Here is a 1,153,433-nt window from a genome sequence, read left to right as displayed (position 1 = left end):
GGTGTACAAATATCTCTTCAGGACACAGCTTTCAATTCTTTTGGGTATATACCCAGAAGTAGAATTTATGCATCATATAGTAATTCAATTTTTAATTTTTTGAGGAATTACCATATTGTTTCCCATAACAACTATACCATTTTATATTCCCACCAATAGTGCACAAGAACATACTATCTCCAGATCCTTGCCAATACTTGCTATTTTCTGTTTTGTTTTTTGATAATAGTCATCCTAATGGGTATAAGGTATTTGACTTCCCTTTATTTGAAGGTTCTAGTTTTTCTAAAATTGAACTTATGAGTGACATTTTGTAGCATTTTGTTACAATAGCTTGCCTATGAATGGTGAAGCAAAAAGATTTCATTTATGCTGCCTCAGTAAACTTATTCCAAAAACCTTTTAAAACATTTCATCGAAGTAGTTGCTCCATCATTGATACACTTACACAATTTTCTCTTAAAATATTGTTTTTGCAAGATTGAGTATTGCTACTGTAATTAAAACTGCATCAGGATAAGGAGCAGGTGCTCTATAAATATTAGTTGAGTTATTTTTGAGAAGATACATTCCTTAGTACATATCTTTTTGTGGTATATGCACAGGTATATGCGTGCACACACACATGCACACAAATAGTTATATATTTAACTATTGAAACAGGATCTAGAAAATACCATAAGCTGAGATACATTAGAAACCTGTACTTTCATTCTTCTGTAAATCAACCTCCCAACACTTCAAAACATATTTTAATTATTTCTTAAAACTTCAGCTATTTTTTTTTTTTTTTTTGAGACGGAGTCTCACTCTGTTACCCAGGCTGGAGTACAGTGGCGCCATCTTGGCTCACTGCAAGTTCTGCCTCCCAGGTTCACGCCATTCTCCTGCCTCAGCCTCCTGAGTAGCTGTGATTACAGGCGCCTGCCACCACGCCTGGCTAATTTTTTGTATTTTTAGTAGAGACGGAGTTTCACTGTGTTAGCCAGGATGGTCTCAATCTCCTGACCTCGTGATCCACCCGCCTCGGCCTCCCAAAGTGCTGGGATTACAGGCGTGAGCCACCGCACCCGGCCAGCTTTTTTTTTTATATTAACAAAGGAATACAATTTTGTTGCCAGATTTTTTTTTTTTTTCTGTGACAGAGTCTCGCTCCATTGCCCAGGCTGGAGTGCAGTGGTGCAATCTCAGCTCACTGCAACCTCTGCCTCCCAGGTTCAAGTGATTCTTGTGCCTCAGCCACCTGAGTAGCTGGGATTATAGGTGTGTGCCACCATGTCCAGCTAATTTTTAGTAGAGGCGGGGTTTGCTACGTTTCACAGGCTGGTCTCAAACTCCTGGCATCAAGTGATCTGCTCGCCTTGGCCTCCCAAAGTGCTGGGATTACAGGCGTGAGCCACCGTGCCCAGCCTATTGCCAGATTGTTTTACATATGTTATTTTGCCATTTTAAATTATGGAGTGAAGAAAAAATGAGTACCCAATGGTATGTGGCTTTTTGTACTTTATTATTTAATGAGAAATCTCAAAGGAGACCTCTAAACATCTCTCATCAAGTTTAGTAAAATTTTTCAGAATAGATTAAGTATAACACGACTTTAAACTGCACATAAAATTACAGAAGCTTTTCTCCATGTTTATTTTATGGCTACTTAAATTTTTTGCTAATTTTGGTATGTTCACATTCTTATTAGCCATGTTTCAGGTATATAAGGTTCATTATTATAAAAGTGGATATAAATCTGTATTTCAAATAAACTTAAAATTTTTAAAAATATTTGGTTTGACTTCTTTCCAGAAGTAATTTAATAGTCTTTTTTTAAAAAAAACCTCACATTATTGTTGACAAAGAGTTTAAAATATGAGGCTTTAGCTCTGCTCTTTTCTTGTGGTTGGCTTGTGTTCCTATTATTAATATTATCTTCAATTTTTAACTTTGTAGTAGGAATATTTTTCAGCTACCTGTTCATTTTATGAGGTTAAATTTTATTAAAATGGTTAAATCCGTGTAAGGGGAACATGTCGATTGCAATACATTGCAATCCACTGAATGGATGAGCACACCTATGGTAGAAACTGCTGACTGTTTGCCATAATTTGTTTCTTCTTCTTGAGCACATAATCAGGCTACATTTCCTGGCTTCCCTTGTGGTTAGTTGTGGCTCTGAGACTAAGTCATGGCCAATGGAGGATGAGCTTCGATAATATGTACCACTTTCAGTCTGGTCCCATAAAAAGCCTCCTAGAAGTGATTCTCCAAGGTTCTTCCTTCTTCCTGCAGGAAGCGATGCAGATGGCTATGCTAACCATAAGCCGAAGTTGGCAGAGCCTCATCTAAGTGATGGCATGGCTTGAGCTGTCCTGCTGATCTCATCACCAGAATGGCACCCTAAGCAAGAACTAACTTCCTATTGTGTTGAGCCATTACCTGCTTGGTCTATGTGTTACTGCAGCCCAGCCTACCTGAACTGATGCTACCCCTATCATACCCTCAGCACTGTTGAGCCCTCAACCTTCTTTCAGGAAGACTCACAGTCCACAGGTGGTGGGTGAGAGGTGACTGTCTGTATCTGCACCAAATGAGGACAACTGGTGTCATCCAGATTTTAACTCTTAGTGAGGCTTTCTTTCCTTCTTAGTGTTTAGCTTAAAAGTCAATAGAAATAGAAGTTCTAGTAATTTTTTCCTAGACCCTGTATTTATTACACTTCCCTTAGCAAACTATTGCTTTAAGAAACTTGATTCTATGCGTTTTACATTTCTTCACTGGGCCAACTTTGTAACTGCTATAAAATGACAGTGTAAGTAGGAGTTTGGCATTGGTAAGGTTGCATTTTTCTGTAAGAAGGAAAAAAAGAGATCTGATTCTTGTTCCATTGTCCTGGCAACAGAAATAAAAACTGCATGAAATATGTAACTTTAATGTATTTTTCATTGCTCATGTGCCCTTCTATGGGATTTCCTGACTGGCTTTCTTTATTCCATAGGGTCCTCCGCTGTTAATTTGACATATGCAAAGTGTTTCTCTGTTGCTACCATTTTATTTCTTTTCTAAAGAATGAGTGATGGGAAATAGAGCTCCACCTGAGCTCCAGTTCCATTTGGTGTGAGACTGGACAACGTGATTCAGCCCAGATCTGACTCTTTCTCATTGGGGTTAGTTTTTGCTTGTGAAAGAATGTTGCTTAAGTTAGCCCTATTCCTGCCTTCCCACCCATGGAATAAATCACCAGTGCAGAAGAGAGTGGCAGTCCAGTTGGTACACTGCCACTAAATAGCTTCATCCTATTTTCCTGGCCCCTTCCCCACCTGCCCATCTTCATCTTATACAAATGGATATTAAGCAAATCTATGAGCATCCAAAGCAGATGGCACTTTTAAAATGAGCAGGCCCGGCTGAATCTCTACCCTCTCGCTGACAGAATTCAAACTGATAAGAAAGTGAAACATTACTTCAAATGTTTGCTTAAGGATGGGGAAGTTGGGCCCAACCCCTCCGTATTGGCAAATGTTACATGGAACATCGTAAAATCAAATTCTCACATCTTGTTGTCCTCGCATTAGATCACATTAAATTCTGGCAATGAGGCCAGCCCGCCTTGGTGGTTTTCTGATTTGTGGTTTGCTCTTGGCTTTCCTTGTAGGCTTTAAAAATGATTTTATTTTGCGAACAAGTCACTGATAGTCAGACTCTAGAGTAAACGTGCTTGAGCCAACATTTGCAGTAATAACATTTCACATTATCAAGAGTTTCCTGAAGGACTGCGAAGAATGAAAACAAAGAAGAGCTTTTCTGGTAGTGGTTGTTTTTCTTCAGATGCTGGTAACCTCCCGCGTAGAGAGGCTATGAATTTAGGCTTTGAAGAGCTCCTCACAAGCATCTACAGTTCTTTGCCTTTAAGGTGAAACTAGAGAACTGGAACAGATTTGGGTTTTCTTGTTTTCTGGCTTGCTGGATATGTAACTGATTCTCCCTTTTCCTTTTCTTGGGTGGTTTTTCTGATTATCTTCTTCGATCTTTCATGGCGTAGGAGCTGGAGGGTGGTGGGCTTGGCAGAGGTTGCCCTGGGTCAAGGAAGGGAAAGTTCAGTTTAGGTAAGTCCAGCTAAGTATTCCAAATGAGGACTTTCTCAATGCTCCTCATAGTGTTTTTCTCCAAAAAGTATTTATGCTGCCTGTATAAAGAAAATGAAAAGTGATCTTTAGAATAAAGCATACAACTGTTTTTGCAGTACTTTGATGCTGATGGGGATGATGAAAATGGTGATTATGTTATAATGATTCATTAATGAAAAATAATAAGTAAATGAGCTTATGATATTAAAAATGAACGTCAGATAGGTACACATTACCTTGAAGTGTTTTAAGATCAAAGTCTCTTTTTTATTTTTATTTTTTTAATTGTGGTAAACTATGCACAAAAGTCATCATTTTAACTTTTTTTTTGAGATGGAGTTTCGCTCTTGTCACGCAGGCTGGAGTGCAATGGCATGGTCTCTGCTCACTGCAACCTCGGCTCACTGCAACCTCTGCCTCCTGGGTTGCAGTGATTCTCCCGCCTCAGCCTCCCAAGTAGCTGGGATTACAAGTGTGCACCACCAAGTTCAGTTAAGTTTTTTGTTATTATTAGTAGAGACGGGGTTTCACCATGTTGGCCAGGCTGGTCTCGAACTCCAGACCTCAGGTGATCCACTCACCTCAGCCTCCAGGCGTGAGCCACCTCAGCCAGCCCATTTTAACCATTTTTAAGTGTACAGTTCAATGGTATTCAGCACACTCACATTGTTGTGCAACCATCACCACCACCCATCTCCAGAACTTTTTTTTTTCTCGCAAAACTGAAACTCCATACTCATTCAATAAGTCCTCATTTCCACCTGCCGCCAGTCCCTAGTAACTACCATTTTACTTTTGGTGTCTATGAATTTGAGCACTCTAAATACCTCATGTAAGTGGAATCGTATGGCATTTGTCCTTTTGTGACTGGCTTATTTCACTTAACATAATGTCTTCAAGGTTCACCCATGTTGTACTATGTGTCAGAATTTTTTTAAAGGCTGAATAATATTGCATTGTGTGTTTGTACTACATTTTATTTGTTCACCCGTGAATAGACTTGGGTTTGCAGACTCACTTTTATCAGAGAGCATCAGTAGGATTTGAATGGCAAAGACTGATGTTCTGAAGAGTAGAACTTGAATAATTATGCAAATTCCCTCAGTTTGAAATTCTTATAAGCCAAGCCAGACTAATAAAATTATATTGATCAATTTGCCAACATGTATTTACTGAATATCATGTCCTTTTCTATTTTTATTTTTAGTTTTGTAGAGATGGGGTTTTGCCATGTTGCCTGGGCTGATTGTGAACTTCTAGGCTCAAGCCATCTGCCTGCCTTGGCCTCCTAGGATTACAGGTACGAGCCATTGCACCTGGCCACCTTTTTATCTCTTTAATAATATAGTCTTTTTTAATTACAAGATATATCATTGCAAAAAACTAGACAATATAGAAAAGCATGAAGATGAATATAAAGGGAACTTGAAAAATTGTAGCTGTGTTAATACTGTGAATATTTTGGGGATATGTTGTACCAAAAATGGTGTTGATCTAAATATAAGCACTGTAGATATAGATGGTGACTTTTTAAAACTTATATAGAACTGGGAACATATTCACATGCTTGCAAACTGCTTTTGTTAATTAGCAATATATTTGGCACATATATAAATATAGTTTTATATTGGTTGCTTTTAAACATTTTAAATTGTGGAAGCTTTTCTTCAGATGAACTTTCAGAATGTTAATTTATAAAAATTGGAACTTTTCTAGTTAAAGTGGACAAGGGAAATCTAGAGCTCACCAGCTCAGGACCAACAGTTAATTGCAATAGTTTTTGAGGCACCCCTCAGAGACCCCACAATTCTGTTATGGGTTCTGTAAAAAGATTTTGAAGTCCTACTGCCCCAGTTCCTTTGAAAGTGACCAAATGCTTATGGGGTATTTATAAAGTTAAGATGAGGTTACCAGGGTGGACCCTAATCCAACATGATTGGTGTCCCTACAAAAAAGAGAAATCTGGACACAGACACAGGTACATGCATAGGAAGTCTGCCATGTGAAGATAAAGGCAGATATCAGAGTGGTGCATCCACAAGCCAAGGAACCCCAGAGATTGCCAGCAAACACAAGAAGGAGGAGAGAAGCATGAAAGAAATTCTCCCCCACAGCCCTCAGATGGAACCAACCCTGCTGACACCTTGATCTAAGAGTTCTAGCCAACAACTGTAAGACAATAGATTTCTGTTTTTCTAAGCCACCTAGATTTTGGTACTTTGTTATGGCAGCCCTAGAGAAATGAATATAGACTTCCAAAAACATGATTTGAAACCACTACTTTATGTCAATATTGTAAAAGTCTGCAGGTATTCCCCTGTATGGAAGTATATAATGTACTTAATCAGTCCTTATTAATGTACATGAATAGTCAGAATGTTCCAGTATTTTAAAGTATGATGCTGTGAACACCCTTTTAGGTAAATTTTTACATCTGTCCTGTTGTTTTCTTAAAATAACTTGCCAGAGGAGGAATCATTGGATTAGATAATAAGGATATTTGAAATTTTGATATTACTGCCAACATGCTCTCCAAAAAGCCTGTACTAAGTTATTCTCTTAGCTATCAGGTCTAAGACTACACATGTTTCTCTGCATCCTTACTGGATACTGTCAGTGTTTTTTAAAATCTGAATTTAGTTTTAATTTTTACTAAAGGAATATATGAAGGTATTTTAAGTTAGTAAATTAGTTTTACATGACATAGAAACTGGCAGTCCTCGCTGCATCCTTCTCCACCTCTGTCATTCCTCAGTGGCAACCACTTTCAATTCTCATAGCTATTTCTTCTGTTTTTTATACTTATATTTCTAAATATCATGCTTATACTACTACTTTTAAATTTTTTCAATTTTAAGCATTATTCATTGACTTACTATTATGGAAGATTAGAAAGTAGCTCTCTAATATATGCCCTCCCCCATATTCCCAAATGATTTTTATCACAATTTTGGTTAAATCAGTATTCAGTTTACACATTATATGTTATTATGGCTATATTTTTTATTTTATTTTTTATTTTAGATGGAGTCTCACTCTTGTCACCCATACTGGAGTGCAGTGGCGTGATCTCAGCTAGCTGTAACCTCTGCCTTCCGGGTTCAAGTGATTCTCCTGCCCCAGCCTCCTGAGTAGCTGGGATTACAGGCACCCACCACCATGTGGGGGTAATTTTTATATTTTTAGTAGAGATGGGGTTTCACCATGCTGGCCAGTCTGGTCTCGAACTCCTGACTTTAAGTGATCCACCTGCCTCGGCCTCCCAAAGTGCTGGGATTACAGTCATGAGCCATTGTGCCCAGCCCAATGATTATAAATAGTATTTTCAACTGAGTCATATCGAATACTGTATTTATTTTTCTTAAGTCTCCCTGTGAAGGGTTAATCATTAATTCATTTTTTCTTTGCTTAGTTTTTGTCAATGTATTACTAATTTGTATGCAAACTCTCTGCCTGAAGTCTACGTATTGTCGCAATGAATTTTAACACTGTCCTATCAGTTTAGTTTTTTTTGAATTATCCTTCCAGTAATCATTCAACCTCCTGTACCTTACTTTGTAGATCTGCTGCACATTTATCACTCTGGATTTTCCTTCACAGTAATCCTGGGGATTTCCTTTGCCTCTCTTCTGTGTAGTATCTCCTGCTTCCTGGATCCCATATCTTTCTGTTTCTTGATTTACTACCTTGCTTTGTTGGAGTTTGTTCCCACTGAGGGAGTAACAGAACCTTCCTCTTGTTTTAAACTTCAATGGGAGTAGTCTTTGTGATTCATCAGAAGTATCATATAGGTTTCTGGTGGTAGCTTCTGTCAGTTTGCTGAATAAAAGCTTTTCTTATCAAGAGTGATCATTAAGTTTTAGCAAGTACTTTTTCATGTGTATTTAGATAATAATGTCATTTTTCTTTTTTAAGCTCTTGGTGTAGTGAATTACACTAAACGACAGACTAATGTTAACCTGTCCTAGCATTTCTGTGAAAAAGACTGCCAGTTCATGCTATAATTCTCTTAATGCACTACTGAATTAAAATGTCCAATATTTGGCTCTCTGTTTGTCTGTTATTGGTGTATTGGAATGCTTGTGAGTTTTGTACATTGATTTTGTATCCTGAGACTTTGCTGAAGTTGCTTTTCAGCTTAAGGAGGTTTTGGGCTGAGATGATGGGATTTTCTAAATATACAATCATGTCATCTGCAAACAGAGACAATTTGACTTCCTCTCTTCGTATTTGAATACGCTTTATTTCTTTCGCTTGCCTGATTGCCCTGGCCAGAATGTCCAATACTATGTTGAATAGGAGTGGTGAGAGAGGGCATCCTTGTCTTGTGCCGATTTTCAAAGGAAATGCTTCCAGTTTTTGCCCATTCAGTATGATATTGGCTATGGGTTTGTCATAAATAGCTCTTATTATTTTGAGATACGTTCCATCAATACCAAGTTTATTGAGAGTTTTTAGCATGAAGGGGTGTTGAATTTTATTGAAGGCCTTTTCTGCATCTGTTGAGATAATCATGTGGTTTTTGTCATTGGTTCTGTTTATGTGATAGTTTATGTTCTAGAAAGAGAATAAAATACCTAGGGATACAACTGACAAGGGATGTGTAGGACCTCTTCAAGGAGAGCTACAAACCACTTCTCAAGGAAATAAGAGAGGACACAAACAAATGGAAAAACATTTCATGCTCATGGATAGGAAGAATCAATATCATGAAAATGGCTATACTGCCAAAAGTAATTTATATATTCAATGCCATCCCCATCAAGCTACCATTGACTTTCTTCTCTACTGGGGGAAATTCACCCCCAATATTTCATGTAAGTTCTTTTCAATTTTCCCTAAGTGTCGACCAGTCTGAGAAATAAAGGGACAGAGTACAAAAGAGAGAAATTTTAAAGCTGGGTGTCCGGGGGAGATATCACATGTCGGCAGGTTCCGTGATGTCCCCTGAGCTGTAAAACCAGCAAGTTTTTATTAGTGATTTTCAAAAGGAGAGGGAGTGTACGAATAGGGTGTGGGTCACAGAGATCACATGCTTCACAAGGTAATAAAATATCACAAGGCAAATGGAGGCAGGGTGATATCACAGGACCGGGGCAAAATTAAAATTGCTAATGAAGTTTCGGGCATGCATTGTCATTGATGACATCTTATCAGGAGACAGGGTTTGAGAGCAGATAACCGGTCTGACCAAAATTTATTAGGCAGGAATTTCCTCGTCCTAGTAAGCCTGGGAGTGCTACGGGAGACCGGGGCTTATTTCATCCCTTATCTATGACCGTAAAAGATGGCCGTCCCCAAAGCAGCCATTTCAGAGGCCTCCCCTTAGGGACGCATTCTCTTTCTCAGGGATGTTCCTTGCTGAGAAAAAGAATTCAGCGATATTTCTCCTATTTGCTTTTGAAAGAAGAGAAATATGGCTCTGTTCTGCCCAGCTTACAGACAGCCAGAGTTTAAGGTTATCTCCCTTGTTCCCTGAACATTGCTGTTATCCTGTTCTTTTTTCAAGGTTCCCAGATTTCATATTGTTCAAACAATTTGTGCAGTTAACGTAATTATCACAGGGTCCTGAGGTGACATTCATCCTCAGCTTACGAAGATGGCAGGATTAAGAGATTAAAGTAAAGACAGGCATAGGAAATCACAAGGGTATTGATTGGGGAAGTGATAAGTGTCCATGAAATCTTCACAATTTATGTTCAGAGACTGCAGTAAAGACAGGTGTAAGAAATTATAAAACTATTAATTTGGGGAACTAATAAATGTCCATGAAATCTTCACAATTTATGTTCTTCTGCCATGGCTTCAGCTGGTCCCTCCGTTTGGGGTACCTGACTTCCCGCAACACTTTTCAGAATTAGAAAAAGCTACTTTAAATTTCATATGGAACCAAAAAAGAGCCCGTATGGTCAAGACAATCCTAAGCAAAAAGAACAGAGCTGGAGGCATCATGCTACCTGACTTCCAACTATACTACAAGGCTACAGTAACAAAAACAGCTTGGTACTGGTACCAAATCAGATACATAGACCAATGGAACAGAACGGAGGCCTCAGAAATAATGCCACACATCTACAACCATCTGATCTTTGACAAACCTGACACAAACAAGCAATGGGGAAAGGATTCCCTATTTAATAAATGGTGTTGGGAAAACTGACTAGCCATATGCAGAAAACTGAAACTGGACCCCTTCAATATGTAAACATTATACAAAAATTAACTCAAGATGGATTAAAGATTTAAACATAAGACCTAAAACCATAAAAACCCCAAAACCATAAAAACCCTAGAAGAAAACCTAGGCAATACCCTTCAGGACATAGGCATGGGCAAAAACTTCTTGACTGAAACACCAAAAGCAATGGCAATAAAAGCCAAAATTGACAAATGGGATCTAATTAAACTGAAGAGCTTCTGCACAGCAAAAGAAACTGTCTCAGATTGAACAGGTACCCTACAGAATGGGAGAAAATTTTTGCAATCTGTCCATCTGACAAAGGTCTAATATCCAGAATCTACAAGGAACTTAAACAAATTTACAAGAAAAGAAAAACAGCACCATCAAAAAGTGGGCAAAGGATATGAACAGACACTTCTCAAAAGAAGACATTTATGCAGCCAACAAATATATGAAAAAAAGCTCATCATCACTGGTCATTAGAGAAATGCAAATCGAAACCACAATGAGATATCATCTCATGCTAATTAGAATGGTGTTCATTAAAAAGTCAGGAAACAACAGATGCTGGAGAGGATGTGGAGAAACAGGAATGCTTTTACACTATTGGTGGAAATGTAAATTAGTTCAACCCATTGTGGAAGACAGTGTGGCGATTCCTCAAGGATCTAGAATCAGAAATATCATTTGACCCAGCAATCCCATTACTGGGTATATACCCAAAGGATTATAAATCATTCTACTATAAAGACACATGCACATGTATGTTTATTGCAGCATTATTCACAATAGCAAAAACTTGGAACCAACCTAAATGCCCATCATGTTAGACTGGATAAAGAAAATGTGGCACATATACACCATGGAATACTATGCAGCCATAAAAAAGGTTGAGTTAATGTCTTTTGCAGGAACATGCATGGAGCTGGAAATCATCATTCTCAGCAAACTAACACAGGAACAGAAAACCAAACACCACATGTTTTCACTCATAAGTGGGAGTTGAACAATGAGAATATATGGAGACAGGGAGGGGAATATCACACACCAGTGCCTGTTGGGGGTTGGGAGGCTAGGGGAGGGATAGCATTAGGAGAAATACCTAACATAGATGATGGGTTGATGGGTGCAGCAAACCACCATGGCACGTGTATACCTAGTAACAAATCTGCACCTTCTGCACATGTATCCCAAAACTTAAAGTATAATATAAAAAATTCCAATATTTTTGGGGAGATTTTTGCCTCCATTTGTCTTTGGATTTTTTGATTTTTTTTGTGGGTTTCTTTCTTTCTATTTTTATCTGGTTATGGTTCAGTGTGATGTTAAATTTGTAGAATGAGCTGAAAACATTCCATTTTTTTCTATGTTCTGTAACAGTGTAAATAATACAGGAATTATCTGTTCTTTGTAGGTTTAATACAATGTGCCCATAAGATTGTCTGGGCATTGTGCCCTTTCTAGAGTTTTGATTTCTTCTAAATTTCTTTTCTAGTTATTGGGTTTTTCAGAGTGTCAGGTCCTTTTTGAGTCAAGTTTGCTTACTCAGTTTTTTCTACTACATTATCTATTTCAACTAATTTTCAGATTTGTTTGGTGTAAACTTGTATTTGAGTTCTTATGATTAAACATTTTTCCCACATCACTTTTCCATTTTATTTATTTATGTATTTATTTATTTATTTTTATCTTTTATTTTAGGTTCAGGGGTATATGTGCAGGTTTGTTATGTTGGTAAATTGGGTGTCATAGGGGTTTGGCATACGGATTATTTTGTCACCTAGGTAAAAAGCATAGTACCAATAGGTAGTTTTTGGATCCTCACCTTCCTCCCTCCCTCCACCCTAAAGAAGGCCCCAGTGTCTGTTATTCCCTTCTTTGTGTCCATGTGTACTCAATGTTTAGCTCCCACTTATAAATGAGAACATGTGGTATTTGCTTTTCTGTTCATACATTAGTTTGCTTAGGATAATACCCTCCAGTTTCATCCATGTTGCTGCATACGAGATGATTTCATTCTTTTTTACGGCTGCATATATTCCACGGTGTGTATGTGCTACATTTTCTTTATCCGATTTATCGCTGATGGGCATTTAGGTTGATCCAATGTCTTTGTTATTGTGAATAATGCTATGATGAACATACATGTGCATGTATCTTTAAGGTAGAATAATTTATATTTCATTTGGTATATACAAAATAATGGGATTGCTTGGCAGAATGGTAACTCTGTTTTAAGTTCTTTGAGAAATTGCCAAACTGCTTTCCACAGTGGCTGAACTAATTCACATTCCCATCAGCAGTGTTTAAGGGTTCCATTTTCTCCATAACCTTACCAACATCTGTTGTTTTTGACTTTTCAGTGATAGCCATTCTGACTGGTGGGAGATGGTATCTCATCGTGGTTTTGATTTGCATTTCTGTAATAATTAGCAATGTTGAGCATTTTTTCACATGCTTGTTGGCTCCATGTGTGTCTTCTTTTGAAAAGCATCTGTTTATGTCCTTTGCTCAATTTTTAATGGTGGTGTTTTTTTGCTTGTTAATTTATTTAAGTTCCTTATAGATTCTGGATATTAGACCTTTGTCAGATGCATAGTTTGCAAATATTTTCTTCAATTCTATAGGTTGTCTGTTTATACTGTTGATAGTTTCTTTTGCTGTGCAACAGTTCTTTAGTTTAATTAGATACCATTTGTCAATTTTTGTTTTTGTTGCAATTGCTTTTGGCATTTCTGTCATGAAATCTCTGACATGTCCTATGTCCAAAATGGTATTTCCTAGGTTATCTTCTAGGATTTTTATAGTTTTGGGTTTTACATTCAAATCTTTAATCCATCTTGAGTTGATTTTTATATATGGTGTAAGGAATAGGTCCAGTTTCAATCTTCTGCATATGGCTAGCCAGTTATCCCAGTAGCATTTACTGAATAGGGTGTCCTTTCCCCATTGCTTGTTTTTGTCAGGTTTGTCAAAGATCAGATAGTTGTAAGTGTACCCCCATTATTTCTGGATTCTCTAACTTGTTCCATTTGTCTATGTGTCTGTTTTTGTACAAGTACCATGCTGTTTTAGCTACTATAGCCTTGTAGTGCAGTTTAAAGTCAGGTGGTGTGATGTCTCCAGCTGTGTTCTTTTTGTTTAGGATTGCTTTGGCTATTTGGGCTCTTTTTTGAATATTAGAACTCTTACATCCATATTTTATGTCTCCAGTTTTCTACTCACATATCTTTGTACTGTGTTACTACTGTGTTTTGGGATAATTTTTTTATCTCAATTTTCAAGCTAAGTTATTTGATATTTATGTTTTTCCGTTCTATTTAATCTATATATTGAATTATTTAAATCGAGTTATATTTTAAACTTCTAATTATTTCTAAAATAATTTTACCTTTTTCAATACCATAACTGTTCTATTTTATGGATACAATATTCTCACATCTCTCTCCCTCTCTCTGTGTGTGTTTGTGTGCATTTATGTGTTTTCTGCTGTTTCCTTGATGTAGCAGATATTCATTAGTATCATTTTCTGCATCTTCCTTGGTGAGAGAAAGTTCATATTGCTGAGTCATGCATCACTTCCATCTCGGCTATCATGCCAGTAAGTTTCTATGCTTATTGACCAAGCCCTAGGGTAGCCAGTGAAAAAGGCTAAATGAAATCCACAGAACAGGTTTTCTTCTTCTCACTAGGTAGGATTCTCCTCAACGGAGAAGCCAGCCCTGTGGTGAGAATTCAGTGGAACACAAATGTTCTCCTACTCTGCCATTCTGAGGAGTCCAGCAATAGGCCTTTTCTCCAGACTTTCTCATAACTAATTCTCTAATCTTTTTTCTTTCCCATCCAAGACTGTCTGGCCAAACCATTAGCTCTTTCCCATGGACTGTAGATTCAAACCCTTCTTTCTCTCCTTTCAGGCAAAGTGTAGAGCCAGATGCAGTATTTAACTTTGCTCATTGGGTGCACTTGGTTTCTCAAGTTGCCTGCTTGGCTCTCTTCCAAGCGGTACTTTCCTTCTCTCTCTTTCCCTTCCTTTCCTTACTCTTCTAAAGCTTTTTAATAAACGTTCACTCCTGCTTTGAAGCTTGCCTCAGTCTCTAATTCTGCCTTATGCCACTCAGTCGAATTCTGTCTTCTGAGGAGGCAAGAATTGAAATTGCTACAGACCGGTAGATAGGCCACTAGTAACTTGGTGTAAGTCGGATCTCTTCCACCACTAACTTATTTGGTGCCATGACTTGGATACTTTCCTATTGGAAAGCCGCTGCTGGACCTTCCACCTTGAGGGCAAGTCTGCTTCCTTGTTTTCACTTTGCATGCCACGTGACTTCTTAAACATACATTTCCTGTTATTCACGCACCGTGGTTCTCTGTGTTTGTGTGGCAGCAAAGGTGTGGGCTTCCGTGCGGATATTCCCTGAGGTTTATATTTGTTTCTACCAGCTCGAGTGACCTTTAATCCTTCCTCTGCTTGTTCTTTCAACTAAAACTGGCTCTTACGAAAAAAAAAGAAAAAAATGCATAAAGTTTTGCTCATTGAACATATTACTTTTTCTGATTGTCCTTGTATTGGGCTACTTACAATTGGGGCTTTAATATGCAGCAGTTCAATTTTGGCTGGTGCCAGCTACAAACCGGGCTGACATTTTTTTCTTCTTCTTCAATTAACTAGTTATAGGGAACTCCTCATAAGGCCATGTGTATTAGTTTGTGGAGAGGTTGCAATGTAACAAGAGTATTTGGTAAATACGTATTTCCTAAGAGGGAAATAGCTTGCTCTGATAATTTCGGGATTTTCCTATCAACATTTGCTGGGGTGCATGTATAGTATCTGCATCTGTAACAATTTTAAAATCATTAGATATACTGGGTCATAAAGCCAGAGTTTCTTGAACTGCAGCCTAGACTGGCTGCAGAGCCTTCTCTTATTCTGGGCCCTACTCAAAACTGGCAGCTTTAACATGTACTCAGTTTGGTAGATGATTGCATTAATGGCCCCACTTAATGGCTGCCATGTATCTATACACTTTGACTTGTAACTTTATAGTCCCTTTCTATCTGTTGTTGGGCTTAGCAATGAGACTTGCATTGGTCAATGGGATAACACATAACTTGACTGAAGGAGAAGCTGCAAAAGGTGCTGGGTGTTTGTTTCTTTTTCCAAATCCTGTGCAGTATTAGGTTGCTGGAAGATATGACACCATGTGTAAAAGAGCTGAGTTTTCCCAGCTGAGACTATCCCAAAATAGTAAGTCCCCAGTTGACTGATATAAAAATAATAAATGACTTTCATTTGAAGCCACTAAATTTTGAAGTGGTTTGTTTTATAGCATTATTAAGGTGATAGATAACTGATATAATTGGTAGATGGATAAGAGGAGCACACTCAGATGCCATATTCATACACATTGCCTTCTGAATGGAAAGAGACTACCAAATACTGCCTTTTTCATAGTTGTAGGGTGTTCAAGGCACAGTGTCTTATCTTTTAACTTTGGAGATTTCCCAGCATAATCTCAGAAAACTGGACTCCTGGAATGCTCTCTGAAATGTCTTCCAAATTTTCAATCTTGTTAGCTGACACTGCTGCACACCACTGGCTCACATCTCCTTTTTGCCTTCCAAACTCTATAGGAATACATCTCATTGTCAGATTCTAAATCATATATAAAACCTAAGCTGCAAAAGAGTCTTGCACATGTAATATTTAGCTTTCTAGAGCTCGACATATGGGACCAGAATATAGAATAGAAAGGGCCATGAATAGATACCAAATACCAAATATGAATGGACAATATTTATCCATTCATAACTTGCAACTTGAGAAAACTCTGCTAGACTGAATCCACCTTTCCAGCCTTAACATTCACTTTTCTTTATGTGTCCTTTTCCTTGGCCAAACAGAATCATTCTTCTCTGTATGCATATCACACTAAGCAGTTTTCTTTTTTCAGCTATGCCTGTTTAAATCCTGTTGATCTGTCAGGGTTATCTCAAAAAATTATTGGCTCTAGTTAGCTTTCATGGATACTGTATTAGTCTGTTCTCACAGTGCTATAAAGACATACTTGAGATTGGGTAATTTGTAAAGAGAAGATGTTTAATCAGCTAAAGATTCTGCAGGGTGTGCAGGCTTCTGCTTCTAGGGAGGCCTCAGAGCTTACAATTACGGCAGAAGGCAAAGGGGAAGCAGGTACATCTTCACATGGCTGGCAGGAGAGAGAACAAAGCAGAAAGTGCTATACACTTTCAAACAATCAGATCTCCTGGGAACTCTATCACAAGACAGCACTAGGAGGATTGTGCTAAACCATTAGAAACCACTCCCATGATTCAATCACCTCCCACCAGGCCCATCCTCCAACACTGGGGATTACAATTCAATATGAGATTTGGGTGGGAACACAGAGCCAAACCATATCAGATACCTCCAGAAAGAGAGGCTTTTTCTCTCCTTTAAAATTCTTTCATGATTTGCACTTCTTTCAAGATACTTCTCTTATTTCACCTGGCATTACTGTAATATTTGTACATCTCTAATCACCTTCTTCTATTTTAGAAAGACCTTGGGAATAGGGATAAATTTCTTAATTACCTTTATATCCCGTGTCATGCTAACAACATGTTTTGCACAATGTGTATTCTCTATAAATATTAGTTGATACCAATTGAAATATAATCACAGACAATGGTAGGTGTTGTGCTAAATATTGAGATGAATATGGATGGTACTCACTCTCAAGGAGCTTACAGACTGCTCAAAGTGTACAATATTTCAGCTTTGTACCTTCAAAGAGGACAAAATTTATAACACTTTAAATGGGACCACAGTTAGTGAGTTGGGTTCTCTCACAACCTACTGGGACAAGATTTGGCAGAAGTGTAGGGAGAAGTAAGGAAACTTATTCTTTTAAAGCTCATTTTTAATTAATAAAAGTTTTGCTACAAGAAGTACTTCACCCATAAGAAAGAACTAATAAAATATTCACAAAGCTGCTTTATTTCCCAGCCAGTCCTAGCTTAAGCACAGTGAAAAAGAAGCTTTTTGGCTACATTACTTATCATAGAATATACCTTGTCTTCTTAGTTCCTGCAGAACATGCAGCTTCCTGGTTCATGTTATTCTCACATTCCATGATATGGTAACTTGTGACATCCCTTCCTGACTTCTCTTTCACCTTCTAAAAGAGGAGGCTACTGATTAATTTTCACTCCAGGTGGGCTATCTTTAATTGAGTTAGCTGTTGACATTCATGGGATTTTTTCCTTTGCCATGTTCTATTAATAGGAGAAAATGGGTGGAGAAGAACCTTATGTGCCATATTCTATTCAGATACTGGTTATGCTTTAGGAAATGGAAGAAGCCAAGAAGGAAAGGAAGAGGTGTAGTCTGTGGTCTCTGAACCCACCAGACTGTGGATATATAAATTTCTCTACTCTGTAGGCCTGAGTGAGACTGATGTTTTGCAGGCCCACAGAGGATGATCTTCTCTATATGAAAACATAGATGTCAAGTGTTGTATTCAGCTGTGAGAGATGACTGCCCTCTGTTGTTTCAGAATTAAGAAAATGGAGACTCAAAATGCTCGGCGCCAATGGAAAAATCAACAAATATAGCTGTCACTGAGGAAAGCAGTGCAGCAAGATTTTGTTTTACCCTTTGCCAACCTCAACTCACCAATGTGCAGGCTACATATGTTTAGAATTAGCAAGTAATGTTTTATCCTTCATTTCCCCATTCCCATCCCCCACTCTTTCAGTTGCTTATCCAAAATGGAACTAAGCTTACAGGCTTCTTGAAGGTCACCCACCTCTCAATACAGGTGCAATTGAAACAGCTCCCTCCTAACTTAGCTCTTCCCTGACCACCTTGCTCTCTGACTCTCATTAGGTCTGGAGTGATTTTATTTTCATAGTTCTCTGGAGGGCTAATGAGCTTTTAAGAAACACCTGCAGCAACTCCAGATTCTACACAGCAACTTAAGTTTTCAGAGAATGTTTTAAAGAGTACTTTGTTGGGGGGCAAATTCCTTGCCCAGATAAATGGAATTGCAGCCATGAGAGCAACTTAATCCAACATCCACATTCACTCTTTTTTTTTTCACTGATATGCCCAAACTCTAATGCCTTCATTTCACCTTCATTTGCAATAGCAAAGCCTCCTTTACCAGAAAAATAAATGTGCAGTTGGCAAGAGCTGAATAGAGGTCTGCTTAAATGATTTTTAATTTATGTTAAAATGCTAAGAGCAGTTTTCCAGGTCTCCACTGAACACCTCACAAAATGAAGTTTTTCAAAGCCTACCTTTAAAAAAGGAACTAAAAGATTTAAAAACATTCCCTTTAATTTTACTGCCCCAATTGTATCTTTTATTCCTGCTCTACTGGGATCAAGCAGCTGGTTATGAGTTTACACTCACTTCATCTTAGTGCTCTGCTCTGAAAGTTAGAGACCTGTCTTCTATTCCTGCCTCCAAACAAAAAGTTGTATAAGTTTGAGCTTATCATTTACTCTCTATACTTCCTTCTCTCATAGAATGGACAGTAACTTGAATGTAAAGTATATAAAAAATCAAAACCACTTATAAGAAAATACTTAGATTTTCTGGATGCTTTTACATTTGTAACATGTATTATTTCTTTTGATTGGCATCTGCTTGGAAAGAAGCCACAAAGCAGTTGACAATTCAGTCTTGTCAACTCTTTTTTTTTTCCATTTTTTATTTTAAATTCAGGGGGTACATGAGCAGGTTTGTTACCTGAGTATATTGCATGATGCTGAGGTGTGGGTACGATTGATCCTGTCATGCAGGTACTGAGCATAGGACCCAATACTTAGTCTTTCAACTCTTTCCCCCTTCCCCCTCCCCATTCTAGTAGTCCCCAGTTTTTATTGTTGCCATCTTTATGTCCATCAGTACCCAATGTTTAGCTCCCACTTGTAAGTGAGAACATGCAGTGTGTGACTTTCTGTTCCTGTGTTAATTCACTTAGGATAATGGACTCCAGCTGCATCCACGTTGCTACAAAGGACATGATTTTTTTCTTTGTTATGGCTGTGTAGTATTCTATTGTGTATACGCACTAGATTTTAAAAATCCAATCCACTGCTGATGGCCACCTAGGTTGATTCCATGTCTTTGCTATTGTGAATAGTGCTGTGATGAACATGCAAGTGTATGTGCTTTTTGGTAGAAAGATTTGTTTTCTTTTGGGTATATATCCAGTAATGGAATTGCTGTGTCAAATGGTCGTTCTGTTTTAAATTTTTTTGAAAAATCTCCAGATTACCTTCCAAAGTGGCTGAACTAATTTACATTCCTACCAATGCCATTAAAAATGGCATTCTGCTCTCAGTTATGAGTCTAGGAAAATGTCTGCAGCTTTTCCTGGTATCTTTCCCTTACAGTGTCTCCTAGACTCTCCCCAAGTTAGCTCCAGGGCCTGGGGGAAACAAAGTGTTCTCACTTGGCCTGGGTTGCTCAGATCCCCAGTGGAAAGGTGAGTCACGGAGGGAGGCTCTCTGCCTCTCTTACATACTGGGGATTCACTCATTTTTATCAGCCTGATACTGTCATGGAGGCTCTTTGCCAGTGTTCTCCTCTCCGGGATCTGGGGTGTCCTTCATAATTCTGGTGGATTCTTGTTTTTCTTCTTGAATTAAAGCTCACAAAGTTGATCTTTATGTACTATCTTGCTGTTTTCAAGTAGCCTAGGTGTGCTAAAAGCCTCTAATCTACCATCTTGGAAAAAACAAACTGTCAACTCTTGAGACTCTTGATTATTGATTATTATGACCTAATTTTTAAACCAGGTTAACTTTTGTCTGCCACTTAGTATGAATCAAGGTTAACATTTCAACAATTGTTTATTGCACAAAGATATAGTCATGGAGATACACACAAGGATAAGCATTTAAAGAATAAGAATTATCTCAATTGTTTGAACTAGGTCGTAAAAGTACTATGAAATAGTTAATTATCAAACGCATTTTTTAGTTAGGTTTCAACATTTTTCTAGTACTGTGCTAAAGTTCTGAAGAAGATACAAAAGTCACATAAGGCCTTGTCATTATGTAACTTACAGTTTACTTTTGGGTACAAAATTGTTATGTGTGCATACGTGTGTGCATGTGTATATATAACACAAATGGCCCATGTTAAATGAAGTATGCTAATTTCAAATGTAAGCACCTCAGAGAAGGAAGACAGCACTGGAAGTTTAAATGATCATGAAAATTTTAGACTTTGGATGGATGACAGAGGAGAGAAAGGGAATTCTAGACTATGAAAACAATATGAAAGGAAGGAGCTCTATGGCCTGATTGTCAACCCACTAGGAGGCATGCTCACCTAGGTGGCTCAGATTAAAAAATCAAGCCAAATTGAACTTATCATCTTTTTTCTGAAACTCTCTTCTTCTATGTCCCATAATTCAGCAGGACCCTAGTATTTACCTAATTTGTTAGCCTGCCCAGCTAGGAGTCATCCTAAACTCTCCCATTCCTACTTCTTCTATTCTGTCATTCTTTCTATGTTCTGGGGCTGCCTTTTGAGAGCTCCCAGGATGCTCATTACCTCAAGGACTGGAATAAGCTCAAGATTGTTATTGACCCCACCTCCTACTACTGATTTAAATTCTACTCTCTCATTATCTCTCTTTGAGAGGCTTTGCTCTTAAATTTCTCATCTTGGGCTAATGTCAAATTAGTTAACTGATTTAGATTGACTACCCAACTCTAATCAGGCACTTCCTTGAGTTAAAACTTTTGGTTTAATTTCCTAGTTTCCTCACAAGACAGTCTATCTCTGTCCAGCCAGAATAGCTAGGATCAGAATCTGGTTAGTCTTGGTTTCTTAATCCCCTCTTGTTTATTCCTACTCGTCTGCCTTAGTTTAGTGGTTCATAATCTTTTGCCTGGTGTGGTAGATTGAGCTAATATGTTCAACAAGTGTTCATTCTCTCTTTCCTCACCCTATGGGTAGAGTATCCTACTGCGTCCTGTAGACATTGAGCTTGGCCATGAGACTCTGGCTGGTGGCAGGTGCATAGAAGAGATGCTGTGCTAGCTCTGAGTAGAGGCTTTAGGAGATATTGCATGTTTCTGCCCACCCCACTACCTCCCTGCACTCCTGCCATCCACCAATAGAAGAACAGAAAAGACATTGCTCCTTCATCATGAATTTTGAAAAGGAAAACCCATGGAGCACACATGAGTCTGCCTATGTAGTCTAGAGCCAAGCCAAGCCTGGTCCAACCCAGCCAAGCTGAAACCGACCATGACTGACCCACAGACCTGTAAGTAAGAAACAAATGTTTGCTGTTATAAGCCACTAAGATTTTGAATTGTTTAATAAAACCTGACATATATTCCTGAATTTTTATAAAACCTCCTACCTCATCTTCCCAGTCTTACCTTCCTCCCATCTACCCTTCACATTAGATTAAACAAAAATTCTTCAATAGCTCTAATAGCTCCAATGTCCCACAGGATAAAAATCCAAAATGGAATAAGAGACCACTACTTGCCTAGCCTCACCTCTATTTCTGTCTTGCATTTTCAGCTCTAGTTATACCTACCTACCTAATGTTCCTATAATTGATAATGCTTTCTCTCAGTGTCCTCTTTTACAAATGCAGTCAACTGTTTCAAATACCTTTGCCCAGACCCCCTCCCTCTCCCACCTGACGGATGGGCTGATGAAGGGCTGTTGAAGCCCTTTGCCCTGCAAAACTTACAAGATTTAAGTGTTGCCACTTCTGGAGGGCCTTCCCTCACTCCTCTAAACTCTCAAAACTACTTGCCTAATTCCAAGAGAGCAGACTTTGTTTTGAAATAGATTATTTTTATACCTCCTTTTCAGCTTGATTGTGAACAATTTGCTAATAGGAAGTTTGTCTTTTCATCTTTTTATTTTCAGGACTTAACATTTGTTTCATGCATATTTTAGATACTCAATAAATGATGCTATGGATATTTAGCTGATTTTGAAATTTAATCTGCTTAATGTTCCTCTACCTGGTTGAACCACTTTCACTTAAGATACACATACCATGAATTTGGGTTACCTTCTCTCTCACCAAGGTGTTACTTCTGGAACTATACTTGAAACATTAAGTGGACACAACCATGTGACCAATGCCCTGATCAACAGATAAAGCATTCCCAGCATCCTTCTTCTCTTACCAATCGCTACAAACACTTCCCAGAGAATAAGTCTTTTTCTGACTTCTGTCATCATAGATCGTTTTGCCTATTTTAGAACAGTATGTAAATGGAAATAGAGGGTATGCCCACTTTTATGCCTGGCTTTTTTCTTGCTCAACATTGTGAGATTTATTCAAATTATTGTGTATAGCAGTAGATCATTTTTATTGCTGTATAGTACTCCCTAGTATAAATATATCACATTTTTTCCATTACACTGTTAATAGTTATTTAGGTTGTTGCCAGTTTTGGGCTCTTATGAATAAAGGTGTCACAAACACGTTTTTGTACATGTCTTTTGGTGCACATATGTGAATTTCTGCTGAGTAAAAACCTAGGAGTTGAATTTCTGGTTCATAGGGCATTTTATGTCTTCACCTATGGTAGCTACTTCTAGACTCTTCTCCAAAGTGACTGTACCAAGAGTTCCTCTTCTTTTATATACTCACCAGCTCCTTGTCTTGTCAGTCTTTTTACTTGCAATCATTTGGGTGACATGTTGTGTCATTAATTTGCATTTCCCTGATGACTAGTGACATTGAGCACTTAATAGTTTTTTAAGGAAAAAAAAGTTTTTTTCCTTTTTTTTTTTTAACCATTTGGATATCTTCTTTTGTGAAATCGCATTTTTCTTTTGGGTTATCTTTTTCTTATTTGTTTGCATGAATTCTCTGAAACCAATTTGTTGGTATTTTGGTATACCATTTTTTTGCTTCTACCTTCCCAAGACAGAGTGGCCTGTAATTTTCCTTTTTTATTATATCCATGTCAGCTTTTAGTGAAGGATATCCAGGTCTCGTAAAATGAGTTGGAAAATGTTCTCTCTTTTTATATTCTTTGGAAAGTTTAATGTAAGGGTGGTGTTATTTCTAATTTCTTCTCTAGGAGTCAGTGAACATAGCACATGAGCAGATGAGCCCTGGAATCAGAGTGCTGGGACTGAATCCTGACTCGGCTACTTTCTTATCATGTCAACCTTGGGAAAGATACACAACCTGTTTCTGCCTCAGCTTTCTCATCTATAAAATGGGGATAATGAAAATACTTTATAAAATCTTTGTCAGGATCTTTGAGTCACATGTAGAATTCTCACTACCATTTCTGGCACACAATAGGAGTTCAAAAATTATTATTTATCCATTTATTCAATGTTTTTGCATACAGTGCAGTCTTATTGAAGCTGAAGCTGTGTCTTTCTTACGGTGTTGGTTCAACAATAAGCATTCCATGGGTTGAGGAAGTAAGTGGAACCTCTCAAAGCAATGCCAAAATCAAATTCTTCTTTACACTTAGCCTTTCCTCAGGGATATTTTTTTCCTTTCCTTTTTCTCTATTTTGTGAAATGTCAGGGAAGAGACATAAGAAGCTTTCTGTGGAAATAGTACCCAGAGAAAGACATGGATCTTAGTCATGGTACTTTTTTGGGGTTTTGGCAATATCCTAGTTGGGTGTGGGTCTACATGGCAAATATTCAGTGGTTAGAGGGGAGTTTGGACTTTTGATTTTTACTGCCTGGTAACTAACCTCAGAGATCTTTGGTTTTTCTTTTTAACAAAAAGAAGCCCAGCCTTCCCAGGGTGCGGTTTGAATTCCTGATTTGGTGGTTGTTCAGGGCTCTGAAAAGTCTATGCAGCTTTAAAGCAATGATAGTTATTGCTATGCAAATCTTTTTTTTTTTTCCCTTTAGCCTTTGTGTCATTAAAAGGCCGCTCAAGTGGAATGTTTGTTTTCAACTGGCTTATATCTCAGATTTAAGATACGTGGATCTCTGATGAACTCTGAAACAATTAATACTACATCTTCATCAGAAAAAACACAGAAATTAGGGTTAAACAGATCTTCTTGTGGTTTTCTCTAATCTTTTTCCAGCTTTATGGTTTCTCTGTCAGTTCTCCCTATGTCTTCTCTCAGTCTGCTTTTTTGAGTTTGAAATGAATTATCCATTCCAGACCTCCCCTATCTATCCCCACCCCAACATATGCACATTCCTCCTCTTGCACAGTTCCTGACCTATAGTCCTTCATATAAGCGAGGAAAAAATAGAAAGATAACAACACTTCCGTGGATTCGCATAGCTCACATGTGTCTGGTCTTCTGAGGAGAAATCGCTCCAGTCAATAAATCCCATGATCCAGCCACAGAAATCTTTGCCATTTCAAAGAATAATTTTCATGATTCCGTGCTTTTGCTTAACCTCAGTTGTTCAAAATTCTACTCATCTTTCATAGGACTTTCATCAAATGTTACCTTATTTGTGATGTCATTCTGATGTCAGAATGGGATTTTTCCTTTGGGTTCCTTTCGCATTTTGTTTATGCCCCTATTGTAATATTCCTTCAAATCCCAATTCGAAATCCTGGGTGTGCAAGCAATGTGATTTTATTTTTCTGTCACTAATTTGTATCTTTTGTGGTTAAATCATAGATATTTCCTTCCTCCACTTCCAGGGATTTCATCTAAGTGTGGATGTGGTAGACACAGAATCAATGGCCCCAATTCTTCACCTTTCTCTTTACTGAATACCTTTGGACAAGGCTATCCTGAGCTCTTCACTCCAGATTCAGCCACGGGACTTAGTGGGATATCAGCAGGCATATATGTCAGTGGGATATTAGCAGGAGTAATGTGATCAGAGGTTTGAAACATATGCAGATTTGGATGTGCCGACCTTTGTACCTTCACTGGCACCATAAGAAAAACAAGCCTCAACTAGTCCACCAGTCCTAGAAAAAGGGTGAGAGACATGTCCAGCAGAATTTACCCCCATCACATCCACCTAGATGAGCTAACTCCCAGCAAACCTGCAGACATGTTTGCTAAATAGTTCTTATTTTAAGACACTGAGTTTGGGATAGTTTGTTATGCAGCATTTTTCTAGCAAGAGCTAACATCTATTATGTAGATTTGGGGCAAGGTAATGGTATTTTAATAAGACTTTTATATTGCTTGATACATCTTTGTTCTCATCTTCTTTTTGGTCATCAATCCATTGAAATGGCTGTTATGTTTTTCTCATATTGACCAATAGGTCTTTAGCGCTCACTTCTCCCTTTCAGCAACTTCTATTTTTTTCCTATGCCTCACTGGAGCATGGAACACTCAGGCTGTCCAGGACAGGTCTGTTATAGCTTAGTTACCCTGCCCTATGTTAAGGTAGCTCTGAAGAACCTGTCAGCTCCCTGGGACTCACAGGAGAACTGAGACATAGTTTCCTCGATATTTAAGCTGATTACGTATCTGAGGTTTCCATTGTTTTCTCTCCCTTTCCTAAGACTCAGCCCAGGGCAGGTCTGGGTAGAGGGTAATAAATAGGGCCCCTAATCAGAGAAACCACCTAAGTGTAGATTTTTGTCACTTCTTCAACTCTTTTCTATCCCAACCCTCAAACCCTTTATCTTTTTTGGGGCAGGAAAACTAATTCTAACTGATTATGTATTATTTTGAATCTATTGTTTATGATGTAAAATTTGGGCCTCAAGTCCTTCAGAGCTTTGACTTACAAGTCTAGAATTTGGCCCTTTTTTTTAATACAATTAATATGGTAAAGTCGTGTTGCCTGAATGGGGGTAGGTTATGGGGTAAAAGAGAATTATCGAACAAAAACAAAGCATATGTTAATATTGAAAAATAATTCTGTCACACATTCTATTGCCAACAAGAAGTAGAATCACTAATGACCTATGCCTTCAATTCAGCCCTCTATCCTGAATTTGCGACTTATGTATCCAAATGCTTACTTGAGACCTCCTCTTGGATGTCCTGCAGAGATCTCAAGGTCAGTATGTCTAAAATGGAACACATCCTTTTGCCTTGATTTAACCATTCTCCAGGATTCCCTATCACAATAGCTGGCATTATCATCCACTCAGTTGTCTGGAAAGACCTCTGGGAAACCTCTCTGACTTGTACCTTTTCTTTATACCTTATATCCCATCATCAATGTACATCCTACATTTCTTTCTCTCTATTCCCTCTGTCCAGGCTAATGAAATCCACCATCATCTACTTGGGGTACTGTGACAGTCTCTTAAACAGTCTCTCCAATTCCAGTCTTTCTTCCCTGTAATCAATTCTCCATGCTGTAGCCGTCTTCTAACAATAAAACCAGGTCATGTCAGGCCTGTACTATAAGTCTATCTATAACTTTCCATTGCATTTAAGATAGAATTTGAAACTCTTGATATGGCATATAAGGCCCTGTCTGACCTAGATCTTGCCTATGTCTTCAGCCTCATTTCTTGCCACTCCTACCCTAGGTCTTTTTGCTTGCATCAGACTTCCTTCTATATCTTGAATGAGCTATGCCCTTTTCATGTGTCTAGGTTTCTGCTCAAATCCTTTCTTTCCTAAAAGAGTCTTCTCCTTCTCCACTCCATCTGTTCCCTGCTGCTGACACCACACCTACTTTTTCCTGGCTAATTCCCATAGTTCAATTTAAATAGTATGTCCTTTAGGATGACTGTCCTGACTTTATCTGTCTTCTGTGATATACTTGCATATCATCCTGCTAATTTCCAGAACGCTCATCAAATTTCTAATTTTCTTTTCATTTAAATAAACTTTTAATTGAAGTATAGCATCACACAAAAATGTGAACAAATCATGAGTGTATATTATATATATATATATATATATATAGAGAGAGAGAGAGAGAGAGAGAGAGAGAGAGAGAGAGAGAGAGAGATGAATTTTCACAGCATGTGCACAATACATGTTATCACCCATTCAGATCAAAAAATATAATATTACCAGCACTCCAAAAACCCCTTTGTTCCCTCTTCCAGTAATAAGCTCCTTCAAGGTAACCAATATGTTGACTTCTAGCGCCACAGATTAGTTTGTATTTTCTTGAACTTCACATAAATGAAACTATACAGTGTATTTCTTGGGGTCTTCTTTGGCTCAATATTATGTTTGTAACATTCATGGTGTGAATGGCAATGGTCTTTCTTTCCTGTTTCTTTGAATGAATATACCACGATTTGTTTAATCCATTCTACTGTTCATTGTCATTTGTGTCATTTATAATTTCTGGCTATCATGACTGCTGCTGCTATAATGAACATTCTTTTGTGCTTGTGTCTGCTTTTTATTTCTGAAAGATTTATGTATTTCTATTAGGTGTATTTCTAGGAGTAAATTTGCAGGGTCATGGGTAGGCATATGTTCAGTGTTAGTAGATACTGTCAAGCAGTTTCCTAAACGGGTTCTAGTAATTTAAACTCCCATCAGCCCCATGAATATATATACCCACTATGTGCCCACAGAAATTAAAAATAAAAAATAAAATAAATAAAAAATAAACTCCCACCATCAATGTATGAAAATTTTAGTGACTTTTCATTCTTGTCAACATTTGGTATTGCCAATATTTTATTTAGTCATTCTGATGTGTGTGTAGTGGTATCTTCATTGTGTTTTTATAAATTGCATCTCCATAATGGTGACTAATGAGAATGAATATCTTTTTATTGGCCATTTATATATCAGCCATTTATATATCTTCTTTTGTGAAATTCCTGTTCAAGTCTTTGCTCACTTTGTTATTGGGATGCCTCTCCCACCACACTCCATTGATATGTTAGAGGTTTGTTTTATATTCTTTTTGTAATATATTTTGTATATTTGTCTGTTGTTGAATATGTGTGTCTTGCAAATATCTTCTTCTAGTCTTTGGCTTACCTTTTACAGACTCTTCTGAGATCAGAAGTCCTTAATTTTAATAAAGTATAATTTGTCAATATTTTTCTTTGTGGATTTTCTGTCTTATTTAAGAAATTGTTATCTACCCCCAAATCATGACTTTATTCTCTTGTTGTTTTTTTTTCCCTAGAAGCTTAATTGTTTTATACTATTCATGTAAAAGTGATTTTTGTGTAAGGTATAAAATAAGTACATCAAGACCATCCTTAGCATGTGTTAATTTTATCATAAATCAAGTATATATTTGTTTTTTTAACTTTAAACAAATTTTTGTTACACAAAGATTGTCACATAATTGGACATTTCTCTACTTTGTACACAATTATTCTCACTCTCCACAGAAAGGCTGTTTAACTTCTCATCTGGTGGTGGCAAGAACTAAAATCCTGATTTCAACAGAATAGTAGTGAAAATGCCTCAATGATTTAAGTTGAAAGCAGTACATTGGTACATGGCTCTTTTATCCAGTATCAGGAATGTACAAATGACTTTTTATTCAAAAATACAAAATAAATTATCTGTATGCATGGACAATGACAGCAGTAAACCATTATATATTTTGTCAACTGAAACCAGTAACTGATGGTTTTAGTGATTTCTTTAACATCAGCCAGCCTTTTCTTCATTTTCTCCAACTGACTTCTCTGAAGTTATTGGTAAGGAACACTGCCTTGGGCTTCCTGTCACAGTTCATTAATAAAGGTAAAGCACTCTTCTAGGAGTTAGAACATACCACCTCCCATACCACCTCCCATTCCATCCATTGCACCCATTCCAGGATCCTTCTCTTCTTTAGGAATTTCTGTGACTAAAACTTCTGCTGTAGTTAAGAGAGAGGCCACACCAGAAGCATCCAATAAAGCAGTTCTCACAAACTTTGTTGTGTCGATAATTCCTTTTTCCACCATATTCACAAAATCTCTGCCCATAGCATCATAACCAACTTCTGAGGAACTTTGCATAATTTTCTCAACTATCAAAGATACTTCAACACCTGCATTCTTAGCAATGGTCATTGCTGGAAATTTGAGTGTTTTTTTAATAATTTCTATACCAATGTTGTGATCTTCATTAACTGGAGTCAGTGAGTCCAAGGCTGGAATGCACCGAAGCAGGGCACGACCCCCTCTCAAAACAATGCCTTCTTCAACAGCAGCTCTTGTAGCATTAAGGGCATCTGTAACTCTGTCTTGCTTTTCATTCACTTCAGCATCACTTGTCCCACCAACCTTCAGCACAGCTACTCCATCTGAAAGTTTTGCCAGTGTTCATTCAGTTTTTCCTTTTCATATTCACTAGTTGTGACATCTAACTGCTCAATGATTTCTTGAACACATTTTTCAATTTGAGCCTTGTCACCTTTTCCTTTTAAAAGCATGGCATCGTCTTTGGTCACAATGACCTCTCCAACTTTTCCTAAGTCATGAGGCTGAACGTCTTCAAGATTTAGGGTCAACCCCTCTTCTGCAAACACTGCACCACCAGTAGCAATAGCCATATCTTTAAGCTGGTTGTTTCTATTGTCACCAAACCCTGGATCCTTGACTGCCACAACCTGAAGACCAACCTTTAGCCTATTCAAGACGAGTGTACTTAGAGCTTCTCCATTAACGTCTTCAGCAATTATGACCAAGGCTTACAGTAAGCATTGGCAATTTCAAGAGCAGGTGCAATGGACTGGACACTAGAAATTTTCTTTTCACTCAGCAGAACATAGGCATCCTGGAATTCACATTTCTGACCTTTTGATGTATTAATTAAGTATGGAGAAATATAGCCTCAATCAAACTTCATGCCTTCGATAATTTCTAATTCATCATTCGGTACTTTTCCCATTATTTACTGTGATGATACCCTTGCTTCCAACCTTTTTCATTGCATCAGAAATGATATTGCCAATTTCTTTGTCTCCATTTGCAGAAATTGTAGCAACCCGTGCAATTTCTTCAGGGGTGGTCACAGGTTTAGACTGCTTTTTTGGTTCAGCGATTATAGCATCAACAGCTAACATCACACCTCTCCTGATTTCCACCGGATTAGCCCCTTTGCTAATCTTCTCGAAGCCTTCCTTGGCAATAGAGCGTGCCAGTGCAGTAACAGTGGTAGTGCCATCCACAGCCTCTTCATTTGTGTTATTGGCAACATCTTGAACAAGTTTTGCTCCAGTATTTTTATATTTATCCTTTAAGTCAATTGACTTTGCAACAGTCACACTATCTTTTGTTACTTTAGGACTTCCCCAGCTCTGTCTGCTCAATAATCACTGTTCTTCCCTTTGGCCCCATTGTAACGGCTACAGCATGGGCTAAAAGGTCTACACCTTGAAGCATTAAGGCTCAGGCATCTGCACCAAAATTATCTTTGGCATAAGCCTAAGTGAGATGAGGAGCCAGTACCCTGGACACTGGTCTTATCTGGCAAAAGACTGTGGGTAAACAAAGCATTTCTGCGGGGCGGCAGCAGGGCGTGCGCTTGGTGAGGCAGGTCGTCGGCGGTCAGTGAGGGCAGTATATATTTGTTTCTGAGCTATGTCTTTTGTTTCATTGTCCTATTTGCCTAATGACTAATTAAAATTCCTTTCTTCTACTTTGAACTACATGTTTTATAAAGGCTGGAGTGGTGTGTATTTCTTATTAAATAATATATTCTTATTTATTATAATAGTGCCTGACACCTTGGTTGGGACTTACTACAGTTTTGATGAACATTGAATTAATAGCCATACTTCATAAGCAGTTTAAATGATCAAATATTGAATAGAAGTGCTGAAAGTGGGCAACTTTGTCTTTTTCTGATCTTACTGGAAAAGCTTTCAGCTTTTCACCATTGAGGGTGATGTTAGCTGTGGGCTTGTCCTATATGTCTTTTATTTTATTGAGGTACCTTCCTTCTACACATAACTTAGTGACAGTTTTTAACATAAAAGGATTATGAATTTTGTCAAATGCTTTTTCTGCATGTACTGAGATGATCATATAATTTTTGTATTTTATTCTGTTAATGTGGTGTATCACATTTATTGACTTGAGTATGTTGAATAATCCTTGCTAGGATAGGGATAAATCCTACTTGATCATGAAATATTATTTTTTAAATGTGCTATTGAACTTGGTTTGTTAGTATTCTTTTGAGGATTTTTGCTTCCGTGTTTATCAGGGATATTGGTCTGTAATTTTCTTTTCTTGCAATGTCCTTTTCTGGCTTTGGTATCAGGGCGAAGCTGGTCTAATAAAATGTGTTTGGAAGTTTTCCTTCCTTTTCAAGTTTTAAAAGGAGTTTAAGAAGAAATTGTGTTAGTTTTTCTTTAAATGTTTGGAAGAATTTTCCATGAGGCTATCCGGTTCTGGGCTTTTCTTTGACGAGAGACCTTTTGTTAGTGATTCAAGCTTTCTACTTGTTATTGGTCTATTCAGATTTTCTATATCTTTATGATTCAGTCTTGGTGGGTTGTATGTTTCTAGGAATTTATCCATTTCTTCTAAGTTAGCTGATTTGTTGACACAGAATTATTCATAATAGTTTCTTATGATCCTTTGTATTTCTGTGGTATGAGTTGTAATGTCACCTCTTTCATTTCTGATTTTATTTATTTGAGTCTTCTTTCTTTCTTAGTATAACTAAGTTTTTAAAAAATCTTGTAGTTTTATTGATTCTTTTTTAGACTTTATTTCATTTATTTCTGTTCTGACTTTTATTATTTCCTTTCTTCTGTTGACTTTGTGCTTAGTTTTTTTTTTTTTCCTAGTTCTATAACATATAACGTGGGTTGTTTATTTGAGATCTTTCTTCTTTTTTGATGTAAGTGCTTTTGCTATAAACTTACCTTTTAAAACTGCTTTGGCTGCATCCCAGAAGTTTTGAGATGTTGTGTTTTTATTTTTGTTTGTGTGAGGATATTCTGAAATTTACCTTTTAATTTCTCATTTGACCCATTGGTTATTCCTGATCATGTTTTTAAATTTCTACATATTTTTACATTTTTGAGATTGTTTATGCTATTGATCTCTAGTTTTATACCATTGTATAAAGAAGATACTTCATATGATTTAAATCTTATTACATTTGTCAAGATTTGTTTTATGACCTAACAAATTATCCTGAAGAATATTTTATGTGCATGTGAGAAGAATGAGTATTATGTTGCTTTTGGATGGAATGTTCTATATATGTCTGTTAGGTTCATTTGGTTTAAAGTGTAGTTCAAGTCCAAAGTTTTCTTATTATCTGTCTGAATGATCTGTCCATAGTGAAAGTAAAGTATTGAGGTACCCTACTATTATTGTATTGTAGTCTCTCTCTCCCCTCAGATCATTTAATATTTGCCTTATATATGTAGGTGCTCTGATATTGGGTGTATATATTTATAATTCTTATGTCGTTTTGATGAACTGACCCCTTTATCATTATATAATAACCTTCTTTGCTTCTTTTTATAGTTTTTGACTTAAGAATATTTTGTCTAAGTATAGCTACTCCTGATCTCTTTTGGTTTCCATTTAGTAGAATATCCTTTTCCATCTCTTCACTTTTAGTCTATTTGTGTCCATAAAGGTGGAGTGAGTTTCTTGTAGGCAGCATATTGTTGGGCCTTGGTCTCTAAAAAATGTATTCAGCCACTCTACAGCTTCTGATTGAAGAATATAATCCATTTACATTTAAAGTAATTATTTATAGGTAAGCATATACTATATACTACTGCCACTTTGTTATTCTTTTTCTGGTTGTTTTATAGATCTTTCTGGTTGTTTTTCTGGTTGTTTTAAGATCTTTTGTTCATTTTTTCCTTTCTTACTGTTTTTCTTCATGGTTTGATGGTGATGATCTTCTATGGTGATGTGTTTTGAATACTTATTTTTATATTTTGTGTATCTACTATAGGTTTTTGCTTTGTGGTTATCACTAGGCTTGCATGAAACATCTTATAGTTATAACAGACTATTTTAAGCTGATAACCACTTACCTTTGCTTACAAAAACTCTACATTTTTGCTTCCCCCACTTATATTAATGTTTTTCATGTCATAATTTACATCTTTTTGTAACCTGTATCTCTCAACAAATGATTGTAGCTATCGTTATTTATTTATTTTTTAATTATACTTTAAGTTCTAGAGTACATATGTACAACTTGCAGGTTTGTTACCTAGGTATACATGTGCCATGTTGGTTTGCTGCACCCATTAACTCATCATTTACATTAGGTATTTATCCTAATGTGCCCCTCCCCCTATCCCCCACCCCACGAGAGGCCCCCATGTGTGATGTTCCCTACCCTGTGTCCAAGTGTTCTCATTGTTCAATTCCCACCTATGAGTGAGAACATGTGGTGTTTTGTTTTCTGTCCTTATGATAGTTTGCTCAGAATGATGGTTTCCAGCTTCATCCATATCCCTGCAAAGGACATGAACTCATCCTTTCTTATGGCTGCATAGTATTCCATGGTGTATATGTGCCACATTTTTTTTTTTTTTATTATACTCTAAGTTTTAGGATACATGTGCACAATATGCAGGTTAGTTACATATGTATACATGTGCCATGTTGGTGTGCTGCACCCATTAACTCATCATTTAATATTAGGTATATCTCCTAATGCCACATTTTCTTATTGCAGTCTATCATTGATGGACATTTGGGTTGGTTCCAAGTTTTTGCTATTGTGAATAGTGCCACAAGAAACATACTTGTGCGTGTGTCTTTATAGTAGAATGATTTATAATCCTTTGAGTATATACCCAGTAATGGGATTGTTGGGTCAAATGGTATTTCTGGTTCCAGATCCTTGAGGAATTGCCACACTGTCTTCCACAATGGTTGAGCTAGTTTACACTTCCACCAACAATGTAAAAGTGTTCCTATTTCTCCATGTCCTCTTCAGCATCTGTTTCCTGACTTTTTTAATGATCGCCATTCTAACTGGTGTGAGATGGTATCTTATTGTGGTTTTGATTTGCATTTCTCTGATGACCAGTGATGATGAGCATTTTTTCATGTGTCTGTTGGCTGCATAAATGTCTTCTTTTGAGAAGTGTCTGTTCATATCATTTGCCCACGTTTTGATGGGGTTTTTTTTTCTTGTAAATTTGCTTAAGTTCTTTGTAGATTCTGGATATTAGCCCTTTGTCAGACGGGTAGATTGCAAAAATTTTCTCCCATTCTGTAGGATGCCTGTTCTACTCTGATGGTAGTTTCTTTTGCTGTGCAGAAGCTCCTCAGTTTAATTAGATCCCATTTGTCTATTTTTGGCTTTTTTTGTCATTGTTTTTGGTGTTTTATTCATAAAGTCTTTGCCCATGCAAAGACTTGTTATTGTCCTGAATGGTATTGCCTAAGTTTTCTTCTAGGGATTTTATGGTTTTAGGTCTAACATTTAAGTCTTTATTCCATTTTGAATTAATTTTTACATAAGGTATAAGGAAGGGATCTAGTTTCAGCTTTCTCCATGTGGCTAGCCAGTTTTCCCAGCACCATTTATTAAATAGGGAATCCTTTCCCCATTCCTTGTTTTTGTCAGGTTTGTCAAAGATCAGATGGCTGTAGATGTGTGGTGTTATTTCTGAGGCCTCTGTTCTGTTACATTGGTCTATATATCTGTTTTTGTATCAGTACCATGCTGTTTTGGCTACTGTCGCCTTGTAGTATAGTTTGAAGTCAGATAGCGTGATGCCTCCAGCTTTGTTCTTTTGGCTTAGGATTGTCTTGGCAACGCAGGCTCTTTTTTTTGGTTCCATATGAACTTCAAAGTAGTTTTTTCCAATTCTTTGTAGACAGGCATTGGTAGCTTGATGGGAATGGCATTGAATCTGTAAATTACGTTGGGCAGTATGGCTATTTTCACGATATTGATTCTTCCTATTCATGAGCATGGAATGTTCTTCCATTTGTTTGTGTCCTCTTTTATTTTGTTGAGCAGTGGTTTGTAGTTCTCCTTGAAGAGGTCCTTCACATCCCTTGTAGGTTGGATTCCTAGGTATTTTATTCTCTTTGTAGCAATTGTGAATGGGAGTTCACTCATGATTTGGCTCTCTGTTTGTCTGTTATTGGTGTATAGGAATGCTTGTGATTTTTACACACTGATTTTGTATCCTGAGACTTTGCTGAAGTTGCTTATCAGCTTAAGGAAATTTTGGGCTGAGACAATGGGGTTTTCTAAATATACAGTCATGTCATCTGCAAACAGGGACAACTTGACTTCCTCTTTTCCTAATCGAATACCCTTTATTTCTTTCTCTTGCCTGATTGCCGTGGCCAGAGCTTTCAACACTATGTTGAATAGGAGTGGTGAGATAATGCATCCTGTCTTGTGCCAGTTGTCAAAGGGAATGTTTCCAGTTTTTGCCCATTCAGTATGATATTGGCTGTGGGTTTGTCATAAACAGCTCTTATTGTTTTGAGATACCTTCCATCAGTACCTAGTTTATTGAGAGTTTTCAGCATGAAGTTCTGTTGAATTTTGTCAAAGGCCTTTTCTGCATCTATTGAGATAATCATGTGGTTTTTGTCTTTGGTTCTGTTTATGTGATCGGTTATGTTTATTGATTTGCATATGTGGATCTGGCCTTGCATCCCAGGGATGAAGCCCACTTGATCATGGTGGATAAGCTTTTTGATGTGCTGCTGGATTTTGTTTGCCAGTATTTTATTGAGGATTTTTGCATTGATGTTCATCAGGGATATTGGTCTAAAATTCTCTTTTCTTGTTGTGTCTCTGCCAGGCTTTGGTATCAGGATGATTCTTGCCTCATAAAATGAGTTAGGGAGGATTCCCTCTTTTTCTATTGATTGGAATAGTTTCAGAAGGAATGGTACCAGCAGCTCCTCTTTGTACCTCTGGTAGAATTCGGCTGTGAATCCGTCTGGTCCTGGACTTTTTTTGGTCGGTAGGCTATTAATTATTGCTTCAATTTCAGAGCCTGTTATTGGTCTATTCAAAGATTCAACTTCTTCTTTGTTTAGTTTTGGGAGGGTGCGTGTGTCCAGGAATTTATCCATTTCTTCTAGATTTTCTAGTTTATTTGCATAGAGGAGTTTATAGTATTCTCTGGTGGTAGTTTGTATTTCTATGGGATCAGTGGTGATATCATCCTCTTTATCACATTTTGTTGCGTCTATTTGATTCTTCTGTCTTTTCTTCTTTATTAGTCTTGCTAGCAGTCTATCAATTTTGTTGATCTTTTCAAAAAACCAGGTCCTGGATTCATTGATTTTTTTGAAGGTTTTTTTGTGTCTCTATCTCCTTCAGTTCTGCTCTGATCTTAGTTATTTCTTGCCTTTTGGTAGCTTTTGAATTTGTTTGCTCTTGCTTCTCTAGTTCTTTTAATTGTGATGTTAGGGTGTTGATTTTAGATCTTTCCTGCTTTCTCTTGTGGGCATTTAGTGCTCTAAATTTCTCTCTGCACATTGCTTTAAATGTGTCCCAGAGATTCTGGTACGTTGTGTCTTTGTTCTCATTGGTTTCAAAGAACATCTTTATTTCTGCCTTCATTTCATTATTTACCCAGTAGTCATTCAGGAGCAGGTTTTTCAGTTTCCATGTAGTTGAGCAGTTTTGAGTGAGTTTCTTAATCCTGAGTTCTAGTTTGTTTGCACTGTGGTCTGAGAGACAGTTTGTTGTGATTTCTGTTCTTTTACATTTGCTGAGGAGTGCTTTACTTCCAACTATGTGGTCAATTTTGGAATAAGTGCATGTGGTGCTGAGAAGAATGTATATTCTGTTGATTTGAGGTGGAGAGTTCTGTAGATGTCTATTAGGTCTGCTTTGTGCAGAGCTGAGTTCAAGTCCTGGATATCCTAGTTAATCTTCTGTCTCGTAGATCTGTCTAATATTTACAGTGTGGTGTTAAAGTCTCCCATTATTATTGTGTGGGAGTCTAAGTCTCTTTGTAGGTCTCTGAGGCTCTTCTTGTTGAATTGATCCCTTTACCATTATGTAATGGCCTTCTTTGTCTCTCTTGATCTTTGTTGGTTTAAAGTCTGCTTTATCTGAGACTAGAATTGCAACCCCTGCTTTTTTTTTGTTTTCCATCTGCTTGGTAGATCTTCCTCCATCCCTTTATTTTGAGCCTATGTGTGTCTCTGCATGTGAGATGGGTCTCCTGAACATAGCACACTGATGGTTCTTGATTCTTTATCCAATTTGCCAGTCTGTGTCTTTTAATTGGAGCATTTAGCCCATTTATATTTAAGGTTAATATTGTTATGTGTGAATTTGATCCTGTCATTATGATGTTAGCTGGTTATTTTGCCCATTAGTTGATGAAGTTTCTTCCTAGCATCGATGGTCTTTACAATTTGGCATGTTTTTGCAGTGGCTGGTACCGGTTGTTCCTTTCCATGTTTAGTGCTTACTTCAGGAGCTCCTGTAAGGCAGGCTTGGTGGTGACAAAGTCTCTCAGCATTTGCTTGTCTGTAAAGGATTTTATTTCTCCTTCACTTATGAAGCTTAGTTTTGCTGGATATGAAATTCTGGGTTGAAAATTCTTTTCTTTAAGAATGTTGAATATTGGCCCCCACTCTCTTCTGGCTTGTAGAGTTTCTGCCGAGAGATCTGCTGTTAGTCTGATGGGCTTCCCTTTGTGGGTAACCCAGCCTTTCTCTCTGGCTGCCATTAACATTTTTTCCTCATTTCAGCCTTGGAGAATCTGACAATTATGTTTCTTGGGGTTGCTCTTCTTGAGGAGTATCTTTGTGGTGTTCTCTGTATCTCCTGAATTTGAAGGTTGGCCTACCTTGCTAGACTGGGGAAGTTCTCCTGGACAATATCCTGAAGCGTGTTTTCCAACTTGGTTCCATTCTCCCCATCACTTTCAGGTACATAAATCAGACGTAGATTTGGCCTTTTCACATAGTCCCATATTTCTTGGAGGCTTTGTTTCTTTCTTTTTACTCTTTTTTCTCTAATCTTGTTTTCTTGCTTTATTTCATTAATTTGATCTTCAATCACTGGTACCCTTTTTTCCCACTTGATCTAATCAGCTATTGAAGGTTGTGCATGTGTCATGAAATTCTCATGTCATGGTTTTCAGCTCCATCAGGTCATTTAAGGTCTTCTCTACACTGGTTATTCTAGTTAACCATTCATCCAAACCTTTTTTCAAGGTTTTTAGCTTCCTTGCAATGGGTTCGAACACCCTCCTTTAGCTCAGAGAAGTTTGTTATTACTGAGCTTCTGAAGTCTACTTCTGTCAGCTTGTCAAAGTCATTTTCCGTCCACCTTTGTTCCATTGCTGGCGAAGAGCTGTGATCCTTTGGAGGAGAAGAAACGCTCTGGTTTTTAGAATTTTCAGCTTTTCTGCTCTGGTTTCTCCCCATCTTTGTGGTTTTATCTACCTTTGGTCTTTGATACTGGTGACCTACAGATGGGGTTTTGGTGTGGATGTCCTTTTTGTTGATGTTGATGCTATCCTTTTCTGTTTGTTAGTTTTCCTTCTAAGAGTCAGGTCCCTTAGCTGCAGGTCTGTTGGAGTTTGCTAGAGGTCCACTCCAGACCCTGTTTGCCTGGGTGTCACCAGCAGAGGCTGCAGAACAACAAATATTGCAGAACAGCAAATATTGCTGCCTGATCCTTCCTATGGAAGCTTCGTCCCAGAGGGGTACCCACCTGTATGAGGTGTCAGTCGGCCTCTACTGGGTGGGGTCTCCCAGTTAGGCTACACGGGAGTCAGTGACCCACATAAGGAGGCAGTCTTTTCGTTCTCAGAGCTCAAACACCATGTTAGGAGACCCACTGCTCTCTTCAGAGCTGTCAGACAGGGATGTTTAAGTCTGCAGAAGTTTCTGCTGCCTTTTGTTCAGCTATGCCCTGCCCCCAGAGGTGGGGTTTACAGAGGCAGCAGGCCTTGCAGAGCTGCAGTGGGCTCCACCCAATTCAAGTTTCCCAGCCGCTTTGTTTACCTACTCAAGCCTCAGCAATGGTGGATGCCTTTCCCCCTGCCAGGCTGCTGTCTTGCAGGTCATTCTCAGACTGCTGCACTAGCAGTGAGCAAGGGTCCATGGGCATGGGACCCACTGAGCCAGGTGTGGCATATAATCTCCTGCTGTGCCATTTGCTAAGACCATTGGAAAAGTGCAGTATTTGGGTGGGAGTGTCCCAATTTTCCAGGTACAGTCTGTCACAACTTCCCTTGGCTAGGAAAGGGAAATCCCCTGACCCCTTGCGCTTTCTGGGTGAGGCGATGCCCTGCCCTGCTTTGGCTCGCCCTCCGTGGGCTGCACCCACTGTCCAACCAGTCATAGTGAGATGAACCAGGTACCTCAGTTGGAAATGCAGAAATCACTGTCTTCTGCATCGATCATGCTGGGAGCTACAGACTGGAGCTGTTCCTATTTGGCCATATTGGAACGGGCCTCTCTAGCTATGGTTACTTTTTAACAGTTTTATGGGAAAAGCTTCTTGAAACTGATCTGAGCAATAGCTTTCTGAATATGACCCCAAAAGCACAGGACACAAAAGCAAAAATAGAAGAATGGAATTCCATCATACTAAAAAAGTTTTGCACAGCAAAACAGACAAATAGACACATGCACATGCACACACACACACACATCAAACAAGAGTGAAGCTACAATCTACAAAATGAAAGAAAATATTTAAAAACCATACATCTGAAAAAGGGTTAATATTCAAAATATGTAAGGATCTTAAAGAATGCAATAGCAAGAAAGCAAATAACCCAATTTAAAATGGGTGTAGAGCCTGAATAGACATTTCTCAGAAGAAGACATACGAATGGACAACAGATATTAAAAAAATGCTCATCAGCAGGGAAATGCAAATTGAAACCACAATGAGATATCACCTCAGACATCTTAGGATGGCTATTGTCAAAAAGGCTAGAGACAACAAGTGTTTGTGGTAATGTAGAGAAAAGGGAATCTGTGTGCACTGAGGGTAGGAATATAAATTATTGGAGCCACAATGGAAAACAGTATGGAGGTTCCTCAAAAAATTTAAAATAGGGCTATCGTAAAATCTAGCAATCTTACTTCTGGGTATGTATCCAAAGGAAATAAAATCAGTATGTTGAAGAGATAACCACAGTCTCATGTTCATTGCAGCATTATTCACAATAGCCATGATATAGAATCAACAGATTAATTGATAAAGAAAATGCAGTATATATACAAAATGAAATACTATTCAGTCTCAAAAAAGAAGGAAATTCTGTTATTTGCTGCAACACAAATGAACCTGAAGGACATTAGGTTAAGTGAAGTAAGCCAGGCATGAAGGTACAAATGATACATTATCTCATTTATAGGTGGAATCTAAAAAGGTCAAACTCATGGAAGCAGAGAGTAGAATGGTGGTTATTGGGCTGGGTGGGAGGGGGGATAGGGAGATATGGTTAAAGGTTAAAAGTTTTAGTTTTATAGAATAAACTCTGGAGATCTATTGTGTAGCATGATAAGTATAGTTAATAATAATGTATAATATACTTGAAAATTGCTAAGAGAGTAGATCTTAAATGTTCTTCACCCACACATGATAACTGTGAGTTGATGAATATATTAGCTTGATTGTGGTAATCATTTCTCAATGCATACATATATCAAAACATCAATTTATAATAGACACAATTTAAATTTGTCAGTTATATCGCAATAAATCTGGAAAAGTGATAGAATATATTCACAAATTGATAGTTATCTCTGAAGTGATATATAGATGCTAGTTACAATAACCTCTTCTGTGTTTTAGGTTTATTCATAAAAATAGTGCTCTCTTTTAAAATGCTCCTCCAAGAAACATGCATAAAACTCTCATATTTGCACATGACTTTGTGTACTTAAAATAGATTAAATGATCCGCTTTTGGGGCTATCAAGCTAAGAGTTTGTTATTGATGCTGCTGACACTGTCATTGATACTGTTGATACTGTCACTAATACTACTGACACTGATTATTATTAATATAATTGATATTACTGGTCCAGTAGACTCGATAACAAACTTTTAGCTTGATAACTGTATTATATGAATATATTCTACTTTTTAAAAATTAAGACATTACAGATAAAACTAAAGTTTTCTTTGATCAACACTCTCAAGTTCAGGTCCTTTTCCTTCTCCTAACTAATGATTATTACTGTATTTGGCATGAATATTTTCATATTTTGAAAAATATTTTTCATAGGTATATATGCCCTTGTGAAATTCACAATGTTATTTTTATGTTTGCCTTTGTTTTTATCATAAATGGTTTCATATATGTATCTTTGTATAACTTGCTAATTTTGCCTAACAATATTTTGAGATCCATCTATTTTAATACATGAAGTTCATACTTATTTAATTGGGTCTATAATATTTTATTTTATAAATATTTGATGTTTTGCCAGTCATGGTGGCTCACACCTATAAGCCCAACACTTTGGGAGGCTGAGATGGGACGATCACTCAGAGTTCAAGACCAGCCTGGGAAACATAGCAAGACCCTGTCTCTACAAAAACTAAAAAAAAAAATTAGCCAGGTATGGTGGTGTGCGCCTTTAGTCCCTGCTACTTGGGAGATTGATGCAAGAGGATTGCTTGAGCACAAGAGTTCAAGGTTGCAGTGAGCTACGATGATACTATGTACTCCAGCCTAGGTGACAGAGAGACCCTGTCTATAGAGAAAAAATAATGTTTTTTTATTGTATAATGTTATAATGTAGGGGCCAAATGTTCAGACCATCTAGGTTCAAATAGAAGCTCTATCACTTTGTGTGGCGTTGGGAAAGCTACTTAACCAAGGTGTGCTTCAGTTTCTCATCTATAAGATGGAGATAATAGTGTCGAGCTCATGTTATTATTTTGCTGTAAGAAGTCAATGGTTTATTTTATTTTTTTTTTGAAACGAAGTTTCACTCTTGTTGCCCAGGCTGGAGTGCAATGGTGTGATCTTAGTTCACTGCAACATCTGCCTCCTGGGTTCAAGTGATTCTCCTGCCTCAGCCTCCCAAGTAGCTAGGATTACAGGAATGCAGCACCACTCCTGGCAAATTTTGTATTTTTAGTGGAGATGGGGTTTTACCATATTGGTCAGGTTGGTCTTGAACTCCTGACCTCAAGCAATCCGCCCACCTCGGCTTTCCAAAGTGCAGGGATTACAGGCGTGAGCCACTGTGCCTGTCCGAAGTCAATGATCTTTTAATTAAAACTCAGTAAAATTTTCTTTCATATTTACCTGCATATTTACCATTTCTGATGCTGATTACTCCATTGGGTAGTTCCAAATTTTTATTAGGTACCACTTTCTTTCTGTTTGAAGAACGTCTTTTCTTCTAGTGCAGTTCTGCTGGTGATATATTTCCTAAGCCATTGCTTGCCTAAAAAGTTTTTATTTTGCCTTCATTTTGTAACATATTTTACTGGGTATAGAGTTTTAGATTGTTTTTTTTTTTCAGTTTTCTAGTTTGTATAGTTTCTGACAAAAAGTGCCTTATCAGAAATGATACAACCTCTATCATTGTACTTTTGTATGTAATATGTCTCTTTTTATGGCTTTAAGATTTTCTTTATCACTGTTTTTGAGCATTGTTATAATGTGCTTTGGTAGGAATAATCTTTGTGTTATTTTGCTTGAGGTTTGTTAAACTTCTTCGACTTTCGTGTTTATAATTTTGATCAAATTTGGAAAGTTTTCATTCAGTAGTTATTCAAATAGTTTTTCTGTATTTCCATGCCCTTACATTCCCTCCTACTGAGAGTATGATTATGTGTATGTTAGTGTGCTTGATAATGTCCCACAGGTCACTAGGGCCTTATTCATTGTTTTAAAAATTATCTCTTTTGTGTATTATTTTGGATAGTTTCTCTTGCTATAGCTTTGTGTTCACTAATCTTTTCTTCGTTAATCCTATCCTGTGTATTTTTTTTTCATATCTGAAAGTTCCACTTGTATTATTTTTATCTCTTATTCTCATTGTGTTGATATTTTTCTTTAAAATTTTCAGTATAATATTAATACACTTTGACAATTTCATCATCTGCATCATTTGTTTTTCTATCTATTGATTTTTCTTTTGCTTATATGTAACATTTTTCTGTTTGTTTTGTAGTCTGCTCAGGTTGCTATAACAAAATACCTCATAGACTGGGTGGCTTAAATAACAAACATTTATTTCTGTAAAGTTCAGGATTAAGGTGCATGGTGTCTTTTTGGTTTGCAGATGGCTACCTTCTTGCTGTATCTTCACATGGTGGAAAGAGTGAGTGAGCACTGGTCTGTTTCTCTTCTTACAAGGACACTAATCTCATCATGAAGACTCTACTCTCACGACATCTTCTAAACCTAATTACCTCCCAAAGGCCCCACCTCCTAATACCATCACATAAGTGGGTTTCAACATGTGAATTTGGGGGAGGCATAAACTTTCAGTTCATAACAGCTTCTTTGCATGCTTGCTCATTTTTAAATTAGATTCCACACAGTAAATTTTATATTGTTGAGTACCTGATTTCATTTGATTCCTTTAAAGAGTGTTGTAGTTTGTTTTGCGAAGCCCTTTTGGTTCTTTCAAATTTTGCTCAGGTGGATTTAGAGCAGTCTTTAGTCCTAGGTTAGCCCCACTACTGACATCTAACCTTTCCGAGGTCTCTTCCAAATGTTCTTCATATTATGAAGTTTCTGTACTCTGATTTGTGAACTATTCCTAGACTCATTCTGGGAATAGTTCAGCCTACTGATTTCCTGCTCTCAGTCTCAAGGAGTTTTATTTCATGGATGTGTAGGTTAGTATACTCTTCCAAACACTCCAGAAGATTCCTTTGCAGAATGTAGAGCTGTTGTTTTACAGTTTCACCATCTCTGGAATTCTGCTGCATAAATTCTAGTCATTTTGACCTCCCTGAATTCCAATCTCTTCTCACCTCAGGAGAAAATAAAGAGAACGTATAATCCCCTTCTTGAGCTGTGTAAAACTACCACCTGGCAGAAAGCCAGGAAAATTATAGGTTTCATCTTGTTTGCTTCCTGCTTCTCAAGTGTCACAAGACTATGTTGCCTATTGTTGAATATCTTAGAAGCGTTGTTTCATATTTTGTTCAGTTTTGTGGTTATTTACAGTGGGAGGGTAATTCTCATAACCTTTTTATGATATTTTTGTTTTCTATTACCATACTTTTTATTCATACATGTTTTATTCTTCCCTTCTTTTCCAGCAATAAAATTTTCTTTGTTCCATACTTTTATTATATTTGTTTGAAATATATCCTATTCTTCTAGTGATTGCCCTTGAATTTAATTCTTTCAAGAAGGATCTATGGATTAGGTTTACTGCACACACTACACAGGCTGTGCACTGCACCACTCCAGGGAAAATCAGGTACATGTACTTGAAGTTGTGCAACATTAGAGCTGGTATACATTAGGATTTTTATATATCTGATTATATTTTTATATTTTTCTTACTGTTGAATGATAGCTTGTCTGGATAGACAACTTTGTGTTTCAAGTTATTTCCATTTAAATCTTTAAAGATATCACTCCATTCATTGTATAGTTACCAATATTACTTTTGGGATATGTAACATAAATTTGATTCTCCTTCCATTCCAGGTCATCTGTCTTTCTGGTAGCTTTTAAGATTTACTATTTATTTTTGATGTTTTAAAATTTTGGTGCCAGGACTCAAAGTATAGCTTTTAAAAGCATTTTTTCCTGTTTAGCAATATGATGGCTTTTTCTATTTGAAGACTCATGCTAACCTTAAGTTCTGGGAATTTTCTTTTTTTTGCTGTTGTTACTTAAGTTCTTGCTTCTCATACAGTTTCTATAGACTTTTGAATGTACTACTAATATTAATACTTCTGCATCTATTCTCCATGTCATTCAAATTCTGTATTAAAAAAATATGTATTTTTCCATTTGCTAGAATTCCTCAGTTATATTTTCTAATTTGATTGTTCTTTAACTTTGTCCTATTGGGAGTTATCCCTTCTATAGATTTTTTAGAAAATATATTTTATTTTGAAATAATTAAAGGTGTATAGTGTTTTGAAAATGGTTCCCACTCACTTTCACCAACTTTTCTTAATGTTAACATCTTACATAATATAATACAATTATAAACTAAGAAATCAGCACTGGTACAAAATATAATACAATTATAAACTAATAAATTAGTGCTGGCACAACTCTATTAAACTAAAATACAGATTTTATTTGGTCCAAGATCTCACATTCCAGTTAGTTGTCATGTCTCCTTATTGTCCTCCAAACTATGACCATTCTTCAATCTTTCCTTGTCTCTTATGGCCTTGATATTTTAAAAATAGCATTGCTGGAGTATAATTAACATACAATAATTTAGTGTTGTACATATTTAAAATGGATAATTTGATACATTTTGGCAAATGTATATGCATCTGTGAAACTATCAACACAGTCAAGATAATGAGCATATCTATTAAGAGAAATCTTGTGCCTTTTGGAATTTCTTCCTATTGTTCTCTCCACCTCATATCCCCTGGCAACCACTGATCTGCTTTTTGTCCATTTAAAAATGATTATGATTTTATTTTTTATTTGTTTTAGAGCTGAAGTCTCACTTTGTTGCTCAGGCTTGTCTTGACATCCTGGCCTCAAGTGATCCTTCTGCCTCAGCCCCCTGAGTAGCTGGGGGCTACTACGTAAGCCACCGTGCTGGTTGTCATTTTATATTTGCTTTACTTTTCTAGAAATTTATGTAAGTGGAATTATACAGCAAGTGCTTCTTTTTGTCTAGTTTCTTTCTCTCAGCATAATTATTTTGAGGTTGATTCATGTTGTAGTTTGTATCAACAGTTCATTCCTTTTTATTGCTGATTATTTTTTGTTGTACAGATACATCATAGTTTGTGTTTATATTCACCTGTTGATGGACATTGGGGTTGGTCCTAGTTTTTGGTCATTAAAAATAAAGTTGAGGCTGAGCCTCAACTCAGCTCACACCTGTAGTCCCAGCACTTTGGGAGGTGGAGGCAGGCAGATTGCTTGAGCCCAAGAGTTTGAGACCAGCCTGGGCATTATGGCAAAACCCCGGCTCTACAAAAAATACAAAAATTAGTCAGGCATGGTGGCTTTCACCTGTAGTCCCAGCTACTTGGGAGGCTGAAGCAAGGTGATCACCTGAGCCCAGGTGGCAGAGATTCCAGTGAGCCAAGATCACCATTGCACTCCAACCTGGGCAACAGAGCGAGACTCTGTCTCAATAAATAAATAAATAAATAAATAAATAAATAAATAAATAAATAAGTTGCCATGGACATTCCTGCACAAGTCTTTCTATGGACATATACTTTCCTTTCTCTTAAATAAATACATAGAAGTGGAATGTCTAGATCATTTGACAGATGTGTATTTAACTGTTTAAGAGAACTGCTAAACTGTTTTGCAAAGTGGTTGTACTATTTTACATTTTCTCCAGTAGTTTATGAGATTTCCCGTTTCTCCACATCCTTGCCAACACTTGGTGAGGTCAATCTTTTAAATTTTAACCCTTTAAATAAGTGTATAGGGGGATGCTATTGTAGTTTAAATTTACATTTCCCTGATGACTAGAGATACTGAGCATTTAAAAATGTACTTATTTGCCACCTGTATTTCTTGGGTTGTTTGTTCAAATATTTTACCCCTTTTTTATTGTTGTGTCATTTGTTTTCCTATAATTGAGTTTTGGGAGTTCTTTATATATTCTGGATTCAAGTACCTTCTTAGTCATATGTTTTGTAAATATTTTCTTCTAGCCTCTGGCTTGTTTTTTTCATACTCTTCACAGTGTTGTTCAGAGGGTAGAAATTTAAAATTGTGATGAAACCCAATTTATCAATTTATTTATTTATGAATTGTGCTTGGACTGTCATATATACAAAATATTTACCTGATCCAAAGTCATGTAGACTGTCTTTCTTTTTAGGTTTTACCTTTAGGTCTGTGATCCATCATGACTGACTTAATTTTTGCATATGGTGAAAGGTATAGATCAAAAATTCATTTTTTGTAAATATGAATGTTGACTTGGCCCACCATCATTTGTCAGAAGTCCTGTCTTTTGTCCACTCAATCACTTTATACCTTTGTTGAAAACCAGTTGTCTATGTGTGGGCATATATAGAGTTTTTTTAAAAAGTCAATAATTATATATCTAATTTCCAAGATCTCTAATTTTTAAATATCTGACTCTTTTTAATTTAATTTTATTTTTTTTTGAGATGGAATTTTGCTCTGTTGCCCAGCCTGGAGTGCAATGGCGCGATCTCAGCTCGCTACAACTTCTGCCTCCCGGTTTCAAGCAATTCTCCTGCCTCAGCCTCCTGAGTAGCTGGGATTACAGGCACTTGCCATCATGCCTGACTAATTTTTGTATTTTTGTAGAGACGGGGTTTGACCATGTTGGCCAGGCTGGTCTTGAACTCCTGACCTCAGGTGATTTGCCTGCCTCGGCCTCCCAAAGTGCTGGGAATACAGGCATGAGCCACTGCACCTGGCCAATATCTGCCTCTTATAGTCTTCATCTGAACATTAGTTTTTCAAACTTTTCTACTTTTTAAAAACCATGTATATCAAAATTATACATTTATGTAGTATAAAGAATCAAATGATTCTCCACAGCTTGTTATAGGAAAATAATAGCTGGATCCTGCCTCTAGTCTCACATTCCTACTATTCACAAAAAACTAATTTTTTTTAGCTATTTCTTTCATTCAATTTTTATATATCTGAATAGCATGCTGTATTGCTACTTCGCGATTCTCAGTTTAGGCATTATCTATTCAACTTCCTTCATGGAGGATGAGGGTTTGATTATCTTTTTTCTCCCTATGCCAAATACATATGCACACACTTTCTATCCTCAATATAATTTCTCAGTAGAGTTTTATAGTTATTTATTGCTTTTGTTATTATAATTTTTAAAAATGCTATGAAGCAACCTATGACAAATATTCATGTTCCCTGAAGTCAATATCTCTCTTTTGGGCGGGGAAGGGGCAGAGGATGTCATTTACTTGACTTTCTAGGAATAACATGACCGGCTTCAAAACTGCTAAGTGAACATCTTCAGATGTTGAGACATATTAGGTACTCTATCAACTTCATCCTTTTGAAGAAATTTCTCTAAGCCTTTTACAGTTTCTAATGTGGGCAGGTTACTCCATATTACTATTAAGAGAGATCATTCTAGGATCACTGCTACCATCGGTTTAGGATTCCCTTTGACTCTGGATTTCCTGTTGCCAGAATCCTCCATCTGAGTTTACTCTTTCAGTTTGGTAGAATATAATCTCTAATAACTTCCAGAGAAAGGATTTGTGAGAGAAAAATTTACGAGTTCTTGCATGTCTAAAATATTCTTTAGTCTATCTTCACACTTGATTGATAACTTCTTTGGATAAATATGTCTAGGTTGTAAATCTTCTTAATAATTTTGAGAAAATATTTTTCTATTGTCTTCCAGATTCCAGTGTTGCTTATGAAAACTCAGAGGGCGTTCTAATTCCTGAATTTTAATATTTGACTTGTTTTTTTTCGCATCTGGAAGCTATCAACCAACCTTCCTTGTTTTAGCACCATTCCTCTGCTTTTGTTTTTAATGATAATTTCTGCATTGATTTCTGAATTTCTTGGAGAATCTGTGGTGTAAACTATGTTGGTATTGGCCTTCTCCACTGGTAGCTTAGCATTTAGTTTTCTCAGACTAGTAATTTTCTCTTGTCCAGTGTTTTTCTAGCTTCAAATATTTTGTAGTCTCCTCTCCTATTTGCCCCATTCTGATGGGTCTTTGCCTTAAAAAAGTTCTGTTCCTTTAATCAGATTTCAAAATGAACCAAAAAAATGTGTGTTTAATTAGCTACATTTACTCAACATTATCCTACTTGAAAATTTAAAAATTCATATATTACATATATACAGTAAAGCATATAAAGCACACTACTTTTATGTTTACAGCTTGATGAATTTTTTTATTTTTTTATCTTATTTTTTACTTTTTCTTTATTTTATTATATTTTATTATTATTATACTTTAAGTTTTAGGGTACATGTGCACAACGTGCAGGTTTGTTACAAATGTGTACGTGTGCCATGTTGGTGTGCTGCACCCATTAACTCGTCATTTAGCATGATGAATTTTTATGTAAATCTATCGAGATATGAGATATATATTGTGTGTAATCACTGAGTAAAGTTAGATATAAAATATTTCCAGTATCCTAGGAAGGTTTTTTGTCCTGCTTTCCTATCAAGACCAATTCTCCATAGTAACCTCTTTTCTGACTTCTTTCATCATCAAATATTTTTTCTTATTCTAATTAATATAAAAGCAATATTTGGACACTCTTTACTTTCTGACTTATTTTGCTCAGCATAGGGTGTGAGAGATTCCTCAATATTGTTGCATGTATTAGTAATGCAGCAGTGTGCTGAAGCTGGCTCACACAGCTTGCAGTTGTGCACATTTTTTTGCAATGCTGCATTCTGTGACTTCATGTGGGTAACTTGAAAATGGCCATGGTGGGAGTATTTATGCCACAAAAATCAGGAAATGCTACCAATCAGGACTTTTTCCCTCGCTGGAGAGGCAGTCGTTAAATGTTTACCACTGCAGTAGTTTATTCTTTTTTATTGCTGTGTGAGTATTCCCCATACAGCAATACACTATAAAGTTTTACACTGTTATTTATTCATGATCTTTTTGATGTACAGTTATTTCTAGTCTTTTGTTATCATGAATAAAATGGGTGTGATCATTCTTGTTCATGTTCTTATGTCTTTTTAAAGTAAATATGTATTTATTTCTCTTAAATATGTACTTAGAAGTGTAATTGCTGGGCAATGAAGTGGGTAGACATTTAGCTTTATGAGGTACTGCCAAATAGTTTTCCAAACAGGTTGTACCAATTTACACTTTCACCAGCAATCCCGTTGCTTCACATTCTTGTTAACACTTGATATTGCCAACCATTTCAATTTTAGCCATTCTGCTGGGTGTGTGATGGTATCTGTGGTTTAAATTTGCTATCCCTGAGGAGTAATGATTTTGCATTCCTTCTCATATATTATTGGCCATTTGTATATCTTCTTTTATAACAATTCTGGGCATGTCTTCTATCCAACTTAAAATTGTTTTTTAAAAATATATTATGTACATATTCCTTTGCTGAATATAGTGTTGTCAGTATCTTCTCTCACTCTGTGGCTTGTTTTTTGACTCTCTTAATATATCTTATGGTGATGAAGAGAAATTCTTAAGATTAATTAATCTAATTTAACATTTTTAAATTTACATTTAGTACTTTTTGCATTAGCAATGAAGATATTCTCCTGTACTTTTTCAAAAGATTTTTTATGGTTTTACCATTTATATTTATGTGTATGATAAATTCAAATTAAATTTTTATGTATGGGATGATGTAGGCATCAAGATTCATTTTTTTCCATATAGAAATCCAATTGTTATGGCATCATTTACTAAAATTATCACCTTTCTCCCCACAGAATTTTAGTAGCAACTTTTCTTTCAATCATTCGACAGTATAAAATGCATCTAAATGTGATACTCATCTGACAAAGGTTTAATATCCAGAATCTATAAAGAACTTTTATAAAGAACAAATTAGCCTACAGAAAACAAACAACCCCATTAAAAAGTGGACAAAGGACATAAACAAACACTTTTCAAAAGAAGACATACATGCAGCCAACAAGCATATGAAGAAATGTTCAACATCACTAATCATTAGAGAAATAAAAATCAAAACCACAATGAGATACCATCTCACACCAATCAGAATGATTATCATTAAAAAGTCAAAAACTCTGTTTTGGTACCAGCACCATGCTGTTTTGGTTACTGTAGCCTTGTAGTATAGTTTGAAGTCAGGTAGCGTGATGCCTCCAGCTTTGTTCTTTTGGCTTAGGATTGACTTGGCAATGCGGGCTCTTTTTTGGTTCCATATGAACTTTAAAGTAGTTTTTTCCAATTCTGTGAAGAAAGTCATTGGTAGCTTGATGGGGATGGCATTGAATCTATAAATTACCTTGGGCAGTATGGCCATTTACACGATATTGATTCTTGGTACCAAAACAGAGATATAGATCAATGGAACAGAACAGAGCCCTCAGAAATAATGCCACGTATCTACAACTATCTGATCTTTGACAAACCTGAGAAAAACAAGCAATGGGGAAAGGATTCCCTATTTAATAAATGGTGCTGGGAAAACTGGCCAGCCGTATGTAGAAAGCTGAAACTGGCTCCCTTCCTTACACCTTATACAAAAATTAATTCAAGATGGATTAAAGACTTAAATGTTAGACCTAAAACCATAAACACCCTAGAAGAAAACCTAGGCATTACCATTCAGGACATAGGCATGGGCAAGGACTTCATGTCTGAAACACCAAAAGCAATGGCAACAAAAGCCAAAATTGACAAATGGGATCTAATTAAACTAAAGAGCTTCTGCACAGCAAAAGAAACTACCATCAGAGTGAACAGGAAACCTACAAAATGGGAGAAAATTTTCGCAACCTACTCATCTGGCAAAGGGCTAATATCCAGAATCTACAATGAACTCAAACAAATTTACAAGAAAAAAGCAAACAACCCCATCAAAAAGTGGGCAAAGGATATGAACAAAAGAAGACATTCAAAAGAAGACATTTATGCAGCCAAAAGACACATGAAGAAATGCTCATCATCGCTGGCCATCAGAGAAATGCAAATCAAAACCACAATGAGATACCATCTCACACCAGTTAGAATGGCAATCATTAAAAAGTCAGGAAACAACAGGTGCTGGAGAGGATGTGGAAAAATAGGAACACTTTTACAATGTTGGTGGGACTGTAAACTAGTCCAACCATTGTGGAAGTCAGTGTGGCGATTCCTCAGGGATCTAGAACTAGAAATACCATTTGACCCAGCCATCCCATTACTGGGTATATACCCAAAGGACTATAAATCATGCTGCTATAAAGACACATGCACACGTATGTTTATTGTGGCACTATTCACAATAGCAAAGACTTGGAACCAACCCAAATGTCCAACAATGATAGACTGGATTAAGAAAATGTGGCACATATACACCATGGAATACTATGCAGCCATAAAAAATGATGAGTTCATGTCGTTTGTAGGGACATGGATGAAACTGGAAATCATCATTCTCAGTAAACTATCTCAAGGACAAAAAACCAAACACCGCATGTTCTCACTCATAGATGGGAATTGAACAATGAGAACACATGGACACAGGAAGGGGAACATCACACTCTGGGGACTGTTGTGGGGTGGGGGGAGGGGGAGGGATAGCATTAGGAGATATACCTAATGCTAAATGACGAGTTAATGGGTGCAGCACACCAGCATGGCACATGTATACATATGTAACTAACCTGCACATTGTCCACATGTACCCTAAAACTTAAAGTATAAAAAAAAAAAGTCAAAAACTCACAAATAGTGGTGAGACTGTGGGAAAAAGGGAATGCTTGCACACTGCTGGTGGGGATGTAAATTAGTTCAGCCACTGTGGAAAGCAGTCTGGTGATTTCTCAAAGAACTTAAAAAAGAACTATTCAATTCAGCAATTTCATTATTGGATATATACTAAAAGGAATATAAATTGTTCTGCCACAAAGACACATATATGTGTACGTTCATTGTAGCACTATTCACAATAGCAAAGACATGAAATCAACCTAAACGCCCATCAATGGTAGACTGGATAAAGAAAATGTGGTACATATACACCATGGAATACTATGCAGCCATAAAAAGAATGAGATTATGTCTTTTGCAGCAGCATGGATGGAGCTGGGAGCCATTATTCTAAGCAAACTAACACAGGAACAGAAAACCAAATACCACATATTCTTACTTATAAGTAGGAGCTAAACATTGAGTACACATGGACACAGAGAAGGAAACAATAGGCATCAGAGCCTACTTGAGGGTGGAGAGCGAGAGGAGGGTGAGGATCTCACAACTACCTGTCAGGTACCATGCTTATCACCTGGGTGATGAAATCATCTGTACACCAAACCCCTGTGACAGGCAATTTACCCATATAACAAACCTGCACATATACTGCTGAATCTAAAAGTTCAAAAAAATAAATATAATACTTTTTTTCTATTCTATTGGTCCAATATGACACTGTCTTAATTACTGTAGCTTTATAATAGGTCTTGCAACCCCACAGTATTATTCCTACAAATTTATTGTACTTCAAGATTTTTTTTTCTTTTTTTTTTTTTGAGATGGAGTCTTACTCCGTCACCCAGGTTGGAGTGCAGTGGCACAATCTTGGCTCACTGCAACCTCCACCTCCTGGGTTTAGGTGATTCTTCTGTCTCAGCCTCCCAAGTAGCTGGAATTACAGACATGCACCACCATGCCCAGCTAATTTTTGCATTTTTAGTAGAGATGTGTTTCACCATGTTGGTCAGGCTGGTCTCAAACTCCTGACCTCAGGTGATCTGCCCGCCTCGGCTTCCCAAAGTGCTGGGATTATAGGCGTGAGCCACCATGCTTGGCCAAGATTGTCTTTCTAAGTCCTTTTAATTTTCATATACATTTAGATTTATGTTTCAATTAAAAAAATCTTTGCTGGGATTTGGTTTTGGATTTCATTGAATCTGCAGATAAATTTTGAGATAATTGAAAAAAATTTTTTTTCTTTCTGCCTCAGCCTCCCAACTAGCTAGGACTACAGACAGGCACTACCACACTCAGTAGAGATGGTGTCTCACTATGTTACCCAGGCTGGTCTCAAACTTCTGGCCTCAAGTAATTCTTCCACTTTGGCCTCCCAAAGTGCTGAGATTATAGGTGTGAACCACCATTGCTGGCAAGAAACCTTAGTAATCTTGAGTACATGTTGTGTCTCTTGATTTATTTAGGTAATTTCTCTTTAATATTTTGTAGTTTTTGCTCATATGCATCTTTCATTAAATTCATTTCTAATTATTTGATTTTCTTAATGAGACTGTATGTAGTATTTTTTAAATTTTATTTTCCAATATTTTTAAAGTCATAGAAACTTATAAAAAATTTATCATTTTTTTAAAGACATAGGGTCTCACTCTGTTGCCCAGGCTGGAGTGCAGTGGTGCGATCTTGGCTCACTGCAACCTCTGCCTCCCAGTTTCAATCAATCCTGCTACCTCAGCCTCCCTAGTAGCTGGGACTACAGGTGTGCACCACCATGCCTGGCTAATTTTTTGTATTTTTAGTAGTGATGGGGTTTCACCCTGTTGGGCAGGCTGGTCTTCAACTCCTGACCTCAGGTGATCTCCCTGCCTCATCCTCCCAAACAGAATTTGTTTTTCTGTGTCAATTTTGTTACTAATTACCCTCTAAATTCACTTTTATTAATTACAACAGTTTGCAGATTATTTTGAATTTTCCATGTATATAGTCATGTTATTTGCAAATAAGGATAATGTGTTTTTTCCTATTTTTCAATCATTATACTTTTCCTTTTCCTTTTTCTTTCTTATTGCACTGACTAGGGCCTAGAGTACAATGTTGAGAACATGTGATGGTATACCTTCTCACCCTTAAAATGTTATTGGTTGTCACCACTGAAGGGATGGTGCTACTGGCACCTAGTAGGTAGAGACCAGGGATGCTGCTAAACATCCTACATTGTACAGGCCATACTCCCACAACAAAGGATTATCTGACCCAAGATATCAATAATGCCAAGGTTGGGAAACCTGGATGTGAGGAAAAGCAGACAAATATAGATCTTATGGCATGGCTGCTTGTATTCTTAACATTGGTTCTGAATCATTAAGAAAACATTAGCTTATGATCAGCACACTCTAAAGTGTAATGCATACTAGAAAGATTTATGTAAAAATGGTTGCAGATTTTCAATTGTTAAAGATGTTTCAGCTGTCTTAAAGATGTTTCAATTGTCTTAAAAATCAATCCTTTGTGGAAGAGCTCATTTCCAAATACTGCCAAAAGCTGAAGTACTAGAGAAAGGCAAGACCTCTTTGCAATTTTTATATTGTACAATAACAATTTAAACAACATTTCTGGCTTACTGGTTTGACATTTGCACAAAGACATTAAAAAAATGATTCTAAAACAAACTGCGGTTTGTACTTCAGGGCCCCAGTGAATGTTTTTTTTTCCCTACAGAGACTTTACACAATAGGCAGCCCAGACCTCAACAGCATCTGGCCATCAGCTGGGAGTTCATTCTGAAAAGGCTCTTCCTGAAGTCCAATCATCTCTTTTGTCTTCAGAGTCAAGACACAGTCAGCTGGGGCATGAAAGAGCCAATTAAATTTGGTGTAATTGCAGCAGAGTTTAGGAATTTGCCTCGTTGGGGTGGGTATGGGAAGGAAGGGTGGCATGGAAGAAGATTATGTGGGAGTTCAGGAAAGGATAAAATGTGCTGAAAATAAAATGAATAAGCAACAACATCTGGAAATTGATTGGAAAAAGACCACAGCTGAAAGTGCATGTGGGGAATAGGAAACAGGCCCCAGATTGCCATGGGTCTGAAAGATCAGGAGCCTAGAGAAAGTTGTATTTAAAAAATTTCTTTAAAAGACCCGATGGCCTGGTGACATGCATCAAGAAGCAAATGAACTTGGCTTGGTTTCCTGAACCAAGAAATCTCTATCTGTATTTTAGCATGCTCTCTGAGTCATGAAATATGTGTAGGAAGGAAGCCCAAAAGAGCCAAAAATTCCAGTGGTAAGGAAAGATGGAACTTTGTGTCAAAATACAAAAAGGTGCAGAGTTGAGTGGAGTTGGTTTCTGTAGCTGACAAGTCATTTGTTAGGCAGAAATAAGCAATTTTCATTGCCTCTTTAATCACTGCATTCATGTCTTCACATTCCACCCATCTCCTCAATGAAATACTTTCTTGATTCTTGGGTCATGACATCACCAAGCTGTTCAGATGATACTGGCTTGTGATGTGGCATAAGAGAACATCTTTCTCAGTTTATTCATAACACTAAATAATAGCCACATTGGGACTGCTGGTCGTAAATCATACTATCATCACACTCTCTAATCATTTGGAGCCAATCATCATTTTCCCTATCCATCTGCAGAATTAAGAGAGCCTAGCATTGTTCACTGGCCCCCCAGTGTCCTTATTTAAGTCATGGAGAAATGAATGCATAATGCAATCTTGACATACAAAGTGAGTCTGCCATATCAAATCTACAGTGGTGATGAGGTGAATTCTACCAGAGCTGAAGGCTGGTGTTTCTTGTGGAGACTCAAAATCAGATCAGAATGCCTTTCCTTGTTCGTGCTGTGGGAGGACTATTTGTCAAGAACCTGGTTATGTTACTCAGGAGGCTCACAGATTTCTTTCTGTTATAGTTCTTCCTTGTTTTCAAAATTTCTTCCCTTTATTTATTTTGGGAGAGGCGTCTCGGCCCACTCAGCAATGCTGAACCTTGAGTTTAAAAAAAGCACACTATTCTGTAATCCATATTGTTCTAATCTGTGGAGAGGAGGATGGCAAATAAATCATCTATTCACAAAGCATTTTGCCTCTAAAGACAAAAATGACACAAAACACAGACATCCACTGTTATGGGTTGAATCGTATCTCACCCAAATTTATATGTTGAAATCTTAACCCTCAGTCCCTCAGAATGTGACTGTATTTGGTTTCAGGGCCTTCAAAGAAGTAATGAAGTCAAAATGAGGTCATTAGAATGGCCTGTAATACAACCAGACTAGCATCCATATAAGAAGAGATTATTACACAGATACAGAGGGAACCATGTGAAGACACAGGAAGAAGACGGCCATCTACATGTCAAGGAGAAAGGTCTCAGAAGAAATCAATGCTGCTTACACCTTGAACTCTGATTTCCAGCCTCCACCATGAGATAACAAATTTCTGTTGTTTCAGTCGCCCAGTCTGTGGTACTTTGTTATGGCAGCCCTAGCATACTAATATATCTACATATGCCTTGCTATATTTTTCTGGATAAATAAATATTTTCTCTGGATTGAAATGAACTAACAGAATACTTTTTTAGTACCCAGTAAGTGTCCAGACAAATATACTGAGTCTTATGAAGAAAACAGAGAGACAATGCCCAAAGCATTTCCTACAAATTTTCTTCACATGAAATGAACAGAAAACAGTATGGATTCACCAACCATGATGTTCATGTTATTTTGAGTTTCCACACAATCAGACCCTCAGACATATATTGCAATGTCCGTACGTTATTTCGGAGGTGATTCCAGGTAACTGAGGTAGCACGGCGGGGGAGTGAAGCAGAAAACTTGAGCTAAAAAGCAGGTTACCATTGTGGAGACCTGGGGCTCAATTGCACTGGTCCCCTCACTGGGATTACCTTCACTGGGAGAGGGTCTATCTAGAACATGCTTCAGAGTTGTTGCTCTTGAGGAGTTGAAGCAGTTGTTGTATTCAACAACTTCATGTCACCGGTTGAAAACTGTACCTGTGGACTCCACCTCCCTGGTAGGCCTGTCTGTCTTGCTCCACAGCCAGAGAGAGTTCTCAAGTAGAAAATATCAACTATTTGCATTAAATACTCATGCTTGCATCAAACAAGGAGGGTTGAGGGAATGTACGCAGGGCAATGAAGTACATTGTACATATTCCACTGTATGCTAGTATCTCTCAGGAGGAAGTTTTCCCTTGTTCTTAGTCCATGCGATTCAGGTGGTACAGATTCACCCTGTGGCTCTAGCAGTAGGTCTGTGACTCAGCTCACTAGTTGACCTGAGCTGGTCAATCAGGTTATTTCATTCCTGCAGCCTGAGTATTTGGTTCACAAATCCCAAGCTTGACCAATAGAGCACACCCTGCAGGACTTTTTGTGGGCCCTGTCTTTATGCTGGGATTTCTACCTGCAAAGCTAATGAAGGTGGAAGCTGGCCGTAGCTTCTCTTAGCCCCAGGTAAAGAGAGCTGACCTGAGTGTGAAGTACCATACAGGAAAGCTGAGCAAGAGATGGCACACTGGACAAGGATAATGCTCTAAAATTTTTTTTTGATAAATAATATTTGTATGCATTTATGGGGTACATGTAATATTTTCACATGCACAGAATGAATGTGTAATGATCAAGTCAGCACATTTAGGGTATCCATCACCTTGAGAATTTATTATTTCTGTGTTGGGAAAATTTCAAGTCCTCTCTTCTAGATCTTTTGTTGTTAGCTATAGTCACCCTACTCTGCCTTCAAACATTAGAACTTATTCCTTCTATCTAACTGTATGTTTGTATCCATTAACTAACCTTTCTTTACTCCCCTGCCCCAACCTTTCCAGCCTCTGGTATCTATCTTTGTACTGCCTACCTCCATAAGATCAACATTTTTAGCTTCCATATATGAGTGAGGATACCCAATATTTATATTTCTGTGCGTAGCTTATTTCACTTAACATAGTGACCTCCAGTTCCATCCATGTTGCCGCAAATGACAGGATCTTATTCCTTTTTATGACCACATGGTATACCATTGTGTATATATACCACATTTCCTTTATCTGTTTATTCATTGTTGGACACCTGGGTTGATTCCATATCTTTGCGATTGTGAATAGTACTGCAATAAACAAAGGAGTGCAGGTATCCCTTTGATATACTGATTTCCATTCCTTGGATAAATATGCAGTAATGGGATTGCTGAATCATATGGTAGTTCTATTTTTAGTTTTTTGAGAAATTTCTATGCTCTCTTCCATAATAGCTATACAAATTTACATTCCCTCCAACAGTGCATAAGAATTCCCTTTACTCAGCATCCTTGCCAGCATTTGTCATTTTTTATCTTTTTGATAATAGCCATTCCAGCTGGGATGAGATATCTCATTGTGGTTTTTTTTTAAATTCCTATAGCTTTAGGGGTATGAGTGGTTTTTGGTTACATGGATGACTTTTATAGTGGTGAAGTCTGAAATTTTAGTGTACCTGTCACTGGAGTGATGCACATTGTACTTAATATGTAGTTTTTGTCCCTCACTCACTGTGGTTTTAACTTGAATTTCTGTGATGATTAGTGATGTTGAGAATTTTTTCATATACCTTTTGGCCATTTGTATGTCTCCTTTTGGGAAATGTCTATTCCTGTCCTTTGCCCACTTTTTAATAGCATTTTATTTCTTTTAAGTTGTTTGAGTTCTTTGTATATTCTGGATATTTGTCCCTTGTCAGATGGATAGTTTGCAAATATTTTCTCCCATTCAACAGGTTGTGTCTTCCATCTGTTGAGTGTTTCCAATGCTGTGAAGAAGCTTTTGAGTTTATTATAGTCTTGTTTGTCTATTTTTGTTGTAATTGCCTGTGCTTTTATGGTCTTATTAATGATGTTGTTACCTACACTGCTGTCTTGAAGTGTTTTGCCTATTTTTTTTTAAGTAGTTTTATAATTTTGGGTCTAATGTTTGTCTTTAACCCATCTTGAATTGATTTTTGTATATGGGGAAGTTTAGGGGTCCAGTTTAATTCTTCTGCATATGGATAGCCAGGTTTACCAGCACTATTTACTGAAGAAGGTGTCCTTTCCCCAATATATGTTCTTGGTACCATTGTCAAAAATTAGTTGGCTGTGAATATCTGGATTTATTTCTGATTTCTGTATTTTGTTCCATTGGTCTTTGTATCCATTTTTATGCCACTACTATGCTGCTTTGGTTACTATAGCCTTGTAATATATTTTGAAATCAGGTAGTGTGATCCTCCTAGATTTGCTCTTTCAGGATTGCTTGGGCTATTTGGGCTCTCTTTTGGTTTCACACAAATTTTAGATTTTTTTTTCTATTTTTGTGAAAAACATCACTAGTATTTTGATAGCGATTGCATTGAATCTGTAGAGTCCTTTGTGTATCATGGTCAATTTAACAATATTAATTCTTCTGATTCATGAACATAGGGTGTCTTTCCATTTGTGTTCTCTTCAATTTCTTTCATCTGTGTTTTGTAGTTTTCCTTGTGGTGGTCTTCTTTCACCTCCTTGGTTATATTTACTTCTAGATATTTTAATTTTTTGTTAGTTATTGTAAATGAGATTGCCTTTTTTATTTCTTTTTCAGCTAGTTCATTATTAGTGCAAAGAAATACTGAATTTTTATATGTTGATTTTGTATTCTTTGAAGTTACTGAATTTATTTATCAGTTCTAAGCATTTTCTGGTGGAGTTTTTCAATGTTTCTAAATGTGAAATATGTCATCTGCAAAAAGGGACAACTTGATTTTTCTTTTCCAATTTAGATGTCTTTTGTTTCTTTCTCTTACCTGATTGCTCTGATTAAGACTTCTAGTACTATTTTCAATAGGAATAGTGAAAGTGGGCATCCTTGTTTTGTTCTAGTTCTTAGAGGAAAGGTTTTCAGCTTTTCTCCATTCAGTATGGCATTAGCTGTGGGTTTGCCATAAATGGCTTTTATTGTATTAGGGTATGTTCTTTTCATGCCTAGTTTCTTGAGATTTTTATCATGAAGAAATGTTAAATTTTTATCAAATGCCTTTTCTGCATCTATTGAGATGATTATATAAATTTTGTCCTTTATTCTGTTGATGTGATGTATCTCATTTACTGATTTACATATGTTAAGCCATCCTTGCATCCCTAGGATAAATCTTACTTGATCGTGGTGTATTATCTTTGATATGCTATTAGATTCAGTTTGCTAGTATTTTGATGAGGATTTTTGTGTCTATGTTCATCAAGAAGTTTTGTGTGTGTGCATGTTTTCTCTGGTTTTGTTATCAGAGTAATGCTGGCCTTGTAGAATGCAGTAGGAAGAATTCTCTGCAATTTTTTGGAATAGTTTGAGGAGAATTGGTATTAGTTCTTCTTTAAAAGTTTGGTAGAATTCAGCAATAAAGCCATTCAGTCCTGGGCTTTTCTTTGTCGGGAGACTTTTTATTATTGATTCAAACTCATTACTCCTTAATTGTGTGTTCAGGATTTTATTTTATTTTTCCTGTTTTAATCTTGGTAGATTGTATGTGTCCACAAATACATCGATTTCTTCTAGGTTTCCAGTTTGTTAGTGTGTAGGAGTTCATAATAATCTGTATTGCTATGGTATCAGTTGTATGTCTCCTTTTTTATTTCTGATTTTGTTCATTTGGGTCTTTTCTCTCTTGGCTAGTTTAGCTAGTAGTTTATCAATTTTGCTTATCTTTTCAAAAAACAAACAATTTCATTGATTCTTTGTATTGAGTTTTTAGTTTCTATTTTGCTTAGTTTTTCTCTGACCTTTATTATTTCTTTCCCTTTATTAATTTTGGGTTTTGTTTGTGCTTGCTTTTCTAATTCTTTGAGGTGATTCATTAGATTGTTTATTTGAAAACTTTTTACTTTTTTGATGTAGGCATGTATTGCTATACACCTTTTTTTTTTTTTTAATATAGATTCTCCCTCTGTCACCAGGCTGGAGTGCAGTGGTGCGATCTCAGCTCACTGCAACCTCCACCTCCCAGGTTCAAGCGATTCTCCTGCCTCAGCCTTCTGAGTAGCTGAGACTACTGGTGTGCACCACCATGCCCAGCTAATTTTTGTATTTTTAGTAGAGATGAGGTTTCACCATATTGGCCAGGATGGTCTCAATCTCTTGACATCGTGATCCACCTGCCTCGGCCTCCCAAACTGCTGGGATTACAGGCGTGAGCCACCGCACCCAGCCACATTTCTCTCTTAGCACTGCTTTTGCAATTGCTCACAGATTTTCGTATGTTGTGTTTTTATTTTCAGTTGTTTCAAGACATTTTTTACTTCTTTTCTAATTTCTTCATTGCCCAATGGTTGTTCAAGAGCATGTTGTTTAATTTCTATGTATTTGTATAGTTTCCAAAGTTCCTCTTGTTATTGACTCTTAGTTTTATTGCACTGTGGTCTGAGAATATGCTTGATATGATTTCAAGTTTTAAAATTTGTTGAGACTTGTTTTGTGGCCTGACATATATGTCCCATGTATGATGAATATAATATATATGATGTAGCTGCTGGATAGAATGTTCTGTAAATGTCTGTTAAGTCCATTTGGTCTAAAGTGCAGTTTAAATGAAATATTTCTTTGTGACATGGAATCAACCAAAAAGCCCATGAATGACAGACTGGATAAAGAAACTGGTACATATACACCATGGAATACTATGCAGCCATAGTATTCCTTTGCAGAAACATGGATGGAGCTGGAGGCCATTATCCTAAGCAGACTAACAGAGAAACAGAAAACCACATGCTACATGATCTCACTTTTAATTGGGAGCTAAATGATGACAACACATGAACACATAGAAGGGAATGACACACACTGGGTTCTATTGGAGGGTGGAAGATAGGACGAGAGAGAGGACCAGGAAAAATAACTAATGGGTACTAGGCTTAATACCTGGATGATAAAATTATCTGTACCACAAGCCCCCATGACACAAGTTTACTTATATAAACAACATGCACATGTACCCCTGAACTTAAAAGTTAAATAAATTAAAAAAAGAAAATAAATGTTCTTTGTTAATTCTCTGTCTAGATAATCTGTATAAAGCTGAGAGTGGGGTGTTGAAGTTTCCAACTATTATAGTTTTGGAGTCTACTCTCCATTTAGATCTAATAATATTTCCTTTATATATCTGGGTGCTTGGGTGTTGGGTGCATATATATTTTAAATTGTTATATACTTTTGCTTAATGGATTCCTTTATCATTATATAATGACTTTGTCTGTTTTTACTGTTTTTGACTTAAAGTCTGTTTTATCTGATATGGGTGTAAATACTCCTGCTCACTTTGGGTTTTTGTTTTGTGGAATATCTTTTTCCATCCCTTTATGTTCAATTTATATGTCTTTACAGGTGAGATGAGATTCTTAGAGGCAGCATATAGTTGGGTCATTAAAAAAAATCTATTCAGCCAGTGTCTATCTTTTTTGTTGTTGTTCATTCCAACTTTTTTTTTTAATTATTATATTCTAAGTTCTGGAATACATGTGCAGAACGTGCAGGTTTGTTACATAGGCATGCACGTGCCATGGTGGCTTGCTGCACCCATCAACGCATCGTCTACATTAGGCATTTTTCCTAATGCTATCCCTCCCCTTTCCCCCTACCCACTGACAGGACCTGGTGTGTGATGTTCCTCTCTCTGTGTCCATATGTTCTCATCGTTCAAATCCCACTTATGAGTGAGAGCATGCAGTGTTTGGTTTTCTGTTCCTGTGTTAGTTTGCTGAGAATGATGGTTTCCAGCTTCATCCATGTCCCTGCAAAGGACAAGAACTCATTCTTTTTTACGGCTGCATAGTATTCCATGGTGTATATGTGCCACATGTTCTTTATCCAGTCTAACATTGATGGGCATTTGGATTGGTTCCAAGTCTTTGCTATTGTGAAGAGTGCTGCAATAAACATACGTGTGCATGTGTCTTTACAGTAGGATGATTTATAATCCTTTGGGTGTATACCCAGTAATGGGATTGCTGGGTCAAATGGTATTTCTGATTCTAGACTCTTGAGGAATCACCACACTGTCTTCCACAATGGTTGAACTAATTTACTCTCCCACCAACAGTGTAAAAGCATTCCTGTTTCTTTACGTCTTCTCCAGCATCTGTTGTTTCCTGACTTTTTAATGATCACCATTCTAACTGGCATGAGATGGTATCTCATTGTGGTTTTGATTTGCATTTCTCTAATGACCGGTGATGATAAGCGTTTTTTCATGTTTGTTGGCCACATAAATGTCTTCTTTTCAGAAGTGGCTGTTCATATCCTTTGTCCACTTTTTGATGGGGTTATTTGTTTTTTCTTGTGAATTTGTTTAAGTTCCTTGTAGATTCTGGATATTAGCCCTTTGTCAGATGGCTAGATTGCAAAAGTTTTCTCCCATTCTGTAGGTTGCGTGTTCACTCTGATGATGTTTCTTTTGCTGTGCAGAAGCTCTTCAGTTTAATTAGATCCCATTTGTCAATTTTGGCTTTTATTGTCATGGCTTTTGGTGTTTTAGTCATGAAGTCTTTGCCCATGCCTATGTCCTGAATGGTGTTGCCTAGGTTTTCTTCTAGGGTTTTTATGGTATTAGGTCTTATGTTTAAGTCTTTAATCCATCTTGAGTTAATTTTTGTATAATTTGTAAGGAAGGGATCCAGTTTCAGTTTTCTGCCTATGGCTAGTGAGTTTTCCCAACACCATTTATTAAATAGGGAATCCTTTCCCCATTGCTTGTTTTTGTCAGGTTTGTCAAAGATCAGATGGTTGTGGATGTGTGGTATTATTTCTGAGGCCTCTGTTCTGTTCCACTGGTCTATATATCTGTTTTGGTACCATAGCCTTGTAGTATAGTTTGAAGTCAGGCAGCGTGATGCCTCCAGCTTTGTTCTTTTTGCTTAGGACTGTCTTGGCTACATGGGCTCTTTTTTAGTTCCATGTGAAATTTTTTTTTTTAATTATACTTTAAGTTTTAGGGTACATGTGCACAATGTGCAGGTTAGTTACATATGTATACATGTGCCATGCTGGTGCGCTGCACCCACTAACTCGTCATCTAGCATTAGGTATATCTTCCAATGCTCTCCCTCCCCCCTCCCCCAACCCCACCACAGTCCCCAGAGTGTGATATTCCCCTTCCTGTGTCCATGTGATCTCATTGTTCAATTCCCACCTATGAGTGAGAATATGCGGTGTTTGGTTTTTTGTTCTTGAGATAGTTTACTGAGAATGATGATTTCCAATTTCATCCATGTCCCTACAAAGGACATGAACTCATCATTTTTTATGGCTGCATAGTATTCCATGGTGTATATGTGCCACATTTTCTTAATCCAGTCTATCATTGTTGGACATTTGGGTTGGTTCCAAGTCTTTGCTATAATGAATAGTGCCGCAATAAACATACGTGTGCATGTATCTTTATAGCAGCATGATTTATAGTCCTTTGGGTATATAACTCAGTATTGGGATGGCTGGGTCAAATGGTATTTCTAGTTCTAGATCCCTGAGGAATCGCCACACTGACTTCTACAATGGTTGAACTAGTTTACAGTCCCACCAACAGTGTAAAAGTGTTCCTATTTCTCCACATCCTCTCCAGCACCTGTTGTTTCCTGACTTTTTAATGATTGCCATTCTAACTGGTGTGAGATGGTATCTCATTGTGGTTTTGATTTGCATTTCTCACTTCATTTCATTCATTTCATCTTCCATCGCTGATACCCTTTCTTCCAGTTGATCGCATCGGCTCCTGAGGCTTCTGCATTCTTCACGTAGTTCTCGAGCCTTGGTTTTCAGCTCCATCAGCTCCTTTAAGCACTTCTCTGTATTGGTTATTCTAGTTATACATTCTTCTAAATTTTTTTCAAAGTTTTCAACTTCTTTGCCTTTGGTTTGAATGTCCTCCCGTAGCTCAGAGTAATTTGATCCTCTGAAGCCTTCTTCTCTCAGCTCGTCAAAGTCATTCTCCATCCAGCTTTGTTCCGTTGCTGGTGAGGAACTGCGTTCCTTTGGAGGAGGAGAGGCGCTCTGCGTTTTAGAGTTTCCAGTTTTTCTGTTCTGTTTTTTCCCCATCTTTGTGGTTTTATCTACTTTTGGTCTTTGATGATGGTGATGTACAGATGGGTTTTTGGTGTGGATGTCCTTTCTGTTTGTTAGTTTTCCTTCTAACAGACAGGACCCTCAGCTGCAGGTCTGTTGGAATACCCTGCCGTGTGAGGTGTCAGTGTGCCCCTGCTGGGGGGTGCCTCCCAGTTAGGCTGCTCGGGGGTCAGGGGTCAGGGACCCACTTGAGGAGGCAGTCTGCCCGTTCTCAGATCTCCAGCTGCGTGCTGGGAGAACCACTGCTCTCTTCAAAGCTGTCAGACAGGGACATTTAAGTCTGCAGAGGTTACTGCTGTCTTTTTGTTTGTCTGTGCCCTGCCCCCAGAGGTGGAGCCTACAGAGGCAGGCAGGCCTCCTTGAGCTGTGGTGGGCTCCACCCAGTTCGAGCTTCCCGGCTGCTTTGTTTACCTAAGCAAGCCTGGGCAATGGTGGGCACCCCTCCCCCAGCCTCGCTGCCTCCTTGCAGTTTGATCTCAGACTGCTGTGCTAGCAATCAGCGAGACTCCATGGGCGTAGGACCCTCCGAGCCAGGTGCGGGATATAATCTGGTGGTGCATTGTTTTTTAAGCCGGTCCAAAAAGCGCAATATTCGGGTGGGAGTGACCCGATTTTCCAGGTGCGTCCGTCACCCCTTTCTTTGACTCGGAAAGGGAACTCCCTGACCCCTTGCGCTTCCCAAGGGAGGCAATGCCTCGCCCTGCTTCGGCTCGCGCACGGTGCGCGCACCCACTGACCTGCGCCCACTGTCTGGCACTCCCTAGTGAGATGAACCCGGTACCTCAGATGGAAATGCAGAAATCACCCGTCTTCTGCATCGCTCACGCTGGGAGCTGTAGACTGGAGCTGTTCCTATTCGGCCATCTTGGCTCCTCCCCCCCAATGTGAAATTTAAAGTAGTTTTTTTCTAATTCTGTGAAGAAAGTAAATGGTAGCTTGATGAGGATAGCATTGAATCTATAAATTACTTTATGCAGTATGGCACAGGGGTCAGGGACCCACTTGAGGAGGCAGTATGTCTCTTAGCAGAGCTCGAGCACTGTGCTGGGAGATCTGCTTTCTTCAGAGCTGGCAGACAGGAACATTTAGGTCTGCTGAAGCAGTGCCCACAGCTGCCCCTTCCCCCAAGTGCTCTGTCCTAGGGAGATGAGAGTTTTATCTACAAGCCCCTGACTGGGGCTGCTTCCTTTCTTTCAGAGATGCCCTGCCCAGAAAGGAGGAATCTAGAGAGGCAGTCTGACTATAGCAGCTTTGTGGTGCTATGGTGGGCTCTGCCCAGTCTGAGTTTACACTGTGAGGGGAAAACTGCCTACTCAAGCCTCAGTAATGGTGGTTGCCCCTCCCCCAACCAAGCTCTAGCATCCCAGTTTGACTTCAGACTGCTGTGCTGGCAGCAAGAATTTCAAGCCAGTGGATCTTAGCTTTCTGAGCTCCATGGGGGTGGGATCCACTGAACTACACCACTTGTCTCCCTGGCTTCTGCCCCCTTTCCAGGGGAAGGAATGGTTCTATCTTGCTGGTGTTCCTGGCACCACTGGGGTATATAAAAAAAATTCCTGCAGCTAGCTCAGTGTCTGCCCAAATGGCCACCCAATTTTGTGCTTGAAACCCAGGGCACTGGTGGTGTAGGCACCCGAGGGAATCTCCTGGTCTCTGTGTTGCAAAGACTGTGGGAAAAGCATAGTATCTGGGCTGGAATGCACCATTCCTCACAGCATAGTCCCTCACGGCTTCCCTTGGCTAGGGGCGGGAGTTCCCTAAACCCTTGCACTTCCCAGGTGAGGTGACACCCACCCTTCTTTGATTCGCACTCTGTGGGCTGCACCCACTGTCTAACCAGTCCCAGTGAGATGAGCTAGGTGCCTCAGTTGGAAATGCAGAAATCACCTGCCTTCTGCATTGATCTCTCTGGGAGCTGCAGACCAGAGTTGTTCCTATTCGGCAATCTTGCCAGCCATCCCATTGTATATATTTTAAGTAGAATATTTAATCTATTTGCATTCAAGTTTATTATTGATATGTGAGGGAACTCTTATTCCTGTCATTTTGTCATTTTGGTAATTGCTTTCTGGTTGTTTTGTATATCCTTTATTCTTTCTTTCTTATTGTCACCATAGTTTTGTATTTTTCTGTAGTATTAACATTTGAGTTTTTTCTCCTCCTCATTTGTGTGTTTGCTCTACCCGTAAGTTTTATACTTCTGTGTGCTTTTGTGATGATAGATACTGTTTTTTCCCTTCCGAGAGTATGATTTTCTTAGGCATTTCTTGTGCAGCTGGTCTAGTGGTGATAAATTCCCTCAGTTTTTGCGTGTCTGGGAAACACTTTATTTATCCTTCATTTATAAAGAATAACTATGCTGGGTGTAACATTTTTGGCTAGCATATTTATTTCTTTTAGCATTTTGAATATTTCATCCCATTCTCTTCTGGCCTGTAAGATTTCTGCTGAGAAATCTGTTATTCTGTTGAGGGGTTCCCTTATATGTGACTAGATCTTAGTCACTTAACTTTAGTGCTGTTAGTTACTGAATGTCTAGTCACATTTATGGGAATCCTCATCTTGCTGTCCTTACAATTCTTTCTTTGTCTTTGACTTTTGATAGTTTTCATATAATATACTATGGAGAGACCTTTTTAGATTGTATCTACCTGGGAATCTGAGTTTTCTGTAGTTAGATGTCTAAATCTCTTGCTAGACTTGTGACATTCTTAGCTATCATTTTGTTATATAGATTTTCTATGCCTTTGGGCTTTTCCTCAACTTCCAGAATACCCATAATTAAAAATTTGGTCTCTTCATGGTGTCTCATTTGTCACATAAGTGTTCTTCATTTTTTTCTTTCTATTTTTCTGAGTTATTTCAAAAGTCTTGTCTTCAAGTTCTGAAAAATTCTTTCTTTCATTTGATCTAGTCTATTATTGAAACTCTTGACTGTATTTTTTTAAACTCATTAAATTCTTCAGTTTCAGGATTTGTTTGGTTCTTTTTAAATGATGTCTTTGGTGAATTTCTCACTCATATCTGAAAGAATTTTTTTTTCTGATTTTGTTGTGCATTGTTGTAATGTTTGTCTGTGTTATCTTGTATCTCATGGAGCTCCTTTGATATTATCACTTCAAATTCTTTTTCAGGTATTTCATGCATTTTGGTTTCTTTAGAATCTGTTGCTGGAGAATTATTGTGTTCTTTTGGAGGTTTTATATTCCCTTTCTTTTTCATATTTCTTGTGTTTTTACATTATTAGCTGTAATGTTCATGTTTCTTGTTTCTGTAATGTTTATGTTTCATGTTTCTTTACATTGATATCTGAATGCTCCTGTCATATAATGGCTGCTTCTTCCATTTTTCTGGATTAACTTTTACAGGGGAAAACTTTTTCCTGAAGATGTGTCTACAGTGTTGGTTGGGTAGGCCACTTTAGCTTTGATTCTTAGTGTGTGCAGTAGTGTCATCTTTGTATAATTTTTTTGGCCCTAAACAGCCTTAGTGGTGTCTGTGATTTCTTCAGTGGCTTAGGCTGCAGTTGTTAGTGGAGGCTGTGGTGAGGCTTTATTGGGATGAGGACAACAAATGGGCCTCTCTCCAGAACCCAGTGGTGGCAGCAGTGGGCTGAGCATGTCTGTCCTTGGGTGCCTGGATGGCATTTGTGGGCATTGGTGTTAGGAAGTCCAGGTGGGCTGATTCCTGGGCCTCCAGGCTCTTTCTCAGGTGCTGGCAGTGCCAGTGATGGACTGGGAAAATGGATGAATCCTTGGGCCTCTGGGTAGCATGTATGGTGTGGGAGATGGCAGCACAGGTGGTAGAACAACCCTTGGGCTCCCAGGCAGCACATGCTGGTTTTAGTGCTGGCTGAAATGGGCTGAGCAGGTCAGTCCAGGCCCCAAGTGGTGTGTGTGGATGACTGCTGGCAGTGGTGGTAGTGGCAGGTGGGTGGGCCCATCCTCAAGCCCCCAGGAGGAATGCATGGATACCAACAATGGTGGATGAGGTGGGATGATCCCAGGCTCTCAAGGGGTGTTTTTGAGTACTTGGGAAACAGTTCCAGCCTGGGTGGGCCTGGGGGAGAACCTGTCCTCAGAATGCATGTCATTGTAGAGCAGCCCTGATGCTGGTGGGGTGAGGTTGCAGTCAATGGACCCAGGCAGGCAGCTTTTAAACTCTAGGGAGTATATGCTGTCCTCCCTTTGTTTTAGGAGCAGCCTCCCAGTGGGCTAAACTGCCTGTTCTCTGGGGTGTAGGGCACTGTGTGGCCTTCAGTCCTGGGGATCCTGCTCCACTGCTGGGTCCAATGTTACCTCCTTTTCCCAGCCTCTAATAACCACTATTCTACTTTCTGTCTGTATTAATTTTACTATTCTATCTACCTCATATAAGAGATATCATACAATATTTATTCTTTTCATATGTGTTATTTCACTTAGCATAATGTTTCCAAAGCTCATCTAATACATGTAGCATGTATTAGAATGCCATTCTTTTCGCTGAATAACATCTCATTAGGCACACACACACACACACAGACACACACACAGATAAAACATTATATAAAACATTTTGTTTATCCATTTATCTGTTGAGGGACAGTTGAGTTGTTTCCACCTTTTGGCTATTGGGAGTAATGCTGCTATGAACATGAGTGGACGATAATATGGTGTACATTGTACATTGATGTACAATAATGTGTACAATACTAATTCTTAATCTAACTAACAGAAATATCCCATCTGAAGAAGCTCAGATCAGTCCTGAGGCTTCACATAACAATAAAGGTCTGTAGGCCTTGTGGATAGGGCTTGGCTTTTACAGCTTTGTCCTTTGCTTGGAATATGCTCTCTCCCTTATTCCTGACCACAGCCTCACCCTTTTCAAAGTGAACTGTAGAATCAATCTTGGAGCTGAATGGTTGTGTGGGATTTCTGCCTCTGACACGTAGTAGTTGTGTGACCTTTCATTAATTATTTAACAAACATAATTATATCTGTTAATAATTATGATGCCAACTAATATGATAAATATCAATGAGTCTACTCTGTGAGAATAGAGCATTTAGAGAAATGTATATGTAGTCAAACTGGGTGTTATTATATTAACGCTATATATAGTGTGTCTATTAGGGTTCTTTCTTTGCAACTGTCAAAATTCACCTTTGACGAATGGAAAGGAAACATTGAGCCCTAACACTGTGGACATTTGAGTGCCTGTTTTTGTGTAAACATTATGTTTTCAATTCTCATAGGTATATACCTCCAGTTGAATTGCTGGATTATATGTCAACTCTGTTTAACGTTTTAAGGAAGTGCCAAACTGTCTTCTACAGAGGATGCATCATTTTACACTTTCATCAGGAATTTATAAAGGTTTTAAAACTCTACATCCTCAACAACACACTTGCTATTATTTGTCTTCTTGGTTATAGCCATCCTAGTGGGTGTAAAGTGGAATCTTATTGTGAGTTTTATTTGCATTTCCCTAATGACCAATGATGTTGGGCATATTTTCATGTGCTTATTGATGATTTATATATTTTCTTTGGGGAAAATTTATTTAAATACTTTGCTGATTTAAAATATGGGGGTGTCCAAAAGCAATGGCAACAAAAGTCAAAATTGACAAATGGGATTTAATTAAACTAAAGAGCTTCTGCACAGCAAAAGAAATTACCATCAGAGTGAACAGGCAACCTACAGAATGGGAGAAAATTTTTGCAACCTACTCATCTGACAAAGGGCTAATATCCAGAATCTACGATGAACTCAAACAAATTTACAAGAAAAAAACAACCCCATCAAAAAGTGAGCGAAGGATATGAACAGATACTTCTCAAAAGAAGACATTTATGCAGCCAAAAAACACATGAAAAAATGCTCATCATCACTGGCCATCAGAGAAATGCAAATCAAAACCACAAGAAGATACCATCTCACACCAGTTAGAATGGCGATCATTAAAAAGTCAGGAAACAACAGGTGCTGGAGAGGATGTGGAGAAATAGGAATACTTTTACACTGTTGGTGGGACTGTAAACTAGTTCAACCATTGTGGAAGTCAGTGTGGCGATTCGTCAGGGATCTAGAACTAGGAATACCATTTGACCCAACCATCCCATTGCTGGGTACATACTCAAAGGATTATAAATCATGCTGCTGTAAAGACACATGCACACGTATGTTTATTGTGGCACTATTCACAATAGCAAAGACTTGGAACCAACCCAAATGTCCAACGATGATAGACTGGATTAAGAAAATGTGGCACATATACACCATGGAATACTATGCAGCCATAAAAAATGATGAGTTCATGTCCTTTGTAGGGACATGGATGAAACTGGAAACCATCATTCTCAGCAAACTATCGCAAGGACAAAAAACCAAACACCGCATATTCTCACTCATAGGTTGGAATTGAACAATGAGAACACATGGGCACAGAAAGGGGAACATCACACATTGGGGCCTGTTGTGGGGTGGGGGGAAGAGGGGAGGGATAGCATTAGGAGATATACCTAATGCTAAATGACAAGTTAATGGGTGCAGCACACCAACATGGCACATGTATACATATGTAACAAACCTGCACATTGTGCACATGTACCCTAAAACTTAAAGTATAATAATAAAAAAGGGGGTGTCTTTTTGATGTTTAGTTAGAAGAATTCTTTAAGTGTATATCAGGCCCATATCAGATACATGATTTGCACATATTTTATTCCTTTCTGTATGTTTTCTTTTTACTTTCTTAATAGTGTTCTTTGGGGAGTCCTAGCCAGAGCATTCAGGCAAGGCCAAGAAATAAAGGACAGCCCAATTGGAAAAGAGGAAGTCAGATTATCTCTGTTTGCTGATTATATGATCTTACATCTAGAAAACCCTAAATACTCCTCAAAAAGACTCCTAGATATGATAAATGAATTAGTAAAGTCTCAGGTTATAAGATTAATATGTGCATGAATTAGTACCACTGCTATACACCAACAATGATCGAGCAGAGAATCAAATCAAGAACTCAATCCTTTACACAATAGCTACAAAAACAAAACACAATAAAATACCCAGGAATATACTTAATCAAGGAGGTGAAAGATCTCTACAAGGAGAGCTACAAAACACTGCTGAAAGAAATAATAGATAACACAAATACATGGATTGGAAAAATCAATATTGTGAAAATGACCACACTTCCCAAAGCATCTATAGATTCAGTGAAATTCCTATCATAATGCCAACATCATTTCTCACAGAATTAGAAAAAGCAATCCTAAGCTTCACATGGAACCAAAAAAGAGCCCAAATAGGGAAAGGAATCCCGTGCAAAAAGAACAAATCTGGAGACATTGCATTACCCAACTTCAAATTATAATACAAGGCTACAGTAACCAAAACAGCATGGTACTGGTATAAAGGCAGGTATATACACCAATGGAAAAGAATAGAGAACCCATAAATAAAGCCAAATACTTACAACTAACTGATCTTGGACAAAGCATACAAAAACATAAATTGGGGAAAAGATTTCCTATTCAACAAATGGTGCTGGAAAAATTGGATAGCCACATTTGAAAAATGAAACTATCCCTATCTCTCACCATATACCAAAATTAACTTAAGATGAATTAAAGACTTTAAGCCTTGAAACCATAAAAATTCTATAAGAAAACCTTGAAAAACCTTTCTGGACATTGGCTTAGGCAAATGATTTATGACCAAGACCCTAAAAGCAAATGCAGCAAAAACAAAAACAAATAAATGGAAACTAATTAAAGTAAAAAGCCTCTGCATAGTGAAAGAAATAATTATCAAATTAGATCAGCAGCTTATGGAATGGGAGAAAATGTTTATAAATTTTGCATCTGACAAAGGATTAATATCCACAGTTTACAAGGAACTCAAACATATCAGCAAGAAAAAAAATCATCAAAAAGTGGCAAATGACATAAATAGACATTTCTCAAAAGAATATATACAAATGGCTAACAAACATATTGGAAAATGTTCAACATCACTAATCATCAGGGAAATGCAAATTAAAACCACTATGAGATACCACCTTACCACAGCCAGAGTGGCTGTTATTAAAAAGTCAAAAAACAGTAGATGTTGGCATGGATGTGCTGAAAAGGGAACATTTATGTACTGTTGGTGAGAATGTAAATTAGTAAAACCTCTATGCAAAACAGTATGAAGATTTCTGAGAAAACTAAAATAGATCTACCATGCAACCCAGCAATCCCACTACTGGGTATCTACCCAAAGGAAAAGAAGTCACTCTATTAAAAAGATACCTGCATGCATATGTTTATCACAACACAATTCCCAGTTGCAAAGATATGAAACCAACATAAGTGCCCAACAACTAATAAGTGGTTAAGGAAAATGTGGTATATATATATATATATACATATACATATATATATATACACATATACATATATATATATATACATATACATATATATATATATATATATATATATACACCATGGAATACTTCTCAGCTATAAATAATTATAAAATAATTTCTTTTGCAGTAACTTGGATGGAACTGGAGTCCATTATCTTAAGTGAGATAACTCAGGAATCAAAAACCACATACCACATGTTCTCACTTAGAAGTGGGAGGTAAGCTATGGGTGCACAAAGGCATACAGAGTGGTGTAATAAATATTGGAGATTCAGAAGAGGGGAGGCTGGAAGGTGAATGGTGAAAAACTACCTATTGAGTACAATGTACACTATTTGGGTGACAGATGCACTAAAATCCCAGACTTCACCACTGTGCAATTCATCCATGTAACCAGAAACCACTTTTACTCCTAAAGCTATTTTAAAAAAAAAAAGTGTCCTTTGGAGCACAAGAGTTTTAATTTTGATGAAGTACAGATTATCTTTTCGTGACGAAGGGGTGCTTATGCTTTTAGTGTCACCTTTAATAAATCATTGCCTTATCCAAGTTCAGGGTTTTCCCCAATGTTTTCTCCTAAAAGGTTTATAATTTTAGCTTTTACATTTAGGTTTTTGATTCATATTGAGTTGCTTTTTGTATATAGTATGAAACAGAGGTTTATTTATGGACTTTCGGATCTATATGTCTACCCTTATCCTATTGCAGCAATGTATATTTGAGAGCATCAAATATTATATATGCTAGTACCACATTGTATGTATGTACCCTTATGCTAGTATCCCACTATATCTATATTTATCTATCTATCTATCTATTATCTATCTATCTATCTATCTATCTATCTATCTACCTATCTATAATAAGGAATTGGCTCCCAAGATTATAGAGGTTGAGAACTCACATGATCTTCTATCTACAACCTGCAGACCCAGGAAAGCCATTGGTGGAATTTAGTCCAAGGCCAAACCTGAAGACCAGAGCTGATGATTTAACTCCTGGTCCAAGGGCAGGAGAAGATGACATGAGATGTCCCAGATGAAGCAGTGAGGCAGGAAAAAAAGGAGGCCAATTCCTCCTTCTGCCTTTTGTTCTATTTAGACCTTCAATGGATTGAATGATACCCAACCACATTTGGGAGAACAATATACTTTGCTGAGCCCTCCAATTCAAATGTGAATTTCATCAGGAAACACTCTCACAGACGTACCAAGAAATAATGCTTAATCTGGGTACCTCATAGTCCATTCCAGTTGACATATGAAATTAACCATATAGTGTCAATTGAAATGATCATGTGGTTTTTGTCTTTTATTCTATTAATATGGTATATTTCACTGATTAATTTTTGTATGTTGAACCAAGTTTGCATTTCTGGAATAAGTCTCACTTTATCTTGGTGAATAATCCTTGTTATATATTGCTAGAGTCAATTTACTAGTATTTTCTAGAGGATTTTTGTCTCTATATCATAAAATATATTAGTCCATAGTTTTCTTGTGATATCTTTGTGTGGTTTTGGTATTAGAGTAATATCAGTTTCATAGAATAAATTAAACAGTGTTCCATCCTCTTCTATTTTTTGAGAGAGTTTATGAGGGAGTAATGCTCTTTAAACATTTTGGTAGAATTTATCGCTGGAGTCATCTCTGTGCATTACTTTGTGCAAAGTTTGTGATCTTATTATAAGTCTATTCAGATTTTATATTCTCTCTTGAGTCACTTTTGTTAATTTATGTTTTTCTAGAAATTTGTCCGTTTTATCTAGGTCATCTAATTTGTTGGCATATAATTATTCATATTGAAAAAATGGTATCTAGGAGACAAGACTAATGTGCAGCTCCCACTTGGACAGACAGAAGAGCATGTGGAGACTCACACTGTAAACTTTTGCCCCAAGAACCACTGCAGGAACATACCAGGAAAACTAAAAGAATTCACAGACCCTTTGAAAGAAGTGGCTTGCCACTACAGACTCCATGAGCCAGCTGAAAAACTGTGAGTTCTTAAAGTGTAAGAGGGGGAACAGCCTGCCTCTAAACACACATCCCCATTGGGGAACCTGAAAAAATCCAGATTATTGGAGAAGGATTTAACCCTACCTAGAGCTGAAATGAATTTAGAGAGCTGAGAGAAATATAAAAGTAGAAGAAGCAGCAGAAAAAGCCCTATAGGCACTCTCAGTTCCCAGCTTGAGTCCAGGGAAGCCTTTCCTGGCTTTATCTCACAGGGGTCCATGGGGAAGGCAGCCAGAAGAATTGGAGAGGGGCCACAGGATTAAGAAAGCTTATAGTTAAACTTTGTAATAATTTTGACTGAGCACAAATTTTCCTGAGCAGAATCTAAGGGGTGGGGTGTGAATGGGAAGTACAGATACCAGCACAGAAGCCACAGCCCACAGCATGGGCAGGTGGATTGCGCTGCTTTCTCAGTGGGGAGGCTTGTAGGCTGGTGCAAGACCTCAGCCTTGCTCACCAGCTGCCTGGATATAAACTCAGTGCTGTTGGTGGGGCATCGCAGGAGTGAGACTGGCCTTGCTGGCTGCATGGGAGCTGGCTGAGGCCTGTCACTGCTGGCTTTCCCCCACTTCCCTGGTGACCTGTATGAAGCAGCAAAGGCAGCCATAATCCACCTGGGGACATAACTCCATTGGCCAGAGAACCATCTCCCATCCCCCACAGTGGCCACAGCAAACCCTGCCCAAGGATGGTCTGAGCTAAGACCTGCCTAACCCTGCCCCTAGTGAATGTTTTTTCTCTATCTGCCTGGTAGCTGAAGACAAATGACAAACTCTTGGGAGCACTATGGGTCTGCCTATTGCCTGAGAAATGTGAGTACTTATCCTGGCCAATGTAGAGCAAGCTTATATCTCCCTCCTACTACCACAGCTGGTGCTGTCTTGAAAACACCACCTCCTGGCTGGAGACCAATCAACTCAAGCCATTACAGCAACTCATAACAGAACAACCATGATCCAAAGGAGAAAACAATAGCTAATTCCACTGCCTGTAACACCCTGGCTAACCAGAGGTCCTGAGTCTGTCCATGTGACAACTTCGCTGATAGCATAACAAACATTCAAGGAAACCAGTATGCTAAACAAAACTGCAATCAAGGATTCCCACAGATCCCACTTTACTCCCATCACCTCCACTTGAGCAGGTGCTGGTCCATGGCTGAGAGACCTTAAGATGGATCACATCATAGGACTCTTTGCAGACACTCCCCAGCACCAGCCCAGAGCCTGGTATCCCTGCTTGGTAGCTAGACCCAGACAAGCAATAACAATCACTGCAGTCTGGCTCTCAGGAAGCCCCATCCCTAGGGGAAGGAGGGGAACCCCACCTCAAGGGATCACCCCATAAGACAAAAGAATCTGAACAGCAGCCCTTGAGTTCCAGATCTTTTCACTGAAAGTCTACCCAAATGAGAAGGAACTGGAAAAGTAATTCTGGTATGCAAAAACAAGATTTATACCACTCCCAAAGATCACACTAGCTCTTCAGGAATAAATCCAAACCAAGGAGAAGTTTCCGAACTGTCAGATAAAGAATTCAGAAGGTTGATTATTAAACCACTCAAGGAGGTACCAGGGAAAGGTAAAAACCAACTTAAAGAGATTAAAAAATGGATGTGGATGAAAACGTATCCAGAGAAACAGGTATCATAGAGAAAAGACAATCACAACTCTGAAAATGAAAGACACACTTGTAGAAATGCAAAATACATGGAAAGTTTTAACAATGGAGTAAAACAAATAGAAGAAAGAACTTCAGAACTCAAAGGCAAGGCTTTCAAATTAACCCAATCTGAAAAAGATAAAGGAAAAAGAGTTTAAAAAATGAATAAAGCCTCCCAGAAATTTGGCTTATGTTAAATGACCAAGCATAAGAACAATTGGTGTTCCTGAGGAAGAAGAGAAATCTAAAAGTTTGGAAAACTTATTTGAGGAAATAATCAAGGAAAACTTCCCTGGTCTTGCTGGAAATCTAGAAATTCAAATACAAGAAGCTCAAAGAACACCCATGAAATTCATCACAAAAAGGTTATCACCTAGGCATATAGTCATCAGGTTATCTAAAGTCAAGATTAAGGAAAGAATTTTAAGAGCTGTGAGGCAAAAGCATCAAGTAACCTATTTAAAAAAAAAACCATCAGATTAACAGCAGATTTTTCAGCAGAAATCCTATAGATTGGGGTTCTATCTTTAGCTTCCTTAAACAAAATATATGTAATTGTATGCATATACAATTATATATATATAATTTATATATATAAAATTTCCTTATAATCCTTTTATTTCTATATGGTAAGTGATAATGTCCACTCCCTCATTTTAGTAATTTGCTTGAGTCCTCTCTTGTTTTTTCTTGGTCAGTGTAGCTAAATCTTCATCAGTTGTTTAAATCACTTAAAAGAACTAACCTTGGTTTAGTCAACTTTTTTTACTGTTTTCATATTTTTTATTTATTTAGACTCTGATCTTTATTACTTCTATCTTTTTGCTTTCTTTGCGTTTAGTTTACTCTTCTTTTTTGAGTTGCTTAAGGTGGAAGGTTAGTGTATTATTTCATTCTTATATTTGTATAAAAATATCTGAGATTGGATAATTCATAACTAAAAGAGGTTTAATTGGCCCACAGTTCTGCAGGCTATACAGGAAGCATAGCAGCATCTTCTGGGGAGGACTCAGGAAGCTTCCACTCATGGTAGAAGGCAAAGCAGGAGCAGGGACCTTACATGGCTGGAGCAGAAGCAAGAAAGAGAGGGGAGAGGTGCTACACACTATTATACAACTGGATCTCCCTAGAACTGTATCACAAGAATATCACCAAGGGGGTGATGCTAAGCCATTCATCAGGGATTTACCCCCATGATTCAGTCACCTCCCACCAGGTTCCATTTCCAACACTGGGGATTACAATTTGACCTCAGATTTCAGTGGACAGATACAAACCATATCATTCCACCTCTGTGCCCTCCCAAATCTCATGTTCTTACCATATTTCAAAATACAATCATGTCTCCAATAATTCCCAAAGTCATCACTCATTTTCACATTAACTCAAAAGTCCAAAGTATCATTTGAGATTAGGCAAGACTCTTCCATCTGTGAGCCTGTAAAATAAGAAACAAGTAACACTTCCAAGATATAATGGGAATATAGGCACTGGATAAATACTCCTGTTTCCAAAGGGAAAAAAATTGGCTGAAAGAAAGGGGCCACAGGTCCCCCATTAAGTTTGCTTAAAAGTTTGCTTTTTTCTTGTAAATTAGTTTATGTTCTTTGTAGATTCTGGATATCAGCCCTTTGTCAGATAGATAGATTGTAAAAATTTTCTCCCATTCTGTAGGTTGCCTGTTCACTCTGATGGTAGTTTCTTTTGCTGTGCAGAAGCTCTTCAGTTTAATTAGATCCCATTTGTCAATTTTGGCTTTTGTTGCCATTGCTTTTGGTGTTTTAGTCATGAAGTCCTTGGCCATGCCTATGTCCTGAATGGTATTGCCTAGGTTTTCTTCTAGGGTTTTTATGGTTTTAGGTCTAACATTTAAGTCTTTAATTCATTTTGAATTAATTTTCGTATAATGTGTAAGGAAGGGATCCAGTTTCAGCCTTCTACATATGGCTAGCCAGTTTTCCCAGCACCATTTATTAAACAGGGAATCCTTTCCCCATTTCTTGTTTTTGTCAGGTTTGTCAAACATCAGACAGTCATAGATGTATGGTATTATTTCTGAGGGCTCTGTTCTGTTCTATTGGTCTATATCTCTGTTTTGGTACCGGTACCATGCTGTTTTGGCTACTGTAGCCTTGTAGTATAGTTTGAAGTCAGATCGCGTGATGCCTCCAGCTTTGTTCTTTTTGCTTAGGATTGGCAATGAGGTCTCTTTTTTGGTTCCATATGAATTTTAAAGTAGTTTTTTCCAATTCTGTGAAGAAAGTCATTGGTAGCTTGATGGGGATGGCATTGAATCTATAAATTACCTTGGGCAGTATGGCCATTTTCATGATATTGATTCTTCCCATCCATGAGCATGGAATGTTCTTCCGTTTGTTTATGTCCTCTTTTATTTCGTTGAGCAGTGGTTTGTAGTTCTCCTTAAAGAGGTCCTTCACATCCCTTGTAAGTTGGATTCCTAGGTATTTTATTGTCTTTGAAGCAATTGTGATGGGAGTTCCCTCATGATTTGGCTCTCTGTTTGTCTGTAATTGGTGTATAAGAATGCTTGTGATTTTTGCACGTGGATTTTGTATCCTGAGGCTTTGCTGAAGTTGCTTATCAGCTTAAGGAGATTTTGAGCTGAGACAATGGGGTTTTCTAAATATACAATCATGTCATCTACAAACAGGGACAATTTGACTTCCTCTTTTCCTGATTGAATACCCTTTATTTCTTTCTCTTGCCTGATTGCCCTGGCCAGAACTTCCAACACTATGTTGAATAGGAGTAGTGAGAGAGGGCATGCCTCTCTTGTGCCACTTTTCAAAGGGAATGCTTCCAGTTTTTGTCCATTCAGTATGATATTGGCTGTGGGTTTGTCATAGATAGCTCTTATTATTTTGAGATACGTCCCATCCATACCTAATTTATTGAGAGTTTTTAGCATGAAGGGTTGTCAAAGGCCTTTTCTGCATCTATTGAGATAATCATGTGGTTTTTGTCTTTGGTTCTGTTTATATGCTGGATTACGTTTATTGATTTTCGTATGTTGAACCAGCCTTGCATCCCAGGGATGAAGCCCACTTGATCATGGTGGATAAGCTTTTTGATGTGCTGCTGGATTTTGTTTGCCAGTATTTTATTGAGGATTTTTGCATCGATGTTCATCAATGATATTGGTCTAAAATTCTCTTTTTTTTGTTGTGTCTCTGCCAGGCTTTGGTATCAGGATGATGCTGGCCTCATAAAATGAGTTAGGGAGGATTTCTTCTTTTTCTATTGATTGGAACAGTTTCAGAAGGAATGGTCCCAGCTCCTCCTTGTACCTCTGGTAGAATTCGGCTGTGAATCCATCTGGTCCTGGACTTTTTTTGGTTGGTAAGCTACTAATTATTGCCTCATTTTCAGAGCCTGTTATTGGTCTATTCAGAGATTCAACTTCTTCCTGGTTTTGTCTTGGGAGGGTGTATGTGTTGAGGAATTTATCCATTTCTTCTAGATTTTCTAGTTTATTTGCATAGACATGTTTATAGTATTCTCTGATGGTAGTTTGTATTTCTGTGGGATCGGTGGTGATATCCCCTTTATCATTTTTTATTGCATCTATTTGATTCTTCTGTCTTTTCTTCTTTATTAGTCTTGCTAGCGGTCTATCAATTTTGTTGATTTTTTCACAAAACCAGCTCCTGTATTCATTGATTTTTTGAAGGGTTTGTTGTGTCTCTATTTCCTTCAGTTCTGCTCTGATCTTAGTTATTTCTTGCCTTCTGCTAGCTTTTGAATGTGTTTGCTCTTGCTTCTCTAGTTCTTTTAATTGTGATGTTAGGGTGTCAATTTTAGATCTTTCCTGCTTTCTCTTGTGGGTATTTAGTGCTATAAATGTCCCTCTATACACTGCTTTGAATGTGTCCCAGAGATTCTGGTATGTTGTGTCTTTGTTCTCATTGGTTTCAAAGAACTTCTTTATTTCTGCCTTCATTTCGTTATGTACCCAGTAGTCATTCAGGAGCAGGTTGTTCAGTTTCCATGTAGTTGAGTGGTTTTGAGTGAGTTTCTTAATCCTGAGTTCTAGTTTGATTGCACTGTGATCTGAGAGACAGTTTGTTATAATTTCTGTTCTTTTACATTTTCTGAGGAGTGCTTTACTTCCAAGTATGTGGTCAATTTTGGAATAGGTGTGGTGTGGTGCTGAAAAGAATGCATATTCTGTTGATTTGGGGTGGAGAGTTCTGTAGATGTCCATTAGGTCCTCTTGGTGCAGAGCTGAGTTCAATTCCTGGATATCCTTGTTAACTTTCTGTCTCATTGATCTGTCTAATGTTGACAGTGGGGTGTTAAAGTCTCTCATTATTATTGTGTGGGAGTCTAAGTCTCTTTGTAGGTTACTAAGGACTTGCTTTATGAATCTGCATGCTCCTGTATTGGGTGCATATATATTTAGGATAGTTAGCTCTTCTTGTTGAATTGATCCCTTTACCATTATGTAATGGCCTTTGTCTCTTTTGCTCTTTGTTGGTTTAAAGTCTGGTTTATCAGAGACTCGGATTGCAATCCCTGCTTTTTTTTTGTTTTCCATTTGCTTGGTAGATCTTCCTCCATCCCTTTATTTTGAGCCTATGTGTGTCTCTGCACGTGTGATGGGTTTCCCGAATACAGCACACTGATGGGTCTTGACTCTTGATCCAATTTGCCAGTATTTGTCTTTTAATTGGAGCATTTAGCCCATTTACATTTAAGGTTAATATTGTTATGTGTGAATTTGATCCTGTCATTATGATGTTAGCTGGTTATTTTGCTCGTTAGTTGATGCAGTTTCTTCCTAGCCTTGATGGTCTTTACAATTTGGCATGTTTTTGCAGTGGCTGGCATCAGTTGTTCCTTTCCATGTTTAGTGCTTCCTTCAGGAGCTCTTTTAGGGCAGGCCTGGTGGTGACAAAATCTCTCAGCATTTTCTTGTCTTTAAAGTATTTTATTTCTCCTTCACTTATGAAGCTCAGTTTGGCTGGATATGAAATTCTGGGTTGAAAATTCTTTTCTTTAAGAATGTTGAATATTGGCCCCCCACTCTCTTCTGGTTTGTAGAGTTTCTGCCGAGAGATCAGCTGTTAGTGTGATGGGCTTCCCTTTGTGGGTAATCCGACCTTTCTCTCTGGCTGCCCTTAACATTTTTTCCTTCATTTCAACTTTGGTGAATCTGACGATTATGTGTCTTGGAGTTGCTCTTCTCTAGGAGTATCTTTGTGGTGTTCTCTGTATTTCCTGAATTTGAATGTTGGCCTGCCTTGCTAGTTTGGGGAAATTCTCCTGGATAATATCCTGCAGAGTGTTTTCCAACTTGGTTCCATTCTCCCCTTCACTTTCAGGTACACGAATCAGACATAGATTTGGTCTTTTCACATAGTCCCATATTTCTTGGAGGTTTTGTTTGTTTCTTTTTATTCTTTTTTCTCTAAACTTCTCTTCTCACTTCATTTCATTCGTTTCATCTTCCATCACTGATAGCCTTTCTTCCAGTTGATCGCATCGGCTACTGAGGCTTGTCCATTCATCACGTAGTTCTCGTGCCATGGTTTTCAGCTCTATCAGGTCCTTTAAGGACTTCTCTGCATTGGTTATTCTAGTTAGCCATTCATCTAATCTTTTTTCAAGGTTTTTAACTTCTTTTCCATGGGTTCAAACTTTCTCCTTTAGCTCGGAGTAGTTTGATCTTCTGAAGCCTTCTTCTCTCAACTCGTCAAAGTCATTCTCTATCCAGCTTTGTTCCGTTGCTGGTGAGGAGCTGCATTCCTTTGGAGGAGGAGAGGCACTCTGATTTTTAGAGTTTCCAGTTTTTCTGCTCGTTTTTCCCCATCTTTGTGGTTTATCTACCTTTGGTCTTTGATGACGGTGACGTACAGATGGGTTTTTGGTGTGGATGTCCTTTCTGTTTGTTAGTTTTCCTTCTAACAGTCAGCACCCTTAGCTGCAGGTCTGTTGGAATTTGCTGGAGGTCCACTCCAGACCCTGTTTGCCTGGATATCAGCAGCAGAGCCTGCAGAACAGCAAATATTGCTCAACAGCAAATGTTGCTGCCTGATCGTTCCTCTGGAATCTTCATCTCAGAGGGGTACCAGGCTGTGTGGGGTGTCAGTCTGCCCCTACTGGAGGGTGCCTCCCAGTTAGGCTACTCAGCGGTCAGGGACCTACTTGAGGAGGCAGTCTGTCCGTTCTCAGATCTCCAGCTGCGTGCTGGGAGAACTGCTACTCTCTTCAAAGCTGTCAGACAGGGACATTTAAGTCTGCAGTGGTTTCTGTTGCCTTTTGTTCAGCTATGCCCTGCCCCCAGATGTGGAGACTACAGAGGCAGGCAGGCCTCCTTGAGCTGCGGTGGGCTCCACCCAGTTTGAGCTTCCTGGCTGCTTTGTTTACCTACTCAAGCCTCAGCAATGGTGGATGCCCCTCCCCTAGCCTCGCTGCCACCTTGCAGTTTGATCTCAGACTGCTGCACTAGCAGTGAGCAACGCTCCATGGGTGTGAGACCCTCGGTGCCAGGCGTGGGATATAATCTCCTTGTGTGCCGTTTGCTAAGACCATTGGAAAAGCACAGTATTAGGGTGGGAGTGTCCTGAGTTTCCAGGTGCCATCTGTCACCCCTTTCTTTGACTAGGAAAGGGAATTTCCTGACCCCTTGCACTTCCCGGGTGAGGTGATGCCTCACCCTGCTTCAGCTCACACTCCGTGGGCTGCACCCACTGTCCGACAAGCCCCAGTGAGATGAACCCAGCATCTCAGTTGGAAATGCAGAAATCACCCGTCTTCTGTGTCACTCATGCTGGGAGCTGTAGACTGGAGCTGTTCCTATTCGGCCATCTTGGAACCAGAAAAGTCTTTTGATAAAATTTAACACCACTTCATGTTAAAAATTCTCAAAAAAGTAGCTATTGAAGGAACATATCTGAAAAGAATAAGAGCCATCTATTCTTAGCCCATGGCTAAGATTATACTGAATGGGCAAAAACTGGCAGCATTGCCTTGAAAACTGACACAAGACAAGGATGCACTCTTTCACCACTGATATTCAACATAGTATTGGAAGTCCTGGCCAGGGCAATCAGGCAAGAGAAAGAAATAAAGGTCATCCAAATAGGAAGAGGGAAAGTCAAACTATTCCTGTTGGCAGACAACATGATTCTATATCTAGAAAACTTCGTAGTTTCAGCTCAAAAGTTTCTTAAACTGATAAACAACTTCAGCAAAGTCTCAGGATATAAAATCAATTTGCAAAAATCACCAATATTCCTATATATCAACAACAGTCAAGCCAAGAGCCAAATCAGGAACACAATCCCGTTCAAAATTGCCACAAAAAGATTAAAATAACTAGGAATACAGCTAACAAGGGAGGTGAAGATCTCTACAAGGAGAACTACAAAACAGTGCTCAAAGAAATCAGAGATTACACAAAGGGAAAAATATTTCATGCTTATGGAAAAGAAGGGTAAATATTGTAAAAATGGCCATACTGCTCAAAGCATTTATAGATTCAGTGGTATTCCTATTAAACTACCATTGAGATTCTTGACAGAATTAGGGAAAAAAAAACTATTTTAAAATTCACATGGAACCAAAAAAACTGCCTAAATAGCCAAGGCAATCCTAAGGAAAACAAAAACAAAAACAACAACAACAACAACAGAAAAACCCAGAAAACAAAAATCAAAGCTGGAGGCATCATGCCACCCGACTTCAAACTATACTACAGGGCTATAGGACCAAAACAACTGGTACTGGTACAAAAACAGTTGCATAGACCAATGGAACAGAATAGAGAACCCAGAAGTAAGGTCACCCAACTACAGCCATCTGATCTTTGGCAAACCAGACAAAAACAAGCAATGGAGAAAGAATTCCCTATTCAATAAATGGTGCTATGATAACTAGCTAGCCATATGCACAAGATTGAAACTAGACCTCTTTCTTACACTATATACTATATATATATATATATATATATATATATATATTATATATATATACATATATATATATATTTATATATTTATATTTATAGAAAAATTAACTCAAGATGGATTAAAGACCGAAATGTAAAACCCAAAACTATCAAAACCCTGGAAGGCAATCTAGGCAATAACATTCAGGACATAGGAACAGGCAAAGATTTCATGATGAAGATGCCAAAAGCAATTGCAACAAAAGCAAAAATTGATAAATGGGATCTAATAAAATTAAAGAGCTTCTGTACAGCGAAGGAAAGTATCAACAGAGTGAACAGATAACCTACATAATTGAAGAAAGTTTTGTAATGCATGGATATGACAAAGGTCCAATATCCAGCATCTATAAGGAACTTAAGCAAATTAACAAGCAAAAAAACAAACAACCCCATTAAAAAGTGGGCAAAGGACATGAAAAGATACTTTTCAAAAGAAGACATACAATCATATGAAAAAAACCTCAACGTCATTGATCATTAGAGAAATGCAAATCAAAACAACAATGAGATATCATCTGACACTAGTCAGAATGTTTATTATTAAAAAGTCAAAAAATAACAGATGCTGGCGAAGTTTTGGAGAAAAAGGAACACTTATACACTGTTGTTGGGAATGTAAATTAGTTCAACCATTGTAGAAAGCAGCGTGATGATGCCTCAAAGTACTAAAGACAGAAATACCATTTGACCAAGAAATTCCATTACTGGGTACATGCCCAAATGAATATAAATTATTCTATTATAAAGACACATGCATGTGTATGTTTATTGCAGTATTATTCACAATAGTGAAGACATGGAATCAACCTAAATGCCCATAAGTGATAGACTGGATAAAGAAAATGTGGTACATATACACGGTGGTACATGGACTACTACACAGTCATAAAAAATAATAAGATTATGTCCTTTGCAGGAGCATGAATGGAGCTGGAGGCCATCATCCTTAGCAAACTAACACAGGAACAGAAAACCAAATACTGCATGTTCTCACTCATAAGTGTGAGCTAAATGATGGGAACACAAGGACACATAGAGGGGAACAATACACACTGGAGCCTTTTGGAGGGTGAGGGTTGGATCAGGATAAATAACTAATGGGTACTAGGCTTAATACCTGCGTGATGAAATAATCTGCACAACAAACCTCCATGACACAAGTTTACCTATATTAACAAACCTGCACATGTACCCCTGAACTGAAAATAAACATTAAAAAAAGGGTGAAGAAAACCAAATTACAAACAAAAATCGATTTATTCTTTTAGTTTTACCTATGTAATTATCCTTACAGGTGCTCATTTTTTTCTGCATGTGGATTTGAGTCACCATCTGGATTCCTTTAATTTCACCCTGAAGAACCCCCTTTAGTATTTTTTGTAGGGTAGGTCTGAGGTTCTTATACTGGTTTCTCATTTACTTCCTTTAGAAAGGAGACCATGTAATCATATAAATAGTTATGAAAATTGTTACGAAAGAATGATAAATTATAAAACAATAATTATATTTCACATTCTTTTGGAAATACAGTAGGTCTTTTATTACAAATATATTTCACATTCTTTGGACATACTGTAGTTCCTTTATTTTGAACCAGTTTTAAAGATTCTCTTGTTTTTAAAACTTTAAAAAACGTGTTTTTCTGTTAGAGTGATGGAAAAACTTCTTGAATGTAGCAATACAAATAATTAAATTATAAAAAGCACTTTAGTCTCAAATTATGAAATAAATTCTTTGTGAAATCAAATCTGGATCTGTAAACAATGGTGTTTGTTTAAAAAAAACTGAACAAGTAATGGAAAGTTTGGATAAAGGCACAGAGCATAATTCTTGAATACTGAGTGGTAAGATGATCTTTCATAACTCCCTTCAAAGTGTTTTATACATATAAACTTAAACCTCACATGTGTTCATCTGTAGATCATTTATCCACAAGTGTCTGTCACTAGATCATTTACCCCAGAGACAGGAGATACAATTGAAGATGTAACTAATGGGATCTGGAATAATAGCTTTCTAACAGAAGCAAATGTTATTTCCCTTTGAATAGCCTTGGGCTTTTAGAAAGAGCTAATAGGTGTTTGCCTAGGACCATATGCACTTACCTATGGACAAAGAAGACTCTAAAATAGCCTTTGGCTAATAGCAAGTGTGTTTAGTGACACTGTATTATAGAAACATCTCCATGTGCAGTGTGTAGTAATTCCACACTTTTTTTGCTTTGGTCGCTCAAAGACATTCATGTTTTCTTAGCCAGGTAGGCAGGGAGGCAAGTCTACTCCTTCAGGTCACTGAGGAATTGATTGCTGTCATAACATATCTGTTGGTATGACTGGGACCAACCATGCAATATTGATCTTACTCAAGAATTGAACTTTGATCAAAGTTGTTCTGAGAAGTTTTCTCTCAGCATGACTCATCAGGAAGTTTTCTTAGAAACTTAGTGGCTATCTGTGAGGTCTGGCCACTGATGATCTATCTTCTTGTTGAGGCAAGATTTTTTATCTTAGCCAACTAAAGAAATCCCTTCTATAAAGAGTTCTTCTGCTGAGCCTTTGGAGGATTAAGTGCCTTCTGCAAGGGGAAGCTGGTATGGATCTGGTTTATTTCTTAACTCTGAGGAGTCCATTTTGAAAACTATCAACTAAAGCAGATTAACAAAAGCTATTTTTGGATTCTACCCGTAGTTCCCAGTGCTTAAACACAAGTCTTTCCTACCCTGAATGTGATACATTTGAACAAGGAAAACTAAAATGACCCATTTGATTAATCTTAAAATTTTATGAAAGTTAGTTTCAAAATATGATTTTTGAAGGGAGAGTGTGTTGATAAGAGGATCTGTTTTTGTAGGGTCTTTCCATTTGGCAGGTTACCTGAGGACTGGTTTATTTACTTCTTCCACTAGGTGGCAGGACTTTTAAGCAATGTTGCAAATGTGTCCCAGAGAGTCCTCTTGAAACAGAGAAGTTAGAATTGTCAACATTTGATACAAGTCAAGAAGTTTAACTTTCTTATGCTCCTGGGCTTCTAAGATTACCTTGTTCCACATTTCTCCCCATAATGCAGTTTATTTTTCCAGGCAAGTAATGCATTAAGAATGTGTTTTCACTTTTGGCATCATGTCACAATTGCAGAAGTGATTTTATTCTCAGATCTTTGACTGAAACATCTGTGATATCTTGTTTTCAGGAGGAAAGAGAGGTGCACTATAGATTTTGAAATATCAAAAGACATTTCCATTTTCATTTTCATCTAAAATGGCCATGGAGGAAGATGAAGTATTGGTGTTGATAGGACAGGGTTGGAGTGTTTAGACCTGAATAGAATGAAAATACATAAAAAGAAATAAAAGGAATGGTATTAAGATGTGTCAAACTACAAATGTAGGAGAAAGTCAGTTGCTTCTGTGAATTAGTATCTTGTGAATTATTGGGTCCAAAGTATGTTTTGCTACATTTTCATTAGTGAATAATGGCCTTTTTGGCTCATGATTCAATGTGAGTGGCATTTGGGGTGATCCTGGCTAATTGAGAAATTAGTCAAGATGCTTTTGAAATCATGTCATCAAATACAAGTGAAAAATATTTTCCTAGCTATCTGAAAATAAACTTGTGAAAAATGAAAAGGTCAAATTGCCATAAACTCTTTTGGTTTTTGTTATGGGCAGTTGTGAATAGCACCACTCACTCTCAGATAACTGGAGCTTGAGTTACATGAAATAAGCCTTTGGAATTAAGTTAATGGGTGGTCTTTACTTTAGTTTGTTACTCTGGCACTTGGGTACCAATACTTAATATTCATGATTAAATCCAAGGAGAAAAATGCTTAAAATTACAACCTCCTTTTGTGTTTGGAGAAGAATCTCATTTCAGCCAAACTTTTTATTTAAGCAACATGTTTTAACTCTCCTTAGTGGAGAAGAGGTAGAGTTCCAAGTACTATTAAATGTTTACCTTTGGTTTACTTGCTGTAGAGTGTGACAACTTTGCAGATGTGTTTCCGACACAAAGAGACAAGGAACCTGCTTTTCTGTCTCTCTCTCAACACAAAATCTCACAAAAGCCTGTATAGTGCAGATAGAGCTGTTGGAAACATTCAGGCACAGAAACTCCCCAAACACGTAATCACTTGTCTCCTAGGTGGCTCCTGTGAATGACTGGCTTTCACAGACAGGTGCTTTTATTTAGAAATACATCCTATGAAGACAGCCAAAGGTGCAAGGTGTTCTTCCTGTCAGGGCGAGTGATGGGTACAGTATGAAGGAGTAAATGCGTGGGATAGTGGAGAGTTGAAAGCTGAGCTGTTCTAATCCCTTGGAGCAGGACACCTGGAAGCTCCTCCTGCTTCTTCCCTTTCACAGCCCCTGGTTTTGCCAGATATAGGAGGGTGGAGGGAAGTACATAAATAGTGTATTTATGTGGATGGGGGATGGAATGAGGGGGATGTTTGGGGAGTTTAATCCCAGCCAGGAACATCAAAAAGGTACTGGGGTGGTTCTTTGATTTTCACTTTAGTGGCCTTTACACTCTATGCCTGCTTTTGACTCACTGCTCTGATGGCCATGCCTCTACTTCCTGCCTCTTTGGTCCTTGAAACTCTCTAGGTTAAAGCCAGAGTGCAGTAGGAAAATATTATTTGAAAAGAATGGCCAGTGCGATGAGGCCATCTCAGTAAGATGTGTAATCCCTTTGGCAACTTTTGAAACATTGGTTGTATCTTCCACAAGAAAGACCATACATTACTCTCTTGCAAAATAAGAATATTCTTTTCTCCCTTATTTTGAATTTATGTTAATACCCATCAAATTTAATAATTTGTGCTTGACAGTTTAATTAAAGTATTATACTTACATGACTCTGTATGTACTTTGTCTAGAGTAAGGAAACCTAACTTAGATACTGGTTAATAAGCTGAATCTTTTCTATGAGGCAAAATACAGTATAAATATACTCATATGTTATAGAGGAAAGACTTTGGAATTACACACATTTGTTTTAAATTTAGATTCCAACGTTTATTACATATGTGACTTTGAGTAAGTTATTAAACTTTATGCCTTGGTTTTCTACCTCTGTTGATGAAAGAGGTTATTAATATCTTTCTTTTAGTGCTGTGATATTAAATGAAGCAATGAATGTTAAACATGAAGCATTCATTCAAATATAGAGATAGGCTCAATGCATGCTAGCTACTTCCTTCCACAGTCTATGGTAGAATCTGTTTCAAAACGAAGATTAACCATGAAGTAATGCTTTCAAAATGTTATATTCTTGGCTAATTTTTAATCATTGTAGAAAAAATTCCTTAGATGCATTTAAGTTTTCTGCTAATGGCACACTCTCCTGAAAGAAATTCCGGGCAGAGAAAACAGCAGCTAAAGACAATGTTTGGTGAATGAGAAAAAATAGAAACATGAGTAGTGTTCTAATTCGAAGTTTTTTTTTTCCAGTCATATGACTTTTTTTCATTAATACTCATCTTTAGACATATGAGCATGTGCCTTTCTCCACATATGACAGCTATTTTTAAGATATTAGTGTACTCCTCTCTGCCTATTTGATAGAAATCTAATTGCAGGAATAATAAAATCAGAATATTAGAGCTGGAGAGACTATTTTTATTTTTGTATTGGTACTTAATAGATGTGCATAGTTTGGGGCATGTGATACTTTAATACATTCATATAATTTGTAAAGTTCAAATCAATGTTACTGGGATATCTTTCACTTTAAATGTTTGTCTTTTCTTTATACTAGAATATTAAAATCATTCTTTTCTAGCTATTTCAAAATATACAATAGATTACTGTAAACTCTAATTACCCTACTGATCTATCAAACACTAGGTCTTATTTCTTCCTCCAAGCTGTATATTTCTACCCATTAATCAAACTCTCTTCATCCCCTTCTCCCTTAACCCTTCCCAGCCTCTGGTAACCACCAATCTACTCTATCTTCATGGGATCCACTTTTTTAGCTTCCACATATGAATGAGAACATGCAATATTTGTCTTCTAGCGCTTGGCTTATTTCACTTGACATAATGACACATTTCCATTCATGTTGCTGCAAATGGCAAGATTTCATTCTTTTTTATGGCTGAATAATTTTCCATTGAGCATGTATACCACATTTTCTTTATCCATTCACCCATTGATGGGCACCTGGTTTGATTCCATATTTTGGCTATTATGATTAGTGCTGCAATAAACATGGGAGTGCAGATATCTTTCTGATGTATTGATTTCTTTTTTGAGGGGATATACACCCAGTAGTGGGATTGCTGAATCATCTATTACTTTTATTTTTAGGGTTTTGATGAACCTCCATACAGTTTTCCATAATGGCTGTACTAATTTACATTCTCATCAACAGTGTACAAGTGTTCTCCTCTCTCCACATCCTCATCAGCATCCATTATTCTCTAAACTATTCTCATTATTAAAAGAGTATGTTGGAGGACCCAGAAGGAGTTTCAGAGGCCAGAAATGATACACAATGAACTTATGGAAAAGCAGGGATTAAAACCCAAGTATTTTTATGGAATCAACTTAAGTGTCCATCCACAGATGAATGAATAAAAATGTGGCACATATACACAATGGAATACTATTCAGCCACTATAAAGAAAAACAATCGTGTCATTTGTGACAACATGGATGGAACTGGAGAACATATGCTAAGTGAAATAAGCCAGGCACAGAAAGATAGATACTTCATGTTCTCACTCATGTGTGGAACCTAGAACAATGGAACTAAATGAAGCAGAAAGAATGCTGGTTATAGAGGCTGGGAAGTGGGAGGAATAGGGAAAAGATGGTTAAAAGGTACAAAGCCTCTTATACAAGAAGAACTAGGTTTTCTTTAACCTTAAAGCATATTGCACAATGTGGTGAATATAGTGAATGATAATGCAGTATACGTTTCAAAATTAGAGTAAATTTCAAAAGTTCTCACCACAAAAAAAAATTGGAGATAGGCATATTAATTAGCTTGATTTAATTATTCTACCCTGTATTTTTACATTATAACATCACTTTGTATCCCCATACAAATATATAACTGTAATTTGTCAATTGACAATTACAAATAAAAATTTAAAAAACTGCACATTGTATACTTTAAAAATTTCAAGTCTCTTGACTTTTAATCCAGAGCTCTATGTTTAAGAAAGACTATTTTATCAAAAGTTATTAATTATGTTTTCTCTTAGTAACTAGAAAGATGGACACCAACATGAGGAAGGTGGGCTTTTAAAACTCATTCTCAAATGATCCTCTACTGATTTTGAAGACAGGAAGCAGGTAGATTCAAGTCAGAATAAAGGAAAGAATCAAGAATAGCTTTTCCAGGCTGGAATTCCCACAGTAGTTTCTTCTTGGGGCAAATATTGGAATACTAAATCTTGAGCTTGTAGTTTATTTTCCTACCAATTAAAGATAAGCTCAGATTGATTAATTTGGGGAGTAATTAATTAAAACAGTTTATGGAAAATCAGAAGATATATTTCTTAGAGCTATATCGGTACATCTCTTATACAAATGTGTTCTTATAGCCATATAGGACAGCTCTTATATGGATTTGTTTTGATTATTGCATGAAATTAAACCATAGTGAAATTTCTCAGGGTTTATAACTACAAATTAAAGTTACCAAACCACCTCTGGCCAAATCCTCTTTCTAACCTGTGTTCTGAGTCTTGTTCCAAGAGCTGTGTTTCCTGCCAAACATACCGGATGGGACATCTGCAGCAAGGATTGGAAATGAGAATTTTGCCCTGAGTTTGAAGGTGTTATTTTTCCCATGGTTTGATTTGCCTGGCATTTTTTTGCTTGGCATCTTTTCCTTTTCCTTTGCAAGGAAAGGGAGAAATGAGGAGCGTTAGTTGCTGACGAAGTCAAGAGGGCGCTGAGGCTGGCTGGGTTTATTACTTTTGGCAGATGAATGGTGTGATGTGGTTTTACTTCCTATTTGCAGAGCCTTTCTAGAAACCTGGGCTCTGTTCTTCAGTGAGCTCCCCTTGTCGGCTTGTATATATATTAAAAAAGACAGAGTGAAAGTCCAAAAGAAGAAAACGCATTTTTAAAAAGAAGATTCTTGAGAATAGGGGACCCCATGAGAATGCAGTGGAATCAGAAGGGATAGAGCAAAAAACAATTGTCAACATGTAAAAATTGTCTTTCTTTCCTGTGTAGACTTTATAGAATTTGCATGCATCTCTCTCATAAGGCAATGTCGATGATAATGATATTCGCAACAACAGCAACAATTACAAATGGCACATGTGTGGTAATTCCCAGTTGTTTGCACACATTATTTCATTTTTAAAAAGAAGGTATGAGACACAAAACAAACTTTTTGAGTAATCACATTAAAACTCAGAGCCTCGGCCGCAAAACGATGAACCGGTTTGGCACAAAGAGGAGACATTTGCCTGGCATCTGGCATCTGGTTTTCAGTTCAGCTCAGTCATTTTAAGCCTCAAATAAGGCACAAGCCCCCAGGCCTCAATGTTTCTCATCTTTAATATGATAAAATTATATTAGAAGATCTCTAAGAATCATCCCAAGTTTAATATTCTAAGTCTATGATCAATTTCCCTGGATGGGCATAAATTTTCAGGTTAACTAAAGCACCATTTGGATGTTGAAAAGCTAACTCTGCTTTTTGAAAACATTTCTTATTGCAGCCAGTTGTCTGTTCAGAGGTTTACACTTGGTTTACAAAACCATTATGTTTTCAAGCATGCAGCTAGCTAAGAAAATAATGCTTTCATCACCATCTTTATTTGAAATGGAAAATGCTCCCTGAAAAAGATTTAAATGGATGTGTGGATTGCATGTATTGTGTAACTACCCCACAGTGTAACAAGGCTAACAAAAACAAGAATCACTTATTAGATGCTGTAAGCCAAGTCTTCTTGAATGCAGTTTTAAGCTAGGAATATCTTTAATCAGCATACATAAATACTTGTTATGTTACTTAAAAAGAAGTTTCTACAACACCAGGAAAATGCAGGAAAATGAAGAGCAAGTATGCAGACAAGGAAGGGCAAGCTAGCTGTGTATCAGCAATGATCTGGGGTGTGTGTATGTGTATGTGTGTGTGTATGAATCAGGGAAGGTGGCAATGATGGGAAGATCAGGTGTATTCAGGGAGTTATAATATGAAATAATAGGAATCTTGCTTCTTTAACTTGGGACTAGGATGCTTCTACACAGTTGTTTCTTTTACACACACCTTCAAAGGAGATCTTAAAACCAACAAGACAGACTTCAAGTGGCATGGGAGAGCGAACAAAATTCAATGAGAACATTATCTTTAGTAGAATATCAGCTTCTAGGCTCTGAGTTCCTGGATATATTTCTCCTTAGTTTCAAGAAAGACTATGCCCATGATACGCTTTTGTTTTATTTTAGTAGCTTTTTTATTATTCATTCTAAGGATCCTGTTTCATAAGCAAACCTTTTTAAAGTAACATTTTTATTTTGGAGTCATTTTAGAATTATGGAAAAGTTGTAAGGATTTTCCTAAGTCACCCTCACCCTGTTTATCCAATATTAATATCTGCATTATCGTGGTATATTTGTCAAAATGAAGATATCAATATTGATATTACTATTAACTAAACTCCAGACTTTGTACAGGTTTTACGTGTTTTTCCATTAAGGTCTTTTTTCTGTTCCCAGACCCAAGCCAGAATCCCACATTGCCTTCACCCACTATTTTATGTAGGCAAAGAGAAAGGTCTACAGAAAGACCTACAAATGCCTTTGAGAGGTATTGCCTTTTATCTGGATTTTCCTCATTTTCCTAGAGGTAGTGTTGCACAGTGATGAGCTGAACTCTGCTTTTCTGACTGAGCACTGACGGCCGCCGAGATGGATTTGGCTGCTTCTCTTTGATAGTGCCATTTGCAAACCTCTATCCATGCACCCACCAAGCTGTACTACAGTCTCTCTCACAAATGGTGGGAATCATTTAGCATCAAAGGTACATCTAGGGTGGAGAAGAAATGCCTCAGATCCAAGCAATGTAGTTCATATCACATAAGTTTGATGGTATTGGGTAAAGGAGTCTTGAGGCTATTGTTCATAGCTAGGCGAGCTATAAGTCCCATGAGGCAAGGGATTGGGTCTGTCTTGGTTACTACTGTCTTTCCAGTCCCACCTGGTGCCTGGCCCATTGTAGACACTCAATAAATATTTGTTGAATGAATGAACGTGTGAAAAGGTGAGAGGTTGCAAAGCTGTAGGAACATCAGCAGAGACAGGGAACACTGTGGTTGGCCAAGGAAAGGTCTTTGGCTCTCTCAGTCCTCACCCAGGTGGCTTTGGCAGTGACGGGGAAGGAATCCTTTCGATGGGGCAGTTTGGAGTCCTTCAGCTGTTCTTAGTTGGAAGCCTCACTTTGCTACATCACACCTGGTCATATTTCAAAGATTAATGAACAGCATCTTGTCAGGTTTAATATATTGCTCTTGGGGAGTTTACTTTGACGATGTAATCATAAATTCCCTGAGCTGCGAATTACACCTTAAGGACTTAAATGAAGTTCTAGTGAAAACTAAAGAAACAGGAATTACTGTAAAATGTAAAAAGTGCCAGTTTTGAGAGAAAACTGTAAATTTTCTAGGACATTAGGTTTCAAAAGAAGGATTACACACAGACTAAACAAAGTAGAAGTCATAAAAATTTAAAGACACCACAAAACATAACAAAAATAAGATCCTTTTTAGTTATGACAGAATTCTAAAAGGAAACTTACACCGAATTGTGCCACCCAAGCAGAGCCATTAATTAACCTAATGAGAAAATATGTTCCATTTCCATGGCCAAAGCATGTCAGGAAGCTTTTGACATTTTAAAATGAGGAAGAAGAAAAGAGGAAAGAGAGAGAGAGGAGGAGGAGAAAAGAAAGAAAGGAAAGAAGGAAGGAAAGGAAGGAAGGGAAAGAGGAAGAAAGGCAATTGCACATTCTAAAAAGTTTTAAATGTTAACTTATCAGTTTAGGAAATCTGGGGCACTTTTGATAATATCCTCAAAGATCTCCTGGGGAAAATTTTGTAATTTTTATATAAATAAAATGTGGACTACAAAAGTGGTATTGGGAAAAAGAAGTTGGAGTCAAGGGAACCATTAGGAAACCAAGGATGAGAATCGTTAAGTGTAATCTCAGCTACTGACCCTTGGGCAGAACTTCACAAGATGAACTTGAGCAATGAGGAGAGATCAAGCAAGGGCCTCCCTTCATCTCATCCCCCCGAAGCTACACTGACCCAAGTAAAGACTGAAGCAAAGCATGGAGATGTAAAAATTTGTATTGTGAAACAAAACTGTAAACCCCCTCCCAATTTTTTTTTACTCAACTCTTGGTACAGCATTTAAAAAATCAATCACTTTCTGTTTCTTAGTAATTCCATTGCTCTATGATTAATGTTGCTTACATTACAACCAAATTTGTTTTCGCTCTAGACTGTCATTCTGCTATCCCCTTTCTTCCTTAGCCCCCTCAATATCCCAAATCTCTCTGCCTGCCCTTAGTAAGACTTGAAGTTAGTTATGAGAGTGAGGTGACACCTGGGCAATTCACAGATGACTTTTTCCTCCTGAGAAATGGAGATAATAATATTTCCCATATATTTCACAGAAGTTGTTTCAAGGATTAGTAAAGTCATATGAGCAGAGCGCTTTGAGGTCCTTAGACGAAAAGGGTTATAGTAGTCTAACATGTTATTAGTCAGCATTATTCAAATTGCTGCACAGTCTTGTACTAGCATAGTTATAATCGTGAAGGTATTAGCCAGGGGTTTATGTATTTCTCCTCAAGATTACTCTTAAAACTGAAATTGCAAAGTAGTCCCAGTTGTGAAAGTTGAAACCAGAGTAGGTATGAAGGCTCTAGGCCTGGTTCACAGGCATCCCAGGTGGTGTTATGTGGCCTGGACAGGCTCCAGATTCTACTTTCCCTGGTGACCTGTGGGGTAACCTGCCCTTTTGCGTTTTCAAAAGTGATAGTTAACAGGGTCCTGGCAGTCCTGGAAATTATGCCTCAAAGTCTGAGGCCTGAGGTATTTTTCCAGTGTACACTGAGAGGGTAATCTAATTCTTACTGACCTTATTGATCCTGCCAATCATTTTCGGAGGCTATCCATTTGACTTACTCCATTTAAGTAAAAGAAATTGAGTCTTGAGTCCACCATTTTCCAGCCTGAGATAATACTGAGATTTCTAAATACCTCCTATCAAGTATAAAACCACAAGGCCACTGAAAATGCCCAAAGATGTGCCTAGACTTCAAGAATTCCAATGCCCCTTGGCCTGACATCTATACCTAGGCATTAAGAGCCCAGATTTCAGGATATTGGACTTGTCCAAAGATCATATTATTGAACCAGATCATTAAATGAGGATTGAAGGGATTAATCTTTTTAAATGTGAAAACATACTGAGGTTTTTATATGGAAGTTGTACCTTAATGATGAGGATAAAACATTTTGAAATGGATTTAAACTCTAAACTCTAGATTGGTATTAGAGGAATCAAAATTTCTGATTCTAGAACTGTTGATTATTAGATCAAAATTTGGAGACTGGCTGAAATCCTTTAGTTCACCAAAGTGAATGAATCTTGATAATGCCATGGTTATTAACCTTCAGCATCCATCTGTCAGAATCTCCTGGAGGGTCTATTACAATGCACATTGCTGGGCTTTACCCCTAGAATTTCTAATCCAGTAGGGCCAGAGATAGGGCCTGAGAATTTGCATCTATTAACCAGTTCCCAGGTGATATGGTTTGGAACTGTGTCCCCACAACATCTTATGTTGAATTGTAATCTCCAATCTTGGAAGTGGGGCATGGGGGGAGGTGACGGGGTCATGGGGGGGTTTCTCATGAAATCCCTCTTGGGAGTGTTCTCATGACAGTGAGTAAGTTCTCACAAGACCTGGTTGTTTAAAAGTGTGTAGCACCTCCCCCTATTTCTCTCCTGCTCCTGCTTCTACCATGTGAGACGTCTCGCTTCCCCTTTGCCTTTAGCCATGATTGTAAGTTTCCTGAGGCCTTACCAGAAGCTGAACAGATGCCAGCATCATGCTTCCTGTATAGCCTATGGAACCATGAGACAGTTAAACCTCTTATTTATAAATTACCCAGTCTCAGGTATTTCTTTATAGCAATGTGAGAACGGACATGATAACCCAGGTAAGGCTAATGCTGCTGGCCTGGGGGCCATGCTTTGAAAACCAAAGTATGCTCTTGGACCAGGTCATTGACATCAGCTGGAAGCTTGTTAGGAAGGCATTCTTTGGCCCCATTCCAGATCTACTGTATCTGCATCTGCATTTCAGAAGGTGGTAACCCAGGTGATTAGTACGCACATTAACATTTGAGAAGTGCCTTTCTAGAGGTCCCTGTATATTTGTTATTATTCCACGATCTTTGAGATATTCTGGATTCTCAGGATAGAGAGCTCGCTGAACCATGTATCTTTCTGTTTGAATACAGCTCTCACTGAATGTGGCCAAGAACCCCCTGAGAATAAACTTGGAGCAATATGGTCTAGGTGTTACTCTTCTCTTACTCATGTATCATCAAAGAGTAAGTTGAGACCTATAAAAATGTCCAGTGAACACAATCAAATGGCTTAAGAACAATGACAAGCTTGCATTTACTATAGGAACTAAAAACACAGGAGAGACTCTAGTAATCTGTAATCATGAGTGGTGTGACTCTTTTTGAGCCAGAATCCCATGAGCCAGATGAGGCCCATGAGTGTCCACATTTTAGTCCCATTGTGCAATTCTATGCAGCAGAAATGTCAATGCTACTCTTGGCAAGGCTGGGTGCAGCTCTGTGTGTCGAGACAGGTGTTCAACATCCAATAACACTGTCCTGGATCTGAGCAACCTAGAGAAACATGTAAATGAAACTTAAACAGTTGTAATAAGAACCAGTCGACCACCCTGTCCACCCTTTCCCATCTCATCCCCATCTCTACCTCCCTTCTTTGCTCACAGAGCCGAAATTCCTGGGAGTGTCTTTAGAATTGCAACTGCTATTTTAAAAAAATAGACTCCACAAACCTCAGCAACCAGGGAAGATTTATTGAAGGCTCAGGACACAAAGACTTTACCTAGAAGGACCCATCATGATATACAGTTAAGGATAGGGTTTGAACATTACAGTTTACTAAACGTGCCGATTTTTCTACTGTATTAAACATTTGTTATATCTCTTTTATTGTTTTTCATTATTCTAGCAAGGCATTAATTCAACAAGTACATACTCAGTGTTGGGGTTTGTGAAGAAGTACAAAAATAAAGCTCTTCGGAGGGGAAATAAGTGTGACCATTAAAATAAATACCAAAACAGAGTGCAAGGTTGAGAGAATTCAGGACCAGATGTCTTGGTAACTAGGAAACCTTGTAAAGAATAGGATGCCAATGACTGAGATATAGGACACATGGGCCACAGCAGTGTGAACAGAAAGTGGTGATTGGGGCTGTGGCTGTACTGTTTCTTGATGTCACCCCATTTTAGTTTCCAGTGAACACATAAGCCCCTTATTTGGATTACTGATCATCCACTGAGGAAGTTCATCCTCGGGGAAGATCATCCCTTGTGGAAAGGAGGGGACAGCCTTGGAATCAATGCAGCTGGCTTAGTGGGTGTGGACTGGTGCATGTTAGTGGTTTCAAATCTCCCAAGCGCTTTCCGATGCACTTAAAATGAAACCCAAACTTCTTATTCACCCTACAAGACCTTGCATAATTGTCTCCTGCCTACATCTCCAACTTGATTCTTTCCTTTGCTTCCAATATTTCAGCCATTCTGGTGGCCAGGACCAGTCTGTTTCTCCCTCCAGGTCTTGATTTTGCTTCTCCCTCAGATGTCCCCCACAAACTGCTCACATCCTTCTCCTGAGGTGGGATTTCTGTGGCCTCCCTGTTTAGAGTAGCTCTCACTCCCAGTTACTGTCTTTGTCATCACCCCATTCATTTCCTTCATAGCTATTCTATTCATCAATTACTATGCAACAAATCACTACAAACCTCAGTGAGTCAAAGCAAAAGCAATAATTTGATCATTTTCATAGTTTTTTCAGGACAGAAATTGGAGAAAGACTTGGTGGGGCAGCCTCCCCTCTAGGTCTTTTGCGACATCGCAGTCAAGGGGTGACTGGAGCTGGGACAGTGCAAGGCTGTTGTGGCTGGGCCAGGCTGAACATGACTTTCATGTAATCTCATGGTCTCCGCGGTGGAGCTAGTTTTAGCTTTTTCACAGCATAGTAGCCTCAGGGTAGTTAAACTGCTTACATGGTGGCCAAAGCCTTCAAGAGCCAACAGTTCTTGTGAGCAAGGTGCAAGTTTCATTGTCTTTTATGACCTAGCCTTGAAAGTCACTTAGCATCATTTCTCCTTTTTATTGGCCCAGATTCAAGAATAGAGGAATGAGACTCCACATCTTCATGGGGAACGATTCCAGGAAACATGTGGGATGGGAGATCTTGTTGCATCCAGCCTTGGAAAATGTGATCTGCCACAGTGCCGTTTATTGCAATATGTAGCTATTGTGTTTATCATTAATTTCTCTAATAGGCCTCCCTCCTTAGAATGTATACTCTCTGAGGCCTGGAGCCTTGCCTATCTTGGTAATTCCTATACCACGAGCCCACAGTGGGTGTGCAATTATGGTTTAGTGGAATATTGAATGAATGCCCAAATGCCAAGATTAATTGATGCTTCAACTCAATTCTTTTTTTTTCTTTTTTATTTATTTATTATTATTATACTTTAAGTTTTAGGGTACATGTGCACAATGTGCAGGTTAGTTACATATGTATACATGTGCCATGCTGGTGTGCTGCACCCATTAACTCGTCATTTAGCCTTCGGTATATCTCCTAATGCTATCCCACCCCCAACCCCCCACCCCACAACAGTCCCCAGAGTGTGATGTTCCCCTTCCTGTGTCCATGTGTTCTCATTGTTCAATTCCCGTCTATGAGTGAGAACATGCGGTGTTTGGTTTTTTGTCCTTGCGGTAGTTTACTGAGAATGATGATTTCCAGTTTCATCCATGTCCCTATAAAGACATGAACTCATCATTTTTTATGGCTGCATAGTATTCCATGGTGTATATGTGCCACATTTTCTTAATCCAGTCTATCATTGTTGGACATTTGGGTTGGTTCCAAGTCTTTGCTATTGTGAATAGTGCTGCAATAAACATACATGTGCATGTGTCTTTATAGCAGCATGATTTATAGTCCTTTGGGTATATACCCAGTAATGGGATGGCTGGGTTAAATGGTATTTCTAGTTCTAGATCCCTGAGGAGTTGCCACACTGACTTCCACAATGGTTGAACTACTTTACAGTCCCACCAACATTGTAAAAGTGTTCCTATTTCTCCACATCCTCTCCAGCACCTGTTGTTTCCTGACTTTTTAATGATTGCCATTCTAACTGGTGTGAGATGGTATCTCATTTTGGTTTTGATTTGCATTTCTCTGATGGCCAGTGATGATGAGCATTTTTTCATGTGTCTTTTGGCTGCATAAATGTCTTCTTTTGAGAAGTGTCTGTTCATATCCTTTGCCCACTTTTTGATGGGGTTGTTTGTTTTTTTCTTGTAAATTTGTTTGAGTTCATTGTAGATTTTGGATATTAGCCCTTTGTCAGATGAGTAGGTTGTGAAAATTTTCTCCCATTTTGTAGGTTGCCTGTTCACTCTGATGGTAGTTTCTTTTGCTGAGCAGAAGCTCTTTAGTTTAATTAGATCCCATTTGTCAATTTTGGCTTTTGTTGCCATTGCTTTTGGTGTTTTAGACATGAAGTCCTTGCCCATGCCTATGTCCTGAATGGTAATGCCTAGGTTTTCTTCTAGGGTTTTTATGGTTTTAGGTCTAACATTTAAGTCTTTAATCCATCTTGAATTAATTTTTGTATAAGGTGTAAGGAAGGGGTCCAGTTTCAGCTTTCCCCATGTGGCTAGCCAGTTTTCCCAGCACCATTTATTAAATAGGGAATCCTTTCCCCATTTCTTGTTTTTGTCAGGTTTGTCAAAGATCAGATAGTTGTAGATATGCGGCGTTATTTCTGAGGGCTCTGTTCTGTTCCATTGATCTATATCTCTGTTTTGGTACCAGTACCATGCTGTTTTGGTTACTGTAGCCTTGTAGTATAGTTTGAAGTGAGGTAGCATGATGCCTCCAGCTTTGTTCTTTTGGCTTAGGATTGACTTGGTGATGCAGGCTCTTTTTTGGTTCCATATGAACTTTAAAGTAGTTTTTTCCAATTCTGTGAAGAAAGTCATTGGTAGCTTGATGGGGATGGCATTGAATCTATAAATTACCTTGGGCAGTATGGCCATTTTCATGATATTGATTCTTCCTGCCCATGAGTATGGAATGTTCTTCCATTTGTTTGTATCCTCTTTTATTTCATTGAGCAGTGGTTTGTAGTTCTCCTTGAAGAGGTCCTTCACGTCCCTTGTAAGTTGGATTCCTAAGTATTTTATTCTCTTTGAAGCAATTGTGAATGGGAGTTCACTCATGATTTGGCTCTCTGTTTGTCTGTTATTGCTGTATAAGAATGCTTGTGATTTTTGTACATTGATTTTGTATCCTGAGACTTTGCTGAAGTTGCTTATCAGCCTAAGGAGATTTTGGGCTGAGACAATGGGGTTTTCTAGATATACAATCATGTCATCTGCAAACAGGGACAATTTGACTTCCTCTTTTCCTAATTGAATACCCTTTATTTCCTTCTCCTGCCTAATTGCCCTGGCCAGAGCTTCCAACACTATGTTGAATAGGAGTAGTGAGAGAGGGCATCCCTGTCTTGTGCCAGTTTTCAAAGGGAACGCTTCCAGTTTTTGCCCATTCAGTATGATATTGGCTGTGGGTTTGTCATAGATAGCTCTTATTATTTTGAGATATGTCCCATCAATACCTAATTTATTGAGAGTTTTTAGCATGAAGAGTTGTTGAATTTTGTCAAAGGCCTTTTCTGCATCTATTGAGATAATCATGTGGTTTTTGTCTTTGGTTCTGTTTATATGCTGGATTACATTTATTGATTTGCGTATATTGAACCAGCCTTGCATCCCAGGGATGAAGCCCACTTGATCATGGTGGATAAGCTTTTTGATGTGCTGCTGGATTCGGTTTGCCAGTATTTTATTGAGGATTTTTGCATCAATGTTCATCAAGGATATTGGTCTAAAATTCTCTTTTTTGGTTGTGTCTCTGCCTGTCTTTGGTATCAAGATGATGCTGGCCTGATAAAATGAGTTAGGGAGGATTCCCTCTTTTTGTATTGATTGGAATAGTTTCAGAAGGAATGGTACCAGCTCCTCCTTGTACCTCTGCTAGAATTCGGCTGTGAATCCATCTGGTCCTGGACTCTTTTTGGTTGGTAAGCTATTGATTATTGCCACAATTTCAGCTCCTGTTATTGGTCTATTCAGAGATTCAACTTCTTCCTGGTTTAGTCTTGGGAGAGTGTATGTGTTGAGGAATTTATCCATTTCTTCTAGATTTTCTAGTTTATTTGCATAGAGGTGTTTGTAGTATTCTCTGATGGTAGTTTGTATTTCTGTGGGATTGGTGGTGATATCCCCTTTATCATTTTTTATTGCATCTATTTGATTCTTGTCTTTTTTTTTCTTTATTAGTCTTGCTAGTGGTCTATCAATTTTGTTGATCCTTTCAAAAACCAGCTCCTGGATTCATTAATTTTTTTGAAGGGTTTTTTTTGTCTTTATTTCCTTCAGTTCTGCTCTGATTTTAGTTATTTCTTGCCTTCTGCTAGCTTTTGAATGTGTTTGCTCTTGCTTTTCTAGTTCTTCTAATTGTGAAGTTAGGGTGTCAATTTTGGATCTTTCGTGCTTTCTCTTGTGGGCATTTAGTGCTATAAATTTCCCTCTACACCCTGCTTTGAATGTGTCCCAGAGATTCTGGTATGTTGTGTCTTTGTTCTCATTGGTTTCAAAGAACATCTTTATTTCTGCCTTCATTTCATTATGTACCCAGTAGTCATTCAGGAGCAGCTTGTTCAGTTTCTATGTAGTTGAGTGGTTTTGAGTGAGTTTCTTCATCCTGAGTTCTAGTTTGATTGCACTGTGGTCTGAGAGACAGTTTGTTGTAATTTCTATTCTTTTACATTTGCTGAGGAGAGCTTTACTTCCAACTATGTGGTCAATTTTGGAATAGGTGTGGTGTGGTGGTGAAAAAAATGTATATTCTGTTGATTTGGGGTGGAGAGTTCTGTAGATGTCTATTAGGTCTGCTTGGTGCAGAGCTGAGTTCAATTCCCGTGTATCCTTGTTAACCTTGTGTCTCGTTGATCTGCCTAATGTTGACAGTGGGGTGTTAAAGTCTCCCATTATTATTGTGTGGGAGTCTAAGTCTCTTTGTAGGTCACTAAGGACTTGCTTTATGAATCTGAGTGCTCCTGTGTTGGGTGCATATATATTTAGGATAGTTAGCTCTTCTTGTTGAATTGATCCCTTTACCATTATGTAATGGCCTTCTTTGTCTCTTTTGCTCTTTGTTGGTTTAAAGTCTGTTTTATCAGAGACTAGGATTGCAACCCCTGCCTTTTTTTGTTTTCCGTTTGCTTGGTAGATCTTCCTCCATCCTTTATTTTGAGCCTATGTGAGTCTCTGCACGTGAGATGGGTTTCCTGAATACAGCACACTGATGAATCTTGACTCTTGATCCAATTTGCCAGTCTGCGTCTTTTAATTGGAGCATTTAGTCCATTTACATTTAAAGTTAATATTGTTATGTGTGAATTTGATCCTGTCATTATGATGTTAGCTGGTTATTTTGCTCGTTAGTTGACGCAGTTTCTTCCTAGTCTCGATGGTCTTTACATTTTGGCATGATTTTGCAGCGGCTGTTACCAGTTGTGACTTTCCACGTTTAGTGCTTCCTTCGGGAGCTCTTTTAGGGCAGGCCTGATGGTGACAAAATCTCTCAGAATTTTCTTGTCTTTAAAGTATTTTATTTCTCCTTCACTTATGAAGCTCAGTTTGGCTGGATATGAAATTCTGGGTTGAAAATTCTTTTCTTTAAGAATGTTGAATATTGGCCCCCACTCTCTTCTGGTTTGTAGAGTTTCTGCTGAGAGATCAGCTGTGAGTGTGATGGGCTTCCCTTTGTGGGTAACCCGACCTTTCTCTCTGGCTGCCCTTAACATTTTTTCCTTCATTTCAACTTTGGTGAATCTGACAAATAGGTGTCTTGGAGTTGCGCCTCTCGAGGAGTATCTTTGTGGCGTTCTCTGTATTTCCTGAATCTGAATGCTGGCCTGCCTTTCTAGATTGGGGAAGTTCTCCTGGATAATATCCTGCAGAGTGTTTTCCAACTTGGTTCCATTCTCCCAGTCACTTTCAGGTACACCAATCAGACGGAGATTTGGTCTTTTCACATAGTCCCATATTTCTTGGAGGCTTTGTTTGTTTCTTTTTATTCTTTTTTCTCTAAACTTCCCTTCTTGCTTCATTTCATTCATTTCATCTTCCATCACTGATACCCTTTCTTCCAGTTGATCACATCAGCTCCTGAGGCTTCTGCATTCTTCACGTAGTTCTCGAGCCTTGGCTTTCAGCTCCATCAGCTCCTTTAAGCACTTCTCTGTATTGGTTATTCTAGTTATACATTCGTCTAATTTTTTTTCAAAGTTTTCAACTTCTTTGCCTTTGGTTGGAATTTCCTCCTGTAGCTCAGAGTAGTTTGATCGTCTGAAGCCTTCTTCTCTCAACTCGTCAAAGTCATTCTCCGTCCAGCTTTGTTCCGTTGCTCGAGAGGAACTGTGTTCCTTTCGAGGAGGAGAGGCACTCTGCCTTTTAGAGTTTCCAGTTTTTCTGCTCTGTTTTTTCCCCATCTTTGTGGTTTTATCTACATTTGGTCTTTGATGATGGTGATGTACAGATGGGTTTTTGGTGTGGATGTCCTTTCTGTTTGTTAGTTTTCCTTCTAACAGATAGGACCCTCAGCTGCAGGTCTGTTGGAGTTTGCTAGAGGTCCACTCCAGACCCTGTTTGCCTGGGTATCAGCAGCATTGTCTGCAGAACCGTGGATTTTCGTGATCCGCGAATGCTGCTGTCTGATCGTTCCTCTGGAAGTTTTGTTTCAGAGGAGTACCTGGTCGTGTGAGGTGTCAGTCTGCTCCTACTGGTGGGTGCCTCCCAGTTAGGCTGCTCGGGGGTCAGGGGGTCAGACCCACATGAGGAGGCAGTCTGCTCGTTCTCAGATCTCCAGCTGCGTGCTGGGAGAACCACTGCTCTCCTCAAAGCTGACAGACAGGGACATTTAAGTCTGCAGAGGTTACTGCTGTCTTTTTGTTTGTCTGTGCCCTGCCCCTAGAGGTGGAGCCTACAGAGGCAGGCAGGCCTCTTTGAGCTATGGTGGGCTCCACCCAGTTCGAGCTTCCGGGCTGCTTTGTTTACCTAAGTGAGCCTGGACAATGGCAGGCACCTCTCCCTCAGCCTCGCTGCCGCCTTGCAGTTTGATCTCAGACTGCTGTGCTAGCAATCAGCGAGACTCCATGGGCATAGGACCCTCCAAGCCATGTGCGGGATATAACCTCCTGGTGTGCTGTTTCCTAAGCCTGTCGGAAAAGCACAGTATTCAGGTGGGAGTGGCCCAATTTTCCAGGTGCCATCTGTCACCCCTTTCCTTGACCAGGAAAGGGAACTCCCTGACTCCTTGCACTTCCCGAGTGAGGCAATGCCTCGCCCTGCTTTGGCTGGCACACGGTGCGGTGCACCCACTGTCCTGCACCCACTCTCTGGCACTCCCTAGTGAGATGAACCCAGTACCTCAGATGGAAATGCAGAAATCACCTGTCTTCTGCGTCACTCATGCTGGGAGCTGTAGACCGGAGCTGTTCCTATTCGGCCATCTTGAAAGCAGATCCCAACTCAATTCTTTTATGGAACTAAAACACATTAATTTTGAAGTAGCCTTTCCTGGCTGGGCACTGTGGCTCATGCCTGTAATCCCAGCACTTTGGGAGGCCAAGGCAGGCAAACTGCCTGAGCTCAGGAGTTTGCAACCAGCCTGGGCAACATGGTGAAACCCTGTTTCTACTAAAATACAAAAAAAATTAGCCAGGTGTGGCAGTGTGCACCTGTAGTCCCAGCTACTCGGGAGGCTGAGGCAGGAGAATTGCTTGAACCCAAGAGGCAGAGGTTGCAGTGAACCGAGATTGTGCCACTGCACTCCAGCCTGGGCAACAGAGTGAGATTCCATCTCAAAAAAAAAAAAAAAGAAGAGAAATAGCCTTTCCCCCTTGGTCCATACACTTTTGGAAGGCTGGAGTCATAACTACATAATAGCAATAAGAAGTTTTCCTTATCTCTTCTTCCTTTTAAGCTGACATTTGTCCAGTCCTTTTAAGTTTTTATTTAAAAGACACAGACATTCTGAGGCTTTTCCTCTGCTCCTTGGCCTTCTTGTTCTAGAAACCCACAACTCACACCCACTTCTTTGTTTTCCAACTTTTATTTTAAGTTCAGGGATACATATTCAGGTTTGTTACAGGTAAACTTGTGTCATGTGTCATGGGGGTTCATTGTATAGTTTATTTCATCACCCAGGTATTAGGCCTAGTACCCATTAGTTATTTTTCCTGATACTCTCCCTCCTCTCACCCTTCACCCTCCAAAAGGCCCCAGTGTGTGTTGTTTCCCTCTATGTGTCCATGTGTTCTCAACATTTAGCTCCCACTTATAAGTGAGAACATGTGGCATTTGTTTTTTTTGTTTCTGTGTTAGTCTGCTAAGGATAATGGCCTCCAGTGGCATCCATGTTCTTACAAAGGACATGATCTTGTTCTTTTTTATGGCTGCATAGTATTCCATTGTGTATATGTACCACATTTTCTTTATCCAGTCTATCATTGATGGGCATTTAGGTAGATTCCATGTCTTTGCTATTGTGAATAGTACTGCAAGGAACATATGTGTGCATGTGTCTTTATAATAGAATGATTTATATTCCTTTGGGTATACACACCGAAATGGGATTGTTGAGTTGAATGATATTTCTATCTTTAGGACTTTGAGGAAGTGCCACACTGTCTTCCACAATGGATGAACTAATTTACACTCCCACCAACAATGTATAAACGTTCCTTTTTCTCCACAATTTCACCAGCATCTGTCATTGTTTGAGTTTTTAATAACAGCCATTCTGATTGGTGTGAGATGGTATCTCATTGTGGTTTTGACTTGCATTTCTCTAATGATGAGTGATATTGAGCTTCTTTTCATATGATTGTTGGCTGCCTGTGTGTCTTCTTTTGAAAAGTATCCATTCATGTCCTTTGTCCACTTTTCAGTGAGGTTGTTTGTATTTTTTTCTTGTAAATTTATTTAAGTTCTTTGTAGATGGTGGTTATTAGACCTTTCTTGGATGCATAGTTTAGAAAAATTTTCTCCCATTCTGTAGGTTTTCTGTTTACTCTGTTGATAGTTTCTTTTGCTGTGCAGAAGTTCTTTGGTTTAATTTGATCCCATATGTCAATTTTTGCTTTGGTTGCAATTGCTTTTGGGATCTTCACTATGAAATCTTTTTTAGTGTTTATGTCCTGAATGATATTGCCCAGATTGTTTTCTAGAGTTTTTATAGTTTTGGGTTTTACATTTAAGTCTTTAATCCATCTTGAGTTAATTTTTGTATATGGTGTAAGGAAGGGGTCCAGTTTCAATTGTCTGCATATGGCTAGCCAGTTATCTCAGCACCATTCATTAAATAGGGAATCCTTTTGCCATTGCTTGTTTTTTGTCAGATTCATTGAAGATCAGATAGTTGTACGTGTGCAGTCTTATTTCTGGGTTCTGTATTCTCTTCCATTGCCAGACCCACTTTCTAGAGATGCAACCTCTGCTAATAAGTACCTTCTTTTCCTCTGCTCTTCTTCTGCCCAGTCTAGTTTTTCCAGTAGCACTCTAAGTTCTCCAATATAGGGCAATGAGTATGTCACAGGAATTCTCTGCTATAGATACATAATTCAATGAACATTGGATCACATTTTACCTAGCCAGAGAGTGAAACATTTGACCACTGATTAGGTGTGCATATAAATGTTCAGGTCTGGGTAAGGAACTATTTTATGGGCATTTTTTGCTCCCTTTTCCCCCCTTCAATTAGCTCAACTGTTTATTCCTTATGACTCACATGTTTTGTTAAATTGCCTGGAAAGGCATTTGGGGACAAGTGGAATTGAGGTGAAAAAGGCCTAGACAAAGTTATCCAGATGAACATTAAAAATTCTGCTTGGGGATCTCATGAACCACACTTAGGGATGCTGTGCAAAATGCATTTGATTGTCTTCCTAAGGAATAATAATGATGTATCTTCACACGGTGGTTTTTAGATTAATATATCTTAAAAATACTAGCATTGCTGGTTTTTTTTTTCCATAATGAGTATAGAAGCAAATTGGATCACGAAGTAACTCCAGTAGTATGAGGTACTGATCTTGAGAAGCTATGTATGTCTGTGGCAATAGTCGCATATTTCTTATTAGAGATTTTAACTTTATGGGAAGTTAAATGAATACATTCTGTTTGGAGCAGTATGGCAATGTCATACTGTTTTTTGCCCAGGCTACCTGCCTAAAAATAAACTTTTTTGAATCTGGGTATAGACATGCCTCATTTTACTGTGCTTTGCTTTATTGATCCTCACAGATATGTTTTTTTACACATTGAGACTTTGTAGCAACACTGTGTCAAGCAAGTTTATTGGGACCAGTTTTCCAACAGCATGTGCCTACCTGGTGTCTATGTCACATTTTGGCCATTCTTGCAATACTTCAAACTTTATTATTATTATTATTGTATTCCTTATGGTGACTTGTGATCAGTGATCTTTGTGGTTACTACTGTAATTGTTTTGGGGCACCATGAACCATGCCTGTGTAGGATAGTGAACTTAATAAATGTTGTATGCATCCTGACTGCTCACCAACTTGCTGTTCCCCTATCTGTCTTCCTTTCCTCAGGCCTCTCTATTCCCTGAGACACAATAATATTGAAATTAGGCCAATTAGCAACCCTACAATTACCTCTAAGTGTTCAAATGAAAAAAAAAAAAGAATCACATGTCTCTTATTTAAATAAAAGCTAAAAGGATTAAGCTTAATGAGGAAGGTATGTTGAAAGGTGAGATTGGCTGAAAGCTAGGCTTCTTGCACCAAACATTTAGCCAAATTGTGGATGCAAAGAAAAAGTTCTTGAAGGAAATGAAAAGTGCTACTCCAGTGAACACACAAATGATAAGAAAGGGAAACAACCTTATTGCTGATAAGGAGAAAGTTTTAGTGGCCTAGATAGAAGATCAAACCAGCCACAGCATTCCCTTCAGCTAAAGCCTAATCTAGAGCAAGGCCCACCTCTCTTCAATGCTATAAGGGCTGAGAAAGGTGAGCAAGCTTCAGAAGAAAAGTTAGAAGCTAGCAGAGGTTGCTTCATGAGGTTTAAGGAAAGAAGTTCTCTGCATAATATAAAAGTACAAGATAAAGTAGCAAGTGCTGATGGAGAAGGTGCAGCAAGTTATCCAGAAAATCTAGCTAAGATAACTGATGAAGGTGGTTACAATTAAAATCAGATTTTTCACTGTGGACAAGACAGCCTTCTATTGGAAGAAGATGTCATCTAGGACTTTCATAGCTAGAGAGGAGAAATTAATGCCTGGCTTCAAAGTTTCAAAGGACAGATTGATTCTCTTATTCGGGGCAAATGAAGCTCCTGACTTAAAGTTGAAGCCAATGCTCATTCACCATTCCCAAAATTTGAGAGCCCTTAAGAATTATGCTAAATCTACTCTGCATGTGCTTTGCCAATGGAAAAAAAACAACTTGGATGACAGCACATCTGTTTACAGCATGGTTTCCTGAATATTTTAAGCCCACTTTTGAGATCTACTGCTTAGCAAAAGGATTTCTTTCAAAATATTACTGCTCATTGACAATTGTACCTGGTCACCCAAGAGCTCTGATGGAAATGTTCAAGGAGGCTAATGGTATTTTCAGGTCTGTTATCACACCATCTATTTCGCAGCCCATGAATCAAAGAGTCATTTAAACTTTCAAGTCTTATTATTTAAAAAATACATTTCATAAGGCTACAGCTACCACAGATAACAATTCCTCTGATGGTTCTGGGCAAGGTAAATGGAAAACCTTCTGGAAAGGACCCACCATTTTAGATGTCATTATGAAGATTCATGATTCATGGGAGGAGGTCAAAATATCAACATTAGCAGGACTGCTGGAAAAATTAATTCCAAACCTCCTGGATGACTTTGAGGGACTCAAGACTTCACTGGGGGAAGTAACTACAGATATGGTGGAAATAGCAAGAGAAATAGAATTAGAAGTGGAGCCTCAAGGTGTGACTGAATTACTGCAATCTCATAGTAAAACTTGATTGTATGAGAAGTTTCTTCTTATGAATGAGCAAAGAAAGTGGTTTCTTGAGATGAAATCTACTCCTGGCAAAGATGCTGTGAATATTGTTGAAATGACAACAAATGATTTAGAATGTTACATCAATGTAGTTGATAAAGCAGCAGCAGGGTTGGAAAGGATTGATTCCAATTATGAAAGAACTTCTCCTGTGGGTAAAATGCTGTCAAACTTCATTACATGCTACAGAGAAACCTTTCATGAAATGAAGTATTAATCAATGCAGCAAAGTTCATTCTTGTCCTATTTTAAGAAATTTCTGTAGGAACTCCAAAATTCAGCAACAACTACCCTGATCAGTCAGCAGCCATCAACACAGAGGCAAAACCCTACATCAGCAGAAAGATTATGACTTGCTGAAGACTCAGTTGATTATTAGCTTTTTTTAACAATAAAGTATTTTTAATGAGGTATATATATTGTGTTTTAGACATAATGCTATTTCATACATAATATACAACATACAACAGTATAGTGTAAACAACCTTTTTAAAAAGTTTAATGTGATTTCATTTTGTTTTATTATTATTACTTTTAGGAAGCTTCTTGTTACTTTTCTTTAACTTTTATTTTAGATTCCCTTAGGTGTACCTGCGCAGTTTTGTTATATAAGTAAATTGTGTGTCACAGAGGTTTGGTGTACAAATTATTTCACCACCCAGGTGATGAGCATAATACTCAATAAGTGGTTTTTTTTTTTTTTTTTGACACCGTCCTCCCTCTCTCTACTCTTAAGTAGGCCCATGTGTCTTTCCTTTCTTTATGTTCATGGATACTCAATGTTTGGTTCCCACTTATAAGTGAGAACATGGGGTATTTGATTTTCTGTTCCTGTGTTAGTTTGCTAGGCATAACAGCCTCCATCTCCATCCATATTGCTGCAAAAGATGTGGTCTCATTCTTTTTTTATGGCAGTGTAATTATTCCATTGTTTATACATACCACATTTTCTTTATCTAGTCTACCATTTATAGGCATTTAGGTTGATTCTATGTCTTTGCTATTGCAAATAATGCTGCAATGAACATATGTGTGCATGAATCTTTTCAATAGAATGATTTATATTCCTTTGGGTATATACCCAATAATGGGATTGCTGGGCTGATAATTCGCTTTGAGTTCTTTGAGAAATCGCCAAACTGCTTTCCACAATAGCTGAACTAATTTATATTCCCACCAGCAGTATATAAGCATTCTCTTTTCTCTGAAAGTTTGACAGCATCTGTTTTTTTTTTTCTTTTTAGTAATAGCCATTCTGACTGGTGTCAGATGGTATCTCATTGTGGTTTTGATTTGGATTTCTCTAATGCTCAGTGATGTTGGGCATTTTTTCATATGCCTGTTGTCCACATGTATGTTTTCTTTTGAAAAGTGTCTGTTCATGTCCTTTGCCTACTTTTTAATGGAGTTATTTGTATTTTTCTTGTTGATTTGTTTAAGTTTCTTATAGTTTCCAGATATTAGACATTTTTCAGATGCACAGTTTGCAAAAATTTTCTCCCATTCTACAGGCTGTCTACTCTGTTGATAGTTTTCTTTGTTGTCCAGAAGCACTTTAGTTAGGTTCCACTTTCTTATTATTTATTTATTTATTTATTTATGTATTTATTTTTGCAATTGCTTTTGGCATCTTCATTGTGAAATCTTTGCCACGCCCTACATCCAGAGTGGTATTTCCTAGGTTACCTTCCAGAATTTTTATAGTTTTAGATTTTATATTTAAGTCTTTAATCCATCTTGAGTTAATTTTTGTATATGGTGTAAGGAAGGGATCCACTTCGATCATCTGCATATTGCTAGCCAGTTATTCCAGCAACATTTGTTGAGTAGGGTGTCCTTTCCTCATTGGTTGTTTTTGTCAGGTTTGTTGAAGATCATTTAGTTGTAGGTGTGTAGCATTATTTCTGGGCTCTCTATCTTGTTCCCATTGTCTATGTGTCTGTTTTTGTACCAATACTATGCTCTTTTGTTTACTGTAGCCCTGTAGTATAGTTTGAAGTCAGGTAGCATGATACTTCCAGCTTTGTTCTTTTTTCTTAGACTTGCCTTGGCTACTAGAGCTCTTTTTTGGTTCCATATGAATTTTAAAATAGTTTTTTCTAATTCTGTAAAGAATGTCATTGGTAGTTTGATATTATTAAAAATAGTGTTGAATCTATAAATTGCTTTGGTTGGTGTGGCCATTTTAACAATGTTGATTCTTCTATCCCTGAGCATGGAGTATTTTCTTTTTGTTTGTGTCATCTCTGATTTCTTTGAGCAGTCTTTTGTAATTCTCATTATAGAGATATTTTACCTGCCTGGTTAGCTGTATTCCTAGGTATTTTATTCTTTTTGTGAATGGGATTTCATTCTTTTATTCTATTGTGAATGGGATTGCATTCTTGATCTGACTCTCAGTTTGGATGTTGTTGGTGTACAGAAATGCTACTGATTCTCGTACATTAATTTTGTAGCCTGAAACCTCACTGAAGTTGTGTATCAGATCAAGTAGCTTTTGGGCAGAGACCAAGGGGTTTTCTAGGTATGGAGTCATATATGCTGCAAACAGGGATATTTTTACTTACTCTCTTCCTATGTAATGATGTCTTTTATTTCTTTCTATCGCCTAATTGCTCTGGTCAGGGCTTCTAGTACTATGTTGAATAGGAGTGGTGAGAGAGGGCAACTTTGTGATACAGGAGTTAAGAGAAACTCACTTAGGCAGATAGTAAGGGTATAGGAGTCCTCAGTATGGCTTTTCTTTTTAATGAAAAGCAGCCCCAAATCATTTTCTAACAAAGAGCAGCCTGGAAAGTTGAGCTGCAGACATAGACAAGCAAGCTGAGAGATCACACAGGTGAATGCTGGCAGGAACTAGGGACTAGACATGTTCAAGATGGAGGCTTCAAATTCCCTTCTCTGCCAGCCATGTGCATGGTTAGAAGCAGACAAGATGGGGCTGATCAACAGGAAAGCCCATTTGTATAAGAAGATTAGGGTGGGGTGACCAGCCTTCCCCACATGCTATGTAAATATTATACCTGACTGAACCAATCTGTGAGCCCTACCTAAATCAGACACTGCCTCCTCAAACTGGACTATAAAACCTGACACATTTGAGGTCTGCTGGTCTTTTCTGCTTGGAGACCCCTTCTTCTATGGAGGAAGCTGTTTCTCTTTCTCTTCTCTTCTACCTATTAAACTTCCACTCCTAAACTCCTCATATGTGTCTATGTCTTAAATTTTCCTGGCATGCAACAATGAACCCCTAGCTTTTGGGGGTACAAGTGGTTTCTGGTTACATGGATGAACTGTATAGTGGTAAAGTCTAAGTAATGCACCCATTACTTGAGTAGTGCACATTGTACCCAATAGGTAGTTTTTCTTTTCTCACCCCACCTTCATCTTCCCTGCTTCTGAGTCTCCATTGTCGTTATACCACTCTGTATGCCTTTGCGTACCCGTAGCTTAGCTCCCACTTATAAGTGAGAACATACAATACTTGGTTTTTTATTCCTGGGTTACTTTACTTAGAACAATGGCCTCCAGCTCCATCTAAATTGCTGCAAAAGACATTATTTCACTCTTTCTTATGGCTAATAGTGTTCCACAGTGTATATATACCACATTTTATTTTCTACTCATCAGTTGATGGGCACTTAGATTGGTACCATATCTTTGCAATTTGTGAATTGTGCTGTGATAAACATACATGTGCAGGTGTCTTTTTACTACAATGACTTATTTTCCTCTGGGTAGATACCCAGTAGTGGGATTGCTGGATCAAATGATAGATCTACTTTTCCTTCTTTGAGAAATCTCCGTACCGTTTTCCATGGAGTTTGTAATAATTTACATTCCCACCAGCAGTACATATGGGTTCCTCTTTCACCACGTCCATACAAACATCTGTTGTTTTTTGACTTTTTAAATAATGGTCATTCTGGCTAGAGTAAGGCAGTATCTCATTGTGGTTTCAATTTGCATTTCTCTGAAGATTAGTGATGTTGAGCATTTTGTCATGTTTATTTGCCATTTATATATCTTGTTTTGAGAACTGTCCATTCTTGTAATTTGCTCACTTTTCATGGGATTATTTGGTTTTTTTTCTTGCTGATTTGCTTGAGTTTTTTGTAGATTCTGGATATTAAGTTATGGATCTTTGTCAGATGCACAATTTGAGAATATTTTCTCCCATTCTTTAGGCTGCTGGTTTACTCTGATGATTATTTCTTTCACTGTGCAGAAGCTTTTTAGTTTAATTAGTTTCCATTTATTTATTTATTTTTATTTTTTTTTATTTTGAGACAGTCTTGCTCTGTCACCCAGGCTGGCTGGAGTGCAGTGGTGTGATCTCGGCTCACTCCAAGCTCAGCCTCCTGGGTTTATGTCATTCTCCTGCCTCAGCCTCCCAAGTAGCTGGGACTACAGGCGCCTGCCACCACGCCCAGCTAATTTTTTTGTAGTTTTTTTAGTAGAGACAGGGTTTCACCATGTTAGCCAGGATGGTCTCGATCTCCTGACCTCGTGATCCACCCGCTTTGGCATCCCAAACTGCTGGGATTACAAGCATGAGCCACTGCACCCAGCCTTATTTTTGTTTTTGTTGCATTTGCTTTTGGGGGTCTTAGTCATAAATTTTTTGCCTAGGCCAATGTCCAGAAAAGTTTTTCTAACTTTTCTTTTAGAGGCCTTTTTTTGGTTTCTGGTCTTAGATTTAAGTTTTTAATCTATATTAAGTTCATTTTTGTATGTGATGAGAGATAGGGATCCAGTTTCATTCTTCTATATGTGGCTATCCAGTTTTCCCAGCACCAATTATTGAATAGGGTGTCCTTTCCTCAATTTATATTGTGGTTTGCTTTGTCAAAGATAAGTTGGTTGTAAGTATTTGGCTTTATTTATGGGCTCTCTATTCTGTTCCATTGGTCTATATATCTGCCTTTATACCAGTAGCATGCTGTTTTGGTTACTGTAGCCTTGTAGTATAATTTGAAGTTGGGTAATGTGATACTCCAGATTTGTTATTTTTGTGTAGGATTGTTTTGCCTCTTTGGGCTCTTTTTAAATTCCATGTGAATTTTAGGATTGTTATTCTAATTCTGTGAAAATGATGTTAGTATTTTGATAGGAATTGCATTGAGTCTATAGATTGCTTTGGGCAGTATGGTCATTTTCATAATATTGTTTTAATCCAGAGCATGAGATGTATTTCCAATTTTTTGTGTCATATATGATTTATTTCAGCAGCGTTTTTAGTTCTTCTTGAAGAGATCTTTCACCTCCTTGGTTAAGTATATTCCTAGGTATTTTATTTTTTTGAGGGTGTTGTACAAGGGATTGAATTCTTGATTTGATTCTCAGCTCGATCATTGTTGGTGTATAGCAGATTCGCGTGCATTGATTTTGTAACCAGAGACTTTACTGAGTTTATTTGTCAGATCTAAGAGTCTTTTGGAGGAGTCTTCAGGGTTTTCTAGGTATATGATCATCTCATCAGCAAACAAAGATAACCTGACTTCCTCTTTCCAGTTGGGATGCCTTTTATTTCTTTCTCTTGCCTGATTGCTCTGGCTAGGACTTCCAGTACTACACTGAATAAAAGTGATGAAAGTAGGCATCCTTTCTTGTTCCAGCTTTTAGGGGAAATGCTTTCAACTTTCCCCACTCGGTATGATGTTGGCTGTGGGTTTGTCATATATGGCTTTTATTATTTTGAGGTATGTTCTTTCTATGCCTAATTTGTTGAAGGGATGCTGGATTTTAACAAATGCTTGCCCTGCATTTATTGAGATGATCATATAGTTCTTGTTTTGTTTTACTTCTGTTAATGTGCTGAGTCACAGTTATTGAATTGCATATGTTGAATCATCCCTGTATCCCTGGGATAAAATCTACTTGATCATGGTGAATTATCTTTTGATGTGCTGTTGGATTCAGTTTACTATATTTTGTTGAGGGTTTTTGCATTTATATTCACCAAGGTTACTGGTCTCTGTTTTCTTTTTTTGTTATGTCCTTTCCTGGCTTCAGTATCAGGGTGATATTGGCTTCATAGAATGAATTAGGGAGGATTCCCTCTTTCTCAATCTTTTGGAATAGTTTCACTAGGATTCACCAATTTTTCTTCGAATGTCTGGTAGAATTCAGCTGTGAATCTGTCTGGCCCAGGGCTTTTTTTGTTGTTGGCAGTTTTTTTTTTTTTTAATTACTGATTTGATTTCACTGCCTGTTATTGGTCTGTTCAGAATTTTTGTTTCTTCCTGATTCAAGCTAGAAGGGTTGTATGTTTCCAATTTCTCAATTTCTGCTAGATTTTGTAGTTTGTGTGCATAGAGGTGTTCATAGTGATCTTTTGTATTTCTGTGGTGTCGGTTGTAATGTCTCCATTTTCATTTCTGATTGAACTTTTTTGAATCTTCTTTCTTCTTTTCTTGGTTAATCAAGCCAATTCACCTGGAATCTTAATTATGACACAGGTAAGATCTCACCCACATCTCTTGATCCAGGATCCAAACATAGGCCTTAGCTAAGTAACCACAGTAGACTACATGTAAGAAAAAAGTTTTGGTTTGCCTAGTAAGTACTTTTAGACACTAATAGCGTTATCTTTTTGTGTTTAGACTGTTGTTGTTTTTTTTTCCCCCAGAGTTTGTTATGAGAATGAAGGACCTTCTTTCTATACCTTTGTCTTTCCAACAGGGCTTAGACCTGTCTTAGAGAATTATATATCAATTAATTGGTGGATTGTTGAAGACTATTCTAGGCCCTGTTGGGTTTTGTTGTGTAAATTTAAAAAGACAGTATAACATAAGGGAAATAAACCTTCAAATTTTTTTCCTGTCTTCCTCCCTCCTTTCATACCTTCTTTTTTTTCTTTCTCTTTCTTTCTACTTTCTTTCCTTCCTTCCTTCTTTGCTTTTTCTCTCTCAATTTCCCCTCCTTTCTTCCTTTTCTCTTTTCTCCCTTGATTTTTTTTCATTATGGAAATATGGGGCTGCATTTATTTGACTTTGCTTTTCTCCAAACTCTGGGAATCAAAGTACACTTTTTCCCTTTACATTGTCAGTAACTATAGCACATTAATATGAATGCTTTTTAAAAATCTAATATTGTAAATGGGTAGTGAATTAGGGGAAACACATTAATATGAGATCCTAAGTCAAAACAGGTGGAATTGAAATACTTTAAAGCAAGCTTCTGAGAAGCCAACAGAAACACATAAAGAAATTTCTTACTATGAAACAAGGAAGTAGGGGCCGGGCGTGGTGGCTCATGCCTGTAATCCGAGCACTTTGGGAGGCCGAGGCGGGCGGATCACGAGGTCAGGAGATTGAGACCATCCTGGGTAACACGGTGAAACCCCGTCTCTACTAAAAATACAAAAAATGAGCCGGGCACGGTGGCGGGCGCCTGTAGTCCCAGCTACTCGGGAGGCTGAGGCAGGAGAATGGCGTGAACCTGGGAGGCGGAGCTTGCAGTGAGCCGAGATGGCGCCACTGCACTCCAGCCTGGGCGACAGAGGGAGACTCCGTTTCAAAAAAAAAAAAAAAAAAAAACAAAAAAACAACAAGGAAGTAGGGAGACCAGTCTCCACGTATATCCATGGAGGGCAGGGGATTGTTGAAAGTAGGTGAAAACGTGAGTTCATGTCTAGTATATGATAATGTTTTGTGAGATAAGTGCAATAGACCTTCTACATGACTGCTGTGTTTGATGTTCAGCACGCATTTGAAAAACTCTGTGGACTTTGTTTTTATCAAAGTCAGTAGCATAGTGAGTTCAGCTAGATAATGGGCAAACTTACCAACAAAGCATGACTGCATTGTTGTATATTAAAGTCATAATCAGAAACAAATGTTTGAAAACAACATAAAAATAAATATTATCATTAATTTGGCAGTCTCATTGTGGGAGGCAACATAAATACCTAGAAATTTGGAGCAATTAAGTCATTGTGGCCTTAATTAGCGTTTTTAAATGGATGAACAAATTTAAATAAACTTCAAATTCCCCTTCCTCTTTTATTCTTACCAGAAACAATCAATATTGTCCATTATGCCAAGAAGATACGAGGCTAGTTTGCTCTGTTAGACTTGTAATGAATTGTATCTGTATCTATGGGACAATAGTTTCAAAGAAATTTCACCACATTATCTCATTTGAAGTTTGCAGAAACGTGTCGATTATCTTTTCATCCATTTTATCAAATATGAAATAAAACACAGATGATGATTTCTTCCAAAGTCTTGACTATGGGACATTAGAACAACTACTAATTAGTAGCTACTGAGGCTCTGACTCAGTTTCCAGTGCTGGTTTAGTACCTTGCCACCATGTTGTTATCTAGTCCAAAGTTCCTCGAACCTCAAACTATGAACACAGATTAACTTATACTCAACATGAATTTCCAGTCTAGCACATGATCCTGAATTACATTCTGAGCTCAAAGGAATGTAAGAATTGCCATACTGACCCATCCACCCCACTATTGTCTTGCTGAGACACTTTCCTGGGAAGAAAGCAATCTGAAGTAATCTTTAAACTTCAGGTATATTTCAGCTTTAGTATAAATTTAGGGCTTTTCCTCTTGCACATGTCTATAGGAGAAAGACGACAACATTTTGCTTAATCCTGCAATTCCTTATTCTAATAGTTTGGTGGTGGTTACTTTCAAAAGAGTTTGAGTAATTAATAGAATTGTCTAAACTTTTGCTACTCAGGGAGGATCTGTGGAGCAGCAGCATTGGAATTACCTGAGACCTTATGAGAAATGCAGACTACCGGGCTCCACTTCATTCTTAGTGAGTCACAAGACTCACTAAGATCTTAACAAGATCCTCAGATAACTGGTAAGAAAGAGCATTAAAACTTGAGAATGGGCCTTAGAAAATGGTGTGCTAATTAACAGCATCTGAGGTTGAATCAATGGACACATCTTTTCAGAGATTTGCTGTTCTGGTGTTTTGGTTGGTGATGCTTGCTGTTCAAGGTTTTTGGCACTAGAGGGTAACACTGGGCTGAGTAGCCAATGAGCAAGCCCTTTCTTTGGAAAACAAATGGGCATCTCAAAATTATCTACTCTTAAATGTGTGTTTGGTCTTTTGTGTTAAATTTACTCTAGCTGCCGAATAACAATTGACATTTATTTAGCACAAATTATATGCCAAACACTATGTCAGGTCCTTTACATGAATCACCTTATTTTATCCTCAGATGTGCTATTTATAGTCCTACTTTAAAGATAAAGAAATTAGAGTTAAGGAAGTTCAGGATATATGTTTGTGGTCACACAGCTGAGAAAAGACAAGACTTGGCAGAGTGTGGATCAGACCAGGTCTGTCTGGCTATGAGCCTGTGCTCTGATAATGGATTTCAACTACAGTACAGCCATTCTGCTCTGGCTTCTCTTGACTTCTGCAATAATCCATCAGGGCAGGCAGATTAAAGTAAACAACTGTGACTTCATTGAACAATCAAAATAGAAGAACAAAAAATTAAATTAAAATTCTGTATGTTTTTAATGCACTTTCTTTGTAAGTGAGAACATAGTGATTATGTGCCCACGTTCTAGAGTTTTCTGTCTAATACAGGAGCCACTAGCCATATATGGCTTTTAAGTAATAGGAATGTGGCTACTATGACTGAAAAACTCAATGTTTAAATGAGTTTTTAAGTAGTTTAATTTTAATTAGTTTAACCTTAAAAAGTGATAATTCAGTCATTAGAAAGCTTTTAAGTGTGTTTGGAACAACTTGGGCATGTTTATCTACTTTTTCAGCTCTAAGTTTTATGCAAACTTTATTAAACAGATCAAATATTTTTGATGAAAATTTTGGGCTGAATTGAGATGTGCTATAAATGTAGAATACACACTGGCTTCCAAAGACACTATAACAACATAACATATTTTATGACTAGTCTTGATATTGATTACATGTTGAAATAATAATATTCTCAGTGCATTGAGTTACACAAAATGTATTGTTGAAATTAGTTTTGTTTATTTTTGCTTTTAAAATGTGGCTACTAGAAAATTTAAAATGATATGTCTAGTTCACATATTTCTGTGGGACAGTGCTGCTCCAGAGCCCTATTGCTGGATTCAAATCCTCACTCTACCATTGAATAGCTGTGGGAACTTTGTGTCCCATTTCTTAATCTATAAAATGACATAAGAGTACCTATCTCATGTGGTTGTTGAGGAGGTCCAGAGAATCAATATATGTAAAGTACTTATTGGGAGACAATTCTCAATGGACCTTTTGTGTTTCTGCTCATCTTGTAAGCAGAAGTTTTGAATGCATTTCTTCTGAACTAACTTTTAAAGGATGCTTGTATAACAGCCAGCCTTGGAAGACAGTGATAGCTTCTCCCTCTAATGCAAAGGTCAGGTAGGTTTGCCTACTCTCTGTTATAAAAGATTTGGGATCCCTAAGCTCAAAGTTTCTTTTCTGTAACTCAACCAACTTCCAGTGCAAATATCACCTGGTTCTTTCTGTTTCAATCTGTGAGAAATGGGGCTCAGGGAACTGGTTACTGCTTCTGACTATTCCTGTGACTAATGAACGGTCCTTTGTCTCTGACCCAGGAGTCTTATGTCTTCTGTCAGCTTCCCTGAAATTATGGCAGGCTAACTTGTTAGTTTCTAAAAGGAGTGAAATCTCAGAACTTTCACAGTTCTTGACATTTCTTTGAAGAGGTGTCTGGCACACGGCACTATATAAGTGTTAGCAATTATTACTAACTCCCACTTGTTTCCATTCAGTTTAGCTGACTTGTTACTGTACTACACCTATTATGTCCACTTCCACTTACGTAGGTATCTTTTCTTCGCTCTTTATTTGGGCCTCTGACATTCCCTCTGGCTCTACTCTATTGCTTATCTCTCACGGTTATTTCAGGTTGTATGTAGTGAAATTTTTAGAGCTATATCTTATAGATCAGTGTAATGGATTTGATTGTCTTTAAATATTGCTCCAAAATTTGTCTCTTCCAGGATAATTTTACAAAACTAAGTATAAAAATATATGGTGGCAGTCTCATGCCCCTAGTTCCTCTGCCTGCATTTTCTCTAATTGAGGAGAGCTTGGCACCTGACAAGTACTAGCCTCCCTTTCTTCTTCCCACCAGCAATTCTTTGTATATAATGCTTTTTCTTCACTTGTACACACTCAGAAATGGGCATATACATGATCACTGTGCATAGTTTCCACTTTCGCATAATGCATTTTGACTACACTATAAAACTACTTAGAATTAAGAATTTTACTGATTTTGGTCAAAAGTGAAGGTAAAAATTTTTAGAGCAAAGAGTATGTACACTATTCTATTTGCAGTAAGCTACAGGAGCAAAAGGGAACAAAGGAAAAGGGAATATGAAACATTTCAGTATGAATTACATATAAGGGATTGTCAAACATATCACCAAAATGTTTTAACCAAATTGTCTGAATTGCTTTTAGCTCTGACTTTTGAAGTAGCCAATATTAAAGAAAAAACACCAAAAAGCTCTTTTTATATGAGCAACTAATATTTAAATTTAATTAAAATAAAATAAAAGTAAGTATTCATTTCCTCAGTTGCACCAGCCACATTTCAAGAGCTTGACAGCCACACGTGACTAGTGGCTACCATATTGGACAGTGCAAGTATACAACATTTCTATCATCACAGAAGGTTATATTGGGCAGCCCTGCTCTCAGCCCTTCTAAGTGTGGTACATAAATGTGTGGGTCAGATATTTTGTGTTGTTCTTTAACAAATAGCACTAAATTTGCTTCCATAGCATTTTTGACATAATTTCAGATATGTTTACAACTCTAAGTAACATGATTATACCTTGGTGTTAGGATAAAGTTATAAAATTTTAGTTCTTTTCCCTTTCCTTTCCTTTTTTTTTTTTTCTGAAGACAGAGTCACACTCTGTACCTACCCTGGAGTGCAGTGGCACAATCAGGGCTCACGGCAGCCTCGACCTCCTGGGTTCAAACAATTTTCCTGCCTCAGCTTCCCATGTAGCTGGGACCACAGGTGCATGCCACCCTAAATTTTTGTATTTTTTTGTGGAGACAGGGTTTTGCTATGTGGTTCAGGCTACTTTCAAACTCCTGAGCTCAAGCGATCCACCTGCCTTGGCCTTTCAAAGTGCTGGGATTATAGGCATGAGCCACAGCACCTGACTGTATTTCTGAAAATTCAGGACACACTGTCAATACCAAATGCTGGTGAGGATGTGGAGATCTCATTAATTGTTTGTGGGAATGCAAAATGATACAGCTACTTTGGAAGACAGTTGGGCAGTTTCTTAAAAAACTAAACATACTCTTACCATACAGTTGAGCTCCTTGGTATTTACCCAAAGGAGTGAAAACTATATCTGCCTAAAAACCTTCACATTGTTGTTTATAGCATGGTTGGCAAGTTTATAATTGCCAGAACTTGGAAGCAGCCAAGATGTTTTTCAGTAGGTGAATGAAAAAGTAAACTGTGTTACAGGCAATGGAATAATATTCAGTGCTAAAAAGAAAAAACCCAACTATCAAAACACGAAAAGACATGGAAGAAATGTCTATTGGATAGACATTTCTAAGCAAATGGATATCACTAAGCAAAATAGCCATTCTGAAAAGGCCACACATTGTATGATTCCAACTATATGACATTCAGGAAAAGACAAACTATAAAGACAGTTAAAGAGATCAGTGGTTGGCTGGGCCTGGGGAGACACAGGGATAAATAGGTGCAGCACAGAAGATTTTTAGGGCAGTGAAACTACTCTGTATGATACCATAGTGGCAGGTACATGTCATTTTCCATTTATCACAACCCATAGAATACAGAGCTAAGAGTGAACCCTAAGGTAAACTATGAACTTTGGATGATTATGATGTGCCAATGTAAGTTCATCAGTTTTAACAAATGTACCTCTTTGGTGGGGGATGTTGATAACAGGAGAGGTAGGTTATGCATATGTGGGGGGAGATGGTATACAAGATATATCTATACTTTCTTCTCAATTTTGCTAGGAACCTAAGATTGCTCTAAAACATAAAGTCTATATAAAATTGGTAGAAAAAATCAATATAACACAGATGCTCATTTTCTTTGTTTTTCAAGGTCTACATCTTCATTAAAGTATATTTATTCATAGTGATATTTTCCTTTCATTTGTTTTTCTTTTAACAGGAGTACTTTCACAGTTTTCTGTTACTGCAATGTACTATCTTGGCACAATTTACACAGTTTAAAACTAATGTATATTTTATTTATAGTACATATCACTTTAGCAACCCAGTTTTTAACAGATAGATGAATTCCAGCATACATTGAAATATTGTACTTGTTTGTGTGATTATAATGTTATTGATGAAAATAAGAACAGCAGCTGTAGGAACCACAGCAAGGATCCCCAGTGTCATGGGGATGACTGACTGCTAAGCACAAATATTGACTCTGTGCTGTTGTGTACATTCTACCCGACGAAGCACAAGCCTGGAATTAAGATGGAGACCACACCATTGTTTCCTTTTTGGAGGCAGAAGGTCATGTTTCCACTAAGTCTTTTCCAGCATTACCATTCTGCCCTCAAAGTTAAAACAGCCTATCCACCATGAATTAGATCCTTGCTCCTAAAAGTAAGGCTGTGTACCACCAGGATTAGTATAACCTCAGGGTTTGTTGGAGATCATCTGAGGCCCCAGCCCAGATGTACTAAATCAGAATTTGTGTTTTAGTGGAGTCCCCATCTGACATGAGGCACCATGGAGTTTGAGAAGCACTGTGTCAGACAATGAAAACGAGGCCTTCATGAAGTCTGATGCCATTTCTGGGGCACAGTGCTGTGGTGAATTGTGTCCCTTCCCCCTCTCCCTTCCCCAAATTCATATGTTGAAGTCCAAACCCCCAGTACCTTAGAATGTGACCCTTTTGGAGAGAGGGTCTTTGCAGAGGTAATCAAGTTAAAATGAGGTCATTAGTTTAGGCCTGAATCCAGTATGATCGGTGTCCTTATAAAAAGGGAAACGTGGGCACAGAGACACATATAGAGGGAAGGTGATGTGAAAAGACACAGGGAGAAGATGGCCTGGCACAGATCCTTTCCTTACATCCCTCAGAAGGAACCAGGCCTGCCAACACTTTGATCTCATACTTCCTGCTTCCAGGACTACAAGGCAATAAATTTCTGTTAAGCCTCCCAGTGTGTGATACTTTGTTATGGTAGCCTGAGAAGACTAATATTTTTGGTTATGCTTTCTTCTGTGTGTTGAATTGACTGCCTTCTCAAGGACATCAACAGAGCATTTCTGCTCTTCTACGTGCCCAGAATATGCTGTCAGGTAGAGTGCCTACAGCAGTTCTCTTGGGGACGTAATTCACGGAAGAGGCAATAATGATATTTGTGACAGTTGCAAAACGAAGCATTAGGGACCCTGAAGAGAGTGGCAGCTTCCCTGTAACATGCACTTCTTCAGCATAAAGGAAATGATGGACATGGATCAGATAATGTCTTAAAAATTTTGAGTGAGAGCTGTGGGAGACATGAATGGATTCAAGAATGAACCTACCAGATGGAAGAAACAGAAAAAGGAGATTGAGAGAACATCTAAGAGGAGGCAACACCAGAACCACAGAAGAGTGGGAGAGCCAAGGCAAACAGGAGGCTGGGAGATTAGAGGAAAATGCGTAAGAGTGTCTTTTATGATTATGTAACCACTACAAATTCGTGAAATGCAGTAGTTAATATATTCCTATCTAAGATTTGCAGTTTCAAATCTTTCATCCACATGGATCATGGAATTAGTACTACCTAATAGTAAACCTGTTTGTTAGAGCTGAGAGAACCTGAGTTCTTTTGTATATAAGGAAGCTGAGTCCCAGTGCGGTGAGAGATATATCCAGTAGCTTCCAGCTAATTAGTTGGAGACTTGGCATCTCCCAGCCCTAGGCCAGAGCTCTTGCCTCTTGCCAGTACACCTGGCATGTGTGGCTTTTGGTAGCTGTAGATCATAGAACAGAGTGTCTACGATAAGTGAAATTGCTTTACATGAAGCACATGGATTTTGCATCAGGGAGTTTTAATTATAAGGCTATAAATATGTCAAAAGGATCTGACAACATCTTATTAAATTACAAGACTGAGCTCAAGTAGTTTCTGATGCTGGCATAGTCCCAAGAAGAATGAGTTTTATAGTTGGGAGCTACCCAGCCTTCTACCTCCTTCTCCTTCCCCTCTCCTTTTCCCTTTTAAAGTGTTTATTTTAATCATAGAAAATACTGCATGGTTCTAGATCCCTGAGGAATCGCCACACTGACTTCCACAATGGTTGAACTAGTTTACAGTCCCACCAACAGTGTAAGAGTTTCCTATTTCTCCACATCCTCTCCAGCACCTGTTGTTTCCTGACTTTTTAATGATTGCCATTCTAACTGGTGTGAGATGATATCTCATAGTGGTTTTGATTTGCATTTCTCTGATGGCCAGTGATGATGAGCATTTTTTCATGTATTTTTTGGCTGCATAAATGTCTTCTTTTGAGAAGTGTCTGTTCATGTCCTTCGCCCACTTTTTGATGGGGTTGTTTGTTTTTTTCTTGTAAATTTGTTTGAGTTCATTGTAGATTCTGGATATTAGCCCTTTGTCAGATGAGTAGGTTGCGAAAATTTTCTCCCATGTTGTAGGTTGCCTGTTCACTCTGATGGTAGTTTCTTTTGCTGTGCAGAAGCTCTTTAGTTTAATTAGATCCCATTTGTCAATTTTGGCTTTTGTTGCCATTGCTTTTGGTGTTTTGGACATGAAGTCCTTGCCCACGCCTATGTCCTGAATGGTAATGCCTAGGTTTTCTTCTAGGGTTTTTATGGTTTTAGGTCTAACGTTTAAATCTTTAATCCATCTTGAATAGAAATACCATTTGACCCAGCCATCCCATTACTGGGTATATACCCAAAGGACTATAAATCATGCTGCTATAAAGACACATGCACACGCATGTTTATTGCGGCATTATTCACAATAGCAAAGACTTGGAACCAACCCAAATGTCCAATAATGATAGACTGGATTAAGAAAATGTGGCACATATACACCATGGAATACTATGCAGCCATAAAAAATGATGAGTTCATGTCCTTTGTAGGGACATGGATGAAATTGGAAACCATCATTCTCAGTAAACTATCGCCAAGAACAAAAAACCAAACACCGCATATTCTCACTCATAGGTGGGAATTGAACAATGAGATCACATGGACACAGGAAGGGGAATATCACACTCTGGGGACTGTGGTGGGGTGGGGGGAGGGGGGAGGGATAGCATTGGGAGATATACCTAATGCTAGATGACGAGTTGGTGGGTGCAGCGCACCGGCATGGCACATGTATACATATGTAACTAACCTGCACAATGTGCACATGTACCCTAAAACTTGAAGTATAATAATAAAAAAAAAAAAAGAAAAAAAGAAAATACTGCATGGAAATTATAAAAATGTAGAAGAAATATTTTATCCAAATTGTTTTCCTTTCTTTTATCCTCTCATTTCTTCGAATGATAATAGGATTTAATCTTCAGAGAGTCCTCTTTAGAACTCCAAATAGAAAAAAACTATTTTTTACTGATGAGATATTATGTGTGGCTGGTATTTTAAATTGTATTTCCATTGGAAATAGAACATTAGTTTCAACTTTTCTATTAAAAAAGTGAGTGTAAAGGAGTGATTTTATAGACATATCTGTCACATTAACTGTCAAAATCCTGGGGAAATTGGCAGCTGAGAATTGTGATAGTACCGGTGTGAGCTATGAAGTCTTTTAGTGACAACTGTGAAGCTTCCACTTCTCCACTGCCTTAGAAATTTAAGGTTTACATTCCACGTTTGGAAGTAGGACCCATCTAACCTCATTTTATTGTGATCACAAGGTATCCAAGATAATAGTTTCTTAATGTGTCCTCTTAAAGATCTCATCATGTCCGTTTTTAGTTCCACCACATCATCTCTCTTCTCACTGGTCTGTCATTCTTATTAATATTTGTATCAGCCAGGCATGGTGGGTCATGCCTATAACCCCAGCACTTTGGGAGTCCGAGGCTGGGGGATCACCTGAGGTCAGGAGTTTGAGAACAGCCTGGCCAACATGGTGAAACCCCGACTGTACTAAAAATACAAAAATTAGCCAGGCGTGGTGGCGGGTGCCTGTAATCTCACCTACTTGGGAAGCTGAGGGAGAACCCAGGAGGTGTAGGTTGCAGTGAGCCTAGATCGCGCCATTGCACTCCAGCCTGGGCAACAAGAGTGAAAACTCTGACTGGGTGCGGTGGTTCATGCCTGTAATCCCAGAACTTTAGGAGGCCAAGGTGGGCAGGTCATGAGGTCAAGAGATTGAGACCATCGTGGCCAACATGGTGAAACCCCATCTCTACTAAAAATACAAAAATTAGCTGGGCATGGTGGTGCCTGTCTGTACTCCCAGCTTCCCAGCTAATTGGGAGGCTGAGGCAGGAGAATCGCTTGAACCGGGAGGCAGAGGTTGCAGTGAGCCGAGATAGTGCCACTGCACTCCCGCTTGGCGACAGAGCAAGACTTGGTAAAAAAAAAAAAAGAAAGAAAGAAAAAGAAAGAAAGAGCAAAACTCTGTCTCAAAAAAACAAAAAACAAAAAACGAAATTGTAGCACTCAGCACCTAAAAATGGGAAATGGAGGCTACTTTAAATGTTTACCACAGCGGGAATTTAAAGCAGGGAATTGCTTACGCTGGTGATGGCAGAGCTGAGAAGCCAAAAAAGAGACAGTGAAGGAATCCAGAGAGATTAGCGAGAAATCACTTCCATCACTAGAGTGGACATATATACTATTATTTTCTTCACGTATGTAGGAAATGATGTACGTCTATCAGGGATTCAAAAATAGTAGACACACAAGAAACAAAAGGGTGATCGTGGTCTGAGCCACAAGGACGCATTCAGGAACCGGAAGGGTAGAAACACAAAGAATTCCGGTGCTTCCTGGGCTGTTGTGAACATGAGCTAGAGGGCTCTTTTCATGGTGACGTTTCGTCTAACTTAAAACTTCTAAGGAGCAATCTGAGCGGAAGAACACTTTCTGAATGAACACTTTGTAACACGTTTTATTCTTTTAGAGATTATAATGTCTTGCAGAGAGATAGCTTTTCCTTTCAACGAGTCAAAGAGATGCATTTATCCAGGAAGAAAGGGGACTTAGATGAACACATTTTGCTTTTCTAAAAAAAAAAAAAATTGGCAGATTTTAAATTTGTGCTCAAATTAACAGATCAAAATACTCCTGGTAGGGTTAACTAGAAGCAAAAAGGCGAGGTCAACAAAGTTTTGGGGTACCTGCAATCACCTTCATTCATGTCCCTCCCGCTCCACATGCTTCTTCCCTTCAATTTGGGCACCCAGTGTTCCTAACTGCTCTTCTACATTCTTTACTTATTCTTACTTACTTGAAAGGATGGGGTTTAAGGGACTTACAACCTAGAACAAATTTATCAATGTAACATCTTCATGGCTGCCTAATGAAACTGACCCTTAACATTGGCATATATTTTGGAAGAAAATTTTAAAATTAGAAAGTAAAAAATGACAAAAGATGAGAATATTTTGAAGTAGTTTGGCTACAGAGTATTTAAAAATTGGTGTTTATATAATCAGTCTGTATATTTAGAAAAAAGTTTTAAATTCTAAAATAAAAAAGAATTTTAAAATAGCACATGTACATCAAGTCATAAGATAAAGTTTAATCATTTGATCATGTTAAAAGACACAAAACACAGCCAATCTAACCAAATTTCAGGCATGCATTTACATAAATATATTAAATTAAGAAAAGAAATTGTACACTTAAACGTCCTTTTCACCTAGAAATCATTAAATCCACAGATCAACAATAAAACCAATTCTCTGCATTTACCACTTCAAGATACAATTGTTCTATTTTAAAGATAACACAAATACACTTGTTAGAATTTATATGCATTATACATATATTATATTTTACATAGATAGTGTGTATACATATGTAGTGTTTGTACAGATAGATAAATATATATACATGGGTGTGTGCACACGTACAGATACACACAGATGTACTTTAGGCCATCTGTACTGTTACTGCTGAATTCTAAAGTTGAGCTGAACTGGTGCCGTTGGATGTGATTATTGTCTTTTGCTTCAGACATGCTTATGATGCCGATTGGGCCCACAATCCCCCCCTAGTAAATGTCCTTGTCTTTTCTACAGCACATAATCATGGTAGGCACTTTAATAAATATTTGTTGAATTAATAAATGGATAGATGATTGAATAATAGAAGATTGATTAAAGAGAACTGCATATTATAATAACTTGGTTAAATAAATCAAATAAGTTCAAATTCAGAGAAATTACCTGAGCCAATGACTATGCATGTAACTTTTCAGACATTTATAGAAATCTCACCTAGTACATATGATAGCCCTGCTCCCTTAAACTTGTACCTGCCTTTACTACCTATTCAAATACCCTTCTCCCTTTTATTAACAGAAATCTAAGCATGGGTTGGGTCTGGTGTCTCCTGCGAGTAAGGCTCTGGACAAACTGCCCTAATTTTCACAAGCTAAAGGAAAATGAACCATTAGAGAAACCAAAACATGTTAGAAGAATGATAAAGATAACCATTCCTTAATACTGGACAAAATAAATCACAGATAAAACCAAAAAAGACACAGAATTCTCATTTAAGTATTGTTTTATGTTTGTTCATTGTGATTCAACAATTTTTTTTCACTTTAATTAGTTGGGTTACTTTTGAATAAATAGTTTAGTTTACTGTAGCATGTCCTGGGGAATCAAGTTCTAAAAATTCCATAGTACCTCAGTTACCATTTATCTTATTACTACATGGTTCTTGGTGAAACGCATGTCCAAACATATGCTGTGAATATAATGAGATAAGGGAAATATCTGATCTCTCATAAGGTAGTCAACTTGGTTTCTTCATAACAGTATTAGGAAAGGGACTCTATTGTACATGAAATCTTAATTTGTTCCAGAAAAATCATGTCTCAGATTTTAAGAATATAAAGTAAAGAAACATAGGTTTTGGGCATACTATCCCAAACCTGATTATAACTTGTTCATGTGAATGGAAACTATCAATTAGTTATTTTTTTAGTGAAAAGGAAAATGTACAAGAATTAGTTTGTAACTGCAAAGACAAAGCTTATTTCATATTTAGCCATTATGAATTTCCCATTACTGTTAATGTTCAGTTCTTTTTATATTATGTACTTAAATGTTTTCTTTTTGACTTAGAAGATTATAGTCAATTGAGATAACTCATCAAACATTTATATTAAGTTACATATATATGTATATATATACACACATGTATTTTGGATTTAAGTAATACATAATCTATATATGCAAAAAGAAAACCCCAAGAAATCCTAAATGAAAGATGATGGCTGACTTTATGATGTATGTGAGAAGTAACCTTAGATTTAATGTTGAGCTGATACCATTTTGTAAATGTTACTGTTTAGTCTGGCTCAAAGAAGAATAACAGGTTTTAAGCACAAGGCTTTCTGTTGATACAAGGAATCCAATTATTTATTTTTTTATTTTGTCAATGGACTTATATATGACTTATACAAATTATATGGGAATCAAGGTAAATGATGGGTATGCCTTAGGTTCATATTTAATGAGGAATTTAAGAAAAGTCCTAATCTCATAAGTGAACAAACCTTTCCATAGCAGCTAGGAAAACCACCACTATGACTGAGAAGAAAACAGCTCTACAATGCTCCCTCACAATCCCATGAATATATATTACTCTCCTAAAAACTTATTTTAAGGTGAAGTCCAGAACTTATTCAGAGAAGATAGTTAAGAGAAAGAAGGATTGAAGTTGGCTAGGATTAGTGTTTGGCAGGTTCCATGGTTATATATATGTATTAAGATATATATATATATAAGATATATATTATATATATATAATATATATATATTATATATATATAATGTATATATATATACATATATCTTATATGTATAAGATATATATATAAGATATATATAAAGATATATATATAAGATATATATAAAAAGATATATATATAAGATATATATAAAAAGATATATATATAAGATATATATATAAAGATATATATATAACCAAATATATATAACCATATATATAAATATATATATGACCAATTTATGTTTGTGTGACAAAAAGAGGATAAGATAGCAAATATATATTTATTTTTAGGTATTTTAAAGATAAACTTTCTGATGGTATTGCCAGCATTCACAGTACTAGTTTACTTCCTGGGAGTAGTTTAAAAATATGTACATTTTCTGCCATGGGACTTTGGTCTGAGTCCTCTGCAACTTCAAATCTCATCCCAGGGGTGAGGAAATTAAGATTTATAAAGTCTCCATTGAGGAACTGCTTCTTATTTTTTCCTCACAGATTTGGAATAATTTTCTTAAAATTATTCCATAGAGAAGGTTGTTCCTTGGCTAGGAAATAGCTACTAACTTTCCCTGCTGTTAGCTAACCCCAGTGTTATTCTCCATGTCTTTCCTGTATCTATGCTAGAGCAGCTGAATTGGAGCCTCTGGACTGTTAGTGATTTCTGCTCTTCCTTATTTCTTTCAATGATTGTAATAGATCAGCCTAGTATGTCATTTGTTTACTATCCACTATTATTTGTTATATAGAATTTGAGAAAATGTGGAATCAAGAGAGGCTATTTTTCAGAAAAACAAAGAAAAGATCATAACCAGCAAAATCAACAGCAATCTAGCCCAGGATACCTTCAACATGGGTGTATTGAGAACATGTCTATTTAGGCAAAACCAATAGAAAATGTAGGAGAGGGAAGTGGTTAAAAGGAAAAAGAATATATGTATGTATGTATGTATGTGTGTGTGTGTGTGTATATATATACATACATATATATATACACATACACATATATATTAGCCGAGAGAGCGAGAGGGGGAGAGAGAGAGAGAAGGAGGGAGGGAGAGGAGGTGAACACTGACAGTATAGGTAACATTTTATAAATTACTTGGTTAATCAGTCAATTACAATTAAAACTACAACTGCCAATAGTATACCTTAGCCTTCCTCTAAAAATTTGGGCTTGATTTCTCTTTTATGTTTCAAAGCTAAGAGACTTAACAGAAAGTTAGACTAATAAAAGTTTAAATTAATGTATATCTTGAATGCTCCTAGATGTAGCATCTAACCTTATACCTGGTAAGCTTGTATAGTTTGTAACTCAGAGATAAAAACAATATCAAAAGCAAATGGAAGCTGGGCATGGTGGCTCACGCCTGTAATCCTAGCACTTTGGGAGGCCTGGGGGGCTGGATCACTTGAAGTCTGGAGTTTGAAATCAGCCTGGCCAACATGGTGAAACCCTGTCTCTACTAAAAACACAAAAAAATTAGCCGGGTGTGGTGGCGGGCACCTGTAATCCCAGCTACTTGGGAGGCTGAGGCAGGAGAATTGCTTGAACCCGGGAGGCGGAGGTTGTAGTGAGCTGAGATTGTGCTGCTCTGCAGCCTGGGCAACATAGCAAGGCTCCGTCTCAAAAAAAAAAAAAAAGAAACCAAAAAAAAAAAAAAAACAGCAAATGGATTAAAATTGTTAGTATACTATTTTGTAATTATTTTCAAAGAAATAAATAGGGAAGAAGTAACTTCTCTGGGGCATGCAAATGACAAAGAAAATAGTTTTCTATTTAGGTTGTGTGTATATATTGTATGTGTTGGTTTCTCTACTCTTTATGAGATACTCATTAATCTGAGAAACCTTCCGAGTATTCTTCATGATAAAATAAAAAAATATATTTTACAATAATTACATTGAAAAAAATCCAAGAAGAAAAGTTATGGATGGAAGCACTTACTTTTAGCCATCACTCAATTTCTTAAATTTTTTCTCTCTTTCACTTAAAGATCTGCCAAATTGTGTTCCTTTTATTACCTTAAATAACTGTCAAGAAAACAAGGTTCTATGAACCAGGACAACAGTGTGGCAGAAACAGTAGTAGAAAGGTTATTTCCAACCATTTAAAACAACTATAACATCATTTCACATTCAACTGACAACCGCAGCTTAAACTTGAGAATGGACAAGGGAATAATAATATACATTTTTCTTTTTCATTATTTCGTCTTTATCTTATGCATCAGTATTCTTACGAAGGACCTTTTTTTCTTCCATTCGAGACTGTGTGCTTTATGAACTGAACAGATGTTGCCTTTCATGTGATTAAACAATAATTTTTTCCTGCTCATACTTCTTAACCAATTCCTACCTGCCTCTCATCATGAATCATTGAAGATAATTCTCCAGTCATGCATTTAAAAAAATCTACTTGAAAGAAAAGGTCAAAGAGAATTTTTGAATTGACCACTTAATTTAAAATATGTTGCCATCAATTAGCCAGTGCTATCTACTTTTCTCCTAAGAACAGAAAGAAATGACTCCAATGATTTTACTTTCTTTGCTTGGCTTAATATCCGTGGATCTTGCTATCTTCTCTTGAGAAGAACTTGGCCTTTCATTCTAATGACTCACAAAAGAAAAGGCAATGACACCTGGGGCACATATGTTTTTCTAAGTCACTTGAAAATCTTTCACTTGGGAAAAAGCTGTATAAAAAATCTGGGCCTGGTCAACTTAATATAGATATTTTAAAACAGTAGAACTAATGGCAATAGAACACCTTTTATTTTGGGGAGGAGATGGAAAGTTTAAAGATGTAAGAAGTAATGCTTGATTTTTTTAGATTTTACTGAATATATAGCAGTATCCTTATTGTTTTCAGGGAAACTAGGAAGAATTGGAGAATGTGTAATAAAACTGCACGATTTGACAGATTTAGACAGCTGGCTCCCTCACAAGAAGTTCACATTTTGTTAATGTCACCCACGTTGAATAAGGGACAATTAGATGGTAAGGTCCATTTACAAAAATGGTTGTCAGGACATTTTTTTTTAATTGTAAAACTTTCTGTGATGGAATTCAGTAAAAGGGCTATGAAGAGAAAGCAATGGAGACAAAAGATTGCTATTAACCTACAGATGCAGGCTACTGCATGGTTCATTGCAAGATTTGTCACACTGTTGGGCCAATGAAGTGTTAGTGTGACTAGAAGGGACCACCCCTTTTCTGGGGTAAGAGGGCAATTTGGTCTCCATGCTCATTTAATCCTGAGACTTCTTTGAATAGACTGTCAATTGAATCTAAATTGTGCAAAATTATGCATGCACTTTTTAATGCAGGCTATTGTTCACTAAGCACTGAACCAAGATTTCTCAACCCATTTCCATTTGGCATGAGGTCACTTGAAACTTAAGTAATCATATATGGAAGACAAGAGCAGTGTACTTAACCAATCTTTCTACATTGTGGCTTCTATATAAATGCTTACTGGGCTTTAATTGCAAATCTCTCACCTTAAAACAATAGAGAAATACTAGCTACAATATATTTTTTAAATTGAGGCTTGTATTCCTAAAGGTAAGGAGAAGGTTTAGAAAGTCAGCTGGCGCTGCATAATCTATACTGCTCTACAATTTAGATTCTAGAGGAATGGATGTTTACAGAAGAAGGACAGCCATAGTGGGTGTGCACTTGTCATGAGTAGACGTGTTTTTTCACTAGTGCAAAGAGGCCTTATATTTTGTTAAAATCCAAACGTGGAGAGCTGGCTTTGAAAACCATGAAGAAAAATATCTACTAGACTTTTTGCAGTTTTAAGTCAGAACATGTCATCTCTGTAAAACCCTGAACAGAACATTTACAGAAAATTTATTGATACATTAGCCAAAGAGTATTTTCATTGAGTTCTGAAGGAACACGTACATTTAAAGTCATATTTGGCAAGAATTATTATGTTAAAAATTTGTACAGGTGACAGCTTACATAGCCAAGATTTTTAAAAACAAGTGAGCTCTTCTCCAGTGAGGTTCGATTCAGTGGAAATCTGCAACATTCTAATAACATAGACTCTGACAGTCTTGCTATGGTGAAAAGCACTTTACAAATGTTTAATGCTGGAATTTTATAAGGATTGGCTGTTTTCTTGCTTTTTCATCCGTCGTTAATGATTACATGTTGGCACAAGGATACCTTGCTAGATTAGATCCACAGCACATTAAAGACTGTTTGCTTTCTCACTCCCCTTCTTTCCAATTAAGTTGGTGAAAAATGTAACTTTAGTGTTTTACAGGACAGGGTAAAGGTGTTTCATCTAGGTGATGTCTATATTATAAAAATAAAATAAAATATATAAATATGTAACACAAACCCAGTGCCTATTGTTAAATAAAATATACAATAAAAGCAGACCTTTTAGGAAGATTGATTTTAAAATATGCTATTATGATTTAATTATAAAACACTTGAAAACAATCTTGAGATTAAGATGAAATAACCAGATTTCTCAGCCAATAAAAAGGTAAGTGTGTAGCATTCTGTAACTGGATACACTGACAAAAATGAAGATTACAATTTTATATCAAGTTGCTCACTTAGAAATTCATCAGGGAGTTCTGAAACATTCTCTCCTAGTATAGTACTTTAATATAAAAATATTGCCTTTTTTTTAATTAGATCCATCGGATTGCACAGTACTGTTTCAAAACTCTATTAAAGTTGACTTTAGTGATTACAGACAGAAAATTCCTGGGAAGTCAAATAATCTCTTCTAGTAACATAAAAAATCCATTATCAATTTACAATGGAATTTCTGTGTAAATTACTTTGCATAAGGAAGTATATATTTTAAAAAATCATCTGTTATGCAACAACGCATATAGGGGTTATGAGTATGTGTATGTGCATATGTGAACAAACATGCTGACATACACACAGAGGATCTGCACATTTCTGGAAATTATTTTTAAATTAATAAAAGAGAATGAAATCACAGGAGTGTGTAGCAGGATAACAGTCTTTTTTTTTTAATGACAGGATAAAAAATAAATGCCCATTGGAATAGAATATTCAAACAGTCCCAGAAACTATACAATGTAACTTGTTAGATCCAGCAAGTAAGATGTCATGTCAATGATCTGATCAAGAATACCTGCCCTGGTCACTCTGCGGATGTTTCTGTCCACTTGTTCACATTGAGGACCAAGATATCCTTTTTTACAGAGGCACTTGTTCGGTCTAACACAGACACCTCCATGACGACATGCTGGCTCACATTTTGCTGGGAGAGAAAAAGAGCAAGAACATCACACTCTCATTCTGTATGTCAGAAACAGGACTGAGCATGAGACCAACAAATATTTGCTGAATAAGGGAAGCGAGGGAAAAAAGGAGGGAGATAGTTACAAAATGATCTGAAAGATAAATATGCAAGTAGGAAACAGGCTTTTACACCCATAGTTATTTGGAGACCTGAACTCAGCAGAGAATGAGAGACATTTCTAGAGAAGCAGAGATCATGAGAAACAATTGCAACCCTTTGCAAAATTAACTCTATTTAAAATGAAGATTTTAGTCCTTTGAAATCTCTGCTTCACAGGAGCATTCTCTACAGAGGGCCTCCCAAGCTCTATGTTCCCATTCCTTCAAGGTAGGATCTCAACATGGGAGTGGCCCAGCCTGAGGGGGAGACACAGAGGCTCAAGCAACTCCAGTGCAACAGAAAGGAACAGTCAGTTTTGGATTTTGGTTGGGTGGAATATCCACCATATAAACTCCCTTGGATTCTTCCTTCCTCTTGCTTCCAGGGGGCAGACAGCATATGCTTTGCTCTCTGATTACACTTAGAAGTCTCTTTCTGGAGTCAGTGCAGTTGGCCAGCAAAGGATGTTCTGAGCAAACCTTTTCAGGGTTACCCTACAGCACAGAATTTATTCATTAAAGAATTTTACCACTACAATATAAATGGGAAATAAGAAGATATACTGCTAAAATGAGACATAAAATTGGGTATATAAATTGCTATTTTCTGATTAAATCTGGGGAGTACAGTCACTGGGGATGGAGTCAAATTCCTTCAATACATTTCCTTATGTTTTGACGAGACAGGGTCATTTTGACCTTTCAAATGCGTTAATCAAATTCCAGGTGTCTGTGGTTGACACATGGGATAGAAAAAGTAAGAAGAAAATAAACAATTTTATGCTTTAAATCTGTGGGAGATGAGTAAACAATGTGAGTACATGAATAAAATTCCTGTTTAGGTCCAAAACATCCCACATAAACAGATTATTTTTATAAAATGGTTTTGGTAAATGTTATATATTCAAACTATTTAAATTGATTCAGTGTAAAAATGAAAGTACCTCATGGAGTAAAACTTTATGTTAACTCAATGTATGTCTATTTTCATTTATATCACAATTTATTATTAATATCTATTAAGGTATATATAGTGCCATCTGTATTTGAGATAATTCATTCACCCTCAGTTTAAATATACTGTCACTAGCAGGCTTCAGATAACATAAGAGATTAGGCAAAATGCAAAGCAGGGAATATAACAGAATGGACACTTTATGTTATATTCTGTTACTAAAAGATGCAGAGAGGCTGGGCATGGTGGCTCACACCTGTTATCCAAGCACTCTGGGAGGCCAAGGTGGCAGATCACATGAGGTTGAGAGTTCAAGACCAGCCTGGCCAACGTGGTGGAAACCCATCTCCACTATAAATACAAAAATTAGGAGGGCATGGTGGTGGGCGCCTATAATCCAAGCTACTCGGGAAGCTGAGGCGGGAGAATCACTTGAACCCAGGAGGTGGAGGTTGTGGTGAGCCGAGATTGCCTCACTGCCCTCCAGCCTGGGCGACAGAGAGAGACTCCACCTCAAAAAAAAAAAAAAAAAGATGCAGAAAAAGTAGATATTGTTAGGCAGCAAAGGAAGCAGAGAGATAATAAATTAGCAGGAATTTGAATATCATTACATTTGAATACTGATTCTCATATTTTTGGTCAACCAACAAAAAGACAGAGAAGATGGGTAAATAACATGTAAGCATTTGTTTTAAATAATGTAATTACTTAATTTCTGTTGAGTTTTAATTTTGATAACTCCTTCCTAGATACATAACCATAGTATTAATCACACACATAATGTTATTAATGCTGAAGCAATGTAAGTTTAAAATATATCCTCTATATGTGGTTTTAAATGTTGGTTTTTTTGTTAGGCAATATAAAAATAGACAAGTTATAGTTATAATTTTTTGAAATACATCTTGAGGACAAACAAAAAGATAGCATTTATGAATAAATAATATTAAATGTTAATTTGAGGTTTTAATTTTCATTGGCAATAAGTATTTTAATATTTGAAATAGCCGAGATCAAAATCATTTCTAAGTGATGGTATATGCTGGTTGTTGATTATGCATTTTCAACATACACATTTTAAACTCTAGGTTTCTAAATTTATCTAATTTTCTGACTTCACACCAAGTAGAACTTAAGCATCATTGCACATAATTGAGGAACTATCAAGTTATAGGCTAGAACAACCCTGGAATAAATCTCCTTTGCTCTCTCTGAGCAGATGCACACCTAGTTGATGGTTCACAGGGGAGTGGCAAAAAGCATGAAAAAAAATCTCATAATATGTCTCTAGATAATTGCATTTTCCCGTTTTATTTAATAACACCCACTGAAAAGCCCTGTTTTTAGTCTGCTGTGGTAGGAAAGCAAGCAGTAAAGCCAGGGAGGGCATTTACAGGGTGTCTGGAAAATGCTAGCGCTTGGAGAGGGGCTTTGCAAACACTAAGTCATTGGCTAGTGTGAAATTTCAGAACCCAGGACCAAGAGGCCTAAAGAGATGATCTAGTTGTGCTATTTGCATTTTTTACTTTTTGAAAGGACTCAGTCATTTAAAGGTTTTGTATATTTATAATTAACTTACATAAGTGAATTGTTTACATTAAGAAAATGAACAAGATTTTACTTACAAGCTCATAAACAGATGAGCATTAATAGTATTGTAAATGGCTAAATACTTTTGAACACTATATTATTGTAGAAGAAACAATCAATGTTGAGTTCTTGAGTACCTAAGGATTGGCTCATCCCCAGTCCTTTTCAGGTGAAAACAGAAATACTAACCAGTTCTGCAGAAGTCCCCCTCCCAGCCTGGACTGCAGCAGCACTTTCCCGTGGGGGTGCAGTAGCCGTTTCGACAGAGCCTGGAGCACTCTGAAGTCAGTGTCTGTGCAGGTTGTACCGTGGCTCTGCATTCCTCAGGCATTAAAGGTCTACATTAAAACACAATAGTTGAAAGTGTATTCCATTTGAAAATCAACAGTGGAATGAAATCTAGTGATTCTGTGGCTTACAAAGCATGCCTCTTACTTTCTAGAGAGACTTTTTTTTTTTTTAAGTGACTCAGTCAGATTTACAACTTTCTAAGGATAGGAAATACATACCAGTGAGGAAACAAACTAACCAGTTTGTAACCCAACTAAACACATTAAACATTCTAAGAAACTTTATCCTGATCAAAGCCCATTGATGAAAATATCTTTAATTAAATTGATATTTCACATTTGGTAAGTAAGAATTTCTAACAATTGCAATATTTAAAGTAAAGTAGTATAAATATCTTAAAACTTTTCACCCTATATCTACAAAAATGTTTAGGAATAGTGTCTGAGATAGTTTCACTTGTTATTGACACAGTTGGCAGTAGTACAGGGCTGAAGGCATTCATCAAAATGACTTGTAGCCTGAAAAGCTTTGGAATCTTTGTTTTTTTTTTTAATTTTATTTTTGTTTTAATTTTATATTTCTTTTGAGATAATATTTTTAGACTGATTTTTCTTGAAAGGTGACCATAATATATGTGTGTATACTATTGAGTTGAAGTTTAAACTCCATGCACAGAAAGATCCATATATATGTGAAGATTATATATATATAAAATCTGATTTTGATCCATATATGTAATGATTATATATGTATATATAAATAATTTGATTTTGTCCTGCTATAAGGAAAAAAGAATGCTAAAAGTAGCAAACAGAAACATCTTATTTGCAGTGTAAAAAGTCATAGATTTTAATTGTTCTACAACTGCCATCATTTATAGTGGAAACCAAGATGCCTTCAGAAGATTTTTATGGTTCTTACTGTTTTTAAAATAAGATGTCATTTGAGCTGGGTCAGGCTGGAGTCATGGTCACAACTGCTCATTACCTAATCTTCAGGGAAAAAAATATCCAGTGGCACTTTCCTATCAGTCGCTGTTACCTGTGCCACAGTGTGGTGAGAAGTTTCTTTTCAGTTAAGGAATGTAAACAAATGTTTTCATTGACAGTCAAATCAACAGCATTAGGACGGCCAAGCAAATGGACACCTTAAGTACCATAAAAAGAAGGTGATCATTACAGGTCAAAACCTCAAGAGGTAAATTACAGAGCTTTTTGAGATAAGCAAATAATTAAGCCCTGTAGACTCAATTTTTTGGAGATAGGTTACCTTGTTATGTCCCTATGGCAATATGAACAGTGATGATAATTTGGGTCCTGATCTCAGGCTGTTTCTACAATGACTCAAAACCATATAAAAACCATATATGTTAAAAACAAAAATATTTAAAATGTACGGTGGCTTCCCTAGCTCTTCTCCAGAAGAAAAGTCCCACTCTATGTCGAAAGTGCTATGTTCTGTAGCTAACATGACAATTCAGAAAACTCCCTTAAATCTATTCAGCTTCTTATTTGAATCTAGGAATGGTCAATTTATGTGAAAGGCCCTTCAGGCATTCTATGCACTAAGCATATTTTTATTCAGAAAACATTAACAGTTTCCATATGTTCCTCAAAAGTGTCTTTCTGGGAGTAAGGGTGGGGTGGGATAAGGTAGAGAAAATGTTAAATGACTATGCCAAGAAAAGTAAGGACACAATCTTCGCCTTCTTCTTGTTCTTGAGTATCCCAAGTATATTCTATTTCTTTCTCATTTAAAATTCTTATTTTGTTTGTGAGACAATGGTGGCATTTCTGACCACAAGAAGAGCAGTTTTTCAGTAGCCATGAAATTCTTCTGAGTCATAGGCCACTGAGTGGCATTCAGTAAACAAATATTCTAGTTGAAATTGCAGAATTCTGTGCATCTAATTTCTATTCCTTACTCACTTGCTCACCCACTTTCTGACTCATTCAAGAAAAGAGACCCAGAAATAGAGTATGTCAAAAATCTATTACATGTTATAGGCAATGCAAAATTTGCAGGTACCTACTCTCACATACTACCCCATGAGATGGTTTATGCCTGAATAGGTGAATCCAAAGAGATGGCATCATTTAGGTCATGAATATAGATGAACTTTGTTAAACAACAACTAGAAGATATTGCCTGTTCGAGGCAAAGTATAGGAACACTGATTCATGGGCACTGGGAAAAGGAATGAGGACATGATAAATAGGAATCTGATACTGAAGGGCTATTCTTTAGGGGAGAGTGTCTGACCCCTGTTTCTCTGCTGATACTCCAATTTGATGCTTTGACTACTTTTCACCAAACATTCAAACATAAGGAAACTCAGATTAGGGAGAAGATTCTAAATTATTTTTTCCCTAAGATTTGGTAAATGCTTGTTTACCCACGGATGTAGTAATTATTTCACACCTGGGCTTGTTTACTTTAATTTATATAAGACTGTGTGGCTGTAATATACAAACATTGTAATTCCCTCAAGTTTTATTTAAATACCGGGAGAAATTATCTTTTTTTGTTCTACACAGTTGATAAATAACATTCTGTACTTATTATATTAAATCAATCCTCTCTCTTTTAAACTGTTACTCTATCAGGGCTCCCTTAATATGAACATTTACCTAAAAGATTGCCTGTCTCTTTTAGGGTTCTCTTCAGGAATAGGCTATTTATCTATTTTTTTCCCTTCTTCACTGAAGTTTTTCTGAGGGCAGAAGCTACATACTCAATCCTCTTCAAGTCCAATCATTTACTTGGGCAAGTACTGCGCTCTTCAGGGAGATAAGACATAAATAGTACAGGGTCCTGAGCCTCACACAGACCACTGAGGATAAGACAAACATGCATACACAAAAGTATAATGCAGTGTGATCTTTGCTATGATACAGGCACACATGAAGTATCATAGAAATACAGATGAGGAGGCAACTACTTTAAGGGATGTTATAGAGAGATGACATTTATACCACCATGTATTTTATCTTCTTCAAGTATTCATATTCATAGGAACTAGGAAAATCCTGTATAGTCAGTCAATAAATGTTTATTAAATTAAATTAGGTCAGGTACGGTGGCTCACACCTGTAATCCCAGCATGTTGGGAGGTTGAGGTGGGTGGATCACCTGAGGTCAGGAGTTTGAGACCAGCCTGGCCAATATGGTGAAATCCTGTCTGTACTAAAAATACAAAAATTAGCTGGGTGTCGTCCTGGGTGTCTGTAATCCCAGCTACTCAGGAGGCTGAGGCAGGAGAATTGCTGGAACCCAGGAGGCGGAGGTTGCAGTGAGCCAAGATCATGCCATTGCACTCCAGCCTGGGCAACAAGAGTGAAACCCCATCTCAAAATAAATAAGTAAAATAAATAAATTAAATTGAATTTATATAGTAGTAACTTTCTCAAATACACTCTCTGAAATATGAACTCCATGAGGACAAACACTTCCTCTCATCTCTTGTGGCTCCCCAGGACCTAGAAGAATGTGTTGCACATGGAAGATGGTTAATAGAAATCTATTGAATGAATGAAATTAATAAGAATATGGAATTTTAAAAGGGTGTTTGTGCCCCTTCTATGTTGTTGTGTAAAGATATTAGGAAAATATGGGCCATTCAGGGGAGGGATATCCTTAAAATCTAATTGCTATACTTTCATATCATAAACACAAAACATTTACTGTATTTCTCTCTATTGCCTAAATAAACTTGTCTTAAAGTTTTTTTCCAAGGTACAGTTATACTCATTCTGAAAGATGCATTTTGATAATAATTATAATCATAGTAAATAAACCGAAGGCTAAGAAGTCAAGGTGAGCATGAGATAAAGAGAGAGGATTGTCTTCTCTTACAGATGGGAATTAAGTCAACACATTAAAATTCATTTTTCTAATATTTGGTAACGTCTGACAAAGATTTTTGGTGATTCCAACCATTCCCCTCCAATAACTCTTTGTAATGGTGACATTCTTCCTTTTACTGAAAAGAACAGGGCCCTTTTACATGAAATAAAGAGAAACAAAAAAGGAATAAACAGTACCTTTAAACTTTATTATTATTGTCATGTTGAAATAGACCATCTTACATATACTTAAGTACTACATATACACACCTAGATAGAATCTAAACAAAACTTTAGGGTATATATCTGTGATGCATTAACCCATTTTCTTACTTAATTTTATTGGACTGGAAAATTGGGTGCTTTAATGTACGATCTAATAAGAATCATTTAAATTGTCTCGTTCTTCTTTTAAACAATAACTCTTTAAATTTTTGGAACCTTCACTTTACTAAATGAAGTCAGAGTAACTTTCAAAACAGAAAACTTACCCAAGAGGTTGTTTAGGCTTGTAAAAAAGAATATATCTAGCCTATTTGTTGACAGCTATCCCCATAGCCTTTGAACTTAATTTAAATCAGAAAAACATATTTCCTAATCCCTTCATGCATGACAAATAATGAAACACTAAAACCCTAGTTCAAAAAACTGTCCAACATTCTTTAATGTATAAAGCACTGTTTTCAGAAATTTAAAAAAATTTTCTTAGAAACCAACTTTGGCTTGCTTTGTGTAGTAGTATAAAGATTTGGATACTTTTTTGAAAGAAGGGAAGTTGAGAAGCATAAGTTATTTATAACATCCATTAGAGGTGATGACTTTCTGTGAATAGCTAAGACCAACAGTGAATGTCTTTGGGTAGTGGTATTCTGAACAGTTTTCATTTCATGATATTTAATTTAGGGGATGAACAAATAAATCAGTACATGAGAAGTCCTTTGATTCTGTGCGGAGGTACGAGGATAAATCCTGTCTGAGGAGGACTACCCTTCCAAATGAGCACTGCAGAAATCTATTTTGTCTAACAAAAATAAAGGAGCTCATTCTGAAATTTTTGTGAGGTGTCCAGATTTTGAATTCATTTCATTGTGAAACAAGATATGCAGATCAAGAATAATACTTATGTAGATATCCTGATGGAAGTATTAGAAGATGTAATAATTCTGTAGCCTGTCTTAGACAGCTTTATGTTTAAGGGTGGAAGGTAACATAAGAGCTGTGTTACTCCTTTATCCACAGACACATTGGGACACATGGAAAAGAGCACCCTTGCAACTCTAACATTTAAAAAACTACTTTTCTTCCATGCTTTCTTTCATTCTCATGAGTTAGGAAAAATTGATAAGTCAAAATCCTCATTCCACAGAATGCAGAATCTCAGGCTCTAACCCCAGACCTACTGATTTTGAATCTTTAACAAAATGGCCAGGTGACTCACATGCATATTCAAGTTTGTGAGGCCTGTTTCTAAATTAGGTCCATTTCCCAGCCAGGAGGAATCAATGTGGCCATTAATTAGTGTATTCAGGCACTTCCAAGTACAGAATGCTCTGAAATCTTCCAACTGGGTGGAGTCCTTGCCCTGAACAAGGAGGCAGTCTTCGAATGCCACAGCAGATTCTATGGTTTAATGAATTTCCTCACGCTGTAAGCAATTTGATACACAGTGATTATCCTTGACCACTCATCATTTTTAAGCCAATACTCATCACTTTTACCTAAAAAAGGGTAAGGAAGTGAAAAATTTCTTATGATGGGATAAATTTTTACTGTCTTCCATCTGTGGAGCTTTACGAATAGGAATAAGTGCTAGTATAGTACTTGCTGTGTCATCTTTTTATTAATCATTTTAGTGCCTTTCTCAAAGGCAGTACACAAACTGATATTTTTCTTCTTCGTAATTGTCTTTAATCTGGCTGCTCACTGAATTTTTCCTGGTCATATCGGTGTTTCTTTCTTCAGTGTCAGTTTACTTATAAGGAGTAGAATGCTGTATTCTGAAGGATTTACCGCATGTTTTGAGACTACACATAGCCATTTTGTAGGCAGCTTTAAAAACAACAATGCATTATACAAACTAAATTTCGCCGAGGAATCATATATTTATAATACAACCATATTCCAGGTAGAAGAACGGAGCCAATGGAATCTCTTCCTGTGTAACCATGTAATATTGATCTCATTGGGACTTCATGGCAGGATTGACAGCAACACACATTTCCTAATGTATTTTTCAAGTACTATCTGAAGTACAGCAAGAAATTAAATGTTTTAAGAGTTACAGCTTTCATTTTATTTTTAAGGAATACCTTCCTTGACATTATAGCATATGTAGGCTGCAGAAATATCTGTATTATGTATTCTTAAATAACTCTGATACTAGAATAAAGAGGAAAAAAAACCTTTGAATTCAAGGATAACTCTGAATTTATATACCTTATAAATCATATTCTAATTTTTAATTTGTACTAAACATTTCTAAAATTTGAGTTTAGGATGGATAAAGCTAATGTTCTATCTTATTTTTACATAGTGTCTAGAAATTTCTGTGTCCTGAAATGTGCTGAAAACAAGTGGGGCTCAGCATTGGCTGTCTTCTTTGCGACTAATATTTTCTTCATTTTGAGGATTTCCAAGATTTAAAAGTCTCATCCTCACAGGTTGAACTCACTTGCTCACTAAGAAACAGTGTTACTTGGCTTTAATACCTAGGCAGTTTGAAACTGAGTTGGCACTAAACCTTTCAAAGGAGGCAAAAGCAGTAGTAACTTAGTGAATCGAGCCACAGGTTTGACTGTCTACTGCTAATAACATTGTCAGAAATTTCACAAATATCCATCTAATTTTCTTCTGTGGTTAAAGATGCAACCATAATAAAAGCAAATAATGAAGCCACTTACATTTTTCAAGTTTAACTTTATTCTCATGAGAGAGGGTCAGCTTTGTAATTCTTAAGTTTAAAAGATCAGAAAGTGTATGAAGAGATTAAGTGGCTTTCACACAGCTAGTTACAGAGAATTCTGGAACTCTTTCCTGGTTCAGTGTTCTTTCCACTGAACTGGCCCTCTTACTTTAGGAAAAAAGGTAGCAATGTACCCACATTTCAGGTCCTATTAATCTCACTATACAATCATCAACACCACAGTACACAAATATCTAAAAGGGTATGTGGATATCCTGTATCAACTTTGGTTTATCAACTTAACTCAATGCATATATTTCCATGGGAAATTCAGGACATGAAAAGTTATGTAATATCTTACAGGGAAAACCTAGGAGAAAAGATTAATGAAACTAAATAATAATGTCATGTGCTTTTAGATAAAAAGACAAGGTCCAGTTTTATCAAACTGCCTTAGGTATTTGTGGTATTATATTTGCAATATCCTAGCTTTAGAAACTGATCAACTATAATATGAGCAGTGAATATAGAAAAATAGGCATTTCTACTGTAATTCAATGTACATGTTCCTGAAAAATATTGTATTCCACAAAATGGCACTTAAAATAAGGGGGCTGTTACGGACTGCTTGTTTCCCTCCAAAATCACATATTGAGGCCCTAACCCCGAAAATAACAGCATTAGGAGACAGGGTCTTTGGGAAGAAGTGAGATTTAAATAAGGTCATGAAGATAGAGCCCCCATGATGCGATTATTGCCGTTATAAGAAGTGTCACCAGAGAGCTTGCTTTCTCTCTCCATCGTGTTAGGATACAGTGAGAAGGTGGCAATATGTAAACCAGAAACGGAGCCTTCACCAAGCATCCAACCATGCTGGTACCCTGCTCTTGGATTTCCTCCAGTACGATCAGAAGTCTGTTGTTTAAGCCACCTAGGTATTTTGTTATAACAACCTCAGCTGACTAAGACAAGGGCTTATGGGAAGAATTGGTTTGGGGCAGACCCCTCAAGATCTGTGCAGCTTTGTAACTAAAGCAGTGGTGAAAACAAAAGCTGGTACCTTGGAAGAAAGTTTGGGCAACCAGCAAGCAGCTCAGAAGTAGCTGGAGGTCGCTTCAGGAGAGATTAGAAACACACAAAACAAAATAATGATGGAAGTGAAACTCTGAAAAGTGGATGTGCACCCTGAAGAGAGCCATGGAAGACTGTGGGATGCATCGAGAGAGAGGGAAACCCAGTACAGGCACTTCCTTTTCATTGACGGCTCAGTTGAGAAGGCTTTTTCTGCTTGTGCAACAGCTAGGCTGAGGGCATGTTCCTTTCCTTATAATTCTCGTTACCTCTTGCTTGAAAAGCTACATAACTACTTTCATGTTGTGCTGATATTCTCTTTTGTATATGAGCTTATTAGTGTTAAAGAAATTTGCACTGTAGCAGAACAGACTTGAATGGGAAACCAAATCATGGTGAATTTTACCTACATCAAGAACTTCTGGATCATTAATTTGGCAATTTATAATGTACAGGGTTATGGTACAGTATTTTTGTTTCAAACTGTTTTACCTCAAATAATATTTTTTACATTTTAATAATATATGCAATCTCCTGATTTAAAGTGAAAATAAACTCCTTAGGGGATGGGACCAACTTCTCATTCATTCTCTCCCTCTGTAGCACATAATGCAAATATAATATACTGAACACAGGAGACATTAAAAAATGCTTCTAATGAAATCAGGACTTAATGAAATCAGAAATCTTGGATTATATCTGTACTTACTCTGATATGACACAAAATAAAAACTAAATAATTAGGTTATAATAAAAAAGCCAATGCCATTGCTTCCTAATATAAAGAAGGAAATATATTCTGTTCAGAATTTCATGTCCAAAATCAAGTTTTTAATTTAAATACTTAATTCATAAACCATAATTGATAAAAATGTTAAACACAAGTATTGCTTTAGTAACTTAATATAACCAGAGAATTTTTTTCTGATTTTATCTATTTTTATTGTGATAAAAATAGCCCAGGGGAATGACAACTAATATTAACAAATAGAGTAAATAGCCTGGACACGGTGGCTCATGTCTGTAATCCCAGCACTTTGGGAGGCCGAGCCAGGCAGATCACCTGAGGCCAGGAGTTCGAGACCAGCCTGGCCAACATGGTGAAACCCCCGTCTCTACAAAAAATACAAAAAATTAGCCGGGTTTGGTAGTGTGCACCTGTAATCCCAGCTACTTGGGAGGCTGAGGCAGGAGAATCGCTTGAACCCGGGAGGCAGAGGTTGCAGTGAGCCGAGATCGTGCCATTGCACTCCATCCTGGGCATCAAGAACAAAACTCTGTCTCAAACACACACACACACACACACGCACGCGCACACACCCACAGAATAAATAAATAACACTGGTATTACAACATAATTCAAAAGACTTAAAGAATGCAGTATTTTTGTTTTAGAAATCATCAAAAAATAAATTCTTAGCTCCATTTCCCCACTTATAAAGCAATAGATCTACCAGTGTTTTAATTTCATATCATACAAAGGTAGAAATTTAAGATTCACTAAATGCTTTAAAGGAGAAAAGAAATTTAAAACAAGTTTCTTTCCTATAAAAGAGCACAGGAATGTCAGTTCAAATTCTCTTTGAAGATGACTAGCCTGATGAATTTCCAAATTTTGATGTTCATATATCATTCATTTGTCACGGTTGACAAAAATAAGTCATTTAAGTAACAAATTTTTTAAATCAAACAAAATGAATTAGTAACAAAATGATGCTAAGATGCAGTTTTTTCTTTATAAGCTACATCTTCCTCTAGAAAACATCTTTTCAAAAAATTTGCATGACTGTTTCAGACATATCTAATGCAACATTAAATCTGTCTTTAAGGTTCTGCAATATCTGATGATATACTAATTTACTATAAAAGTATAAGATATTCAAAAGGACTAATATCAGACTTCTAGCATTGTCCTACAAGAGATAGTGGTGGGCATGGCAGTGGTGGTGGCCATGTTAATTGAAAAGAAAATGCTTTTAAGAATTTTTCACTCAATATATAAGTCTCACTTTGAAGAATATATTCTTCACCATTCACATTCTCCATTTTATGGCTTTTTAGATGAATGCCAGTTTGAAGTGGCAATTCAGTCAAGTTTTCATAGCAATCTATCCAATTACTAAAGAAGATGATATTCTAAGTATCAAAATTGATAGCTTAAAAGAGACTACTTAGTATAAAAGAGAAAATTCCTTTGAATGCTGTGGTCATATGTCACATTTCCAGGAAATGGGATATATATATATATATGCATACATACATATATATATACTTATATATATATATAAATATATATATATACACACACACACACACACACAAAAGAAGACTGATATATGTTCTCACCAGAAATAATGATAAGTAGGTAAGGCGATGGATATGCTAGTTAACTTGACTCAGTCATTTCACAACATTTATCAAAACATCATGTTGTACACTGTAAATATATGCAATTCTTATTTGTCAATTATATCTTAAAGTTGGGGAAAAATTAAAAGTTTAGATTCATCTTTAATAGCTGTGGGTGACCAGTGAAGGATTTCAAGTAGGGGAGAAATAGAAGTAGTTTTGCATTTTATAAATACAAATCTGTCAGCACTTGGAATAAAAGCATATGATGGTTTTTAAAAATAAGACATAAACCCTTTAAAATAACATGGTCACACAAAGTTTTTTGTCATAAATTATTATATAATAGCACCTATTTATTTTGAAATAGGTGACAGCTCTACATAACATTGCATGTGTTACCTGTATGTTTCAGTGTGTCTGTACACATGTACATGTATGCAAATCTTACTAAAGTATGAATACAATTTTAGTGATACTCAGGCTGCTACCATCTATTATGTATGCATGCTCATCCATTCATTAGAAGTTTCAACTTTGATGTTGCCCAAATCTTTTGTGGTATATCTCTAAAATTTCAGATGCTATATGGCAGCTTAGTAGGGATTTGTTAGATGAAAAGGTATTGTGCACCACAACAGGAAATCTAGTATACTGATAATAAAATATAGTCAGGCAGATACATGTATATTCATCTTTGGTTACTGGATACATAGAATAATGATGATAGCAAAAATGTGGAAAATGTTTCCTTGCCTCTTAGACTTCAAATCCACCATGCTGAATGGACTTTTATAGGGCATATACTTGTTCATGACCTCTAGTGTTAAGAAATTCTGTCATGTTTGAAAACTAGTCCCTAGTGGAGCCTGTATCCCTGTTAATAGCTGAAAGGTCAATGGAGCTGCTAAACAGTTTGTATTACTGTCAGGGTGGCCATGAAAACACCACCTGCTGCAAGAGGACTTGGCAGCTGGGTCAACAGGCACTGTGGGAATTTATCAACTTAGGGGGGCCACTTGCATAAAACTTTGGCTGATGAATTGGGACTAGACTGGCTTATTGGGCTAAAGCTGCTCTATTATGTGTAACTTTCTTTAGGATGGCAGAGCTGCCTGCTGGCTCCCTGAGATATATGCAAAGGATAAACAGAACTGGTTTCCTCTTATGAAGTGATTTTTTTGAAAAAAGCACTCTTTAGCATCCAGTCTAATAAGAAGTAGGATGAAGATATTAAGAAAACAATAGACAAAGGGCAGTAAGTGGGCCATGGGGGGAAGAGGAATGAGGGGCAGTTTTTGATATTGGTCACAGAGGAGATTGGGGATACAACATGTATGTAAAATGACCTCTCGAGCCTGGAATTTGCATTATTAATTTATAGACTTATTAAGGGAATGGTCTGTGTGACTTGGTTGGGTAACAGATAAATGATATGTTAAAATATAGCAAGAGTGGGTACATAATAATTAAATCAACATGATGGAGAATAATTTTCCTTTACAAATTCCTAGAAACATAAACTCTGGAAATGTTTCAAAAAAAGTCATTTGGTTTAAGTTCATCTGAAACAAAAATTAAATAATATTTGTCAATACTATAAAAAAATTCGTGTTCTATAAAAATAAATCTTGGAAGTTACATAACTTTGTCAGAATTCTTTAATTTCCACCCCTAGGAACATTTATGTAATTCTGAAAGGATTTAGCAAAGAGCATCCAAGGTATAATTTGAAAACTATGTATTGAGAGTTCTTTTTTTTTTTGAAACAGAGTCTCACCCTGTTGCCCAGGCTGCAGTGTGCAGTGGTGTGATCTCAGCTCACTGCAACCTCCACCTCCTGGATTCAAGTGATTATCCTGCTTCAGCCTCCTGAATAGCTGGGATTACAGGCATGCACTACCATGCCCAGCTAATTTTTTGTATTTTTAGTAGATAGAGGGTTTCACCATGTTGGCCAGGCTGGTCTTGAACTCCTGACCTCAAGTGATCCTCCCATCTCGGCCTCCCAAAGTGCTGGGATTACAGGCGTGGGCCACCACACCTGGCTCTACTGAGCATTCTTAGAAGCTCCATAGATGTCTTTATTCCAATTTTGGAAATAAAGGAACCTTAAAAGTTGAGAGATCACCTGAAAATAATCCTGGAATGCCTGGAATAAACACACAAAAATTACTAAAGAATGTAATATGTTTAAAATAGATTATTTAAACACCTTCACAGCCCTCTGTAGAATGCAGCAGGGACAGAAATATCATCTTCTATATATTTTTGATGGACAAAGGGACACAGTATGGTGAAATAATCTATGCTGAGTGCTACACTAAGGAAGATTTAGAGATCAGACCAGTTGACTCCCTGTCTGACCTAGATAGACTTGCTCCCAATCTTGACTAGTTTCAGATGGCATTACTAAGTGAAAGTAAAGTTATTGCCAAGATTTTGTCCTCAGTTCATCTAAATCTGTTTTTCAGAATTGCTAGCTGAAGGATCCCCCAGGCTATGGCATGCTGAATTCAGTACTAGAGACTTTTTTGGATCCTGTGGGTTGGCTGAGCCAACTGGGTGACTGGTGTTGATTTGACCCTAACTCTGCCCTGCCATAAGATGTGACTGTTCAGTCCCTGAAGGTATTCCAGGAGTGTGTACAATGTTCTAACATGGAGGCAAACTTAATTCCTTTTCTGTTTCCTCGGAAGTTGCTTTTTTTTTTTTTTTGAGACAGAGTCTTGCTCTGTCACCCAGGCTGGAGTGCAATGGCACAATCTCGATTCACTGCAACCTCCTCCTCCTGGGTTCAAGTGATTCTCCTGCCTCAGCCTACTGAGTAGCTGGGATTACAGGCACCCGCTACCATGCCCAGCTAATTTTTTGTAGTTTTACTAGAGACGGAGTTTTTACCAGGTTGGCCAGGCTAGTCTCAAACTCCTGACCTCAGGTGATCCACCCACCTTGGCCTCCCAAAGTGCTGGGATTACAGGCGTGAGCCACCACGCCCGGCCTGGAAGTTTTTTTTTTTTTTTTTTCCTTAAATAACTCCTGAGTTCTAGGCATTTTCTATTTTTTTTCATGCTAAACAATGGCATTTAATTTTTACAAGAGAATATCTCACCATCCTTTTCTGAGATTGCTGCACACTGTAATTGATTTGAACTTATGTAAATGATTATGTAACTTACAGCTTTAGATCAAATTGTCCTTACAGACTGAGGTGGTAATACTAGAACCTTATCTGTTTTTGCCAAAATGATTTAAGAGATACTGCGTATATAGTTTCTATGGTTTCTAAACTCCCTCATTGTGTGTGTGTGTGTTTTTGTGTGTGTCTGTGTGTGTGCACATGTAGGGAAAAATAGGAAAAACATAAATCCTATGGTAAGAATGTAACTTCTATGACATATAATATAGAAAATAAAAATTTCATAGTTTCCTGCTTTTCTCTTCTTGGGCCACAAATCAACTGATGTTTGAAAGTTATTCTGAAAACATTATTCTAGCAAACCTGGGGGTTTTGGTATGAGAATACAATTAACCTAAAAGTTTAATTTGTGTTTGATTTTTGGTATAACAAAACGTGTCTATATATTGTTTTTTTAGCTGACAAGAATCTTTTTTAAAATTCTACCTCAAAAATTTTAGAAAAACAATTCTACCCTAACACAGACCTCCTGAACACTACTGTGCTTGTAATTAGTTTGTTTCCAAAATAATCCTGTTCACATACTTAAGTGTCAACTCATCTAGGAAGAAATATTATGATAATAAACGTTGATGGCCAAATCAAAACAGCATGAGGCTCCCAACAAATGTTTATAAAAACATTTGTTTTCTTATAGTCAGTTTAATTTTGAAATTTATGCTCATGTCTGTGTACAAGGACGGTTTCTTTGGGACTCTGCTACTTCCCCCACCTTCTGAAAAGCAAACACAAATCTTAACCCGGGCCCCCCACATGACATGACTCACCAGAAACAGGCACCATAATGAGAAGTCAGGCCTTCAGGTATGTCACTCTGAGACCACCCTACTAGAGGAGAACTAAGATCACAAAGCCAAGGTCCCTTATGGCAACCTTGGTAATTAGACACTAATAATAGATTGAAGGTGTAAAATGCACCTAAACTCAGCCACAGACTAAACAATCCAGATGAAGAGAGAAAGATTTTTGTGAGAAGGAGAGAGAATCCATTACAATGCTACCAGGTACTTTGCAAAAACACATAGACTGAGACAGTATAACAGAATAACAATGTCTGTTTTGAAACTAATTGTATTATATCTGAGTGAAATCCGTACACCTCATTATGAGTCTTTAGAATGCTGCTATTTTGTGAATTAACATTAGTTTGATTTTTATTCTTAAGGTTGCCAACTTCAATAATCCCCTAAGTGTCTGATTTTATTTTCATTTATCTTTGCTTTTCTTATGGAGGTCATTAATTTCACACTTGTGGAAAAAAAATCACTATAGTATATAGATGGGTATTTATCTTACTGTGAAAGAAAATGTATACAGTTAAATAGAGAAGGGATGTTATCAACCTGTGATATGTGATATGTGATACTGCCCAGAGATTGTTTGAACTGATTCTTTTTTTGTTCTGCAAGAGCCAATGTCGACCTACATTTCCCTCAGAAAAGCGTTTTGTTGCATAGAAAAAGGACAAAATCTCAGAAAAACATATACAATTTGCAATTGAGAAAGAATATTTTAAAGTGCCCTTAGTAAACTTTTCAGATTATTAGAGTTAATTCTTTTGAAAAAGACTTGAATTGTAATTTGAAAATGGAGTCATGAAAATAGTATAGAAGGAATCCGAAATTTGCAGCATGGTGTGGCTAAAGAGTAACAAGTCCTAGTGCTCAACAACAGTCGTGTCTGTGAGAATCCTTAGGTTTTGTTATGATTAGCTGTTTCTAAATTTATGACTAATGTATTTTTGACAACATATAATTTTATCAGCTTCTGATAGCTCAGGTTTGATCCATGAAATTAACAACTGACTATTGATGATTCAAGATGATTGAAGTACATATGTATAAATGTTGTGATGGGTGAGTGGGAAGGACCAGGGGTGAGATAAACATATTCTTTAAAGGAATAAAACATTCAAATCTTTCTTTTGCTGAAGCAAATAACAAAACCCTACTTAAGTTTTTATTTGTCTAGTCACCACAGTCTTCATGAGCACTGCAAGCTTTCAGATAGTTTCCAAATGAGGCTCAGATGTTGAACTGCCAAAGTAACTTACCTGTTTACTTAACAAAAATCATACTAAGCAGCTGTCATGTCTGCCAGTATGTTTCTCGTTTTCTTAACAATAAGGAGGGTTTATGGCTTCCAACACCAGAGCCTAAGCCACTGCCTCACACGTCAGGGCCCCTTTCTGGCTTTTAACTGAGGACTCTGATTCCATGAATATAATGGTGCTCTGTGATGACAGCAAGGACGACATGAATGAGCTTTTAAAGTTCTGCATAGTGGCATCAGTCATCATAGACAGGCGAAGAAAATCCTTTCAGGACAGCTCTAAGCATATGGAAATGGTAAAAGTGTACATCTTGGCTGATTGCTAATTGTGACATTCCTATCATTAATTGAATGAACTAAAATAATTGGAAGAAGAAAATTACTTGACTTAATGGGATAAAAGGAAATCTCACCTTTTGGGATCTACAATTTTGTAGAGTTTTCCATTGTGAGTCTGGGTCATACTTTTACTGCTTGATAAAATGTAAACTTCACCTGTTAAAGAAAGAAATAACAATAAGCAAATTTATAGCAGTAGAGGTCCTTACTTCCTATTGCCTGGCAGTTATTCTATATGTCAATCTATCTCCATCTATCCACAAGAAAATCACTTGCCTAAAGATTATGCAAGAGTCTCACATGTCTGCCTTTACAGTGCATCCAGAATTCCAGATTCCAGTCACTCCTTTCCATATCCCACTACTACTCCAGTGCAAGCAGATATTATTTCTCATCTAGATTATGGCAACAGCTGTCTAACTGAGCTCCCTGTTGCCACTCTTGTTCTTCTGTGTGTATTCTCAACGTACCAGCCACAGTGATTCTTTTCAAAGGAGTTAGATCATGTACGTTGGATCACACTCCTTTGTTTCAATGCCCTGCAATAGCTTCTTATCTCATCCAGAGCAAAAGCAAGTCCTGACAGTAGCACTTACTGCTATAACCTCATCTGCAACATTTTGCCCTCTTGTTCACTCTTCTCTAGCCTCACCGGCTTGTGATTTCACACAGGAGAGGCAAGTTCCCAGCTCAGGCTTCTGTCTCAAGTTCTTGCTGTTCCAGGCCCCTATTACAGGCTCCATCTTCCTGTGAGTCTCCACTAGGTTCATTTTTTCCCCCCTTCTTCAAGGCTGTACTTAAATATCACCTTTCCTGACTGCACTTTAAAATCGCACCTTCCCCAACTCCCAACAAATTCCTCTTCACTACTAGATTTTTCTTCAAAGCATTTATTACCAATTTATGTACCGTATTTTTTAAAAATTTATTTTGATTTTCCTCCTCCTGTACAATATAAATTTCATGACACTAGTTTAGACTTTTGTCTCTTTATCCACTGCTGCATCCCCAGCATCCAGAACAGAGCTTTGCACAGAGAAGGTGCTCAATAAATATTTGTAGAATGGATATTGAATGGACAAATTTTATCTTGATTTATTTCTGTGCAAGATTGATACATGTCAGTTATCAAGTTGTTACCGTTAATTGCTAATTTGAGGCCACATGAAATTGGGTTGTGCCTTCTTTAGCTTTTTAGAAGACATGAAAGTACATCAAAATATGTTAAAATAAACACTGGGGGAGAGGGGAGAGAAGGATTGAGAGAGAGAGAGAGAGAAAGAGAGAGAGAGAGACCTTGATGCTCAGTCTCAACTCTCTAAACTCTAACTCTTGATGCTAGCTGTGTTCATAATGATGAAATACAACAGATGGGGTACTCTTTTAGGAGAAAACCACCCCGTTTATCACCACTACTTCCATATAATTCTATGTGTTGAATTGATCATGTGAATAGAAAATTTGAAGCCATATTTATAATTACACATTTATAAAGTTTTAAAATTTATATTTGGTCCTCCCCCATGAAAAATCCTTTAGTCTATATTTCTCTTATTATTGTGCATTAAACACACCCTGCTACTTTTCTACTTCTGAAAAGGATTTACACAGTTTGTACTAAAAACGTAGGCACAACAGAAAAAATAAAAATGAAAGTACAAAGCAATGTAAGCAAAAGAATTAATATTATTTTGTCAAGTATTTTATAGTTTACTTCATTTAATCCTCACAACAAATCCATCCTGACTTTATAGTTAAAAAAATAATATGCAAAGTCCCAGACTCTCAATACTTTTATTTCAAAAGGTGCAAAAACTTACTCATTTTCTTATATGGTTCTTCAATTAAAGCTAGCGAGTTTCACATTAAAATGTAATCCAGTGAAACTGTATTTATTTTAATTATGAGGTATATACAGGGTTGTAGCTTTTGGAGAGTCAGGATTATATATCTTTATTTTTTAGTTCTGCTTCTAAATAGTATTAGGTGTACACAGACATTTGGGATATTTTACCTAATGGTGGTGACGTTAACATAATGAGTGATGATGAATCATTTGTAGCAAGGTCTGGGAAAATCAGAATTATTCAGTCACAACATTTAAACATTCATCTCTAACTCAGACACAAACCATTCTTTTACTTTTTTTTTTTTTTTTTTTTTTTTTTTTTTTTTTCTTTTGAGACGGAGTTTTGCTCATGTTGCCCAGGCTGGAGTGCAATGGTGCGATCTTGGCTCACTGCAACCTCCGCCTCCAGGGTTCAAGTGATTCTCCTGCCTCAGCCTCCCAAGTAACTGTGATTACAGGGGCCTGCCAGTATACCCGGCTAATTTTTTGTAGTTTTTGTAGAGACAGAGCTTCACCATGTTGGCCAGGCTGGTCTTGAATTCCCAATGTCAGACGATCCACCTGCCTTGGCCTCCCAAATTGCTGGGATTACAGGCGTGAGCCACCATGCCCATCCTCATTCTTTTAAATTTGAAATCATTGTTTGCCAGTGAAATTAAAATTATATTACAGAGGATGTAAGTTAGGGGAAGTATCTTTCTGGTTCCTTTGAGTGCGGTAGGGGAATGTTAAGGAAAAATTTTAAATTGCTTTCAGTGCTGGAACAAGCAAAGAATAGACTGGATTCTCTTCTTTGAATTGTTATATTCCTGTGGCTCTGAAACTTATCTTATGTGTTTCAACAGTCTTGTCTGAGTCCCTTATTATTCTAAGTAAAGGGCATGAAACTATTTCTGATGAAGTCTCCATTTGATGTAAAAAAAACCAAATCTGAAGTTTTAGAGAAAATATTCTGATTAACATGGGAAACATACATTCTTCTTTATGCCTAGAAATTTATCTCTGAGGCTAAAGGAGCATAATAGTTAAGGTTTGTTTGAATATTATTTTTTAAAGGGAGTCACTATGAAACTACATTGATCTCTGTAATTTAAATTAGTAGAGAATAAAATTTTTACTCACTGATCATATTTCAATTTCAACTTCTTTTTTGCTTTTTAAGCTGCATACATTTTGGTAAACATGCCAAGAAGTATATTATATGTTATACCATAGATTGTCCCATGAGAACATAATTTCTATTCTATTGGAAAGAAGATCTGCACTCAGATCATCTTGCTCAAATTTCGTGCCCCAATGGGCAAAAAGAAAAAAGAAAAAAGAAATAGCGGGTAAGGCAAGTTTCAGATTCCAACAAAACTTTTTTATTTATTCCAAGAGACATGGATACATGGAAAGGTTTTTAGATAGAGAATATACACAAACTACTCAGATGTATAATCAAAAATATCATTAAACATTTAAAAAATTATCTCTTCAGGACTAAAAAATTCTTTTCCTGCCTCCCATTTTTCTGCCTTATATTTTGGTATTTCTAGTGTGAAAATAAAATATAAAGGCTCTCAGGGAAAAGTTACTGGTAGAGAATATGTAACTGGACTATCTTAATCTCTGGAGTAGGTCATCTTTGCTGTGGATTACATTTCCAACAAGTAGAGGATAAGATTGCTGTATTTATTCTTCAGGGCAGAACAAAGCCTCTTGAAAAAGGAAGTGAGAATGAAACTTAACAGAACTAGATTGTACAGTACCTAGTTCATCTTCTCCAAATCCCAAGATGTGACCGGAAAAGTAGCCTCTACAGGACCCACTAGTGCCGAGACAGAGTGGTTTTTCTTGCCACTGCTTTGTCACAGGACTTTGCTGGAGAGTTAGGAAATTCCTACAACAGAAACATACCATAAAGCTACAATGAATACACACTTTTGTTTATTGATGACAATAAGATGTTTAAAATAAAATTCATAACAAACAATTGCTTTGCCATAGACCTGGCTTCTAAAGGGAAAAATAACATAGCCCATAACGTGTGTGAGTACTGTGAAATTCCCATATGCGGAGAAAGTACTTAAAGATAGTATTTTGTTTGGAGGGGGCACTAAAAGTACCTGAGTATGAGAAAAGCCCTCCCCTTCATCCAGAGAATGATACTTCCTCGCCAGGACTAGAATCCATGCTGTGCTATTAATCAGAGAGAGGAACAGGGGAAGAGCATGGGGTCAGTACATTTTTCTAGTTCCTTGTAGCGACCAAGAGTATCAGCTCTGCCATATGCCTGAATGCCAGTGACTTGGAAAACAAGATTCTTAATTTGGATTTCGTCACAGAGTTTCTTACAATTATCCACAATGTGACCTTGAAAATTGAGACTAAAATTTAATTTTGTATTATTCCTACTTATAGAGACAAATTATATTATCTCGCTTAAAGTCCTGAAAATTTGGCAAAACCAAAAATCTTGAGCCTTGCAATATAATTTTTAAAATATTTATACAGCAAGTAAAACAATAGTTTTCAAATTATTTATTGTCATGGTAAATTTATGTTGAGGATGAAGGGAAGAGCCTAAATAATATGAAAAGTCCATCTGAAGACTTCTGTGCCCTTAAAAATTATTTTATGAAATTTATCAAGCCTGTTGAGAGAGCATCTTTTTGGAAGTTCTTCAATTAAACCACTATATCTATGGAACTAAAAGTAAATAATATTTATGTGTATTCCCCATCTGATGCACAAAAAGAGACAATCATTTGAATATTTTGTGGCAGTTTGCCAAATGATTAATGGATATGTCATTTGGTATATCATACTGTTGTGGTATCAGGAAACCTACCCATTACGATCTCCAAACACGTAGCTTCCATACAATCTTTCTGACTGGCAGCCCCGGTATACAAATCCACCAACCAAAGGACCATTACTGAATGGCTTGAATTCTAAAAGTGATGGCTCACTTTCTGGAAAGAAACATAGCATTAGATCAAATGAAACATATTTTCATAAAGTAAAAGGAATGTACACCAAACAACAATTACTATAGTAATTTAACTCTGAAATGTGTTCTATGATACACCAAAGGGTTTCTTGCTAGAGCTATTTAATGAAAACAGTCTTTGCTAAATAGTATCAACATTAAAGGACATCCATGTACAGCTTAATGAAATCAGAATGCTCCGCAAACGCTTGCTGTTGTTGAATTTGCAAGACATACCAAGTTTTCAATGAAATTAGAATCTGGATATTTTGGGACTCATGATTATTTACTTTGAACCAAAATACTTAAAAAAAAAACATTTAAGGCTTTACATACTAAGTTTTGTGTAGAAATGCTTCTGCATATATTGAGTAAATTGAGACAGAGCTCTGTCAAAATATGTAAAATGTTTAAAAGCCTACACTTTAATGAAAATAAAAACATAGTACATAAAAGGTCTTTAAACATGCATTTATTCTATATGTGAAAATGTTGTAACTTAGTCAAGTAATATCTTCATTTAAAATATTTTAATGTTCTGTTTATAGAGTTGTGTGGATAACAAAGTCTATTTCAATAACTCCTGATTACATGTGTATAGTCTTGTGTCTCTATCTTTCTGTGCAGGCCATTACATACTTGGATATCTGCATGCTAATTGTAATGGAAAAGCTCTAAAGCTACTTGCAAATTAATCTGAAAATTACCTTTTATGTATTTAAGATCAAATAAGTCATTATCAACAGATTTTATCAAAAGCTTTTGTGAAAAGATAGTAATTTTTAACGACCTCTTACCCTCCCATGTGATTATGGTGTATATGAGACTACAAAAAAGTAGAAAAGATAAGAGAAATTTTAAATAATGAGCACACTGAGAGGTAGCATAATTGAATAATTAAGGTCACAAACTCTGGAGTTAGGCTGGTCAGATTCAAATCCAGACTCTGCCACTTTGTGTTGTGTGACAATTAATCTTTCTGTGCCTCAGTTTCCTCATTTGTACAATGTGGCCAATGATAGTGCCTATCACATAGAGTTGTTCTGTAAAGGAAATGAGTATAAAGTGCTTACTACAGGGTCTGGCATGTAGTAAGCACTGTAGATGTGTTTTAAAATAAATAAATGTAGTGCTGTTAATATTGTAACCAATTTTAGCTTAACCTCAATTAATGTGACTGTAGAATTTTGTTTAATCTACAAATGTAGCCAAAATTCCATCGAGCTAGTGACTCATTAGTTTTTTTTTTTTTTTCCAAATCACATTACTCTTTGGTTTGGCTTTTAAAAGATGCGCGTGCACACACACACACACACACACACCTGAAAAAAAAGTAAAATAACTGAATACCACATGAACTAACACAGCTGCTTCATTCCTGGTGTTAAATAAATATCTGTATTGAATGAGTAAATAGAAAAAGCAATCAATTTAATAATCTTAATCTACTGTGTTTCCTGAATCATAATAATGGTTGATATATTGCTTCCTTCAAAAGGAATAAATACTAAAATATTAAAAAATACTAAGTGTTTTGAACTTTATTATTATCCAACTTTATATTTTTACATGTTCTCTCTAAATATTCAAGTAATCATGTTATTAAAAATACTGCTTAAATGTCCCATTCCCATGACTTGTTTTTCAAGTTGATTACTTTGTTTTCTCTAAGATAAACATTTTTTAAAAAATTACATTCTTATTTGAATCACTTACAATTTTCCTAACTGCTGAGACAGGCATGTTGGATATTGAGAAATGTCTTACTTTTAACACTTGTTTTTTCTCTGTATATAAGATGTTAAGACAAGCTGCTCTCCCCTACTGAATAGAACTTATTCATCTTGATTCTCTGATGAACAAAATATAAGCTGCTAACTTTTGAAGGACGGTTAAATTTTTTGGACCTACTGAGAACCTTTCAATCCATGGTAATTAACCAGATGGAACCCTCAGGGCTTGTAAGAGTCACTGGAGCTTTAAAAAGTGAGCAATTTACTCCTGCATGATTGTTAGGCCAGTGTTTTTATGCTTTCCCAAATGCTCATTTTTCAGAAATCCCTTTCTCTTCAATTACTAAATATACTAAGACAAAACTTGAACTAAAGCAAAATCAGCAAATTATGCTCTACATACCATAATCTTTCCCCTTTATTATCTGTAGAATTCTGGCTGATGATCTGTTTTTTCCATTGGAGTCTGAACACAGTATCGTTAAATTGATGTTTATATCAGTGGGATGTCTATCCACAGCACATCTGCATAACAAGAGGGGATACACATTAATTCCTACCGTGATCTTTTCCAAGCTCAGACTGGAGATTCCTGACATAGGAAGGAGCCCTTTGTGGACTGGCAAGGATCCTATGGCAATTTAGTTTGGATCTTCTAGAAAGCACTGAAGGAAGTAGTCCGATGTGTTTGCTTACTTGGTTGAAGCTTAATCTCTGGAATATATTTCTTAATTTCTCTTATGATTTATAATTTCTTATGTTATAAATATGCACACTGTCTTAAAACAATTGTTAGTCTGTTCTTAAGGAATATCACATGTATAATACACTGGTAAAGTATTGTGAATAAGAATCGGTGTCACCATCCAGGAACAGAAAACCAAACACCGCCTGTTCTTACTCATAAGTGGGAGTTGAACAATGAGAACACATGGACACAGGGAGGGAAACATCACACACTGGGGCCTGTTGGGGGGCGGGGTGCAGGGGGACGAAGAGCCTTAGGACAAATACCTAACGCATACGGGCTTAAAACCTAGATGACGGGTTGATAGGTGCAGCAAACTACCATGGCACATGTAAACCTATGTAAGAAACCTGCAAGTTCAGCACATGTATCCCAGAACTTAAGGTAAAATAACATAAAAAAAACAACAGTGTTACCATCAACTCATCTCTGTGCCACACAAAACAGTACTAGTTATAACATTAATTTTGGGTTTCTTACATGAAATTGCTGCATTCTAAAACTTAGGCTGCTCTAACACAGGAAAACATGTGCTTTAATTCCAGGAATATAGTAAAGCTGGTCCCTACAAATATCGAGGTCTTTTACGTTGACTCTGTTTTCATGTTTTCCATCCCTAATCTGGGGGCCAGAGTATCTCTGTGACTTAAGCCACTGACAGGAAGCTCCATAAGGGGAGGACTTGCAACTTCATCACTATCTTCCTGTTATCTGGTTCAAAGCCAGGAATATAAGAGGGGTTCAAGGTTTGTGGAATGTTTCAATCACTGAGGGACTGGGTATGAGGAGCTTGGGTTGGGGGAAGAATGAAGTTATATAATACAATTTTGGAAGTTATCAAAAGTGTGGAAAACAGGCTTGCATTGTTTTTAGGTTTCTCTATCTTGGCACTGCTGACATTTTGGGCCAGGTAATTTTTTGTCTGGGGAGGCTGTGCTGCCAACTGTAGGGTGTTTAGCAGCATCTCTGGCCTCTACAGGCAAAATGCCAGTAGCATCACTCCCTCACCCCCATCACACTCTAATTGTGAAAACCAAAAATGTTCCCAGACATAGCCAAATGTCCCCTGGGGGTAAAATTATCCCATTGAGAATCACTGTTCTAGGCCAACAAAATATATTAATTACTTAAAAACAAAATGAAACCATTGGAGCTAATAAAGAAATTTAAAAAATAAAATAAAAAATTGAGAGTTGGTGCTGGTTCTTAAGAGACGTAAGAGTCATGTAGAAATTATAAAAGAACAAACAAAAAACAAAACATAAACTCTTGGCTCCCAATGATCTCATTCATGATAGGGAAACCATAAGCGTGACCTGCCAAAGATGGGTTAGTTGTTCTGTGGCAACAGTCCCTTTATTGTCCTCTCTAGTTCAATGATTCACAGAAGACAATGCCTGGCAGGGATCATGATACAGTCATGCTGTGACTTAAGGTGGAACTAAATCCATAGTGGAGAGAACATTTTCCTCTATTACCTTTCTTTGAAGATAGAGAAACTATGAGAAAAAGAGGTTTGACTTGTTTCCAACAAGAAACAGCAAATCTGGAAAGCAGGCCAGGTAGAGTTGCTGGGGGCTTGGAGCTATGGCTCTGGCTGAATACCAGGTCCACTAAGAACTGCTTGACCCTTGTAACCTTCAGTTTCTCATGTGAAAAAGGGCCCTGCCAGTGAAACTCTCTGGGTGATACTATAATGGTGGATACATGTCATTATCCATTTGTCTAAACCTACAGAATTCACAACACCAAGAGTGAACCCTAATGTAAACCATGGGCTCTGGGTGATTATGACGTGTCAATGTCAGTTCATCAACTATAACAAATGTTTCTCTATGGGGGATGATCATAATGCGAGAGACTATGCATGTGTGGAGGTACGGGTAATATAAAAATGTCTATACCTTTTTCTCAATTTTGCTGTGCATCTATCACTGTCCTTTAACTAGTCTATTAATAAAAGGGGAGTGGGAGAAGTGGGGCTGATGGTGAGCCTTGCTGAGAAGCAGAGAGGAGATAAAGTACACAAGATACTTAGTTCAGCACCCCACAGCAAGTGCTTAATAAAAGTTCCCTTTATTTTTAGCCAATAATTAATTTAGTTTTCTTTCTGCTTTATTAAATCGTCTTCTGCTTAGAATACTTTTGGAGGGAGGTGGAATATAAACACCAACTTTTCCTTCAGCCCTCTGCCACCAGAGGTGGGGAGGCTCCGCAGCACAGGCATCTTGCCACACATCTGGTCTGTAAAGCACCTCATCCCATGTTTTTGCATTGAGGTTCAGGACCCCCAGGAAGGTTGTGAGAAAGCTCCAGCGGGATTGTGGTGACTCAGGCTGCCTGACTTCAAAGTGTTGCTTTGTGGTGGTATCTGTGAGTTCTGAGCTCTAGGAATGGAATGTGACAGTTTCCTCCACATCCTGAACCCACCTTAAGTATTCCCTGTCTCACAGATTTTAAGATCTGCTGAGATGCCAAAAAGGAAATGAACTGTAGACTTGGGTTTGATGGAGGAGAGATGAAGGGCATGAGGGATTATAAAAATAAAAAGTTTGAGAAATATTCACCTTGCACATAGTGAACACTCAATAAACATTAAATGGTAATAATAACCTACTTAGTGAATAAATGGATGTGGCCAGATATCCCTGAGTATGAATAATAGACCATAGACTGGATGAAGCTTTCGTTACTGAAATTGCTGTATTATACTTCATAGCATTTTTACAAAATGTACCCCAAATTTCCCACCCTACATACTTTTTAGTTTTCCTTTGTTTTGGTTCATGGTAGTACCAACAGTTAATATGGAGTCCTTTAGTATTTGCAATGTTTTCAAAGTGAAATAAAAGTTAATATTTAGCTCAACTCCTTGCAAATTAACACTGCAGCATCATATTTAAGTGAAGCTATGATAACAAGAATTGCAATTCATTTAAAACCTACCAGGAGTCAGACACACTATTTGGTACTTTACTTACAGATTTTTATTTAATCATAGCAAGGCAGTTATTATCACCGCCATGTAATATATAAAGAACTTAAGACTTAGTGGGATTTAAGGAGACAAATCAAAAAGTTGATCTCTCTAAACTGTTCAGATTAAAGTCTTGGTCATTATACTAGTCCAATAGTGTTTATCTGATAATAACCTCTCCACATTTTAAGGTGAAATTTTCTCCATGAATTTGTCCTTTTCGTTGTCTAATCTGCCTTCTCAATCTGCTTCTCACAGTAATAGAAGACAGTGTGCTAAATACTCACTTGAGTAATGACCTGTTGTGACTTTAGAGGCATGGCCTTAGATACTACCTTTGGCTGCTCTGTGATGGTATATGCTCTATGCTATATTTTCCCAGTTCTCGGATCCCCGCCTGGCTTAAAAGCCAGTGAGAAGACAGACTTGTGTTCTCACCTGCCTGGATCGTGGAGCCCATGAGCAAACACTTCGGGGGGCTGGTTGGTGCTGTTGAAGTGTGGGTTGCTCCTTGGTATGGAATAAGGCACGTTGCACATGTCTGTGTCCACATCCAGCCGTAGCACTGAGCCTGTGAAATCACTGAGAAATTGGGGGACAGAGTATGTGTTTTACATTTTCATTATATATTTCACCTATATTAAATATGGTGAGGTTGCTCTATTGATGAAAAAATCATCCCCTTAGTTGAAATAAAATATTAAAGTGGCTGGATGCAGTGGCTCACGTCTGTAATCCCAGCACTTTGGGAAGCCAAGGTGAGAGGATTGTTTAATGCCAAGAGTTCAAGGCCAGCCTGGCAACATAGCGAGACTCCATCTCTACAAAAAATTTTAAAATGAGCCAGATGTGGTGGCATGCGGCCAGGCGGATCTCTTGAGCCCAGGGGTTTGAAGCCACAGTGAGCCATAATGGTGCTGCTACATGCTGGCCTGAGCAATAGAGTGAGACCTTGTCTGAATAAATAAAGGAATAATTAAATAAAATAAATTCCTTATTGTGGAAAATGAAACTGGGCCGTTCCAGACAAGCAACTGAACCAAGACACTGTGTGATGGTGGCTGAGGACTGTGGCATCAGTAGTACACTGCTTTTTTTTTTTTGCCTCTGTTCTCTTAATTTTTGTCAGCCTAAACCTATGTATTCTATATCTCCCAGGAAGGTTCGCTGGGCGGTGTTAGCCTATTACACAGTGTTGAGAGGCAGTATGGTTGTACAGGGCCACTGCTTCTCAGTGCTTTGTGGAGCAGAGGCAGCCCTGGAACAGAGAACTACACAACAGTAACTCTTTTCATGACAAACAAAAGATCACGTAGCATATTAGTGAATTCCTCTTCATTTCATAAATGCAGACACTGATGACAAAAGTTAAGTATTTAACCAAGGTGACCATTCAAAGATGGTTCTTAATTCACTGGTGCCCACCTTTTCTTCTGGCACTTAAACTATTTTAACCTTGAGAGGAACCCATCTGTGATCAGCCTTTTACCTTAACCCATCCATTTCTTCCATATCATCCAGTGTAATCATCCCATCACCAAGAATGATGTACAAAAAGCCGTCAGGGCCAAAGAGCAGTTGTCCTCCCAGATGCTTTCTGTGGAGTTCTGCAACTTCAAGAAAGACTCTGGCTGTTCTCAAATCAACTTGGTGTGGATTTTTTCTACATTGTGGGAAGAAAACAATACCATGACTGTTAAAAGATTTAAGATGAGTCCATCAGAAAGTGAATAGTATATAAATGAAAAAACAAACTCCTGGCACATAGTAAATAAGGAAACATATATTTGAAATGGAGCTAACAGAAATTGCTGGAAAATCACATTATTTTCCAAGTTTCAGAGGTAGCCTTTAAGTTGAGAGATAATTGAGGAAAAATGTCAAAACCATTGTTGTTCTCCATTTCTCTTAAAGACACATATGGAGTTTTCAGCAAGATGGAGGTAATGATTTAATTATTGCCACCTTATGGTTACTTATTTGCAACTTCTAAATAAAAAAACTTATGAAAAGATGATGAGAAAATAAGATGAGAAATTTCTATGCTTCGATGCCTTTTAGTGATACCTGGATACTGTGTATTCCACAACCCTAAGAATGTGGTCATGAGGCCCGATAGCCCACCGTTCTTGGTTGGTGGTATAGGACACATACAACTTTCCATTTTTCTTGTAATTGGGATGGAATGCGAGGCTTAGCAGTCCTCTTTCATCTCCTCCCTGCAGTCAAATGAAAAACACAAAGAATTGTAAAGTTAATTATGTTCTTTATTGTGTTTCAACTGGAACCCCAAAAGAGTCTCTTTCTTTCTTTTGGATAATCTTTGCCCAACCTCCTTTCTTTTCTTCCTTGCCTACTGCACAAAAAAGGATTATAAAACATTTCACTTTGTGGAACTCTTTAAGGGTTAGAACAAGACAATTGTCTTGTGTGGTTATCTATGTACAAGAGTCTTACACCACTTTTGTCAAGTGATTTGTGTATGTAATCTTGGGCCGCTAGGAGGACAAGTTTAAGTGCTGTGAAGAATTCTTTCCCGGGTTACTAGGTTGCTTGTAGTTCATAGAAGACAAATAAAAAGGTTCATAATCAACAGTCACTTCTAATCCAAGTCTCCAAAACCTAAAACACAGTGTGGGCTGCCAACTCCCACTGTCTTGGCAATATGTTTAGAAAACAGTTAAATTGCTTGTGTAATATGTAAACCTTTGCTTTACCCTGGAGGCATCTACATCAGTTGTCACAACGATGGTGGTCTGTTCATCATAGCTAGGTAATAGGCAGCCTTGCCTATCTATCTAGAAATGAGGCAGTTTTACATGAATCCCTTCGCTGCATAGGGTTTTTCTTTACAGAAGGATGAAGCAGCCAGAGGATGCCTAAAGGCCACGGCTGGGGAAGGAGTGGGAGAAATGCTAGAGGGGAAAGGGGACACTAGGAAATTAAAGCAAAATCCCAAACAACTTTCTTGTGTTATTATATGAATGTCAAGGATTGTATACATTAGGCATGCCAAATGCTATAACAATTAAAACATCTTCATGTTCTTAAATAGAAAGGCATTTTATCTTCATTTTCTGCTAATTCAACTTGTTGAAATTCAATATGGTCTTAGCCTTTGTTTTATCCCACAAATAGTCTAGGAATTTCTATAATGAAATCAAAGTATCTAAAATTATCTAGATCAGAGCCTTAAAGTTCACATACTAGTAAAGCCAGGAAGCACTTTCTCGGAGAAAAACATGGCATAGAAATTGAACGCTGCAACTGCTGATGGCACATCACCTTATTTATTCCATTAAACATCACGACATAGCGTATGGCAAAAAGCTATGAGAAGTTATTCCTTCTCAAGTGTTAGCAGAGAAAAAAAAATCTCTAATACTGCAACCTCTTCACAAGGTCATGTTCAGTCATGGAAGCACTCTCATGTTTTTGTCCCCCACACAATAGTATATGTTACTAGCAAAGCATAGAACTGTTTGTAGTTCTTATTTTACATGGAGTTCAGAATTGAAAGGTTTAGGCAGAAAAGTTTACTTTTAATAAACATCGATTTGTTTCCTGGCTTAGAGAAAACTGTTTTTAGGTATAGATCACCCAAAGTAGAATATCCAAACTTTCAGAACATACAAATATTAAAATGGCTGCAAATACACAGAACGACCAAGTCATTATTTAAATGTCAAAAAGTCAACTTTCCTCCACATCACAATATGCATAATTTTAATTTTAATCATAAAGGTAAAACTCTAATGACCGATATATGAATGACTCTCTGTTTTTCAGATTATCTTGTTCTGGTGATTTTAATATTGACTCGATGGTGCTGTTTTTCTGCTTAAATCTTCATTAAATAAAAATCTTTTGGCTTTCTTCTGAGACACTGGAAGCTAGGATATGTAAGTACAATTTGACTGTAGAGAAGCCACTGCACATTTGAACCTCCTTGACGGATTGTCTAACGAGGCCCGAGGGTGGGATTTCGTTTGTGATTAATTCCTCCCTCAAATATATTTCCCCCTAAAGCTGTGAGTGCAGGTTAAGTACTGCATGCCTGCTTCACAAATGTTTGTGTTCCACCATAAGCAGCTTTTGTTGAAAGTAGTTCTTTGTAGTTTTTAATCAAATCATCAGAAATACAATTTGAATTGGATAGCAACATGCTTCAGAACTGTGCTGGTTGCTTCTCAGGAATTAAGAATGTAGAATTAAGGCACTGTAGAAAGACAGATGGGAAAAGAGATTTAAACAAATCCACAAGTGATAGAAGACAATTGTTCACTTTAGAGATACCATCTATCACATAAATGACTTTGGGGGCATTTTTGACATTTACTAAAGTGCCAAATATGGAAACAGAATGAGACATGTGAATGACAGAGAAATAAATCAAAAAAGCAATTTAAAAAAAGTCAGTAATTCTGACATTTTCAGGTAATAGGATTTACAATTGATTAATCATTACATATGATCTCATTTTTGGGTCAACTTCCAGGTGCAAAGTAGTTTAGAAATTTGACTACTCTTAAGTCATTTCAGAGAAATACTCACTTTCATAACTACACTGATGAAAACAATTTAATGTATTATATAAATATCCTAGATTTTCTTGAATCTAGATTTTAAAATTATATAACAGGATTCCTAAATATTCAGAAATTAGAAAGGACAGATAGATATACTCCTGGTGTGCCACAGTGTGCCAGGAGATTAATGTATTGAGAGCTCACATTTCACTTGAATTAGACTTCAGAATTATGTTGTCTACTTAATTAAAATATATTACTGACAAATTATGATTTAACTCTCAAATGCAAACCTATCTCTAAGGTCTGGGTCATTTTTCAAGGTCTTATGAAGAAATATGTTGATTGGGCACTGAAGGGTTAATTTTAGACCAGGGTCAGTTAGAGGCCACACCATCAGAAACACCACCAGATATTTAAGGTTGCTTCAGCTGTAGTCTTCACCAGGACACCGTCCTAGCCCGAGAGCCTGGACGTTGGTGCCTGGAGCCGGGACTGGCCAGCAGACCAGACCTCCCAGCCTCCTGTACTTCCTTCTATTATCTTAGTCCCCTTTGTCCCAGCTCTGACTGTGTGTGTTCAAAGCCCCATTCTGTTGGTCTGATCCCCTAGCCCAAAGACTCCCTTCTCTTCACTCTATTTCCAAATCCGATAACCCAGCTTTAGAGGCTCAGTAGAAAAAAACAAAGCCCTGGTGCCAATGTTACTAACTGCTCTCCTTCTAACCCCTTCTCATCCTACCCCTTCATTATGTGTGGTTTTATGGCTCAGAGAATATGGAATCAAAATCATACACTCCTTCCAGAAATGTCAATTATTGAACTGAGTCTAGGGAGCATCTGGGGAGTTTTTATTTTATTCTTGAGCTTCTAGTGATTAGTTGAGCCAAGCTGGCTAAAAAGGGAGAAAAACATATTAATAGAATGGCAAATGGAAGAGTCGTGATTCAGGCAGTCTTGCCTTTCAAAAAGACACTGATTTCTAACATTATCCCTTTTTTTTTTTTGAGATGGAGTTTCATTCTTTTTGCCCAGGCTGGAGTGCAGTGGCGCAATCTCGGCTCACTGCAATCTCCGTCTCCTGGGTTCAAGTGATTCTCCTGCCTCAGCCTCCCGGGTACTTGGGATTACAGGCACTTGCACCATGCCCAGCTAATTTTGAATTTTAGCAGAGACAGGGTTTCACCATGTTGGCCAGGCTGGTCTTGAACTCCTGACCTCAGGTGATCCGCCCTCCTCGGCCTCCCAAAGTGCTGGGATTACAGGCGTGAGCCACTGTGCCTAGCCCTAACATTATACTTTTAAAAACTGTTAACCAATGTCCAAAATGTTTATTCTTACCCATGTGAAAAGCAGTGATTTGTCTAAATATTCACATTATAATTGTACTTCATTATTAGCACTGAGCACTTTGTATATTGTGCTTCTGGGAATGCACAGACAGCATTGCTAGAACCAAACTGAAAGCTAAAAGGGCAACAAGTAATTTACAAACAAGAATTTAGGATTTCCTCAGTTTGGTAATGCTTTAAAAAAAAAAAAACAACTTACTGACTTGAACCTCATCCAAGCTTCATAGGCTGCCACAAGACCCCCTCTTCCCCTTTGCTCAGCTCTTCAATGCTACATCAACTTCTGGACAGCCCTACTGGACAGCAAGCACAAATGACTGCTCAAATTTGGAGTGTTGAATGATTTGAAAATAATGTTCCCGCAATTTGGAACCTGTAGACTAAGTTGTTTCAGAGGAAATAATAAAACCCTCTTCAGGCGCTTTTAATAAGTGTTTAACTATCTGCCATTCTAGTTATCAGTCAGCTCTTAAAAGCAATTTCACAGGGTCCACAGAAAATAGACAACCCCAAAATGAAGAGTACTGATACTTTAATGTAAATACAAGATCAGACCTAGTGTTGCAGCTTTGGGATAAATTCTTCCCTGGTGAACAGATCCAAGTTCTAACCAATTAAGAATATTCCTCTTCTTTGAATAATTAAGTATCCATTTGAAAGAAGAGATAATCATAAAATGATTATAACAGAAAGTATTATTTTTTTCTTTTCTTTTTTTATACATGGTTTCACTCTATCACCCTGGCTGGAGTGCAGTGTCACAATCATGGCTCACTGCAGCCTTGAACTTCTGGGCTCAAGTGATCCTCTTGCCTTGGTTTCTGACAGTGTGGGTATTACAGGCATGAGCCACCACACTCAGCCCTATTTTTTCTTTTTTAACAGACATTATAGGACAACATCTTTCATTGTGACATTTAAAAGACAACATTCTCTTCATACTTTAATGTGGTTACAGTTAGTTTTTTTCTGGTTTCTGTTTTTGCTTTAAATTTGCCCTAATGTCCTTCAGGAAATACTGACTTGTACATTTTAGGAAACATAATTTTTCTTAGTGACCTTTTGGTAAGTGGCTGACTTCAAGTTCAGTCATCCACAACATGACCCTATGATATTATGAAAGCCATGAAACATAAACTAAATAATGTGACACTATGTTCAAGACATTAGTTGTTACTGCCAACTATTTCTTTTTTTAATTTTACACTTATTCCACAAATACTTATTGAATACCCATTATGTGTTGGATATAATGTGTTGGTGCTTAGGGATAAACAATCAATAAGAATAAATTCCTCCTCTCAATGAGTTTGTATATGGAAGCACATAACAAAGTATAGTTTTGAATTTTGAGTTGTTTCATTCCCATCATACTTGGAGATTTTTGAGGAGGATGAACAATGCTACACTGTTAGAAATGTGCATGGTCAAAAAACAAGTATTAAAGATAAGAAATAAATACTTTTGGTAACTTCTGACACAAAGATTAATTTATATATTGGCACCTGAGCTTTCTCCACTCTAAAACTTGCTAAAAAAAAAAAAAGAAAAAAACAGCTTAATTACATAAAAACTTACATGAAGAAGTAAGCGGAGTTTCTACAAACAGTAAGACCATCTGGTAATTTATTTTATGTACATGACACAAGCACACAGGTATGAATGAAGCTCTCTGGTAAAATTGTTGCTCTCTTAATGCTCAAGGAATTTTTAAGAATTAATATAAGAATAGAGTGGTGGTATTTTGAATTCCCTATAAGATATATACTTTTGCTATAAGGCAGGCTTTCACATTTCTTTTATTAACTGTCATTTTCTTGCCTATGTTTTGCTGATACACATCATGAAAGGAAAAAGAGGAAAAAGAGGACTTGGGACTAAAATGGGACCCTCTCATGCAAATCTATGCTTTCTCTTAGACTGGAACTATTTGCTGATCAGAAATGGCAAAACAGGTTTGTTTGAGAACTGTTAGTTCAAACACAGTACCAGATTGTATTCATTTTCTATTGCTGCTATGAAAATTTACCACAAACTTTGTGGCTTGAAATAACATAAATTTTTTATCTTAATTTGTAGATTAGAGTTCAACATGGGTCTCACAGGTTATAATAAATGTTGGCAGAGCTAAGTTTCTTTCTAGAGGTGCTAGAAGATAATCCATTTTCTTTCATTTTCCAATTATGGAAGCCATCTGCATTTCTCAGTTTGTGTCTTCTTTCTTCCATCTTCAAAGCCAGCAATGGTGGATTGAATCCTTCTCATATCACATCACTCTGACCTCCTTTGTCTTCCTCTTCCACTTTTAAGAACTTGTGATTACACTGAGCCCACCCAGATGATCCAGGATAATCTCCCTATGTGCTGTTTAGCAATCTTAATTCCATTGCAACCTTAATTCCCCTTTGCCATATAAGGTAACACATTCACAAGTTCTAGGGAAAGGACAAGGACATCATTTGGGGAGGGGCATTATTCTGCCTACCACATGAATATTTTAATCGGTTTCTGAAAAAGGATCCCAAGCATTTCTGACTTGTGTCTTCATGGCCATGCCCTCCTGTGAGCACTGAAAGAGGAGACCAGTGAAGTTCATATATAAGTTCACAAGGAGATACTTAAGGTACACTCTGTTACAACAAGCTCTTTCTCATAGCTGTCAGTATTGGAAGAATAACCAACATTCTTCAAAACGAAGTGAAACTATCCTTCAGAATTGAGCAGAAGGAGAGAGAAGACCATTTGATAAAATGTGGACATGTGAAACTTTCACGTATGAATTAAGTTCAGATCAAAACTCCCAAGTTAGTCAAACGAGATTCCAAGATACAGAGAAGGTAAAATTAAATATATATAAACCATTTCTACTAACTGGAGGACAATCTTTGCATTTTAAGTTGATTAAAACTGTGTTATTTTGCTGTGTGTATAAGCTGTGAAACACATTGCAGAGCACTGATTTCTTCACAACTCTTGGAAAAGATAAGAAGCATCGCTTTTCAATAGTTCCAAAAGTCTAAATTGGTCTCAGAACAGGAGTCAATCCCCTGAGGTCCCTGGGTTAACTTATGGGAAGGACTGCATGATTTGTTTCTGTGATATATTAAAAAAAAAAAAGTTTGTTCTTTGTCTCCAGTTCTTGGCACAAAGCCTCTAAAACTCTTGGAATTTCCTGAGTGATAGGAGTGCATTTTTTTTTCATTTGTAAGGAGCCGCTTTAATCACACCTGATTTTATACTACTAAGCTGACTTTGGTGGGCTTTTAGATAACTTCAAGATGGGGGCTTGCAGCCAGAGGAACCCACCATGTGATTAGAGAATTGGAACTTTCAGCCTACCCCACAACCCCAGGGAGCAAGAGAGGTTGGAGGTTGGGTTCAATCACCAATGGCCAGTAATTCAATCAATCATGTCTGTGTAATGAAACCTCCTTAAGACCCTAAACAATAGGGTTCACAGAGAGTGGCACACCCAGAGAGGGCAGGGGAGCTCTGTACAGCACCCCCTTCCAATATCTTGTTTTATGCCTCTCTTCCATTTGGCTGTTCCTGAGTCGTATCCTTCATAGTAAACCAGTAATAGTAAATAAAAGTGCTTTCCTGTGTTCTATGAGTCATTCTAGTGAATTACCAAGGCTGAAGGCGAATTATGAGAACCCCCAAATTTGTAGCCTGCTCGGCAGAAATGTGGTAGCATGGGCATCCCATTTGTGGTTGGTATTTGAAGTAGGAGCAGTCTTATGGGGCTGAGCCCTTAACCTGTGAGGTCTGAGCTAAGTCCAGATAGTTTCAGAATTGAATTGAACTAAATCAAATTGTTGGACGCACAATTGGTGTGGGAGGACTGGTGGGTGTGAGAGTAAACCTCTCATTTGGTGTCAGAAAATATCCCAGAAAGAACCTGAAAGGTTACTTAGCCCATTCTCTTTTCTAGGGAAATGGAGATCGTGATCAAGTCTATTTGAGAATACTTCTAATAATTTGGTAGTTTTCTTTTCGTTCATAAAATTCTTACTCTTGAACTTGACTTGTTTTTTCTACTAAACTTAAGTTTGGGAAAAGACATAAAATATCTTGTTTCATTTTGTAATCCACTCTTTTGGCTTTTCTGACCTGCACTATTCCCTGAGGATGAAACCAGCCACAATAAACGAAGGACGTATCAATTCTAATAGGAATTCTCCCTTTTCATTAAAATTTCCTCTACTTTTCCAGATTTGGTTTTCCTTTAAACTTAGTCCAATTAACGGAATGCTGATGCTCAACTTTTCTCTTCTCCTTAATCGTGTTTACTCACTGTTTCAGTCCTCCAAGAAGGTACAGTCATGAATAGCTTAACAATGGGGATACCTTCTGAGATGGTAGAGCCTACTACACATCTAGGCTATGTGGTATGGCCCGTTGCTCCTAGGCTGCAAAGCTGTGTAGCATGTTACTTTACTGACTATTGTAGGCAACTTAATACAATGGTCAGCATCTGTGCATGTAAACATAGAAAAGGTACTGTAAAAATATGGTGTTATAATCTTATGGGACCACCATTGTATATGTGGTCCGTTGTTGACTCAAATGTCTTTATGCAGTGCATAACTGCATATACAATTTTCAAATGCTGTTGGGACACAAGCTCATCTTCATCACACTCCATCACACCTGACAAAGAAATCTGTCCTGCTTCAGATAACATTGGAGAGCTGCTAGAAGATAACCAGCAATTCAGAATTTTAGGAAGTGTCTCATGGGGTATATAATCTCTGGTATGTAGCGATTGGTCCGTGTCAAATCTATGTTTAGGATTTTCAAGCATTTTATCTTTTGAAGGTAGCAGATGCAGACAAATTAGAAAAGTGCAAATGGAAGAATAAAAGAGATTCCACACGGAAATCATCTACCTGTAAGTCACAATAATTCTCTTTTCTACTCTCTTCAAAAAACAAAATAAATCAGTAATACTAGGTTTAAGTTACAGCCTACTCAGAGTGAGGATATTGGACGTATTGGAAGTGGCTATTTTCTAGAATTTCTAGTTTCATAGCTCCTTCTTATTCCATATATGAATGATCTTTTGACATTTCCATCTATGAGGAAAAATGTATATATACATACTCAGTTATATACTTATAACTATTAGAGTCACAATGTTATGTATATATGATTTATTTTATATAAAATTTATATTTGTCAAGTGGAATTTAATTTATTATGTTCATATTACTATTTCCTCCCCAGGCTTTTAAAGCATTTGAACTGTGGCATGTGATACATTACGGCATATTAGAGATTGGATTGACTTGTACCTTTTATCTTGCTCAGGCAGCAGTTGACAGCTGTGGAAACTTTAATATATGTGCCCAAGGAATCCAATATAATATCAGAGAATGACTTAAACACAAGGGACTATCTGGCTCAATACGCATCAGATGCTATAATATCTATTCCAAAGTTCCACTTTCTAAAATATCTTCTCAATGAGACAAAATGCTCTAATAAAATTAAACTGTGTGAAATATCTATTTGAAATAATAAAGTAATAAAACAATAAGCCTCCAAAAAGCATAAAAATCCCTTCTCAAAAGGAAAATCCTAGCAATAAACAATTTTTTAGAGAAAAAAATTATAGAAACATTGGTAACACTTGGAGAAAGCAAAGCTTTTATTCTGTGCACTGAGGCTAAATGAAAATAAATTAATGATGGTTTAACAAAACTATAAGAATATTCTTGGGAATAAAAATGAATAAAAATTACAATTAGAAAAAGCTTTGTAACCTCACAAAACTATTATGAACCATAGGCTTAAGACTTGTTGAACAAAAAATTTAAAAAAAATTCTAGACTGAACTGTAAAAGGGTAAAATATTAAGCTAACTACTTTGTTAGACACAACAAAATGTTAGATATGTAAATTAGGAGCAAGTCTCCAATAGACTGTAAGCTTCTTGAAGGCAGAGACCACATCGTGGTATTTCTGATGTCTTACATAGTACCTCATTGACAGTGGAGGTACTGACTCTACCTCCTTGTTATAGTACAAATAGGATGTACTGAGTTCTTACTGCGTGACAGAGACTGTGCTGAGTGATTTTCAAGCAATATTCTGTTTAAACTTTATAGCAACTCTAGAGTTTAATACTGTTTTATTATCTTTACTTTCCATGTAAGGAAACAAGAGGCATAGAGGAATTGAGTAACTTGCCCCAAATGCTTAAATAGAAGTAGCAAAGCAGAGATTGTGATTGGAAGACACACAATGGGAACTATTATGTTACAGTGCCCTACCAAGTACTTCCTAAATGAAGAAATGAACAAAAAAAGAAGAGACTGTATTCTCTTATCAGCACCCATTGTTCATGAACTGAGGCAGTTTTGAAACAGTCTTAAGTAACTTGGGTTTCTGAAGTTCTACAAGGGAATAAAATGAAGCTCATCCCTCAGTTACTTTAACTCATATATATTACTTTAAATTAAATGATTTAGTCATTTTAACTTATGTGGGATATACTGAAGTGTGTACCTCAATTATTTTAACACAAAGGTTAATTTAGGTTTTAAGGTAGTGTTGTGCCAGTAAATGGCCTGTTTGGGAAAAAAAAAAGAGGTGCAGATTTGTGTAAATTTATGTGGTGTAAATACACTCACTGAGGCAAAGGAAAACTTCTTGGTAAATATCTTAAATCTATCACATAAGGTTGCTCAGATAATCCAAGAAGATGATGAATGTAAAATTACTTAATGAGCTCTAAAGTGCTATTCAAATTGAAGATATAACTATTATAGTGCACAGAGAGGGAAGAACTCTTCTCACATTCAGTTGTTCTATAACATAAGAAGCTTCTCAAGTAGGGAATGTAATTTTGAAGTAGAGAATGTGAAGTCCTACATTTTGATCAGATGAGGAATGCGTGCACGTTATGTAGAAGAAGTATTAACTTGCTGCTTGCCATCCAAAGAACTTTTGGACTTCAGAAAATTGCAGGCATGGACATGCACATTTATACTTATATTTAGCACCAGGCTCACCACATACTTTTGATAAAGATTTGTGGATATCTTTTCAGGAGATTTACGTGGCATGTGTTACCAGTGGCTGGTTTATTAATGAATGATTTGTAAGGCTTGATGTAATCTAAATTTTTGTTCTAAAATTGAAACACCCATAACTTTGCTATTGTAGAAATATCGTTTTTTCATTAAAATATATAAAATTTATCCTCTAAAGTTAAACATAAAGAAATTTATTTAGTAGACAAATATAAGGGGTGAAAGAAATAGACCCCGACATTTGTGTGTTCTTCAGTAATACCGATGGCAAATTACAATATTTCCTCCCCTCCAAAAACAAACCCAATGTGAAAATGCACCACCAAGATTTATGATAGAAAAATGTGTATTTTTGATAGTAGCAATTAGCTGTGAAAATTACTTCAGAGCCCTATTGACTAATATGACACATATTTATAAGAACAAAAAAGATACCAAATTTAGATTTAAATTTGGATATTCAATTATAAACTAAGGACGAATATAAGATTATTCAAGGAGTGTATGAGAGCATGCATATCCATTAAAGACATACATATCCCCAAAGACTAGATGATGCCACAGAATAAAGGAAATACTATTTATGTTTGGAGAGGTTCAATTCTTTCTTCTCTCAGTGTCTCATGGATTTCACTCTTAGGGCCATTCTTAAATCATGAATAGTTAAAAAAAAATTAAACTGACAAATATCAAGCAAATCTTGTTAGAAAAGCAAGTATTTCCTTTGGAATAAGGAAGACAATTTAGAAAACCCATTAACTTTTTCAGACCCCCTTATAATTTATTTTACTTAATGGCTAAGAAATGTCTTTTTTAGAATGACTTGGTCTATAATAAAGACAAATGCATTTTCATATTTTATTAGTGATAATCTTACAAACATAAGAACCATTAACTTTTATAAAAACAAAAGTTAATTTTATGGAATTACTGGAATATTAGATTTTTATGTTGAAAACAAATGAAATAAAATGGACTTATTATTTCATTCACCATCTTTAAAGCTAAAATCTCTGAGGCATAAAGTCTTACCATTTGATTTTAAACATTAAACCCAGGAATATAAAGTAAGTTTTCTTGATAGTTTCATGTGATTTATACCTTTTTACTTTAATTTTTTTTTCTCCTGTCAGGAAATGGGAGATTCAGGGCCTTTTCAATAGAAGAAAGAAATCACAATATTAAAGATAAATGCTTAACTGTAGCAAAGGGTACAAAATTGTTTTTAATGAATTTGACCTCTTGCTTTTATGAAGTTTGGTTTTTACGATGTGTGGCTAATATGCTGGTCATGCAGCTAAAAGCATTATCTTCACGTCATTATATAGAAATATAACACTGGTATACTTGAGTTTCCTAGTCATGTTTCACTACTCTTAGCCATTATGTATTTCTATTGTTACTCTAAATAAGAACTCAAATTGACTTATATAAGAGAAAACATTAAGCAATTAAGTAAGATTATTGCTTTGAAAAGAAACCTTGAAAAAAAAAACCCCAATAGTTTAGACCACCAAGGAACACTAATAAATTTAAGGAAATATGAGGTTTCCTCCATGTGACTTCTCTTGAAGAGTTATGCAATAGATTGCTGGAACTTCAAGGTCATATAACAATTACGGTACTTTAAAAATTATTTTCTAAGTAGAGTTTGTATTTTCATGATTTATATGTCAATTAAACTTGCAATTTACCAAGTAGCAGAATCAAATTCTTTGAATCTTTGATATTTTTATTAAGTACTATTTTACAAAATGATCAAATGCAGAATTCTAACAACACAGAAACATTAAAACACTACAATATGAACAATCTAAACATTCATTTTTAATATGAAAAATTATTCTTATTCCAAAATATCATTAGCTACAAATCAACATTTAGCAAATAAACATTTGCTATGGCTCAGATATCTAAATTAAGAAAATCTTTTTGATATTTGATATCTTATATCTTTGTATTAATTCTGAATAAAAACTAATAATATATATTTCTGACCAAATGCATCTTTAGTATTAAATTATGTGACAATTTAAAATGTAAAATTTTGTAATTCCATGTTTTCTATAGGAAAGAAATTATGGTCTACTCCATTCAGATAGAATAAATGTGTGAACTATACATTATACATATCTAAAAAAGTTTAATCTGGATGAAGTTCAGATTAAAGATAGAAAAGTGATTATAAAATTAGAATAGGATTTATAAAGAAAGTCTAAAGGGAGGGCTTGAATTTCTTAAAGTCACAAAAGAAAAAACTCTGAGGAGTACAAATAACCTTATTTAAATACATGAGGATTTATTTTAAGGAGGACAGTGTCCAGCTGTTCACGTTTTCCATGGGAGTTTCTCCAATAGGATAGATTTCAATGAATAAAAGCTCTGTTCCTTATAATTTTTAATATAATGGAAAATTTAAATATCTATGATTAATACAATTTTGGATCAAAGGACAGAATTTGAGGGAACTTCTGATGTTAAAATTGCTTGAGACTGTGTTGTTAGTCAACTAAGGGAAGAGCCAAACAGTGAAAGACTAACCAGTGTTCTAGTATGTTCATAATTTGACCCAGGTAGCAGTTTGAAAAAAAAAACTGATGGAAAATTAAGGAGTCCCATTCCAATTCCCAGAATCACTATGCAGAGATTAGTTCCTGATTCTAAATTGTAGGGCAAATGAAGTGTTTATAGTGGTTCCACTTTCCTCACTGCCAGCACCCACTCTCTTCAACACCTATAACGTTATGAACATTTATCCTCACTCACTCCACAGCTCTTGCTCTCAGATTCCAGCACATCACTCAGTCATTAAGGGGCAGATGTGGTATGCCAGTTGCTTCCATGTCCTCATGTGTCAGATTCCTATTCATTCATAGCATGGTGTTTAAGAGTATGGGCTCAGGGATCCAGACTACCTTGCTTTGCAACTTGGCTCCTCTTGATGGCTTTCTAACTTTGGGAGAGTTACCTTAGCCTCTCTGTGTCTCGGTTTTACCACTTTCAAAATACACGCATTTCCTACCTGGTGAGTTGTTGCATGGAAAGATAGAAGGATGACCCCTGACACACTATTGGTGCTCAAGAAAATTTAGCCATTGTTAAAATATACCACAGCCTGGGCTATTGTATTCTAGCTGGGGAGAGACTTTACACAAGTAACGCTATACATAAATACGTATTTCAACTTTGGAGAGGGCTATAAAAGACAAGAATAGGGTGTTACGGGAAAGAATTCAGGGGGAATCTAATTCAGACTAGGGCGTTAGCAAAGACCTCTCTAAAGAGGGAAGACCTGTCTAAAAATTCAGGTTGAGACTTCAAGGATGAGAAGGAGCCAGAAAGGGAAGAAGGTTCCAGGTAAAGAAAGAACAGCATCTCCCAGAGAGATACTTTATCTGTAATGAGTATGATTCTTCGGGAAAAAGAGAAATGGAAGAGAAGAGTACAGAAATATGTGTACCTCCTATTCTTGCTGGTTGTGGAGAATTTTCGGTATCTGAGGGCACACGTAAATACGGTGGAGAGAATGTGGGCTCTATTACATGACAGTTGGGTTTGAATCTTCGCTTATGTGACTTCCAGGCTGTTTGACTTGGGGGAAATAATTTAACACCCCTGAGCTTCAGCTTTTTTTTTATTGTAAAGGCATGATAACTTCTACTTCACAAGGTATTTTCTTAAAAAATGAAAAATACATTAAATAAAAATTTAAAGTTACTAGTACCCAGATGGCACATATTTATTAGTTGTTCACTAATCAGCTCTTTTCTTCATCATGGTGGGGATGGGTGGGAGGAGCAATGAGCATATTGTTCCTGTACATGATGGTGCCAGCCTTGAAATGCATAAGGTCAACTCTAGCAAAAATGATAATTCAATGATTCTACCTGAGCACTTAGACTTTTTCCATTTTAATAGGAAAATTTTTTTTTTCTATTTTGGTAGTTTCAGGTGGAAAACTATAATTGGATATAGTGTTTGTTTTTTTCTCCCTTATTTGATAGAATGTGTGACAAGTGACTTTAGAGTGAGGGCTTTGGAGGAGGCATTGCTGATGGTACTTAGACTTTTCATTTGCAGCTTTTGAAGTAAAGCTACATGTTTTACTGGGTGGCTGGAGTTATTGAAATCAAATTTAAAAATTAATTTAAAAAGGCATCTCCTTCCTTATGTAAAAAAATCCTATACATAGACATTTAAGTATATAAATGGAGGCACTGTTTGTATTTATATGTACTATATGTGATTATTAAAAAAAGAAAATAGAAATACAAGCACATTAGCAAAAACTACATAGATATTTCAAGAATCATCAAATGGTTAAAAAAGCAAAACTCCTGAAGCAGCAATCCATCAGCCTAATTATGGACACAAATGTCAGCAACATCAACCAATTGCCTTGCTCTTCTCTTTCTTAAATATTGCCAGATGCAAAAATATTGTCTTTATGTCACACATATAAGCCTAGACAGCAGGAATCAGGGACTCAAATGTGAAATTGCCTATCAAAATTAGTATGCATGATATAATAAACCTTGAAGTTTGTTTATACTTATAAGCAAAATATAAGGCCATATTGATGTTTATATTAGAAATCCAGATATCTGGTGGTCTATATTTTATCACTGTGAAAACGATAAAGGAAGTTTTGTTTTTTTTCTATTGGAAAGTTGGCAATCTTTCAATTTTAATAAATGGTAGATATCAGAGATGCATGTAAGATTGTCTGGGAGCCCCTCAATATACCATGAAATATTATTTTGTGTAATATTACACAGCATTTCGAAACAGTCTTGAAGTAGGAATATGGCCTAAGTTAGAACTGCCCTTATTAATGCTGGAGTGACTTTGGCATCCCCTGCTGCTGAGCTGGTTAAAACACAGATAAAGCTGTTTTCTTTGAATTGCCTGATATAAATCTAAATGGAGGTTAAAAAAAAATCATGGACAGCATGAAGGACAGTTCATTTTTCTTCTTTGACTGTAAGAGTTTTTTGTTTCTGTTGGCCATGCTAATGATAAGACACTGGTCCATTCTTCACATAGATTTGTAACAAACAAATCTGGTCATTTTACTTTGCCTCTTCAAAATAACAACAAAGCAAAACTTTTTTACTCTTATCACCTATAAAATAGGCCCAAATAATTTATCAGGGGCCATGAGACACTTTACAATATGGTCTTAACCTCTCTTTCCAGTCTCCGCTCTGTCATTCCATCTCATGTTCGTGTCTTTCCAGCTATGGTCAACTCTGATGCTCTCTTGGCTTTCATATCCTGATGCATTTGCATTTGTTTGTTCCCTCTGCTTTGAAGATCGTTCCCATCTAGTTTCTATGGAATAACTTGTTGATCGTTTAAGACCAGCTCCAGCACTTCTGCAAAGTCCTCCTTGACTCCAGAGTTTAGCAAGCATGTCTTTTTCTTTTCATCCTAGTACTTTCCAGGTATTGCTAGGACACCATACTACCATCATATCACTTTGTGTTGATTATACCTACCAGTCTCCCTACCCCATACAGAAGAAATCTTAGATGGAAATCAAGTTTTATTATTCTTTGATTGCACCTCAGCACTTAGCTCAATGACTGATAACTCTAGGTATTCAAATATTCAGTGTGTGGGTTAATAGTAGACTCTAAGACCTATACCTCAATTTCATGAATTTCATCTATCTTTACACAATTATCTTCTCTTTCAAAACATACCAATATCAAATAAGTCATTTAAAATGGTTTACCCGCCTGTAATCCCAGTACTTTGGGAGGCCAAGGTGGATGGATCAGGTGAGGTCACGAGTTTGAGACCAGCCTGGCCAACATAGTGAAACCCTGTCTCTATAAAAATACAAAAATTAGCTGGGCGTGATGGTGCATGCCTGTAATCCCAGCTACTTGGGAGGCTGAGGCAGGAGAATTGCTTAAAGCCAGGAGGTGGAGGTTGCAGTGAGCTGAGATCACACCATTGCATTCCAGCCTGGGCGACAGGGCGAGACTCCGTCTCAAAAAAATAAAATAAAATAAAATAAAATAATTTACCTAGAAAAGATATTAGAGTAAGGCTTCAGTTAAAAACAGAATGTTAACAATTTCTATTTGATATTAGTAGAAAAAAGAAGCATCTTGCTAAAATGTATAATAAACAGTTATGTTAAACCTTCCTCTGATAGTAACAAATAATGGTCTATAAAATATTGGTCTAAAATTGTTTTTCAAGTTGTAGACTAATCCAAGCAGTGCTCCAGGCAAAAATCAAAAGTAATTATTTCCTGTTTTGAGTTTTTAAAAATGTTGTACTTTACCACCATGTTCTTTTTGATGATAAATATGTAAAAGAGAACTCATGGTAGCATAGAAGTCCTGGAATCACTTCCCAAGATTAATGTCACTAGAAAACATCAGGCAAAGTATTAAGCGGTAACACTAGACAATTTGTTTTTCTTTGTAACTACTTGTCTAGATCTTCAGAGCAAAAACACTAATAAAAGTCAGTCATCATTATGATGTCATTCTCATAATTTCCTTAGAAATAAACTAGCAAGTACAAAAAATATTTATAATGTACGACATCATCTATGTGCCTTTCCATTGCTCAAACTTTGGATTAGAGTTAGTGAGATTTCCTGTTTGTTATAAAGAACACACTCTGAATGAAATAAAATACATTAATAAAAGCTCTCTGAAATCAAACTGTCTTGTAAATCACATGTGTGCAGGTATAGTTTAATTGCTATAGATTGAAAGAATTGTATGACCTAATCCAGCAATTGATAGAAAGATTCTTTTTTTCTTTTTGCAAACCAAACCCTTGGGAAGATATTTATCTGTGACTGAAATGGTTTCAGTGTCTAGAACACGCTGTAAATGATATCTTCCTACTGGTATGGCATCGTCCCTAGATGACATTTATAACACACCAAGCTTGAAGAAATAAGCACTCCAATGACATTTTTGGTGCTCCCACTTTAAATTCATAAAATGTCTATGGCCTTCATCCAGACACAGGAGAATTGAGAAGTTTTGTGTATGAGAATGACTTCTCATCCCTTCCGTTCTTGCATATAACTTCTTAGATGATGGATTTCCTCATTTATCCAATCCTGCAACTGTTTTGTCTGGCAGAGTTAATTAACATCTACCAGTTTACATAGTTTCTTTGACATTTAACATGCTCCCCGTGACTTGTGTCTTTTAAAGGATAAAATAGACTGGGAAAAGGAACAAAAGAACCTCACGTTTATTTAAATACATTAGAAGGCATAACTCTTCCCCATAAGTTCTAATATTTAGGCTTCCAATTTATTTTTGCAGAAAAATTAAACTTCCCACTCATCCAAGATAGGAAAATCTTATCTTGGCACAGGTGTGCCTTTTCCCCAACACTTGCATAAATTATGCATTTTCACTCATTGGCTGCCTGGGACTTCAAAAAAAAAAAGACTCTCCAATTAATTCTATAGAAGCACCAGCACCGCTGGGACTCTTCTAGCAAGCCATGCTTAACTTCCTTTATAATTCACATTGCTACTCAAGGCCAAATCAAGCACAATTTTTTTTTTCCTGCTTCAACAACAAGCTATTCTGAAAGCGACTTGTGCTTGGGAACCAAGGCTGACTTGGGTGGGAACATGGTCTGTGTTTGACTTAGTGTTAGTTTATTATGCAATGTTCACAGAAGACAGCAGAGTTGAAAATCAGTGCTGATTCTAGAGCAAAATTTCTTTAAATGCGTTCACAGGCTGGGTTTTGGATGGTTATTTGATGGATTTTGTTCACAATTATTAGACATAAAATTTGAATCCTGGTTCGACCAGTTGCTAGATATATATCATTGAGAAGATTACTTAAGTTTCTGAACATGAGTTTCCTTATCCATAAAAAGGGATAATCATACCTAGTTTACAAGATTGGAACTTGTAAAGACTCTGTAACACAGTGGAACTTCAAAAAGGTGGATTTCCATTCCTAACAAGTTAAAAGCCGTATGCAAATAGAATGTAAGTTATCAAACTTAGTTTTGATAATGCTGAGATGACCTATAGGCCAATAGCAAAAAAAAAAAAAAAAAAAAAAAAAAAAGTTGCCAAAAGTTATTAGGCACCTGAAACATCTAAAGCACTGACTAGACCAGTGAGTTTTATGGCTCTGTGGTGGAGGAGTGATGCAACTGATTGTGTAAGGGATGAAGACACTGAAGCATCAGCTTAATTTAGGGCAACTCCACACAGAATGAAAGAATTCAAAGGTGTTGGTTTTCCTTTTCCCACATAAGGCTCACTACACTATGAGCACATCTAGTAAACTTTCTTGATTCCTACTTGCAGGAGACAAAAATATCCTCTGTGAAATTGGTAGAAATTAAGCAGGGATGCATCATTAAGCTCTGTACTAGCCTAGAGTTAATGCATTAATGTATACTCTAAACCAAAGCCATGTAGAGGAATGGCTGCATTAAAGATGGATTTGCCAGATACTACATTCAGCCCTTTGATTTGTCTGAGTAGCACCATCTGTGGAATCACACTTTTCCCCGAGTCACTCCTGTACTCCAAAACTCTCTATTTATGTGAAAGCCATACTTATTGCAATGTAGCTTCTGCACAAAACACATGAAGAGAATATTATTAGGTTGTTATAGGATTTATGGCATGGATGGCTGACACCTAGACAGATAAACATAAGCAGGATTATTTGTGACATTATGAAGCTGTAACCAATGATAAGCAGACTGGCTGAATATAATAATTACATAGAATGACAAAGCAGCAGTATATGACCAAAAAATAAATCACACTTGCCCTGAAGACTTGATGATTTATTTTAAGCCACTCTGTCATGGGGCCCAAGAGATAAAGAGCAATGCCTTGAACAGCAATTATTTGGAAATAAATAGAGGCTAAGCGTCTTTCTTTTTAAGGGTTTAAGTTTTCATACATGTTCCTATTTTCATATTTGTCTCTGTGACTGTTGCACCCAGACTAGGGTTCTACCAGAAAGCTCTGACAACTGTACAAGCTGCATTGCTAAGAAAGCTGTGGCCTTAAGCTGAGCCAGCAAATGGCTCTACATTCTCATTCTCTCTTCTCCTTCTTTCCACTTAGAGACGTGTAGGTCTTTAATAATCTTTTAATAGTCTGAATTAAGTCTTTAACTTAAAAGTCTAAGTTGTTTTTAGAAATTTTATGTTTTAATTACAATTTGGATAAGCAGAGAGCAATTGCCTTTCCCATAATTTCTTTTAGTAACATTTCCTATTTTTCCTTTGTTTTACTATTAATATTTCTAATGTATCTTTAATCTTCCCTTTTGTTCTCCATCCCAATTTCAATACCATCTTTAATCCCAAGGCACCCTACTCTTGTGAGAGATACTGATTTAATAGTACTCAGGATCATCGATAACTAACTACTGTATTTTAACCCAGCCTTTTTTCTTGAACAACTTTTAGATATTTCTACGGAGTTTTTAAAATCTTTGCAGCATTTTCCCCAAAGACTGCTTCTCATGAATTTCCTGGCTCTTAAAAAAAAAATCCCTCTTCTTTAAGTTTGGTGTCATAATAATACTTCTTAGAGCCTCTAGGGAGGATACCGAACTTAATTATATTATGGCCACTGTAATTTGGTGGGTGAGCCACACTTACTTCCTTAACCAATTCATATGCTACTCAAGGCTAAACCAAGAGTAACCTCTCTTTATGCTTCAGCAACAAGCTGTTCCAAGAAAGCAGTTGTTTATAGTATTGAGAAACTGTGCCTCCAAGCCACATCCCAGTGTAATGTTCAGTTGGCAAAAAAGAAGGCTGTATGTTGTTCAACAGGGAAATTTGCCTCATTCGACCACCCAAGAGGGCAGCAAAAATAAGTCACCTAGTGAAGGTGGTCTTTATACAAAGGTCAAACAGAACTTTACGGGAAACTTTGGGTGGACTGGAAAGTCCTGGCTTAATATAGTGAACTGCATAATTTAAAATGTGCTTCAGTTTTACTATAAGCAAAGCTTATTGTAAGATCAATGCATGCCTGATTATGCTTTTTAATAAAAAGAGCAATAATTAAATAGGAAAGAAATGGAACAAGATGGCTGGTGCAAGACATTATTTTCTAATCCTGACACAATCCTAGAGGAGCCGCCTTCCTTCTTCTATTTTTTTTTCTTTTATTGGTAGTTGTTTGTTGTCTATAGTGACAGCCACGTGATTTTCTTGATGATGAAAAGGATGAGAAGGTCCTGTGAAAGTACAAGAGCAAGAAAAGGAGGCTTGGCCATCATGTTGCTTCTATCAGGCATAAGATACTAACTCCAAGTTAACTGAAATTCCACAATTTTTCAAATGTTTTTGTTTTTGGTCATTTGTTGCTATTATAAAAGTCATTTTAATGTCTACTTTATGATGTACAACTATTTAATATCACACATAGTATAGTTAAGGAAATTTTGTAATTTAAAAATCTCCAAATATTAAGGTGACTGTATGTCCTGGTTTTCTGAACATAGTTCTGGTCTATGTCCTAGTACAACTATTCAGAGACTCATCTTTAACTCTCAGAATTGTCTCAATTTGGTGACAAATTAAATGGACACCCTTACTTTAATATATACTTCAACTACTGAGCTTGAACAGAGGAGAAAATTCTAAAAGTACACTTCTAGATAAAAATTTCAGTTTTGAATAGCAAACACTGCCCAAGGCTGACACGCAGGAAAATGATATTGGTATGATCCCTCTTCTCCAGGAGCTTATGGCCCACATGGACGGGGAATGTCAGTGTAAGTTGAGCAGTGCTACAGTTATGATGCAATTCATGAAGGCTGTTCTTGGGCTATCTTGTATAGTGCAAAAGGTTGCAGTTGTAAAGTACATGGAAATTGTTCCATTGATAATGGTAGAGAGTATCAGTATATGCAGGGGGCCAAGATAATGAAGTTAGGATTTGAAATATGTGTACAAGACCCAGGCAGACCAATTAGTGGTGGAAATCCTACACAAGTCATTTAGAGTTGAAAGTTACAGAATACAATCAGAAGCAACAATGCCACTTTCTTTTCACTAGTCTGGTATATGGAAATAAAAAATGGCTCCTTATAATGATGTCCTAAAAAATTCAAAGCCCTAGGAAATATAAACCATAATCTCAAATAGGACTATAATGTGTATTTAGATAAATATGCTAAACTTTTTAGAATATCCCTAATTTTGTTAAAATATCCTTGTACAAATGTTATTCTAGTGTCTTCAAAGATTTTCTTTTGGCCGGGCGCGGTGGCTCACGCCTGTAATCTCAGCACTTTGGGAGGCCGAGGCGGGCGGATCACGAGGTCGGGAGATTGAGACCATCTTAGCTAACACGGTGAAACCACGTTTCTACTAAAAATACAAAAAATAAAAAATAAAAATAAAAAAAATAGCCGGGCGTGGTGGCGAGCGCCTGTAGTCCCAGCTACTCTGGAGGCTGAGGCAGGAGAATGGCGTGAACCCGGGAGGCAGAGCTTGCAGTGAGCCGAGATCGCGCCACTGCACTCCAGCCTGGGTGACAAAGCGAGACTCCGTCTCAAAAAAAAAAAAAAAAAAAAAAAAAAAAAAAAAAAAAAAAAAAATTCTTTTTTTTTTTTGTATTTTTCATAGAGACGGGTTTTGTCATGTTGGCCAGGATGGTCTCGAACTCCTGACCTCAGGTGATCCGCCCACCTTGGCCTCACAAAATGCTGAGATTACAGGCGTGAGTCACTGCGACTGGCCTAATTCTTTCTTTCTTTTCTTTTTTTTTTAGACGGAGTCTCACTCTGTCGCTCAGGCTGGAGTGCAGTGGTGCAATCTCAGCTCACTGCAACCTCTGCCTCCTGGGTTCAAGCAATTCTCCTGCCTCAGCCTCCCAAGTAGCTGAGAGACTACAGGAGGTCTTCAAAAATTTAAGGCAACACAACTTCTCAGGGAGGAGTGTGCTCAGAATCACTAATTGACCATCCAAATCGCGGGCCAGCAAACGTTTTTCTTAAAGAGCCAGATATAATATTAAATACGTAAGGCTTTGTGGGCCATGGAATCTCTCTGGCAACTACTCAAACCTCGCTGTTGTAGCACAAAAGTAGCCACAGAGAATACATAAACAAATGATGTGGTTGTGTTCCCATAAAACTTTATTTACAAAAACAGGCTACAGGCGAGATTCAATCCGTAGATTGTCAAGCCTGAATCTAAGTCATTACCATATAGTATGTCTTAAGTACACTTTACTCTGGCCTAAAAGCTAAATAATATCCACATATGTGGAAGCAGTTGGTATACTATAATTTATCGTAAGTTTTAAATGCAATTAAATTTACATTATTTGACTATTATCTTAAATTTAGTTTCCAAGAACCAACCATTTAAACACAGTGGTCTTTTGTTAACTCTTTACCATTCCTAAAACAAAAGGAAATGTTGTAATTAGCCACAATATTTTTAAACTATAGCTCAATTTTATATTCAGAAACTCTTCATAAAATACCGACTTATTATTTATTTCTTATATAAAAATTAAGACTTAAGTGAATAGCTTAGCTCTGTGTTTATCTCAAGTGAGGACTAAGATTAAGAAGATATTTTATTTCTGTTCAATCTGATCCAAGCTTCTTTATTTTAGATAGAAAACAGGAAACATTAATTATTAATTACATATCAACAATCTAAGCAAATTAATAATGTTTCAAAATTACTGGACAAGAACGTAAAATCCTATGACCTGACAATGGAGCTTTATTCTAGAAGTTACTACTTTAATGTGGGCAAGATTATAAAACCAGAGATTTGTTTTCAGTGTCCAAACCCTCTCAGGTTTTGCCTTTCTTTCTCTCTTTGCTTAAATCTATTTCTTCCTCTAAACGCAAATATATCCAAGCTTTGTTTTATCAAAATCTGCATTTGAGACAAGAACTGGAATTTGCTCTCATTAAACTAAAAAGACTGGGAAGGGTAACAGTCAGCTTTCTCAGTAATATTTGCACTTTAACAGAGATTAAGCTAATAAAAATTTGGCCAGTGATCTTTGAAAAATATATTTCACACATCCTTGCCTACGTAAATACAGTTTTAACTTGTTCTTAGAGTCTTAGTGTCAATCTTTTAAAAAATGGTCTCATCTGTATTTTGTTTGACACATAGAGATGGTGTTTTCTTAAAAATAACTAATAGTCAATAGCAGTAATGCTGCTATTTCAGTCTCTCTTCCCAAAGTTGTCTGTTAAGAAATTCCATTGATTGAAATATCAATGAGAAGTGAATGCAATCTCTCTCTCTCTTTCTAACAGCTTTATTTTTTAGAGAAGTTTCAAGTTTACAGGAAAATTGAACAGAGATAGAGATTTCCCATATATTACAGTCCCTGAAATACTCTTTTACTTTGATATTTGGTGGTGTTTTGAAAGAAATAAATCCAACCCAGAGTGAATGGGTTTGTCAAAACGTGGTGCCATGTGGCCCTTCACTTTGTTTTCATGGGAAAACACTGCATTTCCTTTGGTTAAGAGCACCTGAACAACCAGCAGGCATTGTTATCCCTAAAGGAATCTATTACTCGTGCTGTCTAACTTTCAGAGTATGTTGAGAAGTTTTCGCTGTCCTGCAAATCTCCTGCTTCCTCCTCTGCTTCTCAGTTCCACTTCTCAGTAAATTAGTCTCTAGAGTGCTTTCTATGTCCCCCATATTTCTAATCTGCTGTTCTAATCACTATCACTCAGAAACATGAACGTTCTGGGAAAGCTTACAGCAAAACATTAGGCTTGTTAAACAATGAAGATTAATTTTACAAATAATTCAACATGAGTATGGCTCTGTTGGGCTAGCCAACCTCAAACTAACAATTTTGTCTCCCTATGCTTTAGCTTCCACAGCTGTAGAATGAAAGAGCTAGGTGGCATGATTCCAAAGGTTCCTTCCAATTCGAAAAGTTTTATAATTTTATAACTAAAGCACGTGGCCCACAGCTATCTTCTTTGATGCTCAGAAGCCAATGTTGCTTCATTTTGCCTTCCCAATTCTGCCCCCAAAAGGTGATGATGAAATCTGATTGCCAGATAAATGAGATGCTAAAGCATGCTGCTGTGAGATAAGAAGTCTGCAATCTGGGGGCTGGATGCAGTGGCTCACGCCTGTAATCCCAGCACGTTGGGAGGCCGAGGCGGGAAGATCACAAGGTCAGGAGATCAAGACCATCCTGACCAACAGGGTGAAACCCCAGCTCTATTAAAAATACAAAAATTAGCCAGGTGTGGTGTCCTGCACCTGTAGTCCCAGTTACTCGGGAGGCTGAGGCAGGAGAATTGCTTGACCCAGGATGCGGAGGCTGCAGTGAGCCGAGATTACGCCACTGCACTCCAACCTGGGTGATGGAGCGAGACTCTGTCTCAAAAAAAAAAAAAAAAAAAAAAGAACTCTGCAATCCGATAGACTTTTGAAGTCCAAGAAGCTCTGAAGAGCAAAAGCAAAGGCTTTTTTTTTATGTTTAGTGCATATTTATTTGCCAGCAAAACTAGACCTGAACGGTTGTGAAACAATTCATAGTCTTTATATATTCAGATGTTTTCTGCAGTTAGATTAATGTATAATATACAAATCATATTGACTTAATATACACCTGAAAATCCCTGAATTCTAATACTTATCTAGTCTCAATGGGTTTCACATAAAGAAAAGTGAAAGATGGTGAATCTGATATATTTGTAAAGATGACCTGAATACTACAGTATTTCATATTTTACATATAAGAATAAGCTGTTTTCACATTTTTCATGATACTTTTATGTACATTCTTTGAAAATTGGTCATTTTCACCGTGTATCTTTTAAATTATTAGTCAGTCAAAATATATAGTTAATGAGAAGTTCCTATTCCTTGGTAGAGATAAATAGAAATTTTCTGCATTTTAGTATTTTGCAGGTCAATACTGGGAACAATGAGATGGCGTCAATATCCTGACAGTAAACAAGTAAATAGGAAAACATTTGAACCTGCTTAGACAGTAATCCTGGACACAAGTCCAAAAGCCCTCATTCCTTCTATCTTTCTCTCTTTCTAATACCATAAATCTCTACCTGAATGTTTACAATTAGTAATCCATCAACATGTAAAAATAGAGTTCTTCTGTTTCATTTAGAAGAAGTCCAATAATCATTCTCGCAATGAATGAATGAATTCATCAATGAATGGCAAACATATAGTCATAGCTCTGATGTAGAGCTGAACCATATTATTTTTGCAGATCTACAAAGTACAGGGAAGACATTTACTAAGTTCCTACATAGAGATCTTAGAAAATAGATTATTCTTCTGAGCTGATTTCCACAAATCTGTCAGTTTTTTGATCAAACAGAAAGTAGCTTTGTAACTGTCTTCTGGTAACAATCCTCTAGCTAGGTTGCACCATGGGTAAAAAGCTTGTCTTAAAGAAAAATGTCTTCCCATCATTTGAATGAATGGCAGAATGAACAGCATGACAAGGGGTCAAGGTGGTGAAATAAAGCAGAAAGGTTATTTAAACTTTCTACATAAGTAAATTAAACATTGCTTTTAGAATGGCTATGGCAGACAATAGAAAACAAGAAGTTTTTTTTTGGTAAAGCACAGTGAGGACATAAGCATGTTTTTAGTCAGAAAAAACTAAAATCATGTCATATAATTGCACAAAACTACTCCTACCTAAAACTCAGACATGTAAGACATAAACACGTTCTTTTCATTAAAAAGAAATTAACTTTTTATTTTTGAATGCTTATTGTATATAGTTAGCATTAATTTCACGAACATGTTTAAATATAACAAAGACTGTCAATGAGAAAACAAATGACTAATTTAAAATCTTTCCAAATTGCTAGAGATAAAAGCACACACATTCTCCAACAGAGTCAGGATTTGTGCTTTTTAAACTTTCTCTTGTTTTTATATAAGTGAATAAACAAGAACAGATTTTAATATGCATATTAAATAGCAAAGGCACACTAATAGACTCATGAGAATGTTCAGAAATGTCCTGCATATTTCAAAGTATAAAGAAATACTGAAAATATTACATTTTAAGTAGTCTACATCATGTTAGTCGTATTATTATGACTAAAGACAAAATATGTCATACAGAACAGAACAGAGGCCTCAGAAATAATGCCACACATCTACAATTATCTGATCTTTGACAAACCGGATGAAAACAAGCAATGGGGAAAGGATTCCCTAATTAATACATGGTGTTGGGAAAACTGGCTAGCCATATACAGAAAACTGAAACTGGACCCCTTACTTACACTTTATACAAAAATTAACTCAAGATGGATTAAAAACTTAAATGTAAGACCTAAAACTGCCCTAGAAGAAAACTTAGGCAATACCATTCAGGACATAGGCATGGGCAAAGACTTCATGACTGAAACACCAAAAGCAATGGCAAAAAATAGCCAAAATCAACAAATGGGATCTAATTAAACTAAAGAGCTTCTGCACAGCAAAAGAAACTATCATCAGAGAGAACAGGCAACCTACAGAACGGGAGAAAATTTCTGCAATCTATAAATCTGACAAAGGGCTAATATCCAGAATCTACAAAGAACTTAAACAAATTTACAAGAAAAAAACAGCCCCATCAAAAAGTGGGCAAATGATATGAACAGACACTTCTCAAAAGAAGGCATTTATGCGGCCAACAAACATAGAAAAAAAAAACTAATCATCCCTGGTCATTAGAGAAATGCAAATCAAAACTACAATGAGATATCATCTCACGCCAGTTAGAAAAGAGATCATTAAAAAGTCAGGAAACAACAGATGCTGGAGAGGATGTGGAGAAATAGGAATGCTCTTACACTGTTGGTGGGAGTGTAAATTAGTTCAACCATTGTGGAAGACAGTATGGGGATTCCCCAAGGATCTAGAACCGGAAATACCATTTGACCCAGCAATCCCATTATAAACCCCTAAGGATTATAAATCATGCTACTATAAAGACACATGCACACGTATGTTTATTGCAGCACTGTTCACAATAGCAAAGAACCAACCGAAATGCCCACCAATGATAGACTGGATAAAGAAAATGTGACATACATACACCATGGAATACTACGTAGCCATAAAAACGATGATTTCATGTCCTTTGCAGGGACATGGATGAAGCTGGAAACCATCATTCTCAGCAAACTAACACAGGAACAGAAAACCAAACACTGCATGTTCTCACTGATAAGTTGGAGTTGAAGAATGAGAACATGTGGACACAGGGAGGGGAATATCACACACCGAGGCCTGTCAGGGGGATGGGGGGCTAGGGGAGGGATAGCATTAGGAGAAACACCTAATGTAGATGACAGGTTGATAGGTGCAGCAAACCACCATGGAACGTGTATACCTATGTAACAAACCTGCATGTTCTGCACATGCATCCCAGAACTTAAAGTGTAATAATAATAAAAAAAGTCATACTTCTTTACCAAAGTTAATTAAATTGCACATAATGGAGTTCAACATCATTGGAAAGAAAATGTGAACTTTAGAGCCGTAGGGTACAAAATATTTCAAAGTTAAGTTACCAAAGTACAAAACCTCATCATTAGATGTTTCATAATCTCTATATAAGCATTTTGGAGGCAGTTCCTGATATAATTCTGTTATTCTTATAGTTTTAGATGCAAATTACAGTGATTCCCTAATAAATATGATTAATGGACAGAAATAAAATAGAAATTTTACAAAAGCCTTTTAAAGTAAGGATGGGACTATAGGTTGTATAGATGTGTTTCCTACAAGGATTCAGCGACTCCTTTTTTGGGAGATGAGCCATTTTCTGCAACTTAGAAGTTACTAAGTCAGTCTTTTTGACCCCATTGCTTCTGGCGTTCCAGCAAGGCTTCCTGGACATATTTCATTGCTACCTCAAATGTGGGTACCTCTCTGGGTCTACACGTCTTATAAAAGGAAGTAGATATAAGTGAGCAAGAAACAAATATTATATGAACATTAAGAAAATACCATCTAATTAGGCACACTCTACCAAGCAAAAGCCTTAATTTGGGTTGCTTTATAAACCTTAAATGTCTCTAACAGAGGAAAGCCCAGTACTAAGAAGCACAGGGAGAATGTCAGGCAGGATTGAATATTAAGAGCCTGGACTCCGGCTCCGAGTGGTCTTATTTGTTCTGTAAGCCGTGAATGTCTGTTGTTATTGCTGCCCAGGGTCCACTCCTTTCTCTACTAACAACACCTCGATTTCCCCTTGGGGTGGTACCCTTTCCACACTTGTGGCTGAGTGCTTTGGACTCTGTCCTTGGCTCCAGAGAAGTTCTGGGACCCATGAGTGGCCCCAGGATGGGTGTGGGGCCCAATCCAGTGGCATCTGTTATGAGACTGCTGTTGAGACTCACGGAAAAGCAGCCCTCATTCTCCTGGATTTGCTAAGCTGGTAGGATGTAAGCTTAGAGCTGCTACAATCTGTGCTGCAAGGAGAAAGCCTGCGAAAAAATGAAGCCAACACGGGGGAAAGTAAAATTGTTTGGTTTTTGATGAAGCCCATCTGAATTGAGTTTCTGTTTTTCCTAAAGTCTTCTCCCCTTGCATTCATTTTTCATTTCTTTTGAGACTCAGTTTTTAAGCTGTCTTGTCCCCCAAACAGGGAGAAGCTCCCAAATCCTGTACAAGGGGAAGAACGGCAGTCACAGTAGCTAAGGTAACATTTGTCTTAAGCCAACTGGTTGCACAGAGACCTAACATGTCATTGGGAGGCTGGCCATAACTGTCCTTGCTGTTTACCACAGAAGAGACACAGAGTCCCTAGCTGAACATATAAGATGTTTTATAGGTACCCTCTCTGGCCTCAGTTTACATGTTTAGCCTGATCTCAATCTCTTAATCATGTTTCTTGCATGAAAGGCAATGCCCATATCCTTTAAGAATCATTCCTATGTGAGACACAGTCATCCTCAGAAGGATGGAGTTACCGGTTCACCTGTTCTTTCCTCTGGCATCTCCAAGACTTTGGTTATACCTTCCTTACGGCATACATCAGGTCATTTATAGTTTTTCTGCTTCTATTTCCTCTCCCTCATGAAATTTGAGTTCCTCATATCCTTGTTGCTTTTCCTGACCACCACCCATTTACCTTCCTCTGATGAAAGCACACTGATATTCCTGTGGGGAAACTACCTTCCACATTCTAGGTCCTGTGTTTTGGGTTGGGCCCCAGAGATGGCTCCAGAGATGGGCCTTGTTCATTGCATAGAACACATTATGAGTGTGTGTTTTCGTCCAGGTTGAATGGAAACTGAATAGCAAGTCTCCAGAGAATGATAACGTGGGACATGCTGTAATGGTTACAACCATAAATTTACTTTCATGCAAAATTTTTGACCAAACAAAAACAAACATACAAACAATAACTTAAAAAACTCTGCTCCTAGCCATATCTAAGTAGAAATGTACATGATGATGAACAAATGCTTTTGGCAGGATTATAATAACATTTTATTCTAACTTTATTTTCAAATTTGTTTCAAAATTCTGAGTTTGGTTGCCATGTTCTCAAGTAAAATCTTTTGCTTTACTATTATTATCTCTCTGGATCCAAATATAAACAATTTAGAGTGGGGGAAAAGGGGACATTTTGTGCTGAATTTCTTGGAAGCAGATGGCTGTGTATTCCCAACATTAGTGTCATTAATTTAATATTTTCCCCATCATTTAAAGATTGCCCTCAGTCTGTTGACAACTCTTTCACCATTGAATTTCTCTCCTGGGTGGCATTTAAGCTGTATTTAAAACATACATCTTGTTTACGTACACTCTTGAGCCAGAACCTTTGGTTTATAGGAAAGAATTTTGATGATCTCCTTTCCCCACTGAAAAATTACTGAAGTTATACTAATGGCTCCTATGACTGCTTATTGTTGATCTCCTCCAAAGGATTGATATCAAATGCAAAGTTTAGACTGCCTGGCTTTGCTTATGCTATAAACTGAAATATAAACCAAAGAGATTATGGAAATATTCCACATTTAGTCTATGTACTACTCATATACCTAAACATTCTCTGGTTAAAAATTAGGTGTGTAATTTTTTAGAAAAGTTTATATTTTCAGTAATATTTCATTAAACAATACAGTGTTTTATGCATATATATACACACACATATGTATATATACATATGAAATGTTTTTTAATCAAATAGTACAATTATAGTTAACAAAACTGAGCCATGAACTATTTTTGTTTAGGAAAGAATGAAAAATACTGCCCTATCAAATATTAGCCAAAACTAATGAGAAATTAATAATCTCTTTGTATTTTATGTCCTGTAAACAAAAATTATTTCCCAATGGTTTCAGTTTAATATAGCCAAATAAGGGTTTTTAATCCAAAACTGAATCTAAATTCCTGTTTGATAATTTCATTGTATTTATTATTCCTTAAAAGCACCATAAAAACTTTCTCGTAATGAAGACAACAAAGTTAGCAAGATTTGTCTTCAATAACTAAATATTTTGTGAAAAATTAATTGTATTCTGATGTAATATCTTCATTCATCTCTAATTGTTCTTATGCATTTTCAAGTCACATAGTAAGTTCAAATTAGCAAAATTAGAGAGATTAAATGTTCTGCAGTGTTTCCTAAATTTTATCTAAAGCAGTCATAATTTAACTATGAATCCATTTGGAACTCATTTCTATTTCAATTCATTAAATGGTATTTAAAATTAAAGTATAGAAATAAATGCTTATTAGGTTAAGCATTTTATTAGGTTAAACAACAAAATTGTGGTTAACACTGTCTTCTGAGTAAAGGAGAGACTCTTTTAAAATGATATCCAACAATGTGACTAACTGCCTCCCAGAAATTTAGAATTAGAAACACAAAGGTTAGATGAAGTTAAAGGTCATCCCCCTACAGGCAAAGGGGCCCAGTTCCCTACCAAGTTTCTAGCAGACCTACTTCCCTAGGGCACATCATAAAAGTAATTTACTGACAACTCACCTTACCAGGGGTCATTTGGGGCCTCAAGTCTTCTGGAATTCACTTTTAAGAAGCATGATTAAGTGGGGACAACTATTGGCCCTAAAGTATTTATGCTGAGAACAAACGTCTGTCAGAATTAAATTCTTTGTGTGTGGTGGTTTCAGACTTAAAAAGGTGTGTACCTGATGAAAAGCACATATATTCTATTCACCAAATTAAATTTCAGAATGCATATTTTTTAATTGATTTATTCGTTTTTTTTTAACTCCAGCAATCCAAATAGAGAACGCAGTCTAATAAAAAGGATAATACATTTACCAAAAGTTAGTTATATCCTTTTCAACCTTTTCTAGTCCAGTTTATTCTCACAGTGGAGGAAAAATGCATTATACTATTTTAAAAAATGAAGATGCCATTTAAACCCAGCCAAGGAAGTTGACTTAAAAAATAAATGGCAAGAAAAGCTATTTCCTGATTAAAACAAGTCTCCTGCTTTTATTTTTTGACATAAGATATTGAGTTTAACATTAAGCAGAGATGGCCTTCGCACATTTTAAAAAATTGCTAGAAGTTAAAATATGTGTTCATTGGACAAAATTAAAACATTATTTGACACTGTGTGTGGGATACAGCTCTAATCTATACAGTGTATGGAAACGAGGTTGGTACTTTCAATTGCACAGCACACATCTCAGTAATAACAGGGGATGAGGCATACAATTTCAAGGAACACCCACAATGAAAATTATTCTTTCCAAACAGAGAATTGTTTTGGAATAAGTTAGGTTAATTGGCATCATGGGAATTCTCTCAAGGAAACACAGAGCCCTGCAATCCTTACATGTGCAAGTAAGATGATCAAGCATTAACCTCTTTCCTTTTTCAATTTTTCACATCTAATTTACTCTATCCACAACCAAATTAACTTCCATAGATTCAGATGCAGGTACGAAAGGGGACAGTTCTTTGCCAGCTTAACATACAGCCTGAAAGAATGATTTGTTAGATGAGGTTATTTGCTCAAATATCTACAACAAAGAAGAAACCCATTATGGATATTTGGGATTATTCTACTTTTGAGAGTGAATTATAGGTACTTTATTAGTAAGGTCAATTATTTTACAATTTAAAAGGTTAGAAATTCCCTACAATAAGCTTTCCATATCCCCTTATTAGAGGTCTATGTTTTTATATTCCATTATCATTTTAATCCTCTCTGACTTCAGGATACCTGGATTTTGACCTTTTCTATGCTAAACCCAAGTATAGTTATCCTTTAAAAAATAATCATATTTTCCCCCCTTTCTCCCTTTAAATGTGCATTTCCTAGGAGGAACACATATGTGTGTGTGTCTCATTCAAACAGTCTTTAATTGTGGTTACCATTTTCATGAATTAGCAATTACAACTGGCGTAGAGTGAGCCCTCTTCATTACATTACCACAATTGATATTTTCCTGTAATTTACAACCTTTCACCAGAACCCATGAAATATCCTATGTTGCTAATGTACTGAGTTTCAAAATTTGCACTTTGAAACTATGAGAAAGAAGGTATAAATTTTGGAAACACCATGTGTAAAAATGCTTATGTTTAATAGGAAAAAATTTGCAATATTCTTTCAAGTATTGACCCACTGAAAGGTAGAAATGAAAGGAATCTCAGATATTAATGATCCTCTCATTTTACAGGTAAAAATTGAGGCTTTTGTGGTGAAATGACTGGCTCACAGGCACAAAGAACATTCACAGCAGAGCTGGTACTAGAAGTCAGTATTCTACCCTACATCCCTGCTTCCACCCTTGCCTCTCCAAGTCTATTCTCAGCATGGCTGCTATAGATCTTGTTTAAAAAGTTTGGGCCGGAGCCAGGCCCTGTAGCTCATGCCTGCAGTCCCAGCACTTTGGGAGGCTGAGGCGGGCGAATCACCTGAGGTCTGGAGTTCCAGCCTGGCCAATATGGTGAAACCCTGTATCTACTAAAAATACAAAAAATAGCTGGGCATGGTGGCAGGTGCCTGTAATCCCAGCTACTTGGGAGGCTGAGGCAGGAGAATCGCTTGAACCCGGGAGGCAGGGGTTGCAGTAAGCCGAGATTGTGCCACTGCACTCCAGCCTGGGTGACAAAGCAAGACTCCATCTCAAATAAATAAATAAAATAAAAATTAAAAAAATAATACAAAATTAAAAGTTTAAGTCAGATCATATCACTCCAGTTCAAAACTCTCCAGTGATTCCCCATCTCACTCATCTCACTCAGTATAGAAGCCAAAGACCTTAGCAGAGCCTGTATACTTCATGCTCCCACCAACACACAGATGCTCAACTCTGCAATCTCATCTCCTACAACTACTCTCCTCTTCCTTCACTCAGTTCCAGGCTGGGCTTCTCCCCTACCACCCCAAGTACTGTCCACTTCGAAGTCATGGTATATCTTCACCTTGACCGAGGTTTGAAAATTTGCTTCCCTGTTTCCCTGTACATTCAAGACATTATCTTGTCATTAACTGAAACCTGAAATCTCACTACATGTTGAGTTACTGCAGCTTTTTAAAGTTTAACTAGAGCAATGATGATCATACAGAAAGACGATGCACCTATTGGCCTATGAGGCAAGGTACCCACCCAAACTCTGCACTGGGAGATGCTGACTGGGTTTCTGTATTATTACAAAGGGAAAAAAATCAAAATAAAGCAAAGTATGTCCCACAGTTTCTGAACCTGGACAAGCATGGAGTCATCCAGTGCCTGATCACACTGAACCCTTATCTTTTCCATAATTCTCTTGGAGATTTGCACTACTTTCCATTCCTCAGAATTGTAGAACAAGAAAGGACCTAAGGTATTATTATTATTTGTTTTTATTTATTTATTTATTTGTGATGGAGTCTTGAAGTGTTGCCTGGGCTGGAGTGCAATGGCATGATCTCGGCTCACTGCAACCTCTGCCTCCTGGGTTCAAGTGATTCTCCTGCCTCAGCTTCCCAAGTAGCTGAGATTACAGGTGCCCATCACCACACTCAGCTAATTTTTTGTATTTTTAGTAGAGACAGGGTTTCACTATCTTGGCCAGGCTGGTCTCGAACTCCTGATCTTGTAATCCGCCTACCTCAGTCTCCCAAAGTGCTGGGATTACAGGCGTGGCTGACCCAAGGTATTATTTAGCCTAGTCCTTTGACTTCATAGATGAGGCCGTCATGATCCCCGAAGAGATGATGCCATCACTGTGTGGCAAAACTGGTATCATCATATGATCAGTGAGTGAGTGATATGGCTATGCCATGATTAGTTCTCACACATCCAACTGAGGTGGGATATTACAGGAATGCGACCCATTAGAGATCAAAGGCTCTGAAAATTGATGCTGTCACCTAAGTTTTATTTAGTAGTCTCTCCAATAACTAATTCTTCTCAAGGGAAGAAGCTCACCTAGTCATGCCCAGAAGAGTTTTCAGTTTTTGTTTGCCTGTTTGTTTGTTTGCCCAGAAGTCTTATATGTATTAACATTTAATCAAAGCCAAAATCTTAAGAAAAAAAAAAAAAACACCCTCCTTGGACGAGGAGACATTGTTTGTAGGTTGCAATTAAGGAATTTATGCAATTAAAGAGCTATGCCAACTATAGGTTAAAGCATTTTGGTGCAGCAAGCGTGATCAACCCCAGGGTGATATACATAGACACCTCGGGTGTAAATATATTATTAACTTCATGGGGTCATCTGATCTTCCAAATCCCTGGAGATTTAAACAGAAGCTTTAAAGATGATACATAGAAAAATCACAGACAGGGTAAGAGGATGAACTATGTGACTTTTTCAACCTCGGGTCACAGGCTTGAGTCCAGTCTAGGGTAGTAATTGATAACTTATGACAGATGTTTGGTGACCTGTGTGTGGAGGGACGTCGGTTCAGGTTTTGTTTCACTTTTCCTGAACATATGTGTTCACAGCCATCCACAAAGATATTTGCACTTACGGAAGCCTCATCACCACAGCTTTCCTAGAAAGCCTAAGAATTTAATGGGAATTAAATTTCGTTATTTCTATCCTCATAAGACTAGCACTTTCTTTCTTTCTTTTTTTTTTTTTTTTTTTTTTTTCAAATCTTAAGCATCTTTTCACTCACAGGCACAATCTTGTTTGTTTTTTTTTTTTTTCTTAAAGAAATTCTTCTGAACAGTTTGAAACTGTGGACTAAGGTTTCTTATGAAACAGACATGTTTCCCTATCTAGAAAAGCCTGAGGACAGATGCCATTTTATGAAAGTTTGTGGTCTGTTTGGATCAAAGTTGGGTTAGAATAAGAGGGTGGTTTAGAAACAGCTTATTAGAACTAAATAGTATGGCAAAAACCGCAATTACTTTTGCACCAAACTAAAAGTAAATAATTTAGCTTTTTTTTTTTTTTTTGACAGTCTCTTCAGTCACCCAGGCTGGAGTGCAGTGGCATGATCTCGATTCATTGCAACCTCCGTCTCCCAAATTCAAGTGATTCTACTGCCTCAACCTCCCAAGTAGCTGGGATTGCAGGCACGCACCACCATGCCTGGCTAATTTTTGTATTTTTATTAGAGACGGGGTTTCACTATGTGGGCCAGGCTGATTGAGCACTCGTTACTTCAGGTGATCCGCCGGCCTCAGCCTCCCAAAGTGCTGGGATTACAGGCGTGAGCGACTGCGGGGGACCAATTACTGCGGGGGACCAATTCAGCTTTTTTTTTTTGAGATGGAGTCTCACTGTGTCACCAGGCTGGAGTGCTGTGGTGTGATCTCGGCTCACTGAAACCTCTGCCTCCTGGGTTCAAGCGATTCTCCTGCCTCAGCCTCCCAAGTAGCTGGGACTGCAGGTGCACACCACCACACCCAGCTAATTTTTTTTTTTTTTTTAAGTAGAGACGGGGTTTTTCCATGTTTGTCAGGATAGTCTGGATCTCTTGACCTCGTGATCCGCTTGGCTTCCCAAAGTGCTGGGATTACAGATGTGAGCCACTACACCCAGCCAGTTTAGCTACTCTTAAAGAGAAAGTCACATTATTCAATATTTGCATGTTTGAAAAAACTCTTACCACAAGAATTTTTGTGGCTATATATAAAACTGTAAGATATTTTAAAATAATGCTTTATTTTTGTGTTAAGCTTCAGTTTACTGGATTTAGTTCTATAATCAGATTAAATTATTTCAACTGCTAGCAATGATGGAATTAGTTTAGATCATATTCATTGACATTCTCTTTTTTTTGTTACTCTACTACATAGAGGTATGATAGAGTAATTAGCACATATTTTATCTTAAACAAGTTGTTATTTTTAATAGATTTTCTGTAAGTTGAAGCTGAGGACTGAGGAATTGCATAATATTTTAAGTGAGTGAATAGATGAACTTTAAGGTGTATATGACATGTACAGATTGAGTAAAATGGAAATTCTTTAGATAAAGGATTCCAATTTGACCTCCCTTCTGATGATAATTCCTGAGTGCCACTGTGACCATATACATTGTCAGCTGGTATCACAGGTCATGCTGGATAGAAAGTTACGTGATTTAGAAAAAAACTTTTCTCATGATAACACGTTATAAAATGGTCTTGATAAATAGCACCTTATTTTTCAAAACATATTTGACTGAAATGTCCAAAGATAATTTTAATTTCTAGCCAATGATCTAGTTTTGAAAACACTTTTGATTATGTCCTCAGTTCTGGGCACTTTGATTTGTAATAGCTCAACATAATTACAGACTTTAAAATTAAATATCAATTGATGACTACTATCAACAAATACCTTAAAATGTAGTAATTGAAAACATATTTGTTGTACATACTTATTGCATATAAATATTATATATTATATAAAATAAATTTATGTGTATACTTATTATATAAGTGCAAAGATGAAAGAAGTCTGTTAAAAGCCTTACACTACATAGACAAACTTCCAAAGTTGGTCATAGAAAGGTAGACACAAACCAAAGAGCAAATTTGCTTACAGATTTAGACTTTATATAAAAAATTTGTCAGTGTGATAGAAAGAGGGTCTACTGTAGCCTGAGGTTTGAGAGATAGGTAGTTGGGGCTCTTTCATTTATATATTCTTTTGTTTTGTTTTGTTTTTCTTTGAGACGGACTCTTGCTCTGTCACCAGGCTGGAGTGCAGTGGCGTGATCTCGGCTCACTGCACCGTCTGCCTCCCAGGTTCAAGCGATTCTCCTACCTCAGCCTCCTGAGTAGCTGGGACTACAGGTGTGCACCCCCACACCCAGCTAATTTTTGTATTTTTAGTAAAGAAGGGGTTTCACTATATTGGCCATGATCATCTCGATCTCTTGACCTCGTGATCTGCCCGCCTAGGCCTCCCAAAGTGCTGGGATTACAGGCGTGAGCCACTAAGAGCGGCCCCACTTATGTATTCTTGCACCCGATCTTCAGCACATTTCACTGATAATGTCTACTGTCTACTGTTGCTCTTTAAAGATTTAACTTTAAAATCTTTTAAAGTTCTCTCTTCTCTGATTTCATGGCACATTTTACTGATCTGCTTTTTTTTTTTGAGATGGAATCTGACTGTCACCCGGGCTCGAGTGCAGTGGCGTGGCGCGATCTCGGCTCACTGCAACCTCCGCCTCCGGGGTTCAAGTGATTCTCCTGCCTCAGCTTCCCAAGTAGCTGGGATTATAGGCATCTGCCACCATACCCGGCTAGTTTTTATATTTTTAATAGAGACGGGGTTTCACCACGTCGGCCAGGCTGGTCTTGAATTCCTGACGTCAAATGGTCCTCCGGCTCGGCCTCCCAAAGTGCTGGGATTACAGGTGTGAGCCACTGCGCCTGGCCTGATCTGCTTTTCAAAATAATAATAATAATAATAATTTCTTGAGAAATATACTCTCTGTAACATCCATTTCATGTTAATTTTATAGCAGCTTTACCCAATTGCCCCCCTCCCAACTGACATTCTAAATCTGTGCTGTGAGCCATAGTTGCTAGTGGGCAAAAATATGTGCCTTCTTACTTTTCAGTCCCAGTATATTTCCTTTGCAAATCCTACAATTTATTAACTCTGTGGTAGATTGACAGAAACCATGTTCCAAAATAAACACAAAAAAGACCGACATTACTATAATATCCAGGTTGAGAAAAACTACTATGAAAGCAAGGAAATGCTGCTGAAAGGTTGCTGTAGTTCTTATGGGTCAGCTGCTTTGTGCTTAGTCATCGTTAGTCCTGTGCTTTGAGAAACTCCAGAGCTGGGGACTTTGCAGTGAGGTGGGCAGCAATACCCTATAATTAATGTCCAAAGTTGATGCTGTCAAAAGGTGTTGTTTTTCTCTAGTAACACATTTAAATAGAAAACATATCCTAGGTTTATCTTTCTGAGGTAAAGAAAGCCAGTCCACATGCGTCAATAACTTTGTTTCCAAGGGACTGCCGTATTATTTTGGTGCGAATGCTAACACTATCATGAGTTTCCCGTAAGTTATACAGATACATTTTGTTCTATTTATTATTTATTATTTTTTTGAGATGAGGTCTGACTCTGTCACTGAGGCTGGAGTGTGGTGGCAAAATCATAGCTCACTGCAACCTTGAACTCCTGGGCTCAAGGGATCCTCTCGCTGAGCCTCTTGAGTAGCTGAGACTATAGGTGCATGCCATCACACCTGGCTAATGTTTAAATTTTTGGTAGAAGATGGGGTGTCGCTATGTTGATAAAGCTGGTCTTGAACTCCTGGCCTCAAGTGATTTTCCTGCTTCAGCCTCCCAAAATGCTGGGATTGGAAGTGAGCCACCAAAATTCATTTTATGAGGGACTGTTTCAACCCCAGGGTGTATTGCTAGCAGTGGTCACTGGAGCTTGTGAGTCATGCATATTTTCCTTCTTCCCCTCCTTTTTATGTTAGTATGTTAGATGATGGTTAACAGCTTACAAAGCACTTCACATTTATGTGTGATTGTGCATGCAAAATATTAGGTGTGACCTTTTATTGTCTCTATTTAACAGATAAAGAAAGTGAGCCTAGAGAGGTTAAACAACTTGCCCAAGGCCAAACAACCAGTAAGACTTGGTAGGAACAGTGGTCAGAACCCAGGTGTCTATCCATGACTCTAGATGCTGGGCTCTCAGCCTCCTCACTGAGCATGCTGACACCAACCATCACCAGTCTTGTTTTCTTAACATGCTCTGCAGTCTCTCCTCTCATGCAGTGCCACTCATTAGAGGCATATAGCAGCATTTAGCAGCTTAGCACCCTGGTTGAGAGCACAGTGTCAGACAAACTGCATTTGAAATCTGTCTGTGGTACTTGCTAGCTGTGGTATCGGGGCAGTTTCCTTAACATGTGGGCCTCAGTCCCTTCATCTGTGAAAAGGGATATTAACACCTACCTGACAGGGATTCCAGAAGTAATCAATGAAATGACTATGAAAGTAAGGACTTAAAAAGTGGTGGTTATGATTAATAAGAAAGAAGAAGAGAGTGTCTGCTAACAACATGGCTTGCTTGAAGACTGTAGTATTAAACTTTATTGTATACTTGAAATTTGCTAAGAGAATAGATTTCTTAAGTGTTCTCATCACACACACACACACACACACACACACACACACACACACACACACACGACTGTAGTATCAGGAAACAATCTTCAAAAGGGAATTCTGTACCAAAGGGAATTCTCTGCCATTTAGAGATAGTTTTGTGATGTTTGATATTTTCTTTTTATGAGGTAATACAGCCACTGGAAAACAATGATAACTTATATCATCAGTAGATTTTCTTATTTTTTCTAGTCAGAGACAGTCTGTAGAAGATGGTAGATATCTCACTTAAAGAGATGCCCTTTAAAGACGGCAGACGTTTTCTAGGGTCCAGATTTCCCGGTTTTTCACTTGTTTTAAGTGATTACCATGAGATTGCTCAGATTTATAGCTTCTATTTCCTTTGCCCTTCAAATCTTAGGTAAATATAAAGATATTAATGTAAAAACTTTCCTCACCTCTGCTGTGACTGATGGGACCTAAAATTTAGGAGAAGGCAGGGCTTTCTCTACTCAACTGGAGAAACATGGCATCTGTCACTCCAGTTTCTGCTTCAGTAAAAAATAGGGTGGAAAATAAACTACAGATTAAACTGCCTTAAACTGGCATAACCACATAAATGCACACTTATACTTATTGAAAGGTTTTATCAATAGAATAGCAAATTCAAAAATAATGAAAGAATACCAGGAGCAAAAACTAACTCAACCAAATGAAAAATTACACTGAGGTTATTTCACATTATTAAGGGACTTTTGGCTTTATGAAAAATAATTTTTCTTTGTGGGCATTTATACATTTAAAATGAGATTAAACTTACATGAAAATTGAAAATGACATTTTTCACAGAGTACAGAGCATTGTGATATAAAGGATCAGCAACACTCAATAAAATAAAAATAGTTGGATTAAAAGCCATGCCATTACTACATTGATATTAGAAATAACTGCAGTCGAAAACTTTACTTATAAGAGGCCAAGTGTGGTGGAATCCTAGCACTTTGGGAGGCTGAGGCAGGTGCATTGCTTGAGTCCAGGAGTTTGAGAACAGCCTGGGCAACATGAGGAAACCCTGTCTCTACTAAAACTACAAAAATTAGCCAGGCATTGTGGCACATGCCTGTAATCCCAGCTACTCAGAAGGCTGAGGCAGGAGAATCTCTTGAACCCAGGAGGTTACAGTGAGCTGAGATCGCACCACTGCACTCGGCAGCCTGGGCAACAGAGCAAGACTCTGTCTCAAAAAATGAACAAACACACACAAAAAAATAAAAACATCTTTATTTGCAATCTGCATTTTGTTTATATTTTTACATAACATAAACGGTTTGTAACCAGAATTTTAAACTATAAAGAAGTTGCTTAAAAATTTTTATTTTGGGGAAGACAATTTCTACCACTTTTTAATGAGTTTATTTATTGTTTATTTCCACCACTATAACAACTCTCTTTTAGATGAGGCATTATGACTTCTGAGCAGTAATCTGATAAGTCAAAAAGTAAAAATGCCATTCAGTATACAAAAATGTGCCACAATGGTGATTCTTCTATTGTAATATTTAACAAATATAATCTGTTGCTTTCTTTCTATTAACACAGGCTTTATTCTAACCTAATGTGTGCTTAAAAGCAGAGTTCTCAGCAGTTTTTCTGGGGAAGCATTTGTTACATGATCTAGTAATCACCATATGTGTATGTGTGTATAATGTGTATGCATGCTATGTTACCAATACTACTTTTGAAAAATAAATTGCTTCTCAATCTGCTTTGATTCATTTCACTCAAGCAAAAATACACTAACGCTTCATGGGTTGCCTTAAGATTGCAAGTCAAAGAAAAAAATGTAAAAAGGTTTGACAAAGTTCAGAGAAATGGAACATCAGCCTCCATGGTTGATGAGGACTTAGATTTCACAAATTTTTGATACTCATAATTATGTTTGTGATTTACAAGCCTGTGAAACCAGAGGCTTCCCCATCAGGGCTTGCCCTGGTGGACCCTGCATCCTCCTCCACATGCTGCTGTGACTTCCGGCACAGGGACTGCTGTCTCTCAAGAGCTCCACCTCAATTGGCTCAGTCACCCGGACAATTAGCAGCTTTCAGCCTCACGTCCTCTCCTCCCCTGGTTAAAGGACTGCTTCTAAAAGCATCTTTTGAAATGAGGGTCCAAGTAGATAGAGAGGGACAGGAGTCCAGTGACACTTGTTCCAATGATAGACAAGGCTTTCAGCTGTGTCTGCTGTGTGCTGCTAGCCGAGGGCTGCTGAGGGTGTGAACCTCTTCATCCTCTGACCACTCGCAAGAACTAAGTGGCGGAGAATGGTGTTTGCTAGTTTCCTTGAGGGGCCACCCTGCCAAGTGACAGGTGCGGGCATATCCTTCCTTTAACACACATGCAAAGCTAAGGCTGACTTTCACATTCTTGGCAGTCAGGGGCATTTTGGTGAAATTACACTAGAGTATCTTCTGGTGGCCTTGTTGCTTTTAACAAGGTTTTATATATATAATCACAATCCACATATTTTAAGAACAGGAACAATAGCAATTTTGCCAACTAGCTGAGCACCAGATTCCAAAATGGAACAAAAACAGAAAAAGATTAACTGGTAAAGCCATTTCCCAGTTAGAATTAACTTGAGATTTTTAAATACCATTTTTTTCAAATGGTATTTCATATGCTTTATATCAAGCATCTTACATGCTGCCAGAATTAACCCAATTCCTCACTCAAGTTGGATAAGTAATATATATAAACTAAGTAAATTAGAAAAGGTACAGGGCAAATGACAACTGGTATCCAACCACCTGCTCTTAGTTGTTAAGTCAGGAATAGGACTTGGGTGTAGGCTTGGCAGAGAAAATATGTCTCATTCAATGTGTAAGTGATCCAGAAGTTTGGCTCAGGCTACATCAGTGGTTTTCAAATTGGCTACACATTGGAATTACCTGGGAAAGCTTTAAAAACATATTGATGCCTGGGTGCCAACCCCAGATATTCTGACTGACTGTTTTGGGGTATAAGAAGTTTTTTTTTTTGAAATGGAGTCTCGCTCTGTTGCCTAGGCTAGAGTGCAGAGGCATGATCTTGGCTCACTGCAACCTCCGCCTCCCAGGTTCAGTTCAAGTGATTCTCTTGCCTCAGCCTTCTGAGTAGCTGGGACTACAGGTGCATGCCACCATGCCCGGCTAATTTTTTTTGTAATTTTATTAGAGACATGGTTTCAACATATTGGCCAGGTTGGTCTGGAACTTCTGACTTCAAGTAATCCTCCTGACTTGGCCTCCCAAAGTGTTGGAATTACAGGCATGAGACACCACACCCAACTTGGCTATAAGAATTTTTGAAAGCTCCTGGGTGATTATACTGTGAAGCCATTCTTCACAGTATCATTAGAGGCATTAGTCTATCATTGCCAAGGACTTTAGATAGACAAAGCTGGTTCTAGCACTTGCCAGAAGCTCTGATTTCAGAGCTCAGATATAAGCTCAATTTAAAGATTTCAAATCACCCAGTATCTCAAAGAAGTGTTTCTTTCTGGAGATAGTAAAATTTTTGTAATTTTTGCCCTTTGGAATAAAATGATAACAACAGAACAATAACAACGCTGCATGTGCACATGCACACACACAGCCACACACACAATGAAAGTTTTAAAGTTTGCTCATCAGTTTGACATGTGGCCCATTCTTCACAGTGCCAGTAATAGTGATTAGCTTGTAGAGTACACTATCATCAAAGAGCTATCAAATCACTACATATTTTAAAAACATATTCCTGACTTACTCTTTAATCTCAATGCCACAACTTTTTTTTCTATAGCAAAAAGAAGTTAATTCTTTAGCTTGTGCTTTGCATTTTTTGCAGATTAACTTTTTCTCTGGGAACTGCAGACAGTTTAGCCCCCAGGGTACTACAATCTCCTACAATTTAGGCAGCACGATCTTGGTGTGTAAAAATAAGACATCATCTTTTTAGCTTCAGTTAGGACCCATTTAGGAAGAGTTGTCCAAGTTCCCTTATGATTGGCTCTTGGCTGATGGCATCCCTCTCAAGCACTTATAAGAATCAGAGTTGGTAGAGGTTTAAAGAGATAAGCAAGTCCAACTCTTGGCCTTAAAAAAGGTCAGCCTTTACCATGTGACAGAAATCACTCCCAATTAATTTACATTAGCAGACAAGGAATTCCAGATTTTTTAAAAATAGCCAGCAATAGATTTTAGAAACTCTTATAATCAGAAATTCCTCCTTATGTCTGACTTAACATATTCCTCTTAGTCATCAATTAATGTAATTGTGAAGGGGTTCTGCAATGTGGTTTGTATTATTCTCAATTTCAAACGTGTGGAGGTTGGGTTTAGTATGTATTACCAATTCTGTGATTTGAGTATTGCAACTAATACTTTAGTCTGTTAAACAGCTTTATGCCCTCTCTTAGGATTTTAAAACTGAAAAAATAGAATAGTTGATATGTATAATAATTTATGAAAATTCGTATTGGCATTACTTATGCAAAATGATTATTGACAAACACAGAATACTGTCATAAATATATGATAACTTTCATATATTAAAGAAGCCAGAAATAGCTGTGAAAATGCTTTTACATTACAAGTCTCTGAGGGGCAACCACCAAAATCAGTGCTATGATCAACTCATAAATATGGTGGTATCTGCCCCATCATACTGACAGTGGCCTTAACTCTTCCAATCGGGAAGTTCCACAGACACTGAGATAAAGGCCATGTGCAGCATGACCTGCTTGAAGTAAGAAGGATGTGATCTTATTACTCACTATACACTCTGATATCCGTGTGATATATTCCTATCTCGTGGACATAATTAGCGCTAAAACATCAAAGGAATTTAAAATATTGCATCTTAAAATATGTCATATAAGTTCACCAGAATAACAGGTTTTGAAGTATATTTTAGGCCCCAGAAACCTGGGAGCTCTTCTGGAAAAGGAGGTCCAAATTCTGCAAGTTTTCTTGTAAATTTGGCCAAGTACTGCAGAATTCCTGGAAGACTGCAGAATACACATACTCAGAACCAAGGTACTGTTATATCCTTGCTTGTACAATTTTATTACATAATGAAACATCTCCATGTCAGAGCTGAATATGGCAATGAATCATCAGAGAGCCCTACGAAGGGTGTAAATTGAAATAGGGATGCTGAAGGAACCCTGATTTAAAAGGCAGTCAAATTGAGGTAGAAACAAGAACATCAGTTCTTGTTATAAAAAATTTTCCAGTATTCTGAGCCCTCCTTACATCTATATTACATCATACATATCTTTTTAATACCAACATTTTTACTCAAAGCACATTTGAAAACTATTGTTAATATTAATATCAGTTCTCTCAAATAATTAGTATTATTCTCAAATATCTGAAAATATTTTTAAAGCAAATTGGCAATATGTATTATGGTTATAATCTTCAACTCAGTAATGCCCTTTTTGTGAATGAATATTAAGGAAGTCATCCATGACCAGATTAAGTAAAATGTACATGAATAATAAATAACATTATTTACAATGGTAAAAAATAAAGACTGGAGTCATCTTAACTCTCACACGATAAGAAAATGAAATAGATAGCAGGAATATATCTATATTTTTCCTGACTTGTTTCTTCTGATTTGGGTCTTCTTACCACTGGAGTACAGCACAACAAAGCAAGAAAGAGTTCATTTCTATGTGAGTAGAAGACTATAAATCCTCCTTCAGGTTTTTTTTTTTCAGTTAAGAAATGAAAAGGATAACCAGTTCTTCCCAAATCATATTGTTACTTTGTTTCATTCTAAAATAGGCATGAGCTATTAAATGTGTCTTAATTTTAGAACGTCATAATTTGCTTTATGGTTTAGTACTGCTAATGTTATACTGTGTCACTCTTGTGAAACAAACTTGACAATAATTTTGTTTACATACCTAGGTTATTTAAAATGAGAATTCAAATTAGAGAAGTGAAAAAGAGGGCAATATATGTTTTATAGGTGGCTAATTATAGAAATATTTGACTTACCTGTAAAAACATTGTACAAGGAAGTTGTAGTATAAGTAGTATTTTTTATGAGACAGACTCAAAAACAGAGATGGTGAAAGAATGATTTGCAATTGCCAAAATAACCAAAAGACCTCTTTGTTTCTACTAGCAAATGCTGATGTACAGTCCTGTGTTATGCCCATTAAACAATATTTAAACAATACTTTATAAAGCCAAAGATTCCTTTAAATGTGTCAATTACATGGGGAAAGCATGTCAAATATCAATTCGATTGCAGCGCACAATAGTCAACAAATAACAGAAATTTAATGTCACTGTCCTAATTCAGGTGCCATAATTATTGTTTCTTATGTTGCCCCCTTATTTTCTCCTGCAAGATTCTTTCTTTTATTACAAAGAAATACCTTCAGTGAGGAAGGTAACACTAAAATAAAATTAACGTAGCCAGCACAAAAATAAATAAAATTTAAAAAGCCAACCTTTATTCCACTTTGAACAAGTTTGTGAATGTCCAAATAAGGCTCCTTGAAAATTTCTCCTTCAGGGGTAAGTATCTTCACATAACCTTCTTTTTCCAGAATGAAGAGACGTTGCGAGCCATCCCCACTATGCAGGGCACCAACGGGCTGCCGCAGCCCACTCACAACCTCCTGAATACAGAAGCAGTTGTGTTTGTGCTTTCTAAACAAATTAAAGAAAACCGGTAAGCTTTTCTTGAGATGAAGGAGATAAGGGATGCACTTGGCATCCTTTTCAAACTCTATTTCCTCTAGGAATCATGGTTTTGAGAACCATGAAGTGCTTGCTAACCCAAGGGTCACAATATAATTCTTTTAAGTGGTTCTTTTAAATTCTTTCAATGGCAAAAAACAAAACAGCCTTCTTTCAGAAAGTAAAATAAGAGAATCAAAACATGTATATATTTTCAAATGTCATAATCTCATTTTCTCATATTTCAGCGACTATAATTAAAATTAGTTTTACTCACAATAAATAAACCTTATGGAAGGCATGTAGAGAGAAAGTTCTAAGATCTATTTAGAAAAACCTGATTTGCTAATGGTAATTGTGCTGAACATTTTCACAGTGCCATAGACTAACAACAATCATAAAATTCAGGCTTAAAACTATACCCATAAAATTGACATGAGTCATAGAGAAGCCAAGCTCATAATATACGATTAGTAGTCTAAGTATTAAAAGCATTTAAGCTAGAATTTTAGAGAAACAAACTACCACAGAGAAAAAACTAAAGCATCTGGAGGATATAGCTGCTGAACATAAGCACAGACAGTTGATTCACTGTCAAAACCACAAGATTTGTCAGTTGGGTTTTTTTAAAAAGATTAAAGAGCATTTATCTTTATGAACCTGCTGATCTCTTCCACTTTGTCATATTCTTCCATCTGGTCCAAGTAGTTAGATGCTGGTCCTCTGACTTGTTTTCTTGGAAAATCTGGAAAGCACAACCCACCATCTTTTCTTGCATAGTAAAAGCAAAACTCATCCGCAGTTGTTTGAAGGAAACCTTTAAAAAATATAAAAAGACTCATTAGAAGCACCTAATGTCATAGTAAAACCACCTTATTTGAAAGATATAAGATGAGGAAAAGAATTTTGGGAAACTAGGTGGATATTTTAGGAAGAACCTAGACTGAAATAAAAACAGTCCTGTAATCCCACCACTTTGTGAGGCTGAGGTGGGTGGATCACCTGAGGTCAGGAGTTTGAGACCAACCTGGTCAACATGGCGAAACCCCGTCTCTACTAAAAATATAAAAATTAGCAGGGCATGGTGGCATGCGCCTATAATCCTAGCTATTCGGGAGGCTGAGGCAGGAGAATCACTTGAACCGGGAGGTGGAGGTTGGAGCGAACCAAGAACACACCACTGCACTCTAGCCTGAGCCACAGAGCGAGACACCTTCTGAAAAAATAAATAAATAAATAAATAAATAAATAAATACTAAATAAAAAGAATGAAAAATATCGGGGGTTGGGATTCCCATTTGTGTTTTAAACTAAATTTAAAAATTGTGGTAAAAGTGAAATAATATTGTGTTGAGTATTAAAAGGCTCCCATGAAGTACAAATAAGACAAACTCAGCATTTATCTTGCTATTGCATTGATGTCTTTTCAAGATTCTCTAGTTACTGTATGTTGTACCTGTGAGCATATCTCATCAGTATTTAGCATTTTTTCCTACAATACTAAATAACTTCCTCAGATGAACAAACAAGAATCAAGAAGGAGACAGGCCATCAGGTGCCAGTTTTGGTCATTTTACAAGTCTTAGTGTATTGCCACTTACATAAGATTAAATAATAAATCTAATGAATAACACAAGGTCATTATATGCTATAATAAACAACTGACTCACTGTGTAATGATCAAGCAATGAATTGGTGCTTATAACAGAGCCTCCATTTTCAAATATATAAGTGCCTTTTTCCTGCACCTCACTTATAGGAGATAATGATTAATGTGTAATAGAAAAATTATATTTAAAATATTCCTTCAATCGTCTCAAACAGAAAAGCTGACATATCAACAAGCCAAAACAAAAACACAACGGAGTTACTTAATAGGATCTAAAAGTAAGATGTGTTTTCTTTTCTTACACATTAAATATTTTATCATATAAAGACAGCTATCTTTGAATATGAAAGGAAATAACTTTATGGCAAAAAAGTTTTGATATTACTTTTACAATTTGAGTTAATAAGGTATTACCTTTCTGGGACATATTAGCAAGACTCACTTCCACATTCTAATGATTTCTGCTCTCAAAATATGACGGTATTACCAGAGTCAGTCTTATATATGGTCCTAAATTGCTGCTTCTGGTCTTATACTTTATATTATATATCTAAAGTTTTTATTTTTATATAACAAATTATATTTTCACACCTCATCAATTTTGTGATAAACATACTGAGTAGCTCAGTAGAAATTTAGAAGTTGTATAACAAATTCAGATTTAGCAAGGATTTCTAAGAACAAGAATTTGGGATCAGCCAAGTGAGACTCATCAATGGCGCATAAAAGACACTACAAGTTTACTTTCTGTGTGCTTGACCTAGGATCCCTCAAACCTAAAACTTATCTTAGAATGTGAAGGTCCCAAATGGTTGTAAAGCTTGAAGTACATTTTGACCTAACTTTTGAGTGAAATGTCTCACCCTGAACTTTCTGAGAGAGACTCTTCCCTGCCAATTTCTGACTAGGCTATTGGAAAGGATCTTGTCTTGGCAACCAGGCAAGTAAGAGCAGATGTCCTTGGGAGTGTGTGTGTATGTGTGTGTACATGCATGCGGTGGGGGGCACAGAGAAAAAGAGGCAAGCAGCTGGGAAGTGCTCCACGGGAGGGGCAAGGCAATTGGAAAGTTATTTTTCTTTGAAAAAAAATTCAAGGATTAGAAGCACTTTTCCCTCCCTTCTTAAATGGGTAAGCATTCACATGAAAACTGCCTAATAGTGTTAAACAAGTCTCTTAGAGGTAAAAAGAAAAAAAAAACTAAATTGTTAAATCAAACTCTTTGCACAGTTTTGGGCTAGATCTTGTTTTGGAAATATTTACCATCAGGCAACAAAATCTCCATGCCTATATTATGCATGCAGGAAGACTGTCATACTATGGTCATATTTATAACTGGATATGTGAGTGAGAAATATAGTTTTAAGGTGATGTTTGCCAGAAGGGTTACAGAAAAATTTCAAAATGCAATTCAAAAGAAATTTCAAGCTTGCTTAAAAAAAATGTGTGTTTCAGCATTACTGTCTACTAACCAATACCATCTTAAGGTGAAATTAATAAACAATGCTGGTGGTCAATTCCAATTTAAAGGGAATTAGTAACTGGGACAAATACGAGGAAATGAGAAGTCATTTTCAAACGGAATATCTAAAGATTAATGAATATATATTCATAAACTTGGTGGCTCCAGAGGTACAATGCCTGCTTAGCAAATTAAGAAAAAATACAGAATGTTAACAATAAATTTACTCCAAGCTTCTTATGTAATTTAGACAAACTGAATAACCTAAGTGTGAAAACCAACTCAGAAGATTTTTACTTAAATACATGGGCTTTTTTTCTTTACAATCATGTAATTTTATTTGAATTTAAGTATCTAACACTTTTATTAATACTTTACCTTAAATGACCCGATTCTGCAGTGAACAATGATGAATAGGGAGATATATTTTAACATTTATTGCCAGGGCTCCCTTTTGTTTGTCATTTTACTGAAAGTGCATGTTTAGCTCACTCGGGATCATCATAATATGGTCAGGTCTACTAATAATGAACAAACACCAAATATTCTAGCAGCTGTATTTTTTTTAAGTTCTGATCATTTATCAACTATCTTGGATCTGTAAATATTCTGCTGGATCATGAGCCTGGTTCTGCTATACCACAAAGCACCCTATAAATACTGACGTATAAAATAAATGCTTCCTTGGAGTATTCTGAGTTCTCCCTTTTCTCTCAGCATGTATTCCAGGGAAAAGTTATTTTTCCTCATTATAAGTGCTGCTCATCATGATAAGGAAAAAAAAGTTACTGACTCTTCATGAGTAAGACTTACTCATGAACATATTCTGATAGAAGTGGTGGATTTTGATATATCCATCTGTTTATTCCTTCTGGTTTACTCTCCTTGGGACTAAGAAGACACATGTGTAAGCTAACTGGCCGGGGTTAGGAATGGCTATGGACTAGAAAATTCAGTTGAATCAAACCCTTGACCTTGGCCTTCTTAGCAATAGGATTATACCAATTGAACTAATTGTGTGCAGACATTTCACACTACAATAACCTACTGCTGAGAAGATGAGGTCGAAGAGTGATAAACATCATTATGACTACAGGTACAGAGGAAGAAGCAAGGCCAATAGACGTCCATCGATATGCTTCCCATAGAGTGTGTTATGCCTTCTTTTAGTGACTAGCAAAGTAGGTACCCTGCTCAGTTAAGCAGAAGAAAAGTCCTGCAGAAACAAGTGGAGAGTTTTTGGCATTTTTAGAAGTTTTGAGAATTTACTTCCCTAAGTGAATTCACAACTGGAAAATATTATGATTAATAAAACTCTAGTATATACTCACTATATTGCTTTGTAATATCTTTTCCCATTTTTGGGAAAATAAGCAGACTATGACTATTTCTTAATTAAGCTTTCTAGGAAGTAGCTATCTTATAGGTATATGAATATTCTAAAGTGACTGTGCTTTCTTAAAGCCATGAAGTCAAAGCAAATGGTTAAGTCATTTATATGTACATTTCTTCATGCATTGGGCAATAGGGAACAAATGAAGATGTCTCTGGAATCATTTCTCTCTCCCAATTCTTCCAGCATTTGGCTTCTTTTAGCAAAATACATCCCTCGGGGTACCTTCCTCTTCAAGTTTTTGATTTGTAGAAAGATGAAGCTATTAATGAGGATAGTCAAAATATGTTGATTAGTTTCTTCTAAAAAAGAATCACAAAGTAGCTGTTCCAACACTTTGAACTTCAGAGGAAAGTGAACCATATCATTAAATCAACTTAAGGGAAAACTATTAAAATTTGCTTTTATAGTAATTTCCAAAAAATCTGTGTTCCACAATTGTAAAGACACTTCTGTGCTGGGGGCAGGGGCAGGGAAGGGTGGGGATTAGCATCTTATTTATTGTACTTTAGGAAATGGTAACCTACATGCCAAGGATCAATCCAGGCAACAAATCGATTAGCATAAGTAATGCAAAGACTGTGTTATTACAGCTCACTTTTGGGGCAAGTATTGAGAATGATCATTAGCATTTGAGGTACGCAGGGGCAGCCCCCTCTGCTTGTCAGTAAAGCCTTCCAGAGTCTCTGGAAAGCACTGTTGCTGCTCTGTCCACTTCTAGAGTGGAGCTTTCATCTGGTTATCTTTCAAAGCAGCCTGGGTGGCCACCAAAAGCACTTGACATCTTGATGCACTTCAGCAGTTTTACATATATACAAACTTTGTAGAAAAATAAATTTGTCATTCGTCACCACATATGTTGATCTGGGGAGCGAGGTGCTTGCAGTTCTGGCTCTGAGCTGTTTGCTGTGCTCTCTCTTTCAGTGGATATTACTTTTATTTTATTGTTTTTGGAAGCTAAAATTACTTCAAATATATAAAGACCCCCACAGTTAAGTCCCCAAATCTAGCATGTTGTAGTTATCTAAAGTAGATAATGGTAAATAAAAATGCTAAGTGTTGATATCACTTTCAATTTATAGTCCTAAAGGCAAATGTTCAAGACTTGAAGTTTCCAGCAAACATTTATGGTATCTAATCTGTTATCACTTCTTTGTAGGCCATCTAGGCAACCGTGACCTATTCTACTTTGCTTTGGGGAATGTGATAAAGAGGAAGAAACAGCTGCTTGAGAAAAGGCTTAGAAACATGGCTGTGGTTTATGAAGACAATAATAATATTTTCATATTGAATGGGTTTAGATATATGTTATGCTAGATGCAAAGGAGCAAGCAACCCTAGTCAAAATGTTCTATAAGGTTATTAAGAGAGCTATATTAAAAATACAAAAGTCTACACTTTCCTGGGTCAGAGAAAAAAGTAAAATGTACATAGCACTTAAAAAAATTCTCTTGGTGCATTCTACGGTTCTTAAAGCTTGTTTTTTCCTTAAATACTGCTTAATCTTCAGTAGATTTGTGTGCGACTTTGCCCAACTAAACAGAATGTCTTGTTAAATTATTTTCTTCCTCTATGTTGAGTCTTCCAACTAAAGCAACAGCAACCAAAATTTACAAATTTTTGATGATAAAAATTAATCAATGAATATATAAGCTTATTGGAGTCCAAACTACAATAGTGACTAGGCATGTTCATGACACTATATGCATAAGAAATTCCATATCTCTCCTATCACCTTCTCATTGTATAACTTTGATTAAGGTGTTTGACTTCTCCCAAGGCTCAGATTTCCTCATCTGCCAATTGGAGAGGACTCCACTCTTCCTACCTAGCTTACAGGGTTTTTGAGGAGAAAATTAGTCATTTTATGTGAAAGTGCTTTGTAAGATATTACTTTTTGGATTCCTAATCATATTTTGTTTAAGGATCTATCTTACAAGTCAGTGGACTTTCTCCAATATATATATGTATCAGCTATGTAGAAGAAGACACTGCCTTGATATTGAAGCTGATGTTATGGTAAAGAAGGCACCAACGAGGAGTTTGGATTGAGAATCCAACGTGTGTAAAGATTACCACCTGTAATCTGTTAAGCTGTTATTACCAGCTTAACAAGAAATATATAACAAGTCAACAAAACCAATTATAATGTTTGCAGACTGAAATTACAATATTCCCTTTAGAGGCAGTAAAAGTTATAAATTTGGAAATGTTAATTATGAGGTAAAATAGGTATTTTTAAAGGCAAGATAAATTTTACAAGTTTTGTAAATAAGCATTTAAGTACAAGTATCTTACAAGGATATTGTGCAGTGGTTTATTTTACTTATGCATTTTTTTTTCTTACCTGGAATATGGCCTCGGCAAGTGTAAAAGAATTCTTTGCAATAGTCTTTGCAGAGCAGAGGAAGTACTAGGTCTCTTTCCAAGACTTCTCTCTCAGGTGAGTGGAACAGGCTTTGAGAATGTGGAGAGCAAAGTGCACATTTGATTTCCTCCAGTAACTTCCCACATTCTGTGTTGTTGGTAACAGAAAATATCTGAAAGCCATAAATCAGAAGCAAACTTTTTTTAGTAGGTAAATTTAGGTTTAGCTATTATTATTATTTTTTGCAATTGTGTAAGTAGAAAAGTCTAATTTAGCCAATGAAGTTTTTTGAAAAGAATTACTGTGTCACAATACAGAATGCCTTTATAAGGATACAAGTATAGTCTCTGGAGCTGGGCTGGGAGAACAAAGGACAGGGATACATAAAAGTGCTTCTTATTCCTGCAAATCAAAGATTTCATCTGTACTTCAGGTGTGAAAAATTAAAAGGCAATTATATTTAGACTCTTTAAGCCTTTATCACTTCATTCTGCCTCAAGTATATACTGAATGATATTTAACTTTAAAATTCCAACCTTTGTCCAATCGCATGCAAAACAGAATTTTTCAAGACATGGCTTATTTGTGTCTTATGTGAAAATCTATTTCATTCCTGAAATTCTTAATATGATAATGTCAAAAATATACTTGGGTTACATTTTTTTAAAATTTCAATTAGTTTTCAATCTGCAGACTGCATTAGGGAAAATTTTCTAAAGTAGGATTTGCTGTTCATGTTTTATAAAAATAATATCCAAAGTGAAATCAAACAGGTTTAAAACCAATTTTTATTATTCATTATATCTTAGCCAGGAAAAATTTTTTAACTAGGTCCTCAGGTATGTTATATGCATGAATAAACACAAGAGTTTAACGAAGTGCTTTTGAATAATATGTAGTGAATTTTAATGAAAAATGGCTTACCTTCATCACAATTTTTACAATGACATGTCTTTTATTTCAATAAGACCATTTTGAGTTATTGAATCATTGAGTTTAGCAATTAGTGGACAGATAGGTCTTGTTGTTTAGCAGTAACTTTAAAAACCTGACTTCAGAATCTCCTTTAATCTATATAGAAGGCAATATCAACACAATATTTGACATGTGAAATGTAGTGCTGTCAAAATCAAGTATTGATTTTTTATATTAAAAACATCATAATGGAATTGAATTTTATACCTTTTCCCAATTCATCTATATTTATACTTTATTACTTCTTTAGAACTGTCAACCAAAATTAGCATTTTAAATTCTAGAGCACTGTTTTAAACAAATATTCCATTCACAAATTAAGGTTCTAATTTGGGTAAATCTATGGCTTCTGTTTTTTGGGATAATGATATTCTAGGTCATCACAAAAATTTGAATCTGCAAGAGCAAAGTAACGAAAAAAATTGAATACAAGCATACTGAAATTTTAGTATGCAGCAAGTCCAATAGAAGTTATCATATTTTGGAAAAATGTATAATGGGTTGTAGCTACAATATAAAGAAAGGTTATTATTAATTACAATTATATTTACTGTCTTATCAATTTATTTAAATAACAATTGCTTAAATGGATAAAATTTTCTAAAAGGAAACATACACTACACACTTAGAATGTGCATTCCAAGAATGTTTTAAATGCCTTTTATCATCCATACTCTGGCAGACCTCACCAGATCTATTTAAAATTAATAGTGTTCAACTGTGTTCTGTTTGTTTATCATATAGCAATTCTGTTTGTTTATCATATGGCAGTCCACTAAGAACAAAACAACTGCAGGATGCTGAAGGCACCTCTTTTGCTGGCTGAAAAACTGGAATGTAATTACCTTTGGTTTTATGGAGATTATGCATTCTTCCATTTTTTATAGCTGAAAACAAAATGATCCTCATATACTCTCTCAGCTGCTATCCAGGAAGAGCTTGATTTTAGTGCCTAAGGAATTTTGTCTTTTACAATTTTTGGAATGTGTTCTGGTCACAGATCTCTCATCAAACATTTCAGAAGTAGGATTCAATAAATTATCTGAAATCAAGTATAATATTATTCTTTTTAAAGTTTCATGCTGTTCCGGCCCAGCAGGATGGTAACATTTTTGCTCTGTGTGAGGTCTGCAGTGTAAATACCTATTTGAAGATAGATAGAGCCATCATTCTGGCTTTGGTTTCAATGAACCAATAGTCTTACTGAAGTCAATTAAACTGACTCAGCCAAAGCTGCAACAGTGTTTTAGACAGATGAGTCTGGGTGTGTGTAGGGTAATTTCTTCCTCTTTTTTGCCTATGTGTCTGTGTCTTATATAGGTCCTTAACTTTATTTCTGATGATGCCGTCAATCTTAAGAAGAAATTTAAGCTAATTTCCTGTTTCAATTTTTAAAAGCCGTATACAAAACCATCACAGTGGTTTAAACTAAATATACTTCAGAAATCACGTAAAACTTCGAAACATTATTACAGCATGCCTAGTAATCATTGTGGCTGTTGCTAATTTATAACATCTGGCAGGTCATCCTTTAATCTTTAGCCACACGAAAATAAAATCCATAGAAGAAGGGTAAGATAAATAGGGGATACACAGTAAAGTGTGGCCTCCAACTATAGCTTATCAACAAATAGTAAAATGGGTGACAGAGACCTTCTGTATTTCTCTTTATTTACCAAGTAACTAAACAAAGAGGGCAAAAGGCAGCCACATGGGTTCGATGAGGGGACAAAAGGAGAAAATACATGACAGTATATTAAGATGTCGCCTTAAGATCACTTGGTACACAAAAAGTTATTTCTAAAAATCATATGCCTACAAGGTTGTTCAGCTGTTGGATAGAACACATGTGTCTCTGAACTATAGTGCTGGATTATGTCATTAAAGAGTTCAGTTTCAATTTTAGGCTAATATGTAAATAGATCATTGTACTAAGGCAGCTGTTAAAGGGACCCCAGGATGAGTTATTTGTTTAGTTGGATGTGTTCAACAATAGCCTTTGTCCCTGAAAGAGCCAGAGCAAACAAATGATTGTAAAAGGGCACACTTGAAAACAATTACTTTTCACCCATTCCTTGACAGCTTTGGCTGTGAAACCACCCAAGGTAGAGAGAGCTTCTATGCCTCTGTGGCTACAAGTTAAGTTTTAGAAATGAGGGTATTTCAGTTGGTTGCAGATTCAGTTTGGTTAATAAGAATTAGATCCTTTTAGCATGCTGTATTTAGAAAGTGCGAAAATATTGCTAAGATAATATGACTTCCTAAATTTTGACAGTACTTATTTGTCATGGTAGTTAACAATCTTATTACAATATACAACATTATTAAAATATACAAAAAATTAAAATAGAGCATAATTCCATGGCTAAAGAATTGAACTCAATTCTAGTTCATTAAAAAAATTTCTTAGCCTAGAAACAGGACTTAATTGCATAGCTGAGCATGCTAATATTCCTACCTAGTTTGCTACTATCTATTTGTCTAAGAAATTTCTTCCTGTAGGAAAAAGCTACTACTGTAGTTTCTTGAAAAGCTGCAGAAATCTTTCTGGGGAATTTTTTTTTTTCTTCCATAAACAAAAAAGGGCCCTTTCAAATAGCAATCATCTCTCCTGTATACACATTATGAAATAAGATCCTAACATATATTATAATCCAGGAAGGCTTACGGGAAAAAGGGAAACACTGAAGTTTATTATAAAATAACATGTTTTAAAAACTATTAAAACTTGAAAACTAACATAGGTCAAGAATGCATATGCATAGCTATAGCAAATCTCTGTTTTGAACAATTTGGGTATTGTTGATTTATAAACCTCTTGTAATAGAACCAGCAAAAGTCTAGTGTACCAAACTTAATTCAGACACACTTTCCAAATGAGTAGGGGTTTGTTGGAGATTGGAAGCACATAAAACAGAAAGGAATGTATATAGTTAACATGGCAGATTGCTTCCTAAAGAATGATTTCTTTAAAAAAATTTTTATATAACTTCTCTTAAGGGCTATAACTCCCCTTGGTCCCATCCCCCTTCCCCTTCTCCTCACCATTTAGTCAAGAACAAAATTTTCATTCCACATGTCTCTGGAAGAGTTGAGTATTGCAGGGGTCTCTAGATCATCAGTATATTCATAGTACGTATTGCACCAAGGGAGACTTAATGGCAAATATTTCTAAACTTTTCTCTGAATTTCCTGGTTCTTTAGGGCTCCTGATAAAACCTTTAAGGTGACCTGAATATAGCTATTTTGAAACTTAATTCAGTTGCAACACAGGAGCTTAAAGACATTGCTTTGAATAAAATCCTGGAATATCTGTTCCCTGAATCTCAGGCTCCTGCTGCATATGGTAAGAATAAAAAGAGAGTTGCAGCTGAAAACCTGCAGCAAGACAGTTCTCACTCATCTGGGAATAGAAGGAGTTGGACAAATGCTCCCTCAAAAGGCATGAACATTTGGACAGAGCTGGGGACTGAAAGAGAATGATGTTCTCTAGTTTCACCCATTAGTGAACCAACTAACAAATACAATGGTGTTGTTGTTATTCTTTTGCCATAAGCAACAGGACTCTGTGTGTGGGCAGCAGTTTAGTGGGGAGGAGGATAAGTCGACCCCTTTTTGTCCTATTGATTTTTTCCTATTTGCATGACTTGAGCAAATTAAATGATGCAATATGGCTTTTTGTTACAAAACAAAGTGAGAGATACCACCCAGACACATATGTTGATTCGTAGGAGCTGTTTACATGAGAATAGAGTGAAATCTACCGTGAACTGAGCATAAAAATTAGATTCAGCCTGGGTATTTTTTTTTTTTATTATGCCTGGGCCAGCAAGACTGAAGCACAAGTTTTCCAAGAGTCTCTCAGACCTTGACAACTGGCAGTGTTCTAACAGAGGAATTCTTAATTAAACCTAAAATGGGGAAAGGGAGGGGGAGCAAAGACACCTGATTGTTTATTTCACGTGCAGTGATTGTTAATGATGTGAGCCAGCAATGATTCCTTGGAGTACAGTAGATACCACCCATGACTGCATCTCCTGGCAAGAACGATATTGCAAACTCAAAAACAAGCGTGCCTTTACAGTCAACAAACACCATGTTAGTATTTAAACTTATTAACACAAGGATAACGTAAATGCCATTACTCTTAAAACAAATTCTTAGAGTAGATCTTCCAAGACACCAACTGACCCTGAAAGTCTGAATTTATAATGTTACAAAATGACGGAGAATCGTCTCAGTTTTATGTGATAAATAACGCCCCAGCAAAATCTTTCGCCAGTTTTTTTCAGGTCCCTAACCGGAGGACCAGGAGTTCCTTTCTGTTGGTTTAACTAATGTAATGCAAGACACCCCCCTCTGACGGGGCTGGGGATCATAAACCAACCATGCTTCAACATCCTTTACGATTCAATCCTCTCCCTAACCGAGCACGTGGAGAAAACAGCACAAATCTTTTTACCCTAGAAAAATAAGCCGGAAACCACAGCCACCTTAATTTACAGTTTCACCGCAGCCAATGCCCCATTCGATCCAAAACACACTGTTCATCGCGATTCTTTTAAAATATTTACCCAGCCCAGGGTGCGGGTACCGCAGAAACGTCTGTTTTCAGAGATAGGCAAGTTTGCACAGCATCCCGACCGCGGACTCTGGGGGAGGAAATGCTACTTGCTTACCCCAGAGGAACACACAACGGAATCACGTTAGCGCTATAGAAAAGTTATGGAAAGAACTCCCCCAAAGAAGTTTTGACCTTCTTACAACCACCGGCTTTGCCAGAGCCACAGGGAACCCCACCCAGCCAATATGCCAAGTACGCATCCGTGAAGCCGGTGAGTGCCTACCTTATTCTCCAGGCGCCCTAGCCCCGGGCTGTCACTCCGCAGGCAGCAGGACAGCCGAGGGTAGAAGCCACCGCACAGCATCTCTCCCCCACTCAGCAGCTCCAGCTGGGACATCATCCTCCTGTCTCTCCTTTTCAGGCGCTTCGGGGGGTTCCCATTCAGGCACCTTCTCCTCCTTGCTCCGCTCCCTTCGTTTCTTTCCCCAAACTTAGCATCTCCTTCAAAGAAGCCCAGAGCCACGGCCAGCAGCAGCAGCTTAAAGGAGAGCATCTTCAGCATCGTCTGCCCAGAGCAGCAGGGGCTGGGCGCGGGAGGATGGGGGGGAACGCCACTGCCCAGCAGGGGCACTAGGGCGCAGCTCCAGGAGGAGTTTGCGGGGCTGTAGGGCACTCCAGAGACAGAGGGAGGTGGCGGGGACAAAAATATGTACAGCGATGCAACTTTGCAAAAAATAAAAGACGCGGCGATGGGTCCAATGCCTTAGGGGAGCCCGAGGAGCGAGATAAAGTTGTGCGGATGACACCGTTTGCAGTTGTGCCAGTGTCAGTTGGGTTGGGGGCTTTCTGCTGCGGCTGGGAAGTGGGAGGAGGAGAAGGAGTTGGAAGAGGAGGAAGAAAAGGAGAGGACAGCCACAGATGTTCACTTGTCCGTGTAACGGGAGTTGTTTAGGTGGGACAGTAGCAGGAACAGAAACGGCGACGGCGGCGGCGGGGCAGGCGGAGGCAGGGCCAGCGCTGGGCTCTAGATGATGCTGAGGTCTCCTCTGCCGGCGGCTGCAGCTTCTCACACAGCCTCTCATGTTTCGTTCCCTCTTTTCTTCTTCTTTTTAACTAGCGCGCGGGGAGGTGCTGCCACAGCGCGCCCCTTGACGTCACCGCTTCTCGCGCGCCCCCGCCCAGGGTGGAGGGAAGGGGAGGGGGCGGCCCCCGCGCGAGCGCGTCCCCCGGGCCCCGGCGGCCTCCCTGCTGCGGCGGGGAGGGGCGGCTAGCCGCGACGGCGGCGGACGGAGGGGGAGGGCCGCGAGCCTTCGGAACCAGCCTCGAGGGTGCTGAACCCCGCGCGCCCGCCTCGCCGCGGCCCCCGGGTGGGGGCGTCCACGGCCCGGGTTCCCGGCGGGCTTGGGGCAGGGACGCAGTCCGGAGATTCCGGGACTGCCCGGCTGCTGCAGCCCGCAGGCTCCTCTCTCCTCCCCGCTTCCCCTCCGCACTGCCTGGGCTAAAGGCGGCCAAGCTGAGGCTCCGAAAGAAAGTAAGTAAGAGTGGGCCGTAGGAGGTGGGAAGGGAGGGACCCCTTCCAGGGCCATCCCCACCTCAGCCCCCCGGCCCGCCCCTCGCCCCGTGGGAGGGTGAACTAAGTGGGCTGGAGCGGACGGGAGGGAGCTTTTGGGCCCCTTTGTCTCCCCCAGCCGCACTGACACCCCCATTTTCCACACTGATTTTCAACGTGAAGCTCAAGTCCTCAAAGATCTTTCTTGGGGTCTGACTTAGAGGCAGGGGGACATCCCAGATGCCGTTGAGTAGGCTGAGATGGTTTGGAGACTCATCCTCGCCGGAGGTCCTGCAAGCCACTGAAGTGGCACAGACGCGTGTGCGCGGAGTGGGGCGGTGTGTCGGGCCACAGGCCAAGCCCAAGTCGGCCTCCCAGAGTGTTTGCCACGGTTTGGGCGGGTTAGTCCCCGACGCCCCTTTCAGGTCCCCACATGTGTTCGGGAATAAGCCGGGCCCCGCTGGTACCATCTGGGAACACAAGTTCTTGGGCCGCAGGTGGACGGAGAGAGAAGCTGGGCGCGGAATTAGTGTTCGTTTTAACACACACAAACACACACACACACACACACACACACACACCTGCACGCACGCGCGCGCAGTCCCTGGGGAGAGGTTCCCCTGGGTGTAGAAACAGAGGCGTTAGATCTGGAGAAAGAATTAGATGCAAGTCTGAGGGCATCCAGAAGCGCTGTGCTCTACTTATCCCCGTGTATACAAGTAAATTAACCTTTTCCCCAGCTAGACAAAGTCTGTGTAAATAGTGTGTCTAAAAAGATGTCTACGTTATCAGGAGCGGTGACTTGAGGTTTACTGGATCCCTGCAAGTTGGCATCAGGACGAGCTTCTATAGGGTTGCCCACAAAATGCGCTTCTAGCCCACTTGGGTATTTAACAGAGAAGCTGATTTCCCAGAAGATGGGCTTTGATGAGGAGATAAGGCAGTTGTCCCATTTTGGCAATGGAGGAATGTTCACCACATTTGGGTTTGCTTCACTTGTTGGACATTGATTTCGCCAAGTGATTGCAAAAGTTGGTGATGGTTGAGGTGGGCAGTTGATTAAATTAATCACTTCTGGTCACAGTGGCTAGGTAAGGCTTCTGTCTTTTTCACTTCCTGAGCCTGGATATTAGTGAAGTTAGGTTTTTCCCCAAAGAGATGACACATCAGAATAACTGAAAAGAATCTGCTAGGATGTTTGGCCCAGTCCTCAGCTAAATGTAGAGCCCCCATGACATATTTAACATTTTCCCCAGGGGCTGTTGTATACACATGACTTCTTCATGCATGTGATTGTAAGTCCACTTTGGATCTCACATACTTTTTTTTATCTGACATTCTTTCTGCTTTGAGGACTTTTAATATAAAATTAATCAGAAAGCAGTAAGCACTTTAAGACTTTAAACTCATTAATAGATCTCCAGATGAATCTCATCAAATTTAAATCACTTGCACAATTTCATCTCATTAGGTAGTTTGAGAATAAGGACTCGGATCCAATCTGGGGTGCTTTCCACTATCTAACCCTTTCTTCCCAAATTCCAGTTTTATATTCTTTTTCCAAAATAAAAGTCCTTCTAAAATCGTATTTCAGTAGTTTGAGCTCCTACTCTGATAAATTCCTGTTAGTAGTTTTGAAACAGGCCTTTCTTATGGCTTATACTAAGGCCACTTAAAGGTAAATTTATTTTGGTTTTAAAATACTATGCATCTGTTATAACCTACGACCCTAAGATATAGAAAGTTTATAAAAGATTACTGAAATAAGACATGCTTGTTATTTCTTGATATATGGAAATTAGAATTGATTTCATATACTGTTTGTCCTGAAAGTCAATAAATTGGGTCACTTAGGAGATAGCTTGAGCTTATTCTTAGTGTTACTGATATAATTTCTAAACAGTTACTAAGCAGTGTTATACAAATGGACTAACTTCTGATTTGTTTTTTCCAGAGGGAAAATTGCAACCCTTGCCTACAACCAGACTGACAGCATAATTTCTTAGGAATCAAGAATCAATACAGGGTTATTTCTTTAGATTAAACCTTAAAAGCCCCCTTGGAGGCTGAAGAAGCAGAGGATAGCCATGCATACACTTGAACGTGAAAAATGGTCCTCTTTCATTGGAGAGGTCTTCCTCTTCAGCTAAACCGACAGAGTGGTGAAAAGAAGAAGGGACCCCTTGTTGACCAAAATAATCCAGACAAATCAAATCGGCCCTTTCCAGCAAGGAGTGGAACAGCCCAAGGGTGGCTAGATCACATCTTCTGCTCACACCACCACTGAGCAACCCTCTCCAGGACTGCCACCTATGCATAGGTCATGCCCTGTGCAAGAGCACATAAAGTGGGAGCTGAAGTCCTGCCCAGGCTCCATTCACCAAGCAGAGCTTATGTTGTTGTGTGTCTGTGTCTACCCAGAGGATGTGGGTCCTTTTTAAAATGTGCACCAATGCATCTTGTATGAGCTGGCACCAGCTCGGACCATCCCACCCTCATACCCTGGTCCTATCCAGGGTTATATTCCCTACTTTAGAAGAATTAATTATTTTTATGAACGTATTTAGTTTATTGTAAAAAATGAAATATATGACACAAATTGAAATTAATTTCAGAGGTAAAGGTCAGAATATTACCATGTATGTGAATTATGTTTGTATGTATATGTATATATCAAGAGAGTTATATGAATATACATTTTTGTGTATCAGAAGTGAGGACAATTTAACTTTGTTAAGTGTTTGAAATAAAATTATTTTGAGTTTTGGAATCAGTTTTATGTATGGATTTCTGGCCTTCACAGAAATATGTACTATTTAATTCCATTTCAACAAATATATATTAAGTGTCAGGCACCGTGCTAAACAGTATGTATATAGTACTGAAAAATAATGCAAACACCCTGCTTCTAGGTAGTTAATAATCTAGTATAGAAGACAAATGATAAGGTCACAAATAAAATTACAGTTATAAATTGTGGTAAAAGGTATGAAAGAAATGCTAAGGTACAGAATAACAAAGCACACCTATTTCAGATTAAGTGACTGGAAAAAACTTCTCTGGGAAAATGACATTTCAGTTGAGACTTAGGATGACTTGGAAGGAGTACGAAGTGACTCCAACCACTGTTTAAAGTATAGGATCTTTTGAGTTCAGAATATAATTTGATACATTTGAGGAGAAGTGCAGAATAGATAACTCAGAATGGAAAGGCTAGAGGCCAAATTCGTAGATTTTTAGTTTATACACTCCAGGTAACTAATTAAGTTAGTGCCATGTATTTGTCATTTCCTTTTGTTTTTGCAAGTGCTCTTTCTTTCCTACCTTATACTTATCCATCTTTGTCTCTTTCTTTAAATTCTGGCTTAACAGCAACCTCTTCTAAGAATTATTCTAGTTTGAATGGCCTTTCAAGCATTGCACTTCATCTAAAAAGCATATAGATACATTTTATTTATTTTCTTTTGTGCATCATTGGTAAATACCTGAGATGTTTTTATATGTGCAAGTTGAATATTCATGAGATTATAATCTCCAGAAGGGCAGGAATTGCATTTCCTTCTTTGGAGACGCCAACATAGTTTAGTTTAGACTCATAGTAGAGCAACCGGCCTCTCAATAAATGCTGCTGAGTGGCTGATCTTGATTGAGTTGATAATTTTTAAAGGTTTAAAATGGAGCTCATATTTGCATTATAAAAACTTTAAATTGGGCCAGGCACAGTGGCTTGCCCCTGTAATCCCAGCAACTGGGGAGTCCAAGGTAGGAGGATTGATTGAGCCCCAGAGTTCGAGACCAACCTGGGCAACATAGTGAGACTCCATCTCTAAAAAAATTAGAAAAATTATCCGGGCATGGTGGAGCACACCTGTAGTCCCAACCACTTGGGAAGCTGAGGTGGGGGGATCACTTGAGCCCAGGAGATCAAGGCTGCATGCAGTGAGCTATGATTGCACTGCACTCCAGCCTGGGTGACAGAACAAGACCCTGTCTCAAAAAGTAAATTTTGAAATAGAAGAAAGCACACAATTTAAAGTGCACCATCACTAAGGAAGTGCAGCTGACCTTTCTACTAAAGTGTGATTCCACAGAGGAAGGACGGCCAGCAAAGCGAGGCAATAAATACACAGCCTTTAAAAATTAAAGATTGGTTATAATTCAGGTAAATGGACACAATGGTAGGGCTGCTTCTAGGATTTTTTCTACAGTTAGTCTTTCTTTCAAAAGTCAGCACCTACTGTGTGCCAGAGCCTGCTCTGGACCCTAGGAACACAGCAGTGAACAAAACTTTTTTCATGGAACTCATATTGTAATGGGGAAGACGGGTAACGATATAGAGTATACCAGATGGGGAGGAATGCTGCAGAGAAAAGGGAGCATGGGGAAAGATTGCAGGGGTTGGGAGAAATAATAATTTTGTATACATTGTCAGGAAAAGTGTTTACTGGGGCAATATTTGGGCAGATACAAGAAACAAGGGCAGAGAAATAGCCAGGGTCCACATTGCATGGGATCTTATAAGGTATGTTATGGATTTAGACTCTTAATTCGGAATGAGATGGTTTTCAATCAGGGGCCTTTGTCAGAAATAAACCATGCTAGCTATTTTCACAGTGCAAATTACATATGAGGAATTAGTTAAATAGGTGTCAGGGAACTGAAAAGGCAAAAGGGGAACACTACTGCAGGAAGCCACTCCCATCCCTAGGGATTGAGGACGAGGGAAGAGTTGGGGTTAATAGAACCTAGATGCTTGTTGGAGAGCCCTTGTAGAGCTGTGTAGATAGGGTTGCTGCCTAGCGGGTGTTGATAACCTGAGATGATGAAATGAAGCTGATGATGTCAGTGCGGGAAGAAGATTGGAGGCTGAAACCAGTTGCTATTGACAGGATATATTCCTTTCCTAGAACTGCCTTAACAAGGTACCACAAAACTAGGTGGCTTAAAACAACAGAAATTCGGCCGGGCCGGGTGGCTCATGCCTGTAATCCCAGCACTTTGGGAGGCCGAGGTAGGTGGATCACCTGAGGTCGGGAGTTTGAGACCAGCCTGACCAACATGGAAAAACCCCGTCTCTACTAAAAATACAAAATTAGCCGGGAGCGGTGGCGCATGTCTGAATCTCAGCTACTTGGGAGGCTGAGGCAGGAGAACGCTTGAACCTGGGAGGCGGAGGTTGCGGTGAGCAGAGATCGCTCCATCGCACTCCAGCCTGGGCAACAAGAGTGAAACTCCATCTCAAACAACAACAACAAAAACCCAGAAATTTATTATCTCAGTTCTGTAGGCTAGAAGTCTGAAATTAAGATGTTGGCAGGGTTGGCTCCTCCTAGAGATATGAGGCACAATGTGTCTGGGCTTCTCTCCTAGCTTCCGGCAGCCTCCAGTGTTTTTCTCCTTGGTTTGTAGGTAGTGACCTCTCTATATCTGTTCTCTATGCATGACTATCTCTGCATCCAAATTTCTCCTTTTTATAAGGACACCAGTCATATTGGATTAGACTTCACCCTAATGATCTCATGTTACCTTGATCATTAGCAAATACACTATTTCCAAATCAGGTCATATTTACAGGTACCGGGCATTAGGATTTTAACATCCTTTTGCGGGACACAATTTAATCCATAACACAGGATAAGGGCTCATTGCTGGGGTAATGTAGCCAGGAACTGCAAACTAAGAGAAAGGAGCAAGTCTTTTCTCTCTCTCTTTTGCCTTCTAGCCTCCCTCTAGTGCCCTATCTTAGGTAAGATTTTCTATAAACAGAGGCTGAAACAGGGATTCTTGGAAAGTAATTCATTGAGAAGAACTAAGGAAGAGGAGGTTGAGAACAGCAGAATATGGCCAGGGAAGGAAGCTAAATAAGGGTGGAAGCGGGATCTATCTTCAGCCTAATTCCAAGGGGGCTCTGGAGCATGAATTGCACCATAGAATTGGTTCCAACTTGAAACAAGGGTAGAGGGATTAATTTTTTTTAACCCTTATAATAGTGGGTTATTATTTGCAGGTTTTCCCCTTAGGGGTCATGCATCCCCAGGTAGGCAGGTTCCATTCTGCCAAGAACAATTCTCTGGAGATAGGACAGCTGTGAACTGTTAGCAGCATGGTGAGCTGTGGTAGCCTCCACTTTTCAAGGAATCTGTCCATTTCATCTATTGGCACAAAGTCGTTCATAACGATTGCCTTGTTATCCTTTTATTCTATAGAATCTGTAATAAAGTCACTTATCTCATTCCTGATATTGGTGGTAATTTGCATCTTTTTTTTCTTAGTTCTTCGTCAATCTGACTGTAGGTTTATCAATTTCACTGATTTTTTTTCAAAGAACCAGCTCTTGGTTTTATTTATTTTCTTTATTGTTTTTCTTTGTAATTTAATTGATTTCCTCTCTGATCTTTATTGTTTATTCTCTTCTGCTTACTTTGGGTTTAATTTGCTCTGATTTTGATAGTTTCCTAAAATGAAACCTGAGGTCAGTGATTTGAGACCTCTTTCTGTCTTGGTGTCTCTCTCTCTTTCTAATGTAGGTATTTTCCTCTTAATACTGCTTTAGCCACATTCCAGAAATTTTGAAATGTCATGCTTTCATTTTCATTCAGTTCAAAACACTTTCTAATCCCTCCTTTAAGTTCTTCTGTGACCAAAGACTTGGGGATTTATTTTTGAAGACGTTCGGTTGTTGATTCTAACTCAATTCCATTGTTTTTAGTGAATATATTCCATATGCATAGAATTTTTAAATTTTTGGCACTTTCTCTGGGCAGGAAAATGGTCCATTTTGATAAATATTCTGTGTACAGTTGAATGTATGCTCTGCTGTTTTTGCGTGGAGCGTTCTATGAGAGTGTGATTACGTCAATTTAGTAGATAGCATTGTTCAAGTCTTATGTTTTCTTTTCTATTTTTTATCTACTTGTTTGTTAACTATTGAAAGGTTATTTATATCTCTGAATAGGGGTTTATCTGTTTCTTCTTGCAGATCTATTAATTTTTGCTTTGTGTAATTTGAAGCTTTGTTGTTGGGTACATAAACATTTAGGATTGTTATGTCTTCCTAATGAATTGAACCTTCTGTCATCATAAAATGTCTTGCTTTCTTCCTAGTAATATTTTTTGTCCTAAAATATTCTATTATTAATATAACCACTCCTATTTTCTTTTGATTAATGTTAACATGATATATTTTTTCCCATCCTTTTACTTTTAACCTATTTCTGTCTATTTAAAGTACAGCAGCATAGGATTGAGTTTTGCTTATATTTGCCAATATGATAACCTATGGCTTTTAATTAAGATGTTTAAACCCTTTACATTTGATATAATTAGTAGTTCAGTTGGGTTTAAAATCCATTACCTTACTATTTGTTTTCTATTTGTCCTATCTATTGTTTATTTCCTTTTTACTCTTTTCCCTATTTTGGGGTTCATCATTTTTTATTATTGCATTTTATTTCTGTTATTGGCTTATTGCCTCATATTCTTTTTTTAGTGGTTACTTTAGGGTTTAACTTGTCACATTATATGTTCAGTTAATATTACACCACCTCATGTATAAAAACCTTAAAACAATATACTTTCATTTCTCCTTTCCAACCTTTGTACATATGTTACCTGTATGTTATATACTTCAGTATGGTATTAATATTTTTTATTTAGATAGACATTTATCTTTTAGAGAGATTTTAAAATAAGAAAAGTCTTTTAGATTTATCCATATATTTACCGTTTCTACTGCTATTTATTTTTTAGTGTAAATCCAAACTTCTATCTGATAAGATTTTTCTTCTGCTTGAAGAACATGTGTTAACAGTTCTTGTAGTAAGGATCTGGTGGTGATAGTTATATTTTCAGCTTTTGTATATCAGAAAAAGTCTCTACTGCTATTTGTTTTTTAGTGTAAATCCAAACTTCTATCTGATATGATTTTTCTTCTGCCTGAAGAACATGCGTTAACAGTTCTTGTAGTAAGGGTCTGCTGGTGATAGTTTTATTCTCAGCTTTTGTATATCGGAAAAAGTCTTTTTTTTTTTAACCTTTGTTTTTGAGAGACAGTTTTTCCGGGTATAGAATTTTAGGTTGACAGATTGTTTTTTTCCCTTCAGTATTTATAGATGTTGCTCTATTATCTTCTTAATTACATTTTTCCAGTGAGAAATTACCCTCATTCTTATTTTGTTCCTCTGTATATAATGTGTCTTTTTTCTCTGATTGCTTTTCATATTTTTCCTTTATCAATATCTTTAAGCCATTTGATTCTAATATACCTTGGTGTAGTTTTCTTCATATTCTTGTGCTTGAGGTTATTCTTGGATCTGTAGGTTTATAGAGTTCATCTAATTTTTTTGGTTATTATATCTTCAGTGTTTTCCTCCTCCCCATCTTTCAAGGACTCTGTATATATATTAGGCCACTTGAAGTTGTTCAACAGCTCACTGAAGCTCTGTTCATTTATTTTTTTAGCCTTTATTCTTTGTGTCTCATTTTAGATAATTTCTGTATCTTTTAGACATTTAGGTAATTCTAAATGTCTAATCTTCTGTTTACCTCATCAAATGTATTTTTTTTAATTTTAAGCATTGCATTTTTATCTCTAAATTTTGATTTGAGTCTTTTAAAGTCTCTTCAGTCTGTTCTTTGCCTGATTCATCTTTCTCTACATTCTTGCACATTTTTGAGCATAGGGAATAGACAGTTTTAATACCTATCTTAATGTCCTTGTGTATTGATGTTGTTACGTGTGTCAGTTCTGGAACTGATTTTGTTGATTTTTGTCTCTTTTACAGCTCATATTTTCCTGCTTTTTTGCATGCCTGATAATTTTTATTAGATTTTGGTTTTAGACAAAGTGTTTGTGTCCTCACAAACTTCAGATGTTGAAATCCTAATTCCTAATGCGATAGTATTAGGAGGTGAGACCTTTGGTAGGTAGTTTCTGCATGGAAGTGGAGCCTTCATAGATGAGATTGGTGCCCTTACTGAAGAGACTCCAGAGAGCTCTCTCACTTTTTTCTGCCATGTGAAGATACTTGGAGAAGTTGGCCATCTGCAACCTGGAAGACGGCTCTTACCGGAACTTAACCATGTTGGCACCCTAATCTCTGACATCCCACCTTCCAGAGCTGCGAAAAATAAATATTTGTTATTTAACCCACCAGTCTATGGTAATTTATTTTAGCAGCCCAAACTAAGACAGATTATAAATACTGTGACATTTACTTTGTTGGATGCTTGGCATTATAGTTCTATAAATATTCTTGAGTTTTGCTCTGAAGTACAGTTAAATTACTTAGTAATAGTTTGATCTTTTCAAGCCTGCTGTTAAACTTTGTTAGGTGAAACCAGAACCACCTCCATTCTAAATCTTATTTTCTCCACTACTAAGACAATACTATTCTAAGTTTGCCTAGAAAAAAATGGACACTACCTGATTTTCCTTGAATTATGAGGTGTTCTCCTCTGGCTCTTGTAACACCAACTATTCTTAGGCCTATGTGAGCTCTAAGGACCTACTTCTTTCAAGTGGTTCTTCCCTTTTCTCTAGTAATTTCCCAATATGCATTCTGTGCTGAATACACAGCTAAAGAATTGGAGGGTATCCCTCTGTGGATCTCCATAGCTTTCTGTGTGCAGCTGGCTCCTCTCTAGTACTCTGCTTTCTTAACACCAGTTCCCTTGGCCTCTCTAGACCCCATGTCTGTCTCTTCAGTTCAAAGTTAATGCTTAGCTCTCTCTCAATTCCCCCTCCCTGCATTGCTGCCTAGAAAATCTGTCTGGGCAGTAAACTGGGACAGACATAGGGCTTACCTTGTTTGTTTTCCCTCTCTCAGGGGTCAGTGTCCTCTGCTTACTTATTTGATATGCAATGCCTAAAAAATTTGTTCAGTGTTAATTCCCATTGTTAAAATATCATAATATTAACTATTTAGTAGTTTCAGGGGGTTGATTAATCTGATCCCTCTTATTCCATCTTGACTAGAAGCAGGAGTCTTAGATCTTTTTATTCGTGCATATAGGAAGTTTTTCAATAACCAATTCAATTACTTTAATAAATACAGGGTATAGCACGCCCAGTTACCAAGCCAGTGGGTGATTCATTTCAATATTTTATTATCAGCCTCTGTTCATGTCTTCCTGTTTCTGTGGGCCTATCACTTTATGTAATCTACAGTGTCACAAAGTAGTTGGTGGGAGTTTATTTCAGTCTTTTTCCATTTTTGCTCTTTATTATGAATGGTAATCCTAACTACATTTCCCTGTCTCATATCTAAACCTTTTAGTTCTGTCTATCACCTTTTGTTTCCAGACCCGTGACCGTGCCTTCTTCCCTACTCTGCCATTACCCTGGGGAACCATGACTCTCAGAATGTTTTTTTTTTTTTTCTGGTACTTCAACATCCACAGTTACTCATTTTGTACAGCGTGTTAAATTTATTTTGAAAACACACAACCCTTTCTATTTTTTTTTGCCTAGAGGGTAACACCTGGCTGCTGTGTATTCTGAATATAAGGAAGGGAAATCAGTAGCAGACTTTCAGTAACTGTTTCTGTTTTTAGTCTTATGCTGTACTCTGCTGCCCATCACACCTGGTATCCTTGAGTCTATAACCTCCCCCAGGTTCTGAAAGACAGAATGGCTCCCGCCTTGGCTGCAGCTTCTCCATATTTATTCTGGACTGCATCTTTTCCCAGTCTGCTTTATTGAGCTCCACTCTTCCACTAGTTTTCCACTTTCTAGAAATGTGTTGAACTAGTTTATCCACTGATAAACTTCTTATTGTTCTTTTCACAGCTCTGTGTTTGCCTCTGCCCTTTTAAATTGGTATGCAGTAATCCTTCCTTAACCTTGGGGCTATGTTTCAGGACCGCCAGTGGATGATTGCTATCAATTGAAACACATTCCTATTCATGTCTTTTACCCACAAATTTAATGTCCTTTTCATCTTAAATCTAAGATGAAAGCACTATGGCTATAACTTTTGCAGTTTGAGGTGCAACAGTAAAACTAGCACAAATTTGTTTTTCATTCTTCACAATTTCACAAATAGATTTGTTTTTACTATAGAGCTTAGCAACCTCAGCCTAAGACTTTTTCCTTAAGTAGAGGACTTTCACTTTTTGCTTCAAAAAAGCACTTTCAGGCCTCTCTCTGGCATGTCCAAATGGTCAGTACCACTCTTCTTGCACTTTGGGACTACTATTAAGTAAAATAAGCATCATCCCATCTCATCTTATAACTGAGATGCCTACTAAGTGACTAAGGGGTGGGTAGAGTATTTAGTGTGAATATACTGGATAAAGGAATGAATCACATCCCAAGTGGGACAGAATGGACAGCATGAGAATTCATCACACTACTCAGGATGGCATGCCATTTAAAGCTCACAAATTGTTTATTTCTGGAATGTTTGATTTAGTATTTTTGGGCTGAGTTTGACCACAGGTAACTGAAGCCATGGAAAGCAAAATCTTGAATAAGGGAGGACTACTGAATATTATTTTAGTGGAATCCCAGGAAAAAGATGGGATAAATTTATAGGCTCAGTTTGCCGTCTTGAACTGACACCACTTGCTATTTAGTTGCTAAAACTAAAGATATATAGTAACTAACATTTAATTATTTAATTGACACTGTGACAAATTCCTTTCCCTGAAACTATGTCTTCTCCTGTTTCAGTAACTCCAGTCTCAACTGGGTTTCCTATTTATCTGGATACAACTCCTCAGCCTTCACTTCCTCTCTACATCTCTTTTACATGTTTATGTACCCCTAATTTCTATCCTTGGCTCTTCTTGATATTATCTTTGGACATTTTTGCTTGGATATCCAGCTAGTATTTCAAACTCCGCAATCCCAAACTGAACTGGTCATCTTTATTTCTAAATCTGCTCCTCCACATGTACTTTCTGTCTCGATGAACAGTACATTAGTACTTTTTTTTTTTTTTTTTTGAGATAGAGTCTCTTTCTGTCTCCCAGGCTGGAGTGCAGTGGCACGATTTCGGCTCACTGCAACCTCCATCTCCCAGGTTCAAGCGATTCTCCTGCCCAGTCCCCGAGTAGCTGGAACTACAGGCATCCACCACTATGTCCCGCTAATTTTTGTATTTTTAATAGAGATGGGGTTTCGCTATGTTGGCCAGGCTAGTCTCGAACTCCTGACCTCAGGTGATCCACCTGCTTCTGTCTCCCAAAGTGCTAGGATTACAGGCATGAGCCACTGCACCTGGCCAGTACGTTCATACTTCTAATCACAAGTCTAAAAATTTATGAGCCATCCTCACTTCCTCTTTTAGATACAATTGGCCGTTATGTCTTGTGCATAGTACCTCTTAAATATTGCTCAAAATTATATACTTCTTTCCATCCTCTCAGCTATTGCTTCTTTAACAAACATTTTAAATTTTTCACTATAGAAAATTTTAAACACAGTAAAATACAACTGTGGCTCCGCTTCATCAATTACCAACATTTGGCTAATCTAATTTAATGTATATTCCTCTCTATTTCATCCCTCCACTGGATTATATTAAAATAAGTACTGGATGCTATATCATTTCCTCGGTAAAACGTATGCATTTCTAAAAGGAAAAAATTCTTAAAACATAGGAACAAAATTCCTTAATAATTTATTCTCGTGTCCACTATGAAATATATTAATATGTCCACTACATTTTCTTGATTGTCACATATATTTATAATAGGTCCGTTCAAATCTGGAACTAAGCAAGATCCATGCAATGCATTTGGTTGACATAACTTTACTGATTCTTCTTTAGTTTAGAGAGGTTCCTCCTTTTTTAAAATTTTTAATTTTTTAAATTTTTTTATTATTTATTTATTTATTTTTTAGACAGAATCTCAGTCTGTCGCCCAGGCTGGAGTGCAGTGGCATGAGCTTGGCTCGTTGCAACCTCTACCTCCTGGGTTCAAGCAATTCTCGTGCCTCAGCCTCCCGAGCACCTGGGATTACAGATGCGTGCCATGCCACAATGCCTGGCTAAATTTTGTATTTTTAGTAAAGATGGGGTTTCTCCATGTTGGCCAGGCTGGTCTGGAACTCCTGAGCTCAAGTGGTCTGCCCACCTTGTTTTCCCAAAGTGCTGGGATTTACAGGAGTAAGCCACCACACTCAGCCCCTTTTTGTTTTTCTTTCCCATTTATTTACTGAAGAAATCAGGTCGTTTGTTCTGTAGGATCTCTCTAAACATTGCAGATTTATTTGATTGTATTGTCCTAATATCTTTAAGCCAGTTTCTGTATCTCTGTATTTTCTGTAAACTCATATTTAGTTCTAGAGGTTTGAATAGAATTTTTGCAAGAATATTCCATAAGTGGTTTCTATTTCATCATATTTGGGAACATATAATGTATGGCTATTTCTCTCATTGTAAGAATAAGACTTTTCAATGACTTTAAGCATTATTATACTAATCCATTCACTTAAAAAATTTCTATAATCATCTATCTAAAGGGTTCAACAGCTATTCATGATCATTGTCTAGGTCCATTATATGTTAGGGGCCTATCATTTCTTATCAGCGTTACTATAACATCTCCCTAAGCTTTCCAAGCCTATAATTTATTTCCTTCAACTCTACTCCATTATGCCTAGTGCCACTAAATGAATTTTTGTATACCACGACTCATTTCATATGCTTCTCCTGCATAAAATTATTCAACGAATTCATAGTCAATTAAGAAAAAAGTCCAGATTCTATAGGAAAAATATATGAGCTTTTATCATCTGACCCCTGCTGACCTGTCTATTATTCACTTTACATTTATAAGTGCTTAAATTTTTCTGAAATAGAATTCTTCTTAAAGTAGGGAAGTTGCAAAATATTGGTTGAGCCTTTATGGGAATGAGAAGTAAGTTGCTGACATACAGGCAGATGGCAGAATTATTTTTATGGAGATGACATCTAAGCCCTCAAGAATGGAGCACCTGGAGAGGTCTTTGGCCCCATCAACAATAGCAACGTGACATGCTTAAGACCATGCCCCAGAGTATTGACTCCAGAGCAAGGAACTTTGGGGATGGATATTGGAAAAGGGAGGAGTTAATTTTGGCAAAGTTTTATTTAAAATGCATTAATTGTAAATTTGCCAAAAAAGGTGCATTGTTTGCTTAGGTTGTATCATCTTTTCAAGCTTCATTCCCATGACATTTTCTCTTAAAGTTACTATGCAGATATATTAATTACAGTTTAATTCATATTAAATAATCATAATTTCATAATTGTTTTAAATCTATTCAATTTATATTTAAGTTATTCATGAGTCATTGTAACTATTTTACTATATAATTAATTCATTATAAAACAGATATTAAGGACTATGTATTAATTATGTCTTATTGTTTGTACTTTACATATTATATTTACTTTTTAATTCCATTGGATAAAATTTTGTTGCTAGATTTAAAATCTTTAGGAGCAGCAGCACTTAGCAGATGGCATCTACATTTACTAAATGTCTACAATTGGTACTTTATCATGTCTGAATCATGATGGAATAATCTATCTGCAGCATTCACTACATCTGGCTACAGCTGTAGGCTCTGTAATCTACCGCCATCCCCATAGCCTCTTTGGTGCTGCCAGCCCTGTATCCTATATGTGTTTTTGAATCTCCATAACTTTGTTAACACCCCACTGGACATCCTCAATTCACTGATTTGCTCTCTGCACATTGACTGGAGTCAGTGTAATAAGGACAGAATTGAGATGGAGATCCCTGGATGCCTGCAACAGGAGTCTCATGTAGATTTCTTATGATGCCTGAAAGTTATGTCTCTTGGAATTGCATCTTGTCAAACCAAACTCAGTTAAAGCATAGCTTTATTTAGTGGTAATGGCTTAACTGTTATTTTTATAGTATTTCTTTAGTAAGCGTCAATTTTCTGTAATACCTGAATCAGCTGCAAGTGGTGTAATTTATTAATACATTTTCCTTCCATGGAATTTCAACGGTGAGCTAATGGGAGGAGAGGGTGTGCAGAAATGGTACTTAATTATAAAATAATGGAAAACAGTCTCTACATCGTGAAATTACCTCATAAAACAGAACGATCACAACTGAGATGATTCAGTAATTAATGATTACATCAATTAAATTAACTTATTTGTATCTCAACTCTATGTAAATGTTATAAGGAAGTATAATACCTTAACTATGTAAACAATAAAATATGGAAGACATTATAAATTCACAGAATTGAAAGCCTACACAGCTATCGAATTAATTACTTTTGTGTGCATTAGGTGTTTTGGAAAGTAAGAATTAACTTCCTGGCTTTGACTCATATCAAGACCACCCTGTTGGAAAGTTTAACTCTTCAATGAGTGTCTATTTATCATTTAGCTAAATGTTTGGCAACTAAGCCACTAAAACAAAATACGCAAATGAATATTTGCTAATGACTAAATGAAAACCTGCTCTGTTTTTAACTCAAGAGTAGTGTAAAAATACTAAGACATTTATTCAAAACAGGCTACCTTAATCAAGACACAGAACCAATCCTCAACAATACTAAGTTGTGTACAATTTAGTCAGTTAGACAATTTGGTAAAACATTTTTTAAAAAATTTGAAGGATAACTTTATTTCATATTTTCAAAAATATATAGTTAGATCAAACCTAAATATATGATAATTTAAATATTATCAACCATTTAAAGCATTCCTTATCTTATAAATAATTATCTTGGAAAAATGCCGTGTTATAAAAACGTCTAAACCTAGTTTAAAATGTGTATTTGCAACAATTTTTTTGGTCATGCAGTCTAGAAGGGGACAGATACATTTCTGAAAAAATGTTCTGACAGACTGAAACAAAAACTTATGTCAATTTTTGGACCAAAGACATTATTAAAACTAAGGCAACAATATCTGATTTAATAGCATGTGACATAGTTAAAAATTATTTGTGTGGTGTGGAGCATGATTGCAAATTCCGTCTTTTTCTAAAATTTGTGAATTGTATGTTTTGTTTTATTTTCCGAATGTGATTTACTTATGAAGAAATTCTTCAGGTTTTTGTTGAAAGTATTCTAAATTTTATGTCCTGCCCAAAGGCATGAAGTTCTACAAACATTTTCATTTATTAATAGTTGTAAACACCTGGGCATTTGGTACACATTACGGATACTTTTATATGCAAAAAATTAGAATAAATGTTGGATATAAGAGAAAGCTTTTATACTTTAAGAACTATTTGTATTTCATAAGACCAGAGGTTCCATGAAATTTAACCTTTTGGTGCTTTGATTTTTTATCTTACATAAAATGTGATTTTTCTATTTAAAATATCCAAAAAATATATTCGCAAACATAACCAGTTCTTGAAATTTCTTTGGATAGTTCTAAGCATAAATTAATCTAAATATCAGGATTGTGTGCCCTTCAAAACAGGTGATCTTTCTTTCTCCTTGGTAAAGAGATGGAGAATTACATGGTGGGTTTTCCTTGTGAGTGTGAATCCAAAACATATTGAGCCAGACTTTATTTTCTTATGAAAAATAATCCTATGCTAATCACCATGTGTGCATTGTTTATTGCTTTTAAACGATAGCTTATGATGATTAATAAGCACCTGAGGAAGAATGGCTTTACTTTCATCTTGAAAAAGTGACAAGCACTGTATATGAGGCCAGTCGAAAGCTAGCACTGCATCTGGAGGTACAACATAGTTCTGAAATAAAGTCTTTACTCACAGTTAGAAAAAGAAGGGTTTAAAAGTGTGTTGCTTTTGTGAGGTATGGATGCTGATTTAGTATCTCCTCAGGGGAAAATGAGATCATATTTCTGAAAGTTAGTGTTACATTCTGTAAGTCTGTAATCAAGCCTTACCTCATTTCTTTTTAAAAATGGGCTTTTCCTCCTTCTTCCCTTCTGGGACATAATTAATTTATCAATTTTTTTGTGTGGTATTCTACCTATCTGGATGGATTAGGTGTTTGTTTGTTTGTTTTTGTTGTTGTTGTTGTTTTTTGAGTTGGAGTCTCGCTGTGTCTCCTAGGCTGTAGTTCAGTGGCATGATCTTGGCTCACTGCAACCTCTGCCTCCCGGGTTCAAGCAATTCTCCTGCCTCAGCCTCCTGAGTAGCTGAGATTAAAGGCATGTGCCACTACACCTGGCTAATTTTTGTATTTTTAGTAGAGACGGGGTTTCACCATGTTGGTCAGGCTGGTCTTGAACTCCTAACCTCAAGCAATCCACCTGCCTTGGCCTCCCAAAGTGCTGGGATTACAGATGTGAGCCACCGTGCCTGGCCTGGACGACTTTTTAGAAATAGATTCTTCTAAGATCTTTCTTTGACCTCTTATGTGATATTTTCTAGTTTTTGAATTCATTTGATCAATTTATATGTGTGTGTGTGAAGTAGGAGTTTCTTCTGTGAAAAGCTGGTAGAAAGAGTTATATTTAAGCCTTACTTTATGCCATGTGCAGTGACAAGTGTTCTCCATCTATTATCTCATTTAATCATCATAACAACCCTACTTTAATATATACATTTTATACATAAGAAACAAAAACTCAGTGAAGAAAATTTCCCATAGTCACATAGTTGGTAAGTCACAGAGTTATGTACAAACACAGACATGTCAAATGACCAAGCTCAGTAACTGCATTGAGGCTTCCAAAAGACTGGGCTGTGATTATTGTTTTATCCTAGACACAGATATCCTATTATTGTGTTCATTTTTTGATTATCAGTAAAATACCACATCCTTCCGTATGTGTGCTGCCAACAGTTCTCTCAATAATACCTTTTGTTTAATCATATGTCTTCAAAGTCTGAAGTTCATTGCATATATAACTTCTTAGTCATTATGGAACACAAACAAAACATGATTCTCTAAGTCGTTCTCATTCTCACTGTTTCCTTCCTTCACTTCACCTTATCAACCTACTACTGAGATAACCCAGTGCTTGTCATCACTTCTGGTCTGACATTCCTATCTCTGATGACATCCTCTGCATTAGTTATATATGCTTTGTAACCATATTATCACAAAGTCAGCAGCTTAAAACAAAACACATTTATTATCTCATAGTATCTATGGATTAGAAGTACAGGCTTGGCTTCAGGGTCTTTCAGTGCTGCTATCAAGATGCTGGCTGGGGCATCAGTCTCAATGAAGGCTAGACTGAGGAAGGACCCCCTTCCACTGGCTTCTCAACTCACTCCATTCTGGTTTTCAACTCCAGTGTTCCACTGAAATGGTCCCTGCTAAGCTCACCAATGATTACTATATACAGTTACTATATCCAAGTAACACTTTTCAGTCCTTGGCTTGCTTAACCACTTAGCAACTATAACTTTCTCCACTCTTTTAAAATAATATTCTTTTCCCTTTTTTTCATGTCAAGACATGCTTCAGGATTCATGTTGTTAGCAGCATTCAGTCTCTTGCAGGCTGTTGGACTGAAAGCCTCCATTTCTTGTTGGCTGCTGTCCAGAGAGCATCTTCAGTTGCTTGTCACATGGCCCATGACATAGTCAAGTGCGCAATATGGCAGCTTGCTTCTTCAAAGCCAGCAAGGGAGAGAAGACAGCATTTACAGGCTTACATAACGTAATCAGGTGCACATAATCGGGCATATTCCATCTCCTTTGCTGTATTTAGTTGGTTAGAAGCAAGTCATAGGTTCTCTAAGTTGTTCTCCCCATTCCCACTGTCTCCTTCCTTCACTTCACCTTATCCACTTATTACTGAGATAACCTGGTGCTTTATCATCACCTCTGGTCTGGGGAGGGAATAGGATCCCACAAAGACCTGAACACCAGGAGGTTGGCAATGTGGGGCTAGGCTAATATCTGCCACATCCTCCTACACTTCAAGGCTTCCTGCTTTACTATTTCTGCCATGTCTGTCTTTCTAACTCATTTGGTTCTCCAGGCCATTGATCTCTCTTCTCTCTACTGATATACCAGTCTCCTCCTGTCCTTGTCCTTCATATATTTGATTTTTTGCATCCGTATTTCAATTGCAGTCTTGCTAACACTCTAGCACCCTTGACCCTTTGTCAGCTGCATTTACTTGGATAGCCCCCAACTCTAGATGAGCCCAGATACCCTCCTCCTCTGCATCTAAACTCAGATGGCACTACTGTCACCAGTTAAGGGCTCTGTTTCCTATAAGAAGTCATTTCCTCCACCTGAATCTCATCCCTACTTTAACCTCTAGTTTCAACCTCTTTCTCTTCATGGGATCTTTCTCATCAACATTTAAGTATGTAAATATTTAAACCATTTATTGACTCTATGTCCCTCTGTGTAGCTATATTCTTATCTTTCTCCTCCATTTCTCAGCCTGACTTGTTGAAAGAGTTCTGTACACTATCACTTTTAACCTACTTTCTGCTGTCTTCTCAACCCACTGCATTCTGATTTTCATCTCCAGTGCTCCACTGAAATGGTCCCTGCTAATCTCACCAATTATAACTATATCCAGTTACTATAGCCAAATAACACTTTTCAGTCCTTATCTTACTTAACCACTCAGCAGCCTCAACAAAATTTTCCAGTCTTCTTTAAAAGTATTGTTTTCCTTTTTTTTTTTTTTTTCACGTCAGGACATGCTTCAGGATTCCATTTTTCTTTTGTTTGCTCTCAATCTTCTTAGCTAGATTTTCCTTCTCTATTAAACTTTTAAGTGTTGTCATTCCTTTAAATCCTGCCCAGGGTCATTCCTTCTCCTCATTTACACTTTCCCCTGTCTAGACAATCTCACCTACTTCTGTGTGTCTCTATTTTTATTTATTTATTTATTGAGATGGAGTCTTGCTCTGCCACGCAGGCTGGAGTGCAGTGGTGCGATCTCGTCTCATTGCAACCTCCACCTCCCAGGTTCAAGTGATTCTTTTGCCTCAGCTCCCCGAGTAGCTGGGAATACAGGCACGTGCCACCACGCCTGGCTAACTTTTGTATTTTTAATAGAGGCAGAGTTTTGCCATGTGGGCTAGGCTCGTTTTGAACTCCTGACCTCAGGTGATCTGCCTGCCTCAGCCTCCCAAAGTGCTGGGATTACAGGTGTGAGCTACTGTGCCCTGCCAGCTTCTGTGTGTCTTTAATTTCCATTACTATGTCAAGTAATTCTGAATATGTACATAGACCAAGTGTCTCATGGAACTCTAGAATCACATATCTGCCTTTTTATTATCTCCACTTTAATAATTTCATGAACGTTTCAAAGTTAACACCATGAGATCTAAATTGATAATTTTCATTACGTAGACCTCTACTTTCAATGTTTCATACCTCAATAAAGAGCACCATTATTTATTGGCAACTTCTTCAAGCCAGAAAACTGTTGTCCTTGATCATTCTTTTTGCCCACTCCATATTTTTAATTAGTTACCAAATCTTATACTTTCTATCTCTTAACTAATGAATATCTCTACTCGCTATGTAAACGGATAACATCTTATACTAAGTTTCAATCATCCCTCTTTGGGACTATTGCATTGGCCTCTTAACTTGTCTTTCAGTATACACACTTACTCCTTTCCAATCTATCTTCCACATTTTAACGTAACAGCCTTTAAAGTGCAAACCTAATCATTGTCTCTTCCTTTAAAGACTTTTAGTAGTTTGTTACTGTCTTTATGACAAATCAAATTCCTCAGTATGGCTGATAGGCAGGTAGGATCCATGAGGGCAGAGACCTTGTGTCTTGTCTGCATCTCCAGTGCCTATTTTAGCACAGTATCGGGTAAAAAGTTGGTGCTAATAAACATGGGATGAATTAATAATAACTATAGGATCCCATATAGTTTGTGCTCTATTTGTATCAATTAGCTTTTGCTATGTAACAAACCATCCCAAAATTTAACAATTTAAAACAACAATGTATTTGCTTTTAATTCTGTAGGTCAGCTAGGCATTTCTTGTCTGGGCTGTCTTGGCAGATCTCTGAGGTTACCTGGCAGCTTTTCTATGGCTGGATAGTCCAAGAAAACATCACTTCTATGTCTGGCTATTGAAGGCTGGATGGCCTAACAGCACTCAGCTGGAACAGCACATTTCTGTTCCACATGATCTCTCATCCTCCAGTAGGCTAGCCCAGGCGTGTTCATGTGTGGTGGTTTCAGGGTTCAAAAGAGCAGACAAGAGTGACTTGTCAAGGCCTTGCTAAAATTGTGTCTGGTATTTTCCTATTGACCAATGCAAGTCACATGGTCAAACTGTGTATAGCAGAGGTGTGAACCAATCACGGGCCTTTACTGGAACAATCTACTATACTCCCTCTGCAGCTTCATCTTGACAAATCTACCCCTACTTTCAAACTAGTCATATAAAAGTTTTATGTCCTTTAATGGGTTATGCAAATTATCTTTTTGTCTGGAATGCTGTCCTCCTCCTCTTTTGGTTTACTTAGGCTCTCCCCTCAAGACAATGTTAAGATATATGTTGAATTGTGTGTAGCAGAGAACAACAACAACAACAAAACCAGTAGTAAACAAGACTGTATTTTATTTCTCTTTAAGCTGGTATGGCTGCTATGCTCTGAATATCATTAGAGGTCATATTCTTTTTTTTAATACTCTCTATCACCATAGTTTCCTTTACTTGCATTGTCCAGGATGTCCTGTCACCATGATTATATTCCCGACAGCAGAAAGTGAAGAAAGAAAAGGCAAAATCAGGTATGTTTTCTCAAAGGGTACAATTCAGAAGTTCCACACATGTTTCTACTCATATTTCATTTGTCAGAAATTGGTTATTTGACTTTATTTAACTGCAAAGAAAGCAGGGAGTCTTTATTCTGAATCTCTATGTAACCAGGTAAAATTCTATTCTTGGAATATGGAGAAAACCAATATTGGAGGACAACTGATATTAGTTCTCAACACAATTTCCCCCAGAAAGCCTTTCCTAAAATTCCATTAAAGATTAACTCTCCCTCGGGAGATTCCATAGTACTATACATTCTTCATAGGACCCACTATTCCTGGTTGTTATTGGTTCAATAGCAGTTATTCCTGTCAGATCACAGATAGACCAGAGATAATATTCTTGTTCACACCATTATTTCCTCAGTACCCAGCACAGGGCCTGGTCTATTGTAGGCAGTTGGTGCATATTGGTTGTAGAATAACTGTAACCAGGGCCAAGCCAATTATCAATTGGTCCAGGAGAAAGAAAGCCTGGTTGCTTTCATAATTTTTATAACTAATTGTTCACATTAATTTTTTGAAATTTAAATGAAGAGAAAATAACATTAAAATGTGAATGAAAAGCCAAGATCTGGTTGATAGCAAGTGAGAAGCTGTTGCAAATAACTGGTACACCATCCCTATTAAGTGTAATTAAAAGTGCTTCTTGGAGATGTGACTTTAGTGCGACTGAATAGAGTGGTTTCAACAGCCTGTTTAGCAAACTAAAACAAACCAATACATTATCAAACAATTTTTATTAGAATATATGAAGTAGAGATAACCTCTAAATTGCAGAGTAAATTTGTACAATCCAGTCCCCACATCTTTTGGATGCAATTTCTTAACATAATAGGTCTTATCCAGGGAAATCAAAAGCAAATTCTTAACATTTTAGACCTTCTCAATAATGTGATTACTGTAGTACTATTCAATTATAAATTACTTAACCATTTTTAAATACTTTTGGAAATATTCTTTCTATTTTTTTCCCTTATTGTACAATAAGGGAAACTTATCTGAGGAACCAAGAGGCTTATGAATCCATGTACATATTTTTCCTTTTTGTTATGCCCACAAAGTGGTAACATTATAATGATAAACTTTTAAAAAATATATGAACTGAAAGCATTATTTTGAATCTCCTTATAAAGACCCAGAAAAAAGGAACATGAAATTTCTATTTTCAATATATGTTGTGAAACTGCAGCAGCTTCGTATCCCCTGATACCTTGCTATTCGGTTAGCTCCAGTGTGTTTATGTATAACATCATCTGTCTGGAATATGTCCTCTATAACTCCAAAGAAAAGGATTCCTTTAAAGGGGAACAGATAGATGAAGGGAGTTGGGGGTATATTAATAAAATCTTAGATTGTTAACATACTTTTTGACAATCCCTGCGTAATCAAATTGGTTTGAACTTATGTGCTAATGGGAAGTTTCTTCAGTGCCATGTTCGGCAGTTTTACGTTTCTATGTTGGCCTGGAAGCCAACTGATAGATTCCTTCTAATAGACTCCTAGAACAAGGCATTTCTGAGGTTGGTGTTGATGTAGGACTTTTCTTCTCGGTTACTTTGCAAGCTGGGGACCCTGGCTGGCGCCACCCTGCCTGCGCCTCATTTGGCCACACTGGTATGCCCCAGCTTGCCGGTGTTATAGCTTGCAGCCATGTTTGGTGATTTCTGAGATCTTGTACTGTGCCCAAGAAGAATTAGGATATGCTGGATATTCAAGGGTGAGGAGGGCAAAGAAGAATTTTTATTGATCAATGAAAATAGCTTTCAGCAAAGAGGGGACGCGAGTTTGGTCCTCCTACCTGAAGGTGGGAAAGTTTTCCCATGTGGCTCGGCCCGGGGTCTTTTATGGACTCAGAAGGCGGAATGCATGCTGATTGGTTTGTGAGTATGCAAAAAAGGTTAAAGGGAAGACACCACTCAAAGGTGGGCATGACAGTGTAGAAAACAAATTAGGAAAGGGTACTTATATATAAAACAGGGGAAGGGTGGGGACAAATCAGAGGAAAGTGCACCAAACAGGAAGACAAGTTCTCAATCCCGTCTGAGGATTTAACTTGTAGCTTGGCTTTCAGGCTTTAAACTGCCTTTGGCTGGGAGGTAGGGATTCACTTGGGACCTGTCCCTACCTGTCTGGGCATTTGGCTGCCTCCTGTTGCTATCAGTGTGATTATAGTTCACTGAGAGAAGTACAAGGCTCCTAACAGGTAGCTTGGGTACGTCTTTTGGCCCTTTTTCCTTTAGTGACTAGAACATTGTTTCTGAGATTTAAAATGCTGTGAATTTCGAATAATCACCCCATTAGAATCTTGAGCCTTCCTCCTAAGCCAGAGGAATGATTTCTAGGAATTCTGTCTTCTTACCTTTTATTAATATGTTCATAAGGAAATGGTACCACAGTGAACATATCTCTTATATTCTCTTTTTTTTTTGCGTATGGATATTTACACTTAGATAATAATATTTATGAGTAGGAATCTAGAAAAGTGAGGTGAACTGGAAATTTGCACATTAAGAAAGGTGCCCTTGGCTGCCATTACTTTCTTAATGGATACCATTTCAGACTTGCTGTTTGCATGGATGTCAATGTTCATGTACGTAAGAGAAATAAAATGAAGGTGACTTGTCCTTGAAACACATAGCAAAGTGAAGCTTAGCAGCCATTGTCTAACCAAGAACAACATGGGGAAATTTTTGTTTTATTTTTGCTTAATTATTGAATTAATATCCACTGGCATACTCAGATTTTCACGTCTAGTATTATCATGCTGATAATACAACAGATTTTAGAGGGCAAAATATAGCATAACATATTCAGAGAAATAGTGCTCATTAATTTCTTAATAATTGTTCCTCATGGAGTTAGGAGAAAATTATGAAAACCAAAAGAATCTAACTTTTAACTTTCAATCATCATCAGTGTTTTGTATTGTTACCTGAACCAAGAGAGTCAATGTCAAAATAAATAAAGAGGAAAATCCCAAGGGCAATTTAAGAGTTTCATTTTTTTATTACATTGCATGTAGTAATTTTTAATGAATATCCATTTTAAAAGAAACTTTAAAAAGGAGAAGAGGTTTGCCCAGGTCCCAAGTGGGACAAGTTTACTCTGAATGTGAGAAGCAAATATGATGGGTAAAACCTTTCTATTTTTTCAAATGCTTTGTGTTATGAAAACCTGCTGCATGTTTTTTTTCCCTAAATGAAGTCCTCCTTAATTTAAACCCATGAGCATTTCAAGGAAAATTTAATAAGCAAATGCTTTTCTGGCCAAAAAGAATTCTGTGCTATGCAAACAATGAAGAGAACCATGAAAGAAGATGCTGACTGCTTGCTGTGCCAGGTCTTAGTTCCCTTTCCTGGGTAGCTTATCCATGCACGGAACTCCTTGAGAGTCAATGAGAAGAAATTAACATGCTACCCAGAGCAGAGAAAATTGAAATCTGCTGAATTAATATTTTGGATCATAAAAGTCATTCAAAGAGAATTATTTCAATGGGGTTAACCAAAGTTTGGTTATATAATTCTTATATAAACCTTATATTTTCCTTCTGAAAAGAAATTTATTTTTCAGAAAGGAAGAATGGTACTGCTTAATTCCCCCAGAGCACAATGTAAGCTTATTTTAAAAATTATTTTTAATTTTTTTCTGATTATAAAAAATATACTCTCAATGTAGAAAATTTGGAGAAGGCAGAAAACACTAAAGAAAACAAAAATTACAATAATCTCACTCCACTCATGCCCCCTGAGGTAAACACTGGTAACATTTTGGTATATTTTAAAAAATCATAGTGTTTTGAAGCCAATAAAGTTGGTATCTAATATTGCTGAAAATATATTTGAGTGTATTTTGTCTGAATCAATTTTTTTTTTTTTTTTTTGAGACAGAGTCTTGCTCTGTCGCCCAGGCTGAAGTGCAGTGGCGCAATCTCGGCTCACTGCAAGCTCCGCCTCCTGGGTTCACGCCATTATCCTGCCTCAGCCTCCCGAATAGCTGGGACTACAGGCGCCCACCACCACACCCGGCTAATTTTTTTTTTTTTTTTTGTATTTTTAGTACAGACGGGGTTTCGCCGTGTTAGCCGGGATGGTCTCCATCTCCTGACCTTGTGATCTGCCCGCCTCGGCCTCCCAAAGTGCTGGGATTACAGGCATGAGCCACCGTGCCTGGCCAAGATCAATTTTTAAAAAGATACTTTAGCACCTATAAAGAGAAGGTGGCATTGTAATTGTGAAAATCTTGGAAAATTAGACACTCTGTTGATGCTTGCTTCCTTTGCTCACGGTATTTTAGTTTCTTCTTTCTTGTAATTGCTCTCAGAATCATTTCATGAGCCAAAAGAAAAAGTAATCTTGTAATTGTGTAACCTCAATGCTTCTTTAAAACACTTTTTCTTCTATTTTTTTGTTTGTTCGATTGGCTTATTTTTTTTTTTTTTAGATCATCTTTATCTGGAGAAGCAAAACAGAGTTACTTGTAGATCAGTTGGGGGAAACAAATGCTTGAGGAAATTTTATGGTGTCTGCAAGTGTACTTAACGTAGGTTCAGCCTCAAATATTTCTGCTAATGTGAGGTGATGTCTTGCATAAATGTTCCAAAATTTTATGTTATCCATTGGTTTCAAACTGTGTAATATATCTGTTCTTGTCGCATTTGCTGAAGAGCTGCTCAGCAATTATAACACTGACACATTTGAAATTTAGTTTTTAGTGATCTACTAATGGAGACAAACGTTTACCTTCACCCTAAGCCTTTTTTTTTTTCTTTAGAGGTTATTCCTTTTCAGAAACAGACATTGTAAGACTTCTTGAAAAGACTGAGGATGCAGGAGATTAGTAGTATCTCTTTGTTAACAATCATTAAAGGCATACAGATGTGGTTGTGAAATAAAATGTCTTGATGTGTATGGGTGAATTATGGAATGTCTCTGTTTATATTCCCACTGTACAGCAGTGACCAATGGATGTGATGGTGGGGGTGGGATGGAAGTGCATAACTCCAGCATCTGCTAATGGAGGATATAGGACTGACAGATATAAAAGAGACTTAAAAGCAAAAGGTACTTTCTTTTTGGAAAAAAAGAAGTCATGAATACATTCAGCAGTTGACACTTTTGAGACCTGCCACCTTGAAACTCCCCTTCTTGGGTGTCTGTGGAGTCATGGCATTCCAGTTGGTTACATCCAAGTAGATTTTTTTCCATAAATCAACAATTCTTTGGTGCCTCTCTTGAGGGGCGGTAACTAATTAATTATGTCCCTACCTCATGAAAAGTGCTGTTACATGTTGTTCTTCTGTGTGCACTTAAGTATGGCAGTAGCAAGAGCAGTAATTTTAAAGGATAAAGACTGAAGATGGAGACCTCCAATTTGTTATTTGCCAACCTATCAGACAGTAGGGAAACAACTGTTTTAGTTGTCAGATTATCTGTGACAATGGAAAAAAGCAAACTCTAAAAATATTTTAAGGAGGTTTATTCTGAGACAATATGAGTGACTGTGGCCCAGGGGAAACACAAACCCAAGAATCCTTGAGTCAGTGGTCCCCAAGCAGTCAGATTGTAACTGTCGTATACATTTCAGGACAGCAGAGTTGCAGGAAAAATCACCAGCCAATATATGAAGATCATACATTGGTTTGGCCCAGAAAGGCAGGATATCTTGAAGCAGGGGTTTACAGATCATAGGTGGGTTCAGAGTTTCCTCAATTTGTGATTGGTTAAAGGAATAAAGCTTTGTCTAAAAACTTGGAATCAGTAGAAAAGAATGTTTAAGTTTAATTTTAACATACGGTAATTAAGATAAGTTGTCCGCTAATCATCATGCGATGCTATGCCAGAGTCAGGTTGTGAGAGCAAGACAATATACTGGGTCAAAGTGACCTGTGAGGGTGCATAACTCAACTCTTGCCTATCGTGGCCTTAGGACTTATAATTTGGTATCTTACTGCCCCAAAGAGGCTGTTCCATCAGTCTTATGTTCTTAATCGTATTTTAACAGTAATGCTGATCGGTTGCTGTGTCTAAACTGCAAAAGGGAGGTTGTATAACAAGGCACGTCTGACCTTCCATTCCCATCATGGCTGGGAAATTTTTTTAAGGTTTTTTAAGGTTTCTCTGGGATTCCCTTGGCCAAGAGCGGGTCCATTCAGTGGTTGGGGGCTTAGGATTTTTATTTTCAGTTTACACCTGAAACACTCCACAATTATTAACAGAGAGATATTTCCACTTTAGAAATAGTACCTAGACCTGGCTAAGATTCACCTTCACCAAAGATGCTACCACTATGAAGGTTTCAAGTGCACAAATGTGGATACATGACTCCTTTTTGTTCTCCATATCTCCACTAAGAGAGAAACAACACCTTTATTTATTTCTACATATATAAAATACCTGTTTTAAAAGTCAACTTTTATCTTAGATTCAGGGGGTACATGTGCAGGTTTACTGCCTGGGTATATTGCATGATGTTGAGGTTTGGGGTATGATTGATCCTGTCTCCCAGGTACTGAGCATAGGACCCAATAGATAGTTTTTCAGTTCTTAGCCCCCTCTCTCCCTCCCACTTCTGTTAGTCTCCAGTGTCTATTGTTCCCATCTTTATCATCTTTATGTCCGTGAGTACTCAACGTTTAGTCCCCACTTAAAAGTGAGAACATGCAGTATTTGGTTTTCTGTTCCTGTGTTAATTTGCTTAGGATAATGGCCTCCACTTGCATCCATGTTTCTGCAAAGGATGTGATTTCATTCTTTTTTATGGCTGTGTAGTATTCTATGATGTATGTATATCACATTTTCTTTACCCAATCCACCACTGATTGGCACTTAGGTTGATTCCATGTGTTTGCTATTGTGAATAGTGTGGTGACGTACCTATGAGTGCATGTGTCTTTTTGGTAGAACAGTTAATTTTCTTTTGGATATGTACCCACTAATGGTATTGCTGGGTTGAATATCACTTCATTTTAAATTATTTGAGAATTCTCCAAACTACTTCACACAGTGGCTGAACTAATTTACATTCCCACCAACAATGTATAATTGTCCCCCTTTCTCTGCAGCCTCACCAGCAACTGTTTGTTTTTTGACTTTTTAATAAAAACTATTCTCATGGGTGTGAGTTGGTATCTCATTATGTTTTTGATTTACATTTCTTTGATGATTTGTGATGTGGAGCATTTCTTCATGTTTATTGGCCACTTGTATGTCTTTTTTTGAGAAGTGTCTGTTCATGTCTTCTGCCTATTTTTAGTGGGGTTTATTCACTTTTTGCAACACATTTAGATGAGATGTTGAAGTTTTGGGTTAACAGAGGGTGAAAAAGAAAATAAAAACAAAACGACAAAACAATAATCCCAAGAATAACATGAAATTGATATGATAAGCTTACAAAATGTTCTTTGCCCCCTCCGGGGCTGGTTGGCCCTGTCCCATCTGATCTCCTGCCCAGCTACTTTGTTGTGGTCATGTTCTACACCAATGAACAGGAGTCTCCATCATTATTGAAAGAGATGATCTAGACAGTGAGGCCCAGATAAATAAAAAGTTCCTTCTCCTGTATGCCCAAAGCCAAAGTTATTGGCTTTTGTATGGGGATCTGCCTTTTCTGCAGTTGCTTAAATATAGTAATGCCATACACATTAAGGGGGATCACGCCAACCCATGTGTATTAGTCTGTTCTCATGCTGATATAAAGAACTGCCTAAGACTGGAAAATTTATAAAGAAAATAGATTTAGTTGACTCACAGTTCTGCATAACTGGGGAGGCCTCAGGAAACTTAGAATCATGACAGAAGGCACCTTTTCACCGGGTGGCAAGAGAGAGAATGAGTGCAAGTAGGGGAAATGCCAGATTCATATAAAACCATCAGATCTTCAGAGACTCACTCAGTATCATGAGAACAGCATAGCGAAAACTGTCCCCATGTTCTGATTACCTCTACCTGGTCCCACCCTTGACGCTTGGGGATTATTACAATTCAAGGTGAGATCTGGGTGGGGACAGAGAGCCAAGCCATATCACCATGGCCTTACCTGGCATTCAGCATCATAGCTCTAACTAAACATAGTACCATAACTGGACAACCTTGTAAGAGCTAAAATATCAAGGAGGCTGCCTTTTTACTGTGATTGTGAGAAAGTCACATTTGAACGTGCTGAGACATTAAACCCCCATATATATAATAGATTTAACACACCAGTTTCACAGATTGGTTGCCAAGATTAAATGAGACTATGCTAGCAAATAATTCATAACTCACGTATTATCCTAATTTAAATCTCTTTTGCCCTTTTATAAACTCTTTCTTTACTATCAGTTGGTGAACCTAACCAAGGTTTTGCTTCTGAAATGTTTGTGTCTATGGCATCTCTTTGGAACTTGTTTCCTTGAAGATATTTCGTAATCCTCTGCCACCCTCACTCTGTATCACACACAATACACACTTGGTACATTGCTGTCCATTGATTTTTCTCTATTCAACTTTGCCATTGCTGTTAGGAAAGGACCTGCGCTTGTAATTTATAACTACTGCAACTTTAACTCTGCAGTGGCATCTGGAGAAATGATAATCAGCTGAAGCAGCTTTTCTTACCCTCTTGACTGTATGACTCAATTCCACGTTGTCATCATTCCCATTAGTTGTCACTCCACATGACTCAAAAGGAAAGATGGAAATGAGTCTCACCCAAGACAACATAATAGTAAAGATAATATAATAAATCAAGATTTATACTAAAACTACAAAGGAAAAATGGTGATTCCAAGAAACATAGATTAGTTTTTTGGCAATTTATTCCAATTTCTTCCTCAGCCTCATCACTAATTTTTAATTCCTTCCAGAAGCTATATTCTGAATGAAAGGGTGGAGGTACCAGGATGGTCTTGTTGAGTGATGGCTGGAGCCTGTTATGATAATGTCACTACTATGTGTTTGTCTTCTGGAATATCCTTTGGAAATTATGATACCAGTAGCCAAGAATCTGCTGGTAATGCAAGAATGTCATGTGTGGGGTAGGTCATCTTGTTTAAATTAGCAACACCCTGACAAAACTAAATTAATGCATGAACAAAATTATTGCCAAGCACGAATATTTCTGGTTAATTTACACTTAATTCATTTAAAATATGTGTTATTGAATTTCTTTATTAAATGAACTAAAAATCATCAATCAATTTAAACTTGGAAAGAATACTAACACTCATGTGCTGTCTTAATTGTTTTCTTTTCCACAGAATTCTTTAATGTGCAAGGAGAAAATCCAATCTTGCAGTCACAAGTCACATTTTATTTAATTTCTTTTAATTTTGCTTCCTTGAACTTTTTAATATTTTATCCATCCAATACCAATTGCTTCTTTCCCTTTGATGCTTTCTGAGGATAATGGATCTTTTTTCAAAGTATTATCCTGAGTTTGTGATCCCTTGCTTTGTGCTGTCACTTTTCCCACCATAGTTGTGCTTCTCACAGTGTTTTGGAATGTCTTGTTCTTTTTGTATCCCCTTCTACTAATGAAGAGGAGTGACCATGTTTTATTCCTTTCATATACTCAGTGGCTGGCATAATCCCTACCACTTTTCACCTGAAATTTCCTTTACAAGCTGGAAGGAAAGGAAATAATGCCAGTTATCTGCAGTGACTAAATTGAGGCAAGAGGCTTGGGGTATGATTAAGACCCTTCTATGATATGGGTAGACTACAGCTAAGAGTTTGGAAGAAGGAGCTGTGAAAATCCTAACCAGGACTTGAAAAATATCGTCTTTCTGCCTCATGATGTGGCACTTAGAGAGCTTACGGGTAAAAGAGGTGGAAGGAAGTAGAATTCCATGGGTTTGGGGTAAGGATGGGAAAATAGCCTTTGACTAATTGTACAGTTTACAATGACTCTAATCCCTCAGAATTCACCCCCTCTACACATCCACCTCCTCCCCTGGGGTACCCACGTTTGGTTGGGCTACAGTTGATTGGGAGAGGCAGGCAAGGGAAACAAAAGGGATCTAACCCAAATGGACCAATTAAATTCTCTGTTATATGAGTTTGAATTTTGGATTCAGAGGCAGCAGTGTTAGTCTCTGCAGTGGCTGGGGGTGAGATGATATAATCTAGGAAGCTCTGGGCATATTGAGAAGCTTCTGCATTAGGAAGCTTCTGCATATTGAGAAGCAGAGAAAGCAGGTAGTCACGGAGAGAAACATCATAAGTTTTGAATGAGAGAAGGGAGGTAGACTGAGAGAGCAAACACATTTCGGGATTTTGAAAACTTTCCAGTTCCTTATTTCAGCCCTGTAAGAGGCCTACTACCCTTTTGTTCCACAAGGCATTTATATCACTTCAATAAATTGTCTCTTTTGGATTAAGCTAGCTTAAATTGGTGTCTGCACCAAGAAAAATAGGAAGCATTAAGGGTCCCTACAACTACCGCAGCAGAACTGAAACACTGGAGCCTAATCTTTCCTTACAGTTCTTATTTTCTGTTGGCCCTTTATTCTGCATTCATTTAGCATTCATATAATCACATAATCATGTTATGTGTTTCATAGCATGCTATTTTTGCATTTATGGTTTCTATAACTGTTTTCCAACTGTGTTCTATTGTATTGGTGTTTTCTAGAGCATAGAATATCTTGTACACAATTCAAGTTCTTGGAGTTGTTTTTAAGCTCCTTAACTGCTCAAGGGGGCTGAGGTCTGTTGTCATTATGTTGATGTCTCCTGTTATCTGTAAGAAGCTCAGGCTTGTGAGAATGATGGAGCAGAAATGAATTTGGAATCGCCTTCCAAACCTATGCCTTTCCTCAGAAGGACAACAAGGTGGGGACAGTCCTTGGTAGGACTGAATCCCAATTTTTTTTTTTTGTCTATCTATTGAATAAAAAGAAGTGATAAATCATTACTTTTCAGTAAGGATAAGTACTGAAAATCAGATCCTAGGAATTAGCACTGAGACGGTTTAAGATTTTTTGTTTTAATTATCTGGAAGAAAAGTAAAGTGAGTGATGAGATTATCATGTTTGCAGATGACACGAAATTCTCCTAACAAGAAGTGACAAGTTGGAACATTATAGACTTCAGGTCTGTAAGTTTTCACATGGCAATACAGTTGGTAAAATATATCTTTCTCAATTATAAGGCTCTGAGCTCTCACAGCTTAGGAGAGAGATCTAGAAATGTTTTGTGCTGAATGGAATTTGGCACTCTTCTCTATTGGGGTTCAGATTTGCTTGTTTTTATGTTTGTAGCTAATGGTACATTCTCACTCTCTGCCAGGCAGTGTGCTAAGTGCCTTAAATACATAAGCCCGTTTAATTTATGAAACAAGCAGTAAATCAGGTTCAATAATTACTCCCATTTTATCCAGAAAGGTTAATTAATTCATTTGAGTTCCCATGGCCTGTATGTTTCAGGGGATCCAAAGAGGATAATGAATGAAACTGCACTCATCTAGTCATCATTCAATTAATTTGAGTGCCCACTGGATAATAGACATAGTCTAGATAATTGCAATATGTCTACGAACAAAAGAGAACAAAAAGATCCCTGTCCTTATGTGGCTTATATTTTAATGAGAGGAGACAGAAAACAAATAATAGTTATATTAACATTAATAAACTATATGACATATTAGAAGGTGATAATTGCTATGGAAAAAGAAAAAATATACATAGCAAGTAAAGAGGAACAAGAGTTTGGGAGGGAGGGAATGTGAGTAGTTATTCTTAAATAGGAAGATCAGAGTAGGTTTCCATGAGAAAGTGATGCTAAAGCAGAGATTTGAAGAAATGAGGGGTAATCCATGCAGGTATCTGGGTGGAAGAGCATTTTGGGCATAAGTGAAAACAGTGCCAAGGATCTAAGGCAGGAAGGTACCTGGTGTGTTCAAGAAGAAATAAAGATGTGGGAGCTGGGCTGGAAGAAAGTCAGAGAACCAGGGGATGATGGTTACAGATTGTGGAGCCCCCTGCAGGCTAGTGCAAGGCTTTTCAGTCATACTTTGAGTGAGATGGAGAGATCACTACAAAAACTGTCAACTGTGCTTTTCTGCTTCAGCCATGTTTGTCTAATATTCTGGCAAAGTAAACACAGAGAGAGGACTAGGATGGAAGAAGCTTGCAACACAGAGCAATGGAAATCCTCCTTCAAATCTTTACCTACTGTGTAGTGGGTGTTTCTACCTTAGAAACATTTCCCCTCCACAGTTTCAATAACTAGAAGCTTATTTGGATTTATAAAATCCTTTTGATATGCAAATAGTGTCTTGAGACTATCACTTTTTATGTCTTTTTGAGAATCAGTTCACTTACCTAATAAGATTGGTTTCTTTCCAACACCTAGTTGGGGCCTTGTCTCTTTTTTCTTAAATCCCATCCTTCATTGATAGTGACTGTTATGGGAGTCATATTGCAGTTCACTGTCTCTAAAGGACAATATTCTGTTAGTTCCATAGAAATAACAATGTGCATAATCATGTTAGGATTACTGTATTTCTTTATAGAAATATCTGAGACTGGGTAATTTATAAAATAATGAGGTTTAATTGGGTCATGGTTCTGCAGGCTGTACAGGAAGCATGGTGGCTTCTGGTTCTGGGGAGGCCTCAGGAAACTTACAATCATGGCAGAAGGCAAAGGAGAAGCAGGCATGTGTTACATGGCTGGAGCAGGAGGAAGTGGGGGGAGGTGATACACACTTTTAAACAACCAGATCTCACAAGAACTCACTTACTATCATGAGAACAGTACCAAGAGAGGGTGCTAAACCATTCATGAAAGACCACCCCTGTGATCTAATCTCCTCCTACTAGATCCCATCTCCAACATTAGAGATTACAATTTGACATGAGATTTGGGTGGGGACATAGATGCAAACCATGTCAATGTCATACTAAATATTTCTAAATAATCTCTTCCTAAATAATCAATCTTAAAAATGCTATGTCAACAATGATCTGTTTTAAAATAGCTCTAAATATTAAGACTACAAGTTTAAAAAGACATATAAGATTCAATATGGCAGACAATAACAAATAAAAATATAAAAATTAAAAAATAAGTTAACAAACAATAAACAATTCTTTGTAGCTACTCAATAAGCAGTTACTGAAATTGCTTGCGTAATTCTGAATACTTTTTTCTCTATTGATTATTGTGCCACTCTTCTCTATGAGTCTCTTGCATTTTTTTCAGGTCTGGTGAACAGAGGCACTTACTATCTTTATTCCAGGGAATCTTGTAAAGGTTGTTTGTAGAATGAACAGCCTTGGAAAATATAGGGTCTCCCTTGGAGCAAAGAGGGGGTTTGTTTACTCTCTAGTAGAATAAAAATGGTATCTTCTTCTGGGGCAAAAGTCAGGGAGACTTAATGCCTATTATAAAATATTTGGGTTCTCTTTTCTCCTGTAACACAACCCATTCTATGTGCAAGTGCCAAGTGACTTGGTGGGAGCTGGGGTTTAGGGAAGCAGAAAAAATGCTGATATTCCAGCTATCACTATACGTAGGAGTAACAAACTTTCCTTTCTTTTTGATTCAGGAGTGTCAGGCCTCTGCTGGCGACTGTAGCAAGTTAACTTGTAAAATCTCAGTAGGGTAAAATTTTAGGCCCTTCATACTTCTTAACACTAATTTTCTATGAAAACAACAACAGCAATAACAACATAAGCCTTACTTCATTTCAGAAATATGTTGAAATAAAGCACATGTGTTTTATTTATTGTATCCTTAAAAGAAGGTCAAAATTTCTACCAATTAGTGTAGGCAGTTCATTTTCCAGTCAAGTGCTGCCTTATACCATAAGTATTCATTGCCACTCTTGGTTCCAAATGATGAAGCTAAGGTAATTGAAGAAGAATGTATTTATTCATATGTCTAGGAAATATATTCAGGAAGGATATTGGGATAGCTCCTGTAGGAACCAGGGTTAAAGGACTAGAACTGCATGCTCAGCATGCCAGAATCCTCTGCTTCACTCTGGTTCTCCTTCTGTGTTGATAAAATGCTCTCCTCCTTTCCATGGCAGAGGAATATTTTCAGTGGCATCCTTAGCTCAGAGAGATGCAATGTGAAAAAGTCCTCGCCTGCCACTGATGGCAGGAGAGGGGCCTTGCCTTCAGCCAAGGCATGTGGGTGGTCTACTGAAGAGAGAAACGGAAAGGGAATGGATTCTCATCTAGAGAGCCCAGAAGAGAATGCCGCCTTGCTAACACTGTGCTTTTAACTTGGTGATCTCCAGTAACCTACGGAATGGTAAGATAATAAACTTGGTATTGTTTTAAGCTACTAAGTTTATGCTAATTTTTAATTGCAGTAATGAACTAATATATCACCCAACTCTACATTCAGTGATATCATGTTGGTATCTTGAGATTGGCCATGGTGGGAGTTTTTACGTTGTTGAAATTGAAAAATGCTACAAAACAGAGATCTAGTTTTTCAGAGAGCCGGTTCAACATTTTTTAGCATACCACTGGAAATAATTCCTCTCCATTAAGGTTCCCCAAGCAAAGTTGAGTTGAGTTTAATCACATTAGGAAATCGGCCTATAATTTGGGAAGAAAATCACTGTTCATTAATACAGCAATTTATGATAGTGGTGAGGGCAGCATCTTGTAGGTTGGGAGAGGGAAATGAGTAGAAGGAGAGTGGTTAGGGGCCAGAAAAGGGATACTAAAATTTTACTTTGTTTTACCCTCCCCAAATTAGCGCAATTTAATGATCTAAACACAGTCTTATGAACTCTTCAATAGCTTATACTAACTGGGAGCAAAATATTCTTGTTTCCAAGATACTGTGGAACTGACCAGTAAATTTCCCAATAAGATTCTCTGGTCATGTTATGTATTTAATGTTTGGATTTCTTTAAAAATATTCCCACCAAATTGTTTCCTATCCTTAATCACCCTTAGTGAGTGGAAATTAAATTTGTTTTGGAGCCATCCACTTCACATTTGGACAGCTGTCATTACAGGACAGTTTTGTCTTATACTGAGCTTTACTCTGTTTCACTTTAACTTCAGCAATATTCTAAAACTCAGTCCTCTTACCTCTAACCGATCTAAATCCAATCCTTATCCAATCCTTAGTCATGATGTAGTAGAATGGAAACTTCACCTGTTCGATATATCATACTTCAAGTAATAAAGACTCAGTTTCAATGAGCTTTTCTTAGAATGCTCCACCACACTATCAACTTAACAAGGAAGCTCTAAGACAGTGGTGAATTGTGTGGACTCTGGAGCCAGATGACCTGAGTTCAGATTTCAGTTTATCGTTTACTATGTATGTAACGTTGGGCAAGTTACTCACCTTCCCATTCTTCAATTTCCCCTTTGGGGGAATGGTGATAACAATAGTACCTCCCTAATAAGGTTATAGGAGGATTTCACAAGCTAATGTAGGGGAGAAAGAGCAATATCTTTCCCTCACCCATTGCAAGGTCTATGGCTGATATACCTATAAGAAAACACAGAGTAGAAAGAGAAAAGCATAATAAATTTATTCAACAAGAGTTTCACATGACACAGGAGCCTTCAGAAGTGAAAATCCAAAAACCCAAGGAAAACTGCATCTTTATGCTTAGGTGCGATGAAAAATGGACAGTGATGTGGAAGTATGGTTGGACAAAAAGGGTATGATTTAATAGTAATAAACTGGTGGGGGAAACCCAGCAAGCCTTGTCTGTTTAGATTCCTCTTGGCCTCCAGGAGTAGGGAAGGACCCTTCTGGAATGAGGGTCTTATGACTTACTTTTGGGTGAGATAGGTCAGAGAATCCTCACATGGAAACACTGGGGAAGGTCTGAGTGACCTTGTTTCTAAAGCCCTCCCAATCTCCTTTGTGGTAGTGTTTTCTAAGCCCTGACACTAATATCTGAAAAACCTTTAAAGCAGCACCTGTCACATAGTAGTCATTCAATAAATGCTAGTCGTTAAAGAACAGTCAACTACAGTTGCTAAATATTTTCTACACGTGCACTTTGCCACATTTCTATCAACCACAAACTTAGGAGGCTTGGCTCTTGGACCTTACAGTATAACTTCGTATGTATCCCACATAGTTTTTTTGTCTTAATTGACTTAGCCCATGTTTGAACCTATGGAAACCACCTACCCTGTATTTGGACCCTCAGTGTTCTCTTTCCATGTGGTAAATCATCGGTTGACATAGCCATCTCAGTCAAATCAAATTAAATGTGTATAATCTTTTAAAGCATACATTGGAAGTTACTTTTCTTTTTCAAATCACAGTTACAAAGTTTTTGTTTTGTTTTGTTTTGTGAAAAGGTGGCTAAGTCTGAAAGGATGGTGGTGGTGGGAACTGAATTTCTTTGAATAATAGAGTTAAAACAATGGAAGTCAGAACTGCACCATAGGAAGGAAGGACTGAGGGACAAAAATGGGAGGAATGCTAAGAGGCTGGTGCATGGAGTGGTGGAAAGGGTGTAGGGAGGCTGAAGGACCTCGAAGAATAGAATGATTGAGAGGGAAGTCATAAACAAAGATGGTGGCTAGCAGATAGTAACATTAACGTGAATTTATGGGTACCCACAGAATAATGAAGCTTAAAGATGACAGACCAGATGTATATACATACACATAAATACATATACACAATGCATACATACACACATATACAGGTGTGTGTGTATTTAAACTTTTAGGTTTGGGGGTACATAATAATAATAATAAAAATTTTAAAAAATGCACAAACTTGTGCAGGTTTGTTACATGAGTAAATTGTGTGTCATTGGGGTTTGATGTACAAATTATTTTGTCACCCATGTAGTGAGCATAGTACCCGATAGGTAATTTTCCATCCTTGCTCTCTTCTCATCCTCCCTTGGAGTCTATTGTTCCCATCTTTGAGTCCGCACACATATATGTATACATATGTATCCTATGAAGTAGCCAGCTGATGAGTGCATCTTTGTCCAAATTTTGACACTCTACTGAGTGATTGGGATTGGTTCGGGCACTCAAGAGTTTCAGTCATATAACCTACTGGCTTTGCACTCACATGAGAGAAGAAAAAAACCAATTAAATTTTCACCCCGCTCATTTTGTCATATGAGAAAATTCAAAGTGAACTAGAAAAAGGTAGGTATATAAGACAAGAAATCAAGGGACTTTGCCACAATCTTAAGTGACCTATGATACTTTCATGGCCAATATACACTGAATGTCAACTAGGTGCCAGGTGCTATTCTAAGCTCTTTGGATACAATAATGAACAAAGAAAAGTCCCATTTCTTAAAGAGCTTATATTCTAATAGGAGAGAGATAGAAAAAAAATCAATAAGCATAATAAATTATATGCTTAGAGAGATAATAGATCCTTGGAAAAGAAAAAATTGAGAAGAGGGTAAAGAGAAATGAGAGTGCTGATAGTGGAAGTGGTTTGGTGGCAATATGAAATAGGGAGGTTTGTGTAGGCTTCACTGAGAAGAAGACATCTGTGCAGTAACTTGAAGGGGATGAGTGAATCAGTACTTTGGATATCTGTCAGAAGAATGCTCCAGGAGAAGGGATCACCTGATCAAACACCCTAAGGTGTTTATTCCTAAAGGAATAAAAGAAAGATGCCATTTATCCTCTGAATTCTAGCAGTATTTTCAACTGGATTCCAACCTGGGGGTTCCTTGGAGCTACATCAGGGTTGTTGTTGTAGGTGATACTAGGACCAGTGGGATAAGCTCTGGTGTTCTTCGCCTCTGCTAAAACCAAAAAAGCTTAGTTTTTATTTACTTTGTACATTAGGCTTCTGTGTGTGATACAACTTGAAGGGAGAGTTTCAGTTGCCAAAACAAACAACAAACAAAAAAAAACCCAGCAGTTTGCAAACCACCATACTAAATGTTTTGTCCCAGCTGTAATATTCTAGGTTTCTTTAGAGAAAGCATGTCTGAATCTATATATAGTGGGAATTACGATATACTGGAGCAACCATGTAATATTATCTTACTCTGTTATTAGTGATTCAGCATGGTCCTGAAATGTGAAAGACTTGTCAAGAGAAAGTCTATTCTAGAAGCATACAGAGCTTTGCTTAAAATCAGTTATTAGGGCTCCACATAAGTGTAAACTCTGTATAATGTTTTCAAGGGGATCAAAATATTTGGATGAGAAATTCTGGGATATGTTTTATTAAGGTAATACTACTTGAAGAATATTAAAACTATTTAAAATGGTGTTTATGGAAACATTTTAAATATTTTGGGTTAAAAGAGAAATTTCAAAAAACTCAGTTTTATGGAAGTACAACTTACATTTAGTAAAATGCACTCATTTAAAGCATTTGAAGTCCAATAAGTTTTTGCAAATGTATACATCTGTGCAAGTACTATTACAGTAAAGATATAGAATATTTTCATCATCTCAAAAAGTTTCTTTTCCCTCTTTTTCATATTCTAAATTACTGCAAGATTATTAAATATAAAATAATTTAAAAATTTTATTACAGCGTGAAAAAAATAGATTGTTAGGAATTTCTTATTGTGAGAAATTTGAATCATTAGCATGAGTTTTCAAGGTTGCTGTGAAACTTACAGGAAATCTTTCACGAAATAAATTAATGACTTTTTTCCTGAGGCATTTTTATTCTGTTTAATTGTGGAAAAGGAGTTGAGATAAAAATTTTTAGAGGATTTTTTCAGAGAAGTACGTTTTATGGATTGTAAAATTCTTCCCAAAAGTTCTTGTTAAGAACAGTACCTATCAAGTAGTCGATACCTTTTTAATATTTAAAATTCTTTTCATGCCTGTAATCCCAGCACTTTGGGAGGCTGAGGCGGGCAGATCACAAGGTCAGGAGATTGAGACCATCCTGGCTAACACGGTGAAACCCCGTCTCTACTAAAAAAATACAAAAAATTAGCTGGGCATGGTGGCGGGTGCCTGTAGTCCCAGCTACTCGGGAGGCTGAGGCAGGAGAATGGCGTGAACCCGGGAGGCGGAGCTTGCAGTGAGCCGAGATGGCGCCACTGCACTCCAGCCTGGGCGACAGAGCGAAACTCTGTCTCAAGAAAAAAAAAAAAAATAATAATGATAGTAAAAATTAAAATAAATAAATAAATAAATAAAAATTTAAAAATTTAAATTTCAACTTTTATTTCAGATACAGGAAGTACATGTGCAGATTTGTTATATGGGTATATTGCACCCAGGTAGTGAGCATAGGACTCAATGGGTAGTTTTTCATGTCAACTCCCTCCTCCATCTAGTAGTCTCCAGTGTCTACTGTTGCCATTTTATGTTCATGAGTAGCCAATCTTTAGCTCCCACTTATGAGAAAGAACATGTGTTATTTGGTTTTCTGTTCCTATGTTAATTTGCTTAGGAGACTGTTCCTGCATTAATTTGCATAGGATAATTTCCTCCAGCTCCATCCATGTTGCTTCAAAGGACATGACTGCATTCTTTTTATGGCTGTGTAGTATTCCATGGTAGCAGTGGGGTTGATTTGTTCTTATTTGATGGTTTTATTCCCATCAAACTACTATTGACATTCTTCACAGAATTAGAAAAAACTATTTTAAATTTCATATGGAATCAGAGAAGACCCCATATAGCCAAGACAATCCTAAGCAAAGAGAACAAAGCTGGGGGCATCATGCTACCTGACTTCAAGCTATACTACAAGGCTACAGTAACCAAAACAGCATGGTACTGGTACCAAAACAGACAAATAGACCAATGGAGCAGAACAGAGACCTCAGAAATGACACCACATATCTACAACCATCTGATCTTCAACAAACCTGCCAAAAACAAGCAATGGGAAAAGGATGTCCTATTCAGTAAATGGTGCTGGGAAAACTGGCTAGCCATATGCAGAAAATCTTAGTTTTCTACCTTAATAATCAGTCTAATGCTGTCAGTAGGGTGTTGAAGTCTCTCACTATTACTGTGTGGTTGTCTAAGTCTTTTTGTAGGCCACAAATAACATATTTTATGAATCTGTGTGCTCTGATGTTGGGTGTGTATATATTTAAGATAGTTAAGTTTTTTTGTTGGATTGTACCCTGTATCATTATGTAATGTTGCATTAGTCCATTTTAACACTGCTATAAAGAACTACCTAAGACTGGATAATTTATGAAGCAAAGAGGCTTAATGGACTCACAATTCAATTCACCAAGCTTAGCAGGAAGCATGACTGGGTGGCCTCAGGAACCTTACAATCATAGCAGAAGGCAAAGGGGGAGCAAAGACCTTCTTCACATGGTGACAGGAGAGAGAGAGAGAGAAAATAAAGGGGAAAGAGGTGACACACAAGCAGGCACCTCCTCCAATTCAACATGAAATTTGGGCAGAGACACAAATATATACAAGAATAGTGACTCCTTTTCTCCTTTTGTTTCTGTTTGCATGGTAGATTGTTCTTCATTCCTTTACTTTGATTCTGTGAATGCCATTAAACAGGTTGGATCTTGCCTTTTTATTTAGCTTTCCACTCCATGTCTTCCAAGTGGGGGTGCTTAGTCCATTTACATTTAAGGTTAATATTGATATGTGTGATTTTGATCTTGTCATCATATTTTTAGCTGGTTGTTATATAGACTTGATTGTGTGATTGTGTAGTTACTTTATAGTGCCTGTGGGCTATATGCTTACATGTGTTTGTGTGGTAGCAGGTGTTATTCTTTTTTTTTTTTTTTTTTGACGGAGTTTCACTCTTGTTGCCCAGGCAGGAGTGCAATGGTGCAATCTGGGCTCATTGCAACCTCTGCCTCCCAGGTTTAAGCAATTCTCCTGCCTCAGCCTCACAAGTAGCTGGGATTACAGGCATATGCCACCACACCCAGCTAATTTTGTATTTTTAGTAGAGACAGGGTTTCTCCATGTTGGTCAGGCTGGACTTGAACTCCCGACCTCAGGTGATCCGCCTGCCTTGGCCTCTCAAAGTGCTGGGATTACAGGTGTGAGCCACTGCGCCTAGCCAGTAGCAGGTGTTATTCTTTTGATTCCATGTTTAGCACTCCTTCAAGAACCTCATGGAAGGCTGATCTAGTTGAAACAAATTCCTTCAATATTAGCTTGTCTGAGGATTTTATTTCTCCTTCACTTATGAAGCTTATTTTGGCAGGATATGAAATTCTTGGTTGGAATTTCTTTTCTTTAAAGATGCTGAAAATAGGCCCTCAATATCTTCTGGCTTGTAAGATTTCTGCTGAGAGGTCTGCCTGATGAAGCTCGCTCTGTATGTGACTTGATTCCTCTCTAGCTGCCTTTAAGATTTTTTTCTTTTTGTTGGCGTTGGTGAATCTGTTGACTATGTGACTTGGGGATGATTGTTTTATATAGTATCTATCTGAGGTTCTCTGTATTTCTTGGATTTGTATGCCAACCTTTTGAGATTGGCTTTTTTTCTGCTGAGCACAATTCCCACGAAATCTATCCAAGTTGTTGCATGCATCAGTAGTTCATTCTTTATTATTAAAGTCATCCCTCAGAATATATCGAGTGGTTCCAAGAGTTCCCCTCCAGACTCCCCGTACACAATTTGTAAATGCTCGAGTATCTTATATAAAATGGCACAGTATTTGCATATAACCTATGCATATCCTCTCATATACTTTAAATCATCTATAGATTACTTATAATACCTAACACAATGTAAATGCTATGTAAATAGTTGTTATACTATATTTTTATTGGTATTATTTTATTGTTATTTTTCTTTGCTGTTATTTTATTGTTATTGTGGTTTTTTAAATTTTTTTTTCTGAATATTTTCTACTGGAAGTTGGTAGAATCTGAGGATGCAGAACCTGTGGATATGGAGGGCCTAGTCTAGTGAGTCGTATTTCATTGTATGGATGTATCACAAGTCTATGTATACATACATATATTTTTAGAGATGGGGTGTCGCTCTGTTGCCCAGGTTGGAGTGCAGTGGTGTAATCATAGTGCCTTGAATCTTGGGCTTAAAAGAGTCTCCTGCCTCAGCCTCTCCAGTAGCTGAGACTACAGGCGTAGGCCACCATACCTGGCTAATTTATTTTTTATTTTTTGTACGGATGAAGTCTGGCCATCTTGGTCAGGCTGGTCTCAAACTCCTGGGCTCAAGCAATCCTCCTGCCTAGGCCTCCCGAAGTGCTGGCATTACAAGCATGAGCAACTGCACCCAACCTGTGTATTTTTAATTTACATAAATATTTATATATATTTGGCTATATATACAATTATGTTATTTACTGTTTTTCCTTCAACATTATATTTTAAGATCCATCCACGTTGCTGTGTGTACTTTCAATCCTTTCATTTTTAGCCTCCATGTAACATTTTATGGTAGTATCTCTCATTTTTTATTTATGCATTCCCTCAGAAATGGATACTTAGACTGTTTCCAATCCTTTACTATCAAATAACATTGAAGTGAATAATATTGTTCATTCCACTTTTAAGTATAAAAATGTCTGTGGAATATTCTTTTTTTTTTTTTTTTTTTGAGATGGAGTCTCACTCTGTCACCCAGACTGGAGTGCAGTGTCCCCATCTCGGCTCACTGCAATCTGTGCCTCCTGGGTTCAAGAGATTCTCCTGCCTCAGCCTCCCAAGCAGCTGGGACTCCAGGCACGCACCACCACACCTGGCTGATTTTTTTGTACTTTTAGTAGAGATAGGGTTTCACCATGTTGGCCAGGCTGGTCTCGAACTCCTGACCTCAGGTGATCCACCCACTTTGACCTCCCAAAATGTTGGAATCACAGGCGTGAGCCGCCACGCCCGGCCTTGTCTTTGGAATATTGAAACCCAACAATGAGATTGCTGGGTCATAGAGAAGTGTATACCCAATTTGAGTAAACACTGATAGTTTGTACACACTCTTCTACCCTCCTTTCAGCAGCACACAAGTGTTCCCATGTCTCTGACATCATGAGCTATGATGATGTTTTCTGATTTTTCAAATACAATAGGTGTAATGTAATATCTCATCATTTTTGAGTTTCTGTAATTTCTTAATGACTCTATTTCTAATGTGATTGTCTTTTGTTTATCTCTTCTGAGGATCTTATTTTGGCCATTTAAAAAAATTATGGTCTGTTTTTGTTGTTATTGTTTGATTTGTAAGACTTTCTGATATATTTCAGATATTAATCACTTATTAATTTTAGAAATTTTAAATAATTTCTCCAGCCTTCATCAGTTTGTCAACGTTTTCCATGGTGTTCTTCATGTAATGGAAATCCTTAATATTGATATAATCAAAGTAATCAAAGTTTGGCTTTCCGCTTTGCACTTGGAGTTTTATTTAAGAAGTACTTCTCCACCACGAGTTTGAAATCTGTAATACTGTATTTTACTCTATTTCCTTAATCAATGACAATTCTATCCTTCCATTTTCTTAGACCAAAAATCCAGATCATCCTGGACTCACCCCTTTTTCACACCCCTCGCTCAATGTACCAGGAAATCTGATGGCTTTGGTTTCAAAATGTATCTGTAGTCTAACCACCTCGTTCCATCTCCTCTACTGCTACCACCCAACCCACCATCCCATCATCTCTCATTTGGATTATTGCAATTACCTTTTCCCCCTTGCTGTCTTTTGCAACTCAGCAGCCAGGGATTCTTGAAAAGTATAGATAAAATGATGTCATTCCTCTGCTTAAAACTTCCAGTGAATTCCCACGTCAAGCCCTAAACTTGCTCAGCTCTAGCCACACTGGTGTCTTTCCTGTTCCTAGAACATGACAGGTACAGCTTCCCTTAGGGCCTTTGCCCTCTTCCCGTAATACTCTTCCTCCAAATACCTGCATGGCCAACTCCCTCACTGTTTTCAAGCCTCTGTTCTACCATCACTTCCTCATTAAATTGTACTGTGAGTACCCCTTTTAGAATTGTGACTCCATACCTTTGCACTTCCTACCTCACCCTTATTCCCTTTTTCCCCTTACTTGATTATTATTATTTGTTATGTTGATTGTCGTTGTCTGTCTCCTCTGCTAGAATGTAAACTCCTCAAAGGTAGCGAGCTTGGTCTACTTTGCAAACTGAAGTATGCTTGGTACCTAGAGCAGTGCTTAGCACAGAGTATATACTCAATAAATATATGCTGAATTAATGTATAAATAAGTTGATTTTATGATGTAATGTTTTACATTTAGATCTGTAATCCAACGAAGTTCAGCTTGACCTTTCTCCCTATAGTGAGTCAGTTTTCCCAATACCATTTACCAAAGTATACTTTCTCCAGTGGTTTGTGGTACCACTTTCACTTTTACACTCCCATTTATACATGAGTTTACTTCTGACTCCTTAGTTCTACTCCACTGGATTTTGTGCTTATATTATTACATCATTTTAATTATGGCTTTGTGGTATGTTTTTATTTTGGTAAGGCAACTTATCTTTCTTTGTGTGTGTGCTTTTTTTCAAAATTGGTTTAGATATTCATGGACTTTTCCCTCCCATGTAAATTTAAGAATAAATTTATTTAATTCTTTAAAAAAGTGATTTGAGCTATATTTATAGATGAATTTGTAGATGTATCAGTGAGGAGGAGAAACAACATTTCTATAATATTAAATCATTCCATCTAGGAGCACGGAATGCTTTCTCCATTATATCAGATTTTCCTTTATGTCCTTTAATATTGTTTAATATTTTCTTCACACAGATATCATTAATTCTTTGTTGATTCCTAGACACTTTAAAGATTTTAAAATGCTACTGTGCATGGTCTTTTATAAATATTTAAAAGTAATCACTTGCAATGTAGAGAAATTGTGATCATTACTGAGGGTTGTAAGTTGACCTTAGATCCAAAAACATTGTTCAGCTGACGTAGTAGTTCTAATAGTTTACTATGCAAGTATTCTGGATAGATAAACACATCGTTAGAAAATAATGGCAATGCCATCTCTTCCTTCCCAATGCTTACACCTCTTATCTCCTTGATTTTACTTATAGCAATGACAGTGGGCATAGTATTCACAATCTTAAGCATCTAAAGTTTCTTCATTATAATGTTTGCTTTGTGTAATGTTTACCAAGTTAAGGAAGTTCTCCTTTATTGCTAATTTTGTAACATGAAAGAAAAACACGAAACCATAAGGGACGTTGAAATGTATCAGCTTGCCAGCCATCAAAATCCTAACACTTACTACTTTGTTCGGGATAGATGGTGGCAGGTAGGAGGAGGATGCTTGTCAAGGACAGGAGCCCCCAAAACTGTCCTGATTTTTCACCGAATATTATGTCATTAGTTTCCCCCAACTCTTGTAATAGTCTGTAAAAGTATGATTTTTAGCACTTAATTATGCAAAGTATCAAACAAAAGCTAGAATATATACCCATATCCTGTATTTTATAGTTCAAAACATTTTTCTGTATTAAGCATGTTAATGACTTTAATATAATTTAGAGCATTTTTATAAATGTGCCTCAAAATCTTACCTTTGTAATATTGAAAAAGTACAAATAATGGATCACAATTATTATAGTAAAAATGGTGTCTCAAAATTGAGAATTATATGTGTGTTTTAGGACAAAAAACTAGTGTATACCTAATTTTTAAGGTATACTTAGGAGGAGAGTGAGAACTGGACCTTCAGAAAGCTTTACCTTGAAAAATAATTGCTGTCAATTTTTGACAATTCAATTTAGTGAAAAACATTCCTCCATGAAGTTCATTTATCTACACTAAATTTTCAAATTCAATTTAAACATACAGTATTTCAGGAAGCTTCGGTGGCTGTGTCAAGCTAGATCTAGGCAGACAGGTTTCTTTTTAAAGATTTTATGGTCAAAATAATAAATGTCCTGAAAAATAAATTTATTTTTGAAAATTTTAAAGTGGACAAATCCATGAATTTTCTGAATTTTCATAGGCTTCATGTTTCAGCTCTACAGGTAAAAAAGGAAAGCCATAAAACCTATAATGAAGAAAGGTCACAGGCAAGTTCACTTGAAGATTTCAGGCACAATAAAACTACAAATTCTGCCATTTTCCTGCTGTTTTGCAATTTTCTGGTTTGAGTATTGAGTGCCTGTGAACCATCCACAGGATAGCCTTTTGCCTCCACCTGTGCACATGAAATATTTACACAAATGTCGCTTCTCCATAGGATGAGTCTGTGTGTGTCTGTGAAAGATTATCTTCAAAAGTACCTTTAAGAGCATTTCCTTATTTAAGAAAGACAACTTTACAATTGTAAGATGGATCTTCTTATAACCAATGCCCATTCCCTTTTATAGAACAGTAGAAGACTAAAGAGATTGAGAAAGTCACATTGCTCAGACTAATTCTAACTGTGTTCCCCTTAAATTAGTCTGACCATTTTATCTTGTCTTCAAACACTCTTCTGTGGGGCAAGAACATAGTGGTTGGGAGTGAGGAGAGTTTGGAAATTAGAAAAATATTTTAAGATAAAAGGGTGTGAAAAATAGAAAATAAGACCAACTCCCTTTTACCAGTAGGAACCAGAATGAAGCCACGGATAAAGAACAAATGGTTTGGTTCCCTTGCAAGCATTGTTGATCAGGAGATAGAATTTCCCCATACATCTCTAGGAAGCATATTAGGTATGCATACATTTAACACACATTTCAATGTCATTCCTTCCTTCCCCACCCCAAATACTTTCAGCCCAGGCCACTCCCCAGGCCCCCAACTTCCCCTTTCTCCCCCTACCTGTAGAGGGTAGTGAAGAGTATAGTAATGCAGTGTAGACACAACAGAAAGGTCATTGCTCTGTGAGCTCCAACACTTGGACCGTGACACCGGCTCGGCTCTGAGCTCATTCTAGTATAAAGCTGAAGTCCCTTCACTTCTCTGAGTCCCATTTTTATAACTTGTCAAGTAAAAACTAGATAGTGTCCATGGTCCCTTTTAGTTCAGGGGCTTCCCACTCTTCAATTAAATCTGACCACTGGTAGGATTTGGCACTGATTCTTTCACCTGTACAACATCCCTCCACGCATGCTGTCAGGCCTTGCAGTCACCGGCAGCTCCTTCCTGAGCATATCACCCCTGCATCAATTCCAGCTGGCAGCAAAGAAAGATACACCCTGAAGTGAGAATCACAGGGAGGGATTTTTAAAAGTTCCCCAAGAATTCTCAGAGGCAGGGGAAGACACACGACCAGGCTTCAACCCTTCTATTTCTCTACTAACTGGGTGACTTAGGGAACACATTCTATCCCTTTGAGTCTTCGTTTTCCCAACTGTAAAATGGAATAATCACCTTTCTCTTCTTCACAAATACATTATGAGGCATAATTCATGCTTGTAAGCTTTGAGGTTTTGACTGGAGACATTACAGAAGTGTAACCTATTATTATAACTAATTACAGAGCACTTGTGTGTAAAAGACACTCAAATGACAATAACTTTACCTGAAAACAGAGAAAGAGGGGTGTAGAGATGGGTAGAACAAAGATGAATAAGAAAGGAGAAATAAATGGAAAAAGAAAACGCAAGTGTAGCAGAATGGAGTAAGACAAAAGGAATACAATTTTTAAAAGTCAAGTATAAGAAAAGAAAATAGACAGACATATTGGAGAATAACTAAAAAGAAAAGTTATCCAGAATTTATGAGGAATTTATAATAGCTACCATAGCTGTTATATACAAGAATACGAATAATGGTGGAAATGAGCTATTTGCAGCTGTACCACAGCTATTAGCATGTGTGGTAGGTAGAATTCTAAGATGGCCCCATGATGTCTACTTTCTAGTGATGTTCCTATGATTATGTTATTTTACATGGCAAAAGGATTTTGGAGATGTAATTAAGGTTATTGATCAGTTGATGTTAAAATAACGATATTATCTGAGTAGGGCTTACCTAATCACATGAATTCTTTAAAAACAAAGGGTTTTCTTGGCTGGTTTTAAAAACGGGGGTCCTAAAAACGCTCTCTAGCTGGCCTGGAAGCAAGCAAACATCATATTGTGACCTGCCTATGGAGCCACATGGAAAAGGCCTGAGAATGGCCTCTAGGAGGTGGCCAGTGGCTATCAAGGAAAGGGACACTTCAGTCCTAGGACTGCAAGGGACTGAATTCTGCTAACAACAAATAGGAGGTTCGAAGTGGATTTTCCCCAGAACTGCCAAACTCAGCCAGCTGACAACTTAATTTCAGCCTTATGACATCCTAATTAGGAATCCTGTCATGCCACACAGGACTCTGGCTTACAGGACTGCGACCCAATAAATGGGTGTGGTTTTAAGCTACTAAACTTGTGGTAATTCATTACTCAGCAAGGAAAAGCCAATACAGCATGCATGGTAATACAAAATAGAAATCGCTACATTCTAATATAGCTCAATCTGCAAATACTTTTTCATTGATTAGCTTCTGGGCCTAGAGCTACATTAATATTTAGGAACTGCAGTAGTAAAATTGTGGGTTTCTTAACAATGACCATGATAGCCAAGGAGAACAAGGAAAAATGAAATCATAGCAAAAACCCAACTGTGATCTTACTTAGAGCAGCTTTAAATCTATAAACTAGGTGTGTGTTTGCAAATTAAGCCATGTTTGGGGGAAGTATTTTTTTTTCTTTTTTGAGACAGGGTCTCACTCTGTCACCCAGGCTGGAGCAGAGTGGTGCCAACATGGTTCACTGCAGCCTCAGCCTCTCCAGGTTCAACCGATCCTCCCAACACAGCTTCCAGGGAAGCTGGGACTACAGACCTGTGCCACCACACTTGGCTAATTTTTTGTATTTTCAGTACGAACAGGGTTTTGTCATGTTGCACAGGCTGGTCTTGAACTCCTGGCCTCAAGTGACCCACCTACCTTGGCCTCCCAAAGTGCTGGGACTACATGCCTGGGCCATCATGCCTGGCCTTGGGGGAGTATTATAAAGGGCTTTCCAGGCCAACTGTTTTGAAAGGAAGGAGATATGTTTGCATATTATATGAGCTTTACCTACTTATTTTTGTGAATCTCGATTTTCTTAGTTAGGTTTCCCTCCAGCAAACTCCTTTTGTAGTCAAAACTTTTATTGACAAGTAGCAAAATGGATTTATTTAAATTATATTTTCTCTTACATTTTATTATGTTTTCTAACAGAGCAGTGCCAAACAATGATGGGGCCAAGGAAAGGAAATTAAAGACAGATATGGAAAGCCAGAAAAACATAACTAATTTGTGTGTTTCCTTCCCTGAAGCGTCTTTGAGACAGGGAAGTCTCTAGCACTGATCTTTCCTGTTTTGCTGCTCATTTTGTTCTAAATATCAAGGTTCTCATCAAGGACAGTTATAAGAAGTTAGTAATAAAGTCTTGCCTTTCCTTCTACAAACAACTAAGAACTCCCCTTGATGTCCATTCTAATCTGAATAATACCACCATCCATTCAGCATCCAAGACCTCAAAGCTCTGAGTCATCCTCCATCCCTCCTCTCCTTAATCCCTCAGATCCTACAATCAGTTGCCAAATGCCTATAAAATTCATTTATTTTCCCTAGCCCCACTGCTGTTAATTCAAGTCCTTGCTATGATTTGCCAGATTGTTGCCATAGCTTTTCCCATCATTCAGTTGTCTGATTTCCCATCATAATCCATTTTACAAATCAATGACAGAATATTCCTGTTAAAATCCGGTTCTAATATTGACCTCGTTTCCACTCAAAGATTTTCGGATATCTCCTTTGGCCTGTGGAATGAACACTTACTTAAGTTGTTAAGTTCTCCACAATACTGACCCCATTATTTCCTGTTTTCCTGTATTTCCTAGCCTTATTTTTCAGTGCTTTCTGTACATGTATCCTATTCTTCTTCTTCTTCTTCTTCTTCTTTTTTTTTTTTTTTTTTTTTTTTGAGGCAGCACATTGCTCCCTCACCCAGGCAGGAGTGTAGTGGTGCAATCTCGGCTCAGGACAACCTGTGCCTCCCAGGCTCAAGTGATCCTCCCACCTCAGCCTCCCAAGTAGCTGGAACTACAGGTACACGCCACCACACCAGCTAATTTTGTTTATTTATTAATTTTTTGGTAGAGATGGGGTTTTGCCGTGTTTCCCAGGCTTGTCTTAAACTCCTGGGCTCAAACAGTCCTCCCACTTCAGCCTCCCAAAGTGCTGGGATTACAGGCATGAGCCACTATGCCCAGCCATGTATACAATTCTTTAGCTGAGTTAGACTTAGATTCCTGTGTCTCTCAAAATATGAATTCTGGAATCAAATACAATTGCAATTAGATCCTGATTCCATCAGTTACTAGCTATGTGAACTTGGACAATCTCCTAAATCTCTGTCAGCCTCAGTTTTGTCATCTGCAAAATGAGGGTAATAGTATGTCTCACAAAACCATAGTGAGAATTAAGTATGATGGTATACGTTCATTTCTGGGCAGAAGGCCTGGCACATAAATGGTGAATAAATGATACATTTTATTATTATTTTTCCTCTTCTCCCTTTCCCTCCTCTTCTTTCCATGTCTTCTGCTCTTATTTGTGGTCATCTTAGTATCGTGCCTGGCAATTTCTGTCTCCTTGCTTTTGTTTGTGATGTTCTCTCCACTGGAATACCCAAAACTCCATTTCTGCTTATTTAACTGCATACTGTCCATTGTGGTGTCTCCCCTAAATCCCTTCCACTGCAAAGGAGAGGCAGTCTAGTCCAATTTTGGTAACTGCTTTTCCTTTGCAGATTGGTTAAAGAAACTTTATACGGCCCAATCCAGGCCAATAAGATGCAAAGGAAATCTGCTGCTAAGGACTTTATCTTTCCAATGAAAGTGACTCTCCCCTTTCTTTATTTGGACTTGGCTATATCTGGATGTGATACCGGAGCTACTACTACCAAACTAAAGAGGAAAGTGTCACCAAGAATGAGGGAGAAAATGGAGAGCACCTGACTCATGAAGTGAATTCTGCTGAGCAAAGAGTCTTCTCTGTCTCTGGTCTTCTTGCCATGTGAAATAAATTTTTTTCTTTATTGAAGCCTATTTGAGTTGCGACTTCCTTCTTGTAATCCAAAGGATGTGAAAATATTCACTTTCTTTCAAGGTTAAGTTCAGACACCACTTTCTTGATGAAACTGTCCCTAGTTTCTCCCGCAGATGTAAACGTGTTCTTTCTCCTCTGTACTTCATTGCATGTTGTCAGGTCTCTCCCTTGTACCTATCACAGGTTGCCATGGAGGGAGCCATGCCTATTGGTGTCTTTGTCTCACTGGAGAGATGTTTCACTGAAGGCCATGACTGCATCTTAATCTCCCATGCATCTGCGCAGGGCGTGCCATAGTGCCTTGCATATGCTGTAGTGTCTTATTCAATACACCTGCTGATGTAGGTCATTTGTTATTTGTTGGGCTTTTGTATGTTGATTTTTTATAGTTTGGATATAATTCAGTGGTTGTTTAAAAAGGACAATGGTCTTGATATACAGATGTATGAACATCTTGTGTGAGCATATAAAAACAATCAATTCTTTAGAGGGAAGCCCTAAATATACTATAACTAGTGGTTCTCTGGTAGAAGAGAACTTAAGAGGTTAAGAGTATAGGGGAGGGAGAGGGATGAAATCTGGGTGCTCTGCTTAATGCAGTCTATTAGCAACATCAATGGACATCGGTGCACAGACCTATGGAGGAAGCACTAATGTTTTCCGGATGTACTGATGACCTCATTTGTGATAAAGCCTTTGTTTTTCTTAATATATTTGCAGGGCAAAAGGATAGAAATTGCACAGTAGTATCTTTCTAAAACTGAAAGAATCAATAAACTTTATTCTTTCTTCAACATAAGCCATCTCCTTATCATTTTGTTATCAGACCCTAAACACTGATCACTTGAAGACACTCACATTCAGGAGCACAAAATATTTAAATACACTGATTTTATTGCCATTTATCATTAATTCCTTCCTTTAGGACACTGATAATTTTTTAAACCTTTAATGTTATTTCTAGTCAAAAGCTACATTATGGTCTTTACTGGCATGAGAAGTAAATCCCTCACTACTGTCAATAACTTGGGTTCTTATGAAATTTTATAACATTTCTGTCTTCAAGGCTTAAAATAATACAGGTGGTAGATTCTTATCATCTGCAGTTTGTTTAAATGTGTCTGTATCTGAAACAGAGAAGATTTGACTCAGATTGCCTCTCAATGTCTCTTTTAGTCCTCTGATTTTACAATTTTAGGTATCTATCATATTGCAGGGTTTCAAGAAGAGCCTTGAAGGAATTACAGTATTAGGAAACCTCTAAATGGAACACGTAGGAGGAAGTGATGAGAAGATCTGAGGTGCCTCTTGGGAGGCAGGTTTACTCATGTAGACTGTTTCTCTGATGTAAAGTTTGGCACATATAATTATGCTTTGAGGAGCCATGCAATGTCTTCCCATTCAGGACAGGCTGGGTAGTTTACAGTGCCTTGGCCCAAAGGGAGGGCCCATCAGGCTGGGAGAGAGAGAAGGGTGTGGGCCCAAGTTGGGGAGCAGGCACATTTAAAACCGGCATGACTGTTAGTTATGACTGCATGTCAGCAGCTGCTTTGCTTCTTAGCAAACACTTCTTAATGCCCCACTCTGGCAAGAAGCCCAGAGTGAGGGCTTTCTTTCCTCATTGTCTGCTGCTGGAGAGGTACTGCTGGTAATCTGTAATAAGTTAGTGGACAAAGCAAAACGGTGAAGTTGAACACTGCTGAGTGTCAATTTTACTAGCTTCTTCCGTGGTCTTTAGAAGATCTTGATCTTCATGGGTAATACATTAGTCTTCCCTGACTTAACACTTTAAAAATTACCTTGTTTTGGCCAGGCACAGTGGCTCACTCCTGTAATCCCAGCACTTCGGGAGGCTGAGGAGGGTGGATCACAAGGTCAGAAGATTGAGACCATCCTGGCCAACATGGTGAAACCCCGTCTCTATGAAAATACAAAAAATTAGCCAGCGTGGTGGCGCGTGCCTGTAGTCCCAGCTACTCGGGAGGCTGAGACAGGGGAATCACTTGAACCTGAAAGGCAGAGGTTGCAGTGAGCCCCAAGATCGCACCACTGCACTCACTCCAGCCTGGTGAAAGAGCGAGACTCCATCTCAAAACAACAACAACAACAACAACAAAAAACGAACCTTGTTTTATTTTGTTAATCAATTATTTTCATTACCTCAACAAATGTCTTTCTGAGCATCTACTCTGAGCCAGGCACTTTTGTCTGCGCTGTGGACACAATGAAACAGTGGATTAAGAAAACATGATCTCCATAATTTTGAAGTTTATGATCAAAAGTAAGGGGCAGAATATTGGGGAATTAATTATTGCTTAAACAGCTTTTACATGTCAGGCCTCTTTGAACCTTTCATATCTCAGCTCCAATGCTGCCTCTCAGGAGATGCCTTCCTGGTTGATCTAAACTCAGGATTCTTTTTTTCTCACAAACCTGTCTCTATTCCATCATCCTCATCCATAATTCCCAAATCCAAATATCTCTGGAAAACTAAGTTTTTTCCCTCATAATTTTGGTGCAAACCAATGAGCACCAAATGATATGATGCTATCATCTTTATTTATTCAATTTATCATGAATGTTGTATATTGATATTTTACTGAAGACATATTAATGTGTTTGATTATGAGATGCTCCATCAGACTCTGTTGATGTAACAAATAGTGTAAACTGCATTACTTTTATAAAATTAAAAAATTCTGAATTTTGAAACACTTCTTGTCCCAGTGGTTTTGGAGAAAGGATTGTGAACCTGTTCTACTTAAATTTCTCTTGCTTACTCCTTAGCTGACTTACTTGGTTTCTTGCTTCCCAACTGAGAATGATAGCACAGCCCTTGTCTCTCTTGCTCACTCTATCCAAAATCCAGAACAGTAACCTAGTACTTAAGAAACACTTGTTACGTGAATAAACAAATGCTTTCATACAAAAACTACCTTATACTCTAGTGTAGATTTGGCTGGGGGAAGGGAAGAGGCAATGTTAGAGAAAGGCTTCTTAGAAGAATTGATATCAAGTCCAAAACTTAAATAATTACCTAAGCAAAGTGAAAAATGCAGAGGGGGAATAGGAGCAGTATGTGCCAAGGATAGTGGCATGTTTAAGGAAGGAAAAGAAACTCAGTCACTCAAGCAGAGAATTTAAGGGGTGGGTATGGCAAGGGATGAAACTGCAGAGTGAATTAAAAGTTTTAAAATCACATTAAGGGATTTGGATTTTATTCCTTGGGCAAAGGGGAGTGATGATATTTTAATGGTATCAACTCATATAATCCTGCCAATAACCTGTAAAGCAGGTACTATTATTCCATTTTACAGTTGAGAAATTTCAGAGTCATGACAGTTTCAGTGGCTTGCCTACTATAGCACATTTCATTTGTGGTAGAGCTAACCACAGTCTGGTGGTGAGCTGTGGGGGCCTGGCTCTGGCTTCCATGCTTCGTTTTAGATGAATGGTGAAAACTCTTTATGGGAAGCAGAAAAACTTTGATGATGAGAAGTCACCACTGTCACCATGAAGTAACATCTCATAAGTGTCTTGGCTGGTGAAAACACTAAGCTGGTGATTTCAGCATCATTTGTTCGCTGAGTGTGCTAACTAGGTTTGATGCATTCTACCAACAGAGACTGTGCTTCTACCTCTACCAGCAGTCTTACTAATGTCCACAGATGCCTTCGCTGCAGAGGGGATGGCTGGGAGAGACAGTGTAGATGAACAAAGATCAAGTGTCATCGCATTAGAAAAAACAGCTCCAGAGGCCTAGACTGTTTTGCGTGAGCATCACTGTTCACATGTGTGGAGGATACACATCACTAGTGATGGTCCTCAGGCATCATGACAGGTGTGGGAACTTGTTGGTCACTCCTGGAGATGGACAAGGAAGCGGATAAGAAGTGAAGACTGTTAGGAGAGTTTAAAAGTTATATCCATACCGCTACATTTCTTCATTTCTTGATCAGAACACACTGGTTTTTACTCTGCCTTCTAAGATTTAAGGATCTATCCTAAATAAACATATGTTACTCTAAACCTACATTGCATGAGCTTGGAGAGTCCTTATTCCAAAATACAAAATGGCTAAATTGTATATATTTCTCATAGTTTATTATATCTACTATTGCTAGCAACTTAAATTTCTCAAATCAGCTTCTGTGAGTAGCAGCATGTTTCATAGACTACCAGCTTCAGCAAAGGCCTGGACTTGAACTTCATAAATGATTGGGTCAGTGGAATCAACTTCATCTAAAACAAAATAAAACAAGACAAAACCACACACACACACACACACACACACACACACACACACACACACACACACACACGTTGTGGGAAGTCAGGGACCCCAAATGGAGGGACTGGCTGGATCCGCGGCAGAGGAACATAAATTGTGAAGATTTCATGGACATTTATCAGTTCCCAAAATTAATACTTTTATAATTTGTTATGCCCATCTTTACTGCAATCTCTGAACATAAATTGTGAAGATTTCATGGACATTTATGAGGTGGGTGGATACAAGGTCAGGAGATCAAGACCATCCTGGCTAACACGGTGAAATCCCTTCTCTACTAAAAATACTCTTATAATTTCTTATGCCTGTCTTTACTTTAATCTCTTAATCCTGTTATCTTCGTAAGCTGAGGATGTATGTCACGTCAGGACCACTATTGTACAAATTGATTGTAAAACATGGGTGTTTGAACAATATGAAATCAGTGCACCTTGAAAACAAACAGAATAACAGCGATCTTAGGGAACAAGGGAAGACAACCATAAGGTCTGACTGCCTACAGGGTCAGGCAGAATAGAGCCATATTTTTCTCCTTGCAGAGAGCCTATAAATGGATGTGCAAGTAGAAGAGATATCACTGAATTCTTCTCCTAGCAAGGAATATTAAATATTAAGACCCTAGGAAAAGAATTGCATTCCTGGGGGGAGGTCTATAAATGGCCTCTCTGGAGTGTCTGTCTTATGTGGTTGAGATAAGGACTGAAATACGCCCTGGTCCTCTGCAGTACCCTCAGGCTTATTAGGGTGGGGAAAAAAATCCCGCCCTGGTGAATTTGAGGTCAGACCGTTTCTCTGCTCTTGAACCCTGTTTTCTGTTGTTTAAGATGTTTATCAAGATAGTACGTGCACAGCCAAACATAGACCCTCATCAGTAATTCTAATTTTGCCCTTTTTCCTTGTGATCTTGCTTTGCCCTTTGCCTTGTGGTCTTTACTGGCCTCAGAAGCATATGAACTTTGTTCTCCTTTCTTGCCCTTTGAAGCATGTGATCCTTGTGACCTACTCCCTGTTCGTACACCCCCTCCGCTTTTGAAATCCCTAATAAAAACTTGCTGGTTTTACAGCTCAGGGGACATCACAGTCCTACCGATATGTGATGTCACCCCAGGCGGCCCAGCTGTAAAATTCCTCTCTTTGTACTCTTTCTCTTTATGTCTCAGACCAGTCGACACTTAGGGAAAATAGAAAGAACCTACATTGAAATATTGGGGGCTGGTTCCCCCAGTACACACACACACACACACACAGATAATGGCTCATCTCTGTAATGTGCCCTAAGGCACTTTAACACATGGCTGTAAGAGTTGTTCTTTGTCTCTCTTTGCTAACTCTGGAAGTCCTTCCTTGAGGAAAAAAAGAAAGGGGATATATTGACTTCAGATAGAAGTCCTTATAAAGATTTAGAAAGGAGATACTTGCCAATTTGGCACCAACACTGTGGTGTAACAATAGTGGCATTGGTTTTGGAGTCAGAAAACTTAAGCTTGATTGCTAACTCTATCACTTCTTGGCTACTGGAAAGTTATCTAATCTTTCTGAGCCTGAGTTTTCTCACCTGCAAAATAAGATAATAATAACTATCTCATAGGGAAGCTATGAAGATTAAATGAGATTATACATATGATAGGCGATTGAAAGAACTATGCAAATTTCTACTATTAATATTAATAATTGATACTGACAAGAAGAGAAAAACTAAAAATCTTTTAAATATAAATTCAGATTTCTTTGGATGGTTTAAGAGTGGAAATTGATTAAGAAGGCTGTCCAAAATAATTTCTCTCTTATATGTACAGTTTCATGAAAGTTGTGTCATAAGAAGTACAGTTGAATGAATGAGGAATTTGAGCAAATGCTAAAGTGGAAAAAACCCTTAGAGCAATACTATGTTTAACATTTAGCATGCCAGGTAATGTGTTTGAAATATTTAAGTGACTTTTTAAGAAAGTTTGGCAACTGTCATGCTGTTGGTCTGATGTCGTGGGAGAGGCTGTGACACTGATACATGGCAGGCCATGGGAGTCAACATATGACTCACGTGTATTCAGCATGAGGGCTAGAAGCCTGTTGAATTATCCTGAGGCTTTGTTTTACTCTGTGAAAAAATATCAGTCCAGGTTTTTAAAAAATGTAGAGAGAGGTGCTAGCAAGAAAAGATAATGTTGGTAGCTATGTTGCCTTAAATATTGTTAGGCGGCTGGGCGCAGTGGCTTATGCCTGTAATCCCAGCACTTTGGGAGGCCAAGGCGGGTGGATCACTTGAGATCAGGAATTCGAGACCACCCTGGCCAACATGGTGAAACCCAGCTTCTACTAAAAAATACAAAAATTTTGCAGCCGTAAAAAAGAATGAGATCATGTTCTTTGCAGGGACATGAATGAAGCTGGAAGCCATCATCCTCAGCAAACTAACACAGAAACAGAAAACCAAACACCACATGTTCTCATTCATAAGTGGGGGCTGAACAATGAGAACACATGGACACAGGGAGGGAAATAATACACACCGGGGCCCACTGGGGATTGGGGGATAAGGGGAGGGAGAGCATTAGGACAAATACCTAATGCATGCGGGGCTTAAAACCTAGATGATGGGTTGATAGGTGAAGCAAACCATTATGGTACATGTATATCTATGTAACAAACCTGCATGTTCTGCACATGTATCCTGGAATGTAAAATAAAATAAAATAATATAATATAATATAATATAATATAAAATACAAAAATTAGCTGGGCGTGGTGGCGGGCACCTATAATCCCAGCTACTCTGGAACTTGAGGCAGGAGAATCTCTTGAACCTGAGAGGGGAGGCAGAGGTTGCAGTGAGCTGAGATCATGCCACTGCACTCCCGCCTGGGTGAGACAGCAAGACTGCATCTCAAAACAAACAAACAAAAAACTTTAGGAAAGTTTGGACAACTCAGATAATGTAAATTTGTCATTAAAGGTAACCCTTTTGCAGGGAAGCTACCAGCACAGATTTTCGATTATACTCTCATTTCCGCTTTGATATTTTCTTGTCTGAGACATTAGCCAGTTTACTTAGTCTGAGCTTATTTACACATCTGTAAAATGGGGGTAGTATTAATACCTTCAGTTTAATTATTGAATTGATTAATAAAGCAGTACACACATAACCCGATGACTGAAGTAAGCACTCAGTAAATGGTTATTATATCTGTAGATCATTTCAAAACTTTAAAAAACTGTTTTTCAATCTATTTCTGCAACATTCTTTCCCCAAAGAAAAGAATTAACCAGGCAGTAGCAAAATCTAATGTCATTATTTTGACTCCTTGTCCATTTCTTTCTTAATAAAAGAGCAGACCCAAGAAAAGAACTTAGATGTGCAGTCTCTACATAACTAGGATACAACCTTGTGAAAGCCCAGGCATGGACAGGGAACGGGGCTTATGGGCTTCAGGTTTTGCTAGTGTTTGAATTCAAAATAAAATGAAATGGAAAAAAAAATAGCCTGACATTGCATGCCATCCAATAGCACTTGTAGTGTAGTGCTTTTTTGGAAAGAACTCCTAAGTGGAGAAAAGAAATATTCAAACCATGGAGTTTTACCAAACCTATGAGAGTGTGGAGGAAATCCTTTGTTTGTTGAAGAAATGACACTCTTACATTTGCAAAAATGGGCCAGGGGCCAGAGGAAAAGAAGAAGAAGAAGAAAAAACAAATCAACAGGTAAGATCTGCTGTAGTAATACACAGAACCTGATGTGAACCTCACATGAGAACCTCTTTCCCACCTGCAGCAAGAAGCAATTGCAACGACTGAAACCTTTTTGTCACAATCGACCTATTTACTGCTCTTAGAGCCCAGCCAGAGACAACTGCTGTGTTGACTGAGTGGGGAGACATTTCGGTGGGGCCTGCAAAGGGAAGAAATCCAAAAGGACTTTGGAGGGGGGTGGAGAGGTGTTGGCCTTAGGAGGACAGTAAAACACTTATGTTCAGAGGTAGCTCACTATAGTTCTAGGCTCTGTTCCCTGGGGAGGCCCGGTGCCTCCCAAAATCTGGCCTGAAGGAGAGACCACAGGCTTAGCTGCTGTGGAGAGCAGGGCTCTCTGCTCCCTTGCTTGGCTCTGGGCATGGAGCATGGTTTATGGACGGGCAGAGGAAGAACACAGTTTTGTACTTCCTGGCTCAGCTCTACAATGCCCAGTGGTCCAAAAGAGACACATGCTCCCTCTAGAGATGAATAGTGTGAAACTGTGAAGGCAAATACAACTTGCCTTACCCCTCTCGATTTCAAATACTCAACTGAAAACCAATCTTATAAAGAGAGCTTTATTGTATAATAACACTGAGGGAAGGTTGGGAGTCTCTGGGGATCAAGTATACACAGACATTGTTTTGATAGGCCAGTAAGTAATGCTGTTACCAAGCACTGAGAGGGTCAGCAGCTTTGCTCTCCGTGCAGTTCATTAGACGGATCAAAGCTGCAGTGTCAATGAAGGGGTGGATAAAGAAGATACAGCATTTGGATCTTTAGGAGCTCTAGGAAGCCTAAATATCATTTCTGAAATGGGCAAAAGGGCAAAGTGACACTGGGAATCTTGATTTTGAAACTATGGGGGCTACCATCAGAGCTAGTGTTGGAGAAGCCACTGGCTGCAAGCCCACATGGCTGGGACGTCTGGTGAGAAGGATGGAAGAAGGAGCTGGTGGAGAGGTGTGAAGAAGCAGAACTTCTTTCTTTCCTTCCACTACCCTCCACAATTTAGACAGTATCCACTAGATATGCTGTGTGGTGGGGTCTATGGAAGGAGAGACAAGGGAAGAGAAAAATGAAAGTCAGGTGGAGGAATGATAATGAGCAATAAGGAAGGCACTTTGAAATCTTTTCAAATGCAGAGATGTAGTAACATTCAAGGAGTTAGGATGTTATTCTTCCTCTCTTTATTCCACTTCAAGCTTTGATACTGCTGCTCTGTGTTGCAACTTCAAGACTTATGAAAGCTTTGAGAGTGAATAATTGACAATGTTGGATCAAACCCAACTATTGCCCACAGCAGAGAGCAGTGAGCTGCTGGGATGACTGCCCTTGGTGGATTTCCATATCTTCTTCTGAAAGGGACAATTTTTCTATCTTTTCTTTCACCTCCCCTCCCTTTCCCTCCTTTTATTCTTCTCCCCACTTCTCTCTTTCCCACCCTCTCTGTCTCTATCTCTGTCTCTTTCTTTTGTTGGTATTGGTTTTCTATTTAAGTTACTTTAATCTTACCACTCAGGGTGGCAGTCATTAATTTTCAAAATAATTACCTAAGGGAGGAGAAATGGACACTCTAGCTTCTGGAATATGGAGTAGCAACTCGGTGGGAGAGACCTTACCTGAGCTAACCTTCCAGGCCACACTCTATCCTTTGCCGCTTGCTCCTTTTTTTTTTTTTTTTTTTTATACTTTAAGTTTTAGGGTACATGTGCACATTGTGCAGGCTTGCTCCTTTAATCTCACCCCACATTGCCTCACTTAGCTATGAAAGTAAAGTATCATTTAACACATGGTTGTGAGAAACACTAGAGCAAATACTAGACTCTTTGGCATATGCTGGGCTTACGAGCAACACAATTTTTCTTCACTTAATGCTATGACTGCTGAAAAAAGGAATACAGAGCACTTGAATTGCAGGGCAATGAGGAAATGAAGACAGTTAAGCAAATATTAGTTCATACGTGGTGATCCTCTCCTTTGTGTACACTTTGAACTAAAACAACAGCCTCTTAGCAGAGTGGTTGAAGTTAAAGTGCTCTGACACACATTAAAAAAAAGAAAGTTTTAAACAGCAGTCTGCCTCTGTGGTATACAAGGTCTCCCAAAGTTTCAGTCACGATGAAATTAACGTGCTCTTAAGGTGTCTGCTTCTTGCACTGGGACAAAATTAAATAGAAGTTATTCAGTGACACTGAAATTCTAAAGGTGATAAAAGAGAAAGAAATATTCCGGAGGAAGAGTGCATGGTTTGACTACTGCCAGGGAGTTAATACATTAACGAGGAAATACTGGACCTAAACAGACTAAATTCATTATTTTTTCTGCTGCTAAAATTTTGTTTGGATAACTGAAAACGATGAAGTGGAAAAAGGAGACATTCATGTCTCATATGGAAGGAAAAGGCCTGGTTGTGTCTGATATTGGAGAATAAATTTTTCTAGGACTATTCATTCTAGTGAAAATATTACCTTTGTGTCTCTGCCAATGGGAGTGTTCTCATTTGTGATTCAGGATTATTTGTCCTGTTGTGGTTGTTTCATTCTCCTTTAAAATTCTTCGTTTTTCCTTCAGTATTTGTTTGGCTTTAAAACTCTAGCTGATGTACATGGCTGGATAGTTTTCTAGAAGATGAAGCTAAAAGTCGGCCCTCGGCTTTGCTACCGTGAAATTTGCTCTTTGATTCAAAGTTACACAGGTATTCCCATTTGGGAATATATATGTGCATTTCTAACTTGGACTTGGGCAGCAAGTTAATAAGGCCTCTTCCTTGGAATGGAGCCATAACTAAATGCCTTTCATTGTACATTAAGGTGAGGCATGAAAATGGCATCCAGGAATACAGAATGGACATTTTGATTGGGAGGTAATCAGTGGGCCCACCCCAAAGTCTGAGAGTCTGAGGACTGGACCACTGAGTTTTCTTTGTAGTGGGTCCAAATTGCCCAGCTTAACGACACTTATGGAGTCTCCAGATCACAACAGGATCATTCTGAATCCTTGGGAATTCCAGGGGTGCACAGATGCTTTAAGGGCTTTGTTTCAACCTTGACCCTTTTTTTTCCTTTTTAAAGAATATCTATTCCAGGTGTCTTGAAATGCATGGAAGAAAATGCAGGCATCCAGAGGATTGCAGTCTTTCTGAGAGTCCCCCAGAGAACACTGATGAAAATTTAGTTTTACACAATTCTGTAAGGGCTCACCCTGTTCAAGTGGGTCCCCAAGTCCTTAGAAATTCCTCTTTCTGTAATGATTGCAAATCCAAATAAATTTCTGAGAACTTATTTGATCCAAAGTCACATGCTCCAGTGTTCTGCCACATTTCCAGAGTCTCAGCTCACCTAGGTGTAAAGAAGTTGAGTATGTACTGGGTTCACACCCCTCTGTGTCTGGCTTTTGGCCCACATTCAAGGGTTCTAGGTACCTTCCAGCCTCTTCACCCGCTTTTGAATCTTAATTTGGAGGCAATGGTGATTCAGAAAACTGAAGGTGATTTATGCTTGAGAAAAAAAAGAGATGGATCAATGAAGTACCTTTTCCCAAAATTAATAAACTGTTCACTTTTTACTCTCCCAGAAGTAGACTGTTAGTTTTGAAATGGGAAAAGTTCCCTTATCCCCTTCACAGGGCATACAATGGGGTGTAAATCATTTCTTCAGGGTCCCACATCTCAAACCCCTAGGGGGAGCATGCAGACGGGCAGGTCGTGGGGAGCTTGTGCTCTGACAACACGGCAGCATCTAGGGTTGAGTGTTTATAGCTCCTGAAGCCCCAGTGGGCGTGTATTATAGTGTGCTCTTTCAGCTTGGCCATCCTCAGGCGGGTTGTGTTAATCAGCTCAATTAGACCTTCTGTCTTATCACAAGGACAGTGGGGTTTCTGTTTCCCGGGTTCTTGCCTTAGTGTACCGGAAAAATCGGATCACATGTGGGCTTGGAGGATGGGTGCAAGGTTTTTTATTGAGTGGTGGAAGTAGCTCTCAGCAGATGGATGGGGAGCCAAAAGGGGGATGGAGTGGGAAGGTGGTCTTCCGCTGGAGTTGGGCTGCTCAGGGGCAGGGCTCTCCTCCGACTGCCCTCGACAAATTTCCCTGGGCGTCTGTGTTGTTGCGCAGTGGATGGACTGCCGGTGTCTGTGTATTCTTCTGTGGCTGTGTTCCTCTCCACGTCCAGCCGCTTTTGTGTGTGCCTGCTATGGTATCAGTGTTTTTATAGGTCCGGGATGCGGGGGGCATGGTAGGCCAGGGTAATCTTGGAAAATGCAACATTTGGGCACAGAAACAGGAGTGCCTGTCCTCACCTAGGTCTGTGGGCACAAGCCCCAGGGTGGAACCCTCGGCAGGAACCCCGCCTTTCTCTACCCAGCGTTTCCCTGTCTCTCTCCCGTATCAGTTTCAACATATAATTAATAAGGAATTTGTGATCTCAGTCTTGCAGTCCATCAAATCATGTGTGTCTGTTTACATTGCTTACATTTACCTTGTTGATTGTAATCTACAAGTTCTTCAATTCAGAGTCATGACACAGATCTGACATCTGAAGTGAGATCTGATGTCTGAAGGGAGAAACTCTTGATTCTTTCATTCTCATTGACTGCCAAGACTATTACTGCTACTAGTACATTTCTCTAACATTTAGTTTCAAATTTCTGTATTAAGTAGCCTCTTATATTTCCAAGGAATATTTGAATAGTATAGAGGATTTTTTAAACTGCATAAGATTTGGTTGTCAAAAAGGAAATAATTCATAATTAAATTCATGTATCAACTCCTTTGCCACTGAGTTTGAAAACTCAGGGTCAACAGGCAGGCAAGGCTTATCTTTCTGAATTGGGAACAAGTATAATGAAAGCACTTATTATATTCCAAGTAATCTTTTTTCTTTTTTTTAAAGAATTTTATGACAGAAGAGCATATGGAAAATAAGAAAAGTATATATAAAATATATATATAAAAGTATATATAAAATATAATATATATATATATCAGGATCAAATAAGATTATACCCTGTAAATTACTTTGAGTTGATTGGTTGACAAGGGATAGTAGCATTTAGTGATGTTTTGTTTTTCTACACCAATAGCAATTTAAATTTTCTTGGCATCTGAAGCATGAAGATAAAAATTTCACAGAGAGGATCATATTTTGAAGTCAAAAAGCCTTGTTTTGAAATCATCTTTGGACAAAATTCTTCATCTTTCTCAGTCTCTGTTCTTATCACTAAGACACATAAGAATGCCTGACTCACATCCTAGTTATGAGAAATAAATATAGTATCATATATAAAGCAGATGATATATTGTCTGGCACATATTTGAATTCAATAAGAGGTAGTAATTGTTTTGTTTTTACTATTTTTATTGTCATTATTATTTAAACCTAGCTAGATCATCTACCCAAGCATCCCTCCTTAGCTATTAGTATTTTTCTTGATATTTCTTCTCATACATGCTCACTTCCTGCATCCTGAACTCTTCCTTCTATATAACCTAGCCCCTAAAATTTCCCATGAGTAATGCCTCCACACAGGAAATCTTGATCCTTCTTATTGGCTCTGTTTCAGGTACTTGGACCTTTGCTTTTTCTGAAGATTTTCTAGGATTTCTAGAATCTCCTGAGTCTCCAACTGTCCTGATGGAGGGTATCAATGATAATAGCTCTGTGTTTGGCATATATTTAGTGAGAACCAAGGAACTTAAGGTTGTACAATAGAAGGTCAGCATTAGTAAAAGAAAACCTGTACTGGACATTTGTTGGTTTCTTTTTTTTTTTTTCTTGAGATGGAGTCTCACTCTTGTTGCCCAGGCTGGAGTGCAATGGTGCAATCTTGGCTCACCGCAACCTCTGCCTCCCAGGTTCAAGTGATCCTCCTGCCTCAGCCTCCCGAGTAGCTGGGATTACAGGCATGCGCCTCCATGCCCAGCTAATTTTGTATTTTTAGTAGAGATGGGGTTTCTCCATGTTGGTCAGGCTGGTCTTGAACTCCTGACCTCAGCTGATCTGCCCGCCTCAGCCTCCCAAAGTGCTCGGATTACAGGCGTGAGCCACCATGCCTGGCCTGCACCTATGTTTTTCTCCGTTATTCTTTTTGAAAAGTGTAAGAGGAGAAGCCATTTGCAAATATCCGATGATTCCATCTCAGAAATGTTTCTCAAAGTTACCCTCATCTGCTGGTATCTTAGTTTAGTGCTCCTAAGACAACAATAGTTAGCCTCTGAATCACTATTCTCTTCTGTCACCAGTGTATTCTTTACATGGTTTGCATGTGCATTTATCCAATGAACAACACTCAAGTCCTTTGATGTGTCAGGCACTGGATTGAACATAAATGGTAAATCATTATGTGAAAATGTCAGAGACCCCAGCCTGGCAGTGTAAAGGGCCAATCTCCTTCTCCCTTTATCTCTGCTTGTATCTCAATATGGCTTTGTTGCTGGAGCAGAAGGAGCAAATTTTGTGTGTGCATAGACTTTTGAGGAAGATGAGGGAGATGAAGTTACCATGTTTGGATCCTACCATGTCCCTTGAAAAAAAATTGAACATCCATGATTAAACAGACAGAGATTGAAGAAAGCATTTTTATGAGTCTCACTTTGTCCATTTTGGGGCACAAACAATGGTTTTAGAGCCCTGGTGACAAGAATTAAGGCAACAACCCTTCTAAGTCCCTTGCATGGAACCCAGCACCACTCCAGAGCCCTGCAGACCAGCAGTTCCCTTTCTTGATAGGTGAGCTAGCATCATTGATAATGAAGTTTCCTGAAGTGGCTTCTTGGACAGTGAATAAGGACATACAGAAGCAAGAGCTGGGAAGGAGAATATGACCAGTGCTCCTGGTAACTGCAGTTGACAATCTGCAGTGCAACAGGTTCAATGTTGAAACCTCAGAAAAACACTAGAGAGGCTTTGAAGGATGCACATACGTCGGAGACAGAGAGGACTGAGATTCTGCAGTAATGGAGGGCTCAGAGTTACTGTAATTAGGCCACCTATATTAATGTCCATAAGTTATACTTACAGGCTTTTGAAAACCACAACCATGGAGTCCGCTTCTCCAAACAAATCTGAACATATTTATACCTGATTTCCATTGATCAATTTCAAACTCCCCACACTTGTACACAAGGCACTTCACAATCTGACCCCAACCCCTTCCGTACATCGTCTTCTGCCCCCTTTCCCCACTGAGCCTGTTGTCTATCTTCTTTCTCCATGTTTTTCAGGTCACTGACTTATACCTCTCCCCATATTTCATCAACAATATCTTCCCCACACCTATTTGTTTCTGATTTATTTATTTTCATCGAGTCTTTCTGTCTTAATCTAGTTTTGGTTGCTCAAAGCAGAATACCTGAAGCTGGATAATTTATAAAGAAACAAAATTTAATTCCTACCGTTCTGGAGGGTGGGAAGTGCAAGGTTGAGAGGGATAGTCTTGTGAGGTGAGGGCTTTTTTTTTTTCTGAGGTGGTCTCCTTCCATCTCAGCCTCTCAAGTTACTGGGTGGCTGGTGAGGGCCTTGTTATTGGTGAGGACTCTCCACAGAGTCCCAAGGAGCCACAGGGCATCACATGGGGAGGGACTGAGAGTGCCAGCTCAGGCCTCTCTTACTTTTCTTACAGCTACTAGTACCACCTCCAGATAGCCCATTAAGTCATTATGCCGTTGATCTATGGATGGATTAATACATTCATGAGGGCTCTGCCTCTTAAAGGCCCCATCTCTTAAAGGCCCCACCTCTCAATACATCACATTGAGGATTAAGTTTCAAGGTAAGTTTTGGAGGGGACAAACATTCAAATCATAGCACTCTCCTTTTGTTATTGAAATAACCGTTCCTTTAACCAGTCTAAAATCTGCCTGGAGGTGGGGCAGAAACCATGATTTAGATTCTAAGTAAATGCTTGTTGTTTAAATGTAAAAACTTATGGGGTCCATAGAATTTAGAACAGTAGAAAATAAAACTGGGGGAACAAACCCAAAAAAACAAAAACAAAACCTCCCACTTGTTACAAACTAGACATTTGTTGATTGTCTACTTAGAATCAATTTCTTTATATTTCTTGCTAACAAATGGCAGATTTTTAGGGGTAGATGCCTCTCTCACACAGCTGAGATGCTTCTGGGGTAGCAGTCCCTGTCTGTCTAATCAGAGTACACATGCAAGTACTTTGCTTAAAATGTAAGGCAAACACATTATCTCTGAATGTGCATCCTCAGATGTCAGCAGCATCTGGTGACCATGAATGTGGATGGCTGAGGTTGGTGCCAACCTCCAGTGTGGAGAGAAGGAGAGAATCTGGTCTCTAATGGGGTCATCTAGATGGAGGCAGAGGCCACCCCAAAGCCTGCCTTACTTTGGACTCTCACAATCTGCATGTCAGAAAATCCCCGTCCTTTAAATATTTTTTGAGCTTAAGTAGTTTCTGTCCTTGCAACATAAGTAGTTCTAATGAATACAAAACGTTACATGTCTCTCCCCTCCCATAATTATCTGAGAACAGGAACCCAAAGCCCTGGATCAAGAAGCAAATTTGTGACAAAGAGGAAAGTAGAACCCAGGTCTCTGCACTCCTGTTCCAGATCCCTTTGTTAAATCAAGCCTTATCACCAGCATTTTCAGTGTCGCTGTTCTACTTCTAAGCAGAGATGTGATCATTTACAAAAAATGTTTTAAACATCTTAGCATTTCATGGATTTACTACTTGACATTGAATTTGAATGTATGTTGCAATATGGCCCAACAATTATTTAAATTTATGTAGATGAGCCTTGTAAAGATAATATAAAATGTATGTGGCACAGTATTTGAAATGGGCATTTGAGATCTATTTGTTTATTTGCTTGTTTAAGCAGGGCTGTAACTTTAGTATGAACGACACGACCTTATTATTTCTTTTCCCTTGAAAATTGTTGAGAGCAGATTATAGGAAAATGTAGTACGTTCCTAATTCCAGGTACAGAATATCTAGTTCTATAAAGCCTGATGGAAACCATACATTAACTGCCACATCAGTAGCCATATGGTTAAGATGAAACACTATTGAGAGTTCACAAAAAGAGCATTAGATAATTTGCACTGTAGTCAGCTTTAATCAAACATTTGATAGGCATGCAGAGCTGTGTTATCAAAGTAATATAGAAATGTTCAGGCATATATGATACATGTTTGGCTGCAAAATATAGCATAGCATTCTCAAATTCTCTCTAGGGTTGATGTATCCCCGTTACAATAAATTTTTTAGTAAATATAACTGCATGCTGGCCAGTGATCCCCTGATGAAGCGTGTATGGCAAGTCATGCTTACTGTGCTAAGCTCTGTTAAGTGTCTCACAGTCTAAATAAACTCCCTGCAATGATTTGGGAGCCAGTATGAGGCAAAGTTTATCATTTTTGGTTCCTTGTGAAGAATCAGTAAGAACATTCTGTTTGCCTCTGCAAACAAGTGCTTTTGATGGGTCCAGGTCCCTGAAGTCAGTAGAGAGTACCAAATGTTTAATATTTGGAGGTTAAGAATGTCTTTTTTAACTTACGCTTTCTAAGATGCTGTTCTTTCCTGCTCTTCACATCTCCATGAACAACAGCTGCATACACATCACTTACCCTGACACTTGGAAAACAGACAAGCAGCCTTTTCTATTACTGCCATAAATGCCACTCAGTGAACCAGCCACTAGGTCATGCTCATGGGCAATGCAATCTGTTCCTCCCTCCTGGGCTCCAGCCTCACTTTCATAATGACTGGGAGGGAAAGCCGTCCCTTGGGGAATTTGTTGTTGTACACTTAGGCTTTTGGCAGCTGGTAAACCCAAAACCATTATTTTCCAAGTAAGCTAGTTATGATACAGACACAAAATTTCCAAGTTGGAAAATTTTGTTAAGCCAGGATCAAATTTCAATTGATGGAATTAGCTTCTCTATAATTTATAAGGTAATACTTAATCATGAAAAATATCCTGATGCTTTTATTTGTTCACATAGAATATAATGCTTTTATGAACACCTCTACCCTACATAATCCTCTCTCATATGTTCTTAAAGAAAACCCATCCTCCCTTCCTAGGCATTGTAAGGGGCATACAACAAAACTCTCAAAGTTGGTATGAGAGAGCCGATGGAGAAACTTGAAGATAAAGATTGGGAAGCACTGCAAGTGTAAGCCATGGTAGAAGATAAATTAGCTCTAAAATTATTTTGTTAATCATTAGGAATATAGGAATAATTGTACAAAGAATCTCAGCAGATTTCACATTTTAAAAGTAGGCTGCATTGCACCATTTTGAAATTATGACCTAGTGCTATTTTCTTCAAGTGCTCAGAAAGCCATACCTATAGTCCAAGTTTTCCACCTCTCAAACTGTACAGAGATTATATTTAGACAGAAGGATGTGGGTAAGATTTGTGGTTTATCATGCTCACAATGCCAATGCATGAAAAAGCTTCTCTTTTTAAAGCATCCTCGTCCCTCACGAATTCAATCTAAAAAAGTTGAGAACGCATACCCCAAGCATTCCTTTCTGCCCTTAGAAATCCATTCTGAATTTGACATTCAGTGCTATTAGCCCAATGTTTGGCACAGAGAAAGTAGGACCTTCATAAATATTTGTTGGCGAGATGAATAAATAAATGAATGACTCTCTTTTGGAATTTGTCCTGCTTTATCGTGTTCTGCCTCCAAGAAAGGGAATTCCACTGGTGCTGACATGGATTAGACTAGTTGGCCTTGGGTTTTCCTCTGCAATTTCATTTCAAGGAGTGTTCCCTAAGTCTAATATGTGGCAGAAAAGTCCACGTTGTTCAGCCTAATGATCCTGACTACAAAGAGGATGTACTTTGGAGTCAGCCAGTCCTACCTTGGAGTCCCTGCTCTGCTCTCTGTCACCAGCTGTGTGAAATCAAGCACTAAGACCATTTCCTCATTTGTAACAAGTGTGAGAGGGCACCTCTCTGCTAGGCTGGCTGGGAGCACTGAATGAGATAACATATTTAAAGAATTTAACATACAGTCTAGCTCACAGGAAACATATAGTACATTTATTATTATTTTAATTTTGCACCTGTGAGAAAGAATTCTGCTTTCTAAAGTTTATTTTCATAAGCCTCCCAGCCCCGGAGAGTGTCCTATTTTCCTTTCTCTCTGGAGGGGCAGTGACCATGAGTACTGCATATAATATTCCAGGGACTGTCCACTGTTGTTTTGAATGACATATACAGCATTAATATCTGCTATCTTATTGCTCTTTTTGTCTAGGGCAATATATTGGGATCTTTTATTCAGGGAGCAGCAAGCAGCAGTTTCTAGAAGTCTTTCTTAGTTCTAAGTAATGTCTCAAAGACCTTCATATTATAAGTATTATTTGGATATTTCTTCTAAAATGCAATTCTTCCCATATGTCCAAGACATAGCTCACCTGACCACTTGAATGTATTATTATGTAATTAACTGTTTCAGTTTTATATTTCAAATCTTCCTTCTATCTTTCTATCTGGAAAAATTGAATGGTATTTTCAATGCTGAGAATTTTATGAAAATATTAATCATGATCAGCATTGGCAATAGTTTCATGAAGAACTATTGTTAGCAGAGCTCCAATGAGCTCTACTTTTTGGATTTGGCTTTTAAACCTTTTTCCCATAATGGTTGTTGAGGTTGGTTTATGTTTTTGTTTTTATAGTAAATTTGTATATGATAATAACATTGACTGTCATCATATTTCTCACAAAATTTTTTAGTTTGCTTGGTTTTAATTTCGTTAATATATTTTTGACATGTAGAAGTTCTATGTTTTCATCTCATTAAACTTTTTAGTGTTTTTTCCCTCTTTGTGATTTCTTTTGTTGCTGTTGAACTTAGAAGTTCTATTAGTACTGAGTTCGATTAAAAATTCGCAGACATTTTCATCTAGGTATCAATAATTGTCATTTCAAAAAATTCATCGCATTAAATTTATCACTCCATTTACCATTTTTTTGTGTATGTAATACCTAAGAATATGACTTAAAAATAGGTATCCAATGATCTTAGCACCATTTATTGAAGAGTTATTTCTTTCTCCACTGATTTGATTTATAAAGCCAAGCTTATATAGTCAGTTTAAAAAATATATGTCGGCTTAATGTCTCAGAACTTTGGTATCATTGGTCTCAGACACCACTTTGCCATCCACTATCCAGCAGGTGGTGGTCTTTTTGATGGTTTCATGGAGTTGCTGTTGTCCAGGGCATCACCAAGATTGAAGTCCTCGTCATCTTCCAGCAGGCGGCAGTAGGTGGTGATCTCAGCCTCCAGCTTGACCTTGATGTTCAGCAGGGCCTCGTACTCCTGGGCCTGGCACTGTCCCTCTGGGTCTGTGCCAGCTCTGACTCCGGGTGCAGCAGGATGCCGTTGAGCTGCTCCATCTGCAGGGTATAGCGGGCCTCCACCTCACTCAGGCTGTTCTCCAAGCTGGCCTTCAGATTTCTCAAGGAGTCCAGGTCGATCTCCAAAGACTGGACTGTATGTCTCAGCTCTGTGAGCATCATCTCAGCAGCTCCAACCTTGGCAGGCTGCGTGGTGACCACTGTGGCGCTCTCCTCAATCTGCTGAGACCAATACTTGTCCAGCTCCTTTCAGATCTTCTGAGCCATCTCTTTGTATTGGGCCAGGATGCCTGCCATGATCTTGGCTAGGTTCTGAGATTTGGGGGCACCTACCTCCAGGGTCAAACCAGAGCTGGCACTCTGGGCTTGTAGGCCTTTTACTTCCTCTTCGTGGTTCTTCTTCATGAAGAGCAGCTCCTCCTTGAGAGCCTCAATCTCTGCCTCCAGCTACAGCTGAGTGACATTGGTGTCATCAATGACCTTGTAGAGCCCATGGATGAGACATTAAGCCAGCAGAAGCAGGGTACCCTTTGGGGAGCAGGAGGCCAATAAAAAGTTCAGAGATCAAAAATAAAATAAAATAAAATAAAAAATATATGTCAGCATCTGTTAATAGGTAATTTCTTTGTTGACAAAAACAGCCAAACTCTGTAAAATATTTCAAGAGGGTTATTCTGAGCCAAATATGAGTGATCATGGCCTGAGGCATAGTCTCAAGAGGTTCTAAGAATATGTACCTAAGATGGTTAGTTTACAGCTTGATTTATATATTTTTAGGGGGACATAAGACATTAATCAATACACGTGAGGTATACATTGGTTTGGTTCAGAAAGGTGGGACAACTCAAAGTGCGGCCTTATAGGTCACAGGTGGATTCAAAGATTTTTCTGATTGGCAATTGGTTCAAACAGTTAAGTTATTATCCAAAAGAAAGGGGTGCCTGGGTTAAGATAAGGGGTTGTGGAGACCAAGATTCTTATTATGTAGATGAGGTCTCATAGGTGGCCACCCTTAGAGAAAACGGATGGCAAATATTTTCTAGTTAGACCCTTAAAAGGTGCTAGACTCTCAGTTAATCTCCTCAGGATTGGGAGGGTTTGGAAGGGGAAAGATCTAGTTGTGTCAGCAGAGATTCTTTGCAGATGCAGATTTTTCCTTACAAAAATTACAGATGCAAATTTTCCCCCACAAAATGGCTTTGCAGGGCTATGTCAAAACATGCCAAATAAATATATTTTGGGGTAAAATCCTTTGATTTCCTTCAGGACCTGCTACCTGTCATGATACTATACTAGAGCCAAATTGGAATTTGGTATCTTATTGCTACAGTCTGTTTTGTCAGTCTTAAGATCTCTGTTTTAATGTTAGTGCTGGTCAGTTGTGCCTGAACTCCAAAGGGAGGAAAGTATGATAAGGCATGACAACCCTTTCCCATCGTGACCTGAATTAGTTTTCAGGTTTTTTTGAATCTCTTTGGTTGAAGTCAGGGGAGGGGGTGGGTTTGGTTATTCAGTCATTCTGTCTGTTATGGGGCTTAGAATTTTATTTTTGGTTTACATCTTTATATAGGTCTAGTTGCTGATTTCGGAGCTGAACCAAGGCTTTATTGCATTGTTATTATTAGCATATAAGATGTTTTAAGTATCTTAAATTAAATTAAATTATAAGTTCCTCCCATTCACCAGGAAATCCTGTCAGCTCTATCTTCAACATGAATTCAGAATCTGGCCACTAATATATCCAGAGTCCTACTGCTTTGCCTCTTGCACTGTGACTAGCTTTCTTTCAGCCAGCATCATCTCTTGCTAGGATTATAGCAATGGTCTCATTGCTCCTCTAGCTTTTATCTTGTACCCCAAAACCTATTGTTCAGACCACAATCACAGTGTGTACCTCAGTTATCATATCAGATCAATGCAGTGGCTTCCCTTTGTCCCAGAGTGCAGTGCCCCTGAGGCTCCACAAGACCTGGGTCTCACCACTCTTGCCTCCCTCACTCAGCTCCAAGCACTGCTTTTACTCAGGACGCTTTCACATTCTTTTTTTTTTTTTTTTTTTTTCTGTTTGGAATCATCTTTTCTCATTATCTGCATGGTTTGCTCCTTAGCTGCTCAGATATTACCAAAGAGTCTCTCCCCAACCCAGAGGAATAACCATCCATGCACCCCTTCCCCAGGCCCCATTCTCCTCACTCTGTTTTAGTTTTCTTAATTGTACATAGCACCACCTGTTTGGTATTAGCAGAAGAATGAAACTTTAAGAGGACAGGTTTGGGTTGGGGTGGGGGAAGGTTAATGGTTATTCCCAGAGTCTAGTGACAACAAAAATGAATGACTGACATAAAAGTCTCAACTTTTGAGGTGTGTTAAGCCAACTTTGGGGTGCATCTGTAGACAAATCTGTGGCTGTTTCTCCAAAGAGGTTTTCAGGAGGTTTAGGATTTATATATTTCCTTAAAGGGACTATAAGGCAAATGGTTGTATTCCCGTGAGACATTAGATTGTGCCCAGTAAATCTATATTTTACACAAGATAAGGTGAATGTTTGAAGAGAAAAAGAAAGTATTAATAACAGAAGAGCCACTTCTGTAGACCTCTCTGGATAGGCGGAGGAAATGAGTCTTGTCTTCACTCTGCACTTGCAAAGATAAGATTATAATAGATATTATCAGTGTGGAATTGAACAGACTTTAGTTTTAGGAGCTAGACTTAGATTGCAGATCATAGATCTAAAGTTACAAATGTCAAGTCCTTGTTTATGGGAGGCCAGCAAAGAATTTACTTATGAAAGATCTGTGGAAGCAGTTCTTCAGCAGGTGCCTGAGGTCTTTTACCTTTCCATGGGGATCTGGCTGAGGCATCATGCTAGGAACAGATATTCATTTGGAAGAGGGAGTTGCATGACTCAGCCTCCAGGGCTTAAGTTTCCCTTTTGCATAAGAAGCTTGGGGGTCCAGATATTTATTTTTATCATCCTTTACACTAGAATAATGCTTGGCATAATAGAATGTGCTCAATAAATATTTACTGAGTGACAAGGTTTGGGAATTTATTTGAGATAATTTTTGATAATAGAAAGGATTTCCCCCTTCCCAGGGTTGTTGCTCTCTTCAGGCTTTCTAATTCTTGGGACAACAAATATTTTCCTATAAAATCTATGTATTCACCAAATACTTACTGAACACCTCCATGTTCCAGGTAGTGTTCTAGATTCTGTCAAATCAGCACAGATTATTGTGATTTACATTTTCAGTACATAGTACTCTCTGTAATTTAAAATTTTTTAAAATTAAAAAATCTATTCCTATTCCTGTATCTCCTTTCCCATATTAAATTTGCTGTTTGCTTTACTTTTTTTTCCCTTAAGTTTTATAAGTGTTAAAATTTTTTTGGGTAATCTGAAATGGAAAAAAATATAATTTATAGATCTATTAATTGACTCAAAATATCATTGTATTTTTTTCTATTATTTCTATTTTGTGGACAATATTTTCAATTTACTCTTGGTCTTTATTTTTTTAATAAAAGCGTTTATAACAGTGACCTTAACTCTATATTGAGCTTTGATGACAGTTGATAAATTTTGCTCTTGTTTTAATACTATTTTAATTATCTTATAATTTTATTTCCAATGACTCAACACTTATTCACTACTATCCAGCAGTGTGGCTAGAGTTTAGTGAATGAAAGACTGAGAGGTATGCACATTAATTCACATGAATTAATTATATTATTCCAAAATTCCATGAAATATAGTTTTTGAAAACTTAAGATGTCAAAGGCAGAGAGGGGTATGCTAAATTCAGGATAAGGTGGAGGCAGTAAGCTGGGCAGAACATTCAGGGCTTCTTAGGACAAGTGAAGGTGTCTGTGTTCTAAGAGCAATGGGAAGTTATTGGAGAATTTTAAGGACTGTGCCATGTTTTATGCCTGCTGGGGGAAGAGTAGATTAAAGAGGGCTAAGATAGAAGTAAGGAAGATCAATTAGAAAGTTACAGAAGCTGTTACGGTGGGAAGAATATAATTCCTCAAAAAACACCACTGTTATGGAGAAGGAAAATGGTCCCTTTTATTTGTTGGTACAAGGCCCTGGGTCACTGAAATACATTTCAGAACAGTGTTCTTCCTTCAGGGTAAATAGAGCTGCTCTAAACATGGGTAAACTTTGAAAAAAAATTTTTTTTTCAGATTAGCCCCATTTAAGAAAATTTTTTCCTAACTGTATCAGTAGATTATTATTTTTGTTTGGCGTTTCTCTGTAGGTAATGAATGGGTGCCTGGAGCAAATTATGTTTGGAGCTGCTTTCTTGACACACTATTTTAAACTAAAAAATCTCTTAGATTTTAATTCATACTTTAGTGTTTCCATATTGCCGTGTCCTAGCAAAGTTTTTGTCAGAATTTGCATGCCATTTTAGGTCTTCATATTTTTTTAGACTAAACATGTTTTCTGTATTTTTTAGGCCTCAAACTGCAATTTACATTATCTGAATTGTTTGCCTACTTAGATCACATTCTCTAGACAGTGTTCAACTCTTTACTAGGCTGCAGATAAATAGGCTTATATACAAAATCTTCTATTTATAAAATCTCTCTTTTGGATAACAGAGTGCTTTTTGCCATTTGTAGGCCTCTTCTAGTTTTGGATGCCTAATTTTGGAAATTTTTAATTACAAACACGAGTGCTATCCTAAAGGAATACCAAAAATTCAGTGATGTACAATGTATACATATTAAACACAAATTTTCAGTTTCATTTTAGCTGTGTTTAGAAGAAATTTGCTCTCCTATGTCTTTAGAAACTTGATGTCTGAGAAGTCTTCTATGATTTTAGGCTTTCACTGGAATGTCTGTGAGTCCATTAGGGCTGCTACAACAAAATACCTTAGCCTAGGTGCATTAGTCTGTTTTCATGCTGCTAATAGAGAAATACCCAAGACCAGGTAACTTATAAAGGAAAGAGGTTTAGTTGACTCACAGTTCCACATGGCTGAGGAGGCCTCACAATCATGATAGAAGGCAAAGGAGGAGCAAAGTCACGTCTTACATGGTGGCAGGCAAAAGAGAGTGTGCAGGGCAACTGCCCTTTATAAATCATCAGATCTCATGAGACTTATTCACTATCATGAGAACAGCATGGGAAAGACCTGCCCCCATGATTCCAATTACCTCCCACCAGGTCTCTCCCACGACACATGGGAATTATGGGAGCTACAATTCAAGATGAGATTTGGGTGGGGACACAGCCAAACCATATCACTAAGTAATTTATAAACAACAGAAATTTTATTTCTCACAGTTTCAGAGGCTGGGAAGTTCAAGATCAAGATGCCAGCAGACTCAGCATCTGGTGAGGGCTCTCCGCTGTGTATATTGCAACTCCTTGTTAGATCCTCACATGACAGAAGGGGTGAACAAACTCCCCTCAGGCCTCTGTTATAAGGGCACTCATCCCATCTATAAGGCTTCTGCCTTCATGACCTAATCATCTCCTAAAAGGCCCACCTCTTAAGACTAGTGCATTAGTGATTAAGTTTTAACTATGAATTTGGGAGGGGACACAAACATTCAGACCACAGCACTTACCAATTGTGTGGTTTATTTCTGTGCCCAGTCCTCTGAGTTTATGAAAAGGAGGGAAAATTTTCTTTTCTTTCAACAAGTATCACATTCAAACTAGGCAAATTTGGTACACTCAAGTTTTTAGCCCTTTACAAAAACAAAATCAAAGTTTTCCTTTAGCAACAGGTTGATAAATAAAAGGAGAAAACTGCAGCCCAGAGTAGAAGGCCTAAAATGAAGGATGACACACAGAGAAGTTCCTTTCTTATGCCAAGCACAGGCTTTAACTTCACCAGACTCGCCTGTCTTCCCCTAACACTGCCATACTTCAGGTCTTCATGTTAGTAAGATATGGATATTGTTGATGCTCCAAAAAGTTTATTTAGAAACTATACATATAAGGCCAAGAAATTAGTTTTCTCTTCTCGTAATTCTATGCAAAAAGTGCCTTCATTTATTCTTTTGGGTCCTTTCAAGTAGATAGTTTTACATCAGCTCCAACTTCCCATTATTCATTCAATCTTTCCTTCAACAAACATTTATCGCTAAGTTCTGGGTATGTCCTTGGTCTGGAAGTTTTAAGATGATTGAGATACTATTATGGAACTTCAGCACTTTATGTTTTTAAATTCAGGACAAACATGTAACAAATCAGGGCAGTAGTTTATACAATAAAATATTATAGGAAATATAAAATATAATTAAATGATAGAAATAGGTATTGAATACCATGGGACACAAAGGTAAGATGGTCAGTAACACTAGGGTGAAGGCAGAAGATGGTTTTGAAATGTTAGAAGGAAGCCAGAACCCATGAGTAGTCTTTCACTTCGCAGAACTCTTTTGGAAGGCTGTGAGTGTTATATTTTAGTGATCCCCTACTTAGAAAAAATTGTCTGAACACTTTAAATACTGATTACTTTACATACTGATTACTGAAGAAGACAGTATACTAGGTGCAAGATAGTACTCTAGGTGCAAACGTTGGCCAATTCACGCCACCTCCCTTAGCACACTCTAAATAGCCAAGATTCTTAAAAGGCTGGGCTATCAAGTTGTTCCTATTTTTCCATAAATATTACAAAACATAAAACACAGTGGCTATTTTGAAAAAGAAATAGTAAAGAGTGTGGTCATTTGGTACAGCTATGAAGATATGTATACTCTGAGCTACATTATTGTCTTCCACGTAAAGGGAAATTCCAACATTATGAGAGAGCCTGGGAAACAGAAAAATGTTCTTGTGGATTCTTTTTATCATATAAAAAACTCCACTAAAGCCCTTATAACTTGGTTGAAACTTTCTCCTGAAAACATACCTTTGAACACCTATTGCATTTTTGTCACACTGGAAAAAAGCATGAATTCACTTCCTCTACCCTGTGGGTTGTGAAAGTAGAAGCAGAAATTACTCTGTGGCCCACCACCATGAAGAGAAAATGGTTCTTCTTGCACAGTCGAATGCAAGCCTTAATCATTCCAACACTCTCTCCCCACTGGTTTAAGTATAGCTCAGAACTTGTGCTAGGTGGAGTTGTTGCTAAATGAGATGCACTATTTTCCACAGAGAGCTTGTGGGACACCCAAGTAGGCCACCAGGGTGTTGGGAAGAACCAGAAAAACAAAGGTATGAGGCTTCTCCTCCCACTCCACTCTGCAATTGCAGGGTTATCAAACCAGGGCCCTGAACAGGCTAGTGGCTGAAGGATTTGGGGTCTGGATGAGAGAAGAACAGGAGGGTGGGAAGAAACATTACAGAAAACTGATCCTATCAAACACCCAAAGTAAGTTCAAGGCATTTCAACATGTCTTCTGTTAAAAACAAAAAACAAAAAAACTGTTTTACTTTCCATGAAAAATTCTTGAAACAAAATCTAGGAATTTCTCACAGTGCACACAGGAAAATGAGTGTTTGCACTTTGGAACCAACTGAATGATAGACAATCAATGTGGAATATTGTTTCTGTGAACATGAATATAGGATATGCCTAGATACTTAGGAAATCTTTGTAGTCACATCCTTCTTTGAAAAAACTGTACACACACAGCAAGCTGTCCTGCATGTTCAAGGGGAGTTTTCAGCAGCTCAACCTGAAAACTGAGAAGGAGGTATGAAGGGGCAGGTTAAACTTTTTCCTAATTTGTAAGCCTGGCAGATGCCCTCCCTGCTCAGAAAAATCACTTTGGTTTAACAAACATGTGTAGCTACAGAATTTCCCTTGAAGGAGTTCCTTGAGTATTCCAGTGGTTGTTGAGTTAGAGCCCCATGCTTAGGTACATGGTGGCTGCATCCTCTTGTGCCACCACTCTCTCTCTCCCTCAGCATCCCCAAGGGAGATGAGGTTGCCCACGTCAAACACACACCTAAAGGAACTCCCAGTTTTTGCATGGGAGTCGATGGTAAGCACACCAATGGGAAGATAAAAAGTGCAGAGAGGATATTTCTGAAACCTTCTAATGGACTAATGGGCTAAAATTGCCTTCATTCATTGTCAAGCTCCTCTCTAAGTGTGAGCAAGCACAGGCAGCTTGCCAGAGGTTTAAGATAATCAAGACACCATTTGTGGGAACAAGAAGTTATGAAAACAGTTTCGGCTTTTAACTTTATAGTCTGATTCCTCTGATTCTTAAGTTAAGGGTCATTCTACGTTTTTTTTAATTCCTTTTGTACTTCTCTGCCCAACCACTTTTCACCCATTCAACTTCCTGTTCCTCTCTTGCATTCAGTTCTTTGTATGACTTGGCACCTGATACCTTTACATGTCCGGAATACTTTCTGAGCAAATATTTTATTGAACTTCCTAAAAATACACAGGTAGAATAAAAATATGACCATGAAAATAAAGGCAGTGGAGTGCTTATGTTTACTAGAAAATGTCCACAAATATGCTGATATAGGCTTCTCTAATTCTGTCACAAATAATTCTGTGATTCTTTCCAGTGTTAAAAATGCCATTAAACAAGACATACACTCATGGCAATTTCCATTTGACTTTCTGGACATGAATTTCCATAGTAATATATTTTTGAAGTTCAGAACAGTCTGTTCTGCCATAGTGTGATGGCTATGCTCCTCATATATTCCGTTATCAAAAAAAAAATCACATGATGGAATGATTTGCTCCAATGGGAAATATATGAAGCTGAAGAGATAAAGCTAATTTTTCTAGCAGTAATGTAAATATGTGCTTGGGCACATACTTTCTTGAAAAGAAAAAAAAACCTGTAGGTGCTTAGATATAAAAACTAAGTCCAGTATTTGAGTACTTCTAACTTTTCCTATTACTACTGATACTATTATTAACCCAACATCTTTATACATTTTATTAACATTATCACTTTTGTCAATCATCAGTGGGATAAGCCAAACAAAAACCCACTAATGAAAATATCTGTGTCACTAGGTGCTGTGGTCTGAATGTTTGTGCCCTCTACGATTCATATGTTGAAACCTAACCCCTAAGGCCATAGTAGTAAGAGATGGGAGTTTTTGGGAGGTGTCTGGGTCATGAGGGCAGAACCCTCATGAATGGGATTCTTACCCTTATAAAAGAAACTTGAAGGAGCCCTTTTGTCCTTCTGCCATGTGAGGACACAAGTAGTGGGCATCATCATTGAAGCAGAGAGTGAGCCCTCACTAGACACCATATCTGCTGGCACCTTGATCTTGAACCACCCCACCTCCAGAGCGTAAGCAACACATTTCTGTTTTTTCTATATGACCCAGTCTATGGCATTTTGTTATAGCAGCCAAAACAGACTAAGACCTCAGGGTAATAGTTTCCTTCTTACCCAAGTGCTAATTCCTATTCACAATTAGGCTACTACTTAAAGCAATCTGGGAAAATCAAATCATGCTTCTTATTCAATCAATTTCATTACATCAAATTGGCTTTATGGAAAGTTGTACTGCATTTGTAGATGCAAAATGAAAGGTATGAGTGAAAATTGAATATAAGTTGATTTTGGAACAGAATAAGCAGTCTTTTTGAGGTTGAAATACCATCTAACTGTTGACATTCACTGAACATCTTCTATTTCTTTGCATGCTATAAACTACTGAGACAGGAGCCAAAAAGGGTATTTTCTAAGGAATGCTCCATCTTCCTCCTGAGACATTTATTTTTGTTTTATTTTTGTCTAATCTTTCTAATGGGATTGAAACACTAACTTTGCCTATTTGTGATTGTAACTACACATTAAAACATAATGGGATTTAATGACTATTTCTCAAGTTATGATGTTTAGAATATAACTTTTAAGTATATTTTCAAGCAACCATTCAGTAGTGTGGAGAAGCTGCAGACACTTAATGAGGGTGAACCAGGTATTACAAAATAGCTTTTCCAAAGCAGGGAGCACTGAGTTAAGGGAAAGCAAGCAAAATTCCTTTTTTTTCTCTCCTAACTAAAAAGACCAGTTAACTTGCCAAGTGAAAACTCTAAGTCCCAAGAAATACTCTAAACACAGAAAAATAAGCACATCGATGAATGCCTCCCCTTTTCCTTGTTGGTCTGAAGCCGACTGACAGCACCAGGTGGCAGCCCTCGGGAACTGCCTGTTGCAGATGCCCTACCTGACAGCCAAAAGCTGGCAGGAATTAAGCAGAAACATGTGCTTCCTGTGGAGGGCAACGGTCAGCAGGTGGGATCAGCAGACTCTGTTACTGAGCCCGTCCTCCTGTGTGGTCATCTGGACTGCCTTCCTCGTAGGCACTGAGGGCCCGGAACAAGACATTTTCTCAGTGCTGTGCTGGAAGCTGTTCAAATGCAATTATGCTGTATGTCGTTGCGGAATAGATGACTTAGAGGTTCCACACAAATTGAATTTTGAGGCCAGCCTGAAATTACATTAGATTTGGGGGCTTTGACAAAAGCCTGTCTGAATCCCCCTGAAGTCCCTTAGGGTCATCTTTCTTTAATCATTCACTAATGTTTTTCTGGTTAGGTCACTGATTAATGGATGACGTACATCTCCATTCTCTGCCTACCTCCCAGTTTTTTAGTACTGTACATAATGTTTTATTAATTTGTCCTTTTTGGCTGCTGCCAAGACAGCATATATGGAACTGATTTTTGAACCTCAAGAAACTGACATTTTGAATTCTGCTTTGTATCATAAGCCTCAAATGCAAGAAGCTGTGATTAGAATGTGATAATAGCCGAGGTGCCATAATTCTCTGCTGTTGTATGTAAGTACACTCTTCCAATCAGAGAGCTCATGGGAATTAAATAGATTTGATTCATGAGAAAAATAAGAACTGGCCTCTCATGGGAGGAGGAACAAATGTCCATGCTCAGATCAACAGAATTCTGCATCTCAGATAATTACTTCATTTTTCTTGATAGCCTATTAAAGCAATAAATGTGAATCTCAGAAAATTGTTTAAGGCATAACAAAGCCAGAAACCTTTCTCCACCTTTACTTACTCTGTCTCTGCAAATTTAGCAGGCCACATAAGTATATAACCAACATATTTGTCAGGTTGTAGTATTTCTCTGATAAATAATAGAGTCAGCTTAGGCTACATATAAAAGTTTTTTTTACATTTCAGTTACAGAATCTATTAGGAAAACTTAATAAACAAAGTACAAGGCTGGGTGTGGTGGTCACACCTGTAATACCAGCACTTTGGGAGGCTTAAGAAAGAGGATCACTTGAGCCCAGGAGTTTGAGACCGGGTTGGGCAACATGGTAAGATACTATCTCTATAAAAAAATAAAAGTATTAGCAGGGTGCAGTGCCACATGCCTGTAGTCCTAGTTACTTGGGGGCTGAGGTGAGAGAATTGCTTGATCAAAGGAGTTCGAGACTTCAGTGAGCCGTGATTATTCCACTATACTCCCGTCTGTGTGACAGAGTAAGACTGTCTCAAAAACAAAACAAAACCAAAACAAAAAAAGAAAGTACAGTTTATGACATCTTCCACTTCTCTGATTAGCAGAGTTTTGCTAATAATATTTGAAGGCAGAGAAAAATGATGAAATGTTTGAGTGAAATTTGGGGGAAGAATTAAGAAGATAGTTGACATAAACTACTGCATAGTCTACTTGACAAAACTGATCAGCAAACTTGGCATCAAAGTATATTTTTATAAAATACAAAGTAAAATATATCTCAATAATTTTACTTTTTATTAACATTTACTAGAAGCCTACTATGTGCCAGCCTCTGTGTTGAACACTGAAGATATAATGAGACACTGTCCCTAGTCTTGATCAGGTTATGATTGAGTAGGGGAGACAGACATAGAAACAAAGGATTTCAATGCTAAACTAACTAAAAGGATTTCAAAACTAAACTAACTAAATTTAGTTTAGTTTTGCCTTCTTTCAAACTTTATATAAATGAAATCGTAAAGCACAGTTGACCCTTGAACAATATAGGTTTAAACTGCACGGGTCCACTTATATGTGAATTTTTTTTTCCATAAAAGTTATCCAGAGTGTGCCTGCCTCTCTTGCCTCCCCTTTTACCTCCTCTATCTCTTCTGCCTCTACCACCCCTGAGGCAGCAAGAACAACCCCTCCTCCTCCTCCTTCTCAGCCTACTCAATGTGAAGAAGATGAGGATGAAGATCTTTGTGATGATCTGCTTCCACTTAATGAACAGTAAATATATTTTCCCTTCTTTATGATTTTCTTAATATCATTTTATTTTCTGTAGCTTACTTTATTGTAAGACTGCAGTATATAGTATATAACATACAAAATACGTATTATTTGGGTGTTTATGTTATCAGTAAGGTTTCTGGTCAACATTAGGGTATATAGTTAAGTTTTGGGGTAGTCAAAGATTACATGTGGATTCATGTTGTTCAAGGGCCAACAATATGCACTCTTTTATATCTGGCTAATTTTCTTAATATTATGTTGGTGAGATTCATCCATGTTGCTTAACAATGGTTTGTTCATTCTCTATGACATATGACATTCTGTTACATGAAGATATCCCAATTTACCCATTCTCAGTGATAGAATTTGGGTTGTTTTCTGTTTGGGCCATTATAAATGTTGTCTCTATAAACATTCATATATTTGTCTTTTGATGAACATATGCCTTTATTTCTATTGCTTATACACCTAAGAGTGAAATTGATAGATTATAAAGAATGCATATAGACTATGAGGAATGCATATGCTCAGCTCTCTCAGATATGGCCAGCCAGTTTTCTGAAGTGATTTTTAGGAGTTTATGTAACCCCTGTTTGTGTATGTGAGTTCCATTTGCCTCACACTTTCTCCAACGCTTGGCATTGTCTGTCTTTTTTACTTTAGCAATCCTTTTAAATATGTAGTAGTCTGTCCTTGAAGTTTTATTTATGAAACCTGGGAGTTTCTTAATTATAAAGCCTAAGAGGTGTTTCATGTTTCCATGGACAACTCTTGTGAACAGAGAGCTGGGACATTTTGGAAATGAAGAGATCCTGTGATTTAGTCTGTTATTCAATGGGACTTTGAGTACTATAGTGTTGCTACAATATACTCTCAGAACTTTGAAGTATCCCCCAAATTCATGCCTTTTTCATAGTCTCTTCCATTCCATCTTGCTTTTACTTCTCCACTGGATTACCCAAACTCTGGACATAAGAATAAAAATGTAGTAATAGCTATTAGTTATTGTAGGCCAAGGACTATTTGCCAGGGACTGTTCCAAAGCACTTTACAGGTACATAGCTTTAAACCACGTGACAATTTTACGAGTTAAATGGTGTTATTTTTTTCCCCCCATTTTATACATGGGAAGAATGACGCACAGAGAGGGTAAGCAACTCATCCAGGTTACCTAGGAAGTCAAGGAGCCTGGATTTGAACCTAGGTGAACAGACTCCAAACTCAACCTCTCAGTCATTATAGTTCTCTATTCCAGTAGAGCTGGAAGCTTGCCCCCTTTCTCTTTAGTGTGTATTTATATTTTTCAGCAGAAATAAATTAGAAGAATCATAGTTTCTTGATAGATATCCTCATCTAACAAGATAAAAGCTCCAACAGTTATAGGTTTTTTACTGAATATGTATTGTTAGACATTGTGGTGCATGTAAGATGAGGAGTTTAATAAGATTAAATAATAAGTTTAATAAGTTGCCAGGGTCAAATGGTGTGTTAATGGCAGAAGCAGGATCTGAGCCTAAATTCAGACTCGGATTTCCTTATGAAGTTTGGAATCTAATGCACAGAAAAGAATTTAAATACATGGTAAAAAAATTGCAAAGGGTAAAATTCTGTATAATCCAAGCCAAAATTCTTCCAGGTTTTTTTTTGTTTTTTTTCATACGTTGTATGATTTAATCCTTATAACAAACTTACAAAAGCGGTATTGCAATTCGTATAGATAAGGCGAATGAAGCCCAAAACATCACGTAACTTTCTAAGGGACATGACTCTGAACTCTGATTTTGTTACACTTCATTTTGTCATCCCTTATCTCAAGGCATTTGGGGAAAGTCATATTTAATTATCATGTACTTATATATATACATATCTAATACAATCTTTTTTCTTTTTTGGTTTTTCTAATATGATCTTAAAACAGGTCACAAAATGATGTCACAAACCCAATGAAAGATAGTAAGGTGTGAAATCACTAAAGAGATCGCGTATTTTAAATTTTTTCTTTGCTTCCTGAACTATTTTACATAGGAGATATTGCTGATTACTGTGAGCAGTAGGTTGGCTTTTAGACATTTTGTTTAAACATAACAGCTGAGAAATATCAGCATTTGAAATTTACAGCTAAGCTTCATCTATTTTGGATAGAAAGATCTTTTTCTTTCATATTCTTAAATATCAATAAGAAAAAGAGAGAAAGCAATTCAGATTCATAATCTGATGACATCTTCTCTGGCCCAAGGAAGAAAGTACTAAGTTGACTGACATCAACAAACAGGTTCTGGGTACATACCAGCAAGTCAACATGGCCTATTCTTCCTAAACTTGGACCTGTTCCTTTGAGTACCCATGTTATTTTACACACGCATGTACACACACACTCTCCTTATACATGCATGTATAAACACACACACGTCAGAGTTACGGCATACTTCTCCTCCCCAATGTAAACAAATTATCTGTTTAATTGGATGATTGAAAACTTTTCTGTTGACATTTTAAAAAAAATTTTACCTCAGCCTCCAAAAGTGCTGGGATTGCAGGTGTAAACCACCTTGCCCAGTCTTCCAGGTTTTAAATGTAAACGACTCTATTAACTCTGTGAGTCAAACCATCTAAGTTGCTTTTAATTTGCCTTTGCTATAGCATATTTTAACTGGGTTTCTCTCCAAATTTCTGGTCTACTTTTGGGGGGATGTAGAGATTGTGTTTGTAATAGTATTGATATCCAAATCTCTTCATAAAGATCAAATTCAGTATTTGAATTACTAATGAACTTAAAAAAAATATATATATATATATATATATATATGAAAGATTGACTTAATACTAGATATTAGCTAAAAACCAAAAGGAAATAATGCAATCCTATTGTGTTTTTGGGCCATACAAGTCTACTCTTCTAGATTAATTACCCCAGAAATAAAAAGGAGAATCTGTTGTTAGTGACTTTTATGCCATCCGGTGGACAGCACTGTGATTTTCCTAAGACCAACTAAAGAAAACAAACCTAATTTCCATGTGCCACCATGCTGATAAATGTTGACTCTAAAAATGACATTAAGTATTTCAGTGCCACCCAGCATGTAAACATCTATGTCATATGTTACTTGTAAACTGACATCTGTAATGTTGATGAGGAAGGCAGGGTCAAAATTAAAATGTGATCTTGCCAACTTTACCACAATGATATTCTCTGTTTTCTTGCAAAGACTACTCTGAAATTAGAAAAACAAATCTTCCCATACTTTCCCTGAATTTTCCAAGTTGCTCAGACTTTTGTTTGAATTTGATGGACATCCTTCTTCATCTCAACCACATACACTTTGCTCTCATGGAGTCTCAGAGTCATTCACTTCTTTTTTAGATTTGAGACTCCTCTAAGGCACTAGTGGATTATGAAATCACGTAGGAGAGTGTAACCAGCATTTTAATAATTAAAATGACATAGAATAGAATAGAAAATAAGATATAGTGCGTCCCACTGGTTCGTGAAGCTTGTTGCAGTTGGACATGCGTGCAAAAGCTCTGTGCTGAGTCCTGATGTGATCTGTATTTTTGATTGTGGCTGTATCTGTGCCAGTTATCTCCCTATTGTCTCTCAGCTCCAAATCCACCCCCTCTACACTGCTCTGTGATGTTGGCATTGGGACCCTCCTTTGCCAGCTGGTTCCTTCTGCAAGTGGAGGAGAAGGTCAGAGGAAAGAGAAGAGGCTTCCTTTCTGTGTTTCTGTTTCCCTCAGCATGGCTCCAGCAGCTGCACTGGCTGCAGCCTCCGGCTTCTTTCAACTTCTTTCAGCTTCTGTCAGACCTCTAGCAGCAGAGCTACCAGCAGAAGTCAGATGCCACCACCTCTTCAAAGCTACAACATCAGCTCTTTGGAGCCCCTCCTTCAATCTTCTGGTTACAGTAACCCCACCTTCTACTTTCTGTCCCTCTTTCTCAAGGCATGGGCTAATTCCTGCTGTTATTATCTCTAGATATTCTTATAGTGTTCCCCTTCTGTTCTTTCAGCCTTTCCACACTTAAGTAATCAATTCCTCTGTTTGAAGAGCTAATGTGATTTTTATTTTCTTGACTAAATCCTGACTGATACCTGGTCAAAAAAATTTTTTTAAGCCACTGCTTCTGGGCATTGACTCTTCGTCTTACCTCACTCATACAATGTCCGTCAGAGCAGCTTGGACACACTGATACCTCCTAAATCCCACCAATCTTTGATGATAGAATGATGTTTGGCTCATTAGTATATTTTCACCCCAAAGGAAACAAAGAGCATAAAAGGAAATATGTACAACATAGTACATTTAATTTGAGAGTTCAAGGCATTTCAGCATTTATCATGGTATTATAGGCATGGGATAGAAGAGCAAAACTAGGAAGTGGCTAAATAGGAAGTAGAACCAGCTTTCCCGACACTTAGATTATCCTTGCTTCAAGATGCACTGCTGTGTTGGAGAGTTTTGGTGTCTATAACCTTATACCTGCCATGCCACCTACACACACACACACACACACACACACACACACACACGCTCGTGCGCTAAGTGATGAGTCATTGACATTTACCCTGAGCAGTGGTTAATGTTTGGTTATAGAAATGAAGGACACCAAGAGAGGACTAACTTTGCCCACTTAGGAAAAGGAATGGAGAGATCTAGGGATGAGGTTGCAAACTGGTAGCTCATGGGTTTCATCTGGCTGGCAAATACGTTTTCCTTGACCATGTGGTATTTTTTAAAGATATTAAAGATCCTATTTCCAGTGTCTCTTTGACAATCGGGAGCCAGTGAATACGGGATCCTCATCCCTACAGGCACCAAGTGCTTTATGAGGCATTCATTGTCTAGTTTGCCATAGTCCCTGCCAGTCTTTGGTACCTGGAATTTCTGCTCTTTTCTTTATGTTGCCCACCTGGCTCCTGCGGGCATTTGCATTTTGACTCTTAACCTAGAGGAAGTGTCCCAGGGTGGTAGGGACTGAAGCCATGTGGCTGCAGAAGAGATGGAGGAGGTGGAAAAGAAAAAAAAATAGATGCCAACTGAGGTGCTGAGTGAGCTAGGAGGGATGAGACAGCTGCCAAGGGAGAGAGCGTTTTGGGAATGTATGGAGAAGGGTAAATGTGGATGTCTATAAAGCTGTGCTATGTGATAGACCCCCATTCTCCATCTGTCCACAAGAATGCCAATAAAACTATCTTACTAGGGTGAGTGTGTGTTGCTTTCTTTTGTGGGGAGACCATTGGCAATGGGCTAACACTGACATAGAGACAGGTGGGACTAGAGGAGAAATAGCTTGGGAAAGCCCAGGCACAGGCCAGTACATGACATTCTCTGAGTAATTTTTTTTTAAATAAAGTTTTTGAAGTTCCTGAGTATAATTATTTAAACATTTGCTACAAAATATTAAATATAATTAATGATACCTATTAACATTCATCAAAAAATATTGCAAAAATAACATTTCTCAACTATTGCTTGATGAAATCACTCTCTTCACTACCTCTCCCATGGTCTCAAACACTTTTCAGAACCTTTTACCACTTGGTGCCGAACTTTTAAATATATATTATTTTATAAATAAGGTATATCTATCTGTCTACATATAACTATAAAACTATATGTAGAGTTATAAAGCTATATGCATAAAACAATATACAGCTGTATAGAAGTATTTAAAACTATCAACCTATAAATGACCTGGCTTTATTGATAAGCTAAAAATGTGCACCTTTTGTTTTAGGGAGTTTTGTAATTTATTTCTTAGATTATATGTAATTATTGGAATATTCTTAAAAAATAAGCTTGGCCAGGAGTGGTGGCTCACGCCTGTAATCCCAGCACTTTGAGAGGCCGAGGCGGGAGGATCACAAGGTCAGGAGATTGAGACCATGCTGGCTAACATGGTGAAACCCCGTCTCTACTAAAAATACAAAAAATTAGCTGGGCTTGGTGGCGGGCACCTGTAGTCCCAGCTATTCAGGAGGCTGAGGCAGGAGAATGGCGTGAACCTGGGAGGCAGAGCTTGCAGTGAGCCGAGATGGTGCCACCGCACTCCAGCCTGGGCGAGAGTGCGAGACTCCATCACAGAAAAATAAAATAAAATAAAAATAAAATAAGCTTGTGAAGTCATATGAAATCATCTATAATCCATATTAAATATGTATATGTGTGTGTGTCTGTGTATATGTGTATATGTATAATCCATGGCAACCAATGAAAATTGGGGTATCCTTTCTTCCAATTATTCCCTGTGTGAGAGTATGAGTAGCAGACATTTGTTTGTTGCTTCACCACCCACCCTTCCATTCCCCTTTCTTAAAGGTCACCTGAATCTCCTAGCCATGTGATTTGGCTGGAACTTACCTCACCTCTGGTTGGGAAGGATGGTGAGAGGTGTTACACCTTCTTAGCTACAGGGATGGGTTCAGGGTTGGGAACAAGAAATAAGACAAAGAAACCAGGACCCTGTTCAAACCCTCTTTCCCACCTAACTTGAATGAGAGTACCTGCAGCCTCTCTATGCTCTAGGGCAGGACCTACCTGCAAATGAGAGCAATGGCACAAAACTAGAGCGGAAAAATGTAGTGTGAGAAATGGGGTCCTGGCACCATATTTGGACTTGGATCAACCTTTGAAGCCAATTTTATCCTTGAATTGTTCAGTTATATTATCAATACATTCCCTATCATGCTCAAGACAGATTAATGTTTCATTTGTATATTTGTAACACCTTCTGATAAGGTATGCATGTGTGCATGTTGGTGGGCAGGTATATGTATAACAAAACTGCTATTATCCTGAATATGAAATTTATATCTTGCTTTCTCTTTCAAGTAACATTATATCATAAATAATTTCTAGTACCATTAAATAATCCTCAAAAACATGATTTTAATGGTATATAATATTGCACAAAATGGATGTGCTTTCATTGAAGTATTTCCTACCATCAAATGTTTAGGTGATCTCATGGGCTTTCAAAATACTTACATCAATTTCCTCAGTCTCCACTCACAATACTATACAGTTCACTTGCTCAAAATGGTCTCCTTTTGGTTTCTTCTTTTCTGAGCCCTGTGCTTTTTGTAGACCTAAGATAAACCTATCATGCTGTGTCCATCAAGTAATTCTCTCTTGTTTGCTTAAAAGTTTCTTCAAGTGTCACTTTTTGCAAGAAACCTAACCTTAAAAACATGTCCCAAAACCACCCATTACAGCATCACTGACAGATGATTGGTTTTTGTCAAGTTGTCCAAAGAAAACAATTTCTTATTTAAAAGAGAGAAAAGTATACATATATGGTGAAAACATTCTTCTTGTGTTGCCTTACAGTGTTAATATCTAGATATTCCATCAACATAAGACAACAGTAAGCCTGTGATGACTTAACTTCTAGGTTGACGACTTCCTCCTACCAAACGTTCACCATTAGTTCATTTCTCAAGATCCTTTATTAATTCCAGAGTTTATTGAAAGTAACGAAGGACCACGGCATCAATTCATTCTCCTTGCAGAGCCGACATAGACTCCAGAAACCAACTCAGAGCACTGGAATATTGCAAATTGGTGCTGTTTCCTTTGCCACCAGAAGTTTAAACTGAAAGATTTGCAGCGCTGAATGGGGTGGGTTTCTTTTTGGCAGGAATCTCCATAGCTTTTAGTAGAGATGAAAGTGATCACTTGTGCTGCATTTTCTTGCTTTTTACCTTAGGAGTTAGCTCCAGAGGAAGGGAGCTGATATCCTTGGTCACCATGAAGCTCCTTTTCCTGTCTTTACAAAGTTTAAAATTTTGATGTAAACTGTGAAATGTCCGTCAGTATCTGTTTGAATCATTCATCACTGTCTAACTGTGCCTGGTTTCTGATCAGTAAAATGGAGGTAAGATATTTCACAGAATGTTTGTGAAAATGCAAGGACATAACACATATGCAAATGCTTAAACTAGACAAAATATAATTCTGTGAGTTGACTCAGTGAATTGAAATCTATAATGGTTCTGAGGAGTTTTAAAAATGTGTACTTAATTAAAGCAAAATGATCTGGAATGAAAAAATTCATAAAATGAAATGAGAATTATTTACGCTTTATGAAGCAATTAAGTTTAATTAAGCATCCAATAAACTAGAAATACTCTTGGCTCCACCTTACTGTCACTTTTATCCAGGTAAAAGCTTAATGAAATGTCTCCGCATTGACCAGACTACATTCTTCATTTATCAAACTGTGAAATAATCCTCTTCCTATACTTTTTTGTTATAATATTTTCACTTACTTATATTAGTGCCTTTAAAAAACTGAATTTAGAGAATTCTCAACTTCTTTGTCCACAATTGCTCAGCATTCATTACCTTTATTTCTAAAGGTTTACTTTCTTAGATAATACAATTGTTGTTGTGGGAAGTCAGGGACTCTGAATGGAGGGACCGGCTGAAGCCATGGCAGAAGAACATAAATTGTGAAGATTTCATGGACATTTATTAGTTCTCCAAATTAATATTTTTATAATTTCTTATGCCTGTCTTTACTGCAATCTCTGAACATAAATTGTGAAGATTTCATGGACACTTATCACTTCCCCAGTCAATACCCTTGTGATTTCCTATGCCTGTCTTTACCTTAATCTCTTAATCCCGTCATTTTCATAAGATGAGGAGGATGTATGTCACCTCAGGACCCTGTGATAATTGCGTTAACTGCACAAATTGTTTGTAGAGCATGTGTGTTGGAAAATATGAAATCTGGGCACCTTGAAAAAAGAACAGGACAACAGCAATGTTCAGGGAACAAGAGAGATAACCTTAAACTCTGATCACCGGTGAGCTGGGCGGAACAGAGCCATATTTCTCTTCTTTCAAAAGCAAATGGGAGAAATATCGCTGAATTCTTTTTCTCAGCAAGGAACATCCCTGAGAAAGAGAATGCATCCCTGAGGGTAGGCCTCTAAAATGGACCCCTTGGGTGTGGCCATCTTTTATGGTCGAGCTGTAGGGATGAAATAAGCCCCAGTCTCCCATAGCACTCCCAGGCTTATTAGGACGAGGAAATTCCCGCCTAATAAATTTTGGTCAGACTGGTTGTCTGCTCTCAGACCCTGTCTCCTGATAAGATGTTATCAATGACAATGTGTGCCCAAAACTTCATTAGCAACTTTAATTTCACCCCGGTCCTGTGGTCCTGTGATCTCGCCCTGCCTCCATTTGCCTTGTGATATCTTATTACCTTGTGCAGCACGTGATCTCTGTGACCCACACCCTATTTGTACACTCCCTCCCCTTTTGAAAATCCTTAATAAAAACTTGCTGGTTTTATGGCTTAGGGGGCATCAGGAACCTACCGACATGTGATGTCTCCCCCAGACGCCCAGCTTTAAAATTTCTCTCTTTTGTGCTCTGTCCCTTTATTTCTCAAACCGGCTGACACTTAGGGAAAATAGAAAAGAACCTACGTGAAATATCAGGGGTGAATTTCGCCCGATATCTGGCTGAATTTCCCCTGATAAGTTGTCTCTAAGTATCTATGGGAGAATTGGTTTCAAGACCACCCCCCACCCCTGCTGAGATAACAAAACCTGCAGATGCTCAGGTGTCTTATATAAAATGGCATAGTATTTGGATACAACCTATGCACAGCCTCCTGTGTACTTTATCTCTAAATTATTTCTACCTAGTACAGTGTAAATGCTATGTAACTAGGTGTTTATTATAGTATTTAGGGAATAATGACAAAACCAAAATCTGTACATATTCAATACAGATGCAACTATCCATTTATAAAAATATTTTCAATTCGTGGTTGGTTGAATCTATAGATGTGAATCCTGCAGATGTGGTGGCCCAACTGCATACTCAGCAAACTGCCTACAGCTAGTTCCTGTGCTTCCCTGCCCCTTGCTCTAGTTATATGGTTATATTCTACTGAGAGGCAAGTTTTAGAATGGCGAGACTCTCACCAGTTTGTTTCTTGTGGTATCCCAGTACTTAGAATCATGCCTAGCACATAGTAGACTCTCAGTGGATATTTTTAATGATTGAGTAAATGAATAAACAACAACAATAGTAGCAATCACATAAATGAGTATAGTTTTAGCTTCTATTGCTACTGTAAATTGTCACAAACTTGATGGCTTAAAACAATATACATTTAAAGTTCTTTGGATCAGAAGTCCAAAAAAGATCTCACTGGGCTAAAGCCAAGGTGTCAGCAGACTGCATTCCTTTCTGGAGGATCTGGGGAACAATCTCTTTCATTGCTCAGTTAGATTTTTGGCAGAATTCTGCTCCTTGCAATTGTAGGATTAAAGCCCCTGTTTTCTTGCTGGCTTTTTAGCTGAGGAAGATTCTCAGCTTCTAGAGCAAGCTTGTCCAACCCACGGCCTGTGGGCTGCATGTGGCCCAGGACGGCTTTGAATGTAGCCCAACGCAAATTTGTAAACTTTCTTAAAACATTATGAGTTTTTTTTTGCTTTTTTTTTAAATTTAAGCTCATCAGCTATTGTTAGTGTTCATGTAGTTTATGTGTGACCCAAGACAATTCTTCCAATGTGGCCCCGGAAAGCCAAAAGACTGGACACCCTTCTTCTAGAGGCTACCCACATTTTTTGGCTCATGGCCCCTTCTTTTGTCTTCAGCCAGCAATGGTAGGTTGAGTTCTTCTCATGCTTCAAATCTCTCGCCCTCTTTCTCTTGTTGCCTCTCTCTCTGACCCACTCTTCTGCTTTCCTGTTTGCTTTTAAACACCCACATGATTATACTGGGCCCATCCAGATAATCCTGGATAATATTCTTATTTTAAGGCTTGCTGACTAGCTACCTTAATTTCATCTGCAACTTTAATTTCCTTTTGTAATGTAACATATCACAGGTTCTGGGTACTAGGACATGGATATCTTTGGGGGAATTATTATTCTGCCCACTGCACTGGATTAAAAACTTTTTATGGCCTGGTGTGGTGGCTCATGCCTGTAATCCCAGCACTTTGGGAGGTCGAGGTGGGCAGATCACTTGAAGCCAGGAGTTCGAGACCAGCCTGGCCAACATGGTGAAACTCCGTCTCTACTAAAAATATAAAAATTAGCCAGGTGTGGTAGCATACGCCTGTAATCCCAGCTATTCAGGAGGCTGCGGAAGGAGAATCATTGAACCTGGGAGGCAGAGGTTGCAGTGAGCCAAGCTTGTGCCACTGCACTCCAGCCTGGGCGACAGAGCGAGACCTCATCTCAAAAAAAAAAAAATAATAATAATAAATAAAAATAAAAATAAATAGAAATGAAAACTTTTTTTACTATTATCCCACTTAATATTCAGAACTAGCCTATAAGGGAAATTTTTCTTATTATTTGATAGATAATAAAATAGAAGCACAGAGAGGTTAAATAACTCCTCCAAGATTATAGGATTAGTAGAGGGCAGGCCAGGATTCCAAAATATTCTGTTCGAGTCAATAGCACACATACGAACCATAATGTATTCATATGGTATGAATACAATTCTGATGGAAATTAGTCCCCTTAGAGTTGTTCAGTGAATGAGTGCACAGCTGTACATGCCAGCTCTGACTACTAGTACATACTGCCTTTGATTTTCCCAGTGCTGCCATGGTGAAAACAATGATATCTTTCTTTATCTTCTGGAGGAAATGAAGAACTTTCAGGATAAGACTAATCTGAAAAGTCCTTTCCATTTCCTAAAAGGCTTTAAACTCCAAAATATTACCTATTTATTACTGACAAATATTGTTTTTACCTGTGGCAACTTTATAATTTACTCTTTTGCCAAATCATAGCAGCTATTATTTAGGCTTTACTTAATGATCATTTTGCACAGTAGTCTATTCTATGGCTCACACTTTGGGTACATCCTTTCTGTGAGAGCTGCCTGATTGACCTGTAATGCATCTCAGACTATAGCAGGAAGTCTCCAGCTTATTTTAACTATAGCTTTTTCCATTGTAAAATAGGCAATGATAAAATGAGTAGATGTAAAATTCTAAGACAAGTGGTTTCAGACTTACATAGCATGCTTACAGATGTCTCTTCTACAAAATCTGCGGAATTAGCTGGATGTTAAAAGGAATTCTCATTCTCATCTATTGTCCCTCTCACCTGCTTTTTCCTTCTTCCTTCCTTGAATTGTGTTCAGAAATTCCGACTTGAGTTCCATCTTACCAGAAGTGGCTATCAATGAGAAATGGAATAAAATTTCAGAGGCATGGGAGGAGTGGTCAGCATCGGTCAATCAGAAAGCAGGAATATCCCAGGGCACAATACATAAGCCCACCCCAAGGAAGTCAGTTCAGTTCTACATTCCACCAAATGAGGGAATCCAGGCTGCTTTTCTTCCCTTGCATCCAAGACCCTCTTGGCCCAGCTCTTTAGATTGGACTGGGCTACATTTGGGAGAAATCAATAGGCCCCGTACTGCAAGACTGAGAGGAACAGAGGCATGTGGAAAGAGGAAGTAGCCTAGTTCTACCACAGAGAGTAAATCTGACAAACATTTGCTAAAAGTTGGTGGTGATTGTCCTCCAGAGAATGTGGGAAATAATCCAATGAGAGGTGGGAAGACAGAATAAGAACTTCCACTATATTTTTTAAAAATCCTATGTTTAAAAATATTTCTTGTTTTTACATATACATACATAGATGTAAGGAATCAAGAAAAGTTTGGAAATGACTATGCTCAAGCTCAGTTCTCAGTTCCTCTTGACAAGTTTCTAAGGTATATTTCAGTGACGCAGAATGTTTCACACCATGTTCTTTGAGATGTAAGGAGCATTGGGGTCATCACAAGAGTAGAGAGGGTTGGTCTGATCACTCAACTTTGTTCAGTTAGACAGCTTCTCTTTGGTTTCTTTTGTATACTGTGGCTCTACCTAAGATTTATTTTAATAGATAAATGACATTGATTTAAAAATAAGGTTACCTTACTTTTAAGGTACATCAAACAGAGTAGTGTGCTATATGGCAAGCAGTTCTCTGTATCCACGGGTTCTGCCACCACGATTCAACCAAATATGGATAAAAATATTTTAAAATAATATTAGTATAATAAAAATAAAACAGCAATACAAAACAATACAAATAAAAACAACACAATATAACAATTATTTACATAACACTTACATTGCATTAAGTATCATAAGTGAGATGATTTAAAGTATAGGGGAGGATGTGTGTATGTTATTTATATGCAAATAGAGTCATCTGTCAGTGTCCGTGGGTGATAGGTTTCAGAAATGATGTGGATTTCAAAACCTGAGTATGCTCAAATCTGTATATAAAATGATATAATATTTGCATATAACCTACACACATCCTCCCATAATCATCTCTAGAGTACCTATACCTATACAATCCCTAGATATCACTTCATTCTTGTGTATTCAATGTAATACACGTTGTGTGGCAAATTCAAGTTTTGCTTTTAGAAACTTTGTGGAATTTTCTTTTTTCCAAATATTTTCGATCCTCTGTTGGTTGAATCCACAGATGCAGAACCTATGCATATGGAAGGCCAACTGTACTACTGAGGAATTTGGACATTCACAGATTTTGATATCTGCAGAGGTCCTGGAACCAATCCCCCACAGATACCAAGGGACAACTGTATCAGCAAATATAGCCTAAATGTAAATATCTTTGTGTTACTTATGAGGCAATGACAGACTGTATCCATTAAAACAGTGAGGCAGAGGTCTTTTGTTGCCTGGAATGTAGAAAGCTGGAAGGAACACTACCTCTACCCTGACAATGAGAAAAAGCCAGATAAACCACAAAATTGCAACTTCTCTTGAGGCCATCAGAGAATTGAGGTTGTGGAACAATTAGGCGGTCTGAAATCTAAACAGGGGCACCTTTGCAACCACCCACCCCCTGGAAAGAAAGGATGCCATGATTGACTTACCTATGCTTTGCAAAGCACAGAAGGAAAATGCAAGTGAAAAGGAAGAAATCAGCTAAAATATTAATGCATTTCTAAAGGTCGAGTGTGGGGGTTCATATTCATTGACAGGTTATTTTCCTTAGATCTTTTATGGATGGTCATGAGAAGGATTAGGGTCGGGGCAGGGTACCAGAGAGAGCCTCTTTTGTGCGCAGATTTGGTGGAGGGGATCAGTCATGAGTGTGAGAAAAGACATGAAGCCCTCCCCAGTTTGGACCTTTCTCTCAAAGAAAACAAAAGCCCTTAGTCACTGGGTGTCTGTATTTGAACTGCTTCAGCCTGGTCCAAGGAAGAATTATCTTAATGGAATTTCAGCTTAATATTATATTAGTATCTTTAAAAACATAATAAAATGTCTGCAAAAAGTTAATAAAAAATAACCTTCTGTACCTGTAACAAAAATTTTCAGGAAGAACCTTGCTAAGACTTTATGAATTATTTTTTAAAACTAATGGCAACTCCAGCAAGAAACCCAACAGAATAATGAATACATGTGTATTTCAAAGGAAATTTAGAAAAGAATATCACTAAGAGAGAACTTACACTAAGTAATTTTAAAATGTTTTATATAGTTATGGGAATTAGTGCAATTTGGTGTTGACACAACTCAAATAAGGGAGTTTAAGAGTAAACTCAAGTCTATATAGGAATTTACTATTTGATAAAGTTGACATTTGAATCAATCAGAAAGGCTGGAATGGCAAGTTAGAGAAGGGAGATGACAGTTGAAACAGGAGCAAATGACATACACACACATGCACACATATACCCATAGAAAATATATCAAATATATAGAGACTTTTGCTTTGCATGGTGTTGGAATCCATGGCTCAACTAGCATGATTATTTTGGTGACATCCATGGCTCAGTTCTTTTGAGAGTGCAAGAAATTGCTCAAGTGGCCAGAGTAATATAAATGGCAAAATCCTGTTCCAATAGTTTACCTGATTTCCTCTAGATAGTAGACCCTGAAGATTGTAGACTACGAAACCTAATAAGCTCCATGAAGGCAGAGACAAGGTCAGTCTTATTAAAAGTTGTTCTCCTAACCAAGTAGGAACTCGATATGTTGAATAATGAATAAATGCTTGGAAATTGTTTGTCTTTCTTTCCATTAGGTAGCAGGCCTCAATCTGTATTTCTTTGTGTTTTTAAGTTGCCTTATGTTATATCTGGCTACATTATCATTAGCTGAGGTATTATGATGTAATTTTGATTGCATTTTACCCTTTAATAGTTCATGAGGTCAGTTCCCTAAAGCCAGAAAATGAATTAGTGTTGATCTGTGATAAACTTTTCACTGGTCTGTGATAAAGTAAGGAGAGAAATTATTTATTTATTTATACATGTCTGTAAAATGTTGACAAATATCATTTTGGGGCGAAGGATTGCTATATTTTCACCTGAAATTATATCCTTCATATTTTTTATACCAAAATCATGGTGACAACAGATAGTAGTTACTTTTTTAAAGCCCTTATTTAAATAAATCAAATGCTGACCATTCTACATACATTCCCAATTGAAAAGAGAATTGTCTCTGGAATTTGAATGTTGATATAATGATTAAAACTCATCTTAAGTCAGAAAGATCTTACTTCTTATCCTGACTTTGCCAATTGTTAGTCAAGTGACATTATGTCTCAATTAGACTTCTTCAACTTCTGTTTAAAATTAGAATGATGATAGTGTTTAGAACAGTACTTTTATTCAAATGTGATAGGAAATGTTTACCTGTTAATACATTATTACGTTACACAGTAGACTCCTTCAGTGCTAGGCCTTGTTTCCCTGTCCAACATTCTATTCTCAGCACTTCATCAGTTGCTAAATATATATATGTTTGATCCCTCTTTAACACTGTCAACTTTTGCTTTATATATTTTGAAGTTACGTTCTTTTGTATATACAAGTTTAGGGTCACTACAATTTTCTGTTCAGTTGACCATTTAATCAACATGAAATGCTTGACTTTTTGTCATAATACATCTTGCCTTAATGTCTACTATGTCATATAGTAACACAGCTACACTAACTTTCTTTGTGCTAATTTTTTAATAGAATATGTTTTCATTTGGCCAGGCATGGTGGCTCACGCCTGTAATCCCAGCACTTTGGGAGGGAGAGGCAGGCAGATCACCTGAGGTCAGGAGTTCAAGACCAGCCTGGCCAAGATGGCGAAACTCCGTCTCTACTAAAAACACAAAAATTGGCTAGATGTGGTGACAGGTACCTACAGGTATTACATCCCAGCTACTCAGAGGCTGAGGCAGGGGAATTGTTTATACCTGGGAGGTGGAGGTTGCAGTGAGCTGAGATTGCACCACTGCACTCCAGCCTGGGTGACAGAATGAGACTCCATCTCAAAAAAATAAAAGAATATGTTTTCATTCTTTTATCTGCAAACTTTTCTTTTTGTATCCTTAGAGTAAAATCGTCCCTTCTGTTAATAGCATATAATTGAGACTTATTCCTTTTACACAGACTAGTAGTTTTTGTATTCTTCCTAGATTTTTCAGTTTGTTGTTCAGTTAATGTGATTAATAACACAGTAGAATTCAGATATCTATTTAACTATTTTTTTTGTTTGCCCCATCTTTTCTTTATTCCTTTATTCCTCCTTTCTTCTCTACTTTTAGATTAATAAAAATTTTTCCTTACCCCATTTTTATTTCTTTATTGGCCTATTTGTTACAGATTATTTTATTAATTTTTCAGTGGCTATCATAAATATTACACTATGCATTTTTGATTTAATACAGTCTATCTAAAATTAGTAACTTAATCGCATCCTAAATAATGCAAGACTACTACCATACTTGAACTCCATTTATTTCCCTCTTGCCCTTTGTGTAATTATTGTCACATATTTTACTTCTATCATATGTACTGTGTTTTGAATGCATCCCCAAAGTGTGCTGGAAACTTGGTCCCAGTGCATCGGTGTTGAGAGGTGGGATCTTTGGAAGGTGATTGGGTCAAGAGGGCTCTGATTCATGAATGGATGAATCCATTCATGGATTAATGAGTTATTGAAGGAGTGGGCTAATTATTTTGAGCATGAATCTGCATAAAAGCCAGTTTGGCTGTCTCTTATGAGCTGCCTCACCAAATGATGCCCTGCATTGCCTTTTAAATTGTATGTCAATGCCTTGGGATAGCTGAAATTTTTTTTCCAGGAGCTTCAAGATTATTGCAGGATCTGGCCAGCAGCCTGCAATGCAATGGGCCTCTCTCTCTCTTTGTTCCCAGGCAGATCAGTATGTTGAGAAATAATAGACACACACAAGATAGTGAAAGCTGGGACCAGGGGGGTCACCGCCTTCTGGTCCCGTGATGTCAACAATGCACTGGATATACCAGCATTTATTATTAAGTTTAGTGAGGGCAGGGGTAAGTTAGTGAGGGATTTAGGGTCATTTGATTATGAGGTGAGATGGTCATATGGGGATGAAGTAATTCTTTAACATAACATCTGTATGCAGAAGTACAGTATACAGAGGTAAGAATTTACAATATAGTGTGTGCATCAGTAATTTCTAACAGAGCCTTAAAACAGAAACACAGTCTTTCCATAACCTATGATTAGCAAGATATTAATCAGCAGTAACAGTTGCAGCAAAAGCTGGTTACAAACAATCCATAGAAACAGGACGTGAAGCTAGACAACCAGTTAGACCAGAAATTATCAGAAGGGAGTAAGCCTTAACCCTAAAGAGGCCTAGAAGAGCCGTGCTAAGATGAGGGCTTTTATAGCCCTATCTTATGGCCATATGGACAGGTGCCCCCCTCCATGCGTCTGTTTATAGGCTCTCCACAAGGGTCGCATTCCATTCCCAGAGCTACAAAAGTCTGCTTTACTGGGATAGGAATCTTGGTGATGTGAAACCTCCCTGACTGCATGTCCGTTCACAGGCTCTCTGCAGGAGGAAGCACATCATGCGCTGTTGGCTCATTCTGGCAGTCCAACCTGGCATTGTCTTTACACAATCCTGCATGCAATTTTGTATTTACAATAATCAGGAGCATTTCATCTTTTATTCCATAGCAATAGTTTCAGGGGGTCTCCCTACACAAGATGTTACTCTTTTTTCTTCTGGATTCTCTAGTTTGCATTGCAAAGTCAGTTGTCAATGTCGTTGTTGTTCCCTTAAAGGTTGTGTGTGTTGTTGTTGTTTTTCTTCCGGCTGTTTTTTTTTTTTGGGGACGGAGTTTCGCTGTTGTTGCCCAGGCTGGAGTGCAATGGCACAATCTCGGCTCACTGCAACCTCCGCTTCCTGGGTTCAAGCAATTCTCCTGCCTCAGCCTCCCAAGTAGCTGGGATTACAGGTGCCTGCCAGCACACTGGGCTAATTTTGTATTTTTAGTAGAAATGGGGTTTCACCATGTTGATCAGGCTGGTCTCGAACTCCTGACCTCAAGTGATCCACCCACCTCGGCCTCCCAAAGTGTTGGGATTAGAGGCATGAGCCACCATGCTTGGCCCTGGCTGTTTTTTAATATTTTCTTATTGTTGGTTTTCAGCTGTTAGACCATGATGTGCCCAGGTATAGTTTTCTTTGTATTTCTCCTGCTTGGGACTTCTTAGGCCTCTTGAATCTGCAGGTTGATTTTTTTCTTTTTAATCAGCTTTACATCTTGGGTATTATCTTTTCAGGTATTGCTTCTGCCTCATTTTCTCCTTTTCCATTTTTATCTCCTTCTAGGATTCCAATTACATGTAAATTCAACATTTACATTGGATACAACATTTCTTCTTATACTCAGCTCTATTAAAAAAAATTTTTTTCTTTGTGTTTCAATTTGGATATTTTCTATTTATCTGTCTTTTAGTTCAATTATGCTGTCTTTTGTAGGTCAGTCTGCCATTATTCAAGTTCTTATTTTCAGATATTAAATTTGTAGTTATAGATTGTCATTTTTGTTCTTTATAATAAATTCCAATGTCCTGTTGAAATTCTCCATCTTTTCATCTATTTTCCTTTAATTTCTTTGATATATTAGAACTGATTATTTCAAAGCCCTTATATCCTAATTTTAATCTGAATCATCTAAGATCTCCTGCCATTATGTTTTATTTCCTTGATTATCAGCCACATTTTCCAGTCTCTCCACAAATCTAGAAATTTTAAATTGTATGTCAAATATTATACACAAGAATCTTTAGAGGTGACAGATAATATCATCTTCCAGGAGGGTTCCATGTTAGAAAGATAGTGTTAGGGGCTGGTCTTTTCATTTCCAAATTCATTAAGGTGAGTCAGAACTGGATATATATGACTTACTTTGAATCAGTTCACTTCTGTTTCTTAGGCATGTTCTTCCAGGTCTTTTTATTCAAAGTTTCCATCATCTTAGCCTTGAGAGACTGAGATTCAGTCTGCCCTTCAGAGGTTTGGGACTTTGGTCTTCGGCCTCCTGCTTCCACTGCTTCCAACTTTGGCAAATGTCTTGAGGAGGAGTCCAGCCCTGTGTTTGAAGCAAATCCCATCCTCAAATGGGACTTTCTCTTAAGTACGATGGTACTAGAGGATATTTTAGTTTGCATTACAGAAGTTTCCTAGTTTCAAAACTCAGCAAGCATACTGTGGAGAAAATTAACTGTGTAAGTTTACATATGATCAGGAAAAGCTTTGCTGATTTCTTATTTTCCCAGTGAAGCACCTCTGTGAGGGCCAAGCTCAGTCTGATGCCCATGTCTAGAATTGGCAAATCTTTCCAATTCAGAAGAAAATGGTCAAGCACATACTGCTCCTCTCAGAAAGGTTCTTCCCTTTATGGCTTGTTAAATTCTCTTTGATTCATTGATTTTCCAAGGTCTTTTAAAATACATCTTTTCACAGTGTACCTGGTGTTTTAAATTTGCTATAGCAGAAATAGTGATTCTTGTCATCTACTGTCTTCTACTGGAAACCAGAAGATTAAATAAATATGTTTAAATGAATGGATAAATTTCTCAAAAAGTTGTGAGAATGAAATTCTATAATATATTTAAATTATATAGCATAACATTTATTAATATATTTATGTTCTTAAGTTGGTGCAAATGTACTTGCAGTTTTGCCATTAAAAGCAATGGCAAAACCCACAATTACTTTTGAGCCAACCTAATAGTATTACAATTGGCTTATAGTCTTTAATTTTCCAGTCCATTGGTCCTAATTTTTGTTTTAAATGTATCCACATTTTTTGCCTTATAAGAACATCTAATTCTGCTTAAATCTCATGTTTTTATGAGTCAGAGTAATTTTGTATCTTTGCTTAAACTTTGCATAATTTGGAAATGTCTCGCTCTTTTAAAATTTTTTTCTTTTTCTCTTTGCATCTTGCCATAGAATTAAGATCATATCTGTCATTAATATAGTCCTCACACCAGACAGTGGGTCATGCATCAGAGTGGTTATGACAATATTTTCTGGCAATCATCAGCAGAGTTGGTGAATGAATGGATTAGGTATGACTGGCTCTATTCATTTTTCGAGGGTAAACCTCCTTCAAAAATATTGAAGTGACTATAGCACTGGATACTGTTTGAGGGAACAGAAGTGGGGTTAAGCTCTTATTTTTGTTTTTTATTTTTTGACATGGAGTCTTTCTCTGTCTCTGAGGCCAGAGTGTAGTGGTGCTATCTTGGCTCACTGCAACTTCTGCCTCCCAGGTTCAAGCAATTCTCCTGCCTCAGAGATTAGCTGAGATTACAGGCACATGCCACCACTCCCAGCTAATCTTTGTATTTTTTGTAGAGATGGGGGTCTCACCATGTTGGCCAGGCTGGTCTCGAACTCCTGACCTCAAGTCATCTGCCCACTTCGGCCTCCCAAAGTGCTGGGATTACAGGTATGAGCCACCATGCCAAGCCTTAAGCTCTTATTTTATGGGACATGGTGAAACCTACAATTCAATGGAACAGAACTTAATGTCAGTGTTCACGCAGTATTAAAATATTCTTGGTGTACTAAGTATGTGAATTAGCTTCAGGTTTTGTGACAGCTTTGCCACAGCCATAGAAAGTTCTTGATTGGCTTGATATCTTTATTGACTTTTTTTCTTCAACCATAAAACATAAAAATAAAACAGAAGATCAATGATTAATATCACTACTGCTCTCACTTGGTCTTGTTGCTACACTTTAGGCACATTAGGCTTCTTACTCCTTTGGTTGTCAGTGAGGTATGATGATGAAAATGTTAAGGAGGTAAGCAAGAATTTGCTTTCTATCATCTTTAACATTGGATATGATTTGAAAAACCTCACTGCGTTCGTTTTAATTTCTTTATACATAAAAGTGGTTTAATGCAGCCTTCCAATTCTGTAACGTCATTATTATTTATGAGTATTTATCCAGTACACTGTGTTTTCAATGTACTTTATAATCACTAATTAGCTATTCAACAAAATACCGCTATGAAATAGGTCAGGTAAATTACCTTTACTTTATAGGGATGCAAACTGAGACACAGAGATTTAGTGGCATGCCTAAAGGTATACAGCAAGCCAGAATAGAGAAGCAAGTCAGAACTCTTGAGTTCTTGATGCTCAGTCCTATGAATGACACTAAATATTTTATGTGCATTTTAAGATTCTAAAACAAAAAGAATTTCTTACTGATACAATCACAGGGCAATGTGAGTTGAGAGGAGCTGGCAGGTAGGGAAGATAATCAGGAAAGTAAGCTAGATCTGAGTGGAGGCAGGTGATGGTGGTGATGGTGCTGATGGTGATGGTGGTGGAGTATGTGTAAGGGGTAGAGATTAGTAGACCTGAAGTTGAGGTAAAAATTAATCAATTTTTTCTATTCGCTCTACATATGGAGTTAATGAAAGTCAAGTTGCACATTTATAGTTGGAATTTAAATCTGACTGTACTTTATGCAAATGCAATTGGCAAATTTTTCGGTAAAATATCATTTTGACAGGTTTCATTAATTTTTAAAATGCTTATTGAGTTTCTTCTGAATTGTAATATCATCAGTGGGTCACAGTAGCCCAGCCAGGAAGAACAACAGAAAGCCCTACATTTTAAGTACAGCAATGAGTATAGAGCTTCCCCAACCCAAACTTCGGTTTTGATTTGTCCAGGCAAAAGCCTGTTATTACTTTGGTCAGTCTTTCCAGAGAAAACTAGGAATCCATTTACTCATTAAGAAATATGGGAGGCCCAGTGCTGTGTCCTAGAGAAACAATTCTTGAGTAAAGGATGGTTAACAACAAATAAAACAATGTTCAAAGTGTTTTAAACAATTCATGTTGTGTAAGCACATTAGCTCCCTGGCCTGTAATTAGTGGTTTCCTTACTTGTTGCATGTGCCATCCCCATTCTGGCCTCAGTGTGGCAAAGAATCCTGTGATTAACTGGCTACAGGAAAGGTTGCAACAGAAACCAACCTAATTTTAAACCCTTTAAATAGCAGCTTAATGTTGAAGCACAACAAATACAACCAATCCGAGGTTTTTTCATTAACCACTCTTGATGGGAGGAAATGGTAACTCTCAAGAAAGAATAGAAACGCCTTTGGTCCTAAAGCAGTTATTCTGCTGTAGATCCCAGTGCTGCAAAGCAGGGAGGGATGCCCACACAGAAGGAGCACCAGCAATTCAAAAATGGGACTCTGCAATGGAAGTGAATCATGCTCAGAGTAACAAGTATTTTCTCTGCTTTCTTTCGTGAGTGCTCTCGAGCCAAATAGCAGAAGGGAACGAGTGAGCAAAGACATGGTTTGGAAGTCAAGGCAGTTGTCCAAGATGGTGCCAATGAGTGATTTGGGGGAATTTAAGAAAGAGTAATATTATGGCTGGTTTTTCCAACTAAGTGCCTCAACTCAATTTTGCTAAGAGACACCATTGGCAATTTTGTGCTTGCATCCAAAAGGATGTGAAAAACAACTACAAAATAAGCCAGTTGCCCCATTTCCTTTCCTTTTCTGAGTAATAATAGCTTTCTATCTTTTGATGTGCTGATTAAAAAATAAATTCCTTCATATAACTCATGTTTTGCTGCTAGCAGCAATTGGTTGCATAAAAGACCAAATTCATTAAAACTCCCACACACAGACTCAAACACAGCAGTTTTGAAACATCTGATCATTCTAACATTAATTTTCAAATTAGGAAAAATTTTACCTACTTCTTCTCAACCGCATTGAACATTTCAAATTGTTTCTTTTATGTCTTGAAACAAACTGTAAGGAAAAATGGTTTTGAGAATTGGGTGAATAGAGCTGAGCTACATTTCTTGCTGCTTTGTGCTGCTTAGTTTCTGCCCTAAATTAGCACCAGCCCTGAGGCTTACCCTAAAAATGTAATCACCTGCAGATTTCCTCCATCCTTTCAGAAACCTGGAAAAAAAAAAAGATGATGAACAGGCCAAATGGCAACAAAAATAGCCCTTGTGCTGTTAATCTGCTGGAGATGGCCATTACACTTAGGGCAGAGCTATGAAATGTGTTCCTCCCCATTATGGGAGTGCAGGGGGTGGGGAAGGTGGAACCAAATCCCCACATTTGATTCTTTTCTCTAAGAGCCTTTTAAGGAAATTGTGACTCTGTGTTAGAGCCAACGGGCTATATCCTATTAGTTCATCTCACTCCCTTCTGCCCTGTGCCCCTTGCCCCCTGCCTTATTAAGATCTGACAAATATCCAACACTAATCACTTTCCACTTAGCTTTTCAGAAGTGGTAGCACTGTCTGGCCAATGACTTTCTCCATCAGGCACCTGGGGAAGGGATCCCAGACATTTTCCTAAAAGCTGCATGTTTGGACTTTCTCTCTGATGGAGGATGTGACAGCCATAAATCAGAACACATTGTGGATGTTAACATTTTGCTGCACAATTGCATTTGTTGATGAAATGGAAGTTCATGGTATGATGAGTGGAAAAAGTGGGTTACAAAAGAGTATGTATAATATGATTTCATTTTTATAACTATCTGCATTTTTAAAAGCCTGAAGGCATATTCAACACTATTTGGGGAGTAAGCTTTGTCTTGCCTTTTTAAAATCACATTTTGAAAAATGTTTTTAAAAATTCACGTGTATAATTGTGTAATACAATCAAATCAATTTTTGATCATTTCAAAGTATGTTTTAATGATAAAGAAACAGAAAAATTTATCAAGAAAGTGATGATATTCTTCAGTAGTCTGCAAAATGACATAGCTTCTGTGTAACAACATTTTCCAGATGAATAATAATAATGATTATGGTACTGTACCAGCAGCTGTATGACTGTTATCACTAACCTTCCCAATAGTTCTGTGAAATGGACATTACTTTTATTCTTCCAATTTTACAGACAACTGAGGCTCATGGAGTCTATGTAACTAATCTAAGTAATAGCTAGGGAGTTATGAAGCTGAATCAAGTTTGCCAATTGGGGAAAATGTCCAGTCACACTTATAATGAGGAGATTTCAACGGATATCAATTTCCCAAATAGGTCTATCATTGTTAATGAGGAGGGCTTGAATGGGAATGACTAATAAGGTTTATTACTGTGTTTTAGCCAATCCACAAGACAGTCTCTTCCCTCTAAGAATTCCTAGATGACAAAGATGACAAAATGTGGATGCATGTAAAATATAAAGCAGATAAAAGCACATCCTTTCATTTACTTGTAATTCCCAAATAATTTTTAAGTGCTGGTTATATGTATGAAAACCAAAAGGATTTAAAATGTGATTCTATTTTGGGTGTTTAGTTTTACTGTGCCAGTTTTAAGGGAAAGACTCAGGAAGGAGAGGCTGGATGGAGATAGTGTATAAGAACAGGAGGCTAGCTATTATGATAGTTGAGGAAAAATTTCAAATGCAGGAGGAGAAGTAAGAAGAAAGACCAAAGAAGATTTATGGAAAGCAAAAATGATTCAATCTGTTTTATAGACCAATATTTTGAATCAACCATTTAGAAAATAGAAATTGTAAAGTAATTAGGAAAAGGAGACTTGGAAATGTGATTGTGAAAGAAGGAATGTCAGACATAGAGAAATTAAACAACTTGACAGGAGAATCATGAAAGTTGGTGTGCTGGTAAATATTTAACAACTGGCTTTTAGGAGGAAAAATCCCCCTGATTTGTTAACTTGCCAGTTTCTATGGTGTAAATTCTCACACTACCAGTGTTGATGAAAGAGGAATTGGCAAGATAAGCACAAAATTAGCACTTGTGAATCCATGTTAGCAGGCTCAACATGCCACTAAGTTGTGCTATTGAAGAATAAATCAATAGAACGAGACTGGTAGTTTTGTACAAAGGGGTTAGGATTTCTTGTCTCTTGAGATAGGTGTTGGGCTTAAAATTTCCCTTAGCACACCTTTTCTTCATAGAAAGTATAAAACAACAATCCAAACAATATAGTCGGGGGGCAGATATTTTAAAATACCTTAAAAAACATCTGTTTTTAAAGTAACATCAAGAATTGTCAAGGAAATTAGAACTATTTTTTTTCATATCCAACTATAATATGCTAATCTGGCTTAGAACTTTTTCTTAATTCTGACTGGTTTCTTCTGATGATTTGAGCCTGAGGTTTTACTGAAGAGGAATTGCAGGCAGGGAACAGAGACAGCAAATAAATGGGGCTCACTGCTGAAGAGCATGTTCACATTGGCAGGTTCTAGCACATAGTAAGTGCCCGATTAACCATGGTGCCTCCCTTTCCCATTCCCCCAGTACACACACACACACACACACACACACACACACATGCACAGGCACACGTGCACACACACCCACACACACACAGCTTTTCGTCTTCACATTGAAATGACCTCGTTTCCTGGAGTAACACTCGACGTTTGTTGTCTCACAGCTGCGGAGAACAAGGACACAAACACACAAAGAGTGAGGTTGAGAGTGGACACTTAACAGGCGAAAGGGAATAGCTCTCTGCTGCACAGAAGGGTCATGGAAAAATGGGTTGCCGAATCCATGGTGAAATGCAGGGGGTTTTATAGATGAGCTGGTGAGGAGATGGTGTCTGATCTACATAGGGCATGAAAGACTGGTTAGGCCAGGTGTGCTATTTGCATAGGGTGTGATCTGTGGTATCCCCTACCCTAATCTTTTATTATGCAGGCGGGGTCTCTGCCTGAGCTGTGCCATGGTGCCCATTTCTTTCTTATTGTACACCCTTGTGGTAACAAAAAAAAGGGAGGATGGAGCCTCCATGTTGGTCACACCTGGCCCCCAGGTAGCCCTTTCCTGTTGGCTCAGCTGCCAGCATTCCCCCGTGCAAGCTTCTAACTTCCTTATTTACATTTGCAGCTCAAATTTTCAGGCTGGTCTTTGCTAGAAAAGAGATGATTTGGGGGCTGCTTTTTGTTAGAAAAGAAGCTCTGCTGAGGACTCTTTTGCCCTCTATCTGTCTAAATAATGACTTTCTACCTCCTGTATCAAAATGACCTTTCTTCTTAGAACAACTCTATTGGGATTATGACCTAGACTAGGCATGCTCATGTCTGCCTTTGCAGCAGCAGCCCCCATTGTCCTCACTTCTAAGCAGATGTTAATTATGACAGTTTTGCTACCTTTGTACAGAACTGTGCAGTGTTTCAGGTTTTTTTTGTATATCTTTTCCCATCCTCTCTCACAGTGAACTCATAAGGTATGCATTTAATGCAGGAAATAATTATTCCTATTTCACAAATGAGATAAAATAAGACTCACAGAGTTAACATGATTTATCCAACTGTTCATGTGGTGGATAAAACTAGAACGAATATCTGGATCTTCAAATTTCTAGCTCTGGTACTCTTTCCACTATACCTTTATTTATTTGCTTATTTTTTTGGAGACAGAGTCTCGCTCTGTCAGACATGCTGGTGTACAGTGGTGCAATCTCAGCTCACTGCAACTTCTGCCTCTTGGGTTCAGGCAACTCTCATGTCTCAGCCTCTTGAGGAGCTGGGACTACAGCCATGTGCCACCACGCCCCGCTAATTTTTGCATTTGTTTTTTTTTTTTAGTAGAGATGGGGTTTCACCATGTTGGCCAGGCAGGTCTTGAACTCCTGACCTCAAGTAATCTGTCTCCCTTGTCCTCTCGAAGTGCTAAGATTACAGGCATGAGCCACTATGCCTAGCATATACCTTTATTTTTAAGATAAAGTGGAAAAGTAGAGGATTCATGGCTACACAGGTACCTGCCTGCGAGACAATAGGTGAGCACCGGGAACAGCGCTTTCCAGAAATGTGGCAGAGATGAGCTTTCCTTTCTTCATGTTGGCTTACATTTGTCTCAGTCTTTTGTTTTGAAATAAGAAGAGTAGGGAATAGGGGTACACAGAATTTTGAAGGCCTTGCTTTTGGCCTTTCCCCTTGTTGGGAGTGGATGTAGGTTATACATTCATTTCATTCATTTTATTCACTGTAATACTTCACAAAAGCCTGTGTTATGTGCCAAGCTTGGAGCTGGGTTGCAAATAGGACAGCAGGGACATTGCTCCTGTCTTTATAGAACAAATGTGGGGATGAACAAACATATCCACATGAAGCCACTAAACTTTGTAAAGTGAGAATGAACTAAATTCTTATGATGTTAAAACAATAGTTTATGGAAGTGATACATTTTCTATGAAAAGTACCTGAGAAGTTCTTTAGTAAAGTTGTATTATGCTAGGAGGTGATCATTTTTAGATTTCTTTTATTTATTTCTTTTATTTATTTGAATTTGAGACAGGATCTGACTCTGTCACCGAGGCTGCAGCACAGTGGTGCAATCTCAACTCACCGTAGCCTCAACCTCCCTGGCTCAAGCAATCCTGCCTCAGCCACCTGAGTGACTGGGACTACAGGCGTGTGTCACCACACCTGGCTAAGTTGTGTAGTTTTTCTAGAGATGGGGTTTCGCTATGTTGCCCAGGCTGGTCTCGAACTCCTGAGCTCAAGCAATCTGCCCACCTTGGCCTCCCAAAGTTCTGGGATTATAGGCACGAGTCCCTTCACCTGTCCCCATTTTTAGATTTCTTAATAATTTTTGTTTAGTAAATAGGAGAGCAGAGGCAACATCCACTGAATGCCTACTAAGTGCCACTATGCCACTCAGTTCCTACAATGACCCCCATGAAGTAGGCATCATCATCTCTATGGTAGGGAAGAGGAAATAGTGGCTAAATGCCACAAATTCACTTGTGTACATTAATACACCTATTAACTGGTAAAAACTAAAACCTGAGTACTCCTGCCTTCTCCATGAGTACGCCTACCATACCATGGCGTTTCATTTGCCCAACTCTTGGTCTTTAGGATTGATTCCCTGTCTTACTCCATTTGCATTGCTACAAGAGATACTTGAGGCTGGGTAATTTATGAAGAAAAGAGGTTTACTTGGCTCATGGTCCTGCAGGCTGTACAAGAAGTATGGTATCAGCATCTGCTTCTGATGAAGGCTGCAGACTCCTTCTACTCATGGCAGAAGAGGAAAGGGAACCAGAGTGTGGAGATCACATGGCAAGAGAGAAGCAAGAGAATCAGAGGAGGGAGGTGTTAGAGTCTTTTCAACAATCAGTTCTCAAGGGAACTCACAGAGCAAGAACTCACTCATTCCCTCCAGGAGGGCACCAAGCCACTGATGAAGGATCCACCCCATGACCCAAACACCTCCCACCAGGCCCCACCTCCAACACTGGAGATCAAATTTCAATGTGCGATTTGGAAAGGACAAATATCAAAACTAGATCCAAACCATAGCATTCCCCTGGGATTTCATGGAGAAGGAGTGTTTAGCATTCTTCCACCAGACAGCTCAGTGTATGCACTATCGCCACTCTCACACCTCCACACACATACCGGGTTAGTGGGTGGGATATAAGAAAGAAAATAATCCTGCTGCTTGGAGCCTTCACTAGTAGCTTTTCCATTCTTTCTGTTTTAATCAAGACACATGGCAACTAATCAAGACATGTGGCAACCTCTCACACTGCTGTGAACACTGACTTCTCCTTTGTATATACTGTGCTACCTAAGTGCTTCTGCTTAAGTTGGTGTCAGTGGCAAGATGCACTTTATCAGAAACAAGAAAGAAGGATGGATTTCAGAATAAAACAAACATTTACAAGAAATAAAACCTTTTACTCTTCTTAGTGACTTGTAGAATTAGAGCTATCTTTCTCCTCTCTCACCCCCACAGGTTGGAGCCTTAAGGAAATTACAGTTCTGACTTCTTTATGATGCCATCTCACATACTGTCCCTATCTGATTTCTCTTGGATGCGGTCCACCTAAGTAGCATGACCACCCTGTCACAGGGGGAAGCAGTTCCCAGCAGTACTGCCTTGTTTTCCACAAATACTCTGTTGGCCCCACCTGAATGTGTACACCAAGGTTAAGCATGAATGTTAAGTGTAGGGAATGCCTCTGTAATTGGTGATATTTAAGTATAGGTTTTGGACACTTGTGGGTGTTCTCTCTCTCTCACTGTCAAGTATAGACACACACACATAGTCATGTGTGTTTTTAAATTCATAAGCCTTCTTTCAGAAACAAATGACAAATACCTGTTTTCTGAGAAAACCTTTTTTCTTAAAGAGTCTCTTATACATTGTTGATAAGGTTCAGTTTTTAATCAATAAACTCAAATTATTAAGGCAACTCTAAAATTTAAAATGCAATCCAGTTCTAAGCCAAGACTAGAGTTTTTTCCTGTTATTTACAGGTGTAACTAAAATATACTTTGGTTTGAAAAATGTTCCAAACCGAACTTCAAATGTGCCATTTGTCTGAAGAGTTAGATGTTGAATTGTTTTGAAAATTTTATTCTAACAGAGTTTATTTTCCACTTGGAAAAGAGCTATTGAAAATAAATAACTTGATTCATTGTTATTTAGAGTTCTTCAAAAGAAATAGATGAGCCTTATATATCAACTACATTCGATAAAAAGTGCAAGTTTTTGATGTTTTCAGCTAACTAGATTTTAATGGCTCAAAGGTAAATTTTCAATAAAAAATTATCTCCAAAGCAGAGTACAGCAACACAGATGACATGTGCGGCCTAACAAATATACCTGAAACTAATCATTTAGCTATATGATAAGCGTCACCATCTAGACTGAATTAAGGAGGGCCAGGCCTGGATCATCTCAAATTGTACAAAACTGCCAGCACTGCAATTGTTAAGTCCCATGGGAAAAAAGCATGTGTGGGCTCAAACTTCAGACTTACAAAAAGAGCTAAGTGTCTGATAAAAAGGTTTACTAGAATAATTTGTTAATTAAAATTATTGCATTATTTATCTAAAATAGCTGTGGGCAATTGTATGAAGCAGAGTTTATATTCATTCTTCTCTTTTCAAAATAAGGGAATGTTTTGCTTCATGTGCTTGTATTTAAGCATTGGGATATTGGGGTTATATAAATTAATTGTATCTTAGCAGCACTGACACGAATAGACTCTTTAGGAATAACATGTCGAAGGAGGGCTGGCTTTTTTTCTTTTACCACCCACATTATGTTATGAGTAGCACAGGGTATTTAAATGCTTTGGCACAGAGCATGAATAAAGACCTGATCTTGAAAATACCATTATCGTTATTTATTTTGAAATTGACACTCTGCTGTATTTTAAGGCTTACATCCAGTTTTATCTGTGTGTCTCAGATAATCCAACACATGCATAAGAACCGGGCCCAAATGTCGTTCTTTCTTTACCCCTATCCCTGGGTCTTTCCATTTAATTTTTTGAGGAAAAAATAAAAGGCGAAGAAAACATGGGTCCAGAAAAAGACATCAGCTGAGGAATTTTGTTTATTATGATTGGACAGCTGCTTTTGGCCTAGTAAGGATCATTTTATGTTTTATTTTGATTGAGTAGATATCACTTTGCCAACTATAATTTTTACAATTCAGCTTTTCAGTCGAAATGAAATGACCTTTAAATTTTCTTTCTTTCTTCTTCTTCTTCTTTTTTTTTTTAGCCAATGGTTGTTCCCTAAAAGTGTCATTGTTTTGTGGATGATTATTCTATTACCTATAAGTGACTAATTTGATGTTACATTTAATGGACTCGTCTTTTTATGAAACGTTGGCTGAAACCCACATATTGGCTAAATATGTTTCATCTCATCTAATAGTATGAAAAAGATCCCTGGGGATTCTGCGGGAAGGAATCTGGCCCTTGGTCTTGGGTCAGATGCTGTTGATGTCTTTATTTGACAAAGATTTTCCTTCTTTTTTTTAAAAAAAAAATTTTTATCTTATTGATTTTTAAATTTTTTTCTGTAGAGACAGGGTCTCACTAGGTTGTTCAGGCGGGTCTTAAGCGATCCTCCTGCCTCAGCCTCCTGAGACCCTGGGATTACAAGCATGGATTGCCTTAGTTGCTTTTGAATTAAGGAGGTACTTAAAAAAATATGCTAAAAACTGATTAACATAAAGCAGGCCAATTGACCTCCTCCAAACTTTGGTTTTGTGATAAATGTGGGCAGGGCCTATGCCACATTCATCTCTGTGTTCCCAGTACCGGGCCCATAATGAAAACTCATTGTTTTTTTTTTAACTTCAATAGAAATGCTTATTCTTTCACCTGTCTCTGTGACTTGACTTTTTGCAGGGTCATTGTTCTCTAGAGATTTTTGAATGAGTTAATATACTGAGCCTTTAAAAGCTCTGAGTTGTACAACTGAGTTTTATATTGATATATTTAATCAAGCTTCGAACAAAAGCTGACACTGAGAAAGAACTCATAGCCACATTACAATGGACATCTTTCCTGGATAACAGTCTGAAGTCATGGGAATTCCATTTTTATTGAGCATATGCTCTTAATTCCTGAAGTGCTAGAGGACATATGTGGCATCTTATGCCTGACTATTTTGGGACAAGGTTGGATATAAGGCTAATAAATAGAAATAGCACAACAAGTGAATTTTGCCAATGACGCATCAACATCTATGCAAAATGAGTGTGTGTGTTTAGAGTAGAGGAAAGTGAAAATTCCATGTATTGGCAGGATTTCTAAAGAGGGAAGGGCAGAGTTTCAAAGGTCAATGGGTCAATCTTTCAGGCCCTCATATATTAGGGTTAAAGGTAAATATGCTGTTCCAATGTAGAGTTTGATTCCATCAAATTAAATGCCGCAATATTTTTCCCTCAGGATTACAAAGTGATTCTTACAAAAGTAAGAAATTAAGTTGGTACCTTAGTCTCCTAAAATTAGATATTAAGTACTCTATGAAACACCCAGTTTGGGAGATTAGAATTCTTCAGTTTATACATCTGTAATTTAGATTGATGAAGAAGGCATTCCATTTAGTCATATATATCTAATATGGGTTCCAAACAGCAGAGAAATTACTATGCAGCTCTCCCCTGTACACATTCCCATAATATTTATAAACTCAACCCTGACACCTGTGGTTTCTCTCTATTAATTTCTACATTTATGATCCCATAGCCTTACATTGCATTTCAATTATTATTATTAAAATTTATGTTTCTTCCACTAGAATGTGTTATCTTTCTTTTTTTTTTCACATTTCACACTTCATTTTATAGAATCCATAAACGGTACACTGGCATTGGTATAATTTCTCTTTATTACTGATTAGGAAACTGATTAGGAAAGTAATTATTCAGGGACACATAGCTAGCTTAGTTCTGATGTGTGATTATCTGCAAAGCATGGTGCTCCTAAGCTTTGTATTATATTTGCTTCCCCTTTATAATCTCTTCCCTTCTCAGTCTTTTGTTTTTTTCAGTTTTCATAAACTATACTTTTTTTTATTATACTTTAAGTTTTAGGGTACATGTGCACAACGTGCAGGTTAGTTACATATGTATAGATGTGCCATGTTGGTGTGCTGCACCCATTAACTCATTATTTAACATTAGGTATATCTCCTAATGCTATCCCTCCCTGCTCTCCCACCCCCACAACAGGCCCCGGTGTGTGATGTTCCCTTTCCTGTGTCCATGTGTTCTCATTGTTCAATTCCCACCTATGAGTGAGAACATGCGGTGTTTGGTTTTTTGTCCTTGTGGTAGTTTGCTGAGAATGATGGCTTCCAGCTTCATCCATGTCCCTACAAAGGACATGAACTCATCCTTTTTTATGGCTGCATAGTATTCCATGGTGAATATGTGCCACATTTTCTTAATCCAGTCTATCATTTTTGGACATTTGGGTTGGTTCCAAGTCTTTGCTATTGTGAATAGTGACGCAGTAAACATACGTGTGCATGTGTCTTTATAGCAGCATGATTTATAATCCTTTGGGTATATACCCAGTAATGGGATGGCTGGGTCAAATGGCATTTCTAGTTCTAGATCCCTGAGGAAACGCCACACTGACTTCCACAATGGTTGAACTAGTTTACAGTCCCACCAACAGTGTAAAGGTGTTCCTATTTCTCCACATCCTCTTCAGCACCTGTTGTTTCCTGACTTTTTAATGATCACCATTCTAACTGGTGTGAGATAGTATCTCATCGTGGTTTTAATTTGCATTTCTCTGATGACCAGTGATGATGAGCATGTTTTCATGTGTCTGTTGGCTGCATAAATGTCTCTTTTGAGAAGTGCCTGTTCATATTCTTCGCCCACTTGTTGATGGGGTTGTTTGTTTTTTTCTTGTAAATTTGAGTTCGTTGTAGATTCTGGATATTAGCCCTTTTTCAGATGGGTAGATTGCCAAAACTTTTTCCCATTCTGTAGGTCGCCTGTGCACTCTGATGGTAGTTTCTTTTGCTGTGCAGAAGCTCTTTAGTTTAATTAGATCCCATTTGTCAATTTTCGCTTTTGCTGCCATTGCTTTTGGTGTTTTAGACATGAAGTCCTTGCCCATACGTATGTACTGAACAGTATTGCCTAACTCTTCTTCTAGGGTTTTTATGGCTTCAGGTCTAACATTTAAGTCTTTAATCCATCTTGAATTAATTTTTGTATAAAGTGTAAGGAAGGGATCCAGTTTCAGCTACTGGAAACTCTAAAAATCAGAGCACCTCTCCTCCTCCAAAGGAATGCAGCTCCTCACCAGCAACAGAACAAAGATGGATGGAGAATGACTTTGATGAGTTGAGAGAAGAAGGCTTCAGACGATCAAACTACTCTGAGCTAAAGGAGAAAGTTCGAACCCATGGCAAAGAAGTTAAAAACCTTGAAAAAAAATTAGACAAATGGCTAACTAGAATAACAAATGCAGCGAAGTCCTTAAAGGACCTGATGGAGCTGAAAACCACGGCATGAGAGGCTAGGAAGAAACTGCATCAACTAACAAGCAAAATAACCAGCTAACATCATAATGACAAGATCAAATTCACACATAACAATATTAACCTTAAATGTAAATGGGCTAAATGCTCCAATTAAAAGACACAGACTGGCAAATTGGATAAAGAGTCAAGACCCATCAGTGTGCTGTATTCAGGAAACTCATCTGATGTGCAGATACACACATAGGCTCAAAATAGAGGGATAGAGGAAGATCTACCAAGCAAATGGAAAACAAAAAAAAGGCAGGGGTTGCAATCCTAGTCTTGGATAAAACAGACTTTAAACCAACAAAGATCAAAAGAGACAAAGAAGGCCATTACATAATGGTAAAGGGATCAATTCAACAAGAAGAGCTAACTATCCTAAATATATATGCACCCAATACAGGAGCACCCAGATTCATAAAGCAAGTCCTTAGAGACCTACAAAGAGACTTAGACTCCCACACAATAATAATGGGAGACTTTAACACCCGACTGTCGGCATTAGACAGATCAACAAGACAGAAAGTTAACAAGGATATCCAGGAATTGAACTCAGCTCTGCACCAAGCAGACCTAATAGACATCTACAGAACTCTCCACCCCAAATCAACAGAATATACATTCTTCTCAGCACCACACCACACTTATTCCAAAATTGACCACATAGTTGGAAGTAAAGCACTCCTCAGCATATGTAAAAGAACAGAAATTATAATGAACTGTCTCTCAGACCACAGTGCAATCAAACTAGAACTCAGAATTAAGAAACTCACTCAAAACCGCTCAACTACATGGAAACTGAACAACCTGCTCCTGAATGACTACTGGGTACATAACGAAATGAAGGCATAAATAAAGATGTTCTTTGAAACCAACGAGAACAAAGACATAACATATCAGAATCTCTGGCACACATTCGAAGCAGTGTGTAGAGGGAAATTTATAGCACTAAATGCCCTCAAGAGAAAGCAGGAAAGATCTAAAATTGACACCCTAACATCACAATTAAAAGAACTAGAGAACCAAGAACAAACACATTCAAAAGCTATCAGAAGGCAAGAAATAACTAAGATAAGAGCAGAACTGAAGTAAATAGAGACACAAAAAACCCTTCAAAAAATCAATGAATCCAGGAGCTGGTTTTTTGAGAAGATCAACAAAATTGATAGACCGCTAGCAAGACTAATAAAGAAGAAAAGAGAGAAGAATCAAATAGATGCAATAAAAAATGATAAAGGGGATATCACCACCGATCCCACAGAAATACAAACTCCCATCAGAGAATACTATAAACACCTCTACACAAATAAACTAGAAAATCTAGAAGAAATAGATAAATTCCTGGACACATACATCCTCCCAAGACTAAACCAGGAAGAAGTTGACTCTCTGAATAGACCAATAACAGGCTCTGAAATTGAGGCAATAATTAATAGCTTACCAACCAAAAAAAGTCCAGGACCAGATGGATTCACAGCTGAATTTTATAAGAGGTAAAAGGAGGAGCTGGTACTATTCCTTCTGAAACTATGCCAATCAATAGAAAAAGAGGGAATTCTCCCTAACTCATTTGATGAGGCCAGCATCATCCTGATACCAAAGCCTGGCAGAGACACAACAGAAAAAGAGAATTTTAGACCAATATCCCTGATGAACATCGATGCAAAAATCCTAAATAAAATACTGGCAAACCGAATCCAGCAGCACATCAAAAAGCTTATCCACCATGATCTAGTGGGCTTCATTCCTGGGATGCAAGGCTGGTTCAACATACACAAATCAATAAACGTAATCCAGAATATAAACAGAACCAATGACAAAAACCACATGATTATTTCAATAGATGCAGAAAAGGCCTTTGACAAAATTCAACAACGCTTCACGCTAAAAACTCTCAATAAATTAGGTATTGATGGGACGTATCTCAAAATAATAAGAGCTATCTATGACAAACCCACAGCCAATATCATACTGAATGGACAAAAACTGGAAGCATTCCCTTGGAAAACTGGCACAAGACAGGGATGCCCTCTCTCACCACTCCTAATCAACATAGTGTTGGAAGTTCTGGCCAGGGCAATCAGTCAGGAGAAGGAAATAAAGGGTATTCAATTAGGAAAAGAGGAAGTCAAATTGTCCCTGTTTGCAGATGACATGACTGTATATCTAGAAAACGCCATTGTCTCAGCCCAAAATCTCCTTAAGCTGATAGGCAACTTCAGCAAAGTTTCAGGATACAAAATCAATGTGCAAAAATCACAAGCATTCATATACACCAATAACAGACAAACAGCCAAATCATGAGTGAACTCCCATTCACAACTGCTTCAAAGAGAATAAAATACCTAGGAATCCAACCTACAAGGGATGTGAAGGACCTCTTCAAGGAGACCTACAAACCGCTGCTCAATTAAATAAAAGAGGATACAAACAAATGGAAGAACAGTTCATGCTCATGGGTAGGAAGAATCAATATTGTGAAAATGGCCATACTGCCCAAGGTAATTTATAGATTCAATGCCATCCCCATCAAGCTACCAATGACTTTCTTCACAGAATTGGAAAAAACGACTTTAAAGTTCATATGGCACCAAAAAAGAGCCCACATTGCCATGTCAATCCTAAGCCAAAAGAACAAAGCTGGACGCATCACGCTACCTGACTTCAAACTATACTACAAGGCTACCGTAACCAAAACAGCATGGTAATGGTACCAAAACAGAGATAGAGACCAATGGAACAGAACAGAGCCCTCAGAAATAATGCCGCATATCTACAACCATCTGATCTTTGACAAACCTGAGAAAAACAAGAAATGGGGAAACGATTCCCTATTTAATAAATGGTGCTGGGAAAACTGGCTAGCCATATGTAGAAAGCTGAAACTGGATCCCTTCCTTACACTTTATACAAGAATGTGCTATCTTTCTAGCTGAATTTGTAGAGTTAAAAGCAGTGTTCTGAAGCCAGACCACTTGGGTTCAAATCTCAATGACCATGTGTGTGAGCTTGGGTGAGTTGCTCATCTCCTCAGTTCCCTCCTATGTAAAATCTGAAAAACAATATGCCAACTTCTTATGGTTGGTATGAGGATTAAATTAGATAATTTATGAAATAAGAACAGTGCCTTAGACATAGTAAGTGCTAAATAAATGCTAGTTGTTCCTGGTACATAGTATTCATTCAACAAATGTTGGTTGAATAAACAATCATTAGAAATGTTTGAAAAATCCTTTCTGTTGAGGTGATCTAAACTTTTTACATTGACATGTACTTACAGGAATGAGAAGGTTCATTTGAAGGTGGTTCAAAACTATTGCTATTTTCTTATTTGATAGTGTCAGTCATTGTCTTTATATATGAAGCAAAAATACTATCTTGTGTGGTCTTCTTTTTACATTATCTATAAGTACAGTATATGAGACTCAGTTCAGGAACTGTAATATCAACATCGTTCATTAAGCAGTCATACTATAATGCTGTGCCAAGCATTTCCACTGAGCTCATAATTTTATCCTCTGCTATGTCATTGTAACACCTCCGGTCAGGCCAAGTGTGTTCAGTTTGGGTCTGGGTTTCAGAATAATTAGATTCCTTTTATACTGAAATGGTATAATAGCAGCAGATGCTATTCCCAGATTTGACTCAAGACAAAGAAGTTAATTTTGCAGATAATGGAAGATGTGAATTGGAGATTATAGCAAAGAACAATTAGCACATATATTAGCTTGGGTCATATTTATACTTTGTCATTTGTTAGAAATAAGATCTCCTACATTTATTTGAGTCATAGAGCCTGGCAGGGAGTGATAAGGTGTTTAAATTGCTATGATTATGTTTAAATTTTGATCTCTTGTATTTCACAGCAGGAATCTACTTTCCAGTTAGAGTTTTATAAAATAATTCTTATAATCATCGTCAGGTCTTAAGTGATTAATTTTTGAGACTAAACTGTAAACCCAGTAAATGGAAGGTCTTCCTTTTGTGTGTTACCTCCTAATTCTTCAAAAGATTATATGTGCTTTGAAAATAGAAAAGTCCTATCTAGGGTTAATTAACATGTGCTACAGTGTATCTTTTTTTAACCTTTAAAAAAATCTTTAAAGGTAGTTTTAAAGGTGCTTGCTAAATCAAATCAAATCAAATATTTTCAAAGTTGTAAGGTAAAAAAGAAAGAGTTATTCCTCATTCTAATTTCACTTCTCTGAAATTATTACCACTAATATTTGCTGTCTTTTTCTGTGCTCATTCTAACAAATACATACAGAAATAGGGTACTGTTTTTCAAACAAATGAAATCATATCACGTTTATGATCATTCTGCAGTTTGTTCTTTTCACTTCACAATATTCATAGGGTCATTCCAAGTTAGTATAGAAAGATATGCACATTCTTTTTAAGATTTATTGTGACTTATTTAACTATACCCTTTCTAGGTGGACCTGTAAGCTATCTCTAATTTTTCATCATTACAAACAATGCTACAGTAATCATCTCTGTACCTATCTATTCACACATTTACGTGATTATTTCTGCAAAGAGATTTCTAGTAGTGGATGGCTGGGTGATAAGTTTGATATTTGGGAAATATTACCAATGTGTTTTCTCTCTTCCTCCTGCCTCTGCCACATTTTAAGCAGCTAAGGTCTTCTGCATGTATTGTCACTGAGGAGGAATGTTCTAATTCTAAAATCAGAGAGAAAAAAATATAAAGTCTTTAGGGCTTTGGATTTCAAAAGCTAAAACCCTCAGAGGAATGAAGAAAACACCAGGCAAGGACAGGGTATGTGGGAGACATATCATGAAAGACTGCAGAACTTCTGTTTTAGGTTAGAAAAAGTTTCCCTGGTGTGGTGGAAAAGGAGGAGAGGTGGAGGGGAAGTGAGGACAGTGGAGGCATTTGTAAGGTCCTAGTAGCTGGCCATACCCTATGGTTTCCCAGGTTGTAATCTCAGAGAGGAAGCCCTGGGTAGGTGGTAGGGTCCTAGAGAAGAAATGCTGTGTGTCATACAGACACAAATCTACCCAGAGACAATCCGGCTAAGATTCCAAGGTCCCAACTTGGCAGAGAAGCAGTGAAATTATTCCCAGGCCCTCAAGCATGGGATGAAGGGAGCAGAGGATGTTGCAAGGAACCATGCCACCAGAAGCAAGGGGCATCTCATCAGGGACCTGCCTAGGATTACAGCTGAGGCTGACTTGAGCCGATAGCTTTCTTGGAGAATGCCACGTGGACCGATGTCTACTTCCAGGATCATGCCTCTCCCACCATCCCCCACCAACATCTTAACAGGACATCAGCCTTAGAAATATTCCAGAAGAGAAGAACCTTGAATTGACTGAGATTTGAGTTTTTGTGATTCAGCAAAATATCTCAGATAGTTACTGAGATTCTTATCTATTCCTTAGGATTCATGCATTTAAAATTTATAGCATCTATAATTTCATTCTTCTCCTGAAAAAAGGTTATTCCAATTTACACTCCTACCAATAATATATGAAAGTGACAATTTCTTATACCCTGGCCAGCACTAGATGCTATCAATCTTTTGATTTTCTTTTTTTCCCTAGTTTAATAAGAGAGAAATGATGTCTCATTGTTTTAAACTGTGTTTCTCTGGCAACGGGTGAGCACTTTTTCATATGTTTGTTGATTATTTGTATTTCTTGTTCTGTGAAGTGCTAGTATAGTTCATTTTATTCTTGTACATTGTTTGATTATGCATTTTATCTTCCACTTAAAGACTGATTACTGGCTAATGACACGTACTGATGTTTAGTCTTCAGACATTACCCTCAACACAGAGGACATATCATTACTTTTGTTCCTCAAAGGTAATTATTAATCCATTATAGAATCAGTCTTTTTAGCAATTCCTACCTCATTATTATCTTAATTGTTTTAGTGTCTTAATGAAAGACCATAAGATTTTCATATGAAAATTTAGGGGGGGTCAGGGTAGGAGAAATATCAAGAACTGTCTTCAGTTATTTTCCAATTATTTTGTGTTACTAATGAAAAATAATATAAAAACACATCATTGATATCATAAGTCAGAAGAACAAGATTATAAAGATTATGACTGGGTACTTACTAAATTATCTTTTGATGAGCTCTTTTCTTGTGGATTTAAATTAGATTTAAAAGCCTCTGCTCCGTGGAGGCTGCTCCCTGAGGACAGTGTTGAAGCCTCCTGGCTGGCTGTCTTTGCTGCTTTACACTGCCACTACCTGTTCCTGCTTGCTGGGGAACACCACTACCTGTATTGGGCCCATGAATCATTTAAATTTAACCATTTACTTGTGTTATTTTATTTAAATTCTTCTCCAGGGGGTGTTCTTTCTCCCTATTTTTGACAAATCTCTACTTGACACATCGTTCTTTTAAAGCTTAATATACCTCATTGGCCAAATCATGGTTCACTCAAATTGCAGACTGCAACGGTTTAACACTTAGAAATGGTTTACTTTAAAGGTAGGAAAACTGATGTTTGGGTGACACTGGTCAGCGGCAAAAGCACCCACAGTCCAGATCTCCTTTCTCTGCACTTCTTCCCGGAACTTGCCATGTTCTCTATTTCTTAGCTCCCTCTCTGTTTAATAAGCTTGAGAATTAGACAGTTTGAAGAGCTGCTAGCTGTTCAAATAGAGGCCAGGTTGTTCGTCTTTACCATCTGAAAGCTACTTTGATGATCTCTGTAAAATGAACTCATGGACACCTACCGCATGGCTGGCATACTCATAGCAGTCTCAGAAGAGATCAAAGCCGGACCTCTCTGTGGAGGCTGCTCCCTGAGGACAGTGTTGAAGCCTCCTGGCAGGCTCTCTTTGCCGCTTTACAGGGCCACTACCTGTGCCTGCTTGCTGGGGAACACCACTACCTGTCCTGGGCCCAAGAATTAAAGAGGACTTTCAGTGTTCAAACCCATTCTCTGGCAGCTGGAATTCCAAGTGTACTTAGAAACTATAACCAACTCTATTAATTTTAAAGTGAAGCAAGAATACCACTGCTTTACTTTCTCCAACACTGTCCCTTTGTCTCTTCTGGGCTGAAGCTGTTCTTTCGGCCGTCATTTACCATGGTTGAAATGATTTAAAATGTTATGCAATTGGGCACCAGGATGGGCAGCTGGGAACAAAGAGCTCTCTGGTTATCAGAATCAATGTTAGCCAAACTCTTTGCCTAGTGTCATCAGAAGGGCTAAGAACATACATTTATTATCTTTAAACCACTTTTATTCCTCTTGCCGGCAAGATCCCATATTCTTATTTAACCTGGTATATACCTGGCATTTGGCATGGAAAGGAGCCTCTTTTATTGAAGTCACTGTACCCATATGGGAAAAGACTGGGGCCCAGGCACTTTATAAAGGTGCTTTTAGAATATTTTTGAAAATGTAAAGTATTTATTCAAATATAAAGTGAAAAGTCTTAGATGTTGTCCTCGTCATTCTTAATTTAGAAAGCAGGAGGTGTGGAAGGCTCCAGTAAGGCAGATGCCCCCTTGGTAACTTGGCTTTGCATTTACTAATAAGAAGGAACGGTTATTTTCGGGTAATCAGACAAGGGTATTCTCCTCTGGAGCTCCCTAGGAAAACTGGTTTTCCTCGTGGAAGTCCAAGCTCTTTTCACAGGCTTTTCACAAGCTAAGAAACGTGACTCAAAAACTAACAATGTGGGCCCGCACAGCTTGGGCAACTAAATCTTCAGACATAACAAACTCGGTACAAGGCTCCCATTTTTTATCAGTCTGGGGACAGGAGCTAGATAAGCAGAGGAAAATCCAAAGATAAAGAAACTCTCCCAAGTAGAGGCTGTGGGAGGTAATTTTCTAGAGTGACAACTTGGAATACTGTGGATTTGTGAAGTAAGACCTCCCCTTCATGTGGATATTGTGACATTCTTGTGGAAAAATGAAAACATAGCACACTGTGTATACCATGGCATATTTAACATCGACAAGTAAGGGCTTCAAAGTGCAGTGGGATTGCCTGAGGCAAGACACCCTGCAGGTGTGCAGCTAGCAGCAGGCTAACTGGGTTACTGGAAATGAACGTAGGAAAACACAGAGCTGGCGTTTTGGCTCCCTGCACATCTGCTAGTGCTGAATTCATGGATGGAAACAGAGAAGCATGCTGCATCCTCAAACTGACAGGCAAAATTCCTTGTTAGTACAGAAGAGAGCTGAAAGCAGGTAAAGAATGGATAAGGTTAGGATAGGGCTCAGCTAATTGGATTAGCCTGTGACTTGCTGTTTGAGTTGCCTGCTGATTCCTAGGTCTTCTATTGACGAAACGCATTTAACATCTCCAAAGTTTTCCACATATATTATCTTACCTGTACCCCTAATAATCCTTTGGAGTATACAGGGTAACAATGGTGCCCTCACTTAAAGGTGGGGAAACTGAGATCCAAAGTAGTAAAAGGACTTGCTGAACCTTGCAGAGGGAGATTGTGTAGCAGAGCCAAGCCTGGATTTTAGACCTGAAAGCAAGTCTAGAATTCTTTCCATGACTTGTCTCTTCTATATGTGCAGGCTGCTTTTACTCATCTATGGTTTTCTGAGTTTCAAATGACTATTTCATAAACAAAAGAAAATGACTTCTCCCAGAAAGTAAACTTTATTTTTTTTTACTATTAGGCAAGTAAAATATAGTAGAAAATGTTAGAAAATAAGAAAAAAAGGAATGAAATAAATATCACCCATAATTCCACACCTAAAAACTGTCCATATTTTGGAAACTATGCTTCTTTAATTGTGTGAATACCATACATTTATGGAGATTTTAACCGTTTTTATATAAGAAGATGAGATCACGCGGTATAAAACGGGACTACTTTTTAAATTCACCTAATATTGAGAAAAAACTGTCAAAGTCAATATTATAGACCCTTCTACTATATATATATATGTATACACACACACACACACACACACACACATACACACATATACACTTCCACAGCCACTGTCTTTTCTATTCTATAGGCATAAGACCATATTTTGTTTTACCTTTGTGTGTTGTCAAGCTTTCTATACCACAAAAAAAAGGCTGCAATGACTATGCTAGTGATCAAATTTTTGCACACATTCTTATTATTTCTTTAGGATTAACTTATAGAACTGGAATTGCCAAGTTAAAGAGTATGTATATTTTTACAGTTCCCACTAGGAAACAATGTTTGAGAGAGCCCGTTTCCCCATCTCTTCAGCAACACTGGGTTTTATAATTAAAAGGCAGACTCTGGTAACTTTACATAATTGCAGAGAAGAGGTAACCAGAACATAGGAAAGACACCTCTCCCCACCTTGCATATGATGTATAAGCAAAATAAGTACAACACATTATTTCTCCACTTACCTAACCCAAAAGATCAGCTACTGTAACAAAACAAGATCCCTAAGAGGGAACATTAAGGAAGATTGCACTGAATCCACACTTCAAAGGCCCTAGGGAAACCTAACCAAGAAAAAAATCTAATCCGTCAGTGGCCCATGGCCATATACCTTCTCCTATAATCTCTTCGTCTTTTACAAGTTAAGTAGGGTTAAGCCAGGTCAGCACTTGGAAAAAGGTACTTTAAAGAAATCCTAAGTACCACATAAAGTGTTGGTTATGATTGTATAAATGTCAATCCTGTGCAAACAAGTGTATGTAGCACTTTCCAAAATACCTGCTTCGTAGTGGAAAATACTCTGTCTTCTTGACTATTACTGATGGAGAAGGAGTAGTAACTAATTGCAATGAGCTCCATTTGGTTTGTAGGATTTCTTGGAAAGTTTGTGAAATAGTCGGTACAGCTGAACCTAATGGCTCAGGGTGGCAAATTAACCACTGCTGTTACTAATCCAGAGTAAAGACCACCCATTTTTTCTGTTGGAAGATGGTTCAAGAAAGTACCAGGGACTTTCAGCTGGGGTGATCACACTGCACTTTCAGCTTGTCAACACAAGCAAAACAAAGGGCTGATGCAATGATCTAAGTATTTCAGGAAAAAAGAAAAAAAAAAGGAAAACAAGGATATTCTCAGCAGAGGATTGGAATCTTCAGTAGGCTCTCTCTGCTCAAAAACTCTACCAAATAGCACCCACACCTTTTCTTTTACCCTGATAACGCTACAGAAAAGTGCAGAGCAAAAGTGTCATGAAGTGAAAGAAGGGCAAGAAAACACTACAAGGAATAATCTGTTGAATCTCTAACAGGTCAGTCATAACAGAGTCGGGTAGGAGGACGTTTAGAGAATCGAGGCTCTGTCTAGGACTCCTTTGTGTGTGGCATGTGCTGGGGTGTTTTAGAGCACTGTTATGTTGTGCAAATCCAATGTGCAATCCTAATGTTTTTCAGAGGAACTGTGATTCCCCAAAGCACTATGGATTGAACTGAAAACAAACAAACAAAAACAACTTCAACCTCGAGGGTTGAGCTACACTGTAAATTGAGAAGATATTTTTCTAACAGTTTCCATCCTGAAGTAGACAAGTTTCAGGTGCTCTTAACAAAAGTAGATGTAGCATCAACATTTATTGATCACTGATGGTTCAAAAGGAAAATGGAAACAAGTGCAGCAAAATAAGTGGAGAGCCAGTAAATCTGGAAAGAAAATTTTTGGGGGGTTTAAAGGCTGATATTATTCACTTAATTATTATATCGACTTTATACCTACTAAAACCTCTAGGATGAATTAATAGTCAAAACAACTAAAGTTGGCTATAATTTTCCAACCAGGTTTTCAAAATCCATGTATACTAGATATGATAATTTTTAATGTGGGAAAGTATTTTCTAGCACTTATAAACCATGGTGTAGAATATTGTTCAATAAGTTTTCATGAATAAGTTGATCAATGAGTGAATGGCAGGTAGGAAAGGACTTCTAACTTTAGCAACTTGTGGATTAACAATGAAATGCTCACAATGCATACTTATTTTCCAATAGATAAATGTTTTAATCCATGCATCCTTCAAAAAGTGCCAATAATGCGTTCATTTGTTCATATAGCATTTCTAGAACATCTATCATGTGCCGCATACTATGCTAGATGCAGGAAACATGAAGTTGAATAGACAATTGCCTCGGTCCTTGACCAGTTTGCTTACTGTCCTTAAGAAACTGAGTAACTTTGACAAGTATTTTCTCCAACTCAGAATTTCTTCAACTTCTGAGGGATTTTACATTTTCTAGTTTAATCTTCTTACTGTTGTATTAAATAAGTCCCAGAAAATAAGAGTCTGCTTTTAAAGGTTGAAAGCCCCAGATAAATACCTTTAATGGGGTAATGGCACTCTAAATCTCAAATCCTTTTTCAATGGATTTAGGAATAGATAGAAGAGAAATGGATGGTCAACTAGTATTAGATACTTCTCAGAGACAAGTTTTGAAGTGAACAATATAACATCAAGCTTCTGGTATTTGGATCCCATCTAAAATAAGTAGGCAGCACTCTTCTAATCAAACAATCTGGTGATGCCACTTAGCCAGGCACACAGGAATGCTAATCCTTGTTTCTCAGCAAAATTCCAAAATGGCTCTGCTGGCTCCCTAAATTCCTCTTAGGAGGATTAGCAGGAAAAACTTATTTTCTTTACTTCCTGTCCTCAACAGCTGGGGAGAGTTGAATGGGCTTTTAAAGCATATGAGAAATACTAAATATATGACTTATACGAAATTTTAAAGTCTGCAACATTTTATAGGGTAGAAAACTATTAAATAAATGGGATATATTTTATGACACCATTTACTTATCTTCTTTAGCATCATCATTTCTATTCCTCAGAAGGGAAAAAATATTGGGGAGAAATAAACTCCTAACAATAAGGGAAAGACTATTAGCATAATGTAAATTGCTGTTACATTTTTCTACTGCTTAAGAGAGAAGGTGTCTCAAAAAATAAGTAGTTTGATGCCAGCAAGTAGGCCTGGCATGTCCAGAGCAGCGTCACCGTATGTTCGGTTGTGGGTGGCTCTGCAGACTGGCGACTTCAGAGTCAGTACCCTTGTGGAAGGGTCTACTGATGCTCTTACACTTTTGGTGTCTTGCCGGAATGGTAGATTACACATGTGAAACTTTGGCCTGTTTTCTTTTCAAACAATATATTTTTCTAATGCTGAAAATATCAAATTTATTTTCACAAGCAAAATCCTAGGGGAAATGAGGAAATTGGCCATAAATTCCTTTTTAAAGTATCCACTAGTGACTCTATTCTGTTTATTTTAGGTTTTAACTTGCAGTAGGTCCTTCAGCCTCTTGCCCTACCCCAGTTAACTTGTCACTGTGCATGTTACAAAGCAGACATGCCAATTCTTCAGAAATAGGGTTTAACATTCAGCTGTTCAGGCCTGAAAGACAACAAATATAAGATAATAGGAAGAGGCTAGTTTGACAGTGAAATAAGTCAGGTTCATTTCAGTTGACAGAGAAAGAAATTTTATGCATCAGGGAGAGTCTAAATGGCTTTATTAGACACTAATTTCAAAAAATTCTTTTTACTTCTATAATGCCCTTCCCTCCTTGTTCTCTCTGATGGTTTACAATTAGATTTATTTCTCTGTAATACACAATTAACTTATGATAATTAAGCCCTTATTTTCCAAGACATATTGTTTCATCTTGTTTTTCATCTTTAAATCTTTTTGTTTAACACTTAAAAGAGCTTTAACTTTTTTTCAAGCAAATTCTTTTACTTCAAATACTTAATTCTCTTTCTTTAAAGATGTAGTTAATGCATGCCTTCCGTATTTTTCCTCTCTTTTTCCTCTGTACTCAAAAACTTTACCAACTGCCTTAAGAGGAGTGGCTTCAAGGTTGATAGTGGAAACACTAAATCTTGAAATGGCAGCACATTTGTCATTGATGCACAATGGTGCCATCAATGTAGAGCCCATGTTATGTAGAAATCTCATACCATTGGTTTTGGATAACAGTTCTCTAGAAAGAATTGCCTTATGGCTACCTCAGAATACTCAGCAGGCTTTTTGCCCAGAGCTGCTAAAGCATTTAACTTGATACAACTCTCCTCCAAACACTGTCAAAGCTCCCAGATGTTCTTTGCCACTCACTGGTCCTCCTGCATTCCTCACTACTGATGATGAGCACAGGTGGTCTTTCTCCCTCCCTTGAGCAGACTCTGCACTTTTCATGTCCTGCTTGTGTTCTTACTCAGTTTTTCTTTTCATTGTGCCCTACCTTTCAGACAAAAAAAAACACTGTTGTTGTTTTTTTTTAATATTTTATGTTTTTTGAGACAGTCTCACTCTGCTGCCCTGGCTGGAGTGCAGTGACGTGATCTCAACTCGCTGCAACCTCCACCTTCCAGGTTCAAGTTCAAGTGATTCTCTTGTCTCAGCCTCCCGAGTAGTTGGGATTACAGGCATGCACCACGATGCCTGGCTAATTTTTGTATTTTTAGTAGAGATGGGGTTTCACTATGTTGGCCAGACTGATCTTGAACTCCTGACCTCAAGTGATCTGCCTGCCTCAGCCTCCCAAAGTGCTGGGATTATAGGCATGAGCAACCACCCCCTGCCCCTAGAACACTGTTCTTTCCATGCTTTCATACCACTGTTATCTTGAGCCTTTGCCAGGACTCACATTACATTTTAATTATTTACACCCTGTCTTCCCAGTGTATAAATATCAAAGGTCTTCTCCCTCTAAGGAGGGTGATAACAATCACTGTTGACAGGAAACATCAATGACTTTGAAGAGGAGGATTTTTGATGGGCACCCAGCGTTGTCATGAAGGGGATGTTATAAGAATAGTAGAAGCACATGATGGCATTTAGTTTTAACTGAGCCCACAGACTACTTTATGTCACTGTAGGAATCAGAGCAGTTCAATGAAGGACTCTTTACATAAGAGAAATTATGAGGACTGAATAGTGTTAATTTTTTTTATAATCAGGATGCATCTTTTATAGTTGGATGCATCATTCAAGGAAGGATGGAATTCTATAGCAGGAATGGGGAAGTGGTGAAGTGTATGTGGGATCCCAGCAAAGATGGCAGATGTCCCATGGGCATGGCTAATGCCCTAGAGATGAGCCCTGATGGGTGACAGGGTATCCAGAAACTGTGCGTTCTTTTCGCAATACATTTGAGACATCTATGGGACTTCCCAGAAATATCTGACGGTGGGATAAGATTGCAGGAGAATGAAGTATTGAAGGAATAAATGTAGAGGCTATAAAAGTAGTAAGAATCATGTGTTCCCTCCAATACTTTATTTATACTGCTGGGCTGTTGAATTAAAGGATATTTGCATTATACATAGTTTATGTCTGTGGGATAAAACATAGCAGGTGCTCAGAAGACTGACAATTCTTGGTTCTTAGATCACACAAGAGTTTCTGCCACAGGTCTTGAGAAAGAGATATTGTTATAATAGATGTTTGTTGGTGGATGTTTCCGCATCATTTCCTTTACCCTTCTGATTTCGCTTCGGAGATCTGTGTGATTCTGAGAAAAATAATTCTACCTCTATGTCTAAGGTGGAGCACATGACCTAGGCTAACCTAATCAGTGCATTATATGCACAGATTATATTAATTAGTTCAGATTTAGGCATGTAGTTTAAGCCATCTAATTCAAGCCATGCAAGCAGATTAAATCTCATTTCTTTTCCTGGGAATGTTGAAACATTGATATTGTTGCTGAAAAAAATAGTGAGGAAATATGTTATTCTGGGTTTTGTTGCAGCCATTTTGGGACCATGAGTTAAGTCAGTCTTAGGAAGAAAAAAGATGTTGAATATGTAATTGAGTAGCTTGATGAAGGTTCACTTGTAGCCCATCTTCCCTGTGGTATTTTAAATTATGAGTCAGTGAATCCTCCCTTCTAGTTTAAACACATTGGGTGCAATTTTCTGCTACTAATTACTAAAAACAATCTCATTAGGAAAGATGTAAAGTACTGACCTACATCCCCAATAATATTCTCAACACAGTGTGAAAGTGCTCTATTTCCTTAAGCATGCAAGGAAAATTTTCACAATACCATAAAACTGGATAAAGTTGATAAATGCAAGTGGGCCTTCTCTTTGGAAGGCACCATGACTAGAGGGAATTCCACAAACCATATTCATCTGTATTTCAAGCTACCCCATTCCAGAATCTAAGCAACCAGGGAGTAGCAAACATGCTTATTTATTTTGCTTTAAGTAATGCTGCACATCATATTATTTGTAAATAAACATTTAATGGTTTTGCTTACATTTAATTTTATATTTAATTTCTTTTGGTAATAACAAGGTAACTGGCAATTAACAAGATATCATTTTCTAGGAAAATAAAATAAGGCAAAAAATTATTTAGTTTAGGATACTTTTTGAATTAATGGCAAGGTCACACAGTTCAGTACCATTCAAAAAATTTTTACTGAGGCCAGCTATGTGCCAGATACTGAGACAGGTGCCAGAACAAAAAAAGGAATAATTGTGGTCCTTCTCTCATAGTGCTTACAATTTAGGCCAGAGAAGGCAAGTGAGTTTTTTGTCTCATGTGCTATAATAAATTGGTCATGGTTGCCTGCAGACTTTATTGAGGAGTCTAAGCATGTGTCCTGATTTAATCAAACAGAGGTACTGGATCCAGGTTTACCTGAAGCCTGTACTGCCCCTGTAACCCATGGCTAATGTCTGCTGTGAAGACAAGAAATTCAATGATAGAACAAGTTCTCCGATTCTCTATCTCTGTCTAAGGGCATAGGATTTAGGCATAATTCCACTTTCCATATGCTTTCTACTAAGTCACTCCAATAATAAAGGTTCAAATCTCATGTGCTAATTGTACTATGTTCAAAAACATAATACATTGGGTATGAAAATATGTTTGCATTCAAGACCTAATGACCATAAAGGACCTTGTTGAAAATTGTGAAACAAAATAACCAATGTATTATGTTTTTGAATGTAGTACAATTAATATAAAAATACTGTATGTAGTTTCTCTTTTGCTTCACTTATAGGGAAACATTTGGAATTTATGAGTGAGATACTTTTGTTCTCCAATGACAACTGAAAATGATGGGCTTGGGTCTATAGAATAAGTGTGGGCAAAGCAAACACAGATTTTGTTAAACTTGATGATTTTGTACTCTATGGCTTTTGCAGGGCAGTTTGCTGAATCCAGATTTCCTGAAGAAGATGACATTTTCTTTAGTGGGACTTAGCCCAAGAAAGCAGTTCAAAATGATTAGTGCAGATCAAGAAAAGAAAGGGTATTTTAGTATTCTCATGTCTCTAATTTAATTCCAAAATGTGAGTCCTGTACCCCCCCCAGCACGGTTAAATGCTTTCTGTAGCACGATGAAGGGTAGTAGGAGGGAATTCAACCTGCCAGAGCCACACAGATTTATACCTCATAATAGCTACCAATGCGCCGCAGTAAAATTTTACGTTTCAGCTAAATTACTAATGACTTTCAGGCCCGTGCCAGAAATTTTAGAGTAGGCTTATAAAGGGAGATGAGAGAATATACAGTCAAGCATTCTTAAGAGTGGTGTGTGTGTGTGTGCGCGCGCGCATATGCGTGTGTTTTTCATTTGGGATTATGGGACACGTGCTCATCATTTTTTGCCATCTTGATTAAATGTAATTAGGTTCTGGCAAGCCACCCTTCCCCTCTCTTGGATGCTGGGGTGTTTTTGCATTTTCACAGGGGTTATCCACAGGAGGTTACTCTGTTGCCTTTTGCCTTTACTCCAGGGGTGGCCACATTTTTTTTTGACGTATTGGGCTTCACAGTGATTTACAGATTAAGGATCTGGCCTGAACTCGGGCCAGCAGGACTGCTGTTCTCTCTCGCTGACACATCTCACTGCTTGGAGCCAGTGGCTCTTTGCTTACCCTCTCATTATAGTTCTTAGCCCACATTTCCTTTTGGCACAGAACACTTGGTTATTTTGACGATGTGCTGGATTTGCCTCCTGCCTCTACCCCCTGCTGACTTATGAAAATGACCACTATAGGGGGAGGCAGGTGACCCCCACTCCCCACCCCCAATCCCATCCCATCCCTGGGTCCCTGAAAAGTTTTTCCCTCAGTAGGAGAATTGCTTTAGGAGAAGCCCAAAGTGGGATGCTTGCTTTGCTCACATTGATTGCGTCTCCCAGTGCCTCCCCGCGCCTCATCTCTGTCGTCATCCTTTTTCTACTGCAGGCTCATCAGAGAACACAAGTAGCTCACAGCACCCTGGAGAGGGAAGGTAGGGCCTCCCTGGCTTCTCCTTGTTCTTGTGCTAAGGACAATGACTACTTCTTTCAATGATCTCAGGACCTCCTTTGTAAATATGTGGGCCCTACGCTCTGGCACTGTTTCTGTGTGGGCAAGGATTACCCCCGCTGACCATACAACGATAAAAACTAAAATATAGTTAAAATTAACCTAACATAAAAGAAAAAAAAAAGACTTCTGTATAATAGTAAAAAGCCATAAAGCCCAGTGTGTATACATGGATTTATTCCTTGATTTTTATATACTTTATTCTTCACTTGGAATTGTCCATATTTAATGTTATTTTGATTTTATTCTTTCCTATTTCTTTTACAACCTAATATTTTCATATTGGCCTAAGAAGAATTATTGTTGTTAGAGTCTTTCAGATTCTCATTCTCTGTGTTTTGTATTTTTTCGTTGGCTTGTTTTGCTGAGTCAATGTTACCGATTTCCACTGTATCTTTATACTTTAAAATTAAGAAAGTCCTACTTTAAGCTATTACCATGCAAAACTTTTCCATAATAATGGACACATTTCTAGTGTGTATGAGAGCACAGTAATATGTAGTATGTACAAGCTTCCATAGGAATGTGCTTCCAATACAGGGGTTTGCATTGCTGGGTTGAGATGGACTTCAAAGTTGTTAAAACCTGGTAACTTATTAATATATTTCAGTATATTAAATTATTGTTCTTTTGATATTTTGAGATTCCTCTAAATATGGTTTTAAGAATGGTTTCCTTATCCTCTCTAACTAGGCACCTATATTTTACAAGTGAGAAAACAGACTTAGGTAGACACATAGGCTTCTTAACTGGTCCATTCAAGTGACCATGTTGGCTGCTTGAATCCAGACCTGTGTAAGTTCCGTGTTCTGTCCACTTGACTATACTTGGCCATAATTAAGCCATGTAGCTAGCATGATAGCTCACATAAATCATGAATGCAAAACTTTTTTTTCATTTAATTTTGATAGGCAGCAAGGAGAAGAAGGGAAAACTTTTTTTATTTTTAATTTAATTTTGATAGGCAGCAAGGAGAAGGGAAATCAACTCTTCCCTAACAAATTTTCAGGTCAATGTTAAAGCATTTATTTCTAAACTTAGGTCAGTCTTAGCCTATGTTCTCTTTTCTTTTATGTTTTCTTCCTCAGTCTACTTTTCTGTACATTCTGGGTCTGGAGGCAGGATGAGGATTGTAGCATCTTCCACAAAGCCTGGAAGACAAACTCTGTGTTTACCCTGTTTCCATGGCACCAGGGCTCTCTTGTCAAGGCTAATATCTTAGTGGGACACCTTACTGAGTGGTGTGGGTCTGCTTGTGAAGTTTACTCAGCTGGTTTCGCTTTGGCAGTGAGGCTTCTAAGACCTTCCACAAAACCACCACCTTGGCTGCTCTGGGTTTCTTTTGAAACATCCTCAGGCTTGGCCCATAAGGTAGGACTGAATGGTACCAGGATATTCTGGTGTCTTCCAGAGAATCCCAGAAAAACACTAGTGTATGGACCTAATGGCCAAGAATGGTGTTTAATTCTGAGTTTGGCACTATGATGAGGCTATCACTTCTGTGCATATTTGATCCCTCAGAAGGTAGCCAAGCCTGACCTGTACTTTTCATGTCAATTTTCTGTGAGGAAGAAAGAACAGTGGAGGACTTGGACTCTTGGAAGCTCATCAGAGTGAGCTCATCAGAGCCTTGAACGTTGTGGGCTATGTGGACGTCACCCAGTGACATCAGGAGTAAGGAATTCCTGTTCATTATTCAGGTTTAGTGATGTCTATATGGGATGTGACTTCATATTTAACTTCTTTTTATTCCTCTCTTCTATAATAATATGAACATATTTTCATGGAACACTATTACCTGTAGCTTGTTTTCACAGCTGTTATTTTATTATTCTATTTTGATCATATTAAGATCCCTCCACTGTGAAGTACACAAAGGCAAGATAGAAAAATCAAGACTGAGAGTCTATAAACAGGAACAACAGTACCTCAGCTTATGATTCGTAGTCCAGCTTTTCTTCCATTACCCTGTGCTGTGGTTCACAGGATGGGAAATTGCAGGGTCTGGGAACACAGTCTTTGATGGAGCAGTGGTAGAACTGCCAGTGATGCCTTTGTGCAACCTGCAATGTGCTCTTGTTAAGCCATTTCATTCCTGTTGATTGCTTTTTTCACTGAAGAAAAATAAACTGAAATAAAGGCAAGTATAATTTTCCAACCTTCAAAAGCTCAGCTTCAGATGGTGTATTTGTTTCCTTCAGTTGCTACAACAAATTACCACAAATTTGATGGTTTCAAACATGGAAATATTTTCTCCCACAAATCTCAAGGCTAGAAATCTGAATCAAGGTGTTATTAACATGGTGCTCCCTTGAAAGGCTCTAGAGGAGAATCTTTTCTTGCTTCTTCTAACTTCTGGAGGCTCCTGGAGTTCCTTGGCTTGTGGCAGCCTTATTTAATCTCTGCCTGCATCGTCACATGCCTTTCTCCCCTCTGTGACTATAGCTGTGCCTGTTTCCCCTGCTCTTCTCTTAGAAGGACTTGTCATTGGATTTAGGGCCCACCCTAAATCAGTATGCTCTTGTGATCCTTAACTTAGTAACATCTGCAAAGACTCCCTTTCCAAATAACATCACATTTACAGTTTTTGTGGGTGAGGACATGAACATATCATTTTGGGGTTCACCATTCCACCCACTAAGAAAAAATGCTTTGTATTTATGTGGTATGGGGTGAAAGCATTGAATTATTATAACTAATTTCAGATAATAGAATATGGTAAAATTATGCAATTCAGATTGCATTAATATTTTACATGAGAAAATTCTTCTTAAGGAAAACAATCTGACCTTCTACCATGTGAGTATATAGAGATAAGGATGTGGATGAAAGAGGGAAAGGGAGAGGCTAATCAACATTTTCAGGTGGATTTTGCCCCCGGGTGATTTCTGCCTGACATTTCTTAGAGACTTCACTTCTTCCTTGGGTTTTCTTAGACATTCCGTTCCAACAGAAAAGTCACTGGACAAAATCTTAGGTCAGAGGCCAACTCTACCTACCCCAGCTTCCCTGAAAAAAAGGTCTTTCTCCCTTGTGGTTCTGTTCAATTGTTAAGGAAAGCCACCAAGGCAATAAAAACTCTTCCACTTGGAAGCTGCTGGAAAGTTAGAATGCCTCTGCTCTTACAGTACAACAATATGAACTTGAGAAAACCAGAGTCGCTACTGTGACTGATAGTCTTAACTCCAGTGTCCATATGGCTGTCTCTTTCTTGTCCCTTCACAACTCACCTCCTCAAAGAGGCCTTCCCCAGATATCCTCTCCAAGGGAAAAAATGGCCTATTTTTTCTCATGGCTCCTCCTTGGTTTCCTTTATGACACCACGCATTGTCATATTTTTTTTCTTGTTTTGGATCTATCCTCTCTATGAGAATGTGAGCTCCATAGTGACATGGATTGTGTCTGTCTTGTTCATCACTGAATCCCCCAGGGCCTTTGTAAAATTCTGGCTCATAGTGTCTTATGAATACATACATGTGGAATAGTGAACACGGGAGCAAGTGAATAAAGTAACTTGCCTGTGTCTGTGCTGAGATAGAACCAAGGAAAGATCCTGGGCTGACATCAAGACAACAGCATATGACATAAAATAAAGGAAGTTGGTGAACTAAGTGATCTGGGAAGAGAACAGTAACAAGAATTTTTCATCAATTTTTTTTCCTTCTTACTACTACCAGTACCCCGCTACAATTTCCCATAAATAATGGTATAATATTAAAATTAAAAGACTCTTGGAGAGTTTTAAATTTAAGAGAAATACCAGAAGCACAATAAATAAAACCAAAAGTAATTAATGGGTTATGAGTTAAGGCTACTGAAAATATTATATATATGCACTGGAGTCAAATTTCCTGTTAGGAATGATAATAGGAGAAAGAACAGACTTTGATGTCTTGCCAAAAGCCACCAGCGTGGGGATCCAAGTCACTGTGATGTGGGCACCTGGCCTACAGATTTCAGAATTCTGTGTGGTTTCCCTCAACCAAATTTCTTAAGGAGCCAGCAGAAAGGGGGTAGGGGTGGGAAATGTGTTATCTATAAAAGTAAACCACAAAAATAATTTCCAAGTGCCACTAACGGCCTCAGTTTAGGCTGTAAAAGCCGAGACATTTAGAATAAACTATTGTAACTTCTTGCAAGTGTGGTAGCACACATGGCCAACAGCATGCCGGATGAGAGGAGTATGTAATGTGTCTGCATGGGTGGGGAGAGTGTGAGAGGTGGTAGCATGGGGAGGAGATGTGAGCTTCATGGGTTTTAAGAGTTGCTCTGTCCTTTTGCCAATCCTGCTTGACTCTTAAAATTAATTGCACTCAATAATTTGACATTCATTGCAATTTGTCCATTATATTATTCAAAGATATCTGTGAGTGAAAAGATGCATCTATCCAAAATTCATTTTAGAAACTCATGGTGTCCTACTTGATACATTATGTCAATATCTAATTTCTCTTCTGAACACAACTTAAACCATTTATTTACTAATGGTTAGAAAGATTCAGTCCTTTCTTGATGACAGTACTTCTAAGTCAAGAATTATCAGCTGGGCAGGGTGGCTGAAGCCTGTAATCCCAGCACTTTGGGAGGCCAAGGAGGGTGGATCACTTGAGGTCAGGAGTTCAAGACCTGCCTGGCCAACATGGTGAAACCCCGTCTCTACCAAAAATATTAACAATTAGCTGGGCCATGTGGCTCATGCCTGTAATCCCAGCTACTCAGGAGGCTGAGGCAGGAGAATCACTTGAACCCAGGAGGCAGGGGTTGCAGTGAGCCGAGATGGTGCCACTGCACTCCAGCCTGGGTGACAAAGCAAGACTCCATCTCAAAAGAAAAAAAGAAAAAATTATTCATAAAAGTTGCATCCATAAATGTGTTTACCCTAGATTAAAAGGTGGTGTGTCTGAAGGGATGGATTAATAAATTGGTTGTTCCATTGCATTAAGACAAGGCCAGCATTTCATAATTTTTACTTTCTATTGTGAAACAGTAGAAATAGCCAAGAAGATTTTCCTACAAGCTGTTGCCTTTACTAGGTATATCAGAATGCTTTAGGGTTAAAAGAGGAAAGAAACAATTAAAAGTAGGTTTAACAATACAGGCATTTTATGTCTTACAAACTAAATTCCCAAGCACATTGGTTGAAGGTTTATTATTTTTTTCTTTTTTGGGTTGACTTTCTGTTCTGCCATTTCCAGCCTTTGGGTTACAGGATGGCTGTGGCAATCCTAGGCAGTGTGTTTTCACCCAACAAGATTTAAAGGTGCCTTGTTGAAAAAGGGGGAAAAGAAGGCATGTTCTTTCCTTGGCTTCCCTTTTAAAAGAGAGTGAACTATTTTCAGGCATCTCATGGCAGACTTCCTGTTAACATTTTATTGGCCAGATTTGCAACTTGTCCCAAGTCCCAAATCAATCACTGGCAAGGAGATAGAATTGCCTTGACTGGATCTATTCAAACTTACCTTCCTGAAGATGCGGAGGGCCCCAGCCTCCCCTGAAGCATATGGCTCTCTCAACTAGATCAAAACTGAGAGAGAATATCTGTTGAGAAGGCAATGAACAGTGTTTGCCACTCAGGAAAATATTTAGGAAAGGCTTTAATCAAGAGTTCCTTTGGACAAGGAGCAATTTGGTCACATTTTTCTTCTTGAACTTTCCTTATGTCCCTGTCCTAACTGATCTAAAAAGAAATCACATTCTGTGAGTGAGGGCAGCCATCTCTCTAAACCAGGGGTCTGCAAAATCTTTCTGTAAAAATAATTTAGGATTTCCAGGCCACTTACTGTCTCTGCCCTGACACTGTGGCAGCCTCTTCTTCTTCCTCTGCTTCCTCCCCTTTCTCTTCCCCTTCTTATTTTTCTCCTTCTTCCTGTCTTTCTTCCTTTTCTGCCTCCTCTTCCTTTCCAACCCTTTAAAAATATAAAAGAAGTTCTTAGCTTAAGACCTTTACAAAAAAAGTCAGGATCATTTGGCATGAGAACTGTAGATTGAGAACCTCTGCTCTTGACAGAAAATGCAGAACAAGGGAAAATACAACTAACACAGTGAATTCTACCATTTTTAAATACTTGAATACAATCCATGAGAAAGCTAGATTCAGTTATATGAACTTGGAAACAGGGAAAAGTGAAAGAAGGTGCCCAAACATTGGCACTTTGGTGTGTTTCAGAGTAAAGAGTGGGCTTTCCAGCAACAGGCAGAGCAGAAGTGGAAAAAAAGGCAGATGCCATGCTGAAGCCAAGGGGACCTTTGGCTCCCATGACTGTAGGCCTACTGCTTTTCTGAGGTTGGGGAATCTGGGGTATGCATCTGCTTTTGAAATCTCAAGATATATTTTCCTGATTTTCATTTTATTGCTGACAGTAAGTATAATAGAGAAGAATTCATGTTCTCCATTCTTAATTAAGCATGTCAGTTGAGACATCCAATTTCACATTAAGCTTTCAGCTGCATTCCAACAAGGATTAATCACTTAGGTAATATTTTTTCAATTATTTTATTGGAAAAGAAACAAATGCAAAAATCCTGTATGAATAGTGTATGAGACTACAAATACAGAATCTAAATCTAGCATTTAAAAGTAATTAACATATTTCAATAAAACATTTTAAATTATAATTCTCAAAAAACTAATGAATACATCTTACATATAAAAAAATCTTTGAATCTTGAATCCTATTTCTTTGCTTAAGCATAGCCTTCCTTTTATAATTATAAAGAGGCAGTCATACCTTGGAGATACTGCAAGTTCAGTACCAGATCACCACAATAAAGTGAGTATTGCAATAAAGCAAGTCATATGAATTTTTGGTTCCTCAGTACATATCAAAGTTATGTTTATACTATTCTGTAGTCTATTAAGTGTGCAATAGCCTTTTGTCTAAAAAATATATATACATGCCTTACTTTAAAAATACTTTATTGCTAAAAAATGCCGATGATGATCTGAGCCTTCAGAGAGTCATGATCTTTTTGCTGGTGGAAGGTCTTGCCTTGATATTGATGGCTGTTGACTGATTAGGGTGGTAGCTGCTGAAGGCCAGGGTGGCTGTGGCGATTTCTTAAAATAAGACCACACTGAAGTTTGCACATAGATTGACTCTTCCTTTCACAAAAGATTTCTCTGTTTTACTCACAGTCGAACTTTTTTTCCAAATTGGAGTCAATCCTCTCAAACCCTGCTATTGCTTTAGCAACTAAGTTGATGTAATATTTTAAATACTTGTTTGTCATTTCAACAACGTTCACAGCTTCTTCACCAGGAGCATATTCCATCTCAAAAAACCACTTTATTTGCACGTTCATAAGAGCCAGCTCCTTGTCTGTTAAAGTTTTATCATGAGATTGTAACAACTCAGTCATATCTTCAGGCTCCACTTCTAATTGTAGTTCTCTTGCTATTTTTATCACAGCTGTGGTGACTTCCTCCCCTGAAGTCTTAACTCTTCAAAGTCATCCATGGAAGGGCAGAATCAACTTCTTCCAAATTCTTGTTAATGTTGATATTTTGACCTCCTCCCATGAATCACAGATGTTTTTACTGGCATTTGGTGAATCTTTTCTATAAGGTTTCAATTCGCTTTGCTCAGATCCATCAGAGGAATCACTATATGTGGCAGCTAATGCCTTATTAAATGTATTTCTTAAATAATAAGACTTGAAAATCAAAATGACTCAATCCATGGGCTACAATGGATGTTTTGTTAGCAGGCATGAAAACAACATTCATTCACTTATGTATTTCCATCACAGCTCTTGGGTAACTATGTGCATTGTCAATGAGTAATATTGTTTTGAAAAAAAAATTTTTTCTGAGAAGTAGGTTTCAATAGTGGGCTTCAAATATTTTATAAACCATGCTGTAAACAGATAAGTTTTCATCCAGATTTTGTTTTTCCATTTCTAGAGCACAGGGAGAGTAGATTTAGCATAATTATTCATGGCCCTAGGTTTTTTTTTTGTTTGTTTTTTGTTTTTTTGAGACAGTGTTTCACTCTTGTTTCCCAGGCTGGAGTGCAATGGTGGGATCTTGGCTCATGCAACCTCCGCCTCCCGGGTCCAAGGGAATCTCCCGCCTCAGCCTCCTGAGTAGCTGGGATTATAGGCATGCGCCACCACCCCCAGCTAATTTATTTATTTATTTATTTATTCATTTATTTTATTTATTTATTTTGAGATGGAGTCTTGCTCTGTTGCCCAAGCTGGAGTGCAGTGACCTGATCTTGGCTCACTGCAAGCTCCACCTCCCAGGTTCACGCCATTCTCCTGCCTTAGCCTCCCGAGTAGCTGGGACTACAGGCGCCCACAACCACGCCTGGCTAATTTTTTTATTTTTAGTAGAGACAGGATTTCACCATGTTAGCCAGGATGGACTCAATCTCCTGAATTTATGATCCGCCTGCTTCGGCCTCCCAAAGCGCTGGGATTACAGGCGTGAGCCACTGTGCTCGGCCAAGTTTTGTGTTTTTAGTAGAGACGGGATTTCTCCATATTGGTCAGGCTGGCCTCGAACTCCCACCCTCAGGTGATCCGCCCCCTTCTGCCTCTCAAATTCCTGGGATTACAGGCGTGAGCCACTGCACCTGGCCAAGGCCCTAGGATTTAAAGAATAGTCAGTGAGCAGTGGTTTCAACTTAAAGTCGCCAGCTTCATTAGCCCCTAACAAGAGATTCAGCCTGTCTTTGAGCTTTGAAGCCAGATTTTGACTTCTCCTCTCTAGCTATGAAAGTCCCAGATGACATTTTTTTCCAATAAATGGCTGTTTTGTCTGCATTAAAAAGTCTGCTGTTTAGTATAGCCACCTTAATCAGTTATCTTAACTAAATCTTCTGGACAACTTGCTGCAGCTTCTGCATTAGCACTTGGTACTACACCTTGCACTCTTATGTCATGGAGATGGCTTCTTTCCTTAAACGTCATGAACCAACCTCTGCTAGCTTCAAACTTTTCTTCCAAAGCTTCCTCATCTCTCCTAGCCTACACAGAATTGTAGAGAGTTGGGCCTTACTCTGGATAAGGCTTTGACTTAAGGGAATGTTGTGGCTGGTTTTAGTGGCCTTTCTGGGCCACCAAAGCAACAAGGCTGTTTTGCTTTCTTATCAATCATGTGTTCACCAGAATAGCACTTTCAATTTCATTTAAGAACTTTTCTTTTGCATTCACAACTTGGCTAACATTTGGTGCAAAAGGCCTCTTTTTGGGGCTATCTCTGCTTTCTACATGTCTTCCTCACTAAGCTGATTCATTTCTAGCTTTTGATTTAAAGTGAGAGATGTGTAACTCTTCCTTTCACTTAGACACTTAGAGGCCATTGTAGGGTTATTTATTGGCCTAAATTCAATATTGTCATGTCTGAGGGAATAAAGAAGCTGGAGAAGAAGAAGAGAAATGGGGAATGGCTGGCTGGTGGAGCAGTCACAATACACACAACATTTATTGATTAAGTTCTCCTTTTATATGGGTGCGGTTTATGGCACCATAAAGCAATTACAATAGTAACATCAAAGATCACTGATCACAGATCACCATGACAAATATAATAATGATGAAAAGTTTGAAATATTGTGAGAATTACCAAAATGTGGCACACAGACAAAGTTAGGATATTTTTGGAAAAATAGTGCTGATTTTCCCTTGCTCTGTGCAGGTTGCCACAAACCTTCAATCCGTGAGAAATGCGGTATCCATGGTGCACCATAAAGAGGAGCTCAATAAAACAAGGTCTGTCTGTGCTAGAGGGTAAGGATACTAAATCTAACAGTACTCCCAAACCATTGTCAGTTTTAATTTTGACCTAATTTCCTCTTTTCTAGTATTGTAGTAAACAAGCAGGGGAGAAAAATCAGTCTTACATGGAATCTGGGTTTTGTTTAGTAAATTGTGAGTAAAGACCTGAAGCATGCCATGCAATGTAGTAGCTTCAGGTTATACGACAGAGAGACACAGGATGGAAAAAATTGGAGTGAATTCTTATAGGGCACCTTCCATGTCAATGCGAAAAGTGCACAGGAAACTGAACTCTTCAACCAGGGTACTTTTTAAAGTAGTGGTTGGGGAAGAAAATTTAAACATTCCCGTGAACCATCCTTATTTGCATGGCAAAAATAATACCCAATGGCTTGTTTTTCATAAATTCCACATATTGAGAAACGAACTTGAAAATTACAGCCTCTTAAACGAGAAAAACCTGTTTCAGGTCTTCTACTAACAGCTGAAGTTTTTACAAGAAGCTCAGTTGGTATTCCAAGCACATATAAAAGTGAATATTATTATTTTTTGAATGACTTGATTGCCAGCTACTCATAACTTAGCCTCAACCTGGAGACCGAGGAGGAGCTAAGAATTTTTTCTCACTTATTTGGTCAAGGCTTATGGATAATTTAGTTAAAGAAAGAAAAATCATTATAAATTCTACTATTTACAAATTTCACATTTTTCTTGATGTTGAGATCATTATATTTGGGATGATTAATTTCCAGTCAAATTGTATCTGGAGAGTTATTGAGCTTCAAAATCTCAGTATGCATGGAAACATGCTACAAGCACAATTTATTGCATAGAGGAATAAGCACAATATTTTTCCTAAAAAGTTAAAAATAAATGATATTTGGGAATAAAGGAAAATCTATGTGATGTGCTGAATTTTACATTAAACAGATCACATGGCGACAGATGCCCAGTGTTCTGTGTCACCACCCCCTGCCCCTCCGTGGGTGTTGGATGGGTGGAAACAATTGGTAGATGATGTGCTGGGCTTTAGGTCCTGTTTGCATGTGAAGACTCCTTCGTGGTTTTCAGGCTGTAGCCTCAGTTTGTGACACTGCTGTGGCATTGTCTGGGCTTCTGTTTATGTTCCATTCCTCTTCCCTCTCCTGCACCTTCTGAGAGTTGGGCCTTTTGCCTTATTTCTTTGGTACACATTCTCTAACATGCAGGGTTAGTAGAAAGGTTTGGACTCATTGTTTTCTTGCTTGTCCACTTCAGAATGCTCCTCTAGTTTTTGGACTTTCTCCCCACACCTCTTGGCTAGGCAGAGATTACAGTGCACCCCCAAACTTCATAGTATCATGTGCTCAGCATGCAGAGAGTCCCGCAGGAACCAAGTTTTCCGTTGTTCTGTTCATTCAGTCTCCCAAAGACTAGTATAGCAGATTATTTGGGTATATGCAATTTTTTTAATTCTACATTGTCAGGACAAATTCCTAAAGGAATTGTAATAGAAAAGGACAGAGATTAAAGTTCTAGTTAATGTGGACTTCTTCCCGAATTTCAGAAAGGACAAGTTCCTAAAGATTGGGACCCACACAAGGAGGGGGTCCTGTGGACAATATTCTGGCATCTTTCCCCCATCTTCCTCACCTTCTTTGGTTTCTCCATCCCTACACCTACACTCTCTGTTTTGTGAAATGTCACCCCTCCCATGGGAGGAGCTCCTGGGTTGCTGACAGGGGGTCCCAAGTAGCACCTAGGCTTCAGTGGTGGTTGAGGGCAGATAGTGATGCTGACGGTGACCCAGCCTTGCTGGAAACTGTGGCAAAGATTAGTTCTCTTCCCCGACTTGCAAAGGAGAAAGAATTGAGAGTGAGATGTTAGTGAGTAACAAACTAGTGTTATGTTCTACAACAAAAGGTATACTACAATTTTCCAAATAATATTGTCTAAGTCAACAGCAAGAAATAGTATATCTCCTGTGTTTATTTCCTACATTTTTGCCTTTACTATGTTTGGATTTTTTTTTTTTGTCCCTCAAAAAGCAAACTTGCCATATTATCTTGGATTTATCTACCAGCCAAAGATAAACATTTATAACAAACAGTTGTGAATGAATGTTTTCTTCAGTGTCTTTAGGTTATCAATACTCAAATTTCTACAGCAAGCAATTCCCACACACAGAAAATAATGTACGGGAGAAATAGCATCTTTCCAAGAAGGAACAAGGGCCTTTTGACCTCGCCACAATCTACAGAGTTAAATTCTCCCAGCAGTGGGGATTTTCTGTGTGCCAGCTGATCTCTTCATTTGGATATATTAACTTGTCTCCCACTGTTTTTTAGAAACTATGTTCCCTGGACTAAAATCTGTAGTTCTTATTGAAGAGGGTTAAATTAATATTTCCCTGATTGCCACACACCTATAACCCTATAAGAATTTTAATATTTATTCTTTTTGGATGTCTTCTGGTGATTGTGTGTGTGTGTGTGTGTGTGTCTGTGTGTCAACAGAATATAGCCATACGTAGAGCACTTCATCTAAGATGAAGATAGCTGGAAGATGCTGAAATATTGTTCATAAAACTCCAGTTCCTTATTGGTCTCTTTTTATAAGCTGAGAAAATAAAACTCTCTTAGAAAAGCTATTTCATTTCTCCACTGGCTATGAGAATAGAATTGGATAGCTTCCTCCATAAACAACCATCTAGCCCATATTTTTGTATATCAAGAAGCTATGTATTTGATACCTATTTTGTGCCAGGCAGTGGATTTAGCATGATGAATAAGAAATGATTCCTGCCTTAACAGTTCAAGTCTCCTGGAAGCTACAGAGATAAGAACAAATCATTATAATTCAATGTGATAAGTGAAGTGACATTGGCATAATCAAGGGATTGTGAGATTATAGAGAAACTATTCCTAACTTAGCCTGAGAATGAAGGCTATGTTCCTGGAGCTTCCTAAAGAAGCTTCATGCCAGAACTTTGTTTTAATGGAGAAGTGATAAAGTTCTATGGACAAGTAGTGCTTATTAGAGCCTTGCTTTTAATAGCATAATTTGTAAGAATACTCATTACTAAGTTTCTATTTTCAGTTGCAATGTTTTTAAGAGTTTGTTCTATTTTCTTTCCTGCATTCCAATCTTGCTATGTTTGGATGATATGATTACATTGCTAGCTTTTTGATCTATGTGACATGATAGTGCCACTTTAAAAAAAAATCGGCTTAGAAAATGAGAATCCTTAGTAAGTGTGAATGTAAATGAGGTCATCTTCACAGTGCAATTGAAGATTTTACTCTTTGATTAAGATTGAGAAAGTTACTAAATGACTTGTCCAAGGCCCCACAAGCTGATTTGGGTGGCCAAATCAGCTTTAGAAATGAGAAATTCCTAATTCTTGGTGGCGTGCATTACTAGGCCAGAAATGAGTGGAAGAGCAAGTGATATTTATGGCTGGTGATGAGGGAAACCTCAAAAGGGCTGGATGATCATTTGAAAGAGTGGTCATTTTTCTGTGCTTATTTATACCTCCTGGGATTGAACGTTGGATGGCTATTCCACAATAACCATTTGCTGGCTTCACATTTGCATAAAGCATTTTTTCCAGTGTCATCAAACATGGAAACATGGCTTCTGTGGAAACCATATCAGAAAGCACTGGGACATTTTCAAAACTTCAGGAAATGGTTAGGTGTCTCTAGCTTGTAATGATAGCAGAGGAGTCTGTTTGAGGGAATCTGAAATAGCAACTCAAAAAAAAAAAAAAGAGCCCAAGGTTGTGAGAAGAGACCCAGGTTTGTGTTGTGCCCCAGACACTGTGCAGGTCTCACATCTTCCAGGGAATCAATTTATTCTTCTGTGAAATGTGGGGATTAGATGTGTCTAATTTCAGTGTTATACATTGTTTGGTAGCGATGAAACAAAACAAGGAGATCACTATTAAACAAGCTATAGCTCCTTTTAGTCTGACGTGACCAATAAAACTTGCTTGGAGAGACATTCACTGCCATCCTTGATCAAAAAGAACTTATGTCTGCATAAATAATTTTACTACTAGGAAATAATTCCTTAAACCATAGTTGTGTATTTTAGTTGCAAACAGTGTGCTTAATGCTAATTCTTCCTTATATCTCCTTTAGTTCATGTTTTGACCACTTTGCACTGATTCAGGACGTACATTTTTAAGTAGAAATCATGATTGAGTCATTGTGATTTTCCTAGAGGAGGACTTGTTATTGAAATTAACAAAAAAACCACAAGATACTCCCATATATGACAATGATGTAGAAAAAGTGCAAAATACATGATTGAGTTGTCAATATATAACCCAGAAATTATAGAAGATTAATGCTTAGTAAGAGAAAATTGCTTTACAAGAAAAAGTGGTAGAACCATCTGACTTTGCAGTGTTCTTTTGCAAGGGGAATAGGTAAAGAAGGAGTCAGGATGGGTTAGGCACTGCACTGATCTGCCTCTGTGTTATCCCATTTAATCCTTATAACAATGCTGAAAGTTACGTATTACTTCACTTAATCTTTAAAACAATGCTGAGAAGTATTTATTATTATACCCGTCTAACAGAGAAGAGGCTGAGACTCAGAGAGGCTCAGGTCCTACAGTTAGTAGGTAATAAAGAAAGAGTTCAAACGAGGGTCTGTCTGACTTCAAAGCTCTAGCTCATTCTATTCAGTTCCTTGCCTCCTTCAAAGGCCCCTGCCCATTAACTTTAGGAGGCTGTGGCAAATTTGAGCTAAAATCCAGATTTGGTTATTTAAGCCCATTTTCTCCTCTGAATTAGAAGCCCACCTCTTCTGCTGTTGCTTCTTCCAAGGCCCTGTCTCCCTCAGATTATTAGACTAAGGACCACCCCTGACATGTTGACAAGAAATAAGCTTCTAATTTGCAACTCTTCTTTGTACAACTTGTCAGCTCAGAGCTTCTACCAGAGAAGTATTTCACAACAGGCCTGGCCACCTTACCACATTCCAAGCAGAGTTAAGGCCTTCATGGACTATAATACTTGAAACCCTTACGGCGACAAATTACTTGCCCTCAATTTTAATGCCACCAGGGCTTATTCTCCCTTTTCTTCTCTCTGCTTCAAAGAGTCATATTATCTTCTATTATACACCAGAGATCATGTTGCTTTGGGTTACACTATAAAATAAATCATAATATCCAGCAGTTTATTGCTCTAGCTTGCCCTCATGCACACAAAGACAACATGAAAAGCAAGCTTGGTAATTTCAGGTGGCATGTCATTGGGCCAACTATGAAAAGAATTTTTTATTTGGTTCATGTCCAAAGACAGTTTTGTGAAATTGAAGTGAATTTTGTCTCTCAGCCTGAATGAAAGGCCGTTGGTTTTGTTCTTTCCTTCTGTCCCTTGGAGGACTGCTGCTTCTTCTGTAAGGTATCTAGTGTGTGCCTGAAAAAGATTAAGATGGTCCCCAGGGGTGGGGGACTGTTCATCGGAATTTATTACTGTTCAAAGCCTCTATAAAGGCTCTCATTTAACACTGGCCTTTGTATTTCCATCCATGAAAATTGTTCATACCATGACGAATCCCATACATTGTCAGTATTCTTCATGGAATATTCCAAACAAGACCACAGTGAACCAACTCCTCAGCAGGAGAAAAAGGGGAAGATGCTGGGGCAGCCAAAAAACTAAAGTTTGCTTTAATCGTTTGTGGCATTTTCCATCCAGGTCATAGCTCCCTTAGGCAGCAACTGATGGAAACTCTATTTTGACAGTTAAAAGAAGAACTGGGATAGATGCTCTTGCCTACCACGTGAGTTCTTACAATGAACCAAATTTTCAATTAGACCCAAGGAAGAAAAGTAGGCCTAAAATGTACTGTCTTTTTTCTCCATTGAAAACCCAACATCTGCCAATTACAACAGCCTATCTAATTTGTTATATTGGTATTTTTCTTTCATTTAGTAAAAATCTTTTTTAGCATCCATCAGAGCTATGCTCTAAGAAAAGAGTTGTATACACTCACATTCTCTTTATAATTCTTTGATTTACAATTTCTTAATGCGCATTAAACACACACATGCATATATCCCACAATTGCAATCGATAGTATTCAAATCAAATACAAAAAGAAAGAAGGCAGGTATGAAAGAAAAATATTCTAAGAATGGATAATAAATCTAAAAAAGAACTGACTGTACATTAGTCTGAAAACCCAATTTCTGCAAATTAGTGTTAAATGAACAAAAGCTTAAAGCTTAGAACCTGCAGTTGAGTGCTGTGTGGACTGACACTTGGAATATGTGGTTAATTTCTGTAAATATATGGAGGAGCTACAATTCTAATGACTTAAATGCTAACAATAAAAGCTTGAAAAAATCTACATTTTAAAAGCAGCACTGTAAATCACACACTAAGGGGGTAATGTGAACAGGACCTGGAATGTGGGGGCAGGGAGAGCAGAGACATTATTTCTTTCATGTTTTGCAAGTATCAGCCATAACTGGAGGGTCCCGAGAATGTGCCCTTCTAGTTTGCAGCTTGTGCCCTGACCCCATGTTTATAAAATCCTTTGGGGACCACTTTTAGTTTAGCCTTCCAGCATCCTAAAAAATTTGTTTGTATTACCTCAGTTGCACTGGGAGTTGGTTAGTAATTACGTTAGTTCCGTTAAACGGCCTTGGCAGCTTTTAGTGATTAACTTTGTAGAAACCTTCCCTATCCCTCACTACCTCCAATCAACTTGCTAACTCTTACCCATTTAAGAAAAAATGAGTATGATTTACCGTAGCAGCCCCCTTTCCCTTTTGTACTCCTGCCTTTGGTGGAGTCTATGTGCTGAGCTTTTTTCAACATTTTTTGTCCCATGCCTAGCACAGGGTCCACACAGAATAGCTGGAAATGAATAAAAAATATTCCAACTTTTGCTAAAAATTGCCAAATTGCTTTCTGCCAAGGTGATCAAGAGTGGCAATAAAACTTAGCATTATCTTTTTTAAAAGTTGCTTATATTATGGGAATAGGAAAAAATCTTATCTTGTTGTTTCCGTTTACTAGGGTTGCATATTTTAAACATACTTATTGGTGATTTACTCTTCCTTTTTGGTGAATTTCTTGTCCTTTTCTTTAGTCTCTTTTTCTATTGGGTCATTTATCTTTTTCTCTTTTTTATTCATAAGAACTCTTATTAAATGAAAAATTAAGGTCAGGCACCATGGCTCACGCCTATAATCCCACTTTGGGAGGCTGAGGCTTTTGGATCACTTGAGGTCAGGAGCTCAAGTACAGCCTGGCCAACATGGTGAAACCTCATCTCTACTAAAAATACAAAAATTAGCCAGGCGTGGTGGCAGGCACCTGTAATCCCAGTTACTTGGGAGGTTGAGGCAGGAGAATCACTTGAGCCTGAGGTGCAGAGGTTGCAGTGAGCTGAGATCATACCACTGCATTCCAGCCTGGGCGACAGAGCAAGAACTTGTCTCAAAAAAAACAAAAAACAAACAACAACAACAACAATAACAGCAACAAAAAACTGTTTCTATCATGAAATATTGCAACTATATTTTTGAATTTGTATATAGCTTTTTGGCTACTTCATCATCAGATACTTTAAATGGGCTGGGCAATAACGTGTAGCTTGTTTCTTGCTTCATGGAAAATGGTTGCTGTGGCTGCCTCTTGGCTTAAATGAGTTAGGTGTGTCTAATCCTACTGGTGCTTGTAAGTCAGTAATTATGGAACTACATAACTCAGTATCTCAAAGGTGAAAGTGTGCATTGTTTTCCTATCCTTAATATGTTTTGCAATATATCATCCAATCACAAAAATTGCTTTCTTTAAATGTGCCATAATGGAGGAAATACTTTAAACATGTGGTTGATTAGACTTCTTTTCTTGCATTATTATCACTAGTTTATAAAAGCAAACCTATCTTGATTTTAGGAAGCAAATTTCTCCATGTTCAACATTTTAAGAGCATTTTTTATTTAGTTGATAGCAGAAACTATGTACCATCCATAATGAAGATATATTTCTCCTGATCTAGCATCCTGATTCAGCTGCTACATCAAATGCATTTATTTCTCTTCCTACCATTGCAAGTAGAAATGTCTCTGGTATTCAGGACAACCTGACAACTTCTTGAATGTTATTTACTTTGACCAAATTAGTGTTAGGAGTATTGAATGTCATACATTGTTTAGGGTTCTGCCAAAGCCTCATGCAGAGAATACTAGGCAGAAAAATATACTTTCCTCTGGGTTATTTCTCCAACTGAAAAGAAAATGTCTATATCTAATATTTATTACCGTAATCTATAATATTTAGTACCAGTGTATAGGTTAACTCTATGGGCCATTTCTCACTAATGCTAACAATGAAAGCAGCATTATTCTTGTCTAATCAGTTATTTAATCCTCAACTTGGACATAATAATTTCAGACCTATTTAAAAATTTTAATATTGCTGTGCATAAATCTAATACATATACATCTAGAACATCAAAATTGGAGGGACAAAACGGTGTGGTGCTGGCTTCCTCTGAATTTCTGTACTTAGTCTGATAATATACAAAATATTAGCCATGCTCTCCTCAAGTTCTCTTTTATGTTTATAGAAGAAAGAATCCATTTTTAAATTTTTTTAAATAAAATAAAATCTAGAGTGGTATCCATCTACCAAGATCACAAGAAAATTCACTCTCAGGCATTTTGGTGGGTCTCTTTGAAGTACCTTGGAAGGGAGACTGAAATGTCACACCATCTGGGGACATGCCAAGCTTCTTGTTTTGGATGGACTGGAGCCGATGGTCTCATTGCTCCTTGCATGTAGCTGACATGTCCCATCAATGGATCTTCTTGCCTCAAAGTCAAGCTCAAGGCTCTAAGATTCATAAGCTGAGCAATTAAGGATGAGCCATGCTAGGCATAGCAAAGCTTAAGAATGTGACATCCTTTTTGAGAGAGAGCATGTGATGGAAGCACTAAGGGTAGGTGAAGCTATTGTATGTGGGGTGGGCATCTCTGAGGAGATGCATTTTATGATGAGAGCTTACTGCTGAGAGGGAGCTAGCCTTACAGCAGATTCCAGGCAGCAGGAGCAGCAAGTGCAAAGCTCTAAAAAGGGCAAGCTTGTTGTATGCGTGGAAAAGGCCAACAAGGCTGGATCACAGAGAAGAAGAGGGAGAGTGGCCAGAGTAGGCTTGGATGAGCTGGCAAGGGCAGGTGGTGTGGTACCTTGAGGCCATGAAAAGGAGTTTGGATCTTATTCTAAGGGACTGGGAAGACACTTGAAGGTTTGAAGCAAAAAATAATATGATCTAATTTTTATTTTGAAAGACCAATTATAGATCATTATCTTACAGAATTAAAAATATGCATCTATAAATATATTTGTACAAAGATGATCATTACGCAATGTTGCTAATAGATAAAATGGAGATAATCTATATGTTTATTAGCAATGAAGTGATGAATGAACACTCACATATTTATATCATGGAATACCATGTAGTTATTTAAAACAATAAAGTATCCTGATCTGGAAAGGTGTTCATTATGTATTTTAGAAGAAAAAAGTACATTGCAGCTTGATATGAATAGAATAATTTTATTTTGGTAAAAAATGTATTGCATCACTGAGTAAATGTAGAAAAATGCATACTGAGTTATGGATATTTCTAGATGATACATATTTTTAAAAACAAGACATACTTGACTGAGAAGAGAAATTTCACTCAAATTTAAAGATATCTTATGATCTGTCTAAATATTTTAACATTTAAATTCTCTTTATTTTTAATTACCTAAAGTAAACAAGAAAAAAAAAAGAAAATGAAAGGTAAATTAAAAAGAAAATCCCTGTCATTAGAATGATTTAGAGCTTACCCTGAGTTGCAGGTCCTAATTCTTGTCCAATTCCCTAATCACTCAGATAATTCCTTCATAATATATTCAAGAATGAATAGAACACACCTTTCTGAAGCATTAATTAGCACCTATTTTTAACAAGTCAATGTCTCTAAAACTACTTTCTTACCTGAGGAACAATCAGATATCTGGTGGGATTACTGCTTCTTTTTGTTTTATTTCACTTGGAAAATAATTAATAAAAACAAAGATATTCACCAGTGCACATTGATGTGTTATTAGTTTTTGACAGAGATTTGCTGAAAACTAAATGCAATGATTTTCATATAGCTCTCACCATATTAATTGTAATGGGCATGTTTTGGTTTTGGCTGCTCCGTAACTAACCTTCTTCCTGGTTTACGGGACTCCTTCATTTTGTGAATCTTCGTTGGGGTAAAGTCCCTAACCCTCTCTGCTGAGCAACACAGAGAGCTGTTCTGTATGAGTGGGAATGTCAGTACCTACTTATTACCTGGCCGACAACAGGAGGCTACCTAAGTCCATTCTGCCTCAGCTTCCTCATTCATAAACTGGAGATAACAATAGTGCCTACCTCATAGAGTCGGTGTGAGGCTTAACTGAATTACTAATGAAGTGCCTGACACATAGTAAGTGTTGTGTAAGAGCTACACTAATAAATTAGGGAGGCGCCATAAGATGAAGAGTGTAGATGATACACCGAAGTCAGTTGTAACTGAGGGGTCTAGTAGCCCTCAACTCCATGCCCACAGATGCCTCAGGTGGTACACTTCCTTTGAATGACTGTTTTATCAGTTAGATTTCAGACTTTAAAAATTAATTTTTTGTTTCTATTAGATGTATACAAGCACATGGTTTAAATAATCCTGCCGTTCTGTGAAAAAGTGCAATAATCCCTCCATTTTGCCTCATCATTTTCCCCCTCCAATGGCAACCCCTTTCAACCTTTTTATTTTTCATTTTTTTCCAATTTTATTTTATTTTATTTTACTTTTTTTGCTTTATAATTTTATTTATTTATTTTTATTATACTTTAAGTTCTAGGGTACATGTGCACAACGTGCAGATCTGATACATAGGTATACATGTGCCGTGGTGGTTTGCTGCACCCATCAACTCATCATTTACATTAGGTATTTCTCCTAATGCTATCCCACCCCCAGCCCCCCACCCTTCTACAGAGTGTGATGTTCCCTGCTTTGTGTCCAAGTGATCTCATTGTTCAATTCCCACCTATGAGTGAGAACATGTGGTGTTTGCTTTTCTGTCCTTGTGATAGTTTGCTGAGAATGATGGTTTCCAGCTTCATACATGTCCCTGCAAAGGACATGAACTCATCCTTTTTTATGGCCGCATAGTATTCCATGGTGTATATGTGCCACATTTTCTTAATCTAGTCTATCATTGATGGACATTTGGGTTGGTTCCAATCTTTGCTATTGCGAATAGTGCCACAATAAACATACGTGTGCATGTGCCTTTATAGTAGCATGATTTATAATCCTTTGAGTATATACCCAATAATGAGATTGCTGGGTCAAATGGTAATTCTAGTTCTAGATCCTTGAGGAATCGCCACACTGTCTTCCACAATGATTGAACTAATTTACACTCCCACCAACAGTGTAAAAGTGTTCCTATTTCTCTACTTCCTCTTCAGCATCTGTTGTTTCCTGACTTTTTAATGATCACCATTCTAACTGGTGTGAGATGATATCTCATTGTGGTTTTGATTTACATTTCTCTGATGACCAGTGATGATGAGCATTTTTTCATGTGTCTGTTGGCTGCATATATGTCTTCTTTTGAGAAGTGTCTGTTCATATCCTTTGCCCACTTGTTGATGGGGTTGTTTGATTTTTTCTTGTAAATTTGTTTGAGTTCTTTGTAGATTCTGGATATTAGCCCTCTGTCAGATGGGTATTGCAAAAACTTTTTCCCATTCTGTAGGCTGCCTGTTCACTCTGATGGTAGTTTCTTTTGCCATGCAGAAGATCTTTAGTTTCATTAGATCCCAAGTCTATTTTGGCTTTTGTTGCCACTGCTTTTGGTGTTTTAGTCATGAAGTCCTTGCCCATGCCTATTTCCTGAATGGTGTTGCCTAAGTTTTCTTCTAGAGTTTTTATGGTTTTAGGTCTAACATTTAAGTATTTAATCCATCTTGAATTAATTTTTGTTTAAGGTGTAAGGAAGGGATCCAGTTTCAGCTTTCTACATATGGCTAGTCAGTTTTCCCAGCACCATTTATTAAATAGGGAATCCTTTCCCCATTTCTTGTTTTTGTCAGGTTTGTCAAAGGTCAGATGGTTGTCGATGTGTGGTGTTATTTCTGAGGCCTCTGCTCTGTCCCATTGGTCTATATCTCTGTTTTGGTACCAGTACCATGCTGTTTTGGTTACTGTAGCCTTGTAGTATAGTTTGAAGTCAGGTAGCGTGATGCCTCCAGCTTTGTTCTTTTGGCTTAGGATGGCAAATGCAGGCTCTATTGTGGTTCCATATGAACTTGAAAGTAGTTTTTTCCAATTCTGTGAAGAAAGTCATTGGTAGCTTGATGGGGATGGCATTGAATCTATAAATTACTTTGGGCAGTATGGCCATTCTCAAGATACTTCCTATCCATGAGCATGGGAATATTCTTCCATTTGTTTGTGTCCTCTTTTATTTAGTTGCTCGGTAGTTTATAGCTCTCCTTGAGGAGATCATTCACATCCCTTGTAAGTTGGATTCCTAGGTATTTTATTCTCTTTGTAGCAATTGTGAATGGGAGTTCCCTCATGATTTGGCTCTCTGTTTGTCTGTAATTGGTGTATAGGAATGCTTGTGATTTTTGCACATTGATTTTGTATCCTGAGATTTTGCTGAAGTTGCTTATCAGTTTAAGGAAATTTTGGGCTGAGATGATGGGGTTTTCTAAACATACAATCATGTCCTCTGCAAACAGGGACAATTTGACTTCCTCATTTCCTAATTGAATGCCCTTTATTTCTTTCTCTTGCCTGATTGCCCTGGCCAGAACTTCCAACACCATGTTGAATAGGAATGGTGAGAGAGGGCATCTTTGTCTTTTGCCAGTTTTCAAAGGCACGGCTTCCAGTTGTTGCCCATTCAGTATGATATTGGCAGTGGGTTTGTCATAAATAGCTCTACTATTTTGAGATATGTCCCATCAATACCTAGTTTATTGAATTTTTAGCATGAAGGGCTGTTGAATTTTGTCAAAGGCCTTTTCTGCTTCTATTGAGGTAATCATGTGGTTTTTGCCATTGGTTCTGTTTATGTGATGGATTACATTTATTGATTTGCATATGTTGAACCAGCCTTGCATCCCAGGGATGAAGCCGACTTGATCGTGGTGGATAAGCTTTTTGATGTGCTGCTGGATTTGGTTTGCCAGTATTTTATTGAGGATTTTCACATTGATGTTCATCAGGGATATTGGTCTAAAATTCTCTTTTTTTGTTGTGTCCTTGCCAGGCTTTGGTATCCGGATGATGTTGGCCTCATAAAATGAGTTAGGGAGGATTCCATCTTTTTCTAATGATTGGAATAGTTTCAGAAGGAATGGTACCAGCTCCTCTTTGTACCTCTGGTAGAATTCGGCTGTGAATCTGTCTGGTCCTGGACTTCTTTTCGTTGGTAGACAATTAATTATTGCCTCAATTTCAGAGCCTGTTATTGGTCTATTCAGAGATTCAACTTCTTCCTGGTTTAGTCTTGGGAGGGTGTATGTGTCCAGGAATTTAACCATTTCTTCTAGATTTTCTAGTTTATTTGCATAGAGGTGTTTATAGTATTCTCTGATGGTAGTTTGTATTTCTGTGGGATCGGTGGTGATAACTCCTTTATCAATTTTAATGTGTCTATTTCATTCTCCTCTCTTTTCTTATTAGTCTTGCTAGCAGTCTATCAATTTGGTTGATCTTTTCAAGAAACCAGTTCCTAGATTCATTGATTTTTTTGAAGCGTTTGTTGTGTCTCTATCTCTTTCATTTCTGCTCTGATCTTAGTTATTTCTTGCCTTCTGCTAGCTTTTCAATCTGTTTGCTCTTGCTTCTCTAGTTCTTTTAATTGTGATGTTAGGGTGTCAATTTTAGATCTTTCCTGCTTTCTCTTGTGGGCATTTAGTGCTCTAAATTTCCCTCTACACACTGCTTTAAATGTGTCCCAGAGGTTCTGGTACATTGTGTCTTTGTTCTCATTGGTTTCAAAGAACATTTTTATTTCTGCCTTCATTTCGTTATTCACCCAGTAGTCATTCAGGAGCAAGTTGTTCAGTTTCCATGTAGTTGTGCGGTTTTGAGTGAGTTTCTTAATCCTGAGTCCTAATTTGATTGCATTGTGGTATGAGAGACAGTTTGTTATAATTTCTGTTCTTTTACATTTTCTGAGGAGTGCTTTACTTCCAACTATGTGGTCAATTTTGGAATAAGTGCGATGTGGTGCTAAGAAGAATGTATATTCTGCTGATTTGGGGTGGAGAGTTCCGTAGATGTCTATTAGGTCTGCTTCTTGCAGAGCTGAGTTCATGTCCTGGATATCTTTGTTAACCTTCTGTTCCATTGATCTGTCTAATATTGACAGTGTGGTGTTAAAGTCTCCCATTATTATTGTGTGGGAGTCTAAGGACTTTGCTTTATGAATCTGGGTGCTCCTGTATTGGGTGCATATATATTTAGGATAGATAGCTCTTCTTGTTGAATTGATCCCTTTACCATTGTGTAATGGCCTTCATTGTCTCTTTTGATCTTTGTTGCTTTAAAGTCTGTTTTATCAGAAACTAGGATTGCAATCCCTGCTTTTTTTTGCTTTTCATTTGCTTGGTAGATCTTCCTCCATCCCTTTATTTTGAGCCTATGTGAATCTTTGCACGTGAGATGGGTCTCCTGAATACAGCACTCTGATTGGTCTTGACTCTTTATCAAATTTGCCAGTCTGTGTCTTTTAATTGGGGCATTTAGCCCATTTACATTTAAGGTTAATATTGTTATGTGTGAATTTGATCCTGTCATTATGATGTTTGCTGGTTATTTTGCCCATAAATTAATACAGTTTGTTTTTAGCAATGATGGTCTCTAAAATTTGGCATGTTTTTGCATTGGCTGGTACTGGTTATTCCTTTCCATGTTTAGTGCTTCCTTCAGGAGCTCTTGTAAGGCAGGCCTGGTGGTGACAAAATCTCTCAGCATTTGCATGTCTGTAAAGGATTTTATTTCTCCTTCACTTATGAAGCTTACTTAGTTTGGCTGGATATGAAATTCTGGGTTGAAAATTCTTTTCTTTAAGAATGTTGAATATTGGCCTCCACTCTCTTCTGGCTTGTAGGTTTTCCTTGGAGAGATCCGCTGTTAGTCTGAAGGACTTCCCTTTGTGGATAACTGACCTTTCTCTCTGGTTACCCTTAACACTTTTTCCTTCATTTCAATCTTGGTGAATCTGACAATTATGTGTCTCGGGGTTGCTTTTCTCAAGGAGTATCTTTGTGGTGTTCTCTGTATTTCCTGAATTTGAATGTTGGCCTGCCTTGCTAGGTTAGGGAATTTCCCCTGGATAATATCCTGAAGAGTGTTTTCCAACTTGGTTCCATTCTCCCCATCACTTTCAGGTACACCAATCAAACATAGATTTGGTCTTTTCACATAATCCTGTATTTCCTGGGCTTTGTTTGTTTCTTTTTACTCTTTTTTCTCTAATCTTGTCTTCTCACTTTATTTCATTAATTTGATCTTCAATTGCTTATACCCTTTCTTCCAATTGATTGAATCAGCTGTTGAAGCTTGTGCATGCATCACGAAGTTCTTCTGCCATGGTTCTCAGCTCCATCAGGTCATTTAAGGTCTTCTCTACACTGCTTATTCTAGTTAGCCATTCGTCTAATCTTTTTTCAAGTGTTTTAGCTTCCTTGCGATGGGTTCGAACATCCTCCTTTAGCTCGGAGAAGTTTGTGATTACCAACCTTCTGAAGCCTACTCCTATCAACTCATCAAAGTCATTCTCCATCCAGCTTTGTTCCGTTGCTAGTGAGGAGCTGAAATCCTTTGGAGGAGAAGAGGTGCTCTGATTTTTAGAATTTTCAGCTTTTCTGCTCTTGTTTCTCCCCATCTTTGTGGTTTTATCTATGTTTGGTCTTTGATGTTGGTGACCTACAAATGGGGTTTTGTTGTAGATCACCTTCTTGTTGATTTTGATGCTATTCCTTTCTGTTTGTTGGTTTTTCTTCTAACAGTCAGGTCCCTCAGCTGCAGGTGTGTTCGAGTTTGCTGGAGGTCCACTCCAGACCCTGTTTGCCTGGGTATCACCAGTGGAGACTGCAAAACAGCAAATATTGCAGAACAGCAAATATTGCTGCCTGATCCTTCCTCTGGAAGCTTCATCCCAGAGGGGCAGCCACCTATATGAGGTGTCAGTCTGTCCCTACTGGGAGGTGTCTCCCAGTTAAGCTACACAGGGGTCAGGGACCCACTTGAGGAGGCAGTCTGTCCATTCTCAGAGCTCAAATGCTGTGCTGGGAGAACTACTGCTCTCTTCAGAGCTGTCAGACAGGGACGTTTAAGTCTGCAGAAGTTGCGTGCTGCCTTTTGTTCAGCTATGCCCTTACCACAGAGATGGAGTCAGGCCTTGTTGAGCTGCGGTGGGCTCCACCCAGTTTGAGCTTCTCAGCCACTTTTTTTACCTACTCAAGCCTCAGCAATGGTGGACACCCTTCCCCCAGCCAGGCTGCTGCCTCGCAGTTCGATCTCAGACTGCTGTGCTAGCAGTGAGCAAGGCTTCATGGGTGTGGGACCCACCAAGCCAGGCACAGGAGAGAATCTCCTTGTCTGCCGGTTGCTAAGACCTTGGAAAAAGCCCAGTATTTGGGCAGCAGTGTCCCGTTTTTCCAGGTACAGTCTGTCATGGCTTCCCTTGGCTAAGAAAGGGAAATCCCCCAACCCCTTGTGCTTCCCAGAAGAGGCGATGCCCCTCCCTGCTTCGGCTCGCCCTCCATGGGCTGCACCCACTGTCCAACCAATCCCAGTGAGACGAACCAAGTACCTTAGTTGGAAATGCAGAAATCACCCATCTTCTGCCTCGATCATGCTGGGAGCTGCAGACCGGAACTGTTCTTATTCGGCCATCTTCTTGACTTTTTTATTTAAAAGCATGTGTAGACTACTATTTCTTAATTTTCATTTTGAAGCATTCCCACCATGGAAAATGAAGATTTAGCTCTTTTACACTACCTCTGCTTTTCACCACAATTCTTACACATTCCCATCCTTTAAATAGAGTTAGACATTTGAGTTAGGTCAATATTTCAGGTTTACATTTTTAGGACCATGTAAATATTTTCATATGTGAGCAATGTTGTATACTATGACTACTTCCTCTTCTTTTTTTTCCTTGCAAAACGTTTTGAAGCGAAGCTAATAATGATCATGTTTTTTCATCTGCTTGGTTTTCTTTATACTTATCATTGATGCTTCCTCAAATTCTTCCCAATTTTTAACGTTCCTCTCAATATATTCAAACCACTATAATTCTATCAGCTTCCTCTTTTGGCCCACTCTAATCAGAGTTGCTGGCTTACTCCAAAATGGCTCTCATACAGAGTTTCTTCACACCAGTCTGGAAATTTTCCTTCACTTTCTCTTAAGTTCCATGCCCTTCTTCCTGCATTTCATATCTTCTTTCCTTTTCACACTCTCCTTGTGGTGGGACACCTCATTTGATAGATTTCTAATAAAAGGTACACGAGAAGAAGTCTGAAATATTATATGTCTGAAATTTTCTTTCATGTACCTCATAATTAAAGTTGGCAATTAAAATTACAAAATAACATTGCTCCTTTGACTTCTTGCTTCTCATGTTGCCTTGAAAAATGTTGAGATTAGCATCACCTTGATACCTAAGCCAGACAAAGGCATCACAAGAAAAGAAAACTACAGGCCAATTTATCTTATGAACATTGATGCAAAAATTCTCAATAATGTATTAGCAAACTGAATCTAACAATACATGAAAAAAGAGTATACATCATGACCAAGTTAAATTTATCCCTGGCATGCAAGGCTAATTTAACATATATAAATCAGTCAACATAATACATCACATAAACAGAATGAGAGATAAAAAACCCATAATCATCTCAATTGGCATGGGAAAAGCATTCAACCAAGTCCAACATCTTTCCTTACCAAAAACTCTCAATAGTTTAGGTATAGAAAGAACGTTTCTCAACATTGTAAAGGCCAATTATAAAAAATCCTGCACTAACATAATCAAGAGGGAAAAACTGAAAGCTTTCCCGCTAAAATTTGGTATAAGGCAAGAATGTTTACTTTTACTACTTCTATTCTATTCAACTATGTTCTGTTCAACATAGTGCTGAAAACACTAGCAAGAGCTATCAGACAAGAAAAATAAAACACATCCAAATTGGAAAGGAAGAAGTAAAAATTATCACTATTTTCAGATGACAGGATTCTATATGTAAAATACCCAAAACATTTTATTAAAAACTGTTAGAACTAAGAAAATAATTCAGTAAAGCTGCAGAGTACAAAATCAACACAAAAATTGGTAGCATTTCTTTCATTTTTAATGATTATGAATACATAATAGTTGTACATATTCATGGGTTACATGTGATATGTTGATACAAGCATATAATATGTAATGATCAAATCAGGGTAATCGAGATATCCATCACTTCAAGCATTTATCATTTCTTTGTGTTAAGAACATTCTAATTCCACCCTTTTAGTTATTTGATATATATAATAAGGCACTGTTAACTATAGTCACCCTATTGTGCTACTGTACATTAGATACACTAGATCTTATTCCTTCTAACTGCATTTTTGCATGTATTGACCATCCCTTCTTTATTCCTCCCTCCTCACTACCCTTCCCAGCCTCTGGTAACTGTCACTCTACTCTCTATCTCCATGAGTTTTATGTCTTTTAGCCCTCACATCTGAGTGAGAAGATGTGATATTTGTCTTTCTATGCCTGGCTTATTTCACTTAATATAATGTCCTCTAGTTCCATCTATGTTGCTGCAAATGACAGGATGTCATTCTTTTTTATGGCTGAATAATATTCCATTGTATATCTGTACCACTTTTTTTTTTATCCATTCATTCATTGATGGACACTTAGGTTGATTTCATATCTTAGCTATTGTAAATTGTGCTGCAATAAACATGAGAGTACAGATATCTCTTTGATATACTGATTTCTGTTTCTTTGGACAGATACCCAGTAGTGGGTTTGAGAGATTACATAGTAGTTCTATTTTTAGTTTTTTGAGGAACTTCCACACTGTTCTCAATGTGGCTGTATTAACTTACATTCTCACTAACAGTGTATGAGGGTTCCTCTTTTTCCACATCCTTGCCAACATCCATTATTGCCTGCCTTTTTGATAAAAGCCATTTTAATTAGAGTGAGATTATATGTCATTGTAGTTTTGATTTGCATTTCTCTGATAAACAGTGATGTTAAACATTTTTTCATTTACCTATTGGTCATTTGTATGTGTTCTTTTGAGAAATATCTATTCAGATCTTTTGCCCATTTTTAATTGAATTATTTGGGTTTTTTTCCCTATCAAGTTGTTTGAACTCCTTATATGTTCTGGGTATTAATCCCTTGTCAGATGGGTAGTTTGGAAATATTTTTGCCCATTCTGTGGCTTTTCTCTTCACTTTGTTGATTGTTTTCTTTGCTGTACATAAGCTTTTTAGTTCAATATGGTCTCATTTGTCCACTTTTGCTATGGTTGCTTGTGTTTTTGAGGTCTTAATCAAGAAATCTTTACCTGAACCCATAGATTGGAATAATTTATTTCCACTGTATATAAGTCATAATAACTTCCCCAACAATTTATTCTAGTAGTTTCATAGTTTCTGGTCTTAAATGTAAGTGTTTTGTTATTTTAACTTGATTTTTGTATGTGGTGAGAAATAGAGGCCTAGTTTCATTCATCTGCATATGGATAACTTGTTTTCCCAGCACAATTCATTTAAGAGACTGTCCTTTCCGAAGTGTGTGTTTTTGGTGCCTTTGTAGAAAATGAATTGACTGTAAGTGCATGGATTTATTTCTGGATTCTCTATTCTGTTCCATTGGTCTATGTGTCTGTTTCTATGCCAGTACTATGCTGTTTTGGTTACTAGAGATTTGTAGTATAATTTGAAGTCATGTAGTGTGATGCTTTGAGCTTTATTCTTTTTGCTCAAGATTGCTTTAGCTATTCAGAATCTTTTGTGGTTTCATACAAATTTTAGTTCCTTTTTATTTCTGTGAAGAGTGTAATTGGTATTTGGATAGGGATTGCATTGAATATGTAGAATGCTCTGATTAGTATGAACAGTTTAACAATATTGATACTTCCAATCCATGAACATGGAATCCCTTTTAGTTTTTTTGTGTGTCTTATTCAATGTATTTCCTCAATGTCTTATAGTTTTTATTATAGATATCTTTCACTTCTTTAATTATGTTTATACCTAGGCATTTTATGTTATTTGTAGCTATTATTAATGAGATTAGTTTTTTGGGTTTTTGTTTCAGATTATTTGATGTTGGCATATAGAAATGTACCGATTTTTATATATGATTTTGTATCCTGCAACTTTGCCAGATTTATCAGTTCTAATAGACATTAAAATGGATGAAAAGAAATTCAAAGAACCATTAGAGACTATTACGATAAACTATATGCCAGTAAGTTGCGAAGTCTGGAAAACTGGTTAAATTCCTAGACACATAAACCTACCAAAATTAAACTATGAATAAATCCAAAAATTAAATAGAACAATAATAAACAAGAGATAGAAGCAGTAATTAAAAGTCTTCCATCAAAGAAAAGCTCAGGACCTGATGGCTTCACTGCTAAATTTGTCCAAATATTTAAAAAAGAATTAATACCAATCCTCCTCAAACTATTCAAAAAGATTAAGGAGGAGAAAACACTTCCAAGCTCAGTCTGTAAAACCACTGTGACCCTGATACCAAAGCCAGACAAAGACACAAAAAAGAAAACTACAGACCAATATCCCTGATGAACATAGATGCAAAAAATATTAATGAAATACCAGCAAACAAAATTCAAAAACACATTAAAAAGATTATTTAACATGATTAGAGGGATTTATCCTAGGGATGCAAGGATGGCTCAACATATACAGGTCAATAAATGTGACCCATCACATCAATAGAATAGACAAAAATCTTATGGTCATTTATATAGATGCTGAAAAAACATTCAACACCTCTTCATAATAAAGTCACTGAAGAAACTGGGTATAGAAGGAACACACCTCCATAGAATTAAGGCCATATACAACCAAACCACAACTAATGTCATACTGAATGGGTAAAAAACTGAAAGCCCTTCCTCTGAGATCTAGAACAAGACAAGGGTGCCCACTTTCACCACTGTTATTCAACATAGTACTGGAAGTCCTAGCCAGAACAATTAAACAAGAGAAGGAAATAAAGGGCATCCAAATGGGAAAGGAAGAAATAAAATTATTTTTGTTTGCAGATCATGTGATCTCATGTTTAGGAAAAAAAAACAAACCTAAAGACTCCACCAGGAAACTGTCAGGAGCATTTTTATACACAAGTAACAATTTAGCTGAAAAAGAAACCAAGAAAACAATTCCGTTTATAATGGCAACAAAAATAAATTAAAATATCCAGGAGTAAATTTAACCAAGGAGTTGAAAGATCTGTACTCTGAAAACTATAAAACATTGATGAAAGAAATATAAATGAAAAGACATCCTGTGCTCATAGATCAGAAGAATTAATATTTTTAAAATGTCCATGCCACCCAAAGCAATATAATCCCTATCAAAATTCCGATGACATTCTTCACAGGAATAGAATTAACAATCTTAAAATTTGTATGGAACCATAAAACACCCCAAATAGCAAAAATAATTCTGAGAAAGAAAAACAAAGTTGGGGGCATCACACTTCCTTTTTAAAAATTATATTACAAAGCTGTATGGTAATCAAAACAGTATGGTAGTGACATAAAAACAAACACACAGACCAGTGGAGCAGAATAGAGCACCAAGAAGTAAATCCAAACATATATGGTAAGCTAATTTTTGACAAGGGCACCAAGAGGACACAAGGGGAAGAGGATAATCTGTTCAATAAAAGATGCTGGAAAAACTGGATTTCTACATGCAAAAACCCATGAAATTGTACCCTTACACCATACACAAAAATGACCCTAAATGGTTAAAAGACCTCAATGTAAAAGCAGAAACTATAAAACTCCTAGAAGATAACACAGAGGAAAACTCTTGAACATTGGCCTTGGCAATGATGTTTTGGACATCACACCAAAAACTGAGGCCACAAAAGCAAAATAAGTAAATGAGATTACATCAAACTAAAAAGCTTGGCACAACAAAGGAAACAGTCAACAAAGTGAAACAGCAGACTATAAATTGGGAAAAATATCAGCAAATCATATATCTGATAAGTTAATATTCAAAATTAATAAAGAATTTATACAACTCAATAGTGGAAAAACAAATTATTCAATTACAAAATGGGCAAAATACCTAAATAGACCTTTGTCCAAAGAAGATATAAAAATGGCCAATGGGTACATGAAAAGGGGCTCAACATGATTAATCTTCAGGGAAATGCAAATCAAAACCACCATGAAATGCTAACTCACACTTGTTAGAATGACTATTATCAAAAAGTCAAAAGATAACAAATGTTATGAGTGTGAAGAAATGGGAACCCTTGTACACACGGGTGGAAATGTAGATTGGTGCAGCTATTATGAAAAATAGTATGAAAGTTTCTATAGAAACTGAAAATAGAACTACTATATGACCCAATAATTTCTCTGCTGTGTAAATGCCCAAAAGAAATAGAATCACCACCTCATAAAGATATCTTCACTCTCATGTTAATTGCATCATTATTCACAATAGCCAAGATATTAAAACATCTTAAGTGCTCACTGATAGATGGATAAAGGAACTGTGATATATATGTACAATGGAATATTACTTTATCCTAAAAGATAATCTATCAATAGATAACAAAGAAAAATGTTGTATGATATTACATGTATGTGGAACTTGAAAACTTTAAAAATTACATATACAGAGATAGAGAACAAATAGTAGTTACAAAGGGTGATGAAGAATGGGAAGATGTAGGTCAGAGAATATAAAATAGCAGATATGTAGAATAAACAAGTCTAGAGATCTAATGAACAACTTGAGGAGTCTAGGTAATAAAATTATACTGTATATGGGATTTATGGTAAATGAGTATATTTTAGCTGTTCTTGCTACAAAAACAAAAAAATGGGGAATGATGTGAGATGAATGATATGTTAATTTACTATAGTAACCTTTTTACTATCTATATGTGTCTCATACATCACATTGTATACCTTAAATATAAACAATAAAACTTATTTTTTACAAAAAGAGAGAAAAATGTTGGGTCTTCCTAAGTTTTGATCTTTTGTTATGTGACCTGTTCCATCGCCCCTGCCCCAAACTTCAGCACAGAAGTTGATGGGATATTTCCTTTTGTCTTTGGTGTTCTAAAAGTGCTTTGATAGGTCTATTTTTATCCATTTACTAGGCATGCAACGAACTGTTTAAATTGAGAATTTGATGTCTTTCAATTCTGGGAAATTTTCCTGAATTATTTCTTTGATGATTTCTACTTCTTGATTTTCTCTGTTCTCTTTGTAAAAAATATTGTCAAATTATTGGATCTCTGGACCACCTATTCCTTAAATTTGTTACCTCTGTTACCTCTTCTCTCCTCAATTCCACCGACTTATTTTAAGTTAGACATTTTTAAAGGTATAATTTACATACAATAAAAATATACTTTTAAAAAGTATATAGAGTTAGAAGAGTTTTGACAAATGTTTACAGTCAGGTAACCACCACCTAAGATATGTTTGTTTTGTATCTGCCTTTTTTACTTAGCATAATGTAGTTACGTAGTTCATTAATTTTTGTTACTAAATTGTACTATTCAGTTATAGCTATACTATACTTTGCTTAGCTATTTACCAGTAGATAGATATTTCAATTATTTCCATTTGTAGCTAATATGTATAAAGCTGCTATAAACACTGGCAAGTAGGCCTTTGGGTGAACACAGGTTTTTATTTCTTTTGAGTAAATACCAAAGAGTGGAAATGTTAGGTCATATGGTAAAGATACTTTTAACTACTAAACTGTTTTCCAGAGTTGCTGTACCATTTTGCACTACCATTAGCAAAAGGAATCCAGTTTTTCCATAGTGTCATCAACTCTTATATCATCAGTTTTTTTCCTTTTAGCCATTCTCTAGGGTGTATAGTGAAATCTCATTTAAAACACTTTATTTTTCTGATGGCTAATAATATTGATCATCTTTTCCTGGTCATTTGTATGTTTCTTTTTGTGAGCTCTTCATTCAGTTCTTTTGCTCATTTTTAAATCAAGTTTGTGTCTTATTGTTGAATTATAAGAGCTCTTTATAAATTTGGGTATAAGCCCTATGTCAAATATGAGTTTCCCAAATATTTTCTCCCAGATTGTTGCTTATCTTCATTTTCTTTAGAGTGGCTTTTAAAGAGCAGAAGTTTAAAATTTTGATAAAGTCCAATTTATAAGTGTTTTCTTTTGTGATTTGTGCTTTATGTGCCAATCTAGGAAAACTTTACCAAACTCAAGTTGATGTGAATTTTCTCCTAAGTTTTCTCCTATACAATTTTTAATTTTAACCTTTGTGTTTAGGTCTATACTAACTAATAGCTAATTTTTATAAAGAGCATGAGGCAATGAATTGAGGTTTTTTTTGGATATAAATATTTAGGTATTCAACACTATTTTCTAAAAAGACTTTTCTCTCCTCACCAAATTACTTTAATATTATTGTCAAATATCAATTTGTCATTTACAAGTAGGTCTGCTTCTAAGCTCTCTGCTCTGTTATTTTGATCTATAGGTCTATTCTTATGTCAATATCACACCATCTTGATTGGTCCAGCTTTATAGTAAATCTTGAAATCAGGTAGTATGAGTGACTCAACTTTCTTCTACTGTTTCAAAATTGTTCTTTTACTAGAAGAGTGTTTGCATTTTCATATAGATTTTAGATTCAAGTTATTTATTTTTAGAAATAGAACAGGTGGGATTTTAATTGGGGTGGTATAAAATTTATATATTAATATGAGAAAAGATGACATCTCAATATTGAATCTTCTGATCTATTAAAGTGATTTATCTCCTCATTTACTTAGGTATCCTTCTCTGAGCAAAGCTTTATAGTTTTCAGTGTATGGGTCTTGCACATGTTCGTTAAGTTTATCACTAGGTACTTTGTATTTTTTAAATTTTTTAAATTTTAGCTTCCAATTGTGCATTGCTATAAACATTTACATATGGTTTTTATGGTAATGTGTTTTTATCCTCCTCAGATAAATAGCTAACATACTGCTGGGGCAAAATGCAGATATGTATGTTTAACATGTTAAGATTTTTTTACATATTGATCTTTTATCCTGCCATCAGGCTAAACTCTTCTATAAATTCCTGAAGCATTTTTTTCTGAATTTCCTAGGATTTTCTACATAAACAGTTATGTCACTGGCAATTAAAGACAGTTTTCTCTCTTCCTTTCTGATCTGTATATCTTTTATTTCTTTCTTTCGCTTCACTGTACAATGTTGAATATAATTTGTAAAAGTAGAAATCTTTGCCTTGTTCTCAATCTTAGGGGGAAACATCAAATTTCTATTAATATGTAAGATATTAGCTGTAGTGTTTTTTTTGCCGATGCCCTTTATTGGGTTAAGGGAGTTCCTTTATATTCCCTAGTTTGCTGAGCATTTTTATCATGAATGGATGCTGAATTTTGTCAAATAGTTTTCCTGTACCTGTTGAGATGATTATATACTTTCTGTTTGTCTATCTATATAGTAAATATTGATTGATTTTAAAATGTTGAACTATCTTTGAATTTCTGGGTTAAACACCACTTAGTCATGATATATTATTTTTACATACTGGTGGATTTTTTTTTGCCAATATTTTGTTAAACAGTTTTGCATCTATATCTATGAGGATTATTGGCCTTCCGTTTTATTTTTTCATGATATGTTTATCTGGTTTTGGTGTCAAGGTATGCTGGCCTCACACAATGAGTTGGAGAGTGTATCTACTTCTTTTTTTTTTTTTTTGAAAGAGTTTGTGTAGAATTTTCATTATTGTTTTCTTAATTATTTGGCAGAATTGTCCAGTGAAGCCATCTGTGGCTTGAGTTTTCTTTGAGGGTGACTTAAAAAAAAATTCAATTTCTTTTGTTCATGTTTTTACATTGCTAAAATTATTATCAATAAATTATACTATTCTTTTTAACTTCTGTAGAACCTAGAGAGCTGCTCCATCTCTTGATCTTGATCTTGATAATTTTTATCTTCTCTGTGTTTTTCCTGAGCAGTCTGTTTATCAGTTTTATGGATCATCTCAAAAATCCTGGTTTTGGTTCTATTAATTTTTTCTATTGTTTGTCTGTTTTCTAATTCATTGATTTCTGCTATCTTTGTTGTTTTCTTCCTTCCACTCATTTGATTTTTAGTTGGTCCTTCTTTTTCTAGTTTATTAAGATGGCAACTTAGGATTCCTTCTTTTCTAATGTAGGCATTAATTCTGTAGATTTCCCTGTAAATATGGTTTTAATTTCATCCCAATGTGCTTTCATTCACGTTCAATTAAACTTATAGTCTAAATATTTTTGTTATTTTTTCTTTAATCAAGAGTTGTTTCAACATATATTGCTTAAATTCTGAATAAGCGATTCAGAATTTGGAGATTTTCACATTTTTTAATTACTTATTTTTGATTTGGAAATCAGATTTTTAAGTTATTGATTTCTGATTTACTTCTACTGACATCAGAAGACACACTTTATGTAATTTCATTTGGTTTGTTTTGTGGCTGATAATATGTTTTATCTTGGCAAATATTCCATTTGCATTTGAAAAATGTATATTGTACATAGATTTTGGTTGAAGTGTTTTGTAAATATTAACCAGATCAAATTGCTTAAGGGTATTGTTAAGTTCTCTATATCTTAATGGTATTTAACTCTTTGTTTTATTAATTACTGTAAGAAGTATTGAAATCTCTAACTATAATTGTAGATTTATTTAGCCATTCAGTTCTAACATACTTTTTCTTTGTGTATTTTGAAGCTTTGTTATTAGCTGCATACATATTTGATTGTTATGTCTTCTTAATAAATTGACCTCAATATCCTTTTCTCAATTTTAATATACCCCTCTATGAAGTAGATTTATTTAATAGTAAGAGAGCAAATCAGCTTTCTTTTTATTATTCTTTGCATAGTATTTTCTCTATGTTTTACTTTGAACATATCTTTGTCTCATATTTAAAGCAAGTTTTATTAAGCAACATTTAGTTAGTCGAATCTATGTTTCAACTAGATTTCCTCTTAAGAATAGAGACTTTATCTTGGTCAACTTTATGCTGTTCTCAGATAGTGTATCTCATGTAATGGGTACCCAATAAATGTCTGAAATGAAGATATGGAGTAGCAACTACTAGGTAATCAGAATAAATGCACAATGTTGAGCCATGTAACATAGTAGAATATGTGTATAGATTAGTTTCATTTTCCCTTTCCCTGAAAATTTAAATGTAGGGATTTGGTTATGACTAGAGCATATTTAAGAATGACTGGTACATTTAGCTTTACAGGTTGATAAGACTTGGTTCCTGTTCACTTAAAACAGCTTCCATTACTTATTCTATTTTCTCAATTGTGTAAGTCTTTAATAGAAATTCCTCATTTTCAGCCCCCAAAGATTATCACAAATAGGAAATTTAATTCATTTCTGGACCTTGCAAGAGAATGTCTTTTATAGATTTGTAATGATGAATTGGGGGAATTTAGGCTTGACTACCTACCAAAAACAAATAATAGAGAAAACATAAAATGCATGAAAATAAAACATTTGGAATCATATTTTATCTACTCTAGTTTTTTCTTCTAAATTAAATTTGTTGAATAAATTTTAGAGATATTATGACCCTAAGAAATATGTTCTATATAATCTCCTTATCTCTTTTTAATGGGAGAAAGATGACTTAAATCACTAAGAATTACGAAGTATGAAGTTTCTTAAAAGGCAGAAATAATTTTGGAATTCACCTAATAACAATTCTAAATTCAAAGCAATTAATATAATTAATAGCATATCTTATACATAAGGCAATTAAATGTAAAAATAATTTATTAAATTTTCACATGGTTGAAAATTAATTTTTGAAAACATAGGCTGATAATGTACAATGTTAATTAAGTATTGTGAGCCTGGGCATGTACTATGGCCTGTAGATGCTAATCACACATATAGATGCAGCCAACTGAGTTCTGATTACTAGAGAAAATTTCCTATAGTCAGGCTGTGTCTCCAAGCTACATAAGGTAGCATTTATAACATTAGGAAATTTTATCAAAATCCAGCATCTAGCCCCAAGACTGGCAAGCTTTGATGTTATGTGCACTCTCAGAGCTGATCTTCTTCTTTAGAAAAAATTTATGAGACTTGTTTCAAAACCAGAATGCCAAATAATTGATTGGCAATAACAATGATAGTCATAGGAACTGTAATACTCAAGTCCATTTTCTTCCTATGGTCAAATTTTATTTAAAAATTTATAACTTGAAATTACTTTACTTGAGAATTTATTCCTATATGGCTTAGAAATACAAAAAAAATCAGACCAGAATTTCTGATAATATGACAGACTGAGCTGGCATGGACTCTCCCTGTCATTCCAAGAACGCTTTATAAACATTTAATAGAATAAAACAGAACAACAACAACAACAACAACAGACATAGTAGGAAAAACACAAAAGAAAGAAAGAGAAATCTCCAGATACCAGAAATAAATAAGGAATTCAATGCCAGAATAGTAAATACGGGAGCAGATACTATGAACATGCAAGACATCTTGCCCAAATCTTTGTGTAAAAACTGATCTGGGAGCAATGGAGTTCCAGCAGACACAAACACAAAACTACTCTCTAATAATACTTCCACAATCCTGATGCACAGGACTTCCACCTGAAAAAAAAAATCAGCCTCTACTGAAGATTAGCTCACAATAAAAAGATAGATGTTACTTGAGTAAACAAACCTGTATGAAAATGAGTTTATGGGACAATACAAACAAGCCACAAAGTCATTACATTTAAAATAAAGAGGAAAAGAAAGGAATGGAAGAAAGACAAGAACTATTTTATAGACATCTTGATCAGTGAAAATTGAATGGTTGAAAAATACTATGTATTTGTGAGGACATAAAACACTGAGAATGCTCATACTACGCTGTTAAGCATTTGAAACTATACATCTGCTTGAGAAACAATTCAGTATTGCCTAGTCACATTTATAGATACATACCCACAACTTAGCAATCAATGTCTATGAAAATAATCTAGATAAACGCTTCTGTTTTTTACTAAAACACAAATTTTAGAAAATGCTTATAGCAGTGATATGGTTTGGCTGTGTCCCCAACCAAATCTCATCTTGAATTGTACTCCTATAATTCCCATGTATTGTGGGAGGGACCAGGTGGGAGATGATTTAAATCATGAGGGCGGTTTCCCCCATACTGTTCTCATGGTAGTGAATAAGTCTTATGAGATCTGATGGTTTTATCAGGGGTTTCTGGTTTTGCATCTTTCTCATTTTCTCTTGCTGCCACCGTGTAAGAAGTACCTTTCACCTCCTACCATGATTCTGAGGCCTCCCCAGCCATGTGGAACTGTAAGTCCAATTAAACCTCCTTTTTTTTCCCAGTCTCACGCATGTCTTTATCAGCAGCATGAAAACAGACTAATACAAGAAATATTGTTTATAATAACAAATCCTGAGAACAATTCAAATACCCATTAAGAACAGAATGATAAAATAAGTTGTGAAAATAGCAACTAACTCTTCACAGCAATAAAAATGAATGAGCAACATATATGAATTTTAGAAACATTATTAAGGGAGAAATAAGCAAGTCATGGAAGACTACATACAGATTCTGTTTAAGTTTTAAAATAGACAAAACAACATTATATTTCAACCTCATCGTCTCATGTGCAAATTCTTGCTAAAATACTTAGCTGCACTTGACAATGCCCCCCCCCGTACAGACAACAAACTACACCGGATATCTGACAACTCCAGAAGCTCAAGATCAAGGGCAATTAGAGAAGAAAAATTAAAGCAACAGTAGAAGACATAACCATTGCTCAAGACACTTGGAGAATTCCAGAACTGATTTCTGGTAGTAAATGTCCACCGAATGCACACAGCATCAGCAGACATCAGCCAAATTTTGTTTCTTTCTGCTGCTCATTCACTAAAACAAAAACAAAAAGAAATTCAAGTCTCTAAACTGAGCAACTTCACAGTGTTTGGTTAATGAAATGTGCAGTTAAACAGTAAAATTAAGCTGTTAGATGAAAATTCTGACCAGTGTAAGAAACAAAAGTTTGTTTTATAAGTTGACTTGACAGTATTTTAAGATATTATACTCTTTGCCTTAATAATAAACCAACTTTTATTTACTTGATATATTTGTATCTGTTTTGATTTAGAAATTTAGCTTATGAAATGAGTAGGTACTCTAAGAGTCTCTGAATCAGCCAATTATATTGAATTCTTTCTTTTGTCTACCATGCAGTACGACTCACACTTTTGAAACACTCAGAAAGCCATCGTCACATTTCCTCATATCTAAGACACTATTGAAATATAAAGCGAAACATTGATTTAATAATGGCTTTTTAAACTTAACAACTTTTTTTGCATTAAATTATATCTCTATTGTAAACATACACTTTTCAGAAACATTAAATGTGATTAAAAAATGTACATTTTAGAATTGAGCTCTATCAGTTTTTGCTTCATGCATTTGAGGCTTTGATGTGCACATATTTGGGATCCTTATATTTTCCTGGTAGACTGATCCTTTTATAATTATGTAATATCTCTCTTTGTGTCCAGTAATTTCCTTTGCTCTGATGTCTACTTTAAAATATAGCCAAAGCTTTCTTTTTTAAAAAATAATGTTTTCATGGCATATTTTTTTCATTCTTTCACTTCCAACCTATGTTGTTGAATTTGAAGTGAGTTTTTTAGGCAGCAAATAGTTGAATCATTTTATTTAATCCATTATGCCAATATCTGTCCTTTGATTGGCATATTTAGACCATTTACATTTAAGGTGATTATTAATAGGTTAGCACTTAAGTCAGACAATTATTTGTTTGCTTGTTTTTCTTCTGGTGTTTGTTCCTCTGTTTCTTATTTCTTGCCTTTCTGTGAGTTACTTGAACAATTTTCATCTTGATTTATTTATGCTTTATGGCATATGTGTTTTCTTAGTTTCATAGTGATTGGTCTAGGTATTAAAAGATACACATGTAACATGTGACTTTTCAGTCTACTGCTATCAACATTTTACTACTTCCAGCGAAGTGTGGCAACTGAACTTTTATTTAGGTCTCTACTTTCCCAACTTTAAAAATATCATTGTCTTAAGTATGACATGGTATAATAATTTTTCTTGAGACAGGGTCTTTCTCTGTCATCCAGGCTAGAGTTCACTGGCATAATCAAGGCTCACTGTAGCCTTAACCTCTTAGGCTCAAGTGATCCTCCCACTTCAGCCTCCTTCCCTTCAGCACACTTCAGACTACAGATGTGTGCCATCGAACCTGGCTAATGTTTTATTTTTTGTAGAGACAGGGTCTCACCATGTTGTCTAGGCTGGTCTTGAACTCCTGGGCTCAAGTGATCCACCCACCTCAGCATAATTTTTAGTTAAAACATCAACTATGACTTATGAAATTCATGAGGAAAGGGACAGTTTATTGTACATATATACAGACTTCTGCTCTTCCCATTTTTTTTTTCTGATTGTCTGAAGACTTTTTCTTTTATCATTTTCTTTCTCCCTGAAGAAATTCCTGTAGTCAATCTTTAATGGTTGTTTTCCTTTGCCTAAGAAGGTCCCTGTTTCTCTTTTATTCCTAAAAGGTAGTTTCACTGGATATAGTTTTTGAAGTTGACAAATTTTTTCTTTCACTACTTGAAAAATATTGTGCCACTTCTTTCTGGACTACACAGTTTCAGATGAAAAAAATCTGCTATTATTTTAATTGGTGATTCCCTATAGGTAATGTGTTATTTCTCTGGCTGTTTCCAAGATTTTTTCTTTCTCTTTAGTTTTCAGAAATTTGACTATAATGAGTCTTGGCATGGATTTATTTGGATTTATTTTTTGGGGAATTAATTCATTTCTTCATTCTGTAAATTTGTATCTTTTGGTAAATTTGCAAGTTTCTCAATAGTTAATTTTTACTCAATACTTTTTCAGTCCCACTCTTTTCCTCTTTTTTCCATCTGCAGCTCCAACGATAGAAATTTAGGATTCTTGTTATTATTCCTATGTTTTTAAGGCTCTGGAAATTTTTCTTCAGTCTATTTTCTCTCTGCTGTTCAGATTGGGTGAATTATATTGTTTTGTCCTGGAGTTTACAGATTCTATCCTCTGTTATCTTCACCCTACTATTTAATCAATCCAGTGAGTTTTTAGTTTCTATTGTAGTTTTTCCATCCTACAGTTTCTATTTGATTATGTTTTTTTAATAACTTTTCTTTCTCTGCTGAGATTTTTATATTTTTTTGTTTGTTTTAAGAGAATTCATAATTGATTGTTGAAGCATTTTTATGGTGGTTTCTTAAAAATTTTTGTCAAGTAATTCCTATATATGACTCATCTCAATGTTGATGTCAGTTGATTATTTTTCTTATTGAAGTTATGATTTTCTTGGTTACTAATATGAGATTATTTTTCATTCTATCCTGTTCATTTTTATCTATTCTGTTAGGAGTCTCTGGGACCCATTTAAATATTTTATTTTAGCAAGCAGTTACCCTGCTTAGGGTTAGCAGGTGAGTCTTGACATATTTTTGTGGGCTTTGATTCCACTGAAAGTTTACTTTTCAGTCTTTGCAATGTTATTTTGGTCTGATTGGCTTATTTGGTTCCACTGAGGCTGTTACTGTTCCCTGCTTGCTTATTTCTTGAGGAAGAAGAAGACATTTTCAGGCCTAGACTTCAAGTGTCTCTCAGTGAGTGAAGGTGTGGTAGGGTCCTCCTTCTTATGCCTCTGAGTGGGAGAGGAGAGGCTTGGGCCCCAGGGATTAAGACTCTTCCTGGACTAGGCATCTTTCTGTAGCTTGGTCCCTCTGGCAGAATTTTTCTCTTCTGCCTTAGTGTCTCTAGGTGGGAGACAGGAGTCTCAGGCCTGGAGGGGAGTAGAGTGCTTCTCCTGGCTGCTAATTGTTGGTAAAGGGCTTCTAACCAATCCTCTTGCTGTTGGTGTTGAGATCACCTGATATTGTCAAAGGTAGTCTTATTCCATCCAAGAGAGTGGTAAGCCTACTTGAGTCACCTTCTGTTACTGGGACAAGTGTTGGAAATATTTGTCTGGGTGGCCTTCTTTTCCATGGTTTTGGTGGGAGATATAAGATTCCTTTTTGCTGCATTGAGTCTTCAGTCCAGTGGTACTAAACAAGCTCATCTTCTTGCCGTCTTTCAGAATTCTCTTCTGTTTGTCTTTGGTGACATTTTTCAGGGCTTATAATTTGCTTTGCAAGAAGAAATAGAAAAAAAATCGATTTACATTATCTTGAAAAGACCAGAAGTAAGCCATATTATTTGAAACAATAATTTTTAAATTAGCATTTTACTCTTTCTAGAAACTGCTTACATTACAAAAATGCAAATGTAGTTTTTTCTAACCTATTTAGAAATAAAGAATTAGATGTCTCTGGGATGTGGATTTCCACACTTATTAACTGAGAGAATTATTTAAAGCTTTTTGAAGGTTAAGTAAAGGACCTTGGAATTGGCCTGAAACCTGTATCAAAATTTCCTTTCTTTTACTTGTCTTCTTTGTGACATTTCCTTACAGTCTCTTCTCTGTGTATATTTAATATCAACACATTTCATTTTAGTCTATCTTCTTGTTTCGACCTTGCTTCTCATTCTTTGTAATGTGTGCAGTCTCTGTTTTATGATATGATTCCTGATTTGAGCACTATTCCACACGCAGCTTCCCAATTCTGGTAGCATCAAGGTATATTGTTACTAGCAATGAGAGGGACAAAGTGGGCAATAGAAATAGAAGGAACAAAGGCTGCTTGATGAACTCAAATTTAGTGTAGTAACCCTGAAAATATTCTTCCCGCCAGAACATTAGGACATGTTATCAATAATTTATTGTAAAGAGGTCTTCGTATATTTCTTTATCACAAACTTCCGACAGTTTTGACTGGGAAAACAGGAAATCATGACAGAGAGAGGAAAGAATTTGAAAAATCATATAGAAAATGAGGAATGTGGATAGATGAAAACTTACTACATATATTAAGGGGTAAGAAAAATAGGTAGTGTAACCTGGCAAATTGAAAGTATTTGCGGGATGCCACCATCCCCTGGCTATCTTTTACAAATTATAAAGTTCTATTATTAGCCCTTCTGCCTTTTTTCCTTTTTCTGCTTTTCAGGGTTTTTGTCTTTTAATAGGCTTCTTTCTCCAGCTCTGGAAAGACATTATGCCAATTTACATATGCTCTACACTTTTTTGTTGTTCTGAGCTGCATAAGAGTATTTATAATTGCTCTTTTGTGATCTGATCTTTTAGTTTTGTTGCCAAATGTTATTCTCCAGAGTAGATGCTTCTACAGAATATGTATGAAATAACAGGAAGTGTACCAAAAGATTGAATCATGATCTTGCAAATATTAAAAATGCCAAGCACCAACATGCGTTGGGTATGGTATCAAATTGTTATAAAATCCATTTAAATTATTAAATGTTTCCTTCATGAAAAAGATTGGTTGTTGATTTGAAGTCACATTAAATAAGATGGAGTAAAGAGAACCCTTTGTAAGCCAAGTGCATGAATTCAAATCAACAAATGCCACCACCTTCAAATAACACTTTTTAAGTACACAAGTGTTTGAGGTCTGTACTCTATTTATTAATAGAATGAAGACATATGTTCTAAAGAAGATGTGAGGTGTTCGCGTGCTTTTGTCATTTGAGCGATATGCAAGTGAGGTGTAAATGAAATTTTATTGATAAAACACTTCTTCGTTCATTTACTTCATATGAGATTTTATACCCGTCTGATCTTTTTCCTCCACAAGTCAGAACAGAGTGTGGCTGGAATCACCGGCGTGCATAAACCTCCGCCAGCGGGGTCTGTGCTGTGTTCTCAGGCCCACTGAACAGGCTGTTTACAATGAGCAGCCATTTGGAAAGCAGAGCAGGGCTTCTCACTATATCTCACAGAATGGCCCCAAGTGCCCCAAGCCATGCCTGTGTTGCTCACACAGTACACTCTTTATAAGCCTAGAGATGGAATTTCAATGAGGAGCACTGAGGTATGTTTTTCCAAAAGCGGCATCTGGCTTGAGGATTGGTTACGTGAATGGCCCAGCAGCTGGTTATACCTGTGGTTTCTGCTAATTAGCCTGAGGTTGTGCTGGCTGCCTCCTTGGGCTTTCAGAGTACATCCACCCTTTCGTCATCATCACAACTCTAAAGATGGCCTAAATGCGTGTGTGGTAAAGTCCAGTGGCCTTTGAACTTGATGCGGATACCTGTCTTATTGTGGACAGAGTGGATATTTATTCCCTGGCCTACACTTATCCACTAATGATGGGTCAAGTCATTGGGATTTCAAATACAGTAATAATTAATCCTGAGGAAGTTTAGCCTAAGTACAGGTTTCCTTTCCCTTAGAACTGACTGTCTCTCCCTAAAGTGGGCAAATGTTTTCTTTAAAAATTAAAAATATTTCTGTATCCATCTGTCTCTGTCATTCTTCTCTCTGTATTTATCTCTGTGGACACAGAACTGCTCTGGACATTTAAGGGATGTATATGTTTGTGTATGGGTGCATGTATATTTATAAACAGGGCTTTACTATAAGGGGAAAGAAGGATTCCTGGTACAACTGTGGTTGGAAGGGCCCACTTCCTGTAGTAAAGGCCTCTGGACCACACAGGGAACAGCCGCATCCAGTCCTCCTCCCCACTTCTCTCCTCTGGTCAGAAGAGGCCCAGTGCAGAAAGTGCCTCTCAAGTGATGTGCAAAATATAACCATAACCATTTTGCCTGTCTGATGGCCTCTGTGCATTCAAGAGCTTGTTGCAGAGCCAAATAGATACTATCTCAAAGAAAGAGCACAGAATCAGAAGTCTGAAGATGTGGCTCTCTTTCCAGGCCTATGTCTGGACAAAGGAGATACTTCTGGACAAATCCATTCAATTTCTTTGCCTCCATTTTCCCAATTTATATAAAATGGCGATAAGTAAATCATATTTGTGTGTATCTTGTATCGTGGAATGTAATTTGACTCTTCTTTGAAAGTTTCTCAGATAAAAATATGGGGAAAATATGAGAAGATACAAATAATTTATGAAGCTCTATCCAGAAGAGATTCTTAAATACTTAAAAATCAAGGCCCCAATTTTGGTTAGATGGCTGTATTAGACTATATCAAAATTGAATCTGTTTCTGCATCAAAAGCGGATAGAAAACTTGGCTAATTATGGCTTAACAGTGTTGGCTGACCATACAGTCCCCAGACCCAATGGAAACTCATGCATTTTACACTATCCCTTTCTCTGCCTTTTCTTTCCTTTTCTCTAATACCCTCTATGGCTAATTCGAACTTTCTAGCAAGACAAAAACAAAACAAACAAAATTTTCTGCTTCTTCTTTAATAGGAAACATCTATCCACTCTATCTTCCATTTTTTGCTCTCTTAAATTACTTTTGACATGCAAGTTCGCTATCCCACAATCAGCCTCAGTTTTCGTCCTGCACCAATCTTGAAACAGGACTCAGCATTTTGTAATTCACGCTCCCCTCCTTGCCACTCCCCACAATGCATACCAAAGCATTAATGAGCAATGGAAAATTTTCCTAAGATTTCATAGAAAAAATAGATTAGGGTGTTTACATTGCTCCCAATCCCCACTCCCTATAAACAACCTAATAAACCAGAACTTGACAATTTTTTTCTTATAAAATTTGTTTAACCTCTGACTCAATTATCCTTGCCCACTCAATTTCTGCTCTTGCTCCCCTACCATAATTCTCCTTTATGAAGTCTGGGTGCCAGCTCCTTTCCAGGAATTCAATTCAGGAGCCTGCTAGGGAGAACCTGTGTGCATCTCTTTCCAACTCTGTTGGAAAGATACACAACAATTCTTCTCTCACGCTCATTTTTTTTTTTAACCAGAGAGCCAGTTGTTAACATCTACCAACACACAACGGGTGATGTACAAAGCTTTTAATAACAGGTGCAGCACAGGCACTGAGTAATCAGAACCGACACAGTTTTGCCCCCTAAATGCATTCAGCTGAACAGCAGCACAGTTGTTTTCAACAAAGCAGGTGTCTCCTTGCAAAAGAATGTTTCTCCCAACTTCTAAGTACTTAACTGTTTCTCCAGATCTTCCGCATTGCTTTTATAAGAATTCCAGGGAAGAAATTTTGTAGTATACATCATTCGAAAATGAAAGAAATTTCATAATATCTTACTAAGATTTTTTTGAATATTGTTTTCATTTTTTCCATAAGGGAGACATTGGACCTTTGAGAAAATAGTTTTTTTAATTAAATGATGCCTTATATTTTACAATTCCATATAGAATATTTAAGCCATTGTCTTTATTAAGAGAACTGCTTATTTCAATTAAGATGAGTAAAACGTAATAAGGAAACTGGAGAATTCACTTAAAAATCCCATTTTAGAAATATTAAAATGTAAAAAGTAAAGTGTTTCTTAACATTCAGGAAATACAGCATAATTGGGTTGAGGCAGGAAAATGAAAAGAGATGGGCAAATTGAGACACATTTTGAGACTGGAAAAAGCAGCTTTAGAAGTCCATACTGCTGACATGGAGATGTTCCACTTAATCTCTCTACAGATTTCTTTGTACTTCCAGGGAAAGAGTTGGACAAAAGTAATCTTTTACCTAATTAGGTAAGAGAAAGAATACATACAAAATACTTTTTTGATAAAAGAGTTAGCATTTCCAATTAGAGTAGAAAAAACAAAAAGAGGATTTGATGTATGACAAAGCTCTGGTGTTCCTGAGTCAGACAACTCAGAAACCTTGTCTAATTTAAGGGAGAATTGGGTGAAACAAAGTAGCACTATAAGATCCACAAAGAAATTGAAAGCTGCACCAAACGGTTTCAGAATGATAACGAATTTAATTGAGCTGCTTTAAAAATCTTTGCTAAACACAACTCATCTTTAAAATAAGGAAGCATTAGTGTTATTATATTTGGTTACTGTAGAAAGGGTATGTTAAAATTAAAATTAATTACCAATCCAATGCTTCTCTTTGAATGTGTAATTATGGTTGTATGTCAGATCATTTCCTTTGGATTTATCAAATCAGGGCCTGCTTAATATTACAACACAAATGTTTGTTGCAAATATTATTTCCACTTGTTTTCTAATTTGTTAAGCATTAGTATCAGTTTTTAGTTTAATTATTTGCTTAGGTTTCTTCCTCTTTACTCTTTCTAATTTTAAACTTAGAGAAAATTATTTTAAAATTCTGTGTATTTGACTCTGTTCCTGCTCTCTGCATTTCTTCCATTGACTTTATCCCATTGAAAGACCTTCTGCATTCAGAGATAAGATCACTATTAATCTGTTTCCTTATTTCCTTTATTTATGGTTTCATGTATAGTTAATTCTTTAGTACAAATGAAAAATTTTAGTGAAAGATTTTGTGATAAGTCTAATTTTATTATTAACTCTTCAGTTAACTAATCAATCAATGGTACCAAATCTTTGCCATTTCTTTTGCTCCATTGATTTTGTAATGTGACCTTTGCAATATAACATTGCTACATAGAATAAAATCTGTCTCTGACTTTTCTGAGATGTGGTGCACTTTTCACTTTAAGATGACAGGGAATGTGTCTGGTTTACCACTGTATGCTCAGTGTGTGTGGTGGATTCTTAACAAATATTTGTGGAAGAAAGTAATCTTAATCCGCAGACACAGCCCGAAGGAGTTTGTGAGAAGTATCTAATTTTCACCATAGAATAACAGCAAATTAATTGAAGAAATTAATCTTCTGCATCAGCATTGCTTTTCCTTTGTTAATTCTTGTGTCTATTTTTTTTTTTTCTGTATCAGGTTTAAATGCCTCTGCTTAGATTTTAAGACTCTAAATAACCAGTTTATCCCCTGGTTTCAATTTAAACTTCCACTTTAACTAGACTCCTGCCCCTCCCCACGTCTCTGCCTTTGCCCTTTGCTTCCTCACCCTGGCCTGTCCCTGTTGATTCTCCAGTGAATAGACACCAGCCACTGATGCCCACTTCCATCCCCTTGCTATTCGTTGTCTAATAATCACTTTAACAATTTAATGTATTTTACATTGGGGGGGCGGTTTTCTAGTAATTATATATTTTTTAAATGAAATATTCGGCATTGTATTTTCTAACTGGTTATTTATTTACCGATTTTGTATATTTTTCTTAATGTTCACCTCTCCTTGCTATAATTCTTTTATTAGTTATAGTTGCTTACCGTTTGCTTATATTGTCTTCTTTTAGACAATTACATGAGAAATTAAGATGATTTCTACTTCCCTTTTCAGTCATTAATTATCTTAGTTATGTTTAGTATCTTAATCTATTGACTAAAACCTGCAAAGAATCCTAATGGTGGCAGTAATGAATATCTTTACCTTATTTCTGATATTAATGAAAACAAAAATTGGTCTTTGGGTGTCTTGAGATAAATATTACTTATAGAAACAAAGTATTTCTCTTTCTAGTCTGCAGCTGAAATTTTAATGGATAATTGAACTATTAATTGCTGGCCCCTTGTATTTCAAAATTAACAATCTTGTATTTTGCTGCACTTTAACTCTGGAGCCCAGTCTGAGGTGGACTGAAAACATCAGAGTGGGGCCACTCTGGTCTAGCAGTGGTCCTGTGGGGACTCAAATGGCCTTGCTTCTTCATATTACAACAACCTTGGCTGGTAGGTTTTAATCTTCCATTGTCGTGGGTAAAGAAAATGAGAGCCCAAATTGTAAAATGACATTTATAATTAGGGGTCTCATTTAAATTAATGATATTTAAATCACTCTGCCAGAGAGTGCAGGGCTGGAATTATAGGATCTTAGCCTCCTTCTCACTTGTCTCCTGCTTTAGCATCTTGAAAGAGGCCAGATTAGTCCCAGGAGTGCTCAGGGGCTTTTCAAGCCTACGCACATTTCCACATTCTGATACATTATGTCAAAAAGAAGCTGTCACAGGAGTGATCTAGTCACTCTAGAGTTCACTAGAGTAAAAGTGGGCCACACTCTCTCTGGATCCACTGAATTTACTCAGATGGTATGTGTTAAACCCAAATTTATAGGATATGAAGGGGAAAATGACTCTCAGTCAATGCTGAATTGTGACAAAGTTAAGCTTGAGTGAGAAAACATTTTGAGTGGAAAACAAAGAAGACCAGAGTGACAGAATCTCTTCCCCTCCCTCCCCTCCCCCTTCCTCCCTCCTTCCCTTCTTCCCTTCCTCCCTCCCTCCCTTCCTTCCTCTTTTCCGTTCTTCCTTCCTTCCTCCCTCCCTTCCTTCCTCTTTTCCGTTCTTCCTTCCTTCCTCCCTCCCTTCCTCCCCTCCTCCCTCCTTCCCTGCCTTCATTCCTCCCTTTATCCCTTCTTTCCTTCCTTCCTGATAGTCTTACTAGTATCCCTTCATGGAAAATAGAGTTTGAAGAGGTTTAATAGGAACCAAAGGATCAGTCTAATAGGAACCAAAGGATCAGTAGAAGAAGAGCATTCACAGCCTGGCAGGATAGCCTGGGGACCAGTGAGAGTTCACGACACCATGTTTTCCACCAAGGATCAGTAAAATAAAAACAAACAAACAAACAAACAAATAAAAAAGAAAAGAAGAAGGAAGGGCAAGAGGAAAGAAGCAGGAAGGATGAAAAAATAATAACACATAGTTTTAATCTTTATTTTTAGCAAAGTAAGAACATTTAGGAAAACCTGCAATCAATTGCCATCATTTTTTGAGAAAAAAGAACACCAAAAAGTAGAAGGGTAAGAAGTATGTAAGATTAATCTATGAATAGCTTTTATAGAGTTTACATTTAACTTTATGAAAAAAAAATCCATTATCTTGACATTTGTCTCCCTCCTAATTTTTGCTGCAGATGGTTACAAAACCACAACACAGACTGATACTTGTCCCCAGACTGGCTTTTAGGAGTCTCAGGCAACCTGGACTCTTATGACCCAAATCCTTGATTTACGCTGAAAGATAGTGACCCTTAGGGACTACAAAAGCCAAAGTAATGTTCTTAGGGAGCCGAGTCCAAAGGGTCTTCAAATGCAAAGGAGTATGTGGGAAAATTGATCCTGGTATAGGGTAAGGCAATGTGCAGCTCCCATGGGGCAGAGTCCTTGGGATGGTGAAGCCATTGGTAGGATCACTCAACAAGCAGTTAAACCCAGACAGTCACAGAGCCCTGCAGCTGGTAACTGGCTGAGACCCTTGTGGGGATCAGAATGAAGGTAAGTGGTGCTGTGAGGAGGACGTAGTAAGGAATCCAGCTGAAATTCCAGCTATTTAGAGGGAGATAATTATGATCCTTACTGAGAAAAAATTGCCTGCTTAATAAAACCACACACCTATTTGTAACATATAGGTAGCATCTGTGTCAAAATATTTTAAAATGTATTTCCTTATATAATATTTCTACTGACTATGCTGATTTGTCATAGTTCCTCTTTTGTAAAACTCATGGGAATGACTGAACAATGAACAATAACTTTCTACAGAGTTACTTTAATACACTCAGTAGCAAAAAACATTAATTCTGGGAATTAGTTATACAAATTGAGCTAACTCCATTTTTCCATGACATTTAACTTTCTCAACTTATGAGTGGCCATTAACTTAAAATGCTTAATTATGAGTTTCTTCCTCTTTGGACAATGGATGATTTCACCTTAATACCTGGATAGGTCATTCTACCTACTCTTCAGCATCTTTTGTCACAGAGCTGGATGCTGATTGCCCTGTTTGCGTATGAACTGTCTTCTTTGAACTCAGCTCCATTTTGCTGTCAGCAATCATAACTGATTTCTCTGAGTGAACAGAAGTCATCACTATAACATGTGCCTGAGTTAACTATTATAATAAACCATCATATAGTGTATCCATAATGTTATTTTAATTATTCTTAATTAATGTTTTCAAACTGTTTTCTGTTGCCCAGTTTTAAACACTTCTTGACTATCTCAAACCAAAAATACTGGACTAACATGAACCCAGATAACCACTAAGTATTTCAGAGCTTTCCATGTCATTGGTACACTGAAGAGTCATTCTGATTTCCAAGCTAGCATGTTACAAAAGCAAATTTTTGGAAGTGAAACATTTGACAATGATATTTTGCCTTGTAATAGCTGATCAGGTTCCCACAGTCAAGAGACCTGGGTTAGTAGGTGATAACCTTGAGTTTCACTGAAGGCTAGAAGAAGCAGAATCAAGTTGTATGTTCTCTGCTGAAAATTGCTGCCTCATGCTCATTTTCCTCCAAATCTTGTTGTTGTGATGGTAGGACCTGAATGGGGGGACCATCTTGTTACAGAGTCTCTAGCCTCCAGCTGGCAAGCATGTGCATTCCGTGGCAACGTTGTGGAATAATACTTTCCTTACTGCTAGTGTCTGCCTAATTCATTGTGCAAAGCTGAGGGAACTCACCAAAACTTACTTTTACATCTATCCCTTCTCAAGAGTGTTTTCTGCCTTTTACTTATATCTAATCCACCGCCTTGCCTAGAAGTGATTAACTTACATGGAGGTTCAAAAGTTGCAAACTATGAATGGGCTCAATATAACCTCTTGAAAAAGTCAGTGACTCAGGCTGATGAAAGAGCTGGGGACCACCAGCCACATGAGCCCTGGGGATTCAGAGACACTGCAGTCATGTCAGCCTATGACTGTTAATAACTAGACAACTGATACATTCTGTACCAACAGCTGGAGCTTCTGGGAGGTCTTTAACCATATCCCTGAGCAAAGGGCATTGAGGTAATCTGGGATGGAGGTCACCAACGGATGGAAAACTGTGGTGGGGTTCCTACTGGTGAGGAGAGAGAAGAGGTTACAGCTGTTTTGCCAAATCCTCTGTGGCTGGATTCAGTGCCCAAGTGATGATTTCCATTGCGAATGCAGTGTAACATTGGTGGTATCTGTCTTTGGGAGAAAAACAAGTCCTGATACTGAATACCACTCTTTAGTAAAGGGACACTGCCAAAATATGTTCTGTGGGTCTTATTTCAGATAAGAGATTTTCTTATCTAGAGCAATAATTTCAGGAATAAAAATGCCTTTATGAAATTAAATGAATGATGAAACTTAATGCATAGAAATCATCCTGGTGTTAGAAGGTCCTTTATTATTCCTGTCTCCTAAAATTCCCAGGTTGAAAGAGAAGGTGAGCAGTTTCTTAATATAATTAAAGTATGTGATATAAAATACAAGTAACTTTTTTTCCTCTACCCCTCTAACCTGCAAAGTTTTCTTTGAGTTTTTAGCACTACATGACATATTGGTAACTCAACTCATGCAAAGCCTGGTTCAGAATGTTCTTCTGATCTTCACTCTGAACAATAATCTTCAACAAAAACCGATGACCATATATATTTTTGACATTGCCCTGGCACTAACCAAAATGCATGAGGCCATACTCTTCAGGGTCTACTTCTCCAAACAAGCACAGAGGACAGATGTGTGAAAGAACAAACAATGCCTAAGATTGCAGAAATACATAATTAAAGTATTTAACAATTTTATAAGCAATGATACAAATGAGTTTTGTTATGTGGTCTGGAAATTTTGTGACTTCACCTATGATGAAGGGAGACATGTGAATTACATGTTAAGGAATGATGTCTTCTACCTATCTTTGATGTGCATGGAATGCACCCTTTGCCATGGACAACCAAGAAAGCTGAATAGAAGATTAATATTTAAGCAATAGGCCAATGAATACAAGACTCTGGCCATGCAACCAGAGCCATCCTAGGGTCAGGTTCATTAGGGGTTTGCTATGTGAACACCTGGAAAATTAGAATTCATTTTGAGAAGGCTCACCTCCTATTTGGACACAGATTACTTGGAAAAATGTGTACCTACTAACGAAAAAGCTTCCTCCATGTCCTTTTTTCCCCCCTCACCGTTATATCATTATACCAGTGTGATGGGTATATTTTTACCTGTTCAGATTATTACTATTCAAGCCTAATTTAATCCTTGTTTATTTTGCTGGAATCCATATATCAGATAAGAATCTCAAGTTTCCAAACATATATTTGCATGCACATACACATTTTCATTGCACTAGAGTTAATAGTTTAAAGCATACCAAGTAATGAAATTCTTAACATGCCTTTTTATTATAAGAATTGGGATGAATATGTTAAGATCACCATAATATATTCTTTATGGTGGTTGATTATTCAACTAGCTTTTGAGAATAACTGAATTGTGTTTACTGAGCCTTGAATATGGTCTTTCCTCAGCCTTTTACAATGAGTCAATCATCAAAACCTGGAAATTATTCCAAAGTAATATTGTCATAATGGCAGTAGGATACATCTAAAAATAGACCCATTGTTAGTTTGCCTCTTTCAAGTCTCATCTCTTCTTAATCTTTCTTACCAGAAACTGTGGTCCTTGGACACCTGTCCTGATTGTCATTTACCTTCTTAGAACTTAAATTTAATAGGAAAGGAACATTAAAACCATTTTTAACTGTTGATTTTTATAGTTAAAACTTTTTTAATTGTCCTCTCCTCAACTTGTCCCCAAAGTTTATTTTACCGCCTATGCCATTGTTTCTGTCATTGTTTATTAAAAATAAATAATGACTCTCATTTTCTGTATGATTTTGCCAAGGTCTCCTGTCTAGCCTTCTGACAGCTTATAGATCTAATTAAGTTCAATAAACATGTATTAAGTGCCTATTTTCCAGGCTCTGTGCCAGGCTCTATGCCATCATTTAGAACTAAATTATATACTGTTTTTATTTATTTTTTTTTCACATTTTCCCTAGGTATGTCATCTAGCCAGCCAGAAAGCAAGCCTCTCCCTGAGGGCATGGGCCAGTTTTATAACTCCTTCAATAGACCTGTGCTTAACACAGGCATGCACACACACTCCTTGGTAGATTTATTTACATTGTTTTTCCAGATCATTCTCCTGGGTGGTACATTATTCTCCAGTTCTCTAATCATCTATTCTCCAGTTCTCTAATCTCTAATCATCTGTAGCACTAGTTAGAGTCCTTAGTTCCTGGTTGCTCAGGACTTAGAGCCACAGATTCACTGTGTGAATCCTGTTCCTTACAATTATTCTGTCCTAAGCATTGGATTATGATCTCCTTCAAGGCGAAGCTATATTTCTGCCTTCTTCATTAGTCCCCTCAGCTTTTTCTCTGCTGTAGCAAACTTCTTGTAAACTCTGGTTTCCTTAAAGTGAGAGGTTTCTAGGGAATAAAGGGTCATGCACTTTTCTTGGCTCCTTCTTGTCTCTGTGCTCCTGGCTGGGGTGTGAGGGCTTACTGCTCAACTCTTCTTTGCCCATTTGCTGAAAGAGAGACCCAGTGCTTTTGCTCACTCGAGGAAAAAAAACAAGGGGACTTTCAAATAAGATTAAATCTTATTTGGTCAACTGCCTAAAGTTGGCATTTGGAGAAAAAGCATGGAAATACTTTGCATTATATTTGAGTCTCCTTGCAATATACTATACTAATTATGCCGGCAATTCAAAACTCAGTTCAGTGGATATTTTTCAGGTGCCCCAATTAGGCCTAGAAATAGAAGCCTGAGGCACTTCACATGACATTCAATATTCAACATTCAACACCCAGCATAGTAAGACAGGCCGTCACTCACTGAAGGTGTTTGGCTCCAGTTATGACCCTAATAGATACTAAATGGTTGGAAACTTTAGAAAATGGGTTATACCCTTCGTACTTTCCCCCCACCCCATGCCAAATAAAACAGTGTTAAGAGTTTAAACAATGTATCCATAACATTTTTTTTTCTGACAAAAATCTGTGTTATGGCAAAACAGGGCCAACAAATATGTAATTATAAAAATAGGATCGTAGTGTGCATACTGTTTTGTGGCTTTAGGTTTTTATTATGTTGGGTTTTTTGAACTTTTTTTCATACTTTTAAATTTAATTTATGTTACTAAATATTTTTCTATACTGGTAGATTCTGAAGTGAGATTTATGTCCCATGGGTTATTAAATATTACCTATTAAAAAGGAAAAGAATTTAATGATGAGATAAATTATGGAACTGCCAGGTTCAATAGGTTTTTTTCCTACTGTAGGGCAAGTTAGAGCCTTTGATTAACTAACATGCATTGGGATTTTTAAATACAAATCAGGACAGAATTTCTTTAGATTATTTTAAAGATAAATCAGGACAGAATTTCTTTAGATTATTTTAAAGATAAATCAGGACAGAATTTCTTTAGATTATTTTCCCACATACATTCCTCATGTATTATGTCTGTACATGAACATGTATGTATGCATTTGTGTAATTTTGGTGGAACAAGTGTTCTCTTGAATATACTCTGAGAAAAAAAGTAAAAGTAGGACACAAAACTGACTGTGACCAATCCTAGGACATGCCCTGGGACATTTATTAAAACATGTTAGATAAATTCTTGCTTTGAGCTTGTGTTTTGTTTGTGTCTGGATGTACAAGCTTTGTTATTAGCAAAGAGAATGAGAACTTGGACCTCAGAACCACTTATTTGGCATATCACCTGTTCCATAGGCCTATCCTATGGAATTAACATTCTGTCCAACATAACTTGGGAAATGCACCTCTGCTCTGAAGACACAATATAATTCACATCAGTTAATTCATTTTTCTAATTCTATTTTGGATCTTCATTAAAAAAAAAACAAAAAAAATTGGCCAGCAAAGAAGCTGTTAATCAATGTACTATAAAATTTGTTTTAGAATTTTTAACAAAATTTAAGCAGAAATCTTTTTTGAAAGAGAAAAACAGCAACAGTTTGATGTTCCAGCAGGGATTCACCTCCACTCACAGTGGCCAATTTCTGATTTGACTCTGTGCCCTGGCTAGGATTTTGTCCCACCCAGCCAGCAGCTTTGCTTGACCTCCCTTAAGCATATTTGTCTCCTGCTCCCATAGCTGTATATGTCCTGTGGTTTCCATTTGCTCTGTGTTTAAATGAAAAATGTATATAGTTTCTCTCTCAAGTTAAGTTGTGCTTATCAGCATTTTGCATAAAACAGTTGGAAGACAGATCTGTACCAAATGGGTTGCTTGGTGCTGCTGATATGATTTCTTTAAAAAGCAGAGGTTTCAGAAACAGCTTATCCATCAATAGCTCTGATGGCACTTTGTGGTTGCTTTGCACAAACATATCCCCTTTCTCTCCCAACCCTATCACCACAAAAGATAATTTACTTGCCGTGTTGGCTGTGTTCCTTTCAATTTTAAGATTCTTCCTTCTCTTATTCTGTTTATCGTGGGTGGTGCTGAGAAACTTCTATAAATATACAACTCAACGATGTGTGATGTGCTTCTACTAGGACCATAAGAGGAAAACTAATGAAACTATGGCTTGGACTTCGTTCTCAAGCAGAATGTAAGGGTGGCTGATCCTTTAAACTTAAACCTCGGTCTCCTGATGAAAATATATTGTTCCAGTGACTTTTTTTGGTATACTAGTCATAAATGTTTGAAAACTAATATTTATGTGAAATAAATACTGAGGGAGTTGGCTATAGTTTCCATATGGTGACTTTTTTAAAAAATACAATACTTCCTCGTAGTCTTACCTGCCTAATATAGCCATTTGTTGGTATATAACTTTCCCACAGTACCCAATTTCTTTTTATCTTCATCACCCTTCATTAATGAACTCTTATGATATGGTAGATGCTGTGCTATGCAGAGGGTATAGTCCATTATGTAGACTTACACAGAAGTTCATTATACTCTACATAGAAATATACCTTGACAAAAATCATCAGTGATACATAATAGCTAATTACATACATGGTGATAGATAAAAATCACTATCAGCGATATACATTGGCTGATTAGTAACCATGGGCAAAGGATTGTGTTGGGCATTGAAGAAAGATATAAGATCTGAGGCCTTTCCAGCAGCTGGGTTGTGGCTGAAGAAGTTTATAAGGAGGAAACTAGGCAAGTGTCACCAGAGTGGTCCACACAGGTATTTAGGGAACCTGAATTTTAAGGAAGGAAAAGTAATATTTAAATCATCGAAAAAATGCAGTGAGTACATTCCAATCAAGAATGACAGTTTGGAAATGTTTATCTTTGTAACTTGGGAAAGCTCAATTTGTCTGGAAAAACTGTCTTTTACTACAGTGATACTCTCACTGTTTTCAAAATGCTTTTCATTATTCCAAGAGCTTTTAATAATTTGGAGAACTCTTAATAAAATTTATGAACCCCTTTCTCAAAAACTGCTCATGGACCCTAAATCTCCAAGGTTTCAGTGACCCCTGAAAGTCCATTGTTGTTGACATGATTCTTAACATTTCCTTGGCATGACTATGGGCCAGATGCATTGTAGATACCCTATCTCACGTAATGATTATGACATTCCTGTGAAGCAAGCACCATTACCGTCCCTGTGTGGCAGGAAACTAAAAATGAGTTGGAGTAAGTAGATTACCTGAAATCACTCAACTGGTAAGGCTCAGACCTGGGATTCAAATATCTTGGTAAATTTTCCCTTCCTTGTGTCTCCTTTTCTTCTTTCTAAGTTGCCTCACCAACTTACTTTCCTGACCAACATCAGGGTCAACCTGATATGGTCTCTTTATCTGGAGTCTGGCTACTGTTTTCTTTAAGGCATGGCAAACAGACCCTTCCCTGCCTTGGGGTACTTATTGACCAGACAGCTCCATCATCCTGCTTGTTTAGAGAATTCAGATGTGTGTTTGTAGCGGCACATGAGCGACAGCATGCGAGAATTTATGTACCTCTTCCAGGGGCAGCATTAAAATAGAACAAGATTGTTCTTGAAACGTAAGTGATGAAGAACACAAGATATGGTATTGAAAAGAAGCTTTAGTATTTTTGTAAGGGAACTAAGGACTAAGAATCAAAGTTGAGAAGTCAGCTCCAGGCTTAGATCCAATTGTCTGAGGCACCATGAGTTTTATGAGGGTATCAGTTATTAGGATATCCGGAGACATGACCTTGTTGGAGAGGCTGCTGTAGAGAAAAAGGAAGTTATGAAGAGAAAAAAAAAATTCCGAGCTCCCCAGTGTGCCACCCTAGAGTACTAGTGAGAAAACTGAGAGGAGGCTCAACTGCCCTGTCAGCACCTCCGTGGGGCCCCTTCCGCATCATGTTCTTCCATTTCTCCTAGAGGCAGCTGATTTCAGGCTGAAACTTACTGTCATGTAAGTTCAGCCAAGTCGAAGCTGCATCCAAGTTATACCAGCCCCACCCTGACAGGACTGTGGGTGAGTCAGGCTTTCCCTGGGATTCAGGGAAACTTCTGTGAATCCAGAGAAAATCCCTCAGGAAGTCACGCCTAACCATAAAGGCTGCTGGGCCAGCGCAAATCTATCACAGCAGAGGAAAAACACTATCTTCCCCGTGATGAATAAAGGGACTGTTCCCTAACCGCAGTGTCTCTGAAGTGCTACCCAGAGCCACACCTCGGTGGTGAAATGACCCACTTTCTGCGGGGCTGCAGGCTAACTACGACAATTCTGCTTCTCTTCAGAAGACTTGGACAACACTGCCCAGCTTCTCTCTTTCCTTGACTGAAGTCACTCCCATTCACTCCTGCAGCATGAAGGAATGGAAACCTCTTTGATGGGCCTGGCATAACATAAATTCAGTGTCTCTGCCTGACTTTAACCATTTCTATCTTTTGCCAACTAGGGGCACTCCTAGGTAGTAATACTCTGCTTATGTGGGAACCGATCAACATTACAGACAAGAGTGATGAAAAAAGGACATAGCCAAAGGGGAATATCGTGCTTAGAACATATAGAACGTGACAGCCATTTTGGTGGTTTATTAATATCAGCACACCTCATTTTATTGTGCTTCACATTTTTGCACTTCGCAGACACTGCATTTTTCACAAATTGAAGTAATTATGTGGTAATCTTGCATAGGAGCAAGTCTATCAGCACCATTTTTCCAATAGCAAGTGCTCTCTTGGTGTCTCTGTGTCACATTTTGGTAATTCTTGCAATATTTGAACTTTTTCATAGTTACTATATCTGTTACAATGATCTGTGATTGGTGATCTTTGAAGTTACTATTTTAATTCTTTTGGGGTGACATTTACCAAACCCATAGAAGACAGCACACTTAATCAATAAATGTTGTATGTGTTCTGACTGTTCCACTGACCCAATTGCTTGTCCTTTCCTAGGACCTCCCCACTTCCTGAGACACAACAACATTGAATTTAGGTCAATCAATAACCCTATGATGAATTTATTTGTTTAAGTGAAAAAAAGACTCACATGTCTCTCACTTTAAATCAAAAGCTAAAAGTGATTGGCCAGGCCCAGTGGCTCATGCCTGTAATCTCAGAACTTTGGGAGGCCAAAGTGGATGGATCACGAGGTCAGGAGATCGAGACCATCCTGGCCAACATATTGAAACTCCATCTCTACTAAAAATACAAAAATTGGCCAGGCATGGTGGCGCATGCCTGTAATATCAGCTACTCAGAAGGATGAGCCAGGAGAATTGCTTGAACCAGGGAATTGGAGGTTGTAGTGAGCTGAGATCGTGCCACAGCACTCTAGCCTGGTGACAGAGTGAGACTCTGTCTCAAAAAAAAAAAAAAAAAGTTAGAAGTGATTAAGCTTAGTGAGAAAGACGTGTAGAAAGTAGAGACAGGCCAAAAGCTAGGCCTCTTGCACCAAACAATCAAGTTGTGAATGCGAAGAAAAAGTTCATGAAGAAAATTAAAAGTGTTACTCCAGTGAACATGTGAATAATAAGAAAGCAAAACAGCCTTATTGCTGATAGGTAGAAAGTTTGAGTTGTCCAATTAGAAGATCAAACCAACCACAACATTCTTAAGTGAAAGCAAAGTCTAATCCAGAGCAAGGCTCTAACCCTCTTCAATTCTAGAAAGGCTGACAGAAGTATGGAAGCTACACAAGAAAAGCCTAAAGCTAGCAGAGGTTGGTTCATGAAGTTGAAGAAAAGAAGCTGTCTCTGCAACATAGAAGCAAGGTAAAGCACCAAGTGCTGTTATAGAAACTGCAGTGATTTATCAATTTATCTAGCTGAGAAAACTGATGAAAGTGGCTACTCTAAACAACAGATCTTCCAGGTAAACAAAACAGCCTTCTACTAAAAGAAGATACATCTAGGACTTTCATAGCTAGAGAAGAGAAGCTAATGCCTGGCTTCAAAGCTCCGAAGAACAGGCAGTCTCTCCTGTTAAGGGCATCTGGTGACCAAGTTGAAGCCAATGTTCATTGACCATTCTGAAAATTCTAGGGCCCTTAACAATTACACTAACTTTACTCTGCCTGTGATCTGTAAGTAGAACAACAAAGCCTGGATGACAGCACATCTGCTTACATAATGGTTTACTAAAGATTTTAAGCCCATTTTTGAGAACTACTCCCCAGAAAAAAAAGATTTCTTTCAAAATATTACTGCCCTTTGACAATGCACTTAGATACTCAAGAGCTCTGATGAAGATGTGATGTACAAGGAGAATAATGTGGTTTTCACACCTGCTAACACAACACCCATTCTGTATCCCGTGGTTTAAAGAGTCACTTTTGATTTTCAACTTTTATCACTTAAGAAATACATTTCATAGGGATATAACTGTCATAGATAGTGATTCCTCTAATGGATCTTGGCAAAATCTATTGAAAACATTCTGGAAAGGATTTAGCATTCTAGATGTCATGAAAACATTCATGATTCATGGGAGAAGGTTAAAATAGCAACATTAACAGGAGTTTGAAAAATCTGATTCCAACCCTCGTGGATGACTTTGAGGAGTTCAAGATTTAGTTGAGGAAGTCACTGCTGATGTGCTGGAAATAGCAAGAGAACTAGGATTAGAATTGGAGCCTGAAGATGTGATTGAATTGCTGCCATCTCATGATATAACTAGTGGATGAGAATTTGCTTCTTATGGATGAGCAAATAAAGTAGTTTTTTGAGGTGAAATTTTCTTCTGTTGAAGATACTGGGAACACTGCCGAAATGACAACAATGAATTTAGAATATTACATAAACTTAATTGATAAAGCATAGCAGGGTTTGAGATGGTTGACTGGCTCCAATTTTGATAGACGTTCTACTTTGGATAAAAGTCTACCAAACAGCATCACATGCTACAGAGAAATATATATTGTGAAAGAAGCTCAATTGATGTGGCAAACTTCACTGTTGTCTTTTTTAAAGAAACTGTCACAGCTACCTCAGCCTTTAGCAACTATCACCCTGATCAGTCCACAGCCACCACCATCAAGGCAAGACCCTCCACCAGTAAAAAGATTACAACTTGCTAAAGGCTCAAAAGATTGCAAGAATGTTTTAGCAATAAAGCATTTTTAGTTAAGGTATGTACTTCTTAAAATAAAAGTAATGTTATTGCACACTTAATAGACTACAATATGATGTAAACATAACTTTTATATAAACTGGGGAACCAAAAAATTTGTGTGACTCGCGTAATTGTGATATTAACGTTATTGTGGTGTTCTGGAACCAAACCTGCAATATCTCCAAGGTATGCTTGTCATTATAAAGAAAACATATAATAAAATAAAAATTTAGAAAACACCCAGTTAAACAATATTGCATAGATTTCTGTATGTATGATTTCTTTATTTCTCTTTTATATGCTCGTTTTCTTTTTTTTTGAAAATGAAAACTATTTTTATTATCTACTCCTACTATATTCTACTCATACATGATCCTCTCAAGATTCCAAGGACACCCCTACATTTTTCTATTTCCTCATCTTTGCTCTCCTGCTAACATTCCCTTTATTATTATTATTATTATACATTAAGTTCTGGGGTGCATGTGCAGAACATGCAGGTTTGTTACATAGGTATACATGTGCCACGTTGGTTTGGTGCACCCATCAACTCGTCATTTACATTAGGTATTTCTCCTAATGCTACCCCTCCCCCAGCCCACCACCCCCTAACAGGCTTCAATGTGTAATATTCCCCTCCCTGTGTCCATGTGTTCTCATTGTTCAACTCCCACTTATGAGTGAGAACATGCGGTGTTTGGTTTTCTCTTCTTGTACTACTTTGCTGAGAATGATGGTTTCCAGTTTCATCCATGTCCCTGCAAAGGATGTGAACTCATCCTTTTTTATGACTGCATTGTATTCCACAGTATATATAAGCCACATTTTATATGCTCATTTTCATTTTGAATCTCCTAAAGAGGGGTGAAATAGGCAATACTTTCCAAACATTACTAAACATGAAGTATTTTTTAGGTGAAACATACCACAATACTATTTAAGTACAAATGTGCAGAGATTACCACAGTATCACAATGTAATAAAACTTCCGACGTTCACAATGAGAACTCAATATATAGAAAAGATTCTGTTTTGTCTATAAAATATGTATTATGATGATAAACTACACCATTAAAAATAACTCAAAGGAAATATTTTTGAAGAGTGATAACACATGGCATTTGGGTAAATGGTTGGCAAATATGTCTATTGGATATGTAAACATACCACAAAGTACTAATAATTAAATTTGTGTAGAACTGGCTCAAGAGTTGTATAAAATAAATAACAGAGAAAAACCAGGAATAGACCATAAGATATATATAAGTGGTTAATACTTATTTTTTAAAAGAGGCATGTCAAACTCTTTAAGAATGAATAGATTATGCAAAGATATTAATGCTAAGAGAAATTGATATCTATTTTTAAAAAAAGAAATCAATTTAGAATCTTACTGCCTGTGGATATTAAAATCAACTCCAGATCAATAACAGTAGTAATGTAAACAAATTAAGCCATAAAAGGTAGAAGAAATTAGAAACAAATATTTGCTTATTCTCTGAATAGATAGGGAAGGAATTAAAATAATGTTTTAAAATTATAAAATTTAAAATTAATATGTTTAAATATCTAAAAACTAGAAGTCTTCGTGTGTTTAAAAGCTTATAAATTGATGTTCAAACTGGAAAGCTTTAGAAACCAATTATTAAAAGTACCACTATCCAAAATATGTAAAGAGAAGCAACTCGAACTCAAATAGTTATATGAAGAATAAATATAAACAATTATTTCACAATAGAAGAAATACTAATACTATCGAATATTTAAAAATATGTTTAACCTCATTAGATATAATCTTAAAGATTTAAAATTATATTTTCTAATCAAGTTAACAAAAAAGCACACACAATGTGCATGATAGTAAAATATTCAAATACCTGGAAAAGTAATTGTATCATATGAATCCAGAATCTTCGGAATGGTCATATCTTATGGTTTAGTATTCATTGCTTTACTATTTAAATTGCAAAAATATGTTAAAACTGAGGAGCTTGACATTATTTGGAAGCCAATATATCTATTTTCTTTGAGTCTTTATCCTATGGGACAGTTACTTCCTTTATTAATCTATTTTTAACCATAAATTTAGCCAAGGAGAGGAATCTTCTGGAAGAAAGGAAAATGAGATACTGATATTGACTCCCTTTTTGGTTCAAAGATGATCTTACAGTGTTTATAGACTCATAGTATTTTCACTGAGGCTTATTTATTTATTTACTCTTTCATTCATATGTAATATTTTACATATTTATTGGATACATTTGAGTATTTGTTACCTGCATAGAATGTGTAATGATCAAATGAGAATATTTGGAGTATCTATCACCTTGATTGTTTATCATTTTATATGTTAGTATAATTTCAAGACCTCTATACTAGTTACTTTGAAATATACACAGTATTTTTGCTAAGTACAGTCATCCTACTCTGCTGTCAGACATTAGAACTTACTTATTTTCACGTAACTGTGTATTTTTACCCATAGCCAATCTCTTCATCCTCCCTACCCCCACTTCTTTATCTCCGATATCTATCTTTCTATTTTCTATGTTGGTAAGATTAAGTGTTTTTGCTCCCACATATGAATAAAATCATGCAGTATTTGTCTTTCAGTGTCTGGCTTATTTCAATTAACATAGTGACCTTCAGTTACATCTGTGTACCTGAAAATGACATGATTTCATTCTTTTTTATGGCTGAATAGTGTTCCACTGTGTATATATACCACATTTTATGTATTCATGTATGCACTGATGAACACTTAAGTTGATCCCATATCTTTTGTTATTATAAATAGTGCTGTTGATAAACATTCAGGTGCAGATGATACAGTTTGTCTCTGTGTCCCCACCCAAATCTCATGTTGAATTATAATCCGCAATGTTTGGGGAAAGTGATTGGACCATGAAAATAGTTTCTAATGGCTTAGCACCATCCCCCTAGTGTTGTCTGGTGATAGAGTTCTCATGAGATCTGGTTGTTTAAAAGTGTGTAGCACTTCCCCCTTCTCTCTTTCTCTCCTGCTCCACCATGGTAAGACATGCTTGCTTCACCTTTGCCTTCTGCCATAATTGTAAGTTTCCTGAGGCCTCCCAGTCATGCTTGCTATACAGCCTGTGGAGCTGTGAGTCAATTAAATTTCTTTTCTTCATAAATTACCCAGTCTTGGATAGTTCTTTATAGCACTGTGAAAATGGACTAATAAAGAAAATTGATACCAGGAGTGGGGCATTGCTATAAAAATACCTGAAAATGTGGAAGCAGCTTTGGAACTGGGTAACAGTGCCTGTTAGGAGATTGGAACAGTTTGGAGGGCTCAGAAGAAGACAGGAAGATGTGGGGAAGCTTAGAACTTCATAGAGGCTTATTTAATGGTTGTGACCAAAATGCTGTTAGTAATACGGGCAGGGAAGTCTACGCTGAGGTGCTCTCAGATGGAGATGAGGAATTTACTGGAAGCTGGAGCAAAGGTCATTCTTGCTATGCTTTAGCAAACAGACTGACAGCATTGTTCCCCTGCTGTAGGGATCTGTGGAGCTTTGAACTTGAGAGACATGACTTAGGGTGTCTGGTAGAAGAAATTTCTAAGCAGCAAAGTGTTCAAGATGTAGCCTGGCTGCTTCTAAATCCCTGTCTCATTTGCATAGCAAAGATAACATATTTAAAAGGGGAGCAGAGCATAAAAGTTTAGAAAATATGCAGCCTGAATATGTGGTAGAAAAGAAAAAAACAATTTTCTAGTGAAAAATTAAAGACTGCATAAATTTGCATAAGTAAACAAGAGCTGAATGTTAATAGCCAAGTCAATGGGGAAAATGCCTCAAAGGCATTTCAGAGACCACTGTGGCAGTCCCTCCCTTCAAGGCCCGGAGGCCTATGAGGGAAAAATGGCTTCATGGACCAGGCCTAGGCCCCCTGCTCTGTGCAGCCTCGGCATATCCTGCATCCCAGCCACTCTAGCTCCAATCACAGCTAAAAGGGGCAAAGGTACATCTTGAGCCATTGCTTCAGGCGGTGCAAGCCCCAAGCCTTGGTGGCTTCCACATGGTATTGGGCCTGCAGGTGCAGAGAAGACAAGAGTTGAGGTTTGGGAGCCTCCACCTAGACTTCAGAGGATGTAAGGAAATGCCTGGATGTCTATGTGGAAGTCTGCTGCTGGGGCAGAGCCCTCGTGGAGAACCTCTACTAGGGCAGTGCAGAGGGGAAATGTGAAGTTGAAGCCTGCACAGTCCCCACTGGTGCACTGCCTAGTGGAGCTGTGAAAAGACAGCCACCATCCTCCAGACCTCAGAATGGTAGATCCACAGACTGCTTGCTCCGTGTACCTGGAAAAGTCACAGTCACTCAATACCAGCCTGTGAAAGCAGCTTCAGGGGCATACCTTCCAGAGCCCATGGCTGCCCAAAAGCTGCCCATGGCAGTGGGAGGCTACCCCTTGCACCAGTGTGGCCTGGATGTGAGACATGGATTCAAAGGAGATTATTTTAGAGCTTTAAGATATAATGACTGCCTTGTTGGGTTTTGGAACTGCATGGGGCCTGTAGACCCTTTATTTTGGCCAATATCTCTTTTTTGGAATGGGAGCATTTACCCAATGCCTGTACCCCTGTTGTATCTGGGAAGTAACAAACTTGTTTTGGATTTCACAGACTCACAGGTGGAAGCAGCTTGCCTTGTCTCAGGGACTTTTAACTTGGACTTTGGAGTTAATGCTGGAATGAGTTAAGACTTTGGGTGACAATTAGAAAGGCATTAGTGTTTTGAAATGTGAGAAAAACATGAGATTTGGGAGGGGCCAGGGGCAAAATGATATGGTTGGTTCTGTGTCTCCATCTAAATCTCATGTTGAATTATAATCCCCAGTGTTGGGGTAGGAACCTGGTGGGAGCTGAATGAATTATGGGAGTGGTTTCTAATGGTTTAGCATTATCCCCCAGTACTGTCTCATGATAGAGTTCTCATGAGATCTGGTTGTTTAACAGTGTAGAGTACGTCCCCCTTCTCTTTCTCTCTCTTGATCCACCATGGTAAGGTATGCTTGCTTCCCCTTCACTTTCCTCCAGATTATAAGTTTCCTGAGGCCTCTCAGCCATGCTTCCAGTATGTCTTGCAGAACTGTGTGTCAATTAAGCCTCTTTTCTTTATGAATTATCTAATCTCAGGTAGTTCTTTCTTTAAATATATATATATAAATATATATATATATTATATATAAAAAATATAAATATATATTATATATATAAAAATATAAATATATATTATATACATATACATATACATATATATTATATATACTTTAAATATATATATTTATATATTTCTTTAAATATATGCATAAATTATGTATATTTATATATATTATATATATTTATATGTGTATTATATATTTATATTTATATATATCTTTATATATAATATATAATATATATTTATATTTATATATATCTTTATATATAATATATAATATATATTTATATTTATATATATCTTTATATATATATATTTAAAGAAAGAACTACCTGAGATTGGATAATTCATAAAGAAAAGAGGCTTAATTGACACACAGTTCTGCAAGATATACTGGAAGCATGGCTGAGAGGCCTCAGGAAACTTATAATCTGGAGGAAAGTGAAGGGGAAGCAAGCATACCTTGCCATGGTGGATATATATATACTTTAAGTTCTGGGATAGATGTGCAGAACATGCAGGTTTGTTATGCAAGTATACACGTGCCATGATGGTTTGCTGCACCCATCAACCTGTAACGACATTAGGTATTTCTCCTAATGCTATCCCTCCCGTAGCCCCCCACCCCCTGATAGTCCCCAGTGTGTGATATTCCCCTCCCTGTGTCCATGTGTTCTCATTGTTTAACTCCCACTTATGAGAGAGAACATGTGGTGTTCGATTTTCTGTTCCTGTGTTAGTATGCTGAGAATGATGGCTTCCAGCTTCATCCACGTCCCTGCAAAGGACATTAACTCATTCTTTATTATGGCTGCATAGTATTCCATGGTGTATATGTGCCACATTTTATTTATCCAGTCTGTCATTGATGGGCATTTGGGTTGGTTCCAAGTCTTTGCTATTGTGAATAGTGCTGCAATAAACATACATGTGCACGTGTTTTATAGTAGAATGATTTATAATCCTTTGGGTATATACCCAGTAATGGGATTGCTGGGTCAAATGGTATTTCTGGTTCTAGATCCTTGAGGAATCACCATACTGTCTTCCACAATGGCTGAACTAATTTACACTCCCACAAACAGTGTAAAAGCGTTCCTATTTCTCCACATCTACTCCAGCATCTGTTGTTTCCTTTTTGATGATTGTCATTCTAACTGGAGTGAGATGGTATCTCATTGTGGTTTTGATTTGCATTTTTCTAATGATCAGTGATGATGAGCTTTTTTTCATATGTTTGTTGGCCACATAAATGTCTTCTTTTGAGAAGTGTCTGTTCATATCCTTTGCCCAATTTTGGAGGGGGGTGTTTTTCTCCTGTAAATTTGTTTAAGTTTCTTGTAGATTCTGGATATTAGCCCTTTTTCAGATGGATAGATTGCAAAATTTTCTCCCATTCTGTAAGTTATCTGTTCACTCTGATGATAGTTTCTCTTGCTGTGCAGAAGCTCTTTAGTTTACTTAGATTGCATTTGTCAATTTTGGCTTTTGTTGCCATTGCTTTTGGTGTTTTAGTCATGAAGTCTTGCCCATGCCTATGTCCTGAATGGTATTGCCTAGGTTTTCTTCTAGGGTTTTTATGGTTTTAGGTCTTACATTTAGGTGTTTAATCCATCTTGTGCTAATTTTTACATAAGGTGTAAGAAAGGGGTCCAGTTTCAGTTTTCTGCATATGGCTAGCCAGTTTTCCCAGCACCATTTATTAAATAGAGAATCCTTTCCCCATTGATTGTTTTTTTCAGGTTTGATCAGACAAAAGATCAGATGGTTGTAGATGTGTGGCATTATTTCTGAGGCCTCTGTTCTGTTCCATTGGTCTATATATCTGTTTTGGTACCAGTACCATGCTGTTTTGGTTACTATAGCCAAACTTGTTTTGTAGTATAGTTTGACGTCAGGTAGGATGATACCTCCAGCTTTGTTCTTTTTTGCTTAGAATTGTCTTGGATATATGGGCTCTTTTTTGGTTTCATATGAAATTTAAAGTAGTTTTTAATAATTCTGTGAAGAAAATCAATGGTAGCTTGATGGGGATAGCATAGAATCTATAAATTACTTTGGCCAGTATGGCCATTTTCATGATATTGATTCTTCTTATCCATGAGCATGGAATGTCTTTCCATTTGTTTGTGTCCTCTCTTATTTCATTGAGCAGTGGTTTGTAGTTCTCCTTGAAGAGTTCCTTCACATCCCTTGTAAGTTGTATTCCAAGGTATTTTATTCTCTTTGTAGCAATTGTGAATGGAAGTTCACTCGTGATTTGGCTCTCTGCTTGTCTATTATTGGCATATAGGAATGCTTGTGATTTTTGCACATTGATTTTGTATCCTGAGACTTTGCTGAAGTTGCTCATCAGCTTAATGAGATTTTGGGCTGAGACAATGGGGTTGTCTAAATATACAATCATGTCATCTGCAAACAGTGACAATTTGACTTCCTCTCTTCCTATTTGAATACCCTTTATTTCTTTCTCTTGCCTGATTGCCCTGGCCAGAACTTCCAGTACTATGTTGAATAGGAGTGGTGAGAGAGGGCATCCTTGTCTTGTACCAGTTCTCAAAAGGAATACTTTCAGCTTTTGTCCATTCAGTGTGATATTGGCTATGGGTTTGTCATAAATAGCTCTTATTAATTTGAGATATGTTCCATCAATACCTAGGTTATTGGGAGTTTTTAGCATGAAGAGGTGTTGAATTTTATTGAAGGCCTTTTCTGCATCTATTGAGATAATCATGTGGTTTTTGTCATTGATTCTGTTTATGTGATAGATTACGTTTATTGATTTGCATATGTTGAACCAGCCTTGCATCCCAAGGATGAAGCCAACTTGATTGTGGTGGATAAGCTTTTTGATGTGCTGCTGGATTCGGTTTGCCAGTATTTTTTGTTGTTGTTTTTTGAGGATTTTCACATCAACGTTCATCAGGGATATTGGCCTGAAATTTTCTTTTTTTGTTGTGTCTCTGCTGGGTTTTGGTATCAGAATAATGGTGGCCTCATAAAATGAGTTAGGAATGAGTCTTTCTTTTTCCATTGTTTGGAATAGTTTCAGAAGGAATAATTTCAGTTTGGAATACTTTCAGAAGCAACTCTTTTTATATGTGGTAGAATTCGGCTGTGAATCCGTCTGTTCCTTGGCTTTTTTGATTGGTAGGCTATTAATTACTGCCTCAATTTCAGAACTTGTTATTGGTCTATGCAAGGATTTGACTTCTTCCTGCTTTAGTATTGGGAGGTTGTATGTGTCCAGGAATTTATCAATTTCTTATAGATTTTCTAGTTTATTTGCATAGAGGTGTTTATAGTATTCTCTGATGGTAGTTTGTATTTCTGTGAGATCAATTGTGATCTCCCCTTTATCTTTTTTTATTGTGTCTATTTGATTCTTCTCTCTTTTCTTCTTTATTAGTCTGGCTAGTGGTCAATTTTGTTAATCTTTTCAAAAAACCAGCTTCTGGATTCATTGATTTTTTGAAGGGTTTTTCGTGTCTCTATCTCCTTCAGTTCTGCGCTCATCTTAGTTATTTCTTGTCTTCTGCTAGTTTTCGAATTTGTTTGCTCTTGCTTCTCTAGTTCTTTTAATTGTGATGTTAGGGTGTTGATTTTAGATATTTCCCAGTTTCTCCCATGGGCATTTGGTGCTATAAATTTCCCTCTAAACACTGCTTTAACTGAGTCCCAGAGATTCTGGTATGTTGTGTCTTTGTTCTCACTGGTTTCAAAGAACTTCTTTATTTCTGCCTTAATTTTGTTATTTACCCAGTAGTCACTTAGCAGCAGGTTGTTCAGTTTCCATGTAGTTGTGCAGTTTTGAGTGAGTTTCTTAATCCTGAGTTCTAATTTGGTTGCACTGTGGTCTGAGAGACAGTTTGTTATGACTTCCATTCTTTTGAATTTGCTGAGGAGTGTTTTACTTCCAATTATGTGATCAATTTTAGAATAAGTGCAATGTGGTGCTGAGAAAAATGTATATTCTGTTGATTTGGGGTGGAGAGTTCTGTAGGTGTCTATTAGGTCTCCTTGGTCCAGAGCTGAGTTCAAGTCCTGAATATCTTTGTTAATTTTCTGTCTCATTGATCTGTCTAATATTGACAGGGGGTGTTAAAGTCTCCCACAACTATTGTGTGGGAGTCTAAGTTTCTTTGTAGGTCTCTAAGAACTTGCTTTATGAATCTGGGTGCCCCTGTATTGGGTGCATATATATTTAGGATAGTTAGCTCTTCTTGTTGCATTGATTCCTTTAACATTATGTGTGCCGTTCTTTGTCTTTTTTGATCTTTGTTTGTTTAAAGTCCTTTTATCAGAGACTAGGATTGCAACCCCTGCTTTTTTTTTACTTTCCATTTGCTTGGTAAATTTCCCTCCATCCCTTTATTTTGAGCCTATCTGTGTCTTTTCATGTGAGATGGGTCTCCTGAATACAGCACATCGATGGGTCTTGACTCTGTCCAATTTGCCAGCCTGTGTCTTTTAATTGGGGCATTTAGCCCATTTACTTTTAACATTAATATTGTTATGTGTGAATTTGATCCTGTCATTATGATGCTAGCTGGTTATTTTGCTCATTAGTTGATGCAGTTTCTTCATCCTTTCAATGTTTTTTACAATTTGATATGTTTTTGCAGTGGCTGGTACCGGTTTTTCCTTTCCATATTTAGTGCTTCTTTCAGGAGCTCTTGTAAGGCAGGCCAGGTGGTGAAAAAAATCTCTCAGCATTTGCTTGTCTGTAAAGGATTGTATTTCTCCTTTGCTTATGACGCTTAGTTTGGCTGGATATGAAATTCTGGGTTGAAAATTATTTTCTTTAAGAATGTTGAATATTGGCCCCCACTCTCTTCTGGCTTGTAGGGTTTCTGCAGAGAGATCTGCTGTTAGTCTATTGGGCTTCCCTTTGTGTGTAACCTGACCTTTCTCTCTGGCTGCCCTTAACATTTTTTCCTTCATTTCAACCTTGGTGAATTTGATGATTATGTGTCTTTGGGTTGTTTTTCTTGAGGAGTATCTTTGTGGTGTTCTCTGTATTTCCTGAATTTGAATGTTGGCCTGTCTTGCTAGGTAGGGGAAGTTCTTCTGGATAATATCCTGAAGAGTGTTTTCCAACTTGGTTCCATCTTCCCCGTCACTTTCAGGTACACCAATCAAACGTAGGTTTGGTCTTTTCACATAGTCTCATATTTCTTGGAGGCTTTGTTTGTGCCTTTTTATTCTTTTTCCTCTGATCTTGTTTTCACGCTTTCTTTCATTAAGTTGATCTTCAATCTCTGATATCCTTTCTTTTGCTTGACTGATTCAGCTATTGTTTCTTGTGTATGCTTCATGAAGTGCTTGTGCTGTGTTTTTCAGCTCCATCAGGTCATTTATGTTCTTCTCTAAATTGGTTATTCTAGTTAGCAATTCCTCTAACCTTTTTGCAAGGTTCTTAGCTTCCTTGCATTGGGTTAGAATATGCTCCTTTAGCTCAGAGAAGTTTGTTATTACCCACCTTCTGAAGCCTACTATGTCAATTCGTCAAACTTGTTCTCCAGTTTTGTTCCCTTGTTGGTGAGGAGTTGTGATCCTTTGGAGGAGAAGAGGCATTCTGGTTTTTGCAATTTTCATCCTTTTGTGCTGGATTTTCCCTCATCTTCGTGGATTTACCTACCTTTGGTCTTTGATGTTGGTGACCTTCAGATGGGGTTTGGCTGTGGACATCCTTTTTGTTGATGTTGATGTTATTCCTTTCTGTTTGTTAGTTTTTCTTCTAACAGTCAGGCCCCTCAGCTGCAGGTCAGCTGGAGTTTGCTCAAGGTCCACTCCACACCCTGTTTGCCTGGGTATCACCAGCGGAGACTGCAGAACAGCAAAGATTCCTGCTTGTACCTTCCTCTGGAAGCTTTGTCCCAGAGGGGCACCCACCAGATGCCAGTCGGAGCTCTCCTGTATGAGGTGTCTGTTGACCCCTACTGGGAGGTGTCTCCCAGTCAGGAGGCATGGGGATCAGGGACCCACTTGAGGAGGCAGTCTGTCCCTTAGCAGAGCTCAAACTCTGTGCTGGGAGATCCACTGCTCTCTTCAGAGCTGAGAAGCAGGAGTGTTTAAGTCTGCTGAAGCGGCACTCACTGCTGCCCCTTCCCCCAGGTGCTCTGTCTCAGGGAGATGGGAGTTTTATCTATAAGCCCCTGACTGGGGCCGCTGTCTTTCTTTCAGAGATGCCCTGCCCAGAAAGAAGGAATCTAGAGAGGCAGTCTGGCTGCAGCAGCTTTGCCAAGCTGCGGTGGGCTCTGCCCAGTTCAAACTTCCAGGTGGCTTTGTTTACACTGTGAGGGGAAAACCATCTATACCAGCCCCAGTAAAGGCAGACACCCCTCCCCCTACCAAGCTCAAGCATCCCAGGTCAACTTCAGACTGCTCTGCTGGCAGCAAGAATTTCAAGCCAGTAGATTTTAGCTTGCTGGGATCTGTGAGTGTGGGATCTGCTGAGCTAGACCACTTGGCTCCCTGGCTTCAGCCCTCTTTCTAGGGGAGTGAATGGTTCTGTCTAACTGGCATTCCAGGCGCCACTGGGGTATTAAAAAAAACTCCTGTAGCTAGCTCAGTGTCTGCCCAGTCTCCCAGTTTCGTGCTTGAAACCCAGGGCCCTGGTGGTGTAGCCACTCGAGGGAATCTCCTGTTCTGCAGGTTGCAAAGACCATGGGAAAAGCCTAGTATCTGGGCCAGAATGTACCATTCCTCATGGCACAGTCCCTCAGAGCTTCCCTTGGCTAGGGGAAGGAGTTCCCTGACCCCTTGCACTTCCCACGTGAGGCAACGCCCCACCCTGCTTTGGCTTGCCCTCCATGGGCTGCACCCACTGTCTAACCAGTCCCAATATGATGAGCTAGGTACCTCAGTTGGAAATACAGAAATTACCTGACTTCTGCTTTGATCTAGTTGGGAGCTGCAGACTGGAGCTTTTCCTATTTGGTCATCTTGCCAGCCACCTCTCAGGTAGTTCTTTATAGCAGTGTGAGGTCAGACTAATACAGCACATATTCCTTTGATATGCTGATTTCTTTTCCTTTTGATAGATACCCAGTAGTGGGATTGTTGGATCATATGGTAGCTCTATTTTTAGTTTTTTTGAGAAATCTCCATACTGTTTTTCATAGTGGTTGTACTAATTTATATTCTTACCAATAGCGTATGAGAGTGCGCTTTTCTCTGCATCCTCACCAGCATCTTTTATTTTTTGTCTTTTAATAATACTCATTGTAACTGGGGTGAGATGATATCTCATTGTGGTTTTGATTTGCATTTAGCTGCCTTATTTTTAAAATGTCAAAAAGCTACCAATGTTGGGAGCATTAGGAGTTATAAAAGAGTCTGGATTGGTGACTATAAATCCTAAAATCTATGATAGTAACAAAAATCAAAGAAGCAGCATTTTTACTAAAATCATTAAAATTCAGTATATGAAAATTTATCTATAATTTGCAAAATTTATTTAGTGAACAGATAATTCCCCAGCACTGAGAAGAAATGGAAGCTTATATTTCTATTTCTTTCAAAATCCAGTTTGCAAAAGTAAGTTAACTTACTTATTTTCCATCAGAATTTTCTACCTGACTCTAAATACAGAAGTGGCATTTGATTGACAAAATATAAATACACTTATACAATGTTTAATAATTTATAAAAACTATGAAGATCTTATTAAACTAAAAGTTTTTGAAACAGAGAGAAGAGATCCATATATTAAGACTGTGCATATATCGAGGCTACATGGTGTGATGATGAAGAACACCTGCCATTGATTCAGATAAAGTTTTGTTTCCATGCTAATTGTGTTACTTTAAAGCAGTTTCTCAAGCCATCGAATCCCTGTTTTCTTATCTGTAAAATGGGAATGGTAAGTGCCTACTTGGAATGTAATTGAGATAATATACATGAAATGACACAGCTTGATAAATAGTGACTATTACTATAATTGTTTGCATATAAAGGGTCGTTGTGCATATAGGCTCTGTGTGTGCATATGTCTAGTCAATCAGTAGACAGTCATAAAAACATACTTATATTGAGCTATATTTTCTAGGTCAATATGTATCAAAGTAATTTATTTCTCAAAAACAAAGAGAGAATTGAAAACCAAAATGATAAGCAAGATAACTCTTTTAGGGGTTAAGGAGTAATAACATAGGATCATTTTTCATACCAAAATGAAAGAACATAAAAGAACATATCAAACATGTTTGATAAAAATCAAACATAAAAGAACATGACACACCAGGGCCTGGGAATGCAAAAACTTGAAACTCAGGCTTTCCTGTGTAAAATCCGGATACTCAAAGTGAAAAACTTAGCTATAAACTCCTTTCCATTGGCAGAAGAAGATGAGAAACTTGTTTGTTTCTGACTGTATTGTTGCTAGAAAAACGTCTCCTGAAAATTCATTCCCGTGGCTTACATCACAGTGGGCTCCGAGGTTCATATTACATTACCTGCATAATTTGTGCTCCTAAAGCAAAAGAATTAACGTTAAAACTAGTCCCAGGCCGAAGATGTTTCTAAAGTGCCTAGAAGAAGCAAATGCAAAATAACTCTAAAAGGACATACGCTTTACACAAGCGAAAAGAGATTCTGATTCCACTGACAATGAGCTCACAGTCCAAAATTATAAGATATATGAAGGAAATTTCATTACTATAGTCAGGAATTTGAGGATACATCAAACTGTGGAATTAGATCCTCAAAGGCTTCAGAAAATACAGTAAGTTGATAGTGTTTTCTAAAATAAGCATGTTTAAAACAAAATCATACAAGTAGGAAGCAAAAACAAAAAAAGACAAAGCAATATTTTTTAAAAAGAAAAGAAACCTGTAGTAAAGACTAAAAAAAGTCTAGAGATGAAAAAGATAATAATTGTTACAAAAATACAAAATGCATGGGTTAAGAGTATATTAAGAATAACAAGGAGAAAATTTATAAAATGAAAGATGGTTTAAAGAAATTTCTAAGAATCCACTACAGAGAGAAAAAGTAATAAAATAATAAAAAAGAGAGTTATGGACCTGGAAAAATGAATGCATACATATATCCATTAGCAGTATCATAGCAGGCTGGGAAGAAGCCCTCTCACACCAAAGACGCTATGTCATAAGGAGAATACTTGCCAGCCTACACACATCTTTGACTCCTTGCCAATACAGATCTACCTCAAATGGAGATAAGTAACAAAGAAAGGAAGCAGCACATATTCTAAAAAATATATTAAGAAAAATAGAATAAATAACCTGGTTAAAAACAAATGGCATATAAGAACACTTACCAGAAAAATGTTGCCAGTAATGATGGCAAAGTGGAAGCAGAATTAGGAGTAATATTTATTATTTAAACAGATATGAGGAATGGAGGATAGAACTGAGAGGTTCAATTCAAATAAAATGAAAATAAATAAATAGTTTAAAAGAATTAGTAAAGAAACTTTGTAGATATGGTAAAAAAAAGGCAAAGGAGATATAACATGCACACAATTGGTCACCTTGAAGAAAATAATTGCAAAGTTAATAGAAAAAGCTATTTAATGAGGTAGCTTAAGAAAATGATTCCAAAATAATAGGAAAACTTAAAATGCAGATTGAAAAGACACACTATATTTAAGTAACAATTATCACTGAACTTCAAAGATAAATTAGAAATTTGCTGAATATCAAGGCAAAAAGTTATAGCCACCTTTAATGGGAAATTTGTTTCAGATTTCCCCATGGCAAGTTTTATTCCTAGAACCCAGTGTAGAATGCCTATAATGTGTACAAAGAAAGGAAAATGTGACTCAATAATTTCTACTCATTCACTGTTGTTCAAGTAAAAGAAAACATAAACGCAGTTTGAAGGCATTAGAAGCCAGTTAATATAGTTCCTATGAGCCTTCCTTGGAAAAGCTACTAGAGTATAAGTTTAACTCAAGAGATATATATTTATTATAATTAAAGCAAATATGTGGAATGCTTCTGGCCATGATTTAAATGTTATACATCTTGAAAATGTACAAAAGGATAAGTAATAATAGGAGGGGAAGGGAGAAAGAAAGTGAAATGGTATAATTACAATGTTTTATAGTTGTGGATAAAACAGATTGTTTAAAATTGATTATTAAAGCATTAGAACTATAATTACTTTAAAGGTATAGGTAAAGAATAAGAAAAATCTAACGAATATATAAATAAGTACAAATACAAATATACAGACATAATATATTCAAGAGATGAAGGTGAGAGAAGAGAAAAGGGAACAAAGTAGAAATATAGTACTTTTATCATTGCTAAGCATTTGAAGTCACAGGTACTATGGAAATGGAGAATTATAGTTTTAGTTATGAAAGTAACAACTTGAAAGAAAATGCAAGCCTTCTGAATTGTCAAGAAACACATATGTACTACAGAACGAAGTGAAGATATAATAAAATATATTCAAAAGCAATACAGATATAAACATTATCTAACCTATGATGGCAGAACTAAAGATAAAACACATCTGTGATATCAATAATGCTCATCTATCTTTTAAAAAGACTCACAATGGATATCAAAGTAAGCCCAACGATATGCTCTTTATAAGACTAATGTCTAAAAACTGTTAAGATTTAAAGTAAAATGAATGACAAAGAACCAGACAAATATAAATTTTGGAAAAATTTATATATATATATTAAATTTATATATATATATTTCAAATTTATATATATTTTAAATAACAAAATTTAAAAAGTTGATTTCAGTGAAAAATCATTATGATGAAAAAGAACATAAACCACAATGAAGATATAATGGTTGTGACTATACATAACAAATAACATGGCAATATTTTTAAAGCAAAAACTACAGAAAATATAAAAAGTAATAAGCAAAAGTAGCATATATTTGAAGTATTAAATTGATGTCTCACACTCCATTACAAAATAACAAAAAAAGTACATGTAGAGGATAATTAAATAACAAAATCAACAAAGCAGATCTAGTTGATATAGTCTTTTCAGCCTCAATACTGAGTATGACCCTTTTCAAATGCCCACTAAATGATTAAAAGTAACCAAAGAGTAGGTCACAGAGTCAACTTGAATACATGATAAATCAAAAGTAGGTATGGTAGCGACAATATTCTCTTTCAATAGAACAAACTAAAAATATTGACAAAGGAAGAAACGCAAAGGTCTGGAAATTCTTAACTATGTTTTATTATTTTTAAAAATAAATTGTATATATTTAAGCTACACAATATGATGTTATAGGATACATATACAGTGAAATGTTTGCTATAGTGGAACAAATTAACATTCATCATCTCACATTTTCCCCCAGTTGCAAGAGTAGCCATAATCTACTCATTTAGCAAAGATCCTAAATTTAATACACTATTATTAACTATAGTCCCCATATTGTACATTGGATCTTTTCCTTTCTTTGTTTGGTTGATTTCATTTAGCATAATGTCCTCTAGATTCATTCATGTTGTGGCAAATGGCAGGGTCTCCTCCTTTTTTAAGGCTAAATAATATTCCATTTTATATATATCTGTAATAAATTGTGATATTACAATTTCTTTATCCACTTTTCCATTGATGGACACCTAGGTTATTTCACATTTTCACTATAGTGAATAGTACTGCATTGAACATAGAAGTACAGATATCTTTATGAGGTTGTGGTTTAATTTCCTTTGGGTATATAATCAGAAGACAGATTGCTGGATCTTATGGTATAAATATCCCTTAAGAAGAACCTGTCAGGTTAGAGAGGAAATCCAAGGGTAAAGATTGCAGATTATAAAATCTTAGAAAATAAAGATAATAAAAGAAAGCATTGCAAATTAAATCACATTGGATATAAGTAAAAGAGTGTCCAAAGTAAAATTTATAAACTTAAAATTTACATTAGTAAATGATTACTAATAAAAAGCACCCAAATCAATATAGTAGAAAAAGAAATGTAAAATGCAATTAAATAATACATAAAAAGAATGTTAAAGATAAGTAAAGATAAGAATAAATAAAGACACAAATGGAATAAAAATAAAAATAAGAAAGAAATTAATGGAGTAGAAAGCAGAAAAAAATGTAAGCATAAATAAATGAAGTGCTGATTCTTTGGGGGCAAAAAACATAAAGTAGATAAACCATTATTAACAAACTAATCAAGAAAAAGGAAGAGAAAATGCAAGAACACAAAATAAGACAATAATGAGAAAATAATCACACAAATATATGAAGTAAAGAACTTGGCCAGGCGCAGTGGCTCACGCCTGTAACCCCAGCACTTTGGGAGGCCGAGGTGGGCGGATCACGAGGTCAGGAGATCGAGACCATCCTGGCTAACACGGTGAAACTCCGTCTCTACTAAAAAATACATAAAATTAGCCGGGCGTGGTGGCAGGCGACTGTAGTCTCAGCTACTCGGGAGGCTGAGGCAGGAGAATGGAGTGAACCCAGGAGGTGTAGCTTGCAGTGAGCCGAGATCGTGCCACTGCACTCCAGCCTGGGCGACAGAGCGAGACTCCGTCTCAAAAAGAAGAAAACAAAAAACAAACAAAAGAAAACTTGAAGTGACTTTGCTTGGCTCTATGCAAATAAATTTGCAAAACAAAATGAAATAACGTTGATAAGAAAACATGAAAAACTGATAGAAAAATAACCAAACAAAAAAGTCCAGAATAACTTATAATGATTGTTGAAAGAATTCTAAGTAAAATATTAGTAAACAGTAGCCTTCAGAACATCAAAAAGATTAACAAATAAAAATAATTTCTTTTATTTTAAAAATGTAAGGGTAATTCAACATTTAAAATAAGTATTAAGAATCAAAAAGGGAAAAATCATACGATCATTTTCATAGATGGCCAAAATATTGCTGTTAATTCTTGATTAAATAAGAAAAAGCTTCTTCTTGAGTATGAAATATTTTGGAATTTAAAATAATAAGGAATATATAATTGGTCACATTATGGAGATTATTATTATATACAGCTATAGATTAAATGAAAATATTATCTAAAGAAATGCAAACTGTTTCTTGTGGCTTGGAATTAATTGCTCTGTCATCAAACACTGAATTTTTATCGGTCTATATTTCAATCAAGCCAGGTAGAATTGGAAATTATGTATTCTGCACTTCCATGTTGGATGGCTCAAAAATACGGTTTTAGTCATGATGGAATTACTGGTGATGAAAAATTATTTGAAATGTCGATATAACATTATTTCATGAAATGTGATCACAGAGTAAAGCAGAAATCCTAATATATGGCTTCAATTTTATACTTAATAATGGTTTTGTATTGAATTAAATTTATTCAAAATTACATGGTGAGTAAAATGTATAATTTTGTTTCAACATTACTTCTTTTAATTGTTTTGCTTTTAAAATTACCTTTTTAAAGTGGAGTTTTGGGCATTGGCAGAGACTTTCCATGTAGTCTCAAGAAACTACAGGTGTAATTAAATTAATTTATGGTAACTGAACTTTTTCCTCTAAGTAGGAATCTTAGAAAAAAAATGCATTTCTTTTATGCTGTAAGAATCATTTTAATGGACTCATTTTTTATTCTCATTCTTTTCGTTTATTGATAAATTCTCATCTTTAATGTGACTATATACAAAGCAAAAACAATGCAAGGATGGAAAAAATTCTTCCTAGTGGACTTTCAGTTCCATTCAAAAATAAAGTTCAATCGTAAACTTTATAAAATAAATCCATGTCTGAATCTATCCTCTTTTAATTTAGAGCTCAATATAACAAAACAGAAGTTATATGTGTCCTAATTTAGGCTTCTGTGTCTGGTTTACACTGACTGGGCAGTAAAAGGAGCACTAGAATTGATGTAAGAAGCCTTGGAAAAGTAACTGTTAAGAGTCTTATTCTTCTTCCTGAAAATGTTTGGGCAAGTATTTTAATCCTTATAAATCTAAATTCTGTTATCTGAAAAACAAGGATTAGATGAGTATGATGGTTAGTTTTTTACGTCAACTTGGCTAGGCTATAGCACCCAGTTATTCAATCAAACTTTAGTCTAGAGTTTGCTGTGAAGGTGTTTTTTAGACGTGGTTATCATATACAATCAGTTGACTTTAAAGAAGATTATCAGTAATGTGGGTGGGACTTATCTAATCAGTTCAAGGCCTTAGAAGCAAAAATAGAGGTTTCCTAGAGAAGAAGAAATTTTGTTTCAGGACTGCAGCATCAATTCTTGCCTGAGTTACCAGCCTGCCAGCCTGCCAGCTTGCCAGCCTGCCCTATGTATTTTGGAATTCCCAGCCCTCACAATTGCATCATTGTATAAGCTAATTCACATTAAAAGTTTCTTGAGGCCGGGTGCAGTGGCTCATGCCTGTAATCCCAGCACTTTGGGAGGCCAAGGTGGGCGGATCACCTGAGGTCAGTAGTTCGAGACCAGCCTGACCAACATGGAGAAACCCCATTTGTACTAAAAATACAAAATTAGCCGGGCGTGGTGGCACATGCTTGTAATCCCAGCTACTCGGGAGGCTGAGGCAGGAGAATCGCTTGAACCCAGGAGGCGGAGGTTGTGGTGAGCCGAGATTGTGCCATTGCACTCCAGCCTGAGCAACAAGAGCAAAACGCCATCTCAAAAAAAAAAAAAGTCTCATCATACATACGTACACACATCTCTCTCTCTATATATATACCTATCTGCATACAAATGTGTCTTACATATAGTCCAGGATATTCATGAAAGACTGTTCTTGCTGATCCTATTACCTGTAATAGTCTTTCCCAGGTGCCTACATCATAATCTTTTCCTTCAGGTCTTTCTTCTCATTGAGACCTTCCCTGAACACCCTATTTATAATTGTGGCCATTCAGCAGGCTTTTCTCTCTTCCTTTTTTTTTTCTTTTTGTCTAGAACACTTATTACTCTCTGACAAACTATTTATTTCACTTACTATTTAAAAAAATCTGTCTTATTCTAGTAGAATGAAAGCTCTATGACCCATTAAACAGTCCCTCTGAATGAGTTTCTCCAGTCTTTTCCATTTGAGTTTGTCCTTCAGAGTCCTCAGTGTAAATCTAAGACCTAACTCTGACTTACTTACATAAAACACTTAAATGCTCAGGACTGCCCAGTAGAACTTTCTGTGCTGATGGGAATATTCCATAATCTGCACTCTCCATGGTAGCCCTAAACTTCACATGACTTTTTTTTTTTTTTTTTTTGCAACGGCATCTCACTCTGTCCCCCAGGCTGGAGTGCAGTGGCGCCATATCGGCTCACTGCAATCTCTGCCTCCCAGGTTCAACTGATTCTCCTGCCTCAGCCTCCTGAGTAGCTCGGACTACAGGCGCCCGCTGCCACGCCCAGCTAATTGTTTGTATTTTTAGTAGAGATGTGGTTTCACCGTGTCGCCCAGGCTGGTCTCAAACCCCTGAGCTCAGGCAATTGCCTGCCTCAGCCTCCCAAAGTGCTAAGATTACAGGCGTGAGCCACAGCACCCGGCCCACATGACTATTGAGCACATAAGATGTGACTAGTGCACCTCAGGAACTAAAATTTTATCCTTTAAAATACTACTTAATTTAAATTGAACCAGCTATCTGTAGCTAGTGGTAGAGTGTGTTGGACAGCACAGACCTTTGTAATAAACTCCAGTTCCTCTATGTTGATTGCTTCCTGATTTCTTCAACATAATTTCTCTTTGCCTACAATTCACACTTTATAAAACAGAAAAACTGCAATATGTGAAGTGTTCCAAACACATTCTATGAGTTCTCAATTTGATATATTTGGTGATGTGGTCCTCACAATCTTCTGTGCTCCAAGCTCACCTCTCTGTTGCCTGGCTAACTCCTCATTATTAACAATTCAACTCAGGACTCATTCCCCCAGGGTCATCCCAGCTGGATCAGGTGCTCTTCCTGTCTTATAATTGACAGCACATAGATATGCAGTTGTACTTTTAGTATTGGACTGTATTCATCTGTTTATGTCTCTGTCTCCCCTTCCAGATGCTGGCCTCCTTGAAATCAGGCTCTATTCCTGTCTATATTTTGAGTTCCTAGCTCAGTGCCTGGATCATTATTAGTGCTCAATAAATAACTGTTGAATAAATGAAGGAAAGAAGAAAAGCACTGGACCAAGGACAGTGTTAGAATGCCTTGGCCTGAGTCACATGCCAATTTCTATAACCCTTTTTGCTCTTTTTGCTCCTATTAATAACAAGAGCTAGGTAAGTATAAGACTCCCTGTCATAGGGTTGGCTTCAACTCCATTGTAAGTAATCTCCTTATAGAGAAACAAAAAGAGGTGAGACCACAGTATTAAATAATGTCCTGTTGGATGCTGGAGATGCCTGGCCTGTGTTCTGTTTCTCTGTGTTCATATAGGAGCAAAAAAAACAAAAAGGGTTGTAGAAATTGGCATGCGAGTTAGGCCAAGGCATTCTCACATAGCACCTGGTCCAGTGCTTTTCTTCCTTCCTTTATTTATTCAACAAATATTTATTGAGCACTAACATTGAGCCAGGCACTGAGCTAGGAATGCAAAATATAGAGAGGAATAGGGCCTGACTTTAAGAGGCAAGCATCTAGAAGGGGAGACAGAGACATAAACAGATGAATACTGTCCAATAGTAACCACAGCCACAGATCTATATGCTGTCAATTACAAGACAGGAAGAGCACCTGATCCAGCTGGGATGGCCTCAGGGGAATAAGTCTTGAGTTGGATTGTTAATAATGAGGAGTTAGCCAGTCATAATATCATTAGCCACACAAAAGGCAGCTTTTGAAGCGTGTTTATAATCATTTATTAATTTCCTCCCTCACTGTTTCTCACCATCCTTGAAGGTCTTGTCTGGGAAAGAAGAAATCTGAGTACTGACCACAGCAGAATCACTCTGCCAGATTTGCCTTTTCAGAGATTGTAGCTATCACCTATGATCCATCTGTGGCCATGGATAGTTCTGAGGGTGATATGACTCTAGCTGGAAGAAAAATATCTTTCTCCTGAATGAGTTATTTCTGATTCTTCAAATGACACAGAATAGCACAAATTTATAATATAAGAAATTTTGCGGCTAATTCTTGTTTCTTACTAGGTTAGGCCTTTATAGTGGATAGTCCTGATGTACCTAAAAAACACATCTATAGTGTATTCAAAGAGTTAAAAGGGGGCAAGGAAGGATCTAGGGAGAGGTGGGTAAGGGGAAAAGGCAATAAATCTCAGGCCCATGGGATTTGGACAACAAACTGCACTGGCAAATCTAACAACTGCCAGCTCTGGAATGTGTCAGCATAATATCATACTAACTGTTACCTAGTAGGTTGTCAGAATTCTAAGAAATGTGAAGATCAAAAATGTTACAACTGGGAGGTATTCCAAATGGTTTTCAATGTATATCTGCTGAAACAAGGAGGCTATTAAAATGCCCTTTAAAAAGTCCCATTAAAGTAACAATCCAATAAAAGGAGTGTATAATCTGAGAGCTTTGAGGCCAACAGCAAGTGAGTGCCAACATAGCTTACTGACTTTATTGGAGGGTTTTTTTTAATCTTTTGTTTTCCTCTTTGTGTGCTGAGCAGTGACTTTTAGTGTTGCTTCCCCAGTAAGCAATTTTATGTAACCATCTCTACCATCAAAAAAACTGTAACATGTATGTGTATCTGCATACAGAAATACAAAAGTATGACACATGGAAATTTTTGCAGAAAATGGAGGTAATCTGGAGATAAGCAGGTTATAAGGAAAAGTAAAATCTTAATTCACTGACCCATTGGATATCAATATTATGCCCCAGAAAATAATCAATTTCAAGTTCTGGCAGAAACATTGCAGCCTCACTGAAAAGAAAACAAAAAAAAAAACTACACAAGCTTTTGATTATCAAACTATTTAAATTGAACGGTATGATGTATGAATAGCTGAGAAAAAATTGGGGGTCTCTCGATTTTTAGAATATTAAAAAATATCTTATCCAAGTTTTGTCTGATCTCATTAACTAAGTTCTCTTTTGAATTCATTGAGTAGAAATTTGTTGTGTTACTTTAAATCTTTAGTACCTTCTGAAGGAACTAAACTTGTATTTCCTATATACTTTTGCCATCTTGCCATGATGGGAAATACTATCAAGCACTTTTATTTCCACCTTTTTACCACTATGTTATTCAAAAGTTTTATCTCCAATCTGACAGCCTACATGTTTGAAATAGGGAGCTCTTTCCCTGGTTTCTTCACCCATTGTTCTTTCATTATGAAAACATAACTTTGCTATACAATCATTCATTCATTTTCCACTCATTTATGTAATAAATTGATGACTTGCTATGTGCCAGACCCTTTATTCAGCAATGGAGATCCAACAGGGAATAAGACAGAATTGAAAGTTTTCCTAGCTTTAAGCCTAAAATTGGCAATGGCTCCATGTTTTTTAGAAAAAGAATTCAAACTCTTTTGATTAAATAATGAGTATCCCTTATAGTTCTAATTTTACCTCTCACTTTTTTTCCAACATAAATTCCCTACTCTTTTACTTCCAGTCATATTTCATGCTTATTCTCATTTTTACGTGTTTTCTAACTTTGTTTCCTCTGTGGAGATGCAAAAAATTCCTCCCATCTCCATTTGAATTCAATCTACTTTTTAAGGGCAAGCCCTCTCTCTCCCATGGTTTTTGCTGGACTAGGCCAGCCAGATTTAATCTCTCTCTCCTATTTAACATATCCATTTAGCTGAGTAAAATTCCTCTCAAGCTGAATAAATCCTATACCATAACTATTGATCACCTGATTTTCCTTCTCAGTAAATAGCACTGGCATCCATCTAGATGCTTCAGCTAAACCTAGGAAGTATCCTTAATTCTCTTCTTTGCATCAGCACGTCCTATCAACTTTGCTTCCAAAATATATCTCAAACTTAACCTCCATCTCATTCTCCATTCTTACTTGAGACAAGTTACCATTGTCTCCCCTGCTTAGGGTCAAAGTCTCTCCACCACTGCTTCTCCTTTCATTCTTACTTGGGGAATTGTGTACAGACAGTTCTGTGTCTTTGCAGCAGCTAAAATGATTTCTTTAAAAAATATTTCAGACCCTGTAACTTTTCTTGCTTAAAACCTTCCAATGTCTCTCCATGACACTTAGAAGAAAATCCTGGCCTAACTGGCCTTCCCTTTCTCTCTCCTTTGTTGACCCAGTCACTTGATCCTTTCCTCTGCTCCTCAGTCACAGCAAGGTTGTTACTGCCTTTGTCACTTCTGCCTTAGGGTCTTTGAACTAAGTCTACTCTCCATCAGAATGCTGCTTTTCCTCAGTCTTCCTATAGGCTGGCTCCTTGTTGCACAGCTGAAATGTCACCTCCATAGAGACAACTTTGCTTGCCCCAAACCTACCTCCCTTTTTAATAATCATCATAGAAACTGTTACCATGAGACATGTTCTTATTAATTTGTTTACTTTTATCCGTTATCATTTGTTTATTATCCCTTTATCCCCAACTAGAATAGAAACTCTGTAAGAAAAGAGACTGATTTTTCATCAGCACTGAAGCAAGACCTGACTCATGACACTCATGACAAATGAGCAAATGAATGAGTCTGTATAGCACACGTCTGAATGATGAATAAATTGGTTTTCATCATTTTCTAATTGTGTGTCCCATGTATTTTTACTGTTTCCTTAACAACATGAATTTAAGCTTTTCAATCCAAGAGACTGTGCTTTGATTTTGTGTTCAAGATGCCTACAACAAAGTTTGATAATAAGTATTGCGTAAACACATCCTCAATCTCTATTTAAAAATAGCTTGTTTAGATTACCAAATGATCCAGTAATCCAGCTTCTAGGTATGAATCCAAAGGAAATGAAATCAGTGTTGAAGAGATATCTGCATTCCCATGTTCAATGCAGCCCCATTCACAGTAGCCAAGATATGGAAACAAGCTGCATTCATCAATGACTGAATGAATAAAGATAATGTGATGTGTGTATGTATGCTTGTGTTCAGCCTTAAAAATAGTGGAATTCTGCTGATTGCAACAACATGAATGAGCATGGAGGGTAATATGCTAAGTGGAATAAGTCAGACACAGAGAGACAAATACTGTATGATCTCATTTATAGGTGAAATCTTAAAAAGTCTAATTCATAGAAAAAGAGAATAGAATGGTTGTTACCAGGGGCTGGAAGATGGGAGAAAATGGTGGTCAGATGGTCCAAACTTTTAGCTGTAAGATGAATAAGTTCTGGGGCTCTAATGTACAGTATGGTGACTATAGCTAACAATACTGTATTGTTTACTTGACATCTGCTAAGAGAGTATATCTTAAGTGTCTTCACCACACATACACCAAATAAATAAATAAATAAATAAATAAATAAATAAATAAATAAACCAGGGTAACTACGTGTGATGATGGACACGTCGACTAATTTAAAATATATATATATATATGTATAAAACACAATGTTACATATTTCAAATCATCACATCGCACACCTTGAATATATACAATTTTTATTTGTCAATTAAAACCTGATAAAAATTGTTTGATCAAATGTGACTAAAGGTTAGGTATTTGAGGAACCTATCACAGGCCTCTCAACTATTCTGGTTGCCCTTGTTAGGATACATATTACTGGACTCTCACCTTCTCTCCAGGTTAGTGTGCATAGTCCAATAGAGAAACTGATAAGGAAATAACTATTCATCCTGCATTTCTTTTCAGGTAACGTGCACATTAATGACTTTAAGAATAAAATGTGTCATCTAGGAAGTTCAGAGTGATTTCATCTTACTGTTTTTGGAATAGGTTTGCCAAACTAACGCAGGAACAGAAAACCAAACACTGCATGTTCTCACTTATAAGTGGGAGCTGAACACCAAGGACACATGGATACCGGGAGGGGAACAACACACACTGGGGCCTGTCAGGGGAAGGTGGGGGTGAGGAGAGCATTAGAAAAAATAGCTAATGCATGCCGGGCTTAACACCTAGGTGATGGGTTGATAGGTGCAGCAAACCACCATGGCACACGTTTACCTATGTAACAAACCTGCACATCCTGCACATGTACTCTGGAACTTAAAAAATAAAAATAATAAAAATAAAAAAACAGGTTTACCAGATTTTGCAAGTGAAAATTCAGAATACCCAATTAAAACTGAATTTCAGATAAACAATGAATAATTTTTATATAAGCATGCCCATACAATATTTTTATATAAGCATGCCCATACAATATTTTCTTATCCTAAAAAAGTTTGTTATTTATCTAAAATTCAAATGTGGCCAGGCATCTTGTATTTTGCAGTTTTAATAGACTTACCAGATATTTGTTATATGTTAGCTATGTGCTAGTGATAATTTAAACATCTTTGGAACTAGTATTTACTCTTTCAGGTCATTAGCGTGCTCCTGACAAACGATTGCCTTGTAGATCTGCAATATGTGATGTTAAAGAATAATTGTTGCTTCTAGCACTTTTAGACTAAAAACCAGGACTAACAGAAACTAATAAACAGTTTATGTGTGGCTGCTTTGACAGTATAAGCCATTATTGGGTACTCTTTCCCAGAATCACTACCCTTATAGTAACCTTTAGGCCTGGGGGCAAGGGTGACCTATCCACTCCAGTTTGGGACTTCAGCTTGTGGGCTCACTTACACTGAAGTCCGAAATCAGAGTAAATAACACTCCAGGGTAATTTCTTTCAGAGAACATTTGGTCCTTTTCTTTATTTTGTCACTTCAATTATGATACTTATGCTTCAGTGGTGTTCATGTTGGTCATGTTTTTCTGAAACTGAAAATAAATCAAATTCAGTGTCAGCATTTTTCCCTCACATTAAAATGTCTGTGGAGGCCAAAGAAAAATCTGCTCCAGGAAGCACAGATTTTGTAATATCCTTTGTTCAATAGAAAATCAGACTTAAGAAATACACCAACCCTCTAAAATTCCCACTGAGAGATTGTATGATTCGTAATGTTCCACGAGCTTTTCTGTCCTGACCGCTGCTGCCCACTGGCACTCCTGAAACTCACATGAGCTGTTAAAGTCAAATGCGCTCACTTATGAGATTTTGACAACTGGAGAAACATCAGCGGCAAAATACATGCTTTACTTCCATGTCCCATGGAAACATTGGGTTAGACCTTGAGGATTGAGAATTGGAAGACATTTCCTTCAAACAACCTCAAGCTTCCTGTTTATTGTCACAAGGAAATAATGGGAACCTCCAGAAAAGTATGGAGTTCAGTTATGGACATCCCTTGTTAAAGCAAATGCTGAGTATTTCAGGTGCAGTCTGGGATTCTAGTTCTTTCCAATTTGGCTACTGTTGCTCTTCCTTTAGAAAAGATGTTATTGTGACCTGAGGTTGGTGAAAATATCTTTGCACATTGATCTAATTTTTGAGATAGCTGTCACAATGGGAGTGACATGGGAGGCAAGAAGAAATAGATGATGGTATTTCTCCAGTTTCAGGTGAAATCATAGTTCTGTAATTCTATTTCATTAATGCTGTTTTCCATTTCATGAATGATGATTTTATTTTATTTTATTTGTTGATTTGGTTTGAGTATATCACAGTGTTTTAAGTATTTCATTAATATATGTGGCAAATATTTCCTTAGAAACATTTGATTTCCTTCGAAACCTTTAAGCATTTGGTTTTAAAAGCCATTCTGTTTTCTTTATTGTCTGCCTCCATCCTCTACCCCATTATAATTTTGCGGACATATTTGTATTTCTAATCATCTCTCCCATCTACACAGCCAATTAAGCCTCATTAAAGTCAGTCATTAATTCATAAAATATTCATTAAATACTTATCAGGTGCAAGGTACTCTGCCAATATGATACTTCCAGAAACAAGGGTTCCAGCATAGCTGCAAAGAACTGCATTTGGTGTTATAGGAAATACAAAGATCAGCCATATTACCCCAACTCAGAAATGGGAGGGATTAATTCCATTATTGTTAAATCAAAAGTAAATCTTAATCTACTTTCTCTACCATTGTGGAAAAATCTCTGAAACAAATCTAAAATTTTTTTCTACTTACAGTGTATCCTCACACTAGTCAACTATTCTGAACCTTAGTTTCCTCATCTATGAAATGGGAAGGGGACACATCTAGAGTCCAGCTTGATTATTCCAAAAACCAAATAAGTTTTATATTATGAGTAGTACTGAAGAGTGGCAGTTCAGGACAATGAATATAAGTCTGAGGATTGACTGGGAAAGTAATCATCAAACACTTTACAATACCTCTGGTGCATTCATATGCTGTGTGTTTTAGTTTTCCATTGCTGCATAACAAATTACCCCAAACTTAGTGACATAAAACAAATATAAATCCATTATCTCACAGTTTTCGTGGGCCAAGAGTCTATACACAGGTCAACTGGGTCCTCTGCTCATGGCCTCATCAGGCTGAAATCAAGGGGTCAGCCAGGGGTGTGGTCTAATCTCAGGATTTTCTTCCAAGCTCATTCAAGTGATTGGAAGACCTCAGTGCCTTGCAGCTGTAGGACTCATGTCCACGTTTTCTTGCAGGCTGTCAGCCAGAGGTCACTCTCAGTTCTTTGTGGGCACCCATCATTCCTTGCAGATGGCCCTCTCCATAACATAGTAATTTCCTCCTACTATGGCCAGAAATAGAAACCTTTGTACTTTGAATCACTTCTTTCAGGAAGGATGCAGCCTGATATTGTTTGGATCTGTGTCCCCACCAAATCTCAGGTTGAATTATAATCCCCAGTGTTGGAAGTGGGACCTGGAGGAAGATGATTGGATCATGGGGGTGGACTTCTCATTAATAGCTTAACACCATCCCCTTGGTGCTGTTCTCATGATAGTGGGTGAGTTATCGTGAGATCTGGTTGTTTAACAGTGTATAGCACCTCCCACCTCTCTCTCTTCCTCCTGCTCCGGCCATGTGAGGTACTGGCTCCCCCTTTGCCTTCCACCATGACTGTAAGTTTCCCGGGGGCTTCCTAGAATCAGAAGCCATTATGTTTCTTGTACAACCTGCAGAACCATGAGCCAATTAAACCTCTATTCTTCATTAATTACCCATTCTCATAGCAATGCTAGAAGGGACTAATACGCAACCCCTTTTCAGGGCTCACCTGAGTAGGTCACCTAATTAGGTCAATTAACTGAAGTTCAACTGATTTGGGGCCTTAGTTAACTCAGTGTAATCTTTTCACCTTTGCTATAGAAGGTAGCCTATAAATTATAGGAGTGAAATTCATCATATTCAAAGTCTTGTTCTCACTCAAGAAATGGGGTGTACACAGGGTGTATCTACCTGAGGTGGGAATTTCAAAATTAGGCCCATAACACTGCAAAATAATAGATGCTAGGTATGAAGAACCCCACAGAAAATGGAGAATTCTAAGATGAAAGATCGGGCTGCTTTTTAGCACCTGTGAATGAGAAAGCAGCTTCATGTCTTAAATCAGCTGAAATACATAGAGAACAAATTTTCACTTGGATAAAGTGGAATAGATGAGAAAGATAAAGTCAGAGAATGAAATGAGTTCAGGAAGATATTCTAATCTCTTACAGTAATGAGCTTTATTATCAACTAGCCATTTAAAACAAAATCACTCAATCCATTTCACACAAGAATAAAAATGGATCGACAGAGACTCAGACTTCTCCAATACAATCTCTCAAGCCTCTAGTTACTAACACTGTGTCTTTTATTTCTAGTACCATTTTAAATATTTTTCATAAGCAAGAAACTAAATTCACTGCTTCAGACAATAGTGTCTACTTATAAACACTCTGAACAAATTTAAAGAATGTAAAACATACAGGTATTTTTGAGGAAAGGGTTTAGTTTGGGAAAGAAATATGCAAAGACACAGTTGGTTAGTGCCTGAGTCGGCCAACAAATGTTTCCACTTTGGCAAAATTGATTTGATAATTTATTCAGGAATCCTGACTAGTGAAGAAAGTGATGAACACATATTTTCCTTCAGGTAAATCCAAATCTTCTCTCTCTCTTTTTTGCCTACATCTCTCTGTGGCTTCTCTGCCTCTTTCATTTTTCTTTGGAGGTCAAGGTCAGGAAGGGAGAAAGAATGAGGCAGCAGTCTGAGACTTTACAATAAATAAAGAGATAAATGAGGCTACTCTTTTCCCCAGAGCACTGTACAAGAAACTAGTAGCTTCACAGAAAAACAGTAGCTGCCTTGCATCTTGGGTGGCTTTGCCTTGGTGATACATCACATTTATGATGGTACTTGCTGTAGTTCATTAACTTGCCTATCCCATTATATTTGGTCACAATGGGACGGTACTCAAAACAACATGCCTGAAATTGAAGACAGATGGCCAAGTAAGGGACTAAAGAGTTTGTTATAATCATTTACTATTTCCTTCTTTATTCTGTTTTTCTCTCCATTTGTTATGAGTTCCATGTAAGGACATTTACACATTTTTAAAAGTGACATTTCTTTGGTAAGTAAACAACAAAAGTCATGAGGCAGGCAAGGACAAGTTGATAGTCTGCTATACCATCAGTTGGAAGCAATATTTGCCTTTGGCAATGCTATTTATCTCTACATTTGCACAGGTTTATGATTGTAGAAAGCTAAAACAAAAGGAATTTTACTTTTTTTGTTCTGTCTCTGCAGGAGGTTTGTGCAGCTAAAATATCTGACTCCTAAAATGGAGTTTCCTGAAATTATTCCTTACTCATAGTGTAATGAGGTAAGTCCACAAATCATGTCCATTCAAAGTAAAAGTATATGACACAATGTTCTGACTTTTAACAAATGGCATTCATACCAACTTTGATCTGACTGCCTGGGATTTATAAAGTATACCAGATCTATTTCTTTTTAGGCTTTGTATTAATCTCAATTCCTTAGAGTCCATGCAAAGGTAGAAATTAATCCTTGGTGAAGCTTCCTTTTTCTAAATACACATACATATACCTCCATATATTTCTCCCTAATGGGAAGACTTCCCAATATAGGCTTATTGACTATTTTTTAAAACTTATTATTTTTATTGTGGTAAAATACACATAACATAAAATGTACCATCTTAACCATTTTTAAGTTTGCAGTTCAGTGGTATACCTCCATATATTTTAAAGATTATTTTCAAAATTTTTAATCAGCACGAGAACTTCCAATATTAAAACAGTTCTTGGGAAACCATTCTAAGGACTTGCATGCAGATGAGTGTACCCAAGTTTGGCAAAACTATTCATGTGATAATATTAGAGAGACAAACTGATTTAGAAATATGAGTGGAAAGGGCAAAATAATAAATAATATTCAGAAGGCATTTTATATGCCTGGTTCTAAGAACAAAGTCTGCCATTTCCTGCATGGTTTTATACTGGGTTTTGTTGAAGAGATTGTATGTATACAGGGAAGGCAATTTATTTAGGTATGTAGATATAAAATTATATTCATTTTGTTTTCTAAATAAGAAAGTGATTTAAAATTTTAACAAGAACTTTATAATATTGATAGAATGAATGTAGATGTGAAAATGCCAGAGAGGAATAGCCACACAGAGTAAGGGTAAACAGCGAATTTTCTTTCTGTTTACATTTCAATTCCCAAAGATAATTGTTTAGTCAAGATGTTTAGCTTTGATTGTGGGTCATTAGGGGTCACTAATAAAAGACTCTGTTTAGATTTTACAAGTTTGTTTGAATCTGTATGCATTTTTTCCAGGAATCCAAACTACAATAATACTTGTACATTGACTCTAATGATTACGGCATGAAGTGTCATTGAAAATATTGGTCACATTTAGAATCTGTAGATACACAAATACAACTGAAAAATTATTTAACATTGATAGCAGATATTTGCTGTATGCATTTGAAAAAAAAAGAACTGGTGTATTTTTACATTCAGGCATTTCGTAAGTCCCTTCTCATACGGGAATGTACGTGTGGTACATTGACCTACCAGGGTATATGATGTGGTTCAATGAATATAGGGTTTGCTTGTTTTTGTCAGCTTTTATTATTTTTTATTAAGCAAGTAATATATACTTATTTTTTAAAAAGTATGTAATATATATTAAATTTTTTAATCAACCATAATCTCATTACACTAAGATTCAGATTGTTAGTTAAAATTCTCATGTAAAATCTTCAGAGGGTGTTAAAGCTTTTCTTCAGTAAATCACATTTGTGTTCTTTAGCTTGTTTTTAATAAGAAATAAAATTTTTAAAAGCATCTTAATTGTCCAGCCACATGGAATCCAGTAATGGTGTGTTCTGTTATGTGTAAATAATATGTTTTTATATGCATATGATTTATTTAAATGGTATCGGACTTGCATGTATTGTTTTGAGCTTGCCATTTCAATTAATACTATATTATGAATTGCTCTTTATATTGACGTATACAAATACACACTAACATTTAAGATGGACAGCATCTCATTAAATAGATGTATCAAAATATGTTTAACCAATTCTTCATCATTAGATATTGAGGATATTTCCTTTTTATTTTTTCTGTTACAAACAAGTGAAAATGTAAAAATGTGACTCCCTGAAGAAAGCTTTGATAATTGTGATATGAGTGCTAACTTCCATGGACTGTAATCAGAGAATCTCACAAAGAGGCTGGATGAGAGGAAGAAGAGGAAAATAGCACCATTATGTGCCAAGCATTGCATTAGGCACTGTATAAACTATTTTTAATCCTCGGCACTATCATCATTTTATAGATGTATCAACCACAGTTCAATAGAGGTTAAGGAATTTCCCATTGTTGCCAAGATAATCATTGGCAGAACTACCTGAAAATGTTGTACTGAGATTCACAAAGTCATCATTTCTTTTGGTTGATGCATGTACCCATAGCTGACCACCCACTTAACCAAGGTATTACCATATAGCTCACAGTTCATACAATGGCTTTGAAAGTTTTTATATAAATTAAACTTTGAAGATTAGATGCTATTTTACTCTGGGCATGGTGGCTCACACCTGTAATCCCAGGACTTTGGGAGGCCGAGGTGGGCGGATCATCTGAGGTCAAGGGTTGGAGATCAGCCTGGCCAATATGGTGAAACCCCATCTTACTAAAAATACAAAAATTAGCCAGGCGTGGTGGCACACGCCTGTGATCCCAGATCCTCTGGAGTCTGAGGCACAAGAATCACTTGAACTCAGTAGACGGAGGTTGGAGTGAGTTGACATCGGGCCACTTCTCTCCAGCCTGGACAACAGAGCAAGACTCCATCTCAAAGAAAAAAAAAGATTAAAAGCTACTTTAAATAATATAGTATTTATATATGTGTATGTAATTATATAAAACATATAATTATGTAACAGGGTACAGAACACTTTAGGAGTACTTTCAGTGGCTCCTCCTTTGTAAGGTCAGCATTCTTGTGCATGTAAGTAATCAATTCTTTTCTATTTTTCAAATTCATTTCATCCTAGCACCCATAAGTTTGTTTTAAGTTGGTGCACATTTGCCAGTCTTACTCTATTGTTAATAATATCTGTGTTTCACATAATTATTAAATCTGGAAATCTCCTTGGAGTTTCGGAAATAAAATTTCACGATAGAAAGCATAGTTCAGAAGCAGAGAGGTCATAGACGAATGCTGTGTTTGTGCCTGGAGAGGGAGACCTGATTCCTGGTTCTGATGTAGTCACAGATTAGCTGCAACTTCGAGGGAAGTTTAATTGATCTGTCTGTACCCATTTTCCGCCTGTGAAGTAAAAGAATCCACAGTATTGCTGTGGGCAAAGAAAAAGGGTCAAGATAGAGAAGTGATATTGAAAGAACTATTTTGTGATAGGCATTGCCCTAGGTGCTTTATATATTTTATATTTTTTCCAATACTTACAGTGTAGATAATGGATGTTGCTTGAATATAATGGAATCAGAAAGATGCTGTTAAATCGATGACTTAGTAAAGACAGAAAGTGAACAAGCACAATATCTTAACAGAAAAAGGGGTCAGGATCAGCTATCTAATGTTGAAAAGAGTGGGAAGGACCAAAGGTTGAATTCTAGAGAGATTATTAGTTGACCTTGGTAGCTGACTCAAAAACTTACTTGTTATAGTTCTCAGGACTACTTCAATTGTCTCAGATGGAAGGAGATCAAGGAACTACCACATGGGTTTAGATATGATGAACAGTAGGAGAATCTTGAGTGGCAGTTGGATAAGTATGTGGAATCCAATGATAACTTTGTGAAGATATGGCAGACCTGTTCATGTGTAAATGTGGCTTGAAAGAGCCTGGGGAAAAGGACAGGGATAAGAGATTAATAACAAAAGGCCATGTGTGGGATAATGGCTAAAAGAGCAGATAGAATTTAGTGATGACTTTGTGTAAAAAGTAAAAGCCAACATGCTTGAACAAAGCTAAGAAAGATTCTGAGAGGGATAGATAGATTAATCAAGAGTATAAGATGGGGAAGGAGTTTGAGGCAAAGGTTATCAGTAACTGAGAAGAGATGGGGTCAAGACAGGGGAAAAGGTTATGCACTTGGAGGGTAGGAGGAAGGAAAAGAGAATTAGAATTGTCATCAGGTTTGGGAGTGATGGGGAAAGACAGTTGGGCCTTTTTAGGAAATTGAAAGTGATGACAAATCTATATGATTTTTAGGTGAGTGAAAATGTCTGACAGCAGTTGTCAAAAGTAACTAGGGAGGATGGTATTTACTTTCTGAAACACTGATTTGAATGTTCAGAGTTTGGTTAGTAAGAGTATGAAGGGGATAGTCCTTTGAGGGTTTAGCTGTGGTAAGAGAATCAAGAGTGTGAAATACAAGCATGAGAAGTAGTCCCTGTTGGAGACTTCACTGATTATGCAGAAAAAGTTTTAGGGTAGAATAATTAATCTTATATATCTGTACTACATCATTTCATTCATTCATTTATTCATTCACCCACCTATTTAGCAAGTTTTTACTAGACTCCCATTGAGGTTCTGGACACTGTGCTGTATGCTAAAAGTACAAGATCAACAAGAAACAGTTTTTCTCCTTAAGGGACTTATGATTTAGCAGAAATATAAAGACATGTATCAGTCTGTATCTGATATATGTCTGTATCTTTACATGAGAAAACAATTTCACATATAATTATCAAAGTTTATAGAGAGCACAGTGGGGCCAAAGGAGAATGTGGTCCACCCTACTTCACAGGCAAGAGTATCAGCAAGGCTCCCTAGAGAAGCATTGGTAGACAGAGATGATTGTTTACAGAAAAGGGAAGAACTCGTACAAAGTCATATATGGAGGCACAAATAGCCCTGCCTTTTCAGGAACCTCTTAGCAGCTCAAGAGTGAGAAAGACAGCTGCAGCAAAGCAAAACATGCACCCAAGTCCCATTCACCTAAAACCACACACTGTCATTGCCATACTGTTACCACCTAAGACAGCTCCAGCAATACTAACTCATTCCTAATCCATAGTCAGGTCTAACTTATACATGTAGAGAAAATACACACACCTGTGCCCACACCATTTCTAAAAGGAAGAGGGTTACTGCTCAGTGAACAGGCCAGGTGACACGGAACAAGTCTTTCTTGAGTTCAGTCCTTTAACAAAGTACAGGCAATAGATTCAGTTATATTACTTCTGAGTAAAGGCTATCCCAAAAGAGGCAAAAAGTCTAGTTTTGCCACCCGCATTTGAGGTCTTGCAACATGTCTTATTCACTTTTCAATCCCAGTTATCTCAGAACCCTGCAAATAATGGGAGCTTAATAAACATCTGTTGAGTAAATGAATGAAGCAATAATTGTAGTACTGAAGTTTTGGAGGGAAGAGGGGAAAACCAGACTGCCACCTACAGTAATAATAATAATGCTCATAATGACAGTAATAATATCATTAATAATAATGTTAATATCAAATAATGAGAACTGCAATTTAATGAGTGCTTACTCAATATTATCAGACACTGAGCACTGGTCAGTCATATTTTATTTAATCCTCCCAAAGCATAATGCCATAAGAAATATTATCCCCACTTTGCAAATGAAGACACAGGCTTAGACATGTTCAGGAAATTGCTCAGGATCACCTAAGCCATAAGCTATGGAGCCGTGCTTGAATTAAAAGTCCACCTGGCTCCACATGCTATGCTCTTAACTATCATACCATAATAGCTATGGTGGCATTGCAGAGTCAAAAGAGGACTTCACAGTTCAACAGTTCATGATTCTCACCTAGCAGTATTCATGCTACCAGTGAGATGATAATATAGTCTCGTTTGCACTTTTAGTAACAACTATTAAAGAAAACCTCCCCACTCTATGGTGTTATTGCCTGTTTAACCTGCCAAATGCAGCCACCCTGCCTGTCTACAGATTAACCACTAATGCTTATTTGGCTGCAGTGACCTTAGACAGTGAGTGCTTCCTCAATTCCACTTTACTCCTGACCCACCAACAAATGTCTTAAGTACATTCGATGGGTTATTGTGCTAGGGTTTCTGCCCATTTCCTGGCAAAAGGACCATTGCCTATGAACAGATAGGCTGTAACAGACCTCACTAGTGAAAATTAAGCATGATTCAAGAAGAAAGTAACCCCTAGCATTATGTCCAACAAGGAGAGGCTGTCGTAGTTCTCAGAGCCTCTTGTTTTTCCCCCCTCACTTATTATTCCCTTCTTCCCATCATCCCTTCCTATCGCCCTTCTCTTTCCCTTCTTTTTTCCTTCCTTCCTTCCATCCTTCCTTCCTTCCTTCTTCCCTTCTCCTTTCTTCCTTCTTTCTTCCCTTCTCTTTCCTTCCTGCCTTCCTTCCTCCCTTCCTTCCTCCCTTCTTCCTTCCCTTCCCTTCCTTCTCTCTCTTCTTCTTTTCTTCCTTTTACTTAGTTGATGAATAAAAATTAATAAAACTAATATTAGTAAAACTAATATTAATAAAATTAATATTAAAATTAATAAAACTAATAATAAAAATAATAAAATTAATAAAACTTTATTAATAAAAAATAAAGCGTTGCTTCTCTCCTCTGCGCAAATATCTTTGAAAAAGTGATTGTGCAGACAAGAAGTGAAAGGCTGAGTCCCAGTGATCTGTTCCAGCCTCGTTCTTGATTCGGACATGCCATCTATAGCATCTGTTAGTTGGGCTCAGCTTACCCTGTTCTTCAAAATGTCTTGGGATAGGAAGCTCACTACTTTCTGTGACAGTCTAATCCAGCTCTCACTAACCATTAAAGGTAAGATGACTATGCAATTCTTCATCAAAACTGGGATACATTTGAGAGCAAAAGAATGGAAGTACTGAAACTCATTAAATTATATAATTGTTGCAGGGTTTACTGACTGACAAATCAGTCTTAGTAAATTGGTGGACCCAAAAAATAGTTATATTCAAAAACTATTTGGAAAAATATTTTTAAAAAAACATAAACAAGGTCCCTGTAAATTAAAGCAACATTTAAAAAGGCTTCATTATAATAATTATCTGAACATTTAAAAATTACATATCTATATAATTCTTTGTACAGATTCCTGTATTAGTTTCTTAGCTGTATACCTAAAAATGTGTCACTGGCATTTTTCTGAAGAATGTATTATTTTCAATACTGTTTTAATATTTTACATTTTTTCATAAAATGGCCTTCATTGTTCTGCAAAGCTTATTTTATGGTGAATACATTTTAAATTGTTGATATAATAAATTGACCTTTATGTATTAAGATATTTATCATTAAGAAATATACATATGCACACACACACACAGGCATGCGTGCGTGCATGCATGCACACGCACACACACATGCTGAGGTGCTCAGTAAGCTTAAAGCAAATTCCACTAAAGAAAATTCTCAATTCTATATTTTTCTGCATTAAAACTTATAAATATTTTCACAGGTGCCATGTTTTTGCCTCCATTTAGAGTATTTTTCTTTAATATATGCAAGTTCTATTAATAATTATTTTAAATATTCCACCTAATTTCAATGCTGTAAACTTGTAGGCCTTCTCAATTTCATTCCAGTCTAACTTAAAATATAAATTTATCCAACTAAAAGTAGGAACTTGATCAGATCAGTCTTCTCACAATTCAAGATATTTCAAAGTGCAATTGTAAAACTTCAAAATAAAATCCTGCAGAGATTTTGAGCTCTCATGGTTCAATTTGTTCAGTTACCTTCTTAGTTTTGTAGAAATAAATTTCAGTGTCTTTGGTTTGTGAATTTTGTTTTCAACTATTATAATTTTCTTGAATATTTTGAAATTTTTTTAAAAATTTATTTTTTGAATTCTTTGATTAAAGATTTTAATTAAGAAAATTGTGATCAAAATTTAGAAAGCTTACTTACAGAAAAAGTTCCCTGACATTAAGAATATTTAGGTAATTTTATAAGTAGTACTTTAGTGGCTCAACAATTCTAATGGTAGATTGATGATGGACAGCAAGGAAAAAAGTGCATGTTACCATATTAAACTAATTTTTTATTCAACATAGGCTTAATCACAACATGTTTGTAGTATTACTACCCTATGAATATATAAAAGTATTTGTAAATTTTAGCAACTAGAGATGCTCCCTCTATTGTAGAATATCCCAGTTTGTTTGGATGCAATTATGAATTATTCTTATGATATAACCAGTTGCTGCTTCACAGGTTTCTTAATTTGCAAAGAATATTGTTTTTACTACAATAATCTCCTTCTCCAAAATGTATATTCACATTAACATTGCATTTACCATTTGTGAATTGGATACTTCTCATTGTAATTCATTTAACTTATTTTCTAGATGAAGCATCTAATATTTACAAATATAAAATTAACATCATTTTAATGTTTGCAAAGTTCTGTGAATGAAATCAATACTAACTTTTAGTAATGCATAAAAATAATCTTAGAATGAAGAGTAAATTAAATTAGTTTATAAAAACAGTCATTTGATTAAGTGAAAAGTCTGCCTTCAAAGAATGATTTACAAATGCATCTTCTGCCATTGTTGATGTTAAATTATCATCTTTTTTATGAGTTCAGGTTTTTTTTATTATTACACTTTAAGTTCTGAGATACATGTGCAGAACGTGCAGGTTTGTTACGTAGGTATACACGTGTCATGGTGGTTTGCTGCACCCATCAACCTGTTATCTACATTAGATATTTCTCCTAATGTTATCTCTCCCCTAGGCCCCCACCTCCCAACAAGCCCCTGTGTGTGATGTGCCCCTCCCTGTGTCCATGTGTTCTCATTGTTCAAGTCCCACCTATGAATGAGAACATGAGGTGTTTGGTTTTCTGTTCCTGTGTTAGTTTGCTGAGAATGATGGTTTCCAGCTTCATCCATGTCCCTGCAAAGGACATGAACTCATCCTTTTTTATGGCTGCATAGAATCCCATGGTGTATATGTGCCACATTTTGTTTATTCAGTCTATCATTGATGGGCATTTGGGTTGGTTCCAAGTCTTTACTATTGTGAACAGTGCTGCAGTAAACATACATGTGTATGTGTCTTTATAGTAGAATGATTTATAATCCTTTGGGTATATACCCAGTAATGGGATTGCTGGGTCAAATGGCATTTCTGGTTCTAGATCCTTGAGGAATCACCACACTGTCTTCCACAATGGTTGAACTGATTTACATTCCCACCAACAGTGTAAAAGTGTTCCTATTTCTCCACATCCTCTCCAGTATCTATTTTTTCCTGACTTTTTTAATGATTGCCACTCTAACTGGCATGAGATGGCATCTCATTGTGGTTTTGATTTGCATTTCTCTAATGACCAGTGATGATGAGCTTTTTTTTCATATGTTTGTTTGCCATATGTCTTCTTTTGAGCAGGGTCTGTTCATGTCCTTTGCCTGCTTTTTGATGGGGTTTTTTCTTGTAAATTTGTATAAGTTATTTGTAGATTCTAGATATTAGCCCTTTGTCAGATGGATAGATTGCAAAAATTTTCTCCCATTCTGTAGTTTGTCTGTTCAATCTGATGATAGTTTCTTTGTGCAGAAGCTCTTTAGTTTAACTAGGTCCCATTTGTCAACCTAATGCTAGTTATTTTAAGATAGTAATTGCAAAGCAAAAGCAAAAGCAATTATCATCTAAAAATAACTAGCATTAGATTAAATTATATGATAGTACTAAAACTCTTTGCTTTGGACCTACAAAACAGCAATTTGATATAGTTCAACCTAATTAGACATTAAAGCTTTTCAGAAGATTTGTGTATTCTGGTTTTCATATGGCCAGTGATGTCACTATGGCCCCTATGTGAATGATAAATGTCAACAAATATTTTATGAAACAGAAATTCAGAACTTAAATGTTCACTACATACACAGTTTTATTTTTTTCAATATATTGCTGCTATAAGGGCTTATTACAGAACAAAATAGAATTAACAAACAGTAAATAACTAGATAGTTGATTAACATGGTACAAAGTTCTGACAAAACAATTGTAACAAGGACCTTCCAATTACTTGCTCTAGGTTCTTTGGCAGAACTGTTGGCCTTTATTTCCTGTACATACTTATTTACACTTAATTTGTAATTTTACACACTGTCCTCTGGTCTTGCTAACTGGTGGCTTGACAGCTTGGTGTACCTTGTAGGCCATAGCATGGGTCATGGCATGCAGGTTGGTATACCACGCTGCTAACAGGAGTAGCAGCATTCACTGCTGTCTCTACCATTTGAGACTGGATCGAGTTAGCTACTGATATGGTTTGGATGTCTTGTCCCATCCAAATCTCATGTTGAAATGTAACCTCCAATGTTGGAGGTGGGCCTAGTGGGAGGTGTTTGGGTCATAGAGGCAGATCCCTCATGAATGGCTTGGTGCCCTCCCTGTGGTAATGAGTAAGTTCTTGTTCTGTGAGTTCATGTAAGGGCTCATTGTTTAAAAGAGTCCGAGGCCTCGCCACCTCTCTCTTTTTCTCTCTCTTGTTATGTGATCTGCCTGCTCCCACTTTGCCTTCCACCATGAGGGAAAGCTCCCTGAGGCCTCCCCAGAAGCTAAGCAGATGCTGGGGCCATGCCTCCTGTACAGCCTGCCAAACCATGAGCCAATTAATTTCCTTTTCTTTGTAAATTACCCAGTCTCTGGTATTCCTTTATAGCAGTGCAAACAGACTTAAACGCTACCCTTAGCTCTTTGGGTTCCAAGGTACTTATCATATCAGTGAGCTCTCCATATGGTGTTCTATAAAGGGAAGTATTAATTATGTTACAACTAGAATGATAGGAAAAAGAGAGAGAGTCACTGTTGGTCACCTTTCAGATTTAACCACATGTTAAAAGTAGGAACTTTGTTCACTTGCATTCACCTCACAAATAGTAGTAAACCCATGGCGGAAGCTGGAAATACAAAGTAGAAGTAGGTCAAATCTACCCTTTCTTACTTTAATGCCACTATAATGCTTTATGAATACTTACAATAATACTTTATGAAAGCGAGAAAGAGAGAGAGCAAGAGTGAGTGAGAGAAAGAGGGAGAGGAGAGAGAGAGAGAGAGAGAGAGAGAGAGAGAGAAATCCAGGACAAATGCTAAACTAGAAAGGACACTGGCTTAACAGGTGTAAATCAAGAACTGCCCTATCAAACCAGAATATATGGTTCTCTAATTAGAGTTATTCATTCATCCCCTCCACATACATTTCCTTAGCACCCATAAAGTGAAATGTACTTTGCTAAGAAATGACAGTTTAAAGAAGAAAACTGTGTGATGAAAAAGTGCTCATGATTTTAGATTTATTAGATTGAAATCTGTCTCCCTGTAGCTGAATTCCATCCTTGGACCAACGCCTTACCTTACCAATGCCTTGGACCCTATGCCTTATCTTCTCATCTACCTTATAATAGCCCAACCATCCCTGGCAGCTTGCCCTCAGGTTCATCCATTCCAGGGGTTCTCAAACACTTATGTGCATAAACCTCATTTGGAAAACTTCTTTAAGAAGCACATCACCCCAGAACTCTCCCTCAAGTTTCTGATTCTCGAATTCTCAGGTGAAGTCAAAAATCTGCATTTTAAAAAGCACCTCAGCTTATCCTGACTCAGGTGATCAGCCCAGCACACTTTCAGAAATGCAACATAATTTTTCTTTAGTCTGTGTTTTCAGTCTTCCTGAAATATCATGTCCTCTGAGCTAGTGCTACTGGATGGTTGTTTCTAGATGCATTTTAATATGTCACCATCCTCTTTAGATGGTAGTAGCTGGATTAAATGAAATCCTTCAAAGCAGCAGCATCCAGAGAGACTACAGTCTCTGGTTCAGGCACCGTATTTCCATCAGTGTCGCCTAATCTACTCTTCTTTTGATGCAGAAAATCACATTGTGGCCTAATATTATACCCCTCTATTAATAACCATGAAGCTATATCTTTTCAACCTTCTACTAAAATATTTGATTATTATTATCTAGGCAATGGAATGTTTCAGTGAATTTCACAGTGAGTTCTGCTTTCTTTATCAAAATTCCAAAATATAAAGGCAGTCTGATATGCTGTTTCTCCCTTATCCCTCTTTCCCTCCCTCTTTTTTCCTTTCCTTCCAAAAGAGGTTATTCCTGGCAAAGTCTGTGCAAGGGAGTATGATACCACATGAGAAGCAAAACAGACCCAGATACAAATCATTTTACTGAAGTCTTGGAGCAGCCTTCGAAGAAAAACAAATTTCATACCAGCCAGAACCTGAGTGGAGGCCAAGAACTGCCAACATATTTGGAAGGCCAAACTCCTTCAGATATATGGTCCCTAACTACCTTCTAGAGAGACAATCACTTGAGAATGAAAGTGACTTGGAATTTTGTTATTTACAAACCCATCACTAAATTCAGTGTTTTGTGTTTTATTTCCATAGCAGACTTAACTTATCTTCATGAAAATAACCCCAAATAAGGCTAAAAACACCAAACAAGGATAATTCAAAGCTATTCAGATTTTCCTTACACTTAATACTGCCACAAACTCTTCACTTCCCATTCACAAAAATGCATAATGAGAATTTAAAACATGCCGTGTATTTGAGTAAAGTATCAATCAAAACTGAATAGTCTGTGGGCTATCAGAATCAATACAACATTTTTCTTATATAGTCATGAATATGTGACTTTTTAGTTAAACCAAAGTCAGCCCATTTCACTTATGCCTTAAATTTAAATGGAGAATATTGGCAAGTCCTGTGGGGAGAAGAAGCATAACCATAAATGAAGTCCTGGTTTTCTCATATATACAACTGTAAGAACAAGGAAAGGAAAATGATATCCTGATGGTAGTAGAACCAGCGAAGCCAAAAGTATTCCCCTTGAGCATTAACATTTAAAAATAAATCACAGTTACACTACTTTCCCTTTAACCCACATTGCTTCTGTGAAGAAAACTTTAAAAAGTCAAGAACAACATTGTTCAATGTTCAAAATTAACCTCAGGGTTTTTCCCTGGGTTTTTTGATAAGCAAAGTGGTGTTTTTTTGAGTCCTTTGGCAGCCCCCAAATTAGATGTGGGTAAGGAGATGTGTTTTATTTTTATTTTAGGTAAGAAATGAACAGTCAAATAGTACTCTTGGTTATTTGAGTTCTGCTCTCAGTTTATTTTATTGGGAAATTTAAAATTTGTCACTCTGGAGATAATAGTTTCTAAAAACAAAAGATATCTTAGTGTCAAAATGCTTGAAGAATGGACATGATAACTATAAAGAAGAATCTTCCAACTGACAAACCCTCCTATAATATTTTTGAAAAAATAGGTTGCCCATTCTATTCAAATAGTTATACCTATTTGCTGTCTAGGACTTATTCAATAATGAGGTCTCTTTTAGCTGCTCAACACAGAAAATATTTTATTTTTAAAGCAGCAAGACAGGAAATGTAGAAAACATCTAGTTCAGCATTCTCATATAAAGGTGAGTTCCAGAAACTTGCTTAAAAGAACAGGGTAATTAGTCACAGAATAATGAGAATGCAAGAGACCTTTGCAAGTATTTTAGGGACACTCTATGTTCTTTTGATGCATAATGTCAAAAGTTTTTCATCTGAAAGAATCAGAAGATCATTAGTTTATTACCTGAGCTGGATTCTTCAGCATTAACATATGTGTATATGAAACACTTGCCTAGCCAGTGTACAGCACCGGGGAAGCAGGATACCAGTGAAACATTCTCCTTGGATATCCCAGAAAACCTCTTCTACATTGTTTCAATGATAAGCAAATACAGCCGTCAGCTAACTCTTTAGTCCTCTGAATTCACTGGAAACCTGCTGGCCTGTTTCTTATTGTGCTTAATGAGACCACTCTTCACTCAGTGAATGCCCCACATCCAAAAGCTGAGCACCATCTGGGCCTGTTCTTTTTCTGTCACCAGCCACATTCCAATAGGACCAAGTACTAATGAATCTATAGATATTCCCCTCCTTCCCTGCCACTGAGATCACTTTAGGCCCTTGCATTCTTTTACTACACTATTGTAGTAAGAGGGGTTTTTGTTTGTTTGTTTTTTTAACTGGGCTTCCCTTAACTCTAGGATTTCATTTATCCTCCAAAATATCTCCAGATAAATCTTTCTAAAATATAAAGCTAATTCTCACGATTTACCTTCTCAGAATGATTCAATAATTTCTCTGTCATTTACAGAGAATGTTCAGCCAGCATGGCATGGCATAGAAGTTCTCTATGATTTGGCCTCAGCCAATTTTTCTAATCTCTCATCCTATTTTTTGCTGCCACCCCTCATTTCCTCTGCTCCATGTCCCATCTCATGCTAATGTTCATGCCAAGCCCTTTTCCTTCATTATCTTCATTTTATTCCTTAGGTAATAAAATGGTAGGCTCCCTGTGCCTACCATACCCTCTCCTTCCCCAGCATTTTGTCCAAATAGCAAACATCCACTTGCCTCCCATATCAAGAGTGATCTTTTATATAAAGCCTTTTCTATGGTCTTTTCACCTAGATGCTACCGTATATTCTGTTATCCTGTCTACAACACTCTTATTAACTCACTCATTTACGTATTCATCTTTCTTTCCCACAACAATTCTCGATTTTATTTCAGTGGCAAAATACATGATAGATGCATATCACATGTGAGACATTTCATGAGTACATCTAGAATTAGATCCAAGGACTGTAATGTTTGCTCCCTTATTTTTCTACTTAAAACTAGATATAAAAGTACAAGTAAAGAAGAGTAAGTTTCTAATACAGAGATCTTTAAAACAATATAATTTATAAGTTTCAGTGCTTTACTAACAAAGGTGTCACTTACCCCACTAGTAATTTTATTAAAAACAATGTTTTGAGATGCTGCAAATAGGAACACTATCTTCTTCATCTTTGTTTCCTCAGTCTAGTATAGGGCTTACCAAATAGTAGATAATGAATACACATTTGCTGAATGAATAAATGAAGGACCACAGATTAGGTGTTTCAACATGAATATCTGGGATTTTCAACCTCTAGCAGGAGACATGGATTCCAAGTAAGGCCCAGTATAAATTAATCCAGAGTGACACAAACTATTCAAATAAAAATGATTTTTTATTTTACTTTCCTTAGAAATATACATTAAAATGAAAAATATATCAATTATTTAACCATTTATGTCCCTTATTTATGGATTGCCAACCACAAGGCACTGTATCAAAAATAAGTAAAATGTGTAAATCAAGCCGAAGATAAAGCTAAAAAGAACTGTTTCTATTTCCACTTAAGTACTACTTTTTTTTTTTTTTTTTTTTTTTGAGACAGTCTTGCTCTGTAGCCAGGCTAGAGTGCAGTGGTGCAATCTCTGCTCACTGCGACCTTGCTTCCCAGGTTCAAGCGATTCTCCTGCCTCAGACTCCTGAGTAGCTGGGACTACAGGTGTGCACCACCATGCCCAGCTAATTTTTGTATTTTTAGTAGAGACGGGGTTTCACCATGTTGGCCAGGATGGTCTCGATTTCTTGACCTTGAGATCCGACTGCCTCGGATCGTGCCCAGCCAAGTACTACTTCTTTAGGTTCACAGAAGTCTTCCTTTTTTAGTTCAATTCCGTCAGACACACACACACACACACACACACACACACACACACCCCTAATCTAGCAGGGAAAAGTTGCAAGAAAAATTGAAGTTTTGAGAGAATTTTCACCTGCAAACAAGGAGAGGGGGAAGGGGAATTAAAACATATGCAACTTTGGGGAGATGATACTAGAGACCAAAAAATAAAGAAGCAATCCTGTGAGCAAATTCCACTGTGTACTTTTATCAGTACAGCATTTGATGTGTCACAAATAAATGCAAAACTTAGTGCCTTAAAACAACAGCCATTGTTTTAATTTCAGGTCATCAATTTGGGCTGGACTCAGCTGACAATCTTCTCACCTAGACCAAGTTGCTAGAGCTTACTTGAGTGTCTGAGATCAGCTAAGAAATGGCTGTAAGTTAGGGCATCTTGGTTCTCATTTAAATGGTCTCTTACTATCCAGCAGGATAGCTCAGACTTGTTCTCGTGGCATGGCAGGCTTCCAAAAACAATAGTGAAAATAAGGTCTCTTGAGGCGTAGGCTTGAACTGACTCATCACTTCTGCTGCTTTCTATTGTCCAAAGCAAGTAATGATGTCTGATTCAAGGGATGGATATACAGACTACTCCTCTTCAATGATGGACAAGTTGTAAAGTAACCTTGCAAAGGAATATATCTTCAGGAATGGAAATAATGTGTTGTCATTTTGCAATTTACCAGAAGCCTAATGTTGGATTTTGGTAGATTTGAGGAGAGCAGTTCCAACCTGAAGCTAACCAGAAGACATAGATTCCTGGCAGAAAGAGAGTTTGTTCTTTTACAAACCAACAGCTAGAATAATGTTCCTAGCTTAAGAGTTGGAACATGGAAGAAAAAAAATTGAAAAAGACAAGAAAGCAGTTGATGTGAATTATTTCTTTGAAGAAAGGAAACTGGGAGCAAACTTTATTTCTATATGTCTCTTACTGCTTTTTTGTTGCTTTGTTGCACTAGCTTTCACAACCTCCAGTACAACGTTGAATAGAAGTACTGGCAGCGGATATCCTTTCTTATTCTTGATAATAAAAAGAAGCATTTAGTCTTTCACCATTAAGTATATTATTGATTGTAGGTATTTTATAGATGCACTTTATTAGGTTAGAAGTTTCTTTCTATTGCTATTTTTTGAGAATGTTTTTATGAATGGGTATTACGGTTTTTTTTTTTTTAGAGACGGAGTCTTGCTCTGTCGCCCAGGCTGGAGTGCAGTGGTGCCATCTCGGCTCACTGCAAGCTCCGCCTCCTGGGTTCACCCGCCATTCTTCCGCCTCAGCCTCTTGAGTACCTGGGACTACATTTTTTTGTATTTTTAGTAGAGACGTGGTTTCACCGTGTTAGCCAGGACGGTCCCAATCTCCTGACCTCGTGATCCACCCGCCTCGGCCTCCCAAAGTGCTGGGATTACAGGCGTGAGCCACCCCGCCCGGCTGGGTATTATGTTTTTTCAATGTTTGTTCTACATTAAGCATTTCCCCTTCAAACTCCCAATGAGATGAATGGCATTGGTTGATTATACACTCATCCAACCTTGCATTTCTGAAATAAGCCGCTCTCTGATGCAATGTATTGTCTTTTTACTTATTATTGAATTTGATTTGCTGATATTTTCTTCAATGTTTCTGCATCTAATCTCATGAGGGACATTAGTCTGCAGTTTTCTTGTAATGTCTTTGGTTTTGGTGCCAATTTTAATAAAAATGAGTTGAGACATGTACATTCCTCCTCTACTTTAAAGGATAATTTGTAAAATATTGGCATTACTTCTTCATTAAATATTTAATATAGCTCACCAGTGAAGCCACCTGAACTTTTAGTTCTCTTTGAGGGGAGATTTTTAATTATAGTCTAAATAGCTAGAGGCTTTTTATTTCTTCTTAAGTCAGTTCTATAATTAGTCTATTTCAGTAAATATGGTTATTTTTTAATCTAAGCTTAAAAATTATTTGGCATATACTTGTTTTAATAATTCTTTGTTGCAATTTCAATTTCTATGGGTTCTGCAATAATATCCCCTTTTTATTCTTAATATTGGTAATTTGTGTCTTCTCTCTCTCTCACTTTCATTAATATAACTAGAAGCTTATTAATTTTATTAAGCTTTCCAGAGAACCAGATTTTGGTTTCATTAATTTTTTTCTATTTTATTTTATTGTCTATTTTATTGATTTCCAGTATTATTTCCTTCCTCCTCCTGAGTTAATTGTACTACTTTTTCTAATTTCTTAAGGTGGAAGTTATAAGGACCATTAATCTTAAGTATTTATTATTTCCTAATATAAACATTTAAAGTATAAATTTTTTTCTACACATTGTTTTAGCTTGAATCTTCAAATTTTAATGTGCTGTGATTTCATCTTAATTTGGTTCAAAATATTTTCTAATATCTTTTGGGATTTCTTCTTTAACCCATGGGTTATTTGGAATTGTAGTGTTTATCTTCAAATATCTGGGAATTTAAAAATATGTTTTATTATTGATTTCTGCTTTAATTTTATTGTTGTTAATGAACATATTCTATATGCTGAGAATCCTTTTAAATTCATTGAAACTTGTATCACCTAACATGGTTTCTAAGTGTTCTATGGGCCATTGAAAATTGGGTGTGTATTCTGCTGATATTGGAAGGAATGGTCTATAAGTGATAATTAGGTCAAATTGGTTGACAGTGTTATACATGCCTACTAAATTTTTTTCTAATTTTAGGTCTGCTTATACTATGAACTATTCAGAGAGGACTTTTTACTTTTTCATGTATTTTGAACCTACATGCAACGTAGGTTCAAAAATACCCTTATTATATCCCTTGTAATATTTCTTGTTCTAAAATTAATTTTGCAAGATATTAAAATAGACACTACAACTTTCTTTAGATTATTGTTAGCATGGTAAATATTTTTCACTCATTTTACTATGTTTTTTAATAGTGTGCTTTTTCTTTTTTTTTCTTTTTTTATTATTATACTTTAAGTTTTGGGGTACATGTGCACAATGTGCAGGTTAGTTACATATGTATACATGTGCCATACTGGTGTGCTGCACCCATTAACTCATCATTTAGCAATAGGTATATCTCTTAAAGCTATCCCTCCACCCTCCCCCCACCCCACAACAGTCCCCAGAGTGCGATGTTCCCCTTCCTGTGTCCATGTGTTCTCATTGTTCAGTTCCCACCTATGAGTGAGAATATGTGGTGTTTGGTTTTTTGTTCTTGCGATAGTTTACTGAGAATGATGATTTCCAATTTCATCCATGTCCCTACAAAGGACATGAACTCATCATTTTTTATGGCTGCATAGTATTCCATGGTGTATATGTGCCACATTTTCTTAATCCAGTCTATCATTGTTGGACATTTGGGTTGGTTCCAAGTCTTTGCTATTGTGAATAGTACCACAATAAACATACATGTGCATGTGTCTTTATAGCAACATGATTTATAGTCCTTTGGGCACATACCCAGTAATGGGATGGCTGGGTCAAACGGTATTTCTAGTTCTAGATCCCTGAGGAATCGCCACAATGACTTCCACAATGGTTGAACTAGTTTACAGTCCCACCAACAGTGTAAAGGTGTTCCTATTTCTCCACATCCTCTCCAGCACCTGTTGTTTCCTGACTTTTTAATGATTGCCATTCTAACTGGCATGAGATGGTATCTCATTGTGGTTTTGATTTGCATTTCTCTGATGGCCAGTGATGATGAGCATTTTTTCATGTGTTTTTTGGCTGCATAAATGTCTTCTTTTGAGAAGTGTCTGTTCATGTCCTTCGCCCACTCTTTGATGGGGTTGTTTGTTTTTTTATTGTATATTTGTTTGAGTTCATTGTAGATTCTGGATATTAGCCCTTTGTCAGATGAGTAGGTTGTGAAAATGTTCTCCCATTCTGTAGGTTGCCTGTTCACTCTGATGGTAGTTTCTTTTGCTGTGCAGAAGCTCTTTAGTTTATTTAGATCCCATTTGTCAATTTTGGCTTTTGTTGCCATTGCTTTTGGTGTTTTAGACATGAAGTCCTCACCCATGCCTATGTCCTGAATGGTAATGCCTAGGTTTTCTTCTAGGGTTTTTATGGTGTTAGGGCTAACGTTTAAGTCTTTAATCCATCTTGAATTGATTTTTGTATAAGGTGTAAGGAAGGGATCCAGTTTCAGCTTTCTACATATAGCTAGCCAGTTTTCCCAGCACCATTTATGAAATAGGGAATCCTTTCCCCATTGCTTGTTTTTCTCAGGTTTGTCAAAGATCAGATAGTTGTAGATATGCGGCATTATTTCTGAGGGCTCTGTTCTGTTCCATTGATCTATATCTCTGTTTTGGTACCGGTACCATGCTGTTTGGGTTACTGTAGTCTTGTAGTATAGTTTGAAGTCAGGAAGTGTGATGCCTCCAGCTTTGTTCTTTTGGCTTAGGATTGACTTGGTGATGCGGGCTCTTTTTTGTTTCCATACGAACTTTAAAGTAGTTTTTTTCCAATTCTGTGAAGAAAGTCATTGGTAGCTTGGTGGGGATGGCATTGAATCTATAAATTACCTTGGGCAGTATGGCCATTTTCATGATATTGATTTTTCCTACCCATGAGCATGGAATGTTCTTCTATTTCTTTGTATCCTCTTTTATTTCATTGAGCAGTGGTTTGTAGTTCTCCTTGAAGAGGTCGTTCACATCCCTTGTAAGTTGGATTCCTAGGTATTTTATTCTCTTTGAAGCAATTGTGAATGGGAGTTCACTCATGATTTGGCTCTCTGTCTGTTATTGGTGTATAAGAATGCTTGTGATTTTTGCACATTGATTTTGTATCCTGAGACTTTGCTGAAGTTGCTTATCAGCTTAAGGAGATTTTGGGCTGAGACAATGGGGTTTTCTAGATATACAATCATGTCATCTGCAAACAGGGACAATTTGACTTCCTCTTTTCCTAATAGAATACCCTTTATTTCCTTCTCCTTCCTAATTGTCCTGGCCAGAACTTCCAACACTATGTTGAATAGGAGTGGTGAGAGAGGGCATCCCTGTCTTGTGCCAGTTTTCAAAGGGAATGCTTCCAGTTTTTGCCCATTCAGTATGATATTGGCTGTGGGTTTGTCATAGACAGCTCTTATTATTTTGAGATACATCCAATCAATACCTAATTTATTGAGAGTTTTTAGCGTGAAGAGTTTTTGAATTTTGTCAAAGGCCTTTTCTGCATCTATTGAGATAATCATGTGGTTTTTGTCTTTGGTTCTGTTTATATCCTGGATTACATTTATTGATTTGCATATGTTGAACCAGCCTTGCATCCCAGGGATGAAGCCCATTTGATCATGGTGGATAAGCTTTTTGATGTGCTGCTGGATTCGGTTTGCCAGTATTTTATTGAGGATTTTTGCATCAATGTTCATCAAGGATATTGGTCTAAAATTCTCTTTTTTGATTGTGTCTCTGCCCGGCTTTGGTATCAGGATGATGCTGGCCTCATAAAATGAGTTAGGGAGGGTTCCCTCTTTTTCTATTGATTGGAGTAGTTTCAGAAGGAACGGTACCAGTTCCTTCTTGTACCTCTGGTAGAATTCGGCTGTGAATCCATCTGGTCCTGGACTCTTTTTGGTTGGTAAGCTATTGATTATTGCCACAATTTCAGAGCCTGTTATTGGTCTATTCAGAGAGTCAACTTCTTCCTGGTTTAGTCTTGGGAGGGTGTATGTGTTGAGGAATTTATCCATTTCTTCTAGATTTTCTAGTTTATTTGCATAGAGGTGTTTGTAGTATTTTCTGATGGTAGTTTGTATTTCTGTGGGATCGGTGGTGATATCCCCTTTATCATTTTTTATTGCGTCTATTTGATTCTTCTCCCTTTTCTTCTTTATTAGTCTTGCTAGTGGTCTATTAATTTTGTTGATCCTTTCAAAAAACCAGCTCCTGGATTCATTAATTTTTTGAAGGGTTTTTTGTGTCTCTGTTTCTTTCAGTTCTGCTCTGATTTTAGTTATTTCCTGCCTTCTGCTAGCTTTTGAATGTGTTTGCTCTTGCTTTTCTAGTTCTTTTAATTGTGATGTTAGGGTGTCCATTTTGGATCTTTCCTGCTTTCTCTCGTGGGCATTTGGTGCTGTAAATTTCTCTCTACACACTGCTTTGAATGTGTCCCAGATATTCTGGTATGTTGTGTCTTTTTCTTAGTGGTTTCAAAGAACATCTTTATTTCTGCCTTCATTTCATTATGTATCCAGTAGTCATTCAGGAGCAGGTTGTTCAGTTTCCATGTAGTTGAGCGGTTTTGAGGGAGTTTCTTAATCCTGAGTTCTAGTTTGTTTGCACTGAGGTCTGAGAGACAGTTTGTTATAATTTCTGATCTTTTACATTTGCTGAGGAGAGCTTTACTTCCAACGATGTGGTCAATTTTGGAATAGGTGCGTTGTGGTGCTGAAAAAAATGTATATTCTGTTGATTTGGGGTGGAGAGTTCTGTAGATGTCTATTAGGTCCACTTGGTGCAGAGCTGAGTTCAATTCCTGGGTATCCTTGTTAACTTTCTGTCTCGTTGATCTGTCTAATGTTGACAGTGGGGTGTTAAAGTCTCCCATTATTATTGTGTGGGAGTCTAAGTCTCTTTGTAGGTCATTCAGGACTTGCTTTGTGAATCTGGATGCTCCTGTATTGGGTGCATATATATTTAGGATAGTTAGCTCTTCTTGTTGAATTGATCCTTTTACCATTATATAATGGCCTTCTTTGTCTCTTTTGATCTTTGTTGGTTTAAAGTCTGTGTTATCAGAGACCAGGATTGCAACCTCTGCCTTTTTTTGTTTTCCATTTGCTTGGTAGATCTTCCTCCATCCTTTTATTTTGAGCCTATGTGTGTCTCTGCACGTGAGATGGGTTTCCTGAATAAAGCACACTGATGGGTCTTGACTCTTTATCCAATTTGCCAGTCTGTGTGTTTTAATTGGAGCATTTAGTCCATTTACATTTAAAGTTAATATTGTTATGTGTGAATTTGATCCTGTCATTATGATGTTAGCTCGTTATTTTGCTCGTTACTTGATGCAGTTTCTTTACAATTTGGCATGTTTTTCCAGTGGCTGTTACTGGTTATTCCTTTCCATGTTTAGTGCTTCCTTCAGGAGCTCTTTTAGGGCAGGCCTGGTGGTGACAAAATCTCTCAGCATTTGCTTGTCTGTAAAGTATTTTATTTCTCCTTCACTTATGAAGCTTAGTTTGACTGGATATGAAATTCTGGGTTGAAAATTCTTTTCTTTAAGAATGTTGAATATTGGCCCCCACTCTCTTCTGGTTTGTAGAGTTTCTGCTGAGAGATCCACTGTTAGTCTGATGTGCTTCCCTTTTTGGGTAACCCGAGCTTTCTCTCTGGCTGCCCTTAACATTTTTTCCTCCATTTCAACTTCGGTGAATCTGACAATTATGTGTCTTGGAGTTGCTCTTCTCGAGGAGTATCTTTGTGGCGTTCTCTGTATTTCCTGAATTTGAATGTTGGCCTGCCTTGCTAGATTGGGGAAGTTCTCCTGGATAATATCCTGCAGAGTGTTTTCCAACTTGGTTCCATTCTCCCCGTCACTTTCAGGTACACCAATCAGACGTAGATTTGGTCTTTTCACATAGTCCCATATTTCTTGGAGGTTTGTTTGTTTCTTTTTATTCTTTTTTCTCTAAACTTCCCTTCTCACTTCATTTCATTCACTTCATCTTCCATCACTGATACCCTTTCTTCCAGTTGATCGCATCAGCTCCTGAGGCTTCTGCATTCTTCACGTAGTTCTCGAGCCTTGGCTTTCAGCGACATCAGCTCCTTTAAGCACTTCTCTGTATTGGTTATTCTAGTTATACATTCGTCTAAATTTTTTTCAAAGTTTTCAACTTCTTTTCCTTTGGTTTGAATTTCGTCCTTTAGCTCGGAGTAGTTTATCGTCTGAAGCCTTCTTCTCTCAACTCGTCAAAGTTATTCTCCGTCCAGCTTTTTTCCATTGCTGGTGAGGAGCTGCGTTCCTTTGGAGGAGGAGAGGTGCTCTGCTTTTTAGAGTTTCCAGTTTTTCTGCTCTGTTTTTTCCCCATCTTTGTGGTTTTATCTACTTTTGGTCTTTGATGATGGTGATGTACAGATGGGTTTTTGGTGTGGATGTCCTTGCTGTTTGTTAGTTTTCCTTCTAACAGACAGGACCCTCAGCCGCAGGTCTGTTGGAGTTTGCTAGAGGTCCACTCCAGACCCTGTTTGCCTGGGTACCAGCAGCGGTGGCTGCAGAACAGCGGATTTTCGTGAACTGCAAATGCTGCTGTCTGATCGTTCCTCTGGAAGTTTTGTCTCAGAGGAGTACCCAGCCATGTGAGGTGTCAGTCTGCCCCTACTGGGGGGTGCCTCCCAGTTAGGCTGCTTGGGGGTCAGGGGTCAGGGACCCACTTGTGGAGGCAGTCTGCCTGTTCTCAGATCTCCAGCTGCGTACTGGGAGAACCACTGCTCTCTTCAAAGCTGTCAGACAGGGACATTTAAGTCTGCAGAGGTTACTGCTGTCTTTTTGTTTGTCTGTGCCCTGCCCCCAGAGGTGGAGCCTACAGAGGCAGGCAGGCCTCCTTGAGCTGTGGTGGGCTCCACCCCGTTCGAGCTTCCCACCTGCTTTGTTTACCTAAGCAAGCCTGGCCAATGGCGGGCTCCCCTCCCCTAGCCTCGCTGCAGCCTTGCAGTTTGATCTCAGACTGCTGTGCTAGCAATCAGTGGGACTCCGTGGACGTAGGACCCTCCGAGCCAGGTGTGGGATATAATCTCCTGGTGCGCCGTTTTTTAAGCCCCTCGGAAAAGTGCAGTATTGGGGTGGGAGTGACCCGATTTTCCAGGTGCCGTCTGTCACCCCTTTCTTTGACTAGGAAAGGGAACTCCCTAATCCCTTGCGCTTCCCGAGTGAGGCAATGCCTCGCCCTGCTTCAGCTGGTGCACGGTGCACTGCACACACTGTCCTGTGCCCACAGTCTGGCACTCCCTAGTGAGATGAACCCAGTACCTCAGACAGAAATGCAGAAATCACCCATCATCTGTGTCGCTCACGCTGGGAGCTGTAGACTGGAGCTGTTCGTATTCGGCCATCTTGGCTCCAGCCCAGCTTTTTCTAGACAGAATGCAGTTATGCCTTGCTTTAAAAAAATTCAGCCTGATAATCTCTGCCTTTCATTTGGAGTGTTTAGACCATTTGCATTTAATGTTATTATCAATAGGGTTTAATTTAAATCTATAATCTTGCTATTTCTTTTTTATTCATGCAGCTATTCTTTATTTCTTTCTCATTTTCTGCCTTCTATTTGGGAATTACACATTTTTTAGTAATAACATCATTTTTATTCTTGGCTTCTGAGCTGTTTTTTTTTATTTTTGGTTTAATTTTTAAGTACTTGTTTTGGAGTTTAGAATATGCATTTTTAACTTCTCACATTTTACCTTCCAATAATATTATATCACTTAACATATAAGTAAGGTAACCACTTATATGTAAGATAAAATCCTTGAACAGTATACTTCCATTTCCTCTCATGAGCTTTGTTTTATGTTAGTCATACATTTTATTTTCCATGTTATAAACACCATAAATACTGCCATTATTTTTGTATTTGACATCAATTATAAACTAAAGAAATTTAGGAAACATTCAAAATTCTTTAACATTTGATCACACATTTATCATTTCTGTCTGTTTTCATTATTTGGTGTAGACCCAAATTTCCTCCAGTTATCATTTTCCTTTTACCTGAAATACTGCCTTCAACATTACTTATAGAGTAGGTCTGCTGGCAACAAAGTTTTATAGCTTTTGTTTGCCTAATTTTGCTTGCATTTTAGATTACTTGAAGAACGACAGGTTGGTTGGTTTGTTTTGTTCTTAAGCACTTTAAAGATCTTCTGGATTGCATAATTCAGATGTCTGTTGTTCCTTTTTAGATGATGTAGTTGTTTTCTCATTATTGCTTTTCTCTTTATCACTTGCTTCAAGTGATTTGATATGATGTGCATAGATGTAGCTTTATTTTTTATAAGTGCATATCTTCTGTATGGTTTATTGAGCTTTTTAGAACTGTGAGTTTATGGTATTTTAAAATTGTACTTAGAAATTCCTCAGCCACTCTTTATTCAAATAAATTTTCTTTTTTTCTCCTTTGCTCCATTTTCCAAGGTTACCATTACATGGATATTGAACTACCTGACATTGTCTCACAGATTACTGAGGCTCTGTTAATTTTACTTCAGTGTTTTAGTTTTTGCTTTAGTTTAAGTAGCTTCTATTGCTATGTGTTCAAGTTCACTGATTTTCTTCTAAATGTCTAATCTGCTATTAGTTCACTGCATTTACATTTTTATTTCAGATATTCTATTTTAAAGGTCTTTACTAACTCCCTTATCTCTATTATTTCTGAATCTGTTTATTATGACTGATTGTTCTGCTGAATGTGGGTCATATTTTTTGTTTTTTATTTTTATCCCTCACATGTTTAGAAGCTTTTTATTGTATTCTAAACATTTTCAATGTTGTATTGATAAGAATATGGATTTGTTGTCTTCTTTTAAAGAGGTTTGGATTTTGTTTTAGCAGTCATTTTATTTAGTTGCAGGTCATCTTAATCTTTTCAAGTAATGTTTTTAAACTTATTTAGGGATAATCTAAACTAGTTTAGGTTTCTTACCTAAGCATGCTATTTATGGTATGTCTACTGAATTTCTCATCTGTTAAAAAAAAAAAAGACTCTTCACTATTTCTATTTGTACGTGAATGTCTTCTGGTCTGGGAACTATTAACTTTACTTTCATTTGGAGTGTTTAGACCATTTACATTTAATGTAATTACTAAATGTAAGTCTTTGCTCATACTGACTGAGTTGTACACTCTGTATGTATGGCTTACTATTCAGCCAAAGCCTTCAAGGGGCCCCTAAGAAGAGTTCTTGATCCCTTCCATGGATTTCTCCCTCCTTTGCAATATTCTCCATCTCAAATTCCAGTTGCCTCAGGCTCCTTAAACTCCCATCTTTGTCTCTTCAAATCAGTGATACACCCACGCTCTCTTGAGATCTCTCTCTTTACAACATGATAAAAAGTGTCTCTACGAAGGGAGCCAGAAGCATAAGGCATGCCTTATCTGTTTTCTTTGTCTCAGGGTTACAGTACTATATCTCCTATATCTCCTCTTGTCTCAATGTCTGTGAACTATTATTTTTTATATTTATTCCAGTTTTCTAGCTGTATATGGCAGGGAGATAACTCCAGGCCTAATTACACTAACATAATCAGGGATTTATTTTAATAAGATTTTCAGTGAAACTTTTTAGGAATTTGGCAAATTTTTTCTTTGCATGTAGTAAAAACTATACAAAAAATTACAAATTAAAATATATTTCTGACACAATAATGCTCACAGTGAAATGATCCATATGGAGTTGACATATCATTTTAGAAAAGTTGCCAATCTCCGAAATTATGTATAGAATTCTTCTCTTCTGTTTTCGGACTTTCTTTGAATCTGTTACTTTGATGGTTGTGACATAATCCTATTGCTCTTGAGAAGATTATTTATTAGTGTACTAAATTACTCTACTAGATATGATAATCCTTTTGTAATATGGTTTTTTCCCTTCCCCAATTATGTCTATTCTGTCAAATTTAAATGTTCTCCTTTTATCATTTCTTATAACTTTATTTAACATTCTTGCCTCCTCCAATCTTTACACCTCTTCTTTGACTTATATGGCGTGACACTCTCCTGATGTTGTCTTTTGATCATTTCTCAGTATTTTTTGTGACCCTATTATCTTTTCAAACTTCAAATTTTTTACCTAGAGCTCAGTCCTAGGTGTTCTTTTCTCCTGTGTCTATGTTTGTTCCATAGGTGATCTCAGCCATTGCCATGCAAATGAATACCATTTATAAGCCTATGGTTCCCAAAGAAATATCCTAAGACCTCTCTTTTGAGTTTCAAATCCTTATATATAATTATTTTGGAAATCACCATTTGAATTGCTACATTTAAAAATAAATATGCCCCAAATTTCACCACTGTTATTACTCTACACTTCTGCTCTTCATCCAGTTGTTTCAACCCTACTTCCCAAGCCACAAACATAGGAATTATCCTTCACACTGCCTCTTTATTCTCATTGTCCTCAGCCATAAGTGAGTTCTGCTGATTTTACCTCCAAATCCTGTCTAGATTTTGTGTACTCCTCGCCATCCCTACTTCTACCCCTCTTCCTGTCTTATCTCACTTTCAACCCACCCAACACCTTTAACCTGTTCTCCAATCACTAATCATAGTTACCTATTTTTTAAAATATAAATTCAAGTAAAATGTACATATATTTTTAAAATACCAAATATAGACATAAATTATTACCTCACTTAAAAAACTTTAATAATTGCACTGAAGCTATAAAGTAACATTCATAACATGGTTTTTGCACTAAATTTTAACCACTTAGGACTATTTTCAATTCAGAAATTTTGCAAATGCTTTGCACTTTTCTTAATTTTTTTAATTTATATTTATCCTCCATGTTTCAGATTAAGTGAGACTTCCTGAGATACCATTTGTATTAGTTAGGGTTCTCCAGAGAAACAGAACCAAGAGGCTGTGTATGTCTATCTATATCTGCAGCTATATCTATAGCTATAGGCTATGATTTGAATGATGGTGTCCCCTCCAAAATTCATGTTCAAACTTAATCTCCAATGCAACTTAATCTCCAATGTATTAAGTTCAAACTTAATCTCCAATATATTAAAAGGTAGGGCCTTTTGGATGTAGACCATAAGGGCTCTGCCCTCATGGATGGGATTCATGCCTTATAAAAGGGCTAGAGGGGACTAGGTAGGTCATTTTTGGCCTTCTACCTTCCACCATGTGATGTCTCCTTTGAAAAATGCAGCATTTGTCTCCTTTGAAAAATGCAGCATTCAAGGTGCCATTTTGGAAGCAGAGACCAGGCCCTTCCAGCACCTTGACGTTGGACTTCCAGCCTCTAAAACTGTGAGAAGTAAACCTTTATTATTTACAAATTACCCAGTGTCAGGTATTTTGTTATAGCAGCATGAATGTACTAAGCCGTTACACACACACTCACATTTTAGGGAATTGGCTTGTGCAATTATGGAAGCTGACAAGTCTCAAGATCTGCAGTCAGCAAGCTGGAAACCCAGGAGAGTCAATAGTGTCATTCCAGTCAGAATGTTCTTAAGGTTGAGAAGACCTGGGAAAAGATGATATTTTCAGTTTGTGTCCAAAAGTGGGGGGATGGGGAGGTGGGAACACAAGGTCTCAGCTTGAAGGCAGATAAGCAGTAGGAGTTTCCAGTTACTTAGACTTTTGGCCTTCAGTTGATGGGATGATGCCCACCCCCATTAGGGAGGGCAATCAGCTTTATCTATTGAGTTATTCAGATGTTAATCTCATCCACAAGCACCCTCACAGACACACCAATGTTTGACCAAATATAGTCATGTACCACATAACTACATTTTGGTTAATGGTGGACTGCACATATGATGGCAGTGGTCCCGTAAGATTATAATGAAGCTGAAAAATTCCTATTGCCTAGTGACATTGTAGCTGCCATAACATCATAGCCCAACCTATTATTTTTTCTATGTTTAGATGTTTTAGATACAGAAATTATTACCATTATGCTACAAATGCCTACAGTATTCAGTACAGTAACATACTGTACAGGTTTGTAGCCTGGGACCAATAGTCTGTACAATGTAGCCTAGGTGTATAGTAGGTTATACCATATAGATTTGTGTATGTATGCTCTATGATTATTGAACAGGAATGAAATTACCTAATGATGCATTTCTCAGAACATATTCCTGTCATTAAGTGACACACGACAGTATCTGGGCACCCTGTGGCCCAGTCAAGTTGACACATAAAATTAACCACACTATATATGACCAACATATCTAAATAAGTCCTACTGTGTTGATAGGATTTTGCTGTGTCCCCACCCAAATCTCATCTTGAATTGTAGTTCCCATAATCCCCACGTGTCATGGAAGGAATCTGGTGGGAGGTAATTGAATCATGGGGGCAGTTTCCCCCATGCTATTCTCATGATAGTGAGTACGTTCTCATGGGATCTGATGGTTTTATAAGGGATGTTCCCCTTCACTTGGTTGTCATTCTTCTTCCTGCTACCATGGGAAGAAGGAGATGTTTACATCCCCTTCTGCCACAATTGTAAGTTTCCTGAGGCCTCCCAAGCCATGCTGAACTGAGTCAATTAAACCTCTTCCTTTATAAATTACCTAGTTTCAGGTAATTTGTACCACAGAGAAGGGGTGCTGCTGTAAAGATACCCCAATATGTGGAAGTGACTTTGGAATTGGGTAACAGGCAGAGGTTTGAATAGGTAGGGGGGCCCAAAAGACAGAAAGATGTGGGAAAGCTTGGAAATTCCTAGAGACTTGTTGAATGCCTTTGACAAAAATGCTGATAGTTATATGTATAATGAAGTTCAGGCTGAGGTGGTCACAGATGGAGATGAGGAACTTGTTGGGAACTGGAATAAAGGTGATTCTTGCTATGCTTTAGTAAAGAGACTGATGGCATTTTGCCCCTGCCCTAGAGATCTGTGGACTTTTGAGTTTGAGAGACATGATTTAGAGTATCTGACAGAAGAAATTTCTAAGTGGCAAAGTGTTCAAGTGGAAGAGCAGAGGATAAAAGTTTGGAAAGTTTGCAGCCTGATGATGCTATAGAAAAGAAAAACCCATTTTTTAGGAAAGAATTCAAGCCAGCTGCAGAAATTTGCATAAGTAACAAGGTGTCAAATGCTAATTGCCAAGACAATGAGGAAAATGCTTTCAGGGATGTCAGAAACCTTTGCAGCAGCCCCTCCCATCACAGTCCAGAGGCCTAGAGGGGATAAATGGTTTCATGGGCCAGGCCCAGGGTCCCTCTGCTATGTGCAGCCTCAGGACTTGATGCTCTATGTTCTAGTAGTTCCAGCCATGGCCAAAAGGGGCCAACATACAGCTCAGGCTGTTGCTTTAGAGGGTGCAAGCCCTAAACCTTGGCAGCTTCCGTGTGGTGTTGGACTTATGAGTGCGTAGAAGACAAGAATTGAGGTTTGGGAATCTCTGCCTAGATTTCAGAGGATGTATGGAAATGCCTGGATGTCCAGGCAGAAGTCTGCTGATGGGGCAGAGCCCTCATGGAGAACCTCTGCTAGGGAAGTGTGGAAGGGAAATGTGGGATTGGAGCCCCCAAACAGAGTCCCCACTGGGGCACTGCCTAGTGGAGCTGTGAGAAGAGGGCCACCATCCTCCACACCCCAGAATGGTAGATCCACTGACAGCTTGCATCATGAACCTGGAAAAGCTGCAGACACTCAATGCTAGCCCATAAAAGCAGCTGGGTGGGGGCTGTATCCTGGAAAGCCACAGGAGTGGAGCTGCCCAAGGTCATGGAAGCCCACCTCTTGCATCAGCCTGACCTGGATTAAGACATGGAGTCAAAGGAGATCTTTTGGAACTTTAAGGGTTAATGACTGCCCTATTGAATTTCAGACTTGCATGAGGCCTGTGTCCCCTTTGTTTTGTCCAATTTCTCCCATTTGGAATAGGCATATTTCCCAATGCCTGTACACCCCCCCACCACACACCCCCGCTGCCATTGTATCTAGGAAGTAACTAATTTGCTTTTGATTTTGCAGGCACTTAGGTGGAAGTGACTTGTTTTGTCTCAGATGAAACCTTGGACTTTGGCTTTTGGGTTAATGCTGGAGTGAGTTGAGACTTTGGAGGACTGTTGGAAAGGCATGATTGTGTTTTGAAATGTGAGAACATGAGATTTGGGAGGGGCCAGGGGTGGAAGTATATGGTTTGTCTGTGCCCCCACCCAAATCTCATTTTGAATTGTAGTTCCTATAATCCTCACATGGAGGATTTGAATTGTGGGGGTGGTTTCCCCCATGCTATTCTTGTAATAGTGAGGAAGTTCTCATGAGATCTGATGGTTTTATAACGGACTACCCCCTTCACTCAGTTCTCATTCTTCTCCTTTCTGCTGCCATGTGAAGAAGGAAAGATTTGCTTCCCCTTCTGCCATTATTGTAAGTTTCCTGGGGCTTCCCCAGCCATGCTGAACTGTGAATCAATTATACCTCTTTCCTTTATAAATTACCCAGCCTTGAGTATGTCTTCATAGCAGTGTGAGAATGAACTAATACATGTGTCATGTTCATTTTATTTCACATATCATCATTTTGTTTGTTTGTTTATATGTTCATTTACTTATGTGTTTGTTTAATGTATGTCTATAAGCTGTATGTACCATGAGCCTATGTCGTATAAGCTCTATGAGGGCAAAGCTTCTGATTGTTTTGTTAATCACCACACATTTAATGCCTGACATAGCACTTAATTATCTTTAAAATTAAAATTCTAGATATTGTTTCAATCATTTAATGTAGATGCTCACATTTAATGTAAATGTATCATATAATTATGCTATCTGCTTTCATATGTTACACTAGAATATTAACCTCTAGTTGGTATTTTTGATAAACTCTATGCCATATCTGAATTCATGGAGTTGAGTTTTGTTTTTTCAATTTAATTACTTGTTCTTTTAAGTTCTATAGTTGCAGTAAAGTTTAAAAGCCTTAAATCAAGTCTATAAATGCATTATAAACACTATAAAATTTGTATAAGATATTATTGCCATTGGTATGATACTTTAAGAGAATAAAGAAGATTTTTATGTGGAGTGTTCAATATAGCTGGAGAACATGGTACACAGTTAGAATTTTTGGATGCTCAGGAGAAGGGCATCAAAGGAACTCTAGGACATTATTATTCTTGTAAGGTTATAAGGATACAATATGGTTCCATTGCTACCAACACATTGGCCCTAACTGGGGGCTGCAACTTTTGCTCTGCCCCATCCAGTCAGCACTGTGGGAATGGCAATTGGTGCTCTTGACTGCTGACTGCACATCTCCATCATATGGACATGCTGTGGTCAACAGAGCCAACCAGAGTTTAAAGGGCTGATCCATGCAGTGTCAGTAGCTCTTCAAAGGGACTAAATCAGGAAGTTTGTATGATGCACATATATGTAAAACTTCTTGAAAAAGTAATTTTTGCTTAGAAAAATTCAAGAGAAAAATGTGGTCTAAATGATCTTGTTTTATTCATTTCAAAGGTACTTATGGACCTTATCTTATGTCATCCTGGTGAATGTGAGTTGATCATAAGCATAGTCAATTTTTTACAAAAATGTTTTGATCTTTCAAACTTGATATTGATAACTGAAACTGAACAGAGAAACATTAGCATCTGGTTTTGATGAACGTGGTTTGCTTCTACTTTAAAGAAAAAGCATTCAGGAAAGGACTGGAAATTCCTGCTCAAAATATCAAAGTCCAATACAATTTTTCAATACCTGATCTTGTATGTTACAAGTGACTTTATTCTACCAGTTCCATATATTTTTTAGATTATAGCATTATGCTTCATTTTAAAATATATTTAGATTTTTGTTCTAGGGTTTTATAGGGTATTTGGGGTATACTTGTTTATTTTTTTGCCACATATACAAAAATGATTGCTCAGAGAAAAATCCAATACTCTCATTTTTCAACTGAGGTGAATTGCTTTTCTAACCACAGGAAGACACCTGCTACAAAAATCAAAATGATTTCTACTATTTCTTATTAAACTGTCAGAAAGACATCATACTCCAGCACAACTCCAGAAGATTTGTAACATCTTCTGCTGACTATAATTTTCTAATGACATTAACCATGTCTATTCTTTTATTGTATATTCCAGAGTTTACCTAGCCCAGGGCCTTGCAAATTGCGAAGCCTCAAATCAAATCAGAAAAATTAACACGTGATCCTTGAAATACCTGAATTTTAGAAATTTAATTACAAACATATTAAATAATTATTTTAATAAAATAATTGCTTTAATTTCCAAGGGTGTAGATTCAATTCTGTGTTCCTCCAAGTCTTTGATTTTCTTCCTTTCCTCTGTTATCCTGCTTATAATAAACACTATTGGAGAAGAAAAGGGGGAACGAGAATAAAAGTAAATGTTTAATCTTTTATGTATTACTTCTTCTGAAATAGTCTGACAAAAAGCTGTTTTCAGAAAGCAATTAAAGGCAGTGTCTAAAATGAGGCTTGGGGATTATCAATAGACATCATTTATCAGTGTTGTCCCTGTCCTACATCAAAAGAGATAATCAAGAGAGCATTTACCAGTGACTGTGTGTGTTGGCTGTGCTAAGAAAATTACTGTATTCAGCCTGAAGGAAAAGTAAAATCATTTGTACAAGCAAATATCAACCTGCTTTAGGATTGTAGAATTTATCTTTCTATTTTTCTAATGAAAGCCATGGGATAATTTAAATCTATGTACAATATTGTGGTTCCAGTGTTGAGTGCTATAATAAAATGACCTTTTCTCTGTACTTCCACTAATTGGCTTTTAAGAAGCTTTGATGTGGTTGAAAAGGTCAAAGATCAATGAGTGGCTTGTTAGTCCAAATCATTTATTTTATCAGGAAAAAAATACAAGCTATTGAAAAAAATAGAATTTTAAAAGCAATACACAGTATACTTGTCTTTGGCAAGCTCTACAATTTTTCTTTGGCTCCTCCAAGCATGAGATGGTCTAATCAGGGGATTATCAAGCAGACTGAAGAAATATAACAAAGTTTTGTGCTGCAGTAAATATTTGTAAAGCAAATCTTTGGAAAAATCCATGATATATTTTACCATTACTAATTTAAGAGATTCAAGATATTTCTTAAATTTTATGGTATCAAATTGCCCAAAGAAGTATGAGTCACACCATCACTACATAATTACTATTGTATATTTTAAGAAACAGATCAAATTTTGTGCTGAGAGAAAAGGTGACAAGAGAGTAACATAGCAGATTATTACATAAAATTTTAATCTGTTTGTAATTTTTAAAATATTCAATTTAAAATAAAATATTTAAACGTAAAAATATATAGATATAAAATGTTGATCCTTTGAGGAAATAACCAATATGATCTGACCTCTTAGGACACCATGCTTAAATTTTTATAAAAATGAAAGACATAACTTATGTTATTGCCAAGAACCAACTCATATGTAAACAACATATGTAAACAACTGATTAAACTCACTGAAATCTGTGCTCATTATGTTTAAAAAACAGAGATAGGGAGTGTTCTGTGTGCATAGTAGACTGTGCTTAAATTAAGCAATTATTACGGAGTTTCAGGACATGGAGGGGGAGACTAATGACCGATTAGGAATATTTTTTGGCCTAAAGCAAGACATTGGGTCATTAACCCTTAATGATCATTTATCCAAAAGAAATGTTCTAGGCCAAGGCTCTTAATTCTCTAAAAGAACACACAGAGACCAAAAGATACATTTGACCGCAGGTGTTTTAATGGTCACGGCAAACTAAGGGGCTTTTGCCTGGTCATGTTGGGTTTAATATCATAAATTGTTGCACAAAAAGAATAGGCAAAAGTGCCATGCTGTCACTACCATGGCAAAACCCCAGTTAGGTAAAATTTTATTTTGTTTCCTATTTATTTATTCCATTTATTTATTTAGTGTGTTCACTTGTTTATTCAACTCAATAAATATAGTTGAGTACCTATGCAATGACCAAGATGTTGGATGCCGGGAAGAAATGGTGTTCTCAAGGTATTTACAGTGTAGCTTGGGAGAGACATGTAAAATGGAATTATATACAGTGTTTTAATGGAGGATTTAAAATCTGCTTTGGCAGCAAATAGGAGGGCAGGTAACCCAGTGTTGGGAGAAATTAGCAGTTAGGGAGGACATGAAGTCTAACACTAAACTAACGTGATAATTAAGAGTTAACCATGTAAATTTATTTCTAGTTAGGGGAAAAACTACTACAGAGAGAAAAAGAGAGAGAGAGAAAAGGCTAAAAGAGGCCTCAAGTGAGAAATATTTAACCTATTGGAATTTAGCTTTATTATCAAGCTATTTTAATTCTTTAGATTTGTTCTGTAGTGTGATGAACAAATCATTTATATTCCAAAGTTGTAAAATACCCACTTAGCTATGAACTTTAAATAGAGCTAACAATTCTATGCCATTTAATCTAAAATATCTTTGGAGAAAATCCTAGCAGACCTTGACATTTTGCATTGTGGCCAGCCTTCCCCAAACTTGTTGCCTCTGGCCTCCACTTGGGAAATCTTGTCTTTTTAAAGATCATAGACAGACTAGGTAACCTTTGCTTAATAAGTGCAAGAGTCGTTAATTTAGCAAAAGTTGTGGGCATTTTATTTTAGTTTACATTGGGAATTCTGATTTAGGCTTAGCATTTCATTAAGACAGTTCTTTTCCAACTGATTAGCTTTTCTTCCTACAGTAGAATTTGCCTTTTATGTCCTTTATAACTAGTTCCTGTAGGAGACAGTGGGAAAAGAAATCAGAGATGCAAAGGGTAGTACAATGTGGAAAATATCACCAAAGTTTAGAGTAGATTAAATTTTCAGAGGCCTGGGACCACTGAGGCTACACTTCTAGGAAAGTAATTACCACTGTGAGGCAGATAGAGTTGCCACTTGCAATTGCCTGAATGGAGAAATGGAGAACTGTGTAAAGAGCTGAAGTCTCTGCTATACTCTTCTTAAAATTTTAGACCAATGAAAACTTGCTTCAATCTATCTTTTCTATTTCCTCCTTAAGTAAAGATTTTTAAAAAATACGTGAGTAACTGCACAAGAAAATGTTCAATTAATACACAGGCCACAGAAGTGTATTTGATTGTGATATTAATTATGTTCCTACATCCATACATCTAAAGAAAAGCTAACAATGGGTTTACAGGTAATTTGATATCACTTTAGAAATACTTCTCAATATATCCATGTTTTTCCACAATAAAAATGTATTATGTTTATAGGCAAAAGAATAATGAATTAATTAATTAACACACTTCTCTCTTGAGTTGTTTCCTTATAAAATTCTTACTACACTGCTAATCTTTTTCTGTGGGATATTGATTCACATTCTCATAATGAATGCCAAAAAATCTTTTAATAAATTCTGGCAGTCTCATAAGTTTTCATTTGGAAAAAGTAATTCTATTGCTTAAAACAGTTATTCTGAATTTCTGTAATTCCTCTGGTAACAGGTTAGTCTAGAATACATATTTTGTGGCATTTCTTTTCTTCTTTGAATAGAAACCTTTGTCAAATGAAGTCTTATGATGAACCTCAATGTATACAACAGCTAATGGTACAGTTACGTTGTCCCAGGGACAGAATTTTCTCTCCTGGCCTCTCCCTCACCTTCAGTTCAGCCCCACCTCCTACTTAAGCTCTCTGAAACATTGGTTGAAAGCCTCTGATTTTGAATAAGCTATAATTTGTTCATGAATTTTTTGAGTTTAGAAACTTTAATCTGAATGAATTATTCAATCTAAAGAGTTTGTTTTTAATTTCAAAACTTGAATATTCTCAAAATTTTTGTTTTGTTTGCTCTTTCTGGTTCCCTGCAAAAAAATTTTGTTCAACAAATCTTCTGCAATAGGAAAGGATTGCAATGGAAAGTAACAGACTTATTTACCATTAGCTGAGATTCAAAGAATACTTTTCCAAACACTTCCAGAGAGTATTACATGTGTTTAGAGCTCTTGTGTATGCCTCTGGATTCAAATTCCTAAAACATGTGAGCTCCACCAAAGAACCAAGAATAAGAATTTAGTTCAGTCAGTTTCCCTCTTAACTACCTTTGCCTTTGCTTCTATCTTGTCTGCCCTTCCAGAATTGGGTAAGAAGAGATATTAATGAGTCACTTCTGAAAGAGGGTGGGCAATCACACACTTGAAGGATATCATGTGATCTTACCTTTCAGAATCCAAAGGAAGAGAATTTGACTTAAGATGATATTGCTCTCAGGCACACTGGGTAAAGACAGAATGTCTAAGTGTTTGAGTTGTTTTCAGCAAGATGCTGACCAGAGCTCTGGGGCTTTTGAGGGGCAAGAAATGATCTTTATCAACCTCTGTAGCTCTAGGACAGAGAATACTAAAAGTGTTTTTTGAATAAATGAATAGATAAATGTGCACAAAGTAAATAGTATGGTGCATTGATCTTTTAATAAGGTCATATTGGATTTTAAATCTCTGTCTCTATCTCTGTCTATCATATATAACTTGCTTTTTTGACCAAGGTCAAGGAATCCACAGCTCCAGTATGATTTGAAAATAACAATCTCCTGAATTTGAGGTGGCAAGTCATTTTTGCCTATGCCTAAAATGAATATATATATATTATAAATTACCAAAAAATCTAAGACTTTCCGGCACTCTGTTGCAATCACTTAGACTTAATGAATGAAAATAGTTACAGAACTTAAATCATAATGAGACCTTTACACAAAATGATGATTTCTAGAAATAGAAATAGTTAGGATGAAGGTTTATATTACATATTTCTGGAATTTAAAAAGAAACACTGTCTGTGGAGAAAACCAAGAGACTTCTATTGAATTAAAAACAAATTGAACAAAAGTAAAACATTTAGAAACCCGTGCCACAAGTAGATTGAGACCCTGCCTGTAGAAAACAATGCTACATAATTTGCCTGACATCTTTTGCAGTAAATAGTTGTTTAATAGGGAAGTAATTAATATCAATGATTTTTAAAAATATTCTTAGCACTTCAGAAAGAGCTAACTGATTGACTGAATAACCATTAAATTTGTGCCTAAGTCGGAATCAGAACACATTTACACAAATGCAGTGTCATTCATTTTGTTTACTGCTGCATCATGTTACATCAGGTAGCATAAGGATTAATGCTTATCCCAAAGTACCTTTATTCCCATAAAGGAAATAACCAATGGGGGAAAAATCTAGCTGCCAGAATAACAGGAAAAATACAAAGGAGGCTTGAATCTTTAAGATGGAATATTGTAGCATCTGTTAGCCAATACAGAATGCGTGAGAACTTCTGTGAAAGTATGTGTTGAGAATATAAATAGTGGAACACTGTAATTCATTACAATTACATTGTATAGAATAAAAATGAAAAAAATGTTTCATGACTGAAAGCTTGGAATGTTCCTATATCAATTTTAATAAGGAGAAATTCCCTTTCAAGTCCTACCCATAAATCAGAAAAAGGAATTTACACCAGCCTGGCCATGTACAGTCTAAAATATCATACACAGACCTCCTTTCTATGCCTGCCCAAAGAGCAAGCAGGCAGCATGCAAATACCAAAGCAATGCAGTTTGCTAGTGTGCAAATAATCGACAAGCTTAGATTTACACTGAATCATAAACTCCGACACCAGTAGACTGTCACTCCAAACAATATAAATACATTTATAACCCTATTGTCAGAAATTAGAACTTGAGGAACCTTAAGTGCTTTAGTACAGTTGCTGGCCAGATCTGATAAGTTAGCCAGTATAACAAATCAAAGAAAGAAAATCCTTCAGTAGGCTGTAATGACTTTGTGCTCTAATTCTGCAGGCACTGGAAGGTCAAAGGCATACCTCCCTCTACAGCCATATATGGCCTGAGGGCCATTGGGTACTTTTTTTTTTTAAGATGAATGTTCTGGTATGAGCATGCTCCTAGAATCCAGTGACGTTCTTACTCAGGGTGGTCTGTAAATATTCTAAATCTTTGCTTACTATATAAAATTACAAGAAAGTGTTATCTTGCATCACTCACAAGCACTAGATTTCTTAAGCTATGCAAACCCTACTACGCAAATCATTCCTTTTTTTAATAAAAATAGGATGGTTTGCTTTATTTTTCTTTTTAATTTCTCTGCTTTTAGCTGTGAACAGTCTTCTTGCTGTATGTATTCTGGTTTGTATAAAAAGCATAAAATGTTACGCTTGTAAGTCAAGTTTATCACATAGCTTGTGCTTTAAAATATATGGAAAGATCAGTTTTCTACATGCAATTTTGTCTGTCTTTCACTGACTGTTTCTTTGGTTTTCTCTTTGGCTTCATGCTGTGTTTGCCTCACTCTGAAAAGGAGATTTCTCTCACTTTACCTACTTTCTGATCTTTCATCTAAACCACCCTGAGTGCATGAGCAGAATCCCAGATGAAGATGGAAAAGATGAAAAGACATTTAAAATACATCCCAGTTTATCCGTAAAAAAAAGGGACAGTATAACTTGGGGGAGAAGTTGATCCATTTTAAAGTAAAAGTATGTATAAGTAAAAACTGAAATTTTGTCAGAACTATAGTATTGATTATGTTAGGTTTTTTTCCATGTTTGTGGTTTAATTAATTGTGTTATTTTTAACTTGATGATGAGATGCAAACCACAATGTTGAATTAATATTGGCACATGTCCCAGCTGTATCATATTGTAAATGTATGTGGCCATCTACGAGAATTCCCTCTCAAATTAATATTATCTGGGGACAAAATGTTGAGAACCAGACCAATAGTTATAAACTCTTTCAACTTCTAAAGAATTAAAATGATTTTCCTGCTTATGGCTTTAATTTTGGAAAGGCAAAATTGTACGTTTTGCTCTAACACGTCTAATGTTGTTTTGCCAAATCAGACATCTTTCTTCATGGGATAAGATTATAATGTCATTGCAAAGTAGTTCTCTTGAAACCTTCTAAAACAGATTATGTTCTTTAAAAACTTGATTCTTGACTTTGCATGTTTTAGCACTGCATTCCATTAAACCTGTGTTTGAAGTTACTAGGATTTGCTAAAATATTTGATAATGCCTAAGCAGATAAGAGATTATATGCTTTATGTATATAGTGGGAGGATTTGTTCCAGCTTGGATACAGGGTATTAATTGGCCACCTACAGTGAGCAGTGTTTAATATTTTGCCCGTACCCCCCTTGCCTCACTTCTTTCTTACTGCTTTTCAGGCAGAAGATCATGTAAGTATTCACTGAACTAAATTTGCTAACTTTCTGGAACACATTTAAACAATGTGTGCTACTTGTGTCATATTACATTAACATCACTTCTAATGACAAGTTGTATATATCTGTAATAAATAGCCCCTCAGGGATCAGATCAAGATTAAGGGAGGGAAAGTACACTGTTGCAGTTAAGTAATTTACAATATCTCAGTAAATGCTTGCAAAGAAATGTTTGCATCAGTGGAGCTGGTTAACAGCACTTGTGGACACATGATTGCAGAATGTTAAACTTACCAGTGGAAAGTTATAATCATTTGGGTCCAATTTTTAAAAAGTAACCTTTCAACTCTATAGTGTTTGATACTATGTTGTCCACCATATCATATAATGTTTATGACAAAGCATCACCAGTTTTAAACAGACGAGCATGGGCACAGGGAAATGGTGGAGGTTAAGGAGGAGGGAGATGGGCAGGAATCCTTTCAGCAGTGGTCATGAAGTTGAGAATACCCTATTTAAACTGAAAGACCTTCCCTGACATGTTTATTTCAAATCAAAGCATTTTTAACTGATCAGTATAACATACAGAAGAAAATATACAAATAATTTTGGGTAGAACACAGCCAAGTTGAGCAATTGGGTCTGATTATCCAGGACACACAGGGGGCTGTATTCTCACATCATGAAAAACTGCCTGGAAGACTGGTCCTTTCACTAATGTGCTATTAAAATAGCCCACAATGAGCCTTGCCAGACACAGGCTTAGGGACTGCTCAGATTCACCTGCAGACATGGACATTTAGTATCGCAGGATTTAAAATTTTATCCTTTCCCCTTCCAAATTTGCCCAGTGCTATTCCAGATCTGAATTTAAACATTGAGTCACCACTGGATAATTCCTATTAGAATGACATTCAGTGAATTTTGTACTGTGGTTTGAACAGTTTTCATTTACTTCTATGGCAAGTAGGGTAGTGATGTCCTGGGACCCAGAAAGCTTACCTATGTGTAATCTTTCAGGAAAGTTGGGAGGGAAGCGATTGTTGTCAGTCTACTTGGGACATTAGTCAATTTCTATAAAGAATTGAACAGAGGAAGCAAATAAAGAGCCTAAACAGCTTCCTGCCTTTGCTGGTTTTCTTTATTGCAAGTTTGTGCCCTCGAATTGAGTTTGAAGTGAACTGATATCAAATGCATCCCTACACAAAAACTCAAAAATTGAATTAAATGCCTTTAAAATTATCCAAAAACTGATTATAGCAAGGTTGTATGTAACCACTGCCTCAGACACGATGGGAGGTATTCAAGTTTTTTATTAGCCTCATCTCACACATAGATACAGGGCTTTTCTGATTCATTTCAATACTTAAGTTGCCCAGGGTTACCTGGAAACATTGTGTGGGCTTTTGAGTGTCTCAAAGGTATCAACAAGCGAAAGTCAAACATGAGGCGTTCCCAGGAGGGCAATCGCTAGTCAAGGTGCTGGTTGCTGAGGCAGATAAGTCCTCACCAAATAATTAGTGGGTGGTGGATGGTTCTTGCTCCTGTCAAGGTGATGGGAGATGACTCAGCTTATGCAAAGTGGTCCCACGGCCTTCTCTGCTGAGAGGTTTTGAATTCCTAGCTTCTTGGACCTTTCAATCTTGCTGTCACTCTGCCTCCTGACAGGAAGCAAGGAATCAGAAAAAGAATTTGTGAAATCCATTCATATCTCTTCCCCAGTTTTCTCTGACTCAATAGAAAATTTCAGAGAAACAACAAAAACTTTAGCCTTGAGGGACTCTACCTAGCCTGATATTTGACCTGCCTCAGAGGCAGCGACAAGTCTTAATGGCTTTAGGCTTTGAGATATCAATGCTAAAAAAGAAAAAATCTGCAGCCTTTTTCCTTCCCTTTTCTTCCTTTCCTAACCATCCATAATGCAATGAACCGCAACCCACAATCTGCTAGAAAGAGTTGAGGGAAGAAGGGATGAAGAGATTGGATACAAACCTTTTATCCAGGAAGGATAAGAGTTATACTTTTTAAAAAACTATGTCTTGGCCAAGTGCAATGGCTCACATCTGTAATCCCAGTACTTTGGGAGGCCAAGGCCAGCAGATCATTTGAGCCCAGGAGTTCGAGACCAGCCTGGGCAACATGGTGAAACCTTGTTTCTATTAAAAATACAAAAATAAAATAATAATTAGCCAACTATGGTGGTGCACACCTGTAGTCCCAGCTACTGGGGGCGCTAAGGTGGGAGGATCGCTTGAGCCTGGGAGGTCAAGGCTGCAGTGAGCTATGATCACACCACTGCACTCCTGCTTAGTGACAGAGAGAGACCCTGTCTCAAAAAAAAAAAAAAAAAAAAAGACTTCACATCATTCTTCGAATTTTCCATAACCCCCTTAGCTTGTATAATTGACAGCTCTTTGGACAAACGAAAGCTTCTCTTTTTTTCCAAAGTCTGGTTTTAAAAAATTGAGATTGTTTCCATTAAGGTTTTTGTTGGTTCAAAAGATTTTGAAATCTCTAGTGCAGCTCGATGAATATCTTGTACCTGAAAGGCAATGATTGCTTCTAAAAAATGTACCCCAGATTTTTATCTTTTTAAGAGTGTAACTCTAATTGCCCTATTTTCTTTGTATTATTTTTATAAATATAAAATAAAACTATTTTTATTCTCCATTATTTTTGAACTTTATTTTTTAAAAGCAATGAAATAAAGTTTATGCAAAGTAGTAAAGATCAACCTATTTTTTAATACCTGTTTGGACTAGATTTTGGGAGATCCTTAATAACTTCAAGACAAATTATAAAATTATCATTTAAAACAGCACCTCCACTTAAAACAGACATGAAAGTATACTTACCTTTATATATCACTCTAATCTTCAAAATAAGTTTATACCAAGGGAAGGTTTATGAGTCACAATAGTTTATACAAAAGCAACTAAAAAATGATGAAGTGTGACAATTTTAAAGATGTTGAGGATAATTGTTCCAAAGAATATAAACATCAATTTTATTACCTTTTTTTCTAGTTTTTCCAATTAAGCTCCAACTGTTATTCTTCCCATTTTGTATTGTTTAAATGAGGTACAGAACTATAATGTAAATTGTAAAACTTATTTTTTTTATTTTTATTTTTTTTGAGATGGAGTTTCACTCTTGTTGCCCAGGCTGGAGTGCAGTGGCGTGATATCGGCTCACTGCAACCTCCACCTCCTGGGTTAAAGCAATTCTCCTGCCTCAGCCTCCCAAGTAGCTGGGATTACAGGCATGCGCTACTACACCCAGCTAATTTTGTATTTTCAGTAGAGACGGGGTTTCACCGTGTTGGTCAGGCTAGTCTCAAACTCCTGCTCTCAGGTAATCCACCCACCTCAGCCTCCCAAAGTGCTGGGATTACAGGCATGAGCCACTGTGCTGAGCATTTGTAAAGCTTTTTAAAATGCATCTGCTTTTGGCAATACAAACCTCAAAGCTCCAAACTCTATATTTCTAGTCATAATTTCTAGTTCTCACTTTGACTTTATATCAAATCACATTTTCCCAAGGGAATAGGTCATTTCCATAAAGAGAAACTATATTTAGCTAATTCTGTTTTTAAAAGTAAATTGAGTTCTGTGATTTTTCAGGATTGACTGATGTTTTAGCAGGCCAAATGAGGTTTGACAAATTTCTAATTTTGTAAAAATGGTCTCTAGTAATAGGTGAAGTATTCAATGCAATAAATAAAGTATTCAACACTATAAACAAATGACATCTTTTAAGTCTGAAAAAATGAATACTTCCTGCAAGAGCTGACCTAATTTACTTCCAGTTAATGATATGGGGAGAATAATAGTGATTGTCTGGACTCTCTTCATCTTCCTAAATCAGTAGGCAGTTCATAAGCTGGGCCTGATTGCAGAACAAGGCATTCCACTGGAGTCCAGCCTTATTTCTGACTCTAATGCTTTCTTTTGCCTTGAGTAAAACATTTAACTAACTGCTCTCCTTTCAGTTCTCCTGCTGTGAAAAGAAGATATGATAATAATCTTTTTCTTTCCTACAGTGGTGTTAGGAGCAATATTTAGCTAAAGCTTGAAAAGTATGTTGACAGTAATAAGATAACATTTCATAGCAGATTATTCATGCTCTTATGGCTGAACACCCACTGAAATGTCTCAATAGAATATACTGTAAGTAATTTTGGTATGTGAGCAAAGGATTCTGGTGATGAAATTATCCTTTTTGGGGGGGAGAGGGAGGGCAAAAATTTTAACTTCTTAGGAGCAAAAGAAAAGGGAAAAATAATTAACATGTTGATTTTGTAAATATGCTATAGTAGAGGTAGTTTTTTTTTTCCTTATTCAAGGCCTCAAGGTTGCTAGGTCTCTGTTTTTGAAGAGAACTTAAAGTGGGGTATGAGTATTGAATAAGAGACAAGGTATAATTTTTATGAGTTTTGAAGTGATATAGTAGGTTAGTGCAAAAGTAATTGTGGTTTTTGCCATTCCTTTTAATAGTTTTACTGAATAGTTTACAAATTGGTATATATTCAACTATAAGTACATATGATATTTTGATGTCATTGTATCACTTTAACTCTGGGGCTGCAATCTTCATTGAAACCGGATTTTTCCATATTCTCAGAGGTTTTCTTCCTTTTTTTCATGCCTACCCTGTAATGCCAATACAAACAGGGAGTCCCCTTGACCTCAAAGGGAGCTTTGTGCTTAGATTTCACTACTTTGGACAGGGAACAAGCTGAAAGAAGGGACATGAAGTTCTAAATTCCACCTGATTTAGTTGGCCCAGGGTCTTCAGATACTTCTCTAAAATGCTATATTTTTTCATAATTATTTCATTTCATCATCAAAGCAAAAAAAGATGGATTTCACCGTATATACCCAATGCACAATACTTCGTGCCAATATGAGAATATTTTCAGTTTCTATGGGATCATGCATGCACCAGATTTAATCAGCATGTACATTTCGGAAACCTGTTCAATCCTAGTTGTTTTCTTTTTCAAATTTTAATGAAAATAGCCTTAGAGTTGTATCAAGTGCAACCAAAATAAAACAAAATAAATTGCTAACCTACCACGAATTCAAGAATTATGTGGACACCATCTAAGTTACTTTAACGTAAGATATAAATCCAGAGATTTCTCATGCCATCATTTTGTAAATAATTACAGTTCTGCTGAATCTGTTGTATAAAGTTTACATGGGAGGTTCAGTGCACCCTTGCTCTTGTTTAGAACATTCGGAACCACCAGAGAGCTGTTGATATATGGCTGTACTGTTTCAGTGCCTAAGACATCTACTACATGGGAGCATAATAAACAGGGGCATAAAGACAGGTTTGTGCAAGCAGTTTGGAGTGACCTTTTTGGCAGCTGAAATCCATCTTGAGTACATGGTGCTGATGTGGACAGACATGTAAACTTAGTCTTGTTACCACAACTACTAGTTCTACAAATATACTCAGATGCCCAAAATGTACATCTCTCTTTGGAAAGTGATTTTAAATGGAGAGTTGTAGTTGAGGAATAGCAATCCAGATAACATCAAAAACCATTAGAAATCTCTGTGACTGAATTAACAAAAGTGTTGAAAGCATGGAGTTAGGTAGATTTAATCCAAAAGCCTATAAAATTAAGATTCTCTTCATAGCTTATTTAGATAAAACAGGATAGCTTGATGGGTTTTTTTTTAAAGCAATAGAAATGTATGAGTTGCTTGCTTCTCAAAGCTGAACTTAACACAAGAATGGCCAAGTCAATGTATTTATGACAGCAAGTTTAAATATAAGTGCATATATACTTATCTAATAATTTGAGAAATACAACAGGTACTTTTGTACTGAATTTGAACAACTGGACAATGCTTGAACTTTAATCCAATATTAAAATATTTATTCCCTAACCAATGAGGTCAGCTTGGTCTCTAGCTCCAACCCTGCTCTCCTAGTTTGTCTTATGTTTCCAGGGTAGCCCTAGAAACATCTAGGGGAAGCCCTCTGATTTAGCAAAATGACTTTGATCCAGCAAAAATGACTTTGCCTGTGTTTTTCTCTAGCAGTAGATACACCAATGACATCAATTTTTGTCTCTCAATGTGGTTGATTCTTCAGAGCAATTGGATTTCCTCCTTGTTGATTCAGTCAAGCCTCTTGCTGAATCCACTCCCTGTTTCTTCTGAAATGACTCACACCTTTTCAGGAAAAGTTTTTAGCTTATCTTCAGTTATTATTTGTTAAAAAAGAATTTTAAGATGGTTGAACAAGCATTATTATTTTGGCAATTAATAAGAGACCTGAAATCCATAGAAATTTTAGATGGAAAGCACTTTCACCAGGCACGTAAAAATGAAAATGATAATTTAGAAATAAGGAAGGGAGTTGTGTGTGAGGTTGGAATGGAGGGAGTGTTTGTTTCCTACTTCACTGGTTGCCATGAGATGAGATTCTTCCCTACATTTCCACTCTCTTGTCCCCAAGCCCCTACTCCCTGACCATCAGGAAAGTTGGAAAGACTAATCAGATTAATGAGTTGGGGGAAAAATTTGGACTTGCAGAAACGGATCCCCTTTCTCCCTTCTCTTTACCTAGGAGCCAATTTCTTGCAGAAAACATAGCTTCCAGTCTGCTTTTCCATGACTATGTTTATATGGCCACGTCTCCATGTGGGATGACCTCCATTATGGTAGCCTTTGATTGTTGAGTCATACCTGCACCTAATTCTGCAGTTCTGTATTTAAAAACTAGTCTTCAAGCTGGATCTTAGGTATAAAATTGACTTTGTTTCCCCTTTTTTTGTAACAGCTTTATTGAGATGTAATTTACATACTATAAAGTTCACTCTTTTAAAGCATACAATTCAATGGTTTTTAGTATATTCACAGAGTTGTGCCAATCAACTTTAGACTGTTCTTATCACTCCCCACAAAAACGCCATCCCTTTACCACCCCCAACCCTATCCTCCCATTGCTCCCTGCCCTAAGCAACAATTCTACTTTCTGTCTCTATAAATTTGCCCATTCTTACTATTTTCTGAAAAAAGTGACATTTTAATGTGTATCTGTCTTCATTCTTGTTGTTTTTCTTCTTTGGCAAACCTGCTGAGGAAAAGGTGTTCTATGAGAAAAGTGTATTTATTTCTGGGCCTACTCAAAATCAAATGAAAAACCTGAAACATTATTAAGGTAAATGTATTTGTTGGTAAAAATTTAAATACAATTTAAAATAAATTCTAATGCATATTATAATCTATTATTAAAATTATTTTACTGGTATTCACAACTCTTCCAATAAGTGGGGTATGGTCATGTTTTTGTGAGAAAACCATTATTAAGTATGTTGTAGAGAATGGATTGAAGTGATCAATCAGACAAGAGTCTTCCGTATAGTGGTCCAGTCAGCAAAAATCTGGATCTATGTGTCCCTCTGTCTACTGTTGTTAGTTATATTAATTGAACAAAGATTATTTTCAGAGCATGTGGAAAATGACTAGTCTTTTTCATGTTTAGACATAGATTTAAGTTCAGAGGAAATGGATGAGTTTAACTATTCAAAATAAGTGAACACTTAAAATAAGCTTGGCAATCTGATATTCTCTTTCCTAATTAGTTTTTATTTTATATCTGTTTCCAAGGCTATGTTTTCTGTTTACTAAGCAGCGCTTTAGAGCAAAACAGTTGAGAATTAAGCTAAAATGTTAGAGACATGAGAAAAGAGCCTGTGTATGTACACATGTGTATATATACATGTTTATGATATATATTACATATACAACATACATACATATTTATAGATAGATACATAGATACATAGACAGATGATAGATAGATAGATAGATAGATAGATAGATAGATAGATAGATAGATTGATAGATAGATAGATAGATAGAAAACAAGTCTCTGATTAGGAAACTTCAATCTTTAAAGCCCCAAATGGTGTTAACAGCATCAGAAATAACTTATTAAAAGCCTTGTAGTTATATAGTGTGCTGTTAAATAAGAAAGAAGCAAAATGGCATAAACTCAGGTTCTGACTTTTATGTAGCTTATCTCCTTAAGCAAGGCCAGAAACTTTTAAAGGAAACGATCACTCTAAAACATACCAATAGGCGAAAAGTCTGGGGATACAGAGTCCTTTAGGAATTACCACAGGTCCATAGCAATTGGTATGCAAATTAAGGGTAACTAAAATAATATAGGAGTTTGCTTTTCTCTCATGTCAAACAAGTCAGTGGGAGGAGGTGAGGGGGAGAAGGAGGGTAGGAAGTTCAGGGATGCTTCAGAGGCTCCCCTGTATCATTGGCACTCCATGTTCCTCTTCTTTAGTACCCATCCTCAAGGTCATCTCCAATTTGTAAGGTGGTCTCTATAGCTACTGTCATCACATCCACATTCTAGACAAGAACTACAGAGGAGCAAAAGAGCTGCTAGAACTATTAAAGAACTTTCCTGGAAGCTCTGCACATCAACTTCCTCTTATATGTCCTTGTCTTCCCCTACATATGAAGGAGGCTAGACAACATCAATATTCAGTTATATTGCTTTAATAGGAGTAGAATAGATATTAGAGACCCAATATCTAATATAGCAGTTTCTGCTATAGAAACTGAGGAAGATTTACTCAAGTAATGCTAAGACATTTCATGATAAATGATAATAATAACAATTATGACAACAAATACTCCTATTGCCTGTAGTATGTGCTTAGCTCTAAAAGCTTTATATATATTTGGACATTTGTGGAAGAGTTCCTTAAATGTCTGACTAAGCTTTTCCATGATACATGAAAATGAGACAATGGCACATGTTTTCTAATGGCATCCTCTTTGTTCCTACTTGGTAGTATTATGATCAGAAACTGTCACACAACTTCTAAACTCACAATGAAGACTTGACCTTAGTAATGCAGGATGAACAAATCTTGATGGGCACAGAAGTACAGAAAATGCCAGAACTAACTTTATATGGTCAAGAAGCATTTCAGAACATGGGCCTTAGCAACTTTTTAAAAAGCTTGGCTTCTCAACTAGTATTCATGAAAATCTCCTTTTTAATGAAGGTTTGCTCAGTTGTGTCACCATTGACATCATCACAGCCAATTCATTTCTCATTACCAATGGACTAAAACAGAGAATTGTGTAATAGGTCATTTTTTATTAAGACCATATTCCACAGCCATGTTCAAAAACTCAACAAAGAAAGTTAGACTCGGTCAATGTAAGATTTTCATTGGCAACATGGCTAAAAATCATCACTGAATTTTTTTCCTTTGATTTTCCTTGGCAGCACTGTATCTAACAGTGTGCTGATTGACCATGACACATAAAATTACATCCATGTCTTCTTTCAGCAGGCTGGTGGATAGAATGAAACACCATTCTATCAAGCATCACTCTCAAAAACAAAGCAGTATTCATGCCAATCTTTAGCATGCGAACCTGCTAAATGAATTGATTCAGGGTCTTTACTAATTCTTCAAAATCACTTTTGCCATTAGTTAACATTAACTAGTAGGAGTGAATTTTAAAAGTCTATAATGCAGCCAATCTAAAAGCGTTAAAACGGAGATGGTTCCCTGGGTGAGACATATGTGGAGAAGGGATGACAGCAGAAACCACAGTGGATGTTGTCTGTACAGTAAACCACACTGAGACAGCTTAGTAGGGGAAGAAACCAAAATATTCTGCAAGAGAATTTCAAATTAGGCAGTAAATAAACCAATAATAGGTAACACAGCAATCAGAAAAATTATTACTGCAGAATCCATGAACCCTGAAAAATTGAATGAAAGAGCTATTAGCTATAATAGCTTTTGCTGATGGTGGTTACAGTTTCAAAACACAAGTTAGCTTTCAGGGGGCCTCTCTTAAAGTAGCAGTATTTTAAAGTCATATTTTGAGTAGATGTCAGTTGTTCTGTCATCAAAATAGAGGACATTTTGAGATAATATAGAGAATGCAAGTGTTATATTCATGTATATTATATTAAAATAGAGGATGTATACATTGTATATATATACACATGATATATATGTGTGTATATATTATATGTTAATATATCACATAATATATTATAATATGTAAATTACATATATATAATTTGTTCATAAATCAAGATACCAAACTCTTCAGCCTGATGTTCCAGACTTGATATGCTCTTGAATAAGCCTACCTATTTAGACTTCTATTTTGTGCAGTATAATTTTATTTTTATGCTATTCTTTTATGCACTATTCCCAGAATAAATTCTTGATCCAGTCAGACTAGTCTCCTTCCTGTTATCAATAGACCACACACACAGCCTGGTCAAAACTTTTCCAACATTATGTCCCTGGCTAGAATGACCTTTTTTCTTTTCATTTGTTCAAACCCCTCTCTAACCATCCTGAAGACTAACTCTATGAAATAATTTCTTTATTTTAATCATGAAATCTACTGTCATCACCATGCATTGGACACTAAATCAAACTGTACTGCATTTTTATTTAGCGTCAAGTCTACCTTTTCTTTTTTTCTCCAAATGAACTGTAACCTTCATACGGACAGGGACCATGTCTTAAACTTCTTTTGTGCCTTACAGAACACCTAAGGAACAGCTATGCACATTCTATCAAGCATCACTCTCAAAACCAAAGCTTTTTTCCAAAGTGGTATTTTTGCCAATATTTTTTTTTCTGCTCTAACACTTGGACCTACTACAAGAGTTGATTCAGGCTCCTTAGTAATTCATCAAAATCACTTGTGCCATTAGTGAACATTAACTAGCAGGAGCGAATTTTGATGCGTTTCATGGTGTTTTTCAAGGCATTTGACTTTATTACTACAACTTAGCTCATAGTAACTCTATGAGAATGGCATAACAGATGCTATGATTTGCATTTTAAAGATGGGAATGTAAAACCCAGCAATATTAAATGCCTTGTGAAATAATATATAACTAGTTATAGGCAAGGCTGGGAGAAGGGCCCATATTTTCCATTCTCAACATTACTGAAGATATTTGATATTAAAAATATAAAAATCAGCAATATACATCTGTATTTTTGTACTCAGATTTTGCTCTGAATCTGCAAAGAAAACAGAATCAGAGCTAGTATTTTTACAAGAATTTCTGTGCAAAATAATTGAGCCTCAATTATTCACTGATCAGTTTCCTACAATTTTTGGGTTCTCCCCCCAGGTTTACAAATGAAACTCAGTTGGTGAGCTTTCAAAGCAAAGCTTCTTACATAGTTTAGCTATCTGGTGGCATTTAATAGCATTAAAACTGCCACTGATGATGATTTCTTTTTCAATTCATTTCCACAATACAAACAATGTTATTAAAAGTAAACTGTTAGAGATATGCTTACAAGTTGAGTCTCTCAAATCTTGCCCCACTTCCTTTAATACATAGGCATGACAAGTCAGTGGGCAGAGGAGAGAGGTAGCTGGCTCCCTCAGAATCAGCTTGCTGGCTCCTTAATGGTGCTTTGCATCATTACCTAGCATATCTTTGAAGCCTTCTCTGTTTGCACTGTCAAAGGCTCATTTTAACCTTCATTTAATTGACTAAATCAAAAGCAAAGGCCCAGCAGTGAGACTTACTATACGCATATGCCCACCTACTCTCACAGGATCTATTCCCTTTCACCTCTTATGACACAAGCAAAGAGCTCTATTCAAGGAACCCATATGGTTTATTGTCCACATCCTGTGGAAGTCTTAATGCTCAAAGCTATAGCAAGAAAACTAGAATGCACTTAGGACTGCCAGCTTAGATAAGAGACACCCAGTTAAATTTAAACTTCAGATAAATAGTAAATTTTCTTAACATAAGCATGTCCTTTGCACTATATGGGACACACAAAGAAATTATTCATCATTTATCTGAAATTCTAACTTAGCTGGTTGTTCTGTATTTTTGTTTGCTCAATCTGGCAGTTCTAGGTACACCATCCAAGATCTATCATGCCATTTTTTTCCCAATGGCCCCAGATCAGGCAGCCTTTTGTACAGTAGGTCCCCTTGCTGTGGCCTTGCCCTCTCCCCGGGTGCTGCCCTATCAAGGAGGAGAACACATCAATCAGAGTGGCACTGGAAGGTTCTTTGCCTTCATCACTGCTCTACATTGACAGAATAGAAAGACAGTCCATGTTTCTAGGTAGTACCACAAACATATAATTTTGTATGCAATATTTTAATTGTTATTGAAAATCTATTTGACTCTAGAGCACCGCTTATGACAATCATTGGTTTTGAAAGTATGTATTACTTAACTCATAAATAAATGGTTTGTTTTCTTAATTTAAAAGATATTTTTACCAATCTCTTCTAAGAAATATAGCGAAGAAAAATCTCACAGGAAAATAAGAAACTTGGTATTTAGCAACATAACCTGTGGGGTTTTTTTAAATTAAGCTTGAATTCAAAGGAAATTACTGAAAGTGCCATTGAAGAAGTCAACACCTTACAGCAGTGATTTATAGAGTTAGCTTTCAATTTCATATGGGGATATTAAATCTGTGTGTTGATGAGAAGGATCGAAGTACCTCTCATTATGCTTACAATTTATAACCAAGATATATTACAGAGATTTGTCCAGTATCACATGCAGATATTGTAGAGCTTGGGATTTGACAGTCACATCTCAGAAAGGTTTGCTTTCTATCTTTTATTTTAAAAACAACAACAAATACCCCACATCTTCCATAGGCACAGAATATTTCTAAAATAGATTTAGAGATTATTTAAAAATCGAGATACATCTTATTTACCAAATCTACTTGAACTCCTCTGACAACTAAAGAAAACAAACTCCTAATTAAATGAAATTCCTTCATTCAACAGATGTTTACTGAGTATTCACTATGTGCAAGGCATTTTTAGGCACGGAGGATAGAGTTGTGGACAAAACAGATCAAAATTTCTCTTTCATAAAACTTACCACTACTGAGAGACAGATGCTAAGTTAAATATGAAATTTGATAAATAGTATTAAGTGCTAAACAGAAAAATAAATGAGAATGCTTTGGAAATACAGATTTCTGACTAGTTTAATTATGTGATTGACCATTTGTTAATCAGAAAATGCCACTTTAAGACCTTGTTGTTGAAAAGCTTCTAAATTATATGCACTGTGCTTTCAACAAATGTTTAGCACTATCTCAGTAATGCTATGCTGACTAGCAGTGAGTCTGGCCCCACTCCAGTGAGCTGGAAATCTTAAGACCTGACACCCAATGATGATAAGTCACCTCCTAGCTTTACCACCCACTTCTTCTTGGGTATGTTATTTACTGATTTTTTCATCATTCTCTCTTTTTTTTTTTTTTTTTTTTTGAGACAGTCTCACTCTGTCCCCCAGGCTGGAATACAGTGGTGCAATCTCAGCTCACTGCAACCTCTGCTTCCCAGGGCTCCAGTGATCCTCCCACCTCAGCCCCCATCTGAGTAGCTGGGACCACAGGCAGCATCACCATGCCTGGCTAATTTTTGTATTTTCTGTAGGGACAGGATTTCACCATGTTGCCCACGCTGGTCTCAAACTCTTGGGCTCAAGTGATTCACATGCTTTGGCCTCCCAAAGTACTGATATTACAGATATAAGCCACCATGCCCAGCCATTCTCCATTGTTAAGTAAAGACATTAGACCCTAAGATTTTATGCCACTTTCCAACCTCAACTGTACCAATAACTTGAGTGTTTTCCATCATCATTTGAAAAAATAAATCATCTAACACAGCAGCCCTGCAGTTCTTTGACACTCGCAGCTCTGAAGACCACCACTCAACGTGAGCAATCCTCTCCTCTTGGCACATCTTGACTGATGCCATTGTGAAAAGCTTCCCCAACTCTGAAATCTAAATCTCTGGCATATGCATCTGCCCAGACTCATGCCCCGATTTCCTGCTTTATATCCTTCCAGTGCCTTTCAGGATGATCAACTTATCTACTCATTCTCTCAGCAAATGTTCACTGAGCATCTACTGTGAGCAGAGTATGTGAAAGACACAAGATGTAGCAGTCAAAATGAGAAACATGCTCAAAGAACCTGGAATATCTCAGGGAGAAAGGTAGTGGGCGAGTAATTACAAGTGTGATGAATATTAGAAAATGGAGTGTAGGTGCAGGGGGAGCTTACCACGCCAGGGGCCTAAGAATCTTTCTCTGAGAAGCTTGTCTCTGAGATAGTTTCCAAATTTATGTAGAAGCTAAATAATGAGGAGCCAGCCAAGCAGAATGTGAAGAAGGGTATTCTCACAGAAGGACAAGCATATTCAAAAGCTCTGAGGCATGAGATATTTGCACTTCCAAGGAGAGCAGATGAACTGAAAATACCCAAATGAGTCTGGGGCACAGGAGCTGTGCTGAAGAAAGAAGACTGATAGAGCTGAAGCAGGTTAAATCACGTGGGCTATAGGGCCACCAGTGTTTAAGGATGTTGAACTTTATCCTACCAGCAATAAAGAGTGTTTGGCTGGTCTAAACCTCCCAGTCAATCACATAAATTGCTCTTGTACCAATATCTATGACATCTTTGAACCACAAATCTGGATCGAATTCAAATCTTCCTTTTCTACTCTTTTTTTCCTTTGTACTTCAGTGCTATTGAGGGAAATCACACAGCCACGATGATTGCCATCATTTCAATCTCTTGCCTTCCCAACTCTTTCAGAGTTTTTATGCCACTTATACGTCTCTCTGCTCCTTTTTGGTCAGCTCCCTAATTCCTCTCAGTTAATATTCCAAACCTTTGTAATCATCTATTCCCTCCCCCACAATCCACAGATGGCTTTGTTTCCAACACAAGCAAGGCCATTGAGTAGAATCTACTCAATGACACACCTTCCCCTACCTAGACACACATCTATAGCCTCACTTCCACAACTACCTCCTTTCCTCTATTCATGGGTTTAGGGTCATTTTCCCTATTTACCACCTATTTCTCCCCTGTTACTTGTGAACATTTTCTCACATCTCATTCCTTCATTTATCCCTTCATTTTTCTGGATCTGTAGCCTGCCTAACAGCCTCTATTTTTTTTCTGTATTGTGTATATAAATGCTTTGTATCTTGCATCACATTGTCATGGGATATGTTTGTGTGTGTCTTGCCTTATGGATCATATCCTCCTCAGAGGTAGGGTTCATGTGATTCATCTTCTGCACCATCAATGCACATCACCTACTTCTCAGAGTAGGGCTTCCCCTCCTCTCCAGTCATTCTGAAACAGAACACAAGGCGACAGTTTCTTCCATATTCTATACATGTTTTTGAGGTTTTATAGAAAGAAATAAGAAACAAACAAAAAAGATTCCCAGGGTTCAGGAAGGAGGAAATGTTTAGATAGTAATGATCATCTTAGAGCGCTCACCAGGCATGCTATGCAGGGGGTTTCCTGGAGTTTGGTTACAGGCTGTAGGGCTGGGATGAGGAGCAACTGAGGAAGAATGTGGAAGTCATGAGAAGATGAGAAGTCTGCTGAGATGCTGCCTACCGGACTTGGCTGTTTGCTTCCCAACCTTGAGTGTCCAGGCCCAAAATAGAAGCCAGAGAGAATCAGAAATGTGGTTAGGAGATGTGAAGATACTAAGAAGCCATGGCTCTATAGTGCTGAGAAGGAAACAGAAAAGAGGAAAGAAAAGCACACTAATCATTCACATGGAAGCGGCTCATAATTAAGGGACACATGATAATTTTCTAAGTTCAGTGAACCAGCTGAAATATCGTGTATTTATGTTCTGAACCTGCAGTAAAGCAAAAATTTTGTTTCACTTACAGGAATGCTCCAGTTTGGATAGCTTCCTATCTACTGTGTTATCACAGCCTTTACTGGGACTGCTGCATACCATCATATAAGCCAACAACAGCCCTGGAATTTAGCATACCATGTAGATAATATTTCTTTATGTGCTAGCTTCCTCACAAGACAATAAGCCTCACAAAAGCAAGGAACATGTCCTCAGTCTTTGTCATCCTTCTGCCTCTAATACATAGTAATAGCTAATATATATTGAGGTACCATTATTACTCATTTATAGATAAGACAACTGAGTCACTAAAAGGTTAAGAATCTCATCCAAGGTTACACAGCTGGTAGGTGTTGAACTGGGATTCAAAACTTCAAAGGTCGCTGCTTTTTTGTTTTGTTTTGTTTTGTTTTAAATATTATGCCTGCTACCTCTGACAGTACCAGGCACCTAGTAGGTTCTCAATATAAGGAGAAATTATGTGTGGACCAAAAACAGTTACCTGATAAATGCTTTGGGGAGTGATGGGATGAGGGATAGTAATTCAAGTTAAGAAAGTATGGCTGGCAAGGCGCGGTGGCTCACACATGTAATCCCAGCACTTTGGGAGGCCAAGAGGGGTGGATCACTTGAGGTCAGGAGTTCTAGACCACCCTAGACAATGTGGCGAAACCCCGTCTCTACTAAAAATACAAAAATTAGCCAGGCGTGGTGGTCTGTGCCTGTAATCCCAGCTACTCCAGAGGCTGAGGCAGGAGAATCACTTGAACCCTGAACCTGGGAGGCAGAGGTCGCAATGAGTCAAGATCGCGCCACTGAACTCCAGCCTGGGCAACAGAGTGAGACTCCATCTCAAAAAAAAGAATGTATAATGCTCATTAATTTTAGGCTTTAGTCTAGGAAAGAATGATTTTATGGTGAACCTAGAGTCTTCATGTCGTCTATAACTAATATTAGAGTAGCTGCTTATCTCAAGACAGAGTTCAACCCTGCTGAGAGAGGACAGATAAACTTCAGCGAGATGGCAAAGGAAAAATGGAAGGAGACACCTGGGCAGAGAGCACTGAAGAGAATGGAATCTAATTGGAGAACAGAGAGAGAGTAATGCTCCCCTCATCCTATCTTGGGAAATGTAGTCAGGTTGAGCTGGAGTAAGTTGTTTTTAAAACAGTATTGTTTACAAAGTAAAGTAATCCCTTTCAATCCTACTATCTTAATCTTCGTAACTCAAAGTTCCAACATCTGACTTCTTTTTTTTTACCTTATTTCCTATAAGAGTAAAAATTCCCAATCTGTGTGCATCCAAATGGTATAGTTTATACTCATGTCCCTTAGTATGTGCACACACACTTTCAACAACACTAAAGAAAATCAATTCTGGCAGAGGCTGACCAAAGGAAAGTTGCAAATCACACAGCCTAAGAGCTAACCTCACAAGCTACTGATGCTTATTCATAAAGAAAGGCATTTATTTCTTAAATCTCATCTGTTTTTAGTAGCATTTCTATTTCTTCTGGACTATTTTCTTTGGAATTGTTTACTTTCTTCTGCAACACAGACCCCATAAATGCAGGCACAGGCCATTTTATCTATGTTGTGTCCATAGGGGACATGTCCCTATTTCCAGAAGTGGGGTGGATCACAGATAAGCAGCTAGACACGATGCAGCAGTTGGTCTAATTCTTCCAAGCACTCTGACTCAGGAAGGATGGTTCAAAGCATCTACTTAAGAATGCTTTATGCTCTCAATGATGTGGAAAATATATTCATGAATAAAACAGAAATGAAAGTCATCACAAGGATGAGTGAAACCTCGTGGTTGAGGGGTTTTGTTTACAATGCTTTTGGTTTACCTTGGAAGCAGCTTTTTATTACACAGTTAAAGTTGTGTAATCTAGCAAATGGAAATTTTAATTAGCAAATTCATAATGGGCTGTAGGTTATCAACAGGTGGATTCACTTGTCTTCTCGTGAGATTTTTAAGACATAGGCTGTTGACAGTTAAAATTGCTTCAATACAAGATGGCTTTGATTGAGGGTGACCTTACAACTCACCATATTAAGTCACAAATGTAACTGATATAAGTGAACCGGCCCTCCTCCCTGGTGGGCAAGAGTCTCAAAATCACCATGTAATATGCCCCAGTGTAGACCGAGGGGCTGTCCTTTCTTGAGCAGCAAGGGGGTCACTGCAGATGAGGGCTTTAAAGATTTTAGGCAGAGCTTTGTGTGGACACTGGTAAAGAAATTGCCTACATTGTTCTGAAGTTAAACAAAGGGTAAATATAGTGTGTTAATTTGAGTGCTTCCTAAATAACCAGTTTACAAGATCACATACTGAAGTTTATCAAATACACACTAGGGAGACTGTTCATGGACACAAAAGGGATCACCACTCAGCTTCAAATTCCTTCAAGATCCTAACAGCTACCTGTCCCAGAGTCCTGAGGAAATCACTGGAACCCACCTCAAATATACTTTCTTTCTGGCTAGACTTTACTTGGAGGTAGGGTAATAGTTATGGGGTTGTGAGGGGGTGTCACAATTTTAGTTGCCTGTTAGACTTCTACAGTTATTTAAAATTACAGCACATCTACAGACTTATCTAAAATAAAGCACAGTTTTTAAAAATGCATGTAAAAAAAAATTCTTCTTTCTCACCACTCTGCCCCCTTCTGCTCCTCTCCCCCGCACTACACTCCCCGAAGAGACTATTTAACATAATGAGCTGCAGTGTGTGGATGTGATAGCAGTTGCCTGCTAATAGTTATGTTTAAAATTCCTATTTCTTATCTTATTTACTGATTGATGGGAACTTGTGACTTGCAGATCTTCCTCCAGGACCCCATCCCTTTCCTGGGCGGAGTGAATCATTTGACACAGGGAACATTAGACAACACGTTTGCTTCCTCGTTAAATCCCGTTTGGCTACGTAAGCTAGCCGGATGCAGGGCCCCCCAGTTGCATCTGCATTGTGTCTTATCGGAACCACCTGAAGAGCCTGGCCACACAGGGTGGCCTTCCTTAATTTAAAATCCACAGAGAAGATTTTTTTTTTCTTTTTTTGGTCAGCAAACTCCAGCATATGACAAAAGGCATGCATGTGACTTTATTTTTTCAATGGCTACTTTTCTTCTTAAATCAGGCTCCCTGATTTTAACTAAAAAATAAATAAGTAAACAAGAAAACACTGGGTTACTCTCAAAGAGATCACATTTTTAAAAACTCAAATGATTTCCTACAGGCAGTCTGTTTTGCAGTGTATTTTTTTTTCTTGTTTTTCTTTTTCTGCTTTTTTCCCCCTGTAGATTCTGAAAAGAAATAACCGGCTGTAGGCATCGCCTGTGGCTTGCTGGTCGCACTCCTTGGGTGGTCTGAGCCGACTTTATGATTTATTCAGCTAATGGGAAGGGAGCATGACCCCCAGTGGCCACAGAAAGAGAGCTGCATGTGGGTTTAATGCTTTCACCACAAAAATGTCTGCTATGACTAAGCTCTGCGGCTGAAGTCACTGTCTGAATGGTGCTAAAAAGGAACTTAGGCTTAAGTGTGCACTATTTACTATAGATCGGCTCTTGGGATTAGGCCAAGGGGTTCGTACTCAGTTTCAAAGAATAGCATGGAAGCTGCTAGGAAAATTAGAGCTGTGCAATTTATTTTTACCAGTCTCCCTGGTGAGTTACTCAGTGAAGGATTTACCTCATATGCTTTTTTTCTCCCCTGTTACTAAAGAGTCATTTAAAACGTGTCAGTTTGTGCATTTTACAGAGTTTTATTGTGAAGGTATCCCTATTTTTTTGTTTATCACAGCCATGAATCACTGTTATTGTACTTTAATGTTAATTTGAAACTATAAAAGAATGCCTAATGTTGAAAGAAAGAAAAAGCAAGAGAGAGGGAAAGGGAATGAGAGGGGCTGTGGAGTAATGTTCCTTCACCACACACTGCCCTGTGAGAGAGGCCTCTTTGATCCAGGGAGTAGTCCCCCTCCCTGGCAGCATCGTTACTGGTACAGAGGAATGAACACATTTTGCTTCATGTTGATTCTTTTACCGTGAGGGAAAGGGATGGATGGAGTGGGGAGGAGGGAGACAAGGAGACCTGTTTGTAATTTTGACTAAGATGGATGATTTTTACAGTCAGTGTAATACCTGCTGTTGAAGTTCCAGCATGTTTGCTTCTGGTGGACTTTACAAATGTCCAGAATTAAGAAGTGAATCCCTTTGATGTCTGTAGCTCAGGTTCCTGGGTCTAGAATGCTGCCAGCCTTTTCAGAATATGCCTCCATAGTATAAAGTCACTGGCTTGAAAACATTGCACCTATGAAAGCCCAGCATTCCTTTGGTGCTTGATGTTTGCAGCTTAAACTAATTGCAACTTAGAGTTTAGCTCAGCAGTAGCCAGAGTTCATTGCTAGAGTAATATAGAATGCTTCCCCATTCCCCCAGATGTACTAAGGGACTTTATTTTCGGTTATTGCTCCAAACTTTTCCTTGTAAAAACATTGTTCTTATATCCTGACAAATAAATGCCATTTCTTATAATAAGGGTTAACCACTGAGAGAGACTTCAGGGCTGAGCTGGATTCCCCCATTCCCCTTGTAAGTCTTAGTCTTAGTTTTATTATAGGTAAGTCAGGGCTTTGTGATCCTAAACAATCATTCAGCAGGGCAGGGCTTCATTTTCCCCATCTGTGAAATGGAAATAGCAATCCAGGGCTGCATCAGACTAAATGGCTGTTGAGCCGTTAGAGATTTACAAGGTTATCTTCTAAAGAGAGTACTTGATCTTTTATTTTCTCAGGGCTAAAAAGATAGGGAGGGTCAGAAAAACCATGTTCCTAAGTCATGCTGTTCTCCCTGCAGGTAGATTGAAAATTAAAAAATAAAAGAAAATTTTCCCATTGTTTCCCACTTTACCTTCTTTCCTATCTCCTTTCTAGCATTTTACAGATTCGAAGGTGAGAACTTCTTTTCAAAAATGGTGATATCATATCAATAGGACATCGAGAGTAGAGAAATAGCTCAATTAACACCAAGCAAAACCTAAATTCCATGTGACCTCCTGGATTAGATCTTAGGATGGAAAGAGGACATTAGTGGAAAAACTACTGAAATTTTAATACAGTGTGTCATTTAGTTAATAGTATTGTATCAATGTTAATTTCTTAGTTTAGATCAATGTACCGTGGTTATATATGATGTTAATATTAGGAGAAGCAGAGTGAAAGGCCTACAGGAACTCTCTGTACTATCTAGCAACACTCCTATGAGCCTAATATTATCTCAAAATTAAAAGGATAAAAAAAAAACCCTAACAGACAATTGTTGTCCAAAAATCGATCTATTTGAGATCCTGATGAATAACTTCTGTCTCTTCCCCACACCCAGATACTTCCATACTCCAGTCCATTTTCCAAAGCTGTATAGAAAGTTCATTTGGGTAATACCCACAGCTTAAACGGCTATGAAAGCATCCAACTCTGAATATCTTATTCTCCCAGACCAGCTGCTTGTTGCCTGCACCATGATAGACACTGTACTGAGCAATTTAGACTCAATATGTTCTCTGTGGAAATTGCCCTATATGAGAGAAAAATAAATAATGCTATAGATAAAAGCAGGAGAATAAAAACGGCAATGATATTAAATGTTACATTGTTTTTGCAATACACGATGCAGGTATTTTTTACTGCATTCATCAGTGAGTTCTGGTGAGGCCATTTTGCCAGGTGCCATACCTCCAGGACTTAACACAAAACCAGGCATGTTAGTATTTAATAAATATTTTTGGAATGAATGACACTCAGCACACATTTCACATGAGCAGTTCACAGCTGTAACATAAAAGACACACATTTTCTGACAAAGGTTCAGTTTGCACTGACTATTGTATTGTTTTTCTTTCCATTTGTCCTTCTAGCCCAAAGTAAAAAGGCAGGATGAATAATGATGAAGGGAAGATACCACCTGAAATAGAATTGCCTTTCAGGGCTTTTTAAGCAAGGGTTGTTTTTGGCATTGTATATTCATCCTCGGGTAAAGCATTAGTGAGAGAGAGAAATGTGAGAAGAATTGTAAGGGAATGAGGATAATGAGGACCAAAGGAATCTTTCTTCTGGTGTGGGTTTCCCATCCTAATTGGATACCACTCTAACCACCAAGTGAAGCACGCTGGGCAGATGGATCTGCACCAATGCTGTGCCCGTCTACATCTGTGTATTTCTGGCACACAGGTGTTTCAGCTTTATTCAGCCAGGAAGCAGCTTTTTCCCTTTCTTTTTCAGGGCAGGGAGTTTTGGGGAGATAGGAACACCCACGATTGTTTCTCAGAATAAGAAGGAGGTAGGGGTAGGGGGAGGGAACACAGCCCACCCACTGCTTATAGATTCGGTCGCTTTCCCACCGGTCAGCCTTATTCTGCAAGGTGTAAATCAGAGGGCAGATGCATGCTCTGGGAAGTTTTCCAGATGCACACTGCACAAAGGCCCATGTGTTCTCATTGTGCGGAAATAGCATGCCATCAGAGCAGTTCTGGGACACCAGACCTGTGTTGGGACATGTCATCCTGTCTGCATGTCTTCCACTTAGCAGAGAATGATGTTGCAGACGGAGTGTTAGAGCTCAAAGCCAAGGGAGTTGACAGTTTGAAAAGCCACTCTGTCCCCTGGTGGAATTTGCAAACAGGTTTGATGGGCTGCTCTATGAAGACCAATGCCAAACAGTGCCTGCCAGCTGTGCTTGTGAGGGGTGGACCCACCAAAGTCCAAGGGAAGCAGCTCCAAACGGGAGTCCTGCTCCTCTAACATTAACTGGCAGCAGCATCAAGCAGACAGAAAAGACAGAAAATGTGCAAAGTGGCACTTCTTGCTCTTTCTATCTGCAATCCACCCTGACTCAGTCAGACCTAGGCAGTGAAGCTGCTTGTGCATATTTACCTTTTACTCCCTTGTCTCATTTTCTGAAGTGGATTTTCTAGGCAGAATAAATCTGAGGGTATATTGTTTCCTTGAAAATAAAGAATATACTAGGAGGTGACATTAATTTCCAGATCATTTGGGTGACATTTGGTTACTTCCTGTGCCAGGAATGAATATTGCATCCAGAAACATTTTCAGGGAGGGCTTATTCATAGAGAGCATTCATTTCCAGTTGTGTTAACTTATCTCTTATTGGAATCCTTTCTTTTTTCTTGTAGCATAATTCTTTCCTCTGTTGGTTTGGAGTAGCAACTATGTATTGTCACTGTTCCTCTTGTTTGCATCAGACTTTCTATGGTCTGACTCTGTTTTCTTTTAGCAATTGCTCTTCCAGAGTTTGTTTAAATTTTTACTCTTAGTTATTTTCACTACATGGGTAAACATGTTTTCAGTGACAGCTGGGAAGGTGAAAATTTACATTTCTGCTTAACTGCCTTAATTATTCTTAGGCTAGTGTCATGGTACAAGTATTTCTTTCCTTAGTAATGGAAGCCACCTTAATTCCTTTTAGGAAGCTAGCATATAAAAAACAATCAATTAGTGAAGCAGGAATACAGGCTACAGACAAACAGCGCAGGAAATAGAACAGGGATTCTACAAAGGATATTGCCCTCAGCCCCATGTCTCCAGAAGTAGCCAATATAAGATTGTGAATTATGAAAATTCCATTCTCCAGAACCCAGTTGAGGTCATAATTCAACTGGAAATTATCTTGGTTTTTCTGGCTTATTTTTCCCACCCTATTTGCAATCCTGTTTTCTAGTCTCACTTAAAACCACTAAATAAATTCCAGACATATAACTGTACTAAGAAAAATAAATTTCTTATCCACCTGTTAATTGCCCTCAAATGCTAGGGAGGTTAAGACCTGAATATGCCCCTCCCCACCTTGCTTTCCAAGGCTAGCAATAAAGGGTAGAGGAGGAATGTTAAAATGGGACTGTTTTTTATATATTAAGAAATGTTAACTCAATACCTTTTACAGTTTTTATTCTTTTCTACAAAAGAAAAAATATTTTTCTAAACAAAAAAAATGCTACCACCAGGTACCAAAATTAGAAGCCTGCGTTAAAGTTACAGCATTAATAATTGTGGGTTTTTATTCTTTGTCAAAGATTAAGATGACATGACACAGTAGATACTTTATTCAAAGCCACAATTCAAATGAAAGGTATTAAAAGTTGGGCAAGCATGATGACGCCAAAGAGGAAACAGTTTTTTGGTGGGATGATCTTGATGGTAGTCAAAAAAAACAATGAGAAACTATGACGAAAAATTTTTAAAAGCGTGTTTATTATTTGTGATTAATAGAAAAGTTCAGCCACATTATAGTCTATAATTCATCAAGGGGATAAATAAACTGTTGCATTTACTTAATAGACACCAATATCCTTTGGTTTTGTAGTATGCAGAACACTTTTTCACATATTGTTGCTTTCGGGTCCAGCTACATATTTATCAACATCTGTATCATCTCTTCCAACATGAAGAACAGTGAACTGCGCTTTTTGATATCTGTGAATGCAAATTTGCAATATCAGCAACTTGAAAGTGATTCGCAAGGTTCATGGCATGTAGTAATCCCTAATTTTGCTAAAGGTTATATTTAAGGAAGGCTTTGGAGTTGAAATTGAAGTCATGTCTTGGCTTTGTTACCAGTGAAGAGTGAACTTGAACTAATTAGTCAACCTTTTAAGCCTGTTTTCTCATCTGTAAAATGAGTTAATAATAACACCTAACTCATAAAGTTATTATGAGGATTAAGTTAATAAAACGCAAAATAAAATGCATAGTGCAGTGCTTGATGTTTAGTGAGCAGTCAAAAAAATGTAAAGAAAGTATGAGAAATGAATTTTGTAATCTGTGAGGCTTGCATCAGCTGTAAGTAACTAGTCTGTAAGTGAGCACGCATCATGGATTGGGCCAGTATATGTAGCACAAACAAAAATTTATAGCTTTATTGTTTTCTGCTTGACATGTAGATTGTTTCATAAATTAATAATAAATTATTTTTTAATAAAAAAGTGGCCCTGAAAAGAAAAACAAGAGTTTGTTTATTGAGAAAACATAGAGAAGCCTAAAGAAGTGATAGTTTTCAGCCAGCAGATAGAAGTAAAGATGAATCATAGCAGAATGCTGACTCATTTGCGACTTAGAGCCATGCTGCAAATACCTCCATCTTCTACTTCATTTAAGAATAAGAAGTAATTTATAAAATTATTTCAGTAACCACTCCAGCCAAGAAAAAGGCTGTAAGGGTGAGATAAAACTTTAGTGACAGTGGAAAAGGTAATTAATTTATGGCGTGAGGCTTTGCAAAAGAAACATGTAACTTTCAGCAGAAATAAATCTTGGAGGATACATGAAGCCTGTCCAATGTTTTCAATTTACACATTAGGGAACTTTGATCACCTTAGTTATAGCTACCATTAAGCCATCAGATACATGATTATGCATTGATCTATTACATTTTCAAGCAACTGCATTAATAGTTATTTATATAAGTGCTGAACACGTCTAAGATGACAAAAGAGCGACCACAACTTCTAAGGCAGTGATTATTCAACAAATTGGCTTTTATTTTGCATACATCCTTTATCCAGAGTTATTTTTTATAACATCTGTCTTAGTCCATTTGGTGTGCTATATAACAAACTACCATAAACTGAGTAGCTTATAAACATCAGACATTTATTTCTCACAGTTCTAGAGGTTAAGTTGAAGATCAAGGTTCCAGAAGATTTGGTGTCTAGTGAGGGCCTGCTTTCTGGTTCAAAGATGATGCCTACTAGTTGTGTCTTCGTGTGGTAGAAGTGGGGAGGCAGCTCACTGGGACCTCTTTTATGAGGTTACTAGTCCCATTTATGAACATTCTGAATTCATGGTCTAATCACTTCCCAAAGGCCCCACCTCCAAGTACCATCACACTGGTGATTAAGTTTCAACATATGAATTAGGAAAGAAAAGAAACTTTCAGACCATAAAAACACCCCATGTCCCTTTCCCAACCAAACCTTTTTCTCTATCCTCATGTTCGTAGAGAAATGATGGTAGTAATGAAAGATGCAGCAAAAGGAATAACATAGGCAACAAAAGGAACAGTTGAAATCACAGAATGGTAGGGTTGGAGGAAACCTGAATTATCTACTTTGACTTCCCAACTTTGCATATCAGAAGATGTTGGCCCTGAAAGAGAAGTTGACTCTTCCAAAGACACAAAAGTTTATGTAATATCTGACATTAGAACTCAGGATTATTGGATTCAATATTCCAAGCTACCTCTTCACCTCAGCTTAGTATCCAACAGGTCCAGTTCCACCCACATGGGACCCACTACCCTTCTCTTATTCTGACTTGGTTGCATTTTTCCATTGCATGGCTAGACTATGACCCAAAAAAAGCAAGTGAGAAACTGGATGATTTAGTTAATCTCACATATTTATCAAATTAGTGAGCATGCAACCAATTGAATGCTTTCTCATCATAAGTTTATTAAGGGAAATAGTTGTTTTGACATTCAATTGTACTAACCTGGATATTTTTTATTTCTTTATACATTTGAATTCTGTACCCTTTCCTATTTTTTCAGTAATTGGAATATAGATGTGAATATGCACTTAGTCTATAGTAACTGGTGACGGAAAGTTGAAGGCAGCAAAGTTATATTCGTGATAGTTCTCAGTTCTTTGAGGAGTATATTAGCATTCTTGTATAGTTTATGCTTTTCCCTGCTATTATGTGAAAATCAAGTATTTCGAAAATACTTAGGACTAAGTTGCTAAAAGAATATGCCACACTTGTGAATACTTCCAAAAATTATTGTGAATCGTGTTGATGTGAGTGATTTACAGTTATGTCTTCCTTTGTTGTCTTACAAGTTTTCTGGTATAACACTGTCATCTGTCATGGCTGGAAGGTTTATTATTTCTTCGGACTCCTCTCACCTTAGTTAATATTTGTCACTGTTAAATGTGATGGGTCTCTCTCAGATGTGACTTTCAGACTTCTGTGTCTCTTTACTCACTCTCTCTGACTTTTCTTTACTATCTTGTTAAGTTATCCCAAGGAAAATTGTTTTGGTTGTGGATGACAATTCCATTCTTCTGCTTTTGCTTTTTTTCACCATGACACCTTTTGTGGAACCATACAAGCAAGCAACAATTTTTATTTAAAAAACATCAATATGCCGTGGGAGTCCCTCAAAAGAGATTGTCTGCTTCTTTCTATTTTCTCTTAAAAAGCATTTCCTTCTTTACTAACCTGAATCACCATTTGGAAGACTGAGAAGTATGTTATTATTAATAAAATGAGTGAAGATTTATTGAGTGTTTGCTATTTGCTGGCCACTCTGCTAAGCACTCTAATCTAATTTAACCCTTATAACAATGTAAGGGATAGTAATGTTAGCTCTTTTTATAGATTAAACAGGTATTTTGCCTAGGATTCTTCAATATTGGTAAGTGGCAAAGCAGGTTCTGAAGACAAGCCTGACTCCATTGTTAGTGCTTTGAACCACCATGATATATGCTTCCCCACTGGGTTGCCTTATCTCTGCTGGGGTATTTCAAAGTTAAGTCATTACACCAGTGGTTTCAGTAGGGAAAGTGTATTATTGATGACAATTGTGTTCAACAGTGGCATATCTATAAAAACTATACAAAAGGTATTTGGACTTCAAAAAAATGTTTTAATGTTACATTTGAAGTTATATAGGACTCACTCAATATATATTTTTGTAAAGAAAAAACACACTGTCTTGAATACTGTAGCTATAGCAGTTCTTGAAATCTATGTAAGTCTTTCATCTTTGTTCTCCTTTTTCAATATTTAGTTTATGGCCTTTTTAGTCCTTTTGTTTTTCAATGTAAATTTTAGAATTATATTGTCAAGTTGTAAAAATTAAGTAAAATCAGTTGAAAATTGTAAAGCAAACAAAAAATATATATTTTTTAAATGTTATATGAATAGGTAAATAAATACATTATGTATATACACCGTTTCTTGTTATTTAATAAACGTTGTGTAAACTTTCCGTGTTACACCACTCCATCCTCATGTAAGTACACAGTGCAAACTCGGTTTTAAACAAAAAGCATCTTTGCAAGTAATTAACTCCAAATAATGAGTCCCAACATTTTCATTACATTTTATTGTGTCTATTCTGAAGAACCCCTTGTATTAATGGTTTTTCCCTCCCAAATTATAGTTAGCAATGACAATGTATTAATTTCATATATTTAAGTGGTTGGGCAACTGTGAATCAGAATCAATTGAAAGCATGATTAAGAGCTACAGAGTGTAGGTACCGGTGCTTTGTACAACATAGAGACGTATTAACTAACTAAATAATGAAACAGAACATTTTAGTTTTGTAATTGACTACAATGGATTCAACTTTTTCCCTTGCATTCGTATGGAATGAAAGACCCTACTGGAGGACAAAGATCTCCCTAATTGCCTCAGTTTCCTGTGGTGCACACCGTAGGAGGGCTAACACCATTTCAAGACTGGCTGTGAGTGATAAACGAAGAAGCTAAATAACTCATTCAACTGACACAAAATTATAAAACTTCAGTTGGCCCTTTTAAGGTTATGAATTAGCTTGGCACTAATTCCTTGGATGGGAGCTGTGGGGCTGTGCCCTGTGTGGGTGGAAAACCAGCATTAAATCACCACCTTTGTGACTCTTTGTAACCAGCACTCAGAGGATCTAGGACCAGAAGTTTCCTTTTTTCCTTGACGTGGTTCCTTTTATGAAAAGCATGGAGAAAGAGGCTGGGCAATGTGCCTGAATACATTATTTCACCACCACTTAGTTCCTACTTACTTCTTTCACTAGAAACAAGGACGCATTTAAATAAATAAATAAATAAATAAATAAAACTGGGACCAAAGCTTTCCCTTCCCTTCCTTGTCGTGGGGCAATAAATATGAAGAGATGAATCTTATGAAAGCCAGTGCAAGAAGAGATGGGGGCTGGAGATGGATGTTTCTCCTAAGAGTCCGTAGAAAAGCTGTTCCTTATAAATAGAGCAATTGCTGTTATGAAGTACAAAACCACATTGTTCCTTTCTTTAGTTCTGAATGGAGTTGGTTAAGCTTTCAGTGTTAAGTGTGAAAAAGGCAAGAGAAAGAAGATCATATCCTTGTTAAATGACTCTAAATAAAAGAAATTGAGAAGGACAGTTGTGCCAGTTATAAAATGTTTAGAATTCATGAATAAGATTATATGGTTTTAATTTTTGAACTATAATCTAAAAGGAACTTCACCAAAATGGTAATACTATAGCAAATTGAATGTGCAACCTCTCAGCATCAGGGAAAATCAGAGCAACATCATCACTCTTTTCAATACCCTGATTTTAAAAAGTATTCAAATTATTAGCATTTGTCAGTTACTTCTAACTTAGTCAGTCCAGGTAGGATTGAAACACAGGGCCAGGACCCTAATTATCTAATCTTATCCCAATATTGAATTTCTTAAATGATTTATGCAAAAACATACTCCAAGGCAAAAGCATACTTCACTATTGGTGCTCATTCATTCCTTCTTACTAAGGATGCCAGATATATCATCTCCTATGTGACATTCTGAGAAGAACCATGCTTAAGCTCCTTGACCCTTTAGCACAAAATCGAAGTTAGAGACAGGCCCAGGCAGCTGGCTCAACTCTTCCATGTGGGTCTTTCCTCTTGTTCCTGCTTGGCATTCAGAAACACAGCTTACCTGTGAGAATTGCCTTTAGGCCCTAACCTGCTAAATTAGTTTCACATCTGGGAAAGGAAGAAAGTACACAAAAAAAGTGGCTAAAATCAGATAAGTGAGAATTTAATTTCCAGTTTAACTTTAAATGGGTAATCTCTTTCCACTTCACACTCAAAGCTTCATTCACTATTACAGTGACCCAATCATGAGTCCCTAATGACTCCATCTGGAGACAGAGAGAGGTGTCCTTGAGTGCTTTCTAGTACAGAGTAGAATGTCCCTGATTAATCATTCACTTTTATAGGATGTATAGGTAATTAACATGTTCATAATACAATAAATAATTTTTGTAGCATAAATTTAAGCAGGACTTATAATGAAATTTTATTATTAGAAAATAATTTTATAAAAATATAATTCTACATCGCTCATTAAATTTCAAAGTTAAACATATTCTAAATATTCCAGAGTATAGGTATAGTGGAAATGAAATTTCTACAGTGTAAGGGTGTGAACCTGTCTACTGTATTAAATATATAAGAAAGACAATAGTGAGCATTTCCTAGGAAAAAGATATCTGTTTTTAATATGAAGTTATATATGTGAGAAAGAAGATTATCTGGTGGTAGCGGTGGATGGAAAAAGATTATTTAATTTGGTATTCAATAGTTTAAGCTGCTAGATGCTACCAGAGGGCACTTTAAAAAACTGATATAATAAAGAGACACTCCATGATGGGCATAAATGTCCTCATTTGCAAAATGAAGATAATAGTAATGTCTACTGCTTGGGGTCATTGTGAGGAATGAATGAAATAATACATATAAAGCATTTAGCACAGTGTCTAACACATAGTAGTTTTTAAATTACTGTTAGCATTATTACTATTGTTATTGCTATTATTACAAGAGAAATAGGATGTCATTGTAAAGCAGAGTCTTGATTAAATGCCCACTGGAATAAAAATTTAAGACTAAAGATATTCTGGTAAAATCCGTACTCAAATAATATTTCTTGACTGACCAACTGATTGACTGACGGACTGCTGAATGAATTAATGAATGAATTGCCATCAGCTCAGAAACATGGTTTTTAGAGACTATCTCATCCTTCTTTTCGCTCCATTTGGAGACAAAAGGGAGTTTCCAAAACAGGTGGCAGTAGTGGATCTGGATGAGTAACTTCCATGAATTTTTATGCAAGTACACTCTTACAGGATGGCCTTCTTGGCACTACATAAAAGAGGTAAGAGTAGAATACTGACTAATATTAATATATTTAAATATTTTATGTATAGCCCAAATTCCTCAGGCATTCCATTGCATCATTCATTCATTTGGCAGGCTTTTATTGAGCATTCCGTATAGAAGCTGTTGAAAAGGACACAAAAGAAATGTTGCAATTAAGTTATAAGTTGTGGCAGTGCAAGCTGGTGCGACATTCATATAGAATAGTTAAGAAGCTATTAAAGCAATATAATATATACTGAGGGATTCAGAGAAACGGAAAACACTCATGAGCCGATAATCAGAAATGTTTGTTTTTGATTTTTTTTTTCCTAGGCTTTGAAGAATAGGTGGTATTTGGATAGTGATATGGTTTGAATGTGTTCCCTAAAGTTCATGTGCTGGAAACTTGATCCCCAATGTGGTGATGTTGGGAGGCGAGACCTTTACGAGGTGATTTAGGATATAAGGGCTCTACCTGCATGAAAGGATTAATGTGGTTATCTCAGGAGTGAGTTCTTTATGGAAGGATGACTTTGGCCTCTTTCTCTTTCTCTCTCTTCCCCCTTTTTCCTCTTCCACTTCTGCCATGGAGATGATGCAACAAGAAGGCCCTCACCAGTGGCTAGCCCCTTGATCTTTGACTTTTTAGTCTCTAGAACTATGAGCAGATATATTTCTGTTCATTATAAATTTCCTAGTCTGTGGTATTTTGTTAGAATAGCACAAAACAGACAAAGATGGATAGAAAAGGATTACTGTTGGGGTAGGTGTGAATGTGTACAGGTGCAGAAGGTGTATATGGAGTGCATTTCTGAAAAAGTAAAGAGGAGAGATGCTAGAGTCTCCTACTGGTGAGTAATGGCAGCTATTTGTTAATGCATAAGGGAGGGTTTAATTCCATAATGGAGATTGTTAGTGGAAGAGATTAGATTTTCCCTTCTGGGTATGAAATAAATATTAGAGATTTTGGAATCAGAAAATGACATGATAATTTTCCCAATGTTTAAGGTTGATAATGGAAGGAAGATGTGGGAAGCAAAAAGTATAGGTAAAAGACCACTGATACAATAAAGTAGATTTGTTGAGGCTTATATTGGTACTTTGGCTATAGGGAGAGACGGAAAGAGTCAAGTGAAGAAAACACTCAGGGAGGGCTCCAGCGTTTTGAACCACCTAAGACACTGGGAAAATGTGTCACCACTGGTGAAAATGTGGTTCAAATGTAAGGTGTTAGAGGATGTGGTAGTAGGGAAAATGGTCAGATAGGTGTCATTTTTTTAGAATTCAAATTTATAATAGATCTTGTTTAAAAAAGCAGAGGCTTCTTTTATTATTTTTTTGGCAGAGGTATTCAAATGTCTGAAAAGAAGACTAAATTTTAAATTAGGAGATAAATCTGACACTGTGTGTGGCATTGAACAAGTCACTTCACTTCTTGTGACCTGAGTTTCCTGATACATCAAATGTGGGAATTGGATGAGTCACTTCTGGGTCTCCTCCAGTTCTGACATTCTATGGATCCATGAAATAGGCTTGGCACCTGTTTTCAATTTAAGCTCTAACATGAATTTCCTTATTCTTTAAACCTGCCTTTCTAGTAAGCTGCCACATTTATTACCAGGCTTGTAGTCATTTCCTTTTACTCTAAAGAGAATATACATTCAGTTTTTTAGCTCTAGGTTTTCTGCATCACACTGTCATCGTGTTGAAACCACTTTGTGGGAACAGCGGCTAAAGTCATCTTTCAGTTTTAGACGTGGTCATGGTTGTGAAGTGACGCTGGTCAGGCTGCCATTGGAACATTCACCCTGAGACCATGGTTTCCCTGCTTTGACGAGAATTCAAAGTGATGTTTTATACCATTGGAAGCTGTTTTAACTTATCTGGAACAATAAGGCATGCCTCGTGACAGCGCTTTATCCTGGAGTTCATTATTTCCACCTTGGACTTCCTCAACTCTAACTTCCACCATTGTATTAGAGGTCTCATTGCAGGACTCAAATAATCTGTTTCTCATTACTCACTTGTTTCTTTTTTACTTCTTTTCTTTATGTTCAGTTACCACAGCATTAACTGTCATTATCAGTCATCCAATTTAGCCCATGCTTTCAGCCAAGCACCTAAGAAAAATGAGGATAGGCTTAGAGGAAAAATAACATCAGGCCTAAACACATTCTGGCAGAATTGGGTGGGGAAGGGGAGAATTCTGACTCTCTCTTTACATTGCAAAGAGATGCTTTTGGGGGGGTCAGACAAAAGTACAATATGACCCCTGAGGCACCCACAACTCCTAAATAGGAAATAGGCAGGGATCTTTGGCAACCTGTTGTAGATGGAACTTGCATCATCATAGTCACTAGGGAAGATTTCTCTTTGTGGATTCTGAATGCACCTGACTCTGGTGGATTAAAAGATCAAAGAGAATTCATGGTAAGGCTGTCCTGCCTATAAGGTATCTTACATATGTACCCTTTCCCAGGCCCCCTAAACTATCTGATCTATCAACACATCATGCTACGGAAAAACATAAAAGCATCTAAAGAGAACTGTTCTCATCTTAGGCATTTACCCAGACCACCCGCCCTCTCATCCCCTCAACCCATTACTCCCTGCTCTTTGATGCTTCTTATTGCATTCCAGATCCCCATGTCTGCCCCAGGGCTTCCTCGGTGCTTTGGTGACCCTTTGATATTCCAGGTCTGTTTTAGTGAATAGGCCACTTCTAAGGGTTAATATTCAAAATATTTAGCAGTACCTATTGTCAGCGGCACTGACCAACTTGGACGCTGTCTATAAACAGCCAAACAGCAACTCAAGGGGTTCCTTTTCTTCTACTGGGTCCTGGTTCAGGCTTCTCATCAGTTCTTGGAAAGAAGCTGTTCCCTTCTTGAGTCTCACAGGACAGCCACTAAGTGCCCTCATCTCCTCTGTCGACTCCCCATCTTCATCCTCCAACAGATAAGATGGGTGTTACAACACGAACATTATAGTATTATCAAGTTGCCCTATTCGTAACTTTACTTATGTGGCACATAGAGGTTCTTCCTCTTATTCCTGGCGGGGAAGCATACCAGATGCTTTTGATGTCCCATGCGTGTGCCTTTGGGCCTCACAGTTCCATGGGAACTGGCTTGACTTCTGCTGCTGGCAGTGATCTCTTTCACTGAAGACTTTGGAGGATGGAGTCTGTTATGCCCTGTGCGCATGGCAGAAAGGCAGGGCCAGAAAATAAATGTCCCTCTCAGTACTTGTCGGATAAAAATCCAGACTCTTTAGCCTCTCGGGGCGACAGCTCTGAGGCTTGTAATCTTCACTGGCTCCCAGGGACCCCCGGTGGGCTTGAGCATGAGGGTTTGAAAACTCTCTTCATAGCCTGCCTTCGCTTCATGTCTTGCTTCCCCATTCTCCTAGCAGTGTTTACTGGGGTCACCTTCCAAATAAATTACATGCACCTGGATCACTGGGTTAGGGTCCACTTCTAGGAAAGCCCAAATTGAGATAAAAAAGAATTTTTTCATTCATTCATTCAAATATTGGGCATGTACTAAATATTACATATTATTTGATGATACAGGAGTGAATAAATCAAACACCCCTACCTTCTCAGAGCTTATAACAAATATAATAATTTATATATAAAATGTCAGAGGATTATGTGTTATAGGAGAAACTGAGGCAAAATAAAGGGATTGGGAAGTGTGGAGGTAGAGGTGTGGGTTGCCAATATTAACAAAATAGAGTAGGTGTCACTGAGAAAGGGACATTTGACCAAATACTTGAAGGGGGTGAGACACCCATTTGGATATTGTAGACAAATCACTGTGGCCTGAAGAAAGAGCAAGAGCAAAGACCCTGAGGTGAGGACATGTCTGTCATGTTTGAAGAACAGCACCAAGGCTGATTTTAATAAGTGGTGAATGAGTGGGAGAAGAGTAAAGATGAGATATGAGAGGTAACAAGGGCCAGATGACAAAGGGCTGGAAGTCCCCTTGTAAAGACTGAGTAAAATGCGGAGACATGAGTGTTTGGAGCACAGCAGCAAGGTAATCTGACTTACATGTATTTTAAAGGCATTATTCAGACTGCTGTTGGAAAGAACCATGGGCAGCGATGTTACACACAATCATGGAGGTTGCATTCCATATGGTGACATTCAATCTGGACTCTGCCTGCCCCACCATGTACCCTGGCATGGGATTGTGTCTGTCTGGAGGAAGAGGCACCTTTTCCTGATTCTTAAAAAGCTGCCAAACCTAGCAGTAGCTGACTAGGTGGACAAGGCAAAATAATAGAGAAGAGTGGATAAAAACAGGTAGAAGACTATTGAAATCATTCAGAATGGAGATAATGAAGACTAGGACCAGGTGGTAGTAGAAGAGATGGTAAACAGTGGTTCCACCATGGACAGATTGAAGGTAGTGTCTATGACAGCATATTGCCTCATATAGGAAATGAGTGTATTAGTTCTCTATTGCTGCTATAACAAATCATGACAAATGTAGTGGCTTAAAACAGCATAAACTTACTATCTTACAATTCTGGAGGTCGGAAGTCTAAAATCAGTTTTATTGGGCTAAAGTCAAGGTGTCAACAGGGCTGATTTCACTTAGAGGCTGAGTGGAGAATCTGTTCCTCATCTTTTTCAACTTCTAAAAGCCACCTGTATTCCTTGGTTTATGACTCCTCCTTCCATCTCCAAAGCACATCACCCAGGTCCCTCCTTCCATCATCACACTGACTTTTCCTCTGACTGACTCTGCCTGTATCCTTCCTGCAAAGATTATTGCAATTACATTGGCTCCACCCAGATTATCCAAGATAATTTCCCCATCTTAATATAGTCACATTTGCAAATTTCATCTGCCATAAAAACGTTCTGGAGATTAAGGTGTGGACATATTTTGGGGGCCATTATTTAGTCTACCACATGGAGTGTAAGAGGAAGAGAGCTTAATTTCATGTTTTATTGTCCTGAACAACTGAAATGATGGATTTGCCATTCTGTTGTAGGAGTTACTGAGAAATTATTTTAGGCAGATAGAGAGGAAAAGGGGGTCCTTGGGAAGTTTTCATTTTAAAAACTGCTCCAGAAACATTTCTTATAAAGCCCTGGCTCTTAGAGCCAGGCGGGCAACCTTTAATATGCAAATACCAGCTGTTAGAAACTGAGTCCACCCAACATGGCGATTCCCCTGGACTTCTTGCTCTTGCCCCAGGGGTTCCTGGCAACATGACCCCCCACATATCCCCACGTGTGTAGAACATCATGGCTGCCCTGCATTTGCATATTAAAAGGCTAGGGTGGGAGGGCCAGCTTTTTTCAGGGCTACGTGAATGACATGCCTTGTCAAACCAATCCCCTGAGCCCTATGCAAATCAGACACCGCCTCCTCCAGGCTCTGTATATATACCTGGCTGGTATCCGTGGCAGGCAGGGTTCTCTCTCCTGGCTTTGGAGCACCCCACTCTCTGTCTCTGTACAGGAGAGCTTCTTCCTTCTCTCCCTTCTTGCCCCTTCTTCCCTATTAAACTCTCTGCTCCTTAAAACCACTCCACGTGTGTTCGTGTTGTCTTATCTAATTTGATGTGAGACAAGAGCCCTGGTGTTCCTCCACTCATCAGAGCCGTATCAATTGCAGGTGAAGCCAGTTTGTGAAGGGGGCTAAGTGGAGGGAAGACTAGGTGTTCAGTATGGACACGTTAATTTTGAGGAGTATATGTTACATGTCTAAGATGGTCTTAGGCTGGGATGGCCTGGTTAAGTCCTCAGTTATTCAACTGTAGGGGGGAAATGATTTCTTTCCTTACTCATAGCAGGGTTCTTGGCTCACATCTCTATAACAAGAGACAAACGAATGAGAGTAAAGTATAAAAATGTATTCGCTAAAGTTTTATGTGACATGGGAGCCTTCAGAAATGAAGATCCCAATGACCCAGGAAAAACTGCGTGTTTATGCAAAGTCATGCAGAAGTATGATTGGAAGACAAAAGGGTAAGATCTAATGGTAATAAACTGGGGGGAACTTAGCAAGACCTGTTTGTTCAGATTCTTTTTGGCCTCTCTGTGTGACATTCCTTTGCTCCAGGTAGAATAGTTGTTACAAGGTCTTCAGGAGGGCAGGGAGAGAGAATGTCAGAGAGTGACCTACCTAGTTTTTACAGCCTGCTTCAGGGAGAAAGGAGAGAGGGGAATGTCAATTTCTATGGCCTGCTTCAGGAGAAAGGGGGTAGGATAAGGTCAGAAAGACTTTTCTGTTTCTGTGGTTTTCTCAATTTCTTTCAACTTAAAATATTTAGAATGCCAAGGTGCCATATATCGGGCTAGTGTTGGTTGCACCCCACCACAATTAAATATTAATCTAACTGTTGTTGTGAAGGTATTTTGTAGAAGTGATTAAAGTCTATAACCAACTGACTTTCATGAGGGAGATTATCAAAGAAAATCTGAGAGGGCCTAACTCAATCAGTTGAAAGACCTTAAAAGCATTGCTGAGGCTTTCCTGATGAAAATAATTTCTACATTGTCCTGCAGCTTCAGCCTCATAGGAAAGTTCCAGCCTGCCCTTCTTGGTGACCTGCCCTGTGAATTTCAGATTTGCCTTTTTGGCCCTTACAACTGCATAAGCCAATTCTTTGCAGTACATCTCTTAATACATAGCTCCTGCTGGTTCTGCCTCTGTGGTTGAAACTGACTGATGCAATGTTCAAATGCAGATGTTGAGAAGGAAGTGGGCTAGATTAATCTGTAGTTCAAGGGGAAGCTTAAGGCTGCAGATATATGTTATTTTGGCATAGTAATGCATTAAAAAAGTTATGCAATACCTAGTGATTAACAATAGCAAAAGAGAATTTGTGTGAAAGCATCATTCAGAAAAGTGCAAAAATTCAGGGCAAAAAGTTCAGTCAGCTTTGGCTACAAAAGAATAAAAATGGCACTCTGGCTTCTGGCCTTTTTGAGTAGAGTAAGGCATGGGGTAAAGGCGGAAACAGAGTGATGGGGTGGGAAAGAAAGGAAGGAAGGGAACAAGCAGGGGGAGAATTCTTATTGTTTATGAGGTGGACTCTAGTCAGAAAGACACCCAGTGGGAAAAGTCAGGAAATGTTTCCTATTTCCCTTAAACTCAGAGTATGTGCATAATTTGCTATCAAAAAGATTATATTATTTCTGGTAATCACCCAAACCTGCACTCCTTTCCATATGTCATGAAGTAAAATGGTGGTTTTTACTTATATATTTGCTCCAGGAGTGGCGTCTGGGCAAGAGAAAATGGGGGTTTGAAGCATGAAGTGATGGGAGAGAATGGTGGCATTGATTCTCTCAGATGGAAACAGTTATATTAGACAACTAATTAAATGTGGAGAGTGAGGAAGGAGAAACTGAGCCTTGTTCTCTCTAGCCCTCAAGAGCCAACCAAAGGGACCCACAGTCATGTAGTGTTCTGCCAGGAAGAGTTCCTGGATCCAGGCTAAAGGAGAGTTTTTCCTGGCAAAACAGTCATTTGATACCAGGAAAAGTTGTGTCAGGAGGAAGACTGCATGCAGGGGATTAGAAGGGAAAAGGAAGCATGCAGAAGGTGAGATTTAAAGTTAAAGCATAGCCATAATAGTTTTGTTACCTGATGTGCAGTGAGTCAGCATAACAAGACACTGGACGTTGCAGCAGAGAAAGAGTTTAATAATCGTAGGGCTGCCAAATGAGGAGACAGGAGGAAACCTCAAATCCACTCCCTGAGAGGTTTGCAGATGGGGCTTCAAAGGGGTCTGGACAGGTGATGAGCTAAAATGTGGGGATTGCTGATTGATTGAGAAGTGAGGGGTAAAGTCATAACACAGGGAGATGAAGAAGAAACCACATTCCTGTGCTGAGTCGGTTCCTCAATGGGGGTCTTTAGGCCAGTTGGCATCTGCTGCTCTGCTGGAATCCAGGTCTGAAGAACAATTCTCAAGCAATTCTTGGGTAAAAAGGTCCAGCCTATAGATAGAGATTCTATCCATAGGAACAATGGGGGAGCAGGTGGTCAGTGTGCTACATGACTCTTGGTTAGTTAGCAGCTGCATGGAAGTGTGTTGAAGTGCACCAGTGCACCCTGGTCAATGCCTAACTGTAATTCTGCCTAAAGCCTGGCTTGTAATTCTCACTAACCCTGTGAGGGCAATTTCAAAAGGACTGTGATGCCACATGAGTAAGATAGAGCAGAGAGAATACTGGATCTCCATGTTGGCAGCAGGCAGGGAGGTTGGCAAAGCTCCAACAACTGGGGCAATAACTTGTCCTCTCATGTGACCCTTCCACCTTGGACCTGCACCGTGCCCTCCCTTGTAGCTCTCTGTTGGCTAAGGGAAAACTCAGCATGCCAGGTTCACCCAGGTGAGACACAGGAAACATTCCCAGAAGAGAGCCAATGGGTTTATTTTTACATGCATGCAGCTTGAGGACACCCACATGATACCAGGAAGGGAGAAAGGGAAACTTGAGAGGGTTTAGGGATCTTCTCAGCACCCCCATTTCCACAAGACAATGGGGAAACTGTTTATGATAATTTTATTTAACTCATGCAGCTTCACAGCAGCGATTAATAAAAACTTTAAAAACTAGTGTCGTCTAAAAGAAAAGTAAAAATAGAAAAAGACCTCAGAGTGGGAAAACTCAGATCATTTATCTAGGCTCTGTCTCAATTAAGCTGCGTGAACTTGTTCTAGTCATTTATATTTTGGGGTACAAGTTTCCTCATATATCTTCTGTTCCATAGAAGGTTGTTAGGCTCAAATGCAAAAAAATATATAAAAGTTAGAAAACAGATTGCAAAAGTAAATGTTGATTATTGTTACTATTTCTCTATTTTGCCCTATCATGTCAGAAAAATAAACTCCACACCTTAAAAATGAAACAAAACAAAAAACTGGGAAAGTTATGTTGGATTGAACTTTCAAATTAGATACCTACTGAGTAAATTTATTGAATAATTACTCTAAGACCCCATTTAGTGAGCACTATTTAGAACATAAAATCCTGTTTGATGCAGTACTAAAAACGCCATGTATTCAATCCTCCTTTTAAAAAAATTTTAACATTTTCCCCCTAGTTGGTGGGTGGGCTCACTAAACAGAGGCCTTTTTTTTTTTTTTTTTTTTTTTTTTTTACATGGTACTTTCCTATTTTCTAAACAGAGCTGCTATGCACGCTCTCTGGATTATATACAATGTATTGTAGCTTTTTAAAAAAGCAAAGCACCATTAGAAATACTATATTTCAAAGATAAAGCATTACAGAAAATAATTGTATAAATTATTTTACATTTACATTAAATTTTCTATTATTTCTCATTTGTATTTCCATAATGTTTTTTAAATAACCATGCTCAGACCCTAAAATTGTAATAATATCCTTAACAGATTTATTTACTTTTTGTTTTACATACTAAAAGTTTATGAAAATGGAAGAATTTGCTTTGAGCTGTTAAAGGAGATTTTGTGTGCATTAAATTCATTTTAAGATGTTATTGTTTAAGAGGGTGTCAATGAATAGTGGAGGCAGAAAAACAAAAGTATATAATCTGAAATAAATATTAGTAGCTTTCCTATTCAGATAAGACAATCAATATTCATTTACTTCTTGCAGCCTGCATTTATTAAGATTAGAACATTATTTATTGTTGATTGCTGTTATAGACCACAAATAGAGGAAGAATGAGTTGACAACATTCAGATATCAAAATTCTGCTTTAGGTGACAAAACCATCTGGAAAAATTAAGTGTCCCATAGAAATGAAAAATGATCTTAAAAAGTTTAATGATCTTAAAAAGATCATTAAACTCTTATTTGTATATACATATAGCAGTGGCCTTATTTTATTGTGGTTTTAGATCTGTTTTTCCTACAATTCTGATATTATTCACACAGTTTTGCCAAAATGGGGAGGTGTCTCCTAGGACAGGTCAAAAGACTGGGATCCTAGAGCTGGACAGGATGTGGTTCAGAAAGCATCTGTATCTAAAACTTTGTACAATAAAAAACCTAAAATTATTTTGGGGGTATCCTGGACCACAAAGAAGCATTGACTAGCTTCCCAAGGAGGCTGCAAGCCTCACTGAGTAACCCAGTATTCATCATGGCATCTGAGCAGTAGAGCAGTAATGGTGAAGTGAACTGTTTAGGCAAAATGCACAGAATCCCACACCCCCTAGCAAGATGAAAAGGAGGCCCTATACCCCCAAGAGGAGCACACAGGTGGCTAAGAGAGGGCCAGAAGAGAAATCTTTCATAGACAGGGAGAGGAGGATAAAGAATGACCTATTCTTAGAAAACAGAGATGAAAGGGAAACGTTCATTTTGATTTGGATGCTGTGGAGCTAGGTGTTGACAAGCAAATATAAGCAAAGACGGCCCATCTTGGAACCTCATGGCAATGGACCAGATGCCTCTTACTCCATGAAAATAAGATTTCTAAATATGGAACAAAAAATAGTATCGTCCAAGTAGTATGGACTGAATTGTATCCCCCCTGCCAAATCCATATGTTGGAGCCATAACCTCCAATGTGATGGTATTTGGTGATAGGCCCTTAGAAAGGTAATTAGAGTTAGATGAGGTCATGAAGATGGAGCCTGCATGATGGGATTAGTGCTCCTGTAAGAAGAAACACCAGAGTATTTGGTCTTTCTCTCCCTACCATGTGAGATCACAGTGAGAAGGAGACCATCTGCAAGCCAGGAAGAGAGCCCTCACCAGAATATGATCATTGCTGGCATCCTAAACTCAGGCTTCCAGCCTCCAAAACTGGGAGAAAATTAATTTCTGTTGTTTAAGCCACTCAATCCATGCTATTTTGTTGTGGCAACCTAAGCAGACTCAGACACTGAGCCAAAACACTTTTGAGAATGAAAGGGGGCTGGGGGCGGTGGGAAGAAAGGAGACATTAAAATTAATCAGAATTATACTGTTGAAATATTTATTTGTACAACCAATTGGCTATAATATTTATATGGGCTGACTTGTAAAATAAGTTTTTTTGCAAAAATTATTTTTTTAAATAAAATTATTTCTAAAAAATAAAATCATATATGTCCTTGTAAATTAATGCCAAATATTAAAAAATTATATAGATTATCTGGACGTTAAAATAGCACAAATCACATCTTTCTCTAAAACGGATTCATTGATATTTTTCTGTAATATGATTTTATATGCAATAATGTATTATTATTTCAATATGCTCTCATTCTTTTTAATTTTATTCTTTTTAATTTTTCAAAAATTGCCCGTAATCTTCTTAAAGTTACTTTTTATACGAATATATTTTAAATGGACACATGTTTACTTTTCTCTGTAGTCTATAACAATTTAATTGAGAAAATATTCTATTTATGGGTGCCGATGAACCTAGTAAGCTCAGAGAAAATTCTATGAAGTGGAGGATATTCTCAATTCTGATTTTTATGAAATGTATAAATGTGCATATATTTTTATAGGTACTGTCTTTTTGGCCTCAATTTAGAGTTTCTCTTTTCCACAAATATTTTAAAAGGCAAAACTCATAAATTCTCTATTTATAATTCTTTTTAATGTTTTGCCAAATAGATGCTGCAAAATCATAGGTCTCTTCAATTTCATTCCATTCCGGTACATAATATAATCCAATTACAAAAAAACAAGTTTGATCAAAAGATTTTTCCTACAGGTCATTTCAAAGGCATTTACAGAATTTTAAAATTAAATCTTGTTCACTATTTGAGGTCTCATCTTTTAATTTCTTCATCTCCCTGCTTTTGTAGGGATAAATTTTCTTTTGTTTGTAGTTATTGTGAAACTTGAAGTTTTCTAGCTTCCAATTCCTTGAAGATTTTGATAAAAGATTTCCAACCAATTATTTTTAAATGCAGTTATTTAAGAAAATGTGCAGAGCCATTATGGAGACTTGCAGGTTGACTTACAAAGTAGGTCTCCATAAGGCAGAAACATTTTTAAAATCTGACTGAAAATGAACAGAAAGACAGAAAGCACATATGGTCTTGCAAAAGGTTTGTTTGCTTGTATTTAACATAAAATTTATCATAACACTTTTGTAGTCAGTTACTTTAATGCTTAGAAATCTTGATATCTACAGTTTCTATTTCAACTGATAGATTACTGCAGTTTGGTGGCTATAGTTACCACAGCCAATCTCGAGAACATTTTTCTCTATATGTCTTAATTTAGTAAGACCATTATATTATTCATGATATGCTGCATTCTGCCAGATTTGTATTCATATTAATACTACAAAAATGTGTATATTTAATGTTGAACTTTTTAACTGAAAATACTAGATTCATCTTCAACAGATTGTTACATGAACTTGATGAAAGAAATTTAACCAATAATACAAATAACTGATTTTCTATGAGTAGCACCTGGTTAAACTTCTACAAAATGGCATTCTTTAACTGGTTACAGATGTTTTCTGCTGTAGTGTAAATGTTTGTATCTCCCAAAATTCATATGTTGAAAACTAATCACCAATTGGATGACATTACATGGTGGGGACTTTAGGAGTGATTAGATCATAAGGGTCGAACCCTCGTAAATGGGATTGCTGCCCTTATAAAAAGTGTCCCCAATAAGCTGCCTTGCCCTTTCCACCAAGTGAGAACACAACGAGCAGGCACCATCTATGAACCAGGAAACAGGCCCTCAACAGACACTGAATCTCTCAGTGCCTTGATGTTCGACTTCCTAGCTTTAGAGCTGTAAGAACTAAATTTCTGTTGTATATAACCTACCTAACCTATGCCATTCTTTTTTCATAGCAACCCAAACAGACTAAAACATTTTCCCTTGCCAGTAAAAACAACATATTACAGCTATCACTTCACTATTCATGGGTGCACAAGAAACAGATCCAAAAGTGAATGAAATTAGAAAGAGAGTTATTTGATCCAAATAAAAAAGCCTACTTCAAAGATATATATGTATATCTTTGAAGATATATATATATCTTTGAAGCAGGCCTAAATATATATATCTCAGTAAAGATATATATATATATGTATCTCAGTAAAGATATATATATATATATATCTCAAAGCCCTCAAAGTGTGTATATTTAGAGAGAGAGCCCTCAAAGGTCTCTCTATATATACACACTTTCTGCAGATGTACCTGTGAAATTGATATATTTGGGTACAGGTGTCTAAAAATAGTCAATAAGCTTTTATGTGATTAGTAATACCTATACGCCTCCATAAAGTCAAAAATATTTTGTGCAATTTATATATTTGCCATTAACTCTCTTGAGAAATAGAAAATTACTATGTAATTACTGATTAAACATATGCTATTGGTTCTAAAAAAGCTTATTGCAAAAGAAAAAAATTAAGCATTTATCAGTTTTCAGTTATTTTGAAAACTGTTTTGAAAATTATTTTCAATAATTTTCAAATTATTTCATTTTCAACTGCAAACTGTTTTTCCTGGATTGTGTAAACCCAAATTTTTACAGTTGGCTCCTTGTTAGGCTGTAGTAACAAGGAGAATAAGAGGAAGATTGCAAGGTTAGAGAATGAAGAAGCAGCTTCTCTTTTCTGTTTATTTTCTGTGGGTTTTTCGCATGCTTTTGATTTAGCAAGGCATCTTCACTTCATCAAAAGAACTTCCTTTCTACAGCAGCAGGTGAACTACTTTGCAATTTTTCCAACAGGTGAACTAGTTTGCAATTTTTCCGACATTTGAAGAAACAGATTCACTCCCCAACCTTGTGAGTAGTGGCTACTTCCTTTACGAATTATTTTCATGATACCTTAGTGTTCCTTTTGCTTAAGTTAACTTAGAGTTTTCGTTTTACAGACTCAATGATTCATTCTATGTCCTTATACCTAGATACAAATGCTTTATGTAAAATTCCCTCTATTCAAATGATTGGTGTGGTTTCTGCCTTTTAATTGATCTTGACTGGTACAATAACTACTATCAGGAGTGGATTCAGGTAGCAGCCCCTCAAAGATGGGATTTTGTAAGTAGTTTGGCTGTGTTTTTGGACTTGAAAGAAATGTTGAGCCCATAATCAATGTGAAATGGGATGCTATTAATTCATTGCAAGTAGTGGTAATCAAATTAATCAATCTGTGGTTAGTTGTAACAATATTCCTACTGAAATAAGAATCTAAGGGTAAAATGATTGCTTTACTTGACCATTATGGCAGTAAAGATGACTGTAAAGTTTGTGGTGTGGAATGGATTCTTGTGATTGCAGAGGAACATTTATTTAAAAAATAAAAATAGGCCGGGCGCGGTGGCTCATGCCTGTAATCCCAGCACTTTGGGAGGCTGAGGCGGGTGGATCACCTGAGGTTGGGAGCTCGAGACTAGCCTGACCAATATGGAGAAACCCTGTCTCTACTAAAAATACAAAATTAGCTGAGCACAGTGGCACATGCCTGTAATCCTAGCTACTCGGGAGGCTGAGGCAGGAGAATCACTTGAACTGAGAGACGCAGCTTACAGTGAGCTCAGATGGCACCATTGCACTTTAGCCTGGGCAACAAGAGTGAAACTCCATCACAAAAAAATAAAAAAATTAAATAAATAAAAATAAAAAAATATATAAATCAAAGCTAAGGTCTTTAAACTCTCAACTTAAGGTTTTATTGTTATTATTTTTTAATAGAGAGTTTCTCCAACAGCCCTCAAAGCTCTCTTATTTTTTTTTCAGAAAGAACTTATTTTTTACAGTAACATGGCCAATGTTGGAAAATTAAACCCAAAATTTAATTGTGTAGGTAGCAGAATTACAACATCAATTAAATTCACAGCTTTTCCAAATATATTATGTGAAAGTTAAGACATTGGGCAGGAGAAGAACCTAAAATTTGGAATAAAGAATATCTGGCTGGATTTGGATGAGGCTGTGATTAGGGATTCCCAAGTCATGAGCCTTCTTTGTCTGTGGAAATAGCTTGCTTCCCATGTCTGTGCATAATATTCTTCCCTGTGTTTGAAAAGCCTATGAGTTCACTTTGGAAACTTGTCACGCAAGAGGATTCTCGGTCTACTTAAGACCTACCTAAATTATCTGGTTGCCACTATACTCATATCTAGGGCCAGATTTCATTATGCTCTAGGAAAAATAAAAAAGATGACCTAGGAGGAAATAACTTATATACCAAAAGAAATTTTATTTTGGCAGAAACATGGGAAATATGTGTGGGTATAAATTCTCAAGGTGTTAGACCAAGCAGGACAGAATATACCACTGGATTAGGCCAAATTTAATAATACGGGTTTACTTACGAATGATTCCAGATTAAATGTATTAGCTCTTTATGGAGGATTTATAGTATACAAGCTTAGCTAGGCTGGAACTACATTTATCAGAATTCCTTTTCTTGGAGAGTTCTGGGGCTTAGTGTGGCCACAAGACACATGTTTGTGAGACTGGTGAAGTGGAGGTGAAGCAGCAGCCGTCTTCTTTTTGTGCTAGGAAGTTTTGTACAGATCACTGGGTGCTATTGCAGTTCACTCACATTGTCACTGATCTGCTGGGTCACCTTGTTGGTGTGTGATGGCAGCCTGACCACAGCTCCTCTAGCTTCTATTTTATTTTCTCCTTTAGCTTCTCTGAATTTTAGATCAGTTGCCATGATAAAGGGCACCAACGTTTTGTGATTATACTCATAATCAAAGCTGGAAGCTTAGAAGTGATGGTGTACTACTTTTGTATCTCTGTCATAAGAAATTACTACAAACTTAGTGTCTTAAAAAGACACAAATTCATTGTCTTACAGTTCTGTAGGTCAGAAGTCTGACACAGCGCTGGCTGGACTGCATTATTTTCTAAAGGCATGTATTTCCTTACTCATTGAGGTTGTTGGCATAGTTCAGTTCCTAGCTGTCATAGCATTGAGGTTCTTATTTCTTTGCTGGCTGCCAGGTGAGAGTCATTTTAGCTCCTAAGGGATTTCCCTCATTCCTTGGCTCATGGTCCTCTTCCACCATCTTCAAAGTGAAAAACAGTAGGTCTAGGCCCTCTCATGCCTCATCTCTCCTGCCTTTTTCCCATTACACCTCTCAGTCTCAAAATCGGATAAACAATCTTAATCCTACCTGCAAAGTTAATTCCCTTTTGCCATGCAATGTAACATAGTCACAGGTTCCAGGTGTTAAGATGTAGACATGTCTAGGGGTGCCATTATTATACCTACCACAGAAACCAACATGGGTTCCAACTTATTCTCAGAGATTCCAACTTTTTCTTGCTCGTGTCTGCTTCAGTGTTTATCTTTTCTTCCTAGCTTCCTCCCTGTTGACATCAGGACCAGCACCAGATGCAGAAGCAACAGTCACATATAGACTATTTAATTTATTTCTACAATTCACTAAGGTCAAGTTTCTATAATAAATCTCATATCTTGAATCTCATTCCTACTTGTTCTGTTTTTCTTATTGAAGCATTGATACGCTAATGCGTATGGAAATGGCTCTAGCCATTTATTTGTCTATTTGACTAAGCTTTGAAATTTTCCTTTTTTCAAGTTTTATTTTAGGTTTGGGGGTACACATTCAGGTTTGTTACGTGGGTAAGTGGCGTGTTGCTGGGGCTTGGTCAAATAATTATTTTGTCACCCAGATGGTGAGCATAATACCTGATAGGTAGTTTTTCAACTCTCACAATTACCCTCCCACAATTCTCCACCCTCAAGCAGTCCCCAGTGTCTATTATTTCCTTCTTTGTGTCCATGCATACTCCAATGTTTAGCTCCATTTATAAATGAGAGAATGCAGTATTTGGGGTTTTGTTCCTGTGTGAAACCACTTAGGATAATGGCCTGTGCTGCATCCACATTGCTGCAAAGGACATGATTTCATTATTTTCTTTATGACTGCATAGTATTCCATGCTGTATATGTACCACATTGTCTTTATCCAGTCAATGGTTGAGGGGAATTCATGTTGATTCCATGTCTTTGCTATTGTGAATAGTGCTGCAATTATCGTACAAGTGCATATGTCTTTATGGTAGAACAATTTATATTCCTTTGGGTATATACCCAATAACAGGATTGCTGGGTTGAGAGAAATCTCAAAACTGCTTTCCACAGTGGCTGAACTAATTTACATTCCCACTAGCAGTGAAAAAGTGGTCCCTTTTCTTTGCAAGTTCGCCAAAACCTGTTATTTTTTCTCTTTAGTAATAGCCATGCTGACCTGTCTGAGACAGAATCTCATTGTGGTTTTGATTTGCATTTCTCTAATTATTAGCAATGTTGAGCATTTTTTCATATGTTTGTTGGCTGCTTGTATGTCTTCTTTTGAGAACTGTCTGTTTCATGTCCTTTACCCATTTTTTAATGGGGTTGTTTTTTGCTTCTTGATTTGTTTAAGCTCCTTATAGTTTCTGGATATTAGACTTTTGTCAGATGCATAGTTTGCAAATATTTTCTCCCATTCTGTATGTTGTCTGTTTACTCTATTGGTAGTTTCTTTTGCTGCGTAGAAGCTCTTTAGTTTAACTAGATCTCATTGCCAAGTTTTGTTTCTGTTGCAATTGCTTTTGGGGACTTAGCCAAAAATTATTTGCCAAGGCCAAAGTCAAGAAGGGTATTTCCTAGGTTTTCTTCTAGGGTTTTTATACTTTTAAGCCTTACAGTTAAGCTTTTAATCCACCTTGAGTTGATTTTTGTATATGATGAAAGGATAGGGTCCAGTTTCAATCTTCTGCATATGGCTAGCCAGTTATCCCAGCTCCATTTATTGAATAGGGCATCCTTTCTCCATTGCTTGTTACTGTCCTGCCAATGTTGTTGAAGATCAGATGGTTGTAGGTAGTAGCTTTATTTCTGGGTTCTTTAACCTGTTCCATTGGTCTACTTGTCTGTTTTTGTACCAGTTTTGTACCAAACCAACCTGTTTTTGTTACTGTAGCCCTGTAGCATAGTTTGAAGCCAGGTAGTGTGCGACCTTTAGTTTTTTTCTTTTTTTCTTCGGATTGCTAAGGCTATCTGGACTCCTTTTGTTTCCGTTTTTTTTTTTTTTTTTTTTTTTTTTTTGAGACAGTCTCACTCTGTCACCCAGGCTGGAGTGCAGTGGCGTGATCTCAGCTCACTGCAACATCTGCCTCCTGAGTTCAAGCAATTTTCTTGCCTCAGCCTCCCGAGTAGCTGGGGCTACAGGTACGTGCCACCATGCCTGGCTAATTTTTTCTTTTTTCTTTTTCTTTTTTTAGTAGAAACGGGGTTTTACCATGTTGGTCAACCTGGTCTTGAACCCCTGCCCTCAAGGGATCCACCTGCCTCAGCCTCCCAAAGTGCTGGGATTATAGGTGTCAGCCACCACCCCTGGGCTCCATATGAATTTTATATTAGGTTTTTATAATTCTGTGAAAAATTATTTTGGTCATTTGATAGGAAGAGCTTTGAATCTGTAAATTGCTTTGAGCAGTGTGATCATTTTTAACAATATTAATTCTTCCTATCTATGAGCATGGGATGTTTTCCCATTTGTGTCATATCTAATTTCTTTCAGCAATGTTTTGTTATTCTCATTGTAGAGATCTTTCACCTTCCTGGTTAGCTGTGTTTTTAGGTGTTTTATTATTTTTGTGGCTATTGTGAATGGGTTTGTGTTCTTGATTTGGCTCTGAGCTTGGACATTATTGGTGTATAAAAATGTTACTGATTTTTGTACACTGATTTTGTATCCTGAAACTTCACTGAGGTTGTTTATCAGTTCTACGAGCCTCTGGGAAGAGACTATGGGGGTTTTTTTAGGTATAGAATCATATTGTCTGCAAAGAGAGATAGTTTAACTTCCTGTCTTCCTATTTGGGTGCCTTTTATTTCTTTCTCTTGCCTGATTGCTCTAAGACTGACAGTACTATGTTGAATAAGAGTGGAAAGAGTGGGAATCTTTGTCTTGTTCCAGTTCTCAAGGAAAATGCTTCCAACTTTTGCCTATTTAGTATAATGTTGGCTGTGTGTTTGTCATAGATAAATCTTATTATTTTGAGGTGTTTCTTGGATGCCCTGTTTGTTGAGGGTTTTTAACATGAAGGGATATTGAATTTATTAAAAGTCTTTTCTGCACCTATTGAGATGGTCATGTGGTTTTTGTTTACTTGATGAATCACATTTATTAATTTGTGTATGTGAACAAACCTTTCATCCCAGTGATAAAGACTGCTTGATTGTGGTGGATTAGCTTTTCGATGTGCTGCTGGATTCAATTTGCAACTCTTTTGTTGAGCGTTTTTGTGTTTATGTTCATCAGAGATATGTGTGTGTGTCTTTTCTGTGTGTGTGTCTCTGCTGAGTTTTGGAATCAGGATGATGCTGGCCTCATAGAATGAATTGGGAAGGAGTTTCTCTGTCTCCATTTTTTGGAACAGTTTCAGGAGGAATAGTACTAACTCATCTTTACATGTCTCATAGAATTCAGCTGTGAATCAGTCTGGTCCAGAGCTTTTCCTGTTGGTAAATTTTTACTACTAACACAGTTTTGGAACATGTTATTGGCCTATTCAGGATTTCAATTTCTTCCTGGTTCAATTGTGGGAGGTTTTTTGTTTCCAGGAATTTATTCATTTCTTTTTTAGATTTTCTAGTTTGTGTGCATAGAGGTGTCTGTAATAGTCTCTGAGGTTTTCTATTTTTTTTTGCATTTCTGTGGGGTTGGTGGAAATATCACCTTTGTCATTTCTGATTGTGTTTATTTGAATCATCTCTTTTTTCTTTGTCAATATGGCTGGCAGTCTATAAATCTTATTTACTCTTTCAAAGAACCAACTTTTGGTTTCATTGATATTTTCTATGCATTTTTGCTTCTCAATTTTGTTCAGTTCATTCTAAATTTGGTTATTGCTTTTCTTCTGCTAGCTTTGAGGTTGATTTGCTTTTGTTTCTTTAGTTCCTCTAGGTGTGCTCTTAGGTTATTAATTTGAGATCTTTCTAACTTCTTTTTTTAATTATACTTTAAGTTCTGGGATACATGTGCAGAATGTGCAAGTTTGTTACATAGGTATACATGTGCCATGGTGGTTTGCTGCACCCATAAACCCATCATCTACATTAGGTAAAAACTCTCAATAAACTAGGTAATAATGGAACGTATCTCAAAATAACAAGAGCTATTTATGACAAACCCACAGCCAGTATCATACTGAATGGGCAAAAACTGGAAGCATTCCCTTTGAAAACCGGCACAAGACAAGGATGCCCTCTGTCACCACTCCTATTCAACATAGTATTGCAAGTTCTGGCCAGGGCAATCAGGCAAAAGAAAGAAATAAAGGGTATTCAATTAGGAAAAGAGGAAGTCAAATTGTCTCTGTTTGCAGATGACATGATCATATATTTAGAAAACCCCATTGTCTCAGCCTATCTACTTGATATAGGTATTTAGTGCTATAAACTTTCCTCGTAACATTGCTCTGACTGTGTCCCAGAGATTCTGGTATGTTGTATCTTTGCTTTCATTAGTTTCAAAGAATTTTTTGATTTCTGCCTTAATTTCTTTCTTTATCCAAAAGTCATTCAGGAGCAGATTGTTTAATTTCCATGTAATTGTATGGTGTTGAGAGATTTTCTTGGGATTGATTTATATTTTTGTGCTGTAGTCTGAGAGTATGATTGGTATAATTTTGGCTTTTTTGAATTTGTTGAGAACTGTTTTATGGATGAACATGTGGTTAATCTTAGAGCATGTGCTGTGTGCAGATGAGAAGAATGTATATTCTGTTCTTGCTGGGTGGAATAGTCTATAGATGTCTGACAGGTCCATTTGCTCAAGTGTCAAGTTTAGGTCTTGAATATCTTTGCTAGTTTCCTGCCTCAGTGATCTGTCTAATACCATTAGAGGGTTGTTAAAATCTCTCACTATTATTGTGTAGTTATCTGAGTCTCTTTGTAGGTCTATAAGAACTTGTTTTATGAATCTGGGTGCTCCAATATTGAGTGCATATATATTCAAAATAGTTAAGTATGGTTGAATTGAATCTTTTATCATTATGTAATGCTCTTCTTTGTCCCTTTTGAACATTGCTGGCTTAAGTCTGTTTTGTGTGAAATTAGAAGAGTAACTCCTATTCTTTTTTGTTTCCCATTTGCTTGATAGATCCTTTTCCATACCTTTACTTTGAGCTCATAGGTGTCATTGCATGTGAAATGGGTCTCCTAAAGACACCATACAGTTAGGTCTTGCTTTATCCAACATGCCACCCTGCATTTTAATGGAGTGTTTAGGCCACTTACATTCAAGGTTAATATTGATATGTGACGATTTGATCCCGTTATTGTCTTGTTAGCTACAGTTGTTATGTAGACCTGATGGTATGCTTGCTTTACAGGGTCAGTGAGCTATGTACTTCAGTGGGTTTTTGTGGTGGCAGGTAATGTTCTTTTGTTTTCCTGTTTAGCAACTCCTTAAGGACCTCTTGTAAGGCAGGTCTGGTGGTAACAAATTCCCTCAACATTTGCTTGTCTGAAAAGGGTTTTATTTCTGTGTTGTTTATAAAGCTTCTTTTGGCTGGATAAGAAATTCTTGGTTGAAATTTCTTTTCTTTAAGGATGCTGAACACAGGCCCCCAGTCTCTTCTGGTTTATAAGGTTTCTGCTGTGAGGTTTGCTGTTAGCCTGATAGGGTTCCCTTTGTACATGATCTACCTCTTCTTTGTAGCTGCCTTTAAGATATTATCTTTCATGTTGACCTCAAAGAATCTGATGACTGTGCCTTGGGGATGGTCATCTTCTACAGTATCTCATGATTTCCTGAATTTTCATGTCAGCCTCTCTAGCGAGGCTAGGGAAATTTTCATGTATAATATCCTCAAATATGATTTCCAAGTTGGTTGCTCTCTCCCCATCCCTTTCAGGAATGCCAATGGGTTGTAGGTTTTGTCTCTTTACATAATCCTATATTTTATGGAGGTTTTGTTCATTATTTTAAAAATTCTTTTTTCTTTATTTTTGTCTGCCTGCATTGGTTTGAAGGAGTGGTTGCTGAGCTCTGAGATTCTTTCCTTAGCTTGGTCTATTCTGTTATTAATGCTTCCAATTTCATTGTGAAATTCCTGTAGTAAATATTCATTTCCAGAAGTGAGTTTGGCTCTTTCTTAAAATGGTTATGTTGTCTTTCAGCTCTTGAACCGTTTTACTGTTTTCCTTGGATTGAGTTTTGACATTCTCTTGTATCTTCATGAGCTTCCTTGCCATCCAGATTCAGAATTCCATGTCTTTTTTCAGCCATTTCATTGTGGTTAAGAACTATTGCTGGGGAGCTAGTGTGGTTATTTGGAGGTAAGAATAACCTCTGGCTTTTAGACTTGTCTGAGTTCTTGTGCTGATTTTTTTCTCATCTGTGTGATGTTCTTTAATCTTTGAAGCTGCTGCCTTGGATAAGGCTTTTTGCCTTTATATTCTTTGATGCCCTTGAGGGTTTGACTGTGGTATAAGTTGGATTTGGTATATTGGCTTTATTTCTGAATGTTTTCAGGGGGCCAAAGCGCAGCTCAGCATGCCTAGGATGTGTGCTCTTACCCTAGGGGGCTGGGACTAGGTCACCGGCTTTGTTTTCTGGCTTCTCAAGGTTAAGCATTTGCTGCACTGGAGGGGACTAGGTGTTCACAATCCACTGGCAACAACAATTTGGCTGGTGGCTGCTGGCAGAAGTGCTCCAGTGGGATGGCAGGGGTCCCCATGCATGTGCATGGTGGCAGGGTGACAGGGGTGAGGCTCTAGGTGAGTGTTCACTGGTGGGAAAAATCTGCAGGCAGGTGTGCACTGGCAGGGGTCTTTCTGCAAAAGCACTCTGGTGGGTAGGCAGGGTCTGCTTGTGAAAGAGCTATGGAGGAGGCCTGAAGCAAGTGCTTGAGCTGGGCAGCTGAGGCTGAGCTGCAAGTGGGTGCAGACAGGCAGGGACACTGGGAGAGGCTGACAGACAGGGAGGTGCTCAGATCAGTCAGCCCTGTCTGTCTGGATCTGGCAGCTAACAAAGGCTAAAACTACCCAAAGAAGCATAGCGAGCCTTGGGGGATGGGTGCCCATGCCCATACTCCACTGCAGCCATTCCTGCACCAAACCCTCTGGGCCCTGTACAGGTTAGAGTTCTGTCTCTGTCAACTGTCGGAACAAATTTCCCTGCCAGCTCAAATGTTTGTGGGAGTCATGGGGTCTTCTGCAGCTAGGATCCTGGAGGTCCCTGGCAAGAGCGGACCGCTCCATACCCATTTTATTCACCCCTTCCCTAGGAGCCACTTGGGACCAGGAATGAGTCCTGGTACTTGACAACCATGTGCAGGGTTCCAAGCTTCCTCTTCTTTCAGCCTGGGGTCACATCCTCCTTCTGTCCATTCTCAATGCCTTCTTTCCAAAGGTCTGTTTGGAGTGTACCAGTCTATTTGATAGTCTGGCCTGTCTCAGCGAGAGAAGCTCTTCTTGGCTCCATCTAGCTGGCCGTCTTGGCTCTTCTTTAACTAAACTTTAGACTCAGCAGTGGCCCATGCCAGAACTTCTCTGGCCTAATGTAGATGAAGAAATTCAAGGGTGTAGGGAGATTAAAATTTTAGAGTGGAATCATTATGTGCAATCTGCACTTCTACTTCTCAGTTCTATCCTACAAGAAGATCCAGTGACGGATCACGAGGTCAGGATATCGAGACCATCCTGGCTAACACAGTGAAACCCCTTCTCTACTAAAAAATACAAAAAAATTAGCCGGGCATAGCAGTGGGCACCTGTAGTTCCAGCTACTCTGGAGGCTGAGGCAGGAGAATGGCGTGAACCTGGGAGGCAGAGCTTGCCATGAGCCGAGATTGCGCCACTGCACTCCAGCCTGGGCGACTGAGCGAGACTCCATCTCAGAAAAAAAAAAAAAGCCCAGTGAATGCCTCTTTCACTAATAGTTTGAGAAAAATAATTAGTGAGGAAAGCACATGCACCCTTGAAAAGATCTCTGGTATCTGTTCTCTGTTGTTTAGATATGATACTGGGGGATGCTGCCATCAAAATGGGCACCCTGATTTCAATCCAAGGGTAGCAGAGGTCAAGAGCACTTAAAAGCCAAAGACAAAGTGGGTACATTTACAATAAAGGGAATGAGGGTTGTAGCATGCAAACCCATGTGTTTCCCCTTGATGAGAAACCTTATTTCTTTGAGAAAGGAACCTACAATATTGCTACAATTATATGCTGTAAGTTACCTTCTAAGGAACCTTCAGCTATTTAATAGTGTGGCTGAAAAGGAAAAATATATATCCTTCATTGATTATTATATACCAACTCCGAAATAATGGTTATTTCTTAAAATTCAAAACACCTCTGTAGTTCATTAATTACAACAGTTTATGGTAATCAAGTGACTAAAAGGAGTCTTAGCCTAAGTATGTATCACAGTGGATCTAATAGGTCCACAAAGCCACCCCGTGGTTATTTCCCCAGTTTCTGAATGTATAATACATACACTTGACAACTGACAGAACTCCTACATTAGCCCCCTGACCTAGGAAGAACCAAGTGGAAGGTCTTGAACTTCTTCTCCCTACCAGGGCAGTAATTCAAGAGTATTATCACATCCCTGGGTGCAAAGATGAATGCTACCACCTAAGACCCAAAAGATCCACGGTGGTGATATCTAGCATAGTCCCATTTTACTTGCCAATCTTTTCTGGGAATAAGGCAGATAAATCTTAGAAGATGTTTGTGGACTATTGCAAATTTAATTAGATGATCATACCAACTGTAGTTATGCTTCAGACTTAATGTATTTACTGGAGCAAATCAATACAGTCTCTGGCACGCGATATGAAACTATTGCTTAGGAAATGGTCTTTTCTCTATACCAATGTATAAGAACTCAAGAGACAGTTTTCTTTTACCTGGCATAGCTAATAGTATCTTTTCATGCTCTTACTTACCACAGGGCTGGATCAACTTTTTACTATCTACAATACTTTACTCTGCATGGATCTTGATCATCTTTACATTCCACAGAACATCCCACTGGCCCAATACAGTGATGCCATTATTCTGATTGCATCTTATGAGAAGGAAGTAAAAAGTTATTTAGATGCCTTAGTTACACATATGTAATACAAAGGATGGAGGATCAACCCTAAGAAAGTTAAACAGCTTTCAGCCTCAGAGAAATTTGGGGAGGTCCAGGATTCTGAAACTTGTCCAGATATGCTCTCCCCAGTGAAAGATAATTTTTTCTTGTGCCATCTTCTGCTAAAAGTGGGGTACAATATATGGCTGGATTTTTTAAATGTTGAAGTCAACATACACCATATTTAAGTGTGAGATTCTGACTAATTAGCCAAGTAATTTATAACATGAACAGTTTTAAGTAGAAACCGGAGCAAGAGAAGCAGCTGCAGCAAATCCACATCTAAATACAAGCTGCTTTACCACTTGAGCGTCATAATTCAGCACCTCTGGTATCTAGATTGTCTTATGGCAAATAGGGAGGCTATATGGAGTCTCTGGAAGAATCACGTCACAAATCTCTGGGTTTGGAAGAAAATCCATGCTCTCTCCTATAGGTAAATACACCAAGAACCCTATGACCTGAACTTCTAATCATGAACTTCTAATTATTGGCCATCACCAGCTGAGAAGGCCCTCCTTCTCAGAAATTTGAGTCTCAGTGCATTGGGGCCTCTCCTATATTTCTAAGTTTTAATAATTCCAACTATTTCCCTTTGTTCCTTCAGTCTTAGCTTAGGTAACTATTTTCTGTACTTTCTGAAGTAGCTACCTCTATGTTATCTTACAGGGTTTTTTTTTAACCTTTTCAATAACCTGGTTAACTGTATACATCTAGTTAGCAAGTGTTTATATTTAAATACCTCTTCAGATAACTGGTGTGGTATCTGTTTCTTGGACAATATACCAAATAATACATTAAATAATTTGCTTTAGATGTACAATAGACAATAAATAGCAAAACCACCATGGCAAGAGCAATCAGAATGTTCTTTGTATTCTATAGTAAGAATGCTCAACCTCTATTTTTTGCACATATTACATTATGCGTAATGTATATACTTTTTCACACTTTCCATTCTGCTTCCAATGCCTTGAGCTGAGGTGCTGTGTGCATGCCACACAGGCCATAGCTGGTACTCAACTGGCTGTTATACCACGTGACCAGCAGGGGCAAATACTTTCCCTACTGCCACTTGAGATATAAATGAGCTTACCTTCCCTAATTGCTTATGACTTGGTGCATTTCATTTTGTGGTAAGTGCCTCACACACTAAGAGGGATATGTTAGTTTCCTTGAGTCTGGGAAAGGTTATAAAATAGAAGCAGGTTGTTACTGGTCATTTTTCAGATTCGTCAAATGTAAAGTGAGAACTGTGTTCATTGCACATGTGTCATGTGTGGGAGACCAAGGTAGAAGCTACCAGTACAAAGGGCAGTTCTACCAAACTCATTTCATATTATTTTTATAAAATTATCATTTATAATACTTCATTAAAATATAAAACTTTGGAGTAATACCAAGCCAGATGATACCCCAGGACAAAGAAATAAGCCAATGTCACAGCAGGCAAATTGGGGTATATATAATTACTATTTATACACACACACACACACACACACACACCCTAATATGTGCATATATACTTTCCTCCTCACCTCCACCTACTCCACCTACTCAATAACGTAGATTATTACCAGAGAAAAATTCAATTGACAAGGTTTGGTTTGAACTGTCAAGATTAAATGTTGTACCATCAAAGGAAATGAACCCTTGAGAATAAATATAAAATCAGGAATAGAGAAATTTCCAATGTATACACTTAATTTTTATGATTGTGGCATTTATTTCTGCTATAAACTCTAGAATGGTAAAGCATCTATAAATCTTTTCTTATGTGCTCTTTTTTTTCTACCCAATTTCTCTACCATTGTCTTAAATATATATATTTCAGACTGACTGGACTACCGATATCTTTAGACTACACCAATTTCTTTCTTTCCTCAAGGTAGTCGTACTTACCATTCCCTCTGCCTGAAAATTCCTGGCCTTCTGTTTGGCCTGTTCTATTTTTTCAGGTCTCTTAGCTTTAATGGAACTTCTAAAGAGAGGTCTTTCACAATTACTGTATCTAAATTAGTCCTTAGATTCTTTTTCTTTATAAATAACTCCTTGTTACTTTATGGTTTTTTTAATCTTGATCCATATTTTTGGTTTATTTATTTGTTCACTGCTCTATTATTTCTCTACCATTTGAATATAAGCTCCAATAAGGGTAGGAAAGTGGCAGGAACCATGTTTTTCCAATGCACTGTGAGATCTCCAATGAATAGTGAAGGGCCCAAAACAGAGCAGGTACTAAATAAATACTGAGTGAACAAATCATTGAATTAATGCCCTTTAAGAAATCATTGAAGAAGGTGATTCCTTCTCTCATTCTCTTCTTCAGCAAAAGCTACATGAAAGATTTTAATCCAATAAAGAACTTTCTGACTTTATCAAGATCCATATTCTTAAGCCAGAAAGTTTTTTGAGATCTCTCATCATGTATGTTTCATAGGTGTCTCAAAATCAATATATCTAAGTGCACTAATTATTATATCTTCAAATCTGTTTCTCTATTTCAACTCGTGGTAGATGGTGTTGTTCAAACAATGACAAAGTCTGAACAATTCTTGCTCATTAATATCTGTTGTATTTGTCTATTTCTTCTTCATTCCCAGTATTCCCTTTTTACTTTAGTTTCTCCTAATCTGCAATGAACTCCTAATTACTTTTCTGCTTCCAGCTTTGTCCCTTTCTTATTGTTCCCCAATATGGTCTTTAAGGCAAACTAATGCACAAAGCTAATAAGCTTAAAACTCTATAATTATTTACCATTCCCAAAGGAAAAAAAGTACAAATTTCTTAGCAAGGTATAAAGAACCACCAAGATCTGGCCTTTTACTAACCTCCCTGTCTTTAATTCTCAAGACTTTTATCTCTTTCTATTCTCAAACATATCCTATAATTTTGTCCTACAGAACTACTTTCAGTTCTCTGATTTTGCTGTACACTTTCATGTTCATATCTGTGCTCTTCTTCCTCTCTATGCCAAAAATACCCTTTTTTTGGCCCGGGGAGAGATTTGCCTTTCAAGATTTGACTCAGACAACATGACTTCACAAAGTTTTGATCTCCCATGGAGAAAACTACAGTTAAAGATGGAATATACTGTTTTCTGAGATGTTATATTACTGATGTTTAAGAATCAATGTTAAAAGAACTAAAAAGATTACTGACCCAGTTGGTAATTAAAGTCTCTTCATTTTCTTCGATTCTGGGAAATTGAGCATCAACAAATTACCTCTGCATCAAAATAGAATAAGAAAAGGTACGGAATCAATCTGCTAAAAATCTCTTTTAAATATTGCTGTAGGATGTTTGACAACACATATATGGATGACCACTTTATTGCTCAATCACATTAGAAAACTTAATAAAGCATAACAGTAAAATAAAGTTGAAATAAATGAAAAAATCCCCCAGTAACAACAAGAAAAATGCAAATTTCTAATGAGAATTTCAGCCCTATACACTGGATACTGTGAGTTTTCACAACCTTAAGGGAATGATTGATAGGTTCTTCAGCCCAAGAGATGTAGGGAGCTGGAACTAAGCTTCTTGCACAGAACCAAAAACTTTCCAGGCATTCAACCTGGAAGGAAAGTTTTCCCGCTTCCCAGGAATTCAACAATGTAGTCATCCATCTGAGAATGTGGATAAGGAAAAAAAAAATACCTATAAGAAACCAAAGGGCAACCCCTGGTCAGGCTTAGGGACTTGAAATAATACTACCCTAATTGTGTAAAGTCTCAAGACAAAAAATAATATAAAATATATACTTAAAAAGAAATAATATAAAATAGAATACATAAGAAATTAATGTAAAATATGAAATTACAAGATCAGGTAAAACAATCTTGAAAACAGTTTCTAGGGCCATTCACACAACCCAGAGTGTGGGACTTTCACAGATGTGGAAAAAAGAGATACAGATAGAGATGATAGAGAGAGAGAGACAGAGACAGAAAGAAAATGAGAGACACAGCTCACAATAAAAATGTATCAACCACAGTAAGATGTTAATAACAATGAAGGAGAATTAACACATTCAATAGACAAGATAGTTCCACAAGAACTAATGCTATAGAATAATCTGTAAACAATTGTTGCGGGAAGTCAGGGACACTGAACAGAGCGATTGGCTGGAGCCGTGGCAGAGGAACATAAATTGTGAAGATTTCATGGACATTTATCAGTTCCCAAATAATACTTTTATAATTTCTTACGCCTGTCTTTACTTTAATCTCTTAATCCTGTTATCTTCATAAGCTGAGGATGTATGTCACCTCAGGACCACTGTGATAATTAACTGTACAAATTGATTGTAAAACATATGTGTTTAAACAATATGAAATCAGTGCACCTTGAAAAAGAACAGAATAACAGCGATTTTTAGGGAACAAGGGAAGACAACCATAAGGTCTGACTACCTGCGGGGTCGGGCAAAAAGAGCCATGTTTTTCTTCTTGCAGAGAGCCTATAAAAGGACGTGCAAGTAGGAGAGATATCACTAAATTCTTTTCCTAGCAAGGAATATTAATGTTAATACCCTGGGAAAGGAATGCATTCCTGGAGGGAGGTCTATAAACAGCCACTCCAGGAGTGTCTGCCTTATGCAGTTGAGATAAGGACTGAGATATGCCCTGGTCTCCTACAGTACCTTCAGGCTTTCTAGGGTGGGGAAAAAACCCCACCCTGGTCAATTTGTGGTCAGACCAGTTCTCTGCTCTTGAACCCTGTTTTCTGTTGTTTAAGATGTTTATCAAGACAATACGTGCACCGCTGAACATAGACCCTTATCAGTAGTTCTCCTTTTTGCCCTTTGAAGCATGTGATCTATTTCCTGTTCCTACACCCCCTCCCCTTTTGAAATCCTTAATAAAAAGCTTACTGGTTTGAGGCTCAGGTGGGCATCACGGTTCTATCAATATGTGATGTCACCCCCGGTGGCCCAGGTGTAAAATTCCTCTCTTTGTACTCTTTCTCTTTATTTCTCAGCTGGCCGACACTTATGGAAAATAGAAAGAACCTATGTTGAAATACTGGTGGCGGGTTCCCCCGATAAACAATTATATACTAAGTTTGTTTAAATTATGGTAAAGGTAAAAAAGAAATAGAAACAAGGATGGAATAATTAGTCTCTAAGAAAAACAAAAAGACAGATTTGAAATAGAACCAAACTGAACATTTAGAAAATTTTTACAAAGATATGTAGTCACTGAAGTTGAAAACTTATAAAATGAGTAAAGAAGTAGATTAGACATAGCTAAAGAGAGAATTAGTGAACTAGATGATAGGTCTTAGGAAATTATAAAAAAAACTAAATAGCATAGAGAAACAAAAGTATGGAGAATGTGAAAGAGATGCTAATAAACACGAAGAACAGAATGATAAAATCCAACTTATGTTTAGGAAGACTTTCAGAAGGATAGAGAATGTAGAGAATCTGGGAAGGCAATATTCAAAGAGATAATGAGTAAGCATGATACAGAGTTGGAAAAAAAAAAAGAGAGAGAGAAAAGGTAAATTACCTGCAAAAAAGGGTCCTGGGGAGGAGAGAGATCATCATGGTGGATGGGAGGCAGGACTAGATTGCAGCTCCACACAAAGCAGCATGTGGAGGCTTGCATTGTGAATTTTAGCTCCTGATCAACTGCAAGAATGAACCAGAAATCCTGAGAGGACAACAGACCCTCTGAAGGAAGCAGACTGCTCCTGCAAGACTCAAGAGACACATCAAATACTGTGAGTACCCCAACTGTGGAAGTGGGAAAGGGAGACCCTCCTCTCCTGAACAAACACTCCCACTGGAGTATCCCAACTGTGGAAGTGGGAAAGGGAGACCCTCCTCTCCTGAACAAACACTCCCACTGGAGAAGCTGAAGTTCTGTTAGCAGAAACTGGTAAAGTTTCCAACTTTACCTGGAGCTGAGTCAATTTGGAGAGCCTAGTGAAATACAGGGGTAGAGGAAGCAGCAGAAAGGCCCTAGAAGCTCACTGGGTTCCCTAGCAGGCCATTCCTGCCTGGCACCACAAGGATCCATCCAGAGGGCAGCTAGGGTGGCAGAGAGTAAAACTCCACAGGAAGAAGAAAATCACTAGCTGAACTTTAAACAATTTGAATGGGATGAGAAGCCTCCTGGCCAGAACTTGGGAAGGGCTCAAATAGGGTATACAGACTCCATGGGTGGGTGAAAAGCAAGCCCTTTTCTTTCACGGCTGGGAGTCAGACAGCCTAGGGCAGGCTTTTTAGCCCATCTTGCCCTCCATGTAGAAATGGACTCGGGACTATTGGGAGAGGCATGGTGGGAGTGAGACTGGCCCTTTAGTTTGTGTGGGAGCTGGGTGAGGCCTGTGACTGCTGGCTTTTCCCTGCTTCCCTGACAACCTGCATGACTCAGCAGAGGCAGCCATAATCCTCCTAGGTACACAACTCCAGTGACCTGAGAATCTCACTCTCATCCCCTAAGGCAGCTGCAGCAAGACCTGCCCAAAGAGAGTGTGACCTCAGACATGCCTAGCCCTGCCCCACCTGATGGTCCTTAACTACCCACACTGGTAACTGAAGACAAAAGGCATATAATCTTGGGAGTTCTAGGGCCCACCCACCACCAGTTCTTCCCCATACTACCACAGCTGATGCTCTCTGGAAAGCATAACCTCCTGGCAGGAGGCCAACTGCTAAAAAATAGAGCATTAAACAGCCAAAGCTAAGAACCCTACAGAGTTCATTACACCCCTCCCCTGACATCTCCACCAGAACAGGTGTGGGTATCCAAGGCTGAGAGACCAAGAGATGGGTCACATCACAGGACTCTGTGCAGACAACCCCAGTACCAGCCTGGAGCCTGGTAGACTCGCTGGGTGGCTAGACCCAGAAGAGTGACAACAATCACTGCAGTTCAGCTCACAGGAAGCCTCATCCACAGAAAAAGGGGGAAACTATGACATCAAAGGAACACCCTGTGGGACAAATAAATCTGAACAACAGCCTTAGGCCCTGGACCTTCCCTCTGACAGAGACTACCCAAATGAGAAGAACCAGAAAACCAACCCTGGTAATATGACAAAACAAGGCTCTTCAACACCCTCCCAAAAATAACACTAGTTCACCAGCAATGGTTCCAAACCAAGAAGAAATCTCTGATTTACCTGAAAAAGAATTCAGGAGGTTAATTATTAAGCTAACCAGGGAGGCCCAGAGAAAGGTGAAGCCCAGGTAAGGAAATCCAAGAAATTATACAAGAAGTAAAGGGAGAAATATTCAAGGAAATAGGCAGCTTAAAGAAAAAACAATAAAAAATTCAGGATACTTTGGACACACTTTTAGAAATGTGAAATGCTCTGGAAAGTCTCAGTAATAGAACTGAACAAGTAGAAGAAAGAAATTCAGAGTTTGAAGACAAGGTCTTTGAATTAATCCAACAAAGACAAAGAAAAAAATAAGAAAATATGAACAAAGCCTCCAAGAAATCTGGGATTATGTGAAACAACCAAATCTAAGAATAATCGGTGTTCCTGAGGAAGAAGAGAATTCTAAAACCTTGAAAAACATATTTGGAGGAATAATTGAGGAAAACTTCCTCAGCCTTGCTAGAGACCTAGACATCCAAACTCAAAAAGTACAAAGAACATCCAGGAAATTCATCGCCAAAGATCTTTGCCTAGGCACATTGTCATCAGGTTACCCAAAGTTAAGACAAAGGAAACAATCTTAAGAGCTGTGAGACAGAAGCGCTGGGTAACCTATAAAGGAAAACCTACCAGATTAGCCAAGTATTTTGTATCCAGCAAAACTAAGCATCACATATGAAGGAAAGACACAGTCTTTTTCAGACAAACAAATGCTGAGAGAATTTGCCATTACCAAGCTACTACTACAAGAACTGCTAAAAGAAGCTGTTAATCTTGAAACAAATCCTGGAAACACATCAAAACAGAACCTCTTTAAAGCATAAATCACACAGGACCTGTAAAACAAAAATATAAGTTAAAAGGCAAAAACAAAACAAAACAGAAGTACACAGGCAATAAAGAGCATGATGAAAGCAAAGTTACCTCACATTTCAATATTAACATTGGATGTAAATGACTTAAATGCTCCACTTAAAAGATACAGAACCACAGAATGAATAAGAACTCAGCAACCAACTACCTGCCACCTTCAGGAGACTCACCTCACAAATAAGGACTCACATAAACTTAAAGTGATGAAAAAAGGCATTTCATGCAAATGGACACCAATAGCAAGCAGGGATAGCTATTCTTATATCAGACAAAACAAACTTTAAAACAACAGCAGTTGAAAAAGACAAAGTGGAACATTATGTAATGGTAAAAGACCTTGTCCAACAGGAAAAATATCACAATCCAAAACATACATGCACCTGACACTGGAGCTCCCAAATTTATAAAACAATTAGTAATAGACCTAAGAAATGAGATAGACAGCAACACAATATTAGTGGAGGACTTCAATACTCCACTGACAGCACTAGACAGGGCATCAAGACAGAAAATCAACAAAGAAACAATGGATTTAAACTATACCTTGGAACAAATGGACTTAACAGATATATACAGAACATTTCATCCAACACCTACAGAATACACATTGTATTCAACAGTGCATGGAAATTTCTCCAAGATAGACCATATGATAGGTCATAAAATGAGCCTCAATAAATTTAATAACATTAAAATTATATCAAGCTCTCTCTCAGATCACAGTGGAATAAAACTGGAAATCAACTCCAAAAGGAGCCTTCAAGACCACGCAAACAAATGGAAATTAACCTGCTCCTGAATGAGCATTGGGTCAAAAACAAAATCAAGATGGAAATTTAAAAATTATTCAAACTGAACAACAATAATGACACAAACTTTCAAAACCTCTGGGATACAGCAAAGGCGGTGCTAAGAGGAAAGTTCATAGCCCTAAATGCCTACATCAAGAAGACTGAAAGACCACAGACTGACATTTTAAGGTCACACCTAAAGGAGGTAGAGAAACAAGAACAAACCAAACCCAAACCCAGCAGAAGAAAGGAAATAACCAAGATCAGAGCAGAGCTAAATTAAATTGAAACAAACAACAACAGCAACAAAAATACAAAAGATAAATGAAAAAAGCTGATTCTTTGAAAAGATAAATAAAATTGATAGATCGTTAGCAAGATTAACCAAGAAAAGAAGAGAGAAAATCCAGATAACCTCACTGAGAACTGAAACAGGAGATATTACAACTGCCACCACTGAAATACAAAAGATCATTCAAGGCTACTACTAAGGGGAAGAGTTGACAGGACTTCCTGGGCTGGTTCGGGGACTTTTGCAAAAGACCCTGTGACTCAGAGTTTTGAGTTTTTAATCAATTGAGGAAGGATTCAAAATTAACCACTCAACCATTGAGAGTGAAAAAAGAACCACTCTCAATGGACACAAAGAAAGAAAGGGGAGGGGGTAACACAGGGATATAAGCCCTAACCACCCGAGCCAGCAATGGCAACCCCTCCGGATCCCCTTCCACCACGTGGAAGCTTTCCTTTGGCTTTGTTCAATAAACTGTGCTGCTGCTCACTCTCCTGGTCCATGGACTCTTTTTGAGCTGTAACACTCACTGCGAAGGTCCGCAGCTTCATTCTTCGAAGTTAGGAGACAACGAACCAATTGGCAGGAAAAACTCCTGACTCACTATGAACACCTTTACACACATAAACTAGAAAACCAGAAGAGATGGATAAATTCCTGGAAAAATAAAAACCTCATAGCTTAAATCAGGAAGAATTATCCAATTCAGGCTATCTACCCTGAACCAACCAATAACAAGCAGCAAGATTGAAATGATAATTTAAAAATTACCAACAAAAAAAGTCCAGGACCAGACAGATTCACAGCAGAATTCTATAAGACATTCCAAGAAGAATTGGTACCAATCCTTTTGACACTATTTCACAAGATACAGAAAGAAGGAACCCTCCCTAATGCATTCTATGAAGCCAGCATCACTGTAATACCAAAACCAGGAAAGGACATATCAAAAAAGAAAACTACAGACTGATGTCCTTGACGAACATAGATGCTAAAATCCTTAACAAAATAGTAGCTAATTGAATCCAACAACATATCGAAAAGATAATCCACCATGATTAAGTTGGTTTTATATCAGGGATTCAGGGATGGTTTAACATAGGCAAGACAATAAATATGATACCCCACATAAACAGAATTTAAAACAAAAATCAAATGATCATCTCAGTAGATGCAGAAAAAGCATTAGACAAAAATCCAGCATGCCTTCATGTTTAAAACTGTCAGCAAAATTGGCATATGAGGGACATAACTCAATGTAATAAAATCCATCTGTGACAAACCCACAGCCAACATCATAACCGGGATAAGTTGAAAGCATTCCCTCTGAAGACTGGAACAAGACAAGGATGCCCACTCTCACCACTCCTCTTCAGCATAGTGCTGGAAGTCCTAGCCAGAGCAATCAGACAAGAGAAAGAAATAAAGAGCATCCAAATCGGTAAATACCAAGTCAAACTGTCATTAAGGACTCCTCCAGAAAGCTCCTAGAACTGATAAAAGAATTCAGCAACGTCTCCGGATACAAGATTAATGTACACAAATCATTAGCTCTTCTATACACCAAGAGTGACCAAGCAGAGAATCAAATCAAGAACTCAACCCCTTTTACAATAGCTACAAAAAATATATAAAATAATTAGAAATATACCTAACCAAGGAGTCAAAAGACCTCTACAAGGAAAACTAAAAAACACTGCTAAAAGAAATCATAGATGACACAAACAAATGGAAACACATCCCATGCTCATGAATGGGTAGAATCAATATTGTGAAAATGACCATACTGCCAAAAGCAATCTACAAATTCAATGCAATTCCCATGAAGATACCACCATCACTCTTCACAGAATTAGAAAAAACAACTCTAAAATTCATATGGAACCAAAAAAGAGCCTGTATAGCCAAAGCAAGACTAAGCAAAAAGAACAAATCTGGAGGCATCACACTACCTGATTTCAAACTATACTATAAGGTCATAATCAACAAAATGGCATGGTATTGGTATAAAAATAGGCACAAAGGCCAATGGAATAGAATAGAGAACCCAGAAATAAACCCAAATACTTACAGCTAACTGATCTTTGACAAAGCAAAAAAATAACATAAAGTGGGGAAAGGACACCCTTTTCAACAAATGGTACTGGGGTAATTGGCTAGCCACATGTAGGAGAATGAAACTGAATCCTCATTTCTCACCTTATACAAAAGTCAACTCAAGATGGAATAAGGACTTAAACCTAAGGCCTGAAACCATAAAAATTCTAGAAGATAATATTGGACAAACCCTTCCAGACATTGGCTTAGGCAAGGATGTCATGACCAAGAACCCAAAAGCAAATGCAATAAAAGCAAAGATAAATAGCTGGGACCTAATTAAACTAAAAAGCTTTTGCACAGCAAAAGGAACAGTTAGCAGGGTAAATGGACAACCAACAGAGTGGGAGAAAATCTTCACAGTGTATACATCTGATAAAGGACTAATATCCAGAATCTACAACGAACTTAAATCAGTAAGCAAAAAACAAACAATCCCATCAAAAAGTGGGCTAAGGACATGAATAGACAATTCTCCAAAGAAGATATACAAATGGCCAACAAGCATATGAAAAAATGCTCAACATTACTAATGATCAGGGAAATGCAAATCAAAACCACAATGTGATACCACCTTACTCCTGCAAGAATGGCCACAATCAAAAAATCAAAAAACAGTGATGTTGGTGTGGATGCAGTGAACAGGGAACACTTCCACACTGCTGATGGAAATACAAACTAGTAGAGCAACTATGAAAAACAGTGTGGAGATTCCTTAAAGAACTAAAAATAGAACTACATTTTTTTTTTAGTAGTCTTTTTTTTTTTTGAACTATAATTTTATCCAGCAATTCCAGTATTGGGTATCTACCCAGGGGAAAAGAAGTTGTTATTCAAAAAAGGTACTTGCACACGCATTTTTATAACAGCACAATTCACAACTGCAAAATCATGGAACCAGCCCAATTGCCTATCAGTCAATGAGTGGACGAAGAAATTGGTATGGCCGAGCACAGTGGCTCACACCTGTAAACCCAGCACTTTGGGAGGCCGAGGTGGGCAGATCTCAAAGTCAAGAGTTCGAGACCAGCCTAACCAATATGGTGAAACCCTATATCTGATAAAAATAAAAAAATTAGCCTGGTGTGGTAGTGGGCACCTTTAATCCCAGCTACTCAGGAGGCTGAGGCAGGAGAATTGGTTGAACCCAGGAGGCGGAGGTTGCAGTGAGCCGAGATGGTACCACTGCACTCCAGCCTGGGCTGGAGTATATATATGTATTATGAGTATATATATGTATTATGTGTATATATATGTGTATATATACACATATACACGTGTACATATACACGTGTATATATACACATATACACGTGTACATATACACGTGTATATATACATATATACACGTGTACATATATATATATATACATATATACATATAATGGAATACTACACGGCCATAAAAAGGAATGAATTAACAGCAGTCCCAGTGACCTGGATGAGATTGGAGACTATTATTCTAAGTGAAGTAACTCAGGAATGAAAAACCACACATGGTATGTTCTCACTGATATGTAGGAGCTAAGCTATGAGGATGCAAAGGCATAAGAATGATACAATGGACTTTGGGGACTTGGGGGGAAGAGTGGAAGGGGTGAGAGGGATAAACGACTACAAATATGTTGCAGTGTATACTGCTCAGGTGATGGGTGTAACAAAATCTCACAAATCACCACTAAAGAACTTACTCATGTAACCAAATACCACCTGTACCCCGAGAACTTATGGAAAAAATAATAATAATAAAAAGAAAGTGTCTTTTATATTGATGGCAGGCTTTACATCATAAAAGACAATATAACTTTATCTTCTAAGTTCTCAGGGAAAAGAAATTTTAATTAAGAATGTAAGCCCAATGAAATTATCACTCAATAAGGGTAAAATGAAGACCTTTTTAGATAAGCACTAAGAATTCTTATCACTCACAGGCAGACCCTTACTAAAACAACCAACAAACAAACACTAGAAAACATATTTCAGAAGAAAGAAAGATGCATCTCAGAAAGGAGGAGTGAAATGCAGGTTCAATAAATTTATGTCAAGTATACGTGCCAAAAATAGATCTGGGTTGAGTTACCAGCTGTGGGACATTATGTATTCAATTGTTTTTCCTCAAAATGAGTTTGTGCCAGATTATGAGTTAGTTGTTCTAAGGCCTTATCTGGTGTGGTTTTATTATCCAGATATATGAAATTACCAAAAAAGAGTGTATGCTTGTGAAAAAAGAGCACTTTAGAATTATAAATAGATACTCACATTTGTAAAGGATCTTAAAGGTTATCGAGTTCAAACTACAGTTGATATTTTAATCTCCTCATTAGTGGCAAATTCATATTAACCTTAAATAGTTTCTTTGCCATAACCCATACTTAAACTTTATTCCTAACAGACTCCTAATTGTTAGTTCTTGGAGGATTGGTGTTGGAAAGCAAGGTCATAGTGAAGCCTTTTTCTAAGTAAAAGAAATAGATTTCCTTCTGAAAGTTACATGACGAAGTCTTCTGCAAGTGGATCAGGGATGGGTTTGGAAAGTCACTTTAGAAGTACAATAAATAGTTCCCACGCCTTTGATACTTTATTATAACCACACTGAATCTATAAATAGGGTTATGTTTGTGATGAAGAGTCTCCATCCTTGAAAGTTTAGAGAAAGGAAAGGCTCAAAGACGCACACTCTTACTGAGCTCTAGTGTTTTCTGACAAAATCTGCAGAATTTCCAAGAGATATAAGTGCTACAGCATGAGGGATAAAGCCTTAATTCTCTATCAGACCCTCAGAGAGGAAGACTTAGGGCAGGTGAGTTTTAATGGTCAAAAGGAATTTAGAAAAGATTAGGCATGTGGGAGACTATAAAAGTCAGGCCTACATAAGAGCCTTGGTGGGCAAGGAGGCAGCTTTACTTTACATACTTTGCACAAAGACTCTGCTGAAACAGGGGGTGTCTTATATGTGGACAGGAGAGATCCTAATGACTGTACTTACTGATACATTAACATCTATCATACTCTGAGAGAATTGCTTCATATCTTCATTTAACAAATTTGCATCTTTTGTAACTCCTCTCACAACCTGGAGGACATGTGAATAATTTTAGTAAAATCGTTGCTTTCTCCTGTGAAATCACATAGCCATTTGATAAGATTTTTGCTAGTACTGCTTCCAAATAGAAAATCAATTTGGCTATGCTTGAGGACATAATTGGGATCTATCTGTTATTTTCCTCTGAAAATAAAGTTATTCTTTTATACCTTTTAATGCCTCTTGAATTGTTCTGTACTCACAGCTAAAACTGTAAAGGAAAAATTGGGATCTTCTAAGACCTTTGTCCAGTGAGGAACATGGTGGCACGTGCAATGAAAGAGGAATTGCATTTGAGGACAGATAGAGTCATTTAGGAGCAAACTCAAATAAATGAATAAACAATATGCATACAGAAAAAACAAACAAACACTAATTTATTTTCCCAAAATTATTCCATGAAAAGACCTATGAACTGGTTTAAATATGGATTTGGTTTGCCGTGGAACTACATGTTTTAATTTGCTCTTAATTGAATCAATGAATTAAAATGTCTATGTAGAAGGCTTTTGTGCATTTTCAAAAGAAATCATCTTTGAAAATCTGTTGTGAACTTGGTAAAATCGTGGTGGTTTGGTTGTGAGCTTTTAACCAGAGCGACCACAAGCTGCCTAAAATATGCCTAGACTATTCCTTCTAACCCAGTTTTTGTACCAGTGGTTTGGAATTTCAAAGTTCTTTACCCACCCTTGTCTGCATATAAACAATGAAAAGCTTCCATTTATCAAGACTTTGAGATTCTATTCCAATATTTTTCTTAGGATTGTCAAAACTAAGCTTACCACATCTAGCTAATTTTCCAGAGTGAGATAACCAGTCTGCAGGTAATTATGATATTACCTGCCCTTGGAATTAGCCTGGTCCCTGCTTAAATTACAACTGGAAAAAGAGTATGGATCCTGAGAAAATCTTCCCCCTTTCCATATTTTAATAATTGACACATTCATTGTAACTATAAGGAATACTTTACATCAACAAAATAAACTGCAGGATTGTTGTCAATGCTTTTAAAATGATTATCAGTTCATAGCTGACATAAAAGGCAGTACGTAAAACAAGGAAAATACATCATTCCTGTCCTCATATAGTTATATAACATGGAAAAGATGGATGACATAAACATTTTGGAGCTGTTTCATATTTTGAGGGAATGATTTTGAAGCTTTTAAAATTGTGAGCAAGATTGGAAGGAATTTTAAGTATTATTATCTGCAGCGTTTCACTTAAAAGTGGCATTGCTCTTTGGGGACGGTGCCTGGGAAGAGCATGTCTTTATATATCTCCTTTCTCTTTAAATCGCAGTCTCTTATGGGAGGGAGAATAAGAGTCCTTGAGTCATAGCATCATTTTTCAACCACTGGATAAAGTGATATCCAGTCAAGAGTTTGGGTGGTGAATTCTTTTTCCTAACACACAATATAAAAATGTGTAGAGAACTATATCGATTTTATTTTTGCAGGTGGAGGGAGGGTTTTGTTGGCCCTTGAAAAATGATGCCGTGACTAATATGACATCATTTGGTCCCCCACAAAGTTAGCTCTTCTACTTAGGAAGTGGCAGCTGTGAGAAAAGCAAGTGTCTTTCTAAACACTAGTGCTGTGTTCATTTTTGCTTATGAAAATTATCTATTATTAAGAGGGTTGGGAGAGAGGGTGTAGGACTGATAACATCTGAAGACCTCCAACTGTGGTACTAGCTGAGGATGCTGAAAATCTAACACACATGCAAGGGATTTGTTGATTTGTTTTTGAGCATTTCATGCACTGATGTCAAAAGTGGACAGAGAGCTCTAGAGGCAGAGTCTGTTCAACACCAAACCTGGCAAACAACAAACCCGATGATACATTATGGGATGCCATTTCCCCATGGGTCTCAACTCAGAATCTTTCTTCTGCTCAGGTTTTCTCCCTGACTCTGATTTATATAAATAAATACCTCTTCTCCTCTTCTTCTGTCAGCATTAGTTATACCCAAAGGATGAATTTAACTATAATTTGGAAGCAGAGAAAGGGTACTTCTGCTGATGAGCCAACTGGTGTGGACTCCTAGGATACATCAAGCCTAGATTAAATACCTGAACTCAAATCTTCACATAAGGTGATCCACTTTTGGCAGGCACAGCTCCATCTCCTTTCAGTTACCATAGGCTTTTCCAGGGAGTTGGGAATCTTTTTACTCTCAACAATCTTTCAGGGTTTCTGTTTGTTAATTTACTGTGGTCCTTGGACATGAGCTGAGACCTCTATTCCCAGCTCAGTTAGCACTTCAATGGAGGGTGGGCTGGAAAGTGAAACTCCAGTCTAGCCATTTAGCAGCTCCACAGGTGTGGTGGGGATGAAGGGTGAAATTAATGACAAAATGAGGCATAAGAATTCACAAAGGACCTTCATTAGCCATGTTCCCCAACCTCATGGATAAGCAGCAATTGGCTGGAGTCAGACCACTTCCTGGAGTCTGAGAGGGAGACCAGAATGTCAGGAGTCAGAGGGGCAGTGGAAATGCTTTCTCATGGCTATCAAATTTCCCTAATGATCCATTTGCACCCCACTGTTATTCAGAATAGAAATGTCTTCTTAGGCATATTTTCTAAAAGAGGTGTGAGTGCTAAAATTTCACTTTTCCTTCATACTAAAGTTCGTCTGGTTTCAGGACACGTCTGGTCTTGCTGTTCCTTTCTGAGCAGTAGAGAGCTTGTTTCCCACTTAATTCAAAGCATTTTTCGTCATTGGATTTTAGCCTGGGAGGAGGCTAGGTCTGGCAGAAGAAAAATGAGTCTGAGCTGAAAATGCCATCAGGGCAGCTCTGCCCAGGCAGGGCCAAGAGTATGTGCTCAGAAAGACCACCAGCTGCAGACTGCAAGGAGATAAGAGAAAAAATGGGCGGTCCTGGGAGTGACAGAGGTGGTGACGATGACTTCAGACAGGCTTGCTCTGAAAGTTACATCATTCTTTCTGAATAGCTCTGGTACGGTAATTACAAATGGCCCTTAAAAAATTTAAACTACTTCTAACTTGTCTGTACTAGTTAGGTGAAATCCAATACGGGCCTATCCCAGAAAGTCAGCTAAGAGGACTGTGCCAGTTCCCTTGCCAGCAGACCACCTCACCAGATAGAGTTTCTAAAGGCCCCAGAGATACCTGGATGTTTGGGCAGTCACGGACCTGACTACCCTCTTACAAGTTAGGGAGTGGTGGGATATCAACATTATAGGGTCAGATTTTTTTTCCTATATACTTTTTGCTTTCTCGTGGCATCCAAACAGCAACTATAGGATGGGAGTATAGCAAAACAAAACTCTTGGAGGTAGAAAGGAGTCTCAGGGAAGTTAGCAAAGTTAGCAAGTCATGAAGGCCCTTATCTTGTGACTTGAAGACTTACATAGCTACTTGAAAAAGTTTCCTAAGAACCAGATAAAACTCACCATCATGGACAACCAACTTTCATTGTGTACCTACTGTGAATGAGGCACAGCCAGGTACTCCATATACTAACATGGTGAAAATAGTCATGACTCTCAAGAAACTCACAATAAATTACAGGATAAGACATATATATGCATATATGTACACATACACATATATAGATATACAGTTATATGTATATGGCAGTGTATATATGCATATATGTGTGCATATATATGTTTGTGTATGTATATAGACACATGACGGTAAATATACACACACACATATATATATATATATATATGTTTATACACTGCCACTATATCAGCCTTACATATGAACTGGTGTGCATTTCCCAGTAGCTTCTTCCCTAAGGTCTTATTCTCTAATTACTATATTTTCTAATGGTATCCAAGGTTTCTAATGCCCTTGGATATCATTGCCACAGTAAATGGTCCCTGGTTTAGCTTCTAAAACTAGCCACTCAAATGGGATTGCTTCCTATGGTTAGTGGTTAGAACTTTCTTTGGTGGCTGATTGTTGGTCTTGGCCTCCTCCCTTGGAATTGAAAGTTTTGGTCTTCCTGAGCCTTCCTTTAACCAGGAATCAGACTTGGGTTCCATTTTCTCTGCACTTTAAAGTTTTAGGCCAGTGCCATATTCTTCAACATCAAGACCCCAGCCCTAGAAGAGCACAGTTTCAAATCTTTTCAGAGGAGGTTCCGAAGAAGTGAGGCTGGGCCCTTGCAAAAGTCACTCCAATTCTCTGGGCCTTAGTTAATCACTTATATGAAAGAGCAAACCGCTTAATTATTATGGAAGCTCCCTTCCAACTCTAAAATATTGGACTTCTAAAGAAAAAAAGTATGATAATGATCCAATCAGTGGTAGAAAAAGAAAGTCTTAAAGGAAAATGACAGTGGGCTAAATCTCACAGGGCTGGGTCTGTTGGAGGCAGTGTCCATGAAGGTGGTGAGACTTGAATTTGATTTTGAAGGATGACTAAGCTGAGGCAAATGGGGAGGAATGGGGAGAGGAAGAGGATGCTACGCAGGCAAGCAGATTGTGAGCCAAAGTAGCATGAGGCACAGTAGGTAGGCATATTAGTAAGCTAACACATCTGTTTGCCTTAGACAGTGAATGATAAGAATGGAGCTTTTTGGTGGGCACTGCACATCAAGTGTGGCTTTGGGGATTGATTCCTTTGGGCCCTGAGAATGAAGAGCTGCTGGAAGGACAGCATGAACTCTTATGGGCACTATGGGCAAGGGTGACCGGGGATATCATAGAGTGAAGTGCTTGTTATTGGTGGTGTATATTCTCTCCAGGTGATAGCATTCCTGGGAGCGGGACTGTGGGGAAGAGCAACTCCTCAGGGAGAATTATTCTGCCCACAAATAGATCCAGCTGGTGAGGCTGGCATCTCAGAACAATTATAGCACCCTGTAAGAAGCATGGGATTTCTTGGAATGTAGTGATTGTGGTAGACAATGGATACAATATGAGCTAAGTATGGCCGAACAGCTGTTGCTTTTCGGCAGCAGGTCAGAAAGGAAGACAGATGTCTTCAGGATGACCTTCTTGAATGAGTGTGTTTGTGAATATAGGAATTCCCTTGGGGGCTAACAACATGTCATTGCTTGGTAATCACTGTGAACAGTGTAGCATTACATACCTCAGGTGCAAACAAACCATAAAACTCTGACAGGATAGCTGGAGAAACTATAGCAGCCAGGTTTAGGAGGGTGGTGAGTACAAATTGATTTTACTGAAATAAATAGGGAGATAGGAATTGAGGAAAAAAGCAAAGAGGCTGAAATCACCTTAAGAAGCATTATGAAACACGGAATTCTGTAGATTTAGATAAGACAAGAAGACAAAAACTGAGTGTGAAATTGAAAGACTAAACTGTAGGTAAAGTTAAAACTGAGACAGAGTTGTGAAGACCTCAGTTGCATTCACTTAAATGAAATGGGATCATCTTACGAGAGAACCATTGACAGCCTGTCTCTAGGCTACATAAAAAGAGGATAGAATTTCTTTAGTCCAAATTCCACAGACCACCTTGTGTAGTCCCATGTAATACCTTGACCTTAATCTTGGCCACAGCCTGGGAGGGCATCTATTTCTCATGTAGCATATCCAAAGGCTTTAATGACCACAAAGAAAAGAAACATTGATCTCCTAACCATCTAGAGATGCTAACGCATCTATAAACTGAAAGTGCTACTGTACATTAACCTACATTTACGTAAGTATATTCTGATTTTACTTTAAATTTTAAACTCATAGGTATACAAATCAAATTTGCAAGGTAATTCACATTACAATAAGAATTTTTCATTTCACAAAAGGGATGGTTAACACTCCTAAATTTTCAAATATTCTGCATGTACCTAACTTTTCAACAATGCATCTGTCATTAAAATAATATAAACTTGACTTTCTCTGTTCTATTTACTTGAGTAAAAACTGTTTAATAAAAATAGTCATTTGTATGCACACATTTCAAAAATAATATGTATCATCTATATCTATATTATTAAAAGAATATAGATTATTTTTCATTTTGAAGGGTTGTTATTTGATTTTTATTCCTCATTTCAGAAGTGCCAGTTTTATTATGAATCAAGAACACCATGTAATTAGCATGTTTAATACCTCATTAAAGATCAAATTAGATTTCTTACTACCTATAATCAAATAATATTAATACTACTTTATATACTAACTTTTTTAGAAAAGTGAGAAGCATGGAGTTTTATGTTTTAAATGACACCCTAGTTTTTCAGTTGGAATTGAAGAGTATGTATAATAAAACATGGTAAACAGTATTGTATCAGCAGGCTTCTACCTAGTACATAGTCATTTCCAGTTATTCATAAGTTCTTTATGCATAATGATTCATTTAATCTTTACTACAACTCTGTGAAGTAGTTACAATATTAATTCTTTTTACAGAAGAGGCCATGAAAACCCAGAGAGCTTAAATTCTTTGCTCAAGTTCACACAGCTAGTCAGTGGCAGATCTGAAATTCACAACCAGGGACTCTTGCCCTGATGCACATTCTCTGAACAACTCCACTCTTCTGCCTCTAGAAGTTTGTTTAGTGTTTTTAAAAAGTAGTCTGTTTGTTAAGCAGTCACAAAGCTCTTGGGAACTCTTCTGCTCTGTATGGGAGCAAATGTCATTATCTTGACCTTCAGTGTATAGAATGCACCTCTTCCTTATTTATTGCTTTCTGCTACTGAACTAAATGTTTCTAGATACAACTGGCATTTTCTAGTATGTTTATTCTCTATATATGTAACATCATTAAATAAAATGACTAGAAATGGAACCAGGACTGGCAGAAATGGGATCTATCTCTCCATATCCTCTACAGCTGTTTCTCCCAATATTTTCTGAATCAGAACAGATCTGTTTAAGAGGAGCATATGAGCATTGTTCCTGCTGCATTTTCTTCAGGTTTTTGTTTTGTTTTGTTTTGTTTTTTTCTAAGCCTCCCTTGTCCCTTAGGCAGAACTTCTTAAGGTTGACCACAAGTACAGCTAAATGCCCAAGACGGGTATAGGAGACTAAGGAGACTACTGTCCATCAGCTAAGGCAGTATATGCAAATCCTATTTTGACTGTCAAGAGTTTTCTCTGCATTCCTTCCTGAGTACAACATGTGCATTGCATCAAGAATGGTAATGTTCCGTGAGTCCTCCTTCCTGGGACACTGGCTACCATTGACTGCATGTAGAAATCTGTCAACAATTCTTTCCTTTCCCCTGCTCTCTAATTTAGCCCACTGCCAAGGGAATAATAAAGATGTTGTATTTTGTGGCAGGAAAATCAATTTCAGGGGCGTAGCTGGTGACACAATCTAGTATTAGTACTGATGTAGTCCCTATGCTAAACCCTGACCTTGTACCTTTTATTTTTTGAAATGTTTATCATCAATCTCCTTTCTTCATTTAGCAAAAATGTAAGCTATCAGCTGGAGATTCCCACTGTAATATACTCTGCCAGCTAAACTTTATATTTAGTTCTTATAATTTCCAGGTTTCTTCTTCCAGTAGTGTGTCATTTAGTTTAGCCTGTGATTCACTTTATTTTTATTTTTTAGTTTAATTTCTCCTTCCTTTATTTTCACCAGGGGAAAATGTGACATTAGCTGTCAATGTGAGTAACACATGTTTTCTCTTCATACACGCCTACTGACAAAATTTTAAAATAACCAACCCCTCAAAATAAACATATACATTAATAAAACAGAATTGAGAGTCCAGAAATAAACTCTTATATTTAAAATCTATTGATTGCCAACAAAGGTGCCAAAGCAACTTCACCAGGACATTTGGATGGCCATATGCAAAAAGGTAAACTTATCTCATGCTATACACAAAAATTAACTCAAAATGGATTAGAGTTAGAAATAAACCCATACCTTTATGGTCAATTAATTTTAGACAAGGGTGCCAATAAAATTCCAAGGGCAACTGAATATCCACATGCAAAAGAATAAAGTTAGATTCCTGCCTCACACAATATGTAAAATTAATTCAAAATGGATCAAACAGCTAGATGTTATAGTTAAAACTATAAAACCTGTAGGAGAAAGTTTATGTGTAAATACTTGTGTTCTCAAATTAGGTAATGGCTTCTTAGATATGACACCTAAAAAATAAATAGACTTTGGCAAAATTAAAAACAGTATTAAGTCTTTGCTTGTCTGTGAGTGTACTAAAGAATAAAAAAGTAAAATTAAATTAAAAATTAAAATTAAAAATTAAAAAATGCTATGAAGTTCTTTGTGAAAAGATAACCCACAGAATGAGAGAAAATATTTTCAAGTAATATATCTGATAAGGATCTACTAATGGTACCCAGAACATATAAAGAACCCTTACAACCCAATTTTTAGAAATGGGCAGAGGATTTAAATAGATATTTTTCCAAAAAAATGTAAAAATGGCCAATAAGCACATGATACAATGCTCAACATCATTAGATGTAAGAGAAATGCAAATCAAATCCACAATAATATACTATATATCTACTAATTATAATTTAAAAATAGGACAATACCAAGTGTTGATGAGGATGTAGGGAAACTGGAATGCTTGTACACTGATGGTAAGAATATAAAGTGAGTCTGGGTGCAGTGACTCACTCTTGTAATTCCAGCACCTTGGGAGGGAGAGGCAACAGGATTGCTTGAGATCAGCAGTTCAAGACTAGCCTGGAAAACATAGCAAGACACTGACTCTACAAAAATTTTTTAAAAAAATTACCGGGGCACAGTGGCACAACCCTGTAGTCCCAGCTACTGGGGAGGCTAGATCAGGAGGATCTCTTAAGCCCAGGAGTCTAGGTTGTAGTGAGGAACAATCCCGCCACTGCATTCCAGCCTGAATGACACAATAATACCCTATATCTTAGAAAAAAATGTAAAATGACACAACCACTTTGGAAAATAACTTGGTAGTTCCTGAAAGGTTAAACATAGAGTTACCATAAGACTTAGCAATTCTACTTCTAAGTATATGCACAAGAGAATTGAAAATATATATTCACACAAAAACTTACACATGAATATTTATTGCTGCATTACTCATAATAGCCAAAAAGCAGAAATAGCTCAAATGCCCTTCAACTGATGAATGATTAAACAAAACATGGTATAGCCATACAATGGAATATTATTCAACCATAAAAAGGAATTAAGTACTGATACGTGCTATGAAGTGGGTGAGCCTTGAAAACATTATGCTACATGAACGAAGACAGATAAAAAGACCATATGTTGTATTATTGTATTATTGCCCTTAAATGAAATACCTAGAATAGGCAAATCCACCTAAGAAAGTAAATTAGTGTTTGCCTGAGACTTGTGTGGGAACAGTGATTAGCTGACAATGAGTACAGAGGATCATATTAGGGTGATGAAAGTGTCCTAAAACTGGATATTGTTGTGGTTTTACAACTTGATAAATTTATTAAAAATCACTGAAGTGAATATTTAAAATGGGTAAATTATATGATATGAACATGATACGCCAGTACAATTATAGAGAAACAAAATGAGAACCAACTCTGAGGGAATGCATGAATGAGAGATGCCAGCAGACCCTGGAGTACCCGGAGTATCCCTCAAAAATGATGTGTGCATCTAGGTCAATAGCTAATCCTTCCTGGCCCAGGAAGCAGGAAGAGGCTAAAGGACGGGACCTCATTAGATCTGGAAAGGAGTAAGTTAGAATGTGTTTAAGTTCTGCACGTATAGAATTTTGCTTGTATCTCCAAAAATCTCCCAAATAATAGCTAATATTAAAATGCATTTATTAAATTATTTATGTGGATTATTTTATGCAATCCTTTACTAAAACACTATGAAGTAGACATTCTTTCTATCATTTCCATTTTTCAGAAGAGGAAACTGAAGAAAGAGATGTTGAATACTCTATCAAAAACCATGCAACTAGCAAGTAGCTTATCTGAGAATCAAATACAAGGCAATTTGATTCCAGAGCCACTCAACCTTTTTGAGATATGACACAGATGCATAGTTGTTCAGTAAATCATGCTTTGCGCCTTATTAGGCAAAATACCTGGTCCATGGCTCAAACAAGTTTAACATGATGGGTTCATCAAGAATGCCCTTGGTGAGATCTCATTTCAGAGGAATTGGATAGTTCTCTAAATCATTTTTTAAAAGATAACAATAAAAATGACTTTTTAAAAATTAATTGTTACGTACAATGAAACCATGAGTTTAGCAGAAAGCAAGTTAGGCTGGAAAAGACAAGGTAGAATCTATTACATTAAGTGAATGGCAACTTCCGGCCTGCCTGCAGTGGCCACAGTGACCTCCTGTGCCTCTGTCTCAATGTTGGTATTTCAGTTTACTGTGATTCATATCCTAAAATTCTGTTTGTAGGAGAACTGTTTCAAGATTAGAATACGTACACACTTTTTCATAGAAATAGTATAATACATGCGAACACACAGATACACATCACACTATACAGATCCACAAGAAATGTGGATATTTTTAGAGACAGAGTCTCGCTCTGTCACCCAGGCTGGAGTGCAGCAGAGCGATCTCGGCTCACTGCAACCCCCACCTCCCGGGTGCAAGCAATTCTCCTGCCTCAGTCTCCCGAGTAGCTGGGACTACATGCGCATGCTGCCACGCCCGGCTAATTTCTTCTTTATTTTAGCAGAGATGGGGTTTCACTGTGTTGCCCAGGCTGGTCTTGAACTCCTGAGCTCAGGCAATCCACCCACCTCAGCCTCCAAAGTATTAGGATTACATGTAGAAGCCACCGTGCCTGGCTAGAAATGTATTTTTACAGGCTTTTTTTTTTTAGAAAACACTATTATAATCATTAATGGAAATAATAGGCTTTAAGGTAGACTGTTAACCTTAAGTGGTAACTTAGTAGCCCTGTAACCATGGGCAATTTACCTAACTTCTCTGAGAGTTCCTTATCAAAAAAATAATAATAATAAATAAATAAATAAATAAAAATAAAATAGGAAATTACCTGCATCACAGGGTTACTGAGGATAAAGTGTACTTTATTTAATCACTCACCATTTCCAAAAAGACATATATGATGGGTAAAGTACATATAGCACTTAGCCCAGTGGCTACAACAGATCATGAATCTAGAATAAATGCAAGTTTTCTTTCTTTTTCAAACAATCTCATATAATAGAGGATTAGACTTGAAGTCAAAGGACTGGAGTTTAAATTCCAACTCTATAATCATGGAAAAGCCACCTTTCCTGTCTAAATCTGTTTCTTCAGAAGCAAACATAAAACCTCTCTGTAGAAATTTATCTTAGACTTCAATTATCTTTGGATTTTTTAATACAGTGTGCAACACTCAATAAAAAGGCATATGTTCTACAGATACATACTGAAATATTTACAGGAGGTAAAGAAGTGGGTGGAGGTATAACTGAAACAAGTTTGGTCATGACTTGGTAGTTGTTGAAGCTGGGTCACAGGTACACAGATATTTTTAATATTAGTAGATCTATTTTTGTTTATGTTTGACATTTTTCATAATGAAAAGTTTTTCAAATAACCAAGCATTTTCAACCCAAAGCTTTCTTTTTCCTAATGTAAACAAGCATACCACGGACACTATGGTTAGAAGACCAGGCATGACTGTGTGTTTTCCAGATGGAATTAACACATAATAATTCTATTCAGGAGGTTAAACTATCAAAAGCTAAAACTCTCTTACATCTAATGTACAGTTTCTCCTCATTCTGTTTCAGATTCATGCTTTCCATTCTGACCTGATCACAATCTCTCTATTTCAATTTGTGTGTTTCAGACTGAATCCTCTGGCCTCATGGTATCCATATATCTGTGTCTAGGTTCTAAGCAGTACCACCTTATCTAAGCTCAGACTGTTCCTATGTTCCTTACTCCACTCCATGATGACCCTCACAATACAGGCCAATTAACAGGACTGTAACCCACAGTGGCTTCCAAATGACAAAGGTAGGCCAGAGGCCTGACTGGTGACACAGAAGATCCATGCCTCCTGTCCATGTCCCTACACTAAACCACAGGCCACTGGACTCTATAAAGAGATACCAGAGAAGGGAGAAAAGCCACTTAGCCTCTTTGAACCTGTTCATTCATTTGTAAGATGGAAATAATTCACTTTTCTAATGTAACAGAGTTTGTGAGCAGCATAGAAGATAACAAATGTGACAACTTTTGAACGCTATAAAGCACTGTAACAAACAGGTCATCATTATTAATGTGTAACACATTTCGCGAATCGAATCTGATCTTGCTCCAGACTTCTACTACACACAGATTTCCTTTTCAAGCTAAGTTTAAATCTGGCATCATCATTACTGAACATCAATTTTACAAAATCAGACCTGTCTAAAAACATTGCCATCATAATTCAAAACTTTGGAAAACTAAATAATGTACAGCATTGGAAAAATTAAACATTAAATCTTCCATCAAAGTTTTATTATTCACCCACCAACATGAAAAAATTTCCTATAAATAACTACCTTTTAACCAGGCATTAGTTTTTCTTTAAAATAAGTTTAAATAAATTAATATTCTACTATCAAAGGGAAAGCTGAATATCCTTAACATCTCAGTTAAGCTTTTGTTGGTTTTCTTTATCTTCTGGGATTCATACCTGTATTTAGTGGTAAGACAAAGACAACATTTATTTGGCTTTTGTTCCTTGGGGGGATACGGAGGCGAGGGATGAAGTTCATTTGCTGGTATCTGGAGAATTTTAAACCTCATTCTTTTATTTTTTTTTATTTTCCCCCAAAGATTAGTCTATCCCCTTGTGCCTTCTTAACCCCCTTTCCGTGGAATCCCTGTGTGTTCACACAAGTGTTAGAACTTGTGTGGCTGCCCCTGCTTCAGATTATTTAGTGCACATTACAGAACCAACGTGTGTATTTTTCTTATCCATGGGTCATTTCATTGCCACATACCTAAACAGCTAGAAAGAACTGACACTCAGTGTTGGTTATTCACTCTACGTGATGTTTGCATTTATGTCTTTTTTAGTAATTTAAAGGCTAGTTTGGGGGTGAATGTCAATTTTATAAACTTCTTTTCAGCCAAATTTAATTTGATTTATTTGCTTCTTGGTATACTTAGCTTATTTTTAACGTTCATTTATTCATTACAAAGAAATATTCTCATTAAAAGTATAGATTATTGTGCATTTTTAGCTGAAAAATTCCAAGAAATTAGCAGCACTGTGATAGATCGGAGGACAAAGATGCATATAAGAAAAATAGGCCAATATTAGATCAATACAATTCATTCTATTGTATACTGTGCATTGATCTATATTGACAGTTACAGGTAGAGCATTACATCTCTTTAACAAGTTTAGAAGCAAAGAGAAAAGTACACAGAACTCAATTTTGAGCAAGATTTTACGAGGCAAGTTTTTATATAAAAAGCAAAATAAAGCAGAAAAATAATTTTAAAAGTTTATAAAGTTTTCCACTGAATGAGTTCATTCTTAACATATAATCACCATCAATATTTTATTTTCTGTATGTGTGTATATGTATAATCTAATTTGGCTAATATAGCCCTATTATTAGTTAAGGCAAGCATGCTTTTACTTGTGTATATATCTAGCTCTCCAACTTTATTCTCATTTAGAATATATTTACATATAGAATATATAGTCAATATATATACACACACATACATGTATATATACATATACATATACATATATATATATATGCCAAAGGCAGATCGATCGATCGATCGATCTATATCTATCTATCTTCCTTTGATTTGACTTCTGTTGTAAACTAGGTAATGTTCATAATGTTAACTCATCAGTAGAACATTAGGGAAATTGTGTATGGAATTGCCCCAGTTGTTCTTTGGCTATGTCTATCTCCCCAGCCAACAATTTGGGCCCTCTTTGACTAACAGAAGATCTATTCAGTCAAATCATTTGACTTATTTTTCACTAAATTGATGAGCTTGTATTTCTTTCTTTTCTTGAAAAATTTCTTGAATAGCTTAGTTGCCTCATTCAACTAAATCAGCAAAGTAGGTCATACAACCTATGGTGAAACCTATACAATTTAAATATTTTTGGAGGGAGTTGCTTGTCAGAGTTGGGTATAAGTATGATGTTTCTTCAGTGAAGAGCTCTGGGCTCTCTCTCTCCCTCCATGTCTCTGTTCTTGTTCCAGTTCCAGTTTCTGGGAGACAGTGATTCCAGAGAATCTAACTTGGCTAATATAACCCTATTATTAGTTAAGGCAAGCATGATTTTTCTTGTGCACATATCTAGCTCCCCAACTTTATTTTCATTTAGACACTCTCCTGTTTAAAGTTTCAGACAAGCCTAAAAAATCCTGCTGAATTATTTATGAACCCAACACAAATTGTCAGCAATTTGTCTTTGATTCGTTAGCTTGCAACATTGTTCTTTCCAAATCGGAAAAGCATTCTGGAAAGTTTATTCATAGACGAAGCAATCAAAGCTGTGCCTTTTAAGTTTTGAGCAGTTTTTGTTTTCTTGGGTCAGGACTGCCACAATTTCATCATAAAAATATTTCCAAACAGAATTGTCTGCTATGGTAAAAATGCCTGTTTACCCACATCCACGTACAGGTAATTACCAGAGTTAACCAGTAATGTTACTTAAGTAATCATTTTTTATTGAATAATTATGTAATTGTGATTATATGTAGCATATTATTATAGAGGTTTCCAAAAGCACATGTCTTTTCAGTATGGAGAGATAAATTCGAGCTTGACGCTGTAATTGGAATCATCCAAAATCATACAAAATAGTATCTCGGAGGATGTCTGTTCTCTGTCTTTCATTTATTTTTTAAAGTTTCTACTACCCAGAATAAAAATATCTGGAAATTTACCCTTCACTCAAAAAAGAGAAGAGAGATTCTGAATCTTTGTATGTTTCCATTGACACAAAGATGCAAATTAGCAAAAATATATATGATTTGAAAAATGTTTCTAGACACTTATTTTCTACTCAATAAAATGTAATCAAAACCTTAGACAAGATCAATGAGATCAGATTAGATTAATGAAGACAGAACTCAGAAATAATCATAGATGCTTAAGCTAGAAAGCTCTTTCCCTGTACTTTATCTTTCCATGTCTTTAGTCAAGAAGGTGGGTATCATCCCCAATCTTAAAGAGTTCTACCCTAACAATACTTCCAATCATTGTGGGTGTCTTTCTACTAAATTGATGTTTCCTCTGCTGTAAGAGCCAACTCCTCCACCCTCCTCATCCTCTAGGTCCTTTAGGAAAATGAATTTTATTAAGCACATATTTTCCCTTAAGACATGATTATGAAGCATTTGGAAAAGATAAACTGATTTGAAATTGATTGGCAACTTTTTTTAGCCTTTTTTTTCTTTACAATACAAATATTTAGTTACATATTTTCATACAAGACATGGTCTTTGAAAGTTTTTAGGAGTGTGTTTAAACAGTGCTTCATGCCGGTGTTTTGATGCATTTATCAATTTAAAGTGTAAATACATAACTAAACAATAAACATCTTCAGTTTTAATATGCTTTATAAAACACACATTTCTAATCATTGCAACACCTCAGATTCTCTAAATTCCTATAGTGGGGTTTTCACCACTTCTAGGCTCTTTTCCAAATTTTTCTTCTCACATATTTTTACTGTATCAACTCTAATGAGAAAAAAAATTTAACTCTTGCAAAACAGAAATTTGAAGATTAGAGAAATGGATTAATGAGGCCACTTGATTTCTCTTTCTCCTTCACATCCATTAGACTATTCAAAAATATTTATAATACTTATACTATAGCCTAAGGATTAAGGTCTGTGTTTAAATCCAAGCCTTAACAAGTACCAACCTTGGACAAAATACTTAATATCTCTGGGCTTCCATTTCTTCCTCTGCATATTGTGGCACAAGTTCCCCCTTGCTTTGTGGATGTGCTGGGAGGAATAAATGAGTCACAGGGTAGAAAGTACTCAGAAATATGCCTTAAACATAGTTTTAAATACATGTTAGCTACAAAGTAATGATATTTTTACATTCTAATATTTTTCCCAACTAACTCTTGAAGCATATTGAAAATCTGAGTCATGGATGTTACATAGGCACCTACCAATGAATGTCTCCTTATTCAGTGCTATTTTCTCCCATTCTTCCTTTAGTCAAGCAGAGCATCTCCTCATTTGCACACTCATCTGTTACCCTAAGTCTATGACCCTCCTTGAAGTCTTGTCCCCAAACCCATTTTATTCACTAAATCTGTTTTACCCCTTTTGTGGTTGCTATTCATTTTATTCTTGTTCCATAAAATCTTTCAAACAGGTAAGAAACTAACTTTTACCTATTCATTGTTTATTCAATTGGATACAGCAGGCTAGTTACGCTTATATTTGTTTTATAATGTGTGTGTGCATGCATGATAGGTGCTCATATAGGATTTGTCTAGCTTCCTTTTTAATCCGGGAGAACAATGTTTCTACTGTAGACTATGTGCAGAAGTGTCATTCTAGAATTCAAACTAGATCTTATATGATCAGCCCATCATCAGAGTAGTCTCAGAAATGGAAGGAGCCACCATACATCTTTTTAAACTTTAAAAATGCACATTTGCATATGCTGTATATATTACATCTGCATTCCGTCTGTATATATATACATCTGTATATAATTCATCTGCATTCCACCACCACAATTTTTGCCATGTCAGATGACCAACTGCTCTATTAGTCACTTAATATTTTTTAAAAAGTAACCCACTTTTTGTTTTCACCTTAACAAAATAATTTTTAAAGGACACTACATTTTTATTACCATATATGGAAAGAAATGTGGTACATTTGCCTTACTAAACAGGAAAAATGAGTACAATGGCATCCGTGGCCTATGGCTCACTTCCATCTTCATCTTGATGGAGGGGAAGGAATTTAATGCAGGTTCCTCTCTGTCTTCTTTCTCCTAGCAGCAGGTTCCAGCCTTAACTGCATATTAGAGTCAGCTGGATGATTAAAAACAATGTACTCATGCCTGTAAGCCACCCCCAGAGATTAAGAGCTTTGTGGTAAGGCTTGAGCATCAGTAGTTTCAAAGACACCCGAGGTGATTCCAATGTGCAGCCAAGGCTGCACAGAGTAGAAATTACTCTATTTGAATGAACTTTAGAGATGAGTCAAGACTGCAAACCACAGATAAAAAAAAGCCAGGCAGGCTGAATGTACCCTGCCATGGTGTATACCACTAGGGTCATCTGGTTTGGTAGCAAATGGTGTATATACTATATACTATATACAAATGGTGTATATACTATAGTTTTAGAAATGTTGGGATGGTTTCGTTCTCTTTGTGTATTCTGCTATTGTTTTTCTGCCTCATGGCTTGTTTCTTCCTAGCTTCTGCCTCTTCTTAACTTACATAACTATCATAGTTCCAACTTGTCTCATGAATGTTTCCTGTGCCTCTTCAACACCAGGTCCCTTGGCCCAAGGACCCCATTAACTCTGTTTTCTAATGCAAAATGCTGACAACGAGTAATTGATTGTTGCAGCTCGTCATTGTAGGATGGTCTGCATCACTATTGATCTTAGCGTTGCCAGCATGTGGATCCAGTCAGCCTCTCTGACACATGGGGAGAGGGCAGGGAAGCAAAGTAGTCTGCCATCCAACAGGGCCGCCTCTGCACTGAGGCCTAAAGATTCTCTGAAAGGGCTTGGCCCTCACTTGGGCATTGACTGGTTTGTCCTGGACAGTGTTTCCCACACTTGGCCCATCCATCATCAAAATTAATGCAGGACCTTGAGAGTTTTGGTTTAATCCTCCCAAATTCTAACTCAGTAAGCCTGAAGGAGGGCCAGACTTTGAGAATTAAAGTAAAACTTAACAGTCACTTTGAATTGGGAACTCTGGGTTAAGTAATCCCTATGATTTTTTATTCTACAACAACTCTATGGTTCTAATAACCTCTACAATAGTGATATTAACATCTCAGAAAGCAAAGACCACAGCTCCTATTTATTGAGATTTGTGGAACATGATTTCTAGGAAATATTAATTAGTATCTGGACAACAAAGAATAATAAAAGGAAATGCTGAATATTAAATCCTCCTCTTCAATATTAACAATGTGCTAGAAGATTAGAGACCCTGAGAAGGCCTGTTGTAAAAGAAATTTGTCTTTTAACCATTGAACTAATAGTGACATTGAGCTAAAAGTGACAACTTTGTCTCACTAAGTCTATTAACACTTATTTAAATTATTTTCCCTCAACGGGATTTGGAGGCTCCAAGCCTCCACATTGTCCTGTATATGGTGAATTCTCAATAAAAGCTATTGATTGACAAATGGCTGGTAGAAGAAAGGCATAAGACTGCAACTCAGATTCATCAATTTTGTTAATTGTTAGCAGCCCTGGTAAAAGTTTTGATAAAGAGTTCAGAACTAATGGTTCCAATGAGGTTTTAGTATTAACTGAGTTTCATTCATCTTAGCTGCCAGTGTATTTGATTAATCTACACTAGTATCTCCTCCCACCCAAAGAGAATAATAATTTTGTTTCTATACCATATGGTGGTAGAACAAAAACAGGGCTTACAAATGTGGACTGTAAGCCATTCATCATCCTCTTCAATCTCATTTGCATTTCAGAGTTTCAAATGCAGTATAATTAATATTCATTAATCAAATAGACGGCCTACCCAGTACCTGTACATAAGTAATATCCAATATGTGTTTGTTAAATGAATCACAGATAATTCTTGCATCTTTGCTCTCTGGATTTTCTTTTTCAACCACACCTAAACCAGATACTGCAAACAACTAGGTGAATTTGCATTATTAATATAAGGGAAAGGGAACTAGTATTTGCCAGAAGTTGATCTTTGTTTCGGGTGGATTAATCACAGCTGAGGTCAAGGAGAATAAATCTACATTCCAGAATTTCCCAGTTACAGTTCAAGACTAAAAGAAAACAAAGGAAGTTAGAGGCTAGAAAGAGGAAGGAAGTGAAAGACTCTCCAAAAGAAAATACAGGTGTTCTAAGAGTCTCATTATTGTTATAATTTGACTTTGTAAAAAGTCCAATTGGACTTAGTAATGTTTGCTCTTAACAACACGCTGTATTGTGTCAATTCCATGATGTGACAGAGAGGATAATATCTGGGGGTTAGTGTTATTAAAAATTATATTTACATAAAAAGGAATAGAGCATTTTTAGTACTTTTATGTTAGTATTTTATATATATATATATATAACTTTTAACATAAAAGTACTAAAATACATATATATGTTAAAAAGTTAAAAAGTACATATACATATATATATACACACACACACATAGACATACAGAGTTGCTATAACACACACACAGACATACAGAGTTGCTATAACACTTGCTCTCTTCTACAGGAAAATAACTCCTTTTAAATTTTTCATGCTGTTCATCTTCAAAATAAACTAGGACTGTGAATAGCTATATATTTTTAAAAGTCACTAGGTTAGGTAAAAACGGTTTAAATAGCTACATGCTTGCAAATGCACTTAGAATATAACATAGAAGATTCATTTTCAGTGGTATCCCACTAAAGCAGTTGCTTACATTATTGAAAATGAGGAAGTTTTTGCTGCTAGGGTCAGTCCATTTTCATCTCTGACTACCCAAAAGCATGTGTGAATATTAACCCTTCAAGAGCCTGACCAGACCCATTGTCCATGGATTGCAGTTGAATGAAGGTAGAAAATGTACTTGTTATAAAGCTTCTAGCCTGGGTGTCTAGATAGCATGGTGATAAGCATCATATAAACAAAGAGAGGGATGGAATTTAAGTTACCTTTATCTATATCTCCTTTCATATACAGTATGTGCCATAGACAGACACCAGTGTCTCATTACATGACCACCCACAGAACATTACCCAATGTGACATTCTTCAGGGGAAATTAACAGAAATGTTTTTACCACATCAGTCTCTTCCAAGAACACTGACTCAATAATGGTACTTAAAAAGTGACCAGGGGACCATGGAAATGTCTCTCTTCCATGGTCTTGACTAGAGGGCATAATAAATACTCCACATTCTAAAACTACATAAAGCAGAAGGATACAGAAGGAAACACTCCCCCCAACACAAACAGACTCATGGATATACACACACAGATATACATGGATGTCAGCTTACTCTTTAGTTGGTATTTCTGATTGTACAGTATTTTCTCACTCTAGGTATGTAACCATCCTCAAATTTTTCTACTAATTGTATGTCATCACAGTAAACTTGTAATAGTTTATTATGGTTCTTTCCCCTTTAAAAACATTTTTAAAATTCAAGAGGCTCATTGGATTTCAAGGAATAATGATCACAAATGAAGTTCCAGACTAGAAATGTTGAAGAATAGAATTAGTATTAGAAATCTTAGATATCTGAATTTTTATAACCTAATAATTTTTGAAAAATCACCATATATAAAAATATATATGTGCATTTCATTATAGTCTGTTTTTTAAATAAGGAGGATCTGGCATTGATTTTGATGCATATTGGTTTTCCAGAGAAGCAGAACTTATTTGAGGGTTGACATATTTAGTGATCATTAATTGGAACATCCATGGTAGAAATGAAACACAACCTTCAGTCTCATTTTGTTTTCGCATAGATAGTATATTTCATTGTGATCTGAGGAGAAAACTGTATGACCGGTATTTTTCCAATACCAGGTACAGCATTTGGTGATTAGGAGGGAATAGATAAAGGATAGGGAGTGACAAGGACAGATCTCTAAAGAGACTGGGGCCTGGTTTGAAAAGAGGAATTAGGAGGAGGAAAATATTACATGCAGAACCACTGTTAATTGGACACATCATGAAAGACCATGAATATTTCGTGTGTGTGTGTGTGTGTGTGTGTGTGTGTGTGTGTATGTGTGTGGTGGTGGTGGTGTATGAGCTACAAGATGAAACTGATTTCAGGGCTTCATGTTTGTCAGCTTCATAAGCTGTAAAAATTGGTGAAACAAGCTAACCTGTCCAATACCACTGAGTTGAATTAAATTTACATGCACTATGAAGAACCTTGAAAGTTCATGCGGCTGGATAAAGAGTTGAAGTGCATTCTCTTCTCTAAATAAGCCTGTAACTATAGCCTCAACTTTGGGGCTATCACTTGTGTCCATTATCAAGTAGTTTTTCACTCAAAGTGAAAAGTAAAGGGCAAATGGGAACCATAAAGACATTTTTTATTTTCTTTTTGGCTTGCTATTATCAGACGGCCTAAAAATAATTGATAATTTCATTTATTTCTAATTCCTCAAAATTGAAAATTTCTCGGTTTTTTTTTAATTCTTAAAACTAACTACTTTGGAGGTAGGAGTATGTTAGCAAGAAACTATTTTGGTTGTTTGTTCAGAATTCTCTAAATGTAAGTTAAGTAATCTTTAGAAGAACAGGAGGTGCTGATAGAATAATTGTGTTTACTCTTCCCACTTCATGATTTCTTTCTTATAAACATTGTTTGGCATTATTGGGCTCCACACTCCTTTTTCTCATCTGATGTTTTACAAATATTTTTCTAATTGCCTGAGACAGTGTGGTCCAATAAAATTAAATTGACTTTGGGTTGAACTTGTTTCTCTGATCTCTTGCCAGAGGTTATAGTCACCCACTTGAACTGACTTTCACTCTGTTTGTTGGTCTCTGTCTCTTTCTCTCTCCCTTTTATGTTATTTTGCACTATTTATCTATTTTTTTCTCCCTCTAACCTAATGTACAACCCTCAAAGTAATTCTCAAGATTTCCTTAAACAGAAATTATTTTTAAAGAAATTCTATCTATCTATCTATCTATCTATCTATCTATCTATCTATCTATCTATCTATCTATCTTTATCTCTCCACCCATTATCCATCTAATTACTTTAGCCACCTAAATCAACAGTTCAAAGTTTCAACCTAAGTCACTGGAAGAGGTGGATTAAATGCTTAGAAAACAAGAGCGCTTGGAATAGCCCAGTTGTTTGACGTCTGGAAACACTTTACAAACAACCCCCAGGAAAATAACAAAGCAAATAGCACTGGTCTACCGCAATGGAACAGATACGGTGTGTGATCAGTTAGCTGCAACCCGCAAATAAACACAGACAGGCAATCTAGCAAGCAAAAACAGAAACCACATTATTGTCCACCACAGGCTGAAGACTTTAAAGTAAACTTAAAGCCTCATATGTGTGACTTCTAGACTCTGAAAAGGAGGTTACAAGCTTCAAGGACTCTTCCTGGTTTTGTATAGTAAGCTCCCGAGTTTCCTTTTAACCCCAAAGATCAACATTTATTTTAACATCTACCCACTTTGACCAAAGCCTAAGTCTTGGAAGTCCTCATTCCTGTAGTTCTCTCTGACTGCTTTAGAGTAGAGCTGGCACTGCAGACCTTGACTTCTCTTGGTGCAGTTATAGTTCCTTTGCCATATTTCAAACAGTTAGACCTAGGACTGGTCCACGAAAAGCAAAATGGCACCATGAGATATGAACCATTTTAATGCATTCAACTTATTTTCACATGAAGTTGAAATTAGTACATCTGGGCTACAGCTCCACTTTTGCCAAGAGTAATAAACATTCTCAACTTTTTTAGAAATCACAAGTAATCTTTTTTTTTCTTTCTTTAAGGTGTACGTGTTGGATCTATTATAACTTTCTTTCACTCCATCTCTCAGAATAGATGATCATCCTCATCTTTGCATCATATTCCAATTAGAAAGGTGAGTTTTTCTTTTTTTTTAAATAAGCAAATTATATTATATATTAAGTTTAAAAAGCAGGACACAAATTATTAATTATAGTTAATATGCCAGGTAAAAATCATAGAAAGGTGAGTTTTTCATCTTGATTCTTTTTTTCCCCATCCCATATCATAGATCTATTCTCATCTGAACTTATTTGCAAAGTAATATTAGCCATAATTTAGGAAGAAAGAATTGTTTGTTTCTTTTTGTTTGTTTTGTTTTCGTTTGTTTGTTTTGTTTTGTTTTGAGATGGAGTCTCGCTCCGTCACCAGACTAGAGTGCTGTGGTGCGATCTCGGCTCACTGCAACCTCCAACTCCCTGGTTCAAGGGAAAGAATCATTTTTGTTTCTGCTGAGCCTGAGATAATAGTGTGCTCAGTCTTCCAAAGTTTAATCTTTCTTCTTTAAAACTTTAGCTCCTCATATTTCTCTTCAGCAGGCCACCTGATTACTGTACTTCTGATTCTTTTTCCATGGCTTACACTCATATATTAGGTTCATGGAGCATGGAATAATGTTGCATTAAACATTAAACAGAGGGAAGAGAGAACATATTTTATCTAATATGTTAAGATGAAATTGGCCTGTAATTAGGGTAGACAAGATGATACCCAGTGAGTAACTAACCCATTTACCTAATTGAAGTTAGATGAAGACGAAGAGATGGTCATCATCTTTTACTTTCCTTGATGCTTCTCAAATGACCAAGGTCCTACAGGCTGAAGAGCCAATGGCCAACCTGATGTTCACCTGTTTTCAGTGTTAAAGTTATATACAAGAGAAAAATAATGGTGGTATTATTACTGCTCAAAGTAATCTACAAAGAACAAACTCTAGTTACCTCTAACCACCCTTAGTAGTGTTCTGGCAAGAAATGGCAGCCCCCAATTTCTCCTATCCCCATAAATTTACCAGAATGCATCAAAATAATTCAATCAGAACTATCATCATGCCCTGGCTAACAAAGAAGGAAGACATTAAAAGTCAGTGTAGTTCTTGGTTGATGACACCAGTTTCCAGAGAAAGGAAGAAAGAACCTGATACTCCTCACAGGACTCTCCATACCACTGGGCTCTCCACAGACACAGAGCTCTCCACAGACACAGAGCTCTCCACAGATGCAGAGCTTATAAGAGCTTATAAGAAATTGTGAAATCTATTGGGAAGGGCCAGAATTATGCAAATTAGAGAAATATTCTTTCTTCAATATATTGTTGACTAAATGGTAAGTAATGCTTATCTTTAAAAGATTACAAAATGAGTCTCTATAAGGATCAAGGATGTTCACACTCCTTATTAGTGGGGACACTGAAGCAGAAATAGGAGTCCTTTGTTTATTTTTGCTCATGAACTGGAGCCAATACCTACCACCATTAGTTTTCTCTCATATATAATTTTAACATTGAATGCAGGTGAACAACAGTTCTTATTCTGCTAACACATGGGATATTACTGTAGAAAACTTTCACCAAGGGGTGAAGTAACCTTCTTAAGAGGGCAAGGGATGGAGGTGCTAGTGGGGTGTAAATTAAGAGACTGTAAGAAGGAATGCTTGTAAACAGAGCTAAACCTGATGGCTAGAGAGTCAGGTCAGAAAGGGTCGTAGCATTGATAGTAACATCATCCCTCAGAACGTCTGCATCATAAAATGACTGTTTTTTGTTAAAAAAAAAAGACTATTGTTTATTTATTTGGTTAGAATTCCTTCATTCTACAAATATTCATCGAAGAGTTACCATGTGCCAGCCATCATTCTAAGTGCTGCTAGAAACAAGATAATGTCCTTGCACACATGGGCAGGTTTTTTTTTCACAATATAATGAAAACAAAATGGAAAATTTTACACATACCCACATAGGCATGTGTGTGTGCATGTGTGATTTCAAACAGTAATACATTTTATGGAGGATTAATAGGGAGCATTAGGAGATAGCAGGAGTGTGGTGGGAGAGAATTGCAGACTTGGCTAAGTGGTTCACACAACATCTATTCCAACCTCCTTCCACTGTTCCTTCTAGCTGCAAAGACAAAATAAAATAAAATTTTTATTTTTAGACTCCCTTGAAGTAGAGTTCTGGATGTAATATAGGTTCTACCAATCTTTGTACTTACAAAAGACTTGAATTCAGACATGAATTAAGCATGAGACAGTCACCATGAGGCAACAAATTTTGCTACTAAGGATCTGTCAAGTGCTGAGTAGCTCTTGAGTCAACATTATGTCAGGTATATTCCTGCAGGTAACAACTGCAGTATTCACTTTCTGGTTTTTGGGTGTATGGCTAAGATAGTGTGATTCTGAAGCCAGAAGTTTGGAGTGTGCTTTCTGATAACCCAGTTTCCAAAATGTAGCAAAAATAATAGTCTGCTGGTAGATGTTTTTATAATCATTTTGGAAGCCTAACATGGAACCTCCTACCCAGTCATTCCAATAATTTGGTAAGTACCTAATGGCTTTTCTTTTAATATAGCAAGAGTAATTTTTGCTTTTTGCAATTGATTCTGGCCACAATAAGGGACTCCTTATACTGTGTGGTCAAGAATCACATCTCTGAGGAAAATTTGAGCTGATACCTGAAGAACTTGGAAGAATCAGCCTAAGAACAGCCAAAACAAGGGAATTTAGGCAGGAAGACTAGCAAGTGAAAACATCTTATGGCAAAAGAGCTTGCACATTGGGACTCAAAAAAGGAGACTTTTAGTACAAGATGAAATTAGGGAGATTGGTAGGAACCAACTTACGGCAAATAATTTGAAGATTATAATATGCGTGATAGGAAACCATCAGACGGTATGAAGCAGGAAAGTGCCATGATCTTTTTAAAAAGATCATATTGGCTAATGTAGAGAGAATGAAAGGCTAGTTTGTGAATTTATGCAAAAGTTGGTGATATTTTGGAGGATCATAGTAGTCAAAAAATCTAAATTGGTAAAAATGACATATTTAGGACATACCTTGGAGGAAAAGTTGATAGGAATTGCTGACAGATTAGATAAAGGTATTTAAAAAGGGGGAAATAAAGTTGATACCAGGGTTTTCAGCTTGAGCAGTTGGGTAGCATTGAGAGGAAAAATACAGGATGATAATCATATCTGGGTGGGGGAATAAAGAGTTCAATTTGGTGCTTGTTAAGTTTGAGATACCTATAGACTCTATAGCAGTTGTCTTTTACTGTGTAACCAGCCATTTCAAAAAAGTGGCTTAAAACAATTTATTATTTCTTACAATTCTGTGGGCTGGTTGAATGATTCTTCCATTGGTCTAACTTGAGCTCACTTATGTTGCTGCATTCAGCCAACATTTCATGGTCTGGAAGATACGAGACTATTTCATTCACACATCTTAAAGTCGGTACCTACTGTTGGCTTTTTCTTTGGGTATTTTATCCTCCAGTAGGTTAGACTGTTTTCTCACCATGAGAAGGGACATGAGTGCAGGACATTATCTTGTTCGGGGAGCATGGAGAATGATGGCTGGCACTTAGACTGGCTTTTTACGTGGAAGTCTCTCAGGTTAACAGTCTAAGAAAATGAAAGCAGAGACTGCCAGGCCTCTTATGACAAGAGCCTGATAATTGTATTTCTACCATACTCTATTCATCAAAGCAAGTCAGACCAGCCCAGATTCAAGGGAAAGAAAAACAGACTCTACTTCTTGTTAGGAGCACCACGGTCACAGGGCAAAGGATCATGGGAAAAAATTGTTGCCTTGGGAAATATCTTCAAAAGGAATCTGCCAGAGGCATCCTAGTAGAAATAGGATGTAGACAGTCAGATAGGGTCTGAAACTAAAAGGAGAAGTCTCAATTCACCTATGTGACTTTATTGCCAAGTAATTATCCAGGAACTAAGTACAAACTCAGTTACTGATCTGTTAGATTAAATGTTACTATTCGCAGACTATCTTTTCTCACTCTAATGCTGCCGATTTTTCAGCATTGTATAGGAGATTTAGAAAATATAAGTACTGTATTAATCTTCTGTTACTCTATATCAAGTTATCACAAAACTTAGATTAAAACGGCAAACATTTATTATCTCACACTTTTGCTGGTCAGTATTTTAGATAGTTCTCTCATGGTCTTTCGTGAGGCTGCAGTCAAGCTCATGGCCAGGGCTACTATCATCTGAAGGCTTGACTTGGGCTGATGAATCCGCTTTTAAGATATCTTATTCACATGGGTGTTAATAGAAATTATTAGTTCCTTGCCATATGAACCTCTCCATAGTATTACTTGAATATTTCCAAGTGTAGCTTGTCCAAGAAAGGGCAAAAAGAAGGCCAAAGTGTTTTCTATAACCACGTCCAAAATGACGCACTGTAACTTCCACCATATTATGTTTGTTAGAAGCAAGTCAAAATACAACCCATGTTCAAGTAGTGAGAAATGAAGATTTTCCTCTCAAAGAGGAAATTCAAAGAATTTTTGGAGAAAATTTAAAACCATCAAAAGTATAGGTGTAGGTGTGTAGAGTTGGTTGGGAAAAGGCAAAAAAAGTTCCTCTTTGACTGTAATTTGTCAGACTTCCTGGTGCAGTGCAAGGGAAAATCCAAATTAACTAGAAATTTTGTTTCTCCTATGCTTTTATGTCCTTCTGAGATTTCACCTGCCATAGAGGACAAGATGTTTGTATTTTGCAGCCCACAATGTTATACTGATAGGCTTAAACAAGACAGAGAAGCAAGAGCAGTGAGTGGTATACAGAGCTGGCAGGAGATGCTTTAGCCCATCTCCTTATTATCTCTGAAAACCCCTATGTGCCACTCCGAATAAGCACACAATAAAAATAACGTTCCTGGTCTGCAAATATGACTTTTAAAACACAACCTTAAGTCCCCTTTCTACTCTTACTTTCTTGTCATATTTCCACTTTTAACCTCCTTCAGTGCAGGCATTCTGGAGCTGCCTGTGGCTTTAGGGAAAGGGGAATGTGCTTTATGCCATCTCCTGGGCTCCAGCAGAGAAGGAGCTCTTTAGGCAGTGCAGAGTTTCAGTGAAGACACCTACCTTCTTGTGGATCTCTAAGATGAAACAAGAAAGAGACAGTAAGAGTGAACCTCCTGATTGCCTTTAAATTATCAAGAACACCCTAAATATTTAACATCTACTCTAAATCTACACTCAGCATTAGATGCTGAGGTACAAAAACTTCTGCCTTCAAAGAGCTTACAGCACAATATAGGGAGCTGGAATACATAAACCAGTAAGTGCACAAAATTGTATACTATGATCGATATCTCTGTAGTGGAAGAATGTGGAGGTGGAGGGCCTAAAAAATTTCTTAGAGGAGGTTATATTTGAGTTATTCTTGAATATGAGAAGGGCATTTTAGGCAGAAGAGCAGCAGGATGAAACATGAATTAACAATCTCAAATAGAATTGTGGGGTTCACAAACTTTGGAATTAGGTAATATTGGGTTTCACTAACTACTACTTTCAAGATTCAGCCAAGGGAAGGAGCAAGAGGGATATTCATTTAGAAGAAGAGATTAGATGGTTTTCTATGAAGGGAAAACCTAATCTCACTTATTTTAATGGTTCCTATTAAGGCAAGTCCATTCAGATCAAAAGGGTACGCATTCAAATGATTTTCTTTGAGATGTACATTCAGGATTTTTTGTAAGAGGAGAAAGGCCATATTCCATCATTCAGGACTCATTTATTGAACTTGCAGAGAGTTTTTATATTTTAAGGTATATGCAACTGATTTAGGTAGACTATACCTCTTCATTGAAATACCTCCTATGCCTGATAATAAATAATATTACCTTAAGTAAATGGGTTTAGGAGTAAATTTTCTACTTATATTTAATTAAAATAGATGTTCCATAAGCCAAATTCATGTAAACCCAGTATATAAAGAAAATACGAAGGACAGACTTTGAAATTTGTGGAGACTATTCCTGATAAAATTTCCCTAAGACTATTCTTCAAAGTCACTATAATTCCCATCAAAAAATTGAATGCTGCTATAGATGTTGAGCCTTCTTTTAAAATTTCAATTCAATTTAGCTGCATTATAGCATATTTATTATAATAGCATTTATTTTTTATTAATCTCAAATTATTTTCATTATTAAATTAGAATAATTTCTTTAAGATGTCTTTAGGTTAAAGATGAAAATTTGAAGTAGTTTCCTGTCTTTCTTATAATCATCTTCCTTCTGATTGGTGTTATGTTTTATATTGTTCTTATATAGTCATGTCCATTAGGGAAGGGGTCGCTAAACTATGACCTGAGGGCTAAATTCAACATATTGCCTGTTTTTGTGGCCATGAGCTAAGAATTATTTTTTCTATTTTTAAAATGGTGGAAAAAAATCAAATGAAGAATAATATTTTGCAACACGTGAAAACTATGTGAAATTTTAATTTCAGATCCATAAATAAAGTTACACAGGAGCACAGTCATATTTAGGACATACCCTAGAGGGAAAGTTGATAGGAATTGCTGACAGATTGGATAAAGGTATTTAAAAAGGGGGAAATAAAGTTAAAGTTGGAAAAAAATCAAATGAAGAATAATATTTTGCAACACATGAAAATTATGTGAAATTTTAATTTCAGATCCATAAATAAAGTTACATAGGAGCACAGTCATACTCATTCACTTACATAGTGTCTATGATTATTTTCATGCTCTAACAGCAGTGTTAAGTTATTGGGAAAGACATCGTATGGCCTGCAAGGCTTAACATATTTATACCTGGCCCTTTGCAGAAAGTTTGCTGTTCCTTGCCTTAGATGATAGGTTTAAATGCATCTCCACTAGATTGCATCGTGTAGCCCTTATATTTGGTATTTTTAACTATACAAATTAAGTGTTCAAAATGTTGCCCTTCTTCCTAGCTTCAGAGGATGAAAAACTGGAAATATAAGAAATGAAGTTTCTTGGATCAAACTTATTCATTTAAATTTTACTATCTGAAGGGACCTAATCTACTGAGGTTAAATTAAAAAATTGTAATCTGGTTTTAGGAATAGCATTTTCTGTGACTGTAGCATGAGTGTTGAAATTTTGTGCCTATGCAGAATGCCAGGGGGCCACTCCTGAGCCCATTTTGGATATAAATAAAGAGGATTACAGTGTTTTGCACACTTTTTCAGTCTGAAATTCTACAGTGCAGTAGATGAAGCATAATATGAATTGTTTTGGCATTGCTGGATTCATATAAAGCTCCATGCATTTACACATCTGTGTCTGCAAAAAGAAGAGATAATTGTTCCACTCTATTGCTGTTTATGAATCAGAAGAACAAAAAGGCAACAGAATAAACAAAATGTCATGTCCATACAAATCCTGATTAGGATAAAATCATCTGGCTGGCATTGCCTGTGTACAACATCGCCAACAGGGCGCCAGCCCATGAGGGAAGCCTGCACAAGTCCCCTGTCTTAGGTCTTCAAAGCTTGGGAAAGCTTATTTGAGGGTTTACAAAAAAGCTAGATCTACCCCAAACAGTCAAGATTTAGTCTCCAAGTCTTTGCAATTATTAACCAACTTGTCTTTTAAAATCCCTGAAGTCTCAGGAGGTTTCATAATAATTGCAGCATTTAGTATAGGGTGCTTATAAAAGTATGCTTGATTAATATTTAGATCAGGGTTGCTCAACTTCAGAACTATGGACATTTTGGGCCAGATAATTCTTTGTTGTGAAGGTCTACCCTGTGAACTGTAAGATGTTTAGCAGTATTCCTATAATTTTTCCTCTAAATGCCTATAGCATTTTCCCAGTTGAGACAACTTAAAATGTCTCCAGACACGTGACAAATGTACCCTAGGGGGCAATACTTCCCCTAGTTGAGAACCAGGATTGAGAAAATCTGTTTCATATTTCAATGGAATCAAAGGCGCTCGCGGCCGCCATGAGAACAGATTTAGATTGAAAAGACTCAGAATCTGAGTTTTAGAGACATAAAACAATTATCTAAAAATCAAAATAATAATTACCTAAAATTTATTTTAAAAATCTGATTATACATTTGGATTTCCAAAACAGTCTTAGGTTTGCTTATAAAGAAGATAAAATCAGAATACATGGTAGCTCTTTTACCTATTCCAGTTTTTACATGCCCAGTGGATGCAAAGGCTGAACCAGTATGCTTGTCTGCAGAATTTTCGGTTCATTGATTCACCTAACTGATAGTGACTGAGCACCTTCTGAGGGCTTTGTCAGACTCTCTGCTGGGTAGAGGGGCCCATAGCTTATCGGGTCACTTTTTGATAACATGGCCCTGGTTTCTGTTTATAAATCTTCCATGGCTCCTCTCAGTCTAGAAAATAAAATTAAAATTAAAGTAAGTCCTTTATGGTTTTCTCTGTCATTACTACCCCCAAATCCATTCAATTTCCAATGATTCATCTAAGTTGGAGTTTCTCAATTCTGGCTATAGATTAGAATATCTTGGGGAGATTTTTTTATTTAATTACCAAGACATAGGCCCTATTGAATCTCAGTTGTTGGGGCATCAAGGTTTTACCAAAACTCTCTGGGGCATTCTAATATGCAAACAGGATTGAAAGCCAGTGGTCTGAGCCATGGGCAGTGATTCTATTTTCCCCTTGTCAATGTCTAGTTTAGGAATGAGCACATGGCAAGACATCCTAATGGGATATGAGGAGAAGTCAGTGTTATGTAGGAACATGATTCTGAGAAAATACTCCTCTCCTCAAAAAATAGTCTTGAGGAAAATGACCTTTGGGCCCTGGGTGATGTTAGATCTGGATCACTCATCTGGAACAAGATGCAGGGCTACAGTCTTCTTGTTTCAAGCCTGAGGATGAAGTCAACATGTGTAAGAGGAAAGAGACAAGAGACTTCATCACAAAGATGCCTTAGTGAATATGCCTGAGCCTGACTCCTTGGAACTTCCTGTTTCATTAATTAACTGCCTTATTTTTTAAAATCCAGTCTGAGTTACCTGTTAGTTGCAGCCAAAGCATTCTAACTTATGTAACATTCCAGAATCTGCTCAGTCCTCCCTGACCCAACAAACTCAGTCATTTTGTCCACACAGACATGCTGATGCTGCAGCCACTTCTGACTGTTGCCACCCTCTGGTGACATTTCCATGGCTTTACTAATATTTTCTCTCTCAGTAGAATAGCATTGTTTTTCACACTACTTCTAGTATTGTATTCCAATATATAACTGCTAAAACTCAATAGAACTTTACTTCTTTTTCACTGAATATTCCAAAAAGTTTTCTTTGATGCAATGAATCAGGAACACAGACTTCTTCCATCTTGGAACTCTACCATTCCCAGATTCTTGACATTTCCACTTGCTCACAGCCAGCAAAAAGATAAAGAGAGAATGCATTAAAAGAAAACACCCACTTCTGAAATCCTTAGCTTAGCAGCAGCACATATCACTTCTGCTCATAGAAAAAGTTGTCTTATGACTACATGTAGTGCTAAGGAAAGCTGGGAATATGGTCTTGCTATGTGCCATGGACGAAATAAAATAGGGATTTTGTGAATAGCTAGGAGTTTCTGCCAGAAAGGCTCATGTCAAATCTCACCTTCCCAATCACTCAGCCATATAGGATTTCTATTCTGCCTATGGCCCTGTGCAGTCTGGGAGGTAGCATTAGTTGTGCTGGAATCATGAATGATCTTTCCACCTAGCTAACATTTTCTCCCACTGGATTGTAAATTCATTGAGAATAGAAACTGTTTTTATGGTCCTCTTTCCTGTCCGTGGTATCCTTATCCTGAAGCAATGGTTCTGAAACTTAAGGTACAAGAGAATCACCTGAAGGACTTGTTACAGCGCAATTGCAAATTCTCATCCCCAGAGTTTCTGGTTCAGTTGGTTTGGGATAGAGCCTAAAAATTTGCATTTCTAGCAAGTTTCCACATGGTGCTGGTGAAACAATGGACCTACATCAATTCTTACTTGATTTTGTGGTTAACAAACGGTAAGAGGCACACTTCTGAGTTGTTAGTAGTATAAGGGAGGCACAGAAGTCAGGTTTATGCTACCTTCTGAGTCTACCAAAGTCTATACCAACTACTTCTCTTTCTCTCCTCCATATCCCTCTTATTTTTACTTGTGTGCATCCCATCTAACTGGAGCAAAGCAACCCGAGGAGACAACTTTTTGCCATTTTCAAAAACATATATAGTTTTTAAAATGGGATACCCATAAAAAATGATGAGTTCATGTCCTTTGTAGGGACATGGATGAAGCTGGAAACCATCATTCTCAGCAAACTATCGCAAGGACAAAAAACCAAACACAGCATGTTCTCACTCATAGGTGGGAATTGAACAATGAGAACACATGGACACAGGAAGGGGAACATCACATACCGGGGCCTGTTGTGGGGTGGGGGGAGGAGGGAGGGATAGCATTAGGAGATATACCTAATGTTAAATGACGAGTTAATGGGTGCAGCGCACCAACATGGCACATGTATACATATGTAACTAACCTGCACGTTGTGCACATGTACCCTAAAATTTAAAGTATAATTAAAAAAATCTAGTTTGAAAAATAATTTGCGTTAAAAGATGTTAATTTAATTTAAAAATCCTCAACTTTGTCCTGGGAAAGGAAGAGAAAATACTAGTAAATTTATGACAGTAAGAATTCTTTTGAATCACTGTTATTTGTCATAATAACAATACAATTTCCAGTTAGGAAAGTCACACGTCCTTTGAAGTGACAGTAAATTTTAAGTATATTTTTAAAATTAGCATTTTTCAAATATAAACTAAATACAGTTTTATTCCACACAACAAGGTGTTTACTTTTGAAAACTATATCACTGGGTGCAAAATTTTCCCTTTAAAACAATAAAGACATTTTTGGTCTGAGAAAACATTTCTGACATTTTAACAAATTTACTGTCTTATTTTGTCTGCAAGACACACGGTAAGATAAAAAAAAATTATGGGTCAAATGAGTTGCTATGTCACAGGAAATCATAATAGAATCTTGTTGATTTGAGTCATCTGAAATTGAACCAAACCCTGGGATAAGTAGAAGAAAGGGGTACAATATAGCATTGGTTAAAAAGAGGCATCAGTGAAGCATGCTAATTGGACTTTTAGAATTTGAGCAATACTTCACTCTAATCAGTGGATTTACCAAGCATCAACCCAATATTTGCTTATAAGCCTAAAGTGGAAGGAACTCCAAAGAAGTGATCATATCAGAGGTGAGGAAATGTAATCCTTTTCCCTAAAAGTAAAACTGGCTTACATAGTTTTAGTGCTGGATACGGAAAACCTGTAATGGATTAAGACAATGACTATAACCTGCTGTAAGTAGAAGGGTCAACTTAACTTTGGTTATTTAAAAAATCTGTCTAAATGGAAGTTTCATTTGAAATATATACGTGTCACCTGTGAGAGATGGAACATTTAAGTCAGGCAAAGCATGGAATAGAATAGTTCGTCATAAAAAGTAAGGACTGAGGGCACTGCTTTCTGGGCAAGTAATTTTGCTAGAGAATGAGAAGTAAGACAAAGTTTCTAGCAAGTTGAACTCCACAGTTCGGGCCCCAGGCAACAGAAACACAATGGATCCTGGGAGCTCAGAGGCCAAGAGAGCCCTGAAAGGTAGGATGATCAGAAATATAATCTAAAGTGAAACACTTTTGTGAGTAAAAGGGGGTATTACTAATAACATCACCAGGAATATAGGCGTAAACTGGGACTGTCTCAGAAAATCTCATGTGTATGTTTCCCTAACTAATAGGTGAAGAATACTAGATGAACTTTGGGAGATTAAGATCATTGAAAGAAAATTAAGACAAACATTAGTTCATTGGGTTGGTCTTAAGCCTAGTCGTGATTGTTTTTGTGAATTATCTGGACTAGTTTAAAATCCTGATATTTTGGGGTTTTATGAGCATTATTAGTTCTCTTATATAATTAGAACTGCTTGGCTTACAGAACACGTCTCAATCAAACAACATGTCGGAGGCTGTACTCCACAAGAGTCAGCATGGCCTCAGTATTCACACAGACCTCAGTAGGGAATGTAACTCTACTATTTTCTAGCTGTGTGACCTATCTCAACCTATATCCTCATCTGTAAAATAGGGATAAGAAAACTACTCTCTCAGGATGTTGTAAGGATTGAATTAAATGATATATGAGTGTTTGATACAATGTACTCAATAACTCTTTCTATTAACTCTTGTGCTACATAATTTTTTTAAATCCCAAATCCTTTTTTAAAAAATTTAAGATTCAGAGGGTACAGGTACTTGTTTGTTACATGGGCACTAAATGTGTAATGATGGGGATTGGGATTCTAGTGTACCCATCACCCAAATATTGAACATTGTATCTCACTCTCTGGAACCTCTCCCCACTTTTGGAATTCTCAGTGTCTGTTATCACCATCATTATGTCCATGTGTACCCTTTGTTTAGCTCCCACTTATAAGAGAGAGCATGTGATATTTGATCTGCTTCTGAGTTAGCTAGGATAATGACCTCCAGCTCTGTCCATGTTGCTGCAAAGAACATGACTTTATTTTTTTATGGCTGCATAGTATTCAATGGTGTATATACCACATTTTCTCTATCCAATCAACCATTGGCAGACACTTGGGTTGATTCCATTACTTTGCTATTGTAAATAGTGCTGCAATAAACATCTGAGTGCAGGTGTTTATTTTTTTATGTAATGCTTTCTCTTCCTTTGGGTAGATGCCCAGTAGTAGGATTGCTGGGTTAAACAGTAGTTCTATTTTTAGTTATTGAGATATTTCCATATTGTTTTCCATAGAGGTTGTACTAATTTACATTCCCACCAACAGTGTATTAGCATTCCCTTTCTCTAAATCCATGCCAGCATCTATTATTTTTTGACTTTTTAATAGTAGCCATTCTGATTGGTATAAGATGATATTTCAGTGTAGTTTTAATTTGCATTCCTCTGATGATTAGTGATTTTGAGCATTTTTTCATAGGTTTGTTGGTCACTTATATTTCTTCCTTTAAGAAATTTCTGTTCATGTTCTTTGCTCAATTTTTAATAGGGTTGCTTGTTTTTTCTTGTTGAGTTGTTTGAGTTCCTTGTAGCTTATGGATATTAGTTTTTATTGGAGGCATAATTTGCAAATACTTTCTCTCATTCTGTAGATTGTCTGTTTGTTGATTATTTCTTTCACTGTGCAGAGCTTTTTAGTTTAATTTGGTCTCATGTGTCTATTATTGTTTTTGTTGCATTTGCTTTTGGGGTCATTGTCATGAATTATTTGCCTAGGCCAATGTCCAGAAAAGTTTTTTCCTAGGTTTTCTTCTAGGATTTTTATAGGTTCAAGTCTTCCATTTAGGTTTTTAATCCATATTGGGTTAATTTTTATATATGATGAGAGACAGGGGTCTAGGTTTGTTCCTCTGCATATGGGTAGCCAATTTTATCAGCATTATTTATTGAATAGTATGTCCTTTCCACATTGTTTACTTTTGCCAGCTTTATTGAAGATCAGTGGGTTGTAGTTATGTGGCTTCATTTCTGGATTCTGGATTCTGTTCCATTCATCTATATGTCTATTTTTGTACCAGTACCATGCCATTTTAGTTATTAGACCCTTGTAGTATAATTTGAACTCAGACAATGTGATGTCTGATTTGTTCTTTTTGCTTAAAAGTGCTTTGGCTATTCAGGAATTATTTTTTAGCTCCATATGAACTTTCCATGCTACAGAATCTTAAACTTAGAAAAGACACAAAAATCATTTTTCAAATCTTTTGTCCTAATTTATTTATTTATCCAGTAGATATTGATTGAACCCCTAATACATGTTAGGTATTCTGCTAGGCATAAACTGTGAAATAACAAAACCATCTTGTTCTCAAACTCACAGAGAGTCTAGAATACTGAGGAAACATAATATCAAATAGGGAAGCAATCACACATAAAATTTCACTGGGATTTCTGCTATGAAACTTAGCTATCTGTACTTACTTACAAGAGGAATACTTGACTGATTCTTTGAGAATGAGATGGATTTTTCAATCGTTGAGAAAATTTTTGTATTGAAAAGGTAACTTTGAAATTCAAAACAGAGTGGAGGGGTGTCAGTGTACTACCCCTCATTAACCCAGGAAAGAGATAGCTCTATATTTTTTTCCCTCAGAAAATAAGGTGATTATACCACCAAACCTATAACCTGCTCATGAGGTGGCAGTTTATTCAGATTCATTGGATCAAAACAACAGATCTATGTATTTAGTATTTGTGTGTTATATAGATGCGTAAATGGATCTTATTATGCATGTTTATGGTTAAAACAAATTTTCCTAGTTAGAATACCATTAGTTGATAATCGTGTGCTATTTCTTTACTTTTTAATCATGTAAAATTTATAAAAGCAGGGGAAAAAATTTACGTGTGTGATTTTAAAAGCAATATATTTTCTTTAATATATTGATTTACTATATGCAGAGTATATGCATATTACATGAGCCAGATACTCAAAGAATCTTCACCTCAGACTGTCTTCAAAATAAATTCTCATGAAATTATTTTATATGTAGGTCCTCTTCAGCAACTCTCCCTAGTAAAATTTAACAATTTTATAACTTTGACAATGGCTTAATGTAAATTCATATCCAGAAATTTGGTGCAAAATATTAGTTTTTTTTCAAACTCATTTAAAAGTTTCAGCTCCCTTAACATGTGAATGAAGACACTGTGCAGGCAATATTGAGACTGTGGAGATGGGCAGGGCAGAGCATGAGGCAACACCTGACTAGAAAACTTGACTCGGTGCAGCATCTGCTTGCACTGGTCCTGCTAAACACCTACTTTATTCAATGCTCATCTGCAAAATATTTTTAAAAAGCAAAAACAAACAGTAAAACAAAGAACCTCAATGCAGTCAATGTTTTATTAAATGCTTAAGAAAAGAAAACATGTACCCTGCCCATATGCTGCTACAAATCTTCATGCTCTGTCTAGTAGGGGTCCCTGATTGTCAAGAAGAAAATTAGATTCTGAGAAGAGTATTTTTCTGCACTTCTTAGTCATGTACCAGTTACTTAATGCTTTTCTGTTCTTTTCAGTAAGACTCCATGTATATGAGACTTGAAAGTCTTGCAAATTATACTTCTCATTTTAAAGAGCATTACAGCCTGTTATTTGTAAGTTCAGAGTGAGGCAGATCTGAGTTTGAACTCTCCTCTCATTTATTATTTGACACTGGGCAAAATACTTAACCTTTTAATCTTCCATCTCTCAAGCAGCTAAAAATGAAGAAAGACACCTGTTTCCTAGGGTTGTTAAAATGACTAAATGAGATAATGTAAGAAAGATTCTCCACAATAACAAGCACTCATAAATTAATAGTAATAAAAACAAAAGTGGGCCTTCATTATTAAAGTGTTACAAAATATAGTAACTCTAAAAATTATCATAGTATAACTTTTATCCAGGAATATCGCCATTGACTTTTCATCCAAGATGAAAGACTGCAAACTCTGTTTTTTCTTTGCTTAGGATTGCATCCACAGTGACCAATACAGTCAGTGCTCAGAACATATTATTTATATTTAGTTTAGACATGGGTAGTTGGGATGATCAATCTCTTATTGCTCTAAACTATTGTTCTAATGGGTGTCATTTACACAGTAGGTTAAATGTGAATAAAAGATCTCTTATATCTCTCAGTGATATGAGAGATATAAGAGAAAAGAAAATTTGCTTTTCCCATTCAAGTCATTGTGCTTGTCTGCAGCAGCCAGTGCTTTGTTGTTTTCATAGTGTATTGTCCCTCAGGTGTTACTTGTAGGCAGAGCTCTCTGTATAATGGTTAGAACTTGTCTGGTCTTGCAATCGAGGTTATCACAAGTTCTGTGATAGTGATGCCAGGGCTTGCTTTCACTCTTAACTCTCATCTTGCTTTAACATGGAGGGCTCCAATTAACTTCAAAGACCATACCATGTATAGAAAAACTCTGATGAAGTGGAACAAAAATCTCACTTAATGTTTGAAGTTCATGGGAATGTTAATGAGAAGAGAATGTAATTATCACTGTGTAAAAATAGAAAATTAATGTCTAGCTCTATTCATATATATATTTTTCATTATTTGTCACAGACAAATTCATCCAAGATATGCAAAGACAAATAAATACAACTCAGTAAGGTATCTTCTAAATTTATTTACAGTGAAAAACACCACATGTTTGATAACCATTCTCTAATTAGGAAAATAGTTTCTAACTTCTCCCTTTGTTTCAAATTTGATACACATTTGTTTTCCATTATAAAATAGTTTGTAAAATGCAGTGAACCAGAAATTTAACTGTAAGCAAATTGTGCTTTCACTTTAGTCCAGCACTGTTTGATAAAGTGTTTCACAGGCAATTTTACCTATTATTTCCAGGCAGTATGAAAAAGTGCCCTTTCCCTCTAATTTCCCCTAAGGAAAGTCTGCCTTCTATGGAGGGGAGTAGAAAGAGTAATATAAGATCTGAAAGAATCTGTGAGAAATTGAGAACATTAGTATCACCAGACATATCCTTTAAGTAGAAAATAATAGTAAGGAGAACATACTCTGGACATACTCATTCATTCCATATTTTGTTGCACTGTTTGGAACTACTAATAACACATAACAGACTGATCATGTTTTTCAGCCAATAGAGAATGGATATGAATTATCATGTGTGTAGAGCAGTTTCACATTTCACAATGAGATTTTTATCTCTGGACTCTAATATGATTTAAGGAAGACAAATCAATATGCCAAACATGAGCCTGGGGAGCCAGTCTACTGGGCATAGCTATGATGATGCCCTGGGAAGAAACCTGAGCTGAGAGGAAAGTGGGAATTCCCTGAGATCCACTCTCAGTTCTATCACTTACTGCCTCCTGATCCTGTATAGGGAGAGGTTATTTTACTTCTTTGATTGTTACACAGTCTTATTGCAAAAGAAGAGATAATATAAATGAAAGTGCATTGGAAACAATATGATTGTTCTTTTTAAATTATTATTATTATACTTTAAGTTTTAGGGTACGTGTGCACAACGTGCAGGTTTGTTACATATGTATACATGTGCCATGTTGGTGTGCTGCACCCATTAACTCTTCATTTAGCATTAGGTATATCTCCTAATGCTATCCCTCCCTTCTTTTAACCAAAAAATCTTGCCCTTTAAAAGTTAGCCATAAGCTTTTTCACTGGCATTTAATTTTAACCTAGAGCAGTAAATCTTTCTATTGAAGAGTAAGGTGTACTTTGAAGTTTTGCTTAGCCAAAGTGTTCTGCTTGAAATTTTGTGAGATGCATATGTTTTATAGAATGACATTTATCCAGGAAGATGAAACATAATTGAAAATTATATTCACATGAGATAGAAATTTAGAAGTAAAAAGGAGCTTAGATGATAAGTAAAAATTACTGAGAAATCAAAAGCTAAGGATATATTATTTAAACCATTTATTCAGCAAAATAATTCATAAACATCTGCTTAGTGTAAGGCTCTGGAGTCAAAAAATTCTGATTCAAATCTTTCTCTGTCACTATTGTCTCTGTAACTTTAGGCAAGTTACTTAAACTTTCTTAGCCTCTGTAACTTTAGGCAAGTTACTTAAACTTTCTTAGCCTTAGTTTCCTTATCTGTGATAGATGAGGAAGCTTTGTTAGAATTCAGTCAAATGTGACATATCAAGTGCGGTAGCTATTACATAAAATATATTTAATAAATATAATGTTATTCTTATTATCATTATTACTGCTAGGCTTTGTGGTCCTAAATAGTAGGTACTCAATGAATATCGATTGGCCATGACAGATAAATGGAATATAATGGCATTTACATAAAAAGAAAGGTTGCATAGAGGCACTACTATAATGGAAAGCTTAAAAATCAGGAAAAAAGGAATTAAAAGTCCAAAACAATAAGAATATGTTTAATAAAGGCCATAAAAGAAAATGTTAGAAAAATCAAACTTATGGTAGATTGTGCTCCAAGCAGTTTAGAGGAAATATAACTTTTCAAAAAGTCTGTAATTAAACCTTTCAGATTCCAAAACTTTGGAATTTTTGACCTATTTATTCTTTGTAAAAATTTGGGCTAACATCATCATTAATATCAAAGGGTTGATGTAATTAACCTTTAAATTTAGAATTTTTTAAATAAAATACTTTCAGGCACTATCCCTTGGAAATTAATAATTAATTTATGTTCATCACAGTATTATACAATACTTACGTACACATAAGTAATTGTAAAGCAATTTTAGATATTTATTATTGTTGTATCATAGTTATTCATATTTTGGGACACATGATGTTTTGATACATGTATAGAATATGTAATGATCAAGTCAGAGTAATTGGGATATTCACCACCTCAAATATTTATCTTTACTTTGTGTTGGAAGTGTTACAATTCTTTCCTTGCTATTTTGACACATATACAATAAATTATTGTTAACTATAATTTTTGTACTATGCTATTGAGTACTAGAACTTATTCCTTCTATCTAACTGCATTTTTGTATTCATTAACCAATTTCTCTTCATCCTCCTCTCCTTCATTCTATTCCTTACCTATAATAACCACCATTCTACTCTCTACCTACATGAAATCCACTTTTTTGGCTCCCACATATAAGAACACATGTGATATTTATTTTTCTGTACTTGGCTTATTTTACTTAACATAATGACCATACTTCTTGTTGCAAATGACAGGATTTTATTATTTTTGATGACTGAATACTATTCCATTGTGTGTATATGCCACATTTTAAAATCCATTCATCTGTTAATGAACATAGGTTGATTCCATATCTTAGCTATTGTGAATAGTGCTGCAATAAACATGGGGGTACAGATACCTCTTCAATATATTGATTTTTCCCTTTGGATATATAACCAGCAGGGAAATTGCTTGATCATATGGTAGTTATATTTTTGGGTTTTGTTTTTTGAGGAAACTCTGTATTGTTTTACATAAGGGCTGTACTACTGTACATTCCCACTGACAGTGTACAAGTGTTTCCCTTTCTATGTAATCTCATCAGCATTTTTTATTTTTTTTGTCCTTTTGATAATGTACATTCTAACTGGGGTAAAATGATATCTCATAGTAGTTTTGATTATTTACATTTCCCGGATGACTAGTGATGTTGAACATTTTTTCATATGCCAGTTGGGCATGTGTATGTCTTCTTTTGAGAAATGTCTTTTGAGGTCTTTTGCCCATTTTTTAATTGGATATCTGGGTTTTTTTTTTTGCTATTAAGTTGTTTGAGTTCCTTATATATTCTAGTTATTAATCCCTTATCAGATGGATAGTCTGTAAATATTTTCTTTCATTCTGTCCTTTTTCTTCACTTTGTTAATTGTTCTTTTTGCTGTGCAGAAACTTTTTAGCTTGATGTGATCCCATTTATCTGTTTTTGCCTTGGTTGCCTGTGCTTTTGATCTTTTACCCAAAAAACTTTTGCCCAGATCAATGCCCTGTAGCATTTCCCTAATTTCTCATAGTAGTTTCATAGTTTCAGATTTTACATTTAAGTGTTTAATCTGCTTGAGTTGATTTTGTGTATGGTGAAAGATGGGAATCTAGTTTCATTCTTCTACATATGGATATCCAGCTTTAACAAGCACCATTTATTAAAAAGACTGTCCTTTCCCCCAGTGTAAGTTTTTAGTGCCTTTGTTGAGAATGAGTGTGTGGATTTATTTCTGGTTTCTCTATTCTGTTCCATTGGTATCCTTGTCTGTTTCTATGTCGGTATCATGCTGTTTTGCTTACTATAATTTTGCAGTATAATATGAAATCAGATAGTGTGTGCCACCAGCTTTGGTCTTTTTGCTCAGGTTTTCTTTAGTTGTTTGGGTTTTTTTGTGGTTCTATACAAATTTTAAGATTGTTTTTTCTATTTCTGTGAATAATATCATTGGTATTTTGAGAGGAATTGCATTGAATCTGTAGATAGTTTTGGGTAGTATAGACATTTTGACAATATTAATTCTTCCAACTTATGAGCATGAAATATCTTTTTAATTATTTGTGTCCTCTTCAATTTCTTTCATAAGTGTTTTATAGTTTTCCTTGTATAGATCTTTTACTTCTTTGATTAACTTGATTCCTAAGTATATTTTTGATAGCTTTTGTAAATGGAATTGTGCTCTCGATTTCTTTTTCAGATTGATCACTGTTAGTGTACAAGAATGCTACTGATTTTTATATATTGATTTTATATCCAGCAATGTTACTAAATTCATGTATCAATTCTGAGAGGTTTTTTTTCATGAAGCTTTTAGATTTTCCTAAAAAAACATGTCATTTGCAAATAGTAGTAATTTGACTTTTTTCTTTCCAATTTGGAAGCACTTTATTTCTTTGTCTTGCCTAATTGCTATAGGTAGGACTTCAGTACTATGTTGAATAACAGTGGTGAAAGCGGGCATCTGGTTTGTTTCAGATCTTAGTGGAAAGGCTTTTACTTTTTTCCCTTATAGTATGACAGTATGATATTAGCTGTGGGCTTATCATATACAGCTTTTTTGCATTGAGGCACATTCCTGATATACCGTTTGTTAAGGGATTTTATCATGAAGAGATGTTGAATTTAACAGAATGTTTTTAGCATCTATTGAAATGATCATACAGTTTTTGTTCTTGATTCTGTTGATGTGAAGTATTTTGTTTATTGATTTGCATATATTGAATCATCCTTGCATCCCTGGGATTAATACCATTTGATCATAGCTAATGATCTTTTTAATGTGTTGTTGAATTCTGTTTATTAATATTTTTCAGGGTTTTTACATATATGTTCATCAGTGATATTGGCCCATAGGTTTTCTGTTTGTTTTATCCTTGTCTGGTTTTGGTATCAGGGTAGCAGTGGCCTCATATATTGAGTTTGAAAGCACTTCTTCCTCTTCTATTTTGGGAAATAGTTTGAATAGAATTTGTATAAGTTATTTTTCAAATGTTTGGTAGAATTTAGTAGAGGTCCTGGCCTTTTCATTGATGTGAGACATTTTATTACTTCTTTGATCTTTTTACTCATTATTGACCTGTTTATGCTTTCTATTTTTTTCATGGCTCAATCTTGGTGAGTTGTATGTTGCCAGAAATTTATCCATTTCTTCTAGGCTTTCCAATTTGTTGGTTTATAATTGTTCATAATATTCTCTAATGATCCCTTGTATTTCTGTGGTATCAGTTGTGATGTTTTATTTTTCATCTCTGATTTTATTTATTTGCTCCTTCTCTAAGTTAATCTAGCTAAAAGTTTATTGATGTTTATCTTTTCAAAAACCCAATTTTCCATTTTGTTGGTCTTTTTATTATTTTTGTCTCAATTTTATTTATCTGCTCTGATCTTTATTTTTTTTCCTTCTACTAATGTTAGGTTTGATTTATTCTGGCTTTTTTAGTTCCTTGAGGTGCATCGTTAGGTAGTTTATTTGCTACCTGTTTTTTAGACGAAGGCATTTACTGCTATAAACTTTCTTCTTAGTACCATTTTGCTGTGTCTCATAAGTTCTGGTATGTTGTGTTTTCATTTTAATTTATTTCAATAAATTTATTTACTTTTAAAAATATGCTCCACATAAGTAAATACATTTTTAAATTTCCTTCTTAATGTCTTCACTGACCCATTGATTGTTCAGGAGAATGTTGTTTAATTTCCATGTTTTTGTGCAGTTTTCAAAGTCCCTCTTATTATTGAGGTTTTTAAATGTTCTTTTACTTTGTTGTGGTCAGAAAGAATACTTGATGTGATTTTGGTACTTTTAAATTTATTTGGGATTGTTTTGTGACCTAACATAGGGTCTGTCTTAGAGTATGTTCTATGTACTGATGAGAAGAATGCGTATTCTGCAGCAGTTGAATGAAATTTTCTGTAAATGCCTGTTAGGTCCATTTGGTTCAGAGTATGTAGTTTTACACTAATTTTTTTTTATTTATTTTCTGCCTGGATGATCCATCCATTGCTGAAAGTAGGATGCTGAAGTCCCCTGTTATTATTATATTTCATTCTATCTCACCTTTTGGCCCTATTAATATTTGCTTCCTATATTGGGGTGTTCCAATGATGGTTGCATATACGTTTACTATTTTTTTATCCTTTTGCTGAATTGACCTCTTTATTATTATACAATTACCTTTTTGTCTCTTTTGACAGTTTCTGACTTAACATCTGTTTTATCTAATACAAGTGTAGCTACTCCTGTTCTTCTGTTAGTTTTTTATTTGCATGGAATACCTTTTTTTATTCCTTCACTTTCAGCCTATGTGTGTCTTTATAGGAGAAGAAAGTTTCCTGTAAGCAGCATATACTGAAGTATTGTTTTTTTTGTAAAGATTAGGTCTCACTATGTTGCCCAGGCTGTTCTCACACTCCTGGATTCAAGCAATCCTCCCACCTCAGTCTCTTGAGTAGCTGGGATCACAGGCATGTGCTGCCATGCCTGGCTGTGAGGTTTTTAATCCATTCAACCACTATGTCTTTTAATTGGAGAATTTAGTCCATTAAACATTCAATGTTATTATTGATAGGTAAAACTACTTCCATTTTCTTGCTTGTTTACTAATTATTGTGTAAATCCTCACATCATTTCTTCCTTTCTTCTTATCTTTGTGGTTAAGTAATTTTCCCTGATAGTATGTTTTAATTCATTGCTTTTTATTTTTAGTGTATCTGTTATAAGGTTTTGCTTTTGTTTACTGTAAGGCTTACCAAAAACATCATATAGTTATAACAAATATTTTAAACTGATACCAACTTAACTTTGATAGCCAAAAAAGCAAAGAAACAAAGCAAAAAAACCCAAAACTAGTACACATTAAATCTTTTATCCCCCCATATTTTGAATTTTATGTCAGAATTTACATACTTTATATTGCCTATCTCTTAACAAATTGTTGTAGTTGTTATTATTTTAAATTGTTGTATCTTTTAGTCTTCCTACTAAAGATATAAGTGGTTTAAATACTGCAATTACAATATAAGCATAACAATTATGTTAGTGGCCTTTTCTTTCGATTTGAAGAAATCCCTTTAGCATTTATTATAGGACAGATGTGGAAACAATAAATTCCCTCAGCGTTGTTTGTCTGGGAAAGTCTTTTTATCTATCCTTTATTTCCTGAGGTCTAATTTCACTGAGTACAATATTCTTGATTGCTTTTTTTTTCAACACTCTGAAAATATTGTCCCACTCTCTCTTATATGTTACTTTCTTCTTTTCTCTCACTGCTTTCAGGGTTTTCTCTTTGTCTTTGACCTTTGCAAGTTTAATTATGACATGTTTTAGAATATCTTCAATTGAGGTGAATCTGATTGGTGATCTTTGACTTTCCTGTACCTGTGTATTTATTTGTATCTTTCTCTACATTTAGAGGGTTTTCTGTTATTATTTTTTAAATAAGCTTTCTACTTCTTTTTCTTTCTCAGTTTCATCTTTATCTCCAATAATCTGAATATTTGTTTTATGTTGTCCCACAGATTCTGTAAGCTTTGTTCATTTCTTTTTGTTTTTTTTTTCTTTTCTCTTCTCTGTGTATTTTCAAGTAGTCTCTCTTTTAAATCACTGATTCTTTCTTCTGTTTGATCAATTCTGCTGTTGATGCTCTCTATGGCATTTTCAGTTTCATTCATTGTATTTTTCAGCTCCAAAATTTCTGTTTGATTTTTTAAAAATTATTTTAACCTGTCTGTTAAATTTTTTTCTGATACATTTCTGAATTGATTCTCTGTGTTTTGTTGAAGTTCATTGAGCTTCCTTAAAACAGCTATTTTGAATCCTTTGTCTGAGAGATTACATGTGTCCGTAACTTTAGGGTCACTCTCTGCTGCCTTGTTTTGTCTATTTGGTGAGGTCATATTGCCCTAAATGTTTTTGGTACTTGTAGAAGTGTGATAATGCCTGTGTGTTGAGAGTTAAGGTATTTCAGTTTTTGAAGTCTGGCTTTCTTTGTGCCTGTCCTTCACCAAAGAACTTTCCAGAGATTCTAAGGTGACTGGCTGTGGTCTTTCCATAGCTTGTGACCAACTGCAGCCATCTCAGCACTGAGGGACACTTTAAGCCCAGGTCTGCTACAGTTCTCATTAGGACTTCAAGGTTGACACAGCTTTCCAGCCTAGATGAACCTTAACTTAAAGATTTCCACAGAGACTTTTGACTGTGGATGAATACAGAGTATGTTGTTGAGGAGGGGGAATGTGAGCAAATTCCCTTCTATTCTGCCATTTTTGTAATGTCATGCCTCACAATTTTTATATGCTGAATATTTATTATAATATTCTTATTTCTTTCAAGTTATGTTGTACTTCATTCAGTCAATTTACATTTATAACTTAGAAGTACTCATGGAACAAAACCATTGTTTGCTAAAATTTTTAACCCAAAATACAAAAATCTTTTTATTTTTATTTTTTTGATACAGAGATTCGCTCTTGTTGCCCAGGCTGGAGTGCAATGGCGCAATCTCGGCTCACTGCAACCTCTGCCTCCTGGGTTCAAGTGATTCTCCTGCCTCAGCCTCCCGAGTAGCTGGGATTACAGGCACCCGCCACCATGCCCAACTAATTTTTTGTACTTTTTTTTTTTTTTTCAGTAGAGACGGGGTTTCACTATGTTGGCCAGGCTGGTCTCAAACTCCTGACCTCAGGCAATCCACCGGCCTCTGCCTCCCAAAGTGCTGGGATTACAGGCATGAGCCACCGCACCCAGCCCAAAAATCTTAAATGTTAATGTATCTCTCCTTTGGATGACTTCTAAGTTTCTGACCTAGGTAACTTAATATTTTCTAAAATTTTGTTTGTTCAGGAGTGATCTTTTGGTTCAATGGAAAGAGTATAGTCTTCCTTCCCATACAAAACCCTAGAAATAATATAGAATATTTTTAAGTGACTGTGTCATAATTTTTCACATTAAAAAAAGAATAAATCTTAGAGAACTAGAAACATTGAGGAAAACACAACCCAAATCTACGGCAGAATAGCAAAGCAATATCAAGTTTAAGATGTGTCTGAACATGGCAGAAGAAGAAGGCAGAAAGAGACCGAGGAGAAATTAACAAGGGTTTAGTTGGAGAACTGTGGTGATATCAGCCAAGGCAATTTACCCCTACATGCATTAACACCCTTGTGCACTAAGAAGCTGCAACAGAGCTATATGTCTTCAGGTAGTAGAAGTGCTTAAGGCAAGTTGCAGAGCAGTGGTCTGATGGCTGCTGAGACTAGGAACAATTTAGTTCAGTTCAGAAATACATCTGCAAAGACACCTCACTAAGCAGTATACCTCATCAGTCTATCTCTTATAGCAAAAAATAGCAAAGAACAAAAACTCCAACAATCTCTTTTATCACTCCTCTCAGGTAGCCTGGTCAAGAAGGGGAGCTATCTACCAGGAGATTTCAGTTGCAAAATGTAGGAAGAAAGAATAAATATGCACTTCTCCCTCATTTTAGGACAAAGCCATTTTTAATATACATGAAGTTTATCATTTTATCATTATCACTTTAAAAGTAAGGAAGCAAACAATAACTTATACCCGAGAAACAGAGATAATAAAGCATCTAGAATTGAACTGCAGGTAAATATAATTAATATTTTTGGAAAGAAAAAAGATATTGAAGAAGAATGAATCAACAGTGACAAAAATAAAAATATAATTGTTAAATTTATAATTCAAAAACATAATAGACTAGATGAATAGCTTAATGGATGTACCTGAATAACAAATCTTCCAGCTACAACTTGAAGTTGAGGAAGAAGAATGAATCAAGAAGCAATGGCAATCAAATACATTATTTAAAATTACTGTTGTCTAAATAAAATTGATGAACAAGAGAACCAGTGGGGACTGGAGAAGGGAGTAGAGAATAAAGAAAAATAAATAAACATAGTAAGAAGGTTCAAACAGAAATGTTATTGTCTCATAGTTCTGGAGGCCAAAAGTTTATAATCAAGGTGTCGGCAAATATATATTTCCCGTGAAATCTGTAGGGGAGAACCCTTTCTTGCCTCTTCTTAGTTTCTAATTATTGACATTCCTTGACTTGTAGGTGTAGCATTTCCGTCTCTTCCTCCATCATCACACAACACTTCATATGTCTGTCTTCTCTTATAAGGACACCAGTTAAATATTGAATTAAGGGACCTCCCTAATCCAATATGATCTCACATGAACTTAACTAATTATATCTGCAATGATCCTATTTCTAAATATGGTACTGTGAGACATTTTTTGGTGGGGAAGACACAATTAAATTCACAACCTATGCCATATTCATGGAATGGAAGTGTCAATATTGTTAAAATGCATTGGTCCCTAAATTGATCTGTAGATCTAATGCAATCCCAATCAAAATCCAAGTAAGATTTTTTTAAGAAAGTGACAAGATAAAATCTTATATAGAAATTTTAAAAAACCTAAAATTTACAAAATCATTGTGAAAAAGAGAGGTGTAGTCAGATGATCTATGCTACCTAATTTCTAGACCTAGTAAAAAGTTGCAATATTCAAGTGTGGTATTGACAAAAGGATAGAAAACTAAATCAGTAGAACAGAATCAAGAATCCAGAAAGGTATCCAACACATAAATTTTTTATGAAAGTACCAAATAAATTTAGCAGGGAAAGACAAGTTTTTCAACAAATCATGCTGGAATAACTGGATATCTATATTTTAAAAAGCCCTCCTCGTACCATACACAAATGAACTCTAATGGATCATAAATTTAAATGTAACAGCAAGGGCTATAAAGAAAAATATCTTCATGACCTTGGGGGCTCCTGTGATGAATTCTTAGAAAAGATACAGAAAGTGCTAAATAGAAAATTGATAAATTAGACCTCATCAAAATTTAAAACATTTGAGTATTAAAAGAAACTGGCCAGGCGCGGCGGCTCATGCCAGCACTTTGGAGGGCTGAGGTGGGCGGGTCACTTGAGGTCAGGAATTAGAGACCAGCCTGACCAATATGGAGAAAACTTGTTTCTACTAAAAATATGAAAATTGGCCAGGCGCGGTGGCTCACGCCTGTAATCCCAGCACTTTGGGAGGCCAAGGCGGGCAGATCACGAGGTCAGGAGATCGAGACCACGGTGATACCCCGCCTCTACTAAAAAATACAAAAAATTAGCCAGGCACGGTGGCGGTCACCTGTAGTCCCAGCTACTCGGGAGGCTGAAGCAGGAGAATGGTGTGAACCCAGGAGGTGGAGCTTGCAGTGAGCCGAGATCGGGCCACTGCACTCCAGCCTGGGCGACAGAGCAAGACTCCGTCTCAAAAAAAATAATAATAATAAAAATAAAAAATAAAAATACGAAAATTAACAGGTGTAGTGGCACACGCCTGTAATCCCAGCAACTCGGGTGGCTGATGCAGGAGAATCGCTTGGACCCGCGAGGCGGAGGTTGCAGTGAGCCGAGATAGTGCCACTGCATACCAGCCTGGGCAACAGAGCAAAACTCTTGTCAAAGCAAAAAAAAAGAGAAGAAGGGAGAGGAGAGGAGAAGGATGGAGAGGAGAAGGATGGAGAGGAGAGAAAAGCAGAGGGGAGGGGAGGGAAGGGGAGGGGAGGGGAGGGGAGGGGAGGCCACAAATGAGAAAATATTCATTCACAACATATATCAATAACAGAAAGTTTGTATCAAGAATCTGTAAAGGACTAAACTCAATAATAAAATAAAGTAAACTTTTTAAGAAAGAATGGAGAAAAGTAATCTATTTTTAAAAAGGCCAAAAGATTTGGAAAAATACTTTACAAAAATATAAATACAGGCATTTAATAAGCCTATGAAAATGTGCTCAACATCATTACTTGTCTGAGAATTGTAAATAAAATGACAAGACAGCATTATACATTGACTCGTGGCTAAATTTTAAAAGACTGACAACACCAAATTCTGATGAGTCGGTACCATCTGGAAATTTCATAAATTGCTGGTATGAAAATAAAATGTTAAAAACTGCTTTGTAAAACTATTAGCCAGTTTCTTAAGCAGTGAAATATGTACTGTTCTATGACCTTAGATGTTTAACAAGAAAATGAAACATATGTCCACAGAAAATCTCCTTAATACATTTTCATAGCAGCTTTATTCATACTGCTAAAAAATGAAAATAGTACAAGTGTCTATCAACCAAGAATGATTAAGCAAACTATGGAATATTCATATTACAGAATATTACCTAGCAACAAAAATGAATGGACTACTGAATATTCAATGATGTGGTTAAATCTATAACACCAAATATTGAGCAAAAGAAACCAGGCACAAAAAAACGTATAAAGTGTGTGATTCCATTTATACATAATTCTAGAACACATCATAGAAAACAGCCAATGATGGCAGGAAACAAAATAGTGGTTGCTTCTGCATTGAAGGATTGACTGGGAGAGAAACAATAGGAAACTTTCTAGAGAGGTGATAGAATTGTTCTGTATCTTGATGGATGTAGATTACATTTGTATGTGTTTGTCAAAGTTGATCCGGCTATTTACTTAAGGTATGTATACTTCACTGTAAGTTATATGTTATTTTTTTAAGGACTTAAAAATCAACACTAATGATTCTCATAACGATCACTGGTGACCTTAGGCAGACACATTAACAAAGCATGGTTTACTAGACTGTGGCTTCAGTGAAAGTTGAGTTTACAAAGATTTCTGAGACAATAGGATGGCTATTGGTAAAAAGCTGATAGGCAGGCCGGGCACGGTGGCTCACGCCTGTAATCCCAGCCCTTTGGGAGGCCAAGGCGGGCAGATCATGAGGTCAGGAGATCGAGACCACGGTGATACCCCATCTCTGCTAAAAAATACAAAAAATTAGCCGGGGGCGGTGGCGGGCGCCTGTAGTCCCAGATTCTCAAGAGGCTGAGGCAGGAGAATGGTGTGAACCTGGGAGGCCGAGCTTGCAGTGAGCCGAGATCGGGCCACTGCACTCCAGCCTGGGTGACAGAGCAAGACTCTGTCTCAAAAAAAAAAAAAAAAAAAAAAAAAAAAAAAAAAAAGCTGATAGGCAGAAGGACAGATAAGGGGATTTTTTTATACTAGGAGAACTTGCCAGGTCTGTCAAAGAACAGCACGGAATGGAAATGGAAAAGGATAAAATTATCTCCAAAATTAACTTTGCCTGCTGAACAATTTTGTCTTGGAAGACAGTTTATCAGCAGCAGCAACTTCATGGCAGTCACCATCACCATCAGCATCACATCAGTTCTACTAATCTCAGTCCTAAAATCATTCCTCTCATGTGTATTAAGTAAGTCTGCTATTTTCAAAATCTACCTTCCAAAACAACAGAATTTCTCTGGACAAATGGGATATTAAATCCAACTAAGGATTTTTGGGACAATGGACCTGGACAATACTCTCATTGTCACCTGACACTCTTGATAGGCAGGTAAATTAAGAATTTAGTGCTTCAAGTCTTGGTTAAATCATTTCCTCAACATCCATTCATCTTTCAGGTACTCTGTTAGGTTGTCAGAATATAATGATAAATGAATTATCTAGGAATGTAAAATTTAGAACAAGAAGCCTGAGGTAGCTAAAAGCTGTGAATATGGACTGATACTCTCTGGAGACCTAGAGAAGATAAGAGATAGGATCTGAACAAAATGAGATAAAATATATAATTTGAAATGAATCCCAGGAGATTATAAAATAACTAGCTTTTTCTTTTCGTATTGTTTTGCCCTTTTTTCTCTACCAATTCCAAGTCCTGCCACCACTCCAAGCCAACACTACTCACCATTGCACATTCCACTGACACATTGTGTTAGAGTCAGCAATGGTGCTCTCATGGGAGAAGTGGTATAGTCAGCTTACATATTCTGATGCAGAAAGAAGAGAGATAAGGGGCGTGGTTTGCAAGTTGATGAACAGAATAAGAGGAAGAAATTATGGCAACAATAAGTAGTAATATGAGATTTCTCTTTTTCTCCTCTTTCCTATTGCTGGTTCCCATATGAAGTCATTATTTCCTCCAAGTTTTCTAGAGTAAGGAGCAGCATGGATTGTGCAAAAAGAAGCAGTAACATAAGACCTAGTTAGAAACTTGAGAATATTAATAGTGTAATCAACAGTGACCATGGGCATATTTCAAGGGCCGGACTGGCAGTGATCACCAGGGTTGGTGGCAGAATTGATAGGCCAAGAGAAAGAGGAGTGTTAAGGATAAGAAAGACCAAAGTTTTTCTCTCATACTTAGCATAGAATACTTTTGTGGGAGGTTTTCGACACATACCAAGCAATTCTGCAGCAGCCACCAGCTGGGTGTCCTCTCATTCAATTCAGTTCTGACACTATCTACCCAGAGATAGTATAAGATCCCACAGGTTGAGGGCTGAGTCCTAAAAAACGGCCCCCACTTCAGATGCCTATTGCAAGCCCCAGGTTGTGACCTGTGCTTCTGACTAACTGGCTCTAAATTGGGTTTCAACTTTCTCCCCATCTTTGAATAATTTGCTAGAGCAGCTCACAGAACTTGGGGAAACACTTTACATACATTTACCAGTTTACTAATAAATGCTATAAAGAAGGGTACCCATAAACAGCCAAGTGAAAAGGTATGTAGGGGAAGGTCTGGGAGGGTCCTAAGCACAGGCGCTTCTGTGCTCATGGAGTTGGGGCATGTCACCTTCCCAGTATATGGACATATTTGCCACCCCAGAAGCTCTCTGAACCACATGGTTTGGGAATTTTTTTGGAGGCCTCATTGCATAGGCATGATTGCATATTAACTCCATTTTCAGCCTTTCTTCCCTCCCTGGAGAATACGACGGTGGGGCTGAAAGCTCCAAGCTTATAATCATGGCTTGATCCTCCTGGTGACCAGACCACATCAAAAAGCCCACCAACAGTCACCTCATTAGAACAAAAGTTGCTCTTAGCACCTAGAATATTCCAAGGGATTTGGGAACTCTGTGTCAGGAATTAGGAAGTCGAAAATCAAATATTGGAAGAATAGATTCTGTTAGCACCCTTATTCTTTAGGAAACTATGAGGATTCTAGAAGCTCTGGGCCAATATATAAAGACAGAGACCAATATATATGTTTCTTAAGACTTCACAAGGAGATGTGAGGGGAGTTACAGATAGAGATAAGGTATCACAGAAACCACTGGATACCATTGAGAAAGTGAGTCTTTAGCTGGGGTTTATATATAGTGATACCTGTACACATATGTAATTTGGGTGCATGGTGATTCTAACAAGTGTTCAAAAATTGAGATATTATCATATGGGAAGGCAGCAATCAATGTTTTGATTATTTTCATTGTTCCCTTTCTACAGGCAATATAACAGCTCTTAGAGGCTAAGTAATTGACACTAGGCCATATAGCTTAGACATGGCTTGATATCTTTTAAAATGAATCTATTTCTTTCAAGATTAAGACTTAACCAATTTTAATGACTGAGGTTTTATATTTAATAGAATTTTACCTGAAATTATTTTCAAATAGTTTTTAGTTGAATGAAAACATTGTTCCAAGTGCTTTTATAACTTAGGCTAGGCTTTTTCGCTCTCTCTCCTCATCAACTATCTGCAAATAGTACTTACACATACCTGTATGATGAACAACAGAGAGGGGAATTACTATTTGTTAGTTCTATAAGAGAAAACTTAGAATTATATAATCATTTTTTATATATTTGTTATCAATTTACATTGTGTACATATCTGTAGGCCATCCTAATCAGCATTTGTGCCTGCCATCACATTGTATCTTATTCATCCCTCTATGCCTAGTGCCTTACTGATTTCCAACCATAGAAGGAGCTCAAGTAGTCACTATTAAATTGCAAAATGGGCCCCTTCCTCTTGGCAGAAATAACTCCAAGTCAGAGCACATTGTTGGTGAACCAGCAGGAGATGAATTTCAGTCCCACTCACCCCAGTGCATTCCTTGGTGCAATAAACAACCTGTACATCATATGTGTTGGTCCAAGGAGGGACATGGTAAATATTTGTTCAATGAATGTTTACATTTGTATAGAGCTTTATAATGTACAGAACCCCTTTCTGACATGTATTAACTTATTTAATTCTCGTAACCATATGAGATAAGAGGAAAGATACAATTTTCATATTACATTTTAGAAAATAATGTTCTTAAAGGGAATTTCAGTAGCAAAAAAGAGACTGCAAGAAAGTGTCAAGTGGAAATAGTAGAAATAGAAATCATGAAACAAGGAATAAATAATGTATTTGACAGGCTTATAAAAGACAATACATTGAAGAATCAATAAAGTTTCAGATAGATCAATATAAATTATCAAAATTAAAACACAAAGAAAAAAACAAGTGAAAAACAAACAAAACATACAAAATCTGGGGGACAATATCAAATCATCCGATATATGTAGAATTACAGTGTCAGAAGAAGAGAAAGAGAAAGGCAAGAATAATGTCTGAAAAGTTGATAGTTAAGATTTTTCTAAAATAATAAAAGGCTAATAGATACAAGAATCTCAGAGAACCTCAGTCTAGAGAAATACAAATGCATGTACAGAAACACACCCCTAGACATGTAATAGTTAATCAACAAAAAGCAAAGATGAACAAATACTGCATGCAAAAGTCAAAATAAATATTAAAATAGAGTTTTCACAGAAACTATGGAAGTTAGAAGATAAAGTAAGATATTTAAGTATAGAAGGGGAAAAATCAATCTAGAACTCTAATACAACTTTAAAAATAAAGATAAATAAATATTTTTACAGGCAAGTAAAAGCTGAAAACATTAATTGCTAGCATACAAAAAAAGTTAATAAAAGATTTTCTGAAAGAAGGAGTACAACAACAGGTGGAAAAGTATATCAATACAAAGATATGAAGATAACTACAATTGGTAAAATAAGAATAAAAGGTAATTTGTCTTATATTTAAAACTTTTAAAAGATGATAATCTAAAGCAAAAGTTGTAACATTATATAATGGTGCTGGTAATATTTGTAGAAGTCAAATTCATGGTAACAATAGAGCAAATGATGGGAGGTAGAAGAGAGAAGCATACTGTTCTAAGTTTCTTAAAATGAACATTAAATGTTACAACACTATTTGAAGGTATAATCTAATAAGTTAAACATGTAGTTTAAAGCCTAAAAAACCAATAAAATACAATAAGGAGGTATCACCAACTAACAAATTGTGAAGATAAAAATAGAAAAAAACTTTAAAAAAATCCAATTAATCCGAAAAATTCAGAAAAAGAAAAAAAACACTTGGGATGAATAGAAAATAATTAATAAGGTAGTAAACTTAAATGCTACCATAGCAATCATATTAAAGATATCTAAATATCCTAATTAAAATGTAGAGATGGGCAAACTGAATTAAAAAGCAAGACCCAACTACTTGCTGCCTACAAGGAAAACACTTGAAATATACAAACATATTGATGAAAATTAAAAGGATAGAAAAAGACAATTAAGCAAATGCTAATCAAAAGATAAATTTCAGGTAGATAAATCCATGAAGATGAGGAAAAACCAGTGCAAAATGGCTGAAAATTCCAAAAACCAGAATGCCTCTTCTCCTCCAAAGGATCACAACTCCTCACTAGCAAGAGAACAAAACTAGACAAAGAATGAGTTTGATGAATTGACAGAAGTAGGCTTCAGAAGGTGGGTAATAACAAACTCCTCCGAGCCTAAAGGAGCATGTTCTAGCCCAATGCAAGGAAGCTAAGAACCTTGACAAAAGATTACAGGAATTGCTTACTAGAATAACCAATTTGGATTAGAACATAAATGACCTGATGGAGCTGAAAAATACAGCACAAGAACATCGTGAAGCATACACAAGTATAAATAGCTGAATCAATCAAGCGGAAGAAAAGATATCAGAGACTGAAGATCAACTTAATGAAATAAAATGTGAAGACAAAAGTAGAGAAAAAAGAATGAAAAGGAATGAATAAAGCCTCCAAGAAATATGGGACCATGTGAAAAGACCAAACCTACGTTTGATTGCTGTACCTGAAAGTGACAGGGAGAATGGAACCAAGATGGAAAACACACTTCAGGATACTATCCAGGAGAACTTACCCAACCTAGCAAGACAGACCAACATTCTAGTTCAGGAAATACAGGAACACCACAAAGATACTCCTCGAGAAGAGCAATCCCAAGACACATAATCATCGGATTCACCAAGGTCGAAATGAAGGAAAAAAATGTTAGGGGCAGACAGAGAGAAAGGTTGGTTTACCCACAAAGGGAAGCCCATCAGACTAACAGTGGATCTCTCTGCAGAAACGTTACAAGACAGAAGAGAGTGGAGGTCAATATTCAACATTCTTAAAGGAAACAATTTTAAACCCAGAATTTTATATCCAGCCAAACTAAGCTTCATAAGTGAAGGAGAAATAAAATCCTTTCCAGACAAGCCAATGCTGAGGGATTTTGTCACCACCAGGCCTGCCTTACAAGAGCTCCTAAAGGAAGCACTAAATATGGAAAAGAAAAACTGGTACCAGCCACTGCAAAAACACCAAAATGTAAAGACCATCAACACTATAAAGAAACTACATCAACTAATGGACAAAATAACCAGCGAGCATCATAATGACAGGATCAAATTCATACATAACAATATTAACATTAAAAGTAAATGGGCTAAATGCCCCAATTAATAGACACAGACTGGCAAACTGGATAAAGAGTCAAGACCCATTGGTGTGCTGTATTCAGGAGACCCATCTCATGTGCAAAGACACATATAGCCTCAAAATAAAGGGATGGAGGAAGATATACAAAGCAGATGGAAAGGAAAAAAAAACAGCAAGAGTTGCAATCCTAGTCTCTGATAAACAGACTTTAAACTAACAAAGATCAAAAAAGACAAAGAAAGGCATTATATAATGGTAAAGGGATCAATGCAACAAGAAGAGCTAATTATCCTAAATATATATCCACCCAATACAGGAGCGCCTGGATTCATAAAGCAAGTTCTTAGAGAGTTACAAAGAGACTTAGACTCCCACACAATAATAGTGGGAGACTTTAACATCCCACTGTCAATGTTCGACAGATCGATGAGACAGAAAATTAACAAGGATATTCAGGACTTGAACTCAGCTCTGGACCAAGCAGACCTAATAGACATCTACAGAACTCTCTACCCCAGATCAACGGAATATATATCCTTCTCAGCACCACGTAGCACTTATTATAAAATTGACCACATAATTGGAAGTAAAACACTCCTCGGCAAATGTAAAAGAACAGAAATTATAACAAAGAGTCTCTAAGACCACAGTGAATCAAATTAGAACTCAGGATTAAGAAACTCACTCAAAGCTGCACAACTACATGGAAACTGAACAACCTGCTCCTGAAGGACTACTGGGTAAATAACGAAATTAAGGCAGAAATAAATAAGTTATTTGAAACCAATGAGAATAAAGACACAAGGTACCAGAATCTCTGGAACACATTTAAAGCAGTGTGTAGAGGGAAATTTATTGCACTAAATGCCCACAGGAGAAAGGCGGAAAGATCTAAAATTGACACCCTAACATCACAATTAAAATAACTAGAGAAGCAAGAGCAAACACATTCAAAAACTAGCAGAAGACAAGAAAAAACTAAGAGCAGAAATGAAAGAGATAGAGACACAAAATACCCTTCAAAAAAATCAACGAATCCAGGAGCTGGTTTTTTGAAAAGATTAACAAATTAGATAGACTGCTAGCCAGACTAATAAAGAAGGAAAGAGAGAAGAATCAAATAGACACAGTAACAAATGATAAAGGGGAGATCACCACTGATCCCACAGAAATACAAACTACCATGAGGGAATACTATAAACACCTCTATGCAAAGAAACTAGAAAATCTAGAAGAAATGGATGAATTCCTGGACACACACACCCTCCCAAGACTAAACAAGGAAGAAGTCAAATCCCTGAATAGATCAATAACAAGTTCTGAAATTGAGGCAGTAATTAATAGCCTATCAACCAAAAAAAAAAAAAAAAAGCCCAGGACCAGAAAGATTCATAGCTGAATTCTACCAGAGGTACAAAGAGGAGCTGATACCATTCCTCCTAAAACTCTTCCAAACTATAGAAAAAGAGGGACTCCTCCGTAACTCATATTATGAAGCCAGCATCATCCAACACCAAAACATAGCAGAGACACATCATAAAAAGAAAATTTCAGGCCAATATCCTTAATGAACATAGATGTGAAAATTGTGAATAAAATACTGGCAATCTGAATCTAGCAGTGCATTAAAAAGCTTATCCATCATGATCAAGTTGGCTTCATCCCTGTGACACAAGGCTGGTTCAACATACACAAAAAATAAAGGTAATCCATCACATAAACAGAACCATTGACAAAAACCATATGATTATCTAAATAGATGCATAAAAGGCCTTTGATAAAATTCAACACCACTTCATGGTGAAAACACTCAATAAACTAGGTAGTGATGGAACATATCTCAAAATAATAAGAGCTATTTATGACAAACCCACAACCAATATCATACTGAATGGGCGAAAACTGGAGGCATTCCCTTTGAAAACCGGCACAAGACAAGGATGCCCTCTCTCACCACTCCTATTCAACATAGTATTGGAAGTTCTGACCAGGGAAATCAGGCAAGAGAAAGAAATAAAGGGTATTCAAATAGGAAGAGAGGAAGTCAAATAATCTCTGTTTGCAGATGACATAATTGTATATTTAGGAAACCCCATCAACTCAGCCCAAAATCTCCTTAAGCTGATAAGCAACTTCAGCAAAGTCTCAGGATACAAAATCAATGTGCAAAAATCACAAGCATTCCTATACACCAATAATAGACAAGCAGACAGCCAAATCATGAGCAAACTCCCATTCACGATTGCTACAAAGAGAATAAAATACCTAGGAATCCAACTTACAAGGGATGTGAAGGACCTCTTCAAGGAGAACTACAAACCACTGCTCGAGGAAATAAGAGAGGACAGAAACAAAAGGAAAAACATTCCATGCTCATGGATAGGAAGAATCAATATTGCCAAAATAGCCATACTGCCCAAAGTAATTTATAGATTTAATGCTATCCTGATCAAGCTACCATTGACTTTCTTCACAGAATTAGAAAAACTACTTTAAATTTCATATGGAACCAAAAAAGAGCCCACATAGCCAAGACAATCCTAAGGAAAAAGAACAAAGCTGGAGGCATCACGCTACCTGACTTCAAACTATACTACAAGGCTATAGTAATCAAAACAGCATGGTACTGGTACCAAAGCAGATACATGGACCAATGGAACAGAACCAAGGCCTCAGAAATAATACCACACGTCTACAACCATGTGATCTTTGACAAACCTGACAAAAACAAGCAATGGGGAAAGGAAAATTGAAACTGGACCACTTCTTTACACTTTATGCAAAAATAAACTCAATATAATCAGATAAGAAATATTTCCTCCTCTATTTTCTGAAAATGTCTTTATAGAATTGGCTTTTTAAAATTCCTTAAATGTTTGGACCCCTTATGAACTCCTTCCTTACAACTTATACAAAAATAAACTCAATATACTCAGATGAGAAATATTTTCTCTCTATTTTTCTGAAAATGTCTTTATAGAATTGACTTTTTAAAATTTCTTAAATCTTTGGGTATATACCCAGATGGTAGTTTTTTTGCTGTGCAGAAGCTCTTTAGTTTAATTAGATCCCATTTGTCAATTTTGGCTTTTGTTGCAATTGGGCATATACTGGGTATATACCCAAAGGATTATAAGTCATTCTACTATAATCATTTTACTATAAGGACACATGCACATGTAAGTTTATTGCATCAAATTAAAGATTTAAACATAAAACCATAAAAACCCTAGAAAAAAACCAAGGCAATACCATTCAGCACATAAGCATGGGCAAAGACTTCATGAATAAAACACCAAAAGCAATTGCAACAAAAGCCAAAATTGACAAATGGGATCTAATTAAACTAAAGAGCTTCTGCACAGCAAAATAACTACCATCAGAGTGAACAGGCAACCTACAGAATGGGAGAAAATTTTTGCAATCTATCCATCTAATGAAGGTCTAATATCCAGAATCTACAAAGAACTTAAACAAATTCACAAGAAAAAAACAACCCCATCAAAAAGCGGGCCAAAGATATGAATGGACACTTGTCAAAGAAGACATTTATGTGGCCAACAAACATATGAAATAACTGCTCATCATCACTGGTCATTAGAGAATGCAAATCAAAACCACAGTGAAATACCATCTCATGCTAGTTAGAATGACAATCATTAAAAAGTCAGGAGACAACAGACACTGGAGAGGATGTGGAGAAATAGGAATGCTTTTACACTGTTGGTGGGAGTGTAAATTAGTTCAACCATTGTGGAAGACAGTGTGGTCATTCCTCAATGATCTAGAACTAGAAATACCATTTGACCCAGCAATCTCATTACTGGGTATATACCCAAAAGATTGTAAGTCATTCTACCATAAAGACACATGCTCACATATGTTTATTGTGGCATTATTCACAATAGCAAAGACCTGGAATTAACCCAAATGCCCATCATTGATAGACTGGATAAACAAAATGTGGCACATATACACCATGGAATACTATGCAGCCATAAAAAAGGATGAGTTCATGTCCTTTGCAGGGACATGGATGAAGCTGGAAACCATCATTCTCAGCAAACTAACACGGGAAGAGAAAACCAAACACTGCATGTTCTCACTCATAAGTGGGAGTCGAACAATGAGAACATATGGACACAGGGAGGGGAACATCACACACCAGGGCCTGTCGGGGGGTGGGGGGCAAGTGGAGGGATAGCATTAGGAGACATACCTAATGTAGATAACGGGTTGATGGCTGCAGCAAGCCGCCATGGCAGGTGTATACCTATGTAACAAACCTGCATGTTCTGCACATGTATCCCAGAACTTAAAGTATAATTTTTAAAAAGGTAGATTTCAGAATAATAAATATTATAATAAAAAGGAACACTAAATGAGGATAAAGGAGATGGTTCATTGAAAAGATATAGCAAAATATATAATGAGAAAACAGAACTGAACGAAATCCTAGATGGATTTCTGTAAATATGGTTGGAGATTTCAACACCGTTTTTTCAATAGTTGATAGAACACGTAACCAACCAACCAAATAAAAACATCAGAAAGGACATGAAGACTTGAAAAACATTATCAACCAACTTGACCTAACTGATATTTAGAGAATCTTTCAAACCATAATAACCAAATATACAATATTTTCAAATGCACGTGGAATATTTATCAAGAAAGATTATATATGGGACCACAAAATACACCAAATTTAAATAAATTGCAATCATACTGTGGAAGTTCTCTGTCCACAATAAAAATACATTTGACTGGAAAATGTTCACATATGTGTAAATTAAACAACATATTTTTATAATCCATGAATCAAAGAAAAAATCAAAAGAAAATTAGAAAATATGTGGAGTTGAATGAAAATTAAAACATACCATATCAAAATGTATGAGATGGATCTAAAGCAGAGTTCAGAGAAAAATTTATAGCATTAATACTTATATTAAAATCTTAAACCCATGCTGTAAGCTTCTGCCTTAAGTAATGAGAAACAGAAGACAAATTAAACCCAGAATGAGAGTAAGAAAATAAATTCTAAGGATGAGAACACAAATCAATGAAAAGGAAACAGAAAAACAATAGAGAAAATCATAACAAAAACTAGTGCTTTGAGTCAATAAAATTGACAAACCTCCAGTCAGATTGGTCTAGAAAAATAGAAGACACAAATAACCAATATCAGGAATGAACAAAGGGATATAATTATAGATCCTACAGATATTAATAAGATACAGAGTATTGTATGGGTAACACTTTTCAATAAATTTGAAAACCAAGATTAAATGGGGAAATTCTTGGAATGACACTAATTATTTGAAATTTGGTTAGCTACAAATTGAATTTATAGTTAAAAACCTTTCCATAAAGAAAACTCCAGATTCAAATAGCTTCACTGGTGAATGTATCAAACATTTAAGGAATTTTTAAAAAGCCAATTCTATAAAGACATTTTCAGAAAATAGAGGAGGAAATATTTCTCATCTGATTTGATGAGACAGCATTATCCTGATGCCAAAACCAAAGTAATTTTTATACAGACACACACACACACACACTCAGAGAGAGACCAATACTCCTCATAAAGATAAGATTTTTTTTTACTTAATAAAATTCTAGCACTTTTTTTTACTTAATAAATTTCTAACACATTAATATATAAAAAGGATGATACATCATGATCAAGTGATGTTTATCCAAGAAATGCAAATTGACTCAACATTCAGAAATTAATCAATATAATCATTTATTTAAACAGACTGAAAGTGAAAAAAAATAGGTTTAACTCAAAAGATCCTGAAAAAACATTTGGCAAAATCAATATCTATTTTTGATTTTAAAAACTCAGCAAATTTGAAAGGGAAGGAAACTCTCTAAATCTGCTAAAGGACATCTATGAAAAATCTACTGCCCACATTACACTTCATGGTGAAAGGTTGAGTGTTTTTTCCCAAAGACCTGGAACAAGGCAAGGATGTGTGCTTTCACCAAGTCTACTCAACAGTCCCAGAGGTTCTAGTCAGTAGAATAAGTTTTAAAAATAATTAAAACCTATTCATATTGGAAAGTAAAAGGTAAAGCTGTCTTTATTCACAGATGATATGAATGCTCACTAGAATACTAGCATGATGCTTTTAAACCAAATGAGTTTAGCATTGCCCAAAATATAAGATCAATGTATAAAAATTATTTTTCTATACATGTGCAACAATCTTTAGAATTGAAAATTTTAAAAACTATATACCACATACAATAGTATCTAAAAACATGAAATAGACATAAATCTTTAAAAGTTGTGCAAGATTTGTTTGCTGAACACTACAAAACATTGCTGAGAGAAATTTTAAGAGACCTAAATAAGTGGTGATATATATGTCTTGATTTTAGATCAAAAGACTCAATCTGGTTAAGATGTCAGTTCTTTCAAATTGATAGATAGATTCAAAACAATGCTAATCAAAATCCCAGTAGGTTTCCTTCTTCCTCTCAAGAAACTGAAAAACTAATTTTAAATTTTATATGGAGAGAAAAAGGGATTTGCATGGCAGAAACAATCTAGGGGAAGAAAACAAAATTATAAGACTCACATTTCCTGATTTCACTAATTAGGGAAATGCTACCATTATCAAAATAGTATGACATTGTTATAAGAATAGCTATATATATCAATGAAATAAAATTAAGAGTCCAGAAATAGACCCACACTTATGCGATCAATTTAATTTCAATAAAGATGCCAAGAACATTTGTTCTTTGTTTATAGATCACACTTAAAAAATAATGCTGGATCAAATGGACACTCACATGCAAAAGGAAATGAATCTTTATGTTTACTTCATGCCATATACAAAAATTAATTTGAAATAACCATAGACCTAAATGTAAAAGCTAAAACTAAAACTTCTAAGAGACAATATAGAATAAAACATTTTCAACTGTGGATTAGACAAAAGTTTCTTAAATTGAATACCTGACAAACCATACAAGAATAAAAATAAATTGGACTTCTAATTGAACACTTCCATTCTACAAAAGCCACTCCTAAAAGATGAAAAGACAAGCAATTGATTAGAAGAAAATGTTCAGAAAACATATATTTGACAAAGAACTTGTATACACAATATAAGAAGGCAAACAACCAAATTAAAAAATGAGGAAAATATCAAACAAATGCTTCACCAAAGAAGATAAACTGATAACACATTTAAAGACACTTCATATTATCAAGTTATAAAAAATCAAATTAAAACCACAGTAATATTCCACTATCCATCTAATAAAATTACTAACTTTTTTAAAAATAAAATTATCAAATGCTGGGGAGGATTCAGCATATCCATTGATGAAAATCCAAAATCACACACTGTAAAACGTTAGCATTTCCTTTATTTATTTATGTTGATTTTTTTATTTTTAAATGTTGTGGGTACATAGTATGTACCTAGATGAGGTATTTTGATATTTTAAATTCATACTAATCACATCAGGACAAATTGGGTATCTATCACCTCAAGCATTTATCCTTTCTTTATGTTATAAACCATCCAATTATACCCTTTTAGTTGTTTTTAAATGTATAGTAAATTGTTTACTGCGGTCACCCTGTTGTGCTATCAAATATCAGATCTTATTCATTCTATCTAACTATATTTTTGTACCCATTAACTATCCCCGTCCCTCCCCACTCCTTTCTACCCTTTCTAAAGGGTCTATAGTGCAGATTAAGTCACATGTTTCTTTGTTGATTTTCTATCTGAAAGACCTTTCCAATGCTGAAAGTAAGGTGTTGAAGCCTCCAACTATTACTGTGTTGAGGTCTATCTCTCTTTAGCTCTAATAATATTTGCTTTATATATCCCGTGTTAAATGCATATATATTTGCAATTTATATCTTCTTGCTGAATTGACCCCTTTATTATTATATAATTACCTTCTTTGCCTCTTTTGATAGTTTTTGTCTTGAAATCTATTTTATCTGATGTTAAGTGTAACTACTCCTGCTCTATTTTGGTTTCTGTTTGCATGGACTATCTTTTTCTATCCCTTTTTTTTCAGTCTGTGTGTGTGTCTTTATACGTGAATTGTGTTTCTTCTAGGCAAAAAATCATTATGTCTTTTTTTTTCTTTTAACCCATTCAGCCACCCTATGTCTTTTGACTGAAAAGCTTAGTCCTGGAATTTATCCATTTCTTCTAGATATTCTATTTTATTTGTGTAGAGGTGTTTGTAGTATTCTCTGATGGTAGTTTGTATTTCTGTGGGATTGGTGGTGATATCCCCTTTATCATTTTTTGTTGCGTCTATTTGATTCTTCTCTCTTTTTTTCTTTATTAGTCTTGCTAGCAGTCTATCTATTTTCCTCGACACATACAGTCTCCCAAGACTAAACCAGGAAGAAGTTGAATCTCTGAATAGACCTATAACAGGATCTGAAATTGTGGCAATAATCAATAGCTTACCAACCAAAAAGAGTCCAGGACTAGACGGATTCACAGCCGAATTCTACCAGAGGTACAAGGAGGAACTGGTACCATTCCTTCTGAAACTATTCCAATCAATAGAAAAAGAGGGAATCCTCCCTAACTCATTGTATGAGGCCAGCATCATTCTGATACCAAAGCCGGGCAGAGACACAACCAAAAAAGAGAATTTTAGACCAATATCCTTGATGAACATTGATGCAACAATTCTCAATAAAATACTGGCAAAAAGAATCCAGCAGCACATCAAAAAGCTTATCCACCATGATCAAGTGGGCTTCATCTCTGGGATGCAAGGCCAGTTCAATATACGCAAATCAATAAATGTAATCTAGCATATAAACAGAACCAAAGACAAAAACCACATGATTATCTCAATAGATGCAGAAAAGGCCTTTGACAAAATTCAACAACCTTCATGCTAAAAACTCTCAATAAATTAGGTATTGATGGGACGTATTTCAAAATAATAAGTGCTATCTATGACAAACCCACAGCCAATATCATACTGAATGGGCAAAAACTGGAAGCATTCCCTTTGAAAACTGGCACAAGACAGGGATGCCCTCTCTCATCACTCCTATTCAACATAGTGTTGGAAGTTCTGGCCAGGGCAATCAGGCAGGAGAAGGAAATAAAGGGTATTCAATTAGGAAAAGAGGAAGTCAAATTGTCCCTGTTTGCAGACGACATGATTGTATATCTAGAAAACCCCATTGTCTCAGCCCAAAATCTCCTTAAGCTGATAAGCAACTTCAGCAAAGCCTCAGGATACAAAATCAATGTACAAAAATCACAAGCATTCTTATACACCAATAACAGACAAACAGAGAGCCAAATCATGAGTGAACTCCCATTCACAATTGCTTCAAAGAGAATAAAATACCTAGGAATCCAACTTACAAGGGATGTGAAGGACCTCTTCAAGGAGAACTACAAACCACTGCTCAAGGAAATAAAAGAGGATACAAATGGAAGAACATTCCATGCTCATGGGTAGGAAGAATCAATATCATGAAAATGGCCATACTGCCCAAGGTAATTTACAGATTCAATGCCATCCCCATCAAGCTACCAATGACTTTCTTCACAGAATTGGAAAAAACTACTTTAAAGTTCATATGGAACCAAAAAAGAGCCCGCATTGCCAAGTCAATCCTAAGCCAAAAGAACAAAGCTGGAAGCATCACACTACCTGACTTCAAACTATACTACAAGGCTACAGTAACCAAAACAGCATGGCACTGGTACCAAAACAGAGATATAGATCAAGGGAACAGAACAGAGGCCTCAGAAATAATGCTGCATATCTACAACTATCTGATCTTTGACAAACCTGAGAAAAACAAGCAATGGGGAAAGGATTCCCTATTTAATAAATGGTGCTGGGAAAATAGGCTAGCCATATGTAGAAAGCTGAAACTGGATCCCTTCCTTACACCTTATACAAAAATCAATTCAAGATGGATTAAACACTTAAACGTTAGACCTAAAACCATAAAAACCCTAGAAGAAAACCTAGGCATTACCATTCAGGACATAGGCATGGGCAAGGACTTCATGTCTAAAACACCAAAAGCAATGGCAACAAAAGCCAAAATTGACAAATGGGATCTAATTAAACTAAAGAGCTTCTGCACAGCAAAAGAAACTACCATCAGAGTGAACAGGCAACCTACAGAATGGGAGAAAATTTTTGCAACCTACTCATCTGACAAGGGCTAATATCCAGAATCTACAATGAACTCAAACAAATTTACAAGAAAAAAACAAACAACCCCATCAAAAAGTGGGCGAAGGACATGAACAGACACTTCTCAAAAGAAGACATTTATGCAGCCAAAAAGCACATGAAAAAATGCTCACCATCACTGGCCATCAGAGCAATGCAAATCAAAACCACAATGAGATACCATCTCACACCAGCTAGAATGGCAATCATTAAAAAGTCAGGAAACAACAGGTGCTGGAGAGGATGTGGAGAAACAGGAACACTTTTACACTGTTGGTGGGACTGTAAACTAGTTCAACCATTGTGGAAGTCAGTGTGGGGATTCCTCAGGGATCTAGAACCAGAAATACCATTTGACCCAGGCATCCCATTACTGGGTATATACCCAAAGGACTATAAATCATGCTGCTATAAAGACACATGCACACATATGTTTATTGCGGCATTATTCACAATAGCAAAGACTTGGAACCAACCCAAATGTCCAACAATGATAGACTGGATTAAGAAAATGTGGCACATATACACCATGGAATACTATGCAGCCATAAAAAATGATGAGTTCATGTCCTTTGTAGGGACATGGATGAAATTGGAAATCATCATTCTCAGTAAACTATCGCAAGAACAAAAAACCAAACACCGCATATTCTCACTCATAGGTGGGAATTGAACAATGAGACCAGATGGACACAGGAAGGGGAACATCACACTCTGGGGACTGTTGTGGGGTGTGGGGAGGGGGAGGCATAGCATTGGGAGATATACCTAATGCTAGATGACAAGTTAGTGGGTGCAGTGCACCAGCATGGCACATGTATACATATGTAACTAACCTGCACAATGTGCACGTGTACCCTAAAACTTAAAGTATAATAATAAAAGAAAAGAAAAAAAAACTTAAAAAAAAAAAAAGAAAAGCTTAGTCCCTTTATAGTCAATGTTATTATTGACAAGTAGGGAGTTACTCCTGCCACTTTGTTACTTGTTTTCTGGTTGTTTTTTGGTCTCTTCTTTCTTTTCCCTTTTGTCTTCTTTTTAGTGAATGTGATTTTCTCTGGTGGTGTGTTTTAATTTTTTGCTTTTTGTCTTTTGTGTATCTATTGTATGTTTTTTGATTTGAGGTTACCATAAGGCTTGCAAATAATCTTAAAACCTATTATTTTTTCTGATGACAACTTAACAGTTGTCATCAAAACAAACAAACAAGCAAAGAGAAAATTAATAAAAACTCTACACTTTACTTCACCCCCCCACCCCTAATTTTTAACTTTTTGTTGTTTCAGTTTATGTGTTATTATGCTGTCTATGTCTCGAGAAGTTGTAGTTATTATGTTTGACTGGTTCATCTTTTAGTCTTTCTACTCAAAATATGAGTAATTTAGACACCACAATTACTGTGTTATAAAATTCTGTGTTTTTCTGTGTGCTTACTATTAACAGTAAGTTTTGTACCTTCAGATAATTTCTTATTGCTCATTAACATCCTTTTCTTTCAAATTGAGGAACTCCCTTTAGCATTTCTTGTAGGACAGGTCTGGTGTTAATGAAATCCCTCAACTTTTGTTTCTCTGGAAAAGTCTTTATTTCTCCTTACTGTTTGAAGGATATTTTCACTGAATATACTGTTCTAAAATAAAAGATTTTTTTCCTCCAGCAGTTTATATATGTTACACCATACTCTCCTGGCCTATAAGGTTTCCACTGAAAAGTCTATTGCCGACATATGAAAAAATGCTCATTATCACTGGTCATCAGAGAAATGCAAATCAAAACCACAGTGAGATAGCATCTCACAGGAGTTAGAATGGCGATCATTAAAAAGTCAGGAAACAACAGATGCTGGAGAGGATGTGGAGAAATAGGAAAGCTTTTACACTGTTGGTGGGAGTGTAAATTAGTTCAACCATTGTGGAAGATAATGTGGCAATTCCTCAAGGATCCAGAACCAGAAATACCATTTGATCCAGTGATCCCATTACTGGGTATATACCCAAAGGATTATCAATCATGCTGCTATAAAGAGACATGCATACATATGTTTATTGCAGCACCATTTACAATAGCAAAGACTTGGAACCAACCCAAATGTCCATCAGAAAATATGGCACATATACACCATGGAATACTATGCAGCCATAAAAAAGGATGAGTTCATGTCCTTTGCAGGGACATAGATGAAGCTGGAAACCATCATTCTCAGCAAACTATCACAAGGACAGAAAACCAAACACCGCATGTTCTCACACATAGGTGGGAGTTGAACAACGAGAACACATGGACACAGGGTGGGGAACATCACACACTGGGGCCTGTTGGGTGGGGGGCTGGGGGAGGGATAGCATTAGGAGAAATACCTAATGTAAATGACAAGTTGTTGGGTGCAGCAAACCAACATGACAATGTAACAAACCTGCAGGTTCTGCACATGTACCCTAGAATTTAAAGTATGATAAAGAAAGAAAGAGAGAGAGAGAGAGAGAAAAGAAAGGAAAGCGAAAGAAAAGAAAAGAGAAGAAAAGGAAAGAAAATTCTGTTGCCAGACATTTTGGAATGCATGTTATTTGTTTCTATTCTCTTGGTATTTTTAGTATCCTTTCTTTATCCTTGACCTTTGGGAGTTTGATTTTAAATGATTTAAGGTAGTCTTATTCCAGGTAAATATTCGTGGTGTTTTATAATCTTCATATACTTGAATATTGATATCTTTCCCCAGATTTGGAGAGTTATCTATTATTATACCTTTTAATAAACTTTCTACCACAATCTCTCTCTCTCTTCCTCTTTAAGGCCAATGACTCTTAAATTTGCCCTTTTGAGGCTATTTTCTAGATCTTGCGGGCATACTTTATTCTTTTTATTCTTTTTTATTTTATCTCTTCTAACTGTATTTTCAAATAGCCTGTCTTCAAGCTCACTTACTTTTTCTTCTGCTTGATCAATTCTGCTGTTAAGAGACTGATGTGTTCTTCAATGTGACAATTGCATTTTTCAACTCCAGAATTTCTACTTGATTCTTTTTAATTATTTAAATTTCTTTGTTAAATTTATCTCATAGGATTCTAAATTTCTTATCTGTGTTATATTGAATTTCTTTGGTTTTCTTAACACAGCTATTTTGAATTCTCTGTCTGAAAGATCACATATCCCACTCATATCTGTAGGATTACTCACTGGTACCTCCTTGTTTAGTTCATTTGGTGAGGTCATGTTTTCCAGAATTATGTTGATGCCATCCAGGTCTTAATGCCATCTTCTGGATGTTCATCAATATTTGGGCATCGGAGAGCTAGGTATGTATCGTAGTCTTCACAATCTAGACTTGTTTGTATTCATCCTTCTGGGGAGGGCTTTCCATGTATTCTAAGGAATTTGGGTGTTGTAATCTAAGATTTGGTCACTGCAGCCATATCTGAATTAGGCAGCACCCCAAGCCCAGTAACACTGTGGTTCTTGTAGACTTGTGTAGGTACTGACTTGGTGTTCTTGGATAAGATACCAAATAACTCTCTGGATTACCAGGCAGAGACTCTTGTACTTTTCCTTTACTTTCCCCCAAATAAATGGAGTCCCCCTCTCTCTGTGTGATGAGCTGCCTGAAGTTGGAGAGGGGTGACACAAGCATACCTGTGACCACCATCACTGGAACTGTGCTAGTTCAGATGTGATGCCAGCACAGCACTGGGTCTTATCCATGGCCCATGGTAACCATGCCTGGCTGCTGCTTGTTTACTCAAGGTCCTAGGTCTCTAAAATCAGCAGGTGGCAAAGCCAGCTAGGCTTGTGTTTTTCCCTTGAGGGTGGCAAGTTCCCCCTGGTCCCAGGCAGGTCCAGAGATGTCTGGGAGCTGGAGGCTAGAGTTAGAACCCCTAGGAATCTACCTGGTGCTCTAATCTACTACTGCTGAGCTGGCACCCAAGCCACAAAACAGTCCTTCTCACTCTTCACCTTTCCACCATCAGATAAATCTCTCCCTATATCCATCACTATCTCAGGCCCGTGGCAAGTATTGCCTAGCTACCACCAATGTTCATTCAAGGCTCAGAGGCTCTTTGGTCAGGTTGTGGGGAATGCTTTCAGACCTGAGACTTGCCATTAAGGGCTATAGCCTTCTCTCTGGCCCAAGGTAAGTCCAGAAATGTCATCCAAGAGCCGAGGCCTAGAATTGGGGACCCTAAAAGCCCAATTGGCACTCTACCTGACTATGGCTGAGCTGACACCTAAGCTGAAATAAAAGTCCCTTTTACTCTTCGCTCTACTTTTCTCAAGCAGAAGGAGTCCCTCCCTGTAGCCACCACAGCTGAGAATGTTCTGGGTCATACCTGAAGCCAGCATGTTTCCGAGTCTCACCAAAGACCCATGGTGAGTACTTCCTGGCTACCACTGCTGAATTTAGGACCCAGGGGCTCTTTAATAAACAGGTGATAAATTCTGCCAGGACAGGGTCCTTCCCTTCAAAGTAGCATGTTCTCTTCTGGCCAACAGTGTGTCTAGAAATGTCATCCAGGAGGTAGGGTCTAGAATGAGGACCTCAAGACTCTGCCTGGTGCCCTATCTTACTGTGGCTAAGCTGATAGCCAAGTTGCAAGACAAAGTCCTCTTTACTCCTCCCTCTCCTCTACTCAAGCAGAAAGAAGGAGCTGCACTGCCTGGGGTTGGGGAATGCACTCCCTTGGCTGCCCCAGCTAGTGTCTCACTGGGTCATGTGCACCCCCAAGTCTACTGGCCTCTGAGCTCATTACAGCACAAGGACTTGTCCAGGGATTACAATCTTTGTGGCCTAGACAGCTTTTCAAGTTTATTTAAGACCTCAATGCACATTAGCCCACAGTGGTAGGGCTTTCCAGAACTCAGGTTCCAACCAGTGCAATGTATGATTCCCTTCTGGTTAGCGCTGTTCTAAATTCTCCCTCCGCAGTCATCAGCTGAATTTTGCCCAGTATAGCTTTCTTCTGTGAAAGAGCAGCACTGAGTTCCAAAGAAAAGCCCCTCAATCAATGCACTGTCCCTCCCTGAAGCAAACAGATTCTCTCTCTGCACCATGAGGCCACAGCCAGGGTATGGGGGCGGGTTGATGCCAGCAATTCACAACTGTCTTTCTTATCTTCTTCAGTGTCTTTTTCAGTCATATAAAGTTAAAACCAAGTACTATGATTGCTCACCTGATTTTTTTATTCTTACAAAGGTGCTTTTTTTGTGTGGAAAATTGTTCAATTTGGTGTTCCTATGGAGAGAATGATTGGTGGAAGCTTCTATTTGGCCATCTTGCTTCCCATTTTCTTTAAAACTAAGCATATAGATACCATATGACTGAGCAATTTCACTGCTAGGTATTTACTCAAGATAAATAAAAACATATTTTCACACAAAGATTTTTTACCTGAATGATTATAGCAGCTTGTTTATAACAATCAAAAACTAGACACAGTCCAAATGTTCATCTATAGTAAGTGAATAAATTGTGAAAAATGTATATAATGAGTTACTGTTCAACAGCAAACAGAAACAAAATCCTGATACATGCAACAACATGAATGAATCTCAGAATCAGTCTGCTAAGTCAAATAATGTACTGGGTCATACCTGAAGCTAGCATGTTTCTGAGTCTCACCTTTGGGAACCAAAGGGATACGTAATAACTGATTTTATATATATGACATTGTGGAAAAGATAAAACTAGAGGGATAGAAATCAAATCAGTGGTTGCCAGAGACTGAGAGTTGAGATAAGATTGATTCCTCTAATAAAGTACATAAAATCTATACTTTGACCTTGGTGGTAGTTCTATGGCTGTATATATTTGTCAAAAGTAATAGAATTGTACACTTAAAAGGATGAATTTTAGTGTTTGTAAATTATACCTCAACTAACCTGATATTAAAAATAAATAAATATAGAAAACAGTATAGAGGTTCCTCAAAAAATTAAAAATAGAACAACTACATGACCTAGTAATCCCACTACTGGGTATACAGCTGAAGGATTTGGAATCTATATGTCAAAGAGATATCTGCATTTCTTTTTTCATTGCAGCATTATTTGCAATAGCCAAGATATGGAATTAACCTAAGTATCAACAGATGAATGGTTAAAGAAAAGATGGCACATGTTCACCATGGGATACTATTCAGCCTTAAAAAAAAGAAGGAAATACCATCATTTGTGACATGAATGACCCTGAAGGACATTATGCTAAGTGAAATAAGCCAAGCACAGAAACACAAATGCTGCATAATGTCACATACATGTGAAATCTAACAAAGTTAAACTTGTAAAAATAGAGTAGAATGGTAGGTACTAGCGGCTGAGGGTTGGGTGGAGTTGAGATGTTGGTCCAAGGATAAAAAATTTTAGTTAGATAGGAATAATTTCAAGAGACCTATTATATAACATAATGACTACAGTTAATAACAATGTATTGTATTCTTGAAAATTGATGAGAGTATATTTTAAGTATTTCACCACAAAAAATTATAAGTATGTGAGGTAATATGTATGTTAATTAGATTGATTTAGCCATTCCACAATGTATATGTGTTTTGAAACATCATGTTACACACCATAAACATATACAATTTATATCTGTCAAATAAACAAACAAACATAAATAGACATATGCTGAATAAAAACCCTTGAAAATAAAATTACTTATATTAAAGAATGGCTTGTAATAATCACAGTAACTAAACAAATGTGAAAAAAAATTAAAGCAAACAGTAAAAAATATATATATGGAAGACCAAGATATACTAGCATAACAGTATGTGGTATCTCAGAAGTGCATAAGGCACTTCTAATCTGCAATGGAAGATATATATTCAAAGATATTACAGAAGAAAACAACCACGTCTGCAGCCACTAGTGGAATGTTTATAAAATGATGATAACTCTATACACCTATTAAAATGGCTAATATGAATAATGCTGAAAATACCAAGTGCTGATGAAGGGAGCATTGAATGTTCATACGTTGCTTGTGGGAATGCAAAAGGGCATAGCCATTCAAGGGAACAATGTGACAGTTTCACCATGTATGTAAATTTATATACTTCCATATGTTCCAGCAGTCATACTCCTGCATATTTACCTAAAATAAATGAAAATATATATTGACATAAAAACATGTAAATGAATGTTTATAGCAATTCTATTCATAACAATTAAAATGTGAAAACAAGCCAAAAGTCCTTCAGTGGGTGAATAGATAAACAGTCACATTCACATACAATTAAATACTACTCAGCAGTAAAAAGAAGTGTGTTACTGACACCTGTGAAAACTTGGATGAATCTCAAAGGCAGTATTCTGAAAGAGTCAGTCTCCAAAGAGTACATACTACATCATTTAATTTATATGACATTCTTCAAAAGCAAAACCATGTGACAGGGAACAGACCAGTGGTTGTCAGGGGTTGAGGTACAAGGAGGCTATGACTATAAAGGCATAAATAAGGTAGATTTTTGGACTGATGGGACTGCTCTGTGTCCTGATCGCAGTGATGGTTACACAAATTTACAGATGTGTTAACATTAGTAGAACTCTACACATACACACAAAAGAGGCAGTTTTACTATTTGTTAATTTTAAAATAATATTAAAACAATGCAAAATAAGAAAATGAAAACAATAAAGAATTGTGAAGTGTTAGTAACTAGAACAAAAAATGTAAACTAAACACCGCCAACCAAACTTCAATTTCTGGGGGCCTACTTTCTACAGGAAGATTACAAACCTTTGTATTGCATCTCTTTCACTCACAGCCAGCCTAGGAATGTGCCATGATGAGTAACTTTACAGTTTCAGCTGCAGCTGGATCTCTATGTTAGTAACTGTGAATAGATGGGTAATAACAAGCTCCATTTCTTATATACTTCTAATACTCATAGGCCCTGTAGTGACGCATTATCAGAAAGAGAACTGGTATTACCCTATCAGAATATGTCATTCTGCATTGCTGATGGCCATCTTGTGTAGATCATATTGCTTACAAAGATTTTTTTCTTTCTTAATGTGGATCTAGAGGCTATACTGTAATGTCTGTATGAATTGATGTGTTTATCTTTATGAGCTGTGTGTGTGTGTGTGTGTGCAAGAGCCTGTGTGGTATCTTGGTGTGCTTGCATGCTCGGAATAACTAGACAGACTCGCCATTCTCTACCTATAACTGCTTGTGGACATTTTAAGGAAGCTTGACCTAAAGTGTCAAAGCTGATATTGGACTATCCTGCTGTAAGAAGCCCCTACTCCACCTCGCCTCCCACCTCCAACTAGTTTACACTGCTATACTCCAATTTCAGAAGCTAAGAATGTTTTTCTGGAAACATTGTGCATTTGGAAGGGTTGGACAGAAAAGAGGAATGAGGCACCAGGCAACAAAGTCCCAATGGAAGAGATGTGAATGTTTCCTAAAGAAAAGTGCAGGGACATTTTGGAAGAGCAGTAAAAACCGGAGTCTGTCTACAAGGGTACACCTAAGGGAGGGTTAATTTTAATGTGTGTTCTTTCTCTTGGAAAGAGCTAGTGGAATATCCTTATAAACCATATAGCCTTGTTTAACAACCTACGTGCTAGTTTCCCTTAATGAACCCCATTTGTCACTGAAGTCTGAGACCCCCTCCTACATTAGCTTTGTGCGACAAGGGACTACAGACAAGACAGAAGAAAGTAAGGGCATGAGCAGACAGCTCCTCACTCACTCTTGCACTGATGCTAGGGAGATGAAGCAACAAGCTGGGGAGGGAGACAGAGTTCAGAATGGCCAGAGGGTCTATAGTTATGAGGTGAGTGATGGACTTCAGCAAGGCTGGGGCCACGGAGAGAAGATGCTCGTGGCTGCCTTCAGGAGCTGACTTGAGATACAACTCTTTCATTTCCTAAAATATACAGGGCAGCATTTCTTAAGGGACTGTCTACTGACCTGGGGACTTATGTTTTAAATGCACATTCCTAGGCTCTACTTCAGACACATTGAATCAGAATGTTCAAAGGTAGAATCAAGACATTTTACATTTTAAAATGTAACTCCTAGGTAATTCTCATGCAGCATGAGTTTTGAAATTTTATCCTTGAGGTGACCCTTCAGTGAGTAGGTAAACTGACCCTTAGTCATCTCTTTCTCCTCCTCCTTTTTCTTCCTCCTCCTTCTTCTCTTTCTCCTTTCCTCCCTCCTCCTTTTTTTCATCTCTCTTCTCCTCTTCTTCTCTGCCTCCTCATTATGATGATGATTGTTATTTTTATTATTATCTTTACCAGAGAAATTAGAGGGATGGGGATTTTTTTTCTACCACAGACTAATGTAGTTATGAGTTAAATATTTTTAAAGAACTATGAAAAGCAGTGTTCCCCAGGGCCTTCCCTCTATCCTAGTTAGGGATAAAAAATTACACTATTTCATGCTCCCGAAAGAGAATACTTCTCTATAATTAGTAATGCTGTGAGCTGCCACTGTGGAAAAATTGTTTACACACAAAGTTTCTCCCCTGCTGAAGAACGTTCATACGAGTTATGTGAACCCAGTAAAAATGTATCTGTCAGCAAGAAGAGTAATAATTCAGTTCACATGTATTTTTATATGTAGTAATTTCCATAAACTAAGTTTCACACCTTGAATATGTTGCTATAAGGCAGGAATATTTTATAATCTGGAACATTTCCCAAGTATTTTGGATTGGTAATGCCACTTTTTTTTTTTAACATCGTAAAACCCATCTTCACTCTTCCCCTGAGTGACTCAGGTTATAAATTTTGACAATATTCAGGGCAGTTTTACTACATTTTTTTATTTGAAGTCTCATATTTTTTAATAGTTAAAATGTATCCTTTGTCCAGACAGAGAAAAAGTAATAAAAAGATGTTGTAGTGAATTCACAGAAGGAAGAAAACTATTTCTCTTCTAAATGTGTAGATTTCCAAAGTTAGTTTCAAAATTCCTCATTATTCTATGCTCTGTTTATAAGAATATGCATTCATCCATTGTATTCAGTTCTCTTTTAAATACAGTATATTAGAGAAAGCTTTTCAATATTACTTTGGAAAAATATTTTACTACAAAATAATACCTTTACATATTTAAAATGTGTTGGGTTAGAGAATATCAATTTGGAAACATCCTGTTTTTTTTCTTTCCAACTTTTACGTTCAAGGGGTACATGTGCAGGCTTGTTACATGGGTAAGTTGTGTGTCGGGGGGTTGGTATGTAGATTAATTTTGTCACCCAGGTAATCAACATAATAGCCAATAGGTAGTTTTTAAATCCTCACCCTCCTCCACCCTCAAGTAGACCTCGGTGTCTATTGTTCCCTTCTTTGTGTCCATGTGTACTCAGTGTTTACCTTCCTCTTATAAAGGAGAACGTGTGGTATTTGTTTTTCTGTTCCTACATCAAATTGTTTACTATAATGGCCTCCAATTCCATCCATATTGCTGCAAAGGACATGATTTCATTCTTTTTATGACTGCATAGTATTCCATGGTATATATAGAGACATCTGCTTTTATTTTAAAATTACATCTTTATGTCTTAACCTTGAGATTTATTGACTCCATTTTATATACTCCATAAAATATTCAAGAAATGGGTATTTGTGAGACAGCTAAAAAAATCCTGCATGTATTAAATGCCACCCACTGTGAATTAACTCTTTATCACAACACCCTAACATTCTATTTATCCTCATTTTACAGATAGAAATACTAAAGTTCAAAGAGGTTAAACACCTTGCCCATGCCCACATAACCAGTAAAGGAGGCAGCTAAATCTCTAGCTAAGGTCTTCATGACCTCCAAGCTTTTATGGTTCCCAATATGCCAGTGACTTCTCAGCTGCAGGTAAAATAATGCTGAAGTAAATAAGCCTGTTCTGCTGCAAGTCTACTTAAATGCATTATTTAGAAACCAGTTTCAAATATTTTAAATAATTTTATTCATATCACTCTTATTATTGAATAAATTATGAAAATACTGCTTAGTGTCTTATGAACACCACTCCTAAGAAAAAGTATAGAATAAAACAGCATAAATTTTCTCTACCTTAGGATTTTTAAGTCTTTTTAACAGTCCCTTCTAATTTCTGTTATTTTATTTTTTACAAAACAGAAGAATACGAATTTAATAACTATTTTTATAGATTTAAGAATTTCATCATTTAAAATTGTAACTGAAGCAGAACAACTAAATTTACACGACTGTAACCTGTCAGAGTCTTGTCGATTACTCTAACTCTGCCTTTCTAACCATTTGAAATTGTTCTGTTGGTAATTATTACAGTGCTATTCTAGCAATAAAAATGATAGAACCCATGGATAGTTTTATTTAGCATATGTTTATATTATATTTTATTATATGTTCTAAAATTATAAGATTGTTTTCAGGAAATAAAGCATATATCATGTGACGTTTACAGTGGGACCTTTGTGTGAGACCCTACTGATTGATCTTTGGGAAGGACAGACATACTTGGTCATGAATCTGGGGTTACAGCTTTGGAAACTATAGTGATCTTACCCCTACTTGATTCTTCTCTTTCTTAGATCCCTACCGTGTGAAGGATCAAGGCAACACAGAAATGTATATTTACCTTGACACTCAAGAGTTATATATGCAAGAGCAACTGTTCAAAGTCTTTTTAATTTCTAAAAAATCTTTGATATATTGATTTTATTTGCAAATTTCTAGTCATTTTTATATTTATATAACAGTTGTATATACAAATTAACTGCTCAAAATCTTTTCAATTTCTAAAAAAATCTTTGATATATTGATTTTATTTGCAAATTTCTAATCATTTTTATATTAATTTTTCATGACAAAGTAGTAAGCTTAAATAAACTGTAGCCACATAGCAAATAAGTAGTAGAGTAGGGATTCAAACCCAGGTTTATCAAACTACAAAGCCTGTGCATTTTTAGGTAGACCTTTCTGCTTTCGTGATTATTTTTAGCCCTTCTATTCTATGATTTTACCAAGCCCAGGGCATATTTTGAATTTATTCTTTTAATCTAATAAATTCCTGATAACAACTTTTGTCTTTGATTTGCCCCTTTCTCTAAAATGCCAGGTGATGAAAAATAATCAGTTAATGGTTTCAGACCCATTAATCAACTTTTTATTCATATTAAATAATAAAGCAATTTACATGGGTTGGGAATAGGGAGTGGGAAAAGGCAGAAATATAAAATTTGCTTAAAATACCAATTGCTCTAATTTTAACCCAGCAATGTGGGATTTAAAACATGGAATAGCTATTTCATTCAGTCAGGCTTTTCTTTGTTAGTTTTTAACAATTTGGGTCTTTTTTTTTTCTCTTTACAAAATAATAGAGTTGATTAGTTCTGTCTAGAAGTAGGTTTTTGTCTTAAGACTATGTGAAAATAATTTTCGTATTTTTTTTTTACTGGTTTTCTTTCTGTTCAGTTCTTTAGATTCTAAAGTTTAGGAGATGTAAAAAAATATTTATTTATACATAGAGAATGAATTGTTACCATAGTAAAAACAATATATCCCATAGAGATATGTAATATAGGAAAGATAGCAATTATGATGAAAAGTCAGAGTTGACACACTGCTAACAAGACGGTGAACGATTTCAAAATGGTGGTCAGTAAACCAGGGCGCTCCTGGCTCAAGCTGTCTACTATTTATTTTACTAGGAAAAGCCCAGTAATCCCAAATAATATGTTCCAATGAATCTATGAATGTCACTAGTTTTATAATATGTTTTTTGTTTTTTTTTAAACAAAGTGTTCTGGTGTTCATTTCTCTTTTACTATCTGTGTTTATGTCCATTAGGCCATACAGGAAATCCGCTACTTGTTTATACTGCTCTGCCTTGGAAAAAGACAAAAAGACAACATTTTTTCCTAAAATACTTGACATATTTTAGTCTCTCATTATAACTTAAAACAATTATCTTTGCAAAGATTTGTTAAAGCTTTTTTACTTCAAAAGAATAGTAATTTACCCAATTTGAATTTCTTTTCAAAAATTTTAATTGAAGAAACCAAAGCCATATTAGACAGTTTTATTTAATTTGGGAATAATTTGGAAAATATTTCTATTCTATACTTTATTCAAGAGAAAACTACAACAGAATTCAGCAGAAGTAAAGTGAAAAAAGGACAAAGAATCTTTCATCTAAGACATTTCCCACCACTTCCTGTAATACAGCCTTCTCTTTAAAAAAAAAAAGAAAAAAGAAAAAAGAAAAGAAAAACCTCTGGAAAAATGCCATTTTCTGTTATCTCTTTAGTCTACTTCTATTTAGCTTCAGTCATTTTAGCCTACCAACAAATCTAATAAACAGCCCTATTTGGCATGTTTTTTGTGTTTATGCATTTATAACTTTTTTTACTTTTTCTTTATTTACTTTTGTGTTTCTCCCCCTTTTAATGTATTTTATGTTCTGTGAAGAAAGGGACTTTGTCTTTTCTTGACCTTAAAAACTTGAGCTTAAAAGCTTGTCTATAGATGGTGTTCTCATCTATTATTGAATGATCAAAAAAGAAAACCGTATTTCATATCTTCAAATAGCAGAAGTCAACAAGGAAAAGCCTACCTACTTTATTAGAAGAGAATTTATTATCAATCACTTTTAATCATTTGATTGAGATCTTTATTTTTATCTTGCTAGATAAATGTTATGGTATAGTCTTCCAAAGAAGAAGTCACAGTAACTACTATAGGCAGAAGTCATTTAAAGGAAATATAAAATTAAAAGACAAAATTACATTAGAAATTCATTATAAAAGCAAATATAAAATTAAAAGATAGGGCGGGGTGTGGTGGCTCACATCTGTAATCCCAGCACTTTGGAAGGCCAAAGTGGGTGGATCACCTGAGGTCAGGAGTTCAAGACAAGCCTGGCCAACATGGCGAAACCCCATCTCTACTAAAAGTACAAAAACTTAGCTGGCATGGTGGCAGGTACCTGTAATCCCAGCTACTTAGGAGGCTGAGGCAGGAGAATTGCTTGAACTTGGGAGGCGGAGGTTACAGTGAGCCAAGATTGTGCCATTGTACTCCAGGCTGAGCAACAAAAGCAAGACTTCATCTCAAAAAAGAAAAAAAAAAATTGAAAGACGATTACATGAGAAATCCATAAGAATTGTAATTTCACACACATATACACTGTGACAAACACACACAATGTGTAGTCATTCATAGGAGTTTATGTAACATAAGTCCTTCTAAAACTTAGCCAGTTTTGTTCTCTTTAAGATGGATAATGTGTTAGCAATATAATAGAAGGATTTTGTGCCACGTAAACCAAGAATTCAGAATGCAAACCATTGGACCCACAGGATAAGTTTGTTTTATCTGAGCTTGGAAGAAAAGGACCTATGAAAACAAACCAATTTGCTTCCCATCCAAATTATCAACTGGAGAGATTCTTCAGCAGAATACCAGAAACAGATGTGAATGCCTTTTCTCCGTGACTGCAAGCCAGTAAATAATTTCTTGCTATTTTATCCCTTTATGATAAAACCTCAAGCTCCCATTCATACCAGGAGAGAGGAAAACCCTAGGAGAAATATGATATCATTTTGCTCAATTTTTTTCATCTCTCCTGTAGATACTGGATAGGTTACCAGGTCTCTCAACTGTGTTTTACACTGACAGTGTTTTTAGGATATGGCCTCTTTAGAACATACTTTCTCCAGTCTGCAAAATAAGCTTAGTTTCTGAATTTTGAAGAGGTGACATATTAAGCATCCTTCCACTTTTAAAACAAAGGGGACTCATATAGTAATGATTTTATGTACTAAAATGACTGAATTTTCTATTGAGAATGATTTATTTTTCTGGAGCCTGTATTTTCCAGGAGAAGCTAATGTGTTAGCTTTTGTATCCTTGGAAGCATGAGTTCAAATTTGGCCCATGGTTAAGCAACAAGCAACAGTGTTTGGCCTGGTCTCAAGCTATTCTCTGGGTTTCTACATCATCATCTCCCACACACAACTCAACACCATTAACACAACTGGAAACATCTGCTGGACAAAGAGCCCAGATTTGAGTAGACAGGATAGCCAAAGACTCCCAATACTGCACTATGAGAAAACCAAAACTTACCGCTATAATCAAAAGCAAAGTCAGGAAACTATTTGAGATTTACATAGATTAGGGGGAGCTGGCCAATGGGTTCTAGAATTCTTTATAGAAATCTGGACTTTTAAAGAAAACTGTGCTGTTCACTTACATTTACAACTATTTGACTACTTGGGTGGGCCCCTCTCTGAAGATAAATTCATGGAGCCACATATCCTCCAAATGTACATAGGTTGTAGATTTCAAGTGGTGTAAAATGTCCTAGATCCTTATGAACTTAAACACAATCACAGATGTTCTGGAATGAGGGAAAAAGTCATGTTTAAAAACGCTAGCAGGTAGAGCAGTCAGTTTAAAACTAAATGGAGTCATTTTCAAAAACTTTCTTGCTTTGTTCTTAGCACCTCATTCCCCCCCATTCCCCTTCCTTTAACAAAAGAAAAAAAAATTAAAGTGTTTATGTAATGAAAGATATCACTATGATATTAAAAATAAAATTGTTTCTCGAGAGAATTTTTTAAGTCTGCTATTTACCTTAGGTACAGCATTCATCATCTGATAGCACTCTGTGAAGGCACCTTAACTCTCAGCTAAGCTGCTCATAATTAATCCCATTTTACAGACTGATATTTTCACTTTGTAATGTTTTAAAATCTTGTAATAAATATATACTGTAGTTTCTGTGATCAATAATATTTAAAAGAAAAAAATGGTCATCTTTCTCAGGAAATTGATCTTGAGAAACAAGGTTATACATGAATACTTAAGAAAAAGTTTGCAGGGATGTGTGTTTTTATGACCACATAGAAAGGAGGAGAATTCAAACATGCCAAACAGTTTCATCCAGAGGAACGATACCACCAAACATCTTCAATAAAATGTAAAGTCATCAACTGTTGTATTTGAGGGCAGAATATGAGCTGAATCAAAGAGAGATCATAAGAAAAAATAGTAGAAAGATGATCTCCATACAACACTCATGTCAAGTTTGCCCCAGTTAGGTTAAATACAGAATCTAACAGTGACATTTTTTTGACAGGCACAATTTGGTTTGGAAAAAGCAGTCATATTCTGCATCAACATCTGTTCCTTGGTGTAGACAAAGTAAGAAGAAACAGATACAGAGTAACTGCAACAACTTAGTCTATCAAAGGGCTTCATACAAAATTCCCACTGCTTCAGAGCAACCTTAAGAATGAGAATGAGCCATGCCTAAAATGGACTACTGCTGAGGCTTGAGACTCAAAAGGAAGGTGCAAAGCAAGTTAGTGATTCCTGACTAAAAGCAGGCACATGGTTCCAGGAGTCCTGGCAAACCTCTAATCATAAAATCTAAGGAATTGGCTGATCACGGTGGCTCACTCCTGTAATCTCAGCACTTTGGGAGGCCGAGGCAGCTGTATCACCTGAGGTCAGGAGTTCAAGACCAGTCTGGTCAACATGGTGAAACCCCGTCTCTACTAAAAATACAAAAATTAGCCAGGTGTGCTGGTGTGCGTCTGTAATCCCAGCTAGTCTACTCGGGAGGCTGAGGCAGGAGAATTGCTTGAAGCCAGGAGGCAGAGGCCACAGTGAGCCGAGATCGTGCCACTGCACTCCAGCCTGGGCGACAGGGCAAGGCTCCATCTCAAAAAAAAAAAAAAAATCTAAGGAATTTTAGAGGCAGGGAGAATAAAAATTACCTAGTCTTATCTTTCAACATTTTACTCAAGGATACAAAACGGAAAAGGGACAGAGCCAGTTCTAGAATCCAGGTCCTCCAATTTCCAGTTCAGTGCTGTTTCTACCACACCATCAGGCCTATGTGACTTAGCAAACATTGAGCCAATGACAGCCTTGGGTAAACCCTGGCTAGTGCAAGTTTGGTTCTACATGGCTCTGTGCCTTGAAGTTTCAAGTAAATGGAGTGCTCACATTCCTAAGTATCTCATCTGCTTATCTTAGTTTCTTTTGTGTGGTACTGGAATATGCCTATTTTTCATAGCTTTAGGAAGCTGGAAATAACTGCAGTTTCGAAAGAAAAGCACAGAATAAATACTAAATCATTTCCCAAAAAAAACTCAAAAATTAATTTGCTAATTATGGGTTTGTCAAGTATTCTATAAATACTTTAATTTGGGCCTGAGTTAACTGCAGACAGTTTTCAGCAAAGGCAAAATGAAGTAATTCTATTCACCTTTGGGTGTGTTGTAAATTCCAGCATTTCTCTTGAGGACCACCCCTATTATGGGTTGAACCTGTCCCCTAAAAAACATGTGTTAGGTTAATCCCTGATGCAACAGTCTTGGTAGGTAGGGCCTAATGAGAGGTGATTAGGCCATGAGGGCACTGCCCTCTTGAATAGATTAATGCCATTATCTCTGACTGGGTTTCTTATAAAAGGATGAATTAGCACCCTTTTTGCTCTCTCTCTCTCTCACCCTCTCATGCTCTTCTCCCTTTTGCCAAGGGATGATACAACAAGAAAGCTCTCGTAAGATGTCAGCTGCTTGATTTTGGACTTCGCAAACTCTAGAACTGTGAGTCAATCAGTTTCTGTTCACTTTAAATTACCTAGTCTGTGGTATTCTGTTACGGTAGCACAAAATGAACTAAGACAACCTCCAAAGAGGAGATGTGGGCAGCAGCCCCTGGGCTAAACGTGGGTGTGACTGCAGGGCAGGGTCAGTTGCTCAGCTTCCACAAGGCTCAGAGTCCAAACCCCTTCTCACTGTTTTCTCTACCCAACACCCACCCATACTGCACAGAGCCATGGAACAGAGTTCCCAAAGAGGTCACTGCTTCTCTAGGTTAGCAGTGGGTTGGGTATGTTTTACATGTCCAGAATTTTATAAACAATAACTTATTAATTGTTCTTGGCAGACTATTCTTCCAACTCAACTGTACTTATATTTGCTATTCTATGAATTGTTTATTCAATGACTGGACTACTTCTATGAATGGAATTAAACCAAAAGCTACATATCATGGCAGTCAGACATGAGAATTTTTCGTCTGCTCCTTTACCCCTTGTTATAAAGCAATGACAGCACATAACAACATTTCCTTGAGTACTCTATTATTATAAATCCTATCTGTTTTGCATGGATGATGAGGGAAGGGATGCATGGATAAATGTGTGTAAAAAAATTCAGTAAAAATAAAAAGCCTGGCCAGGCACAGTGGCTCACGCCTGTAATCCCAGGACTTTGGGAGGCCGAGGCAGGTGGATCACGAGGTCAGGAGATCGAGACCATCCTGGCTAACACGGTGAAACCCTGTCTCTATTAAAAATACAAAAAAATTAGCCGGGTGTGGTGGTGGGCACCTGTAGTCCCACCTACTCGGGAGGCTGAGGCAGGAGAATGTTGTGAACCCGGGAGGTGGAGCTTGCAGCAAGCCGAGATTGCGCCACTGCATTCCAGCCTGGGCGACAGAGTGAGACTCCATCTCAAAAAATAAATAAATAAATAAATATAAAAAGCCTTAAGTTGTCTGTCTCCTTAAATGGATAAGCCACAGAATAATAAGTCTAGAGAAGCCCTAAAACTTTTCCATGGTCTACAATGAAGTTTTCACTAGAATGAGGCAAATTAAGGAAATGTAGTGAGTTTTTGCAAAAGCTAAATTTTCTATGATTTCAAATATCTTATTTCTTAGGCAGCAAAATGTCATTTTATTTAGTAAATATGGAAGATAGTAGAAAGTAGTTTTGTTTTTAATGTTACACTTGGCAAAATAAAATACTAACTTTTCTATTTAATAGTAATTTAACCACTCTGACTCAATTTTCTTATCCATAAATGCAATAATAACATCCTTATACACCTCAAAAAGGTATTATAAGTCAATTAAAATAACATTTGAGTAATGTAAATGAATGTAAATATCTAATTTAATATATAGTTGCCAATTATCATTGTCATTATGGCAATCAATTAACTGTGTACAGCAAGCAAGGGGAAGCAATGGAAAAAGTTCTGGCTGAGAAAATAAAAAATAGAATAGCTTTAACTTCATTGGTAGGATAAATGCATTTGGAATTTTTAATGGGGTTGCGGGGCACATTTTTTGTTAAACTTCTTCTGGAAAAGCTTCATGGAGGCTACATGGTCAAGTAATGTTTTGAATTTGTCTACAGATGTAGGAGGAGGTATGCTTTTCCACCGAACAGAAACTCAAATATAAAGACAAAGAGACAGAAATAAGCAAACTTTCAGTGGGGAATGATGAAGGACTGGCCCAGCTGAAGGGGGAAGTTCAATATTGGGAGAAGTGGGAGAAAAGTTTCAATGCATTAGGTGAAGCCAATTTGTGATGGGCCATGAAAGCCAACCTAGAGCATTTTTATTATGTTGGAGGGGAAAGGAGTGGCATATGAAAAGTGATATTTATAGGACATGGTGTCTCCTAAAATATCAGCGTAAATGAATAACTGTGGAGATTTCTCAAGGTCCCCCTTTTAGGAGATGAAAAATGTATCCAACAAAAGTGTAAGAGAGCGGATCTAATAATTAACTGACCCAGAAATACAAAGGGAGGACACAATTTTTTTAATATTTAGACTATAGTTTAAATTGCATGAGAATTTTTTAAAAGGTCTTAAGAGCTTCCACAGCTTTTTCAAGATATGGATTCTATGCCCAGTCTTCATGCATAAGCCAAACTAACAATATCTTGATATTGGACTTCTTTGGTGCATTTTTGCCATAAGTATATATTTCAAAATATTTATTTACTCAGATGAGAGAATATATAAATACTGCTTATATCTTTCTTGCCAGAGAATTATTTAGAAAAAGATACATAAATGAAAGACTAAATTATAATATTCTTGAGATTTTTCATCTCATTCAATTCTTTCTCTTTCAATTGATGAGAAATAGCTGGTACACTAGCAAAAGTCCCAAGTTGGAAGGCAGAGTAACATGTAAGTTCCTATTCTAGTTCTGCCACTAATTAGGTGATGATATGGTTTGGCTGTGTCCCCACCCAAATCTCAACGTGAATTATATCTCCCAGAACTCCCATGTGTTGTGGGAGGGACCCAGGGGGAGGTAATTGAATCATGGAGGCTGGTCTTTCCCATGCTATTCTTATGATAGTGAATAAGTCTCACAAAATCTGATGGGTTTATCAGGGATTTCTGCTTTTGCTTCCTCCTCATTTTCTTCTGCTGCTGCCACATAAGAAGTGTCTTTTTTCTCAGGCCATGATTCTGAAGCCTCCCCAGCCATGTGGAACTCTTAAGTCCAATTAAACCTCTTTTTCTTCCCAGTCTCAGGTATGTCTTTATCAGCAGCATGAAAATGGACTAATACAGTCAATTGGTACCAGAAGGGTGGAGCATTGCTGAAAATATACCCAAAAATGGGAAAGCGACTTTGGGGCTGGGTAATAGGCAGAGGCTGGAACAGTTTTGAGGGCTCAGAAGAAGACAGGAAAATGTGGGAAAGTTTGGAACTTCCTAGAAGCTTGTTGAATGACTTTGATCAAAAGCCTGATAGCAATATGGATAGTAAGGTCCACGCTGAGGTGGTCTAAGATAAAGATGAGGAACTTGTTGAGAATTGGGGCAAAGGTGACTCTTGTTATGTTTTAGCAAAGAGACTGGAGGCATTTTGCCCCTGACCTAGAGATTTGTGGAACCTTGAACTTGAGAAAGATGATTTAGGGTATCTGGCACAAGAAATTTCTCAACAGCAAAGCATTCAAGAGGTGACTTGGGTACTGTTAAAGGCATTCAGTTTTATAAGGGAAGCAGAGCATAAAAGATTGGAAAATTTGCAGCCTGACTACACGATAGAAAAGGAAAACCCATTTTTGGGGGGAGATTCAAGCCAGCTGCAGAAATTTGCATAAGTAGCAAGGCGCCTAATGTTAATCCCCAAGACCATGGGGAAAATGTCTCCAGGCCACATCAAAGACCTTCACGGCAGCCCCTTCCATCACAGGCCTAGAAGCCCAGGAGGTAAAAATGGTTTCATGGGCCAGGCCCAGGGTCCCTGTGCTCTGTGCAGCTTTGGGACTTGGTGCCTGCGTGGCGGAAAGGGGCCAATGTACAGCTTAGGCTGTGGCTTCAGAGGGTGGAAGCCCCAAGCCTTGGCAGTTGAGCCTGCATGTGCATAGAAGTCAAGAACTGAGGTTTGGGAACCTCTGCCTAGATTTCAGAAGATGTATGAAAGTGCTTGGATGCATAGGCAAAAGTTTGCTGCAGGGGCGAGGCCCTCATGGAGGACCTCTGCTAGGGCAGTGTGAAAGGGAAATGTGGGATTGGAGCCCCACACAGAGTCTCTATTGGGGCACAGCCTAGTGGAGCTGTGAGAAGAGGGCCACCGTCCTCCAGAACTCAGAGTAGTAGATCCACCAACAGCTTCACCATGTGCCTGGAAAAGCTGCAGACCCTCAACACCAGCTTGTGAAAGCAGCCAGGAGGGAGGATGTACCCTGCAAAGCCACAGGAGCAGAACTGCCCAAGACCATGGGAACTCGCCCCTTGCATCAGCATGACCTGGATGTGAGACCCGGAGTCAAAGGAGATCATCTTGGAGCTTTAAAAAATTTGACTACACTGCTGGATTTTGGATTTGCATGGGCCCTGTAACCCCTTTGTTTTGGCCAATTTCTCCCATTTGGAATGGCTGTATTTACCCAATACCTGTACCCCCATTTGTATCTAGGAAGTAACTAGCTTGTTTTTGATTTTACAGGCTCATAGGAGGAAGAGACTTGCCTTGTCTCAGATGAGACTTTGGACTGTGGACTTTTGGGTTAATGCTGAAATGAGTTAAGACTTTGGGGGACTGTTGGGAAGGCATTATTGGTTTTTAAATGTGAGAAAATGAGATTTGGAGGGGCCAGGGGCGGAATGATTTGGTTTGGCTGTGCCCCCACCCAAATCTCAACTTGAATTGTATCTCCCAGAATTCCCACGTGTTGTGGGAGGGACCCAGGGGAAGTAATTGAATCATGGGGGCTGATCTTTCCTGTGCTATTCTTGTGATAGTGAATAAGTCCCACAAGATGTGACAGGTTTATCAGGGGTTTCTGCTTTTGCTTTCTCCTCAGTTTCTCTTGCTTGCTCCTGCCATGTAAGAAGTGCCTTTCGTTTCCGGCCATGATTCTGAGGCCTCCCCAGCTGTGTGGAACTGTAAGTCCAATTAAACCTCCTTTTCTTCCCAGCCTTGGGTATGTCTTTATCAGCAGCATGAAAACAGACTAATACAGATGATAAGGAAAATCACTGAATGTTTCCATGTTAGTTTCCTTTTTAAAATGATGAGGTTAAACAAGTTAATCCCTAAGACTTCTTTTAAAATTACAATCACCTCTTTGTATCCTGGCCCATACCAAAATCCACAGATGCTCAAGTTTCTTACATAAAATAACATTTGCATATAACCTAGGCACATCCTCCCATATACTTTAAATCATCTCCAAATTACTTGTGATACTTAATATAATGTGAACACTATGTAAATAGTTGTTATATTGTATTTTAAATTTGTATTATTTTTATTTTTGTTTTTTTCCTTAATATTTTTGATCTGTGATTGGTTCAATTGCAGATGCAGAATCTGTGAATTTGGAACCTGCAGATATGGAGAGCCACTGTGTGGGGTTAAATAAGTTATTGTCTAAGAGTTTTTCCAGCTGTAACATTCCCTAATTGTAATTTCCTAGTCCTGTGACATTGCAATGAGTTCTTGACTACCTAGTTTAGGCAGTTATAGATAAAAAATACTTTGGAGTAAAAGAAAAAGAAAACTGTCTATAAAACGGAAAAACAGGGACTTTTTTTTTTACTTTTGTGTAAAACCATTTTTATGGATTGGAGTCAACATTATTTAGGAGATAAAAGCCATGGGATTGAAGATTTTAAATAAAATAAGTACTAAATCCCATTTGTATCTGTGCAGACAAACGCTAAAGGATGGAAAGAATATTTTAAATAAAATAAAGTACAAGTTATAAATTCCAACCTCTGTGAAACCTATAGTTAGAACCCTTGTTTCCACAAATTTTAGAGAATATTTTTTCTCTAGAGAATATTTTACTTTTAGAGGATATTTTTTCATTAAAGATGTGTGTGTGTGTGTGTGTGTAGTGTATATACATATACATTCAGAAACTGAACACATTCTCAAAGTGTGTGTGTGTGTGTGTGAGAGAGAGAGAAAGACACTATGCTATGCACATATTATAGAAGATAAAATCTAATAGAGTACCTTCATCTTTGAAAATATAAGGCCTACTAAACTGCTGAATAAAGAGATAATCAAATAATTATGGACACAAATAGGTTTTATTATACTCAGAAAAGTAAGGTCAGATATTTGCACATTAAAATTATATTTGGGGAGTCAAATATTTATTGATGGTTTACCTTACTTTTATAAAAAATTCAATGTTTCCCAAATTTAGATGCTTAAGAATATATCTCATGCTTATTGGCTCTTGGGAAATTATTATAGGAGTGTGACCTAATCAAAAATTCAGTTGTTTAATTCAGTTGATAATAAACTGAATTAAAAGATATATTTCTGCTGTTATTTGGTTGGTTCTTATGGTGTTATTTAAGGAAAGAAACATCATACTAAAAAGTTTAACCTAGAGCTGTACTTTGTAAGCATAAAAGGTAAATAAACAAATTCATGACATCAACTATCACAACATTGGATGAAGTTCTGTACTGTTCAATTTAAAGTGGTGTGGGTTATTTAGATTAGGTTCAGAGGAAATAACTGCAGGCCCCTGCAGGAAAGATAGAAGTAGAAATTAGCCAGACCTTTCGCCTTTTCAGCCATGGCACACTCAGTTGTCATGGGTTATAGGTGTTCCAAGATACGGTCCTCCCAGCAGCAGGTTGGTCATGGAGACTTCAGTAGATCACCTTCAGCCTCATGAAACTTCTTCCGCCTACTCTAATGCACTGTACAAAATTATCATTTTCTATGTGTTCTTTCTGAAGAGGGTTGGGCATACTGGATCAGTCCATATTTAAGAAAAGCTAGGGACAACCTATTAGTAAAAAGCATATATTCAGAAACTGACTACAAAATACTAATCAAATAAACATTTGCCCCACCATTTTTCTAACACCTGGATGTTCTGAACACCCATACTATTGACATAAGGAAAATATGCAATTGGGTTAGCTCCTAAGTACCCACAGACATCAAGTGTCACATAGTTAACAGTGGGAGCATTGCTTTCCTCACTCCATGGTACAGACACAATGAACTCATCTCCCAAATGCTTTTTGCAAATCCACACAAAGACATCAAATTAAGTAAGATATTACAGAATTTAACTGAAGGTGACATATGAAATAGAAGTTGCTGAGGAGGGAATCTGAGGAGTTGGCCAGGGTTTTACACTGAAATTTCCCCCTCTTGTGCACACTTTTTCCAGGAGAGCTATGTCCAGAAATCATCCCTGCTTGTTTTCTGTGAGGCCACCACATCTCATCAGCTAACAATTAGAACTCCGATAGGAACATGTTAGAGTAGTTAAAAGGGTGAAGCTATGAGTTGTTTCCTAATTACAAACTGGTATCCTGAGAACGCAGAACCCTTATTAATAAACGAGTACATTGCGAGAGCACATTTTCCATTTCTTAAATCAGGAAGATTTATGACACTATGTGGTCATGCCTTGTAACTGATGTTTCCAATGAAGACTAATCTAATTTCCCAGTGCAAATCACACTGATGTGACCTAGAGACATTTCTGTTATGTCACAACAGCATTTAATATGAGCTGAAATTAGCCAGAATTACACCATGTTTCTGGCAAATAGTATGCTCCAAAAATATCACCATAGTAACATGTGTATTCTATCAACAATTCCCCTTTCATATTTTAAGGTTGCATTCTATCAATAATTTTGAAGTGCATGAAACAATTGTTTTGGAGCACCAATCAGTTTCTATAAGGTATCTGTAACTCAATTTAAATGGCATATAGGATTTTTAAAAATATTTCCCTTTACTTAAGGAAACATTTACTTGCTCATTAGGCCAGATCAACTTTGCAGATGTAGTGAGAGCTTCCAGAGATGTTTTATATGACCAAGTGCTGAAATTCATTTTCTTTTTACTGTTTCTTTCATCACCTTCTAAGAAATTATATGTTCATTCCAAGGAGTTAAGTCTCAACTGACCATGGAAAGGTAATTTTTTAAAGTTTGCTTCTTTAAGCTAAGAGGACTCATACAGGAAACATTGCAAGTTCATATCCTCAAAGAGGCTTTAGTTCTCACTTCAGCAATTGATGGAGAAATCTCTTTTGATTATATATATATATATATATATATATACACACACACACATGAATGAAATGGTTATAACTGGCCCTTCACAGTTTTAAAACCATTCATTTCCTCCTTTCATCAACTAGGTTTGTTAACTGTTTATGTAAGTAACAATTAGTATGGGGTGAATTTGAAAAATGATAACTAAATTTATTATAATACTCCAGGTTGATGTGTGGATGGTTAAAAGGGAAAAAAAGAAGAGAAAAGAAGAAAAAGAAGACAAAGGGAGAGAGGGGATATTATTTCAATGCCATTGGTTTTCACACAATGGATATTGTACAAGTAACAACTGGGTTTTAAAGAAAAAAATCACTTTTTTGGTTTTCCTGAAAAAGGAGCCAAAATTGTAAGATGCTGAACATGAGCGCTTGTGGGTGAAAGGCAAATAATGATGCCAGAGGATGGGAAATAATTTCAAAAGGCTGTAATTTGATAAAAGTTTAAAATTCTCTTAACTGAAGTAATGGCCTATCATGTGAAGATCATGTGTGAACACTTCAGTTTTCTGTATATAATAAACTTCAGCTTGATACCATTAGGAATGATAAAAGGATTGTTTTGTATAAAGAGATGGCATTTGATTAATCATATTCAGGGTACTGTATATGAACAATGAACTTTTCAAAGATGTTAGCTTTATCTTTACGTTTTTGTCGCCATCTGTAAATTAATGATCTAAAAACCAAAACATTTCATGTAAAGTCATTTATTTTTTAGTTTGACTTGAACTCCTGAACTATATTGCAACTCTATGTTGGCATTTTCTCTTCTAACAACATACTTCGTGTGCTCTATTGGCCTCATTTGAAATAACTTTTTGTTTGTTTCTCTCTGTGTTTATCTTTCTGGTTGCTTGTATCGTGTTTCATTAAGTTTATAGCAATGTGGACAGTGACCTATATTTTAGTTTTTTTTAGTAGAATTCTTCTTCATTCTTTGATAAACAACCATTTATAACTTGTGGGAAACTTTGACACAAAGAAACAGGACCATATTTTGTTTAAACTATGACAACAGAGAATTTCTTTGATATGGCATTCACTTATTCAACACTGTTTCATTAATAACTATGCTGTTCTAGGTATTGTGCATCTCAGTGGGTGGAAATGTGTAAGCAAAATATATATGGTCCCTTCCCACTGACACTGATAATCAAAAAACAAAAACAAAAACAAAAACACATAGCAACATTTCTAATAATGAATATCAATAGGTGTTATAAACAGTGTATAAGTCTAGAGAAAAACAAGATGGGACATAATTTAGATTGGGGAGCTAAAAAAGGTTCCCTAAAGTTTAATCTGATACTTGAAGATTTGTCAAAGAAAGAGAATTTGTGTGATGGTGGCTGGTTAAAAAAAAAAAAAAAAACAACACAATATGTGTATTGCAGGGGTGGGGACGGGGTGCAAGGTGGAGGGAGCTAGAGATCTGCATCATAAGGAGTTAGGACAGAGCAGTGACAGATAAGGTCAAAGTGATGGGCTGGGGTCAGAACCACAGGGACCCCAAAGGCCTTACTAAGAGGTTTGAATTTTATTGTAAGTGTGATGTGGTGTGATTTGAGACTCTTAAGACTGACAATGTGATGTTTTCAAAAAATCACTCTAGCTACTTTCTGAAGAATGGAATAGAGGGAAGGAAGACTAGATACAAGGAAACTCAGAAGACTAAAATCCAAGCAAGATATTATGGTCCATTTGATGGGAGACTTGGCAGTAAAGATAGAGAGAGGTAGATAGATTTGAGATGTATTTTGGAAGCAAATCAACAGGACTTGATGAGACAACGAATCTTAGAAAATTATTCTCAGGTTTCTTGCAATGGTAGGCAGCCTCTATAATGCTCCCAATTATCTCCACTTCCAAACCTCTCCCTCATTGTAACAGAGTTGTTCTGTGTGTTCAACAGAATATGGCAGATATAACAGCACGTAATTTCCAAGGCAAGGTCATAAAAGACATTGTAGCTTCTGCCTTGTCCCTTCCTCTTGGATCTCTTGCTATGGAGTAGCAGCCCCATGAAGACACCCGTGGTGGAAGATCACTGAGGACTCCTGCCAACAGCCACCCAGTGACTGAGGCCTCTTGCAGAAATCCATATGAGTGGGCCAGCTGACAAGAAAATCTTCCAGCTCTAGTCAAGCCTTCAGGTAACATTTTGACCATAATCTCATGAGAAATCCTGAACCAGAACCACTGAACTAAGCTGCTTCTGAACTCCTTATCCACAGAAACTGCAAGATAATAAATTGGTAATATGAGCTACTATGTTTTGCAGTAATTTGTTACATAATAATAGATAAGTAATGTATTTACTTAAGGTCATTGGGAGCACTATTTACTAAGTGGCTAAAGACTAGGGAAGAAAGAGATTTATAGGGAAGGATCAAGAGTTAGGTTTATACATCTAGAACTGTATATTCCTTGAAATACTCTAACATTGATGTCATGCAGAGAACAGAATACAAGAATATATGGAATTCATAAATGTGATCTGAGCTAATGATATAAATTTTGGAATTACAAGGTTATAGATAATGTCAACCATAAAAACAGATATAATCACTGAGAAAGAATATGACATATTAATAAAAAAGATGGCCTAGAATCCCAAAACTCAGATGTCTGAATCTGAATTCAGATATCTAGGAATCCCAAAATTCAGATATATTGAACCTGTCTTACACCACTTTAGCCCACTTCTCTCTCCAAGTCTCTCTTCTTCCAGCCACTTTGAAGGTGACTAATTCCACATACACTTCTACAACTTTTGAACAGTTGCAACCTGACAAGACCTCTTATCAGCCCACGTTGGAGCTTCTCTGTGTGCTTCTCATGAGCCACTCAGCACTCATGCATGTATAATTTGAAAGTGAAGAGCAATTATTGCCCATGAAATCACCAATGGGAGATCAAGCAGTGATGGATAAATGCTTCTTCTGTTCTTCCCCAGGCACATAGTTCTGAGATGCATTTCAAAGGGTCCTCAAAAGCTATTCCAGGATCCAGGACCAATTGCCCAAAATTGTGGCTGACTTATTTTTGTATTGGTTTTCTCTCTTTTCCTATTTCCCTTTCTCTTTCCCTCAACCCTGCTTCCTGGGATCACAGCACGAATAAACTATTTGCCTGCAAGGTTTTATCTGCTTTCTGGGAAACTCAGTGATATGGTTAGGCTTTGTGTCCCCCCACAAAATCTTATCTTGAATGGTAATCCCCATAATCCCCAAGTGTCAAGGGAGAGACCAAGTGGAGGTAATTGAATTATGGGGGCAGTCTCTCCCATGCTATTCTTGTGATCGTGAGTGAGTTCTCACAAGATCTGATGGCTTTATAAGGAGCTCTTCCCCATTCGCTCAGCACTTCTTCTTCCTGCCATCTTGTAAAGAAGGTGCTGTGCTTCCCCTTCACCTTCTGCCGTGATTGTAAGTTTCCTGAGGCCTCCCCAGCCATGCTGAACTGTGAGTCAATTAAACCTCTTTCCTTTATGAATTACCCAGTCTTGGGCACTTATTTATAGCCGTATGAAAACAGACTAATACACTCAGGCTAAAGTAGTCTGGTAGAAAAGGACCGACTGAGCCAGCAAAGTAGATATGAAAGAAGTCAAAGAGGTGGAGGAAAACCAGAAAATGAGTGCCATGAATGCTAAGAGAAAATGAGGGTCACCTATGTTGAATGATTCTTAGAGGACTAGTCAAATGAAGGAAGTTGCACAACGCTTTACTTTTCATCAAAGTTTCGTATCCTGTGACCCTCGTAGCAGTTTTATAAGGTAGGCAAGTCACATGTTTCTCAAGGCCCAAGTAAGATTAACATCCAGAACAGTTAAGTATGTGTCCAAGCTTATGCATTAAGGATCCACATGTTCTGACTCTAGTTCATTTATTGCACAAACCATTATGTATATCATGGTTGTCTGAAATAATCTTCAACGAGTACAGATGCAGTCCATCATTTAGAAGAATTTCATTGTAGACACATGTTGACAATATAGAAATAGTTTAAATTCTGGAAGTTCTTTGAGAAACCTTATACTGGAGAAAATAGATATTTTAAAAAGACTTAAGTCTGACTAGATAACCATAAAGTGTTGTATGAACTGCAACTATTTTACAGCTACTAAAACATTACTAAATAAAAATTATAGGAAGGCAAAACACTTCAGTCAGATTGAAGACTGAGTCCATTTCAACCTGAGATTTATTTTAAGACTCCATTATTCTAGAAAATTTCCAGGCCAAATAAATCAGTGGGATAACTTGAAAATTTAGATTGTAGTTGTTCACGTAATTGTTGGGATTTAAGAGTGCCTGGTAAATGACACCCCTTTCCCTGCCTGAATTCTGAATATCTGAAACAGGAGCCAGTCTGTTGGAGATAAAACTTTATGCAACAGCTGGGTTACAGTACATGGCTTAGATATGCAACCAGTGGGATTTTTACCATTCAGTGCCCCCACCATTCTGAATCCAGGCCTGTGAAAATAGGCATCCACAATACCTAGTATTGCTGCATTGGACTGTTCAGATAAAAAAGAAAAAAAGTTTCCAGTATATACAGCCTTTTAATATATCTGCCCTCTCAATTAAGAAATGTTGACTAATAGATGTCATACACTGATCAGAAAGAGGAACAGACAAGGACGAGAAGTGTGTCAGAGGTGGGGCAAGCCAGGAGTGTCACTGTTGCATGGTGTCACTCTTCAGACTAACCTAATGACAACTGTGGATCCCTAGAACCCAATCCCACATTGAGAAGATTGAGTGAGAAGGAAACACGTGGCAAAATAGAAATAAGATGACATTAGAACTCTACATAGCCTCTAAAAGAAGTATCATTTTGGATGCATACAATTGCACATACAGGAACACACAAATGATGATCTGGGAGCCTCCTGGGAAACATGTATTTCATACCCTACCAAGTGGCTAACCACTAGGTTAAGTGACTTTGGCTTTGCTTCCTTCACGTCATTAAACATTACCTAGACATGATACTAATATTTTTCAATACTGCAAAGCACATCAATTTGAAATAACCGTGTTTGCAGAACTCTTCTTTTAGGTTCTTATATTCTGAAACAGACACTGATTTAATTTTCACTAAACCTTTGTTTATCAAAATAAGAACTTTTTTTAACAAAATCATTTCTTCTTAAAAGTTTTTTTTTTTAAAGAAGTTAAGCATTTTACCTGATCGTAGAAACCACACAGTGTTCCTTGCAATAAATGCAATATAAAATTATCAGCAAAAGGGGCTGGGGCAGACACATAGGAAATAGCAGAACAAATAAGACAAATAAAGAAAACCATAGAGGAAAAAATCTACATTTTGCATTCCATCATTAACAGTAAAGCCTGTGGTGATGAAGACTGAAGACAGCTTTATCCACGCAAAGAAACACAAAATAAGCAAAATATTTCTTCCTTTATAATTTACAATGTTGTTTCTTAAGCTTCATGAGCAAAATTCCAAAGAATACTAATTATTAACATTTTTGAGGCTAACAAAATAGCCAAGCCCTCAAAACTACTAATAACAACATTTGGAATATGCTTAATAGTTTTAAAATGTTTTCTTTCTCTGGCTACATTACAAGGCAACCTATGTAGGCTGTGAAGATTATTTAAGGGACTGGAAGAAACACACATACTTGGATGCCTAAATACAATTGAGAAAAAAATGTCAGTATAAACCTCGAAATCAGTAAAAATTGGGATTATTGTTGAGAATTTGGTCCTGGGACTTATTCTTGCCTTTTCAATTTAGACACTTAAAAACATAATCCTTGTATTTCAAGTTTGCCATAGTTCATTGATGAAAGAAAGGATTTCATAAGTCTGTGTTTATTAATCACATTGTGTTTAAACAAAAAACTACCCACATGCATAAACATCAAAACAGTTGTTTTTTGCTGGTGGTGGCTGATGTGTGCTGCTTTTACTATTCTTTTTTTATTTGTTAGAACTGTCTTTCCCTGATAGCTGTTTTCTAGTGAGTATCTGCTAGAGAAAAGGTATGCCTGTTGGGGTTTTAAAAGTGCTAAATAGTTTAATTAATAATTAGGAGTCAATGATGATGGGACAGGAGGTTTTACTTAAGCCATATTGAAAAATACTTTGTGCATAAACGGAGTAATTCTTTGAGTGCTTTCTCTGACTGCTTGCAGTCAATTCCAGTGCAAGGACCCACACAGAGTGTTTAGTCACTGAGTGCCAATTGATGGCCTGGTTCTGTTCTCTGTGGCTGGCATGCCCTGAAATGATGACATTACATAGGTAATGAAGCTCTGCATTGAGTGAGCTCATAATTCCCGCTTTCTGAAGATTGACTTATTCTGCATTTTCTCTGTATTCATGTACAAAATTTCAAAATGAGCTCTAGTCACAAGGTATTTTAGAAATTGTGCTGGTTTTGAATCAATCAAACGCTATTAAACACCACCTCATACCCTATATTTGGTTCAGTTCTGAAGAAAATCTGAAAACCTTTTTAAACATAGTCTGTGACAAAAAAAATCTACAACCCAGTTTGGAAGAAAAAAACTCACACAGAAATGAAGCAGAGAGCAACAGAATTGCTAAACTTCTGTGCATTTAATTGATATTACTAATAGCTTAAATTTATTGAATAGCTTTTGTATATTGCACTTTGTACTAAGGACATTACATACATTATCTCATTTGATCTCATACAAACCATCTGAGATAGATTTTTATTATTTGACCCATTTTATAGGTGAGCAATGAGACTTATGGAAACAAATCTGCCTAATGCCATTTAGCTAGTAAACACAAAGAGAAGTCCAGAACCTAGCCCTCTTTGACCTCTCTGTCCACACTCTCAGCTACTAGAGGATGGAGACTGGCAGGAGAAAAGCAGAAGGTTCTGGAGTCCAGGTAAGCAAAACCTAAAGAGATTTCACATCCAGGATTCAAGGCTGAAACTCATTCTTCAGCTGTTGGGGTGAGGCCAGTGCTAGGGAAATGTGAATTGAAGCACAGTTCTGCAGTTTGGGATTTTTTTTTTAATTAACTTTTAGACAGGCAATACTAAGTCTGTGAGAGGGGTCAGTTGACCCCTAAATGCATGGACAGAAGGAAGACAAAGGCCAGGAGCAGGCAGGGACTCACACACCAAGCTGTCTTCTCCAGATCCCAGGGCTGTGGTAGCAAATGGGTTGGTGCTGTGATGATTCGAACCTATTAGGTTCTCTGCAAGAACCTAATCAGCTGAGCATTCACCCAATGAATGAAATAGAGGATGGTCCTAATCCTGGATAATAACCATTTAATGCGATGACTGTCTGTCTCTCAACTCAACAGTAGGTGTAAAATGTATTCTATATTTAAAAATGAAATAAATGTTTTTCATAGATGGTATGAGCTCCTTAATATAACGGAAGGCTTCTCAGGACAGAAGATGGGCTTTTCAGGGTCCTATAAAGCAAAGCATCTTCATATACTGCTCTAGAGGAAATTGTCCTGGGGAATCAAGTCTGTGAGCCAGTTTCCTCCTTCTATATTATCCCTGAGCTGAGCACATCAATGCTGTGTCTTATATTGCATTAGAAGCCTTCCAACAGCCAAAGGACTAAACACCTTTAGTGTTGCAATCTCCTCTCTTATCTCTGAACATTTCTTTGGAAAACTATAACAGTCGTTGCAAAGTAATATTTCCATCATTCTCAGGCTTTCATTTATATATAATGCACAATTAGTAAAATCATTTGGACTAATGCACTTAATCCACTAATCCAAGTGATGCTTCTTTGAGCATGTTCAGGGTTTGACAAGATATTTGTTCATTGCAAAGGATTATTCCTTACATCCTGTGCTCGCTTGTAGACTGAGCTTCAGAGACACTGTGGCAGGTGGGGTCCATAGGTTAAGCCTACCTGAATGTTAACAATATCAGGTGAGAATTGCTAATTCCAAGGTGCTTACCTCTGGGTGTCACTGACAGCAGAAGCCCTTTCATTAGACACAGCTAGATTTACTGCCACGTTCTGCAAAGCACTAGAGAAAGAGAGTTTGGGCCAGGGAGTCAAGGGGCATGAAGGCCACTCCAAGTCTACTGGCTCAATATTTAACTGAGGACATGTGGCTTAATTGTACTCAGATTCCTCAACCCTAAAGTCAAAGGAAAATAATAATTAAGATGTTTTAGTGTCTTTAGTGCATTCCACCTGATAGGTTAGTCTTTTTCTGACCTAAAGAAGTGAAGTGACTTGTTCAGGGTGAAGAGTTTCTCAATACCTAGGTAGGGAGGTGCTCTCATATTCCTGCCTTGCAGCACAGTGCTCTGCTTACTGTACTGTCACCATGGCTATGCTGCCAGCCTTGGTTGGAGGAAAAGTTATGAAACCATTTAAGTTTGCTTTTGCTGAGTATTCAACTCAACCTTTTACAAAGTTATAGGCCAATGTTTCTTTTTAAGGCAAATGTTATAAATACATAAATAAGCTGCTTCAGGCTTGCAAGTAAGCTTTGTAAACTTGAATTTCATCCTTGTTTAGAAGCTGACTCAGGCTGGAGTTTGTTCAAACTCCTGTTTTAGCTCAAAAGAAAAATGCCTCCCAAACATTAGCCTCTCAACACTTGTGCTTCAAATTAGCCAGTAGGAACTGAGATTTCAATAGACTATTCATTCTGAAGCAGAGAACAGTACCCCAAATACAGTGGCATTCACATTAAGTTCTCAAAGACTATCTGTCCATTTGTTTGTCAGTCTCTTTGTAAATCCAAATTGTCTAAGAGAGATTTAAGTATCTAGTCATATTTCCACCAACAGAAGTATGAATCTAACTTTAAAACCAAGAACACTTTTCTTTACTGATATAGAATCTATCAGGCATTATTTTCTATGCCTCATTTGTCTACACTGACAATTTGTTAGGAAAGTCGACTCCTCCTCTTGGTAATCTCCGCAAGTGTGTCAGGCAACTCCTTGGCCACTTTTGTGTCTATGCTGCTGCCTTGCCCTGTACCTTGATGTTGTATAGAACCCAATCAGCAGAACTCTTAACATGCTTAGTCTTTCAGTCCTTGAACCAATGTTTAGTCATCTCTTGAATCAATTTTGGGCTCATAGGCACTTAGCCATTTATCCTGATCCTTTGCCTACATGCTTTAAGTGTTCTATTTTTTCTCTGCAGTAGATATGATTAGTTGCATCCACTCCCCACTTCTTCCTCCATAACAGAATGCTAATTGTCTCCAGGTATTCACCCCTATGTCACACAGCCAAGCATCTCCCTAGGAGCTATCACCTTGCCTCATCCTTGCCATTCCTGTTCAAAGAATGGATCTGATTGAGAAAATTTAAAGTCTTCAATTTCTGTGACTGATGTAGAAATAGATACGGACACAAAGCACAAAAGAAGTATGAACTAAAAAAAACCCAGCTACATCATAGGCCAAAGGGTAGCTCAAAAATCAAGAATTAAACACATGATTAACTACTAACAATGTGCATAATACTCAATATTAGCATAATATCTCTCTGGAGAGGCATTTGTTATTGACTTGAAAGGTCCTAATGGCGGTCCTCTACATACTGTCCTTAGCCTGTCAGTGAGTGAGCTTTTATGGATATATTAGTCCTTTTTACACTGCTATAAAGAACTACCTGAGACTGGCTAATTTATTTAAAAAAATAAAAAGAGGTTGAATTGACTCACAGTTCGGCAGGCTTAACAGGCAGCATGGCTGGGAGGCCTCAGGAAACTTACAATGATGGCAGAAGATGAAGGGGAAGCAAGCACTCTCTTCACATTGTGGCAGGAGAGAAAGAGAATAAAGGGGGAAGTGCCACACACTTTTAAACCATCAGATCTCATGAGAACGAGAACAGCAGGAAGAAAATCTGCCCCCATGATCCAATCACCTCCCACCAGGCCCCTTCTCCAATTCAACATGAGATTTGGGTGGGGACAGAAATCCAAACCATGTGGACATGGAATTCAAAGGATTTTTATCCTCCAATACGTTAATTGCCCTAAATAGGTTTATATATATTGTCTGTGTAGTCAAAAGGGTGAAAAGCTGAACTATGTAATCATATGTAGTATGAGATAAGCCGAAGAAACTGCCCTAGAAATTCTGGTATAACCTTGAATGATTAGATCAGAATATTTCAAGATTGCTGTACTTTGAAATTACTGGAATGTTTTAAGAATACTGAGTCCATTAAACTGAGAAAATTGTAAAAGGAATATAAAATAGAGAGAGAGAGAGAGAGAGAGAGAGAGAGAAACCACAGGAAGAAGCCACTCCAAATAGGAATAGTGAGATTAGATGGCAAAATTATAAAAGTAGGGCAACAATATCTTTGTTTATTTTGTTTTGTTGCATGTTTGGTGGAATAATATTGAAATGTTAAATATTTACAAAACATAAAATAAAATGTCATTTAGTAATATGAATGTCTGCCCCTATCTACCCAAACCCATACAGCATATCGTTTATTCCTTTAGTCCTCAACCCCTTCAGATAGTTAGGCTTTGCTATAGAACTTTTTAACTTCAGAGAAGGGATGTGACAATACAAGGCAGAGTGCTCTTTCTGCCTGTTTCTGGCTCTCAGTAAATAGAAAGGACTCATAGCATGGATAAAGTATTTTGGAAAAGACATCATGAGTCAGAGCAAATATTCCTCATCCCTTATGTTCCACCACACCCTGGGCCTCAGACTAACAACAAACAAAATTTTCATGTTGGAAGAAGAAAGGAACATCAGAGATAAGCCATGAGAGTTTGGTGGGTGAAAAACATGACTCTAAAATCCTTTGACACTCCTCCCATTGAAAAGAAGGGGTCTGCATCCCCTCAACCCAAATCTGTGTATTATTTTGACTTCCTCAACCAATGGCAGAAGTAATTTTGTGTGGCTTCTACGGCTATGTAATAAAAAATGATGCAGCTTCCACCTTATTTTCTAGAACACCAGCTCTTAGTGCCAGGAACTGCCAGGTAAGAATTCTGACTACACTGAGGCCACCATGCTCTGAGGAAGTCAAGCCAGATGGAAAGATCACAGCAGGAGAACTGGTCAGCAGTCATACTCTTGAACTCATCCCAACCCAGACTCCAGACATGTGAATTGACAAGTCTTCAGATGATTCCAGCACAAAGCCATTGAGTCACCTCCAGCCATTGAGTGTCCCCAGCCGAGACACCAGTCACCATCAAGCAGAGCCAGTATGCCTGTTATGCCTGTCCAAATTCTTGACCCACTAAATTCTATGAAATTAATAAATGGTTGTTTAAGTTACTAAATTTTAAACTTAATTTGTTATGCAGTAATAGGAATTGTTCCTGTCTGTGAGCAAGTCCTCATGGACAATAAACTCAGATCTGTCTGTGGAATCTGGGAGAAAAAGAGACTGTTATCCTTCCCCATGGTACAGCCCCAGAAAGATAAAAGTCTCAGAATAAAACACTGTACATGCATAGCTCATTTTATTGGGCTTTGTTTATTGCATCTCACAAACGTTACGCTTTTTACAGACTGAAGGTTTGTGGCAACCCTGTGTCTATTGAGCAAGTCTACCAGCACTATTTTTCCAACAGTATGTGCTCGCTTTGTGTCTCTGTCTCACATTTTGGTAATTCTCACAATATTTTAAACTCGTTGATTATGATTATATCTGTTATGGTGATCTGTGATCAGTGACCTTTGATGGTACATAGTAAATATTTGGGGGCACCACAAACAGTACCTATATAAGATAGCCAACTTAATTGATAAGTGTTGTGTGTATTCTGACTGCTAAACCAACTAGCTGTTTCTAGTCTCTCTCCCTCTCAGAGATTGTTCCCAGAGATACAATTATATTGAAATTAAGCTAATTAATAACCTTACAGTGGCTTCTAATTGTTCAAGTGAAAGGAAGAGTCACACGCCTCTCACTTTAAATCAAAAATAGAAATGATTCAGCTTAGTGAGGAAGGCATGTCAAAAGCTAAGACAGAAGGAAAGCTAGGCTTCTTGTGTGAAACAGCTGAGTTGTGAGCAAAAAGGAAAAGTTCTTGAAGGAAATTAAAAGTGCTATTGCAGTGAACACATAAATGGTAAGATAGGAAAATAGCCTTCTTGCTGATATGGAGAACATTTTTGGTGATCTGAATAGAAGATCAAAGCAAACACAACATGCCCTTGAGCCAAAGCCTAATCCAGAGCAAGGCTCTAACTCTCTTCAATTCTATGAAGGCAGAGAGAGGTGAGAAAGCTGCAGAAGAAATGTTTAAAGCTGGCAGAGGTTGATTCATAAGGTTTAAAAAAGCAGCTCTATCCATAACAGAAACGTGCAAGGTAAGCAGCAAGTGCTGATATAGAAACTACAAGTTATCCAGAAAATCTGGCCAAGATAATTGATGAAGGTGGATACACCAAACAAGAGATTTTTAATGTAGACAAACAAAACTGACTTCTTTTTAAAAAAATTTTACTTTAAGTTCTGGGATACATGGGCAGAACCTGCAGGTTTGTTACATAGGTATACATGTGCCATGGTGGTTTGCTGCACCCATGAACCCATCACCTAGGTTTTAAGCTCTGCATGCATTAGGAATTTGTCCTAATGCTATCCCTCTCCCTGCCCCCAACCCTGACAGGCTCTGGTGCGTGATGTTCCCCTCCCTGTGTCCATGTGTTCTCATTATTCAACTTCCACTTATGAGTAAGAAAATGCAGTGTTTGGTTTTCTGTTCCTGTGTTACTTTGCTGAGAATGATGGTTTCCAGCTTCATCCATGTCCCTTCAAAGGACATGAACTCATTCATTTTATGGCCGCATAATATTCCATGGTGTATATGTGCCACAGTTTCTTCATCCAGTCTATCACTTATGGGCATTTGAGTTAGTTCCAGGTCTTTGCTATTGTAAACAGTGTTGCAATAAACATATGTGTGCATGTGTCATTATAGTAGAATGATTTATAATCCTTTGGGTATAAACCCAGTAATGGGATTGCCAGGTCAAATGGTATTTCTGGTTCTAGATCCTTGAGGAATCACCACACTGTCTTTCACAATGCTTTAACTAATTTACAACCCCACCAACATTGTAAAAGTGTTCGTATTTCTCCACATCCTCTCTAGCATCTGTTGTTTCTTGGCTTTTGAATGATCACCATTCTAATTGGCATGAGATGGTATTTCATTGTAGTTTTGATTTGCATTTCTTTAATGACCAGTGATGATGAGCTTTTTTTCATGTTTGTTGGCCACATAAATGTCTTCTTTTAAGAAGGTCTGTTCGTATACTTTGCCCACTTTTTGATGGGGTTGTTTGTTTTTTTCTAAAATTGTTTAAGCTCCTTATAGATTTTGGATATTAGACCTTTGTTAAATGGATAGATTGCAAATATTTTCTCCCATTCTCTGGGTTGCCTGTTCACTCTGATGATGGGTTGTTTTTTGTTTTTCTTTTTGTTTGTTTGTTTGTTTGTTTGCTGTGCAGAAGCTCTTTAGTTAAATTAGGTCCCATTTGCTTTTGTTGCCATTGCTTTTGGTATTTTAATCATGAAGTCTTTGCCCATGCCTATGACCTGAATGGTATGCCTAGGTTTTCTTCTAGGGTTTTCATGGTGTTAGGTCTTACATTTAAGTCTTTAATCCATCTTGAGTTGAGTTGTGTATAAGGTGTAAGGAAGAGGTCCAGTTTCAGTGACAAAAGTACCTTCTATTGGAAGATATCATCTAGGACTATCATAGCTAGAGAGAAGTCAAAGGCTAGCTTCAAAACTTCAAAGGACAGGCTATCTTGTTAGGAGATAATGCAGCTGGTGACTTCAAGGTGAAGCCAGTGTTCATTGACCATGCTGAAAATCCTAGGATCATTAAGAATTATGCTAAATCTACTCTGCCTATTCTTTAGAAATAGAGCAACAAAGCCTGAATGACAGCACATCTGTTTACAGCATGGTTTACTAAATATTTTAGCTCACTGTTGAGACTTACTTCTCATTAAAAATATTCTTTCAAAAATTACTGCTCATTGACAATTGACCTGGTCACCCAAGAGCTCTGATAGAGATGTGCAAGGAGATTCATGTTGTTTTCATGCCTGATAACACAATATCCATTTTGCAGCCCATGCATCAAGGAGACATTTCAACTTCAAGTCTTATTATTTAAGAAATATATTTTGTGAAGTTATAGCTGCAATATATAGTGATTCTTCTGAGGGATATGGGAAAAGTCAGTTGAAAACCTCTTGGAAAGAATTCTCCATTCCAGATGTCATTAAAGACATTTGGGATTCAAGGGAGGAGTTCAAAGTATGAATAGGAGCTTGGAAAAAGTTGATTCCAACCCTCACAGATGACTTTGAGGGGTTCAAGACTTCAGTGGAGAAAGTCACTCCCAATGTGGTGGAAATAGCAAGAGAACTAAAATTAGAAGTGGAACATGAAGGTGTGACTGAATTGCTGCAATCTTATCATAAAACCTGGACAGATGAGAAGTTGATTCTTATCAATGAGCAAAGAAAATGGTCTCTTGAGATGGAATTTATGTCTGATGAAGATGCTGTGAACCCTGTTGAAATGACAACAATGGATTTCGAATATTACATAGTTGATAAAGCACCAGTAGAGTTTGAAACGATTGACATTAATTTTGAAAGAAGTTCTAATGTAGGTAAAATGCTATTAAATGTTATCACATGCCACAGGGAAATATTTCATAAAAGGAAGAGTTGACCAACGCAACAAACTTCATTGCCTTATGACCCTCCACCAGCTGAAATATTATGATTTACTGAAGGCTCAGAGGATTGTTAGCCTATTTTAGCAATAAAGTATTTAATTAATGTATGTGCATTTATTTAGACACAGTGCTATTGCACATTTAATAGACCACGGTACAGTGTAAACATAACTTTTATATACACTGGTGTATTACTCTATTCTCACATTGCTATAAAGTGCTACCTGAGACTGAGTAATTTATAAATAAAAGAGGTTTAATTGACTCACAGATTCACAAGCTGTACAGGAAGTATGGCTGCATAGGCCTCAGGAAACTTTTGATCATGGCAGAAGGTAAAGGGGAAGTAGGCACATCTTCACATGACAGAAGAGAGAGAACATGGAGGGTGCTATACACTTATAAATAACCAGATCTCATAAAAACTCACTCACTATCAAGAGAACAGCAAGTGGGAAATACACCCCCATTATCCAGTCACCTCCCACCAGACCCCTCCTCCAACAATGGGGATCACAATTCAACATGAGATTTGGGCAGAGACAAAATTCAAACCATATTATTCTGCCCCTTGCCCCTCCCAAATTTCATGTCCTTCTCACATTTCAATATACAGTCATGTCTTCCCAACAGTCCCCCAAAGTCTTAACTCATCCCAGCATTAATTCAAAGTCCACAGTCCAAAGTCTCATCAGAGACGAGGCAAGTCCCTTCCACCTATGAGCCTGTAAAATCAAAACCAGTTAGTTACTTCCAAGATACAATAAGGGTACTGGCATTGGCTAAATATTCCCATTCTAAAAGGGAGGAATTGGTTAAAACAAATGGGGTACAGTTTCCCTGCAAGTCCAAAACCCAGCAGGGCAGTTGTTATATCTTGAAGCTCCAGAATAATCTCCTTTGACTCCATGTCTCACATCTAGGCAACATTGATGCAAAGGGTGGGCTCCCACGGATTTTGGGCTGCTCTGCCTCTGTGACCCTGCCTTGTGGCTGCTTTCACAAGCTGGCATTGAGTGCCTGCAGCTTTTCTAGGTCCATGATGCAAGCTGTTGGTGGATCTACCATTCAGGGGTCTGCAGGATGGTGGCCCTCTTCTTACAGCTCCACTAGGCAGTGACCCAGTGAGGACTCTGTCTGGGGGCTCCAACCCCACATTTCCCCTCTGCACTGCCCTAAAAGAGGTTCTCCATGAGGGCTCTGCTTCTGCAGCAGACTTCTGCCTGGACATCCAGGCATTTTCATACATCTTCTAAAATCTAGGCAGAGGCTCCCAAGCCTGAACTCTTGCCCTCTGCACACCCACAGGCTTAAGATCATGGAAAGTCACCATGGCCTATGGCTTGCAGCCTCTGGAGCTGAAGCCTGAGACATATCTGGGCCCCTTATAGTCACAGCTGGAGCTGGAGCAGCTGGGATGCAGGGATCAGTGTCCTGAGGTTGTGCAGGGCAGCAGAGCCCTGCCTTCCCAGGAAACCATTCTTCCCTCCTAGGCCCCCGGCCCTCTGATGGAAGGGGCTGAAGCAAAGATCTCTAAATGTCTTTGAGGCATTTTACCCATCCTTGGCTATCAACATTCGCCTCCTCCTTACTTATGCAAATTTATTCAGTCAGCTTCAATTCCTCATCAGAAAATGGGTTCTTCTTTTCTACCGCATGGCCAGGCTGCAAATTTTCCAAACTTTTATACTGTGCTTCCCTTTTAAATATAAGTTTCAGTTTCAGATTATCACTTTGTTCATGCATAACATAAGTGATCTTGGATCTAATTCCCAAAAAGTTCCTCATTTCCATCTGAGACTTCCTTAGCCAGGATGTCATTGCCTGTATCACTATCAGCATTTTGGTCACAACAATTTAACAAGTCTCTAGGAAGTTCCAAACTTTCCCTCATCTTCCTATCTTCCTCTGAGCCCTCCAAACTGTTCCAACCTCTGCCCATTACCCAGTTCTAAAGTTGCTTCCATATTTTCAGACATCTTTATAGCAAAACCTCACCCCAGTACCAACTTTCTGTATTAGTCTGTTCTTACATTGCTGTAAAGAACTACCTGAGATGGGGTAATTTATAAAGAAAAGTTTAATTGACTCTCAGTTCTGTAGGCTGTATAGGAAGCACAGCTGGAGAGCCGTCAGAAAACTTTCAGTCATGGTGAAAGGTGAAGGGGAAGCAGGTACATCTTCACTTGCCAGAGCAGGAGAGAGGGAACAGAAGGTGCTACACACTTTTAAACAACCAGATCTCGTGAGAACTCATTCACTATCACAAGAACAGAAAGGGGGAAATCCGCTTCCAAAATTCAATCACTTCCCAACAGGCTCCTCCTCCAACACTGGGGATCACAATTCCACATGAGATTTGGGAGGGGACACAAATCCAAACTATATCTACTGGGAAACCAAAAACTTCACATGACCCACTTTATTGTGATATTCACATTATTGTGGTGGTCTGGAATGGAACCTACAGTATCTCTGAGGTATGCCTGCAGTATGTTCAGGCACCCAGAGTCAGCAATCAGCTCACAAAGTTGTCCTATTCTCTGTGGCCCTGGTTCCCCAGGGTGATCCCTACATATCCTGAGAAGCGTGAAGGTAATAGAGAAGACTAGGGTTTTCAGAGCCTGTGGATGTGCATCAGAGGTGGCCCCAGATTCTTTTGTGCCAGCTCAGCTCTACAAATCCTATATACAACTGTGAAGTGAAGAGATAGCCCTACAAATGATGGATTCAGTTTCTGTCACCCTGTGAAATGAAAATATAAGACATAAATTTTATTGAACCATAGTAAAATTAAGAAAACAACCTTTCTTGTACAACCAAGTGTATGCACTGAGATTCATTCTCACTCCTTATGCCAGCAAGTATTACTGTGTTTTTTTTACCAAAAGTATAATTCAGGTTAATCTTCCAGTGTTACCAGTAGTCTGATCACCAATATTATTAGTTACTTAATAATGTATCTTTAATCCTCCACCACTGTCAGCTTAACAAATACTGAACTCCTTGGCATAGACTTTTATCACCACCCGGTCCTACCTACATATGCAGCCCATCTCATAACACCCTCTAGTAAAACTCCCCACACCATTACACTTCTCCTCACTCCCACTCATGCAATATACTTTCTGACTTCAAGGACTTTTCTGTGCTATTTCCCTTCCTAGAATGTCCTTCTTCCTTTCCCAAAACTGCACTGTGTGATCCTAGAGCATCTAACAAACTCCTATTCATCCATCAAGAACCAGCACCAAAATTATCTCATTTGTAAAAGTTTTACTATTACGCCCAGGCAAAGAAGAGTTAGTTTAGCTATTCCTTTGTTTGTGTCTCCATAGCATATTTTTTATATTTCAGTTCTAACCCTTCTCATAAAGCATTGTAATTATTTATTTATATGTCTCTCCCTCTTAAAATTCTGGGCTCCATAAGGGCAATGCATTCATCAAGGTTGGTATGATGATTGTTAAAATACTGGCTCCCAATGAATCATGCCTTTCTGTAATCCTCTCCCACATTGACTTAAAGTTTTGCTATATGATTTGGTTTGGGACAAATTATTGCCAATAGAACACTGACAAAAACAAGAAATGGGGAAAGGATTCCCTATTTAATAAATGGTGCTAGGAAAACTGGCTAGCCATATGTAGAAAGCTGAAACTGGATCCCTTCCTTACACCTTATACAAAAATTAATTCAAGATGGATCAGACTTAAATGTTAGACCTACAACCATAAAAACCCTAGAAGAAAACCTAGGCAGTACCATTCAGGACATGGGCAAGGACTTCATGTCTAAAACACCAAAAGCAATGGCAACAAAAGCCAAAATTGACAAATGGGATCTAATTAAACTAAAGAGCTTCTGCACAGCAAAAGAAACTATCATCAGAGTGAACAGGCAACCTACAGAATGGGAGAAAATTTTTGCAATCTACACATCTGACAAAGGCTAATATCCAGAATCTACAAAGAACTCAAACAAATTTACAAGAAAAAAAAACAACCCCATCAAAAAGTGGGCAAAGGATATGAACAGACACTTCTCAAAAGAAGACATTTATGCAGCCAACAGACACATGAAAAAATGCTCATCATCACTGGTGATCAGAGAAATGCAAATCAAAACCACAATGAGATATGATCTCACACCAGTTAGAATGGCGATCATTAAAAAGTCAGGAAACAACAGGTGCTGAAGAGGATGTGGAGAAATAGGAACACTTTTACACTGTTGGTGGGACTGTAAACTAGTTCAACCATTGTGGAAGTCAGTGTGGCGATTCTTCAAGGATCTAGAACTAGAAGCACCATTTGACCCAGCCATCCCATTACTGGGTATATACCCAAAGGATTATAAATCATGCTGCTATAAAGACACATGCACACATATGTTTATTGCGGCACTATTCACAATAGCAAAGACTTGGAATCAACCCAAATGTCCATCAATGATAGACTGGATTAAGAAAATGTGGCACATATACACCATGGAATACTATGCGGCCATAAAAAAGGATGAGTTCATGTCCTTTGCAGGGACATGGATGAAGCTGGAAACCATCATTCTCAGCAAACTATCCCAAGGACAAAAAACCAAACACCGCATGTTCTCACTCATAGGTGGGAATTGAACAATGAGAACACTTGGACACAGGAAGGGAAACATCACACACTGGGGCCTGTCATGGGGTTGGGGGAGCGGGAAGGGATAGCATCAGGAGATATACCTGATGTAAATGATGAGTTAATGGGCGCAGCACAGCAACATGGCACATGTATACATATGTAACAAACCTGCACGTTGTGCACATGAACTTAAAGTACAATAAAAAAATGCTTATGAATAGAAGCTTGCCTTTCTTCTTGAAAAAGTCTTGGCTAGCATCCTGGAGACACATGGCTCTGCCAATTCTTCATCCGGGACCAGCCAGCTTCCATATGACTTGCCAACTGACCATAAACCCATGAGTGAGCCTGGCCAGTGCCTAGAGGAGAAAAGATGACCCATTTCTGTGGAGCCCTGTCTAAATTGCTAACACACAGATTAGTTTTAGTCTTATGTCACTATGTTTAAGGTTATTCATCATAGAGCTAGACTGATACAGTTGACTAAATGCTTTAACAAGCATTTAGAGCATCTTAGTGGCTTAACACAATGACATTTATGTCTTGTTAAGTCACAGTCCAATGTAAGTTCATGGTGGTTGGAAGAATCATTCAGGAACCCAGGCTCATTTCTTCTTGAGATTCCTCTCTCTTCTAAGTCCTTGGAGTCTTTTATCTTTTCTTTTCTTTTTCTTTTTTTTTTTTTTTTTTTTTTGAGATGGGGTCTCGATCTGTCACCCAGGCTGGAGTGCAGTGGCTCAACAACCTTGGCTCACTGCAACCTCTGCCTCCCAGGTTTAAGCGATTCTTCTGCTTCAGCCTCCCGAGTAGCTGGGACTACAGGCGTGTGCCACCACGCCAGTCTAATTTTTGTATTTTAAATAGAGACGGGGGTTCACCATATTGGACAGGCTGGTCTCAAACTCCAGACCTCGTGATTCACCCACCTCAGCCTCCCAAAGTGCTGGGATTACAGGCGTGAGCCACTGCGCCCATCTGGTCCCTGAAGACTTATTCATTTCTGCAGCAGATGGGAAACAGAAAGAGAATCATACACAGGATATATTTGTAGGGTGGTTCTGAAGGAGGCATGTAACATAGCCACCTTCATTCTGCTAGCCAGAACATGATAAAGGAGACTGGAAAATGCCATCCATCTGTGTGCCCTGAAAAAGGAGAACATATTAGTAAGGACTAACAGTCACTGCCAAAGGCAGAAATGTTTGATTGCACTGTGTATGTTCTCCAGTGCCTAGCAAAATGCCTGGTTTATAATAAATTCTTAGCAGATGCTTATGGAATGAGTGGGTGAAATAGTGATGTTGTAGTGTCTATTTAAGATTAGGTGTAAGAATTAAGCATGAAGGACATTTATCTCATCCAAGCTCATCTCTTAAAATCTTTGAAGCATGAACTTTATGGTAGAGTGCTCACCAATTTAAAAACCAAGGCAACAAATGGATGTTGATGTTTTGTTTTATCTGAATTCCTAATACTGAGATGATGACATAATAGTTTTTTCTTACCCTGAAATTTGTAAGAATTTAAAAATTCAAATTTAAAAGAACAAATTGAAAGTATATTTAACATTGTCTTCAATTCCTCAAATCTTCATATATGTATGTGTATACATATATATACACATTATATTTTAAATATATATAACATTAGTGCACTATCCAAGTTGCCAATAACTTCAGCACTATCACATGAAATATGAGTAACATAGTTAGAAATTCATACAGTATTATCATACAATATAATTTATACTGTAATGTATGATTTATAAGTACACTGTTGAAAAGCCAAAAAGTTCTTATTCTGTTATTAATCATTTAAATTTCAGAGCACTTTCATTCTCCTATCAGGTATAAAATTCCAGAATTCTTCAATTCTCTATTATAACATATACATTAGAAGTATCTTTCATTTTTCTCTACTTACTCATCAGTCAAATAAATTTACATCAAGCTTCCTTAATCAAACTTCCAAGAATAGTCCCTTCTTTATTTTATTTTACCTGTGAAATGGGAACGTATGTAAACAGACTGTAAGGTATAGTCTCTGAACACCAAGCATCTAGGCAGAGAAGATGCAGTGGGGTCCAGGTAGCCTTTAACCCACTGAGCCACAGGGTTGGACATGAGGGGACAACCGGAAGCCTCCCTTTATGCACTAATATCATCTTCATTGTTTGCCAATTATAGTTCATTAATATGTTTTCAGGTAAACAGTGTTTAATTTCTCCAAGCATTCTAATGTGTAATGCACACAAAAGGATTGAGTTAATTATTATCACCCTGACCTGAAAGAGTATCTTAGATTATCAAGCCTACTAGCAGGAGCTTTAGAGAAAGGGATAGCTTATAGGAATATTTTGGTGAGAAAGAGAAGAGGTGAGATGTGTCACAGGAGTGTGCATTGCAAGTCATGGCCATGAAGGGTCACCAGAGAGCAGGAGGAAGACCCTGGACACCCGAAGGGTGGCACCAGGACCCCTATGATCCTGGCTATGCCATCCTCCAGAGAAAATAAAACACTAAGAATCACAGGGGCAAGTACAAAGACCCTAGAGATCACAAGCTAATTGGGCAAGTGGAAGGCAGAATATGGGGACAGTGCTGTTGGTTGAGAACAAGGCATATGTGGAATAGAGACAAGAAGTAAAGCAAAGAGTAGGACACAGTATGAGTGGGGTTGGTTAGACTTATTCATTGACATACTTATTCTTTGGTTCAGATTGTAGACTTTTTTTTAGAGGCAGGGTTTTGCTCTGTCCCCCAGGGAAGTTAAGTGGCATGATCATGGCTTCACTGCAGCCTCAAACTCCTGGACTCAAGCATCCTCTTGCATCAGCCTCCCGAGTAGTTGGGACTACAAGTGCGCACCACAACATCCCCCTAATTTTTTAATGTTTTTAGAGACTAGGACTTACTGTGTTGCCCAGGCTGGTCTCAACCTTTATCCTCCTGTCTCAGCCTCCCAAAGTGCTGGGATTACAGGCATAAGCCACAGCACCCAGCAAATCCTAGACTTTTTCCCCCCAACATTGCCCTTAAATGTTTCCAGGGTATACTTTCTGAGCTTAAATTTAGACCATACCTATAATATTAACTTGTCAATTCAGTGAAGGGAAAGTAACCCAGTTAAATCAAGGAAAAGATTTTTTTACAGCATGTATCTGTGGCTTGTACAAAGTTTTTACTTTTGACTGGCTATTTTGATGTTGTTAGAAATAGTGAGGATCCACTTCTAGAAATACTGGATATTAGAAACTGTTTTGATGACAGTGGTATCACTCTGAAGTTAGAGATATAGCCATTCCCTGGTTTCCTCACTATTCAATTCACTTGCAAAAGGACTCTGCAGAACAGATTAACAGTACATTGTTCTGTAATTCTCTGGTTACTCTAACAGGGTCGGGGTAAATTTGTAAAGAAATGCAAACCAGCTTGAGGCAGCACTGCCCAATTTGATCAAAACTAAATGCAACCATCGTGGGTTCAAGTTTGGTGGTCCAAAACATTGGAATGTTTCAAAGACATCTAAATGCAATGCCAGTGTTGTTTTATTTGGTTTGGGGTTTGCTATCCCTTTATGTTAAACAGGAGTTCAGAAAAATTGCACAAAAGACTCACTGTCTGTTTCTATGAATGCCTACATACTCAGTAGCCAATGTTACTGATAAATGAAAACATCAAATATACATGAACAAAGTCTTTACTCACCTATCTCCTGACTAAGAGGAAGCCGAGGATGAAGCACACTTGATTTTTATTTAGCATCCTACCTAACAATAGAAATTCTCTCTTACGAAGTAGATTCTGAGCCTCATATTCACCTGTATTCTCCTGCAGTGTCCCATGTAGTACCTGTGTCAAGTCCTTCTTGTATCAAGCCTCTCTTTGAGGCTAGACCGGAAGTTGCATTTAACACTATCCAGATCTTCCTAAGGAAGATACAGGAATTATACACTCTCTTTGAACCCTGGAGAGAGATATTACACTATAATACAGGAGGAGGAGAAATTTAGCTCAGAATCCAGATCTGCAAATTATACATTTGTGATTCACCAAAACATATTCTTCTAATGAACTATTTTTAAATGTTTTGTTTGTTTAGCCCATATAGCAAAATACAGTCTTGTCAGTCAAGACAGACTTCAAACTGCTTCAGCCCGTTAGAAACGTTTCATTAATAACATGTGTTTACCACTGAGAGAAGTAGGCTTCCTGTGCTAAGATTTTGTTTGTCAGTCATTCATTGGAACCCCACTGTTAATAGCATACAATGGTTTGTGGTTATGCCACAATTTAACCCAGGTTTAAAAATACAAACTAGAGCCCTGGTGGTCTAGAAGGAACAGGGAGTAAGTGAAGGATTGGCTCAACCTGCTTTGTGGACTAGTGGCTTGGAATGCTTTACAAACTAATCAAATTTATTGACTATGATCCTGAAAAAAAAAATCACGTGCTGGGGTGTGCATCCTGGTTTGACTGCAGTTTGGTGAGGTTCTGAATGTCTGAAGGGGGAAACAAGGCAATTATTTGGCATTCCTTTCCCCAAAGACAAATTAGAAACAGATATCACAGAATATGAGACTTTTCTTCAGCAGCCTAATAAGAAAAAGAGATTTTCCTCTATAGTTGTAATTCTATTGTATGTTAAGTATAAGTAAACAGAATTAGTATTGCACTAGGCTGAATAGGTAATCATAATTCTATTACGATTCTTCAGTGTCTGACAGAGTAACATTTCGATCTCTCATTTTTACATGATTTTTAGTTTAGAATTTCTTAATGCAAAATCATGATTTTGCATGATTCTTAGAAATATTTCCTATGATACTTTTGTTTTAGTAGGACTTTGCGTATAACCAAGTTTTTCTATAACTATGATGAAAACATAAAAAGGGCACAAATGTATTTTGGGTAATTCAGCAGTTTGGGCATCTAGGGTTCTAAATACAGCAGACTGAAAAAAGGGTTTTGCATGTAATATCTGTTTACCTTAATAGAACTCTCTGAAGAGGACCTGGGATTATACATGCTAGCTGTAGTTCATGTATAGCATACATACAACCTGAGGAGAAAAATTTACATTTTACACAGGACTGTGTGTAATGTTCATTTAAAATACAATAAAACATAGTATCTACAATAATCGGTAGAATGTGCCTTTGTGTTTAATAAGCACCTCAGTTGTGCAGAAGCAAAATGAAGCACAAATAGTGGCTATATAATTTGTTTATGAAATCTCATAGTCATAGAAATAACACCAGGATCCTGAACATTTGTGAAATTGCATATCACGTGCCTAAAACCAATTTTCCAGTTGCTTACAATTTATACTTTTAAAATATTTGTAGTTCAAAATAGAATAGATCACATTTAGAGAAAATTTAACCCATAAAAAATTATGTTAGGTAGTCATTATCTCTTTACACATTCCTGGAGGCAGATTTAGTAATTTAAAACATTTTAATGGTTTAAGTTTGTTTTCCTTTCTTTACATCACTTTTTATTTAAGAACATATCTAGAGAAAAAAACTTTACTATTGAAAGAGCCATTTTCAAAGTTCCAAGTACTTAGAAAGTGAAGAGACAACATCTGTTAAACTCATATATTACATTTTCAAAAGCTAAAGTTGGCATTCACTTAGTCCACAAGTATACACTGTGCATATACTCTACGTGCAGCAATATGTCAGGGACAACGAAGGCCGTAAAGATGAATAAAAACAGACCTACCTTCGAGGAGCTAGTATACAAACAATTAACGGTTCTTAAATTCTTCAGTGTCTGACAGAGTAACATTTCAAACTCTCATTTTTACATGGTTCTTAATTTAGAATTTCTTAATACAAAATCATGATTTTGCATGATTCTTAGAAATATTTCCTATGATACTTTTGTTTTAGTAGGACTTCGCATATAACCAAGTTTTTCTATAATTAACTATGATGAAAACATAAAAAGGGCACAACTGTATTTTGGGTAATTGGACCTTTCTCCAGGAAACAGTGGAGACAACACAGCTAGATGATGAACCTGGGTGGAGGCTGCTGGAGGTGCTAAGCAGCAAAAGGACCCTTGACATCCAGGCTGAAGGAAAAGCTTCCAGAAACTGTGTCCTCTGCTTAAACTCTGACCAGACCACAAATACAGTCCACTTTAATCTTTACTTCTAGCTGGTCTACCATAAAACAGCACTTTGAGGTTGTGAAATGTTTAATAATATGACAGAAATTTATTTTGTCTTAATGAGGAAAATAATCATTTCACCAAATCACTTTAGAGCCAAGATTTTTTAAAATATGCCTCATTTACAAGATTTCACATAGTAAATTCAATTTGCCGAGGAATCTCCATTCATTCACGTTATTACACAGAGAGCTGTAATTTACTTTGTTTGCTTGTTTGCTTTTTCCAACATAAATCTTACACTAGATTTTTAATTCTAGCATTAAATATTAGATATTAAAATAATGCTCTTTCATGCTCTGATTTTCTTTAAATAAAAATATCACTGATTACAGACTCTTACAACTCAGGGCCTGAGAAAATTCTTAAAATAATACCTTTCACTGCCATCCTCACCGTGCTGTTGAAAACTGAACATTGATTTTCTGATTTATTATTTTCAGAACACTGATGGTTTCCTGAAGGAACCTGTGGCTAGTGTCAATTTTTCATGGATATTATATAGTACTCTTATTGTTCTAACCATTTTGGTAATATTTTCTCATTGTTTCAATCAACAGATGGTAATTTCTACAACACTCTGAGGGTAACTATTGTTTTTCCAACACTACAATTACAAAGGGAAAGTTGAAAAAATATATTAAGGCTTCTAGGAGTTTGATTCAAACAGCTCAATAGTGCTGGGAATCCCAATCTTTCTGTTCATGGAACTGAATCACCTTTTAAAGCTTAATCTAACATTGTTCTTACCTTATAGCTTTGCCTAAATAAACTAAAAACATCCGTTCATCAAAAGACATTAAAAGAATGAAAGGGCAAACTACAAAGTGGGAAATTTTATATATATATATATATATATATATATATATATATACACATACATATAATGTTACATGTAGAGTACCAAAAACACTCTTATCTAGCACATATAAAGAACTCCTGCAAATCAATAGGAAAAATGCAGGCAACTCAATAGAGGAATAGGTAAAATACTTGAACAGGTACTTCATAAAGAAAGACATTCAAATGGCCAATAAACATATTTCCATATTCTCAAGTTCATTAGCCATCAAGGAAATGCAAATTAAACCACAGTGAAATACCACTAAACAACCTCTAGTCTGGCTAAAACAATAAAGACAAAAAATTTCAAGTGTTGGCAAAGATACAAGGCAACTCAAATCTTTATGCACAACTGGTAGTGATGTGGATTGATACAACCATGTTGGAAAACTGGCAGTATCAACGAATCTTTCTTTAGGTATATATACATATATATTCAACAAAAATACATATTTGAGTTTACCAAAAGACTTAACTGGAATGTTTATAGCAGCACTTTTGTAATAGCTCCAAACAAAACTGGAAACTATCAAGATGTCTACCAACAGTAGAGTGTATAAATAAACTGTGCCATATTTGCTCAATAGATTTTATAATACATCTGTGAGAATGAACAGTCTACAAGCATATGCAACAATAGGATAAATCTTGCAAACAAAATATTCAACAAAAAATGTCAGGCACAAAAGAATACCTAATGTATTCATGTAAATTACACAAAGAGTAATTTGCTTAATTAATTTATAAAATTGAGCTATACTGTTAGAAATCAAAATAATGACTAATCCTTTGACTAGAAAGGAGCCTAGGAGGGTTTCTAGGGTGTTGGTTATGTTTGTTTGCTTGTTTGTTTTGTCTGTTTGTTTTATATGGTTGTCAGTTTCAGAGATCTGTTCAGTTTGTGAAAAATTCATCGAGGTGTGCAAAAGATAAATATACCTTTCAATATGTATTTTTAGATCCATTAGTTTTTATAATAACTTTGTATCTTCATATTGCTTAGGAAAATAGTTGTGATATATCTTGTATGTATCAAAGTAATAATCATGAAAGACGAGCTTGATCACTAACAAAATGAAACATACAGATGTCTAGTTCATTTCTTCTTTAGCCAGCTTGCTTCCTCCCTTTCTTGCTTTTATTTATTTACTTAGTGAAAGGGAGCCATTAAACATGCTTTGTCTAATTTTTGGAAACAACATTGTACCAACTCTCCTAGGGAGATAGTGTAGTTAGCTAGACCTTCATATACTGGCTGCTGTTTAAAACCAAGGCAGAAGTGAAAGTAGATCCTTGTGGTGAAGGATATGACAAAGGAGAAGCAGGGCTGAAATATAAATATTTTCTACCTGTTTCTACTCCTTGACCAGGAGTAGAAACCTTCCACACCTTTATTCCATAAAAAATACTGAGCATCTTAACACAGAGAATCTACCAAATTAATGCTTTCTTATTCAATGGACCTACTTAATCTACTCTGCACAAAGATAAGTAATAATGCACTGAAAGGCAAGGCATAAAAAATTAATATACTTTTTTTCAAGTTTTATAACAAAAGCAATTGTGCAGAACATCTACTACTCTATCATTATTTAACCTGACAATGGGTTTCATGAAAACCCAAATAGCTAAGTCCAATGTCACAATCACATTTCAGGGAAAGACATTCATATGTCCTTAATCCCTGGAGGCACTGACAGAATGTCGTGGTGATGAGTGTTGATTTGGCGTGATTAAAGATTTCATACTACCTTTAAATGTCTTTATCCACAAATTCCTCTCACTTGGCTCTTTTGAGTGGTTAAGGAGAGACCTGTTTGTATATCCAAAAGTCAAAATAATAGTACTGATTTTTCAAAAAAAGATCTTACTCTTTTAAGAATAAACCTAGAAATTAAAAATTAGGAAAATAAAAAGTATCTTTGACATTTCTTGTAGTCCAAAATGGCTACAAACATCCTCTTCTTCTAAAATGTTACTCAGCTATTGCATAAATGTAGGTGACACTAACACTAAGACAAACCCCAAAATTGCAGTGGCTTGACATAATAAGAGTTTATTTTTCACTTATTTGAAATGTTGGTGTTCCAGCTAGGGGTGGTGACTGATTTTCTTCCACGTTGTGATTCAGAGACCTAGGATCCTTCCATTAGATCCACCACCACAGGACCTGATCTCCATTATCCACAATAAGCTGCAGGAAAGGGAAACAGTGTAAAAGACATATCTTCTGCTTAAAAGCCACCCCTGAAATGAACCATACCTTCTGCTCATAGTCCATCATAGAGAACTAAACATATGGCTGCCTCAAGATGCAAAGATAAGGGCTTGGGAAATGTGTTTTAAGGGGCATGTGGCCATCTGTGCCATAACTGTCTTCACCCAAACATCAATAGTGAATTTTAACATCAGACAAGATGATATGGAAACTAAGCCTTGATATTCCAGCTAAATATGGAAAGGGAAGTAGCTCAAGGAAAGGTAGAGGTTAGCATAAGAAATTTGTGGCTGATTATGATTGTTCTTCTCTACTTAAGATCAGGTGAAATATTCATAGCAACATATTCATTAATATGAACCCAACAACTATTCATAGAACACCTATTAAATGCCAGGCATGGACCTTGGCTCTATGGATAGAACAGTAAACAAAATATACAAACTCCCTGTCCTTATGAAGCATACATATTAAAGCAGGAATCAAAAAATTAGCAAATACACAAATAGATATATAGTGTCACGTAGGAATACAGGCTATGATGAAAAGTAAAAGTAAGAGGATTGTGAATGACAGAAGTCATATTTTTTCAATGGGGAGGTCAGGCAGGACCACTTCAGGGAGGTGAGGGAGTAACTGGGTAGGATACCTAGGTGAAAAGCAAGGCCCTCAAGTGAAAGAAAGTTTGACCTTTCCAAGGAGCAGCAGAGTCACTGATTCCATTTTAATAGTGCTGCATGGGCCAATTCATGCAGGGCTCTAAGGAAAGAAGCATGGGAAGTGAAAGAAGGATGGATTTTAGTGCTAAAAGACATGATTCAAAAACAGAGTCTGCCACTTACCTCTGGAATTATTTTTTAGCAAATCATTTGACCTCTGATGTTTTCATTAGCAAAATGAGTATACCTACCTCACTGAATTGTGACGAGGTTTATATGAGATAACACACATAAGTCATTACTACTGCATAGCACACAGCAGACATTCATTAAATATTAATCATTCATCCTTTTACACATATTCCTGAGGTAGTGAGTTTAAGAAAAATCTCGTTTGCCTCTTTTCATTCTTTCTCAAGATGGGAAACTTTTATGCCTTATCCATCATGAATTTATGAAATTCTTTTCCTATCTCAGAGAGCTGGTCTTGCTTCACAATGATGAAGATGATGACGAGGAGAGAGTGATCAGCTATTCTAGAAGATGAAGATTAATATAGACATCCACCCATTTGTGGACTTTTCCTTTATAGTTTACGCCATGTTTATACATTTAAGAATTTGGTTGGGAAAAGTCGGAAGTTCATTGCTATGAACCACAGTTTCAAGGTCAAATTTCTAAGTCAGCCACCTCTCCCATCTCATTCCATCTGTTCTCATTATTCATTCACTTAATTTAAGGGCAGGCTGTGGTCATTTGGAGAAGCATTGGTGAAAGATAAGATAATGAGTTACTTTTTCTTCTCACACTAACCTTTATGGATTCTGTGACTTGAACATGGCCGAGAAATTTCTGCATTCCTTGGCACATCGATTTGCTTTGGTTTAGTCTAAATACATAACTAAAAGCCCTACTATGTTCCCACCGAAACAGATCTGTATTAGCCCACACACCAGAGTCTAAATCACTTGGTGATCATTGCTTCACAAGCTATTTTGAGAGAACACGACTTCCATTTTCCTTTTGTTTTCTTTCTTTTTTCTTTTTTTTTTTTTTTTGAGATGGAGTCTCACTCTGTTGCCCAGGCTGGAGTGCAGTGGCAGGATATTGACTCATCGCAACCTCCACCTCCCCAGTTCAAGCAACCTCCTGCTCAGCTTCCTGAGTAGCTGAGATTACAGGTGCCCACCACCACGCCCAGCTACTTTTTGTATATTTAGTAGAGGCGGGGTTTCACCACGTTGGCCAAGCTGGTCTCAAACTCCTGACCTCAGGTGATCCACCTGCCTCGGCCTCCCAAAGTGCGGGATTACAGGCATGAGCCACAGTGCCCGGCCACGCTTTCCCTTTAGAATCTATTTATCATCATAGTGTATGCATGTTCTAAATTTGTCTGTTTGACTCAGTCTTTTTGACAGTAATCTCCTCAAACCATTTCTCCCTCTTTTATTAAGTCCTCAGATCCTTGGGGCAGATCTCAGCATTTTCCATCTTTAAGGAAGCCCCTAGTCACTCTCAAGAGTACAATGCACCACAGGTAATTAAACATTTAAATATTTTGTTTGCACCTGTAGTCACCTACATCCTAGGGGCCTGGTTGTAAATCTCTTCACAGTAGTTTTATCATGTGAGTAGTATTTGAGATATGTTTACAGAGTTGTTTTGCCTAGATTTTATAATCACGAATTCACCTTACTTGCTTGGAGTGAAATCAGATCTTTCTTTCTCCTTGAACATACCTTTCCTATCTCCAGGTCTCCTATGTTTCAGACACTGAAAAATATGTTGGAGCCACCTCACAGGAACAAACAGACTATCCAAGAGTGTTGTCATAATGGAGACATTGAGATCTTGAAAATTTGAAAGAATTCTAGCACATTTCTGGCCTCTGTGACGGCAAGTGCCTGTTCTCAGAAAAGAAAGTGACTTTGTTTCCTAGAGAATGGCTTACATTTCAGTCATCAGGAAAGCCCTGTCCAGCTGCTTTCCTCTCTCTCTAGCAGCTCCCTTCGAGCTTTGCCCCTTCTCTCACATCTCGCTTCAAGCAAATCCACGCAAAGATGCTTTCAGGAACATCTGCACTCTCTCATGCGGTAAGACAAGCAGAGCGGACATCCTGCAGAAGGAAATACCAGTAAACATTCAAACACCAGGAAAGATCTTTGTTGGGGTATCTATAGACACTGCTCAGGACTAAATGAATTCACAAATATGCGCCACTCCATGTAGCAGGCTACTGAAACCCAATGAATGCTGCAGAAAACCGTATTGCTTTTCACATCTCCAAATGCCAACCTCCACTGTGCTTAGGCAGGGCCTAGATTTCATGGTGCAAGTGAAAAATAAACATCTGCACCAACTTCTCTTTCCAAAAACACCTTTAAATTCCTCATGAATCTTGGACTGCAGTACAGCTGACTAAGAAAGTACTGTGCTTTAAATACTTATTATTTAATAAATATCTTCTAAAAATCAATGAATTTTAGAGTTCAAATGTTACCTTAGAGAATGTTTAGCCTTGGCACATAGTACCTTTTTATAAAGTGGGCAAACTGAATAGCAAAAATATTTTAATGATCATCGACCTAGGGGTTTAGTTATTATGTTTGAATATCTATAAAATACTTATGCTAGGGAACATAAGGAACTGTTTAAAAAGAAGTCAAATTATAATCTCTTGGTCCTAAGCTTAACTAGTTATATTAAATTAGTAAAATACTTCAGTTTTTTTTTAGTAGAGGACTTGAGTTTTATTGAACATCTTCATACGCAATGTAAAAGTAATTAAAATTAATAACTCAATGTGTTTTCTAAGCTTCTTTAACATTTAGAAAGAACATAATAAAATACATTCTAATCATAAAATTCTTATGAAATATCAAAGACTATATAAAACCATTGAAACAAACTATAGTCATGCAACCAATATAAGCATAGTTAAAATTCTGGTATGCTTACATTGCCTTCTTTGCATTTTTTGAATAATTAAGCTATACATATATTCTTTATTTTGCTCACTTAACACTTTATCAAAAGCATTGACTTACTGTGGTAGCCAGAGTCCAAGATGTCCCTGAATGATTCCTGCCTCCTAGTATTCACACCCTTGTGAGAAATGGACACTGATTTAAATGTGGCTCCTCCCATGTTGCACCAGGATTGGTCTGTGAGATCAATAGGCTATAACTGACAGTGGCTTCCATAGTGGGTTCTCTGTCCCATCTCTCACTCTGAGTGAAACAGGCTGTCATGTTGTAAGGAGCACTACAACAAGGCTCTCATGGTGAGGAACTGAAGCCTCCAGCCAACAGCCATGAAGCCTGCCAAAAACCATATGCATGAGTTTGGAAATGGCTTCTCCAGCCCCAGTCAAGCCTTGAGAAAACCATAACCCTTGTCAATAGCATGACTAAAATCTCAGGAGGCATGCTGAGCCAGAACCACCCAATCCTGAGAAATTGGGTGACATAATATATGTGTGTTGTTTTAATTTAATATGTTTTGATGCAATTAGTTGTGCAGCAAGAGAAAACTGAAGCACTCACATCTTTAAAGACTGTTCATGAAAACTATTTTTAATGGTTGACTAATAGTCTGTTCCACAGATGTATCATGATTTATTTTACTATCCTATTATTGGATATCCAGGTTGATTTCAATGTTTTGCTCCTTTAATTATTGCAGTATACATGTTTTGTATACTGTCTACATCTATGATTAGCTTCATAGCATCTTAGAAGTAAAATTATTAAATAAAATAGTAATATTTTAAGGTTCTTGATATTTATTACCATATTGTTTCCCAAATGTATTGTACTAATAATGAGTAGTCCCAAAGAGTTAAATTTTATTGCTCACAAAAGGCAGATCTATGACATGACTAAATTGTATCTGTTTATATCACAAACTGTCCTTGATACATAGTGCTCTGTAGTTTATTGCCTCCATTTAAATACTAGTCTAAAAAATAACTAGATCTTTCTATCCATTTGCTTACTGGTTATATGTGATGATTCAGCCTGTTCAATACCAGCTTATATTTTTCCCTTTATATCTGTTCTCTTCCTGTTTCCTTCTTATCTCAGAAAATAGCACCAACATCCTCCCAGTCTACACTCTACTAATCCAGAAACCTGAAAGTCATCTTAGACCCGCCCCTTCATCACACTCTTACATAAACTCTACTCCATATCTTTACTCCTCCCTCTCCTCTCAGGCCCCATTGCTACTGCCTCAGTATCAGCAGTATCAGGACAAATATGCCTTGAGGGAGAAGAATCATCCCATTCCATTCCACCTCTCTCAGAACATGTCTTCTACAGTATAGCTGGGCTTTTATTTTACCTTCTACCAGGAAACCCCATACCTGCCCCCACAGATTTCATAGTAGATGTGGTACAGGCTGCAGGACTGAAAGCAAACTCAGACAGCAGCAAAGTGTAGGCTATGGGGAAGAGTGACAGATTGATGATGACACATCCTTTTCCCATGCCTTTCAGTAGTTGCATGCATTTGAGAATTTTGGTGTTTTCAGGAAGAAAGACAGTAGTTATTCCAGATAATAAAGTTAACTCTTTGTGAATTACTATACATTTTTTTCTTTGAGAGAAATGGACACTCACTTAAATGTGGCTTTGCATTAACTAGTAGGATTATCATATCAATTCCTGGCCATCTACTTTGTTAGCTGTAGTTCCTGAAAAGAACTAAATGCAGATCAAATACAGGTTTAAATGTATTTTACAGATATTTACTGAAATATAGCATGCTTAATGCAGCACCCCTAGATGACTAATGCAAAATAGAATCAAGTACATTTTAAAAGAATACCTTCTCTAGAGCTAAAAACCAATAGTATGTTTAAGTTCTATTGGCACAGAGACAATTGTCACAGTTCAAAGATGCAGCTTCTGGAGGCTGTTTCTACTTAGCCTAATGTAACGATTATTTGAAGAGACATTCAAAGAGCATATTAGAATAAGATTCCCATTTTGTTTGGTTCTTGTTATCTAAGCAGTCATTTTTCACTCCCGGTTAAAGTTAGCACAGAACATTCTTCAGGACAGCCCCTGCATTCCTAACATATTTCCACAAAAGGCCCCTTGGTTGCAGGCCCCTATCTATGTGATAGAGTATTTTTGTGAGTATTTTGTTTAAAAATATTATTCATGGTCATAGCTACTTGTTGTATCAGAGTGCTAAAATCTTTACATACAGTTTCTCATTTCAGCCTCATACCCACATTGCAAGGTATTCATGATTACTGTCCTCTTCCAGGTGAAGAAATTGAAGCTTGTCATTTGAACAAGTTGATCAAAGTCACAGAGAGACAGAAAGAGGCTGGTTTGACTTCATAGTAAGCTCTCTCAGCCTAGATGCTGTTTCTTCTCTTGTGGCTTGTTGCCTAGTAATCCTGTATCACATTGACTTATGATCTTGATTCTTCTATGATGTCTTCTAGGACTTCGAACAAGTCACTGCACATTAGGGCCCTGATTTATGAAGAAACGTCTTCACAGAGTATTAACTTGGATTTAACTAATTCTATTTGCTTCCTGCTCACAGGAGAGGACTATATATAATATAGTCTGTGCTCTAGTGGTTACACACTCAGTCCCTAGTTTTAGTGCTCCCGCAGGTGTATACAACACTGTTTTTACCAGGGAACTGAATTATTAGGGTCTAACCCTCCAGGGGTGTCGGCATTTGCCAGGATGGATGTATAACTTAGTCCACATGAGCTGAAGTTTTACTACACACATGGGAACTTCAGGAATAGCTTCCTGCTCCTTGAAAGTGTATCTTCAGCCCAAAGAGCCTTTTCCAGGCCTATTTAGTGGTATTTGTCTAATTATAGGTGTTGAATAACTGTGTCCTTCAAACTAAACTACATTTTAAAATTAGTTTTCATGCCTTAAAGTAATTAAAGTCACAGTCCATGTTCAGTCATTCCTATAGTAAACTGTCCCAGTGCCCTTGTTTTCCTTCTTTTCTTTCTTTCTCTTGCCCTCCCCACCCCCACCTGATATATTTTCTTCTGCAGCATTTTGGTGTCTAGAGGAAGCTAATTGGTAGTTATTCCAAATAATAAAGTTAGCTCTTTGTTAATTATCATAAAATTTTTCTTGGGGGAAAATGAATACTCTCTTAAATTTGACTTTGGATTATCTGGTAGGATTTCTGTATCAATTCTGGACAATCTATTTTGTTGGCTAAAGTTTCCCAAAAGAATAAGGGCATATAAAACACAAATTTAAAATAACATTAATGAAGTCTAATACTTGAGTAGCATTTTGTGGTTTTCAAAGCACTTTTATAAATGTCAAGTCATTTAATCCTACGACAACCTTCTGTGGAAGGACACAAATTTTAATTAAACATTTATTTCAAGCTAGATATTATGTCAGTGCTTTGCATTTACACTCTGACTTTATATTCATGACAGACCTTCTAGGCATGTATTATCTCCATTTCATAAATGATGAAATTGAGGCTCAAATAAGTTAAATATCTTGTCTAGTATCACACAGCTTTAGGATTTCACCTGAGAATATTGAGACCCCAAATCCAGAGTCTGCACCTGACATTCCAACCTGCTAGGGTGGTTTCCAGTGTCATTCCCAAAGAACACAGTCAAAGCCATGGGAGGCTTAGCCTGTACCATATGTCTCATTGTATAGTAACAATTTTTGTAGAGGAGGCTTACACATATCAGTCTACATCACTGTTACATCTCAAAATCCTCTTCTTTAAAGTTTATTTCCTCAACTTCTTAATTTTATACATATATATATATAATTATAGAGAAATATACAAGTAAATATTTTGGGGGCTTTCTTCCAGATGTCCATAGGAAGATAAAGAGCTGGTGCAGGAATGAGACATGTTGTCTCCAGATCCATGGAGAGTTTTTATTCTACTCCAAAATGGTTTGTAAGACCACAGTTGGTAACTCAACTGTAACAGTTCTTACATGAGTCACTGGTCAGACTGTATGTCCAAAAACAATATTAGATTTGTAATTTGACAGGGTCAGACTTACTCCAAAGAGAATTTAGCCCTTCTAGATGACTTGAAATGTAATTCAAATTTTTGCTTCTTTCTAGAATAGGGCTGAAATAGTAACGTGTACTGACTTCAGGACCCCCTGCTGTTAATCTGACATAACACAAATTTACTACTTTCTTTAATAGAGGGAAGTTCCAGTTTGCAGACTTAAGAGAAGAGAATAACTAGGGTAAGTGAGGTATCATGAAAGAGAGAAATGATACCTGGCTGGGTTGAATTTTTAAATCTCTCAAAAAAGAAGTTTTTTCTCTTAATATCCTTTACGACACATTTTATAATGATACATATATGATTCTATTTTTGTTCCAAATAATAAATTTGTACACACCCATGCACGTTTATGTGTGTGCATGTGTATATGTACTTCATTATTAAGTGAAGTTCACTTCATGATAAGAAATAGCTCCATAAATCTAAAACATGATAAGGGTGAAACAAAATTAATGAATGTTTGAGATGTGGGTCTGGATCATTTTATAAATACATATGTGAATCCTAGTTTCTAGTAGATTTTGAAATCCATAGTCTATAAAATTCCATAAGAGATCCAGCTTTCAGATATAAAATGTCATATATTGTAATTCCTATATAAATATTTCCTTTAAGTTAATGGCTATTTCATGGTAATAGTACATCATTAACTACAATCTGTAGTTTTGCATTTAACTAAACTTTTCACACAAATCATACAACAGATTCCCAACATGTTTTCAAATGTGTCTCCTAAGATACAGTGGAAAATGTGACTTATATTTAAAACTTAATAAATAACTCATTGATGTGAAGTGTTTTAAGTATGGCAATGTGCTGTTTTAAACAAAGTAGTGAAAATATATCACTGACTGTGTCTAGTTGTTTTCACTTCTTTCAAGGTTTAGATTTCCTTTGCCTGCCTGTCTGATTTAACTGGAAAAAAAAAAAAAACCCTTATGGAAAGTGGGAACCTTGCATACTTCAAAGTTAACCAAGATCAAAGTCAAATGAAGTCCACTGAATAAAGAACAAGCCTAAATGCAAAATGTGTCACGTTGATATTGGCTTGAGTCTTTTAGGTTATGGCTTGTACCAAAGCCTTAACTTTGGATTTGTCAGGTATCTAAGCACTGTGAGGTCTTATGGGAAAAAAAATGGTTTACTTAGTTTCTGCAGGAGACCATTTAAACACAAACTTATCTACATAACCAGGGAAATAATGTAGCTATTGGTAAATGAAACCTTGAAAATGTGAAAGGCTTCTTGCCTGTTGCATCTTTGTTAGCTGCATTTAACTCCTGACAAATATTCATCTTCTACAGGCTACATCTTGTCTAATTACAGAATTAGAAAGTTTTAATATGAATTATGCCTCCCTAAAATGTGAGCATGCTAAAAAAACTGAAATTAGCTATTATATCTTTCTATCTCTGCTAGAAGCATCTCTTAAATTGAGACAGTTTCATTGAGTCTTTTCAGGATTCCAATCTTGTTTGTTTTTGAATCTCCACAAATTTAGGGTCTGGGGATTTAGGCTAATGTTGAGTTCAATAAAAAAAAATGGAGAATTATTAACATGCAAAAGGTAGTGTGGTCTGTTATTTAAAAGATGCAATGGGTGTTCTTGAATGTTCTGCTTCATTGGAGCCCTCCTACACCAGACATGTTACCAGTAAAGGCACAATGTTTTTTCCTTGAAATGGTCCATGCTGTTTCACTTGAAACGGTGTGTGCTGCTGCTGGGTGTTCTGTGGTTCTGTCTCAACAACATTACTCAGAACTCACATTCAGCAGGTATCAACCAATAGGCCCTTTGGTATCAGAGAAGGAAATAAATCACATTCTCTAGAAACACCCATCTGTTTTGAATAGTCCCATAGATAGATGGCTGTCTGTTTCCTGGAATATTTAATATTAGAAAAAACTAGTCCAAACAGTTTACTCTCCTTAAGACTAAGCAGCAAAAGGTCTTCCAGTAAATGCACTGCATAATGGGAGAGGCCAGAGACATCCGCCTGTGACTCAAAAACGGAAAGAAAAAAATACTGATAATTTCTGTGACTTTGGTGACCTCTAGCGATCAAATCTTAGAACAAATCTACCAAGTTTCTTTTCTAAAATAGAGGGCTCTACAGAGTTAGATATTACATATTCGTTTTCTAATTTTTCTACTCATTATTTATTTATTGGTTATTATTTTTAATTGCCACATAATAAGTGTACATATTTGTGGAGTGCAATGTGATATTTTCATACATGTGTACAATGTGTAATGATCAAATCAGGGTAATGAGCAAGACAGTCACCTCAAACATTTATCATTTCTTTGTGTTGAGAATACTCAAAATCCTCTCTTCTAGCTATTTGAAAATATACAATAAATTGTTGTTAACTCTGGTCCACACTACAGTGCTATAGACCATTAGAACACATTCCTCCTATCTAGCTATAATTTTGTATCCCTTAACCAATCTCCCCTAGCCCCTCTTCCCCCTACTCTTCCCAGACTTTGTAACCACGGTTCTACTCTCTACTTACATGATATCAACTTTTTTAGCTTCCACATATGATTGAGCTCATGTGGTATTTGTCTTTCCGTGCCTGGCTTATTTCATTTAACGTAACGTCCTTCAGGCTCATCCGTGTTGCCACGAAGGACCAAATTTCATTCTTTTAATGGTTGAACAGTATTCCACTCTTTATACACCACATTCTCTTCATTTATTCATTTGTTGATGGACACTTATTTAGGTTGATTCCATATGTTGGCTATTGCGAATAGTGCTGGAATAAACAGAAGAGTGCAGGTATTGGCCGGGCCTGGTGGCTCACTCCTGTAATCCCGGCACTTTGGAAGGCCGAGGCTGGCTGATGACCTGCGGTTAGGAGTTCAAGACCAGCCTGGCCAATGTGGTGAAACCCCGTCTCTACTATAAATACAAAAAATAGCCAGGCATGGTCATGGGCACCTGTAATCCCAGTGACTTGGGAGGCTGAGGCAGGAGAATATCTCGAACCCGGGAGGCGGAGATTGCAGTGAGCCAAGATCACCTCGCTGCACTCCAGCCTGGGCGACAAGAGCAAGACTCCATCTCAAAACAAAAAAAGAGTGTAGGTATCTCTTTGACATACTGATTTTTGAATATACACTCAGCAGTTAGTGAATCATATGGTGTTCTATTTGTAGTTTTTAGAGGAACCTCCATACTACTTTCCATAGTGGCTGTACTATTTTACATCCCACCAACAGTGCATAGGAGTTCCCCTTTTTCCAAATCCTCACCAGCATTTCTTCTTATTATTATTATTTTGGCTTTTTGATAATGTCCATTCCAACTGGGGTGAGATGATATCTCCCTATGGTTTAGATTTGCATTTCATCGGTGATTAGTCGTGATGAGCATTTTTCCAGATCCACAAAGATACCAATGCATCGTGGTCCCCAGGTACAACCTCACTCTGAGATTCTGATTTTAGGGCTCTTTCTCTTTGATCATGAGTGCCTTCTACCGTATTTGTATTGGTTAGGGTTATATGGTTGAAAGCAAAATAATGCTGTCTAATGGAAGACAAAGTATAAACAAACAAACAAAAAGAATTGCTCAGGAGATCCAGGAAAATGGTACTGAAGAGTCATTCTCTCCAGGGTGTGTTTAGGAAAAACCAGCTTAAACCAGGTTCTGTGTTCGAATTCCTCCACTCAAGACACCATATATGTAGGTATCTCCTTCAACCCTGCTTACCAATAGGAAATATTCTACATAGAGCCAAAGTGATTTTTATTTACTATTACTATACTACTTAGTATATATTATCAAATTGTGTACTTTAAAGTTTTCCCAGATAAATAATGATGCTAATTAGGTATCTCATTGACCATCTCATGTCTTGAGGGAACAACTTATATGCTATTTCTGGGTTCTAGTAGTTTTTTTTTTTTTTCACTAGCTATGGAATTTTGCAGAATCATTAAACAAATCTATGAAATGTATACAAATAAATCCTTAAATCTCTATTGAAGTTATTTAAGTATTACATTACTAAAATCTTTTTTCTTTCTTATGACATAGCATTTCCTTGTTTATTCTTTTAAACTATATTTTGCATCAGTTACAATTTATACCAAAGGTAGTACATTAGAAACATTACTATATGACTCACTAAATCATACCAACTAATAAGATATGAGTCTAGTGACATAGAAAGTGACTGAGTACTTAAAAATGCCTTCTTCCATCATTTCTTATTCTGGGGCCTTTTGTCCAATAAAGAAAGACATCAACATTTTCAAGTACTTTCTTCTCCTTCCTCCCTATGTCCAGGATCTGAGTAGAATGCCCAAATAAAAAAGGTGTCAGCCTTCTGTACTGCCACATCCTATGAGGGAAAAAAAACAACCCTGGTGATTTAACTGAACACATAAATGAGAAACAGATTTGTGTAACATGAGTTTGCTCCAAGCCACAGAAGGCCGACACCATCCATTGGCATATTTTTAAGGTGAAGGGATAATTGAATCCCTTCTACACTAGACAGATAGTTTGTTAAAAAATGAAGCAGCAGGATTTGTCTGGAAGAGACAATTCAAGCTCACATCTCACTTATGAGAAAGCGTGGCAGGACTGAAGGGCATATTTAGCTTTGTACTAAACATCCCCACATGATTAGCCATGCACAAAAGGGCCCCTTTAGTCATTTGAAGCCAAATTATATGCAATGGCTTTAGCAAGAGCAGTCACCACAGTCTTCACTGTGTCACAGAGAGACTTGCAAAGCCGCTTATCTTGGTCCCTGGCCAGCTCAGCTCAGCCTCAGCCTTTGCTTCATTCTGTTAATGATTCCCTAATTAGACACTTCAAGGCTGTCCTAATTAAGACTCTTTTGGTTGCAAGTATCCCAAACCCACTTTAGAATATCTTCATAGAACAAGAAAATTTATCTGAGGGATACTGGGGAGCCTCACAGATTCCAGGCATCAGAAAAGGTGGGAAACCAGGCAGTTCAGTGGACCCCAGGAGATTTTTGGTGATTCTCACTCAAGAATTCTATTAATAGGGCTAAGCTTCTAGCACCCAGTCTTCTGTGTTTCTCCTGAGAAGAATTAGAAGGCCTGAAGTTGTATCCAGTGTCCATGCATGAGCTAATCAGCCATAGTCAAAATTAATGGTCACATAACAAAGTCTATGTCTTCTGAGTGCCACCACTGACAGAGAGCAAATTACTCCAATAAAAGGGATAGGTTCTGGGCAAAACAATCTCTTAGAAGGCCACAGCTGGATATTACCAAAACCTGGAATTTAATTGATTTGATATGGACTAGGTCATCTCCATTCTCCAGTTCTCACAACTAGACTTAGAGACCTTCTAGCGCCTGTTTATACAATCTGAAGATACTACAGTCCTGTCTTTCTCCTGATTGCTATCCATTAGGATAGAGTGGACACTTCTATTTGCTCCATGTACAGGCAGACAGATGACTGCCACATCTCTGTCTTCAGTCTCGATTCCCCTTCTGAGTCCCAAATTCAAGAGTCCATCTTCTTCCTTGACCTCTCCACTAGCATATTCCAGAGAAACCTTAAATTTAACAAATCTAAAATGAAGCATGTGATTTTTCTTTCATTTCCCATCTCTATAAACAGAACCACTCTTTACCTAGTCATTCAAGCTGAAAACTTTGGAAGCAACCTTTAGCCTCCCTCTTATCCTCCTCACCCAATTAAACACAAAGCCACTCAATATTAAGTTCTAAATAGTTAAAACTTAAAGATGCCAAGGTAGGAGGTTTGCTTGAGCCCAGGAGTTTGAGATCAGCCTGGGCAACATAGTGAGAGCTTGTCTCTACCAAAAAATTAGCTGGCCAAGGTGGTGCACACCTGTAGTCCCAGCTACTCAGGAGGCTGAGGTGGGAGGATCGCTTGAATCCTGCAGGTAGAGGCTGCAGTGAGCTGTGATCACACAACTGCATGCCAGCTTGGGGAACAGAGCGAGACCCTGTCTCAAAAAAAAAAAAAAAAAAGACGGTTATTGAATCAGTTTAACTAACACCCCAATAGCTGCCTTAGTTGAAATATCTGACTTTACTCTTATCTCAATTTCTGCTAAGAGCTTCTTACAGTTCTGCTTGTCAACCTTGTTACTTCCCTAATATCTGTTTATCCTGTAGACAGTATGGCTCCACCCTGCTGCACAGCCTCCAGCAGCTTACCAATTGTCTATGGGATGAAGCCCCAAACCCTAACATCATGATCTCACTGCCCATACCTTACAGCCATATCTCTTACTATGACTCTCACCTCTCACTTTATACTCCCCAGTCATACTGAATTTCACTCCTCAGAACAGTATGTAACTGTCTCTTTTGAAAGAGAGGTCTCTATTCAAAAGCCTCTTCATCTGCTCCTGCACGCAGCTTATGAATAATGCCCAAATTCTTGCATTTCACCTATCCCTGCTCCTCCAGACAATGCTAATTGACTTTTGTTGCATGTTTAATATAGCAGGAGGACGTATAGTTTATAGAGAATAAACCTGGGCCATAATGACAGACTGCCTGGGTTCAAATCCTGGCTCTACCACATGTTTAGAAAATAATACATATCTCATAAAATCATGATGAGGAATAATATATTGCCCACAAGAAGTAACTAGTACAATGCCTGATATGTAGTTAGTATTCAATAACTTATAATGTCAGAAGCAAGAGTAACATAAGCAAGGGAGTAACAATGTGATAGGCATCCCATGGTATTATAATCTAAAAATAAATGTATTATCTTTGAGGTCAGCTGGCTCTCAGGGCATGTAGAGACTCACTTATGTTTGTTGCTCCAGCAAGCCACCGAGTTTCTGTCCTCTGACCCAAGACTGCAGTCAAAACAGGGGAAAGAACAGGGATATTGGGATCTGTAGTCTTAAAATTTTATGAAATATTACCAGTCTCTTGGAACTCATTTTAAGGAAATTGGAAGTCTATCACTAAAAATTACCCTTGGCTATTTGCTCATTGATTATTTGAAACAAGCAATACAACTGCTCCTCTAACTGGGGCATATTTGGAAGAAGGGTGAGAATACCATCAGAAAATTCTGTTACTGGCATCATAATCACATTCAGGCATGAGAGATAATAGGGAGTTCCACAGTCACATGGGGGAGCTTTCATTTCCCTGGGGGAATCTGGATATTTGCTGATTTCTTCTATGGCAGCTAACTAGATTATAAGCAGGAAAATGCCATGGAAGTGGGGAGGAAGTATTAACACTTTTAGAGCTTTTAGCGGTTAGTCAGGGCTGGCATAACAGGTTAAGACTAGAGCACCAACCGCAAAGCCTGTTTTCCCCAAAAGACACTTGCTGAGTTTCAGAATGGCGCAGTAGGCTGAAAAGCTAAATTGGGAAAAACAGCAAAATCCTACCAGAGAGAAGGGACCTGCAATAAAGCATATTAATATCTTTCTCAAGACATTTCCACTGAAGCTGCACACTTAGGAAACTAAAAAGCTGAGGTCAAGATTCTGCATATGGGAAAAAATGTTTAGGCATGCAAAGTGGCAGAAAATGTGGCAAATAATCAAGATTTTTAAAAATGAAAGCTTATGGTTGTACACCTAGAGTGTGAATGCACTTAATGTTATTGAACTATACACTTAAAATGTTAAATGATAAAATTTTGTTATATATATTTTATGATAATAAAAACATAAATAAAAACTGAACTACAGATATCTATATATTGGAACCAAGAGACAAATACATTAAAATAATTATGATTAGCATATTCAAGAAAGCAGAGTGAGTTACATAGAATAAATGAAATAAGTAGAATTTCTTTTTTTGTTTTTTAAATAATTTCAACTTTTAGATTTAGAGAGGACAGGTGCAGGTTTGTTACATGGGTATATTGCATGATGCTGAGATTTGGGGTATGATTCATCCCATTATCCAGGTATTGAACATAATACTCAATAGTCTGTTTTTAAGCACTTGCCCTCTTCCCTTCTCCCCCTTCTAGTAGACTCCAGTTTCTGTTCTTGCCATCTTTATATCCATGAATATACAACGTTTAGCTCCTGCTTATAAGTGAGAACATGTAGTATTTGGTTTTCTGTCCCTGCATTAGTTCACTTAAGATAACAGCCTCTGGTTGAATCCATGTTGCTGCAAAAGACATGATTTTGTTATTTTTAAATGGCTGTGTAGTATTCCATGGTGTATATGTATCACATCTTATTTATTTAATCTATAATTGATGGGCACTTAGGTGGAGTCCATGTCTTAGTTATTGCTAATAGTGCTGTAATGAACATAAAAGTGCATGTATCTTTTTAGTAGAATGATTTATTTTCCTTTGGGTATATACCTAGTAATGGGATTGCTGGATTGAATGGTAGTTCTAAGTTCTTTGAGAAATATCCAAACTTCTTTCCACAGGACCTGAACTGTTAGGTTGATGCACAAGTATAATAATTTACATTCCCACCAACAATGTATAAGCTTTCCCTTTTCTCTGCAGTCTCGCCAGCATCTGTTGTCTTTTGACTTTTTAATAATAGCTATTCCGACTGGTGTGAGATGATATCTCATTATGGTTTTGATTTGCATTTCTCTGATGATTCCTGATAAGGAATATTTTTGTACGTGTTTGTTGGTTGCTTGTACATCTTCTTTTGACAAGCTTCTGTCTTTCACCCATTTTTAAGGGAGTTATTTGTTTTTTGCTTGTCCAATTGTTTAAGTTTCTTACAAATCTGGATAGTATACCTTTGTCAGATACATAGTTGGAAATATATTCTCTCATTCTGTAGGATGTCTCTTTACTCCATTGATAATTTATTTTGCCATACAGAAGCTCTTTGGTTTAATTAGTTCCCACTGGTCAATTTTTTTCTTGCAATTGTTTTTCAGGACTTAGTCATAAACTATTTTCCAAAGCTAATGTCCAGAATGATGTTTCCTAAATTTTCTTCTAGGATTCTTATAGTTTGAGGTCTTACATTTAAATATTAGTAGAATTTCAAATATAATTGAAACTTATAAAAATCAAATGTGTATTCTGAACTGAAAAATTTAATATCAGCATCAAAGAACTAATGATATAGGTTTGACAGCAGCCTAGACACAGCAGATAAGATTGTTAAAAGTCATTACATAGTAGCCAAGCTGAAGCACAGTAAGGAAAAAAAGAATGTAAAAAATGTGAGCAACAATAATTAAAAGGTCTAATGTATGAAAAATTGAAGTCCCAGAAGGAAAAGAGAGACAATATTTGAAATCATAATCAAGATTTTTCCAAAACTGCAAATAATATGAACCCAAAATTTAAGAAACTAAGAAAATACCAAAGAAAATGACAAGAATATACATCATAATCAAACTCCCAAAAATATAAAACAAAGAGAAAATCTTAAAAGCAATTAAAGGACTAAAACATATTATCTTCACTGAAGGATCAATAAGACCGATGACTGATTTCAACAAAAATTATGAAAGCCGGAAGATAAAAAATGGTATCTTCTAAGTGTCAAACAAACCAGCCCCTGAAAACCTGGACATCTATACACAATTAGAATACCCTCAGAAAAAAAAAAAAAAGAAAGTCATTTAAATATAAACATAAGTTGAGCAAATTTTTCATCAGTACTGCCAGAACTACCAGTACTACCAGAAATGCAAATACACACACACACACACACACACACACACACACACACACACACACACAATTCATGCTGAAAGAAAAGGATCCCAAATGGGAGCATGGGATTGGAAAGGGCACAGAGAAAGCTAGGAAGTGTAAATATATGAATAAATAGACAAGAATTTTAAACTACTACTAATAATGTCTTATGATATTTATAATATATAGAAGTAAAAATATTGTTATTTATTGTAATTACACAATCATTCCATACTTAGATCTTATCCCCTATGTTTAATCAGTTGAGGAAGTTGAAAGCTCAGAGAAATTTAGTAATCTGACAAAAGTACCTTTGGCCATAAGCAGAGTAAAAGTCTGAACCCAGGTTTACTTCACAGTCCATGCATGATATTTTAAGCACTTTGGAAAATAAGAGTTGCTTTATAAATTTTTTTTTTTTTTTGAGACTGAGTCTCGCTCTGTCGCTCAGGCTGGAGTGCAGTGGCGCAATCTCAGCTCACTGCAAGCTTCGCCTCCCGGGTTCACGCCATTCTCCTGCCTCAGTCTGCACCCAGCTAAATTTTTTTTTTTTGGATTTTGAGACGGGGTTTCACCATGGTCTTGATCTCCTGACCTCGTGATCCGCCTGTCTCGGCCCCTCCCAAAGTGCTGGGATTACAGGCCCGAGCCACCACGCCCAGCTAATATTTAACAGTCATGTTCCCTCAAGCCCTACACAAAGTAAAATGCATCACATATGCAATAATAATAAAAATAATAATGGTGCAAACAACAAAAGGGAAAAAAGAGGCAATATGTGGTATGTCTCTTGCATTATTCAGGAACTGGTAAAACTACCAACTTAAGGTATATTATAATAAATCAGTCTTAAAAATACATGACTGCTTAACTAAAGCACAAAATTATTGATTTATATAAAAGAAAGCAGGAAATTATAAATAACCGAAGAACAAAGGAAGAAATGCAAAGCAACCAGGAAAGATGGTAGACTTAAATACAACTATAAAGTTAATTCATTAAATGTAAATAGATTAAAAACTCCAATTAAAAGATAAAGTGTGCCAGACTAAATTAAAATATCTACCTTTATACTGTTTGTAAGAGACACACTTTAATTATAAAGAAACTTGTTGAGAGTAAGAGAATGAAAAATGATGTTGTATGAAAATATTAATCAAAAGAAAGCTATTACACTAAAGAGAATTTAATGCAAGAAGCAAGAGTTGAGACAAAGAGCAAAATTTCATAAAAATAAAAAGGGCAATTCAATAGTAAGATATAACAATCCTAAATGCATATGCAAATAACATACTTTAAAATATATAAAGGAAAAAATAGCAGAATTAAAAGAAATAAACAAATCTTCAGTCATGACTGAATATTTAACACACTTCTTTCAGTAACTGATAGAAAAAGCAGATGAAATATTGTTAAAAACATGATTAACTAAGTTGACATAACGACATATACAGAACATTATGGCCAACAAATTGCAAAACACACATTCCTTTTAACTGCACATGAAATATTTGAAAAGTCAACTATACACTAGAGTGTAAGTGGTATCTCAACAAATACAAAGAAGAATTAAAAAAATACAAAGCACATTCACTGACAACTATGAAATTTAATTGGAAATCAATAACAGAGAGATAAATAGAAAATCCGTAAATGATTGTCAAGTAAATAACATCCTTCTAAATAACCCATAGGTCAAAGAAAAAAATAGAAAACTATAAAATATTTTGAACTGGATTATAATGAAAATATAATAAAACATGTCAGATACAGCTAAAATATTAGTTCATGAAAAATATATAGTTTTAAATTCATATTAGCAAACAAAAAAGTAGAAAAAAATAGGATGTAATCTTCTATCTTAACAAACTAGGAAAAGTCACATCAAATTAAACCCAGAGGGAAAAAAGTAAAGAAATACTATAAAGCAAAAATAAATAAAATAGGAAGCAGATGCTCAACAGAGAAAAACATTAAAATCCAAAGTTAGTTCTTCAAAAATATTAAAAATTATTAAGGAAGCATGAGAGAAAATACCAATTACCAATGTCAGGAATGAAAAATGAGCTATCACTAGGGATTTGATAACATTAAAAATGTAACAAGGAGAGGCTAGCCAGAATGGCCAACTAGAAGCAGCTAGTGTGTGCCACTCTCACAGAGAGAAATAGAAGGGGCAAGTAAACATAGCACCTTCAACTGAAACATCCAGGTACAGTCATTTGGATTCAAGAGGAATAATTCAACCCATGGAGAACAGAGAAAAGCAAGGCAGAATGACCGCCCACCAGGGAGCAACACAGAGCCAGGGGAGCGTCCCCCATGCAAGAAAGTGGGAGTCTGAGGCAACTAAGAACTGGAGCTGTCCTTTGGCACAATGTAGCAGCTCTGTGGAGTAGCCAGACTGCTTTTTCACATGGGTCCTGGAACCCATTTCTCTTCATTGGGCAAAATCCCGCAAAGAAAGGCTACAACCACGTCCACTGGTGTGTTCAGGGTGGCAACAGATGCTTGAAAGTTGAGGTGACTAGGGACAAGAGCTGACCCCCAGCATACTGCAGTAGCCCTACAGAAAAGTGGCCAGGTGGCTCTGGAAGTCCATAGAGTCCAGGAGCTCTGCATCCACCCAGCACAGAGCACCCAACTCAGAAAAGTGGCCAGACTATTCTCCACATAGGTCCCAGACCTCACTTCTCACTAATCAGGGCCACCTGACCTGTGACACTAGCACAACCACCCTCCCCCACCTAATCACTTTAATCAGAGGCAGCTCAGCAGTTAGAGGAACATCCACATGCAGAGATGAGAAAGAACCAACACAAGAACTCTGGCACCTCAAATGGCCAGAGTATCTTATGTCCTCCAAATACACTAATTCTCCAACAAGGGTTCTTAACCAGGCTGAGTTAGCTGAAATGACAGAAGTAGAATTCAGACTATGGATAGGAATGAAGACTATTGAGATTCAGGAGAATGGCAAAAGCCAATCCAAGGAAACTAAGAATAACAATAATATGACGCAGGAGCTGACAGACAAAATAACCAGTATAAAAAAGAGCCTAACACATCTGATAGAGCTGAAAAACACACTACAAGAATTTCCCAATGCAATCACAAGTATTAACAGCAGAACAGACCAAGCTGAGGAAAGGATCTTGGAACTTGAAGACTGGCTCTCTGAAATAACACAGACAAAAATAAAGAAAAAAGAATGAAAAGGAATGAACACAACCTCTGAGAAATATGGGATTATGTAAAGAGGCCAAATATATGAATCACTGGCATCTCTGAAAGGGAGAGGGAGAAAGCAAACAACTTGGAAAACATATTTCAGGATATCATCCATGAGAACTTCCCCAACCTAGCTAGAGAGGCCAACAGTCAAATTCAGGAAATACAGAAAACCCCTGCATAATTCTATACAAGATTATCCCCAAGATACATAACCATCAGATTGTCCAAGGTCAAAATGAAATGAAAAATGTTAAAGGCAGCTAGAGAGAAAGGACAGGTCACTACAAATGAAACTCCATCCGGTTAACAGTGAACTTCTCAGCAGAAACCCTAAAAGCTAGAATGCATTGGAGACTATATTCAACATTATTTTAAAAGTCTTCAACCAAGAATTTTATATTCAGTAAAACTAAACGTTCTCAGTGAAGGAGAGATAAGATCCTTTTCAGATAAGCAAATGCTGAGGGAGTTTGTTATCACCAGACTCACCTAATAAGAGATCTTGAAAGGAGCACTAAGTATGGAAGGAAAAACCATTATCAGCCAATACAAAAACACACTGAAGTACACTGAGCAGTGACACTATAAAGCAAACACACAAACAAGCCAGCATGATAACCAGCTAAAACCATGATGACAAGATCAAATCCACATATTAATACTTGAATGTAAACAGGCTAAATGTGCCATTTAAAAGGCACAGAGTGGCAAGCTGGATAAAAATGCAAGACCCAATGGTATGCTGTCTTCAAGAGACCGATCTCACACACAGTGATACCCATAGGCTCAAAATGAAGGGATGGAAGAAAATTTACCACGCAAATGGAAAACAAACAGAAAAAAGTGGAGATTGCAATCCTAGTTTCTGACAAAACAGACTTTAAACCAACAAAGATCAAAATAGACAAAGAAGGGCATTACATAATGGTAAAGGGGTCAATTAATCAATATGCATGCACCCAACAGAGGAGCACCCAGATTCATAAAGCAAGTTCTTAGAGACCTATAAAGAGACTTAGACTCCCTCACAATAGTAATGGGAGACCTCAGTATTCCACAGACAGATTATTGAGGCAGAAAATTAACAAAGATATTCAGGACCTAAACTCAACATTGGATCAAGTGGATCTGATACACCTCTACACAACTCTCCACCCCAAAACAACACATAGACTTTCTTCTAATCACCATATGGGACAAACTCTAAAATTGACCACACAATCAATTCTCGGCTATTGCAAAAGAACCAAAATCATACCAAACACACTCTCAGATCACAATGCAATAATAGATGTCAAAACTAAAAAATCACTCAAAACTATGCCATTACATGGAAATTAAACAACCTGCTCCTGAACGACTTTTAGGTGAATAATAAAATTAAAGCAGAGATCAAGAAGTTCTTTGAAAGAAATGAGAATAAAGATGCAACATACTAGAATCTCTGAAAGATAGGTAAGACAGCATTAAGAGGGAAGTTTATGGCCGGGTGCGGTGGCTCACGCCTGTAATCCCAGTACTTTGGGAGGCTGAGGCGGGAGGATCATGAGGTCAGGAGATCGAGACCATCCTGGCTAACACAGTGAAATCCTGTCTCTACTAAAAATACAAAAAATTAGCCAGGCATGGTGGTCGGCGCCTGTAGTCTCAGCTACTCGGGAGGCTGAGGCAGGAGAATGGCGTGAACCTGGGAGGCAGAGTTTGCAGTGAGCCGAGATAGTGCCACTGCAGTCTGGCCTGGGTGAAAGAGCGAGACTCCATCTCAAAAAAAAAAAAAAAAAAAAAAGAGGGAAGTTTACAGCACTAAACGCCCATACCAAAAAGTTAGAAAGATCTCAAATTAACAACCTAACATCACAACTAAAAGAACTAGAGAACCAAAACCAAACCAGCCTCAAAGCTAGCAGAAGACAAGAAGTAACCTAAATCACAGCAGAACTGAAGGAGATAGAGATACACAAAAAAAGTTAAAAGATCAATGAATCCAGGAGCTTGTTCTATGAAAAAATTAATATAATAGATTGCTAGTTAGACTAATAAAGAAGAAAAGAGAAAGATTCAAATAAACACAATCAGAAATGATAAGGGGGATATAATCACTGACCCCAAAGAAATACAAACAATCATCAGAGACTATTATGAACACTTATATGCGCACAAACTAGAAAACCTAAAAGATGTGGGTGAACTCCTGGACATATACACCCTCCCAAGACTCAACCAGGTAGTAACTGATTCCCTGAACAGACCAATAACAAGCTTTAAAATTGAATCAGTAATAGCCTTCCAAACAAACAAACAAAAAGCCCAGACCAGCCTAATTTTACCAGATGTGCAAAGAAGAGTTGGTTCCATTTCTACTGAAACTACTCCAAAATATTGAGGAGGAAGAACACTTCCCCAACTAACTCTACAAGGCCAGCATCATCCTGATACTAAAACCTGGCAGAGACACCACACAATATGAAAACTTTAGGCCAGTATCATTGAGGAACATTGATGTAATTATCCTCAACAAAATACTTACAAACCGAATACAGGAGCACATTAAAAAGTTAATCCATCACAATTAACTAGGCTTTATCTCTGGGATGCAAAGTTCATTCAACATATGCAAATCAATAAATGCTATTCATAACAAACAGAACTAAAGACAAAAATCATGATTATCTCAATAGATACAAAAAAAGCCTTGTGATATTAAATAAAATTCAACACCCCTTCATGTTAAAAACTCTCAATATACTAGATATTGAAGAAATATACCTAAAAATAATAAGAGCCATCTATGACAAAACCACAGCCAACATCGTAATGAATGACTAAAAGCTGGAAGCATTCCCCTTGAAAACCGGCACAACATAAGTATACCCACTCTTACCACTCCTATTCGATATAGCATTGGAAGTCCTAGCCAGAGTAACTACGCAAGAGAAAGAAATAAAGTTCATCCAAATAGGAAGATAGGAAATCAAACTTCTCCGTTTGCAGATGATGTGACTCTATATTTAGAATATTCCATAGTCTTGGCTGAAAAGCTCCTAGATCTGATAAACAACTTTAGCAAATTTTCAGAATACAAAATCAATGTACAAAAATCACTAGCATTCCTTTATACCAATAACAGCCCAGCTAAGAGCCAAATCAGAAATGCAATTTCATTCACAGTTGCCACAAAAAGAATAAAATACCTAGAAATACAGGTAACCATGGACATGAAAGATCTCTATAATGAGAATTACAAAACACTGCTCAAAGGAATCAGAGATGACACAAACAAATGGAAAAAACGTTACATGTTCATGGATAGAAATAATTAATATTATTAAAATGCCCATTCTGTCTAAAGCAATGTACAGATTCAGTGCTATTCCTATCAAAAAGCCAGTGACATTCTTCCAGAACTAAAAAAAAAAAAAAAAAAAAAAATTTGAAATTCATATGAAACTAAAAAAGAGCCCAAATAGTCAAGGCAATCCTAAGCAAAATGAACAAAGCTGGAGGCATCATGCTACCTGACTTCAAACTATACTACAGGGCAACAGTAATCAAAACAGCATGGTACTGGTACAAAAACAAATGTATAGACCAATGGAACAGAAAAGGGAAGATAGTACTGGTACAAAACAAATGTATAGACCAATGGAACAGAAAAGAACAGCATGGTACTGGTACAAAAACAAATGTATAGACCACTGGAACACAGAAATAAGGCTGTACACCCACAAACATCTGATCTTTGACTAAGCTGACAAAAACGAGCAATGGGAAAAGGACACCCTATTCAATAAATGGTGCTGGGATAACTGGCTAGCCGTATGCCGAAGATTAAAACTAGACCCCTTCCTTAAACCACATGTAAAAATCAACTCAAGATGCATTAAAGACTTAAATGTTAAACCCAAAACTATAAAAACCCTGGAAGAAAACCTAGGCAATACCATTCTGAACATACGAACAGGCAAAGATTTCATGCCAAAAGCAATTGCAACAAATGCAAACATTGACAAATGGGATCTAATTACACTAAAGAGCTTCTTCACAGCAAAAGACACTATCAACATAAGGAACAGAAAACCTACAGAATGGAAGAAAATTTTGCAAACTCTGCATCTGACAAAGGTCTAATATCTAGTATCTATAAGAAACTTAAACAAATTTACAAGAAAAATACACGTAACCCCATTAACAAGTGGGCAAAGAACATGACCAGACACTCTTCAAAAGGAAACATACATGTGGCCAACAAGCACATGAAAAGAAAGCTGAACATCATTGATTATTAGAGAAATGCAAATAAAAACCACAATGAAATGCCATCTCATATCAGTCAGAATGGCTATAATTAAAAAGTCGGCCAGGTGCAGTGGCTCACTCCTGTAATACCAGCGCTTTGGGAGGCTGAGGCATGCGGATCACGAGGTCAGGAGATCGAGACTATCCTGGCTAACACAGTGAAACCCCGTCTCTACTAAAAATACAAAAAATTAGCCGGGCGCAGTGGCAGGTGCCTGTAGTCCCAGCTACTCGGGAGGCTGAGGCAGGAGACTGGCGTGAACCTGGGAGGCGGAGCTTGCAGTGAGCAGAGATTGCGCCGCTGCACTCTAGACTGGGTGACAAAGTGAGACTCTGTCTCAAAAAAAAAAAAAAGATGAACAAAAAAGTCAAAAAATAACAGATGCTGGCAAGGTTGCGGAGCAAAGGGAACACTTATACACTGTTGGTGGGAATGTAAATTAGTTCAACCATTGTGGAAGGCAGTGTGGTGATTCTTCAAAGAAATATAAAAAGAACTACCATTCAACCCAGCAATCCTATTACTGGGTACATACCCAGAGGAATATAAATCATTCTACCGTGAAGATGCATGCACATGGCTGGGCACAGTGGCTCATGCCTGTAACCCCAGCACTTTGGGAGGCCGAGGCAGGTGGATCACGAGGTCAGGAGTTCAAGACCAGCATAATAACATAGTGAAACCCCGTCTCTACTAAAAATACAAAAAAAAAAAAAAAAAAAAATTAGCCAGGTGTGCCTGTAATCCCAGCTACTCAGGAGGCTGAGGCAGGAGAATTGCTTAAACCCAGGAGGTAGAGGTTGCAATGAGCCGAGATTGTGCCATTGCACTCCAGCATGGGTGACAGATACTCCATCTCAAAAAAAAGAAAAAAAAAAAAGATGCATGCAAATGTATGTTCATTGCCGCACTATTCACAATAGCAAAGACATGGAATCAACCTAATACTCATTGATGTTGGATTGGATAAAGAAAATTCCATATACACCATGGAATACTATTCAGCCATAAAAAAGAACAAGATCACATCCTTTGCAGGGACATGGATGTAGCTGGAGGCCATTATCCTTAGCAAACTAATGCAGGAACAGAAAAACAAATACCACATGTTCTGACTTAAAAGTGGGAGTTAAATCATGAGAACTCATGAACATGAAGAGGGAACAACACACGTTGGGGTCTCCTTGTGGGTGGAGGGTGGCAGGAGGAGAGGAGCAGAAAAAGATAACTATTGGGTACTGGGCTTAGTAACTGTGTGGCAAAATACTCTGTACAGCAAACCCCTGTGACGGTGTGACATAACAAACCTGTACACGTACCCCTGAACCTAAAATAAAAGTTTTTTTTAAAAAAGAAATAGATTATTTAATCAGATCCCATTTGTCTATTTTGGACTGTAAAGTAGTTCAACCATTTGTCTATTTTGGCTTTTTTTGTCATTGCTTTTGGTGTTCTAGTCATGAAGTCTTTGCCCATGCCAGTGTCCTGAATGGTATTGCCTAGGTTTTCTTCAGAGTTTTTATGGTTTTAGGTCTTATGTTTAAGTCTTTAATACATCTTGAGTTAATTTTTGTATAAGGTGTAAGGAAGGGATCCAGTTTCAGCTTTCTGCATATGGCTAGCCAGTTTTCCCAACACCATTTATTAAATAGGGAATCCTTTCCCCATTGCTTGTTTTTGTCAGGTTTGTCAAAGATCAGATGGTTGGAGATGTGTGGTATTATTTCTGAGGCCTCTGTTCTGTTCCATTGGTCTATATATCTGATTTGGTACCAGTACCATGCTGTTTTGGTTACTGTAGCCTTGTAGTATAGTTTAAAGTCAGATAGCCTGATGCCTCCAGCTTTGTTCTTTCTGCTTAGGATTGTCTGGGCAATGTGGGCTCTTTTTTGGTTCCATATGAAATTTTAAGTACCTTTTTTCCAATTCTGTGAAAAAAGTCAATGGTAGCTTGATCAGGTTAGCATTAAATCTATAAATTACTTTGGGCAGTATGGCCATTTTCATGATATTGATTCTTCCTATCCATTAGCATGGAATGTTTCTCCATTTGTTTGTGTCCTCTCTTATTTCCTTGAGCAGTGGTTTGTAGTTCTCCTTGAAGAAGTCCTTCACATCCCTTGTAAGTTGGATTCCTAGGTATTTTATTCTCTTTGTAGCAATTGTGAATGGGAGTTCACTCATGATTTGGCTCTCTGTTTGTCCGTTATTGGTGTATAGGAATGCTTGTGATTTTTGCACATTGATTTTGTATCCTGAGACTTTGCTAAAGTTGCTGATCAGCTTAAGGAGATTTTGGGATCAGATGATGGGGTTTTTCTAAATATAAAATCATGTTATCTGCAAACAGAGACAATTTGACACTCCTCTTTTCCTACTTGAATACCCTTTATTTTTTTCTCTTGCCTGATGGTCCTGGCTAGAACTTCCAATACTATGCACAGCAAAAGAAACTATCATCAGAGTGAACAGGCAACCTACAGAATGGGAGAAAATTTTTGCAATCTATCCATCTGACAAAGGACTAATATCCAGCATCTACAAAGAACTTATACAGATTTACAAGAATAGAACAAACAACCCCATCAAAAAGTGGGCAAAGGATACGAACAGACACTTCTCAAAAGAAGACATTTATGCAGCCAATAAACATGAAAAAAAGCTCATCATCACTGGTCATTAGAGAAATGCAAATCAAAACCACAATGAGATACCATCTCATGCCAGTTAGAATGGTGATCATTAAAAAGTCAGAAAAATACAGATGCTGGAGAGAATGTGGAGAAATAGGAACACTTTTACACTATTGGTGGGAGTGTAAATTAGTTCAACCATTGTGGAAGACAGTGTGGTGATTTCTCAAGGATCTAGAACTAGAAATGCTATTTGACCCAGCAATCCCATTACTAGGTATATACCCAAAGGATTATAAATCACTCTCTTATAAAGACACATGCACATGTATGTTTATTGTGGCACTCTTCACAATAGCAAAGACTTGGAACCAACCCAAATGCCCATCATGATAGATTAGATAAAGAAAATGTGGCACATATACACCATGGAATACTATGCAGCCATATAAAAAGGATGAGTTAATGTCCTTTGCAATGACATGGATGATGCTGGAGACCATCATTCTCAGTAAACTAACACAAGAACAGAAAATCAAACACCACATGTTCTCACTCGTAAGTGGGAGTTGAACAATGAGAACACATGGATACAGGAAGGGGAACATCACACACTGGGGCCTGTCAGGGGCTAGGGTGCTAGGGAAAGGATAGCATTAGGAGAAACACCTAATGTAGATGACGGGTTGATGGGTGCAGCAAACCACCATGGCACGTGTATACCTATGAAACAAACCTGCACATTCTGCACATGTACCCCAGAACTTAAAGTATAATTTTAAAAAAAGAAATAGATAAACTGAATTGTACTTTGATAAAGAAGTTGTATCTGTGAAATCCAGTTGAATCCATAATTTAAAGAAATTAAAACATTTCTTACAAAGACAACTTCAGGCCTGGATTGTTTTATTTTAAAGTTTTTCAACGTTTAACCAGCATGGCACATGTATACATATGTAACTAACCTGCACAATGTGCACATGTACCCTAAAACTTAAAGTATAATAATAAAAGAAAAAAAACTTAAAAAAAAGAAATAATTAATCTTAATCTTACACAAACTCAGATTATTGAAAAAGCTTTCTATTTATGAATACAGTAAAAGCTTGCTAACAAAACCTGAAAAGAGAGTGTAAAAAAGAGAAATAGTCCGGGCGCGGTGGCTCACACCTGTAATCCAGCATTTTGGGAGGCCAAGGAGGGTGGATCATGAGGTCAGGAGATGGAGACTATCCTGGCTAACACGGTGAAACCCCGTCTCTACTAAAAACACAAAAACAAAATTAGCCAGGCGTGATGACGGGAGTCTGTAGTCCTAGCTACTCAGGAACCTGAGGCGGGAGAATGGCGTGAACCCAGTGGCAGAGCTTGCAGTGAGCAGAGATCGTGCCATTGCACTCCAGCCTGGGTGACAGAGTGAGACTCCGTCTCAAAATAAAAAAATAAAAATAAAATAAAAGAGAGAGAGAGAGAGAAATAACAGGGCATTAGCTCTTATACATGTAAATTTATAAGTCTTTAGAATATATGGATATTGAGTCTGACTGTATATAAAAACATACCTTATGTCTAAATTGGCTTTACTCTAGAACGAAATGTCACTTTAAAATTCAAAAATACCTCATCTTAATCTTTTCCAGAAAAAAATAAAAAACAAAAATAGATTTATGTAAATAATAAAATTTATTGATAAAAAGAGGAAAATGATATGATAATTGCAATAGCTGCAGGAAAAGCACTTGATAAAATTTAACAACATTTCATGATAAAGTTTCTCATAACTAGAAATACAACTGTCTTATTTGACAAAATGTGTCTACTACTATCACTTTATTAAACTTATTACTGGAGGTTCTAGACAGTGCAAAACAAGCAAGTGTGTGTGTGTGTTTGTGTTTGTGTGCATGCACATACATATAACGTAAACCTAGCATTATTTACAGACTAATAGGATTATGTACATTGAATATACAAAATAATACATAAAACTATTAGAATTAATGTGAATTTTAGAAAGATAACTTGATATAAAATCAAAATGAAAATATTGTATTTCTATATAAAAATAAACAATTGAAAATTTAAAGTAAACAAGCCACATACAATAGCATAAATCTAATAAATAATGAGGAAGACTTCTGCATAAATAATTACCAAACATTGATGAGAGAAACTAAAGAGAACCAAACAAATAGAGTCAGATACTGTGTTCATGGATTGGAAAATGCAATACTGTTAAGGTTTCAATTCCTCCCCAAAAGATTTAAGGATTTAATGCAATTCCAGGACATTCTTTTGGTGGAAATTAACAACCTGATTCTAAAACTAATAGGTGAAAGTGCATCTCTACATCCCGCCTCAAAGATGTAAAATATCAAAGGCTACCTTGAAAAAAGAATATGTAAGTTCATAAAAATAAGAAAGAAAGAAGTAAAACTGTCTCTATTTTCAGATTATATGATTGCTTACATAACAATTATAGAAAATACAAAAAACAACTACTAGAAGTAATACGTGAAGTTAGCAGGGCAAAAGAAAAAAGCTAATTTGCAAAAGTCAGCAAAAATATCCAGTATCTGCACAGAAATATCAATTTTATCTTATTATTAGATGGAATAGTCTGTGCCTGAATGGCAAAGCTGGGCTATCAAAGTATGTACACTCAAAAATACACTTTTAAGAAGGAACATGATCTAAAAGAGAAAGTGCATCCATTCAGCCTTGTAGAAAGTGTAGGATTGGGTGGAGCCAAGATGGCCGAACAAGAACAGCTCCAGTCTACAGCTCCCAGCGTGAGCGAGGCAGAAGACGGGTGATTTCTGCATTTCCAACTGAGGTACCAGGTTCATCTCACTGGGGAGTGCCAGACAGTGGGTGCAGGACAGTGGGTGCAGCGCACCGTGCGTGAGCTGAAGCAGGGCGAGGCATTGCCTCACCCGGGAAGCACAAGGGGTCAGGGAATTCCCTTTCCTAGTCAAAGAAAGGGGTGACAGATTGCACCTGGAAAATTGGGTCACTCCCACCCTAATACTGCGCTTTTCCAATGGGCTTAACAAACGGCACACCAGGAGATTATATCCCGCACATGGCTCAGAGGGTCCTACGCCCACAGAGCCTCGCTCATTGCTAGCACAGCAGTCTGACATCAAACTGCAAGGCGGCAGTGAGGCTGGGGGTGGGGGGGTGCCCGCCATTGCTGAGGCTTGAGTAGGTAAACAAAGTGGCCGGGAAGCTCGAACTGGGTAGAGCCCACCACAGCTCAAGGAGGCCTGACTGCCTCTGTAGACTCCACCTCTGGAGGCAGGGCACAGACAAACAAAAGGCAGCAGTAACCTCTGCAGACTTAAATGTCCCTGTCTGACAGCTTTGAAGAGAGTAGTGGTTCTCCCAGCACGCAGCTTGAGATCTGAGAACTGACAGACTGCCTCCTCAAGTGGGTCCCTGACCCCTGAGTAGCCTAACTGGGAGGCATCCCCCAGTAGAGGCGGACTGACACCTCACACGGCCGGGTACTCCTCTGAGACAAAACTTCCAGAGGAACGATCAGGCAGCAGCATTTGCAGTACACCAATATCTGCTGTTCTGCAGCCACTGCTGCTGATACCCAGGCAAACAGGGTCTGGGGTGGACCTCCAGCAAACTCCAACAGACCTGCAGCTGAGGGTCCTGACTGTTAGAAGGAAAACTAACAAACAGAAAGGACATCCACACCAAAATCCCATCTGTACATCACCATCATCAAAGACCAAAGGTAGATAAAACCACAAAGATGGGGAAAAAACAAAGCAGATAAACTGGAAACTCTAAAAATCAGAGTGTCTCTCCTCCTCCAAAGGAACGCAGCTCCTCACCAGCAACGGAACAAAGCTGGATGGAGAATGACTTTGATGAGTTGAGAGAAGAAGGCTTCAGAAGATCAAACTACTCTGAGCTAAAGGAGGAAGTTCAAACCAATGGCAAAGAAGTTAAAAACCGTGAAAAAAAATTAGACGAATGGATAACCAAAATAACCAATGCAGAGAAGTCCTTAAAGGACCTGATGGATCTGAAAACCAAGGCACGAGAACTATGTGACGAATGCACAAGCCACAGTAGCTGATGCAATCAACTGGAAGAACGGGTATCAGCAATGGAAGATGAAATGAGTGAAATGAAGTAAGAAGAGAAGTTTAGAGAAAAAAGAATAAAAAGAAACAAACAAAGCCTCCAAGAAATATGGGACTAAGTGAAAAGACCAAATCTGCGTCTGATTGGTGTACCTGAAAATGACGGGGAGAATGGAACCAAGTTGGAAAACACGCTGCAGGATATTATCCAGGAGAACTTCCCCAATCTAGCAAGGCAGGCCAACATTCAAATTCAGGAAATACAGAGAACGCCACAAAAATACTCCTTGAGAAGAGCAACTCCAAGACACATAATTGTCAGATTCACCAAAGTTGAAATGATGGAAAAAATGTTAAGGGCAGCCAGAGAGAAAGGTCAGGTTACCCACAAAGGGAAGCCCATCAGACTAACAGTGGATCTATCGGCAGAAACTCTACAAGCCAGAAAAGAGTGGGGGCCCATATTCAACATTCTTAAAGAAAAGAATTTTCAACCCAGAATTTCATATCCAGCCAAACTAAGCTTCATAAGTGGAGGAGAAATAAAATACTATACAGACAAGCAAACGCTGAAAGATTTTGTCACCACCAGGCCTGCCCTAAAAGAGATCCTGAAGGAAGCACTAAACATGGAAAGGAACAACCAGTACCAGCCACTGCAAAAACATGCCAAATTGTAAAGACCATCAAGGCTAGGAAGAAACTGCATCAACTAATGAGCAAAATAACCAGCTAACATCATAATGACAGGATCGAATTCACACATAACAATATTAACCTTAAATGTAAATGGGCTAAATGCCCCAATTAAAAGACACAGACTGGCAAAATGGATAGTCAAGACAAATCAGTGTGTTGTATTCAGGAAACCCATCTCACATGAAGAGACACACATGGGCTCAAAATAAAGGGATGGAGGAAGATCTACCAAGCAAATGGAAAACAAAAAAAGGCAGGTGTTGCAATCCTAGTCTCGGATAAAACAGACTTTAAACCAACAAAGATCAAAAGAGACAAAGAAGGCCATTACATAATGGTAAAGGGATCAATTCAATAAGAAGAGCTAACTATCCTAAATATATATGCACCCAATACAGGAGCACCCAGATTCATAAAGCAAGTCCTGAGTGACCTACAAAGAGACTTAGACTCCCACACAATAATAATGGGAGACTTCAACACCCCACTGTCAACATTAGACAGATCAACAAGACAGAAAGTTAACAAGGATATCCATGGATTGAACTCAGCTCTGCACCAAGTGGACCTAATAGACATCTACAGAAGTCTCCACCCCAAATCAACAGAATATACATTCTTTTCAGCACCACACCACACCTATTCCAAAATTGACCACATAGTTGGAAGTAAAGCTCTCCTCAGCAAATGTAAAGAACAGAAATTATAACAAACTGTCTCTCAGACCACAGTGCAATCAAACTAGAACTCAGGATTAAGAAACTCACTCAAAACTGCTCAACTACATGGAAACTGAACAACCTGCTCCTGAATGACTACTGGGTACATAACAAAATGAAGGCAGAAATAAAGATGTTCTTTGAATCCAACGAGAACAAACACACAACATACCAGAATCTCTGGGACACATTTAAAACAGTGTGTAGAGGGAAATTTATAGCTCTAAATGCCCACAAGAGAGAGCAGGAAAGATCTAAAATTGACCCCCTAACATCACAATTCAAAGAACTAGAGAAGCAAGAGCAAACACATTCAAAAGCTAGCAGAAGGCAAGAAATAACTAAGATCAGAGCAGAACTGAAGGAGACAGAGACACAAAAAACCCTTCAAAAAAATCAATGAATCCAGGAGCTGGCTCTTTGAAAAGATCAACAAAATTGATAGACTGCTAGCAAGACTAATAAAGAAGAAAAGAGAGAAGAATCAAATAGACGCAATAAAAAATGACGGGATATCACCACCGATCCCACAGAAATACAAACTACCATCAGAGAATACTATAAACACCTCTACACAAATAAACTAGAAAATCTAGAAGAAATGGATAAATTCCTCCACACATACACCGTCCCAAGACTAAACCAGGAATTTGAATCTCTGAATAGACCAATAACAGGCTCTGAAATTGAGGCAATAATTAATAGCTTACCAACCAAAAAGAGTCCAGGACCACATGGATTCACAGCCAAATTCTACCAGAGATACGAGGAGGAGCTGGTACCTTTACTTCTGAAACTATTCCAATCAATAGAAAAAGAGGGAATCCTCCCTAACTCATTTTATGAGGCCAGCATCATCCTGATACCAAAGCCTGGCAGAGACACAACAAAAAAAGAGAATTTTAGACCAATATCCTTGATGAACATTGATGCAAAAATCCTCAATAAAATACTGGCAAACCGAATCCAGCAGTACATCAAAAAGCTTATCCGCCATGATCAAGTGGGCTTCATCTCTGGGATGCAAGGCTGGTTCAACATACAAAAATCAATAAACGTAATCCAGCATATAAACAGAACCAAAGACAAAAACTACATGATTATCTCAATAGATGCAGAAAAGGCCTTTGACAAAATTCAACAACCCTTCATGCTGAAAACTCTCAATAAATTAGGTATTGATGGGACACATCTCAAAATAAGAGCTATCTATGACAAACCCACAGCCAATATCATACTGAATGGACAAAAACTGGAAGCATTCCCTTTGAAAACTGGCACAAGACAGGGATGCCCTCTCTCACCACTCCTATTCAACATAGTGTTGGAAGTTCTGGCCAGGGCAATCAGGCAGGAGAAGGAAATAAAGGGCATTGAATTAGGAAGTCAAATTGTCCCTGTTTGCAGATGACATGTGTATATATCTAGAAAACCCCATCGTCTCAGCCTAAAATCTCCTTAAGCTGATAAGCAACTTCAGCAAAGTCTCAGGATACAAAATCAATGTGCGAAAATCACAAGCATTCTTATACACGAATAACAGACAAACAGAGAGCCAAATCATGAGTGAACTCCCATTCACAATTGCTGAAAAGAGAATAAAATACCTAGGAATCCAACTTACAAGGGAGGTGAAGGACCTCTTCAAGGAGAACTACAAACCACTGCTCAAGGAAATAAAAGAGGATACAAACAAATGGAAGAACATTCCATGCTCATGGGTAGGAAGAATCAATATCATGAAAATGGCCATACTGCCCAAGGTAATTTATAGATTCAATGCCATCCCCATCAAGCTACCAATGACTTTCCTCACAGAATTGGATAAAACTACTTTAAAGTTCATATGAAACCAAAAAGAGCCTGCATTGCCAAGTCAATCCTAAGCCAAAAGAACAAAGCTGGAGGCATCACGCTACCTGACTGCAAACTATACTACAAGGCTACAGTAACCAAAACAGCATGGTACTGGTACCAAAACAGAGATATAGACCAATGGAACAGAACAGAGCCCTCAGAAATAATGCCGCATATCTACAACTATCTGATCTTTGACAAACCTGACAAAAACAAGAAATGGGGAAAGGATTCCCTATTTAATAAATGGTGCTGGGAAAACTGGCTAGCCATATGGAGAAACCTGAAACTGGATCCCTTCCTTACACCTTATACAAAAATTAATTCAAGATGGATTAAAGACTTAAATGTTAGACCTGAAACCATAAAAACCCTAGAAGAAAACCTAGGCAATACCATTCAGGACATAGGCATGGGCAAGGACTTCATGTCTAAAACACCAAAAGCAATGGCAACAAAAGCCAAAATTGACAAATGGGATCTAATTAAACTAAAGAGCTTCTGCACAGCAAAAGAAACTACCATCAGAGTGAACAGGCAACCTACAAAATGGGAGAAAATGTTTACAACCTACTCATCTGACAAAGGGCTAATATCCAGAATCTACAATGAACTCAAACAAATTTACAAGAAAAAAACAACCCCATCAAAAAGTGGGCAAAGGATATGAACAGACACTTCTCAAAAGAAGACATTTATGCAGCCAACAGACACATGAAAAAATGCTCATCATCACTGGCCATCAGAGAAATGCAAATCAAAACCACAATGAGATATGATCTCACACCAGTTAGAATGGCAATCATTAAAAAGTCAGGAAACAACAGGTGCTGGAGAGGATGTGGAGAAATAGGAACCCTTTTACACTGTTGGTGGGACTGTAAACTAGTTCAACCATTGTGAAAGTCAGTGTGGCGATTCCTCAGGGATATAGAACTAGAGATACCATATGACCCAGCCATCCCATTACTGGGTATATACCCAAACGATTACAAATCATGCTGCTATAAAGACACATGCACACGTATGTTTATTGCATCACTATTCACAATAGCAAAGACTTGGAACCAACCCAAATGTCCAACAATGATAGACTGGATTAAGAAAATGTGGCACATATACACCATGGAATACTATGCAGCCATAAAAAAATGATGAGCTCATGTCCTTTGTAGGGACATGGATAAAACTGGAAACCATCATTCTCAGCAAACTATCGCAAGGACAAAAAACCAAACACCACTTGTTCTCACTCATAGGTGGGAATTGAACAATGAGAACACATGGACACAGGAAGGGGAACATCACACACCAGGGACTGCTGTGGTGTGGGGGGAGCGGGGAGGGATAGCATTAGGAGATATACCTCATGCTAAATGATGAGTAAATGGGTGCAGCACACCAACATGGCACATGTATACATATGTAACAAACCTGCACGTTGTGCACATGTACCCTAAAATTTAAAGTACAATAATAATAAAATTAAAAAAAAATAAAAGAAAAGCTACTCCTGCTTGCTTCTGGTTGCATTTGCGTTGAATGTCTCTTTCTACCCCTTTACCTTAAGTTTATGTGAGTCCTTATGTGTCAGTTGAGTCTCATGGAGGGAGCAGATAGTTGCTTTATGAATTCTTATCCATTCTTTAATTCTGTATCTTTTAAGTGGAGCATTTAGGCCATTTATATTCAATGTTAGTATCGAGATATGAGGTACCATTCCATTCATTGTGCTATTTCTTGCCTGTATACCTTGTTTTTTAGTTGTTGTTGTTTGTTTGTTGTTGTTGTTGTATAGGTCCTGTAATATTTACTCTTTAAAGAGGCTCTGTTTTAATGTTGTTCCAGAATTTCTTTCAACATTTATAGCTCCTTTTAGCAGTTCCTGTAGTGCTGGCTTGGTAGTGCCAAATTCTCTCAGCATTTGTTTGTCTGAAAAAGACTGTATCTTTCCTCCATTTATGAAGCTTAGTTTCGGTGGATACAAATTCTTGGCTGATAATTATTTTGTTTAAGGAGGCTGAAGACAGGGCCAAAATCCCTTCTAGTCTATAGAGTTTCTGCTGAGAAATCTGCTGTTAATCTGATAGGTTTTCCTTTATAGGTTAAGTCATCCTTTTACCTCACAGCTCTTAAGATTCTTTCCCTCATCTTAACTTTAGATAACCTGATGACAATATGCCTAGGCAATGACTTTTTGCAATGTATTTCCCAGGTGTTCTTTGAACTTGTATTTGGATGTCTAGGTCTCTAGCAAGGCCGGGAAGTTTTCCTTGATTATTCCCCAAAATATGTTTTCCAAACTTAGATTTCTCTTCTTCCTCAAGAAGGCTGATAATTCTTAGTTTGGTTGTTTAACATAATCCCAGATTTCTTGCAGGCTTTGCTTGTATTTTCTTATTCTTTTTTCTTTGTCTTTGTTGGTTTGGGTTAATTTGAAAACCTCGTCTTCGAGCTCTGAAGTTCTTTCTTTTGCTTGTTGGAATCTATTGCTGAGACTTTCCAGAGCATTTTGCATTTCTATAAGTGCACCCATTTTTTCCTGAAGTTTTGATTGTTATTTATGCTATCTATTTAATTGAAAATTTCTCCCCTCATTTCTTGTATCATTTTATCTTTTTTTTTTCACTTCCTTAAATTGGGCTTTGCCTTTTTTGGTACCTCCTTGATTAGCTTAATAACTAACCTTCTGAATTCTTTTCCACGTAAATCAGGGATTTCTTCTTCATTTGGATCCATTGCTGGTGAGCTAGTGAGATTTTGGGGGGGTGTTAAAAAACCTTGTTTTGTCATATTACCAGAGTTGGCTTTCTGGTTCCTTCTCCTTTGGGTAGGCTCTGTCAGAGGGAAAGTCTAGGGCTCAAGGCTGTTGTTCAGATTCTTTTGTCCCACGGGGTGTTCCCTTGATGTAGTACTCTCCCACTTTTCCCAGGGATGTGGCTTCCTGAGGGCAGAGCTGTAGTGATTTTTATCCCTGATTTTTATCCCATGCAGGTTGTCAGGGAAGTTGAAGTCACAGGCCTCACCCAGCTCCCACATAACCCGAAGGGCTGGTCTCACTCCCACCATAGCCCCTACAACAGCACTGAGTCTGTTTCAAGGCAGTGGGTGAGCAGGGCTGAGAATTTGCCCCAGGCTACCAGCCTCCCAGCTGCAAAAGCAAGTAGGGCTTTGGTACTTCCCCACCTGTGGAGTCTGCACACTGGATTCATGCCCTCCCCCAGGTTCTGGCCAGGAGACTTCTCAATCTGTTCAAATTGTTACAAAGTTCAGCTGGAAGTTTCCTTCTCTTTGTGACCATTTCCCAGTGCCTCTGGTAGCCCTCCTCAAGGACCCCTGAGAGGCAAGGCAGAAATGGATAGCTAGGGAACCCTGTGAGCCCACAGGGCTTTTCGCGCTGCTTTCTCTAGCAGTGTATGTCACTTGGCTCTCTAAATTGACTCAGCTCCAAGTAAGGTCAAAATCTTCTCCTGTGATCTAGACCTTTAGGTTCCCCAGTGAGGATGTGTGTTCAGGAGCTGACTATTCCCCTTTCCCACTTCCACAGTTTGCAGTTTGGGCTCCCACAGCATTTGGGGTGTCTCCTGAGACCTGCAGGAGCAATTCACTTCCTTCAGAGGGTCTGTGGGTTCTCTCAGCTTTCCTGATTTATTCCTGCAGTCAAAGTTCATGATACAAGCCTCCACACGCTGCTTTGTCTGTCCAAGTGGGAGCTGCAATCCAGTCCTGCCTCCCATCCACCATGATCTCTGGAATACATCTGAAATGTTCTATGTCTTGATTTGAGTGACAGTTTCACACATATACTCATGTATGTGTGTGTGTGTATATGTGTGTGTATATATATATATGAGTTATACACTTACAGTTTGTGAGTGTTACATTTTAATAAAAATAAATCTTAGAAATGACTACATATTTGTTCCTTTTCTTTTATCAATATACTTCCGCTAGTATTCATATAGAGAAACAGGGCTAAATTCATGTTTACAAAGGTAAACGGCAGAATGAATTGATATCCTAGACATTGAAAAGAACAAATGTGAGATTAAAATTTCAAACAGTTTTGAAAACTACTACATTGTGTACTCTTGCACTATCTCTCTCTTTCTTGATATCAGACCATTGCTCATGCTGCTTTCTCTGCTTAAAATGTTCTTAATTCTCCCGTGACTTGTCTACTCATCCTTTAGGTCTCATTGCTTGCTCTGGAAAACCTTTCCAGAACCCCAAGTCTGAGTTAGGTACCCCTCTTATGTACTCTTATAACACCCTTTGCTTACTACTATCATCCACTTGACACTCCATAATGCAGTTGCCTTCTTAATTTGTTTCCCAATTAAGCTGTCAGTTCCTGAAGGGAAACTTGAGTTACTGAAGGTTGTATCTTCCACACTTGGCACAGTGCCCAGTAGGTGCTCACAAATCATGTGTTGAATTATTATTTGGATGTAGAACAAGCTGGACCTATCAATTCTCAGCAGAAAGATCATGTATGATTCCTGATTCCAGCAGTATAGCACAATGGACTTAGAGGCAACTGGGAACAGTTAATCACTGTCTACGTCACCATTGTAGTGATGAGAGTTTCTCACTTCTGGGGTTTCTTCAACACACATCACATCTCATTATAATTTTAAAGAAAGGAAACTGAAAATTGGATTAAAGAAATCTCATCACTAGAAGGTGTTGAAGAAGACTCCTAAATAAATTAGATTTCCAAACCCAAATGCCAAAAGCTTAGAAAGAGTATAAATGCATGTGATGGATTGCGTTTTTGCTCCCAATTATTAGGGCCCTTCCTGTAAGTGTTTTATATATCCTCACCATTGAACTATGACTTGCAGGACTTCCATTTGGAAGAATTATATTTACTTGTCCCATTGAGGTCAGCTTGGCCACTGATTTACTTTGGTTAATAGAATGTGAGAAAAAAAAATAACACATACCATGTCTGAGAGGAAGCATTAAAAGCCATTCCTTATTTGGCCTTTTTCCCCCAGTTTGCAACAAGAACAGCATATTCCAAACGGAGGTGGCTCCTTCAGTCTTGATCCTGGAACTTGTCACCATCATAGACCAAATGTAATGTGAGCAGGAAATGAACCAGTGTTGCTGCAAGACACTGAGATTTTGAGGCCTTACCACAGTAAAACCTAATCTAAGAAATGGAAGCAAGCATCAGGTGGAGCACTTACCAGACTCAAGAAAGCCTATTTGTCCCAAGAGACAGCCAGTCCTTAGCTCTCATGGATTGTCACAATGTAGACCTGCATGCTAACTCTTGCCAGATCTTCCTGTAAGAGGAGCCAAATTTTTAATTAAATCAATTCCTGATTTTAATTAAAATATACCTTCTTTTTAAATGTTGGCAGCTAAATCCATACGTTTAAAAAACACTTAGGGCAAATCAAATCAGGTAATACACCCATAATCTCTTTTCCATTCCATAGTTTGCTCATATATAAAATAAGAATGCTAATATCTGTTCTGTCTCTCTAACAGGGTTATTTTGAGCGTTAGATTTATCTTACCTTGTAGTTGTTTTTTTATTTAAAAAAATTTTGAAATGATAAACTAACAAAGGTCAGGGAAAGTTCTTAGATTACTCTGGCAAAGCAGGCTGGACAATTCTAAGGCAACGAGGTACCACGGAGGCTAGTAGTATAAACCACTGTGCCTCCACTTTCCTGCCCCTCCCCTGTTCTCCACTCCTCCATGCAAAACATGAAAAGCACACTTCTCCACTGGCAGATCAGACTAGCATGCAACCATCTTCAGGAATAATCTAAGCCTGAAATAGTTGAGAGGTAAGTAATTGACAAAAATGAATGGTTCTCTGTCATGAAACAAGCAAGGTATAAGTTTGTGTTGATCGATCCAAGTTGCCTTTCCTAGATTATAACATTGAACTTCATCCTTCTTAACTACGTCATAGAAATGACTCAGGCAATTCAAAAAATAGCCTAAAGACATGTAGTATCAAGAAAATTGGATAAGTTTTTTATGTTTGATCAAATGCCTCAAAAGTACTTGTTTTATTTTATGCAAAGAGTCAAAATTCTTAAAAGATGTGGATTTATCTAATAATTTGCATGATATAGCTCATAGGTAGAATTTTATGATAATTCTGAATGTGTACTTCAGTAAAAATATTTTTGAAAAAATTAAAGAAGATTAGGGAATGCCTGAAAAAGAAATATGTAATCTGACGTATATTTTTTTCTGTTGCATTTTCAGGGCTCACATTTTTTCCTTCCATTGTGCAGATACGCCACTAGAGGGCACTATATGGCTCTGCTTCCTCACACCTTGTGTGAGGTGCTGAATCTGACCTCTGATTTCCTCATTGAGAACCCTCCAGGTTTTGACTTACTTTAATAGGGCCAGGTACTCTATAGGGCATTGTGCCAGATGCTGGAAACAGAACAACAGAGACAGGACCCACAAATACAAAGCAACAGATTGTTCACAACAACCTGAGACAGGTGTTAATAAACAGGCATGTGTAAGCACTACAGGAGTTTAGAGAATTGCTAACGATGTGATTCTGCAGGAAAGGAAAGTGGGAGGTCATGGAAGAGAAAGCACTCTCAGACTCTGACCAGTCCAGGCTGAAGGAGGTATGAAAGCTGAATTTTAGGCTGAGTTTCCTTTTCGTTTTCCCCTTCCTGCCTTAGCAATGGACCTCCATACTGGAGGGAACCTGAAGCTAGGACATGACATAGGTTACCCGCAGGATATATAAAAAATGATCAGCCTATACACCCAGGACTGCCTGTGAGAAGTTGCTTTCCTCTGCACTGCAATATTTATTTGTCATTTATTGATTTGAGAAATATTTATTGTCAAGTGTGCCCCAAGCACTCATTGGTAAATAAAATAGTCATAGGGTGTGCCCACTTAAAAACTGTAGTCCAGTAGAGACACAATGATTGCAATGTAGTGTAATAAGTCCTATGATAAGAGAAGAAGATGAAACCACACAAGTATAGAGCAGGGGCACCTGACAAAGACAGGAAGTCAGGGAAGGCTTTGTGGAGGAAGTACTATTCAATTGAGACCCCAAGCAGAATTGGAGGCCACTTAAAAGAGTAGGTGTATTCCAGGTGAAGATAGCACAACCCAGGAAAAAAAGAATCCAATAGGATTTTATTTGTGTATATACAATTTTCAGATCTTGCTGTTTTCCACTTATCCATTTTATCCTGAGTCTCCATATCTTTATTTTTGAAAACATGATTTTAATAGTTGCTCTAATAGTCCATCGTAAGAATAGTGACATTTATTTACCCATTTTCAGAAATAGCATTTTTAAGACTCATGCTAATCGCTCTCCCTTTGTCAATATAAAATTGTGTGAAATAATTCTTACTGCTTATATGAATATCAACAACATTTCCTTTACTTGGCTGACTCTTGAGCACAATTCCTGCAACTCAACCTGATATCCAGCCATAACAAACACTGAATTTATAGAAGGTATTAATTTATTATGTATTGTTTAATTTTAACTTTTTAATAAAATTTGCTGCAGTTGTTTTACATGAATTGGCAGGGCCTTAAGAGGCATTCTGGATTCTTGTCCTGCTGCTCAGATTACCCCCTCTGTGTCATTCATTCTTCCATCCTCCCCAAGTCTGCATCTCCGCTGCCTCCATCCACTAGTCCCTCATTCTCAGGCTCCTCCCTCTCTGGGATGCTCTGCTGATACTTATCTCCATCTTTCTCCAGTAAATAATTTTTTTTCTCTGTCGCCCAGTTTCCTGAAGCTGCAAACATTAGCTTCATAAATGATTTTTTTAAACCACACTTTGGGTAAATATGTATGTATGTTATATGTGGCAAATTGCTCACATAGCAAATTGATTTTCTGGGTCAGGCAGGAAAGACTTTCACAAAAATCTTACAGGAAGTAAGATGATTTAGATGGAGTATCCAGTCACCTTCTGTTGAACCATTTCAGACCTAATTTATATTTTTTGTTCTGTCTGCCTTTAAAATTGAGCTTCCTCGCATTTTCATACCTTTCATTTTAACCTACTTTACTCATAAGGTTTTTGGTTTGTTGGGTTTTGTTTCTGACTGTTTGCATTTATTGTCTTGGTATTCATTTATGCTTACTTAGCAAGGTATATTTCAGACAGAAACAGCTCACTGGTTTCATAGCTGCGCAGTACTAGCTCTTCAGTTCAAACTCTCTTTTCACTGAAAGATCTGTTGCATCTCATGTCTCTTACATTGCTGTGTGGCTCACCATGAGTTTGGGAGTCTTTCAGAACCTCAGAACACTCAAATGATTTAAATTTCTCAAATACATTCATTTCACATATAGGAAGTCACTTTCATTTGGACCACTGGGTCTTGACATTAGAAATGAGAAGGTCCATGGCTCCACAACAGCTACCTCAGCCTGGCACGTGCCCTGGCCTCAGAGATTCACAGTCCAGTTCTTTGTCCAGTTGGGTGGCTCCTGTCTACCACCTTACCATGCCCACTTAACTGATGCAAAGTTAATATCACAAGTAGCAACCTGTTCCTTGCAGTGAAAATTTTACTTACCACTTTCATAGCCCCAAGATATCCATGTATCTTTATTAACAGGCGCTTAACAACTTGCATCATTTAAAATGCCTCCCCTGCCTATCAGCTGATGATGGCCGCAGGAAGGTGGGCCTGGAAGATAACAGCTAGCAGGCTAAGGTCAGACACTGACACTTGCAGTTGTCTTTGGTAGTTTTTTTGCACTAACTTCAGGAACCAGCTCATGATCTCAGGATGTATGGAAAAATAATCTTTGTATTACTATTGTCAGGTAAGTGATTTTATTTCATCTTGGTTCTGTTATATTGGGTATGAGATCATAGAATAAAATATGAACTACCCTATTTTAGTTCTATCTTATTTAAATCAATAAATGAGTAGTATTTCCTCTTCCAGTCTGGTGGATGGATTTTACTGGAACTCAGCTACCAATGTGGGGGAAATGGCACAAGGGAGCCCAGTATTTATGGCCAAATCCAGTTTTCTAGTATGAGAAGCTTACTTCAATTCTAAGTCTAGCTAGAATTAAAATAATTTTATCAAATGCTATGAGAAATACCTCTCTGTGAATAAATGTATTGCTTTGTTTGAGTTATAAGGAGATTCATTTCCAAACTAAAGAGTTATTAACGAAGATGTTGGTAGCTATATGGCTTTTAGTTTTCAAAAGGTATAATTTCCTATTTCTGCCAAATGGCGAGAAGCCAAAAGCATGAACACTGAAACCGTGGGGAGTTGTTCGCTTCTCTGTGGGTCCATTACTAAAGTGTCACATAGGAAGAAAAAAAACAAAAACAACTCTTACTGGCTTAGGTATCCTGTGAATTTTAGGAGAAATTTAAATCCATTAAAATAAAGAAATATCATAGGGTTATTATTAAATTGTATTAATTCAATAATTTGAATTTAACTTAGTTTAAATTTAATTATTAATTTAGTGTCTTAAATTAACATGATTTTGGCCTCTTTCTGAGAATATTATAGTTAAACATCCTCTCAAGTGCAGTGCTTATGTGTTAGCAATACTAGTGCCCAGCACACAGCGGGCAGGCAGTTGCTTGAAACATTCTGAGTCTATTAGACATTGCTGTATCCCAAGTGAGAGCAAGTATCAAGGAGCTACTGAGCACTCTGTAGCACACAGGGAGGAGAGATCAGCATTTTCTAAGATACCCTAGGGGAGGATAAAATAGTGCAATAGTTAAGAGCACAGGCATGAGGAACAGACAGAACTGGGTTCAAATCTACTTTTACTTCTCAAGGCTGGGGAACATTAAGGCAAATTATGTGCCCACATTTTTATGTGTCCTCGTCTTTAAAATGCAGGCAGTGTTGGTACTTACCTCATAATAATTGCATAAAGATTAAACAAAATATTTAATGGAATACACTTACTGATGCCTGAAACAAAGTAAAATGTTAAGATTACTATGCATTTTCTGTGATTAGAATTAACTATCATGATTAAAAAGTATTAATAATATATTATTAAAATAAGCAGTAGCTATCAATAGTTACAGACTAGGGAACAAACCTACGTATGTGATTGGTGATTTCTGAAAAGTCAGAGAGAAAAGAAAATTACAGAAAGAAAACAGAAAACAAACATAGCTACTCTAATTTTTTAAGCAGAAAAGTATGAAAACATTTAGTTTGAAGAAAAGAAAACAAATGAAAGGGATGTAGTGTAATATTTGTATATATATTCATATATTTGAAGTGCTATTACACAGAAAAAAAGATGTATTCTTTGTGTTGCTCCATGGGGCAAACCAAACTGGATGTAACTCAAGCAAAATTAGACACTGCATACTCTACTGGGGGTGTGCCCAGCATTTGGGAAAACTCTGTGTGACTTACAAGTGCCCCAAATTTGGAAAGGGTTCCTGGCAAAGAAATGATTTTTTTTTTAAATTTCTACAACTACACAAGCAGATAGTGTATTAAAGCCTTAAATGGCACTTGGTCACTGGGGCAAGATGACCCTGAAAGCTACAATGGTCTCCAGTACCCAAGCTGTTATCATCTTTGTAGCTTCAGAAACCCTCCAAGGAAACTCTCTTGATGTGGCTACTTTATAGTATAACAGAAAGGTGTAAGATCAAGTTTTTCCCCCATACTGATTAGCTGAAGAGTAAACATGGTGAAGTCTTTTTCTTTTTCTTTTATGTTGCTATAAAAAAAAAGATGATTGCCTTGCTTTCTCCAGGAATCTTAAGAATAAAGCCAATATTTCTAATTCTAAACTTACCAGAGATCTCCTTCCAAATGGAGAATCCATTTTTTCTAATATGACTTGATTCCCAGTCCCTGAATTCCTGCACTCATTTGATGATTCAGTCATTACATGTCAGATTGTGAACCAGACACTGAGCCCACAGCAGGAAGAAAAATGGGCTCCCATGGAGGATACACGGAGGGTAGGCGCAGTGGATGATGGGAGGGAACGCAGATAATAAATGGAACAACAACTATCTTATTAAAATAAGATAAAAACAGTCAAAACTAATACAAAGCATATAAAACCAGGTAAGATGATAAACATGAATGCCGAAAGCTGCTTAAGAAAAGGGTAGCAGGGAGTTATTTTCTGAGTAGATGACATTTATGCTAAATGTGGAACAAGGAGACGGAGCCAACCCTGAAAATTCTGGGAAAAGAGGACAGAAGGCAGAGGGAAGAGCAAGAGCAAAAATTCTGAAACAGCAGGTAAGTTAGTGTTTTCAAGGAAAAGCTGGAGCTTTTATCTGAAAATCAGATTCTGAAGCTAAGAACCAATTTGAAAATACAATACAATATCACTTCGACTAGGAAATTATGGCATAAACCAGGAGTCTCCAAAAGCTTTTTGTGTTTACTTAAAAATTCATACAAAATTTGCATTCTAGGTCATAATATACTAATTTAATTGGAGGAAACAAAGGCACTGGTATGATATCATCATGCCTACTTTATTCATCCGTGTATCCCCAGAATCTAGCACAGTTCCCGATTGGTATTTATAGTAGCATATTGGTTGAATAAGCAAGGAAGGAGGTGAAGGGAGGGAGAAGGAGAGAGAAGCAGAGAGGGAGAGGAAGGAAGAAAGAAAAGGAAAAAGGGAAGGAAAGAAGAGAGGAGGGAGAGAGGGAGGGAGGCAAGAAGGGAGAAGAGAGAAGGGAAGGGAAGAGACAGGAGGAAGGGGAGGAGGAAAGGAAAGAGGAAATATTTGTTTTCATCTGGTTAGACACAGTGAGTGCTCCGCATAGACAGATCATTATTACCCTGTGCATCTGACTCATACCCCTGCAAGTACATCAGTCTGAGAAGCACATGTTAAGTGAAGAAACAAGGCATCTCTTTTTTTTTTTTTTTTCAGGGATCCAAGAAGAGAGCCTTGCTAGCTGCTATTTAATTGGCACAGGAAAGAGTTACAGGAACTGTATGCCAGGGAATACATGACTATAAATTCTTTAAAAGCAAAACCTGTGTCTTCGCTTATGTGTCCCACACATTGTCAGCCACATAGTAGGCAGTCAATATCAACTACTCAAAATGACAAATGACAAATGACCAGAATTCTGCGGCAGACTAGTTTAGCCATGAAAAATCATTTAACACCCGTGGGCCTCAGTTTTCTTGTGCCTATTCAATAAAGCGCCGAGTAGATGGTATCTACAAGCATTTTTCAACTGTAAACCCCAATGAATCCCCAAAATTCAGCCTGAGATGAGCTGGACTAGTTGCCAAACCTATAAATATCTTTAGCATGGTGTGAAATAGGGTTTTTAGAAAGAAACAGACACCCACTGTGAACTCCTTTGCAGAAAAGGTCTGAATAGAGGGGAAAGTAGGGATGGTATCTCAAACTTACTTTGTAGTGATTTTAAATTAGGAAATTTAGCTTCACATTCTTGTGATAAATTTCTTTTCACCTTGGTTTCTAGAAGATTATTCAAAACATCTGTGAGACTATTTGAGAAGTATACTTTTGGGGAATTTCCCCAAGTTATCTTTATAGATTATATTTTGACATCAACTGCAAATGTAATATCTTTTACTCAAAAAAAACCCAATCCTACTTACATGGTGCTGACAAAATCAGGCTGGACCTACATTTTTACATCATAGATTTCCAGCCATTATTATCATATCCACATCTTTAGTAAGTACCTATCTGTGTAGTTTTCTGTGATAAATGAACTAAACTAAAACTAAAGCAAAAATGTTGAAAAAAAATTCCAGGTTTATCTCTGAGTGTTGGGATTGCAAGGTTTTTTTTTCTCATTTTAAATACTTTCTAAATTTTCTGCAAAGAGAACCATATAATCTAATCAGGACAAGTTTTAATATATTTTAAAAAGTAAACCGAACAAACACAATCTCTGCTTTCTAAGAAGTCTTTAATTTTTGTACGTTGGTCATAGACTATGACTATACAATTTATTTGTGATATGTATTAAGAATTTCTGTCTAACCCAAATTATTATATGTAAGCACGGGAAAAATGATGTCATCTTTGTTTGTAGTGTACAAAGTTCTATAAACAGCTATTTGATCAACTTTGGTATTTCCATCCCTAGATTTATATACAGCAGGTTAGGTTCCATACAGAGGCAGGTTCTGAATAATAATAACCAACACTGATAATAGCACTTACTTTGTGCCGTGCACTGTTCTAAGCAATTTACATACACTTAATTTTTAAAATTGTAGTAAAATACACATAATATAAATTTACCATTTGAACCATTTTAAAGTGTACAATGGGTAGCATTTAATGCAGTCAAAATGATGCACACCCATCACCATTATGTAGCTCCAGAACATTTTCATCACTCCAAAAGGAAACCTCTTACCCATTAGCAGCCACTTCCAATTCCTCCAGCCCCTGGAAACCACTAATTTGTTTTCTACATCTACAGATATACCCATTGTAGATATTTCATATAAATGGAATCATATAATAGGTAGCCTTTTGTGTATGTCCTCTTTCACTTAAAATAATGTGTTTAAAGTTCATCCATATTGTAGCATGTATCAGTATTTCATTCCTTTTATAATTGTGTTGGTATATCTCATTTTGTTTATCCACCCATCATTTGATTAAAATTTGGGTTGGCATATCACATTTTGCTTATCGATCCATCATTTGATTAAAATTTGTGTTGTTTCCACCTTTTGGCTATTGTGAATAGTGCTGCTATAAATATTCCTGTACTAGTTTTGTTTGAACCCACTTTTAATACTCAAAGATGTATAGGGGTAGAATTGCTGGGTCATAGTAATTTTATGTTTAACTTACTAAGGAACTGCTCAACTCTTTTCCACAGGAGCTGCACCTTTTGACCTTTTCACCAGGGTGTATGAGGTGCCAATTTCTCCACAATCTTGCCAGAAATTGTACTTTTTCATTTTTTTAATTATAGCCATTTCAGAGGGTATGAAATGGTTTTTCACTGTGGTTTCTTGCATTTTCCTAATAACTAATGACGCTGAGAATCTTCTCATGTAATTGTTGGTAACTGCATTTTGCATATCTTTGGAGAAATGTTGGTACTAGTCCTTCACCCATTTTTCAATCTATTTTTCTTTTTGTGTTGCTAAGTTGTAAGAGTTCTTTCTATGTTCTGGATAAAGAGTCTTATCAGATATACTATTTGCAAATCTTTTCCTTCATTCTGTAGATTTTTGTTTTTACTTTTGATAGTGTCCTTTGATGCACAAATGTTTTTCATTTTCAAGTCCAATTTATTTTTTTTTCTTTTGCTGCTTACGCTTTTGATATCATATCTAAAAATAATTGCCAAATTTAAAGTCATAAAAATTTCTCCCTATGTTTTCTTCTAAGAGTTTTGTATTTCTTCTCTTATATTTAGATCTTTGGTTTATTATCAGTTAATTTTTCTATATGATGTATGATAAGAGTCCACCTTTATTATTTTGCAGCTGTCCCAGCACCATTTGTTGAAGAGACTATCCTTTGCCCATTGAATGGTCTTGACACCCTTCTTGAAAGTTAATTGGCCATGGATATATGAGTTTATTTCTGGAGTCTCAATTCTATCCTAAGAATATGTCTGTTCTTGGGGCAAAATCACACAGTTTTTATTGCTGTTACTTGGTTATACGTTTTTAATTCATGAAGTGTGATTCACCAAACTTTGTTCTTCAAGATTGTTTTGCCTATTTAGATCCCTAACAATTTCATAGAAATTTTAGGATTAGGTTTTCCATTCTTGCAAAAAAATAATTATGTGCATTTTAACTTAACCTGTTCAATAACTCTATAAGGTAGAGACTAATCCATGTATAATGATGGAACAAAAATATAGAGATTAAGTAAATTTTGCAAGGTCTCAGGTAGTTGCTAGAGGAATTAGTTTGAGCCTAGGCAGTTCCACTGCAGAATCTGTGCACTTAGAGAATATGTCATGTTGCCTGTACCATACCTAGTGATGTTCCAGGATTGGCTCCTTTACTCTTACAACATTGTCACTCAGTGTTCTGCCTGTGCTTTCACCAAGCTGAAGACTTTAATGAAGGTTGACGGTCTGTCTTCCTCACGTGGTGCAGCTAAGGAACTCTAACTGTGTGGCTGTTATGTTAGCCTTTTGCTCCTTTTTATATGGGCTATAGAAAATGTTTTTAAATCCTGGAGGCCTCCTTTTGATGTTATCACTTATTTCCCAGTCATCACTATATTTTTAAAAGCCAAAATAGAAGGAAATAAATACAAAACATAAAACATGAATAGTACAGCTATTTGAGGCAACTGAGAATAGAGATCATGGCACTGAAATTGCATTTTGCTAGGAAAAAGACCACAAAAGTTCTCCCCTTGCTACCTTTCCTGAACTATTCTGCTAGATTCAGACTTCAAAAACATTGTATCAGGAAATACAGAAATGTTCTTTCAAAATGAGTGTATGGGAATGTGGGAATGCCTAATAAAATCTGTCCTCATTGATTCGTTAGCAAAAATCATATAAATCAATACCTTGTGATTGCAAGCAGATATATTTCAGATCCTTTCTGTGTTTGTTTTTTTGCTTTCTTGATCTATCACAATTGGAGAAAACTTAAAATTTCTCAATGGTATTGTATTTTTGCCAATTTCTTATTCTGCTTTATGTTTCTCGTTGCTATATTATTGGGCTATAATGGTCCATAATTACTTAAGAATCACTGTGAAATATATTGCTTAATGACACAAGTAAATCTTTTTCATTGTTTGTAATGTCTTTGCTCTTAATTCTACTTTGCCTAAGATTAATACGGTTATTCCTGTTTAGTTTTATATGTATTTATTTATTTATTTTGAAGATGGAGTCTCGTTCTGTCGCCCAGGCTGGAGTGCAGTTGCATGATCTCGGCTCACTGCAACCTCTGCCTCCCGGGTTCAAGCAATTCTCCTGCCTCAGCCTCCCAAGTAGCTGAGAATACAGGCGCACACCATCGCGCCCAGTTAATTTTTTGTATTTTAGTAGAGACGGGGTTTCACTGTGTTGCCCATGCTGGTCTCCAACTCCTGAGCTCAGGCAATCCACCTGCCTCGGCCTCCCAAAGTGTTGGGATTACAGGCATGAGCCATTGCACCAGTCCTAACCTATCTCTTTTGACTCAATCTAAAAGTTTCTGTCTTTTAATACAAAACCACAATCCATATGCATTCATTAATTCACAACTGACATTTAGTATCTTATTTCTGTTATCCTATTTCATATTTTATGATTCCTTGTTTCTGCTCTTTTGATATATAAATTATGTTTTATTTGCCCTTATCCTTTCATGTGTTTCTAAAGTATATAGCCTACGTGTAATTGTCCCATTAGCTAACTTTATGTTTTTGAAAGCATTCTCTCTCAGAATTCCCATTTTAGTGGTGCAGCACACATAGAAAGTCTAAGTGCTTTCTGGAGCTAGATAAGCTGGATAAAGGTGTGCATGAGCCACTGGTCAATGGCTTGTGCAGGCGGTGAGTGCATTTCTGGTATTTCATATGCTATTGATCTGGCAGCCAGGTATTCAGATAGGGTATAACCAGGTTCATCAGGCTCAAAACATAATCAAGTATTATTGAGACATAGTTAATGTGCACTACAACTCACAGCACACAGGCTCACACACACACTTGTCTGAAATAAAATTCCACAAAATAATACCTTCCCTTATTCTGTGTGATGTACTTTGATATATTCTCTCCTGTTTTATACAACTTAATTTTTTTTAGAGAAAAGATTTTGCTCTGTGGCCTAAGCTGGACTGCAACGGCACAGTCATAGCTTACTTCAGTCTTGAACTGCTGGATTCAAGTGATTCTCCAGCTTCTGCCTCTCAAGTAGCTGAGACTTCAGGTGTGCTCAACCACACCTGACTAATTTTTTGGTTATTTAATTTGTAAATATGGGGTCTTGCTATGTTGCCCAGGCTGGTCTCGAGCTCCTGGCCTCAAGCGATCCTCCTGCCTTGGCCTCCCAAAGCACTGGGGTTACAGGCATGAGCCACCACACCTAGAATACAACTTAATTTTTTAGTGCCAGTGACAACCCACTGGACTGATTTCATAACCCATTAGTAGAGGAATGCACCATCTTGACTGAAGGTTGGAATTTTCTCAGGGAATCTATGTAGCACTGATGATTGGGTTTCATATCCAGAGATTCTAGTTATGCTAATACAGAGGCCAAGCAAACTATAGCCTGTGAATGGCCGGCCCCCTGGTTTTGTATACCTTACAAGTTACAAATGATTTTTACTTTTTTAAGTGCTTAAAAAAACCAAAATAGGCCGGGTGCAGTGGTTCAAGCCTGTAATCCCATCACTTTGGGAGGCTGAGGCAGGCGGATCACGAGGTCAGAGGATCGAGATCGTCCTGGCTAACACAGTGAAACCCCATCTCTCCTAAAAATACAAAAAATTAGCCAGGCTTGGTGGTGGGCGCCTGTAGTCCTAGCTACTTGGGAGGCTGAGGCAGGAGAATGGAGTGAACCCGGGAGGCAGAGCTTGCAGTGAGCCAAGATCATGCCACTTCACTCTAGCCTGGGCAACAGAGCAAGCCTCTGTCTCAAAGAAAAAAAAAAAGAAAGACACAAAAAAAATCAAAATAATAATAATAATATGTGAATATTATATGAAATTCAAATTCTACTGCCCACAAATCATTATTGGAACATAGTCATACTCATTTATTTATGCTTTGGTTTACATATTGTCTGTAGCTGCTTTTGCACAGTGACAGAGTTGAATATTTGTAATAGATGGTCCACAAAGCCTAAAGTAGTTGTGGCCCACAAATCCTAAAGTAGTTACTCTCTCTCCCTTTACATAGGAAGTTTACTAATACTTGTGCTAAGGGATCTCAACAGACAATCTGAAAAACTTAAGTTTTAGACTAAAGATTTCCAATCTAAATTCCTGTGGAGCTTTCTGAAGCTGCCAGGTGGAGATGGGAACAGGTTGTGAGGCTGCAGGCCAAACACTCAGGCCAGCTTCCACCAAGCAGTTCAACTCTGTCTGTTTCACACACTGATGAGCTTATCCTTGGAAAGTGATTAAAGTAAAATTAAATGCGAATTGAGGGAGGAAGTGAGGGAGACTGTGGCTCTAAAACAAAACCCTAAGAAACACCAACATTTAAGATGGCAAATGATGTTATTTCTAAAGTCGTTCAGGCTAATATCACATACTATAGCTGTTCACTTTATAGATAAAGGTGACACTACAACCATAGAAAATGTAAGAGTGGACCTCGAAACTCAGGAAGATGAAGTTTACATATATTAATCTATATTACCAACTGGAGCAGTTGTTCTCACTGCTGGCCGCACATCAGAATCCAATTCCTGGGATATCACAGATGATTCTACCATGCAGTCAAGGATGAGAACAAACTAGGTTCATTTCTGCAATTTTTTTATTGTTCAACCAGTGAAAAGGAAGTACCAGTGGTGTGAGAACTTTGGGATAAAGTTTTTGTTTTCAATTAAAATTATTTTCATCCAGCCCAACTTCCTTAAGCCCAAATTTAATGTGTGTGAAGTTCAGCTACAGAAATACCAAACCTTAGACTAAAGCGGACACAGGTAAAATATGTGAAATCCTCTTTTGTTCTGAGGATTCTTTAGTAGGCAGGAGTGACCAGATAGGAATATGCTTGGCTGGAAAAATTAAGATTCAAGTTAACAAACTGTTAATAACCAGGACCATCTGCTCTTCCGTAATGTGGATTTGCCACTGCAGGTCACCCTACAATGCTATGTTAGAGGTACAACACTCTTACCCTCAGGCTATAAACAAGGTGAATTATTATCTTTATATCTCTTCATTTAGCCCTGATTTGCTGAAGTGAAGGCTCGCTTGAGAGTTGGTTGCATTATAATTTGGTGAGAATTTAATCTCTCAATGACAACTTACTTGATTCCCTCATTCTCTTTCTGCTACATAGATCACAGTAGACCTTGGCAGACAGTTCTGTAGTTACATAGGTCTGAATTCAAAATCCAGGTCTGCCACTTGGTGGCTGTGTGAACTTAAGCAAGTCAGGCAATGCTTCTGATGTTTTTTTCCTCCTCCACAAAGAATAATTAACATATAACAATAGGGTCTCAGCTAGTTGTTTTAAAAATGGTTAGAGAGATGTGTGGAATGAAGTAAGTGTGCAGTAAGTGTTAACTACAAATATTATTATCTTAGACATACAGATTTCCATGATTCATGAATGGTGAAGCATCTTAGAAGACATCCATTCCAGGCCAGGCATGGTGGTGTGCACCTATAGTCCAAGTTGCTCAGTAGAATGAGGCAGGAGAATTGCTTGAGCCTAGGAGTTTGAGGCTAGTATGGGCAATATGGTGAAACCCTATCTCAAGAAAAAAGCAAAACATTTTTTAAAGTTTAAAAAGAGAGACATCTGTTCCACTACTCTCATCTTAGAGGCCATAAAACTGAGGCTCAGATAATTTCAGAGACTTGCACAGATCCCCCAACCATTTGGTGGCAAAGCCAGGAAGAGAACTCTGCTCTCCTTTCCCACTGGGACAGTGGAAGAAATTCGTCTTGATTTCCATCTGTCCAGGCTGAAGAATGTGCACTGGCTGGAATGACAGACTGACCGACTTTTTTTCTCCACCTCTGCTGTCTCAGCAATGGTTTGGGACAGTGTGGATGACCAGAAGCTGGATAGTACAGAGCCAGGCTAAAGAGTTCAGGCTTCCTGAAGGGAAGCTGCAGTCCTCCTAGGCCACAACACCTTCGAGATAGAATACATAAAGCACCCTTCTCTACCAAGTTAGGAAAGGAAGAAGTGTGACCAATTAGCTGTATGGGGACTGCCAAAGCATGCCAGTCTGAAGATGAGCAGAAACTGGCTCATTCCATTTGGCACCTAGCACACTAACTGCATCCGTTAATAGGCCATGCTTTTCTCCAGAGCCATTGGCTGAAGAGATCAAATAAAAAGTATTGAGAATAGGCTACCCAAAACAGTAGGCTCAGATGCTATCACACAAAGCACTTTATCCTTAAGTTCAATTTTTCTAAATTGTAGTTGGCTGCTTTGGCTTAATAAAAACTTCCAAAAAAGAAAAACGAATGGCCACAGACAGTATGGGTATCTAACTATATTATCACAACTTGACCAAGATTGAACTTGCCAATCCTTTGGTTCAAGAGCCAAACAAAATCGTTCCCTTAAAATATTGCTTCATGGGAACAGTCTTCTTCAAACATCTTTTAGCACAGGCAAGATTCCCATTTATACATTAATTCTGTTCAAGACAATGAGATTGGGCAGAAAAGGCATTGAGTTGGAAGTCAATGGATATGAGTTTTTATCCCAGTTTTACCACAAATTAGCTGAGCATAACTTCCACAGATGCATTTATCAAGTAGTTTTCATGGTCATTGCAATGCCAAAAAACTGTAGCATTTAGAAAATTTAGTTTTCAGACTTGGAAACTATTTAAGGCATTTCATATGAAGGGTGTGTCCTTGTGAGAGTTTGCTTATGCAAGATAAGGCTTCTTTCAGCTGCAAGTCAGGAGCGAACCAAAACTCAAAGCAGCAGCTGCATGAGCTGACTTTATCACATCTTGACAAGAGCTCAGCCACTGGAAGTTTTGGCATACAGCGAAACTGAAGCGTACTTATACAATATCACATTTTATTTTTATTGTTTCTAATAGCATTCCAGGTTAGAAATGTCAATTATTTGGGAAAGCTGAGGGTCTGGTAGATAAAGCATGCAGCAGAGAGCTAGGAGGCTGGCTATTTCCAGTCGTTATCCTAACATGTCTTGGGCCCCCAAGTCACCCCACCTCCATGGTACAATGGGAACTGTGGCAGAAGTCCACGCTCTCTCCCCCAACACATGGGGATAAGAGACAAGAGAGGTGAAATGTTCTGGAACATATCCGATGTTATACAAGTATAAGCTGTGAGATGATCCAAACGCAAATATTGAATATTTCATTTTCTAGAAAGTATACCAATTCATTCCACCCTTCTCAAACCTAAATTACAGAATTCAATTCAGGTCACACAGATTTACTTTGTACTAAGTACCATAGCAAATGCCATTTCAGTGCCTGAAAACTGAAAAACATAAATTTAAAGTAGGAGTTTGAGGCCTCACTAATATGACAAAACATACCTTTATATTTTATTTTGCAGTAATTTGCCACTTAATCATTAAACTCTTATCAATCTGAGAGATTTGCCAACACTTGCCTGCTAGGTGACCTAAGCCTCCACATCAATGCATGTTATACTCCCCTTTCTCCATATGTTAGGCCCATGCTATTTCTTTATCCCTCCTCCTCTGCATCTTCACCTAAAACTCTGCCCATCCTTCAGGGTTCATCCAGTGATTCATTTGCAAGCAGGCATGGGGTAAGGTCTTCAGAGTATGTTTCTCAGAGGCCCATGCAGCTAAGAAAATGTGCAGTGTTGGCACAAGGTCTGTCTATTCCTGGGTAGCCAGATGCTGGACACATCTTTCATAACACCACAAGGTAAATATACTTCACTTGGAGAGAGAGGTGAAATTTTGCAGGTATAGACTGGATGTGTTCCTGCCAGAAGATGTGAAGGGATTAAGAAACTGACTCTCATCTCCGTATTGCTAGAGCAAAACATAATTTCTCATAGTGGCTATAGTATAAGGACACTGAGGGGTAAGAGATATAATCTAAGTAATACAATAAATTAGTGTGGAAAAATCATCAAAATGAAGACTACATGGTTTTTACTAAAATTCTAGCTTTTAGGATGTCCAGGGAGCTCAGGAATTTAGCTGTCCTTTTTTGTATGTACAATATGCCCCAATGCTTGCTGACTAATGTACTAAAACATTAGAGAAATCTTGCTGACAAGATCTCAACCAGTCAGCGAGATCCGGAAGGTGAGACTAATATTGAGGGTCAGCAGAATTAAGTCTCAGTTCTGCTGCTTACCAGATATGCTGATCTGAGCTAGTCATTTAATTTTTATGAGACCAAATGTCTATCTGTAAAGTCGGCAATTTGGATTAGATGTGCTGCAAGTGGTTTTCTAGCTTAAATGTACCTTCTGAATTCAACAGGACAATACTTAAACTGACCTTTAATCTAGGAATGACACAAGTAGATTTTTGAAAGCTACTTTAGCTACAGAAAGCTGAGAGCACCAAAGGCAAAGAGATAAAAATAACAGGAGAGCCTTCCCTTAATCCAGTCCCTAAGCAGTTTTGGCAAACTAAAGTTTGTTGTTCAATGGTTACGAGTTTGCTTCAATGCTTTCTACCCAGTTTACTGAACTAAATAGTATATAGCTATAGTAAAAAGTCCTATTCAAAAACCAGCTTCTCACAGATATTTTGCAGCTTTGCAGAATTGAATATGTCCACAGACGTCTATTAGCTGGTTAGGGTCTTAGGAATCTAGGAGAGCCAAGTAGTTGTGTGAGCTGTTGTTATCAAATGTAGTTTTGAACATTCTTGGTGATTTTAAGGGATCATATTGTGGAAATTTGGTTTCCTTACCTTGAATTTTGAATGAAGCTTTAGAATTTGAGGATGTTTCTTTGGTTTCTCCTTCCAGGTAAGTGATTTTTTTTTTTTTCAACCAGATGCTGGTTTATTTAATTTGAAGGTATTGATGAAATTCTTTAAATTGCCCCCATGTGATTCTACTCTGGAATAACTACGAAATTATTTAAAAGTTAATTAATACAAGAAAATATGAAAACTCATTTTTATGGGAGCTATTGTTCCTTCAAGATGACACTGTTTTGTAAACTATAGACTTCCAGTAACAAGCCTCTGTGCCTTCTTCTTACCACTAAGCATGCATGGGTATTAATTCCTACTGAAAGACTTATGCTATCTTTTTTCCAGAAATGGAAGAAAAATGAACTATGAAAAAGGTCATTTTATAGGTCAGCTACCACTATGAGATTGTTGAGGAAATGATATAAAAAACAATTTTTATCAAATTATCTTTAGGGCATTTATATGTTTATTTTCTTACTATGTTGACTTAGGTGACTATAAGAAGTTGTATCAGAGCAACTGATTCTGGTGAATTAAAGCAAGTATTTCTAAGAACATAAGTGGCAACTTTCAGTCTCAAATCAATTTGGCCACCAATCAGTTTTTGTAAGGGTACAAATAGGACATAACATGCTCAGATGGGACTTGGATAAAGTGTATACAATTTTACATCGAGGAAATTGTGTCAATGTGTTACCTTCAATGTTAGAAATTCCCAAGTTCTGACAATAGTTCAGAGCCTTGTTAAAAGCCAGAGTGGAGGCATGTAGATCCAGCTGGAAAGAGAGGCATTATGGTCTAACTTAGGACAAATTTTAAAGCCAGTGTTAGGGTCTGAGTCCAGCTTTGTAAACTTGAGTACAGTGTTTGATCTCTGGGGTTTCAGCCTTCACTTCAGAACAAAATTTCCACCAAGTGCTCTTTTACTGTGAGGAGTAGCTGTTGAAGAAGAAAGAAGTCTACTTATTTGCTAGAGTGTTACAATTGTTTTGATAAAGCTCAAAACTTATCTAAATAAGCTCTCTCTCCCTAAGCATGTTTTCATTTTTATAAAAAAGTTACATATACTTTGCTTATAAATTTAAAATACTTTTCACCTCCTCTGACTTCATTTAAAATTAAAATAATTAAAGTGCCAATTTTAAGAGATGTTAGCTCCCATTATTGGTTCTTTGCCATATTCTTTTGACAACCTGCTGTAATTTTCTGCCCCCTTTAAAGCCTCAGGCTATAGGCCTTCTCCACCAAAGGAATATTAAGAAGTGATAAGGACCTTCTGTGAGCAGAAGTGGCTTGTTTGCAAAGGGACTGCTTATCTTGGCCACTCTTGAACACAAGATGGGACCCTCTACTGCAAAGCTCTGGCATGTTTTTTTTTCCCCTAAGTTATCCTCCATACTACTGACAGTGATTTTCCCTAAATAAAAAACTGCTTCAAACCATTCATTGTCTTTCCACTGCCTTAAAGATAAAGTCCAAATTCTAGAACATGGCCCACAGCATTTGGTGCCTCACCACCTCTTCAGCCTCTCAGTTGCTGTTCACCCATTTCTCTATTCCTCTCCTTCTCACACCTTGTGCTGCAGCCACATAGATAACCTGCAGTTTTTGTAACGTGCAATGATGTCTCAAATTCCAAGGCATTGCTGGTACCACACAGCCTGCCTGGTAAAATCCTAGACTTCTTTCAAGATAAATTCAAAGACACCTCCATGAGGTCTTTCTACCTCTCCAAGTAGAGTTGACCGCTGTCTCCTTTGTGTCCCCACTTCCACCACCATCCTAAAATACTTATTATACTTAGATTAATAATTGTCGCTCTTACTGCACTGGAATTACCCTGAAAGGAAAGGCCATGTATTATTTATCATTGTCTTCCTAGTACATAGCCCACAGCCTATACCTCCCACCCCAAAAAAAACCTTTTGTAAATAATTGAACAAATTAAGAAACACCCAAGGCCCCCAGTAAACATCAAGGCCTAAGGAATGCATATCTGGATTCTAAATAATCATAAGGTTTTACAACACCATGTTAAGCACCAGGGACTTCAGAGAGCTTTTAGTCTAAATCTTATTAGAGAGGCCAGCGAAGACCTCCCAAAGGAAGTGGCATTGAACTGAGACTTGAAAAGCCAGTAGTTAGGCAAAGATAGGGAGGGAAATATTTCAGACGAAGGGAGGAGATGGCACAAGATTTAGGACACGGAAAAGGGTATGGTGCAGTCATAGAGAAAACAGATGTGCAGAATGGCTGGAGCCCCAAGAGGGAAGGGAAGGGCGAAGCAATGAAGATGTGAGGCAAGCAGGACTGGACCATGCAGAGTCTTGCAGATGTTCACAAAGAAAATTGCAGCAGGTAGTCCCTAACATCGTGCTGAACAGTTAGGCAACTTGGAGGAATATGTATATTTGTACTCATAGTCAAAACCACTAGATGGCATTTACAGACTACGTTTTGTGTATTTTTATTTTTTACTTTTTGTTTTTTTTTTCTTATGTTAGCAAAAGTATGCTCGCTATTGAAATGTTGAAAATATTTCATTGGTCTTAAAATGATGCTTATTTTTCCAGATGCTTGCATTCATTCTGCATGTGCTATTTTGTCATGTGGTTTGCTTAATTTATTAAACAATTGTATTAATTAAATATATTAATTATAAATTGATTAATTTATAATTAATTATGTGTTATAATTAAGTTAAATTTATTAATTACTTAAATTATTATATTCACATTCAGATGCAATCTGAAAACCCATTTGTTCTCACACTGCTATAAAGAAATAACTGATACTGGGTAATTTATAAAGAAAAGAGGTTCCATTTGACCCAGCCATCCCATTACTGGGTATATACCCAAAGGACTATAAATCATGCTGCTATAAAGACACATGGACGTGTATGTTTATTGCGGCACTATTCATAATATCAAAGACTTGGAACCAATCCAAATGTCCAACAATGATAGACTGGATTAAGAAAATGTGGCAAATATACACCATGGAATACTATGCAGCCATAAAAAATGATGAGTTCATGTCCTTTGTAGGAACAGGGATGAAATTGGAAATCATCATTCTCAGTAAACTGTCGCAAGAACAAAAAACCAAACACCGCATATTCTCACTCATAGGTGGGAATTGAACAGTGAGAACACATGGACACAGGAAGGGGAACATCACACTCTGGAGACTGTTGTGGGGTGGGGGGAGGGGGGAGGGATAGCATTAGGAGATATACCTAATGCTAAATGACGAGTTAATGGGTGCAGCACACCAGCATGGCACATGTATACATATGTAACTAACCTGCACATTGTGCACAGGTACCCAAAAACTTAAAGTATAATAATAATAAAATAAAATAAAATAAAATAAAATAAAATAAAATAAAATAAAATAAAATAAAAGAGGTTTAATTGCCTCATGGTTCTGCAGGCTATACAAGAAGCATAGTGCTTCTGCTTCTGGGGAGGCCTCAGGAAACAATCATGGCAAAAGACGAAGGGAAAGTAGGCACGTCTTACATGGTTGGAACAAGAGCAAGAGAGAGAGTGGGGAGAGAGAGCCTTGGAGCAGGAGCAAGAGAGAGTGGGGAGGTGCCACACACTTTTAAACAACCAGATCTTATGAGAAATCACTATCTCCCAGACAGCATCAAGGGGGATGATGTTAAGCAATGAGAAACCAGCCCCATGATTCAATTACCACCCACCAGTCCCCACTTCCAACATTGGGGATTACATTTCCCCATGAGATTTGGATGATGCCACAGATCCAAACCATACCACTCACCTAATTCTTTCTACGTAAGAATTTGTCCAAGCATTTATAACAATTAGCATTTCATTTAACATCTTTTATGAATAAAGCACTATTCTCATGCTGAGAAGATTCAAAATAATGGGAAATTGAAGTCCTAGGAACAAGTTTTATGTTTCAGAAGAGCCCATTTGGTATCCACAGGGCTAAGAAATGTGCACCCTAAATGTAAGTGGATTACACTGAACTGAAAGGTGTAAAGAAGGAGTGGAAGATTAAAGGGAGAAGCTTGGAGAGGATGAAAGTTAGAAATGGAAGTGACGAGCACACCTGAGTGAAGGATGAGAGCTCCAGCTGCATTTTCCAGTTGTATTCCCATGTTGCTGAGCCAAAGGCTGATCTCAAGTTTATTGTTACATGCCCATTTAAGGCTTCTGGCCATTAACACTTTTGATTTTTTTTGGCTTGTTGTTTTACTAGCTATTTTCACAACACTTTCATAGCTAAACCTATTTTACTCAGATTGTATGCCTTTTCAAAAATACAATAGAAGGTCCATATTCCATTATCTAGAAATAAGCCAAAGCTCATATCTAACATTTATTAAGAGAGATGGATTATTTTTGTTCATTAGTTATCTTTATAAATAATTTTTACGTACTTTAGTTGACTCATAAAGATGTTTCTTTCTGTAATTTTAATCTTAATATTTGTTGAACTTCAAAATCCCTATCACCAGGTTATTGTTTAAAAGCATTGGTTTTTATATTATCTTAAAAGCCATTATACCTGAGTGCTGAACAACTTAGAAACATTCAGTAATTGTTTTGCATGCTATTTAGTGAATTCATATGGCAATCGTTTATACATACATGATGGAATCAGGTGGCAGGCCAAGTTAAAGAGCAAGGCCAGAAAAGAACTTAAAAGAGAAGAGAAAAAATAGACAGTTTAGGAACAATAGATCATGTCTTCTCCATGATTTGGAGGTAAACTGATTACCTATCAGCTGATAAATAGAGGAAGGTTTTAGAAGTCTTCAGTTGGGTAGACTAATGAGAGGTGTCAGAGAAGATGTTTTCTGTTGTTTGTGGGTTCTCCAGGAAACTTTGAGCATTCAGCTGAGGGGCCAAGTTGGCTGCCTCTGAGAAGAAGCCCTTCCACCTCCACTCCATTGCACTTGGGTGCCATTCCCCTCAGTTGAATATCTCCAAGAGATGAGCAAATGTACATCTACAGAGTTCAGGGTACTGACTTTTATCATAATGATTTATAACTCTCAGAAGAGTGAAAAACACATGAATGCACAGAATAGGAGATTGAAATATAAACCACAGAACATTCATACAATGGAATACTCTGCAGTCATAAAAATCTTCTCATAGAAGAATATTTGACAGCATAGGGATATCTGTGGCATATTAAGTAGAAAGTCAGACTTGTAAACATTATATACATATTCACGTATATTTAAACACCATGATCCCATATTTAGATATAACAACTAAAAGTTCAGATGGCTATATATCAAAATGTGTCAAATGTTCAACCTTGCATAGGCTGACTGTAGATGAATTTTATATTATTCTTTGTGCTTTCTTGTAGTTCCCAAATTTTCTTTACTGAATCTATATTACTTTTGCAATTTAAAGAATTTAATTTATAAAATTTTATAAAATAACTTATAAATTTGAAATGTATTGCATTTAAGAATAAAAAGTGTTTAATTACAAAAATAATTCACAATTTATTTAATGAGATTTTAAAAGGATATATGTGAGTCTACATTCTGATTTCATGTTTGCATGCATGGTTTTTTTTTTCTTTTGAGACAGAGTCTCGCTCTGTCGCCCAGGCTGGAGTGCAGTGGCGTGATCTCGGCTCACTGCAAGCTTTGCCTCCTGGGTTCACACAATGTAATAGTGTTTTATTATTGTTTCCATTTTTATTGAAGAAGTAAGATTGTCCCTAGCAGATGGAGACACTGAGATATGGGACAGAAGTTTTGTTCTATATAATTATTATGCGCTTCCACCTTTCTTAGCATAGACAGTTTCCAAAATGCAACTTCAAGTTACCCCTTTATAAGCATAATAACAATAATACCCAACATATATGTAATGCTCTTTATGTGCCAAGTACTATACTAACACATGCACATTACATACACACACACCACATACACACACATATTTAAACTAATTTCGTTCTCACAATGACATTTTGAGGCAAGTATTATTATTGTACAGATGAGAAAACCAAGGCACGCTTTATCTGTAAACCTCTGCTATGCAGAAATTCTGGAGGGGCTTCTGGCCCCTTAATTTTAAAATAAGGCCAATAATACAATACTTACCACATAGCAATTCTCTAAACATTATGTAAGATATATACCAAAGCGCTTAGCTCAGGGACTGGAGGGATGTGAGGGAATTTGTCTTTTGCAATATGCTTTATGGTCCGCTCAGTCACCTCGTTCTTAATCCCTTTCTCAACTTCTATTTTATACAGAAATTGTGAGCATATCAGCATTAAGTACCACTGAGGTGGCAATGCACACTTCAACTTCTTCTTCAGTCACAAAGAGTTACATCTCATCACAGACAAATGGTTTGTTTTCATTTTTATTTTTAAATTGTGGCTCCGAAATCATTTTTGTGATGTAACCCATTTTAGGGGACCTGTCACTGCAGAGAAACTGACAAACACTGAGAAATGCGAGCTAAGTAGACACAGCCTACTAAGTAGACACAATTCCTACTATGGAGGAATTCTTGCCTCTGAAATATCTCACAGAAATAATACTGTGAGTTAAAGAAATTAAAACAATGTGGCAAAGCACAGAAATGATGCACGTGACCATGAAATAGTGGGCCAGATAAAGGGGACCTAATAGTGCGGTGGTGCGGAGGGTCTGTGGGCAAACTGAGTTCAGCTCAGACCCGGGCTCAGCTCTATGCCAGCTGCTGACCCAGGGTGAGTTGCCCTGCAGGGTTTCTATCCCATTAATTTTAAAATGGGGCCAATAACACAGTACTTATCTCACAGCATTTCTCTAAAGGCTAAATAAGAAGATGTATCTAAAAGTTATTAGCTCAGAGCCTCACACATTCTCAGTGACTGATAAACAATAAGCAAAGCTGGGTGCTGAGATAAGAGTAATCTGGTGGCAGTCTCTCTTGTTAGTTTTCAGGGGAGAAGAAGAAATTCTGGAGCCGCTGCTGGGAGGGATGTGGGAGAGTTTGTCTTTCATAATACGCTCTATGTCCACGCAGTCACCTCATTCTTGTGCCCTTTCTCAACTTCTCTTATATGCAGATACGCACAAACGGGACACATATGCAGCCACTCCTAGAGCTCATGAAGTTTCAGAAATTTCTGTTAGAACTGTTTACCCTCCAGAAGAGGAAACCGGTATGTTCTTAGTTTTAAATAGTTGCTCTGGAGTCATTGTTGTGATTGAACTCTATTTACACGAGCTGTAACTCATGACAGTTCTCAAGCTTTCGTGACAGAAAACCCATCTCTTTTACTCCAAAGCCCATATAGCACCCACAACTATTAACTGTGACCAAGAAAGAGAAGGCAAGCCCCAATTAACCTTTGTACGTAAAGCCTAAAGAATGAAAAAATATACCTGAATCCTCAATCATCAAACAGCATAGTATATACTAAGTAATTTGTAATAATTAAACTCTAGAAAATTGTGTGGCTTCGGTAGTAAGAGAGCTTCATGATGTAAAATGGCAAGTGGAGACAGAGACAAAAGTAGGATGTGGACTGAGAGGGAAGGTTAGCACAGGTGGAACAGTAAGGCAACCATACTATCAATTGCTGCTGACATAGAATCCAGAGAGACTATTGGCAAAAGCTCAAATGAGACACAGTAACAGTTTAGATTCAGACAGTGGCTGTGGCATAAATCAGAAAATTGATAGTCGCATGATCCCTCTTTGCATGGGACTGGCATCTGTGTGGAGTAATGGTTCCATATGCCTCCTTTCTTCTCCTTATTTTTAAATTTTTTAAAAATGCATTGCTTCTTGTGGAAGTCAATAAGTGATTCTTCCAATACTTTCTCATTCCTTCCCCCTCAGTTATGAGACAATTTGCTTATTTCTCATCCATGAATACTTGTTGGGTCATTAAAAGTAGATACTGAAATTACTAATGGTACGACTGACATATTACCTCATAAATGTTACTAGCTAGATGTTGAAAGTTGACCAACAACTCTCAAAATATGATTAAGAAAAGGAAACCCACAGAACAGTTTGATTCCAAAATGATTTTTTTCTTTGCACATGCCTTACTTATTTGGACTTACATTGAAATTTTGCTTTATAGGAGAAAGGGTACAACTTGCCCATCATTTCTCTGAACCAGGTATGTTAATATTTGACAAAGAATAAAAGTCATTCCATTTTAAACTATCCATTGCTTGTTTCAAATGCCTAAGAAAATGTGTCTATCTTAGAAGAGCATATGTTGTTAACTTTATTCACACAAAATTGTAAAGGCAAAGAAAATATTCTCTTTTTAAAATTAAAATAGGCATTTCTTATTTTTAAAAACATTTTGGGGGCCAGGGGCCGTGGCTCATGCCTATAATCCCAGAACTTTGGGAGGCTGAGCCTGGCTAATCGCTTGAGCCCAGGAATTTGAGAACAGCCTGGGCAATATGGCGAAATCCATCTCTACAAAAAATACAAAAATTAGCTGGCATGGGGCACGCACCTGTAGTCTCAGCTACTTGGGAGGCTGGCTGAGGTGGGAGGATCGGATCCATTGCCTGAGTCTGGGAGTTTAAGGCTGCAGTGAGCTATGACTGTGCCACTGTACTCTAGCCTTGGTAAGACCCTGTCTCAAAAACAAATACATAAGTAAATAAAAATAAATAAAAACATTTTGGAAATAGAAATACATAATTTGGTAATAGTTTTTCTCTTAAGTTAGATGTTTTACCTTTCTAACCAAGCCTGAGTACTTGAAAAAAGCCTCATAAGAGCTTATAAAACAAATGAACTTCCCTCATATAAAAAGCAAGGCATTTAAAATCATCTAATTAACTGGTACTGTATTTCAAGGGTAAATCTCAGCCTTGATTCATTTTTGGCCCAATGCAACCACTTAGGGACCATCTTGACAACCTCTGCTGAAGGGACATCCCTTCCCCTCACTTGAGTATCACTGTGTGTGCTCATTTGCTATTCTGCATTCCAACCCTCCCTTCACACTTGGCTGTGTCCACGGCTCACAGGGTAAAAAGCACATCATAGAACTTCATCACTATCGCATACATTCAAGCTAAGTGGTCAAGAAGGCTGGGCAACACCAGCAAGAGGAAATGCTACTTTTACTTTTTATCAACAATAGGGCTTTTAAATATTAATTAGGCAAATAAATGAGCCATTTTACCTTTATGTCTAGCCTTCCATTCTATTTACTTCAACTGGAAGCACTACAAATATGCTATAAATATGGAAATATCTCTTAATTGATTTCAATTGTTTCATTCCCAACATATAAATGACTCAACAAGCATTTTTAGTGACTACATTGGAGACTATGCATAAGAATACTATGGAAGGAATAAAGCTTAGAACATAGATGACCTGCATTATAATTATAATTCTACTTTTAACTAGTTGTCTGACCAAGGCTAAGTTAACCTTATTCAGCTTCTTTTCTTCATTTGTAAACTGTTTATACCAGTTTCTTTCCAAAATTATGATTCTATGATCTGTTCAATGCTCTTTTATACATTAAGACATTATTTTCTCTCATAACTTCCAAACTATGGGAGAATTTGTGGTTTTTTCCCCATATCTGAGGAGAACGTCCACTGAGTTCTTATCTACAGTTACACTAGTGAAGAACGCTGGGTCTGGAATCAGAAGCTTCAGGTCTTAGTTCTGTCATCAACTATTTTGCGACCTTGGACAAAAGACTTGATCACTCACAGTCCCAGTTTCCCACAAGGTTACTGTAAAGCACACAATTTAAAAAAAGACAAAATCTACATAATAGTATATTAATTGTGCTTTCTATTAAAAGGCAAGGTGATGGTATGCTGATGTTATCTGTCTTATTTTTCAGTTGCTATATGGTCATTTATTTCAGACTTTCATAATTTTGCTGCTCTCTTTATCTCCTGTAGAGATAACACTCATTATTTTTGGGGTGATGGCTGGTGTTATTGGAACGATCCTCTTAATTTCTTACGGTATTCGCCGACTGATAAAGGTGAGAATTCAGTTTTTAATTTTGCTGTAAATACCAATGTGAACAGCTCTAAGAGGGTTTATTCCTCTGAGTTCAGTTAAACTCAAAAGAGAAACAGAACTGCATAAAATTCCATATTTTTCAACTGGACACATAGAAGTCACTGTGTTTCTCTAGCAGAATTTTTCTTTGCATTTGCCCAATTAAAGGGAACCTCTAAATATAAATCTGTCCCCCATTTTCCCAATGAAAGATCTCCCTAAGTTTTTGTCTAACTTGCTGTCACATATTTTGATGGATATTGAGGAAATATTAAGATTCTACTTATAGTATTTACCCTATTAGTGTATAAAATATTTAAAATAATATATTTACATATGTTTAAAACTTTGAGGGAAGCCAAGGCAGGAGGATTGCTTGAGCTCAGGAGTTTGAGACCAGCCTGAGCAAAAAGGTGAAACCTAGTCTATACAAAAAATATGAAAATTAGAAAGGCGTGGTGGTGCACATGTGTAGTATCAGCTACTCAGGGGGCTGAAGTGGGAGGATTGCTTGAGCCTGGGAAATCAAGGCTGCAGTGAGCTGTGATCATGCTACTGCACTCCAGCCTGGGCAACAGAGTGAGACCCTGTCTCAATAATTATATAAATAAATAAATAAAAATAAACAAAATAAAACTTTTGCCTTTCTTAATTCTCACATATTCTGAAACAGATTTTTCAAATTTCCACCCATGAATTCTTAACATCAGTGATTTTTTTTGAATCATTAATGCTTTTTTTAATTTTTTTTTTTTTTTTTGAGACAAGAGTTTCCCTCTGTCACCCAGGCTCGAGTGCAAAGTGGTGCAATCTCTGCTCACTGCAGCCTCTGCCTCCCTGGTTTAAGTGATTCTCGTGCTTCAGCCTCCGCAGTAGTTGGGACTACAGGTGCGGGACACCATGCCTGACTAATTTTTGTATTTTTTTAATAGCAGAGATGGGGTTTCGCTGTGTTGGCCAGGCTGGTTTCAAACTCCTGACCTCAAGTGATCCATCTGCCCTTGGCCTCCAAAGTGCTGGGATTACAAGCATGAGCCACCACGCCCAGCCCACTAATGCTATTTTTACATCCATACAACACAGCTTATCGAAGTGCATAACTTTTGCTATCACTTTCTATTCACGATATTTAAGACATAATATGTGTGTGTGTATTTATGATGCTGTCACTGTCTCTGTAATCCTAGATCAGAAGTACTTAGTCACATGAGATTGGTACAGTTGTGTTTTCATTCATCCTCTATTCTTAATCTCTCTTTGTGATTTTTGAGACCATAACCACTATATAATTCTTTTAAAAAGGCTGAGAGGTGTGACAGCACTGCAATTGTGGGGCCATCAGAAGATATGATAGTAATATCTACATTAAGTTCCTTTGCCTCTTTTCTTTTTTAACTACTTCTAACAGTTAACTTCTACCATCATCCAATCCTATAATTGATTTTCAGTATTCCATGTAAATATATCTTCCTTAAATAATACTTTTTGTTAATCAAAGAAAAGTAACTGAAAATGCCTACTCTTGTGTGAGATATTTTGTAAGGACTTTAATATAAGATAGCTTTTTTTGCCTGGAGTATAAAAGAGAAAAGTCATCTTCTTACATGGGCATATATGGCAAAGTGGGTTGTCTTCTCTCTTCGTCAATGTTCTAAAACCTGAAAAAGCCAAGGAAATATTTAGTTGGCAAAGTTCAGAGAATTTTCTAAGTGTATATGGATGAATTTTGTCCTGGTCAACATGATGCAGAGATCACACACTTTATTTTTATTTTTATTTTCACTTTCACTATTTATTACAGCAGGGAAATATGTAAGTATCAGTGTTTGAGGTGATATTTCTCCTACTGAAATACCAAATACTATAGAGGAACACAAATACAAGTTTAAATCAATGCTTATACCAGTAACTAGTAACAACAACAATAACAAAATCTCTGCAAAGGGGATTTCAACCAAAAGAAAAAAAATTTTAGAAAAAAATATTTTTAAGCTGAAGCATTTTACTTTTTACTGTCTTAAGACTAGAAAATTGTGTTATTAATATTTTATGGTATTTCTTCATAGAAAAGCCCATCTGATGTAAAACCTCTCCCCTCACCTGACACAGACGTGCCTTTAAGTTCTGTTGAAATAGAAAATCCAGGTTGGTGTTAATATTTGCAGTTCCTTTTGCCTTTTAGGAAAAAAAAATCAAACCAGTGAGTTACTTCTTTCTGATTTGAGGGAGGAGGGAACCAGTTATGATTCATTTCTATTCTATCTCATTAATTCTACTTCTTTGACTTTTTAGAAATGTCTGCAGCATAGTGAGATTCTCCTTTGGACACAAAGTGTTTTGTTTTGTTTTGTTTTTTTAACAAAAAAAAAAAAACTCAATCAAATAGTAAAAGCAAAAGAGAAAACCAAGTGTACTTCGTATTTCCCAAACTGCAAAGTTATGTGTATAGGAGACTCTATGGTCAGTATGGTGTAGCATAGTGAATTAGCCCCAGATCTGAAATCAGACTTGGATTTGAATCCATGCTCCAACACCTATTAGCTGTGTAACCCTGAGCAAGCTACTAAACCTCTTTTAATATGGGGATAATGATAGTATCAACCTCACAAAGTTTAATGAGAATTAAATGAGCTACAACCGGTAAAGCATTTAAAACCATTTGTGGCCATCATAAGTCCTCATGCCTGTTAGCTGTTATCAATATAGCACTGACATCAATGCTATATCAATATAGCATGTTATCAATATAGTGTCATTCCCAAATGACCTCCTGTGCACACTGGCAAGCCATCTGGCACATGCTTTCATCTCCACTCCCAGGTGCTAAGCAGATACAAAACATGTGAAAGGCCATGGATATATTTTGTTTATCCAGAACAGTATTAAACCACATAGTGCTTTTTGAAAAGAATATTTATTGTCAACCTTTAAAAGTCGGAAATTGTTACATTTTAAAAATCAAGTATTGCTATTCCTCTGGGGAAAAATGTAAACTCCCAAAATGCTGAGAGCCTTCATACCAGCATGAGACCAATTCCTAAGAGCTGAGTAGTGGCTGCTACCTGTACTGTCTGTCTAAATCCCTAGCCAATTGCATTTGTTTTATTCACCGTGGCCCCTGGTATGAACTCACTAAGAAAGCATATAGTTTCTATTAAACTTTGCCTGAAGCATAAACCCAAATGACATCTATTTTGGGAGATAGTTACTAAGAACAAGTCTCTGGAATGAGCTTTATTTCTCAAGCAAAAGAGATTTCATTCTGCCTTCTACAAAATCAACTGATTTTACTCCCATAATTTTCAGAAATCATGACAGATCAGAGGTCCTGTATGCTTCTGGATTTCGATTTTAACCCTGGGCCAGTCTAGGTTTTCTAGACTTTAGAGTCACAGAACACAGAGTTTTCAAGATCCATCACAGCTACACAGGTTATATGCAGGATTTGCCACATCACATTATCATGTGAATTCTTAAAGCTTAAGAGTAATTGTTACATAAGTTTATAATCCTAAGACATTCCTGCTATGTGGAAATGAATGGCATAGATATGATTCTCAGCTAAAAGGATTAATAAAATCCAATCTGCAGATACTTGAAACAACGGAAGTTTTTGAGTCATATGCCAGATTCACTTCATTTACTAAGGTTATCTTGTTATTGGACTGGCAGCTGGAACAAGTATCTGTAAAATATTCATTTTATCTGCATTCTGCCTTGTTCCACAAAAAAGTCTTGATGTAGTTTTTCAAGTGGAGCAATTACAACCTAAAGCCTATTTTTCGAACTGAAATTTATATACATTTTTAGCTACTTATTTATTCTAGAGACAAATTTATTGTTTAGAGTTTCCCCTGCCATTTTTTTCATACAATTTTAAGCATCTCAAATGTTTGGCACAATTTAATACGCCACAGTGCATCAAGATGTCCTTGTAGTTTAATTCAGTTAAGTGCAACAAACATTTGCTAAATGCATACAGTGGGGTAGGCACCACACTCACATTAGATATACCAATATGAGTCTTCGTCCTTTAGAAGCTGAGAGACTAATGGAAAAAACAGAATGTCATTGCAGTGAACAAGTTCTACAGTAGTGGAGGCAATAGCTCCACTTGTCCCAGAGACTGAGACAGGTATCAAAGGCTTCTGAAGATGAAATCACCTGGGATTAGCCTTAAAAGACAGATAGATATTAGCTAGGGCAGGGTAGTTTTAGCAGAAGGGCAGCCTGAGTGAGTAAAAGCATGGAAGACAGAATATGTTTACTTAAAGAATTGTATGCATTTCCACATTAGCAGGATTGCTGCTTTGGTTCTCTGTTCACATCTCAAATATGTGTAATGGCAGTGGAAAGTCAGAAGAACCAAACTTTAGGCTCACTTTATTTCCCCACATTTGTGCAAGTGAAGTTATTAAATGTCTTAGTATGTTAGTGAGACAAGTTATGAATTCTGACTGCACCTCACAGAAAACATAGGAAAACACATTATTAAAGATTATTTAAAATGCTTTATTTCTACTTTTATAGAATATGGCTCTAAATTAGTTTATAAGCCAAAGGCATAAGAGGTTAAAATGACAGTACCATCTCAACAAGAACTAATGATGTAAAGGAGTAATTAGAGTATAAATTGTTTTAACCTTCTAAAAGTGCACATGATCTGTGATTGGTGAAAAATGAGAATAAGCGAATCTGAGTCAGCTGGCCACTGTGGCATGCATATGTGACCCACTAGCCTATTTCCCACAGGAGAATGTTTGAGATGCACAGTTCCTGTGGTGCCCAAATAGAAGAAGGCTGGAAAAGCTCTGCTTCTGGAAGAGCAAGGGCTCCCCTCTCCCTTTCATGCAGTTTCTAGGAGCAACATAAATTCAACCTTCCAACCAGGAAAAGTGGAGCATCGGGTTTACTGGAGAAAACTAGCCCAGTGCCCTTCTTTTACACCCTAGAACCAGAGAGGAACTTGGCCATAAGCTTTTGTGCAGACTTCTCCTTGGGGGAAAAAAAAAGTCATTATTTAAAAAGACATGACAGACTTAGACACATGCCTTAAATTTTAACATGCATATGTGATTCAACTTATCATTTACTGGCTTCACATTATATTTTGCCTCTATACAAGTTTGGCTGTTTGTTTCTTATCTCTGTAGAAACTAGGAGCAGAGCAATTATATTTATTCTTTACCTAAGGCTTTTAGAATAGATATTCTAAGAAATTCTGTATTTTTCTTTACACAAAACTTGACAATAGAGCTAATATGTAAGGAGAGTCCTTTCGTTTCCTACTAATTACATTCAAGAACAACTCTGCAAGAATGTAGAATCCTAAAATGTATACTGTGCATTAATTTCCTGTTGTGTTTAAACATAACTATGTCTCATATTTCGGTCTTGTATTTTTTTTACTATAATCCTTCTAGAGACAAGTGATCAATGAGAATCTGTTCACCAAACCAAATGTGGAAAGAACACAAAGAAGACATAAGACTTCAGTCAAGTGAAAAATTAACATGTGGACTGGACACTCCAATAAATTATATACCTGCCTAAGTTGTACAATTTCAGAATGCAATTTTCATTATAATGAGTTCCAGTGACTCAATGATGGGGAAAAAAATCTCTGCTCATTAATATTTCAAGATAAAGAACAAATGTTTCCTTGAATGCTTGCTTTTGTGTGTTAGCATAATTTTTAGAATTGTTTGAGAATTCTGATCCAAAACTTTAGTTGAATTCATCTACGTTTGTTTAATATTAACTTAACCTATTCTATTGTATTATAATGATGATTCTGTCAAATGAAAGGCTTGAAATACCTAGATGAAGTTTAGATTTTCTTCCTATTGTAAACTTTTGAGTCTGGTTTCATTGTTTTAAATAAATTAAGGGGACACTAAAGTCCTATCATTCATTTCCTTCATTGCTGAACAGGCAAGATATAATATTACATGAATGATTACTATATTTTGTTCACACTAATAAAGCTTATGCTCAGAAATGCCATACACACACACACACACACACACAAACACACACATTTATCATTTAATGCATAAATCAACACAAAAGGTTTTCCCATTAATATGAAATATTACATATATATAAGTGCCATATTTAAAATAATTTGTCTAACAGTAGAACTGTGTCGGAGCACTCACTGAAGCTTGCATTCCACTGAAAGAGTTATTTGTGTAAGTAGAGTATCCGGAGAAGGAAAAGAACTTACGACCTTTCTTTATAACAGAAACTCAACTCTAAATTCAACAAGATGTGCAAACCGGACATGCAGGTGAATATTTTAATAGGTTACTATAAGGTTCTCAATTAAATTCTTTAATCTGTCCAGTCCCAGTTTCTCTTATTAATAAAACTTTGGAAATTGCTTTAAACCATTTAAAGGAAATTTCTAGATATAGAAACTAAGGACTGTGACTATACAGCTGTCACTCATTTGTAGTAAAACTTAAAAAGCAAAAACAAAAAACAAAAAAGACCTTCCTGTGATACTTTATTTCCGAACTAATAAAAATCTATATGACTTTTTATTATTGTGTGATAACCAAGTAAATGTTTTCTATTTTGCATATTTTCAGGCATGGTAACAGAAATTTACCTTTTAATAAATTAAAAAATCTAAATTTTAACCTACTTGTATGTTCGGAGAGTGTTTTTGTACTATATTGACTACTTAAAATAGAGAATGAGACTAAGAAGGGAACATTTCTGTTGATACATGTTTTTTAAAAGTAATTTTAAGAGCATTATTAGGTTAATTAATCCAATTAATGACCCAAATGCCAAGGTAATTTTAAATTTACATTTTTAATAAAAGCAACATGTTGAAACAAGAGAGGGTGAGATTAACCTTTTTGCTAAAGTAATTTACAAGTCAAAGACAGGAAGAGATCAGAGTGAATGTGCCTTCTTAACCAGAGCTACAGAATTTAGTGAATAATTAAAGTACAAACTGCTTTGACCTCCTTGAACTTTTCCAAGCAATTTCTCTGTACTTCTATATATGAATGTCTTAGCCAATTTTCTGCTACTATAACAGAATACGACAGACTGGGTAATTTAAAAAGAAAAGAAATTTATTTTCTTCCTAGTTCTGGAGGCTGGGAAGGCGAAGGGCATGGCACTGACATCTGCCTTGTAACTGATGAGAACCTTCTTACTGCATGATAACAAAGCAGCAAGGCAAGCAAAAGCGTAAGATGAAGAGAGAGGAAATGAAGCCAAACACATCCTTTCATCAGAAGCCCATTCCCTCTATAAGGCGTTATTACATTTATGAGAATGGAGTCCTCATGACCTAATCGTGACCTTAAAGGCCCCTCCCAACACTGTTACAATGGCAATTAAATTTCAACAAAGGTTCCAGAGGTGACATTCGAATCAGCAATGAAATTTTCATAGTTAAATTTGGTATTCGTGGGGGAAGAAATGACCATTTCCCTTGTATTTTTATAATTAAATCAGCAAAATATTGTAATAAAGAAATCTTTCCTGTGAAGATACCATGACCCCATGGATGGCTCATGTTGGATTTCTTAAAATTGGGGATGGGATGGGAAGGTTTGGTGATGCTGATTATGGAATTGTACTCTTCAGCCCTGGTTGTTTGCTTGTGTCGTTATGAGCAAAAGATCTAAATGAGGGAAAAAATGAATGGAGAAGGCTGAGAGGCATTGTGAAGAAAGAATGACCTTTTCTTGCAATAGAAATTTAACTCCAAAAACAACTCTGAACGGAGAGCCAAAGAACAGCATGGACAAAGGCGTATTTTGGTGATATTGATATATAGTGATTGAAGAATAGCCTTCTGGTTTATTCTAAACATATATCCTATCAAATGTAGCAAATTTCTTAGAAGAAATTCCTAAAAGCCAAATGTTATTTAAATAAAAATAAATAAATACTTTGACCCAAAGTGATGCATAGGCCTCTCACTGTGTCAACCAGTTCTAATGCATTTATGCCCTCAGCTGTATTTAGGGGGCATGTGCATTGCCAACTGCTAACCCACTTTCAGCATCTAGATGTAAACATCTCCTCTGAATCCTCACAGCACTTATGCATATTTTGTAGCATTACTACGATCTGAATTCCATACCCTTCTTAACTATGATTCATTAAAAGCAAGAACTTTAATTCATTTTTGTAACTCCTGAGAGGCTTAACAAAATTTGCTTCTTATTTCATGAAGCCTTTATTAATATTTAAAATGGCATGATACACAGTGACCTCTTAAAGGTTTGGTCTGGCGTGATGTGGACAGAGAATCAGATTTGGAGCCAGGATTTGAATCCTCACTATTTATTCACATAACTTTGGTTTCTTTATCTGAAATATGAAGATTAGAATAACTGCCTGGCAGAAATGTCACAAGAGTTATATATTTATACAGAAAAATGAAAAACAAGAAGAAACTATTAATATCAGTCCAAAAGGAAAAAAATTTACTCTCATGTAGTGAGAGATAATCCTCATGGCAGTCATGTGCAACTTTTGCAATTCTCTCCCGTATCTTCTTAAACCTGAAAAGTGTCTAGTTTATTTACATGTTGATATAATGTGTAGAGTGATATTCTCCACAACTGTTTCCCTCAGACTAAAGCCCCTGGATTTTTTTAAATTTTGCATAGAAACTAAACCAAGGTTAAACCATAAGGAGGAAGCGCACAAATGCTTTTTGATGGAAAGAGGTATATTACAGCAAAAGATGACTCAAACATGATTCTATACAAAATCTGCTTTTGTATGGGAAAATAAGCAGCTTTTCAGAACTAGCCCTAATTTATCTTTAAAGAATGTAAAAGTGCTTATATTGAATTTGTATATAGCTGTAGAGCTTAGTGTTAAGCCATAATTAATACAAGAGAAAGAAAAATAAAAGGATAAGCACAGTTATGTTTTATAAGTTTACCTGCAAGATACTATATTACTTGTCTGCAAAAGACACAACAGGTGGGTTCTCAAAATAGAAAATAAATCCAGCTGAGCGCAGTGGCTCACACCTGTAATCCCAGCACCCTGGGAAGCTGAGGTGGGTAGATCACCTAAGTTCCAGACCAGCCTGGCCAACATGGTGAAATCCCATCTCTACTAAAAATACAAAAATTAGCTGGCCATGGTGGTGCACACCTGTAATCCTAGCTGCTCAGGAGGCTGAGGCAGGAGAATCGTTTGAACCTGGAAGGCGGAGGTTGCAGTGAGCCAAGATCGTGCCACTGCACTCCAGCCTGTGTGCCAGAGCAAGACTCCGACTCAAAAAAAAAAAAAAAGAAAAAGAAAATAAAAAAAAAATCCAATTATGGAAAAAATACAGTCATAGTTTTGTACCCTGAGTTGTGATTATTCATTTTTTAAAATACACTTATTATTTCCTAATACCTTATTTACCCATGAAAAGAAATTAATTATTAAGAGGTATGATAATATTTGTTCTTAAACCTACACTTAAAATGTCAAAAGTGTGACCATAGAATGAGGGATCTTAAAATTGACAACTGGCTGAGCAGCCTGGAGTAAGAATGGTGTAAAATACTTGTGTATAGGTATCACAGCCAGGCCAGGAAATCATGAGAAAGGGAAGGTGAGAGTGCTCATCATCTGACTGATTATCAAATTTAGTATGCGTATGGTTCCAAATTTGAACACTGGAAAGTGATATAGACCACCTGGGATCATTTTTAACATGGAAAGCAGACTAGGCTGGATACATCAGCATAACCTGTCTGAACATAAAGTCATCACATGAAGGACAGCTGGAGGAGAGAGGGAGAGGAATGGAGGAAGAATGAGAAAGTGAGCTAGGTCCCGAAGAGCTGTGCATCCAGATGTGCCTAAGCAGACAAAACCTCTTCTCAGTTATGGGAGTCAATAAATCCCCTCTTTGCTTAAGCTGGTTTTTTTAAATTAGGCTTTTTGTCATTTATAATAGAAAGAGTCTTAGCTAAAGTAATAGAAAACCAAAATAGATGATCGGGCTGACACCTTATATCCAATAAAGACTGCATTCCAGGTTGACATATAAGACTTAATACAGAATTTCCAAAGGAAATGTCTAAAGATTGTACAATTCTAAAACTCTCACCAACAGTAAAAGAATAAAAGTGTAAGGAGTTGGTGACTGAACAAAAGGGAGTGTAGAGAGCTGTTTGTGTGTCTTCAAGGTCTCTCCTAAGGAGGAGAGGTGAGGAGGTTCTCTCTTCACTTTGTCAAGAGCTCTAGAGGGTCTTGGGAGAACTTGAATGTGTCCTTGGAATGTCAGAGAATTATGACTCTTACTTGAGATATCTAAAGGGCAAAAAAATGGCCCCAGTCCTGCCCTGAAAGTATATTAAGGAGATACTGGAAAGCTAGGGATGACAAGCATTCCTACAGTTTTAAGAGGCAGTGAAAAAATGAGTTTCCTGTGGGCTCTATACACACCAACTGCAAAAAAAAAAATGTTCCTGTGAGTTATCTTTTGTCATGTTGGAAATGACTTCCTAGAGAGGCCAATAACTTTTAAGAGAAAGAAAACAGAAGTGTTGCCAGACATCTAATACTTTGTTTACCCATGAGGGACTGAAGAAGGATGCAGGCAAACAACTGAAACAGACATGGATTTATACAAGCCAAGAGAATATCAGATGAAAAGTCCCAAGTGATGGGAAAATTCTGAAGAACTCTCAAGAATACCTATAAGAGGAAGGTTCAAATGTAAAACTCTGCCAAGAGAAAATGTGGGACCACTGTGAAATATTGGTCTAGTCGGACTTTCCTACTCCTTTACCTAGTTTTTTCCTTCCTGTGTTCCAGTGCTGGAGGGTTTAGAAACTTTGAGTGGCAAGATGGAAGAAAAGGAATAAATGCTCCAGTTTGGGGTTGGGGAGAAGTTGACTAGATCATTCCTTTCCTGAATCCAGGGAAGAGAAGAAATACAAACATTAATTTTAAATCAGAATGGAAATGTTGATTATTGCATTGGTATAGACATTTTAATTACAAACTGGAGAGCCATTTGTATTACCTAATGGTGACCAGAAGAGTAATGGGATGTTTGGGCAGAGGAACAATGCAAGGACCAGTTCTACAGAAGACATTTAAAAGGACACAGGAGCCATGACTCAAATTATTTCTAATTGAATTCTATGAGTCTTGTTTACTTAATACAACCATTATACAGATAGAAGTATTAATGTAGCAAAAGCATTTGTTGATGACTTAGATAAGGCATAATGGGAAAAAATACTTATACATTATTAGTAACTGTAAATTGACTCAGAAACAATAGAGCAATATATTCCAAAATTCACAAATTTGTCTATATATTTTTGGCCCAGTATTTCCATTTTGAAGAATGTGCTCCAGTAAAATTACAAAAAAGTGTAAATTATTATTTTGTAATTGACTTTACATATTAATTGCATCAACAAATAGCAAAAAGAAAATAACCCAAATGTTCACTAACTTAGTAATGTCTATGTGTCAGTTATAATTTACATATTAGCATATTAACAAAATAGACTATTATGTAGCCAATTAAAAAGTGCGTGTACACTTTGTCTACAAGTGAAAATATGTGTAGAAATGAATTTTTAATGAAAAAATAGAAAACATAGTATGATTATTCTGAACTAAAAAAATATGTAGTGCATAAATTTTAAAGCTCAAAAAGAAAAACTTCAACACTCAGTAGTTTCTTTCTTCTTGTATTTGTTCAAGAAATAGTGCCACGGACTTACAATGCAGTACTAACATTCCTGGTTGCTGTTGAATATTTCTAAGCTAGAGCTCTACTTCAAAACTGAAGACCAGAGACATCTTGGTATTGCCCCATGTTCATATCTCATGAAACATGCTTTTTGGGGTGTGTTTAAACTGTGCTGTGACTCTGCAGAAATAAGCCTTGAAAGCTGAAGGAGAAATGTTTCAAAGGGAAGGAAAGCCAGAAATATCTGTTTCCTAACTCAACAATAAGACAACTTAGTTCGTATACCTTGGAAGGAATGTGATTCCACTTTTTAAATGTGAAGTGTTTCTAAAACTTTTTTTAATATTAACACATATTAGAAAGACAAATATCACGTGTTCTCACTCATATGTAGGAGCTAAACATGTGGACTTCATGAAGACAGAAAGTAGATTGGGTAGATTGGTAATCACCAGAGGACGGGAAGGAGAGCAGGGAGGGGATGATGAAGGCAAAATAAAGAACACAATTGTGTTTATTACCACTGAAGTGTATATGCAAAATGGTAAAGATGGCAAATTATATATGTATATTTTACCTCAATAAAAATATAAACGGGGCTTAAAACCTAGATGACGGGTTGATATGGGCAGCAAACCGCCATGGCACATGTATACCTATGTAACAAACCTGCACATTCTGCACATGTATCCTGGAACTTAAGGTAAATAAATAAATTAATAATTAAATTTAAAAAACATATATATGTCAAATATATCAGTTTGACATAATATTAAGAGCAAGTGTGTATATAATCCTTCATCAGATTAATACGTTTTAATTCATAATTCAAATCCTAGTTTGAAAAATCGGGCTACTTCTCCATTTTAGCACCTGAGGAAGCAACAAGAGAGTGCACTCCCAGCAACAGAAGGCAGAAAAATGTGCCTCTGTTGTTTCTCCCTCAAAATAAGTCTGCTCTAGGAAAGAGTTTATTTCTAGAACTGTAATAGTCATCCTATATAGCAATGACCACGGTTCCCACCAGGACTTACCATGTGGTTTGGCTGTGTCCTCACTCAAATCTCATCTTGAATTGCAGTTCCCATAATCCCCATATGTAGTGGAAGGGACCCTGTGGGAGGTAATTTAATCATGAAGGTGGTTACCCTCATGCTGCTCATGCTGTTCTCACAATAGTGAGTGAGTTCTCACAAGATCTGATGCTTTTATAAGTGGCTTACCCCTTCGCTTGGCACTCATTCTCTCTCCTGCCACCCTGTGAAGAGGTGACTTCTGCCTTGACTGCAAGTTTTCTGAAGCCTCCCCAGCCATGGGGAACAGTAAGTCAATTACACCTATTTCCTTTATAAACTACCCAGTCTCAGGCAGTTCTTTATGGCAGCGTGAGAATGGACTAAGACAACTTATAAAGAAAACCTAAAAGAAAAGCAAATGAAGCCCTCATCTCTCACTGGGACCATCTGAGCAAAAGATATAGAACTTATAAGTTGCCACATTCTCTGACCCATATAGCTCTTCACTTCTAAAGCTAAACAGAATCCTCTAAAACATGATAACCATGTAATCAATTGTTTTTTGAAAAACCTTTAAGAATTTGTTTTTATTTACTCACCTCAAGGTTTTTACAAAACTTCCAATATATGGGAGATCCAGGTTCCCAGCTTTCTTCCCTTATTCTTGTTCAATACAGGTACACAGCATGACCTCAAGTATCATGCAATTTGTTCACGCTTCTCTTTCTTCCAATGTACCATGAAAGTCTTGACTGAGGCAATGACAGAGCACCTTCACATCTCACTCCTTCACTGTGTCTAGAATAGAGTCCACCGAAGTGATTATGTCATAGACCAGTTTACTCCTTTTGAAATCAAAACTACAACAGACCTAGAGTTTTTTTCTCAAGGATTCTGCAGACAGGGAAGTAAAAATAGTTTTCTTGATGATTTGAAGTTTCTTAAAGCAAAGTGACCAATGTTGGTTTTTGTATTTCTAGGAATGACTTTCCCCACAATTCCTCCACCAGGATTAAAAACTGGACTTGAAACCTAACTCTTCTGTCTGGTTTCTGCCCACTTGGCTAGCCCTATTCTTGTAAGCAGATACTTTGCTGTATCCTCAAGCCTTGATGTGCTCCCGATTCCACACCTACCCAGCCTATTTGCTGCTACCCACTTGACTTTGAGTATTTTCACAGCCTGAGATTATTGTTACTTTATCCCACCTAATTGATTGTATACAGTATTAACTAGGGCAATTTAAGTCCCAAAGCATAATTTTGTTTACACACAAGAAGTTTATTTCTTTCTCAGGTAATGGTACAGGAATATTACTCTAGGCCTGTGGGGAAAGTGATTATTCTTTCTATCATCATTTATGGATCTAAGCTGATAGCATGTAGCTCAAAGCCAAGAATTTTGGGGCATGTACTGTTTTCTCACTAGATTGAAATGCAGTTTCCCATGGCCAGAAAACCAATAAACTAAGAAAAGTAAAGTAATCTGCCCACTACCATACCCAAAACACATTGGTAGAGCTGGGCTAAGATATGGGCAATAAAAATTACCATTCAAAAGAGAGATTAATGTGAAACACACATCAGTCATAGGTCCGTGGCAATGATAGAATCCACTGGGCAAACATTGTGAAGACTCCTTCCCAGGAAGTAGAAGAAATGTCATTGTTCACCATGGCTCTTGGCTTTGCACTTTGAAAGTTACTTCCTTGGTCATTTAATTCTATGGCCACATTTAAGTGAGTGTTAGGCAGTGTGCCCTCACTGCAAGCTGTTCAGATTTTGCAACACATTGTCTTACGATGCTAGGTTTGTTTTAGAGAGGAAATAGGCAAAGGCTTTTCAAGTCAGTCTCATGATTACTTTGGCAATACGATTCCCTTAGAAACCTGTGATTTCTAATCAATTTGCTGATTTCTAATCAATTTCACTGAGCTCCATTTGCCTGACTACACCCAAAGTTATTTCAGAGACATAGTTTTAAATCTCTTTATTTTTTGAGCACTTGCCTTTAACTTAATGGCAGCTTCTTTGATGCTAGTGAAATAATGGGCGAAGATGAAAACTATATTCTCGTTGTGATCTTAGCCATAGGGCTGAGTTCCTTCAGTTAATGACAAGCATTGATATGTATTTTGCCTCTAAGTCTTTTTCAGTCTTATCTCCTACAGTTTTAGGACTAGATGTATTTGGCTTTTCTAACACTTTGATAGCTTTAATTTCTTCTGGAAAATCAGCCAATACCTTCCTGAACTCATTTTTTCTTACAATATTGCTAAAAGCAGTAACAGTCAACAAACACTAAAATGTGAGCTCTTTCTAAGCTCTCCTAAACTACAGATGCAGAAGATACGTAGTATTTTTTCAAAGTTATTGTAGACAAAACTTACTAAATAGCTTACCTCAGCATAGCATAAATAGGCTGCTTTCTAGCATTTATTATCTAATTCTTTATCTCCTGACACCCATATACTAACCTAATGCCATATAGGTCACGATTTTGTTACAGCACCTGATTTCAAACTGAATGTTCTTTTTCCACGGCAAAAGGATCTGCTAATACTCATAAGAAGCTTCTTGGGAGGCCGAAGCAGGAGGATCGATTGAGCCAAGGAGTTCGAGACCAGGCTGGGCAACACGGCAAAACCCCATCTCTACTACAAATACAAAAATTAGCAAGGTGTTGTGGTGCATGCCCGTAGTCCCAGCTATGTGGGAGGCTGAGGTGGGAAAGATCACCTGAGCTGGGGAAGTAGAGGTTGCAGTAAGGTGAGATTACACCACTGAACTCCAGCCTGGACCACCCAGTGGGACCCTGTCTCAAAAAAAAAAAACAGAAATTATTATAATAAAAGAGAAAACATGATACGCACCACTGGTTAGGTACTACCAGTCCTCTAGCAGTTGAGCTGAGGAAGAGAGATCATATTCAGCTATGGCTTTCAGGAGGACTTAAAGCGTTAGAGATTAGAGGGAGGCACTCAGACTCAGGGAAATGTGAAGCATATACTAGAAACATACATTAAAACATATGGGGCTCAAAAGTCGGAGACAAGGTTGGGAAAGCAGGCTTAAGTCTGGTCACAAGTCACACCTGATGGACTCTAGTGTAAATCATACTCCTCTACGTCTGGAGTATCCCCCTTTTAGATCAAGATGGCAGATGATCATTTGAGTTTATATTCTCTCTTTTCTAAGACTCCGTCTAAATTATAAAAACAAAATGAAAATAACAGAAGGGAAAATAACAAGAGATGAGTAAATTCAATAAATATTTGGAAAGCTGAAAGCAAATGAAAGAATTCTGACTGATGAAGTAGAAAGGGCCAAAAAGATGATTTGTACAATAAGGTTTCCCCCCAAGATTGAATGAGCTACCTGGAAAACACCAAGACTGCCAGTGTGAGTGTTAGCTTCTAGAGCATAAGATGAACAGCGGGGAGAGGTTGGAAGAGAAAATTGTTGCAGAATATCATAGTGGTTAAAAACATAGTTTTTATGGCCAGAGAACATGGGTGTGAATCCAAGTTTTGCCACTTACTAGTTGTGAGGTCTTAGACAAGTTAATTAATCTCTCTGAGACTTTTCTTATTTGTAAAATGTACTGACGATAACACTACCACCTTCTGAAAGAGCAATAGTGAGGATTGAGTTAATACTTACCAATCATTTAGAATGGTGCTTGGTGCACTGTTAGTGATTAATTAATGTTCATTAATAATTTTTATTATAATTCCTTATAATTTTGATTTCAAAAATATTTACAAGTTTCCTTTCCCCATCTCCCCTACCCCAGCAGCCTCTGGTAACCACTGTTACCCAACAGAGTTGTCCAGGTTCTTGGCATGTTGAACAAAGAATTGAACAAAATGCACAAAGTAACAAAAGAACAAAGCAATGAAAGACAAAGCAACAGAAGAATGGAGTAAGGAAAGCACAGACTTATTGAAGACCATTCACAGACTGGGAGTGGGCTTAAGCAAGGGGTTCAAAGCCTCTCCAATTGGGGTTTTCTGTTTTTGGGGATTTTTTTTTTTTTGAGACAGCCTCACTCTGTCACCCAGGCTAGAGTGCAATGGCATGATCTCTGCTCACTGCAACCTCTGCCTCTGGGGTTCAAGCAGTTCTCCTGTCTCAGCCTCCCAAGTAGCTGGGATTAGAGGCGCCCACCACCACGCCTGACTAATATTTTTGTTTGTTTTTGGTTTTTGTTTTTTTTTTTTTTTTTTTTTTTTTTTTGTATTTTTAATAGAGACGGGGTTTCGCCATGTTGGCCAGGCTGGTCTCAAACTCCCGACCTCAAGTGATTCACCTGCCTCAGCCTCCCAGAGTGCTGGGATTACAGGTGTGAGCCACTGTGCCCGGCCCCAATTAGGGTCTTTATAAAGCCAAAAGAACTTGGCAACACCCCTTAGGTACCCTTTAGAAGCCTCCAATTGGCTACACCCTATGAAGGATTGGCCTGTGACCAATCAGAGGCTGAAGTGGAGGCTTAGCTCATGGTCAAGCAGAGGCTGAAGTGGAAACTTCTGTCTTTTTATCACAGGAATGAGGATGTGGCCTGCATGCTGCCTGATCTTGCCTAGAACCAGCTGCACCTGCTGTTCTCTTGCTTATGCAGACTGGCTGCACCTGCTATTCCTTTGCTTATGCTCCAACCCTTGGCTATCCTAATTCCCTGTTTTCCTCCCTATTACTGTATTCTCTACTTCTCAATAAAAATAAAACAAAATACAAACCATTTGCAGGTATTATAGTCATGATTTGTTATTTCAAGTTATGTTTAAAATGTAAAGCCCATTACAGTAGGATAGATGAGAAGAAAGAAGGGTCTGAACAAAGCCAACAGCAGAGCACATGCAGAAGGGGAATGAAGACTTCAGCCTAGACTCTCATTAGGTGGTTGTCCAGGATAACATGAAGTCTCATGTGAAATATATTGGAAAAGAACAAGATTCAGTCAAGTACCCAAGGTGCCTGACTGCTGAAACGGCACTGTAATTTAAAAAGCAAAGACAAGTTTATCATACTGTGAGATCCTTGAGGGCAAGGACCAAGTTCTATTCAAATCTTTGTCAAAAACCAGATTTCTGATAGGCTTACTTTAGTACCCATTGATCTTAATTATAGTTCGCCTGCCAGGAGTTAAGGTCCCTCCTCAACAGTAAAGAGAATGACAGGCACAGGGGTAGGAGCACATAGAGAAGGGCCTGACTTTCAAATGAACTCTGGAGAGCACTCATCACCTCCAGGACACAGCAGATCTTACTGAGATGGCTGGGTCAGAAATCTCTGAGGGACCCCAGGATGCCCACACCTCAGAAAGGACAGGTAAAACCAAAGGACCTGGGGTCCCAATGTGCAGCATGTTTCCTCTTCTAGTACACACCAGATACATTCTGACTGCCTTATCCTTGGAGTCAGAAGGAGGAGTGTCTGAGGTCTCTTTTCTCCCATCCTAAAAACAGGACATAGAGCAGGCCATGGCCATATGCTGTATGCCTCCCCTAAGTGAGCAGTAAGAGATTGTCACAAATCTGCTATGTTCAGCATCTGCATTTGAATAAATGAATGTTATTACCTCTCAAGGTGACTGCTTTGAATGTATAAATTCTAAAGTATTTCAGAAACCTCAGACATTACAGTCACACCATGATAAAATCTGGTAGGTCTGATGACAAGGAATGGTGTTTGTTGCATATTTAAAAGATTGCAGACAGTTCTACATTAAAAGTTCTTTCTGTGGGTGAGGGGTTTGTGGGATGGGGGAGATGCCAGGATATGTATAGAGCTTAATTTCACTTGTTGGGATTATAGCTAATTTTCATCTTTTTCTTTATACTTTTTTTCTAGCTTCTTAATTTTCTGTAACAAAACTATATTACATTTTTAAAGAGACAATAACAAAAGCCATTAACTTTTTCAAAACTAGATATATATATACATATATATACATATATACATATAGCAACAATACAGTTGCTAGTACACATCTCCCTAACAGATAGAGTTACATTAGTCTACAGGGGTTTTACTTATAATTGACATAGTTACCCTAATCTATGCATTCTTTGACTATGTTGCGTGTCTAACATGTTCCAGTGACCATTCAATTGTGGATTACAGAGAACTGTCATTGTCCAAATTAGAGGCAAGAATTTCAGTCCTGTGCGAAGCATCCAAAAAGCTCTTCAGCACAGATAGGTTTAGGAATAAAACTGGAGATCTTTTGAGTGGTTCTCATTTTTATAAGCTTGGTCATGAACTTATCTGCCCCTTAGTTATTTTTAGAATTGATTTCATGCTCAGGTCAATCATTTCACAGTGAAGAATATACCATTTCTCAAACTGCCTTCTTTCCAAATTTTATGACTAGAGTTCAGCCTGAGTTCACACAATCAGCTGATGAACATCACTCAATGGAGCATATTAACTAGAATTGTTGTCTCCATCTGGGTCTCTTCCAAATGGTCTTGTCAAATGCTATCAGGGCATCATATATTAGAGAATATGTTATATCAGCCTCCACTTAAGTTACTCATAGATTGTCCTTGACACTTCTCATGGCTCTTCTCTCTTGTAGGTGGTATTATTGGTAACATAACTTGCTCTGACAAAAGCAAATGAAGGAAATTTTAGACCTTTATTATTCAACTGGATAAAACTGAAGGTTCAGAAGTGATTGCAAATATTGCCAACCAGGTGAAAATTATTTCCATTCTCAGCTGAACGCTATTACCTTTAAATCAAAAGTAATCACTTTAATGTAAGTCTTACCTAAGTCTATTAAACTTTTTCTAGGTCTACCAAAGCATAAAAATGCTGTATATTTTAATGTCCTCAGATTAAAGTATCCCCATCTCTGAATATTTTGAAATTTTAAAAAGTAATCACTAAAAGGTGACCAGCAGCATTTATTCTTACTAAAAAGAATGGATGAGATGGCATGGAATATAGTAACAGCCCCACAGCTTGTCTCCTTGTCTCTACTCTTGTTTTTTATATTCCCTCCTTCACAGAGCAATTTTTTCAAACTATCAATTAGATCATGTATTTCTCCTACTTAAAATCTCCAGTAGGTTTTTCACTGCACCAGAATAAAATCACCACTTGTTAGCATGCTCTCTGAAGTTCTGACTTGTCCACATGCTCAGCTCACCTGGCCTGCCCCCTTCAACCCTCTCCCACTCTCTCCTGTCATTAGGTTGCAGCCACTGAACTTTTCCCCAAAACTCCAACATACTAAGCTTGCTCCTTTCTTAGGAACTTTGTTCTAATTTTTTCTCCTTTTTTTGCTTCATATCTTTGTTTGACTGCCTCCATATTATTCCTGTCTCACACCTTCAAAGAAAATTCTGATGACTGTATTTTTCATCTGCTTTGTTTACTATGTATCCTCAGAGCCCAGAATAATGGCTAGAACACAGGAAAACTCAGGAAAATTTCATTGAATGAAATAGGTCTTCCCTGCCTACCCAACGCAAAGCAGCTTGTAGTCTTCTTCCCTCCTTCCCATTAATTTCTCTTTCATTTTCTTCCTGTATTTTTTTCATAGCACTCAGCTCCCAGGACTACCCTCTTTATTTGTATAACTGGTTATTGGCAAGTCTCAATTCAGTAGGGTAAAAAATCAATTTTTTAAATTTGCTTATACTGTATGGAATATACTTTTCCTATTTCTTATTCCTATTCACTAGAAACATTCTGGGGAGATAGGCAACTTTCTAGTCTTTTTTGTTATTAAAATTTCAAAACACCAATCTTACACATAAATGAAAGCTATACAGCTACTTTCTTTTTTCTAGGTTTTCATGCCTCTGGGATGGTGATTAGAGGAAGAAAGCAAAGAAAGGACATTTTTTTACTTCACTGTTCACGGTGTAATCGTGTGCCTGACGGCTGTAGCTACTAACTTGACTTACGTTGACTGGCCACTAAGGGACTCTAGGAGTCAGAATCTAAATGGTGAGTCTCTCAAAGGCATAGAGAGAATTTCAGAGGGCCTTACCATGACATGGGGATTAAACTCCAGTTCTGCCCAACTCTCATCTTGAAATCCTTATCCCATGCCTCTTTGTGTTTGGTGTCCCCTTGCCTAGGGGACAGTCTTCCTGGGTAAGATCGGCAAGATAACTCTTCAGTCACATTCCATTTGATCCTTTGAATACTCTGGGGTCCTTACCCACCAAATGGATGGAGTTCAGCTGCTCAATCACTGCCTTTCTCAGAACTCGGTTGTCCAACCACAATTCCCTTTCCCCTACTCACGTAGGGATAGGGCTAATATTGGCAAAATGCCGCCCAAACAGCCTGCTGACAGTAAACCAAATATTAGTTTCTCTCACCTTCTTGAAGACATTTAGTCTTTGTAAGCTTTTCTCCTAGATTTTCCCTTTCCTGTTCCTGCTTAGATTCTAAGAATGAAGTGCATCCTTCTCCTTTTCTTCATCAGGTGAAGTGGGATTTACCCATTACCATATATTCACCACCAGGTCACTGACGAGAGACTCCAGTGAATCTCTTTCCCTCTGCATTCCTCTCCTTGTACAGACTAGAGGGTCACATTGTGTAAAGCCAAACATAGCCCTGCAAAGAGATCTGGCCCCAGCAGTGAGCACAAACTCAGTAATTCTCTTTAGAGTGAGGCGGTAATCAGTGCCTCTTGGTTTCAGCCGTGGTCCTAGTGGCTAATTATGGAAGAACAGGAATAGTCTCACAACATCCTGTAACATTGGCTTACCTGTATATTATATGCCACCCATAACCATAAAGACACCAGGATTTAGGTTCCTTGAAGGTAATGACTACAGGTCCCTCTCTGTGGAAGAATAGTGAATAGAAGAGAGAAATCACTCAATATGTGGAATGACTGATATGGTTTGGCTGTGTTCCCACTCAAATCTCATCTTGAATTGTAGTTCCAATAATCCCCACGTGTCATGGGAGGAACCCAGTGGGAGGTACTTGAATCATTGCGGTGGTTTCCCCTATGCTATTCTCATGAGAGTGAATAAATTCTCACATAATCTGATAGTTTTATAAAGGAGCTTCCCCCTTCACTCAGCTCTCATTCTTCTCCTTCCTGCCACTATGTAAGAAAGATGTGTTTGTTTCCCCTTTGGTCATGATTGTAAGTATCCTGAGACCTTCCCAGCCATGCAAAACTGTAGATCAATTAAACCTCTTTATAAATTACACAGTCTTGGGAAGTTTTTTATAGCAGCATGAGACAGACTAATACAGTAAGTTGGTACTAGAGGTGGGGTGCTGCTATAAGGATACCTAAAAATGCAGAAGTGACTTTGGAATTGGATAACAGCCCGTGAAAGCAGCCGAGAGGGGGGTTGTACCATGCAAAGCCACAGGAGCAGAGCTTCCCAAGACTGTGGGAACCCACCTCTTGCATCAGCATTACATGGATGTGAGACATGGAGTTAAAAGAGATTATTAAGGTGCTTTAAGATTTAATTACTGCCCCACTGGATTTCAGACTTGCATGGGCCTGTAGCTCCTGTTTTTGGCCAATTTATCCTATTTAGAATGGGTGCATTTACCCATTGCCTATACCCTCATTGTATCTAGGAAGTAATTAACTTGCTTTTGATTTTACAGGCTCATAGGTGGAAGGTACTTGCCTTGTCTCAGATGAGACTTTGGACTTGGGCTTTTGAGTTAATGCTAGAATGAGTTAAGACTTTGGGGGACCGTTTGGAAGGCATGATTGTGTTTTGAAATGTGAGGACATGAGATTTGCGAGGGGTCAGGGGCATAGTGATGTGGTTTGGCTGTGTCCCCACCCAAATCTCATCTTGAATTGTAGTTCCCACAATCCCCACGTGTTGTGGGAGGAATGTAGTGGGAGGTAATTGAATCATTGTGGCTGTTTCCCCCATGCTATTTTCATGATAGTGAGCAAATTCTCATGAGATCTGATGGTTTTATAAGGCTCTTCCCCATTTACTTCTGTCATCATGTGAAAAAGGATGTGTTTGCTTCCCCTTCTGCCACGATTGTAAGTTTCCTGAAACCTTCTCAGCCACGCAGAATTGTGAGTCAATTAAACTTCTTTCCTTTATAAATTACCCAGTCTCAGGCACTTCTTTATAGCAGCATGGGAATGAACTAATACAATGACTGACTGACTGGAAAAATTCAAACATTTTCTTATGACCAATACAATTTGCTAGAGCAATTAGAAGATCACACCTCAAAAGTATTCAGTACATTCATACTGTTTTTCAAAACAATTAACTTGTTCAAAACTCATTCCACCTTCTGACTAATAAACTTCTATTCAACTTCTTATGCACATGCATTTCAAATAGCGTCACTTTCAACTTCACTACTTTCAAAATGTAAATTAAAACAACAGAAAATTTATCCATTATCTATGAAACCTACTAAGTGGTATTTCTTATATAATATCCAACGTGCTAAGGTTGCAGTAAATTCTTATTGTTGTTATGGCAATGTAAGTTGGTGCAATCTTTTAGAAGGAAATTTGCATATATATTCCAGTACCTCCAAGATACTCATAGAAACTAAAACTCTAACAAGTATTAAAAGCGTAGCAGGCAGACATATGTTGTTACATACCGATTGCTTCTTCCTATATCACACACTCCCACACACACTCATCTGAACGTCTTTATTGTATAAGACTGATACATTTTTCCCTATTACTTATACTAGCAACTACAAGAAAACTGAACCTACAGACAAGCTGAAAATAAAGTTACTTTTATAAAACCATGTTAAACATTTGGATGGGTCAAATAGAATGAAATGAAATAAATAACTGCTGCCAAAAATATTAAAAAAAAGTGACTAAAAGCAAAATGGTCTTGAAGGAAAACTTTGAAAGAGATGTATAGCAAGACCTCAGCTTTTGCCTGTATCGTCCTACCATGTGAAGATTGATTAAAGCAATGCTTCATAAACAAAGTTTTATGGCAGATAGAGGGGACTCTATGGTGCACATATTGGCCCCAGGCAAGAAAACATCATCTGGAGAGATCCATTCTCCTCAGATACTATGAAATTTTTAGTGGTTTATTCTACAAACTTCAGGTGTGAAAAAAAGGGGCAATAGTGTGTTGATATATCAAGTACTTGAGACTGCTTGCTAGAGGCAATCACAGTTCTTATAAAAAGAGTTGTTTGCAGTTTAACTGCAAGGAGAGAAATGGCAGTTATTTTACTTTAGTTGTTTGTGTTAAACACTAAGGAAAGTGTCATGAGCCTGTAAGAAGCCAAAACAATTGAATAAAAGGTAAAAATCACAGTCCATTCTTGCAACAGTTCCTCATTTATTTCTAATAAAATAGCTCCTATCAATCTCAAACTCACCATTAACATCTCTTACCTAATAAAAAGGATAAAATAATAAATCACTTGTAAATACCAAACAATAGCAGAGCAATTAAAAAACAGATAAGTGAAAATGGTAATTTAAATATTTCTTTAAGAAAGTTAAAATGAGAAGATGGAGGCTTGAGAAAATATTTAAAAATTCCATCTATTTGAAATCTGCTTGAATGAAGAAAAGTATAGAATAAACAATAATCTACTCTGAAATTTAAGAAACAACCCAACCTCATACAAGAAACTCTGCAGAATATCTGCTTTGGGCCAAAAAGAAAGAAGGTACTGGAGAGTTGACATAGCATTCCCACCTGAGGGCACCAAACAGAGCTACAAAAAGAAAGTAGAGGAAATTAGAAGGATCCCACTACTGATGTTTATTTATCCAGTCCACAATATCAATAGTGCCAAGGTAGAACAGCCTCCATCTAGAAGAATAAATGTGTTAATAGTCAGAAAAATTATGAAAATGAAGAACAATGAGTGGGAACTTCTTCAGCCAGGAATTATAATATAGAGTTATATTAAGCATTAATTAAAAGAACATTCTGGGTAAAGAAATATATATTCAGATAAGTGAAATATAACAATTCATTTGTAAATTCAAATACATGTAATAATTTAGTGTCACGAAGAAAGCAGCTTTCAAATCAATATAAAAAGATAGATTTTCACTGTATTCAGAAAACTTGTCAGATACTGAAGAAAAAATAAATGGATCTCTACTACTCATTCTTTACAACATAAAATTTTTCACATAATTAAGGTTAATTTACTAAAATAAAAACAGGAAAGCACTAAAAGCAAATATAGATAGAGTCTTTTAGTTTTAGCAATTAAAGACTCCCTTGGCAGACACAGAAATTCTAAACAAATATGGTAAGTCTACTTTTATTTGAGGGGAAAATAGGAACAGAGGATGTTGTTGATACTTAGTGGCTTGGGTTTTAAGGTAACAATCAATCAATCAATGTACTGTAACTTTACTAAAAGTCACGTACTGTTTGAAAGTAAAATCTTTAAAACATAAATAGATAAGTTGAAAGTAATGGATGGAAAAAAAAGATGTCTGAGGAAAATACCAACTGAAATAAAGCTAGTGACTTCCTTTGATGCTGGCAATATTCTCTATCTCGATCTGGGTGGTGGGTACATGGCTGTATACATTAGAAAAAAATCATCAAACTCTATTCTTAAGATCAGTGCCTTACATGCTCTTTATTGTATGGGTATTACATGTCAATAAATAGGTAAAAATACAGAAATTTCATGTTGCTATATTAATATCAAATAAAATAGATGATAGATAAAGCATTTTCAAAGATAAAGGGGCCACTACGTAATGACAAAAAGGAATCATCTTGGAAGTAATGTCAGAGGCATTTGAACCAGAGTGCCTCCATCTTGGATAGGGGCCGGGTAAAATAAGGCTGAGACCTGCTGGGCTGCATTCCCAGGCAGTTAGGCATTCTAAGTCACAAGATGAGATGGGAGGTTGGCACAAGATACAGGTTATAAAGACCTTGCTGATAAAACAAGTTGCAGTAAAGAAGCTGGCCAAAACCCACCAAAACCAAGATGGTGATCTGACCTCTGGTTGTCCTAACTGCTACACTCCCAACAGCACCATGACAGTTTACAAATGCCATGGCAACGTCCAGAAGTTACCCTTTATGGTCTAAAAAGGGGAGGCATTAATAATCCACCCCTTGTTTAACATGTTGAAACAGGGGAGTTCCCTGACCCCCAACTTGCAGGACATGCAACAGAGGTGTGGTTTCTCTGTTTGGCCACCAGGAGCTCAAACACCTTACGGGAGGGAGAGCATGCAGATAGGCAGGTGCAAGAGCTGGAGAAAGTGCTTTTGGGCTCCAGACCCGTGGTAGGATCTAAGGGTGAGTGCCTGCAACTCCCAAAGCCCCAATGCGCATGTTACAGTGCCTCTTAGCTCTGCTGTTCACAGATGGCTTAAGTGTTAATCAGCTCAGTGACCTCTTGGTATCCGGGTCCTTATCCGGTGTCCAGGAAGAATCAGGTCACACACAGACTTGAAAGATGGTGAATGCGGGGGTTTTACTGAGTGGTGGAGGTGGCTGTCAGTGGGATGGATGGAGAGTTGGAAAGGGGATGGAGTGGAAAGATGATCTTCTCCTAGAGTTTGGCCGTCCCATGGCCTATCTTCTCTCTGACTATCCCCAGCTGAACTCCTCTTGACATTTAGACATTCCTTCTCTTCTCTCCTTCTCTGCTGCACCACTCTTCTGCTCCTCTGATCTTCTGCTCCTCTGATCTTCTGCTCTTGGAGGCTGAGGTTTAGGGTTTATTTGGGTATAGGACTGGGGGGTGTGGCAGGCCAAAAGGCAACATTAAGGTGTGAAAACAGGAATGCCTGCTCAAATTTAGGGCCATGGATTTCCAAGCTTGAGGGTGGTGTCTTTGCCAGGGAACTGCCCCCTTCTACCCAATATTTCCTTGCCTCCTCTTTGTACCAATATAATCAAGAAATAACCATAAAAATGGGCAACCAGTAGCCCTCGGGGCTTCCCTGCCTATGAAGTAGCCATTCTTTATCCTTTACTTTCTTAATAAACATGCTTTCACTTTACTTTATGGACTTACCCTTTCTTTCTTGTGCAAGATCCAAGAATCCTCTTTTGGGGTCTGGATCGGGACTGGTTTCCAGTAGCAGTAACAGTTCAGAACGTGGTTTAGTTTAATAAGTAGCCTAAAAAATATAAAGTAACACAAAGTGAAAACTTCAAAACATTCAGTAATTGACTTAGAAGGACTAAAAGCTAACTAACTTAATATGAACTCAAGAAGTTAGAAAAAGAACAAGAAGAATAACCAAAACAAAAAAAAAAGTAGACAAAAGGCGTAATAAAGAACAGAAGTCATTAAAATTGAAAATGAAGTGAAGTGAGCTGCCTGTATGGGAAGCTGCTGGAGGACAGATGGAACAACAGGAGCCAGATTTACCCTCCTGCAGGAAATGACACCAAGCAAACAACAAAAGATATGAAAAAAATGAATTTCAGACACCGGACATCAGTAGCACAGAAGAGTGATTGCCGAGAGAGAGGAATCAAACAAAATGGAGGTGAGCTCCATTGTCCAGCTCAGAGCCTGGAGGGTTCCCAGGCCCCACTGTAGGGTCTCTCTGAGATGAGGAGGCAGAGCTGAGTCTAAGAAAAGCCTGGCGGTTTGAGTTTGCAAGTCAGAGAACCCAAGAGGAAAAGCTGCACAAAGAACTCTAGAAACTTGCAGAGGGCTCCCGTGAAGTCTTTGGCTGAGGTCTAATCAGCTCATAGATGTGAGAAAGCTAGCCATATATTTCAAAACTTCTTTAATATCGTAACGACCAATGAAAAACTCTTGATCTTTTTCTGGGTCTTAACTTTCTCTTTTACAATGTAAGGTGTGCAGAGAGAGTGATTTTAGTTGTCATTTAGCACTAAAATGCTCTGACCTTTCTACAACCTAGCCCTTTCATTGGATCCTTTTTTGTCCTTTTGGGGAATATACATGAATATTTTTTTGTTCCTGACTCAGGTAAAAGAAAAAGGAACTCAGGCTGTTGCAAGATGGCTTTCATTGTAATGCTGCAGCTCTTCCATCTTCCATGAGAAATTCTGGATAACATCAAACCTTCCAATCATGACAGAAAAGTGAGGCTTGGCAGAGCATTAGCAAAGTTTTCTTCCTTCTGGAATCAAAAGAATTTAAAGTGAAGAGCAAACAGTACAAAGAAAAGGGAAAGTAAATGTAGATACCATTTTCAATGACTTAACTTTCCTTTCAGCCTACTTTTTACTTGGAGCAGTAAGTCCTGAGGTCTCAGTCAGACTTCCTTTTAACTATTTTCTAGAAATGTAAGAAGGTTCAGGAAAAAGGGGGAAATTTTAGATGATAAAATACTAACTCATTTGTCTTTAATTATTTTATGACTGTCATTAGTGACAAATGTGAGAATCTCAGGTTTACATAAGAATATGGATAAACCACAAATCGGTCTTACTTAATTTTCCTGACTGACTTTCAGCCTGTTCTAGAAGTGACTATTAAAAAACAAAGCTGTACATGTAGACACAATATTTTACATACGAACACTTTAAAATTGCTATGAACATAGAGGACAAACAATATTTTGAAGGGACTTGTAAAGCAAGTTGACTTTGAAAATGTTCTATAATATTTTTATATTTTTAGTATCACCCCCAAGTCAAAGAATGTTAAATGAAACAAGAAAGCCAGTGGAATTTCCACCTTCTGACCATGCTGATATTACTGTTTATATCCAAGTGTTCTTGGGTCAGTGTTGAAAAAAAAAAAAAAGAATTGCCTTTACAGAATACATAGAGTCAACTCTGCTTTAGAGAGGTAATCTTTAAGTAGACAGTCCTGTGACATCTTTGCAGCATGAATGGGGCAGTAGAAGGGGAGAGAGACGGATTGCGAGAACTGAAGAGGTTGTTTAGCTCAGCTCAGGATCTGTGAGGGGGCAGTAAGAAGTTATTCTCTCCTGGGTGTTGGGTGGTAGGAGTTGGCACTTTTGGAGATCTCACCATTGTCACTACTCAAGCTTGCAGCCAGCTCTGATCAGAGATACCAGCCCACTCCTCGAGGCAGGCTTTACCTGAATCTCTTCATGCTAGGAGCCCATCGTTAGCAATGAAAACCTCTCCCACAACTGAGTTGCCATTGAAACATGTGTTTTCTACATAGCAGGCCAATGTTTATAGACCCTTATGGATTTAACCCCATCTGACAATGTAAGAGGTCACTAAACAAAACTTGGTTTCATTTCCAAAGCCACTTATCTCACCTACTTTGCCCACCTCTGTTCCATACACCCCATCCCACCCCAATTCAAAGAAAGCTTCGCCATTCCCTATTTATTCATACACCTGGTTTCTTCTTTGTTTGGCTTATTGTTTCCCTGCTGCACCTTCCTTACCTCGTTTAACTACACTGGACCACTGTTTACACTGCATTTTTAATTGCCTGTTTCATTTGTCAGTCTCCCCACCTTAACAGTTTCGAACACAGGGACTAACTCGTCCTGCTCACCTGGTGTTCATTGCACCTCGCATAGTAACTGACATACAGTGGGCATTTATAAACACTCACTGTGTGACTGAATGAATAAGTAAATTAACTAATTAGCTAATTAATACTCTAGTAAGATCTTATGAAAGATTTACATCAGTTCCTAAAGCAAAGCTTGCAATGACATGGTAAAAATGACTTTATTGTTGTTATTACTATTATTACTACTACCATGATAAGCACGACTGGAAAAGCAATAGATGAGCATAGACATTACTCATATAGACAATCCATATGAAAAATCCAAAGAAGTTCAAAATTATCTTCCTCAGAAATATTTTCCCCAGATATCTACTTGCTATCCCCCAGATTTCATGAGGTTCCTCCCTCATGTCCTTCACATTTACTCCCAAAATGTTTTCAGAGACGCTCCCTTGATTATCCTTTAAAAAAGCAATCTCACCTCCTGCCTCCCAGACACACACACACACACACACACACACACACACACACACCCCTGTAATGAACACAGTGCTACTGGCTGGAAGCTCACTACTGTCAGCCCTCTCTGGGAATTGCCCTCAGCAGAGGAAGTCATGTCACCAAGGTCACATTCCCCTTCCCAGGGGACAACTTGCATCCAATTTCTGGCCATTGCAGGAATATAAAGGCCTGGCCTCCATACCCCAAGACAAGGCAATCAGAAGGCCCATCCCTGCTTTCCAGTTCCCCATGGAGTCGGCAGAGGCCCAACTGTGCCTGCTTCGGAGCCCATCTTCTCTCTCTACCCAACCCTGCTTCCTTCCTCAGAAGACTTTGAATGAACTTCCTGCACTTCAGTCTCCATCTCAGATTCTGCTGCCTGCACATCTGACCTACAGAACTTTTCCTTTATTCTGCTTTGTTTTTTCTCCATAGCACTTACTACATTTATTGCTGTATCACATATTCACATATCACATATTCATTACGGACCTATCATATATTCATTTTCTACTGTATTATTGGCCCTCTCCCTCCTCCCATTAGATTGTAAGCTCCAGTGGGGTAGGAATTTTGTTTTACTTGCTGCTGTAACCACAGGCCTTGGAACACTGAAAGCACTATATAGATTTTCATGACAAATATCAAATAAATGAAAGTTGGAACTTGCAAACTTAGAGCCTGTTTACATTGCTGTTCCTGAACTCCAGGTTTTACTGTCTGCCAAAAATACAAAGTACCTACATTGGTATCCATTAATTAAGATCAGACCAGAAATTAAGAATATTTAAAGGGATTTGCACTAGCATAATTAGGACTACAGCATCAAGAGTTAACATTTTCAGGGGAACAACTTCTGTCACATTTCTTTAATTTATATAACTTCGATTATAATAGTCATCTTCAGAATAATGATGGCTAGCATTAGCATAGAGTGCTCTGGGTCACAAAGCTTTGCACTTATTATTTCATTTAGTTTGATGCTGATGAAACCATGTAAAGGACACAGAATTGTTATGCTAGTTTCACTAATGAGGAGACTAAAGCTCTGAGAGCTTAAATGACTTTTTCAGTGACACACCTGGTAGATGAGTTCCATCCAGGTCTACTGACTCCAAATCCACTGTTCTATATCTCAGTACATCACCCTAATAATTCCCTGGAGAGGGACTCCACAAAACTAAAGCTCTTCTACAATACCGATCAGAAAAGCAAAATGGGGGCCCCTCAGCAACCCAACTAAAAGACATCTTGTATGTAGCTTATTTAAATTTATTCCAAATAATATATTTACTTATGCAACATTCATGAGAATTCTGAGTTGTTTTGGTTTCATTTGTGGGGTTTTTTTGCATATATATGTGCAACTGAGAATGAATACCATAGATCAGGACACTTCTTACCTGTTACTTATATAATATCTCTGAACATTCATCAACTCTTTACTATTCTGTTAAAGATGTATACTTACTCACCTATGAAAATAGAGTGAATTTTGATTTTGTCAATGACTTTATTCTCTTTTATATATTTCAAAGGTAAAAATATTAAAAATTCATATAAACAAAAACAAAGAAAATTACATATAGCATTCTCACAAAGACATCACATTATCACATTGTATTTATATATATTCTTCCAACACTCTCTCTCTCAATATAATACATATTGTTTTATAAATTTATCTTTTTGAATTATTTTATGTTCTGATGGTATATAAATGCTATCTTGTCATTTGAACATCTAGAAATCAATTAGAATTTTTAAAAAATTTTAAGTAAGTTCTCATCAACAATATAATTATATTGTACATACAGTGTGATTGTTCTCAGCAAGTAAATAAATAAAAACCCAAGGCTTACACATTAAAAATAAAAATAAAGGAAAATATATATTTACTCCTTTTGCATACCTGATTTCTGTTTACTAGGGCCCAAGAGAAGGTCCAAAACGTTCACGTCTTTTGATGGCCTGTCTTAGTCTCACTGGGCTGCCATAATAAACAGATACCACAGACCTGTGTGGGTTAAACAACAGAAATTTATGTCTTCACAGTTTTAGAGGCTGGGAAGTCCAAGACCAAAGTCCAGCAGGGTTTGGTTCTGGTGAGGACTCTTTTCCTGGCTTGTAGACAGCCATCTTCTCGCTGTGTCCTTGCATGGTAGAAAGAGAGGGGGTGAGCTCTCTGGTGTTCTTCTTATAATGACATTATCCTGTTGGATGAGGGCTCTACACTTATCACCTCATTCAACTTCAATTACTTCCTTAGAGGCTGCATCTCCAAATACAGCCACATCATGGGTTAGGGCTTCAATATACACATTCTGCGGGGGGAACCACAGACACTTAGTCCACAACAAGGCCCAAGCCTAAAAATAAGAATAGGTCTAAATAATATGCTCTCAGGGAAGGATCTTGGGGACAACCGAATGTACAGAGTTTAGTACCCCAAATCCATGCTAGGCAAGGCATGCTACTATCCAGATAGCAACTAAGGTGTGACACAGGTTCACACAGTATAGTCAACTTAGCTGCTACTAGTAATATTGCTATGAGTGAGGCACTTTATTGCTTAAGTCTCAAATTTCTTATCTGAAAAATAGGAATAATATGTTCCTCAAAGGACTAGTGTGAGGATTAAATGAAGTTATGAGTGCCAACTCTAGAGCTTACACATAAGCTTAATAAATGTTAGTAGAAATGAAGAATGAGAAACTATTCCAGATCACCCCAAAGGATATCCAGCTGTTTCCAGATTCGCTAAGTCCGTAAATGTATGCTCCCAGAGTTCTAACCCAGTAGCAAGGAAAGATCTGGATTTACTCAATAAACCATGAGCATATATTGAATGCACACTTCCTCTCTGCCAGGCTCTGCACCAGGTAATATACTTTCTTAGGTAGGAATTCTCACATTTAAAGTGTTAATTATAGTTAACATATAATTAGACAAGCAAACTAGAGGGCAGTGGCAGTGTCTATGGGTAATGGTTAGTCTTTTGGGGCATTAGAGCTGCAGGTCAGGGTTCTAAGACGTGAATCACTCTCTTTGATAATTATCAAACCTAACAACGACCATACCTCCTAAGCACATCTCAGTACTAAAGTTCATTGACGGTCACATTTTTCTCACTGATTGCTCAGACAAAAGGAAGAGGAGCTTTGAAAGCTGTGATGGGACTTGAGACACTCCTTTATATGCTATCAGCATATAAACAAAAACATCACAAAAAATTTTGGCTTTCCACTGAGCATCATCCCAGGTAACAGACCCTAAGCTAGGTTCACCACTTAGGCTATATCATTCAAATAACATAACTCAGTGAGGCTGGCACTTTCATTATCCCCATTCTTAAGATGACAAATAATAAAATAAAATAAAATAAAATAAAATAAAATAAAATAAAATAAAATAAGATGTGGCTTTAAAATTAACCCGGCCAGGTCAAAAGCCAAGAGCTGAGAAAAAGTTCCAAACACAAATTTTTCTAACTCAAAAGCCCATGCGTGAGTTTACAACATGTCCAGGAGGGACAACCTGAAATTAAGAAAGGCTGGTAATTTAGAATTCTGAATTGCAGGCAAAGGCCTCCTCTTTCATGTAACTTTCAGTAAAGACTGAGAGCTAGGATATAATGGACTATTCCAACTTGGTATCAGAGCTCTCAAAGGAAATGACACAAAACAGCTGTTAGAAGGCCAAATGTAAAAGAAAATAGGAAGAATTGACTTTTCAGAGGTATTTATTTTCACTCAGAGATGGAGTTGATATTAAACCCTTATTTATACTGGGTATGGAATCATACACATTGTTGAGATCTGTATCTGATTACACCTACGGCACTGTGCAGTGTATTTCAGTGTAAACAGAGTAAGTCTGAGTTTGATTTAGAGAAAAACAAAAAATAGGCTAAAAAAATAAAAACTACATGTGAGGGGGAAATACCTCAACTTTGGCCCCTTTGCTCCTGATCGGTGAGCATTTTTGCATTTTTCAAAGACATCAAAGGGTTGCTACAAGGCTTACCTTGCTCACAGGACTTTGGATGTATCTTCTAGTGCTGCTGAGAAGATGCGTCATGAAAGGCACATCCACCGTGGTGTGGTGTGTCAAACTTGAATCACTGGACTTGAGAAAAGAAGGCAGAGTTTGTGTTCTGTGCTGAAGATAGCCCATGTATTTCTCTCAGGGAGGAAAAAGTTTTCGAGGTTAAAAAAATTGAGAAAATGGGTAAAGAAAAAAATAGGCTTTTTAAAAATATATAAACATCTGTAAAAATCCTATCTTAAAATATCAGTAATACAAGTAAATTAATGTACTAGTAGCAAGATTACCAATCTAATGCAAAGTCTATTCATTGCTCATTCATATGCCTATTCCTTTCCACAAAGTTTTTGCAAGGTGGAATGACATGAAGAATATTGCTTGGAAAAATAGATGATCTAACTTTATAAGCACTTTTCAAGTACTCCTCTGCTGCCAATATTTATAATAAATCTGCTTACTACCCTGGCCTCAGCCAAATTAATGAATAATTTCCTTTCTCCTTCCGGTGAGACTCACAGATTACTACACCTTTTTTACCCAAGAAGTCCTATCCTATTGTATCCTATTGTATCTGCCTGAAGGAACCAGATTCGGCTCCATCAAAGGTATACCTTTCAAGAAAATAATCTTAAAAGTGAATTGTTTTAAAGATAAAAATGTATGCATTTTCTTTTTCTTCTGATCTTCTACCTTATGGTCTTCAGGTCCATTAAAATATAGGTTTTAGGGTAATGAGTACATTACACCAATAGATTTGCTCACATATTTAAAGAAAAAGCATAGCCTAAACATGCATAATATTAAAAGAAACAAAGTAAAGACAGGCTATAAAAGTAAACAGATCAGAGTAAATTTTATGCATAACTACAGAAGCCACCAGCAGAGGATGCAGTCAAAGCGCTATCCTTGCTTGTCTCTGGTAACTGCTTCCCAGTCATGTCTTACCACGACCTTGTACTCGGTGTAGCACAGCAAAGCAGCATTTGTCACTGACACAAGTGTATTCCAGGGCATCTAGAAAAAGGGATATGGAATTAGCTCTTTCTTCAGCAGTCATAGGTCTGAGTCTCTCTGCCTAACACTTTTCATCTATTCTACTGAAATTCAGTTTTCTGAGCAATTAAATTCTGGCTGAGAGAAATGTTTCTGCAATCCTTTTCAATATACTCACTTTCCAATGTAATCCCAAACTCTGACTGGGTTCCACATTATAAACCTAATTCCTTAAGATTTATAGTGTCTTAAACTTTCTTTAATTAGACTTTCAAGTTGTAAAGGACTGAGATAATTACATTTGGAATGTTTATAACTCTCATAACTATGTGCAAAGAGATACTCTGTTATCAAAAAATGGCTAGATTAACGCCCAGTAGCTGTCAACTCATCTTTTGCGGGGTGGGGCAGCAATGCACCATAGTAGTTAATTTTGAGTGGCAAGCTAATTTATTTCTTCTGAATGATTTACCAGGAATAACAGTAACACAAAAATAAAAAGGCTATACAAGTGCCAAGTAATTAAGCATGGTAATGGAATTACATCAGGCTGCCGTGTGGGGTCTAGGCTTCAGCAAAAGAATAGAAAATTGATTTATATTATCTAGGTGATCATGTCTTGTCTTTACACATCTTCTGCTACCAATTTATAATACTTTAGTCTGCTTTTTTCCTAAGATTATGCCAGCTAGAAGGCATTTGCTTTAACTTCTATATTTGTAGTCTGTAAATGTACAGAAACTTTCTTGTCTTTCAGAGATACATAGATAATATAAAGTATTAACTTTTCTCCACCCTGAACAAGTACTTATGTATTTGATTGATAAGTGTTTAAATTGAAAATCAGGCAATCAAGTTCTATTATCTGCCAATATTCTAAACAGAAGTTATAAAATATATTATTATAGGGATAAAAAATAGAATAAGGTCCCAGTTTATAAAAGAACAGTGATTTACTATATCTCTGTTTATATATATTTTGAAGAACAGTGATTTACTATATTACTGTTCATATTTACTGTATCACTGTTCTACATATATATATATATATATATATATATATATATATCCTTCATGCCCTTTAGGACATTAGTACATTTGTGAGTAGAAACTTGGAAACAGAAATGAGTTATTTAAGGAAATCAGTTCTCTAGAACATGGATCTCTTAAAAAGGCAATCATATCTTGGTGTACAAGTGGCCCCAATTTAAAAATAATAGTTACTTACATGTTTTGTATTCTAATGGGCCTGCTACTCTCCCATTCTCCCACCTACCTTATCCCACAAAAGAATAGTCCATAGAGAGGTATTATGTATATGTGGGATATTTTTTCTCTTTTAATTTTTATCTTGTCTTCTAAATAAAAGGCATAAAGATTTATGTAAAATGGTAAGTGTAAACAGAATATAAAGTCTGCTCAACTGTAAGTATTAGAAGCTTCAGGATATTATTTTTCTAATTTTGAAGTTCAGAAATGTAGCAACAAACCTCACTTGCAAGAACAGATGATCAAGTTTCAACAGATCATAGATCAGATCAAGTGAGAAAAAACATAAGATGACAATGATATCTCTATTTCCTATTCTAGAGAAATAAAGTTGAGATTTGGTCCTTAAAATCATGAAACTAAATTGCAAAAATCCATCTTCTCCTTTCTTCTGGTTTATTTCTCACAGGAGGGGGAAAAAAAAAAAAACCCTCATCTGGGAGGAATTTCTAGTGCAGGATCTGGAACCCTAGCAAGTTCTGATAGTTTCATGTGACATGATAGCATGTCACATCGTCAGGCACTCAGTGTGTTCTCTGCTTATTCACTTAGAAACCGGAATCTGTACCAATCAAGATGTACTTCCAGCTAACCTAGTGGTCAGTCACCTTGAGTTGTTGACTGCCTGCAGCAAGAATGACAAAACCATTTTCCAGTATTTTACAATTATAATGTTAGACAACGTCATTTTTAAGGCAAGAACTAAATTGGAAAACTTAGCAATACACTAGAAAAAGAACGAGTTAAGAAAAAACAGAAATATGCCCTATTAGGGTTAAGAAAACTGGCTCATATTATCCTGAATAAGATAAAGCTAATGGAAAAGTGTAAATTAGTCCAGTTAACCCTATGCTCTAGGCAAAAACAAAACAAAAACCTCTGTAAAGAGAAAACTCAGATTATATTTCTCAAAATCCATTTGGCTCATAATGATTTTTTTCTCTTTTTATAGTAAACCAAAGAATTGTTGTAACTCAGTGAAAACTCAAAAAATAAGCAAAGACAACAATCACACATGCAAAATATTTGAATGTTAAATACATGGAGAAGATGTTTGACTTCATTTGAAGTGAGTCAAAACCTTCTTGAGAGGCAGATAACAATATGTCTTAAGACCCACTAGACTCAGTAATTCCAGCTTTGAAATTTAAGAATGTGTCTCAAGATTTAGCAAAAATTAGACGCTGCCACAGTGTCCAAATAAATAAATAAATAAATAGGAACTTATTGAGTTCTGAAATATCCATAAAATGAAACACTCTGAAACTATTAAAAAATCATGTGAGAGAAGTTTATTTATTGTAAAAGAAAGACATTCAAGATTAAAATAAAAATTTGACACAGCTATTTTATGTGTCATTTTTGGGTATGGCAACTTTTTCCCAGCTTAACTGAGGGAAAATTGAAACACAAAACTCTGTATTTAAGGTGTACAGCAAGGGTGTCCAATCTTTTGGCTTCCCTGGGCCACATAGGAAGAATTGTTTTGGATCACACATAAAATACACTAACACTAATGACAGCTGATGAGCTTAAAAAAAAAAAACCGCAAAATAATCTCATAATGTTTAAAGAAAGTTTACAAACTTTCTTTGAATGTGTTGAGCCACAGTCAAAGCCTTCCTGGGCTTCTTGCAGCTCATGGGCCGTGGGTTAGACAAGTTTTGTGTACAATGGGATGCTGTAACCCAGAACTGCCATTTCCCTAAGAGAAAGAGAACGAGTTATTTTTTAAATTTTTTTTCTTTTTTTCTCTTTCCTCCTCTGCCCCTGTTCCCCACTTCCCACTTAACTCTTTAGAAATGCAATTAGAACCTCTACCTTCCCTTCACCAGACACTACAGGACAAGCTCATCTAACTGTGTGCATACCTAGAAGCCCCAGAGCTGGAAATCTCTCCCACCAGAAGATTGTCTCTAGAGACAAGAGTCAATTTACAACCTAAAGTTTGCCCACAGGAAACTCTCTCCCATCTGGAGAGTATCTCCAGACCACAGCCACCTTACAGTCTAGCACTAGCTCAACCCCTGGGTAGATAAGGCAACAAAGCAAGTCGCCTAGACCCCCAACTGCTCCTTCCCTGCCTGCCATTCACGCCAAGTTCCCCTTTAAAAGCTCTGGCTTTCTGCCCCAAAAGTGAAGCAGTGCCTTTAAAGGCAAGAGCCTGGACTTCTTTCCATAAGCTAAACTTTCGATTAAAAAGTCACTTTCTTTATATCAGACCTCACCCTTGTAAACTGGACTCGGCAAGCATCGAGTGACTGAATCTGCAATTGAGTTACAATGCTTTGATATATGTAAACATTGTGAAGTGATATCAAGTTAGTCGACACCTCCATCACTTCACATAGTTACCTGGGTGTGTAGTGAGAACTTTTAAGGCCTGCTCTTTTAGCAGATTTCAAGAATACAATACAGACAGTTCTCTACTTAAAATTTTTCAATTTTAAGATGGTGTAAAAGTCAGTCAGTAGAAACTGCATTTTAAGTACTCATATAACCATTCCGTTTTTCACTTTCAGTACAGTATTCAATAAATTACATGAGATATTCAGCACTTTATTACTAAATAGGCTTTGTGTTAGGTGATTTTGCCCAAGTACACTAATATAAGTGTTCTGGGCGTATTTAAAGTAGGCTAGGCTAACCTATGATATTCTGTAGCCTAGGTGTATTAAATACATTTCTAAGTTACAACAAGCTTGTCAAACCCATGGCCCATGGGCAACAGGCAGCCCAGTATGGCTTTGAATGAGGCCCAACATAAATTTGTAAATTTTCTTAAAACATTATGAGATTTTTTTGTGTGATTTTTCTTAGCTCATCATCTTTCGATAGTGCTAGTGTATTTTATGTGTGACCCAAGACAATCCTTCCAGCGTGGCCCAGGGAAGCCAAAAGATGGGACACCCCTGAGTTAAAATATTTTCAGCTTACATTGAATCTGTTGGAACATAACTCCATTGTAAGTCAAGGAACATCTGTACAGTATTATTAACTATTGTCATCACGCTGCATATTAGATTCCCAGAACTTACTCATCTTGTAAGTGAAAGTTTGTACTCTGACCAACATGATTTGGGTGATATTACATGGCCCTAAAGAAATAATTTTAATTTCATCTTTGTAAAAAATCAGTCATATATATGACCAAAATTTTACCTCATCCCTGGCATTCACCCCTTGAGCCTACAGAGTAAGCAAAATGGTGGGCAGAAGTAAGTCCAGACAATAGAGTAAGGGAATCTGCAATATAAAGCTAAAGTGACAAAGTACATGAGGTTTTAAATGCACACAGCATCAAAATAGGTGTGTGTATATTCATTCAATTTATTAAGAAAGAAAAAAATATCAAATGGCTAAAAATCATATTTCACATTAAAACTGCAAATTTGTACAAATGGTGAAACCCTTATCTCTGCATACCAGTCACATAGAAATAAGAGAATGAAGCCAGTATCACCCTAATCCCCAAACCAGGAAAGGACATAACAAAAAAAGAAAACTACAGACCAATATCCCCAATGAACATAGATGCAAAAATCCCCAGAAAGTATTTACTAAGCAAATACAGCAGCACATCATAAAGATAATACACCACGATCAAGCGGGTTTCACCCTAGGGATGCACGGAGGGTCTAACATATGCAAATCAATAAATTTGTGATACACTGCATAACCAGAATTAAAAACAAAACCATATGATCATCTCAATAGATGCAGAAAAAGCACTTGATAAAATTTAGCATCGCTTTATGATAAAAACTCTCAAGAAACTAGGCATAGAAGCTACTTACCTCAAGTTAATAAAAGCCATATATGACAAACCCACAGGCAACATCATACTAAATGGGGAAAAGTTGAAAGCATTTCCCCTGAGAACTGAAACAAGCCCAGGATGCCCACTTTCACTCCTTCTATTCAACTTAAGACTGGAAGTCCTGGCCAGAGCCATCAGGCCAGAGAAATAAATAAAGGGCATCCAAATCAGAAAAGAAGAATTACAACCTCTATGGAAAACAGTATGGTGATTTCTTAAAAAACTAAAAGTAAATCTATCCTTCAATCCAGCAGTTCTACTACTGGGCATCTACCCAAAGGAAAAGATACCACCTTACTCCTTGCAAGAATGGCCATAATTAAAAAGTCAGAAAACAGTAGATGTTGACCTGGATCTGGTGAAAGTGGCATGTTTATACACTGCTGGTGGGAATGTAAATTAGTACAACGTTGGAAAACGGTATGGAGATTCCTTAAAGAACTGAAAGTAGATCTAACCATTTGATCCAGAAATCCCACTACTGGGTATCTACCCAAAGGAAAAGAAATCATGATATGAAAAAGACACATGAACACATATGTCTATTGCAACCCAATTCACAATTGCAAAGATATAGAACCAATCTAAGTGTCCATCAACCAATGAGTGGATAAAGAAAATGTGGTATATACGCACCATGGAATACTACTCAGCCATAAAAGGAATGAAATAATGTCTTCTGCAGCAACTTGGATGGAGCTGGAGGCCATTATTCTAGGTGAAGTAACTCAGGAATGAAAAACCAAACACTGTATGTTCTCACTTATAAGTGGAAGCAAAGCTATTAAGTACACAAAGGCAAATTGAGTTATATAATGGACTTTGGAGACTCAGAAGCGGGTGGGTGGAAGAGGGGTGAGGGACAAAAAACTACATATTGGGTACAATGTACACAACTCGGGTGAGGAGTGCACTAAAATTTCACAATTCACCACTATGTATTTCATCCATGTAACCAAAAACCACTTGTACCCCAAAAGCTATCGAAATAAGAAAAAAATAAAAACAAAAAAAATACAAAATGTATTAATAAGTGCATAATTCTCTAACACAAAAGAGTGGAAGTTCTGTACACCACTAGCAGAGGTGTCCTAAAAGAAACAGGCAACTAGGATACATAGCAGTATTTGGGTGTGTGAGAGTCAAAATATCCTCATCCATAAAAGAACACCATGAATTTGAAACGAGTTACATAACTGGTTTTATATGAAGGTCCAAGTTGTCATATATAACGTATGTTACATGATTATACATATAATACTAAATTGTCAATATAAATTACCAGAATTGGCCCAAGAAAAAGTGGACAAAAATTAAAAGCCTAATTATGAAAAAAGAAATTGTTAAAGGCTAACTACCAAAACTTTATAACAAACATCACACTTAACAGAGAAACTGTAGATGTATTTTTAAGACTAAGAAAAAATAATATTAGCTATGACATATGTACAATTCCTACTTAGAAGGATAAAGTCGAGACAAAGAAATAAAAATTTTAAATTATTAATATTATTTTTGATTGACAAATTGCAATTATATACATTTATGGGATACAATGTGATGTTTTGCTACATGAATACAATGTGGAATGATTAAACCAAACTAATTAATATATTCATCCCCTTGATTACCCATTATTTTTTATGGTGAGATATTTCAAATTTGTTCTTAGTTATTTTGAGACATAAATACATTATTATTGGCTATAGTCACCCTGCTGTGCAATAGATCTCAAAACCTATTCTTCCTCTTTAGGTGAAACTTTGTACCCTTTGATCAACAGCTCCCCATTCCCTCCCTCCCCCACACCCTACCCTCTGGAGACAACCATCCTACCTCCTACTTGAAGTAAAACATATATATGAAGTATTCCATTAAAATAAGAAATACACAAAATTCCAGCAAAATCAAAGGCAACTTCTATTAGCATTTAATTGGGGCCTTCAATTAAGGTATAAAGTGTCAGATAGGTTGCTAACTAGTGAGCATTATGAGTACAGCACCTGAGCACCCAACATATTTTTAGGACATGTTCTAATTTGTATAAAACAAGAATAGTTTATTTTTAAAACTACAGTAGGAGAGAGCTTGAGAGCCCATCTTTTTGGCAATGTCAATATGATGCCTCTACTTCTGATCAGAGGCCATCTATTCTGAAAAACACCATCTGTCTTCTTCCTACTTTTCTTGTCACCCAGCCTGAACTTTCCCAGCTGCCTCATCTTCCCATCCCCTCCCTTAAGCACCCAATTTCAGGTGAAGTAAGAAAGGAAATATTTTGTTAGAGAGTTAGTGATAAGAAACCAATTCTTTTTCTGCCCCTCTTCCTATCATATAATATATAATGATATATAGATATCTAATATATATTCTAAAAAGTATTTCACAAAGCAACAGAACATCAAACCACAGAATTTTATAAAGCAAGGTCGTTTTCTGTTTTCAAAACTATGTAGAGTGACATTTGTCAATTTGTGGAAGCCCCTCTCCAGCCTGAGCCAGAGTCCTCTCCCCATTTCCACCTCTGCCTCTGCCAAAATTGAAGAGGGCACCTGAGATGCTAGACAGATCTCAATCATCCTAAGTTCCACAAAGTCTTGTCCAAATCCAACATTGGTTTGCCATTTCTAGAATTTGCTTTTTGTTTTTATTTGGAATAATATTGATTTATCACACGAATTACTGTCTCTTCTTTTCTCAAGTGAAGAAAAAGGGCCCTAATCATATTTTTACCTAAGTACTAGTTTAAGATGAAATGAAGAATCAATACACCAAGGATTTCTTAGCAGGGGTAAGCTTAAGGTAGGGAGCTTGTACAGAAATGAGAGAGTATATAATCGCGTTTTGACACACGCTCATGAATCCAGAATCAATACATTGAAATAAAGCCAGATCATTAGTTTCCTTTGTAAACTTAGACTTAACTAAATGATTTGGATGAAATTCAATACACAGTTTTGGTTCTGAAACCACATGATGTAAACACTTTCACGTAGCAATAGAACATCAAACCAGATAATTATACAAAGTAAAGCCTTTTCTTGTGTTCAGAAAGTCTTTGCATTAGTCTCAACATTTCCTACATTCCCACAAAGAAATGAAAATTTGGAAATGGCATAAAATTATTTAGTATTAATTGAAATCAAGCCCCATTTTGTTAGCACTTGAAAATGAAGTGTGTAGCTATTTGGGAAAATGAGTTGCATTTATGTTGATGTTTATGTTATGTAGACCACATGATGAGTTTTGACTAATGACCCAATATGTTGTTCCTTGTCAATTTACTTAACCTATTTACACCTTTCTCCTGGCCAAAATTTCTCATATATATAACTCCGGGTTACTCAACTGACTGTGGAGCCGACTTGATCATAGATTTGGCAGGCAACCAGCCCTTCTCCCCTTCCCTGAGATCACCTTATACTTCCTCCAATGAGAGTTGAAACAACTTCTTTCCTAGGAACTGGAAGTTAAAAGCATATCAGAATTACATAACTAGCAAGAAAATGTTTCACCATCTAAAGTGATCATTCCAATTTACAGAACACTCCCCCTTTGAGCCAGAATCCTCTCCTATTTTTACCTTCTCCCCCTTCCAGAATTGCAGAGGATATTTGAGATACAAGAAAGTGGCCATGACCCACAATGAGCACTCAGATCTACATGGGGACTCTGGCTAAGCCAGTCATCCAAGATCGTTCTAGTTATTACTTTTCTTTTAGAATAGCTCTGACTTGATTAAATATATTTTATAATGCTTAAAAGAAAATGTGATGCCATTTTTGGAATGTTACTGGGTAACTTGGTCACTGGCTATAATTTTATCATTGATTATAAGTAACTATAATTACTAGGAATCGGAGAACCGAATGATATATGGTAAAGCACTGGACTGGCAAATTTGGGTTCTCATACCATCCTTCCAAGATATTTGCTCGGTTTCCTTAGTTAACTATGTTAACCTCTCTGTACCTCAGTACACTCATTGGTAAATAAGGGACGATGTTAACTCTTCCACCTACTATATGGTTCTTGTGAGGGTCAAATGACAGACTCCAAAGTAATTTGAAATCTACAAAGCACTTTGCAAATTCAACAAGTTACTTTGTATACCCTTAGAGATATAACGTATCAAAAATTTTAAGCCAACAATAATTAAAGAAAAAACTTTGCTACAGAGAAGCAGCCACAAATTTCTAGTTTACCATCCTTACAGTTTATGACTTAAATATGTTTTTATATGTGGATTGGATATGTAAAAGGAAAAGTTGTTTCTACATCAATCATATCTTTCCATGGGTTAAAAGCATCATAAATCATTTAAATAACTTCACATTTATCTGTCTCCTCTTTCTCCCACACGCTCCATCTTCAGCCAATCAAATCAGCGAGTTCTATTGAGATGTCACTTCATCTGTCTCCCCTCCCTCACACCTACTGGTACTCTCCACATAGTCAGGCCTATTTTAGCGATAAGTGGCTTATGGAGAAGAAAAATAATTTATTTATAAATTTTTAAATTTCAGAAGTAACTTATAGCTTCAGGCATGTTTGGATTTAGGAGACTTAAATAATATTGTCCTGACTCTGTTGTCTCCATCAAAGGGTTCTGCTTCCCCTGCTTTCTCTCACAGGTCCTACACATACAAAGGCAAAAAAGACCATTAGCAGCTCTGGCCTTAAATCTACCAGCTGAGAAACCTCAGTGGAAACAATACCTCTTTCCCACTAACTTTCGTAGAAGTCCAGTGCTGACACTCTTTGGGCTGACTAGGGTCCCATATCTTTCCTGGAGTCAAGCCCTCTGATAGGAGAGATGGAACATAGTCATGGGCCAGCCTGAATAGCATGCCTGTCACACCTACCCACCCACCTCCCATTCTTAGACCCCAGAAATTGGGTTTATCCCACCGAAAAACACAAGGACTGAAAGTGGCTTTCCACTTCTCAGTAGTGGCTTTCCAAATAATAATAATAAATAATATTAGGAAGAAGGAGAAATAGAGGCTGATCAAGCAAGGCATCTCTGTCCATTATACCCTCCTTGCCTAGGTCCTCATAATCTACTATCTCCCTCCAGATTTAATAAAATTGACCTAAGAGTAAGTAGAAGAAACTATATGTACATGTAAGAGGTATGCAAGAGGGGGCTGTTTAACCAATTAACAATAAGAAAAGCAAAGTAAAATTTAAAAAGAAAAAAAATCATTTGTTTGAAGGCATGGGAGAGCTTCCAAAGTGATAAGAATCTGAGGTGTCAAGATCCTGGAGAGAAGAGAAATGTAGAAAGGTGAGACAAATTCTGAATGTCACTTACCCTTAATGGCATTTGCCAATTCTAAATATGGACTGGAATATTAATAATCCTCAGCCCCTGCTAAAAGGCAGATAATCTAAGAGAGCTCTTGATAATTCATAAGTCGAGGTGGACAAAAAATTATAGGTTGATGCTGTGAAGGCAGCCAGGATTTATGAGTACAAGCCTGGAGAGAAGAGAGGTGCGAAAAAGTAAGCACAATACTAAGGTCGTTTTCCTATAAAGGCATTTTCTGAAGTAAGCTGATTAGAGTGAGAGGCTAGGAAGCCAAGCATACAGCTGTTGAAAATCAAATCAGAGTTTTTAAACATCTTTTAGTGCTGAGAAGACAAAACTGGAGGCCATGACTCACTAAGGGAGAGGGGCAACAGAGAACACTTCATACTCTCATTCCAGACCTTTAGGGGCTATAGCACTGCAGGAAACCAATCTTAAGAAGACTGAAACCCAGCATTTGGTCTTCTCGTTTACTTGATTAAGGTGATTTGCCTCCACTATAGCTTCCAACCAGAGGACAGGGCAAACTCTCTCAGGAAAACTATAACACAATCCACATCATCCCTGGTTTTTTATATTCAGTATCTGGCATTCAACAAAAATCTACCAGGTATACAAAATATAGCAACAACACAACAAACAGGAACAACACAAAAAATCGACAATGGGAAAAGACTCACAGATGATGCAGATATTGTCATTAGCAACACAGAATTAAAATAAGTGCTTAAAATGTTTAGGAAATAGAGGGTAAGATGGGGAGTTTCATCAAAGGAATAGACTTAATAATCATATAGAAATTTGAGAACTGCAAAATAAAGTAACAAAAATTAAGAATTTGATATATGGATTTAATAGCAGTTTGGATATAGCAGATTAAAGAGTTAATGGACTACAACATCAACTGGAAATCTAGGCAGATGTAGACAGATTTTAAAGTATGTTTTGTGGCCAGGCACAGGGACTCACGTCTGTAATCCCAGCCCTTTGGGAGGCTAAGGTAGGAGGATTGCTTGAGCCCGGGAGTTCAAGACAAGCCCAGGCAACAAAGCAAGACCCATTTCTTAACTAAATAATTAGCTGGGTGTGATGGGATGTGCCTGTAGTCCCAGCTACTCAGAGGGCTGAGGTGGGAAGATCGCTTGAGCTCAGGAGTTCTAGATTGCAGTGAGCCGTGGTTGTGCCACTGCACTCCAGACTAGGCAACAGAGTAAGACCCTGTTTCCAAAACACAAAAAAATGGGGTTTTTAAAATTATAATTAAAAGTCAATAATGTTCTTTATTGGTGGAAGAAAGGAAAAGTCCAAATGAGTTTTATTCAAACAAAAAAAAAATGGGAAACAAAAAGAAATATGATATGAGTGGAAGAAATATTCCTCTAAGCAAGGACCCATTACCTGGGTCCAGACTGGGGATGGAAAGGTTCTCTACATGACTGTGTTTTCTTTGCAGAAGATATATTTTTCTGTATGCTGTACTCTTCTATAAGCTGGAAAACCAAAGTAAAATTGATGCTTAGATCATACTAAAGCTAATAATTAGGAAAGCTTATGACAATTAAAGGACTCTGCTATGCTTTGAATGGTTGTCCCCTCCAAAACTCATGTTGAAACTTAATGTCCAATGTGGCAGTCTTGAGAAATAGCGCCTTTAAGAAGTGATTGGGTCCTAACAGCTCTACCCTCATGAACGTATGAATCTATTAATGGATTAGTGGGTTCTCATGGGAGTGAGACTTGTGGCTTTATAAGAAGAGAAAGAGAGACTTAAGCTACCACACTCAGCCACCTCACCATGTGATACCCTGTACCACCTCAGGACTCTACAGAATCCCCACCAGCAACAAGGCCCTCACCAGATAAGGCCCCTCAACCTTGGGTTTCTCAGCCTTCATAACTGTAAGAAATAAATTCCTCTCCTTTATAAATTACCCAGTTTCAGGTATTGTGTTATAAGCTACAGAAAACAGAAAAACACAGACTCCTACTAATGAACCTGAAGAGTATAAGCACTGAAAAGACCTTAGTGTTAAAACTCCTGAAAATTAGGAAGGGGATACATACTGAGAACTGGTTTTTGTGCACAGTGTAAATACGCAACATGAACTCAGAATCAGAAGAAAAATGAGAGTTCAGTTATGTAGTCTATTAATTTAGGTTCCCAGCAAACCATACGAAAAGATTTCAAAGGCTGGGTTTGGTGGCTCATGCCTGTAATCCCAGCACTTTTTGAGGCTGAGGTGAGCGAGATCACCTGAGGTCGGGAGTTCAAGACCAGCCTGACCAACAGGAGAAACCCCCTCTCTACTAAAAATACAAAATTAGCTGGGCATGGTGGCACACGCCTTTAATCCCAGCTACTTGGGAGGCTGAGACAGAAGAATTGCTTGAACTGGGGAGGTGGAGGTTGAGGTGAGCCAAGATGGTGCCATTGCACTCCAGCCTGGGCAACAAGAGCGAAATTCCATCTCAAAAAAAAAAAAGAAAAAGAAAAAAGAAAAGATTTCAAGTGTAAGCAATTTATTTTTAGAGAAATAAGCATTAGGAGAGTACATAAGTGAAACTGGCCAAGGATAAAAGTTGTATTACGAAGCCAGCTACCATTGTGCACTACCAGTGCCTAATACGTTAGAGCTCTGGAAAATTGTATAAAATATACGCCTACAAATTATCCAACTAGAGGGATAATAAGAAAGCTGGCATTTTCATAAACCAACTCCTATCATTTACTGTTTGAGGATTGGATTGAATATGTCAAGTGGAGACAGGGCTAATTCCCTAGAACCTCCAGCCTGGAGTTTGCATGGGCAGACTGGTCCTTTATTTAGTAGAAGGAAACCCTTGGGAAGAGGATACAAATACTGCCAGTTGGAAGTCACTGTCTCCTTGGAGCATGCTGAAATAATGAAGTCCAAAGAATATGGGTGAAGTACTGTCCCATATTAAATACGGGTGAGATAATTTGGCAGGCTGATGGCAGTAATGGCCCAACTCTCAACTTCTTCCTGTATCTATGCCCTTTTGCCATGTGACTTTGCATTTCCTCTCACTATAGAGGAGTGTACTTCTTTGTGCTTTGATTCTGAGTTTGGCCATCTTACATGCTTTGGCCGACAGGACAAGAGCAGATGCATGCAGAGGCTTGAAAAAATCTTTCACACTAACAGTCTCTTAATCCTCTGACTTTGCTGTGACACATACCTGGACTAACCTACTAACCTACTAAAGGTAAAACAGAACCAGGTTATCTCAATCATCCCAGATGAGTTATACTAGATCAGCTAATATGCAACCCATCTCCATGCATGTGAGACCAGAAGAACCAAGTTGCTGGCCCACAGACTCATGCACTAAATAAATTTTTATTGTTTCAAGAGGCATATTGTGTTGTTTATTATGCAGCATTATTATGGCGATAGGTCATTAGTACCTATAAGGAATGTGCTACCGTAGCATAAAACAGACATACGTGGAATTAGCTTTGGATGAGGTAGGTAGCAAACAGAAGCTGGAAAAGTGTCAATGATACTACTAACAAAGCCTGGAAAAATGATGAGCAACTGTTAGAACAAAGAGAAAAAATGATCACCCATGCTACGTCGGCATGAAACATCTGTTAGAACTGGTCACTTAAGATAACTTGAAGATACAAAATATGTACCTTATGAATTTTTGGACTTGATCTCCAGGCAGAATGTTGAAAATATCAGCTGACTCTTACTAGTTATATGTAAAGTACTACAAGAAAGAAACAAATGTCGACAAAAACACACACACAATTTACAAGGAGAATATGGGGAATTAAGAGATGCTAGAATTTATTAGAATAGAAACTAAAGTTGTTTTTCATCTTTGCTGTCTCATGCCAGAAAAATATTTTCACATTAAGATTGCCCTCAAGGTAAAGATAAAAATCAAGGGTGTGGCCATGAGACTTTGAAAGAATTAAGCCAGTGCCTAGAGATGCTCTCAGCTGGAAAGAACTTCCAGGAAAATTTAGGGTATTGTTCCTCAATAGCCAGTACCCAAAAGAGCAGGGGTTAAGTGTAAAAGCAGAACTGTAATCAGGCTAGGGAGGCTATTATACTATGGATCAGGATCAGGCACTCTCCTTCTCTCCCTGTTTCTCTTCTTCTCTCTTCCTCTTTCTTTCCCTTCCTCTACCTTTTCCTCCCTCTTCCTTTCCCCCTCAGTTTTCCTCCCTCTCAGGTTTATAAACATCCCCAAGGCACGGGCTAGAATCAGACTCAAGTTGGAATCAGAAATTTCACACCTCCTATCCACTTCCACTGCAACCTCTTAAAACCAAATCAAAGATGTATTGGTAGATCAGCTTTGTCATATTGTTAGTTGGAGGCTTCATTTCTGATTCCTTATGCCCTTTGATGTTAATATAACTCAGTATCTAACAGTTAACAAAGCAACAACAGTAAGGGCGTGCTGCCCAGGCGATATGATGCAAGGGAAGGACATTGAAATAGTCAAGACTTTCAACTTCAGGGGTGGGAGTTGTTCAGAGAGAACCCTGGAACAATGCCCTTTTCAGAAATATATTTGAGAGGCTGAAGAATGGAGGCTGAAAGTTTCATTTGTTTATCACTTTTGACCAGAGAAGTTGTCCGCATGTGTGTAAACAGCAAACAGCTCCAGGTCTTACAGTTGGCCCTCCACACCATACTATTTTAAAATAATGAGTACTTTCATTTTCCAAGAGTAACACCTGGCTTACAATTACTAGCAACACTGCAGGTCAGAAAAACAGACTGCTTTTCTGAATGCAACTTGAAAAACTCCTTTTTGATTTCTGTAGCCAGAGGCAACAGAGCTAATAAGTTTCAAACACTACAGGCTCCAGAGAGCTGTAGTTTTTTTCTTTCTTAGTTGGAAGAGCACATATGAAATAAAAATAAGTATAAAATTCTGCCACGAAGAAAGTTACATTTCTAGCCCAGAATTTTTTTTAAATCCTAATAATAACAATGTTAATGATAATAATGAAAATCTAAATGTCACATTGATTGACAAAAGAGAAAAGGCCATGCCTTCTGACTCTAAGTCCAGTGCTCCTTCCACTGCCAGCTCATTTGACTGGACAGACTAGATATAATAAAGATAATTTCTACTCTAAAAGTTTTCAAATAGGTTTTTTCAATATATATACTTTTTTACTTTAGAAGTGGAGTCTCATTCTGTCACCCAGCCTGGAGTGCAGTGGTATGATCATAATTCACTGTAACCTTGTACTCCTGGGTTCAAGTGATCCTCCCTCTCAGGCTCCTAAGTAGCTAGGAGTACAGACATGTACCACCACACTCAGCTAATTTTTTAATTTTTTGTAGAGATGGGGTCTTGCTATGTTGCCCAACTTTGTCTCAAACTTCTGGCCACAAGCAATCCTCCCATCTTGGCTCCCAAAGCACTGGGATTACAGGCAGAGCCTATAATCTCTATGTAATCTCTTCTGGCCTCAATATTGAGATCCTGTAAATTGTTATTTGGGGGTGAAAAAAAAGCATGTTACAAATAGTACATAATATGATGACATATTCAGAACAGTCTTTTAAAAGTCTAACATAATTGACAACTGAACTACTTATATTCATATTAAGGTGAAGACACTTCATCAATTAATTTATCAAAAGCAAGACCTAAATGGAAGGGACAGCTAGTATTCCATGATTCTCTGAAGAATACAGATGAAGGAAAACTACTGCTTTTTCACCAAATGTCAGTCAGACTAGTCATTAAAAGAGGCTTCTGGGGAGGAGTCATCAAATAATATCCCAAAATTGAATAAGTGAGAATACAGTCTGACAAACTATTATTGAAAATATTATAAACTACGTCTCTAAGGTAGCCTTATAAGGAACTGAGAAATTCTACAATGCTTGAAATAAACACACTTGGAAAAAACTCCCAATGTACAGGTAAACCCATATCTAAATCATGCTAGTAAGAAGTGTTGTTTATTAATTTGGGGCAGAAATAATATTCAAAAACTTTAACCACTTTGACCACATGGTACCAATCAATCAGAATGAATACTTGGTAATGCAATGTAACAGTGCAAGCCAGTTAAATATCAACCATGGTTTTAGGTAGCAGTAGTAAACTGAGTTAAGCAATAACCATATTCTACCTGACCCCCACTAAACCCTTAAAATAAGTGCTTAAAAGGGTGAAAGTATATAATCCACAACTGATCATATTGAGAGATGTTCCAGTGTTGAAGCTATAAACCCATAGAGCATTTCTGGTCCGAGGGCTAGTTTTGTTTGGCCTGCACGGCATTTGTTTAATGTCAATTAATTGACAATATTTTGTAAACAGTAGACTTCATATAAAATATTTTTACTTCTCTTGAAATATCAGAAGGTCCACGAATAATGGCCCACAACTCCTCATGACAACAAAATAGTTAGCAGCGTTTTTTCTCGTTTTTGTTTTTTCAGAAAGAGCATGCTCCCTGTGTTAATGCAGTTGTGCAGAAGTGCAGTTAATGCAGAAGTGCAGGAGGATGGAGGGATCTGGGAAGCATGCAGCAAAAGAGCCACTGTAATAGAATGGTGATCCTTCTACGGGCTTCACTTCAGAAATTCTTTCTAGGGACTTCACTTCAGAAATTCAGATCTCTAAAGAAGAAAGCCTCTTCCCAGTATATCTGGGGGTGAAATATCAACAAATCACCTTCAATGTCTTTTCTAAAATACCTAGCAATGTGTGAATTCCAATGGAATGTTGACATTAGGTAATATCAGAAAGGAAAGTTCACTAATGGTCACATAGCATGAAGAAATGCAGCTATTAATCTGTTCTCCACTCTGTTAGTTCTCTTAATAAGTCTCCCTGGAATCTTCAAAGCATAATAACTCTCATTTGCACCTCTTCTGAAAATGGCTAAGTATGTTTTGAAATTGTATGGTTCATTTCGTGGTCATTCTAACAGCAATTACAATATTCTGTAGTTAACACAGCATAATGATCACTGAAACTCTATAATAATTATGCCAGCCAGTTATAAGTGAATCACTCTGGTAGAAGTCCTGAAATATAATACCACCAAATAACCTTTCTTGGCCACCCACACAAGAAAGCCTTCCCTCTCAGAGCAAAAGGTAAGTTAAGTATCTCTCGCAGTATCCTGCGAGAGATACTGGAAGAGACTGCACATAGCAATCTGAAAGAATATCTTTTGATTGTATCATTTGTTTTCAATATTGATAACCTGAAGAAGTTGTAAAATATCAGTCTCCAAACCACATTTTTCCCTGTGTGGGATTATATCTAGTGTCCTGCAGGGATTTCTTTTTGCTAATGAATCATTTTACCAACTATTCTCCTTGCAGCTCAGAGCTGGCTGCTGCGGTGCTTTCAAGTCATCTATTGTTTCATTGTAGGTGGGCTCTTATGATTATTTACAACTGAATGGTATTTAAAATATAATATGTTTTGAATAGAGTTCAAATCCCACACAGGATTTGAAAATTTTCATTTCTGCCTTGTTCCTCTTGACCGCATTAGGTATCCTGAATAGATGCAGGAGAAGGAAGAGGGAGAAAGCAGAAGTAGAAGCCACAGTTCTTGGGAGCCAAACAAGCCATGGTAGAAAGAGCATCCGGCTTTAATTCTCTGCCAGAGCAAGCTGCCTGACATAATCACTCTTGCTCTCATTTTCTGCCTTATGACTGTGTTCCATAGTTTCTGTTCTCTCTAGGAAAAACTGCACACAAAAATTCCACCAAGCTTTGCATACTTTTGATGTCCATGGACTTTTATAAGCTGTAGTTCTGTGCTTAAAGGCACCACTAAAAGTTTCCTTTCAGAAACTCCTTCAGTCCCGCCAAGGACAGGGACTGCATTTGTTTCATTTTTTACTGTCTTCCACTTCTTATTTAAATGTAGACATGAATATTTCCAAAATTAAAATTCCTATTCAATATTCAACATACTTTTTAACTTTAATTTCTACTATTTGTTATTCAATTCAAGTGGAATGGGAATCCAGTGGCCAAAAAATAATAATAAAATAGCATTTAAAAATGTTAAAAGTCAGAAAAAGAAAGTATTAACAATTAACATTGTATTAGTTCGTTCTCACACTGCCATGAAGAAATACCCGAGTCTAGGTAATTTACAAAGAAAAGAGGTTTAATTAACTCACAGTTCTGCATGGCTGGGGAGGCCTCAGGAAACTTACAATCCTGGCAGAAGGCATCTCTTCCCAGGGTGGCAAGAGAGAGAATGAGAGTCAGCAGGGGAAATGCCAGACACATAAAACCATCAGATATCATGAGAACTCACTCACCATCATGAGAACAGCTTGGGGGAGACTGCCCCCATGATTCAATTACCTCCCACCTAGTCCCTCCCGTGACATGTAGGGATTATGGGAACTACAATTCAAGATGAAATTTGGGTGAGGACAAAGGCAAACCACATCATTACATTCCTGGCCCTTCCCAAATTTCATGTCCTCACATTTCAAAACACAATCATGCCCTTCCAACTGTCCCCCAATGTCTTAACTTATTCTAGCATTAACCCAAAAGTCCAAGTCCAAAGGCTCATCTGAGACAAGACCAGGTTCTTCCACCTATGAGCCTGTAAAATCAAAAGTAAGTTAGTTACTTCCTAGATACAATTATAAGCATTGGGTGAATACACCTGTTCCAAATGGGAAAAATTTGGTTAAAACGAAGGGGCTACAGGCCCATGCAAGTCTGAAATCCAGCAGGGCAGTCATTAAATATTGAAGTTCCAAAATGATCTATTTTGACTCCATGTCCTACATCCAGGTCATGCTGTTGCAAGAGGTGGGCTCCCATGGCCTTGGGAAGCTCCACACCTGTGGCTTTGCAGGGAACATCCCCCAACCTGGCTTCTTTCACAGGCTGGCATTGAGTGTCTGCGACTTTTCCAGGTGCACAGTACAAGCTGTCGGTGTGGATCTACCATTCTGGGGTCTAGAGGATGGTGGCCCACTTCTTACAGCTCTACTAGGCAGTGCCCCAGTGGGAACTCTGTGTGGGGGCACCCACCACATATTTCCCTTCTACACTGCCCTACCAGAGGTTCTCAATGAGGCCTCTGCCCCTGCAGCAAACTTCTGCCTGGACAATCAGGCATTTCCACACATCCTCTGAAATCTAGGCAGAGGTTCCCAAACCCCAATCAATTCTTGACTTCTGTGCACCCACAGGCTCAACACCACGTGGAAGTTGCCAAGACTTATGGCTTGCACCCTCTGAAGCAATAACCTGAACAGAACCTTGGACCCTTTTAGCCACAACTGGAGCTGGAGTGGCTGGGATGCAGGGTACCATGACCTGAGGCTGCACAGAGCAGGGGAGCCCTGGACCCAGACCATGAAACCATTTTTCTCTTCTAGGTCTCTGGGCCTGTGTTAGGAGGGGCTGCTGTGAAAGTCTCTGACATGCCCTGGAGACATTTTCCCCATTGTCTTGGTGATTAACATTTGGCTTCTCATTACTTATGCCAATTTCTGTAGCCAGCTTGAATTTCTCTCCAGAAAATGGGTTTTTCTTTTCTATTGCATTGTCAGGCTGCAAGTTTTTCTAACTTTTATGCTCTGCTTCCTCTTGAATGCTTTGCCACTTAGAAATTTTTGCTGCCAGATATTCTAAATCATCTCTCTCAAGTTCAAAGATACACAGATCTCAAGCAGAGGCACAGTGCTGCAAGTCTCTTTGCTAAAGCATAACAAGAGTCACCTTCGCTCCAGTTCCCAACGAGTTGCTCATCTCCATCTGAGACCACCTCAGCCTGGACTTCATTGTCCAAATCACTATCAGCATTTTAGTCAAAGCCATTCAACAAGTCTCTAGGAAGTTCCAAACTTTCCCACACCTTCCTGTCTTCTGGGCCCTCCAATCTCTAGAAATTTCCAAACTTTCTGACATTTTCCTGTCTTCTGAGTCCTCCAAACTTTTCCAACCTCTGCCTGTTACCCAGTTCCAAATTTGTGTCCACATTTTGGGGTATCCTTATAGTAGCACCCCACTCCTGGTACCAATTTACTATGAAGAAACATCCAAGACTGAGTAATTTATTTAAAAAGAGGTTTAACTGACTCACAATTGCATGTGGCTGGGGAGGCCTCAGGAAACTTACAGTCATGGCAGAAGGCACCTCTTCACAGGGCAGCAAGAGAGAGAATGAGAGCCAGCAGGGGTAATGCCAGATGCTTCTAAAACCATCAACTCTCATGATAACTCACTCACCATCACAAGAACAACACAGGGAAAACCACCCCCATGATTCAATTACCTCCCACTGGGTCCCTCCCATGACACATGGGGATTATGAGAACTACAATTCAAGATGAGATTTGGCTGGGGACACAGCCAAACTATATCAAACATCAAGTAATATTTCTTAAGCATCTCTTTGTGCCAGGAATTCTTAAAACGGTGTGTATACGCAAATGCCTGTATCACTAACAAGAAGTCACAAGAGCAACAAAACCAAGAAATTGGCCAGTGAGTGAAATGGTGAGAAGTGGTGGTTGCCTGCTCAGTCTCATGCACTGAAATTTTTAAGAACTACACTGGGTCCTCTCTCATCTGCATGGTATATATCTGTCCTGGACAGAGGCTACAGCATTAGAAAGCTGGCTTCTGCATTTTGAGAACTCTGACACAACTGTGACTCACTAACATTTTTCTTTGAGACGAAGTTTCACTCTTGTTGCACAGGCTGGTGTGCAATGGTGCAATCTCGGCTCACTGCAACCTCTGCTCCTGGGTTCAAGTGATTCTCCTGCCTCAGTCTCCCAAGTAGCTGGGCTTACAGGCACCCACCACCACGCTGAGCTAATTTTTTATATTTTAAGTAGAGACAGGGTTTCACCATGTTGGCCAGGCTGGTCTCGAACTCCTGACTTTCAGGTGACCCACCCTCCTCAGCCTCCCAAAGTGATTGGATTACAGATGTGAGCCACCATGCCCAGCCAACTCAATAACATTTTTAAAATTCAACCTGTTTCTTTTACTCTCCCCTCCTAAATCGAGCAAGTATTCAATCATGCATTTCTTGCCTCTTGCCTCTTGCTTCTGAGTAGTAACCTAACAGAAAAAAAAAAAAAAAAAAGCAGAACTAAGTTTTCTGGGCCGGGGAATCCTGAATACACCAGTTCCAGAGAAGGAGGAGAATATGGTGTCAACAAAATATTTGTAAGAAGCAAGGAGACAACTAAAAGCCCCACCACAAGGATTCTCCAAACCTGCAGGAAATGAGAAGGTGAGTAGCTGCTGTGTGCTTTCTGTGTAGTGCAAACAAGGAAGTGGCAAGATCCCAGGAGGAGAAGTGGCTCTGTGTGCAGCTCAGAAACTGAGACCACACCATGGTATCACAAAGCCACCGGACCTCCAGGGCTGTGCTAAAATACAGAATGAGTGTCTTACTGCTAAAGTGGGTAAGTGACTCAATCACCAAATGCCATGTCCTGAATTTTTAGCACTGGGCAAATTTTTATGTCATAGTCATGATATAAATTCCAGGGAGATAGCAGAGCTCTTTTAAAGCTGAAGTTTCCTCCCTTTCTGAAGGCACAGGGGCTCAAAGTCCTCCCTTTTTGAAGGCATAGGGGTTCAAAGTAAGGCAGGATGATTTACAGAAACATAAAAAGAGGAGGTTCTTCCTCCCCACCTGTAGTGTTCCCGTTCACCAGGGAAGACCGGGATTCATGTTTTTGTTTTAACTGGCACATGTAAGGGTACACCATAGTTCCTGAGTTTTTAAGAGCCATTTTTCTCCCCATCTGCAAACTCATTCCAGCAGCTAATCTTTCTTCTCACCTCAGCAAAGAATGGAGGAAATTCTTTAGTTCTTAGCTATTTGATCATTAAGTTTTTTTTTGTTTTGCCTTTGTTTTTGTTTTGAGACAGAGTCTCGCTCTGTCGCCCAGGCTGGAGTACAGTGGCGCGATCTTGGTTCACTGCAACCTTTGTCTCCCTGGTTCAAGCAATTCCCCTGCCTCAGCCTCCTGAGTAGCTAACATTATAGGCGCACGCCACTACGCCTAATTGTTTTGTATTTTTAGTAGAGACAGGGTTTCACCATGTTGGTCAGACTGGTCTCAAACTCCTAAACTCAGGCAATCTGCCTGCCTCAGTCTCCCAAAATGCTGGGATTATAGGCATGAGCCACTGTGCCTGGCCGATCATTAAGATTTAATAGCTAATGGCAACTATTGTAATTGGGATTTGCAAACACTTAACCTGTTTTAATGAGACCTTATGGATCCCAGTTCTCTTCTTGGCTGCAGGATCTTGATTCTTTCTCAGGATGCAGTTCCTGCTAAACACACAGCAAACTTCCTTATATTATTCTCTAATTTATACTCTTCACACTCCTACACCACTCACAAGTCACAAAGACAACTACCTCTGCAACCTTGAATAGGTGAGGAAAAATGTCTTCCACAGGAGCTTCTTTGTAGACATTTTTGTGCAGCAATCAGAGATTAAATCTTCTTTGTGACTCAGCCACCTGAGTGATTGGCTACTACACAAAGCAAATTCATCTCACTCTTTTTCCACTGTTTGAGAGCAATGATGGGTCAATACCTACGGCATCGTTTCACAGTATGGATTCAATCAATGTCTCTGTTTTTTCCCTCTCTCTCTTACAAAGGGACCTGAATCTTCCCTTTATCAATATTGAGCAAATGCTGATGGCAAGGAATTTTATTTCAAACAACCGAAAATCCACTTTAGTTTTTTTCCCACTTGCAGATTCAGATCATTGTCTTTTGTATGTGTTGTCCCCTTTGTGATGGCATTTTCTAAACAGAAAGTAATCTACTTGCCTGACACATGGTATGTGTTCAATAAATTTTAATTAATAATAATAGCCCTTGTTGTTGCTATAGTAATAAAAAGGAAAAGTGAGCATAGAGGGGTTGATCCCAGGGCTGGGTCAGGAATGCAGTGCCTCCATGCGACCAGAGGACAGGACAAGGAGGTGTAGATGTTGTAGAAGGAAATGATAGGCTGGGTGCGGTGACTCACACCTGTAACCCTAGCACTTTGGGAGATGAAGGCAGGAGGGCCACTTGAGTCCAGGAGTTGGAGACAAGCCTGGGCAACATAGTGAGACCTTGTCTCAATAAATAAACAAAGAAGTAAACAAATAAATAAATAAACAAAATTAGCCAGCCGTGGTGGAGCACATCTGTAGTTCCAGCTACTCAGGAGCTAGACGTAGAAGGATTGCTTCAGCCTGGATGGTTGAGGCTGCAGTGAGCCATGATCATGCCACTGCTCTCCAACCTGGGCAACAGAGTGAAGCCCCTGAAAAAGAAGAAAGAAAGAAAAAGAAAGAAAAGAGAGAGAGAGAGAGAAAGAAGAAAGAAAGAAGGAAAGAAAGAAAGAAAGAAAGAAAGAAAGAAAGAAAGAAAGAAAGAAAGAAAGAAAGGAAGGAAGGAAGGAAAGAAAGAAAGAAGGAAGGAAAAAATGAAAGAAAGAAAGAGAAAGAAAGAAAGAAAAAGAAAGAGAGAAAGAAAGGAAGGAAGGAAGGAAGGAAGGAAGGGAGGAAGGAAGGAAGGAAGGAAGGGAAGGAATGAAGGAAGGGGGAAATTAGAAAAAAAATCTTGTTCCCAACTGGTTCAGAAATTTAAAAAAAAACGGAAATGGTAAAGTAAAAAAAGGGAAAGCAGGAAAAAGAAAAGGTGGAAAATCAGAAGGTGAAGAAAAAAGAGCCAGGTATGTAAGAAGAGTGGCACCAATGAAGAGAACTTGAGGGGAGTAAAAATCCCCTGTATACAGAGAAATAAGAAGAGAGAAATCCAAAGAGAAGAAGAGGGAGGGATGAAAGGAAATAAGAAACAGAGGAGAGAAGGGCCCTCAGGAAGCTTGGAATGGCTTTAGTTGGCTTGTGAATTTCAGAGGAAACTACTATTATTTTTCCCCTTTGAAATTCTAATCTGATAATTAACCATTATTAACAATTTTTATTTTTATACTCCTAAATGAGTTCACACTGAAGGGGGTAATAATAGCTCCCCATTGACAGAAAATGGAACAGAAATAATTATTTCCCGGCTTTCAGACATGGCCAGAGCAATATTATCTCAAAGGCCAGATATTACAGCTAAAAACTGCATCTGATAGCCAAACATCCTCACCCTCTGTGTTAATCTTTTGATCATGTATGTTCAACTCAAAGACTCTAGGAGTGTTAAAAAGAGTAATGACCTTCGTATGTGTAAAGTTCTTTGAAGGTTAAAAAGTACAAGTACTGTGTTTTTAAAAGTCAACATTTAATTTGTTCACTAAAATAAATTGTAAGGTTTTATTTAGGCTAAGTCTTTGAGAAAGAAAGAAACATGCATTAATTACATTGATTTATGTCATGTGCTTCTCCTGATTGGGAAAGTGAACTCTTAACATGACCTTGAAAAGACACAAGATGCCAAGTAGGCGATGGAGAGAAGACAGAGTAAAGTAAGGAAAGGAAGTGACCTATTTTGAAATCGCAGCTAACACAGGAGCACAGCCAAGGACTATGAGACTGGGAAATTGACAGTTTGCCTTCACCTTCATCTCTTTATCTCCTTATCCTGTCCCCTGGCTGTATGGAAGCATTCCCTTCCCTGCACCCCAAACCCCAGATCAACCACCTGGAACTGCACCAGGTCCAACTTCTCAGATCCCCAAATACCACTTTCTTAGCAACACCTTTCCTCCTATTTCTCTTATCGCCTTTCAGCTGCCATATCTGTTCTTCCACCATGGAGATACCTGTTTTTCCTGTATCAGCACATCCTGCTTTCAATTCCTTCCCTCCTGCCTGGTTAGTCGGTGACTTCACCCACATCATCAGCTCCCTCACTCCTTCTCCTCTCTCTGCCTCAATCCAGGCCGGGGTGGACGCCATCAGTCACTTCTTAGCTTGTGCCCATATGATGTTCAGATTTGCCTCAACTGATTACATCAAATAAAATAAAATAAAATAAAATAGGACAACATTTAAATAGAATAGAAATAATAAAGGAGAGTAAAATAAAACAACAGTTTTTACTGGCTTCAGTTACAAAATGACGGCTTCAACTAGACCTTCTGTTCAATTGGACTCAGTACTGACTCCATTCAGCTCACATTTGTATTCTTGGGGGGAGTACTTCCAACACTTTACCCCTCTCAAATACTCTACTCCACTCCCATCTTTAATTTCCCACCAATGATCTTGCCCCATACTTCATACAGAAAAGGCAGACCATCAGAGGAACCTTCTCCAACTTCCTTTTCCTTCTCCTTTAGAGCCGATGTATCCAGATACATTATTATAGTCTAACCTTTTCTCTTAAAACTGAAGTGGCCCCATACTTCCTAGGCTAACTATCTAAGTGACTTGATTATGTTTACATTTCTAACTTCTTTACTACACCATGAGCTCTTTTTTGGGTGGCACCAACCCTTCTCTTTCTTGAAGAAAAAATGGCATAGGAGCATTTTTCTTGAAGAAAAAATGGCATGGTATCACCAAAAAGGGAAAACACTTCACGAAGCTTCTTAAAAATGCAGCACCTTCTATACTCTAATAATAACAGTTAACATTTATTGAGCAGTTACTCTGTCCCAGGCACTCTAGTAAGTGATTTACATTTGTTATCTTATTTGACCCCCACATTAACTCTTTCAGAAAAATGCTATTAGTACTATTACTAACGATGAAATAGTGACAAACAATCACAACAACCCCTGGGGAAAAGTGCTATACAGTGCTGATGGTAGGTTGATAGCATTATATGAAATATACAAAATCATTATTAATATTTTTATTTGGTCATTGGCTAAATCTCAAGACCCCAATGCAAACCTTAGAACATTTAAAATATTTATTTTCATTATTTTGAAGACATTAAATATATTACTTATTCTAAATATTATGTGCTCAGATGTATAACATTACACAAGAAAATACTTAGAGACTTTAAGAAGTTTTTTTAAAGCAATGTTGTAAGTCCTAGGAGTTTGCAGTAGAGAAGCTTCCTATCTTCCTATCTTACCATGGGGCATGTCTTGCCTCTTAATGGTGTCTTTTTTGTACATAGCCTGAAAGCCTAAAAGTTATCTGAAATGCCTCTCTTTCTTATTTATTTGAAGTGTTCTATTTTGGCATAGAATGAGGATGTTGGAAGATTTCTGTGTTTCTATCATTCTAATAAGACTGAAAAATTCTAAAACTTGTTAATTTATATTTGGGTGTTGCGATGGATTGAATTATGACTCGTTTCCCAAAAATTAATGTGTTGAAATCCTAACTCCCAAGTATCTCAGAATGTGACCTTAATTGCAAACAGGATCACTGCAGATGTAACAAGTTAAAATGAGATTATACAGGAGTAGGGTGGGCCTCAAATCCAACAGGACTGGTATCTTCATAAAAAAAAGAAATTTTGACACACTCGGGAGAATACCTTGGGAAGATGAAGGCAGGCATCAGGGTGATACCATAGAAGCCAAGGAACACCAAAGATTTCTAGCAAACTACCAGAAGTTAGGGCACAGACATGAAACAGATTCTCCCTCACAGCTCTCAAAGAAACCAACTCTGCAAACCCTTTGATCTGGGACTTCTGGCACCCCAATCTGTAGTGCTTTATTACGGCAGTCCTGGCAAACTAATACAGGTGTCTTCAAAGGGACAACGATATCTGTTAATGCATAGGACTTAGAAATCTGGGGTGGGTGAGGGAAATTTCTGAAGAATGAAGCATAGAAAGCTACCACATAAACATTTTTTTCCTAATGTTCCTTTTCCTATTATTTTGTTTTTTTTCAACATACTTATAGCTACTTTCAGATCGCTTAATTGTCTGCAGTCTTTAGAGGGCTTTTTTAAGAGAAAATGTTGTGTTTTCTGATTCTTCATGATGCTCTTTTTCCTGTCTGGTTTATAATGTTTTATTATGAGTTCATTTTCAGTGGATTTCCATTGTTCTTCAGGAATGCTGTTTGTCCTGAGATGTGGAAGTTTTCTGACAAAACATCACTCCCAGAGCCTGCCTGGCAGGTCTCTCCCTCACCTGCCTGGCCAAAATGGTGAAACCCCATCTCTACTAAAAATACAAAGATTATCCAGGCATGGTTGTGGGTGCCTGTAATCCCAGCTACTTGGGAAGCTGAGGCATGAGAATTGCTTCAACCCAGGAGGCGGAGGTTCCAGTGAGCTGAGGTTCTGCCTCTGCACTCCAGCCTGGCTGACAGAGCGAGACTCTGAAAAAAAAAAAAAAGAAAAGAAAAGAAAAAGAAAAAGAAAGAAGCCAACAGGAGATCCAGATGTTGAAAGTTTTAGATATGGATTTTTAAATTACTGCGGTTAATATGCTCAAGAAATTTGCTGGTAGTATGAATAATTTCAAAAAAGGACTGGAAATTTTAGAACAGAATCAAGTGGAAATTCTAGAACTGAAAATTAGAAAAACTGCAATCAGACATCAAAAATGGGACTAATGCCATGTATGGAATATGGTCTGAAAGGTCTAAAATATATGTAACTGGAGTTCCAGAGAAGAGGTAACAGAGACTAGAACAGAGGTAATATCTGAAGAAGAAGTAGCTGAAGAATTTCCAAGTGATAAAAGTCACAGTTCACAAAATACTACTGTGCCCAATTGGGAAAAATTCAAAACAACCGCCTAACCACATAAAAAGAAAGATATCTAAAAACAGAGAGAGGAAAATCTTCGCAGATAGAAAAAAAAACACATAATACTTTTAAAAGGAATAATCATCAGTCTGACAGTTAATTTCACAATTGAAATATTGGAAGCCAGATGACAACAAGCACTTTCAAAACGCTAAAAGAAAATAACTGCAGCCTAGAATCTTGTATCTAACAAAAAGAGTCCCCCAAATAAATGTTAAATAAAAACATTTTTATACAAGCACAAAACAAAAAGAAAATGTTACCAGTAGGGCTGCAGCAAAACAAATTCTAAAGGGAGCCCTTCAAGTAAAAAAAAAATAATTTCAAGAGAAAGCACAGAAATAAAAAAGAATAAATAAATACATAAATAGCAATGAAAAAAACTAAATGAATATTAAACATGTAAAATAACAATCACATATTGAGGAGTTTATAGAATAATATACAAATGGCACTAAAATAAATGACAATAGAAGAAAATGGGAGAAGTAGAAAAGTAAGTGAAATCATTTTAAATCCTTAGATTGTCCAAAAAGGGGAAAAATTACTAATTTTTATTAGAATTAAATAAGCCAGGAATTCATGTATAATCTCTAGGGTAACACCTTAAAAAAATTAACAGTAAAAGAATGGTTAAGAGGCAAAAAAGAAAAACTCATTTTTAAGAAAGGAGAGGACAATAAAAGGTAAGAACAAAGAAAAAAACACACATTGACAAATTTTGAAGGATTGAAGTTATACAGTGTGTAGTCACTGGAAATGAGGTAGAAATCAGTAATAGAATGTAACCAAAAAATGTATCAAATATTGAAAAATTAAGCAATACTCTCCTAAAAAGTCCCATAGCTAAAGGGAGAAATCCCAATGAAGTTAGAAAATACACTGAGCTGGATGATAATAAAAATATTACATATCAAAACTTATAAAATGCAGCTATGGATGTGCTTTAAGAAAAAATGATCATCTTTAATACATCTATTCTAGAAAACAGAAGGGCTAACAATCAATGATTGAAGTAGTCACCTAAAGAAGATAGAAAAATAATAGTACATTAGACACCGATAAGTTAGATAGAAAGAGTAACAAAGATTCAAACAGAAATTGAGTCAGGATGAAAAATGCAATGAAGGTAAATAAAACCCAAAGTTGTTCCTTGAAAAGGCCAATAAATGTATAACCTTTGAAAAAACTAACAAAGAATAAAAACAGTAAAGTTACTGATTACCAATAGAAAGACTAAAAAGGAATGTCACCATAAAGTCAACATTTATTAGACAGATAAAGAGAATTTTAAGAACAATTTTGTGCTAACAAATTTGAAAACTTACATTAAAACACATTTTATCAAAATTGATATAACAGAAAATAATTGGAATAATTCTATACTAACAATAATTTTGAATCTGAAATTAAAACCTTGCCACAAAGAAAATTCAGACCCATATGTGTTTATTAATGAATTTCTCTAAACATTTAACAAATAAATAACACCACTTACACAATCTATTGTGTAGAATAGAAGAGAGAACACTTTTCATCTCATGTTGTGAATCCAAGACACCCCGATGGGTATATTATAAAAAAGGAAACTTCTAACTCAAACATTCTGAAGCAATATCAGCAATCTAATCTGGTGATTTCTAAAAAGAATAACATATCACAACCAAGTAGGTTTTATTTAGGAACAGACCCTTGAATTTCAATCATGATAACTCAGTACAATAATAAAGGAGAAATTATCCTGTCACTATCTCAATAGATGCAGCAACAAACAGATGTTGAATTTTTTGATAAAATCCAATGCCCATTTATGACAAAAACTTCCTAACTAGCAATAGAAAGAAATTTATTTAATACGATAAGAGTATTTATAAGATAATCTTAAGAAAGTTTGCAGAATTAACATCAAGAGAAAGAAAACTACAGCCAAACTGAAAAAAAAAAATTCTCAGATGAAATTACGAAGTTTACAAGGCCCAGTTTTCAGAGCCTTCATTTTCACAGGCCCCTGTAAGTGTTAGGAATTGCTGGGGATTGTAGAGAATTCTGGAGAGAGAGCAAAGTGGGTTGCAACCAAGAAACATTTATATGTTAACATGTCTGGAAAACTGTGTAAAGTTGTCTCAGAAGAAATGAACTCAAATCTCTAAGTTTCCAATACTTTGTGGTACATATTTCTTAATCTAAATAAATATTCATTTTCATACTGTATATTAGTGCCTTCTCACACTGCTATAAAGAACTATCTTAGAAGGGGTAATACATGAAGAAAGGAGGCTACATTGGCTCACAGTTCTGCAGGCTTAACAGGAAGCATGGGTGGGAAGCCTCAGGAAAATTACAATCATGGCAGAAGGCAAAGGGAAAGTAAGCATGTCTTGTCATGGCAGACCAGTAGTGAGAGAGAAGGCGGAAGGGCCACACTCTTTTAAGCTGTCAGATCTTGTGAGAACTCACTCACTATCATGAGAACAGCAAGGAGGAAATCCATCCCCATGCTCCAATCATCTCCCACCAGGCCCCTCCTCCTGTTTGACATGAGATTTGGGTAAGGACACAGATCCAAATGATATCACATACCTTTAAAAAGCATTTTCAAAAACCTGTGATAAATATCATATTTAATGGAGAAATATTGAAAACCTTTTATCTGACATTGCAAAGGAGACAGGTTCCCCTTATTAACAACAGTTTTATTTAACATTGGTAGGAAAAAGATCCTAGCATGTATAATAATGCAAGAAAAATAACACATATAAAGATTAGAAAGAAAAACTGTCATTACTTATAGATTGTATTATATCCAAGCTGCAAGATAATCCATAGGAAAATTATTGTGATTAAATGAATTTAGAAAAATCACAGAGTTCAAGGTCAAGATGAAAAATCTATGTTTATATACCAATAAGTGATTAAAATGATATTTTAAAAATTATATCATTAACAATTATATCAAAAGACCAAATATCTAGAAATAAATTAACAAATGTGCAAAGCTCTACACAAAAAATATGAAACATTATTTCAAAAAATTTCAAAAGACCTAAATAAAAGGAAGACATTCAATACCATAAACATGTATATTATTTTTAAATTATTCTATAAAGAGTATCTCCAATACTGAAGGAAATAATGTATACAATGGCCCATGGTCCATTTCCAAGACAAAGTGCCTTAAATAGACTTACGTTAGCAAACTACAGAAAAAACAGAACATACTAGGCCCCAGCTTGGATAGCCGATGCCTGCTTGTTGGCCTCCCCCTCCCCCACTCCACCCCCACAACTCTGTTTCCTTGCCTTCACCAGAACCAAAGAAGTTTAGTCTAAGATAAAAGTTTACTAGCCTGCAAAATAGTTCATTTTGTCTGTTTTTATTAGCCTGCCCAGCTACTTAGGTCATAAGTTAAATACTTGAAGAGCCCCTGAGCTAACTAGGATTGCAATGCATTGTGGGCTGCAACAAAATGCAGCAAAACAACCCTAAAAACAAACAGACAAACAAACAAACACCTAAAGTCCCTGCCCAACAATCAATAGGTGACATCCAGGAAGATTGTGACCCCCTTGTATTCAGCCTATGAAAAACCGGGAGAGGGACCTGCACACTAGGGGTTAAATTGCTTGTTAAAACTGTGCTGTGTGTGCCTGCACATCAGACACCCAATTCTTGAAAGAGCATCATTACAAGTTTCACTTTATCTGTACTCCAGGTCTCTGAGTCCATTCTTCGGGTTTGGACAGGTAGGTTTGTTTCTCACAATACCAAGTATAATACCAGTAGAATGTTTCATATAATTTAACAAGCTCATTATAAAATTATTTGAAATTGCAAAGAGCCACATAAAACCCAGACAATATTGACAAAGAAAAGAGGAAGTCAGAGGACTTTTACTACAAGATAGCAATATAAATTATAAAGTTACTATAATTAAAACTGTGGAACTGGAGTACACATGGACAAGTAGACCAATGTAGTAAAAAACAATTCTGAAAAAGACCCACACATATATAGATGCTTGATTTATTACCATGTTGCTGCTATAAACAAGGGAAAACCGTTTTTTAAAATAAATTATGCTGAGTCAGGCCAGGCACAGTGGCTCGCGCCTGTAATCCCACCACTTTGGGAGGCCAAAGCTGATCACTTGAGGCCAGGAGTTCAAGACCAGCCTAGCAAACATGGCAAAACCCCTATCTCTACTAAAATTACAAACATTAGACTGGCTCGGTGGCACACACCTGTAATCCCAGCTATGTTGGGTGGCTGAGGCATGAGAATTACTTGAACCCAGGAGGCAGAGGTTGCAATGAGCCAAGATCGTGCCAATGCACTCCAGCCTGAGTGATAGAGTGAGATTCTGTCTCTAAAAAAAAAAAAAAGAAAAAGAAAAGAAAAGAAAAAAGAAATTATGCTGAGTCAGTAGAATATCCATAGTGAAAAGTATTAACCCTTCCTTCATACTATATACCATTTTAGGTGAATTGAAGATTAGTATGAAAGAAAAAATAGACTTTCTAAAAAAAAAATGTTAGAAAGTATTTTTATGGCTTTTGGGTAGGCAAAAGTTTCTTAAGCAGAGCACAAAAAGCACTAGCCATAAAAGAAAAGACTGAGAAATTGAGAAATTGGACCACGTTAAAATTAAGAACTCCTGTTTATCACAAGACACAAGAAAGTGAAAGGCAAGTCTCAGAGCTATTATTTGCAATAAATATAACAAAGAAAGAATTCATATTGAGAGTATATCAAGAACTTAGAAAAATCAATTTTTTCAAAAAGACAGAAAACTTGATTTTAAGATAGGCAAATTTAGTCTTGCTAACTTTCAGGGAGACAGAAATTAAAGCTAAAATGACATACCACTGCATATCAAACAAAATGGTCAAAATACAAAAGGACTCATATGTCAAGTATTGTAAAGGATATGGACAGAGCAACTGGAACTCGAAGTCACTGCTAATGGGAGTGTAAATTGGTATAATCCCTTTGGAAAACTGTTTGCCAGTATCTACTAAAGCTGTATGTTTGCATATCATATCACCCAGCAATTCCATCTGTAGATCTGCGCCTGACAGAAGTGTGTACAAATGTGAACTGAAAGACATTTACAAAGTGCTTATGACACCGTTATTCTTAATAGCCTCAAACTGGAGAAAATTCATGTGTCTGTCAACAGTAGAACAAATATATTCTAGTATATTTATTCAGTGTAACACCATGTAGCCATGAAATAAACATGTGTAGCAACATACCACATAGATGAATCTCTCAACAGCATTGAGTGAAAGAAGCCAGACACAAAAGAGTATGTACTATGAGATTCCATTTATATATTTATATAATGTACAAGGAGAGTCAAAGCTAATCTACAGAGCTTAAACCTCAAGGTATTATCTGTGGCCTGTTAGAAACTGGGCTACACAGCAGGAAGTGAGTGGCAGGCGAGTGAGCATTACCGCCGGAGCTCCATCTCCTGTCAGATCAGCGGTGGCATCAGATTCTCATAGGAGTGTGAACCCTATTGTGAAACGTCCATGCGAGCTTTCATGCTCCTTAGGAGAATGATGATCTGGGCCAGGCGCGGTGGCTCACGCCTGTAATCCCAGCACTTTGGGAGGCCGAGGAGGGCAGATCACGACATCAGGAGATCAAGACTATCCTGGCCAACACGGTGAAACCCCATCTCTACTAAAAATACAAAGAATTAGCCGGGCATGGTGGCGGGTGCCTGTAGTCCCAGCTACTCGGGAGGCTGAGGCAGGAGAATGGCATGAACCCAGGAGGCAGAACTTGCAGTGAGCCGAGATTGCGTCAGTGCACTCTAGCCTGCGTGACAGAGCGAGACTCTGTCTAAAAAAAAAAAAAAGAAAGAAAAAAAATTGATGATCTGATGATGATCTGAGGTAGAACAGTCTCATCCCCAAATCATCTTCCTCCTGCCCCGGTCCACAGAAAAATTGTCTTCCACGAAACCAGTCTCTGATGCCATAAAGCTTGGGGACCGCTGCTCTAGTGATGATAAGAAGATGCTGCCCACTGTGATAATGGTCAGTAATGGTAATTACATTCATTTACATTTTGCATTCAATTATATTCTTTTTAAAAAATGTGCTACAGAAATATATACTTTTTTGAAAAAACAAGCCAATATTAAGGAAGTTATGTTAGTCCATTTTCTGTGGCTACAAGAGAATACCTGAGACTGAGTAATTTATAAAGAATAGAGATTTATTTAGCTCACATTTCTGGAGGCTGTGAAGTCCAAGATCAGGTGGCTGTATCTGGTGAGGGCCTCATGCTGCATCACAACATAGTGATGGCATCACACGACAGGAACACATGCAAGAACAGCAAGCAGGCACATGCAATGAAGACAAAACATGAAGGATGACCTTGATTTATAGCAACTCACTCTCGGGTAGCTATTCCAGACCTACACTCACTCAAAAGAGATGGGATTAATCTCTTCATAATGGCAGATCCCTTATGACCCAAACACCTCTTAAGGATCCCACCATCTCTCAACACTATTACACTGGGGATCAAGCCTCAATATGAATTTTGGTGTGGATGAAGAACATTAAATAATAGCAAAAGTAAATTTTTTCAAAAAAAAATTTTGGAAAGACACTATGCATAAATTTTCTAAGCCTTTAAGGATTTTTTTTTAAGTTTGAGTGAGAAATCTACATAAATTCTAAATTATTTCCTAGAGCAAACATGGATGAATTCTTGGTGGAAAAAAAAACACGAAGACAAAAATAACCATGTCTTCTCACAGCTTTATTTTATATCTACTTTTCTTTTCATTCATTTTTAAATTAAACAGATTGTAATATTCATTTTCTATTATTTGTTTAGCAATTGCAGAATCAGATATGACAAAATCAACTAACAGCATAGTAAATGTATTTCCTTTATGCTTGTACACAAAAATCTGTTAGTTTTCTACTTTACTAGGTTTTTTTGGCATATTATTTAAATGTACCCTCACTCACAGGAGTCCTCTAGAGCTAAAACACATAATGATGTATGGTCTTTTCAGTTGATCCATTGAACATGATTACCATAGTCAACCAGAATTTTTTGGCAACGTAAGTCAATTCCGTGTCAGAAGTGTATAACAAATTTCATTCCTTCCACTATTATAATTACAATGGAGTAAAGTTGAGAGAGTAGCAACATGGATGTCTCCCTGACATGAATGAGAGAAAGCTCTCTTTGACTTCTCCCTGTCGTCTTCCCTCAAAAGAGCCTTCAACTTTACATAAATCTTGCCAGAAGCAGTACTCTAGGGACAGTAATCCCTTCTGGGGTCTTTTTTTCCCCCAAGAACTTCAGAGAAGCTCTATTAGTAAAGATGGTAACATTTATACAATGGCCCATATTCACCTCTTTATCCTTTGAAGATTGTGCCCCCAAATTTGCCCTCGAATCTAAGGCTTCTCTGTGACAGCACCTGTCACATAATTCTCCTCCAATTATTTCAAGTTGCCTAGATGTCACATCTATTGAAGTTCATGATAACCACAGATATTATCTTGGTAATAAGAGTTTATTACTATGTTTACACATGAAACCCAGCTCATGTGGCCTTGGAAGAATTGCTTAACATCCCTAAGCTTGTTTCCTTCTGTAAAATAAGGAAAATGATACACATTTCATCGAGCTGGAAGATTGAAGGTGATAATGCATAAAAAATACTGAGCATAAAGTATAGTAAGTATTCAATTTATATATTGAATATATCTTATTATAATTAATGGGGATCTACTTAGGAAGATTTTTCTCTCTTATGTATGTAATATCCACACTATTTTATATTTTAAGGACACAGCTATATTGGTTGTTGCACCTATTTGTCTCCTGTAGTTCAATAAAGTAAACATTTGAAGAATTAAAAACAATTTCCCTGAGAGACCACAATTCTCACACTTTGGAATTTATTCTCAATGACTCCTCATGACACTGCCAATTAGTGTGTCCTTTATTACATTACCATTTTCTTTTGAATTCTCTAGAGGTTGTCCACACAAAATACTATGAAAACTTTAGGAAAGTAAGTGTTGCAATGGTCAGAGTGATTGTGGAAAAAGGGCTACAGGGTCACTAATGAAAAGTTCAAGATAAATAGCTAGAATTTTTCTTTCCCTTTTTCTTTCAACCTCAACTTATAAACATTTTCTTCAAATTTTCATTCTGTTAATAAAGTGAACTTTCAGACAATCAAACAGTTTACCTCATTCTATAAGAGTAAGTAAAATTTAATAAAATGGCAATTAAACCTTTTTGCTGCTTAGAGTAATTTACATATTGACAATTATTATATTCACGTTTTTGCCATTATTGATGCTACAAAATATTCTTTAACTCAAAACAAACAAGAATTACAACACTTTACAATAACTACTCAGTTTTAATTGGGAATAAATGATGTTTATGTTCCTGAACTTGTGCTTTTAAAGAAAAGCCTTATCAATAGCCAAACTATACAAGAGTTGACTCAGCTCAGTTTCAAACCACAAATATTGCGTTAACTGACATTGATGATTTTAAAGAGGTTCCAGATAAGTGCGCTCATTTTACTCTTCACTCCAGTGTCATTTGATTGGTCCCACATTTACCTAATTAACAAGGTAATTCACATTGAATCCCATAATTGATTCAGGCCCTCAAATTAACCTCAATCCCCTATTCAACCCCATGGCCTTGGGTTTTCTCCACATAATTTCTCCAACACCTACTTTCCTAGTCCCTCTCTCATTTTGTCATCTGCTGCCCACTCCCTTTGGCTTCCTTTTCTCTTGCATTTGAATATCCTTCAAAAGTCCAAATGAACTAGTATCCCCTGCCTCATCATGAATGTTTTGTATAGATCACTGGACAACAGAACTCAGAGACTGAAGTATTTATGATCAGATTGTTCTGGTGGAGTGACTAAAGCATGGAATATTTGAGGAATTTCAGAAAGGACCTCACAGCAATATCAGTATCAAGTTGCTATTTTTGAATTTTGTGGTTGAAATATAAGTATTTCCACTGCCAGAGACCCAAGTTTCAATTCTTACTTGGTTGTTGACTATTTTATTTTTCTGACCTTTACTTTTCTCATTTGTAAACTAAGGAAAATAGACTATATGGTTTCTTTCAGCTTTAAAATACCATGCCAAACGGTTAGAATTTCTGGATCTGCTATAAATCAAAATAATTTAAGGTTTTAAATATTATTCAAACTCTGTTAAATTTCTAGGAGGTTTTATTCTTTTATTAATCTCATCTCTACCCACATCAATTATGAAAAAGTCATGCCTACAATGAATATATTATTTCATTATGAGTTTTTAGAAGCATATATCTCCTATGCAAATCAGCACACACTTCACTGTCCGAACGCTTAGTTCTCAGAGCACATCTTGTAGCCATTTCATGATCTTTATAAAATAATTGTGCTCTAACACAAAAAGGCACAGCTATCTCAAGGTTAATCTAAAACTTTAGAGCAAGAGATCTCATTTCCTTTGTAAATAAGTCTATTTTTCGTGGAGTTGTTAGTCAATTTAAGCAGGAAAGTGTGAAGATTGATTTAGGTGTACCTCAGGCCAGTGCTTTGCTGAGTATGATCAATAATCATGGAGCCTATACTTCTAAATGTTCTTTTCTTTTTGAGTTTTTTTTTTTATTGAAGTTCTAGGGTACATGTGCACAACGTGCAGGTTTGTTACGTATATATACATGTGCCATGTTGGTGTGCTGCACTCATTAACTCATCATTTACATTAGGTATATCTACTAATGCTATACCTCCGCCCTCCCCCACCCCACAACAGACCCCGGTGTGTAATGTTCACCTTCCTGTGTCCAAGTGTTCTCATTGTTCAATTCCCACCTATGAATGAGAACATGTGGTGTGGTTTTTTGTCTTTGCTATAGTTTCCTGAGAATGATGGTTTCCAGTTTCATCCATGTCCCTACAAAGGACATGAACTCATCAATTTTTATGGCTGCATAGTATTCCATGGTGTATATGTGCCAAATTTTCTTAATCCAGTCTATCATTGATGGACATTTGGGTTGGTTCCAAGTCTTCGCTATTGTGAGTAGTGCTGCAATAAACATATGTGTGCATGTGTCTTTATGGCAGCATGATTTATATTCCTTTGGGTATATACCCAGTAATTGGATGGCTGGGTCAAATGATATTTCTAGTTCTAGATCCCTGAGGAATCGCCACACTGTCTTCCACAATGGTTGAACTAGTTTACAGTCCCACCAACATTGTAAAAGTGTTCCTATTTCTCCACATCCTCTCCAGCACCTGTTGTTTCCTGACTTTTTAATGATCGCCATTCTAACTGGTGTGAGATGGTATCATTGTGGTTTTGATTTGCATTTCTCTGATGGCCAGTGATGATGAGCATTTTTTCATGTGTCTTTTGGCTGCATAAATGTCTTCTTTTGAGAAGTGTCTGTTCATATCCTTTGCCCACTTTTTGATGGGGTTGTTTTTTTCTTGTAAATTTGTTTGAGTTCATTGTAGATTCTGGATATTAGCCCTTTGTCAGATGAGTAGGTTGCAAAAATTTTCTCCCATTCTGTAGGTTGCCTGTTCACTCTGATGGTAGTGTCTTTTGCTGTGCAGAAGCTCTTTAGTATAATTAGATCCCATTTGTCAATTTTGTCTTTTGTTGCCATTGCTTTTGGTGTTTTAGACATGAAGTCCTTGCCCATGCCTATGTCCTGAATGGTATTGCCTAGGTTTTCTTCTAGGGTTTTTATGGTTTCAGGTCTAACATTTAAGTCTTTAATCCATCTTGAATTAGTTTTTGTATAAGGTGTAAGGAAGGGATCCAGTTTCAGCTTTCTACATGTGGCAAGCCAGTTTTCCCAGCACCATTTATTAAATAGGGAATCCTTTCCCGATTTCTTGTTTTTGTCAGGTTTGTCAAAGATCAGATGGTTGTAGATGTGTGGTATTATTTCTGAGGGCCCTGTTCTGTTCTATTGGTCTATATCTATGTTTTGGTCCCAGTACCATGCTGTTTTGTAGACTTGTATAGTTTGAAGTCAGGTAGCATGATGCCTCCAGCTTTGTACTTTTGGCTTAGGATTGACTTGGCAATGCGGGCTCTTTTTTCATTCTATATGAACTTTAGTTTTTTAGAATGCTGTGAAGAAAGTCATTGGTAGCTTGATGGGGATGGCATCAAATCTATTAATTACCTTGGGCAGTATGGCCATTTTCACAATATTGATTCTTCCTATCCATGAGCATGGAATGTTCTTCCATTTGTTTGTGTCCTCTTTTACTTCATTGAGCAGTGGTTTGTAGGTCTCCTTGAAGAGGTCCTTCACAGCCCTTATAAGTTGGATGTTCTTTAAGCAGTAAGTTGACAGGCAAGAGCCAGTAGGTAAAACTGAGGTTAAATAATATCTTCTATCAAAGATGTAAAAACCAAAGCCTCACAGTAATATCTGACTTGTAGTCTGCAATCAACAATATGGGAAAATTATATTTGCTATACGATGAAATAAGACTGTTGACTGGGTAAAAAGATAATTAGCATAAAGAGAAGAAAATACACATTAGAAATGATACTTATTTTTTGTTTGGGATGGTGAGACCTTATGGGTCTTAGGTGATATTAAAAATTCATAATTACCATGCTAACTAGGAGTCTGTCTGTTTCCTAGACTGTCCTAACATTAACACCATCTCTTGCTTCAAAGAAACAGATTTGTTATACCTACTATTGCTTGTTTTGCAGAGTCAACCTTGAATTACCTTAGAGAAACAACTGCACTTCTTTATCTCATTCTCTGAAGCTATTAAGTGATTTCATAGCATGAAACAATACTTTAAAGACTGAAAGTGTATGTTGTAGCCATCAATAGAGTTATTTAAAGAATGTGCTTTCTTAATTGGTCTATATTCCTTAATGTGATATTATTACTGTAAACAAAGAAATCTTTAGATATAAGTAAAATCTTAATAATGATTAAAATAGCAAATATGAAGAGAAAAATAAAATAAATTTTGCCGATTCAAAGTTTCTATTTTAAGTTACTATTTTATTTTTTCTTAGTGAGTGACCTAAAATATTCAAATTAATTTCAAATACACCCAATACTTGAGTATTATAATATATTTGACAATTTATTCGAAAGAAGTCAAGGTCTTGAACTTTAATTTCTTTAGTCCATTTACATATGGTCTGAAATGGCCTTTTAGAATAAAATGTTGATTAAAAATAACCAAAGCATAAAGATTCAATTCCATCCATTCATATCAAGGGCTACACTTTTTTCATTTATAAAATTGAGTCAGATGGTCAACAAGATCTATTTGGCCTACATTTCATGTAACATCTTGAGAACAATGTAAGAATGTGTTCATTAACTTGTTCTTTCAAATATTTAATTCTCTGAGCAGGGAAGGAGTCTGTGTCATGTCCTCCAGGGACACAGGATTAAATAATAGAAAGATCTCGGATACACACAAAAATTAAATACAGAGAAAGAAAAAGCTTTCTGAACAAGTAGAGGATTGCTAAAGATTGTAATCTGGCCATAGCAAATGAAGAGTAGCCCCCATTAGTTAAAATGCTATGGTATTAGCCCTTTGGGAATCCTCCTCACTTGTGTTGCTCTTTGAATCAGAGATGCCAGCTTCTTTTGAGAAATTCACCTCCTGGCATCACAGCACAAAAGTAGCTCAGATTAGTCACATAGGGAGTCTAGTCATAAAAGAAAATGAGGGATTAAAAACTTATAAAAATCAAGTCATAAAAGAAGGTAATATGCTTTGGCTCTATGTCTCCCACCCAAATCTCATGTCAAATTGTAATTCCCCATGATGGTGGAGGGACCTGGTGGAAGGTGATGGGAGCATGGGGGTGGATTTTCTCCTTGCTGTTCTTGTGATAGTGAATGAGCTCTCACAAGATCTGTTTTTTTAAAAATACGTGGCACTTTCCCCATCACTCTCTCTCTCCTGCTCTGCCATGGTAAGATGTGCTTGCTTCCCCCTTGTCTTCTACCATGATTTTAAGTTTCCTGAGGCCTCCCAGCTGTGCTTCCTATACAGCCTGTGGAATTACTCAGTCTCAGGTAGTTCTTTACAGCAGTGTGAGAATAAACTAATAAAGATAATTGTTACCAGAGAAGTGAGGCAGTGCTATAAAGATACCTGAAACTGTGGAAATGACTTTGGAACTGGGTAATGGGTAGAGGCTGGAACAGATTGGAAGGATCAGAAGAAGACAGGAAGGTGAAAAAAAAGTTTGGAACTTCCTAGAGACTTGTTGAATTGTTGTGACCAAAATGCTGATAGTGATATGGACAGTGAAGTCCAGGCTGAGGTAGTTTCAGATGGAGATGAGGAACTTATTGGGAACTGGAGTAAAGGTCAATCTTGCTATGCTTTAGCAAAAAGACTTGTGGTATTGTGTTCCTGCTCCAGCAATCTGTGGAACTTTGAATTTGTGAAAGATGATTTAGTGTATCTGGTGGAAGAAATTTCTAAGCAGCAGAGCATTCAAGACGTGGCCTGGCTGCTTTTAAAAACTTACACTTATTTGCGTAAGCAAATGTTTAAAAGGGAAGCAAAGGGTAAAAGCTTGAAAAATGTATAGCCTGAATATGTGGTAGAAAAGAAAAACCCATTCTGGGGAGAAATTCAAGCTGGCTTCAGAAATTTGCATAAATAAAGAGGCGCTGAATGTTAATTGCCAAGACAATGGGGAAAATTACTCCAGGACAGTTCAGAGACTTTCACAGCAGCCACTCCCATCACAGGCCTGGAGGCCTAGGAGGGAAAAATGCTTCTGTGGGCAGGGCTCAGGGTCCTGCTGCTCTGTGCAGCCTCAGGTTATGGAACCCTGCATCCCAGTCACTCCAGCTCCAGCTGTGGCTAAAAGGGGCCAAGGTACAGTTTGGGCCATTGCTTCAGAGGGTGCAAGCCTCAAGCCTTGGCAGATTCCACATGGTGTTGAACCTGCAGGTGCACAGAAGGGAAGAGTTGAGGTTTGGGGGCCTCGGCCTAGATTTCAGAGGATGTATTAAAATGCCTGTTGCAGGCAGACTTCTCCTCATGGAGAAACTCTACTAGGGCAGTGCAGAGGAGAAATGTGGGGTTGGAGCCACCACACAGAGTCCCCAGTGGGGCACTCCCTAGTGCAGCTGTAAGAAGAAGGCCACCATCCTCCAGACCCCAGAATAGTAGGTCCACTGACAGCTTACACCATGCTCCTGGAAAAGCTGCAGGCAGTCAACATCAGCCTGTGAAAGCAGCCACAGGGGCTGTACCCTGCAGAGCCATAAAGGCAGAGCTTCACAAGGCTTTGGGAGTCTACCCCTTGCATGAGTGTGCCCTTGATGTGAGACATGGAGTTAAAGGAGATTATTTTGGAGCTTTAAGATTTATGACTGCCCTGCTGGGTTTGGGACTTGCGTGGGGCCTGTAGCCCCTTTGTTTTGTCCAATTTCTCCCTTTTGGAATGGGAGCATTTACCCAATGCCTGTATCCCCATTGTAACTTGGAAGTAACTAACTTGTTTTTATTTTACAAGCTCATAGGCAGAAGGGATTTGCCTTGTCTAAGATAACCCTTTGGACTTGGTCTTTTGAGTTAAAACTCAAATGAGCTAAGACTTGGGGGACTGTTGAGAAGTCATGTTGCTTTTGTTTTGAAATGTGAGAAGAACATGAGATTTAGGTGGGGCCAGGAACAGAATTATACAGTTTGGTTCTGTATCCTTACCCAAATCTCAAGCCAATTTATAGTTCCCAGTTTTGGGGGAGGGACCTGGTGGGATGTGATTGGATCATGGGAGTGGATTTTCTGGAGTGGATTTTCCCCATGCTGTTCTTATGATGGTGAGTGAGTTCTCATGAGATCTGGTGGCTTACAAGTGTGTAGCACTTTCCCCTTCACTCTCTCTCTCTCCTGCTCCACTATGGTAAGATGTATTTGCTTCCCCTTCACCTTCTGCCATGATCGTAAGTTTCCTGAGGCCTCTCAGCCATGCTATCTTTACAGCCTGTGGAACTGAGTCAATTAAACCTCTTTTCTTCATAAATTACCCAGTCTCAGGTAGATCTTTATAGCAATGTGAGAACGGACTAATACAGAAGGCTTGTTTTGAGATCTAATTATGTGATGTTACAAACTACTACATTGTTTAAATCTTCTAAGAGGAATTAATGTCTAAAATTACTCTCCTGGGCCATTGCAAAAGGGCATCTGAGTGAATGGGTATGGGGATGCTGAGTTCAGTCCCACATTCTGCTTACTAAGACATGGCCCATGAGGGTGAGTTTTTCCAAATAGGCCATCTTTTTCTACTTTTCACAAAAGAACAATATGAGCTAGGTAGACCTTTGTTTATTATAAACTAAGCAACAGATCCTACAAGCCTAGAAGATTCTATGAACTATGATGCTAATCAAAAAAGGAAAACAATATATGTCAATAACTCTTTCAAGGACATAAAGAATCCAGGGCTGAGACTACTTTCTTGTTCCAACCTAAAGACCAGAAAAGTAATAAGACAACCATGCTGAGTACAGAATTTGTGAAGGTGCTGCAGAACTATGTTGAGCTTCTGTTATTGGTTCTGGGCTTCCTCTTGCCCAGTGAATGAGAGGCCATGACCAGAGGTCATCAAACAATAACTGGAGCACATTTTTATTTGCATGACATTATAAATTCATAGAATGCTTTATTTTAGTGTATCAAACCAATGAAAAACTGATGAATGTTAAAATATATAAGCACACATGTTATTTTCTGATTTTCTTATGTTAATAGAAATTCTAATCGGTGTGAGGTGATATCTCATTGTGGTTTTGCTTAGCATTTTCTTAATGATTAACAATATTGAGCATCTTCTTATATACTTTTGGCCATATGTATGTCATCTTTGGCGAAATCTCTATTCAAGTTCCTTTCCATTATTTAATTGCTTTTTTTTTGGCTGTTGTGAGTTACTGGAGTTTTTCATCTAATCTGGGTATTAACTACTTATTAGATATATGAGTGTCAAGAAGATATTGTACACCCATGTTCATAACAGCATTATTCACAAAAACCAAGAGGCAGAAACAACCCAAGTGCCCATCAATAGATAAATGGATAAAAGCTGGTATATATGAGATACCATTCAGGCTACAACATGAATGAACCTTGAGGATCTTGTGCTAAGTGAAGTAAGTCCATCACAAAAGAAATGAATTTGTATGATTCCACTGATATGAGGGATCTAAAACAGTCCCCTTAATAGAAATAGAAAGTAGAATGGTTGTTGCCGGGGGGGTAGGAGAAGGAAGAAATGGGCATTACTATAGACTTAAGAATGGTTAATGAGGCAAATTTCATATGTGCTTTTTACTACAATTAAAAGTTTTAAAAACATATAAATAATAGAATGCTGAACAATTGTTTGCATTTAGTCAAGATCAGTGCTTAGATGTTTCAGAGAGGGGGACTTCACCATATTGTGACAGAGTGAGCACTGTGTGTGACCAACTCTCAATCAGAGGCCTCCTATTTGCTCTCCTACTAATAAAATACAGAGAAGACTTCAGGGCATAAATCTTACTAAATGAATACTTATTCCTCAGACCATTTTCCCAAGTGTGGATTGTGACCCTCCAAAGAAGGATTTAAAGAGCAAGTAGAGGCCAGGTGTCCTGGGAAAACTATCACCTTCTCTCCTCACTTCCCCTGGTCCCAGCCTCCCTGAGAGATGCACTAGGACACAGCACATGTGGTGGGTGTAGCTTGGACGCATGCCTCAGAGCCTGTGAGAATCCCCACTCTGCCATTTCTAGCAGTATGACTTTAGGTGTATTCACTTTGCTTAGCCTCATTTTCATTACCTGTAAAATGGGGATAGGTTCTCAATATTGAAGTAAGATGAGGCATGGGAAGCTCTAATTTAGACTAAAAAGATTAATGTGGAAAATAAGAAATTGCTGCCAGAATTGACAGATTTCTGATGTATACTTGCATGAACATGAGATGACAAGTGTCCACAAATACAGCAGTATGATGTGAATTAGAAATCTATTTTCAGGGGCATGGCTTTCAACTGTGCCTTAAAACTTGGAAGCCATCCACAATAGTGCTATCTCAAAAGAAAACTTGACAAATAAGAACTCTCATGACTGAGATTATAATGAAGAAGAAATGTGAGATTATAAATTCCAAATGAGATTATTACTATTCCTGATTTGGTCATTTTTGTCATGTAGATGTAGCAGGCATCAGGATGCAAAACTGTCTTGTGGGTTTGATTTGGGAAAACTGGTCCAAGGTGCATTTTGACATGAGAGAATGTCATATTCTAGATGCTATTAGTAACTCTTTTGAAATCTCAGTAGGTAACTGTACATGCCCTTCAGATTGGAGTCAAACAGTTTGTGTTTCTGTAGAGTTTTATTTCTTTGATGGGAAAAAGGTATAAAAACTGGATTACTTTGTGGGGTGAAATGGATTCTAGGTTGATGGGGGTGGATAATCAGTTAAGTGCTTATATTGATTATGAAAGTGTCAGTCAACGAGGTTATTGGTAGAAAGAACAGAGTTCATTGTTGTATGTCACAGAAATTTTTTAAATGAAATTTTAGCATAGATCTTTAAGCATGATTCCCAGCAGAATAATGATGAAACACTGTAGTTCATTTGGCTTGCTCCAGCAGAGGATCTGTATCCAAAGTTGATAGGAAATAACATGTCTGAGATTTGGGGCATTCCCTCAGTCCATATTAATTATTTTATGATGATCAGCAGGCCAGTTATAAAATAAAAACAATGGTTTCAAGCCTTTGCATAGCTGGGTTTCTTTCTTCTGGTAAAAGTGCTTGGTTCTATATCTACAGAATATAGATCTAAATAGTCTATGAAATCAATTGTTTTTGATCTTCCATTATCATTGAAATTTATTATTTTTAAAGTCATGAGATATTTAATCAACTTTTTAAGGTGATGGATACAATCTTCCAGTATATTGGTTTATTTTGAAGTTTTAGGTCTTTGTACATTATCAAATTCAAAATCATTGTTTGAATCAAAAAAACATAGATGATTAGGCAAAGCTTATTTTTTCCATTTTGTTCATTCAGTCAATATGATAGGCAGAGTAATGTCCTACCCCAAGAGGTCTGCATCCCAACCCCCAGAACCTGTGAATATGTTGTTACATGGCAGAGGGGAAGTAAGGCTGAAGATGAAATTGAGGTTGCTAATCAGCTGACCTTGAGAAGGGTGGATTATCCTGGATTATCTAGGTGGGCCCAATGTAAACACAGGGTCCCTAATGTGGAAGAGGGAGGCCAAAGGAGAGAATCATAGAGATGACAGCATGAAAAGACTCAGTCTGATGTTGCTGACTGTGAAGATGGAGAAAGAGGCCATAAGCCAAGAAATGTGAGTGACCTATAGAATTTGGAAAAGGCAAGAAACAGAACCTCCCCTGGAGTCTCTAGAAAGAACCCAGCCATACCAACACTTTTATTTTTGCCCAGTGAGACCCATTTTGGACTTCTGACCTCCAGAAATTTAAGATAAATTCTTGTTTTATTCCACTAAGTTCATGGTAATTTGTTACAGCAACAACAAAAAAAAACTAATACAGTCAATTCATTGTTTTGGTTTTTAATCTTCATAGGTACTTGACAGTTGTACATATTTATGGGATACATGCGATATTTTGACCAAGCATGCCATGTGTAAGGATCAAATCTTGGTAATTAGGATTTTCATTACCTCAAACATTTATGATCATTTCTTTGTGTTGAGAACATTCCAAATCTACTTTTATAGTTATTTATTTTGAAATATACAAAATAAATTATTGTTAAGTATACTCACCCTATCTACTCTGGGCCCAAGGAGATGGGGTTCCTTGGGGTCTCAGAAAAAACTTTAAGAGCGGGATCTGATCGCTAAGAAAAGGCTGTGGAGCCCAAAAAGAAATTTGAGGTCTCTTGGAGATGCCATGTAGTTCTATGGCCTACTGTCCTTAAAAATCCTTCTCATCTCTATTCACCTTTTTAATGCTTTCAGGAATCAATTTCCTCCTTCAGGAAACTGGCATTTTCTGTAGAGAAATTTTTCTATGCAAATACTTGTCTTTACAGAAGTAAATGAAGTTAAAAATATGGAACTTTAGGTATCTAAGTAATTAGACTTGGTCTTTTGTTCTTTAGCATCTTTTAAATGAATATAAAACTGATTCTGTGTCATTCAATAGCATTTATTTTACTTTGAAGAATCAGATAAAGTATGCTCCATAGAATTTCAATCATCCCGCTTTTTTTTTACTGTGTGACCTGGAAATATGAGATAACCTCCTCTCCACCAAACACCTCACAGGTACTCCAGTGCATAAGGAGTCCTCTGCCTCTTAGTCAAGGAAAATGTTAACTTGCAGTAATGACTACATTATTGGGAAGCTCACTGAAAGAGGATCTTACGAACCATTAAATGTAGCACAATAAAGGTGAAAACTACCTTATACTCATCATGTAACAGTCCTACCATAAACATGGCTTAATGTACCTTTACTTATAATTGTGTTTGCCTAAAACTTCATCAAGTTTTTTGGTTTATTTTTCTTGTATTGTTTTTCCCTTTTTTCTTTTTGCTTTTATTTTTAAAGGATAGAAATATTTTAAGAAATGTGTTCAGACAGCAGGATGTAGTAGAAAGAACACTTGCTTTGGAAACAGAAATCCACAGTGACAGTATGACACCTGGCACTGACTGAGAAACCCTAGACAAGTTCATGAAATGATTTCTACCTCAATTATTTCCCCTATAAAGTGGGCACTTTGCAGGGTTATCATAAAAACTATATGAAATATATAAATACCCATGTCCAATTGGAGAAGATATTTACTAATCATGTCTGCTAAGGGGTTAATATCAGAATATATAAAGAATTCCTACAACTCAGCAACACATTCAGTCAAAAGATGGTCAAAGAACTTGCATAAACCTTCTCCAAAAATGAAATACAGGTAGCCAAGAAACAAGAAAAGATGCTCAACATCACTAGTCATTAGGAAATGCAAATCCAAACCACATTAGGGTGGCTACTGGGCCAGGCACGGTGGCTCACGCCTGTAATCCCAGCACTTTGGGAGGCTGAGGCGGGCGGATCACTTGAGGTCAGGAGTTCAAGACCAGCCTGGCCAAAATGGTGGAACCCCCGTCTCTACTAATAATACAAAAATTGGCGGGGTGTGGTGACATCTGTGTGTAATCCCAGCTACTCAGGAGGCTAAGGCAGGAGAATTGCTGGAACCTGGGAGGCAGAGGTTACAGTGAGCTGGAGATAGTGCCACTGTACTCTGGCCAGGGAGACAGAGCGAGACTCCGTCTCAAAAAAAAAAAAAAAAAAAAACAAGGCCGGGGGGGATGTCTACTGTATTAATCCATTAGTGCTGCTATAACAAAATACCACAAATAGGATAATTTATGAAGAATTATATATATATATATATATATATAAATATGAAACATATTTATTTCTTACAGTTCTGGAGGCTGGAAATTCCAACATCAAGGCACTGATACTCAGTGTCTGGTGAGTGCTCATTCTCTATGCTGCTAAGATGACCCCTCATTGCTGCATCTTCCAGAGGGGATGAATACTGTGTCCTCACATGGCAGAAGGAGGAAGGGCAACAGGGCCTAAGTAGTTTTCTCCTACCCTTTATAAGGCACTAATCCATTCATGAAGGTGAAGCCCTCATGACTTAATCACTTTCAAAAAGGCCCCACCTCTTAATATCATCACACTGGGGATTAAGTTTTAACCTTAATTTTGGAAGGGACACATTCAAATAAGAGCAGATACTAGCAGAAAAAAAATATATATATACAAATAAAAACTATACACAAACCAGAAAATAAATATTGGCAAAGATGTAAGGAAATTCAAATCCTTGTGTCTTGCTAGTGGGAACACAAAATGATGCAGCCACTATGGAACAGTATGGCAGTTTCTTTAAGATTAAGTATAGAATTACCATGCAATCCAGCAATTCCACTTCTGGTATATATCCAAAAGAATTAAAAGCAGAGTTTCAAGAAGGTATTGCACATCCATGTTCATTATAGCATTATTCACAATAGCCAAAAAGTGGAAGCAACCCACCTGTCCATTAATGGAAGAATGAATAAACAAAATGTTGTAAATTCTTCTTTATAAAGGAAAGAAATTCTAACATACACTGCAACATGGATGAATCTTGAGGTCATTATGTGAAATGAAATAAGTCAGTCACAGACAAATTCTGTATGATTCCACTCTATGAGGTATCTACAAGAGTCAGATTCACAGAAACAGAAAGTAAAACGGTGGTTGCCAGGGGCTTGGGGAGGGAGAAATGGGAAGTTGTTTAATGGCTATAGAGTTTTATTTTAGGAAGATGAAAAAGTTCTGGAGATTGCTTGCATAATGATGTAAGTATACTTAACAGTACTGAACTATACATATAAAAATGGTTAAGATATTTAATTTTGTTATGTATATTTTGTCACCATTTTTAAAAACTCATAACATGTAGGAAGTTCTGATTTAATGCTGAGTGGATGGATGGGTGGGTGAAATCTTATGGGGCAGTGAAAAGGTCATTGCATTCAGGTGACCTTGTGCTATCCTACTAGTTGTGTGACTCTCAGCCTCTCAGAACTCAGCTCTCTTCTCTTCAAAAGAGAAATAATAACACCCTCGTCCCCATAGGCTTATTGTGAGGCTTGCCTTCAGTAAGCCATGTATGTGAAAGCATGACACCTTGCATAATTGAATAAGAGTCTAGGTAGTAAAATATTATAATTATTTGGTCAACATACACGTGCACGCACGCACACACACACACACACCCCCGACACAGAGAGAGAGAGAGAGAGAGCCTTTCACCCAAGGTTACATTTTTCCATAAGTATCACATCTGCTATCAATATCACTTAACTAATTAGGGCCCAAGGTTATAAATCACAATTTCAGAATGGGTTATAAATACAGAGAAGTGTCTTAGTATGCTCAGTAGTTTTTAATCTCTCACAAGAGATTATGAAACAACCTTGTGTACAATGGAAAAAGACATAAATCTCCTGTTCTGCTGTAAAATTATTTATAATATTCTTTCTTGTTTTTTTTTCTTCCTATTAGTCTTTCCCTATCTTCTGTTGAATTCTGAAATAAATGTGTCCTCCAATTTGTTGGGGGAGCATAAACTCAGATTTCATCTCTGATGGTTCTGGGAAGGAAGTGGGTTTTAATTTAAAGCAAAGCTCATGTATCTAGCAATATATCGACTTTGTTTTTTTTCACCTTTATTAAAGGAAATATAGGAAATTAAGTGTATCCTGGTAGAGCAACTTGGTTGATAAAGTAACACTTTTTCTCATTAAGAGGAAGTTTGGGGCTCACTTCATTTTACTCACTGACCACTGCTGATGCAAAAGAGGGTAAGTGCTGTCACTTCCTTAGGCTGCCATTTGGTTCACACAAGCTGGAAATCTGGCTGCTTCTTAGATGCCTTGGGAAGAAAACCCAAGGGCGCGCGATGCACTTCATCACTGATTGAGAATGTTTCAAGTCCAGCCTGTAACTGCCAGCTTGTTTTGTTGTTTTAAATCAAATACTCAGCCTTGGGAAAAACACTTAGCCTTGAAATATCTGCCTGAAGAATTGTCAGTGTTGTTTTAACAGCCAGATCAACTTTTTGGTGTGTATTGGGAAGACTGAGTCTGTGTCTAAAGTCAATATCTGCTTTCAGAGAAAAAAGAGAGAGAGAGAGAGACTCCACTGAACGGATTTAAAAAACACAGCTCAATTGGGTCAAAATGTTGTTTTAGAAACAGTTGTCCTTATAACAAAATTCAAAAAACTCTTACTCAAACCACTGCATTCAATCCCAAAAAGGAAGCATGTCCTGCTGATCTCTCATATGTAAAGTATAGATAGATGAACTCATCTCAGTTCATCTCCTTTGCAGGGACATAAATGAATCTGGAAACCATCATTCTTAGCAAACTAACACAGGAACTGAAAATCAAACACCGCATGTTCTCACTCATAAGTGGGAGTTGAACAATGAGAACACGTGGACACATGGAGGGGAACATCATACACCCCGGGCCTGTCGAGGGTGGGGAGCTAGGGGAGGGATAGCATTAGGAGAAATATCTAATGCAGATGATGGGATGATGGGTGCAGCAAACCACCATAGCATGTGTATACCTAGGTAACAAACCTGCATGTTCTGCTCATGTATCCCAGAATGTAAAGTATAATAATAAAAAAAAGAAACTCATCTCAGCTACTGACTTGCACAAAAGATAAGCTTCCTGTGGTTTGTCTGCATGTTCTACTTCAACAACCAAGCTGACAGCAGAAAGTGGCAACACAGGGCAGTAGCATTTTTTAAAGAAAAGTTTGAAATTTGAAAGAAAGATAGGATAAGTGAAGGGTAAAAGCAGAGCCAAAGGAACTGAGGGAAAAGTTGCAGTATCAACTCTACTGGACCGGAGCCCTCGGTACCCTTCAAATTGCCCTTCTTGAAACAAATCCTTACACCTATGAATAAATATTTGTTTACTTGCTTTAATCTCCAATTTTGCAGCCAATAGAACCTGACTGAGCTCTCCCCAACTCTTCCCACTTTGAAATCTTCCTCTGTGTTCTCTCCTACATCCCACCTTTCATGCCCCACTACCACTCTCCCATCCCCTACTAGTCAGATGGTCTTAGGATGACTGTAGGTCCCCAGGGCCACAGAAGCCCCTAGTTAGGTGGAGAGGAGTTATTAGCAGGTGGGGATACCTGCAGGGATGACCGAGCAGGTGGAGAGGAGTGACCAGCTTATTATTCATTCGTTCATTTATTCAACAAATATTTATTTAGAGTCTATTTTCTGCCAGGAATTATTATAGATTCTGAAGATACAGAAATAAAAACATAATCAAAAATCCTTCTCTCCTGGAGCTTACATCTAGTGAGATAAAGAGTATATAGTATGTTAAATGGTCATGAGTACTACAGAAAAAATTAAAGCTGGGAAGTAAGAAAAAGATTGTTATGGACTGGTTGCAATTTAGGTTAGTCAAGGGAGCTATCTTTAAAGGGTGACATTTGAGTAAAGATCTTAAAAGAGACATGAGCCAAGAAATTATATAGCAAAGGAGTATTCCAGAAGGATACATCAAAGCGAAAAGGTCCTGAGGTCTGACTTGTGGAAGTAGCAGCCCAAAAGACAGAATTACTAAAGGGGAGAGTTGAAGGAGACGAGGTCAAAGAGGTAGGAAGGACTGACCCTGTAAGGCCCTTGGCTGATTTTCTTAGTACAGTGGGGAACTATTAGAGGATTCTGAGCAAATAACTATTGTGACTTGACTTATATTTTTAATAGATCTGGAATGGACACTCATTTCATTTATGACTTGCCTATTCCCCTTAAGTTCCTAATAAAGGTAAAGGGGAAAACAACTGAGGACTAGACTAGTAGGAAGGAGTTACTAGGTGGAGAGACACTCGTATTGTTGTGAGATAACAAAGGCAACAGGAGTCAGTGCTATAAATGTCCTATTGCTCAAGAAAGAAACTTCAAAGAGAAATGTATTGCTCTTCCATGACCAGGTTTGGAACTTCAGAATGAATGTCTGAGTGTACAACATTGTAAGCAGAAATCTGAGTCTCAAGAGAAGAAAAATCTCAGTTTGAGCACCTGGCTGCCAAGCTCTGACCCATCTTAGGAGAACTTCATCATGTAAGAGCCTGGATGACATTGCCGGTGTTAAACCCTGTGGATGATCTTAATCATTCTTACTTGATCCCTCTGCAGTATTGAAGACTGTTTTTCCATTCTTAAAATCCTCTTTCCTTGTCCTTCTGTGACTTTAGGAACACCTCCCTTCTCTGGTATTTCTCCTTTCTCCAACACCACTCCTTCTCTGGACCTGTTATGGCCACTCTTCTTCCTATGCTTTGTTCAGTTCTCCAGTGTACATTTTAGCCCTATTTCCTCTCACTTTTGCTAAACTTACTCTTTCCAGTGATTTCAATTATCATAGATATTTGGACATTTACTCCACTTGAATATTCCACAGTCTTTCAAAGCCAGCACATTCCACATTTAGTCACCATATTTACTCCTTCCACTATTCCCTTCTCTTTTTATTTGTTGACTCTTACTTATCCTTCATAATTCATATTACATTATGCAGAAAATCTTTGCTGGGGGCTCATCTCCAGCTGTTTACAGCCTGGTCTCGGATCCTATATTCCAGCTCTAACAGCTTTCACTTTGCACTTACCTCCACCATAGTATTTGTTACACTGAGAGGCAATTATCTGAGTAGGTGAAAAAATATTATATTTTAAAAACTATTTGATGGGGCTGTAGAATTTATCAGGAGTACAGAGACAACTGATTTTTCATTAAAAAAGACTTTTGTTATAAAACATAGTCAATAAAGAGATGTATTACCCTGCTTAATAAAGTAGGAGAGTACCTTTCTGAATCAGAAATTTGGGATTAAAAAGAAAAACTAAGGAATATTCTGCTTTTCCTCAACAACTGAGGAAGAATACAGGAAAAGCCAGGAGTATGGAATCCTGAGGAAGTAAAGAAAAAAAGGAGAAGGAATTCAATTCTGAGGAATGAATCATAGCAATACAGTGACAGGCCAGGACCAAGAAGACAGCTGACCGAGAGGGGATTCCCTATGAAGATGGCTTGCAGGCTTCAGACACAGTGTTGTTTTCTCCTCTCTGCTGGAATTCCTCTCTATTGTCTCTAAACCCTTAGTAAAATTATTTCATATATGATAGTCTTGTGTTAGCTGTCCCTGGGAAGGAATGAGAAGAGGCTCTGTCCATGAATTCCATGTAGGGCAAAGTGGTGGGCAGTGCACACCCTGGACCAGGGCTCTGATAAAAGAGGTGATTGAGGAGAGGTCTTGAAACAGCTTTTGGAAGAAGATAATGTGACTCCCCCAGTATGTTAGTCCATTTTGCATTACTACAAAGGAATACCTGAGGCTGGGAAATTTATAAAGAAAAGAGGTTTAGTTTGACTTATGTTTCTACAGGCTGTACAGGGAACATGGTGCTGACATCTGCTTCTGTTGAAAGCCTCACAAAGCTTCCCAATCATGGTAGAAGGCAAAGGGAGAGCTGGTGTATCACATAGCAAGAGGGAGCAAGTGGGTGGGGAGGAGGCATCACATTCTTTTAAACACACGGGGAAAGGATTCCCTATTTAATAAATGGTGCTGGGAAAATTGGCTAGCCATATGTAGAAAGCTGAAACTGGATCCCTTCCTTACACCTTATACAAAAATTAATTCAAGATGGATTAAAGACTTAAATGTTAGACCTGAAACCATAAAAAGCCTAGAAGAAAACCTAGGCAATAGCATTCAGGACATAGGCATGGGCAAGGACTTCATGTCTAAAACACCAAAAGCAATGGCAACAAAAGCCAAAATGGACAAATGGGATCTAATTATACTAAAGAACTTTGGCACAGCAAAAGACACTACCATCAGAGTGAACAGGCAACCTACAGAATGGGAGAACATTTTTGCAACCTACTCATCTGACAAATGGCTAATATCCAGAATCTACAATGAACTCAAACAAATTTACAAGAAAAAAACAAACAACCCCATCAAAAAGCGGGCAAAGGATATGAACAGACACTTCTCAAAAGAAGACATTTATGCAGCCAAAAAACACATGAAAAAATGCTCATCATCACTGACCATCAGAGAAATGCAAATCAAAACCACAATGAGATATCATCTCACACCAATTAGAATGGCGATCATTAAAAAGTCAGGAAACAACAGGTGCTGGAGAGGATGTGGAGAAATAGGAACACTTTTTCACTGTTGGTGGGACTGTAAACTAGTTCAACCATTGTGGAAGTCAGCGTGGCGATTCCTCAGGGATCTAGAACTAGAAATACCATTTGACCCAGCCATCTCATTACTGGGCATATACCCAAAGGATTATAAATCATGCTGCTATAAAGACATATGCACACGTATGTTTATAGCAGCACTATTCACAATAGCAAAGACTTGGAACCAACCTAAATGTCCAACAATGATAGACTGGATTAAGAAAATGTGGCATATATACACCATGGAATACTATGCAGCCATAAAAAATGATGAGTTCATGTCGTTTGTAGGGACATGGATAAAACTGGAAACCATCATTCTCAGCAAACTACCGCAAGGACAAAAAACCAAACACCACATGTTCTCACTCATAGGCAGGAATTGAACAATGAGAACACATGGACACAGGAAGGGGAACATCGCACACCAGGGACTGTTGTGGTGTGGGGGGAGTGGGGAGGGATAGCATTAGGAGATATGCCTAATGCTAAATGATGAGTAAATGGGTGCAGCACACCAACATGGCACATGTATACATATGTAACAAACCTGCACGTTGTGCACATGTACCCTCAAACTTAAAGTATAATAATAATAAAATTAAAAAAAAAAAAGAAAAGCTACTCCTGCTTGCTTCTGGTTGCATTTGCATGGAATGTCTTTTTCTACCCCTTTACCTTAAGTTTATGTGAGTCCTTATGTGTCAGTTGAGTCTCATGGAGGGAGCAGATAGTTGCTTTATGAATTCTTATCCATTCTTTAATTCTGTATCTTTTAAGTGGAGCATTTAGGCCATTTATATTCAATGTTAGTATCGAGATATGAGGTACCATTCCATTCATTGTGCTATTTCTTGCCTGTATACCTTGTTTTTTAGTTGTTGTTGTTTGTTTGTTGTTGTTGTTGTATAGGTCCTGTAATATTTACTCTTTAAAGAGGCTCTGTTTTAATGTTGTTCCAGAATTTCTTTCAACATTTATAGCTCCTTTTAGCAGTTCCTGTAGTGCTGGCTTCGTAGTGCCAAATTCTCTCAGCATTTGTTTGTCTGAAAAAGACTGTATCTTTCCTCCATTTATGAAGCTTAGTTTCGGTGGATACAAATTCTTGCCTGATAATTATTTTGTTTAAAGAGGCTGAAGACAGGGCCGAAATCCCTTCTAGTCTATAGAGTTTCTGCTGAGAAATCTGCTGTTAATCTGATAGGTTTTCCTTTATAGGTTAACTCGTCCTTTTACCTCAAAGCTCTTAAGATTCTTTCCCTCATCTTAACTTTAGATAACCTGATGACAACGTGCCTAGGCAATGATTTTTTGCAATGTATTTCCCAGGTGTTCTTTGAACTTGTATTTGGATGTCTAGGTCTCCAGCAAGGCTGGGAAGTTTTCCTTGATTATTCCCCAAAATATGTTTTCCAAACTTAGATTTCTCTTCTTCCTCAAGAAGGCTGATAATTCTTAGTTTGGTTGTTTAACATAATCCCAGATTTCTTGCAGGCTTTGCTTGTATTTTCTTATTCTTTTTTCTTTGTCTTTGTTGGTTTGGGTTAATTTGAAAACCTCGTCTTCGAGCTCTGAAGTTCTTTCTTTTACTTGTTGGAATCTATTGCTGAGACTTTCCAGAGCATTTTGCATTTCTATAAGTGCATCCATTTTTTCCTGAAGTTTTGATTGTTTGTTATTTATCCTATCTATTTAATTGAAAATTTCTCCCCTCATTTCTTCTATCATTTTTTTTTCACTTCCTTAAATTGGGCTTTGCCTTTTCTGGTACCTCCTTGATTAGCTTAATAACTAATCTTCTGAATTCTTTTCCAGGTAAATCAGGGATTCCTTCTTCATTTGGATCCATTGCTGGTGAGCTAGTGAGATTTTGGGGGGGTGTTAAAAAACCTTGTTTTGTCATATTACCACAGTGGGCTTTCTGGTTCCTTCTCCTTTGGGTAGGCTCTGTCAGAGGGAAAGTCTAGGGCTCAAGGCTGTTGTTCAGATTCTTTTGTCCCACAGGGTGTTCCCTTGATATAGTACTCTCCCACTTTTCCTAGGGATGTGGCTTCCTGAGGACAGAGCTGTAGTGATTTTTATCCCTGATTTTTATCCCATGCAGGTTGTCAGGGAAGTTGAAGTCATAGGCCTCACCCAGCTCCCACATAACCCGAAGGGCTGGTCTCACTCCCACCATAGCCCCTACAACAGCACCGAGTCTGTTTCAAGGCAGTGGGTGAGCAGGGCTGAGATTCTGCCCCAGGCTACCTGCCTCCCAGCTGCAAAAGCAAGTAGGGCTTTGGTACTTCCCCACCTGTGGAGTCTGCACACTGGATTCATGCCCTCCCCCAGGTTCTGGCCAGGAGATTTCTCAATCTGTTCAAATTGTTACAAAGTTCAGCTGGAAGTTTCCTTCTCTTTGTGACCATTTCCCAGTGCCTCTGGTAGCCCTCCTCAAGGACCCCTGTGAGGCAAGGCAGAAATGGATGGCTAGGGAACCCAGTGAGCCCACAGGGCTTTTCGCGCTGCTTTCTCTAGCAGTGTATGTCACTTGGCTCTCTAAATTGACTCAGCTCCAAGTAAGGTCAAAATCTTCTCCTGTGATCTAGACCTTTAGGTTCCCCAGTGAGGATGTGTGTTCAGGAGCTGACTATTCCCCTTTCCCACTTCCACAGTTTGCAGTTTGGGCTCCCACAGCATTTGGGGTGTCTCCTGAGACCTGCAGGAACAATCCACTTCCTTCAGAGGGTCTGTGGGTTCTCTCAGCTTTCCTGATTTATTCCTGCAGTCAAAGTTCATGATACAAGCCTCCACACGCTGCTTTGTCTGTTCAAGTGGGAGCTGCAATCCAGTCCTGCCTCCCATCCACCATGATCTCTGGAATACATCTGAAATGTTCTATGTCTTGATTTGAGTGACAGTTTCACACATATACTCATGTATGTGTGTGTGTGTGTGTATGTGTGTATATATACATATGAGTTATACACTTAGTTTGTGAGTGTTACATTTTAATAAAAATAAATCTTAGAAATGACTACATATTTGTTCCTTTTCTTTTATCAGTATACTTCCTCTAGTATTCATATAGAGAACCAGGGCTAAATTCATCTTTACAAAGGTAAACGGCAGAATGAATTGATATACTAGACATTGAAAAGAACCAATGTGAGATTAAAATTTCAAACAGTTTTGAAAACTACTACATTGTGTATTCTTGCACTATCTCTCTCTTTCTTGGTATCAGACCATTGCTCATGCTGTTTTCTCTGCTTAAAATGTTCTTACTTCTCCCGTGACTTGTCTACTCATCCTTTAGGTCTTGCTTGCTCTGGAAAACCTTTCCAGAACCCCAAGTCTGAGTTAGGTACCCCTCTTATGTACTCTTATAACACCCTTTGCTTACTACTATCATCCACTTGACACTCCATAATGCAATTGCCTTCTTACTTTATTTGTTTCCCAATTAAGCTGTCAGTTCCTGAAGGGAAACTTGAGTTACTGAAGGTTGTGTCTTCCACACTTGGCACAGTGCCCGGTAGGTGCTCACAAATCATTTGTTGAATTATTATTTGGATGTAGAACAAGCTGGACCTATCAATTCTCAGCAGAAAGATCATGTATGATTCCTGATTCCAGCAGTATAGCACAATGGACTTAGAGGCAACTGGGAACAGTTTTTCACTGTCTACATCACCATTGTAGTAATGAGAGTTTCTCACTTCTGGGGTTTCTTCAACGCACATCACATCTCATTATAATCTTAAAGAAAGGAAACTGAAAACTGGGTTAAAGAAATCTCATCACTAGAAGGTGTTGAAGGAGACTCCTAAATAAATTAGATTTCCAAACCCAAATGCCAAAAGCTTAGAAAGAGTATAAATGAATGTGATGGATTGTGTTTTCGCTCCCAATTATTAGGGCCCTTCCTGTAAGTGTTTTATATATCCTCACCATTGACCTATGACTTGGAGGACTTCCATTTGGAAGAATTATATTTACTTGTCCCGTTGAGGTCAGCTTGGCCACTGATTTACTTTGGCTAATAGAATATGAGAAAAAAAAATAACACATACCATGTCTGAGAGGAAGCATTAAAAGCCATTCCTTATTTGGCCTTTTTCCCCCAGTTTGCAACAAGAACAGCATATTCCAAATGGGGGTGGCTCCTTCAGTCTGGATCCTGGAACTTGTCACCGTCATAGACCAAATGTAATGTGAGCAGGAAATGAACCAGTGTTGCTGCAAGACACTGAGATTTTGAGGCCTTACCACAGTAGAACCTAATCTAAGAAATGGAAGCAAGCATCAGGTGGAGCACTTACCAGACTCAAGAAAGCCTATTTGTCCCAAGAGACAGCCAGTCCTTAGCTCTCATGGATTGTCACAATGTAGAACTGCATGCTAACTCTTGCCAGATCTTCCGGTAACAGGAGCCAAATTTTTAATTAAATCAATTCCTGATTTTTAATTAAAATATACCTTCTTTTTAAATGTTAGCAGCTAAATCCATACGTTTAAAAAACACTTAGGGCAAATCAAATCAAGTAATACACTCATAGTCTCTTTTCCATTCCATAGTTTGCTCATATTTAAAATAAGAATGCTAATATCTGTTCTGCCTCTCTAACAGGGTTATTTTGAGCGTTACATTTATCTTACCTTGTAGTTGTTTTTTTATTTAAAAAAAATTTCAAATGATAAACAAACAAAGGTCAGGGAAAGTTCTTAGACTACTCTGGCAAAGGAGGCTGGAAAATTCTAAGGCGATGAGGTGCCAAGGAGGATAGTAGTATAAACCACTGTGCCTCCACTTTCCTGCCCCTCCCCTGTTCTCCACTCCTCCATGCAAAACATGAAAAGCACACTTCTCCACTGGCAGATCAGACTAGCATGCAACCATCTTCAGGAATAATCTAAGCCTGAAATAGTTGAGAGGTAAGTAATTGACAAAAATGAATGGTTCTCTGTCATGAAACAAGCAAGGTATAAGTTTGTGTTGATCGATCCAAGTTGCCTTTCCTAGATTATAACATTGAACTTCATCCTTCTTAACTACGTCATAGAAATGACTCAGGCAATTCAAAAAATAGCCTAAAGACATGTAGTATCAGGAAAATTGGATAAGTTTTTTATGTTTGATCAAATGCCTCAAAAGTACTTCTTTTATTTTATGCAGAGTCAAAATTCTTAAAAGATGTGGATTTGTCTAATAATTTGCATGATATAGCTCTTAGGCAGAATTTTATGATAATTCTGAATGTGTATTTCAGTAAAAATATTTTTGAAAAATTTAAAGAAGATTAGGGAATGCCTGAAAGAGAAAAATGTAATCTGACGTATATTTTTTTCTGTTGCATTTACGGGGCTCACATTTTTTCCTTCCATTGTGCAGATACGCCACTAGAGGGAACTATATGGCTCTGCTTCCTCACACCCTGTATGAGGTGCTGAATCTGACCTCTGATTTCCTCATTGAGAACCCTCCAGGTTTTGACTTACTTTAATAGGGCCAGGTACTCTACAGGGCATTGTGCCAGATGCTGGAAACAGAACAACAGAGACAGGACCCACAAATACAAAGCAACAGATTGTTCACAACAACCTGAGACAGGTGTTAATAAACAGGCATGTGTGAGCACTACAGGAGTTTAGAAAATTGCTAAGGATGTGATTCTGCAGGAAAGGAGAGTGGGAGGTCATGGAAAAGAAAGCACTCTCAGACTCTGACCAGTCCAGGCTGAAGGAGGTATGAAAGCTGAATTTTAGGCTGAGTTTCCTTTTCGTTTTCCCCTTCCTGCCTTAGCAATGGACCTCCATACTGGAGGGAACCTGAAGCTAGGATATGACATAGGTTACCCGTAGGATATATAAAAAATGATCAGCCTATACACCCAGGACTGCCCGTGAGAAGTTGCTTTCCTTTGCACTGCAATATTCATTTGTCATTTATTGATTTGAGAAATATTTATTGTCAAGTGTGCCCTAAGCACTCATTGGTAAATAAGATAGACATAGTCAGGGTGTGTCCACTTAAAAATTGTAGTCCAGTGGAGACACAATGATTGCAATGTAGTGTAATAAGTCCTATGATAAGGGAAGAAGATGGAACCACACAAGTATAGAGCAGGGGCACCTGAGAAAGACAGGAAGTCAGGGAAGGCTTTGTGGAGGAAGTACTATTCAATTAAGAGCCTAAGCAGAATTGGAGGCCACCTAAAAAGGAGTAGGTGTATTCCAGGTGAAGACAGCACAACCCAGAGGAAAAAAGAATCAAATAGGATTTTATTTGTGTATATACAATTTTGAGATCTTGCTGTTTTCCACGTATCCATTTTATCCTGAGTCTCTATATCTTTATTTTTGAAAACATGATTTTAATAGTTGCTCTAATAGTCCATTGTAAGAATAGTGACAGTTATTTATCCATTTTCAGAAATAGCATTTTTAAGACTCATGCTAATCGCTCTCCCTTTGTCAATATAAAATCATGTGAATTAATTCTTACTGCTTATATGAATATCAACAACATTTCCTTTACTTGGTTGACTCTTGAGCACAATTCCTGCAACTCAACCTGATATCCAGCCATAACAAACACTGACTTTATGGAAGGTGTTAAATTATTATGTATTGTTTAATTTTAACTTTTTAGTAAAATTTGCTGCAGTTGTTTTACATGAATTGGCAGGGCCTTAAGAGGCACTCTGGATTCTTTTCTTGCTGCTCAGATTACCCCGTCTGTGTCATTCATTCTTCCGTCTCTCCCAAGTCTGCATCTCCACTCCCTCCATCCATTAGAGGAGCCTCAATCTCAGGCTCCTCCCTCTCTGGGATGCTCTGCTGATACTTATCTCCATCTTTTATCCAGTAAATACTTTTTTTTCTCTGTGGTCCAGTTTCCTGAAGCTGCAAACATTAACTTCATAAATGATTTTTTTAAACCACACTTTGGGTAAATATGTAAGTATGATATATGTGGCAAATTGCTTACATAGCAAATTGATTTTCTGGGTCAGGCAGGAAAGACTTTCACAAAAATCTTACAGGAAGTAAGATGATTTAGATGGAGTATCCAGTCACCTTCTGTTGAACCATTTCAGATCTAATTTATATTTTTTGTTCTGTCTCCCTTTAATGTCCTCACATTTCCATACCTTTCATTTTAACCTACTTTAATGATAAGGTTTTTGGTTTGTTGGGTTTTGTTTCTGACTGTTTGCATTTATTGTCTTGGTATTCATTTATGCTTACTTAGCAAGGTATATTTCAGACAGAAACAGCTCACTGGTTTCATAGCTGCACAGCACTAGCTCTTCAGTTCAAACTCTATTTTCACTGAAAGATTTGTTGCATCTCATGTCTCTTACATTGCTGTGTGACTCACCATGAGTTTGGGAGTCTTGCAGAACCTCAGAACACTCAAATGATTTAAATTTCTCAAATATGTTCATTTCACATATAGGAAGTCACTTTCATTTGGACCACCGGGTCTTGACATTAGAAATGAGAAGGTCTATGGCTCCACAACAGCTACCTCAGCCTGGCACGTGCCCTGGCCTCAGAGATTCACAGTCCAGTTCTTTGTCCAGTTGGGTGGCTCCTGTCTACCACCTTACCATGCCCATTTAACTTATGCAAAGTTAATATCACAAGTAGCCACCTGTTCCTTGCAGTGAAAATTGTACTTACCACTTTCACAGCCCCAAGATATCCATGTATCTTTATTAACAGGCGCTTAACAACTTGCATCATTTAAAATGCCTCCCCTGCCTATCAGCTGATGATGGCCGCAGGAAGGTGGGCCTGGAAGATAACAGCTAGTAGGCTAAGGCCAGACACTGACACTTGCAGTTGTCTTTGGTAGTTTTTTTGCACTAACTTCAGGAACCAGCTCATGATCTCAGGATGTATGGAAAAATAATCTTTGTATTACTATTGTCAGGTAAGTGATTTTATTTCATCTTGGTTCTGTTATATTGGGTATGAGATCATAGAATAAAATATGAACTACCCTATTTCAGTTCTATCTTATTTAAATCAATAAATGAGTAGTATTTCCTCTTCCAGTCTGGTGGATGGATTTTACTGGAACTCAGCTACCAATGTGGGGGAAATGACACAAGGGAGCCCAGTATTTATGGCCGAATCCAGTTTTCTAGTATGAGAAGCTTACTTCAATTCTAAGTCTAGCTAGAATTAAAATAATTTTATCAAATGCTATGAGAAATAGCTCTCTGTGAATAAATGTATTGCTTTGTTTGAGTTATAAGGAGATTCATTTCCAAACTAAAGAGTTATTAACAAAGGTGTTGGTAGCTATATGGCTTTTAGTTTTCAAAAGGTGTAATTTCCTATTTCTGCCAAATGGTGAGAAGCCAAAAGGATGAACACTGAAACCGTGGGGAGTTGTTTGCTTCTCTGTGGGTCCATTACTAAAGTGTCACATAGGAAGAAAAAAAACAAAAACAACTCTTACTGGCTTAGGTGTCGTGTGAATTTTAGGAGAAATTTAAATCCATTAAAATAAATATCATAGGGTCATTATTAAATTGTATTAATTCAATAATTTGAATTTAACTTAGTTTAAATTTAATTATTAATTTAGTGTCTTAAATTAACATGATTTTGGCCTCTTTCTGAGAATATTATAGTTAAACATCCTCTCAAGTGCAGTGCTTATGTGTTAGCAATACTAGTGCCCAGCACACAGGGGGCAGGCAGTTGCTTGAAACATTCTGAGTCTATTAGACATTGCTGTAACCCAAGTGAGCGCAAGTATCAAGGATCTACTGAGCACTCTGTAGCATACAGGGAAGAGAGATCAGCATTTTCTAAGATACCCTAGGGGAGGATAAAATAGTGCAATAGTTAAGAGCACAGGCATGAGGAACAGACAGAACTGGGTTCAAATCTAGTTTTACTTCTCAAGGCTGGGGAACATTAAGGCAAATTAAGGGCCCACATTTTTATGTGTCCTCGTCTTTAAAATGCAGGCAATGTTGGTACTTACCTCATAATAATTGCATAAAGATTAAACAAAATATTTAATGGAATACACTTAGCGATGCCAGAAACAAAGTAAAATGTTAAGCGTACTACGCATTTTCTATGATTAGAATTAACTATCATGATTAATAAGTATTAATAATATAAGTAATATTAAAATAATTAGTAGCTATCAATAATTATAGACTAGGGAACAAACCTACGTATGTGATTGGTGATTTCTGAGAGTCAGAGAGACAAGAAAATTACAGAAAGAAAACAGAAAACAAACATAGCTACTCTAATTTTTTAAGCAGAAAAGTATGAAAACATTTAGTTTGAAGAAAACAAATGAAAGGGATGTAGTGTAATATTTGTATATGTATTCATATATTTGAAGTGCTATTACACAGAAAAAAAGATGTATTCTTTGTGTTGCTCCATGGGGCAAACCAAACTGGATGTAGCTCAAACAAAATTAGACACTGCGTACTCTACTGGGGGTGTGCCCAGCATTTGGGAAAACTCTGTGTGACTTACAAGTGCCCCAAATTTGGAAAGGGTTCCTGGCAAAGAAATGATTTTTTTTTTAAATTTCTACAACTACACAAGCAGATAGTGAATTAAAGCCTTAAATGGCACTTGATAAAGAGGTCACTGGGGCAAGATGACCCTGAAAGCTACAATGGTCTCCAGTACCCAAGCTGTTATCATCTTCGTAGCAGAAACCCTCCAAGGAAACTCTCTGGATGTGGCCACTTTATAGTATAACAGAAAGGTGGAAGATCAAGTTTTTCCCCCATACTGATTAGCCGAAGACTAAACATGGTGAAGTCTTTTTCTTTTTTTTTCTTTTTCTTTTTTTTTTTTGCTATGAAAAAAAGACGATTGCCTTGCTTTCTCCAGGAATCTTAAGAATAAAGCCGATATTTCTAATTCTAAACTTACCAGAGATCTTCTTCCAAATGGAGAACCCATTTTTTCTAATATGACTTGATTCCCAGTCCCTGAATTCCTGCACTCATTTGATGATTCAGTCATTACATGTCAGATTGTGAACCAGACACTGAGCCCAGGGCAGGAAGAAAAATGGGCTCCCATGGAGGATACACGGAGGGTGGGAGCAGTGGATGGTGGGAGGGAATGCAGATAATAAATGGAACAACAACTATCTTATTAAAATAAGATAAAAACAGTCAAAACTAATACAAAGCATATAAAACCAGGTAAGATGATAAACATGAATGCCGAAAACTGCTTAAGAAAAGGGTAGCAGGGAGTTATTTTCTGAGTAGATGACATTTATGCTAAACGTGGAACAAGGAGATGGAGCCAACCCTGAAAATTCTGGGAGAAGAGGACAGAAGGCAGAGGGAAGAGCAAGAGCAAAAATTCTGAAACAGGAGGTAAGTTAGTGTTTTCAAGGAAAAGCTGGAGCTTTTATCTGAAAATCAGATTCTGAAGCTAAGAACCAATTTGAAAATACAGTACTATATCACTTCAACTAGGAAATTATGGCATAAACCAGGAGTCTCCAAAAGCTTTTTGTGTTTACTTAAAAATTCATATAAAATTTGCATTCTAGGTCATAACATACTAATTTAATGGGAGGAAACAAAGGGACTGGTATGATATCATCATGCCTACTTTATTCATCCATGTATTCCCAGAATCTAGCACAGTTCCCGATTGGTATTTATAGTAGCATATTGGTTGAATAAGCAAGGAAGGAGGTGAAGGGAGGGAGAAGGAGAGAGAAGCAGAGAGGGAGAGGAAGGAAGAAAGAAAAGAAGGAAAAAAGAAGGAAGGAAAGAAGAGAGGAGGGAGAGAGAGAGGGAGGCAAGAAGGGAGAAGAGAGAAGGGAAGGGAAGAGACAGGAGGAAGGGGAGGAGGAAAGAGGAAATATTTGTTTTCATCTGGTTAGACACAGTGAGTGCTCCGCATAGACAGATCATTATTACCCTGTGCATCTGACTCATACCCCTGCAGGTACATCAGTCTGAGAAGCACATGTTAAGTGAAGAAACAAGGCATCTCTTTTTTTTTTTTTTTTTTTTTTTTTTTTTTCAGGGATCCAAGAAGAGAGCCTTGCTAGCTGTCTATTTAATTGGTACAGGAAAGAGTTACAGGAACTGTATGCCAGGGAATACATGACTATAAATTCTTGAAAAGCCAAACCTGTGTCTTCGCTTATGTGTCCCACACATTGTCAGCCACATAGTAGGCAGTCAATATCAACTACTCAAAATGACAAATGACAAATGACCAGAATTTTGTGGCAGACTAGTTTAGCCATGAAAAATCATTTAACACCTGTGGGCCTCAGTTTTCCTGTGTCTATTCAATCAAGCACCGAGTAGATGGTATCTACAATCATTTTTCATCTGTAAACCCCAATAAATCCCCAAAATTCAGCCTGAGATGAGCTGGACTAGCTGCCAAACCTGTAAATATATTTAGCATGGTGTGAAATAGGGTTTTTAGAAAGAAACAGACACCCACTGTGAACTCCTTTGCAGAAAAGGTCTGAATAGAGGGGAAAGTAGGGATGGTATCTCAAACTTACTTCGTAGTGATTTTAAATTAGGAAATTTAGCTTCACATTCTTGTGATAAATTTCTTTTCACCTTGGTTTCTAGAAGATTATTCAAAACATCTATGAGACTATTTGAGAAGTATACTTTTGGGGAATTTCCCCCAAGTTATCTTTATAGATTATATTTTGACACCAACTGCAAATGTAATATCTTTTGCTCAAAAAAACCCCAATCATACTTATATGGTGCTGACAAAATCAGGCTGGACCTACATTTTTACATCATAGATTTCCAGCCATTATTATCATATCCACATCTTTAGTAAGTACCTATCTGTGTAGTTTTCTGTGATAAATGAACTAAACTAAAACTAAAGCAAAAATCTTGAAAAAAAATTCCGGGCTTATCTCTGAGTGTTGGGATTGTAAGGTTTTATTTATTTTTTCTCATTTTGAATACTTTCTAAATTTTCTGCAAAGAGAACCATATAATATAATCAGGACAAGTTTTAATATATTTTAAAAAGTAAACCAAACAAACACAATCTCTGCTTTCTAAGAAGTCTTTAATTTTTGTACGTTGGTCATAGACTATGACTATACAATCTATTTGTGACATTTATTAAGAATTTCTGTCTAACCGAAATTATTATATGTAAGCACTGGAAAAATGATGTCATCTTTCTTTGTAGTGTACAAAGTTCTATAAACAGCTATTTAATCAACTTTGGTATTTCCATCCCTAGATTTATATACAGCAGGTTAGGTTCCATATATAGGCAGGTTCTGAATAATAATAACCAACACTGATATAGCACTTACTTTGTGCCATGCACTTTTCTAAGCAATTTACATACACTTAATTTTTAAAATTGTAGTAAAATACACGTAATATAAATTTACCATTTGAACCATTTTAAAGTGTACAATTGGTAGCATTTAATGCATTCAAAATGATGCACACCCATCACCATTATCTAGTTCCAGAACATTTTCATCACTCCAGAAGGAACCCTCTTACCCAGTAGCAGCCACTTCCAATTCCTCCAGCCCCTGGAAACCACTAATTTGTTTTCTACCTCTACAGATTTACCCATTTTAGATATTTCATATAAATGGAATCATATAATAGGTAGCCTTTTGTGTATGGCTTCTTTCACCTAAAATAAAGTTCATCCATATTGTAGCGTGTATCAGTATTTCATTCCTTTTATAATAAATGTTATTCCATTGTGTTGGTATATCACATTTTGTTTATCCATCCATCATTTGATGAAAATTTGGGTTGGTATATCACATTTTGCTTATCGATCCATCATTTGATTAAAATTTGTGTTGTTTCCACCTTTTGGCTAATGTGAATAGTGCTGCTATAAATATTCCTGTACTAGTTTTGTTTGAACCCACTTTTAATACTCAAAGATGTATAGGGGTAGAATTGCTGGGTCATAGTAATTTTATGTTTAACTTACTAAGGAACTGCTCAACTCTTTTCCACAGGAGCTGCACCTTTTTACCTTTTCACCAGAGTGTATGAGGTGCCAATTTCTCCACAGTCTTGCCAGAAATTGTACTTTTTCATTTTTTTAATTATAGCCATTTCAGAGGGTATGAAGTGGTTTTTCACTGTGGTTTCTTGCATTTTCCTAATAACTAATGATGCTGAGAATCTTCTCATGTAATTGTTGGTAACTGCATTTTGCATATCTTTGGAGAAATGTTGGTTCTAGTCCTTCACCCATTATTTTTTTTTTACTATACTTTAAGTTTTAGGGTACATGTGCACAATGTGCAGGTTACATATGTATACATGTGCCATGCTGGTGCACTGCACCCACTAACTCATCATCTAGCATTAGGTATATCTCCCGATGCTATCCCTTCCCCCTCCCCCCCAACCCCACAGCAGTCCCCAGAGTGTAATATTCCCCTTCCTGTGTCCATGTGATCTCATTGTTCAATTCCCACCTATGAGTGAGAATATGCGGTGTCTGGTTTTTTGTTCTTGCGATAGTTTACTGAGAATGATGATTTCCAATTTCATCCATGTCCCTACAAAGGACATGAACTCATCATTTTTTATGGCTGCATAGTATTCCATGGTGTAAATGTGCCACATTTTCTTAATCCAGTCTATCATTGATGGACATTTGGGTTGGTTCCAAGTCTCTGCTATTGTGAATAATGCCACAATAAACATACGTGTGCATGTGTTTTTATAGCAGCATGATTTATGGTCCTTTGGGTATATACCCAGTAATTGGATGGCTGGGTCAAATGGTATTTCCAGTTCTAGATCCCTAAGGAATCGCCACACTGACTTCCACAATGGTTGAACTAGTTTACAGTCCCACCAACAGTGTAAAAGTGTTCCTATTTCTCCACATCCTCTCCAGCACCTGTTGTTTCCTGACTTTTTAATGATTGCCATTCTAACTGGTGTGAGATGGTATCTCATTGTGGTTTTGATTTGCATTTCTCTGATGGCCAGTGATGATGAGCATTTTTTCATGTGTTTTTTGGCTGCATAAATGTCCTTCACCCATTTTTAAATTTATTTTTGTCTTTCTGTTGCTAAGTTGTAAGAGTTCTTTCTATGTTCTGGATAAAGAGTCTTATCAGATATACTATTTGCAAATCTTTTCCTTCATTCTGTAGATTTTTGTTTTTACTTTTGATAGTGTCCTTTGATGCACAAATGTTTTTCATTTTCAAGTCCAATTTATTTTTTTCTTTTGTTGCTTACGCTTTTGATATCATATCTAAAAATAATTGCCAAATTTAAAGTCATAAAAATTTCTCCCTATGTTTTCTTCTAAGAGTTTTGTATTTCTTCTCTTATATTTAGATCTTTGGTTTATTATCAGTTAATTTTTCTATATGATGTATGACAAGAGTCCACCTTTATTATTTTGCAGTTGTCCCAGCACCATTTGTTGAAGAGACTATCCTTTGCCCATTGAATGGTCTTGACACCCTTCTTGAAAGTTAATTGGCCATGGATATATGAGTTTATTTCTGGAGTCTCAATTCTATCCGAAGAATATGTCTGTTCTTGGGGCAAAATCACACAGATTTTATTGCTGTTACTTGGTTATAAGTTTTGCATTCATGAAGTATGATTCACCAAACTGTGTTCTTCTTCAAGATTGTTTTGGCTATTTAGATCCCTAATAATTTCACAGAAATTTTAGGATTAGGTTTTCCATTCTTGCAAAAAAATTATGCGCATTTTAACTTAATCTGTTCAATAATTCTATAAGGTAGAGACTAATCCATGTATAATGATGGAACAAAAATATAGAGATTAAGTAAATTTTGCAAGGTCTCAGGTAGTTGCTAGAGGAATTAGTTTGAGCCTAGGCAGTTCCACTGCAGAATCTGTGCACTTGGAGAATATGTTATGTTGCCTGTACCATACCTAGTGATGTTCCAGGATTGGCTCCGTTACTCTTACAACATTGTCACTCAGTGTTCTGCTTGTGCTTTCACCAAGCTGAAGACTTTAATGAAGGTTGACGGTCTGTCTTCCTCACGTGGTGCAGCTAAGGAACTCTAACTGTGTGGCTGTTATGTTAGCCTTTTGCTCCTTTTTATATGGGCTATAGAAAATGTTTTTAAATTCTGGAGGCCTCCTTTTGATGTTATCACTTATTTCCCAGTCATCATTATATTTTTAAAAACCAAAATAGAAGGAAATAAATACAAAACATAAAACATGAATAGTACAGCTATTTGAGGCAACTGAGAATAGAGATCATGGCACTGAAATTGCATTTTGCTAGGAAAAAGACCACAAAAGTTCTCCCCTTGCTACCTTTCCTGAACTATTCTGCTAGATTCAGACTTCAAAAACATTGTATCAGGAAATACAGAAATGTTCTTTCAAAATGAGTGTATGGGAATGTGGGAATGCCTAATAAAATCTGTCCTTATTGATTCGTTAGCAAAAAATCATATAAATCAATAGCTTGTGATTGCAAGCAGATATATTTCAGATCCTTTCTGTGTTTGTTTTTTGCTTTCTTGATCTATCACAATTGGAGAAAACTTAAAATTTCTCAATGGTATTGTATTTTTGCCAATTTCTTATTCTGCTTTATGTTTCTCGTTGCTATATTATTGGGCTATAATGGTCCATAATTACTTAAGAATCATTGTGAAATATATTGCTTAATGACACAAGTAAATCTTTTTCACTGTTTGTAATGTCTTTTCTCTTAATTCTACTTTGCCTAAGATTAATATGGTTATTCCTGTTTGGTTTTATATGTATTTATTGCTTTATTTTGAAGATGGAGTCTCGTTCTGTCGCCCAGGCTGGAGTGCAGTGGCACGATCTCGGCTCACTGCAACCTCTGCCTCCCGGGTTCAAGCAATTCTCCTGCCTCAGCCTCCCAAGTAGCTGACAATACAGGCGCACACCACCACGCCCAGTTAATTTTTTGTATTTCAGTAGACACGGGGTTTCACCGTGTTGCCCAGGCTGGTCTCCAACTCTGAGCTCAGGCAATCCACCTGCCTCAGCCTCCCAAAATGTTGGGATTACAGGCATGAGCCATTGCACCAGTCCTAACCTATCTCTTTTGACTCAATCTAAAAGTTTCTGTCTTTTAACACAAAACCATAATCCATATGCATTCATTAATTCACAACTGACATTTAGTATCTTATTTCTGTTATCCTATTTCATATTTTATTATATGATTCCTTGTTTCTGCTCTTTTGATATATATACTATGTTTTATTTGCCCTTATCCTTTCATGTGTTTCTAAAGTATACAGCCTACTTGTAATTGTCCCATTAGCTAACTTTATGTTTTTGAAAGCATTCTCTCTCAGAATTCCCATTTTAGTGGTGCAGCACACATAGAAAGTCTTAGACTTTCTGGAGCTAGATAAGCTGGATAAAGGTGTGCATGAGCCACTGGTCAATGGCTTGTGCGGGCCGTGAGTGCATTTCAGGTATGTCATACGCTATTGATCTGGCAGCCAGGTATTCAGATAGGGTATAACCAGGTTCATCAGGCTCAAAACATAATCAAGTATTATTGAGACATAGTTAATGTGCACTACAAATCACAGCACACAGACTCACACACACACTTGTCTGAAATAAAATTCCACAAAATAATACCTTCCCTAATTCTGTGTGATGTACTTTGATATATTCTCTCCATTTTATACAACTTAATTTTTTTTAGAGACAAGATTTTGCTCTGTGGCCTAAGCTGGACTGCAACGGCACAGTCATAGCTTACTTCAGTCTTGAACTGCTGGATTCAAGTGATTCTCCAGCTTCTGCCTCTCAAGTAGCTGAGACTTCAGGTGTGCTCAACCACACCTGACTAATTTTTTTGTTATTTAATTTGTAAATATGGGGTCTTGCTATATTGCCCAGGCTGGTCTCAAGCTCCTGGCCTCAAGGGATCCTCTTGCCTTGGCCTCCCAAAGCACTGGGTTTACAGGCATGAGCCACCACACCTAGACTACAACTTAATTTTTTAGTGCCAGTGACAACCCACTGGACTGATTTCATAGCCCATTAGTAGAGGAATGCGCCATCCTGACTGCAGGTTAGAATTTTCTCAGAGAATCTATGTAGCACTGATGATTGGGTTTCACATCCAGACATTCTAGTTATGCTAATACAGGGGCCAAGCAAACTATAGCCTGTGAACGGCTGGCCCCCTAGTTTTGTATACCTTACAAGTTACAAATGATTTTTACTTTTTTAAGTGCTTAAAAAAATCAAAATAGGCCGGGTACAGTGGTCCAAGCCTGTAATCCCATCACTTTGGGAGGCTGAGGTGGGCGGATCACGAGGTCAGGAGATCGAGATCGTCCTGGCTAACACAGTGAAACCCCATCTCTACTAAAAATACAAAAAATTAGCCGGGCTTGGTGGCGGGTGCCTGTAGTCCCAGCTACTTGGGAGGCTGAGGCAGGAGAATGGAGTGAACCCGGGAGGCGGAGTTTGCAGTGAGCGGAGATCGGGCCACTGCACTCCAGCCTGGGTGACAGAACAAGCCTCCATCTCAAAAAAAAAAAAAAAAAAAAAAAAAAAAAAGAAAGAAAAAAAATCAAAATAATAATAATAATGTGAATATTATATGAAATTCAAATTCTACTGCCCACAAATCATTATTGGAACATAGTCATACTCATTTATTTATGCTTTGGTTTACATATTGTCTGTAGCTGCTTTTGCACAGTGACAGAGTTGAATATTTGTAATAGATGGTCCACAAAGCCTAAAGTAGTTGTGGCCCACAAATCCTAAAGTAGTTACTCTCTCTCCCTTTACATAGGAAGTTTACTAATACTTGTGCTAAGGGATCTCAACAGACAATTTGAAAAACTTAAGTTTTAGACTAAAGATTTGCAATCTAAATTCCTGTGGAGCTTTCTGAAGCTGCCAGGTGGAGATGGGAACAGGTTGTGAGGCTGCAGGCCAAACACTCAGGCCAGCTTCCACCAAGCAGTTCAACTCTGTCTGTTTCACACACTGATGAGCTTATCCTTGGAAAGTGATTAAAGTAAAATTAAATGTGAATTGAGGGAGGAAGTGAGGGAGACTGGAAGTGAGGGAAACAAAACCCTAAGAAACACCAACATTTAAGATGGCAAATGATGTTATTTCTAAAGTTGTTCAGGCTAATATCCCATACTGTAGCTGTTCACTTTATAGATAAAGGTGACGCTAGAACCATAGAAAATGTAAGAATTGACCTCGAAACTCAGGAAGATGAAGTTTACATATATTAATCTATATTACCAACTGGAGCAGTTGTTCTCACTGCTGGCCGCACATCAGAATCCAATGCCTGGATATCACAGATGATTCTACCATGCAGTCAAGGATGAGAACAAACTAGTTTCATTTCTGCAATTTTGTATTGTTCAACCAGTGAAAGGAAGTACCAGTGGTGTGAGAACTTTGGGATAAAGTTTTTCTTTTCAATTGAAATTATTTTCATCCAGCCCAACTTCCTTAAGCCCAAATTTAATGTGTGTGAAGTTCAGCTACAGAAATACCAATATCTTAGACTAAAGTGGACACAGGTAAAATATGTGAAATCCCCTTTTGTTCTGAGGATTCTTTAGTAGGCAGGAGTGACCAGATTGGAATATGCTTGGCTGGAAAAATTAAGATTCAACTTAACAGACTGTTAATAACCAGAACCATCTTCTCTTCCGTAATGTGGATTTGCCACTGCAGGTCACCCTACAATGCTATGTTAGAGGTACAACACTCCTACCCTCAGGCTATAAACAAGGTGAATTATTATCTTTATATCTCTTCATTTAGCCCTGATTTGCTGAAGTGAAGGCTTGCTTGAGAGTTGGTTGCATTATAATTTGGTGAGAATTTAATCTCTCAATGACAACTTACTTGATTCCCTCATTCTCTTTCTGCTACATAGATCACAGTAGACCTTGGCAGACAGTTCTGTAGTTACATAGGTCTGAATTCAAAATCCAGTTCTGCCACTTGGCGGCTGTGTGAACTTAAGCAAGTCAGGCAATGTTTCTGATGTTTTCTTTTCCTCCTCCACAAAGAATAATTAACATCTAACAATAGGGTCTCAGCTAGTTGTTTTAAAAATGGTTAGAGAGATGTGTGGAATGAAGTAAGTGTGCAGTAAGTGTTAACTACAAATATTATTATCTTAGACATACAGATTTCCATGATTCATGAATGGTGAAGCATCTTAGAAGACATCCATTCTAAGCCAGGCATGGTGGTGTGCACCTATAGTACCAGTTGCTCAGTAGAATGAGGCAGGAGAATTGCTTGAGCCTAGGAGTTTGAGGCTAGTATGGGCAATATGGTGAGACCCTATCTCAAGAAAAAAGCAAAACTTTTTTTAAAGCTTAAAAAGAGAGACATCTGTTCCACTACTCTCATCTTAGAGGCCAGAAAACTGAGGCTCAGATAATTTCAGAGACTTTCACAGATCCCCCAACCATTTGATGGCAAAGCCAGGAATAGAACTCTGCTCTCCTTTCCCACTGGGACAGTGGACAGAAATTCATCTTGATTTCCATCTGTCCAGGCTGAAGAATGTGCACTGGCTGGAATGACAGACTGACCGATTTTTTTCTCCACCTCTGCTGTCTCAGCAATGGTTTGGGACAGTGTGGATGACCAGAAGCTGGATAGTACAGAGCCAGGATAAAAAGTTCAGGCTTCCTGAAGGGAAGCTGCAGTCCTCCTAGGCCACAACACCTTCGAGATAGAATAAATACAGCACCCTTCTCTACCAAGTTAGGAAAGGAAGAAGTGTTACCAATTAGTTGTATGGGGACTGCCAAAGCACGCCAGTCTGAAGATGAGCAGAAACTGGCTCATTCCATTTGGCACCTAGCACACTAACTGCACCAGTTAATAGGCCACGCTTTTCTCCAGAGCCATTGGCTGAAGAGTTCAAATAAAAAGTATTGAGAATAGGCTATCCAAAACAGTAGGCTCAGATGCTATCACACAAAGCACTTTATCCTTAAGTTCAATTTTTCTAAATTGTAGTTGGCTGCTTTGGCTTAATAAAAACCTTCCAAAAAAGAAAAATGAATGGCCACAGACAGTATGGGTATCTAACTATATTATCACAACTTGACCAAGATTGAACGTGCCAATCCTTTGGTTCAAGAGCCAAACAAAATCGTTCCCTTAAAATATTGCTTCATGGGAACAGTCTTCTTCAAACATCTTTTAGCACAGGCAAGATTCCCATTTATACGTTAATTCTGTCCAAGACAATGAGATTGAGCAGAAAAGGCATTGAGTTGGAAGTCAATGGATATGAGTTTTTGTCCCAGTTTTACCACAAATTAGCTGAGCATAACTTCCACAGATGCATTTATCAAGTAGTTTTCATGGTCATTGCAATGTCAAAAAACTGTAGCATTTAGAAAATTTAGTTTTCAGACTTGGAAACTATTTAAGGCATTTCATATGAAGGGTGTGTCCTTGTAAGAGTTTGCTTATGCAAGATAAGGCTTCTTTCAGCTGCAAGTCAGGAGCGAACCAAAACTCAAACCAGCAGCTTATCACATCTTGATGAGAGCTCAGCCACTGGAAGTTTTGGCATACAGCAAAACTGAAGGGTACTTATACAATATCACATTTTATTTTTATTGTTTCTAATAGCATTCCAGGTTAGAAATGTCAATTATTTGGGAAAGCTGAGTGGTCTGGTAGATAAAGCATATAGCAGAGAGCTAGGAGGCTGGCTATTTCCAGTTGTTATCCTAACATGTCTTGGGCCCCCAAGTCACCCCACCTCCTTGGTACAATGGGAACAGTGGCAGAAGTCCATGCTCTCTCCCCCAACACATGGGGATAAGAGACAAGAGAGGTGAAATGTTCTGGAACATATCCGATGTTATACAAGTATAAGCTGTGAGATGAGCCAAACACAAATTTTGAATATTTCATTTTCTAGAAAGTATACCAATTCATTCCACCCTTCTCAAACCTAAATTATACAATTCAATTCAGGTCACACAGATTTACTTTGTACTAAGTACCATAGCAAATGCCATTTCAGTGCCTGAAAACTGAAAAACATAAATTTAAAGTAGGAGTTTGAGGCCTCACTAATATGACAAAACATACCTTTGTATTTTATTTTGCACTAATTTGCCACTTAATCATTAAACTCTTATCAATCTGAGAGATTTGCCAACACTTGCCTGCTAGGTGACCTAAGCCTCCACATCAATGCATGTTATACTCCCCTTTCTCCATATGTTAGCCCATGCTATTTCTTTATCCCTCCTCCTCTGCATCTTCACCTAAAACTCTGCCCATCCTTCAGGGTTCATCCAGTGATACATTTGCAAGTAGGCATGGGGTAAGGTCTTGAGAGTATGTTTCTCAGAGGCCCATGCAGCTAAGAAAATGTGCAGTGTTGGCACAAGGTCTGTCTATTCCTGGGTAGCCAGATGCTGGACACATCTTTCATAACACCACAAGGTAAATATACTTCACTTGGAGAGAGAAGTGAAATTTTTCAGGTAGAGACTGGATGTGTTCCTGCCAGAAGATGTGAAGGGGTTAAGAAACTGACTCTCATCTCAGCATTGCTAGAGCAAAATATAATTTCTCATAGCGGCTATGGTATAAGGACACTGAGGGGTAAGAGATATAATCTAAGTAATACAATAAATTAGTGTGGAAAAAAATCATCAAAATGAAGACCACATGGTTTTTATTAAAATTCTAGCTTTTAGGATGTCCAGGGAGCTCAGGAATTTAGTTGTCCTTTTTTGTATGTACAATATGCCCCAATGCTTGCTGACTAATATACTAAAACATTAGAGAAATCTTGCTGACAACATCTCAACCAGGCAGCGAGATCTGGAAGGTGAGACTAATATTGGGGGTCAGCAGAATTAAGTCTCAGTTCTGCTGCTTACCAGATATGCTAATCTGAGCTAGTCATTTAATTTTTATGAGACCAAATGTCTATCTGTAAAGTCGGCAATTTGGATTAGATGTGCTGCAAGTGGTTTTCTAGCTTAAATGTACCTTCTGAATTCAACAGGGCAATACTTAAACTGACCTTTAATCTAGGAATGACACAAGTAGATTTTTGAAAGCTAATTTAGCTACAGAAAGCTGAGAGCTCCAAAGGCAAAGAGATAAAAATAACAGGAGAGCCTTCCCTTAATCCAGTCCCTAAGCAGTTTTGGCAAACTAAAGTTTGTTGTTCAATGGTTACGAGTTTGCTTAAATGCTTTCTACCCAGTTTACTGAACTAAATAGTATATAGCTATAGTAAAAAGTCCTATTCAAAAACCAGCTTCTCACAGATATTTTGCAGCTTTGCAGAATTGAATATGTCCACAGATGTCTATTAGCTGGTTAGGGTCTTAGGAATCTAGGAGAGCCAAGTAGTTGTGTGAGCTGTTGTTATCAAATGTAGTTTTGAACATTCTTGGTGATTTTAAGGGATCATATTGTGGAAATTTGGTTTCCTTACCTTGAATTTTGAATGAAGCTTTAGCATTTAAGGATGTTTCTTTGGTTTCTCCTTCCAGATAAGTGTTTTTTTTTTTTCAACCAGATGCTGGTTTATTTAATTTGAAGGTATTGATGAAATTCTTTAAATTGCCCCCATGTGATTCTATTCTGGAATAACTACCAAATTATTTAAAAGTTAATTAATACTAGAAAATACGAAAACTCATTTTTATGGGAACTATTGTTCCTTCAAGATGACACTGTTTTGTAAACTATAGACTTCCAATAGCAAGCCTCTGTGCCTTCCTCTTACCACTAAGCAAGCATGGGTATTAATTCCTACTGAAAGGCTTATGCTATCTTTTTTCCAGAAATGGAAGAAAAATGAACTATGAAAAAGATCATTTTATAGGTCAGCTACCATTATGAGATTGTTGAGGAAATGATATAAAAAACAATTTTTATCAAATTATCTTTAGGGCATTTATATGTTTATTTTCTTACTGTGTTGATTTAGGTGACTATAAGAAGTTGTATCAGAGCAACTGATTCTGGTGAATTAAAGCAAGTATTTCTAAGAACATAAGTGGCAACTTTCAGTCTCAAATCAATTTGGCCACCAACCAGTTTTTGTAAGGGTACAAATAGGACATAACATGCCCAGATGGGACTTGGATAAAGTGTATACAATTTTACATTGAGGAAATTGTGTCAATGTGTTACCTTCAATGTTAGAAATTCCCAAGTTCTGACAATAGTTCAGAGCCTTGTTAAAAGCCAGAGTGGAGGCATGTAGATCCAGCTGGAAAGAGAGGCATTATGGTCTAACTTAGGACACATTTTAAAGCCAGTGTTAGGGTCTGAGTCCAGCTTTGTAAACTTGAGTACAGTGTTTGATCTCTGGGGTTTCAGCCTTCATTTCGGTACAAAATTTCCACCAAGTGCTCTTTTACTGTGAGGAGTAGCTGTTGAAGAACAAAGAAGTCTACCTATTTGCTAGAGTGTTAACAATTGTTTTGATAAAGCTCAAAACTTATCTAAATAAGCTCTCTCTCCCTAAGCATGTTTTCATTTTCTTAAGTTACATATACTTTGCTTAAAAATTTAAAATACTTTTCACCTTCTCTGACTTCATTTAAAATTAAAATAATGAAAGTGCCAATTTTAAGAGATGTTAGCTCCCATTGTTGGTTCTTTGCCATATTCTTTTGACAACCTGCTGTAATTTTCTGCCCCCTTTAAAGCCTCAGGCTATAGGGCTTCTCCACCAAAGGAATGTTAAGAAGTGATAAGGACCTTCTGTGAGCAGAAGTGGCTTGTTTGCAAAGGGACTGCTTATCTTGGCCACTCTTGAACACAAGATGGGACCCTCTACTGCAAAGCTCCCGCATGTTTTTTTTCCCCTAAGTTATCCTCCATACTACTGACAGTGATTTTCCCTAAATAAAAAACTGCTTCAAACCCTTCATCTATCTAGAAATAAGCCAAAGCTCATATCTAACATTTATTAAGAGAGATGGATTATTTTTGTTCATTAGTTATCTTTGTAAATAATTTTTACATACTTTAATTGACTCATAAAAATGTCTTTCTGTAATTTTAATCCTAAAATTTGTTAAACTTCAAAATCCCTATCACCAGATTATTGTTTAAAAGCATTCATTTTTATATTATCTTAAAAGCCATTATACCTGAGTGCTGAACAACTTAGAAACATTCAGTAATTGTTTTGCATGCTATTTGGAGAATTCATATGGCAATCGTTTATAAACACATGATGGAATCAGGTGGCAGGCCAAGTTAAAGAGCAAGGCCAGAAAAGAACTTAAAAGAGAAGAGAAAACATAGACAGTTTAGGAACAATAGATCATGTCTTCTCCATGATTTGGAGGTAAACTGATTACCTATCAGCTGATAAATAGAGAAAGGTTTTAGAACTCTTCCCTTGAGTAGACTAATGAGAGGTGTCAGAGAAGATGTTTTCTGTTATTTGTGTGCTCTCCAGGAAACTTTGAGCATTCAGCTGAGGGGCCAAGTTGGCTGCCTCTGAGAAGAAGCCCTTCCACCTCCACTCCACTGCACTTGGGTGCCATTCCCCTCATTTGAATGTCTCCAAGAGATGAGCAAAGGTACATCTACAGAGTTCAGGGTACTGATGTTTATCATAATGATTTATAACTCTCAGAAGAGTGAAAAACACATGAATGCACAGAATAGGAGACTGAAATATAAACCACAGAACATTCATACAATGGAATACTCTGCAGTCATAAAAATCTTCTCATAGAAGAATATTTGACAGCATAGGGATATCTGTGGCATATTAAGTAGAAAGTCAGACTTGTAAACATTATATACATATTCACACATATTTAAACACCATGATCCCATATTTACATATAACAACTAAAAGTTCAGATGGCTATATATCAAAATGTGTCAAATGTTCAACATTGCATCAGCTGACTGTAGATGAATTTTATATTATACTTTGTGCTTTCTTGTAGTTCCCAAATATTCTTTATTGAATCTATATTACTTTTGCAATTTAAAGAATTTATAAAATTTTATAAAATAACTTATAAATTTGAAATGTATTGCATTTAAGAATAAAAAGTGTTTAATTACAAAAATAATTCACAATTTATTTAATGAGATTTTAAAAGGATATTTGTGAATCTACATTCTGATTTCCTGTTTGCGTGTGTGGTTTTTTTTTTTTTTTTTTTTTGAAACGGAATCTCGTTCTGTCGCCCAGGCTGGAGTGCAGTGGCGTGATCTCGGCTCACTGCAAGCTCGGCCTCCTGGGTTCATGCAATGTAATAGTGTTTTCTTATTGTTTCCACTTTTATTGAAGAAGTAAGATTGTCCCTAGCAGATGGAGACACTGAGATATGGGACAGAACTTTTGTTCTGTATAATTATTATGAGCTTCCACCTTTCTTAGCATAGACAGTTTCCAAAATGCAACTTCAAGTTACCCCTTTATAAGCATAATAACAATAATACCCAACATATATGTAATGCTCTTTATGTGTCAAGTACTATACTAACACATACACATCACATACACACACATACCACATACACACACATATTTAAACTAATTCGTTCTCACAATGACATTTTGAGGCAAGTATTACTATTGTACAGATGAGAAAACCAAGGCACACTTTATCTGTAAACCTCTGCTGTACAAAAATTCTGGAGGGGCTTCTGGCCCCTTAATTTTAAAATAAGGCCAATAATACAATACTTACCACGCAGCAATTCTCTAAAGATTATGTAAGATATATACTAAAGCGCTTAGCTCAGGGACTGGAGGGATGTGAGAGGAATTTGTCTTTTGTGATATGCTTTATGGTCTGCTCAGTCACCTCGTTCTTAATCCCTTTCTCAACTTCTATTTTATACAGAAATTGTGAGCATATCAGCATTAAGTACCACTGAGGTGGCAATGCACACTTCAACCTCTTCTTCAGTCACAAAGAGTTACATCTCATCACAGACAAATGGTTTGTTTTCATTTTTATTTTTAAATTGTGGCTCCGAAATGATTTTTGTGATGCAACCCTATTTTAGGGGACCTGTCACTGCAGAGAAACTGACAAACACTGAGAAATGCGAGCTAAGTAGACACAGCCTACTAAGTAGACACAATTCTTACTACAGAGGAATTCTAGCCTCTGAAATATCTCACAGAAATAATACTGTGAGTTAAAGAAATTAAAACAATGTGGCAAAGCACAGAAATGATACATGTGACCATGAAATAGTGGGCCAGATAAAGGGGACCTAATAGTGCGGTGGTGCGGAGGGTCTGTGGGCAAAATGAGTTCAGCTCAGACCTGGGCTCAGCTCTATCCCAGCTGCTGACCCAGGGTGAGTTGCCCTGCAGGGTTTCTATCCCATTAATTTTAAAATGGGGCCAATAACACAGTACTTATCTCACAGCATTTCTCTAAAGGCTAAATAAGAAGAAGTGTCTAAAAGTTATTAGCTCAGAGCCTCACACATTCTCAGTGACTGATAAACAATAAGCAAAGCTGGGTGCTGAGATAAGAGTAATCTGGTGGCAGTCTCTCTTGTTAGTTTTCAGGGGAGAAGAAGAAATTCTGGAGCTGCTGCTGGGAGGGATGTGGGAGAATTTGTCTTTCATGATACGCTGTATGTCCACGCAGTCACCTCATTCTTGTTCCCTTTCTCAACTTCTCTTATATGCAGATAAGCACAAACGGGACACATGTCCAGCTCATACTGCTAATGAAGTTTCAGAAATTTCTGTTACAACTGTTTCCCCTCCAGAAAAGAAAAACGTTATGTTCTTAGTTTTAAATAGTTTCTCTGGAGTCATTGTTGTGATTGAACTCTATTTACACGAGCTGTAACTCATGACAGTTCTCAAACTTTCGTGACAGAAAACCCAACTCTTTTACTCCAAAGCCCATATAGCACCCACAACTATTAACTGTGACCAAGAAAGAGAAGGCAAGCCCCAATTAACCTTTGTACGTAAAGCCTAAAGAATGAAAAAATATACCTGAATCCTCAATCATCAAACAACATAGCATATACTAAGTAATTTGTAATAATTAAACTCTAGAAAATTGTGTGGCTTTGGTATAAGAGAGCTTCATGACATAAAATGGCAAGTGGAGACAGAGACAAAAGTAGGATGTGGACTGAGAGGGAAGGTTAGCACAGGTGGAACAGTAAGGCAACCATACTATCAATTGCTACTGACATAGAATCCAGAGAGACTATTGGCAAAAGCTCAAATGAGACACAGTAACAGTTTAGATTCATACAGTGGCTATGGCATAAATCAGAAAATTGATAGCCGCATGACCCTTCTTTGCATGGGACTGGCATCTCTGTGGAGTAATGGCTCCATATGCCTCCTTTCTTCTCATTATTTTTTACATGTTTTAAAAATGCATTGCTTCTTGTGTAAGTCAATAAGTGATTCTTCCAATACTTTCTCATTCCTTTCCCCTCAGTTATGAGACAATTTGCTTATTTCTCATCCATGAATACGTGTTGGGTCATTAAAAGTAGATACTGAAATTACTAATGGTAAGACTGACACATTACCTCATAAATGTTACTAGCTAGATGTTGAAAGTTGACCAACAACTCTCAAAATATGATTAAGAAAAGGAAACCCGCAGAACAGTTTGATTCCAAAATGATTTTTTTCTTTGCACATGTCTTTCTTATTTGGACTTACATTGAAATTTTGCTTTATAGGAGAAACGGGACAACTTGTCCATCGTTTCACTGTACCAGGTATGTTAATATTTGACAAAGAATAAAAGTCATTCCATTTTAAACTATCCATTGCTTGTTTCAAATGCCTAAGAAAATGTGTCTATCTTAAAACAGAAGAGCATATGTTGTTAACTTTATTCACACGAAATTGTAAAGACAAAGAAAATATTCTCTTTTTAAAATTAAAATAGGCATTTCTTATTTTTAAAAACATTTTGGGGGCCAGGGGCCGTGGCTCATGCCTATAATCCCTATAATTTTGGGAGGCCAAGCCTGGCTAATCACTTGAGCCCAGGAATTTGAGAACAGCCTGGGCAATATGGCAAAATCTATCTCTACAAAAAATACAAAAATTAGCTGGGATGGGGCATGCACCTGTAGTCTCAACTGCTTGGGAGGCTGGCTGAGGTGGGAGGATCGGATCCATTGCCTGAGCCTGGGAGTTTGAGGCTGCAGTGAGCTATGACTGTGCCACTGTACTCTAGCCTTGGTAAGACCCTGTCTCAAAAACAAATACATAAGTAAATAAAAATAAATAAAAACATTTGGAAATAGAAATACATAATTTGGTAATAGTTTTTCTCTTAAGTTAGATGTTTTACCTTTCTAACCAACCCTGAGTACTTGAAAGAAGCCTCATAAGAGCTTATAAAACAAGTGAAGTTCCCTCTGCCCTCATGTAAAAAGCAAGGCATTTAAAATCATCTAATTAACTGGTACTGTATTTCAAGGGTAAATCTCAGCCTTGATTCATTTTTGGCCCAATGCAACCACTTAGGGACCATCTTGACAACCTCTGCTGAAGGGACATCCCTTCCCCTCACTTGAGTATCACTGTGTGTGCTCATTTGCTATTCTGCATTCTAACCCTCCCTTCACACTTGGCCGTGTCCATGGCTCACAGGGTAAAAAGCACATCATAGAACTTCATCACTATCGCATACATTCAAGCTAAGTGGTCAAGAAGGCTGGGCAACACCAGCAAGAGGAAATGCTACTTTTACTTTTTGTGAATAATTTAAATATTAATTAGGCAAATAAATGAGCCATTTTACCTGTATGTCTAGCCTTCCATTCTATTTACTTCATCTGGAAGTACTACAAATATGCTATAAATATGGAAATATCTCTTACTTAATTGATTTCAATTGTTTCATTCCCAACATATAAATGACTTAACAAGCATTGTTAGTGACTATATTGGAGACTATGCATAAGAATACTGTGGAAGGAATAAAGCTTAGAATATAGATGACCTGCATTATAGTTATAATTCTACTTTTAACTAGTTGTCTGACCAAGGCTAAGTTAACCTTATTCAGCTTCTTTTCTTCATTTGTAAACTGTTTATACCAGTTTCTTTCCAAAATTATGATTCTATGATCTGTTCAATGCTCTTTTATATGTTAAGACATTGTTTTCTCTCATAACTTCCAAACTATGGGAGAATTTGTGGGTTTTTTTCCCCATATCTGAGGAGAACGTCCACTGAGTTCTTATCTACAGTTACACTAGTGAAGAACGCTGGGTCTGGAATCAGAAGCCTCAGGTCTTAGTTCTGTCATCAACTATTTTGCGACCTTGGACAAAAGACTTGATCACTCACAGTCCCAGTTTCCCACAAGGTTACTGTAAAGCACACAATTTAAAAAAAGACAAAATACACATAATAGTATGTTAACTGTACTTTGTATTAAAAGGCAAGGTGATGTTATGCTGATGTTATCTGTCTTATTTTTCTATTGCTATGTGGTCATTTATTTCAGACTTTCATAATTTTGCTGCTCTCTTTAGCTCCTGTAGTGATAATACTCATTATTTTGTGTGTGATGGCTGGTATTATTGGAACGATCCTCTTAATTTCTTACAGTATTCGCCGACTGATAAAGGTGAGAATTCAGTTTTTAATTTTGCTCTAAATACCAGTGTGAACAGCTCTAGGAGGGTTTATTCCTCTGAGTTCAGTTAAACTCAGAAGAGAAACAGAACTGCATAAAATTCCATCTTTTTCAACTGGACACATAGAAGTCACTGTGTTTCTCTAGCAGAATTTTTTTTTTGCATTTGCCCAATTAAAGGGAACCTCTAAATATAAGTCTGTCCCCCATTTTCCCAATGAAAGATCTCCCTAAGTTTTTGTCTAACTTGCTTTCACATATTTTGATGGATATTGAGGAAATATTAAGATTCTTCTTATAGTATTTAACCTATTAGTGTAAAAAATATTTAAAATAATATATTTACATATGTTTAAAACTTTGGAGGAGGCCAAGGCAGGAGGATTGCTTGAGCTCAGCAGTTTGAGACCAGCCTGAGCAAAAAGGTGAAACCTAGTCTATACAAAAAATATGAAAATTAGAAAGGCTTGGTGGTGCACATGTGTAGTATCAGCTATTCAGGGGGCTGAAGTGGGAGGATTGCTTGAGCCTCGGAAATCAAGGCTGCAGTGAGCTGTGATCATGCTACTGCACTCCAGCCTGGGCAACAGAGTGAGACCATGTCTCAATAAATATATAAATAAATAAATAAAAATAAAATAAAACTTTTGCCTTTCTTAATTCTCACATGTTCTGAAACAGATTTTACAAATTTCCACCCATGAATTCTTAACATCAGTGATTTTTTTTGAATCATTAAAGTTTTTTAAATTTTTTTTTGAGACAGAGTTTCCCTCTGTCACCCAGGCTCGAGTGCAAAGTGGCGCAATCTCTGCTCACTGCAGCCTCTGCCTCCCTGGTTCAAGTGATTCTCGTGCTTCAGCCTCCACAGTAATTGGGACTACAGGTGCGGGCTACCATGCCTGACTAATTTTTGTATTTTTTTAATAGCAGAGATGGGGTTTCGCTGTGTTGGCCAGGCTGGTTTCAAACTCCTGACCTCAAGTGATCCACCTGCCTTGGCCTCCAAAGTGCTGGGATTACAGGTGTGAGCCACTGCGCCCGGCCCTAATTAGGGTTTTTATAAAACCAAAAGAACTTGGCAACACCCCTAGGTACCCTTTAGAAGCCTCCAATTGGCTACAGCCTGTGAAGGATTGGCCTGTGACCAATCAGAGGCTGAAGTGGAGTCTTAGCTCATGGTCAAGCAGAGGCTGAAGTGGAAACTTCTTGTCTTTTTATCACAGGCATGAGGATGTGGCCTGCATGCTGCCTGATCTTGCCTAGAACCGGCTGCACCTGCTGTTCTCTTGTTTATGCAAACTGGCTGCACCTGCTATTCCTTTGCTTATGCCCCTACCCCTGGCTATCCTAATTCCCTGTTCTCCTGCCTCACTATTACTGTATTCTCTACTTCTAAATAAAAATAAAACAAAATACAAACCGTTTTCATGTATTATAGTCATGATTTGTTATTTCAAGCTATGTTTAAAATGTAAAGCCCATTACAGTAGGATAGATGAGAAGAAAGAAGGGTCTGAACAAAGCCAACAGCGGAGAACATGCAGAAGGGGAATGAAGACTTCAGCCTGGACTCTCATTAGGTGGTTGTCCAAGATAACATGAAGTCTCATGTGAAATATATTGGAAAAGAACAAGATTCAGTCAAGTACCCAAGGTGCCTGACTGCTGAAACGGCACTGTAATTTAAAAAGCAAAGACAAGTTTATCATACTGTGAGATCCTTGAGGGCAAGGACCAAATTCTATTCAAATCTTTGTCAAAAACCAGATTTTTGATAGGCTTACTTTAGTATCCATTGATCTTAATTATAGTTCACCTGCCAGGAGTTAAGGTCCCTCCTCAACAGTAAAGAGAATGACAGGCACAGGGGTAGGAGCACGTAGAGAAGGGCCTGACTTTCAAATGAACTCTGGAGAGCACTCATCACCTCCAGAACACAGCAGATCTTACTGAGATGGCTGGGTCAGAAATCTCTGAGGGACTCCAGGATGCCCACGCCTCAGAAAGGACAGGTTAAACCAAAGGACCTGGGGTCCCAATGTGCAGCACGTTTCCTCTTCTAGTACACACCAGATACATTCTGACTGCCTTACCCTTGGAGTCAGAAGGAGTGTCTGAGGTCTCTTTTCTCCCATCCTAAAAACAGGACGTAGAGCAGGCCATGGTCATATGCTGTATGCCTCCCCTAAGTGAGCAGTAAGAGATTGTCACAAATCTGCTATGTTCAACATCCGCATTTGAATAAATGAATGTTATTACCTCTCCAGGTGACTGCTTTGAATGTATAAATTCTAAAGTATTTCAGAAACCTCAGACATTACAGTCACACCATGATAAAATCTGGTAGGTCTGATGACGAGGAATGGTGTTTGTTGCATATTTAAAAGATTGCAGACAGTTCTACATTAAAGGTTCTTTCTGTGGGTGAGGGGGCTGTGGGATGGGGGAGATGCCAGTATATGTATAGAGCTTAATTTCACTTGGTGGGATTATAGCTAATTTTTGTCTTTTTCTTTATACTTTTTTTCTAGCTTCTTAATTTTCTGTAACAAAACTATATTACATTTTTGAAGAGACAATAACAAAAGCCATTAACTTTTTCAAAACTAAATATATATATACATATATACATATTGCAACAAGACAGTTGCTAGCACACATCTCCCTAACAGATAGAGTTACATTAGTCTACATGGGGTTTTACTTATAATTGACATAGTTACCCTAATCTATGCATTCTTTGACTATGTTGCATGTCTAACATGTTCCAGTGACCATTCAATTGTGGATTACAGAGAACTGTCATTGTCCAAATTAGAGGCAGGAATTTCAGTCCTGTGGGAAGCATCCAAAAAGTTCTTCAGCACAGATAGGTTTAGGAATAAAACTGGAGATCTTTTGAGTGGTTCTCATTTTTATAAGCTTGGTCATGAACTTATCTGCCCCTTAGTTATTTTTAGAATTGATTTCATGCTCAGGTCAATCATTTCGCAGTGAAGAATATACCATTTCTCAAACTGCCTTCTTTCCAAATTTTATGACTAGAGTTCAGCCTGAGTTCCAGAATCAGCTGATGAACATCACTCAATGGAGCATATTAACTAGAATTGTTGTCTCCATCTGGGTCTCTTCCAAATGGTCTTGTCAAATGCAATCAGAGCATCATATATTAGAGAATATGTTATATCAGCCTCCACTTAAGTTACTCATAGATTGTCCTTGACCCTTCTCATGGCTCTTCTCTCTTGTAGGTGGTATTATTGGTAACATAATTTGCTCTGACAAAAGCAAATAAAGGAAATTTTAGACCTGTATTATTCAACTGGATAAAACTGAAGGTTCAGAAGTGATTGCAAATATTGCCAACCAGGTGAAAATTATTTCCATTCTCAGCTGAACGCTATTACCTTTAAATCAAAAGTAATCAGTTTAATATAAGTCTTACCTAAGTCTATTAAACATTTTCTAGGCCTACCAAAGCATAAAAATGGTGAATATTTTAATGTCCTCAGATTAAAGTATCCCCATCTCTGAATATTTTGAAATTTTAAAAAGAAATCACTAAAAGGTGACCAGCAGCATTTATTCTTACTAAAAAGAATGGATGAGATGGCATGGAATATAGTAACACCCCCACAGCTTGTCTCGCTGTCTCTACTCTTGTTTTTTATATTCCCTCCTTCACAGAGCAATTTTTTCAAACTATCAATTAGATCATGTATTTCTCCTACTTAAAATCTCCAGTAGGTTTTTCACTGCACCAGAATAAAATCACCACTTGTTAGCATGCTCTCTGAAGTTCTGACCTGTCCACATGCTCAGGTCACCTGGCCTGCCCCTCTCAACCTGCTCCCACTCTCTCCTGTCTTTAGGTTGCAACCACTGAACTTTTCCCCAAAACTCCAACATACTAAGCTTGCTCCTTTCTTAGGAACTTTGTTCTAATTTTTTCTCCTTTTTTTGCTTCATATCTTTGCTTGACTGCCTCCATATTATTCCTGTCTCACACCTTCAAAGAAAATTCTGATGACAGTATTTTTCATCTGCTTTGTTTACTATGCATCCTCAGAGCCCAGAATAATGGCTAGAACACAGGAAAACTCAGTAAGATTTCATTGAATGAAATAGGTCTTCCCTGCCTACCCAACGCAAAGCAGCTTGTAGTCTTCTTCCTTCCTTCCCATTAATTTCTCTTTCATTTTCTTCCTGTATTTTTTTCATAGCACTCAGCTCCCAAGACTACCCTCTTTATGTGTATAACTGGTTATTGGCAAGTCTCAATTCAGTAGGGTAAAAAAAATTAATTCTTTAAATTTGCTCATACTGCATGGAATGTACTTTTCCTATTTCTTATTTCTATTCCCTAGAAACATCTTGGGGAGATACGAAACTTTCTGGTCTTTTTTGTTATTAAAATTTCAAAACACCAATCTTATATGTAAATGAAAGCTATACAGCTACTTTCTTTTTTCTAGGTTTTCATGCCTCTGGGATTGGGATTAGAGAAAGAAAGCAAAGAAAGGACATTTTTTACTTCACTGTTCACAGTGTAATCGTGTGCCTAACGGCTGTAGCTACTAACTTGGCTTACATTGACTGACCACTAAGGGACTCTAGGAGTCAGAATCTAAATGCTGAGTGTCTCAAAGGTGTAGAGAGAATTTCAGAGGGCCTTACCATGACATGGGGATTAAACTCCAGTTCTGCCCAATTCTCGTCACGAAATCCTTATCCCGTGCCTCTTTGTGTTTGGTGTCCCCTTGCCTAGGGGACAGTTTTCCTGGGTAACATCAGCAAGATAACACTTCAGTCACATTCCATTTGATACTTTGAATACTCTGGGGTCCTTACCCACCAAATGGATGGAGTTCAGCTGCTCAATCACTGCCTTTCTCAGAACTCTGTTGTCCAACCACAATTCCCTTCCCCTACTCACGTAGGGATAGGGCTATATTGGCAAAATGCCGCCCGAACAGCCTGCTGACAGTAAACCAAATATTAGTTTCTCTCACCTTCTTGAAGGCATTTACAGTCTTTGTAAGCTTTTCTCCTAATTTTCCCTTTCCCGTTCCTGCTTAGATTCTAAGAATGAAGTGCATCCTTCTCCTTTTCTTCATCAGGTGAAGTGGGATTTACCCATTACCATATATTCACCACCAGGTCACTGACGAGAGACTCCAGTGAATCTCTTCCCCTCTGCATTCCTCTCCTTGTACAGACTAGAGGGTCACATTGTGTAAAGCCTAACATAGCCCTGCAAAAAGATCTGGCCCCCGCAGTGAGCACAAGCTCAGTAATTCTCTTTAGAGTGAGGGGGTAATCAGTGCCTCTTGGTTTCAGCTGTGGTCCTAGTGGCTAATTATGGAAGGATAGGAATAGTCTCACAACATCCTGTAACATTGGCTTACCTGTATATTATACACCACCCATAACAATAAAGATGCCAGGATTTAGGTTCCTTGAAGGTAATGACTATGGGTCCCTCTCTGTGGAAGAATAGTGAATAGAAGAGAGAAATCACTCAATATGTGGAATGACTAATATGGTTTGACTGTGTTCCCACTCAAATCTCATCTTGAATTGTAGTTCCAATAATCCCCACATGTCATGGGAGGAACCCAGTGGGAGGTACTTGAATCATTGCGGTGGTTTCCCCTGTGCTATTCTCATGATAGTGAGTAAATTCTCACATAATCTGATAGTTTTATAAAGGAGCTTCCCCCTTCACTCAGCTCTCATTCTTCTCCTTCCTGCCACTATGTAAGAAAGATGTGTTTGTTTCCCCTTTGGTCATGATTGTAAGTATCCTAAGACCTTCCAAGCCATGCAAAACTGTAGATCAACTAAACCTCTTTCCTTTATAAATTACACAGTCTTGGGCAGTTTTTTATAGCAGCATGAGAACAGACTAATACAGTAAGTTGGTACTAGAGGTGGGGTGCTGCTATAAGGATACCTAAAAATGCAGAAGTGACTTTGGAACTGGATAACAGACAGCCTGTGAAAGCAGCCGAGAGCGGGGTTGTACTATGCAAAGCCACAGGAGCGGAGCTTCCCAAGACTGTGGGAGCCCACCTCTTGCATCAGCATTAACTGGATGTGAGACATGGAGTCCAAAGAGATTATTAAGGTGCTTTAAGATTTAATTACTGCCCCACTGGATTTCAGACTTGCATGGGCCTGTAGCCCCTGTTTTTGGCCAATTGCTCCTATTTAGAGTGGGTGCATTTACCCATTGCCTATACCCTCATTGTATCTAGGAAGTAACTAACTTGCTTTTGATTTTACAGGCTCATAGGTGGAAGGGACTTGCCTTGTCTCAGATGAGACTTTGGACTTGGACTTTTGAGTTAATGCTGGAATGAGTTTAGACTTTGGGGGACTGTTTGGAAGGCATGATTGTGTTTTGAAATGTGAGGACATGAGATTTGGGAGGGGTCAGGGGCATAGTGATGTGGTTTGGCTGTGTCCCCACCCAAATCTCCTCTTGAATTGTAGTTCCCACAATCCCCACGTGTTGTGGGAGGAATGTAGTGGGAGGTAATTGAATCATTGTGGCAGTTTCCCCCATGCTATTTTCATGATAGTGAGCAAATTCTCATGAAATCTGATGGTTTTATAAGGGGCTTCCCCATTTACTTTTGCCATCATGTGAAAAAGGATGTGTTTGCTTCCCCTTCTGCCACGATTGTAAGTTTCCTGAAACCTTCTCAGCCACGCAGAATTGTGAGTCAATTAAACTTCTTTCCTTTATAAATTACCCAGTCTCAGGCACTTCTTTATAGCAGCATGGGAATGAACTAATACAATGACTGACTGACTGGAAAAATTCAAACGTTTTCTCATGACCAATTCAATTTGCTAGAGCAATTAGAAGATCACACCTCAAAAGTATTCAGTACATTCATACTGTTTTTCAAAACATTTAACTTGTTCAAAACTCATTTCACATTCTGACCAATAAACTTCTATTCAACTTCTTATGCACATGCATTTCAAATTGCATCATTTTCAACCTCACTCCTTTTAAAATGTAAATTAAAACAACAGAAAATTTATCCATTATCTATGAAACCTACAAAGTGGTATTTCTAAGATAATATCCAATGTGCTAAGGCTGCAGTAAATTCTTATTGTTGTTATGGTAATGTAACTTGGTGCAATCTTTTAGAAGGAAATTTGCATATATATTCCAGCACCTCCAAGATACTCATAGAAACTAAAACTCTAACAAGTATTAAAAGCGTAGCAGGCAGACATATGTTGTTACATACCGATTGCTTCTTCCTATATCACACACTCATCTGAACTTCTTTATTGTATAAGACTGATACATTTTTCCCTATTACTTATACCAGCAACTACAAGAAAATTGAATCTACAGACAAGCTAAAAATAAAGTTACTTTTATAAAACCATGTTAAACATTTGGATGGGTCAAATAGAATGAAATGAAATAAATAACTGCTGCTGAAAATATAAAGAAAAAGTGACCAAAAGCAAAATGGTCTTGAAGGAAAACTTTGAAAGAGATGTATAGGAAGACCTCAGCTTTTGCCTGTATCGTCCTACCATGTGAAGATTGATTAAAGCAATAAACAAAGTTTTATGGCAGATAGAGGGGACTCTATGGTGCACATATTGGCCCCAGGTAAGAAAACATCATCTGGAGAGGTCCTTTCTCCTCAGATACTGTGATATTTTTAGTGGTTTATTCTACAAACTTCAAGTGTGAAGAAAAGGGGCAATAATGTGTTTATATATCAAGTACTTGAGACTGCTTGCTAGAGGCAATCACAGTTCTTATAAAAAGAGCTGTTTGCAAAACTGCAAGGAGAGATATGGCAGTTATTTTACTTTAGTTGTTTGTGTTAAACACTAAGGAAAGTGTCATAAGGATGTAAGAAACCAAAACAATTGAATAAAATGTAAAAATTACAGTCCATTCTTGCAACAGTTCCTCATTTATTTCTAACAAAATAGCTCCTATCAATCTCAAACTCACCATTAACACCTCTTACCTAATAAAAAGGATAAAATAATAAATCACTTGTAAATATCAAACAATAGCAGAGCAATTAAAAACAGATAAGTGAAAATGGTAATTTAAATGTTTCTTAAAGAAATTTAAAATGAGAAGATGGAGGCTTGAGAAAATATTTACAAATTCCATCTATTTGAAATCTGCTTAAATGAAGAAAGAGAATGAAGAAAAGTATAAAATAAACAACAATCTACTCTGAAATTTAAGAAACAACACAACCTCATACAAGAAACTCTGCAGAATATCTGCTTTGGGCCAAAAAGAAAGAAGGTACTGGAGAGTTGGCATAGCATTCCCACCTGAGGGCACCAAACAGAGCTACAAAAAGAAAGTAGAGGAAATTAGAAGGATCCCACTACAGATTTCTATTTATCCAGTCCAAAATATCAATAGTGCCAAGGTTGAACAGCCTCCATCTAGAAGAATAAATGTGTGTTAATAGTCAGAAAAATTATGAAAATGAAGAACAATGAGTGGGAACTTCTTCAGCCAGGAATTATAATATAGAGTTATATTAAGCATTAATTGAAGGAACATTCTGGGTAAAGAAATATATATTCAGATAAGTGAAATATAACAATTCATTTGTAAATTCAAATACATGTAATAATTTAGTGTCATGAAGAAAGCAGCTTTCAAATCAATATAAAAAGATAGATTGTTTACCATATTCAGAAAACTTGTCAGATACTCAAGAAGAAAAAAATGGATCTCTACTACTCATTCTTTACAACATAAAATATTTCACATAATTAAGGTTAAGATACTAAAATAAAAACAGGAAAGCACTAAAAGAAAATATGGATAAAGTCTTTTAGTTTTAGCAATTAAAGACTCCCTTGGCAGACACAGAAACTCTAAACACATGGTAAGTCTACTTTTATTTGAGGGGAAAATAGGAACAGAGGATGTTGTTGATACTTAGTGGCTTGGGTTTTAAGGTAACAATCAATCAATCAATCAATGTACTGTAACTTTACTAAAAGTCACCTACTGTTTGAAAGTAAAATTTTTAAAACATAAATAGATAAGCTGAAAGTAAGGGATGGAAAAAAAAGATGTCTGAGGAAAATAACAACTGAAATAATGCTAGTGACTTCCTTTGATGTTGGCAATATTCTCGATCTTGATCTGGGTGGTGGGTACATGGCTGTATACATTAGAAAAAAATTATCAAACTCTATTCTTAAGATCAGTGCCTTACATGCTCTTTATTGTATGGGTATTATATGTCAATAAATAGGTAAAGAGGCTGTAAAAATACAGAAATTTCATGTAGCTATATTAATAACAAATACAATAGATGATAGATAAAGCATTTTCAAAGATAAAGAGGCTGCTACGTAATGACAAAAAGGAATCATCTTGGAAATAATGTCAGAGGCATTTGAACCAGAGTGCCTCCATCTTGGATAGGGGCCTGGTAAAATAAGGCTGAGACCTGCTGGGCTGCATTCCCAGGCAGTTAGGCATTCTAAGTCACAAGATGAGATGGGAGGTTGGCACAAGATACAGGTTATAAAGACCTTGCTGATAAAACAAGTTGCAGTCAAGAAGCTGGCCAAAACCCACCAAAACCAAGATGGTAATCTGACCTCTGGTTGTCCTAACTGCTATACTCCCAACAGCACCATGACAGTTTACAAATGCCATGGCAACGTCCAGAAGTTACCCTATATGGTCTAAAAAGGGGAGGCATGAATAATCCACCCCTCGTTTAACATGTTGAAACAGGAGAGTTCCCTGACCCCCAACTCACAGGACATGCAACACGGGTGTGGTTTTTCTGTTTGGGCACCATGAGCTCAAACCCCTTATGGGAGGGAGAGCATGCAGATAGGCAGGTGCAAGAGCTGGAGAAAGTGCTTTTGGGCTCCAGCCCCATGGTAGGATCTAAGGGTGGGTGTCTGCAACTCCCAAAGCCCCAGTGCGCATGTTACAGTGCCTCTTAGCTCTGCTGTCCACAGATGGCTTAAGTGTTAATCAGCTCAGTGACCTCTTGGTATCCAGATCCTTGTCCGGTGTCCAGGAAGAATCAGGTCACACACAGACTTGAAGGATGGTGAATATGGGACTTTTATTGAGTGGTGGAGGTGGCTGTCAGTGGGATGGATGGAGAGCTGGAAAGGGGATGGAGTGGAAAGATGATCTTCCCCTAGAGTTTGGCTCTTCCATGGCCTATCTCCTCTCCAACTGTCCCCAGCTGAACTCCTCTTGACATTTAGACATTCCTTCTCTTCTCTCCTTCTCTGCTGCACCACTCTTCTGCTCCTCTGATCTTCTGCTCATGGAGCCTGAGGTTTAGGGTTTACATGGGTATAGGATGGGGGGCGTGGCAGGCCAAAAAGCAACATTAAGGTGTGAAAACAGGAATGCCTGTTCAAATTTAGGGCCATGGATTTCCAAGCTTGAGGGTGGTGTCTTTGCCAGGGAACCGCCCCCTTCTCCCCAATATTTCCTTGCCTCCTGTTCATACCAATATAATCAAGAAATAACCATAAAAATGGGCAATCAGTAGCCCTCGGGACTTCCCTGCCTATGAAGTAGCCATTCTTTGTCCTTTACTTTCTTAATAAACATGCTTTCAGTTGATGGACTCACCCTTTCTTTCTTGTGCAAGATCCAAGAATCCTCTTTTGGGGTCTGGATCGGGACCATTTTCCAGTAGCAATAACAGTTTAGAACGTGGATTAGTTTAATAGCCTAACATATATAAAGTAACATAAAGTGAAAAGTTCAAAACATTCAGTAATTGACTTAGAAAGACTAAAAGCTAATTAACTTAATATGAACTCAAGAAGTTAGAAAAAGAACAAGAAGAATAACCAAAACAAAATAAAAGTAGACAAAAGGCGTAATAAAGAACAGAAGTCATTAAAATTGAAAATGAAGTGAAGTGAGCTGCCTGTATGGGAAGCTGCTGGAGGACAGATGGAACAACAGGAGCCAGATTTACCCTGCTGCAGGAAATGACACCAAGCAAACAAACAAAAGATATGAAAACAATGAATTTCAGACATTGGACATCAGTAGCACAGAAGAGTGATTGCCAAGAGAGAGGAAACAAACAAAATGGAGATGAGCTCCATTGTCCAGCTCACAGCCTGGAGGGTTCCCAAGCCCCACTGCAGGGTCTCTCTGAGATGAGGAGGCAGAGCTGATTCTAGGAAAAGCCTGGCGGTTTGAGTTTGCAAGTCAGAGAACCCAAGAGGAAAAGTTGCACAAAGAACTCTAGAAATTTGCAGAGGGCTCCCCTGAAGTCTTTGGCTGAGGTCTAATCAGCACATAGATGTGAGAAAGCTAGACATATATTTCAAAACTTCTTTAATATTGTAACGACCAATGAAAAACTCTTGATCTTATTCTGGGTCTTAACTTTCTCTTTTACAATATAAGGTGTGCAGAGAGAGTGATTTTAGGTGTCATTTAGCACTAAAATGCTCTGACCTTTCTACAAGGTAGCCCTTTCATTGGATACTTTTTTGTCCTTTTGGGGAATATACATGAATATTTTTTGTTCCTGACTCAGGTAAAAGAAAAAGGAACTCAGGCTGTTAAAAGATGGCTTTCATTGTAATGCAGCAGCTCTTCCATTTTCCATGAGTAAGTCTAATTAACATCAAACCTTCCAATCATGACAGAAAAGTGAGGCTTGGCAGAGCATTAGCAAAGTTTTCTCCCTTCTGGAATCAAAAGAATTTAAAGTCAAGAGGAAAGAGTACAAAGAAAAGGGAAAGTAAATGTAGATATCAATTTCAATGACTTAACTTTTCTTTCAGCCTACTTTTTACTTGGGGCAATAAGCCCTGAGGTCTCAGTCAGACTTCCTTCTAACTATTTTCTAGAAATGTAAGAAAGTTCAGGAAAAAGGGGGAAATTTTAGATGATAAAATACTAACTCATTTGTCTTTAATTATTTTATTACTGTTATTAGTGACAAATGTGAGAATCTCAGGTTTACATAAGAATATACATAAACCACAAATCGGTCTTACTGAATTTTCCTGACTGATTTTCAATCTGTTCTAGAAGTGACTATCAAAAACAAAGCTGTACATGTAGATACAATATTTTACAGACTAACACTTTAAAATTGCTATGAACATAGAGGACAAATAAAATTTTGAAGGGACTTATAAAGCAAGTTGACTTTGAAAATGTTCTATAATATTTTTATATTTTTAATATCACCCCCAAGTCAAAGAATGTTAAATGAAACAAGAAAGCCAGTGGAATTTCCCCCTTCCTGACCATGTTGATATTACTGTTTATATCCAAGTGTTCTTGGGTCAGTGTTGAAAAAAAACAAAAAAGCAGAATTGCCTTTACAGAATACATAGAGTCAACTCTGCTTTAGAAAGGTAATCTTTAAGTAGACAGTCCTGTGACATCTTTGCAGCATGAATGGGGCAGTAGCGGGGGAGAGAGGTGGACTGCGAGAACTGAAGAGGTTGTTTAGCTCAGCTCAGGATCTGTGACGGGGGAGTCAGAAGTTATTCTCTCCTGGGTGTTGGGTGGTAGGAGTTGGCACTTTTGGAGATCTCACCATTGTCACTACTCAAGCTTGCAGCCAGCTCTGATCAGAGATATCAGCCCACTCCTCGAGGCAGGATTTACCTGAATCTCTTCATGCTAGGAGCCCATCGTTAGCAATGAAAACCTCTCTCACAACTTAGTTGCCATTGAAACATGTGTTTTCTACATAGCAGGCCAATGTTTATACACCCTTATGGATTTAACCCCATCTGACAACGTAAGAGGTCACTAAACAAAACTTGGTTTCATTTCCAGAGCCACTTGTCTCACCTATTTTGCCCACCTCTGTTCCACACACCCCATCCCACCCCAATTCAAAGAAAGCTTCATTTTCACTTTGCTTTACTAATCTGCCATTCCCTATTTATTCATACACCTGGTTTCTTCTTTGGCTTAGTGTTTCCCTGCTGCACCTTCCTTACCTTGTTTAACTACACTGGACCACTGTTTACACTGTATTTTTAATTGCCTATTTCATTTGTCAGTCTCCCCACCTTAATGGTTTCAAACTCAGGGACTAACTCGTCCTGCTCACCATGGTGTTCATTGCACTTCACATAGTAACTGACATACAGTGGGCATTTATAAACACTCACTGTGTGACTGAATGAATAAGTAAATTAACTAATTAGCTAATTAATTCTCTAGTAAGATCTGATGAAAGATTTACATCAGTTCCTAAAGCAAAGCTTGCAATTACATGGTAAAAATGACATTATTGTTGTTATTACTATTATCACTACTACCATGATAAGCACAACTGGAAAAGCAGTAGATGAGCATAGACATTACTCATATAGATAATCCATATGAAAAAATCCAAAGAAGTTCAAAAGTATCTTCCTCAGAAATATTCTCCCCCAGATATCTATCTACTTGCTATCCCCCAGATTTCATGAGGTTCCTCCCTCATGTCCTTCACATTTACTCCCAAATTGTTTTCAGAGAGGCTCCCTTCATTATCCTTTAAAAAAAGCAATCTCACCTCCTGTCTCCCAGACACACACACACACACACACACACACACACACACACACCTGTAATGAACACAGTGCTACTGGCTGGAAGCTCACTACTGTCAGCCCTCTCTGGGAATTGCCCTCAGCAGAGGAAAGTCATGTCACCAAGGTCACAGTCCCCTTCCCAAAGGACAACTTGCATCCAATTTCTGGTCATTGCAGGAATATAAAGGCCTGGCCTCCATACCCCAAGTCAAGGCAATCGGAAGGCCCATCCCTGCTTTCCAGTTCCCCATGGAGTCGGCAGAGGCCCAACTGTGCCTGCTTTGGAACCCATCTTCTCTCTCTACCCAACCCTACTTCCTTCCTCAGAAGACTTTGAATGAACTTCCTGACTTCAATCTCCATCTCAGATTCTGCTGCCTGCACATCTGACCTACAGAACTTTTCCTTTATTCTGCTTTATTTTTTCTCCATAGCACTTACTACATTTATTGCTCTATCACATACTCATATATCACATATTCATTACTGACCTATTATATATTCATTTTCTACTGTATTATTGGCCCTCTCCCTCCTCCCATTAGATTGTAAGCTCCGGTGGGGCAGGAATTTTGTTTTACTTGCTGCTGTAACCACAGGACTTGGAACACTGAAAGCACTATATAGATTTTCATGACAAATATCAAATAAATGAAAGTTGGGACTTGCAAACATATAGCCTGTTTACATTGCTGTTCCTGAACCCCAGGTTTTACTGTCTGCCAAAAATCCAGAGTACCCTACATTGGTATCCATTAATTAAGATCAGACCAGAAATTAAGAATATTTAAAGGGATTTGCACCAGCACAATTAGGACTATAGCAGCAAGAGTTAACATTTTCAGCGGAACAACTTTTGTCACATTTCTTTAATTTATATAACTTCGATTATAATAGTCATCTTCAGAATAATGATGGCTAGCATTAGCATAAAGTGCTCTGGGTCACAAAGCTTTGCACATATTATTTCATTTAGTTTGATGCTGATGAAACCATGTAAAGGACATAGAATTGTTATGCTAGTTTCACTAATGAGGAGACTAAAGCTCTGAGAGCTTCAATGACTTTTTCAATGACACACCTGATAAATGAGTTCCATCCAGGTCTACTGACTCCAAATCCACTGTTCTATCTCTCAGTACATCACCCTAATAATTCCCTGGAGAGTGACTCCACAAAACTAAAGCTCTTCTACAATACCGATCAGAAAAGCAAAATGGGGCACCTCAGCAACCCAACTAAAAGACATCCTGTATGTAGCTTATTTAAATTTATTCCAAATAATATATTTACTTATGCAACATTCATGAGAATTCTGAGTTGTTTTGGTTTCATTTGTGGGGTTTTTTGCATATATATTTGCAACTGAGAATGAATACCATAGATCAGGACACTTCTTATCTGTTACTTATATAATATCTCTGAACATTCATCGACTCTTTGCTGTTCTGTTAAAGATGTATACTTACTCACCTATGAAAATAGTTACTTTTGATTTTTTCAATGACTTTTATTCTCTCTTTTTTATATTTCAAAGGTAAAAATTGTAAAAATTCATATAAACAAAGAAAATGACATATAGCATTCTCACAAAGACATCACATTATCACATTGTATTTGCATATATTCTTCCAATACTCTCTCCCTCTCTTTCTCTCAATATAATACATATTGTTTTATAAATTTATTTTTTTGAATTATTTTATGTTCTGATGGTATATAAATGCTATCTTCTCATTTGGACATCTAGAAATCGATTAGAATTTTTAAAAAATTTTAAGTAACTTCTCGTCAACAATATAATTACATTGTACGTACACAATGTGATTGTCTTCACCAAATAAATAAATAAAAACCTAAGGCTTACACATTAAAAATAAAAATAAAGGAAATTATATGCTTACCCCTTTTGCGTACCTGATTTCTGTTTACTAGGGCCCAAGAGAAGGTCCAAAACATTCATGTCTTGTGATGGCCTGTCTTAGTCTTACTGGGCTGCCATAATAAACAGATACCACAGACCTGTGTGGGTTTAACAACAGAAATTTATGTCTTCACAGTTTTAGAGGCTGGGAAGTCCAAGATCAAAGTCCAGCAGGGTTTGGTTCTGGTGAGGACTCTCTTCCTGGCTTGTAGACAGCCATCTTCTCGCTGTGTCCTTGCATGGTAGAAAGAGAGGGGGTAAGCTCTCTGGTGTCTCTTCTTATAATGACATTATCCTGTTGGATCAGGTCTCTACCCTTATCACCTCTTTTAACTTCAGTTACTTCCTTAGAGGCTACATCTCCAAATACAGCCACATCATGGGGTAGGGCTTCAATATATACATTTTGTGGGGAGCCACAGACACTTAGTCCACAACAAGGCCCAAGCCTAAAAATAAGAATAGGTCTAAATAATATGCTCTCAAGGAAGGATCTTGGGGACAACCGAATGTACAGAGTTTAGTACCCCAAATCCATGCTAGGCAAGGCATGCTACTATCCAGATAGCAGCTAAGGTGTGACACAGGTTCACACAGTATAGTCAACTTAGCTGCTACTAGTATTATTGCTATTAGTGAGTCACTTTATTGCTTAAGTCTCAAATTTCTTATCTGAAAAATAGGAATAATATGTTCCTCAAAGGACTAGTGTGAGGATTAAATGAAGTTACGAGTGCCAACTCTAGAGCTTACACATAAGCCTAATAAATGTTAGTAGAAATGAAGAATGACAAACTGTTCCAGATCACCCCAAAGGATATCCAGCTGTTTCCAGATTGCTAAGTCCGTAAAGGTATGCTCCCAGAGTTCTAACCCAGTACCAAGGAAAGATCTGGATTTACTCAATAAACCATGAGCATATATTCAACGCACACTTCCTCTCTGCCAGGCTCTGCACCAGGTAATATACTTTCTTAGGTAGTAATTATCAGATTTAAAGTGCTAATTATAGTTAACATATAATTAGACAAGCACACTAGAGGGCAGTGTCTGTTGGTAATGGTCAGTCTTTTAGGACCTTAGAGCTGCAGGTCAGGGTTCTAAGAAGTGAATCACTCTCTTTGATAATTATCAAACCTAACAACGACCATACCTCCTAAGCACATCTCAGTACTAAAGTTCATTGACTGTCAGACTTTTCTCAGTGTTTGCTCAGACAAAAGGAAGACGAGCTTTGAAAGCTGTGATGGGACTTGAGACACTCCTTTATATGCTAGCAGCATATAAACAAAATCACAAAAAATCTTGGCTTTCCACTGACCATCATCCCAGGTAACAGACCCTAAGCTAGGTTCATCACTTAGGCTATATCATTCAAATAACATAACTCAGTGAGGCTGGTACTTTCATTATCCCCATTCTTAAGATGACAAATAATTAAAATAAAATAAAAGAAGATGTGGCTTTAAAAGTAACCTGGCCAGGTCAAAAGCCAAGAGCTGAGAAAAGTTCCAAACACAAATTTTTCTAACTCAAAAGCCCATGCATGAGTTTACAACATGTCCAGGAGGGGCAACCTGAAATTAAGAAAGGCTGGTAATTTAGAATTCTGAATTGCAGGCAAAGGCCTCTTCTTTCATGTAACTTTCAGTAAAGACTGAGAGCTAGGATATAATGGACTATTCCAACTTGGTATCAGAGCTCTCAAAGGAAATGACATAAAACAGCTATTACAAGGCCAAATGTAAAAGAAAAATACGAAGAATTGACTTTTCAGAGCTATTCATTCTCACTCAGAGATGGAGTTGATATTAAACCCTTATTTATACTGGGTATGGAATCATACACATTGTTGAGATCTGGGTCTGATTACACCTATGGCACTGTGCAGTATATTTCAGTGTAAACAGAGTAAGTCTGAGTTTGATTTAGAGAAAAACAAAAAATACGCTAAAAAAATAAAAACTACATGTGAGGGGGAAATACCTCTCCTTTGGCCCCTTTGCTCCTGATCGGTGAGCATTTTTGCATTTTTCAAAGACATCAAAGGGTTGCTACAAGGCTTACCTTGCTCACAGGACTTTGGATGTATCTTCTAGTGCTGCTGAGAAGATGTGTCATGACAAGGCACATCCACCGTGGTGTGGTGTGTCAAACTTGAATCACTGGACTTGAGAAAAGAAGGCAGAGTTTGTGTTCTGTGCTGAAGATAGCCCATGTATTTCTCTTAGGGAGGAAAAAGTTTTCGAGGTTAAAAAAATTGAGAAAGTGGGTAAAGAAAAAAATAGGCTTTTAAAAAATATATAAACATCTGTAAAAATCCTATCTTAAAATATCAGTAATACAAGTAAATTAATGTACTAGTAGCAAGATTACCAATCTAATGCAAAGTCTATTCATTGCTCTTCATATGCCTATTCTATTCCACAAAGTTTTTGCAAGGTGGAATGACATGAAGAATATTGCTTGGAAAAATAGATGATCTAACTATAAGCATTTCTCAAGTATTCCTCTGCTGTCAGAATTTATAATGAATCTGCTTACTACCCTGGCCTCAGCCAAATTAATGCATAATTGCCTTTCTCCTTCCGGTGAGTCTCACAGATTACTACACCTTTTTTACCCAAGAAGTCCTATCCTATTGTATCCTATTGTATCTGCCTGAAGCAACTAGATTCAGCTCCATCAAAGGTATACCTTTCAAGAAAATACTCTTAAAAGTGAATTGTTTTAAAGATAAAAATGTATGCATTTTCTTTTTCTTCTGATCTTCTACCTTATGGTCTTCAGGTCCATTATAATATAGGTTTTAGGGTAATGAGTACATTACACCAATAGATTTGCTCACATATTTAAAGAAAAAGCATAGCCTAAACATGCATAATATTAAAAGAAACAAAGTAAAGACAGGCTATAAAAGTAAACAGGTCAGAATAAATTTTATGCATAACTACAGAAGCCACCAGCAGAGGATGCAGTCAAAGCCCTATCCTCGCTTGTCTCTGGTAACTGCTTCCCAGTCATGTCTTATCACTACCTTGTACTCGATGTAGCACAGCAAAGCAGCATTTGTCACTGACACAAGTGTATTCCAGGGCATCTAGAAAAAGGGATATGGAATTAGCTCTTTCTTCAGCAGTCATAGGTCTGAGTCTCTCTGCCTACCACTTTTCATCTATTTTACTGAAATTCAGTTTTCTGAGCAATTAAATTCTGGCTGAGAGAAATGTTTCTGCAATCCTTTTCAATATACTCACTTTCCAATGTAATCCCAAACTCTGACTGGGTTCCACATTATAAACCTAATTCCTTAAGATTTATAGTATCTTAAACTTTCTTTAATTAGACTTCCAAGTTGTAAAGGACTGAGATAATTACATTTGGAATGTTTATAACTCTCATAACTATGTGCAAAGAGATACTCTGTTATCAAAAAATGGCTAGATTAATGCCCAGTAGCTGTCAACTCATCTTTTGGGGGGTGGGGCAGCAATGCACCATACTAGTTAATTTTGAGTGGCAAGAAAATTTATTTCTTCTGAATGATTTACCAGGAATAACAGTAACACAAAAATAAAAAGGCTATACAAGTGCCAAGTAATTAAGCATGGTAATGGAATTACATCAGGCTGCCATGTGGGGTCTAGGCTTCAGCACAAGAATAGAAAATTGATTTATACTATCTAGGTGATCATGTCTTTACTTTACATATCTTCTGTTACCAATTTATAATACTTTAGTCTGCTTTTTTCCTAATATTATGCCAGCTAGAAGGCATTTGCTTTAACTTCTGTATTTGTAGTCTGTAAATGTACAGAAACTTTCTTGTCTTTCAGAGATACGTAGATAATATAAAGGATTAACTTTTCTCTACCCTGTACAAGTACTTATGTATTTGATTGATAAGTGTTTAAATTGAAAATCAGAAAATCAAGTTCTATTATCTGCCAATATTCTAAACAGAAGTTATAAAATATATTATTATGGGGATAAAAAATAGAATAGGGACCCAGTTTATAAAAGAACAGTGATTTACTATATCTCTGTTTATACATATTTTGAAGAACAGTGATTTACTATATTACTATTCATATTTAGTGTATCACTGTTCTACATACATATATATATATATCTCCTTCATGCCCTTTAGGACACTAGTACATTTGTGAGTAGAAACTTGGAAACAGAAATGATTTAAGGAAATCAGTTCTCTAGAACACACATCTCTTAAAAAGGCAATAATATCTTGGTGTCCAAGTGGCCCCAATTTAAAAATAATAGTTACTTACATGTTTTGTATTCTAATGGGTCTGCTACTCTTCCATTCTCCCACCTACCTTATCCCACAAAAGAATAGTCCATAGAGAGGTATTATGAATATGGGGGATATTTTTTCTCTTTTAATTTTTATGTTGTCTTCTAAATAAAAGGCATAAAGATTTATGTAAAATGGTAGGTGTAAACAGAATATAAAGTCAGCTCAACTGTAAGTATTAGAAGCTTCAGGATATTATTTTTCTAATTTTGAAGTTCAGAAATGTAGCAACAAAACCTCACTTGCAAGAACAGATGATCAAGTTTCAACAGATCATAGATCAGATCAAGTGAGAAAAAACATAAGATGACAACGATATCTCTATTTCCTATTCTAGAGAAATAAAGCTGAGATTTGGTCCTTAAAATCATGAAACTAAATTACAAAAATACATCTTCTCCTTTCTTCTGGTTTATTTTTCACAGGAGGGAAAAAAAGCCCTCGACTGGGAGGAATTTCTAGTGCAGAATCTGGAACCCCAGCAAGTTCTGATAGTTTCATGTGACATGATAGCATGTCACATCGTCAGGCACTCAGTGTGTTCTCGGCTTATTCACTTAGAAACCGGAGTCTGTACCAATCAAGATGTATTTCCAGCTAACCTAGGGGTTACCTTGAGTTGTTGACTGCCTGCAGCAAGAATGACAAAAACTTTTTCCAGTATTTTACAAGTATAATGTTAGACAACGTCATTTTTAAGGCAAGAACTAAATTGGAAAACTTAGCAATACACTAGAAAAAGAACGAGTTAAGAAAAAACAGAAATATGCCCTGTTAGGGTTAAGAAAACTGGCTCATATTATCCTGAATAAGATAAAGCTAATGGAAAAGTGTAAATTAGTCCAGTTAACCCTATGCTCTAGGCAAAAACAAAACAAAAACCTCTGTAAAGAGAAAACTCAGAATGTATTTCTCAAAATCCATTTGGCTCATAATGAATTTTTTCTCTTTTTATAGTAAACCAAGGAATTGTTCTAACTCAGTGAAAACTCAAAAAATAAGCTAAGAGAACAATCACACATACAAAATATTTGAATGTTAAATACATGGTGAAGATGTTTGACTTCATTTGAAGTGAGTCAAAACCTTCTTGAGAGGCAGATAACAATATGTCTTAAGACCCACTAGACTCAGTAAGTCCAGCTTTGAAATTTAAGAATGTGCACCAAGATTTAGCAAAAATTAGACGCTACCACAGTGTCCAAATAAATAAATAGAAACTTATTGAGTTCTGAAATATCCATAAAATGAAACACTCTGAAACTATTAAAAAATCATGTGAGAGAAGTTTATTGTAAAAGAAAGATATTCAAGATTAAAATAGAAATTTGACCCAACTATTTTATGTGTAATTTTTGGGTATGGCCATTTTTTTCCCAGCTTAACTGAGGGAAAATTGAAACACAAAACTCTGTATTTAAGGTGTACAACAAGGGTGTCCAATCTTCTGGCTTCCCTGGGCCACACAGGAAGAACTGTTTTGGACCACACATAAAATACACTAACACTAATGACAGCTGATGAGCTTAAAACAAAAACTGCAAAATAATCTCATAATGTTTAAAGAAAGTTTACAAACTTTCTTTGAATGTGTTGAGCCACAGTCAAAGCCTTCCTGGGCTTCATGCAGCTCATGGGCCGTGGGTTAGACAAGTTTTGTGTACAATGGGATGCTGTAACCCAGAACTGCCATTTCCCTAAGAGAAAGAGAACGAGTTATTTTTTAAATTTTTTTTTTGTTTTTTTCTCTTTCTTCCTCTGCCCCGTTCCCCACTTCCTACTTAACTCTTTAGAAATGCAATTAGAACCTCTACCTTCCCTTCACCAGACACTCCCTACAGGACAAGCTCATCTAACTGTGTGCATACCTAGAAGCCCCAGAGCCAGAAATCTCTCCCACCAGAAGATTGCCTCTAGAGACAAGAGTCAATTTACAACCTAAAGTTTGCCCACAGGAAACTCTATCCCATCTGGAGAGTATCTCCAGACCACAGCCACCTTACAGTCTAGCACTAGCTCAACCACTGGGTAGATAAGGCAACAAACCAAGTCACCTAGACCCCCAACTGCTCCTTCCCTGCCTGTCATTCATGCCAAGTTCCCCTTTAAAAGCTCTGGCTTTCTGCCCCAAAAGTGAAGCAGTGCCTTTAAAGGCAAGAGCCTGGACTTCTTTCCACAAGCTAAGCTTTGGATTAAAAAGTCACTTTCTTTATATCAGACCTCACTCTTGTAAACTGGACTCGGCAAGCATCGAGTGACTGAATCTGCAATTGAGTTACAATGCTTTGATATACGTAAATATTGTGAAGTGATATCAAGTTAGTCAACACCTCCATCACTTCACATAGTTACCTGGGCGTGTAGTGAGAACTTTTAAGGCCTGCTCTTTTAGCAGATTTCAAGGATACAATACAGAGAGTTCTCTACTTAAAATTTTTCAATTTTAAGATTGTGTAAAAGTCAGTCAGTAGAAACTGCATTTTAAGTACTCATATAACCATTCTGTTTTTCACTTTCAGTACAGTATTCAATAAATTACATGAGATATTCAGCACTTTATTACTAAATAGGCTTTGTGTTAGGTGATTTTGCCCAAGTACGCCAATATAAGCGTTCTGAGCTTATTTAAAGTAGGCTAGGCTAACCTATGATATTCTGTAGCCTAGGCGTATTAAATACATTTGTAAGTTACAACAAGCTTGTCAAAACCATGGCCCATGGGCAACATGCAGCCCAGTATGGCTTTGAATGAGGCCCAACACAAATTTGTAAATTTTCTTAAAACATTATGAGATTCTTTTGTGTGATTTTTCTTAGCTCATCAGCTTTCGTTAGTGCTAGTGTATTTTATGTGTGACCCAAGACAATCCTTCCAGCGTGGCCCAGGGAAGCCAAAAGATGGGACACCCCTGAGTTACAATATTTTCAGCTTACGTTGAGTCTGTTGGAACATAACTCCATTGTAAGTCAAGGAACATCTGTACAGTATTATTAACTATTGTCATCATGCTGCATATTAGATTCCCAGAACTTACTCATCTTGTAAGTGAAAGTTTGTACTCTTTGACCAACATGATTTGGGTGACATTACATGGCCCTAAAGAAATAATTTTAATTTCATCTTTGTAAAAAGTCAGTCATATATATAACCAAAATTTTACCTCATCCCTGGCATTCACCCCTGGAGCCTACAGAGTAAGCAATGTGGTGGGCAGAAGTAAGTCCAGACAATACAGTAAGGGAGTCTGCAATATAAAGCTAGAGTGACAAAGTACATGAGGTTTTAAATGCACACAGCATCAGAATAGGTGTGTGTATACTCATTCAATTTATTAAGAAAGAAAAAGTATCAAATAGCTAAAAAACATATTTCACATTAAAACTGCATATTCGTACAAATGGTGAAACCCTTATCTCTGCATACCAGTCACATAGAAATAAGAGAATGAAGCCAGTATCACCCTAATCGCCAAACCAGGAAAGGACATAACAAAAAAAGAAAACTACAGACCAATATCCCCAGTGAACATAGATGCAAAAATCCTCAACAAAGTATTTGCTAACCAAATACAGCAGCACATCAAAAAGATAATACACCACGATCAAGCGGGTTTCACCTCAGGGATGCAGGGATGGTCTAATGTATGCAAATCAATAAATGTGATACACTACATAACCAGAATTAAAAACAAAACCATATGATCATCTCAATAGATGCAGAAAAAGCACTTGATAAAATTTAGCATCGCTTTATGATTAAAAACTCTCAACAAACTAGGCATAGAAGGTACTTACCTCAAGTTAATAAAAGCCATATATGACAAACCCACAGGCAACATCATACTAAATGGGGAAAAGTTGAAAGTGTTTCCCCTGAGAACTGAAACAAGCCCAGGATGCCCACTTTCACCCCTTCTATTCAACATAGGACTGGAATTCCTGGTCAGAGCCATCAGTCCAGAGAAATAAAGGGCATCCAAATCAGAAAAGAAGAATTACAACCTCTATGGAAAACAGTATGGAGATTTCTTAAGAAACTAAAAGTAGATCTATCCTTCAATGCAGCAGTTCTACTACTGGGCATCTACCCAAAGGAAAAGATACCACCTTACTCCTTGCAAGAATGGCCATAATTAAAAAGTCAGAAAACAATAGATGTTGACCTGGATCTGGTGAAAGTGGAATGTTTATACACTGCTGGTGGGAATGTAAATTAGCACAACATCTATGGAAAACGGTATGGAGATTCCTTAAGAAACTAAAAGTAGATCTAACCGTTTGATCCAGAAATCTCACTACAGGGTATCTACCCAAAGGAAAAGAAATCATGATATGAAAAAGACACATGAACACATATGTCTATTGCAACCCAATTCACAATTGCAAAGATATAGAACCAATGTAAGTGTCCATCAACCAATGAGTGGATAAAGAAAATGTGGTATATACGCACCATGGAATACTACTCAGCCATAAAAGGAATGAAATGTCTTCTGCAGCAACTTGGATGGAGCTGGAGGCCATTGTTCTAGGTGAAGTAACTCAGGAATGAAAAACCAAACACTGTATGTTCTCACTTAGAAGTGGAAGCAAAGCTATGAAGTACACAAAGGCAAATAGAGTTATATAATGGACTTTGGAGACTCAGAAGCGGGAGGGTGGAAGAGGGGTGAGGGACAAAAAACTACACATTGGGTACAATGTACACAACTCGGGTGAGGAGTGCACTAAAATTTCACAATTCACCACTATGTATTTCATCCACGTAACCAAAAACCACTTGTACCCAAAAAGCTATCGAAATAAGAAAAATATAAAAACAAAAAATATACAAAATGTATTAATAAGTGAATAATTCTCTAACACAAAAGAGCGAAAGTTCTGTATACCACTAGCAGCGGTGTCCTAAAAGAAACAGGCAACTAGGATATATAGCAGTATTTGGGTGTGTGAGAGTCAAAATATCCTCATCCATAAAAGAACACCATGAATTTGAAACAAGTTACATAACTGGTTTTATATGAAGTTCTAAGTTGTCATATATAACATATGTTACATGATTATACATATAATAATAAATTGTCAATATAAATTACCAGAATTGGCCTGAGAAAAAGTGGACAAAAATGAAAAGGCTAATTATGAAAAAAGAAATTGTTAAAGGCTAACTACCAAAACTTTATAACAAACATCACACTTAACAGAGAAACTGTAGATGTATTTTTAAGACTAAGAAAAAATAATATTAGCTATGACATATGTACAATTCCTACTTAGAAGGATAAAGTCAAGACAAAGAAATAAAAATTTTAAATTATTAATATTATTTTTGATTGACAAATTGCAATTATATACATTTATGGGATACAATGTGATGTTTTGCTACATGAATACAATGTGGAATGATTAAACCAAACTAATTAATATATTCATCCCCTTGATTACCCATTATTTTTTATGGTAAGATATTTCAAATTTGTTCTTAGTTATTTTGAGACATAAATACATTATTATTGGCTATAGTCACCCTGCTGTGCAATAGATCTCAAAAACCTATTCTTCCTTTTATGTGAAACTTTGTACCCTTTGATCAACAGCTCCCCATTCCCTCCCTCCCCCACACCCTACCCTCTGGAGACAACCATCCTACCTCCTTCTTGAAGTAAAACATACATATGAAGTATTCCATTAAAATAAGAAATACACAAAATTGCAGCAAAATCAAAGGCAACTTCTATCAGCATGTAATTGGGGCCTTCAAGTAAGGTATAAAGTGTCAGATAGGTTGCTAAGTAGTGAGCATTATGAGTACAGCACCTGAGCACCCAACATATTTTTAGGACATGTTCTAATTTGTATAAGACAAGAATATTTAATTTTTAAAACTACAGTAGGAGAGAGCTTGAGAGCCCATCTTTTTGGCAATGTCAATATGATGCCTCTACTTCTGATCAGAGGCCATCTATTCTGAAAAACACCATCTGTCTTCTTCCTACTCTTCTTGTCACCCAGCCTGAACTTTCCCAGCTGCCTCATCTTCCCATCCCCTCCCTTAAGCACCCAATTTCAGGTGAAGTAAGAAAGGAAATATTTTGTTAGAGAGTTAGTGATAAGAAAGCAATTCTTTTTCTGCCCCTCTTCCTACCATATAATATATAATGATATATAGGTATCTAATATATATTCTAAAAAGCATTTCACAAAGCAACAGAACATCAAACCACAGAATTTTATAAAGCAAGGTCATTTTCTGTTTTCAAAACTATGTAGAGTGACATTTGCCAATTTGTGGAAGCCCCTCTCCACCTTGAGCCAGAGTCCTCTCCCCATTTCCAACTCTGCCTCTGCCAAAATTGAAGAGGACACCTGAGATGCTAGACAGATTTCAATCATCCTAAGTTCCACAAAGTCTTGTCCAAATCCAACATTGTTTTGCCCTTTCTAGAATAATGCTTTTTGTTTTTATTTGGAATAATATTGATTTATCACATGAATTATTGTCCCCACTTTTCTCAAGTGAAGAAAAAGGGCCCTAATCATATTTTTACCTAAGTACTAGTTTAAGATGAAATGAAGAATCAATACACCAAGGATTTCTTAGCAGGGGTAAGCTTAGGGTAGGGAGCTTGTACAGAAATTAGAGAGTATGTAATCACGTTTTGACACACGCTCATGAATCCAGAATCAATACATTGAAATAAAGCCAGATCATTAGTTTCCTTTGTAAACTTAGACTTAACTAAATGATTTGGATGAAATTCAATACACAGTTTTGGTTCTAAAACCACATGATGTAAACAGTATTTCACGTAGCAACAGAACATCAAACCAGATAATTATACAAAGTAAGGCCTTTTCTTGTGTTCAGAAAGTCTTTGCATTAGCCTCAACATTTCCGACATTCCCACAAAGAAATGAAAATTTGGAAATGGCATAAAATTATTTAGTATTAATTGAAATCAAGCCCCATTTTGTTAGCACTTGAAAATTAAGTGTGTAGCTATTTGGGAAGATGAGTTGCATTTATGTTGATGTTTATGTTATGTAGACCACATGATGAGTTTTGACTAATGACCCAATATGTTGTTCCTTGTCAATTTACTTAACCTATTTACACCTTTTTCCTGGCCAAAACTTCTCACATATATAGCTCCGGTTTACTCAACTGACTGTGGAGCCGACTTGATCATAGATTTGGCAGGCAACCAGCCCTTCTCCCCTTCCCTGAGATCACCTTATACTTCCTCCAATGAGAGTTGAAACAACTTCTTTCCTAGGAACTGGAAGTTAAAAGCATATCAGAATTACATAACTAGCAAGAAAATGTTTCACCATCTAAAGTGATACTTCCAATTTACAGAACCCTCCCCCTTTGAGCCAGAGTCCTCTCCTATTTTTACCTTCTCCCCCTTCCAGAATTGCAGAGGATATTTGAGATACAAGAAAGTGGCCATGACCCACAATGAGCACTCAGATCTACATGGGGACTCTGGCTAAGCCAGTCATCCAAGATCGTTCTAGTTATTATTATTCTTTTAGAATAGCTCTGACTTGATTAAATATATTTTATAATGCTTTAATGAAAATGTGATGCCATTTTTGGAATGTTACTGGGTAACTTGGTCACTGGCTATAATTTTATCATTGATTATAAGTAACTATAATTACTAGGAATCGGAGAACTGAATGATATATGGTAAAGCACTGGACTGGCAAATTTGGGTTCTCATACCATCCCTCCAAGATATTTGCTCGGTTTCCTTAGTTAATTATGTTAACCTCTCTGAACCTCAGTACACTCATTGGTAAATAAGGGACGATGTTAACTCTCCCACCTACTATATGGTTCTTGTGAGGGTCAAATGACAGACTCCAAAGTAATTTGAAATCTACAAAGCACTTTGCAAATTCAACAAGTTATTTTGTATACCCTTAGAGATATAACTTATCAAAAATTTTAAGCCAAAAATAATTAAAGAAAAAACGTTGCTACTGAGAAGCAGCCATAAATTTCTAGTTTACCATCCTTACAGTTTATGATTTAAATATGTTTTTATATGTGGATTGGATATGTAAAAGGAAAAGTTGTTTCTACATCAATCATATCTTTCTTTGGGTTAAAAAGCATCACAAACCATTTAAATAACTTCACATTTATCTTTATCTCCTCTTTCTCCCACACGCTCCATATCCAGCCAATCAAATCAGCGAGTTCTCCTGAGATGTCACTTCATCTGTCTCCCCTCCCTCACACCTACTGGTACTCTCCACATAGGCCTATTTTAGCTAAAAGTGGCTTAGGGAGAAAAAAAATAATTTACTTATAAATTTTTAAATTTCAGAAGTAACTTATAGCTTCAGGCATGTTTGGATTTAGGAGTTTTAAACAATATTGTCCTGACTCTGTTGTCTCCATCAAAGGGTTCTGCTTCCCCGGCTTTCTCTCACAGGTCCTGCACGTACAAAGGCAAAAAAGGCCATTAGCAGCTCTGGCCTTAAATCTACCAGCTGAGAAACCTCAGTGGAAACAATATCACTTTCCCACTAACTTTCATAGAAGTCCGGTGCTGACACTCTTTGGGCTGACTAGGGTCCCATATCTTTCTCGGACTCAAGCCCTCTGATAGGAGAGATGGAACATAGTCATGGGCCAGCCTGAGTAGCATGCCTGCCACACCTACCCACCCACCTCCCATTCTTAGACCCCAGAAACTGGGTTTATCCCACCGAAAAACACAAGGACTGACAGTGGCATTCCACTTCTCAGAAGTGGCTTTCCAAATAATAATAATAAATAATATTAGGAAGAAGGAGAAATAGAGGCTGGTCAAGCAAGGCATCTGTCCATTATACCCTCCTTGCCTAGGTCCTCATAATCTACTATCTCCCTCCAGATTTAATAAAATTGATCTAAGAGTAAGTAGAAGAAACCACATGTACGTGTAAGAGGTATACAAGAGGGGGCTATTTAACCAATGAACAATAAGAAAAACAAAGTAAAATTTAAAAAGAAAAAAAAATCATTTGTTTGAAGGCATGGGAGAGCTTCCAAAGTGATAAGAATCTGAGGTGTCAAGATCCTGGAGAGAAGAGAAAAGTAGAAAGGTGAGACAAATTCTGAATGTCACTTACCCTTAACGGCATTTGCCAATTCTAAATATGGGCTGGAATATTAATAATCCTCAGCCCCTGCTAAAAGGCAGATAATCTAAGAGAGCTCTTGATCATTCATAAATCGAGGTAGACAAAAAATTATAGTTTGATGCTGTGAAGGCAGCCAGGATTTCTGAGTACAAGCCTGGAAAGAAGAGAGGTGCGAAAATGTAAGCATAATACTAAGGTCGTTTTCCTATAAAGGCATTTTCTGAAGTAAGCTGATTAGAGTGAGAGGCTAGGAAGCCAAGCATACAGCCGTTGAAAATCAAATTAGAGTTTTTAAACATCTTTTAGTGCTGAGAAGACAAAACTGGAGGCCATGACTCACTAAGGGAGAGGGGCAACAGAGAACACTTCATACTCTCATTCGAGACCTTTAGGGGCTATAGCACTCCAGGAAACCAATCTTAAGAAGACTGAAACCCAGCATTTCATCTTCTCGTTTACTTGATTAAGGTGATTTGCCTCCACTATAGCTTCCAACCAAAGGACAGGGCAAACTCTCTCAGGAAAGCTATAACACAATCCACATCATCCCTGGTTTTTTATATTCAGTATCTGGCATTCAACAAAAATCTACCAGGTATACAAAATATAGCAATAACTCAACAAATAGGAAGAACACAAAAAAATCAACAGTGGGAAAAGACTCACAGATGATGCAGATATTGTCCTTAGCAACACAAAATTAAAATAAGTGCTTAAAATGTTTAGGAAATAGAGGGTAAGATGGGGAGTTTCATCAAAGGAATAGACTTAATAATCATATAGAAATTTGAGAACTGCAAAATAAAGTAACAAAAATTAAGAATTTGATATATGGATTTAATAGCAGTTTGGATATAGCAGAATAAAGAGTTAATGGACTAACATCAACTGGAAATGTAGGCAGACGTAGACAGATTTTAAAATATGTTTTGTGGCCAGGCACAGGGACTCACGTCTGCAATCCCAACACTTTGGGAGGCTAAGGTAGGCGGATTGCTTGAGCCCGGGAGCTCAAGACAAGCCCAGGCGACAAAGCAAGACCCATTTCTTAACTAAACAATTAGCTGGGTGTGATGGGATCTGCCTGTAGTCCCAGCTACTCAGAGGGCTGAGGCGGGAAGATCGCTTGTGCTCAGGAGTTCTAGATTGCAGGGAGCCGTGGTTGTGCCACTGCACTCCAGACTAGGCAACAGAGTAAGACCCTGTTTCTAAAACACAAAAAAATGGGGTTTTTAAAATTATAATTAAAAGTCAATAATGTTCTTTATTGTTGGAAGAAAGGAAAAGTACAAATGAGTTTTATTCAAACAAAAACAAAATGGGACAAAAAAGAAAGATGATATGAGTGGAAGAAATATTCCTCTAAGCAAGGACCCATTACCTGGGTCCAGACTGGGGATGGAAAGGTTCTCTACATGACTGTGTTTTCTTTGCAGAAGATGTATTTTTCTGTATGCTGTACTCTTCTATAAGCTGGAAAACAAAAGTAAAATTGATACTTAGATCATACTAAAGCTAATAATTAGGAAAGCTTATGACAATTAAAGGACACTGTTATGCTTTGAATGGTTGTCCCCTCCAAAACTCATGTTGAAACTTAATCTCCAATGTGGCAGTATTGAGAAATAGGGCCTTTAAGAAGTGATTGGGTCCTAACAGCTCTACCCTTATGAACGTAAGACTCTATTAATGGATTACTGGGTTCTCATGGGAGTGAGACTGGTGGCTTTATAAGAAGAGAAAGAGAGACTTAAGTTACCACACTCAGCCACCTCACCATGTGATGCCCTGTACCACCTCAGGACTCTGCAGAGTCCCCACCAGCAAGAAGGCCCTCACCAGATATGGCCCCTCGACCTTGGGTTTCTCAGCCTTCATAACTGTAGGAAATAAATTCCTCTCCTTTATAAATTACCCAGTTTCAGGTATTCTGTTATAAGCTACAGAAAACAGAAAAAGACAGACTCTTACTAATGAATCTAAAGAGTATAAGCACTGAAAAGACCTTAGTGTTAAAACTCCTGAAAATTAGGAAGGGGATACATACTGAGAACTGGTTTTTGTGCATGGTGTAAATACGCAACATGAACTCAGAATCAGAAGAAAAATGAGAGTTCAATTATGTAGTCTATTAATTTAGATTCTGAGCAAGCCATACGAAAAGATTTCAATGGCCGGGTGTGGTGGCTCACGCCTGTAATCCCAGCACTTTGGGAGGCCGAGGTGAGCGAGATCACCTGAGGTCGGGAGTTCAAGTCCAGCCTGACCAACAGGAGAAACCCCGTCTCTACTAAAAATACAAAATTAGCTGGGCATGGTGGCACACGCCTTTAATCCCAGCTACTTGGGAGGCTGAGACAGAAGAATTGCTTGAACTGGGGAGGTGGAGGTTGAGGTGAGCCAAGATGGTGCCATTGCACTCCAGCCTGGGCAACAAGAGCGAAACTCCATCTCAAAATACAAAAAAGAAAAAGAAAAAGAAAAAAGAAAACAGAAAAGATTTCAAGTGTAAGCAATTTATTTTTAGAGAATTAAGCATTAGGAGAGTACATAAGTGAAACTGGCCAAGGATAAAAGTTGTATTACGAAGCCAGCTACCATTGTGCACTACCAGTGCCTAATACGTTAGAGCTCTGGAAAATTGTATAAAATATACGCCTACAAATTATCCAACTAGAGGGATAAGAAAGCTGGCATTTTCATAAACCAACTCCTATCATTTATTGTTTGAGGATTGAATTGAATATGTCAAGTGGAGACAGGGCTAATTCCCTAGAACCTCCAGCCTGGAGTTTGCATGGGCAGACTGGTCCTTTATTTAGTAGAAGGAAAACCTTGGGAAGAGGATACAAATACTGACAGTTGGAAGTCACTGTCTCCTTGGAGCATGCTGAAATAATGAAGTCCAAAGAATATGGGTGAGGTACTGTCCCATATTAAATACGGGCGAGATCATTTGGCAGGCTGATGGCAGTAATGGCCCAACACTTAACTTCTTCCTGTATCTATGCCCTTTGCCATGTGACTTTGCATTTCCTCTCACTATAGAGGAGTGTACTTCTTTGCGCTTTGATTCTGAGTTTGGCCATCTTACACGCTTTGGCCAACAGGACAAGAGCAGATGCATGCAGAGGCTTGAAAAAATCTTTCACACTAACAGTCTCTTAATCCTCTGACTTTGCTGTGACACATACCTGGACTAACCTACTAACCTACTGAAGGTAAAACAGAACCAGGTTATCTCAATCATCCCAGATGAGTTATACTAGATCAGCTAATATGCAACCCATTTCCATGCATGTGAGACCAGAAGAACCAAGTTGCTGGCCCACAGACTCATGCACTAAATAAATTTTTATTGTTTCAAGAGGCATTTTGTGTTGTTTATTATGCAGCATTATTATGGCAATAGGTAATTAGTACCTATAAGGAACGTGCTACTGTAGCATAAAACAGACATATGTGGAATTAGCTTTGGATGAAGTAGGTAGCAAACAGAAGCTGGAAAAGTGTCAATGATACCACTAACAAAGCCTGGAAAAATGATGAGGCAACTCTTAGAACAAAGTGAAAAAATGATCACCCATGCTACGTCGGCATGAAACATCTGTTAGAACTGGTCACTTAAAATAACTTGAAGATGCAAAATGTACCTTACGAATTTTTGGACTTGATCTCCAGGCAGAATGTTGAAAATGTCAGCTGACTCTTACTAGTTGTATGTAAAGTACTACAAGAAAGAAACAAATGTCGACAAAAACACACACACAGTTTACAAGGAGAATATGAGGAATTAAGAGATGCTAGAATTTATTAGAATAGAAACTAAAGTTGTTTTTCATCTTTGCTGTCTCAGGCCAGAAAAATATTTTCACATTAAGATTGGCCTCAAGGTAAAGATAAAAATCAAGGGTGTGGCCATGAGACTTTGAAAGAATTAAGCCAGTGCCTAGAGATGCTCTCAGCTGGAAAGAACTTTCAGGAAAATTTAGGGTATTGTTCCTCAATAGCCAGTACCCAAAAGAGCAGTGGTTAAGTGTAAAAGCAGAACTGTAATCAGGCTAGGGAGGCTATTATACTATGGATCAGGATCAGGCAATCTCCTTCTCTCCCTGTTTCTCTTCTTCTGTCTTCCTCTTTCTTTCTCTTCCTCTACCTTTTCCTCCCTCTTCCTTTCCCCCTCAATTTTCCTCCCTCTCAGCTTTATAGACATCCCCAAGGCACGGGCTAGAATGAGACTCAAGTTGGAATCAGAAATTTCATACCTCCTATCCACTTCCACTGCAACCTCTTAAAACCAAATCAAAGATGTATTGGTAGATCAGCTTTGTCATATTGTTAGTTGGAGGCTTCATTTCTGATTCCCTATGCCCTTTGATGTTAATATAACTCAGTATCTAACAGTTAACAAAGCAACAACAGTAAGGGCGTGCTGCCCAGGCGATATGATGCAAGGGAAGGACATTGAAATAGTCAAGACTTTCAACTTCAGGGGTGGGAGTTGTTCAGAGAGAACCCTGGAACGATGCCCTTTTCAGAAATATATTTGAGAGGCTGAAGAATGGAGGCTGAAAGATTCATTTGTTTATCACTTTTGACCAGAGAAGTTGTCCGCATGTGTGTAAACAGCAAACAGCTCCAGGTCTTACAGTTGGCCCTCCACACCACACTATTTTAAAATAATGAGTACTATCATTTTCCAAGAGTAACACCTGGCTTACAATTACTAGCAACACTGCAGGTCAGAAAAACAGACTGCTTTTCTGAATGCAACTTGAAAAACTCCTTTTTGATTTCTGTAGCCAGAGGCAACAGAGCTAATAAGTTTCAAACACTACAGGCTCCAGAGAGCTGTAGTTTTTTTCTTTCTTAGTTGGAAGAGCACATATGAAATAAAAATAAGTATAAAATTCTGCCACGAAGAAAGTTACATTTCTAGCCCACAATTTTTTTAAATCTTAATAATAATAATGATAATGATAATAATGAAAATCTAAATGTCACATTGATTGGCAAAAGAGAAAAGGCCATGCCTTCCGACTCTAAGTCCAGTGCTCCTTCCACTGCCAGCTCATTTGACTGGATAGATTAGATACTATAAAGATAATTTCTACTCTAAAAGTTTTCAAGTAAGTTTTTTCAATATATACACTTTTTAACTTTAGAAATGGAGTCTCATTCTGTCACCCAGCCTGGAGTGCAGTGGTATGATCATAATTCACTGTAACCTTGTACTCCTGGGTTCAAGTGATCCTCCCCCTCAGGCTCCCAAGTAGCTAGGAGTACAGACATGTACCACCACACTCAGCTAATTTTTTAATTTTTTGTAGAGATGGGGTCTTGCCATGTTGCCCAGCTTTGTCTCAAACTTCTGGCCTCGAGCAATACTCCCATCTTGGCTCCCAAAGCACTGGGATTACAGGCAGAGCCTATAATCTCTATGTAATCTCTTCTGGCCTCAATATTGAGATCCTGTAAATTGTTATTTGGGGGTGAAAAAAAAGCATGTTACAAATAGTATGTCATATGATCACATATTCAGAACACTCTTTTAAAAGTCTAACATAATTGACAATTGAACTAATTATATTCATATTAAGCTGAAGACAATTCATCAATTAATTTATCAAAAGCAATACCTAAATGGAAGGGACAGCTAGTATTCGATGATTCTCTGAAGAATACAGATGAAGAAAAACTACTGCTTTTTCACCAAATGTCAGTCAGACTAGTCATTAAAAGAGGCTTCTGAGGGGGAGTCATCAAATAATATCCCAAAATTGAATGACTGAGAATACAGTCTGACAAATTATTATTGAAAATATTATAATCTAAGTCTCTAAGATAGCCTTATAAGGAACTGAGAAATTCTACAATGCTTGGAATAAACACACTTGGAAAAAACTCCCAATGTACAGGTAAACCCATATCTAAATCATGCTGGTAAGAAGTGTTGTTTATTAACTTGGGGCAGAAATAATGTTCAAAAACTTTAACCCCTTTGACCACATGGTACCACTCAATCAGAATGAATACTTGGTAACGCAATGTATTTAACACAAGCCAGTTAAATATCAACCATGGTTTTAGGTAGCAGTAGTAAACTGAGTTAAGCAATAACCATATTCTACCTGAACCCCACTAAACCCTTAAAATAAGTGCTTAAAAGAGTAAAAGTATATAATCCACAACTGATCATATTGAGAGATGTTCCAGTGTTGAAGCTATAAACCCATAGAACATTTCTGGTCCAAGGGCTAGTTTTGTTTGTCCTGCACGGCATTTGTTTAATGTCAATTAATTGACAATATTTTGTAAACAGTAGACTTCATACAAAATATTTTTACTTCTCTTGAAATATCAGAAGGTCCACGAATAATGGCCCACAACTCCTCATGACAACAAAATAGTTAGCAGCATTTTTTCTCATTTTTGTTTTTGTTATTTCAGAAAGGGCATGCTCCCTGTGTTGATGCAGTTGCCCCCCTCCTGGGCTTTGTTCTACACATGGATGTAACCTGCCACACACTGGTAGACACTAAGTTTGGAACGCATGTAATGTTCAACTAGCCAAACAAGGGAAAATAGCATCAAGCTTACCATTAATTTAAGTCACCTTTTGCAAAACTACTTTACCCCATATGTTTTTTAACCGACTGATTGAACTGTCAGCAAAAGTAGGAAACAGCATCACAGGTAAATAAGCGACTTGGAAAGGAATATAAATACTATGTACAGGCTGTCTATAAAAACCAGGGTAGAGAATATTTTATTATGCTAGTAGAATAGTGTTTGCTGTGTCATTTCCTTACAATTTATCACAATGCTCCTACACACAGAGTCTAAACAATGTGCCCTTGAATTACAGTAGAAATTGGATTTCAGATTAACAATTTCTTATCTCCTAACAATTCAGACTTTTAAATTTTGCTAACTAAGACTTTAGCTCGGCTGTAGTTGACCGAAGAATTGGAAACTCAGTTATCAGTTTGCTGTAAATCTTTTTTTGCCTCAGAAACACACTTTTGGGGGACATTAGAAAGAAGACTGATTAGAGGCACCTGGTGCTCATCCTCCCCACAAGAAAGAAGCAAGGCAACAAATAAACAGATAAGATTTGGATGGTGTGTCAAAGGAAGAACACTGGAGTGCAGAGAGGGAGTGGAGATGCACCTGTGGTGATTGAAAGTCCAGGAGGACAGCATGGAGACACTCAGCCTCTGTGGTCCCATCTTCCCTACCCGGATCATATCCAGCCAGAATCAGGAGGGACTTCCTGTTGCAGGAGAAAGATAAGGAGAAGAACCGCACCAGCCACCATTGCGACCACAAACACTTACAGTCCTTGTAAGACAATTTCACAGTCCTTGCAAGCCCAGAGCCCAGTTTGGAGAGATACCCAGAATTCTCACAGCTGCATTGCGCTGGATTAGGAGTACAAAGTGTGCACTCCTTATTCCCCACCCATGCCCTGTGAGCCAAGCTGCTGCAGCGTGGCACTATCTCAAGACTAGAGATGACTCTGTAGTATGCCTTGCTCTGGGGTCAGCAGCCACTGCACTGGGACTCCATCTTCATTCCACTAAGCTCACATTGGTGACTGAATGCCACAACCCCAGCAGTGTGAATTCTAGGCCCAGGGATAGCCGTAACTTTGGTCTTGCACAGCAAGGAAGGCAACTCCTACTGTCCTCACTTAGAACCAGAGGAACAGTCCTGCCCAGGGTGAACTCACCCTCGAGCCAGCCAAACTGGTGAATGCCCTTCCCCAAGCGGGAGAAGCCCTCATATCTCCAAGCAGCCAACATGCTTCTGGGTTGAAGGAGCAGCTATGTGCCCACACCCAGGTCCTGAGAAACAGCCGCACAGTGCCTCCCGCCACTACAGACAAGCCCCAGTCCCACCCAACAGCTTTGTATCCACAATCAGAGCCTGAGAAACAGACCTGTGTGCTGCCCCTGACAGACATGCTCCTTGGCTGTCTGAACAGCTCTGCGCTCACATGCCAGGACTGAGAAATAGTCTGCAGGCCACCCCTGGTGGGAAAGCCCTCGAGTCAGCCAATTATCCCTGTGCCCATATCCCAGGCTGAGAAGCACCCCTCCAAGCAGTATCTGGTGGCAGATACTTCCCAAAGGAAGCAAAAGACCTCTACAATGAAAACTACAAAACACTTATGAAAGAAATTGAGGAGGATACAAACAAGTGAGAAAATATCTCATGCACATGGATTAGAAGAATCAATATTGGTAAAATGGCCATACACGTTCAATGCAATCCCCATCGAAATACCAAGGACATTCTTCACAAAAATAGGGAAAAAAATCCTAAAATTTGTATGGAACCACAGAAGGCCTTGAATAGCCAAAGTAATCCTAAACAAAGAGAACAAAGCTGAAGACATCACACTACCAGACTTCAAAATATACTACAATGCAGTAGTAACCCAAACAGCATGATACTGGCATAAAAACAGACACAAAGGCCAGTGGAACAGAATAGAGAACCTATAAATTAATTCACATATCAATAGCCAACTGACTTTTGACAAAGGCCTCAAGAACATCTACTGAGGAAAGGACAATCTTTTCAATAAATGGGGCTGTAAAAACTGAATATCTATATGCAGAAGAATGGAACTAGACTCTCACCTCTTACCCTTTATAAAAATCTAATTATAATGGTTTAAAGACCTAAAACTCAGATATGGAACTAGAAGAAAACATAAGGGAAAAACTTCCAGACATTGGTCTTAGAAAACATTTTATGAATAAGACTTCAAAAGGAGTCAAGAAAAGCAAAAATAAATAAATAACATCATATCAAACTAAAATGCTTCTGCACAGCAAACAAAACAACAGTGAAAAGACAACCTACAGAATGGTAGAAAATATTTGCAAACCATTCATCTGACAGGGGATTTATATGCACAATATACAAGGAATTCATGCATCTTAGCAACATAAAAACAAACTGGTTTTAAAATGGGTAAATGATCTGAACAGACCTTCCTCAAAAGAAGGCATACAAATGGACAACAAATATATGAAAAAATGCTCAACATTACTAATCATCAAAGAAATGCAAATCAAAACCACAAGGAAGTATCATCTTGCCCCTGTTAGAATGGCTATCATCAAAAAGACAAAAAATAGCAAATGCTGGTGAGGATGCAGAGAAAAGGGAACTGTTATACACTTGGTGGGAATGTAAACTAGTACAGCCACTATGGAGAACATTAAGGAGGTTCCTTAAAAAACTACAACTAGGACTACACGTGATCCAGTAATCCCACTACCAGGTATTGACCCAAAGGAAAAGAGATCAGTATGTTGAAAAGATATCTACAACCTCAAGTTTATTGGAGCACTATTTACGATAGCCAAGATATGGAATCAGTCTAAGTGTCCATCAGGAGAAGAATCGATAAAGAAATGTAGTATAGATACACAATGGAATACCGTTCAGCCATAAAAAAAAATGAAATCCTAGGCTGGGTACGGTGGCTCACACCTGTAATCCCAGCACTTTGGGAGGCCAAGGTGGGTGGATCACCTGAGGTCAGGAGTTCAAGACCAGCCTGGCTAACATGGTGAAACCCTGTCTCCACTAAAAATACAAAAATTAGCCAGGTTTTGTGGTGCGCACCTATAATCCCAGCTATTCAGGAGGCTGAGGCAGGAGAATTGCTTGAACCGGGGAGGTGGGGGTTACAGTGAGCCAAGATTGTGCTACTGCACTCCAATCTGGGTCACAAAGTGAGACTCTGTCTCAAAAAACAACACACACAAAAAACAATGAAATCCTGTCATTCATGCCAATGTGGATGAAATCAGAGGACATCCTGTTACATGAAATAAACCAGGAGCAGAAAGTTAAATACCAAATGCTCCCACTCATATGTAGAAGGTAACAAAAAGTTGATCTCATACAAGTAAAACAGAAAATACTTGAGGCTATGAAGGGTTGGGGGAAAAATGACATTGGGAGAGATTTGTTAAAGGATACAATGTTACAACTCAATAGGAGAAATAAGTTCTAGTATTCTATACCACAGTATGATGACCAGAGTTAACAATAACATAATATATAGTTTCAAATAGCCAGAAGGATATTGAATGTTCTCAAAACAAAGAAATGATAAACGTTTGAGATGATGGACAGGCTAACTACCCTGACCTGATCACTATGCATTATATGTATGGCAACATCGCTATGTACTCCATAAATATCTACAATTATAATGTGTCAGTTTAAAAAAATTAAAAATAATAATAATAAAGGGATTCATACCAGAAGATAAACAAACCGGAACAAAAGAAAAACATTTGTAAAATCTTCATACTATAATTCATTGTCACTAGACAATGAGCATATAAAGCATTGCCATTGCAAGTGCTTATTAAGTTGATTAATATTGATCAAAGAAGTACAGAAGAGGGATGCAAAGCCCGGCCAATACCTAGTCATGTCAAATAAAATTCATTTTCTTTTTCCAATAGAATCACTAGATCAGTAGATCAGGGGAACATGGCCACATAGTGTATCTATGAATAATAGATCCTGGCATAAGCTTTCTTATCATATTCTTGTAGAGCAGATGGAGGAATACAGGCTAAATGAAATCACGGTTTGAAAGATTTTATCTTTATCTTAAAACTGGCTCTTTCTTCAGGATTTTCTTTCTTAGTTCATGGCACCGTCTTTCATAGCCCAATATCTAAGCTAGAAACTTTGGTGTCATTCTGATTCTTCTTCCTCCATCACCAGCCACATTCAATCCTCTACTATTTCTAAAATCCAATCCCTTTTCTCCATGCCCATTGTTCCTGCTCTGATCCAAGTCCTCCTACTGAAACAGCTTTTGACTTGTTTTTGGCCTCCAAAATATCCTCTTTTACTCCATCCCCATAAGTCCACAAAGATTATTTAAAATAAAAGTCTCTCAATGGCACTACTCTGCAAAAAACCCATCAATGGTTCCTCATCCACAGTCCTTCTTGATCTTAGGTTGTCATCATAAAATTCAAGATCTAGCATGTAGGCACTGGAGGTGCCACTTTGTTCCACACCAACATCTGGGCAAACGACAAATAAACCAGAATCACAAAGAACCATATAACCCTTTCATATAAATCTGGAGACATTCTGTGTGAAAGTTAAAAGTCTCAGATGCATAGAGCAATCTGGAATTAATGGTAGGACTGTAGTTAGATTTGCTCTGCAAGGACCCAAGAAATGGAGCTAGAATACATATATGCTAGAGAATCAACTTTTGACTATTATAATTAAAAAAATTTAATACTCAGAATTAAATAAGACTATGCAGAGATGAATTTCCCGTCACTAAAGATATTCAAAATAGACTGGATGGCTGGGCATGGTGGCTCATGCCTGTAGTCCCAAAATTTTGAGAGGCTGAATTGAGTGGATCACTTGAGGTCAGGAATTCAAGACTAGCCTGGCCAACATAGTGAAATTCCGTCTCTACTAAAAATTAAAAAAAAAAAAAAAAAAAAACTGGGCGTCGTGGCATGCACCTGTAATACCAGCTACTCAGGAGGCTGAGGCAGAAGAATCACCAGAACCTGGGAGGCGGAGGTTGCAGTGAGCTGAGATCGCACCACTGCACTCCAGCCTGGGAGACAGAGCGAGACTCTATCTCAAAACAGACAAACAAACGCCATAAACTGGACAATTTGTCTGATCAGAGTACTACAGAAACTGTTCAAGTCTCTAATAATTCAATTATGTGAAATCTAAAGTCCTTCCAATCCTCATACACTATGATTATGATTAATTTTCTAAAATTAAAAATACTCAATACCACTAATTTTCTTTTTATAAGATTTAATACATCAAAATACTGGTAACTGGTGACTTATTTATAATAACATAATTTCTGTTTCACACCTTTTATCCAACCACATCCACCTCCCAATTACCCAAGCCATCAGTTCTGACTACCTTTTTTTTTTTTTTTTTTTTTTTGAGACGGAGTCTGGCTCTGTCGCCAAGGCTGGAGTGCAGTGGTGCGATCTCGGCTCACTGCAAGCTCCGCCTCCCAGGTTCACGCCATTCTCCTGCCTCAGCCTCCCGAGTAGCTGGAACTACAGGTCCCCCCACCACGCCAGGCTAATTTTTTGTATTTTTAATAGAGACGGGGTTTCGCCTTGTTAGCCAGGATGGTCTCCATCTCCTGACTTCCTGATCCGCCCACCTTGGCCTCCCAAAGTGTTGGGATTACAGGCGTAAGCCACCGCGCCCGGCCAGTTCTTACTATCTTAACTAGAGCAAACAAGAACCCCCTGGTTACAAAAAAAAAAAAAAAAAAAAAAAACCTCAATAAAACAACCACTGCCCACATCATTTTCTCATATGAGTCAGTGGGCAACCCTGACACTCAGAAAAAGCCAGTATCAAGGCATTTATCACTCAAAGTCCTTCAAAGATACCCTTTCACCCTAACTATGCAATAATATTTTTTAGTAGGTTCTAATTTTAAACTCAAGTCTAAAGCCTCTGATGAAATAAAGAATACCTATGCAGATTCGCTTACCTCTACCACCCAGACTTTATGACACCAAGAGCCAGGAGAAAGGAGGAAAACGACATGTGGAAAAAATAAATTCAAAAAGAATACTGCAAAGTAATTTATGTGGTATTAATTCCATTATTTTGAATGATCAGTTTTGTTATTTTTATAGTATGAAACAAGTTTCCAGGACTAGAACTCTCTTCCAGGAATGAATTAGGTAATAAGTCACACATATTTCTCCCCAGAGGGAAAAGTGGGAAAGGGAAAATAAACACAACATAAACATGGCAATGGTGGATGGCCATATCATTTTTCTGCTGCTACTCAAGCCTCTTCCTCTTTACAAGTGCAGAGGGACTGAATGTATATAAAGATTTATCAAACTTTTCAACATTCTGGCCACCACATAGAAAAGATGTTACCGAGCACTATCTTGAAATTCATAAGTGTGAGGTTGGGAGTCTGATTCTTCTCTTCAGGATCCTCCAAGCATCTAAAGGAGGAAGGTCTGTGGCCAAGTCTCTGTCGAGTTGAGGTTTCTGAAGCCCATGGGAGGATTACAAGATGATAACCAGCCAGCATGCCGAAGATAAACCACTCTGGTGCTCTCTGTGGTACACATGCTATACCATGCCAGCTTCTGTACTGATATGGCAACTCCATCAGAGGAAAAATTTCAGAAGCAGAAGTGCAGGAGGATGGAGGGATCTGGGAAGCATGCAGCAAAAGAGCCACTGTAGTAGAATGGTGAGCCTTCTAGGGGCTTCACTTCAGAAATTCCTTCTAGGGACTTCACTTCAGAAATTCACATCTCTAAAGAAGAAAGCCTCTTCCCAGTATTTCTGGGGGTGAAATATCAATAAATCACCTTCAATGTCTTTTCTAAAACACCTAGCAATGTGTGAACTCCAATGGAATGTTGACATTAGGTAATATCAGAAAGGAAAGTTCACTAATGGTCACATAGCATGAAGAAATGCAGCCATTAATCTGTTCTCCACTCTGTTAGTTCTCTTAATCAGTCTCCCTGGAATCTTCAAAGCATAACTCTCATTTGCACCTCTTCTGAAAATGGCTAAGTATGTTTTGAAATTGTATGGTTCATTTTGTGGTCATTCTAACAGCAATTACAATATTCTGTAGTTAACACAGCATAATGATCACTGAAACTCTATAATAATTATGCCAGCCAGTTATAAGTGAATCACTCTGGTAGAAGTCCTGAAATATAATACCACCAAATAACCTTTCTTGACCACCCACACAAGACAGCTTTCCCTCTCAGAGCAGAAGGTAAGTTAAGTATCTCTCGCAGGGCCTCTGGAAGAGACTGCACATAGCAATCTGAAAGAATATCTTTTGATTGTATCATTTGTTTTCAATATTGAGAACCTGAAGAAGTTGTAAAATATCAGTCTCCAAACCACATCTTTCCCTGTGTTGGATTATATCTAGTGTCCTGCAGGGATTTCTTTTTGCTAATGAATCATTTTACACAACTATTCTCCTTGCAGCTCAGAGCTGGCTGCTGCAGTGCTTTCAAGTCATCTATTGTTTCACTGTAGGTGGGCTCTTATGATTATTTACAACTGAATGGTATTTAAAATTTAATAAGTTTTGAATAGAGTTTATACCCACACAGGATTTGACAATTTTCATTTCTGCCTTGTTCCTCTTGACCGCATTAGGTATCCTGAATAGATGCAGGAGAAGGAAGAGGGAGAAAGCAGAAGTAGAAGCCACAGTTCTTGGGAGCCAAACAAGCCATGGTAGAAAGAGCATCCGGCTTTAACTCTCTGCCAGAGCAAGCTGCCTGACATAATCACTCTTGCTCTCATTTTCTGCCTCATGACTGTGTTCCATAGTTTCTGTTCTCTCTAGGAAAACCTGCACACAAAAATTCCACCAAGCTTTGCATAATTTTGATGTCCATGGACTTTTATAAGCTGTAGTTCTGTGCTTAAAGGCACCACTAAAAGTTTTCTTTCAGAAACTCCTTCAGTCCCACCAAGGACAGGGACTGCATTTGTTTCATTTTTTACTGTCTTCCACTTCTTATTTAAATGTAGACATGAATATTTCCAAAATTAAATTTCTATTCAATATTCAACATACTTTTTAACTTTAATTTCTACTATTTGTTATTCTATTCAAGTGGAATGGGAATCCAGTGGCCAAAAAATAATAATAAAATAGCATTTAAAAATTTTAAATTAAAAGTCAGAAAAACAAAGTATTAACAATTAACATTGTATGAGTTCGTTCTCACACTGCCATGAAGAAATACCCGAGTCTAGGTAATTTAAAAAGAAAAGAGGTTTAATTAACACACAGTTCTGCATGGCTGGGGACGCCTCAGGAAACTTACAATCATGGCAGAAGGCATCTCTTCACAGGGTGGCAAGAGAGAGAATGAGAGTCAGCAGGGGAAATGCCAGACACATAAAACCATCAGATATCATGAGAACTCACTCACCATCATGAGGACAGCATGGGGGAGACCGCCCCCATGATTCAATTACCTCCCACCTAGTCCCTCCCATGACATGTAGGGATTATGGGAACTACAATTCAAGATGAAATTTGGGTGAGGACAAAGGCAAACCACATCATTACATTCCTGGCCCTTCCCAAATTTCATGTCCTCACATTTCAAAACAAAATCATGCCCTTCCAACTGTCCCCCAAAGTCTTAACTCATTCTAGCATTAACCCAAAAGTCTAAGTCCAAAGGCTCATCTGAGACAAGACAAGTTTCTTCCACCTATGAGCCTGTAAAATCAAAAGTAAGTTAGTTACTTCCTAGATACAATTATAAGCATTGGGTGAATACACCTGTTCCAAATGGGAAAAATGTGGCTAAAACAAAGGGGCTACAGGCTCATGCAAGTCTGAAATCCAGCAGGGCAGTCATTAAATATTGAAGTTCCAAAATGATCTATTTTGACTCCATGTCCTACATCCAGGTCATGCTGTTGCAAGAGGTGGGCTCCCATGACCTTGGGAAGCTCCACACCTGTGGCTTTGCAGGGAACATCCCCCAACCTGGCTTCTTTCACAGGCTGGCATTGAGTGTCTGCAACTTTTCCAGGTACACAGTGCAAGCTGTCAGTGTGGATCTACTATACTGGGGTCTGGAGGACGGTGGCCCACTTCTTACAGCTCCACTAGGCAGTGCCCCAGTGGGAACTCTGTGTGGGGGCACCCACCACATATTTCCCTTCTACACTGCCCTACCAGAGGTTCTCCATGAGGCCTCTGCCCCTGCAGCAAACTTCTGCCTGGACAATCAGGCATTTCCACACATCCTCTGAAATTTAGGCAGAGGTTCCCAAACCCCAATCAATTCTTGACTTCTGTGCACCCACAGGCTCAACACCATGTGGAAGTTGCCAAGACTTATGGCTTGCACCCTCTGAAGCAATAACCCGAACTCTACCTTGGCCCCTTTTAGCCACAGCTGGAGCTGGAGTAGCTGGGATGCAGGGTACCATGACCTGAGGCTGCACAGAGCAGGGGAGCCCTGGACCCAGACCATGAAACCATTTTTCTCTTCTAGGTCTCTGGGCCTGTGATAGGAGGGGCTGCTGTGAAAGTCTCTGACATGCCCTGGAGACATTTTCCCCATTGTCTTGGTGATTAACATTTGGCTTCTCATTACTTATGCCAATTTCTGTAGCCAGCTTGAATTTCTCTCCAGAAAATGGGTTTTTCTTTTCTATCGCATTGTCAGGCTGCAAATTTTTCAAACTTTTATGCTCTGCTTCCTCTTGAATGCTTTGCCACTTAGAAATTTTTGCTGCCAGATGTTCTAAATCATCTCTCTCAAGTTCAAAGATACAGAGATCTCAAGCAGAGGCACAGTGCTGCAAGTCTCTTTGCTAAAGCATAACAAGACACACCTTCGCTCCAGTTCCCAACGAGTTCCTCATCTCTTTCTGGGACCATCTCAGCCTGGACTTCATTGTCCAAATCACTATCAGCATTTTAGTCAAAGCCATTCAACAAGTCTCTAGGAAGTTCCAAACTTTCCCACACCTTCCTGTCTTCTGGGCCCTCCAATCTCTAGAAATTTCCAAACTTTCTGACATTTTCTTGTCTTCTCCTGAGTCCTCCAAACTGTTCCAACCTCTGCCTGTTACCCAGTTCCAAATTTGCATCCACATTTTGTGGTATCCTTATAGTAGCACCCCACTCCTGGTACCAATTTACTGCATTAGTCTGTTCTCATGCTGCTATGAAGAAATATCCAAGACTGAGCAATATATTTAAAAAGAGGTTTAATTGACTCACAACTGTGAGTCACAACTGTGGCTGGGGAGGCCTCAGGAAACTTACAGTCATGGCAGAAGGCACCTCTTCACAGGGCAGCAAGAGACAGAATGAGAGCCAGCAGGGGTAATGCCAGATGCTTATAAAACCATCAACTCTCATGATAACTCACTCACCATCACAAGAACAACACAGGGAAAACCACCCCCATGATTCAATTACCTCCCTCTGGGTCCCTCCCATGACACATGGGGATTATGAGAACTATAATTCAAGATGAGATTTGGGTGGGGACATAGCCAAACTATATCAAACATCAAGTAATATTTCTTAAGCATCTCTTTGTGACAGGAATTCTTAAAATGGTGTGTATGCACAACTGCCTGTATCACTAACAAGAAGTCACAAGAGCAACAAAAGCAAGAAATTGGCCAGTGAGTGAAATAGTGAGAAGTGGTGGTTGCCTGTTTGGTCTCATGCACTGAAATTTTTAAGAACTACACTGGGTCCTCTCTCATCTGCATGGTATGTATCTGTCCTGGACAGAGTCTACAGCATTAGAAAGCTGGCTTCTGAATTTTGAGAACTCTGACACAACTGTGACTCAATAACATTTTTCTTTGAGGTACGTATCTGTTCTGGACAGAGTCTACAGCATTGGAAAGCTGGCTTCTGAATTTTGAGAACTCTGACACAACTGTGACTCAATAACATTTTTCTTTGAGACGAAGTTTCACTCTTGTTGCACAGGCTGGTGTGCAATGGTGCGATCTCGGCTCACTGCAACCTCTGCCTCCTGGGTTCAAGTGATTCTCCTGCCTCAGCCTCCGAAGTAGCTGGGATTATAGGTGCCCACCACCATGCTGAGCTAATTTTTTATATTTTAAGTAGAGACAGGGTTTCACCATGTTGGCCAGGCTGGTCTCGAACTCCTGACTTTCAGGTGACCCACCCTCCTCAGCCTCCCAAAGTGCTTGGATTACAGATGTGAGCCACCATGCCCAGCCAACTCAATAACATTTTAAAAATTCAACCTGTTTCTTTTCCTCTCCCCTCCTAAATCAAGCAGGTACTCAATCATGCATTTCTTGCCTCTTGCCTCTTGCTTCTGAGTAGTAACCATAAGGAAAAAAGAAAAAGCAGAACTAAGTTTCCTGGGCCTGGGAATCCTGAATACACCAGTTCCAGAGAAGGAAGAGAATATGGTGTCAACAAAATATTTGTAAGAAGCAAGGAGACAACTAAAAGCCCCACCACAAGGATTCTCCAAACCTGCAGGAAATGAGAAGGTGAGTAGCTGCTGTGTGCTTTCTGTGCAGTGCAAACAAGGAAGTGGCAAGATCCAGGGAGGAGAAGTGGCTCTGTGTGCAGCTCAGAAATTGAGACCACACCATGGTGTCACAAAGCCACCGGACCTCCAGGGCTGTGCTAAAATACAGAATGAGTGTCTTACTGCTAACCTGTGTGGGTAAGTGACTCAATCACCAGATGCCATGTCCTGAATTTTTAGCACTGGGCAAATTTTTATGTCATAGTCATGACATAAATTCCAGGGAGATAGCAGAGCTCTTTTAAAGACAGTTTCCTCCCTTTCTGAAGGCGCAGGGGCTCAAAGTCCTCCCTTTTTGAAGGCACAGGGGTTCAAAGTAAGGCAGGATGATTTACAGAAACATAAAGAGAGGAGGTTCTTCCTCCCCACCTGTAGTGTTCCTGTTGACCAGGGAAGACCGGGATTCACGTTATCATTTCAATTGGTACACGTAAGGGTACACCATAGTTCCTGAGTTTTTAAGAGCCACTTTTCTCTCCATCTGCAAACTCATTCCAGCAGCTAATGTTTCTTCCCACCTCAGCAAAGAATGGAGGCAATTCTTTATTAGCTATTTGATCATTAAGTTTTTTTGTTTTGTTTTTGTTTTTGTTTCGAGACAGTGTCTCGCTCTGTCACCCAGGCTGGAGTACATTGGAGCAATCTTGGCTCACTGCAACCTTTGTCTCCCTGGTTCAAGCAATTCCCCTGCTTCAGCCTCCTGAGTAGCTATTACAGGTGCACGCCACTACGCCTAATTTTTTGTATTTTTAGTAGAGACAGGGTTTCACCACGTTGGTCAGACTGGTCTCAAACTCCTAACCTCAGGCGATCTGCCTGCCTCAGTCTCCCAAAATGATGGGATTATAGGTGTGAGCCACTGCGCCTGGCCGATCATTAAGATTTAATAGCTAATGGCACCTATTGTAATTGGGATTTGCAAACACTTAACCTGTTTTAATGAGACCTTTTGGATCCCAGTTCTCTTCTTGGCTGCAGGATCTTGATTCTTTCTTAGGATGCAGTTCCTGCTAAACACACAGCAAACTTCCTTATATTCTTCTCTAATTTATACTCTTCACACTCCTACACCACTCACAAGTCACAAAGACAACTACCTCTGCAACCTTGAATAGGTGAGGAAAAATGTCTTCCACAGGAGCTTCTTTGTAGACATTTTTGTGCAGCAATCAGAGATTAAATCTTGTTTGTGACTCAGCCACCTGAGTGATTGGCTACTACACAAAGCAAATTCATCTCACTCTTTTTCCATTGTTTGAGAGCAATGATGGGTCAATACCTACTGCACAGTTTCACAGTATGGATTCAATCAATGTCTCTGTTTTTTCCCTCTCTCTCTTACAAAGGGACCTGAATCTTCCCTTTATCAATATTGAGCAAATGCTGATGGCAAGGAATTTTATTTCAAACAACTGAAAATCCATTTTAGTTTTTTTCCCACTTGCAGATTCAGATCATTGTCTTTTGTATGTGTTGTCCCCTTTGTGATGGCATTTTCTAAACAGAAAGTAATCTACTTGCCTGACACATGGTATGTGTTCAATAAATTTTAATTAATAATAATAGCCCTTGTTGTTGCTATAGTAATAAAAAGTAAAAGTGAGCATAGAGGGGTTGATCCCAGGGCTGGGTCAGGAATGCAGTGCATCCATGCGACCAGAGGACAGGACAAGGAGGTGTAGATGTTGTAGAAGGAAATGATAGACTGGGTGCGGTGACTCACACCTGTAACCCTAGCACTTTGGGAGCTGAAGGCAGGAGGGTCACTTGAGTCCAGGAGTTGGAGACAAGCCTGGGCAACATAGTGAGACCTTGTCTCAATAAATAAAGAAGTAAACAAACAAACAAATAAATAAATAAACAAACAAAATTAGCCAGCCGTGGTGGAGCACATCTGTAGTCCCAGCTACTCAGGAGCTAGACGTAGAAGGATTGCTTCAGCCTGGATGGTTGAGGCTGCAGTAAGCCATGATCATGCCACTGCTCTCCAACCTGGGCAACAGAGTGAGCCCCTGGAAAAGAAGAAAGAAAGTAAAAGAAAGAAAAGAGAGACAGAGAGAAAGAAAGAAAGAGAAAGAAAGAAAGAAAGAAAGAAAGAAAGAAAGAAAGAAAGAAAGAAAGAAAGAAAGAAAGAGAGAAGAAGAAGAAGGAAGGAAGGAAGGAAGGGGAAGGGAAGGAAGGAAGGAAGAGGGAAATTAGTTAGAAAAAATATCTTGTTCCCGACTGCTTCAGAAATTTAACAAAAAGGAAATGGTAAAGTAAGAAAAGGGAAAGCAGGAAAAAGAAAACGTGGAAAATCAGAAGGTGAAGAAAAAAGAGCCAGGTATATAAGAAGAGTGGCACCAATGAAGAGAACTTGAGGGGAGTAAAAATCCCCTGTATACAGAGAAATAAATAAGAAGAGAGAAATCCAAAGAGAAGGAGAGGGAGGCATGAAATGAAATAAGAAACAGAGGAGAGAAGGGGCCTCAGGAAGCTTGGAATGGCTTTAGTTGGCTTGTGAATTTCAGAGGAAACTAATATCTATTATTTTTCCCCTTTGAAATTCTAATCTGATAATTAACCATTATTAACAATTTTTATTTTTGTAGTCCTAAATGAGTTCACACTGAAGGGGGTAATAATAGCTCCCCATTGACAGAAAGTGGAACAGAAATCATTATTTCCTGGCTTTCAGACATGGCCAGAGCAATATTATCTCAAAGGCCAGATATTACAGCTAAAAACTACATCTGACAGCCAAACATCCTCACCCTCTGTGTTAATCTTTTGAACACGTATGTTCAACTCAAAGACTCTAGGAGTGTTAAAAAGAGTAATGACCTTAATATGTGTAAAGTTCTTTGAAGGTTAAAAAGTACAAGTACTGTGTTTTTAAAAGTCAACATTTAATTTGTTCACTAAAATAAATTGTAAGGTTTTATTTAGGCAAGTCTTTGAGAAAGAAAGAAACATGCATTAATTACATTGATTTATGTCCTGTGCTTCTCCTGATTGGGAAAGTGAACTCTTAACATGACATTGAAAAGACACAAGATGCCAAGTAGGCGATGGAGAGGAGACAGAGTAAAGTAAGGACAGGAAGTGACCTATTTTGAAATCGCAGCTAACACAGGAGCACAGCCAAGGACTATGAGACTGAGAAATTGACAGTTTGCCTTCACCTTCATCTCTTTATCTCCTTATCCTGTCCCCTGGCTGTATGGAAGCATTCCATTCCCTGCACCCCAAACCCCAGATCAACCACCTGGAACTGCACCAGGTCCAACTTCTCAGATCCTCAAATACCACATTCTTAGCAACAGGTTTCCTCCTATTTCTCTCATCCCCTTTCTGCTGCCATATCTGTTCTTCCACCATAGAGATACCTGTTTTTCCTGTATCAGCACATCCTGCTGTCAATTCCTTCCCTCCTGCCTGGTTAGTTGGTGACTTCACCCACATCATCAGCTCCCTCACCCTCTTCTCCTCTCTCTGCCTCAATCCAGGCCTGGGTGGATGCCATCAGTCACTTCTTAGCTTGTGCCCATACGATGTTCAGCTTTGCCTCAACCAATTACATCAAATAAAATAAAATAAAATAGGATAACATTTAAATAGAATAGAAATGATAAAGGAGAGTAAAATAAAACAACAGTTTTTACTGGCTTCAGCTACAAAATGATGGCTTCAACTAGACCTTGTGTTCAATTGGACTCAGTACTGACTCCATTCAGCTCACATTTGTATTCTTCGGGGGAGTACTTCCAACACTTTACCCCTCTCAAATACTCTACTCCACTCCCATCTTTAATTTCCCACCAATGATCTTGCTCCATACTTCATACAGAAAAGGCAGACCATCAGAGGAACCTTCTCTAACTTCGTTTTCCTTCTCCTTTAGAGCCGATGTATCCAGATACATTATTATAGTCTAACCTTTTCTCTTAAAAATGAAGTGGCCCCATACTTCCTAGACTAATTATCTAAGTGACTGGATTATGTTTACATTTCTAACTTCTTTACTACACCATGAGCTCTTTTTCTGGGTGGCACCAACCCTTCTCTTTCTTGAAGAAAAAATGGCATAGGAGCACCCCTGAATTGTATCACCAAAAAGGGAAAACACTTCACGAAGTTTTTTAAAAATGCAGCACCTTCTATACTCTAATAATAACAGTAACATTTATTGAGCAATTACTCTGTCCCAGGCACGCTAGTAAGTGCTTTACATTTGTTACCTTATTTGACCCCCACATTAACTCTTTCAGAAAAATTCTATTAGTTCTATTACTAACGATGAAATAGTGACAAACAATCACAACAACCCCTGGGGAAAAGTACTATAAAGTGCTGATGGCAGGTTGATAGCATTATACGAAATATACAAAATCATTATTAATATTTTTATTCGGTCATTGGCTAAATCTCAAGACCCCAAAGCAAACTTTGGAACAGTTAAAATATTTATTTTCATTATTTTGAAGACATCAGATATATTACTTATTCTAAATATTATGTGCTCAGATGTATAACATTACACAAGAAAATACTTAGATACTTTAAGAAGTTTTTTGAAAGCAATGTTATAAGTCCTAGGAGTTTGCAGTAGAGAAGCTTCCTATCTTCTTATCTTACCGTGGGTCATGTCTTGCCTCTTAATGGTGTCTTTTTGGTACATAGCCTGAAAGCCTAAAGGTTATCTGAAATGCCTCTCTTTCTTATTTACTTCAAGTTTTCTATTTTGGCATAGAATGAGGACATTGGAAGACTTCTGTGTTTCTACCATTCTAATAAGACTGAAAAATTCTAAAAATAGTCAATTTATATTTGGGTGTTGCGATGGATTGAATTATGCCTTGTCTCCCAAAAATTCATGTGTTGAAATCCTAACTCCCAAGTATCTCAGAATGTGACCTTAATTGCAAACAGGATCACTGCAGATGTAACAAGCTAAAATGAGATTATACAGGAGTAGGGTGCACCTCAAATCCAACAGGACTGATATCTTCATAAAAAAAAGAAATTTTGACACACTCAGGGAGAATACCTTAGGAAGATGAAGGCAGGCATCAGGATGATACCATAGAAGCCAAGGAACACCAAAGATTTCTAGCAAACTACCAGAAGTTAGGGCACAGACATGAAACAGATTCTCCCTCACAGCTCTCAAAGAAACCAACTCCACAAACCCTTTGATCTGGGACTTCTGGCACCCCAATCCATGGTGCTTTATTATGGCAATCCTGGCAAATTAATACAGGTGTCTTCAAAGGGACAACGATATCTGTTAATGCATAGGACTTAGAAATCTGGGGGTGGGTGAGGGAAATTTCTGAAGAATGAAGCATAGAAAGCTACCACATAAACATTTTTTTCCTAATGTTCCTTTTCCTATTATTTTCTTTTTTTTCAACATACTTATAGCTGCTTTCAGATTGCTTTATTGTCTGCAGTCTTTAGAGGGCTTTTTTAAGAGAAAATGTTATGTTTTCTGATTCTTCATGACGCTCTTTTCCCTGTCTGGTTTATAATGTTTTATTATGAGTTCATTTTCAGTGGATTTCCATTGTCCTTCAGGAATGCAGTTTGTCCTGAGATGTGGAAGTTTTCTGACAAAACGTCTCTCCCAGAGCCTGCCTGGCAGGTCTCTCCCTGACCTGCCTGGCCAAAATGGTGAAACCCCATCTCTACTAAAAATACAAAAATTATCCGGGCATGGTGGTGGGTGCCTGTAATCCCAGCTACCTGGGAAGCTGAGGCATGAGAAATGCTTCAACCCGGGGGGCGGAGGTTCCAGTGAGCTGAGGTTGTGCCTCTGCACTCCAGACTGGCTGACAGAGCGAGACTCTGTCAAAAAAAAAAAGAAAGAAAGAAAAAGAAAAAGAAAAAGAAAGAAGCCAACAGGAGATCCAGATGTTGAAAGTTTTAGATATGGATTTTTAAATTACTGCGGTTAATATGCTCAAGAAATTTGCTGGTAATATGAATAATTTCAAAAAAGGACTGGAAATTTTAGAACAGAATCAAGTGGAAATTCTAGAACTGAAAATTAGAAAAACTGCAATGAGACATCAAAAGATGGGACTAATGCCATGTATGGAATATGGTCTGAAAGGTCTAAAATATATGTAACTGGAATTCCAGAGAAGAGGTAACAGAGACTAGAACAGAGGTAATATCTGAAGAAGAAGTAGCTGAAGAATTTCCAAGTGATAAAAGTCACAGTTCACAAAATACTACCGTGCCCAACTGGGAAAAATTCAAAACAACTGCCTAACCACATAAAAAGAAAGATATCTAAAAAGACAAAGAGGAAAATCTTTGCAGATAGAAAAAAAAACCACATAATACTTTTAAAAGGAATAATCATCAGTCTGACAGTTAATTTCACAATTGAAATATTGGAAGCCAGATGACAACAAGCACTTTCAAAACGCTAAAAGAAAATAACTGCAGCCTAGAATTTTGTATCTAACAAAAATATTCCCCCAAATGAATGTTAAATAAAAACATTTTTATACAAGCACAAAACAAAAAGAAAATGTTACCAGTAGGGCTGCAGCAAAACAAATTCTAAAGGGAGCCCTTCAAGTCAAAAAAAATAATTTCAAGTGAAAGCACAGAAATAAAAAAGAATAAATAAATACATAAATAGCAATAAAAAAACTAAATGAATATTAAACATGTAAAATAACAATCATATATTGAGGAGTTTATAGAATAATATACAAATAGCACTAAAATAAATGACAATAGAAGAAAATGGGAGAAGTAGAAAAGTAAGTGAAATCATTTTAAATCCTTAGATTGTCCAAAAAGGGGAAAAATTACTAATTTTTATTAGAATTAAATAAGCCAGGAATTCATGTATAATCTCTAGGGTAACACCTTAAAAAAATTAACAGTAAAAGAATGGTTAAGAAGCAAAAGAGAAAAACTCATTTTTAAGAAAGGAGAGGACAATAAAAGGTAAGAACAAAGAAAAAAACACACATTGACAAATTTTGAAGGATTGAAGTTATACAGTGTGTAGTCACTGGAAATGAGGTAGAAATCAATAATAGAATGTAACCAAAAAATGTATCAAATATTGAAAAACTAAGCAATACTCTCCTAAAAAGTCCCATAGCTAAAGGGAGAAATCCCAATGAAGTTAGAATATACACTGAGCTGGATGATAATAAAAATATTACATATCAAATCTTATAAAATGCAGCTATGGATGTGCTTTAAGAAAAAATGATCATCTTTAATACATCTATTCTAGAAAACAGAAGGGCTAAAAATCAATGATTGAAGTAGTCACCTAAAGAAGATAGAAAAATAATAGTAGATTAGACCCCAATAAGTTAGAAAGAAAGAGTAACAAAGATTCAAACAGAAATTGAGTCAGGACAAAAAATGCAATGAAGGTAAATAAAACCCAAAATTGTTCCTCGAAAAGGCAAATAAATGTATAACCTTTGAAAAAACTAACAAAGAATAAAAACAGTAAAGGTACGGATTACCAACAGAAAGACTAAAAAGGAATGTCACCATAAAGTCAACATTTATTAGACAGATAAAGAGAATTTTAAGAACAATTTTGTGCTAACAAATTTGAAAACTTACATTAAAACACATTTTATCAAAATTGATACAACAGAAAATAATTGGAATAATTCTATACTAACAATAATTTTGAATCTGAAATTAAAACCTTGCCACAAAGAAAATTCAGACCCATATGTGTTTATTAATGAATTTCTCTAAACATTTAAGAAATAAATAACACCACTTACACAATCTATTGTGTAGAATAGAAGAGAGAACACTTTTCATCTCATGTTGTGAATCCAAGACACCCTGATGAGTATATTATAAAAAAGGAAACGTCTAACTCAAACATTCTGAAGCAATATCAGCAATCTAATCTGGTGATTTCTAAAAAGAATAACATATCACAACCAAGTAGGTTTTATTTAGGAACAGACCCTTGAATTTCAATCATGATAGCTCAGTACAATAATAAAGGAGAAATTATCCTGTCACTATCTCAATAGATGCAGCAACAAACAGATGTTGAATTTTTTGATAAAATCCAATGCCCATTTATGATAAAAACTTCCTAACTAGCAATAGAAAGAAATTTCTTTAATATGATAGAGTATTTACAAGATAATCTTAAGAAAGTTTTCAGAATTAACATCAAGAGAAAGAAAACTACAGCCAAACTGAAAAAATTTCTCAGATGAAATTATCACGTTTTTGAGGCCCAGTTTTCAGAGCCTTCATTTTCACAGGCCCCTATAAGTGTTAGGAATTGCTGGGGATTGTAGAGAATTCTGGAGAGAGAGCAAAGTGGGTTGCAACCAAGAAACATTTATATGTTAACATGTCTGGAAAATTGTGTAAAGTTGTCTCAGAAGAAATGAACTCAAATCTCTAAGTTTCCAATAATTTGTGGTGCATATTTCTTAATCTAAATAAATATTCATTTTCATACTGTATATTAGTGCATTCTCACACTGCTACAAAGAACTATCTGAGAAGGGGTAATATATGAAGAAAGGAGGCTTAATTGGCTCACAGTTCTGCAGGCTTAACAGGAAGCATGGGTGGGAAGCCTCAGGATACTTACAATCATGGCAGAAGGCAAAGGGAAAGTAAGCATGTCTTGTCATGGCAGACCAGTAGTGAGAGAGAAGAGGGAAGGGCCACACTCTTTTAAGCCATCAGATCTTGTGAGAACTCACTCACTATCATGAGAACAGCAAGGAGGAAATCCATCCCCATGCTCCAGTCATCTCCCACCAGGCCCCTCCTCCCCTTTGACATGAGATTTAGGTAAGGACACAAATCCAAATGAGATCACATACCTTTAAAAAGCATTTTCAAAAACCTATGATAAATATCATATTTAATGGAGAAATATTGAAAACTTTTTATCTGACATTGCAAAGGAGACAGGTTCCCCTTATTAACAACAGTTTTATTTAACATTGGTAGGAAAAAGATCCTAGCATGCATAATAATGCAATAAAAATAATACATATAAAGATTAGAAAGAAAAACTGTCATTACTTATAGACTGTATTATATCCAAGCTGCAAGATAATCCATAGGAAAATTATTGATTAAATGAATTTAGAAAAATCACAGAGTTCAAGGTCAATATGAAAAATCTCTGTTTATATACCAATAAGTGATTAAAAATGATATTTTAAAAATTATATCATTAACAATTATATCAAAAGACCAAATATCTAGAAATAAATTAACAAATGTGCAAAGCTCTACACAAAAAATATGAAACGTTATTTAAAAAAATTTCAAAAGACCTAAATAAAAGGAAGATATTCAATACCATAAACATGTATATTATTTTTAAATTATTCTATAAAGAGTATCTCCAATACTGAAGGAAATAATGTATACAATGGCCCATGGTCCATTTCCAAGACAAAGTGCCTTAAATAGACTTACGTTAGCAAACTACAGAAGAAACAGAACATACTAGGCTTCCTGCTTAGATAGCCAATGCCTGCTTGTTGGCCTCCCCCTCCCCCACTCCACCCCCACAACCCTGTTTCCTTGCCTTCACCAGAACCAAAGAAGTTTAGTCTAAGATAAAAGTTTACTAGCCTGCAAAATAGTTCGTTTTGTCTGTTTTTATTAGCCTGCCCAGCTACTTAGCTCATAAGTAAATACTTGAAGAGCCCCTAAGCTAACTAGGATTGCAATGCATTGTGGGCTGCAACAAAATGCAGCAAAACAACCCTAAAAAAAAACAAACAAACTAACAAACACCTAAAGCCCCTGCCCAACAATCAATAGGTGACCTCCAGGAAGATTGTGACCCCCTAGTATTAAGCCTATGAAAAACCAGGAGAGGGACCTGCACACTAGGGGTTAAATTGCTTGTTAAAACTGTGCTGTGTGTGCCTGCACATCAGACACCCAATTCTTGCAAGAGCATCATTACAAGTTTCCCTTTCGCTGTTCTCCAGGTCTCTGAGTCCATTCTTTGGGTTTGGACAGGTAGGTTTGTTTCTCACAATACCAATTATAATACCAGTAGAATGTTTCATGTAATTTATCAAGCTCATTATAAAACGTACTTGAAATTGCAAAGAGCCACAAAAAAAACCCAGACAATATTGACGAAGAAAAGACAGTCAGAGGACCTATACTACAAGATATCAGTATAAATTATAAAGTTACCATAATTAAAACTGTGGAACTGGAGTAAACATGGACAAGTAGACCAATGTAGTAAAAAACAATTCTGAAAAAGACCCACACATATATAGATGCTTGATTTATTACCATGTTGCTGCTATAAAAAAGGGAAATCTGTTTCTTAAAATAAATTATGCTGAGTCAGGCCAGGCACAGTGGCTCGCGCCTGTAATCCCAGCACTTTCGGAGGCAAAGCTGATCACTTGAGGCCAGGAGTTCAAGACCAGCCTGGCAAACATGGCAAAACCCCTATCTCTACTAAAATTACAAACATTAGACTGGCTCGGTGGCACACACCTGTAATCCCACTATGTTGGGTGGCGGAAGCATGAGAATTACTTGAACCCAGGAGGCAGAGGTTGCAATGAGCCAAGATCATGCCAATGCACTCCAGCCTGAGTGACAGAGTGAGATTCTATCTCTAAAAAAAAAAAGAAAAAGAAAAAGAAAAGAAAAAAGAAATTATGCTGAGTCAGCAGACTATCCATAGTGAAAAATATTAACCCTTCCTTCATACTACATACCATTTTAGGTGAATTGAAGATTGGTATGAAAGAAAAAATAGAGTTTCTAAAAAAATAATGTTAGAAAGTATTTTTAAGACTTTTGGGTAGGCAAAAGTTTCTTAAGCAGAGCACAAAAAGCACTAGCCGTAAAAGAAAAGACTGAGAAATTGAGAAATTAGACCACATTAAAATTAAGAACTCCTGTTTATCACAAGACACAAGAAAGTGAAAGGCAAGTCTCAGAGCTATTATTTGCAATAAATATAACAAAGAAAGAATTCATATTGAGAGTATATCAAGAACTTAGAAAAATCAATTTTTTTCAAAAAGAAAACTTGATTTTAAGATAGGCAAATTTAGTCTTGCTAACTTTCAGGGAGACAGAAATTAAAGCTAAAATGACATACCACTGCATATCAAACAAAATGGTCAAAGTACAAAAGGACTCATATGTCAAGTATTGTAAATGATATGGACAGAGCAACTGGAACTCGAAGTCACTGCTAATGGGAGTGTAAATTGGCATAATCCCTTTGGAAAACTGTTTGCCAGTATCTATTAAGCCGTATGTATGCATATCATATCACCCAGCAATTCCATCTGTAGATCTGCGCCTGACAGCAGTATGTACAAATGTGAACTGAAAGACATTTACAAAGTGCTTATGGCACCGTTATTCTTAATAGCCTCAAATTGGAGAAAATTCAAGTGTCTATCAACAGTAGAACAAATATATTCTAGTATATTTATTCAATGTAACACTATGTAGCCATGAAATAAACATGTGTAGCAACACACCACATGGATGAATCTCTCAACACTATTGAGTGAAAGAAGCCAGACACAAACGAATATGTACTGTAAGATTCCGTTTATATATTTATATAATGTACAAGCAGAGTCAAAGCTAATCTACAGGGCTTAAACCTCAAGGTGTTATCTGTGCCCTCTTAGAAACTGGGCTGCACAGCAGGAAGTGAGTGGCAGGCGAGTGAGCATTACCGCCCGAGCTCCATCTCCTGTCAGATCAGCGGTGGCATCAGATTCTCATAGGAGTGTGAACCCTATTGTGAAACGTCCATGCGAGCTTTCATGCTCCTTAGGAGAATGATGATCTGGGCCAGGCGCGGTGGCTCACGCCTGTAATCCCAGCACTTTGGGAGGCCGAGGAGGGCAGATCACGACATCAGGAGATCAAGACTATCCTGGCCAACACGGTGAAACCCCATCTCTACTAAAAATACAAAGAATTAGCCGGGCATGGTGGCGGGTGCCTGTAGTCCCAGCTACTCGGGAGGCTGAGGCAGGAGAATGGCATGAACCAAGGAGGCAGAACTTGCAGTGAGCCGAGATTGCGTCAGTGCACTCTAGCCTGCGCGACAGAGCGAGACTCTGTCTAAAAAAAAAAAAAAGAAAGAAAAAAAAATTGATGATCTGATGATGATCTGAGGTAGAACAGTCTCATCCCCAAATCATCTTCCTCCTGCCCCGGTCCACAGAAAAATTGTCTTCCACGAAACCAGTCTCTGATGCCAAAAAGCTTGGGGACCGCTGCTCTAGTGATGATAAGAAGATGCTGCCCATTGTGATAATGGTCAGTAATGGTAATTACATTCATTTACATTTTGCATTCAATTATATTCTTTTTAAAAAATGTGCTACAGAAATATATACTTTTTTGAAAAAACGAGCCAATATTAAGGAAGTTATGTTAGTCCATTTTCTGTGGCTACAAGAGAATACCTGAGACTGAGTAATTTATAAAGAATAGAGATTTATTTAGCTCACATTTCTGGAGGCTGTGAAGTCCAAGATCAGGTGGCTGTATCTGGTGAGGGCCTCATGCTGCATCACAACATAGTGATGGCATCACACGACAGGAACACATGCAAGAACAGCAAGCAGGCACATGCAATGAAGACAAAACATGAAGGATGACCTTGATTTATAACAACTCACTCTCGGGTTGCTATTCCAGACCTACGCTCACTCAAAAGAGATGGGATTAATCTCTTCATAATGGCAGATCTCTTATGACCCAAACACCTCTTAAGGATCCCACCACCTCTCAACACTATTACATTGGGGATCAAGCCTCAATATGAATCTTGGTGTGGATGAAGCATATTAAATAATAGCAAAAGTAAATTTTTTCAAAAAAAATTTTGGAAAGACGCTATGCGTAAATTTTCTAAGCCTTGAAGGATTCTTTTTAAGTTTGAGTGAAAAATCTACATAAATTCTAAATTATTTCCTAGAGCAAAGATGGATGAATTCTTGGTGGAAAAGAAAAAACACAAAGACAAAAATAACCATGTCTTCTCACAGCTTTATTTTATATCTACTTTTCTTTTCATTCATTTTTAAATTAAACAGATTGTAATATTCATTTTCTATTATTTGTTTAGCAATTGCAAAATCAGATATGACAAAATCAACTAACAGCATAGTAAATGTATTTCCCTTATGCTTGTACACAAAAATCTGTTAGGTTTCTACTTTACTAGGTTTTTTTGGCATATTATTTAAATGTACCCTCACTCACAGGAGTCCTCTAGAGCTAAAACACATAATGATGTATGGTCTTTTCAGTTGATCCATTGAACATGATTACCATAGTCAACCAGAATTTTCTGGCAAGGTAAGTCAATTCTGTGTCAGAAGTGTATAACAAATTTCATTCCTTCCACTATTATAATTATAACAGAGTAAAGCTGAGAGAGTAGCAACATGGATGTCTCCCTGACATGAATGAGAGAAAGCTCTCTTTGACTTCTCCCTGTCGTCTTCCCTCAAAAGAGCCTTCAACTTTACATAAATCTTGCAAGAAGCAGTACTCTAGGGACAGTAATCCTTTCTGGGGTCTTTTTTTCCCCCAAGAACTTCAGAGAAGCTCTATTAGTAAAGAGGGTAACATTTATACAATGGCCCATATTCATCTCTTTATCCTTTGAAGATTGTGCCCCCAAATTTGCCCTTGAATCTAAGGCTTCTCTGTGACAGCACCTGTCACATAATTCTCCTCCAATTATTTCAAGTTGCCTAGGTGTCACATCTATTGAAGTTCATGATAACCACAGATATTATCTTGGTAATAAGAGTTTATTACTATGTTTACACATGAAACCCAGCTCATGTGGCCTTGGAAGAGTTGCTTAACATCCCTAAGCTTAAGTTTCCTTCTGTAAAATAAGGAAAATGATACATATTTCATCGAGCTGGAAGATTGAAGGTGATAATGCATAAAAAATACTGAGCATAAAGTATAGTAAGTATTCAATTTATATATTAGCTCTTATTATAATTAATAGGGATCTACTTAGGAAGATTTTTCTCTCTTCTGTATGTAATATCCACACTATTTTATATATATTTTTTTTTTTTTTTTTTTTTTTTTGAGACGGAGTCTCGCTCTGTCGCCCAGGCTGGAGTGCAGTGGCGGGATCTCGGCTCACTGCAAGCTCCGCCTCCCGGGTTCACGCCATTCTCCTGCCTCAGCCTCCCAAGTAGCTGGGACTACAGGCGCCCGCCACTACGCCCGGCTAATTTTTTGTATTTTTAGTAGAGACGGGGTTTCACCGTTTTAGCCGGGATGGTCTCGATCTCCTGACCTCGTGATCCGCCCGCCTCGGCCTCCCAAAGTGCTGGGATTACAGGCGTGAGCCACCGCGCCCGGCCACTATTTTATATTTTAAGGACACAGCTATATTGGTTGTTGCACCTATTTGTCTCCTGTAGTTCAATAAAGTAAATGTTTGAAGAATTAAAAACAATTTCCCTGAGAGACCACAATTCTCACACTTTGGAATTTATTCTCAATGACTCCTCATGACACTGCCAATTAGTATGCCCTTTATTACATTACCATTCTCTTTTGAATTCTCTAGAGGTTGTCCACACAAAATACTTTGAAAACTTTAGGAAAGTAAGTGTTGCAATGGTCAGAGTGATTGTGGAAAAAGGGCTACAGGGTGACTAATGAAAAGTTCAAGATAAATAGCTAGAATTTTTCTTTCCCTTTTCCTTTCAATCTGAATTTTTCAACTTTAAACATTTTCTTCAAATTTTCATTCTGTTAATAAAGTGAACTTTTAGACAATCAAACAGCTTACCTCATTCTATAAGAGTAACATTTAATAAAATGGCAATTAAACCTCTTTGCTGCTTAATTTACATATTAATTGACAATTATTATATTCACATTTTTGCCATTATTGATGCTACAAAATACTCTAACTCAACACAAACAATAATTACAACAGTTTACAATAACTACTCAGTTTTAATTGGGAATAAATGATGTTTATGTTCCTGAACTTGTGCTTTTAAAGAAAAGCCATATCAATAGCCAAACTATACAAGAGTTGACTCAGCTCAGCTTCAAACCACAAATATTGCATTAACTGACATTGATGATTTTAAAGAGGTTCTAGATAAGTGCGCTCATTTTACTCTTCTCTCCAGTGTCATTTGATTGGTCCCCCATTTACCCAATTAACAAGGTAACTCACATTGAATCCCATAATTGATTCAGGCCCTCAAATTAACCTCAATCCCCTATTCAACCCCATGGCCTTGGGTTTTCTCCACATAATTTCTCCAACACCTACTTTCCTAGTCCCTCTCTCATTTTGTCATCTGCTGCCCGCTCCCTTTGGCTTCCATTTCTCTTGCATTTGAATATCCTTCAAAAGTCCAAATGAACTAGTATCCCCTGCCTCATCATGAATGTTTTGTATAGATCACTGGACAACAGAACTCAGAGACTGAAGCATTTATGATCAGATTGTTCTGGCGGAGTGACTAAAGCATGTAATATTTGAGGGATTTCAGAAAGGACCTCACAGCAATATCAGTATCAAGTTGCTATTTTTGAATTTTGTGGTTGAAATATAAGTATTTCCACTGCCAGAGACCCAAGTTCCAATGCTTACTTGGTTGTTGATTATTTTATTTTTCTGACGTTTACTTTTCTCATTTGTAAACTAAGGAAAATAGACTATATGGTTTCTTTCAGCTTTAAAATACCATTCCAAAAGGTTAGAATTTATGGATCTGCTGTAAATCAAAATAATTTAATGTTTTAAATATTATTCAAGCTCTGTTAAATTTCTAGGAAGCTTTATTCTTTTATTAATCTCATCTCTACCCACATCAATTATGAAAAAGTCATGCCTACACTGAATACATTATTTCATTATGAGTTTTTAGAAGCATATATCTCCTACACAAAACAGCACACAGTACCATCTCTGAATGCTGAGTTCTCAGAGCACATATTGTAGCCATTTCATGATCTTTATAAAATAATTGTGCTCTAACACAAAAAGGCACAGCTATCTCAAGGTTAATCTAAAACTTTAGAGCAAGAGATCTCATTTCCTTTGTAAATAAGTCTATTTTTTGTGGAGTTGTTAGTCAATTTAAGCAACAAAGTGTGAAGATTGATTTAGGTGTACCTCAGGCCAGTGGTTTGCTGACTATGATCAATAATCACCCAGCCTATACTTCTAAATGTTCTTTTCTTTTTGAGTTATTCTTTTTTTAAGTTTTTTATTATACTTAAAGTTATAGGGTACATGTACACAACGTGCAGGTTTGTTACGTATACATACATGTGCCATGTTGGTGTGCTGCACTCATTAACTCATCATTTACATTAGGCATATCTCCTAATGCTATCCCTCCCCGCTCCCCCCACACCACAAAAGACCTCGGTGTGTAATGTTCACCTTCCTGTGTCCATGTGTTCTCATTGTTCAATTCCCACCTATGAGTGAGAACATGCGGTGTTTGGTTTTTTGTCCTTGTGATAGTTTGCTGAGAATGATGGTTTCCAGCTTCATCCATGTACCTACAAAGGACATGAACTCATCATTTTTATGGCTGCATAGTATTCCATGGTGTATATGTGCCACATTTACTTAATCCAGTCTATCATTGATGGACATTTGGGTTGGTTCCAAGTCTTTGCTATTCTGAGCAGTGCTGCAATAAACATACGTGTGCATGTGTCTTTATAGCAGCATGATTTATATTCCTTTGGGTATATACCCAGTAATGGGATGGCTGGGTCATATGGTATTTCTAGTTCTAGACCCCCAAGGAATTGCCACACTGTCTTCCACAATGGTTGAACTAGTTTACCGTCCCACCAACAGTGGAAAAGTGTTCCTATTTCTCCACATCCTCTCCAGCACCTGTTGTTTCCTGACTTTTTAATGATCGCCATTCTAACTGGTGTGAGATGGTATCTCATTGTGGTTTTGATTTGCATTTCTCTGATGGCCAGTGATGATGAGCATTTTTTCATGTGTCTGTTGGCTGCATAAATGTCTTCTTTTGAGAAGTGTCTGTTCATATCCTTTGCCCACTTTTTGATGGGGTTGTTTGTTTTCTTCTTGTAAATTCGTTTGAGTTCATCGTAGATTCTGGATATTAGCCCTTTGTCAGATGAGTAGGTTGCAAAAATTTTCTCCCATTCTTTAGGTTGCCTGTTCACTCTGATGGTAGTTTCTTTTGCTGTGCAGAAGCTCTTTAGTTTGATTAGATCCCATTTGTCAATTTTGGCATTTGTTGCCATTGCTTTTGGTGTTTTAGACATGAAGTCCTTGCCCATGCCTGTGTCCTGAATGGTAATGCCTAGGTTTTCTTCTAGGGTTTTTATGGTTTCAGGTCTAACATTTAAGTCTTTAATCCATCTTGAATTAATTTTTGTATAAGGAAGGGATCCAGTTTCAGCTTTCTACATATGGAAAGCCAGTTTTCCCAGCACCTTTTGTTAAATAGGGAATCCTTTCCAGGTTTCTTGTCTTGTCAGGTTTGTCAAAGATCAGATGGTTGTAGATGTGTGGTATTATTTCTGAGGGCCCTGTTCTGTTCTATTGGTCTATATCTCTGTTTTGGTACCAGTACCATGCTGTTTCAGTTACTGTAGACTTGTAGTATAATTTGAAGTCAGGTAGCATGATGCCTCCAGCTTTGTTCTTTTGGCTTAGGATTGACTTGGCAATGCGGGCTCTTTTTTGGTTCTATATGAACTTTAAAGTTGTTTTTTTCGAATTCTATGAAGAAAGTCATTGGTAGCTTGATGGGGATGGCATTGAATCTATAAATTGCCTTGGGCAGTATGGCCATTTTCACAATATTGATTCTTCCTATCCATGAGCATGGAAAGTTCTTCCATTTGTTTGTGTCCTCTTTTACTTCATTGAGCAGTGGTTTGTAGGTCTCCTTGAAGAGGTCCTTCACAGCCCTTGTAAGTTGGATGTTCTTTAAGCAATACGTTGACAGGCACCAGCCAGTAGGTAAAACTGAGGTTAAATTATATCTTCTATCAAAGATGTAAAAACCAAAGCCTCAAAGTAATATCTGACTTATAGTCTGCAATCAACAATATGGGAAAATTATATTTGATATATGATGAAATAAGACTGTTGATTGGGTAAAAAGATAAGTAGCATAAAGAGAAGAAAATACACATTAGAAACGATACCTATTTTTTGTTTGGGATGGTGAGATCTTATGCATCTTAGGTGATATTAAGAACTCATAATTACAATGCTAACTAGGAGTCTGTCTGTTTCCTAGACTGTCTTAACATTAACACCATCTCTTGCTTCAAAGAAACAGATTTGTTATACCTACCGTTGCTTGTTTTATACAGTCAACCTTGAATTACCTTAGAGAAACAACTGCACTTCTTTATCTCATTCTCTGAAGCTATTAAGTGATTTCATTGCACGAAACAATACTTTAAAGACTGAAAGTGTATGTTGTAGCAATCAATAGAGTTATTTAAAGAATGTGCTTTATTATTTGGTCTATATTCCTTAATGTGATATTATTACTGTAAACAAAGAAATCTTTAGATATAAGTAAAATCTTAATAATGATTAAAATAGCAAATATGAAGAGAAAAATAAATTTTGCCGATTCAAAGTTTCTATTTTAAGTTACCATTTTATTTTTTCTTAGTGAGTGACCTAGAATCTTCAAATTAATTTCAAATACACCCAATACTTGAGTATTATAGTATATTTGACAATTTATTCTAAAGAAGTCAAGGTTTTGAACTTTAATTTCTTTAATCCATTTACATATGTTCTGAAATGGCCTTTTAGGATAAAATGTTGATTAAAAATAACCAAAGCATAAAGATTCAATTCCATCCATTCATATCAAGGGCTACATTTTTTTCATTTATAAAATTGAGTCAGATGGTCAACAAGATCTATTTGGCCTACATTTCATGTAATATCTTGAACACAATGTAAGAATGTGTTCATTAACTTGTTCTTTCAAATATTTAATTCTCTCAGCAGGGAAGGAGTCTATATCATGTCCTCCAAGGACACAGGAATAAATAATAGAAAGATCTTGGATACACACAAAACTTAAATACAGAGAAAGAAAAAGCTTTCTGAACAAGTAGAGGATTTCTAAAGATTGCAATCTGGCCATAGCAAATGAACAGTTGCCCCCATTAGTTAAAATGCTATGCTATGTAATTAGACCTTTGGGAATCCTCCTCACTTGTGTTGCTCTTTGAATCAGAGATGCCAGCTTCTTTTGAGAAATTCACCTCCTGGCATCACAGCACAAAAGTAGCTCAGATTAGTCACATAGGGAGTCTAGTCATAAAAGAAAATGAGGGGTTAAAAACTTATAAAAATCAAGTCATAAAAGAAGGTAATATGCTTTGGCTCTATGTCTCCCACCCAAATCTCATGTCAAATTGTAATTCCCCATGATGGTGGAGGGACCAGGTGGAAGGTGATCGGAGCATGGGGGTGGATTTTCTCCTTGCTGTTCTTGTGATAGTGAATGAGCTCTCACAAGATCTGTTTTTTTAAAAATATGTGGCACTTTCCCCATCACTCTCTCTCTCCTGCTCTGCCATGGTAAGATGTGCTTGCTTCCCCTTTGTCTTCTACCATGATTTTAAGTTTCCTGAGGCCTCCCAGCTGTGCTTCCTATACAGCCTGTGGAATTACTCAGTCTCAGGTAGTTCTTTATAGCAGTGTGAGAATATACTAATAAAGATAATTGTTACCAAAGAAGTGAGGCATTGCTATAAAGATACCTGAAACTGTGGAAATGACTTTGGAACTGGGTAATGGGCAGAGGCTGGAACAGATTGGAAGGATCAGAAGTACACAGGAAGGTGAAAAAAAGTTTGGAACTTCCTAGAGACTTGTTGAATGGTTGTGACCAAAATGCTGATAGTGAAATGGACAGTGAAGTCCAGGCTGAGGTAGTTTCAGATGGAGATGAGGAACTGATTGGGAACTGGAGTAAAGGTCAGTCTTGCTATGCTTTAGCAAAAAGACTTGTGGTATTGTGTTCCTGCTCTAGCAATCTGTGGAACTTTGAATTTGAGAAAGATGATTTAGTGTATCTGGGGGAAGAAATTTCTAAGCAGAAGAGCATTCAACATGTAGCCTGGCTGCTTTTAAAAACTTACACTCATTTGCATAAGCAAATGTTTAAAAGGGAAGCAAATGGGAAAAGTTTGAAAAATGTGTAGCCTGAATATGTAGTAGAAAAGAAAAACCCATCCTGGGGAGAAATTCAAGCTGGCTTTAGAAATTTGCATAAATAAAGAGGAGCTGAATGTTAATTGCCAAGACAATGGGGAAAATCACTCCAGGACAGTTCAGAGACTTTCACAGCAGCCCTCCCATCACAGGCCTGGAGACCTAGGAGGGAAAAATGCTTTTGTGGGCAGGGCTTAGGGTCCTGCTGCTCTGTGCAGCCTCAGGTTATGGAACCCTGCATCCCAGCCACTCCAGCTCCAGCTGTGGCTAAAAGGGGCCAAGGTACAGTTTGGGCCATTGCTTCAGAGGGTGCAAGCCTCAAGCCTTGGCAGATTCCACATGGTATTGAACCTGCAGGTACACAGAAGGGAAGAGTTGAGGTTTGGGAGCCTCGGCCTAGATTTCAGAGGATGTATTAAAACGCCTATTGCAGGCAGACTTCTCCTCATGGAGAAACTCTACTGGGGCAGTGCAGAGGAGAAATGTGGGGTTGGAGCCACCACACAGAGTCCCCAGTGGGGCACTCCCTAGTGCAGCTGTAAGAAGAAGGCCACCGTCCTCCAGACCCCAGAATAGTAGGTCCAATGACAGCTTACACCATGCTCCTGGAAAAGCTACAGGCAGTCAACATCAGCCTGTGAAAGCAGCCACAGGGGCTGTACCCTGCAGAGCCATAAAGGCAGAGCTTCACAAGGCTTTGGGAGTCTACCCCTTGCATGAGTGTGCCCTTGATGTGAGACATGGAGTTAAAGGAGATTATTTTGGAGCTTTAAGATTTATGACTGCCCTGCTGGGTTTGGGACTTGCGTGGGGCCTGTAACCCCTTTGTTTTGTCCAATTTCTCCCTTTTGGAATGGGAGCATTTACCCAATGCCTGTACTCCCATTGTATTTTGGAAGTAACTAACTTGTTTTTATTTTACAAGCTCATAGGCAGAAGGGATTTGCCTTGTCTAAGATAACCCTTTGGACTTGGTCTTTTGAGTTAACACTCAAATGAGCTAAGACTTGGGGGACTGTTGAGAAGTCTTGCTGCTTTTGTTTTGAAATGTGAGAAGAACATGAGATTTAGGTGGGGCCAGGGACAGAATTACACAGTTTGGTTCTATGTCCTTACCCAAATCTCAAGCCAATTTGTAGTTCCAAGTTTTGGGGGAGGGACATGGTGGGATGTGATTGGATCACGGGAGTGGATTTTCCACATGCGGTTCTCATGATGGTGAGTGAGTTCCCATGAGATCTGATTGCTGAAAAGTGTGTAGCACTTTCCCCTTCACTCTCTCTCTCTCCTGCTCCACTATGGTAAGATGTATTTGCTTCCCCTTCACCTTCTGCCATGATCATAAGTTTCCTGAGGCCTCTCAGCCATGCTTCCTGTACAGCCTGTGGAACTGTGAGTCAATTAAACCTCTTTTCTTCATAAATTACCCAGTCTCAGGTAGATCTTTATAGCAATGTGAGAACGGACTAATACAGAAGGCTTGTTTTGAGATCTAATTATGTGATGTTACAAACTACTACATTGTTTAAATCTTCTAAGAGGAATTAATGTCTAAAATTACTCTCCTTGACCATTGCAAAAGAGCATCTGAGTGAATGGGTATGTGGATGCTGAGTTCAGTCCCACATTCTACTTACTAAGACATGGCCCATGAGGGTGAGTTTTTCCAAATAGGCCACCTTTTTCTACTTTTCACAAAAGAACAATATGAACTAGGTAGACCTTTGTTTACTATAAACTAAGAAACAGATCCTACAAGCCTAGAAGATTCTATGAAGTATGATGCTAATCCAAAAAGGGAAACCATATATGTCAATAACTCTTTCAAGGACATAAAGAATCCAGGAGTGAGACTACTTTCTGGTTCCAACCTAAAGACCAGAAAAGTAATAAGACAAGCATGCTGAGTACAGAATTTGTGAAGGTGCTGCAGAACTATGTTGAGCTTCCGTTATTGGTTCTGGGCTTCCTCTTGCCCAGTGAATGAGAAGCCATGACCAGAGGTCATCAAACAATAACTGGAGCACATTTTTATTTGCATGGCATTATAAATTCATAGAATGCTTTATTTTAGTGTATCAAACCAATGAAAAACTAATGAATGTTAAAATATATAAGCACACATGTTATTTTCTGATTTTTTTATGTTAATAGAAATTCTAATGGGTGTGAGGTGATATCTCATTGTGGTTTTGCTCAGCATTTTCTTAATGATTAACAATATTGAGCATCTTCTTATATACTTTTGGCCATAGGTATATCATCTTTGGAGAAATCTCTATTCAAGTTCTTTTCCCATTATTTAATTGCTTTTTTTTTTTTGCTGTTGTGAGTTACTGGAGTTTTTCATCTAATCTGGGTATTAACTACTTATTAGATATATGAGTGTCAAGAAGATATTGTACACCCATGTTCATAACAGCATTATTCACAAAAACCAAGAGGCGGAAACAACCCAAGTGCCCATCAATAGATAAATGGATAAAAGCTGGTATATATGAGATACCATTCAGGTTACAACATGAATGAACTTGAGGATCTTGTGCTAAGTGAAGTAAGTCCATCACAAAAGAAATGAATTTGTATGATTCCACTTATATGAGGGATCTAAAATAGTCCCCTTCATAGAAATAGAAAGTAGAATGGTTGTTGCGGGGGGGTGGGAGAAGGAAGAAATGGGGATTACTGTACACTTAAGAATGGTTAATGAGGCAAATTTTATATGTTCTTTACCACAATTAAAAGTTTTAAAAACATATAAATAATAGAATGTTGAACAATTGTTTGCGTTTAGTCAAGATTAGTGCTTAGATGTTTCAGAGAGTGGGACTCCACTATATTGTGACAGAGTGAGCACTGTGTGTGACCAACTCTTAATCAGAGGCCTCCTATTTGCTCTCCTACTAATAAAATACAGAGAAGACTTCAGGGCATAAATCTTACTAGATGAATACTTATTCTTCAGACCATTTTCCCAAGTGTGGATTGTGACCCTCTAAAGAAGGATTTAAAGAGCAAGTAGAGGCCAGGGGTCCTGGGAAAACTATCACCTTATTTCCTCGCTTCCCCTGGTCCCAGCCTCCCTGAGAGATGCACTAGGATGCAGCACATGTGGTGGGTGTAGCTTGGACGCATGCCTCAGAGCCTGTGAGAATCCCCACTCTGCCATTTCTAGCAGTATGACTTTAGGTATATTCACTTTGCTTAGCCTCATTTTCATTACCTGTAAAATGGGGATAGGTTCTCAATATTGAAGTAAGATGAGGCATGGGAAGCTCTAATTTAGACTAGACTAAAAAGAGTAATGTGGAAAATAAGAAATTACTGGCCAGAATTGACAGCTTTCTGATGTATACTTGCATGAACATGAGATGACAAGTGTCCACAAATACAGTAGTATGATGTGAATTAGAAATCTATTTTCAGGGGCGTGGCTTTCAACTGTGCCTTAAAACTTGGAAGCCATCCACAATAGTGCTATCTCAAAAGAAAACTTGACAAATAAGAACTCTCATGACTGAGATTATAATGAAGAAGAAATGTGAGATTATAAATTCCAAATGAGATTATTACTTTTCCTGATTTGGTCATTTTTGTCATGTAGATGTAGCAGGCATCAGGATGCAAAACTGTCTTGTGGGTGTGATTTGGGAAAACTGGTCCAAAGTGCATTTTGACATGAGAGAATGTCATATTCTAGATGCTATTAGTAACTCTTTTGAAATCTCAGTATGTAACTGTACATGCCCTTCAGATTGGAGTCAAACAGTTTGTGTTTCTGTAGAGTTTTATTGCTTTGATGGGAAAAAGGTATAAAAACTGGATTACTTTGCCAGGTGAAATGGATTCTAGGTGGATGGGGGTGGATAATCAATTAAGTGCTTATATTGATTATGAAAGTGTCAGTCAACGAGGTTATTGGTAGAAAGAACAGAGTTCATTGTTGTATGTCACAGAAATTTTTTTAAATGAACTTTTAGCATAGATCTTTAAGCATGATTCCCAGCAGAATAATGATGAAACACTGTAGTTCATTTGGCTTGCTCCGGCAGAGGATCTCTATCCAAAGTTGATAGGAAATAACATGTTTGAGATTTGGGGCATTCCCTCAGTCCATATTAATTATTTTATGATGATCAGCAGGCCAGTTATAAAATAAAAACAATGGTTTCAAGCCTTTGCATAGCTGGGTTTCTTTCTTCTGGTAAAAGTACTTGGTTCTATTTCTACAGAATAAAGATCTAAATAGTCTATGAAATCAATTGTTTTTGATCTTCCATTATCATTGTAATTTATTATTTTTAAAGTCATGAGATATTTAATCAACTTTTTAAAGTGATGGATACAATCTTCCAGTACATTGGTTTACTTTGAAGTTTTAGGTCTTTGTACATTATCAAATTCAAAATCATTGTTTGAATCAAAAAAACATAGATGATTAGGCAAAGCTTATTTTTCCCATTTTGTTCATTCAGTCAATATGATAGGCAGAGTAATGCCCCACCCCAAGAGGTCTGCATCCCAACCCCCAGAACCTGTGAATATGTTGTTACGTGGCAGAGGGGAAGTAAGGCTGAAGATGAAATTGAGGTTGCTAATCAGCTGACCTTGAGAAGGGGGGATTATCCTGGATTATCTAGGTGGGCCCAATGTAACCACAGGGTCCCTAATGTGGAAGAGGGAGGCCAAAGGAGAGAATCATAGAGATGACATCATGAAAAGACTCAGTCTGATGTTGTGACTGTGAAGATGGAGAAAGAGGCCATAAACCAAGAAATGTGAGTGACCTATAGAATTTGGAAAAGGCAAGAAACAGAACCTCCCCTGGAGTCTCCAGAAAGAACCCAGCCATACCAACAATTATTTTTGCCCAGTGAGACCCATTTTGGACTTCTGACCTCCAGAAATTTAAGATAAATTCTTGTTTTATTCCACTAAGTTCATGGTAATTTGTTATAGCAACAACCAAAAAAAACTAATACAGTCAATTCATTGTTTTTGTTTTTAATCTTCATAGGTACATGACAGTTGTACATATTTATGGGATACATGCGATATTTTGATCAAGCATGCCATGTGTAAGGATCAAATCTTGGTAATTAGGATTTTCATCACCTCAAACATTTATGATCATTTCTTTGTGTTGAGAACATTCCAAATCTACTTTTATAGTTATTTATTTTGAAATATACAAAATAAATTATTGTTAAGTATACTCACCCTATCTACTCTGGACCCAAGGAGATGGGGTTCCTTTGGGTTTCAGAAAAAACTTTGAGAGCAGGATCTGATCTCTAAGAAAAGGCTGTGGAGCCCAAAAAGAAATTTGAGGTCTCTTGGAGATGCCATGTAGTTCTATGGCCTACTGTCCTTAAAAATCCTTCTCATCTCTATTCACCTTTTTAATGCTTTCAGGAATCAATTTCCTCCTTCAGGAAACTGGCATTTTCTGTAGAGAAATTTTTCTATGCAAATACTTGTCTTTACAGAAGTAAATGAAGTTAAAAATATGGAACTTTAGGTATCTAAGTAATTAGACTTGGTCTTTTGTTCTTTAGCATCTTTTAAATGAATATAAAACTGATTTTGTATCATTCAAAAACATTTATTTTACTTTAAAGAATCAGATAAAGTATGCTCCATAGAATTTCAATCATCCCGCTTTTTTTTTTACTGTATGACCTGGAAATATGAGATAACCTCCTCTCCACCAAACACCTCACAGGTACTCCAGTGCATAAGGAGTCCTCTGCCTCTTAGTCAAGGAAAATGTTAACTTGCAGTAATGACTACATTATTGGGAAGCTCACTGAAAGAGGATCTTACGAACCATTAAATGTAGCACAATAAAGGTGAAAACTACCTTATACTCATCATGTAACAGTCAAAATTTCGCATAAGCTGTATTTTTATGATGTCCTACTATAAACATGGCTTAATGTACCTTTACTTATAATTGTGTTTGTCTAAAACTTCATCACGATTTTTGGTTTTTTTTTCTTGTATTGTTTTTCCGTTTTTTCTTTTTGCTTTTATTTTTAAAGGATAGAAATATTTTAAGAAATGTGTTCAGACAGCAGGATGTAGTAGAAAGAACACTTGCTTTGGAACCAGAAATCCACAGTGACAATATGACACCTGGCACTGACCGAGAAACCCTAGACAAGTTCATGAAATGATTTCTACCTCAATTATTTCCCCCAAAAGTGGGCACTTTGCAGGGTTATCCTAAAAACTATATGAAATATATAAATACCCATGTGCAACTGGAGAAGATATTTACTAATCATGTCTGCTAAGGGGTTAATATCAGAATATATAAAGAATTCCTACAACTCAGCAACACATCCAGTCAAAAGATGGTCAAAGAACTTGCATAAACCTTCTCCAAAAATGAAATACAGGTAGCCAAGAAACAAGAAAAGATGCTCAACATCACTAGTCATTAGGAAATGCAAATCCAAACCACATTAGGGTGGCTACTGGGCCAGGTATGGTGGCTCACGCCTGTAATCCCAGCACTTTGGGAGGCTGAGGCGGGTGGATCACTTGAGGTCAGGAGTTCAAGACCAGCCTGGCCAAAATGGTGGAACCCCCGTCTCTACTAATAATACAAAAATTGGCGGGGTGTGGTGGCATCTGTGTGTAATCCCAGCTACTCAGGAGGCTGAGGCAGGAGAATTGCTGGAACCTGGGAGGCAGAGGTTACAGTGAGCTAGAGATAGTGCCACTGCACAAAAAAAAAAAAAAAAAAAAAAAAAAACCAAGGCGGGGGGGATGTCTACTATATTAATCCATTAGTGCTGCTATAACAAAATACCACAAATAGGATAATTTATGAAGAACATATTTATTTCTTACAGTTCTGGAGGCTGGAAATTCCAACATCAAGGCACCGATATTCAGTGTCTGGTGAGTGCTCATTCTCTATGCTGCTAAGATGACCCCTTGGTGCTGCATCTTCCAGAGGGGATGAACATTGTGTCCTCACATGGCAGAAGAAGGAAGGGCAACAGGGCCTAAGTAGTTTTCTCCTACCCTTTATAAGGCACTAATCCATCCATGAAGGTGAAGCCCTCATGACTTAATCACTTTCAAAAAGGCCCCACCTCTTAATATCATCACACTGGGGATTAAGTTTTAATCTTAATTTTGGAAGGGACACATTCAAATAAGAGCAGATACTATCAGAAAAAATATATATATAAAAATAAAAACTACACACAAACCAGAAAATAAATATTGGCAAAGATGTAAGGAAATTCAAACCCTTGTGTCCTGCTAGTGGGAACATAAAATGATGCAGCCACTGTGGAACAGTATGGCAGTTTCATAAACATTAAGTATAGAATTACCATGCAATCCAGCTTTTCCACTTCTGGTATATATCCAAAAGAATTAAAAGCAGGGTTTCAAGAAGGTATTGCACATCCATGTTCATTATAGCATTATTCCCAATAACCAAAAAGTGGAAGCAACCCACCTGTCCGTTAATGGAAGAATGAATAAACAAAATGTTGTAAATTCTTCTTTATAAAGGAAAGAAATTCTAACATACACTACAACATGGATGAATCTTGAGGTCATTAGGCTAAATGAAATAGTCACAGAAAGACAAATTCTGTATGATTCCACTCTATGAGGTATCTACAAGAGTCAAATTCACAGAAACGGAAAGTAAAACGGTGGTTGTCAGGGGCTTGGGGAGGGAGAAATGGGAAGTTGTTTAATGGCTATAGAGTTTTATTTTAGGAAGATGAAAAAGTTCTGGAGATTGCTTGCATAATGATGTAAGTATACTTAACAGTACTGAACTATACATATAAAAATGGTTAAGATGGTTAATTTTGTTATGTATATTTTGTCACCATTTTTAAAAACTCATAACATGTAGGAAGTTCTGATTTAATGCTGAGTGGATGGATGGGTAGGTGAAATCTTATGGGGCAGTGAAAAGGTCATTGCATTCAGGTGACCTTGTCCTATCCTACTAATTGTGTGACTCTCAGCCTCTCAGAAACTCAGCTCTCTTCTCTTCAAAAGAGAAACAATAACACCCGCGTCCTCATAGGCTTATTGTGAGGCTTGCCTTCAGTAAGCCATGTATGTGAAAGCATGACACCTTGCATAATTGAATAAGAGTCTAGGTAGTAAAATATTATAATTATTTGGTCAACATACATGCGCATGCACGCACACACACACACACCCCACACAGAAAGAGAGAGAGAGAGAGCCTTTCACCCAAGGTTACATTTTTCAATAAGTATCACATCTGCTGTCAATATCACTTAACTAATTAGGGCCCAGGGTTCTAAATCACAATTTCAGAATGGGTTATAAATACAGAGAAGTGTCTTAGTATGCTCAGCAGTTTTTAATCTTTCACAAGAGATTATGAAACAACCTTGTGTACAATCGAAAAAGACATAAATCTCTTGTTCTGCTGTAAAATTATTTATAATAGTCTTTCTTTTTTTTCTTCCTATTAGTCTTTCCCTATCTTCTGTTGAATTCTGAAATAAATGTGTCCTCCAATTTGTTGGGGGAACATAAACTCAGATTTCATCTCTCATGGCTCTGGGAAGGAAGTGGGTTTTAATTTAAAGCAAAGCTCATGTATGTAGCAATATATCGACTTTGTTTTTTTTTCACCTTTCTTAAAGGAAAAATAGGAAATTAAGTGTATCGTGGTAGAACAATTTGGTTGATAAGGTAACATTAAGCGGAAGTTTGGGGTTCATTTCATTTTACTCACTGACCACTGCTGATGCAAAAGAGGGTAAGTGCCGTCACTTCCTTAGGCTGTCATTTGGTTCACACAAACTGGAAATCTGGCTGCTTCTTAGATGCCTTGGGAAGAAAACCCAAGAGCGCGTGATGCACTTCATCACTGATACTGAGAATGTTTCAAGTCCAGCCTGTAACTGCCAGCTTGTTTTGTTGCTTTAAATCAAATACTCAGCCTTGGGAAAAACACTTAGCCTTGAAATATCTGCCTGAAGAATTGTCAGTTCTGTTTTAACAGCCAGATCACCTTTTTGGTGTGTATTCGGGAAGAATGAGTCTTTGTCTAAAGTCAATATCTGCTTTCAGAGAAAAAAAAAAAAAGAGAGAGAGACAGAGACTCCATTGAAGGGATTTAAAAAACACAGCTCAGTTGGGTCAAAATGTTGTTTTAGAAACAGTTGCCCTTGTAACAAAATTCAAAAACACTCTTACTCAAAACACTGCATTCAAACCCATGTCCTGCTGATCTCTCATATGTAAAGTATAGATAGATAAACTCATCTCAGTTCATGTCCTTTGCAGGGACATGAATGAAGCTGGAAAGCATCATTGTTAGCAAACTAACACAGGAACAGAAAATCAAACACCGCATGTTCTCACTCATAAGTGGGACTTGAACAATGACAACACATGGACACAGGGAGGGGAACATCATACACTGGGGCCTGTCGAGGGTGGGGGTCTAGGGGAGGGATAGCATTAGGAGAAATATCTAATGTAGACGATGGGTTGATGGGTGCAGCAAACCACCATGGCATGTGGCATGTGTATACCTAGGTAACAAACCTGCATGTTCTGCTCATGTATCCCAGAATGTAAAGTAAAATAATAAAAAAAGAAACTCATCTCAGCTTCTGACTTGCACAAAAGAAAAGCTTCCTGTGGTTTGTCTGCATGTTCTACTTCAACAACCAAGCTGACAGCAGAAAGTGGCAACACAGGGCAGTAGCATTTTTTAAAGAAAAGTTTGAAATTTGAAAGAAAAATAGGATAAGTGAAGCGTAAAAGCAGAGCCAAAGGAACTGAAGGAAAAGTTGCAGTATCAACTCTACTGGACCGGAGCCCTCCGTACCTTTCAAATTGCCCTTCTTGAAACAAATGCTTACACCTATGAATAAATATTTGTTTACTTGCTTTAATCTCCAATTGTGCAGCCAATAGAACCTGACTGAGCTCTCCCCAACTCTTCCCACTTTGAAATCTTCCTCTGTGTTCTCTCCTACATCCCACCTTTCATGCCCCACTACCACTCTCCCATTCCCTACTAGTCAGATGGTCTTAGGATGACTGTAGGTCCCCAGGGCCACAGAGGCCCCTAGTTAGGTGGAGAGGGGTTATTAGCAGGTTGGGAGACCTGCAGGGATGACCAAGCAGGTGGAGAGGAGTGACCAGCTTATTATTCATTCATTCATTTATTCAACAAATATTTATTTAGAGTCTATTTTCTGCCAGGAATTATTATAGATTCTGAAGATACAGAAATAAAAACATAATCAAAAATCCTTCTCTCCTGGAGCTTACATCTAGTGAGATAAAGAGTATATAGTATGTTAAATGGTCATGAGTACTACAGAAAAAATTAAAGCTGGGAAGTAAGAAAAAGATTGTTACGGACTGGTTGCAATTTAGGTTAGTCAAGGGAGCTATCTTTAAAGGGTGACATTTGAGTAAAGATCTTAAAAGAGACATGAGCCAAGAAATTATATAGCAAAGGAGTATTCCAGAAGGATGCATCAAAGCAAAAAGGTCCTGAGGTCTGACTTGTTGAAGTAGCAGCCCAAAAGACAGAATTACTAAAGGGGAGAGTTGAAGGAGACAAGGTCAAAGAGGTAGGAAGGACTGATCATGTAGGCCCTTGGCTGATTTTCTTAGTACAATGTGGAACTATTAGAGGATTCTGAGCAAATAACTATTGTGACTTGACTTATATTTTTAATAGATCTGGAATGGACATGCATTTTCATTTATGACTTGCCTATTCCCGTTAAGTTCCTAATAAAGGTAAAGGGGAAAACAACTGAGGACTAGACTACTAGGAAGGAGTTATTAGGTGGAGAGACACTCGTATTGTTGTGAGATAACAAAGGCAACAGGAGTCAGTGCTATAGATGTCCTATTGCTCAAGAAAGAAACTTCAAAGAGAAATGTATTGCTCTTCCATGACCAGGTATGGAACTTCAGAATGAATGTCTGAGTATACAACATTGTAAGCAGAAATCTGAGTCTCAAGAGAAGAAAAATCTCAGTTTGAGCACCTGGCTGCCAAGCTCTGACCCATCTTAGGAGAACTTCATCATGTAAGAGCCTGGATGACATCGCTGGTGTTAAACCCTATGGATGATCTTAATCATTCTTACTTGATCTCTCTGCAGTATTGAAGACTGTTTTTCCATTCTTAAAATCCTCTTTCCTTGTCCTTCTGTGACTTTAGGAACACCTCCCTTCTCTGGTATTTCTCATTTCTCCAACACCATTCCTTCCCTGGACCCATTATGGCCACTCTTCTTCCTATGCTTTGTTCAGTTCTCCAGTGCACATTTTAGCCCTATTTCCTCTCACTCTTGCTAAACTTACTCTTTCCCGTGATTTCAATTATCATAGATATTTGGACATTTACTCCACTTGAATATTCCATAGTCTTTCAAAGCCAGCATATTCCACATTTAGTCACCATATTTACCCCTTCCACTATTCTCTTCTCTTTTTATTTGTTGACTCTTACTTATCCTTCAAAATTCATATTACATTATCCAGAAACTCTTTGCTGGGGGCTCATCTCCAGCTGTTTACAGCCTGGTCTCAGACCCTATATTCCAGCTCTAACAGCTTTCACTTTGCACTTACCTCCACCATGGTATTTGTTACACTGAGAGGCAATTATTTGAGTAGGTGAAAAAATATTATATTTTAAAAACTATTTTATCGGGCTGTAGAATTTATCCGGAGTACAGAGACAACTGATTTTTCATTAAAAAAGACTTTTGTTATAAAACATAGTCAATAAAGAGATGTATTACCCTGCTTAATAAAGTAGGAGAGTACCTTTCTGAATCAGAAATTTGGGTTTAAAAAGAAAAACTAAGGAATATTCTGCTTTTCCTCAACAACTGAGGAAGAATACAGGAAAAGCCAGGAGGATGGAGTCCTGAGGAAGTAAGAAAAAAAGGAGAAGGAATTCAATTCTGAGGAATGAATCATAGCAATACAGTGACATGCCAGGACCAAGAAGAGAGCTGACCGAGAGGGGATTCCCTATGAAGATGGCTTGCAGGCTTCAGACACAGTGTTGTTTTCTCCTCTCTGCTGGAATTCCTCTCTGTTGTCTCTAAACCCTTAGTAAAATTATTTCATATATGATAGTCTTGTGTTAGCTGTCCCTGGGAAGGAATGAGAAGAGGCTCTGTCCATGAATCCCATGTAGGGCAAAGTGGTGGGCAGTGCACACCCTGGGCCAGGGTTCTGATAAAAGAGGTGATTGAGGAGAGGTCTGGAAACAGCTTTTGGAAGAAGATAATGTGGCTCCCCCAGTATGTTAGTCCATTTTACATTACTATAAAGGAATACCTGAGGCTGGGTAATTTATAAAGAAAAGAGGTTTAGTTTGACTTATGTTTCTACAGGCTGTACAGGGAACATGGTGCTGACATCTGCTTCTGGTGAGAGCCTCACAAAGCTTCCCAATCATGGTAGAAGGCAAAGGGAGAGCTGGTGTATCACATAGCAAGAGGGAGCAAGTGGCTGGGGAGGAGGCATCACATTCTTTTAAACACATGGGGAAAGGATTCCCTATTTAATAAATGGTGCTGGGAAAACTGGCTAGCCATATGTAGAAAGCTGAAACTGGATCCCTTCCTTACACCTTATACAAAAATTAATTCAAGATGGATTAAAGACTTAAATGTTAGACCTGAAACCATAAAAAGCCTGGAAGAAAACCTAGGCAATAGCATTCAGGACATAGGCATGGGCAAGGACTTCATGTCTAAAACACCAAAAGCAACGGCAACAAAAGCCAAAATTGACAAATGGGATCTAATTAAACTAAAGAGCTTCGGCACAGCAAAAGACACTACCATCAGAGTGAACAGGCAACCTACAAAATGGGAGAACGTTTTTGCAACCTACTCATCTGACAAAGGGCTAATATCCAGAATCTACAATGAACTCAAACAAATTTACAAGAAAAAAACAAACAACCCCATCAAAAAGTGGGCAAAGGATATGAACAGACACTTCTCAAAAGAAGACATTTATGCAGCCAAAAAACACATGAAAAAATGCTCATCATCACTGACCATCAGAGAAATGCAAATCAAAACCACAGTGAGATACCATCTCACACCAGTTAGAATGGCGATCATTAAAAAGTCAGGAAACAACAGGTGCTGGAGAGGATGTGGAGAAATAGGAACATTTTTTACACTGTTGGTGGGACTGTAAACTAGTTCAACCATTGTGGAAGTCAGTGTGGCGATTCCTCAGGGATCTACGACTAGAAATACCATTTGACCCAGCCATCCCATTACTGGGTATATACCCAAAGGATTATAAATCATGCTGCTATAAAGACACATGCACACGTATGTTTATAGCGGCACTATTCACAATAGCAAAGACTTGGAACCAACCTAAATGTCCAACAATGATGGACTAGATTAAGAAAATATGGCACATATACGCCATGGAATACTATGCAGCCATAAAAAATGATGAGTTCATGTCCTTTGTAGAGACATGGATGAAACTGGAAACCATCATTCTCAGCAAACTATCACAAGGACAAAAAACCAAACACCACATGTTCTCACTCATAGGTGGGAATTGAACAATGAGAACACATGGACACAGGAAGGGGAACATCACACACCGGGGACTATTGTGGTGTGGGGGGAGCGGGGAGGGATAGCATTAGGAGATATACCTCATGCTAAACGATGAGTAAATGGGTGCAGTACATCAACATGGCACATGTATACATATGCAACAAACCTGCACATTGTGCACATGTACCCTAAAACTTAAAGTATAATAATAATAAAATTAAAAAAAAAAAAAGAAAAGCTACTCCTGCTTGCTTCTGGTTGCATTTGCATGGAATGTCTTATTCTACCCCTTTACCTTAAGTTTATGTGAGTCCTTATGTGTCAGGTGAGTCTTATGGAGGGAGCAGATAGTTGGTTTATGAATTCTTATCCATTCTTTAATTCTGTATCTTTTCAGTGGAGCATTTAGGCCATTTATATTCAATGTTAGTATCGAGATGTGAGGTACCATTCCATTCATTGTGCTATTTCTTGCCTGTATACCTTGTTCTGTTGTTGTTGTTGTTTGTTTGTTATTGTTGTTGTTGTATAGGTCCTGTAATATTTACGCTTTAAAGAGGCTCTGTTTTAATGTTGTTCCAGAATTTGTTTCAACATTTATAGCTCCTTTTAGCAGCTCCTGTAGTGCTGGCTTGGTAGTGCCAAATTCTCTCAGCATTTGTTTGTCTGAAAAAGACTGTATCTTTCCTCCATTTATGAAGCTTAGTTTCAGTGGATACAAATACTTGGCTGATAATTATTTTGTTTAATGAGGCTGAAGATAGGGCCGAAATCCCTTCTAGTCTATAGAGTTTCTGCTGAGAAATCTGCTGTTAATCTGATAGGTTTTCCTTTATAGGTTACCTGGTCCTTTTACCTCACAGCTCTTAAGATTCTTTTCCTCATCTTAACTTTAGATAACCTGATGACAATGTGCCTGGGCAATGATTTTTTGCAATGTATTTCCCAGGTGTTCTTTGCACTTGTATTTGGATGTCTAGGTCTCTAGCAAGGCCAGGAAGTTTTCCTTGATTATTCCCCAAAATATGTTTTCCAAACTTAGATTTCTCTTCTTCCTCAAGAAGGCTGATAATTCTTAGTTTGGTTGTTTAACATAATCCCAGATTTCTTGCAGGCTTTCCTTGTATTTTCTTATTCTTTTTTCTTTGTCTTTGTTGGTTTGGGTTAATTTGAAAACCTCGTCTTCGAGCTCTGAAGTTCTTTCTTTTGCTTGTTGGAATCTATTGCTGAGACTTTCCAGAGCATTTTGCATTTCTATAAGCGCATCCATTTTTTTCCTGAAGTTTTGATTGTTTGTTATTTATGCTATCTATTTAATTGAAACTTTCTCCCCTCATTTCTTGTATCATTTTTTTTCACTTCCTTAAATTGGGCTTTGCCTTTTCTGGTACCTCCTTGATTAGCTTAATAACTAACCTTCTGAATTCTTTTCCACGTAAATCAGGGATTTCTTCTTCATTTGGATCCATTGCTGGTGAGCTAGTGAGATTTTGGGGGGGTGTTAAAAAACCTTGTTTTGTCATATTACCACAGTTGGCTTTCTGGTTCCTTCTCCTTTGGGTAGGCTCTGTCAGAGGGAAAGTCTAGGGCTCAAGGCTGTTCTTCAGATTCTTTTGTCCCACAGGGTGTTCCCTTGATGTAGTACTCTCCCACTTTTCCCAGGGATGTGGCTTCCTGAGAGCAGAGCTGTAGTGATTTTTATCCCTGATTTTTATCCCATGCAGGTTGTCAGGGAAGTTGAAGTCACAGGCCTCACCCAGCTCCCACATAACCCAAAGGGCTGGTCTCACTCCCACCATAGCCCCTGCAACAGCACCGAGTCTGTTTCCAGGCAGTGGGTGAGCAGGGCTGAGAATTTGCCCCAGGCTACCAGCCTCCCAGCTGCAAAAGCAAGTAGGGCTTTGGTACTTCCCCACCTGTAGAGTCTGCACACTGGATTCATGCCCTCCCCCAAGTTCTGGCTAGGAGACTTCTCAATCTGTTCAAATTGTTTTAAAGTTCAGCTGGAAGTTTCCTTCTCTTTGTGACCATTTCCCAGTGCCTCTGGTAGCCCTCCTCAAGGACCCCCGTGAGGCAAGGCAGAAATGGATGGCTAGGGAACCCAGTGAGCCCACAGGGCCTTACGCCCTGCTTTCTCTAGCAGTGTATGTCACTTGGCTCTCTAAATTGACTCAGCTCCAAGTAAGGTCAAAATCTTCTCCTGTGATCTAGACCTTTAGGTTCCCCAGTGAGGATGTGTGTTCAGGAGCTGACTATTCCCCTTTCCCACTTCCACAGTTTGCAGTTTGGGCTCCCACAGCATTTGGGGTGTCTCCTGAGACCTGCAGGAGCAATCCGCTTCTTTCTGAGGGTCTGTGGGTTCTCTCAGTGTTCCTGATTTATTCCTGCAGTCAAAGTTCATGATACAAGCCTCCACACGCTGCTTTGTCTGTCCAAGTGGGAGCTGCAATCCAGTCCTGCCTCCCATCCACCATGATCTCTGGAATACATCTGAAATGTTCTATGTCTTGATTTGAGTGACAGTTTCACACATATACTCATGTATGTGTGTGTATATGTGTGTATATATATATATGAGTTACACACTTACAGTTTGTGAGTGTTACATTTTAATAAAAATAAATCTTAGAAATGACTACATATTTGTTCCTTTTCTTTTATCAATATACTTCCTCTAGTATTCATATAGAGAACCAGGGCTAAATTCATCTTTACAAAGGTAAATCGCAGAATGAATTGATATCCTAGACATTGAAAAGAACAAATGTGAGATTAAAATTTCAAACAGTTTTGAAAACTACTACATTGTGTATTCTTGCACTATCTCTGCCTTTCTTGATATCAGACCATTGCTCATGCTGTTTTCTCTGCTTAAAATGTTCTTACTTCTCCCGTGACTTGTCTACTCATCCTTTAGGTCTCATTGCTTGCTCTGGAAAACCTTTCCAGAACCTCAACCCTGAGTTAGGTACCCCTCTTATGTACCCTTATAACACCCTTTGCTTACTACTATCATCCACTTGACACTCCATAATGCAATTGCCTTCTTAATTTATTTGTTTCCAAATTAAGCTGTCAGTTCCTGAAGGGAAACTTGAGTTACTGAAGGTTGTGTCTTCCACACTTGGCACAGTGCCCGGTAGGTGCTCACAAATCATTGGTTGAATTATTATTTGGATGTAGAACAAGCTGGACCTATCAATTCTCAGCAGAAAGATTATGTATGATACCTGATTCCAGCAGTATAGCACGATGGACTTAGAGGCAACTGGGAACAGTTTTCCACTGTCTACATCACCATTGTAGTGATGAGAGTTTCTCACTTCTGGGGTTTCTTCAACGCACATCACATCTCATTATAATTTTAAAGAAAGGAAACTGAAAACTGGGTTAAAGAAATCTCATCACTAGAAGGTGTTGAAGAAGACTCCTAAATAAATTAGATTTCCAAACCCAAATGCCAAAAGCTTAGAAAGAGTATAAATGAATGCGATGGATTGTGTTTTTGCTCCCAATTATTAGGGCCCTTCCTGTAAGTGTTTTATATATCCTCACCATTGACCTATGACTTGCAGGACTTCCATTTGGAAGAATTATATTTACTTGTCCCATTGAGGTCAGCTTGGCCACTGATTTACTTTGGCTAATAGAATGTGAGAAAAAAACCATAACACAGTCTGAGAGGAAGCATTAAAAGCCATTCCTTATCTGGCCTTTTTCCCCCAGTTTGCAACAAGAACAGCATATTCCAAATGGGGGTGGCTCCTTCAGTCTGGATCCTGGAACTTGTCACCGTCATAGACCAAATGTAATGTGAGCAGGAAATGAACCAGTGTTGCTGCAAGACACTGAGATTTTGAGGCCTTACCACAGTAGAACCTAATCTAAGAAATGGAAGCAAGCATCAAGTGGAGCACTTACCAGACTCAAGAAAGCCTATTTGTCCCAAGAGACAGCCAGTCCTTAGCTCTCATGAATTGTCACAATGTAGAACTGCACGCTAACTCTTGCCAGATCTTCCTGTAAGAGGAGCCAAATTTTAAATTAAATCAATTCCTGATTTTTAATTAAAATATACCTTCTTTTTAAATGTTGGCGCTAAATCCATACGTTTAAAAAACACTTAGGGCAAATCAAATCAAGTAATAACTCATAATCTCTTTTCCATTCCATAGTTTGCTCATACATAAAATAAGAATGCGCTGGCCCGGCGTCGCTGGGCTTTCCTCAAGGGGTCCCCGAGCAGCGTCGCAGAGCGGGCCGACTTCCGGGAAGGAAGTGACCAGCGACTGAGCGGCGGCCGGCGCGTTTAGCGCCCTGAACATGCGGCAGTCCCTGCGGGCGACCCCAGGCTCCGGACAGGCAGCGGCGGAGGCGGCGGCTCCGGAGGGAAGGAGGCGGCGGCGCCGGCGGAGGTGGCGGCGGAGGTGGCGGCGGAGACGGCCGGCGCCCGGCGCGGAGCCCTAGCGAGGCAGTTCAGCGCGGCCTCGGGCCTGGTCGAGAAGGATGCTGTCCCGACAGAAAACCAAAAACGAAGTGTCCAAGCCGGCCGAGGTGCAGGGGAAGTACGTGAAGAAGGAGACGTCGCCTCTGCTTCGGAATCTTATGCCTTCATTCATCCAGCATGGTCCAAAAATTCCAGGACGAACTGATATCTGTCTTCCAGATTCAAGCCCTAATGCCTTTTCAACTTCTGGAGATGGAGTAGTTTCAAGAAACCAGAGTTTCCTTAGAACTCCAATTCAAAGAACACCTCATAAAATAATGAGAAGAGAAAGCAACAGATTATCTGCACCTTCTTATCTTGCCAGAAGTCTAGCAGATGTCCCTAGAGAGTATGGTTCTTCTCAGTCATTTGTAACGGAAGTTAGTTTTGCTGTTGAAAATGGAGACTCTGGTTCCCGATATTATTATTCAGACAATTTTGTTGATGGTCAGAGAAAGCGGCCACTTGGAGATCGTGCACATGAAGACTACAGATATTATGAATACAACCATGATCTCTTCCAAAGAATGCCACAGAATCAGGGGAGGCATGCTTCAGGTAGCTTAACATTATAAATAATATAGTAGTTTATATTTATTGACATGTCAATTAAAAAGATGTTCTTTTCTAGATTTTCTTGGGACACGGACAAATACTACTAGCGAAATATTTTTCCACTTTGCTCGTCCTGCTTAAGCCTGTGTGCAAATAGTTGTTAATCTACACTGAATGGAAGAGTCCTTGTGACCATTTATTTTATTAACTCATGTTATATAAACTTGGTACTTATCTCAAGGCTGTCTAGTCTCTTAATGCTGTGACCCTTGAAAACCTAGAGAATTTAATGTCTCCAGTTGGGCTGAATTTAGGTTTAGGTTTGGTAGAATAATGGGAAGGGTAAATCTTCAGAGACACTTGACTGAGTCCTCAGAGACACTTGACGAACTTGGGAAAGGAAAGAAGAATAGGAACAACTGGGCATGGTCAGTGATACCCTGAGCAATCACATTACTTCGCTAGATCCTGCACTTTTTCTCTGAACAAAAAGTAGTTCAAGAATTATTTCCTGAGTTGATCAAAAAGACTTATAGTCATATGGTTAATTATGTGTTGAGCATGTCTTTTTATTATTTTTGTAACAGACAAAAAATATTACCATATAATTTAAGAAAAGAAGGTACTTTCCATATCTCCTGAGTTGGAGATACTTCTGAAAGGAGCAGAAGAGATGGGAGAAATGTACAGTTCTACTTTATTCCTGAAGTCCTGGTTTTACCAGATAAAATTAAGTGAGAGGAAAATTAAACTTTCTTGTCCGATTGTTTTTTTCTACCAAGTTATAGACTTTAAATTTTGGCAGGATAAAAATAAAATGTGAGACAGATTTACTTTTTGGCTCACATAACTTCAAATAAGACGACTTAAAAATGGTTTGGAGCATTAGTATTTTGACTGTAGAAAAAAATTATTCATTTAGTATTAACTGTTTATGTGTCTAGCGTTTTCCTTGGGTCTGTTGGTCTCTGCTTTCTGGTACCTTATTTGTCTAGTATCTTATTTGTGGAAACAAAACCAATCTATACACAATAGTCACAGAACAATTGTTACACTTTGTGATACTAACTGTAAGTGCAACAGGGAATCAGAAGAGAGATGAGTATAGGCTGGAATACTTAAAGAGATGATTGGAGGACTTGGAGTGGGCCTTGAGCTTGGCCTTTAGATTAACAGGGGCCAGAAGAAGGACATTTTACATGGAAAATTGGGAATAGCACAATGAAAACAGAGTAGGCATGGTTTAAATATAAGGAACAGTGTAGTTCTGCCTGGTTTGAAGAAATAAGATGTAAGGTCGAGTGGAGATTTGTGGTTCAACAATAGGCTTAGATTTGAGTCAAGTGGAAGCTCTTGCACATTTCAGAAAGACAAGTGATTTTATGAAAGCAGTGTTTAAAGATTAGTTTTGTACTAGAATTAAGGGTAGATTCCTAGAGAAAAGAGGATTGCAGGTACCAGTGGGTACCAGTGGTAATAGGAAAAGGCAAATCTAGGATGCTTTGGAAGGAAAAATGAGAATTAGAGTTTAGGAGAAAGCAGATCACTGAAGTTTTAAAAATAATGTGGAATAGTTGGTAAGAACAACTTATTTTATGAAAGCTGACATCGGAGTCTCACTGGAACATTGTAGAGGAGAGGTTTTCTAGGCATGTGGAAATGCAGTAAGAGGCATGGGTAAAAGCACCTTTTAGTTTTTAAGGAATTAGGTTAAAGAATTAGCTGCATGCTTGTGTTTATTTTGGTTATTTCTGATATACAGTTCTGAACCTCAGGAGTAATTTGTTATCTAACTAAAATAGTAAGTTTTAAAAATAAAGCTCATTTATATTTTCTTCTAGAATAATAACTGCTTATTACGGGAAATTTGCAAAATGCAGTAACGTAAAGGCAAAGTACCTGTCCACCAGAGATCCTCTTAGTATGTTATTTTCTTCATCTTTTTCCATGCCAAATTCTTTTTTTACATGGATGTGATTATATAATATTTTGTACAGTTTTCTGTTCTTTTTACTTGAATGATTTTCTTCATGTTGTATACTTTTTATGAGTGGTTTTAATGACTGCATAATCTTCCATTTGGTGCATATTCAGTGGTTAATGAGGACTTGACCTATACTTCAGAAATTTGGAAAGAGGAGAAGTGGGACATGCCCAAATTAATGGGACTTGGCCACTAACGGGGTTTGAAGGACAAAGGAGAGGGAAGAGTCAGATAGGATTAGCATAGCACATGACTGCCTAAGAGATGCTCACAAAAATAAATGGCTGAATGAGTGAATGAACCCAGCGGTTTTAAATCTGGAGGCTTAAGACAGTTTTTGGTAGCTGAGGGAGAACAGAAATAGCTATGTTTACTGTTAATATAGAATATGTGTTATTCTTTGCACTCACCTTTCCCACCTATATTGCAGACGCCACTGATAGCTTGTAATACTTTTCTACCTGAGGTTTAAGTATGTAAACATGAAGAATTAATAACAAGTTAAACTCTTGTTTTGAAAATCTAATTTGCCAAATATAATTGAGGAAATACTATAAGAACTAAATCTCTACTGATCCTCTCTTAGGAGCAATTTGACATAATATTTGTAAGTTTAAAGACAGACTTTAAAACAACTTTCCGGTCACAACTTCAAAATAAAGTACAAGTTAATTGCAAAAAAATAAATAAATAAAAATAAAATAAAATAAAATAAGAATGCTAATATCTGTTCTGCCTCTCTAACAGGGTTATTTTGAGTGTTAGATTTATCTTACTTGTAGTTGTTTTTTTATTTTAAAAAAATTTTGAAATGATAAACTAACAAAGGTCAGGGAAAGTTCTTAGACTACTCTGGCAAGGCAGGCTGGACAATTCTAAGGCGATGAGGTACCAAGGAGGCTAGTAGTATAAACCACAGTGCCTCAACTTTCCTGCCCCTCCCCTGTTCTCCACTCCTCCATGCAAAACATGAAAAGCACACTTCTCCACTGGCAGATCAGACTAGCATGCAACCATCTTCAGGAATAATCTAAGCCTGAAATAGTTGAGAGGTAAGTAATTGACAAAAATGAATGGTTCTCTGTCATGAAACAAGCAAGGTATAAGTTTGTGTTGATCGATCCAAGTTGCCTTTCCTAGATTATAACATTGAACTTCATCCTTCTTAACTACGTCATAGAAATGACTCGGGCAATTCAAAAAATAGCTTAAAGACATGTAGTATCAAGAAAATTGGATAAGTTTTTTATGTTTGATTAAATGCCTCAAAAGTACTTGTTTTATTTTATGCAAAGATTCAAAATTCTTAAAAGATGTGGATTTGTCTAATAATTTGCATGATATAGCTCATAGGTAGAATTTTATGATAATTATGAATGTGTACTTCAGTAAAAATATTTCTGAAAAATTTAAAGAAGATTAAGGAATGCCTGAAAGAGAAAAATGTAATCTGATGTATTTTTTTTGTTGTTGCATTTACGGGGCTCACATTTTTTCCTTCCATTGTGCAGATACGCCACTAGAGAGCACTGTACGGCACTGCTTCCTCACACCCTGTGTGAGGTGCTGAATCTGACCTCTGATTTCCTCATTGAGAACCCTCCAGGTTTTGACTTACTTTAATAGGGCCAGGTACTCTATAGGGCATTGTGCCAGATGCTGGAAACAGAACAACAGAGACAGGACCCACAAATACAAAGGAACAGATTGTTCACAACAACCTGAGACAGGTGTTAATAAACAGGCCTGTGTCAGCACTACAGGAGTTTAGAGAATTGCTAACGATGTGATTCTGCAGGAAAGGAAAGTGGGAGGTCATGGAAAAGAAAGCACTCTCAGACTCTGACCAGTCCAGGCTGAAGAAGGTATGAAAGCTGAATTTTAGGCTGAGTTTCCTTTTCATTTTCCCCTTCCTGCCTTAGCAATGGACCTCCATACTGGAGGGAACCTGAAGCTAGGATATGACATAGGTTACCCGCAGGATATATAAAAAATGATCAGCCTATACACCCAGGACTGCCCGTGAGAAGTTGCTTTCCTCTGCACTGCAATATTCATTTGTCATTTATTGATTTGAGAAATATTTATTGTCAAGTGTGCCCCAAGCACTCATTGGTAAATAAGATAGCCATAGTCAGGGTGTGTCCACTTAAAAACTGTAGTCCAGTGGAGACACAATGATTGCAACGTAGTGTAATAAGTCCTGTGATAAGGGAAGAAGATGGAACCACACAAGTATAGAGCAGGGGCACCTGACAAAGACAGGAAGTCAGGGAAGGCTTCGTGGAGGAAGTACTATTCAATGAAGACCCTAAGCAGAATTGGAGGCCACCTAAAAAGGAGTAGGTGTATTCCAGGTGAAGATAGCACAACCCAGGAAAAAAAGAATCCAATAGGATTTTATTTGTGTATATACAATTTTCAGATCTTGCTGTTTTCCACTTATCCATTTTATCCTGAGTCTCCATATCTTTATTTTTGAAAACATGATTTTAATAGTTGCTCTAATAGTCCATCGTAAGAATAGTGACATTTATTTACCCATTTTCAGAAATAGCATTTTTAAGACTCATGCTAATCGCTCTCCCTTTGTCAATATAAAATCATGTGAATTAATTCTTACTGCTTATATGAATATCAACAACATTTCCTTTACTTGGTTGACTCTTGAGCACAATTCCTGCAACCCAAACTGATATCCAGCCATAACAAACACTGAATTTATGGAAGGTATTAAATTATTATGTATTGTTTAATTTTAAGTTTTTAATAAAATTTGCTGCAGTTGTTTTACATGAATTGGCAGGGCCTTAAGAGGCACTCTGGATTCTTTTCCTGCTGCTCAGATTACCCCGTCTGTGTCATTCATTCTTCCGTCTCTCCCAAGTCTGCATCTCCACTCCCTCCATCCATTAGTCCCTCAATCTCAGGCTCCTCCCTCTCTGGGATGCTCTGCTGATACTTATCTCCATCTTTTATCCAGTAAATACTTTTTTTTCTCTGTGGTCCAGTTTCCTGAATCTGCAAACATTAGCTTCATAAATGATTTTTTTAAACCACACTTTGGGTAAATATGTAAGTATGATATATGTGGCAAATTGCTTACATAGCAAATTGATTTTCTGGGTCAGGCAGGAAAGACTTTCACAAAAATCTTACAGGAAGTAAGATGATTTAGATGGAGTATCCAGTCACCTTCTGTTGAACCATTTCAGACCTAATTTATATTTTTTGTTCTGTCTCCCTTTAAAATTGAGCTTCCTCACATTTCCATACCTTTCATTTTAACCTACTTTAATGATAAGGTTTTTGGTTTGTTGGGTTTTGTTTCTGACTGTTTTCATTTATTGTCTTGGTATTCATTTATGCTTACTTAGCAAGGTATATTTCAGACAGAAACAGCTCACTGGTTTCATAGCTGCACAGCACTAGCTCTTCAGTTCAAACTCTATTTTCACTGAAAGATTTGTTGCATCTCATGTCTCTTACATTGCTGTGTGACTCACCATGAGTTTGGGAGTCTTTCAGAACCTCAGAACACTCAAATGATTTAAATTTCTCAAATATGTTCATTTCACATATAGGAAGTCACTTTCATCTGGACCACCGGGTCTTGACATTAGAAATGAGAAGGTCTATGGCTCCACAACAGCTACCTCAGCCTGGCACGTGCCCTGGCCTCAGAGATTCACAGTCCAGTTCTTTGTCCAGTTGGGTGGCTCCTGTCTACCACCTTACCATGCCCACTTAACTGATGCAAAGTTAATATCACAAGTAGCCACCTGTTCCTTGCAGTGAAAATTGTACTTACCACTTTCATAGCCCCAAGATATCCATGTATCTTTATTAACAGGCGCTTAACAACTTGCATCATTTAAAATGCCTCCCCTGCCTATCAGCTGATGATGGCCACAGGAAGGTGGGCCTGGAAGATAACAGCTAGCAGGCTAAGGCCAGACACTGACACTTGCAGTTGTCTTTGGTAGTTTTTTTGCACTAACTTCAGGAGCCAGCTCGTGATCTCAGGATGTATGGAAAAATAATCTTTGTATTACTATTGTCAGGTAAGTGATTTTATTTCATCTTGGTTCTGTTATATTGGGTATGAGATCATAGAATAAAATGTAAACTACCCTATTTTAGTTCTATCTTATTTAAATGCATAAATGAGTAGTATTTCCTCTTCCAGTCTGGTGGATGGATTTTACTGGAACTCAGCTACCAATGTGGGGGAAATGGCACAAGGGAGCCCAGTATTTATGGCCGAATCCAGTTTTCTAGTATGAGAAGCTTACTTCAATTCTAAGTCTAGCTAGAATTAAACTAATTTTATCAAATGCTATGAGAAATAGCTCTCTGTGAATAAATGTATTGCTTTGTTTGAGTTATAAGGAGATTCATTTCCAAACTAAAGAGTTATTAACAAAGGTGTTATATGGCTTTTAGTTTTAAAAAGGTATAATTTCCTATTTCTGCCAAATGGTGAGAAGCCAAAAGCATGAACACTGAAACCGTGGGGAGTTGTTCGCTTCTCTGTGGGTCCATTACTAAAGTGTCACATAGGAAGAAACAAAAACAAAAACAACTCTTACTGGCTTAGATGTCATGTGAATTTTAGGAGAAATTTAAATCCATTAAAATAAATATCATAGGGTCATTATTAAATTGTATTCAATAATTTGAATTTAACTTAGTTTAAATTTAATTATTAATTTAGTGTATTAAATAAACATGATTTTGGCCTCTTTCTGAGAATATTATAGTTAAACATCCTCTCAAGTGCAGTGCTTATGTGTTAGCAATACTAGTGCCCAGCACACAGGGGGCAGGCAGTTGCTTGAAACATTCTGAGTCTATTAGACATTGCTGTAATCCAAGTGAGAGCAAGTATCAAGGATCTACTGAGCATACAGTAGCATACAGGGAAGAGAGGATCTACTGAGCATACTCTGTAGCATACAGGGAAGAGAGATCAGCATTTTCTAAGATACCCTAGGGGAGGATAAAATAGTGCAATAGTTAAGAGCACAGGCATGAGGAACACACAGAACTGGGTTCAAATCTAGTTTTACTTCTCAAGGCTGGGGAACATTAAGGCAAATTATGTGCCCACATTTTTATGTGTCCTTGTCTTTAAAATGCAGGCAATGTTGGCACTTGCCTTATAATAATTGCGTAAAGATTAAACAAAATGTTTAATGGAATACACTTACTGATGCCTGAAACAAAGTAAAATGTTAAGCTTACTATGCATTTTCTATGATTAGAATTAACTATCATGATTAATAAGTATTAATAATATATTATTAAAATAAGCAGTAGCTATCAGTAGTTACAGACTAGGGAACAAACCTACGTATGTGATTGGTGATTTCTGAAAAGTCAGAGAGAAAAGAAAATTACAGAAAGAAAACAGAAAACAAACATAGCTACTCTAATTTTTTAAGCAGAAAAGTATGAAAACATTTAGTTTGAAGAAAAAACAAATGAAAGGGATGTAGTGTAATATTTGTATATGTATTCATATATTTGAAGTGCTATTACACAGAAAAAAAAGATGTATTCTTTGTGTTGCTCCATGGGGCAAACCAAACTGGATGTAACTCAAACAAAATTAGACACTGCATACTCTACTGGGGGGTGTGCCCAGCATTTGGGAAAACTCTGTGTGACTTACAAGTGCCCCAAATTTGGAAAGGGTTCCTGGCAAAGAAATGATTTTTTTTTTTAATTTCTACAACTACACAAGCAGATAGTGAATTAAAGCCTTAAATGGCACTTAATAAAGAGGTCACTGGGGCAAGATGACCCTGAAAGCTACAATGGTCTCCAGTACCCAAGCTGTTATCATCTTCGTAGCTTCAGAAACCCTCCAAGGAAACTCTCTTGATGTGGCTACTTAATAGTATAACAGAAAGGTGTAAGATCAAGTTTTTCCCCCATACTGATTAGCTGAAGACTAAACATGGTGAAGTCTTTTTCTTTTTTTTTCTTTTTTTTTTTTTTTTTTGCTATGAAAAAAAGACGATTGCCTTGCTTTCTCCAGGAATCTTAAGAATAAAGCCAATATTTCTAATTCTAAACTTACCAGAGATCTTCTTCCAAATGGAGAACCATTTTTTCTAATATGACTTGATTCGCAGTCCCTGAATTCCTGCACTCATTTGATGATTCAGTCATTACATGTCAGATTGTGAACCAGACACTGAGCCCAGGGCAGGAAGAAAAATGGGCTCCCATGGAGGATACACGGAGGTTGGGCACAGTGGATGGTGGGAGGGAACGCAGATAATAAATGGAACAACAACTATCTTATTAAAATAAGATAAAAACAGTCAAAAATAATACAAAGCATATAAAACCAGGTAAGATGATAAACATGAATGCCGAAAACTGCTTAAGAAAAGGGTAGCAGGGAGTTATTTTCTGAGTAGATGACATTTATGCTAAACGTGGAACAAGGAGAATGGAGCCAACCCTGAAAATTCTGGGAAAAGAGGACAGAAGGCAGAGGGAAGAGCAAGAGCAAAAATTCTGAAACAGGAGGTAAGTTAGTGTTTTCAAGGAAAAGCTGGAGCTTTTATCTGAAAATCAGATTCTGAAGCTAAGAACCAATTTGAAAATACAGTACTATATCACTTCAACTAGGAAATTATGGCATAAACCAGGAGTCTCCAAAAGCTTTTTTGTGTTTACTTAAAAATTCATACAAAATTTGCATTCTAGGTCATAATATACTAATTTAATTGGAGGAAACAAAGGGACTGGTGTGATATCATCATGCCTACTTTATTCAGCCGTGTATCCCCAGAATCTAGCACAGTTCCCGATTGGTATTTATAGTAGCATATTGGTTGAATAAGCAAGGAAGGAGGTGAAGGGAGGGAGAAGGAGAGATAAGCAGAGAGGGAGAGAAAGGAAGAAGGAAAAGGAAAAAGGAAGGAAAGAAGAGAGGATGGAGAGAGAGAGGGAGGCAAGAAGGGAGAAGAGAGAAGGGAAAGGAAGAGACAGGAGGAAGGGGAGGAGGAAAGGAAAGAGGAAATATTTGTTTTCATCTGGTTAGACACAGTGAGTGCTCCGCATAGACAGATCATTATTGCCCTGTGCATCTGACTCATACCACAGCAGGTACATCAGTCTGAAAAGCACATGTTAAGTGAAGAAACAAGGCATCTCTTTTTTTTTTTTTTTTTTCAGGGATCCAAGAAGAGAGCCTTGCTAGCTGTCTATTTAATTGGCACAGGAAAGAGTTACAGGAACTGTATGCCAGGGAATACATGACTATAAATTCTTTAAAAGCCAAACCTGTGTCTTTGCTTATGTGTCCCACACATTGTCAGCCACATAGTAGGCAGTCAGTATCAACTACTCAAAATGACAAATGACAAATGACCAGAATTTTGTGGCAGACTAGTTTAGCCATGAAAAATCATTTAACACCCGTGGGCCTCAGTTTTCTTGTGCCTTTTCAATAAAGCGCCGAGTAGATGGTATCTACAATCATTTTTCATCTGTAAACCCCAATGAATCCCCAAAATTCAGCCTGAGATGAGCTGGACTAGTTGCCAAATCTATAGATATCTTTAGCTTGGTGTGAAATAGGGTTTTTAGAGAGAAACAGACACCCACTGTGAACTCCTTTGCAGAAAAGGTCTGAATAGAGGGGAAAGTAGGGATGGTATCTCAAACTTACTTCGTAGTGATTTTAAATTAGGAAATTTAGCTTCACATTCTTGTGATAAATTTCTTTTCACCTTGGTTTCTAGAAGATTATTCAAAACATCTATGAGACTATTTGAGAAGTATACTTTTGAGGAATTTCCCCCAAGTTATCTTTACAGATTATATTTTGACACCAACTGCAAATGTAATATCTTTTGCTCAAAAAAAAAACCCAATCCTTCTTATATGGTGCTGACAAAATCAGGCTGGACCTACATTTTTACATCATAGATTTCCAGCCATTATTATCATATCCACATCTTTAGTAAGTACCTATCTGTGTAGTTTTCTGTGATAAATGAACTAAACTAAAACTAAAGCAAAAATGTTGAAAAAAAAATTCCGGGTGTATCTCTGAGTGTTGGGATTGTAAGATTTTATTTTTTTTTTCTCATTTTAAATACTTTCTAAATTTTCTGCAAAGAGAACCATATAATATAATCAGGACAAGTTTTAATATATTTTAAAAAGTAAATCGAACAAACACAATCTCTGCTTTCTAAGAAGTCTTTCATTTTTGTACGTTGGTCATAGACTATGACTATACAATTTATTTGTGATATTTATTAAGAATTTCTGTCTAACCCAAATTATTATATGTAAGCTCTGGAAAAATGATGTCATCTTTGTTTGTAGTGTACAAAGTTCTATAAACAGTTATTTGATCAACTTTGGTATTTCCATCCCTAGATTTATATACAGCAGGTTAGGTTCCGTACATAGGCAGGTTCTGAATAATAAAAACCAACAGTGATATAGCACTCACTTTGTGCCATGCACTGTTCTAAGCGATTTACATACACTTAATTTTTAAAATTGTAGTAAAATACACATAAGTTTACCATTTGAACCATTTTAAAGTGTACAATCGGTAGCATTTAATGCATTCAAAATGATGCACACCCATCACCATTATGTAGCTCCAGAACATTTTCATCACTCCAAAAGGAAACCTCTTACCCATTAGCAGCCACTTCCAATTCCTCCAGCCCCTGGAAACCACTAATTTGTTTTCTACCTCTACAGATTTACCCATTTTAGATATTTCATATAAATGGAATCATATAATAGGTAGCCTTTTGTGTATGGCTTCTTTCACTTAAAATAATGTGTTTAAAGTTCATCCATATTGTAGCGTGTATCAGTATTTCATTCCTTTTATAATAAATGTTATTCCATTGTGTTGGTATATCACATTTTGTTTATCCATCCATCATTTGATGAAAATTTGGGTTGATATATCACATTTTGCTTATCGATCCATCATTTGATTAAAATTTGTGTTGTTTCCACCTTTTGGCTATTGTGAATAGTGCTGCTATAAATATTCCTGTACTAGTTTTGTTTGAACCCACTTTTAATACTCAAAGATGTATAGGGGTAGAATTTCTGGGTCATAGTAATTTTATGTTTAACTTACTAAGGAACTGCTCAACTCTTTTCCACAGGAGCTGCACCTTTTGACCTTTTCACCAGAGTGTATGAGGTGCCAATTTCTCCACAATCTTGCCAGAAATTGTACTTTTTCATTTTTTTAATTATAGCCATTTCAGAGGGTATGAAATGGTTTTTCACTGTGGTTTCTTGCATTTTCCTGATAACTCATGATGCTGAGAATCTTCTCATGTAGTTGTTGGTAACTGCATTTTGCATATCTTTGGAGAAATGTTGGTTCTAGTCCTTCACCCATTTTTAAATCTATTTTTGTCTTTCTGTTGCTAAGTTGTAAGAGTTCTTTCTATGTTCTGGATAAAGAGTCTTATCCGATATACTATTTGCAAATCTTTTCCTTCATTCTGTAGATTTTTGTTTTTACTTTTGATAGTGTCCTTTGATGCACAAATGTTTTTCATTTTCAAGTCCAATTTTTTTTTCTTTTGTTGCTTACGCTTTTGATATCATATCTGAAAATGATTGCCAAATTTAAAGTCATAAAAATTTCTCCCTATGATTTCTTCTAAGAGTTTTGTAGTTCTTCTCTTATATTTAGATCTTTGGTTTATTATCAGTTAATTTTTCTGTATGATGTATGATAAGAGTCCACCTTTATTATTTTGCAGCTGTCCCAGCACCATTTGTTGAAGAGACTATCCTTTGCCCATTGAATGGTCTTGACACCCTTCTTGAAAGTTAATTGGCCATGGATATATGAGTTTATTTCTGGAGTCTCAATTCTATCCGAAGAATATGTCTGTTCTTGGGGCAAAATCACACAGATTTTATTGCTGTTACTTGGTTAGAAGTTTTGAATTCATGAAGTGTGATTCACTGAACTTTGTTCTTCTTCCAGATTGTTTTAGCTATTTAGATCCCTAACAATTTCATAGAAATTTTAGGATTAGGTTTTCCATTCTTGCAAAAAAAAATTATGTGCATTTTAACTTAATCTGTTCAATAATTCTATAAGGTAGAGACTAATCCATGTATAATGATGGAACAAAAATATAGAGATCAAGTTAATTTTGCAAGGTCTCAGGTAGTTGCTAGAGGAATCAGTTTGAGCCTAGGCAGTTCCACTGCAGAATCTGTGCACTTGGAGAATATGTTATGTTGCCTGTACCATACCTAGTGATGTTCCAGGATTGGCTCCGTTACTCTTACAACATTGTCACTCAGTGTTCTGCTTGTGCTTTCACCAAGCTGAAGACTTTAATGAAGGTTGACGGTCTGTCTTCCTCACGTGGTGCAGCTAAGGAACTCTAACTGTGTGGCTGTTATGTTAGCCTTTTGCTCCTTTTTATATGGGCTATAGAAAATGTTTTTAAATTCTGGAGGCCTCCTTTTGATGTTATCACTTATTTCCCAGTCATCATTATATTTTTTAAAACCAAAATAGAAGGAAATAAATACAAAACATAAAACATGAATAGTACAGCTATTTGAGGCAACTGAGAATAGAGATCATGGCACTGAAATTGCATTTTGCTAGGAAAAAGACCACAAAAGTTCTCCCCTTGCTACCTTTCCTGAACTATTCTGCTAGATTCAGACCTCAGAAACATTGTATCAGGAAATACAGAAATGTTCTTTCAAAATGAGTGTATGGGAATATGGGAATGCCTAATAAAATCTGTCTTCATTGATTCGTTAGCAAAAAATCATATAAATCCATAGCTTGTGATTGCAAGCAGATATATTTCAGATCCTTTCTGTGTTTGTTTTTTGCTTTCTTGATCTATCACAATTGGAGAAAACTTAAAATTTCTCAATGGTATTGTATTTTTGCCAATTTCTTATTCTGCTTTATGTTTCTCGTTGCTATATTATTGGGCTAAAATGGTCCATAATTACTTAAGAATCATTGTGAAATATATTGCTTAATGACACAAGTAAATCTTTTTCACTGTTTGTAATGTCTTTGCTCTTAATTCTACTTTGCCTAAGATTAATATGGTTATTCCTGTTTGGTTTTATATGTATTTATTGATTTATTTTGAAGATGGAGTCTCGTTCTGTCGCCCAGGCTGGAGTGCAGTGGCACGATCTCAGCTCACTGCAACCTCTGCCTCCCAGGTTCAAGCAATTCTCCTGCCTCAGCCTCCCAAGTAGCTGAGAATACAGGCGCACACCACCACGCCCAGTTAATTTTTTGTATTTTAGTAGAGACGGGGTTTCACAGTGTTGCCCAGGCTGGTCTCCAACTCCTGAGCTCAGGCAATCCACCTGCCTCGGCCTCCCAAAGTGTTGGGATTACAGGCATGAGCCATTGCACCAGTTGTAACCTATCTCTTTTGACTCAATCTAAAAGTTTCTGTCTTTTAATACAAAACCATAATCCATATGAATTCATTAATTCACAACTGACATTTAGCATCTTATTTCTGTTATCCTATTTCATATTTTATGATTCCTTGTTTCTGCTCTTTTGATATATATACTATGTTTTATTTGCACTTATCCTTTCATGTGTTTCTAAAGTATATAGCCTACTTGAAATTGTCCCATTAGCTAACTTTATGTTTTTGAAAGCATTCTCTCTCAGAATTCCCATTTTAGTGGTTCAGCACACATATAAAGTCTTAGACTTTCTGGAGCTAGATAAGCTGGATAAAGGTGTGCATGAGCCACTGGTCAATGGCTTGTGCAGGCCGTGAGTGCATTTCAGGTATTTCATATGCTATTGATCTGGCAGCCAGGTATTCACATAGGGTATAACCAGGTTCATCAGGCTCAAAACATAATCAAGTATTATTGAGACACTGTTAATGTGCACTACAACTCACAGCACACAGACTCACACACACACTTGTCTGAAATAAAATTCCACAAAATAATACCTTCCCTTATTCTGTGTGATGTACTTTGATATATTCTCTCCTATTTTATACAACTTAATTTTTTTTAGAGACAAGATTTTGCTCTGTGGCCTAAGCTGGACTGCAACGGCACAGTCATAACTTACTTCAGTCTTGAACTGCTGGATTCAAGTGATTCTCCAGCTTCTGCCTCTCAAGTAGCTGAGACTTCAGGTGTGCTCAACCACACCTGACTAATTTTTTTGTTATTTAATTTGTAAATACGGGGTCTTCTTATGTTGCCCAGGGTGGTCTCGAGCTCCTGGCCTCAAGCAATCCTCCTGCCTTGGCCTCCCAAAGCACTGGGGTTACAGGCACGACCCACCACACCTAGAATACAACTTAATTTTTTTTATTATTATTATACTGTAAGCTTTAGGGTACATGTGCACAATGTGCCGGTTAGTTACATATGTATACATGTGCCATGCTGGTGTGCTGCACCCATTAACTCGTCATTTAGCATTAGGTATATCTCTTAATGCTATCCCTCCCCCCTGCCCCCACCCCACAACAGTCCCCAGAGTGTGATGTTCCCCTTCCTGTGTCCATGTGTTCTCATTGTTCAGTTCCCATCTATGAGTGAGAACATGCGGTGTTTGGTTTTTTGTCCTTGCGATAGTTTGCTGAGAATGATGATTTCCAGTTTCATCCATGTCCCTACAAAGGACATGAACTCATCCTTTTTTATGGCCGCATATTATTCCATGGTGTATATGTGCCACATTTTCTTAATCCAGTCTATCATTGTTGGACATTTGGGTTGGTTCCAAGTCTCTGCTATTGTGAATAGTGCCGCAATAAACATACATGTGCATGTGTCTTTATAGCAGCATGATTTATAGTCCTTTGGGTATATACCCAGTAATGGGATGGCTGGGTCAAATGGTATTTCTAGTTGTAGATCCCTGAGGAATCGCCACACTGACTTCCACAATGGTTGAACTAGTTTACAGTCCCACCAACAATGTAAAAGTGTTCCTATTTCTCCACATCCTCTCCAGCACCTGTTGTTTCCTGACTTTTAATGATTGCCATTCTAACTGGTGTGAGATGGTATCTCATTGTGGTTTTGATTTGCATTTCTCTGATGGCCAGTGATGATGAGCATTTTTTCATGTGTCTTTTGGCTGCATAAATGTCTTCTTTTGAGAAGTATCTGTTCATATCCTTTGCCCACTTTTTGATGGGGTTGTTTGTTTTTTTCTTGTAAATTTGTTTGAGTTCATTGTAGATTCTGGATATTAGCCCTTTGTCAGATGAGTAGGTTGCAAAAATGTTCTCCCATTCTGTAGGTTGCCTGTTCACTCTGATGGTAGTTTCTTTTGCTGTGCAGAAGCTCTTTAGTTTAATTAGATCCCATTTGTCAATTTTGGCTTCTGTTGCCATTGCTTTTGGTGTTTTAGACATGAAGTCCTTGCCCATTCCTATGTCCTGAATGGTAATGCCTAGGTTTTCTTCTAGGGTTTTTATGGTTTTAGGTCTAACGTTTAAGTCTTTAATCCATCTTGAATTAATTTTTGTATAAAGTGTAAGGAAGGGATCCAGTTTCAGCTTTCTACATATGGCTAGCCAGTTTTCCCAGCACCATTTATTAAATAGGGAATCCTTTCCCCATTGCTTGTTTTTCTCAGGTTTGTCAAAGATCAGAGAGTTGTAGATGTGCGGCGTTATTTCTGAGGGCTCTGTTCTGTTCCATTGATCTATATCTCTGTTTTGGTACCAGTACCATGCTGTTTTGGTTACTGTAGCCTTGTAGTATAGTTTGAAGCCAGGTAGCGTGATGCCTCCAGCTTTGTTCTTTTGGCTTAGGATTGACTTGGCAATGCGGGCTCTTTTTTGGTTCCATATGAACTTTAAAGTAGTTTTTTCAAATTCTGTGAAGAAAGTCATTGGTAGCTTGATGGGGATGGCATTGAATCTATAAATTTCCTTGGGCAGTATGGCCATTTTCACGATATTGATTCTTCCTACCCATGAGCATGGAATGTTCTTCCATTTGTTTGTATCCTCTTTTATTTCATTGAGCAGTGGTTTGTAGTTCTCCTTGAAGAGGTCCTTAACATCCCTTGTAAGTTGGATTCCTAGGTATTTGATTCTCTTTGAAGCAATTGTGAATGGGATTTCACTCATGATTTGGCTCTCTGTTTGTCTGTTATTGTTGTATAAGAATGCTTGTGATTTTTGTACCTTGATTTTCTATCCTGAGACTTTGCTGAAGTTGCTTATCAGCTTAAGGAGATTTTGGGCCAAGACAATGGGGTTTTCTAGATATACAATCATGTCGTCTGTGAACAGGGACAATTTGACTTCCTCTTTTCCTAATTGAATACCCTTTATTTCGTTCTCCTGCCTAATTGCCCTGGCCAGAACTTCCAATACTATGTTGAATAGGAGTGGTGAGAGAGGGCATCCCTGTCTTGTGCCAGTTTTCAAAGGGAATGCTTCCAGTTTTTGCCCATTCAGTATGATATTGGCTGTGGGTTTGTCATAGATTGCTGTTATTATTTTGAGATACATCCCATCAATACCTAATTTATGGAGAGTTTTTAGCATGAAAGAGTTGTTGAATTTTGTCAAAGGCCTTTTCTGCATCTATTGAGATAATCATGTGGTTTTTGTCTTTGGTTCTGTTTATATGCTGGATTACATTTATTGATTTGCGTATATTGAACCAGCCTTGCATCCCAGGGATGAAGCCCACTTGATCATGGTGGATAAGCTTTTTGATGTGCTGCTGGATTCGGTTTGCCAGGATTTTATTGAGGATTTTTGCATCAATGTTCATCAAGGATATTGGTCTAAAATTCTCTTTTTTGGTTGTGTCTCTGCCCGGCTCTGGTACCAGGATGATGCTGGCCTCATAAAATGAGTTAGGGAGGATTCCCTCTTTTTCTATTGATTGGAATAGTTTCAGAAGGAATGGTACCAGTTCCTCTGGAGTGGACCTCTAGCAAACTCCGACAGACCTGCAGCTGAGGGTCCTATGTGTTAGAAGGAAAACTAACAAATAGAAAGGACATCCACACCAAAAACCCATCTGTACATCACCATCATCAAAGACCAAAAGTAGATAAAACCACAAAGATGGGGAAAAAACAGAGCAGAAAAACTGGAAACTCTAAAAAGCAGAGCACCTCTCCTCCTCCAAAGGAACACAGTTCCTCTCGAGCAACGGAACAAAGCTGGACGGATAATGACTTTGACGAATTGAGAGAAGAAGGCTTCAGACGATCAAACTACTCCAAGCTACAGGAGGAAATTCAAACCAAAGGCACAGAAGTTGAAAACTTTGAAAAAAGTTTAGACGAATGTATAACTAGAATAACCAATACAGAGAAGTGCTTAAAGGAGCTGATGGAGTTGAAAGCCAAGCCTCGAGAACTACGTGAATAATGCAGAAGCCTCAGGAGCCAATGTGATCAACTGGAAGAAAGGGTATCAGTGATGGAAGATGAAATGAATGAAATGAAGCGAGAAGGGAAGTTTAGAGAAAAAAGAATAAAAAGAAATGAACAAAGCCTCCAAGAAATATGGGATATGTGAAAAGACCAAATCTGCATCTTATTGGTGTACCTGAAAGTGATGGGGAGAATGGAAACAAGTTGGAAAACACTCTGCAGGATATTATCCAGGAGAACTTCCCCAGTCTAGCAAGGCAGGCCAACATTCAGATTCAGGAAATACAGAGAACGCCACAAAGATACTCCTCGAGAAAAGCAACTCCAAGACACGTAATTGTCAGATTCACCAAAGTTGAAATGAAGGAAAAAATGCTAAGGGCAGCCAGAGAGACAGGTCGGGTTACCCACAAAGGGAAGCCCATGAGACTAAGAGCAGATCTCTCGGCAGAAACTCTACAAGCCAGAAGAGAGCGGGGGCCAATATTCAACATTCTTAAAGAAAAGAATTTTCAATCCAGAATTTCATATACAGCCAAACTAAGCTTCATAAGTGAAGGAGATATAAAATACTTTACAGACAAGCAAATGCTGAGAGATTTTGTCACCACCAGGCCTGCCCTAAAAGAGCTCCTGAAGGAAGCACTAAACATGGAAAGGCACATCCGGTAACAGCCGCTGCAAAATCATGCCAAAATGTAAGGACCATCGAGATTAGGAAGAAACTGCATCAACTAATGAGCAAAATCACCAGCTAACATCATAATGACAGGATCAAATTCACACATAACAATATTAACTTTAAATGTAAATGGACTAAATGCTCCAATTAAAAGACACAGACTGGCAAATTGGATAAAGAGTCAAGACCCACCAGTGTGCTGTATTCAGGAAACCCATCTCATGTGCAGAGACACACATAGGCTCAAAATAAAAGGATGGAGGAAGATCTACCAAGCAAATGGAAAACAAAAAAAGGCAGGGGTTGAAATCCTAGTCTCTGATAAAACAGACTTTAAACCAACAAAGATCAAAAGAGACAAAGAAGGCCATTACATAATGGTAAAGGGATCAATTCAACAAGAAGAGCTAACTATCCTAAATATATATGCACCCAATACAGGAGCACCCAGATTCATAAAGCAAGTCCTGAGTGACCTACAAAGAGACTTAGACTCCCACACAATAATAGTGGGAGACTTTAACACCCCACTGTCAACATTAGACAGATCAATGAGACAGAAAGTTAACAAGGATACCCAGGAATTGAACTCAGCTCTGCACCAAGTGGACCTAATAGACATCTACAGAACTCTCCACCCCAAATCAACAGAATATACACTTTTTTCAGCACCACACCACACCTATTCCAAAACTGACCACATAGTTGGAAGTAAAGCTCTCCTCAGCAAATGTAAAAGAACAGAAATTATAACAAACTGTCTCTCAGACCACAGTGCAATCAAACTAGAACTCAGGATTAAGAGACTCACTCAAAACCGCTCAACTACATGGAAACTGAACAACCTGCTCCTGAATGACTACTGGGTACATAACGAAATGAAGGCAGAAATAAAGATGTTCTTTGAAACCAATGAGAACAAAGACACAACATACCAGAATCTCTGGGACACATTCAAAGCTGTGTGTAGAGGGAAATTTATAGCACTAAATGCCCACAAGAGAAAGCAGGAAAGATCCAAAATTGACACCCTAACATCACAATTAAAAGAACTAGAAAAGCAAGAGCAAACACATTCAAAAGCTAGCAGAAGGCAAGAAATAACTAAAATCAGAGCAGAACTGAAGGAAATAGAGACACAAAAAACCCTTCAAAAAATTAATGAACCCAGGAGCTGGTTTTTTGAAAAGATCAACAAAATTGATAGACCGCTAGCAAGACTAATAAAGAAAAAAAGAGAGAAGAATCAAATAGATGCAATAAAAATGATAAAGGGGATATCACCACCGATCCCACAGAAATACAAACTACCATCAGACAATACTACAAACACCTCTACGCAAATAAACTAGAAAATCTAGAAGAAATGGATAGATTCCTTGACACATACACTCTCCCAAGACTAAACCAGGAAGAAGTTGAATCTCTGAATGGACCAATAACAGGCTCTGAAATTGTGGCAATAATCAATAGCTTACCAACCAAAAAGAGTCCAGGACCAGATGGATTCACAGCCGAATTCTACCAGAGGTACAAGGAGGAACTTAAATTTTTAGTGCCAGTGACAACCCACTGGACTGATTTCATAGCCCATTACTAGAGGAATGCACCATCTTGACTGCAGGTTTGAATTTTCTCAGAGAATCTCTGTAGCACTGTTGATTGGGTTTCACATCCAAAGATTCTAGTTATGCTAATACAGGGGCCAAGCAAACTATAGCCTGTGAACGGCCGGCACCCTAGTTTTGTATACCTTACAAGTTACAAATGATTTTTACTTTTTTAAGTACTTAAAAAAATCAAAATAGGCCAGGTGCAGTGGTTCAAGCTTGTAATCCCCTCACTTTGGGAAGCTGAGGCGGGTGGATCATGAGGTCAGGAGATCAAGATCGTCCTGGCTAACACAGTGAAACCCCATCTCTACTAAAAATACAAAAAATTAGTCAGGCTTGGTGGCGGGCACCTGTAGTCCCAGCTACTTGGGAGGCTGAGGCAGGAGAATGGAGTGAACCCGGGAGGCGGAGCTTGCAGTCAGCCGAGATCAGGCCACTGCACTCCAGCTTGGGCGACAGAGCAAGCCTCTGTCTCAAAAAAAAAAAAAAAAAGAAACAAAAAAAATCAAAATAATAATAATAACATGTGGATATTATACGAAATTCAAATTCTACTGCCCACAAATCATTACTGGAACATAGTCATACTCGTTTATTTATGCTTTGGTTTACATATTGTCTGTAGCTGCTTTTGCACAGTGACAGAGTTGAATATTTGTAGTAGATGGTCCACAAAGCCTAAAGTAGTTATGGCCCACAAATCCTAAAGTAGTTACTCCCTCTCCCTTTACATAAGAAGTTTACTAATACTTGTACTAAGGGCTCTCAACAGACAATTTGAAAAACTTAAGTTTTAGACTAAAGATTTCCAATCTAAATTCCTGTGGAGCTTTCTGAAGCTGCCAGGTAGAGATGGGAACAGGTTGTGAGGCTGCAGGCCAAACACTCAGGCCAACTTCCACCAAGCAGTTCAACTCTGTCTGTTTCACACACTGATGAGCTTATCCTTGGAAAGTGATTAAAGTAAAATTAAATGCGAATTGAGGGAGGAAGTGAGGGAGACTGTGGCTCTAAAACAAAACCCTAAGAAACACCAACATTTAAGATGGCAAATGATGTTATTTCTAAAGTCGTTCAGGCTAATATCCCATACTGTAGCTGTTCACTTTATAGATAAAGGTGACACTAGAACCATAGACAATGTAAGAATGGACCTTGAAACTCAGGAAGATGAAGTTTACATATATTAATCTATATTACCAACTGGAGCAGTTGTTTTCGCCGCTGGCCGCACATCAGAATCCAATGCCTGGATATCACAGATGATTCTACCATGCAGTCAAGGATGAGAACAAACTAGTTTCATTTCTGCAATTTTGTATTGTTCAACCAGAGAAAGGAAGTACCAGTGGTGTGAGAACTTTGGGATAAAGTTTTTGTTTTCAATTGAAATTATTTTCATTCAGCCCAACTTCCTTAAGCCCAAATTTAATGTGTGTGAAGTTCAGCTACAGAAATACCAAACCTTAGACTAAAGCGGACACAGGTAAAATATGTGAAATCCTCTTTTGTTCTGAGGATTCTTTAGTAGGCAGGAGTGACCAGATTGGAATATGCTTGGCTGGAAAAATTAAGATTCAAGTTAACAAACTGTTAATAACCAGAACCATCTGTTCTTCCGTAATGTGGATTTGCCACTGCAGGTCACCCTACAATGCTATGTTAGAGGTACAACACTCCTACCCTCAGGCTATAAACAAGGTGAATTATCATCTTTATATCTCTTCATTTAGCCCTGATTTGCTGAAGTGAAGGCTTGCTTGAGAATTGGTTGCATTATAATTTGGTGAGAATTTAATCTCTCAATGACAACTTACTTGATTCTCTCATTCTCTTTCTGCTACATAGATCACAGTAGACCTTGGCAGACAGTTCTGTAGTTACACAGGTCTGAATTCAAAATCCAGCTCTGCCACTTGGCTGCTGTGTGAACTTAAGCAAGTCGGGCAATGTTTCTGATGTTTTTTTTTCCTCCTCCACAAAGAATAATTAATATATAACAATAGGGTCTCAGCTAGTTGTTTTAAAAATGGTTAGAGAGATGTGTGGAATGAAGTAAGTGTGCAGTAAGTGTTAACTACAAATATTATTATCTTAGACATACAGATTTCCATGATTCATGAATGGTGAAGCATCTTAGAAGACATCCATTCCAGGCCAGGCATGGCGGTGCGCACCTATAGTCCCAGTTGCTCAGTAGAATGAGGCAGGAGAATTGCTTGAGCCTAGGAGTTTGAGGCTAGTATGGGCAATATGGTGAGACCCTATCTCAAGAAAAAAGCAAAACTTTTTTTAAAGTTTAAAAAGAGAGACATCTGTTCCACTACTCTCATCTTAGAGGCCAGAAAACTGAGGCTCAGATAATTTCAGAGACTTTCACAGATCCCCCAACCATTTGGTGGCAAAGCCAGGAATAGAACTCTGCTCTCCTTTCCCACTGGGACAGTGGACAGAAATTCATCTTGATTTCCATCTGTCCAGGCTGAAGAATGTGCACTGGCTGGAATGACAGAGTGACCAATTTTTTTCTCCACCTCTGCTGTCTCAGCAATGGTTTGGGACAGTGTGGATGACCAGAAGCTGGATAGTACAGAGCGAGGCTAAAAAGTTCAGGCTTCCTGAAGGGAAGCTGCAGTCCTCCTAGGCCACAACACCTTCGAGATAGAATAAATACAGCACCCTTCTCTACCAAGTTAGGAAAGGAAGAAGTGTTACCAATTAGTTGTATGGGGACTGCCAAAGCACGCCATTCTGAAGATGAGCAGAAACTGGCTCATTCCATTTGGCACCTAGCACACTAACTGCACCAGTTAATAGGCCACGCTTTTCTCCAGAGCCATTGGCTGAAGAGTTCAAATAAAAAGTATTGAGAATAGGCTATCCAAAACAGTAGGCTCAGATGCTATCACACAAAGCACTTTATCCTTAAGTTCAATTTTTCTAAATTGTAGTTGGCTGCTTTGGCTTAATAAAAACCTTCCAAAAAAGAAAAATGAATGGCCACAGACAGTATGGGTATCTAACTATATTATCACAACTTGACCAAGATTGAACGTGCCAATCCTTTGGTTCAAGAGCCAAACAAAATCGTTCCCTTAAAATATTGCTTCATGGGAACAGTCTTCTTCAAACATCTTTTAGCACAGGCAAGATTCCCATTTATACGTTAATTCTGTCCAAGACAATGAGATTGGGCAGAAAAGGCATTGAGTTGGAAGTCAATGGATATGAGTTTTTGTCCCAGTTTTACCACAAATTAGCTGAGCATAACTTCCACAGATGCATTTATCAAGTAGTTTTCATGGTCATTGCAATGCCAAAAAACTGTAGCATTTAGAAAATTTAGTTTTCAGACTTGGAAACTATTTAAGGCATTTCATATGAAGGGTGTGTCCTTGTAAGAGTTTGCTTATGCAAGATAAGGCTTCTTTCAGCTGCAAGTCAGGAGCGAACCAAAACTCAAAGCAGCAGCTGCATGAGCTGACTTTATCACATCTTGACAAGAGCTCAGCCACTGGAAGTTTTGGCATACAGCGAAACTGAAGCGTACTTATACAATATCACACTTTATTTTTATTGTTTCTAATAGCATTCCAGGTTAGAAATGTCAATTATTTGGGAAAGCTGAGTGGTCTGGTAGATAAAGCATGCAGCAGAGAGCTAGGAGGCTGGCTATTTCCAGTCGTTATCCTAACATGTCTTGGGCCCCCAAGTCACCCCACCTCCATGGTACAATGGGAACTGTGGCAGAAGTCCACGCTCTCTCCCCCAACACATGGGGATAAGAGACAAGAGAGGTGAAATGTTCTGGAACATATCCGATGTTATACAAGTATAAGCTGTGAGATGATCCAAACGCAAATATTGAATATTTCATTTTCTAGAAAGTATACCAATTCATTCCACCCTTCTCAAACCTAAATTACAGAATTCAATTCAGGTCACACAGATTTACTTTGTACTAAGTACCATAGCAAATGCCATTTCAGTGCCTGAAAACTGAAAAACATAAATTTAAAGTAGGAGTTTGAGGCCTCACTAATATGACAAAACATACCTTTATATTTTATTTTGCACTAATTTGCCACTTAATCATTAAACTCTTATCAATCTGAGAGATTTGCCAACACTTGCCTGCTAGGTGCCCTAAGCCTCCACATCAATGCATGTTATACTCCCCTTTCTCCATATGTTAGGCCCATGCTATTTCTTTATCCCTCCTCCTCTGCATCTTCACCTAAAACTCTGCCCATCCTTCAGGGTTCATCCAGTGATTCATTTGCAAGTAGGCATGGGGTAAGGTCTTCAGAGTATGTTTCTCAGAGGCCCATGCAGCTAAGAAAATGTGCAGTGTTGGCACAAGGTCTGTCTATTCCTGGGTAGCCAGATGCTGGACACATCTTTCATAACACCACAAGGTAAATATACTTCACTTGTAGAGAGAGGTGAAATTTTGCAGGTATAGACTGGATGTGTTCCTGCCAGAAGATGTGAAGGGATTAAGAAACTGACTCTCATCTCCGTATTGCTAGAGCAAAACATAATTTCTCATAGTGGCTATAGTATAAGGACACTGAGGGGTAAGAGATATAATCTAAGTAATACAATAAATTAGTGTGGAAAAATCATCAAAATGAAGACTACATGGTTTTTACTAAAATTCTAGCTTTTAGGATGTCCAGGGAGCTCAGGAATTTAGCTGTCCTTTTTTGTATGTACAATATGCCCCAATGCTTGCTGACTAATGTACTAAAACATTAGAGAAATCTTGCTGACAAGATCTCAACCAGTCAGCGAGATCCGGAAGGTGAGACTAATATTGAGGGCCAGCAGAATTAAGTCTCAGTTCTGCTGCTTACCAGATATGCTGATCTGAGCTAGTCATTTAATTTTTATGAGACCAAATGTCTATCTGTAAAGTCGGCAATTTGGATTAGATGTGCTGCAAGTGGTTTTCTAGCTTAAATGTACCTTCTGAATTCAACAGGACAATACTTAAACTGACCTTTAATCTAGGAATGACACAAGTAGATTTTTGAAAGCTACTTTAGCTACAGAAAGCTGAGAGCACCAAAGGCAAAGAGATAAAAATAACAGGAGAGCCTTCCCTTAATCCAGTCCCTAAGCAGTTTTGGCAAACTAAAGTTTGTTGTTCAATGGTTACGAGTTTGCTTCAATGCTTTCTACCCAGTTTACTGAACTAAATAGTATATAGCTATAGTAAAAAGTCCTATTCAAAAACCATCTTCTCACAGATATTTTGCAGCTTTGCAGAATTGAATATGTCCACAGACGTCTATTAGCTGGTTAGGGTCTTAGGAATCTAGGAGAGCCAAGTAGTTGTGTGAGCTGTTGTTATCAAATGTAGTTTTGAACATTCTTGGTGATTTTAAGGGATCATATTGTGGAAATTTGGTTTCCTTACCTTGAATTTTGAATGAAGCTTTAGAATTTGAGGATGTTTCTTTGGTTTCTCCTTCCAGGTAAGTGATTTTTTTTTTTCAACCAGATGCTGGTTTATTTAATTTGAAGGTATTGATGAAATTCTTTAAATTGCCCCCATGTGATTCTACTCTGGAATAACTACGAAATTATTTAAAAGTTAATTAATACAAGAAAATATGAAAACTCATTTTTATGGGAGCTATTGTTCCTTCAAGATGACACTGTTTTGTAAACTATAGACTTCCAGTAACAAGCCTCTGTGCCTTCTTCTTACCACTAAGCATGCATGGGTATTAATTCCTACTGAAAGACTTATGCTATCTTTTTTCCAGAAATGGAAGAAAAATGAACTATGAAAAAGGTCATTTTATAGGTCAGCTACCATTATGAGATTGTTGAGGAAATGATATAAAAAACAATTTTTATCAAATTATCTTTAGGGAATTTATATGTTTATTTTCTTACTATGTTGACTTAGGTGACTATAAGAAGTTGTATCAGAGCAACTGATTCTGGTGAATTAAAGCAAGTATTTCTAAGAACATAAGTGGCAACTTTCAGTCTCAAATCAATTTGGCCACCAATCAGTTTTTGTAAGGGTACAAATAGGACATAACATGCTCAGATGGGACTTGGATAAAGTGTATACAATTTTACATCGAGGAAATTGTGTCAATGTGTTACCTTCAATGTTAGAAATTCCCAAGTTCTGACAATAGTTCAGAGCCTTGTTAAAAGCCAGAGTGGAGGCATGTAGATCCAGCTGGAAAGAGAGGCATTATGGTCTAAGTTAGGACAAATTTTAAAGCCAGTGTTAGGGTCTGAGTCCAGCTTTGTATACTTGAGTACAGTGTTTGATCTCTGGGGTTTCAGCCTTCACTTCAGAACAAAATTTCCACCAAGTGCTCTTTTACTGTGAGCAGTAGCTGTTGAAGAAGAAAGAAACTGTTGAAGAAGAAAGAAGTCTACCTATTTGCTAGAGTGTTAAAATTGTTTTGATAAAGCTCAAAACTTATCTAAATAAGCTCTCTCTCCCTAAGCATGTTTTCATTTTTATAAAACAGTTACATATACTTTGCTTAAAAATTTAAAATACTTTTCACCTCCTCTGACTTCATTTAAAATTAAAATAATTAAAGTGCCAATTTTAAGAGATGTTAGCTCCCATTATTGGTTCTTTGCCATATTCTTTTGACAATCTGCTGTAATTTTCTGCCCCCTTTAAAGCCTCAGGCTATAGGGCTTCTCCACCAAAGGAATGTTAAGAAGTGATAAGGACCTTCTGTGAGCAGAAGTGGCTTGTTTGCAAAGGGACTGCTTATCTTGGCCACTCTTGAACACAAGATGGGACCCTCTACTGCAAAGCTCTGGCATGTTTTTTTTTCCCCTAAGTTATCCTCCATACTACTGACAGTGATTTTCCCTAAATAAAAAACTGCTTCAAACCATTCATTCTCTTTCCACTGCCTTAAAGATAAAGTCCAAATTCTAGAACATGGCCCACAGCATTTGGTGCCTCACCACCTCTTCAACCTCTCATTTGCTGTTCACCCATTTCTGTATTCCTCTCCTTCTCACACCTTGTGCTGCAGCCACATAGATAACTTGCAGTTTTTGTAACGTGCAATGATGTCTCAAATTCCAAGGCATTGCTGGTACCACACAGCCTGCCTGGTAAAATCCTAGACTTCTTTCAAGATAAATTCAAAGACACCTCCATGAGGTCTTTCTACCTCTCCAAGTAGAGTTGACCGCTGTCTCCTTTGTGTCCCCACTTCCACCACCATCCTAAAATACTTATTATACTTAGATTAATAATTGTCGCTCTTACTGCACTGGAATTACCCTGAAAGGAAAGGCCATGTATTATTTATCATTGTCTTCCTAGTACATAGCCCACAGCCTATACCTCCCACCCCAAAAAAAACCTTTTGTAAATAATTGAACAAATTAAGAAACACCCAAGGCCCCCAGTAAACATCAAGGCCTAAGGAATGCATATCTGGATTCTAAATAATCATAAGGTTTTACAACACCATGTTAAGCACCAGGGACTTCAGAGAGCTTTTAGTCTAAATCTTATTAGAGAGGCCAGCAAAGACCTCCAAAGGAAGTGGCATTGAACTGAGACTTGAAAAGCCAGTAGTTAGGCAAAGATAGGGAGGGAAATATTTCAGACAAAGGGAGGAGATGGCACAAGATTTAGGACACGGAAAAGGGTATGGTGCAGTCATAGAGAAAACAGATGTGCAGAATGGCTGGAGCCCCAAGAGGGAAGGGAAGGGCGAAGCAATGAAGATGTGAGGCAAGCAGGACTGGACCATGCAGAGTCTTGCAGGTGTTCACAAAGAAAATTGCAGCACCCTCCCATAGACTGAAAACACCTCTCTACCTGAACCCCTGGAATTCTGACTCAGGTAGTCCCTAACATCCTGCTGAACAGTTAGGAAACTTGGAGGAATATGTATATTTGTACTCAGTCAAAACTACTAGATGGCATTTACAGACTATGTTTTGTGTATTTTTATTTTTTACTTTTTGTTTTTTTTTCTTATGTTAGCAAAAGTATGCTTGCTATTGAAATGTTGAAAATATTTCATTGGTCTTAAAATGATGCTTATTTTTCCAGATGCTTGCATTCATTCTGCATGTGCTATTTTGTCATTTGGTTTAATTTATTAAACAATTTTATTAATTAAATTTATTAATTATAAATTAATTTATAATTAATTACATGTTATTATTAATTATAAATTTATAATTAATTACATGTTATTATTAATTATTAATTCATAATTAATTACATGTTATTAATAATTATAAATTAATTTATAATTAATTACATGTTATTATTAATTATAAATTAATTTATAATTAATTACATGTTATTATTAATTATAAATTAAATTTATTATTTAAATTATTATGTTCCCATTCAGATGCAATCTGAAAACCCATTTCTTCTCACACTGCTATATAGAAATAACTGAGACTGGGTAATTTATAAAGAAAAGAGGTTTAATTGCCTCATGGTTCTGCAGGCTATACAAGAAGCATAGTGCTTCTGCTTCTGGGGAGGCCTCAGGAAACAATCATGGCAAAAGACGAAGGGAAAGTAGGCACGTCTTACATGCCTGGAACAAGAGCAAGAGAGAGAGTCGGGAGAGAGAGCCTTGGAGCAGGAGCAAGAGAGAGTGGGGAGGTGCCACACACTTTTAAACAACCAGATCTTATGAGAAATTACTATGTCCACGACAGCATCAAGGGGGATGATGTTAAGCCATGAGAAACCAGCCCCATGATTCAATTACCTCCCACCAGGCTCCACCTCCAACATTGGGGATTACATTTCCACATGAGATTTGGATGATGACACAGATCCAAACCATACCACTCACCTAATTCTTTCTCCATAAGAATTTGTCCAAGCATTTATAACAATTAACATTTCATTTAACATCTTTTATGAATAAAGCACTATTCTCATGCTGAGAAAATTCAAAATAATGGGATATGGAAGTCTTAGGAACAAGTTTTATGTTTCAGAAGAGCCCATTTTGTATCCACAGGGATAAGAAATGTGCACCCTAAATGTAAGTGGATTACACTGAACTGAAAGGTGTAAAGAAGGAGTGGAGGATTAAAAGGAGAAGCATGGAGAGGATGAAAGTTAGAAATGGAAGTGACAAGCACACCTGAGTGAAGGATGAGAGCTCCAGCTGCCTTTTCCAGTTGTATTCCCATGTAGCTGAGCCAAAGGCTGATCTCAAGTTTATTGTTACATGCCCATTTAAGGCTTCTGGCCATTAACACTTTTGATTTTTTTTGGCTTGTTATTTTATTAGCTATTTTCATAACACTTTCATAGCTAAACCTATTTTACTCAGGTTGTATGCCTTTTCAAAAATACAATAGATGGTCCATATTCCATTATCTACAAATAAGCCGAAGCTCATATCTAACATTTATTAAGAGAGATGGATTATTTTTGTTCATTAGTTATCTTTGTAAATAATTTTTACATACTTTAATTGACTCATAAAGATGTTTCTTTCTGTAATTTTAATATTTGTTGAACTTCAAAATCCCTATCACAAGGTTATTGTTTAAAAGCATTGGTTTTTATATTATCTTAAAAGCCATTATACCTGAATGCTGAACAACTTAGAAACATTCAGTAATTGTTTTGCATGCTATTTAGTGAATTCATATGGCAATCGTTTATACACACATGATGGAATCAGGTGGCAGGCCAAGTTAAAGAGCAAGGCCAGAAAAGAACTTAAAAGAGAAGAGAAAACATAGACAGTTTAGGAACAATAGATCATGTCTTCTCCATGATTTGGAGGTAAACTGATTACCTATCAGCTGATAAATAGAGAAAGGTTTTAGAACTCTTTCCTTGAGTAGACTAATGAGAGGTGTCAGAGAAGATGTTTTCTGTTGTTTGTGTGCTCTCCAGGAAACTTTGAGCATTCAGCTGAGGGGCCAAGTTGGCTGCCTCTGAGGAGAAGCCCTTCCACCTCCACTCCATTGCACTTGGGTGCCATTCCCCTCATTTGAATATCTCAAAGAGATGAGCAAAGGTACATCTACAGAGTTCAGGGTACTGACGTTTATCATAATGATTTATAACTCTCAGAAGAGTGAAAAACACATGAATGCACAGAATAGAAGATTGAAAAATAAACCACAGAACATTCATATAATGGAATACTTTGCAGTCATAAAAATCTTCTCATAGAAGAATATTTGACAGCATAGGGATATCTGTGGCATATTAAGTAGAAAGTCAGACTTGTAAACATTATATACATATTCATATATATTTAAACACCATGATCCCATATTTAGATATAACAACTAAAAGTTCAGATGGCTATATATCAAAATGTGTCAAATGTTCAACCTTGCATAGGCTGACTGTAGATGAATTTTATATTATTCTTTGTGCTTTCTTGTAGTTCCCAAATTTTCTTTATTGAATCTATATTACTTTTGCAATTTAAAGAATTTAATTTATAAAATTTTATAAAATAACTTATAAATTTGAAATGTATTGCATTTAAGAATAAAAAGTGTTTAATTACAGAAATAATTCACAATTTATTTAATGAGATTTTAAAAGGATATATATGAGTCTACATTCTGATTTCATGTTTGCGTGCGTGGTTTTTTTTTTTTTTGAGACGGAGTCTCGTTCTGTCACCCAGGCTGGAGTGTGCAGTGGTGTGATCTCAGCTCACTGCAAGCTCTGCCTCCTGGGTTCATGCAATGTAATAGTGTTTTATTATTGTTTCCATTTTTATTGAAGAAGTAAGATTGTCCCTAGCAGATGGAGACACTGAGATATGGGACAGAAGTTTTGTTCTATATAATTATTATGCGCTTCCACCTTTCTTAGCATAGACAGTTTCCAAAATGCAACTTCAAGTTACCCCTTTATAAGCATAATAACAATAATACCCAACATACATGTAATGCTCTTTATGTGCCAAGTACTATACTAACACATGCACATCACATACACACACACCACATACACATATTTAAACTAATTTCATTCTCACAATGACATTTTGAGGCAAGTATTATTATTGTACAGATGAGAAAACCAAGGCACACTTTATCTGTAAACCTCTGCCATGCAGAAATTCTGGAGGGGCTTCTGGCCCCTTAATTTTAAAATAAGGCCAATAATACAATACTTACCACACAGCAATTCTCTAAAGATTATGTAAGATATATACCAAAGCGCTTAGCTCAGGGACTGGAGGGATGTGAGGGAATTTGTCTTTTGTGATATGCTTTATGGTCCGCTCAGTCACCTCGTTCTTAATCCCTTTCTCAACTTCTATTTTATACAGGAATTGTGAGCATATCAGCATCAAGTACCACTGGTGTGGCAATGCACACTTCAACCTCTTCTTCAGTCACAAAGAGTTACATCTCATCACAGACAAATGGTTTGTTTTCATTTTTATTTTTAAATTGTGGCTCCGAAATCGTTTTTGTGATGCAACCCTATTTTAGGGGACCTGTCACTGCAGAGAAACTGACAAACACTGAGAAATGCGAGCTAAGTAGACACAGCCTACTAAGTAGACACAATTCCTACTACAGAGGAATTCTTGCCTCTGAAATATCTCACAGAAATAATACTGTGAGTTAAAGAAATTAAAACAATGTGGCAAAGCACAGAAATGATGCACGTGACCATGAAATAGTGGGCCAGATAAAGGGGACCTAATAGTGCGGTGGTGCGGAGGGTCTGTGGGCAAAATGAGTTCAGCTCAGACCCGGGCTCAGCTCTATGCCAGCTGCTGACCCAGGGTGAGTTGCCCTGCAGGGTTTCTATCCCATTAATTTTAAAATGGGGCCAATAACACAGTACTTATCTCACAGCATTTCTCTAAAGGCTAAATAAGAAGAAGTGTCTAAAAGTTATTAGCTCAGAGCCTCACACATTCTCAGTGACTGATAAACAATAAGCAAAGCTGGGTGCTGAGATAAGAGTAATCTGGTGGCAGTCTCTCTTGTTAGTTTTCAGGGGAGAAGAAGAAATTCTGGAGCTGCTGCTGGGAGGGATGTGGGAGATTTGTCTTTCATGATACACTTTATGTCCACGCAGTCACCTCATTCTTGTTCCCTTTCTCAACTTCTCTTATATGCAGATAAGCACAAACGGGACACATATCCAGCTCATAGTGTTAATGAAGTTTCAGAAAATTCTGTTACAACTGTTTACCCTCCAGAAGAGGAAAATGATATGTTCTTAGTTTTAAATAGTTGCTCTGGAGTCATTGTTGTGATTGAACTCTGTTTACACGAGCTGTAACTCATGACAGTTCTCAAGCTTTTGTGACAGAAAACCCATCTGTTTTACTCCAAAGCCCATATACCACCCACAACCATTAACTGTAACCAAGAAAGAGAAGGAAAGCCCCAATTAACCTTTGTACGTAAAGCCTAAAGAATGAAAAAATATACCTGAATCCTCAATCATCAAACAACGTAGTATATACTAAGTAATTTGTAATAATTAAACTCTAGAAAATTGTGTGGCTTTGGTAGTAAGAGAGCTTCATGATGTAAAATGGCAAGTGGAGACAGAGACATAAGTAAGATGTGGACTGAGAGGGAAGGTTAGCACAGGTGGAACAGTAAGGCAACCATACTATCAATTGCTGCTGACATAGAATCCAGAGAGACTATTGGCAAAAGCTCAAATGAGACACAGTAACAGTTTAGATTCAGACAGTGGCTGTGGCATACATCTGGAAAATTGATGGCCGCATGATCCCTCTTTGCATGGGACTGGCATCTGTGTGGAGTAATGGCTCCATATGCCTCCTTTCTTCTCATTATTTTTATATTTTTTAAAAATGCATTGCTTCTTGTGGAAGTCAATAAGTGATTCTTCCAATACTTTCTCATTCCTTTCCCCTCAGTTATAAGACAATTTGCTTATTTGTCATCCATGAATACTTGTTGGGTCATTAAAAGTAGATACTGAAATTACTAATGGTAGGACTGACACATTCCCTCATAAATTTTACTAGCTAGATGTTGAAAGTTGACCAACAACTCTCAAAATATGATTAAGAAAAGGAAACCCACAGAACAGTTCGATTCCAAAATGATTTTTTTCTTTGCACGTCTTACTTATTTGGACTTACATTGAAATTTCGCTTTATAGGAGAAAGGGGACAACTTGTCCATCGTTTCCCTGAAGCAGATATGTTAATATTTGACAAAGAATCAAAATCATTCCATTTTAAACTATCCCATTGCTTGTTTCAAATGCCTAAGAAAATGTGTCAATCTTAAAACAGAAGAGCATATGTTGTTAACTTTATTCACACAAAATTGTAAAGGCAAAGAAAATATTCTCTTTTTAAAATTAAAATAGGCATTTCTTATTTTTAAAAACATTTTGGGGGCCAGGGGCAGTGGCTCATGCCTATAATCCCAGAATTTTCAGAGGCCAAGCCTGGCTAATCGCTTGAGCCCAGGAATATGAGAACAGCCTGGGCAATATGGCAAAATCTATCTCTACAAAAAATACAAAAATTAACTGGGATGGGGCATGCACCTATAGTCTCAGCTACTTGGGAGGCTGGCTGAGGTGGGAGGATCGGATCGATTGCCTGAGCCTGGGAGTTTGAGGCTGCAGTGAGCTATGACTGTGCCACTGTACTCTAGCCTTGGTAAGACCATGTCTCAAAAACAAATACATAAGTAAATAAAAATAAATAAAAACATTTTGGAAATAGAAATACATAATTTGGTAATAGTTTTTCTCTTAAGTTAGATGTTTTACCTTTCTAACCAACCCTGAGTACTTGAAAGAAGCCTCATAAGAGCTTATAAAACAAGTGAAGTTCCCTCTGCCCTCATGTAAAAAGCAAGGCATTTAAAATCATCTAATTAACTGGTACTGTATTTCAAGGGTAAATCTCAGCCTTGATTCATTTTTGGCCCAATGCAACCACTTAGGGACCATCTTGACAACCTCTGCTGAAGGGACATCCCTTCCCCTCACTTGAGTATCACTGTGTGTGCTCATTTGCTATTCTGCATTCTAACCCTCCCTTCACACTTGGCCGTGTCCATGGCTCACAGGGTAAAAAGCACATCATAGAACTTCATCACTATCGCATACATTCAAGCTAAGTGGTCAAGAAGGCTGGGCAACACCAGCAAGAGGAAATGCTACTTTCACTTTTTATCAATAATAGGACTTTTAAATATTAATTAGGCAAATAAATGAGCCATTTTACCTTTATGTCTAGCCTTCCATTCTATTTACTTCAACTGGAAGCACTACAAATATGCTATAAATATGGAAATATCTCTTACTTGATTTAAGTTGTTTCATTCCCAACATACAAATGACTTAACAAGCATTTTTATTGACTATATTGGAGACTATGCATAAGAATACTGTGGAAGGAATAAAGCTTAGAATATAGATGACCTGCATTATAGTTATAATTCTACTTTTAACTAGTTGTCTGACCAAGGCTAAGTTAACCTTATTCAGCTTCTTTTCTTCATTTGTAAACTGTTTATACCAGTTTCTTTCCAAAATTATGATTCTATGATCTGTTCAATGCTCTTTTATATGTTAAGACATTGTTTTCTCTCATAATTTCCAAACTATGGGAGAATTTGTGGTTTTTTCCCCATATCTGAGGAGAACGTCCACTGAGTTCTTATCTACAGTTACACTAGTGAAGAACGCTGGGTCTGGAATCAGAAGCCTCAGGTCTTAGTTCTGTCATCAACTATTTGTGCGACCTTGGACAAAAGACTTGATCACCCACAGTCCCAGTTTCCCACAAGGTTACTGTAAAGCACACAGTTTTAAAAAAGACAAAATACACATGATAGTATATTAATTGTACTTTCTATTAAAAGGCAAGGTGATGTTATGCTGATGTTATCTTATTTTTCAATTGGATGTGGTCATTTATTTCAGACTTTCATAATTTTGCCGCTCTCTTTATCTCCTGTAGGGATAACACTCATTAATTGGTGGGCGATGGCTCGTGTTATTTTTGAGGTGATGCTTGTTGTTGTTGGAATGATCATCTTAATTTCTTACTGTATTCGATGACTGATAAAGGTGAGAATTCAGTTTTTAATTTTGCTCTAAATACCAGTGTGAACAGCTCTCGGAGGGTTTATTCCTCTGAGTTCAGTTAAACTCAAAAGAGAAACAGAACTGCATAAAATTCCATCTTTTTCAACTGGACACATAGAAGTCACTGTGTTTCTCTAGCATAATTTATTTTTTGCATTTGCCCAATTAAAGGGAGCCTCTAAATATAAATCTGTCCCCCATTTTCCCAATGAAAGCTCTCCCTAAGTTTTGTCTAACTTGCTTTCACATATTTTGATGGATATTGAGGAAATATTAAGATGCTACTTATAGTATTTACCCTATTAGTGAATAAAATGTTTAAAATAATATATTTACATATGTTTAAAACTTTGGGGGAGGCCAAGGCAGGAGGATTGTTTGAGCTCAGGAGTTTGAGACCAGCCTGAGCAAAAAGGTGAAACCTAGTCTATACAAAAAATATGAAAATTAGAAAGGCGTGGTGGTGCACACGTGTAGTATCAGCCACTCAGGGGGCTGAAGTGGGAGGATTGCTTCAGCCTGGGAAATAAAGGCTGCAGTGAACTGTGATCATGCTACTGCACTCCAGCTTGGGCAACAGAGACCCTGTCTCAATAAATATATAAATAAATAAATAAAAATAAACAAAATAAACCTTTTGCCTTTCTTAATTCTCACATATTTTGCAACAGATTTTTCAAATTTCCACCCATGAATTCTTAACATCAGTGATTTTTTTTGAATCATTAATGCTTTTTTTATTTTTTTTTTTTTAGACAGAGTTTCCCTCTGTCACCCAGGCTTGAGTGCAAAGTGGCGCAATCTCTGCTCACTGCAGCCTCTGCCTCCCTGGTTCAAGTGATTCTCGTGCTTCAGCCTCCACAGTAGTTGGGACTACAGGTGCGGGCCACCATTCCTGACTAATTTTTGTATTTTTTTAATAGCAGAGATGGGGTTTCGCTGTGTTGGCCAGGCTGGTTTCAAACTCCTGACCTCAAGTGATCCACCTGCCTTGGCCTCCAAAGTGCTGGGATTACAGATGTGAGCCACTGCGCCTGGCCCCAATTAGGGTTTTTATAAAGCCAAAAGAACTTGGCAACACCCCTAGGTACCCTTTAGAAGCCTCCAATTGGCTACACCCTATGAAGGATTGGCCTGTGACCAATCAGAGGCTGAAGTGGAGGCGTAGCTCATGGTCAAGCAGAGGCTGAAGTGGAAACTTCTGTCTTTTTATCACAGGCATGAGGATGTGGCCTGCATGCTGCCTGATCTTGCCTAGAACCAGCTGCACCTGCTGTTCTCTTGCTTATGCAAACTGGCTGCACCTGCTATTCCTTTGCTTATGCCCCAACCCTTGGCTATCCTAACTCCCTGTTCTCCTGCCTATTACTGTATTCTCTACTTCTAAATAAAAATAAAACAAAATACAAATTATTTGCATGTAGTATAGTCATGATTTGTTATTTCAAGCTATGTTTAAAATGTAAAGCCCATTACAGTAGGATAGATGAGAAGAAAGAAGGGTCTGAACAAAGCCAACAGCAGAGAACATGCAGAAGGGGAATGAAGACTTCAGCCTGGACTCTCATTAGGTGGCTGTCCAGGATAACATGAAGTCTCATGTGAAATATGTTGGAAAAGAACAAGATTCAGTCAAGTACCCAAGGTGCCTGACTGCTGAAATGGCACTGTAATTTAAAAAGCAAAGACAAGTTTATCATACTGTGAGATCCTTGAGGGCAAGGACCAAGTTCTATTCAAATCTTTGTCAAAAACCAGATTCTTGATAGGCTTACTTTAGCATCCATTGATCTTAATTATAGTTCACCTGCCAGGAGTTAAGGTCCCTCCTCAACAGTAAAGAGAATGACAGGCACAGGGGTAGGAGCACATAGAGAAGGGCCTGACTTTCAAATGAACTCTGGAGAGCACTCATCACCTCCAGGACACAGCAGATCTTACTGAGATGGCTGGGTCAGAAATCTCTGAGGGACTCCAGGATGCCCACACCTCAGAAAGGACAGGTTGAACTAAAGGACCTGGGGTCCCAATGTGCAGCACGTTTCCTCTTCGAGTACACACCAGATACATTCTGACTGCCTTATCCTTGGAGTCAGAAGGAGGAGTGTCTGAGGTCTCTTTTCTCCCATCCTAAAAACAGGACGTAGAGCAGGCCTTGGCCATATGCTGTATGCCTCCCCTAAGTGAGCAGTAAGAGATTGTCACAAATCTGCTATGTTCAGCATCTGCATTTGAATAAATGAATGTTATTACCTCTCAAGGTGACTGCTTTGAATGTATAAATTCTAAACTATTTCAGAAACCTCAGACATTACAGTCACACCATGATAAAATCTGGTAGGTCTGATGACAAGGAATGGTGTTTGTTGCATGTTTAAAAGATTGCAGACAGTTCTACATTAAAAGTTCTTTCTGTGGGTGAGGGGGCTGTGGGATGGGGGAGATGCCAGGATATGTATAGAGCTTAATTTCACTTGGTGGGATTATAGCTAATTTTTGTCTTTTTCTTTACACTTTTTTTCTAGCTTCTTAATTTTCTGTAACAAAACTATATTACATTTTTAAAGAGACAATAACAAAAGCCATTAACTTTTTCAAAACTAAATACATATATACATATATATACATATATACATATAGCAACAAGACAGTTGCTAGTACACATCTCCCTAACAGAGTTACATTAGTCTACATGGGGTTTTACTTATAATTGACATAGTTACCCTAATCTATGCATTCTTTGACTATGTTGCATGTCTAACATGTTCCAGTGACCATTCAATTGTGGATTACAGAGAACTGTCATTGTCCAAATTAGAGGCAGGAATTTCAGTCCTGTGGGAAGCATCCAAAAAGTTCTTCAGCACAGATAGGTTTAGGAATAAAACTGGAGATCTTTTGAGTGGTTCTCATTTTTATAAGCTTGGTCATGAACTTATCTGCCCCTTAGTTATTTTTAGAATTGATTTCATGCTCAGGTCAATCATTTCACAGTGAAGAATATACCATTTCTCAAACTGCCTTCTTTCCAAATTTTATGACTAGAGTTCAGCCTGAGTTCACATAATCAGCTGATGAACATCACTCAATGGAGCATATTAACTAGAATTGTTGTCTCTATCTGGGTCTCTTCCAGATGGTCTTGTCAAATGCTATCAGAGCATCATATATTAGAGAATATGTTATATCAGCCTCCACTTAAGTTACTCATAGATTGTTCTTGACCCTTCTCATGGCTCTTCTCTCTTGTAGGTTGTGTTATTGGTAACATAATTTGCTCTGACAAAAGCAAATAAAGGAAATTTTAGACCTTTATTATTCAACTGGATAAAACTGAAGGTTCAGAAGTGATTGCAAATATTGCCAACCAGGTGAAAATTATTTCCATTCTCAGCTGAACGCTATTACCTTTAAATCAAAAGTAATCAGTTTAATGTAAGTCTTACCTAAGTCTATTAAACTTTTTCTAGGCCTAGCAAAGCATAAAAATGCTGTATATTTTAATGTCCTCAGATTAAAGTATCCCCATCTCTGAATATTTTGAAATTTTAAAAAGAAATCACTAAAAGGTGACCAGCAGAATTTATTCTTACTAAAAAGAATGGATGAGATGGCATGGAATATAGTAACAGCCCCACAGCTTGTCTCCCTGTCTCTACTCTTGTTTTTTATATTCCCTCCTTCACAGAGCAATTTTTTCAAACTATCAATTAGATCATGTATTTCTCCTACTTAAAATCTCCAGTAGGTTTTTCACTGCACCAGAATAAAATCACCACTTGTTAGCATGCTCTCTGAAGTTCTGACCTGTCCACATGCTCAGCTCACCTGGCCTGCCCCCTTCAACCCTCTCCCACTCTCTCCTGTCATTTGGTTGCAACCACTGAACTTTTCCCCAAAACTCCAACTTACTAAGCTTGCTCTTTCTTAGGAACTTTGTTCTAATTTTTTCTCCTTTTTTTGCTTCATATCTTTGCTTGACTGCCTCCATATTATTCCTGTCTCACACCTTCAAGGAAAATTCTGATGACTGTATTTTTTATCTGCTTTGTTTACGATGTATCCTCAGAGCGCAGAATAATGGCTAGAACACAGGAAAACTCAGTAAAATTTCATTGAATGAAATAGGTCTTCCCTGCCTACCCAACGCAAAGCAGCTTGTAGTCTTCTTCCCTCCTTCCCATTAATTTCTCTTTCATTTTCTACCTGTATTTTTTTCATAGCACTCAGCTCCCAGGACTAGCCTCTTTATTTGTATAACTGGTTATTGGCAAGTCTCAATTCAGTAGGGTAAAAAAAATTAATTTTTTAAATTTGCTTATACTGCATGGAATATACTTTTCCTATTTCTTATTCCTATTCCCTAGAAACATCTTGGGGAGATAGGCAACTTTCTGGTTGTTTTTGTTATTAAAATTTCAAAACATCAATCTTATATGTAAATGAAAGCTATACAGCTACTTTCTTTTTTCTAGGTTTTCATGCCTCTGGGATTGAGATTAGAGGAAGAAAGCAAAGAAAGGACATTTTTTTACTTCACTGTTCATGGTGTAATTGTGTGCCTGACGGCTGTAGCTACTAACTTGGCTTACGTTGACTGGCTACTAAGGGACTCTAGGAGTCAGAAACTAAATGCTGAGTCTCTCAAAGGCGTAGAGAGAATTTCAGAGGGCCTTACCATGACATGAGGATTAAACTCCAGTTCTGCCCGATTCTCATCACGAAATCCTTATCCCATGCCTCATTGTGTTTGGTGTCCCCTTGCCTAGGGGACAGTCCTCCTGGGTAAGATCAGCAAGATAACTCTTCAGTCACATTCCATTTGATACTTTGAATACTCTGAGGTCCTTACCCACCAAATGGATGGAATTCAGCTGCTCAATCACTGCCTTTCTCAGAACTCGGTTGTCCAACCACAATTCCCTTTCCCTTAGGATAGGGCTATATTGGCAAAATGCCGCCCGAACAGACTGCTGACAGTAAACCAAATATTAGTTTCTCTCACCTTCTTGAAGGCATTTACAGTCTTTGTAAGCTTTTCTCCTAGATTTTCCCTTTCCTGTTCCTGCTTAGATTCTAAGAATGAAGTGCATCCTTCTCCTTTTCTTCATTAGGTGAAGTGGGATTTACCCATTACCATATATTCACCACCAGGTCACTGACGAGAGACTCCAGTGAATCGCTTTCCCTCTGCATTCCTCTCCTTGTACAGACTAGAGGGTCACATTGTGTAAAGCCTAACATAGCCCTGCAAAGAGATCTGGCCCCAGCAGTGAACACAAACTCAGTAATTCTCTTTAGAGTGAGGTGGTAATCAGTGCCTCTTGGTTTCAGCCGTGGTCCTAGTGGCTACTTATGGAAGAATAGGAATAGTTCCACAACATCCTGTAACATTGGCTTACCTGTATATTATATGCCACCCGTAACCATAAAAACACCAGGATTTAGGTTCCTTGAAGGTAATGACTATGGGTCCCTCTCTGTGGAAGAATACTGAATAGAAGAGAGAAATCACTCAATATGTGGAATGACTGATATGGTTTGGCTGTGTTCCCACTCAAATCTCATCTTGAATTGTAGTTCCAATAATCCCCACATGTCATGGGAGGAACCCAGTGGGAGGTACTTGAATCATTGCGGTGGTTTCCCCTGTGCTATTCTCATGATAGTGAGTAAATTCTCACATAATCTGATAGTTTTATAAAGGAGCTTCCCCCTTCACTCAGCTCTCATTCTTCTCCTTCCTGCCACTATGTAAGAAAGATGTGTTTGTTTCCCCTTTGGTCATGATTGTAAGTATCCTGAGACCTTCCCAGCCATGCAAAACTGTAGATCAATAAAACCTCTTTCCTTTATAAATTACACAGTCTTGGGCAGTTTTTTATAACAGCATGAGAACAGACTAATACAGTAAGTTGGTACTAGAGGTGGGGTGCTGCTATAAGGATACCTAAAAATGCAGAAGTGACTTTGGAACTAGATAACAGACAGCCTGTGAAAGCAGCCGAGGCGGGGGGGTTTACCATGCAAAGCCACAGGAGCTGAGCTTCCCAAGACTGTGGGAGCCCACCTCTTGCAACAGCATTACCTGGATGTGAGACATGGAGTCAAAAGAGATTATTAAGATGCTTTAAGATTTAATTACTGCTCCACTGGATTTCAGACTTGCATGGGCCTGTAGCTCCTGTTTTTGGCCAATTTATCCTATTTAGAATGGGTGCATTTACCCATTGCCTATACCCTCATTGTATCTAGGAAGTAACTAACTTGCTTTTGATTTTACAGGCTCATAGGTGGAAGGGACTTGCCTTGTCTCAGATGAGACTTTGGACTTGGACTTTTGAGTTAATGCTGGAATGAGTTTAGACTTTGGGGGACTGTTTGGAAGGCATGATTGTGTTTTGAAATGTGAGGACATGAGATTTGGGAGGGGTCAGGGGCATAGTGATGTGGTTTGGCTGTGTCCCCACCCAAATCTCATCTTGAATTGTAGTTCCCACAATCCCCATGTGTTGTGGGAGGAATGTAGTGGGAGGTAATTGAATCATTGTGGCAGTTTCCCCCATGCTATTTTCATGATAGTGAGCAAATTCTCATGAGATCTGATGGTTTTATAAGGGGCTTCCCCATTTACTTTTGCCATCATGTGAAAAACGATGTGTTTGCTTCCCCTTCTGCCACGATTGTAAGTTTCCTGAAACCTTCTCAGCCACGCAGAATTGTGAGTCAATTAAACTTCTTTCCTTTATAAATTACCCAGTCTCAGGCACTTCTTTATAGCAGCATGGGAATGAACTAATACAATGACTGACTGATCGGAAAAATTCAAACGTTTTCTTATGACCAATTCAATTTGCTAGAGCAATTAGAAGATCACACCTCAAAAGTATTCAGTACATTCATACTGTTTTTCAAAACATTTAACTTGTTCAAAACTCATTCCACATTCTGACCAATAAACTTCTATTCAACTTCTTATGCACATGCATTTCAAATTGCATCATTTTCAACCTCACTACTTTTAAAACGTAAATTAAAACAACAGAAAATTTATCCATTATCTATGAAACCTACAAAGTGGTATTTCTAATATAATATTCAATGTGCTAAGGATGCAGTAAATTCTTATTGTTGTTATGGTAATGTAACTTGGTGCAATCTTTTAGAAGGAAATTTGCATATATATTCCAGCACCTCCAAGATACTCATAGAAACTAAAACTCTAACAAGTATTAAAAGCGTAGCAGGCAGACATATGTTGTTATATACCGATTGCTTCTTCCTATATCACACACTCCCACACACGCTCATCTGAACTTCTTTATTGTATAAGACTGATACATTTTTCCCTATTACTTATACCAGCAACTACAAGAAAATTGAATCTACAGACAAGCTGAAAATAAAGTTACTTTTATAAAACCATGTTAAACATTTGGATGGGTCAAATACAATGAAATGAAATAAATAACTGCTGCCGAAAATATTAAAAAAAAGTGACTAAAAGCAAAATGGCCTTGACGGAAAACTTTGAAAGAGATGTATAGCAAGACCTCAGCTTTTGCCTGTATCGTCCTACCATGTGAAGATTGATTAAGCAATGCTTCATAAACAAAGTTTTATGGCAGATAAAGGGGACTGACTCTATGGTGCACATATTGGCCCCAGGCAAGAAAACATCATCTGGAGAGATCCATTCTCCTCAGATACTATGAAATTTTTAGTGGTTTATTCTACAAACTTCAGGTGTGAAAAAAAGGGGCAATAGTGTGTTGATATATCAAGTACTTGAGACTGCTTGCTAGAGGCAATCACAGTTCTTATAAAAAGAGCTGTTTGCAGTTTAACTGCAAGGAGAGAAATGGCAGTTATTTTACTTTAGTTGTTTGTGTTAAACACTAAGGAAAGTGTCATGAGGCTGTAAGAAGCCAAAACAATTCAATAAAAGGTAAAAATCACAGTCCATTCTTGCAACAGTTCCTCATTTATTTCTAACAAAATAGCTCCTATCAATCTCAAACTCACCATTAACATCTCTTACCTAATAAAAAGGATAAAATAATAAATCACTTATAAATACCAAACAATAGCAGAGCAATTAAAAACAGATAAGTGAAAATAGTAATTTAAATATTTCTTAAAGAAATTTAAAATGAGAAGATGGAGGCTTGAGAAAATATTTACAAATTCCATCTATTTGAAATCTGCTTAAATGAAGAAAAGTATAGAATAAACAATAATCTACTCTGAAATTTAAGAAACAACCCAACGTCATACAAGAAACTCTGCAGAATATCTGCTTTGGGCCAAAAAGAAAGAAGGTACTGGAGAGTTGACATAGCATTCCCACCTGAGGGCACCAAACAGAGCTACAAAAAGAAAGTAGAGGAAATTAGAAGGATCCCACTACTGATTTTTATTTATCCAGTCCAAAATATCAATAGTGCCAAGGTTAAACAGCCTCCATCTAGAAGAATAAATGTGTGTTAATAGTCAGAAAAATTATGAAAATGAAGAACAATGAGTGGGAACTTCTTCAGCCAGGAATTATAATATATAGTTATATTAAGCATTAATTAAAAGAACATTCCGGGTAAAGAAATATATATTCAGATAAGTGAAATGTAACAATTCATTTGTAAATTCAAATACGTGTAATAATTTAGTGTCATGAAGAAAGCAGCTTTCAAATCAATATAAAAAGATAGATTTTCACTGTATTCAGAAAATTTGTCAGATACTCAAGAAGAAAAAAATGGATCTGTACTACTCATTCTTTACAACATAAAATATTTCACATAATTAAGGTTAAGTTACTAAAATAAAAACAGGAAAGCACTAAAAGCAAATATGGATAGAGTCTTTTAGTTTTAGCAATTAAAGACTCCCTTGGCAGACACAGAAATTCTAAACAAATATGGCAAGTCTACTTTTATTTGAGGGGAGAATAGGAACAGAGGATGTTGTTGATACTTAGTGGCTTGGGTTTTAAGGTAACAATCAATCAATCAATGTACTGTAACTTTACTAAAAGTCACGTACTGTTTGAAAGTAAAATCTTTAAAACATAAATAGATAAGTAAAAAGTAAGGGATGGAAAAAAAAGATGTCTGAGGAAAATACCAACTGAAATAAAGCTAGTGACTTCCTTTGATGCTGGCAATATTCTCTATCTTGATCTGGGTGGTGGGTACATGGCTGTATACATTAGAAAAAAATTATCAAACTCTATTCTTAAGATCAGTGCCTTACATGCTCTTTATTGTATGGGTATTACATGTCAGATAGGTAAAGAGGCTGTAAAAATACAGAAATTTCATGTAGCTATATTAATATCAAATAAAATAGATGATAGATAAAGCATTTTCAAAGATAAAGGGGCCACTACGTAATGAAAAAAGGAATCATCTTGGAAGTAATGTCAGAGGCATTTGAACCAGAGTGTCTCCATCTTGGATAGGGGCCTGGTAAAATAAGGCTGAGACCTGCTGGGCTGCATTCCCAGGCAGTTAGGCATTCTAAGTCACAAGATGAGATGGGAGGTTGGCACAAGATACAGGTTATAAAGACCTTGCTGATAAAACAAGTTGCAGTCAAGAAGCTGGCCAAAACCCACCAAAACGAAGATGGTGATCTGACCTCTGGTTGTCCTAACTGCTACACTCCCAACAGCACCATGACAATTTACAAACGCCATGGCAATGTCCAGAATTTACCCTATATGGTCTAAAAAGAGGAGGCATGAATAATCCACCCCTTGTTTAACATGTTGAAACAGGAGAGTTCCCTGACCCCCAACTTGCAGGACGTGCAACAGGGGTGTGGTTTGTCTGTTTGGCCACCATGAGCTCAAACCCCTTACGGGAGGAAGAGCATGCACATAGGCAGGTGCAAGAGCTGGAGAAAGTGCTTTTGGGCTCCAGCCCCATGGTAGGATCTAAGGGTGGGTGTCTGCGACTCCCAAAGCCCCAGTGTGCATGTTACACTGCCTCTTAGCTCTGCTGTCCACAGATGGCTTAAGTGTTAATCAGCTCAGTGACCTCCTGGTATCCGGGTCCTTGTCCGGTGTCCAGGAAGAATCAGGTCACACACAGACTTGAAGGATGGTGAATGCGGGGGTTTTACTGAGTGGTGGAGGTGGCTGTCAGTGGGATGGATGGGGAGCTGGAAAGGGGATGGAGTGGAAAGATGATTTTCCCCTAGAGTTTGGCTGTCCCATGGCCTATCTCCTCTCTGACTGTCCCCAGCTGAACTCCTCTTGACATTTAGACATTCCTTCTCTTCTCTCCTTCTCTGCTGCACCACTCTTCTGCTCCTCTGATCTTCTGCTGTTGGAGCCTGAGGTTTAGGGTTTATTTGGGTATAGGATTGGGGGACATGGCAGGCCAAAAGGCAACATTAAGGTGTGAAAACAGGAATGCCTGTTCAAATTTAGGGCCATGGATTTCCAAGCTTGAGGGTGGTGTCTTTGCCAAGGAACCGCCCCCTTCTACCCAATATTTCCTTGCCTCCTGTTCGTACCAATATAATCAAGAAATAACCATAAAAATGGGCAACCAGTAGCCCTCGGGGCTTCCCTGCCTATGAAGTAGCCATTCTTTATCCTTTACTTTCTTAATAAACATGCTTTCACTTTACTTTATGGACTCACCCTTTCTTTCTTGTGCAAGATCCAAGAATCGTCTTTTGTGGTCTGGATCGGGACTGGTTTCCAGTAGCAATAACTGTTCAGAACGTGGATTAGTTTAATAAATAGCCTAAAAAATATAAAGTAACACAAAGTGAAAACTTCAAAACATTCAGCAATTGACTTACAAAGACTAAAAGCTAACTAAATATGAACTCAAGAACTTAGAAAAAGAACAAGAAGAATAATCAAAAAAAAAAAGTAGACAAAAGGCATAATAAAGAACAGAAGTCATTAAAATTGAAAATGAAGTGAAGTGAGCTGCCTGTATGGGAAGCTGCTGGAGGACAGATGGAACAACAGGAGCCAGCCAGATTTACCCTCCTGCAGGAAATGACACCAAGCAAACAAACAAAAGGTATGAAAAAAATGAATTTCAGACACTGGGCATCAGTAGCACAGAAGAGTGATTGCCAAGAGAGAGGAAACAAACAAAATGGAGGTGAGCTCCATTGTCCAGCTCAGAGCCTGGAGGGTTCCCAGGCCCCATTGTAGGGTCTCTCTGAGATGAGGAGGCAGAGCTGAGTCTAAGAAAAGCCTGGCGGTTTGAGTTTGCAAGTCAGAGAACCCAAGAGAAAAAGTTGCACAAAGAACTCTAGAAACTTGCAGAGGGCTCCCCTGAAGTCTTTGGCTGAGGTCTAATCAGCACATAGATGTGAGAAAGCTAGCCACGTATTTCAAAACTTCTTTAATATCATAACGATCAATGAAAAACTCTTGATCTTATTCTGGGTCTTAATTTTCTCTTTTACAATACAAGGCATACAGAGTGATTTTAGTTGTCATTTAGCAATAAAATGCTACCTTTCTACAACCTAGCCCTTTCATTGGATCCTTTTTTGTCCTTTTAGGGAATATACATGAATATTTTTTGCTCCTGACTCAGGTAAAAAAAAGATACTCAGGCTGTTGTAAGATGGCTTTCATTGTAATGCTGCAGCTCTTCCATCTTCCATGAGTAATTCTGGATAACATCAAACCTTCTAATCATGAGAGAAAAGTGAGGCTTGGCAGAGCATTAGCAAAGTTTTCTTCCTTCTGGAATCAAAAGAATTTAAAGTCAAGAGCAAAGAGTACAAAGAAAAGGGAAAGTAAATGTAGATACCATTTTCAATGACTTAACTTTTCTTTCAGCCTACTTTTTACTTGGAGCAATAAGCCCTGAGTTCTCAGTCAGACTTCCTTCTAACTATTTTCTAGAAATATAAGAAGGTTCAGGGAAAAGAGGGAAATTTGAGATGATAAAATACTAACTCATTTGTCTTTAATTATTTTATGACTGTCATTAGTGACAAATGTGAGAATCTCAGGTTTACATAGGCATATGGATAAACCACAAATCGGTCTTACTGAATTTTCCTGACTGATTTTCAGCCTGTTCTAGAAGTGACTATCAAAAACAAAGCTGTACATGTAGATACAATATTTTACAGACTAACACTTTAAAATTGCTATGAACATAGAGGACAAAAAAATATTTTGAAGGGACTTGTAAAGCAATTTGACTTTGAAAATGTTCTATAATATTTTTATGTTTTTAGTATCACCCGCAAGTCAAAGAATGTTAAATGAAACAAGAAAGCCAGTGGAATTTCCACCTTCTGACCATGCTGATATTGCTGTCTATATCCAAGTGTTCTTGGGTCAGTGTTGAAAAAAAAAAAACAGGATTGCCTTTAAAGAATACATAGAGTCAACTCTGCTTTAGAGAGGTAATCTTTAAGTAGACAGTCCTGTGACATCTTTTCAGCATGAATGGGGCAGTAGAAGGGGAGACACATGGATTGCGAGAACTGAAGAGGTTGTTTAGCTCAGCTCAGGATCTGTGAGGAGGGAGTAAGAAGTTATTCTCTCCTGGGTGTTGGGTGGTAGGAGTTGGCACTTTTGGAGATCTCCCCATTGTCACTACTCAAGCTTGCGCCAGCTCTCATCAGAGATACCGGCCCACTCCTCGAGGCAGGCTTTACCTGAATCTCTTCATGCTAGGAGCCCATCGTTAGCAATGAAAACCTCTCCCACAGCTGAGTTGCCATTGAAACATGTGTTTTCTACATAGCAGGCCAATGTTTATAGACCCTTATGGATTTAACCCCATCTGACAATGTAAGAGGTCACTAAACAAAACTTGGTTTCATTTCCAAAGCCACTTATCTCACCTACTTTGCCCACCTCTGTTCCACACACCCCATCCCACCCCAATTCAAAGAAAGCTTCACCATTCCCTATTTATTCATACACCTGGTTTCTTCTTTGGCTTAGTGTTTCCCTGCTGCACCTTCCTTACCTTGTTTAACTACACTGGACCACTGTTTACACTATATTTTTAATTGCCTGTTTCATTTGTCAGTCGCCTCACCTTAACAGTTTCAAACACAGGGACTAACTCCTCCTGCTCACCATGGTGTTCATTGCACCTCGCATAGTAACTGACATACAGTGGGCATTTATAAACACTCACTGTGTGACTGAATGAATAAGTAAATTAACTAATTAGCTAATTAATACTCTAGTAAGATCTTATGAAAGATTTACATCAGTTCCTAAAGCAAAGCTTGCAATTACATGATAAAAATGACATTATTGTTGTTATTACTATTATTACTACTACCATGATAAGCACAACTGGAAAAGCAATATATGAGCATAGACATTACTCATATAGATAATCCACATGAAAAATCCAAAGAAGTTCAAAATTATCTTCCTCAGAAATATTTTCCCCAGATATCTACTTGCTTTCCCCCAGATTTCATGAGGTTCCTCCCTCATGTCCTTCACATTTACTCCCAAAATGTTTTCAGAGAGGCTCCCTTGATAATCCTTTAAAAAAGCAATCTCACCTCCTGCCTCCCAGACACACACACACACACACACACACACACACACACACACACACCCCTGTAATGAACACAGTGCTACTGGCTGGAAGCTCACTACTGTCAGCCCTCTCTGGGAATTGCCCTCAGCAGAGGAAAGTCATGTCACCAAGGTCACAGTCCCCTTCCCAAGGGACAACTTGCATCCAATTTCTGGCCATTGCAGGAATATAAAGGCCTGGCCTCCATACCCCAAGTCAAGGCAATCAGAAGGCCCATCCCTGCTTTCCAGTTCCCCATGGAGTTGGCAGAGGCCCAACTGTGCCTGCTTCGGAGCCCATCTTCTCTCTCTACCCAACCCTGCTTCCTTCCTCAGAAGACTCTGAATGAACTTCCTGCACTTCAATCTCCATCTCAGATTCTGCTGCCTGCACATCTGACCTACAGAATTTTCCTTTATTCTGCTTTATTTTTTCTCCATAGCACTTACTACATTTATTGCTCTATCACATATTCACATATCACATATTCATTACTGACCTATTACATATTCATTTTCTACTGTATTATTGGCCCTCTCCCTCCTCCCGTTGGATTGTAAGCTCCGGTGGGGCAGGAATTTTGTTTTACTTGCTGCTGTAACCACAGGCCTTTGAACACTGAAAGCACTATATAGGTTTTCATGACAAATATCAAATAAATGAAAGTTGTGACTTGCAATCTTATAGCCTGTTTACATTGCTGTTCCTGAACCCCAGGTTTTACTGTCTGCCCAAAATCCAAAGTACCTACATTGGTATCCATTAATTAAGATCAGACCAGAAATTAAGAATATTTAAAGAGATTTGCGCTAGCATAATTAGGACTACAGTAGCAAGAGTTAACATTTTCAGGGGAACAACTTCTGTCATTTTTCTTTAATTTATATAACTTCGATTATAATAGTCATCTTCAGAATAATGATGGCTAGCATTAGCATAGAGTGCTCTGGGTCACAAACCTTTGCACATATTATTTCATTTAGTTTGATGCTGATGAAACCATGTAAAGGACGCAGAATTGTTATGCTAGTTTCACTAATGAGGAGACTAAAGCTCTGAGAGCTTAAATGACTTTTTCAATGACACACCTGGTAAATGAGTTCCATCCAGGTCTACTGACTCCAAATCCACTGTTCTATCTCTCAGTACATCACCCTAATAATTCCCTGGAGAGGGACTCAACAAAACTAAAGCTCTTCTACAATACTGATCAGAAAAGCAAAATGGGGGCCCCTCAGCAACCCAACTAAAAGACATCCTGTATGTAGCTTATTTAAATTTATTCCAAATAATATATTTACTTATGCAACATTCATGAGAATTCTGAGTTGTTTTGGTTTCATTTGTGGGTTTTTTTGCATATATATTTGCAACTGAGAATGAATACCATAGATCTTCTGGATAAAGGACACTTCTTACCTGTTACTTATATAATATCTCTGAACATTCATCAACTCTTTGCTATTCTGTTAAAGATGTATATTTACTCACCTATAAAAATAGAGTTATTTTTGATTTTGTCAATGACTTTTATTCTCTTTTATATATTTCAAAGGTAAAAATATTATAAATTCATATAAACAAAAACAAAGAAAATTACATATAGCATTCTCACAGAGACATCACATTATCACATTGTATTTATATGTATTCTTCCAACACTCTCTCTCTTTCTCTCAGTATAATACATATTGTTTCATAGATTTATTTTTTTGAATTATTTTATGTTCTGATGGTATATAAATGCTATCTTGTCATTTGAACATCTAGAAATCAATTAGAATTTTTAAAAAATTTTAAGTAAGTCCTCATCAACAATATAATTACATTGTACATACACAGTGTGATTGTCCTCAGCAAATAAATAAATAAAAACCTAAGGCTTACACATTAAACATAAAAATAAAGGAAAATATATGTTTACTCCTTTTGCATACCTGATTTCTGTTTACTAGGGCCCAAGAGAAGGTCCAAAACGTTCACGTCTTGTGATGGCCTGTCTTAGTCTTACTGGGCTGCCATAATAAACAGATACCACAGACCTGTGTGGGTTAAACAACAGAAATTTATGTCTTCACAGTTTTAGAGGCTGGAAAGTCCAAGATCAAAGTCCAGCAGGGTTTGGTTCTGGTGAGGACTCTCTTCCTGGCTTGTAGACAGCCATCTTCTCGCTGTGTCCTTGCATGGTAGAAAGAGAGGGGGTGAGCTCTCTGGCGTCTATTCTTATAACTACATTATCCTGTTGGATCAGGACTCTACCCTTATCGCCTCATTCAACTTCAATTACTTCCTTAGAGGCTGCATCTCCAAATACAGCCACATCATGGGGTAGGGCTTCAATATATACATTTTGGGGGGAACCACAGACACTTAGTCCACAACAAGGCCCAAGCCTAAAAATAAGAATAGGTCTAAATAATATGCTCTCAAGGAAGGATCTTGGGGACAACCGAATGTACAGAGTTTAGTACCCCAAATCCATGCTAGGCAAGGCATGCTACTATCCAGATAGCAGCTAAGGTGTGACACAGGTCCACACAGTATAGTCAACTTAGCTGCTACTAGTATTATTGCTATTAGTGAGTCACTTTATTGCTTAAGTCTCAAATTTCTTATCTGAAAAATAGGAATAATATGTTCCTCAAAGGACTAGTGTGAAGATTAAATGAAGTTATGAGTGCCAACTCTAGAGCTTACACATAAGCCTAATAAATGTTAGTAGAAATGAAGAATGACAAGCTGTTCCAGATCGCCCCAAAGGATATCCAGCTGTTTCCAGATTTGCTAAGTCCTAAAGGTATGCTCCCAGAGTTCTAACCCAGTAGCAAGGAAAGATCTGGATTTACTCAATAAACCATGAGCATATATTGAATGCACACTTCCTCTCTGCCCAGGCTCTGCACCAGGTAATATACTTTCTTAGGTAGGAATTATCAGATTTAAAGTGTTAATTATAGTTAACATATAATTAGACAAGCACACTAGAGGGAAGTGTCTATTGGTAATGGTTAGTCTTTTAGGGCATTAGAGCAGCAGGTCAGGGTTCTAAGAAGTGAATCACTCTCTTTGATAATTATCAAACCTAACAACGACCATACCTTCTAAGCACATCTCAGTACTAAAGTTCATTGACTGTCAGACTTTTCTCACTGATTGCTCAGACAAAAGGAAGAGGAGCTTTGAAAGCTGTGATGGGACTTGAGACACTCCTTTATATGCTACCAGCATATAAACAAAAACATCACAAAAAATCTTGGCTTTCCACTGACCATCATCCCAGGTAACAGACCCTAAGCTAGGTTCACCACCTAGGCTATATCATTCAAATAACATAACTCAGTGAGGCTGGCACTTTCATTATCCCCATTCTTAAGATAACAAATAATAAAATAAAATAAAATAAAATAAAATAAAATAAAATAAAATAAAATAAAATAAAATAAAATAAAATAAAAAAAGATGTGGCTTTAAAAGTAACCTGGCCAGGTGAAAAGCCAAGAGCTGAGAAAAGTTCCAAACACAAATTTTTCTAACTCAAAAGCCCATGCATGAGTTTACAACATGTCCAGGAGGGGCAACCTGAAATTAAGAAAGGCTGGTAATTTAGAATTCTGAATTGCAGGCAAAGGCCTCCTCTTTCATGTAACTTTCAGTAAAGACTGAGAGCTAGGATATAATGGACTATTCCAACTTGGTATCAGAGCTCTCAAAGGAAATGACATAAAACAGCTATTAGAAGGCAAAATGTAAAAGAAAATAGGAAGAATTGACTTTTCAGAGCTATTTATTTTCACTCAGAGATGGAGTTGATATTAAACCCTTATTTATACTGGGTATGCAATCATACACATTGTTGAGATCTGGGTCTGATTACACCTATGGCACTATGCAGTGTATTTCAGTGTAAACAGAGTAAGTCTGAGTTTGATTTAGAGAAAAACAAAAAATACGCTAAAAAAATAAAAACTACATGTGAGGGGGAAATACTTCTCTTTTGGCCCCTTTGCTCCTGATCGGTGAGCATTTTTGCATTTTTCAAAGACATCAAAGGGTTGCTACAAGGCTTACCTTGCTCACAGGACTTTGGATGTATCTTCTAGTGCTGCTGAGATGTGTCATGACAAGGCACATCCACCGTGGTGTGGTGTGTCAAACTTGAATCACTGGACTTGAGAAAAGAAGGCAGAGTTTGTGTTCTATGCTGAAGATAGCCCATGTATTTCTCTCAGGGAGGAAAAAGTTTTCGAGGTTAAAAAAATTGAGAAAATGGGTAAAGAAAAAAATAGGCTTTTAAAAAATATATAAACATCTGTAAAAATCCTATCTTAAAATATCAGTAATACAAGTAAATTAATGTACTAGTAGCAAGATTACCAATCTAATGCAAAGTCTATTCATTGCTCATTCATGTGCTTATTCTTTTCCACAAAGTTTTTACAAGGTGGAATGACATGAAGAATTTGCTTGGAAAAATAGATGATCTAACTTTATAAGCATTTCTCAAGTATTCCTCTGCTGCCAGAATTTATAATGAATCTGCTTACTACCCTGGCCTCAGCCAAATTAATTAATAATTTCCTTTCTCCTTCCCATGAGTCTCACAGATTACTACACCTTTTTTACCCAAGAAGTCCTATCCTATTGTATCCTATTATATCTGCCTGAAGGAACTAGATTCAGCTCCATCAAACGTATACCTTTCAAGAAAATAATCTTAAAAGTGAATTGTTTTAAAGATAAAAATGTATGCATTTTCTTTTTCTTCTGATCTTCTACCTTATGGTATTCGGGTCCATTATAATATAGGTTTTAGGGTAATGAGTACATTACACCAATAGATTTGCTCACATATTTAAAGAAAAAGCATAGCCTAAACATGTATAATATTAAAAGAAACAAAGTAAAGACAGGCTATAAAAGTAAACAGGTCAGAGTAAATTTTATGCATAACTACAGAAGCCACCAGCAGAGGATGCATTCAAAGCCCTATCCTTGCTTGTCTCTGGTAACTGCTTCCCAGTCATGTCTTATCACTACCTTGTACTCGGTGTAGCACAGCAAAGCAGCATTTATCACTGACACAAGTGTATTACAGGGCATCTAGAAAAAGGGACATGGAATTAGCTCTTTCTTCAGCAGTCATAGGTCTGAGTCTCTCTGCCTACCACTTTTCATCTACTTTACTGAAATTCAGTTTTCTGAGCAATTAAATTCTGGCTGAGAGAAATGTTTCTGCAATCCTTTTCAATATACTCACTTTCCAATGTAATCCCAAGCTCTGACTGACTGGGTTCCACATCGTAAACCTAATTCCTTAAGATTTATAGTGTCTTAAACTTTCTTTAATTAGACTTTCAAGTTGTAAAGGACTGAGATAATTACATTTGGAATGTTTATACCTCTCATCATAACTATGCGCAAAGAGATACTCTGTTATCAAAAAATGGCTAGATTAACGCCCAGTAGCTGTCAACTCATCTTTTGGGGGGTGGGGCAGCAATGCACCATAGTAGTTAATTTTGAGTGGCAAGCTAATTTATTTCTTCTGAATGATTTACCAGGATAACAGTAAAAATAAAAAGGCTATACAAGTGCCAAGTAATTAAGCATGTTAATGGAATTACATCAGGCTGCCGTGTGGGGTCTAGGCTTCAGCACAAGAATAGAAAATTGATTTATATTATCTAGGTGATCATATCTTTACACATCTTCTGCTAACAATTTATAATACTTCAGTCTGCTTTTTTTCCTAAGATTACGCCAGCTAGAAGGCATTTCCTTTAACTTCTATATTTGTAGTCCGTAAATGTACAGAAACTTTCTTGTCTTTCAGAGTTACATAGATAATATAAAGTATTAACTTTTCTCTACCCTGAACAAGTACTTATGTATTTGATTGATAAGTGTTTAAATTGAAAATCAGGCAATCAAGTTTTATTATCTGCCAATATTCTAAACAGAAGTTATAAAATATATTATTATGGGGATAAAAAATAGAATAGGGTCCCAGTTTATAAAAGAACAGTGATTTACTATATCTCTGTTTATATATATTTTGAAGAAGAGTGATTTACTATATTACTGTTCATATTTACTATATCACTGTTCCACATATATATATGTATGTGTATATATATATATATATATATATATATATATATATATATATATATATATATATACACATATCTCCTTCATGCCCTTTAGGACATTAGTACATTTGTGAGTAGAAGCTTGGAAACAGAAATGAGTTATTTAAGGTAATCAGTTCTCTAGAACATGGATCTCTTAAAAAGGCAATAATATCTTGGTGTCCAAGTGGCCCCAATTTAAAAATAATAGTTACTTATATGTTTTGTATTCGAATGGGTCTGCTACTCTCCCATTCTCCCACCTACCTTATCCCACAAAAGAATAGTCCATAGAGAGGTATTATGTATATGTGGGATATTTTTTCTCTTTTAATTTTTATCTTGTCTTCTAAATAAAAGGCATAAAGATTTATGTAAAATGGTAAGTGTAAACAGAATATAAAGTCTGCTCAACTGTAAGTATCAGAAGCTTCAGGATATTATTTTTCTAATTTTGAAGTTCAGAAATGTAGCAACAAAACCTCACTTGCAAGAACAGATGATCAAGTTTCAACAGATCATAGATCAGATCAAGTGAGAAAAACAAGATGACAACGATATCTCTATTTCCTATTCTAGAGAAATAAAGCTGAGATTTGGTCCTTAAAATCATGAAACTAAATTACAAAAATCCATCTTCTCCTTTCTTCTGGTTTATTTCTCACAGGAGGAAAAAAAAAAGCCCTCATGTGGGAGGAATTTCTAGTGCAGGATCTGGAACCCTAGCAAGTTCTGATAGTTTCATGTGACATGATAGCATGTCACATCGTCAGGCACTCAGTGTGTTCTCGGCTTATTCACTTAGAAACCGGAATCTGTACCAATCAAGATGTATTTCCAGCTAACCTAGGGGTCATCTTGAGTCGTTGACTGCCTGCAGCAAGAATGACAAAGCCATTTTCTAGTATTTTACAATTATAATGTTAGACAACGTCATTTTTAAGGCAAGAACTAAATTGGAAAACTTAGCAATACACTAGAAAAAGAATGAGTTAAGAAAAAACAGAAATATGCCCTATTAGGGTTAAGAAAACTGGCTCATATTATCCTGAACAAGATAAAGCTAATGGAAAAGTGTAAATTAGTCCAGTTAACCCTATGCTCTAGGCAAAAACAAAACAAAAACCTCTGTAAAGAGAAAACTCAGAATATATTTCTCAATATCCATTTGGCTCATAATGAATTTTTTCTCTTTTTATAGTAAACCAAGGAATTGTTCTAACTCAGTGAAAACTCAAAAAATAAGCTAAGAGAACAATCACACATACAAAATATTTGAATGTTAAATACATGGAGAAGATGTTTGACTTCATTTAAAGTGAGTCAAAACCTTCTTGAGAGGCAGATAACAATATGTCTTAAGACCCACTAGACTCAGTAATTCCAGTTTTGAAATTTAAGAATGTGCCCCAAGATTTAGCAAAAATTAGACGCTACCACAGTGTCCAAATAAATAAATAAATAAATAGGAACTTATTGAGTTCTGAAATATCCATAAAATGAAACACTCTGAAACATTAAAAAATGATGTGAGAGAAGTTTATTTATTGTAAAAGAAAGATATTCAAGATTAAAGTAGAAATTTGACACAGCTATTTTATGTGTCATTTTTGGGTATGGCCATTTTTTCCCAGCTTAACTGAGGGAAAATTGAAACACAAAACTGTATTTAAGGTGTACAGCAAGGGTGTCCAATCTTTTGGCTTCCCTGGGCCACATAGGAAGAATTGTTTTGGATCACACATAAAATACACTAACACTACTGAGAGCTGATGAGCTTAAAACAAAAACTGCAAAATAATCTCATAATGTTTAAAGAAAGTTTACAAACTTTCTTTGAATGTGTTGAGCCACATTCAAAGCCTTCCTGGGCTTCATGCAGCTCATGGGCCGTGGGTTAGACAAGTTTTGTGTACAATGGGATGCTGTACCCCAGTACTGCCATTTCCCTAAGAGGAAGAGAATGAGTTATTTTTTGAATTTTTTTTCTTTTTTTCTCTTTCCTCCTCTGCCCGTGTTCTCCACTTCCTACTTAACTCTTTAGAAATGCAATTAGAACCTCTACCTTGCCTTCACCAGACACTCACTACAGAACAAGTTCACCTAACTGTGTGCATACCTAGAAGCCCCAGAGCCGGAAATCTCTCCCACCAGAAGATTGCCTCTAGAGACAAGAGTCAATTTACAACCTAAAGTTTGCCCACAGGAAACTCTCTCCCATCTGGAGAGTATCTCCAGACCACAGCCACCTTACAATCTAGCACTAGCTCAACCACTGGGTAGATAAGGCAACAAAGCAAGTCGCCTAGACCCCCAACTGCTCCTTCCCTGCCTGCCATTCACGCCAAGTTCCCCTTTAAAAGCTCTGGCTTTCTGCCCCAAAAGTGAAGCAGTGCCTTTAAAGGCAAGAGCCTGGACTTCTTTCCACAAGCTAAGCTTTGGATTAAAAAGTCACTTTCTTTATATCAGACCTCACTCTTGTAAACTGGACTCGGCAAGCATCGAGTGACTGAATCTGCAATTGAGTTACAATGCTTTGATATATGTAAATATTCTGAAGTGATATCAAGTTAGTCAACACCTCCATCACTTCACATAGTTACCTGGGTGTGTAGTGAGAACTTTTAAGGCCTGCTCTTTTAGCAGATTTCAAGGATACAATACAGAGAGTTCTCTACTTAAAATTTTTCAATTTTAAGATTGTGTAAAAGTCAGTCAGTAGAAACTGCATTTTAAGTACTCATATAACCATTCTGTTTTTCACTTTCAGTACAGTATTCAATAAATTACATGAGATATTCAGCACTTTATTACTAAATAGGCTTTGTGTTAGGTGATTTTGCCCAAGTACACCAATATAAGCGTTCTGAGCTTATTTAAAGTAGGCTAGGCTAACCTATGATATTCTGTAGCCTAGGTGTATTAAATACATTTGTAAGTTACAACAAGCTTGTCAAAACCATGGCCCATGGGCAACATGCAGCCCAGTATGACTTTGAATGAGGTCCAACACAAATTTGTAAATTTTCTTAAAACATTATGAGATTTTTTTGTCATTTTTTTTTTTAGCTCATCAGCTTTCATTAGTGCTAGTGTATTTTATGTGTGACCCAAGACAATCCTTCCAGCATGGCTCAGGGAAGCCAAAAGATGGGACATCACTGAGTTACAATATTTTCAGCTTACGTTGAGTCTGTTGGAACATAACTCCATTGTAAGTCAAGGAACATCTGTACAGTATTATTAACTATTGTCATCATGCTGCATATTAGATTCCCAGAACTTACTCATCTTGTAAGTGAAAGTTTGTACTCTTTGAACAACATGATTTGGGTGATATTACATGGCCCTAAAGAAATAATTTTAATTTCATCTTTGTAAAAAATCAGTCATATATATGACCAAAATTTTACCTCATCCCTGGCATTCACCCCTCCAGCCTATAGAGTAAGCAAGGTGGTGGGCAGAAGTAAGTCCAGACAATACAGTAAGGGAGTCTGCAATATAAAGCTAGAATGACAAAGTACATGAGGTTTTAAATGCACACAGCATCAAAATAGGTGTGTGTATACTCATTCAATTTATTAAGAAAGAAAAAATCAAATAGCTAAAAAACATATTTCGCATTAAAACTGCAAATTTGTACAAATGGTGAAACCTTTATCTCTGCATACCAGTCACACAGAAATAAGAGAATGAAGCCAGTATCACCCTAATCCCCAAACCAGGAAAGGACATAACAAAAAAAGAAAACTACAGACCAATATCCCCAATGAACATACATGCAAAAATCCTCAACAAAGTATTTGCTAATCAAATACAGCAGCACATCAAAAAATACACCACGATCAAGCGGGTTTCACCCCAGGGATGCAGGGATGGTCTAATGTATGCAAATCAATAAATGTGATACACTACATAACCAGAATTAAAAACAAAACCATGTGATCATCTCAATAGATGTAGAAAAAGCATTCGATAAAATTTAGCATCGCTTTATGATAAAAACCTCAACAAACTAGGTATAGAAGGTACTTACCTCCAGTTAATAAAAGCTATATATGACAAACCCACAGGCAACATCATACTAAATGGGGAAAAGTTGAAAGCGTTTCCCCTGAGAACTGAAACAAGACCAGGAAGCCCACTTTCACCCCTTCTATTCAACACAGGACTGGAAGTTCTGGCCAGAGCCATCAGTCCAGAGAAATAAATAAGGGGCATCCAAATCAGAAAAGAAGAATTACAACCTCTATGGAAAACAGTACGGAGATTTCTTAAAAACTAAAAGTAGATCTATCCTTCAATCCAGCAATTCTACTACTGGGCATCTACCCAAAGGAAAAGATACCACCTTACTCTTTGCAAGAATTGCCATAATTAAAAAGCCAGAAAACAATAGATGTTGACCTGGATCTGGTGAAAGTGGAATGTTTATACACTGCTGGTGGGAATGTAAATTAGTACAACAGAAAACAATAGATGTTGACCTGGATCTGGTGAAAGTGGAATGTTTATACACTGCTGGTGGGAATGTAAATTAGTACAACATCTATGGAAAACGGTATGGAGATTCCTTAAAGAACTGAAAGTAGATCTAACCATTTGATCCAGAAATCCCACTACTGGGTATCTTCCCAAAGGAAAAGAAATCATGATATGAAAAAGACACATGAACACATATGTCTATTGCAACCCAATTCACAATTGCAAAGATATAGAACCAATCTAAGTGTCCATCAATCAATGAGTGGATAAAGAAAATGTAGTATATACACACCATGGAATACTACTCAGCCGTAAAAGGAATGAAATAATGCCTTCTGCAGTAACTTGGATGGAGCTGGAGGCCATTATTCTAGGTGAAGTAACTCATGAATGAAAAACCAAACACTGTATGTTCTCACTTATAAGTGGAAGCAAAGCTATAAGTACACAAAGGCAAATAGAGTGATATAATGGACTTTGGAGACTCAGAAGGGGGAGGGTGGAAGAGGGGGGAGGGTAGAAGAGGGGTGAGGGACAAAAAACTACATATTGGGTACAATGTACACAACTCGGGTGAGGAGTGCACTAAAATTTCAGAATTCGCCACTATGTATTTCATCCATGTAACCAAAAACCACTTGTACCCCAAAAGCTATCGAAATAAGAAAAAAATAAAAACAAAAAAATACAAAATGTATTAATAAGCGCATAATTCTCTAACACAAAAGAGTGAAAGTTCTGTACACCACTAGCAGAGGTGTCCTAAAAGAAACAGGCAACTAGGATATATAGCAGTATTTGGGTGTGTGAGAGTCAAAATATCCTCATCCATAAAAGAACACAATGAATTTGAAACAAGTTACATAACTGGTTTTATATGAAGTTCTAAGTTGTCATATATAACATATGTTACATGATTATACATATAATACTAAATTGTCAATATAAATTACCAGAATTGGCCCAAGAAAAAGTGGACAAAAATGAAAAGCCTAATTATGAAAAAAGAAATTGTTAAAGGCTAACTACCAAAACTTTATAACAAACATCATACTTAACAGATAAACTGTAGACATATTTTTAAGACTAAGAAAAAATAATATTAGCTATGACATACGTACAATTCCTACTTAGAAGGATAAAGTCAAGACAAAGAAATAAAAATTTTAAATTATTAATATTATTTTTGATTGACAAATTGCAATTATATACATTTATGGGATACAATGTGATGTTTTGCTACATGAATACAATGTGGAATGATTAAACCAAACTAACATATTCAACCCCTTGATTACCCATTATTTTTTATGGTGAGATATTTCAAATTTGTTCTTAGTTATTTTGAGACATAAATACATTATTATTGGCTATAGTCACCCTGCTATTCAATAGATCTCAAAAACCTGTTCTTCCTCTTTATGTGAAACTTTGTACCCTTTGATCAACAGCTCCCCATTCCCTCCCTCCCCCACACCCTACCCTCTGGAGACAACCATCCTACCTCCTACTTGAAGTAAAACATACATATGAAGTATTCCATTAAAATAAGAAATACACAAAACTGCAGCAAAATCAAAGGCAACTTCTATTAGCATTTAATTGGGGCCTTCAAGTAAGGTATAAAGTGTCAGATAGGTTGCTAACTAGTGAGCATTATGAGTACAGCACCTGAGCACCCAACATATTTTTAGGACATGTTCTAATTTGTATAAGACAAGAATATTTTATTTTTAAAACTACAGTAGGAGAGAGCTTGAGAGCCCATCTTTTTGGCAATGTCAATATGATGCCTCTACTTCTGATCAGAGGCCATCTATTCTGAAAAACACCATCTGTCTTCTTCCTACTCGTCTTGTCCCCCAGCCTGACCTTTCCAAGCTGCCTCATCTTCCCATCCCCTCCCTTAAGCACCCAATTTCAGGTGAAGTAAGAAAGGAAATATTTTGTTAGAGAGTTAGTGATAAGAAAGCAATTATTTTTCTGCCCCTCTTCCTATCATATAATATAAAATTATATATAGGTATCTAATATATATTCTAAAAAGCATTTCACAAAGCAACAGAACATCAAACCACAGAATTTTATAAAGCAAGGTCGTTTTCTGTTTTCAAAACTATGTAGAGTGACATTTGCCAATTTGTGGAAGCCCCTCTCCACCTTGAGCCAGAGTCCTCTCCCCATTTCCACCTTTGCCTCTGCCAAAATTGAAGAGGGCACCTGAGACACTAGACAGATCTCAATCATCCTAAGTTCCACAAAGTCTTGTCCAAATCTAACATTGGTTTGCCCTTTCTAGAATTTGCTTTTTGGTTTTATTTGGAATAATATTGATTTATCACATGAATTATTGTCTCCTCTTTTCTCAAGTGAAGAAAAAGGGCCCTAATCATATTTTTACCTAAGTACTAGTTTAAGATGAAATGAAGAATCAATACACCAAGGATTTCTTAGCAGGGGTAAGCTTAGGGTAGGGAGCTTGTACAGAAATTAGAGAGTATGTAATCGCGTTTTGACACACGCTCATGAATCCAGAATCAATACATTGAAATAAAGCCAGATCATTAGTTTCCTTTGTAAACTTAGACTTAACTAAATGATTTGGATGAAATTCAATACACAGTTTTGGTTCTGAAAACACATGATGTAAACACTATTTCACTTAGCAACAGAACATCAAACCAGATAATTATACAAAGTAAAGCCTTTTCTTGTGTTCAGAAAGTCTTTGCATTAGTCTCAACATTTCCTACATTCCCACAAAGAAACGAAAATTTGGAAATGGCATAAAACTATTTAGTATTAATTGAAATCAAGCTCCATTTTGTGAGCACTTGAAAATTAAGTGTGTAGCTATTTGGGAAGATGAGTTGCATTTATGTTGATGTTTATGTTATGTAGACCACATGATGAGTTTTGACTAATGACCCAATATGTTGTTCCTTGTCAATTTACTTAACCTATTTACACCTTTTTCCTGGCCAAAACTTCTCATATATATAATAACTCCTGTTTACTCAACTGACTGTGGAGCCGACTTGATTATAGATTTGGCAGGCAACCAGCCCTTCTCGCCTTCCCTGAGATCACCTTATACTTCCTCCAATGAGAGTTGAAACAACTTCTTTCCTAGGAACTGGAAGTTAAAAGCATATCAGAATTACATAACTAGCAAGAAAATGTTTCACCATGTAAAGTCATACTTCCAGTTTACAGAACCCTCCCCCTTTGAGCCAGAATCCTCTCCTATTTTTACCTTCTCCCCCTTCCAGAATTGCAGAGGATATTTGAGATATAAGAAAGTGGCCATGACCCACAATGAGCACTCAGATCTACATGGGGACTCTGGCTAAGCCAGTCATCCAAGATCGTTCTAGTTATTATTATTCTTTTAGAATAGCTCTGACTTGATTAAATATATTTTATAATGCTTAAAAGAAAATTTGATGCCATTTTTGGAATGTTTCTGGGTAACTTGGTCACTGGCTATAATTTTATCATTGATTATAAGTAACTATAATTACTAGGAATTGGAGAACTGAATGATATATGGTAAAGCACTGGACTGGCAAATTTGGGTTCTCATACCATCCCTCCAAGATATTTGCTCGGTTTCCTTAGTTAATTATGTTAACCTCTCTGTACCTCAGTACACTCATTGGTAAATAAGGGACGATGTTAACTCTCCCACCTACTATATGGTTCTTGTGAGGGTCAAATGACAGACTCCAAAGTAATTTGAAATCCACAAAGCACTTTGCAAATTCAACAAGTTACTTTGTATACCCTTAGAGATATAACTTATCAAAAATTTTAAGCCAACAATAATTAAAGAAAAAACTTTGCTACTGAGAAGCAGCTACAAATTTCTAGTTTACCATCCTTACAGTTTATGATTTAAATATGTTTTTATATGTGGATTGGATATGTAAAAGGAAAAGTTGTTTCTACATCAATCATATCTTTCCTTGGGTTAAAAGCATCACAAACCATTTAAATAACTTCACATTTATCTTTGTCTCCTCTTTCTCCCACAGGCTCTATATCCAGCCAATCAAATCAGTGAGTTCTCTTGAGATGTCACTTCATCTGTCTCCCCTCCCTCACACCTACTGGTACTCTCCACATAGTCAGGCCTATTTTAGCTATAAGTGGCTTAGGGAGAAAAAAAATAATTTACTTACAAATTTTTAAATTTCAGAAGTAACTTATAGCTTCAGGCATGTTTGGATTTAGGAGTTTTAAACAATATTGTCCTGACTCTGTTGTCTCCATCAAAGGGTTCTGCTTCCCCGGCTTTCTCTCACAGGTCCTGCACGTACAAAGGCAAAAAAGGCCATTAGCAGCTCTGGCCTTAAATCTACCAGCTGAGAAACCTCAGTGGAAACAATATCACTTTCCCACTAACTTTTGTAGAAGTCCAGTGCTGACATTCTTTGGGCTGACTAGGGTCCCATATCTTTCCCGGACTCAAGCCCTCCGATAGGAGAGATGGAACATAGTCATGGGCCAGCCTGAGTAGCATGCCTGCCACACCTACCCACCCACCTCCCATTCTTAGACCCCAGAAACTGGGTTTATCCCACCGAAAAACACAAGGACTGACAGTGGCTTTCCACTTCTCAGAAGTGGCTTTCCAAATAATAATAATAAATAATATTAGGAAGAAGGAGAAATAGAGGCTGATCAAGCAAGGCATCTGTCCATTATACCCTCCTTCCTAGGTCCTCATAATCTACTATCTCCCTCCAGATTTAATAAAATTGACCTAAGAGTAAGTAGAAGAAACTACATGTACATGTAAGAGGTATGCAAGAGGGGGCTATTTAACCGATTAACAGTAAGAAAAGAAAAGTAAAATTTAAAAAGAAAAAAAACATTTGTTTGAAGGCATGGGAGAGCTTCCAAAGTGATAAGAATCTGAGGTGTCAAGATCCCAGAGAGAAGAGAAATGTAGAAAGGTGAGACAAATTCTGAATGTCACTTACCCTTAATGGCATTTGCCAATTCTAAATATAGGCTGGAATATTAATAATCCTCAGCCCCTGCTAAAAGGCAGATAATCTAAGAGAGCTCTTGATAATTCATAAGTCGAGGTGGACAAAAAATTATAGGTTGATGCTGTGAAGGCAGCCAGGATTTATGAGTACAAGCCTGGAGAGAAGAGAGGTGTGAAAAAGTAAGCATAATACTAAGGTCATTTTCCTATAAAAGCATTTTCTGAAGTAAGCTGATTAGAGTGAGAGGCTAGGAAGCCAAGCATACAGCCGTTGAAAATCAAATCAGAGTTTTTAAACATCTTTTAGTGCTGAGAAGACAAAACTGGAGGCCATGACTCACTAAGGGAGAGGAGCAACAGAGAACACTTCATACTCTCATTCGAGACCTTTAGGGGCTATAGCACTCCAGGAAACCAATCTTAAGAAGACTGAAACCCAGCATTTGGTCTTCTCATTTACTTGATTAAAGTGATTTGCCTCCACTATAGCTTCCAACCAGAGGACAGGGCAAACTCTCTCAGGAAAGCTATAACACAATCCACATCATCCCTGGTTTTTTATATTCAGTATCTGGCATTCAACAAAAATCTACCAGATATACAAAATATAGCAATAACACAACAAATAGGAACAACATAAAAAGATCGACAACGGGAAAAGACTCACAGATGATGCAGATATTGTCATTAGCAACACAGAATTAAAATAAGTGCTTAAAATATTTAGGAAATAGAGGGTAAGATGGGGAGTTTCATCAAAGGAATAGACTTAATAATCATATAGAAATTTGAGAACTGCAAAATAAAGTAACAAAAATTAAGAATTTGATATATGGATTTAATAGCAGTTTGGATGTAGCAGAATAAAGAGTTAATGGACTACAACACCAACTGGAAATCTAGGCAGATGTAAACAGATTTTAAAATATGTTTTGTGGCCAGGCACAGGGACTCACGTCTGTAATCCCAGCACTTTGGGAGGCTAAGGTAGGAGGATTGCTTGAGCCCGGGAGTTCAAGACAAGCCCAGGCGACAAAGCAAGACCCATTTCTTAACTAAATAATTAGCTGGGTGTGATGGGATGTACCTGTAGTCCCAGCTACTCAGAGGGCTGAGGTGGGAAGATCGCTTGAGCTCAGGAGTTCTAGATTGCAGTGAGCCGTGGTTGTGCCACTGCACTCCAGACTAGGCAACAGAGTAAGACCCTGTTTCTAAAACACAAAAAAATGGGGTTTTTAAAATTATAATTAAAAGTCAATAATATTCTTTCTTTATTGGTGGAAGAAAGGAAAAGTCCAAATGAGTTTTATTCAAACAAAAAAAAAATGGGACAAAAAAGAAAGATGATATGAGTGGAAGAAATATTCCTCTAAGCAAGGACCCATTACCTGGGTCCAGACTGGGGATGGAAAGGTTCCCTACATAACTGTGTTTTCTTTGCAGAATATATATTTTTCTGTATGTCGTATTCTTCTATAAGCTGGAAAACAAAAGTAAAATTGATACTTAGATCATACTAAAGCTAATAATTAGGAAAGCTTATGACAATTAAAGGATTCTGTTATGCTTTGAATGGTTGTCCCCTCCAAAACTCATGTTGAAACTTAATCTCCAATGTGGCAGTATTGAGAAATAGGGCCTTTAAGAAGTGATTGGGTCCTAACAGCTCTACCCTCATGAACGTATGAATCTATTAATGGATTAATGGGTTCTCATGGGAGTGAGACTTGTGGCTTTATAAGAAGAGAAAGAGAGACTTAAGCTACCACACTCAGCCACCTCACCATGTGATGCCCTGTACCACCTCAGGACTCTGCAGAGTCCCCACCAGCAAGAAGGCCCTCACCAGATATGGCCCCTCGACCTTGGGTTTCTCAGCCTTCATAACTGTAAGAAATAAATTCCTCTCCTTTATAAATTACCCAGTTTCAGGTATTCTGTTATAAGCTACAGAAAACCGAAAAAGACACACTCTTACTAATGAACCTAAACAGTATAAGCACTGAAAAGACCTTAGTGTTAAAACTCCTGAAAATTAGGAAGGGGATACATACTGAGAACTGGTTTTTATGCATAGTGTAAATATGCAACGTGAACTCAGAATCAGAAGAAAAATGAGAGTTCAATTGTGTAGTCTATTAATTTAGGTTCCCAGCAAACCATACGAAAAGATTTCAATGGCCGGGTGTGGTGGCTTACGCCTGTAATCCCAGCGCTTTGGGAGGCCGAGGTGAGCGAGATCACCTGAGGTCGGGAGTTCAAGACCAGCCTGACCAACATGGAGAAACCCCGTCTCTACTAAAAATACAAAATTAGCTGGGCATGGTGGCACATGCCTTTAATCTCAGCTACTTGGGAGGCTGAGACAGAAGAATTGCTTGAACTGGGGAGGTGGAGGTTGAGGTGAGCCGAGATGGTGCCATTGAACTCCAGCCTGGGCAACAAGAGTGAAACTCCATCTCAAAAAAAAAAAAAAGAAAAAGAAAAAAGAAAAGATTTCAAGTGTAAGCAATTTATTTTTACAGAATTAAGCATTAGGAGAGTACATAAGTGAAACTGGCCAAGGATAAAAGTTGTATTATGAAGCCAGCTACCATTGTGCACTGCCAGTGCCTAATACGTTAGAGCTCTGGAAAATTGTATAAAATATACGCCTACAAATTATTCAACTAGAGGGATAAGAAAGCTGGCATTTTCATAAACCAACTCCTATCATTTATTGTTTGAGGGTTGAATTGAATATGTCAAGTGGAGACAGGGCTAATTCCCTAGAACCTCCAGCCTGGAGTTTGCATGGGCAGACTGGTCCTTTATTTAGTAGAAGGAAACCCTTGGGAAGAGGATACAAATACTGCCAGTTGGAAGTCACTGTCTCCTTGGAGCATGCTGAAATAATGAAGTCCAAAGAATATGGGTGAGGTACTGTCCCATATTAAATACTGGTGAGATAATTTGGCAGGCTGATGGCAGCAATGGCCCAACTCTCAACTTCTTCCTGTATCTATGCCCTTTGCCATGTGACTTTGCATTTCCTCTCACTATAGAGGAGTGTACTTCTTTGCACTTTGATTCTGAGTTTGGCCATCTTACATGCTTTGGCCAACAGGACAAGAGCAGATGCATGCAGAGGCTTGAAAAAATCTTTCACACTAACAGTCTCTTAATCCTCTGACTTTGCTGTGACACATACCTGGACTAACCTACTAACCCTACTAAAGGTAAAACAGAACCAGGTTATCTCAATCATCCCAGATGAGTTATACTAGAGCAGCTAATATGCAACCCATCTCCATGCATGTGAGACCAGAAGAACCAAGTTGCTGGCCCACAGACTCATGCACTAAATAAATTTTTATTGTTTCAAGAGGCATTTTGTGTTGTTTATTATGCAGCATTATTATGGCAATGGGTAATTAGTACCTATAAGGAACGTGCTACCATAGCATAAAACAGACATATGTGGAATTAGCTTTGGATGAGGTAGGTAGCAAACAGAAGCTGGAAAAGTGTCAATGATACTACTAACAAAGCCTGGAAAAATGATGAGGCAACTGTTAGAGCAAATCGAAGAAATGATCACCCATGCTACGTCGGCATGAAACATCTGTTAGAACTGGTCACTTAAGATAACTTGAAGATATAAAATGTACCTTATGAATTTTTGGACTTGATCTCCAGGCAGAATGTTGAAAATATCAGCTGACTCTTACTAGTTGTATATAAAGTACTACAAGAAAGAAACAAATGTCGACAAAAACACACACACAGTTTACAAGGAGAATATGGGGAATTAAGAGATGCTAGAATTTATTAGAATAGAAACTAAAGTTGTTTTTCATCTTTGCTGTCTCATGCCAGATAAATATTTTCACATTAAGACTTGGCCTCAAGGTAAAGATAAAAATCAAGGGTGTGGTCATGAGACTTTGAAAGAATTAAGCCAGTGCCTAGAGATACTCTCAGCTGGAAAGAACTTTCAGAAAATTTGGAATATTGTTCTTCAATAGCCCAGTACCCAAAAGAGCAGTGGTTAAGTGTAAAAGCAGAACTGTAATCAGGCTAGGGAGGCTATTATACTATGGATCAGGATCAGGCACTCTCCTTCTCTCCCTGTTTCTCTTCTTCTCTCTTCCTCTTTCTTTCCCTTCCTCTACCTTTTCCTCCCTCTTCCTTTCCCTTCCTCTACCTTTTCCTCCCTCTTCCTTTCCCTTCCTCTACCTTTTCCTCCCTCTTCCTTTCCCCCTCAGTTTTCCTCCCTCTCAGGTTTATAAACATCCCCAAGGCACGGGCTAGAATCAGACTCAAGTTGGAATCAGAAATTTCACACCTCCTATCCACTTCCACTGCAACCTCTTAAAACCAAATCAAAGATGTATTGGTCGATCAGCTTTGTCATATTGTTAGTTGGAGGCTTCATTTCTGATTCCTTATGTCCTTTCATGTTAATATAACTCAGTATCTAACAGTTAACAAAGCAACAACAGTAAGGGCGTGCTGCCCAGGCAATATGATGCAAGGGAAGGACATTGAAATAGTCAAGACTTTCCAACTTCAGGGGTGGGAGTTGTTCAGAGAGAACCCTGGAACAATGCCCTCTTCAGAAATATATTTGAGAGGCTGAAGAATGGAGGCTGAAAGATTCATTTGTTTATCACTTTTGACCAGAGAAGTTGTCCACATGTGTGTAAACAGCAAACAGCTCCAGGTCTTACAGTTGGCCCTCCACACCATACTATTTTAAAATAATGAGTACTTTCATTTTCCAAGAGTAACACCTGGCTTACAATTACTAGCAACACTGCAGGTCAGAAAAACAGACTGCTTTTCTGAATGCAACTTGAAAAACTCCTTTTTGAGTTCTGTAGCCAGAGGAAACACAGCTAATAAGTTTCAAACACTACAGGCTCCAGAGATCTGTACTTTTTTTCTTTCTTAGTTGGAAGAGCAAATATGAAATAAAAATAAGTATAAAATTCTGCCACGAAGAAAGTTACATTTCTAGCCCACAATTTTTTTTAAATCTTAATAATAATAATGATAATGATAATAATGAAAATCTAAATGTCACATTGATTGGCAAAAGAGAAAAGGCCATGCCTTCCGACTCTAAGTCCAGTGCTCCTTCCACTGCCAGCTCATTTGACTGGATAGATTAGATACTATAAAGATAATTTCTACTCTCAAAGTTTTCAAGCAATTTTTTCAATATATATACTTTTTTACTTTAGAAATGGAGTCTCATTCTGTCACCCAGCCTGGAGTGCAGTGGTATGATCATAATTCACTGTAACCTTGTACTCCTGGGTTCAAGTGATCCTCCCCCTCAGGCTCCCAAGTAGCTAGGAGTACAGACATGTACCACCACACTCAGCTAATTTTTTAATTTTTTGTAGAGATGGGGTCTTGCTATGTTGCCCAGCTTTGTCTCAAACTTCTGGCTACAAGCAATACTCCCATCTTGGCTCCCAAAGCACTGGGATTACAGGCAGAGCCTATAATCTCTATGTAATCTCTTCTGGCCTCAATATTGAGATCCTGTAAATTGTTATTTGGGGGTGAAAAAAAAGCATGTTACAAATAGTATGTCATATGATCACATATTCAGAACACTCTTTTAAAAGTCTAACATAATTGACAATTGAACTAATTATATTCATATTAAGCTGAAGACAATTCATCAATTAATTTATCAAAAGCAAGACCTAAATGGAAGGGACAGCTACTATTCCATGATTCTCTGAAGAATACAGATGAAGGAAAACTACTGCTTTTTCACCAAATGTCAGTCAGACTAGTCATTAAAAGAGGCTTCTGGGGAGGAGTCATCAAATAATATCCCAAAATTGAATGAGTGAGAATACAGTCTGACAAATTATTATTGAAAATATTATAAACTACGTCTGTAAGGTAGTCTTATAAGGAACTGAGAAATTCCACAATGCTTGGAATAAACACACTTGGAAAAAACTCCCAATGTACAGGTAAACCCATATCTAAATCATGCTAGTAAGAAGTGTTGTTTATTAATTTGGGGCAGAAATAATGTTCAAAAACTTTAACCCCTTTGACCACATGGTACCAATCAATCAGAATGAATACTTGGTAACGCAATGTAACAGTGAAAGCCAGTTAAATATCAACCATGGTTTTAGGTAGCAGTAGTAAACTGAGTTAAGCAATAACCATATTCTACTTGACCCCCACTAAACCCTTAAAATAAGTGCTTAAAAGGGTGAAAGTATATAATCCACAACTGATCATATTGAGAGATGTTCCAGTGTTGAAGCTATAAACCCATAGAGCATTTCTGGTCCGAGGGCTAGTTTGGTTTGGCCTGCACGGTATTTGTTTAATATCAATTAATTGACAATATTTTGTAAACAGTAGACTTCATATAAAATATTTTTACTTCTCTTGAAATATCAGAAGTTCCATGAATAATGGCCCACAACTCCTCATGACAACAAAATAGTTAGCAGCGTTTTTTCTCATTTTTGTTTTTGTTTTTTCAGAAAGAGCATGCTCCCTGTGTTGATGCAGTCGCCCCCCTCCCGGGCTTTGTTCTACACATGGATGTAACCTGCCACACACTGGAAGACACTAAGTTTGGAACCCATGTAATGTTCAACTAGTCAAACAAGGGAAAATAGCATCAACCTTACCATTAATTTAAGTCACCTTTTGCAAAAGCTCCTCTACCCCATATGTTTTTTAACCGACTAATGGAACTGTCAGCAAAAGTAGGAAACAGCATCACAGGTAAATAAGTGACTTGGAAAGGAATATAAATACTATGTACAGGCTGTCTATAAAAACCAGGGTAGAGAATATTTTATTACACTAGTAGAATAGTGTTTGCTGTGTCATTTCCTTACAATTTATCACAATGCTCCTACACACAGTCATTCCTCTAAACAAAGTGCCCCTGAATTACAGTAGAAATTGGATTTCAGATTAAAAGTTTCTTATCTCCTAACAATTCAGACTTTTAAATTTTGCTAACTAAGACTTTAGCTCAGCTGTAGTTGACCGAAGAACTGGAAACTCAGTTATTAGTTTGCTGTAAATCTTTTTTTTTGCCTCAGAAACACACTTTTGGGGGACATTAGAAAGATGACTGATTAGAGACACCTGGTGCTCATCCTCCCCACAAGAAAGAAGCAAGGCAACAAATAAACAGATGAGATTTGGATGGTGTGTCAAAGGAAGAACTCTGGGGTGCAGAGAGGTAGTGGAGATGCACCTGTGGTGATTGAAAGTCCGGGAGGACAGCATGGAGACACTCAGCCTCTGCGGTCCCATCTTCCCCACCTGGATCATATCCAGCCAGAATCAGGAGGGACTTCCTGTTGCAGGGGAAAGGTAAGGAGAAGAACCGCACCAGCCCCCATTGCGACCACAAGCACTTACAGTCCTTATAAGAGAATTTCACAGTCCTTGCAAGCCCGGAGCCCAGTTTGGAGAGATACCCAGAATTCTCACAGCTGCATTGCGCTGGATTAGGAGTACAAAGTGTGCACTCCTTATTCCCCACCCATGCCCTGTGAGCCAAGCTGCTGCAGCGTGGCACTATCTCAAGACTAGAGATGACTCTGTAGTATGCCTTGCTCTGGGGTCAGCAGCCACTGCACTGGGACTCCATCTTCATTCCACTAAGCTCACATTGGTTACTGACTGCCACAAACCCAGCAGTGCGAATTCTAGGCCCAGGGATAGCCGTAACTTTGGTCTTGCACAGCAAGGAAGGCAACTCCTACTGTCCTCACTTAGAACCAGAGGAACAGTCCTGCCCAGGGTGAACTCACCCTCGAGCCAGCCAAACTGGTGAATGCCCTTCCCCAAGCGGGAGAAGCCCTCATATCTCCAAGCAGCCAACATGCTTCTGGGTTGAAGGAGCAGCTATGTGCCCACACCCAGGTCCTGAGAAACAGCCGCACAGTGCCCCACCCACTACAGACAAGCCCCAGTCCCGCCCAACAGCTTTGTATCCACAATTAGAGCCTGCGAAACAGACCTGTGTGCTGCCCCTGACAGACATGCTCCTTGGCTATCTGAACAGCTCTGCGCTCACATGCCAGGACTGAGAAATAGTCTGCAGGCCACCCCTGGTGGGAAAGCCCTCGAGTCAGCCAATTATCCCTGTGCCCATATCCCAGGCTGAGAAGCAGCCCTCCAAGCAGTATCTTGTGGGCAGATACTTCCAAAAGGAAGCAAAAGACCTCTACAATGAAAACTACAAAACACTTATGAAAGAAATTGAGGAGGATACAAACAAGTGAGAAAATATCTCATGCACATGGATTAGAAGAATCAATATTGGTAAAATGGCCATACATGTTCAGTGCAATCCCCATCAAAATACCAAGGACATTCTTCGCAAAAATAGGGAAAAAAAAATCCTAAAATTTGTATGGAACCACAGAAGGCCTTGAATAGCCAAAGTAATCCTAAACAAAGAGAACAAAGCTGAAGACATCACACTACCAGACTTCAAAATATACTACAATGCTGTAGTCACCCAAACCGCATGATACTGGCATAAAAACAGACACAGAGGCCAGTGGAACAGAATAGAGAACCTATAAATTAATTCACATATCTATAGCCAACTGACTTTTGACAAAGGCCTCAAGAACATCTACTGAGGAAAGGACAATCTTTTCAATAAATGGGGCTGTAAAAACTGAATATCTATATGCAGAAGAATGGAACTAGACTCTCACCTCTTACCCTTTATAAAAATCTAATTATAATGGTTTAAAGACCTAAAACTCAGATATGGAACTAGAAGAAAACATAAGGGAAACACTTCCAGACATTGGTCTTAGAAAACATTTTATGAATAAGACTTCAAAAGGAGTCAAGAAAAGAAAAAATAAATAAATAACATCATATCAAACTAAAACGCTTCTGCACAGCAAAGAAAACAACAGTGAAAAGACAACCTACAGAATGGTAGAAAATACTTGCAAACCATTCATCTGACAGAGGATTTATATGCACAATATACAAGGAATTCATGCATCTTAGCAACATAAAAACAATCTGATTTTAAAATGGGTAAATGATCTGAACAGACCTTCCTCAAAAGAAGGCACACAAATGGACAACAAATATATGAAAAAATGCTCAACATTACTAATCATCAAAGAAATGCAAATCAAAACCACAATGAGGTATCATCTTGCCCCTGTTAGAATGGCTATCATCAAAAAGACAAAAAATAGCAAATGCTGGTGAGGATGCAGAGAAAAGGGAACTGTTATACACTTGGTGGGAATGTAAACTAGTACAGCCACTATGGAGAACATTAAGGAGGTTCCTTAAAAAACTACAACTAGGACTACACATGATCCAGGAATCCCACTACCAGGTATTGACCCAAAGGAAAAGAGATCAGTACGTTGAAAAGACATCCACAACCTCAAGTTTATTGGAGCACTATTTACAATAGCCAAGATATGGAATCAGTCTAAGTGTCCATCAAGAGAAGGATGGATAAAGAAATGTAGTATAGATACACAATGGAATACCATTCAGCCATTAAAAAAAATGAAATCCTAGGCTGGGTGTGGTGGCTCACACCTGTAATCCCAGCACTTTGGGAGGCCAAGGTGGGTGGATCACCTGAGGTCAGGAGTTCAAGACCAGCCTGGGCAACATGGTGGAACCGTCTCCACTAAAAATACAAAAATTAGCCAGGTTTTGTGGTGCGCACCAATAATCCCCGCTATTCGGGAGGCTGAGGCAGGAGAATTGCTTGAACCCAGGAGGTGGGGGTTACAGTGAGCCAAGATTGTGCCACAGCACTCCAGCCTGGGTCACAAAGTGAGACTCTGTCTCAAAAAACAAAAAACACACACAAAAAACAATGAAATCCTGTCATTCATGCCAATGTGGATGAAATCAGAGGACACCCTGTTACACAAAATAAACCAGGAGCAGAAAGTTAAATACCAAATGCTCCCACTCGTATGTAGAAGCTAACAAAAAGTTGATTTCATGGAAGTAAAACAGAAAATACTTGAGGCTATGAAGGGTTGGGGGAAAAATGACATTGGGAGAGATTTGTTAAAGGATACAATGTTACAACACAATAGGAGAAATAAGTTCTAGTATTCTATACCACAGTATGATGACCAGAGTTAACAATAACATAATATATAGTTTCAAATAGCCAGAAGGATATTGAATGTTCTCAAAAAAAGAAATGATAAACGTTTGAGATGATGGACAGGCTAACTACCTTGACCTGATCACTATGCATTACATGTATGGCAACATCGCTACGTACTCCATAGATATCTACAATTATTATGTGTCAATTTAAAAAAATTAATAACAATAATAATAAATGGATTCATACCAGAAAAAAACAAACCGGAACAAAAGAAAAACATTTGTAAAATCTTCATACTATAATTCATTGTCACTAGACAATGAGCATATAAAGCATTGCCAACTGCAAGTGCTTATTAAGTTGATTAATATTGATCAAAGAAGTACAGAAGAGGTATGCAAAGCCCAGCCAATACCTAGTCATGTCAAATAAAATTCATTTTCTTTTTCCAATAGAATCACTAGATTAGTAGATCAGGGGAACACGGCCACATACTGCATCTATGAATAATAGATCCTGGCATAAGCTTTCTTATCATATTCTTGTAGAGCAGATGGAGGAATACAGGCTAAATGAAATCACGGTTTGAAAGATTTTATCTTTATCTTAAAACTGGCTCTTTCTTCAGGATTTTCTTTCTTAGTTCATGGCACCGTCTTTCATAGCCCAATATCTAAGCTAGAAACTTTGGTGTCATTCTGATTCCTCTTTCTCCATCACCAGCCACATTCAATCCTCTACTATTTCTAAAATCCAGTCTCTTTTCTCCATGCCCATTGTTCCTGCTCTGATCCAAGTCCTCCTACTGAAACAGCTTTTGACTTGTTTTTGGCCTCCAAAATATCCTCTTTTACTCCATCCCCATAAGTCCACAAAGATTATTTAAAATAAAAGTCTCTCAATGGCACTACTCTGCAAAAAACCCATCAATGGTTCCTCATCCACAGTCCTTCCTGATCTTAGGTTGTCATCATAAAATTCAAGATCTAGCATGTAGGCACTGGAGGTGCCATTTTGTTCCACACCAACATCTGGGCAAACGACAAATAAACCAGAATTGCAAAGAACCATATAACCCTTTCATATAAATCTGGAGACATTCTGTGTGAAAGTTAAAAGTCTCAGATGCATAGAGCAATCTGGAATTAATGGTAGGACTGTAGTTAGATTTGCTCTGCAAGGACCCAAGAAATGGAGCTAGCATACATATATGCTAGAGAATCAACTTTTGACTATCACAATTAAAAAAATTTAATACTCAGAATTAAATAAGACTATGCAGAGATGAATTTCCCATCACTAAAGATATTCAAAATAGACTGGATGACTGGGCATGGTGGCTCATGCCTGTAATCCCAAAATTTTGAGAGGCTGAAGTGAGTGGATCACTTGAGGTCAGGAATTCAAGACTAGCCTGGCCAACATGGCGAAACCCCGTCTCTACTAAAAATTAAAAAAAAAGCTGGGCGTGGTGGCAGGCACCTGTAACACCAGCTACTCAGGAGGCTGAGGCAGCCTTGAACCTGGGAGGCAGAGGTTGCAGTGAGCTGAGATCGCACCACTGCACTCCAGCCTGGGAGACAGAGCGAGACTCTATCTCAAAACAAACAAAGAAACAAACAAACGCCATAAACTGGACAATTTGTCTGATCAGAGTACTATAGAAACTGTTCAAGTCTCTAATAATTCAATTATATGAAATCTAAAGTCCTTCCAATCCTCTTACACTATGATTCTGATTAATTTTCTAAAATTAAAAATACTCAATACCACTAATTTTCTTTTTATAAGATTTAATACATCAAAATACTGGTAACTGGTGACTTATTTATAATAACATAATTTCTGTTTCACACCTTTTATCCAACCACATCCACCTCCCAATTACCCAAGCCATCAGTTCTGACTACCTTTTTTTTTTTTTTTTTTTTTTTTTTTTTTTTGAGACGGAGTCTGGCTCTGTCGCCAAGGCTGGAGTGCAGTGGTGCGATCTCGGCTCACTGCAAGCTCCGCCTCCCAGGTTCACGCCATTCTCCTGCCTCAGCCTCCCGAGTAGCTGAGACTACAGGTGCCCGCCACCACGCCCGGCTAACTTTTTGTATTTTTAGTAGAGACGGGGTTTTGCCGTGTTAGCCAGGATGGTCTCGATCTCCTGACCTCGTGATCTGCCCACCTTGGCCTCCCAAAGTGCTGGGATTACAGGCGTAAGCCACCATACCCAGCCAGTTCTGACTATCTTAACTAGAGCAAACAAGGACTCCCTGGCTACAAAAAAAAAAAAAAAAAAAAAAAAAAAAAAACCCTCAATGATACAACCACTGCCCACATCAATTTCTCATATGAGTCAGTGGGCAACCCTGACACTCAGAAAATGCCAATATCAAGGCATTTATCACTCAAAGCCCTTCAAAGATACCCTTTCACCCTAACTACACAATAACATTTTTTAGTAGGTTCTAATTTTAAACTCAAGTCTAAAGTCTCTGGTGAAATAAAGAATGCCTATGCAGATTCGCTTACCTCTACCACCCAGACTTTATGACACCCAGAGCCAGGAGAAAGGAGGAAAACGACATGTGGAAAAAATAAATTCAAAAAGAATACTGCAAAGTAACTTATGTGGTATTAATTCCATTATTTTGAATGATCAGTTTTGTTATTTTTACAGTATGAAACAAGCTTCCAGGACTAGAACTCTCTTCCAGGAATGAATTAGGTAATAAGTCGCTCATATTTCTCCCCAGAGGGAAAAGTGGGAAAAGGAAAATAAACACAACATAAACATGGCAATGGTGGATGGCCATATCATTTTTCTGCTGCTACTCAAGCCTCTTCCTCTTTACAAGTGCAGAGGGACTGAATGAATGTAAAGATTTATCAAACTTTTCAACATTCTGGCCACCACATAGAAAAGATGTTACCAAGCACCATCTTGAAATTCGTAAGTGTGAGGTTGGGAATCTGATTCTTCTCTTGAGGATCCTCCAAGCATCTAAAGGAAGAAGGTCTGTGGCCAAGTCTCTGTCAAGTTGAGGTTTCTGAAGCCCACGGGATGATTACAAGATGATACCCAGACTGCATGCCAAAGATAAACCGCTCTGGTGCTCTCTGTGGTACACATGCTATACCATGCCAGCTTCTGTACTGATATGGCAACTCCATCAGAGGAAAAATTTCAGAAGCAGAAGTGCAGGAGGATGGAGAAATCTGGGAAGCGTGCAGCAAAAGAGCCACTGTAATAGAATGGTGAGCCTTCTAGGGGCTTCACTTCAGAAATTCCTTCTAGGGACTTCACTTCAGAAATTCAGATCTCTAAAGAAGAAAGCCTCTTCCCAGTATATCTGGGGGAGAAATATCAACAAATCACCTTCAATGTCTTTTCTAAAACACCTAGCAATGTGTGAACTCCAATGGAATGTTGACATTAGGTAATATCAGAAAGGAAAGTTCACTAATGGTCACATAGCATGAAGAAATGCAGCCATTAATCTGTTCTCCACTCTGTTAGTTCTCTTAGTCAGTCTCCCTGCAATCTTCAAAGCATAATAACTCTCATTTGCACCACTTCTAAAAGTAGCTAAGTATGTTTTGAAATTGTACGGTTCATTTCATGTTCATTCTAACAGCAATTACAATATTCTGTAGTTAACACAGCGTAAAGATCACTGAAACTCTATAATAATTATGCCAGCCAGTTATAAGTGAATCACTCTGGTAGAAGTCCTGAAATATAATACCACCAAATAACCTTTCTTGGCCACCCACACAAGACAGCTTTCCCTCTCAGAGCAGAAGGTAAGTTAAGTATCTCTCGCAAGCCCTCTGGAAGAGACTGCACATAGCAATCTGAAAGAATGTCTTTTGATTGTATCATTTGTTTTCAATATTGAGAACCTGAAGAAGTTGTAAAATATCAGTCTCCAAACCACATTTTTCCCTGTGTTGGATTATATCTAGGGTCCTGCAGGGATTTCTTTTTGCTAATGAATCATTTTATACAACTATTCTCCTTGCAGCTCAGAGCTGGCTGCTGCGGTGCTTTCAAGTCATCTATGGTTTCATTGTAGGTGTGCTCTTATGATTATTTACAACTGAATGGTATTTAAAATATAATATGTTTTGAATAGAGTTTATACCCACACAGGATTTGAAAATGTTCATTTCTGCCTTGTTCCTCTTGACCGCATTAGGTATCCTGAATAGATGCAGGAGAAGGAAGAGGGAGAAAGCAGTAGAAGCCACAGTTCTTGGGAGCCAAACAAGCCATGGTAGAAAGAGCATCCGGCTTTAACTCTCTGCCAGAGCAAGCTGCCTGACATAATCACTCTTGCTCTCATTTTCTGCCTTACGACTGTATTTCATAGTTTCTGTTCTCTCTAGGAAAACCTGCACACAAAAATTCCACCAAGCTTTGCATAATTTTGATGTCCATGGACTTTCATAAGCTGTAGTTCTGTGCTGACAGGCACCACTAAAAGTTTTCTTTCAGGAACTGCTTCAGTCCCACCAAGGACAGAGACTGCATTTGTTTCATTTTTTACTGTCTTCCACTTCTTATTTAACTGTAGACATGAATATTTCCAAAATTAAATTTCTATTCAATATTCAACATACTTTTTAACTTTAATTTCTACTATTTGTTATTCTATTCAAGTGGAATGGGAATCCAGTGGCCAAAAAATAATAATAAAATAGCATTTAAAAATTTTAAATTAAAAGTCAGAAAAATAAAGTATTAACAATTAACATTGTATTACTTCGTTCTCACACTGCCATGAAGAAATACACAAGTCTAGTAATTTATAAAGAAAAGAAGTTTAATTAACTCACAGTTCTGCATGGCTGGGGAGGCCTCAGGAAACTTATAATCATGGCAGAAGGCATCTCTTCAGAGGGTGGCAAGAGAGAGAATGAGAGTCAGCAGGGGAAATGCCAGACACATAAAACCATCAGATATCATGAGAACTCACTCACCATCATGAGAACAGCATGGGGGAGACTGCCCCCATGATTCAATTACCTCCCACCTAGTCCCTCCTGTGACATGTAGGGATTATGGGAACTATAAATCAAGATGAAATTTGGGTGAGGACAAAGGCAAACCACATCATTACATTCCTGACCCTTCCCAAATTTCATGTCCTCACATTTCAAAACAAAATCATGCCCTTCCAACTGTCCCCAAAGACTTAACTCATTCTAGCATTAACCCAAAAGTCCAAGTCCAAAGGCTCATCTGAGACAAGACCAGTTTCTTCCACCTATGAGCCTGTAAAATCAAAAGTAAGTTAGTTACTTCCTAGATACAATTATAAGCATTGGGTGAATACACCTGTTCCAAATGGGGAAAATGTGGTTAAAACGAAGGGGCTACAGACCCATACAAGTCTGAAATCCAGCAAGGCAGTCATTAAATATTAAAGTTCCAAAATGATTATTTTGATTCCATGTCCCACATCCAGGTCATGCTGTTGCAAGAGGTGGGCTCCCGTGGCCTTGGGAAGCTCCACACCTGTGGCTTTGCAGGGAACATCCCCCAACCTGGCTTCTTTCACAGGCTGGCATTGAGTGTCTGCGATTTTTCCAGGTGCACAGTGGAAGCTGTCGTTGTGGATCTACCATTCTGGGGTCTGGAGGACGGTGGCCCACTTCTTACAGCTCCACTAGGCAGTGCCCCAGTGGGAACTCTATGTGGGGGCACCCACTACATATTTCCCTTCTACACTGCCCTACCAGAGGTTCTCAATGAGGCCTCTGCCCCTGCAGCAAACTTCTGCCTGGACAATCAGGCATTTCCACACATCCTCTGAAATCTAGGCAGAAGTTCCCAAACCCCAGTTCTTGACTTCTGTGCACCCACAGGCTCAACACCATGTGGAAGTTGCCAAGACTTATGGCTTGCACCCTCTGAAGCAATAACCCGAACTGTACCTTGGCGCTTTTAGCCATGGCTGGAGCTAGAGGGGCTGGGATGCAGGGTACAATGACCTGAGGCTGCACAGAGCAGGGGAGCCCTGGGCCCAGACCATGAAACCATTTTTCCCTTCTAGGTCTCTGGGCCTGTGATAGGAGGGGCTGCTGTGAAAGTCTCTGACATGCCCTGGAGACATTTTCCCCATTGTCTTGGTGATTAACATTTGGCTTCTCATTACTTATGCCAATTTCTGTAGCCAGCTTGAATTTCTCTCCAGAAAATGGGTTTTTCTTTTCTATCGCATTGTCAGGCTGCAAATTTTTCAAACTTTTATGCTCTGCTTCCTCTTGAATGCTTTGCCACTTAGAAATTTTTTCTGCCAGATATTCTAAATCATCTCTCTCAAGTTCAAAGATACACAGATCTCAAGCAGAGGCACAGTGCTGCAAGTCTCTTTGCTAAAGCATAACAAAAGTCACCTTTGCTCCAGTTCCCAACGAGTTCCTCATCTCCATCTGAGGCCACCTCAGCCTGGACTTCATTGTCCAAATCACTATCAGCATTTTAGTCAAAGCCATTCAACAAGTCTCTAGGAAGTTCCAAACTTTCCCACATCTTCCTGTCTTCTGAGCCCTCCAATCCCTAGAAATTTCCAAACTTTCTGACATTTTCTTGTCTTCTCCTGAGTCCTCCAAACTGTTCCAACCTCTGCCTGTTACCCAGTTCCAAATTTGCATCCACATTTTGGGGTATCCTTATAGTAGCACCCCACTCCTGGTACCAATTTACTGTATTAGTCTGTTCTCATGCTGCTATGAAGAAATATCCAAGACTGAGTAATTTATTTAAAAAGAGGTTTAACTGACCCACAATTGCATGTGGCTGGGGAGGCCTCAGGAAACTTACAGTCATGGCAGAAGGCACCTCTTCACAGGGCAGCAAGAGAGAGAATGAGAGCCAGCAGGGGTAATGCCAGAGGCTTATAAAACCATCAGCTCTCATGATAACTCACTCACCATCACAAGAACAACACAGGGAAAACCACCCCCATGATTCAATTACCTCCCACTGGGTCCCTCCCATGACACATGGGGATTATCAGAACTATAATTCAAGATGAGATTTGGGTGGGGACACAGCCAAACTATATCAAACATCACGTAATATTTCTTAAGCATCTCTTTGTGCCAGGAATTCTTAAAATGGTGTGTATGGGCAAATGCCTGTATCACTAACAAGAAGTCACAACAGCAACAAAACCAACAAATTGGCCAGAGAGTGAAATGGTGAGAAGTGGTGGTTGCGTGTTCGGTCTCATGCACTGAAATTTTTAAGAACTACACTGGGTCCTCTCTCATCTGCATGGTATATATCTGTCCTGGACAGAGGCCACAGCATTAGAAAGCTGGCTTCTGCATTTTGAGAACTCTGACACAACTGTGACTCAATAACATTTTTCTTTGAGACGAAGTTTCACTCTTATTGCCCAGGCTGGTGTGCAATGGTGTGATCTCGGCTCACTGCAACCTCTGCCTCCTGGGTTCAAGTGATTCTCCTGCCTCAGCCTCCCAAGTAGCTGGGATTACAGGCACCAACCACCACGCTGAGCTAATTTTTTATATTTTAAGTAGATACAGGGTTTCACCATGTTGGCCAGGCTGGTCTCGAACTCCTGATTTTAAGGTGACCCACCCTCCTCAGCCTCCCAAAGTGCTTGGATTACAGATGTGAGCCACTGTGCCCAGCCAACTCAATAACATTTTTAAAATTCAACCTGTTTCTTTTCCTCTCCCCTCCTAAATCAAGCAGGTACTCAATCATGCATTTCTTGCCTCTTGCCTCTTGCTTCTGAGTAGTAACCATAAGGGAAAAAAAAGCAGCACTAAGTTTCCTGGGCTTGGGAATCCTGAATACACCAGTTCCAGAGAAGGAAGATAATGTGGTGTCAACAAAATACTTGTAAGAAACAAGGAGACAACTAAAAGCCCCACCACAAGGATTCTCCAAACCTGCAGGAAATGAGAAGGTGAGTAGCTGCTGTGTGCTTTCTGTGCAGTGCAAACAAGGAAGTGGCAAGATCCCGGGAGGAGAAGTGGCTCTGTGTGCAGCTCAGAAATTGAGACCACGCCATGGCGTCACAAAGCCACCGGAGCTCCAGGGCTGTGCTAAAATACAGAATGAGTGTCTTACTGCTAACCTGTGTGGGTAAGTGACTCAATCACCAGATGCCATGTCCTGAATTTTTAGCACTGGGCAAATTTTTTATGTCATAGTCATGACATAAATTCCAGGGAGATAGCAGAGCTCTTTTAAGGACAGTTTCCTCCCTTTCTGAAGGCACAGGGGCTCAAAGTCCTCCCTTTTTGAAGGCACAGGGGTTCAAAGTAAGGCAGGATGATTTACAGAAACATAAAGAGAGGAGGTTCTTTCTCCCCACCTGTAGTGTTCCCATTGGCCAGGGAAGACCGGGATTCATGTTTTCATTTTAATCGGCACACGAAAGGGTACACCATAGTTCCTGAGTTTTTAAGAACCACTTTTCTCCCCATCTGCAAACTCATTCCAGCAGCTGTTTCTTCCCACCTCAGCAAAGAATGGAGGAAATTCTTTATTTCTTAGCTATTTGATCAGTAAGGTTTTTGTTTTGTTTTTGTTTTTGTTTCGAGACAGAGTCTCGCTCTGTCACCCAGGCTGGAGTACAGTGGCGCAATCTTGGCTCACTGCAACCTTTGTCTCCCTGGTTCAAGCAATTCCCCTGCCTCAGCCTCCTGAGTAGCTGAGATTATAGGCGCACGCCACTACGCCTAATTTTTTGTATTTTTAGTAGAGACGGGGTTTCACCACGTTGGTCAGACTGGTCTCAAACTCCTAACATCAGGCAATCTGCTTGCCTTAGTCTCTCAAAATGCTGGGATTATAGGCATGAACCACTGCGCCTGGCCGATCAATAAGATTTAATAGCTAACGGCACCTATTGTAATTGGGATTTGCAAACACTTAACCTGTTTTAATGTGACCTTTTGGATCCCAGTTCTCTTCTCGGCTGCAGGATCTTGATTCTCTTAGGTTGCAGTTCCTGCTAAACACACAGCAAACTTCCTTATATTCTTCTCTAATTTATACTCTTCACACTCCTACACCACTCACAAATCACAAAGAGAACTACCTCTGCAACCTTGAATGGGTGAGGAAAAATATCTTCCACAGGAGCTTCTTTGTAGACATTTTTGTGCAGCAATCAGATATTAAATCTTGTTTGTGACTCAGCCACCTGAGTGATTGGCTACTCCACAAAGCAAATTCATCTCAGTCTTTTTCCACTGTTTGAGAGCAATGATGGGTCAATACCTACTGCATAGTTTCACAGTATGGATTCGATCGATGTCTCTGTTTTTTCCCTCTCTCTCTTACAAAGGGACCTGAATCTTCCCTTTATCAATATTGAGCAAATGCCGATGGCAAGGAATTTTATTTCAAACAACTGAAAATCCATTTTAGTTTTTTCCCCACTTGCAGATTCAGATCATTGTCTTTTGCATGTGCTGTCCCCTTTGTGATGGCATTTTCTAAACAGAAAGTAATCTACTTGCCTGACACATGGTATGTGTTCAATAAATTTTAATTAATAATAATAGCCCTTGTTGTTGCTATAGTAATAAAAAGTAAAAGTGAGCATAGAGGGGTTGATCCCAGGGCTGGGTCAGGAATGCAGTGCCACCATGTGACCAGAGGACAGGACAAGGGGGTGTCGATGTTGTAGAAGGAAATGATAGGCTGGGCGCGGTGACTCACACCTGTAACCCTAGCACTTTTGGAGGTGAAGGCAGGAGGGTCACTTGAGTCCAGGAGTTGGAGACAAGCCTGGGCAACATAGTGAGACCTTGTCTCAATAAATAAACAAATAAGTAAACAAATAAATAAATAAATAAACAAACAAAATTAGCCAGCTGTGGTGGAGCACATCTGTAGTCCCAGCTGCTCAGGAGCTAGACGTAGAAGGATTGCTTGAGCCTGGATGGTTGAGGCTGCAGCGAGCCATGATCATGCCAATGCTCTCCAACCTGGGCAACAGAGTGAGCCCCAGAAAAAGCAGAAAAAAAGAAAGAAAAAGAAGGAAAAGAGAGAGAGAGAAAGAAGAAAGGAAGGAAAGAAGGAAGGAAGGAAGGAAGGAAGGAAGGAAGGAAGGAAGGAAGGAAGGAAGGGAGAAATTAGTTAGAAAAAAAATCTTGTTCCCAACTGGTTCAGAAATTTAAAAAAAAGGAAATGGTAAAGTAAGAAAAGGGAAAGCAGGAAAAAGAAAAGGTGGAAAATCAGAAGGTGAAGAAAAAAGAGCCAGGTATGTAAGAAGAGTGGCACCAATGAAGAGAACTTGAGGGGAGTAAAAATACCCTGTGTACAGAGAAATAAATAAGAAGAGAGAAATCCAAAGAGAAGAAGAGGGAAGGATGAAAGGAAATAAGAAACAGAGGAGAGAAGGGGCCTCAGGAAGCTTGGAATGGCTTTAGTTGGCTTGTGAATTTCAGAGGAAACTACTATTATTTTTCCCCTTTGAAATTCTAATCTGATAATTAACCATTATTAATAATTTTTATTTGTGTAGTCCTAAATGAGTTCACACTGAAGGGGGTAATAATAGCTCCCCATTGACAGAAAGTGGAAGAGAAATAATTATTTCCTGGCTTTCAGACATGGCCAGAGCAATACTATCTCAAAGGCCAGATATTACAGCTAAAAACTGCATCTGATAGCCAAACATCCTCACCCTCTGTGTTAATCTTTTGAACATGTATGTTCAACTCAAAGACTCTAGGAGTGTTAAAAAGAGTAATGACCTTAATAAGTGTAAAGTTCTTTGAGGGTTAAAAAGCACAAATACTATGTTTTTAAAAGTCAACATTTAATTTGTTAACTAAAATAAATTGTAAGGTTTTATTTAGGCAAGTCTTTGAGAAAGAAAGAAACATGCATTAAGTACATTGATTTATGTTTCTGTGCTTCTCCTGATTGGGAAAGTGAACTCTTAACATGACCTTAAAAAGACACAAGATGCCAAGTAGGAGATGGAGAGGAGACAGAGTAAAGTAAGGAAAGGAAGTGATCTATTTTGAAATCGCAGCTAACACAGGAGCACAGCCAAGGACTATGAGACTGAGAAATTGACAGTTTGCCTTCACCTTCATCTCTTTATCTCCTTATCCTGTCCCCTGGCTGTATGGAAGCATTCCATTCCCTGCACCCCAAACCCCAGATCAACCACCTGGAACTGCACCAGGTCCAACTTCTTAGCACTTTCTTAGCAACACCTTTCCTCCTATTTCTCTCATCCCCTTTCTGCTGCCATATCTGTTCTTCCACCATGGAGATACCTGTTTTTCCTGTATCAGCACATCCTGCTGTCAATTCCTTCCCTCCTGCCTGGTTAGTGGGTGACTTCACTCACATCATCAGCTCCCTCACCCTCTTCTCCTCTCTCTGCCTCAATCCTGGCCTGGGTGGATGCCATCAGTCACTTCTTAGCTTGTGCCCATACAATGATCAGCTATGCCTCAACCAATTACGTCAAATAAAATAAAATAAAATAGGATAACATTTAAATAGAATAGAAATGATAAAGGAGAGTAAAATAAAACAACAGTTTTTACTGGCTTCAGCTACAAAATGATGGCTTCAACTAGACCTTGTGTTCAGTTGGACTCAGTACTGACTCCATTCAGCTCACATTTGTATTCTTGGGTGGAGTAGTTCCAACACTTTACCCCTCTCAAATACTCTACTCCACTCCCATCTTTAATTTCCCACCAATGATCTTGCCCCATACTTCATACAGAAAAGGCAGACCATCAGAGGAACCTTCTCCAACTTCGTTTTCCTTCTCCTTTAGAGCCGATGTATCCAGATACATTATTATAGTCTAACCTTTTCTCTTAAAAATGAAGTGGCCCCATACTTCCTAGACTAACTATCTAAGTGACTTGATTATGTTTACATTTCTAACTTCTTTACTACACCATGAGCTCTTTTTTGGGTGGCACCAACCCTTCTCTTTCTTGAAGAAAAAATGGCATAGGAGCACCCCTGAATTATATCACCAAAAAGGGAAAACACTTCACGAAGCTTTTTAAAAATGCAGCACCTTCTATACTCTAATAATAACAGTTAACATTTATTGAGCAGTTACTCTGTCCCAGGCACTCTAGTAAGTGCTTTATATTTGTTACCTTATTTGACCCCCACATTAACTCTTTCAGAAAAATTCTATTAGTACTATTACTAACGATGAAATAGTGACAAACAATCACAACAACCCCTGGGGAAAAGTGCTATACAGTGCTGATGGCAGGTTGATAGCATTATACGAAATATACAAAATCATTATTAATATTTTTATTTGGTCATTGGCTAAATCTCAAGACCCCAAAGAAAACTTTAGAACATTTAAAATATTTATTTTCATTATTTTGAAGACATTAAATATATTACTTATTCTAAATATTATGTGCTCAGATCTATAACATTACACAAGAAAATACTTAGAGACTTTAAGAAGTTTTTTGAAAGCAATGTGGTAAGTCCTAGGAGTTTGCAGTAGAGAAGCTTCCTATCTTCTTATCTTACCGTGGGGCATGTCTTGTCTCTTAATGGTGTCTTTTTGGTACATAGCCTGAAAGCCTAAAGGTTATCCAAAATGCCTTTCTTATTTACTTGAAGTGTTCTATTTTGGCATAGAATGAGGACGTTGGAAGATTTCTGTGTTTCTACCATTCTAATAAGACTGAAAAATTCTAAAAATAGTCAATTTATATTTGGGTGTTGCGATGGATTGAATTATGCCTCGTTTCCCAAAAATTCATGTGTTGAAATCCTAACTCCCAAGTATCTCAGAATGTGACCTTAATTGCAAACAGGATCATTGCAGATGTAACAAGTTAAAATGAGATTATACAGGAGTAGGGTGGGCCTCAAATCCAACAGGACTGGTATCTTCATAAAAAAAAGAAATTTTGACACACTCAGGGAGAATACCTTGGGAAGATGAAGGCAGGCATCAGGATGATACCATAGAAGCCAAGGAACACCAAAGATTTCTAGCAAACTACCAGAAGTTAGGGCACAGACATGAAACAGATTCTCCCTCACAGCTCTCAAAGGAACCAACTCTGCAAACCCTTTGAGCTGGGACTTCTGGCACCCCAATCTGTGGTGCTTTATTACGGAATCCTGGCAAACTAATACAGGTGTCTTCAAAGGGACAACGGTATCTGTTAACCCATAGGACTTAGAAATCTGGGGGTGGATGAGGGAAATTTCTGAAGAATGAAGCATAACCACATAAACATTTTTTTCCTAATGTTCCTTTTCCTATTATTTTGTTTGTTTTTCAACATACTTATAGCCGCTTTCAGATTGCTTTATTGTCTGCAGTCTTCAGAAGGCTTTTTTAAGAGAAAATGTTGTGTTTTCTGATTCTTCATGATGCTCTTTTCCCTGTCTGGTTTATAATGTTTTATTATGAGTTCATTTTCAGTGGATTTCCATTGTTCTTCAGGAATGCAGTTTGTCCTGAGATGTGGAAGTTTTCTGACAAAACGTCTCTCCCAGAGCCCATCCTGATTTGAGCTCTTTCTTTGGCATCCAAAGATTTCTCTTCTTTTCATCAAGTTTCTCTATAGTCATTTTTAGTGTCATGGTTTACTATTTTGTTTAGCATTTCCAACTGTTTTCAGCAGGTAGGGGACCCTTCTGCATTAGCTGAGGCAGCCAAATTGCCCAGTCTCCATTTCATGGGCTTTCAAGAACATTTCTATGCAAATAATAATAAGACAGAATGATCACTTACCTGTCATGATATAGTATCGGAAATATTTCTCTTCCCTTCTCTCACTTACCAAAACTAAAGTGATAAGAGCCTGTTGGCTTTTCAACTGAACCAAGCCTTTAGTATTTTGATACAAAAACTCCCCCAATAAAATTGTAAGCCAGTTTCTGGAAATGATTCTAGTAAAATTTATACCTCTTTAAATTTACTAAAATGTAACGTGTACAAAACCAATAAAGAGGACTAGGGTAATGCTACATGCTTTGAAACACTTGTCATACAATTTTAATTCAAAACTTAGAAAAATTATATCTACCTTTTTTTGGTCCTACCAAGTAACAGAAATATAATAAGCATTACCTCAACTTGATCTTCGCAAACTGCGTTTACATGTTTATGCTCCTCGACATAGGAGAAATAGAAGTCTCAGAGAGGTTAATTAAGGTCTCTGAGCTACTTGTTAGAGCATCTGGATTTATGGCAGACTCCAGTCTTTCTGGGTGCCTGGGTTTTTTGTTTGCAATGGTATCAGGCTATTTTTCATCAAATATTTTAGGCTTTCAGTTGCAAATACATAATTATGATGAGGGGATTTAAACCATCTATTTCTGACTAAAAAGTGCTTCTTTTTCTCTCGGAAACAGTTTTAGGTAAGAGGATTTATTCTTGTTTTATCATAAAAGAAAACCAATGTATTTTTATTCTATCACTACAAAGTTACTTCAAGTATCACAAAACATTTTAATTTTATGTAATTGGTGTAGATTTTCACCATGGCAAAATGTTAGCTTTTATCCTAATCAGTATATTGGACTCTTTCAAAATGAAGCACAACTAATAACAGCAATGTATCTTAATACAGATCCTGCAGATTTTAGCGGCAATAGATACACTTGTAGCATACTATTATGATGAGTTTCACAAGAATCTAGTTAAGAAGATTAAGAATTACTATACCGACAAATGTTTATGCTACAGAATCTCCAGTGTCAAAGTGGGCAATATTATCTGCTAGTGATACAGGATACTGTTGGCCTTCAGGCTTGTCTTTGGTTACATTTAACAAACTGGAGAGACAGCAGTTTAAAACAAGAAAATTCGCATAAGCAGATTTGCATAAGGACTTTGCTTTTGGATAGAAGAGGATGCAGGTACTTAAAAAGGACCTGAAATGCAGGAAGTGGAAACAGAGAAGATGCTATTGGGGTCATGTGGAAGGACTATATGAGACTCTGGATAGAAGCCTTGCTAGGTTCTTAAGTGATAAAATATGAAATCCACAAGAGAAGATGAAACAAGTGTCTTATGGCCACCTTGAAAGCTGCTGGTTTGGGGAGCATCAGGTAATAATATCTGTAGCTTTGATATTGTCATTCTAAGGTGAGTAGAGAATGCAGCAGCAATAATGAGGCATCATGAGGTTTCATAGAAAGACCATCAACAAGAAGGATGCAGCTGGGTGCAGTGACTCATGCATGTAATCTCAACACTTTGGGAGGCTGAGGCTGGAGGCTCACTTGAGGCCAGGAGTCTGAGACCAGCCTGGCCAACATGGCAAAACCCCATCTCTACTAAAAATACAAGTATTACCCGGGTGCAGTGGGAAGCACCTGTAATCCCAGCTACTCAGGGGGCTGAGGCAGGAGAATCGCTTGAACCCAGGAGGTGGAGGTTGCAGTGAGCCAAGATCACGCCACTGCATTCCAGCCTGGGTGACAGAACGAGACTCTGTCTCAAAAAAAGAAGGATGGGAGCAAAAGACTGTGACAAACAGCTAGCTGATGGTGACTGTGGCTGGCAGATCAGCTTTTGAGCACTGTGTACAGATTCACCCAAGGACAAGGTTGGGGGACTCTCTACACGTTGTACTCAAACTATTATATTCCCTTCTTTCAGCTGAGGCCTTGCTCTTAGGCAGAGTACATGCCTTCAGCTTCCTTTAGGATCAACCCGTTCCTAGGAGACTTCTCATTCTTTCATGAGGACAGTGGCTCACCTCTTGCAGGTATGTCTGTATCCTGGTACAAGCACAACTTCAGCCCAAGCTGACACCACACAATGTACATCTAATCTATTTTTCCCTATAGTTAATGTTTCATATTTTATTAGACTCTTTCTGTCACCAAGGTCAGACTCAGGCACTCTCGGAATTGGGGACCAAAGAATTCAGCAATTCTATTCTAGGTCCTGTTAAGAGGTTGATGGCTCCAACCATCGCATTTATGGCCCAGCAGGAGGTAGGAAGCTCATAGAATTCCCACGTCTTTTCCTAGAGAGGAAAGTTTTTTTTTTTTTGAGATGGAGTTTCGCTCTGTCACCCAACCTGGAGTTTAGTGGTGTGATCTCAGCTCACTGCAACCTCCGCCTCCTGGGTTCAAGCGATTCTCCTGCCTCAGCCTCCTGAGTAGCTGGGATTATAGGCGCCTGCCACCACGCCCAGCTAGTTTTTGTTTGTTTGTTTGTTTGTTTGTTTTGTATTTTTAGTACAGACACGGTTTTGCCATGTCTCGAACTCCTGACCTCAGGTGATCCGCCCACCTAGGCCTCCCAAAGTACTGGGATTACAGGTGTGAGCCACCATGCCCGGACAGAGGCAAGATTTTTCTGAACTTGTTGAAGTCTTCCTTGGTTGGCTGCTTCCACTTTGCTATCACACAAGACATTCCTCCTTGTTTCCCATTAACCATTTCCAGAAAAACTTTTCCTTAAGTCTCCCAGATCAATCACTGTACACGCTTAGCCCCCAACCTTGACCTTGTACCTAAAAGTCTGATGGAACAAGAAACTCAGTCCGCATGGTCTGAGTTAGCTTTGCCTACTTCTGTTGGGCAAGAGGTGTAGGAAAGTCTGGGGAAGTATCTGATTAATTCCAACCTTTCCTTAGCTCCCACTCCCTGAGTGAGTCTGTGCATAATAAAAAAGCAGAGGGCCCCGGACTCAAATGCTTGTGTCACTTATACAAGATGTGGAGAGATAAAATAAGCACAGTAAGGTGAGTTGTCTCGAGGTTGTCACCCACCATACAGTGCCCAACATCTCCTTGCCTCTAACTGCTCACCTGACAGCCTTTCCTGCTGCTGCAGGTTTAACACAGGGTACTGGCATTGCGGCCCCTCCCTTGGTGGTTTTATGTTGACCATCTGAAAGCATCCTTCCTGAAAATGAGAGCTAGGTTTCTTCTTTGTTTTCTTTGTTACTAATAAGAGCTTGATGTATGATTAAAACTTCTAAAAAACTGGAAGGGCTGTGCTTTCATAGTCAATGGCTTCAAGAAAATACCAAGAAAATTCTTTCTTTCTTAATGGGGTGATTTTCACCCAGTGAAGAGCATGCTCTATGAAGTTGTCTCGGGAATATGCATGATCAGTAGCTGGAACTGGGCCATATTTCAGCAACCTGGTGAAAGAAATGAAAAGTGTTTGCCTCCTATTGCTGCTGTAAGTCTTGATTTGTTAGTTTTGAAAGTACGGTATTGTAAAATAAACCCACAAAAAGCCTCATGACTTTAAACCAAGATGGTTGTGTAATTTAAACATCACACCCTTAACCCTTATCCAATTAAATAAGCTTAAAGAAATATCCACCAACTGGAATACAGAAAAATATTCTTCATAGAGAGAGTTTTGAATTTTAGGTAAAGAAAATGTAAAGAACAAATCATACATATAAAAATCTGCATGACTATGATATGACTCATTTTTATATTGATAAAAATAACTATGTTTAATACATTGGAGTTGTAGTAAAGTATTAATGATTTCTATTTTAGTATTCAGATTAAATATCATACAGAAATGGAGCAAAGCAACTATACCTCATGGGTCAGAAAATGATTTTCATGAGTTAATAAAAAATTGTATCTTCTAAAATTTTTCAAATAACACAAAACTAGACTTTCTTGCTTAGGGTAAAAGGATGGATTCTGATAAGAACCATCTTTTTGTTTCCTAATATTTAAACATCCTCTTTTGTCCCTCATGGAAATTAACAAAGAATTCTTGAGTCTGTCTGGTAGATAAAAACGTCAACAGTGAAAACACAGTTTCAAGAAAAGTATTTCTTTCTTGATGGGGTGACTTTCACCCCATGAAGAGCATGCTCTATGAAGTTGTCTATTTCACAAATATGATAATTTTATATTAAAGATAATTTTAAATATAAAATATATTTTAAAATATTTAAATATGAAATGCTCTTAGCATATTACTCTACATAATAAAGATTCAAAACATATTCTTTCCAACATTTATATTTTTCTTTCTCAGATGTTTCTGGTACTCAGAAAAATCAGGAACATCATTTTCAATCTGAAGAATTAAATAAGAAATTCAATAAAGCAGGATAAGAAAATGGCTGGCATGTTTTCCCATTACCTAGAATAGCTCTGTGGAGACCAACCATTCCATGAAAACAACTGCAAAACAGGATAATCCAGTAAAAACATCTGCTGAAAGGCATCAGAAAACTAGCAAGGCAGCAAGACTGAGAAGCCAAGATAGCAGAAAGAAGGGTGTGCAGAGAGGTCAGCTCAGTATTCGGTGCCACTTTTCCTTGAGGCATTTGTCAACTCCTAAACAGCAGCCTAAAGATGAAGGAGCTGAGCAGATATTCTAAGAGTTTCACGGGGATAAGGAATAACATGGAAGCTTAAGACCCAATAAGAAGCAGACAAAATATCCCAGCATTTCAGTTGGAACCCTGGATGGGATTCATTTCAGGAGTAATAGGGAACCAGAAACAAAGGACGGTCATGAAGATTCAAGCCCACTGAGATTAGACTAGCTGATCTGCCTCTACCCTAACTTTCAACCAGAAAGAAAATAAACCCGCTAGCAGTAACACCATCTAGAGTCTGGAATTATCTCTGAAAATTTTCACATACCATATCCTGATTTCAATAAAAAATTATCAGTCATATTAAGAAGCAAAATAAATGATCAAAAGCCAAGAGGAAAAAAATCAAGTAAAAGAAACGAGCCAACAGGAGACAGGACACGGTGGCTCACGCCTGTAATCCCAGCACCACAAGGTGGGTGGATCACTTGAGGTCAAGAGTTTGAGATCTGCCCGGCCAAAATGGTGAAACCCCATCTCTACTAAAAATACAAAAATTAGCCGGGCATAGTGGTGGGTGCCTGTAATCCCAGCTACTTGGGAAGTTGAGGCATGAGAATTGCTTCAACCCGGGAGGCGGAGGTTCCAGTGAGCTGAGGTTGTGCCTCTGCACTCCAGCTTGGCTGACAGAGCAAGACTCTGTCAAAAAAAGAAAAAGAAAAAAGAAAAGAAAGAAGCCAACAGGAGATCCAGATGTTGAAAGTTTTCGATATGGATTTTTAAATTACTACAGTTAATATGGTCAAGAAATTTGCTGGTAGTATGAATAATTTCAAAAAAGGACTGGAAATTTCAGAACAGAATCAAGTGGAAATTCTAGAACTGAAAATTAGAAAAACTGCAATCAGACATCAAAAGATAGGACTAAGGCCATTTATGGAATATGGTCTGAAAGGTCTAAAATATATGTAACTGGAGTTCCAGAGAAGAGGTAACAAGAGACTAGAACAGAGGTAATATCTGAAGAAGAAGTAGCTGAAGAATTTCCAAGTGATAAAAGTCACAGTTCACAAAATACTACTGTGCCCAACTGGGAAAAATTCAAAACAACCGCCTAACCACATAAAAAGAAAGCTATCTAAAAAGACAAAGAGGAAAATCTTTGCAGATAGAAAAAAAAACACACATAATACTTTTAAAAGGAATAATCATCAGTCTGACAGTTAATTTCACAATTGAAATATTGGAAGCCAGATGACAACAAGCATCTTCAAAACATTAAAAGAAAATAACTGCAGCCTAGAATTTTGTATCTAACAAAAATATTCCCCCAAATAAATGTTAAATAAAAACATTTTTATACAAGCACAAAACGAAAAGAAAATGTTACCAGTAGGGCTGCAGCAAAACAAATTCTAAAGGGAGCCCTTGAAGTCAAAAAAAATAATTTCAAGTGAAAGCACAGAAAGAACAAAGAATAAATAAATACATAAATAGCAATGAAAAAAACTAAATGAATATTAAACATGTAAAATAACAATCATATATTGAGGAGTTTATAGAATAATATACAAATAGCACTAAAATAAATGACAATAGAAGAAAATGGGAGAAGTAGAAAAGTAAAGTGAAATCATTTTAAAACCTTAGATTGTCCAAAAAGTGGAAAAATTACTAATTTTTATTAGAATTAAATAAGCCAGGAATTCATGTATAATCTCTAGAGTAACACCTAAAAAAATTAGCAGTAAAAGAATGGTGAAGAAGAAAAAAAGAAAAATTAATTTTTAAGAAAGAAGAGGAAAATAACAGGTAAGAACAAAGAAAAAAACACACATTGACAAATTTTGAAGGATTGAACTTATACAGCGTGTGGTCACTGGAAATGAGTTAGAAATCAATAATAGAATGTAAACAAAAAACTATCAAATATTGAAAAATTAAGCAATACTCTCCTAAAAAGTCCCATAGCTAAAGGGCGAAATCCCAATGAAGTTAGAATACACACTGAGCTGGATGATAATAAAATATTACATATCAAAACTTATAAAATGCAGCTATGGATGTGCTTTAAGAAAAAATGATCATCTTCAATACATCTATTCTAGAAAACAGAAGGGCTAAAAATCAGTGATTGAAGTATTCACCTAAAGAAGATAGAAAAATAATAGTAGATTAGACCCCAATAAGTTAGAAAGAAAGAGTAACAAAGATTCAAACAGAAATTGAGTCAGGACAAAAAATGCAATGAAGGTAAGTAAAATCCAAAGTTGTTCCTTGAAAAGGCAAATAAATGTATAACCTTTGTAAAAACTAATAAAGAATAAAAACAGTGAAGTTACTGATTACCAACAGAAAGACTAAAAAGGAATGTCACCATAAAGTCAACATTTATTAGACAGATTAAGAGAATTTTAAGAACAATTTTGTGCTAACAAATTTGAAAACTTACATTAAAACACATTTTATCAAAATTGATACAGTAGAAAATAATTGGAATAATTCTATACTAACAATAATTTTGAATCTGAAATTAAAACCTTGCCACAAAGAAAATTCAGACCCATATGTATTTATTAATGAATTTCTCTAAACATTTAAGAAATAAATAACACCACTTACACAATCTATTGTGTAGAATAGAAGAGAGAACACTTTTCATCTCATGTTGTGAATCCAAGACACCCTGATGAGTATATTATAAAAAAGGAAACTTCTAACTCAAACATTCTGAAGCAATATCAGCAACCTAATCTGGTGATTTCTAAAAAGAATAACATATCACAACTAAGTAGGTTTTATTTAGGAACAGACCCTTGAATTTCAATCATGATAACTCAGTACAATAATAAAGGAGAAATTATCCTGTCACTATCTCAATAGATGCAGCAACAAACAGATGTTGAATTTTTTGATAAAATCCAATGCCCATTTATGATAAAAACTTCCTAACTAGCAATAGAAAGAAATTTCTTTAATATGATAGAGTATTTACAAGATAATCTTGAGAAAGTTTTCAGAATTAACATCAAGAGAAGGAAAACTACAGCCAAATTGTAAAAAAAAAATTCTCAGATGAAATTATGAAGTTTATAAGGCCCAGTTTTCAAAGCCTTCATTTTCACAGGCCCCTATAAGTGTTAGGAATTGCTGGGGATTGTAGAGAATTCTGGAGAGAGAGCAAAGTGGGTTGCAACCAAGAAACATTTATATGTTAACATGTCTGGAAAATTGTGTAAAGTTGCCTCAGAAGAAATGAAAAATCTCTAAGTTTCCAATAATTTGTGGTACATATTTCTTAATCTAAATAAATATTCATTTTCATACTGTATATTACTGCATTCTCACACTACTATAAAGAACTATCTTAGAAGGGGTAATATATGAAGAAAGGAGGCTTAATTGGCTCACAGTTCTGCAGGCTTAACAGGAAGCATGGGTGGGAAGCCTCAGGAAACTTACAATCATGGCAGAAGGCAAAGGGAAAGTAAGCATGTCTTGTCATGGCAGACCAGTAGTGAGAGAGAAGGGGGAAGGGCCACACTCTTTTAAGCCATCAGATCTTGTGAGAACTCACTCACTATCATGAGAACAGCAAGGAGGAAATCCACCCCCATGCTCCAATCATCTCCCATCAGGCCCCTTCTCCTGTTTGACATGAGATTTGGGTAAGGACACAAATCCAAATGATATCACATACCTTTAAAAAGCATTTTCAAAAACCTATGATAAATATCATATTTAATGGAGAAATATTGAAAACTTTTTATCTGACATTGCAAAGGAGACAGGTTCCCCTTATTAACAACAGTTTTATTTAACATTGGTAGGAAAAAGATCCTAGCATGTATAATAATGCAAGAAAAATAATACATATAAAGATTAGAAAGAAAAACTGTCATTACTTATAGATTGTATTATATCCAAGCTGCAAGATAATCCATAGGAAAATTATTGTGATTAAATGAATTTAGAAAAATCACAGAGTTCAAGGTCAATATGAAAAATCTCTGTTTATATACCAATAAGTGATTAAAAATGATATTTTAAAAATTATATCATTAACAATTATATCAAAAGACCAAATATCTAGAAATAAATTAACAAATGTGCAAAACTCTACACAAAAAATATGAAACATTATTTAAAAAAATTTCAAAAGACCTAAATAAAAGGAAGACATTCAATACCATAAACATGTATATTATTTTTAAATTATTCTATAAAGAGTATCTCCAATACTGAAGGAAATAATGTATACAATGGCCCATGGTCCATTTCCAAGACGAAGTGCCTTAAATAGACTTACGTTAGCAAACTACAGAAGAAACAGAACATACTAGGCCCCTGCTTGGATAGCCCATGCCTGCTTGTTGGCCTCCCCCTCCCCCACTCCGCCTCCACAACCCTGTTTCCTTGCCTTCACCAGAACCAAAGAAGTTTAGTCTAAGATAAAAGTTTACTAGCCTGCAAAATAGTTCGTTTTGTCTGTTTTTATTAGCCTGCCCAGCTACTTAGCTCATAAGTAAATACTTGAAGAGCCCCTGAGCTAACTAGGATTGCAATGCATTGTGGGCTGCAACAAAATGCCGCAAAACAACCCTAAAAACAAACAAAACACCTAAAGCCCCTGCCCAACAATCAATAGGTGACGTCCAGGAAGATTGTGACCCCCTAGTATTCAGCCTATGAAAAACCGGGAGAGGGACCTGCACACTAGGAGTTAAATTGCTTGTTAAAACTGTGCTGTGTGTGCCTGCACATCAGACACCCAATTCTTGCAAGAGCATCATTAAAAGTTTCACTTTCGCTGTTCTCCAGGTCTCTGAGTCCATTCTTTGGGTTTGGACAGGTAGGTTTGTTTCTCACAATACCAGGTATAATACCAGTAGAATGTTTCATATAATTTAACAAGTTCATTATAAAATGTACTTGAAATTGCAAAGAGCCACAAAAAAAACCCAGACAATATTGATGAAGAAAAGACGAAGTCAGAGGACCTATACTACAAGATATCAATATAAATTATAAAGGTACCATAATTAAAACTGTGGAACTGGAGTAAACATGGACAAGTAGACCAATGTAGTTAAAAACAATTCTGAAAAAGACCCACACATATATAGATGCTTGATTTATTACCATGTTGCTACTGTAAACAAGGGAAAACTGTTTTTTAAAATAAATTATGCTGAGTCAGGCCAGGCACAGTGGCTCGCGCCTGCAATCCCAGCACTTTGGGAGGCCAAGGTTGGCTGATCACTTGAGGCCAGGAGTTCAAGACCAGCCTGACAAACATGGCAAAACCCCTATCTCTACTAAAATTATGAACATTAGACTGGCTCGGTGGCACACGCCTGTAATCCCACCTATGTTGGGTGGCTGAGGCATGAGAATTACTTGAACCCAGGAGGCAGAGGTTGCAATGAGCCAAGATAGTGCCAATGCACTCCAGCCTGAGTGACAGAGTGAGATTCTGTCTCTAATAAAAAAAAAAAAAAAAGAAAAAGAAAAGAAAAGAAAAAAGAAATTATGCTGAGTCAGTAGAATATCCATAGTGAAAAATATTAACCCTTCCTTCATACTAAATACCATTTTAGGTGAATTGAAGATTAGTATGAAAGAAAAAATAGAGTTTCTAAAAAAATAATGTTAGTATTTTTATGACTTTTGGGTAGGCAAAAGTTTCTTAAGCAGAGCACAAAAAGCACTAGCCATAAAAGAAAAGACTAAGAAATTGAGAAATTAGACCACGTTAAAATTAAGAATTCCTGTTTATCACAAGACAAATTAAGAAAGTGAAAGGCAAGTCTCAGAGGTATTATTTGCAATAAATATAACAAAGAAAGAATTCACATTGAGAGTATATCAAGAACTTAGAAAAATCAATTTTTTCAATACGACAGAAAACTTGATTTTAAGATAGGCAAATTTAGTCTTGCTAACTTTCAGGGAGACACGAATTAAAGCTAAAACGAAATACCACTGCATATCAAACAAAATGGTCAAAATACAAAACGACTCATATGTCAAGTATTGTAAAGGATATGGACAGAGCAACTGGAACTCGAAGTCACTGCTAATGGGAGTGTAAATTGGTATAATCCCTTTGGAAAACTGTTTGCCAGTATCTACTAAAGCTGTATGTTTGCATATCATATCACCCAGCAATTCCATTTGTAGATCTGCGCCTGACAGAAGTGTGTACAAATGTGAACTGAAAGACATTTACAAAGTGCTTATGGCACTGTTATTCTTAATAGCCTCAAATTAGAGAAAATTCAAGTGTCTATCAACAGTAGAACAAATATATTCTAGTATATTTATTCAATGTAACACTATGTAGCCATGAAATAAACATGTGTAGCAACATTCCACATGGATGAATCTCTCCACAGTATTGAGTGAAAGAAGCCAGACACAAAAGAATATGTACTATAAGATTCCATTTATATATTTATATAATGTACAAGCAGGGTCAAAGCTAATCTACAGAGCTTAAACCTCAAGGTATTATCTGTGGCTTGTTAGAAACTGGGCTACACAGCAGGAAGTGAGTGGCAGGCGAGTGAGCATTACCGCCCGAGCTCCATCTCCTGTCTGATCAGCGGTGGCATCAGATTCTCATAGGAGTGTGAACCCTATTGTGAAATGTCCATGCGAGGGATCTAGGTTTCATGCTCCTTAGAAGAATGATGATCTAGGCAGGCACGGTGGCTCACACCTGTAATCCCAGCACTTTGGGAGGCCGAGGAGGTCGGATCACAAGGTCAGGAGATCGAGACCATCCTGGCCAACACGGTGAAACCCCATCTCTACTAAAAATACAAAGAATTAGCCGGGCAGGATTTCATTCAGACCATGCTAGAAAGATGATTACCTGATGTTTTCTTATGGTTTCTCCCTTAATCATTCATCATTCCATCTAGCTGTGTTAGAGTGTTAATGGTTTTGAATTTCTCATTTATATCTTTGGGTCAGTAAATTGAATTTAATCCAGATTATATTTTTGGGTAAAGAGAAACTTAAAAAAAAGCTTTAAAATTAAGGGATCTACAAACATGATCCCTTCCCATGAAATTAAAATTTGATACAAAGTCTATCAGGAAAACTTCTAACCTTTAAGATTTGTCAGGAAAATTGTGAAACACTGAAATATGCAAAATATTAGTGGATGTCCTATCTAGTATACCCTTCCAGATTATCTGAGTCAGTCAGAATATGAGCCTCACATTGTCTTTCTGCTACTTTACAACCATGTAGTTGTAAGGCACAGAATAATACAAACAATTCTTTTCCATAAAAATGCAAATAAATTGTGTCCAGTGAAATGAAATGGATAATTGGCCTGTGGCTATTAACCAGTTTTGCGTCTGTTTCACATTCATTTCAGCATCCTTGATTGCCCATATATGTGTGCTCTTAAAATTCTCCTTTGAATTATTTGTAACATCTTACTGATCCCCTCATTAATTAATGAGCTTAATAAAGTCTTTGATACCCATTCTTTTTACATTTGAATAAAAGACATGATTTTAACCTTTCTTTAAAAGTATCCCTTGACAGAATCTATCATTAAAAGTATGACTTTTGATCCACCTTCCATAAACAGGCTTTCCTAAAATTTCCATTAAGTCATAAGCCATCCCATTCAAATTACTCAAAATAAAATACTGCAGCATCAATATTTTGAATCCAAATATGAATGAATCCAAAGCACCATCATTATATGATATAAGTTTACTATTTATATATCCCTAGAAGCAAAAAGGCTGCCAATTAAACTAAGACATAATGCTTTTTTATCAATTAGATTTCATTTTTTGGATATCTGTATCATATATTCCACTGTTCTGCCCCATGCCTCTCATGTAGATAGATGAGTATATATTACTTATCCTTCTAAGCCTAAATCATAGGATTTGGGAATCATCAGAATACCTGAAGTGCATATAACTCAATTAAACTTTGACATTATGACCACATTCACACATGCACAGATAACAACTCCATCAAAACCACCACCTACCCAACATGGATTTTGAGTCCATCAATTCAAAGAAGCATCCCAGTTTCAGGTATGTTCAAATATGAAAAAATAGACATCTTAGAATGCATAAAACACCACAAATATAAGTGCAAAAACATATAGCAGGATTATAAATGGCAAATAGCTTACAATCAGAAAACCTGTCACTAGAGGGTCATCATTTCCTTAAATAGTAACACTAGAATAATCCACACAGACTGCTAGAAATTTATGAATCTTAAAACTGACAGTCAAAATCTCAATGAAGCCAAATAACTCTTTAGGGCAAGAAAAGGTGAGATCCTTGACTGAACTAAGGTTATTCAATCTCTTGTTTACTAAAACAGTGGTAGGGGTGGTTTGGTCTCTAGCAGAAGGGCAAACAAGATGGTATCACATAATGCAGCTGGCTTAAAGCAAAATAATAAAAATGAAAAAACACTCATTCCTCTACTTCTAAGAAAATTATATTCTTCCTTTTTGATGTACTGCTGACATTCCTTTCCTCTCTTCAATCCTAGATTAGTTAACAGCTTGTAAAACTGCTGTTATTATAATGACAATCTCAATCAACTATATCATAAGGCTTTTTGCCTAAAGGATCATCTCTCCAAGTTGTAATCTCTTTGAAGACTAAGGAGACAAAAGTCTCTCTTGAACACTAAGGTCTTTTCCAAATTAAAAAAAAATATTCTAAATATTTATGAACGATATCAATCAGACTTCCTGCTAAATATTACTTCTTAGTTTTTAGGCTTTTGTAATATGTTATAAAAGTTTCCATTGTCTTTGTATTGTTGAAGGCTACAATATTGCCTAGCACATAGTAACAGCAAATAAATGTTGGTAAACTAGAAACTGACTCTCACAGTGGCCTTGATTCTCACAGTTAACCTAGAAGTAAGTACCGCAACAATGTTTATTCCCATTTCATATATAAAGAAACTGAAGGTTGGAGAATTTAGGGTTTTGCTCTAAAATCACAGTTAATAAGTGGCATTGTCAAAACTGAATCCCAGGCCCTTTGTCTCCAAGACCAGAGCAATTCTTACAGTAACAGACTGAACATCCCATGCCTAGATTTCCTTCCCTCTCTCTTCTCTTACCTACTACATGATACTTGACTCAGGATTCTGGTTTGCTGAATTACTGAAACCACATCAACAGTGAGTCAATGGTAATTCTCTACCTGGTTACATTTACATTTTAGCACAGATATTGTAAGATAAGGTGCAGCAGAGATTATTGGAAATACACATATTGACAGTCAGATAGCTCACTTCTAGTGGAACTAGAATATTTAATTTTCCTGTGTCTCAAGTCCTTTATCTGCAAAAGCAGGTGAAATGCAGATGATCAATAAGGTCTTTTCCTAACTAAAAACCTAACATTCTAAATATTTATCAATTATACAAAATCAGATCACCTGCTACATTTTACTTAATACTGGCCTTGAAAAAAAAAAGAAAACTATAAAAACCTGTCTGTTAGATTCTGCAGTGGGCCAAAAACAGAATATATAAACAAAAATTTAAATATATTCCAACCGTACTACTTGACTAAGGACACTGTCTGTACCAATTTAAAACTAGAAGGTTTTAAGGATAAATGAGATCTATACAGGCACAATTGTCACAGCAGTCCTTCTAGGTATACAAGATACTGAAACATTTTACTGGCCTATAACTTACTTTTTCATACATGGCAAAACTATATTTTTCTCATTACAAATGCCCTAGCTCTCCCCACAAAGTTATTGTGAAGTCTCCAAATATTGCTAATTTGTCCCTTAAAGCAAAAATATAAAACACTTTGTGACATATGAAAAATGTTCACCATGTCCTTTAGTTGCTTCAAGATATAGCATATAAATCTTTGAGTTTCTAAACAGAACCATACTATCTAGATATTTTTGTCTAAAAGATTTAAAGCTTAAATGTGCTACCTTTTTTTCTCTCTTGCAGCTTTCAAGTCACTTAGCCTGCTCCAGTCTCCAAGATATACATTATTTTTCCAATAAATCAATAAATAAAATTGGTATTTTTGACTACTTCTTAGTATAAATCTTGTCTTTGTATCAACAAATGTTCGAGTGCATTTTCATTGTATGACTAAATTTCTATTAAAAATGTAAATAATTTCTGCTTACTCTATCGAGTCTTTAATTAAAAGTGGTTTTTAAAGAGAAAAAAAAAAAAAAAGAATTAGCCGGGCATGGTGGCGGGCACCTGTAGTCCCAGCTACTCAGGAGGCTGAGGCAGGAGAATGGCATGAACCCAGGAGGCAGAGCTTACAGTGAGCCGAGATTGCGCCACTGCACTCTAGTCTGGGCGACAGAGCGAGACTCTGTATCAAAAAAAAAAAAAAAAAAAAAGAAAGAAAGAAAGAAAGAAAAAGAAATTGATGATCTGATGATGATCTGAGGTAGAACAGTTTCACCCCCAAATCGTCTTCCTCCTGCCCCGGTCCATGGAAGAATTGTCTTCCACAAAACCAGTCCCTCATGCCAAAAAGCTTGGGGACCGCTGCTCTAGTGATGATAAGAAGATGCTGCCCATTGTGATAATGGTCAGTAATGGTAATTACATTCATTTGCATTTTGCATTCAATTATATTCTTTTTAAAAAATGTGCTACAGAAATATATACTTTTTTGAAAAAACGAGCCAATATTAAAGAAGTTATGTTAGTCCATTTTCTGTGGCTACAAGAGAATACCTGAGACTGAGTAATTTATAAAGAATAGAGATTTATTTAGCTCACATTTCTGGAGGCTGTGAAGTCCAAGATCAGGTGGCTGTATCTGGTGAGGGCCTCATGCTGCATCACAACATAGTGATGGCATCACACGACAGGAACACATGCAAGAACAGCAAGCAGGCACATGCAATGAAGACAAAACATGAAGGATGACCTTGATTTATAACAACTCACTCTCGGGTTGCTATTCCAGACCTACGCTCACTCAAAAGAGATGGGATTAATCTCTTCATAATGGCATATCCCTTATGACCCAAACACCTCCTAAGGATCCCACCACCTCTCAACACTATTACACTGGGGATCAAGCCTCAATATGAATTTTGATGTGGATGAAGCTTATTAAATAATAGCAAAAGTAAATTTTTTCAAAAAAAAATTTTGGAAAGACACTATGCATAAATTTTCTAAGCCTTTAAGGATTTTTTTTAAGTTTGAGTGAGAAATCTACATAAATTCTAAATTATTTCCTAGAGGAAACATGGATGAATTCTTGGTGGAAAAAAAAACACGAAGACAAAAATAACCATGTCTTCTCACAGCTTTATTTTATATCTACTTTTCATTCATTTTTAAATTAAACAGATTGTAATATTCATTTTCTATTATTTGTTTAGCAATTGCAAAATCAGATATGACAAAATCAACTAACAGCATAGTAAATGTATTTCCCTTACGCTTATACACAAAAATCTGTTAGTTTTCTACTTTACTAGGTTTTTGTGGCATATTATTTAAATGTACCCTCACTCACAGGAGTCCTCTAGAGCTAAAACACATAATGATGTATGGTCTTTTCAGTTGATCCATTGAACATGATTACCATAGTCAACCAGAATTTTTTGGCAACGTAAGTCAATTCTGTGTCAGAAGTGTATAACAAATTTCATTCCTTCCACTATTAAAATGGAGTAAAGTTGAGAGAGTAGCAGCATGGATGTCTCCCTGACATGAATGAGAGAAAGCTCTTTGACTTCTCCCTGTCGTCTTCCCTCAAAAGAGCCTTCAACTTTACATAAATCTTGCAAGAAGCAGTACTCTAGGGACAGTAATCCCTTCTGGGGTCTTTTTTTCCCCCAAGAACTTCAGAGAAGCTCTATTAGTAAAGATGGCAACATTTATACAATGGCCCATATTCACCTCTTTATCCTTTGAAGATTGTGCCCCCAAATTTGCCATTGAATCTAAGGCTTCTCTGTGACAGCACCTGTCACATAATTCTCCTCCAATTATTTCAAGTTGCCTAGATGTCACATCTATTGAAGTTCATGATAACCACAGATATTATCTTGGTAATAAGAGTTTATTACTATGTTTACACATGAAACCCAGCTCATGTGGCCTTGGAAGAATTGCTTAACATCCCTAAGCTTAAGTTTCCTTCTGTAAAATAAGGAAAATGATACATATTTCATAGAGCTGGAAGATTGAAGGTGATAATGCATAAAAAATACTGAGCATAAAGTATAGTAAGTATTCAATTTATATATTGAATATATCTTATTATAATTAATGGGGATCTACTTAGGAAGATTTTTCTCTCTTCTGTATGTAATATCCACACTATTTTATATTTTAAGGACACAGCTATATTGGTTGTTGCACCTATTTGTCTCCTGTAGTTCAATAAAGTAAATGTTTGAAGAATTAAAAACAATTTCCCTGAGAGACCACAATTCTCACACTTTGGAATTTATTCTCAATGACTCCTCATGACACTGCCAATTAGTGTGCCCTTTGTTACATTACCATTTTGTTTCGAATTCTCTAGAGGTTGTCCACACAAAATACTTCGAAAACTTTAGGAAAGTAAGTGTTGCAATGGTCAGAGTGATTGTGGAAAAAGGGCTACAGGGTCACTAATAAAAAGTTCAAGATAAATAGCTAGAATTTTTCTTTCCCTTTTTCTTTCAACCTGAATTTTTCAACTTATAAACATTCTCTTAAAATTTTCATTCTGTTAATAAAGTGAACTTTTAGACAATCAAACAGCTTACCTCATTCTATAAGAGTAAGTAAAATTTAATAAAATGGCAATTAAACCTTTTTGCTGCTTAGAGTAATTTACATATTAATTGACAATTATTATATTCATTTTTTTGCCATTTTTTTGCCATTATTGATGCTACAAAATACTCTTTAACTCAACACAAACAATAATTACAACAGTTTACAATAACTATACAGTTTTAATTGGGAATAAATGATGTTTATGTTCCTGAACTTGTGCTTTTAAAGAAAAGCCATATCAATAGCCAAACTATACAAGAGTTGACTCAGCTCAGCTTCAAACCACAAATATTGCATTAACTGACATTGATGATTTTAAAGAGGTTCTAGATAAGTGCGCTCATTTTACTCTTCACTCCAGTGCCATTTGATTGGTCCCACACTTACCCAATTAACAAGGTAACTCACATTGAATCCCATAATTGATTCAGGCCCTCAAATTAACCTCAATCCCCTATTCAACCCCATGTCCTTGGGTTTTCTCCACATAATTTCTCCAACACCTACTTTCCTAGTCCCTCTCTCATTTTGTCATCTGCTGCCCACCCCTTTGGCTTCCTTTTCTCTTGCATTTGAATATCCTTCAAAAGTCCAAATGCACTAGTATCCCCTGCCTCATCATGAATGTTTTGTATAGATCACTGGACAACAGAACTCAGAGACTGAAGTATTTATGATCAGATTGTTCTGGTGGAGTGACTAAAGCATGGAATATTTGAGGGATTTCAGAAAGGACCTCACAGCAATATCAGTATCAAGTTGCTTTTTTGAATTTTGTGGTTGAAATATAAGTATTTCCACTGCCAGAGTCCCAAGTTTCAATTCTTACTTGGTTGTTGATTATTTTATTTTTCTGACCTTTACTTTTCTCATTTGTAAAGTAAGGAAAATAGACTATATGGTTTCTTTCAGCTTTTTTTTTATTATACTTTAAGTTTTAAGGTACATGTGCACATTGTGCAGGTTAGTTACATATGTATACATGTGCCTTGTTGGTGCGCTGCACCCACTAACTCGTCATCTAGCATTAGGTATCTCTCCCAATGCCATCCCTCCCCCATCCCCCAACCCCACAACAGTCCCCAGAGTGTGATGTTCCCTTTCCTGTGTCCATGTGTTCTTATTGTTCAATTCCCACTTATGAGTGAGAATATGCGGTGTTTGGTTTTTTGTTCTTGCGATAGTTTGCTGAGAATGATGATTTCCAATTTCATCCATGTCCCTACAAAGGACATGAACTCATCATTTTTTATGGCTGCATAGTATTCCATGGTGTATATGTGCCACATTTTCTTAATCCAGTCTATCATTGTTGGACATTTGGGTTGGTTCCAAGTCTTTCCTATTGTGAATAAAGCCACAATAAACATACGTGTGCATGTGTCTTTATAGCAGCATGATTTATAGTCCTTTGGGTACATACCCAGTAATGGGATGGCTGGGTCAAATGGTATTTCTAGTTCTAGATACCTGAGGAATCGCCACACTGTCTTCCACAATGGTTGAACTAGTTTACAGTCCCACCAACAGTGGAAAAGTGTTCCTATTTCTCCACATCCTCTCCAGCACCTGTTGTTTCCTGACTTTTTAATGATCGTCATTCTAACTGGTGTGAGATGGTATCTCATTGTGGTTTTGATTTGCATTTCTCTGATGGCCAGTGATGGTGAGCATTTTTTCATGTGTCTTTTGGCTGCATAAATGTCTTCTTTTCAGAAGTGTCTGTTCATGTCCTTCGCCCACTTTTTGATGGGGTTATTTGTTTTTTTCTTGTAAATTTGTTTGAGCTCATTGTAGATTCTGGATATTAGCCCTTTGTCAGATGAGTAGGATGCAAAAATTTTCTCCCATTTTGTAGGTTGCCTGTTCACTCTGATGGTAGTTTCTTTTGCTGTGCAGAAGCTCTTTAGTTTAATTAGATCCCATTTGTCAATTTTGTCTTTTGTTGCCATTGCTTTTGGTGTTTTAGACATGAAGTCCTTGCCCATGCCTATGTCCTGAATGGTAATGGCTAGGTTTTCTTCTAGGATTTTTATGGGTTTAGGTCTAACGTTTAAGTCTTTAATCCATCTTGAATTGATTTTTGTATAAGGTGTAAGGAAGGGATCCAGTTTCAGCTTTCTACATATGGCTAGCCAGTTTTCCCAGCACCATTTATTAAATAGGGAATCCTTTCCCCATTGCTTGTTTTTCTCAGGTTTGTCAAAGATCAGATAGTTGTAGATATGCGGCGTTAAAAAATACCATTCCAAAAGGTTAGAATTTATGGATCTGCTGTAAATCAAAATAATTTAATGTTTTAAATATTATTCAAGCTCTGTTAAATTTCTAGGAGGCTTTATTCTTTTATTAATCTCATCTCTACCCACATCAATTATGAAAAAGTCATGCCTACAATGAATATATTATTTCATTATGAGATTTTAGAAGCATATATCTCCTACACAATTCAACACACAGTACCTTCTCCGAATGCTTAGTTCTCAGAGCACATATTGTAGCCATTTCATGATCTTTATAAAATAATTGTGCTCTAACACAAAATGGCACAGCTATCTCAAGGTTAATCTAAAACTTTAGAGCAACAGATCTCATTTCCTTTGTAAATAAGTCTATTTTTTGTGGAGTTGTTAGTCAATTTAAGCAGGAAAGTGTGAAGATTGATTTAGGTGTACCTCAGGCGAGTGGTTTGCTGAGTATGATCAATAATCACCCAGTCTGTACTTCTAAATGTTCTTTTTTTCTGTGTTATTCTTTTATTTACTTATTTATTTATTTATTTATTTATTTATTTATTATACTGAAAGTACTAGGTTACATGTGCACAACGTGCAGGTTTGTTAGGTATGTGTACATGTGCCATGTTGGTGTGCTGCACTCATTAACTCAACATTTACACTAGGTATATCTCCTAATGCTATCCCTCCCCACACCCCCCACCCAACAGCAGACCCTGGTGTGTAATGTTCACCTTCCTGTGTCCAAGTGTTCTCATTGTTCAATTCCCACCTATGAGTGAGAACATGCGGTGTTTGGTTTTTTGTCCTTGCAATAGTTTGCTGAGAATGATGGTTTCCAGATTCATCCATGTCCCTACAAAGGACATGAACTCATCATTTTTTATGGCTGCATAGTATTCCATGGTGTATATGTGCCACATTTTCTTAAGCAAGTCTATCATTGATGGACATTTGGGTTGGTTCCAAGTCTTTGCTATTGTAAGTAGAGCTGCAATAAACATATGTGTGCATGTGTCTTTAAAGCAGCATGATTTATATTCCTTTGGGTATATACCCAGTAATGGGATGGCTGGGTCAAATGATATTTCTAGTTCTAGATCCCTGAGAAATTGCCACACTGTCTTCCACAATGGTTGAACTAGTTTACAGTCCCACCAACAGTGGAAAAGTGTTCCTATTTCTCCACATCCTCTCCAGCACCTGTTGTTTCCTGACTTTTTAATGATCGCCATTCTAACTGGTGTGAGATGGTATCTCATTGTGGTTTTGATTTGCATTTCTCTGATGGCCAGTGATGATGAGCATTTTTTCATGTGTCTGTTGGCTGCATAAATGTCTTCTTTTGAGAAGTGTTTGTTCATATCCTTTGCCCATTTTTGATGGGGCTGTTTGTTTTTTTCTTGTAAATTTGTTTGAGTTCATTGTAGATACTGGATATTAGCCCTTTGTCAGATGAGTAGATTGCAAAAATTTTCTCCCATTCTGTAGGTTACCTGTTCACTCTGATGGTAGTGTCTTTTGCTTTGCAGAAGCTCTTTAGTTTGATTAGATCCCATTTGTCAATTTTGTCTTTTGTTGCCATTGCTTTTGGTGTTTTAGACATGAAGTCCTTGCACATGCCTATGTCCTCAATGGTATTGCCTAGGTTTTCTTCTAGGGATTTTATGGTTTCAGGTCTAACATTTAAGTCTTTAATCAATCTTGAATTAGTTTTTGTATAAGGTGTAAGGAAGGGATCCAGTTTCAGCTTTCTACATATGGCTAGCCAGTTTTCCCAGCACCTTTTGTTAAATAGGGAATCCTTTCCCAATTTCTTGTTTCTGTCAGGTTTGTCAAAGATCAGATACTTGTAGATGTGTGGTATTATTTCTGATGGCTCTGTTTTGTTCTATTGGTCTATATCTCTGTTTTGGTACCAGTACCATGCTGTTTTGGTTACTGTAGCCTTGTAGTATAGTTTGAAGTCAGGTAGCATGACGCCTCCAGCTTTGTTCTTTTGGCTTAGGATTGGCTTGGCAATGTGGTCTCCTTTTTGGTTCTATATGAACTTTAAAGTAGTTTTTTCAAATTCTGTGAAGAAAGTCATTGGTAGCTTGATGGGGATGGCATTGAATCTATAAATTACCTTGGGCAGTATGGCCATTTTCACAATATTGATTCTTTCTATCCATGAGCATGGAATGTTCTTCCATTTGTTTGTGTCCTCTTTTACTTCATTGAGCAGTGGTTTGTAGGTCTCCTTGAAGAGGTCCTTCACATCCCTTGTAAGTTAGATGTTCTTTAAGCAATACGTTGACAGGCAACAGCCAGTAGGTAAAACTGAGGTTAAATTATATCTTCTATCAAAGATGTAAAAACCAAAGCCTCACAATAATATCTGACTTGTAGTCTGCAATCAATAATATGGGAAAATTATATTTGATATATGATGAAGTAAGACTGTTGACTGGGTAAAAAGATAATTAGCATAAAGAGAAGAAAATACACATTAGAAATGATATTTATTTTTTGTTTGGGATTGTGAGATCTTATGGGTCTTAGGTGACATTAAGAATTCATAATTACCATTCTAACTAGGAGTCTGTCTGTTTCCCAGACTGTCTTAACATTAACACCATCTCTTGCTTCAAAGAAACAGATTTGTTATACCTACAATGCTTGTTTTATAGAGTCAACCTTGAATTACCTTAGAGAAACAACTGCACTTCTTTATCTTATTCTCTGAAGCTATTAAGTGATTTCATAGCATGAAACAATACTTTAAAGACTGAAAGTGTATGTTGTAGCAATCAATAGAGTTATTTAAAGAATGTGCTTTATTATTTGGTCTATATTCCTTAATGTGATATTATTACTGTAAACAAAGAAATCTTTAGATATAAGTAAAATCTTAATAATGATTAAAATAGCAAATATGAAGAGAAAAATAAAATAAATTTTTCTGATTCAAAGTTTCTATTTTAAGTTACTCTTTTATTTTTTCTTAGTGAGTGACCTAGAATCTTCAAATTAATTTCAAATACACCCAATACTTGAGTGATATAATATATTTGACAACTTATTCAAAAGAAGTCAAGGTCTTGAATTTTAATTTCTTTAATCCATTTACATATGGTCTGAAATGGACTTTTAGAATAAAATGTTGATTAAAAATAACCAAAGCATAAAGATTTAGTTCCATCCATTCATATTAAGGGCTACACTTCTTTCATTTATAAAATTGAGTCAGATGGTCAACAAGATCTATTTGGCCTACATTTCATGTGACATCTTCAGCACAATGTAAGAATGTGTTCATTAACTTGTTCTTTCAAATATTTAATTCTCTGAGCATGGAAGGAGTCTATATCATGTCCTCCAAGGACACAGGAATAAATAATAGAAAGATCTCAGATACACACAAAAATTAAATACAGAGGAAAAAAAAGCTTTCTGAACAAGTAGAGGATTGCTAAAGATTGTAATCTGGCCATAGCAAATGAACAGTTGTCCCCATTAGTTAAAATGCTATGCTATGTAGTTAGCCCTTTGGGAATCCTCCTCACTCATGCTGCTCTTTGAATCAGAGATGCCAGCTTCTTTTGAGAAATTCACCTCCTGGCATCACAGCACAAAAGTAGCTCAGATTAGTCACATAGGGAGTCTAGTCATAAAAGAAAATGAGGGGTAAAAAACTTACAAAAATCAAGTCATAAAAGAAGGTAATATGCTTTGGCTCTATGTCTCCCACCCAAATCTCATGTCAAATTGTAATTCCCCATGATGGTGGAGGGACCTGGTGGAAGGTGATGGGAGCATGGGGGTGGATTTTCTCCTTGCTGTTCTTGTGATAGTGAATGAGCTCTCACAAGATCTGTTTTTTTAAAAATATGTGGCACTTTCCCCATCACTCTCTCTCTCCTGCTCTGCCATGGTAAGATGTGCTTGCTTCCCCTTTGTCTTCTACCATGATTTTAAGTTTCCTGAGGCCTCCCAGCTGTGCTTCCTATACAGCCTGTGGAATTACTCAGTCTCAGGTAGTTCTTTATAGCAGTGTGAGAATAAACTAATAACAGTAATTGTTACCAGAGAAGTGAGGCATTGCTATAAAGATACCTGAAACTGTGGAAATGACTTTGGAACTGGGTAATGGGAAGAGGCTGGAACAGATTGGAAGGATCAGAAGAAGACAGGAAGGTGAAAAAAGTTTGGAACTTCCTAGAGACTTGTAGAATGGTTGTGACCAAAATGCTGATAGTGATATGGACAGTGAAGTCCAGGCTCAGGTAGTCTCAGATGGAGATTAGGAACTTATTGGGAACTGGAGTAAAGGTCAATCTTGCTATGCTTTAGCAAAAAGACTTGTGGTATTGTGTTCCTGCTCTAGAAATCTGTGGAACTTTGAATTTGAGAAAGATGATTTAGTGTATCTGGTGGAAGAAATTTCCAAGCAGCAGAGCATTCAAGATGTGCCTGGCTGCTTTTAAAAACTTACACTCAATTGCATAAGCAAATGTTTAAAAGGGAAGCAAAGGGTAAAAGTTTGAAAAATGTGTAGCCTGAATATGTAGTAGAAAAGAAAAACCCATTCTGGGGAGAAATTCAAGCTGACTTCAGAAATTTGCATAAATAAAGAGGAGCTGAATGTTAATTGCCAAGACAATGGGGAAAATTACTCCAGGACAGTTCAGAGACTTTCACAGCAGCCCCTCCCATCACAGGCCTGGAGGCCTAGGAGGGAAAAATGCTTTTGTGGGCAGGGCTCAGGGTCCTGCTGCTCTGTGCAGCCTCAGGTTATGGAACCCTGCATCCCAGTCACTCCAGCTCCAGCTGTGGCTAAAAGGGGCCAAGGTACAGTTTGGGCCATTGCTTCAGAGGGTGCAAGCCTCAAGCCTTGGCAGATTCCACATGGTGTTGAACCTGCAGGTGCACAGAAGGGAAGAGTTGAGGTTTGGGAGCCTCAGTCTAGATTTCAGAGGATGTATTAAAATGCCTGTTGCAGGCAGACTTCTCCTCATGGAGAACCTCTACTAGGGTAGTGCAGAGGAGAAATGTGGGGTTGGAGCCACCACACAGAGTCCCCAGTGGGGCACTCCCTAGTGCAGCTATAAGAAGAAGGCCACCATCCTCCAGACCCCAGAATAGTAGGTCCATTGACAGCTTACACCATGCTCCTGGAAAAGCTACAGGCAGTCAACATCAGCCTGTGAAAGCAGCCACAGGGGCTGTACCCTGCAGAGCCATAAAGGCAGAGCTTCCCAAGGCTTTGGGAGTCTACCCCTTGCATGAGTGTGCCCTTGATGTGAGACATGGAGTTAAAGGAGATTATTTTGGAGCTTTAAGATTTATGACTGCCCTGCTGGGTTTGGGACTTGTGTGGGGCCTGTAGCCCCTTTGTTTTCTCCAATTTCTCCCTTTTGGAATGGGAGCATTTACCCAATGCCTGTACTCCCATTGTATCTTGGAAGTAACTAACTTGTTTTTATTTTACAAGCACATAGGGAGAAGGGATTTGCCTTGTCTAAGATAACCCTTTGGACTTGATCTTTTGAGTTAACACTCAAATGAGCTAAGACTTGGGGGACTGTTGAGAAGTCATGCTGCTTTTGTTTTGAAATGTGAGAAGAACATGAGATTTAGGTGGGGCCAGGAACAGAATTATATAGTTTTGTTCTGTGTCCTTACCCAAATCTCAAGCCAATTTGTAGTTCCCAGTTTTGGGGGAGGGATCTGGTGGGATGTGATTGGATCACGGGAGTGGATTTTCCACATGCTGTTCTCATGATGGTGAGTGAGTTCCCATGAGATCTGGTTGCTTAAAAGTGTGTAGCACTTTCCCCTTCACTCTCTCTCTCTCCTGCTCCACTATGGTAAGATGTATTTGCTTCCCCTTCACCTTCTGCCATGAACGTAAGTTTCCTGAGGCCTCTCAGCCATGCTTCCTGTACAGCCTGTGGAACTGTGAGTCAATTAAACCTCTTTTCTTCATAAATTACCCAGTCTCAGGTAGATCTTTATAGCAATGTGAGAACGGACTAACACAGAAGGCTTGTTTTGAGATCTAATTATGTGATGTTACAAACTACTACATTGTTTAAATCTTCTAAGAGGAATTAATGTCTAAAATTACTCTCCTGGGCCATTGCAAAAGGGCATCTGAGTGAATGGGTATGGGGATGCTGAGGTCAGTCCCACATTCTGCTTACTAAGACATGGCCCATGAGGGTGAGATTTCCAAATAGGCCATTTTTTTCTACTTTTCACAAAAGAACAATATGAGCTAGGTAGACCTTTGTTTATTATAAACTAAGCAACAAATCCTACAAGCCTAGAAGATTCTATGAACTCTGATGCTAATCCAAAAAGGAAAACAATATATGTCAATAACTCTTTCAAGGACATAAAGAATCCAGGGGTAAGACTACTTTCTTGTTCCAACCTAAAGACCAGAAAAGTAATAAGACAAGCATGCTGAGTACAGAATTTGTGAAGCTGCTGCAGAACTATGTTGAGCTTCCGTTATTGGTTCTGGGCTTCCTCTTGCCCAGTGAATGAGAAGCCATGACCAGAGGTCATCAAACAATAACTGGAGCACATTTTTATTTGCATGGCATTATAAATTCATAGAATGCTTTATTTTAGTGTATCAAACCAATGAAAAATTAATGAATGTTAAAATATATAAGCACACATGTTATTTTCTGATTTTTTTATGTTAATAGAAATTCTAATGGGTGTGAGGTGATATCTCATTGTGGTTTTGCTCAGCATTTTCTTAATGATTAACAATATTGAGCATCTTCTTATATACTTTTGGCCATAGGTATATCATCTTTGGAGAAATCTCTATTCAATTTCTTTTCCCATTATTTATTTGCTTTTTTTTTTTTTTTGCTGTTGTGAGTTACTGGAGTTTTTTATCTAATCTGGGTATTAACTACTTATTAGATATATGAGTGTCAACAAGATATTGTACACCCATGTTCATAACAGCATTATTCACAAAAACCAAGAGGCGGAAACAACCCAAGTGCCCATCAATAGATAAATGGATAAAAGCTGGTATATATGAGATACCATTCAGGCTACAATATGAATGAACCTTGAGGATCTTGTGCTAAGTGAAGTAAGTCCATCACAAAAGAAATGAATTTGTATGATTCCACTTATATGAGGGATCTAAAATAGTCCCCTTCATAGAAATAGAAAGTAGAATGGTTGTTGTCGGGGGGGTGGGAGAAGGAAGAAATGGGGATTACTGTACACTTAAGAATGGTTAATGAGGCAAATTTTATAGTTTTTTAACACAATTAAAGTTTTAAAAACATATAAATAACAGAATGTTGAACAATTGTTTGCATTTAGTCAAGGTCAGTGCTTAGATGTTTCAGAGAGGGGGACTCCACCATATTGTGACAGAGTGAGCACTGTGTGTGACCAACTCTTAATCAGAGGCCTCCTATTTGCTCTCCTACTAATAAAATACAGAGAAGACTTCAGGGCATAAATCTTACTAGATGAATACTTATTCTTCAGACCATTTTCCCAGGTGTGGATTGTGACCCTCTAAAGAAGGATTTAAAGAGCAAGTAGAGGCCAAGGGTCCTGGGAAAACTATCACCTTATCTCCTCACTTCCCCTGGTCCCAGCCTCCCTGAGAGATGCACTAGGATGCAGCACATGTGGTGGGTGTAGCTTGGACGCATGCCTCAGAGCCTGTGAGAATCCCCACTCTGCCATTTCTAGCAGTATGACTTTAGGTATATTCACTTTGCTTAGCCTCACTTTCATCACCTGTAAAATGGGGATAGGTTCTCAATATTGAAGTAAGATGAGGCACGTGAAGCTCTAATTTAGACTAAAAAGAGTAATGTGGAAAATAAGAAATTGCTGCCAGAATTGACAGCTTTCTGATGTATACTTGCATGAACATGACATGACAAGTGTCCACAAATACAGCAGTATGATGTGAATTAGAAATCTATTTTCAGGGGCATGGCTTTCAACTGTGCCTTAAAACTTGGAAGCCATCCACAATAGTGCTATCTCAAAAGGAAACTTGACAAATAAGAACTCTCATGACTGAGATTATAATGAAGAAGAAATGTGAGATTATAAATTCCAAATGAGATTATTACTTTTCCTGATTTGGTCATTTTTGTCATGTAGATGTAAAATGTCATCAGGATGCAAAAATGTCTCGTGGGTGTGATTTGGGAAAACTGGTCCAAAGTGCATTTTGACATGAGAGAATGTCAAATTCTAGATGCTATTAGTAACTCTTTTGAAATCTCAGTATGTAACTGTACATGCCCTTCAAATTGGAGTCAGTTTGTGTTTGTGTTTCTGTAGTTTTATTTCTTTGATGAGAAAAAGGTATAAAAACTGGATTACTTTGTGGGGTGAAATGGATTCTAGGTGGATGGGGGTGGATAATCAATTAAGTGCTTATATTGGTTATGAAAGTGTCAGTCAATGAGGTTATTGATAGAAAGAACAGAGTTCATTGTTGTATGTCACAGAAATTTTTTTAAATGAACTTTTAGCATAGATTTTTAAGCATGATTCCCAGCAGAATAATGATGAAACACTGTAATTCATTTGGCTTGCTCCAGCAGAGGGTGTCTATCCAAAGTTGATAGGAAATAACATGTCTGAGATTTGGGGCATTCCCTCAGTCCATATTAATTATTTTATGATGATCAGCAGGCCAGTTATAAAATAAAAACAATGGTTTCAAGCCTTTGCATAACTGGTTTGCTTTCTTCTGGTAAAAGTGCTTGGTTCTAATTCTACAGAATATAAATCTAAGTAGTCTATGAAATCAATCATTTTTGGTCTTCCATTATCATTATAATTCATTATTTTTAAAGTCATGACGTATTTAATCAACTTTTTTAAGTGATGGATACAATCTTCCAGTACGTTGGTTTATTTTGAAGTTTTAGGTCTTTATACATTAGCAAATTCAAAATCATTGTTTGATTCAAAAAAACATAGATGATTAGGCAAAGCTTATTTTTTCCATTTCGTTCATTCAGTCAGTATGATAGGCAGAGTAATGCCCCACCCCAAGAGGTCTGCATCCCAACCCCCAGAACCTGTGAATATGTTGTTACATGGCAGAGGGGAAGTAAGGCTGAAGACGAAATTGAGGTTGCTAATCAGCTGACCTTGAGAAGGGGGGATTATCCTGGATTATCTAGGTGGGCCCAGTGTAACCACAGGGTCCCTAATGTAGAAGAGGGAGGCCAAAGGAGAGAATCATAGAGATGACAGCATGAAAAGACTCAGTCTGATGTTGCTGACTGTGAAGATGGAGAAAGAGGCCATAAGCCAAGAAATGTGAGTGACCTATAGAATATGGAAAAGGCAAGAAACAGAACCTCCCCTGGAGTCTCCAGAAATAACCCAGCCATAACAACACTTTTATTTTTGCCCAGTGAGACCCATTTTGGACTTCTGACCTCCAGAAATTTAAGATAAATTCTTGTTTCATTCCACTAAGTTCATGGTAATTTGTTATAGCAACAACAAAAAAAACTAATACAGTCAATTCCTTGTTTTTGTTTTTAATCTTCATAGGTACATGACAGTTGTACATATTTATGGGATACATGTGATATTTTGATCAAGCATGCCATGTGTAAGGATCAAATCTTGCTAATTAGGATTTTCATCACCTCAAACATTTATGATCATTTCTTTGTGCTGAGAACATTCCAAATCTACTTTTATAATTATTTATTTTGAAACATACAAAATAAATTATTGTTAAGTATACTCACCCTATCTACTCTGGGCCCAAGGAGATGGGGTTCCTTGGGGTCTCAGAAAAAACTTTAAGAGCGGGATTTGATCTCTAAGAAAAGGCTGTGGAGCCCAAAAAGAAACTTGAGGTCTCTTGGAGATGCCATGTAGTTCTATGGCCTACTGTCCTCACAGTAGGACAGTACTTTTCTACTTAAAGTAGAAAAAATCCTTCTCATCTCTATTCACCTTTTTAATGCTTTCAGGAATCACTTTCCTCCTTCAGGAAACTGGCATTTTCTGTAGAGAAATTTTTCTATGCAAATACTTGTCTTTACAGGAGTAAATGAAGTTAAAAATATGGAACTTTAGGTAACTAAGTAATTAGACTTGGTCTTTCGTTATTTAGCATCTTTTAAATGAATATAAAACTGATTTTGTGTCATTCAATAGCATTTATTTTACTCTGAAGAATCAGATAAAGCATGCTCCATAGAATTTCAATCATCCCGCTTTTTTTTTACTGTGTGACCTGGAAATATGAGATAACCTCCTCTCCACCAAACAGTTCACAGGTCCTCCAGTGCATAAGAAGTCCTCTGCCTCTTAGTCAAGGAAAATGTTAACTTGCAGTAATGACTACATTATTGGGAAGCACACTGAAAGAGGATCTTATGAACCATTAAATGTAGCACAATAAAGGTGAAAGCTACCTTATACTCATCATGTAACAGTCCTACTATAAACATGGCTTAATGTACCTTTACTTATAATTGTGTTTGTCTAAAACTTCATCAAGTTTTTTGGTTTATTTTTCTTGTATTGTTTTTCTCCTTTTTTCTTTTTGCTTTTATTTTTAAAAGATAGAAATATTTTAAGAAATGTGTTCAGATAGCAGGATGTAGTAGAAAGAACACTTGCTTTGGAACCAGAAATCCACAGTGACAATATGACACCTGGCACTGACTGAGAAACCCTAGACAAGTTCATGAAATGATTTCTACCTCAATTATTTCCCCTATAAAGTGGGCACTTTGCAGGGTTATCATAAAAACTATATGAAATATATAAATACCCATGTCCAATTGGAGAAGATATTTACTAATCATGTCTGCTAAGGGGTTAATATCAGAATATATAAAGAATTCCTAAAACTCAGCAACACATTCAGTCAAAAGATGGTCAAAAAACTTGCATAAACCTTCTCCAAAAATGAAATACAGGTAGCCAAGAAACATGAAAAGATGCTCAACATCACTAGTCATTAGGAAATGCAAATCCAAACTACATTAGGGTGGCTACTGGGCCAGGCACGGTGGCTCACGCCTGTAATCCCAGCACTTTGGGAGGCTGAGGCGGGCGGATCACTTGAGGTCAGGAGTTCAAGACCAGCCTGGCCAAAATGGTGGAACCCCCGTCTCTACCAATAATACAAAAATTGGCGGGGTGTGGTGGCATCTGTGTGTAATCCCAGCTACTCAGGAGGCTGAGGCAGGAGAATTGCTGGAACCTGAGAGGCAGAGGTTACAGTGAGCTAGAGATAGTGCCACTGCACTCTAGCCAGGGAGACAGAGCGAGACTCCGTCTCAAAAAAAAAAAAAAAAAAAAAAAAAAAACACAAGGCGGGGAGGATGTCTACTGTATTAATCCATTAGTACTGCTATAACAAAATACCACAAATAGGATAATTCATGAAGAACACATATTTATTTCTTACAGTTCTGGAGGCTGGAAATTCCAACATCAAAGCACTGATACTCAGTGTCTGGTGAGTGCTCATTCTCTATGCTGTTAAGATGACCCCTTGGTGCTGCATCTTCCAGAGGGGATGAACATTGTGTCCTCACATGGCAGAAGGAGGAAGGACAACAGGGTCTAAGCAGTTTTCTCCTACCCTTTATAAGGCACTAATCCATTCATGAAGGTGAAGCCCTCATGACTTAATCACTTTCCAAAAGGCCCCACCTCTTAATATCATCACACTGGGGATTAAGTTTTAACCTTAATTTTGGAAGGGACACATTCAAATAAGAACAGATACTAGCAGAAAAAATATATATATATATAAAAATAAAAACTACACACAAACCAGAAAATAAATATTGGCAAAGATGTAAGGAAATTCAAACCCTTGTGTCCTGCTAGTGGGAACATATAATGATGCAGCCACTGTGGAACAGTATGGCAGTTTCTTAAAGATTAAGTATAGAATTACCATGCAATCCAGCTTTTCCACTTCTGGTATATATCCAAAAGAATTAAAAGCAGGGTTTCAAGAAGGTATTGCACATCCATGTTCATTATAGCATTATTCACAATAGCCAAAAAGTGGAAGCAACCCACCTGTCCATTAATGGAAGAATGAATAAACAAAATGTTGTAAATTCTTCTTTATAAAGGAAAGAAATTCTAACAAACGCTACAACATGGATGAATCTTGAAGTCATTATGTGAAATGAAATAAGTCAGTCACAGACAAATTCTGTATGATTCCACTCTATGAGGTATCTACAAGAGTCAGATTCACAGAAACAGAAAGTAAAAGGGTGGTTGCCAGGGGCTTGGGGAGGGAGAAATGGGAAGTTGTTTAATGGCTATAGAGTTTTATTTTAGGAAGATGAAAAAGTTCTGGAGATTGCTTGCATAATGATGTAAGTATACTTAACAGTACTGAACTATACATATAAAAATGGTTAAGATGGTTAATTTTGTTATGCATATTTTGTCACCGTTTTTAAAAACTCATAACATGTAGGAAGTTCTGATTTAATGCTGAGTGGATGGATGGGTGGGTGAAATCTTATGGGGCAGTGAAAAGGTCATTGCATTCAGGTGACCTTGTGCTATCCTACTAGTTGTGTGACTCTCAGCCTCTCAGAAACTCAGCTCTCTTCTCTTCAAAAGAGAAAAAATAACACCCGCGTCCCCATAGGCTTATTGTGAGGCTTGCCTTCAGTAAGCCATGTATGTGAAAGCATGACACCTTGCATAATTGAATAAGAGTCTAGGTAGTAAAATATTATAATTATTTGGTCAACATACACGCGCATGCACACACACACACACACACACACGCGACACAGAAAGAGAGAGAGAGAGAGCCTTTCACCCAAGGTTAAATTTTTCCATAAGTATCACATCTGCTATCAATATCACTTAACTAATTAGGGCCCAAGGTTCTAAATCACAATTTCAGAATGGGTTATAAATACAGAGAAGTGTCTTAGTATGCTCAGTAGTTTTTAATCTCTCACAAGAGATTATGAAACAACCTTGTGTACAACGGAAAAAGACATAAATCTCCTGTTCTGCTGTAAAATTATTTATAATAGTCTTTCTTGTTTTTTTTTCTTCCTATTAGTCTTTCCCTATCTTCTGTTGAATTCTGAAATAAATGTGTCCTCCAATTTGTTGGGGGAGCATAAACTCAGATTTCATCTCTGATGGTTCTGGGAAGGAAGTGGGTTTTAATTTAAAGCAAAGCTCATGTATCTAGCAATATATCGACTTTGTTTTTTTTTTCACCTTTCTTAAAGGAAAAATAGGAAATTAAGTGTATCCTGGTAGAGCAACTTGGTTGATAAAGTAACACTTTTTCTCATTAAGAGGAAGTTTGGGGCTCACTTCATTTTACTCACTGCCACTCCTGATGCAAAAGAGGGTAAGTGCTGTCACTTCCTTAGGCTGCCATTTGGTTCACACAAGCTGGAAATCTGGCTGCTTCTTAGATGCCTTGGGAAGAAAACCCAAGGGCGCGCAATGCACTGCATCACTGATACTGAGAATGTTTCAAGTCCAGCCTGTAACTGCCAGCTTCTTTTGTTGTTTTAAATCAAATACTCAGCCTTGGGAAAAACACTTAGCCTTGAAATATCTGCCTGAAGAATTGTCAGTTTTGTTTTAACAGCCAGATCACCTTTTTGGCATGTATTCGGGAAGACTGAGTCTTTGTCTAAAGTCAATATCTGCTTTCAGAGAAAAACAAAAAAGAGAGAGAGAGAGACTCCACAGAAGGGATTCAAAAAACACAGCTCAATTGGGTCAAAATGTTGTTTTAGAAACACTTGCCCTTGTAACAAAATTCAAAAAACTCTTACTCAAACCACTGCATTCAATCCCAGAAAGGAAGCATGTCCTGCTGATCTCTCATATGTGAAGAATAGATAGATAAACTCATTTCAGTTCATGTCCTTTGCAGGGACATGAAAGAAGCTGGAAACCATCATTCTTAGCAAACTAACACAGGAACAGAAAATCAAACACCGCATGTTCTCACTCATAAATGGGAGTTGAAGAATGAGAACACATGGACACAGGGAGGGGAACATCATACAACGGGGCCTGTCGGGGATGGGGGTCTAGGGGAGGGATAGCATTAGGAGAAATATCTAATGCAGATGATGGGTTGATGGGTGCAACAAACCACCATGGCATGTGTATACCTATGTAACAAACCTGCATGTTCTGCTCATGTATCCCAGAATGTAAAGTATAATAATAAAAAAAGAAACTCATCTCAGCTTCTGACTTGCACAAAAGATAAGCTTCCTGTGGTTTGTCTGCATGTTCTACTTCAACAACCAAGCTGACAGCAGAAAGTGGCAACACAGGGAAGTAGCCTTTTTTAAAGAAAAGTTTGAAATTTGAAGGAAAAATAGGATAAGTGAAGGGTAAAAGCAGAGCCAAAGGAACTGAGGGAAAAGTTGCAGTATCAACTCTACTGGACCGGAGCCCTCGGTACCCTTCAAATTGCCCTTCTTAAAACAAATGCTTACACCTATGAATAAATATTTGTTTACTTGCTTTAATCTCCAATTTTGCAGCCAATAGAAACTGACTGAGCTCTCCCCAACTCTTCTCACTTTGAAATCTTCCTCTGTGTTCTCTCCTACATCCCACATTTCATGCCCCACTACCACTCTCCCATCCCCTACTAGTCAGATGGTCTTAGGACGACTGTAGGTCCCCAGGGCCACAGGGGCCCCTAGTTAGGTGGAGAGGGGTTATTAGCAGGTGGGGAGACCTGCAGGGATGACCAAACAGGTGGAGAGGAGTGACCAGCTTATTATTCATTCGTTCATTTATTCAACAAATATTTCTTTGGAGTCTATTTTCTGCCAGGAATTATTATAGATTCTGAAGATCCAGAAATAAAAAGATAATCAAAAATCCTTCTCTCCTGGAGCTTACATCTAGTGAGATAAAGAGTATATAGTATGTTAAATGGTCATAAGTACTACAGAAAAAATTAAAGCTGGGAAGTAAGAAAAAGATTGTTATAGACTGCTTGGAATTTAGGTTAGTCAAGGGAGCTATCTTTAAAGGGTGACATTTGAGTAAAGATCTTAAAAGAGACATAAGCCAAAAAATTGTATAGCAAAAGAGTATTCCAGAAGCATGCATCAAAGTGAAAAGGTCCTGAGGTCTGACTTGTTGAAGTAGCAGCCCAAAAGACAGAATTACTAAAGGGGAGAGTTCAAGGAGACGAGGTCAAAGAGATAGGAAGGACTGATCGTGTAGGCCCCTGGCTGATTTTCTTAGTACAATGGGGAACTATTAGAGGATTCTGAGCAAATAACTATTGTGACTTGACTTATATTTTTAATAGATCTGGAATGGACACTTATTTTCATTTATGACTTGCCTATTCCCATTAAGTTCCTAATAAAGGTAAAGGGGAAAACAACTGAGGACTAGACTAGTAGGAAGGAGTTACTAGGTGGAGAGACACTCGTATTGTTGTGAGATAACAAAGGCAACAGGAGTCAGGGCTATAGATGTCCTATTGCTCAAGAAAGAAACTTCAAAGAGAAATGTATTGCTCTTCCATGACCAGGTATGGAACTTCAGAATGAAAGTCTGAGTATACGACATTGTAAGCAGAAATCTGAGTCTCAAGAGAAGAAAAATCTCAGTTTGAGCACCTGGTTGCAGAGCTCTGACCCATCTTAGGAGAGCTTCATCATGTAAGAGCCTGGATGACATCGCTGGTGTTAAACCCTGTGGATGATCTTAATCATTCTTACTTGGTCCCTCTGCAGTATTGAAGACCGTTTTTCCATTCTTAAAATCCTCTTTCTTTGTCCTTCTGTGATTTTAGGAACACTTCCCTTCTCTGGTATTTCTCATTTCTCCAACACCATTCCTTCCCTGGACCCGTTATGGCCACTCTTCTTCCTATGCTTTGTTCAGTTCTCCAGTGCACATTTTAGCCCTATTTCCTCTCACTCTTGCTAAACTTACTCTTTCCCGTGATTTCAATTATCATAGATATTTGGACATTTACTCCACTTGAATATTCCATAGTCTTTCAAAGCCAGCATATTCCACATTTAGTCACCATATTTATTCCTTCCACTATTCCCTTCTCTTTTTATTTGTTGACTCTTACTTATCCTTCAAAATTCATATTACATTATCCAGAAACTCTTTGCTGGGGGCTCATCTCCAGCTGTTTACAGCCTGGACTCAGACCCTATAATCCAGCTTTAACAGCTTTCACTTTGCACTTACCTCCACTATAGTATTTGTTACACTGAGAGGCAATTATCTGAGTAGGTTAAAAAATATTATATTTTAAAAACTATTTGTTGGGGCTGTAGAATTCATCTGGAGTACAGAGACAACTGATTTTTCATTAAAAAAGACTTTTGTTATAAAACATAGTCAATAAAGAGATGTATTACTCTGCTTAATAAAGTAGGAGAGTACCTTTCTGAATCAGAAATTTGGGTTTAAAAGGAAAAACTAAGGAATATTCTGCTTTTCCTCAACAACTGAGGAAGAATACAGGAAAAGCCAGGAGGATGGAGTCCTGAGGAAGTAAGAAAAAAAGGAGAAGGAATTCAATTCTGAGGAATGAATCGTAGCAATACAGTGACAGGCCAGGACCCAGAAGAAAGCTGACCGAGAGGGGATTCCCTATGAAGATGGCTTGCAGGCTTCAGACAGTGTTGTTTTCTCCTCTCTGCTGGAATTCCTCTCTCTTGTCTCTAAACCCTTAGTAAAATTATTTCATATATGATAGTCTTGTGTTAGCTGTCCCTGGGAAGGAATGAGAAGAGGTTCTGTCCATGAATTCTATGTAGGGCAAAGTGGTGGGCAGTGCACACCCTGGGCCAGGGTTCTGATAAAAGAGGTGATTGAGGAGAGGTCTTGAAACAGGTTTTGGAAGAAGATAATGTGGCTCCCCCAGTATGTTAGTCCATTTTGCATTACTATAAAGGAATACCTGAGGCTGGGTAATTTATAAAGAAAAGAGGTTTAGTTTGACTTATGTTTCTACAGGCTGTACTGGGAACATGGTGCTGACATCTGCTTCTGTTGAGAGCCTCACAAAGCTTCCCAATAATGGTAGAAGGCAAAGGGAGAGCTGGTGTATCACATAGCAAGAGGGAGCAAGTGGGTGGGGAGGAAGCATCACATTCTTTTAAACACATGGGGAAAGGATTCCCTATTTAATATATGGTGCTGGGAAAACTGGCAAGCCATATGTAGAAAGCTGAAACTGGATCCCTTCCTTACACCTTATACAAAAATTAATTCAAGATGGATTAAAGACTTAAATGTTAGACCTAAAACCATAAAAACTCTAGAAGAAAACCTAGGCAATACCATTCAGGACATAGGCATGGGCAAGGACTTCATGTCTAAAACACCAAAAGCAACGGCAACAAAAGACAAAATTGACAAATGGGATCTAATTAAACTAAAGAGCTTCTGCACAGCAAAAGACACTGCCATCAGATTGAACAGGCAACCTACAGAATGGGAGAAAATTTTTGCAACCTACTCATCTGACAAAGGGCTAATATCCAGAATCTACAATGAACTCAAACAAATTTACAAGAAAAAACAAACAACCCCATCAAAAAGTGGGCGAAGGATATGAACAGACACTTCTCAAAAGAAGACATTTATGCAGCCAAAAAACACATGAAAAAATGCTCATCATCACTGGCCATCAGAGAAATGCAAATCAAAACCACAATGAGATACCATCTCATACCAGTTAGAATGGCAATCATTAAAAAGTCAGGAAACAACAGGTGCTGGAGAGGATGTGGAGAAATAGGAACACTTTTACATTGTTGGTGGGACTGTAAACTAGTTCAACCATTGTGGAAGTCAGTGTGGCAATTCCTCAGGGATCTAGAACTAGAAATACCATTTGACCCAGCCATCCCATTACTGGGTATATACCCAAAGGATTATAAATCATGTTGCTATAAAGACACATGCACATGTATGTTTATTGCGGCACTATTCACAATAGCAAAGACTTGGAACCAACCTAAATGTCCAACAATGATAGACTGGATTAAGAAAATGTGGCACATATACACCATGGAATACTATGCAGCCATAAAAAATGATGAGTTCATGTCCTTTGTAGGGACATGGATGAAACTGGAAACCATCATTCTCAGCAAACTATTGCAAGGACAAAAAATCAAACACCGCATGTTCTCACTCATAGATGGGAATTGAACAATGAGAACACATGGACACAGGAAGGGGAACATCACACACCGGGGACTGTTGTGGGGTGGGGGGCGGTGGGAGGGATAGCATTAGGAGATATACCTAATGCTAAATGACGAGTTAATGGGTGCAGCACACCAACATGGCACATGTATGCATATGTAACAAACCTGCACGTTGTGCACATGTACCCTAAAACTTAAAGTATAATAATAATAACATTAAAAAAAAAAACTAGATCTCATGTGAACTCAGAATGAGAACACACTCACTACCACAAGGACAGCACCAAACCATTCATGATGGACCTTCCCCCATGATGCAAACACTTCCCACTAGACCCTTCTACAACATTGCAAGTCATATTTCAACATGAGATTTGGAGGAGACAAAATATCCAAATCATATCGTGTCACATCCAGCCCCCTAAATCTCATGTTCTCACATTGCAAAATACAGTTATCCTTTCCCAGTAGTCCCCCAGATTCTTAACTCTTTCAAGCATCAACTTAATCAAAAGTCAAAGTCCAAAATCTGAGCTGAGACTTAAGGCAGTTTCCTTCCATCTATGAGTCTGTAAGATTAAAAACAAGATATTTACCTCCAAAATACAGTGGTGGTATAAAGATTGGATAAATGTTCCCATTCCAAAAGGTAGAAATAGGCCAAAAGAAAGAGGCAACAGGCCCCACAGAAGTCTAAAATCCAGAAGGGTAGTCATTAAATCTTAAAGCTCCAGAGCAATCTGTTTTGACTCTGTGTCCCACATCTAGGACACGATGATGCAAGGAGTGGGCTCCCAAGGTCTTGGGCAGCTCTGTCCCTTTGCTTTGCAAGGTGCAGCCCCCAGCTGGCTGCTTTCAAAGGTTGTAATTGAGTGTCTGTGGCTTTTTCAGGCTTTCTGATACACCCTCTAAAACCTAAGGGGAAGCTGCCAAGCCTACTTCATGCTTGCATTCGGTGCATTTGCAGACTTAACACCATGTGGAATCGACCAAGGTAGCTTACACACTCCAGAGCAGCAGCTCCAACTGTACCTGAGGCCCTTTGACCAAGGCTGGAACCAGAGCAGGTGGGTTGCAGGGAGCAGTGTCTCAAGGCTGCCAGAGCAGCAGGCTCTGGGGTTGGACCCCAAAAACCATTCTTTCATCCTAGGCCTCTGGGCCTGTGATGGGAGTGGCTGTCTCAAAGATTTCTTAAATGCCTTTGCAACCTTTTTTTCCATTGTCTTGGATATTAGCACCTGGCTCCCTTTTAGTCATGTAAACCTCTCTAGCAAGTGGTTGCTCCTTAAGCCACTTGGATTCTTCCCCTAAAAATGCTCTTTTCTCCTCTACCACATGTCCAGGTTATGACATTTCCTGGGCATTTTACTCTCTGTTTCCCTTTTAATTATAAATTCCAACTTTAAGTCATTCCTTTGTTCCTATATATGATCATAGGCTGTTAGAAGCAGCCAGACTATATCTTAAAAGCTTTTCTACTTAGACATTTCTTCCACCAGATACCCTATGTCATCACTCCTAAGTAAGTTCAACCTTCCAGAAGTTCCCAGGTCTTTGACACAATGCAGCCAAGCTCTTTGCTAAGGCTTGACAAGTGATCTTTTCTCCAGTTCTCAATAACTTCATTTCTATCTGAGACCTTGTCAGCCTGGACTTCCCTCTCCATATTTCTTTCTTTCTTTTTTTTCTTTTTTTTTTTTTTTGAGATGGGGTCTTGCTCTGTCCCCTAGGCTGGAGTGCAATGGTGCAATCTCAGCTTACTGCAACCTCCACCTCCCTGGTTCAAGTGATTCTCCTGCCTCAGCTTCCTGAGTAGCTAGGATTACAGGCACCCACCACCATGCCCAGCTAATTTTTGTATTTTTAGTAGAGATGAGGTTTCTCCATGTTGGTGAGGCTGGTCTCAAACTCCTGATCTTAAGTGATCCACCCACCTTGGCATCCCATATTTCTACCAGCATTTTGGTCTCAAGCATTTAATTAGTCTCTAAGAAATTCCAAACTTTCTTTCATCTTGCTATCAACTTCTGAACGCTCCAAACTCTTCCAATCTCTGCCCTTTATCCAGTTCCAAAGCTGCTTCCACATTTTCAGGTATTTTTATAGCAATGTCCCATTTCTCAGTAAAAATTTTCTGTGTTAGTCCATTTTATATCACTATAAAGGAATACCTGACATCAGATAATTTATTTAAAACAGAGATTTATTCTGGCACACAGTTTTGTAGGTTATACAGGAAGCATGATGCCAGCATCTCCTTCTGGTGAAGCCCTCAGGGAGCTTCCAATCACGGTGGAAGGCAAAGGGGGGCTGGCATATCACATGGCAAGAGGGAGCAAGAGGGGTGGGGGATGTGCCACACTCTTTTAAACAACCACATCGTGCCCAGACTCAGAATGAGAACTCACTCCTCACTGTGAGGGCAGCACTAAGGCATTCATGTGGGATCTGCCCCCATGACCCAAACACCTCCCACTAGTCCTACCTCCAACATTGGAGGTCACATTTCAACAAGAGATTTGGAGGAGACAAAACATTCAAACTATATCCCCAGCAATCCTTAGAAATAGTAAGGAAGGCATTGAACTATGTATAGTAGTATAAGGTAGAGCCTCATTATTTAGTTTAATCATTAAAGGACATCATGACTCCAGAAGGATAGAAGATTTGTGGAGTAACCTCTAGTTCACTGTATCTTCCACTAAAATTCTGACTTCTTAGATGGGGATTACATATATCCCTGTCTCTATCTTTCCACCCCCTGACATGGTGCTTATCACAGAATAAGTGATTGGAACTTGTTTGTTGTTTGAATAAATGCTTGATTCTTTCATTCCGTTTCACCTTTGAAATCCAGATTAGACAGAAAATTAGTAGAGTGACCGTGGCCTACTTGCTATGATCACCTGGGAGATTGCCTAAGAATAGACACTAAGACAGTGCTTCTCAGTCTTTAATGGGCATGTGAATTACCACCAGGGGATCTTTCAATAATGAAAATTCTGATTCAGTTGGTCCTGCTGTGGCCTGAGGTTCTGCATTTTTTACAAGATCGTAAATGATGTCAATTTTGCTGGACCACAGAATATGCTGGGGTTAGAAAACTCTAGGTCACCCAAGAATAACATAATGGTTCATCATCCCAGAGTGATACTGGGCAGATAGTCAATTGGACAAGGAGAGTGAGATTATAGAAAACTGATAGGGAACTGGTGAGTCACAGAATAAAATGCTTTGCTCTTTGTGAATATAATTAGATATTAGGGCACTGTGCTTTGACTGTTACAGAATACATATTTGTTGATTTTTCTGCCCTTTTAAATGGGGTGTCCATTTGAATTATAGCCAGCTGTCAGCAAGCTTGCAAATTTGGTAGTTGATGCTAACTTCCTGACCTTTCTATCCAGGAGAGAAATTTCCCTGAATTTTGTGAAAAGCTGAGACTCTGAGACATGGTGCTCTATGCAAACACCAAAGAATCAACTTATTAAATTTATTTTAAGACTGAGACTAGATAATATCTTAATCTGTCTGTATATAAAAGAGAATAAAGAGGTAAGAAAGATAACATTGGCTGCATATTTGAAAATAAATTAAATGTAGGTAAACCTGTATAAAATTTTATAGGTACTACCAAATAATTTACCAATATAAAAAGCTGAACCTTGACCCAGCACCTCTATCAGCTATTTTGTATTGCAATTCAGTATACTCCAACACACCTTATCTTTTCTCCATCTACATCCATGCAAGTAGATGCCTCCTAAACTTTCAGGAAATCCAAGCAATGGCATCTTCACTCATATACCACAGTGTAAAGAAACATGTTTAATTTCAGGAAACACCCTAAAGATGTTCTACACACATAGGTTCTTCTGTCCTAAATCCAAATATCTTTTTTTATTCCATGATAGCCAAAATATTGAATATTGATCCTTCAAATCACATTTATGTTGTTACTCATTTTTAATGTATTTTTTCCAAAGCTGTGACTCCTTAAAATTTCTCAGTTTAATTCTATGAATTCTAAAATAGAATTTCTTTGTTGTCTCTGTGTCATAAATATCAGGCAAGTGGCACATGACCTGGCTGTTAGTACTTCCAGATTTACTGAATTATGTGGTCGAACCAAAGTCCAGGAATCTGATCTCTAACCCTTCACCCCAAAGTATATTATATATCATTGTTAGATGTGATGCAGACATATGAACAGCAAAATATAGCGTATAGTAAATCATTTTATTGCATCTTCTCTGAGCCTACCTTCTGCAAAGATGTCAATAAATAAGAACAAGATGACCCTGCCAAGCAGATTCATTATTTAATGAACTATTTTGGAGCTTAAGCTTAAATGCCAAGTGTGAAAAGACTGAAAATTGTCATTTATTTTAAGCCAGATTTTTTATTGTAAGACAAGCAAACAGTACTGGGAAGTTTGTCTTTAAAAAGTACTCAGACATTTCTATGAAGAGTAGATTATTGAAATTATTGGAGAGGCCCAGCTTGTCATGCCTCCTACTGGTTTCTCTGCTCCAGAGTAAGCATCCTTCCTTCCAGAATAAGCTTTCTTTGTCATTTCTTGTATGACAGGGTTCCCAGCTTCTTCACATCTGGGTGAATGCTAATCTGCAAATTCCTCTACTCAAAACATGGTGCCATATGCCCTGTTTTTATAATTTTATCAAAGGTAACATTTGTGTTTTGGTAATTTAATTGCCTTCAAGAACGAATTCAACACTATTTAGAAAATTGTAACTTAAGAGAACACTTCTACAATGCATTATTCTCAATGTGTCTCATAATAATTGTAAAAATGCCAACAGCAGAAAACCCATAGATGACCCAGGTGTTGTAATTAACAGGCAAGGACTGTAAAATAAATATTTTTAAATGTTAAAAATTTAGTAGAGGCCGGGCATGGTGGCTCACACCTGTAATCCCAACACTTTGGGAGGCCGAGGTGGGCGGATCACTTGACGTCAGGAGTTCAAGACCAGCCTGGCCAACATGGTGAAACCCCATCTCTACTAAAAATACAAAAAAAGAATTAGCCAGGCATTGGGATGTGTGCCTGTAATCCCAGCTACTCAGGAGGCTGAGTCAGGAGAATTGCTTGAACCCGGGAGGCGGAGGTTGCAGTGAGCCAAGATCGCGCCACTGCACTCCAGCCTGGGCAACAGAGCAAGACTCCATCTCAAAAAGAAAAGTTAGTGGAAAGGATATACAAAAATGACTAGATGGGGGAATTAAGCCAAAGCAATGGAAATCCTATAAACAAACCAAATGGAAATCCAAAAAGTAAAAAATAAAATATCTTAAATTTATTGGAATCACCTAAAAGCAGACCAGCACAGAATAAGAAAAGATATTTAAACTTGAAGACAGATAAATAAAAATTATCTGTCTAAAACACAGACAGGAAAAACAATTTTAAAAAACTCAGCAGACCTTTGAGACAATTTCAAATTGTTGAACATATATGTGCAATTGGAGTACCAAAAGGAGATAATAGAAAAAATGGGACCAACTAAATATTTGAAGAGAAAATGGCTAATTTTTTTCCAAAATCGATGAAATACATCAGTCCAAAAATTCAGGAGACTCAGAAAACTCCAAGCAGAATAAACACAGAGAAAACTGTATGTATGCACATCACAGACATACTGCTAAAAAAGCAAAAATAAATAGAAAATTGTTAAGTCAGAGTGAGGAAAAAAATGTTACACTCTAGGGGAAAAAATGCAAGTTATGGTTAACTTTTCATCAAATAAAGCCATACGACAAATGGTTAGAGAGTCATCATATTAATTTAGGAGAGACACAATTTGCTCCATAACACTCAGGATGAAATTAAATAAAAATTGTGGAAGACCTCTACAAAATAGAGTGTAGAAAAATGTTTTAAAACCAAAGTAAATGGAAAGCTATACCATATTCAAAGATGCAACGGTTCAATCTTTTTAAGATTTCAATTCTCCATCAGCAAACATTGCTCACTAAAGTCATCACAATCCCAGTGAAAATTTCAGTAAAATTTGAAAATTTGATTTGTAAATTTATATGGATATGAATAGATGAAAAAATAGTCAAAACGATCTTGATGAACAAAGTTGGTGGGCTTATACTACCTGACTTAATATTAACTTACGTTAATTAATACAGAGTGGCAGTAGTATAAGCATAGATAAATAGATTAACAGAACAATAAAAGTCCAGAACTAAACCAACATATATATGGTCACTTGACTTTCTACACGAGTGTGATGCAGTTCAGTGAGGAAAGCAAAATCTTTTCAATAAATTGTGCCAAAGCAAATAGATATTCATTAAGGGAAAACAACAAACAATGACCTTTACCTCACACATACTCAAAAATTTGAAAGGAACAGTAGGCCTGAATAAGAAAGCTATGGCTATTAAACTTTTAGAACAGTAGGAAATATCTTTATCACCTTGCAGGTAGGCAAAGGTTTCTTAGATAGTACACGACAGGCACTCACTATAAAAGAAAAACCACAATAAATTAAACTTTATCAAATTTTTAAAACTTCTGATCACTAAAAGAGATATCTAAGAAAGTTAAAAGGTGGAATATGGAAAAGAAAATATTGAATGGAAATAAATACCATTTGGAATTTGAACTAAACTAGCCGGAAGTAGATAGCCCTAAAGAAGAGAACTCAAGGAGGGAAAAAGCTGTTGTGGGAGACAGTTGTTTTTTTAAGTCCTGAAATTATTTCTGTATCGGTATTTATTCACACATATATATGGATTATATATAATGTATTATATATAATATATATGGATTATATATAATGTATTATATATAATATATATGTTATATATATAATACATGTATGTATTGTTTGACAAGTTAAATACCAATAATATAAAACATAAAATCTATTCATATATGATTTAATAAAGTAGAAAATACACATAATAGGTACCAATATCTTCTGCTTCAAAAATTATCTCAATAAATTAGAAAAGAAAACACATTAACTTGTTAAAGAGTGTCTACATTACTTCAATCATTGACATTGTGTTTACTGGTAAAATGTTAAAAGCAGCAATATTAAAGCAAAATACCATGCCACAATCATCATTACTGTTTAACATTATTCTATAAATTCTAACCAACGTACAATGGAAAGAAAAATATAAAAGAGTCATGCATAATTATCATTATTTTAGTTGATAAAATTGCATAGAAACTTAAAAATCTTAAATAACATTCAACATTCAAAATTTTAAGTATTCTCCGAAGTGGGATTACAGATGATTTTTACTTTTGCTTATCCATATTCTAAATAAGTATTAATATCATGAAAAATATTTTGTTTATAATGTAAAATATTTTAAAATTATAAATATTAAATACTTAACTGAAGCACAGAAGAACATCTAAATGTGTATATACATTTAAATATGTTATGTTTTATTCAAGCATAAGTTCTAAAAATTAAAATGTTAAGAGTTAAATAAGCATTTGCAGAAAGTATGTGTTTTAGTAGTTTGCTGAAGTAAAACAATTACTATATACATAAATATTGAATTCTATCTATAGGTTGATGTTGGGAACCAGCCTCAACACCACCCGTAGGGTACCCAAAGTCTGGTGGTGACAAAGGATTGAGGGGAGACAAGTTAAGAGGAAAGGTGGGGAGCCAGGGGGCCAGTTGCACTTTTGGAGACTGCAAAAGGCCCCGAGCTCTGGTCTCCACACTATTTATTGAGCACAATCACTTACATCTAAGAAGCAGATGTTCAGGGTGAAACAGTGAAAAGGAGGCAGTATGTCATAGGCATAATCTGTAGCAATAGCGGTTTAAATGAATCTCCTTTGTGCTCAAACAGCATCTCTTTAATATATCGGAGAGTAGCTAGTGGGAGCTGGCTTAAATAGGAGCCTGCACGTCTGTCCCCATTCCAGTGTTTCAAAGGAGTGTCTTTCTCCTTGAATACGGTGTTTACCCATAAGAGAGCGGGTCTCCCTCTGAGCATGGGAACGTGATGGAAATTAGGAGGCTTTCCTCCTCAGAGGCCTCTTGTGGCTTTCCACAACTTATTGTCCCATATTTTCATGGCCAGTTTATACAGGCATTCCACAAACCCTTTTCCCAACAGGCTGAAAATTTCTTATAATTTTAGAAAATCTCCCCTGTCATTGCAAATCACTAAAATGTTAATTCTTCATGCGGAAAAAAAAAATGAGTATTTTAGTCTGTTTGAGCTGTTATAACAAAATACCAGAGACTGCGTAGCCTAGAAACAACTGCCTAGAAATTTGCTGTTCACAGTTCTGGAAGCTGGGAAATTCAAGATCATGGTGCCAGCAGATTCGGTGTCTGATGACGACCTGTTTCTTGGTTCATAGATAGTGTCTTCTTTCCGTGTCCTTACATTATGGAAGAGGCTAGGGATCTCTCTGTCCTCTTTTATAAAGGCACTCATCCCACCATTGAAGGCTTCCCCCTCATGACCTAATCACCTCCCAACAGCCCCAGTTTTTAATGACATCACATTGGCAATTAGCATTGATAAAAATTTGGGGACCCTTAAATATTTAGAACGTAGCAATGAGGTTAACAATCTTTAAGTTGGCAATTGGTCTTTAAGGATTATGCGGCAAAATGCACCAAATATATCCTAAGTTCAATAGAGTTTGTCTCTGCAATTTAATGTATCTTTTCGACATTCCTTTAGTATTCATTCTCATTTAAATATCCGAATTAATGTGAGCAAAAAAGACATTTGTTTATTTCTGACTCCTCCTATTTTTCTTTCAGCCCAGGAGAATAACATGGCAGTCTTTCATTGCCTTCAGACAAAACAGTTTGATAAATTAATGATGTGCTCTGGTGACATCAAATTCAAAGCAGTTGGCAGTACTTGAGAATATAATTTAGACTGATTGGAGCAAGGCTAATAAATGATGCTTTGCTGGTGCGCAATAACATCTTTTATCCATGAAGCTAAGTCTGCCAGAGCATATCATGACCTATATATTTCAGCCCTTTGAAAGCAAATCAGCCTGTTGTTCAATTTTGAAAATATATGAAAAGTTCCATAATAGTGTATCTTCACATTGTAATAGTGATCAATTGTATTTTAAAACAATATTCAAGAAACAAATTAAATAAACTATGTTATATTTCTCTAAAAATTCGAGATCAATCTTCAAGGCATGAAAGGAAATTCTCCAGATCAATTTTTGTTCATATATTTCCTGAGAAAAACGTAAATAGAATTTTGTACATCTATTAACTCATTTTAAATCCTCCCCGTAACACAAATGATTATCATTTAGATATTGAGCTATATAGGAACTCCTAATTCTGGACTACCTTCTTATTCTTTGTCATGCATCTTTCTGAAATAAGTACAGATTTACAAGAGCATTGATTATATTTTTATTGAAGTTCTTTTCTCTATATATTATCTATATTTTAATTTTTAAAAATCCTCTTGATAATGGTGAAGCTAACCACCAAAAACCTCACTGTCACCTATTTACAGCATTTTGAATCAAACCCCATCTCAGCACTCTGGAGATCTAGGATCCTTTATTGTGGGTTCATGGATGGACCTAAGTGGGGTTATGAACACTGTGAAAATTTGGAGCACTAAGCATATTTTTCAACACAAAGATTCCATAATTTTCATCAAATTCTAAAAACATCAGTGACTCAAAAATGTGAAGATAAGAATATTTTGGTCAAAAAACTAGGCTTTATTTTTACTTATTCTAGGCTGACATTTTTTCTGACTCCCCAGAATTATAATTTTGACCATTTCTATAATTTACTATACGCTTTTATTTTAAATTCAAAGACAAATTCATAGTGTACTCAGTAGTTTCCTATAAGACTAATAGTGTTTTGGATACAACAGTGTATTTACAACTTTTTCTTTACAACTGCAAAACTGTATCTTTATATTTATTCATATTGATATGAGGCTTCCCAATAAATCAAACCTTTTGGTTATTAGCATGTACAATATACATGTATTAGAATCATAGCAGTTTATAATGGTAAGAAGCCTTAGTAGAGATCAGTTTCTACTGTCCATCCAAAGCATAAATCCTGTTCACATTACCCTTGAGAGATGATCAATTTTCAACCTTTGTATGACTGTTTCTTGTGACAAGGAACTCTACAGTTTAAGCTGGTCAAGTACATTTTTAATAACTATAATTATAAGGAAGTTATCTCCTATATAGTATTTATGTTAAGTAATTTGAATATTATCCTAAAAGCAAGAGGAAACCATTAAAAGGTTTTAATCATGAAAATAACATGATTAGATTTATATTTTAAAATATGCACTCTGAAGTGCAAGTAATTAGCTTATAAAACAAAAGACAGATAAACAGAAAAAAAATTTTATTGTGGTCTGAACAAACTTGACCATAGAGATAGAAATTTTAGAAGTTTTGTAAGAGGTAGAAACAATGTTGTTGTAGCTGGCTGGATTTAGAGGGGAAAAGAGGTGAAACAGATGACACTCAGGTCTCAGAGTGAATGGTGGGGCATTTCGATGAGATAATAACTAAGAAAGACAAGCAGGTTTGGAGGATCATATTGAACTTGTGGTGGCTACGGAGCATCTATGAAGTTCAGACTAGAAATCTAGACTTAAGGTATTTTTTCAGAGTCATAAGAATAAAAATATAATTGGAGTCATAAAAAGTGAATGAAATTGCAACTCAATAAAAAAGAAAAGTATCCAATCAGGAAATGTACAAAGATATAGACATTTCTCTAAAGGTGAAATACAAATGGCCAATAAGCATATGAAAAAAATGTTCGACATCATTAGCCATCATGAAAATACAAATGAAAATGACAAACATATCATTTCATATACACGAGGATGGTCATAATCAAAAGGATGTAATAACAAGCATTGAAGACATTGGAACCCTTACGCACTGCAAGTGAGAATGTAAAATCTTGCAACCTCTTTGGAAATCAATTTGCAGTTTTTTGAAAAGTTAAATGTAGAGTTACCATATGCACCTAGCAATTTCACTTCTGGATATACACTCAAGAGAAATGCAAACTATGTCCACATAAAAGTTTATAGGTGTATTAATAATAACAGCCAAAAAGTGGAAATGAGGCTGTTTATGGAGATATGAGCACAACGGTGCCAAACTTCTGCTGCTGTTGCTCTGCATAGGATTCACAAACTCACGAGAAATGAAGATGATTGATCAGATGCAGCTGACATGTGCCTCTTCACTGAGAGGAACCAAAATATCAAGTAAACCTTCATACTTTGAACAGCCAGGAAAAAAACCCTGGCTGCCGCTTTTTCTCTTGGTGGGTTCTTTGGCACAGGAGAAACACCTCTGCCCCTCCCTGGGTTGTTCCAGTGGCCTGAGAGCTGCCCCTCAGCTCCCACCAAGGTTGTGCTTGGTCCCACCCTAGTTAGCCTGGAGAGCCTGGAGGTAGGTTCGCCCAACCCAGCCCCACCCAGCTTTCCCCCCTGCACCCCCGTTGGTCAGAGTGTGGAATGGGACACTTGAGAGCTCCATGCTCCCCATCACCAGGCACACCCTGGTAGTTCCCCTGATCAACAAAGGCCAAGTAAAATTTCCACTGCCATCACCACAGCCGCCTCTCACCTGCAAGCACCACATATGGATGGGAGGTCAAACTGCATGTCCAATCACAACTTCTGCTGACATCATTGTACAGTGCTCAGCCAACTCTTACCTGTAAGCACCACCTGCTGGCCTGTATGGTGAACTGCACAACCCAATATAATTACTGCTGGTAGAAGTGCACAGCACGGGGGAATGAGGTAACTTCTGAGATCTCCATCTCCTCATCTCTGTAGGAGACAGTAAGCCTGACCATATGTACAGCACGCCACTACTACAATCTAGCATTTTAGAAAACCACTACACTAATGTGATATATAAGCAAAGAATTCATACAGTGCTTTGGTCCTCTAAAAGCATATAGAAGTGAAACCAAAGGACCCCACCAATATATGCAAAAATCACACTCTAGTGGAAGAAAAAAAATCCCACGCAAATAAAAGTAAATTCCCAGGTAAGAAGTGACAGCTTCTACAAATGAGAAGGAACCACCACAAGAATTCCAGCACCATGAAGAAACAGAATGTTGTGACATTCTCCAAAGACCACAATAGCTCTCTAGCATAGATTCTAACCAAAATAAAAACTTTGAAATGACAGATAGAGAATTCAAGATGTGTGTTATAAGGAAGCTCAATGAGAACACAGAGAAAGTTGGAAATCGACACACACACACACACACACACACACAGAAAAACAATTCAAGAGATGACAGATGAGATAGATGTATTTTTAAAAAACTAACCAGAAAACCTGGAAATTTTCAAATTAACCCACTTAGACAAAAAAAGAATTTAAAATACTGAACAAATTGTTTGAGATATATGGATTATGTGAAGCAAGGGAGAAGAAAAAGTAAGAAGTTTGAAAAACATATTTGAGGGAATAATTGAGGAAATTTTCTCCAATCTTGCTACAGATGTATACATGCAGATACAAGAAATTTAGGGAAGACCTTGAAGATGTTATATAAAACAATTATAACCAAGGCATATAGTCATCAGACAATCAAAGGCCAGTGTGAAAGAAAAAGTCTTAAAGGCAGCTAGAGAGAACTATCAAATCACCTATAAAGGCAATCCTATCAGACTAACAGTGGACTTCTCAGCAGAAACCCTACAAGCCAGAAGACATTAGAAGCCTATTTTCTGCCTTCTTACAGAAATAAAAATGCCAGCCAAGAATTTTATATACTGCCAAACTAAGCTTAATAAATGAAGGAGAAATAAAGCCTTTCCCAGACAAACAAATGCTAAGGGAATTTGGCACCACTAGACCAGTCCTACAAGAAATGCTCAAAAGCACTCTAAACATGATAATAAAAGGATACTCATCATCATATAACACACTGGTTATTTCTAGTAAGTGTTTTCCAAACACTTGCTAGAAATCTCATGGATCTTATAAAACAATTACATACATAATTGAGACTCAAAGGCAACTAGCTGACAAATCTCTGGCAGGACAAAACTTCACATATCAATATTAACCTTGAATGTAATGGCCTAAATCCTCCATTTAAAAGATATAGACTGGCAAATTGGATTACAAAACAAGACACAACCACCTGCTGCCTACAAGAGACCAATTAAATAGCTAAAGACACCTGCAGACTCAAAGTAAAGGGGTAGAAAAAGATATACCACACAAATAGAAAACAAAAGTTAGCAGAAGTAGCCATTTTTACATCAGATAAAACAGACTTTAAACCAACAACAGTTAAAAAAAAAAAAAAGACAAAGAGGGGCATTATATAATGATGATGAGGTCAATACTACAAGAAGTTTTAACTATTCTAAATAAAATAAATATGCACCCAACACGGGAGCACCCAGATTGATAAAACAAATACTACTACACCTAAGAAAAGAGATTGACAGCAATTCAGCACTAGTGGGGGACTTCAAAATCCCACTGACCACACTAGATAGATCATTGAGGCAGAGTCAACAAAGAAGCACTAGACATAAACTGGACTCCAGACCAAATGAAACATAGATATTTAACAAACATTTTATGCCCAAAACCACAGAATATACATTTTTCTCATCTGTGCATAGAACACTCTCTAAGATTCACTATATGCCTTGCCACAAAGCAAGTCTCAATAAATTTTTAAAAATCAAAATTATATTAAATATATTCTTGGACCACAGTGGAATAAAATTATTAATCAATACCATGAGAAACTCTCAAAAATACACAAGTACATGAAACTAAACAACTTGCTCCTGACTTTTTAGTAAAAAATGAAAGTAACATAGAAATCAAACAATTTTTAATGAAAATACAGACACAACATATCCAAACCTCTGGGATACAGCAAAGGTAGTGCTAAGAGGAAAGTTTATACTATTAAATGTCTACATCAAAAAGATATAAATATATCAAATTAGTAGTCTAGTGTCACATTTCAAGGAACTAGAAAAGCAAGAACAAATCAAACCCAAAAGCCAGCAGAAGAAAAGAAATAATAAAAATCCGAGCAGAACTAAATGAGATTGAGACCAAATGAACAATACCAAGGATCAATGAAATGAAAAGTTGGTTCTTTGAAAGGATAAACAAAATGAATAGACCACTAGCAAGTTTAACCAAGAAAAAAAGATTCAAATAAGGACAATCAGAAATAAGTGTTATTACAACCAATACCACAGAAAAACAAAATACTATCAGAGATTACTATAAACATCTCTATGCACACAAACTAGAAAACTAGAGGAAATGGATAAATTCCTGAAAACATGCAACCTCCCAAAATTGAACCAGGAAAAAATAGAAATGCTGAACAGATGAGTAACAAGTAATGAGATTTAATCAGTCATAAAAAATTTTCCAACAAATAAAAGCCCAGTATCTGATGGATTCACAGCCAAATGTTATGAGATGTGCAAAGAAGAGCTGGTACCAATCTTACTGAAACTACTCCAAAGAATAGCTAGTTAGTTAGTTACTTAGTATCATAGAATACTCAATTCATGGAATTCCTCCTCAATTCTATGAAATGAGTATCACCCTGATCCAAAATCAAGAAAGGACATAACAAAAAAGAAAACTATAGGCCAATATTTCTGATGAATATAGAAGCAAAAGTCCTCAAAAAAAAAGAAAATTAGCAAACTGAATCTAACAGCATATTAAAAAGATAATTCATCACTATCAAGTGGGCTTTATTTTTGGGATGCAAGGATGGGTCAACATTTGCCAATCAATAAATGTGATTCATCACATAAACAAAATCAAAAACAAAAATCATATGATCATCTCAATAGTTGCAGAAAAAGCATTGGGTAAAAGCCCACATCCCTTAAAGATAAAAACCCTCAACAAACTATGCATCAAAGGAATACACTTCAGAATAATAAGAGCCATATGTGACAAACCCACAGCCAACACCATACCAAATGAGGAAAAGTTGAAAGCATTCTCCTTAAGCACTGGAGCAAGACAAGGATGTCCACTCTCACCACTCATACTCAACATAGTACTGGAAGTCCTAGCCAGAGCCATCAGGCAAGAGAAAGAAATGATAGGCATTCAAACTGGAAAATAGGAAGTCAGCGTATCTCTGTTCACTGATGAAATGATCACATATCTGGAAAATCCTAAAGATTCCTCTAAAGACTCTTAGACTTAATGAACAACTTCAGTAAACTTTCAGGATACAAAATAAATGTACACAAATCAGTAGCATTTCTGTACACCAATGATGTTCAAGCTGAAAACCAAATCAATAACTCAATCTCATTTACAATAGCCACACTGAAAAAAAAATTCTAGGAATACATTTAACTAACAAGGTGAAAGATCTCTACAAAAAGAAGTATAAAGCACTGATGAAAGATATTATAGATGACACAAACAAATGAAAAACATCCCATGCTTATGGGATGGAATAATCAATATAGTTAAAATTACTATACTGTCTAAAGCAATCTACAGATTCGATGCAATTCTTATCAAAGTACAAATGCCATTCTTCACAGAACTAGAAAAAACAATCTTAAAGTTCACATGAAACAAAAAACAGCCCAAATAGCCCAAGCAATAATAAAAAAAAAAACAGCAAAGCCATAGGCATCACATTACCTGACTTCAAATTATGCTACAAGGCTATAGTAACTAAAAGAACACACTACTGGTACAAAAATAAACATATAGATTAACAGAACAGAGGACCCATAAATAAACCCACATACCTACAACCAACTGGTCTTTGACAAAGTGAACACAAATAAACAATGGGGAAAGTATACCCTATTCAATAAATGCTGTTGGACTAGCTGGCTAGCCATATGCAGCAGAATTAAACTGGACTCCTACAATTTCCCATATACAAAAATCAACTCAAAATGGATTAAAGATTTAAATGTAAGACCTCAAACTGTAAGAATTCGAGAAGAAAACCTAGGAAATACCTAGGTTTTTGTGGACCTCAGTTTTGGGGAAAAAAATTATAACTAAGTCCTCAAGAGCATTGCAATAAAAACAAGATTGACAAGTGAGACCTAACTAAAGAGCTTTTTCACAGCAAAAGAAACTATCAACAGAGTAAACAGACAACCTATAGGGTTGGGAGAAAACATTCAAAACCTATGCATCCAACAAAGGTCTAATATCTAGGATCTATAAGGAACTTACACAATTCTACAAGCAAAACAACAAATAACCCCATTAAAAAGTGGGCAGAAGACATGAACCGGCACTTCTCAAAAGAAGACGTACCAGTGACCAAAAAAGATGTACCCAACATCACTAATAATCAGGGAAATCCAAATCAAAACCACATTGAGATACCATCTCATGCCGGCCAGAATCACTATTATTAAGAAGTCAAAAAATAACAGATGCTGGTAAGGAAATGTCAACCAGTTCAGCCACTTTAGAAAACACTTTGGAGATTTCTCAAAGAACTTACAGAACTACTATTTGACCCAGCAATCCCATTACTGGACATATATCCAAAGGAAAATAAATCATTCTACCAAAAATAACATATGCACTTATATATTCATTGTGGCACTATTCACAATAACAAAGACATGGAATCAGCCTAGGTGCCCATCAATGGTGGATACTATTTAAAAAATGTGGTACATACACACCACAAAATACTACACCACCATAAAAAAGAATGAAAGAACGTCCTTTGCAGCAACATGGTGGCAGCTAGAGACCATTATCCTAAGTCAATTAATGCAGGAACAGAAAACCAAATACCACTTATAAGTGGGAACTAAGCATTGGGTACATAAAGATGGAAACAATAGACACCAGGAACTTCTTGTGGTGGGGGAAGGGCAAAGGTTAGAAAACTACCTATTGTGTACCATGTGCACTATCTGGCTGACAGGATCAACTGTACTCCAAATCCCAAGATCACACAATATACCCATGTAACAAAACCTGCACATGTACCCCTGATCTAAAATAAAAGTTGAAATTGATAAAAAATAGTAATAATAATATAAAATACATTTATTAAGAATATAAAAAAAAAAGAATGATGAGAGTATTTACACCAAGGAAACTGGCAAACACTACAAACCAGGACTTTTAATTTTCTGAATGTGAGTTTATCAGCACACCACCGGCTATTACTTTAATGGTGCTGAGATCCCAAACATTGTTTGGATCATTTTACGTACATTCACTCATTCAATCCTTACCCTACTTTGTAAAATAGGTACTATTTTTATCCCGATTTCAACTATAAGAAAACTGGATCCCAAAGATGTTAAGTTATTTACACAAAGTCATGCAACTAGTAGCGACAGAGACAACAGTACAGCCCAGACAGTCTGGCTCCAGAGACCTGAGAAACAATGAGAGTACAGTTTCTTGAATGCCAAGGAATGACAGTGCTTTCGGAACAGGGTAATGGTTAGTGCCAAATACTGCTGAAAGGTCAAGTAATTAAATCAAAAGTCACAAGTGCCATAGCAAAAAATGAGTCATGGTGACTTTGGCAAGGCATTTCAGTGGGATTAAAAAAAAATGAAAGAGAATGAAAAATTTTAAAATTGTGTTGCCTCCTCAACCACTTCCTTCAGCAACGCTGGGAATTGTCGGAGTTTCCTGATTGGAGCACATGTGTAGTCAAGAAAGGTTAGAGGAAATAGAAGCCCACAGTAACACTAGGGAAGTCACTATTGGGGAAAAAAACTATATTGAATAGAGACAAAAACAGTCTACAAACTCTTAGTTTTCATAAACAATGTGCTTCTGATAAGGAACCAGCAAGTGTTAAAGACACAGCTAAACAATTTAAACACATGTTTGAAATGATAATTAGCATGTATTTAAACTGGGACTATTTACTATGTTTCTGAACACAGATTTTATCTATTATCTTTAGAAAAAATCTGCTTGAATAGATAGGTAGAGATGTGTAGTTTACACATTTTTGAAAGAAAAAATATATTAATCTTTGTTTCTAATATGTGCCTGACCCCTTGCAACATGTCTTATTCCCCAATTCAATTAAAATTTCTATGTGACAATAATAGCAACCACCAATGACAGAAGAACTTAATATCCATGTAAATGTACAAAATTAATTATGTCTTATATATATCAACAATAATAATGAAACAGACAAATAATAAGATTTTAGTCCATGATAGGAAATTTTAGATATTAATTATGTGGCATGTAGAAGTGAGCAGCTTTCAAATTTTTCATTTTCTTTGGTCTAATAATCCCACTATTGAAGTATATCCAAGGAGGAAATAATCTAAAATGTTCAAAATAAAATTTTTTCAAAAACTTTGCACAAACTCAAATATGCTTTTGGTGAAATTTCATTTGACCCACGAGATAGTGCTCACCTTTTCCCACTCTGCTCAGTGCAGCAGGAGGCTGACCTGCTTAGATTATAGCCATGAATCCCTTCTGCTCTGGCTTCTAGTTGTGTCAAGTCAATGGGAGGCATGGGAAGAGGAACAATCAATACATGGGAGACAAATAAGGCTGAGGTGTTTATTGTTCTGAATCTCTCCCCTTTGGATCTACAAGAGTTGGTTGGTTTTCTGTGTCCCTTTACCCAAAACCTTCACTCCAGATAGGTAGCTCACTCTATACAGCTACTCTCTCCAGTATTATTTCCCTTCACATGTACTATTGCTAAGTCCAGGATATTATACTGCTTCTTGCTTGTTTCCTTAAACCCTGCTCATATCATTATAAATAATGCCTCTAAAAGTCTGTATGGTGAGCATACGAAGGAAGACAAACTTTTATCATTGCCAGTGGGATACAAAACAGTATAGCCATTTTGGAAGACAGGTTGGCAGTTTTGCACAAAACTGAGAATACTTATACAATATGATACAGCAATAATGTTCCCAGGATTTACTCAACTAATCTAAAAATTTATGTCTACAGAAAAACCTGCCCATTAATGTTTACAGCAGCCTTATTTATATTTACCAAAAACTGGAAGTAATCAAGATGTCCTTCAACAGATGAATGGATAAACACAATATGTTATATTCATGCAACGGAATATTATTCAGCAAAAAAGGGAAGGGAAGGGAAGGGAAGGGGAAAGGGAAGGGGAAGGGGAAGAGGAAGGGGAAAGAAAAGGGGAGGGGAGGGGAAACGGAAAGAAAGGGAAGAAAGCATGCTTTCAAACCACAAAAAGAGGAAGAATTTTAATACACATTGCTAAGTAGAGAAGACAGTCTGAAAAGGCTACACACTGTATGATTCCAATTATATGATTATATAACATTCTAGGATAACACAGCTACAGAGAGAGTAAAAATATACATGGTTGCCGGGGTTTGGTGTGGAGGAGGGTTGCACTGGTGAAACACATTTTATCTAATCCACTGTTTATGGGCACCTAGGTTGATTCCATGTCTTTGCTATTGTAAATAGTGCTGTAATAAACATATGAGCGCGTGTATCTTTCTGGTAGAACAATTTATTTTCTTTTGTATATATACCCAGTAATGGGATTGCTGGGTCGAATGGTAGTTCTGTTTTAAGTTCTTTTAGAAATCTCCTGTTTTCCGGATAGGTAGCTCCCTCCATACAGCTAAACTAGTTTACATTCACATCAATAGTGTATAAGTATTCCCTTTTCTCCATGGGAGACTATGCAGCCATAAAAAAAGAATAAAATCAGGTCCTTTGCAGCAACATAAATGGAGCTGGAGTCCATTATCCTCAGAGAATTAACACAGGAACAAAAAACCAAACATCACGTGCTCTCCCTTAATAAATGAAAGCTAAACGTTGGATACTCATGGACGTAATGACTGGAACAACAGACACTGGGGACTACTAGAGGAAAGGAAGGAGGTTATCAGGGGTTGAAAAACTACCTCTTGCATACTATGCTCACTAGCTGAGTGACAAAATCAATTGTGCCCCCAAAACCAGAGCATCACACAATATACCCATGTAACAAACCTGCACATGAACCCTCTGAAACTAAAAGTTGAAATTATTTTTAAAAATAAAAAGAAAATTTAAAAATGAAAAATAATTTCTAGATCTATGCATATATATATGTTAGTAGACACACATATTTTCTTGCTCTCTCAGGTAAGTCATGAAACAACAACCTCCCAGTAACAAAGAGTACCCAGATCTTGGTTTCTAATACTATTCTCCACTAAAAGGAACCAGAGCTTCTTGGAGAAATGACCGATTCTAGAACTGCGGCAGAAAACATACAAGATGAGCTAGAGCATCCTGTAGTGCCAGAAAGAAGAGTTTCTTTAAAAAATAAAATTAAAAACCTACTTTGATGGGAATGTGCTACATAGCAGCCAACTGAAAGAGCTTCCAGTGACCAAAATTGGAAAAATTTGAGTAAAAAACTAAAGCGGCATTGGTGATATAGTTTGGATATTTGTCCTCCCCAAATCTCATGTTGAAACTCAATCCCCAGTGGTTGAGGTGGGGAGGAAAGACGTTTGGGTCATGGCCCCAGATTCCCTCATGAATGGTTTGGTGCTGTCATGGTAATTAGGAGAGTTCTCACTCTATTAGTTAATATAGGAGCTGATTGTTTAAGAGAGTTTAGGACCTCCCCCAACCCACCTCCGTCCTTCCTTCCTCTCTTGCCATGTAATGCCTATTCCCTTTCCCCTTCTGCCACCATTGGAAGCTCTCTGAGGCCCTCATCAGAAGCTGATGCTGGTGCCATGTTTCTCGTACAGCCTGTAGAACAGTGAGGCAAGTAATCCTCTTTTCTTTATAAATTACCCAGCCTTAGATATTCCTTTATAGCAACTTAAATGAACTAAGACAATCAGATTATGTCTTAGTCCATTTTTGCTGCTACAACAAAATACCACAGACTAGGTCATTGATAAACAGTAGAAATTTGTTTCCCACAGTTACAGAGGTGGGGAAGTTCAAGATCAAGGTGCTGCCAGGTTCAGTGTCTGGTAACAGCTTTTGACTTCTTGCTACATCTTCCAGAGGGGATGAACACTGTGTCCTCACATTGTGAAAGGTGGAAGGACAAAAAAAGCCTAGTTTCCTCCAGCACTTATATAAGGAACTAATCCATTTATAAAGGAGTAGTTACCATAACCTAATCACTTCCCAAAATGCCCTGCCTCTTAATACCATCACTTAATGGGTATTACGTTTCAACATGTTATTTGGGGTGGAAATCTTCAAATTGTAGCAGGTTATAACCCAAAGTATAATATATATATTTATGATTCATATTTATATAAAAAGTGATTAAATGAATAAGTAAGGAATAAGATACAGGTATCTCCTGCAGAAGAATTCCAGATAATTTATATAGATACTCATCACTCAAGGAGAAGGGGCATGAATCCCCACTCTTCAACTGTCAACCATATATGATGGCTCTTTTCCCAATGGGTACAGTATGGAAAAGAGTGAAAATAGAGTAACTTTACAGTGAGAAACCTGACAAACACTACCTTAGCCAGATGATCAAGGTCAATATTAACAAAGATAAATCATGCTGATATATGTACCCTGGATAGAATGTAATGAAAATGAAACTTTACCTGTGGTCTTCCTCCCAAAAACCCATAACTTCAGTCAAATCATGAAAACAAAAATCTGAAAAATTTCATTAGGGTAGCATTCTACAAAATACTTGACCAGTGCACTTCAAAACTGTCAAGGTCATAAAAAATAAAGAACATCTGTGAAAGTATCACAGCTAAGAGGAGCCTAAGGAGATATGACTACTCAATGTAATATGGTATCCCGGCTGGGATCCTGGAATAGAAAAGGATATAAGTTAAGAGCTAAGGAAATCTGAACAAATGATGGGCTTTAATCGATAGCAATGCATCATTTGGTTCATTAATTGTAACAAATGTACCATATGAATAACATATACCATGTTAACCAAAAGGGAAACTGGGTGATAAGGTATATGGAAACTGTACTATCTTCTCAATGTTTCTATAAATCTAAAACTGTTCTAAAAAATAAAGCTTATTTTTCAAAAATCTCCTAAACTACCCACTTTGATTGTGCAATCTATTTCCTGGTGGAACACTAACTGTTAATCCAGATGCCCAACAGTGAGCAGAATAATTCAGTAAACGCTGTTTCTGTTCATTAGACATAGTGTTTTTAACCTGTTAAAAATATTTTTACAAAATGTGTAAAAGATAAAACGTTTAAGTTATATTGCCGAGTAAAGAATTTAAAAAGCATAATGCATAGTTACATATATTTTTTTCAAATATCTTTTTTAACTTAAATAAGGAAAAGACTAGAAGGACAAGCACCAGCATGTAAAAAATATTTAAAGTGAGTGATGGAAAACAATATTTTTTCCACTCTCTTTTCCACTTCTTTGTATTTTCCAGAATTTCTGAGTATTTAACTACCTTTGCTATGGAAAATAATAGTGAAATACATTACACATGGAAGTTTTTGGTAAGGTTTCAGACTTAATTATATTTTATGTATTTTAATTTTGCAATTCTAACATTCTGACATAGCCATAAAATTCTCAAATTTTGCTATTTAATGTATGTTATAGACTGAGTTGTGTTCCTCCAAAATTCATATACTGAAGTCCTAACCATTAGTATCTTAGAAGGTGATTGTATTTGGATACAGACATTTAAAGAGGTAATTATTTTTAAATGAGGTCATTAGGATGGACTGTAATCCAATATGGCTTGTATCCTGGTAAGAAGAGGAGTTTAGGACACAGGTAGGTACAGAAGGAAAATCTTATGAAGACACAGGGAGAAGAAGCCATCTATAAACCAAGGAGAGGGGCACTGGAGGAAGCCAATTCAGCTGACACTTTGATCTTCAACTTTTAGCCTCCAGAAATGTAAGAAAATTAATTTCTGTTGTTGAGACCACCCATTCTGTGGTACTTTGTTATGGTAGCCTTAAACTCAATGGATTAAGTTTGAGGTCTTATTTTCCTCTGCACTTTTTATAGTCTTATTCTCTATATTATATGATTTTATAATTCGTTTCTAGCAATAATGATTAGTTCCTAAAACAACATCACTGTGAAAATAATTATATATATCTTAATCTGATATTAGCTCAACTGAAAAGAAAACATTTTTACAATAATAAGCTTTAATTAAAATTTGCTGACACCAAAAATAATTTAATTTGCTCTTCAAAGGTAAATTTATATGGATATCTGTGTAAATTTATCCATATTTGTAAAACACACACACAAAAAAAATAAATAAATAAAACACCTGGGAAGGAATTAGTGTTTGTATATTAGAATCACCTGGGAAGTTTTCAAAATGACTAATGCCTGGAGGCAGCCCCCGAGATTGTGGGTTAAAAGTCTGACATGTCATCTCATCCCTGGAATTGTTAAAGTTCCCTAAAGTAATTCTAACGTGCAGCCACAATTTAAGAGCCATTGCTTTTTATTGAGAAAACATTACCTGAGTTTTCCTCTGAGTGAAGACATAATAGTTTTTAAAAATTCCTCTCTTATCCATAGAATCAATAAGCAACCTAAATGATGAAAAACAAAGAATATTTTATCATCAGTGAAACAAGAGCCATAACCCCAAAGCCCAGAATTTGAGGACAAAAAAAAAAATATCTACTGATCTTGTACAGAAGGAAGAAACTGATCAGTAATCCGCTTTGTAGCAGTAGTTCAGAGTCCACTAAAGTGAGGTAATAAACTGTAAATAACTGAATAGAAGGCATCTGTTATATACAGCTTGTCAAGAAGTCACAGGAAGGATGGCTCCACCAGGCTGCCAGTGCCACTGTTCTTATGGTTGCCATCTCATCATTGTTATGGCAGTCTCCACTGTTGCCTTGGCCATGGCCAGTTACATCAAATGGACCTCAATGAGGTGTCCAAGTTGAATGCTACGGTTTAGGATCAAGAGGAGCAGCACTGCCAGGAGGGGGCCCTGAGCCTTCTACAACACCTGTGGCAATATTGGGACCTTCCAGGAAGTAACTCTGAAGCTCTTGATAGAAGGAATCACAAATAAACTTATTGGCCATTGTATGGGTGATATAAAGGAGGATGTAGACCTTGAGAATTTATAGCAGTAAGACTGAGTTGCTAATTGAAGAGATAACGGAAGTAAAGGGTTTCAGAGTGCCATAGACTCTACTGTACCTTCTATCACAGTTCTACTGGACCTCTATTTATGGACCACACAGTAAATGTATACAGGGAGAAGCACTGGATCCAAAGCATGCTGGCAACTCAGTCATTTTCAAGCTAAGAGCTGTTCAGCTTATTAACATTTTGGCTATTTATGCACACAATGACTGGATTCCTTTATTAGTCAGAGTTCTCCAGAGAAACAGAACAAATAGGATACATATAGAAGTTTAGAAAGAGCTTTGTTATGAGGATTTGTTCATGCAGTTATGCAGGCTGAAAAGTCCCACAATCTGCTGTCTGCAAGTTAAAATCCCAGGAAAGCCAGCAGTGTAGTTCCAGCACAACCCAGAGGCTTGAGAACCAAGGGAGACAATGGTCTAAGTAAGTCCTCATCCAAGTTCAAAGGCCCAGGAACCAGGAGCACTGATGTCCAAGCATGGTAGAAGATGAATCTGTCAACTCAAACAGAGAAAATTCATCCTCCCTCCACCATTCTGTTCTATGTAGACCCTCAATGAAATGGATGATGCCCACCTGCATGGGTGGAGGCAATCTTCTTTACTCAGTCTACTGATTTAAATGCTAATATTTTATGGAAACACCCTCACAGACACACCCAGAAAAAAATATTGTATCAGCTATGTAGCCATTCCTTAGCCCAGTCAAGTTAATGCATAAAATTAATCCTCATGATTCCTAAGTCTAATCTATGACTATATATGGGAAAATACTTCTCTCTCATTCCCACAGAATTTGCATACAAAGACATTAATAAAATGTTCCTAAGAGATATTCCAGGCTCTCAGATTCATCAGTAGGTGATGACTTATTTGAAGGAGATTCTCTCCAACATGGGCTCATCAGTCATGCTTTGCCATAATGGCCTATTTTGCACAAATGCAATCAGCAATGAGAAACAAAGTGACATACAGTTCAATGATTGTGAACATTCTAGATACAACTACCTAGCACATGATATTAGAAGTCATTTTAATAAATTTGTAGGTGTGCTTTATGTATAGTCTCTATCCAGGCAAAGAACTACAGGGCCCATGGCTGCATTCTTATCTTGAAGTCTACAAAAAGTATAAGGACTTTGGAATTAAATTTACTAAAAAGAAGGTAGCCATATTCTTTATTCAAGCCTGTCAGTTTGCATTGGCCTCTAGTTTCTTTTGGAATTGTGAGCTTTCATTCAAGCCAAATACTCCACTAAGTTTTATTTCCTTGGGTGTGCAATAGTTCATTTTAACCAATACTTCAAAATAAAGCCTGAGATCGCTGCATTAAGAGTGCTTGAGTAAAGAGATTTAATTATTGTTAAATAGCTGAGCAATCCTTGCATATCATAAGAATTCTAGAAAAAAATACTGAAAAGCCAGTATTTGTTATAATTCTGTTATTTAACTGGTTATCTCGCTTTACAAATTATGTCTCTATTTTTAAAACAGATTTAATGATGTCAAGAAATATGCCTACTTCTATCGGTATGTGGCAAAACAGAAATTTGTTAAATCTGCCAAGAGCTATAAAAATGTCAGTTTAGTCCTTCCTTTGATAATGTAATCTGTGCTATGTGTGAGTTTTTTAAATTAAACATGATTCCATAGCTGCATTCATCTGTTTCATCTGTGTTCTACTTTAATAAGATTAATTTTCATAAACATTCTAGGTGTTCAGTGTGAACATTTTAATCTTGAGGCACTGTACGTAAAATGAATCACTTACTCTTGAAATGCCAGTCACTGCTATAAATAACTTAGAATGTTCATATAAAAATATGTGTTCAGGAAGGTGAAAAACATTTACCTTCTCTGTTGATTGCACATCTTTTTGAATTAAATACTGAAAAGCATTTCTTTGGGGAGAATATATCTTAAAATTAAATTCTCTTCTCCCTGAATAATCTGGAAGTATAAATATTATATATCCTGGAATGTATATGATATTAAATATTACCAAAATCTATATTGAATGTTTTCATATAGTAATGTATTCATATTTACATGAATAGTTTCTGTTTTTACAATTTTACTGGATCAAATTCTTCCTTTTTTTATTGAAGTGTTCTTTTTTTGCTTGCTATAACATAGTAGCTAGTAGGACTATTGCTAATTTTTTAAACAAATATACCAAGGTTATCACACTTGGGGACATTTACTACCATTTAGATATATTATTCTTAACCTCTCCAATTGTATTTCTTGCATTTTTGGTTGCATGGGTTTTGTTGTTGTTGTTGTTCCACGTATTTAAAGTAACAATGATTACTTGATACATGTAAGTTCCGAGTAATATGTTGAGGCTGTGAAAAAGATTAATAAGGAACTTTTAGGGCATTGATCTAGTACCCTGACAGTCTGCTATAACAAAGTATGGATTAAACAGAAATGCTTACGGTAGGGGGCTTCTGTTGTTTTGTTTTTGTTCAAGTGTATTTTTATATTATGTTTCAGGATGAAAAGGAGGCAATCTTGTGGAAGGAAGTTAGCCCTTTGGGTAGATAAGTAGGCATCAAGTTTCAAAAATTGCTGTTTCAAGTTTAGCAGTTATAATTAGCTTTAGTTTGAAAATTAGTGTGACAAGCTTTACACTTTGGTCATGTAAGTGCCTAGATACAAAGTTGGCTTAATGGATCTGCATAGTTGTAACCACAAATTTTTTCTCTGAAAAATCTTCTGGAGAGCTTGATGTATTATTCTAAATAACTTATACTCTCAATCAGCTGCTTTAAAATACTTAACTTATTTTAAGATGTTTAAAACTAATAATAGAAGTAGAAACAACTAAAGGCCATTTTAAATGGTAAATTCTAGTTACATACATAGAATCTTTTAAGGGATTTTTTGTATTTATATTGGTGTTAAACCAAGATTTGTTTTCTACCCCTCAATGTTATAAATGTTTGCTTTTGTTTTTATAAACCATATTACATAGGATCAATAGAATTTTGCCTAGTTAATTCAGTGAGTGGAACTAATTAAACAATTAATAGCTCTTTACAATGTTAGAGTGAACTTGAAAATATGTTTTTGGCGGAGTTTTCATCTATGGTTGAAACACTTTCATAGAACCATGAAGAACTTGTAATACTCTTAATTTTTTGTTTACCAGCCTCTTAAAATACAACAATATATATCTTAAAGAACTACGGAGGAGCAAAGTTCATTTTTCTACCTCACTTCACGTTGCATCAAACCATTTTGTACAGGGATATGCTGAGCCATTGCTGGTGCACTGTGCATAGCTGCTAGCTGTGACACTATTAAATACAAGCATTTCCAAATTCACTTCCATTAAAGTGAATGCAGTGGGGAATAAGGGTACCCACTCTAGCCCTATGACTATGCAATGGGTGTTAGGAACAAAGTCAGATGTTTAACACATTGCCCCCACTCTCTGGTGAGATTTTGGATGAGCTGTTACTTCCTATAAGGGTTTAGAGATTATGGCACAGGTTAATAAAAGGGTTCAAAATTGCTTCTCTTTATGTTGACCATTTAAGGAATTATAAAGGAAGATAAATCTCAACTGTATTTTTTTTAATTTTACTTTAAGTTCCAGGATACAAGTGTAGAACGTGTAGGTTTGTTACATAGGTATAGGTGTTCCATGGTGGTTTGCCGCATCCATCAACCTGTCATCTACATTAGGTATTTCTCCTAATGCTATCCCTCTCCTAGCCCCCCGACCCCGACAGGCCCCAGTGTATGATATTCCCCTCCCTGCATCCATGCGTTCTCATTGTTCAACTCCCACTTATGAGTGAGAACATGTGGTATTTGGTTTCCTGTTCCTGTGTTAGTTTGCTGAGGATGATGGCTTCTGACTTCATCCATGTCTTTGCAAAGGACATGGTCTCATTCTTTTTATGGCTGCATAGTATTCTACAGTGCATATGTACCACATTTTCCCTATCTAGTCTATCACTGATGGATATTTGGGTTGGTTCCATGTCTTTGCTATTGTAAATAGTGCTGCAATAAACATATGTGTGCATGTGTCTTTATAGTAGAATGATTTATATTCCTTTGATTATATACTCAATAATGGAATTGCTGGATCAAATGGTATTTCTGGTTCTAGATCCTTGAGTAATCACCACACTGACTTCCACAATGGTTGAACTAATTTACATTCCCACCAACAGTGTAAAAGCATTCCTATTTCTCCACAGCCTCACCAACATCTATCGCTTCTTGACTTTTTAGTAATCACCATTCTGACTGGCGAGACATGGTACCTCACTGTGGTTTTGATTTGCATTTCTCTAGTGATCAGTGATGTTGAGCTTGTTTTCATGTTTGTTGGCCACATAAATGTCTTCTTTTTAGAAGTGTGTGGTCATATACTTTGCCCACTTTTTGATGGGGTTGTTTGGTTTTTTCTCATAAATTTGTTTAAGTTCCTTGTAGATTCTGTATATTAGACCTTTATCAGATGGGTGGTTTGCAAAAATTTTCTGCCATTCTGTAGGTTGCCTGCTCACTCTGAGTTTCTTTTACTGTGCAGAAGCTTTTTAGTTTAATTAGATCCCATTTGTCAATTTTGGCTTTTGTTGCAATTGCTTTTGGCATTTTCATCGTGAAGTCTTTGACCAGTCTATGTCCTGAATGGTATTGCCTAGGTTTTCTTCTAGGGTTTTATGGTTTTAGGGTTTACATTTAAGTATTTAATCCATCTTGAGGTAATTTTTGTATAAGGTGTAAGGAAGGGGTCCAGTTTCAGTTTTCTGCACATGGCTAGCCAGTTTTCCCAGCACCATTTATTAAATACGGAATCCTTTTCCCATTGCTTGTTTTTGTCTGGTTTGTCGAAGATGGGATAGTTGTAGATGTGTGGTGTTATTTCTGAGGTCTCTATTCTGTTCCATTGGTCTATATGTCTGTTTTGGTACCACTATCATGCTGTTTGGTTACTGTAGCCTTGTAGCATAATTTGAAGTCAGATAGCATAATGCCTCGAGCTTTGCTCTTTATGCTTAGGATTGTCTTGGCTATACAGACTCTTTGGTTCCACGTGAAATTTGAAGTAGTTTTTTCTAATGTCAAAGTTAGTTAGATGGGAATAGCATTGAATCTATAAATTACTTTGGGCAGTATGGCCATTTTCATGATATTGATTCTTCCTGTCCATGAGGAAAGAATGTTTTTCCATTTGTTTGTGTTCTCTTTTATTTCCTTGAGCAGTGGTTTGTAGTTCTTCTTGAAGAGGCCCTTCACATCTCCTGTTAGCCATATTCCTAGGTATTTTATTCTCTTTGAAGCAATTGTGAATGGGTGTTCATTCATGATTTGGCTCTCTGCTTTCTATTGTTGATGTATAGGAATGCTTGTGATTTTTGCACATTGATTTTGTATCCTGAGACTGCTGAAGTTGCTTATCAGTTTAAGGAGATTTGGGCTGAGACTATGGCATTTTCTAAATACACAATTATGTCATCTGCAAACAGAGACAATTGACTTCCTCCCTTCCTATTTGAATAGCCTTTATTTCTTTCTCTTGCCTGATTGTCCTGGCTAGAACTTCCAATACTATGTTCAATAGGAGTGGTGAGAGAGGGGATCTTTGTCTTGTGCTGGTTTTCAAAGGGAATGCTTCTGACTTTTGCCCCTGCAGTATGATATTGGCTGTGGTTTTGTCATAAATAGCTCTTATTATTTTGAGATATGTTCCATCAATACCTAGTTTATTGAGAGTTTTTAACGTGAAGGGGTGCTGAATTTTGTCGAAGGCCTTTTCTGCATCTATTGAGATGATCATGTGGTTTTTGTCGTTGGTTCTGTTTACATGATGGATTACATTTATTGATTTGCATATGTTGAACCAGCCTTTCATCGCAGGGATGAAGCTGACTTGATTTTGGTGGATAAGCTTTTTGATGTGCTGCTGGATTCGATTTGTCAGTATTTTATTGAGGATTTTCACATCGATGTTCATCAAGGATATTGGCCTGAAATTTTTTGTTGTTGTTGTGTCTCTGCCAGGTTTTGGTATCAGGATGATCCTGACCTCATAAAATGAATTAGAAAGCAGTCCCTCCTTTTCAGTTTGCTTGGCATAGTTTCAGAAGGAATGGTACCAACTCCTGTCTCTACCTCTGGTAGAATTCGGCTGTGAATCCGTCTGGTCCTGGACTTTTTTTGGTTGGTAGGCTATTAATTACTGCCTCAATTTCAGAACTTGTTATTGGTCTATTCAGGGATTTGACTTCTTCCTGGTTTAGTCTTGGGAGGGTGTATGTGCCCAGAAATTTATCCATTTCTTCTAGGTTTTCTAGTTTATTTGTGTAGAGGTGTTTATAGTATTCTCTGAGTTTGTATTTCTGTGGGGCCAGTGGTGATATGCCCTTTATCATTTTTTTATTGTGTCTATTTGATTCTTCTCTCTTTTCTTCTTTATTAGTCTAGCTAGCGGGCCATCTATTTTGTTAGTTTTTTCAAAAAACCAGCTCCTGGATTTATTGATTTTTTGAAGGGTTTTTCATGTCTCTATCTCCTTCAGTTCTGCTCTGATCTTAGTTATTTCTTGTCTTCTGATAGCTTTTGGATTTGTTTGCTCTGGCTTCTCTAGCTCTTTTAATTGCAATGTTAGGGTATGGATGTGAGGTCTTTCTAGCTTTCTGATGTGGGCATTTAGTGCTATACATTTCCCCCTTAACATTGCTTTAGCTGCATTCCAGAGATTCTGGTACATTGTCTCTTTGTTCTTATTGGTTTCAGAGAACTTCTTGATTTCTGCCTTAATTTCATTATTTACCCAGGAGTCATTCAGGGGCAGGTTGTTCATTTTCCATGTAATTGTGTGGTTTTGAGTGAGTTTTTAATCCTGAGTTTTAATTGCTTTCCACTGTGGTCTGAGAGACTGTTTGTTATTATTTCAGTTCATTTGCATTTGCTGAGGAGTGTTTTACTTCCAATTATGTGGTCGATTTTAGAATAAATACGTTGTGGCACTGAGAAGAATGTATATTCTGTTGATTTGGGATGCACAGTTCTGTAGATGTCTATTAGATCCACCTGATTCAGAGCTGAATTCAAGTCCTGAATATCCTTGTTAATTTTCTGTCTTGATCTGTCTAATATTGACAGTGGGGTGTTAAAGTCTCCCGCTATGATTGTGTGGGAGTCTAAATCTCTTTGTAGGTCTCTAAGAGCTTGTTTTAGGAATCCAGGTGCTCCTGTTTTTGGGTGCGTATATATTTAGGATAGTTAAGTTTTCTTGTTGCATTGATCCCTTTACCATTATGTTATGCCCTTCTTTGTCTGTTTTTATCTTTGTCAGTTTAAAGTCTGTTTTATCAGAGAATAGGATTGCAACCCCTGCTTTTCTTTTTTCTTTCCATTTACTTGGTAAATTTTTCTCCATCCCTTTGTTTTGAGCCTATGTGTGTCTTCGCATGTGAGATGGGTCTCCATAATACAGCACACTGATGTGTCTTGACTCTTTATCCCATTTGCCAGTCTGTGTCTTTTAATTGGGGCATTTAGTCCATTTACATTTATGGTTAATATTGTTACATGTAAATTTGATCCTGTCATCATGATACTAGCTGGTTATTTTGCACACCAGTTGATGCAGTTTCTTTGTAGTCTCATTGGTCTTTATATTTTGGTTTGTTTTTGCAGTGGCTGGTACTGGTTTTTCCTTTCCATTCTTAGTGCTTCCTTCAGGAGCTCTCAAAAGACAGGCCTGGTGGTGACACAATCCCTCAGCATTTGCTTGTCTGGAAAGGATCCTATTTCTCCTTCACTTATGAAGCTTAGTTTGGCTGGTTATGAAATTCTGGGTTGAAAATTCTTTTCTTTAAGAATGTTGAATATTGGCCCTCACGCTCTTCTGGCTTGTAGGATTTCTGCTGAGAGGTCTGCTGTTAGTCTGATGGGCTTCCCTTTGTAGGTAACCTGTCCTTTCTCTCTGGGCATTTTTTCCTTCATTTTGACCTTGGAGAATCTGATGATTATGTGCCTTAGGGTTGATCTTCTCGTGGAGTATCTCAGTGGTGTTCTCTGTATTTCCTGAATTTTAATGTTGTCCTGTCTTGCTAGGTTGGGGAAGTTCTCCTGGATAATATCCTGAAGTGTGTTTCCAACTTGGTTCCATTCTCCCTGTCTCTTTCAGGTACTCCAATCAATCATAGGTTCAGTCTCTTTATTTTTTGTTTTATTTTCAGTTCCATATTTTTTGGCAGTTTTGTTAATTCCTTTTTATTCCTTTTTCTCTAATCTTGTCGGCATGCCTCATTTCAGCAAGATGGCCTTCAAACTCTGATATCCTTTCTTCCGCTTTACTGATTCCCAGCTATTGATACTTGTGCATGCTTCACAAAGTTCTCATGCTGTGTTTTTCAGCTCCATCAGGTCATTTATGTTCCTCTCTAAACTGGTTACTCTAGTTAGCAGCTCCTGTAACCTTTTATCAAACTTTGCACTGGGTTAGAACATGCTCCTTTAGCTCAACGGAGTTTGTTATTACCCACCTTCTGAAGCCTACTTCTATTAATTCATCTATCTCATCCTCTGTCCAGCTCTGTTCCCTTGCTAAAGAGGCATTGTGATCATTTGGAGGACAAGAGGCACTCTGGCTTTTTGGGTTTTCAGAATTTTTTCATTGATTCTTTCTCATCTTCATGAGATTGTCTAGTATCAATCTTTGAGGATGCTCACTCATGGATGAGGTTTTTGTGGGGATTTTTTTGTTGTTGTTGATGCTACTGTTTCTTTCTGTTTGTTTTTCTTGCAATGGTCAGGTCCCTCTCCTAGAAGTAGGGCTGCTGCTGTTGGCTGGGGGTTCTCTTCAGGCCCTATTCATCTGGTTCACTCCCGTGCCTGGAGATGTCACTTGAAGAAGCTGGAGAACAGCAAAGATGGGTGCCTTCTCCTTCCTCTGGAATCTCTGACCTTGAGGGGCACTAGCATGATGCCAGTAGAAATGCTCCTGTACAGGGTGTCTGACAACCCCTGTTGGAGGGTCTCACCCAGTTGGGTGGCACAAGGAGCAGGACCCATTTAGTGAAGCACTTTGACTGTCCCTTGGTGGTAGGGGTGTGCTTCACTGGGGGAAACTTACTCATCTGGGTTCCCTGGATTCCTCAGAACTAGCAGGAAGAAAGATTAAGTTTGCTGGTCTGCAGAGACTGTGGCCACCCTTTCCCCTAGGGGCTCAGGCCCAGGGAGATCAGAGTTCTGCCCCTGAGCCCCTGGATGGGGTTGGAGTTCCTGCAGGGAGGCCCAGCCCAGAGAGGAGGGTAAGTCAAGGTCAGGCCTGAAGAGACACTCTGGCTGCAGTGTGCCACAGCGGTGTGTAGGGCTATGGGGGATACCTATTGGGTCCAAGCCGTCCAGCCTCCTTGGCTTCAGCTGGTGAAAAGCAAGCATGGTCTGGAGCTGCAGAGAGGGCTGCTGCCCTTCCCCTACCCTGGGAGCTTAGTGTGTTAGGTAGCTATCAGTCACAGTGTTGGCTGTCGCCCCTCCCCCAAAGAACTCAAATGGTTTAGACAGTAGGCAGCCACAGCTTGGATGCTGGTCACCCCTCCCCACCCGCAGCTTGGCAGGCTTAAGCAGATTCTAGCTTAGTGGTTGTTGAGAATCTCTGTGGCTCCATGGTTGGGACCCTAGGCCCTGGTGGCATGGGCTCATGAGTGGGATCTTTTGATCCGTGGGTTGACAGTTCCATGGAAAAAGCACAGTTTTCCTGGCTGGGTAGCACGCTCACTCACTGCTTCCCTTGGCTAGTGGGTGGGGGCTCCCCTGCCTTGTGTGGCTCTCAGGTGGGCCACCACACCACACTGCTCTTCCTTCCTCTCCATGTGTCACACCAGCCACCTAGTCAGTTCTGATGACAGAACCTGGATACCTCCATTGCTGGTGCAGGATTCATATGCTGTTACGGTTCTTTTCAGTGGGAGCCTCCAATCACTGCTGCTTCTAGTTGGCCGTCTTGGCCCTACCCTCCAAACAGTATATTTAAACCATCCCTGTAACATTTGTCTTGTGACTTGTTGAGATGCCTGTTGTCTTTTTATGTTAAGCTAAGAAACATGAGTGCCTTACCTGGTAACTCAACTTGTAGTAAGACCAATCTATAAATATAAAATGCTTATTACAGTGGTATTTGGCCAGCCACAGTGGCTCACAATTATAATCCCAACACTTTGGGAGGCTAAGGCAGGAGGATCACTTGAGACCAGGAGTTTGAGACCAGCCTAGGCAACAGAATGAGATTTCATCTCTACAAAAAATAAAAAACAGCCACAAATGGTAGCATACATCAGTAATCCCAGCTACTCAGGAGGCTGAGGTAGGAGGATTGCTTGCACCTGGGAAGTCTAGGCTGCAGTGAGCTGTGATCACACCATTGCACTCCAGCCTGGGCAACAGAGTGAGACCCTGCCTCAAAAAAATTAAAAAATTAAAAATGGTATTTGTGTATATTCAATGTCAGTCAATATGTTAGTCAATAGATCATAGTGGCCTGGAAGCGTCAACAAGCAAAATTTAACACATTTTTTCTTTTTTTCTTACTTATTTGTACAGTCTTTCCTGGCCAGTGATATTTGATTAATTTTTCCCTCCTAATACCATGCTACTACCATTTTCTAGAAGTCAAAGAGATGTTACAGTGAATCAAACTGTTCATATGATCATCTGAGATCAATATGAGCACAAAACTCATCAACTAGATCTTTCTGGAATGTAAATAAAACTGCGTAAATAAAATTTTGTAAATTAGTGCAAATTGTATCTTGCATACGATCTTGTGTATTGTTTTGAATTCTCTCCTCTTATAGAAATTTGTCTGTTAGGAAATAATCTAGCTCTTTGGATTTGAACTGGAGATAGCAAACAGTTCTGGTTGCACAGTGGAATGATAGAGGAACTGGAAATAAGGTTTTTCAGTTTTCATGTTAATATCAGCACTTATTTAATATTTAACATCCCATTTGCTAATATGGTTTTTCTTTACTAATTTAATTGGCCATAAGTTTTTGTGAGGCTAAATTTTGGCAAGTAAGTACACTGTTGTATTAATAGAACTCCATTCTTTGAGTAATAATCCTTAGCTAAAGCAAAGTAAGAAATATAATTTAATGATTGCAAATTGAAGCATGACCCTTTCGTATTTTCAGAGCTATGAGCCTTTTTCTACAAAAATAACTCAGAAATTTATACATCTCAATGTGACTCTAAACCCCATGTATACAAGAGATATTGTATTAGTCCATCACATTGCTGTAAAGAAATAGAGACTGGGGAGATATACCTAATGTAAATGACAAGTTAATGAGTGCAGCACACCAACATGGCACATATAGAACTTAAAGTATAATAAAATATATATATATATTATATATATATATATATATTATATATATATATATATATATATAAAGAAATAGACACTGGGTAATTTATTTAAAAAAAAAGAGGTTTAATGGGCTCACAGTTCTGCAGGCTATACAGGAGACATGGCAGCTTCTGTTCCTGGGGAGACCTCAGGAAATTTACAATCATGGCAAATTTACAATCAAGGCAAAGGGGAAGCAGGCCTCAGCAGGAACGAGAGAGAGAGAGGGAAGGTGCTACTTACTTTTAAACAACCAGATCTCATGAGAACTCACTAACCATCACAAGAACAGCCCCAAGGAGATGGTGCTAAACCATACATGAGAAACTGCCCCCAATTATTCAATCACCTTCAACCAGGCCCCACCTCCAACATTGTGGATTATAATTCAACATAAGATTTGGATGAGGACACAGATCTAAACCATATCAGATATGATAAATAATACCTTTTAGTTCAACTAAAGCATATTTCAGTTGGCTTCTCTAAATAAAGTTGTTAATTATGGGATTGTAAAGGGTAGAAAAGATATAAGTAATCTTTTAATTACAGCTATTTCCATTTTTACTGAACTAAAATATTTATCTTAACTCCATGTTAACTTCACAAAAATATGTAAATAAATCTTCCAGGTTTAAAGGAAAATTTCCTTAAACATGCTCAATTAAAAGTTTAAAACATCCACCTTTAAAATTATAAAAACATTTCCTTTTTAGACTACATACAAGCCTTCTGTACCATTTCATGAATTCCTTACTTTGTAATATAAATAAGAATGCATGTGGTAACTTGATTTTTTGCCATAAATTGCTATTATATATTGCATTTTATACTGCATTTCAAAGTGATTTAGGCTTAAGCTTTTAATATTAATCAGTCATTAAATTGATAGAGAAAGTTACCAATGTTTTATGCTGAGAGGAAAGTTTTGTTATTGGTATCCACTTGCGTTACTTTACAGAAAAGAAGGCAAGCACCAGTAATTATTATGCACAGAGCAAAAAGAATGATAAGTATGTGGTTAAGCAAATTTAACACAGCTCTACCTTTACTTCAAAATGGAGTTTCTCTGGTTCTTCTTTCATCTGTTAGATCTCAGCATATCTTTTGACTGGGGACATGTTAACGCAGTCTGTCTTGTTTTCATTTCTTTTTTTGAAAGAAGACATTACTTATGTTGAACCACCTTTTTCTTTTCTTTTCTTTTCTTTCTGTTACATACCACTTCTGTGATTACAGTGTTATGTCTTGGATTTGATGTCTTTGGACAGAAAAGTATATCCATTATTTTAACATTATTTTAAATAAATTTTTCCCTGTCTTTGAAGCTCAGTCTGTAAATGTGTTGCTATGAAAGAAATTACTTAGGTTTAAATTACTCGAAGTTTTACACACATATATGACAGAATGAATTAGATTTTTCTGAACAGTTTTTTTACACTGGAAACTTTTCTTTCTGGATAATACTTTGAAAGACGTTAGAGATTTGAGCTATTTGGATGGGAAAATATAACGATACTGCTTGTAGAAAATATCCTTTTGTGTTTGAGATATCCAAAATTCAAGTCAGTGATAGGCTTCTGTCTGAAATCTTCTGTCTCTTCATTCCTATACTCAATTTACTTACTGTATTACTGATGTTATAAAATATTATTGTAATTACATACATTAACATACAATCTCATTATATCTGTGTTTAGTGTGAATTCTACAGCTTTCCTAGTTATGGGGAAAAATGCTCTCTAAAATATTATTTTAACCCCTAAATGTAGGCATTTCTTGTTTACATCTTACCATTAATGGTACTATGAATACCATTAGTCACCGTAACAAAACACTGATAAGATGCTTTAAAAATTAAATAATAGGCCGGGCGCAGTGGCTCACACCTGTAATCCCAGCACTTTGGGAGGCCGAGGCGGGCGGATCATGAAGTCAGGAGATCGAGACCATCCTGGCCAACATGGTGAAACCCCATCTCTACTAAAATACAAAAAGTTAGCCCGGCGTGGTGGTATGCACCTGTAGTCCCAGCTACTCGGAGGGCTGAGGCGGGGGAATCGCTTGAACCCAGAAGGCAGGAGGTTGCAGTGAGCCGAGATTGAGCCACTGCACTCAAGCCTGGCAACAGAGCAAGACTCCATCTCAAAAAATAAAAAAGTAAAAATATAAAAAATAATGTAAACTATGGTCTTTGGGTAATAATCATGCATCAATGTTGGTTCACCAGTTGTAAAAAATGTACCATTCTGGTGCGGGATATTGATAATGGCAGAGACCATGTACTTCCTGAGAGGTACATGGAAAATCTCTGTACCTTTTTCTCAATTTTGCTATCAATCTAAAACTGCTCTTTAAAAAAATGAAGCCTATCAAACAGTTTAAAACACTTATCTATTGCATTTGAACTACTCAGTAGAGAGTAAGAAAAAAACTGACTGATTTATAAATGTTCTGTTAGTAATATTTCAAAACTCCTAATACAGAAACTTTCAATGATAGGCTGAAACATTATTGTAGCCTTACAAGCTAGCTTCTGTAAGCTGGAAAAGACCCTCCAAGAAGTGGGAGGAGACAAGAATATATACTTGCCATTGTTTGGGTTGTGATGTGCTGCTGCTTAAATGTAGGTAATGACACAGTGAGCTTTCTATCGTCCAACAATCTGAAGTAGTTTCCAGTATGTATCTATACTAAAATAATTATGAATTAATGGAATCTACAAAAAGAAAACTTTTTGGTTCTGCTGTATTTAGGCGCCTTTGTATATCATGGTCAATTTCCATAATATGAAGTATCTGAGGTTTAAAATATATTATTACTATAAGGGAGAACATGGCATTATTCCATGTGCTTAAATGATTATTTCTTTATTCAGCTTCAGAAGAAAAAATGACATGAGAAAATGTTATTGCATTAGCTGTACCTTGAATTGGAAACTTGTGGCATGAAGTTTAAACTCAGGTTTATCAGATGTGAACCCTAGTAGTACAATGCTGTTTTCAGTATATTGTAAGTACTGTAAATACTCTCAGCACTGAAAATGTATTAATACCTCCTGAATGAATGCAACTTTCGATACAGGAGTTCTGATATGTCTCAGAAACTCTGAGAATTTACTAATAACCTGCTTTATAATGAAAACACTTCCTGTTTTTGTTGCATATTTTCATGTCTAAAATTTAATTTTTAAATGTTTTAATATTAACTTAAGTAAAATGTGTCCTGTAGATAAAATAAAATTGCCAGTAAAAAAAATTAAAAACAGCCTAATTCCTGTAACTGCTTAATTAAGTGTATATTTTTGCTATATGCTCCTAAATTTCTAATAAAGCTATTTATATTAAATATAAATGATGAAGTTGGCATGGTGGCTTATGCCTGTAATCCCAATACTTTGGGAGGCTGAGGTAGGAGAATTGCTTGAACTCCAGCCTAGGCAACATAGCGAGGCCCCATCTGTACAAAAAATGAAAAAAAAATCAGCTAGGTGCAGTGGCTTGTGTGTGTAGTCCCAGCTACTCTGGAGGCTGAGGTGGGAGGATTGCTCAAGCAGTCTGAGGATGCAGTGAGCTAGTATCATGCCATTGCACTCCAGCCTGGGTGACAGAGTGAGACTCTGTCTCAAATAATAATAATAATAATTAATTAATTAAAAAAATATATATACACATACACACACATATATGAAAGATATACTTTATTTTTGTTAAGTAGGCCTTTTAGCATTAATTAAATGAAGGAATATATCTTTTATAAGATTTATATTAAATAAATAAAAACTGATTGTAACAATAAATTTGTATCTTAACTGGGAAAAAAATCAAGGTAATTTACCAAACAGACTTGAAAAATGAATGATCATTTCAATAGATTAAAAAATATGAATTTCACAAAATTCAAAATTCAATATCCATTCATGCTTTTTTTTAATTTCAGAAGATTAGGAATGGAAAGTCTTCCTTAATCTGAAAAAGATCATCTACAGAAAACCCACAGCTAACATCAAATCATACTTAATGATTAACTATTGAATAATTTTTCTCTAAGATAGAAACAGGGCAAGACTGTTCACTCTTTTGCCATTTATCATTGTACTATTTGTCCTAATCTTTTCAAGAAGGCAAGAAAAATATGTAAGTTCATAAAAATAAGAAAGGAAGAAGTAAAACTGTCTCTATTTTCAGATTATATGATTGCTTACATAATAATTATAGAAAATATTTTAAAAACTACTAGAAGTAATACATGAAGTTGCAGGGCAAAATAAAAAAAGCTAATTTGCAAAAGTCAGCAAAAATAACCAGTATCTGCATAGAAATACCAATTTTATCTTATTATTAGATTGAATAGTCTGTGCCTGAATGGCAAAGCTGGGCTATCAGAGTATGTATATTTAAAGATACACTTTTAAGAAGGAAAATGAGAAAAGATAAATTACACATCTTTTTCAGTTCTATTCTAGGTGAAAGGTATACACAAATATGGTTCCTAATTATGTTCTCTTACCACTCAGTGTTGAAAGAATATTGAAGATTACCTAGTTCAGTACACACATCTCAAACTATCTGTAGTGAAGAACCAGTTTTCTCTCCCAATATGTTTGGAAGAGATGCTCTTAATAAATATAATAAAAGCACCAAGATAATGTCAAATTGTTTTAAACATTTCTAACTGCATAACCTCAATTTCTGTACTTATTCTATTACAGATTGGTAACAAGAGTTAATGAATCAGAACCAGTTATAAATAAAAGTACTGCCACTGCCAACACTCAATTTTCTTTAATTTAATTTTCCCAACTATCCTTTTAAGATACTGTTTAAAAAACTTTCTCTTTTTTGCTACCAACTTGCCTCTGCTCTTTTCACCATTTTGACCTTATGTTCAATCTGTCCATGTTCATTGAATGTAATCTGAACAATGAAGAGTATTTAATTTCATTTATCCCTGTTATTCTATAAAATATATAATTGTTTTTAAAAGTCTAAAGCTGAATAAATGGAAATTATTATTAGACCACTGAAGGTGACCAAGATCCACTGTATGAGCTGGTTAATTTTTCTCTGTTCCAGTATATCAAACCATATTATTAGGTGGCTATTATATTGAAATTCACATCATATTCACATATGATCAATTATTCACATATGAATGGTCACACATTGTTAATTAGCCTTGAATTTTAAAATAAAATGAGCAAGTAAGGAAAATTAATGGATATGAAATAGATGGATCTAGACTATAATTGCTTATGCAGAAACTGAATCAGATGCTAACTCTCAAGAATATTTATGATCTTGAACAATATTTATAATAAAGTATTTTCCTCTGGAGTTTTGAAAGTACAAACCAAGAAGTGGCCTTCTTATAAGAATGATATGATGGGCCAGGCTCGGTGGCTCACGCCTGTAATCCCAGCAGTTTGGGAGGCCAAGGCGGGCGGATCACAAGGTCAAGACATCGAGACCATCCTGACTGACACGGTGAAACCCTGGCTCTACTAAAAACACAAAAATTACCTGGGCGTGGTGGCACACGCCTGTAGTCCCAGCTACTCAGGAGGCTGAGACAGGAGAATCGCTTGAACATGGGAGGGGGAGGTTGCAGTGAGCTGAGATCATGCCATTGCACTCCAGCCTGGCGACAGAGCAAGACCCCATCTCAAAAAAAGAAAAAAAAAAAAAGAATGATACAATGGACTCTGTAGGTATTGGGTACAGTGTACACAACTCTGGTGATGAATGCACCAATATCTCAAAAATTACCTCTTAAGAATTTATTCAGGTAACCAAACAAATGCCACCTGTTCCCCAAAAACCTATTGAAATTTAAAAGAAGGAGAAGGAGAAGGAGAAGAAGAAGAAGAACTGGCCACTTTAGCCGGGCATGGTGGCACACACCTGCAATCCCAGCTACTCGGGAGGCTGAGGCAGGAGAATCGCTTGAACCCTGGAGGCAGAGGTTGCAGTGAGCCAAAATCACGCCACTGCTCTCCAGTCTGGGTGACAGAGCAAGACTCTGTCTAAAACAAAAAAGAAGAAAACAAAGTGGCCTTCTGATACCTATTCCCAGTTCTCACTCACATGATTACAACCAAAACAGAGCAATAATTATATCCTATAGGAGATAAGATATCCTGCATTAAAGATCTCGATAAATTGCACTCCACAACTTTTTTTGGACTTTAAATAGCCCATTTACATATATCTTAACCATACCTGAATCCCATGGTTCTTCTATTTTACTGGTCATGATGCTGTATTTTGTAATCTGCATTTTGGCTCTATTTAAGCGAGGTACATTTCCAGCTGACTTCTCAATAAGAGAAGCCATAGTTGGCTTTTGGGTTTTTCTGAACCAATGCTTCCATTTCCTCTTCCTGCAAATTGCAGTTCATCTCCAGGGCTCATGAAAGTCTTAGTTTTCCTGGGTCCCATGGAGTTCAATGTCAGAGATTTACCTCAATAGCTGAATAAGACGTGAAAAGATTGTCTCAACCCAGATAGTGTCTGACCTGAATTTGCTCCTAATAGATGAGCAATTCATGCTTGTTTTCCCAGGCTTCGCTTCCTCCTGAGCTTTCCATTCACCTAGAAACAACTTCCTGTGGCCTAACCTATTAAACACCAGACGGGTTTAGGACTATGTGCTTGGCTAAAAATAGACATTCAATAAATATTTGTTGAATGCAGCCTATTCACAAAATTATCTTAAAAGTTTCAACTTCTCATCTACATGGAGATTCTAATACTTGAGAAATAACTGCTGCTAGAAAATCTTAAAAAGATAAGAGAATAAAATACCAAATCTATATTAAATTTAAAATTTTTCATCTCTAATAATATTTCCCATCCAAGTGTTATGGTGTATAATAGTGGCATAGCCCTCCAAGGAATAGGTAGGGAAATTAAGATAAACTGATAATCATCTGCTCGCCTTTTAAGCACTATAGTTTTAGGATTATATAAAATTCACCATTTAAATTAGCATACATTATCATCTTTTTCCATTCTGGTCATGAATAAACATATTTCAGGGAATACCATGAAATGTAGGAAAGATTTTAATTTGTTGTTTTGGTCCTTCCATATATATATGTTTGTATATGTATATAACCTCGGCATTACAGTGTATTTTTCTACTTTCAAATTGTTTGATGTTAACATTATTTTCTTAGTCAGGGATTGTTTGGTTGCCAGAAACAGAATTCCTTGGACTGAGTTTAAGCAAAAGATAGAATACGAGAATGTCTCCTGGAACTCAGTGGTAGGAGATAAAACTAGGTCTCACAAAGAAGTAGGATCAGTCAATAAATGACGTCATTCACTTTATCTCTTTTGGAGTCACAGAACCTTCCATTTCTACTGACCCTCTGTATATGCTAAATTTCTCTCCCTCCCCTTGTCTGTCTCTTTCTATTTCCCAAACCTAATTTTCTCTACTTTAGTATGCACATGATTACCCCCAGGCCACTTTAAATAGCCTCTCTAGTTGCAAATCCAACAAAAATTCATGGAAGTCCCTGTGCTCCAATTTCTAGGAAAGAAAAATTTATTGTCCTACTTTGAGTTAGATGTCCATACCTGTTCCAGTCAGCTGTGGCCAGTGTGGTGAACTCAGATGTCCTACAAAGAAGGAGATGTGTGTAGATCATCTACAAAGGTGTTATTATGTGGATTTAAAAAGAGGATATACTAGTAATACAGATATAAATCTACAGAAATATGTGTTCTTTCTATGATTAGTGTTACTGAAACCAGCACATTGATCCTTCTTGACTACTTGTCCAAGTACTGATTCTTGACTTTTTAGAGGCTATTGAAGAATCCTCAGAGGAAATCCCAATGGTGTACGACAGATATAAGATGATACAGGAAAGTACAGTTGTGCAGAGTGCAATAAGGAACATCGGTGTGATGTTCATCTTGGTTGTCCTTACCTTCCTCTCTACACTGGTGACACAGCTATCAATGGTGAGGCACACACAGAACTTATAAACAACCCCTCCTTCTATTCTCCTTCTATTTGCCATCTTACTGTCTCTAAACTTTTCTTGCATACTTATCCTTGCCTATTAAACAACTCCTGGTATTAAACAAAGGCAAATTCTGCTCTTCACAAGCCAGCAGAGAGAGATACTATTGGTTTTTTGCTTGTATATAAAAACTAAGCTTGGCTACTGCCAAATCAGAGTCAGAGATCAGAAAATCTAACAAAATCCTGGTACACTTTCTGATTTCTGTCTTCCTAGAGACCTTTATTGACTGCCTGGCCTTAGGAAAGAAAGTTCTTTGTTTTATTGTTTTGTTGTTGTCATTGTTGTTATTGTTTGCAACCTCAAGGCTTAAGTTTTTTCACAGATTATTATTGTTACCACAGTAATAATAATCACAGCCACCTCGTAGTGCTGTTGAAAACTTTTAGAGCATCCCCTAAGACATGATGAGCACCTAATAAATGTTAGTTATTATTATCCCTGCCACAGAGGAAGCTAGAAAAATTTGTAAACTTAAATACATATATTAATAAACAAAGAATAAAAATAAATGGATTAAATATTAAACTCAAAACATTAGAAAAAGAATAAAATGAACATAATACAAAACAAATTTAAAAAATCAAAGGAAAAATTAGTGAATGAGAAAAGAGAGATGAAGATAGAGCTAATGAATATATGTAAGAACTGAGTTCTGGGGAAGGAGGGAGTTAATAAAATACATAAACTCTTAGATAATCTAAGCAAGAAAAGGGAGCACATAAAGACACAAAGTTAAAATGACAAAGACATCAAAAACCACAGATATAAAGAAAATTGCAAAACCAATGGAGGATAGTTTTCTAAATTAAAAAAAAATAAATCTGAAAACCTGCATGCATGACTCATTTTCTGGGAAAATATAAATTGCCAAGTCTAAATCCAGAAAGATAAAAACCTAAACAGATGAATTACCATTAAAAATAGAGAAAATTGTCAAATAACAACCACTCTCCCAAATAAAGCAACATAATTAGGTAATTTTACTGTGGAGTTTTACCAAATGTTTAAAAACTAAAAATCCCAATGTTCTTTAACTGTTTCAGAGCATAGAAAAAGATAACTCTTATTCTTATAAAACTAGAATATTGATACTAAAAACCAACATAACCATATAATAAAATTATAAACTACATTCACATGACTACTGAAACAAGGTTATGAATAAAATATTAGCAAGTATAGTTTATCAGGAATTCAAGAATGATTCACTTATAAGAAAATCTTATAATTCATCATAGTATCATTTAAAAACATATTATTAATCTCAACAGATGCTGAAAAGGGACTTCTTAAATTCAACATTCATTCATTCATGTTTAAAAACAAAAATACAGATTTTTAAATAAGAACAAATACTTCCTAAACATAATTATATTGGCCAGCATCTTGCTCAATGAAAAAACATTTTAAAATATACAATTAAAATTAAGAATAAGACAAAAATACCACTATCACAAATAGTAAAAAAAGCAATAAACTAGGGAAATACATAATCAGCATAAAAACTGGGGAAAAAACAGATAAAATTATTATTTTTATAGATAATATGATTGGGCACCTAGAAAATCCAAGAGATTCACCTAAGGAAACTATTCTAAATATTAAGACAATGTGACAGAGCAGTGGAGGAGAAATTAAGGTACAGAAATCAATTGCCTATGTGTACATAAGCAATCACCAGTTAAAAACATAATACATTAAAATACCCTGTATTCAGTAACAACAGCACAATAACAACAAAAAATGTAAAAACACTGATCATAAAAAATACAAAATATACATGAAGGAAACTTTATAATGTGACAAAAAAGAAGAAAAGGGAACAAATAGAAATAAGAACTAGTGTACAGCCAAATGAAGTTCTTCTATAGGAAGGCCTAATATCATATAATGATATCAAGACTCCCTAAATTTACCTATAAATTTAGCATGATCTTGTTCTCACTTATAATTGGGAGCTAAACATTGGGTATTCATGGACACAAAGACGGGAACAATAAACACTGGGGACGACTAGAGCGGGCAGGGAGAGAGCTGGGCAAGGGTTGAGACACTAACTGTTGGGTACTCTGCCCACTCTCTGGGTGACGGGCTCATTCGTATTCCAAATCTCAGCATCATGCAATATACCCATGTAACAAACTGGCATGTGTACACCTTGAATCTAAAATAGATGTTGAAATTATTCTAATAATTAATTAATTAAATTACTTAAAAAATTTAACATGATCTCAGTAAGAAATACCGACATGATTCTTTCAGAAAGTGGACAAGGTGATTACAATGCTCATCTAAAAAATAAACAAGTAAGAAAAACCAAATATTGAAATGTATTATAACACTTCCAAATATTAAAATAGGTTATTAAGGTGCTATAATTAAAGCAATACAGTGAAATAAGATGGAATGCAGGCATAGACAGAACAATGAAATAAAATGAATGATCTAGAATAGATCCATCAGCATAGGGAAGTTTAGGATATGATAAAAGTGCCTTCAAAATCAGTGCCTCCTAAAACATTCAACAGATGTTCAGACAACTGAGTGGTAATCTAAAAAAAAAAAAAAATATATATATATATATATATATATATATATATATATAAACTTAGATTTCTACTTCATCACCAACTTCATCTACTTCATCACCAACATAAATGCCAGACTGCTGAAAGATTTACATGAATGAAATACAGAACTGTAAAAACATGAGAAACAATGAAAAAAATTTTTTAACCTCAGCACAGGGAAGGCCTTTCCAAGTATGCCACTAAAAAGCCATAAGCTATAAAAGAAAAGGATCCCTCATTCCAGTGGAATAAAAATTAATAATTTCTACATAGGAAAAAAAAGACAAACAGAAATAACAAACCAGGAAAATAAGCTTAGAAAACAAATTTTTATATAGGCCTTCTAAGAGCTCTTAAAAACCAAAGGGGAAAATCCATCGGATAAGTGGTCAAAATATATTAAAAACACAGTTCATAGAAAGAGAATTACAAATGACTATTAAACATATAAAAAGATGTTTAATTTCACTCATAATAAGAAAAATTAGAGCCAGGTGCAGTGGCTCACGCCTATAATCCTAGCAACTGAGGAAAATGAGGCAGGAGAATGGCTCGAGGCCAGGAATTGGGGACCAGCTTCAGCAACATAGTGAGACCCTGTCTCTAAAAAAAACTTGTTTTAACTTACCAGGCATGGTGGCCTGAGCCTGTAGTCCCAGCTATTTAGGAGACTGAGATGAGAAGATCCCTTAAGCCCAGGAGTTCAAGGCTGCAGTGACCCATGATCATGCCACTGCACTCCAGCCTGAGCGACAGAGCAAGACCCCAACTCTGAAAAGACAAGAAAGAAAACTTGAAATTTAAACTACATCAAAGTACATATGTAGTATATATCTGGAGAGTTCACAAGAAATAATGGTTTTGCCTCTGGGAAAGTGGAATGTGTAGCTTGAGGACCGATATTCTTAAAAGACATGCATTTCATGAAATATCCTTTTGTATTCTTGGTATCATATGCATATAGCATCTACTTACAATAATACATAAAATTAATTTTTAGAAGATAAGAAAAAATGCTTAGTGGAAATAAACAAAATTTTGAAATTATATATACAGAGTTCTGTCACTTACATGATTGCTAAGAAAACAAAATGATGCCATTGCTCATGAATACATACAGATATGTTAAATGTTTCAAAAATGTGTAAATAAGGGATATGAACCAACTTCATGAAAAGAGGAAGCAGAAAAAGGGCTGGGCACCAAACCAAAAGGGCCTTCTAATTTATCTATAATTTTTTTCCTCTAAAGCAAATGTTATCATTGTTAATTCTATGTGGTAGGTACATAGGTGCATGCTAATCTCTACATATATATTTTTATACTTGAGATAGTTTACAATTTTTTAAAGCTACAGAGCCTGATCAGAAAATACTACCTCATCGCTATGGAAAATGTATCAAATCACTGGCTAAGAGAAAATGACATTATTGAAGATCACTTAAAGACAACATAATCTAGTCACTCCTACCCATACTCTGAATTCTACCTGGGATCAGATTGAATCAGCAGTCATATTACATACTTGGAGCAATAGCTTAGCCCTAACAGAATCGATATTAATCTTGATACCATTATCAAAAATAATTGTTGAGGAGATCATTCACTACATCTATCACTGTATCCCCAAAATTTCAAAAGAAGGACATGTCCTTTGATTTTTTTCCTTTTAGGAAAAGCCCTGCGTTCCCTGCGGAACTGTGGTGCATGATTCTTTTAAAGTAAGAATCATCAATTACGTGTCACTCTTTCTTTTGGCTGCCTTAATACGTCTCATCAAATTTCAGGTCCGACTCAACAACAATATTGTCTTTCATGATTCAGATTCTTATTTTCTTTTTATTTGCCCCAATTTTGTATTTATAGTTTATTATTATATTTCCTTGAGTTATTACTATAAACCAACTTTATACCTACTATAAATATCTCAAAAGGTACCATATTAACAAATACATATATACATCAAATTGTCCTATTGGATCTTCAGAAATGCCTTGTGGGGTAGACAAGATTGTTACTAATTGGTCCTTGTTGTGGAGAAAATTTTCCTAGAGAAGCTCAGAGAAAATGCATGCTCTCCAGGGGTTGCAGCCCCAAGCACCCTGAGCAGCCAGCAGCTCTCAGTTTTTATTGATTGAGCCCTCAGTGTGCATACAGAGTCTTCAACTTGATACAATGGGGACAAAATCAAAACACACTCACAAAAATCTGTTATACATTTATAAGCACAGCAAGCATTTGGCCACTAATTGATGGTAGAAAAAATATTAATTTATATCATCATTAAATGTTTGCATTGAATTGACTAATTTTTGAAATTTGTGTGTGCCTTTGAAAAAGCTGTTCTTTCTTGTTGGAATGAGCTGCTTCTCCTCCATGGGCAAATATTTTACAGCCTTTTCTCATGCCCCTAGGCAGAACTTGGAGTTCTCTTATGGTTCTCTGCAATATAGTGATCATCCCTCAGTCATAGCACTCATCCTTCTTGATTATATCTGTCCTGCATTAGTACATTTTCACACTGCTATAAAGATACTACTCCAGACTGGGTAATTTATAAACAAAGGAGGTTTAATTGACTCACAGTTCTGCATGGCTGGGGAGGCCTCAGGAAACTCACAATCATGACAGAAGGGGAAGGAAAGGCAAGTACTTTCTTCACAAGGTGACAAGAAAGAGCAAGAGAGTGCACGAAAGGGGAAGAGCCCCACACTTCTCAAACAACCAGATCTCATGAGAATTCACTCACTATCACCAAAACAGCATCAGGGAAACTGCCCCAAGATCCAATCACCTCTCCCCAGGTCCCTCCCTTGGCATATGGGGATTATGGAGATTACAATTCTAGATAGGATTTGGGTGGGGACAAAGCCAAACCATGTCATATCCCTTATATGAGAACGCAATAAACATGGACTAATAAAGCTAGTTCTCACTTATAATTTTTTTCATGTATTATATTTATTCTTTAAAAACTTATTCTCTGTAATATTTTTCCTTTCACCAGGGAGCCAGACTCAATTATTATGTTTTCTCAAAGTTACTGTTGAACTCTGCAGTCTATAATGTTCAGGGATTATGACTACTTACCAGTATTCAAAAACAAACTACCCTAGCTTTACCACTGAAGAATGAATGATAAAACATTTACTGCTAAAATTGAACTATTGTGCAAACAGGGATCTTCATTTTAGTTGGTGTTTAGATTTTATCTTTTCTCATGGATGTATTTCAGACACACAGCACTCAATAAATATTTGTTAAATTAACAAATGTTGATGTGGAAGTGGGTTAACCTTTTATTATTATTATTATTATACTTTAAGTTCTGGGATACATGTGCAGAACGTGCAGGTTTGTTACATAGGCATACACGTGCCATGGTGGTTTGCCACACCCATCAACCCGTCATCTACATTAGGTATTTCTCCTAACGCTGTCCCTCCCCTTACCCCCCACAGTGTTGTATACAAAACTGTTGCTGTTCACTGATGATATGATTGTATACCTAGAAAACCCTAAAGACTCGTCCAAAAAGCTCATAGATCTGATGATAAATGAAACTGAAACTTCAGTAAAGTTTCAGGATACAAAATCAATGTACACAAATCAGTAGTGCTGCTATACACCAACAGCGACCAAGCTGAAAATCAAATTAAGAACTCAACTCCTTCCACAATAGCTGCAAAAAATAAAAATAAAATACTTAGGAATATATCTAACCAAGGAGGTGAAAGAGCTCTACAAGGAAAACTACGAAACGCAGCTGAAAGAAATCATGGATGACACAAACAAATAGAAACACATCCCTTGCTCCTGGATTGGTAGGGTCAATGTCGCAAAAATGACTATACTGCTAAAAGCAATCTACACATTCAATACAATTCCCATCAAAATACCACCATCATTCTTCACAGAACTAGAAAAAAAATCCTAAATTTATATTAAACCAAAAAAGAGCCTGCATAGCCAAAGCAAGACTAAGCAAAAAACAAATCTGGAGACATGACATTACCCGACTTCACACTAACTATAAGGCTATTGTTACCAAAACTGCATGGTACTGGTATAAAAATAGGCACATAGATCAATGGAACAGAATAGAGAACCCAGAAATAAACCCAAATACTTATAGTCAATTGGTCTTTGACAAAGCAAACAAAAACATAAAGTGGGGAAATGACACCCCATTCAACAAATGGTGCTGGGATAATTGGCAAGCCACATGTAGAAGAATGAAACTGGATCCTCATCTTTTACCTCATACAAATATCATCTCAAGGTGTATCAAAGACTTAAATCTAAGACTTGAAACCATAAAAATTTGAGAAGATAACATAAAAAAAAACCCTGCTAGGCATTGTCTTAAGCAAGGACTTCATGACCAAGAACCCAAAAGGAAATGCAACAAAAACAAAGATAAATAGATGGGACTTACTTAAATCAAAGAGCTTTTGCACAGCAAAAGGAACTGTCAGCAGAGTACACAGACAACCCACAGAATGAGAGAAAAATTTTGCAAACTATGACTCCAACAAAAGACTAACATCCAGAATGTACAAGGAACTCAAAAAAATTAGCAAGAAAAAAACAAATAATCGCATCAAAAAGTGAGCTAAGGATATGAATAGACAATTCTTAAAAGAATATACACAAATGGGCAACAAACATATGAAAAAATGCTCAATCAATAATTATCAGGGAAATGCAAATCAAAACCACAATGTGATACCACCTTACTCCTATAAGAATGGCCACAATCAAAAAATCAAAATATAATAGATGTTGGCATGCATGTGGTGAAAAAGGACCACTTTTACACTGACGCTGGGAATGTAAACTAGTACAACCACTGTGGAAAACAGTTTGAACATTCCTTAAAGAACTAAAGTAGAACTACCATTTGATCCAGCAATCTCACTACTGGGTATCTATCCAAAGGAAAAGAAGTCATTATATGAAAAAGATACTTGCACATGCATGTTTATAGCAGCACAATTCGCAATTGCAAAAATATGGAAACAGCTCAAATGCTCATCAATCAATGAATGAATAAAGAAAATGGTATATATCTAGAAAATACCATGGAATACTACTCAGCCATAAAAAGGAACAAAATAATGACATTCACAGCATTGTGGATGGAGTTGGAGACCACTATTCTAAGGGAAGAAACTGAGGAATGGAAAACCTAACATAGCATGTTCTCACTTGTAAGTGAGAGCTAAACTATGAGGATGCAAAGGCATAAGAATGATAGAGTGGGCTTTGGGGACTCTGGGGGAAGAGTGGGATAGGGCAGAGGGATAAAGGACTACACATTGGGTGTAGTGTACACTGCTTGGCTGATGGGTGCATCAAAATCTCAGAAATCACCACAGAAGAACTTACCCATGTAACAATGCACCACCTGTTCCACAAAACCCTATTGAATTTTTTTTTTTAATTTAATGCCTTCCCTGCTGGGTTTTGGACTTGCACGGGGTCTATAGACTCTGTCTTTTGGCCAATTTCTTCCTTTTGGAGAGGGAGTATTTACCCAATGCCTATACTTTTACTTTATACTAACCACTTTTTTATTTTACAGGCTCAGAAGTGGAAGGGTCTACCCTTGTCTCAGATGAAACTTTGGAATTTGGACTATGGACTTCTGAGTTAATGCTGGAATGAGTTAAGACTTTGGGGGACTGTTGGGAAGGTATGACTGTAATTTGAAATATGAGAAGGACGTGAGATTTAGGAGGGGCCAGGGGCAGAATGATATGGTTTGGGTCTGTGTCCCCACCCAACTCTTAGGTCAAATTGTAGTCCCCAATCTTGGAGGTGGGGCCTGGTGGAAGGTGATTGGATCATGGGGGCAGATTTCTTCTTTCTTCATAGTCCCTTTCGCCTTCTGCCATGATTTTAAGTTTCCTGAGACCTCCTCACCTATGCTTCCTGTACAGCCTGCAGGACCATGAGCCAATTAAATCTCTTTTCTTTACGAATTACCCTGTCTCAGGTATTTCTTTATAGTAGTGCAAAAACAGACTAATGCAATAACAGATGCTGGTAAGATTGCAGAGAAAAAAAGAACACTTATACACTACTAGTGGGAATGTGAATTAGTTCAGCCATTGTGGAAAGCAGTTTGGCAATGTCTCAAATAATTTAGAAAAGAACTACCATTTGACCCAGCAATCCCTTTATTGGCTACATACACAAAGAAATAGAAATCATTCTACCATAATGATAGGTGTACACATATGTTCACCACAGCACTATTTGCAATAGCAAAGACAAGAAATCAATCTAAATGCTCATTAACAGTATACTGGATAAAGAAAATGTGGTACATATACTACATGGAATACTACACAGCCATAAAAAAACAAGATCATGTCCTTTGCACCAACATGGATGGGGCTAGAAGCCATTATCCTAAACAACCCAACACAGGAACAGAAAACCAAATACCACATGTTCTCATTTATAAGTGGGAGCTAAACATTGAGTACACATGAACACAGAAGAAAACAGAAACCAGGGCCCACTTGAGGGTGGAGAATGGGAGGAAGGTGAAGATTGAAACACTACTTATGTTAGTTACTATGTTTATTACCCAGGTGATGAAATAATCTGAACACCAAATCCCCATGACTCACAATTTAACTATATAACGAACCTACACTTCTACCCATACTTGTATTTTTTAAAAATACTTATGAAGCCTGGTCTGAAACAGACACTGTTCTAGGAGCTGCAGACACAACAGTAATATAATGATTAGGAGCAAAGACACTGAAATGAGAAGGTCTGATTCTAATCCTGACTCTGCCACTATCTAGCTGGGTAACTTGGGGCAAATTACTTAAGTTTTCTGTTCCTTGGTTTCCTCATTTGAAAAATGAGAATATCAGCATAACCTACTTCTCAGAGTTATATGAAGCTTAAATAAGTTAATCTTTTCAGAGACCTACAAGTCCTTAGAATTGTACCTGGCAAATAGTAGGTACCATACAGGTGCTTGCTGAATTCAGCTTTAAAAATCAAAAATTTCTGTTATCTTGTAGTTTACATCATAGAGAGGATGAAATGGCAAAGAAAGACAACAGATAAACTAAGTGAATAAATACATACTTTTTCAGGTGATTATAAGTGTTCTGTAATAAAATAAAGTGAGGAAAGGAGAAAGTGATGCAGTAGGACCAAGAATTGCTATTTTAGAGCAAGTGGACCTGAAAGGCCTTTCTGATAAGATGAGGGGTGAATAAAGTGAGAGAGTAAACCATGTGGAAGTTAAGTACAATCATCCTTAAACATTTATAATAACGTATTCTTTGAATATCACTATTAGTCTTATTCTCAGATTTATTTTTTGCAAAACAGAACTTGTCATTTTGACAGAGGTATTAATTATAATGCCTTTTTTCAAAATCTAAATATAGACAATAATTTGAAAACTCTAAAACAATCACCCTAATATCTATTCTCAGATTTGTATAGTTTTAAATGTCAGGTGTAAATGCTGCCATATACTTCTGTTCTATAAATGCCAGAAGCATCACATTACCATAATTATACCCTGGCTGTTAGGAATCCAAACCCATGACTTTATCTCAGAAGGTCCTTTACTTCTGGATTGTTGGTGGAGGTGGAGGGGAGCAGGGAATGAGACTTCTCTCCATAGGTAGATTCTTTTTGTTTCTGGGTAAATATTAGAAATAGACTTGTTTTGTTATCAAACTGAACTTGAGTCCACCTATCCAGCACAGCAAAGCCAAACACTGACATCAGAATTTGCAGCAAGAGCAAAGTGAGGTGTTTATTGTAGGGTGCCAAACAAGGAGAACTGGGAAGCTAATGCTTAACACCCAAACTCCTGAGAGCTTATATCAAAGGGTTTTTAAAGGCAGGGAGGCAGAGATTACAGGCAAAGTTATAAATCAGTATATAGAGGCTATACATTGGCTTGGCCCCAAAAGGTGAGATATCTTAAAGCAGGGGCTTGCAGACCATAGGTGGATTCAGAGATTTTTTGATTTGCAGTTGGTAAAGCAAGAAAGACTTTGTCTGACATCTTGGAGTCAGCAGAAATGAATGTTAAAGTTTGACCTGTGGGCATGACTCTTTGCAATATCCTCCAGAAGAGATTTAGGACACAGAACGCTGATTAGAGTTTAGTCCTCAGCTTTCCTTATCAAAGGTTTATGTGATAGCAAGTCAGCATTTTTCATCTGGTAGGGGTCCAGGCTTCTTAAAAACAACTCAGGGACATAGGTCAATATGTTATCTTTAGTTTTTATGGGGAAATAAACATCTTGTGGCTCTAACTGATTTGGGTGGCCATTGCTTTAAATTATTATTACCTTCTTGCTTATTAAGTTGTTTATTTTTTAAGGCTAGTTAGGTACCTGAAACTTTTCTTGAAAAGACTCAAGATTTTTCTTCATTTTATGTTTAGGGGGGGCTCAGAGGACCCCTAAGAAGGGTCCTTACTCCTTCTGTCTTTTTTAAATGATAGCAGCCAGTGAACAGCCTCATCTTCAACAAAAGCTTACAGACAGAATATTTCTCGTTCCCATCACATTGATTCAATTAGGATACCAGGGCTCTCTAATAGTTGGCTTAGCTGCTTTGAGAAGGGTGTATTACTGCCTAATTTCCTGCTCGAAAATTATTTAGCATTAAGAAGAGAACTCATCTTCTCTTTCTGTTTACTTTTCCATGACATGAATTAGTACTTAAGACTTTTGGTAGTGAGATTATGGAATAGGACAGAATTAAAAAGAAAAAAAGGAGAAATTGAGAAAAATGAATCAAATTTTTTTTCCATCAGCTAAATGTTTCTTCTCTAAACCAGGGTTTCCCAACCTCAGCACTACTGACATTTTGAACTGGGTAATTACTTGTCACAGGAACTGTACTGTGCATTGCAGGATATTTAACAACATCCCTGGCCCTTACCCACTAGGTGTCTGTTGCACTATCCCCCACCTCCCATATGACAACCAAAAATGCCTCTGAACACTGTAAAATGTCTCCCTAGAGCAAACATTACCCCTGCTTGAGAACCACACTCTAAAATCATTTTTATAGAACTTTAAAATAAATGACAAATAATTAAAATATAAATGTATGTATGTAAGCATGTATTAGAATTATCTCACAGAATGTTAGACCAGTAGATCTTAATTAAGCAAACCAGTAGATCTCGAAGTTTTTCTTCAGATCACATCTTCCATCTCCCATATATTCCACAACTAGACTTAAAAATATCCTTATTGAAATTAAGTAATCAAAAAGAATCTGTTACAACTAATAAAAAGCTGGACTTTCACCAAGACTCTTCTTACCCCTTGATATGGTTTGGCTGTGTTCCCACCCAAATCTCATCTTCAAGCATAGCGCCCATAATTCCCACATGTTGTGGGAGGGACCTGGTGGGAGATAATTGAATCATGGGAGCAGTTTCCCCTATACTGTTCTTATGGTAGTGAATAAGTCTCACGAGATCTGATGGTTTTATAAGGGTTTCCCTTTTTGCTTGGCTCTCATTTTCTCTCTTGTTTGCCACCAAGCAAGATATGCTTTTCACCTTCTGTTATGATTGTCAGGTTTCCCTACCCATGTGGAACCATGAGTCCATTAAACCTCTTTTTCTTTATAAATTACCCAGTCTTGGGAATGTCTTTTTCAGTAGCATGAGAAGGAACTAATACACCCCTAATATGAAAGTAAAAGGAAATATGCATAAACTAAGCACGTAGAATATTTTCACTGATTTTAGTCACTAACATCAACTTTTATCAATACCTTAATAAGGGTTTTTAAAATTACTAAGTTGAAAGGTTTTCATATCATATACTGTGAAACCTTGATTGTGATTTGCATAAAGTGGTAGTGAATTGAGGGCTACACTGTATGTGGGCTGGGAAGCAGAGAGCCAAGGGAATGGATAGTCAGCCATTGAATCATATATACAAAATTCTCTATGCAGGAAGAGGGGATAAAGAAAAGTTTGAAAAATATAACAATATGTCCATAAATATTTCGTATGCTCTCTGTGTCCTGTTTTCTTTCCTGCGGATCATAAAATTTCTTTTGAGGGATCCACATTGTGGGAACATAATCACATCCCTTAGACTAAGAAAAAAGTGAGGATGTGAAAAAGCATTTCAGCAACTCTGGAGAAAAGTTCAAAACTTTATAGCTCTGTCTCCTTCCCAGAAGACTGGAAAACTTCATGCAGAAGAGAGGGAACAAATTGGAATTATTTTCTTATAAAATGTGTTCTTGAGTTGACCCTACTTCACCTCCCCCACTTCTCTACCCACTCTGTGCCTAACCCTAGCTGTAATTCTGTGATTCTAGCCTGCTGTTTATTTAGGCTTAGAACCTCACAGCATTGATTTCTTGGTTGGCCTGCTTCTCCAGTCTTTAGCCCACTACTTTTTCTCCCAGCTCATAGCTGGTCTTTCAACAAGTGCTCCATTCACGTAAACAATGGGGATCCAGTGAAAAAAGAAAGCATGCTCTATCAGGGAAGGTGAACATTGAATAATTACAATACAGGGAATGAGTATTGTGAAAAGGAAATTAGGGGAGAAGATTCTGGGTTAATTGTATCCCTCAGAAAGATATATTGAAGTCCTAACCCTAGGTAACTGTGAATGTAAACTTATTTGAAAATAGTGTGTTTGCAGATATAATAAAGTTTAGCTAAGGTCATTAGCATAGGCCCTAATCTAATAAGACTGATGATCTTGTAAGAGGAAAATGCCACATGAAGACAGAGACACACAGAGAATGCCACGTGCTGACAGATGCAGAGATTGGAGTGATGGCAGCTGCAAGTCAAGGAACATCAAGAGTTGGCAGGCACCACCAGAAACTATGAAGGAAGGATTCTACCTGAGTCTCAGGGAGCATGGTCATGCTGACACCTTGATTTTTCACTTCTAGCCTTAAGAACTGTGAGACAATAAAAAGTTTGGTTGTTTTAAGCCACCCAGTTTGTCGTACTTTCCTGTAACATTTCTAAGAAATTAATATAGGGCATTGTGGGAGCATAGAGCGCTGGAGACCACACCTAATCCAAGATTCAGGCAAAATTCCCAGAGAATTTATATTTAAGCTGAAATGTAAAGCATGGGTAAGAGTTTGCTAGGAAAGGAGAGAAAGGAGAAATACTTCAGATGGAGGACACAGGCTGTGGAAAGGCCTAAAGGCAAGAGAAGCAAGGCCTCCTTAAGTAAGTGACTAAGTTCAAGATGGCTAATGGCCCAGTGTCCCTGAGAGTGGACAGAGATGAGTCTGGAGATCTGCACTGGATCCAGGTCCCAGAGAGCTCTGAATTATGTGGTAAGGAATGAAGACAAAAAGACGGCCAAAACAAACATTGAAAATATTTAAGCAGAGCAGTATCATCAGGAAGCATGCTTGATGTAATAAAACCACTACAGCCATAGTGTGGAGAACAGACTAGACGAGGGCAAGCTTGAAGGAGAGGAGGACAGTCAGGGTGACTGCAAAGATTACTTCAGACGTGATGGTGGCCAGAGCCAAGGTTGTAGCCACAGGAATGGAAATGTTAGGTTGCTGCAAAAACAATTGCAGTTTACTTTTTATAAAAAGAAAAAAAGAAAGTTTGCTTTTTACATTAAAGCAATGATAAAAACTGTGATTGCTTTTGAACCAACCTAATAAGTGGATAAATTTAAAGAATGAAGAGAGATTTAGAGGATTTAGTCAAATAGGAGTTGATGACACTAAATGTGGGGATGAAGACAAGGGAGGAGGGCTCACTTCCCAAAGAGTCTCAAGTCTCAGCTTTCTGCTTACTAATTTGTTACACAGTAATAGATGATTATATGGGAATTTGGTTATAAATGACTTATGTATTAGCTTTTAGATCACTAGACTACAAAGAAGCACATTGGAAGCTGATACAATGGACGGCTCATCACTTATAATTCCTGGACTCTAAACTGGATGCAGAAACTTAATGAGACTCTGGATTGTCTCCTGGGAGAGAGGGTGAAGGTATCCTATGAGTGAGAATAAGTGTGCATATAGTTACTTATGTAGTCCTAAGAGTTACTCCTTGTCCTCCAGTATCCATTTTCTCTTTCTTCCTTTTAGTAATTGGAGACAGTCACAGGTCTACAATTTAGCAACCTTTCCTACTTCTGTTTCCATGTAACCAGGTTCAAGTCAATAAAATATGAGAGGCAGTGCTGTGTGCAACTTCTGCATCATCTCTTTCACTAAAAAGCGGCTTTCCCTGGACTCTGTTCTTCCCTTTCCCAAGGTCAGGAGAGTGGACAAGTAGGTGCATCTGTCCAAACCATTCAAACAAGGACAAACTATATTGGATGGCAAAGCAAAAAAGTGAAATATTGTGTCCACAGAAGAGCTTGACTGTAGATGAAACTCTTTTTGTTTTTCCTGTGAAGACAGTAGAGCTGGAAGATGTGGTCCAATTCTACCTGACATACAAAATAATTCAAACGAAAGAAACTGGCCCACAAATATTTGAGAAAAGAAATATTTTTCTGTATACATTAGAGTGACACTTAATTGATTTAACAATCTAACCCCATCATTCAGTGCTTAACACAATAAAAGTTTATTTATTGCTCACAAAAGAGTCCAATTTGTATATTTTTGGTCAGGTAGCTTTTCTCCATGCAGTGTCAGGGACATAGATTTCTTTCCATTTTGTGGTCTTTTCTTCAATACCAGGTTTCCAAGGTTGCCACAAGAGTCAGTTATATTCCTACCATCTAGAAGTGGAAGAGAGCATGAAAGATTGTTTTGACAGGATCTGTTAACTTAGCCATGGTGTAGTGCATATCACTTCCATTCACAAGCTATTGGTGGAACTGAGTCATGTGGTCATATCTGATGGCAGAGAAGTGGGCTAAAATGGCCAAAATGCCCAGGGGAAGAGAATGAGTTGAGTAATCACCTAGCAATTTCTTCTACAAATTGGACACAAAAATAAAGGAACTTTTTTGAAACGCTGTAGATTTTTATCTGTCTCTTGGGATCTAGACCTTTCATTCACTGTTGCAGCACAAATGCTCTGTATCCTCCATTCATTTCAATGACAGCCATGAAAAAGCCAATGGGAAGGCTTGTTTTTATTTTAGGGGGTGTTAAAAAATTTTTTAACATTTTTATAAAAATGTTGTGATCATTTTACTGTGTATTCCCGAAACCTAATCCCTTTCGTATTCCCACTCAGCACTCATCTCAAAGCAAGTTTCCTTACCCTTAAAATTTAAAAGTAAAGCACTGTTCATGAAACCATTGTTAAAGTGACCAGTTTTATGGTAATTCCAAATATATAAAGCTTTAAAACCCATGCCTGTGCCTGATGTGAGATAGGCATATATACATACTGCATGATGTGATAAATGCTTCAGTAGATTAATGTGCAATCCACAGTAGGGTAGAAAACGGAATGGTTAAATAAGACAAGGTGAGATGAGGAGAATTCATAGATGAGAAAAGGGCTTTAGCTAAGGTTTGAAGGATGAACATACACTCACTATGAAACAGAGAAAGAATGTGTGAGGGCATGTAGGCACAATGTAATAATAGCAAGAATGTCAGTTGGCTAAACCAATCAGTAAATGGAAGACAGTACTACCGAAGAGATAGTCAGGATGCCATGTTCTGATTCTGGAAACATATACTGAGTCTACCAAGCTGGGTTTTCTTTGTAAGTTTGGGGGGCTCCTAAAGGATATTAAGCCACATAATTGCATGAGTAATTTCCATGCAGTGGCTGGGCTGGACAGTCTGAGACTGAAGAGAGGAAGTTTGTATAGACTGTTCTTCAATTATCTAATTGAGACATCATGGTCGATTGGATTAAGGCAGTGCCAGAGAAGCAAGAGAAGAAGAAGAAATATGAGATATAGTCTACTGAATATGTAGACAGACATGATAAAGAATTGGTGGTATTAAGGAAGAGGGACTCCTAGAGAGTCCTGGGCATCTAGCTGAGATTCCTAGGGAGTGTGTACTCCAGGGAACATAATGGAGGGAGCAAATTCTCCAAGGCAGAGGGAGATGATGACTTCAGCATGGATATGTTGAATTTGAGGTTTTCATGGGATTTTCAGTCAAAGATGTCCAGTGGGACATTTATAAAAAGAATATGAAACTCAGCAAAAGCCTGACAAGGAACTTAAGGTAAGTGATAAAGTCACGGTCACTTAAGAGATTGGAAGAGATTGGAAGAGAAAGCAAACTGGGCCCATGGATGAAATTGGGAATCATCATTCTCAGTAAACTATCGCAAGAACAAAAAACCAAACACCGCATATTCTCACTCATAGGTGGGAATTGAACAATGAGATCACATGGACACAGGAAAGGGAATATCACACTCTGGGGACTGTGGTGGGGTGGGGGGAGGGGGGAGGGATAGCATTGGGAGATATACCTAATGCTAGATGACGAGTTAGTGGGTGCAGCGCACCAGCATGGCACATGTATACATATGTAACTAACCTGCACAATGTGCACATGTACCCTAAAACTTAAAGTATAATAATAAAAAAAAAAAAGAGATTGGAAGAGAAAGCAAACTGGGCCCATGAAATTGATTCCAAAGAGAATGACAGCTTAATTTAGACTACATAACATGAATAATTTCATTTATGAATCTGTTTCAATGGGTACTCACCCCCATATCACTTACAGTCTAGTGCCTGTGGGAAGGACGTGACCGAGCAATCCCTGCTTGGCAGCTTGCTGAGCAAATGCAGAAGGCAAAGGACCAAAGGAGCTCAAAGTGCTAACACAAATGACAAATGTGATGTATCAGGGGGTCTCTATGGGGAAGGAAGTAGTCAGGACAAGGTTGGTGGCTTTGAAAAAAAAGCTAAAGGAATCAAAGGACTGAGGTGAAGTTGAAATCAGACACAAGGGAAAGGAGATGAGAAAGTCGGTCATGTAAAAAACTGTGGACAAAGAGTAAAATATTAGATTTCTTTTAAACCCTTTATTGTGAGAAAAATGCACATGAAAGTTAAGATTTTTAAAATAATTATAAAATGAACCACTATGTCAAAAAATAGAAAGTGTCCAGCCCAGAAGCCCCATGTGCCCATCCTTGATCAAATCCCCTTCCCTTCTTCTTTTCTTCCTTTCTTCTTTTGATATTTCTTCTTTCACTCTGCTGACTTTTATGAAATTTTTTTTATTTTTCTTTAGTAGTTTACCACCAATATACTTTTCATAAACAATATAGTTTGATTTTGTCTATTTTAAAACTATACTATGTATATAAATAAAATCATTTTATATGTATTCTTTTATAAGTGATATTCTTTTGTTTTTTCCTTATGTTTGTTATATATAGGCACATTTTTGTAATTAACTTATTCATTTGTACTGTTGAGGACATCGGGTCATTTCCAGCTTGACTTGTTAATAGAATACTACAATGAACATATTCATTTAAGTATTCTGGTGCATTTGTGTATGGATTTCTCGAGTACACGTAACTAGTAAAGAAATTGGAAGATGGCAGAATATGTGTGTTCTAGCAGATTATGCCAAGTGATTTTACCAATTTATACTCCCACTTGCAGTGTCTAAGAATTTGTATTGCTTCACACCCTCACCAACACTTATTTTTTAAAAAGTTGTCAGACTCTTTAAATTGTTAATCTGGTTGGTGCTTAATGTATCAAAATACATATGAATTTTCCATTTCCTTATGATTAGTGATACTGAACATCTTTTTGTATGACCATTGACTATTTGAAATTAGATTCTCATAAAGTGCCTACTTGAGTCCTTTGCCCATTTTTCTATTGGAATATCTGTCTTGTCCTTGTCAATTTATAAACATTCCTTATATACTCTAAGTATATGTACAATATATATTTATGAACATACAACATAGATTGGCTATATATGTTTTATATATATCTTCATACATTCTGTGGCTTGTCTTTTCTCCCTCTCTTTATAATGGCTTATTTTCTTTCTTTCTTTTTTTTTGTTTGTGTGTGATAGTCTCACTCAGTTTCCCAGACTGGAGTGCAGTGGCACACTCATAGCTCACTGCAGCCCGGAACCCCTGGGCTCAAGCAATCTTCCCACCTCAGCTTACCGAGTAGCTGGGACTACAGGAGCACACCACCATGCCTGGCTAATTTTTTAATTTTTTTGTAGAAACGGGGTCTCACTATGTTGACCAGGCTGGTCTTCAATTCGTGGCCTCAAGCAATTCTCCTGCCTCAGCTTCCCAAAGTGCTGGGACTACAGGCAGGAGCCACCGTGCCCTGCCCTACAATGGCTTCTTATATTCACAGAGGTTCTTAATATCACTTTGCTAAAATTTGTCAGTCACTTCTTTTGCAGATAATTATTTTTGCATCTTGTCTAAGAAAACCTTGCCTACAACAGGGTCACAATTACACATTTTTATAATTTTTTACAAAAACAGTTTATGGTTTTGTCATTTCATTTATATAGCTAAATCTGGACCATTTAAGTATAAATGCTGTTTTGGGTTGAGTGCTTTGGAAGTAGTCCCTAAAATGAGGATTCTTGTGCAAGTGATTCATTAAGGACATGTTTTCAGAGAAAGCCAGTAGGAGAGTTGGAAGAAAGAAAAGTGAAAAAGCCAACCAAAGGTGTAAAGTCAGCAAAGTCCTACAGAAAGTAGCTTCAGCCTGATCTGTCAGAAAACTCTAGAGAAGTGTTTCTCAACAGGGGTGATCTTGACCCCCAGGGAACATTGGGCAATGCCTGGAGATATTGTTTGATTGTCACAATTGTGAAGGTGCTATCAGCATCTACGGGGTAGAGGTTAGAAATGCTACTAACCATGCTACAATGTATAGCCCCTCACAAGAGGAAACTATCAAGTCCAAAATGTCAATAGTGCCAA

The 1,153,433-nt window shown here is 37.4% G+C and overlaps 4 protein-coding genes, 9 long non-coding RNA genes and 4 pseudogenes across 29 annotated transcripts, besides 15 other annotated features; 10 read left to right on the top strand and 7 right to left on the bottom strand.

Annotated features, from left to right (window-relative positions):
* Positions 1-1,488: 1,488 nt before the first annotated feature.
* LOC124900792 (uncharacterized) lies at positions 1,489-24,716 on the bottom strand. Of its 3 annotated transcripts, none has more exons than XR_007058292.1 (2): positions 24,584-24,716; positions 1,489-4,174 (listed from the first exon to the last, which is right to left on the bottom strand). It is a non-coding gene; the product is annotated as an uncharacterized LOC124900792 (long non-coding RNA). The 3 variants fall into 3 exon arrangements; XR_007058291.1 differs by lacking the exon at positions 1,489-4,174 and adding an exon at positions 23,630-23,873 and having other exon boundaries at positions 24,028-24,716; XR_007058290.1 differs by lacking the exon at positions 1,489-4,174 and adding an exon at positions 23,630-23,873.
* On the bottom strand, positions 28,616-30,711 carry HSPD1P5 (heat shock protein family D (Hsp60) member 1 pseudogene 5; annotated as a pseudogene).
* Positions 39,280-39,781: an enhancer, noted in NCBI's record as "H3K4me1 hESC enhancer chr4:145757647-145758148 (GRCh37/hg19 assembly coordinates)". NCBI's record gives its function as "activates a minimal SCP1, AML or CMV promoter by ChIP-STARR-seq in naive H9 embryonic stem cells {active_cell/tissue: H9 hESC(naive)}" and the evidence as "EXISTENCE:reporter gene assay evidence [ECO:0000049][PMID:30033119]".
* Positions 67,346-67,887: an enhancer, noted in NCBI's record as "H3K27ac hESC enhancer chr4:145729541-145730082 (GRCh37/hg19 assembly coordinates)". NCBI's record gives its function as "activates a minimal SCP1, AML or CMV promoter by ChIP-STARR-seq in naive H9 embryonic stem cells {active_cell/tissue: H9 hESC(naive)}" and the evidence as "EXISTENCE:reporter gene assay evidence [ECO:0000049][PMID:30033119]".
* Positions 76,124-76,623: an enhancer, noted in NCBI's record as "H3K4me1 hESC enhancer chr4:145720805-145721304 (GRCh37/hg19 assembly coordinates)". NCBI's record gives its function as "activates a minimal SCP1, AML or CMV promoter by ChIP-STARR-seq in naive H9 embryonic stem cells {active_cell/tissue: H9 hESC(naive)}" and the evidence as "EXISTENCE:reporter gene assay evidence [ECO:0000049][PMID:30033119]".
* Positions 76,624-77,125: an enhancer, noted in NCBI's record as "H3K4me1 hESC enhancer chr4:145720303-145720804 (GRCh37/hg19 assembly coordinates)". NCBI's record gives its function as "activates a minimal SCP1, AML or CMV promoter by ChIP-STARR-seq in naive H9 embryonic stem cells {active_cell/tissue: H9 hESC(naive)}" and the evidence as "EXISTENCE:reporter gene assay evidence [ECO:0000049][PMID:30033119]".
* On the top strand, positions 119,816-187,135 carry LOC124900791 (uncharacterized). Its single transcript, XR_007058289.1, has 2 exons — positions 119,816-121,119; positions 171,316-187,135. It is a non-coding gene; the product is annotated as an uncharacterized LOC124900791 (long non-coding RNA).
* Positions 131,005-230,120, bottom strand: HHIP (hedgehog interacting protein). 3 transcript variants are annotated; one of them, XM_005263178.6, is made up of 14 exons: positions 229,322-230,120; positions 223,479-223,671; positions 217,330-217,486; positions 216,438-216,639; positions 169,594-169,745; positions 169,016-169,189; positions 167,965-168,108; positions 164,205-164,326; positions 161,928-162,051; positions 160,846-160,976; positions 157,320-157,401; positions 141,387-141,535; positions 138,384-138,512; positions 131,005-137,557 (listed from the first exon to the last, which is right to left on the bottom strand). In XM_005263178.6, exons 1-14 carry the CDS (start codon positions 229,598-229,600, stop codon positions 137,547-137,549), a joined length of 2,049 nt encoding a protein of 682 aa, XP_005263235.1. In that variant the 5' UTR covers positions 229,601-230,120; the 3' UTR covers positions 131,005-137,546. The 3 variants fall into 3 exon arrangements, with proteins under 3 accessions (XP_005263235.1, XP_006714351.1, NP_071920.1); XM_006714288.5 differs by having other exon boundaries at positions 138,388-138,512; NM_022475.3 differs by having other exon boundaries at positions 131,005-138,512.
* Positions 226,102-226,738: an enhancer, noted in NCBI's record as "OCT4-NANOG hESC enhancer chr4:145570690-145571326 (GRCh37/hg19 assembly coordinates)". NCBI's record gives its function as "activates a minimal SCP1, AML or CMV promoter by ChIP-STARR-seq in naive H9 embryonic stem cells {active_cell/tissue: H9 hESC(naive)}" and the evidence as "EXISTENCE:reporter gene assay evidence [ECO:0000049][PMID:30033119]".
* Positions 227,761-228,349: an enhancer, noted in NCBI's record as "NANOG hESC enhancer chr4:145569079-145569667 (GRCh37/hg19 assembly coordinates)". NCBI's record gives its function as "activates a minimal SCP1, AML or CMV promoter by ChIP-STARR-seq in naive H9 embryonic stem cells {active_cell/tissue: H9 hESC(naive)}" and the evidence as "EXISTENCE:reporter gene assay evidence [ECO:0000049][PMID:30033119]".
* Positions 229,590-230,155: an enhancer, noted in NCBI's record as "H3K4me1 hESC enhancer chr4:145567273-145567838 (GRCh37/hg19 assembly coordinates)". NCBI's record gives its function as "activates a minimal SCP1, AML or CMV promoter by ChIP-STARR-seq in naive H9 embryonic stem cells {active_cell/tissue: H9 hESC(naive)}" and the evidence as "EXISTENCE:reporter gene assay evidence [ECO:0000049][PMID:30033119]".
* Positions 230,257-233,360, top strand: HHIP-AS1 (HHIP antisense RNA 1). Its single transcript, NR_037595.1, has 2 exons — positions 230,257-230,569; positions 232,542-233,360. It is a non-coding gene; the product is annotated as an HHIP antisense RNA 1 (long non-coding RNA).
* Positions 240,921-240,980: an enhancer, noted in NCBI's record as "active region_21958". NCBI's record gives its function as "activates an Ori minimal core promoter by ATAC-STARR-seq in GM12878 lymphoblastoid cells {active_cell/tissue: GM12878}" and the evidence as "EXISTENCE:reporter gene assay evidence [ECO:0000049][PMID:35858748]".
* On the bottom strand, positions 303,290-304,038 carry KRT18P51 (keratin 18 pseudogene 51; annotated as a pseudogene).
* On the top strand, positions 314,129-674,815 carry LOC105377462 (uncharacterized). Of its 2 annotated transcripts, XR_939272.3 has the most exons (8): positions 314,129-314,292; positions 376,756-376,829; positions 460,298-460,373; positions 593,090-593,181; positions 655,504-655,573; positions 660,102-660,183; positions 665,263-665,503; positions 674,298-674,815. It is a non-coding gene; the product is annotated as an uncharacterized LOC105377462 (long non-coding RNA). The 2 variants fall into 2 exon arrangements; XR_939273.3 differs by lacking the exon at positions 376,756-376,829.
* Positions 328,205-328,264: an enhancer, noted in NCBI's record as "active region_21957". NCBI's record gives its function as "activates an Ori minimal core promoter by ATAC-STARR-seq in GM12878 lymphoblastoid cells {active_cell/tissue: GM12878}" and the evidence as "EXISTENCE:reporter gene assay evidence [ECO:0000049][PMID:35858748]".
* Positions 375,983-376,042: an enhancer, noted in NCBI's record as "active region_21956". NCBI's record gives its function as "activates an Ori minimal core promoter by ATAC-STARR-seq in GM12878 lymphoblastoid cells {active_cell/tissue: GM12878}" and the evidence as "EXISTENCE:reporter gene assay evidence [ECO:0000049][PMID:35858748]".
* Positions 376,113-376,252: an enhancer, noted in NCBI's record as "active region_21955". NCBI's record gives its function as "activates an Ori minimal core promoter by ATAC-STARR-seq in GM12878 lymphoblastoid cells {active_cell/tissue: GM12878}" and the evidence as "EXISTENCE:reporter gene assay evidence [ECO:0000049][PMID:35858748]".
* Positions 484,278-484,470: a silencer, noted in NCBI's record as "fragment chr4:145312958-145313150 (GRCh37/hg19 assembly coordinates)". NCBI's record gives its function as "represses an EF-1alpha promoter that drives an FKBP-Casp9 reporter gene in an ReSE screen in HepG2 liver carcinoma cells {active_cell/tissue: HepG2}" and the evidence as "EXISTENCE:reporter gene assay evidence [ECO:0000049][PMID:32094911]".
* Positions 518,709-520,615: an enhancer, noted in NCBI's record as "VISTA enhancer hs906". NCBI's record gives its function as "enhancer in: hindbrain (rhombencephalon)[7/7] | midbrain (mesencephalon)[7/7] | limb[6/7] | genital tubercle[7/7]" and the evidence as "EXISTENCE:transgenic organism evidence [ECO:0001131][PMID:17130149]".
* Positions 519,763-519,832: a silencer, noted in NCBI's record as "silent region_15721". NCBI's record gives its function as "represses an Ori minimal core promoter by ATAC-STARR-seq in GM12878 lymphoblastoid cells {active_cell/tissue: GM12878}" and the evidence as "EXISTENCE:reporter gene assay evidence [ECO:0000049][PMID:35858748]".
* Positions 587,700-588,223: an enhancer, noted in NCBI's record as "NANOG hESC enhancer chr4:145209206-145209729 (GRCh37/hg19 assembly coordinates)". NCBI's record gives its function as "activates a minimal SCP1, AML or CMV promoter by ChIP-STARR-seq in naive H9 embryonic stem cells {active_cell/tissue: H9 hESC(naive)}" and the evidence as "EXISTENCE:reporter gene assay evidence [ECO:0000049][PMID:30033119]".
* A 16,947-nt stretch (positions 674,816-691,762) lies between the features above and the next one.
* LOC105377460 (uncharacterized) lies at positions 691,763-798,078 on the bottom strand. Of its 2 annotated transcripts, XR_002959803.2 has the most exons (11): positions 794,050-798,078; positions 793,084-793,185; positions 790,970-791,074; positions 786,145-786,250; positions 780,902-780,979; positions 772,762-772,960; positions 772,181-772,260; positions 761,047-761,617; positions 732,061-732,159; positions 694,551-694,715; positions 691,763-691,916 (listed from the first exon to the last, which is right to left on the bottom strand). It is a non-coding gene; the product is annotated as an uncharacterized LOC105377460 (long non-coding RNA). The 2 variants fall into 2 exon arrangements; XR_001741862.3 differs by lacking the exons at positions 691,763-691,916; positions 694,551-694,715; positions 732,061-732,159; positions 761,047-761,617; positions 780,902-780,979 and having other exon boundaries at positions 772,104-772,260; positions 786,145-787,231; positions 793,084-798,078.
* Positions 735,558-766,973, top strand: GYPA (glycophorin A (MNS blood group)). Of its 7 annotated transcripts, NM_001438627.1 has the most exons (8): positions 735,558-735,677; positions 738,033-738,115; positions 755,688-755,786; positions 756,495-756,590; positions 757,524-757,562; positions 759,337-759,422; positions 761,509-761,587; positions 764,866-766,973. In NM_001438627.1, exons 3-8 carry the CDS (start codon positions 755,729-755,731, stop codon positions 764,880-764,882), a joined length of 375 nt encoding a protein of 124 aa, NP_001425556.1. In that variant the 5' UTR covers positions 735,558-735,677; positions 738,033-738,115; positions 755,688-755,728; the 3' UTR covers positions 764,883-766,973. The 7 variants fall into 7 exon arrangements, with proteins under 7 accessions (NP_001425556.1, NP_002090.4, NP_001295119.1 ...); NM_002099.8 differs by lacking the exon at positions 738,033-738,115; NM_001308190.2 differs by lacking the exons at positions 738,033-738,115; positions 755,688-755,786.
* GYPB (glycophorin B (MNS blood group)) lies at positions 856,896-881,088 on the top strand. Of its 4 annotated transcripts, none has more exons than XM_011531904.4 (6): positions 856,896-857,025; positions 873,582-873,705; positions 874,993-875,091; positions 876,827-876,865; positions 878,642-878,736; positions 881,016-881,088. In XM_011531904.4, exons 2-6 carry the CDS (start codon positions 873,696-873,698, stop codon positions 881,034-881,036), a joined length of 264 nt encoding a protein of 87 aa, XP_011530206.1. In that variant the 5' UTR covers positions 856,896-857,025; positions 873,582-873,695; the 3' UTR covers positions 881,037-881,088.
* Positions 882,033-886,694, top strand: LOC124900790 (uncharacterized). Its single transcript, XR_007058288.1, has 2 exons — positions 882,033-882,118; positions 886,107-886,694. It is a non-coding gene; the product is annotated as an uncharacterized LOC124900790 (long non-coding RNA).
* Positions 886,695-893,821: 7,127 nt separating this feature from the next.
* On the bottom strand, positions 893,822-963,945 carry LOC101927636 (uncharacterized). Its single transcript, NR_125886.1, has 7 exons — positions 963,827-963,945; positions 963,638-963,736; positions 938,353-938,409; positions 905,738-905,851; positions 903,025-903,166; positions 896,324-896,426; positions 893,822-894,490 (listed from the first exon to the last, which is right to left on the bottom strand). It is a non-coding gene; the product is annotated as an uncharacterized LOC101927636 (long non-coding RNA).
* Positions 906,899-1,032,875, bottom strand: LOC105377459 (uncharacterized). The gene is made up of 10 exons (XR_001741861.1): positions 1,032,361-1,032,875; positions 1,030,099-1,030,190; positions 1,028,700-1,028,865; positions 1,027,896-1,028,023; positions 1,026,734-1,026,847; positions 1,017,161-1,017,260; positions 1,015,030-1,015,134; positions 1,011,137-1,011,273; positions 1,010,200-1,010,305; positions 906,899-907,024 (listed from the first exon to the last, which is right to left on the bottom strand). It is a non-coding gene; the product is annotated as an uncharacterized LOC105377459 (long non-coding RNA).
* LOC100420464 (salvador family WW domain containing protein 1 pseudogene) lies at positions 964,026-964,763 on the top strand (annotated as a pseudogene).
* GYPE (glycophorin E (MNS blood group)) lies at positions 970,717-1,005,412 on the top strand. 2 transcript variants are annotated; one of them, NM_198682.3, is made up of 4 exons: positions 970,717-970,805; positions 995,767-995,865; positions 999,421-999,530; positions 1,004,024-1,005,412. In NM_198682.3, the coding sequence occupies exons 1-3, from the start codon at positions 970,769-970,771 to the stop codon at positions 999,519-999,521; spliced, it is 237 nt and encodes a 78-aa protein (NP_941391.2). In that variant the 5' UTR covers positions 970,717-970,768; the 3' UTR covers positions 999,522-999,530; positions 1,004,024-1,005,412. The 2 variants fall into 2 exon arrangements, with proteins under 2 accessions (NP_941391.2, NP_002093.2); NM_002102.4 differs by lacking the exon at positions 1,004,024-1,005,412 and adding an exon at positions 1,000,767-1,000,961.
* Positions 1,032,876-1,046,927: 14,052 nt separating the features above from the next.
* On the top strand, positions 1,046,928-1,058,482 carry LOC105377458 (uncharacterized). Its single transcript, NR_134680.1, has 2 exons — positions 1,046,928-1,046,949; positions 1,056,826-1,058,482. It is a non-coding gene; the product is annotated as an uncharacterized LOC105377458 (long non-coding RNA).
* LOC100419356 (ethanolamine kinase 1 pseudogene) lies at positions 1,114,191-1,115,743 on the top strand (annotated as a pseudogene).

The sequence above is a fragment of the Homo sapiens genome, chromosome 4 (genome assembly GCF_000001405.40).
Source record: "Homo sapiens chromosome 4, GRCh38.p14 Primary Assembly".
NCBI classification, from domain to species: Eukaryota; Metazoa; Chordata; class Mammalia; order Primates; family Hominidae; genus Homo; species Homo sapiens.
This window is presented reverse-complemented; position numbering and strand designations above follow the sequence as displayed.

Excerpts from the sequence above, each read along its gene's own strand:
- HHIP (NM_022475.3), bottom strand. The coding sequence starts at position 229,600 with ATGCTGAAGATGCTCTCCTTTAAGCTGCTGCTGCTGGCCGTGGCTCTG. Across the intron at positions 160,977-161,927 it reads GTGTTTGGAGATCGTAATGG|GAATTTCCTAACTCTCCAGC; the intron begins GTAGGTTTCCTG and ends TTTCTGTTGTAG. Across the intron at positions 141,536-157,319 it reads AAAATTGTAGATCCCAAAAG|ACCTTTAATGCCTGAGGAAT; the intron begins GTGAGATTTCCT and ends GTTTTAATGTAG.
- GYPA (NM_002099.8), top strand. The coding sequence starts at position 735,641 with ATGTATGGAAAAATAATCTTTGTATTACTATTGTCAG. Across the intron at positions 755,787-756,494 it reads CATCTCATCACAGACAAATG|ATACGCACAAACGGGACACA; the intron begins GTTTGTTTTCAT and ends TCTTATATGCAG. Across the intron at positions 759,423-761,508 it reads GTATTCGCCGACTGATAAAG|AAAAGCCCATCTGATGTAAA; the intron begins GTGAGAATTCAG and ends ATTTCTTCATAG.
- GYPB (XM_011531903.3), top strand. The coding sequence starts at position 856,989 with ATGTATGGAAAAATAATCTTTGTATTACTATTGTCAG. Across the intron at positions 857,026-874,992 it reads CTTTGTATTACTATTGTCAG|AAATTGTGAGCATATCAGCA; the intron begins GTAAGTGATTTT and ends TATTTTATACAG. Across the intron at positions 876,866-878,641 it reads CCATCGTTTCACTGTACCAG|CTCCTGTAGTGATAATACTC; the intron begins GTATGTTAATAT and ends TGCTCTCTTTAG.
- GYPE (NM_198682.3), top strand. The coding sequence starts at position 970,769 with ATGTATGGAAAAATAATCTTTGTATTACTATTGTCAG. Across the intron at positions 970,806-995,766 it reads CTTTGTATTACTATTGTCAG|GAATTGTGAGCATATCAGCA; the intron begins GTAAGTGATTTT and ends TATTTTATACAG. Across the intron at positions 995,866-999,420 it reads CATCTCATCACAGACAAATG|GGATAACACTCATTAATTGG; the intron begins GTTTGTTTTCAT and ends TATCTCCTGTAG.